The sequence below is a fragment of the Bufo bufo genome, chromosome 5, assembly GCF_905171765.1.
Source record: "Bufo bufo chromosome 5, aBufBuf1.1, whole genome shotgun sequence".
Taxonomy (NCBI): Eukaryota; Metazoa; Chordata; class Amphibia; order Anura; family Bufonidae; genus Bufo; species Bufo bufo.
In genome coordinates this window covers 211088041-212241473 of record NC_053393.1, presented here as the reverse complement: position 1 = coordinate 212241473, position 1153433 = coordinate 211088041, and the positions used below count along the sequence as shown (strand labels likewise).

Here is a 1153433-nt window from a genome sequence, read left to right as displayed (position 1 = left end):
GCAGTTACAAATACAGCCTTGAGCTAAATGTAGACAACATCACATGAATATTTTTGGAAGAGTACTTCACGGTAACAGCTGGATTCTTCTAATCAGCTTGTTCTTTCTGCAGGAGCAAGCACTTTCTTTTTTAATTCCCTGTCTTGCTTACACAATGAATTGGATTCTCAAATATAGCTACACAGCACAAGTTTGGGTACACCCTGAATCTTTTGCAGCCTTTTATAGTCTACTGACAAATTATATAGGTAGTATATTTAAATGCATGCTTAGTTTTTCTGTAGCTTTAACTAAACAAACCATCATTCTGAGTGCTGCAAAGTCAGAAGCCTTGAATATGCACATGAAAACATTTGGTTCCATTAAAAAGATTGTCCCACAAAACTTATAGTTCATCAATAAATCCAGTCAATTAGAGCGGAGCGAGTCAGTTCTACACAAATCAAATTTGTAGCAAATTTCCCCCAAAATTATTATTTTTGGGCAAATCCCAAACTTATGACTCACACAACACAAATTGCTCATAATTGTGGCGACCAGTTTACAGACCAAAAGACAGAGGAGAAGGCATCTGCCACCAAAAATAGATTATTCTTTGACTATTTTTTTAAATAAAAAAATCCAAAAGTATAGCGAGTTTTTGAACAGGTTGTTTGCTACCATCTGTTTACCCATAACCACTGTCAATTTGAAAATGCGGTCACGTTCTTAAAGAACTTAACAGAGGTCAGATAGAATCCTAGAAAACCTCAGAGTGTCATACATTACTTTTCAGGGTAATTACGGGACCAGGATTTCGACCAAATTTATTTAGAGCAGATTAAGGACTCATTCACATTTTTTGTGGCTCGGGTGCGGACCCATTAACTTCAATGGGGCCGCAAAAGATGCAGATATTTAGAGATGAGTGAATTTCATATTTTGAAATTCGTTCACGCTTTGTTTACTTGTAAAAGGTGAATTGCGTTATGGATTCCGTTACCACGGAGTCCTCTCCTGCATAACAGAAACAGGACGGATCCATTATGCAGCCCATAGACTTCTATTATGACGGAATAAATAAAAGAATGCCTCTAAAGGCATTCTGTTAAGCATTCCGTCATAGGATTGCGTTATGGTCTGTGGTAACGGAATCCATAACGCAATTCACCTTTTACCAGTAAACGAAGCGTGAACGAATTTCATAACCTGAAATTCACTCATCTCTACTGATAGTCTCAGATATCCCAGGAATCATTATCATAGTGCCACCTGCTGTTTCTAATAAACAGCCTTTCTGTGTCCACCTCAGTAAATGTGCCAAGGTGGACATGCTCGGTCTTCTAGTATACAGAGGGATCCCCGTTGTGGGGAGCTGCTGGATCTGATGCTGCAGCATCTTCTCTGCATGTCAGAAGAAATGCTGAGCAGGTGATTAGAGAATGAGACAGCATTACTGAAATTACTAAGGTGGACTGCTCAATGGAAGATGGTGCTATACTAACAATACTGCAATATCTGGGGATGTGAGCAATGGTAATTTTTTTATGTTAATAATAATGTTTTGAATTTAATCACCAACAATGGGGCACATTTATTAAGACTGGCGTTTTAGACGCTGGTCTTAATAAGCCCTATACCTTGCGGTGGATCGCCGAAGTTATGTAGAGGCACCAGCCATTACATAACTTTGGCTGATCCTCCGCCACTTCTAAATGTTAGACAGCTTTCTATCTGTCTTAAATGTAGACTTTTTTCTATGCCTAAAACAGAAGTAGAAAATGGTAAATGAGATGGGCCTGCTGGCACTTCCCCTTTTTAGGTCTGGAGTGTGCATGGAAAAGTCGCAGATTGCGAAGCAAAGGATGCAGGTGCGATGGCCAGCGAATGGTGATATGGTGACCAGGCCAATAGGTGCAAATAAATAGGTCTCTATTAAAATGCAGAATAGGAGTAGTAGTACATCCAATAGTATCAATGCACAATTCCAACAGCAATTCACAGTGCAATTCTTTCCCAATAGTAATGTATGAATGAATAATAGCAGCAATGATGGGATTGTGACGCTCCTTTTCTCTGTCTTCCTAAAGACAATACACCGTTTATTACACATAAAGGAGGACATCATACACACCCTTGAAAAATTTTGACTGATGGCCTGCTGTAGACCCTCAAAAACATTAGGAGCAAGGGCCTGCTGGTAACCCTATAAAACATTAGAGGTGAGGGCCTGCTGCTGATCTGACCATCTAAAACATGAGGAGTGAGGGTCTGCTGCTGAACTGACCCTCTAAAACAGGAGCGAGGGCAGCCTAATAAGCATGTTGATATGATGGAGGAGGAGGAGGAGGACGAGAAAAGGAAGATTGAACCATATACCCTTTTTTGTGGTGGAAGGGGTGCATGGGAATACAGTGTACTCAATACACCATAAAAGACACATTTAAAGTGCCTTTATGTTCAGCCGCTTTCCTCTGGTGGAGTAGAGAAGTCAGGGGAAATCCAGGCCTTGTTCATTTTGATAAGAGTCAACCTGTCAGCATTTTCAGTTGACAGGCGGATGCGCTTGTCAGTTATTATGCCCTCAGCAGCACTAAATACCCGCTCTGACAAAACGCTGGCGGCAGGGCAGGCCAGCATCTCCAAGGCGTAGAGCGCCAGTTTGTGCCACGTGTCCAGCTTGGACACCCAATAGTTGTCAGGCACAGAGGGATCACTGAGGACGCTGACACGGTCTGCTACGTACTCATTCACCATCTTCCAAAACTTTTCCCACCTTGTGACACTAGGCCGTGCATCAGGGCGAGGTTGCTGGCAGGGTGTCATGAAACTGTCCTAGGCCTTAGAGAGTGTTGCCCTGCCTCTGTTGGAACTGCTGTGTGTTCCCCTTATCTCCCCTTTTCTGTTGCCGGAGGAACTACGTACTCTGCCGCCAGCGTTGTCAGATGGAAATTTTTTGTGCAATTTTTCAACAAGGACCTTCTGGCATTGCACCATTTTGCTAGTCCTCTCCACCACAGGAATGAGAGATAAAAAGTTCTCTTTGTAGCAGGGGTCAAGAAGGGTGAACAACCAGTAATCGGTGTTGGCCAAAATGCGTATAACGCTCGGGTTACGGGAAAGGCAGCATAACATAAAGTTATGTGTGTCAGAGTCCCAACAGACAAGAATTTGCTGTCCTCATCAGGAGGATGACTCTCAATCACCTCATCCTCTTCCTCCTCTTCTGCCCATCTACGCTGAACATATGGAATAAACCTGCTATAGGTACTACCCATTGTAGCGGAGACAACCGTCTCCTGCTCCTCCTCATCATCCAATTCGCGCTGAGAAGACGAACTAAGGGTGGTCTGGCTATCACCCTGTGTACTGTCTTCCCCCATTTATACCTTCATTGTGAGCAGCGAGCGTTTCAGTAGACACAGAAGTGGGATGAGTACGCTGATAATAGCGGCATCGCCGCTCACCATCTGTGTTGATTCCTCAAAGTTGTGTAAAACCTCACAGAGGTCAGACATCCATGCCCACTTGTCGCTTGTGCAGAGCGGAAGCTGACTGGAAAGGAGACGACCATGTTGCAGCTGGTATTCCAGTACTGCCTTCTGCTGCTCACAAAGCTTGGCCAACATGTGGAACGTGGAGTTCCAGCGCATGCTTACGTCGCACACCAGTCAGTGAGCTGGAAATAGCAAGCGCTGCTGCAGTGTTGCCAGACCGGCGGCAGCTTTAGATGACTTTCAGAATTGGGCACACACGCGGTGCACCTTCACCAGTAGCTCAGGCAAATTGGGGTAGGTTTTGAGAAACCGCTGAACCACTAAGTTGAACATGTGGGCTAGTCATGATATGTGTGTGAGCTTGCCGAGCTCCATAGCCACCACCTAGTTTGGCCATTATCACACACAACCATGCCTAGTTGTAGGTTGAGTGAAGAGAGCCACAGCTCAGTCTGGTCCCTTATACCCTGCCACAGCTCTACGGCATTGTGCTGTTTGTCACCTAAGCAAATTAGTTTCAGCATGACCTGTTGCCGCTTCCCCACTGCAGTGCTACACTGCTTCCAGCTACTGACTGATGGCTGACTGGTGCTGCAAGATGAGAATTCAGAGATGTAAGGAGGAGAAGGGGGTTTGCAGCCATTAATGAAGGTGGTGGCGGAAATCCTGATGGAAGTAGGGCCCGCAATCCTTGGTGTCGGTAGCACCTGTGCCATCACAGGGTATGACTCGCTTCGGCCTCCACAACGTTCACCCAGTGTGACATCAGGGAAATGTAGCATTCCTGGCCAAAAGTACTTGTTCATGTGTCAGTCGTTAAGTGGATCTTCCCAATAACTGCGTTGGTCAGGACACGGGTGATGTTACGGGACACATGCTGGTGTAAGGCGGGAGCGACAAACCGGGAAAAACAGTGCTGGGGACTGAGTAACGAGTGACGGCCGCTGCCATCAGGCCGAAACCTCAGTGTCCACAAGCTTAAATGGCAACATTTCCAGGGCCAGCAATTTCGAAAGGTGCATATTTAGTGCTATGGCCTGTGGGTGCGTGGATGGGTATTTGCGCTTTAGTTCAAATGCCTGGGGTATGGACATCTGTACACTGAGCTGGGACACAGAAGTGGATGTGCTAGCTGATGGTGCTTGCAAAGGTCCAGGTGCAGGGCAGGAGGCATCCGGGCCTGCATCTTGGACAGGGGATTGGCAAGCATGTAACACAAGGGAAGAGGAGGCAGTGGTGTGACTCGCAGACACTGATTGTGGACCCAGGTGTTCAGAACACCTATTAGGGTGCTTTGCTGCCAGGTGGCGGATCATGCTGGTGGTGGTGCTTAACCGTCTGGAAGCATTTTCTGCTGCAATTCAACCGACCACCTGGTCGCACTGGTGTGACTTTGAGAGTGTCAGCAGCACGGCCACTTCCCCGTCCCTTACTGTTCACCTTGAGCATATTAAATGGTATATATGCTTCCAAGCATGTCACACGTACAGTAGCGCAGGTTTTGTAAGTACATGCACAAATAAATTACACTGAATGTCACTGATATTTAGGATGCGCAAACGTTATACAGAAGATGCAGCGCAGGTAATGTTGCTGTCACCAGCGGCTAAGAAAAAGTTACACTAAATATCACAAATATTTAGGATGCGCAAACGTTATACAGGAGATGTAGTGCAGGTAATGCTGCTGTTAGCAGCGGCTAAGAAAAAATTACACTGAATGTCACAGATATTTAGGATGCACAAACAACGTTATACAGGAGATGTAGCGCAGGTAATCTCTGTCAGCAACGGCCAAACAATTGCGCTGAATGTCACAGATATTTAGGATGCGCAAATGTAACACATGTAGCAGAGGTTGTGTCACTGTCAGCAGCGGCCAAACAATTGCTTGCAATTTAGCGCAGGTTGCGCTAATAATATATATTGCAGCCATATAAAACAATAGTCCTTACTATTCAACAGTAAACCCTGCCTAAAAAAAACAAAAAACAATTCCTGTCCCTACACTATCTTTCCCTTCTGCTGCAGCTCTCCCTGACTAAGACTGATCCGAACCATGTGTCATCGGGTGCTATATAGCACCCGATGACGCGTTCTGGCCAGCCAATTACTGTAATGCCAGTAACCAACATGGCTACGGCATTACAGTGAGTGCCAGTACTTTTCCGCACGTTTATTGGCTGCATCGCGCTCGAGCACACGCGGTGTTCGGCTGAAGTCGAGTCAAAATGGTGTTTGGCCGAGCATGCTCGCCCAACACTAGATATTACACATTTTGTAAGGCGAGGTGACAAAAAAATGAATGTTCTGGCACAGTTTTTATTTATTTATTTTTACAGTGTTAACATGACCGGGAAGGTTATGTGATATTCCTATAGGGCAGGTTGTTTTGGTCGCAGTGATACCTAATTTATTATTTTTATTTTCGTTAAGTTTTACACAGTAAAAGAATTTTTGACAAGAAATTTTTTTTTCATTTGCCTTTTTCTGAGAGCCATATTTTTTATACTTTTTTGAGCAATGGTTTTAGGTAGGGTCTTATTTTTTGCAGGATGAGATGACGGTTTGATTGGTACCATTTTGGGAGACATATGACTTTTTGATAATGTGGTATTACACTTTTTGTGAGGCAATGTGACAAAAAAAAATGGCTGTTTTATCATAGTTTATATTTGTATTTTTTACATCATTCACCTGAGGGGGCATCTCATGTGATATTTTCATAGAGCAAGTTGTTATGGACGTGGCGATTCCTAATGTGTTTGTTATTTTTATTTTTGTTAAGTTTTACTCAGTAAAAGCATTTTTCAAAAGAACTATCATGTTTTTGCGTTGCCATTTTTTGAAAACCAACTTTTTAAATTTTTTGAGTGATTGTCTTATGTAGGGTCTCATTTTTTGCGGGATGAGAAGGCGGTTTGATTGATACCATTTTAGAGTACATACGACTTTTTGATTGCTTGGTATTACACTTTTTGTGAGGGAAGGTGACCAGAAAATGGCAGTTTTTTTTTTTTTTTACAGCGTTCATCTGATGGGGTGGATCATGTGATATTTTTATTGAGCCGGTCGATACGGATGCAGCGTTACCTAATATGTCTGCTTGTCTTTTTTTTCCTATTTTAAAAAAAAAATGTATTACTTAATTATTGGAAAAGAGCACTTTTTTTTTTTACTTGAAACTTTATTTTTTTATTATGCAAAACTTTATTTTAACTTCATTTCCCCCCTCCAACTTTTGGCATGACAATACATCTGTATTGTAATGCATTGGCTGTAAGTGTATTACACAGTGTAAAACACTTGAAGCCTTCCTGCCTGTGAGATCCAGGGGGCTGGATCTCACAGGCTAACAGGGAAGGCAGTCATGATGCCTAAGAGGGGCAGGGGGACCCGATGGGGACGGGGAGAGAGCTCCCTCCACACACCCTGCATATGCCGCTGTCAGTGCTGACCACAGCATAGTGAGGGTTAATTCGCCGGCATCAGTGTTATCACCGATGACGGCGCATACAGCAGGGGTTCGACTGACGGGAGCAGCCAGACCCCTGCAGCTGATCGGGCAGACGCAGCTCTTGCACCCGCCTGATCAGCGCGCTGTAGCACCATGCTATTATGGTGCTGGTCAGGAAGGGGTTATTAGTGTCCCCTGTAAAGGGAAGTTCTGTTTATGACGTGTGTGTGCCATTATGTACTTGGGGGGGATGCTCTCATTTACACTTTGGACAGGAATTCTTTTGTACCTTTGGTTGTACAGATCCTGAGACCTTTTGTTCAAGCCTCAGAGGGTCTATTGTCAATTAGCTGTTACATTCTGAGACATAAATTCCGTTACACGCAGATGATGTCATATCCCTACCGTCACTTCCGTGGTGGCTCTGCTGGACTCAGGGAGTCGAGTGACCCTTGTGAGGGCTTCCCTAGTACAACCCACCAAGTTTACGGGCTGGAAAGTCGGGGTGCTCAGCGTACATGAAGATTTAAAAGAATACCCCACTGATCTGGTGTCCCTAAGCACTTGTGCCGGCAGGCGGATCCATGAGGTGGCCGTAACCACGAGCATGCACTATGACTTGACATTAGAAGAGACTTTCCGTTGTTCCCAGCCCTGTGGCCGGCCGTTGTACATACTGATCCCCGAGAGATAGGGAAAGCTCCAGTAGTGAGGCCTGGCCCAGTTGAGGTGTTAGAACACAGGAAACCCAAGGCGTAGGGGCCCACGGTAGGTCCGGTGGATGAGGGGGAGACAACCCCACGGAATAGGATAGGTAGGGAGCATAGGAAAATAGCTCAGCAAGCCTAGTGTCGGATCGATAATCGAGCATCTGGGGTCCGTAACTTTAGCCGGGGAGATCCAGTTTTGGTTTGTGGGCCGCCTGTGGACAGTAAGTTCCGTGCTAGGTGGAAGTGGCACTATGAGGTTCTCGAGAAAATTGGAGATGTAAACTACAAGGCACACCAGCCAGGGCGGCGAAAGCCGGAGCAGGTTTACTATGTTTATTTACTCAAACTTGGAAAGATAAGGAAACCTGTACAGAAGACAGACCACGGCTGAGTTTTCTAGGGGAGGAGGCTCTGTTCCCTCTGTCTGATGCAAGGGAAGCGGTTGCCACAGTAAAAATTGCTGACAGCCGCTCCTCTAAACAGGCTCAGGAGGCCATAGAGTTCGTTAGTCGGAATACGGATGTGTTCTCGGACCTCCCTGGATGCACTTCCACAATTTGGCATGACATTGTCACTGAGCCTCAGACGAAAGTCCAGCTAAAACCATACCGGGTACCCAAGGCTTGGCAACAAGCCACAGTAGAACACAGGGCAGGTCGGTTGCAGGGAAATGCGGATGCCCTGTCCTGGGTGCACTGTTTGGCATGTGTTTACCCACTCAGGGTTGAACAAAGGGGGGGGGGGTTAGTGACACAGTGAAGGGTAATTTCTGGAAAAACAGGTATTTTCCTCCCAGTGTGTGCTGCTGGACTGACTGGCGGCCAGGTGGAATCAAGCACCGGACTGGATCTCAGGTGCTGATCCTTGGTTTTGGCAACACTCTGTTTTAGGATCTGAGGCTTGTGCCGAGTTGGAGGGCTGAGACCCGGCTGTAGGGGAAACAGGCCTCCTAAAGCCTGCTTATGGACTTGACGAGGCAGAATTGCCAACAGGGTGTGAACTAACACCCAGGAGATAAGGTGACTTTCTTGCTTTATGAACTTTTTGTGTGTGTGAACAAACATCAAGACTGCAAAGTGACTTGTGTTTTGTGCTATACCTTATGTGTGAATAAACACTGAAGTTTTGCTTTACAAACTGGTTTTTGCCCCTGTACTGTGTCGGCTTACCCTGCCTACCAGAGCGAAATCCTACTATATATATATATATATATAATCTATCATATATATATATATATATATATATATATATATATATATATATATATATATATATAATTTACATAGTAAAAAGACTGTAAACTTTGTAGTGTGTAATAAAACCATTATTTTTATCATGAGCATAGAGTTTTCAGTAATAGCTATGGTCCAGAGCATGCACACACTTCAGGATAGTAAAGAAACTAGACTATTAAGAATTAATATTCATTTATAGAAGGATACAACTTCTGACTACACCTCCTAGTAAAGAGGTGGAGTCAGAAGTAGTAGTCTTCTATTCATTAATATTAATTCTTAATAGTCAGTTTCAATATTAATGATTCAAATTTCCTTTAACACATGACTTTCCTGATTCTGGACCTTCTAATTTTACTTTCTCTTTCTGAAGCCCTTTTGTACAAAGTAGCTTTAGCCCTAGATGTCTCAGAGATGATTTTTCTCTGAAGAATAAGCATATGTAGGTCCTCTCTTTTTCAGCCCAGACTCACCACTAATTAGGTGGTGGACCCAGGTCCATCTCCTAGCAACCCCAAGGGGTTAGGTCAAAGTGGGTAACCCTGACTTATCCATACAATAATTTTGAGTCCACAAATACAATAAATCTCAACATTTCATTTAAAAATTCAACATTAGAACAATCAACCTTTTCGCAGTGACCCTGTTTTGGGTACTGCACCATGATGCCTTGACGCTTTATCATATACACTGAACTTCTAGACAGGCACATTAAAAAGTGGCTGGAACTGGCCCAGTTTGCCATTGGTATACTTACTTTTTATTTTAAAAAGCTTAAAAAATCCTGACAGTTCAGTGTGTTTTCAAACAGGCTATTTGTTATCACGGTCAACCATGTATTTACCCATAGCCATATACACTACTCACCAAAAGCTAGGCATATTTGGCTTTTGGGTGAAATGTATGAAAAATGTAAAAGGTTCACGCTACAGTGATATTATATTATGAAAGTAGGGCATTTAAATAGAAACATGCAATGGTGATTTCCTAATCTCAAACTATTTATTAAAACAAAAGCCAACAACAGTGGTGGATATACCCCCACAAAATGTGTCTCAATAACTTGTCATGTGGCCTTGAGCATAAATTACAGGTTGACAACGACGCCTCATGCTGTTCACAAGTTGATTGTAATGCTAATGTAATGATAAAACCAAATTAATGTCCAGCAAACGCGGTGTACCAGGCACACTTTGCACAAGCCGCCACACTCTGAACACTCTTGAGGGCCGGGGTACGCTTCACCCACCTCCAGCAGGAAGGGGGACTTCCCAGGTGTCAGTAGCAGTGGCTGGTGGCTGGGCATACTGGCCGTAGTTGGGAAAAACCCCAAAGTAAATACTGTGACACTATGCATTGGTAAATAGGGAAACACGAGAATGGTCAGTAAACGTAAGCCAGGACACAAGAACCAGAGGACAACTAAAGCCAGAGTCGATAACCAGAGAAACCACTCACCGGATAGCTTCAGATCCAGAACCAGGGAAGGAACTGAATAATCAGCAGTGAGTGAGGGAAAAGACAAGGTTTAAATATCCCTCCACAGATCACCTGACACTGCTGAGGTAACACCCAGTCTCCACCCTTAGACCAGGGAAGGACATGTGAGGGCTGAAAGTGTGCAGAGGAGGGAACCTCCCACCACATATCTAAGTCAGGAGACATGACAACAGAAGTTTCCTGGCAACAACTGACGCTAGGGGTTCCGGCGTCCCAGGACCCCTCACCAGCATCAACGCTGGGAATGGCGGTGTCCTGTCTCCCAGTAGTACCAAAAGCCGGATCTCACAGATTGACGCGCACGCATAAAGGTTGAACCTTTACTAGCTCCGCCGGAGACCACCTGGGAGAATGAGAGACACGTGTTCGCATGGTGACATGCTTCAGGTGAGACTGTATTTGCTGAGGCATGGCATCCCATTCTTCTCAAAGGCCGGCCCTCGGGTCATTGAGGTTCTGGGGTACAGAGTTACGAGCCTCTACACGGTAACTCAGATTATCCCGATGAGCTGGCACTTTGTGGTCCATGAAGTTGAAATTAGGCCTGTGTTGTTAATGCAGAGGCACAATGACTGGATTAATGATGTTATTCAAGTAGCATAGGCTTGTCACTGTACCATTCACAAAGTGTAGGGCAGTTCTGTATTGACTAGACACACCTGCCCACACTGTAACACCACCACCACCAAAGGCTTGTCTAGTGACAACAGTGGCTGATGCATAGCGCTCTCCTTAATATCTCCAACATTGTTGCCGGCCATAATTTCTGCTCAGCGTTAATCGATGTTCATCAATGAAAAGCAGTGGGACCCAATCGTTCCTTTTCCAGCATAGATGCTCCCTGACTCATGCAAGATGATGACACCTGAGGTCAGGTATGCTTGCAGGTCGCAGACCACGCTGATGTAAACAATTTTGAATCTTCTGACATAACACTTGGTTGCCTTTCACATCTCTAAAATGTGCATGGAGTTGTGTGGTATTCATCATCTGGTTCCGCAGGGCATTGTTCACAATGTAGCGGTCATCTATGTGGGATGTGGCAAAAGGATCTCCCATTCAATGCCTTTCTGTGATCTTTCCAGTCTCTCTCTATCTCTATTGCAACCTGCTTATGGTACTCTGTTACACTCTAAGCTCAGTCACCACCTCCGTCTGAGAACATTGTGCTGGCAGCCTCGCAATGGCGATGTACTGTTGATCCATTGTTAGGTGTCGTCTTGGTCCTATGATGTCAAAATGTGAACAGCATGAGGAGGAGGACTGTTTAAATATCAATTTTAATTGAACCAGGAAATGTATTGGACGATTCATAGATCAAACACCTGTTGTGAATTTGCTATTAAGCTCCTTGCTATGTATATGTCACAGTCGCTTTGACATTACTAATCCTGTCTTTGCGCTTGGAAGGGGTGGAAGACAGTCATAGGAGACCCCAGAGTGCATTAGACCCCACAAGTTTTCATGGCAAATTGAGCACTTTTGATTCAGGTTAAATGTATTCCTACCCAAATCAAATTGATTTATTATAATGGGACCCAAAATGAGTTTGAAGACATTCTCTACTGTGGACACTAGGAACCGAACCAGAGTTCGGTTTATTAATGAAGTTATTACCTGAAGCCTCATGAGACTTCGCGAAGCAATAACTTCGGCTCATCGGAGGCAATACATTCTAATGCTATACGGAGTTTTTCATCCGAAGTCGATTCGCTCATCCCTAGTGGACACCTTTTAGACACTTTTTTTTATTATTGCTTGTAGTTTTAGTTAAAAGAGACTTGCAATTAGTTTTTAGTAAAAATTACATATGTGGGAAGTATCAGAACGGATTAAAACTTATTTGAAACCACAGCACAAAATATCCAACATTTTTGTTCTATTTTCTTTCTACTTGTTTTCTTAAGTATTGATTTTGAAAAAAAAACACTAATTTCCCTCCTTATTTTCCCTCCTGTGTGAAAGTGATTGAACTCAGGAGTATCTTAACAATATGCAAATAGTAAAATTATCTACATCGATCTTTAATCACTTAGCCTATACTTTAGACATTCAAATCAACCTTTTCATTAGAAGTCCCTGGACATAAGGGGATCATAAGGACAACACTTCATTATTTTTGAAATGTGTATTAATTTAGATAACTGGGATAAAAGAATGTACAATGAGTTAATCTACCACATTTAAAGATCATCTTAACAGCACTAGTGTGAAAATCGAGATACAATACGTTTTAAAATGTTGTTTTTCTCATTCCCAGTTCTAAACCTGGGCTTAAAGGCTATTACATATATGTGGTAAATTTCTAGCTATTGCATTGTAAATATTTTGAGCTGAAAATATGTTTCCAATGGGTCTTTATTAAAAATTGTCAGCCATTTGTCTTCTACTGCCTTCAGGTTTTGCTGTCCTTGTAGACTGTTCTTTCTCCATTTCACTGAAATTTGTCAGTGAGCTTCTTTGACCCCTTATCCCTTCTCCCTAACAGCTAACAATTACATATTTAAAGGGGTTGTGCAGACTATGTTCACACTATATTAGATCCACAATGTGACTACATCTACACCTGACCGGAATACTAAATTAAATACTATAAACCCAAAAACAAATGAGTACTATCAAGTTTCTTAAAAAATTAACTTTTTATTAAACACAATTTAAAAAGATTATATCATAATTACAGTAAGGATGCAAATATATAGCGTCGTATCTTATCTTCTGTACTTAATTCATATTTATGAAATAGTCCATTGGTACCAGAAAACATAATAAATATCCTACATCGATTTAAATCTTGTGAAGTATAATAAACTTTCTCTTATATACCTGTTTGTTTGGTGTCTATGGTTAAGGGATATATCATAATGCATATTAAGGCGGTAAAATATCACCCTCACACCTATCCTATCCGTCCATGCAATCTAATACATGATGTAGAGATGATATAAACAAATACGGTTGTACTTGGACCTTCTTATAAGTGACATACCTGAACTTAGAAAATGAGAATGACGACGTCCCCTCAAAGCGCGTTTCGCGTTATTGCGTCTTCATGAAGAGAGGCTTTAGGGGAAGCCAGGGTATGGTTTTAAAGTGGTTATGGCCTATCATAAGCTACATGTGATCATCTATCATTACGGCCGTCTTATCGGCGCATGACCAATCACTGTCCGCCACGTGTATGCTACTTCCACCCTTCCCCTGAGTACGACACCTGGAAAGGGCAACCTCCCGCACAGAGGTGACGTAGGTTGACGTTGTTGGCATCTCATCTCCTTGGAGACTGGCCGAAGTGATGTGGCTATGAGTCTCACCATGTGCACAAAGTCTTATTTAATAACATATTTGGAAATAACTTATATATCATCCTCTAGTCCATTATTAAAAGGAAAACCAATAAATATATATCTCTGTAAAGGGGGTTTATACCATCTAAGGGTACTTTCACACTAGCGGTAAAGTTTTCCGGTATTGAGTTCAATCACAGGGCCTCAATACCAGAAAAAAACTGTTTTTATCCTAATACAATCAGTTTGCATACGGATTTCCGGATCTGGCAGGCAGTGGCCAGAAAAAACGCTTCAGTTTTTATCCTAATGCAATCAGTTTGCATACGGATTTCCGGATCTGGCAGGCAGTTCCGGCAATGGAACTGCCTGCTAGAATCCTCTAATGCAAGTGTGAAAGGACCCTTACGTGCATTAATAGTGTTAAAGTGCTAAAACGTGCTATAATAAACTAATTTAAATAACCATTAATAATTCATTGTTAGTGCAATAATAAAATTTTCCATGTGCATGATCTAGATTAAAACACAAAACACACATGATGAATTCATACACAAAATACACTGTGATAAATAATAAATAATGAACGTGATAAGAATATACAAAAATATAGTGATTAAATAATCCAGTTATACATTATCCAGTGAGTGACTACAAACCAAATACATTAGTCTAATAAGTAATTACAAACCAAATTAATAAACCACCGACATAGTAAAGGATATCAGGATAGGTCATCAATATCTGATCGGCGGGGGTGTGACACCCGGAACCCATGCCGATCAGCTATTTGGGGAGGAGGTGGCAGTCTGTGAGCAGTGCTTCCTGTCCATTACACTGTGCAACGTTTCCTATGGAACTATGGTGTCGTGTAATTAAAGTGAATGGAGTGAGTACTTGTCATTACGCTGCACTGCCTAAACTTCCGAGACGACGAGCAGTTCAATGAAGATCAAGTATGGCTCACATGTAACGATGCCTCCTCTTCAAACAGCTGATCGGCAGGAGTGCTGGGTGTCAACCCCCGCTGATCAGATATTGATGACTATCGTCAGGTCAGGTAAGTTGAAGTCTTATCAGAATTCAGACGGATGTCAGAGAGAAGAAAAAACTGTTTGTAAAGTCAGAAAAACCTTAAGTCTGTGGAAGACAAACAGTTAAACATTTGTAATAAAGACTGGCAAAATGGTTTTAGTGCAAATGCTTACAATGCAATAATAAAAAATGCCCCAAAGGTGGCAATAGCCTTCAACCACTTCATGACTAGACAATATAAATTAATGGGCTGATGTACTGTTCCTTGTGCCTGCAGCCCATTAACCCCTTAGTGACCAAGCCTGATTGGGCCTTTATGACCAAGCGTTTTTCTTCCTTTTTTAATGGTCTCGTTCCAAGAGCTATAACTTTATTTTTTCGTCTATATAGCTTTATGAGGGCTCGTTTGGTATGATTTTGGAGTAAATTTAGTCTTTTTTTTTTTTTTTACGCCATTCATCATAGGGGATAATTTATGTAATATTTATGTAGTCCCGGTCGTTACGGATGCGGCAATACCAAACATATGGAGGATATTTTCTTTTTGCAATTTTTTTCATTGAAAAGCGTATTTTCTATGGAAAAAATGCATATTTTTTTATTTTATGGAATTTTTTTTATTTAATAAATGTGTATTTTTTTTCTATTTTTTTTACTACTTAATAGTCCCACAAGGGGACTATAATATACAGTATTTTGATTGCTTTTAAAATGTAATGCATTATCTCTATAATGCATTGCATTTCAATAGCAATGCTATTCAAACATTGACCAGCAGGCTGTGCCAGAGAGGCACAGCCTGCTGGAGATAACTGAAGACAGGCTCAGGGCCCTGATCGGAAGCAAGGTAAGCTTCCCAACACATCAGCACCCCGCAATCGCATTTTCGGGGTGCTGATGGGAGACAGAGGGAGTCCGCTCCCTCTGTCACCACTTTACATGCAGCGGGCACCATTGCGCCCGGCATGTAAAGGGTTAAACAGCCCGGATCGGCACTCCTGCCGGTCCGGGCTGTTAGAGCAGGGCCCCGGCTCTCATGTGAGAGCCAGGTCCGCGCTCCCCGCTGCACGGGGGAGCCGTGCAGCGCTTAGACTGGGCCTAAGGCCCATTAGTGACCGCCGTAAAAACACGTATGAGTGGTCACTAAGGGGTTAAAGGAGTTGTCCATTCTGAACAATAGGATATGACAAATGTCCAATCTCAAGAACAGGGCCCTTCCATAAATGGAGAGGATCCTGTTGTAACAGAAGCCCTCTGTTTGTCTGTTTAGATGATTGAGTTACATACAGTTTCTGACCTAATTACCTCCCAGGCAGAGGGGAGGCATTGTGTGTCCTGTATGGGAGTTTTTATAAACCATGAGGTTTTACTGTCTGGAGATGATTGGGTTACATGCAGTATCTGACCAAATTATCTCCCAGGCAGAGGGGAGGCATTGTGTGGTAGTGTCCCGGATTGTGTGCTTATTTCCATTGGTCTGTGTGGTTGTCACCCAGTTCTCTATCAGGTCCAGAGAGAAGGTCCCCTTGGATGGGGACTTGTATATAAGGCCAATTGTGGCACCAATAAAGGCATATCTTCTTAAAAATGGAGAAGAAATGATAGCGGCACTCACCCGGGTGTAGCAAAAAGATATCTTTAATCCAGGAAAGACAGGTACAAAGTAACAGCAGGCTGGGGCGGATACAGGCGTGTATGCTGAGTGATCAGCTGGCGACGGCCGTTTCGCGCACCTTGCGCTTCCTTTGGCCTCTAATCACATCACGCTACCTGTATGCTCCCTTTTATAGCAGGTCTCCAGCTATCTAGAAAAGCTCTGAAGCTGGAGCAAATCAGTAATCAAGCTAAGAAATAAATACAAGTACCGGACATAGTATCATCCCTTAACAAACATAAGCAGTCAATGCATAGGCTAATCTAAATACGTGTTTACTACAGATATACACTTAACTCATTGCGGTCATTTAACCCTAGTGGTCCCGTCGCATCAGTGCGGATGATCCAATCAGCCTTCCTTTGCATTAGGAGGCGATCCCTGTCCCCACCAGCAGGTGGAGCAGGTACATGTTCAAGAGCTACAAACTGCAGGCATTCCACATTACCATCATGCACGTTCACCACATGCTTGATCAGTCTGGGACATCCTTTTCCTGATTTAACAGAATTAATGTGTTCCCTAAATCTCTCATACATAGGGCGAATCGTCTTCCCTATATAGAAAGAACCACAGGAGCACAATACCAGATATACTACATATTTAGTTCTGCATGTGGTGAACTGCACGAGTCTATGCTACATGCCAGCAAAAAAGACAAACCTGTCTTTTATTATATGTTTGCAAAAAAAACAATTGCCGCATCTGTGGCTGCCTGTTGGGATGTTCTCAGTGAGCCAATTTTTTGTTCTCATATCCCTCAACCTACTCCTCACTAATTTATCCCTGATGGTATGGCATCTTTTAAAGGTGACAAGTGGTTTATTTTCTGCTAAGTCCTGTAATCCTTCTTCGTTTTTGAGGATCTCCCAGTTTTTAAATATGGCCTGTCTAATAGTATCCGCTAAAGGACTATACCTGAAGGCAAAGGAAAATCGCTCCATATTACTTTTTGATTCATTATCATTTTTACTTTTCTTTTTCTTTTTCTTTTTGCCTTCGAGCAACTCCTTCTGAGTAAAGCGGCCTGCCTTTGTTAATGCCACATCTAGAATATTTTCAGGGTACCCCCTCTGTAATAATCTATTCTTGGGTTCTAGGGCCTGCTGTCTATAGCCCACCTCTGTACTATTTATGCGTCTGAGCCTAATAAATTGGCCATACGGCACTGCACGTTTTACGCTACGTGGATGGTAGCTGTCATGGTGCAGCAGAGAATTAGTGGCAGTGTGCTTACGATAGCCCTTGGTGACTAATGTGCTATTCTCAATAGTGACCATGACATCAAGGAATTCTAGTGATTCACTTCCAAAATTCATAGTGAATCTCATGTTCTGCAGTTCACCACATGCAGAACTAAATATGTAGTATATCTGGTATTGTGCTCCTGTGGTTCTTTCTATATAGGGAAGACGATTCGCCCTTAGTATGACAGATTTAGGGAACACATTAATTCTGTTAAATCAGGAAAAGGATGTCCCAGACTGATCAAGCATGTGGTGAACGTGCATGATGGTAATGTGGAATGCCTGCAGTTTGTAGCTCTTGAACATGTACCTGCTCCACCTGCTGGTGGGGACAGGGATCGCCTCCTAATGCAAAGGGAGGCTGATTGGATCATCCGCACTGATGCGACGGGACCACTAGGGTTAAATGACCGCAATGAGTTAAGTGTATATCTGTAGTAAACACATATTTAGATTAGCCTATGCAGTGACTGCTTATGTTTGTTAAGGGATGATACTATGTCCGGTACTTGTATTTATTGTTTCAGCTACTATTTCTTAGCTTGATTACTGATTACTGATTTGCTCCAGCTTCAGAGCTTTTCTAGATAGCTGGAGACCTGCTATAAAAGGGAGCATACAGGTAGCGTGATGTGATCAGAGGAAGCGCAAGGTGCGCGAAACGGCCGTCGCCAGCTGATCATTCAGCATACACGCCTGTATCCGCCCCAGCCTGCTGTTACTTTGTACCTGTCTTTCCTGGATTAAAGATATCTTTTTGCTACACCCGGGTGAGTGCCGCTATCATTTCTTCTCCATTTTTATATTATCACTGTGAACTTTCTTGCTGATAGCAGAGCACCACTGAAGGGCGCTTCTTTGACTGATTTGCGCAGTTCCCACCTCTGATTTGGCCGGAGACGCCGGCAGTGCCGCCTCATTTCTCTATTTGTACCAGTAGGGAACAGCTATATCACTGCTAGCTGTTGTAAGAGCTGCACAGCAACTGGGAATCACAACTCGGCCTTGGAAGTCGCTGGAGCAACTCTACAGCACCCCTCTGACTAGGGGAGAAGGACGTCGCCAACAGTTGATACTGTTACACCTGTGCATGTGTGGTTTCCTCCATTCAATGCTATGGGACTTGTGAATATAACCAGCACTGATGTGGCTATTTTCGGATGTCCCACAGTAAATATTGGAGGCCGCTAAAGCACTGTGCCCTCTCCATTCACTGCTTAGGGACTTCTAAAAATGGTGCCTCTGTATTGGGGACGTTGAAGGGGAGTTCTGTGATATCAATGAAGAAGTCCCAGGGATTGCCTGGGCAGAGAGGCCTTGGAGAAATGAAGAGAAGATGTGATATGCATCTTCTCTACATGTCTGTCCTATACAGTTACATGTAGATAATGGGACAGATTTACTAATCCTGTAGATGGTGTCTAAATATGCTCAAAATTTATCACAGTGCCTCCAGCTGGATGATGAATTTGGTGACTAGGCACTTTTGTCTAACTTTATACGAACTAGTGGCTAGCTTTTATGCCAAAATCTAGTAAATGTGGGCCAATGTTTTCTCTGCAGTGTCCCTACAGTGAAAAAAATAAAATAATTAATGAATTATTACAATAAAATGTTAACCTATTCATTATCGGGTGATTATTATTATTTATTTTTTTTGCATTTTCATTTTTTTTTCACTCCCTGCCTTCCTGGAGCCATAACTTTTTAATTTTTCCATTGATATAGTTGCATGAGGGCTTTTTTTGTGTGAAATACATTGTACTTTCCAACTGCACCATGTAATATTGTATACGCTGTAATGGGAAGCTGGCCTGTTACTCTCATTCGCAGAGTCAGTACAATTATACAGTGATACCACATTTATATGGTTTTAATTCTTTAAAAAACAAGATTTTCTTATAGTTACATCTAAGGACATGATGGCTCATTTTTTTGGTGGGGTGATCTGCAGTTTTATCGATACCATTTTGCAATGTGTATGTCTTTTCAATCACATTTTATTACATTTTTTTTAGGAGGCCGTTTACCGTATGGGATAAATAAGTTTATATTTAAATAATATGAGTATTCTTGGACACAGAGGTGCAAATAATATTTTTTTTATTGCTTAAAATGAATCAAGCCAAAGAAAGCAATATGAACAATCAAAATACATTAGTTAGAACCTTATAAGTATTAACTCTGTGTACACGATAAATGCCATTTGCTGAAGTGAAACAACTCAGTCTGTGCCTGCCCACATCTCTCCAGTCCCAGTGGGCACTGCCACCAGAGTACTCACCCTCCCAGCTGCACAGAATCTAGTAAATGTAGGCCAATGTATTTTCTGCAGTGCAAAAAATATAATAAATAATGAATTACAATAAAATGTTAACCTATTCATTACTGGGTGATTATCTCCTGTTTCTGAGTTCTTCCATTGGGTACATGCAAACACAATCCCGGCTCTTAAAGAGCACGCGCACATATAGGCAAATCTGTCCCCAGCCTATGACAGCATTCCCAGGGGTGTGGGAGTGTGCCCAAGCAAAAAAGGTTCCTAGCTTTTCTAGTTCCTGTGAGGATATTCCGTCATTGTGTGTTCTGACCTCCTGTGCCTGACCACTGACTGAAAACTATGATCCTGTGCTGCGTGTCCAGGACTCTGCCTGTTTACCATACTGACCCTGTTCACCATATTGTACAAACTCTTCCTGTCTTGATTTTGGCTTGCCCTCTGACCATACTTCTGCCTGTCCCCTTGCTGTCACACACTGGAGTCTCTTAACCCACTTAAGTCAGCAACCTCTAAACAGAGACTACTCTTAGAAGTAGCAGACTGGTGGCCCCTTTAGTAAAAACCAGATCCTGATACCGGGTAGAACAGGTGACTATCAGGGGACGATCGGACGACAGGAGTGGCTTCGATTTAAATCTGTTTAGGGGCACAGTGAGTCCACATTAGCTGCATTACAGTATATTCCATTTTATGGGTTAATAATGGGAAGAAATAAGAAAAAGACCTAGTATATATTGAGTAGGAAAGTATTTTTTTAAACATGGTCATCTAGAAAGCACACAAAGAGAGTACACGTTGCCTTTGTGATAAATACAGAATGATGAAATATTTATAGCTATTATGAGTCAGAAGGAATAGGGTATATCTTATTGGAACGGCATGAAAAGTAAATGACACCCATGAATTTATGTACGAATAACATAATTCACCTCAGAGTGAAAAAGCTTGTCAGTTATAGTGAAAAACTTCAATAACATGCTGTATTATTCACAAATGGGTTCTCTAAATGCAGAGTATAAGCTGCCTCTATATATTACTGGCAAATGTTTCAACCCTGGCTCACACACACAATTACATTTAGAAACTATATCAGGCAGAGTAGATAGAAGAGGTGGAAGAAGGGAAATTCTTCAGAGTCGTACCATGCTGACACAAGGCCATGGCTAAACAGTGCCGTTATTTATATACAACTGCTAATAAAACAGGATGTCAATGTAAATATGTTCCATAATTTAATAGCCGGGGTGCGAAATGTTCTTTTGAAGCATATTCCTTTGTAAATGACTTTATTTTTTTAGGGTAGCAAGAATAGATTGATAGACTGGTCACAAAGGGGAAGAGATAGCAATGTGCAGATAAAGGCTTGATGCATGCATTTGCTATTGAAGGCTACTGTATTCTTACCTGCAACTGAAAATTGCTGTTCTAAATAATAATAATGTTACATAGTTGATACGGTTGAAAAAAAGACATAAGCCCATCAAGTTCAACCAAGGGATAGGTGGGGACGCGAATCCCAGAAGGATATGAGACTCCGATTTCTACACATTTTCATAAGCAATAAAGGGGTTCTCCGGCCCCTACTTGAAAATTGGCCATCTTCATAACCTGTGGAGGGAAGGTTATTGCACCAATACTTACTGTATTTTTCGCCCTATAAGACCCACACCCCCCCTCCCAAAAGTGGGGGGAAAATAGCAGTGCGTCTTATGGGACGAATGCTGCGACCGTCCGGTGAATAGGCTGAGAGGGAGGAGGGGCTGGGGGCCGGCATCTGTTTCTTTACTGGCAGCGGGGCCCGGTGCAGTCACTGTATTCTATTACACCGGGCCCCGCTCTCTGTAGTATACGGTAATCATATCTAACTTGTGGCTATTGTTTAAAGTATTCCAATCATCTTAAATCTAGAGCTGTACTACTGACAACTAACTTCTTGGCAGTCAGGAGGCCGGGCAGGCCCTGTGGATGGCACATGGGGGCACAGTGGAAGTCATTATGGGCACTATGGATGGCACATGGGCACTTTGGGAGCACTGTGCATGTCATTAGGGGCACTGTGGAAGGCACATGGGGCACTGTGGATGTCATTAGGGGCACTATGGATGGCACATGGGCACTTTGGGAGCACTGTGCATCTCTTTAGGTGCACTGTGGATGGCACATGGGCACTTTGGGGGCACTGTGGATGTCATTAGGGGTACTGTGGATGGCACATGGGGCACTGGATGTCATAAGGGACACTGTGGATGGCACAAGGGGCACTGTGGATGTCATTAAGGGCACTGTGGATATTACTGTTATGGGTGCTCTCTAGATGTCACTGTTAGGGCTCATGCACACAAACGTATTTTCTTTCCGTGTCCATTAAATTTTTTTTTGCAGACCATATGTGGAACCATTCACTTCAATGGGTCCACAAAAGAAAATGGAAGTTACTCCTTGTGCATTCTGTTTCCGTATTTAAGTTTTCGCCAAAAAAAATAGAACATGTCCTATTATTGTCTGCATTACGGACAAGTATAGTACTGTTTTATGAAGGGCCAGCTGTTCCGTTCCGCAAAATACGGAATGCACACAGATGTCATCTGTATTTTTTGCGGACCGGACCTTTTCGGAACAGTCGGACAGGAGGGAGGTTGTGCTGCTGCGTTAAGCGCAGCTGAGCGTCCGGAAACCTGTACTGCGCAGGCGTGCAGCACCGCTGCTGGACGGGGAGCGTGTGTGGAGCTGCCGGTGTGTGGGCTGCGTCCCGGCAGGTGACGCTTCGCGGATCGCCGCGGCTCTTGGTGGAGGGCGTGCGGCGCTGCGGGGAGAACCGTCTACCACATCATATGCGTCTTAGCAACTGGACATGTAATTGGATCCTTCTACTAACAAATATCTAACACACATACGCTGGTGTACTAACACATTGGACACCTATTTAAGCCCTATAGAACTATCCATCTTTTAGCTGAAGTATATCAACCAGAGAATCGCAACGTAAATTGCAAAGGGCTGCAGTCTAAATATCACACTGTAAGCTGTGAGAGCTCCGCAGCTTAATTTTAATTTTAAGGAAGGACCGTGACTATTATAGTCACACTGCTATTTGATTTTATAATTAATTGGTTTTTATAACCGTATTGCTCTTATATTGCTATATGTCTGTGGTGGGTGGATGGTCTTTGTGGCGCTGTGCGCTTCTTGCCGGGTGCTTGTGGTGGCCTGCGGGGGGCGCCTGTTGGTGTGCGGTCTGTGTGTCGGCGGCTTCGTGGGTGTTCTCCGGCTGGTAGCACACGCTCCGGAGCGCTCACCCATCATGTGCACCGTCAAATATTCATCTAGCACCCTCCTCAGCCTAAGAAATACCACCACACCACTTCCAATTATCTCCCAAACAATACTACGGAAGGAACAACTTCTAAGAACTAAATTGCAACTACCGACCCAAAACAGGACCACACCACTTTCAGCACAACACCTATCATGCACCCTAATCAACACCAGATCAGCAGTGAAGCACAAACATGAAATCCACGACTTCATCACTCAACACAACACGGACTGTCTCTTTATCACAGAAAGCTGGCTAGCGCCGGACTGTAACACCATCTTAGAAAAACTAGTGCCGAAGAACTATTCCATCCTAACTGAGCATAGAGTCGGTCAAAGAGGAGGTGGCCTAGCAGTGATTTACAAATCTCATCTTATCCTCACTAAACCAAGTCTACAGAGCACATTGCCATTTATGGAAACACTCACACTCAAACTCCAAACAACACCCCAGGACACCATTCACATATTACTATGTTATAGACCACCGGGACCAAAGATACACCTCCTCACACCCCTCACAGAATTCATCTCTTCACTCACTTTGAAAACTAAAAACCTCCTGCTACTCGGGGACTTGAACCTCTGGGCCAACTCCTCCCAGGACCCCATCGCCACCGCCTGCATTAGCCAACTGAAAACACTAGGTCTGCAATAACTGATAAGGGCCCCTACACACGTTTCGGGCCACACTCTTGACCTTATCTTTAAACAAAACATCGACATCAACACACTGGACAACATGCCACTGCCATGGACGGATCACCACGCCATCAAATTCAAAATAATCACTCACACCATTGGGCAAAAACCAATACACTTAAAAACTACACACTGGACAAGATCACAAAATAAATTATACTCACAACTTTTCAAAACCACACTATCTAACAAAATAGCTGCGCTAACACAAAATTGCACAACTGAAGACACACTCAACACTCTTAACACAGCACTATTACAGACAGCAGACACAGTCGCACCAATATGCAGAGCACCCACCCGCAAAAACAATTCAGGTTGGTTCATCGACTCCCTTACTTCATTGAAACAAGAACGCAGAAGAGCTGAAGGAGCCTGGAGAAGGAACCCAACAATGGAATACCACACAAACTACAAATCACTTACCAAAAAATACCACAAAGCCATCTTTACAGCAAAAAAAGAACACTTCTCCAACACCATTTCAAAAGCCATAAACCGTCCCCACGAACTCTTCAAACTAGTCGCTCAGACTATGAACCCTAAGTGTCTAGACCCTCCAGCAAACGAAACACAAGAATTCTGCAATGAGCTATCTGACTTTTATTGACAAAATCAGAAACATTCGAGAAATAATCCAACAGAACATAGCAAGCAACCTTAACCGGCCAAAGCAAGAAGGCAAAAACCTCATAAATGCTCTACAATCACCGAGATTTACTCTGGTCCCAATCACCATTGACAACACCAAAACCATTATCAGAATCCTCCGAGACAGCACATCCCCAAATGACATTATTCCCACAAAACTTTTGAAAGAATGCACTGACATTCTGGCACCCACTATAACACACCTGATAAACCAGTCATTCAAAGAAAGAATGGTCCCGATCTCCCTCAAGCAAGGCATAATCAAACCCCAATCACGACCCCAAAGACCCAAATTACCGCAGACCGGTCACAAGCCTTAACACCATCTCCAAGATTATCGAGAAAGTACAACAGCTACAACCCCATCTGGATACCCATAAACTCTTGGACCTACTTCAATCTGGTTTACACCCTGGCCACGGGACAGAAACGGCGCTCCTCAAAATCTGGGATGATGCCCTCAAAGCAGCAGATGAAGGAGAATCATGTCTCCTGGTGCTGCTAGACCTCAGTGCAGCTTTTGACACCGTGGACCATCAAACCCTGCTCACTCGTCTCACAGAAATAGCCAGAGTCGCAGACTCGGACCTACCCTGGTTTGCATCCTTTCTGGAGAACCGAACCCATAAAATGAAACTAGGAGCCTTCACCTCAGAAGCACGTAAAATCACATGCTGAGTCCCTCAAGGATCACCCCTGTCGCCCGTGCTCTTCAACATCTACCTCCGACCACTCCTCAAAATCATCAGCAACCAAGACCTGCTCTATCATTCTTACGCTGATGACACCCAACTTTACCTACGCATTACCAACAAAAAAGACCAATACCATGCCCTGGAAATCTGCCTCTCATTGATCGACGACTGGATGACTGAGAGCTCTCTTAAACTCAATGGTTCCAAAACAGAACTCCTTTTCCTCCATGCAAACCGAAACAAAAACCCTAGCACGACATGCACGTCACTCACCATCCTTGGACAAACCATCTCTCCAGCACCAAACCCAAAAGCCTCGGAGTCATCTTTGACTCAGACATGACAATGGATGCACAAATAGGATCAGTAGTCAGCGAATCCCACCATCTCCTTCGCCTGCTGCGCAGACTCATCCCCTTCATCCCTGAAAGAGACGCAGCAGCAGTAGTTGGAACCACCATCAATTCCCGACTTGACTACGCAAACTCCCTCTATCTAGGACTTCCCAAATACCAAATTTCATGTTTACAAGTTGTCTAGAACACAGCCACCAGACTGATAACTGGAAAAAACCCTGGGAATCTATCACCCCGTCCCTGAGGACCCTCCATTGGCTACCCGTGACGGATCGGATCACATTCAAGACCCTCTGCCTCACACACAAATGTACACAAGGGAAAGCCTCAATACCTCTGTGACAAAATAAAGCACTACACCCCAGGTCGCCTCCTCCGGTCAGCTAACCAGAATCTCCTCCATATCCCCAAGACACGCTACAAATCAAAAGGCGAACGAAGGTTCGCAGTCCTAGGACCCCGGCTATGGAACACTCTACCCGCGGAGATCCGCTGAGAAATAATAAATTAGAGGAGGGGCAGTAACTAAATAAAACTTGTGGAATGTGAATGTCACTGTTAGGGCTCATGCACACGACCGTTGTTGTTTTGTAGTCCGTTTTTCACGGATCCGTTGTTCCGTATCTAAAAGGGCTTTTTTTCTCTGATTTAAGTCCTCTTCCGTTCCGTTATTCCACAAAACATATCTGTATGGTTTCCGTATGCGATCCGTTTTTTGTGGATCGGAAACGGAAAAAGTAACTTATCAATCACCAAACACATGAGCAATATGGGCTGGGCATAGCATTTCTACAGTATGGATCCGCAAAATACAGATGACATACAGATGTGTTCCGTGTGCGTTCCGTATTTTTTGCTGACCCATTGACTTGAATGGAGCCTCGGACCGTGATTTGCAGGCAATAATAGGACATGAATCTAAAAAATAAGTATATATGTATGTATACGTTCCTACAATTTGAAACTCAAACCTTGCCTGAATAGAACGTTAAGAACAAAATAATAAATCTTTATTGTTAAATTTATCTAAAACTAGGAATAACAAACTCACACTTTTATAGAAGTGAATCAGGCTAGGGTGTAACCCCATTTGTGGGGGAGGTGTACTCTATATTGTAATCCTCCTATCTCAAAAATAGATATGTTGAGACAGAGAGGCGTACCTCTCAGCACCCACTGATGCTATCTCACACTTTGTTGAGCATTAATAAAGTGACAGTGTTGCTGCAATACAGAGGCAATTGCTCACTGATGCATACAGCAATTGCTATGTTGTCCCTGAGCGCATTAATGAGCAGCACTGCCACTATAGCAAACAAGCAGTTGCCCACTAGTGTATGGAGCAATTACTATGTTGCCAGAAACTGCCTAATATATCTAGCTGCAGGTATTGTCTGGGATATGTATCTTGTCTCCCTATACAAGCATGGCAATTGCAGTGCCTATACAGGATTTCCCACCCCTGCAAGCTAGCCCTCAGTCTTATTTCTCCTGCTCAATGCGTTTCCATGCGGTGGGGAGCCCGCATTTCATCAGGAGCAGGTGCAGGATTGTTTAGTAAGTGTACAGCTAGAGATGGTCTTGCGGTTTGCCCGGCGGTCGTTTTGCGGCGAACTTTGCTCGTTCGTGGTTCGCAGAACAGGCGAACATATGGCAATGTCCGCTAGCGCCATATTCTTCTACATTGTGGAGAACTTTGACCCATGACACATCCATCAGGTGGCACAGGACAGCCAATTGAGACGTTTCAGCACATGGACACACCCCCTACCTTATAAATAAACCTGATCTGGCCGCCATTTTACATTCAGTCTTTTGCCAGTGTATGGAGAGGTTGCTGTGTGGAGCAGGAACAGACCGTTAGAGACATCAAACGCTAGCTAATAGGGCCACAAAAGTCCTTTTAAGGATGGGTATAGGTGTGCTATCGATAGGTGTGACTTACTGAGGGTGTGATATACTTATAATATAATTTCTAACATAGAAAGTATATTATAGTGCATTTGTATTGTGCAGCAGTTGTGTGCGTTTCTGCTGCGATACCGCAGCTACACAGAGTGCCAAACGCTATTGGAACAAATAATTTCAACTGGTGTGATAAACCAGTTGCCCCCCCAAAAAACTGATTGAGGCAGGAGTGTGATATGCCAATAATATACTTTCTATATAGTGCATTTGGGTAGTACAGAATTTGTTTGCGGTTCTGCTGGTTACCGTAGCTACCACAGAGTGATAAACGCTATTGGAACAAATGATTTCAACTGGTGTGATATACCAGTTGCCCCCCAAAAAAACTGATTAAGGCAGGGGTGTGATATACCAATAATATACTTTCTATATAGTGCATTTGGGTATTGCAGCATTTGTGTGCGGTTCTGCTGCGTTACCGCAGCTACAGAGTGACAAACGCTATTGGAACAAATAATTTCAACTGGTCTGATATACCAGTTGCCCCCCCCCCCCCCCCCAAAAAAAAAACAAAAAAAAACAACTGATTGACGCAGGGGTGTGATATACCAATAATATACTTTCTATATAGTGCATTTGGGTAGTGCAGCATTTGTTTGCGGTTCTGCTGTGTTACCGCAGCTACACAGAGTGACAAACGCTATTGGAACAAATAATTTCAACTGGTGTGATATACCAGTTGCCCCCCCAAAAAAATCTGATGGAGGCAGGGGAGTGATATACCTTCTTCCACAAATACTGCTCTTCTATAGGGACTTTGCCAGAGGGTCATTTTGAAAATGACATGCAGAGGAAGAAGCAGGCCATTCCGCAGGGGTTGTAGGGGTCGGGCAGGTGCGGAGCCTAAGTGGGAAGTTGCAGAAGGTTCGTGCGATTATGTCAAAGGACGCACCAGAGTTGGCTGAGTGGCTCACTTAGCCTTCCGCTTCTGTACCCTCCTCATCCTCTCTATCTGCACCCTCTTTACTCTCTGCTGTGTGCACCCCCAAAGACACCACCACCACCACCATATCCCCTCCGCTCGAGTCAGAGGAATTATTTCCCCATCCATTCCAAGACCTTACCGATGTGCAGCCATTCTTGACATCGGATCAGGAAGAGGAGGTATCAACGGTCGCCACCCAGCAGTCTGACGACAGTACTCAGATCAGCCCGAGGAGGGTGGTCCCCGCTGTTGCTGCCTACTCTGAGATCTCTAATGTCAGTGGTGGTGAAGGTGATGATGATGGCTTGTCGATTGACGTCACGTGGGTGCCCACAAGAGAGGAAGAGGAGGGGAGTTCAGAGGGAGAGACGGAGCAGCAGATAGGGAGGAGAAGCAGGCAGAACTTACAGTGCACAGGACGCAAAAAGCAGACTGCTAATGTTTCTGGAACGAGCCATGCACGGTCACATCTGGCGCTCCCAGGACACCGGCACATGACTCCACAGTGTGGGCTTTTTTTAACGTGTCCGCTGCTGACAATAGTGTTGCCATCTGCAGCCTGTGCTGTCAATGCATACGTCACGGAAGCCCAACACTCACCTAGAGACGACCACCATAAGAAGGCACCTGGCCTCCCATCACCGAGCCCAGTGGGAGCAACACCGTTAGAACCCACAAACCACACTCCCGGGAATGTACCCTTGGCATCATTTCTTAGCTATGATTTTGGTGGTTTCGGGGCCTGCTATAAACTGTGCACTAGATGGTCTCTTAAGTTTCGATTACGCCGGTAGGTGATTGAGGGACGTTCCGTCAACCATTGCCCAATATCAGGGTCAGTTTTTAAAATCCCCCAATAGGACGAAATGATTTCCCTAATCTCCCGATGGGATTTATCATAGGTGCCAATAATTCTACACGTCACATCTTCCTCATTTCTCACTTTAGGGCATAAGAGTTCTTGCCGATTGCTACTCAAAGCATGCTGATACTCATTTTTCACAGTTTCCTGTGGGTAGCCTCGGTTCCTAAACCGGATTGAAGATCCCGGGCTGCGACCTTGAAATCTGCCAGCTCGGAGCAGTTTCTCTGGGCTCTCAGGTACTGCCCTTTTGGAATACCTTTCTTAAGGGCTATTGGATGGCCACTGTCCCATTTGAGGAGGTTGTTGGTTGCAGTCGATTTCCTAAACAGATTTGTTACTATCCTTCCTGATGTGTCAAGTGCAATGGAGAGATTCAGGAACGATATTTGTTTGGCCTTTATTTTGGATGTAAAAAACAACCCCAATTAGTTCCTTTTCAGTTCTAACACAAACTGCTGAAATTCAGACTCTTGCCCTCTCCATAAGATCAGCACGTCATCAATAAATCGTAATCAAAATACTATTGATGCCGTGAATCATTCCATGCAATCCAAAAAAAACACCTCGCTCTCCCAACAGCCCAGGAAAAGGTTGGCATAGGTCGGGCACAGGGATTCCACATTGCCACACCCCTGAGCTGGTGGAAGATCTGGCTTGCAAATGAGAAGACATTGTGTGTCAAAATGAAGCTAATTAATTCCATAATAAAGGTATTGAAGTCTGCAATGTTCACCTCTGCTGAAGAAAAAAACTGTATGGCTTGGCATCCTTTATTGTGTGGGATGGAACTGTATAAAGCCTCTACATCAAGGCTAGCCAGCCAAGTTCCCTCCTCACACTGAATTCCATCTAGTTGTTTCAAAACGTCCGTTGTGTCTCACATAGGATAGGAGCCCTTCCACAAATGGTTGTAAAATCATATTTGATGCTAATATTTGATGTTAGGCTCCCTATCCGAGGCACAATAGCGGTGTCAGCCCCTTATGCAGTTTTGGCAGACTGTAAAATGTTGCCAACACTGGATGTTCTGGGTTCAAAAATTAGAATTTGTTCTTACTTATGAGGTTCTGCGCTTGCTCTTTAAGCAAAATGTCATTCGATTCTTTCTTGAACCTTAAAATGGGGTCATGTGTAAGTTTGTTATATGTCTGATGGTCAGTCAGAATCCTACTACACATCTCCTCGTATTGTTCATATCCCAGGATAACAATATCGCCCCCTTTATCGGACAGCTTGATCACAATTTTTGCATCCTTCTCTAATTGTTTCAGGGCTAAGTGTTCTTCACTACTCAGATTCCCACGTCCTTCCCCTCCTCCTTTGTTCGCTACGTAGTTGCTCCGTGACAACTGTCACAAAGGTATCAATTGGCGTATTATCATTTATGGGGGCGTACTTTTTTGAGGGTGTTCGTAATTTCGTAAATGGGCCATCACCCATATTTTGCTGACCCTCAGTGTACAGATTTGCCAGAAGCTGGACATCGGCAAGGTCCTGTTCCTCAATTCCCAGCTCTGATATTCTGATTAGAATATTCGCGATCAACACTATCTCCAAGTAGCAGATCTGCTAAATAAGGATACTGCCTGTGAGTTGTGCATTTTTTCCAGAGCCATTGAGTTCTATGGGTTTTAGATCTGTATTATGAGGACCAGAATAATACATGTTCTATATTTTGCTGTACAGATATACGGATGTGGAAAGCACACTGATGAAGTCCATGTGTTTTCCACATCCGTATGTCAGTTCTGCAAAAAATAGAACATGTCCTATTCTGGTCCTCATAATGCAGACCGGAAATCTATAGAAATCAATGGGACTGCAAAAAAGAAATACGGGTCACACATGGACAGTATCCTTATTTAGCGGATCTGCATCTCGCAGACCGCAAAATGGATACGGTCGTGTGCATAAGGGTTGAGATACACAGCTCAGCAGGCAGGATCATACAAAATAGAATTAGATACACAGCTCAGCAGGCTGTATCATATAAAATGGGATTAGATACATACTTCAGCAGGCAGTATCACACACAACAGGCTGTGTATCAGGCACACATACATGTTAGGATTAGATATAGATGTGTTTGGTTACGCTTGCTGCTTCCAGCTACACTCTGGAGATAGTGAGGGAAGAGCCTGTGGATGGTCAGTAATGAGATTAGATACACAGCTCAGCAGTCTGTAGCACACAAGATAGGATTAGATACAGAGCAGTGGGGGGGGGGGGAAGTCGTGTCCAGCCTGTGACTCATTTCTGTGCAGTGCAGCCAGGCTTGTGTATCAATAAAGTTATGTATTTAACATGTTTCTGACCTAGGACGAGAATGCTTGTCCTAACTAGCCGGTACTTAACGCCTTAGGAAGAGCATTCTCGTTCTAGGGTTATCCGGCTGCCCCACACGGGCTGCCGCGATCGGCAGCAGGGGCCCGGCAGATACTGACAGCGGCGGATTAACCCCCTGTATGCCGCTTATAGACGCCATATGGAGAAACACCGGATATTTACAGGTGTTCCTACCTGTAGATGAATACCCTCATCTTAGGGTGCCATTCTACTTGGAGGTGCGGCCATACACTCCAGCTCAGTGTATTCCGGATTAGCCATTTCCCTGATAAAAGAAACACTAGCCCCGTGTCCCCTGATGAATCTGGGTCTAAATATAAATAGATGAAATGTGTTGGAACACATATCTGTTCATTTGAGCATATCTTTATAGGTTTCTAAGCACCCTTTACTATATTTAGTGGTTGTACTTTTGTGCCCTTGGTTTTCTTGCTCTGTACCTCTGCCACATAACACACACTGACTCCAAGATATCGGCAACCTGCATCACTCCGACCAGTGAGCTACTCCAGAGCCCTATCTCTTCATACTGGGGGGGGTGAGAGAAAACCTACCGGGAGCAAGATCGTAGTAAGGCCCGATTGACTGCTTCATTATACTAGGAGTCACGTATACCCCTTCTGGTAAGGATTATGTGTATTTGCTGATGCCACGCTATTTTCATTTAGCACTACACGTGTTTGTTGCAGGGTTTGAGACTCATAGGCGTCTATTTACTCTGGGGCCTGTATCAAGAGGGGAATTAATTATGGGTTCTCCCACTTTTAATGGATTTATATTATAAGTTATGTTTTATTAACACTACTGCCCTTCTTTGATTTAAGTTGTGTTTCTGTAAACTGCAGAATCAGAGTAATAAAAAATTAATTAAAATGGAGAATCTGCCAAAAAAGTGAAATTTAAAATATCATCTCCTTTTCCTTTAATTCTTGTGGAACACCTAAAAGGGTTTAAAAAGTTTGTAAAATCAGTTTTGAATAACTTGAGGGGTGTCATTCATGGGTGTTTTCCACTATTTAAGCACCACAAAGTGACTTTAGAGTTGAAGTGGTCCTTAAAAAATTGGGTTTTGGAAATTTTCTCAAACATTAAAAAAATTGCTTCTAAAATTCTAAGCCTTATAAGATCCTAAAAAATAAAATTACATTTACAAAATGATGCAAAAATGAAAGTGGACATATGGGAAATTTAAGGTAATAACTCTCTTATGATGTATCACTATCTACCTTAAAAAGCTGAGAAATTCAAATTTTTTAAATTGATAATTCTTCCAAATTTTCTGTAAATTTTTGATTATTTAATAAATAAAGGTGAATTATATAGACTAAAATTTTTCACTATAATGAAGTACAATGTGTCGCGAGAAAACTATCTCAGAATGGCTTAGATAAGTAAAAGCATTCCGAAGTTATCACCACATAAAATTACACATTTCAAGTTTCCAAAAAACGGCCTTGTCCTTAAGTTGAAAAATGGCAAGGTCCTTAAGGTGTTAATAAATCAAGAAGGGGAGCAAATAAACAGATCTGCCAGGATAATATGATGTCTTGCAGGGGGGAAGGAAAGCTCAGACATGAAAAACAGGTATTGGGGGCTTATGTATGCATGGTATGGTAAGTGGTTTAAAGAGCATATAAAAAGAATTTTTATTTTGGGACCGGACAACCTCTTTAATGATGTTTACTTTTAAGAATTAATCTAAACCCTTTTTAAAACTGTCCACTGTTAATGCTGCGATTGTGGTGAAAAAAGATAGGAAGGCGCTCATAGGGTGATAAGTTCAATATTGAATATATGGAATTAAGACATCAATGGTTGTGCTCACCTTACAGTGCTGTGCATACGTGGGCACAACACTCGTGAGGACAAGGGGTCTTTGCAGCCGGTATCTTCTCAGTCCTCGTAGGTGGAGTCGCCAAGTCTCCAGAGGAATGATATGTGTTGCAATAGGAAAAAAAATTTACTGCACTAATACAGTACACCAATTGATACCTTCTGGCGCAAAGACACGACCTCAGTTGATAAATAAAGGGTCTTTATTGGTAGGTGACAACGCGTTTCGGAGTTGGTACACTCCTTTTTCAAGTCTAAAAAATCACAAATTTGGAGGGTTTTTTTGGGGTACAGAAGTAAAATAGAGTGTATACACAGTCATTATATTGAAAATAAAATTAAAATAAAGATAAAATGAATTGGAAATAAATGTATACGTAAACCGTATGCAAACGTATAAGTAGCCGCATGTAAAATCACATATAGAATTAGAACCCCTGTTGGTAATATAAAATAAGCTAGAATGCCATAGTTATAGTGATATATAAACCGTATTTATCGGCGTATAACACGCACTTTTTCCCCCTGAAAATAGGGGGCAAATGATGTATGCGTGTTATACGCCGATATAATGTTACAGGGGTGTGGAATTCCTATCGCCCGACGCCCGGGACATGCAGTTCCGGGCGCCGGGCAGGTAGTTTGAGCAGGCAGCTTAGCCCTGCGGGCAGGTAGCAGGGCTAGGGTTGCGCCGGGTTTTCCTCTAATACACAGCCTGGTGCAGCAAGTCCGGGCTGCTTACCGCAGTGTTATCAGCGCTCCTGTGCAGGCCGGAAGTCGGGCGCCGCGGGCCGGAAGTCAGCTCCCAGCGGAGGCACAAGTTAGTCAGCGGCTGTAGTAGGAGCTCCTGACATGGTGGCAGCCTGTGCCGTGATAGATAGCCCAGCAGGTAGTGTGTGTGGTGACTGCTCTGGGTCAGCTATGCTCTGCTGTCAGGCTGCCGCTCTGCTTCTTCTCCCTGGCATTGAAGTGTCAATAGGAGTGCTGCCAGGTTCCAACTTCCAGCCACTCACCCTCCATGAATAGGGGGTGGACGGGGACTTCCCCATACTAACGTCTCCCTCTTGCCCCCATACAGTATAACGTCACCTTGGGGCTGCCCTAGTGCCCCATACAGTATAACGTCACCAAGCGGCTGCCCCCGCACAGTATAATGTCACCCTGTGGCCCCTGCCCCCATACAGTATAACGTCTCCCTGTGGCCCCCGCCCCCATACAGCATTTTATTTTTTTTCCTGAAATTTCCCTCTTAAAATGAAGGTGCGTGTTATACGCCTGTGCGTGTTTTACGCCGATAAATACGGTATTACATACTATGGTCATCATAATACGAACAATACCACAAGTATGATAATATATACACCTATTAATAATCATCATAAAATTGATATTATCACCAATAGTGATAATAGTGTTGCCATATATTGTTGACTTGAATGTCAAAAACTGGTCAACGGTAGTGGAATAAATGGCTGATCAATTAGCAAATGCATATCTACTGTATAATGTTGGAAGGGGGCACTGGAAGGCCAAAACGGAGGACCATAGTGGATGAAGAATCTCATTAGTTTAGTGCGTATATATATAAATAAATGATTTAGTAAACAGATAGATCCAGATTTTCGCAATTTCATAGGTAAAATATATTTTAAAAAAAATAATATATATATATATATATATATATATATATATATATATATATATATATATAAAAAATATATACACTGCTCAAAAAAATAAAGGGAACACTTAAAGAGGACCTTTCACTAGAATAAAACATCTAAACTGACTATACAGACATGGAGAGCGGCGCCCAGGGATCCCCCTGCACTTACTGTTATACCTGGGCGCCGCTCCGTTCTCCCGGTATAGCCTCCGGTATCTTCATAGTTAGGCTCCACCCAGTTGAGCCTGCCGGCGTCTCATTCTCCCATGCTGTAGCGCTGGCCAATCGCAGCGCTCAGCTCATAGCCTGAGAGGCTTTTTTTTCTCTCAGGCTATGAGCTGAGCGCTGCGATTGGCGAGCGCTACAGCATGGAAGAATGCCGGCAGGTTCCCCTGGGTGGAGCTTAACTATGAAGATACCGGAGCCTATACCGGGAGAACGGAGCGGCGCCCAGGTATAACAATAAGTGCAGGGGGATCCCTGGGCGCCGCTCTACATGTCTGTATAGTTAGTTTAGATGTTTTATTCTAGTGAAAGGTCCTCTTTAAACAACACAATGTAACTCCAAGTCAATCACACTTCTGTGAAATCAAACTGTCCACTTAGGAAGCAAAACTGAGTGACAATCAATTTCCCATGCTGTTGTGCAAATGGGATAGACAACAGGTGGAAATTATAGGCAATTAGCAAGACACCCCCAATAAAGGAGTGGTTCTGCAGGTGGCAACCACAGACCACTTCTCAGTTCCTATGCTTCCTGGCTGATGTTTTGGTCACTTTTAAATGCTGGCGGTGCTTTCACTCTAGTGGTAGCATGAGACGGAGTCTACAACCCACACAAGTGGCTCAGGTAGTGCAGCTTATCCAGGATGGCACATCAATGCGAGCTGTGGCAAGAAGGTTTGCTGTGTCTGTCAGCATAGTGTCCAGAGCATGGAGGCGCTACCAGGAGACAGGCCAGTACATCGGGAGACGTGGAGGAGGCCGTAGGAGGGCAACAACCCAGCAGCAGGACCGCTACGTCCGCTTTTGTGCAAGGAGGAACAGGAGGAGCACTGCCAGAGCCCTGCAAAATGACCTCCAGCAGGCCACAAATGTGCATGTGTCTGCTCAAACAGTCAGAAACAGACTCCATGAGGGTGATATGAGGGCCCGACGTCCACAGGTGGGGGTTGTGCTTACAGCCCAACACCGTGCAGGACGTTTGGCATTTGCCAGAGAACACCAAGATTGGCAAATTCGCCACTGGCGCCCTGTGCTCTTCACAGATGAAAGCAGGTTCACACTGAGCACATGTGACAGATGTGACAGAGTCTGGAGACGCCGTGAAGAACGTTCTGCTGCCTGCAACATCCTCCAGCATGACCGGTTTGGCATTGGGTCAGTAATGGTGTGGGGTGGCATTTCTTTGGAGGGCCGCACAGCCCTCCATGTGCTCGCCAGAGGTAGCCTGACTGCCATTCGGTACCGAGATGAGATCCTCAGACCCCTTGTGAGACCATATGCTGGTGCGGTTGGCCCTGGGTTCCTCCTAATGCAAGACAATGCTAGACCTCATGTGGCTGGAGTGTGTCAGCAGTTCCTGCAAGACGAAGGCATTGATGCTATGGACTGACCCGCCCGTTCCCCAGACCTGAATCCAATTGAGCACATCTGGGACATCATGTCTCGCTCTATCCACCAATGTCACGTTGCACCACAGACTGTCCAGGAGTTGGCAGATGCTTTAGTCCAGGTCTGGGAGGAGATCCCTCAGGAGACCGTCCGCCACCTCATCAGGAGCATGCACAGGCGTTGTAGGGAGGTCATACAGGCAAGTGGAGGCCACACACACTACTGAGCCTCATTTTGACTTGTTTTAAGGACATTACATCAAAGTTGGATCAGCCTGTAGTGTGTTTTTCCACTTTAATTTTGAGTGGTACTCCAAATCCAGACCTCCATGGGTTGAAATTTTTTTTTTTTTTGTGTGATTTTGTTATAAGATGCTATATATGTGTCATCCACAGATATCCCCCATAAGTGCCCTCCACAGATATCCCCCATAAGTGCCTCCACAGATATCCCCCATAAGTGCCCTCCACAGATATCCCCCATAAGTACCCTCCACAGATATCCCCCATAAGTGCCTTCTAGTAAGTAAAGTAATGTATTAGTGGGGGGAAGGGAGGAGGCAGGGACACTTGCGGCGGGACCGGTGCAGTGCCCGGCGCTGTGCACACACCGGGGGCAGTTCCTACCTTTCTGCTAAAGGACATTTCGCTCCAAGTCTCCTGAGCAGCGGCCTCTTCACCACTCCTCACATGGCCGGTAGTGGGCAGCCGAACTAGAGCGCCGCTGCCCGCCCTTCTGCTGCTGTGCGCATCTCACCCTCCATCATGCACCTCCTGCCCCGCCTGCCTGCTTCATTCATAAAGTGGAAGGAGCAGACAGACGGGGCAGGAGGCGCATGACAGACATTTTGCAAGCAGCTTGAGCGGCCCACCCGCCAGCCCGCACCAAAGAGCCGCATTGAAGGATCTAAAGAGCCGCTTGTGGCTTGCGAGCCGCACTTTGCCGACCACTGGCTTAGTCTGACAACTTCTGTCCTTGGTAAACCCATGTTGGTTATCATTTATATTATTTACAGTCACATACTCCTGTATATAGTCCCTTAAGAGTCCTTCAAACATTTTTCCCACAACATAAGTTAAACTAACTGTTCTGTAATTACCTGGGGAGGACCTAGATCCTTTTTTGAATATGGGCACCACATTTGCCTTGCAACAATCACTTGGCACTGTACCAGTATCTAGAGAATCTTTAAAAATTATAAACAGGGGGACAGCAATGACTGAACTGAGCTCTTTAAGCACTCTTGTGTGTAATCCATCTGTACCCAGAGCCTTGTACACATTTACATTATTTAACTTATCTTCGTCCATATCTACAGTTAGGCAATTGAGTATATTACTGGATGCACTAATAGCCCCAGCACCAGAGATATCAGCTCCTTTCTCTTCTTTTGTATATACAGAGCTAAAAACCCCATTTAGTAACTCTGCCTTTTCTTATTTTCAGTGACTAACCCCCCATTACCATAAATTAGGACCCCTACCTGCTCAGACCTTGTTTTTTTAGCATTTATATATTGAAAGAATGTTTGGGGATTTGTTTTGCTCTCTTTTGCCACCTGCTGCTAATTTTGTATTTTTGCTAATTTTATCTCCTTTTTACAGATTTTAGTAAGCCCTTTGTAAACTTCAAACGCTATAGCTGACTCCTCAGATTTGTATTTTTAAATGCCCTTTTTACAGTAGCTGTAAGCCAATGGGGGTTTCATTTTAGTCGTTTATACTTGCTACCTAAAGGAATAAATCTTTTAGTGCAATTACTCAATGTGGATTTAAAGCTCTCCCATTTATCCTCAGTATTATGTGACAGTAGCTGCTCCCAGTCTATGCCCTGAAATGCTGCCCTCAACCCAGGGAAATTAGCCTTTTTAAAACATCAGTGTCTTTGCTCTGACTGACAGAGTTTGCTTCTTATAGTTTAGGGGGAATATAATTATATTGTGGTTACTATTACCTAGTGTTTCTCGAACAGTAACATTTCCAACAAGCTCTGCATCATTAGAAATTACCAGATCCAACAGAGCATTGCGCTTAGTGGGAGCTTCTACATACTGGCCCATAAAGTGGTCCTGTAGCAAGTTGAGGAATCTTCTCCCCTTTGCGGTTGAGGCAGAACCATGACCCCAGTCAATGTCTGGGAAGTTAAAATCTCCCATTATGACCACTGTGCCAGCCTGTCCAGCCCACTCTATTTGGCTATAAAATAGTGTTTCTATCTCCTCTTTGATGTTAGGGGGTCTATAGATTATCCCTTTGAAATTCCACCCATATGGTTTCCACATCCTCACTATCATCACCCACAATTGCCTCTTTTACACTTGTCTTCAGATCACTCCTCACATGTAGGCACACACCACTGCCTTTTCTATTAACCCCGTCTTTCCTAAATAGTGTAAAACCCTCAATATTTACAGCCCATTCATGCGAAGAGTCCAACCATGTCTCAGCCACACCAACTGCATCTATGTGTTCTTCTAGTACCATAGCCTCCAGCTCCCCCATTTTGCTTGCTAGACTTCTGGCATTTGTGAAAATAAATTTTAAATTACTATTACCTGTAAAGTAAATATCTGGGATTTTTGGGTACCTTGGTTGATGTTTCTATGTAACAGGTTCTTGTTACCAGCTGTTCTATTTTTTATCGGTATATAGTTCTGCCCAGTCTTCTCCCTACTTTCCTCACTAACCCCAGCCCCCACTAAATCCCCACTGCCCCCTCCTATATCCCATTCTCTATCTACACAATCTATCTACTCCCTTATTAGTATGACCCCCCACCATCCCCCCGGATACTAGTGTAAAAGCTCCTCCAGCCATCTAACCATTTTTTCCCCCAGGGCAGTTGCATCCTCCCCATTAAGGTGCAGCCCGTCCCTACTGTAGAGCCTGTAACTGACCGAGAAGTTGGCCCAGTTCTCCTTGAACCCAAACCCTTCCTTCCTGTAGGTACAGGTGAAACTCTGAAACATTTGAATATTTATTTCAGTAATGCAAATTAAAAGGAATTGCATTAATGCAGTTTAAAATTAGAATTTTGTGAAAAGGTTCAATATTCTAGGCTCAAAGTGTCACACTCTAGTCAGCTAATTAATCCATACCCCGTGAGCAAAGGGTACCTCAAAATTGTGACTTTGGGTTTCATAAGCTATAAGCCATAATCATCCAAATTATAACAAATAAAGGCTTGAAATACCTCGCTTTGCATGTAATGAGTCTATCTCATATGTTAGTTTCACCTTTTAACCTGTTTGGGACACAGGGCGTACAGGTACTGATAATGGAGTCACTCAGTTCTGTTACTGGGTGAAGTGAATTGCCAATTGCACTGTACACACTAACTGCAGCTCCCTCAGTACCAGTGCCACCCTAGGATAGATTGTGCCCACCAGAGCAAATTAGTCTGGTGCGCACATTATGCGCATGTGCAGTATTTCTGAATCATCCCAATAAATAACCCCTAATGGCAAGTGACTGGCTTCAAAGTCAGCTCTTCTACGGGACCTTTAATACATTAGAGCCTGGGCCCAGCAGAGGATCATCTCGTACTCTATGTCAGTCCTACAATGATTTTAAAAACTTGCGGACCACAAAAAATTCCTTTTTGCAGAGACTGCATGAGAGATAAATCAATTATCATGGCAGTTGGACTCCCCACAGGAGTGGTAGAAATGGTTTATTTAATTCCTCCTGATTACTGTATACATAGCAGTGATGCTGGTGACATTACCAGCGCTGATGAGCGGGCTTTAGCGCTGCCATAGCCGCTTTACATTAGTGTCGGTGTCATCATCAGGCTTACTGCTAGGCGGAAGCCTCTGTCTAGCTTTACCCATGGACAGCCCGTTACTTCACCAGATCTAAAATAAAAGCCTTTGCCCTGCGAGATTCAGTGCAGGGCAAAGAAGAGCATTGGAGCATAATATGCTCTGATGATCATATCAGGGGGGCTGCCTGGGTGAAAATGGGGATACGTCCGGGTTCAGCTCTGAACCCGTTCAACCCCTTTAAAGAGGGGCCTGGGATAGGGTTCGTACCGAACTTTAGGATTTTTGGACCCGAACATTTCAGGTTCGGGGTTCGGCGCTTTCTTGGCGCTTTTTGAAAGGCTGCAGAGCAGCCAATCAACAAGCGGTTAACTGTCTGACCTCTGATGCCATCACAGCCATTCCTACTAATGGCATGGCTGTGATTGGCCAGAGCATGTGACCCAGGCTCTATATAAGCTTAAGTCACATAGCGCTGCATGTCACTCTGCTGTTACAAGTGTAAGGAGAGGATGCTGCTGGACTTGTGATTTCAGGGAGAGAATAGGAGAGAATCTAACTCAGCGATCTACATAGAAATAGTTGTGTGGGTGCAGGGCACTATCGTTTTACCCTGCCCTGAGCCCATTGACCAAAAAATACTAACTTTTAGAATTCTGTTAGCTAGGTGGGCGGCGGCGGCAGCGTCCATTTTATGCAAGCTCAGTGCACCAGCACTGCACCTGAGCTTTTGGGACATTGCAAATCACCATTTTTTGGCAATCTACAACATCTGGATTAGTCAGTGTGCAATTTAAGGTAGAAATACATCCATCATTTTCTGGGGTTTTAAAAACACACTTTTTTGACAAAAAAAATGTATTTTCCTGATCTGCAAGTGTTAAATTCAAGTTTAATATATACAGCTTTCATATTCTATTACCAAAAAAACACTTTTTTGGCAATCTACAACATCTGGATTAGTCAGTGTGCAATTTAAGCTAGAAATACACCCATCATTTTCTGGGGTTTTAAAAACACACTAACAAAAACCATTATTTTCAGGTCTTGCAGCATCAGCACAATTATAGGCTTATATACTGCTGTCAAATTCAGTTGTTAAACAAACACTCGTTTGGGCCCAAAAAAAAATAGTTGGCAGCCTTTGATGCAGATGTCATTGTGAGATTGACACCCTTAATACATTTGGGTTAGATTCAGAGATTTGAAATACCGCCATTTGGTGCACCAATACTGAATTCAGGCCTACACTGGTTCAGGCCGTGTGAGATACACCCTCTACATACAGAAGTTTGATTCAGGCATTTGAAATACAGCCATTTGAAATGCAGCCATTTTGGGCAAAGAAATATTTAATTTAGGCCTACACTGGTTCAGGCCCTGTGACATACACCCTCTACATACAGGGGTTTGATTCAGGCATTTGAAATACAGTCATTTGAATTACAGCCATTTTGGGCAAAGAAATATTTAATTCAGGCCTACACTGGTTCAGACAGTGTGAGATACACCCTCTACATACTGGGGTTTGATTCAGGCATTTGAAATACAGTCATTTGAAATACAGCCATTTGAAATACAGCCATTTTGGGCAAAGAAATATTTAATTTAGGCCTACACTGGTTCAGGCCCTGTGAGATACACCCTCTACATACAGGGGTTTGAGTCAGGCATTTGAAATACAGCCATTTTGGGCAAAGAAATATTTAATTCAGGCCTACACTGGTTCAGACGAAGTGAGATACACCCTCTACATACAGGGGTTTGATTCAGGCATTTGAAATACAGCCATTTTGGGCAAAGAAATATTTAATTCAGGCCTACACTGGTTTAGGCCCTGTGAGATACACCCTCTACATATAGGGGTTTGATTCAGGCATTTGAAATACAGCCATTTTGGCAAAGAAATATTTAATTCAGGCCTACACTTGTTCAGACCGTGTGAGATACACCCTCTACATATAGGGGTTTGATTCAGGCATTTGAAATACAGCCATTTTGGGCAAAGGAATATTAAATTCAGGCCTACACAGGTTCAGACCGTGTGAGATACACCCTCTACATACATGGGTTTGATTCAGGCATTTGAAATACAGCCATTTTGGGCAAACAAATATTTAATTTAGGCCTACACTGGTTCAGACCAACAAGTACAGGCGATAGTAGATTGGGTGGGAGACAATGTGAAGGAACTGGATCCACTGTCAGCAACCCAGTCTCCTGCTGAAATACCACAGTTGGCACCAGCATCCGATGTCCATAAGTCTTTCACCTCACCCCCTTGCAAATCAGCCAAGCAGTCTGAGCCCCAAGTCATGCAGCAGTCTCTTTTTGATGACTCTGTTAGCAGGGTTTCCCAGGGCCATCCACCTAGCCCTGCCCCAAATGTGGAAGAGATTGAGTGCACCGATGCCCAACCACTTATCTTTCAAGATGAGTACATGGGAGGACCATCGCAGCACGTCTCGGATGATGACGAAACACAGGTGCCAACTGCTGGGGCTTTCGAAAGTGTGGAGACCGACAAGGAAGGCAGGGGTGAAGACTGGGTGGAAGATGATGTGGAGGACGATGAGGTCCTCGACCCCACATGGAATCAAGGTCATGCGAGTGACCTATGTAGTTCGGATGAAGAGGTGGTGGTTGCACAGAGCCACCAGCACAGCAGAAGAGGGAGCAGGGTGCAAAAGCGGAGCGGCTGTCCTCTAGACAGTACGCCTGGCACTGCCCACCGCAGCAAGGGACCGAGCACAGCAAAGCCAGCTCCAAGAAGTTCCCTGGCGTGGCAGTTCTTCATAAAATTTGCTGACGACAAGACACGAGTGGTTTGCACGCTGTGCAATCAGAGCCTGAAGCGAGGCATAAACGTTTTCAACCTGAGCACAACCTGCATGACCAGGCATTTAAGTGCAAAGCACGAGCTGCAGTGGAGTAGACACCTCAAAAACCAAGAAAGGTCTCTGGCTCCTCCTGCTTCCTCTTCTGCTGCAGTCTCGGCCTCTTCATCCACCTCTGGAGTGACAGTGCCACCTGCCAACCCGCAAACAGAGGATCTGCCAGCAACACCAACACCTGGGTCACCAAGCATCTCCACAATGTCCCACAGAAGCGTTCAGCTCTCCATCTCCCAAACGCTGTAGAGGAAGAGAAAGTACCCCCCCTACCCACCCGCGATCCCTAGCCCTGATGCCAGCATTTCAAAATTACTGGCCTTTGAAATGCTGTCATTCCGTCTGATGGATAGTTTTAAAGGCCTTATGGCGGTGGCTGTACCACAGTACGTTGTACCCAGCCGCCACTACTTTTCAAGGCGAGCCATCCCTTCCCTGCACAACCAAGTAGGGGACAAAATCAGGTGTGCACTGCGCAACGCCATCTGGGGCAAGGTGCACCTGACTACGGATACGTGGACCAGTAAGCACGGTCAGGAAAGTATATCTCCATAACAGCACACTGGGTAAATGCAGTGGCGGCTGGGCCTGAGGCGGATAGCAGTTTGGCGCATGTCCTTCCACCACCGAGGATTACAGGGCGCTTCAGTTTGCCTCCTGTTGCTTCCTCCTCCTACTCTGCTTCCTCATCCACTACCAGTTCCTCATCCGGTCAACGTAACAACTTCACCACCAACTTCAGCACAGCCAGGGGTAAACGACAGCAGGCAGTTTGAAAACGTATCTGTTTGGGGGACAAAACCCACACCGCGCAGGAGCTGTGGACAGGCCTTGAACAGACCGATGAGTGGTTTGTGCCAGTCAGCCTCAAGCCCGGCCTGGTGGTGTGCGATAATGGGCGAAATCTCGTAGCAGCTCTGGGACTAGCCGGTTTGACGCACATCCCTTGCCTGGCGCATGTGCTGAATTTGGTGGTGCAGATATTCCTTAAAAATTACCCCGATATGTCAGAACTGCTGCATAAAGTGCGGGCCGTATGTGTGCGCTTTCACCGTTCTCACCCTGCTGCTGCTCGCCTGTCAGTGCTGCAGCGTAACTTCGGCGTTCCCGCTCACCGCCTCATATGCGACGTGCCCACAAGGTGGAACTCCAACTTGCACATGGTGGCCAGACTGTGCGAGCAGCAGCAGGCGATAGTGGAGTTTTAGCTGCAGCACTCACGGGTGAGTCGCTCTGCGATACAGCACCACTTCACCACCAATGACTGGGCCTCCATGCGAGACCTGTGTTCCTTGTTGCGCTGTTTTGAGTACTCCACCAACATGGCCAGTGCCGATAATGCCATTCTCAGCGTTACTATCCCACTTCTATGCCTCCTTGAAAAAACGCTCCCGGCGATGATGGAAGAGGATGTGGCACAGGAGGAGGAGGAGGAGGAGGAAGAGGGATCATTTCGTAGGGTTTCCAGCCAGTCATTCCCAAGTGGCTCCGAGGGTGGGTTCCTGCACCCACAAACCAAAGGTACACAATTGTCCGGCCAGGGCACAGTTCTGGAGGATGAGGAGGTGGAGGATGATGAGGAGGAGGAGATGGAGGAGGAGGAACCATGTTCACAGCAGGATGGCACCCAGACCAGCTCATGGCCATCACTGGTGCGTGGATGGGGGGATACAGAGGACACAGAAGATACACCTCCCACAGAGGACAGCTTTTTGTTGCCTCTGGGCAGCCTGGCACACATGAGCGATTACATGCTGCAGTGTCTCCGCAACAACCGCCGAGTTGCCCACATTCTAACTTGTGCTGATTACTGGGTGGCCACGCTGCTGCATCCACGTTACAAGGACAACATACCATCCTTAATTTCGTCACTGGACCATGATCGTAAGATGCACGAGTACAAGCACACCCTGGAAGACGCGCTGCTGGTGGCATTCCCACCTGACAGCGGAGGCATAGTGGAAGCACAAGGCGAAGGCAGAGGACGAGGAAGAGGTCGCCAACGCAGCTGGGGCACCGCCAGCACCTTAGAAGGCAGGGTTAGCATGGCCGAAATGTGGAAAAGCTTTGTCAGCATGCCACAACAACCAGCACTACCAGCTGATATGGAACGTCTTAGCAGGAGGCAGCATTTCACCAACATGGTGGAGCAGTATGTGTGCACACGCCTACACGTACTGAATGACGGGTCTGCCCCTTTCAACTTCTGGGTCTCCAAATTGGGCACATGGCCTGAGCTTGCCCTTTATGCCTTGGAGGTGCTGCCCTGCCCTGCAGCCAGTGTATTATCTGAACGTGTGTTTAGCATGGCAGGGGGCGTCATCACAGACAAGCGCAGCCGCCTGTCCACAGCCAATGTGGACAAGCTCACGTTCATTAAAATGAACCAGGCATGGATCCCTAAGGACTTGTCCGTACCTTGTCCAGAATAGACATGTATACCGGCACTAACCAGCCATTGTTATACTGCAGTGCAATTGCTCATGTTTGTATTTTGGATATTTTACACTCTTTTGGAGTGTACCCGAATTTAACCACTTAAGGACCACAGGTTTATACCCCCCTAAAGACCAGGCCCTTTTTTACAAATCGGCACTACACTACTTTCACCGTTTATTGCTCGGTCATGCAACTTACCACCCAAATGAATTTTACCTCCTTTTCTTCTCACTAATAGAGCTTTCATTTGGTGGTATTTCATTGCTGCTGACATTTTTACTTTTTTTGTTATTAATCGAAATTTAACGATTTTTTTGCAAAAAAATGACATTTTTCACTTTCAGTTGTAAAATTTTGCAAAAAAAACGAGATCCATATAGAAATTTTGCTCTAAATTTATAGTTCTACATGTCTTTGATAAAAAAAAAAATGTTTGGGTAAAAAAAAAAAATGGTTTGGGTAAAAGTTATAGCGTTTACAAACTATGGTACAAAAATGTGAATTTCCGCTTTTTGAAGCAGCTCTGACTTTCTGAGCACCTGTCATGTTTCCTGAGGTTCTACAATGGCCAGACAGTACAAACACCCCACAAATGACCCCATTTCGGAAAGTACACACCCTAAGGTATTCGCTGATGGGCATAGTGAGTTCATAGAACTTTTTATTTTTTGTCACAAGTTAGCGGAAAATGATGATTTTTTTTTTTTTTTTTCCTACAAAGTCTCATATTCCACTAACTTGTGACAAAAAATAAAAACTTCTATGAACTCACTATGCCCATCACGAAATACTTTGGGGTCTCTTCTTTCCAAAATGGGGTCACTTGTGGGGTAGTTATACTGCCCTGGCATTCTAGGGGCCCAAATGTGTGGTAAGGAGTTTGAAATCAAATTCTGTAAAAAATGACCAGTGAAATCCGAAAGGTGCTCTTTGGAATGTGGGCCCCTTTGCCCACCTAGGCTGCAAAAAAGTGTCACACATCTGGTATCTACGTACTCAGGAGAAGTTGAGGAATGTGTTTTGGGGTGTCATTTTACATATACCCATGCTGGGTGAGATAAATATCTTGGTCAAATGCCAACTTTGTATAAAAAAATGGGAAAAGTTGTCTTTTGCCAAGATATTTCTCTCACCCAGCAGGGGTATATGTAAAATGACACCCCAAAACACATTCCCCACCTTCTCCTGAGTACGGGGATACCAGATGTGTGACACTTTTTTGCAGCCTAGGTGGGCAAAGGGGCCCATATTCCAAAGAGCACCTTTCGGATTTCACAGGTCATTTTTTACAGAATTTGATTTCAAACTCCTTACCACACATTTGGGCCCCTAGAATGCCAGGGCAGTATAACTACCCCACAAGTGACCCCATTTTGGAAAGAAGAGACCCCAAGGTATTCGCTGATGGGCATAGTGAGTTCATGGAAGTTTTTATTTTTTGTCACAAGTTAGTGGAATATGAGACTTTGTATGAAAAAAAAAAAAAAAAAAAATCAGCATTTTCCACTAACTTGTGACAAAAAATAAAAAATTCTAGGAACTTGCCATGCCCCTCACGGAATACCTTGGGGTGTCTTCTTTCCAAAATAGGGTCACTTGTGGGGTAGTTATACTGCCCTGGCATTTTCCAGGGGCCCTAATGTGTGGTAAGTAGGTAAATGACCTGTGAAATCCTAAAGGTGCTCTTTGGAATATGGGCCCCTTTGCCCACCTAGGCTGCAAAAAAGTGTCACACATGTGGTATCGCCGTATTCAGGAGAAGTTGGGGAATGTGTTTTGGGGTGTCATTTTACATATACCCTTGCTGGGTGAGAGAAATATCTTGGCAAAAGACAACTTTTCCCATTTTTTTATACAAAGTTGGCATTTGACCAGGATATTTCTCTCACCCAGCATGGGTATATGTAAAATGACACCCCAAAACACATTCCCCAACTTCTCCTGAGTACGGCGATACCAGATGTGTGACACTTTATTGCAGCCTAGATGCGCAAAGGTGCCCAAATTCCTTTTAGGAGGGCATTTTTAGACATTTGGATACCAGACTTCTTCTCACGCTTTGGGGCCCCTAGAATGCCAGGGCAGTATAAATACCCCACATGTGACCCCATTTTGGAAAGAAGACACACCAAGGTATTCAATGAGGGGCATGGCGAGTTCATAGAAATTTTTTTTTTTTGGCACAAGTTATCGGAAATTGATATTTTAAATTTTTTTCTCACAAAGTCTCCCGTTCCGCTAACTTGGGACAAAAATTTCAATCTTTCATGGACTCAATCTTCCCCTCACGGAATACCTGGGGGTGTCTTCTTTCCGAAATGGGGTCACATGTGGGGTATTTATACTGCCCTGGCATTCTAGGGGCCCTAAAGCGTGAGAAGAAGTCTGGAATATAAATGTCTAAAAAATTTTACGCATTTGGTTTCCGTGAGGGGTATGGTGAGTTCATGTGAGATTTTATTTTTTGACACAAGTTAGTGGAATATGAGACTTTGTAAGAAAAAAAATAAATAATAATTCCGCTAACTTGGGCCAAAAAAATGTCTGAATGGAGCCTTACAGAGGGGTGATCAATGACAGGGGGGGTGATCAATGACAGGGGGGGTGATCAATGACAGGGGGGTGATCAGGGAGTCTATATGGGGTGATAACCACAGTCATTGATCACGCCCGTGTAAGGCTTCATTCAGACGTCCGTATGCGTTTTGCGGATCCGATCCATCTATCAGTGCATCCGTAAAAATCATGCGGACATCTGAATGGAGCTTTACAGGGGGGTAATCAATGACAGGGGAGTGATCAGGGAGTCTATATGGGGTGATCACCAGTCATTGATCATGCCCCTGTAAGGCTTCATTCAGACATCCGGATGCGTTTTGCGGATCCGATCCATCTATCAGTGGATCCGTAAAAATCATGCGGACGTCTGAATGGAGCTTTACAGGGGGGTAATCAATGACAGGGGGGTGATCAGGGAGTCTATATGGGGTGATCACCACAGTCATTGATCACGCCCCTGTAAGGCTTCATTCAGACGTCCGGATGCGTTTTGCGGATCCGATCCATCTATCAGTGGATCCGTAAAAATCATGCGGACATCTGAATGGAGCTTTACAGGGGGGTGATCAATGACAGGGGTGTAATCAATGACAGGGGGGTGATCAGGGAGTCTATATGGGGTGATCACCACAGTCATTGATCACGCCCCTGTAAGGCTTCATTCAGACGTCCGGATGCGTTTTGCGGATCCGATCCATCTATCAGTGGATCCGTAAAAATCATGCGGACGTCTGAATGGAGCTTTACAGGGGGGTGATCAATGACAGGGGGGTGATCAATGACAGGGGGGTGATCAATGACAGGGGGGTGATCAGGGAGTCTATATGGGGTGATCAGGGGTGATCAGGGGCTAATAAGGGGTTAATAAGTGACGGGGGGGGGTGTAGTGTAGTGTAGTGGTGCTTGGTGCTACTTTACTGAGCTACCTGTGTCCTCTGGTGGTCGATCCAAACAAAGGGGACCACCAGAGGACCAGGTAGCAGGTATATTAGACGCTGTTATCAAAACAGCGTCTAATATACCTGTTAGGGGTTAAAAAAAACACATCTCCAGCCTGCCAGCGAACGATCGCCGCTGGCAGGCTGGAGATCAACTCTCTTACCTTCCGTTCCTGTGAGCGCGCGCGCCTGTGTGCGCGCGTTCACAGGAAATCTCGGCTCACGCGAGATGACGCCTATTGGCGTTAGCGTAGCCTGGGGGAGCCGCCGCAATGACGCCTTTCGGCGTTACAGTTGCGGGAAGTGGTTAAAAAAATAAAATTAAAAACAAAAACCTGTGTTGGCTACCTCATCCTCTTCCACCTACCCCGCTACGTCCACCGCCTCCTCAAACTCCTACTCCATATGAAACTCCACATTTTTTTTTTTTATTTGTACGTGTTTTATTTTATATCATTTCACTACTTTGTAATTTACATTTTCGGATGAAATTCACCAATTTTTGGGTGTATAGTACCACTGCTATACCTAGTAGGCTGGTTAAAAAACAAAAATTGTCATTAACATTTTCGGATGAAATTCACCAATTTTTGGGTGTATAGTACCACTGCTATACCTAGTAGGCCGGTTATAAAAATGTAATAATAATTGTCATTAACATTTTCGCGTGAAATTCACCAATTTTTGGGTGTATAGTACCACTGCTATACCTAGTAGACAGGTTAAACAAACAAAAAATTGTCAGTTATATGTTCTGGTGAAATTCAACATATTTTGGGTGTGATGTACCACTCCTATACCTAGTAGACCGAAAAAAATTAAAAATAAATTTGTCAGTTACATTTTCCGGTGAAATTCACCAATTTTTGGGTGTGATGTACCACTGCTATACCTAGTAGACAGGTTTTAATAAAAAAATATTTGTCAGTTACATTTTATGGTGAAATTCACCAATTTTTGGGTGTAATATACCCCTCTACCTAGTTGACAGCTTAATAAATTTCAATAATTTTTCTGTTACATTCTTGGGTTGACAATTTTTGACGTGAATAAACACCTGCTATGCATAGGTGACAGGGAATAAAATTTAATATATTATTCAGTAATTAATGCGCGTCACATCCTTTCATTCAATGCTTAAACTTTGAAAAGCTTTCACACTTTTACGCTTTAATACCGTATTTTTCGCCCTATAAGAGACACCTAAGTTTTTGAGGAGGAAAATAAGAAAAAAAAATTTTTTAACCAAAAGGTGAGCTTTTGGTGGGTTTTGAACTAATTGTGGTCTGTGGATGGCACACTCTTATGGGGGATCTGTGGGTGACGCACATAGGGGATCTGTGGGTGACACTTATGGGGGATCTGTGGGTGACACTTATTGGGGTCTCTGGATGGCACTGTTATGGGGATCTGTGGATGACACATATATAGCATCTTATGCTATGTGTCATCCACAGATCCCCTCCATAATAGTCTCCCTGTAGTGAATGACCCTCAATACAGGGGGTGGGGGTCGCATCTGCTTTTATAATGACAACGGGGCCCGTGCAGTGACTGTATTCTACTACACGGGCCCCGCTCACTCTATAATCGTATCTGTAATAGTTAATTGTTATGTATATAATCGCATAATCAGCGCCTGTATATTTACAACTACAAGCGCTCGGTAGGAGGGAGGAGGCAGGCCGGGAGGACGGGCGCTGGCAGCGCGAGTCACTACGTCATGCGCCCACGCCGCCTGCTTCATTCTTAAAGTGGGCGGCGCAGGCGCGTGACGTAGTGACTCACGCTGCCAGCACCCATCCTCCCGGCCTGCCTCCTCCCTCCTCTCTGCTACCCACCGAGCGCTTGTAGTTGTAAGTATACAGGCGCTGATTATGCGATTATATACATAACAATTAACTATTACAGATACGATTATACAGTGAGCGGGGCCCGTGTAGTAGAATACAGTCACTGCACGGGCCCCGTTGTCATTATAAAAGCAGATGCGACCCCCACCCCCTGTATTGAGGGTCATTCACTACAGGGAGACTATTATGGAGGGGATCTGTGGATGACACATAGCATAAGATGCTATATATGTGTCATCCACAGATCCCCATAACAGCTGATTATGCAATTATATACATAACAATTAACTATTACAGATACGATTATACAGTGAGCGGAGCCCGTGTAGTAGAATACAGTCACTGCACGGGCCCCACTGTCATTATAAAAGCAGATGCCGGCCCCCAGCCCCTCCTCCCTCACAGCTGATACACCCGCCGCGCGTGTATCATTGAAAATTCTGCAAAATCAGCAGCATTCGCCCCATAAAACGCACTGCTATTTCCCCCAAAAAAAGTGCGTCTTATAGGGCGAAAAATATGGTAATTTGTCCCATATTTCAACTCTATAATTTTAAATTTGAAAAAATGAATCCTTCCTTGGATGTGGTCTCTTTTTCTCACGCTCCCTCTCTGGCCTGGAACCCTGATTCCCTGATGCCACCCGTGATCACCATGGTAGGTGCATAAAAGAAGATCGAAAGTTGATAGAGCAGATATCAATTTGGATCGTGAACATCACGGGGATGTGCGACATGGTGGGGCAGTAAGTGTGCACACGCCTACACGAAATGACTGACAGGGGTCAGCCCCTGCAACTTCTGGGTCTCCAAATTGGGCACATAGCCTGAGCTTGCCCTTTAGCCCTTGGAGGTGCTGGCCTGCCCTGCAGCCAGTGTATTGTCTGAACGTGTGTTTAGCATGACTGGAGGGGGTTATCACAGGTTATATTTCCCAATGTTTTGGGGTGTACCCTAATAAAAAAAAATACAAATACATTTAAAACCAAAAAGAAGTGTAGGCTACCTCCTCCTCCTCCACCGCCACTTCCACCTACACCGCCACATCCACCGCCTCCTCAACCTCCTACTCCATATGAGCCTGGTCCTCCTAGAGCAAGATTATTATTTTTTATTTTTACGTATTTTATGTTATTTTAAGTCATTTCCCTATCCACATTTGTTTGCAGAGCACTTGCCATGCTCTTAACCACATTTTGACGACATTTGCAGCCCTCTAGCCCTTTCCATGAGATTTTTACAGCCATTTTAGTGCTCAAAAGTTCGGGTCCCCATTGACTTCAATGGGGTTCAGGTTCGGGGTCAAGTTCGGGTCCCAAACTCGAACTTTTTTCTGAAGTTCGGCCGAACCCGTCGAACCTGAACATCCAGGTGTCCGCTCAACTCTAGCCTGGAATTCTTTCTTGAATGTAAAAATATTGCAGGTTATTGGTACTGGAGATGATACATTGATCCAAGTATTGATTCTTATCTTCTTATTTCTCATTTAAATTCCCTAATATGGGGCAATTGGCCTCTTCAAGGTTTTGTCTTTCTCTGGATCAACATAGTATGATTATAGGCTGCATTTGATGGACATTTATTCAACTTTTTCATCTTATATAAATATTATATAATTTTATATCTAATTATATAAATAAGAAACAAATAGTACAGCTATAGGCCTACTTCCAGAATTGTACTTCCCATGTATAACAATGACTGTAACAAAAAAAATGAAACATGCATGTATTTTAGTGGTACTTGTGTGCTATTAAAGAAAAGCATTTTAAAAAAAACTGTTGCTTTTAACTAAAGGTTTGGGGCAACATGAGCCATTAAATGAGCCATTAAAACTAATGAAATGTATTTGGGAATATATTTATTATAAAGTAATATTTAAGTATTTAAATTTTTCTAAATTCCTGGAGAACCCCTTTAAGTAAACCATCATTAGGGCCAATTTACACAGACTGATAACTTATATGCCTGCTTGTTAGCTGCATTTACAAGCGTCAAGTATCGGGTCTGTATAGAGATGGATCCTATGTGAGAAGTTGTGTCAGATTTAAAACATAACCTTTATTCGAGTAACACTAAAACACAGTATTTGTATGCAAATACTCAACCAATTGTTGCTGCATTAAGAGATTGAGGCCTGGTTATGTATGTGGGTTCTAACTAATGGAGGTGGTGGGATCACTATTCAGCCCTATTACTGTCTGCTGTGGTGTCTGCTGAAAACTATGCCCTTTGGCACTCCCCCTTAGTAGGGCGACCCCAACATATTGCCTTCCCTCTCTATATTAACCTGTTCTTGAAGGCTATGTACACTTCTTGGAGAATTTTATTATTTCATTGTACTTATTTTGAGCTAAAAATCATTTTTTCAATTGTTCTTTATTTAAAATGTTCAGCCTTAAAGAGGACCTTTCACTTGTAAAAACAATGTGAACTAAGTATGCTGACATATAGAGCGGCGCCCGGGGATCTGAGGAATGATGGAAATCCACACAATTAATAGGGTCCAACTTGTCTTTACTTGATGATATGATATGCAGCTTTGATCCATACAAGTTACAGCTTTACTCTAGAGTCCCAGCAAGTATTGGCAATATGGGGCAGGAATTTATAAGTATTCTGCATCTGATCATACGCCTATTAGAATCTGGCAGGTATCTATCTTCTGCTCTGTCTGTCTTCTGCTTATAATGGGCCTGACTAGCTGAGGAGGTACTTATCTTCTCCTTGTTTTGGGATCTTTACTTACAGGACTGCTCGCAGGGTATGATGGTGGCTTCCTGGAGATCTGATAGTTCTGTAGATGGCTGCTTCCTTGGTCTACCAGCTGAGGTAAGGGACTCAGGCTGGGAAGGTTGATCTGGGGCCTCAGCCGAGGCTTGGATCCTTGGTTGGGGTCCCTGTTTCTGGGAGCTCCTACTAACACAGCCTACCCCAGCAGGGGGCTGGTTACACTGCCTATAACTTTCTTTCCTCCCCCTGAAGTAGGATGTGGGAACATTCTACTCCTCCTCAGATAGGGGGGAGCTAGCCTGGAATGGTCTATTCCAGTCTAGGTCTATTAACTAGCTATGGTCTGCCTACATATTGCTGCCACCTGGTGGTGTACATTGAGAATTACAGCAAATATATAGAATACAGGCATAGAAATACATACATTGATAATGCACGGTTATATTACATCAGATGGAAATACACATGTACACCTAACATCATGAAGCAGGGTGAAAGAGTTTTAGTGACATACTCTGGGATGTTACATATGCTGCCCATACTAACGGCAGAATAAAGTAGTGACAGATGAGTTGATTTCAGCAGTTTGTCATTTATAAGTTAAAAGTAAGTGGTTGCCGAGAACCAACATCACAATCATTGCAGACTGGGCCTGGAAAAGAGTCACGGCCTCCTGAGAAGAGTCCTGGTTATTCATGAATTCCTGCTCTCCTGCCCACCTGCTGATGACTGACAGGCTTCTACCTAGTTTTCTCCCTTTCTCTCTAGGAGAGAACTGACAATCATCAGCAGATGGGTGAGAGTGCAGGAGATTATGAATAACCATGACTCTTCTCAAGTAGATTTGACTCTTTTCCAGGCCTGGGCTGCAGTGATTATGATGCTGGTTCTCAGCAACCACTTACTTTTAGCTCATAAATAACACACCGCTGAAATCAGCATTTCTGTCACTATTTTATGCTGCCCAGAGTGAGGTCAGCATAAAGTTGATGACAGGTTCAGTCTAAATAAGTGTTTATGACCTTTTAGTGATTTAAAGATTAGGTTTTATTAGATGACCAACACAAAGTGAAAGTAGGACTCACACAGCAAGAAGAAGAGTTAACTCTTTGTGATAGAACGGCTCAATATTTTTAATAAAGACCAATTGAAAAAATAATTTTTAGACCAAACTGAGTAAAATGCAATAAAAAAAAAATTCCCCCGAAGGTTTACGCAGCCTTTAATGAAGCCCCTTATCCTATGTGTTTCACCAGAGAATAAAACATGTTCACTCATGCAGGGAAAAATTGCAGTATATAGAGATGGACATTCATCCTCATTGAGTTTCATTGTTGCTTTTTAGAACAGTGTGCTGCCAACAAAGTGTTTTTTTATTTTATTTTTTGGTGTGCCGCGTAAACAATCGGATACTGTTGCTGATCGCTATCACACTTGCAGTGTTCATATGACCATTTGTTTCTGACAATTAGCCCATTCACCTGCTCGCCTAAATGGGCCTTTAAAGGGCTTCTGTCACCCCACTAAACTCATTTTTTTTTTTTGGGGTACTTATAATCCCTATACTGCGATATATCTATACATTATGTTATTAATCATTTTCGTTCTGTAGATAAGAAAAAACGGACTTTTATAATATGCTAATTACCTGTCTACCAGCAAGTAGGGCGTCTACTTGCTTGTAGCAGCCGCAAAAAACCGCCCCTCCTCCTGTTGATTGACAGGGCCAGCCGCGATCTCCTCCTCCGGCTGGCCCTGTCTGCATTTCAAAAATCGCGCGCCTGTCTTGATTCCGCGCAGGTGCTCTGAGAGAAGGAGGCTCGCCTCCTCAGCACTCCCTCAGTGCATCTGCACCGATGACGTCTTCTCTTTCGGTGACGTCATCGGGCAGACGCACTGAGGGAGTGCTGAGGAGGCGAGCCTCCTTCTCTCAGAGCGCCTGCACCGAATCAAGACAGGCGCGCGATTTTTGAAATGCAGACAGGGCCACCGGAGAAGGAGATCGCTGCTGGCCCTGTCAATCAACAGGAGGAGGGGGCGGTTTTTTGCGGCTGCTACCAGCAAGTAGACGCCCTACTTGCTGGTAGATAGGTAATTAGCATATTATAAAAGTACGTTTTTTGCCTTATCTAGAGAACGAAAATGATTAATAACATAATGTATAGATATATCACAGTATAGGGATTATAAGTACCCCCCAAAAAAAAATAAAGAGTTTAGTGGGGTGACAGAAGCCCTTTAAGCTGAAGAAAACAAAATAAGGCCTCTTTTACACAAACGTAAGGGCTCCGTGCCCATGTTGCGGGCAGCATACGTCGGTTCCGCAATACACGGGTCACCAGCCGTGTGCATTCCGCATCACGGATGTGGACCCATTCACTTGAATGGGTCTGCAAATCCAGAGATGCAGTGCGGAACGGAACCCCACGGAAGCACTACGGAGTGCTTCTGTGGTGTTCCGTTCCGTGCTACCATTCTGCAAAAAGATAGAACTTGTTCTATCTTTTTGCGGAACGGACGGATCGCTGACCCCATTCAAGTAAATGGATCTGCGATCTGCATACGGCTTCCCCACGGACGGTGCCTGTGCATTGCGGACCGCAATTTGCACTCCACAACACGGGCACAGAGCCCTTAAATTCGTGGGCAAGAGGCCTAAATCTATCAGAGCAATAGTAGATAGTCAGGTCCATAAATTTTGGGACATCGACACAATTCTAAATTTTTTGGCTCTATACACCACCACAATGGATTTGAAATGAAACAAACAAGATGTGCTTTACCTGCAGACTGTCAGCTTTAATTTAAGGGTATTTACATCCAAATCAGGTAAATGATGTAGGAATTACAATAGTTTGCATATGTGCCTCCCACTTGTTAAGGGACCAAAAGTAATGGGACAATTGGCTTTTCAGCTGTTCCATGGCCAGGTGTGTGTTATTCCCTCATTATCCCAATTACAATGAGCAGATAAAAGGTCCAGAGTTCATTTCAAGTGTGCTATTTGCATTTGGAATCTGTTGCTGTCAAATCTCAAGATGAGATCCAAAGAGCTGTCACTATCAATGAAGCAAGCCATCATTAGGCTGGAAAAAAAAAAAAAAAAAAAACATCAGAGAGATAGCGAAAACATTAGGCGTGGCCAAAACAACTGTTTGGAACATTCTTTAAAAGAAGCAACGCACTGGTGAGCTCAGCAACACCAAAAGACCCGGAAGACCACGGAAAACAACTGTGGTGGATGATCGAATAATTCTTTCCCTGGTGAAGAAAACACCCTTCACAACAGTTGGCCAGATCAAGAACACTCTCCAGGAGGTAGGTGTATGTGTGTCAAAGTCAACAATCAAGAGAAGAATTCAACAACATCCTATGGACAGATGAGACCAAGGTCAACTTGTACCAGAATGATGGGAAGAGAATATGGAGAAGGAAAGGAACTGCTCATGATCCTAAGCATACCACCTCATCAGTGAAGTATGGTGGTGGTAGTGTCATGGCGTGGGCATGTATGGCTGCCAATGGAACTGGTTCTCTTGTATTTATGATGTGACTGCTGACAAAAGCAGCAGGATGAATTCTGAAGTGTTTTTCGTGCAGTATTATCTGCTCATATTTAGCCAAATGCTTCAGAAATCATTGGACGGCTGCTTCACAGTGCAGATGGACAATGACCCAAAGCATACTGCAAAAGCAACCAAAGAGTTTTTTAAGGGAAAGAAGTGGAATGTTATGCAATGGCCAAGTCAATCACCTGACCTAAATCCGATTGAGCATGCATTTCACTTGCTGAAGACACAACTGAAGGGAAAATGCCCCAAGAACAAGCAGGAACTGAAGACAGTTGCAGTAGAGACCTGGCAGAGCATCACCAGGGATGAAACCCAGCGTCTGGTGATGTCTATGCGTTCCAGACTTCAGGCTGTAATTGACTGCAAAGGATTTGCAACCAAGTATTAAAAAGTGAAAGTTTGATTTCTGATTATTATTATGTCCCATTACTTTTGGTCCCTTAACAAGTGGGAGATACATATGCAAACTGTTGTAATTCCTACACCATTCACCTGATTTGGATGTAAATACCCTTAAATTTAAGTTGACAGTCTGCAGTTAAAGCACATTTTGTTAGTTTCATTTCAAATCCATTGTGGTGGTGTATAGAGCCAAAAATGTTAGAATTGTGTCGATGTCCCAATATTTATGGACCTGACTGTACTTTAGGAGTTGTCAAATTGTCAGTTTGGTACATTTTAAAGGGGCTGTCTGGGACATTTAAAAGTCTTTAAAAAAATGGATGAGACGGATATGGTATTTCTCCGGATCAGTTTAACGGATCCGGAAAAAAGGTCTGTTTGTATACGGATTGCCGGATCCGGCAGGCAGTTCCGTTGCCGGAACTGCCTGCCGAAATCCAAAAACACTAGCGTGAAAGTACCCTAAATAAGTATTACTCACCTGGAAAATTCCCCCCTGTACTCCAGCACCACCACTTAGTGCTCCTGCCATTGTCCTGCAATGATGACATTGTGACCACACACACATGACCACTGCAGCCTATCAGTGGGACATTGATTGCCTGCAGTGGTAATGTGCAGGTAGTCGCAAAGACATCACTGCAGCACAGGAACAAAGACTATCACACCTGTTTTTAAATGTTCCTGACAACCCTTTAACAAAAGAAGAAATGCACTGCAGAGTGTAGATACAGCAAAAGAACACGAAGAGCAATAACTAAAAAAAAAAATGGATGATTACAGAATTATTTCCTTGATAAAGAATAAACACTTTAGATTTGTTCAACAACACTCTTGAGGAAGTTTACTTATAAAAGTCTACAATCAAGCTATATTTTCTGCTCAGTTTCAGTCAAAAGCTGCAAAATTGATAGAAACATAGAAGACTATGAGCAGTGGCGTAACTAGAGTTCTATGGGCCCCAGGGCAAACTTTAAATTGGGGCACCCCCGCCAAGACTCCACCCCCGCCAAGACTCCACCCCCGCCAAGACTCCACCCCCGCCAAGACTCCACCCCCTCCCGGTTTGAAAGTGTTGTAGTTGAATATTAAATAGAAGGAGATAGGGGTTTTAATTTTTTTTTTTTAATGTTACCATATAAAATATAGAAAAAAATGTTAAAAGCGTTCCAGAACAAAGATTCTCCACATAAGGCATAAAGCTTCTTGACCCATATCTTGGTAAATCACCTACAATTAAAAAATATAATAATCACAGAATATTGGCTGTCAGTTTGGTGCCTAATTAGATAAGAATTTCAAATATAATAAATTTTTTTACTTACTGAAATTTGATTGTGAATAAGTACGAGTTGTGCTTCTTAACAAGAACAGAAATCCAAATAAAACATCAAAATTAACCAGCCAGGTCCAACGAGGAGGCATCAAGTAGAAAGGAACCAATTTGTTCTCACTGTAAGAAAGGAGATGGTAGCATTTATTAAGTGACATAATTAGATATGTTAAATATAAAATTATATACATTTTTTTACTTACCAAAATTTGAATGTGAAAAGGAACGAGTCATGCTTCTTAACCAGAACAGAAATCCAAATGAAACATCAAAATTAACCAGCCAGGTCCAACGAGGAGGCATCAAGTAGAAAGGAACCAATTTGTTCTCACTGTAGGAAAGGAGATGGTAGCATTTATTAAGTTGCATAATTAGATATGTTAAATATAAAATTATATAAATTTTTTACTTACCAAAATTTGATTGTGAATAAGCACGAGTTGTGCTTCTTAACCAGAACAGAAATCCAAATGAAACATCAAAATTAACCAGCCAGGTCCAACGAGGAGGCATCAAGTAGAAAGGAACCAATTTGTTCTCACTGTAGGAAAGGAGATGGTAGCATTTATTAAGTTGCATAATTAGATATGTTAAATATAAAATTATATAAATTTTTTACTTACCAAAATTTGATTGTGAATAAGCACGAGTTGTGCTTCTCAACCAGAACAGAAATCCAAATGAAACATCAAAATTAACCAGCCAGGTCCAACGAGGAGGCATCAAGTAGAAAGGAACCAATTTGTTCTCACTGTAGGAAAGGAGATGGTAGCATTTAGTAATTATGTTAAGTATTTTTGATGTTGGTAACATCTGCCTTCTTTTTGATATTAAGCTTTTGTTGTGCAGAAACCAGTGCTGTATTCAAATAGTTCAAAGGCGGTCGTTGTGTTTTAGAGTCTAACAACATCAGAATTGTTTATTAATCTGCATCATTGTTACCAAAAAGAAGGCAGCTAAAATAGAACCAAACTAGTTAACTGTTTAGTACAACCAAAGTTGAATAAATTGAACTGGGTTAGTATGAACTTTGATAATATAACTCCCTGTACCCAACAAACTGCTCACTTACGCAAAATACATATTACTAGAAGTTGCGCCGTCTCGCTTTAGACTCAGCAAATTTGTCAACAATAGCTGGAATGTCCAGTTTTCTTGCTCTTTCATTCTCAATGCTTAGAAGGGCAAGGCCAGAAAGCCGTTGTTGTGACATGCTGTTTCTCAAGTAATTTTTAATCAGAGATAATTTGGAAAATGATCTTTCTGCAGATGCCACCGTCACTGGTAATGTGAGGAAAAGTATTAAAGCTGTACATACATCCGGTAGGGTAGATGACAAAGCAGCATTGTCAATTATAAGCAGGTGTGCCAAATCTTTAACTGTGTGGAGCTCAGAGATCTAATTTTGCAGTGCGCTCCGAAAACTAACCAATTGCCCTGCGAAATCGGAAGATATGTCATCTTGGTAATAATGCTGAAATTGCAGTGCAGCTTGAAACAAGTTATCCTCTGATTCAGTCGCCAGCACACGTGGCTGAATGATCCGAAATCTTTCAACTACAGTGTTCATGCTACCAAATCTGCTTGATAACTGGGATGTTATTACATCTAAAGTAGCATAAAAAATAGTAGTTTTAAATCTCTTCTCTGGGTCTTGCAGTCTTTCGTCCAAACATAGCTCCCCACTATGGCGCTTTACTTTGGGCACTCTTTTAATTACAAACATTGCTGGAATTCCCCACTTCTCAGCAAGTTTGATAGCTGTTGTTTTAGCATCTTCAAATTGCTTCCTGTAGCTGCTAAGAGCTTCAATGGCATTATGAATTAAATGGGCTGCATTGCACAGATCCATATGTTCTGACTGCAGAACCTTTGATATTGCATTTATATGCTCCAGAACTTTACTCTGTAGAACAAGTAGGAAGACAAACTCAAAAGATTCAATTTTATTCCTAAGGACCCTGGCCTCTTCCCTCTCTTTACTTTTGGTCGAAGTCAATATTAATTTAGACAGTGCTTTAAGGACATCAACAAACCGAAAGCGTAGGGCAAGCAGCGAGTCATAACGGGATGACCATCGTGTTGGGCACAGTCTTTTTAGGGTCACAGAGGATTCAGTGGTTAGTGACTGAAGAACAGACCATCGGGTGATACTTTCTCCAAAAAAAACATACAAACTCTGTATCACCTCAAAAAATCTTGACACCTCAGGTACGTGGCTCACGGCATCTTGTAGAACTAAATTAAGGTTGTGGGCTGCACAGTGAATGTACAAGGCATTTCTTTCTTTCTTTTGAATGCGAGTTTGAACACCCGAGTATACTCCACTCATGGTGGCAGCACCATCATAACCCTGCCCCCGACATTTTGATAGCTGTAAACCTCTACTTTCTATACATTTTATAATGTCATTTTCAAGTCCTGCAGCACTAGGGTCTTCTACGACATGAAAACCTAAAAATGCTTCTTGTATAGCTATAGCAGTTGCCCTTTGGGTTTTGTCTCTGCTTACAGTCACATATCGGAATATTTGACTTAATTGGTCAACTTTAGAAACATCTTGTGTTGTGTCCATAATTATTGAATAAAAATTGGAGGCTTTAATTTCACTCACAATGCCTTCTTCTACTTTTTTTGAAAGGATATCTATTATTTCATTTTGTATTTTGGGGCTTAGGTATTTAGCTGTCCCCTGCGGTAACTGGAGTAGCTCCTTCAAAACATGGTCATATTCTGCGAGCAGCTCTACAATAGAGAGAAAGTTGCCATTATTACTCTCGCCTATTTTTTCGACATGACCACGGAAAGCTAGATTAGACATTGCCATGGTTAAGGTCACATTGGTTATTCGATGAAGGACTTGTCGCCAAAAGTTTTTCTCTTTTAAAATTTGTCTTTCAGTCTCTGCATCTATGTTTTTTTTTCTCCTCCATTGATCATACACAATACAAGCGTCCATGTGAGCTTGGGAAGCTTCATGAATCTGTATTTTTGCTGAGAGCCTTTGCCATTTTTTTATTCCTTTAGCCCATGCAGGTTCAAAGCCTAATCTTTTACGATCACCAAATAACCAGCATGGCTCGCAATAAGCAACGTTTAGCTTTGGAGAGTAGCATAACCACATGACAGGAATCTTATGGCCTGCTTTTGTAATTCTGTCATAGTACTTCTCAGAGAAACACCTGTTATCGTTATCTCTGGGAAATGGCCCGTTAGGTCTGCAGGGGCCATTAGAAAGAATAAATTTTTTTATGTTGGGGTCTTTTATTGTAATGGGAAAATGTCCCCTATCTGTAACATACTTTTCTCCAAGTAAAGTACGTTCTATACAGACAGTGCCAGCATCTTCACTTTCTAAACTTTCTTGTACTTCAGATATACTGGCACTTGTATGCGGCTCCACTTCTTCAATGCTAGGACTGAAGCTACATGTTTCACTGTGGATACTATCCTCCTCCATCAACGATTGAGAGCTTTCAATAACTGTACTAGTAGAAGGTCTCTCAGTCTCACTTATGTCCTCACACTGACCAGTTATGGTCTCAGTAGTTGCAGAACCACCAGAAGCACCAGCAGCCTGTGAAAAATAGCTGCTTATTTTTGGGAGTTTCTGAGTTTTTTTCTCATCTTCCCTTTTTCTTTTGCGTTTTTGTGAGCCACTCATATGATGGTAAGACGACATTATGGTGGATTAGGTTAGTTGCTGCGACACAAATTTATTTAATCTGCAAATTAAATATGAAAATTGCCTGAGTTTTAAAGACTTTGAGATTGAAAAAACGGCAACAATGGCATAAAACAGTTCTTTTCCAACTGAAATACAGAACTCACTAGTGAGGCACACCCCAATTGTTGGGGAGACACTACTCCATTATTGGTACAGAAGAACGAAAAGGACAGATTTGTTACAAACCTGAGCCGAACTGAGCCCACAGACCCGTCACATGCCGGAGACCTAAGCGCACCTTTGTGACATCAGGCATAAAGAAAACAGGCGAAATGGATCAAGGGCCAGGGAATTTTAATACAAGGTAACAGACGTACAAGACAATAACAGGAGTGCCTCAGTTACTGTTACAGATCAGCGGGTGTGGACCTACTGCGCCACTGACTGGCTATACTCTGGAGGGGCGTGACTAAGCAACTACCTGGTCTTCACTAGAGCCTCTGATGGTGAGGATAGGCTTGGCTGCAGGTAGTTGCCAGGTGCCACTCCAGAGCAGTCCCCGAGTCAGTGGCAGCATTCATACAGTATAACGTGTCTCCTTGTGGCCTCAAGTGTCAAAATACCCATTTCTTTTAAATGGGTATTTTTCATGATATACAGTGGGTACGGATAATTATTACCGTCCACTGATGATCCATCCATCGGCCCCACTCCAGCCCTGATTTCAGACGATAATAATGTCTGAATTCAGGGGGTGTGGCGGATGGATGGATGATCAGGGGACAACATGGATGAATCATTGCATTACTAATACACTACCTACCAGTCTATAGACCAGTCCAGCAGGCAGTGAGGCAGGAGAAGATGGTCCTGGAGTGCAGTACTTCTGCTGCAATGCCCAGCGCTCGCCCTTGGTGTCTGTCTGTCGGTTGGTCGGTCGGTCGGTCCTCTTCTTTCTTCCTCGGAGAATCGCGCCCTGAGCCCTCTAATCTGTGCTGGCACAGGCACACACTGCTGGGGGGCGGGGCTCTGCCTCTTTTAAATCTGCTCTGGCGGGCTTTTGCTGCGCCTGTGCGCCTAGAGTCTACTCTCCTGAGTCCTGACGTCAGAGACTCTCATCTCGCGTGAGCGGAGGGACGGGTCACGCGGCCGTGGTCATGTGGGTGTATTGTGGGCGTGTGTAGCTTGAGTAGGGTGGCCACTTGCAGAACCCCAAAAAGGAGGACATCAAACCCTGAAAAGGAGGACATCGTACCGGGGACAGTGGCACACAATAGTTCAATATTACACCATGCAAGATACTACATTATACAGCTGGTATAAGTTATACATCTTTTTGTATACAGTGATATGGACCATGCTGGTATAACCTGGGTATCTCCTGAATATAATTATATATGTACAGCTGGTATAAGTAATACATCTTCTTTAATAATGCCCCCAATGTAGGTCCCCATCTTTAATTATGTCCCGCATAGTGTAGTAATTATTTTTTAATGCCCCATCTTAAATAATGCCCCCATAATGGCCCACCGCTGTTTTTGTTTTGTTGATTTTACAAAAAAAAAAATCACATCATCCACTTGCTCGCGCTGCAGCAGTCTCTTCTATCTTCACTGAACAGGATCTGCAAATGTGCGCAATGATGTCACTGCGCGCTCCCATGTGGTTACGTCACCATGCACATCGCAGGTCCTGCTCAATGAAGAAAGAGACTGCTGCACCGCAAGCAAGTGGATGAGGTGAGTTTTATTTATTTTTTTGCTGCGGGACACTATTGGGGCATTATTTAAACAATGGGGAACAATTTTTTTAACTCCTAATTAAAGTGTACCCGTTTTTAACGGCTGTTAGACGGGTGCACTCCTGTCTATCGTAAAAAAACGGTCCCATTGATTTCAATGGGGTCCGCATGGCCATGGAAACAGACAAAAATAGGACATGTCCTATTTTTGGACGGACGCTATTCACTGGCCGTTAAAGAGTGGCCATGTGAATAGCCCCATACACTTTCATTGGTGCTAAAAATGGCCGTGTGACGGGCGTTACACACGGCCATTAGTCACTGTCACGTGCATCCAGCCTTAGATAGACTCTCAATCAGCACCTGGTTGGTTGCTCGCCTGGTTGCTATGCAATAATGCATCATTTGATTTGTTTAGACCCTCAGCATCTTCCTCAGACAAGTAGCTGCTGCGTTAACACCTGGTTGCTATGCAATAATGCATCATTTAGACCCTCAGCATCTTCCTGAGACAATTACCTGTGTTAAACGCAGCTACTTGTCTGAGGAAGATGCTGAGGGTCTAAATGATGCATTATTGCATAGCAACCAGGTGTTAACGCAGCAGCTACTTGTCTGAGGAAGATGCTGAGGGTCTAAACAAATCAAACGATGCATTATTGCATAGCAACCAGGTGAGCAACCAACCAGGTGCTGATTGAGAGTTTGAGAGTCACCACCAGCAGCTCCTCCTGCATTTATATGAATGACCCAACCGCAGTACACAAGTGAAGAAGCTCCAACCTGAGGAGCTGTTTGACTGCAGGAGAAGGACAGGAAGGAGTTACTCACAGGTCTATAATAAAAATTCACCTCCGGGAGGCAGGCGGCTCAACACAAGACTAGTCTAGACAGCATGAGAGGAGGTGGACAGAGACTGGAGTTCCGACAAGCTGCTCTAACCTGTTGTGTGCTGCTGCTGCTGCGTGAGAGTGACTTAGTGGCGCGAAGCAGGCAGCGTGTGACGTCAGTGTGGGATGTGACAAATTGAAATGTGAGTGCAGGCCGATTTTTTTTTTGTAGGGTTACTTAAAGTGCCAGTACCTGCCGTCTGCCACTCTGCCAATAACCTCAGAAAAGGAGGACTTCTGGCCGTCCGTCCTGGCCTGCGGCCGGACGGAGGACCAGGAGTCTAAAAACCGGACGGTCCGGCCTAAAACCGGACGTCTGGCCACCCTAAGCTTGAGGGAGGGCCCGGCGGAGGAGCGGCAGCAGCTGAGTGAGGGAGAACGGTGCACACAGGCAGCGCAGGTGAATCAAGCACAGATCAGTTTCGCAGGGCCCGCCTGCCGCCGCAAGCACTCTGCAGCGGGCCCCCCTCCCGCCGGGCCCGGTCGCAGTCGCACTCTCTGCGACCGCGATCGTTACGCCCCTGACTATGAGTACAATAAAGGAATTCAAGAGGGGCCTGGACGTATTTCTGGAGCTTAATAATATTACAGGCTATAGCTACTAGAGAGGGGTCGTTGATCCAGGGAGTTATTCTGATTGCCTGATTGGAGTCGGGAAGGAATTTTTTATTCCCCTAAAGTGGAGAAAATTGGCTTCTACCTCACAGGGTTTTTGGCCTTCCTCTGGATCAACTTGCAGGATAACAGGCCGAACTGGATGGACAAATGTCTTTTTTCGGCCTTATGTACTATGTTACTATGTTACTGAAGACAGAAAAAGATGACCTGGTCCATTTAGTCTGCCTTTATGTTATTTCTTTTTATCTCAGGATTGATGTATTTATCCCAGACGTAGTTAAATTCACTTACTGTACATTTCCCAATCACAGCTACTGGAAGTTTGTTCCAAGCTTCAACTATTCTTTAAGTAAAATAATATTTCCGGACATTGCTTTTTATCTTACCCTCCGCTAAATTCAGATTGTCCCCTTGTTCTTGTGCTTAGCTACTTATTAAGAACCTTATTTAACGCATTTAAAGGTTTCGATCATGTCCCCCCTTTTCCTTCATTCTCAAGGCTATACAGATTAAGTTTTCCAAATCTATGCTGGTATGTTTTATGCTTAAGACCCTCCACCATTTTTGTAGCCCATCTCTGCACCCGTTCCATTTTATACCTTTAGCTATGCAGTCTAGCATGCTACTTTCTCTGCTGCTTGTCCACACTGTGCACTTATTTTGAAGCTGTCTGATATCTGGACACCTAAAACCTGCTTCACACTACCATACCACAAAAATAACTAATGAGCTACTTAAAGGGGCTGTCCAATATAAATACAGGGGTGATCATACTTACCAGGTCTCCACCGCTGGATTCAGTTTCTGACGCCCCCTGGCCTGCTTTTCTTCTTCCTGCAGCGCTGAAAAAAACATCTGTCACTTGACCACTGCAGCTAATCACAGGCCTCAGTGGTGACCAGTTGTTGTGAAGCAAGGGGAGCAGGTCACTGCTGCAGACTGTGATTGGCTTCAGCAGGCATGCGTCTCTAAAAAAGCAGCACTCCATGAGCTCTAACTGTGTGTTGCACTCAGATGCTGTATCATTAATCCGTTTACACTCTGAGGGGCATGGCACGTCATGAAAAGGCCATGACATTTGGTCAACATTAGGGCCTGTTCATTTGGTGTATTTTGCTGCTGTAATTGTATGCAGAAATTCCAGTAGCCACATTCCATCGCCATTGTTTTGAATGGTTGCAGTTTAAAGCCGCAACAATGCCAAAAAGCGACATGTTAACACCTGTTGATGGAGCCAAAAGCAGAAGGCTCCATTCACCATGTAGTCACCATACCAGCGTACTACAGTTCAGCTCCCCATCAAATGCTCCGTCTTCATACACTGTGTTGTTTCTGACACCGGCAGCTGCAGAAAACTGCTGATTAGTAGGGGTGCATATTCTGCAGACGGCTATAATAGCTTGCTCATATCTTGATTTCTGCTTGCTTGTAGCCCTCATATTTCCCACTCACATTAAAATTGTGTGAGCTCCACTTTGAATGTCATTCTTAATATATGTGCCATCTTGTGTTGTGTACCTCCTGTTAGGGAAAGGTTCAGAGAACTCCTAAATATGAGAGTTTGGCTACTAGTAGCAGAGAGGCCGTGATCAGGTGAGGTTGCAGAGGAGCCTGCTCAGTGTGTGAACAATGTAGGCCTGAGCACAGCCAACATGCTGGGGTTGAAACAGTGGCAGAGTGACAGAGAACCTAAGTGGAGCATTGCAGAATGATCCAGTTCGACCATGATACTGTCAATCAGCCAAACTGAGCGACCAGAAGATCCAGAGCTCTGTGTGGTAATGCACTAGTAGGCCTGAGAGTTTTCCCTGGGAAAGAAGCCAGAAAGCAATGAGAAAAATACTTTTAGGAGCTATTGCTGGGTCAGTGTTGACTATAGAAACACCAGCTCAGAGATGTGGAGGAAGGGACATCATCGGAAAGTTAGATACTGGACCAGCTGAGCTCTTGAGAAAGGACTTTTTATTCAAGTTCAGCAAAATGACTCGCCTGGTGTACTCAACCGGGACAGTTAAAAGACCAGTGGGTTCTTGGAAGATTAGCTGTGATAAAGGGTAATAGTAGTGGCCACAAGTTACATACCAGAGGTGCACTGCAGCACCCAAGCTACGTGGTTGTTGCAACCTCACACATGGGGTAGAGGTAGGGTAGGCTGTGGAAAAGAGCAGCATCTCAGAGACCTACAATGCCATTGTAAGAAGTGCAAAAGCCATTAATCATAAACCACAAATGCGGACTTAGTAATTGTCTCATGGTCCCTGGCCTCACTACAAGGAGCGCTCAAACATTCTTGAGCACCCCCTTATTCTTCTCCAAGCTAGTTTCAGTTTGTCCATCCACAGATCTTCTACCAATAGATGATTGCTCCAACTGCTACAATTTGAGGATCTGCTTGGAAAAAGCTATACATCTGTGACATAGTTAAGAGTGAAAAATGAAGAGATTTATACTGTGTGATGAAGTGGGTTTTGCACATTATTTTCAAAATAAACTTTCTATTACATAAGTTAAGAGTAATATGCTAGAAGACACACTTACTAATGATTATCCTTGTTGAGATCCAGCAAAACGCTCCCTGGGAAAGTACTGTACTCATAATAGATCTTTTTATATAATGCATTACATGGTAACATAAATTATTTATATGTATGGCTTCAGAACTGTATGTGACCACATCACAAATAGAGCTATTGGTCTTTGAAATCTGTAGATGGCAGCTATCATCTAATACATACGTTAGTAAATAAATAGTCTAATTTCTACCACAAAAAATCTGAATTAAAAAAACTATGAAAACTAATGTAATTATCAGTAAAAAGATTACAAGAGGAGCAAATAATGCTGGTGGTTGATTTTCCTTCTTTTATACAGGACACCACGGCCGCATTGAATAGATTGGAAAATATCCAGATAGATGAGGGAATGTTGATAGTTATAGCAGATGTTGAGTCACTTTATACCAGCATCACATGAAGATGGCCTTAAAGTAGTGGCAGGATTTTTAAGAGGTAATAATCAGGAGCAAAGATTTAATGATTTAATTTTGGAATTATTGGATTTTGTTTTGAGACATAATTTCTTCATTTTTAAAGATAAATACTATTTACCAATCCAAAGGAGTGGCCATGGGGGCCACATGTGCCCCCTCATATGCAAATATTTTCTTAGGAGCCTGAGAAAGGGAAATTTTTCGTGGTGTTTACATCCAAGAAGTTGAGACGGTACATAACTGGATGCGTTATATCGATTATGTTTTATTTCTGTGGGAGGGGTTTGTAGAAGAGCTGAATGAGTTCATGAAAGTTTTAAACACAAATAATCTGAACATTAAACTTACTTTCCAGGCGGCATGGGAAGTGGATTACCTAAATTTGAACATTAAAGTTGGGAAAAAAAACTCCAAGGCGCAGAGCACCAGTTCATGCCACGTGTCCAGCTTGGACACCCAATAGTTGTAAGGCACACAGAGATTACGGAGGACACTGACACGGTCTGCTACTTACTCCTTCACCATCTTCCAAAAAATTTCCCTCCTTGTGACACTAGGCCATGCATCAGGTTGAGGGTGCTGGCGGGGTGTCATAAAACTGTCCCAGGCCTTGGAGAGTGTTGGAACTGCTGTGTGTTCCCCCCGTCTCCCCTCCACAGTTGGCTAAGGAACTACGTACTCTGCAGCCAGCATTGTCAACTGGAAATTTTTGGAGCAATTTTTCCACAAGGACATTCTGGTATTGCATCATTTTGCTCGTCCGCTCCACCACAGGAATGAGAAATGAGAAGTTCTCTTTGTAACGGGGGTCGAGAAGGGTGAACAACCAGTAATCATGTGTGCCAGATTCCCAACAGACAAGATTTTGCTGTCCTCATCAGAAGGATGACTCTGAATCTCCTCATCCTCTTCCTCCTCTTCTACCCATCCACGCTGAACAGATGGAATAAAAGTTCCATGGGTGTAGTGCCTCTGTAGCGGAGGCAACTGTCTCCTGCTCCTCTTCCTCCTCATCATCCAATTCGCGCTGAGAAGACGAACTGAGGGTGATCTGGCTATCACCCTGTGTACTTTCTTCCCCCATTTCCACCTCTTCCACATGCAAAGAGTCCGCCTTAATTGTGAGCAGCGAGCGTTTGAGTAGACACAGAAGTGGGATGGTTACGCTGATAACAGTGTTATCACTGCTCACCATCTGTGTTGATTCCTCAAAGTTATGCAAAACCTCACAGAGGTCAGACATCAATGCCCACTCGTCACTTGTAAAGAGCAGAATCTGGCTGGAAAGGCGATGACCATGTTGCAGCTGGTATTCCACTACTGCCCTCTGCTGCTCACAAAGCCTGGCCAACATGTGGAATGTGGAGTTACAGCACGTGCTCACGTCGCACAACAGTCGGTAAGCTGGCAATTGCAAGCGCTGCTAAAGTGTTGCCAGACCGGCGGAAGCTGTCGATGACATGCAGAAATGGGCACACAAGCGGTGCACCTTCACCAGTAGATTAGGCAAATTAGGGTAGGTTTTGAGAAACCGCTGAACCACTAGGTTAAACACTTGGGCTAGGCATGGTATGTGTGTGAGCTTGCCGAGCCCTAAAGCCGCCACCAAGTTACGGCCATTATCAGACACAACCATGCCTGGTTGTAGGTTGAGTAGCAGGAGCCACAGCCCAGTTATCACGGTCGGCGTGACTATCACATACGTGACGCAGAGGGAGGGAACAAGGAAGGCCCTGCCCAAGTGAGAGGGAAGGTGGTGACCCCTGACTCACCTAGCGGCTGGCACCTGGCTGCCCTGACGTCCCTAGACGGGTTCCTCACCCGTACGCCGATCATGTGCCTAAAGCCCTGGCTTTCCCTAAGCTGAGCCCTAGATAGTGAACAGGGCGGTGGGAACACTAGTCCGCACAACTAGCTCTAAAGGAAAACACCAAGGGAAGGACAGACAATACAAATTCAACATATAATCCCAGGTGGGCGACAACAGGAGACAACAAGAAGCCCAACAGGGATCCGGAGGGTTGCACTCTGGAACGACAACCAGGATTCACAACTCCAGTGGGTCAGTATAGATGTCCAGGCAGGAAGCTCTATAACTGGCAACTAGAGAAGAGTGCGGGGAGAATATAAGGAGGTTGGGAGTGGCAGACAAGAAACAGCTGAGGAGGAGAAGCTACGGATCCCTGATTGAGACAAAAAGGATAGCAAGGCAAACACAGAAAACAATCACTAAGAAACAACGTGATCTTTAGATATAGAGCGCGCAGCCACCCGCTGCGACCTCCTGACCCCGGGTATAACGGAGTCAGACGTGGCTCTTGATACCCTCGTGACATCAGTCTGGTCCATTATCCCCTGCCACAGCTCTGCAGCGGTGTGCTGTTTGTCACCTAAGCAGATCAGCCTGTTGCTGCTTCCCAACTGCAGTGCTACGCTGTTTCCAGCTACTGACTGATGTCTGACTGACTAGTGCTGCAAGCTGATAATTCAAAGTTGGAAGTGGAGGAGGAGGCGGAGGAAGAGAAGGGAAGGTTGCAGCCTCTAATGTAGGTGGTGGCAGAAACTCTGATGGAAGTAGGGTCCGCAATCCTTGGCGTCGGTAGCACCTGTGCCATCCCACGGTACAACTTGCTCCCGGCCTCCTCAATGTTCACCCAGTATGTCATCAGGGAAATGTAGCATCCCTGGCCAAGTATGTCTTCCTTTATATTCCCTCCCATACTGCCTCACTTTGCGGTTTATACTACTTCCTGGATGACGAGTTCACTGCTGGAAGCTGTGTCTGCTGTTTGCTCAGATAAGTCCTTTACTTTGTGTTTCCTTGCTGGCTTGATTCTAGGTGACCCTGACTCTGTTCGTATTAAGTGCAGGGAGTCGGTGGTCGTGTCCCCTCACTATTATAGGGTTTTCAGGTGTCACACAGACTTAGGTACGTGGGCATGCAATCGTCTACCGTACAGATCCTTGCATGTGCGTAGCAGTCAGCGAGAGCTCTTAGGGTTTTATAGGGCTCACCTATAAGCTCCTTAGTTTGGGATCAAGCCAGTCGCTCGTTTATTTATAAGTTCCAGTTATCTGCTAACTTCATCCGTGACAGTTCCAGAGTTTCAGAATCAGGACACAAGATCTCCTGATGTCCCTCTTCAAGCAGGCTTGTCGAGAGGCCCAAATCAAGGAATGGCGCTGAAAACAGCTCCTCGGAATATCCGAGTGTGGGATCACTTGTTTGCCAAGACTCTCCATGGTGGGTGGAAGGAGTATCAGGGTGAGGATTTTGTTGACCAGACTCTTGGCTACTGAGACTAGACTTTGTGGAAGGCAGGGTGATGCTTAACCAACTGGAAGCATTATCTGCTGCAATCCAACCAACCACCTGGTTGCACTGGTCTGACTTCGAGAGTGGTGTCCTGTGCTGCCCTGCAACCTGGGACATGAAGCTAGGGATCGTGGATGAGTGTGTTTCTTGTGCTTTGGCAGCAGGCACAGTTTCACCACGCCCAGGGCCACGGCCCCTGTGTGCACCATCAGCAGCATGGCCACTTCCCCATCCCTTACTACTCGCCTTGTGCATATTAAATGGTATATATGCTTGCAAGTATGTCACAAGCACAGTAGCGCAGGTTTTGCAAGTGTATGCGCAAATAAAGTACACATAATGTCGCAGATTTTTAGAATGCGCACACGTTAAACATCAAATAATGTCGCTGTCACCACAGCCTAATAAAAAATTACACTGAATAAATGTCACTGATATTTCGGATGGGCAAACTTTATACAGGAGATGTAGCGCAGGTAATGTAACTGTCCACAGCGGACACCGTCTACAGAAAAAGTACACTGGATGTCACCAATATTTTTAGGCTGCGCACACGTTAGACAGGAGATGTGTCGCAGATAATGTCGCTGTCTGCAGCGATCAAACAATTGCAAGCAATTTAGCACAGGTTGCGCTAAAAATATATATTTCTGCCAGATACAATTATAGTCCTTAAAAGGACTTTTGGGTCTCTAACAAGTTTTAGCAATAATTTAGCGCAGGTTGCGCTAAAAATATATATTGCTGCCACACACAATAGTCCTTAAAAGGACTTTTAGGTCTATAACAAGTATAAAAACTAAAATATTGCTATTTCAATCCCTACACTATCTCTCCTTTCTGCTCTCCAGCTCTCTCTGACTAATACTGAGCCGAACACGTGTAATCGGGTTCTATATAGCACCCGATGACGCATTCCGGCCAGCCAATCACTGTAATGCCAGCAGCCAACATGGCTACGGCATTACAGTGAATGGCAGTACTTACCTGCACGTTTATTGGCTGTGTAGCAGGCAACAAATGTGCGGGGAGGAGACTTGAGCATCGCGCTCAAGCACACACGGTATTCGGCCGAACACCGCGATTTTGCCGAGCATCGCGATGCTTAAGACGAACTAGTGTTCGGCCGAGCATGCTCACCCAACACTAGTTAGGAACCATTGCACCTAGAGGGTTAAATGAAAAATTGGGATTTAGTGCCTTTCTTTAAGGTTGGAATCGTTATAAGGGGACTTTCTGTATTAGATAGTAATTGTCTTAATAAATAGTTTTATATGTTTTTAATTGATTTTAATTGATTATTTTGTGATTTTCTATAGAGAACATAAAATATGGAGTAGTGAGGTCAAGTAAGGGCTCGTTCACATGACCGTGTGAAACCCGTGCTGTGGACCCCAAATTGCAGTCCGCAATGCACGGGCACCGACTGTGGCCCAACCGCGTGGGGATCGTGGACCCATTCACTTGAACGGGTCTGCGATCCCTCTGTTCCGCAAAAAGATAGAGCATGTTCTATCTTTTTGCGGTGTGGAGGCACGGAACGGAACCCCAGGAAGCATGCAATAATGCTTCTGTAGTGCACCGTTTCGCATCTCCGGATTTATGGACCCATTGAAGTGAATGGGTCCGCATTACAGATGCGGAATGCACACTGAACGGTGCCCGTGTATTGCGGATCCGCAAATGCGGTCCGCAATACGGCAACGGGCAGCACACGTTAATTTGAACAAGCCCTAAGAGATATACTGTGGAGATCGAATAAAAAAAAATTAACAAGAAGGATCTGAAAATCTTAAGGAAGAAAAGAGCTTTTATAGAAGGAATAACAACTAAAGAAAACCATACAAGAGGTTTTTTTTTTATTTCCTCACAAAGTGGTTCACTTTATATCACGATTGTGAGTTTATTTGAAATGTATTGTGTTTGTCACCAATAATTGAATTGCTATATTGCACATGTCAACATTGTATGTATTAATAACAATGAAATATTTATTGCACTATATTATGTGATTTATAACTACTTTTAGAAAAATATATTCACTTAAATTAAGTTCAAATTTTAATACCATTGCACAGTATGGTTAATGAATTTGTCTGATAGATAAATAGATTTATCCTTATTTATAGTTTTTCTTTATATCTAATGTACCTTATAAGTAAAATACATAATTGCACCTTTCCTTTTGATAGTTAGTTTACCCCTTCTTATACAGTCAGGTCCATAAATATTGGGACATCGACACAATTCTAAAATTTTTGGCTCTATACACCACCACAATGGATTTGAAATAAAATGAACAAGATGTGCTTTAACTGCAGACTGTCAACTTTAATTTGAGGGTATTTACATCCAAATCAGGTGAACTGTGTAGGAATTACAACAGTTTGCATATGTGCCTTCCACTTTTTAAGGGACCAAAAGTAATGGGACAATTGGCTTCTCAGCTGTTCCATGGCCAGGTGTGTGTTATGCCCTCATTATCCTAATTACAATGAGTAGATAAAAGGTCCAGAGTTCATTTCGAGTGTGCTATTTGCATTTGGAATCTGTTGCTGTCAACTGTCAAGATGAAATCCAAAGAGCTGTCACTATCAGTGAGGCAAGCCTTCATTAGGCTGAAAAAACACAACAAACCCATCAGAGACATAGCAAAAACATTAGGCGCGTCCAAAACAACTGTTTGGAACATTCTTAAAAAGAAGGAACGCACCGGTGAGCTCAGCAACACCAAAGACCCAGAAGACCACGGAAAACAACTGAGGTGGATTACTGAAGAATTCTTTCCCTGGTGAAGAAAACACACTTCTCAACAGTTTGCCAGATCAAGAACACTCTCCAGGAGGTAGGTGTATGTGTGTCAAAGTCAACAATGAAGAGAAGACTTCACCAGAGTGAATACAGAGGGTTCACCACAAGATGTAAATCATTGGTGAGCCTCAAAAACAGGATGGCCAGATTAGAGTTTGCCAAACGACATCTAAAAAAGCCTTCACAGTTCTGGAACAACATCCTATGGATAGATGAGACCAAGATCAACTTGTACCAGAGTGATGGGAAGAGAAGAGTATGGAGAAGGAAAGGAACTGCTCATGATCCTAAGCATACCACCTCATCAGTGAAGCATGTGGTGGTAGTGTCATGGCGTGGGAATGTATGGCTGCCAATGGAACTGGTTCTCTTGTATTTATTGATGATGTGACTGCTGACAAAAGCATCAGGATGAATTCTGAAGTGTTTCGGGCAATATTATCTGCTCATATTCAGCCAAATTCTTCAGAACTCATTGGACGGTGCTTCACAGTGCAGATGGACAATGACCCAAAGCATACTGCAAAAGCAACCAAAGAGTTTTTTTAAGGGAAAGAAGTGGAATGTTATGCAATGGCCAAGTCAATCACCTGACCTGAATCCGATTGAGCATGCATTTCACTTGCTGAAGACAAAACTGAAGAGAAAATGCCCCAAGAACAAGCAGGAACTGAAGACGACGGTTGAAGTAGAGGCCTGGCAGAGCATCACCAGGGACGAAACCCAGCGTCTGGTGATGTCTATGCGTTCCAGACTTCAGGCTGTAATTGACTGCAAAGGATTTGCAACCAAGTATTAAAAAGTAAAAGTTTGATTTATAATTATTATTCTGTCCCATTACTTTTGGTTCCTTAACAAGTGGGAGGCACATATGCAAACTGTTGCAATTCCTACACCGTTCACCTGATTTGGCTGTAAATACCCTCAAATTAAAGCTGACAGTCTGAAGTTAAAGCACATCTTGTTTGTTTTATTTCAAATCCATTGTGGTAGTGTAGAGAGCCAAAAATGTTAGAATTGTGTTGATGTCCCAATATTTATTGACCTGACTGTATATCAATAAAAAGCCAGGTGCACATGCCACGACACTTTCATCAATCCCAAGGAGATAAGACGCGAGCAACGTCAACCTGCGCCATTCCTTGACGTGATGTTGCAGTCTCTCGAGTCGGACTCGGGGAAAGGACGGAAGTAGTTTATACGTGGCAGGCAGGGATTGGCCATGCGCAGTTAATATGGCTTTGATGACGAAAAGAACATGTGTAGTGGTATCTAGCACTGGATTGGCTTGAGTTGCTTTAAAACAGTATCCCGGCCGCCTCTAAAGCCTCTCCTCCTGAAGAAGCAATACCGCAAAACGAGTGTTGAGGGGAAGTTTGCCATTTTACACCTGCACCTTGGTATGTTACTGACAGAAAGAGTTTTGTCATAGGATATTATAGTTTACCACATTTATAGGAATCATGTTTTAATGAGGTGAAGTTTGCAATAATTCTGGGTATGGTCTGGAGGTGGCTTGTAATGGTCCAACATATGTATAACCTACCCAGCATATTGAGTGGATGTACTACATTACTGTTTCTACATGAAATAAATGTAAATAATTATAGGTCTTCGGCATCCTTATCGGCACTATGTAGTTATGAATAGTGATTGTATTATGGCACTACTTTATAGATTCCCTATAGTTATAATGAATTGAATTGTATTCTAATAATATTCAATAGAATTTTAATTATTTTAAAAGGAATTGAATATTACTAATTTTTTGTGGATTATAAGAGGAGCAAATAAGTAACTTCCAATGTAATAGTTAACTGAAAATGTGTTCTTTCTCGACTTGAATTTACAATCCAAACTACAGTACACCATTTTAGCACTTTATAAAATGTTTGACTCTTCCTGACAAGTCATACGTCAAACCATTTGGTTTACAAGTTTACAACTATTTACACTTCTCAAGATTTAGGTGCAGTGACATAACAGTGACAAAATACAATATGTCCTATCTCCTAAGAATTCTTTCAGCTTGCCGTGCAAAGAAATTGGTCCATGATTAATAGGCATGCATGTAAAATGCTGATTGCTTTCACTCCCAGCAGGGTTATCAACTTCCCATCTCTTGTATACATACAGAGGAGAGCCTGGCTGCAGTAATGCATGCCTTTTAATGGTTTGCTCTGGGTTATCATGAGCTACAGGATCTGTTAAAACATTTTAAAATCCATTTTGGATGCCCTGCTCTCCCTTTTATGATACAATGTAAATTTCTATTAAAAGGGAATAGGAATGAGCGAATCGACTTCAGATAAAAAATCTGAAGTCTATTTGCATAAAACTTTGTTCTAATACTGTACGGCGCAGGAGCTCTATACAGTATTAGAATGTATTGGCTCCTATGAGCTGAAGTTATTGCTGCGCAATAATTTCATAAGTTAATTTGTACAGTAAAAAATAATTTCCCGAACTCGGGTTCAGTTCCAAGTGGTACCTTGCAATCGAACCAGAGTTTGGGAAATGTTTTTTTACAGTACAAATAATAATTGTGGCTAAATTGACATACAGTATTGAACTTCCAATGAAATGCAGACACAAAAGACTGAAATATACAGGTGTATTGCGTATATTTACTTTTTGTATTGTCTTCAGAAGGGAAAGAATAAGGGTACAATATAAAAAGCAACACACATGTGCTTGGTCTGGTGTATTCTGGAAATGGGTAATGGCTTAGCTGCTGCAGATACCCTGGGAGGCACCAGGGCATCCTGTACAAGTTGCTGGAGCTACCCAGCAAATCAACACATACTGTAGGTGGGATATCTTGTAGGCATTTTTTTATTTTATTTTTATAAATTCCTTTATTATTTTCTGAACCAAATATATAACATTTAATAACGTGGCATTCAACTATACAAAGGTAGTGATAGACAACTTAACATAATTGATCCTATTTACTCCCCCCCTCCTTATTCCACTGCTGCGAGATCCACCCATATCTTAATTTCTCCTGCGGTTTCCGTTTCCGGAGTCACCTATGGCCGGGCTTTTTGGAGCGAGAAACCTACCCTCTCTAGCGTCGCTCTAATTTCCCTGCCATCCTTCTATAGGCAACAATATTGTCAATCCGAGCCCTCCATTCAATAAAGCTAGGGCTATTTTTTGTACCCCAATATTTAACAATCAGGGCCTTCGCTACCACGAAGACCTCCAGACATACTCGTATCTGGTAGGGCGTCAAATCAGAGGGAGAGAAGTTGCACAATATTGCCTGCATAAAACATCAGTTCAATTTAATCTTCTAAATAGTTCCTCATAGATATTGGTCCAAAAACATCTCACTTCTGAACAGTTCCAGAATAAGTGACCTAGGTCAGCATTTTCTGCTGAGCATTTCCAGCACAGGTCCCTTTTTTCCTTATATATTTTGGCGAGGAAGGCGGGGGAGTAGTATAGGCGATGTACAATCTTGAACTGAGTAAGTCTATATTTCTGACAAATCAATACTTTTTTTATATTTTGATATATTATATCCCATTCCAAGATGCTCCCATCGCCCAGTTCAGCTTCCCAGCCGCCCTCGCTTTTGAATGTTGTTATTTCCCCTAAACAGTCCCGGAGTCTATGATATATTTGAGAGAGTGTGAGTTGTGTATCCTTAAATCTAAAACAATAATCCAAAAAGAAGTTTGCCCTAACGGTTAAAAGGCTTTTATCCTCAGTGTTCCTATATGCGTGACTAATTTGTGCGTATCTATATCTATCCAGAAAGGTTACTGGTGTACCCTTTACCAATACGTCCAAGGGGATAATATTACCATGTGATGTTATATGAGTTAAGCGGTTAATACCAAAATTTGTGATCTACAATTAACATAAATTCTGCTAAATTATAATTGTGCCAAAGTGGAGTAAAGTGAGTGGGGTTTTTACACCCAGTATATTCTTAATCTTATTCCAAACCCTATTTAGTGTATCACTGATTAAACATTGTTTTTTTCCTTTGCCCGGATGACCAGTCTCCAAAATAGAAAAAATATCCCCACATGGCCCCTGAAAGTCTCTTGCCAGGATACCTAATAGTAAAGCGGACTGATGGTCCGCCCCCCCACCCACACACCACTTTATCTGGGCTGCAATATAGTATCCTTGAAGGATAGGAAGGGACAGACCACCATCTCGCTCAGAGAGACAAAGATATTTTTGCTTGATCCTAACCCTACCCCTCCCCCAGATCAACTCATTCAGCAGTTTATCCAGCAGCCCAAAAAATGAATCATCGATCCATATCGGACACGCTGTCAGGGGGAAGAGCGCAATAGGGAGGACCACCATCCTTATCAGTGCAATTCTTTCCACCTGTGACAGGGGCAGCTTCTGCCAAGTCCGGATATTCTCTCTGACCTTATTAATCATAGGGATAATATTTAGAAGATTGTATCTAGACAGATCCGCACTAATTCTAATACCCAGATATCGAATAGAGTCGGTTAATCCAAGTGTCCTGATACCTAAGGGGCCATCCGGGGGTGCTCGGACAAGGAGAAGAAGTTCGGACTTATCCCAGTTTACTTTATACCCTGATAATAAACCATAATCTTTCAAGATATTTATGACCGGTGTAACTGCTTTCCACCCTTGCTTCAGAAATACTAAAATATCATCCGCGTATAGACTAATCTTGTCCGCCTCTCTACTCCCTCCAAAGCCAATGATCTCATTGGATTGTCGGATTTTACATGCAAGGGGTTCCAAAGCCAAGGCAAATATCAAAGGTGAGAGGGTGCCTCGCTGCAAAGGGATCTGTTCAGAGTCAGTCCCATTTATCTTAACCCTGGCGTTGGAGTCACAATAAAGTAGTTGTATCCATTTAATAAAGTGTTCCCCCAGATTAATTCTGTCCAAGGTTCCCCACAGGAAGGGCCACTCCACCCTGTCGAAAGCCTTCTCGGCATCCAAAGACAGGATGGAGCGGTCCTCCCCTTCCCCGACATATATATTTAGAAAGGCTCTACGGATATTAGATTGTATATCGCGTTTGGGGATAAATCCAGTCTGAATCAGGCAACCTATTTGCGAGCAATTTAGCTAGTTTCTTGTAATCGGTATTGAGTAATGAAATTGGGCGATATGCCCCAACTTCAGTCTTATCTTTGTCCTTCTTCAAGATCAAGGAGATGGAGGCCTCCCTCAAGGAAGGGGGGAGTGAACCACTCCTCCATGACTCATTGAACATTTGAAGGAGGGGCAACACCGTTTTGCGATACACTCTATAAAATTCAAAGGGCAGGCCATCCCTGCCTGGAGCCGTATTACTTTTTATGCTATCGACGGCCGTCTCCACCTCCTCAAGGGTAATTGGTAAGTTTAATTTGGAGCAATCCTGATCAGAAAGGCAAGAGAGTTCCACGCTATCAAAGAAAAGGGCCCGAGCTCCGTCATCCACCCCGAGGTCCGACTGATATACCTTAGTAAAGTGTTCTATAAAGGCAGCTTTAATTTTAAAACAATCGTTAGTTAGAACATCGGTGGACAGCTTAATTTGCCTTATGGGAGTTTGGGTCCGTTGGTTAGCAATTACAGAAGCCAGCATTTTGCCTGTCTTGCCTTATTCAAAAAAGTCTTGCTGTCCAGCAAAAAAGGACCTATGCTGCGCTTTTTCATAGAGAAAGGACTGATATTTCCTCTTGTATTTTCCCCCTTCTGTCCGGCCAATTCTACCTCCAGGGCCCTTACCCTTTCTGCCAATTCCATTTCAATACTAGCATATTCCGCCCTTTTCTTCCTAATCCTCATACTATATACCCCTCTGATCACAGCCTTCAGGGAATCCCACACATAATGAATATGTGTGGATCCATAATTTAATGCCCAAAATTCTGAGATATCCTTCCCGATTCTTTCTTGGTCACCGACCACATGGATCCAGTGTGGATTTAATCTGAAGGATTTTCTCCCCTCTATAGACAGTGAATCGGCCGTCGAGAGCAACATTGGGGTATGGTCGGATATTCCATGTGGTTCATACTTCATATTTTGTATCCGTTCTAGAAAGTCTGGACTCGCCAGAGCTAAATCTATCCTAGACATAACCCTGCAAGATCTGCTGAAACAGGAGAAGGCAATTTTCTGCTGAAACTGCCACACGTCTATAAGGCCCATCTCTTGGCAGATCCTGCTAAGGGTCGTGGACTGATCATTTATAGTCCCCCCTCCACTTAACAGAGATACCCTATCCTTATTATCCATGACGGAATTAAAATCCCCCAGCACCAATATGGGACACTGATCCCTCTTACAGACATACTCTGCTAATTTCCTCAACACTTCTGAGGAGAAGGGAGATGGAATATATACAAATGCAAGTACGCATATCAGTTCCATCCATCGGCCATATAAAAAGACAAATCGTCCCTCCTTATCGATCCATTGATCATATGGGTCGTAATCCACATTCCTATGTATATAGACGCTTACTCCTCGCGAATAGGCTGAATGGTGGGAGTGATACTCGTACTGCGTCCAAGGTTTTCGCATATAATGCAATTTTTCGGCAGTGAGATGGGTCTCGAGCAGCCCCACGATGGCAGGTAGATGTCTAGAGATAATATCGTAGACCACCCTCCGTTTAAACTTGTCCGCCAATCCGCGGACATTCCATGTCAAAATACGTGGCATTTACAAAATAACGGTGGATGGTCAAGTTTTTCCACTCCCATTCCCGGTTCTATGTTGGGTCCCGCAGCAGTGAAACCCCCCCACCTCCCCATGGCACACAAGACAGTGAAGTCCCATGCTCCTCTTACACATTGCCTAAGCCACCTAGATATCAGGCTGAGGGCAGAGCTGTGTCCAAGAGCTGTGTGCTGGCATGTAAATATCATATACCCTATGTACTATAGCTTCACCACACTAAGGCTACTTTCACACCAGCGTTTTTGCTGGATCCGGCAGAGTTCAGCAAAAACGCTTCTGTTACTGATAATACAACCATCCGGATTCGTTATGAACGAATCCGGTTGTATTATCTTTAACATTGCCAAGACGGATCCGTCATGAACTCCATTGAAAGTCAATAGAGGACAGATTAGTTTTCTATTGTGGCAGATTGCTTCAGAGAAAACGGATTCGTCCCCATTGACTTGCATTGTAACAACATGTTACAGTTTGCTCTCCAGTATGGGAACACAACTAAACGGAACAGAATGCATTTTGGAGCATTACGTTCTGTTCAGTTAAGTATTGTCCCCATTGACAATGAATGGGGACAAAACTCAAGTGTTTTTTTCCGGTATTAAGCCCCTATGACGGATCTAAATACCGGAAAACTAAAACGCTAGTGTGAAAGTAGCCTAAGATCTGCACAGAAAGCTAATATACATATTACTGCTTTATTTATAGGCCACAATGTAGGATTATAAAGACACCATTAATGTGTGTTAGCTTATAAGCATGGGAAAAACAGATATCTCTGTGTGGTAATGTTATAGTTTGGTGGTTAAAGAGGACCTTTTATGGGTTTATGTGTTAGAAACTGGTATGCTTACCAGATAGGGTATCCAATACAGATGCGAGACCTTTTTTTTTTCTAAAATACCCCTCTATGTCCCCCACTTTTTTTGGCGCCTGATATGTTAATCTCAGTGGAGAGCATCACATCAAGGGATTAAAAACAGCTCACCTTCTCCCGGGCTGAGGGGGACACAGCACCGGAATAGAGGAGTATTTTATAAATAAAAAAGCTTGCATCTGTAGGGTCTGCCCTATCTGGTAAGCATAATATTTTCTAACACATAAACCCATGAAAGGTCCTCTTTAAGTGATTGGTTTTGCATATAAAGTTCCCAGGTTTTAATCTTGGTAGAGACTTCAACATTATCTTCTTCAGATATTTATTATGGTTTTAAATAAGAGAGAGAAAAAAATATAACAGAAATGCAGCCAGCCAGAACCGCAGGGGCAACACGTGAGGTGCACGGTGGGCCGATGAGGGGCCAAATAACAACACAGTTCATCAGTTAACTCACGGTTAGCAGAAAGCCTCCCTGGGCCGGCAGCACAGTGTTGAGGAAGACAGCACGAAATCCTCCGGGGCACGCTCTGTGGTAGGGAAGCATCAGCCAAGATGGAGGTTGAGGTGCCCTTGGTGTCAGGGGTGCTTAGGGTGCTTGTTGCGGCTGAGTCACTCAGTGTTGCGATCCACACTATGTTCCCTCTAGTGGCGGTCCCACAAGCCTTGTACACGAAACTGCAGCTCTGGAGTCATATGCGTAGGGGTCCATGTTGGAGCGGCGACATGGTCCCGTCCGGATTCAATCTCTGGTGCAGAGCTCTCTTGTTTTTCTGCCATGCTGCTTCGGCAATACACTCCTCTCTCCATACAACAATCAGCGTCTCTCTTTTTTTACCGTGCGCACGCACGTCACGCTCTTCCTGAGTGCTAGGCCCGCCTCCCAGGTCTGTGAGTGACAGGGGCGACACAACCACTAGCCACCGTACAAGGGGCGGTCTCAGGGAATCGGGCGTCCGGAGCAACAATGGTCAGTATCCCACTAGGGTTTGGTGGTGTGGTGACACACAATAATGGAGCAGTCTTTTGTGCATTAAGATATTCATAGGTGGCTAAGTCTTTGTCACAACATCTAATAGGTGGGCACATCGATATTCCACACATGGTTCCACCCATTCTGTTCTGCGGCAGAACTTTTCATAGGGCAGAGGAGGCGGCGCTGCGTTTGCATACAGGGTTCGGCCTCTCAGAGTCAACACAATAAAGGTAGGTGTCATGGTCTTACCTGCTTGCTGTTCTCCTTCGTTTGACATGTGCTGGCGGCCATCTTGGTTTCTGGGTTTCTTGTAGCCTTCCACCCTGCGGCTCCTCCTTCCCACTGGGAGGAGCTGGATGCCTAGCTCATATATATAGGAGGTCTGTGGCTTCAGTTCCTTGCTTGGTCCTCCTGTGTTCACATGCTTCTAAGACTGCTGCTGCTTCTGGTTCCTGATCCTGGCTTCGTCTGACTACCCTGCTGGTTCCTGATCCTGGCTTCGTCTGACTACCCTGCTGGTTCCTGATCCTGGCTTCGTCTGACTACCCTTCTGGTTCCTGATCTCTGGCCTCTCAAAGACTCTGCTTCGGTTTGACCATTCGTTTGGACTTTTGCTTTACAGCTTTATTTTCAATAAAGCCTTCTTATTTTCACTTATCTCTTGTTGTACGTCTGGTTCATGGTTCCGTGACATTAGGACCAAGCCATGAGTTCTGACGGTACAGGGCCATCCTCGCTACCCATGCTGGTTGCCAGACTTGATCAGCAGGATCACCTGTTGGGTCGGTTCGCTGTGGCGTTGCAAACCCTGCTTGAACGCACGGCTCATTTCGCTCCCGTTGCCGATGGGTCGGTTGTCGCTCCTACTGCCGCTCCGGTTGTTGCGCCAGAGTCTACCCCGACACCTGTTGTTGCGCCTGCGGTGTTTCGGGGTATGACCGATTCTGCCCCTCTTCCACAGCGCTTTGGGGGAGAGCCAACTCAGTGCCGAGGTTTCCTTAACCAGGTGGGCATTTATTTCGAGTTGCTGCCACATGCCTTTCCTACTGAGAGATCAAAGGTGGGCTTCTTGATCTCGCTGCTCTCGGACAAGGCCTTGGCCTGGGCCAGCCCTTTATGGGAGAACAACAATCCGGTGGTTGCCGAGTTTTCCGGTTTTGTTGCTTCTCTTCGGAAGGTATTCGATGTGCCGGCTCGTGCTGCCTCTGCCGCGAAGCTCCTTATGTCCATCAGACAGGGTTCACGATCCGTAGCTGAATACGCCATTGAGTTTCGTACCCTGGCAGCAGAGGTGGGCTGGAATAATGAGGGTCTGGTCGCTGCTTTCTCTCATGGTCTCTCGGATGCCTTGAAGGATGAGGTTGCAGCTAAGGACCTACCAGTGGAGCTCGAGTCTCTTATTTCTTTCCTGATTTTGATTGACACCAGACTCAGGGAGAGACCTTCCTTTAAGGAGAGCCTGCGGAGGTCTTCTAACAGATTGGCGCCTACGTTTGCTGTCCCACCCTTGCCTCCCTCTCCTCCCACGCCTCCTGGGGATGACTTGTCTGGGGGTGAACCCATGCAGCTGGGGTTTGCTCGCCTGTCCGAGGGGGAGAGGGTACTCCGGAGACGCGAGGGTCGATGCATGTACTGTGGTCTCGGTGGGCATTTTCGGTTGGCATGTCCGAACCGTCCGGGAAACGCTCGTACCTGAGATCCTGTCGGGGGCAGATCTTGGGTGGAGTCTCCTCGTTCCCGGTTTCCCGTGTTGACAAACCACTGATCACTGTTGTCCTCTCCTGGGTCGGGGGCTCGGTGACGACCCAGGCGTTGGTGGACTCTGGTGCTGGTGGTTTGTTCATTGATAGCGTGTTTGCTGCCGCCAATTCCATTCCTCTGCAGGCTCGAGGTTCCCCACTGGCTCTTGAGGCGATAGACGGCAGACCCCTTCTGTCGTCACACGTGACTCATGAGACCCTTCCAGTGGGGATAGCCATTGGTGCCGTTCACAGAGAGTCGGTCTGCCTCCAGGTTATTTCGTCTCCACACTACTCGGTGGTCTTGGGGTACCCCTGGCTCCAGAAGCATAATCCGACTTTCGATTGGAGATCGGCCGAGATCCTCTCGTGGTCACCGCAGTGTGGGGCTAGTTGCATCCATGGGTCTGTCAAGTTGCTGTGTACTTCCTCGGACTCTCTGTTGCCTCCTGAATACGAGGAGTACCGGGATGTATTCGATAAGGTGCGCGCGGTTGCCCTACCTCCGCACCGCCCATACGATTGTGCCATAGAGTTACAACCTGGTGCCGTTCCTCCTCATGGCAAAGTCTATCCACTGTCGGTAGCGGAGAATGAGGCCATGGAGGAGTACGTGAGGGAGGCGCTTTCACGCGGACACATTCGCAAATCCTCGTCCCCGGCAGGGGCTGGATTTTTCTTTGTGAAAAAGAAGGGCGGTGAGTTGAGGCCTTGCATCGATTACAGGGGTCTCAATCGCATCACGATCAAGAACGCTTACACGATACCCTTGATTTCCGAGCTGTTCGATCGCCTTAAAGGGGCCACGGTCTTTACCAAACTCGACCTGAGGGCGGCATATAACCTGGTAAGGATCAAGGCGGGCGATGAGTGGAAGACCGCGTTTAACACCAGGACCGGTCATTATGAATCCTTGGCTATGCCCTTTGGGTTGTGCAATGCGCCCGCAGTCTTTCAGGAATTCATCAACGATGTTTTCCGTGACCTGTTGCAGCAGTGTGTGGTGGTCTATTTGGATGACATCTTGGTATATTCTGAATCCATGGAGGCCCACATTCTGGATGTCAGACGAGTGTTGCAACGGTTACGAGAGAACAAGCTGTTCGGTAAGCTTGAGAAATGCGAATTTCACCGATCCCAGGTAACCTTCTTAGGTTACATCATTTCCGCTGAGGGGTTCTCCATGGATCCTGAGAAGGTTTCGGCTGTCTTACAGTGGCCCCAGCCCAGTGGTCTTCGTTCCCTGCAGCGCTTTTTGGGCTTCGCCAATTATTATCGGAAGTTCATCAGGGACTTTTCCATGCTGGCCAAGCCTCTCACGGATCTGACCAGGAAGGGCAGTAATTCCCAGGTCTGGCCGCTCGAGGCCATCCGAGCTTTTGAGGCCCTAAAGTCCGCTTTTGTGTCGGCTCCGATTCTGTCGCATCCCAACCCTGGGTTGCCCTTTGTCCTCGAGGTGGACGTGTCTGAGACGGGAGTAGGCGCCCTTCTGTCTCAGCGTAGAACACCAGAGGGTCCTCTGCTTCCTTGTGGGTTTTACTCCCGGAAAACTGTCTTCCGCGGAGTGCAACTATCAGATTGGTGACAGGGAGTTATTGGCCATCGTGCAGGCCCTTAAAGAATGGAGGCACTTGCTCGAGGGTTCGGTGGTTCCGGTTCTCATCCTGACGGACCATAAGAATCTGACCTACCTTTCTGAGGCCAAGAGATTGACACCATGTCAGGCCAGATGGGCTCTGTTCTTGTCACGTTTTAATTACGTGGTCTCCTACCTACCCGGTTCCAAGAACATCAGGGCGGATGCCCTATCACGGCAGTACGCCGAGCTGTCCAGGGAGGAGTCGATTCCGACTTCGGTCATACCTCCGAATCAGATCCTGGCCGCCATTCGCACCAGCCTGACCTCTCCCCTGGGTGAGCAGATTTTGGCGGCTCAATCTGGTGCTCCCTCTGGGAGACCCAACGGCAGATGTTTTGTGCCTGAGGAGTTGCGCACTCGGTTGTTGCGAACCTACCATAACTCCAAGACCGCGGGGCATCCTGGAAAGAATCAGCTGTCCTGGGCTGTTTCACGTCTGTTCTGGTGGCCTTCCCTACGTTCCGACATCGCCGCATATGTAGCGGCATGCTCCGTTTGTGCCCAGAGTAAGTCCCCTCGGCACCTTCCGTTGGGCCTTCTGCAACCCATAGCCACCGGGGAGTGCCCATGGTCACACCTGGGTATGGATTTCATTGTGGACCTCCCTGCATCCCGAGGCCATACGGTCATTCTCATGATTGTGGATCGGTTTTCCAAAATGTGCCACTGTGTTCCTCTCAAGAAGTTACCCTCTGCACAAGAGTTGGCCACGATTTTTGCCAGGGAGGTCTTCCGGTTGCACGGTTTGCCCAAGGAGATTGTGTCGGATCGGGGGAGTCAGTTTGTGTCCAGGTTCTGGCGCGCCTTTTGCTCCCAGTTGGGGATTCATCTCTCCTTCTCCTCGGCCTACCACCCTCAGTCCAATGGGGCCGCAGAACGATCCAATCAGGCCTTGGAGCAATTCCTTCGTTGCTATGTCTCCGATCACCAAGACAATTGGGTTGACCTTCTGCCTTGGGCTGAGTTTGCCAGGAACACGGCGGTGAACTCTTCCTCTGGGACGTCTCCCTTCATGGCCAATTATGGGTTCCAACCTGCCGTGTTACCGGAGGTATTCTCTCCCCAGGATATTCCGGCTGTGGAGGATCACCTTTCCGTCCTACGTGCTTCTTGGGTACAGATCCAGAAGTCCCTTGAGGCCTCTGCGCAGCGCCAGAGACTCCAGGCTGATCGCAGACGAGCGCCTGCTCCTTCCTACCAGGTCGGAGACCGTGTATGGTTGTCCACCCGCAACCTCAACCTTCGAGTGCCCACTCCCAAGCTGGCGCCTCGCTTTGTTGGTCCCTTCCGAGTGCTTCGCAGGGTAAACCCGGTAGCCTATGCCCTTGCGCTTCCTCCTGGCATGCGGATCTCTAACGTGTTTCATGTCTCCCTGTTGAAGCCACTGGTGTGTAATCGTTTCACTTCCTCGGTTCCTCGGCCTCGTCCGGTCCGAGTGGGCAATCATGAGGAGTATGAGGTGAGCAATATCCTGGACTCACGCCTGGTCCGCGGTCGGGTGCAGTTTTTGGTCCATTGGCGTGGTTATGGTCCAGAGGAGCGTTCCTGGGTTTCCTCCGCAGATGTCCATGCTCCTGCCTTGCTCCGAGCCTTCCACGCACGCTTCCCTCAGAAACCGTTTTTTGCTCCGCGGAGGAGGGGCCCTTGAGGGGGAGGTACTGTCATGGTCTTACCTTCTTGCTGTTCTCCTTCGTTTGACATGTGCTGGCGGCCATCTTGGTTTCTGGGTTTCTTGTAGCCTTCCACCCTGCGGCTCCTCCTTCCCACTGGGAGGAGCTGGATGCCTAGCTCATATATATAGGAGGTCTGTGGCTTCAGTTCCTTGCTTGGTCCTCCTGTGTTCACATGCTTCTAAGACTGCTGCTGCTTCTGGTTCCTGATCCTGGCTTCGTCTGACTACCCTGCTGGTTCCTGATCCTGGCTTCGTCTGACTACCCTGCTGGTTCCTGATCCTGGCTTCGTCTGACTACCCTTCTGGTTCCTGATCTCTGGCCTCTCAAAGACTCTGCTTCGGTTTCACCATTCGTTTGGACTTTTGCTTTACAGCTTTATTTTCAATAAAGCCTTCTTATTTTCACTTATCTCTTGTTGTACGTCTGGTTCATGGTTCCGTGACAGTAGGATGGGCTTAACCAGACAATTTTGCATAAATGGGTGGCACAAAAGAGGAGTGTATTGCTGAAGCAGCATGGCAGAAAAACAAGAGAGCTCTGCACCAGAGATTGAATCCGGACGGGACCCTGTCGCCGCTCCAACATGGACCCCTACGCATATGACTCCAGAGCTGCAGTTTCGTGTACAAGATTTTCCCACTCTTCAGGGGGTGTCACTAACTTGTCCACAGTGATGGTGCAGTATTATTTTTTTTTAAACAAGAACTCCGGCGGCCATCTTAAATACATAGAAACAGTCTATTCAATGACAGCAAGTTATTTTAGTAACACACAAATGTCTGCTTTTCTCACTTTTAGCACTGTGATTTTTATGCTGTCGACTAGTATAGCACTTCCTTGCAATTTTCGATCAGTTTAAACAGTTCTGTTTCCCAATACAGTGCGCAATAAGTAAAAGTCTCTCAATCAAGTAAAGGGGCTTATTCACATGCGACAGTCTCTCAAATATGGCGCAAGGGTTTATATCCTGTTCGTGACGCCAAGAAAAGATATGCAGACAGCCAGAACTGCAGGGGCAACACGTGAGGTGCACGGTGGGCCGATGAGGGGCCAAATAACAACACAGTTCATCAGTTTACTCATGGTTAGCAGAAAGCCTCCCTGGGCTGGCAGCACAGTGTTGAGGAAGACAGCACGAAATCCTCCGGGGCACGCTCTGTGGTAGGGAAGCATCAGCCAAAATGGAGGTTGAGGTGCCTTTGGTGTCAGGGGTGCTTAGGGTGCTTGTTGCGGCTGAGTCCCTCGATGGTATTTGTCGTGATGTCAGTACCGTCAATGGTGGTACAACCAATGGTAAGAATGAAGTAGGCAGTGGTAGGATACAACTCACAACTTTTACTGATGTTGGTTCCAGTTGCAGCATATACATCAGACAGAATACAGTCTTTTGCAGTTTAAAGGAATCCTGTTGATCCACTGTTAATAGGTTTGGCTGGGTTTAGCTTAGCTTGAAGGTTCTGTATCAATACTTTTGGTAGGTGACTTTGCTTCAGGTCCCTAGTGAACCAGAGTTATTTGGTGAGGTTGCCTGTAATACTTATTTGGTATGCTTACTCCTTCTCATTGCTGTGACTTCCAAGGCCTTGAACAGGTAGCTAATCTGTAGTCTTCAAAGTATGGTGAGGCTGCCTGTAGCTAGATTGTCCTCCACCATGCGCAAAGGTGCCCATTAAGCCTTTAGTAATGGCTGTTATCACCGATGTCTCTCTTTAGCTTGGTTAACTTTCTTCAGGGACGAAAACGCTATCCTCTGGTTGTAGGTTCTGGGATCTAAGAAGGTCACAGAAGGAAAGCGCTCTCCTGCGCCTCATACCTTGGCTTTACCCTAATTTCTGCATTTGGCTTCACCCACTAATGTGTGGTGTGTAGCCTCAGAGTAACCATTGACTCTGCTACTCTCTAACCTAATCTTCCAGACTCTAGAACCATCCCACTAATCTGTCTCACTAGGCCTGACCTAGGTATTTATATGACCTAAGTGCTATCCCCATCTAGTGGTGGGATGTATAAATTACACCAGACCAGCCTATGAACAGGGATACAACAGGTGTTGCATTACAAAATGGCATGCAGTAGGATAATGCAGTTTTAAGCTATTTTGCAGTTCCCAGGTGTCCTGAGTGGGACGCTGCAGAAAGAAAACTTAAAACTCTCCTGGGACTTGAACCTAAGATCTTTGTATGCATGGTAGATCACTATACCACTAAGCTATAGCATTACCACATGGATACATATGTTTTTTGCGTTCTTACAAGCTATCACATATTACTGGTGTTTTTATAATCATACATTGTGCCTAGGCAGATCTCAGTGTGGTGAAGCTATGGTACATAGTGTACAGTCGTGGCCAAAAGTTTTGAGAATTACATAAATATTGGAAATTGGAAAAGTTCCTGCTTAAGTTTTTATAATAGCAATTTGCATATACTCCAGAATGTTATGAAGAGTGATCAGATGAATTGCATAGTCCTTCTTTGCCATGAAAATTAACTTAATCCCAAAAAAACCTTTCCACTGCATTTCATTGCTGTCATTAAAAGGACCTGCTGAGATCATTTCAGTAATCGTCTTGTTAACTCAGGTGGGAATGTTGACGAGCACAAGGCTGGAGATAATTATGTCAGGCTGATTGGGTTAAAATGGCAGACTTGACATGTTAAAAGGAGGGTGATGCTTGAAATCATTGTTCTTCCATTGTTAACCATGGTGACCTGCAAAGAAACGCATGCAGCCATCATTGTGTTGTATAAAAATGGCTTCACAGGCAAGGATATTGTGGCTACTAAGATTGCACCTCAATCAACAATTTATAGGATCATCAAGAACTTCAAGGAAAGAGGTTCAATTCTTGTTAAGAAGGCTTCAGGGTGTCCAAGAAAGTCCAGCAAGCGCCAGGATCGTCTCCTAAAGAGGATTCAGCTGCGGGATCAGAGTGCCACCAGTGCAGAGCTTGCTCAGGAATGGCAGCAGGCAGGTGTGAGCACATCTGCACGCACAGTGAGGCAAAGACTTTTGGAAGATGGCCTGGTGTCAAGAAAGGCAGCAAAGAAGCCACTTCTCTCCAAAAAAAACATCAGGGACAGATTGATCTTCTGCAGAAAGTATGGTGAATGGACTGCTGAGGACTGGGGCAAAGTCATATTCTCCGATGAAGCCTTTTTCCGATTGTTTGGGGCATCTGGAAAAAGGCTTTTCCGGAGAAGAAAAGGTGAGCGCTACCATCAGTCCTGTGTCATGCCAACAGTAAAGCATCCTGAGACCATTCATGTGTGGGGTTGCTTCTCATCCAAGGGAGTGGGCTCACTCACAATTTTGCCCAAAAACACAGCCATGAATAAAGAATGGTACCAAAACACCCTCCAACAGCAACTTCTTCCAACATACAACAACAGTTTGGTGAAGAACAATGCATTTTCCAGCACGATGGAGCACCGTGCCATAAGGCAAAAGTGATAACTAAGTGGCTCGGGGACCAAAACGTTGACATTTTGGGTCCATGGCCTGGAAACTCCCCAGATCTTAATCCCATTGAGAACTTGTGGTCAATCCTCAAGAGGCGGGTGGACAAACAAAAACCCACTAATTCTGACAAACTCCAAGAAGTGATTATGAAAGAATGGGTTGCTATCAGTCAGGAATTGGCCCAGAAGTTGATTGAGAGCATACCCAGTCGAATTGCAAAGGTCCTGAAAAAGAAGGGCCAACACTGCAAATACTGATTCTTTGCATAAATGTCATGTAATTGTCGATAAAAGCCTTTGAAACGTATGAAGTGCGTGTAATTATATTTCACTACATCACAGAAACAACTGAAACAAAGATCTAAAAGCAGTTTAGCAGCAAACTTTGTGAAAACTAATATTTGTCTCTCAAAACTTTTGGCCACAACTGTATATGATATGTAGATACTAGGACACAGCTCTGCCCTCAGTATGGTAATGTCTAGTCCTGTTAATCAAGGGGAGGGGGGAGTGTGTTACAAAGCAGTGCTCAAATAACTCAGCCCCGCCTCCTTGCGCTCCAATTGCGTATTTGCATATGAAAACAAAGATTTCTCTGCAGCTATTTATTGTGCAGACAAAGGAAAGGTATTGTTTTAATCAGCATGACGAGCCCTACCAGGCAGTATGTAATCTTGGTAACAGAGGAGAGCCTCTTTAAAATGTTTCCAATTTCAGTTTTTGACTGGAGATTATTTACAGAATTTGTGAAAGATATACCTGTAAATATATGACATGGGAAATAATAATCTACTTGGTACAAATGGCTGTTTTAGTGCACACTTTATATATATTTGATGTTATATTTGTGGCCATATAGACGAACAACCAGTGACAAAAATATTGTAAACCCACTGTAAATCAAAGTTGAAGATTAACATTGGCATACTAGTTCATATAGGGTTAATGGCCGATTCATACATAGTATGTAGAGGTAAATATCAATGCTAACATAAAGTAGCCTAAATTAACAATATCTTCTAATACCGAATATTCAGTTAGATTCAAGCTTCTTTGTAAAAGAAAGTATAAATGAGCACAGTCTTACATTATCACGCATTGATGTGATATTTGCAGTACAGGCTTCATAGCAGTAAGTCTGCCTTTCATTAATACAGAAAGAAGGTTTCATTACTTTGCATTTCAGGCATCTTTTATACATCTTCTTACTGACGTATCTGTCATAGAAAATAATTGGGTTTTCAATGCTTTATTGTAGAATTGCATCTTGTATTATAGACATTGAACATAATTGACAACTGTACACATGTAAGGCAGGCCCTATATATCAAGATCTGTTCTAAACTGTTCTTTTCTCAGTTTTCAACAGCTGTCAAGGCCAACATAAAAGGCAAGTCAATGTGCTGCTGAAGGCATAATTTGATGCTCAGACACATTGAACAATGACCACATGTAATTTTGAAGAAGGTAAAATGGTACTTTATAGGTTCTGATTTTCTGTGGTTGTCCAATCTTTTTCAGTTTACAACAAAACATTTCCGGATCTGCTCTTCAGTGTCTGACAGTCACGGAGAATTAAAGTGGTATGTGAGTGTTTCAATAAATATACAGTACAATGCTAAGGCTACACAGATTTTTGTAGCGCTACTGATTGATTTTTATTAATCGAGTGACAGCAGCGGTCTGCAAGAGTGCATGCAACTCAATGTAGCTCAGTTCTTCCCAAGATTACGTCAATACTGAATTGTCTTCCTAGGCCACTGATGTCATGTTCATCGGGCATATGGCCGTGGCGCATCAGTATAGGATGAAGATACGTCATCAGTATAAAAACGTGGAAAATCCATTCACTCAAGAACAGCTAAACTAAGAAAGGCAATCTCACTTTAATAAAACCACCAGAGCTGTTGACGTAAAGAGATTTTCCTTAAATAATTTTTTTTTAAAGTTCACAAAGTGTAAAAAAAAAAACAACTCATAACATACTTACCCTCACCAATCCTATGCTGCTAGCATTCTGTCACAATCCCTACTGCTCTTCACTTCCTAGAGCTGGCAACCCCAGGAAAGGCCCACTTAGCCAATGATACATTTTGGAATGCTAACCATGTGATCCCTCTTGGCCAAGTATATAAGTGAGATCTGCTTCCTGCTTTCATGTACTCTCACACTCGGGATCATTTCATCCTGTCCCCCAGCTCTCAATTCTGTGCCTGTTTATAATGGACTAGCAAAAGTTGTATCTTTGTATACATTATTAAATTATGGAAGAAGGTGAACACGATAAGGGCGCATTAAGCATAGTAGTGATGACTGCTTTTCCTGGCCTTAAAATGGGAAGTCCAGTAGGTATCTGTCACGGATGTAGTAGGGGAGAACACCAAAAGACAACAAGAAGGAAGGGAAAAGACACTAGGCCTCACCGCTAGGGAAGGAAAAGGGTCACCACCTATAAAACCCTGCTCCTGGCCCTAACTCCAATCTGAATGGGCACTCGATGGTAGAGATGCCCATACACAGGAACCTAGAAAACCCTGGTGGCCCACGGATGCCTTAATGTTAATGACAGGGCAGAGACTACCTGCTCCTTCCCTGGTGAAGGAACCAGCGTCTCACTGAGGCCTAGTAAACAACAAAGGTGGGGGGGAATACAAAATACAACAAACGGAACACTTAACTTCTATGGATGATGGATGAACAGGTCTTCAACTAGAACCACACTCCAGCTCTTCCAAAAACCAAATTAAGCTATCCAGAGCAAGGAGTGATGGGTAGAGTCAGAATAAATAGGGGGAGGTAAAGGTCACATGATCCACACCTGAACAGGAGGTGTGGACATACAAGCAACACACAGACAAAGTGAAACCAAAACCAGAAGAGACTGTCAGATCACTAATATGCAGATAATCTTTCAGACCTTCTAAAACCTGTCACCGGTGTGACAGTACCCCCCCTTCTACGGGTGACCTCCGGGCACCCAGGACCGACCTTATCAGGATGAGCTCTGTGGAATGCTCTCACCAGGTGACTATCATTAACATCGGTCGCTGGAACCAACATCCTCTCCTCTGGTCCGTACCCTCTCCAATGAACGAGATACTGGAGGGATCTCCGGAGAACTCGGGAGTCCACAATCCTGCTGATCTGAAATTCTAAATTGCCGTCCACCATGACAGAAGCGGGAGGCAAGGAGGACGGCTCAACAGGTTCAACACATTTCTTTAACAACGATTTATGAAAAACATTATGGATTTTCAATGCCTGAGGAAGTTCAAGACGGAAGGCTACAGGGTTAACAATGGCAGTGATCTTATATTGACCAATAAATCTTGGTCCCAACTTCCAAGGAGGTACCTTAAGTTTAATGTTTCTTGTAGACAGCCACACAGAATCACCCACTCTCAGGTCCGGACCACTCATACGTTTCCTGTCAGCCGCACGCTTATACCTGTTGCCCATCTTTTCCAGGTTATTTTGGATTTTCTGCCAAATAGAAGACAAAGAAGAGGAAAATCATTCCTCCTCAGGAATGCCAGAATTATGAGCACCAGAAAATGTACCAAACTGTTGACTTACCAGTGGATTCCTGTCTACGGTTATTTATAGCAAACTCAGCTAACGACAAAAATGAAGACCACTCTTCCTGATTCTCTGAAACAAAACACCTCAAATAAGTCTCCATATTCTGATTAGTGCGCTCCGTCTGTCCGTTGGACTGAGGATGAAAAGCCGAAGAGAAGGACAATTGTACACCCAGACGAGTACAGAACGCTCTCCAGAATCTGGAAACAAACTGAGTCCCTTTATCGGACACCACATCAGAGGGAATGCCATGTAGTTTCACGATGTTGACGACAAACACCTGCGCAAGAGTTTTAGCATTGGGTAGACTAGGTAATGCAATAAAGTGTGCCATTTTACTAAAACGATCGACAACCACCAGAATCACGGTCTTTCCCGAAGAATTCAGTAAATCCGTAATAAAATCCATGGATAAATGGGTCCAAGGACTGGACGGGATGGGCAATGGAAGCAGAGATCCGGAGGGCCGAGTATGTGTCACCTTAGCACGTGCACAGGTACCACAGGCTGACACAGTCCTCAATACACTTACGCAACCCCGGCCACCAGAATCTGCGAGAGATGAGATCGACAGTCGATCTACTCCCAGGGTGCCCAGCAAGCACCGTACAGTGATGTTCCTCGAACACCTTTTGACGTAATTCTGAGGGAACAAACAACTTCCCCTGAGGACAAGAGTCCGGAGCATCCTCCTGTGCCTCCAACACCCTGGCCTCGAGATCAGTATAAAGAGCGGATATAACTACCCCTTCAGATAAAATGGGACTAGGGTCATTAGACTCACACCCCCCTCCCAGGAAAGCTACGTGACAAAGCATCCGCTTTGATGTTCTTAACCCCAGGGCGGTAAGTAATGATGAAGTTAAATCTGGTGAAAAACAATGATCATCTGGCCTGCCTTGGGTTCAGTCGCTTAGCCGACTCCAAGTAGGACAGATTCTTGTTATCCGTAATTACCGTAATAGGATGAATTGCTCCTTCCAACCAATGCCGCCATTCCTCAAACGCCAACTTAATGGCCAGCAATTCCCTATTCCCCACATCATAATTATTTTCAGCAATCGAGAGTTTTTTAGAGAAAAATGCACATGGGCGCCATTTACTGGGTGAAGGACCCTCCGACAATATTGCTCCTACCCCTACCTCAGACGCGTCAACCTCAACAATAAATGGCTGAGACACGTCCGGTTGCACCAGAATAGGGGCCGAAGCAAAACATTCTTTCACAGCAGAAAAGGCCTGTAATGCCGCATCAGACCAGATAGAAATATCAGCACCCTTCCTAGTCATGTCTGTTAAAGGTTTAACCACCGATGAATAGTTCAAGATAAATTTACGGTAGTTGATAAACCCCAAAAACCACATAAGCGCTTTCAGATTTTCGGGTCGATCCCAGTCCAACACGGCACGGACCTTCTCAGGATCCATATGAAAACCTGAGGATGAGAGCAGGTAACTGTCACGACCATGCTTATGGTCGTGACTCTTGTGGTCGCATGCGGTTGTCAGCGGTTTGGTCTGGTTGTCAATCACAGGTGAGGGCTGTAGTATTTGCCTCACCTGTGGTTGCCGCTGGCAACATTATTTATGTGGCAGCATAGCAGCCTGAGCTGTATCGTGGCAGCTAGCTATGTTGTGCATGCGGTTGCACCTGGCAACCTCTCTTTAGGTGTGCCTTTTATCGGTGTGCACGGGGTGTTATATGTGTTGTGTGCACTTCCCCTTTAAGTTGAAGTCTTCCCTTCCCTGGTGTTGGAAGGGTTAACTTCCTTCCTAGTGTGTGTGCGCACTGGGTGTGTCTGACTGTGGGTGTGGCTACTTGGCCCTATAAAGCCTCAGTGATTATCTCTAGTCTGAGGGGTACTTCAGCCATGGTTAGCTGGAGCGGCCTCCTGTGTATTCCATCTGCCAGTGGGGGCCACCCTTGTGGTCATAATTTTATGTATGGTGTTTAGTAGATGTTTGTTTGGTCTTTGTTTATTGCAGAATGTGGTTTCCTGGGATCCCGTGTGATGTCTGTGTGTGCGGTGTCCTTTGTGTTGTTTGTGGACAGCAGCACTTGCACTTGGGTTCCAGGTGGTGTGTCTGTGGCAGGTAAGTGTGGTACTAGTCTCACTTACCTGTCACTGCCATATGTCTGTTCATGTTCTCCTTTCTATGTAGCTTGGCCACTTTAGACTCCTGTTCCTCCGTGTCCAGGAGGAACGGGCTGTCTACCCAGCTCCTAGTCCAGGGCCACCCTGAGGGCAAGCAGGAATATCAGGTTCCAGTGTATGAGCCCTCCCACCATCAGGGTCGGCTCATATGGCTAGGAGACAGGGTCAGAATTAGGGATGTGTAGGAGGTGACCTTCTCCCTTATTCCTGTCCTGGCCATGCTCTGACCATCCATCTTCTGATACCGCACGGCTGAGGGTTTTCCCCATCCTCAGCCGTGACAGTAACCCAGAAATTGCACTTCCTGTACAGCAAATACACACTTTTCCATCTTAGCATATAACTTATTCTCTCTTAGGATCTGTAACACCTGTCTCACATGATCCTGATGAGTCTCTATATCAGGCGAATAAATTAGTATGTCATCAAGGTATACAACGACAAACCTCCCCACCAGATGATGAAAGATGTCATTGACAAAGTGTTGAAAAAAAAACGCAGTAGCATTGGTTAACCCAAAGGGCATGACTAGATTTTCAAAATGACCCTGAGGGGTATTAAATGCGGTCTTCCACTCATCCACCTCCTTGATCCTTACCAGATTATATGCCCCCCTCAGATCCAATTTAGAGAACACCTTGGCACCGACAATCTGACTAAACAAATCCGGAATCAAAGGAAGGGGGTAAGGATCACGGACGGTAATACGATTGAGCTCACGGAAGTCCAGACAAAGTCTCAGGGTACCATCTTTTTTCTTTACAAAAAAAAAAAATCCAGCAGCCACTGGGGACTTGGATGGTCTAATAGTAACATAGTACATAAGGCCGAAAAAAGACATCTGTCCATCCAGTTCGGCCTGTTATCCTGCCAGTTGATCCAGAGATCCAATTCCTTCCCGAGTCCAATCAGGCAATCAGAATAACTCCCTGGATCAACAACCCCTCTCTAGTAGCTATAACCTGTAATATTATTACTCTCTAGAAATACATCCAGGCCCCTCTTGAATTCCTTTATTGTACTCACCATCACCACCTCCTCAGGCAGAGAGTTCCATAGTCTCACTGCTCTTACTGTAAAGAATCCTTTTCTATGTTTGTGTACAAACCTTCCTCCAGACGCAGAGGATGTCCCCTCGTCACAGTCAGTGTCCTGGGGATAAATAGATGATGGGATAGATCTCTGTACTGACCCCTGATATATTTATACATATTAATTAGATCTCCCCTCAGTCTTTTTTCTAAAGTGAATAACCCTAATTTTGATCATCTTTCAGGGTACTGTAGTTGCCCCATTCCAGTTATTACTTTAGTTGCCCTCCTCTGGACCTTCTCCAGCTCTGCTCTGTCTGCCTTTTTTACAGGAGCCCAGAACTGTACACAGTACTCCATGTGTGGTCTGACTAGCGATTTGTAAAGTGGTAGGACTATGTTCTTATCACAGGCATCTATGCCCCTTCTGATGCAACCCATTATCTTATTGGCCTTGGCAGCAGCTGTCTGACATTGGTTTTTGCAGCTTAGTTTGCTGTTTATTAAAATTCCTAGATCCTTTCCCATGTCAGTGTTACCAAGTGTTTTATCATTTAGTATGAACTGGTGACTTGCATTATTCCTTCCCATGTGCATAACTTTACATTTGTCAGTGTTAAACCTCATCTGCCACTTATCTGCCCAAGCCTCCAATCTATCCAGATCCCTCTGTAGTAGTATACTGTCCTCTTCAGTGTAAATTACTTTACACAGTTTAGTGTCATCTGCGAAAATTGATACTTTACTATGCAAGCCTTCTACAAGATTATTAATAAATATATTGATGAGAATAGCGCCCAATACTGACCCCTGAGGTACCCCACTAGTGACAGTGACCCAATCTGAGTGTGTACCGTTAATAACCATCCTCTGTTTTCTATCATTGAGCCAGTTACTTACACACATACAGACGTTTTCTCCCAGTCCGAGCATTCTCATTTTATATACTAACCTTTTATGTGGTACAGTGTCAAATGCTTTGGAGAAGTCCAGATATACGACATCCATTGATTCGCCGCTGTCAAGTCTAGAACTTACCTCCTCATAATATGTCCCTTTGCCAAACTCTCAGTGATATACTCTTGCATAGCCTTTCTTTCGGGTTCCGAAAGATTTTACAACCGAGATTTGGGAAATTTAGCTCCAGGAATAAGATTGACGGCACAGTCATACTCCCGGTGCGGAGGCAACTCCTGATTACCACTCTCAGAAAACACATCAGAAAATTCAGAAATGAACGAGGGTACAGTTTTAGTGGTAACCATAGAGAACGATGCATTAAGACAGTTGTCCATGCAAAAATCACTCCAATCGAGAATCTGTCTCGTTTCCCAATCGATGTTAGGGTTATGTTTGCTTAACACCAACGGAGCAGGCAGACCCTCCAACACATAACAGGAGATAGATTCCTGATGCAAATCACCCACTCTTAAATGAATGTCATTCACTACCTGCGACAGGCATTTTTGGGCAAGAGGTGCTGAGTCAATTGCAAAGACAGAAATACTATTCTCTAATGCATTAGTAGTCAACCCGTGAATGCGTACAAAATGTCCATCAATCAAGTTAACTCCTGCCCCACTGTCGATAAATGCTTTGATTTTTACAGTTTTGGACTCTAGCGCCACCTCGGCAGACAGGAGATAATGGGTACTACCAGTAAAAGACAAAAGTAGGTTTTCTTGTTCCCCACCCACACTACAAATAGTAATTTGGGGATTACATTTTTTTTTCTCTTTGTTTACACCTTGATGCTGCAAGTACGGACAAATATTCACAAAATGTCCCTTCTTGCCACAACAAAAGCAGACTCCTTTCACATGACCCAAGCTTTTGCCAGTAGTTCCAGGAGTAGCTCCTCCTAACTGCATAGGCTCATCACAAGGCACAACCACCCGTGTCTCTCCACCATAAGTGTCAAAGGAAGCAGTACCCTTATTGGACAGTACGTCATCTGACCCCTAGATCTCTCCCTCAGGCATCTATCATCAAGACAGCAAGGGACATAGCTGCTTCCAATGACTCAGGATTTTCATGAAAAGCCTATGCTTCCTGCAGTCTCTCAGAGAGACCCTGGCAGAATTGGCTACAGAGAGCAGAATCGTTCCACTCTGTATCCGTAGCCCATCTCCTAAATTCAGAGCAATAGGTCTCCGCAGAACATTCTCCCTGCCTCAAACCCCACAGGCCTGGAGCCTACCACCGGAACCAGCAGCCTGTGGACTCTGAATCTGCAAAACCATCGCATGGAGGTCTGCTACCTCCAAAGTCAGATTCTGCAGCTGTTCAACCAGTGCAGTCATAGCATTCATAGCTGCACAGATCAGAACAAAAAAATGGCGGTATGGGCTCTGGATAATGTCACGGATGTAGTAAGGGAGAACACCAAAAGACAACAAGGAGGTAGAGATGCCCATACACAGGAACCTAGAAAACCCTGGTGGCCCTCGGATGCCCTAATGTTACTGAGGCTTAGTAAACAGCAAAGGTGGGGGGGAATACAAAATACAACAAACGGAACACTTAACTTCTGAGGATGATGGATGAACAGGACTTCAACTAGAACCACACTCCAGCTCTTCCAAAAACCAAATGAAGCTATCCAGAGCAAGGAGTGATGAGTAGTGTCAGAATAAATAGGAGGAGGTAAAGGTCACATGATCCACACCTGAACAGGAGGTGTGGACATGTAACATCCCAGAGTATGTCACTAAACTCTGTCACCCAGCTTCATTATGTTAAGATGTGAATGTGTTAATATCTGGTGTAATCTCAATGTGCATTGCCATGTTTATGTCTGTATTTTATATATTTGCTGTAATTTCCATGTACACCAGCAGGTGGCAGCAGTATGTAGCAGATAGTCTGTAGGAAAGTTAGTATACCTAGACTGGAATAGACCATTCCAGCCTAGCTTCCCCCATCTGAGGAGGAGTGGAATGTTCCCACTCTTAGAGGGAGGACAGAAGGTTCTAGGCAGTGTACCAGCCACCCCCTGTTGGGGCAGGCTGCGTGAATAGGAGCTCCCAGAAACAGGGATCCCAACAAAGGATTCAGGCCTAACCTGAGGCCTAAAGCAAGATTCCCAGCCTGAGTTCCTTACCTCAGCTGGATGAACAAAGAAAGCAGCAACTGCAGAACTTCTAGATCTCCAGGACGAAACCACCATTCCCTGCGAGCAGTCCTGTAAGTAACAGATTCCAAATACAAGGAGAAGATAAGTACCTCCATAGCTAGTCAGGCCCAAACCAAGCAGAAGATAGACAGAGCAGAAGACAGATACCTGCCAGATTCTTAAAGGCGTATGTTCAGATGCAGAATATATAGCTATAATTCCTGCCACATATTGCCAACACCTGCTGGGATCCCAAGACTATTGCTGTATAATTGTATGGTTCTAAAGCTGCCACTTATAACATCAAGTAAAGACAAGTTGGACCCTCTTTTCTGTGTGGAATTCCATCATTCCTCCATTACTCCTATTTACAGCACTCATTTTGTTGCATGTGATACAGGAGTCCAGCCGTACCAAGGTAGGAGACACCGTTGACACTACAATATCTACCATACAGAGACAATATCCCCCTCTGGCATTCCTCACCTAGTACGTGTGCTCATACAATCTTAAAGGGCCCTGCTATAGTACCTGCGCAAGCTGCAACTGGCGTCACAAACTTATTCACACCTAAATCTGACCCACTGCATAGCAGCCCCAATGACCCAGTGTCCTGCTCATTGCAGACATACAAGCAACACACAGACAAAGTGAAACCAAAACCAGAAGAGGCTGTCAGATCACTAATATGCAGATAATCTTTCAGACCTTCTAAAACCTGTCACCGTTGTGACAGTATCATATCCAACTGTACTCTAAACGTGTATAGGTTGTGCAAGAATGACAAGCTACATCTGCTGTATGTACCATAACTACTCAATATTTAACATGTGTATCCTTATCAAAATGGCTGCTCATGAATATTATTTGCATGATTACATAATAAGTGGATTGAAAAAGACTAAGGTCATCATGTTTAAGCTTTTACACAACCCCAGTTGATCCAAAGGAAGACAAAATCCACCTTTGAACTTTATAGATCTATTTTCCATGCAGTGGAAACATCCCTATAGCCCTCTGGTGGATCCAAGCCATCAATGGATTACATGATTGGTTATATATCTGAATGGTCTGCACGTAATACTACATTTCTCCTGCAGTGGCCTCAGCAGGGGAAACATATGGCCTATCTCAATCTCCCATGCTCCCTTGTGGCAGTTTCAAGGTTTTGCAGTGATTTGTTGGCAACATGGAGCCCAAATCTAAGACTCATTCATTTCTAAATAAAATTTTAGGAACATTTTTTTGCAGCCCTAAAGACAGAACATGTAATTTATTTGAATGCTGCTAGGAGGGCATAGTGTATTGTACATGAAAAAAAAAAACAATGGCAGATACTGTTTAAAGGATTTATTTGGCAGAAAATATTTATCACCTATCCACCAGATAGGTGATGAAGATAAAATTGCAGGGGTCCAACTGCTGGGAAAAGAGGACCTGAGAACCTCTTTGAATGGAGTGATAGAGAACATGTTGAACCTCCATTCATTTTTATGACGCTTAAGGGGCACTATCTACATTAGCCCTATAGAAGTGAAGGGTGTGGTGGACCAACATGCTCACTACTGCTCAGAGAAGGAACTAATTAACTGCCGATTTGGGGATCGCTGTCAAAGTGTCAGTGGGAAAATTCCCTGAAATCTGATATTTATCACTTATCCTGTGCATAGGTGATTGAAATGGTTGTCCAAGATTAGAAAAACAAGACTGTTTATTCCAAAAACAGCATGACACCTGTATATGGCTTGTGTCTGGTATTGGAGCTCATCTCCATTGAAGTGAATGGGGCTCAGGCTCAGCTGTAATACCACAGACAACATGTGGACAGGTGTGGTGATGTGTTTGGAAGAAATCAGCCATATTTTGTAGTCCTGGAGAAACCCTTTAAATGCCACAGTAGTACTGACACAACTGAATTACTTCACGTACCTAATGATTTCTGAAAAACGTTGCTATATACAGGTGAAACTCGAAACATTAGAATATTGTGCAAAGTTAATTTATTTCAGTAATGCAACTTAAAAGGTGAAACTAATATATGAGATAGACTCATTACATGCAAAGTGAGATATTTCAAGCCTTTATTTTTTTATAATTTGGATGATTATTGCTTACAGCTTATGAAAACCCCAAAGTCCCAATCTCAGGTACCCTTTGCTCAGGGGGTATGGATTAATTAGCTGACTAGAGTGTGACACTTTGAGACTAGAATATTGAACCTTTTCACAATATTCTAATTTTAAGTTGCATTAATGCAATTCCTTTTAAGTTTCATTACTGAAATAAATGAACTTTTGCACAATAGTCAAATTTTTCGAGTTTCCCCTGTAGATTGCAATAAACCCAAGTATGGACATACACAATATAATAATGCCTAGCAATAATGATATAATTGCTAAAAGGCAGTATCTATAGTGGTATAATGAAAAAGGTTTGCTCCAAAACACACTTAAAGGGATTGTCTGAGATAATAAAAATTTCTTGAATGGTCTAAGATAAAAAAAGAATGTTACAGGTGAAACTCGAAAAATTAGAATATCGTGCAAAAGTTCACTTATTTCAGTAATGCAACCTAAAAGGAGTTGCATTAAAGGGAACCTGTCATGTGGATATTTGATTATTATCTAACTAATTATATACAATCATTAACTACTAAAAAGTACTTTAGATCTATTGACTTACTGGTTTGACAGATGGTTACTTCATAATATATATACAAACTTGCCACATGCCGTATGCTAATGAGTTAATTGGAGTCCAGCGTGACGTCATTGAGTCCAGCGTTTATTTAATTAACGGCTATAGCCACTCCCCTGCCCACCTGCTGCTAATTCATATGGAAAAAAACTGTCAATTAGCAGCAGGTAGGCGGGGAGAATCAGGAGCTCATGAATATTCAGGACTCATCATTATGAGCTGGAGCTTTTCAATACAAGATTTTGGGAGATTGACTGGGTCAATTAAAGAAAGTGACCCAGCATTTTGCTAAGAGAATCAGTCACTTATTTATATTGCCCTTAGTTAGGACACCATAAAACTGGTGACAGGTTCCCTTTAATGCAACTTAAAATTAGAATATTGTGAAAAGGTTCAATATTCTAGGCTCAAAGTGTCACACTCTAGTCAGCTAATTAATCCATACCCCCTGAGCAAAGGGTACCTGAGATTGTGACTTTGGGGTTTTCATAAACTGTAAGCCATAATCATCCAAATTATAACAAATAAAGGCTTGAAATATCTCACTTTGCATGTAATGAGTCTATCTCATATATTAGTTTCACCTTTTAAGTTGCATTACTGAAATAAATGAACTTTGCACAATATTCAAATGTTTCGAGTTTCACCTGTATACTTACCTATTTCTCCAACCGGATCAGTGAACCAGAGAACGGTGGTGGAGAAACAGATAAAAATATGGCATCCTTTTTAATTTTAGACCATTTTTTATTATTTCGGACAACCCCTTTAAACCTCCTGCTACACACCAGAAATAAACAAGCAAACTTTCTAATAACCTGTAGAGCACATATATCCTTATGTAAGTTTTTCAAGACTTTGCTATAACATCATTAAAGTTCTTCTCAAAAAATGTAATTTGTTTATGTGCAGTACACATACATTTATAAGTGACTTGGGAAAACAGCCTCCTGCAAGTATTATATCATTGGTTTGTCAAGATGAAAGATGAAAACAATGCACAATCCTATAAAATCTATAACAGTTTGCCCAAAGTTTAAATATCAATGTTTAAATAAGTTTGTAGTAAAACTGAAGTCATAAAGAAGCTCTATTAATCTTAGGCCTCATGCACACGACCGTATTTTTTTGCGGTCCGCAAAAACGGGTTCCGTTTTTCCGTGATCCGTGTCCGTTTTTTCATCCGTGGGTCTTCCTTGATTTTTGGAGGATCCACGAACATGAAAAGTGAAAAAAAAAACTAAGTCAAGTTTGCATTGAAAATGATAGGAAAAACGGACACGGATCACGGACACGGATCACGGACACGGATGACTATGTTGTGTGCATCCGTGATTTTTCACGGACCCATTGACTTGAATGGGTCCGTGAACCGTTGTCCGTGAAAAAAATAGGACAGGTCATATTTTTTTCACGGACTGGAAAAACGGATCACGGACGCGGAAGCCAAACGGTGCATTTTCCGATTTTTCCACGGACCCATTGAAAGTCAATGGGTCCGCGAAAAAAAACGGAGAACGGAACAACGGCCGCGGATGCACACAACGGTCGTGTGCATGAGGCCTAACTCTGATTTGGACAATTGGAAAATGAAAGCATCAAAGATCTGTAACGGTCGCGTACACACACACACACAGGGGGCAGGGAAGTGACCACTGCGCTCCACCCTTACCCCTGGCCCTCCCTACTTGCCTCGCGAGTCCTAATGACAGGGGACAACTGGACGGCAATCCCTAGCTTGGAATAAGTGCAGGGATGACAGACAGACAAACAGAACGTGAACGGACCGAGTCAATATCAGGAAAGCTACAAAGTACAAATGGAGCAAGCAGAGAATTGTCAGGAGAAGCCGGGGTCATAAATACCAGGAGAGTCGTGAAGTACCAAAGGAGTCAGCAGAGGATAGTCAGGAGGAGGCTGGGGTCAGAATACCAGGAGAGCAGCAAAGTACACAAGGAGCAGGCAGAGAATCATCAGGAATTCAGCAGGAGGTAAGTACGCCAGGAAAGACAACATCACAGGTGGAACCTAAATTAACAGGCAACCTGTGGCCAGCAGGCTGCCTGTATTTATAGTGGGGAGTGAGGGTCATGTGACGTGGCCAGCGTCACATGACCGACAGACCAACCAGTCGAGCACCGAGTGATCAGCTCAGCGCTCAAGGCAGACTTAGGAACAGGGGGCCTCCCAGCTAGCAAAGCCGCCCTGGGAACGAGGTCAAACACAGATCCTCGCTCCTGAAGCTAAACAGCAGGTCTGCGGCTAATGGGAGACCGAGTGCACCTTCGGAACCCCGTTACAAGATCAGTAAATTATGAATGAAATGCAATAAGAGGGGTTGCAACCACGTATGCTGTATACATTTACAGTCAGACTGGTCACATTGGTTGCTACCAACCTCTGTACAGGTTATTAAAGTTGCTTTCTCATGAGGGCCTGTTATGAGTGTCATGGAGGGGCTGTGAGCTTTGGACCCCATCTATTAGTCAGAATGAAAAGATGGTCTATAAGACTGGCTCATGTTCTGGTGGGCTCAAGATGTCTTTGTTTTAGGGTAGGGCCACACAGTCAGGTTTCAGCATGCAGTTTTGGAAGGCAAAACAGGAGTGAATTCAATAAAGAGAAGAAGGTGTATCTTCTCCTGTTATGTTCCAGTCCTGATTTTGGTTTCCAAAATTGCATCCAGAAACCAAATTGTGTGGCCCTTACATAGTCAGCCATTCAACTGAATGACAGATATTTCATACTATGTTGCTACAAGAAAAAAATCTTTGTTGTCATTAGCTTGCCCTGTTGTTCACATATTGAAAGGGCATCTCTCTGATGAGATAACATTGGTCATCAAAATCTAGTGTTAGAAGCTGTCATGCCCTGCCCTGGGAGTGATCTGAGAAGAACTGTCAGACTTGCTGCACGTGAATCTGACAGATTGCTTTGTTGTGGCTTTGGGCAGGATCCCACCCCCTCACAGGTTCTGCTCATTAGTTAGTTAGTGATGCTATTTATACCTGCCTCTCCTGGAGTTCTCTGCTGGTGTTTGGTGGATCTTCTGCTCCCAGTTCGTCTTCAGTTAAGTCCTCCTTCCTTCCCTTCTGTTTGTTCTGGCTAGGCCTTAGGTAGACGCTGGTTCCGTCATCTTGTGCAAGGAACCGGTTGTCTTTTCGCCTGCTCCCTAGCTGAGGGTTTGTGTCAGTTGCAACAGGGCTTAGGTTCATGTGCATGAACACTTCTACCATCAAGATTTGTTCATGTTGGTAGCAGTCAGGGAAAGGCTCAGGGATTGTCAGTTTTGCCAGCAATGCCCCAGCCTCCTGTCGCCGAACCCATTCCACTTCCACATCAAATGAAGTATAGACCACAGAACAAAGCTTTAATGGCCGTGGCATTCACCTGACAGAAAAGAACAATTGATTATGTGGCTGGAGGTATATTAGATGGTCACTGGATAACAATTTTACTGTAGGCCAGGTCGTCACAGGTTTTGAATTTCTCAGAGATCCATGCCTCATTCATCTATAGAAATGTGAGGTAGTCCACACTGTCGAGAGCTAGACGAAAGTCCCTATTAGTCACAATCCCCACTGCTACGCTGAATGTCCTTTCGGACAGGACACCCGACGAGAGGCAATCCAAGAGTTCCATGCCAAATTGTGCCATCTCTGGCCACAGGTCAAGCCTGCACACCCAGTAGTCCAGGAGTTCCTCGCTTTTTAGAGCGTCCATATCGGCTGTTAACCCGATGTAGTCGGACACCTGTCGGTCTAGACGTTCCCTGAGGCTGGATCCAGAGGGCGGCTGTCGATGAGTTGGCTACAAGAATGATCTCATATCCGAAGTGACCAACACATCTTCAAACCGCCCTCTTCTTGCAGGCGCAGTAGGATTGGTACCCGCACCTGTTTCGCTGTAGGTGGAAATTCCACATCACCTACCTAGATATCCACATTTATGTGCAGCAGGCTCCTCTAACCAGTTAATTATCCACTGACAGAGTTTTCTTCATCATCTATATCATATTCATCAAGCCGTTTATGGGAGCTAAGTATTATCTTAATTTATCCATTGGTTTATCTGTAATCCCTACAAATATTTCTTGTTTATCACCCCCTGATGAACTGCCAGGCGCAGATAAAACGCGTTGGGCTTTATTATAAACATTTAGACATCATGTTCTCTTTTTCCTTGGGCTAATCTATATATCCCATAGGACATTTTATGTATCCATCATCTAAGTAGGATTGAAGATAGATATAGGTACAGGGACAGGGTACATCCACCATTAGGGGGTATCCCTTGGCACAGGGCTTAGGTCTCCAGGGATATTTAGGGAAAGATACTCCTATCTTATACCAAAAAAAAAAATCCCCCGTTATCCTATTCATAGTGGGAGTTTTTTCTAAAAAGTATCTTTCTTTAAGCATAGGATATCACCTGAGCAGTTTCTTGCTCTGTTACCCTCTTATATTAATAAAGGTATTGTTTTAATAAGAACGTTACTTTCTTTCTACTTACTTAAATTTAATTAACTACGTGTCTACTATCTATACCATCTTTCCGATAATTTTCTTAAATTGGAAATTCCTCTGCCAGCAACCGCAACAGCAGAATGCAGCATCTCTCGAAGCAAGGCCTGGAAATGCTGCATTCTGACTGCCCTCTGTGATGCTGGTAACATGTCCGCCATTTTGTGTTTGTACCGGGGGTCTAAGTACGTTGCCACCCATTACTGGTCCTCGCCCTTTATGCTTTTTATACGGGTGTCCCTCCTCAAACACTGGAGCATAAAGGCCCCCATTTGCACTAAATTGGAAGCGGTGGAGCGCCCTGGCTTCTGCTCATCGCCCCAGGAGAATGTCGTCCTCTGTCTCCTCCCCCAAGCCATGGACAACACCAGGGATCTCCTAAAAGTTTAAAGTCCCCCTCAAAGCCTGCTCTTCTTGCTCCTCCTCCTCCTCCTCCCCCAGCCACCATCCTCTGACTCCTCTTCAGACTCCTGCCGACTTGTCTCAAATAGAGTAGCCCCCCTGGGATATCATTCAACATTGCGACTTTCTCATCTTCCAGCTCATGTTCCTCGACGGCTTGATCAATGACTCAACGCAATGCACGCTCCGGAAAGAAGGTTTAAGATACGATGTCACTGATGGCGCCCTGGCAGCGACTGACCAGTTTGGTGATCTAATCAAATGGCCGCAGAAATCTGCATGTGTCGTGCATGAGCAGCCACTGGCACTGTGAAAAGAAACCAAGCTTCCCAGAACCTGTCCTGCTGCAGAGTTTGTACAAGTAGTCGTTAACGGAACGTTGCTGCTGGAGCAGCCCATCAAGCATATACGAGGTGGAGTTCCAGCACGTCGGGCAGTCACAAATCAGACGTCTGACGGTCAGGTGGTGTCGCCGCTGAACTGGCCGTGTAAGATCTTCTAAAATGGCCAGAGATTTTCCTGGCCTGCCGCAAGATGTTCTGGACCCTGGGGTATTTGGCAACGAATTGCTGCACGACTAAGTTCAGGACATGTGCCATGCACGGCACATGTGTCATTTTGCCCTGTTTCAGCCCGCTCAGCAGATTGGCACTGTTGTCGCACACCAGTTTACCAACTGTCAAATTGAGTGGGCTTAGCCACTGATCGGCCTGTGACCGCAGAGCTGAAAGCAGTACAGGACCGGTGTGGCTCTTGGCTTCCAGGCACAACAGCCACAGCACAGCATGACAAAGTCTCAGGTTCTGGGGAGCTTGGGGGGTGTAGCGGAAAAGGCGGTAGCAGTGGAAAAGGAGGAGCCAGCCGAAGAGGAGACGGAGGATGGAGTAGGAGGAGGAGAAAAAGAGGCAGGCCTGCATTCAATCCGTGGCGATAACACCAAATCCAAACGGGTGCCACGGGTTACAAGCTTGACGGCCATCAGAAGGTTCACCCAGTGGGCAGTAAAATTATGCACCTTCCCTGCCGTTTTTGCTAGACCACGTGTCTTTGGTCAGATGTATCTTGGCACCGACACTGTGTGCCAGAGATATATTCACTTGCCGCTTAACTAGGCCATATAGCTCTGGGAGAAATATTTACTTCCAGGGACATTCCATTGCAGTGTGAAAATGGCCAAAAATATCTAAAGGCCTCCGAGTCCACCAGTTTATATGGCAGTAGTTGACAGGCTAGTAGTTCCAACAAGCCAGCAGTCAGCCTTTGGGCAAGAGGGTTACCCGGCGTCATCAACTTTTTACGCTCGAACATTTGGGCCACGGAATCCTGCCTTCTGCCAGATGAACGCAACGACGGCACGGTGGAAGGTGGAGTGGAGGACAAATGGGAGGAGAGAGGAGAAGGAGAAGAGGCAGGAAGTAGAGTGCCGGGAGTGTGGCTTTGTGGGTTCTGACGGCGTTGCTCCCACTAGGCTTGGTGATGGGAGGCCAGGTGCCTTCTTAAGGCGGTCGTCCCTAGGTGAGTGTTGGGCTTACCGCGACTTATGTGTTGACAGCACATGCTGTAGATGGCAACACTATTGTCAGCAGCTGACATGTTAAAAAAAGCCCACACTGAGGAGCCATGTGCTGGTGTCCTGGGAGAGCAAGATGTGACCGTGCATGGTGGATGGCTCACTCCAGATACATTTGCAGTCTGTTTTTTGACTCCTGTGCACTGCGAGTTCTGCCTGCTTCTCCTCCTTTTCCTTTCTGCTGCTCTGTCTCTCTCTTTGAATTCCCCTCCTCTTCCTCTTTTGTGGGCACCCACCTGACATCCATTGACACGTCATCATCATCAGCTTCACCACCACTGACATTAGAGATCTCGGAGTAGTCAGCAACAGCGGGGACCACACTCCTTGGCTGATCTGGGTACTGTCATCAGACCACTGTGTGGCATCCGTTGCTACCTCCTCTACCTCATCTCATGCCAAGAATGGCTGCGCATCAGTAAGGTCTGGGAATGGATGGGAAAATAATTCCTCTGACTGGACTGGAGGGGCTATGGTGGTGGTGGTGTCTTTGGGGGTGCACACAGCAGAGAGTGTGGAGGGTTCAGATACAGAGGATGAGGAGGGTGCAGAAACGGAAGGCTGACTAAGCCACTCAACCAACTCTGGTGCGTCCTTTGATGTAATCGCATGCACCTTCTCTAACTTCCCACTTAGGCTCCAGACTGGTGCACTTGCCCGACCCCTACCACCCCTGTGGAACGGCCTGCCTCTTCCTCTGCCTGTCATTTTCAAAATGACCTTGTGCCAAAGTCACTAGAGAAGAGCAGTATTTGTGGAAGCAGGTATATCGCAAGCCTGGTATATCAAGCCTCTTAATCAGTATTTTGTTGAAGCCGGTGTATCACAGGCCTCAATCAATATTTGGTGGAAGCAGGTATATCAATCCCCTTATTCAGTATTTTGTGGAAGCAGGTATATCGCACCCCTCAATCAGTATTTGGTCGAACCAGGTATATAGAACCCCTTAATCAATATTTGGTGTAAGCAGTTATTTTGCACCCCTCAATCTGTATTTTGTGGAAGCAGGTATATCAAACCCCATAATCAGTGTTTTGTGGAAGCAGGTATATCACACCCCTCATTCAGTATTTTGTGGAAACAGGTGTATCGCAGGCCTCAACAAGTATTTGGCGAAAGCAGGTATATTGCAACCCTCAATCAGTATTTTGTGGAAGCAGGTATATCAAACCCCTTAATCAGTATTTTGTTGAAGCAGGTGTATCGCAGGCCTCAATCAATATTTGGTGGAAGCAGGTATATCGCACCTCTCAATCAGTATTTTGTGTAAAGAGTTATATAGAACCCCTTAATCAATATTTGGAGGGAGGAGGTATATTGCACCCCTCAATCTGTATTTTGTGGAAGCAGATCTATCAAACCCCTTAATCAGTATTTTTCAGAAGCAGGTATATTGCACCCCTCAATCAGTATTTTGTGGAATGGGGTATATCATTCCCCTTAATCAGTATTTTGTGGAAGCAGGTATATCAATCCCCTTAATAAGTATTTTGTGGAAGCAGGTACAGTACAGACCAAAGGTTTGGACACACCTTCTCATTCAAAGAGTTTTCTTTATTTTCATGACTATGAAGGCATCAAAACTATGAATTAACACATGTGGAATTATATACATAACAAACAATTTTGAAACAACTGAAAATATGTAATATTCTAGGTTCTTCAAAGTAGCCACCTTTTGCTTTGATTACTGCTTTGCACACTCTTGGCATTCTCTTGATGAGCTTTAAGAGATAGTCCCTTGAAATGGTCTTCCAACAGTCTTGAAGGAGTTCCCAAAGATGCTTAGCACTTGTTGGCCCTTTTGCCTTCACTCTGCGGTCCAGCTCACCCCAAACCATCTCGATTGGGTTCAGGTCCGGTGACTGTGGAGGCCAGGTCATCTGGCGCAGCACCCCATCACTCTCCTTCATGGTCAAATAGCCCTTACTTTCAAAGTTTTCCCAATTTTTCGGCTGACTGACTGACCTTCATTTCTTAAGGTAATGATGGCCACTCGTTTTTCTTTACTTAGAATTTGTATTATGGCAAGAAAAAAGCAGCTAACAGTCTATTCAGTAGGGCTATCAGCTGTGTATCCACCTGACTTCTCCTCAACGCAACTGATGGTCCCAACCACATTTATAAGGCAAGAAATCCCACTTATTAAACCTGACAGGGCACACCTGTGAAGTGAAAACCATTTCAGGGGACTGCCTCTTGAAGCTCATCAAGAGAATGCCAAGAGTGAGCAAAGCAGTAATCAAAGCAAAAGGTGGCTACTTTGAAGAACCTAGAATATGACATATTTTCAGTTTTTTCACACTTGTTTGTTATGTATATAATTCCACATGTGTTAATTCATAGTTTTGATGCCTTCAGTGTGAATCTACAATTTTCATAGTCATGAAAATAAAGAAAACTCTTTGAATGAGAATGTGTGTCCAAACTTTTGGTCTGTACTGTATATAGAACCACTTAATCACTATTTGGTGGAATCAGGTATACCGCAACCCTCAATCAGTATTTTGTGGAAGCAGGTATATCAAACCCCTTAAATCAGTATTTTTTGGAAGCAGGTATATTGCACCCCTCAATCAGTATTTTGTCGAACCAGGTATATAGAACCCCTTAATCAATATTTGGTGTAAGCAGGTATTTTGCACCCCTCAATCTGTATTTTGTGGAAGCAGGTATATCAAACCCCATAATCAGTGTTTTGTGGTAGCAGGTATATCACACCCCTCATTCAGTATTTTGTGGAAACAGGTGTATCGCAGGCCTCAATCAGTATTTGGTGAAAGCAGGTATATTGCAACGCTCAATCAGTATTTGGTGGAAGCAGGTATATCAAACCCCATAAAAAGTATTTTGTTGAAGCAGGTGTACCACAGGCCTCAATCAATATTTGGTGGAAGCAGGTATATCAATCCCCTTAATCAGTATTTTGTGGAAGCAGGTGTATCGCAGGCCTCAATCAGTATTTGGTGGAAGCTGGTATATCAAACCCCTTAATCAGTATTTTGTGGAAACAGGTGTATCGCAAGCCTCAATAAATATTTGGTGGAAGCAGGTATATCAATCCCTTTAATCAGTATTTTGTGGAAACAGGTATCTCGCAGGCCTCAATCAGGATTTGGTGAAAGCAAATATATCAAACCCCTTAATCAGTATTTTGTGGAAGCAGGAATATCGCACCCCTCAATCAGTATTTTGTGGAAGCAGCTATATATAACCCCATAATCAATATTTGGTGAAAGCAGGTAAATCGCACCCCTCAATCTGTATTTTGTGGAAGCAGGTATATAGAACCCTTTAGTCAATATTTGGTGGAAGCAGGTATATCGCACCCCTCAATCAGTATTTTTTGGAAGCAGGTATATCGCAGGCCTCAATCAATATTTTGTGGAAGCAGGTATATCGCACCCCTAAATCAGTATTTTGTGGGAGCAGGTATATCAAACCCCTTAATCAGCATTTTGTGTATTTTGTGGTATATTGCACCCTTCAATAATTTTTTGGGGGGGCAACAGGTCTATCACCCCCCCGTTGCAAATAGTTGTTCCAATAGCGCTTGTCCCTCTATATACCTGCGGTATCTCAGCAGAACCGCACACAACTGCTGCACAATACAAATGCACTATATACTTTCTATGTTAGAAAGCATATTATAGGTATATCACACCCCTCAATCAGTTTTTTGGGGGGCAACAGGTATATCACACCAGTTGCAATTAGTTATTCCAATAGCGTTTGTCCCTCTATATAGCTGCGGTATCGCATCAGAACCGCACACAACTGCTGCACAATACAAATGCACAATAATATACTTTCTAAGTTAGAAAGTATATTATAAGTATATCACCCCTCAGTATATCACACCTATCGATAGCACACCTATACCAGTCCTTAAAAGGACTTTTGTGCCCCTGTTAGCTAACGTTTGGGGTCACTAACAGTCTGTACCTGCTCCACAAAGCAACCTATCCCTACACTGGCAAAACACTGAATTTAAAATGGCTGCCAGATCGGGTTCTGTTATAGGGTGGGGGTGTGTCCGTGTGCTGAAACGTCTCAATTGGCTGTCCTGTCCCACCTGATAGATGTGTTATGCTTTAAATTTTGGCGCAATGCAAAATAATATGGCGTATGGGAACATCGCCATAGGTTCACATGTTCGGCGAATCGAGAAACGTGCAAAGTTTGCCGCAAAATTACCACATTTTCATTGAGCAGGCACCTCGGCTAAATGCGCAAGGGGGTCCCGTGACCCCCCCCCCCATGTCGGCGATCGCCGCAAACCGCAGGTCAATTCAGACCTGCGGTTTGCGGCTTTTTATTGTGCGGGCGGCGGCAGTGCCATCGGGTCTCCATGGGGCTGTAGGGGGGACCCGATGGCATGGAAGGCAGCGCGATGCCTTCGTGGAGGCATAGCCGCTGCCTTCCTGTGACGTGCCTGTAAGATCCAGCCCCCTTGATCTCACAGGCCGGAAGCTGTATGAGTAATACACACAGTATTACTCATACAGCCAATGCATTCCAATACAGAAGAATGCATTGTAAAGGATCAGACCCCCAAAAGTTGAAGTCCCAAAGTGGGAGGACAAAAAAAAAGTGAAAAAAATAAAGTTTTGCCGCCAAAAAATCAAAAGTTTCAAGTAAAAATAAACAAAAACGTCATTTTCCCCAAATAAAGTTAAAAAAATTGGTAAAAAATAGGGGAAATAAAAAATATAAACTGCTAAATAAACAATTTTTTTGTCACCTTACATCACAAAAAGTACATCAGCAAGCGATCAAAAACGCGTACGCCCACCAAAATAGTACCAATCTAAACGTCACCTCATCCCGCAAAAAATGAGTCCCTACCTGAGACAATCGGCCAAAAAATGAAAAAAACCATGGCTCAGAATATGGAGACACTAAAACATAATTTTGTTTGTTTTAAAAAAGCTGGTATTGTGTAAAACTTACATAAATAAAAAAAATATATACATATTAGGTATCACCGCGTCCGATACGACCGGCTCTATAAAAATATCACATGACCTGACCCCTCAGATGAACACCATAAAAAAAAAAAAAAAGCTAAATAAACAATTTTTTGTCACCTTACACCACAAAAAGTGTAATAACAAGCGATCAAAAAGTCATATGCACCACTAAATAGTGCCAATTAAACTGTCATCTCATCCCGCAAAAAAAAAAGAGACCCTACCTAAGATAATTGCCCAAAAACTGAAAAAACTATGGCTCTCAGAATATGGAGACACTAAAACATGATTTTTTTTTTTGTTTCAAAAATGATATTATTGTGTATAACTTACATAAATAAAAAAAATATATACATATTAGGTATCGCCGCGTCCGTATCTACCGGCTCTATAAAAATATCACATGACCTAACCCCTCAGATGAACACCGTAAAAATACAAACAAAAAAAACGGTGCTAAATAAACAATTTTTTGTCACCTTACATCACAAAAAGTGTAATAGCAAGCGATCAAAAAGTCATATGCACCCCAAAATAGTGCGAATCAAACCATCATCTCATCCCGCAAAAATCATACCCCACCCAAGATAATCGCCCAAAAACTGAATAAACTATGGCTCTCAGACTATGGAAACACTAATACATGATTTTTTTTTTGTTTCAAAAATGAAATCATTGTGTAAAACTTACATAAATAAAAAAAAGTATACATATTAGGTATTGCCGCGTCCGTAATAAGTTACTCTTTAAAAATATCACATAACCTAACCCCTCAGGTGAACACCGTAAAAAATAAAAAATAAAAACGGTGTAAATAAAAGGCATTTTTTGTCATCTTACATCACAAAAAGTGTAATAGCACAAATTGTATCTCTATTTCCCATTAATTTTTGTGGAACACCTAAAGGGTTAATGACGTATGTAAAATCAGTTTTGAATACCTTGAGGGGTGTAGTTTCTAAGATGGGGTCACTTTTGTAGAGTTTCTACTCTAGGGGTGCATCAGCGGGGCTTCAAATGGGACATGGTGTCAAAAAAAACAGTCCAGCAAAATCTGCCTTCCAAAAACCGTATAGCATTCCTTTCCTTCTGCATTCTGCCGTGTGCCCGTGTACAGCAGTTTACGACCACATATGGGGTGTTTCTGTAAACTACAGAATCCGGGCCATAAATATTGAGTTTTGTTTGGCTGTTAACCCTTGCTTTGTAACTGGAAAAAAAATATTAAAATGGAAAATCTGCCAAAAAAGTGAAATTTTGAAATTGTATCTCTATTTTCCATTAATTCTTGTGGAACATCTCAAGATTTACTTCTAAACTTCTAAGCCTTGTAACGTCCCCCAAAAATAAAAGGTCATTCCCAAAATGATCCTAACATGAAGTAGACATATGGGGAATGTAAAGTAATAACTATTTTTGTAGGTATTACTATGTATTATAGAAGTAGAGAAATTGAAACTTGGAAATTTGCAAAAAATGTTTTACTCCATTTTATTACCAGTGTCATGAAGTACACTATGTGACAAAAAAACAATCTCAGAATGGCCTGGATAAGTCAAAGCGTTATCACCACAAAGTGACACTGGTCAGATTTGCAAAAAATGGCCTGGTCCTTAAGGTAAAATAAGGCTGTGTCCTTAAAGAGTTAAGCCCATCAGTGTTCTGTAGTGGTTTCCACCATGTTGACAGAATTGCCAACAGAGGCACTGGACAGCGTCCTGCATGCAGAAAAAACGGCTCTTACCTCACCGAGGCCAGGAACCTTGGGGACACGTGCCGACCATCAACGATGGCCCCTTGTTCCTTCCTACATACCTCCCACCTTTGTTCAACCCTGAGAGGGTGGACACACATTAAACTGTGTACCCGGGACAGGGCATCTGCGTTTTCCTAGTAACCGACCTGCCCTGTGTTCCACCGAAAATAAAAAAATTTGCAAAGACAGAAACCAACAGGTCACCCGGGCATTTCTGTCCTTGGCCTGGCTCATCCATTTGAGAGGGGAGTGGTCAGTCACCAGACGAAACTTTATCCCCAACAAATAATAGCGGAGAGACTTGAGTGCCTACTTGATAGCCAGGCACTCTCTCCACTATACCTGGTCTCGGCTAGGGTAAGCTTCCGGCTGAGGAAGACAATGGGATGCTCCTCCCCGTTGACCTCATGAGACAGTACAGCACCGAGACCCACCTTGGAGGCATCGGTCTGTACTATAAACTCCCTTTTGAAGTCGGGCGTCACCAAAACCGGGGACACACACAGGGCCGACTTCAAAGCGGAGCAAGCCTTTTCCGCCTGCTCATTCCAGTGGACCGTCACTGACTTGCATCCCTTCAAAAAGCCTGTCAATGGCACGGCCATTGTGGCAAAGTGGGGGACAAACCTCATATAGTATCCCACCATTCCCAGGAACCACTTTACTTGCCGAGTAGTGACAGGTCGGGGCCAATTCCTAATTGCCTCAATTTTGTTCACCTGAGGTTTGATAACTCCGTGCCCAATTACATACCCTAGGTACTTGGTCCCTTCTAACCCTATCGTGCACTTTTTTGGGTTAGCGGTTAAGCTAGCCTCCCTAAGGGAGTCCACTACAGCCTGTACTTTAGGTAGGTGACTTTCCCAGTCGGTACTGTGGAGAACTATATCATCCAGGTTCGCCAAAGCGTACCAATGATGTGGACGGAGTACAATGTCCATTAGCCTTTGAAACGTGGCAAGGGGGGGCCATGTAGACCAAAGGGTAATACCTTGTACTGATACAGCCCCTCTGGTGTGATGAAAGCCATTTTTTCCTTGGCAGCCTCAGTCAAGGGTTCCTGAAAGTACCCTTTGGTGAGGTCCGAAACAGAAAAATTCTGGGCTTGGCCTAACTTCTCAATAAGCTCATCAACTCGAGGCATGGGATATGCATCAAACTTAAAAAACCTCATTAAGTTTGATGAAGTCGTTACAGAATCGTAACATCCTGTCCGGCTTGGGTATTAAGACTATCGGACTGGCCCATTTACTTTTTGACTCCTCGATGACATCCAGCTGTAACATCAGCTGTACTTTTTCCGAGATGGCTTGTCGCCGCGACTCAGGTACCCGGTATGGTTTCAACCGGATTCTGGCCTAAGGCTCAGTGACAATGTCATGTCGGATGATAGAAGTGCGTCCAGGGAGGTCTGAAAACACATCCGTGTTCTTGCTGACAAACTCCCTGGCCTCCTGAGTCTGTTTAGAGGAAAGGTTGTCAGCGATCTTTATTGTGGCAACTGCTTCCCTCATATCAGGCCGTGTTGCTACTCCGGGCTGGAGTACCTTGTAGGTTACCTCCCCAACTTTTTAGAGCACTTCGTAGGGACCCTGCCACCTAGCCAGGAACTTACTGTCCACCGTCGGCACCAGAACCAAAACCCGATCTCCCGGGTTAAAATTCCAAACCCGAGCCTGGCGATTATATATCCTACTCGCTCGCTGTGCTGCCTCCATATGTTCCTTATCCAGCGGCAATACTGTCTCCATTCGCTCTTGCATCCGAGTGACATACTCAATCACACGTTTATGCAGTGTAGGTTGTTGTTCCCAGGCCTCTTTGGCTATGTCCAACAAACCACGCGGATGTCGGCCATACAGCAGTTCGAAGGGCGAGAACCCAGTAGAGGCCTGGAGTACCTCCCACATTGCGAACATGAGATAGGGCAGTAGAAGATCCCAATCCCTCCCATCCTTAGACACCACCCGCTTTAACATATTTTTCAAGGTTTGATTAAACCTTTCTACCAGTCCGTCCATTTGCGGGTGATAAAGGGAACTGTTTGATCTGTAGTAGTTTACTGAGTTCCCTCATGACTTTTGACATAAAAGGGGTCCCCTGGTCGGTCAGAATCTCTCGGTAGGCCCACTTGGGAAAACATCTCCACTAACTCTTTGGCTATGAGTTAGGTCGAGGTATGTCGCAGCGGCACCGCTTCCAAGTACCAAGTGGTATAGTCCAGGACTACCAAGATGTGTTGGTGCCCTCTAGCGGACTTCGGTACTGGGCATATGAGATCCATAGCGGTCCACTCGAATGGAACCTCAATAATCGGGAGAGGGTCCAGGACTACGGAAATGTGGCTGGGGGCTTGTTATCTGGCAGGTTGGGCAAGACTTGCAATACTTCTTCCACCTCTCCACACAAGTTAAACCGCTGTAGAATCCGGTCTTGCATTTTCTGCTGGCCCAGGTGTCCCCCAAGAACATGGTGGGCTAGCCTTGGGCACCACCAACTGTTCAATATGCTCACCCAGTAGTTTATTTACCTGGTACAGCCTCTCTTGTTGAACCACAAAACGGGGGAATATAGACTCGGCCCCGATTGTTGCGGCTCACCCTCAACTACTACTACATTTCCCCAGGCCCGAGATAGAGTCGGGTCCTGATGCTGTGCTATGCCAAAATTGTCTCCAGAGACGTTGAGGTCTGCCAATTCCGGATTCAGCGACAAATCATCCACGTCTCCCACTATTACATTCAGTGGGGTTGGCTCCCCCCTTCCCCCGCAGTGGCGGCCACCCCTACTGCTGGCCCTTCGGTCTCAGGTTCCCAGGGTTCTGGTTTCCCCCCTGAGCAAGGCCATTCTATTGGGGTTGCTCCTGCCCCATGGGTATCGGTGGCTCTCACCTCAGGCCACAGTGACGGGAAATTGGGGAAGTCTCTCCCAATTATTAGTTCATAATGTAACTTTGTGGTGATGGCCACCTCATGGGTCCTACTGCCGGCCACTGTGGATAGAGACACCAGGGATGTTGGATAGTCCTTTAAGTCTCCATAGATGCACATGACGCCGACTTTTCAGCCAGTATATTTGGCGGGCCGCACTAGGGCAGTTCTTACCAGAGACACCAGTCCAGCAGCGCCACCGCCAGGGTATCTCCCACTTGCACCTGGCACAGGTGACTATTGTCTATTGTCTCGGGGGTACCGGTTACACACAGCCTCCTGGCATAAATCGAGGGCAGGTAGCCATAGTTAGTGTCCATTGGTTTCCCCCCGATGGGGAAGTCGGCCCTTATGTGACCAGGCTCTTGACACCGAAAACAGACCACCGGAGCTGGGTGCAGATTTCCGGGGTTTAACTGGCCCCCTCCCAACAGAACCCCCCTGTAGATTTCTAGTGGCTTCATAGCACTCCATCAGGTCGACCATCTCTAGGGCATTACCAGGAGACACCTGGCCGATCCAATGCTGGAGAGGGTATGGCAAAGCCATCCAGAACACATCAGCCATCAGACAGTCCAGCATAGCAGTGGGATGTCAGGCTGCAGCCATTTTTGCAACCGATGTAGCAGATCATAATACTGCGGTCTGGTGGGTTCAGCCGGGTTAAATTCCCACTGATGCACCTGCTGGGCCTGGACCAATACATTCACTCCCAGTCTGGCCAGAATCTAACCCTTTATGGTCGGGTAATCGGCCGCTTGACCATCTGGTAAGTCAAAAAACACCTGCTGGGGTCCAGACGCCAGGAACGGAGCGACGACCTCAGTCCATTGGTCTCAAGCTAACTTCTCCCTCACGGCCACCTTTTCGAATACCGCCAGATAGATCTCGAAGTTGTCCGACGGGGTCATCTTAGGGATCGCCACATGGACAGCTTTCTGGGCATCGTGGACATTCTGGGATGCTCCTGCCGCTTGTAACGCCATCACATGCTGTAATAGCAGCTGGTTGGTTTCCTGCTGCTGCTTGTTAGCCTCCCGCTGCTGCAAGTTAGCCTCCATGAGGGCTTTCACGACTGCCTCCATTTTGTCAGGAAACACGGGTCGTAACCTTGCCGGCTTGATATAGAAAATACACCCGTGCCCGGGAAAAAAAACACTTTTCGGCCTTCAGGCAAGCCTCACTGCGTGTGCCCGCATTCTCCACCAATTGTGGGGATTTTCTCTGGTAGACAGGTTAGCGGACGCAGTATAGAGGCAAGGAACCAGGTTGTAAATCAAACTTCAGTGTTTTATTCACACTTAGCAAAACAAAACAGTCTTGGTGCTTGCTCACACACAGCAAAAACAAAACAATGTTCACCTGGAATCCGAGGTGTCGGTTCACACCTGGCTGAATGCTCAGCCACAGATTAGTTCAATGGCAGGCTTCCATTCGGCCTGCACGCCTGTTTGCAGTCTTCAGCCTAGAGGACTCCACAGCTTCACTGTCAGATGGAGGAAAATCCACACCACCTGATAGTGCTGACTGCTTTTATAAGCCTGCCAAGACCAGGCCTGGAATGTGGGGAGTAGCCACCCCCCCAGCACTTTGGCTACTCCCAGTAAGCGCTGTCCCGGATCAGCTTTACAGCCATACTAAACAGCTGAAGTGTCAGACTGCAATCTGCAATAATGACACTTCAAGGGACAAAAATTCTCTTACCTCACTGAGGCCAGGAACCTCGATGACACGTACCGACCATCAATGATGGCCCCTTGTTCTTTCCTACACCATATAAATATAGAATAAGCATAGAAGCATCTAACATATCTTGTCTTCTGTTGAATTTCAAATACCAACCACACGGTGTCACTACACACTGTTTATGTCCAGTTACTTGTATTAATTCACATTGTGCTCAAGAAGATTGTCATCATTGGTTGTGTTTGGCTACAGCACAGATAATGATATGGAATAATCAGATTGTTTAGATCACTGAAAAAATGTAAACCTTTACAGTATACTTCAAAATCAGCAAAATGCAAAAGGGGTCAATTCTATGTGAGGACCTTGATGCCATTCAGGTGGTATTTAAGAGGATGACGCAGCAATGACATAGACACTTTAGCTAAACTTGCAACTTGACTTTACTCTAGCAGGAGACATAGGTACAAAGTTTGATGGTTGCAGATGTACAGATTTAATATAAGCTTGCTGGTTATCATGAGCAACAGAACAGTCTCTCGATAACCTTAAAGGGGTTCTCATGATTAATGTAGAAAAACAAAAATCAGACATAATATAGGACATGACAATATCTTTATAACGGAGCTAGAACCAGCCCTGTACCTCACATGGATCCAGAGATCTTCCCATTCATTGCTCTGCTAGATTTATATCAAGCTGAAAGTTAAAGGGAGTGTCTTCTGCTGCAGCTAAGGGGCGTGTCCATGCTCTTCCTATCACAGCTCAGGGGACAGTTGAAGGATGACACTGAGCATGTGTGGCCATCTCAATGAGCAGGACAAAGATCTTTAATGAGGGCACATAGGTCATTGGTTGTAAGTCTCCCTGAGAGTATTCAGCACACTGGTCACAGTCTTTAAAAGTCACACTAACAAGATGTGGCAGGCCACGTGGATCACAGTGCTCTCTAGTCAGAGCCACACTATGCAGGGTATCAGCCACTTTCTCTTCCCTGCCCTCAACTATCATCCTCACAATCAACTCTCTCTTGCTGTTTTCTTCCCTTGACTGAGCCTAGACATCTGATTGGTCATCAGCTCAGCCTGCAAACCCACCTCGGACTGGTGCTCAGCTTAATTCAAACCCTCTTTACTCCATCAGACAGTAGAAAGCAGACAGCACGGAGGACAGTCATAATACACTACAGGTGGGCTTAATCTCCACTATCAAGGAACCCCCACTTACACTCAAAGCATGTATGAAACTATTTAAAGGGGTAGCTCCATTATTTTACAAAAACATATACTGTGTTATAGTCTAGGGGTTTCAGCAACTTAAATATTGATGTGTGGTATACAATATCTCCTTTTAGAGAGTGCCTTAAATGACGTGAGGAGTCTTATAAGCCAGGCAACGCTCCTGACCTATACCGCTCGCCCAGATAAGCCAGTACTCTCTGCTCTGCAGTGATGAGAGGCAATCACCCCAAACCGCTGTCTGCAGATGAGATGCTGGCTTAATTACTAGGCTATTTTCACATTAGCGTTCTCAATTCCGCTATTGAGATCCATCATAGGCTCTCAATAGCGGGAGAAAACGCTTCAGTTTTGTCCCCATTCATTGTCAATGGGGACCAAACTGAACTCAACGAAACGGAGTGCACCAAAATGCATTCTGTTACGTTTGGTTGCGCTCCCATCTCAGACGCTGCAAGCAGTGTTTTTCTGTCCGAGATGTGGTGCGGAACAAGACGGATACGTCCTGACATAAAATGTAAATCAATGGGGACGGATCTGTTTTCTATGACACAATAGAAAACGGATACGTCTCCCATTGACTTTTAATGGTGTTCATGACGGATCATGGCTATAGAAGACATAATACAACCTTATCCGTTCATGATGGATGCATGCAGTTGTATTATGGTAACTGAAGAGTTTTTGCAGATCCATGACGGATCCGCAAAAAACGCTAATGTGAAAGTAGCCGTAGTCATGTCTTAAGGCCTTATAAAAGGTTGAACATTGACTTATTGGATACGTGGCATCAGAGGCTGAGCTTGCTAAGAGCTCATTTGTATACCCTCTTCCTAGAATTCCCAAGTGGTGTTGCTTGGCCTATAAGACTCCTCACGTTGTTTAAGATGCTGTCTATAAGGTGATATTGTATTCTCCAAATCCTGACCTAGGCCTTTCACCCAGTTAGACCAATGCTCTCTGCTCTGTACTGATGAGGGGCAATCACCCCGAAAAAGCTGTCTGCAGATGAGGTGCTGGCTTAATTCTTATCCAAGTCATGTCTCAAGGGCTTTTAAAAGGTCAAACATTGACTTCTAGGATAACTATGCTACATTTGGCAGCATTAGAGGAGAGCTTGATGATGACCTATCCATAGTATGAATATCTGATCAGTGCAAGTCCAACGCCCGGCACGCTCATTGATCAGTTGTTTAACCACTTCCCTACCGCTGCATGACTTTATACGTTGCGGTGGTAGGCTCTTATCTATAAACCAACATATAAAAGCATTGGGTCACATCGCGATCTGCCGGCGGCCTGTGCCGCCGCAGATCACTGTGAACGCGCTGTCATTAGATAGCTGCGGTCACAGGGAGATGTATCGTGGCCAGCGGGAGCAGTGTGCTTGTAATGCACGCTTGTAGCACTCTGCTATAAGTGTGTATTACTTTGAGGAAGATGAAAGCCAGGAGGGAGCTCTTTTTCTTATGTAAGAGTGCCACCTGCTGGCTTTAAAATGAAATGTCAGCCGGCAGGCTGGGAATTAACTTCTTCCTGCCTTGACTGTGGCAGAAAGGGGTTAATTCACTTTTTCTAAAAAAGTAACTAAAAAAAAAATAAATAAATAAATAATAAAATAAAAAAAAACTTACAAACATCCTGCCCCTTTTTCGTTCATAAAAAATATATATATATATTTATTAGTTTTAGCCATAGTATAGTGGAATTTGTATGTGTAAAATATACAAAACACACACATTAGTTTATTTTAAAAATCTAGGTATTTGTTTTAGCTATATTTTGTATAGAAGTTTTTTTTTTTCCTTCGTAAAATATACAAATGCACGTAAAAAAAAAACAACCCTTAAAATGTTCAAATTTCCCCAAGATGAATACCTTAGGTGAATAACATAAAAAAAAGTCACTTTCAAGGGGCTTGTAGCGTTTTGGCGCTGTACAAAATTTTTCTGGCAAAAATTACATAAACAGCGCTTATTTTCAGAGTACAATAGAACGGAAAAAAATTTTTTTTTTTCATAATTTTCAGTTTTTGGTTTTTTTTTTTATATAATTTTTTATATTTCTTTTTTTAAAAAATATTATATCCATCATCTAATGGCACAAAAGAAAGGTCTAAGGTGTCCCGAGAAAAATAATATCAAATACATGTAGGCTGGCTCAAAAATTAATCAGTTATTTGCAGTTAGATAGACACATTGCTACAACTGAAAAACTGGCCTGCTAAGGCTACTTTCACACTAGCGTTCGGAGCGGATCCGTCTGATGTTTCATCAGACGGATCCGCTCCTATAATGCAGACGTTTGCATCTGTTCAGAACGGATCCGTCTGCATTATTACTTAGAAAATTTTCTAAGTCTGAAAGTAGCCTGAGCGGATCCGTTCAGACTTTACATTGAAAGTCAATGGGGAACGGATCCGTTTGAAGATTGAGCCATATGGTGTCATCTTCAAGCGGATCCGTCCCCATTGACTTCCATTATAAGTCTGGACGGATCCGCTCGCCTCCGCACGGCCAGGCGGACACCCGAACGCTGCAAGCAGCGTTCAGGTGTCCGCTCACTGAGCGGAGCGGAGGCTGAGCGCTGGCAGGCGGATGCATTCTCAGTGGATCCGCCTCCACTGAGAATGCATTAGGGCCGGAAGGCTGCGTTCAGGGCCGCTCGTGAGCCCCTTCAAACGGAGCTCACGAGCGGACACCCGAACGCAGGTGTGAAAGTAGCCTAAGGAAGGGGGATAAACACCCCGGTAATGAAGCGATTAAAGGGGCAGCTGTGCACAGATAATTGGTCTCTTTTATGGCCTGTGCTGTCATGTGGCCACTGAACCGCACAGGGAAGGTGGCAGAGACGGAGGGGGTTAAGCAATTTGAATGTGGAAGTGGAGCGGGAGAATGCAAGAACCATACTGGCTTATTTTGATTAAAGGGGTTATCCCATCTTAGACAATGGGGGCATATCGCTAGGATATGCCCCGATTGTCTGATAGGTGCAGGTCCCACCTCTGGGACCCACACCTACAAGGAGAACGGAGCGGAGAAAGTTGAGGAGTGCGCACTGCGCATGCGCAGCCGCCCTCCATTCATTTCTATGGAGCCGGCTCGGCTATTTCCGTCGTCCCCATAGAAATAAATGAGAGCAGTGGCCGAGCATGCGCGGTGCGCTCCCATTCACTTCAATGGGAGAGGCGGGGAGCTGTGCCTGGTGGTGGACGGACCCTGGGAAATCCTCCAGCCACAACTCTCCCTGGCTCTGTTCTCCTTGTAGATGCGGGTCCCACCTCCTAGCGATATGCCCCCATTGTCTAAGATGGGATAACCCCTTTAAGGCCTATTGCACACGACCGCATTGTTTTTTCAATATTTTTTGGTCCGCAAAAATCGGATCCGCAAAAAATATGGATGAAGTCCGTGTGCATTCCATTTTTTGCGAAACGGAACAGCTGCCCCCTGATAGAACAGTACTATCCTAGTCCGTTATGCGGACAATAATAGGACATGTTCTATCTTTGAACGGAACGGAAAAACTGAAATACGGAAACGAAATGCATACGGAGTACATTCCGTTTTTTTGGCGGACCCATTGAAATGAATGGTTCTGTATATGGAATGCAAAAAACGGAACGCTGGCAGTACTCCTCCTGTTTGATGCTCACCGTCACCTAAGCAGAGCGGAGAAAGCTTAAATGGGAAAAAAAATCCAATGCTTTTTGAGAAGTATCGCTTCTCTTCCTCAGGGATACCATTCTCCCATTACTGCTCCTCTATATAAGTCCTAGCCGGGTTGCTGGTTGGAGTTATGCAAATCCATGTCAATTGTCTGGGTATACACATTTGTGACCCTTTTAGTTATCTAAAGCAAACAATTCAACCTCACTATTGAGACCCTATGGAGCTAGACTATTAAGATTAAATATCCACCTAGTCCAGTAATGGTGAACCTTTTACAGTGCCCAAACTGTAACTCAGAACCCACAAATTTATCGCAAAGTGCCAACACGCTAATTTAACCTGAATACTACAGTCTAATATAGTATATCTTCCATGTACTTTATCATTTAGCTATAATAGCCTGCCTACATTCAGTGCGCTGCTTACACCGTTCATAGTGTGCAGGAAAAGTCTAAGGCATATTGGTACAACTTTTTCCACGGCATGGGTGCCCACAAAGAGGGCTCTGAGTGCCGCCTCTGGCACCCATGCCATAGGTTCGCCACCACTGACCTAGTCTCTGCTCTTGATTGATATTTGATTAAATCTCCTCCTCTTATACTCACTGTAACTTTCTCTATACCGCATACAGAAGGCCCTTTCCATTTCCCCCCATGTACATCAGAATAATGTCTATGTTGGAGGGGGCTGGGGGAGGGAGTAATGTTATTTACATGGGACTGTATGTTGGGGGGGCTGGGGCAGGGTGATGTTATTTACATGGGACTGTATGTTGAAGGCAGCTGTGGGAGGGGATTATGATATTTACATGGGACTGTATGTTGAAGGCAGCTGTGGGAGGGAATTAAATTTACATGGGACTGTATGTTGGAGGCGGCTGTGGGAGGGAGTGACGTTCTTTATATGTGACTGTATGACGGAGGGACCTGGGGGAGGGATTGATGTTATTCACATGGGACTGTATGTTGGAGCGACTATGGGAGGCAGTGATGCTATTTGCATGGGACTGTATGTTGGAGCGGCTGTAGGAGGGAGTGATGTTATTTAAATGGGACTGAATGTTACAGGGGTCCGAGGGAGGGAGTGATGTTATTTACAAGGGACTGAATGCTGAGGGGGTGATGTTTACATGGGAATGCATGTTGGAGGCGGCTGGGGAAGGGGCAATATTAATTACATGGGACTGTATGTTGAAGGCTGCTGGGGAGGAGGTGATGTTATTGATATGGGACTGTATTTTAGAGGGGGCTGTAGATAGATAAGGATAGAGGGGTCAGCTGTAGGGTTTGAAGTTTACAAAGGGCTTAATAAAATCTGTAAAAAAAAAAGAAGATAAAATTAGCAAAAATACTAAATGAACAGCAGGTGGCAAATCCCCAAAAATTATTTTAATATATAAATGCTAAAAAACCAAGGTCTGAGCAGGTAGGTATCCTAACTAAAGATAAAGGGGGGTTAGTCACTGAAGATAAGGAAAAGGCACAGTTAATAAATGATTTTTTTTAGCTCTGTATATACAAAAGAAGAGAAAGGAGCTGATATCTCTGGTGCTGGGGCTGTTAGTGCATCCAGTAATATACGAAATTAGCTAACTGTAGATATGGACCAAGATAAATAAGGTAAATGTGAACAAGGCTCCGGGTCCAGATGGATTACACCCAAGAGTTCTTAAAGAGCTCAGCTCAGTCATTGCTGTGCCCCTGTTTATAATTTTTAAAGATTCTCTGGGTACTGGTAAAGTGCCAAGTGATTAGCACAAGGCAAATGTGGTGCCCATATTCAAAAAAGTCAACACAGGAATAAATTAGACCCTATCTGGGAAAGGATTTAACAATACACAATCACATAGCTACAGGCTAATTTCCTTTCTTGTCCCAGATAATAAAATTTAACTTTTAATGATTCGCTTAAAATGAAGTCAGCACATCTATTAACTATTAGAAGTGAGCTCTAAACACTGTGGGTTAAAACTAGCTGATGCTCATTATTAGTGCCAGATCACTAGGTTATTGAATTGTTTCGTTTTTAGACAGTGGTATCTTTATAAAAATTGTCATGCGGGGATCTAATAGCACATCTTGGATGGATTTTTTGTGACTGTCGTGTTGCAGTCGCAGCATGTCACATGTCGCAGTGCAATACCATAGACTATCATTATAAAAATTGTTGAGACAAAATGTCACGCGACATGTCGTCGTGTAGCCCTAGCATTAAAGGGGCAGGGCACTGTGGAGGTCACTGTTAAAGGGGCGGGCACTGTGGAGGTCACTTTTAGAGAGGCTTTCACTGTGGATGTTACTGTTAAGGGGGCAGGGGCCACTATTAAAGTGGAAACTGCTGTGGAGGTCACTGTTAAGGCAGCAGGGTACTGTGATGTCGCTGTTAAGGGAGCGGTGTACTGTGGAGGTCACTGTTAAGGGGGCGTGCCCCTGAGGAGGTCACTTTCAAGAGTGTGGGGTGCTGTGAAACTCACCATTAAGGTGGGCTGCTGTGAAGGTCAAAGTTAAGGGGATGGGCTGCTGTGGAGGTCACATTTTGAAGTGGCGGGGGACTGTGGCGTTCACTGTTAATGGGGCGTGGTGCTGTAGAGGTCACTGTTATGGGGGATACTGTCGATATCTTTTAACGACACACATTAAATGAAATAGATGAAATATACCCGTGCGAAGCCGGGTCTTTCTGCTTGTCTCCTATAAAATTTGCGTAAAAAGGATTTTGCTGCTTCGCATTCCTTATTACTTTCTATCACAGTATACATTTGACGTCTAAGGTACCTATAATGTATTCAGATTGCCATTGTACTGTCTGCAATATTTGAATATTATGTGTAGTATCCTTTAGGTAGGCTGGGGTCAGCTTTACACAGAGTTGTAAATGAAGATTCACATATTTGGATAAACTACTTGTCAGGCAATTAAGGCCCAACACTATTGGCCTTCCTAGTGGATCAGTGAGGGATTTGTGCAATTTAAGGAGGTAGTAAAATAGGGCAATAGATGGGTGGCGATTCATAATGAAAGATGCTTTACCACTTCACATCCGGGCCATTTCCCTCTTCCTGACAGAGCCTAATTTTGCAAATCTGACATGTGTCACGTTATGTGGTAATAACTTTGGAACGCTTTTACTTATCCAAGCCATTCTGAGATTGTTTTCTCGTGACACATTGTACTTCATGTACTTCATGAGTCGATATATTTCACCTTTATTCATAAAATAATCCAAAATTTACCAAAAATTTAGAAAAATTAGCAATTTTCAAAATTTCTAATTCTTTGCTTTTAAAACAGAAAGTGATGCCTCATAAAATATTTATTACTTAACATTCCCCATATGTCTACTTTTTGTTGGCATCATTTTCGAAATGTCATTTAATTTTTTTAGGACGTTAGAAGGCTTAGAATTGTAGAAGCAATTATTAAAATGTTAAAGAAAATTTCCAAAACCCACTTTTTAAAGTCCAGTTCAGGACTGAAGTCACTTTATGGGGCTTACATAGTGGAAACCCCCCAAAAATCAGATTTATACAAACTTTGTTAACCCTTTAGGTGTTCTTTTTTGGCAGATTTTCCATTTTAACCACCTCCCGTCCGCCCATAGGATATAAACGTCCGGGAGGTGGTTCTCCATTTCTGAATGGACGTTCCTAAACGTCGGTTCAGAAACTGCAGCTGCACGCTAATCGTGCAGCTGCTGATCGGGTTGCCCGCTGTCAGTGACATTAAAACATTATTTTTTTGTTTCAAAAATGCTATTATTGTGTAAAACTTTAATAAATAAGAAAAAGTATACATATTAGGTATCGCCACGTCTGTAACAATCTGCTCTATAAAAATGTCACTTGACTGAACCCCTCAGGTGAACGCTGTAAAAATAAATAAATAGAAATTGTGCTAAAACAACCAATTTTTTGGTCACCTTGCCCCATAAAGTGTTATAATGAATGATCAAAAAATCATATGTACCCAAAAATAGTAGCAATTAAACTGGCACCTTATCTCCTAGTTTCCAAAATGTGATCACTTCTTGGGAGTTTCTACTATAAGGGTGCATCAGGGGGCTTCAAATGGGACATGGCATCTAAAAACCATGTGAAGTTCCTTTTCTTCTGCGCCCTGCCGTGTGCCCATACAGCAGTTTATGACCACATGTGGGGTGTTTCTGTAAACCGCAGAATCTGGGTAATAAATATTGAGTTTTGTTTGGCTGTTAACCATCGATGTGTTAAAGATTTTTTTTTATTAAAATGGAAAATCTGCCCAAAAAGTGAAATTTAAAAATTTGATCTCCATTTTCCTTTAATTCTTGTGGAACGCCTAAAGGGTTAACAAAGTTTGTAAAATCGGTTTTAAGTAACTTGAGGGGTGTAGTTTCTACAATGGGGTCATTTATGGGGGTATCCACTATGTAGGCCCCACAAAGTGACTTCAGACCTGAACTGGTCCTTATAAAGTGGGTTTTGGCAATTTTCTTATAAATTTGAAGAATTGCTTCTAAACTTCTAACGTCCATAAAATGACATTTCCAAAATGATGCCAACATAAAGTAGACATATGGGGAATGTTAAGTAATAAATATTTTCTGAGGTATCACTTTCTGTTTTAAAAGCAGATAAATTGAAATTTAGAAAATTGTGAATTTTTCAAAATTTATGGTAAATTTGGGATTTTTTCATAAATAAAGGTGAAATATTTTGACTCAAATTTATGACTATCATGAAGTACAATGTGTCACGAGAAAACAATCTCTGAATGACTTGGATAAGTAAAGGCGTTCCAAAGTTATTACCACATAAAGTGAGATATGTCAGCTTTGCAAAATTAGGCCTGGTCAGGAAGGGGGCAAATGGCCCAGATGGCAAGTGGTTAATCCATTTTTTTTCTTTAACAAATCAATGGTTAACAGCCAAACAAAACGTAATATTTCTTATCCTGATTCTGCGGTTTTTCAGAAACACCCCACATGTGGTCGTAAACTGATGTAAGGGTACACGGCAGGGCGCAGAAGCGCCGTATGGTTTTTGGAAGGCAGATTTACCTGAACTGGTTTTTAGATGCCATGTCCCATTTGAAGCCCCCCTGATGCACCCTTGCAGTAGAAACTCCAAAAAAAGTGACCCTATTTTGGAAACTAGGGGATAAGGTGTCAGTTTTATTGGTACTATTTTAAGGTACATATAATTTTTAATTGCTCTATATTACCTTTTTGTGAGGCAAGGTAACCACAAAATGGCTGTATTGGCACTGTTTTTATTTTTTATTTTTTACAACATTCATCAGACAGGGTAGATCATGTGCTATTTTTATATACCAAGTAGTTACAAACGCAATGATATCAAATGTCTACTTTGTTTGTTTGTTTGAGTTTTACATAATAAAGCATTTTTTTATTTTTTATTATGTTTTTGTGTCTCCATTTCTGAATGCTATATTTTTTTTATTTTTCTGCCTGTCTGGTGCAGGGGCTTGTTTTTTGCAGGAAGAGTTGACGTACCATTTTTGAGTACATATGATTTTTTGATCATTCATTATTTCACTTTATGGGGCAAGGTGACCAAAAAATTGGTTGTTTTAGCACAGTTTTTATTTATTTACTTTTACAGCGTTCACCTGAGGGGTTAGGTTATGTGATATTTTTATAGAGCAGATCATTACTGACATGGCAATACTTAATATGTATACTTTTTATTATTTATTTCAGTTTTACACAATAGCATTTTTGAAACCAAAAAATTATGTTTTAGTGTCTCCATAGTCTGAGAGCCTTGATAGCTTTTTTATTTTTTTGACCGATTGTCTTAGTTAGGGTCTCATTTTTTGCAAGATGAGGTGACGGTTTGATTGCTACTATATTGGGGGGCATATGCCTTTTTGATCACTTGGTGTTGCACTTTATGTGATGTTAGGTGACAAAAAATGTTTTTTTTACACAGTTTTTATATATATTTTTTTTTACGGTGTTCACCTGAGGGGTTAGGTCATGTGATATTTTTATACAGCTGGTTTTTATGGATGCGGCAATACCTAATATATATACTATTTTTTATTTATTTCACTTTAACACAATAATAGCAGTTTTGAAGGAAAAAAAACATATTTTAGTGTATCCATTGTCTGAGAGTCATAGTTTTTAAAAAAATTTGACCGATTGTCTTAGGTAAGGTCTAATTTTTTGCGGGATGAGGTGAATGTTTGATTGGTACTATTTTGGGGGGCATACACTTTTTTGATTGCTTGGTGTTTCAATTTTTGTGATGTAAGGTGAAAAAAAAATTGCTTTTTTGGCACTGTTTGTATGTTATTTTTTTTACGGTGTTCACCTGAGGGTTTAGGTCATGTGATATTTTTATAGAGCCGGTTGTTACAGACGTGGCGATTCCTAATATATATATACTATTTTTTATTTATTTAACTTTAACACAATAATAGCATTTTTGAAACAAAAAAATGATGTTTTAATGTCTCCATGTTCTGAGAGCTATAGTTTTTTTTTCTTTTTTCTTATGTAGGGGCTCATTTTTTTTCTGGATGAGGTGTCATTTTGTACCATACGCCTTTTTGATCACTTGGAGTTGCACTTTTTGTGATGTAAGGTGACAAAAATGGCTTTTTTTTTTTACACAGTTTTAATTTTTTTATGGTGTTTATCGGACAGGGTGGATCATGTGATATATTTCTAGAGCTGGTCATTACGGACGCGGCAATACCAAATATATCTATTTTATTTATTTTTTTCTATTTTAAAATTTTTCTTTTATTTCTTAATTGTGGAATTTATTTTTTTTACATGTGAAACCTCTTTTTATTTTTTTTTAAACACTTTATTTTATTTATTAATTTTTTTACACTTTGCGTCCCCCATAAGGTCATACAAGACCTCTGGGGGACATTTACCTTTACTTTTATTTTTTTCACCATTGATTTCTCCTGTAACTGGGGCTGACATAGTAACCCCAGTTGTATGGGAAATACAGCCCCCAGAGTGGCTGTACAGCAGAATACAACACTGTACAGCCTCAGTGGAGGGCTGATCAAGGTCTGTGGAAGACCTGACAGCTCCTGCACTCTCCCGGCCCCAGCGGTCACATGACCACCCGATCTGTATACACAGCGCTCACTCTCCACCCATAGGACGTTTATCTCCTATGGGCGGATGTGAAGTGGTTAATTTTTTTTTTTATATCTGTGCTGTATTCCCCCTCTTAACTAATTCCTAAAGTAGGAGTGATTTATATCATAATATATAACTGCACTATTTGTATAGGGGAATATTGGATGTGGTGGAATCAGGAGCCAATTAAGAGATGGTTTATATTTGATAGTTTGCGCAGACAATACAGTTCTTTTTAGATTGCAATTATTTTAGTCGGTTGCGGTACCGACAGTTTGCAGCACTATCAGTTTGCATTGCGAAATAGCGCCAGTGATCACAATTCTTGTTGATATTTTATCCAGTTATCTTACCTCAGCAGCAGCGTGAGGAACATCCCCTCCTCCCAATTATTTGGTACAATGTTTTTGGTTGGCATGTTTTGGTTTGCCTGGTGGTTTTTTTTGTTTTTTTTCCAGATGTCACAGCTGGCGGGGAGTTGTCCTTGAATGCTCTGGTCTGGGATCCTGCATGCTCGTTGTTGGTCATTGTGCCATTAGCACACAGGAAGCAAGAAACGGAGGAAAAGAGAGTGAAAGTCAAGCCTTCGGGGCGGGGTTGTTTGTTGGTAACTGTTTTGGTTTAAGGGCTCATGCACACGAATGTATATTCTTTCCGTGCCCGTTCCGTTTTTTTTTTGCGGAATGTATACGGAACCATTCATTTCAATGAGTCCCCAAAAAAAATGGAAGGTACTCTGTGTGCATTCCGTTTCCGTATGTCCGTATTTCCATTCCGCAAAAAAAAAAAAATATAGAACATGTCCTATTATTGTCCGCATTACAGACAAGGATAGGACTGTTCTATTAGGGGCCAGCTGTTCCGTTCCACAAAATACGGAATGCACACGGACGTCATGCGTATTTTTTGAGGATCCGTTTTTTGCGGACCATAAAATACATACGGTCGTGTGCATGAAGACTAATTGAGTTATTGAGTTAGAAAATAAAGCTGTGGACACTCCCGTTTACTTCAACCACGGTTTTGTGTGGTTTTTATTAACAAGTTACGGCACTGCAGGTTTAAGTTCGGTCTATCCCAGCATTCATGTCCATCTGTCACATTGCTTTTGTGCAATTCAGTCTAATTCAGGCCTCACGCACATAGCATTATCCATATTTCGGTCCGCAAATGATGGATCCACAAAATACTGATAGATTCTGGGTTCATTTCACATTTTTCTTGTTTACAACAATAGAAAGAGCTATTCTCATCCACAATATGGACAAGAATAGGACACATTCTATAATTTGCAGAATGGGCGTACAGATCTGCCAAAATTTCTATCTTCATTCAGCAGGACCTGCGCTGACGTCTCTGTGCTCACCACGTGGTGAGTGCTATTACGTCAAAGGTCCTTTGGCAGGTCCTGAAAGAAGAAAGAATGGGATGAGGGGAGTTAATTTTTTTTCCATTTAAAGCCACATTTTAGTAAGCATTCTGTATTCAGAATGCTATTAATTTCCCTTATAACCATGTTATAAGGGAAAATAATAAAATATACAGAACACCTAACCCAAGCCTGAACTTCAGTGAAGAAGTCTGCGTTCGGGTCTGGGTACCACAATCAGTTTTTTATCACGCGCATGCAAAATTCATTGCACCCAAGCGATAAAAACTGAACATCGGAATGCAATCGCAGTCAAAACGGACTGCAATTGCATACCTTCTCGCACAATTTTCCCTGATCGCAGACACAACGCATCCGGACCTAATCCGGACATGCTCGTCTGCAAGAGGCCTAACTCAGGTTGGCTTGGTGTTCATTGGTTACCTGTTTCACCTCCGACTGGTAATGGATAATAATGGCCTTGGGCAGCATTACTGAGGAGGTAGTTCAGTTAGTTTAGAGCAGGGGTACTCAACTGGCGGACCGCGGTCCAAATACGGACCGCAGCCGCCAGTTGTCCGGACCCCGGCTATCCTTCAGAGCGCTCCTCCTCTCCTGCACACTGTACCGCCGCGATCCTGCGCAGCCTAAGTTCTCTTCACTAGCACAGCACAGTGGAGAAGGAAGGAGTCCCTCCCTCTCCACTGTGACGCGGCCGCCACTACCACCAATGGGGAGATAGCAGGGGAGGAGGAGGGGAGGAGCTGTCGCCACTGCGCCACCAATGAATGTAAAACATAAGTTTAGGCAGCGGTATCACAGACCCGGCACCCGGCCTCAATAACAGGGCATGCGATACGCGGCAATTAACCCCTCAGGTGCCACAGATCGCATGCCCTGTTATTGAGGCCGGGTGCCGGGTCTGTTATACCGCTGCAGACAATTGTATGAAGGAGTTAAAGAGGACCTTTGGTGGGTCCAAAAAATATGAACTTAGTAGCAGGCTGCATAGAGCGGCGCCCAGGGATCTAAGTGCACTTATTATTCCTGGGCGCCGCTCCGTTCGCCCGCTGTGGCCCCCGGTATTTTCAGCATTCAGAGCAAGGAGGAGGAGACGCCAGTGTCTCTCCTTCTACCTGATAGCAGCGCTGTCCAATCAGAGCGCACAGCTCAGAGCCAGGGAGTTTTTTTTTCTCCCTGGCTCTGAGCTGTGCGCTCTGATTGGACAGCGCTGCTGTCAGTGAGAAGGAGAGACACTGGCGTCTCCTCCTCCTTCCTCTGAATGCTGAAAATACCGGGGGCCACAGCGGGTGAACGGAGCGGCGCCCAGGAATAATAGTAAGTGCAACATATTCTTTGGACCCACGAAAGGTCCTCTTTTTAATTACATTCATTGGTGGCGCAGTGCTCCCCCCCCAAAGCCTCTCCCCCCCCCCCCATTATCACTGGCCACAAGTAGTCGCCCCCCCCCCCCCCCTTCATTGTTATATGGTGGCCACAGGGTCCCATCCCCTCCAGTGGTGGCAGTGGCAGATTACACTGCTGGGGCTCAGATCGTTACCATGGCAGCCAGGACGCTACTGAAGCCCTGGCTGCCATGTTCAGCTCCCTGCTGCTGTGTGCACAGAGCACAGGGCAGCAGGGAGAGTGTGAGGTCCTATTCACAAGGGCTGAAAAGATCCAGGTTCTAGTCCCTAAGGGAAGAAATGGATATTAAATAAAAAGTAAAAAAAAACACCAAAATACTAAAAGTTTAAATGGCCCCCTTCCCAGTTTTAAATATAAAATTTACAAACAATAAAGAATAAACATATTACATATCGCCATGTCCCAAAAAATGTGAGCTATTAAAATATTAAAAAATATTCCCGCTCGGTGAAGGCCGTAACAGAGAAAAAAACTCTAAACCACGCAATTCGCCATTTTTAGTCACCTTGTCCCCCAGAAGATGTCCCTGGATGTGAGAGGCATGTGGTGCTGTTTTTTCCTATATGTAGTGCTGGCTCACTGTCACCTGCGTCTCATCTTCTCAAAGTCCTTTTTTTTAAAAATTATATACATTTTAAATTTGGCGACTATTAAATGTAATTTGGCTCCTAAATTTTTTAGTTTAGGAGCCAATGGCTCCTGGTCATTTTTTTTTGTCTGGAGCACTGCACATGTAGCGCTCCTCCTCTCCTGCACACTCTGGTACGTGCAGGAGGAGGAGCTTACCGGCGCACTTCTTCCTGCCCCAGGGGCGCAGTGAGAGACGGCTCCCTCCACATGCAGGCACCAGCGCTTTCTCCCTCAGTGCGCTCACAGGTCCCTCCTCCTCTGCGGCAGCACGTAAGGGAGCTTCAAGCTCCAAAGGACACTTACCTGCTGCTGGAGAGGGGAGGGACATCACCACTGCCACCAATGATATAAATGTCACATTTGGGAAGGAAGGGGGGCGTGGAGAGGGCTACAGAGAGGCGGGAACACGTCACTGACTGCAGGAAAGGACTCCAGTCAGTGTCGTGTTCCCATCTCTCCTGGGCCATCTTCTTTAAAATTAAAGGTAATCTGATTAAATAAAGTGATTAAGCCCCATCAAACCATGATAGTTTTGTTCCGCATCCAATTCCCATTATTGGGGCATTGGATGCGGACCCCTTAGTTTTAATGGAGCGGAAAAAGATGCAGACAGCACACAGTGTGCTATCTGCATCTCTTGTGGCCCCATTGTAATTAAGGGGCCGCATCCAATCCCCCAATAATGGGAATTGGATGCGGAACAAAACTATCATATGTCTGTTCTGTGGCTTGGGTTGCCACCCGGCCAGTAGTTCACCAGTAAGGCTGGTATTTTAGTTCCCTTGCCGGTGCCAGAATTTTCCTGTAAGGACTGTTAGGGTACTTTCTCACTTGCGGCAGGACGGATCCGACAGGCTGTTCACCCTGTCAGATTCGTCCTGCCGCTATTTCGCCGGACTACCACTCCCCATTGACTATAGCGGGAGTGGAGCTACGGCGCAGCATGGCAGTACACAGCGTGAGGCCGCCAGACGAAAAAGTCGGACATGTAGTACTTTTAGTCTGGCGGCCTCTCACCGTGCTGCGCCGTAACTCTGCCCCCATCCCCATTATAGTCGATGGGCACAGAGCAGCAGCACGGCGAAGTAGTGGCAAGATGGATCTGACAGGGTGAGCAGCCTGTCGGATCCGTCCTGCTGCAAGTGGGAAAGTACCCTTACTAATGAGCGCTTCCATCATGGAACACCCATTAGTACAGCCTTTACCTCCACCGCTACTTGTGCTAGTAAAAAAATAAATAAAAATACGGTACCTTCATCTCCATTTGCTGACGCTGTGGAGAACACTCCCTGCTGACTAGAAGCTCAGGACAGGACCTACAAGACGTCATCACGTTGGAGCACCGGTCCTGAGCTTGCAGTCAGCAGCGAATGTTCACCGCAGCCAGGTGAATGCAATTTTTTTTATTTTTTTTTGCAAAAGCAGAGAAGGGGGGCACTAATGGGGGCATTACTCTTACTGGGGGCACTAATGGGGACATTATTCTTACTGGGGGCATTATTCTTACTGGGGCACTAATGTGGCCATTACTAATTCTGGGACTTACCCGGGGCGCTCCACTATAACGTCAGAGCGCCGCACGCGCATGGATCACATGATCGCATGTCATCTTTACTGTTGGCGTTCAGCTCGGACCTTCACCTGACTGCAGACCCAGGTATGTGGACCTTTAATAAAACTAGTTGAGTACCCCTGGTTTAGAGCCTTCTCTTTAAAGGAGCCCTGTAGTTTTCCTTGAAAATGCAGAGGTGTAGTGAGATTGAGCCCTGCTTTACTAGGAGGCAGAGTCAAATGAGATAAACCGTGTTTTAGCCACAAATGGTTGTGTTAGTACCTGTCAAAGTGTGATCTCTTCCTGTGTCAGTGACCCAGGATTCTTGGTTCTTAACAGAACTGTCTGTTAACCAGGTCCGCTTCTGCCATGAGGCAAGATGAGTATCTTGCCTTAGTTGAGGGCTGATCTGCCTCTAAGGGGGGTAGGCAGTTTACGGTGGGGTATGGGAGCCTATGGCCCCAGTCCCCTCCATTCAGCCTCATAGGCCTCAGACCACTAGGCCTGAAGCCTGTGAGGCAGTAGAATTATGCAGGAGATTGCAATGAGATCACTGCGACATCCTGCGTAGGATGGCGTGATAACATCATGCGTCATGACACATGCATCATCATGCGTCATTGCGGGAGACTCAGTGCAAAGAGGGCATTAAGATGTCATCATGACCGCCTGCACCAGGACAAGGGAACTCACAGGGGGGCATTATATATACTACAGAGGGGACCATAATCTATGCTACAGAGAAGACTATTATATGTACTATTAATGTAGAAGTGCAATTATATATACTACCACTACAGAGGGGCCATTTTCAGGAGATTGCAGGCCACACAGCAATAATTTGCATATTGTGCCACGCACCTTACCAGCCAAATCCCATACCAGTAACAGCCCACAAATTTTTGGGCAGTTATTAGTTTTCAGGCTCCTGTTCCTTATGCAGCCAGCCAGAACCGCAGGGGCAACACGTGAGGTGCACGGTGGGCCGATAAGGGGCCAAACAATAACACAGTTCATCAGTTTACTCACGGTTAGCAGAAAGCCTCCCTGGGCCGGCAGCACAGTGTTGAGGAAGACAGCACGAAATCCTCCGGGGCACGCTCTGTGGTAGGGAAGAATCAGCCAAGATGGAGGTCGAGGTGCCCTTGATGGCAGTGGTGTTTAGGGTGCTTGTGGTGGCTGGGTCCCTTGGTGGTATTTGTCGTGACGCCAGTACCGTTAATAGTGGTACAACTAGTGGTAAGAATGAAGTAGACAGTGGTAGGATACAACTCACAACTTTTACTGATGTTGGTTCCAGTTGCGGCATTAACATCAGGACAGAATACAGTCTTTTGCAATTTAGAGGAATTCTGTTGATCCACTGTTAATAGGTTTGGCTGGGTTTAGCTTAGCTTGAAGGTTCGGTATCAGTAGTTCTGGTAGGTGACTTTGCTTCAGGTCCCTAGTGAACCAGAGTTATTTGGTGAGGTTGCCTGTAATGCTTATTGGTATGCATAGTCCTATTATTTCTGCATCTTCCAACCCCGTAAAACAGGTAGCTAATCTGTATTCTTCAATATATGGTGAGGCTGCCTGTAGCTAGATTGTCCTCCACCATGTGCAAAGGTGCCCATTAAGCCTTCAGTAATGGCTGTTATCACCGATGTCTCTCTTTAGCTTGGTCTTCTTCTTCCAGGGACGAAAACGCTATCCTCTGGTTGTAGGATGTAGGAACTAAGAAGGTCAAAGAAGGAAAACGCTCTCCTGCGCCTCATACCTTGGCTCTACCTCATTTCTGTAGCTGGCTTCACCCACTACTCTGTGGTGTGTAGCCTCAGCTTAACAACTCACTCTGCTTTCCACTAATCTACTAGCCCATTCCACTAGGCCTGACCTAAGTATTTATATGACCTAAGTGCTATCCCCATCTAGTGGTGGGATGTATAAATTACACCAGATCAGCCTATGAACAGGGATACAACAGGTGTTGCAATACAAAATGACATGCAGTATGATTATGCCATTTCACAGTAATTTTGTAGTTCCCACGTGTCCTGAGTGGGAGGCTGCATTTATGACAATAATCCTGCTGCCATGTTTAATCCATCCATTAATCCATCCACCATGTTTGGCCTATCTGGTATTAACCGTAATACATGTTTAAAGCCAAAGACCATCCAGTTTATAGTATATATTTGTATAGTTTTCGATTTTACACTTGGAATATGGAAATAATTTATTGTATGCACCCCTTAGGGAGAACAGGTTGACCATCCTCATCTTTTGCTGTATTTACTTCTTCCAAATCATCCTTCAAAGTCTCCATGTCCTAGAAAAGTCCTAAAAATGAAGAGAGGAGAAGCTGGATGTTCCTGATGACATATTATCAGTATTAGATGATGCGGAGGAGGAAATGCAGATGGCAGAAGAAGGGTTCTTTGACTTGTAGGGTAGGAGAGAGGTTGGAGAAGTGGGTTCGCAACTAGGGGGGAAGGAGGGGGGATTTTTTCTTGTGTCACTCCAGAAATGCCCCATGACCATTTTTCTCTCCTCTTTTAACAGTTTGGTGGATCCAACTGCCAGTCACCTGCTGCACCACAAAGTACTTTTCATATGTAGTTTCAGAATGCAAGGGTTAAAGATAAGTATAAGGCCTCTTTCACACTACCGTTTTTTTTCCATTTTGCGGGCCGTTTTTAGCGTTCCGTATACGGTATCATTCATTTTAATGGTTCCGCAAAAAAAATGGAATGTACTCCGTATGCATTCCGTTTCCGTATTTCCGTTTTTCCGTTCCGTTGAAAGATAGAACATGTCCTATTATTGCCCGCAAATCACGTTCCGTGGCTCCATTCAAGTCAAAGGGTCTGACAAAAAAACGGAACACATACGGAAATGCATCCGTATGTCTTCCGTATCTATTCTGTTTTTGCGGAACCATCTATTGAAAATGTTATGCCCAGCCCAATTTTTTCTATGTAATTACTATATATGCCATATGAAAAAATGGAATGGAAAAACGGAACAGAAACGGAAACAAAAAAACGGAACAACGGATCCGTGAAAAACGGACCGCAAAACACTGAAATAGCCATACGGTAGTGTGAAAGAGGCCTAACTTTAATTATTAGGTCAAATGTATGCGGACCGCATGCGGAGGAATTGCTCATCCGGTTATAGACATGCTACAGTGTCTGGGTTTGGAGCATTTTCACCCATTTAGACCTCACAGTGCATTGGTGATATCACTATGGAGGCATGTGAGAGCCTGGCTGTGAGTTGGTTTCTAGCACTGATTCAGACCCTGTTCACACACCACGGGCAGTTGAGTGGTAGCACCCCTGGCGTAGCTATAGGGGTCGCAGCGGTCGCAATAGCGACTGGGCCCCTAAGTCAGGTGGGCCCACGGGGCCCCCTCAAGCCAGGAGAGCCACAGTAAAGTCGTACCTGCGGGCGGCGCGGCCCGCAGCTAAGTTGCTAACTAAAATCACATAGGGGGCGGAGCGGAGGCTGAGAGGCGAGCCCTGCGTGCACCATGCGGAGGGGGAGCGGCTTCAGGTCAGGAAGAGAAGTGAGCAGCTGTGTGCTGCTGACCGCCGGGTTTGGTTGCCAGTGAGACTGCACTGTCTCTGTTCCAGCAGAGCCTCTGACTCTGAGCACATAAGAAATGTCGGTAATCACTCACTTCCTCACACCCCTGAAAGGCAGATGTTATGGTACACCCTACAGAGCTACAGGACCTGACCGTTTGGTAGTATAAACTCAGGACCTTTGATGATGTCATGATCACGTGTGTAGGAGGAGTCAGCACTGCAATTGGTCAGAAGAACTGTCTGTATAAACTGCTGCAGAGCAGTGTATGTAATGTGTACGTTGGTGCTGTGTGTGAATGTGTGTGCAGCAGAGCTGTATATATAATGTGTACAGTGGAGCTGTGTGTGAATGTGTGTGCAGCAGAGCTGTATGTGTAATGTGTACAGCAGAGCTGTACGTGGGTAATGTATGCAGGCTGCAGCAGAGCTGTATATATAATGTGTACAGTGGAGCTGTGTGTGAATGTGTGTGCAGAAGAGTTGTATGTGTAATGTGTACAGCAGAGCTGTACGTGGGTAATGTATGCAGGCTGCAGCAGAGCTGTATATATAATGTGTACAGTGGAGCTGTGTGTGAATGTTTGTCCAGCAGGGCTATATGTGTAATGTTACAGCACGGCTGTGTGTGAATGTGCATGCAGCAGTGCTATATGTGTAATGTGTAGAGCAGAGCTGTGTGAGAATGTGCGTGCAGCAGAGCTAGATATGTAATGTGTATGGTGAAGCTGTGTGTGGGTAAGGTCGGTGCATGCAGCAGAGCTATATTGCATATGTAATGAGTACAGTGGGGCTGTGGGTGTGTGTAGGTGCATGCAGCAGAACTATACTGTATTACATTTACTCTTAAAAATAGTAAAAAAGAAAAATATATATTTAAAAAAATATATAAAAATGCAATTCACCCTTTCCTAAAACTTAAAATAAAAACAAATATAAAAAATTAACATTAAAGGTTTCGTCACATGCAAAAACACCTGTACTGTTAAAATATAAAAATATTTATCCCATATAAACGGCAAGATGGAAGAAAACTGTTAAAATGGCTGATTCTACGATTTTTGGTCTCTTCACTAGAGTTGAGCGAACACCTGGATGTTCGGGTTCGAGAAGTTCGGCCGAACTTCCCGGAAATGTTCGGGTTCGGGATCCGAACCCGAACCGAACTTCGTCCCGAACCCGAACCGAACTTCGTCCCGAACCCGAACCCGATTGAAGTCAATGGGGACCCGAACTTTTGGGCACTAAAAAGGCTGTAAAACAGCCCAGGAAAGAGCTAGAGGGCTGCAAAAGGCAGCAACATGTAGGTAAATCCCCTGCAAACAAATGTGGATAGGGAAATGAATTAAAATTAAAATTAAAAAAATAAAAATGACCCAATATCAATTGGACAGAGGTCCCATAGCAGAGAATCTGGCTTCACGTCAGCAGAGAATCAGTCTCTTCATGCCATAGCAAAGAATCTGGCTTCATGTCAGCAGAGAATCAGTCTCTTCATGCCATAGCAGAGAATCTGGCTTCATGTCACCCACCACTGGAACAGGCCACTGTCACACATTTAGGCCCAGGCACCCAGACAGAGGAGAGAGGTCCCGTAACAGAGAATCTGGCCTTATGTCAGCGCAGAATCAGTCTTCATGTAATAGCAGAGAATCAGGCTTCACGTCACCCACCACTGGAACAGGCCACTGTCACACATTTAGGCCCAGGCACCCAGGCAGAGGAGAGAGGTCCCGTAACAGAGAATCTGGCTTCATGTCAGCACAGAATAAGTCTTCATGTCATAGCAGAGAATCAGGCTTCACGTCACCCACCACTGGAACAGGCCACTGTCACACATTTAGGCCCCGGCACCCAGACAGAGGAGAGGTTCATTCAACTTTGGGTTGCCCCGCAATATAATGGTAAAATGAAATTAAAAATAGTATTGAATGAGGAAGTGCCCTGGAGTAGAATAATATATTGTTAAGGGGAGGTAGTTAATATCTAATCTGCACAAGGGATGGACAGGTCCTGTGGGATCCATGCCTGGTACATTTTTATGAACGTCAGCTTGTCCACATTGGCTGTAGACAGGCGGCTGCGTTTGTAATGACGCCCCCCTGCCGTGCTGAATACACGTTCAGACAAAACGCTGGCCGCCGGGCAGGCCAGCACCTCCAAGGCATAAAAGGCTAGCTCTGGCCACGTGGACAATTTGGAGACCCAGAAGTTGAATGGGGCCGAACCATCAGTCAGTACGTGGAGGGGTGTGCACAGGTACTGTTCCACCATGTTAGTGAAATGTTGCCTCCTGCTAACACGTTCCGTATCAGGTGGTGGTGCAGTTAGCTGTGGCGTGTTGACAAAACTTTTCCACATCTCTGCCATGCTAACCCTGCCCTCAGAGGAGCTGGCCATGACACAGCTGCGTTGGCGACCTCTTGCTCCTCCTCTGCCTTCGCCTTGGGCTTCCACTGGTTCCCCTGTGACATTTGGGAATGCTCTCAGTAGCGCGTCTACCAACGTGCGCTTGTACTCGCGCATCTTCCTATCACGCTCCAGTGTAGGAAGTAAGGTGGGCACATTGTCTTTGTACCGGGGATCCAGCAGGGTGGCAACCCAGTAGTCCGCACACGTTAAAATGTGGGCAACTCTGCTGTCGTTGCGCAGGCACTGCAGCATGTAGTCGCTCATGTGTGCCAGGCTGCCCAGAGGTAAGGACAAGCTGTCCTCTGTGGGAGGCGTATCGTCATCGTCCTGTGTTTCCCCCCAGCCACGCACCAGTGATGGGCCCGAGCTGCTTTGGGTGCCACCCCGCTGTGAACATGCTTCATCCTCATCCTCCTCCACCTCCTCCTCATCCTCGTCCTCCAGTAGTGGGCCCTGTCTGGCCACATTTGTACCTGGCCTCTGGTGTTGCAAAAAAACTCCCTCTGAGTCACTTCGAAGAGACTGGCCTGAAAGTGCTAAAAATGACCCCTCTTCCTCCTCTTCCTCCTGGGCCACCTCCTCTTCCATCATCGCCCTAAGTGTTTTCTCAAGGAGACATAGAAGTGGTATTTTAACGCTGATAACGGCGTCATCGCCACTGGCCATGTTGGTGGAGTACTCGAAACAACGCAACAGGGCACACAGGTCTCGCATGGAGGCCCAGTCATTGGTGGTGAAGTGTGTCTGATCCGCAGTGCGACTGACCCGTGCGTGCTGCAGCTGAAACTCCACTATGGCCTGCTGCTGCTCGCACAGTCTGTCCAGCATATGCAAGGTGGAGTACGTCGCATATGAGGCGGTGAGCGGGAAGGCCGAAGTTACGCTGTAGCGCAGACAGGCGAGCAGCGGCAGGGTGTGAACGCCGGAAGCGCGAACAGACGGCCCGCACTTTATGCAGCAGCTATGACATGTCGGGGTAGTTGCGAATGAACTTCTGCACCACCAAATTCAGCACATGCACCAGGCAAGGGATGTGCGTCAAACCGGCTAGTCCCAGAGCTGCAACGAGATTTCGCCCATTATCGCACACCACCAGGCCGGGCTTGAGGCTCACCGGCAGCAACCACTCGTCGGTCTGTTGTTCTATACCCCACCCCACAACTCCTGTGCGGTGTGGGGCCTGTCCCCCAAACATATGAGTTTCAGAATGGCCTGCTGACGTTTACCCCGGGCTGTGCTGAAGTTGGTGGTGAAGGTGTGTGGCTGACTGGATGAGCAGGTGGAAGAAGAGGAGGAGGAAGCTGAGTAGGAGGAGGAGGAGACAGGAGGCAAAGAATGTTGCCCTGCGATCCTTGGCGGCGGAAGGACGTGCGCCAAACAGCTCTCCGCCTGGGGCCCAGCCGCCACTACATTTACCCAGTGTGCAGTTAGGGAGATATAGCGTCCCTGGCCGTGCTTACTGGTCCACGTATCTGTGGTTAGGTGGACCTTGCCACAGATGGCGTTGCACAGTGCACACTTGATTTTATCGGACACTTGTTTGTGCAGGGAAGGCACGGCTCTCTTGGAGAAGTAGTGGCGGCTGGGAACAACATACTGTGGGACAGCAAGTGACATGAGCTGTTTGAAGCTGTGTGTGTCCACCAGCCTAAATGACAGCATTTCATAGGCCAGTAGTTTAGAAATGCTGGCATTCAGGGCCAGGGATCGAGGGTGGCTAGGTGGGAATTTACGCTTTCTCTCAAATGTTTGTGAGATGGAGAGCTGAACGCTGCCGTGTGACATGGTTGAGATGCTTGGTGACGCAGGTGATGGTGTTGGTGGTACATCCCATGTCTGCTGGGTGGCAGGTGCCAACGTTCCTCCAGAGGCAGAGGAAGAGGCCGAGGCGGCGGCAGCAGCAGCAGAAGAGGCCGAGGCGGCGGCAGCAGCAGAAGAGGCCGAGGCGGCAGCAGCAGAAGAGGTAGCAGGGGGAGCCTGAGTGACTTCCTTGTTTTTAAGGTGTTTACTCCACTGCAGTTCATGCTTTGCATGCAGGTGCCTGGTCATGCAGGTTGTGCTAAGGTTCAGAACGTTAATGTCTCGCTTCACGCTCTGATGGCACAGCGTGCAAACCACTCGGGTCTTGTCGTCAGCACATTGTTTGAAGAAGTGCCATGCCAGGGAACTCCTTGAAGCTGCCTTTGGGGTGCTCGGTCCCAGATGGCGGCGGTCAGTAGCAGGCGGAGTCTCTTGGCGGCGGGTGTTCTGATTTTGCCCACTGCTCCCTCTTTTGCTACGCTGTTGGCTCGGTCTCACCACTGCCTCTTCCTCCGAACTGTGAAAGTCAGTGGCACGACCTTCATTCCATGTGGGGTCTAGGACCTCATCGTCCCCTGCATCGTCTTCCACCCAGTCTTGATCCCTGACCTCCTGTTCAGTCTGCACACTGCAGAAAGACGCAGCAGTTGGCACCTGTGTTTCGTCATCATCAGAGACGTGCTGAGGTGGTATTCCCATGTCCTCATCATCAGGAAAAATAAGTGGTTGTGCGTTAGTGCATTCTATCTCTTCCACCCCTGGGGAAGGGCTAGGTGGATGCCCTTGGGAAACCCTGGCAGCAGAGTCTTCAAACAGCATAAGAGACTGCTGCATAACTTGAGGCTCAGACAGTTTCCCTGATTTGCATGGGGGTGATGTGACAGACCGATGGGCTTGGTTTTCATGCGCCATCTGTGCGCTTTCTGCAGAAGACTGGGTGGGAGATAATGTGAACGTGCTGGATCCACTGTCGGCCACCCAATTGACTAATGCCTGTACCTGCTAGGCCTTACGATCCTTAGAACGGCATTGGGCCCCACCAAATATCGCTGTAAATTCTGCTGGCTACTGGGACCTGAGGTAGTTGGTTCACTAGGACGTGTGGCTGTGGCAGAACGGCCACGTCCTCTCCCAGCACCAGAGGGTCCACTAACACCACCACAACCATGTCCACGTCCGCGTCCGCGTCCCTTATTAGATGTTTTCCTCATTGTTCCCGTTCACCACAATTTTGAGAATGGCAAATTTGGGAATAGTTTTTCAACCCAGAACAAAAAGTGTGCTTTTACGGTGACTACAAATAACTTGACCAGCTAAAACAGTACAGATTTGGTTGAATAGAAATGTCAGGCCTGTTTTTTTTTTTGCGCTATGTGACAGGTATAGGTTTAATCACAGAATTAGACTTCTATCTGCACGGTAGCGTGTGTCTTAGGTTTTTCTGAATGACACTATCAGCACCTTCAATGTAAGATATCCTTTTTGGGATAGATTTCAACTAGGCCTCATATACCAGAAACTAGTTATTTTGAGAATGGCAAATTTGGGAATAGTTTTTCAACCCAGAACAAAAGGTCTGCTTTTACGGTCACTACAAATAACTTGACCAGCTAAAACAGTACAGATTTGGTTGAATAGAAATGACAGGCCTGTTTTTTTTTTTGCGCTGTGTGACAGGTATAGGTTTAATCACAGAATCAGACTTCTATCTGCACGGTAGCGTGTGTCTTAGGTTTTTCTGAATGACACTATCAGCACCTTCAATGTAAGATATCCTTTTTAGGATAGATTTCAAGTAGGCCTCATATACCAGAAACTAGTTATTTTGAGAATGGCAAATTTGGGAATAGTTTTTCAACCCAGAACAAAAGGTCTGCTTTTACGGTCACTACAAATAACTTGACCAGCTAAAACAGTACAGATTTGGTTGAATAGAAATTTCAGGTCTATTTTTTTAGGCGCTGGGTGACAGGCTCAGCCTGCACCAGATGTAGTATATGGCCAAAAAATAACCAGACTGTTGATGGTTAAATGCACTTCGGTGACACAGGCTCAGCCTGCAGCTGATGTAGGATATAGCAAAAAATAACCACACTATTGATGGTTAAATGCACTTGGGTGACACAGGCTCAGCCTGCAGCTGATGTAGGATATAGCACAAAATAACCACACTATTGATGGTTAAATACACTTGGTGATAGCTTGTGAAGGCGCACCACAAGCCACAAAATGGCCGCCGATCACCCCAGAAAAAAGTGATCTAAAAACGCTCTGGGCAGCCTCAAAAAAGTGAGCATGTCGATATTAGCACTTCAATGATCCACAGCTGCAGATCGATCACAGAATGAAGTCTTTTGGAGGAGTTAATCTGCCTAATCTCGCCCTAACGTCGCAGCTGCAACCTCTCCCTATGCTTGAATCAGCAGAGTGACGTGCAGCGCTACGTGACCCAAGCTTATATAGAGGCTGGGTCACATGCTGCACTGGCCAATCACAGCCATGCCAATAGTAGGCAAGGCTGTGATGGCCTCTTGGGGCAAGTAGTATGACGCTTGTTGATTGGCTGCTTTGCAGCCTTTCAAAAAGCGGCAAGAAAGCGCCGAACACCGAACCCGAACTTTTACGAAAATGTTATACAGTTCGGGTTCGCTCATCCGTACTCTTCACTTCCCACCAAAAAATTTAACAAAAAGTGATCAAAAAGTCATACACCCCCTAAAATGGTATGAATGAAAAGTACAGGCCGCCCGCAAAAAATTAGCCCTGACACAGCTCCATACACATAAAAATAAAAAGTTATGGGGGTCAGAATATAAAATGTATTGGTGAGATTTTAGCTCTGCAGTTGGGCGGGCATGGGAGCACAGGGATCTGGTGGTGTTAGGAAGGGGTATTGAGGGTAGGGGGCCCAAGATGAACTCTTGCACCAGGGCCCATGAGCCTTTAGCTACGCCCCTGGGTAGGACCCCATGCGTGCTGAGACACCGTGACGTGGTGCATGAGGGGCTCCGATATGTTCCTGACTGGAAGATATTGGCAAAGTTCTCAGCTTTTAACATCGGCCTGAGGAATTAGCTAGTATTGTCAGTTGCGTATCATTTTGGTGCATTTTTTGCAGTGATTTTTGTATGTCCAGTACAGACCAAAAGTTTGGACACGCCTTCTCATTCAAAGAGTTTTCTTTATTTTCATGACTATGAAGGCATCAAAACTATAAATTAACACACGTGGAATTATATACATAACAAACAAGTGTGAAACAACTGAAAATGTCATATTCTAGGTTCTTCAAAGTAGCCACCTTTTGCTTTGATTACTGCTTTGCACACTCTTGGCATTCTCTTAATGAGCTTCAAGAGGTAGTCCCCTGAAATGGTCTTCCAACAGTCTTGAAGGAGTTCCCAGAGATGCTTAGCACTTGTTGGCCCTTTTGCCTTCACTCTGCGGTCCAGCTCACCCCAAACCATCTCGATTGGGTTCAGGTCCGGTGACTGTGGAGGCCAGGTTATCTGGCGCAGCACCCCATCACTCTCCTTCATGGTCAAATAGTCCTTACTTTCAAAGTTTTCCCAATTTTTCGGCTGACTGACTGACCTTTATTTCTTAAAGTAATGATGGCCACTCATTCTTTACTTAGCTGCTTTTTTCTTGCCATAATACAAATTCTAACAGTCTATTCAGTAGGACTATCAGCTGTGTATCCACCTGACTTCTCCTCAACGCAACTGATGGTCCCAACCCCATTTATAAGGCAAGAAATCCCACTTATTAAACCTGACAGGGCACACCTGTGAAGTGAAAAACATTTCAGGGGACTACCTCTTGAAGCTCATCAAGAGAATTCCAAGAGTGTGCAAAGCAGTAATAAAAGCAAAAGGTGGCTACTTTGAAGAACCTAGAATATGACATATTTTCAGTTGTTTCACACTTGTTTGTTATGTATATAATTCCACATGTGTTAATTCATAGTTTTGATGCCTTCATAGTCATGAAAATAAAGAAAACTCTTTGAATGAGAAGGTGTGTCCAAACTTTTGGTCTGTACTGTATATTTTTTTCATCTGCACAATGTATCATTTTGTGTAAGATGTTCTTGTGGTGCATGCGGTCCGCCCCGGCATCCTCCATTGTACGCATTTCTTGCTGGGGATTGCCGCTGTCTGCGGACCGCATGTGGAGGAATTGCTCCCCCAGTTATAGACACGCTACAGTGTCTGGGTTTGGAGCATTTTCACCCATTTAGGCCACTTTTTTCAGTGAGTAAAATGTACAGTATATCGTTTTCAATTATTGGCCTAATGTGGCCTCTTTATGTAATTCTCATACAAAGGGGCATTTTCAGGCGATTGCAGGCCATAACAGCAATAATTTGCATATTGTGCCATGCACCTAACCAGGCAAACCCTATACCAGCCACAGCCCCTGTTTGGCCAACATATTATATGGCAGCTACTAGTTTTCAGAATCCTGTCTCTTATGGCAATAATCCAGGGGCTATGTTTGATCCATACACCATATTCGGCCCATCTGATATTAACTGTAATACATGTTTAAAGCCAAAAATCATCTTGTTCATAGTACATACTGTATTTCTATAGTTTTTTCGATTTTACACTTGAAATATTGGATTCATGTCTACAGTGTTAAAAAAAATAAGTTAGTTCAGTAGTTTTCTATTTGACAGAACAGAGCCAATTGCAATTTTAATGTGTACATGTTTATATTTATTCTCAGTCCATTTTTGAAAGTTGTTCATTGTTTGTATTGTTTTCAGAGCATATAGTATGGGGATCATTTTAGATTTTGCATTTTTGTTTTTTCCTCCCAATGTTCCAATAGACATAATGAGGGCTTATTTAGGGGGGTGGGGTGGGGTGGTAAGCTGTACTATTTAAGAGCACCATTCAATTTACCATGTCTGTTATTGGAAAATGGGAAAAAAATTATTTGTGGGGTTAGATTGAGAAAAAAAAATACAATTCCTCCAAGGTTTTGGGGGTTTTGACATCACGGTGTTCACTGTGCGCTGAAAATGTCATTACATCCTTATTCTGAGGCTCAATACGAATACGGTGATACCAAATAAAAATTTTTTTTTAATCTACTGCTTTAAAAAAATAAAAAACTTTGAAAAATTTTTTTTTTCTTTCTATAACCATTTTCGGACAGACATAACTTTTTTATATTTTGGTCTACAGAGCTGTATTAGGGCTTGTTTTTTGTGGAACAAACTTTAGATTTTATTGGTACCATTTTTGCGGTACATACGACTTTTTTAACATTGTTATTCAAGGGGAAAAATGTACAAAACAAAAAAAGAGCAAATCGCATGTTTTTTAATTTTTTCCATTACGGCGACCAGCGCACATGAAAGTTTTATTAATATTTCAATAGTTCAGACATTTTCAAACGAGGCGATACCTAATATGTTTAATTTTGTTTATATATTTTCATATGTAAAATTGGAAAAGGGGGGTGATGTTAACGTTTAATTTTTACTTTACTCTTACAGCGACAACTTTCAACCCCTTTAGGGTGCTCGAACCTGGGATATTTTGATCCCTTGTCCTATTCACCCTAATCTCCATTCCCCGTCATTGCGGTCGGGTGTCTGCTGAATGATACAGCCTGCAGCCACCGCATATAGAGCGGGCTCAATGCAGCAGCCCGCTTCATACATTCCCTCAGCCTCCATATATAGACACACACATATGGTACACAATCTTCAAAATTGAATTAAGGGTTCTTTTTATTCTGGCAATTTCTTGTAACAAACTCTGGTTGACATTTTTGCAAGACGACAGTCTCTCGTTATGCTCCTTTTACATGGCACAAGCATCCGGACTGCATTGAACATTCGTTAATGCTATTGTTCGTTCACAACTTCACTGTTATTGGTGCCACATGCTAGTTTGTTCTGGGTAATATGTAGATGACAGTGATTTTAACCTCTTTATAAAAGATGTTTGTCTGTTGATTAGTGGACATTTGCACCTTGTTTTGTACATCTGTATAAATGTTCATTTCCCCTATAATCAGCCCACCTAAAATAGCCTTTTGACTCATGCTTGAACTAGGGAGAAGGGATGCACAATATTTGAAAAATAATGTGGCATTGTGCCCAAAGCTAGAGGTTTTGTTATATGAGCAAAGGGGAGTTTTTATGGAGGAATTAGTGTAAGAGCAGGGACGGACGAGGACAGGGAGTCCCTGAACTAAACTCACCCTACTGTCCCGACCTACTTGCAGTGTAAGTCCTAAACAGCAGAACCGCAACAGGACAACGGTCCCTACTCTACATAGGCTTAGAGACTAACAATAACACATAGACAGACAAACACAAAAGTAGAGTTATCAGAAATGGGTCAGAACCATACAGGCTACGCAATACCAAAACCAAGAGACAAGAAGGGCAGGAGACAAGCCAGGGTTAGAACTTAAGCACAGAATATCAATCAGTGATCCAGGAACAACGCTAGTGAGCCAAATTGCAATGATTCCATTACAATAGTGGATTTAAATAGTCCACTGACCATAACCTGATTGGTCCAGTGACCTGACTCTCCATAGGTCAACCACCAAAAAAAAAAAAGGAAATAGGACAGATGAGCTATCATTCTGCCCACTACTTATTATTCCCAGCGCCCGCCCACTGCGAGGAAAAATCAGAGCATTGCGACCATGTCATGGTCTTACCTTCTTGCTGTTCTCCTTCGTTTGACATGTGCTGGCGGCCATCTTGGTTTCTGGGTTTCTTGTAGCCTTCCACCCTGCGGCTCCTCCTTCCCACTGGGAGGAGCTGGATGCCTAGCTCATATATATAGGAGGTCTGTGGCTTCAGTTCCTTGCTTGGTCCTCTTGTGTTCACATGCTTCTAAGACTGCTGCTGCTTCTGGTTCCTGATCCTGGCTTCGTCTGACTACCCTGCTGGTTCCTGATCCTGGCTTCGTCTGACTACCCTTCTGGTTCCTGACCTCTGGCTTCGCAAAGACTCTGCTCGGTTTCACCATCCGTTTGGACTTTTGCTTTACAGCTTTATTTTCAATAAAGCCTTCTTATTTTCTCTTATCTCTTGTTGTACGTCTGGTTCATGGTTCCGTGACATTAGGACCAAGCCATGAATTCTGACGGTACAGGGCCATCCTCGCTACCCACGCTGGTTGCCAGACTTGATCAACAGGATCACCTGTTGGGTCGGTTCGCTGTGGCGTTGCAAACCCTGCTTGAACGCACGGCTCATTTCGCTCCCGTTGCCGATGGGTCGGTTGTCGCTCCTGGGCTCGCTCCTACTGCCGCTCCGGTTGTTGCGCCAGAGTCTACCCCGACACCTGTTGTTGCGCCTGCGGTGTTTCGGGGTATGACCGGTTCTGCCCCTCTTCCACAGCGCTTTGGGGGACAGCCAACTCAGTGCCGAGGTTTCCTTAACCAGGTGGGCATTTATTTCGAGTTGCTGCCACATGCCTTTCCTACTGAGAGATCAAAGGTGGGCTTCTTGATCTCGCTGCTCTCGGACAAGGCCTTGGCCTGGGCCAGCCCTTTATGGGAGAACAACAATCCGGTGGTTGCCGAGTTTTCCGGTTTTGTTGCTTCTCTTCGGAAGGTATTCGATGTGCCGGCTCGTGCTGCCTCTGCTGCGAAGCTCCTTATGTCCATCAGACAGGGTTCACGATCCGTAGCTGAATACGCCATTGAGTTTCGTACCCTGGCAGCAGAGGTGGGCTGGAATAATGAGGCTCTGGTCGCTGCTTTCTCTCATGGTCTCTCGGATGCCTTGAAGGATGAGGTTGCAGCTAAGGACCTACCAGTTGAGCTCGAGTCTCTTATTTCTTTCCTGATTTTGATTGACACCAGACTCAGGGAGAGACCTTCCTTTAAGGAGAACCTGCGGAGGTCTTCTAACAGATTGGTGCCTACGTTTGCTGTCCCACCCGTGCCTCCCTCTCCTCCCACGTCTCCTGGGGATGACTTGTCTGGGGGTGAACCCATGCAGCTGGGGTTTGCTCGCCTATCCGAGGGGGAGAGGGCACTCCGGAGACGCGAGGGCCGATGCATGTACTGTGGTCTCGGTGGGCATTTTCGGTTGGCATGTCCGAACCGTCCAGGGAAACGCTCGTACCTGAGATCCTGTCGGGGGCAGATCTTGGGTGGAGTCTCCTCGTCCCTGGTTTCCCGTGTTGACAAACCACTGATCACTGTTGTCCTCTCCTGGGTCGGGGGCTCGGTGACGACCCAGGCGTTGGTGGACTCTGGTGCTGGTGGTTTGTTCATTGATAGTGTGTTCGCTGCCGCCAATTCCATTCCTCTGCAGGCTCGAGGTTCCCCACTGGCTCTTGAGGCGATAGACGGCAGACCCCTTCTGCCGCCACACGTGACTCATGAGACCCTTCCAGTGGGGATAGCCATTGGTGCCGTTCACAGAGAGTCGGTCTGCCTCCAGGTTATTTCGTCTCCACACTACTCGGTGGTCTTGGGGTACCCCTGGCTCCAGAGGCATAATCCGACTTTCGATTGGAGATCGGTCGAGATCCTCTCGTGGTCACCGCAGTGTGGGGCTAGTTGCATCCATGGGTCTGTCAAGTTGCTGTGTACTTCCTCGGACTCTCTGTTGCCTCCTGAATACGAGGAGTACCGGGATGTATTCGATAAGGTGCGCGCGGTTGCCCTACCTCCGCACCGCCCATACGATTGTGCCATAGAGTTACAATCTGGTGCCGTTCCTCCTCGTGGCAAAGTCTATCCACTGTCGGTAGCGGAGAATGAGGCCATGGAGGAGTACGTGAGGGAGGCACTTTCACGCGGACACATTCGCAAATCTTCGTCCCCGGCAGGGGCTGGATTTTTCTTTGTGAAAAAGAAGGGCGGTGAGTTGAGGCCTTGCATCGATTACAGGGGTCTCAATCGCATCACGATCAAGAACGCTTACCCGATACCCTTGATTTCCGAGCTGTTCGATCGCCTTAAAGGGGCCACGGTCTTTACCAAACTCGACCTGAGGGCGGCATATAACCTGGTAAGGATCAAGGCGGGCGATGAGTGGAAGACCGCGTTTAACACCAGGACCGGTCATTATGAATCCTTGGTTATGCCCTTTGGGTTGTGCAATGCGCCCGCAGTCTTTCAGGAATTCATCAACGATGTTTTCCGTGACCTGTTGCAGCAGTGTGTGGTGGTCTATTTGGATGACATCTTGGTATATTCTGAATCCATGGAGGCCCACATTCTGGATGTCAGACGAGTGTTGCAACGGTTACGAGAGAACAAGCTGTTCGGTAAGCTTGAGAAATGCGAATTTCACCGATCCCAGGTAACCTTCTTAGGTTACATCATTTCCGCTGAGGGGTTCTCCATGGATCCTGAGAAGGTTTCGGCTGTCTTACAGTGGCCCCAGCCCAGTGGTCTTCGTTCCCTGCAGCGCTTTTTGGGCTTCGCCAATTATTATCGGAAGTTCATCAGGGACTTTTCCATGCTGGCCAAGCCTCTCACGGATCTGACCAGGAAGGGCAGTAATTCCCAGGTCTGGCCGCTCGAGGCCATCCGAGCTTTTGAGGCCCTAAAGTCCGCCTTTGTGTCGGCTCCGATTCTGTCGCATCCCAACCCTGGGTTGCCCTTTGTCCTCGAGGTGGACGCGTCTGAGACGGGAGTAGGCGCCCTTCTGTCTCAGCGTAGAACACCAGAGGGTCCTCTGCTTCCTTGTGGGTTTTACTCCCGGAAACTGTCTTCCGCGGAGTGCAACTATCAGATTGGTGACAGGGAGTTATTGGCCATCGTGCAGGCCCTTAAAGAATGGAGGCACTTGCTCGAGGGTTCGGTGGTTCCGGTTCTCATCCTGACGGACCACAAGAATCTGACCTACCTTTCTGAGGCCAAGAGATTGACACCACGTCAGGCCAGATGGGCTCTGTTCTTGTCACGTTTTAATTACGTGGTCTCCTACCTACCCGGTTCCAAGAACATCAGGGCGGATGCCTTATCACGGCAGTACTCCGAGCTGTCCAGGGAGGAGTCGATTCCGACTTCGGTCATACCTCCGAATCAGATCTTGGCCGCCATTCGCACCAGCCTGACCTCTCCCCTGGGTGAGCAGATTTTGGCGGCTCAATCTGGTGCTCCCTCTGGGAGACCCAACGGCAGATGTTTTGTGCCTGAGGAGTTGCGCACTCGGTTGTTGCGAACCTACCATAACTCCAAGACCGCGGGGCATCCTGGAAAGAATCAGCTGTCCTGGGCTGTTTCACGTCTGTTCTGGTGGCCTTCCCTACGTTCCGACATCGCCGCATATGTAGCGGCATGCTCCGTTTGTGCCCAGAGTAAGTCCCCTCGGCACCTTCCGTTGGGCCTTCTGCAACCCATAGCCACCGGGGAGCGCCCATGGTCACACCTGGGGATGGATTTCATTGTGGACCTCCCTATCCCGAGGCCATACGGTCATTCTCATGATTGTGGATCGGTTTTCCAAAATGTGCCACTGTGTTCCTCTCAAGAAGTTACCCTCTGCACAAGAGTTGGCCACGATTTTTGCCAGGGAGGTCTTCCGGTTGCACGGTTTGCCCAAGGAGATTGTGTCGAATCGGGGGAGTCAGTTTGTGTCCAGGTTCTGGCGCGCCTTTTGCTCCCAGTTGGGGATTCATCTCTCCTTCTCCTCGGCCTACCACCCTCAGTCCAATGGGGCCGCTGAACGATCCAATCAGGCCTTGGAGCAATTCCTTCGTTGCTATGTCTCCGATCACCAAGACAATTGGGTTGATCTCCTGCCTTGGGCTGAGTTTGCCAGGAACACGGCGGTGAACTCTTCCTCTGGGACGTCTCCCTTCATGGCCAATTATGGGTTCCAACCTGCCGTGTTACCGGAGGTATTCTCTCCCCAGGATATTCCGGCTGTGGAGGATCACCTTTCCGTCCTACGTGCTTCTTGGGTACAGATCCAGAAGTCCCTTGAGGTCTCTGCGCAGCGCCAGAGACTCCAGGCTGATCGCAGACGAGCGCCTGCTCCTTCCTACCAGGTCGGAGACCGTGTATGGTTGTCCACCCGCAACCTCAACCTTCGAGTGCCCACTCCCAAGCTGGCGCCTCGCTTTGTTGGTCCCTTCCGAGTGCTTCGCAGGGTAAACCTGGTAGCCTATGCCCTTGCGCTTCCTCCTGGCATGCGGATCTCCAACGTGTTTCATGTCTCCCTGTTGAAGCCACTGGTGTGTAATCGTTTCACTTCCTCGGTTCCTCGGCCTCGTCCGGTCCAAGTGGGCAATCGTGAGGAATATGAGGTGAGCAATATCCTGGACTCACGCCTGGTCCGCGGTCGGTTGCAGTTTTTGGTCCATTGGCGTGGTTATGGTCCAGAGGAGCGTTCCTGGGTTCCCTCCGCAGATGTCCATGCTCCTGCCTTGCTCCGAGCCTTCCACGCACGCTTCCCTCAGAAACCGTTTTGTGCTCCGCGGAGGAGGGGCCCTTGAGGGGGAGGTACTGTCATGGTCTTACCTTCTTGCTGTTCTCCTTCGTTTGACATGTGCTGGCGGCCATCTTGGTTTCTGGGTTTCTTGTAGCCTTCCACCCTGCGGCTCCTCCTTCCCACTGGGAGGAGCTGGATGCCTAGCTCATATATATAGGAGGTCTGTGGCTTCAGTTCCTTGCTTGGTCCTCTTGTGTTCACATGCTTCTAAGACTGCTGCTGCTTCTGGTTCCTGATCCTGGCTTCGTCTGACTACCCTGCTGGTTCCTGATCCTGGCTTCGTCTGACTACCCTGCTGGTTCCTGATCCTGGCTTCGTCTGACTACCCTTCTGGTTCCTGACCTCTGGCTTCGCAAAGACTCTGCTCGGTTTCACCATCCGTTTGGACTTTTGCTTTACAGCTTTATTTTCAATAAAGCCTTCTTATTTTCTCTTATCTCTTGTTGTACGTCTGGTTCATGGTTCCGTGACAGACCAGTAACTAAGGACGCGGCCTTGTCACTGGGGCACGCGGCTCAGCAGCTCTTTTTTCTCGGTGTGATTGTGCCGAAGCGGAGGATTGCGCCACTGGAGCCCGGACAGTAAGTTAATTACAATTAGGCTATAATATGACAGCAACAGAGGCAGGCAAATGTGAGTGGGATGGAAGCTTCTGTTAAACTGAATTGAAAACAAGTGTTTGAAAAGTCTTGAAACTGTAAGTTATTGTATTCATAATGTAGTCATGCCTGAAGATTTTGCAACCATATGGTCTCATTTAGCACAGAAAAGCTTAATGAGAAAAGGTCTAAGTTTTTTTTCATATAGCAGGAGGATTTGATATAACCTTTTGTGGAAGATTTCATTTCTTATTGGTTTACAAGTGTATATAAACCTAGACCAACACATCTCCTCCCTAAGGGTTAGAAAATGTTAACAAAGATACAGTTCATGTGGAAAGCAGAACTCAGAGAGCAGTATACTAAAGGCATTTACTGTACATATACCAGTGCACCAGTGGCTACATGATATTGTAGGTAAATACGATACGATACACTTTATCGATCCCGAGGGAAATTTCAGTATCACAGCAGCACAGCATAGACATGGATCACAGTAGACAATTAACAGTATAATCACATACATTATTATTATTCATGACACGCTAGTACAATATACCATTGGTACAACAGTAATGCAACAGTCACTTGAAGGATTTCACACTTAGGTAGTTGTTATATATTCCCATACCAGTAAGCACAAACTATTTCCTGTATCTTTCTTTTTTACACCTTAGTAGGATTAGATGGTTACTGACGGTGCTCCTCTGCCTTATAAACAGCTCATATAATGGGTGTGCAGCTCCACTTCCTGACCCGCAATAGTGACAGGTAAATATTCGATCTTTCTCCTGCTTTAACTTACCACCAACTCCTTAGTTTTCTTTATGTTTAGTTGTAGATAGTTAGCTTGGCACCACTCCACAAAATCCAACACTAACTTACTATATTCTTTCTCACCTCGGCCCCCTAATAGATCCGACTTCCACAGAGTCATCCGAATATTTCTGGAGGGTGCAAAAATCCTATTTATACTGAAAATCTGCAGAATATAATGTGAAAAGAAAGGGCGACAGCACAGTTCCCTAAGCGGCACCTAATCTGCCAGACACTGCTGCCCCCATCTGTACAAACCGCCGCCTGTCTGACAGGTAGTCAATTATTCAAGTTATCATCCTTTCATCAAACTTCATATTAATCATCTTCTTGCGTAGTAAGAGTGACTGTAAGGTATTAAACTAGAGAAATCAAAGAACAATGCACACACAGTGGTTCTGTCATTGTCCAAAAATGAATGTACGGTATGTAACAAAAATATAACAGCACCTTCCACCCCCACTTTATGCTGATAAGCGAACTGTAGGGGATCAGCAAAAGGCCTCACCTTTGGACTCCAGTAAGCAAGCACTAATCTTTCTAAGGACTTCATATCATGCAATATTAAGGCCACAGGACGATAGTAGTGTTGATCGAGCATGCTCAGCCGAACACCAGTTCGGCTCGAGCATCTCGATACTCGGCACATGGCGGTATTCGGCCGAATACCGCATGTGCTCGAGCGCAATGCTCGAGTCTCCTCCCCGCACGTTTGTTGGCTGCTACGCAGCCAATAAATGTGCAGGTAAGTACTGCCCTTCACTGTAATGCCGTAGCCATGTTGGTTACTGGCATTACAATGATTGGCTGGCTATATAGCACCCGATGACGTGTTCGGCTCAGTGGTAGTCAGGGAGAGCTGTGCTGAAGAAGGGAAAGATAATGTAGGGAGTGAAATTTTTGTAAGTTTAAAAACTTGTCAGAGACCCAAAAGTCCTTTTAAGGACTATTGTTGTGTGTGACATCAGCAATATATATTTTTAGCCCAACCTGCTCTAAATTGCTAAAACTTTATAGACCCAAAAGTCCTTTTAAGAACTGTTGTGTGTGGCAGCAGCAATATCTATCTTTAGCGCATCCTGCACTAAATAGCATGCAAAAGTTAGGCCGCTGCAGACAGCGACATTATCTGCGCTACATCTCCTTTGTAACATGTGCGCATCCCAAAAATATCTGTGACATCCAGTGTACTTTTTCCGTAGACGGTGTCCGCTGCGGACAGAGACATTAGCTGCGCTACATCTCCTGTGTAACGTGTGCACATCCAAAACATATCAGTGACATCCAGTGTACTTTTTCTGTAGACGGTGTCCACTGCTGACAGTGACATTACCTGGGGTACATCTCCTGTGTAACGTTTCCACATCCCAAATACCTGTGACATTCCCTGTAATTTTATATTAGCCGCTGCTGACATCAGCGACATTATCTGCAGTATTTATGCTGTGTAACGTTTCCACATCCCAAATACCTGTGACATTCCCTGTAATTTTGTATTAGCTGCTGCTGCTATCAGCGACATTATCTGCGGTATTTCTCCTGTGTACAGTAACATTTCCACATCCAAAATACCTATGACATTCCCTGTAATTTTATATTAGCAGCTGCTGACATCAACGACATTATCTGCGGTATTTCTCCTGTGTAACATTTCCACATCCAAAATACCTATGACATTCCCTGTAATTTTATATTAGCCGCTGCTGACAGCAGTGACATTATCTGCGGTATTTCTCCTGTGTAACATTTCCACATCCAAAATATCTGTAACATTCCCTGTCATTTTTTATTAGCGCTGGTAACATCAGCGACATTATCTGCGGTATTTCTCCTGGGTGATGTTTCCACATCCCAAATACCTTTTTTTATTTTTTTGCGCATAGACCTACAAATCCTACCATACTGTACGTGTGACATACTTTCAAGCATATATAACATTTAATATGAAGAAGGCGAGCAAAAAGTGACAGGGAAGTGGACGTGATGCTGATGGTGCACGCGGAGGCCGTGGCCTTGGGCGCAGTGAAACTGTGCCTGCTGCCAGAGCACAAGAAAAACAATCATCCACGATACTTTGCTTCATGTCCCAGTTTGCAGGGCGGCGCATGACAACGCTCTTGAAGTCAGACCAGTGCGACCAGGTAGTTGGTTGGATTGCAGCAGATAATGCTTCCAGTCAGTTAAGCACCACCCTGTCTTCCACCAATTCCAGTCTCAGTAGCCAAGAGTCTGGTCAACACAATCCACACCCTGATCATCCTTCCTCCAACTATGGAGAGTCTTGCCAAACAAGTGATCGCCATCGCCATTCCTTCATTTGGGCCTCTCGATAAGCCCGCTTTAAGAGGGACATGAGATCTTGCGCCCTGATTCCCAAACTCTTGAGCATCCACAGTCACAAGAAGATGATGGCAATTAGTGCTTCACGAGGTGGATGATGATGATGAGACACAGTTGCCAATAAGTCAACGGCAATTAGCATCTCAAGAGGTTGATGATGAGGATGAGACACAATTGTTAATAACTGAGGTTGTTGATAGGTCAAAATGTCAGGAGGATGAGCAGAGTGAGGAAGTGAAAGAGGAGGTGGTGCACGATGAAGTCACTGATCCAACCTGGGAAGGTGGCAAGCTGAGCGAGGACAGCAGTACAGAGGGGGAGGGATCCGCAGCACAGCAACAAACTGGAAGAGGCAGTGGGGTGACAAAAGTGAGAAGGCGGCCACACCAAACAGGCTCGCAACTGTTCCCTGGAGCACACCCTTGTGTAAATCTCCCTTGCCAAGGGGTAGGTGTTCCTCAGTCTGGTGCTTTTTTGAGGAAAGTGCAGATGACAAAAGAATTATAATTTGCAACCTGTGCCATACAAAAATGAGCAGGGGCAGGAACACTAGCAACCTGTCACGGATGAAGTTAGCAGATAGCTGGAACATATAAATAAACAAGCGACTGGCTTGATCCCAAATTAAGGAGCTTATAGGTGAGCCCTATAAAACCCTAAGAGCTCTCCCTGACTGCTATGCACATGCAAGGGTCTGTATGGTAGACGATTGCATGCCCGCGTACCTAATCCTGTGTGACACCTGAAAACCCTATAATAGTGAGGGGACACGACAACCGGCTCCCTGCACTTAATACTGACGGAGTCAGGGTCACCTAGAATCAAGCCAGCAAGGAAACACAATAAAGTAAAAGACTTATCTGAACAAACAGCAGAAGCAGCCTCCAGCAGTGAACACCTCATCCAGGAAGTAGTATAAACCGCAAAGTGAGGCAGTATGGGAGGGATTATAAAGGAAGACGATTAGTCAAAATAAGTGACACCTGGCAGAAGGAAAGGAGATGAGAAAGTGAAACCAAAACAAAGAACATCATACAAGAGGTAGAGAAGAACGTCTGCCAGATCTTCTCACAGAACTGGCGGTGACAGTACCCCTCCCTCTACGGGTGGACTCCAGACACTCAGAGCCCACCTTCTCAGGATGAGACCTATGGAAAGCCCTGATGAGACGAGTGGCCTTAATGTCCGCCACTGGGACCCACATCCTCTCCTCAGGACCATAACCCTCCCAATGAACGAGGTACTGAAGAGAACCGCGGATAATGCAAGAATCCACAATCCTAGAGACCTGAAATTCAAGATTACCATCAACAATAATTGGAGGAGGAGGCAAAGAGGAGGGTAAAGTGGGTTGGAAATAAGGTTTTAATAGCGACTTGTGAAAAACATTATGGATCTTCCAAGTCTGAGGAAGATCAAGGCAGAAGGCAACGGGATTGATGACGGACAAGATCTTGTAAGGCCCAATAAGCTTAGGACCCAACTTCCAGGAGGGAACCTTCAGTTTGATATTCTTTGTAGACAACCACACCAGATCACCAACATTCAGGTCCGGACCAGGCAAAGGTCTCTTATCCGCCACATGCTTATATCTCTCACTCATCCTCTTCAGATTACCCTGAATCTTTTGTCAAATAAATGACAAAGACGAGGAAAATCTCTCCTCATCAGGTAAACCAGAAGACCCCTCTCCAGAGAATGTCCCAAACTGCAGATGAAACCCATATGCACCAAAAAAATGGTGACTTATCAGAGGACTCCTGGCGACGGTTATTTAAAGCAAACTCAGCAAGGGACAAAAAAAGAATACCAATCCTCCTGATTCTCCGCCACACAACAGCGCAGATATGTCTCCAGATTCTGATTGACGCGTTCGGTCTGACCATTCGACTGCGGGTGAAAAGCAGAAACCGAACCCCCAAGCAAGAACAGAAGGCCTTCCAGAATCTGGAAACAAATTGCGTGCCCCTATCAGAAACGATGTCTGAAGGAATGCCATGCAATTTAACAATATGATCAACAAACGCTTGCGCCAGCGTCTTAGCATTGGGTAACGCGGGAAAGAGAATGAAATGTGCCATTTTGCTAAAATGGTCCACTACCACCAGAATCACAGTCTTCCCCGAGGAACGAGGCAGGTCCGTAATGAAGTCCATGGACAGATGCGTCCAAGGACAGGAAGGAATGGGTAACGGGAGGAGAGAACCCGATGGCCGTGAATGAGGGACCTTGACACGAGCGCAAGTCTCGCAGGCTGCCACAAAACCCTCAACCGTCTTACGAAGAGCAGGCCACCAGAATCTCCGAGCAATGAGATCCACTGTGGCTCTACTCCCCGGGTGCCCAGCAAAGACAGTATCGTGGTGCTCCTTAAAAACCTTGTGTCGTAAAGCGAGAGGCACAAACAACCTCCCAGGAGGACAAAGATCAGGAGCCTCTGCCTGGGCTGCCTGAACCTCTGCCTCCAAATCAGGATAAAGAGCAGAGACGACCACCCCTTCAGCCAAAATGGGACCCGGGTCTTCAAAATTAAACCTAGAAAAGAACAAAGACCATCTGGCCTGTCTCGCGTTCAGACGCTTGGCCGATTCCAAGTAGGCCAGATTCTTATGGTCTGTAAACACTGTAATAGGGTGTCTGGCTCCCTCTAACCAATGGCACCATTCCTCAAAAGCTAATTTGATGGCCAACAACTCCCTATCTCCCACATCGTAATTTCTCTCTGCAGAGGATAGTTTCCTTGAGAAAAAGGCACACGGTCGCCATTTGGCAGGAGAGGGACCCTGAGATTAGACCGCACCCACACCCACCTCAGAAGCATCCACCTCAACAATAAAAAGTAGAGAGACATCAGGTTGTACCAAAATGGGAGCAGAAGCAAAACTCTCTTTAATACTAGAAAAGGCTATAAGCGCACCCCCTTTTTAGTCATATCAGTGAGTGGCTTAACAACAGAGGAATAATTCTAAAATGAACTTTCTGTAATAATTGGCAAAACCCAAAAACCGCATCAGCGCTTTCTGATTCGCAGGAAGCTCTCAATCAAGCACAGTGCAGACCTTCTCAGGGTCCATCCGAAAACCAGAAGCGGAGAGAAGAAAATTGAATCTCCGGAACCGCAAACACACATTTTTCCAGTTTAGCGTATAATTTATTCTCCCGCAGAATCAGCAAGACCTGACATAGGTGGTCCCGATGAGTCTTGAAATCAGGAGAAAAAAATCAAAATGTAATCTAGATACACTAGTACAAATTTCCCCATTAAATGATAAAAAATGCTGTTCACAAAATGTTGGAAGACGGCCGGAGCATTCATCAAACCAAAAGGCATAACCAAATTCTCAAAATGACCCTCAGGGGTATTGAAGGCCGTCTTCCATTCGTTCCCTTCCCTGACCCTGACTAGGTTGTATGCCCCTCTTAAATCCAACTTAGAAAAAACTTTAGCCCCAACAATCTGGTTAAACAGGTCCAGGATCAGAGGAAGCGGATATGTGTCACGAATCGTGATACGGTTCAGCTCCCTGAAATCCAGACAAGGTCTTAAAGAAGCATCTTTTTTCTTAACAAAAAAAACCCCAGCGGCAACAGGTGACTTTGAGGGTCAGGTGTGTCCCTTTCTCAGGCTCTCAGAGATATAGGTACGCACAGCGACTCTTTCAGGTTGGGAGAGATTGTATAGTCGTGATTTTGGCAGCTTGGCACCTGGGATGAGATTAATAGGGCAATCGCACTCCCGGTGAGGGGGCAACTCCTGGACACCACTCTCGGAAAACACATCCGAAAATTCAGAGAGAAAAGATGGCACAGTCTTGGTAGAAACCTCTGAAAGAGACGCCGTGAGGCAATTCTCTCTGCAAAACTCACTCCAACCATTTATTTGCCTTGCTTGCCAATCAATGGTGGGGTTATGTTTAGTGAGCCAGGGTAGCCCCAACACTAGAGGAGTAGGTAATCTGCTTAAGACGAAACATGACATATCCTCAACATGAGCGTCACCCACAGTCAAACGGATATTGTGAACTATGCCCATTAACGATCTTTGAGAAAGTGGAGCGGAATCGATAGCAAAAACAGGTATATCCTTTTCCAAAGTGCATACCTGGAAACCATGCGTTGTTGCAAATTGATTATCAATGAGATTGACAGCTGCTCCACTATGTACAAAAATCTCACAAACAATGTTCTTGCTGTCTAGCGCCACCCTGGCAGGTAGGAGAAAACGGGAACTACAAGCAAACGGCAAACCTTCAATTTCCGCATCAACCTTGCCAATAGTAGCAAATGGAAAGATTTTAGAGGGTTTTTTTTGTTTTGTTTTGTTTTTATTACCCTCAGAAAACACCATGAATCTCCTAGAGGGGCAAACATTAGCCAAATGATTTATACCCCCACAACAGAAACAAACCCTCCTCTGAGAGCTGAATTCTCTACTATCAGAGGCAAGCAAACCCAGCTGCATGGCCTCCTCCTCAGAGGGGATTGAGCCAGACTGAGACCCCTGCACATTTTCTTTCTTAATACCCCTGAAGAAGGAGGATTATAAGACCTCCGAAATGCGTTGGGATATTTTATTGTAATAAACTGCATTGATCAGAAGCCTTGTCGTTGGCTGCCATCAATTGATATCATCTGACATGAGATCCCGGCTAGGGGGCAGTTAGTCACGGGTGTCTTGAGCTTTATCCTGTGACTACCCCCCCTCTGAATTGAGTACTCTAACTCTCATAAACAGGAATCTCCCTTTAGGAGAGTATTCAATTTTTTTATATATTCTTTATATATTTTTATATTATTATTATATTATCATCCTCCGGTATAAGGGGGCACTATCCACCTTCCCCTATCCCCTTCATATCCTTGGGAGTGGAGCCTTTTGTAGTGTTTTCTGTTTTTTGAATCACGTCTGGTTGGATCTATTTGGTTTATTTGGAACCTCCAGACTAGGTTCACCCGTCACTGGTATTTGTCTATTGGGAATGAAAATATTTTTCACCTCCCTATAACACTTGTGCAGCCTTCCCCAAATAGTCATTGAACAGGCACTTAGTTTGTGGTGCTATTTTATATAGTATATTTTATACTTCTCCTTCTATCTACACTTACATCTTCTCCATCCCTCTGGCGCCTTTTCCCCAGGACCTCTAGTCCTGGTGGAACCACTCAACCTCTTGTTTCTTTTCTCTTATTGCACTCCTCCTCAGAGGGGATTGAGCCAGACTGAGACCCCTGCGCATTTAATGAGACAGCCCCACTGTCCTTGGGCTGAATATGACAGGAAAGAATAGTCTCCTCTCTCTCTCTAAGACGCCTGTCAATACGAACAGCTAGAGACATGGCTGACTCCAACGACGCTGGTCTCTCATGAAAAGCGAATGCATCTTTCAATCTTTCCGAAAGACCATGGCAAAATTGACTTCGGAGTGCAGCATCATTCCAACCAGTATCAGCTGCCCATCTCCGAAATTCAGAACAATATATCTCTGCAGACTGTTTACCCTGGCATAAAAGATGCAGTTTAGATTCAGCCAGAGCAATACGATCTGGGTCATCATATATCTTCCCCAGGGCTACAAAAAACTCATCCACCGATTGGAGGGGCCGTGCACCCACCGGCAGCGAAAAGGCCCAAGACTGAGCGTTATCCCTGAGCAGCGAGATGATGATCCCCACCCTCTGCTCCTCATCACCAGAGGAATGGGGAAATAGGTGAAAATGGAGTTTGCAAGCCTCTCTAAAGCGAACAAAATTCTCACTACCCCCGGAGAACGTATCCGGGAGCGAGATCTTATGCTCGGAACAAACTCCATGAACGCCAGCAGAACCGGTCACCTGAAACTGAGACGCAGTTTTACTGAGATCTGCTACCTCCAGCGAAAGACCTTGCATGCGGTCAATCAAGGCTGAAACCGGATCCATGCTTAAGACGGTTATGGCGGTTTATAATGTCACGGATGAAGTTAGCAGATAGCTGGAACATATAAATAAACAAGTGACTGGCTTGATCCCAAACTAAGGAGCTTATAGGTGAGCCCTATAAAACCCTAAGAGCTCTCCCTGACTGCTATGCACATGCAAGGGTCTGTATGTTAGACGATTGCATGCCCGCGTACCCAGCAAGGAAACACAACAAAGTAAAAGACTTATCTGAACAAACAGCAGAAGCAGCCTCCAGCAGTGAACACCTCATCCAGGAAGTAGTATAAACCGCAAAGTATGGGAGGGATTATAAAGGAAGACTAGATTAGTCGAAATATGTGACACCTGGCAGAAGGAAAGGAGATGAGAAAGTGAAACCAAAACAAAGAACATCATACAAGAGGTAGAGAAGAACGTCTGCCAGATCTTCTCACAGAACTGGTGGTGACACATGCTCACCACCACCAGTACGATCCACCACATGGCATCAAAGCAATAGCTGGGCCGAACGCCTGGGTCCACAATCTGTGTCTGCAGGTCACACCACTGCCTCCTCTTCCCCTGTGTTATGTGCTGGCCAATCCCCTGTCAAAGGCGTAGGTCTGGATGCCTCCCGCCCTGCACCTGGACCTTCGCAAGCACCATCAGCGACCACATCCACTTCCGTGTCCCAGCGCAGCGTACAAATGTCCTTACCCCAGGCATTTGAACGCAAGCGCAAATACCCACCACACACCCACAGGCCATAGCACTAAATGCGCAACTTTCCATTACTAGGCCCTTGAAATGTTGCCATTTAGGTTTGTGTACACTGAGGCCTTCTGCAGCCTGATGTTGGCGGCAGTCCCCAGCTGCCACTATTTTTTACGGTGTGCCATGCCCGCCTTACAACAGCATGTGTCCTTTAACATCACCCGTGCCCTGACCAACGCAGTTACTGGGAAGGTCCACTTAACGACTGACACATGGACAAGTGCTTTCGGCCAGGCACGCTACATTTCCCTGAAGGCACACTGGGTGAACGTTGTGGAGGCTGGGAGCGAGCCGTACCCTGGGATGGCACAGGTGCTACCGACACCAAGGATTGCAGGCCCTAATTCCATCAGGGTTTCCGCCGCCACCTACATTAGTGGCTCCAACCCCCACTTCTCCTCCGCCTCCTCCACGCTTTGTGAGCAGCAGAGGACAGTAGTGGAATACCAGCTTCAACAAGGTCGTCGCCTTTCCAGTCACCTTCAGATCTTCACAAGCGAGGAGTGGATGTCGGACATCTGTGAGGTTTTAAGAAACTTTGAGGAATCAACACATATGGTGAGTGGCGATAACGCTGTTATCAGCGTCACCATCCCACTTCTGTGTCTACTCAAACGCTCTCTGCTCACAATTAAGGCCGATGCTTTGCATGTGGAAGAGGTGGAAATGGGGGAAGACATTACACACGGTGATAGCCAGACCACCCTCAGTTCATATTCTAAGCACAAATTGGATGATGATGAGGAGGAGGAGCAGGAGACGGTTGCCTCCGCTACAGAGGGTAGTACCCTTGGAAGTTTAATTCCATCTGTTCAGCGTGAATGGGCAGAAGAGGAGGAAGAGGATGAGGAGATTAAGAGTGATCCTCCTGATGACAACAGCGAAGTCTTGCCTATTGGGACTCTGGCACACATGGCTGACTTTATGTTAAGCTGCCTTTCTCGTGACCCACGCGTTTTACGCATTTTGAACAACACCGATTATTGGTTGTTCACCTTTCTCTAACCCCGCTACAAAGAGAACTTCTCATCTCTCTTTCCTGTGGTGGAGAGGACGAGCAAAATGGTGCAATACCAGAAGGTCCTTGTGGAAAAATTGCTCCAAATATTTCCAGCTGACAACGCTGGCTGCAGAGTACGTAGTTCCTTGGGCAACCAAGGAAGGGAGATGAGGGGAACACACAGCAGTTCCAACAGAGGCAGGGCAACACTCTAGAAAGCCTGGGACAGTTTCATGACACCCCGTCAGCACCCTCACACTGATGCGCGGCCTAGTGTCACAAGGAAGGAAACATTTTGGAAGATGGTGAAGGAGTACGTAGCAGACCGTGTCAACATCCTCAATGATCCCTCTGTGCCTTACAACTACTGGGTGTCCAAGCTGGACATGTGGCATGAACTGGCGCTCTACGCTTTGGAGGTGCTGGCCTGCCCTACCGCCAGCGTTTTGTCAGAGCGGGTATTTAGTGCTGCTGGGGGCATAATAACTGATAAGCGCATCCGCCTTTCAATTGAAAATGCTGACAGGTTAACTCTTATAAAAATGAACAATCCTGGATTTCCCCTGACTTCTCTACTCCACCAGAGTTAAGCGACTGACCATAAAGGCGCTTTAAATGTGTTTGTTATAAGGTACTGAATACACTGTATTCCCATGCACCCCTTCCACCATAAAAAAGGGTATATGGTTCAATATTCCTTTCCTCGTCCGCCTCCTCCTCCATCATATCAACATGCTTATTAGTCTGCCCTCGCTCCTAATGTTGTAGGGGGTCAGCTCACCTGCAGACCCTCGCATATAATGTTTTAGAGGGTCAGCTCACTAGCAGCCCCTCACCTACAATCTTTTAGAGGGTCAGCTCACCTGCAGGCCCTCGCATATAATGTTTTAGAGGGTCAGCTCACCAACATGCCCTCAACCATAATGTTTTAGAGGGTCAGCTCACCAGCAGGCCCTCACCTACAATCTTTTAGAGGGTCAGCTTACCAGCAGACCCTCAATCATAATGTTTTACAGGGTCAGCTCACCAGCAGGCCCTAGCCCATAATTTTTTTAATGGTTAGCTAAGCAGCAGGCACTAGTCTATAATTTTTTCAATGGTCAGCTTAGCAGCAGGCACTCGCCTCTAATGTCTTAGAGAGTCAGCGATGCAGCAGACCCTCACTCCTAATGCTTTAGATGGTCAGCTCAGCAGCAGGCCCTTGTAATGTTTTAGAGGGTCACCAGCAGGCTCTTTCTCCTAATGTTTTTGAGGGTCACCAGCAGGCCATCAATCATAATTTTTCAAGGTTGTATGATGCCCTCCTTTATGTGTAATAAAGGGTGTATTGGAGTGCTGGTTCCTTGTAATTTTTGAAAGCCCTTTCACTTAGTGCATAGGCTTTATGAGTGTAGGAGTTCCACTACCTGAACAATTGTACCACAATGTGAATGAGGCCCTCCATTATGTGATATACAGGTTGTTATTCCTTGTAATTTTTGGCAGCACTTTATATTTGTACAAGTAAATATACAGGAAAGAATATTTCCTAACAATTTTTCCTCTAAAATCGATTTTCTCTTCAGTTTTGTGCGTATTATTGTCAGTCTGTAAAAGTGACGTACTACTCGGACAACATTGTTCCCAGCAGCGACCTGGGAGTCCAAGATGCATCCAGACATCCTCCCCATGCTGTTCCTGGACCATTTTGGTGGTGTTTCTATCAATTTCTGACCTTTTCATGTGAACCAGACACCCTCCCCTCTTCAGAGCAGGGTGTGCCTGGTTTAATGTTAGGGTTCTCCCATTGACTTCAATTGTGCTCGGGTGCCCGGCGGTCGTTTCGCTGCGAACTTTGCTCATTCGCGGTTCGCTGAACGGGTGAACATATGGTGATGTCCGCCGGCGCCATATTCTTTTACATTGTGAAGCCATGACACATCCATCAGGTGGTACAGGACAGCCAATTGAGACGTTTCAGCACATGGACATACCCCCTACTTTATAAATAAACCCAATTTACATTCAGTATTTTTCCAGTGTAGGGAGAGGTTGCTGTGTGGAGCAGGGACAGACTGTTAGGGACACCAAACGCTAGCTAATAGGGCCTCTAAAGTCCTTTTAAGGACTGGTATAGGTGTGCTATCGATAGGTGTGACTTACTGAGGGGTGTAATATACTTAAGTATATTATAGTGCATTTGTATTGTGCAGCAGTTGTGTGCGGTTCTGCTGCGATACTGCAGCTAGATAGAGGGACAAACGCTATTGGAACAAATAATTTCTACTGGTGTGATATACCAGTTGCCCCCTCCCCCCCCCCCAAAAAAAATGATTGTAGCAGGGGTGTTATATACCAGTAATATACTTTCTATATAGTGCATTTAGGTAGTGCAGCATTGGTTTGCGGTTTTGCTGCGTTACCTCAGCTACAGATAGGCAAAAAGAAAAAATGTAGGCGTGCTCAAACCCTGTTGCACAGAGCACGGACCATGCCGGGAACCACAGCGTAACTTAAGTAAAGGAGAGAGAAAAGTCCAGCTCGATTAAAATGTTACCTTTATTTTTCAGTGCAGATTAAAAGCCAGTTACACTTAAATCGTGTTAGAAACCAAATATTAAGCACACTATGTGCTTAATATTTGGATTCTAACACGATTTAAGTTAATGTAATGAAATAGCATAAAACCTACCTGATTTAAAAATATATTCGTAAAATTCCCTAATATTTTTTCTCAGGTAAGCGTAAAATATGTATAAGGCCGCATTACAATACTTCTCAGTGCCATCTCCTCATAAATTGTTTTAAATCAGCTCCATTAAATAGCGGAAGAACAAATGTTCTCTAATAATTCTTCTAAAGTCTTTCTCATGCCGTCAGTCTGTTATAACACCTCAGCATGCTACATCACATAGATCTTAGTATATCGTATATCTACAGTCTACCACATGTATGTATGAAGCCTTCTGATACCCATAGGAGTCTGTGGTGAAATAAAACATGCTACGCAAGTCTTCTATTGCAGGTGATACAGTTCAGTGAACAGTATCTCAAGCAGGAGATAGTTAGCACTTCTGGCATTTCAGATATTGACGTTGAGCAGATATTTATGAATAATCAGACCATAGGGGACATCAGTAGGTGAGTACTGTTTTCATTGACCAAAATAAGCTGATCTATGGTGCTCAGGTTTGAAATGCGTAAGAATAATAGTATGGCATGGTGCACCCCAATGGCAACTATGTCCAGAGAGTAAGGGTTTGCATTAAACCAGTCTGCTTCCTTAGTGGAGGAACTTAAGTGCACAACAATATAAGCAAGCAGGCCTCTCCAGTTTCCTCCCAAGCAGGAAAATGCTGAGAAAAGGCCATAGCTGTAATTGATGACAGGTATAAGCTAATTACCTCTGTACCCAAATTTTTATGGGATTGTTAGATACAGCTATAATCCAATTCCCATAAATGGTCAGGGTCAGGCTGGCTCACCAGTCACAGTCACAACCGTAATGGAGCCTACCCTCAATAAGCATCATTATGTGTAGTACAAAGCAATTTGATTGTGAGCCCCACTGGGGATAGGGACAGATGACAATCTCCAAGTGAGTGAGTACAATCTCTGTGCTGCGCTACTGAACATATTGGTGCTATACTGTTTAAAACAACAATAAAAAATAAAAGTAGATTTAGTAGTTGCATACAACTATATCTAAAACACAAGAATAAATCAGATTTGTTTTTATTTTAAGTGATAAACTTCCTTTCCTGAATTGTGTCTCTGTCTGAATTAGTATATGTTTGTCATGTTGCATAGGGACTAAAACTGACTCATATACAGTCAGGTCAATAAATATTGGGACATCGACACAATTCTAACATTTTTGGCTCTATACACCACCACAATGGATTTGAAATGAAACGAACAAGATGGGCTTTAACTGTAGACTGTCATCTTTAATTTGAGGGTATTTACATCCAAAGCAGGTGAACGGTGTAGGAATTACAACAGTTTGCCTATGTGCCTCCCGCTTGTTAAGGGACCAAAAGTAATGGGACAATTGGTTTCTCAGCTGTTCCATGGCCAGGTATGTGTTATTCCCTCATTATCCCAATTACAATGAGCAGATAAAAGGTCCAGAGTTTATTTCAAGTGTGCTATTTGCATTTGGAATCTGTTGCTGTCAACTCTCAAGATGAGATCCAAAGAGCTGTCACTATCAGTGAAGCAAGCCATCATTAGGCTGAAAAAACAAAACAAACCCATTAGAGAGATAGCAAAAACATTAGGCGTGGCCAAAACAACTGTTTGGAACATTCTTAAAAAGAAGGAAAGCATCGGTGAGCTCAGCAACAGCAAAAGACCCGGAAGACCACGGAAAACAACTGTGGTGGATGAGCGAAGAATTCTTTCCCTGGTGAAGAAAACACCCTTCACAACAGTTGGCCAGATCAAGAACACTCTCCAGGAGGTAGGTGTATGTGTGTCAAAGTCAACAATCAAGAGAAGACTTCACCAGAGTGAATACAGAGGGTTCACCACAAGATGTAAACCATTGGTGAGCCTCAAAAACAGGAAGGCCAGATAAAAAGCCTTCACAGTTCTGGAACAACATCCTATGGACAGATGAGACCAAGATCAACTTGTACCAGAGTGATGGGAAAAGAAGAGTATGGAAAAGGAAAGGAACTGCTCATGATTCTAAGCATACCACTTCATTAGTGAAGCATGGTGGTGGTAGTGTCATGGTGTGGGCATGTATGGCTGCCAATGGAACTGTTTCGCTTGTATTTATTGATGATGTGACTGCTGACAAAAGCAGCAGGATGAATTCTAAAGTGTTTTGGGCAATATTATCTGCTCATATTCAGCCAAATGCTTCAGAACTCATTGAACGGTGCTTTACAGTGCAGATGGACAATGACCCAAAGCATACTGCAAAAGCAACCGAAGAGTTTTTTTTAAGGGAAAGAAGTGGAATGTTATGCAATGGCCAAGTCAATCACCTGACCTGAATCCAGGGCCGTCTTTAACAAGGGGCAAAAGGGGCAGCTGCCCCGGGCCCAGTTGCTCCTGGGGGGCCCAAGGCAGCTGCCTCTTGAGCCCTGATAGCCACTGCCCCGGGTGTCAGGCTGTCAGCTACACAGGGGGTGCTGCCATGCCTGCCGGCCTTCCAGGCAGCGTACTGTGAGAGCTGTGATTCTCTAGGACCTTAGATGACATCATCACCATGTGACCAGTAACCTAGCAATATTACTGGTCACATGGCTATGAGGTCATCAAGGTCCTACCAGGAGTGTTGCTGTAGAAGTTTGCCTTAACTGTGGAGCTTTTTTTTGTGAAGATTACATCAAAAAAAGGTGACAGGGGCTGTTATGCTAATATACTGTAAACTACTGCATAGTGGGGTGCTGTATAGTGTGGGGGCCTGTATAGTGTGGGGGGCTGTATAGTGTATACTGTGGGTGCTGTATATTGTGGAGTGCTATACTGCTGTACTGTATACTGTGGGGGGCTGTATACTGTATTATGTGGGTGCTGTATATTGTGGAGTGCTATACTGCTGTACTGTTTAGTGTGGGGTGCTGTATACTGTGGGGGGCTGTATACTGTATACTGTGGGTGCTGTATATTGTGGAGTGCTATACTGCTGTACTGTATAGTGTGGGGGGGCTGTATACTGTATACTGTGGGTGCTGTATATTGTGGAGTGCTATACTGCTGTACTGTATAGTGTGGGGGGCTGTATACTGTATACTGTGGGTGCTGTATATTGTGGAGTGCTATACTGCTGTACTGTATAGTGTGGGGGGCTGTATAGTGTGGGGTGCTGTATCGTATATAGTTTGGGATGCTGTATACGGTGAGGTGCTATACTGCTCTACTGTATACTGTGAGGTGTTGTATACTGTGGGGTGCTCTGTACTGTGGGCTGCTATACTGCTTTACTATATACTGTGGGGTACTGTATAGTGTGGGTGCTATACTGCATACTTTGTGGTCCTGTATACTATAGGGTGCTATACTGCATACTGTGGGTTGCTGTATACTATAGGGTGCTATACTGCATACTGTGGGGTGCTGGGGTGCACTGTAACACTAGGGTGAGCCGAGCCCTGGTCTCCTTCCTGCAGAGTGGTGCCCACTACCAGCCTGAGCCCAGCTGCCCAGAGCACTGATCCTGAGCCGCTGGAGTCTTCAGAACTGGAACTATTTACAGTCATTCACTGTAAGGCGACCTAGGCAGCCGCATAGGGCGCAATTTAGCAGCGGGCGCCGGCCCCGTGCGGTTTAAAAAAAAAAGCGTTGCCGCAAGTTTTTTTTTTTTTAAGTACGGCGGCGGGCCCTCCCCCGCACCGGGCGGCTGCCGCACTGCCTGGGCTGGTGCTTCTATGATTGTGCACCGCCCGGCTGCTTTTAGATCTTTGTTTCAGTTGTTTCTGTGATGTAGTGAAATATAATTACACGCACTTCATACGTTTCAAAGGCTTTTATCGACAATTACATGACATTTATGCAAAGAGTCAGTATTTGCAGTGTTGGCCCTTCTTTTTAAGGACCTCTGAAATTCGACTGGGCATGCTCTCAATAAACACTCTGGGCCAATTCCTGACTGATCGCAACCCATTCTTTCATAATCACTTCTTGGAGTTTGTCAGAATTAGTGGGTTTTTGTTTGTCCACCTGCCTCTTGAGGATTGACCACAAGTTCTCAATGGGATTAAGATCTGGGGAGTTTCCAGGCCATGGACCCAAAATGTCAACGTTTTGGTCCCCGAGCCACTTAGTTATCAGTTTTTCCTTATGGCACGGTGCTCCATCGTGCTGGAAAATGCATTGTTCTTCACCAAACTGTTGTTGGATTGTTGGAAGAAGTTGCTGTTGGAGGTTGTTTTGGTACCATTCTTTATTCATGGCTGTGTTTTTGGGCAAAATTGTGAGTGAGCCCACTCCCTTGGATGAGAAGCAACCCCACACATGAATGGTCTCAGGATGCTTTACTGTTGGCATGACACAGGACTGATGGTAGCGCTCACCTTTTCTTCTCCGGACAAGCCTTTTTCCAGATGCCCCAAACAATCGGAAAGAGGCTTCATCAGAGAATATGACTTTGCCCCAGTCCTCAGCAGTCCATTCACCATACTTTCTGCAGAAGATCAATCTGTCCCTGATATTTTTTTGGGAGAGAAGTGGCTTCTTTGCTGCCCTTCTTGACACCAGGCCATCTTCCAAAAGTCTTCGCCTCACTGTGCATGCAGATGCGCTCACACCTGCCTGCTGCCATTCCTGAGCAAGCTCTGCACTGGTGGCACTCCGATCCCGCAGCTGAATCCTCTTTAGGAGACGATCCTGGCGCTTGCTGGACTTTTTCGGACGCCCTGAAGCCTTCTTAACAAGAATTTAACCTCTTTCCTTGAAGTTCTTGATGATCCTATAAATTGTTGATTGAGGTGCAATCTTAGTAGCCACAATATCCTTGCCTGTGAAGCCATTTTTATGCAACGCAATGATGGCTGCACGCGTTTCTTTGCAGGTCACCATGGTTAACAATGGAAGAACAATGATTTCAAGCATCACCCTCCTTTTAACATGTCAAGTCTGCCATTTTAACCCAATCAGCCTGACATAATGATCTCCAGCCTTGTGCTCGTCAACATTCTCACCTGAGTTAACAAGACGATTACTGAAATGATCTCAGCAGGTCCTTTAATGACAGCAATGAAATGCAGTGGAAAGTTTTTTTTGGGATTAAGTTAATTTTCATGGCAAAGAAGGACTATGCAATTCATCTGATCACTCTTCATAACATTCTGGAGTATATGCAAATTTCTATTATAAAAACTTAAGCAGCAACTTTTCCAATATGTATGTAATTCTCAAAACTCTTGGCCACGACTGTACATTTGGTGTGCCCTCAAAATAACTCAACATACAGTCATTAATGTCTAAACCGCTGGCAACAAAAGTGAGTACACTCCTAAGTGAAAATTGCCATATTGTGCTCAAAAGTGTCAATATTTTGTGTGTCCACCATTATTTTCCAGCACTGCCATAACTCTCTTGGGCATGGAGTTCACTAGAGCTTCACAGGTTGCCACTAGAATCATCTTCCACTCCTCCATGACAGCATCACGGAGCTGGTGGATATTAGAGACCTTGCGCTCCTCCAACTTCTGTTTGAGGATGCCCCACAGATGCTGAATAGGGTTTGGGTCTGGAGACGTGCTTGGCCAGTTCAGCACCTTTACCCTCAGTTTCTTTAGCAAGGCAGTGATCGTCTTGGAAGTGTGTTTGGGGTCGTTATGTTAGAATGCTGCCCTGAGGCCGTGTTCCCAAAGTGAGGGGATCATGCTCTGCTTCAGTATGTCACAGTACATGTTGGCTTTCATGGTTCCCTCAATTAACTGTAGCTCCTTACAGCTGGCAGCACTCATGCAGCCCCAAATCATGACATTCCCACCACCATGTTTGACTCTAGGCAAGACACACTTGTCTTTGTACTCCTCACCTGGTTGCAGCCACACATGCTTGACACCATCTGAACCAAATAAGTTTATCTTGGTCTCATCAGACCACAGGACGTGGTTCTAGTAATCCATGTCCTTAGTCTACTTGTCTTCAGCAAATGTTTGTGGGCTTTCTTGTGCAGCATCTTTAGAAGAGGCTTCCTTCTGGGACGACAGCCCTGCAGACCAATTTGATTCATTGTGTTGCATAAGGTCTGAGCAATGACCCCCTCACCCTTTTAACCTCTGCAGCAATGCTGGCAGCACTAATATGTCTATTTTGAAAAGACAACCTCTGGATATAACGCTGAGCACATGCGCTCAACTTCATTGGTTGACCATGGCGAGGCCTGTTCTGAGTGGAACCTGTCTTGTTAAACCACTGTATGTTTTGGCCACCATGCTGCAGCTCAGTTTTAGGATGTTGGCAATTTTCTTATAGCCTAGGCCAGTGATGGCTAACCTTGGCACTCCAGCTGTGGTAAGACTACAACTCCCAAGATGCCCCCCTTGCTTGGCTGCTCTCAGAACTGTATAGAAATAAATGGAGCATGCTAGGAGTCGTAGTTTCACCACAGCTGGAGTGCCAAGGTTAGCCATCACTCGCCTAGGCCATCTGTCACGAGGGTATCAAGAGCCACGTCTGACTCCGTTATACCCGGGGTCAGGAAGTCGCAGCGGGTGGCTGCGCGCTCTATATCTAAAGATCACGGTGTTTCTTAGTTATTGTTTTCTGTGTTTGCCTTGCTATCCTTTTTGTCTCTCTCAGGGATCCGTAGCTTCTCCTCCTCAGCTGTTTCTTGTCTGCCACTCCCTACCTCCTTATATTCTCCCCTCACACTTCTTTAGTTGCCAGTTATAGAGCTTCCTGCCTGGACATCTATACTGACCCACTGGAGTGGTTAATCCTGGTTGTTGTTCCTGTGTGCTACCCTCCGGATCCCTGTTTGGCTTATTGTTGTCTCTTGTTGTCGCCCACCTGGGAATATATGTTGAGTCTGTGTTGTCTGTCCTCCCCTTGGTGTTTTCCCTTAGAGTTAGTGGTGCGGACTAGTGTTCCCATTGCCCTGTTCACTACCTAGGGCTCAGCTCAGGGAAAGCCAGGGCTTTAGGCACGTGATCGGCATACGGGTGAGGAACCCGTCTAGGGACGTCAGGGCAGCCAGGTGCCAGCCGCCAGGTGAGTCAGGGGTCACCATCTTCCCTCTCACTTGGGCAGGGCCTTCCTCGTTCCCTCCCTCTGTGTCACGTATGTGATAGCCACGCCGACCGTGATACCATCTTTATGTAGAGCAACACTTTTTTTCATATCCTCAGAGAGTTCTTTACCTCGAGGTGCCATGTTCAACTTCCAGTGACCAGTAAGAAAGCGTGAGAGCGATAACACCAAACTTAACACACCTGCTTCCCATTCACACCTGAGACCTTGTAATACTAACGAGTCACATGACACTGAGTTATTTTGAGGGCACACCAAATTTACACTGTTATTCAATCTGTACACTGACTACTTTATATTGTATCAAAGGGTCAGATCCTCAGTTTTGTCCCATGAAAATATATAATTAAATATCTACAAAATTGTGAGGGGTGCAATAAAAAAGAAAGATACAAACACATAAGGCATGTTATAAAACAGGGGTGGGGAACCTTTTTGCTGCCGAGGGCCATTTGGATATTTGTAACTAGTGATGGACGAACATCGGCCGGAAAACCTCGCGAACACTAATGCGCGGTCGCGATCAAATGTTCGCGAACCGCGCGTTCACGGGGGCCCCATTTACTTTCATGGCAGGCAAACCTGAAAAACCTTCAGGTCATATTTGCATCTAGCAAACACTTACTAGTAGTACACAAATAGTCCCACAACATGGACAGTGATATACCAGAGGGGGATCATTGGCAAAAAATATGTATTTTAATCAGGGCCCATTTTTATGCGTCTTAAAAGGTAAACTCTCAAAAATGTGCCCTGCTGGAGCCTAGAAATGTTTTTATTTCCTATCGGTTTGATGTATACAAATGTGCAGCACTCCACATTTTTGTTTCCTGCAGAGTCCATTAAAAAATGCATACGTAAACGTAATTTTTTCTACCATGGAACTGTATGGTGAACGGACGCCACTGTACGGCATCAGTCTGAGGCATCTGTTAAAGCATACATTTTTGGTATGGATTAAATTGCTGGAAAAAATAGGATGTGAAACCAGCCCTAGTGTCAGAATAAGCACCAGTACACAGTGGAGCAGCGTGGTGGAGAGGGGAGGCCGCCATGTACTGACAGAGCGCTACGTGGTCCTGGGGGTCAGGGATGAGGACTGTGTTTCCCAAGGTTCATTTTCTACTGGGAAATACAGGGCACAGTATAATACGCTAGCATCTATATAATATAAAGATATTAGCCCTATCCCCGAATGTTAATACAATTAGGTTATCATTTATTATATAGAAATACGTCTATGTTAGGCGTATTTATGACACAGATTGTGGCGCAAAGGTCCTTAGCATCGCAATGCTCTCACCATGGTGCTCACTCTCACTTCAACAGTCAGGAGCACACCAAACTAAATGTCTGAGGTTTAAATAGGGCAAGCCTCATTCAACATGCAGAGTAACGATCTACTAATTATGTGCACCTGGTGTGATATACCTGTGTGAGATCTGAGCCAATTTAAGAGGGAATACATGTGAGGGTGTCCTATCTTTTTCCTCAGTTAGAATAGGCATTTTTGTAGAATGACATTTACAGAAGATCTTGAAAAGACTTTTCTTCAGTTTTCTTTGTTTAGTCGGATTACTTTAATCTCTCTGTATTGTTGAAACGGAGATGAAATAACCATTTATTAAAAATGTTACAAAAAACCACATGCTTTCAAAGGGTGTCCTAATTTTTTCTCAAGACTGTATGGCAGGCCCCAATCAGTTGTTAGTTGAAGCTGGTATATCACCCTCAAGCAGTAATTTTGTGGACTCACGAATATGGAAAACCTCTATCACTATTTTGTGGAAGCTGATACAGTCAGGTCCATAAATATTGGGACATCGACACAATTCTAACATTTTTGGCTCTATACACCACCACAATGGATTTGAAATGAAAAGAACAAGATGTGCTTTAACTGCAGACTGTCCGCTTTAATTTGAGGGTATTTACATCCAAATCAGGTGAACGGTGTAGGAATTACAACAGTTTGCATATGTGCCTCCCACTTGTTAAGGGACCAAAAGTAATGGGACAATTGGCTTCTCAGCTATTCCATGGCCAGGTGTGTGTTATTCCCTCATTATCCCAAATACAATGAGCAGATAAAAGGTCCAGAGTTAATTTCAAGTGTGCTATTTGCATTTGGAATCTGTTGCTGTCAACTCTCAAGATGAGATCCAAAGAGCTGTCACTATCAGTGTAGCAAGCCATCATTAGGCTGAAAAAACAAAACAAACCCATCAGAGAGATAGCAAAAACATTAGGCGTGGCCAAAACAACTGTTTGGAACATTCTTAAAAAGAAGGAACGCACCAGTGAGCTCAGCAACACCAAAAGACCCGGAAGACCACGGAAAACAACTGTGGTGGATGAGTGAAGAATTCTTTCCCTGGTGAAGAAAACACCCTTCACAACAGTTGGCCAAATCAAGAACACTCTCCAGGAGGTAGGTGTATGTGTGTCAAAGTCAACAATCAAGAGAAGACTTCACCAGAGTGAATACAGAGGGTTCACCACAAGATGTAAACCATTGGTGAGCCTCAAAAACAGGAAGGCCAGATTAGAGTTTGCCAAACGACATCTAAAAAAGCCTTCACAGTTCTGGAACAACATCCTATGGACAGATGAGACCAAGATCAACTTGTACCAGAGTCATGGGAAGAGTAGAGTATGGAGAAGGAAAGGAACTGCTCATGATCCTAAGCATACCACCTCATTAGTGAAGCGTGGTGGTAGTGTAATGGCGTGGGCTTGTATGGCTGCCAATGGAATTGGTTCTCTTGTATTTATTGATGATGTGACTGCTGACAAAAGCAGCATGATCAATTTTGAAGGGTTTCAGGCAATATTATCTGCTCATATTCAGCCAAATGCTTCAGAACTCATTGGACAGGGCTTCACAGTGCAGATGGACAATGACCCAAAGCATACTGCAAAAGCAACCAAAGAGTTTTTTAAGGGAAAGAAGTGGAATGTTATGCAATGGCCAAGTCAATCACCTGACCTGAATGCGATTGAGCATGCATTTCCCTTGCTGAAGACAAAACTGAGGGGAAAATGTCCCAAGAACAAGCAGGAACTGAAGACAGTTGCAGTAGAGCATCACCAGGGATGAAACCCAGCGTCTGGTGATGTCTATGCGTTCCAGACTTCAGGCTGCAATTGACTGCAAAGGATTTGCAACCAAGTATTAAAAAGTGAAAGTTTGATTTATGATTATTATTATGTCCCATTACTTTTGGCCCCTTAACAAGTGGGAGGCACATATGCAAACTGTTGTAATTCCTACACCGTTCACCTGATTTGGATGTAAATACCCTAAAATTAAAGCTGACAGTCTGCAGTTAAAGCACATCTTGTTCGTTTCATTTCAAATCCATTGTGGTGGTGTATAGAGCCAAAAATGTTACAATTGTGTCGATGTCCCAATATTTATGGACCTGACTGTATATGGCAGGCCTCAATCAGTTGTTAGGTGAAACTGGTATATTACCCTCAAGCAGTAATTTTGTGGACGCAGGTATATGGAAAACCTCTATCACTATTTTGTGGAAGCTGATATATGGCAGGCCTCAATCAGTTGTTAGTTGAAGCAGGTATATCAAAACCTGCAATCTGTATTTTGTGGACGCAGGTATATGGAAAACCTCTATTACTATTTTGTGGGAGCTGATATATGGAAGTCCTCAATCAGTTGTTAGTGTCACGGTCCCTCAGGTGACTGGTGTCAGGAGATCAGGGAGACTGGCTGAGCGTGGAGGAATCTAACAGCCTCCTTGATCTCTCTTGATTCAGTGTTGATAGGGTTAATGACCACTTCTCTTTTCTCAGCTGTTGCTCAATGGTCATCACTTCTACCCTTTATAGTCTGAGCCCACCCTTCTGACTATGCAGTAGATAGCTTTATTTGGGTTTGGCTGGTGTGAGGTCATCTCTGGTGTTCCTGTTCGTCCATCTCTACAGAAGTTAAGTGTTGCGTTTGTTTGTGTTTGTTATATTCCCTGTTGTTGTATCTGGGCCTGAGACGGAGACTTCCAATCGTCCATCTGGGGAGGAATGGGTTGTCTCTGGTCCTAACCTTATTCCAGGGCCTTATAGGGAAATCAGGGCCTAGGTTTTCTGCATATGAATATTTCTACCTTCAAGGTCTATTCAAATTGATAGGTAGTCAGGGCTCGGATTAGGGTTGTTTAGGAGGTGACCTGTTTCTTCCCTAGTTTCCAGGCCCAGTTACTGTTCCCCTTCCCTCCTGTATTCAGTGGGGAATCCCCCCCCCCCCACACACACTGATCATGACAGTTAGTTGAAGCTGGTATATCACCCTCAAGCAGTAATTTTGTGAATGCAGGTGTATGGAACACCTCTATCACTATTTTGTGGAAGCTGATATATGGCGGGCCTCAATCAGTTATTAGTTGAAGCTGGTATATCACCTTTAAGCAGTAATTTTGTGGACGCAGGTATATGGAAAACCTCAATCACTATTTTGTGGAAGCTGATAGATCGCAGCCCTCAATCAGTATTTTCTGGAAGCATACAAATGCACTATAATATACTTTCTATGTTAGAAAGTATATTAAAAGTACAGTCAGATCCATAAATATTGGGACATCGACCCAATTGTAACATTTTTGGCTCTAATTTAATTCAAAAAGCCTAGTGGCCTAGACTAATAAACTCCCGTTTCTGGTCAGTTTAAAACGTAACGTTTATTTTATTTATTAGGAATAATATAGAACGGGAGAACAAAGGAAAACTTTTAAATTCTAGGTGCGGTAGGGCGCTAATGGCTGAGATAAGGGTTACTTCACCCATATATACTGCCTCCTAACATTCGTCCATCCACCCTTTTCCTTTTCGTTCAGCAGTGCACTTTGTTCACCTAGATGGATCTCATGCTGGAGGAACACTTGTTCAGTCGCATTAAATCATTTGTTTTTCATATCTTTCTCTTTAGCGCGACTCTCCGCCACTAGTGTCAGGGCGCAGATGAGTCTGCAGTCACTCCTCGCTATGACACTTAGTCCTACCTACACCTAATCTAAAAACTAAGACAAAAGCTCCCCCAACATGTTTCACCACTAGACGTGGCTTCTTCAGGGGAATGGAGCTACTATCAACAAGAATGCTTTCCAGCTGAACTCTTTTAACCACTATGGGAGGGTCATTAGTTATTCTGCGGCCAATCGCCGCTAAGCATTTTTGCATGACAGTCCAGTAACCCAATCAGGTACCGACATGATGTATTTCCGTCATATCATCACATCCTTCGTTCGCATAACGGCATTGCGCATGCGTGAGAACTTTAAAATTTCAAATCGGGAATGTAACAGCACGGCGCATGCGTCTGGACTTAGATTTTTTACTATCTTTGCCTCATTCTTTTTCAGGCTGATCCAATACATATGCCGGCATTGCGCATGCGTGGGAACTTTAAATTTTAAATCGGGGATATAACGGTACGGCGCATGTGTCTGGACTTAAATTTCCTCTTGTCTTCGCCTTATTCATTTACAGGCTAATCCAATATGCATGCGTGAGAACTTTAAAGTTTCTATTCCAGGGTCTGGCGATAAAGGCACTTGCGCTTATACTTTGAATTTATTCCAACTCTGTGTTTTCGTCGTGTCATTACGTCTTGCGTTCGCCGACTGGCACTACGCATGCGTAAGGACTTGAAATTTTTAAGAGACGGGAAGGGTACAGAACGGTGCATGCGCCTGTACTTAGGTTTTCATCCCATCGTATTGGATTAGCCTCTAAATGAATGAGGCGAAGACAAGAGGAAATCTAAGTCCAGACGCATGCACCGTACCGTTATATCCCCGATTTAAAATTTAAAGTTCCCACGCATGCGCAATGCCGGCATATGTATTGGATCAGCCTGAAAAAGAATGAGGCAAAGATAGTAAAAAATCCATAGTAAGTCCAGACGCATGCGCCGTGCTGTTACATTTCCGATTTGAAATTTTAAAGTTCTCACGCATGCGCAATGCCGTTATGCGAACGAAGGATGTGATGATATGACGGAAATACATCATGAAGGTACCTGATTGGGTTACTGGACTGTCATGCAAAAATGCTTAGCTGCGATTGGCCGCAGAATATCTAATGACCCTCCCATAGTGGTTAAAAGAGTTCAGCTGGAAAGCATTCTTGTTGATAGTAGCTCCATTCCCCTGAAGAAGCCACGTTTAGTGGTGAAACATGTTGTGGGAGCTTTTGTCTTAGATTTTAGATTAGGTGTAGGTAGGACTAAGTGTCATAGCGAGGAGTGACTGAAGACTCATCTGTGCCCTGACACTAGTGGCGGAGAGTCGCGCTAAAGAGAAAGATATGAAAAACAAATGATTTAATGCGACTGAACAAGTGTTCCTCCAGCATGAGATCGATCTAGGTGAACAAAGTGCACTGCTGAATGAAAAGGAAAAGGGTGGATGGACGAATGTTAGGAGGCAGTATATATGGGTGAAGTAACCCTTATCTCAGCCACTAGCGCCCTACCGCACCTAGAATTTAAAAGTTTTCCTTTGTTCTCCCATTCTATATTATTCGTAATAAATAAAATAAACGTTACGTTTTAAACTGACCACAAACTGGAGTTTATTAGTCTAGGCAACTAGGTTATTTGAATAAAATTATATTATTGAATATCCCGGGTCCAAAGGGTCTTTGAAACATTATTTTTGGCTCTATACACCACCACAATGAATTTGAAATGAAACGAACAAGATGTGCTTTAACTGCAGACTGTCAGCTTTAATTTGAGGGTATCTACATCCAAATCAGATGAACGGTGTAGGAATTACAACAGTTTGCATATGTGCCTCCCACTTGTTAAGGAACCAAAAGCAATGGGGCAGAATAATAATCATAAATCAAACTTTCACTTTTTAATACTTGGTTGCAAATCCTTTGCAGTCAATTACAGCCTGAAGTCTGGAATGCATAGACATCACCAGACGCTGGGTTTCATCCCTGGTGATGCTCTGCCAGGCCTCTACTGCAACTGTCTTCAGTTCCTGCTTGTTCTTGGGGCATTTTCCCTTCAGTTTTGTCTTCAGCAAGTGAAATGCATGCTCAATCGGATTCAGGTCAGGTGATTGACTTGACCATTGCATAACATTCCACTTTTTTCCCTTAAAGGGAACCTGTCACCTGGATTTTGTGTATAGAGCTGAGGACATGGGTTGCTAGATGGCCGCTAGCACATCCGCAATATCCAGTCCCCATAGCTCTGTGTGCTTTTATTGTGTAAAAAAACCGATTTGATACATATGCAAATTAACCTGAGATGAGTCAGAGCTTGAAAATATGACTCTTCTCTGGTCACACAAGTAAGATATGACTCTTTTATGTTAATTTGCATAAAAGGCGGGAAGTACAAAAATGCATAATACTTATTGAATTCGTCTGCAAATGAAATTAAAAGTGTAATTTATATGTTTAGGGTGACACAATGAACATTTAGAAACGCTCAGTGAGGGTAGCATAGTAGAGGTGACAGGTTCCCTTTAAAAAACTCTTTGGTTGCTTTTGCAGTATGCTTTGGGTCATTGTCCATCTGCACTGTGAAGTGCCGTCCAATGAGTTCTGAAGCATTTGGCTGAATATGAGCAGATAATATTGCCCGAAACACTTCAGAATTCATCCTGCTGCTTTTGTCAGCAGTCACATCATCAATAAATACAAGAGAACCAGTTCCATTGACAGCCATACATGCCCACGCCATTACACTACCACCACCATGCTTCACTGATGAGGTGGTATGCTTAGGATCATGAGAAGTTCCTTTCCTTCTCCATACTCTTCTCTTCCCAATACTCTGGTACAAGTTGATCTTGGTCTCATCTGTCCATAGGATGTTGTTCCAGAACTGTGAAGGCTTTTTTAGATGTCGTTTGGCAAACTCTAATCTACCCTTCCTGTTTTTGAGACTCGCCAATGGTTTACATCTTGTGGTGAACCCTCTGTATTCACTCTGGCGAAGTCTTCTCTTGATTGTTGACTTTGAGACACATACACCTACCTCCTGGAGAGTGTTCTTGATCTGGCCAACTGTTGTGAAGGATGTTTTCTTCACCAGGGAAATAATTCTTCCACCACAGTTATTTTCCGTGGTCTTCCGGGTCTTTTGGTGTTGCTGAGCTCACCGGTGCGTTCCTTCTTTTTAACAATGTTCCAAACAGTTGTTTTGGCCACGCCTAATGTTTTTGCTATCTCTCTGATGAGTTTTTTTTTTTTTTTTTCAGCCTAATGATGGCTTGCTTCACTAATAGTGACAGCTCTTTGGATCTCATCTTGAGAGTTGACAGCAACAGATTCCAAATGCAAATAGCACACTTGAAATGAACTCTGGACCTTTTATCTGCTCATTGTAATTGGGATAATGAGGGAATAACACACACCTGGCCATGGAACAGCTGAGAAGCCAATTGTCCCATTACTTTTGGTCCCTTAACAAGTGGGAGACACATATGCAAACTCAGGGGCGTAGCTAAAGGCTCATGGGCCCCGATGCAAGAGTTCCTCTTGGGCCCCCTTCCCTTCAGTGCTTTGTGGCCAGGGGCAAAGAAGCACATAGCTCTCGTACTGCCTGAGGCAAAAATTGTAATAACTCCTTACCTCCCGCCAGAGGTGTAACTTGACCAACATGCACTTTCTGTAGAACTGGTGTTTTCTTATGTGGCACAAGGGTCTTTGGGCCCCCTCAGGCTCCTGGGCCCGGTAGCGACTGCTACCTCTGCACCCCCTATAGCTACGCCCCTGTGCAAACTTTTGTAATTCCTACACCGTTCACCTGATTTGGATGTAAATACCCTCAAATTAAAGCTGACAGTCTACAGTTAAAGCACATCTTGTTCGTTTCATTTCAAATTCATTGTGGTGGTGTATAGAGCCAAAAATGTTAGAATTGTGTCGATGTCCCAATATTTATGGACCTGACTGTATATCACACCCCTCTGTATATCACACCTATAAATACCACAACATTACCAGTCCTTAAAAGGACTTTTGTGACCCTATTAGCTAGCGTTTGGTCTCCCTAAGTTCCTAACAGCCTGTCCCTGCTCCAAAATGCAACCTCTCCCTACACTGGCAAAATATATAATGTAAAATGGCTGCCAGATCGGGTTCTGTTATAGGGTTATTGGGTGTGTGTCCATGTGCTGAAATGTCTCAATTGGCTGTCCTTTCCCACCTGATGGATGTGTCATGGGTCAAAGTTCTGCGCAATGCAAAAGAATACGGCGCGGTCGTTGACATCGCCATATGTTCGCATGTTCGGCAAATCGCGAACGAGCAAAGTTCGCCGCGAAACGACCGCCAGGTGAACCAACCGCAAGGCCATCTCTATTTGTAACATCGTTCGGAAGCCATACAAAATTCTTAACTTCAAAATATTACTGCTATATTTAATCAAACATATAACTGACTTAGGGGTAAGTTACAGAAATTGCGCTTCGGTTAAAAAAAATCTAGAGCGCTTTTTTTTGCAGCACAAAATTGCACCTGCACTATACGGTATATATTACATGTGCCATTTTGACCAAACATAACAGTCTAATTTTTTAACTCTGAATGTTATTTAATTTAGTTCTTTTTTTTTTTTTTTGCATTAATGGGCTTCTGTCAGCCCACTAAACCGTTTTTTTTTGTTTGTTTACTAATAATCCCTATACTGCGAGCTCTGCATACATAAGCTAAATAATCATTTTGGTTCAGTAGAATTTGATAAAAAGCTATTTTTAAAATATGCAAATTACCTTGCTACCAGCAAGTAGGGCGGATACTTGCTGGTAGCAGCCGCATCCTCCGATCCTAATGACGCCCCCTCCGCATTGTGATTGACAGGGCCAGGGAACGGAATCGTTCTCTGCTGGCCCTGCCTGTTTGCATTCAATATCTGGCGCCTGCGCCGCGGCCGTACCTATCTTCAATCTGCGCAGGCGCACTGAGAGGCGGCCACTCGCTCGGCCGCTCCATCCTCAATGCGCCTGCGCCGGGTGTAGATGTGACGTCATCGGCGCAGGCGCATTGAGGATGGAGCGGCCGAGCGAGTGGCCGCCTCTCAGTGCGCCTGCGCAGATTGAAGATAGGTACGGCCGCGGCGCAGGTGCCAGATTTTGAATGCAAATAGGCAGGGCCAGCAGAGAACGATTCCGTTCCCTGGCCCTGTCAATCACAATGCGGAGGGGGCGTCATTAGGATCGGAGGATGCGGCTGTTACCAGCAAGTAGCCGCCCTACTTGCAGGTAGAAAGGTAATTTGCATATTTTAAAAATAGCTTTTTATCAAATTCTACTGAACCAAAATCATTATTTAACTTATGTATGCAGAGCTCGCAGTATAGGGATTATTAGTAAACAAAAAAAACGGTTTAGTGGGGTGACAGAAGCCCTTTAATGGCAGCCAAGCTGTCCCTGCCTTTGTCCCTTTCTCAGTCTCAGATTGGCCCCCCTACCTCCATTAGCCTCCTATCAGACCCCCAGCCTACATCAGCCTCAGATCAGACTCCCATCAGATCTTTCAACCTCAGATTAGACCCCCATCAGACCTCCCATCCTCAGATCAGACCCCCATCAGACCTCCCATCCTCAGATCAGACCCCCATCAGATCCACCAGCCTCAGATCAGACCCCCATCAGACCTCCCAGCCTCAGATCACAACCCCATCAGACCCTCCCTAGCCTCAGATTAGCCCCCATGAGACCCTCACTAGCCTCAGATCAGTCCCCCCAGCCTCAGACCAGACCCTTACCAGCATCAGATCAGACCCCTACCAGCATCCGTTCAGACCTTCCCCACCCTCAATTAGCCTCAGACCAGCCCCTATTAGACCCCCCAGCACCCAATCAGACCTCAGATCAGACGATTAAAAAAAGAAATAAACTTACCTCTCCAGCTCCGGATGGTGTTGCCACTTGGCAGATTCACTTACCCTCCGTGGTCTTTTTCCCAACGTGCTCTACTGTGACCTGACAGCACACAGCATCAGGTCATAGTCAGTGTGCATCTATGTGCACTATGTCTGGACGCTGTATGTGTCAGGACACAGAGCGGGGCTGGAAGAAGACCAGGGGAGATGAGGATAGCCAGTGCAGTGAGGACAGCCTCCCGCATGCTAATGATCGCTTCCATAATGGAAGTGGTCATTAGCATTTTCACTATATGTTCTGGCAGGGGGCCACATGAATTGATCCCAGGGGCCATATGCGGCCCGTGGGCCGGAGGTTCCCCACCCCTGTTAGAAAATACTGAAACATTTCCACATTTTTTTTAGGGAGGTCTCCTCAAAATCTTACATCTATAAGAACAAAAAGTTCACAATAACAATTATTATTATTGACACAAAAAAATAGAATATAAATAATATTAACACTTATAATGATGATTGCTAAAATAGTAACACACAATTGCTGTGAACAGATGCAGTGCTGGGATGTGTTACTATGGTTACTGTAAGTTCTGCAGACAGAATGCGCTTGTATTACAAGTTATACAGTCTTGCAGCAAATGTAGATGAAATACGGTAGCAGGAAGTCAGTGCAATGTGACACAGAGTGGAGGGTGCTGTGCTGGAGCTGCACATGTTATGCTGGCTGCAGGTACACACTCACCGCATCACATAGACGTGTATTGTGGTATTGTACGTTTATAACATATATGGCTTACTATGACTGTTTAATGCACGTGACTGTGCACATTAGTAAGTCCATACTGCATATGTAGTGGGACATCTGGGGCAGAAGCATACACTCCATGTAGTGGGGGACAGACGTAGACTTGTCATTATGCTATGTGCGTGTGTATATAGACTGTATTTATTTATGTGTGTGTGTATATATATATATATATATATACACAGGGGTGTAACTACCATAGCGGCAGACCATGCGACTGCTATGGGGCCCAGGGCAAGAGGGGGCCCAGTCTTAGTTGGGATTATCTCCTCATCTACTGGAGGGGAAAACTTGGTCAGGACTTTACCGTCTGAAGGAACACATTTTAGCAAATGAGGCAGTGGAAAAATTTAAAAAGTGTCTAGGCAGAAACCTTTCTGTCCTGTGTGGGGGGCCTGGTCTGACTCTTGCTATGGGGCCCTTATGTCTCTATGTACACCACTGTATATATACATATATAGGGCCAGATTTATCATTCCTCTGACAGCTCACTCCACTTTCACATATGGCTAAAGTCAGTTTTAGCTAAGTTAGATTTATTAATGGTCCTTTAAGACTGTAATAAATGTGGTTTGACGGTAGCAGTTTATCCGTCAGTAAGCGGCTTTACAAAAGTCGCACGTCTTTACGAAAAAGTCGCATGTTCTTTTAAAAAGTTGCATAAGAGAAGCATGGTCCTCACTGGAGTGATTTTGCAAATTTTTTTTGCGACTTTTAAAATTGTCGCAATAGTAAATCTGTCTAGAGATTAATTTACATAAGAAAACACGCCCACTTTCAGAAAACTGGTGAGCATAGTGCAGAGCCAATAAAAGTCGCACATTTTTGCGCAGTTTAAGCGATTGCGCAAAAATTTGTGACTTTTTCACTCCATTCTGACTTGAGCTAATGATAAATCTGGCCCATAGTGTGTATATTCTAGATAGATAAATATAGTGTATGTGTGTGTATAAAGATATATTGTAGTGTATATCTATCTATCGTTTTTATTTTATTTATTTCTGTATGTTTTTAACTATTTGGGGGAGATTTATCAAGACCAGCGCTTTCTGCACCAGTGTTGATGTCCCCATAGATGCGGCTTATTTATGACAAGACACGTGTCTAATTATAAATTAGGCTCATCCTCCTGCGGTCCGTGTGCCTAAACAGAAATTTTTGGCTTCAACTGCAGCAGAAAACTGGTGGAAATAAAGATAAATTTGTCGTGGCGGCTAGCCATGTCTCTTTTCAGAAAAGTGTCGAGAGCAGCATAAAAAACACCACTTGTGACTATTTAATAAGTCGAATTGAAAAAGTTACAAACTCTCAGTTTGCGACTTTTTAACACCACTTTTCTGGCACAAACTAATTATAAATCTCTCCCTTTATGTTGACCTTATATGCAAAGACATACCTCCCAAGAAAAGAGAACCATCTTACTAGCGCCACCTTCTGGAAGTGTCTCACTATAAGGCCTCATGCACACGACCGTTGTGTACACCCGTGGCCGTTGTGCCGTTTTCCGTTTTTTTTCGCGGACCCATTGACTTTCAATGGGTCCGTGGAAAAATCTGAAAATGCACCGTTTTGCAGCCGCATCCGTGATCCGTATTTCCTGTCCGTCCAAAAAATATGACCTGTCGGACAACAGTTCACGGACCCATTCAAGTCAATGGGTCCGTGAAAGAACACGGATGCACACAAGATTGGCATCCGCGTCCGTGATCCGTGGCCGTAGGTTACTTTCATACAGACGGATCCGAAGATCCGTCTGCATAAAAGCTTTTTCAGAGCTGAGTTTTTACTTCGTGAAAACTCAGAACCGACAGTATATTCTAACACAGAGGCGTTCCCATAGTGATGGGGACGCTTCTAGTTAGAATATACTACGAACTGTGTACATGACTGCCCCCTGCTGCCTGGCAGCACCCGATCTCTTACAGGGGGCTGTGATCCGCTCAGGTGCTGCACCTGAGGGGTTAATTGTGCATATCATAGCCCCCTATAAGAGATCAGGGGCTGCCAGGCAGGAGGGGGCAGACCCCCCTCCCTCCCCAGTTTTAATTTCATTGGTGGCCAGTGTGGCCCCCCTCCCTCCCTCTATTGTATTAATTTCATTGGTGTCCAGTGTGCGGCCCCCCCGGCCCCCCCCTCCCTCCCTCTATTGTATTATCATTGGTGGCCAGTGTGCGCCCCCCCGGCCCCCCCTCTATTGTTTTAATATCATTGGTGGCAAGTGTGCGCCCCCCGACCCCCCTCTATTGTTTTAATATCATTGGTGGCCAGTATGCGCCTCCCTCCCCCCGGCCCCCCCTCTATTGTTTTAATATCATTGGTGGCCAGTGTGCGGCCTCCCCTCTCCCCCCCCCCCCCCCGATCATTGGTGGCAGCGGAGAGTTCCGATTGGAGTCCCAGTTTAATTGCTGGGGCTCCGATCGGTAACCATGGCAACCAGGACACTACTGTAGTCCTGGTTGCCATGGTTACTTAGCAATATTAGAAGCATCATACTTACCTGCTGCGCTGTCTGTGACCGGCCGGGAGCTCCTCCTACTGGTAAGCACAGACCTGTCACTTACCGCCGCACAGACCTGTCACTTACCAGTAGGAGGAGCTCCCGGCCGGTCACAGACAGCGCAGCAGGTAAGTATGATGCTTCTAATATTGCTAAGTAACCATGGCAACCAGGACTACAATAGTGTCCTGGTTGCCATGGTTACCGATCGGAACTCTCCGCTGCCACCAATGATCGGGATAGGGGGGGAGAGGGGAGGCCGCACACTGGCCACCAATGATATTAAAACAATAGAGGGGGGGCCGGGGGGGCGCACACTGGCCACCAATGATAATACAATAGAGGGAGGGAGGGGGGGCCGGGGGGGGCCGCACACTGGCCACCAATGATATTCAAACTGGGGAGGGAGGGGGGTCTGCCCCCTGCTGCCTGGCAGCCCCTGATCTCTTACAGGGGGCTATGATCAGCACAATTAACCCCTTCAGGTGCGGCACCTGAGGGGTTAATTGTGCTGATCACAGCCCCCTGTAAGAGATCAGGTGCTGCCAGGCAGCAGGGGGCAGTCATGTACACAGTTCGTAGGATATTCTAACTTGAAGCGTCCCCATCACCATGGGAACGCCTCTGTGTTAGAATATACTGTCGGATATGAGTTTCACCATCTAACTCAAATCCGATGGTATATTCTAACATAGAGGCGTTCCCATGGTGATGGGGACGCTTCAAGTTAAAATATACCATCGGATTGGAGAAAACTCAGATCCTATGGTATATTAACTCCTGACTTTACATTGAAAGTCAATGGGGGACGGATCTGTTTGCAATTGCACCATATTGTGTCAACGTCAGACGGATCCGTCCCCATTGACTTGCATTGTAAGTCAGGACGGATCTGTTTGGCTTCGCACGGCCAGGCGGACACCAGAACGACTTTTTTTTCATGTCTGTGGATCCTCCAAAAATCAAGGAAGACCCACGGACGAAAAAACGGTCACGGATCACGGACCAACGGAACCCCGTTTTGCGGACCGTGAAAAAATACTGTCGTGTGCATGAGGCCTAAGGGAAAGTCCAACTTTTTAACAAGTCTTGGAATATAACAAGGGAAAATAGCGAAGTCAAATATCCATTCATTTACAACTGTTTCAGGGTACTTACCCCTCATCAGTATGAAGTAGGATTCTGGCTGGCTGAGTGCGATGCCTTGAACTCAACTTAGGCAGAGTGCTGGCTCTCCTTAAAGAGACCAGCTGTGTATGGAAATTCTTTAGCAGTGCTCCATGGTATGGAGACTTATTGGCAATGCTCCACAGGAAAAAAAAATGCAAAGACGCATATACATGGGAAAGAGAACCATCTCAGTAGGCCATCTTCTGGAAGCTACAGATAAATATTTGGATATTATCTCTTATCATGCCCCAAGGCTTGTTAAAAAGTAGGAGCCACTTCCAGAAGTTGGCACTAGAGAGATGGTTCTCTTTCCCACGGAGATACCTCTTTGCATATATTTTTTTTTTCCCATGGAGCATTGCCAAAAAGTCTTCATACCATGGAGCACTGCTAAAAAGTCTCCATACCCAGCTAGTGTTAGCATTTCTTACATGAGCACTTTGATACAATAGTTCACTTGCACTAGTTTACCACAAAACAATTACATGCTATGTAATGACTGTTACCCTGTAGCGGTGCGCCTTTACTTATGATAAACTACAACTACCTGCAGGGGGCCACTTTGCCTTTCTGCTGTCTGAGTTGAAAAGTTAAATGGTGCCCTTCCCCCATAGTCCGTACAGATGCATGGCCACCTCTTCGGTCACTTCTAGTGGACTGCCAGAAGTAGCCGAACCAGAGCTAAGCTATTTTTTGAACTCCCATTGAAGAGCATGGAGGGGTGGTGGCCGTGCTTGTGTGGTGCGCTCTCCTTCACTTTGGAGGGGGGTTCCATTCTGGAGAGGCGGGACCTGCACTTATCTGTCTCTATCCTAGCGATACGCCATCAAAGTCTGAGATGAGACAACCCCTTTAAGATCTGGCCATTGATTTTATACCATGCAAAGCAAATGGTAAAAGCTATGGTCACATTTGGTGAAAACTGACAAAAAAGCCAATGCAGAACATTCATATTTTACTGCAAATTTTGGGGGCTTGCCCTCAGCAAAAACTTCCACTATGTGTAATACTATCTTTTTTAGTTCTTAGTGAAAGGGTTAAGGGAATTGGTCAAGTGTCTGGTGTCCAGTGGTTACTCACCTCCTCTGGTTCCAGCGCTGTCTGAAGTGGTCCAAAAGTATTGAGACACCTGAATTAATAGAAAATAGTGGTTGGGAACGTCATCCTGTGTGTGGCCTGTTGCTAAAGGGAAGGGGGCAAATCTGTGAGGGGTGGTGTCAAATGTAATGGCCATTTTGAAGGCTGAACCAAATGGGAAGGGGTGTCACAACCAGACAGCTGAGAAGCTCTGACAGGAGCCGTTCAGATCCTCCCCCTTGAGTTTCTTTGTTTTGGTTTCTGTTCCTCACCTCGTTAGGCTATCTCAGCTGTCATGCAGTCAGACTCATTACCTCCCTTTAAATTCTTCCCCATAAGGTAGTAGGGTGCGGCTGATACAACTTCCTGGAATGTGTGTGCATGCTGTCCTCAGCTCCCAGCTACCAGTTCCCAGTCCACAGTCGTCTGCAGATAAGTTCTGTTTAAGTATTTATGATTTTCTGTTGTCTGGATCCAGGTGACCCTGACTCCCTCCGTGTCTGTGTAGGGAGCCGGTGGTCGTGTCCCCTCACTATTGTAGGGCCTTCAGGTTAAGATAGCCGAGGTACGTGGATATGCGCCCATTCACCTTTGGAGTGGTCGCATAGGCTGAGCAATAAGGGAGAGCGGCAGGTCGATTGCAGGGGTCTCCCTTTTTGTTCCTTAGTTGTGGATCCAGTGAGTCATCGTTTGTATTTGTATCATCTTGTTTCCTGTACACCATCCGTGACAAGGGGTCCATTTGAGACATGTATCCGATCTGATGAGGAATCTAAATCTGTGATTAAATGTGACATACTTTCCTGCCAAAGGTATTACCAATTTTCTGTTTGTTATAGACACACGTATGGGTGTGAGATTAACACAAGAGGAGAGGACAGAGATTACACTTATCTCCAGGGATTGCAGTACCCAAGTCATTGCAGTGGATTTCAATGCTCGGTACCCTAACCAACCACCTATCTGCCAAGGCAAACTTGGCCAGACAGTGGACATAACAAAACTGCCACAGATGAAGTAACAACAATGGCTATTATGGCGTCTTTCAGAAAGAGCCCATATTGTAGTGCCCAGTGTCTGTCACAGGAGAACGTAGTGAGTCAAACCACCATTGGGTGGATACTGCCTATACAAAAATGGCACCTGTACAAGATCCAGTTGATTCATCATCTCAGGATGATCCCAACTGCTATGTTTGCAGAATGGGCATCACAGCAATTTCAACGGGACCCATATTTGGCCAGTCCAACACAGAATCTGTTTGGTGAAATTTGCAAAGCCATTTGCCAGCTGTGCCATGACCAGGGGCGGACTGGCCATAGACCTTACAGGGAAATCTCCCAGTGGGCTAATGCCCAGGGGGTGCCCAAGTGTTACCTAATGCAGCACCTAATGCTGTGAGAATCAGGTACTCATGTACCTGGCCAGAGACTGCACATGCCCTCCTGAATTCAGCTGCTGTGTCTTGCATCTCACCTACTAAGCCCCCTGTTCCATATCTTAATCAGAGACAACTGGAGGAGGAGGGACAAAAAATGGCAGCTATTGATGGCCACCACAGGGGGACAGCTTTTGGGGCAGTATATTGTGCTGCACTGTGGAATATGGTGCTGCTGGTACAGTATTTTCCGCTATAGTATTGCTGACCCTGCCTACTTATGTTGCCCATTTGGACCCGCCTACAACATATGCCCACTTTTATGTTTTTTTTCCAGGGAAAGTTTAAGTTCCCAGTCCTCCCTTGGTCATGGCGGATAGGCTGCAATGACTTGGGTACTGCACAATGTTTGTCCACTCCTCGTGTGTTAATTTCACAGCCATTCCTGTGTCAGTAACAAAGAGAAAATTGTTAATAGCTTTGGCAGGAATAAAAGTACGTCACAGATTTGGATTCTTCCTCAAATTTTCATCAGATGCATATGTCACATGCACCTCTTCCTATATGAAAATATCGACTTGGTTCGACAGCTTTCAAAATGGCTTTCGTGTTGGGCACCTCCCTTCACTGATTTGCCCTATAATATATATATATATATATATATATATATATATATAATATAATTTTATTTTTTTTGTGGGGATTCGCTCTGGTAGACAGGACAAGAGGACGCAGTATAGAGGCAAAGACCAGTTTGTAATTCAAAAAATTTCAGTGTTTTGTTCACACTTATGGCAACAAAACAGTACGACAGTCCATTTGCAGTTTCGGTGTTCGTTTACACCTAGACAGTTCATTCAGCGACACAGTCACCTGTTATCCTAGGTGTTAGTTCACACCCGATAGGCATTACTCAGGACAGAGCAGACCTCCCAAACTCAGGCCTCCAGCCTAGCACACTGCTCATATTCCAATCCAGCGATTGCCAGAGCTCCTCTGTCAGAGAGAGGTAATCACACCCAGCTGACACTGCCGGCTGTTTTTTTTATAGGCTGACACATACCTTCCATCAACGACGGACCCTTGCGCTTTCCTACATACCTCCCCCCCTTTGTTCAACCTGAGGGGGTGAACACTTGCCAGACAGTGTACCCAGGACAGGGCATCCGTATTTCCCTGCAAGCGGCCTTCCCTGTGTTCCACTGAGAACTTGAAGTTCTGTAATGACAAGAACCATCTGATGACCCGAGCATTCCTCTCTTTGGCCTGGCTCATCCACTTGAGAGGGGAGTGGTCGGTCATCAGACGGAACTTTCTCCCCAACAGATAATAGCGGAGATACTCGAGTGCCCATTTGATGGCCAGGCACTTTCTCTCCACTATACTGTACCTAGTCTCGGCTGGGGTGAGTTTGCGGGTCAGGAAAACAACGGGATGTTCCTCCCCGTTGATTTCCTGAGACAGTAGAGCACCGAGGCCTACTTCGGAGGCATCGGTCTGTACTATAAACTCCCTCTTGAAGTTGGGCGTCACCAAAACCGGTGATCCGCACAGGACCGACTTCAAAAGGCTTTTTTTGCCTGGTCATTCCAGCAGACCATAACGGACTTCCGTCCCTTCAAGAGCCCTGTCAATGGAGCCGCTAAAGTGGCAAAATGGGGAACAAACCTCATATAATAGCCCACTATTTCCAGGAACGACTTTACTTGTCTAGTGGTGACAGGTCGGAGCCAATTCCGAATTGCCTCTATTTTATTCACATGGGGTCTGATAACTCCACGTCCAATGACGTACCCCAGGTACTTAGTCTCCTCTAAACCTATTGCGTATTTCTTTGGGTTAGCGGTCAGTCCAGCCTTCTTAAGGGAGTCCACTACAGCCTGCACTTTGGGTAGATGACTTTCCCAGTCGGTACTGTGGATGACGATATCGTCCAGGTAAGCCGATGCGTACCGACGATGTGGACAAAGTACAATGTCCATGAGTCGTTGGAACGTGGCGGGGGCACCATGCAGACCAAAGGTTAACACTTTATACTGATACAGCCCCTCAAGGGTGGCAAAGGCAGTTTTCTCTTTGGCAGCCTTGTTAAGGGCACCTGCCAGTAGCCCTTCGTGAGGTCCAAGACAGAAAAACCTGGGGCATGGGATTCGCATCAAACGTGGAGATTTCGTTTAGTTTGCGAAAATCGTTACAGAACCGTAACATCCCCTCCGGCTTGGGTATTAGGACTATCGGACTGGCCCATTCACTTTTTGACTCCTTAATGACGTCTAGTTGCAGCATTAGCTGCACTTCCTCCTAAATGGCTTGTCGCTGAGCTTCGGTAACCGGTATGGTTTTAACCGGACTTTTGCCTGAGGCTCCGTGAGAATGTCATGCTGGATTATGGAAGTGCGTCCAGGGAGGTCCGAGAACACATCCGTGTTCCAACTAATGAACTCCCTGGATTCCTGAGCCTGTTTAGAGGAGAGGCTGTCAGCAATTTTTACTGTGGGAACTGATTCACTTGCATCAGACTGAGGGGCCTGAACCTCTTCTCCTAGAAAACCTGGTCGTGGGCTGTCTTCAGTAGAGGACTCCCTATTTTTCCATCGTTTTAGTAAATTCACATTGTACACCTGCTCTGGCTTTCGCCTCCCCGGCTGGTGTACCTTGAAATTTACCTCTCCAACTTTCTCGAGTACCTTGTAGGGCCCCAGCCACCTAGCTAGGAACATACTGTCTATGGTTGGTACCAGAACCAAAACCCGATCACCTGGTTTAAAGTTCCAGACTCGAGCCTGGCGATTATAGACCCTACTCTGGGCTCGCTGAGCTGCCTCCAAATGCTCCCTGACCAGAGGCAACACTGTCTCCATCCGCCCTTGCATCTGGGTGACGTACTCAATAACACTTTTGTGTGGTGTGGGTTGTTGTTCCCATGCTTCTTTGGCTTTGCCCAACAGACCGCGAGGGTGTCTGCTATATAGCAGTTTGGAGGGCGAGAACCCAGTAGAGTCCTGGGGCACCTCTCGCGCTGCGAACATGAGATAGGGCAGAAGAAGGTCCCGGTCCCTCCCATCCTTAGACACCACTCTTTTTAACAAGTTTTTTAATGTTTGATTAAATCTTTCTACCAGGCCATCCGTTTGCGGATGATACACAGACGTCCGTAGCTGTTTTATGTGGAGCAACTTACAGAGTTCCCTTATGACCTTGGACATAAAAGGGGTCCCTTGGTCGGTCAGAACCTCTTTCAGTAGTCCCACTCAGGACAACATCTCCATTAACTCCTTAGCTACAGATGTAGCAGGGTTAGCACTCAAACTCTTAACTCAAATTTCTTAAATCATTGTGTTATCTTGAACCAAAAGCCATTAAAAAGCAATTGAAGGTGTTTGCTTAGATTAGATAACACATCTCAGAAATCTCAGAAAGCATGAGTGTTAACTCTACTACATCGGTATGAGTTTGGCTGATATACTGTATGTCGCAGTGACACCCCCTCCTAGTACCGAGTGGCGTAGTAGAGGACGACCAAGATGTGCTGGTGCCCTCTAGCGGACTTCGGTACTGGGCCTATGAGATCCATAGTGATTCGCTTGAACGGGACCTCGATAATCTGGAGAGGTACCAGGGGACTCCGTAAATGTGGCTGAGGGCTATTTATCTGTCAGGTTGGACAAGATTTACAAAACTCTTCTACCCCTCTGAACACACTGGGCCAGTAAAATCGCTGTAGTATTCAGTCCTGCGTTTTCTGCCTTCCCAAGTGACCCCCAAGAATATGCTGGTGGGCAAGCTCCAATACGAGCTTGTGATATGCCTTGGACACCTGGCGAATCCCCACAATTGGTGGAGGATGTGTGCAGTGCAGTGAGGCTGGTGTGAAGGCCGAAATATTTTTGTTTTTCCGCGTGCGGTTGTATTTCCTACATCAAACCAGCGAGATTACAACCCGTGTCCCTTGACAAAATGGAAGCTGTCGTGAAGGCCCTCGTGGAAGCTAACCTGCAACAGCGGGAGGCCAATAAGCAGCAGCAGGAAACAAACCAGCTGCTGTTACAACATGTGATGGCTTTACAAGGAGCAGGAGCATCCCAGAGTGTCCACGATGCCCGGAAAGCGCTCCGTGCAGCGATCCCCAAGATGACCCCCACAGACGACGTCGCAACCTATTTGGCGATCTTTGAGAAGGTAGCTGTGAGAGAGAAGCTACCCCGAGAGCAATGGGCTGAAGTCGTCGCTCCGTTACTGGCGTCTGGACCCCAGCAGGTGTATTTTGACTTATAATTAGATCAAGGGGCTAAATACCACGCACTGAGCATAACTGCGAAATCCGGACGACTTGAAGTGCTCTCACAGGCTCCATGCAGATGACCTGTTCTCAGGCTGAGAGTGAGGTGTGACTTAGCTAAGGCCAGCACACCTGTGGACTAATTAATATGGACAGCCCAAGACCTAGACTGTCCAGATGGAGTGGGGGCCCACCCTTCTTACCCCACTCCAGCAACACAGGTTTTCAACAAATCCTAATACAGAGATGTTGATCACACTCTGGCATGGTTCCTGTGCCCGCTTGATGTATAGGTAAGAAATTCTGTGACAAGAATATACAGCAGATGACATACATGTCTGCCATTTTGTGTTAGTGCTCGAGTGCTATGGTATATCATGATGTGCTTGGAAAATCAAACTGAATGCTTTATTGCTTACATAAGGCAAATATTGAATACTTATATTTTTGATCCCTTATTGACCAGGTCTAAAAAGGTGATCCTCAAAAGCTATTTGTTTTTACCTCCCTGCATTTCCATTTCAGCAGCAATAACTTTTTCATTTTTTCATTAACATGGCTGTTTTGCTTTATGCAAGAGAAATTTAATAATTTTTTTTGCATTGTTTGTGCAATTTTTTTTTTTTTCTTTGCTTGGGATTAAATATAAAAACTATTTTTGGAATATTTTTTATGCTCTTTATGTTTCACACTAAAATGAATTCTCCAGGTTATTATGAGTGTGTGGATAGCTAATATGTGTAATTTTATTTTTATTTTTAATTAATATGTGCACAGTAAAATATATTGTGTATTAAAAAAAATTATGTTTTTTGTTTTCTGTTTTTTTGTGTTTTTTATTTATTTAAATATTACATAATTTGTAAAAAAAAAAAAAATACCATTATGAGTTTTCTCTCTTCAGCAAAAGGCATTTATCATGTAGAGAAAGTTAATACAAGGCACTTACTAATGTACTGTAATTGTCCATATTGCCTCCTTTGCTGGCTGGATTCATTTTACGATCACATTATGCACTGTTCATTTCCAAAGGTTACGACCACCCTGCAATCCAGCCGCAGTGGTCATGCTTGCATACTATAAGAAAAAGCGGGGGCCTATACACACTCCTGTGGTCTCGGTCACCAGACAGGCCGGAGCCTTTTCCTATAGTGTGCAAGCACGACCACCACTGATGGATTGCAGGGTGGTAGTAACCCCTGGAAAAAAAGCAATGTATAATGTGATGGATAAATGAATCCAGCCAGCAAAGGAGGCAATATGGACAATCACAATACATTAGTACTGTAAGTGCCTTGTGCTAACTTTCTCTACATGATGAATGCTATTTGCTGAAGTGACACAACCCCTTTAAGACTTTATTCTAAATTTATAACATACTATAATATTCCTGTATGTTAATACATCATACTGTGTCACTTTGACACAGCCTGCTATTAGGGCAACACTATTGTGTGCTAAGAGTTGGCATACTGAACTGACAGCCCTGCGGTCCTTTTGTAGGTCCTCGGGGCTGACTGTAGATGGCTCTCATAGTCTCTGCTCATAAGGAGGAGTTCTCTATGATCATGGCGTGATATGGACTAGTGTTGGGCGCGAATATTCGTATTGCGAATTTTAATCGTGAATATCGCCACTTCGAGAAGTCGCGAATATTATAGATTTTTTTTCAACTAAACCCATGATCCCTCCCTGCTTCTTGCTTGTGAGCCAATGAGAAGGCTGCATTGTCTTTGTCTGAGCTTAGCAACTTCCCTAGCAACCAATAAGAAAGTTGCCTACCCCTTACTATATAAGAACCTCCCCAGCAGCCATTTTCAGAATTTTTTTGCATTTATGAGAGAGACAGCAGTGTCATTGCTGTACTCTGTGCTTTTCTGTGTCAAACTCATTACATTAGATAGTTAGCTTATATATAATACAGATAGTTAGTGGGAGATAGTCAGTGTAGGTTAGATAGTGATATAGTGTAGCTGATCGGTTCTGCTGTCCATACATACAGTACAGACCAAAAGTTTGGACACACCTTCTCATTCAAAGAGTTTTCTTTATTTTCATGACTATGAAAATTGTAGATTCACACTGAAGGCATCAAAACTATGAATTAACACATGTGGAATTATATACATAACAAACAAGTGTGAAACTACTGAAAATATGTCATATTCTAGGTTTTTCAAAGTAGCCACCTTTTGCTTTGATTACTGCTTTGCACACTCTTGGCATTCTCTTGATGAGCTTCAAGAGGTAGTCCCCTGAAATGGTTTTCACTTCACAGGTGTGCCCTGTCAGGTTTAATAAGTGGGATTTCTTGCCTTATAAATGGGGTTGGGACCATCAGTTGCGTTGAGGAGAAGTCAGGTGGATACACAGCTGATAGTCCTACTGAATAGACTGTTAGAATTTGTATTATGGCAAGAAAAAAGCAACTAAGTAAAGAAAAACGAGTGGCCATCATTACTTTAAGAAATGAAGGTCAGTCAGTCAGCCAAAAAAATTGGGAAAACTTTGAAAGTAAGGGCTATGTGACCATGAAGGAGAGTGATGGAGTGCTGCGCCAGATGACCTGGCCTCCACAGTCACCGGACCTGAACCCAATCGAGATGGTTTGGGGTGAGCTGGACCGCAGAGTGAAGGCAAAAGGGCCAACAAGTGCTAAGCATCTCTGGGAACTCCTTCAAGACTGTTGGAAGACCATTTCAGGGGACTACCTCTTGAAGCTCATCAAGAGAATGCCAAGAGTGTGCAAAGCAGTAATCAAAGCAAAAGGTGGCTACTTTGAAGAACCTAGAATATGACATATTTTCAGTTGTTTCACACTTGTTTGTTATGTATATAATTCCACATGTATTAATTCATAGTTTTGATGCCTTCATAGTCATGAAAATAAAGAAAACTCTTTGAATGAGAAGGTGTGTCCAAACTTTTGGTCTGTACTGTACATGCTACAGACATAGTGCTGTGATGTCACAAGTTCACAACAATACTTAGTGCACTAATATGTAATCAGACCTTCTAAAATGTGAAATTGCACGTATTGCGCAAAAATATGTCCATCATTAATTGCCGATTTGCGCAATCGCGAATATATTGGAGCACATCTGCATATAAAGCTATTGTAATATTCTGCCATGCCAACCATTTTCTCCAGTCTCAGGAAACGTCTAGCAGCTTGAAAAATGTAGCAAGAGTGACCCACGCCTGTATTGGGCATGCATTACGCTAATATTACATTGCCGATTTTCGCATTCAAGAAAATAATTGCGAATTTATGACGAATATTCGCCCAAATATTCGCAAAAATATCACGAATTCGAATATTACCCCTGCCGCTCATCACTAATATGGACTACAGCAGTCGGAGGGTTAAGAGCTGGAAACAGAGCTTCCTCAGATCCCACCAGTGAAGCTTGAGACTGCACTAAGAACCATAGCTGTTAGTAACAGCCAGTTCTTGGCATGGGAGGGCTCCTGATGCCGACAACTCCCCTCCACTCAAGTGATGTCAAAAGATGTCACGGCAGATTGAGGCCCTGCACTGCCTGTCATCAAAAGACAGTGGGTGGTCATTAAGAGGTTAACTAACCTTATTTTGTTATTATAATATCTCCATGTAATTTTAAAAATCCCATACCCAGAAAATTCTTCAACTTGATCACTGAATACATGGGGGCTTATTTAACTACAATAGGTGTAGCGAGCAACATGCACCCACGTGTTATGAGCAGGCCACAAATAATAACCAGTGGTTGTTCCCCCTCATTTGGCTCTATGTAGGTACTTTTTATGTTTTTTTTATTTTTTAATTGTTAAAAACATTTATTGTTTTACACTTTTTTATAATTAGATTGCTTCTCTCATAAACTCCAATTACGGGGGGGAAGGGGGAGCCGGAGCACACCGGGAGGCACGCCCTTCCAGGTTTTTGCTCCCTCAAATGCCGGGATCACTTTTGACTAGGGCATCTTAAAGGTTAAATGTCTGCGATCGGCATTACCGCCAGTCGCAGACATTAGTCTCCCGGTTGCCTGCTGTTTTGACGCACCTAGACACTGTGGCAGGCTCTGCATGCTGGATAGGTTCAGATTGTCTGGGTGTTACAGCACCATGAACTTTAAAATGTAGGGTTCCTTCTTTCTGATGTCGTCATCAGCATGTAAAGAAAGATCATCACTTTGTCACCAAGCTGTATCTTCATTCACGTAAGGTTTTGTTAACTTGTGTGTTGGAATCTCCGTTAGGGACCTCAGTCTCAAGAGTCTGTCAAAAATGCTGGAAAAAGAATGCAGCATGCTCTGCTATTTTGTCTGATAAAATGACAGACACCAGGACAGAAACCCAACAGGCCCTATTATAGAGTGATGTGTCGGAAGGCGTTGGTGTCCATCATATGATGGATCTGTCTGCGGAATGCCTGATGCTATGGGAACAAATCCTAAGGGTATATTTACACACAGCAAATTTGCAGCAGAACTTTCAGCGACTGAAAATTTGTTTATTTAAAGGGCTTCTGTCACCCCACTAAACATTTTTTATTTTTTTTTGTTACTTATAATGCCTATAATGCGATTTATGCATACATACTGTAATTAATCATTTTCGTTCAGCAGATTCTGTTAAAACCTTACTTTTAAAATATGCAAATTACATTGCTACCAGGAAGTAGGGCAGCTACTTGCTGGTAGCAGCCGCATCCTCCTCTCATAAACACGCCCCCTCCGCATGTTGATTGACAGGGCCAGTGGACGGGATCTTTCTCTGCTGGCCCTGTCTGCATTTAAAATCTGGCGCCTGTGCCGTACCTGTGTCGGCGCAGGCGCACTGAGAGGAGGACGCTCGCTCGGTCGCTCCATCCTCAATGCGCCTGCGCCGATGACGTCACATCTACACATGGCGCAGGCGCATTGAGGAAGGAGCGACCGAGCGAGCGTCCTCCTCTCAGTGCGCCTGCGCCGACTGAAGACAGGTACGGCGCAGGCGCCAGATTTTGAATGCAGACAGGGCCAGCAGAGAAAGATCCCGTCCGCTGGCCCTGTCAATCAGCATGCGAAGGGGGCGTCTTTAGGGTAGGAGGATGCGGCTGCTACCAGCAAGTAGCCGCCCTACTTGCTGGTAGCAAGGTAACTTGCATATTTTAAAAGTACGTTTTTAACAGAATCTGCTGAACGAAAATGATTAATTACAGTATGTATGCATAAATCGCAGTGTAGGGATTATAAGTAACCAAAAAAAAATGTTTAGTGGGCTGACAGAAGCCCTTTAAATGCAGTTTTTTTCGTGGCATTTCTTCAAGCCTCTTTCAGATGAACTGATTTTCAGTTGCAGTAAAGTTCAGTTTCTGCACCAAATGTTCTGCATGTGAATATACCCTAGGTGGAGCTGAGCTGCAATACCAGACACAGTATATGGACAATGGCAGTGTTTCTATAATTTTTTTTCTAATCTCAGACGAATACCAAAAATGGAATGTCTCATAAGAAAATGACCTATTGTTTTATTTTTTTTATTTTTAGTAATAGTTGGTGAGTAACTAAGACCATAGCGTGCAACTGTGCGGACAAACAGATCAAACCATCATTGATAAATTTGAACGGCACTTGGTCAGGCTACTTAAGTTGTAAAGTAACTTCATAACCTGAAGGAACTGTGAATAACAACAATTCCACTTTATGAGAGACTGGCCCTACTCTGGGGTGCAGGACACCACTCAATTGAAATATAAACAAGAACGATACATAAGTATTCAACAATTTTCTAATTTAAACAGTATTCAACATCTTTTAGTCTATGCAGCGTCTCAATGTGACTGGTATAATAGATAACTAACAGCATTAGAACTTGTGATACTAGCGACTTTTCAGTTAGGGCTGTTTCACACGAGCGGATGCTGTGCGTGACATCCGCTCCGTGAATGACAGCCAAGACCCGATGCAGACTGCAGAGGCACGGAGCATTAACATGATTGATAATGCTCCGTGCCTCTCTGTGATCTCTTTACTACGAAATCACAGTGAGATAAAGTTGTCACCGTGATTTCGTAGTAAAGAGATCACAGAGAGGCACGGAGCATTATCAGTCATGTTAATGCTCCGTGCCTCTGCAGTCTGCATCGGGTCTTGGCTGTCATTCACGGAGCGGATGTCACGCACGGCATCCGCTCGTGTGAAACAGCCCTTATGTATAATGTGCAATAATATTTTTGGGTACACCGAATGAAGACATATACAGTATCTTGGAGTGACAGGCTTCTCTGGTAGGACTCTCGTCACACCGGTTATTTGCGACATGTGTTGCAATCACACACGCCGCAAGTGTGGCGATATCTCATTTGAAGATCCCCTACTACTAAGATTTAGAGCTATTCATTGGATTTTTTAATTTTTATCTATTTTTATCTTCACCACTTACTGCTTTTAATTATTAGTAACTTCTATTTTTTTTTATTTTTATATAGAATAAATACTATATATTGGATGTGATTCCGGACGTTGAGTGCTTATCATCATTATCTTTTTACCATATTTACAAACAAATGTGACTGGGTGAATCACATTGATAAGTGCACCTATCCATCTCAGTCAACAGGGGAGCCACTTTGCTATTCGAACACGCCACTATTGATATATAAAATAAATATATTGTAACAGGACCAGGGGGAAAGTGGTAGAAGGAGTCTACATTTCACCTAGGTTCCTGTCCTATACGTTCTAAAAAAAGCAGCCAGGGAATTGACAGCAAGGAAAACTAGGTTTTCTCTTTGCAAGGGTTTTGTTAAAACCTGGTTAGAAGGGCCTGGCTGCTTGGAGCAGGGAGAGTTGGGTGGGTCCCTGCTCCAATTAGCCACTCCAGGTATTCAGGGTAACTGTGGCTAATCACCTTGGAACCTGAGTGTGCTATAAAAGGGCAAACAGCTCACTAGCTGGTCTCTCTGCTCCTGGGAAGAACCCTGCTGGGTGAGTGGAAAACAACAGTGTGTTTTGTTGATGGAGCTGGGCACAAGGCTCAGTTTCATGTAGTTAGGGACTACTGCCTGTCTAGAAGTAGTGGCCAGACGGCCAGGTATTTCATTTGCTTTGAACTGTTTTCTTTAATTATTTTTCCTGCAAAAGTCAATAAAACTGGCTGAGGACTGGACTGGACTGTGTTTTATGTGCCTATAGCACCCGTCTATCCCAGGAGACCGCGGTCCCATGAGCTAATCCCGCTACAATATATATTTAAAAAAAAACATAATTTCATGTTGTTTTTGCACTGATCACTAAGCCTAAAATATTTCTATACTTCCTGTTCTGTCCAGGTAACTTTTAAGTAGCCATCTCCTTATCAACACCTCTGTATAGATAACACGGAATCCACCATTCACAATCGGAGCGTATCTACTTCTTCTTGTACTTTGCACAGATCACATAGTACATCTAGGAATATCTCCCATAGAAGTCAGTCAGGTCAGCTCCTGTTTATTATGTCTGTGGCGCATGTACCTGCTCTCAGAAAACAGGAAGTCTTGACATATTTTAGGGTTAATGGTCATTGTGATATTTATTTTAAATCTAATGAAATTTTAGAAAAATGTTTAACATAAAAACTTGATTTAAACCATAGGTCTGTTACAAAGTAGACGCAGATCCACTGTGCCTGCTGAACAGATATGAGTGCAGGCTACTCCTAAGGACATTATCTAAGTGAACCACCTAGTCTCACCCTTTAGCCCCTACACAGGGGCCACCAGGCTGTTACCTCTTGGAGAAGTCTTTGTTTAGTAGATGGCTGACCCGTGGGGGTCAAGAGACACCGGTTTGAAAAAAACAGTGAAGGAGAAGCGAAAGTCAGGGCAGGCAGAGTATGTGCAATCCAAAGTCAGTCAGAGGGTCAGGGTAGGCAGCTCAGGGTCAGTATGGAGGTCAGCCAAGATCAGGGCAAACAGTGAAGGGTCAAAGCAGGAGACAGTAAATGGGATAGCGAACAAGACAAGTAGTGCACCTTAGCAGGAAACTAGACAGCTGGAACCTATTGCTCAGGCACCTTCCCACAGGGGAAGCTGCCTTGAATATCCTATGATTGCCAGCCAAAGGACGGAGAAGATTAAGGTGTGCACACCCTGTGGGCAGTGAGAGCTGGCAGAAGGCAGAGCTCAGTGATAGGCCCTGCCAAACAGGAAAAAGCAGAGGTATGCCTGTAAGCACAGGCCACCGGAAGAGCAGAGCAGACAACCAGATATACTCTCTTAGAGGCCCTCTGCACTCCAAAAGCTGTCAGATGCTTAAGCAAGTGAAGCCTGCTGTGATTCTTTCTGTATAGTGCATCCTAGCCCAGTCCAGATTATTTTTGAGGAGTACACCCAGGTACTTATAAGTGACTACCTCAATGTCCACTGGTTTAGGAGGGTTTGTTTATTAGAGAAGCACCTCACCATTTTTGTGGGTACTGTGTCGTCCACACAAAAGTTAATGCAGTCTGTTATAGAGAGTGGGAGACCATCCATGTCCTCCACACAAGTCCAAAAAGTCCGAATTCTGGAGTGAAAGCATGATAAATCAGGGTCATAGAGTGAATCTGTTTAGTTACTGGCTTGTTAAACAGCAGCTGGGATACTTCCATTTTTGGCCTATTTGAATAGTTGGGATTGAATGGTATATGCACAATAGAGTGAGACACCTTGTCTGAAGTCAAGTATGGAAAGGCCTTATAATAGCCCCTAGTATGTTTCACCACCTTGTCTACATCAGTTGTATATTTTATTAGTCTGATGGACATATAAAACAGTTGGTTATTATTTGCAAAAATAGTTTGTAATTGAAATGTCAGTCACCATGGCATTGCTGAAAAAAAAAAAGCAGAACCATATTCACACAGGATGACTGAGATTGATGATTTCCCCTGATATCCAAGGAGATAATAACAGAGCCAGGTTTTGATCCCCAGTGGCATGCAGCACTGTAGCTGGAAATCCAGTAGTAAAGTAAGTGACAACACCAATCAACTGAAGATCTGAAATGCGTGCCAAACCTATGCCTTTTTATCACATATTGTGCAACCTTTTCTAACAAAGTAACTTCTTAAAAACGGAGCCAAAGTTACACAGGAGCCTTTGTATCACATACAAAGGATACCTCCTATTTTGCAGAACTTGCGCTCTGTTCTCAAAGGCATCATGGCACTCCGTTGATGACAGCAATGGCAGATCTGTTTCAGAAGGATCCTAAGTAATAAGCATTCTGCAAGGGAAAAAATAAGGACAGGGCTACACAACGACCTTGGATGTGGCACACCAAGATCGTAGGGTTGCACTGTGACAATGCAATCGGTTCTGAACGTGGCCATGTTAATACACGTGATGTGGCCGTGACACAATAGCTACAAAAAAAATCAAACCTGTTGGGCTTTTCAGCACAAAAATCCAAGCAATTTTTCCAGCGTAACGAATATTGTAAATTTAAATTATTTTTATGGGTGTTACAAATCCTAAATCAAACACAACTCACAGCGAAATTGCATCCTAAAATAGCTCTACAACTTCATGTAACTTAGCAACTAAAGTCGCTGTGTAGTCCATGCCTAAAAAATAAAAAAACATAACTATGTTGTAAAGTATGTGAAAGTGCACATTATAGAAGCCCTGGGGAACAGGGCAGTATATATTTTATGAATAAAAATGGATAAAAAATAAAAAGTATAAAATGCAAGAGAGCATAGCCCAGACAGAGCAAGACTATAATATACAGAGCACCTTGTTCTTTGTCACTGAATTATTTGTGCAGCTTCTTCTTCTGGCTGTTATGCTGTAGGTAGTCAGTATACAGTCGCTGTTCATGTATACCTGCTGAATACCACACAAAATGCTTTCTCCTCATAAGCATTTGTTACTATATCTCTGGCATAGCTGGGCATCTGCCTCAAAGGGTTTTTTAAAGGGGAGTAACTATGCCAATGCAAAAAAATGCGTGAATTTTATCCTTTTTCTTGCTCACATACCTGGAGAGCTCATCTCTTTTCTGTGGGTGTGCAGCTGTTTTGTAGACTGTAGGCTGTAGACAAAGCCTTACTCCCTTGCACATGCATTCACGGGTCCTAAAATTAAATTTAAATGAACAGATACAAAATGAAATTCAAATGATCAGAAACTTTAGCAGCATACTTTAGCAGCAGCTTATCCCATCTGACAGCCATGCACCTATATCTCCCAGGAGTGCATTGCAGTCAGCTCTGAACTCCTTCCTTCCCTGCATAGAGAATAGCGATTCCACTAATGAAATCCTCCTCCACAGACAGAGACACAGCTATATATTTCTAGGAATTTAGAAGTAGGAATAAATGATAGAAAGAAGGCTGTCTGGGCTGCTTCACCTGCTTCTCTATGAGATCACCATTCTTGCACTGAGAGGAGGAAGGGAGCAGTGAAGCTACATGAATGCAGAAGTAGGTGAACCAAGAAAAACAGCAGGAAATGCTACCAGGGAGGAAAATGTAGTGTACAAAAACCTAACAATATTTTTATGGCATGTTTATTGCAATAATACTTCGCTTGAAATGCCCTTACCATTGATGATCAAAAGGATAACAATGTTTTGAACTTTTGACTTTCAGGCTCCATATCTCACCATCCATATAGCTTTGAACATGAGACTGCCATAATTTTATAGACAATCACCTTGGCTATCTCTTACATAAATTGGACTTACAACTATTTAGCATATGATTAGTTATGCAGCTTCTTCTCATGTTACTGCATTGTTACTATTTTGCTCCTGGTGGTAGACCAAACATTTTCTTCTTGTATACTACAAATTACAAACTGTTCTCATGTTCCCTGATAGCTCAGTGTGTTATTAGGTTGATTTTCAAGCGAAAGGTCACTGGTTTGAATCCAGGAGCAGCCATGAAGAAGATTTCCCAAGAAAAGGGAAACGGCATCATCCAGCTCATCGATAGTGGTATCTCGGCCAATAATATTGCCAAACTGCATCATGTGAGTTCCATAACAGTTGGAAGAATATAAAAAATGAACTTCGTCCATCCATTCCAAACTGAAGAGGTGGACATCCAGGCAAAATATCAGAGTCAACAAGTTGGCTCATCACAAGGTCTATCAGTTCTGGCATAACAAACACGGCAGTGGAGTGGGTCTCATGCCTCGTAATAGTAAGATCACAGACATCCATGCAAGCACCGTGCGACGCCCATTACACAAGTCTGGAATGGTCGCCCAAAAAAAGGTGAAGCCTCAACTTCAATGTTGTCATAAGAAGCGTCTGATCGAGTTTACTAAAAAGTATGAACATTGGACAGTAGAAGATTGGAAATGGGTGACTTGGAACGATGAGACGAAAGTCAATAGACTGGGCTCTGATGGGTGCAAATGGGTCTGGAAGAAACGAGGGAAAAGGGGGCTAACAGATTGAGAAATTGAAGGAACTAACAAGTTCGGTGAAGGAAGCCTGATGATATGGGGTTGTTTCACAGCGAAAAGTGTTAGATACTTGATCAGGATTGATTATGGTCTCAATGCTGATCTATATGTGAGTATCCTACAAGACGAGTTACTTTGTACACTCGAGTACTGTGGGTATGAAAAGGACGACAGTGTTACATCAGGACAATGACCTGAAGCATTTGTCGAGATTGAAATGGTTCAATGACAATGAAGTAGAGGTGCAAGATTGGCCCCCACAGTCCCCAGACCTCAACCCAATCGAACACTTGTGGGTAGAGTTATATAAAAAGTTGTATTTGTACTCAAGTGAGTGGACCAGTATGCACGAACATTGGGAACGTGTAGAAGAGACCTGGGAACAGATTTCGGTCGAGAAATGCTTTAATCTGATTGAGAGCATGCCCAGGAGAATTCAGGCCGTGTTGAAATCAAAATTTAGAATTTAAGGAGCAAAACAGTAACAATGTAGTTATATGACAAGAATCTGCATACCTAATCATATGCTGAATAGTTGCAAGTGCAATTTATGTATGAGATGGCCAAGATGATTGTCTATAAAATGATAGTAGTCTCACATTCAAAGCTGCAGTGGATGGTGAGATATGGGTCCTGAAAGTCTAAAGTTCAAAAAATTGTTTCCCTTTTTGCACGAGTATTCATTGTGTAGTAATATTTTTCATGGGATAATCCATGATAACCGAAAAGCCTATCCATACTGCTGAGAGTTCCCACTCAAAGTTATTAAAGGCTTAAACTTGCCAAACACAGTTTCAGTTGAAGACTTCATATTTCTAAAGACAGCCTAAGGCTACCTGCACACGTTGCGGTTTATGCACGTATTTTTACGAAAGTATTCTCATGCAGAAAAACCACAGTACCAGCAAAGTGTATGAGATTAGACCAATCTCATGTACACTTTGGGGCACATTTATTAAGACCAATCTTTTAGACGCCAGTCTTAATAAGGCAATGTGCTGGCGGAGGATCGCCGAAGTTATGTAGAGGCGCCGGTCTCTACATAACTTTGGCAGATCCACCGCAGCTTCTAAGCTGTCTTCCTAGCTGTCTTAAATTTAGACCACTTTCTGCTCCTAAAACAGGTGCAGAAAACGGTAAATGAGACGGGCCTACCAGCCCATCCAATGCCACGGCCCTTTTTTTTTTAGACCTGGCGTGAGCGGGGAATAATCGCAGATTGCGACACAAAGGTCCTTTGCGTGGCAACTTGTGCCAGAAATGCCACTACTATAGGCGTATTTTTGTTTAATAAATGACCCCCTTTGTTTTTTCGTTCCATGCAGAATTTTACATGCCATGTAGATTTTGAAATTCTCATCATGTCAATTATTTGTGCAGTTCTTTTGTGCAGATTTCACCTTTTACAGTGCAAGGGAGAGATCTGCACCAAAAACCACAAGTAACACGTGTGGTTTTTGGTGCGGAAGCATACAGAAATCCTCAAGGAAATTTGTGTGGAATTTCTACAAGAAAGCCTGCAACAGTGTGCAGGTAGCCTAAAAGTCCCCTGATCTCTGACAATAGGGATTTGAACATGCTTGATCCTTTGTTTCCTTTAGGGGATGAAAACCAACCAGACGTGTTGACCAGCAGCTTGATCTTCTCTCCTAATTAAATAAACGTATGTAGAGGATTCCAGAGAGACTGTAAATGGGATTCAAGAGAGTGTGGCTGGTTTAACTTCAGTGAGAAAACGTGACCTAGTCATTTTTATTTAAAAAATAGAATTTAGTTTTACATCTCCTTGCAAAATCTAGTGTAAGGGGTTGCTCTCTCAAGCAGGGTGGTGGTGACAGATTCATTTGCAGACAACAGGATTAAAGTCCAAATTGATGCTTTATTTTTTGACACCCCGGCAATTTAGGCTACTTTCACACCTGCGTTCGGGTGTCCGCTCGTGAGCTCCGTTTGAAGGGGCTCACAAGCGGCACCGAACGCAGCCGTCCGGCCCTAATGCATTCTCAGTGGAGGCGGATCCGCTGAGAATGCATCAGTCTGCCAGCGTTCAGCCTCCGCTCCGCTCAGTGAGCAGACACCTGAACGCTGCTTGCAGCGTTCGGGTGTCCGCCTGGCCGTGCGGAGGCGAGCGGATCCGTCCAGACTTACAATGTAAGTCAATGGGGACGGATCCGTTTGAAGATGACACTATATGGCTCAATCTTCAAACGGATCCGCCCCCATTGACTTTCAATGTAAAGTCTGGACGGATCCACTCAGGCTACTTTCACACTTAAAATTTTTTCGAAGTTATAATGCAGACGGATCTGTTCTGAACGGATGCAAACGTCTGCATTATAGGAGCGGATCCGTCCAGAAACATCAGACGGACCCGCTCCGAACGCTAGTGTGAAAGTAGCCTTACAGACAAACCCAGTTATAATTCACTAGGTACGGTGAAGTTCCAGCACCACAAAACAAAAGCCAAACAAAATAAACTCCTGCCCGTCTGGGCTCTAACTAATACAGATTAGTTTCTAGCTCACCTATTGAGCGCAGGTCACACACACAGAATCCAGCGTCTCTAGCCAACAAGGCAACCAGTGCTTTTATTTCCCCCTAACGATCTCAGCTGGCTACACCTGGGGATCCTTCAGGTTAGGGGAAAACATGCCCTGGAGTGGGGGTGGACCGGAGCAGTGAAGAGATGCAGACAGCCTGTAAGTGAGGTTGCACTTTCTCTTCTCTGTGGGATGGAGGGGAACTCTTGAAGCTGCTGCTGTCTGGATGCTTTAGACCAGCAGCTTCAATGCTTTTTTAATGCTTTTATTGCCTCATAAAGCCTTCATAGACTCCCTGACACCTATCCCCTGCCCCATATACCGTCCTTATCTCATCTCATCCCCACAGAGCCCCTGCTGTCTCCTTTCCTCCCTAATTTATCCAGAGCTCCTGTTCCACCCCTCCTGTCTTCTATGGCTGCCCTGCACAGACCTCCTGCCCTGTACTTCTTGTATGAAGCCTCTTCCACCTACAGTACTTGCTGTGTACACCCCTCTTTTCCATCCAGGGCCCTGGTCACCTGTCTCACTCCTCTGCCTCTCATTATGGTGGTGTCTAAACCGCATGCAGCATAAGGACCTTTTGATGTCACAAGGTCATGTGACTGTGCCCTCTGTATTATGTCCCTTATACCCTGCATTGTGCTCCCTTACCATACCCTGTACTGTGCCCTTATACTCAATACTGTGCCCCCTTATAACCTGTTATCCAGTCACTGTATGGATGAGTTATCCAGTCACTGTATGGATGAGTTATCCAGTCACTGTATGGATGAGTTATCCAGTCACTGTATGGATGAGTTATCCAGTCACTGTATGGATGAGTTATCCAGTCACTGTATGGATGAGTTATCCAGTCACTGTATGGATGAGTTATCCAGTCACTGTATGGATGAGTTATCCAGTCACTGTATGGATGAGTTATCCAGTCACTGTATGGATGAGTTATCCAGTCACTGTATGGATGAGTTATCCAGTCACTGTATGGAGGCGTTATTCAGTCACTGTATGGAGGCGTTATCCAGTCACTGTATGGAGGCGTTATCCAGTCACTGTATGGAGGCGTTATTCAGTCACTGTATGGAGGCGTTATTCAGTCACTGTATGGAGGCGTTATTCAGTCACTGTATGGAGGCGTTATTCAGTCACTGTATGGAGGCGTTATTCAGTCACTGTATGGAGGCGTTATTCAGTCACTGTATGGAGGCGTTATTCAGTCACTGTATGGAGGCGTTATTCAGTCACTGTATGGAGGCGTTATTCAGTCACTGTATGGAGGCGTTATTCAGTCACTGTATGGAGGCGTTATTCAGTCACTGTATGGAGGCGTTATTCAGTCACTGTATGGTGACGTTATTTAGTCACTGTATGGAGGCGTTATTCAGTCACTGTATGGAGGCGTTATTCAGTCACTGTATGGAGGCGTTATCCAGTCACTGTATGGAGGCGTTATCCAGTCACTGTATGGAGGCGTTATCCAGTCACTGTATGGAGGTTTTATCCAGTCACTGTATGGCGGCGTCATGCAGTCAACGCATGGGGCCAGAATGTTACAGTGTTTGTTAACCAGTTGTGGAATGAGCTATTGTCCAGGCGGTATTATTTAGGCTATGTATGTTGGTAATATATAGTCACTAAATGTATTATTATTGGGGGATAGGACTAATATCTTTACAGTATTTAGCTTCTAGTATATTATACTGTGCCCTGTATTTCCCAGTAGCGTAAATGATCCTTGTAGAACACAATCTTCAGCCCTGACCACCAGGACCAGGCTGTGCGATCTGCCAGCCTTCTGTACTATAGCGTACAGAACATGGCATCCTCCCTTCTCTGCCCGCTGTGCATAGCGCTTGGAGAAGAGACTCAGTTGTGCAAGCACAAGATTAGGATCGCCAAGTCCCAATTACATGAAGAAGAACTGTGCTCTCCTTTTAATTAATTACAGAACACATTGCTTCATCATGTAACTGAGAATTGGCAATCCTAATACTCTGCTTGCACAGTCGAGTCTCATATAAAGAAGTCCTTTGTTCTACTACTTAACCAGAGAACACAGCGCTTCTTCTTATCAGTAGCAGGACAGTATGGGGGCCATTTAGGGGGCAGCAGGACTGTAATGGTGAAAAAAGGGGGCAGCAGTACTATAAGGAGGACACTTATGGCCAGCAGTACTGTATGGGGACACTAAAGGGACAGCAGTACTATAAAGCGGCAGCTGCACCATAAGGGGGAAGCAGTACTGAAGGGGGCACTACGCACTAGTACTGTAAATGGGCACTAAGGGGGCAACAGAACTGTAAAGGCATTCTAAGGGGACAGCAGTGCTGTAAGGGAGCAAAAGGGGAGGCAACAGTATTGAAAGAGGGCAGCAGTAGTCAAAGGGTGCAGCAATACTGAAAATGGGCACTAAAGGGGAAGCAGTACTGATAAAGGGCACTAAGGGGGCAGCAGTACTGTAAGGGGGTTCGCATGCAGCGTTATTTTGTCAAGCAGAATGCCGGTATTCATCAGGGAAACCAGGCACACCAGTGAACAGAAACCTTTGGGCCCTGGCAGTGTCCAGCTACGTTAGATATAGCAATTCCGGTATTTTCTTCCCTTGCCTGAACAGAATTCTGGAATTGTCTGCTGCAGATGTGGATGTCACCTAAATTCTCACTTCACAGAAGTATGACGGCACAGTCAGTGTGAAGGAGAATGCAGTGTGGGAGGGGGTTTACAGACACGCTCAGAGAAAGGAGGGGGAGCAGAGATGTGCTCCTTCAGGTGAAAACCAGTCTGAGAGGGCACCATGTGCCTAGCGCTTAGGGAACATCCACAGAGCCTGAACTGGGAATACAGAAGTGCCTGGAAACCAGGTATGAGCATTGCTGAGCCCATACAAAGTGAAGGTGAATCCAAAAACAATTGTAATTGTATTTTCTACTGCCAATTATTGCGGTATGTGTTTAGTTCACAGCCTTTAAACAATATGTAATTTTCTGATGACATGTTCTCTTTAACTCCTTAAAGGGAACCTGTCACCTGGATTTTGTGTATAGAGCTGAGGACATCGGTTGCTAGATGGTCGCTAGCACATCCGCAATATCCAGTCCCCATAGCTCTGTGTGCTTTTATTGTGTAAAAAAATAAATAATTTGATACGTATGCAAATGAACCTGAGATGAGTCCTGTCCCTGACTTATCTTACATACAGGACTCATCTCAGGTTAATTTGCATATGTATCAAATTGTTTTTTTTACACAATAAAAGCACACAAAGCTATGGGGACTGGATATTGCGGATGTGCTAGCGACCATCTAGCAACCCATGTCCTCAGCTCTATACACAAAATCCCGGTGACGGGTTCCCTTTAAGGACACAGCCTTATTTCACCTTAAGGACCAGGCAATTTTTTGCAAATCTGACCAGTGTCACTTTAAGTGGTGATAACTTTAAAACGCTTTGACTTATCCAGGCCATTCTGAGATTGTTTTTTCGTCACATATTGTACTTCATGACACTGGTAAAATGAAGTCCAAAAAATTATTATTTTAAAAAATTGCAAATTTCCAAGTTTCAATTTCTCTACTTCTATAATACATAGTAATACCTTCAAAAATAGTTATTACTTTACATTCCCCATATGTCTACTTCATGTTTGGATCATTTTGGGAATGACATTTTATTTTTTGGGATGTTACAAGGCTTAGAAGTTTAGAAGCAAATCTTGAAATTTTTCGAAATTTTCAAAAACCAAATTTTTAGGGACCAGTTCAGGTCTGAAGTCACTTTGTGAGGCTTATATAATAGAAACCATCCAAAAATTGTGGTTTCTAGAAACTACATCCCACAAGGTATTTAAAACTGATTTAACAAATGTTGTTAACCCTTTAGGTGTTCCACAAGAGTTAAAGGGTTTCTGTCACCCCACAAAACTCATATTTATTTTTTTGGATAGTTATATTCCTTATAGCGCGATATAGGAGAATATAATAGTCTTACTTACTTTCATGCGGCCGATTCTTTAGAAAACGAAGTTTTATAATATGTAAATCAGTGCTCTACCAGCAAGTAGGGCGTCTACTTGCTGGTAGCCGCAGCAGAAAACCGCCCCCTCGCCGTGTTGATTGACAGGGCCAGCCGTGATCTCCTCCTCCGGCCGGCCCTGTCAGTATTTCAAAAATCGCGCGCCTCTGGTCATTCGGCGCAGGCGCTCTGAGATGAGGAGGCTCGTCTCCTCAGCACTCCCTCAGTGCGCCTGCGCCGATGACGTCTTCTCTTTCGGTGATGTCATCGGCGCAGGCGCACTGAGGGAGTTTTGAGGAGACGAGCCTCCTCATCTCAGAGCGCCTGCGCCGAATGAACAGAGGCGCGCGATTTTTGAAATACTGACGGGGCCGGCCGGAGGAGGAGATCACGGCTGGCCCTGTCAATCAACACGGCGAGGGGGCGGTTTTCTGCTGCGGCTACCAGCAAGTAGACGCCCTACTTGCTGGTAGAGCACTGATTTACATATTATAAAACTTCGTTTTCTAAAGAATCGGCCGCATGAAAGTAAGTAAGACTATTATATTCTCCTATATCGCGCTATAAGGAATATAACTATCCAAAAAAAAAAAAGTTTTGTGGGGTGACAGAAACCCTTTAATGGCATATGGAGATTAAATTTCAGAATTTAGATTTTCTTGGCAAATTTTCAATTTTAATCCATTTTTTACCAGTAACAAAGCAAGGGTTAACAGCCAAACAAAATGCTATATTTATTGGCCCAATTCTGTAGTTTGCAGAAACACCCCATATGTGGCCGTAAACTACTGTACAGGCACACAGTAGGGCATAGAGGGAAAGGTGCGCCGTATGGTTTTTGGAGGTCAGATTTTGCTGGACTGGTTTATTTACACCATGTCCCATTTGAAGCCCCCCTGATGCACCCCTAGAGTAGAAACTACATAAAAGTGACCCCATTTTGGAAACTACGGGCTAAGTTGGCAGTTTTGTTGGGACTATTTTTAGGGTACATATGATTTTTGGTTTATCTATATTACATTTTTGTGAGGGAAGGTTACCAGAAATAGAAATTTCATCTTCATTTGCCAATAACTCTTGTGGAACACCTAAAGGGTTAACGACGTTTGTAAAATCAGTTTTGGATACCTTGAGGGGTGTAGTTTATTACATGGGGTCGCTTTTATGGAGTTATTACTTTAGGGGTGCATAAGGGGGGCTTCAATTGGGACATGGTGCTAAAAAAAAAGGCCATCAAAATCTGCCTTCCAGAAACCATACTGGGTTCCTTTCCTTCTGCGCCCTGCCGTTTGGTCATACCGCAGTTTACGACCACATATGGGGTGTTTCTGTAAACTGCAGTATGAGGGTAATAAATATTAAGTTTTGTTTGGCTGTTAACTAGTGTTGAGCGAATTCCGTTGTGGTCCGTGGTAGCGGAATCAATAATGGCCGATTATTGATACCGCTACCACGGACCACAACGGAATTCGGAATCCATATCGGGATTCTCCGCTAACCGGAAGCCGAATTTTCGACGCCGAACTTAAAACAGAAGTTCGCTAAATACTACTGTTAACCCTTACTTTGTTATTGGAAAAAAAAGGATTAAAATGGGAAATTTGCCCCAAATTGCTTTTTTGGCACAGTTTTTTTTTTTTTTTTTACCGTGTTCATCTGAGGGTTTGGGGGGGTATTTTTATAGAGCAGATTATTACGGACACGGCGATACCTAATATGTCTACCTTTTTTAAATTTATTTCTGTTTTACACTATATTATCTTTTTATAAACAAAAAAAAAACATTTTAGTATCTCCATAGTCAGTCATTTTTTTTGTTTTTAGACCATTATCTTAGGTAGGGGCTCATTTTTTGCGGGATGAGAGGACTGTTTTATTGGCACTATTTTGGGGGGCATATGACTTTTTGATCGCTTACTATTACAATTTTTGTGATGTAAGGTGACAAAAAAAGACCTTTTTTTTTGCACCTTTTTTTTTTTTACCGTGTTCATCTGAGGGGTTAGTGGGGGTATTTTTATAGAGCAGATTCTTACGGATGCAGTCATACCTAATATGTCAAATTTTTTATATTTTTTTCAGTTTTACACTATTATCTTTTTATAAACAAAAAAACATTTTAGTATCTCCATAGTCAGTCATTTTTTTTTTTAGTTTTTAGCCGATTATCTTAGGTAGGGGCTCATTTTTTGCGGGATGAGAGGACGGTTTTATTGCCACTATTTTGGTGGGCATATGACTTTTTGATCGCTTGCTTTTTTTTTGCACCGTTTTTATTTTATTTTTTTGACCGTGTTCATCTGAGGGGTTTTGGGGGGGTATTTTTATAGAGAAGATTATTATGGACGTGGCGATACCTAATATGTCTACTTTTTTTTATTTATTTTAGTTTTACTAAATAATATTTTTGAAAAAATATTTTTTTTGTTTTAGTGTCTCAAGTCTGAGAACCAGTTTTTTATCCGATTGTCAGTGGCTAAATTGGGATATAAATTTAGTACTCCATGGAAGTGTGGTACTCCCTGAAGCAACCAATAATGCAGAGGCCCGGATGATCGGGGCACGTGTCACATTGAGTAGTGGTGTCCTTCCGTATCCCCCTCCTGTGAAACACTCTGCACTTTTTTTGGGTCCGTCCCTTCTTTCCAGTATGGGGGACCGACCACACCTGGAAAGTGTTGGCCAGGGACGATCCGGGCGCCTACAGTTCCCAAGGTACTCCGGCCTGCTCTTTCCGAAAAGATCAGGCCCTTGAGGACTGCCTCATAATGTAGGAAGGAATGTCCCTGTGTTGCCAGCGCTCCGGGACAGCACAAAAGAGTTGTACATGGCAACTTGTACCAAGTGGACCGCAACTTTTTTGTACCATGCCCGGGTTTTGCGCATGGCGTTACATGGCTTGAGGACTTGATCAGAGAGATCAACTCCTCCCATATACCGATTGTAGTCGACGATACAATCGGGCTTGAGGACCGTTGCCGCGGTACCTCGCACAGGGACAGGGGTGATGCCATTACCATTAATTGTGGACAGTACAAGGACATCCCTCTTGTTCTTATATCTGACCAGCAACAGGTTTCCAGTGGTAAGGGCACAGGTCTCACCCCTGGGGATAGGTACCTGGAGGGGGTAGGTAGGGAGGCCGCGTAGATTTTTCCGCACGGTCCCACAAGCAGACGTGGATCTGGCGGCGAGGGACTGGAACAAGGGGATACTAGTATAAAAGGTATCCACGTACAGGTGGTAACCCTTATCTAGCAGTGGGTGCATAAGGTCCCACACATTTCCCCGCTAACACCCAGAGTGGGGGGACATTCTGGGGGTTGAATACGGGAATCTCGCCCCTCGTACACGCGAAACTTGTAAGTGTACCCTGAGGTACTCTCACAAAGTTTGTACAGCTTCACGCTATACCTCGCCCGCTTAGAGGGAACATACTAGCGGAAAAGGAGTCTCCCCTTGAACACAATGAGAGACTCATCAAACGCGACCTTCCTTCCAGGTACATAGACCTGTACAAATTTGGCCCGAAAGTGATCGATGACCGGCCTGATTTTGTACAGGCGGTCATAGGCAGGATCACCTTGGTGGGGACATGCTGCATTATCTCTGAATAATGCAGGCATTTCTGGATGGCATCAAACCGGGAGCGTGTCATAGCCGTACTGTAAAGTGGGGTCTGGTAGAGGACGTCCCCACTCCAGCAATGCCTGACGCTAGGTTTCTTGACTAGGCCCATATGCAGCACGAGGCCCCAAAATGTCCTCATATCGGCTGCACTGACCGGAGTCCAGCCACCGGGCCTAGCCAAAAAGGAGCCGGGTGTTGAGCAACAAACTGTTGGGCGTACAGGTTTGTTTGCTCCACCATTAGATTTACAAAGTGGTCACTGAAAAAAAGACAAAAAAAAGTCATATTCAGTGAAGCCCACTGTGGAAATCTGGATTCCTGATTGGCCATCAAAATGAGAAATCACAGGCTCTTAACGCTCTGGGGTACACCAGACAAGTTCACTGGCAGGGGGCTCCGGTGGATTTAACTGGTGGGCCGGAAAACTAGTACGAGCCCTAGAGCTGCTCATACTAGGGTGGGCCACAGGGTCCCTAGCATGGTGGCCCCCTTGCTCCGCCTGGCGGCGTCTCTGCCGCCTTGGGGGCTCATCATCATCGCTAGATGATGAGGAGGATGCGGATGACAATAGGAAAGTGGGGTCATCCTCGTCCTCACTGGAACTCTCGGACTCGGAGGCAAGCTGGGCGTATGCCTCCTCGGCCGAGAACATCTGGCGGGCCATAGGGGAGTGTGTGTCTGCGTGTGTGTGTGTGTGTGTGTGTGTGTGTGTGCATGCATGTAAATCTTTATTTGGTGTCCGTGTGTGTGTGGGGGCACGGGTGTTTGTAAACTCGCCCTAAACCTAACAGACAAAAAAAAAAAAAGACTAACTAAAAAAAGGGGGAAAAATTTGAAAAAAAAATTCAAAATCGCTGATGAACCGTGGGGTGTGTGATGCGCTAACAGTGGCCGGACGCTAAGAGTGCCGGCCACAGTCAGCGTACGCACAAAAAAAACTAAAACTACCTGCACACCAAAAAAGTTGTGGGGAGGGGGGGCAGGGGGGAAAGCTGCAGCACCCCTGTGGGGTCTAGTGTCACACAGCTGTGCTGTGGACCCCAGACACCCAATTTAGGGTGATGCCACCAAAACAGTTTTTTTTTTGTTTTTTTTCTTCAACTAACTTTCCCTAAATATCCCTGCCTAATCTAACTTGTCCCTAGCCTTTCCCTAAATACCTGGTGGTGCTGGGGCACATTTGGGGTGCTGGCTGAATCCTGGGCTCTGAACAGATAGCTGGCTCTGAGACACGACGCAGCCCAGCCGACCAATGTCACCATCACCTCTCAGGATCTAAGGATGGTGATCGGTGGTGTATTATCACACCACGATCACCATCCTGTTCCGGGTTATTGGGTCCCCAGATCGCCTACACGGGGGGGGGGGGGGCACAGGACCCCTCCTCGCATTTAGCCAAGGTGCCTGCTCAATGGTTTGAGCAGGCACTGGTTCCGATCACCGCCCGCCGAGCGGCGGTGATCGGAAATACATAGGACGTACCGGTACGCCCTGTGTCCTTAAGGATCATGAAATCAGGGAGTACCGGTACGCTCTATGTCCGGATCAGGTTAAGTATTATTATCACTGTATATTTAGTCAGGATGTGTTCCTTGTAAAGGTGATGTCAGTCCTCTGTTGGACATTGTCTGGCGGTGAGAGCTCATTTGCAACTTTAGATACGTAGCTTCCAATTCCATTTTCCCAGGGTTGAGTATGTGAAAAATAGTGCTGCTAAGCAAACGGCATAGCCGTAACCGAAATGTCTCATACGTAAGTGCCAGAAAATCATTGCCAAGTGAAAGTCTATATTGCATAAGATTTCTCCTGTTATTTCACTGCCATAACAATTGTTAAAGCAAATATATTTCTCCCAATTATAACCTTCTATCATTTATTTCCAGGTGAAAGATAAAGCTAGAAATGGAGAAGACGTTTACCCCTCTGGCTTGTCTGCAGCCATCAGGTAGGCATTGTGGACTATTATTTAAGATAAAAGGGTCGTCCCAAGAAAAATAAGCACCTGATATGAATACTTTTGTGATTTCATATAGTTACAAATTTAGTATAGCCACTGAGTAATTGAATAAAATATCTATGCATAGCGCCACCTGTTGCTTGTTCTTTTCCTCATCCATATGTCCACCATACTGAGGTGAATGCAAATGTTCAGTATCACCCTTCAACTGCCACCAGTTAAATGTACTATTAGAACCTGTGACAGAGAGAGAGAGAGAGAGAGAGATACAGCAGAAAGGACACTCCCTGTGAAAAAGGACACCCCCCCGAGCTGTCAGCATGAAATAAATCTATCAGAGCAATTGGAGCAATGAATTGGGGGATCCATGTGAGGTACAGGGCTGGTTCTAGCTTAGAAAGAGATTTTAAAGTGCTTTGTTCCATGGGAGGGTGCCACCTACTACCAGCTGTTGGGGGTAGGCTGCTGCCTCTGCCATCAGGAAAGGGTGAGATCTTATGAGAGATCAACCAAGATCTTGCGGGGGAAGTCTTGCAAGAGCGAGTACTTCCCTCAGAGTTTATTCTGGCAGCGAGCAATGTAGATGCTTGCTTCATAGAAATGTCTGTATCAGTGAGTACATCCCCATGGAAGGCTCAGGGATCCTGAAAAAGCTAAAAAAAAAACTAAAATGATAGTGTTCTACTGTTTCTAACATAGCTTGTCTATTGCAACAGTTACTTTCAGTAATACATTCTCAGAAAAGGCTATATCTCGTGTGAGAAGAAATATGTATATCATATTTTTGGTCCTATAAGATGCACATTGTCCCCCAAAAGTGGGGGTTAAAATGGCAGTGCATCTTGTAGGCCAAATACTGCTCATTAGTCGGACTTGGGAGCGGCAAATACAACGGTCCTTGTGCTGGCAGTACCCACCACTCCCTGGTCTTCTTCTGCCGGCGCTGCCTGTTGTGACCGGCGCACAGCATCAGCATTTGGACATAGGGCAGTTCTGTGACCTTCCATTGTGCAACATTGGGTCATAGAGAGTGGCAGCATCTCCAGAGTGGCCTGGCAGTCCGTGGCAGAAGAGGTGAGTTGATTTATTTACTATTTTTGTCTGATCTAAGGTCTAATTGGGGGTCTGAGCTGAGGTTTAATTAACATTGGGAGTCTGAGCTAAGGTCTGATTGGGTGTCTGATCTGAGGTCTGATTAACATTGGGTGTCTGATTGGGGATCTGAGCTGAGGTTTGATTAAAATTGGAGGTCTAAGATGAGGTCTGATTAACATTGGAGATCTAAGCTAAGATCTGATTTGCATTTGAGGGCTGAACTGAGGTCTGATTAACATTGGGGGTCTGATCTGAGGTCTGATTAACATTGGGGTCTGATGTCTGTGAAGGTTCTCATTTATCTAGGTCATGGTATATCTGTAAAGAATAAATAAAGGCATCTACAGTAAGTCCAGTTGCCTTGATTTATTCTTTACAGATATTGGGGTCTGATGTTAGGTCTGATGAAAAATACATTTTTTTTTCTTATTTTCCTCCTATAAAACCTAGGTGCGTCTTATGGGCAGTTGGGTCTTATAGGGCCAGAAGAGACTGACACCTCATTTGAGCTATTATAAAAGAGCAAACAACAGTGTTTATGATTAAAGATGACACCTGCTCTTGCAAACAAGGCTTGTTTGAACAAACCTTCACTTGGCAGCACTTGTCTCAGATGAAGTATTTGAACATGATTGCTGCAGGTCTCATTTTGAAACAGATTGGGACTAAGGGTTCATGTCAAGTGCCACAATTTTCCTTAGGAAAGGGAATAATGGAGCATGTTACAAATGCTGAGACAGTTTGGCAGGAAATCCCCCATCTATATTGTTTGTGCACAGATGGACTATATCTGACTTGTAAAAATAAAAAAATAAATCTGCTTAGCTACAGGTATTACTTTAAAATATACAATTTAAAGTAACACACAGCAGGTCTGATATTATTTACAACATCTACATTACCCTCACAACATCTACATTACCATTTCAAAAGCAATTAGTAGTGCTGTCCCTATAGGACAAACATTTAATGTGAGCAGAGATGGCAGAGTTAGGCCCCTTGCAGACGAGCGTGTCCGGATTAGGTCTGGATGCTTTGCGTCTGCGATCAGGGAAAATAGTGCGAGTAGGTACGCAATTGTAGTCAGTTTTGACTGTGATTGCGTTCCAATGTTCAGTTTTTATCACGCGGGTGCAATGCGTTTTGCACTCGCGTGATAAAAAACTGACTGTGGTACCCAGACCCAGACTTCTTCACTGAAGTTCAGGTTTGGGATCGGTGTTCTGTATATTTTATTATAATGGAAAATAATAGCATTCATTAATTCAGAATGCTAAGTAAAAGGTCCATTGTGGGGTTAAAAATAAAATAAAAATTTAACTCGCCTCATCCACTTGATCGTGCAGCCGGGCTCGTCTTCTTTCTTCTTCTTCTTCCAGGACCTAGCTGGAAAAGGTCCTTTGGTGACGTCATTGCGCTTCTATCTTTATTCAGCAGGACCTGCGCTGACGTCACCGCGCTCACCACGTGGTCAGTGCGATGACGTCACCGAAGGTCCTTTTCCAGCCAGGTCCTGCAAGAAGAAGAAAGAAGACGAGCCCGGCTGCACGATCAAGTGCATGAGGCGAGTTGCATTTTTTTTCATTTTTAACCCCACAATGGACCATTTACTCCTGAAAAAAATCAGGAATACTCTATTCTGAAGGTCATTCACGAAATAAACTGAGGGTTTGTAAATTTTTACTGAACTAAAATGCCCAGCACAACAGAAAACCCTTTAGTTTAGAAGGTTGTTCACAAGCTTTCTGGTCTACGAAGGAAGGCATGGGTTCCCTCTTCTGACAATTTACCCAGGAACTAACCCAAAAATTACAGGGAAATTTATTAAAATTATCTATTCCTTCCCAGAATTATGTAGACTTGTTCAGATCCAAGTAAATGTACCCAAAACCGGGTGAAACAGAAAAGGGATGGACACGTCAAAATGTTTAAGACCAAAACCGAATGGATTGGTCAGACCAGTATTAAAGTTATAGACGTTTGACATGTTATGTACTTAGCTCAAAACACAAATGTTTGCTACAGCTCAAATACAGAGGAGAGATTTTTGTTGGAATGGCATGGTGTTGGCCCCTCTCCAAAGCTATTATACTTTTACACATGTAGTGAAGGTTATAATTTATTGGTTGAGAGATAATATCTGGAATAACATGCATTGTGTGTTCAGACGGTCTCATAGTCTTTCTTACGGTCTTGCTAGTCCTATTAATCTTATCTTATTATGGAAGCAGAAATTTAGCAAATCTTTATACTAGTTCTTAAAAAGTGCCTAACCTTTCTAGGGTTTACTTTGGATACGCCAAAATTTCACCATTAGGGTTTCAAGGGTAAAATGGAATGAAGGAATAGCCTCTGTAGAACACACACTATCCAAAGAAAGTGTGTATCTGAAAAAATAGCCGAAATAACCTAATAAGGCAATTAGGAGAGAAGCAACAACCTTTGAATCCATTCCTTTATTGTGTCGCTAGATGCAACTATGGTGAGAAAATCTATATAGACTTGAACAAAAAAATGGACCTTAGAGGAACACTTCATTACAGAAGTAAAGGGAAATGATAAATATATTATATCTTCCCTTTCCATTTTCTTATCCTATTAGACAAGACACAGCAGATATCACCATCATGTCACGTGTGTCTGAAAGGACAGAACCACTAATGCCTAACCGGCTACTAACCACTCTTGTCCCAGACTAATAAAACATAACTTTTACTTATTAATCTTTAAAACTCGTGAAAAGATATTTAGTGAGCTAAAGAGAGAAGGCCAACAGGGGATACTACTACACCTGCACCCATACTTTATTCGTATGTGCCAATGGTTAGCCGGCGTTTGCGCTACAGTTTCCTAGTTAGACAATAAGTTAGTACTCGCACTTTTACGTTTTCTCCTTACACACAATTATTTTTTGTTTAATGGGCACTTTTATTTGCAGTTAGTTGGGACAGCTATGGGGAGTAAATGTGCACCAAATTTTGCTAACTTATTTTTAGGTTGGTGGGAGGACACTGAAGTCTTCACTGATGTTTCTTCACAATACACCAAGCACATTATGTTTTGGGGTCGTTATATAGATGATGTTTTGATTTTGTGGGATGGCACAACAGCACTGTTTCACAACTTTGTTGCCAGCCTTAACAAAAATGGTATAGGTATGAAATTTACCTCAGAAATACATCAGCACACGCTTACTTTCCTTGACCTGCGAATTTCTTTGGAATCTGGCAGCCACATCAGGACAGAGGTCTATCGAAAACCGACCTCAACAAATGATATATACGGCCTCACCTATAAGATGTATTGGCACATTTGATGCACAACACCGTAGGGTGTTTCAAATCCTACAAAAGCATTGGCATGTTTTAAGCATGGACAATGACCTTAGGGAGATTGTATCATCCAAGCCTATGATTACGTATCGGAGGGGTAAAAATCTAAAAGACTTTCTAATACACAGCTTTCATAGTACGGATCCACCAAAAACCACTTGGTTGAAGTCCAATACAGTAGGCACCTACCCGTGTGGTAGATGTAGCTTCTGTCCATACGTACAAAAGCAAAAGATGTTCACAAATCCCCTGGATGACGGAAAATATGAGATCAGAAAATGTATTAACAGTCAAACAATGGGCATTATCTATATTGCACTTTGTCCGTGTTCCAAACTGTATGTGGGAAAAACATCTCAAGAATTTCGACGACGAATTTGCCAACATATAAGCAGTATTAATACGAAGTCGGATACAACAATATCAAGACATGTTAGAGCTTTCCATAATGGCGATCCGAAATCTGTAAAATTCTGGGGTGTGTGTGTGCAAAAAAACCTTAGGGGCACGGAGAGGGGATCTAGATAGAATTCTCCTACAAGAAGAGATAAGGTGGATTTACCGCCTCAATAGCCTTAGCCCCAATGGCCTTAATGAAGGCTTTACCTATTCATCATTTCTCTAAGATGAAGACAGCACAATATACGTTGAAGAAATAAATAGAATATATTGTGAGCATATACAAACGCTGGTTTATTGATCTACCATCAGTAATGTTGTGGTGGGCATTAAACCCGATAGAAGTATTCCCAGATGGGGTTAACACCCTTTCATATTAATGCTGATTACAGTCATAAGCTATAAAGACAGTAAGCATGTGATATATTAATGCTAGCTTTAAGCCACAAGCTATCGCAAGTATAGCATTATAAATGCAAAACTAATACGGTAAAAAATTAGATCTGTATAACTACCATCACAATATGATGAGAGAGAGAAACTATGTAGTCCTAAGGGTCTTTCATAGGAGGTCTGTATACTAGAATAATTTATTCGTACCATTTCCCTTACGAGGTGTCTAACTAGGAAACTGTAGCGCAAACGCCGGCTAACCATTGGCACATACGAATAAATTATGGGTGCAGGTGTAGTAGTATCCCCTGTTGGCCTTCTCTCTTTTTTTGAGGTTTCTCATAAGTGCAACTGTTATCAATCGGCCCGCGCAGGCGCATGTGATCCCTCTGGTACATCTGAACTAAGTTTAGGCGCAGCCGCAGTATTACTCTCTGGTGGAGTCTCACTTTGAAGTTCCAACGCATGCGCAGTAGAAGGTAATGGGCATTTATGTTGTTAAGTTCTCCCACATGCGCAATGGCCATTAAACGGCATGCACGTGTGCATACAAACTCTCATGAATACTAACCAAGTATAGGCGCAGCCACAGTGTCATCCTCAGCCGGGCTTTTTCTGGCTAAGTTTCAGCACATGAGCAGTGGAAGATAATGGGCTGTTTTGCTGTTAAGTTCTCCCACATGCGCAATGGCCATCTAACGGCACGCACATGCGCATACGAGCTGGCGGCAAATATGAACTAAGTATAGGAGCAGGGTACGTACGGAGGGTAAGAGCTTCGGTGATTACTACTGCGCACCTGGTCATACAGGACCTCCTCCTTAAGAGTGACGCTACCAACCTGTCATAATAACAACACCTACAATGATAGGTTACAATTAACTAGTTAGATACATACCCCCTTTGGATTGGTGCTTTCTCTCACAGGAAGTGAGAGAGTAGCCGATAAATTCTCTTACCAGCGTTAGGTACTCAAGTCTGCCTGATACCCCTGATGAAGCCAGAGTAGCTGGCGAAACATGTTGGGGGGTGGAATTTAGGTTTTAATTTGCTGTACTCCATTGAGTTATGCTGCAATCTGTGTGCTTGATGTAAAACACTCACTGCCATAAGGCTTATCTCACATTGGTGCTTACACCCCAGGTATGGGGGTCTAGTAGACATCAGGCACAGCAAAGTATCTTGTCTAATACAGCTGGGACGGTGGTGTGTGGTAGAGCGGTGTCAGTGCACTCACGCCTACCTATACACGTTACTGACCTATCATTCAAAGCATCTCTCATGGGGCACAGTGTTTTTAACTCCTTAGTTAGCTCACTAAATATCTTTTCACGAGTTTTAAAGATTAATAAATAAAAGTTATGTTTTATTAGTCTGGGACAAGTGGTTAGTAGCCGGTTAGGCATTAGTGGTTGTGTAATAAATAAACCCTTCCCAGATAGGGTCCTTTATAGTAAGTAGTCTGAAAGGACAGGGAACATTTCAACAATGAGAGGGGAAATGTAAATTTTCAAAGATGAACCTCCATATCAATCTGCTAGAACTCCAGGCTGTGAAGCTGGGTTTACAGAAATAATCTCCCTGTCACTCCTATACCATTCAGTCATGTTACAGATGGATGTTTTTAGCATTCGTGAACAAGATTGGGGGGTACAGAATATATAAATCTATGCAAGGATATCCTCTAGGTATGGAGAAGGGTTCTAGATTAGAGATGGCCTTGCGGTTCGCCCGGCGGTCGTTTCGTGGCGAACTTTGCTTATTCAATGTTTGCCGAACAGGCGAAAATATGGCGATGTCTACCGGCACCATATTCTTTGCATTGTGCAGTGTGTTGAGCACATGGACACACCCCCTACCCTATAAATAAACCCAATCTGGCTTCCATTTTACATTCAGTCTTTTGCCAGTGTAGGGAGAGGTTGCTGTGTGGAGCAGGGACAGACTTTTAGAGACACCAAACGCTAGCTAATAGGGCAACAAAAGTCCTTTTAAGGACTGGTATAGATGTGATATACTGAAGGGTGTAATATACTTATAATATACTTTCTAACATAGAAAGTATATTATAGTGCATTTGTATTGTGCAGCAGTTGTGTGCGGTTCTGCTGCGATACTGCAGCTATACAGAGGGACAAACGCTATTAGAACAACTAATTGCAACTGGTGTGATATACCAGTTGCCCCGCAACAAATCTGATAGAGGCAGGGGTGTGATATACCTAGAATATAATTTATATATAGTGCATTTGTATTGTGCAGCATTTGTGTGTGGTTCTACTGAGATTCCGCAGCTATACAGAGGGACAAACGCCATTGGAACAACTAATTGCAAATAGTTTAATATACCAGTTGCCCCAAAAAATCTGATTGAGGCAGGGGTGTGATATACCTAGAATTTAATTTCTATATAGTGCATTTGTATATTGCAGCATTTGTGTGCAGTTCTGCTGAGATACCGCAGCTATACAGAGGGACAAACTCCATTGGAACAACTAATTGCAACTGGTGTGATATACCAGTTGCCCGCCCAAAAAACTGATTAAGGGGTTATATATACCTGCTTTCACAAATACTGCTCTTCTATAGGGACTTTGTCACAGGGTCATTTTAAAAATGACAGGCAGAGGAAGAGGCGGGCCATTCCGCAGGGGTGGAAGGGGTCGGGCAGGTGCACCAGGCTGGATCCTAAGTGGAAAGTTGGAGAAGGTGCGTGCGATTACGTCAAAGGACGCACCAGAGTTGGTTGAGTGGCTCACTCAGCCTTCCGCTTCTGCACCCTCCTCATCCTCTGTATCTGCACCCTCCTCACTCTCTGCTGTGTGCACCCCCAAAGACACCACCACCACCATAGCCCCTCCAGTCGAGTCAGAGGAATTATTTTCCAATCAATTCCCAGACCTTACCGATGCGCAGCCATTCTTGGCATCGGATCAGGAAGAGGAGGTAGCAACAGCCGCCACCCAGCGGTCTGACGACAGTACCCAGATCAGCCCAATGAGGGTGGTCCCCACTGTTGCTGCCTACTCCGAGATCTCTAATGTCAGTGTTTGTGAAGGTGACGATGATGACGTGTCGATGGACGTCACGTGGGTGCCCACAACAGAGGAAGAGGAGGGGAGTTCAGAGGGAGAGACTGAGCAGCAGAAAGGCAGGAGAAGGAGGAGAAGCAGGCAGAACTTGCAGTGCACAGGAGGCAAAAAGCAGACTGCAAATGTTTCTGGAGCCAGCCATCCACCATGCACATTCACTTCTGGTGCTCCCAGGACCCCGGCACATGGCTCTGCAGTGTGGGCTTTTTTTAACGTGTCAGCTGCTGACAATAGTGTTGCCATCTGCAGCCTGTGCTGTCAACACATAAGTCACGGTAAACCCAACACTCACCTAGGGATGACCACCTTAAGAAGGCACTTGGCCTCTCATCACTGAGCCCAGTGGGAGCAACGCCATCAGAACCCACAAAGCCACACTCCCGACGCTCCACGTCCTGCTTCTTCTCCTTCTCCTCTCTCCTCCCATTTGTCCTCCACTCCACCTTCCACCGTGCCATTGTCGCATTCATCTGGCACAAGGCTGGCTTCCGTGGCCCAAATGTTGGAGCGTAAACAAATGAGGAAACTGGGTAATCCTCTTGCCCAACGGCTGACCTCTGGCTTGTCGGAACTGCTAGCCCGCCAACTACTGCCATATAAATTGGTGGACTCGGAGGCATTTAGAAAATTTGTGACTGCAATGGAAGGTGCCCGGAAGGAAATATTTCTCTCAGGCGCTATATGGCCACGTTCAGTGGCAAGTGAATGTATCTCTGGCACATAGTGTAGGTGCCAAGATACATCTGACCACAGACACATGGTCTAGTAAACATGGGCAGGGAAGGTAGATAACTTTTACTGCCCACTGTGAACCTTCTGACAGCCGTTAAGCATGTAACCCGTGGCACCCGTGTGCATTTGGTGTTACCGCCACAGATTGCATGAAGCCCTGCCTCTTCTTCTCCTCCTTCTACTCCATCCTCCGTCTCCTCCTCGGCTGACTCCTCCTTTTCCACTGCTACCGCCTCTCCCGCTGCACCCTCCAAGCTCCCCAGAACCTATTCGACGTGCCAGGTGAGACGTTGCCATGCTGTGCTGTGGCTGTTGTGCCTGGAAGCCAAGAGCCACACCGGTCCTGCACTGCTTTCAGCTCTGCGCTCACAGGCTGATCAGTGGCTAACCCAGCTCAATTTGACAGTTGGTAAAGTGGGGTGCTGAGCACGCTGAAACAGGGTAAAATGACACACGTGCCGTGCATGGCACACATCCTGAACTTAGTCGTGCAGCGATTCGTTGCCAAATACCCCAGGGTCCAGGACGTCTTGCGGCAGACCAGGAAAATCTCTGCACATTTTTGAAGATCTTACACTGCCATGGCTCGCCTTGCTGATGTTCAGCAGCGACACCACTTGCCCGTCAGACGTCTGATTTGTGACTGCCCAACGCGCTGGAACTCCACCTTGTATATGCTTGATAGGATGCTCCAGCAGAAACGTGCCGTCAACGACTACCTGTACGAACTCTGCGGCAGGACAGGTTCAGGGAAGCTTGGTTTTTTTTCTCACCGCGCCAGTGGCTGCTCATGTGCAATGCATGCAGACTTCGCAGCCAGGGCACCATCAGTGACATTGTACCTTATGCTTTCTTTCTGGAGTGTGCATTGCATCGTGTGATTGATCAAGCCGTCGAGGAGCAGGAAGATAAGAAAGTCGCAATGCTGAATGAATTCCCAGGGGGGGCTACTCCATCTGCGACAAGTCAGCAGGAGTCTGAAAGTCTGAAGAAGAGTCAGAGGAGGATGGTGCTTGGGGGGAGGATGAGGAGTAGGAGCAAGAAGAGCAGGCTTTAAACTTTTCTGGGATCCCTAGTGTTGTCCGTGGATGGGGGGAGGAGACTGAGGACGACATTCTCCGGGCGATCAGCTGGAGCCAGTGCGCTCCACCGCTTCCAATTTATTGCAAATGGAGCCCTTCATGCTCCAGTGTTTGAAGAGGAACCCCCGTATAAAAAGCATAAAGGGAAAGAACCAGTACTGCGTGGCAACGTACTTAGACCCCCGGTACAAACACAAAATGGCAGACATGTTACCAGCATCACAGAGTGTTGTCAGAATGCAGCATTTCCAGGCCTTGCTGCGAGAGATGCTGCATTCGGCTGTTGCTGGCCATAGCAGAGGAATTTCCACTCACAGAGAAACTGTTGCGAATACCAATCCTACAGCGCATGCAAGAAGAGGGCGGTTTAAAGATGTGTTGGTCAATTCAGATATGAGATCATTCTTGCAGCCAACCCATCGACAGTCGCCCTCCGGATCCAGCCTCAGGGAACGACTAGACTGACAGGTGCCCGACTACATCGGGTTAACGGCCGATGTGGACGCTCTGAGAAGCGAGGAACCCCTGGACTACTGGGTTTGCAGGCTTGACCTGTGGCCAGAGCTGGCACAATTTGCCATGGAACTCTTGGCTTGCCCCTCGTCGAGTGTCCTGTCCGAAAATACGTTCAGTTCAGCAGGGGGGATAGTGACCGATAAGCGCACTCGCCTAGCTCACGACAGTGTGGACTAACTTACATTTCTAAAAATGAATGATGCATGGATCGCGGAGGAATTCAAAACCTGTGACAACCACGTTGAATTTAGTTTCCTCATGACAGCCCACAAATATCCGCCACCACCCAGAACAAATAATGGTCCCTGTCTTAGGTGAATACAGCGGCATAAAAGGCCTTTTCTGTCCAGTAAATGCCTAATGTTTGGGACCTCGAAGGAGTGTTATCGAATTTCAACTATTATCATTTGGGGGTTTTTCAAGAGGGGGGGATTTTGTTAGCCATGTTTTTAATCCAATTTTATATTTTTTGTTCTTTTAAACATATGTATTTGACATCTATTTGTACTGGCCTGCAGTAAAATTGATATCTAATGACCGTCTAATATACCTCAAGCCACATAATTACTTTGTTCTTTTCTGTTCGTTGAATGCCTAATGTTTGGGGCCTGTACTACACTGGCCTGCAGTAAAATTCATATCCACTGACTGTATAATATACCTCCGGCCACATAATCACTTGATCATTGAAAACATAATTTTTGGGGCCGGTAATCTAACTGGCCAACAGTAAAATTGTTATACGTTGACCGCCTAATGTACCTCCAGCCACATTATCAATTGTTCTTTTCTGTCCGGTGAATGCCTAATGTTTGGGGCCTGTACTACACTTGCCTGCAGTAAAATGAATATCCAATGACCGTCTAATATACCTCCAGCGACATAATCACTTGATGTTTTCTGTCAGGTGAATGCCTAATTTTTCTAGGCTCCAGCAGGCCACATTTTTGAGAGTTCCCCTTTAAGATGCATAAAAATGGCTCCTGATTAAAATACATATTTTTTGTGGGAATTTTTGCCATTGATCCCCCTCTGGTATGTCACTGTCCATGTTGTGGGACGATTTGTGCACTTCTTGTAAATATTTGGTGGCTGCAAATATGACCTGAAGGTTTTTCAGATTCTACCTCACAGGGTTTTTTTTTTGCCTTCCTCTGGATCAACTTGCAGGATAACAGGCCGAACTGGATGGACAGATGTCTTTTTTCGGCCTTATGTACTATGTTACTATGTTACCTGCCATTAAAGTGAATGGGGCCCGCAGCAAACTTGCGGTTTGCGAACATTTGATCGCGTTTGCACGTTCGCGAATCGTCCCGGCCGATGTTCGTCCATCACTATTCTAGAATATAATCTAGACTGGACAGCACAATACATGCATGTACTTGGATACTCCAAAGAATTAACAGATGTATTTTTCAGAGACAAAATGTCACTATCAACTGTAGTGCTCAAACAATACCTATTCATCAAAATAAATCAGTCATTCCAAATAAGAGAAATATGATCAACCGTAGCTCAGGCCTTGAAATTCACAGTGAGGACATAGTCTTAGGCCCCTTTCACACGGGCGAGTATTCCGCGCGGATGCGATGCGTCAGTTGAACGCATTGCGCCCGCACTGAATACCGACCCATTCATTTCTATGGGGCCGTTCACATGAGCGTTGATTTTCACGCATCACTTGTGCGTTGCGTGAAAATCGCAGCATGCTCTATATTCTGCGTTTTTCACGCAACGCAGGCCCCATAGAAGTGAATGGGGTTATGTGAAAATCGCAAGCATCCGCAAGCAAGTGCGGATGCGGTGCGATTTTCACGCACGGTTGCTAGGAGACGATTGGGATGGAGACCCCATCATTATTATTTTCCCTTATAACCTGGTTATAAGGGAAAATAATAGCATTCTGAATACAGAATGCATAGTAAAATAGCGCTGGAGGGGTTAAAAAAATAAATAAATAATAATTTAACTCACCTTAATCCACTTGCTCGCGCAGCCCGGCATCTCCTTCTGTCTCCTTTGCTGAACAGGACCTGTGGTGACGTCACTCCGGTCATCACATGATCCATCACATGATCCATCACATGATCCATCACATGATCTTTTACCATGGTGATGGATCATGTGATGGATCATGTGATGACTGGAGTGACGTCACCACAGGTCCTGTTCAGCAAAGGAGACAGAAGGAGATGCCGGGCTGTGCGAGCAAGTGGATTAAGGTGAGTTAAATTATTATTTTTTTTTTTTTTAACCGCCTCACGTCCGCCCATAGGATATAAACGTCCTATGGGTGGACGTCTATTTCTGACAGCACGTTTGAAAACGTCCTGTCAGAAATAGCAGCTGCACACTAATCGTGCAGCTGCTGATCGGGTTGCCCGCTGTCAGTGACAGCAGGGCAACCCTAAGACAAGGCAGGGACAGTGCCCAGGTGTCCCTGCCTTCACGATCGCTGCAGACACAGCGCTCACCGAGCGCTGTGTCTGCAGAGCAGGAAGCGCTGTGCGCTTCCTGTTCCGGCCCGGCGGTCATGTGACCGCCGTGACCGGAGTGTGCAGGAGCTGTGTGAGGTCTCTCAGAGACCTCGATCAGCCCTGCTGTGAGGCTGTACAGCGCAGGATTGCTGCTGTACAGCCTCTATAGGGGTGCATTTGTCCTGTAACTGGGGCTACTATCTCAGCCCCAGTTACAGGAGAAATCAACTGTGAAAAAAAAAAGAAAAAGTGAAGCAAATGTCCCCCAGAGGTCTTGTATGACCTTATGGGGGACGAAAAGTGTAAAAAAAAATAAAAAAAATAAAGGGTTGAAAAAATAAAATAAAATAAAGTTTCACATGTAAAAAAAACAAAAGTTCCCAAGTTAGGAATAAAAAAAAAAAAATTTAAATAGAAAAAATAAAGTAAAATAGACATATTTAGTATTGCCGCGTCCGTAAAAACCAGCTCTATAAAAATATCACATGACCTAACCCCTCGGATGAACACCGTAAAAAATAAATAAAAAAAACTGTGTCAAAACAAGCAATTTTTGTCACCTTGCATCACAAAAGGTGCAACACCAAGTGATCAAAAACGCGTATGTCCCACAAAATGGTACCAATAAAACCGTCACCTCATCCCGCAAAAAATGAGCCCCTACATAAGAAAATCTCTCAAAAAATAAAAAAACTATAGCTCTTAGAACATGGAGACACTAAAACATAATTTTTTTGGTTTCAAAAATGCTATTATTGTGTAAAACTTTAATAAATGAGAAAAAGTATACATATTAGGTATCGCCACGTCCGTAACAATCTGCTCTATAAAAATGTCACTTGACTGAACCCCTAAGGTGAACGCTGTAAAAATTAAATAAATAGAAACTGTGCTAAAACAACCAATTTTTTGGTCACCTTGCCCCATAAAGTGTTATATTGAATGATCAAAAAATCATATGTACCCAAAAATAGTACTAATAAAACTGGCACCTTATCCCCTAGTTTCCAAAATGGGGTCACTTCTTGGGAGTTTCTACTGTAAGGGTGCATCAGGGGGCTTCAAATGGGACATGGCATCTAAAAACCATGTGGAGTTCCTTTCCTTCTGCGCCCTGCCGTGTGCCCATACAGCAGTTTACGACCACATGTGGGGTGTTTCTGTAAACCGCAGAATCTGGGTAATAAATATTGAGTTTTGTTTGGCTGTTAACCATCGATGTGTTAGAGAAAAAAATTGATTAAAATGGAAAATCTGCCAAAAAAGTGAAATTTAAAAATTTGATCTCCATTTTCCTTTAATTCTTGTGGAACGCCTAAAGGGTTAACAAAGTTTGTAAAATCGGTTTTGAATACCTTGAGGGGTGTAGTTTCTACAATGGGGTCATTTATGGGGGTATCCACTATGTAGGCCCCACAAAGTGACTTCAGACCTGAACTGGTCCTTATAAAGTGGGTTTTGGCAATTTTCTTAAAAATTTGAAGAATTGCTTCTAAACTTCTAAGCCTTCTAACGTCCTAAAAAAATAAAATGACATTTCCAAAATGATGCCAACATAAAGTAGACATATGGGGAATGTTAAATAATAAATATTTTATGAGGTATCACTTTCTGTTTTAAAAGCAGAGAAATTGAAATTTAGAAAATTGCGATTTTTTTTAATTTTTGGGTAAATTTGGGATTTTTTCATAAATAAAGGTGAAATATTTTGACTCAAATTTATGACTATCATGAAGTACAATGTGTCACGAGAAAACAATCTCTGAATGACTTGGATAAATAAAGGCGTTCCAAAGTTATTACCACATAAAGTGAGATATGTCCGTTTTGCAAAATTTGGCCTGGTCAGGAAGGGGGCAAAGGGCCCAGATGGGAAGTGGTTAACCCCTCCAGCGCTATTTTACTATGCATTCTGTATTCAGAATGCTATTATTTTTCCTTATAACCATGTTATAAGGGAAAATAATACAATCTACACAACCCTGATCCCAAGTCCGAACTTCTGTGAAGAAGTTCGGGTTTGGGTACCAAACATGCGTGATTTTTCTCACGCGAGTGCAAAACGCATTACAATGTTTTGCACTCGCGCGGAAAAATCGCGGGTGTTCCCGTAATGCACCCGCACATTTTCCCGCAACGCCCGTGTGAAAGGGGCCTTAGGGAGCTTTTAAGGTGAAGTACTTTTTACTTTCCTTGTAGAAAATTGAGGAACCTGTATTCTTTCCTCTCATGTCTCTCTCCTCAAATTATCTCAAAATTCAGAAGAGCATGGTTCAATAAATGGTAATTGTATACCCATATGGCCTTAAAAGCCAGGGTTCTGTCAATCTACAAATTGAGAAAAATGCATAAAATCCCACTGGTAATAAAGGCAATATGTTTTCAGGGATCAAGGGGACTCTTTCTGCAACTCCCACAATTAAGATATATATTAGCACTGTTCTCATTCTTATACTTCTCTAAACATACAAATTAACTTTTAAATCACTCCTTAAGTACACGAGGAGTACATATAAACTAATCATTTCAGAGGTTCAAAATTGGTACTCTAATAGATACATGGGTGGACTGGCCATAGACTCTACAGGGAAACCTCCTTATGGGCCGATGAAGGGCACCTGAGCCTTCCTCACTGCCACCAGCTATGCTAAGTAATGATCTTACTCTCCCCTCCAGATTCCTGAATTTAACTTTATTGCTATCCTAAGACAACTGGAGTAGGAGGACAGAACATGGCAGCTGGCACTTAGGGGTAGTTTTTCAGGATCTATTTTGTGCGGCTGGGGCAGTATTTTGTGATGCTCTATGGTATTTGGCTCTGCTGGGGTTGTATAATGTGCCACAATATGTGGTATTGCTGGCCTCATCCACTTGTGTTGGCCTTGCTTTCTGTTAATTTGGACCTGACTACAAAATGGGGCCAATTTATTTTATTTTTTTCCCAAGGCCACTTTAAGTTCCCGGTCTGCACCTGAATAGAGTATCTTGCCTAGCACAACTGCCAGGAACTGAGATAGTCTTAGATTTTATGTCAGAGAGGATGCATTTGGGCATGATTTCCAGTACTATTAAATCTTTTGGCCTGACTTGGAACCTACTTACTCCAAACCTTACGGATAATAAACTTTACTTCACATTGTCAAGAGACAGTATCTTCTAGACTAATAAAGCCAAAATGTTCCTCAACAGGGGAAATAAAAATATCACTAGAGTTTCTGGGTACCATGACAAGAGAGGACTCATCTCTAGGGGACATCGTATTAAACTAGAGTGTCTCTTATCTTTAGCTATGGTAGCTAGAACAGCTGAGCTCACAATGTTCAAAATTAATAAACCTTGATCCTGTACAACCCTTAGAGAATATTATCTAATATTAAAAGTCAAATAAAGCAGTTCATCTAGAGCATTATGCTATTCAAGCTGGATTTAGGTAAATAAGGATCCCTCCTTTGAGCGTAAGCTCAAGAAAATGCCATTTCCAAAAAAAATAAAAATAAAAACAAAATACGACTATTACACTGCTTTCTGAGCCAAAAGTTTATTGCAGGTCTTCCTGATTTCAGTTATCAAAACTGTTCAAACATCTCTGTCTAATTGTATTTTATTAAGGTTATCTATGATCTCAGGTTGATCAGAGAAAGGATTAGCCATCATGTCTCTCTGGGGAAAAAAAAAATCCAAGAGAAGTACTCGCTCTTGTGAGTCTTCCCCTGTAAGATCTCCCTTGAATTTTGCTCTTTTCCGACAGCAGAGAGAGACAGCCTCCTTCACCCATCAGCAGTTGTTAGGTAGCTGGCCCATCCCTAGAATAAAAACTGTTAGCAGATAATAGATTCCTGCAAACTGTGCTAGAGGATGTTTGATTTTCATTTTTTACATTAATCATGGCTTAACCCCTTTAAATATAGATTTATAGATGTATTGACCATATTTTTTTGTTTCTTTAAATGTTTTGCATAAATTGTTATGCTATATGCTATGTTGAATGTTGTCTTGAAGGTGACTAATACTCTGCTTATAGAGAACATGTCAACACAAAATGCATTGAGATCTGCAGGCAGCATGTTATAGAGCAGGAGGAGCTGAGCAGATTGATATATAGTTCTGTGGGACAAGATTCAGTAGAACTTGTAGTTTCCCATACAATTTAATATCAATCTGCTCAGCTCCACCTGCTCTATAACATATTGCCTGCACATTGCATTTGGTTTTGTGGTGATATGTCCTCTCTAGAGAATGTCTTTCTAGTGAAAGATACTGATTAATGTTGCCAGTAGATCCAAAGTACTATATATGGCACCACAGCCACAAGATATGTCATTAGTCTTTACTTCTCTATACTTAAATTTTTTATGGTGCTTGCCTACTTTACACTATTTATGTCTGAGCCAAAATAATGTAAAAGTGAGATTAGAATTTTATGCAGGCCCGGACTGGTTATCTGCTTTACTGAGGAGATTCCTTGTGAGCTGTGGGGGCATTAGAGTGGGCAGATCCACCAACAATCCTCCCTTTGTGTCACTGGGCTTCTGGGAACTATGTCCCAGATCCCTATTATCCCTTGACCACTGTCAATCCAACATTGGTGGTTCAGTATCTGCAGCAAAGGGCAGCACTTATCCATGCTGCCTGCACAGTAGATTGCACATCTATGTGCACACACACAGACAGTGTCAGACTGGGGTGCCTAAGATCCACCGGTAAAATTGATTTTGGGGGGCCATCGTATGGATATATTTAAACAAGATGCTACAAGATGATTAATTATGGGGGTCCCTGCAATGACTTTGAGAAGGCAGGTCCCTGGGAAAATAGGATACTGGCTGGTGGCCTCTGTACCCATAACGTATCTCAGACACTTGATTGCATCAATAATATGAAACTGGGTGTTTCTTAAATAATCTACCCAGTTTTTTATATCAACATGGACTGGTTGAGGTGCTGTACGCTGCCTATCTATATGTAGTGCAGTCAGTCTACGGTGTTATGTGCCACTTGTGAAGGGGTGGGAGAGTAGGGGCCCACCGGGGGATTCACTTGTACCCCTGTGGGCCAGTCCGAGCCTGCACGCAGGAGAGTAGTTACCCAAGTATTTATGCGGTACAGCAGGGATAGTTGATGGCCCCTACTGCCACTACTGAGCCACCAATATTAGAGTGAGAGTGACAAGTGACCTGTGACACTAAAGGGAGCAGTGTGACTTTACCTGGTTATGAAGTAAGATGACATTGTGTCTAGCACTTATCCGCGGAGACAGCTGGCTCTGTTTTTGTTTCCCTGGTCACATGGCATTGCCATTGTTATGCTGGTGCTGTGACTGTAATGGGCACATTCTTGATGGATCTTTGGTAGGCACTGTTGTGTGGGCCTTGTAGTTGGCCTTGTGACTTGCACTGTTAGCAGGTCCCACAGGCTAGTATTGTTATATAAGTAATGTGCCTTTTACTGTTATAGTAGAGATATCAACCTCCTGGCACTGTGGAAGTTGTCGCTTGGAGTCGGGTTCCCACGCCGTGTAACAATAAAATGAAAATTCCAGCACTGTGCGTCAAAGAGTTATTTTGTTTATTTGAGATGCGGCGTCGAAATGTGACGTTTCGGCCCGAATGGCCTTTATCAAACTGTGTGACAAGACAATCAAAAAGGTGACAATTACAATCGTGCATAATATCCAACATATGGTGTAAATAATAGACGTAGTTTCCATAGGACATTTCGACGCCGCATCTCAAATAAACAAAATAATTCTTTGACGCACAGTGCTGGAGTTTTCATTTTATTATTAACCTTTTACTGTTATGGGGTAGTGTAGCTGGTACTTTCAGGGTACTTGCACAAGACAGTGTAGTTTTATGCAGATTTTACATGCAGATTTTCATGCGGTTTTTGTTGTGTTCCTGCATTAAATCTATGAAATTTGACAAAGATTTGACCCAGATCTGATCCTTTGCATTGCAAAGGGTGAAAGCTGCACTGAAAATCCACACAAACAAAATTTATAAGTGTGTCACAGAAACAACTTAAACTGATAGTCTCAGCTAAGGCTACTTTCACACTTGCGGCAGCAGGTTCCAGCAGGCTGTTCCAGCAGTGGATGCCGGATCCGTGCTAATGCTAGCCCACCATACTGCCGGAAGTCCGCTCCGGCCCCATTCACTATAATAGGATGGGCTGGAGGTCCGGCAGCAGCACGGCAAACAAGCTGAGGGGCGGACGGACAAAAACCGCAGCGTGCTGTCGTTTTTGTCCGGCTGGATTTCTTCCCCTTCCTCAGATTCATGAGACATTCTCATGGATCTGATTAAGCAGATGTCCCCTGAAATGTGTAATAGTTGTTCTGACTGTATCAAATAAAATAACCATTTCTAGTTTAATAAATTCTTATGAAGATTTAGTCCTCTGTTATGAGGGAACAGCACCAGTAATAGCCGTCATTGCTTTCCAGTTTTCTTTATTTAGTAGGCATTGTTTTCTGAGCACTTCCATGGGGACTATGCATTTATCGGGGACCCACATCTGTTTCTAGACGACGGGTTCCCCTAACCTCCGTTCAGCTACTGGAAGTTAAAAATATATAAGCGTGGGGAAAATACTACTTTTATATAAGCCACTTTAACACACTCCAGGGCATGTGGTGGACATGTATGTACAGTTGCAAGAAAAAGTATGTGAACCCTTTGGAATGATATGGATTTCTGCACAGGTCATAAAATGTGATCTGATCTTCATCTAAGTCACAACAATAGACTATCATAGTCTGCTTAAACTAATAACACACAAAGAATTAAATGTTACCATGTTTTTATTGAACACACTATGTAAACATTCACAGTGCAGGTAGAAAAAGTATGTGAACCCCTAGACTAATGACATCTCCAAGAGCTAATTGGAGTGAGGTTTCAGCCAACTGAAGTCCAATCAATGAGATGAGATTGGAAGTGTTGGTTACAGCTGCCCTGCCCTATAAAAAACACACACCAGTTCTGAGTTTGCTTTTCACAAGAAGCATTGCCTGATGTGAATGATGCCTCGCATAAAAGAGCTCTCAGAAGACCTAAAATTAAGAATTGTTGATTTGCATAAAGCTGGAAAGGGTTATAAAAGTATCTCCAAAAGCCTTGCTGTTCATCAGTCCACGGTAAGACAAATTGTCTATAAATGGAGAAAGTTCAGCACTGCTGTTACTCTCCCTAGGAGTGACCGTCCTGTAAAGATGACTGCAAGAGCACAGCGCAGACTGCTCAATGAGGTGAAGAAGAATCCTAGAGTGTCCGCTAAAGACTTACAAAAGTCTCTTGCATATGCTAACATCCCTGTTAGCGAATCTACAATACGTAAAACACTAAACAAGAATTGGATTTCATGGGAGGATACCACAGAAAAAAAAATTGCTGCAGGTTTACAGTTTGCACAAGAGCACCTGGATGTTCCACAGCAGCACTGGCAAAATATTCTGTGGACATATGAAACCAAAGTTGAGTTTTTTGGAAGAAACACACAACACTATGTGTGGAGAAAAAGAGGCACAGTACACCAACATCAAAATCTCATCCCAACTGTCAAGTATGGTGGTGTGGGCATCATGGTTTGGGGCTGCTTTGCTGCGTCAGGGCCTGTACGGATTGCCATCATCGAAGGAAAAATCAATTCCCAAGTTTATCAAGACATTTTGCAGAACTTAAGGCCATCTGTCCACCATCTGAAGCTCAACAGAAGATAGGTGTTGCAACAGGACAACGACCCAAAGCATAGAAGTAAATCAACAACAGAATGGCTTAAACAGAAGAAAATATGCCTTCTGGAGTGGCCCAGTCAGAGTCCAGACCTCAACCCGATTGAGATGCTGTGGCATGACCTCAAGAAAGCGATTCACACCAGACATCCCAAGAATATTGCTGAACTGAAACAGTTCCGTAAAGAGAAATGGTCAAGAATTACTCCTGACCGTTGTGCACGTCTGATCTGCAACTACAGGAAACGTTTGGTTGAAGTTATTGCTGCCAAAGGAAGTTCAACCAGTTATTAAATCCAAGGGTTCACATACTTTTCTACCTGCACTGTGAATGTTTACATGGTGTGTTCAATAAAAACTTGGAAACATTTAATTCTTTGTGTGTTATTAGTTTAAGCAGACTGTGATTGTCTATTGTTGTGACTTAGATGAAGATCAGATCACATTTTATGACCAATTTGTGCAGAAATCCATATAATTCCAAAGTGTTCACATACTTTTTCTTGCAACTGTATGTATATTCTTTTTTTGATCATTTTTTTTTATTCATGAGAAAATTAAAAATGATAGCAATAAGTAATAATAGTGACGTGCATTTTCTGGCAAGAGCACAGTTGCTGCCTTTAAAACAGATCTACAGTCATTGCCAAAAGTTTTGAGAATGACACAAATATTAGTTTTCACAAAGTTTGCTGCTAAACAGCTTAAAGATCTTTGTTTCAGTTGTTTGTGATGTAGTGAAATATAATTACACGCACTTCATACGTTTCAAAGGCTTTTATCGACAATTACATGACATTTATGCAAAGAGTCAGTATTTGCAGTGTCGGCCCTTCTTTTTCAGGACCTCTGAAATTCGACTGGGCATGCTCTCAATCAACTTCTGGGCCAATTCCTGACTGATCGCAACCCATTCTTTCATAATCACTTCTTGGAATTTGTCAGAATTTGTGGGTTTTTGTTTGTCCACCTGCCTTTTGAGGATTGACCACAAGTTCTCAATGGGATTAAGATCTGGGGAGTTTCCAGGCCATAGACCCAAAATGTCAACGTTTTGGTCCCCGAGCCACTTAGTTATCACTTTTGCCTTATGGCACGGTGCTCCATCGTGCTGGAAAATGCATTGTTCTTCAACAAACTGTTGTTGGATTGTTGGAAGAAGTTGCTGTTGGAGGGTGTTTTGGTACCATTCTTTATTCATGGCTGTATTTTTGGCCAAAATTGTGAGTAAGCCCACTCCCTTGGATGAGAAGCAACCCCACACATGAATGGTCTCAGGATGCTTTACTGTTGGCATGACACAGGACTGATGGTAGCGCTCACCTTTTCTTCTCCGGACAAGCCTTTTTCCAGATGCACCAATCGGAAAGAGGCTTCATCGGAGAATATGACTTTGCCCCAGTCCTCAGCAGTCCATTCACCATACTTTCTGCAGAAGATCAATCTGTCCCTGATGGTTTTTTTTGGAGAGAAGTGGCTTCTTTGCTGCCCTTCTTGACACCAGGCCATCTTCCAAAAGTCTTCGCCTCACTGTGCGTGCAGATGCGCTCACACCTGCCAGCTGCCATTCCTGAGCAAGCTCTGCATTGGTGGCACTCCGATCCCGCAGCTGAATCCTCTTTAGGAGACGATCCTGGCGCTTGCTGGACTTTCTTGGACGCCCTGAAGCCTTCTTAACAAGAATTGAACCTCTTTCCTTGAAGTTCTTGATGATCCTATAAATTGTTGATTGAGGTGCAATCTTAGTAGCCACAATATCCTTGCCTGTGAAGCCATTTTTATGCAACGCAATGATGGCTGCACGCGTTTCTTTGCAGGTCACCATGGTTAACAATGGAAGAACAATGATTTCAAGCATCACCCTCCTTTTAACATGTCAAATCTGCCATTTTAACCCAATCAGCCTGACATAATGATATCCAGCCTTGTGCTCGTCAACATTCTTACCTGAGTTAACAAGACGATTACTGAAATTATCTCAGCAGGTCCTTTAATGACAGCAATGAAATGCAGTGGAAAGGTTTTTTTTGGGATTAAGTTAATTTTCATGGCAAAGAAGGACTATGCAATTCATCTGATCACTCTTCATAACATTCTGGAGTATATGCAAATTTCTATTATAAAAACATAAAAATTTATGTAATTCTCAAAACTTTTGGCCACGACTGTATACTGCCCACCTCCACTATTTGATAAATCAAATACACGTTCCTATGTGAGGGCCAAAATTGTCTTGGTGACATAGATATTGGACAGTTATTATGCCACTCAAACTCCTGCCAGCCTGTCAATCATATCCTGCAGGTCCTGAAGTGAGGAGGTGTTGAATCGTGCCTTCATGATCATTTCAGATGGAGGAGCAGCATTTTCTGAGTGCTTCTCCACCTATCCGCTCTTGGTTGGGAGTTTGGAAGACGAAGAAAGAACACTCAGTTAGGATAATCCTCTTTCCCCTGGCTGCAGTTTCACACAATAGGAAGCGTTCAGCAGTGGCCAATTAAATATTTGGGTGGGCAAGGGGGATCTCTGCAAAATGGTTTTTAAAAGCATATGCCACACTGCATGTGTCCCCAATACAGTAATATACACTGCTCAAAAAAATAAAGGGAACACAAAAATAACACATCCTAGATCTGAGTTAATTAAATATTCTTCTGAAATACTTTGTTCTTTACATAGTTGAATGTGCTGACAACAAAATCACACAAAAATAAAAAAAATGGAAATCAAATTTTTTAACCCATGGAGGTCTGGATTTGGAGTCGCACTCAAAATTAAAGTGGAAAAACACACTACAGGCCGATCCAACTTTGATGTAATGTCCTTAAAACAAGTCAAAATGAGGCTCAGTAGTGTGTGTTACCTCCACGTGCCTGTATGACCTCCCTACAACGCCTGTGCATGCTCCTGATGAGGTGGCGGACGGTCTCCTGAGGGATCTCCTCCCAGACCTGGACTAAAGCATCTGCCAACTCCTGGACAGTCTGTGGTGCAACGTGACGTTGGTGGATAGAGCGAGACATGATGTCCCATATGTGCTCAATTGGATTCAGGTCTGGGGAATGGGCAGGCCAGTCCATAGCATCAATGCCTTCATCTTGCAGGAACTGCTGACACACTCCAGCCACATGAGGTCTAGCATTGTCTTGCATTAGGAGGAACCCAGGGCCAACCGCACCAGCATATGGTCTCACAAGGGGTCTGAGGATCTCATCTCGGTACCTAATGGCAGTCAGGCTACCTCTGGCGAGCACATGGAGGGCTGTGCGGCCCTCCAAAGAAATGCCACCCCACACCATTACTGACCCAATGCCAAAACGGTCATGCTGGCATTGCTGGAGGATGTTGCAGGCAGCAGAACGTTCTCCACGGCATCTCCAGACTCTGTCACGTCTGTCACATGTGCTCAGTGTGAACCTGCTTTCATCTGTGAAGAGCACAGGGCGCTAGTGGCGAATTTGCCAATCTTGGTGTTCTCTGGCAAATGCCAAACGTTCTGCACGGTGTTGGGCTGTAAGCACAACCCCCACCTGTGGACGTCGGGCCCTCATATCACCCTCAAGGAGTCTGTTTCTGACCATTTGAGCAGACACATGCACATTTGTGGCCTGCTGGAGGTCATTTTGCAGGGCTCTGGCAGTGCTCCTCCTGTTCCTCCTTGCACAAAGGCGGAGGTAGCGGTCCTGCTGCAAGGTTGTTGCCCTCCTACGGCCTCCTCCACGTCTCCTGATGTACTGGCCTGTCTCCTGGTAGCGCCTCCATGCTCTGGACACTACGCTGACAGACACAGCAAACCTTCTTGCCACAGCTCGCATTGATGTGCCATCCTGGATAAGCTGCACTACCTGAGCCACTTGTGTGGGTTGTAGACTCCGTCTCATGCTACCACTAGAGTGAAAGCACCGCCAGCATTCAAAAGTGACCAAAACATCAGCCAGGAAGCATAGGAACTGAGAAGTGGTCTGTGATCACCACCTGCAGAACCACTCCTTTATTGGGGGTGTCTTGCTAATTGACTATAATTTCCACCTGTTGTCTATCCCATTTGCACAACAGCATGTGAAATTGATTGTCACTCAGTGTTGCTTCCTAAGTGGACAGTTTGATTTCACAGAAGTGTGATTGACTTGGAGTTACATTGTGTTGTTTAAGTGTTCCCTTTATTTTTTTAAACAGTGTATATTTTTACATTTACTGGGTAAAAGAGGGTCTGCAGTATAGCACATGCTTGGCCTCTCGCTTACAGCATGTGGCATATTGCAGCAACCCCTTCCTAGTACTTTGTATTATATTTAGTACATTATAATATATACAGTATTAATGTGAGGGGGATACGATGAATACAATATGTGTTTACATTATGCTTCTTTGAAATAATATATCGATGTAGTACTGATCCTTGCCTTTACATTGCTGCTAGTGTTGGGCTGGCTGCAAAATGGCCTATGCTGCAGAACTCAGAATTGCATGAGGTGTACAGTTTATGCTACTTTGCTTTTTTGCCATGATATGGGGGGCTATAATCCATATGGGCAGCTAGGTTTTGTACTCCAGGGATGCTTTTTAATCTCAGTACAGCCCTCACTTTTTGGAAAGGTATTCATTTGATTTAAACAAAAATAAAACACAGATTAAATAAAAATCTAACTTGTAATATTAAAATACACTAAACTTCATTAAGGCACAAGACATATAAAATACAGTAATCTCAAAAGTAGAGAAATATAGCATTACTTGTGGCCCCTAATTTATGCTCAGGTGAGAGGCACATTGTCTTTCTGTTCTGGTGGTAATAGCAGTGAAAGACACAAGCCAGAAGTCTACATGGGGTAGGGAGAGTATAGGGACACATTTAATTAAGTAGTTTGGGATTTGTCAGCGAAAGCATAGGGAGGGGGGCACTGTACTCTCAGAGTTCTGTGTTTCATACTGTTTTCATTCAGTTTCTGGCAATTGAGAAGTTCACGTTACACTGCAAATTCTGTAACCAACAAAATCCTGCAACAATCTAATTTTATCTGTAAATGAACGGCCAGGCTTTTTAAATCATAAAATCTTGTTTCTACAGTTCATAAGTGTTTTATGGACTTATTCCCTGCACTTTCATCACCATCATCTACAGCATACATTATACTTAAACGCATTGTATTGTGTCAAGATACTATGCAGTTTTATTGATATTTCGGATGATAATCGCTAATGAGCGCTCGCCAATTGCCCGATGAACGAGCAACGTTCATTGGGCAATTCTGAATTTTAAACATGCTTAAAAAATCTGCACTTGCCGGCAGCAGATTGTACTGTCTCTAATAGCAATCTCCCGCCAGCAAACCACTAGACAGCATGGGGACGAGCGATGGCATAGTGATCACTCCTCCCCATGCAGCGGAGGAAATCGCTGCATGTAAAAGCAGCGGTCTTCTCCGCTAAGTAGCAAGCATTTGCCAGGAGGAAACACTTCCTTCCTGACAATCACTTGCTGATCTGTCTGTCTAATACAGGCTTTAGTGAACACATGGGGGGGGGGGGGATTTATCAAAGTGGTGTAAAGTAGAACTGGCTTAATTGCCCATATCAACCAATCAGATTCCACCTTTCATTTTTCACAGCTCCATGACTAGACTGCCATGAGAAGAAGCTGTGTTATTGAAAGTGGTAGTAGTTAGAGACACTTGTAGCCATGGCCATGGCGGTGGTGGTCAAGGCAGTGGTAGCCCTGGTGACAGTGGCACTTGGGGCAAATACAGAGAAGGGAGTCAGAAGGGGGGCCAAGGAGCACATGATGACATATCACAGCCTCAAAAAAGGGGTGATGATGATTGTGTGTTGGACAGAACCTGGGAGCGGGTTCGGGGCATTGAGAAGGAGGTGACAAAAAGCAGAGACAATATACAGCCAGACCCTCCCAGAGTACTGCCAGGGCGAGAACTGTTTCTATTGTCATCAGGTCAGGAACTGGTTATGCCTCTGATACTGTGGGTGCAGTTTTAAAATGTGCTGAACCTGAAGCCAAGCTTGACTGCTGCTAGCTCAGTTTAACCTCTTGCGGACACAGGGCGTACCTGTACGCCGTGATGTCTGAGTCCTTAAAGGGAGTCTGTCACCTCCATATGGCCATATACAGTGCTTACATTGCCCTATAGCACACCTATCCATGAATGTTATGGTACCTTTCTCTTTGTCTTTACACTTGCAGAAGCTGGAAAACGAACTTTGATTGATATGCAAATGAGCACTCGCAAGTGCCCAGGGGCGGCGTTCACTGTGTTGGTGCCCAGGCTGCCCTGCCTTTTTCCATTGTTCCCCCGCCCCAGCCTCTGCATATGCCCGCCCTCCTATTCCCTTGCGTCATCCTAAGGTCCGGCCGAGATCCTGTGACTGTGCACTGCCTCGCCAGGCCGGAGCATGCGCACTGCGATGCCCATTGTGGGCATTGCATCGCTTTAACTACTGCACATGCGCCGGAAAACGCCACATTGCCGATGGTTTTGCGCCGTTCGCTGGCACAATAGAAAACAGATCCGTCCTCCATTGACTTTTAATGGTGTTGAAGACGGATCCGTTTTGGCTATGTTAAAGATAATACAAACGGATCCGTTCAGAACGGATGCAGACGATTGTATTATCTGAACGGATCCGTCTGTGCAGATCCATGACTGATCCGCACCAAACGCGAGTGTGAAAGCAGCCTTATTCAGACATAAAGTGACACTGGTCAGATTTGCAAAAAATGGCCTGGTCCTTAAGGTGAAAATGAGCCCGGTCCTTAAGGGGTTAAAGGGAACCTGTCACCTGGATTTGAGGTATAGAGCTGAGGACATGGGCTGCTAGATCGCCGCTAGCGCATCCACAATATCCAGTCCCCATAGCTCTGTGTGCTTTTATTGCGAGATTACGGCGCTCTAGCTTTGTGACGTCGGGGAGCAAGGAGGAGATTCGGAGGATGTGGGGCGGTGCTGGGCTCCTTCACAGTGGGCGTGGCTGGGCTCAGTCAGAGAACGCTGGACTCATTTCTCAATCATGGAGGAGACAGGACTCCTCTACGGTTCATTTCCACATCTATAAAATAATTTTTTTGACACAGAGAGCTATGGGGACTGGATACTGCGGATGTGCTAGCGGCGATCTAGCAGCCCATGTCCTCAGCTCTATACCCAAAATCCAGGTGACAGGTTCCCTTTAAGTATCTCCTGTCTGGCAGTTTTCCTCCACAGTGTTAGCAGACAAAAGAATTGTTGTGTGCATCTACAGGAGATAAATAAGCCGTGGGCATTCAAACACAAACATAATCACAAGGGTTCTATTGCATCACATGAAGGGGCATCACCAGATCTTGTGGGAAAACAGAACTGGCATTCACATGCAGTACAGTGTCCTTGTCATCGTCATTATCATTCTGTTATTGATGGCTCTGTAGTCAGCCATCTAAAACAGAATGTGTGGCCAGGAAACCACTCTATGCATCCAGCAATCCTCTGGTGTGCAAGCTTGACTACCACCTGGCCAAGTTGCTGACTGTGTAGTCACTTACCTCTTAGTGCATTCTACTGCCTGATGGTGTGCACTCAATCCCCGCTGGAAGTAGCCATCATTATTTTTCCAAAGAAGCCGTCTCTGCCTTGTACTCTCACGTTCAATTGCCACTGTGCAGCAGGGTGCACACCTCAGTGGGCACCTGGATCAGCTGTTATGGGCACGGAGAGGAACATGTATTTCATGGCCTACTGCGTAATTTATATTTTCTTTGTGTGGCTGCAGCGATGTATCACTGCAGCAATGAGGAGAGGTCCTATTGACACCTCCACATTTGTGTCAGTCTGGTTCCCACACCAGCCACTTATCTGGCAACTCTTCAGAGATGCATGTCACACACTAAGGCCCTTTCAAGAGGCCACAAGATTTGTCTGCACAGACAAGTGCAGTGTCAACGATGTCACTTCCTGATACTTATCTTAAGAGTGGACACTCATACTGTTATGGCAAGGGACAGTGGAGGAAGAACAGCTTCAGCATGTTGCTGACCACTCTGTAGCTATTGGGGACCCACCCAGACAAAGTCACATTTATTTATTTATTCATTTATTTTCTATACTCACTTATATAGCGCTGACATATTCCGCAGGACTTTACTGACATTAGCATCACACTGTCCCCAATGGGGCTCACAACCTAAGGTCCCTATCAGTATGTCTTTGCAGTGTGGGAGGAAACTGGAGTAACTGGAGGAAACCCACGCAAACACGGGGAGAGCATACAAACTCTTTGGTCCTTGGTCACATTGCAAGGCAACAATGCTAACCACTGAGCCACTGTGCTGCCGATGGAGTAGAAAGTGTTGGAGGTGGAGCTACCACTGGAGGAGGAGCAGGAGGAGTCAGTGGTGGTGGGGTAGGTTGCTGATGATGATTACAACTACACTGACCCTGATGACCAATCATCGCTGGTGGGGGTGGGATGGAAAGAACTGGGTCCTCATGCACAGTGGTGAGCATGGCAAGCTGTATGTTTGTTTGGTTATGTACTGACGAGCATATAATTAGCATAAAGCAATCTGATGATTTCTGGATAGCCATGCTTTTAGATCCTCTTAAGATCATCTCTATTCTGCACCACTGTAAATGAGTATACTCAGGTCTTTATGTGATTAATGAAGAGACATTATAAAGTGTATTGCCCTTAAATCATTTTGGGGGCAAGTTGATTTCCTTAAGGCATCAAGAGGGGATGGAGGTAATTTACACACATTTTTTGTACTAGAAAAAGTACATTGTTGAGAGCTCAAATCAGAATGATATTCCTAATGGCAAATCTGTGAAGGTCAGTACTTTACTTCCTCTAGACATCATAGAGATGGCAGCAGATGTTGAACACTGATGTCTGCAAAAGTTATCTCCCAATAAAGGGTAACCATCTCACAGTGCCACTTATGTCTGTGACCGGCCGGGCGCTCCTCCTACTCGTAAGTGAAAGCTCTGTGCTATAAGCAATGCGCCGCACAGACCTTTCACTTACCAGTAGGAGGAGCGCCCGGCCGGCCAGACAGCGCAGGTAAGTATAATCCTTCTAAAATTGCTAAGTAACCATGGCAGCCAGGACTGCAGTAGCATCCTGGTTGCCATGGTTACCGATCGGAGTCCCAGTTTAACTGGGACTCCGATCGAAGCTCTCCACTGCCACCAATGATGGGCATCTACACCTGGTGCCGGCCCAGACTTAAAGGCCATACAGAAGTCAGCGCATGCTTGCTGAGATATATATATGTACAGTCGTGGCCAAAAGTTTTGAGAATTACATAAATATTGGAAAAGTTGCTGCTTAAGTTTTTATAATAGCAATTTGCATATACTCCAGAATGTTATGAAGAGTGATCAGATGAATTGCATAGTCCTTCTTTGCCATGAAAATTAACTTAATCCCAAAAAAACCTTTCCACTGCATTTCATTGCTGTCATTAAAGGACCTGCTGAGATCATTTCAGTAATCGTCTTGTTAACTCAGGTGAGAATGTTGACGAGCACAAGGCTGGAGATCATTATGTCAGGCTGATTGGGTTAAAATGGCAGACTTGACATGTTAAAAGGAGGGTGATGCTTGAAATCATTGTTCTTCCATTGTTAACCATGGTGACTTGCAAAGAAACGCGTGCAGCCATCATTGCGTTGCATAAAAATGGCTTCACAGGCAAGGATATTGTGGCTACTAAGATTGCACCTCAATTAACAATTTATAGGATCATCAAGAACTTCAAGGAAAGAGGTTCAATTCTTGTTAAGAAGGCTTCAGGGCGTCCAAGAAAGTCCAGCAAGCGCCAGGATCATCTCCTAAAGAGGATTCAGCTGCAGGATTGGAGTGCCTCCAGTGCAGAGCTTGCTCAGGAATGGCAGCAGGCAGGTGTGAGCGCATCTGCACGCACAGTGAGGCGAAGACTTTTGGAAGATGGCCTGGTGTCAAGAAGGGCAGCAAAGAAGCCACTTCTCTCCAAAAAAAACATCAGGGACAGATTGATCTTCTGCAGAAAGTATGGTGAATGAACTGCTGAGGACTGGGGCAAAGTCATATTCTCCGATGAAGCCTCTTTCCGATTGTTTGGGGCATCTGGAAAAAGGCTTGTCCGGAGAAGAAAAGGTGAGCGCTACCATCAGTCCTGTGTCATGCTAACAGTAAAGCATCCTGAGACCATTCATGTGTGGGGCTGCTTCTCATCCAAGGGAGTGGTCTCACTCACAATTTTGCCCAAAAACACAGCCATGAATAAAGAATGGTACCAAAACACCCTCCAAAAGCAACTTCTTCCAACAATCCAACAACAGTTTGGTGAAGAACAATGCATTTTCCAGCACGATGGAGCACCGTGCCATAAGGCAAAAGTGATAACTAAGTGGCTCGGGGACCAAAACGTTGACATTTTGGGTCCATGGCCTGGAAACTCCCCAGATCTTAATCCCATTAAGAACTTGTGGTCAATCCTCAAGAGGCGGGTGGACAAACAAAAACCCACTAATTCTGACAAACTCCAAGAAGTGATTATGAAAGAATGGGTTGCTATCAGTCAGGAATTGGCCCAGAAGTTGATTGAGCGCATGCCCAGTCGAATTGCAGAGGTCCTGAAAAAGAAAGGCCAACACTGCAAATACTGACTCTTTGCATAAATGTCATGTAATTGTCGATAAAAGCCTTTGAAATGTATGAAGTGCGTGTAATTTTATTTCACTACATCACAGAAACAACTGAAACAAAGATCTAAAAGTAGTTTAGCAGCAAACTTTGTGAAAACTAATATTTGTGTCATTCTCAAAACTTTTGGCCACGACTGTACATATACAATGAGAAATAGCAACAGCATAAGCTTATAAACAGGTAAAATATACATATATTTTTTTTTGTGAAGATTTTAAATGTCCAGGTCAGACGTGCGCGGTGTGTAGATAGTGAGACACGGAGATTTTTTTAAGAAGATATGATGTTGAGTCAATATTTGTTTTTGACTGTATTTTGTCGAAGGGAACGGCTTTTGCTCATGTTAGGTTTTTTCGTGTTATATTGCAAATGGAGGTATCAAACAATATATATACATTTATATGCAGGATAAATGCAGACATTTATCCTGCGCTGGTTGCAGACCGCTATTAAATTAACAGGGGGGGGGGATTTTAATTAGGAGGGGGGGGAGAGGGGGGGCCGCACTGGCCACCAATGAATGTAATACAGGGGAGGGAGGGGGGTGTGCCCCCTCCTGCCTGGCAGCACCTGATCTCTTACAGGGGGCTATGATACGCACAATTAACCCCTCAGGTGTTAATTGTGCGGATCACAGCCCCCTGTAAGAGATCGGGTGCTGCCAGGCAGCAGGGGGCAGTCATGTACAAAGTTCTTAGTATATTCTAACTTGAAGTATCCCCATCACTATGGGAACGCCTCTGTGTTAGAATATACTTTTCGGATATGAGTTTTCTTGATATAACTCAAATCCGATGGTATATTTTAACATAGAGGCGTTCCCATGGTGATGGGGACACTTCAAGTTAAAATATTCCATCGTATTGGAGAAAACTCAGATCCGATGGTATAATAGGGACTCCTGACTTTACATTGAAAGTCAATGGGGGACGGATCCGTTTGCAATTGCACCATACTGTGTCAACGTCAAACGGATCCGTCCCCATTGACTTGCATTGTAAGTCAGGACGGATCCGTTTGGCTCCGCATGGCCAGGCGGACACCAAAACGACTTTTTCCTTCATGTCCGTGGATCCTCCAAAAATCAAGGAAGACCCACGGAAGAAAAAACGGACACGGATCACGGACCTACGGACCCCGTTTTTGCAGACCGCCAAAAGAAAACGGTCGTGTGCATGAGGCCTTACTGTGTGGTTTAGAATTCAACTTAAAAAAAAAAAAGTTTCTTTTGTTCATTACTGTTCATTATATCACAGTGTTTTCAAACAAGAGCACCTTACTAATCTAAAATTTGTGATTTGTGACTACTCTTTGTAGGTCCTAACTAGTGATGAGCGGCAGGTGCCATTTTCGAATTTGTGATATTTCACAAATATTTCGCAAAATATTTGTGATATATTTTCTAATTCGAGACTTTGTTATATTCGTACAATGCTATTCTATTGCGAAAAATCGTCATTGAAATATTTGTGTGCGCATGCGCATTTTTCGCATAAGATAAACTATATTTAATAATGAAGAATATTCTAATTCAGTACTGACTAAGATATTTTAGCCTTCTCACATAGGCCCACAAGTAATGGTCCATTACCGGCCTGCTTTTTGCTTGTGGGCCAATGTGAGAAGGCTAAAATATCTGAATTAAAATATTCTTTAATATACTGCAATTAAATATGCGCATTAATAGAATAGCGTAAAGGGCATTAGGCAACTTTCCTATTGGATTATTCAACTGGATCGACACCACCAGTGCATACACGGGTGTACCTCCTATATATAAATCAACAAAAGAGAACTGGTACCACAAAAATACCCAAATTATCAAAGTTTATTAATAAAATGTAAAAGACATATATGACATAAATACACATGTACAAACATGTGGAAACCAATAAAGTGCCAGTACCGGCAGCTCATACAATCTCATGGAATTACATATAGCATACAGGTGAATTGCCTAGAGCTCAGCACCATATGTACAGGGGATATAAGTATCTATCATAAGGTCCCCAGTATATGGAGCGAGTATGGCGGGCAACAAAGACTAGCATAAATCCAACTATCAATAGTCAGATGTGCGGCAACATTCCCAAGCATTACATAAAAGAGCGTACTAAACAAGTCTGGATCTATCTTACCCTGATAGGCTGAGTGAATGAGCTGTCGCTATGTGGCATGTCCCTCTACGCGCTTTTCGCGTTTGCTTCTTCAGGAGCATTCCTCCTGAAGAAGCAAACGCGAAACACGCGTAGAGGCACACGCCACATAGCGATGGCCGTGCGGAGCCAAACGGATCCGTCCTGACTTACAATGCAAGTCAATGTGGACGGATTCGTTTGACGTTGACACAATATGGTGCAATTGCAAATGGATCCGTCCCCCATTGACTTTCAATGTAAAGTCAGAAGTTAATATACCATAGGATCAGAGTTTTCTCCAATCCGATGGTATATTTTAACTTGAAGCGTCCCCATCACCATGGGAACGCCTCTATGTTAGAATATACCATTGGATTTGAGTTAGATCGTGAAACTCATATCCGACAGTATATTCTAACACAGAGGCATTCCCATAGTGATGGGGACGCTTCAAGTTAGAATATCCTACGAACTGTGTACAGTTCCCCTCCCTCCCCAATATTATATTCATTGGTGGCCAGTGCGGCCTCCCCTCTCCCCCCCCCTTGTTAAAATCACGTTCCGAATCCTCCATCATTGGTGGCTAGTGCGGCCTCACATCTCCCACCCCCCTTGTTAAAATCATGTTCCGAATCCCCCATCATTGGTGGCCAGTGCGGCCTCACCTCTCCCTCCCCCCTAGTTAAAATCACGTTCCGAATCCCCCATCATTGGTGGCCAGTGCGGCCTCACATCTCCCCCCCCTAGTTAAAATCACGTTCCGAATCCCCCATCATTGGTGGCCAGTGCGGCCTCACATCTCCCCCCCCCCCCCTAGTTAAAATCACGTTCCCCCATCATTGGTGGCAGTGGAGAGTTCCGATCGGAGTCCCAGTTTAATCGCTGGGGCTCCGATCGGTAACCATGGCAACCAGGATGCTACTGCAGTCCTGGTTGCCATGGTTACTTAGCAATTTTTAGAAGCATTATACTTAGCTGCGATGTCTGTGACCGGCCGGGCGCTCCTCCTACTGGTAAGTGAAAGGTGTGTGCAGCGCATTGCCTATAGCACAGACCTGTCACTTACCAGTAGGAGGTGCCCCCGGCCGGTCACAGACATCGCAGCTCGCAGGTAAGTATAATGCTTCTAAAAATTGCTAAGTAACCATGGCAGCCAGGACTGCAGTAGCGTCCTGGTTGCCATGGTTACCGATCGGAGCCCCAGCGATTAAACTGGGACTCCGATCGGAACTCTCCACTGCCACCAATGATAGGGGAACGTGATTTTAACTAGGGGGGGGGGGGGGGATGTGAGGCCGCACTGGCCACCAATGATGGGGGATTCGGAACGTGATTTTAACAAGGGGGGGGGAGATGTGAGGCCGCACTGGCCACCAATGATGGGGTATTCGGAACGTGATTTTAACTGGGGGGGAGAGGGGAGTCCGCACTGGCCACCAATGAATATAATATTGGGGAGGGAGGGGGTCTGCCCCCTCCTGCCTGGCAGCACCTGATCTCTTACAGGGGGCTATGATACGCACAATTAACCCTTTAGGTGCGGCACCTGAGGGGTTAATTGTGCGGATCACAGCCCCCTGTAAAAGATCGGGTGCTGCCAGGCAGCAGGGGGCAGTCATGTACACAGTTCTCAGTATATTCTAACTTGAAGCGTCCCCATCACTTCGGGAATGCCTCTGTGTTAGAATATACTGTCGGATATGAGTTTTCATGAAGTGAAAACTCATATCTGAAAAAGCTTTTATGCAGACGGATCTGCGATCCGTCTGTGTGAAAGTTGCCAACGGCCACGGACGCGGATGCCAATCTTGTGTGCATCCGTGTTTTTTCACGGACCCATTGACTTGAATGGGTCCGTGAACCGTTGTCCGTCAAAAAAATAGGACAAGTCTTATTTTTTTGACGGACAGGAAACACGGATCACGGCCGCGGATGAACAACGGTGTATTTTATTTTCCGAGTTTTCAGCGGACCCATTGAAAGTCAATAGGTCCGCAGAAAATCACGGAAAACGGAACAACGGCGACGGATGCACACAACGGTCGTGTGCATGAGGCCTTGCTGAGATCTTTATGCTTACCTATTCTTGTTTCCAACATATCAATTTTAAGAAGTGACTGTTCACTTGCTGCTTAATATATCCTACCTCTTGACAGGTGTCATTGCCATGAAGTCAATTGATAATCACTTCACCTGTCATTGCTTCTACTGTTGTCGCTGATTGGTGTATAATCATGTAATGTATCTATTTACATCTCAAACGTCATAATTCTAAGTTTCAAAAAGTTTCAGTGTTAGGGTACTTTTACACTAGTGGTATTGAGTTCCGTCCTAGGGGCTAAATACCGTAAAAAAAAAAACACTTCAGTTTTATCCTAATGCATTCTGAATGGAAAGTTTGCATCAGGATGTCTTCAGTTCAGTCCCTCTTACGGTATTTGGCCGGAGAAAATACTGCAGCATTCTGCAGTATTTTCTTCCGGCCAAAATTCCGGAGCACTTGCAGGAACGCCGGATCAGGCATTAATTTCCATTAAAATGTATTAATGCCGGATCCGGGACCTAGTGTTCCGGCAATACGGACCCGGTTTCCCGGTCTGCACATGCGCAGAATTCTAAAAATGCAGAAAAAAAAAATACCGGATCCGTTTTTCCAGATGACACCAGAGAGACGGATCCGGAATTTTAATGCATTAGTCAGACAGATCCTGATCCGTCTACAAATGATATCCGTTTGCATACGGATTTCCAGATCCGGCAGGCAGTTAAAAGTGTGAAAGTACCCTTAGCTTACTATAAAACTTTCCATAACTGACTGTTTAAATTTATACCATACACATTTATCTTTACATGTTGTTTGTACTTAATCAGTTTTTGGGAAAGACTTCTTTAGTAACCTCTATCAAGGGAGTTAACTGGACTCAAGGTCTATTTCCACCAAAGTCAGCAGTTTCCTTCGAGATGCAATTTGACTCCCCCAATTCTATGCTACAGATATTTCCTTGGCTTAGTTTTAAGCAGGTCAAAGTAATTTTATGTTCCTCACAAAAAGTACAGCATTTGCCAAGCTGGACAAGACGAGATAGCTATTTATGTGTGAAAGTCCTCTTTCTTCTAGAGGCATGCACATTAAATATTGATTTCCCAGGTGGTGACTTGCCTGATTTGTTCTTCTAGAAGCGTTTTGCCTTTGGGAAGTTGTCATGCCTACCAAGGCAGGCAATCAAAGACATGACTTTTTCGGAAAATCGTCTGTCTTAATTCATGCACAAGAGCCCTTTGTTTTTAATCTGCTGTGAATAATAGGCATTCCCATGAAAGAAATAAAATGAAAAGATGTTCTTAAAATGAAATGATGTTCTTGAAAACCTACCTTCCTGTTAGGCCAATATACCTTCAGAAACATAAAAAAAAGTTAATTGCTTTCATTTAACAAATAAAACATAATCCTCCTGAAGTATAATCATTATTTTCCTACTTTAGAAGAAACTATTTCTTTTGGGGAAAAATAACCATTTTTACTTGATATACAATAATAAGGTAAAATTTTTATTGCAAATTATTTTACGTTTGAAATAACAATTGGGTGTTTTTCAAAGCACAGAGAGATATGATATGTATGAAATTACAGTAGGATTACAGGTTTATTATCCTTTTGTTAAAGTACTTGAGAAAAAAGCATGAAGCCTTATAAATATTGTCGGCTATTCTGAGAAGTTTCATGCTTATGTCCTTTCAGAATAAGAAAAGAAAAGAAAAAGTCTATTAAATAAGTACATTAAAATTTTACATATTTGACTTTTTACAAATTATAATCTTATGAATCGAAATATGTGGATTAATTTTGAATACTGCACTTATAAAATCATTTAAGGATTACATTTAAAGTATGTGATTTAGAATAGACACCTGTTTACAAATCCTTTAAAGAGGACCTACAATCTTTCCTAGCAGTTTTAAGCTTGTAATAATTCAGAATCTTCTTCTCTTATGACTCTATGTTGTACCGTTCATTTATCATTCCTTCTATATGTTATTAATAAATACTAGCAGTTTGCAATGAAGGTCCAGGTGGGTGTTACCATTTGGGGGGTGTCCCTGCAGGGTTCTGACATTATCTATTCAGTTGTCTAGAGGTAGGAGCGGGCACTACTGTGATAACCCAATCCCTGTGGCTACAAGGTAATACTTGATGGGACTAATCTTGATGGGAGCTCTAATTTTCTCAACATCTTGTTATACCTGATGCCGCAATAAAGTGAAGATTTTACCGTACGGTGAGTGCCAATCTTCATACTCTTTTGGAAGACATTATCCAATTGGTGCTGCCAGTGGCACTGAGCAGGGACACACATCCAATTGGTAACACTCAGCTGGACCTTCGGTGCAGATGTCTAGAAGCAATAAAAATGTCATAAGAATAGATGTTCTTGAATTGTTATTACATGGGGAATACGAGTAGTTACTAAAACAGACATGTCTTGGGATGTTACAGGTCCTCATTAAATGATTCTTGGAACTAGGGCTGCAGCTATCGACTATTTTTGTAATCGTGTATTCTATTGATTAATACAATTAATTGAGTACTATAATAACAAAAAACGAATTAAAAGAACATTTTTCTTTATAAAAACTCATCAGCTGCCCCCTCAGTGCCATCAGCTGCCCCCTCAGTGCCATCAGCTGCCCCCTCAGTGCCATCAGCTGCCCTCTCAGTGCCATTAGCTTCCCCCTCAGTGCCATTAGCTCCCCCCCCCCTAGTGCCATCAGTTGCCCCCCCTAGTGCCATCAGTTGCCCCCCCTAGTGCCATCAGTTGCCCCCCCTAGTGCCATCAGTTGCCCCCCCTAGTGCCATCAGTTTCCCCCCCTAGTGCCATCAGTTTTCCCCCCCCTAATTCCACCAGGTTCCCCCCTAGTGCCATCAGCTGCCCCCTCAGTGCCATCAGCTGTCCCCCAGTGCCATCAGCTTCCTCCCCAGTGCCATCAGGCCCCCTCAAGTGCCATCATCTTGCCCCCTCAGTGCCATCATCAAAAATAAGATGAAATATAGATTTTCTAAATGCCTGGTCTTATTGTTCATAATATGAGAGCAAAAAGAAAAAACACTCAAGGAGTCAAGACTAAAAAAAATAATTATAAATTTTACCCAAAGGTAGTAATGTCTACATTAACCTCTTGGAACCACATATGATAAATGAAGGGTACTGCAGCAGTTGTGGTCGTGAGATCACACACCATGGCAGTGTGGCAGCACTGTGGCAGGAACGGCAGTGATCAGAGTAAACTGAAATGCTGAACATTTAACTTTTGTGATGCTTTGATCACTAATGACTGCACCATTAAGAGAGAGGGAGCATCTGTTTTCATTTATAGGGCTCTCCTTTGTGATCCCCTGTTTGGACATACCTAGAGCCCTTGGTGCTGTCTGTGCATTTTACATGCTCAGGTTGTAATGCAATTGAACACTTAAATGGTCAAGAAGCTTTGCATAAATGTATAGTTCAGGTGAACGTAAAACTTTTTTATAGATCTTCAGATAATAGACGGACTGTCAGCTCACTGAAGGATCAGATTACATGCTGCCCATAAAAGTCTACGGATGGGAAGGGGAGAGGTGCTACCTGGAGAAAAAAGCATTTTTTCTCTGTTGCGATATGTTATCCAGTTTTGCAAATTCACCTACAGTATATTATTGATTTATGCAAACATTTTTGAAAGTACAGTGAACATTAAACTATTCTTATGCACTAAAATAGATTCAGTTTTAAATTAAAAGTCCCATTATGGGACACAAATAGTTAAAAAAAAAATAATAATAATGAATTAAATAATTTGTTAAAAAGAAAGTCAGACATATACTAAAATAAAACTCATAACACATATAAAACATATATAATCTTAATCCTATTCAAGACATTGAAAAGATAATTTATTATGCTTAGAGAACTATAGAAAAAAAAGTCGAAATATGTTTTCCCACATTCCCATAAAGTTAAATGCACCAAAAAAGTATATGGGTGCCCCAGTTGCAGAGAGAGCTGAGCCTCTACGTGTAAGACCTCATGCAAGAATAGGACATGTTATATTTTTTTAGCGGGCCGTGGAACGGAGCAACGGATGCGGACAGCACACTGAGTGCTATCCGCATCTTTGCGGCCCCATTGAAGTTTATAGGTCCGCATCCAAGCCGCCAAAACGGTGGCTCGGATGCGGACACAAACAGCGGCCATGTGCATGAGGCCTAACACCAATGTCCTCATTGCTCCAAGAAGATTATTTGCATATATTAAATCAGAATTTTTCTCAGCAATGCGGACACATATGAACATGGATCCAACTCTGGTGTCTTCAGCTGCCAAGCGTACATGCAACAGGTCAGCCAGTTTCATAGGTACAGATCGGCTGTCAGATGCCATTAAGAGGTTAATAAGCAGACACACATTCAAATTTTCTATTACAGGGAAGATTCCTGTTTTTTCCTTGTAAATGTCAGGAAATACATTTTCATTATTTTATATACATATGATGAAATGAGTGGCAAATACACATTGCAAATTTACAGATCATTCATTCATCACTAATCACTAATACAAGGAAGCATTTAAGGCTTTGGTGCAATTTAGCTCAAGTACAAATAGCAAGTATAATTATGCTGAGTGCATTTCAGACTAGTAGAAAATGGAAATGAGTAATAGTAATAATATGAGGAATAATGCATCTTCTAAAAAGCACATTCTTTTTTTTTTTCGTTTATGTGTTACTGTCCAAGTTATATTGCAGCTATAAAATTCATTTTTGAAGCTGAAATACATTTTTACTTATTTTTTTCAGAAGATTCTTTTATATTGTAAAGGCTGAGAAAAGAAGTATGAACTTTTTACAAATTCATAATTGCAAACAGAATCTTATGTGTGCGGAGGACCAACTGGCCAAGTGAGCATGTGTTCATAGTGGGGAGAGGGGTGTAAGTCACGGAAGCTGGTTATCTTTTTTTCAGAACAAAATGAATTGATGTAGAAATAATGGATTATTCGGGTATACATTTTCCTTTTCCCTGAGCTTCCCCTGCCAGGACCTGCAACTTGGACTTTAGCTACTAATTCTGTCTCACTTCTGAGATCGGGAGAGTGGTCATGAGACGGCGCACTCGGTGACTGTATTTCCTTTAATATCACAACTAGGCCTCCCATGATTCCCTCTATCAGACTTCCTGCCCAAATGGTTGTGATTCCAGACCCATGTGATCTTGGAATGGGCGGGTCGATGCTCTCATTCCACAAGCCGATTCTTGTATCAAAGCTGTGTGGGAGGAGACATTAGTAGGAGACAGCAAGGGGATGGTAGAAGGTGCAATGGGGGGAGTTTTTGCCCCAGGTAAGGGTGTAGTAGGCGTTTACATTTCTGGCTGATCTTGCAGCACACGGCATTATGGGAAGTGTTGTGGCTGCAGCTCATCTACGACCACAACCCCAAAGTTTGGGTTGTAAAAACTTTAGCACAACAGGAGCATTGAAATTGAAGTGGACTTAGGGAAAGTTGACAGGTACACTATTATGCTCTGTAGGGGACTAGATGAGGTTCACACAGTTAAATGTTTTTTTTTTTAGGTTCCTGCAAAAGCCCTTTAATTTTCCTAATATCTGCCGTCGAGGAGAATTGGGACACATGCACATACACCTTATGCATATACACTCACCTAAAGAATTATTAGGAACACCATACTAATACGGTGTTGGACCCCCTTTTGCCTTCAGAACTGCCTTAATTCTACGTGGCATTGATTCAATAAGGTGCTGATAGCATTCTTTAGAAATGTTGGCCCATATTGATAGGATACCATCTTGCAGTTGATGGAGATTTGAGGGATGCACATCCAGGGCACGAAGGTCCCGTTCCACCACATCCCAAAGATGCTCTATTGGGTTGAGATCTGGTGACTGTGGGGGCCATTTTAGTACAGTGAACTCATTGTCATGTTCAAGAAACCAATTTGAAATGATTCGAGCTTTGTGACATGGTGCATTATCCTGCTGGAAGTAGCCATCAGAGGATGGATACATGTTCTCATTCTGTTTAGGCCAAATTCGGACTCTACCATTTGAATGTCTCAACAGAAATCGAGACTCATCAGACCAGGCAACATTTTTCCAGTCTTCAACAGTGCAATTTTGGTGAGCTTGTGCAAATTGTAGCCTCTTTTTCCTATTTGTAGTGGAGATGAGTGGTACCCGGTGGGGTCTTCTGCTGTTGTAGCCCATCCGCCTCAAGGTTGTGCGTGTTGTGGCTTCACAAATGCTTTGCTGCATACCTCGGTTGTAACGAGTGGTTATTTCAGTCAACGTTGCTCTTCTATCAGCTTGAATCAGTCGGCCCATTCTCCTCTGACCTCTATCATCCACAAGGCATTTTTGCCCACAGGACTGCCGCATACTGGATGTTTTTCCCTTTTTCACACCATTCTTTGTAAACCCTAGAAATGGTTGTGTGTGAAAATCCCAGTAACTGAGCAGATTGGAAAATACTCAGACCGGCCCGTCTGGCACCAACAACCATGCCACGCTCAAAATTGCTTAAATCACCTTTCTTTCCCATTCTGACATTCAGTTTGGAGTTCAGGAGATTGTCTTGACCAGGACCACAACCCTAAATGCATTGAAGCAACTGCCATGTGATTGGTTGACTAGATAATTGCAATAATGAGAAATAGAACAGGTGTTCCTAATAATTCTTTAGGTGAGTGTACAATGGTTGGCTGCTTCAGCTGAAATCGGTGGGCATTTTTTTAATGTGTATAGCCTTCTTTAACCCCTTAACGATGTACATGTACAGCGCTGGGCGGTTCTTTAAAGATGGTGCCCGCTCCTGAGCAAAGCGGGTGCCGCCTGCTTCTTATAGCAGACACCTGCGGCTCATGTCCACAACTGGCAGTAATGCCGATCACGGACATTTAACCCCCTCAGAGCGCATGAAACAACGGAAAAGCGCACTTCCGGTGTTGCTCCGGCTCCCCTGTGCGACGATTGGTGGAGCCGGAGTGTGTGTGCAGCAGTCCCTGTCTTTGTGAATGACAGGAGGCTGCTGGATATTATTTCCTATGAAGCCCTTGCCTGTAATAGGGCTCCATAGGAAAGTAGTAAAATCATCATATATTCCAATGCAAGTGCATTGGAGTCCATGATAATAGCAATCTAATGATTGCATGTTATAGTTCCCTATGGGACCTATAAAAAAAAGTGTAAAAAAACAAATTCAAATCACCCCCCTTTTCCCAAAATAAATAATAAAAGAACCAAAAATTTTTAAAAATGCACATGATGGGTGTCATGATGTGCGAAAATTCCCATAGTATAAAAATAAAATATATTCCCCATACGGCAAACAGCAAAATGGAAAAAAGCGTCCAAATGGCCAATTCGCGGTTTTTGGTCGCTTCATTTTCTACAAAAAAATTAATAAAGAGTGATCAAAAAGTCATACACACCCCAGAATGGTATCAATGAAAATTCAGATCGCCCCGCAAAACATGAGCCCCCATACAGCTCTGTACACATAATTACAAAAAGGTTATAGGGGTCAAAATATGGCGACAAAAAAATAAAAACTGATTTTTTTTCCCATTTTTTTTATCACTATCAAAACGCAAGAAAAACTATATATATAAGGTATCGCCGGATTCATACTGACCTGTAAAAAAAAAAGTAACTGGTCAGTTTTATCGTACATCAAACGTCGTAAATAAACAACCTGTAAAACTGTGGTGGAATTGCTTTTGTTTTTGCAATTTCACCCCATTTGGAATTTTTTTCCCACTAAATCATATGCAATATTAAATGGTGACGTTGGAAAGTACAACTTGTCCTGCTGAAAACAAGCCCTCATATGGCTATGTGAACAGACAAATAAAAATGTTAAGGCTCTGGGAAGGCAGGGAGCGCAAAACAAAAACGCAAAAAAAAAACTCTGGGCCTGAAAGGGTTAAACAATGTAGCCTGTGTTACCCAAAGAATCACATTTTCAATTGTATTTCATTTGTCTAAAGAAAAGCTTCAAAATACTAGTTGTGTTTTGTAGATAACTGAACATTAGTGTTGATTGAGCACCAAAGTGCTCGGGTGCTCGAGTGGAACACCTTGGGATGCTCGGGTGCTCTACCGAGCACAATGGAAGTCAATGGGAGAACCCGAGCATTAAACCAGGCACCTCCTGCTCTGAAGAGGGGAGGGTGTCTGGTTCTTAGGAAAAGGTCAGAAATTGATGGAAACACCACTGAAATGGTTCGGGAACAGCATGGGGAGGATGTCTGGATGCATCTTGGACTCCCAGGTCGCTGCTGGGAACGATGTTGTCCGAGTAGTAGGCCACTTTTACAGACTGACAATAATATGCACCAAACCGAAGATAAAATCGATTTTAAAGGAAAAATTGTTAAGAAACATTCTTTCCTGTATATTTACTTGTATATAAAGTGCAAGTGCTCCAAAAATTACAAGGAAGAGGCACTCCGATACAACCTGTATATCACATAAAGGAGGGCCTCATTCACATTGTGGTAGAATTGTTCAGGTAGTGGGACTCCTACACTCTTAACCACCTCAGCTCCCCTAGCTTAAACCCCCTTAATAACCAGACCACTTTTTACAATTCTGCACTACATTACTTTCACGGTTTATTGCTCGGTCATACAACTTACCACCCAAATGAATTTTACCTCCTTTTCTTCTCACTAATAGAGCCTTCATTTGGTGGTATTTCATTGCTGCTGACATTTTTACTTTTTTGATATTAATCAAAATTGACCGAAATTTTTGCAAAAAAATGACATTTTTCAATTTCTGTTGTAAAATTATTCAAATAAAACTACATTTCTATATAAATTTTTCTCTAAATGTATTGTTCTACATGTCTTTGATAAAAAAAATCATGTCTTTGATGGGCATAGTGAGTTCATGGAAGTTTTTAATTTTTGTCACAAGTTAGCAGAAAATGATTTTTTATTATTTTTTTTTTTTTCTTACAAAGTCTCATATTCCACTAACTTGTGACAAAAAATAAAATTTTACATCAACTCACCATACCCCTCACGGAATACCTTGGGGTTTCTTCTTTCTAAAATGGGGTATTTATACCGCCCTTGCATTTTAGGGGCCCTAAAGTGTGAGAAGTAGTTTGGAATCCAAATGCGTAAAAATGCCCTGTGAAATCCTAAAAGTACTCATTGGAATTTGGGCCCCTTTGCGCACCTAGGCTGCAAAAAAGTGTCACACATGTGGTATCGCCGTACTCAGGAGAAGTAGGGCAATGTGTTTTGGGGTGTATTCTTACATATACCCATGCTGGGTGAGAGAAATATCTCTGTAAAAGACAACTTTTCCCATTTTTTTTTATACAAAGTTGTCATTTTACAGAGATATTTCTCTTTTTGCAGCCTAGGTGCGCAAAGGGGCCCAAATTCCAATGAGTACCTTTTAGGAGGGCATTTTTAGACATTTGGATTCCAGACTTCTTCTCACGCTTTAGGGCCCCTTTAATGCCAGGGCAGTATAAATACCCCACATGTGACCCCATTTTGGAAAGAAGACACCCCAAGGTATTCCGTGAGGGGCATGGCGAGTTCATAGAAGTTTTTTTTTTTTTGGCACAAGTTAGCGGAAATTGATTTTTTTTTTTTTTTCTCGCAAAGTCTCCCTTTCCGCTAACTTGGGACAATAAGTTCAATCTTTCATGGACTCAATATGCCCCTCAGAATACCTTGGGTTGTCTTCTTTCCAAAATTGGGTCATTTGTGGGGTGTTTGTACTGCCCTGGCATTTCAGGGTCTCCACAATCATTACATGTATGGCCAGCATTAGGAGTTTCTGCTATTCTCCTTATATTGAACATACCTCTGGGCTGAAAGAAAAAATGAACGGGACAGATTTCTTCATTCGCATCGATCAATGTGGATGAAAAAATCTCTGCCAAAAAATGTGCAAAAAAAAAAGAGGGGAAAGGCGTCTGCCAGGACATAGGAGCTCCGCCCAACATCCAAACCCATTCAGCTCGTATGCCCTGGCAAACCCGATTTCTCCATTCACATCAATCGATGTGGATGAATAAATCATTGCCGGAATTTATTTTTATTTTTTTTATATACAAAGTTTTTGCCAAAGCATATGAACACCGCCCCTTAGCTCATAAGCCTCGGCAAACGTATCTTTTTTACTGCAGAGGAGAAATCTCGTCTTGCAAAAAATAAAAAATAAAACAGGCCGCAACGCAATAAATTTATTAACATTAACTTTATATAACATTTGAACAGAACATTAACTTTTATAAACTTTATTGAACTTTTGGAACATTAACTTTTTTGCTTACCTGTGATTTATTTTTATTTTTTTACCTTTAGAGGTCAAACCTCTCCTTCCCCATGGGACAATGTGCAAAGCGCAAATCGCCCAGATGTGGCGAAGTACATTATGCACTTTGTCCCAGGTGAAAGGAGAGGTTTGCAGCAGCTCTGTGTGAAAGGGCCCTAAGACCCCTGTGTGCCTGTCCTGTGTCACGCAATCCCTATACTAAGTGTACCTGTGTGTGGTACTTCCAGAAACACTCCCCTAAGCATAGGGCAGGGTGGTCAGGGCAGTCCGGACAGAAATAGCGGGTGTCACGCCTTATTCCACTCCTGCTACAGACACTACATCTTTTTCGGGGAGGCGCTTGGTTTGAGGTACCAGCAACGACATTGGGGAAATGTCGCTCGTGGTAGACGGCTCACTACATGGCTCCTTCCTGAAATTTGAGGAAGGATCTTGTTCTCCCAGCCTTACTGTAGAGAACAAAACTATTGTACATAGCCAATTGAATTGGGTATACAGAGACCTTCTTATGCCAGCGTCTGGTCCTGTGGGAGAGTAAATAAGGAGCCAACATCTGGTCATTGAAGTCCACCCCTCCCATGAGCAAATTATAGTCGTGGACCAAGAGGGGTTTTTCAATGACACTGGTTGCCCATTCAATTTGGATTGTCGTGTCTGCGTGAATGGAGGAGAGCATGTAAACGTCACGCTTGTCTCTCCATTTCACCGCGAGCAGTTCTTCGTTACACAAGGCAGCCCTCCCCCCCCTTGCAAGACGGGTGGTAACGAGCCGTTGGGGGAAGCCCCGGTGACTAGGTCGCGCGGTGCCACAGCAGCCAATCTGTTCTAGAAACAAATGCCTGAAGAGGGGCACACTTGTGTAGAAATTGTCCACATAAAGGTGGTACCCCTTGCCAAATAAGGGTGACACCAAGTCCCAGACTGTCTTCCCACTGCTCCCCAGGTAGTAAGGGCAACCGACCGGCTCCAGGGTCTGATCTTTACCCTCATGGACACGAAATTTGTGCGTATAGCCTGTGGCCCTTTCACAGAGCTTATACAATTTGACCCCATACCGGGCGCGCTTGCTTGGGATGTATTGTTTGAAGCCAAGGCGCCAATCAGGGTTTGCCAGCACCTCAGGGACTCTAGGGGCTCTACGGGCCTGTCTGTGTGGTGGCTGCGACGGGGGAACTACTGCACGTGCCACCGTACCAGCTTCAACTGCCCTTCTGGTGCTCGCCATTTCACCATGTTCTACGGCAGTGCTGGTACTAGGTCCAGGATGGGCTGCGCTGCTTGTGTATGCCTCACCACGTAATCCGACAGCGCCAGACCCACTCTGCTGCCCTTGAAATGGATCCTGCGCAACCTGTGGTCTAGCAACATGGGCCCGGGTACGCCTGGTGGTATCAGGGACCTCATCCTCATCGTCCGAACTTTGGGTCAGACTGCCACTGCTTTCTACAGGTTCGTATTCTGACCTGCTGGATTCGTCAGATGAGGGTTCCCATTCCTCATCGGACTGGGTCAGAAGCCTGTAGGCCTCTTCAGAAGAATACCCCTTACTTGCAATTTGGTCAACTAAATTTAGGGGGTATTCCCTGAGACTACTCAAGAAAAAAAGCAAGCCTGTCTTACAAATGGGAGGCTAGCGAAGTACAGGAAGCCGCTGCGATTGATAAAAAATATCAAAACAGATTTTTTTATTGCCGCAGTGCTTGTGTAGTGATTGTGCAGTGATAAAAAAATAAAAATAAAATTTGTCACTGGGGCGGGCGTGGGTGAACGCACGTGTGGGCGACCGATCAGGCCTGATCGGGCAAACACTGCGTTTTGGGTGGAGGGCGAGCTAAGGTGACACTAATACTATTATAGATCTGACTGATCAGTTTCTGATCACTTACAGATACTATAAAGTACCAATGCTGATTAGCGATACGCTAATCAGCGAATCAGTGACTGCGGTGCGGTGCGGTAGGCTGGGCGCTAACTGAAGCTAACTACCAAAGGGGCCTAAACTAATCTAAACCTAACAGTCAGTCAATACTGGTCACAAAAAAAAAGTGACCGTTTACACTGATCACTTTTTTCCCTTTCACTAGTGATTGACAGGGGTGATCAAGGGGTTAATTGGGGTAATGGGGGGGGGGTGATCTGGGGCTAAATATGTTGTGTTTGGTGTACTCACTGTGATCTGTGCTCTCTGCTGGGACCAACCGATGAAAAGGACCCAGCAGAGAGCACAGAAGCCATTTAACACATATTTATAAATATAATGTGTTATATGGCTTTTGGTTCGATAATTTAAAAGTCACCAACCTGCCAGCGTTGATCATTGGCTGGCAGGCTGATGACCAACTCCTTCTCAAACTTTTTCCGGCCCGCACTGCGCATGTGCAGGCCGAATATGCGCGTAATCTCCGTCTCGCGAGATGACGCGCCGATGCGTCAACGAGGAATAACCCGGCCGCCCGCAGGACGCATCCCTGCGTTAGGCGGTCGGGAGCTGGTTAAAGACTATGCACTAAGTGAAAGGGCTGCCAAAAATTACAAGGAACCGGCACTCCAATACACGCTTTATTACACTTAAGGCCTCATGCACACGACCGTTGTGTGCATCTGTGGCCGTTGTTCTGTTTTCCGTGATTTTCTGTGGACCCATTGACTTTCAATGGGTCCGTTGAAAACTCGGAAAATGCACCGTTGTTCATCCGCGGCCGTGATCCGTCTTTCCTGTCCGTCAAAAAAATAGGACCTGTCCTATTCTTTTGACGGACAACGGTTCACGGACCCATTCAAGTCAATGGGTCCGTGAAAAAACAGATGCACACAAGATTTGCATCCGCGTCCGTGATCCGTGGCCGTAGGCTACTTTCACACAGACGGATCGCAGATCCGTCTGCATAAAATCTTTTTCAGAGCTGAGACTCAGATCCGACAGTATATTCTAACACAGAGGCGTTCCCATAGTGATGGGGACGATTCAAGTTAGAATATACTACGAACTGTGTACATGACTGGCCCCTGCTGCCTGGCAGCACCCGATCTCTTACAGGGGGCTGTGATCCGCACAATTAACCCCTCAGGTGCCGGACCTGAGGGGTTAATTGTGCGTATCATAGACCCCTGTAAGAGATCAGGTGCTGCCAGGCAGGAGGGGGCACCCCCCCTCCCTCCCCAGTTTTAAATTCATTGGTGGCCAGTGGGCCCCCCTCCCTCCCCTGTATTACTGTACATTCATTAGTGGCCAGTGGGCCCCCCTCCCTCCCCTGTATTACTGTACATTCATTGGTGGCCAGTGGGCCATCCCTCCCTCCCCTGTATTACTGTACATTCATTGGTGGCCAGTGGGCCCCCCTCCCTCCTCTGTATTACTGTACATTCATTGGTGTCCAGTGGGCCCCCCCTCCCTCCCCTGTATTACTGTACATCCGTTGGTGGCCAGTGGGCCCCCCTCCCTCCCCTGTATTACTGTACATTCATTGGTGGCCAGTGGGCCCCCCTCCCTCCCCCTCCTAATTAAAATCCCCCCCCATCATTGGTGGCAGTGGAGAGTTCCGATCGGAGTCCCAGTTTAATCGCTGGGGCTCCAATCGGTAACAATGGCAACCAGGACGCTACTGCAGTCCTGGTTGCCATGGTTACTTAGCAATTTTTAGAAGCATTATACTTACCTGCGATGTCTGTGACCGGCCGGGCGCTCCTCCTACTGGTAAGTGACAGGTCTGTGCTATAAGCAATGCGCCGCACAGACCTTTCACTTACCAGTAGGAGGAGCGCCCGGCCGGTCACAGACAGCGAAGGTAAGTATAATGCTTCTAAAATTGCTAAGTAACCATGGCAACCAGGACTGCAGCAGCGTCCTGGTTGCCATGGTTACCGATCGGAGTCCAGCGATTAAACTGGGACTCCGATCGGAACTCTCCACTGCCACCAATGATGGGGGGAGGGGGGAATTTTAATTAAGAGGGGGAGGGAGGGGGGGCCCACTGGCCACCAATGAATGTACAGTAATACAGGGGAGGGAGGGGGGGCCGCACTGGCCACCAATGAATTTAAAACTAAGGAGAGAGGAGGGTGTGCCCCCTCCTGCCTGGCAGCACCTGATCTCTTACAGGGGGCTATGATACGCACAATTAACCCCTCCTTTAGGCCAATTGCAAACGACCGGTTTTTTTTGCGGTCCGCAAAAACGGGGTCCGTTTTTTCTTCCGTGGGTCTTCCTTGATTTAAAAAAAAACGATCATTTGCAATTGCACCATATTGTGTCAACGTCAAACGGATCCGTCCCTATTAACTTGCATTGTAAGTAAGGACGGATCCGTTTGGCTCCGCACGGCCAGGCGGACACCAAAACGACTTTTTTCTTCATGTCCGTGGATCCTCCAAAAATCAAGGCCAGCACCTCCAAGGCGTAGAGCGCCAGTTTGTGTCACGTGTCCAGCTTGGACACCCAATAGTTGTAAGGCACATAGGGATCATTGAGGAGGCTGATACGGTCTGCTACGTACTCCTTCACCACTAGGCCGCGCATCAGGGTGAGGTTCCTGGCGGGGTGTCATGAAACTGTCCCAGGCCTTGGATAGTGTCGCCTTGCCTCTGTTGGAACTGATGTTCCCCTCGTCTACCCTCCTCGGTTGCCCAAGAAACTACGTACTCTGCTGCCAACGTTGTCAGCTGGAAATTTTTGGAGCAGTTTTTCCACAAGGACCTTCTGGCATTGCACCATTTTGCTAGTCCTCTCCACCACAGAAATGAGAGATGAGAAGTTCTCTTTGTAGCGGGGATGTTGGCCAAACCAGTAATCGGTGTTGGCAAAAATGCATATAACGCAAGGGTCACGGGAAAGGCAGCATAACCTAAAGTCAGCCATATGTGCCAGAGTCCCAGCAGACAAGACTTCGCTGTCCACATCAGGAGGATGACTCTCAATTTCCTCATCCTCTTCCTCCTCTTTGGCCCATCCACGCTGAACAGATGAAATAAACCTTCTGTGGGTACTACCCTCTGTAGCGGAGGCAACCGTCTCCTACTCCTTGTCCTCCTCATCATCATCATCATACAATTCACGCTGAGAAGACGAACAGAGGGTTGGGTGGCTATAACCCTGTGTACTGTCTTCCCCATTTCCACATGCAAAGAGTCCTCCTTCATTGTGAGCAGCAAGCGTTTCAGTAGACACAGAAGTGGGATGACTACGCTGATAGCGGTATCGCCGCTCACCATCTATGTTGAGATCAGACATCCATGCCCACTCCTCGCTTGTGAAGAGCGGAAGCTAAATGGAAAGGCGACGACCATGTTGCAGCTGGTATTCCACTACTGCCCTCTGCTGCTCAGAATGCCTTGTCAACATGTGTAACATGGAGTTCCAGCGCGTGCTCACGTCACACAACAGTCGGTGAGCTGGCAATTGCAAGTGCTGCTGCAGCGTTGCCAGACCAGCGGCAGCTGTTGATGACGTTTGGAAATGGGCACACACGTGGCACACCTTCACCAGTAGCTCAGGCAAATTGGGGTAGGTTTTGAGAAACCGCTGAACCACTAAGTTGAACACATGGGCTAGGCATGGTATGTGTGTAAGCTTGCTGAGATCCAAAGCCGTCACCAAGTTACGGCCATTATCAGACACAACCATGACTGGTTGTAGGTTGAGTGGCGAGAGCCACAGCTCAGTCTGGTCCCTTATACCCTGCCACAGCTCTGCGGAGGTGTGCTGTTTGTCACCTAAACATATTATTTTAACCACGTCCTGTTACCGCTTACCTACTGCAGTGCTACACTGCTTCCAGCTACTGACTGATGGCTGACTGGTGCTGCAAGATCATAATTCAGAAGTGGAAGTGGAGGAGGAGAATGGGGGGTGGCGGAAATCCTGATGGAAGTAGGGACCACAATCCTTGGCGTCAGTAGCACCTGTTCCATCCCAGGGTACGAAGTCTCCACAACGTTCACCCAGTGTGCCGTCAGGGAAATGTAGCGTCCCTGGCCACAAGCACTTGTCCATATGTCAGTCGTTAAAGGGGTTGTCCGGGTTCAGAGCTGAACCCGGACATACCCTTATTTTCACCCCGGCAGCATCCCTGAACCTAGCATCGGAGCATCTCATGCTCAAATGCACTCCCGTGCCCTGTGCTAAATCGCGCAGGGCACGGGTTCTTTTGTTTACAATAACACACTGCCGGGCGGTAACTTCCGCCCGGCAGTGTGTTTGGTGACGTCACCGGCTCTGAGGGGCGAGCTTTAGCTCTGCCCTAGCAGTTTTACTGGCTAGGGCAGAGCTAAATCCCGCCCATCAGTGCCGGTGACGTCACCGAGGTTCCTGTCAGCCCCATGGAGAGCCCCGGTACGTCACCGGAACTCCTAAAAATGCCTTTACCCTGCGCAATTTAGCGCAGGGCAAAGGAGAGCATCGGAGCATGAACTGCTCTGATGCTCATGTCAGGGGGGCTGCCGGGGTGAAAATGGAGGGATGTCCGGGTTCAGCTCTGAACCCGGACAACCCCTTTAAGTGGACCTTCTCAATAACTGCGTTGGTTAGGGCACAGATGATGTTATGGGACACATGCTAGTGTAAGGCAGGGAAGGCACTCCGGGAAAAATATTGGCGGCTAGGGAATGAGTATCGAGGGACCGCCGCCGCCGCCATTAGACTGCGGGAAGCCTTAGTGTCCACAAGCCTAAATGGCAACATTTCCAGGGCCAGCAATTTGGAAAGGTGTGCATTTAGTGCTATGACCTGTGGGTGGGTGGGTGGGTGGGTGGCTGGGTATTTGAGCTTTCGTTCAAAGGCCTGAGGTATGGACATCTGTACGATGAGCTGGGACACAGAAGTAGCTGTGCTAGCTGATGGTGCTTGCGAAGGTCCATGTGCAGGGCAGTCTTGGACAGGGGATTGGCCAGCACGTAACACAGGGGAAGAGGAGGCAGTGGTGTGACCCGCAGACACTGATTTTGGACTCAGGCGTTCGACCCACCTATTAGGGTGCTTTGATGCCATGTGTTCAAGCCCCTGCTCATTTTGGTACGACACAGCTTGCAAATGACAATTCTTTTATCATCCGCACTTTCCTCAGAAAAGCACCAGACTGTGTAACACCTAGTCTTGGCAAGGGAGAGTGCCGCAAGGGGGTGCTCCGGGGAACAGTTGCGGGCCTGTTTGGTGTGGACTGCCTTCTCCCTTTTGTCACCCCACTGCCTCTTCCAGTCTGTTGCAGTGCTGCGGATCCCTTCCCCTCTGTACTGCTGTCCTCGCTCGGCTTGCCACCTTCCCAGGTTGGGTCAGTGATTTCATCGTCCACCACCTCCTCTTCCACTTGCTCACTCTGCTCATCCTCCTGACTTGTTGATCTAACAGCAACCTCACTTATTGACAACTGTGTCTCATCCTCATCAACCTCTTCAGACACTAATTGCCATTGACTTATTGGCAACTGTGTCTCATCATGTGGATGCTCAAGAGTTTAGGCATCAGTGCACATGGTCTCCTCATGTCCCTCTTCAATCGGGCTTGGCGAGAGGCCCAAATGAAGGAATGGCGATGAAAAGAGCTCCTCTGAATAGCCGAGTGTGGGATCACTTGTTTGTCAAGACTCTTCATGATGGGAGGAAGGAGGATCAGGGTGAGGATTCTGTTGAACAGACTATTGGCTACTGAGACTGGACTTTGTGGAAGACAGGGTGGTGGTTAACTGACTGGAAGCATTGTCTGCTGCAATCCAACCGACCACCTGGTCGCACTGGTGTGACTTCGATAGTGGTGTTCTGCGCCGCCCTGCAAACTGGGACATGAAGCTAGGTATTGTGGATTGGTGTGTTTCTTGTGCTCTGGCAGCAGGCACAGTTTCACCACGCCCAGGGCCATGGCCTCTGCGTGCACCATCAGCAGCACGGCCACTTCCCAGTCCCTTAATGCTCGCCTTCTGCATATTAAATGGTATATATGCTTGCAAGTATTTCACACGTACAGTAGCGCAGGTTTTGTAAGTTTATGCGCAAATAAATTTAACTGAATGTCACTGATATTTAGGATGCGCAAACGTTATACAGGAGATGTAGCGCAGGTAATGTAACTGTCCGCAGCGGACACCGTCTACTTAAAAAGTACATATATAAAAGATATTTTTAGTATGCGCACGCGTTAAACAGGAGATGCAGCGCAGATAATATTGCTGTCCACAGCATCTACGGAAAAAGTACACTGGATGTCAGATATTTTAGTATGCGCACACATTAAACAGGAGATGTAGTGCAGATAATGTCCCTGTCCGCAGCGTCTACGGAAAGAGTACACTGGATGTCACAGATATTTTTAGCATGCACAAATGTTATATCATTAATAAATATATTGAAGAAAATAGGGCCCAATACTGACCCCTGAGGTACTCCACTAGTGACAGTGACCCAATCTGAGTGTGTACCGTTAATAACCACCCTCTGTTTTCTATCACTGAGCCAGTTACTTACCCACATCCAGACATTTTCTCCCAGTCCAAGGATTCTCATTTTATATACTAACTTTTTATGTGGTACAGTGTCAAATGCTTTGGAGAAGTACAGATATACGACAACCAAGTCTAGAACTTACCTCCTCATAGAAACGGATTAAATTAGCTTGACATGACCGATCCCTCATGAAGCCATGCTGATATAGCGTTATTTGCTTATTTTCATTGAGGTACTCCAAGATAGCCTCTCTAAGGGCTCTTTCACACTTGCGTTCTTTTCTTCCGGCATAGAGTTCCGTCGTCGGGGCTCTATGCCGGAAGAATCCTTATCAGTTTTATCCTAATGCATTCTGAATGGAGAGAAATCCGTTCAGGATGCATCAGGATGTCTTCAGTTCCGGACCGGAACGTTTTTTGGCCGGAGAAAATACCGCAGCATGCTGCGCTTTTTGCTCCGGCCAAAATTCCTGAACACTTGCCGCAAGGCCGGATCTGGAATTAATGCCCATTGAAAGGCATTAATCCGGATCCGGCCTTAAGCTAAACGTTGTTTCGGCGCATTGCCGGATCCGACGTTTAGCTTTTTCTGAATGGTTACCATGGCTGCAAGGACGCTAAAGTCCTGGCAGCCATGGTAAAGTGTAGTGGGGAGCGGGGGAGCAGTATACTTACCGTCCGTGCGGCTCCCCGGGCGCTCCAGAGTGCCGTCAGGGCGCCCCACGCTCATGGATGACGTGTCGCATGGATCACGTCATCCATGCGCATGGGGTGCTCTGACGTCATTCTGGAGCGCCCCGGGAGCCGCACGGACTGTAAGTATACTGCTCCCCCGCTCCCCACTACTACTATGGCAACCAGGACTTTAATAGCGTCCTGGGTGCCATAGTAACACTGAACGCATTTTGAAGATTCATCCGTCTTCAAATGCTTTCAGTTCACTTGCGTTTTTCCGGATCCGGCGGGCACCTCCGGCAAATGGAGTGCACGACGGATCCGGACAACGCAAGTGTGAAAGAGCCCTTAGAAAACCTTCAAACAGTTTACCCACGACAGATGTTAAACTCACCGGACTATAGTTTCCGTGCTCTGTTTTTGGACCCTTTTTGAATATTGCCACTACATTTGCTATGCGCTAATCCTGTTGAACACTCCCTGTCAGTTTAGAGTCCTTAAATATCATAAATAAGAGTCTGGCTATGACATTACTTAATTCTCTTAGGATACGGGGTGTATGCCATCTGGTTCTGGCTATTTGTTTATTTTAATCTTTTTAAGACACCGCTTTACTTCTTCCTGGGTCAGACAGGGCACTTTTAATGGGGAATTTACTTTTACATTCTGCATTTCATCTGACAGTTTATTTTCCTCAGTGAATACTTATATATTCACTGAATACTTATATATTTAATAGCTTTGCATTCTCCTTATCGCTGCCTGCAATTACTCCGTAGTGGGCAGACACCTTCAGATGTATACTTTTTACCATTTATATAATTTAAAGACATTTTAGGGTTAGTTTTGCTCTCTCTGGCAAATAATCTCTTGGTCTCTAGTTTGGCTGCTTTTATTTGTTTTTTACATATTCTATTTTTTTCCTTTATAGTTTTTCAGTGCTTCCTCGCTACCCTCCTGTTTTAGTGATTTAAATGCTTTCTTTTTTCATTTATTACTTTCTTTACAGTTCTATTTATCCACTTTTTTTTTCTTGTTCCTTAACCTTTTATTCCCATATCCATTATGTACCTCTCACAATTAGATTTTAGGATGCTTTTAAAAATATCCCATTTTATGGCTGTATTTTTATTTTAGAGGACTTTGTCCCAGTTAGTTAGGCCTATCTCTCTTAGTTGGCAAAATTTTGCTTTTTTGAAGTTTGGTATTTTTGTTCCTCCCCTGAAGAAACACTCTTTTGAATGACAATTGAAAGGTTATTACTTTATGGTCACTATTTCCGAGGTGTCCCCCAACCTGCACATCTGTTGTTCTGTCAGGTCTATTGGTTAATAATTAGTCCAGTATGGCCGTCCTTCTAGTCGGTTCCTGAACCAGTTGGGAAAGGTAATTGTCTTTGATTATTGCCAATAACCTGTTTCCTTTATGAGATATACAAGTTTCAGTTTCCCAGTCTATATCTGGGTAGTTGAAATCCCCCATAATAACCACCTCATAATGATTTGCCGCCTCGTCTATCTCGTTTAGTAGTAGATTTTCTGTGGACTCACTGGTATATTAGGTGGTTTATAATAACCTCCTATTAGTAATTTATTATTGTTTTTGCCTCCATGTATTTCTACCCACAGTGACTCCACATGTTCATGTCCCTCACTTATATCTTCCCAGAGTGTGGGCTTTAGACAAGACTTTACATAAAGGCAGACTCCTCCCCCTCTCCGGTTTTGGCGATCTTTTCTAAACAGAATGTAATCCAGTCATAGCTATCATCCACCCATGTCTCAGTTATGTCATAGTCCTCCTCACACATCACTAATTCCAGTTCCCCATTTTTGTTAGTCAGGTTTCTGGTATTAGTATACATACATTTAAGAGGTTTATGTATATTTTTTACCCTACACTTTTCCTTCTGAGCTGTTCTAGTCCCTCATTCCATTCATCCCCCAGTCCCATTACCTTTCCCCCGGTTTCTATCTGCACTATCTTCCCATCCTATAATGTAATTACCCTCTTCCCCCAGTCCCTAGTTTAAACACTCCTCCAACCTTCTAGTCATCTTCTCCCCCAACACAGCTGCCCATTCCCCATTGAGGTGCAGCCCATCCCTACGATAGAGCCTGTAGCCGTCAGAGAAGTCGGCCCAGTTCTCCAGGAACGCAAACCCCTCCTTCCTACACCAGTTCTGGAGCCACTTGTTAATCTCCCGTTGCCTTTCTTGTGTGGCTCGTGGTACCGGTAGTATTTCGGGAAATACTACCTTTGAAGTCCTTGCCCTAAATCCCTAAAATCATTTTTAAGGACACTCCACCTACCTCTAACTTTGTCATTGGTTTCGATATGGACCATGACTGCTGGATCTTCTCCAGTCCCTCCCAGTAATCTGTCAACCCGATCTGCAATGTGTCAAACTCGATTCAATATGGTGCAGTGATAAGAATCTAATTTACTGTAGTCCCCTCCTACAGTCTCTGAATCGCAAGTCACGTAATCTAAAGTCACACACTTAATACAAACACACACTGGAAATCAAACACTCGAACACTCACAAAATTGCGTTATTTGCCTGCTTTTATAAATGCAGCTCTCAAACCAGCCTCCTTTTTCCCCCCTCTGGATTCTTTACTAAAGTGAAGAATGGGAATAGTTCATCCAAGGGTATCAAAACACAGTTCCAAGACAAGTTACAGTGCAGTCTCTTCTCTGTATATAGGCAAACAGCACCTACAGACAGCTTTTGGGAATACATACAAAGCATTACTACTAAGCATGAACAGATTAAATAACATCAAAATAAGAGCAATTTGCAAGTACCCTTTTCCAGGATACTTAGTGAAGTACAAGTCATAGCGTGCAGATCCAGATGACACAGGTGAACAGGGCAGAAAACAATAACATATGCATGCTTGTGTTTTCCCACGAGAGACGTTCATGTCATATCATAGGCTACTTTCACACTAGCGTTGTTTTAATCCGGCGTTCAATTCCGACACCGGAACTGCCCGCCGGATCCGGAAAAACGTGTGAAAACGGATTACATTTGAATCCTGATCAGGATTTTGATCACAATGAAAAAATGCATTGGAAAAAACGGATCCGCCATTTATGGACTTTAACTTTTTTTTCACATTTTTCGGGCTTAACATGCAAAAGCCGGATCCGTTTTGACTGAACACACAGCGCCAGATCCGGCGTTAATGCAAGTCAATGGGAAAAAGGCCTGATCCGGCGTTCAGTCAAAGTGTTCAGGCTTTTTGGCCGGAGGTAAAAATACAGCATGCTACGTTTTTCTGAAAAGCCTGATCAGTCAAAAAGACTGAACTGAAGACATCCTGATGCATCCTGAAGGACTGACTCTCCATTCAGAATGCATGGGGATAAAACTGATCAGTTCTTTTCCGGATTTGAGCCCCTAGGACGGAACTCAGCGCCGGAAAAGAAAAACGCTAGTGTGAAAGTAGCCTAACAGTGATAGCTAACCTCCGGCGTTCCAGCTGCGGTGAAACTATGTGTCATGATTATAGGGGAGGGGAGGGACACAGAACTAGGCCTCAAGGCTAGGGAGAGGGAAAAGGTCACCTCCTCGGAAGCCCCTAAACCTAGCCCTGACTCATGTCAGTATGTATATACTCTGAAGTTGGGAAAATGCATACGCCAGAACCTAGACCCTAGGAGCCCTGAAATGCCCTAGGTAGTGGCAGGGAATGAACCAGCGTCTCCCTGAGGCCTTGCAACAACAAGCACAGGGGAACAACCAAATACAAAGAGCAGTCCAACTCATCTTATAGAAAATGGATGAGCAGGAACACAGGGTAGGTCCACACACCAACTCTTCCAAATCCAAGTAGAGAATATCAACTGTATGGTATGAAGTGTGAGACCAAAATAAGTAGGGAATGCAGTAATGACCACGGGCTGCCCCTGATGAGAGGTGTGGTCATTTCCAAACCACAACACTGAGAATCAAGAGACTGTCAGTTAACCTCACAAGCAGTCAGTCTCTCTGATCTTCTAACCTCTGTCACAGAAGTTACTGTGACACTACGACTCTCAGGCTGCTCCATACACTTCTATGGAATTCTGAGAACAGCCAAGCAAGTGTACATCTTGGCAGTTGTAGTTTTACCACAGCTGGACTGCGGAGGTTAGCCATCACAGGCCTATCATGTTTGTATCAAGTATGAGACTATAAGAATATGGAGCAATTGCCCCTAGAAACCAATCAGGCTGTAGCTTTTAAATTATAATAGTACACTGCTCAAAAAAATAAAGGGAACACAAAAATAACACATTCTAGATCTGAGTTAATTAAATATTCTTCTGAAATACTTTGTTCTTTACATAGTTGAATGTGCTGACAACAAAATCACACAAAAATAAAAAAATGGAAATCAAATTTTTCAACCCATGGAGGTCTGGATTTGGAGTCACACTCAAAATTAAAGTGGAAAAACACACTACAGGCTGATCCAACTTTGATGTAATGTCCTTAAAACAAGTCAAAATGAGGCTCAGTAGTGTGTGTGGCCTCCACGTGCCTGTATGACCTCCCTACAACGCCTGTGCATGCTCCTGATGAGGTGGCGGACGGTTTCCTGAGGAATCTCCTCCCAGACCTGGACTAAAGCATCTGCCAACTCCTGGACAGTCTGTGGTGCAACGTGACGTTGGTGGATAGAGCGAGACATGATGTCCCAGATGTGCTCAATTGGATTCAGGCCTGGGGAACGGGCGGGCCAGTCCATAGCATCAATGCCTTCGTCTTGCAGGTACTGCTGACACACTCCAGCCACATGAGGTCTAGCATTGTCTTGCATTAGGAGAAACCCAGGGCCAACCGCACCAGCATATTGTCTCACAAGAGGTCTGAGGATCTCATCTCGGTACCTAATGGCAGTCAGTCTACCTCTGGCGAGCACATGGAGGGCTGTGCGGCCCTCCAAAGAAATGCCACCCCACACCATTACTGACCCAATGCCAAACCGGTCATGCTGGAGGATGTTTCAGGCAGCAGAACGTTCTCCACGGCATCTCCAGACTCTGTCACGTCTGTCACATGTGCTCAGTGTGAACCTGCTTTCATCTGTGAAGAGCACAGGGCGCCAGTGGCGAATTTGCCAATCTTGGTGTTCTCTGGCAAATGCCAAACATCCTGCACGGTGTTGGGCTGTAAGCACAACCCCCACCTGTGGACGTCGGGCCCTCATATCACCCTCATGGAGTCTGTTTCTGACTGTTTGAGCACACACATGCACATTTGTGGCCTGCTGGAGGTCATTTTGCAGGGTTCTGGCAGTGCTCCTCCTGTTCCTCCCTGCACAAAGGCGGAGGTAGCAGTCCTGCTGCTGGGTTGTTGCCCTCCTACGGCCTCCTCCACGTCTCCTGATGTACTGGCTTTTCTCCTGGTAGCGCCTCTATGCTCTGGACACTACGCTGACAGACACAGCAAACCTTCTTGCCACAGCTCGCATTGATGTGCCATCCTGGATAAGCTGCACTACCTGAGCCACTTGTGTGGGTTGTAGACTCCATCTCATGCTACCACTAGAGTGAAAGCACCGCCAGCATTCAAAAGTGACCAAAACATCAGCCAGGAAGCATAGGAACTGAGAAGTGGTCTGTGATCACCACCTGCAGAACCACTCCTTTATTGGGGGTGTCTTGCTAATTGCCTATAATTTCCACCTGTTGTCTATCCCATTTGCACAACAGCATGTGAAATTGATTGTCACTCAGTGTTGCTTCCTAAGTGGACAGTTTGATTTCACAGAAGTGTGATTGACTTGGAGTTACATTGTGTTGTTTAAGTGTTCCCTTTATTTTTTTGAGCAGTGTACTTTTGGCAAATACAGGCAGCAAATCAATGTCACTAAACACATATAGGTCACATCTGGCTTTGTTTTAGACAACGGCAGATACATTAACGGAGTGTCGTATGCTGTACTGGGGAAGGGAACAACTTTCTGTTCATCTAGTGCAGTGGAATTGAAAAAATTCTTGCATTGCATCTGGTTTTATGAAGTTTAATTGTGGACCATGTAGAAACTGTAAATATCTTTATTTTATAAAGTACCTATATGTTTCATCCGTTCCCAGAAAAAAAGCCTGCAGTTCCTTTTTATTAGCTGCACAACTTGAGCACATTCTTTATTTCTGTTTACACTATAGCACAGCTCCACAGGAGATCATTGGTTCTATCTAACAATGGCAAATGTTTGGAAATAAATCCTCTACTTGGTGGACACTCTCTTATACTCATTTGCATTTTTGCTTTTAGGTTACTGAACTTCTGTAATTTTGTCAGCGCTTCATAGCTGAATTCATTTGTAAAAGGCCCAGTGATTTGACCACAGTCCCTAAATCATGATGGAAATTCTGTTTAAGATGTGGAAATTTTCTTAATAGTTAAATGAAACAAATAACTAAACCAAAATCACCATGAATATTTTCCAATTTGATAAACCATGTGCCCATCCCACTAGTCTTTTGTTCAAGACTGAAGCAGTTTCAATGGAATAGATCCTTTTAATAATTTCATACAACTTCTTAAATGTCTACTCTCAAGGTGTAGTCAAAGTTCTTGCCTTTCATACAATGACCACACAGAAAAAAATGCATGTGTTTTCCCCCGATTTGCAGCTGTTCTGTAGCTAGCACAAGTGAAGCCCATAAAAACTGCTGAACTGCAGCAATGCGTGGTAAAAGCGCAAGCATTTTTTGCCATGTGGTCTTCGGCAAGGATGCACCTTAAGCAAACAACGTGAAGTGCCTAAGAATTATATTTTAGGTTACGAATATATATTTTGATATTTAATTGTGATTTGAGGAACAGGATAATCTGGATTACAATGGTAGAAAAACTCCCACTACAAAAAGGAACACTTTCTACAAGATGAAATAAGTGTGCATGAAAGAAATTTAATTCAGTATCACAACTTGGATAGGAATGACTATTCAGTCTAGTAGCTTAAAGAGGACCTTTCATGGGTTTGTAGTAAGTGAGATAAATATCTGTACCTGCAGGGTACCCACTGCTGATGCTGCCACCCTGACTGGTTTTTTAAAATAGTGCTCCTGCGCCCCGTTATGGCCCCCCGCAATTTTGCGCTCAGTATGCGAATACTGAGCATCGGAGCAATGGAGAGGAGATGCAGTCTTTCTCTGTGGGCGTCTCCTTCTCCCCTGGCTGTAGCGCTGTCAAATCGCAGCGCAGAGCATCACAGCCAGGGAGAAAGAGCAGGGTGGCAGCACAGCGGGGGGTACCCCGCAGATACAGATATTTATCTCACTTACTACAAACCCATGAAAGGCTCTCTTTAATCATCCTACTGGACAATATTTTCTAAAGGATAATTATACAAGCAAATAGAAGAAGTCAGACAGGTTATTGTAGCATGTTGTAAAATCTAGTTAGACAACCAGTAGATTGGGATCTACTGATAGGTCTTGACAGGCTTTCAGTAGATCACAATTTAACCTTAAACTGGCCTTACACCAAAGGTTTCAGTTTCCTAAATGACCTGTCTCTCGCAGTTGGTCTGTGAAGGTCGTGCTTCAGGATGATAACACCATAAGTAAAAAAAAAAACTTCTGCCTTGATTTCTGATCTGGACTTCTGTTGATGCTGGTGCGTTCTGTTGTTTGGCCCAAACAACTTTACAGAAGTTACCAGAACTACACCTGATAATGACTGAAAAAATGTCCAAACACATTTGATATTTCACAGAATTGTTTTATGCTTATGAAAATCAGAGGTCAAATCAGTAGTCTTTGGCCTGATCTTTAGTAACTATGTATTAGTACTGCAGTAGATCTCTACCTACCCCTGGTCTAAATTACCAGTATTCAATTCAATGTCTTTTGGAAAATTATCATTGATAAAATATTAGATTTTTGATTGTTTAATGTCTTGGAGAAAGGCACATGTTTCACCTTCAGCTTCAAACTACAGAGCTATAGGCCGTCTGTGTGCTATCATGCTGTGTTATTATGTGCACAAGGTCTTAAGGTAACATACACTTTAGGGCTCATGCATAAAACAGTGATCGCCCTGGGAAACATGGTCAGTGTGTCTGCCAGATCTCCTGGGAACACCCCGGTTCCCCTGAACTAACGGTATCAAAGTTTTTTATATTGCAGTCAGTTCATATCTGATTGTGGATCTCTTACTGCCTTGTGAGTTCAGTACAAGAGATCCGTGATCAGATATGAACTGACTGCATCATAAAACACTATAATACAATAAGTTCAGTTCAGGGGAGCCGTGGCCACCCCAGGAGATGCAGCAGTTACACTGACCGTGGTCGTGTTTCCCTGGCTGATCATGGTCATATCTATGTGCCTGTGGGGGGGGGGTTTCGCTCTGGTAGACAGTATTAGCGGTCTCAGTATAGAGGCAACAACAAGTTCTTTGGATCAAACAGTTAAGTGTTTTATTCACACTTTAGGCAAGTGACAAAACAAGCAGTCTTAATCAAACAAAAAGTCACCTTGCGGTGTTGGTGATAATTCACACCATGCGGCAATTCTGCCTCAAAGAGTCCTTGACCATAGCCGCACCAACCTGTTTTCACACCAAACAGGTAGCAAGCCTTCATCCAAACACAAGGCTCCCAGATTCCAACACAGAGACCTGGCTTCTGAGCCCAGCTGCCTATTTAACCGCCTCACGTCCGCCCATAGACTATAAACGTCCTATGGGTGGACGTCTATTTCTGACAGCACGTTTTAAAACGTCCTGTCAGAAATAGCAGCTGCACGCTAATCGTGCAGCTGCTGATCGGGTTGCCCGCTGTCAGTGACAGCAGGGCAACCCTAAGACAAGGCAGGGACAGTTCCCAGGTGTCCCTGCCTTCACGATCGCTGCAGACACGCTGTGCGCTTCCTGTTCCTGCCCGGCAGTCATGTGACCGCCGGGACCGGAGAGTGCAGGGGCTGTGTGAGGTCTCTCAGAGACCTCGATCAGCCCGGCTCTGAGGCTGTACAGCGCTGGATTGCTGCTGTACAGCCTCTATAGGGGTGCATTTGTCCTGTAACTGGGGCTACCATGTCAGCCCCAGTTACAGGAGAAATCAACAGTGAAAAAAAAAAGAAAAAGTGAAGTAAATGTCCCCCAGAGGTCTTGTATGACCTTATGGGGGACGAAAAGTGTAAAATAAAAAAAAAGAAAATAAAAGGTTGAAAATAAAAAAATAAAAAAAAGTTTCACATGTAAAAAAAAAAAAGTCCCCAAGTAAGGAATGAAAAAAAAAAGTTAAAAATAGAAAAAATAAAAAAAAGTATACATATTAGGTATCGCCGCGTCCGTATAAACCAGCTCTATAAAAATATCACATGACCTAACCCCTCGGGTGAACACCCAAGCAATTTTTGTCACCTTGCATCACAAAAGGTGCAACACCAAGTGATCAAAAACGCGTATGTCCCACAAAATAGTACCAATAAAACCGTCACCTCATCCCGCAAAAAATGAGCCCCTACATAAGAAAATCTCTCAAAAAATAAAAAAAACTATAGCTCTTAGAACATGGAGACACTAAAACATCATTTTTTTGGTTTCAAAAATGCTATTATTGTGTTAAAGTGAAACAAATAAAAAAAAGTATACATATTAGGTATTGCCGCGTCCGTAAAAAACAGCTCTATAAAAATATCACATGACCTAACCCCTCGGGTGAACACCAAAAAAACCCCAAAAAAACTGTGTCAAAACAAGCAATTTTTGTCACCTTGCATCACAAAAGGTGCAACACCAAGTGATCAAAAACGCGTATGTCCCACAAAATAGTACCAATAAAACCGTCACCTCATCCCGCAAAAAATGAGCCCCTACATAAGAAAATCTCTCAAAAAATAAAAAAACTATAGCTCTCAGAACATGGACACATTAAAACATCATTTTTTTGTTTCAAAAATGCTATTATTGTGTAAAACTTTAATAAATGAGAAAAAGTATACATATTAGGTATCGCCACGTCCGTAACAATCTGCTCTATAAAAATGTCACTTGACTGAACCCCTCAGATGAACGCTGTAAAAATAAAAAAATAGAAACTGCTAAAACAACCAATTTTTTGGTCACCTTGCCCCATAAAGTGTTATAATGAATGATCAAAAAATCATATGTACCCAAAAATAGTACTAATAAAACTGGCACCTTATCCCCTAGTTTCCAAAATGGGGTCACTTCTTGGGAGTTTCTACTGTAAGGGTGCATCAGGGGGCTTCAAATGGGACATGGCATCTAAAAACCATGTGGAGTTCCTTTTCTTCTGCGCCCTGCCGTGTGCCCATACAGCAGTTTATGACCACATGTGGGGTGTTTCTGTAAACCGCAGAATCTGTGTAATAAATATTGAGTTTTGTTTGGCTGTTAACCATCGATGTGTTAAAGAAAAAAATTGATTAAAATGGAAAATCTGCCAAAAAAGTGAAATTTAAAAATTTGATCTCCATTTTCCTTTAATTCTTGTGGAACGCCTAAAGAGTTAACAAAGTTTGTAAAATCGGTTTTGAATACCTTGAGGGGTGTAGTTTCTACAATGGGGTCATTTATGGGGGTATCCACTATGTAGGCCCCACAAAGTGACTTCAGACCTGAACTGGTTATAAAGTGGATTTTGGCAATTTTCTTAAAAATTTGAAGAATTCCTTCTAAACTTCTAAGCCTTCTAACGTCCTAAAAAAATAAAATTACATTTCCAAAATGATGCCAACATAAAGTAGACATATGGGGAATGTTAAATAATAAATATTTTATGAGGTATCACTTTCTGTTTTAAAAGCAGAGAAATTGAAATTTTGAAAATTGCGAATTTTTCAAATTTTTGGGTAAATTTGGGATTTTTTCATAAATAAAGGTGACATATTTTTACTCAAATTTCTGACTATCATGAAGTACAATGTGTCACGAGAAAACAATCTCTGAATGACTTGGATAAATAAAGGCGTTCCAAAGTTATTACCACATAAAGTGAGATATGTCAGTTTTGCAAAATTTGGCCTGGTCAGGAAGGGGGCAAAGGGCCCAGATGGGAAGTGGTTAAGGACAGCCAGGTGCTGCCAAAAACCGGACCGGCAGTTAAAATCCGGTCCAGTATTTGACCTCACCTGGCTGTAAATCAGCCCAGCAGCACATGCTGGGAGGAAAATACCTGTTTTCCCAGACAAAACCTCTCACTGTGTCACAGTGCCCTTAGTAAAAGGTTGATTAAAATGGATGATTTCAACCAAAATGTTACTTGTCAGCAAAATTTAACACTGAATGATGGTTTAGTCAACCAATGACATACCATCCATATGGTATATTAAGAAAAGACCATGTTTGAAATGTCCTGGTTTCATTGAACATGTATGGCCAATTTAAACAACTTTATCGAGCAATATGGGCTAAAATAGTCATGGTTGTATCTGCAAAATGATTGTAAACTTGAATATAATTTGTTCAACGGTTGTTTAATCATCAGCCTACTACTATGTGTATGGCTACCTTTACAGTATAATTTTGTCATACATAATTAGATGGAGTGTATCACAATTCCAAAAAAGCTATTTATCATAATCGGAGGTAAACGGAGGAACAGTAGCCAAAAGACCATAATATATGTTGTAAGGCAGCATCCTCAGTATACTTCAAATATATTAAACATATTTGCCTGCATGCCTCATTCTAACTATCATGCAAATGGAAAATTACATTTCTAATATCCTACACCAAGATGGACTTAAGATGGACTGATGAGTAAATCTCATATAACATGGGTCTATGATTTGGCAAAAGAAAAATGAGTAGCTATTAACAAAATATGCTTCTGTGGGAATTCCTCAGTCATAATGGGTAATTTGTACAGTAAAACAGATTTCGGCGGCTGCATAATCACTTTTTCTCATTTTTCTCTTTTACTCACTTAAGTTATAATGTGATGGCATATTCGGGCCCACTGCACACTTTGCTTTAAATTTATGCATTTTAGTAACTCATACAGATTATATTTGTTTCCACATTCTAGTCAGAGCAGCAATTGCATTAGGTTTTGGAGTATGTAACCTCTGCCATAGTTTCATTTAGCTTGGTTTTCATTTCATTTTAATTAGCTTCATTATTTTTCCTAGGCAAAATGTTTGGTTTATCTTCTCTGATGAGTAGTCTAATTGTATCTTTCTTGCCTTAAGTAATATCTCGTTAACTTTATAAGCCTTCTTTTCCAGGCCATCTACAGAATTAATTTCCTGCTGTTGCACTGATGTTACTTCTTTATTGTAACCCCCAAAGTTTTAGATTACAATTTTATAGTTTTAACTGTTCCCTTTTTTCAAGAAAAATCTTTATAGACCATGCAAAATATAGAAGCAGACAAGTTTAAAACAACAGCTTAAAAAAGTACAGAAGGAAGGAATGTAGCTGAAGCAATGCAGTAAATCTTAGTAGTATACTGTATACTTTGCAACCTTAACATCTGTGAATTATAGAGTGGTAACATAATTGGTTTTTGATCGGCTTTCCGTGGTAGTAAATGTGAATAAGTGGAATGAGGTTGAAAATGTTTTGTCTATGAGAGGGATAGCAGATGGCAGGTGGTATTTAGCACTTGTTTCTCAGAATGTGTGAATGACCTAAAACATTACGTTCTCTAAATGTGTTTTTTTATTTTATTTCTTGTTTTAATGTCACATTACAGCTAAGATCTTCCTCCCCCCCCCCCCCCCCAAAAAAAAAAGAAAAAAATATATGGTTTGGAGACACATTAAATGTTTACCTGTTAGATTGTATTATTTGGGGATGTGAATTTCATGAATTTAATTCATACCTTTTTACTAGACGAGCACTGCATGGGTGTTGAGACTCCTTACACTTACAAGACACTCTACACAACACACTCGCTAATTCCATTGTTGGCATGTGTTTTATAGTTCACTATTCTCTTTCACAAAGCAAAAAACTTTTAACCTATGTAAATTCTGATAGTTTAAATGTACTGTCCTGATAGAACTACCCCTTTTTTAAATGCAACTGCCTTTGTGATCAGCTGTGGGCATAGTGCTGATTCAAAGGGAACCGTCATCATTTGTAACTAGAGGCCGGGGATGTGATAATCATATAGCTGCACAACCTGTTACAGTACAGTAGCAGACTCGTATCTTGGAAACAGTCAGGATTCCTATTGACTAAAGGTCCCTATTGCTGCACTATTTTCACAAAAAATTCCATTCTACAAATATTCTTTAATTTGGCCTGCTGAATATTTGGGCATCCACTTAACAAATAAAATTCACTAGGGGCAGCAAGTGATGATAATGTCTGTAAAGAGCTATATATCATGTCTGTTACATCTGCGAGTCACCACTGTCCCTCATACTGTGACTGGCTGCCTGGACTTGCCTCCTGGTGCCTTCTTCCCAGTGGGTCCAGCTGCTGGGTCTGCTCTGTTCCTCCATGCAGGCTGTGCACTGCTTGCTGACGAGGATTCTCCTCCTCTCCCTGTATGGCACATATGCATGCTCCTTCCAGCTCTTAAAGAGCCAGTGGGCACACATTTTTATCTTCATGTGCCAATTGCTGGGAACCCTGGCATACTTAAGGCCCCTTCCCCTGAGGAATGGTGCCTGTAAAATAGGTTCTTTAGTTTGCTAGTTCCTGCGAAGGTGAGCTGTTTCTATTGTCTGTCTTGAACGACCTCTACCTATTTATTGGACTCTACCTCAAATTGTTAACCATTAAGCACATGCTCTGCCTGCTCTGACCCTGACCATGACTATGGTTTTGTTTACCCATTATTTACCCATGGGTCAGATGTCATCCATACAGACACTACTCCAGGAGGTAGCGGCCTGGCGGTTCTCCTGTAGCGAAGTCCAGATCGCTGTACAGGGGTTAAAGGGTGAATACCATAGGGCTGCCAGTATAATGCCCTTAGGTTTAGCCCAAAGTGATATCTGTTGGTTGACACAGTGGTTCCACACTCACTGCTGTAGCAATGTCCCAGCACCTACAGAATTAGGAGATACTTAGACATATCATCAAAATGCTTGTACTAAAAACTTTAAAGATAGCATTTTCTTTTCATTTAATCCACTCCAGGCTCTGTAGGAGGCTGTCTGACAACCTTTTGTCCCAGCCCTGTTGACTCTACAAGAATTGGGCATAATTGCAATGTTTGACTAGAAGGTGGACGCTGCATAAATGAATTACTATTTACTGACCTTTGTTGTTCTGCTTCAAAAATATGAACATATCTCAGCACAAAGCATATTGCCAGGTTATCAGAGACTGGACTTGTATTTACAACTGTATGCTGCTTGTAAAATAAAAAAATGAATGGATGGGGAATTGCACAGTTCCAGTATGACATCATGACTGATTACCCAAAAATACTATAAATGTACCGTCTATCTCTCCTACATAAAAAGGAACTTATCATAAATAAAAGACACCCTCGTAAAGAGCGGTTCTGGGAGACTTATATATTCACAGCAGCGTGAAAGAAATTGGTCCCACTTGCTATTTTCTAGCATTTGGATATAAAAATAACCCTCAAAGCACAAATAAAAGGTCACTTCCAATGTTACATTTGTATGGACTACAATAAAGGTGTTATGACCCAACCTACTTTAAAATGATTCACAACTTTTACTTCTCTCAGATGAATAATTAAAGTTTATAAACACTATATTTCTGGGTAAGCCATGCTAAACCTACATGCCAGAGAAAATCAACCACATTTTGAAATAAGTTTGGGTCTAGGTTTGGACACTGTGGGGGGGATTTATCCAAACTGTAGTAAAAGGAAAACTGTTTTAGTTGGTCATAGCAAACAATCACATTTCAGTTTTCAGATCTCCTTTGGAAAATTAAAGGAGGAATTTGGTTGCTATGGGCAACTAAGACAATTTTCCTTTACACTATTTTGTTAAGTCTCTCCTTGTGTGTAAGATGAATGCTGGGAAAGAATGACAATATCTAATAAAAATAATGTGGGAAATTCCACCTAGTGCTTGGAATGGAATTGAGATGAATCATCTTAAAAAACTTTTTATATTACCAAAAATGAACAATATACCATATTTTTGGACTATAAGATGCACCAGACAATAAGACACACACACACAATTAGTAGCATAAAAATACATTTTTTACTGTACATATACTATGAGTCCACAAACAAGCAACTTTCTAAATAGCCTAGAATCAAAATTCCCTTTCCTTTTCTATGTAACTTATTCACCTAGCTTGCTGTCCTGTTGCTTCTGATATGCTTCTGGCTGCTTCAGCTTGTTCTGCTCCCTCCTTTTATTAGGGTTAGTGATAACAGCAGGGAGGGGGAGGAGGCTATCTATGGCTATTCAGAGTATGAAGATGGATAAAAGCATCCAAATTATTAGAGAAGGTAGATCTCATAGGCTGTAAATAGGGAGGAAAGCACACACAAAGCAGTTTGTAGAGAAAGGATGTGTAGATAGAAAGTAGAGCACCCACAGCAAACTCTGCAGGGGGTTAGGGGGGAGTTTGCATACTTTAGCATCAGAGTCTTTCTTCACAAGGGAGAAAAGATCCCTTAGTACAAGAATCAAGCTGTGCTGACACATAAAAGCTGATACATAAATGCTAGTGGAGACAGCAGCATCCTAGACACACATCCCTCACATGCAGCATGTATTACTGTTTGGGGTACACTCACATGAGAAAAGTCTGAAACTAAGAGTAGGAGCTGGAAAATAAAGAGCTTTAAAGGGCTTCTGTCACCCCACTAAACTATTTTTTTTTTTTGTACTTATAATCCCTATCCTGCCATATTGCCATACATTATGTTATTGATAATTTTCGTTCAGTAGATTTAGCAAAAAAACGTACTTTTATGATATGCTAATTACCTACGCCCTACTTGCTGGTAGCAGCCGCAGAAAACCGCCCCCTCCTTCTGTTGATTGACAGGGGCAGCCGCGATCTCCTCCTCCGGCCAGCCCTGTCAGCATTTCAAAAATCGCGCGCCTATGTTGATTCGGCGCAGGCGCTCTGAGATAAGGAGGCTCGCATCCTCAGCACTCCCTCAGTGCGCCTACGCCGATGACATCACCGAAAGAGAAGACGTCATCGGCGCAGGCGCACTGAGGGAGTGCTGAGGAGGCTACCCTCCTTATCTCAGAGCGCCTCCGCCGAATCAACACAGGCGCGCGATTTTTGAAATGCTGACAGGGCTGGCCGGAGGAGGAGATCGCGGCTGGCCCTGTCAATCAACAGAAGGAGGGGGCGGTTTTCTGCGGCTGCTACCAGCAAGTAGACGCCCTACTTGCTGTTAGAAAGCTAATTAGCATATTATAAAAGTAAGTTTTTTGCTAAATCTACTGAACGAAAATTATTAATAACATAATGTATGGCAATATGGCAGGATAGGGATTATAAGTACACAAAAAAAATAAAATGAGTTTAGTGGGGTGACAGAAGCCCTTTAACCACCTGCCATCTGGGCCATTTGCCCCCTTCCTGACCAGGCCAAATTTTGCAAAACTGACATATCTCACTTTATGTGGTAATAACTTTGGAACGCCCTTATTTATCCAGGTCATTCAGAGATTGTTTTCTCGTGACACATTGCACTTCATGATAGTCATAAATTTGAGTCAAAATATTTCACCTTTATTTATGAAAAAATCCCAAATTTACCCAAAAATTTGAAAAATTTGCAATTTTCTAAATTTCAATTTCTCTGCTTTTAAAACAAAGTGATACCTCATAAAATATTTATTATTTAACATTCCCCATATGTCTACTTTATGTTGGCATCATTTTGGAAATGTCATTTTATTTTTTTAGGACGTTAGAAGGCTTAGAAGTTTAGAAGCAATTCTTCAAATTTTTAAGAAAATTGGCAAAACCCACTTTTTAAGGACCAGTTCAGGTCTGAAGTCACTTTGTGGGGCCTACATAGTGGATACCCCCATAAATGACCCCATTGTAGAAACTACACCCCTCAAGGTATTCAAAACCGATTTTACAAACTTTGTTAACCCTTTAGGCGTTCCACAAGAATTAAAGGAAAATGGAGATCAAATTTTTAAATTTCACTTTTTTGGCAGATTTTCCATTTTAATCAATTTTTTTCTTTAACACATCGATGGTTAACAGCCAAACAAAACTCAATATTTATTACCCAGATTCTGCGGTTTACAGAAACACCCCACATGTGGTCATAAACTGCTGTATGGGCACACGGCAGGGCGCAGAAGAAAAGGAACTCCACATGGTTTTAGATGCCATGTCCCATTTGAAGCCCCCTGATGCACCCTTACAGTAGAAACTCCCAAGAAGTGACCCCATTTTGGAAACTAGGGGATAAGGTGACAGTTTTAATAGTACTATTTTTGGGTACATATGATTTTTTGATCATTCATTATAACACTTTATGGGGCAAGGTGACCAAAAAATTGGTTGTTTTAGCACAGTTTCTATTTATTTATTTTTACAGCGTTCACCTGAGGGGTTCAGTCAAGTGACATTTTTATAGAGCAGATTGTTACGGACGTGGCGATACCTAATATGTATACTTTTTCTCATTTATTAAAGTTTTACACAATAATAGCATTTTTGAAACAAAAAAATTATGTTTTAATGTGTCCATGTTCTGAGAGCTATAGTTTTTTTATTTTTTGAGAGATTTTCTTATGTAGGGGCTCATTTTTTGCGGGATGAGGTGACGGTTTTATTGGTACTATTTTGTGGGACATACGCGTTTTTGATCACTTGGTGTTACACCTTTTGTGATGCAAGGTGACAAAAATTGCTTGTTTTGACAGTTTTTTTTTTTTTTTTTTTTTACGGTGTTCACCCGAGGGGTTAGGTCATGTGATATTTTTATAGAGCTGGTTTTTACGGACGCGGCAATACCTAATATGTATACTTTTTTTTTTATTTGTTTCACTTTAACACAATAATAGCATTTTTGAAACCAAAAAAATTATGTTTTAGTGTCTCCATGTTCTAAGAGCTATAGTTTTTTTATTTTTTGAGAGATTTTCTTATGTAGGGGCTCATTTTTTGCGGGATGAGGTGACTGTTTTATTGGTACTATTTTGTGGGACTTACGCGTTTTTGATCACTTGGTGTTACACCTTTTGTGATGCAAGGTGACAAAAATTGCTTGTTTTGACACAGTTTTTTTTTTTTGTTTTTTTTTACGGTGTTCACCTGAGGGGTTAGGTCATGTGATATTTTTATAGAGCTGGTTTTTACGGAAGCGGCAATACCTAATATGTATACTTTTTTTTTTTTTCTATTTTTAACTTTTTTTTTTCATTCCTTACTTGGGGACTTTTTTTTTTTACATGTGAAACTTTTTTTTATTTTTTTATTTTCAACCTTTTATTTTTTATTTTTTTATTTTACACTTTTCGTCCCCCATAAGGTCATACAAGACCTCTGGGGGATATTTGCTTCACTTTTATTTATTTTTTTCACTGTTGATTTCTCCTGTAACTGGGGCTGACATAGTAGCCCCAGTTACAGGACAAATACACCCCTAGAGAGGCTGTACAGCAGCAATCCAGCGCTGTACAGCCTCAGAGCTGGGCTGATCGAGGTCTCTGAGAGACCTCACACAGCCCCTGCACTCTCCGGTCACGGCGGTCACATGACCGCCGGGCCGGAACAGGAAGCGCATAGCGGTGAGCGCTGTGTCTGCAGCGATCCGGAAGGCAGGGACACCTGGGCACTGTCCCTGCCTTGTCTTAGGGTTGCCCTGCTGTCACTGACAGCGGGCAACCCGATCAGCAGCTGCACGATTAGCGTGCAGCTGCTATTTCTGAAAGGACGTTCTAAAACGTGCTTTCAGAAATAGACGTCCACCCATAGGATGTTTATATCCGATGGGCGGACGTAAAGCGGTTAAGCCTGAAACTTTTTAAGTCACGGTAATCACTAATATAGGTATAAATATTTTTTTCTGTGTGAAAGGTGTTCATAGTCTTTAAAGTTATGATGTCTTCTGATCCTAAAAGTACCTATGTTAGTGCCAATTGACAATTGAGTGTCCCAAATGTGCCATTACACTCTAGTGAATAGGCATTATGGAAAACACACTCATTCATGACTCCTCTCTTACTACAGGAAAGAGAAATACCACAGAAAGTAAATTACGTCCTTAATGTGGTTGTCTCATGAAAGGGATTCATTTTTTAATAGATGGTAGCCTTTTTAATCCCTGGTGTTAAGTTGTTACCCCCAAGGGAATTCACATCTTATCATACATACTAGCCATACTATAAAATTGGACTTCGCCATGACTTAGAATAAAGCCTGCACAATCAGGCTTTATAAACATGTAGCAGATTTTTTTCAGTATTTTGAAGCCAAAAACATGAGTGAATGCACAGAAGAGATGTATAAGGGTATATGCACACGGCTGAGCATGGATCTTCGTTTGCAGTTTATGCTGGGTTTTCACACCAAATCTGCACCAAACTTTGCATATGTCACTTGCAGAATTGCCACGGATTTACCTCCAATCTCATCATTTGCATTGCAAAGAATGAAATCGACACTGAAAATCTGAGAAAAACAATTGACATGCTGCTGATTTCAAAATCTGCACCACAGGTCATTCTTCGCACTGAAAATTTCCGCACTGCGTACATGAGATTTTGAAAATGTAAATTTCGAAAATCTATGAAAAATATGCACTGTGTGCATATATATACGCTAAAGCTTGCAAATATAATTCCCTTTTTGTTTAGGATCCAGGTCTCACTGTGCAGTAAATGTGCTGCTCTGCTAATCTGAGGGGTCAGCTGTAGCGTTTGAAGATGACAAAGGGCTTAATAAAAGCAGGTAGCAAAAGAGAGCAAAACAAATCCCCAAAAAATCTTTAAATATATAAATGCTAAAAAACCAAGGTCTGAGCAGGTAGGTCCCCTAAATAATGGTAAAGGGGGTAGTCACTGAAGATAAGGAAAAGGCAGAGTCACAAAATGTGTTTTTTTCGCCCGGTATATACAAAAGAAGAGAAAGGAGCTGATATCTGTGGTGCTGGTGCTGTTAGTACATCCAGTAATATACTCAATTGGCTAACTGTAGATATGAGCCAAGATAAGTTAAATAAGGTAAATGTGAACAAGGCTTCGGGTCCAGATGGATTACACCCAAGAGTGCTTAAAGAGCTCAGCTCAGTCATTGCTGTGCCCCTGTTTATATTTTTTAAAGATTCTCTAGGAACTGGTAAAGTGCCAAGTGATTAGCGCAAGGCAAATGTGGTGCCCAATGTTGTGGGAAAGATGTTTGAAGGACTCTTAAGGGACTATATACAGGAGTATCTGACTGTAAATAATATTATAAGTGATAACCAACATGTGTTTTTCAAGGACAGCAGTTGTCAGACTAAACTGATTTGTTTTTATGAGGAGATGAGTAGTAGCCCAGACAGAGGGGCGGCTGTAAATGTAGTGTTTCTGAATTTTGCAAAGGCTTTTGATACTGTCCCTCATAGATGTTTAATAGGTAAAGTAAGGTCTAAAGGCTTGGAAAGTATAGTTTGTAATTGGATTGAAAACTGGCTGAAGGACCGTGTCCAGAGAGTTGTGGTCAATGACTCCTATTATGAATGGTCCCGGGTTATAAATGGTGTACCCCAAGGTTCAGTGCTGGGCCCTCTATTATTTAATTTATTTATTAATGATATAGAGGATGAGATTCATAGCACCATTTCTATTTTTGCAGAAGACACCAAGCTATGTAGTACTGTACAGTCTATGGAAGATGTCCATAAACTACAAGCTGACTTGAACACTGAGTGATTGGGCATCAACTTGGCAAATGAGGTCTAATGTGGATAAATGTAAAGTTATGCATTTTGGTAGTAATAATCTCTGTGCTTCATATATCCTAGGTGATGTAACACTGGGAGAGTCACTTATGAAGTAGGATTTGGTGCGGCCTCATCTGGAATATGCAGTTCGGTTCTGGGCACCAGTCCATATAAAGGACGCACTGCAGCTGGAAAAAGTACAGAGGAGAGCGACTAAACTGATAAGGGGCATGGAGGGTCTTAGTTATGAAGAAAGATTTAAATAATTGAATTTATTCATTCTTAAGAGACGTCTAAGGGGGGACATGATTAACCTACACAAATATATAAATGGGCCATACAAAAAATACTGTGAAAAACTGTTCCATGTAAAATGCCCTCAAAAGACAAGGGGACACTGCCTTCGACTGGAGAAGAAAAAGTTCAGTCTCCAGAAGTGTCATAGCTTCTTTACTGTAAGAACTGTGAATCTGTGGAATAGACTTCCTTAGGATGTGGTCACAGCAGGAACAGTGGACAGTTTTAAAAAGGATTTAGATGAATTCTTAAAAGTAAACAACATTAATGCTTATGAAAACGAGTCTCACTTCCTTCTGGGATTCACGTCCCCGCCTATCCCTTGATAGAACTTCATGGATGTATGTCTTTTTTCAACCGTATCAACTATGTAACCAACGCTATGTCAGAACCTTGTGTTTTGTCCCAATTTCAAGTGGAAGTCGCATCATTTCCTTAGTATGTGTACATACTCATATTGTGTCACGGTGTGGTTCACTGTGACAGTTGTGGCCGTGTAGTCTGGCTGCAGGCTCTATTGCGTACTGGCTGCAGGCTGAAACCTGTGTATGCTGGTTGCTTGGGGCTGCATGCTGGCTGCATTGTCTTGTGTCAACTGTTGCCTGTGAATGTGTGTACTCCCCGTGTCTGCTTCTCAGTGCAGTTCTTATCAATGTTGCTGTGCAGGCTGGCTGCAGGCTCTCTCGTGTATTGGCTGCAGGCTGACACCTGTGTATGATCGTTGCTTGGGGCTGCGTGTTGGCTGCAATCATGTGTGTGTGAACTGTGGCCTGTGTTTGTGGCTTTCGTGTCTGCATATCTGTGGTCCTGTGTCTGGTGCCGTGCTGGTTGGCTGCATGCGCTTTGTTTACTAACCATATTACATCCAATCGGAACAACTAATAAAAAATGGAGGCTAAGTTCCAAGACATGATCAACACAGGAGACTAAGTTTTAGCGCATGCGCGGCCACTAGTGATGACACATTTACACACTGACGAATAGAGGAGGACCGAATAGGTAAATTAAATGACGTAAGAGGGAAAACACTCCACTGCCACCAATGATATTGGAGTCATCCAAGGTTATATGTTCCGATTGGATGTAATATGGTTAGGCCCCACTGATGACACGTTGACAGAGGCTATTTAAGCTTCCGATAAATGAGCTCGCTCAAACACTGCCCTAACCCCTGAAGACGCCGGTACACGGCGAAACATGTCGGGGGCAGCGTCGCTCAATAGTTTTAATATAGCAAGCACTCAGTTACATATACTCATGAATACTTGACTAGAATGGATAGTATGAGATGAATTTGAGACTTTGTATCCGCTGATATACTGGCAGTGCGCAGCCAGTAGGGAAACTATGTATCCATCCTAGCTATGAGACAATAGTAAAAACATCCACCATCTGGATAGAGTAAACTGAGTGATCAGCTAAAGTTTTAAAATCGCTTTTCTAAATGACTGACTATTAATAGGAAATTAAAATAAAAGCTAAGTTTTAATGTTATAAAGGTGTAGGAACAAGCGGTGTTAAAACTAGTCCTCACGGACACCAGTAGTAGTAATACAATAAGTATAAACGCTGCATCCTCCAGTAAAAAATATCCGAAAATCCTGTTAATCCTGATTTCTGATGGGGTTAACATTCCCTGGTCTCGGCCTGAGTCTGGGCCTGGGTGTGGCTTATCAGGTGCCCTCATTTATCCAGCTATATCTGTGAGCTGTGGAGCTTGAGGTCAGTCTATCTTTTGTCTTGCTGGGTGTAGCCCCTTGATGCCCACCCAGGTTTTTTTTTGCCAACTGCCCTTGTTTGTGGTGTCTCCTGGTAAAGCCTTGTTGTTGCCTTGTCTAATGTTCCATACCTGTTCTGTGTCTCAATCCTGTCTGTTTCATGTTTAGCCTGGCAGTGCCTACTGCTTCCGTTCCTGTCTGTTCCATGTCTTGCCTGGCAGTGCCTTACTGATTCTGTTCCTGTTCTGTATATGTCCTGCCTTCGTGAGAGGGCTCCTGGGTTCTCTGGAGGGAGGATCTCTTGTCTGTGTGCATCCCTGCCTGAGACCGCCATGCTTCCATTCCGCTTGTCTTGTTGTCTGATCCATGTCCTGTGTTTGCTTGGGTTGCTGTTCTGTTGTCAGTTCCGCTGGTGGTTTCACCAGCCTGGTTCTCTGCAGGTTGCGGCCAAGTGTACCATGACCTTTCTGAAGGGGTGCGACTAGTGAGCCCTCGTCTCAGTTTATCCCCACCACCAGGGGCTCTGTGAAGAATGTGGCTCACTGGCTGTTCACCTTTCTGTGTTTTGCCACTGGACTGCCGATGCACTTGGTTCTGTGGTCGTGCTACCCTATAGCCTAACCTGCATATGTTACTGTCATGTTCTTTTATTACATGTGTAATAAAGTACTCTGTTCTTCCCTGGTCTGTATCTTGCCTGCCTCCTGTTTGGAAGACGTCCCGGAGGTCTCCCTTGGGCCCCCGGCACGTGATATATTGGCACCTTATAAATGAAGATAATAATTTAAAAAAAATTCTCTACATACAGTTATTAACCCCTTAGGGACTTAGGACATACCGGTACGCCATGTTTGCCGAGTCCTTAAGGACTCAGGACGTACCGGTACATCCTAAGTTTAAAAGTAGATTGCGGCGCGGCAGGGGTTAATAGGAACAGGATGCCCGCTGAAATCATTCAGCGGGCATCCTGTCACAACGCCGGCGGGGGTCATGTGACCCCCCATATCGGCGATCGCCGCAAACCGCAGATCAATTCAGACCTGCGGTTTGCGGCTTTTACCTGCGGTTGCGGCGGTGGCGGGCGGTGCCATCGGGTCCCCATGCGGCTGTGGGGGGGGACCCGATGGCATGGAAGGCAGCGCAATGTCTAAGGAAGGCATCGCGCTGCCTTCCGTTGACGAGCCTGTGAGATCCAGCCCCCTGGATCTCACAGGCTGGAAGCTGGATGAGTAATACACACAGTATTACTCATACAGCCAATGCATTCCAATACAGAAGTATTGGAATGCATTGTAAAGGATTAGACCCCCAAAAGTTCAAGTCCCAAAGTGGGACAAAAAATAAAGTGAAAAAAAAAGTTGAAAAAATAAAGTTTTCCCTCCAAAAAATTTAGTTTCAAGTAAAAATAAACAAAAACATCATTTTCCCCAAATAAAGTTAAAAAAAAATTGGTAAAAAATAGGGGGAAAAAGTACACATATTAAATATCGCCCTGTCCGTATCGACCGGCTCTATAAACATATCACATGACCTAACCCCTCAGATGAACACCGTAAAAAATAGAATAAACACTCTGCTAAATAAACCATTTTTTGTCACCTTACATCACAAAAAGTACAACAGCAAGCAATCAAAAAGTCATATGCACCCCAAAATAGTAACAATCTAACTGTCACCTCATCCCGCAAAAAAATGAGACCCTACCTAAGATAATCGCCCAAAAACTGAAAAAACTATGGCTCTCAGAATATGGAGACACTAAAACATGATTTATTTTTTTTGTTTCAAAAATGATATTGTGTAAAACTTACATAAATAAAAAAAAGTATACATATTTGGTATCGCCGCGTTCGTATCGACTGGCTCTATAAAAATATCACATGACCTAACCCCTCAGATGAACACCGTAAAAAATAAAAAATAAAAACTGTGCTAAATAAACCATTTTTTTTCACCTTACATCACAAAAAGTGTAATAGCAAGCGATCAAAAAGTTATATGCACCCCAAAATAGTGCCAATCAAACTGTCATCTCATCCCGCAAAAATCATACCCTACCCAAGGTAATTGCCCAAAAACTGAAAGAATTATGGCTCTCAGACTATGGAAACACTAAAACATGTTTTTTGTTGCTTAAAAAAAGAAATCATTGTGTAAAACTTACATAAATAAAAAAAAGTATACATATTAGGTATCGCCGCATCCGTGACAACCTGGTCTATAAAATTATCACATGATCTAACCTGTCAGATGAATGTTATAAATAACAAAAAATAAAAACGGTGCCAAAACAGCTATTTCTTGTTATCTTGCCTCACAAAAAGTGTAATATAGAGCAACCAAAAATCATATGTACCCTAAACTAGTACCAACAATACTGCCACCCTATCCCGTAGTTTCTAAAATGGGGCCACTTTTTTGGAGTTTCTACTCTAGGGGTGCATCAGGGGGGCTTCAAATGAGACATGGTGTCAAAAAAACCAGTCCAGCAAAATCTGCCTTCCAGAAACCGTATGGCATTCCTTTCCTCCTGCACCCTGCCGTGTGCCCGTACAGTAGTTTACAACCACATATGGGGTGTTTCTGTAAACTACAGAATCAAGGCCATAAATATTGAGTTTGGTTTGGCTGTTAACTCTTGCTTTGTAACTGGAAAAAAATTATTAAAATGGAAAATCTGCCAAAAAAGTGAAATTCTGAAATTGTATCTCTATTTTCCATTAATTCTTGTGGAACACCTAAAGGGTTAACAAAGTTTGTAAAATTAGTTTTAAATACCTTGAGGGGTGTAGTTTCTTAGATGGGGTCACTTTTATGGAGTTTCTACTCTAGAGTTGCATCAAAGGGGCTTCAAATGGGACATGGTGTCAAAAAAAACAGTCCAGCAAAATCTGCCTTCCAAAAACTGTATGGCATTCCTTTCCTTCTGCGCCCAGCCGTGTGCCCGTACAGTAGTTTACGACCACATATGGGGTGTTTCTGTAAACTACAGAATCAGGGCCATAAATATTGAGTTTGGTTTGGCTGTTAACTCTTGCTTTGTAACTGAAAAAAAATTATTAAAATGGAAAATCTGCCAAAAAAGTGAAATTTTGAAATTGTATCTCTATTTTCCATTAATTCTTGTGGAACACCTAAAGGGTTAACAAAGTTTGTAAAATCTGTTTTGAATACCTTGAGGAGGGTAGTTATTAGAATGGGGTCATTTTTGGGTGGTTTCTATTTTGTAAGCCTCGCAAAGTGACTTCAGACCTGAACTGGTCCCTGAAAATTTGGTTTTTGAAAATTTCTGAAAAATTTCAAGATTTGCTTCTAAACTTGTAAGCCTTGTAACATCCTCAAAAAATAAAATATCATTCCCAAAATGATCCAAACATGAAGTAGACATATGGGGAATGTAAAGTAACTATTTTTGTAAGGTATTACTATGTATTATAGAAGTAGATAAATTGAAACTTGGAAATTAGCTATTTTTTTTTTTACAAATTTTTGGTATTTTTTTTATAAATAAAAATGATTTTTTTTTTTACTTCATTTTACCAGTGTCATGAAGTACAATATGTGACGAAAAAACAATCTCAGAATGGCCTGGATAAGTCAAAGCGTTTTAAAGTTATCAGCACTTAAAGTGACACTGGTCAGATTTGCAAAAAATTGCCAAGTCTGTAAGGTGAAATAGGGCCGAGTCCTTAAGGGGTTAATAGGCTTCCTAATAAAACAATAGATTTTTCTCTCTCTGTCCATTTATCAAGCCATTCTTGATTTTTATAGCACCATGTAGAAAACACAATGGCCAATTACAGGCTTTGTAGAGGTGATGAACTACCCCTTCATCTCTTCATTTTTCTTTTCAAAGCTAGATATCCCTCCTCTACTAATAAAAGAAAATCCTTTCCTCATCAGAGATTTCATTGAATTCACGACTATGGCCAGCCATTTGCCGCTGTTGTACCAGTACGCAACGGCATGAAAAACAATTGTTCTTCAAGATGGATAAATGTGCAAAAATGGTAAAAATAAGAGGACCTATTCTTTTGACTCACTTCAGAAGGCAGAGTCTAGGTCAGTTCATATCACAAGGAGTAATTTTGTGTCTATGAAGAATGAGTCATTTTTTCCCCTTTGCTGCTAAATTAGACAGCTGCTATGGATTACATTTCATGCTTCTTTCACACAGCAGTTTTGTTCCCACTGCTAATCCTACAGTTACTAAGAAATATATGTAATTAACATCATCACCTCTACTTTATCGCTTATGAAATGTTGTCACATTTCATTGTTTGCAGTTACTGTGGTTCCCGAACATATTTTTCAAGTACATCCTTTTCATTGATTTGCTTGAAAAAGCTAGGATAATTCATATTTAAAGCAGTACTCTGGGATTGTGTTTTTTTTATATATTTTTTTTTTTTTTGCCTATATAGTGCAGGATAGACCATTGTTAAAAAAATAGATAAAAGATAGAGGCTCTTTTGTATGCCTTGTGTATACCTGTGTAATTTGTGGATTGTCTGTCATCTTGATTCCTCGTCTCCTCAGATATAGTTTTTCTAATGAATCATACATTTCTCATCATGCCTGGCTTTGCAGAGACATAAGGGGCAGAGTTTCACCACAATGAACTGCTCTGTGTCTTCTGAGGGCAGCCATGACAGAATAATCAGCTGCTATCCCCTCACACCGCACAGTCTCCATTTATTCCTAGGTGACGTAGCTTGAGCCTGTCTGCCCTCTCTGCCCTATCATCTCTCTCCTGTCTCATTACATGGAGGAGGCAGGGAGACCAGTGTGAAGCTATATCTCATAGAACAAAACTGGAGATTTAGCACACACAGATAGTAAAGGCAGGGAGTGTAAGTTGTGAGGTTTATATAACTGCAGTTAATCACTGCATACACTCACTTATTATATATCTTCACTCCTGGTCCTTTAGATAAGCAAAACATTATATCTTTAACACATTTAATATTGGAATATACAGGGAGGGATGGGGCGGGGCCTGAGAGCTACCAGTAGGGATTTGATTGGTCATGATTTCATCCTGTAGTTCACATAAATTCAGACTGGAGTTCTTCCTTAAAATAAATCGCTGCTTTTTGCGGTGCTTTACATAAAACATATACAGGTAAAACTTGAAAAATTTGAATATCGTGCAAAAGTAAATTAATTTCAATAATGCAACTTAAAAGGAATTATATTAATGCAACTTAAAATTAGAATATTGTGAAAAGGTTCAATATTCTAGGCTCAAAGTGTCACACTCTAGTCAGCTAATTACCGTATTTTTCGCCCCATAAGACGCACTCCCCCCCAAAAGTGTGTGTGTGTGTAGGGGAAATGGCAGTGCGTCTTATGGGGCGAATGCTGCCTTTTTTACATCGCAGGCTGCGATGTATCAGCGGGGAGGGAGGAGGGTCTGGAGGCAACTCGCGGTGGGGCCGGTACAGTCACTGTTCTCTTACACCGGGCCCCGCACACACAAGTATTCATATGTAAACTGTAGGCAATTGATATGTTAACTGTAGGCAATCCATATTTAAACTACAAGGTAGCGCAATCCGTGTACCTTAGTACTCACTATTGAACGCCCTTGCAGGCAGGCTGGCCAGTCACTCACTTCCTCACATCGCATGCTCCGCCCACTTTATTAATCAAGCAGGTGGAGCATGCGCCATGAGGAAGTGTGTGCCCGGCTAGCCTGCCAGCAAGTACGGGTGTTCAATAGTGAGTACTAAGGTACGCGGACTGCGCTACCTTGTAGTTTAAATATGGATTGCCTACAGTTAATATATCAATTGCCTACAGTTTACATCTGAATACTGGTGTGTGCGGGCTGCATGACTGCATCGGGCCCCGCAGCGATTTTAACACCAGTTGCCGGCCCCACTTGTATTAGGGTCACTATTTACTGTACACAGGGACACTGTTATGGGGGATATCTGTGGATGACCCATATATAGCATCCCGAGCCGTGCGCCATCTTGGAGTCCCCGGCGGAGAGCATCGCAGTGGTAGCGGCATAGGCGGCAGCAGTAACAGCATCCTGCGGGTAAGTATGAAAAACAACCCTAAAAAACTAGCAACTTGTTCAACCTTTACTAATACTCCCCCTAGGCAAACGAGCATAATGTTAGTTTTACAAATTTACCTCTCACCACCCCCTAAGGGACTCCAAATGGCGCACGGCTCGGGATGTGTAAAAGCTCAAGTTCTCGGGAATCTTGCGAGAACTTGAGCTCCTTCTCCCTGGCTAAGAGCAGGGCACTCTGATTGGATGCGTTCGCAGCCAGAGAGAAGATAACCGCGCCCAGGACAAATTGAAGTCCCCGCCTAGTTGAACCGAATCGCCTCATTAGCATATGAGGCACTAAAACAAACGGGGACCACAGCGGACGAAAGGGGGGGGTCCTTTGAAAATATAACTATTTCAATACATGTATCATGGTGAAAGGTCCTCTTTAACCACCTCCCGACCGCCTAACGCAGGGATGCGTCCTGCGGGCGGCCGGGTTATTCCTCCTGGACGCATCGGCGCGTCATCTCGCAAGACGCGAGATTTCCTGTGAACGCGCACACACAGGAGCGCGCGTTCACAGGATCGGAAGGTAAACGAGTTCATCTACAGCCTGCCAGCGGCGATCATTCGCTGGCAGGCTGTAGATGCAATTTTTTTAACCCCAGAAAGGTATATCAGACGCTGTTTTGTTAACAGCGTCTGATATACCTGCTACCAGGTCCTCTGGTGGTCCTTTTTGCTTGGATCGACCACCAGAGGACACAGGCAGCTCTGTAAGTAGCACCAAGCACCACACTACACTACACCCCCCCTGTCACTTATTAACCCCTTATTAACCCCTGATCACCCCCCTGTCATTGATCACCCCCCTGTAAGGCTCCATTCAGACGTCCGTATGTGTTTTGTGGATCCGCGGATCCGCAAAACACGGACACCGCGGATCCGCAAAACACTGACACCGGCAATGTGCTTTCCGCATTTTGCGGATCCGCACATTGCCAGAACTATATAGAAAATGCCTTTTCTTGTCCGCAATTGCGGACAAGAATAGGACATGTACTATAGACTCTACAAAAAACGCAGTGTTCGCCCGATCAGGCCTGATCTTGTGCGCACACTTGCGTTCAGTCCGCCCCACCGCAGTGACAGATTTAATTTTTTTCTGATCACTGCCAAAACACCGTAAAATCGCTGCAGCGCTATAAAGATCACTTTTGAGGGGCATGGCGAGTTCATAGAAGACTTATGTTTTTTGGCACAAGTTAGCGGAAATTGTTTATTTTTCTTTTTTTTTTTTTTCTTACAAAGTCTCATATTCCACTAACTTGTGACAAAAAATAAAATCTCACAAGAACTCACCATACCCCTCACGGAATCCAAATGCGTAAAATTTTTTAGACATTTATATTCCAGACTTCTCACGCTTTAGGGCCCCTAAAATGCCAGGGCAGCATAAATACCCCACATATGACCCAATTTTGGAAAGAAGACACCCCAAGGTATTTCTTGAGGGGCATGGCGAGTTCATGTAAAAAAACAATTTTTGTCACAAGTTAGTGGAATATGAGACTTTGTAAAAGAAAAAACTAAAATAAAATAAATAAATCTTTTTCCGCTAACTTGTGCCAAAAAAATATATTCTAGGAACTCGCCATGCCCCTCACGGAATACCTTGGGGTGTCTTCTTTCCAAAATGGGGTCACTTGTGGGGTATTTATACTGACCTGGTATTTTAGGGGCCCTAAAGCGTGAGAAGTAGTTTGGAATCCAAATGCGTAAAAAATGCCCTGTGAAATCCTAAAAGTACTCATTGGAATTTGGGCCCCTTTGCGCACCTAGGCTGCAAAAAAGTGTCACACATGTGGTATCGCCGTACTCAGGAGAAGTAGGGCAATGTGTTTTGGGGTGTATTTTTACATATACCCATGCTGTGTGTGAGAAATATCTCTGTAAAATGACAACTTTGTATAAAAAAATGGGAAAAGTTGTCTTTTTCAGAGATATTTATCTCACCCAGCATGGGTATATGTAAAAATACACCCCAAAACACATTGCCCTACTTCTTCTGAGTACGGTGATACCACATGTGTGACACTTTTTTGCAGCCTAGGTGCGCAAAGGGGCCCAAATTCCAATGAGTACTTTTAGGATTTCACAGGGCATTTTTACGCATTTGGATTCCAAACTACTTCTCACACTTTAGGGCCCCTAAAATGCATGGGCAGTATAAATACCCCACAAGTGACCCCATTTTAGAAAGAAGACACCCCAGGGTATTCCGTGAGGGGTATGGTGAGTTCATGTAAAATTTTATTTTTTGTCACAAGTTAGTGGAATATGAGACTTTGTAAGAAAAAATATATATATATCATATTCCGCTAACTTGTGACAAAAAATAAAAACTTCCATAAACTCACTATGTCCATCAGCGAATACCTTAGGGTGTCTACTTTCCGAAATGGGGTCATTTTTGGGGTGTTTCTACTGTCTGGGCATTGTAGAACCTCAGGAAACATGACAGGTGCTCAGAAAGTCAAAGTGCGTAAATTCACATTTTTGCACCATAGTTTGTAAACGCTATAACTTTTACCCAAACCAATAAATATACACTTATTGCATTTTTTTTTTATCAAAGACATGTAGAAAAATAAATTTAGAGAAAATTTATATAGAAATGTTGTTGTATTTGAATAATTTTACAACTGAAAGTGAAAAATGTCATTTTTTGAAAACATTTCAGTCAATTTTGATTAATATCAAAAAAAGTAAAAATGTCAGCAGCAATGAAATACCACCAAATGAAAGCTCTATTAGTGAGAAGAAAAGGAGGTAAAATTAATTTGGGTGGTAAGTTGTATAACCGAGCAATAAACCGTGAAAGTAGTGTAGTGCAGAATTGTAAAGTGGTCTGGTCATTAAGGGGGTTTAAGCTAGGGGAGCTGAGGTGGTTAACCTGAATTTTTTTTAAAAATTGTAAAATCCGAATTCTAATTTTTGAAGGTTCAATTCAGGTGAATTTTGGAAAATGACTTAAGCCATTTTTAAGATCAGAAAACAGGAAAGATGAAGAAGGAGGATTACATGACCCCATAGGGTGTGTGTATACACTCTTCAGACATTTTTCCATATTTTTTTTGTAAGAAGAGTAAAAATCCAACATTGCAGTTTGTTTTTAAATAAGATGTCTGTTTTACTCACAGCAGCCATGAATTTACCCATTGCCATGTGTGTTACAGTCACTTTAAGATGAGGAATGCTGGCTTGGCATCAAAGAGCTTGAAATGAGTTGGTACAGTCCTAGTAAACTCCAGAATATCATCCATAACTTTTCAAGGCAATTGACATATGGAGAATTTAAAGTGATAACTATTTAATGAAGTATCACTATCGATCTTAAAAGCAAAGAAATTCTTATTTTGAAAATAGCAAATTTTTCCAAAATTTATGCAAATTTTGAATTTTTTGATGCATGAAAGTTAAACAAATTAACTCAAATTCACCACTAACATGAAGTACGATGTGTCACGAGAAAACAGTCTCAGAATGGCTTGGATAAGTAAAAGCGTTCCAAAGTTATTACCACATTTGAAAAATAGGGCTCCTGCATTTGGTCCAAACTGGCTGTCGCTTAAAGAGGTTAAAAAAATGAAATTATTTGTGAGGTTGATGAGATGCTAAAAGATCTGTGCATGGTTTCTGATTGCGAAGATCATCTTCAGACTTGAAACCACTGACATTGACACATACAGTAGTAGAAGCAACTCTCAGTATTTTTAAACTGCAACAGTCAATCAAATAAATTGGAGCTTCTTGCAGAGGAATATTCAGGAGCATCTTAAAGGGGTTGTCTCATCTCTCAACTCCACTCTTTTCGTAAGGCCTTATGCACACGACCGTTGTTTTGTGTCCGCATCCGAGCCGCAGCTTTTGCGGCTTGGATGCGGACCCATTCACTTCAATGGGGCCGCAAAAAATGCGGACAGCACTCCGGGTGCTGTCCGCATCTGTTGCTCCGTTCTGTGGTCTGCAAAAAAATATAACCTGTCCAATTCTTGTCCGTTTTGCGAATAAGAATAGGCAGTTATATCAATGGCTGTCCGTGCCGTTCCGCAATTTGCGGAACGCACATGGATGCCATCCGTAATTTGCGGACCGCAAAACACACAACGGTCGTGTGCATGAGGCCAAACTCCTATTTTAGTAAATTTGAGTTACGCACAAGCAGAATAAGCTTCTCTGCTTCCATAACTCCGGAACATTGAATAGAACTAAATCAAGAGCGCACTCCATAAAAAAATATATCCATATTGAAAAAACATTACAAACATCTTGCAAAAAAAATGGTTAAAAATGGGCCACATGTTCCAGAGAGTTACTTAGTCATGGGGTGCTGGAGAAAAAACTTTTATTATTTATTTGAAAGCATGTTGCATGACGCTGTACACCTAAGTTGGGTATACATACATAGTATAAAATGGCACAAGACAGACTGGTACAGAGGGAGAGAGGACTCTGCCCGCAAGAGCTTACAATCTACCAATGATTCTTCACTGCTATTTTGCAATGTTCGACATATACAGTTGTATAAAATCTAGTTATATATGTTGGACAAAATGCTTAATGTATACACTGAATATAAAATAAAAAGGCCTGAAAAGAGCTCTAGAACTTCTAGAATTGACTGCCTTCTGAAAAATAATATTGAATTACATACAAATTATGCATCGTACTAAAGTGGTGTAATAATCGCATCATTGTCCTGTGTTACATTTCTTTTTATATCTGTATGAATACTTTCTTTATAATAATATATACTGTCAAGTGGATTCGGCCTAATAATTATTATTTATCTGCGTTCTTTGCTATACTTATGAGTGTTTGAACTCCAGAGCTGGAACAGAATAATTGCATTGTATTTATATGGGTTTTCTGCACATTATGGACTACTTGATGCGTCCACTAACATTATAATACTTTTAAACTGAAAGAAATTGTGACCTTGTAGAAGCATATCCTGCTTAATTTGAAGAAGCTATGTTTCTAAATGACAAGACTCTGACTGAACCGATAAAACCGCATATATTAAATATTATTCTTCCATCGTTTTTAAATATCTCATTTTAATTTGAACACACATTTCAAAGTTTGCGTTTTATGAATTTGAATTCTTACGTAAAACTTACTTTTCTAACTTTTAGATAAACTTTTAATGTCTGAATACATCTCTGCTTAAATCATGCGTTTTTGTACATATGAATTAAAAAGGGTTGTCCGAGTTGTTTTTTCAACAAACAAGGGTTTTTCAAGCTCAAACAGTGCTTTATTTGTCACACAGCACATCACCCCTCCAAGTTTAGCATCACTTGGCACAATGAAGTCGCAGCTTCACATCACAACGTGCTAAATCAACACAAAACAAGGAATTCTTGCCCGACTAAGCACTCACTATACAGAGGTTTTCCCTAACTCACCTCTAGGTCAGTGTTCACACTGCGGTATTCGGCTTCACTCAGCCATGCGGTCAGACAGCTTCCTAACTGTGACCAATGCAGCCCATTGGGGTATCGGTCCACTAGTCCTCCTGACGGTGACCACGCAATTCCCTGAGGGGATATGGTCCAACAGTCCTCCAGACTCTGACCGTGCGACACCTCTTTTCTTCAGACGTCGCTGGAACCCCCACAACTCAGGCTTTCTCAGCCTTGTGGTCCCCCAGCCCTCCTGGCTGGGACCACACAGAGCCTCTGCAGGCTTCCTTCTCAATTCTCCCTTCTACACACTCTGAGGATTGCTTTATCCCCAAGTGGTTATCGCACCTGGCCTTGCCTCAGGCCAGGTGAACACCTGTAGTGGACTAGGTGTGTGGACTGAGATATACACCCCCGCCGCACATCTACCATTCACTTCACCACTATATATATATATATATATATATACACACACACACTCTTTTCTACAGTGCCGTTGTTCCGGAGATGCGGCTCACTTTCCAGTCTCTTCAGGTCCCCGTGACCGATGTGTGTGATTGAACGGTACATCACTGGCAGGATTTTTCATAACTTAAATTTCAGATCAGGAATGTTTTTGAATATTAAAATCTTGGAATATGCTCCTTCCATTTCTGACCTTATTCGCCGATTACAAACAGGATGACATGACCCCATATCTCTGACCCCATATCTCTGACCCCTTATCTCAAACACGTGATGTTTCATGACTGGAGGACTATCCCAAAATATCTTGTCATAGTTAATATCACATACGTGGGCCTCATCTAGTGCTGTTTCTCTGCAGCACAGTCAGAAAACTGTTGTAATGATAAGGATAGAAGATCTATTGACTGGGAACTGATGGAGGTAGAGGGTAGGAGTGGAGGGGTCCAAGAGGGCAAGTGAAATGAAATCTAGGCTCTGTGCTAGGATGATTTCCGAAGTGATAACATGCCCCAAATCAGGAGCTGAGGGAATACTAGCAGCCCATCATGAAGATTGGGTGCTGCAAAAGACATAAAAGCCAAACAAAAGATATTTAAATACAGGGGTCATTTATAAAGAAATATACACCACATTTTGGCGTATTTAAACCCCAGATTTTGTCAAAAAGTTGTTTTGAAGCAAACTGTATGCTTTTTTTCTGCGTGTACGCCACGTACCCCTTTTTTAAGGAGGTGTGGTGTGGGCGTGGACGGGGGTGGGCCAGCAGGCTCATCTGATTCATCCTTTTTCATGCCGGTTTTTGGAGTAGAAAATGACTTAAATCTACACCAGCAAGGGAGCTGGCATAGATTTAGGCAAGTGACGCGGCCGCCAGTAAAGCGCCTAAGTTATATTGAGGCTGACGACTTATACATAAAGAGGCAGCCGACATGGACTAAGACCAGGATCTAAATAGCTGGTCTTACCCTGTTTCCCCGAAAATAAGACAGTGTCTTATATAAATTTTTGCTCCCAAAGATGCGCTAGGTCTTATTTTCAGGGATGTCTTATTTTTCCATGACACAGGGGGATCAGAGGGGGGAATCAAAATGACACAGGAGAATCTGAGGGGGGATTACCATTTTAGTACCCCTTTCTTATCCTCCTGTGTCATTTTGATTCCCCCCTCTGATCCCCCTGTGTCATTTTAAGTGACCCCCCTCCCCTGTGCCAGCGGTCAGTGGATTATTTAGTCTCTCCCCCCTCCCACCTTCACCAGACATCCCCCAACCACTTTATCAGACATTTCCCCCCCCCACCTCAGTCACCCCTGTGTGTCCGTGCCAGCCAGATTCCACACAATGTGCCCGACTCCTGCCCTGCGCAACTCACTCACTGTCGAAATGCGAGTCAGCCAGACTCTGTCAGGGCAGAGCGAGCGGCAGGCGGAAGCTTGTTCTGGCGGCGGCGCGGGCTCTCTGATTTAAAGAGACCTCACACCGCCTGAACAGCTCTGTCTGCGCTGCGGCCAATCAGTGAGCTGCGCGGCGGCGCCCGCCGCTATGATCCAGAGGATTCAGACGCCTTACACTAACTTCTGGGACCTTATATTCCGGGGGGCCTTATTATCGGGGAGGCCTTATTATCGGGGAGGTCTTATTTTCGGGGGGATGCCTTATATTATCTTTATTTAATAACGTGGAATACAAGATAAAACAAAAAAAAAAATCTGTGACATTAAATACTAGTCACTGGAGTTTATAAGGCTGTTTAATATACAGTACATGCTACGGCTTAGCAAGACAAATTTTCGCCAAGCTGTGACATTTATTTAGTCAATCTAAGAATATACTGTACAATATACATTCAGGTCCATAAATATTGGGACATCGACACAATTCTAACATATGTGGCTCTATACACCACCACAATGGATTTGAAATGAAACAAACAAGATGTGCTTTAACTGCAGACAGTCAGCTTTAATTTGAGGGTATTTACATCCAAATCAGGTGAACGGAGTAGGAATTACAACAGTTTTCATATGTGCCTCCCACTTGTTAAGGGACCAAAAGTAATGGGACAATTGGCTTTTCAGCTGTTCCATGGCCAGGTGTGTGTTATTCCCACATTATCAGGGCCCACAGAATCAGGGCCATAAATATTGAGTTTTGTTTGGCTGTTAACCCTTGCTTTGTAACTGAAAAAAATTATTAAAATGGAAAATCTGCCAAAAAAGTGAAATTTTGAAATTTTATCTCTATTTTCCATTAATTCTTGTGGAACACCTAAAGGGTTAACAAAGTTTGTAAAATCAGTTTTGAATACCTTGAGGGGTGTAGTTTCTAGAATGGGGTCATTTTTGTGTGGCTTCTATTATGTAAGCCTTACAAAGTGACTTCAGACCTGAACTGGTGATTTGCTTCTAAACTTCTAAGCCTTCTAACGTCCCCCAAAACTTCATTCCCAAAATAATCCAAACAAGAAGTAGACATATGGGGAATGTAAAGTAATAACTATTTTTGTAGGTATTACTATGTATTATAGAAGTAGAGAAATTGAAACTTGGAAATTTGACAATTTTTCAAAATTTTTGGTAAATTTGGTATTTTTTTTATAAATAAAAATGATTATTTTTTACTCCATTTTACCAGTGTCATGAAGTACAATATATGACAAAAAAACAATCTCAGAATGGCCTGGATAAGTCAAAGCATTTTAAAGTTATCACTACATAAAGTGACACTGGTAAGATTTGCAAAAAATGGCCTGGTCCTTAAGGTGAAAATGAGCCCGGTCCTTAAGGAATTAAAAAAGGACATGCCCCCTAAGCTGACGCTTGAAATAAATCTAGCAAAACAATTGGAGCAATGAACAGGGAGATCTCTGAATCCATGTGAGGTACAGGTCTGGTTCTAGCTGTGTTAAAAAATAGGTTGCCATGTACTAGATTATGTATGATATTAATTTTTTTTACATTGGTCATGGGATAACTCCTGTAACGGCATACTCCAAAAATGCTTCAAACTCCAAACGGAACCTCACGAATAGCTGCTAGCAGACTAATAAGAAACGCACCCAAGCGGCTTACACTCCTAGCAATCAGTCTCTAACAGCATACAGTGAATCCCCCCAAGAACGAGACTAGGCTCCGTGTTGAGGGTCAAGCAGTGGTCACCCAGAGCTGTGCGTTTATTGATCTTATATAACATTTTTACACAGTAGTACCACCCACAGGGTTTTGTAAGAGAACCAATAAACACGTACAATACAGTAAAACACTCCCACACAAAAATCCTCCCCTCTGCCTGTGATACAATTACCTTACACAATGGGTTGAGGTAATTATCACAGGCAGGAGAATACACAATGTCTTCTGTCCTGGAGACAACCGAGGAGTAATTCAATTATCTCTCAGGACAAAAGGAAATCGCCAATACACACGTGGGGACAATAGGACAGATATCACTATTTAAATATACAATGTCCCAACTATTACAGTAACATAGACATTTAACATATCCCCAGATGTCTTGGATCTGAGCGCTCAAAATATCCAAACAGCGCTCAGATGCCACAAACACAGTCAAATCGCCATGGGGTTTTAGTTTAACATGGGTTGATGAGAGGGCCCATAATCCTGGGGCAAGAGGCTGGCAACCAGGCCCCTCCAAAACCCAGTGGCGAGGTTAGTTTCGCCACAACTCCCTTAACTCTTTAGACCTTAAATATTTTTGTTTCATGGCATGATGAAGGCTATTGACCCCTTCTCAGACTCACACATTTTAATGTTACAATTGGAGGCAATGATGCTGTGTTAAATGATACCTAGGACTACTTACAAACTGCGCTTTCATCTTTGTTAAAATATAAAAATCCAGTTTAAGACCAAGTGTAGTTTAGGTAACCAGAGGACTGACGTAAAGGAAAGAAATTTACATCTTCATTTGACTATGTGAAAAAGGGTCTGAAAGAAAAAGAAAAGTGAGCAGCGCTCATTGGTAGGACTGTGGGATAGGTGGTTGGGTTTGCAGGGTAGAGAGGCTCGCATGAATGTGTTGCGCTGGGAGCACAACACCCAAAGCAGCATGTAAAAGTATGTTGAAGGTACTGGCGCAACCAGGCCTCTATAGTAGCCCCTCTCTATAGTACATTACAGTACTACATGTTCTGTACTGCAATCCTGTGTCAGGATCAGCTTCTCCTTTGGACACCAAGTGAGGGTGGCTGCATTATATTTTTATGGTACACTATGTGTATTGTACAAGACCCTGAAAAAGTTCCCGTCTTCTACCTATAATCTGATAGCTTCTGATAGCTTGTTCTTTATATTAAATGTAAAGACTTGAAATATTTATATTAGTTATCTGATTATTTCTCTTCAGTCTTCATTTTTTCTTATTTTTGGGTGATATTTGGGGAGCTTTGCACACAACTACTAGTTTTCCATAGTGTTATGGTCTCAAGCTATAATAGTTTACACTTCCAATAGTCATCCTGGAACACATATACACATATATTGTTTTTTGAGGGGCCACTGTGTAAGGCCCGCCTAAATTTATCTGTATGACCAAGGAAATTACTTTTGCTTTAGATTAAGTACAATGGAGTTTTTTGGCTTTAAAGGGAAAAAAATGGTGTGGGCACTCCATGCTCACCAACGTCATGCTATCTGGGGCGGGCACCAGCGCCGCATCACTCTACTAGTGCCTGCCCACAATTACAAAACTACTTCAATCTCTGCCAGCCAATGGCTGTATATCTCTGGGTACTTAAGGTGCCTTACCCAAAGGGGAGGTGCCTGAGGTTTAGGTATTCTAGCTTACTAGTCCTAGTGAAGGTGAAGGCTTTTCTGTTTGCCCGTGTACCTTACTGTTTACTGACTCTGTCACTCTGCTGCCTGCCCTTATCATGGCTTTGTTATGAGTATGCACAAACTCTGCCTGTCCTGATTCCTGGCTACGAGTATTGGAACATTTGGAACATCTTAGATCCCATGCTGCTCCAGTGTTGATGGTCCTGTGGTCTCTTGCCAGCAAAGGCAGAGCGAGATACAGTAGGGAGTAGGGTTGTTTCGGGAGTAGGGTTGTTATCGATACAGCCCAGTATCAGAGAACATGAGCGCGCTGCTCTCAGCGCGGCCATGTTCCCTCAGCAGCACGGGGAGAAGGAAGCGGTCTCTCCCTCCCCCTGTGCTGCCGCTGCCACCAAGGAGAGTGCAGAGGGGCGGAGGAGGGAAGGGGCTGTGGCCACTGCGCCACAAATGATGACTAACGTTTAATACATTACAAATACAAGCGGCAGAAACACATTGCCGGCACCCTGCCTCTGACAGGGTGCTACGATCCACGGCAATTAACCCCTCAGGTGCCCCACCTGAGGGGGTTAACTGACGCTGATCGCAGCGCATTGTCAGAGGTCGGAAGCCGGCAATGTGTTTCTGCCGCCAGCTGTATTTTGTATATTAAACGTTAATTATTATTGGTTGTGCAGTGCGCCCTCCCTTTCCCCGTCCCTAGTATTAAAAACATTGGTGGCGCAGTGCGCCCTCCCCCCTGTCCCCAGTTTAAAAAACATTGGTGGCGCAGTGCGCCCTCCCCCCCTTCACAGTATTAAAATCGTTGGTGGCAGTGGCCACAGAGTCCCCTCACCTACTCTCATTGGTGGCAGTGGCATTTCTGATTGGAGCCCCAGCAGTGTAATCCTAGGGCTCCGATCGGTTACCATGGCAGCCAGGACGCTACTGAAGCCCTGGCTGCCATGGTCAGCTCCCTGCTGCTGTGTGCACAGGGCAGCAGGGACAGTGTAAGATCCTATTCACCCTAATAGAGATCTATTAGGGTGAATAGGACAAGGGATTAAAAGATCCCAGGTTCTACCCCTAAGGGGGGAAATAGTTAAATAAACTGTAAAAAAAAAAGTTTTAAAAATACACCAAAATAGTATAAATAACCCCCTTTCCTAATTTTACATATAAAATATATAAACAATAATTAAATAAAATATTACATATCGCCACGTCCGAAAAGTCCAAAATATTAAAAAATCTCTCTTATGCGGTGAACACTGTAAAAGAAAAAAAAGAAAAGAGACTGCGCGATTCACAATTTTTTTTTTGTCACCTTGTCCCCCCAAACAATAGGATAGAACTGTTCTATTATGGGCCGGACGTTCCATAAAATGCAGAATGCACGCGACTTTTTGGGGCGTTTTATTTTTTTCGCATGGTATCGAGTATCGCAATACTTTTTTATGGTATTAAAACCAAATCAAAATTTTGGTATCGAAACAACCCTAGTAGGGAGTGTGCCTTGGGTGTTGAGTGCCTGGAGGTGCCAACCAGCCAATCTGCCATGGCTAGGGTATTTTGATTTCACGATAGGGCAGAAAATTGGAGCTTTTTCCTCAGATGAAGAAAATATTTTCTACAACTCTTTACTTCACTGTAGTAATAGAGGGCCATGCAAACACATGACAATTGTTGCCAACAACACATACTGAACCATCTGTCCACAGCTTATGTGTGATGTTACAGCCAAGCCCCAATACTTTAATGTAGCTGAACTGCAATTCTAGACACATCCAATAAGTGAGTGTGGTGCTGGCTCAAAAAAAACAAAAAAAAAAACTCCTTTAACTGATGTATGGTAGCATTTTGATAATAGACAAAACTGCAGGGAATTTGAAATGCCCTTAGGTTGCCTTGCAGAAAAATACAGAAGATGGACTGTGTAGCTGCTGTGAAACAAGAACCCTGGGCTAGGAACAATGTTGAAGACTTTATTTGGTTGTTTAAAAACGTGTTTCAGGACTGCACTAGTCCCTTCACAAGGTCAATCACAACTATTAGGTTGCCTTGCACACCTATCAGCAGAAACAGATGTGTCATCATGAGAGCTTGAAGAATACAGGCTGCCGTACAATGCAGCTAATGTTGAACAAAATGTTATCAATCTCTGCAGGGCCGGTGCAAGGATTTTTGCCGCCCTAGGCAAGATAAAAATTGTCCCCCCCCTTTATCAGATGATCTGTGGATGACGCACTGTTATGTGGGAAATCTGTGGATGACGCACTGTTATAGGGGGGATCTGTGGATGACGCACTGTTATGGGGGGATCTGTGGATGACGCACTGTTATGGGGGGATCTGTGGATGACGCACTGTTATGGGGGGATATGTGGATGACGCACTGTTATGGGGGGGATCTGTGGATGACGCACTGTTATGGGGGGATCTGTGGATGACGCACTGTTATGGGGGGGATCTGTGGATGACACACTGTTATGGGGGATCTGTGGATGACGCACTGTTATGGGGGGGATCTGTGGATGATGCACTGTTATGGGGGGGTCTGTGGATGACGCACTGTTATGGGGGGGGATCTGTGGATGACACTTATGTCATCCACAGATTCCCATAAGTGTCATCTACAGATCCCCCATCAGATGCATCAGTGTGGCGGGAGGAGGCGGAGACACTCATGGTGGGGCCCGGTGCAGTGATTCTACTCTAATACACCGGGCCCCGCCGCAGCTGTTAAGTCCATTCAATCTGAATGGGTCCGCAATTACTGTACTGCACTTACTGTAGTACCTTATGTATAGCATTAAGACGGCGCAGACCGGCAGCTCCCTCGGTCATGCGCCGCCTGCCTGCACCGGCAGCTCCTTATGCGCCGCCTGCCTGCTTATCTCACTTTATGAATGAACAGGCAGACGGGCAGGCGGCGCATGAGGAGGGAGCTGCGGCAGGCGGCGCATGACCGAGGGAGCTGCCGGTCTGCGCCATCTTAATGCTATACATAAGGTACTAGTACAGTACGTACAGTACAGTAATTGCGGACCCATTCGGATTGAATGTACTCAACAGCTGCTGTATTAGAGTAGAGTCACTGCACCGGGCCCCGCCATGAGTGTCCCCGCCTCCTCCCTCCACACTGATACTTCGCTGGCCGCGCTGTGCAGCATAGCGGCCAGCGAAGTATCCCCAATTCCCTTTATAAGACGCACGGCCATTTTCCCCCCACTTTTGGGGGGAAAAAGTGCGTCTTATAAGGCAAAAAATACAGTAAATAATAAACATATTGCATTGTCTACTGACTACTTACCAGTCCAGGACAATAAGATGAGCTGGTATCTGGCTGCAGTCTGGCTCTTGGTCGGGCTCTGGGGACTGGAGACAAACACGGTACGTACACCATTCACCAATGTCGCCCTGGCTGGGGTCCTGGGGAAGAAGAAAGAAGCTGCACCTGCAGGCTGCACTCCAGTCCAGGCAGGTAGGAGGCTAGGAGCCCACTTCTAGTTCTGTCCCAGAAGGAGAAGGCACAGGCACTGCACTGCCGCACTGGGGGTCGGGGAGGCAAATTGCTGGTGGTGGGCCACTGGTGGCCACTGTGGCCGTGGCTGGCTGCTCGGCTGCTGGGCTGCTCAGTGTGCGGCCTTAACGCCGTCTCTTCTTCCTCCTTCGCTCCACCCCTCTCTCTGACTCTGCGTCACGTGCTCAAGGGTGGGAGGGGTCAGGGAGTTCAAATCAAGAAGATCATTACTCATTAGCTCCAAAGTCAGCAGAGCTCCGCCTCCGCTCCACCCTCTGCAATGCAGCCTGAAGCCAGGTAAGCCAGCGTAAGCTAGCAGCAGTTAGAATAGTCACTCAGTCAGGAGGACGTCAGACCACCAGAGAGACAGACAGCGGTGACCGTGTCAGACTGTCACTGTCAGTGACAGACTGTCTCTCTAGTCTGCTGCGCCGATGTGCCCCCCCTGCATGAGGGGCGCCGCCGGCCGGCCGCCACTGTTGAGTTAGTTATAACCAACTTTTTTTTTCTTTTTTTTTAAACCGCGGCGGGCGCCCCCTGCTAAGTGGCGCCCTAGGCTACTGCCTAGTTCGCCTTACTGGTGGCGCCGGCCCTGAATCTCTGTCAGGAAAGGATTCTCTTTAGGCAGTATGAAGACAGACTGATTGCCATCCTTTTTTTAAATATATATTTCTTAACTGCTTTACGTCCGCCCATAGGATATAAACGTCCTATGGGTGGACCTCTATTTCTGAAAGCACGTTTTAAAACGTCCTTTCAGAAATAGCAGCTGCACGCTAATCGTGCAGCTGCTGATCGGGTTGCCCGCTGTCAGTGACACCAGGGCAACCCTAAGACAAGGCAGGGACAGTGCCCAGGTGTCCCTGCCTTCCGGATCGCTGCAGACACAGCGCTCACCGAGAAGGAAGCGCTATGGAGAGTGCAGGGGCTGTGTGAGGTCAGAGACCTCGATCAGCCCTGCTCTGAGGCTGTACAGTGCTGGATTGCTGCTGTACAGCCTCTCTAGGGGTGTATTTGTCCTGCAACTGGGGCTACTATGTCAGTGAAAAAAAAAAAAAAAGTGAAGTAAATGTCCCCCAGAGGTCTTGTATGACCTTATGGGGGAGGAAAAGTGTAAAATAAAAAAAATAAAAATAAAAGGTTGAAAATAAAAGAATAAAAAAAAGTTTCACATGTGAAAAAAAAAAGTCCCCAAGTAAGGAATGAAAAAAAAAAAGTTAAAAATAGAAAAAATAAAAAAAAGTATACATATTAGGTATTGCCGCGTCTGTAAAAACCAGCTCTATAAAAATATCACATGACCTAACCCCTCGGGTGAACACCGTAAAAAAAAAAAAGTGTGTCAAAACAAGCAATTTTTGTCACCTTGCATCACAAAAGGTGCAACACCAAGTGATCAAAAACGCGTATGTCCCCCCACAAAATAGTACCAATAAAACAGTCACCTCATCCCGCAAAAAATGAGCCCCTACATAAGAAAATCTCTCAAAAAATTAAAAAAAACTATAGCTCTCAGAACATGGACACATTAAAACATAATTTCTTTTGTTTCAAAAATGCTATTATTGTGTAAAACTTTAATAAATGAGAAAAAGTATACATATTAGGTATCGCCACGTCCGTAACAATCTGCTCTATAAAAATGTCACTTGACTGAACCCCTCAGGTGAACGCTGTAAAAATAAATAAATAGAAACTGTGCTAAAACAACCAATTTTTTGGTCACCTTGCCCCATAAAGTGTTATAATGATTGATCAAAAAATCATATGTACCCAAAAATAGTACTAATAAAACTGGCACCTTATCCCCTAGTTTCCAAAATAGGGTCACTTCTTGGGAGTTTCTACTGTAAGGGTGCATCAGGGGGCTTCAAATGGGACATGGCATCTAAAAACCATGTGGAGTTCCTTTTCTTCTGCGCCCTGCCGTGTGCCCATACAGCAGTTTATGACCACATGTGGGGTGTTTCTGTAAACCGCAGAATCTGGGTAATAAATATTGAGTTTTGTTTGGCTGTTAACCATCGATGTGTTAAAGAAAAAAATTGATTAAAATGGAAAATCTGCCAAAAAAGTGAAATTTAAAAATTTGATCTCCATTTTCCTTTAATTCTTGTGGAACGCCTAAAGGGTTAACAAAGTTTGTAAAATCGGTTTTGAATACCTTGAGGGGTGTAGTTTCTACAATGGGGTCATTTATGGGGGTATCCACTATGTAGGCCCCACAAAGTGACTTCAGACCTGAACTGGTCCTTAAAAAGTGGGTTTTGGCAATTTTCTTAAAAATTTGAAGAATTGCTTCTAAACTTCTAAGCCTTCTAACGTCCTAAAAAAATAAAATGACATTTCCAAAATGATGCCAACATAAAGTAGACATATGGGGAATGTTAAATAATAAATATTTTATGAGGTATCACTTTCTGTTTTAAAAGCAGAGAAATTAAAATTTAGAAAATTGTGAATTTTTCAAATTTTTGGGTAAATTTGGGATTTTTTCATAAATAAAGGTGAAATATTTTGACTCAAATTTATGACTATCATGAAGTACAATGTGTCACGAGAAAACAATCTCTGAATGACTTGGATAAATAAAGGCGTTCCAAAGTTATTACCCATAAAGTGAGATATGTCAGTTTTGCAAAATTTGGCCTGGTCAGGAAGGGGGCAAATGGCCCAGATGGCAGGTGGTTAACTACATATCATAGAAAGTCCTGATACTACGCACCTACCCCCTCCCTGCTTCCTCTTGCAAAACTGGCAGCGGAGATTCACAAATACTGTTAGAAGTGAACACAAAACTGTCATGTTAAATAGTTTGAGACACTGTTTAATGGTGGGATCAGAAATTCAGGAAAAACTAGACAACACGACTTAGATGCAAAAAGAGAATTTACAGAAGGATGAAAAAAGATATATACAAAGACAAAGATTACGTAAAGTAGAAGTCACCGAGAGTTGTTAACAAATGGACTAGCTCATGGACCAACATGGCACTCGGCCGATGCCTAAATGATACAAAGAGAGGTGATGGTTGCAAGACATCTTACCCTGTTCCAAAACAAAGTGTTTTCTACTCTCCTGTCCCCACAGCCCCACCTAACGGTTAGTACGCATTTACAGTTATCTCATACTGCAGAAATTTCGACAGGTATAGACATCACTAAGCAGGTACATGAAGTTAAAGGGGAAGAACCAATTAAAACCCTCACTTTACAGACGCTAAGGCTTAAACTACTCACCCCTGATAAACATTTTTTCAGCTTTTTCATAGTACCATAGTTTGTAAGGCTGAAAAAAGACATACGATCATACAGGTCAGCCTGTTATCATGCAAAGTTGATCCAGAGGAAGGCAAAAAAAAGCATGAAGTAGAAGCCAATTTTCCTCATTTTAGGGAAAAAATAATTCCTTCGCTACCCCCCATCAGTCAATCAGAAAAACTCCCTGGATCAACAACCCTTCTCCAGAAATCTACTAACTATAACCTGTAATATTGTTACACTCCAGAAATTCATCCGTCTTGAACTCTTTTAGTGAGTTCACCATCACACCCTCCGGCAGAGACTTCCATAGTCACACTGCTCTTGCAATAAAGAATCCTCTTCTTTGTTGATGTAGAAAGTTTCTTTCCTCTAGACTTAGAAGATTGCCCCTCATCACAGTCCTGGGTGTAAATAGATCATGGGAGAGATCTCTGTATTGACTTTTGATATATTTATATATAGGTATTAGATCTCCCCTCAATAGTTTTTTTCTAAACTAAATAACACTACTTTTGATAAGCTTTCTGGGTATTGCAGTCCACCCATTCCATGTATTACTTTAGTTGCCCTCCTATGAACCGTCTCAAGCTCTGCTATGTCTTTGATGTCCACTGGGCAATACCCCCTGTGCCATCTGACTAGTGATTTGTAAAGTGGCGGAGCTATGTTCTCATCCTGTGCATAAATGCCCATTTTAATACACCCCATAATCTTATTGGTCTTGGCAGTAGCCTCCTGACCTGGTTGTAGCAGTTTATGGGTATTTTGACACTAGCGTTATTCTTTTCCGGTATTGAAATCCAGTAAAGGGTCTCAATACCGGAAAAAATGCCTCTGTTTTGTCCTAATGCAGTCTGAATGGAAAGCAATCCGTTCAGTATGCATCAGTATGTCTTCCGTTCCGTCCCTTGTCCGGTATTTGACCGGACAAAATACCGCAGCATGCTACAGTATTTTTTCCGGCCAAAATCCCAATATCGGCATTAATTTCCATAGAGATGTATTAATGCCTGATCCAAGTGTTCCGGAAATTGCCGCATCATCGGATCCGGTTTCATGGTCTGCGCATGCGCGGGCTTTTGATCTTTGTCGAAATTTAAATACTGGATCTGTTAGTCCAGATGATACCGAATGAGACAGATCCGGTGTATCAAAAAATAGCTATCTGTTTGTACACGGCTTGCCGAAACTGCCTGCCGGATTCTAACAACGCCGCTAGTGTGAAAGTACCCTTAAGTCCTTTTCCATGTCAGTGTTATACAGTGTTTTTCCATTTAGTATGTACTGGTGACTTGTATTTTTGGTTCCCATGTGTATAAACGTACATTTATCAGTGGTAAACCTAATCTGACACCTCTCTGTCCAAACCTCCAATCTATCCAGATCCATCTGTGTGTTAATTACTTTACAAAGTTTAGTATCATCAGTGATATTTTACTGTGCAAGCCTTCTACAAGATCATTAATAAATATATTGAACAGAATATGGCCCAATACTGACCCGTGGTACCCCAATAGCAATGGTGACTTAATCTGATTATGGACCGTTAATAACTACCCTCTGTTTTCTATCACTTAGCCAGGTACTTACCACCAAGTATCAAAACCTTTGGAGAAGTCAAGATATGTCACATATAACGACTCACGCTGGTCCATTCTAGAACTTACTCCCTCATACAAACTGATTAGAGTAGTTTGACAGGACTGATTCCTTATAACCCCATGTTGATTTTGTGTTATACACAACCTTCAGTTCACCCTCTACAGAGGCCTGTAGTTTCAGGGCTCGGTTTTTTAGCCTTTTTTGAACATTGCCATTACATTTGCTAAGCGCCAGTCCTATGAAACAGACCCTGTCTTTATAGAGTTTTTAAATATCAGAAATAAGGATATTTCTTTTATATTACTTAACTCTCTAAGGGTACTTTCACACTTGCGGCAGAGGATTCCAGCAGGCAGTTTCGTCGCCGGAACTGCCTGCCGGATCCGTCAAAACGTATGCAAACTGATGGCATTTGTCAGACGGATCAGTATCCTGATCCGTATGACAAATGCGTTTAAATGCTGGATCCGTCTCTCCGGTGTCATACGGAAAAAACGGATCCGGAATTTATTTATTTTTCACATTTTTTGCGGTTCTGAGCATGCGCAGACCGCAATGCCGGTTTTGCCAGGGCTTGGTCCGGCATTAATGCATTTCATTGGAGAAAAAATGCCAGATCCGGCATTCCGGCAAGTGTTCCGGAATTTTGGACGGAGATAAAACCGCAGCATGCTGCGGTATTATCTCAGTACTGAAAAGGCAAAAAGACTAAACTGAAGACATCCTGATGCATCCTGAACAGATTGCTCTCCATTCAGAATGCATTAGGATAAATCAGTTCAGATCAGTTCTTTTCCGGTATTGAGCCCGTAGGACGGAAATTGAACCCCTTTTCCGGTATTGAGCCCCTAGGATGGAAAAGAATAACGCTAGTGTGAAAGTACACTTAGGATACTGGGGTGTATGCTATCTGGACACGTAATTTGTCTATTTTAATCTTACAGCCCACATTTAGTGGGGAGATTACTTTGGCACTCTTCATTTCATCGTGCATTACATTTTTCTCAGTGAATACAGTGGAGAATTTTTTTAAAAATAAATTATCTTTTTCCTCCTTGTCCTCTACAACTCCTTCCTCATCAATCTTAAAGGGCCAATGCTTTCAGGTTTAAAGTTTTTACCGTGTATATACCATTTACCATTTACTTACCATTTTCTTTTCTTATTGTTGAAACAAACATGACATTTCAGCACATACCAATGCTTTTATTATCCCAGTACACATTTTTGACAATTGAAAGTTTCCTAGTGAAGCATAAAGCAACCAGCAGATAATAAGAGCTTCAGCTTCTCTTTCCTTCGTTGATTTTTATTGTCTTATTTTGTTTTCTGATGCAGGCATTTGCTTTTTCTATTTGCACAACTGGTATCCAGTAGAGGATTAGCCTTAAGTACTATTGGTTTAATTAAAAATAGTTCTGCTCATACTTAAGAGATTTTGCGATAAATGAGAAAATGTCAAGATCTTCCTGCTTTACTGCAGAGACTCTAAGCTATTAATTTTCAAATGTTGTTTTGCTTGGCTCGAGATATTTTCTAATCTTTTCCTTTTCTGTTCCATCACGTGCTTGGTTGTATTTTTTATTTTTTTTGTATTGAGTATAAAGGCAATAATTTTGCTCAGTGCTATACTGTAGAAAATAGGGAATATTTTATTCCATATGACTGCATTAGAGCATAAAACAGAACTGTGACACATGTATCATAGTAAACTGTTGAAACAATTCAGCTTAGATTCTGTACTAGTATATCTTTTGTTTTGCTATTAAAATACTGTGAGTTGGAGCTATTCTAAATCATGTTAACTTTCTTTTCTTTTCAATGGCTGAACATTTCTTGTATTTTATTGTAAACTAACAGTTCTGCTTCCAAAGTTTAACCCTATAGAGACCAGCTCTGATGATCAAAAAATATATCAAAATAATAATCAAATATCCTGGAATTCAGAAACTTTTAATGGGCCAATATCAGATGTTTAAAATTGAGAATGCTCCTATTATTTCTTGAATACAGTGGTCCCTCAAGTTACAATATTTGTTTCCAGAAAAATCTATGTATGTTGATACCATTGTAATCGGTTGTTGAGTAATTGGTTCCAAAGCCCCAAAATGTCATCCAAGATAACAAAAAATAAAGATTTGAGAAAAAATAAGCAGATAATTAAGACAAATTAAGCATGTCCTTACATATAACAGTCAGGAATGGCTGCTAACTTGCAACTAATACAGCTATTTTACCAGAGAAGCCTTGATTGGTTGGATCTGAGTCTGAGGCATTGTACTGTATGTTGAATCTATGTTCAACTTACGATGGGTATCCTGAGGTCATTGTATCTTGAGGGATCACTGTATTCGATTGAAGTAATATTTTTTGGGTGAAAAACATTAGTCATGTGTTTGTTGGTGACAGCAATATCGGACACAATGCCTTTCTTTACTCTTTTGCCCAGTTTACTGCTAACAGCCATATATAGCGGATTTAATTACAACAGTAATATGTATTTTTTATGGCCCTTTGCTGGTAAAACTCTTCTAGAAAGGTTTTCCACAAGATCTTGGAACGTTGGTATAGGTATTCATGTAAGGCTACTTTCACACTAGCGTTCGGAGCGGATCCGTCTGATGTTTCATCAGACGGATCCGCTCCGATAATGCAGGCGTTCGCATCCGTTCAGAACGGATGCGTCTGCATTAAAACTTAGAAAATTTTCTAAGTGTGAAAGTTGTCTGAGCGGATCCGTTCAGACTTTACATTGAAAGTCAATGGGGAACGGATCCGCTTGAAGATTGAGCCATATTGTGTCATCTTCAAGCGGATCCGTCCCCATTGACTTACATTGTAAGTGTGGACGGATCCGCTCGCCTCCGCACGGCCAGGCGGACACCCGAACGCTGCAAGCAGCGTTCAGGTGTCCGCTCACTGAGCGGAGCGGAGGCTGAACGCTGGCATGCGGATGCATTCTCAGTGGATCCGCCTCCACTGAGAATGCATTGGGGCCAGACGAATGCATTGGGGCCAGACGGACACCCGAACGCTAGTGTGAAAGTAGCCTAAGTCAGCTCTGAGACTTGACATTACCTGGCATGCACTTATTCTTCAAGATAATTCAAAGCTTTTTAGTTAAGTTGAGCTGCAGACCAGTCAAGTTCTACACCACACTCTGCAAACCATTTTATATATGCCCCTTCTGCATAGGGCAGTGTTAGGCTGAAAAAATATTCCCCTTAATTCCACAGTGGTACAAGCACACAATATAGAATGCAAGATTGTTGCTTTGTTAGTTAAGATTTGCTTTCATTCCACTTTAGGGAACCATAAAAAAAACTTAAGCCATGTACGATATTATTATTCCAGCACTATGTGGCTATCACTGTCTCACCTCACCCAATTGATACAGCCACTGGAGCACTCACTAGAGCCCTGCTGCCTGTCCCCTTGCGTCCTCATGCTTACTTCCAGTGAATAAAGCCACCAGAGTAGCACTATCATGCTACTCTCTTGCCAGTGTTCTGTTGCCTCTCCTCCTCCTGTCAGTGGGGTTCTTATGCTCTCTCTTAGACCAGTGAGTCATTCACCTTGAGTCACCTTATATCACAAAAAGTGCAATACCAAGCAATCAAAAAGCCATATGCACCCTAAAATAGTAACAATCAAACCATCATCTCATACAGAAAAAAATGAGCTCCTATATAAGGCTACTTTCACACTAGCGTTCGGAGCGTTTCCGTCTGATGTTTCATCAGACGGATCCGCTCCGATAATGCAGACGTTCGCATCCGTTCAGAACGGATGCGTCTGCATTAAAACGTAGAAAATTTTCTAAGTGTGAAAGTTGTCTGAGCGGATCCGTTCAGACTTTACATTGAAAGTCAATGGGGAACGGATCCGCTTGAAGATTGAGCCATATTGTTTCATCTTCAAGCGGATCCGTCCCCATTGACTTACATTGTAAGTGTGGACGGATCCGCTCGCCTCCGCACGGCCAGGCGGACACCCGAACGCTGCAAGGAGCGTTCAGGTGTCCGCTCACTGAGCGGAGCGGAGGCTGAACGCTGGCAGGCGGATGCATTCTCAGTGGATCCGCCTCCACTGAGAATGCATTGGGGCGAGACGGATGCGTTCGGGGCCGCTCGTGAGCCCCTTCAAACGGTGCGCACGAGCGGACACCCGAACGCTAGTGTGAAAGTAGACTAAGACAGTCGCTCAAAATTAAAAAAAACTATGGCTCAGAATATGGAGACACTAAAAAATCTTTTTTTTTTTCAAAAATGCTTTATTATGTAAAACTGAAACAAACAACCAAAAAACAGGCTCACCAGTTTCCTTCTGACCATTCTAGCCTAGGCCATCCCTAGAATGGGAATAAAGTGACACCCTGACCTATAATCTACAGAACTTTCTGTTGGTGTTTCATAAGGTCTTTGACAGAGTCTTGGACAGAATCCAATTGTTTGAAGAGTAGTGCCAGCACATATACAGAAGTAACTTGTGCCTTGACTGTGATGGCAATGGTTGTTGTGTAAGGACTTGTCCATTCAAGCTGAGAAACTCCAATGCCTACGGTGGATTGGAGAGACAACCCTAGGTGAAGACATTCTCTCTCCAAAGTTAACTAGTCCTGTGGTTGTGTTGTTGTAGTGATGTCCAGTTTACCAAACAGGCCTTTCTGGATTCTGGTCCAGCAGATAACTGCATGCATCAGCACTTCATACCAACCATACACTTGGAGAGGTTTTTGGTAGTGGTGTGAGTCAATGGAGTGCTGTTTCCAGAACTTATTCAATACATGACTTTGCCCATGGACCTCCAAGTAGGGGTTCTGCATACCTGGAAAATCTATTTTCTAGCTGTATCCATCTGTCCATTCTTGTTTTCTGGCTCCCATGATTGTGTTGTAACTGTATTTTACATACTTAGAGACTTATCGGTACTATAACTATGCCCTTTAGTTATTATATAATCTTCTATATTGTTTGTAATGATATTCCTTGTAATGTAGTGAGTTAGGGATGGTTGGATATCATTGTGCTGAGAAGGCTGCATTCCTGAGTGATAAACTTATGTACACAAATGCAAATAGTTATAAGTAACTATGTCTCTCTTGTATTACCATGGGGTGTCCTCATTGTGCTATGACATGTAGGGATCGACCGATTATCGGTTTGGCCAATATTATCGGCCGATATTGAGGATTTTGAACGTTATCGGTATCGGCATCTATTTTGCCGATATACCGATAACGTATTGGGAACACAGAACGCGCTGCTCTCAGCGCGTTCTGTGTTCCCTCCGCAGCACAGGGGAGAAGGAAGCAGTGTCTCCTCCCCCTGTGATGCTGCTGCCGCTGCCTCCAATGACAGGACGGAAGACAAGAGGAGGGGAGGGGCTGTGGCCGCTGCGCCACCAATGAAGATGAGTCTTTCATTAATTCAAATACAGGAGGCGGGAGCTGGCTGCAGAATCACATAGCCGGCTCCCGACCTCTATGAACGGCAGCTGCGGTCCACGGTAGTTAACCTCTTAGGTGCCGCGGATCGCAGCTACCGCTCATAGAGGTCGGGAGCCGGCTATGTGATTCTGCAGCCAGCTCCCGCCTCCTGTATGTGAAAGAGAGGTATCTTCATTGGTGGCGCAGTGCGCCCCCCCCCCCCCCCTCAAGCCCCCTAGTATTAATCATTGGTGGCGCAGTGCGCCCCCCACCCCAATAGTAAAAACATTGGTGGCGCAGTGCGCCCCCCCCCCCTCAAGCCCCCTAGTATTAGTCATTGGTGGCGCAGTGCGCCCCCCCACCCCCATCCCAATAGTAAAAACATTGGTGGCGCAGTGCGCCCCCCCCCCCCCCAGTTCTAATCATTGGTGGCAGTGGCCACAGGATCCCCTCTCCCCTGCTCCTCCGATCGGAGCCCCAGCAGTGTAAGCCTGGGGCTCCGATCGGTTACCATGGCAGCCAGGACGCTATTGAAGCCCTGGCTGCCATAGTCAGCTCCATGCTGCTGTGTGCACAGAGCACAGGGCAGCAGGGAGAGTGCGAGATCCTATTCACTCTGATAGAGATCTATCAGGGTGAATGGGACAAGGGTTCTAGTCCCTAAGGGGGCTAAAAGTTAGTAAAAAAAAAAAAACACAAAAATATTAAGTATAAATGAAAAAGATTTACAAAAAAAATAAAATAATAATACACATTAACAATAAACATTAATTTTCAGCAGATTTGTGTAGGAAATTTTTTTTTTCCTCAAAAATAAAAATACCCAGAATATCGGTATAAATTATCGGCTATCGGCCTGAAAGTTGACAAATTATCGGTATCGGTATCGGCCCTAAAAAATCAATATCGTTCGATCCCTAATGACATGGCGATGGGAGTCTCCCCCCCCCCCCCCCCCCCCTCCCTCCCATTGTGTTGCAGGCCAATGATTATTTACTTTTACTGTTCGGTATGTGATTTGTCTGATTTATATTTTTATCACATTTACTAAATATATTTAGTCACTTAGCCTGTTTAAGTATATTTATTCTCAAATGGTTGAATTCACATTAGAACAATGATCAAATAGAATAACAGAAAGTCCAGTGGCACAGCAAATCCATATCTACTACCATAATAAATATCCTTGACCATTGTTTATCCTTTATCAAATATTAGTTAAGACAGCTCAATCATGTTAATATTGGCAACTAGAAAATCCAAACTTGTTCATCAGATTACTAGGTAGGGAAGTGTATTCCATTGATGCAGAATCTAACAGCAGTGTTCTTTTAAACCTGTCTCTGCACATCAAATTTTAGCCTTATGTGTAATTGCTTAGTCACAGAAATCCAATCCCGAAGATCTTGATGAACTGCTCTTGGCAATTTGGAATTTGACTATGCATGTTGTAACTACATCACTTTTCCTGAGAGCATCTATGATGTACCACTCTAAAGGCTAAATTGCTGTCACTTGTTGACATTTCCACTTGTAGTGTTCTTAGGCACCACTAGCAATCCAAAATTTGATAACCTGACTTGATGAAAAGGGTAGCATTCTGTGACAGTGCCACGAGGAAAGTCAGTTAACTCTTCTGTATGACAGATTTTACTGCTTTTGTGTATAGAAATTACTTTGCTATATGACTTCATACATTTGGGGTTAACCAGGGATTTTTTTTTACACTTACACAGTACATATCCTGTAATTGGTGAATAAAATAAAGGTCATTTATCAGAATATTCTACTTATACATAGTATATACAGAAAAACAAAGTTTCTATTGTATATAAATCACAATACAATTATGCTAATAGACTTTACCAGACCAATAATAGACATTACGTCTGGTGAGCTGTACAGCATGCAACTAAAAGTACAAAATGGGATTTATCTTAATTTCATGATTACTTTTTGTATTTCCAAAAGCACAAACTAAAAGCCAAAAAAGTGCATACTGCAAAACAGCTGGCTGCATTATTCTCCATATTTAGCAAGTATCTTCAGAGTATCTCTCGTTTATGTTTGAATACATCAAGTGCGTACCAGTAAGTTCTTGCAATTACTTTTATGCTCCATAGAAGGCACCTCATAAAAGTCAAATGGTTTGAGCCATCTGCTGAAGTGATGGGACGCTAGTTAATTGAATCAAACCGTACAATTGATTATCTCAGCAGCTCTTATTAAAATGTGTTAGTGAGCAAGTCAATATGAATACCATTCAAGGACTTACCATATCGACCGCACAATTATATAAAAAAAAACTGTAATATTTTCCAAAACTATTTCATTAGAAAGTTTAGCCAAGGTATGTAGTCCATACTTCACAGGTGCACAACTTGTGGCCCGAGATGAAATTTTATGCTTCCCCAACCATCTGGACACAAAAATCTTTCCTGTACCTCAAATGTAGATTTCATGTGAGAGAGAAGAGGAGAGGCACACAGCTCAGGAACAGGTTCTGGAAAACATGAATGATGCTCTGTGTGGCCTTTTATGGGTCCCTCATATTTTGTGTGGCACTCCAGGAAGAATTATATGAGAGGTGGCCTTCTACGCATGCAGCTTTCCCAATTGTAATTTAAAGGAGTTGTGCCATGAAAAATATTAAAAATAAATAAACCAGCACCTGGATCTGAATACTTTTGTAATTGAATGGAATCTATCTGTACAGCGCCACCTGTGGTTTGTTTTATTCCTTATTTCTTGTCCACCTCACTGAGGTGGTCGCACGCGCTCAGTTTAAATATTCAACTGCTATCAGCTCTATCTTCTGTTAGACACTGTGTCAGTTACGAGGAAAGAGCTACAACAGAAAGGACACACACCCTGAGAAAGGACATGACTCTTGATCTTCCAGCCTGAAATAAATTTAGCAGAGCAACTGAAGCAATGAATAGGGGGATCTATGGATGAATGTGAAGTATTGGGCTAGTTCTAGCTTTGTTAGAAAGAGATTGTCATGTACTGAATGATGATTGATTTTCATTTTTTACATCATTTATTGCATAAACCATATAAGTGAGTTGTGAAATTCTGTACTCTTACTACTAAACAAATAATTTTCATTATAGAGAGGTACATATATGCATAGTCTCATTATCTCTGGAGAAGGGAGCCCCCAATCTCCCAATAGTTGGAGTCCTTAGAAGGAACACAAATTAAAAGAAAAAAAAGTCCAAGGAGCGCTTCCGATACAGTTACCGATTCAAGGCAGCACCTTTCACCATTATGATAATTGACAACTTACACTCTAAATGGTAGAATTCCCCCAATGACAAAACATAGTGGAGGGGATCTGTCTGGGTGCTACGATCCCATCCTCTCATTAATTATAAAAAAAAAATTGCCATTTTGATACATGATACATATGACAGCTACAAATTAGTTCCTGTTAAAATCATTACAATATGCTGCAATTTTCAACAAACTATGTGCAAATACTAAATAAAAAATATTTAGAGAACATACAAGGGATTGCACCAAATTCCCTTCTTTCCTTGCTTTTCTTGGTATAAAATAGAAACAATGTATTCCAAACACTAATATCTCTGAATAAGCCAGCTTAAAAGCACTAAATGAGGCTGATAGAGTGATCACAGCCCAATAATGTTCGAAACATAAATGCACCAAAGTCAACATTAAGTACAGTAATAAACCAGAAATATAATCAGAATTATTTCCTGACAAGACTTGTTTTGTGCGAAAAGTTATAAAGCCACTTATAGCATAAAGTTTTATAACAAGAACCTAAATTAGGCTTCACTAAGAGATATTGCTTCTTTAAAAAGAAATGTTCGCAAAGACGCCCAAGTTACTTTCACCAAATGTAGATTTATAGGGCTGAAATACTTATTCTCAATAATTCTTAATTAAGTCTGACAGCTTTAGTGTTGAGGCTAAAGGAAATGGCTGAGAAGACAGGCTGAAAACAAGACCAATTCCTTGTAGTCCCATAGCTAGTTTTTATTTACAGGTTTTGCAGTATTTCTTGGGGATAAAGAAGCTGTAGTTGTTTTAATTATACATGATGTGCACCATGGCTCATCATAACTAATAAATAAAGGTACTATGTCTGTTCATACCTCTGCCCGTCCTATCTTAATTATGTTTAGATGGGGAAAAGCCAAATACAATACTTTGATTCCTTTGCATTCAACACCAATTATTAATGTCAATTCAATACTACAGAGTAAATTGTGGAAATAAAGATCTTTTTACCCAAAAAGTTTTAAAGGGGTTGGCCCATCTCCCACATATCTGTGGCGTATTGCTAGTGCCACCATTGTCAGATAGATGTGGGTCTCACCTCTGGCACCTCCACCTTTCTCTAGAACAATGCCCTCAAAGTGAACAAGTGCGACCACCCTCCATTCACTTCTATGAAAGTGCCAAAAATAGCTGAGCACTGCTCTACATTCACCTCCATAAGTGTTCCAATCCCCCCCATCTTCCCAGCATCTATCTGACATTGGTTGGCATATCCTAGTGAGATGGGCCAACATCTTTAACGGGCATCTGTCAGCAGATTTGAATTTATAAAAATGGGTGACCTAATGTAGCTGCATTGCTGAAGGCATCTGAATTGATCCCATGTTCATATGTCTCCTCATTGATGAGAAAAATGTTGTTTTAATATATGCAAATGAGCCTCTAGGAGCAAATAGGGCATTGCCATTACACCTAGAGTCTCTGCTCTCACGGCCTACCACTTTGATTGACAGGGCCAGGTATGTTAATGTTTTCACTGCTTGATCCTGTCAATCAAAGTGCAGAGGGTACACCAGTTGCAGAGCAAACAAAGCCTCTAGGTGTAATGGTAAAGACCCCATTGCTCAAAAATTCAATTTGACCGGTTCGCCGAATTTTCTGAAAAGATTTGATTCAGTCCAAATTTATTCGTGACAAATCACTATTTCCTGGCTTCAGAGAGCCTGTATAGTGGTGTAGAACACTGTGCCTTGCAGTAAAACGCATAGGGAGTCTGCTGTGGTAGTGAAACAATACTGTGAGTCAGTATGACATTCAGATGACAGGAGTCGCTCTTCGAACCAATGCACACTTCACTTATTTGGCAGTTACGGGGCCAAAACTGACCAAATAACTTGTGTGAACTCAGCCTTACAGGTCGATGTTAGCGTCAAGAAGAAGCGCACTCCTTTTAAACCGTCGTTAGCTCATTTGACATAGATGTCTACCGAACCTGTTCCAATAAATGCTTATACAAGTAGAACCCCCCTGACAGAGTGGAGAGGGTGCCAGCAGTAAGTTTGTATTGACGTCACTGATTATTTTGCCCTTCCTCTGATCCGTCAGAACAATAACTCCCAAAAAACAGATCCTGTCTGTTGAGCATCCGCCTTCACTCGGTCAGCATTTGGTCAGTAATCCATCAGTATTGCTAAAGCCAAACAAAACAGGAGTGGATCCAAAACAGAGATGACATGTGAATGGAATATTTGCATATCTTCTGTGTTTTGTACCCACTCCTGCTTTTGGCTACCAAATCATAAGCCAATTCTGACGGGACCATACAGGCCTTACAGCTGCTACATAGACAGGATCCATTTTGCATCAAATTTTTCCTTCCTTCTGACAGATCAGAAGAGGGGTCAAATAAATGATTATGTCAACCAGGCCAAAAAGGCAAAATAGTGGCCCAGTCATGAAGTGGGGAGGGTGGAAACAGCATGAGAAGTCCACAGAGTGGCCCAATTAAATAGTGGTGAGGTGGAAGCAGCATGAGAAGAACACAGAGTGGCCCAGTGACATAGTGGTGAGTTAGCCGCAGCATGAGGAGACCACAGAGTGGCCCAGTGACATACAGTAGTGGTGAGGTGGCAGCAGCATGAGGAGACAACAGAGTGGCAAGGTGAAATAGTGTGGAGGTGGCAGCAGCAGCATGAGGAGACCACAGGGTGGCAATATGACACCAGCATGAGGAGACCACAGAGGGGCACAATGACGGAGTGTGGAGATGGCAGAAGCAGCATGAGGAGACCACAGAGTGGCCCAGAGACAGAGTTGTCAGTTGGTAGCAGCATGAGGAGGCCACATAGTTGCACAATGACATAGTGCGGAGGTGGCAGCAGCAACATGAGTAGACCACAGAGTGGCAAGGTGACATCAGCATGAGGAGACCACAGAGTGGCAAGGTGACATCAGCATGAGGGGACTTAGTGTTGAGCGCGAATATTCGAATAGCAATTTTTTTTAGCGCATATCGGCACTTCGCTAATTTTCAAATATTTTGAATATAGTGCTATAAATTTGCTATTTCGAATATTCGTTTATTTTTTATTTTTATTGTTATATTTTTTTCTTTCCCACTTCCCAAAAGTAGTTCTTACACACGATCAATTTGGAGGATGACTCGCTCCCAGCCTCCACAACGTTCACCCAGTGTGCCGTCAGGAAATGTAGCGTCCTTAACCACAAGCACTTGTCCATGTGTCAGTCGTTAAGTGGACCTTCCCAATAACTTCATTGGTCAGGGCGCGGGTGATGTTACAGCACACATGCTGGTGTAAGGCTGGGACTGCACACTGTTAAAAATATTGGTGGCTGGGGACAGAGTACCGCGGAACAGCCGCTGCCATCAGGCTGTGGCAACATTTCCAGGGCCAGCAATTTGGAAAGGTGCACATTTATTGCTATGGTCTGTGGGTGGGTGGCTGGGTATTCGCGCTGTACTCTGCGTTGGGACACAAAAGTGGATGTGCTAGCTGATGGTTCTTGCGAATGTCCAGGTGCATGGTGGGGGGCATCCGGGCCTGCGTCTTGGAGAGGCGATTAGCCAGCACGTAATACAGGGGAAGAGGAGGCAGTGATGTGACCCGCAGACACTGGTTGTGGACCCAGGCGTTTGGCCCAGCTATTAGGATGCTTTGATGCCATGTGGCGGATCATGCTGGTGGTGGTGAGGTTGCTAGTGTTCACACCCCTGCTAATTATGGTACGGAACAGCTTGCAAATGACAATTATTTTATCGTCCGCACTTTCCTCAAAAAAGCACCAGACTGTGGAACACCTAGCCCATGGCAAGGGAGATTGCCGCAAGGGGGTGCTCCGGGTAACAGTTGCGGGCCTGTTTGTTGTAGCCCGCCTTCTCTCTATTGCCTCCCCACTGCCTCTTGCAGCCTGTTGCGGATCCCTCCCCCTCTGTACTGCTGTCCTCGCTCGGCTTGCCACCTTCCCAGGTTGGGTCAGTGGTTTCATCGTCCACCACCTCCTCTTTCAGTTCCTCACTCTGGTCATCCTCTTGACTTGTTGACCTAACAACAACCTCACTTATTCACACTGTGTCTCATCATCATCATCAACCTCTTGAGACACTAATTGCCATTGACTTATTGGCAACTGTGTCTCATCATCATCATCCACCTCCTGAAACACTAATTGCAATTCCCCACCGTCATCTTCTTGTGACTGTGGATGCTCAAGAGTTTGGGCATCTGAGTACACGATCTCCTCATGTCCCTCTTCAAGTGGGCTTGGCGAGGGCCCAAATCAAGGAATGGCGATGAAAAGAGCTCCTTGGAATATCCAAGTATGGGATCACTTGTTTGCCAAGACACTCCATGGTGGGAGGAAGGAGGATCAGGGTGAGGATTCTGTTGACCAGACTCTTGGCTACTGAGACTGGACTTTGTGGAAGACAGGGTGGTGCTTAACCAACTGGAAGCATTATCTGCTGCAATCCAACCACCACCTGGTCGCACTGGTGTGACTTCCAGAGCGGTGTTCTGTGCCGCCCAGAAAACTGGGACATGAAGCTAGGTATCGTGGATGAGTGTGTTTCTTGTGCTCTGGCAGCAGGCACAGTTTCACCGCGCCCAGGGCCACGGCCATTGCGTGCACCATCAGCAGCACGGCCACTTCCCAGTCCCTTACCTTGCGCATATTAAATGGTGTATATGCTTGCAAGTATGTCACATGTACAGTAGCGCAGGTTTTGTAAGTATATGTGCAAATAAAGTACACAGAATGTCACAGATATTTTTAGGATGTAAACACGTTAAGCAGGAGGTATAGCACAAGTAATGTCGCTGTCACCACCTCCTAATAAAAAATTACACTGAAATAATGTCACTGATATTTAGGTTGCCCAAACGTTATACAGGAGGTATAGCGCAAGTACTCACCTCCTCCAAATTGATCGCGTAGCTGCTGGTCTCCTGTTCTTTCTTCAGGACCTGTCAAAGGACCTGTGCTGATGTCAAGAGCTCATCACATGGTCCATTACCATGGTGATGGATCATGTGATGTATCATGTGATGAGAACAGTGATGTCACCACAGGTCCTTTGACAGGTCCTGAAGAAAGAACAGGAGACCGGCAGCTACGCGATCAATTGGAGGAGGCGAGTTAATAAAAATAAATAAAATTTACCCTCAATTGACCTTCTACTAAGCATTCTGTATTAAAGAATGCTATTATTTTCCCTTATAACCATGTTATAAGGGAAAATAAGGCAGTGAATAGACTTTCATCCTAGCAACCATCCGTGAAAATCGCACCGTATCCGCACTTGCTTGCGGATGCTTGCGATTTTCACGCAGCCCCATTCACTTCTATGGGGCCTGCGTTGCGTGAAAAACGCACAATATAGAGCATGCTGCGATTTTCATGCAACGCACAAGTGATGCGTGAAAATCACCGCTCATGTGCACAGCCCCATAGAAATGAATGGGTCCGTTCACCTCACGCATTGCACCCACGCGGAAATCTCGCCCATGTGAAAGGGGCCTAAGGGTGAATAGGACAAGGGTTCCAGCCCCTAAGGGGGCTAATAGTAAGTAAAATAAAAAAACACAAACACTAAGGCTACTTTCACACTTGCGGCAGTGTGATCCGGCAAGCAGTTCCGTCGTCGGAACTGCCTGCCGTATCCGCCGATCTGGATGTGACTGAAAGCATTTGTGAGACGCATCCGGATGCGTATCCGTCTCACAAATGCATTGCAAGAACGAATCCGTCTCTCCACTTGTCATGCGGACAGACGGATCGGTCTTGTATCTTTTTGCACATTTTTACCGGTCTGCGCATGCGCAGACCGGAAGGACGGATCCGGCACTAATACATTCCTATGGGTAAGTCTTCAGTTTTTTTTTCGCCGGAGATAAAACCGTAGCATGCTGCGGTATTATCTTTTGCCTGATCAGTCAAAATGACTGAACTGAAGACCTCCTGATGCATCCTGAACGGATTACTCTCCATTCAGAATGCATGGGAATATGCCTGATTAGTTCTTTTCCGGTATAGAGCCCCTGAGGTGGAATTCTATGCCGGAAAAGAAAAACGCTGGTGTGAAAGTATGCTAAAATATTAAGATTAAATCACCCCTTTCCCAATTTTACAAATAAAATATATAAACAATAAATAAATAAACATATTCTATAGCGCTGCGTCCGAAAAGTCCAAATTATTAAAAAATATTTCCTATGCGGTGAACGCCGTAACAGAAATAAATTAATAAAATCCATGCGATTCGCCATTTTTTTGTCACCCCAAAAAATAAGATAGGACTGTTCTATTATGGGCCGAATGTTTCATAAAATGCAAAATGCACGCGCCTTTTTTTGGTGTTTTTTTTTTCCGCGTGGTATTGAGTATCGCAATACTTTTTTATGGTGACGAAAGCGAATCAAAATTTTGGTATCGAAACAACCCTACGCCGATCTGATCGGCGTAGCATTGTCACGATACCAAAATTTTGATTCGGTTTCAATTTGGCTCCTAAAAATTTATTTGGCTCCTAAATTTTTCAGTTCAGGAGCCATTGGCTACTAGGTATTTTTTTTAGTCTGGAGCACTGCTTAGTGCATAGGCTTTATGAGTGTAGGAGTCCCACTACCTGAACAATTGTACCACAATGTGAATGAGGCCCTCCTTTATGTGATATACAGGTTGTATTAGAGTGCCTCTTCCTTGTAATTTTTGGCAGCACTTGCACTTTATATACAATTAAATATACATGAAAGAATGTTTCATAACAATTTTTCCTCTAAAATCGATTTTATCTTCGGTTTGGTGCTGTAAACGGCGGGGAGTGGAGGAAACCCCCCACAGTGCGGTGAGGAGGCAACTTGGAAGCAACAAGGCCAGGAGGAGGAATAAGGGAGCAGGTCACCTCCTACAGCATCCCTAATTCTGGCCCTGACTCCTAACCGTATAAGCCAACCCAGATGGTATGAGGGCTCATACTCCGGAACCTCGGGGCCCTACTAACCCTCAGGAAATCCCTGGACTAGGAGCAGGGTAAAGACGACCTGTTCCTCCACAACATGGACAAACAGGAGTCTCCACTGACCAAGCTGCAAGGAGAGGGGAACACATACAGCATATGGGGATGGCAGGTAAGGGAAACCAATAACACACTTACCTGCCACATACACACTGACTGGAACCCGTGCACTAGTGCTAGTGACCACACCAACATTAAAGGACACAGCACACACCACAAACCACACAGGGACCCAGGACATCCATAGCTGCAATAAACGTGAGACACCATAAGAACATCTATGACCACAAGGGTGGCCCTCACTGGAAAGATGGAACACCCTGGACTGGAGCAGAGCTCCAGCACCAACAACAGCTGAAGTAAAACAGACTCCAGCCAGGAAACCACAGAAGATAAGCCAAGTGACCACACCCAGTCAGGGAGTTAACCCTTCCAACACCAGACAGAGGAAGGAAGCCACTTAAAGGGGAAGTGCACACACAAGCAAACTCAGCCACACGTTACCACCGGCAACAGCATGCGTGGCAACCATGTCACGGCAATCACCCAGAAGGCCAAGACACTACCACCGCATGCTCTCACAGCAACACGTTGCAGTGGGCAACCGCAGGTGTGTCAACAGTGTCACAGCGTACACCATAGGCCGCGACAGGTGCGTATTATTGTCAGTCTGTAAAAGTGGCGTACTACTCGGACAACATCGTTCCCAGCAGTGACCTGGGATTTCAAGATGCATCCAAACATCCTCCCCATGCTGTTCCCAAACCATTTTAGTGGTGTTTACATCAATTTCTGACCTTTTCCTATGAACTAGACACCCTCCCCTCTTCAGAGCAGGGGGTGCCTGGTTTAATGCTCGGGTTCTCTCATTGACTTTCATTGTGCTTGGGTGCTCGGTAGAGCACCCGAGCATCCCAAGGTGTTCTACTCGAGCACACGAGCTCAAACAACACTACTAATAAGATCTTTTTTTCCACTAATACACCCGAAAAAAGGCTTCAGAACATATAACTGCACAGCTGAAAGGCTAATACCACATTTTTTTCCACTGATGCACCCCAAAAAAAAATCATTTTGTCACTTTACCACACAATGGCTAGCAAGCCTTTTTTCTCTTACTAATACACCACAAAAAAGGCTTTAGAACATATAACTGCACCGTTAAACGGTAAATAAGCCTTTTTTTCCACTAATGCACCCCAAAAAAGGCTTTAGAACATATAACTGCATCGCTGAATGGCTAGTAACACTTTCCTTTCCACTAATACACCCCAAAAAATGCAGTAATTTTTTACTTCACCGCACAAAGGCTAATAAGCCCTTTTTCCCCGCTAATACACCTGAAACTAGGCTTCAGAACATATAACTGCACCGCTGAATGTCTAATACCACTTTTTTTCCACTGATGCACCCCAAAAAAGGCTGTAATTTTGTCACAATGGCTAACAAGCCTTTTTCCCCCACTAATACACCACAAAAAAGGCTTTAGAAGATATAACTGCACCGCTGAACGGCAAATAAGCCCTCTCCCCCCCCCCCCACTAATACATCCCAAAAAAGGCTGTAATTTTGTAACTTCACCACACAAAGGCTAATGAGCCCCTTTTTTCCCACTAATACACCCGAAAAAAGGCTTTAGAACTTATAACTGCACCGCTGAACGGCTAATACCACTTTTTTCCACTAATACACTTCACAAAAGGCTGTAATGTTGTAACTTCACCGCACACTGGCTATCAAGCATTTTGTTTCCACTAATACACCACAAAACATATAATTGCACAGCTGAATGGCTAATAAAACTTTTTTTCCCACCAATACACCCAAAAAAAGGCTTTAGAACATATAACTGCACCGCTGAATGGCAAATAAGCCCTTTTTTCCACTAATACACCCCAAAAAAGGCTGTAGTTTTGTCACTTCACCGCACAACGGCAAATAAGCCCTTTTTTCCACTAATACACCCCAAAAAAGGCTTTAGAATATAGCTCCACCGCTGAATGGCAAATAAGCCCTCTTTTTTTCCCACTAATACACCCCAAAAATGCTTTAGAACATATAACTGCACCGCTGAACGGCTAATAACACATTTTTTTCCACTAATACACCCCAAAAAAGTCTGTAATTTTGTTACTTCAGCACACAATGGCTAAGAAGCCTTTTTTTCCCACTTATACACCACAAAAAAGGCTTTAGAACACATAACTCAACACTGAACGGCAAATAAGCCCTTTTTGTGCCCCCACTAATACATCATAGAAACATAGAAACATAGAATGTGTTGGCAGATAAGAACCATTTGGCCCATCTAGTCTGCCCAATATATCTGAATCCTATTAATAGTCCCTGGCCCTATCTTATATGAAGGATAGCCTTATGCCTATCCCATGCATGCTTAAAACGGCTTTAGAACATATAACTAGTGATGGACGAACATCGGCTGGGATGGTTCGCAAATGCGATCAAATGTTCGCGATCCACAAGTTCGCGGCGGGCCCCATTCACTTTAATAGCAGGCGAACCTGAAAAACCTTTAGCTCATATTTGCAGCCACCAAATACTTAGTAGAAGTGTACAAATAGTTCCACAACATGGACAGTAACATACTAGAGGGGGATCAATGACAAAAATTCCAACAAAAAATATGTATCTTAATCAGGGGACATTTTTATGCGTCTTAAAGGGAAATGCTCTGAAATGTGCCCTGTTGGAGTCTAGAAATTTTTTATTTTAGGCCACAGGAGTAAAAAAAGAAATTGTGATTATGTGGCTCGAGGTACAGTATGCGGTCACTAAATAACAATTTTACTGTAGCCCACTTTTTTTCCCCACTTTTTTGGGGGGGCAACTGGTATATCACACCAGTTGAAATCATTTGTTCCAATGTCGTTTGTCACTATCTGTAGCTACGGTAACACAGCAAAACCACAAATGCACTACCCAAATGCACTACATAGAAAGTATATAATTGGTAGATAACACCCCTGCTTCAATCAATTTTTTGGGGGGGCCACTGGTATATCACACAGCTCCACACAGCAACCTCTCCCTACAGTAGCAAAAGACTAAATGTAAAATGGCGGCCAGATCAGGTTTATTTATAAGGTAGGGGTTATGTCCATGTGCTGAAATGTCTCAATTGGCTGTCCTGTACCACCTGATGGATGTGTCATGGGTCAAAGTTCTTTACAATTTAAAAGAATATGGGGCCGGCGGACATCGCCATATGTCCGCCCGTTCGGCGAACCGCGAACAAGCAAAGTTTGCCGCAAAATGACCGCCGGGCGAACCGCAAGGCCATCTCTACATATAACTGCACCGTTGAACGGCTTATAACACTTTTTTTTTCACTAATACACCACAAAAAAGGCTATAATTTTGTAACTTTACTGCACAAAGGCTAATATGCCCTTTTTTCCCCACCAATACACCCGAAAAAAGGCTTTAAAACTACACTGCTGAGCGGCTAATACCACTTTTTTTTTTCCACTAATACACCCCAAAAAAGGCTATAATGTTGTAACTTCACCTCACAATGGCTATCAAGCTTTTCTTTCCACTAATACACCCCCAAAAAGTCTTTTTTTACATATAACTGCACCACTGAACAGCAAATAAGCCCTTTTTTTTCCCACTAATACACCCCAAAAAAGGCTGTAATTTTGACACTTTACCGCACAACGGCAAATAAGCCCTTTTTCCCCCCACTAATACACCCCAAAAAAGGCTTTAGAACATATAACTGCTCCACGGTGGAACGCACTTCTTATATGACCGGAACTGAAAGTGACATCATGTGCCACATGTATTAGGCGTTTTTCTATATATATATTGTCTGTTGTACACTGTAGTTCTATGTTTTCTCCTGATGAAGGGGGACTTATAAGACCCCGAAACGCGTTGAGCCACCCCTGAATTTACCAATAAAGGAATTAACAAGAAGCACCCATTGTGGAACTGCTGTTTCTTCCTAAGATTCTACAGGCGATCCAGACGAGGGAGGTTAGTTTTTGCAGGTGTCTTGAGCTTCATCCCGCAAAACACCTCCCTGGCGAAGTGAGTGTGAGGGATACCACCCCTCGTGCCCACTTGACGTCAACTACGTCAAGCGCACGAGACGCGGTATGGTCCCTGGTTACCAAGACGTGACGTTACGCCCTCCTGGAGGAGCATGTAAGGTCAGCTTGGTACGGTTTACACAGACACCTACTGTCCACGCGGGCACAGAGAGGCAACAAGCTGAGAGAGCCTTTTTACTGCCGGGTAATCTGCCACAAGCTTCTCGTTTGATATAAGCCCGGTCTGCTAACGGGATTATATAGGGTGAGAAACCAACCCGCGGTAGCTTATAACTAGGCCGAAACACGGATGTGGGGATTCGTGATAGAGATACAAGACAGCACAAGATTAAATTATATATTTAACCCCTTAAGCACTTAGGGCGTAGCAGTACGCCCTGTTTCCCGAGTCCTTAAGGACTCAGGGCGTACCCGTACGTACTAAGATTAAATCGCGATTGCGGCACGGCGGGGGTTATTCACAACAGAATGTCCGCTGAAATCATTCAGCGTGCATCCCGTCATAATGCCGGGGAGGTCCCGTGAGGTCAATTCAGACCTGCGGTTTGCGGCTTTTACCTTATCCGGCGGTTGCGGGCGGCGGTGCCATCGGGTCCCCATGCGGCTGTGGGGGGGACCCGATGGCATGGAAGGCAGCGCAATGTCTAAGGAAGGCATCGCCCCCTGGATCTCACAGGCCGGAAGCTGTAGGAGTAATACACACAGTATTACTCATTCAGCCAATGCATTCCAATACAGAAGTATTGGAATGCATTGTAAAAGGGATTAGACCCCCAAAGTGGGACCAAAAAATAAAGTTAAAAAAAGTTGAAAAAATAAAGTTTTCCCCCTAAAAAATTTTGTTTCAAGTAAAAATAAACAAAAACGTCATTTTCCCCAAATAAAGTAAAAAAAAAAGTATACATATTAAGTATCGCCGCATCCGTATCGACCGGCTCTATAAACATATCACATGAATTAACCCCTCAGATGAACACCGTAAAAAATAAAAAATAAAAACTGTGCTAAATAAACCATTTTTTGTCACCTTACATCACAAAAAGTACAACAACAAGCGATCAAAAAGGCTTTTGCCCACCAAAATAGTACCAATCTAACCGCCACCTCATCCCACAAAAAATGAGCCCCTACCTGAGACAATCGCCCAAAAAATAAAAAAAACTATGGCTCAGAATATGGAAACGCTAAAACATCATTTTTTTTTTTGTTTCAAAAATGATATTATTGTGTAAAACTTACATAAATAAAAAAAGTATACATATTAGGTATCGCCGCATCCGTATCGACCGGCTCTATAAAAATATCACATGACCTAACCCCTCAAATCAACACCGTAAATAATAAAAAATTAAAACTGTGCTAAATAAACCATTTTTTTGTCACCTTACATCACATAAAGTGTAATTGCAAGCGATCAAAAAGTCATATACACCCCAAAATAGTGCCAATAAAACCGTCATCTCATCGCGCAAAAAACATACCCTACTTAAAGTAATCGCCCAAAAACTGAACAAATTATTGCTCTCAGACTATGGAAACACTAAAACATGATTTTTTTTGCTTCAAAAATGAAATTGTGTAAAACTTACCTAATATGTATACTTTTTATTTATTTATGTATCACCGCATCCGTGACAAACTGGTCTATAAAATATCACATGATCTAACCTGTCAGATGAATGTTGTAAATAACAAAAAATAAAAACGGTGCCAAAACAGCTATTTCTTGTTACCTTGCCTCACAAAAAGTGTAATTTAGAGCAACCAAAAATCATATGTACCCTAAACTAGTACCAACAAAACTGCCACCCTATCCCGTAGTTTCTAAAATGGGGTCACTTTTTTGGAGTTTCTACTCTAGGGGTGCATCAGGGGGGCCTCAAATGGGACATGGTGTCAAAAAAAACAGTCCAGCAAAATCTGCCTTTCCAAAAAACGTATGGCATTCCTTCCCTTCTGCGCCCTGCCGTGTGCCCGTACAGCGGTTTACGACCACATATGGGGTGTTTCTGTAAACTACAGAATCAGGGCCATAAATATTGAGTTTGGTTTGGCTGTTAACCCTTGCTTTGTAAAGTATAAAAAATTATTAAAATGGAAAATCTGCCAAAAAAGTGAAATTTTGAAATTGCATCTCTATTTTCCTTTAATTCATGTGGAACACCTAAAGGATTAACAACGTTTGTAAAATTAATACCTTGAGGGGTGTAGTTTCTAGGATGGGGTCATTTTTGGGTGGTTTCTATTATGTAAGCCTCGCAAAGTGACTTAAAGACCTGAACTGGTCCCTAAAAATTGGGTTTTTGAAAATTTCAGAAAGATTTCAAGATTAGAACTTCTAAGCCTTGTAACATTCCCAAAATGATCCAAACATGAAGTAGACATATGGGGAATGTAAAGTAATAACTATTTTTGGTGGTATTACTATGTATTATAAAAGTAGAGAAATTGAAACTTGGAAATTTGCAATTTTTTAAATTTTTTTGGTAAATTTTTTTTTTTTTTTATAAATAAAAATGAATTTTTTTTTACTTCATTTTACCAGTGTCATGAAGTACAATATGTGACGAAAAAACTATCTCAGAATGGCCTGGATAAGTCAAAGCATTTTAAAGTTATCAGCACTTATGACACTGGTCAGATTTGCAAAAAATGGCCAAGTCCTTAAGGTGAAATAGGGCTGAGTCCTTAAGGGGTTAATCGCCTTAAGGGCACACTAGATAACACAATATACACTAAGAATATATACAGTGGTCTGAGGTTACAAATACAGGTAATATGGTCCAAACAGGATTACACAGAACACAGGTCAGTTACCGGGTAGATGAAAGTTCCTTTGCTGTATTCACATGGAGGGAAGTGATGTCAGCTGTTTCCAGGTCTCTCCAAACACATGGCACGATGTGACCCCCCTTCAGAAAAAGACACGATTACTTGCTGGCACAAGCCTTTTAACCTGTAGACAGCCCCTCCTCTGGGAAGGGTCCTCTCCCCCCTCTTCTGGGCTGGCATTAAATGACCTACAAAACCCTTCAGGGTTCATAGCTCCAGACCAGAATGTTGTAGGGAGGTGGTTCCGGCCCCAATTGATCCGCCTGGGTTCCTGCTACAACTAGAGTCCAAACATGGTGCCGCTATTGGGTTTCTGTGGGGAGATATGTATTTCTCCCTTCCCTGATATCCCATGTTCATCGTGGCCACCGGGACACAAATATGTATCTGGTTTACACCTGCGATGGCCAGGCGATTCATAATTCCTTATAAATGGCCATTTCCATGCTGTCTGCTAGATTCGATTGAACTGAGGAATGGCTTAGACCCCCTGCAGGGAGGTTTTTCTGCAGGATCCGTGCTGTCTGAATGGAGGTGTGAAATGTAACTAAATGTGGCCTGCTAGGAGTTTTCTGCTATCTGGCTGCGGCTTTGAAGCAGGGCCCTCCTGTGGAGTTCACTACCTCTGCTATTTTTCAGCAAATGGTGGGTGTGAGGACATGGCTGACAGTGAATATTAATACATATTCCTGACAGTGAGTTTTTATTATTGAGTCTTTAATTTATTCAATATATATTCAATTATGGTAATGTATATCCCCCTCCCCAGGGATGTTTTGATGATTTTATGATGATTTTATGTTTTATGACCCTATGATATATCTTCCTATACTATACTGACATACTACTTGTTAGGTATATTGATGGACTAAAAGAAGTAACCGCCAGTTATACTCTACATCATTTCTACTATTACCTTCAACTGCTTTAAATCACTACTAGGTGTTTGGCGCCGTTTCTGTGGTTATACTCCCCTTTTTTCATTCTTCTCATTTCATCTACAGTCAGGTCCATAAATATTGGGACATCGACACAATTCTAACATTTTTGGCTCTATATACCACCACAATGGATTTGAAATGAAACGAACAAGATGTGTTTTAACTGCAGACTGTCAGCTTTAATTTGAGGGTATCTACATCCAAATCAGGTGAACGGTGTAGGAATTACAACAGTTTGCATATGTGCCTCCCACTTGTTAAGGAACCAAAAGTAATGGGACAGAATAATAATCATAAATCAAACTTTCACTTTTTAATACTTGGTTGCAAATCCTTTGCAGTCAATTACAGCCTGAAGTCTGGAACGCATAGACATCATCAGACGCTGGGTTTCATCCCTAGTGATGCTCTGCCAGGCCTCTACTGCAATTGTCTTCACTTCCTGCTTGCTCTTGGGGCATTTCCCTCTTAGTTTTGTCTGTGAAATGCATGCTAAATCGGATTCAGGTCAGGCGATTGACTTGGCCATTGCATAACATTCCACTTCTTTCCCTTAAAAAACTCTTTGGTTGGTTTTGCAGTATGCTTTGGGTCATTGTCCATCTGCACTGTGAAGCGCCGTCCAATGAGTTCTGAAGCATTTGGCTGAATATGAGCAGATAATATTGCCCAAAACACTTCAGAATTAATCCTGCTGCTTTTGTCAACAGTCACATCATCAATAAATACAAGAGAACCAGTTCCATTGCCAGCCATACATGCCTACGCCATGACACTACCACCACCATGCTTCACTGATGAGGTGGTATGCTTAGGATCATGAGCAGTTCCTTTCCTTCTCCATACTCTTCTCTTCCCATCACTCTGGTACAAGTTGATCTTGGTCTCATCTGTCCATAGGATGTTGTTCCAGAACTGTGAAGGCTTTTTTATATGTCGTTTGGCAAACTCTAATCTGGCCTTCCTGTTTTTGAGGCTCACCAATGGTTTACATCTTGTGGTGAACCCTCTGTATTCACTCTGGTGAAGTTTCTCTTGATTGTTGACTTTGACACACATTAACCTACCTCCTGGAGAGTGTTCTTGATCTGGCCAACTGTTGTGAAGGGCGTTTTCTTCACCAGGGAAAGAATTCTTCGATCATCTACCACAGTTGTTTTCCGTGGTCTTCTGGGTCTTTTGATGTTGGTGAGCTCACCGATGCGTTCCTTCTTTTTAAGAATGTTCCAAACTGTTGTTTTGGCCACGCCTATTGTTTTTGGTATCTCTCTGATGGGTTTGTTTAGTTTTTTTCAGCCTAATGATGGCTTGCTTCACTGATAGTGACAGCTCTTTGGATCTCATCTTGAGAGTTGACAGCAACAGATTCCAAATGCAAATAGCACACTTGAAATGAACTCTGGACCTTTTATCTGCTCATTGTAATTGGGATAATAAGGGAATAAAACACACCTAGCCATGGAACAGCTGAGAAGCCAATTGTCCCATTACTTTTGGTTCCTTAACAAGTGGGAGGCACATATGCAAACTGTTGTAATTCCTACACCGTTCACCTGATTTGGATGTAAATACCCTCAAATTAAAGCTGACAGTCTACAGTTAAAGGGCATCTTGTTCGTTTCATTTCAAATCTATTGTGGTGGTGTATAGAGCTAAACATGTTAGAATTGTGTCAGTGTCCCAATATTTATGGACCTGACTGTATGTAATGATTATTTCGTACATATATAACCACTGTTGGCAGCTTTCCCATATTTCCAACCTTTTTCACTTTGTCCAGCCCTTAGGCACCTTGCAGTTATTCTCTGATCCCTCTGGAGTTTATACACAGGGGTTTCTCTAATTAAGACTCTCTTTTACGTTTTTTTTTTCTTTCTCCCTGACCCCAATATCAAGTAAGGTTTGCTGGAATGTCAGAGGTATCAGCTATTGCAAACCTAAAAGCAGCAGAATAAATCCTCCCTATCCTTTCCCTACACCTTAAATAATCTTTCCCTGAACTTGTAAATAGGTTTTTCAGCACAATGGAGTCTTTTTCTAGCACTGTGCCTAGCGCCTGCTGACGTCTCTCCCTGCACTAAGTACACTGGAAAATGGCAGCATCAATAAATACAAGATGCTGTTACGAAGACTCCTACATTGTGGGTGGTGCACTGCATTGTGGGAGTGCAAAGCATTCTGGGAAACAGAAGTCTCCAGTCTCCAGGACACAGCGCAACGCTGTCCTATGTAGGTCTCCTTCTGAAACTCCACCATCCTTGTATAAGCATATCTGGTGAGAGATCTACCTTTGTTTGTTTCAGGGACATGATGTTATGCAGAGCTGTTCAGTTAGTTATAATTATAATTGTTAACGGGGAGTTATTACTGTTAGCTAGCCATGCAATCTTATGTACAGGCAGCAATTTTACCATGTGCCTTCACTGATTACTGTAAATGTTAGTACACGCTATGCTATGCTTTATACTTTTACATGCTATTTTTATTCTTGTAGTTTTACCACACTTGTACAATCTCTCACTAACGCGCATCGCGCAGAGAGTACAACCTGTTGACCAATAAACAAGTTGGACTACAAAGAACAGTCCTCTTATTTGGAAGATAGGAATGGTTTATGCTGAATGTCAGACTGCACACTGTGTGAACGTGTATAAAGACAGGAAACCAGATTCAGGGGGCACACCAAATACACTGAACAGAGTGCAAACCCCTGAGGAAGCTGGCTTGATCCGGCGACACCCTGACCCTTTCTTTTTGAAAACTATCTGCAATTTTTGATGCTGTATGTATGATGCTACATTTATGTACTACTACTCTGGCGGCGTTTATGTGTTTCCATTTAGATACTGGTGGATGTAGGCATGTGTGTTGGACCTATGTTTAGTCCACACACAGTTTGCAATTGTATACAATGATTTTATCTTGTGGGTTTTTTGTTTCCTAATAATAAATTATATATTTTTAAACCTAGAGCTTGGTATACAGTATTTCTTTTTGTTCTTTGTGTATGAAGACAGAACACTGACTTCAACCAACCAGAAACCCATTTGTTTAATAATCTCTCAACTGAAAAACATCATCTGTAACAATGTAGGAAAATACAAAATAATTGTTCATTTGATCTTAAGATACGCTTCTTCAAATGCTTTGAAATTGGATGTTTAATTTTCTTCATGGTGGAAATCGCTAATCAGCTAGTAATCATTTGAAATACCAGAACATTAATTTAATTAAAAGCTCATTTATCTTCAACTACAAGACACACTAAATATTTATCATGCAGGTTGGGGATATTTTATAGTGAAGTGCTGATGTGGCTATGTTACCAATTTATCTTTTTTTTTTTTGTAAATGCGCAATTTATTTTAACCTGCTTATGACCCTGGAAAACAGGAAAACTATGGTGGCATATGGTTCAGTTAAATATATTCTACTATATATGTTCATTATGTTTTCCTAAATAAAAATCTTATTATTTTACAATTATAAAATCAATATACAAAAACATTAAATACCGGTATATCAATCAAACTCCCCCCTCCTATTCTGACACACCTTCCTCCAGCCCTCCTACATGACTGCAGGGGGGGGCAAAGGAACACACTATTACCCTTTAGCCCAGTGAGTGGCCCATCTTTTCTAGTACTCCAGAACCTTCAGTTTTTCCCCCCTCACTTTTGAGCATCACTTTTTCATACCAAACAATTTTATTTACCACCTTCATTAATTTACTATTTAGAGTGTAAAATACAAGTAGCAAATTATTTTATAAGGATATCTCTTTCAAGTTCTAGCACTTGACTGCTGAGACCAGTGATTGCCTGCAGTGGTCACAGGACCAAGCCGCTTCCAATCCAGAGGAGACCCAAAGCAGAAATGATGAACGCTTGCTTATTGCAAGATGTAGTATTAATAGTGCCACTGTTTTAGGGCACATATACTGTTTTGTATAACTTTAATTATTTTTAGAGGGTGAGGATGAAAAAGAAATCTCGTGTGCGGTGACGTATGAGGTCACCACGCCGGCCAACATGATGACATCATCACATGCCGTGCGAGATTCCGCACTGGATCTTCAAGCAAGATGGCCGCAGCGGCCTCTTCACGCTGAAATGGATGAGGTAAGTATAATTGAATTTTTTTTTACTAGCAACCCCTAAAACGCTTTAATATTGCAATGAACGTGGCATCTGAGGGGTTCAATGATGGGGGGCTGCGCAATCGCCGTTCCCTGTCATTGCACCAGCTACTTACAAAAAAATTTGCTTCATGACGAAGTAATTCATCACAAAAAAAAAATATTTCATTCGGTCAAGCAGCCGAATTGAATCTTGAAGAACTTCGATCATCTTAATAGAGACAAATCAAAAGTTTAGATCCGTGGAGGTCTGAGTGCTGAGACCGCCACCCATTTCTAGAAGGATGGAATAGAAGGTCACGCATTCCATGCTCTTACTCCTCACTGTAGATGACAGAATTGAGACGGACGCATAGACTTTCTATTGAAAGTGCACAAGTTTCTCTATTCTTGTTCTAGAGATCTGTGGGGGTCTCGGCACTAAGACCTCCACCAATGTTTCAAAAGTTTTTTGTAAAGTTAGTGATCCTTTAAATAACAGGGTTACGTTATTCATTGCAAACCTCTCAGGTACTGTAAACCTCTTAGGTACCGCAGTCGCTATGGCCATGCTAACCAGCACAAGACACTCGTGCAGCAATCAAACTGCAGCGCAGAAAAAAAGCAACTCTCTAGCCTAAGGTCTCTTAGTAACTGCCATGGGGATCAGTTTGATTATGTGCCATATTATTGAGCTGTATGAAGTGTGCAGCATTCTGTATTCCTAAAGTATATTACATTTTCATGTGGTTCTGGAATCTGCACAGTCCATTGAAGAAATGTAATGAAGAAAAGCTGCTCCTCACTTTTGTTCTTAATTACTGCATACAAGGTCTTCCATTTTATAAGTGTGGTGTTAATGGTGAGGCAGTGGAGACTGAAATAAATGAAATAGTTGATGGCATGGATTCATTATCACAAATTACATTAAAACAACAGATAAGTATGTTTACGTGTCCTGGCATATCTGGATAAGTGATTACTTTGAACGCACTTTTTTCCCTTTGATAAAATATCTTGTAAATCTCTTGTATAACATGTTCAGCAGTGATTAATTTGTTATACAGAAAAGCATGCCATTTTTCCTCATTTGAAAACAGTATGAAACTAATTAAATTCCTAGTAATAAAAAAAATTCAAAAAACAAAGCACAAAATCAACAGTTTGATTCATATACCAATATGTTATATAGCACCTTAAAGGTTTTTTCCAGGATGAAGTAACCAACTCTCATTAAAGGCTCATGCACACAAACGTATTTTCCTTCCGTGTCCGTTTTTTTTGTGGATCATATGCGGAACCATTCATTTCAATGGGTCCGCAAAAAAACGGAAGTTACTCCATGTGCATTTTGTTTCCTTATGGCCATTTTTCCGTTCCACAAAAAAATAGTGTCCTATTATTGTCCGCATTTTTACAAGAGTAGGACTGTTCTATTAGGGGCCAGCTGTTTTGTTCCGCAAAATATGGAATGCACACTGACGTCATCCGTATTTTATTCCGGATCTGTGTTTTGCGGACCACAAAACACATACGGTCTAGTGCATGAGCCCTAACTCCACAGTCATCCTTCACTTTGTAATGCACCATATTTATCATTCCTGACCCAGAATGCACTTGCGTGACCCCGTCATTCTCCTTTGTTCAACTTCCTTCAAGTCCATTTGCTTGCAGCCAGGTTTTTACATCTGTGTTGTGTTCAGGAGCATGAACTTCTATCTAATTAGCATGGGCATGTAGTAGGCATGTTCCTCCGATCCTCCTCTTTCCCTGTAGTGAAGATCTGGCACATGGACAGACACTTGTGGTAAAGATAGCTCAACAACACATGCACCAGATCTTCTCTGTTTCACTACAGATAGACAGGAGGATTAGATGGACACACCTACTACTTGACCATGCTAATTAGATGGATGTTCATGCTGCTGTGGAACACAGTACAGACGAGAAAGCCTGGCTGTAAGCAGGCTGATGTGATATCAGGGAAGTTGGAGAGAGGAGAATGTTTAGGCGTCACGTGAATGTGATCTGGTTGCTGCATCCCTGAAAACCCCTTTAAAGTAAATGTGTCCTCAGAGAATGACCTATTGTTTAACCCATTTAGCATGGCCATATGTAACTGTACATCATTTGTGTGTGAGGAATGTATGAAGTGGGCTCACAAGCTGAGTTTGCGCCATACACAGCAACCGCCGGCTGTGTTATACAGCTGACACCCACCAGAAATGGACAGGATCAGAGATAATGCTGATCCCAATCATGTATTCCCTCAGATGGCACAGTCAATAGCAACCACAGCATCTGAGGGGTTAGACAGAGGGAAACGACACTTTGATTGAAGTACCCATGCTGAAATTGCAGGATTTTGAATGGTTACAATGGCAGCTGGAGGTCTGGCCTGCCTTGGTAAGGCACCTGTTAAGTTAAAAAAAAATATATAAATATATCAGAATTGCGATCATCCCCCTTTCCATATGCGAAATGTAAAAAAAAAAATTAAAAAAAGCTATAAAAAAATAAACATAATCACCACTTCCAAAAATTTCCAAACTATTAAAATATTAATTATATATTATGCTCAGTGAACAGCAAAATGCTAAATAATAAAAAAAAAAAAAAAAAAAAAACTGCTGTGGAGGAGATTGCTGCATGTAATATCAGCTGTCTTCTCCACTAGCCAGCACGTGATTGACGGGAAGGAACGCCTCCTTCCCAACAATCGCCTGCAGATGGCTAGTGGGCTCCTAGCTGACATCTGGGGTGGTTCCCCATGTAGACGCAGGCTCTTCTTTAGCTGAGGAAGTCTACTTTTACCTGAGCCTTGCAGGGCCGTCTGGCTCAATGTAATGGGGATTGGTATATGGGGGCACTTTTCTTATGGAGAGCATTTGTGATAAACTGCATCTTCGTGCACTGTGGCAAGCTGCACTTTTTTTGCACTTGGGTTAAGAAAGTCACTATCTCAGCTTTTTTTAAATGTGGTGCACATGTTTGTGTTTTCAGTAACGGAAACGTTTATTTTGGAACATTGCATGGTTTTCTATGGCCATTGGTTTGCTGTTATTAAAATGTTTTCACAGCAAAAAGGTTTTATATACCATATTTTTTTCCCTATAAAACGCACCGGCCCATAAGACGCACCTAGGTTTTAGAGGAGGACAATAAGAAAAATAATATTTTTCATTAGACCTCAGATCAGCAATCAGACCCCCAATGTTAATCAGACATCAGCTCACAGCCCCAATCAGATCCCCAATGTTAATAAGATCTCAGATCAGACCCCAATGTGAATGACCCCCAATCAGACCTCAGATCAGAGCCCAATATAAAGAAGACCCCCAATCAGACCTCAGATGAGACCCCCATGCCTCATGTCAGCCGCCAGCCATGTGATCAGCCCCCAGTCATATAATCAGCCCCCAGTCATATAATCAGCCCCCAGCCATATGTACTCAGCCCCCAGCCATATGTACTCAGCCCCCAGCCATATGTACTCAGCCCCCAGCCATATGCGAGCAGCCCCCAGCCATAATTCAGCCTCAGATCACAAAATAAAAACCCTACTTACCTCTCCTGCTCTCACCGCTCCTCACATTGCGATCCTCTTTCTCCTGCTGTCGGCTGTGCTGTGAACTAGCTTGCACAGCGTGAGGTCACAGAGCGCCCTCACGCTGTATGCAGCCTTCACAGCCGACAGCCGAGGACCAGGAAGCGGTGAGTACAGAGCCTTCACTGCTTCCTGGTCCTCCAGTACTAATGAGCACTTCCATAATAGTATTTGCCCCATAAGACGCATTGGCATTTTCCCCCCACTTTGGAGGGAAATAAAGTGCGTCTTATGGGGCAAAAATATGGTACATAATATTGTACCAGAAATTACCTTTTCTACAAGATTGTTTTTCAGTAAATTTTTCTTACACAAAAACATGTAACCATGGTTAGTTTTAATAAAATGAAACACTTATAATGTTTCATGAGCCATCAAGTGGGATATTTTTTTTTATTAGAGGTTCTTGTAATCACTCTTACAGATAACTACAGTGGCAGGCAAAAGTTTGGTAAAAATTACTGTTAACGTGAACAGTTAAGCAAGTTGAAGATGAAATGATCTTCAAAAGGCATAAAGTTAAAGATGACACATTCCCTTTGCATTATCAGAACAAATGTTTTTTTTATTTCCATCTTTTGCATTTTCAAAACTTGTACAGAATAATTGCAAGAGCAAACATTCAAATGTCATTACAGTGTGTCAATGTCGCACAAGTCTGTCTCCGGTTTTACATTTTTTATGCCAAAGGAAAAAGGGTAAATAAAATGGAGGTAAAAGTACAACAAAATAATAATAAAACCTCACACTAGGACTTAAGCATTGTCTTTTTATATATATATATGCAAAATATTTAGACTGTACATATGAAAATATGATGGATGTACAGTATATCTATACCTCATATTATTATTACCAGCAGGTCTTTTAATCCTCCTCTCAGTCTTCCTCCAGGTGCACCCGACCATCCGACTCAGGACTTAGGTAAAAGAAATCTGGCTCTCTGTTATCCAGGTTGCCCAATGTTTCTCAAATTTTCCTATGCAGTGGTTTTTAAGGGCCATAATCTTTTCATATGTGCATGTCTTGTCAATCCTTGACCTAATTTCTGCCATACAAGGTATGACAGGTGATTTCCAATGATGGGCAATTGCCAATTTTCCAGCAAGACATATTTTTGCACTGATTATTCTCCCTTTCATTGGTATATCATCTAAGCCTATAAATAAAAGTGCCATCGACAGGGAGGGGGATAAATGTTTTCCAGCTATTTTAGATACTAAAGAAAATTAAAACATTGTGCCATAGTTGAGTGAGGTGTGGACAACCCCACAAAATAAGGAAAAGAGTCCCTCGACCCCCGCAGCCTCTCCAACACTCCGCGGATACTTCCGGAAACATACATTTCAATCTTTCTGGAGGGCAGTTACATCGTAGGATGATTTTTATTGCTGATTCATAGTGTGTCATGCACCTAAAGTATCTCGAGATGTGTATAAATGCTTTGCCCCACTGTGATTCTGAGTAAGTGGCTTTGAGGTCCAGTTCCCAAGACAACAAGGGAGATGTCTTTTGAAGTTTACCTTTCTCGCCTAAGAGATCATATAAAGGTCTGAGACCTGTTACCGCGTCTGAGTGGCTCCTCCACATCTGGAATAGTTTGGTGCACGCTGAGGTGGAGAAGGGATTGGACCCGCCCAAAACATGCCTAATTTGAAGATATTTGAAAAAGTCATGTTTAGAGATATTGTACATTGGCATGAGCGAGATGAAAGGTTTAAGTGTTACTCCTTGAAAAAGCAAAGATACAGAGTCCAATCCCTTCGCCTCCCAGGTGTGCAAGTCCAAGTGGGGAACGAAAAGCTCCAAATCTCTCAGTGGAGCCCATTGGGCAAGGTTGAGAGTAGTTCTAGGTTCTTTCATATGGAATATTTTTCAGTGCTTTATCAAGAAACTAACCATACCAGGTATATTTTTGGGAGTTTGGAAGTCTGTGTAGAGGGATGCTATCAAGAGGGATTTCAGAGAGCCTGATGGTATAGCAGACTGTTCCATTTGTACCCAACTAAGGGAGGTATCCTAGTCCCACCATTTCCTCATTTGTGACATTTGAGTGGATAAAAAGTAGTCATATATATGTGGCATTCCTATTCCCCCACAATGTTTATGTGTTTGTAGTATTTGGGCTGCTTTTCTGCGTTTTGTAGAGCGCCAAATATAATTGTTTAGTAACTGAGTAGCTTTCTGAAAGAAGCTCTGAGGTGCAAAATGGGTAGGGTATGAAAGATATAGAGAAGCCTGGGTAAAAGATGTTATGAGACCAATCCATGAGATTTCTAGGATAGAGTAGCGCTTGAGTTCCTGTTCTATGGAGCTTAACAGTGGGAGGTAGTATGTTTTGTACAGGGATTCAGTTGGATTCCTAAACATTTTATGTGTGAAGATTGCCAGTCAAATGCATACTTCTGCTTGAGATTTCCATAGATATGGGTTTTCATGTTAAGTGGGAGTATCTGTGACTTCTTAAGGTTTAATTTATAGTAAGAGAGTTTACCAAATTTTGGAATTATTGTGAGGGAGTCTTGTAAAGGAATATCTGGATTTGTTAGGGAGAGGATAATGTCATCGGCAAACAATGATATCTTTGATATGCATGGAGGATCCCATTTGCAGACCTTCAATGGATTCATGTTGTCAGAACGCTTGGGCTAATAGCTCAATAGTAAGTACAAATATCAAAGGAGTTAATAGGCATTCTTGATGGGTGCCATTTGTGATCTCAAAGGGGTTAGAAAGCATGCAATTCACTAACAGGCTATCTGAAGGGGCATTGTATAGTGTTTTAATGGCGTCTGTGAGATAACCAGTGAATCCCAAGCGATCCAAGACTGAGGAGCAATTAATGCGGTCGAAAGCTTTCTCTGCATCCATAGCAACTAATAACGCGCGGCATTTGGATCGTTCTATCTGATCAATGAGGTTCAGGAGGCAACTGGTGTTATCTGATGCTTGCCTACCTTTTACAAAGCCAGTTTGATCTAAATGTACAATACGGGGAAGGATGTTGGATATTCTAGAGGCTATGAGTTTGGAAAATATCTTTATATCTGTGTTGAGAAGGGATATTGGGCGGAAGTTTTAAGGACAGCTTGGGTCTTCTCCTGGTTTGGGGAGGGTTATTATGGTGACCATTAACATTTCCTTGTCAAAAGCACCAGTTGAGATTACTTCTGAGAACATGTTAAGCATGTGTGGGGCTAAAATATCTCTATAGATTTTAAAATATGTATTGGAGAGGCCGTCTGGGCCGGGAGCTTTATGTAAGGGGAGGTTTTTGATAGTATGTAATATTTCATTCCCTGTTATAGGGGCATTCAGCATGTTGAGTTGATCGGGGGATAATGTCGGAAGAGAGAGTTTAAGAAAGATGTGCGGTGAGCCGGACTGTGGTACGGTTACACGGATGCCAAATTATGCAGTGTTTTCTGGGTTTTAAAAAAACACCCATTTTTTGCAATACCCTCCATCTGGGGCCTCTGCCACATTAGTCAGTGTGCAATTTAAACTAGAAATACTGTTTTATTTTCTGGGTTTTAAAAAACACCCTTTTTGGGCAAAATACACAATTTTACAACCCTTGCTGTATCTGAACGTGTGAAATTCAAGCGCTATATACTGCTGTCATATTTTTTTTATTCAAAAAACACAATATTTGGGCAAAATACTTAATTTGCGGCCTTTTGTCTGCATCTGTCAGTGTGAAATTCAAGCGTTATATACTGCTGTCATATTCTGTTATTAAAAAAACACCCATTTTGGGCAAACTACTTAATATTACAAAGAAAAAAATAAGGGGTTGGGTCAGCACAACCTGCCTGTAGGTGCAGATCGCTATGGCGAAATACATATACAAACGGAAAATGCAAATGTGATCGCACACTACATCCAGCACTCTGCCCTCCATGCTGGATGAGACATTGGTTTATATTTTGGCCAAAGCATAGTAAGCCACTCACCGCGTCAAGGCTGTCTCATGAGTGGTCCCTAACTCTTGTTCCTACCTGTTCATGGGCCATGACAGCCACATAAAATCCAGGGAATGCAGGTCAGCATGCAAGCCAAGTACACTTTGCTTGTAACCCCGTCCGGTGCCATTACAGCTTTCATCGGATCCAGGGATGCAAGTACCAACATGCATGCTGAACCCACCATATACTTCTCCTGGAGCCAAATGGCTAATGGTAGGCTCTATACAAGCAGACTCAGTTTTATACTGACTTTAAAACCAGCCTCAAGGACAGATTAACTGGTCAGGTGTGCAATGACTCCAAGGAGATCGCCACGCCTCCAATATATACTACAAAGAAAAAAATAAGGGGTTGGGTCAGCACAACCTGCCTGTAGGTACAGATCGCTATGGCGAAATACATATACAAACGGAAAATGCAAATGTGATCGCACACTACATCCAGCACTCTGCCCTCCATGCTGGATGAGACATTGGTTTATATTTTGGCCAAAGCATAGTAAGCCACTCACCGCGTCAAGGCTGTCTCATGAGTGGTCCCTAACTCTTGTTCCTACCTGTTCATGGGCCATGACAGCCACATAAAATCCAGGGAATGCAGGTCAGCATGCAAGCCAAGTACACTTTGCTTGTAACCCCGTCCGGTGCCATTACAGCTTTCATCGGATCCAGGGATGCAAGTACCAACATGCATGCTGAACCCACCATATACTTCTCCTGGAGCCAAATGGCTAATGGTAGGCTCTATACAAGCAGACTCAGTTTTATACTGACTTTAAAACCAGCCTCAAGGACAGATTAACTGGTCAGGTGTGCAATGACTCCAAGGAGATCGCCACGCCTCCAATATATACTACAAAGAAAAAAATAAGGGGTTGGGTCAGCACAACCTGCCTGTAGGTGCAGATCGCTATGGCGAAATACATATACAAACGGAAAATGCAAATGTGATCGCACACTACATCCAGCACTCTGCCCTCCATGCTGGATGAGACATTGGTTTATATTTTGGCCAAAGCATAGTAAGCCACTCACCGCGTCAAGGCTGTCTCATGAGTGGTCCCTAACTCTTGTTCCTACCTGTTCATGGGCCATGACAGCCACATATGTTCAGCATGCATGTTCAGCATGCATGTTGGTACTTGCATCCCTGGATCCGATGAAAGCTGTAATGGCACCGGACGGGGTTACAAGCAAAGTGTACTTGGCTTGCATGCTGACCTGCATTCCCTGGATTTTATGTGGCTGTCATGGCCCATGAACAGGTAGGAACAAGAGTTAGGGACCACTCATGAGACAGCCTTGACGCGGTGAGTGGCTTACTATGCTTTGGCCAAAATATAAACCAATGTCTCATCCAGCATGGAGGGCAGAGTGCTGGATGTAGTGTGCGATCACATTTGCATTTTCCTACTTAATATTACAGCCTTTGCTGCATCTGTTATTGTTAAAACAAGCTTTAAATACTTCAATAATATTTCTGGGTTTTAAAAAACACCAATTTTTTGCAATAACCTCCATCTGGGTCATCTGCCACATTAGTCAGTGTGCAATTTAAGCTAGAAATACAGCTATAATTTGTTGGGTTATAAAAAACACCCTTTTTGGGCAAAATACACAATTTTACAACCCTTGCTGTATCTGAACGTGTGAAATTCAAGCGTTTTATACTGTTGTCATATTCTGTTAGTCAAAAAACACCCATTTTGGGCAAAATTCTTAATTTGCGGCCTTTGCTGCATCTGTGAGTGTTAAAAACAAGCTTGAAATACTTCAATAATTTTCTGGCTTTGAAGAAACACCAATTTCTGGCAATACTCTCCATCTGGAGCCTCTGCCGCATTAGTCAGTGTGCAATTTAAGCTAGAAATACAGCTATAATTTTCTGGGTGTTTAAAAAACACCTTTTTTGGGCAAAATACAAAATTTTACAGCCCTTGTTGCATCTGTACATGTGAAATTCAAGCATTATATACTGCTGTTATATTCTGTTAGTAAAAAAAAACTCCATTTAAGGCAAAATTCTTAATTTGCGGCCTTGTCGGCATCTGTACGAGTGAAATTCAAGTGTTATATACCGCTGTCATATTCTGGTATTAAAAAACACACATTTAGGGCAAAAATCTTAATTTTGCAGCCTTTGCTGCATCTGTAATTGTGAGATACACGGATACACGCGTTAGATACTGTTGTTCTCTGTTCTGTTATAAAAAAACACCTATTTTGGGCAAGATCCTAAATTTGAGACATATGAGGAAAGCGTCAAATAAGGGACGTGGGACGGTCGTGGTGCTGCTGGTGGAGCTCCTGTTGCAGGGAGAGGACATGGTCGATCTGTGCCAGCTACACGCACAAGTGAAACACCTTCCTCAGGTGCGAGTAGGCGACAGAACCGTCAGCGGTATTTGGCCGTGCCTAATGCGGCTGTACGAAAGGTGAGGCCAGAATAAGTACAGGCGATAGTAGATTGGGTTGCTGACAGTGCCTCCAGTTCCTTCACATTGTCTCCCACCCATTCTCCTGCTGAAAGATCAGAGTTGGCACCTGCAGCCGATGTCCATCAGTCTTTCACCTCACCCCCTTGCAAATCAGCCAAGCAGTCTGAGCCCCAAGTCATGCAGCAGTGTCTTCTGCTTTTTGATGACTCTTTTAGCAGGGTTTCCCAGGGCCATCCACCTAGCCCTGCCCCAGAAGTGGAAGAGATTGAGTGCACCGATGCCCAACCACTTATGTTTCAAGATGAGTACATGGAAGGACCATCGCAGCACGTCTCGGATGATGACGAAACACAGGTGCCAACTGCTGTGGCTTTCAAAAGTGTGCAGACCAACAAAGAGGGCAGGAGGTGGAAGATGATGTGGAGGACGATGAGGTTCTCGACCCCAAATGGAATCAAGGTCATGTGAGTGACCTTTGTAGTTCGGAGGAAGAGGCACAGAGCCACCAGCACAGCAGAAGAGGGAGCAGGGTGCAAAAGCGGAGCGGCCGTCCCCTAGACACTACGCCTGCTACTGCCCACCGCATGAAGGGAACGAGCACACCAAAGCCAGCTCCAAAGTGTTCCCTGGCATGGCAGTTTTTCAGACAATGTGCTGACGACAAGACACGAGTGGTTTGCACGCTGTGCAATCAGAGCCTGAAGCAAGGCATAAACGTTCTTATCCTGAGCACAACCTGCATGACCAGGCATCTAAGTGCAAAGCACGATCTGCAGTGGAGTAAACACCTCAAAAACCAAGAAAGGTCTCTGGCTCCTCCTGCTTTCTCTTCTGCTGCAGTCTCGGCCTCTTCATCCACCTCTGGAGTGACAGTGCCACCTGCCACCCTGCAAACAGAGGATCTGGCAGCAACACCACCATCTGGGTCACCAAGCATCTCCACAATGTCCCATGGAAGCGTTCAGCTCTCCATCTCCCAAACACTGGAGCGGAAGAGGAAGTACTGCCCTACCCACCCGCGATCCCTGGCCCTGAATGCCAGCATTTCAAAATTACTGGCCTTCTGAAATGCTGTCATTCCGTCTGGTGGAGACGGAGAGTTTCAAAAGCCTTATGGCGGTGGCTGTCCCACAGTACGTCGTGCCCAGCCGCCACTACTTTTCAAGGTGTGCCATCCCTTCCCTGCACAACCAAGTGGGGGACAAAATCAGGTGTGCACTGCGCAACGCCATCTGTGGCAAGGTGCACCTCACTATGAATACGTGGACCAGTAAGCACGGTCAGGGACATTATATCTCCATAACAGCACACTGGGTAAATGCTGCATGTCCTTCCACCACCGAGTATTGCAGGGCGCTTCAGTTTGCCTCCTGTTGCTTCCTCCTCCTACTCTGATTTCTCATCCTCTACCGGCTCCTCATCCGGTCAGCGTAACACCTTCACCACCATTTTCAGCACAGCCAGGGGTAAACGACAGCAGGCAGTTTTAAAACGTATCTGTTTGGGGGACAAACCCCACACCGCGCAGGAGCTGTGGACGGGCGTTGAACAACAGACCGATGAGTGGTTGGTGCCAGTGAGCCTCAAGCCCGGCCTGGTGGTGTGCGATAATGGGCAAAATCTCGTAGAAGCTCTGGGACTAGCCGGTTTGACGCACATCCCTTGCCTGGCGCATGTGCTGAATTTGGTGGTGCAGAGATTCCTTAAAAATTACCCGATATCTCAGAGCTGCTGCATAAAGTGCGGGCCGTCTGCGCGCGCTTTCGGCGTTCTCACCCTGCTGCTGCTAGCCTGTCAGCGATGCAGCGTAACTTCGGCCTTCCCGCTGTCACAGCCAGACAGCTGAGAAGCTCTGACAGGAGCCTTTCAGATCCTCCTCCTTGAATTTCTTTGTTTTGGTTGAGTTCCTCATCTCGTTAGTCTATCTCAGCTGTCATGCAGTTGGACTGATTGCTGCCCTTTAAGTTCCTCCCCAGAATGCAGTAGTGTGCGGCTTATACAACTTCCTGGAGTGTGTGTGCATGCTGTTCCTAGTTCTCAGTCCCCAGTCCCCAGTCGTCTGCAAGATAAGTGCTGTTTATGTATTTATGATTTTCTGTTTTCTGGATCCAGGTGACCCTGACTCCCTCCGTGTCTGTGTAGGGAGCCGGTGGTCGTATCCCCTCACTATTGTAGGGTCTTCAGGTGTAAGATAGTCGAGTTACGTGGATATGCGCCCATCCACCTTTGGGGTGGTCGCATAGGCTGAGCAATAAGGGAGAGCGGCAGGTCTCATGCAGGAGTCTCCCTTTTGTTCCTTTAGTTGTGGATCCAGTGAGTCATTGTTTATATTGTATTGTCTTGTTTCCTGTACACCATCCGTGACATTATAAGCCGCTAAAACCGTCTCAAGCATGGATCCGGTTTCACTTTTGGCTGAACGCCTTCAGGGTCTTTCATTGGAGGTAGCTGATCTCCGTAGGATTTTTTCTCAGTTTCAAGTGACCGGTTCAGCTTGCGTTCATGGAGTTTGTGCTGAGCCTAAGATCTCGCTCCCGGATACGTTCTCTGGGGGTAGTGAGAATTTTGTGCGTTTTAAAGAGGCTTGCAAACTCCATTTTCGCCTTCTTCCCCATTCCTCTGGTGATGAAGAACGGAGGGTGGGGATCATTGTATCGCTGCTCAGGGGTAACGCTCAGTCTTGGGCCTTTTCGCTACCGGAGGGGGCACGGCCCCTCCGCTCAGTGGATGAATTCTTTTTAGCCCTGGGTCAGATATATGATGATCCGGATCGTATTGCTCTGGCTGAGTCTAAACTACGTCTGTTATGCCAGGGTAAACAATCCGCAGAGATATACTGCTCAGAATTTCGGAGATGGGCAGCTGATACTGGTTGGAATGATGCTGCACTCCGAAGTCAATTTTGCCAGGGTCTTTCAGAGGGATTGAAAGATGCATTTGCCTTTCATGAGAGGCCAATCTCCCTGGACTCTGCTATGTCTCAGGCCGTTCGTATTGACAGGCGTTATAGTGAGAGAGGAGAGATCTCTCCTTCCTGTCATACTCAGTCCCGGGACAGTGCAGCGGTCTCATTCTGTGCGCAGGGGTCTCAGTCACTGTCAGCCCCTTCTGAGCAGGAACCCATGCAGCTGGGGTTGATTGCCTCAGACAATAGAAGAAGCCCGCATGGGAGGGTTTGTTTTTGTTGTGGAGGTATAAATCATTTGGCAAATGTTTGTCCCTCTAGGAGATTCAGGCAGTTTTCTGGGAGTAATAAAGAGACAAAAAGGAAAAAAATCTTTTAAAAATGTTCCGTCTGTTACTATTGGCAGGGTTGAGGCGGAAATTGAAGGTTTTCCGTTTGCTTGTAGTTCCCGTTTTGTCCTACCTGCTAGGGTGGCGCTAGAGAGCAAGAGCATTTTTTGTGAGATTTTTGTGGATAGTGGAGCAGCTGTCAATCTCATTGATAATCAATTTGCAATAACTCATGGTTTCCAGGTATGCACTTTGGGAAAGGATATTCCTGTTTTTGCTATTGATTCCGCTCCACTTTCTCAGAAATCATTAAAGGGCATAGTTCACAATATCCGTTTAATTGTGAGTGATGCTCATGTTGAGGATGTGTCATGTTTTGTCCTTAGCGGTTTGCCTACTCCTCTAGTGTTGGGACTACCCTGGCTCACTAAACATAACCCCACCATTGATTGGCAAGCGAGGCAAATAAATGGTTGGAGTGACTTTTGCAGAGAGAATTGCCTCATGACATCTGTTTCTGAGGTTTCTACTAAGACTGTACCACCTTTCCTCTCTGAATTTTCGGATGTCTTCTCTGAGAGTGGAGTTCAGGATTTGCCTCCGCACAGGGAGTATGATTGCCCTATTAATCTCATCCCAGGCGCCAAGATGCCTAAATCTCGTTTATACAATCTCTCCCAACCTGAGAGGGTCGCTATGCGTGCTTATATCTCTGAGAGTCTGAGAAAAGGACACATACGACCCTCGAAGTCACCTGTTGCCGCTGGCTTTTTCTTTGTTAATAAAAAAGATGGTTCTTTAAGACCTTGTCTGGATTTTAGGGAGCTGAACAGTATCACTATTCGTGATCCTTATCCGCTTCCTTTGATCCCGGACCTGTTTAACCAGGTTGTTGGGGCTAAAGTCTTTTCCAAATTAGACCTAAGAGGGGCATACAACCTGGTCAGGGTCAGAGAAGGAGACGAATGGAAGACGGCTTTCAATACCCCTGAGGGCCATTTTGAGAATTTGGTTATGCCTTTTGGTTTGATGAATGCCCCAGCCGTTTTTCAGCATTTCGTGAACAGCATTTTTTATCATTTAATGGGAAAATTTGTATTAGTGTATTTGGATGACATTTTGATTTTTTTCTCCTGATTTCAAGACTCATAAGGAACACTTACGTCAGGTCTTGCTCATTCTGCGGGAGAATAAATTATACGCAAAACTGGAAAAATGTGTGTTTGCAGTTCCAGAAATTCAATTTCTGGGGTTTCTTCTCTCCGCTTCTGGTTTTCGCATGGACCCCGAGAAGGTCCGCGCTGTGCTTGAGTGGGAGCTTCCTGAGAATCAGAAGGCGCTGATGCGTTTTTTGGGCTTTGCCAATTATTACAGGAAATTTATTTAGAATTATTCCTCTGTTGTTAAACCACTCACTGATATGACCAGAAAGGGGGTAGATTTTTCTTCCTGGTCGGTAGAGGCGCGTAAGGCCTTTTCTAATATCAAGGAGAGTTTTGCTTCCGCTCCCATCCTGGTACAACCTGATATTTCGTTACCCTTCATAGTTGAGGTTGATGCTTCTGAGGTAGGGGTGGGTGCGGTCTTGTCTCAGGGTTCCTCTCCTGCCAAATGGCAACCGTGTGCCTTTTTCTCAAAGAAACTCTCCTCCGCAGAGAGAAATTATGATGTGGGAGATAGGGAATTGTTGGCCATCAAGTTGGCTTTTGAGGAATGGCGCCATTGGCTAGAGGGAGCCAGACACCCTATTACCGTGTTTACTGACCATAAAAATCTGGCCTACTTGGAGTCAGCCAAGCGTCTGAACCCGAGACAAGCCAGATGGTCTTTGTTCTTTTCAAGGTTTAATTTTGTTGTCACGTTCCGTCCTGGGGTTAAGAATGTGAAGGCAGATGCCCCGTCACGTTGTTTTCCGGGAGGTGGGAATTTTGAAGACCCGGGTTCCATTTTGGCTGAAGGTGTGGTGGTCTCTGCTCTTTTTCCTGAATTGGAGGCAGAGGTGCAGGCAGCCCAGTCAGAGGCTCCTGATCTTTGTCCTCCTGGGAGGTTGTTTGTGCCTCTCGCTTTGAGACACAAGATTTTTAAAGAACACCACGATACGGTCCTTGCTGGGCACCCGGGGGCAAGAGCCACACTGGATCTCATCGCTCGGAGATTCTGGTGGCCTGCGCTTCGTAAGTCAGTTGAGGGTTTTGTGGCAGCTTGCGAGACTTGCGCTCGTGCCAAAGTCCCTCATTCACGGCCATCAGGTCCTCTCCTCCCTTTGCCCATTCCTTCCCGTCCTTGGACACATCTGTCCATGGACTTCATAATGGACTTGCCTCGTTCCTCGGGGAAGACTGTGATTCTGGTGGTGGTGGACCGTTTTAGCAAAATGGTGCATTTTATCCCTTTTCCTGGTTTGCCCAATGCTAAGACGCTGGCGCAGGCATTTATTGACCACATTGTCAAATTGCATGGTATTCCTTCAGACATAGTCTCTGATAGGGGCACGCAGTTTGTTTCCAGATTCTGGAAGGCTTTCTGTTTTCGCTTGGGGGTTCGGTTGTCATTCTCTTCTGCTTTCCACCCGCAGTCGAATGGCCAGACGGAGCGCGTCAATCAGAATCTGGAGACATATCTGCGCTGTTTTGTGGCAGAGAATCAGGAGGATTGGTGTTCTTTTTTGTCCCTTGCTGAGTTTGCTTTAAATAACCGTCGTCAGGAGTCCTCTGATAAGTCACCATTTTTTGGTGCATATGGGTTTCATCCGCATTTTGGGACTTTCTCGGGAGAGGGGACTTCTGGTTTACCTGATGAGGACAGATTCTCCTCGTCTTTGTCATCTATTTGGCAAAAGATTCAGGATAATCTAAAGAGCATGAGTGAGAGATATAAGCGTGTGGCAGATAAGAGACGTGTGCCTGGTCCGGACCTGAATGTTGGTGATCTGGTGTGGTTGTCTACCAAGAATATCAAATTGAAGGTTCCCTCCTGGAAGTTGGGTCCTAGGTTTATTGGGCCTTACAAGATCCTGTCTGTCATCAATCCTGTTGCCTACCGTCTTGATCTTCCTCAGACTTGGAAGATCCATAATGTTTTTCATAAGTCCTTATTGAAACCTTATGTTCAACCTATTGTACCCTCGCCTTTGCCTCCTCCTCCGATTATGGTTGATGGAAATCTTGAATTTCAGGTCTCTAGGATTGTGGATTCTCGGCTTGTCCGCGGTTCCCTCCAGTACCTCGTTCATTGGGAGGGTTATGGTCCTGAGGAGAGGATGTGGGTCCCAGTGACGGACATTAAGGCCTCTAATCTCATCAGGGATTTCCATAGGTCCTATCCTGAGAAGGTGGGCTCTGAGTGTCCGGAGTCCACTCGTAGAGGGAGGGGTACTGTCACAGCCAGACAGCTGAGAAGCTCTGACAGGAGCCTTTCAGATCCTCCTCCTTGAATTTCTTTGTTTTGGTTGAGTTCCTCATCTCGTTAGTCTATCTCAGCTGTCATGCAGTTGGACTGATTGCTGCCCTTTAAGTTCCTCCCCAGAATGCAGTAGTGTGCGGCTTATACAACTTCCTGGAGTGTGTGTGCATGCTGTTCCTAGTTCTCAGTCCCCAGTCCCCAGTCGTCTGCAAGATAAGTGCTGTTTATGTATTTATGATTTTCTGTTTTCTGGATCCAGGTGACCCTGACTCCCTCCGTGTCTGTGTAGGGAGCCGGTGGTCGTATCCCCTCACTATTGTAGGGTCTTCAGGTGTAAGATAGTCGAGGTACGTGGATATGCGCCCATCCACCTTTGGGGTGGTCGCATAGGCTGAGCAATAAGGGAGAGCGGCAGGTCTCATGCAGGGGTCTCCCTTTTGTTCCTTAGTTGTGGATCCAGTGAGTCATTGTTTATATTGTATTGTCTTGTTTCCTGTACACCATCCGTGACACCCGCTCACCGCCTCATATGCGACGTGCCGACGAGATGGAACTCCACCTTGCACATGCTGGGCAGACTGTGCGAGCAGCAGGCAATAGTGGAGTTTCAGCTGCAGCACGCACCGGTGAGTCGCTCTGTGGAACATCACCAATTCACCATCAATGACTGGCCCTCCATGCGAGACCTGTGTTCCTTTTTGCGCTATTTCGAGTACTCCACCAACATTGCCAGTGCCGATAACGCTGTTCTCAGCGTTACTATCCCACTTCTATGCCTCCTTGAAAAAATGCTTCTGGCGATGATGGTAGAGTATGTGGTACAGGAGGAGGAGGAAGAAGAGGGATCATTTCATAGGGTTTCCGGACAGTCATTTACAAGTGGCTCCGAGGGTGGGTTCCTGCACCCACAAACGCCAGGTACACAATTGTCCAGCAGGACACAGTTCTGGAGGATGACAAGGTGGAGGATGAGGAGGAGATGGAGGAGGAACCATGTTCACAGCAGTGTGGCACGCAGACCAGCTCATGGCCATCACTGGTGCATGGCTGGGGGAATACTGAGGGCACAGACGATACACCTCCCACAGAAGACAGCTTTTCGTTGCCTGGGCAGCCTGGCACACATGAGCGATTACATGCTGCAGTGTCTCCGCAATGACCGCTGAGTTGCCCACATTCTAACTTGTGCTGATTACTGGGTGGCCACGCTGCTGGATCCCCGTTACAAGGACAACGTACCGTCCTTAATTCCCTCACTGGATGATCGTGATCGTAAGATGCGCGAGTACAAGCGCACGCTGGTAGACGCGCTGCTGGTGGCATTCCCACTTGACAGCGGAAGCACAAGGCGAAGGCAGAGGAGGAGGAAGAGGTCGCCAACGCAGCTGGGGCACTGCCAGCCCCTCAGAAGGCAGGGTTAGCATGGCCGAAAACTGGAAAAGCTTTGTCAGCACGCCACAACAACCAGCACCACCACAGCTGATATGGAACATCTTAGCAGGAGGCAGCATTTCAGCAACATGGTGGAGCACTATGTGTGCACATGCCTACACGTACTGAATGACGGGTCTGCCCCCTTCAACTTCTGGGTCTCCAAATTGGGCACATGGCCTAAGCTTGCCCTTTACGCCTTGCAGGTGCTGGCCTGCCCTGCAGCCAGTGTATTGTCTGAACGTGTGTTTAACACGACTGGAGGGGGTTATCACAGGTTATATTTCCGAATGTTTTGGGGTGTACCCTAATTTAAAAAAATAAATAAAAAATTTAAACCAAAAAGCAGTGTAGGCTACCTCCTCCTCCACCGCCGCTTCCACCTACACCGCCACATCCACCGCCTCCCTAACCTCCTACTCCATATGGACCTCGACCTCCTATATCAAGATTATTATTTTTTATTTTTACGTATTGTATGTTATTTAAAGTCATTTCCCTATCCACATTTGTTTACAGAGCACTTGCCATTTTAACCACATTTTGATGCCATCTGCAGCCCTCTAGCCCTTTCTATGACATTTTTACAGCCATTTTAGTGCTCAAAAGTTCGGGTCCCCATTGACTTCAATGGGGTTCGGGGTCAAGTTCGGGTCCCGAACTCGAACTTTTTTGTGAAGTTCGGCCGAACCCGTCGAACCCGAACATCCAGGTGTCTGCTCAGCTCTAATTATAACATTTCCCTGTTTGCCCTTATTTACTTTTTCAAACACCCGGTTAGGAAAGTGCACTTGTCTACAGTTTGGGGCATATAATGTAACCAGTGTGTATTTGACGTTGTTTATAAGACCCACTAGTATGATATATCTACCTCTGGAGTCAGTGGTAAGGGAAGTCAGGGAGAATGTTACGGTGTTCCTAATGGCTAGTAGAACCCTCCTTTGTTTTTTCTCATAGTGCGCTTGATATATCAGGGAGTATATTGAGGGTGCTTAAGTCTTTGTGCATCTTGTTGGGTAACGTGTGTTTCCTGTGCGCAGAATATTTCTGATTAGGGAAAGGACTATTGTAAGGACTATTAAGACCTTTAACGTTGAAAGGAGTTCTCTTAATCACCATATTGTAAATTCCAATAGCTGTACCGTATGGGTGACACTGTAGAGAAGTGGTGCGTAGATGGGAGGTCGGAGAAGCTTAGAGGGCCGCCCAGATGAGTCAAAATTCGCACCCGGAGGAGAGGAGGGGATTGAGTCCTAAAAAAAGAACAAAAAACGAAAATGTGTAGTGGAGAAAGTTCCACATGGTTGATGGAACACAACAGTTGGGTGTAAGTGTCTTCTACAAGGATGACGCCATGTCACAGGTGGGCGATTGAAACTGGAAATCAGGAAAGGAAAAAGTCACACAAACAATTAAAGTAGTGCAGTCCAGCACCGAGATCAGCATAGCTATATACAGTGGATATAAAAAGTCTACACACCCCTGTTAAAATGTCAGGTTTCTGTGATGTAAAAAAATGAGACAAAGATAAATCATTTCAGAACTTTTTCCGCCTTCAATGTGACCTATAAACTGTACAACTCAATTGAAAAATAAAATGAAATCTTTTAGGTAGAGGGAAGAAAAAATATAAAAATAAAATAATATGGTTGCATAAGTGTGCACACCCTTAAACTAATACTTTGTTGAAGCACCTTTTGATTTTATTACAGCACTCAGACTCATACCCAAAAGACTATCAGCATGGCACATTTTGACTTGGCAAGATTTGCCCACTCTTTTTTTGCAAAAACACTCCAAATATGTCAGATTGCAAGGGCATCTCCTGTGCACAGCCCTCTTCAGATCACCCCACAGATTTTCAATCGGATTCAGGTCTGGGCTCTGGCTGGGCCATTCCAAAACTTTAATCTTCTTCTGGTGAAGCCATTCCTTTGTTGATTTGGATGTATGCTTTGGGTCGTTGTCATGCTGAAAGATGAAGTTCATGTTCAGCTTTCTAGCAGAAGCCTGAAGGTTTTGTGCCAATATTGACTGGTATTTGGAACTGTTCATAATTCCCTCTAGCTTTACTAAGGCCCCAGTTCCAGCTGAAGAAAAACAGCCCCAAAGCATGATGCTGCCACTACCATGCTTCACTGTGGGTATGGTGTTGTTTTTGCGCCAAACATATCTTTTGGAATTATGGCCAAAAAGTTCAACCTTGGTTTCATCAGACCATAACACCACATGCTTTTGGGAGACTTCAGATGTGTTTTTGCAAAATGTAGCCTGGCTTGGATGTTTTTCTTCGTAAGAAAACACTTTTGTCTTGCCACTCTACCCCATAGCCCAGACATATGATGAATACCGGTGTACCACACAGCCAGTACTTGCCAGATATTTATGCAGCTCCTTTAATGTTGCTGTAGGCCTCTTGGTAGCCTCCCAGACCAGTTTTCTTTTCGTCTTTTCATAAATTTTTGGAGGGAAGTCCAGTTCTTGGTAATGTCACTGTTGTGCCATATTTTCTCCACTTGATGATGACTGTCTTCACTGTGTTCCATGGTATATCTAATGCCTTGAAAATTCTTTTGTACCCTTCTCCTGACTGAGACCTTTTAACAATGAGATCCGTCTGATGCTTTGGAAGCTCTCTGTGGACCATGGCTTTTGCTGTGGGATGCGACTAAGAAAATTTCCTGAAAGACCAACTAGAGTAGCTGAACTTTATTTGGGGTTAATCAGAGGCACTTTAAATGATGGCAGGTGTATTCTGACTCCTATTTAACATGATTTTTAATGTGATTGCTTAATTCTGAACACAGCTACATCCCCAGTTATAAGAGGGTGTGCACACTTATGAAACCACTTTATTGTAGTTTTTTTTTGTTTTCTTCCCTCCACCTAAAATATTTCAGTTTGTTTTTCAATTGAGTGGTACAGTTTATACCTCACATTCAAGGTGGAAAAAGTTCTGAAATGATTTATCTTTGTCTAATTTTTTGTATCCACTGTACTTCTCAAGGTGACCAGGTTTCTACTCGTCTTGAAGATTTTCATTTAGACGAGGTCCGCTTTCAATCGGATCTCACTTTGGTAGATGGAGCGGGTGGTACTGAGACAGATTGGTTTACTGTAATGTTCCATCCTGTGAGAAGTCGAATCCCATCTCGCACCGAGGAGATCACAAATGTGGCAATATTGAGGGTGATGATAATTTTCACAGGGAATCTCCAGCCATAGGGTATGTTATGCACCCCTAGCGTGACAGTTAGGGTAGAAGTAGATCGCTGAGAGATCGGCAAAGATTGTGACCGATTGAAAAGAAGCAGGTAGTTCTTTGATCTTGCGAGCTGCTTTCATGACTCTTTTTATTTGATGTGGTAATAATGCAGTCTTGCTAAGACATCAAGGAGCGTAGTTTCCAGTATGTATTTTGGGCGAGCTACCCTATGCGCCCTGTCAAGAGTAAGGTCCAAAGGGTTACTACCAGGTAATAGAAGCAGGAGTAGTTTTAGCAAGTAAGGAGTCAGTTCTTGTTGGGTAACTTCTTTAGGGATGCCCCTGAACTTGATATATTAGTTCTGCAAGAGCGGTCCTCCAAATCCACTACTTTGGGTCTCAATGATGTAACTTCATCTTCTAAGACCTGGGGAGCGTCAATGAGCTGGTTATAAAAACCTGCAAATTCTCCCAATTTTAGTTTCTATATGGGTCACTCGGTGGTCTATATCAGCAACCATTGATTGCAGAGGGGATATTAGGTGAGTGATGCCGTGCTGAAGTGAGTGGCTGAATGCCAACAGTCAGATAGAGGTATTTGTCCTTGTCAAGCCCAGGAGAGTCGCTTACCCCTCAGTAGTTTTCCTCTGCCTGCATGCGCTGCCTTTGCTTCGCAGGACTCGTGGAGGGGGACGCCCAAGATGGTGCTGAGGCGTTTAGCTGGTTCCCACCATCTAGCTGATCCTCCATCCCCCGTGGGGGTCCCAGGGCTTACAAGGAAGCCTGCCACTCTTTCTGGTAACATAAGAGGCACTGTACCGTCATCCATGACAGCCTCCCGGTCCGCTTGACTCTCATGAAGTGAGGATTGCGATGATCCGGGTGAGTCCGTACCTCGAGTGCTTGCAGACTCTCCTCTGTCTTTGTCTGCTTCAAAATAGAAATCCAGTTTGCTTTGGGATTTGAGTCCTCTTTTTCCCCTGGTCCTCATGTGTTCCGGGGAAGAGATATTTATCAACCTAGGCGCTGAGTTGCCCAGAATATGCTTTTAAAAGCTGCGTGCCGGAGCTCTGTGCTTATGCAGCCATTCGTGCTCGCGGACAAGCCACGCCCCCAGACAAGCAAATTTTTATACCTTTGGCTTTCTGGGAAAGATATATTTTTATCCAAAACTGAAAAGAATGCTAATATTTTCTCATGCCTAAGTAAGATATGTAATTTACATATACTCTTCCTAGACACCAAGAGTAGTGTCACCTGGCATATTTTTTTGTCTCCCTAATGCTAAAGAGTACCCCTATAGTACCCCACAAGGCCAGTCAACCAACTAAGGCTACTTTCACACTAGCGTTCGGGGCTCCGCTTGTGAGTTCCGTTTGAAGGGGCTCACAAGCGGCCCCGAACGGATCCGTTCAGCCCTAATGCATTCTGAATGGATGCGGATCCGCTCAGAATGCATCAGTCTGGCTCCGTTTGTCCTCCGCTCCGCTCAGCAGGCGGACTCCTGAACGCAGCTTGCAGCGTTCAGGTGTCCGCCTGGCCGTGCGGAGGCAAACGGATCCGTCCAGACTTACATTGTAAGTCAATGGGGACGGATCCGTTTGAAGTTGACACAGTATGGCTTAATTTTCAAACGGATCCGTCTCCCATTGACTTTCAATGTAAAGTCAAAACGGATCCGTTTGCATTATCATGAACAAAAAAAAAAAAAAAAACTTTTTTTTTTTTTTTTGTTCATGGTAATGCAAACGGATCCGTTCTGAACGGATCTAAGCGTTTGCATTATAGGTGCGGATCCGTCTGGGCACATACCAGACGGATCCGACCTAAACGCAGGTGTGAAAGTAGCCTAAGGCAAATTTCTCTTGAGACATTCTGATTTTATTGTCCTTCTAGAAAGAGAACTAGCTTGCATGTTTCATTCGGAGAGGTGTAAAGTTGGTGGGGTGTGGTAATTCTTTTGTCTCAATTTCAGTTGAATGTTACTAAGTAGGTCTCTATGGTTCATCTGAAGTTGATCCAAAATTGTGAAATAGAATTTCTAAAGGTGTTGTCTGTTCTTGCTATACTGATGATGTATCCTCAGGTGGATAGGAAGGAGCTGTCCAATTGAGGTGAATTAGGATAGCAGGAGCTATAAGTATACAAACAGTGCTGCCTATAATTATTCATACCCCAGGCAAATTTTGACTTAAAGTTACTTTTATTCAACCAGCAAGAATTTTTTTGACGGGAAATGACATAGGTGTCTCCCAAAAGATAATAAGATGATGTACAAGAGGCATTATTGTGGGGAAAAAAAACATTTCTCAGCTTTTAATTACATTTGAGCAAAAAGTGTCCAGTCCAAAATTATTCATACTCTTCTCAATAATCAATAGAAAAGCCTTTATTGGCTATTACAGCAATTAAACGCTTCCTATAATTGCAGACCAGCTTTTTGCATGTCTCCACGGGTATTTTTGCCCATTCATCTTTAGCAATGAGCTCCAAATCTTTCAGGTTGGAGGGTCTTCTTGATCTTTAGCTCCCTATGCAGATTCTCAATTGGATTCCTGATCTTTAGCTCCCTATGCAGATTCTCAATTGGATTCAAGTCTGGACTCTGGCTGGGCGACTCAAAAACGTTAATGTTGTTGTCTGCTACTCATTTCTTCACCACTTTTGCTGTGTGTTTTGGGTCATTGTCATGCTGAAATGTCCACTGGTGCCCAAGGCCAAGTTTCTCTGCAGACTGCCTGATGTTGTTGTTGAGAATCCTCATGTATTGCTCTTTTTTCATGGTGCCGTTTACTGTGATTAGGTTCCCTGGTCCATTGGCTGAAACCCCCCCCCCCCCCCCAAAGCACTAGGTTCCCACCACCATGTTTGACAGTGGGGATGGTGTTCTTTGGGTTGAAGGCTTCTCCTTTTTTACGCCAAATGAAGGAAACATCATTGTACCAAACAATTACATTTTTGTTTTATCTGACCATAACACAGAAGACCAGAAGACCACTGATCATTAAAGAGAAACGTATTGTTTTCCAAAATGAACAGCAGTGATTCTTCTACAAATTCACTAAATAGAGGGTTTCTCCCCAAATGTTCGATGAGTTCAAGAACCGCGTTCACACCTCCACGTTGTGAAATACGGGTGTAAAGATTGACCACATCCAGGGACACCAAACTCCAACCATCCTGCCACTGGAAACCATCAAGGGCCAGGAGGAAGTCGTTGGTGTCACCAAGGTATGTGGGGAATCTGAATAATATTAGCTTTTAAAAGATGTCGTACATTTAGGGACATTTTGGTGCGTAGCCGCTACAGCGAGCGGAAACCACGCGATTGGTTGTCACTCGGTAAGCCGGTTGGCAACTATCGCTGCGGTGACTGTTCCCCGTGCGGCTATATGTTTCAAGGCCGCCATTTTTTCTTTGGAGGTTTTGAACATTGCGTGCATTAATTTATCAATTGTAGAACAACATATGTAGTTTATGTATTGATCTGCGTGTGTGGATCCTTTTATGTAGGAAAGACCAAAAGATCCTTAATGGAGCGGGTACGAGAACACTGTAACTCAATTAAAACAGGCAAGGGACGCACTCGCCTAATCGAGCATATACGGTGCCAACATGGAGGAGATGCGAGCGCCCTGTGATTCGCGGGTCTTGAGCATGTTCCCCCCATTATCTCAGGGAGGTGATAGACACCGCACCCTGCTCCAGAAGGAAGCTCGGTATATTATCAAAACCGATGCCACTGGTTGTTTGGGTTTGAACGAGCGCAATGATTTATCAGTATTCATTGAATAGGATGCTATATGAATATGTCTCTTTTTGAAATATATCATTTATCATAGGGAATTAGCAGCTAATTTTTGTACTTAGCTCACCTTTTGTGGGCACAGATATCATTCCTGGTATACATGCCAGCTTTGTGTCACTTTTTTGTAACTTTTGTTTCACTTATGTCATCATTGTTTTTAAATCTTGCACTAATGTATCGATGCACCTGTGTCTCGTACGTGCGCTGCTGGTGTAGCGTCAAGGGTCATTGAGTGATGGGTCGGTTGAACCCTCCCCCACATGACGTTATAAGCCAGCGCACACACGATTCTCAGAGTGGATCAAACAGCCGGAAGAAGCGGTCGCACCGCGAAACGGCCGTCGCTGTAAACTGATACTCCATGTGAGTCTGCCCCTGGAATATACTCTGCAATAAAAAATCGTGAACACGGATGGTGAGTGCGGCTTATCTTTCTTCTTGTCTTTTATTATTTTCTGTTTAAGCCTTGCACCCCGCTTTCCTGAATGGTCGGAGGAGGCCAGGACTGTGTTCCCTGATATTCCAGGTGGGAGGACGGTGCCCTCAGTACCTCTCGTTATATTCCGTTGGATTGTCTGCCTTGAGACATTGCCACCAGCAGAGCCCAGATTCACCAGGATGGCCTTGGTGGTTATCCTTGGATTCTTTTTCACCTCTCTAACTATCCTCCTGGCCAGCACAGGTGTCATTTTTGGCTTCCGACCACGTCTTCTGAGATTTTCCACAGTGTGGAACATCTTGTATTTTTTGCTCAAATGTAAATAAAAGCTGAGAAATGTATTTTTTCCACAATAATGCCTCTTGTACATCGTCTTATTATCTTTTGGGAGAAACCTATGTCATTTCCCGTCAAAAAATGACTTGCTGGTTGAATAAAAGTAACTTTAAGTCAAAATTTGCCTGGGGTATGAATAATTATGGGCAGCACTGTACTTGCTACTGCACAGCAAGTAGGTAAACAGTAAACAGAATGCAGCATCCATATTAGTGCTGCATTATTTTCACACAGCTGATTGGCAGAGATGTTTTCCTGCCTTTTTAAATATGCTTATTTAGCAAATCTAGGAAAATAGCTAAGTTAGCCTCACATCTGCAACTAGCTCTTTCCGGACAAAAGCCATTTATCAGAGTAAAGCTGATGAGAACAGCTTTTCTAGTTGCAGTTGCCTTAAGGGGAACCTCTGGGAGGGTACTATTTCTATTATGGAGACCAGTTGATATAGATAATGACTATTAGTTGTTATTTTTCAAACGTCTGACACTGAATTTTGTGGTGAGGATGCAGGAGAGGTTTGCTTGCCAATTTCACCCTTTTCATTGGAAAGGTGAGATCTGCGGAAAATCTGCACCAAAAACTGCACAGAAACCACACAAATAATGCACAAAAAACACAATAAATACTGCAGATTTATGTGTGATTTTTGTGCAGTTTCAATGTGGATTCCAGCTAACAATTCCGCAGGCAGAGTACAGGCGTAATTCAGATAGCAATTCCAAGTTCGGGGCAGGCGACATATATGGTACATGGGTAGTCAGACCAGAGATCACATCTTAGCTAGTTACTAGAGACTAGACAACCTAAAAGCACAGGTAAGGAGGTGGAACCACAGCTGAGCTAAATAGGGAGACTGATCAGCAACTTAGCCAGCACCTGGACAGGGGGGGAGGAAAAGATTAACTGTCGCAGTGCTGAAAGATAGTTCACTGACCACTGGTCCCAATTTTCACAGGGAGAGCAGAGCGAAGTCCGCACCTGCCCAAGACAGCAAGACATTAGTGGGCATGGTACGCCAGCATGACATTACAGCTTTGATTAACCTGTACCCCCTACACTTGACTGACAGTATTTTTTCAAAATACTATTTTAGTGGGCTGGAGGATCATTGATCTTTCTGTACCAAAATAATTGACCACCAAATGATTTGTTTTACCATAAGAATTACTTTCCAGGAAAAATATAATGAACAATGTCTTTAAAGATGACTTTTTACCTCTCTTGACATGTCTGTTTTATTAACTACATACATTCCTCATGTAATAACAAGTCTGGAGAATATATTCTTATGCCTCTACGTTGTACCATTCTTCTATTATTTCCTCTTGAGGTTTATGAATGAATTTCCAGGAGTCTGCAATAAAGATCCAACTCTGTGTTACTAGTCGGGGGTGGGTTCATGTATAGTCTAAAACTATCCAATCAGTGCTGGCCTCTTTTACCAAACTCACTGACATGAGATTGATTGTTTCAGGCTCTGGTCAGGTTTTTCTATTGACCAGCATGAAAGGTTATTGAAGGATTCCCATTTGTCAATAATTTCCTAGGTAGTCCATAAAAATAGGAAACTTTTTTACAGGAGCTGCTTAGAAGAACTCACGGCTGGTGTTTTTTGGGGCAAGGTTAGAGGAGTTTGGGTATTTATAAAGCTTTGAAATTTGCATCACCTGACCTTTCCTAATGTTGATTGTGAACAAGCTTTAAAAGGGACCCGCACCTATCAGACAATGGGGGCATATCCTAGCGATATGCCCCTATTGTCTGAGATGGCAAAACCCCTTTAACCCTAATAGGCTATTTAAGGTCTGAGACCTCGGTCAACGTTATGTGAGCACTCAAATCTCCTTGGGTTCTCATACTTTTGCAAGGTACTCCTTTGTCTTTTTTTCACTCTAAAATTGTGCAACAGCAAAATTATAGAATGATATTGCTTAAAATGTTGGAAAATGTCTTTCATCTTTAACTTTATGCCTTCTGGAGATCATTCCATCTTCAACTTGCTTAACCTCTCACAGTAACACAAATTTTGACCAGGGGTGCCCAAGATTTTGCATGTTTTTCTAGTATTGAAATAAAGATGTTCCGGGCCAAGAAGAGATTCCTACTTTATTCCTGCACAACAAAGCAGTGCTGCCTCTGTGTATTGGCACTGCAACCGTGTGTGTGTGTGTGGGGAAGGGGGGGTAGGCTGATAACAAGAATAAACAAATGTTGTTTTCCTTGATTAGAAAAAAATATAAAGTATATTATCAGGAACAAGACCACTCTTCTCCATGGGCTCTGTCCGGTCTCACAGGTCAGTCCTATATATTTGAATGGTGATAAACTGCAATACAAAACAGCCCATGGGTAGAAGTGATGCTGGTTCTGGGGGGAAAAAAGCAGACCCTTTTTCTTAGTCTTTGGAAACTTAGTTATTATCATTATATATTTGAGACATCACAAATTAGAACTTGCATTTTCTGTGTAGGAGATATTTCCATTTAACTACAAATAGCACCACAAGCATTTCAGTTTAAAAAAAAAAACCAGCACATTTTATATGGCTGACACTTCAAATGGAAGTTGCTAATCCAGTTAGGCTTTGCTTTACAGTGCAATCATGCCAAAAGAGGATGAATATAAGAAATATTTCCATACATTTGATAGACCTTCCTGTTCGTACATGCAATCACTTTTAATTCATTGATGTGTGTTTCTGCCCAGTTCTTTATGTTCTGACTGAAAAGTAAAATCTTTGCAATTTCTTACAGAACACTTGAAATGTGGACTTATTATTCTCAATCAACCACTGGACAAAAATCTTTTAGATGAACTGTGGAACAAAGGTATTTCATTTACTGTTCATGTAGACATTACAGAAGCACTCCCACAAACATTTTTATTATCTGGCCCATTAGAAAGGTACATGATGAAAATTGCAGTGAAGGCAATCTAACTAGTGACTGTAGGCTATTTACTCCCTCTTGGTCTTCAGCCAGACTTGGACTGGCCCACAGGGCTCCAGACAAAGGTGGGCCTACAGTCCCCTAGCACAGCATCTCAACCAGCCTGTATCCATGTTAAAAAATGGACAGATTATTAAACAGGCTACCCAGTTTATTGTTATAGATGCATTGGGTGGCTGAAATGACTACTAGGAATAGAGGAAAGCCAGCCAAGTTGTTGCGCGGAGTCCCATAATCAATCATCTTGAGGGTCTTATTGCTGTCTATTACTCTGTGTGCAGGTATTATTTGCATGTAGCTGTACAGTGGGCCCTCATAATACATTCTACTGGTGGGCCCTAGACACTGTCTTCAGCTATGGTATGTGACATATGCTCTGACTCTCAAACTGAGACAGTTTCTTATGAGTGGACAGGAAGTCAGTTTCTCTATTCATTCCTAGGAAATCCTTAATGTCATTCTCATAGTAATGAGTAGAGAAACTGAATTCCTGTCCACACATAAGAGTGGATAACTCAGAACTACAGCCACTGGTAGGAGGATTTTATTTTCTACAATTTACATCAAGTACGTCTAACGGGCCAGAACAAACGTTTTTGTGGGAGTGCTTCTTTAAAAATAACTTTGAGATTTCAAGTGTGCATTATGCATGATTCTACCTGTTAACACATAGTTCAGCAGAGCAGAGGAGTGATAATTGATCTTTAATGCAATTTGACAGAAAGAAAGGAGGCTACACAAGGAGAACTGTTAATTGATTTTGTACAAATCGACTGTATATGTGAAATATTACTTTCTAAAGAGAAGTGTTACTTAGCATTGCACAATCTGCACTAATTGGGTACCTGCGCACAATGCAGATTACGCATGGTTTTTCAGTGTGAATGTTCGTGCTGAAAAACCACAGTGTAACACAATACCAGCAAAGTGTATGAGATTAGATAAATCTCATGTACACTTTTGTTTTGTTCTTAGGTATGGAAATTGTGTGCATTTTGAAATCTGCATGTCAATTGCATTTTTCCTGTGCGGATTGCATCCTTTTCAATGAAAGGGTGAGATCTGCAGAAAATCTGCATCAAATCCACACAAAAAATCAGATAAAAACAAAAAAATAACGCACCAAAAAAAACACAGATTTTATTTATTTATAGCGTTGCTATATTACGCTTTACAGACATTAGCATCATTTGCTGTCTGCATTGGAGCTCACAATCTAAGTTCCCTTGAGTACCTGGAGGAAACCCACGCAATTAAAGGGAGAACATACAAATTCCATGCAGATGTTGTCCTTCGTCGGATTTGAACCTAGGACCCCAGCGCTGCAAGGCACCAGTGCTAACCACTGCCCACTAATTCATGCAGATTTTCTCCACTTAAATCTGCACTATGTGCAGCCAGCTAAAGAATACCCTTATGGTGATTTTTTTCTTTAGTGTGGAACATCAATTCTCCAGTCCTCATGCACAGTAAAAATGTTAGTGGGCCAAAGCCACCACAAGAAGATCCCATTGATATATAGTACAGATGTATGCAGCTTTGATCAACCTGTTTGGACCCCCTAAACTTGACTGCCAGTATTTTTTTAAATTACACTCTTAGTGGGCTGGAGGATCATTGCTCTGTACCAAAAGAATTGACCAACAAATTATTACTTTTACCATAAGAATTACTTTCCAAGAAAAATATAATGAGCAATGCCCTTAAAGATGACTTGTTGCCTCTCCTGACATGTATGTTATTAACGACCTGAATTCCCCATGTAATAACAAGTCTGGATAATCTATTCTTATACCTCTACGTTGTACCATTCTTCTATTCTTTCTTGAGGTTTGTGCATGAATTTCCAGGAGTCTGCAATAAAGATCCAACTGGGTTTTACCAGTTGGGGGTGGGCTCATGTATAGTCTGAAACTATCCAATCAATGCTGACAGTGGCAGACTATTCAAGAACACACCCATACTGGTAACACCCAGTTGGACCTTTATTTCAGACTCCTGGAAATGGATTTATACACTGGACAATGAGGGGCACACCTAGCAATACAAAACGGAGTGCAGGCCTGGTATCAAAACAAGCAAACATGAGCAACACTATAGAAAGAAATGCCAAAACTCAGCCGCACCTCCAAGAATAAAGACATGATTTTATTGAGACAAATAGATTAAAAACATAAATGAACAAAGCACTCCCCATAGATGAGGAAATAAAGTGCTACAGTGCATGTATGGAACCAACAAGCAGTAATAATACCACAGCAGGACAACAATGAGGTGTCGATGAAGCCTGAACAAAAATACTTATCGTGGAACACAGTGGTAGCACACAGGATAATCGGAATCCATCCGTGAAGAGAGCCAAGAGAACCTGACGCGTATCGCTAGTGCAAATGCTAGCTTCGGCAGAGGTCAATGAATGTTCACATAGTTGTATCAACATTTATAATCGACATGATTAAAACATAATTAGCTAAACCTGTGATATGGCCAATCAGGGGGGCGGGAGACAGAGAGAGGGTAACGGAGTGTAAGTTACCTGGATCCTCCCCGGTGCATAGTCGCGCGCAGATGTGTATGCCGGAACAAGCCGGCATGTTGGAAGCGCAAGTGCGCATGCGCAAGATGGCACCCAGTCCGGAAGCCGGCGCTGCGATGCGTTCCAGATACCGGATACGCACCCCAGCGTCGACGCCACAACCGGCCGCCAGCTCGCGTCAGGGCACCCAGTGGAACGCAAATAGGCCAGCATGGAGCACGAGCAGGCGCAGTGGAATACAATAAATAGAAATTAAATAAACAAATCCATTGCGGTACAAAGACGTTATACGGTCGGGCGCTGACCTATTTAGCCCATTTCCGGACAGATATTTATATCAGTATCAAGCTGCCATAATAGGCTATTCTGGATCAATAACACAATTTGTACATATATTATAGTTTATATATTATAGTTATGGTGAATACCAATAGCCATGCAGTATAGTAGTGATGAAGACCAAAAACTTTTCTGGACAATATTAAAGCCACAATTCCGTACATATAGCAAAAATTTAGTACTTTACACAAGTGGATGAAACCATGGTAGACCCAAAGAATATAATAATTATTAGTGGGAAAAGAAAAAGGGACGTCTAATAGCATAATGCAAGACAATATCATTTTATAAAATCACCACATGATTATTTTAATACATTGCACAGATAAAAACCATGATGAATCCAAAGGATACAATAATTGATGTAAACACACAGAGATCGGATATCGTGATGCACTACCTAAAAATAAAAGAATATACAATATATGTGTGTAACAAATTCATAGACATATAATATCCTACAAAGCAGTGTTCATGATATGATCCCCAAGCAAAAATATTCAACCACATTCTATAATGTGCCCCATTGGCTGTTCACCCTAAATGGATGATAAAGAATAATATATGCATCAATCTAACATTGAACAATATATATCAATGTAGTTAGGGTATATGCGAACCACAGGGTAGCCCACCGGGGAGAGAGGCCAACCACGCAAGCGCAAAACAGAGAGAGAGCCAACATACACAAATCTGCATACTAAGTGTATATAGACAGTCCGGTAGGCGTTAGTTAATATAGGCGGAAGTGTATCACATAGAATATTACCAAAAATTCAGAATAGTGTCCGAGGTATAACCAATAAAGTGCAGAACAATGAGTGCTAAGGGTGTGCCAGTGGAACATGAGGTGAACGAAGCTCAAGACATGTACCACTGGCACCAATGATTAAAGTGCTTATATAATATACTACACCTCTGTAGTTGTGAAGAATGGGCAGAATGGACAATACCCATCATGCCCTAACAACCACAGGGGAAATGATGAAAAGAGAAAACGGTGTAGACGAGCGGGCGTAGAGCAATCCTTGGGTTCACTATTCCCGCATTCCAGGGTCGTCAAAACTTTAAAGACCTAAAAAGAAAACAAAATAAAAGTGAGAGAAAACCCCCGTAAGAAAACCATTTAGGTAATACATAGGTCTATGCAAATGCATCAGAACTTATGTATAATAACCAGTAAAAGTGAGCTCCTCATTTAGACCACCTGGGGCCTGTGAACCAAGGTTAAAGATCCACCTTGATTCTGAACAAAGCAAACTCCTGTAAATGTGTGTCCCCCTAATATTACCTCGAACAATATCCAACCCCACCACCCGTAGGTCATCATACCTAACACCATGTCTGTCCAGGAAGTGGGTTGCTACTGATGTTAGAGGTTTTTCCGCCTTACTTCTGTCTATCGCTGCCAACCGAATATTCGAAGTGTGTTGTTGTACTCTCTTCCTAAGCTCCTGCATGGTCTGGCCCACGTAGATCCTGTTACAGGGGCAGAGAAGTGCATAAACTACGTTCTTGGAGCGACAGTTGACATAATGTTTGAGAACCACCTGATTACCATCACCATAAGAAAAACTATCGGAGCTCAGCATGAATTGACAGGTGTTGCAGTCCCCACAGGGATATGTACCTTTTACTGTGCCTCCTCGACCCATAGTGCCAACCGGGCATTGAAAATGGCTGCGTACCAGAGTATCTTTAAGGTTAGGGGCCCTCCTTGCTATGATCCTTGGTTTCTCGTCAACATGCGACGCTAATTTACCATCTGCTTGGAGTAAGAACCAATGCGTATTTAGGATTTTATATAGATCGGACCACTGGTTGTTGTACCTAGTGATTACGCGTACCTTGTTATCCCGTGATTTAATCTTGGGAACAAATAAATCCTCGCGTTTGGATTCCTTAGCCCTCTCAAATGCCTGGGAAACAACCTTTATGGGGTAGCCCCTCTCATGTAGCCTTGATGTTAGATCTTGTGAGGCCTCCTTGAAGTCACTAAATTCGCTACAATTACGTTGTAAGCGTAAAAACTGGCCCCTTGGTATACCCTTCTTTAGGTGTGCCGGATGAAAACTTGCAAAATGGAGTACGTTGTTGGTTGCTGTGCTTTTACGGAACAAGGATGTCACAATTCTGGAATCCTGCAACTTTATTCGTAGATCCAGGAAATCAACGTCGGACTCGGAGATCTTATGCGTTAGAAAAATATTCAGTGGATTCTTGTTGAGGTAGGCAATGAACTGTTCACAATCATGTCTGGATCCCTGCCAAAAGAAAATGATGTCATCAATGAAGCGATACCAGCCCACCACATGATCCCTGAACTGACCCAATGGGTACACCCGCGTGGCCTCCCACCAGCCTAAAAAAAAGGTTGGCATAGGAGGGCGCACACCGTGCCCCCATGGCAGTCCCAGAGACCTGCCTGTAAAAGGTGCGGTCAAAAACAAAATAATTATGTGTGAGCACAAATTCCAATAAGCTCACCAGGAACATGTGGTGGGCTGGATCGCCAGAGGTGGAGCCAGACAGGAAGAACTTGACAGCCTCGAGCCCATCACTGTGGGCAATGTTGGAATATAATGACTCAACGTCACACGTGACCATCAAAGTGCCAGGTAGTAAAACAACATCCCTCAATTCCTGTATCAAATGCATGGAATCCCGAATATATGATTTAAGACCTAGAACATAGGACTGTAGAAAAAAATCCAAATAAATGCATGCCTGTTCGCATAGGCCCCCAATACCTGCCACAATGGGGCTGCCAGGTGGGGTCTCAAGATGTTTATGCACCTTAGGCAGCATATAAAATGTAGGTGTTATCGGACAGCTTACCTCCAAGAACTGGAGTTCCCGTTTCGTAATGAACAGTGGGGTCTGCTGGGATACGAGTATAGAAGACTTTGTTGCCCAATTGACGCTTGGCTTCATTCATGTACATACCCATGTCCCACAGTACGACATTCCCACCTTTGTCAGCTTCCTTTATAACAAAGGATTTGTTCTGCTGTAGTTCTCAAATAATATTGGACTCGGTCACAGCCATGTTTCTCCCTTTAATGGTGTTCTTTTGTAGTTTGCAAACTTCTTGTAGGACTGCTTGGAAAAATAAATGGATGTTAGGAAACATACTCTGTTTTGCGCTTGCGTGGTTGGCCTCTCTCCCCAGTGCACGGTCGGCTACCCTGTGGTTCGCATATACCCTAACTACATTGGTATAGATTGTTCAATGTTAGATTGATGCATATATTATTTTTTATCATCCATTTAGGGTGAACAGCCAATGGGGCACATTATAGAATGTGGTTGAATATTTTTGCTTGGGGATCATATCATGAACACTGCTTTGTAGGATATTATATGTCTATGAATTTGTTACACACATATATTGTATATTTTTTTATTTTTAGGTAGTGCATCACGATATCCGATATCTGTGTGTTTACATCAATTATTGTATCCTTTGGATTCATCATGGTTTTTATCTGTGCAATGTATTAAAATAATCATGTGGTGATTTTATAAAATTATATTGTCTTGCATTATGCTATTAGACGTCCCTTTTTCTTTTCCCACTAATAATTATTATATTCTTTGGGTCTACCATGGTTTCATCCACTTGTGTAATGTACAAAATTTTTGCTATGTGTACGGAATTGTGGCTTTAATATTGTCCAGAAAAGTTTTTGGTCTTCATTACTATACTGCATGGCTATTGGTATTCACCATAACTATAATATATAAACTATAATATACACTCACCTAAAGAATTATTAGGAACACCTGTTCTATTTCTCATTAATGCAATTATCTAGTCAACCAATCACATGGCAGTTGCTTCAATGCATTTAGGGGTGTGGTCCTGGTCAAGACAATCTCCTGAACTCCAAACTGAATGTCAGAATGGGAAAGAAAGGTGATTTAAGCAATTTTGAGAGTGGCATGGTTGTTGGTGCCAGACGGGCCGGTCTGAGTATTTCACAATCTGCTCAGTTACTGGGATTTTTACGCACAACCATTTCTAGGGTTTACAAAGAATGGTGTGAAAAGGGAAAAACCTCCAGTATGCGGCAGTCCTGTGGGCGAAAATGCCTTGTGGATGCTAGAGGTCAGAGGAGAATGGGCCGACTGATTCAAGCTGATAGAAGAGCAACGTTGACTGAAATAACCACTCGTTACAACCGAGGTATGCACCAAAGCATTTGTGAAGCCACAACATGCAGAACCTTGAGGCTGATGGGCTACAACAGCAGAAGACCCCCCCGGGTACCACTCATCTCCACTATAGGAAAAAGAGGCTACAATTTGCACGAGCTCACCAAAATTGGACTGTTGAAGACTGGAAAAATGTTGCCTGGTCTGATGAGTCTCAATTTCTGTTGAGATATTCAAATGGTAGAGTCCGAATTTGGAGTAAACAGAATGAGAACATGTATCCATCATGCCTTGTTACCACTGTGCAGGCTGGTGGTGGTGGTGTAATGGTGTGGGGGATGTTTTCTGGGCACACTTTAGGCCCCTTAGTGCCAATTGGGCATTTTTTAAATGCCACGGGCTACCTGAGCATTGTTTCTGACCATGTCCATCCCTTCATGACCACCATGTACCCATCCTCTGATGGCTACTTCCAGCAGGATAATGCACCATGTCACAAAGCTCGAATCATTTCAAATTGGTTTCTTGAACATGACAATGAGTTCCCTGTACTAAAATGGCCCACACAGTCACCAGATCTCAACCCAATAGAGCATCTTTGGGATGTGGTGGAACGGGAGCTTCGTGCCCTGGATGTGCATCCCTCAAATCTCCATCAACTGCAAGATGCTATCCTATCAATATGGGCCAACATTTCTAAAGAATGCTATCAGCACCTTGTGGAATCAATGCCACGTAGAATTAAGGCAGTTCTGAAGGCAAATGAGAAATAGAACAGGTGTTCCTAATAATTCTTTAGGTGAGTGTATGTACAAATTGTGTTATTGATCCAGAATAGCCTATTATGGCAGCTTGATACTGATATAAATATCTGTCCGAAAATGGGCTAAATAGGTCAGCGCCCGACCGTATAACGTCTTTGTACCGCAATGGATTTGTTTATTTAATTTCTATTTATTGTATTCCACTGCGCCTGCTCGTGCTCCATGCTGGTCTATTTGCGTTCCACTGGGTGCCCTGACGCGAGCTGGCGGCCGGTTGTGACATCGACGGTTGTGACGTCGGTATCTGGAACGCATCGCAGCGCCGGCTTCCGCGACTATGCACCGGGGAGGATCCAGGTAACTTACACTCCGTTACCCTCTCTCTGTCTCCCGCCCCCCTGACTGGCCATATCACAGGTTTAGCTAATTATGTTTTAATCATGTCGATTATAAATGTTGATACAACTATGTGAACATTCATTGACCTCTGAGGAAGCTAGCATTTGCACTAGCGTTACGCGTCAGGTTCTCTTGGCTCTCTTCACGGATGGATTCCGATTGTCCTATGTGCTACCACTGTGTTCCACGATAAGTATTTTTGTTCAGGCTTCATAGACACCTCATTGTTGTCCTGCTGTGGTATTATTACTGCTTGGTGGTTCCATACATGCACTGTAGCACTTTATTTCCTCATCTGTGGGGAGTGCTTTGTTCATTTATGTTTTTAATCTATTTGTCTCAATAAAATCATGTCTTTATTCTTGGAGGTGCGGCTGAGTTTTGGTATTTCTTTCTATAGTGTTGCTCAGGAAATGGATTTATAAGCTTCAAGTAAGAATAAGAGATTAATGGCACAACATACAGTTATAAAAAATAGATGCTTCAAAATTATTAGATAGCTAATGCAAGTAGTTACTAAAACAGCCATGGCAGGAAGGTGAAAGGTCCTCTTTACCAAACTCACTTGTCAAGAGATTGATCATTTCAGGCTCTTTTCAGCTATTCAATTGACCAGCATAATAGATAATTGAAGGGTTCCTATTTGTCAATAAATTCTTAGGCAGTCCTTAAAAATATGAAACTTTTTTCCACAATCCATTAAAAAATTTTAAAAAAATTCTTGCTTTTTTTTAAGCTGATTATCAAGATTATATCACATTATCATTATGTTTAGCCCAGAGTATACTGATAATGTGTTTCTATCAGTATATACAGTACAGACCAAAAGTTTGGACACACCTTCTCATTCAAAGAGTTTTCTTTATTTTCATGACTATAAAGGCATCAAAACTAGGAATTAACACATGTGGAATTATATACATAGCAAACAAGTGTGAAACAACTGAAAATATGTCATATTCTAGGTTCTTCAAAGTAGCCACATTTTGCTTTGATTACTGCTTTGCACACTCTTGGCATTCTCTTGATGAGCTTCAAGAGGTAGTCGCCTGAAATGGTCTTCCAACAGTCTTGAAGGAGTTCCCAGAGATGCTTAGCACTTGTTGGCCCTTTTGCCTTCACTCTGTGGTCCAGCTCACCCAAAACCATCTCGATTGGGTTCAGGTCCGGTGACTGTGGAGGCCAGGTCATCTGGAGCAGCACCCCATCACTCTCCTTCATGGTCAAATAGCCCTTACTTTCAAAGTTTTCCCAATTTTTCGGCTGACTGACTGACCTTCATTTCTTAAAGTAATGATGGCCACTCGTTTTTCTTTACTTAGCTGCTTTTTTCTTGCCATAATACAAATTCTAACAGTCTATTCAGTAGGACTATCAGCTGTGTATCCACCTGACTTCTCCTCAACGTAACTGATGGTCCCAACCCCATTTATAAGGCAAGAAATCCCACTTATTAAACCTGACAGGGCACACCTGTGCAGTGAAAACTATTTCAGGGGACTACCCCTTGGCATTCTCTTGATGAGCTTCAAGAGTGTGCAAAGCAGTAATCAAAGCAAAAGGTGGCTACTTTGAAGAACCTAGAATATGACATATTTTCAGTTGTTTCACACTTGTTTGTTATGTATATAATTCCACATGTGTTAATTCATAGTTTTGATGCCTTCAGTGTGAATCTACAATTTTCATAGTCATGAAAATAAAGAAAACTCTTTGAATGAGACGGTGTGTCCAAACTTTTGGTCTGTACTGTATATATAAAAAAAAAAAAATTGACTTGAACCCAGTTGAATGTCCCTGGTGATGTGTCCCCAAGCGGCACATTACATAATAGTATAATGCAATTACTTTATTTCTACTGAAGATGGAGGTTGAAACATGTGGACCACTGTAGTGATCATTTTGTCCATATCTAGTGTGGTCCTAATCAGTAAGTAAGGCAGTTTGGTGGATGAGTTATGGTAAGATAATAAATGGTAAAATGGTAAGCCATCTGGAGTGGTTTCACAGTAAGAACAACTGTAATTGGAAAACAGCAGTACTATAAATTAAAGGAATGTAGTGAGCAAATAAACATTTCAGTGAAGCTGGAGTTTAAATAAAACAAATTCACTTTTATGAGAAGTTATCACTGCACTCCCATTGACCACATTGTCAAAACATACTGTAAATTCTTAAACAGTATGGAAATGCTTATTGATCTTCATTTTTGCTAAAGGGAATACATCTCTTTATAAGATGATGAGCATCTGTGCTCAGACCCAGTGGAGAAATTGCCAAGTGTGAAGGTTGCATAGGGTTCAAGTTTTTCCTTTATTTATCATACAAAAATAAGTAAATCATCTTGTGGTTAATATTTAAGACAATGCATTTTCCCAGAAGGACATTAGTAACCACTGAATTTGTCACTGTCCACAAGCCTCTAAGAAAAGCTATTAGCCATTAACTGTAAAAAAGAGCATTCAGCCTGGATTATTAATTAAACACTAACTGCCGTATACTGTCGCTAGACAGATGGGCAAAATATAGCAACTGTCTAAAAGATTCTCTTAACCCTTTAATGACCACCAAAGCACTTTCGTACTGTGTTTATTAAGGGGCCTTTTTTTAGATTGTTATAGAATAAGTCGTGCGCAGATGTCTCTTGCCGCCCTGGAGCAGATGTGTGGCTTAGTTCCTACTTTAACATTAGTACTTACAATGAACATAATCATTTAGTATAAAATAAAGTTTGTTATAATATGTTTAAATAAAAAAAATTACATATTTATATAAGGTATGTCACTGTCACTTTGATAAAAAAAAAAATGAAAAAACTGTGGCTGCTGAACCGACAATTTACATCATAAGGACTCAAATAGGTTTGATTATTAAGTGGTTAAATGAAAAAGGCAAAATAGTGGCCCCAGTCATGAAGTGGGGAGGGTAAGAACAGCATAAGAAGTCCATAGAGTGGACCAGTGAAATAGTGTGGAGGTAGCAGCAGCATCTGGAGACTACAGAGTGGCAAGGTGACATAGTGTGAAGGTGGCAGCAGCATGAGGAGACCAAAGAGTGGCAAGGTGACATAGTGTGGAGGTAGCAGCAGCATCAGGAGACCACAGAGTGGCACAATGACAGAACGTGGAGGTGACAGCAGCATTATGAGGAGACCACAGAGTGGCAAGGTGACATAGTGTGGAGGTGGCAGCAGCAGCAGCATGAGGAAGCCAGAGTGGCACAACAACAGAGTGTGAAGGTGGCAGCAGCAACCTGAGGAGGCCACAGAGTGGCAAGGTGACATAGTGTTGATGTAGCAGCAGCATCAGGAGACGACAGAGTGACCCAGTGACAGAGTGTGGAGGTGGGTGGCAATAACAGTACCCGCTGACGATGGTGGGTGTAAGAAGGAGCATTTGGCATCAGATGTGTGGCATCAGGCAGGTGGCAGCATCAGAATAGTAGCTGAGGCAGGTAGCCAGAAGAAAACGGTCTCTTTTGTCAAGGTTTGGGTGAGGCAACATGGATGATCTAATCTGATGCATCAGGCATTGGTGGGTGGAAATCCTGGCTGATCCACAAATGATTCATCTTGACAAAGGTCAGTCTCTCCACATTTTGGGTGGACAGGCAAGTTCTCCTTGAGGTAACTATGGCCCCCGTCGCACTAAACACCCGCTCTGATGCCACACTAATGGCCGGGCAGGACTGACTTTTCCAGGGCAAACTCGGTCAGTTGCGGCCACAAATACAGTTTGGCTGCCCAGTAGTAGAGTGGATCTTCAATGATGGCTGGCAGGGTGCACTCCAAGTATGCCACCACCTGCTGGTTCAGGTTCTGCTCTATGTCTAGCTGCTGGTGAGTAGTTTCTTCGCTGCTGCTGATGGATCTAATAATGCTCCTGCCACCCCACCCCCCGGAAGCCATGACAGTGGAATGTGAGTGCAGAGGGCCCCCCAGTCAGACCTGTGAGAGGATGGTAGATGGCATAGATAGGCAGCGGCAAACTGACTACATAGGATGTCTCTATAGTAGTTCAGTTTGTCCTCCCTCTCAGCGGGTGTAAAAAAAAGCCCCCATTTTAGACCAGTAGCGAGGGTCTAACATGGTGGAGAGCCAGTAGTCATGCCTCTGCCGAATGGTGACAATTCGGCTGTCACTACGCAAGCAAGTGAGCATGCATCGTGCCATTTGCTCAAGTGACTCGGGGGGACTCCCTGCCTCCATCACCACTGCATACTGCCACAGTGTGTCTTGATCATCTGCCTCATCTTCCTCTTACTCCTCCGGCTGCTCCTGCTCCTCATCTCCTGTCACCTGTGTAGAAAAACCACCCATTTCGCTACACATTGCTTGCGCTCCAATGTCCTCCTCCTCCAGTTCAGCCCCCACAGGGCTCATGTGGCCTTGAGATGTAGGCGCCACATCTCCAGTCCCCTGACCAGCAAGATTTACCAGCATCTTTTCCAGTATATAAATCAGTGAAATGACGTTCATCCCGTAGTCCTGGAGACTAACAAATAAAGTGGCATCCTCAAAGGGCACAAGCAAACTGCAGGTGTCACTCATGAGCTGCCACTGGCTAACATCAAAGTTACACAGGGGAGTACCTCTGTCCGCCTGTATCATCAAGAAATCGTTTATGGCCTTTTTTCTGTTCGTACAGTCGGTCCAACATGTGGAGTGTGGAATTCCAACAGGTGAAAACGTCGCATATCAGCCTATGTTGGGGACGCCGTTCTGCTGCTGTAGCTCAAGGAGGGTGTGCTTGGCGGTGTACGAGTGGCTGAAGTGCATGCAAAGTTTTCTGGCCATTTTTAGGATGTCTTGCAGATGGGTGGAAGACTTTAGAAAACGTTTGACAGCCAGATTGAACACGTGCACCATGCAGGGCGAATGGCTCAGCCCTACTTGATGCAGCACCAACACCATGTTCTTTCTGTTGTCGGTCACCATGGTTCCGATTTTGAGTGGTCGCGGAGAAAGCCAGGATTCGATTTCTTCATAAAAGACGCGGAGCAGTTCCTCCCCTGTGTGACTCCGTTCTCACAGGCAAACTAGGTGCAGAACAGCGTGACTACTCCGCGCCCTGCACATGTGGTATGCTGGTGGGGCACTGTGAATTGTCCCTGCAGTGGAGGCTGAGGACAAGGTCGAGGATTAGGAGGCAGAGGCGGACATTGTCGCAGGACCAATGGCGTAAGAATGTGGAGGCAGGAGCGGCGTCACCTGGCCAAGTTGCTTGTTTTGCTAGTCAGGAACCACACTTACCCAGTGTGCCGTAAAGGACATATATTGTCCTTGACTGTAGTTACAGCTCCACACGTTGGCGCTGCCTTGCACTTTGGCAGACACCGACAGGCTCAAGGACTGGCCCACCTTCTGTTCTACATATGTGTGCAGGGCTGGTACTGCATTTTTGGCAAAGAAATGATGGCTTGGGTCTCTCAACCTTGGCTTGCTACAAGCCATCAGTTCTCTGAAAGGTGCAGAGTCCACCAATTGAAAAGGGTGTTGCTGCAGTACCAACAACTTGGCCAAGAGCACGTTCAGCTTCTGCGCCGGTGGATGAGTGCACGCATACTGTTGTCTCTTGGCAATTGCTTTGGTGATCGATTGCTGATGGAATGACTGACTAGGAGGAGGAGGAGAAGGAGCATCAGGACCACAGATGATGGTGGGGGAGCCTTGACTGTCTGATGTAGTGTTTGCTGCGGCTGACTGCTACCTCCCATGTCTCTGTGGACTCCTGCACCACTACTTTTCAGTCAGGTAGGCTCCTGCGAAGCAGTTGGTCTACCCCAGGCACGTTTGGCTCCCGACCTCCCACTGCTGCCACCCTGCTGACTCCCGGCCACGCTACCGACTTGCTGGCTCCACCGCTGCCTCACGAGCAAGCTTCCACCCTCTTCTCCCGAATATGATGAAACCCCTTTTTCACCCAGCTCCCAATTGCACTTAGCTACATGATCATCGAGTACTGTCTGCACGTCACTGATGTCCTCCTCAACGGTCTCTGAGCCAGGAGCCTGACCGCTTCCAACACCAGCTCCCACGCCACTCTCCTCATCACTACTTTCCCACCTACCGGAGGAAGCGGCGGATGTCTCCTCTGGATCTTGGCTGGGCAGTAGCTGCTGACTGTTCTCTAGTAGCTCGTCCTCACTGTATAGTGGAGCTGAGCCCTAAGAATATAGTACTTCTCTGGCTGAGTGAACAGAAAAGGACAGAAGCAGTTTGAGGACAGGTGAGGGCACAGGGCCTGCTCCTGGGCCATGCCAACTAAGGGTTGTGTCTGATGAAGCCACCAACTCTTGGCTGGGGGTGTCTGATGTCACTTGCGATAAAGTCGAAGATCGAGTCAACCATTTAAGAACAGCTGGGTTGCTGGTCAAGAAATGACCACTATCTAACACTGGAAGCTCAGGCCTCTCGAAGTGACCCCTGCTGCCACGCCCCCTTACTCTGTTGTGACCTGTGCTGGTACCAGAAACATTTTGGCCTGTGCCCCTCCCCCATGCAGGGCCTGTCACTTCTCTGTCTGACATACTTTTAGATTAAATAAGTAAATAAAAAATTATTACTTGCCATAAAAGGGCTGTAATTTTCTCACTTCACCACACAACAGCTAATAAGCTCCTTTTTTCCCCCCACTAATACACGCCAAAAAGGGCTTTAATTTTCCCACTTTACCACACAACGGCTAATATGCCCATTTTTTTCCCCCACTACCACACGACAAAAAAAGGCTTTAGAACACTTAACTGTGGCCATGAATGGCAAATAATACTTTTTTTTTGTCACTAAGGCATGCCAAAAAGGGCTGTAATTTTCTCACTTCACAACAAAATGGCTCATAAGCGCCTTCCCCCCCCCACTAATACATGACAAAAAAATGCTTTAGAACATATAACTGTGGCCATGAACTGCAAATAATAAATAAAAATGCTTTAGAACATACAGGGAGTGCAGAATTATTAGGCAAATGAGTATTTTGACCACATCATCCTCTTTATGCATGTTGTCTTACTCCAAGCTGTATAGGCTCGAAAGCCTACTACCAATTAAGCATATTAGGTGATGTGCATCTCTGTAATGAGAAGGGGTGTGGTCTAATGACATCAACACCCTATATCAGGTGTGCATAATTATTAGGCAACTTCCTTTTCTTTGGCAAAATGGGTCAAAAGAAGGACTTGACAGGCTCAGAAAAGTCAAAAATAGTGAGATATCTTGCAGAGGGATGCAGCACTCTTAAAATTGCAAAGCTTCTGAAGCGTGATCATCGAACAATCAAGCGTTTCATTCAAAATAGTCAACAGGGTCGCAAGAAGCGTGTGGAAAAACCAAGGCGCAAAATAACTGCCCATGAACTGAGAAAAGTCAAGCGTGCAGCTGCCAAGATGCCACTTGCCACCAGTTTGGCCATATTTCAGAGCTGCAACATCACTGGAGTGCCCAAAAGCACAAGGTGTGCAATACTCAGAGACATGGTGTCACGGCTGTATGTGAGCAACAAGAGCATGCACAGGAAATAGAGCTACTAACCGGACCCAAACTAGGGAGGATAAAGGGTGACCCCTGTTAGACCCTCAAAGCTCTCCCTATGCTGCTAAAGCACATGCCCGGATCCAAATGGTGGAACGAGGCATGCCCGCGTACCTAAGACTGATGACCACTGTAACCCCTACAATAGTGGAAGGGGCACCTCATCACAGGGGCGGAGAAACAGAGCAGTGAGAACTCCTCCAAGCTCTAGTAGTGACATCATCACAGGGGTGGAGAAACAGAGCTGTGAGAACGTCTCAAAGCTCTGGTAGTGACAGTGCCCCCCCCCCTCTACGGATGGACTCCGGACACCCAGGACCCACCTTCTCAGGATGAGCCCTATGAAATGCCCTGATGAGGCGAGTGGCTTTAATGTCCGACACCGGAACCCACATCCTCTCCTCAGGACCATAACCCTTCCAATGAACGAGGTACTGAAGAGAACCGCGGACAATGCGAGAGTCCACAATTCTGGAAACCTCAAACTCGGGATTGCCATCAACCAAAATCGGAGGAGGAGGCAAAGAGGAGGGTACCGTGGGCTGGACATATGGTTTTAAGAGAGATCTGTGAAATACATTATGTATCTTCCAAACCCGTGGAAGATCAAGACGGAAGGCAACAGGATTGATGACTGACAAGATTTTATAAGGCCCAATAAACTTGGGACCCAATTTCCAGGAGGGAACCTTCAGTTTAATATTTCTTGTAGACAACCACACCAGATCACCCACATTCAGGTCCAGACCAGGCACACGTCTCTTATCAGCCACACGCTTATACTTCTCACTCATCTTTCTAAGATTACTCTGAATCTTTTGCCAAATGGTAGACAAAGACAAGGAAAATCTCTCCTCCTCAGGTAAAACAGAAAGAGCCCCTCCTGAGAATGTCCCAAACTGCGGATGGAACCCATATGCACCAAAGAATGGTGACTTATCAGAAGATTCCTGACGACGGTTGTTCAGAGCAAACTCAGCAAGAGGGAGAAATGAACACCAATCCTCCTGGTTCTCTGCCACAAAACAGCGCAAATATGTCTCCAGATTCTGATTGAGGCGCTCAGTCTGACCATTCGACTGCGGGTGAAAAGCAGAAGAGAAGGACAGCCGAACCCCCAGGCGAGAACAGAAAGCCTTCCAGAACCTGGACACAGACTGCGTGCCTCTATCGGAAACAATATCAGAGGGAATGCCATGCAATTTAACAATATGGTCGACAAAAGCTTGCGTTAACGTTTTAGCATTGGGTAAACCAGGGAAAGGTACGAAATGAGCCATCTTGCTAAAACGGTCCACCACCACCAGGATCACCGACTTCCCTGAGGAACGAGGAAGATCCGTGATAAAGTCCATGGACAGGTGTGTCCAAGGACGGGAAGGTATGGGTAACGGGAGAAGGGAACCTGAAGGCCGTGAACGAGGGACCTTAGCGCGAGCGCACGTCTCACAAGCAGCCACAAAACCCTCCACCGACTTACGAAGAGCCGGCCACCAAAATCTCCGAGCAATGAGATCTACCGTGGCTCTACTCCCGGGGTGACCAGCAAGAACAGTATCATGATGCTCCTTGAAGAGTTTGTGACGTAGCTCAGGAGGCACAAACAACTTCCCAGAAGGACAACAGGCAGGTGCCTCAGTCTGGGCAGCCTGGACCTCGGCCTCCAAATCAGAATATAGAGCAGAAACAACTACGCTCTCCGCCAAAATGGGACCCGGGTCCTCAGAGTTTCCTCCTCCCGGAAAACAGCGAGAGAGAGCATCAGCCTTCACATTTTTGATCCCAGGGCGGAATGTAATGACAAAATTGAATCTGGAGAAGAACAGAGACCATCTGGCCTGTCTCGGATTCATACGCCTGGCCGACTCCAAGTATGCCAGATTCTTATGGTCGGTAAAAACGGTGATAGGGTGCCTGGCCCCCTCCAACCAATGGCGCCATTCCTCGAAAGCCAACTTGATGGCCAACAACTCCCTATCTCCCACATCATAGTTTTTCTCTGCCGGGGAGAGTTTTTTTTAGAGAAAAAGGCACAGGGTCGCCATTTGGCAGGAGAAGGGCCCTGGGACAAAACCGCACCCACACCCACCTCAGAAGCATCCACCTCAACAATAAAAGGTAAGGAAACATCGGGATGCACCAAGACGGGAGCAGACGCAAAACTCTCTTTAATCTTAGAAAAAACTGCAAGCGCCTCCTCCGACCAAGAGGAAAAATCCGCCCCCTTTTTTGTCATGTCAGTGAGGGGTTTGACAACAGAGGAATAATTCAAAATGAACTTTCTGTAATAGTTTGCAAAACCCAGAAAGCGCATCAATGCCTTCTGATTCTCAGGAAGCTCCCACTCAAGTACAGCACGGACCTTCTCCGGATCCATGCGAAAACCAGAAGCAGAGAGGAGAAAACCCAGAAATTGAATCTCTGATACCATAAAAAGACATTTCTCCAGCTTGGCGTACAATTTATTTTCCCGCAGAATCTTCAGAACCGGAAAAAAATGATCCTGATGGGTCTGAACATCAGGGGAAAAAATCTAAATATCATCAAGATACACCAAAACAAATTTCCCCATTAAATGGTAGAAAATACTATTAACAAAATGCTAAAAGACGGCCGGAGCATTCATCAGGCCGAAAGGCATAACGAGATTCTCGAAATGCCCGTTAGGGGTATTAAAGGCCGTTTTCCATTCATCCCCCTCTCTGACCCTGACCAGGTTGTACGCGTCTCTCAAATCCAATTTGGAAAAAACCTTGGCCCCAACAATTTGGTTGAAGAGGTCCGGGATCAGAGGAAGGGGATAGGGATCGCGAATCGTGATACGGTTCAGCTCCCTAAAATCTAGGCAAGGTCTCAGAGAGCCATCTTTTTTTTTAACAAAAAAAAAACCCGCGGCAACAGGTGATTTTGAGGGACGAATATGCCCCTTATCGAGACTCTCGGAGATATAGGTTCGCATTGCGATTCTTTCCGGTTGTGAGAGATTGTAGAGGCGTGCTTTTGGCAGCTTGGCGCCGGGAATGAGGTTAATGGGACAGTCAAACTCCCGGTGAGAAGGTAGCTCCTGAACACCGCTCTCGGAAAACACGTCCGAGAAATCAGAGAGAAATGATGGCACAGTTTTAGTAGACACCACTGCAAAAGTCGCTGTGAGACAATTCTCTCTACAAAAGTCACTCCACTCATTTATTTGCCTTCCTTGCCAATCAATAGTGGGGTTATGTCTAGTGAGCCAGGGTAACCCCAAAACTAGAGGAGAAGGCAATCCATTAAGGACAAAACAAGATATATCCTCCACATGAGTGTCACCTACAGCTAGCCGGATATTGTGAACAATGCCCTTCAGAGATCTCTGTGAGAGTGGAGCAGAGTCAATAGCAAAAACAGGTATATCCTTTTCTAATGTGCAAACCTGAAAACCATGCATGGCTACAAATTGAGTGTCAATAAGATTGACGGCCGCTCCACTATCGACAAAAATCTCACAAGAAATGACTTTGCTCTCTAGCGCCACCCTGGCAGACAGGAGAAAACAGGAACTGCAGGTCAGAGGAAAAGCATCAATTCCTACATCAACTTTGCCCAAAGTAGCAGATGAAGCAGAATTTGATGATTTACCTTTTGAGGTTTTTCTATTATTATCGCTCTTAGTACAGTTCAAGAATCTCCTAGACGGACAAACATTTGCCAAATGACCTATGCCCCCACAACAAAAACACACCATACTCTGAGGACTAAATCCTCTTTTATCAGGGGCAAGTCGACCTAGCTGCATGGGCTCCTCCTCAGAGGGGACCGAGACAGGATGAGGCCCCTGCACACTGAGTCCGCACCACTGCCCCTAGACTGACAATGGCTGGACAGAGAGGTCTCGTTTCTTTCTCTTAGACGCCTGTCAAGGCGTACCGCCAATGACATGGCAGACTCTAAGGACGTTGGTCTCTCATGGAAAGCAAACGCATCTTTCAATCTCTCTGAGAGACCATGACAGAACTGACTTCGGAGTGCAGCATCATTCCAACCTGAATCAGCTACCCATCTCCGAAATTCAGAACAATAAAGCTCCGCAGACAGTTTGTTCTGGCCTAAAAAACGTAAGTTAGATTCGGCCAGAGCAACACAATCCGTGTCATCATATATCTGCCCCAGGGCCACAAAAAATCTTTCCACGGATCGAAGGGAGGGATCCCCTGATGGCAGCGAAAAAGCCCAAGTCTGAGCATTACCCCTGAGCAGGAAGATGACAATCCTCACCCTCTGCTCCTCATTACCAGAGGAGTGGGGACACAAGCAAAAATGGAGTTTGCATGCCTCTCTGAAGCAAACAAAATTCTCACTGCCCCCGGAGAACGTTTCCGGAAGTGAGACCTTTGGCTCACAACAGACTCCATGGGCCGGAGCAGAGCCCAATGCTTGAAGCTGAGTCATAGATTGACGGAGATCCGCTACCTCCAAAGAAAGACCCTGCATGCGGTCAACCAGGCAAGAAAGCGGATCCATGTCAAAAAAGACGGTTTTGGTGGATTATAATGTCACGGCTGTATGTGAGCAACAAGAGCATACACAGAAAATAGAGCTACTAACCGGACCCAAACTAGGGAGGATAAAGGGTGACCCCTGTCAGACCCTCAAAGCTCTCCCTATGCTGCTAAATCACATGCCCGGATCCAAATGGTGGAACGAGGCATGCCCGCGTACCTAAGACTGATGACCACTGTAACCCCTACAATAGTGGAAGGGGCACGGCCACCGGTGCCCTGCTCAGTATATGGAGGGAACCGTGGTCGCCTCAGATCCAGTCAGAAAATAAACAGATACACTACAATGTCTGCACACTTAGCTGAAGGAGCTGCAGCAGCAGAGAAGACGGATCCAAAGACAGCTGACAATATCCGGAGTACTTGCTGCAGCAGAACACAGGTCCAGTGAAATGATAGCTTACAAGTGAAGATACTCAAGCAAGAGCTACAACTAAAATGAGAAATATAATCCACACCCTACAATAGGAGGAGGGGTGATTTAAAGGCAGGGAAATCAAACGCAGGAGTAACAGCTGGGAGGAAGGAAACAGAAAGTAAAGACCTCATCACAGGGGCGGAGAAACAGAGCAGTGAGAACTCCTCCAAGCTCTAGTAGTGACATCATCACAGGGGTGGAGAAACAGAGCTGTGAGAACGTCTCAAAGCTCTGGTAGTGACACATGGCCAAGGTAAGAAAGGCTGAAAGACGACCACCACTGAACAAGACACACAAGCTGAAACGTCAAGACTGGGCCAAGAAATATCTCAAGACTGATTTTTCTAAGGTTTTATGGACTGATGAAATGAGAGTGAGTCTTGATGGGCCATATGGATGGGCCCGTGGCTGGATTGGTAAAGGGCAGAGAGCTCCAGTCCTACTCAGACGCCAGCAAGGTGGAGGTGGAGTACTGGTTTGGGCTGGTATCATCAAAGATGAGCTTGTGGGGCCTTTTCGGGTTGAGGATGGAGTCAAGCTCAACTCCCAGTCCTACTGCCAGTTTCTGGAAGACACCTTCTTCAAGCAGTGGTACAGGAAGAAGTCTGCATCCTTCAAGAAAAACATGATTTTCATGCAGGACAATGCTCCATCACACGCGTCCAAGTACTCCACAGCGTGGCTGGCAAGAAAGGGTATAAAAGAAGAAAATCTAATGACATGGCCTCCTTGTTCACCTGATCTGAACCCCATTGAGAACCTGTGGTCCATCATCAAATGTGAGATTTACAAGGAGGGAAAACAGTACACCTCTCTGAACAGTGTCTGGGAGGCTGTGGTTGCTGCTGCACGCAATGTTGATGGTGAACAGATCAAAACACTGACAGAATCCATGGATGGCAGGCTTTTGAGTGTCCTTGCAAAGAAAGGTGGCTATATTCATCACTGATTTGTTTTTGTTTTGTTTTTGAATGTCAGAAATGTATATTTGTGAATGTTGAGATGTTATATTGGTTTCACTGGTAAAAATAAATAATTGAAATGGGTATATATTTGTTTTTTGTTAAGTTGCCTAATAATTATGCACAGTAATAGTCACCTGCACACACAGATATCCCCCCAAAATAGCTAAAACTAAAAACAAACTAAAAACTACTTCCAAAAATATTCAGCTTTGATATTAATGAGTTTTTTGGGTTCATTGAGAACATGGTTGTTGTTCAATAATAAAATTAATCCTCAAAAATACAACTTGCCTAATAATTCTGCACTCCCATTCTATGACGGAATGCATAACGGAATGCCTTTAGAGGCATTTCGTTATTTATTCCGTTATAATAGAAGGACTCCCCTGCATAACGGAAACAGGACAGATCCGTTTTACAGCCCATAGACCTATTATGACTGAATGAATAACGGAATGCCTCTAAAGCCATTTCTTCATAGAATTACGGTCCGTGGTAATGGAATCCATAACGCAATTCTGCTTTTACCACCAAACGAAGCGTGAACGAATTTCAAAATATGAAGTTTGCTCATCTGTAATTGTTCCTATTACCCAGGCTGTAAATACCCCTATTGAACCATGTTCTGCTTCAATACTGTGGAATAATTCCTCCCTATCCTTTCCCTACACTTCTAATACTCATTTCCTGAACTTCTATTGAGCAAAATATAAGTTTTCAAGTCTTTCCTATCACTGTCCCTAGCGCCTGCTGACATCTCTCCCTGCACTAAGTACACTGGAAAATGGCTGAATCCAAGATGGCTGAAGCTATTTATAGGGCTGTGTCAACACAGGGCTGGCTGTCTGCTGATTGGCTGTATGCATGGCATTATGGGTAAACCCTCGTTGCCAGAGTTCCTTGCTCCATGTCCTAACATGTGCAGCAGCCATTTTAGGAAAAAAATTTGATTTGTTAACACGAAGCGTAAGGAAATTCGGATTTGGTGCGAATCGAATAATTCCTGAAATTCGGATTGAATTACACTTCGTCAGCTTCGATTTGCTCATCTCTAGTCATCAATACACGTACAGCGTGCTGATCAGGCGGGTGCAGGAGCTGTTCCTGACAGCCAAGCCCCTGCTGTATACACCTACATTGGTGAATACACCAATGCCGATGCTTTAATGCTGACTGTGGCATGTATGGGCTCTGTAGAGGGAGGGTGCTACCTCCTTGTCCCCATCAGGTCCCTGCGTTGCTGTGACAGGGATCCGATTACTGTGAAGGCAGAAGGCTTGCCTTCTATGGGAGTTTGCGAGACCCATCCACCTGGCTGGGTCTCACAGGCAGGCTGTCAATCTATGATACTGGTAATACACTGACAGTCAATGCCTTACAATACACATTTATTTTAATGCATTGTAGAGGGGATCAGACCCCCAAAAGTTGAAGTTCCACAGTGGGACAAAAATAAAGTAAAAAGTAAAAAAAAAAAAAGTATTTTTCATAGTAAAAAAAAACTAACAAACACCCCTTTCCCGTCATAAACACATATAAATTTTGTCATATTAGGTATTGCCACGTCTGTAATGACCGGCTCTATAAAAATATCACATGATTTACCCGTCAGATGAACATCAAAAAAAATAATAAAATCCGGGCCAAAGTAGCTATTTTTTGGTCACTTTTCCTTCCACAAAGTGTAGTTGCAAGCGATCAAAAAATATACCACAATGGTACCACTGAAAAGATCACCTCATTCCCATTCTCTCTCTCGCTCTCTCGCTCTCTCTCTCTCTCTATATATATATATATATATATATATATATATATATATATATACACTGCTCAAAAAAATAAAGGGAACACTTAAACTACACAATGTAACTCCAAGTCAATCACACTTCTGTGAAATCAAACGGTCCACTTAGGAAGCAACACTGAGTGACAATCAATTTCACATGCTGTTGTGCAAATGTGATAGACAACAGGTGGAAATGATAGGCAATTAGCAAGACACCCCCAATAAAGGAGTGGTTCTGCAGGTGGTGACCACAGACCACTTCTCAGTTCCTATGCTTCCTGGCTGATGTTTTGGTCACTTTTAAATGCTGGCGGTGCTTTCACTCTAGTGGTAGCATGAGACGGAGTCTACAACCCACAAAAGTGGCTCAGGTAGTGCAGCTTATCCAGGATGGCACATCAATGCGAGCTGTGGCAAGAAGGTTTGCTGTGTCTGTCAGCGTAGTGTACTGTCCAGAGCATGGAGGCACTACCAGGAGACAGGCCAGTACATCAGGAGACGTGGAAGAGGCCGTAGGAGGGCAACAACCCAGCAGCAGGACCGCTACCTCCGCCTTTGTGCAAGGAGGAACAGGAGGAGCACTGCCAGAGCCCTGCAAAATGACCTCCAGCAGGCCACAAATGTGCATGTGTCTGTTCAAACGGTCAGAAACAGACTCCATGAGGGTGATATGAGGGCCCGACGTCCACAGGTGGGGGTTGTGCTTACAGCCCAACACCGTGCAGGATGTTTGGCATTTGCCAGAGAACACCAAGATTGGCAAATTCGCCACTGGCGCCCTGTGCTCTTCACAGATGAAAGCAGGTTCACACTGAGCACATGTGACAGACGTGACAGAGTCTGGAGACGCCATGCCTGCAACATCCTCCAGCATGACCGGTTTGGCATTGGGTCAGTAATGGTGTGGGGTGGCATTTCTTTGGAGGGCCGCACAGCCCTCCATGTGCTCACCAGAGGTAGCCTGACTGCCATTAGGTACCGAGATGAGATCCTCAGACCCCTTGTGAGACCATATGCTGGTGCGGTTGGCCCTGGGTTCCTCCTAATGCAAGACAATGCTAGACCTCATGTGGCTGGAGTGTGTCAGCAGTTCCTGCAAGACGAAGGCATTGACTGGCCCGCCAGTTCCCCAGACCTGAATACAATTGAGCACATCTGGGACATCATGTCTCGCTCTATCCACCAACGTCACGTTGCACCACAGACTGTCCAGGAGTTGGCAGATGCTTTAGTCCAGGTCTGGGAGATGATCCCTCAGGAGACCGTCCGCCACCTCATCAGGAGCAAGCACAGGCATTGTAGGGAGGTCATACAGGCACGTGGAGGCCACACACACTACTGAGCCTCATTTTGACTTGTTTTAAGGACATTACATCAAAGTTGGATCAGCCTGTATTGTGTTTTTCCACTTTAATTTTGAGTGTGACTCCAAATCCAGACCTCCATGGGTTGAAAAATTTGATTTCCATTTTTTTTATTTTTGTGTGATTTTGTTGTCAGCACATTCAACTATGTAAAGAACAAAGTATTTCAGAAGAATATTTACCGTATTTAATTCAGATCTAGGATGTGTTATTTTTGTGTTCCCTTTACTTTTTTGAGCAGTGTATATATATAGTGTGTGTGTGTGTGTGTGTGTGTGTGTGTGTGTGTATGTATGTATGTATGTATGTATATATATATATATATATATATATATATATATATATACCAGAAGAAAATCCACAGCACTCCTTCAAGTAAAAAAATGTGCAATTTATTCACACATGTCAGCATGAATAAATTGCACATTTTTTTACTTGAAGGAGTGCTGTGGATTTTCTTCTGGTATTGATCCCGTCCCATATCGAGGGACCACCGCGGGCACCCACACCATTACAGCAGCAGCTGCAGGAGTGCTGCCTGACCTTTTTCCATGTATATATATATATATATATATATATATATATATAGTATACTATATATCTTTACTACTATGCTATATAAATAGCAGAAAAATTTTTAGGTAACTGCAGAACTTAATGTATACTGTCCTACAAGAAAGCTAAATTATCATTACTTTAATCTTTGATTTGGGCCCGACTGTGTCATATTTCTTTGATTTCTTAATAATTGAATACTTAAAGCTAGTCACTAAAGGTTTCTTCTAGTAATTCATTATGATGCAGCAGAACGCACTGAATTTAAAACATGCCGCAACTAGCAATTTATCATATTAATGTGTGTGTGAGGTATTTTTTATTCTGTTTAATGAAGTGAGTTTACTGATTCAAGTAATTCAAATAAAAAGTTCAAATTGCAGACTGCTTGTCATTACAAATAACCCCTACCTAGGCATAATTATTTTGGTGTTAGTTTACTGTAATTTTGTTAAACAGAAACAGTCCCAACAGAGCAACTATTAATATATTACCTTTTTTCATATGTACAGAGCCATGGAATGAATGGCACTTTAATAATAATTAATAATGATAATAATAATAATAATGAGAAAGTATGCCCCAACTGATATTATCACATTTGCTTTCTGAAAATGGCTGACATTTTCTGTCATTAAGGCTACACCTTTGACATGGATAAAATTATTTCTACATACCGAATTTTCCATCAGACCTCAGATCAGACCCCCAAGCTCCATCAGATTCCCCCCTCAAGCTCCATCAGAACTCTGTATCAGACCTCCATACCTCTCCAGATCTCAAATCAGACCCCCATCAGACTCCAAACTCCATCAGACCTCAGATCAGACCCCCAAGCTCCATAAGACCTCAGATCAGACCCCCAAGCTCCATCAGACCTCAGATCAGACCCCCAAGCTCCATAAGACCTCAGATCAGACCCCCAACCTACATCAGACCTCTGTATCAGATCCCCATTCTTCCTCAGGACTCAGATTATACCCCAATTCCTCCTCAGACCTTAGATCAGAACCCCCAAGCTCCAGTAGACTGCAGATCAAACCCCCATCAGCTCCATAAAACAAAAATAAATAAATGAACATACCTGTCCTGCTACGGATGGTACTGACACTCACTTCTCCCTGGTCTTCTGCTGGCCTAGCGCTTCACTGTGACCTGACGTCACACAGCATCAGGTCATAGTGCGTGCCTATGTGTTTCCCTTCCACGAATACATTCAGCACCTGTATGTTCAGGTTGCTTCTGTCTTCCCCTATAAATTGCCTTGTGTGTGCTTTCCTCGCTATTGCCTGTGTGAGCTGCCCTCTTTGGATTCTTTCCCTATCTCCTCACTCTGATATGCCATGTATATCCACCCATTTCCTGCTGCTGTTTCTACACTGACAGAAGATCAGAGAGCGCATTTGCTGCAGCAGTTACTGACGCTGCATGTTTGCACTCTGCAGAAGCAAAATGGAAGTCAATGAAGGCTATTTAGAAAATTGCTTAAAGGGTTTGTCCACTCCTTTATGTTCTATCTTCAGGATATGTCAGCACTATCTAGTGTGAATCCAACACTCCTCACCCCCGCCAATCAACTGTTCTGCAGTAGCTCCAGCACTGGAACTATGCAGCTGTGTCCGTTGTGCAGTGAGGAGCAGCACAGCAGTAATCTGCTCTGTAAACTCCACAGAGGATGGAGTTGTATAGTTTCGTAGCTAAATTCCAGCCCTGGAGCTGCCACAGAACAGTTTATTGGTGTCGGTGTCTCACCCCTGCCGATCATATAGTGATGGCCTAAACCGAGTCTTGACCGTGACTAGACCGTGAGTGATTAACTCCTTTAATCTTGCATTTAGGAAGCAAATACCTCATGAACAAATCAGTGCAAATGTACACATAGCCTTTAAAAGTGTTTTGCTTCAGTTCACCATCTACACTTTGCAAACATTCGCACAGTCATGAATCATATTTGTTCATAGACCTACAGTTCTGCATTGCAATTTACACCAGAACAATTCTGTCCTCCTGTTATCCCACTAGACCATCAGCACTTGGTTTCAGTTAGGTTACCCCTTCAAGAAATAAGACCTTTAAGGGGTAATCCACTTTATACAATCACTTTTTGTTAGAAGGGCCCTCCAATGATAAACTGATCACACAGAGTTTGCCAATTGTTGGGACCCCTTTGATGAACTTTATTCTGTGTGGGACGCAGGCAGCACATGTTCAATTCCTTTGCAGCACTATGTAAATGGGTGGCATGCACACCAGGTTAATTTTTGGTATGGTATCTTGGGGGTGTGGGTTCCATCGAAATCCAATAGCATGAAACATCCAAGGCACTGCCAAAGGTAGTATAAGCTGCTTTATTTAGTGCAAAACGGTTTCAGATTGCTTTTGGCCTATATGCTCCAAATAAAGTAGTTTACATGTCACAGGCGGTTCCTTGGACTTTATGCTAGTTGCATTCCTTAACAGTGCTAATAGAAATTATATATTAAACAGGTATTAGGTCCTCCAGAGACAATAGATTGTAATTTGGACGCTTTCTACTCTCGCTAATTGATGAGGGTCTTCAAGAAGACAGGCTATCTATCAGATTCCTAATAGAGTAGTTCCGGTAGTTGCTTCATCTGAGATATTGGTGGCATATCGTAAGCATATGCAAACAATGTCAGACAGGTGTGGGTCCCATCTCTGGGACCCACACCTGACTCCAGAACTGGACCCCCAAAGTAAGCAGAGAGCAGCCATCCTCAATTTCTGTAGGACTGCCAAAAAAAAAGCAAAGTGCTCGCTCAGCTGTTTTTGGAAGTCCCATAGAAATGAATTGAGGGCTTGCCATGCATGCACTGTGCACTCTCCTTCACTTTCAGGGGCCATTACATCCTACCAAAAATCTTTTTGTCATTATTACTGGACAGTCCTGGAGGCTTTTGTTAGGAACTGGAACTGGGATTATTTTGTCTACATTCCAGATGAGTTTAGAAGTAAATAGAGATGAGCAAATTGATTCTTAACAAATTAAATTTGACTCACATTTTTGGGTCCAATCCAAATTTTGGTGCTATGATTTGGGCAAATTTCTCAAAATGCCCTCAGCCATTTATCACATCCGAATACAGAAAATATGAAGAATGAGGATATATGACCCAAGGCAGTGTGTGTATACACATTGGCAGGCTTTTGCCGTCAAAAGGTAGCAGTTTGTTTTCTTAAATAGGTTCTCCAGAATGATTTAAAATGGCCAGCAACCTGTCCTAGAATGTGAAAAGGGCTGGTTGCCACAACTTGCAAGGTGGTAAGGCCCCATTACATACTAGGCTAAGGCTACATATGTCAAGGCTTTACCTATAGCCATATGTGTCACTGTCACTTTAAGATTATTAATGCTGGCTTAACATTAATAAGCTTGAGATGAGTTTCATACAGTCCTAGGAGACTACAATATGCCATCCACAACTTTCCTGGAGAACTGGATCACTTTTGATTTGGGTTGAATTTATTCAGAGCCAAAACAAATTGCTGACCAATTTGGACAAATCTATTATGAATTAAAGTTTAAGAAATTTGCGCTTCAATATAAAGAAATCATCATTAACTAATCTCTACCCCTTTAATATTTTATGAATACTTTCACCATGAAGCCCCTGGCAGATGAGCAATAGGAAATAAGAAACATGGATTGGTTTTTAAACAGACCGCACACAGATGGAGTCCGTATGCCGGATCTTTTTTCCTGTAGACCCATTCATTTGAATGACCTATGGAAAATCAGAGAAAGATAGAATATGCTCCGATTTGCAGAAAGTCAAAATGTGAATATATCCATTCAGATGATTTGGTCAGAGTTAAAGGGGTTGTGCAGGCCATATATATTGATGACCTATCGTCAGGATAGGTCATCAATATCTGATCGTCAGTGGTCCGACATCCGGCACCCCTGCTGATGAGCTGTTTGATGAGGAGGCGGCGCTCCATGTGAACGCTGCTTCCTGTTCAATACACTGCTCATAGTCTCCTCTAGAGCAGTGGCATAGTGTAATTACAATTACTCGCTCCATTCAAGTGAATTATAATTATACTCCACTGCCATGATCCTGAGGAAAGGTCATCAACATATATGGCCTGCACAACCCCTTTAAGACCAGTTAGCACAGCACTCGGACAGCAGCATCCACCTTAATGCAGCCTAAAAGTTTTACTAGCTTTAAGTATTTTTGTAACTCTGAACATTTTCTACTTTGGGTCATAGTGACTCATATATCTTGACTAGGGATGAGCGAACCCGAACATTTTCGGAAAAGTCTGGGTTCGGGTTCGGTGTTCGGCGCTTTCTTGGCACTTTTTGAAAGGCTGCGAAGCAGCCAATCAACAAGCGTCATACTACTTGCCCCAAGAGGCCATCACAGCCATGCCTACTATTGGCATGGCTGTGATTGGCCAGTGCAGCATGTGACCCAGCCTCTATATAAGCTTGGGTCACGTAGCGCTGCACGTCACTCTGCTGATACAAGCGTAGGGAGAGGTTGCAGCTGCGACGTTAGGGCGAGATTAGGCAGATTAACTCCTCCAAAAGACTTCATTCAGTGATCGATCTACAGCTGTGGATCATTGAACTGCTTCTATTCAATTGCTCAGTGTTTTTAGGCTGCCCAGAGCGTTTTTCAGTCACTTTTTTCTGGGGTGATCGGCGGCCATTTTGCGGCTTGTGGTGCACCAGCACAAGCTACCACCAAGTACATTTAACCATCAATAGTGTGGTTATTCTTTGCTATATCCTACATCAGGGTCAAGCTTTCATCAAGTGCATTTAACCATCAATAGTGTGGTTATTTTTTGGCCATATACTACATCAGGTGCAGGCTGAGCCTGTGTCACCCAAGTGCATTTAACCATCAATAGTGTGGTTATTTTTGCTATATCCTACATCAGGGTCAAGCTTTCATCAAGTGTATTTAACCATCAATAGTGTGGTTATTTTTTGGCCATATACTACATCAGGTGCAGGCTGAGCCTGTGTCACCCAAGTGCATTTAACCATCAATAGTGTGGTTATTTTTTTGCTATAGCCTACATCAGGGTCAAGATTTCATCAAGTGCATTTAACCATCAATAGTGTGGTTATTTTTTGGCCATATACTACATCAGGTGCAGGCTGAGCCTGTGTCACCCAAGTGCATTTAACCATCAATAGTGTGTTTTTTTGGCCATATACTACATCAGGGGCAAGTTGAGCCTGTCACCCAGCGCCTAAAAAATAGGCCTGACATTTATATTCATCCAAATCTGTACTGTTTTAGCTGGTCAAGTTATTTTTAGTGACCGTAAAAGCACAGTTTTTGTTCTGGGTTGAAAAACAATTCCCAAATTTGCAATTCTCAAAATTAGTGGTTTCTGCTGTATCAGGCCTACTTTAAATCTATCCCTAAAAGGGTATATTAGATTCAAGGTGCTGATAGGGTCATTCTGAAAAACTTAACACACATGCTACAGTGCAGATACAAGTCTAATTCTGTGATTAAACGTATACCTGTCACACAGCGCCTAAAAAATAGGCCTCACATTTATATTCAGCTAAATCTGTCATTACTGGTGTGTGCCTGTATTAGTGTAATACGGTACCTAAATAGATAGCCAGATAGTGTTAGGTGTCTGTAAAAAAAAGGCCTGAATTTTAATTCAATACATTGGCCCGAAAAATATTTTTCTTATTGTGGTGAACGGTAACAATAAGGAAAACATCTAGTAAGGGACGCGGACGTGGACATGGTCGTGGTGGTGTTAGTGGACCCTCTGGTGCTGGGAGAGGACGTGGCCGTACTGCCACAGCCACACGTCCTAGTGTACCAACTACCTCAGGTCCCAGTAGCCGCCAGAATTTACAGCCATATTTGGTGGGGCCCAATGCCGTTCTAAGGATGGTAAGGCCTGAGCAGGTACAGGCATTAGTCAATTGGGTGGCCGACAATGCATCCAGCACGTTCACATTATCTCCCACCCAGTCATCTGCAGAAAGCGCACAGATGGCGCATGAAAACCAAGCCCATCAGTCTGTCACATCACCCCCATCCATATCAGGGAAACTGTCTGAGCCTCAAGTTATGCAGCAGTCTCTTATGCTGTTTGAAGACTCTGCTGCCAGGGTTTCCCAAGGGCATCCACCTAGCCCTTCCCCAGGGGTGGAAGAGATAGAATGCACTAACGCACAACCACTTATGTTTCCTGATGATGAGGACATGGGAATACCACCTCAGCACGTCTCTGATGATGACGAAACACAGGTGCCAACTGCTGCGTCTTTCTGCAGTGTGCAGACTGAACAGGAGGTCAGGGATCAAGACTGGGTGGAAGACGATGCACGGGACGATGAGGTCCTAGACCCCACATGGAATGAAGGTCGTGCCACTGACTTTCACAGTTCAGAGGAAGAGGCAGTGGTGAGACCGAGCCAACAGCGTAGCAAAAGAGGGAGCAGTGGGCAAAATCAGAACACACGCCGCCAAGAGACTCCGCCTGCTACTGACCGCCGCCATCTGGGACCGAGCACCCCAAAGGCAGCTTCAAGGAGTTCCCTGGCATGGCACTTCTTCAAACAATGTGCTGACGACATGACCCGAGTGGTTTGCACGCTGTGCCATCAGAGCCTGAAGCGAGGCATTAACGTTCTGAACCTTAGCACAACCTGCATGACCAGGCACCTGCATGCAAAGCATAAACTGCAGTGGAGTAAACACCTTAAAAACAAGGAAGTCACTCAGGCTCCCCCTGCTACCTCTTCTGCTGCTGCCGCCTCGGCCTCTTCTGCTGCTGCCGCCGCCTCGGCCTCTTCCTCCGCCTCTGGAGGGACGTTGGCACTTGCCGCCCAGCAAACATGGGATGTAGCACCAACACCACCACCTGCGTCACCAAGCATCTCAACCATGTCACACGGCAGCGTTCAGCTCTCCATCTCACAAACATTTGAGAGAAAGCGTAAATTCCCACCTAGCCACCCTCGATCCTTGGCCCTGAATGCCAGCATTTCTAAACTACTGGCCTATGAAATGCTGTCATTTAGGCTGGTGGACACACACAGCTTCAAACAGCTCATGTCGCTTGCTGTCCCACAGTATGTTGTTCCCGGCCGGCACTACTTCTCCAAGAGAGCCGTGCCTTCCCTGCACAACCAAGTATCCGATAAAATCAAGTGTGCACTGCGCAACGCCATCTGTGGCAAGGTCCACCTAACCACAGATACGTGGACCAGTAAGCACGGCCAGGGACGCTATATCTCCCTAACTGCACACAGGGTAAATGTAGTGGCGGCTGGGCCCCAGGCGGAGAGCTTTTTGGCGCACGTCCTTCCGCCGCCAAGGATCGCAGGGCAACCTTCTTTGCCTCCTGTCTCCTCCTCCTCCTACTCAGCTTCCTCCTCCTCTTCTTCCACCTGCTGATCCAGTCAGCCACACACCTTCACCATCAACTTCAGCACAGCCCGGGGTAAACGTCAGCAGTCCATTCTGAAACTCATATGTTTGGGGGACAGGCCCCACACCGCACAGGAGTTGTGGCGGGGTATAGAACAACAGACCGACGAGTGGTTGCTGCCGGTGAGCCTCAAGCCTGGCCTGGTGGTGTGCGATAATGGGCGAAATCTCGTTGCAGCTCTGGGACTAGCCGGTTTGACGCACATCCCTTGCCTGGCGCATGTGCTGAATTTGGTGGTGCAGAAGTTCATTCACAACTACCCCGACATGTCAGAGCTGCTGCATAAAGTGCAGGCCGTCTGTTCGCGCTTCCGGCATTCACACCCTGCCGCTGCTCGCCTGTCTGCGCTACAGCGTAACTTCGGCCTTCCCGCTCACCGCCTCATATGCGACGTGCCCACCAGGTGGAACTCCACCTTGCACATGCTGGACAGACTGTGCGAGCAGCAGCAGGCCATAGTGGAGTTTCAGCTGCAGCACGCACGGGTCAGTCGCACTGCGGATCAGCCCCACTTCACCACCAATGACTGGGCCTCCATGCGAGACCTGTGTGCCCTGTTGCGCTCTTTCGAGTACTCCACCAACATGGCCAGTGGCGATGACGCCGTTATCAGCGCTACAATACCACTTCTATGTCTCCTTGAGAAAACACTTAGGGCGATGATGGAAGAGGAGGTGGCCCACGAGGAAGAGGGGTCATTTTTAGCACTTTCAGGCCAGTCTCTTCAAAGTGACTCAGAGGGAGGTTTTTTGCAACAGCAGAGGCCAGGTACAAATGTGGCCAGACAGGGCCCACTACTGGAGGACGAGGATGAGGAAGAGGTGGAGGTGGAGAAGTATGAGGATGAAGCAGGTTCACAGCGGGCTGGCACCCAACGCAGCTCGGGCCCATCACTGGTGCATGGCTGGGGGGAAACACAGGACGATGACGATACACCTCCCACAGAGGACAGCTTGTCCTTACCTCTGGGCAGCCTGGCACACATGAGCGACTACATGCTGCAGTGCCTGCGCAACGACAGCAGAGTTGCCCACATTTTAACGTGTGCGGACTACTGGGTTGCCACCCTGCTGGATCCCCGGTACAAAGACAATGTGCCCACCTTACTTCCTACACTGGAGCGTGATAGGAAGATGCGCGAGTACAAGTGCACGTTGGTAGACGCGCTACTGAGAGCATTCCCAAATGTCACAGGGGAACCAGTGGAAGCCCAAGGCAAAGGCAGAGGAGGAGCAAGAGGTCGCCAACGCAGCTGTGTCACGGCCAGCTCCTCTGAGGGCAGGGTTAGCATGGCAGAGATGTGGAAAAGTTTTGTCACCACGCCACAGCTAACTGCACCACCACCTGATACGGAACGTGTTAGCAAGAGGCAACATTTCAATAACATGGTGGAACAGTACCTGTGCACACCCCTCCACGTACTGACTGATGGTTCGGCCCCATTCAACTTCTGGGTCTCCAAATTGTCCACGTGGCCAGAGCTAGCCTTTTATGCCTTGGAGGTGCTGGCCTGCCCGGCGGCCAGCGTTTTGTCTGAACGTGTATTCAGCACGGCAGGGGGCGTCATTACAGACAAACGCAGCCGCCTGTCTACAGCCAATGTGGACAAGCTGACGTTCATAAAAATGAACCAGGCATGGATCCCACAGGACCTGTCCATCCCTTGTGCAGATTAGACATTAACTACCTCCCCTTAACAATATATTATTGTACTCCAGGGCACTTCCTCATTCAATCCTATTTTTATTTTCATTTTACCATTATATTGCGGGGCAACCCAAAGTTGAATGAACCTCTCCTCTGTCTGGGTGCCGGGGCCTAAATATGTGACAGTGGCCTGTTCCAGTGGTGGGTGACGTGAAGCCTGATTCTCTGCTATAACATGAAGACTGATTCTGTTCTGACATGAAGCCAGATTCTCTGTTACGGGACCTCTCTCCTCTGCCTGGGTGCCTGGGCCTAAATATGTGACAGTGGCCTGTTCCAGTGGTGGGTGACTTGAAGCCTGATTCTCTGCTATGACATGAAGACTGATTCTCTGCTGACATGAAGCCAGATTCTCTGTTACGGGACCTCTCTCCTCTGCCTGGGTGCCTGGGCCTAAATATGTGACAGTGGCCTGTTCCAGTGGTGGGTGACGTGAAGCCTGATTCTCTGCTATGACATGAAGACTGATTCTCTGCTGACATGAAGCCAGATTCTCTGTTACGGGACCTCTCTCATCTGCCTGGGTGCCTGGGCCTAAATATGTGACAGTGGCCTGTTCCAGTGGTGGGTGACGTGAAGCCTGATTCTCTGCTATGACATGAAGACTGATTCTGTGCTGACATGAAGCCAGATTCTCTGTTACGGGACCTCTCTCCTCTGCCTGGGTGCCTGGGCCTAAATATGTGACAGTGGCCTGTTCCAGTGGTGGGTGACGTGAAGCCTGATTCTCTGCTATGACATGAAGACTGATTCTGTGCTGACATGAAGCCAGATTCTCTGTTACGGGACCTCTCTCCTCTGCCTGGGTGCCTGGGCCTAAATATGTGACAGTGGCCTGTTCCAGTGGTGGGTGACGTGAAGCCTGATTCTCTGCTATGACATGAAGACTGATTCTCTGCTGACATGAAGCCAGATTCTCTGTTACAGGACCTCTCTCCTCTGCCTGGGTGCCTGGGCCTAAATACGTGACAGTGGCCTGTTCCAGTGGTGGGTGACGTGAAGCCTGACTCTCTGCTATGACATGAAGACTGATTCTGTGCTGACATGAAGCCAGATTCTCTGTTACGGGACCTCTCTCCTCTGTCTGGGTGCCGGGCCTTCAATATGTGACAGTGGCCTGTTCCAGTGGTGGGTGACGTGAAGCCTGATTCTCTGCTATGACATAAAGAGTGATTCTCTGCTGACATGAAGCCAGATTCTCTGTTACGGGACCTCTCTCATCTGCCTGGGTGCCTGGGCCTAAATATGTGACAGTGGCCTGTTCCAGTGGTGGGTGACGTGAAGCCTGATTCTCTGCTATGACATGAAGACTGATTCTGTGCTGACATGAAGCCAGATTCTCTGTTACGGGACCTCTCTCCTCTGCCTGGGTGCCTGGGCCTAAATATGTGACAGTGGCCTGTTCCAGTGGTGGGTGACGTGAAGCCTGATTCTCTGCTATGACATGAAGACTGATTCTCTGCTGACATGAAGCCAGATTCTCTGTTACAGGACCTCTCTCCTCTGCCTGGGTGCCTGGGCCTAAATATGTGACAGTCGCCTGTTCCAGTGGTGGGTGACGTGAAGCCTGACTCTCTGCTATGACATGAAGACTGATTCTGTGCTGACATGAAGCCAGATTCTCTGTTACGGGACCTCTCTCCTCTGCCTGGGTGCCTGGGCCTAAATATGTGACAGTGGCCTGTTCCAGTGGTGGGTGACGTGAAGCCTGATTCTCTGCTATGACATGAAGACTGATTCTCTGCTGACATGAAGCCAGATTCTCTGTTACGGGACCTCTCTCCTCTGCCTGGGTGCCTGGGCCTAAATATGTGACAGTGGCCTGTTTCAGTGGTGGGTGACGTGAAGCCTGATTCTCTGCTATGACATGAAGACTGATTCTCTGCTGACATGAAGCCAGATTCTCTGTTACAGGACCTCTCTCCTCTGCCTGGGTGCCTGGGCCTAAATATGTGACAGTGGCCTGTTCCAGTGGTGGGTGACGTGAAGCCTGATTCTCTGCTATGACATGAAGACTGATTCTGTGCTGACATGAAGCTATATTCTCTGTTACGGGACCTCTCTCCTCTGTCTGGGTGCCGGGGCCTAAATATGTGACAGTGGCCTGTTCCAGTGGTGGGTGACGTGAAGCCTGATTCTCTGCTATGACATGAAGACTGATTCTCTGCTGACATGAAGCCAGATTCTCTGCTATGGCATGAAGAGACTGATTCTCTGCTGACGTGAAGCCAGATTCTCTGCTATGGGACCTCTGTCCAATTGATATTGGTTAATTTTAATTTTTTTTATTTTTATTTTTATTCATTTCCCTATCCACATTTGTTTGCAGGAGATTTACCTACATGTTGCTGCCTTTTGCAGCCCTCTAGCTCTTTCCTGGGCTGTTTTACAGCCTTTTTAGTGCCGAAAAGTTCGGGTCCCCATTGACTTCAATGGGGTTCGGGTTCGGGACGAAGTTCGGGTCGGGTTCGGATCCCGAACCCGAACATTTCCGGGAAGTTCGGCCGAACTTCTCGAACCCGAACATCCAGGTGTTCGCTCAACTCTAATCTTGACCCATTTCGTAGGCATGATACATATAACATACAGCCTTCCAAGCTCTATGCATTAGTAAGGCTATAGTAATAGTTTCATAGCACAATCTACAAAATTCTGGTTTCCCTTTAAAAAATAAATGGCTGTGTGGAGAGAGATAGCAGAAGTTGGAGAGGAAAAGAAATGTGCAAAGACGAGTCCTGCTTATACTGTAGTTGATGAATCAAAACTTTTCAAAGCAGAATGCTTAAAGTGAAAAAGTCTTTCTTTGTGCACAAAGAAACACATTTCCATTCCCTATAGGATTCTGAAGGAGTCCATCAGGAAGCTAATGATAATTTGCAGAATTGTGCTTGGTCATTTATGTAGAGCACATTTTTTTTTACATGTCTTTAAACTCTACTCTGTAATCCCTTTTCTCCATGGCCACATATTCATCAGAACTTCAGAATAATCTAATGTTTCAGGTATTAGGTTAATTTGCATCTATTTAAGCAGCTAAATTGGAACTGGGATTATTTTGTCTTCATTCCAGATATCTTTAAAACTTGTCCCAAGAGAAATAAAAATGTGTCTTAAGAAAACCATTCTATAAATACTGCAAGGAATAACAAATTAATTTCACTTAATTAACTGGAATGAAAATGGCCATTTTGCATTGCAATAGCAACAAACTATTAACTTTCTGGACAACTATTGTACTAAAGCTTTAAAGCAATATGTTCAAAAGACGTTGCTTTTTAATTATGTTTATTTGGTTTAGCACTTTAGGTATTTGTTTACAAGCCATACCGTATTCTTGGTGAAATGTAATCATTTGCCTGTGTTGCTGCAAATTACACGCTGAATATGTACTGCTTTTGTAGTAAGTGTTCCTCTCCCCTAACCTGGGCCAATTTTGCGTCTTCGTTTTTTCTTCCCCGTCTTCCATAACCCAAAACTTTTTTACTTTTCTGTTCACACAGCCTTTTTTGCAGGACAATCCATATTCTTAATGGCACCATTTAATTTATCGTATCTTATACTGAAAGCAAAAAAAAATTAGTTAGTTGAAATGTTAGTTGAAAAAAAAAATGCATTCCCACCATGGTTTTTCTGGTTTTGTTTTTATGGAGTTCATTATATGCTAAAAATGGCACGACAAGCTAATTTTGCTGGTCAGTACGATTATGACGATACCAAATTTATATCATTTTGATTTTGTTTTACGATACTAAATTTATATCATTTTGCTTTTGTTTTACGATACCAAATTTATATCATTTTGATTTTGTTTTACTATGTCAGGAATAAGGACCGCCTTATCCCTAGTTATCATAATGTTTGCTGTGATAGTATATGTTTTATGGTTATATGTCGTAGTGTAACAAATTCCGGTGTGATTCACATATATGTACAGTGTGTATTTATGCATTTGTATTGCAAGGCCAGCAGCCATTTATGAATTGGTTTAAGGCTGCATAAAGAGAGAGTCGAGCTGTCTGCCTTGTACCTGGGAAACAGCCAAACTGCTCCCTGGGATGTAGTTAGCACAGAGCTGCTAACGAGGATAGGCCTGTTTGCTGGTCACATATCAGGACAGGGGACTGCAGACTCTCTGGCCCCTTTTGTCAGCAGCGGGCTTCCTAACCAGAGAATGAACAATAATTTGTAATCCTTCATAACTTGTTCAGGAGGGGGCGGATGTCCCCAAAATCCAGCTCATCACCTCTGGTATGATGGGGGCATCGCATGGACGCCAGACATAGTGTATCAACTCGCCTTCATCTTCTTAAAAGAAGGATCTCACCTTCCGAGCATCCTAGACGCGTTTGATATGCTAGGACTCGGAACGGTGAGATATGAATTATGAAGAAGGGCTGGGGCCTGTTTCTTCACCAGGGGGCAACTGAGAAAATATATTTTGGATATTTTCATACCTGTTCCCTAGATGGCCAGGGGGGGGCAGGCTGCATGTATAATGAAGCCCAGCCCAGAGGGGCTGAGTCAGAAGTGTGAGGGAGAATCTCCTTCAGGCCTGCCCCTTGAGGGAAGACATACAATTTTTATCCCTGGGATATTTGTGTGTCACAAAGTGGGAGATCCAATCGAATTGGTTTATGCACCATTACTCTGCCTAAATCTCTTGGGAGGAAAGGACTTTTACCACGCAACTGCTAAGTATTAGAACGTTCTATGTTTCCTACTTTTTATTTTACAATTGTTTGCCATTTATGTATATCTCTTGTTAATCTCTTGTTTTTTGTAACCAAGTGCTGTCCATTTATACATTAAACCTAAAATTTTGATGGTTTGTCTTGTAACCTTAAGAACCTGTTAGCTCCATGAAGAGTGTGTGTGCAGTCTGAGGCTGTATGTCGTTTTTCCATGAGGCTTACTACCGTGTGTGTGTCTGGCTGCGAGTGGAACACTCAGGGGTGTCCTGTCGACCTTATAACGGGCAGGTGGTGGCAGCAAAAGTTTTGTGTTATTGTGTGAGTGTGCTAGCAGGCATCAGGTGGAGATTTATGCTTGAATTATGGCCTGTTGCAGGGCGTAACAGCGTGTGAGGGCATGAGGTGAATTGGCCTGAAGGGCTTGGGCAACCCTTGTCACATGACACGGTGGGCTGGTCTAATCCTGGGTATGTGACATACTACTTTTTAAAGATAGAGCCCTTTGAAAAAATAAAAATGTTCTTAGCATTGCCATATTCAATAACTTCTTTTTATTTTTCCATTTACAGAGCTTTGTAATGTCATGTTTTTTTGTTTGTTTTTTGGGGGGGGGGTGAGCTGTATTTTTTATTGTTAGCATTTTGGGATGCATACATTTTTTGATCACTTTTTATTAATATTTTGGGAGAGGCAAGGTGACCAAATCCATAATCCCAATTTTTATTTTTTTAAGTTTATTTTTGTTAACATTTTGGGAAAGGCAAGGTGATTAAATCGATAGCATACATTTTTTTTTTTACATTTACAGAGTAAAATAAATACATATCCAATATGGGACGGGATTCCAGTTGCCATGTCGTATCACATGGCTGACACTCCAGGGCGTTACAAGAAAGAAATAGAGTTTCAATTTATGAGATATACCATGATTGATAGATGGGAGGCCAACACCTACTGTATCTCCAGAATGGAGTCCTCAACTATTCCTTATGCTGGGTGCCGCAAATGTTGGTAGCAAAGAGGAAGCTTTTTTTATTCATTTATATAGTGCAGTGGTGGGCAAACTTTTTTGTCAACTGAGCCAAATATCGCCAAAACCACGATTGATTTTTTTTTCGAGAGCCACATTTTTAAAACCTAAAATATTGCGTCAACAGTACCAGTGAGGACTATTAGGGCTCATGCACACGACCGTGTGCCCGCCGTTGCCATATTGCAGGCCGCATACGGCGGGACCGCAATACACGGGCACTGGCCGTGTGCAGCCCGCATCAAGGACCCATTCACTTCAATGGGTCCAGGATCCGGGATATGAGTGCTACAGAGTGCTTCCGTGGTGCTTCTGGCTGTGCCTCCGCATTGCAAAAAAGTAGCGCATGCACTACTTTTTTGCGGTGCGGAGGCACAGCCAGAAGCACCACGGAAGCACACTGTAGCACTCATATCCCGGATCCTGGACCCATTGAAGTGACTGGGTCCATGATGCGGGCTGCACACGGCCGTGTGCAGCCCGCATCATGGACCCATTCACTTCAGCATGCGCTACTTTTTTGCGGTGCGGGCAGTCGGATGCGGATCGCGAACCCCATTCAAGTGAATGGGTCCGCGATCCTCATGCAGCTGCCCCATGGTCTGTGTCCGTGCATTGCGGACCGCTATTTGCGGTCCGCAGCACAGGCACGGCGCCCTTACATTCGTGGGCATGAGCCCAGAGTGTCTTTTTACATACTTTTATATGTACTTTCTTTTATTTGGATCTTGATTATTATTTCATTTTATCTTTATCATTTTTTACTTTTATTAAACTTGTCTGCAGATGTGGATGTCGCACTTATGGGGGATATCTGTGGATGACGCACTTATGGGGGATATCTGTGGATGACGCACTTATGGGGGATATCTGTGGATGACGCACTTATGGGGGATATCTGTGGATGACGCACTTATGGGCGATTTCTGTGGAGGGCATTTATGGGGATATCTGTGGATGACGCACTTATGGGGGATATCTGTGGATGACGCACTTATGTGGGATATCTGTGGATGACGCACTTATGGGGGATATCTGTGGATGACGCACTTATGGGGGATATTCTGTGGATGACGCACTTATGGGGGATATCTGTGGATGACGCACTTATGGGGGATATCTGTGGATGACGCACTTATGGGGGATATCTGTGGATGACGCACTTATGGGGGATATCTGTGGATGACGCACTTATGGGGGATATCTGTGGATGACGCACTTATGGGGGATATCTGTGGATGACGCACTTATGGGGGATATCTGTGGATGACGCACTTATGGGGATATCTGTGGATGACGCACTTATGGGGGATATCTGTGGATGACGCACTTATGGGGGATATCTGTGGATGACGCACTTATGGGGGATATCTGTGGATGACGCACTTATGGGGGATATCTGTGGATGACGCACTTATGGGGGATATCTGTGGATGACGCACTTATGGGGGATATCTGTGGATGACGCACTTATGGGGGATATCTGTGGATGACGCACTTATGGGGGATATCTGTGGATGACGCACTTATGGGGGATATCTGTGGATGACGCACTTATGGGGGATATCTGTGGATGACGCACTTATGGGGGATATCTGTGGATGACGCACTTATGGGGATATCTGTGGATGACGCACTTATGGGGGATATCTGTGGATGACGCACTTATGGGGGATATCTGTGGATGACGCACTTATGGGGGATATCTGTGGATGACGCACTTATGGGGGATATCTGTGGATGACGCACTTATGGGGGATATCTGTGGATGACGCACTTATGGGGGATTTCTGTGGAGGGCATTTATGGGAGATATCTGTGGTTGACGCACTTATGGGGGATATCTGTGGATGACGCACTTATAGGGGATATCTGTGGATGATGCACTTATGGGGATATCTGTGGATGACGCACTTATGGGGGATATCTGTGGATGACGTACTTATGGGGGATATCTGTGGATGACACACTTATGGGGGATATCTGTGGATGACGCACTTATGGGGGATATCTGTGGATGAGCACTTATGGGGGATATCTGTGGATGACACATATATAGCATAAGATGCTATATAAAAGCCCTCCACAGATATCCCCCATAAGTGCCCTCCACAGATATCCCCCATAAGTGCCCTCCAGTAAGTAAAGTAATGTATTAGTGGGGGGAAGGGAGGAGACAGGGACACTTGCGGCGGGGCCGGTGCAGTGCCCGGCGCTGTGCACACACCGGGGGCAGCTCCTACCTTTCTGCTGCAGGACATTTCGCCACTCCTCACATGGCCGGTGTTCTGCTGAAAGTCCGCCGCTGCCCGCCCTTCTGCTGCTGTGCGCAGCTTGACATCTCACCCTCCGTCATGCGCCTCCTGCCCTGCCTGCCTGCTTCATTCATAAAGTGGAAGGAGCAGACAGACGGGGCAGGAGGCGCATGATGGACATTTTGCAAGCTTGAGCGGCGTGATATGGCTGCGCGGCCGCCCACCCGCCAGCCCGCACCAAAGAGCCGCTTGTGGCTCGCGAGCCGAACTTTGCCGACCACTGATATAGTGACAACATTTTGCAGTGCTTTACAGAGATTGTCATTTCTCATATTGGTACCAGTCCCCTTACAAAGTAATTTAAAAATTTTTGTAGTGAAATAAAAATCTGGTGTACCCAGAGAAGTGTACGTAATCCCTGATGAAATCCATGCAAGTGCAGGAAGCACATACAAACTCCATGCAGATATTGCTCTTGTTCAGATTCAAACCCAAAACACCAAACCTACAAGGCAACAATGCTAACCACTAATCTTCCATCCTGCAAACTTTTATAATGTTCCAAATCCAGCCAAGCAAATATAGGCCTTGATCGCATCAGTTGGATTCCCTGTGCTGATGCAACACCCAAAATCATTATTTCTGGATCATTAGATCATTCTGTGTAAATAGTGGTCTGCTGCCCACAAACAATGACTCGATGGGCGACAGCAGTGGCAATCACTAGTCCCTATACAGAGGAGATGATGGCTACAAGCAAATGTAGTTTCACCTCCACTGACGATCAGGCAATTATTAAGATTATTCAATTCATTAGTGAAAATTGCCTGTTCATCCCCCAGTATGAAAGAGCCTTTAAAGAGATGTTATTGCAGTGTGCCCAGAAAAGGATAGGAGCGACAGTAGCAAGGATGATGGTAGTAGTGGTTCATTCTGACACTCCCCTGAGCTATGCAGTGATGGGAAGAACGCACCTTTCATTCCTTTGGGGCATACCTTGTTTTAGGGGTTTCTCCTGCCTGATGGTGGTTCGGGGTGCCCTTGATGGTGATTAATTGTGAGGTGCAAGGCAGAGTCCCTTGGCAGCTTTGGTAGCAATCATCTGCAAGATGAGGCAGATTTTCTGTAGAACAGTTATTTACTTAAGAATCATGTTCAAGCACATCAGTGACAGTTCTCAGCATGCATAGACTGGCAGTCCTTGCACAAGTATAATTTCCACAGATCTTACAGGTTTCACGGCTGCAGTAGCAGTTAATAGGCCAAGATTTCTCATTAAAGCAATTTTCCTCACACTGCACTTCTCTAGCTGACTTTTGCATAAGCATCTAGAAATAGGGGCGCAACACTTCTCACTTTATACATGCAACTACAGGGTGGACCCTAACGTCAGTCTTTTTTCAGGGCCTGAAGCCTTTCTCTTCCTGGACAATATCTTTTATAGAATTTATAAGCTTCTTGTTGAGCAGTTCATCTCCACAGTACATCTACTCACACCTTCTCTAGAACGCTTTTTAAATATATAATTTTTTTCTGTCCACTTTAACTGATGTTTAGGTTTTCTTGTGAGCTCATTTCTTCACGGCTGTGTTCTACCTCAGTGCATTGCACATACATCTACTGTCTCTACGCTGAACGTTCTAACCACTCCCTATGGGGAGGGTGACAACAGTCTAAGACCTATTAACTGTTAGTACACAGAAAATGTATAATTCCACGACAAAAAACATAGTTCACAGTTTTGCAGCATAAATGCAGGAAATGCACAAAAAACTCATTTGCACTTGAACATACTGCATTAGCAATGGGAAACTGCATTATGTGTTAATATTCATGGTATTCTCACAGCTTTTTTCTGACTAGGATTTTGGCACATTTAATGTGCCAAGGTCTGCATAAAGATGCTTGCAATATTCCTCCCATAGCTTTCAATGGGAAAATTAATGAATACTACACATTTCTTTCCCTCTTAAAGAACTAAAATGTCAGTTCTTGCTATGATTTCCATTTGGAAACTGCAAAAGAATCTTCAGTGGGTAGCCACACATAGATTATCCCCATTTAATGGGGCTAATCCAAAAGAGAATTCTGCTGCAGTCCAAACTTGAACTGATTTGGCTTAGTGGCTACTCCTAAGAGCATTATCTAAGTGTCCCCTGATGTAATCAGATGTTACAAAGCGGATGTAGATCCGCTGTGTCTACTTAATATATTTGACTTGGAGTCACTTGGTGTTTTATAAGTAGCCCCCCTGGCCTTCACCCTTTTACCACTATACAGGGACCTGGACTCTACTGCAGGCCACTACCTCTTGGATTAGTCTCTGTTCAGAGACCAGAGATAGACAATCAGGGGATCAGGCAAAACCATAGTCTGGGGCAAGATGAGGTCCAGGCAAGCAGAGTTCATGCAATCCAAAGTTAGTCAGAGGATGAAAGCAGACACGTAAGGGCTAGGATGGAGATCAGACAGAGGCCAAGTCATGCAGAGAAGGGTCAAATCACAGGCAGACAGAACTGGGTATATAAGAGAACGAACAAGACAAATATCTCACCTTTGCAGAAAACTATACAACTAGAAGCTATTGCTAAGGCACTCTCCCACAGGGGAAGGTGCCTTAAAAATCCATGGGTGGACAGCTATATACTTGGGAAGATCAAAGTACAAATGATGGACCATTAAGAGCCAAATGGAGTAGTAGCACTCACGACTTATGGGCAAAAAGGCAGTGCAGGCAAGGTGCAGGCCTCAGCCTATATGGAGTGGATAGAATTACAAAATTTTGGTGCCCATACCCAACGGTAGTGAACAGGAGAAGCCCAACTAACATGGACCGCCTGGAAACCAACAGAGTAAGTAAAGTGAACCCTGTAGCTGCTGTGCCCGCCAGGAGAGAGGCAGTGGTGGGCATGGTGTGCAATCATATCAGATTTTTGATGGCTACAGTGCATGTAAGTGACATTACACTTTGGAGGGTCACTTGACCAACCTATCAATGATTGTATGCAGGCTCCTGACCGCCTCTGTCTCTTTTGTGCATGTTCCAAATCCAAGAACCAGTGCATGCACAGTAGAAACTTACCTGGTCCACTGTCTCCTTGTCCAAGGTGAATACAAGACAATAGCACATGAGCTGTAGGCCACATAGAACAAATCTAATGCTGTGCATGCACCAATATATCATTCTGGATAGTGTTGAGTGAATCAACGTATCTGAAGTGGACTTTGATCCGAATATTTGGGAATTTGATTAGCTGAGAAGCCGAATTTCCCCATGCTTCGTGGTAATGCATAAATTTTCCCTGAATTGGTTGTAAAAATAAAAAAAGCATACTCATCCATTTGAGCAAAAAGAGAATGCCACGGCCATTTTGCTTGAAGATCCCACGTGAAATCTTGTGCGCAGTGATGTATGACATCACCACACCGGCCAAAGTGATGTCGTCGTCACGCATCACGTGAGATTTCTTGCTTGATCTTTAAGCAAGATAGCCACGGCGGCTTCTTCTCGCTCAAATAGATAAGGTAAGTAAAATGTTTAACCCCTTAAAGGCCTTAATATTAATAGATGCCGCAATCAGCAAAGAACATGGCATCAGAGGGGTTCAATGACAGGTGTCATTGCACCCGTTACTTACAAAGAAATGTGCTTTGTGACAAAGTAATTAATCACAAAGTAAATTTTTTTGTAAAGTTAGGCGAAGCAGCCGAATTGAAATTTTGAGAACTTCGCTCATCTCTAATTCTGGACTCACAATGGACAATAGAGGCAATGGATACAGATGTCGCGAACATAAAATTTTCCATTAGCGAACGCGAATTTCCGCAAATGTTCGCGAACGGGCGAACCGCCATAGACTTCAATAGGCAGGCGAATTTTAAAACCCACAGGGACTCTCTTTGGCCACAATAGTGATGGAAAAGTTGTTTCAAGGGGACTAACACCTGGACTGTGGCATGCCGGAGGGGGATCCATGGCAAAACTCCCATGGAAAATTACATATTTGACGCAGAGTCTGGTTTTAATCCATAAAGGGCATAAATCACCTAACATTCCTAAATAGTTTGGAATAACGTGCTTTAAAACATCAGGTATGATGTTGTATTGATCAGGTAGTGTAAGGGTTACGCCCGCTTCACAGTGACAGACCAAACTCCCCGTTTAACGTACCGCAAACAACCGCAAACAGTCCATTTGCACAACCGCAAGCTCCCCATTTGCACAAGGTTGGATACCAAGCTAGCCATGTCCCGTTCCTTGTCCTCACTGATGTCATTGAAGGTCTCTTCCTCCACCCAGCCACGTACAACACCAAGGGTCCCCGAAAGGTGACAACAAGCCCCCTGGGACGCCTGCTGTGGTTGGTCTTCCACCTCCTCAAAGCCACCTTCCTCCTCTGACTCCTCTTCTTCAGACTCCTCTCTCTGCGTTGCCTCTCTCTGCATTATTATAAGGTGTGTTAAGTAGTACTATTCCTATCAGTTTAATCCCTGTTACGTCCCCTATCAGGGGACGTGTATATGGAATCGATTTTAGGAACCGGGAGATGGGAATAGATGCTTGGTCGATCCATCTACGTCCAATTTGGGGCACTGCGCTTGCAATCTACTGTGCCACCAGATAGGAGCGGTGTGTTAAGTAGTACTATTCCTATCAGTTTATTCTCTATTACGTCCACTAGTATTATTATTATTATTATTATAAGGTGTGTTAAGTAGTACTATTCCTATCAGTTTAATCCCCGTTACGTCCCCACAGTGCAGCACCAGAGCCCAGAAAAATTAGGCATGTACACATGCCTGAAAAATTAGGTATTGTTGCAGCCGCTGCTGTAGCAGCGGCCAGAAAAATTTATGTTTCCCAGGCAGAAAGTGCCATAAAACATTGCGTCTTGAACCCTAGTTGGTGGCGGATAAGTCACGCAAGTCATCCGGCATTCAGAGATAAAATACAGCAGCGTGTGGACCATTTTTAGCCCAAGGCAGCTTATCTCATCAGGCCTTTTTTAGTCGAATGTATCACCCACTGTCAGTCCCTTCGGGATCCATCCCTCATTCATCTTAATAAAGGTGAGGTAATATAGACTTTTTTGACCTAGGCGACTTCTCTTCTCAGTGACAATACCTCCTGCTGCACTGAAGGTCCTTTCTGACAGGACACTTGAAGCGGGGCAGGCCAGAAGTTCTATCGCAAATTGGGATAGCTCAGGCCACAGGTCAAGCCTGCACACCCAGTAGTCAAGGGGTTCATCGCTCCTCAGAGTGTCGATATCTGCAGTTAAGGCGAGGTAGCCTGCTACCTGTCGGTCGAGTCGTTCTCTGAGGGTGGACCCCGAAGGGCTGTGGCGATGCGTAGGACTTAAAAAGCTCTGCATGTCCTCCATCAACAACACGTCTCTAAAGCGTCCTGTCCTTGCCGGCGTGGTCGTGGGAGGAGGAGGATTACTTTCACCTCTTCCCCTGTTAGATTCCCGTTGTGCTGTGACATCACCCTTATACGCTGTGTAAAGCATACTTTTAAATTTATTTTGGAACTGCTGCATCCTTTCCGACTTGTGGTAATTTGGTAACATTTCAGGCACTTTCTGCTTATACCGGGGGTCTAGTAGCGTGGCCACCCAGTACAGGTCGTTCTTAAGCCTTTTTATACCAGGGTCCCTCAACAGGCACGACCGCATGAAAGACCCCATTTGCACAAGGTTGGATGCCGAGCTACTCATGTCCCGTTCCTCATCCTCAGTGATCTTACTGAAGGTATGTTCTTCCCCCCAGCCACGTACAACACCACGGGTACCAGATAGGTGACAGCGAGCACCCTGGGATGCCTGTTGTGGTTGGTCTTCCTCCTCCTCCTCAAAGCCACATTACTCCTCTGACTCCTCTTCCTCACACTCCTCTTCCAGCGTTGCCGCAGATCCAGCAAGCGATGCTGATAAGGCTGTTTCTGGTGGTGATGGTGACCACAACTCTTCCTCTTCACGCTCATCTACGGCCTGATCCAGCACTCTTCGCAGGGCACGCTTCAGGAAAAAAACAAATGGGATGATGTCGCTGATGGTGCCTTCGGTGCGACTGACTATGTTTGTCACCTCCTCAAAAGGACGCATGAGCCTACAGGCATTGCGCATGAGCGTCCAGTAACGTGGCCAAAAAATTCCCAGCTCCGCAGAGGCTGTCCTAGCACCCCGGTCATACAAATACTCGTTGACGGCTTTTTCTTGTTGGAGCAGGCGGTCGAACATTAGGAATGTTGAATTCCAAAGTGTCGGGCTGTCGCAAATCAAGCGCCTCACTGGCATGTTGTTTCGCCGCTGGATATCTGAAAAGTGCGCCATGGCCGTGTAGGAACGCCTGAAATGGCCACACACCTTCCTGGCCTGCTTGAGGACGTCCTATAAGCCTGGGTACTTATGCACAAAGCGTTGTACGATCAGATTACACACATGTGCCATGCACGGCACATGTGTCAACTTGCCCAAATTCAATGCCGCCAACAAATTGCTTCCATTGTGACACACCACTTTGCCGATCTCCAGTTGGTGTGCGGAGTCGGCCACTGATCCACCTGTGCGTTCAGGGCGGACAGGAGTGCTGGTCCGGTGTGACTCTCTGCTTTCAGGCAAGTCAACCCCAAGACGGCGTGACACTGTCATATCCGGGATGTGGAATAGCCCCTGGGGAGCTGGGGGGGTGCCGTTGATGTGGAGCAAGATGCAGCAGCAGAAGAGGACTCAGCCGAGGAGGTTATGGAAGAGGATGGAGTAGGAGGAGTAGAGGAGGTGGCAGCAGGCCTGCCTGCAAGTTGTGGCGGTGTCACCAACTCCTCTGCAGAGACACGCATTCCATGATTTGGCAGCAGTCAGCAGGTTTACCCAATTCGCAGTGTAGGTGATATACCTGCCCTGACCGTGCTTTGCAGACCAGGTATCAGTGGTCAGATGGACCCTTGCCCCAACACTGTGTGCCAGACACGCCATTACTTCCTTTTGCACAATCGAGTGCAGGTTGGGGATTGCCTTTTGTGCAAAGAAATTTCGGCCGGGTACCTTCCACTGCGGTGTCCCAATAGCTACAAATTTTTGAAGGCCTCAGACTCCACCAGCTTGTATGGTATAAGCTGGCGGGCTAAGAGTTCAAACAAGCCAGCTGTCAGACGCCGGGCAAGGGGGTGACTTTGTGACATTGGCTTCTTACGCTCAAACATGTCCTTGACAGACACCTGACTGTGGGCAGATGAGCAGGAACTGCTCAAGGCGAGAGACGGAGTGGCGGATGGTTGAGAGGGGGCAAGGAGGACAGCAGTGGTTGACGTGGCTGAAGATGCTGGACCAGGAGGAGGATGGTGGCTTTGAGTTTGTGTGCTGCTTGTACTCATGTGTTGATCCCATAGGCGTTTGTGATGTGCGATCATGTGCCTTCGCAAAGCAGTTGTACCTAGGTGGGTGTTGGACTTCCCACGACTCAGTTTCTTTTGGCACAGGTTGCAAATGGCATCACTGTTGTCAGAGGCAGACACACAAAAAAAATGCCACACTGCTGAGCTCTGCAATGACTGCATCCTGGTGGTGGCAACAGCATGCGTTGATTGGCGTGCTGTTTGGCTGACCCCGGGTGCCGATGCATGCTGTCTGACTGTGCCACAAGCTCCTTGCGACAACCTACCCCTGCTTCCAACTCGTCTCCTCCTCCTCTCTGTCTCCCCATCAGAACTTTCCACCTGTTCTTCTTCTCTTCGAGCGGGCACCCACGTGACATCCACGGACACATCATCATCATCAACCGCTTCACTTGTATCTGACAACTCAGCAAAGGAAGCAGCAGCGGGTACAACATCATCATCATCACACCGTACGTCCATGTGTGTAATGCTGCCTGACTGAGACATATCCCTGTTATCTACATTCTCTGGCAATAATGGTTGCGCATCACTCATTTCTTCCAACTGATGTGTCAATAACTCCTCTGACAGATCAAGTGAAGCGGCTGGGGTGCTAGTGTTGGTGGTGGCGGCAGGCGGGCGAGTGGTAACTTGAGAGGTGCCCGAAGCTGAGCTGGAGGAGGATGGTGCGTCAAGGTTCCGAGCGGAAGCTGTAGAAGATTGGGTGTCCTGTGTTAGCCAGTCAACTATGTCCTCAGAACTTTTTGAGTTCAGGGTACGTGGCCTCTGAACACTGGGCATTATTCTAGGGCCAAAGGGAATCACAGCACCACGACCACGATGGCCCCTGCGGGGTGGCCTGCCTCTGCCTGACATTTTTTTTAGATTAGTTAAGTTGTACTATGCGTGCAAGCTATTTTTCTTTAAATGTAATCGAATGTGACACCAGATATGAATGGCGCTGAAGTGACACTATGCACTGGCAGCTGGGCCTTAAACACACAAACACGTGTGTGCAACTGACTGCTATTTATTCACAGTCAAAATTGTTGTTTATCTTTAAATGTAATCGAATGTGACACCAGATATGAATGGCGCTGAAGTGACACTATGCACTGGCAGCTGGGCCTTAAACACACAAACACGTGTGTGCAACTGACTGCTATTTATTCACAGTCAAAATTGTTGTTTTTCTTTAAATGTAATCGAATGTGACACCAGATATGAGTTGCGCTGGTGACACTATGCACTTGCAGGGCATGAAACACACGCGCGTGCCGGCAACTGACTGCTATTATATTACAGTCAAAAAAGTTTTTTTATTTTTTTTAAATGCAAGCTACTGTGACACCAGATATGAGTGGTGGCACTGGGCAAGTGGGCACAGTATACTCTGTGAGCCTGACACACACGCTGGCAGGCAACTGCAATTAGATTACACAGGGGAAAAAAAAGCAGAATGATGTTCTAGCCCTAAAAAGGGCTTTTTGGGGTGCTGTCCTTACAGCAGAGATCAGATGAGTCTTTCAGGACTGTAGTGGACACTGAATACACTAGCCTAGCTATCGATTTCCCTATTAAATCAGCAGCAGCTACACTGTCCCTCCTCTCACTAAGAATGCAGCTTCCGAATGAATCTAAAATGGATGCTGTCCAGGAGGTGGGAGGGTCTGGGAGGGAGGGTCTGCTGCTGATTGGCTGGAATGTGTCTGTTGACTGTGAGGTACAGGGTCAAAGTTTACACAATGATGACGAATAGGAGGCGGACCGAACATCGCATATGTTCGCCCGCCGCGGCGAACGCGAACAAGCTATGTTCGCCGGGAACTATTCGCAGGCGAATAGTTCGGGACATCTCTAGCAATGGACGAGGTAAGCTTGTAGTGCAGTGCAACAGAGACAGAGGGATAGGAGCGCACATACAGTCATGGACAGGTCGCTCAGGTGAGCCCCCAGGGTCCAGGGCATGATATCACTTGAATGTGTTGCTGCATTTGTCTGAGGATATCTGATTACGTTTGGGACCGCAAGCAGTGAACACCAGACTATGTCAGACATAAAAGTTAGGAATAAAACTGGTATTTACACTGCTATAGCATATGTCTATTGGAATATATTTATATACATCTACAGGAGTATTTGGTTGCTTTTTTGCAACAATTTATACATTTTTACTTTGACCTTTAACTAACTGTTATTTTGTTTCTTGTTTTATGTGCATTTTTATGTGGGTAAATCAAGGTAATGGTGGATATAAATGGTCTAATTGCAGAAATTATAGATGCAATATATATTTTTTCTATATTTTATGCATCTATGACTCCCGTACAGGAATTGGTTAGGAATGGATCTGAGAGACTATACATATTGCACATATACAGTAGATAAAATTGCAAAACATGTATACTGTTCCCAGGAATGATTGTTTAACACAGAAAATACAAGTCTTCCAGGATCAAAACACACTTTACTTTGCATTTTTCATGTACAAGGCTGATTTATATTTGCAAAGTGATTGAGACATCTTTTATAAAAAGTATTTTCATAATTAAACAGCACACTTAAAATGAAAGTGCTTGTAAAAAAATGAAGAGAAATTTTCTGCAAGAGAAAGCAGAGTTATTAGAGCCCAAACAGATAAAACTGAATTAATGTAAAGTAAATTAGAGACCACAAGCAAAAATAACTTCTTCATTTAGTGTTATTCGGGACCTAATTTATCAGTACAGCATTTGCCGGGCTTATAAGCTTTTTAAAAGACGTCTTAATTGCAGTTTTTGGTCTGCTGGAGACGTAAAATTGTCCACACTGGCTTACTTTATATAGATGTATAGGTTTAAATAAGGTTTTATAGTTTATAATACTAACCTTTTCTGATATATGGAAGATCAGCAGTACAATGAGATACTTTACTCCAAAATAGGGTGCAGGAGCAGTCAAAAAGTCAGAGCCCAGCACACGTATAGAACTTGACAACACAAAATTGGCCTCCAGGCTGCCAGGAGTACCAAAACAGTCGGCTCAAGTTGTCCCAGATGGTGTTCTTATTAGGAAGTTCTGTCTTCCGAATGCAATGAAGGTCCTCTTTATTCATGTATGCTAATCAGCAGTTTGAAGTCAAGGAGGCTGGCACCTTCTTGTCTAAAGTCAAGGTTGCTGTGCCCAAATCCTGCCCCTTCTCTGCTAGTTGATATTTCCTAGCACAGACAATGTCCTCCCCTGGCCTCTCTTTGCAACTTTTCATGATCCAAAGAGGGACTGAAACATTGCAACATGTTCTCGTGTGAATTATGAGCTCACATTTATTCTTAATCTGGAGTGAGGTGGTCCTTTCAATTTATATACTTAAAGGGGTTATCCAAGAGTGAATAACCCTCCCTACAGTGCCCGGACCCACCATATTGACAATACTAATGCAGTTTTCCTCCCCGATCGCTCCACAATGTCTTCGCATCTCCCCTGTCTGTAGAAATCAACATCCGTCGACAGAGGGGGTACAGCCAATAGCAGGCCATGGCGGTGCCCTGCCCTATTTCATCACGTGTGACCTCACACATAATTAATTCTTGGATAACCCCTTTAATATAATTTTCTGATCATTAGATTCATATAATTTTTTTGTTATTTTATGGTAGCTTTGTAGAATATAATTCATTCTTGTCTTGTTCATACTACATTTTAGAGCTCATTTTCATATTTGTGTGGCTCCACTTAAAGGGGTTATTTAGTCATATAAAACTACATAGACATAATTATGTTTACATAAAACAATTCACTTACTAATAATAAAGTATGTCCAGGTTGGGCTCCAACTCCCGTTTCTGACCACCAGTCGTGACCACTATGATCCAGAGTACACATACACGCATGACGCTCCATCTGCAGATTATGTGTCTTCTTCCACTTGTAGCCCCTTTGATGAAATGTGCCAATCCTTTGAGGTCAGCTAAGCACCTGGTAGTCAATAGCATTCCATTTCCTCGATGGCCCGTCACCTCATCCCCTTAGATGGGGTGTATCAGGGCAGCACAGGCGTGCAGTTCACTGAGGGCTTGCTTACAGGGCCGGTGCAAGGATTTTTGCCGCCCTAGGCAAGATAAAAATTGCCCCCCCCCCCCTTCCTTATCAGATGATTTGCCCATATCATGACATCACATATGTTCCACCCCTTTCTCAGCATTTAAATTAAAAGAACTGCTATGTTTCCCTTAGGGTTAATCAAGCTTCTTGTAGCTGCCTCCCTGACAGCCGCTAGAGGTGCTTCCGCGATTCTCACTGTGAAAATTACAGTGGGAAGACGCGGAACATAGTTTTGAATACATGCGCTTGCGCATTCGCAGCTGAGAGGAGGATCGGGGAGAAGAGTTCCCAGTGCCGGCGCTGGAGAAAGGTAAGTGGCTGAAGGGGTTTTAACCCCTTCAGCCCAGTGGGAGGGGGACACGAGGGTGCACAGTGTCTTTTCTCTGCAGGAACAGGCTATAGACACCTGACCACTACATTAAACTGTAGTGGTTCTGGGACTATAGTGTCCTTTTAATGTGAGGTAAATTAGTTTCCAATGTAGTATTAATAACTAAACAATTAAATAATAAACATATTGCATTGTCTACTTACCACCAGGACAATAAGATGATCTGGTCTCTGGCTGCAGTCTGGCTCTTGGTCTGGCTCTGGGGACTCCCTTGTCACTCTCTTCTCCCCCCTCCCTCCCTTGTCACTCTCTTCTCCCCCCCTCCCTTGTCACTCTCTTCTCCCCCCCTCCCTCCCTTTTCACTCTCTTCTCCCCCCCTCCCTCCCTTTTCACTCTCTTCTCCCCCCCTCCCTCCCTTGTCACTCTCTTCTCCCCCCCTCCCTCCCTTGTCACTCTCTTCTCCCCCCCTCCCTTGTCACACTCTTCTCCCCCCCTCCCTCCCTTTTCACTCTCTTCTCCCCCCTCCCTCCCTTTTCACTCTCTTCTCCCCCCCTCCCTCCCTTGTCACTCTCTTCTCCCCCCCTCCCTCCCTTGTCACTCTCTTCTCCCCCCCTCCCTCCCTTGTCACTCTCTTCTCCCCCCCTCCCTTGTCACACTCTTCTCCCCCCTCCCTCCCTTTTCACTCTCTTCTCCCCCCCTCCCTCCCTTTTCACTCTCTTCTCCCCCCCTCCCTCCCTTTTCACTCTCTTCTCCCCCCCTCCCTCCCTTGTCACTCTCTTCTCCCCCCCTCCCTCCCTTGTCACTCTCTTCTCCCCCCCTCCCTTGTCACACTCTTCTCCCCCCATCCCTCCCTTGTCACTCTCATTCCCCCCTCCCTTGTCACTCTCATTCCCCCCCCCACCCTTGTCACTCTCATTCCCCCCTCCCTTGTCACTCTCATTCCCCCCCTCCCTTGTCACTCTCATTCCCCCCCTCCCTTGTCACTCTCATTCCCCACCTCCCTTGTCACTCTCATTCCCCCCCTCCCTTGTCACTCTCATTCCCCCCCTCCCTTGTCACTCTCATTACCCCCCTCCCTTGTCACTCTCATTCCCCCCCCTCCCTTGTCACTCTCATTCCCCCCACTCCCTTGTCACTCTCATTTCCTCCCCCCCTCCCTTGTCACTCTCATTCCCCCCCACCTCTAGTGTAGCGTGGCCGAGCTCTGTTCGGTCTGCGGTACAGGAGCATTTGTTTCCTGTACCCGGCCGGACTGAAAGGAAGTGCACACTAAGTGAGCACTTCCTGTCAGTCCGGCCGGGTACAGGAAACAAAAGCTCCTGTACCGCCGACCAAACAGAGCTTGGCCACGCTACATTAGAGGCGCTTCCCTCCTGTCAGTCCCTCTCTTCAGGATGCGCCTGGGCAGTGCACAATCATAGACACGCCAGCCTGGACAGTGCGGCAGCCGCCCGGTGCGGGGGAGGGCCCGCTGCCGTACTTAAAAAAAAAAAAAAACTTGCGGCAGGACCGGCCCGGCCACCACTTAACCAACGCTTTTTTTTAAAACCGCACAGGCTGCCTAGGTCGCGTTACAGGTGGCGCCGGCCCTGCTTGCTTTAATACTATGAGCATGCCTCAAGTGATTGAGACAGAACCACCTAAAGACACATTAGAACAGCATGACATGCGAGCGGTGAGCGGAGGGTAAGGGGGCATCTCAAAGTTACTGAGCTAGGCAAAAAATAAAAAGGGGACGAGACACGAGGGCAGCTCGCTGACTCATGGGAAGTGTAGTTTACAAAGGTGCCCAGATCAGGATGAAACAGGAAGTATATGGCATTCACGCAGAGAAAGTGAAAAATAGAGGTTAAAACGGCAAAAAAAATCAGCTGAAATAAGTATAAGAAGGGTGCTGGAGAGCTTTCAAGCCTAAAGCAAGGTATTTCGTTATTTTTAAATCTGCTTCATAACCCCTTTAATATATAAAGAAATGAGCATACTTGTGCAAATAATGATTTGCATCATAAACTTAGATGTTTGCTGTCCTGTGTTCCAACCCCAAATTTGCCCGTGAAAGCGGCAAGCCATGCTGGGGTTTAAATTAGGTCATCTAAATTTTGATTTGTGATGGAATGATGTCTTACAAAAGTTGTTCTAGCATTTATCTCAAATCTGTTTATCATATTTTTAAATCTAATTTCAGATAGGTGGCTAACACCCAAAACCCCAACAGATCAGCTGTTACCTGCAGTCGCCATTCCAAGAAGTTTACAGTGTACTGAGTCGGAACACCACAGCTCCGTACACTGTGTAGTGGCCATTGCCGGGTACTGCTAATGTAAAAAACTAAAATCAGAGATCATATAGTACATGACAATATCTTTCTAACCAAGCTAGAACCAGCTCTGTACTTCACATGGATCCAGAGATCTCCAGATTCATTGCTCTGCTAGATTTATATAAAGCTGACAGCTCAAGGGGAGTGTCTATTCTGCTGCAGCTAAAGGGGTATGTCCATGCTATCCCTATCACAGCTCAGGAGCCAGTTAGAAGGATGAAACTGAGCATGTGCAAACCATGTGCTGGTTTGAAAACTGTAGTATATTTTTTTCATGGGACAATAACTTTAAGGATACCTATGAATATCTGTAACCAGAAAACCCCTTTAAGCATGCTTTGAGATCTTGAGATCCTAAAATGGGTTATTCCGGTTATGTGAAGTTATCCCCTATTCCCTGTGGATAGGGGATAACTATTAGATTGGTTGGGGTTCTCAAATGAGCAGAGCAGCTGATCAGGCATGTGCTCAGCCACTCCATTCATTTCTATGGGAATTCTGAAGACAGCTGAGTACAGCTCTCCGCTATCTCTGAAACTCATCAAAATTTTGGGCAGCTCCACAGGGTATGGGGTCCCTGTTCTCATAATCAGTGGGAGTTCTAATGTTAAGATCCCTTAAAGGAGTTGTAGAAAAAGTGTACAAGTTTTCAAATCAGCAACTGAATCTGAATTCTTTTGTAATTGCATGTAATTAAAAAGTTACTGTAAAATAAAATATATCTGTAAAGCGCCACCTGCTGTTTTTTTTATTTCTTATTTCTTTGTCCGTCTCACTCAGATGGCCGCACATGCTCAGTTTCATCCTTTAACTGGCTCCTGAGCTGAGATAGGGAGAGCATGGACACGCCCCCTGAGCTGCAGCAGAAAAGACACGCCCCTTGAGCTGTCAGCTTGATATAAAACTAGCAGAGCATTGAATGGGGAGATCTCTAGATCCATGTGAGGTACAGGGCTGGTTCTAGCTTTGTTAGAAAGAGGTTGTCATGTACTATACGGTGTCTGGTTTTCATTTTTTACAATAGCCATGAGCCCTTTAAGGACTTCCGCCGTATATGTATGGCAGAATTTTGTTCTTTAACCCCTTCTTCCCCGGCCAGTTTTCACCCTCCTGACCAGGTCATTTTGTGTGGTAATAGCTTTGGAACACTTTTATTTATCCAAGGCATTCTGAGATTGTTTTTTCGTGACACATTATACTTCATGATAGTCATACATTTGAGTTAATATATTTTACCTTTATTTATAAAAAAAAAAACTAAATTTACCAAATATTTAGAAAAATTAGCAATTTTCTAAATTTCTATTTCTCTGCTTTTAAAACAGAAAATGATACTTCATAAATATTTATTACATAACATTCCCCATATGTCAACTTTATGTTGGCATCTTTTTGTAAATGTCATTTTATCTTTTTAGGACGTTAGAAGGCTTAGAAGTTTAGAAGCAATTCTCACAAAACCCACTTTTTAAGGATCAGTTCAGGTCTGAAGTCATTTTGTGGGGCTTACTTAGTAGAAACCCCCCATAAATGACTTTATTGTAGAAACTACACCCCTCAAGTTACTTAAAACTGAATTTACAAACTTTGTTAACCCTTTAGGTGTTCCACAAGAATTAAAGGAATATGGAGATGAAATTTGTAAATTTCACTTTTTTGGCAGATTTTCCATTTTAATCTATTTTTTTCTTGAACACATCAAGGGTTAACAGCCAAACAAAACTCAATATTTATTACCTTGATTCTGCGTTTTACAGAAACTCCCCACATGTGGTCGTAAACAGATGTAAGGGCACACGGCAGGGTGCAGAAGAAAAGGAACGCCATATGGTTTTTGGAAGGCAGATTGGTTTTTAGATGCCATGTCCCATTTGAAGCCCCTCTGATGCACCCTTACAGTAGAAACTCCCAAAAGGTGACCCCATTTTAGAAACTAGGGGATAAGGTGCCAGTTTTATTGGTACCATTTTTGGGTACATATGATTTTTTGATCATTCATTATTATACTTTATGGGGCAAGGTGACAAATTCTTTTTTTAATTTTGCCACAGATTTTATTTATTTCTTTTTACAGCGGGGTTAGGTCATGTGATATTTTTATAGAGCAGATAATTACAGACGTGGCAATACCTAATATGTATACTTTTTCTTATTTATTTAAGTTTTATACAATAATAAAAAATAAGGGGTTGGGTCAGCACAACCTGCTGCAGGTGCACATCACTATGGCGAAATACATATACAAACGGAAAATGCAAATGTGATCGCACACTACATCCAGCACTCTGCCCTCCATGCTGGATGAGACATTGGTTTATATTTTGGCCAAAGCATAGTAAGCCACTCACCGCGTCAAGGCTGTCTCATGAGTGGTCCCTAACTCTTGTTCCTACCTGTTCATGGGCCATGACAGCCACATAAAATCCAGGGAATGCAGGTCAGCATGCAAGCCAAGTACACTTTGCTTGTAACCCCGTCCGGTGCCATTACAGCTTTCATCGGATCCAGGGATGCAAGTACCAACATGCATGCTGAACCTACCATATACTTCTCCTGGAGCCAGATGGCTAATGGTAGGTTCTATACAAGCAGACTCAGTTTTATACTGACTTTAAAACCAGCCTCAAGGACAGATTAACTGGTCAGGTGTGCAATGACTCCAAGGAGATCGCCACGCCTCCAATATATACTACAAAGAAAAAAATAAGGGGTTGGGTCAGCACAACCTGCTGCAGGTGCACATCACTATGGCGAAATACATATACAAACGGAAAATGCAAATGTGATCGCACACTACATCCAGCACTCTGCCCTCCATGCTGGATGAGACATTGGTTTATATTTTGGCCAAAGCATAGTAAGCCGGTGAGTGGCTTACTATGCTTTGGCCAAAATATAAACCAATGTCTCATCCAGCATGGAGGGCAGAGTGCTGGATGTAGTGTGCGATCACATTTGCATTTTCCGTTTGTATATGTATTTCGCCATAGTGATGTGCACCTGCAGCAGGTTGTGCTGACCCAACCCCTTATTTTTTTCTTTGTAGTATATATTGGAGGCGTGGCGATCTCCTTGGAGTCATTGCACACCTGACCAGTTAATCTGTCCTTGAGGCTGGTTTTAAAGTCAGTATAAAACTGAGTCTGCTTGTATAGAACCTACCATTAGCCATCTGGCTCCAGGAGAAGTATATGGTAGGTTCAGCATGCATGTTGGTACTTGCATCCCTGGATCCGATGAAAGCTGTAATGGCACCGGACGGGGTTACAAGCAAAGTGTACTTGGCTTGCATGCTGACCTGCATTCCCTGGATTTTATGTGGCTGTCATGGCCCATGAACAGGTAGGAACAAGAGTTAGGGACCACTCATGAGACAGCCTTGACGCGGTGAGTGGCTTACTATGCTTTGGCCAAAATATAAACCAATGTCTCATCCAGCATGGAGGGCAGAGTGCTGGATGTAGTGTGCGATCACATTTGCATTTTCCGTTTGTATATGTATTTCGCCATAGTGATGTGCACCTGCAGCAGGTTGTGCTGACCCAACCCCTTATTTTTTTCTTTGTAGTATATATTGGAGGCGTGGCGATCTCCTTGGAGTCATTGCACACCTGACCAGTTAATCTGTCCTTGAGGCTGGTTTTAAAGTCAGTATAAAACTGAGTCTGCTTGTATAGAACCTACCATTAGCCATCTGGCTCCAGGAGAAGTATATGGTAGGTTCAGCATGCATGTTGGTACTTGCATCCCTGGATCCGATGAAAGCTGTAATGGCACCGGACGGGGTTACAAGCAAAGTGTACTTGGCTTGCATGCTGACCTGCATTCCCTGGATTTTATGTGGCTGTCATGGCCCATGAACAGGTAGGAACAAGAGTTAGGGACCACTCATGAGACAGCCTTGACGCGGTGAGTGGCTTACTATGCTTTGGCCAAAATATAAACCAATGTCTCATCCAGCATGGAGGGCAGAGTGCTGGATGTAGTGTGCGATCACATTTGCATTTTCCGTTTGTATATGTATTTCGCCATAGTGATGTGCACCTGCAGCAGGTTGTGCTGACCCAACCCCTTATTTTTTTCTTTGTAGTATATATTGGAGGCGTGGCGATCTCCTTGGAGTCATTGCACACCTGACCAGTTAATCTGTCCTTGAGGCTGGTTTTAAAGTCAGTATAAAACTGAGTCTGCTTGTATAGAACCTACCATTAGCCATCTGGCTCCAGGAGAAGTATATGGTAGGTTCAGCATGCATGTTGGTACTTGCATCCCTGGATCCGATGAAAGCTGTAATGGCACCGGACGGGGTTACAAGCAAAGTGTACTTGGCTTGCATGCTGACCTGCATTCCCTGGATTTTATGTGGCTGTCATGGCCCATGAACAGGTAGGAACAAGAGTTAGGGACCACTCATGAGACAGCCTTGACGCGGTGAGTGGCTTACTATGCTTTGGCCAAAATATAAACCAATGTCTCATCCAGCATGGAGGGCAGAGTGCTGGATGTAGTGTGCGATCACATTTGCATTTTCCGTTTGTATATGTATTTCGCCATAGTGATGTGCACCTGCAGCAGGTTGTGCTGACCCAACCCCTTATTTTTTTCTTTGTAGTATATATTGGAGGCGTGGCGATCTCCTTGGAGTCATTGCACACCTGACCAGTTAATCTGTCCTTGAGGCTGGTTTTAAAGTCAGTATAAAACTGAGTCTGCTTGTATAGAACCTACCATTAGCCATCTGGCTCCAGGAGAAGTATATGGTAGGTTCAGCATGCATGTTGGTACTTGCATCCCTGGATCCGATGAAAGCTGTAATGGCACCGGACGGGGTTACAAGCAAAGTGTACTTGGCTTGCATGCTGACCTGCATTCCCTGGATTTTATGTGGCTGTCATGGCCCATGAACAGGTAGGAACAAGAGTTAGGGACCACTCATGAGACAGCCTTGACGCGGTGAGTGGCTTACTATGCTTTGGCCAAAATATAAACCAATGTCTCATCCAGCATGGAGGGCAGAGTGCTGGATGTAGTGTGCGATCACATTTGCATTTTCCGTTTGTATATGTATTTCGCCATAGTGATGTGCACCTGCAGCAGGTTGTGCTGACCCAACCCCTTATTTTTTTCTTTGTAGTATATATTGGAGGCGTGGCGATCTCCTTGGAGTCATTGCACACCTGACCAGTTAATCTGTCCTTGAGGCTGGTTTTAAAGTCAGTATAAAACTGAGTCTGCTTGTATAGAACCTACCATTAGCCATCTGGCTCCAGGAGAAGTATATGGTAGGTTCAGCATGCATGTTGGTACTTGCATCCCTGGATCCGATGAAAGCTGTAATGGCACCGGACGGGGTTACAAGCAAAGTGTACTTGGCTTGCATGCTGACCTGCATTCCCTGGATTTTATGTGGCTGTCATGGCCCATGAACAGGTAGGAACAAGAGTTAGGGACCACTCATGAGACAGCCTTGACGCGGTGAGTGGCTTACTATGCTTTGGCCAAAATATAAACCAATGTCTCATCCAGCATGGAGGGCAGAGTGCTGGATGTAGTGTGCGATCACATTTGCATTTTCCGTTTGTATATGTATTTCGCCATAGTGATGTGCACCTGCAGCAGGTTGTGCTGACCCAACCCCTTATTTTTTTCTTTGTAGTATATATTGGAGGCGTGGCGATCTCCTTGGAGTCATTGCACACCTGACCAGTTAATCTGTCCTTGAGGCTGGTTTTAAAGTCAGTATAAAACTGAGTCTGCTTGTATAGAACCTACCATTAGCCATCTGGCTCCAGGAGAAGTATATGGTAGGTTCAGCATGCATGTTGGTACTTGCATCCCTGGATCCGATGAAAGCTGTAATGGCACCGGACGGGGTTACAAGCAAAGTGTACTTGGCTTGCATGCTGACCTGCATTCCCTGGATTTTATGTGGCTGTCATGGCCCATGAACAGGTAGGAACAAGAGTTAGGGACCACTCATGAGACAGCCTTGACGCGGTGAGTGGCTTACTATGCTTTGGCCAAAATATAAACCAATGTCTCATCCAGCATGGAGGGCAGAGTGCTGGATGTAGTGTGCGATCACATTTGCATTTTCCGTTTATACAATAATAGCATTTTTGAAAAATTATGTTTTAGTGTCTCCACAGTTTGAGAGCCATAGCCTTTTTATTTTTGGACATATTGTCTTAGGTAGGATCAAATTTTTTGTGGGATGAGGTGATGGTTTTATTGGTAGCATTTTGGGGGACATACGCCTTTTTGATTGCTTGGTGCTGCACTTCTTGTGATGTAAGGTGGCAAAAATTGAATTTTTTGACACTTTTTTTTTTTTTTACAGTGTTCATCTGAGGGGTTAGGTCATGTGACACTTTTATAGAGCTGGTTGTTACGGACGTGAAGATATTAATATGTATACTTCTTTTTATTTATTTCACTTTAACACAATAATAGCATATTTGAAAGAAAAAAATTATGTTTTAGTGTCTCCATATTCTGAGAGCTATTTTTTTCTCTTTTTTGAGCGATTTTCTTATGTAGGGTCTCGTTTTTTGCGGGATAAGGTGACTTTTATTGGTATCATTTTGTTTTACACCAACGATTTTTTGATATCACTTGGTGTTTCACTTTTTGAGATGTAAGGTGACAAAAATGGCTTATTTTATGGTATTTATCGGACGGGGTTGATCATGTGATATATTTATAGAGTCGTTGTTACGGACCCGGCGATACCTAATATGTGTGTTTTTCCTTTTTTTTTCTATTTCTTATTATGAAATATGGGGAAAGGGGCGTTTTTTTCTTTTTTTTACTTGAAACTTTATTTTTTTTTATTAAAAACACTTTTCTTTTAACTTTATTTCTGTCCCACTCTGGGACTTCAACTTTTGGGGGTCTGATCCCCTCTGCAATGCATTACAATACATCTGTATTGGAATGCATTGCCTGTTAGTGTATTAGACTGAGTAATACACTAACAGGTTGCCTAGGAGACCCAGCCTAAGGCTGGATCTCCTTGCCACCCGTAGAAGGCAGGTCCCGATGCCATGCAAGTCATTGGGAAGCCTCTTCACGGCATCGGGCTGCCTTGTCACCCATTGGGTCCTCGCCACAGCAGCGCGGGGACTCGATGGGCTCCCTAACCCGCAGCAAACCCTTTCTATGTAGCCGTCAGCGCTGACCGCGGTATAGAAGGGGTTAAACTGCCAGCATTGCTGTAAACAGCGATACCGGTGGATACAGCAGGGGCCCGCCTATCAGGGACTGCCAGACCCTTGCAGTGATCGGGCGCGCACTGCTCCGGTGCCCGCCCGATCACCATGACGTACTATTACGTCAAAATGCGGGAAGTCACTGACTTCCATGACGTAATAGTACGTCACATGTCGGGAAGGGGTTAAACATGGCACCCACTCAGAAGTTGAGCGAGAACTGTAGTCGCATGGTACATTTAACCCCTCAGAATCCATGTGCTTTTTCCAAATGACTTCCCTGCGCTGAGAACGAGGGAGCCATTCAGTTGTTATGGCAGCCTCGGGCTCTCTGAAGGATCTATGGCCTGCCACAGCAATGTTCCTATTCACTTAAAAGTGAAAAAATAAGGTAAAAATAAACAATAAAAAATAAAGATAATTGGCATTACCACATCCCAAAATGATTGCATCAAAAAAAAAAAGTATTTATTTTGTACGGCCGATTCTGCATTTTGTTGTCGCTTTTTCTCCCCAAAAGATTGAATAAAAAGTCATGAAGTCATAGCACTCGAAAATGGTATCAATAAAAACTATTGATGCAACTTTTGATGTTTTAGAGACATATCAATAGTTGTGATTGATCTGAGGGTGTCCGATTGCTGAGACCCTTAGGCCCCTTGCAGACGAGCGTTCCTCCCGCAGCGAGTCCGCATCGTAGCACCCAGCCTGAGCTCCCAACACTGACAGGATTCACATAGCATTATATTGATTTATGATTCTATGTAACCCTTACAGTTCTGGAATGTATTGGATAACACTGCCAGCATTATGCCAGTGTTATCCAATACGTTCCAGAACTGTAAGGGTTATTTAGCATCATAAATCAATATAATGCTATGTGACCCACGGCAACGCTGGGAGGTCAGGCTGGGAGCTGCTTTGCGGACTCGCTGCGGGAGGAACGCTCGTCTGCAAGGGTCCTTACTGTTGTACACATCAAGGGGAGAGAAGTGTGCATATATCACACTTTCTCTCCTCGCAGGACGGAATCGAGACATGCCCTTAGACTTCTATGGAGCCTGTTTCATGCAATGAGAAGAGATATTCGCACACTTCTTTCCCTCATTCTAGAGAACAGTGAGGGTCTCAGCACTCAGACCCCCACCAATCACAACTTTTGATATGTAACTATAACATCAAAAGTTATATGAAAAGTTAGTAAAGCTTTAAGCCACAAGAAAAACTATATAAATGTGGTTTTGTTGTAATTATATGGACCCAGAGAATGAAGGTAACAGCTCAGTTTTGCCACATAGGGAACCCCGTAAAAATAAAACCCATAAAACTATTGGGGAGTTGCATTTTTTTTCCAATTCTACCCCATTTGGAATTTTTCCAGCTTCCACTACATCATTTGCAATTTACAAGGGATTCATTAGTTTAGTTTAGTGATGTATTGAATGTGCCATTGCGTACTGCTGGTAGCATTCTGTTGCACCTGGTAGCCTGTGTCACGTGGCCTGTTATAGGTGCGGCTTGCAGCCTTATCATCTCTCCCACTACATGAGTGATCTCATTATGGAGGTATGTGGGAGTTTGGCTGTAAGTTGTATCTTAGCACCTCTCAGACCGTGTTCACACACCATAGGTAGTCTAGTGGTAGGAACCCATGCCACACTGACGGTGGTGCAAAAAGGCTCCGATGTGTTCCTGACAGGAATACATTGGCTAAAGTCTCAGTTCTTAACATCAGCTTGAGGGATTACCCAGTGTTGTCAGTTGCATATCATTGTGGTGCACCTTTTGCAGCAATTTAGCCATTAGAAAGCACAACTTGTCCCACAAGCCCGCATAAGGCTATGTGAAAGAAAAAAGGGAGTAAAAAAAATGAAAATTGCTGGGGTTAAGGGTCCATTCACACGTCTGTAGTGTATTGCGGATCCACAATACACCCAGCCGGCACCCCCATAGAAATACCTATTCTTGTCCGCAATTGCTGTCCGCATCCATACCTGCCCCATAGAGAATGAATGGGTCTGCACCCGTTCCGCAACTTGCGGAACGGATGCGGACCCGTTATTACGCACGTGTGAATGGAGCCGAACAGTGCAAATGGTTTATCCTGTTTACGAGAATGTGCGTTCTTAACTATAAAACATACTGCGATATTTCAAGAACAGCTACATGTGAGGAAAGGATGACAAGAATCATTTCGGAGATTGCTGTTTTGTTTGTACAAGTTATCCCATTCCACACGTATAATAATGAAGCCATCTGTCTGAATTAACTTTGTAATGTTTTGATTTTCCCTTCATAATGCCAAAATCAATTGTGATATTATCTGTATTTCCCAAAGGTTCTCTTACCTCATTTACTTCCCCTTAGCAGTACTGCCTAAAAATTGATATGAAATTGCTTTTCGCTAAATAGATTCTGAGAACTAGCTGTGTTACAACGCATATCTTAGAATTTTTTAAGGAGAATTTTCATTCTGAAAAAATCCACTTTTCATTTTTTACCATAATAACTTGGAACATTTTTAGCGTTTATATCAAGAATTCCCTTGTAATAATCTTAGTAAACTCTCAGCTTAAGAGTAACTGCTGCACATAATGCAGATAATGTGTGTTTTTCAACGCAGATTTTTACAGTATCAAAAACATGAACAAGATTTGACAAGTCTCATGGAAATTTTGCTTTTCTCTTCCGTGCGGAAACTGTGCTGCCGTGCAGATTTAAAAATGTGCAGCATATCAATACTTTGCGATTCCACACCTTCTGTAGACTTCAATGGGGTTATGAATTTTTGTTTTTTAAATCTGCCTCAAAAAACAAACAAAAACACACCAAAACCACAATAAAAAGTACAGATATATGTGTGTTTTTTGTGCCGTTTTGGTGCAGATTTTCTGAGTACAAATATGCACTTTGTGCATATGGGTCATCCACACAGGTCGTATTTTGGTGCAGAAAATCTGCAGTGGATTTTGCTGCAGATCCACAGCAAAATTCATGAAAAATCCACATGAATAGTCACAGGATCATGCAGATTTGCAGCAAATTCCACCCTTTACGTTGCAAAGGGAAAATGATAGTTACATAGTTTGTAATGCCGAAAAAAGACCTCCAGGTCATCCTATTACCCTACGAAGTTGATTCAGAGGATGACAAAACAAAGCAAAACCATGAGATACTGTGCAGTAAAAGCCAATTTTCCTCATCTTAGGGCAAAAAAAAAAATCCTAAATCCAAATCTGTCAACCATTACCATAAATTGAAATGCTGCGGACTCTTGGTTTTGGCTCACAATCACTGATGGAAATCACTGATCAAACACTGACGTGTGAATGAGGCTTAATTCTGCAGGTCATTATGGAGATACCAAATCTAGGCCTCGTTCACATTTCCAATTTTCACTGATGTGTGCTGTCCGCATTTTCCACGGACAGCACACCCACACATTGATTTAAATGTGTCTGTTCACATTTCAATATTTTTTAACTGACCATGGGTCAGTAAAAAAAATCACGGGGACATGCACTACTTTGCTCCGTAATGCGGACCAAGCACTCCCATTGAAGTCTAAAGGTCCGTGAAAATCACTGACACACATCTGTGTTTTTGTGTCCGAATTGCATCCGTTTTTCACTGAAGACTGATAGGAGATTCTTTGGAAATTCATTTTCAGCCTGCATGAATTACGGATGACACACAGATGGTAAAAACTGACACACGGACCAACCATGAATCCTTCATGGACAGCTTCACGGATGAAACATGTACCCTTTTTTTTAAACTACTTTTTCAAAACTTAAAGGGAACCTGTCATCAACTTTATGCTGATCTCACTGAGCGCAGCATAAAATAGTGACAGAAATGCTGATTTCAGCGGTGTGTCACTCATGAGCTAAAAGTAAGAGGTTGCTGAGAACCAGCATCATAATCACTGCAGCCCGGGCCTGGAAAAGAGTCACATCTACCTGAGAAGAGTCATGGTTATTCCTAATCTCCTGCTCTCTCCTGCTCTCTCACCCATCTGCTGATGATTGGCAGTTCTCTCCTAGAGAGAAAGGGAGAAAACTAGGTAGAAGACTGTCCGTCATCAGCAGGTGGGCAGGAAAACAGGAATTCATGAATGACCATGACTCTTCTCAGGTGGCCGGGACTCTTTTCCAGGCCCAGTCTGCAATGATTGTGATGTTGGTTCTCGGCAACCACTTACTTTTAACTTTTAAATGACAGACCGCTGAAATCAACATATCTGTCTCTACTTTATTCTGCTGTTAGTATGGACAGCATAAAGTTGATGACAGGTTCCCTTTAAAGGAGTTGTCTCACTGACACCTCCTTATTTAAGTCCTCAGTGCACGGCGGTGCCTCTGCTGTTAATGATGGAGCAGGCACGCGGTGCTGGGACAATGTAATCCTGCCCCTTGCCTACACGTGCATGCTTGTGATGCTGCTAGACTCTCAGAAGCACTAGTAGTCTCAGCGGAGCAGACTCTGTCCAGATTGTCACAATCTATGGTAAGTGGTTGCCGCGATCTGTTTCTTACAGGAGAGAATGACAGTGGCGATTTAGAGGTGGCCGAGAACAGGCGCTACTGCGTATGCATGTGGTCCCGTGCGCGCTCGCTCCATCGATTCCCGGCCACTAGAAAGGCCAGCTTTTTTTCTTGCTATGAGCAATCGCGGCCACCACTACTGCTCTCCAGAGGTGGTCGTAACCCCTAGAGACAAGCAGTCTATAAAGAGAAAGAAGAAGAAAGACAGTGAGGACCAGAGCCATAACTGCTAATGCATCTACATTAGAAAGTTACTAATATCAATGTTACGCCTCATTCACATGTCAGTGATTTCCATCAGTGATTGTGAGCCAAAACCTGGTACGGCTCCAAACACAGAACCGGTGCAGATCTTTCCTTTATACCTTATGTCTGTGGAACCTCCAATCCTGGTTTTGGCTCACAATCACTGATGGAAATCACTGATGTGTGAATGAGGCCTTATACACATGATAAATATAACTTGATGTGGTGAGACAACCCCTTTAAAGGAAGTCTGTCTCCAGTAGCAGCTGTAATAAGGCCATGTTCAAACAGGCTTTGTTCACAAGAATCCAACCCATTGCTTTAATATTTAGCAATTATAAAATATAAACGGAAAATGCAAATGTGATCGCACACTACATCCAGCACTCTGCCCTCCATGCTGGATGAGACATTGGTTTATATTTTGGCCAAAGCATAGTAAGCCACTCACCGCGTCAAGGTCGTCTCATGAGTGGTCCCTAACTCTTGTTCCTACCTGTTCATGGGCCATGACAGCCACATAAAATCCAGGGAATGCAGGTCAGCATGCAAGCCAAGTACACTTTGCTTGTAACCCCGTCCGGTGCCATTACAGCTTTCATCGGATCCAGGGATGCAAGTACCAACATGCATGCTGAACCCACCATATACTTCTCCTGGAGCCAGATGGCTAATGGTAGGTTCTATACAAGCAGACTCAGTTTTATACTGACTTTAAAACCAGCCTCAAGGACAGATTAACTGGTCAGGTGTGCAATGACTCCAAGGAGATCGCCACGCCTCCAATATATACTACAAAGAAAAAAATAAGGGGTTGGGTCAGCACAACCTGCCTGTAGGTGCAGATCACTATGGCGAAATACATATATAAACGGAAAATGCAAATGTGATCGCACACTACATCCAGCACTCTGCCCTCCATGCTGGATGAGACATTGGTTTATATTTTGGCCAAAGCATAGTAAGCCACTCACCGCGTCAAGGTCGTCTCATGAGTGGTCCCTAACTCTTGTTCCTACCTGTTCATGGGCCATGACAGCCACATAAAATCCAGGGAATGCAGGTCAGCATGCAAGCCAAGTACACTTTGCTTGTAACCCCGTCCGGTGCCATTACAGCTTTCATCGGATCCAGGGATGCAAGTACCAACATGCATGCTGAACCCACCATATACTTCTCCTGGAGCCAGATGGCTAATGGTAGGTTCTATACAAGCAGACCTGACCAGTTAATCTGTCCTTGAGGCTGGTTTTAAAGTCAGTATAAAACTGAGTCTGCTTGTATAGAACCTACCATTAGCCATCTGGCTCCAGGAGAAGTATATGGTGGGTTCAGCATGCATGTTGGTACTTGCATCCCTGGATCCGATGAAAGCTGTAATGGCACCGGACGGGGTTACAAGCAAAGTGTACTTGGCTTGCATGCTGACCTGCATTCCCTGGATTTTATGTGGCTGTCATGGCCCATGAACAGGTAGGAACAAGAGTTAGGGACCACTCATGAGACGACCTTGACGTGAGTGGCTTACTATGCTTTGGCCAAAATATAAACTATTGTCTCATCCAGCATGGAGGGCAGAGTGCTGGATGTAGTGTGCGATCACATTTGCATTTTCCGTTTATATATGTATTTCGCCATAGTGATCTGCACCTACAGGCAGGTTGTGCTGACCCAACCCCTTATTTTTTTCAATTATAAAATATGAAGATTATCTGTTACCTGCACGTAGGGCATTCCCGCTGCCCTTAAAGCATGAAAGATCCCCTCCTTCAGCCTCCCAGCCACTCCCTCTGATGTTTGATTGGCAGGATCGGGTATTAGCTATGTCATCCTGCCGGTCCAGGCTGATAGAGCAGGAGCGCGTCTCTCATGTGAGAGCCAAGCCCCACTGCAGGGGAGACCCATGCTGTGCTAAGTCTGGGCCCAGCTCAAGACCCCTTAGTGAACGCTGTAAAAAGGCGTATTGGTGGTCACTAAGGGGTGAAGCACACATTTATTCCTAGAATTATTTTGCTATAGCTCAGTAATCTGGGCATTCTTCAGTTAATTTAACCCTAATAATGCTGAATATACAATTCTACTATACATTTAGTGTAATATTCTCTTCTTATCACTTTCCAGTTTGTATTGACGCTGTCACTTTAAGTTAATGCCTTTTTTTGTGATTGTGGTTTATTGCGTTTCTTCGGCGAGTGATATACTGTAGCTTTGACCAGAGAATTGGACTGTAAACAGAATTTTCATCAGGTCGCTAAAAACTATGTTGTATGCATTTGTCTGCTTGGTTTCATTCTGTCAGGGCCCAATTGATTACACTCTACAATTCACTTCCAAGAAAATGAAGGAAAAAGAAAACGATACAACCCCATCCACGACAGGTTATGTTTATTTTGACAGATTTATTAAAGTTGCATTTCGGAGCGGCTTGGATGTGGAAGCATTTGAGATTTAAGTGCAAAATCAAATGCGGTGAACTTCTGGCAGTAGTATCAATGTCCCTTTACTTACGGTTTAATTTATAAATCGCAGTGTGCTACAAACAAATTGAAGATATGAGGCAGAACTGTAGCCAGACAGATAAAATTTTATCATTCAGCGTGTATTGTATGCAGTCAGGCAATACATGAAAGTCTTCTAGACCCTCTATGGACATCTTTCTGTCTAGGAGCCTCATATTCAAAATATAAAATCTATGTCCTCTAGTAAAAACGGAAGAATGATTTCCTCTTGGCCATGTTTTCTTATTCTTATTTTTTGAATATCCTTATAGCAAGAGATGACTGGAGAATTACAGTATGAGAATTGGCTAACCTGTTCAGGACCACAGCATTAAAGAGGTTTTCTAGTGACATAAAAATAAATAACACCAGTATTCAACTTTACTACATTATATGTCAGATGATGAGGTTCTGAATGCATTTTGACTCTTCCAGTGTGAACAGCTCCCTGGGTTTACATGCCAACGTAAGACTCACGGGACTGTCTGTACTATCAGTTCCCAGTTCAAACATCACATATCCAAGCCTGCTTGAAGCCCAGCCCTGAGACACAGCATCACTGCTGACATCACGTCTACAGGGCAGGGCCTTTGTTGAGCTGACACTATTAGTGGTGTCCCTTTTGCCTTCTTCCTCTGGTCTTCGGGCTTGGCTTTCTCCTACCTATAGTTCTCAATTTCTGCTTTTAAAGGGTCAGCCCACACCGATGCACCTGTTCCCCACCCAAAGTCTAGCTGTCACAGTATTGTTCAGGACCTTACTCATCTTCCTATGCCTGAGCAATAAGATCTATTTGATGCCACTAGCTAGTAAGGTGTACTTGTGGTTCATATTCTAGGTTTGATATTGCTTCTCCTCTTCTCTACCTGTCTGCTGCCTGTCTGACCACCGTTGTTCCAAAATGTCTGTCATTCCTGATTGATGCCTATTCATGTCTTCTGCCTGCAAATTCTGTACTGCACCCTATCCTCAAGTGCCATCCTAGTCAGTTCTTGATAATGAAGACTACTGCTGGATTTAGCTGCAATTCCTTAGCGAAGTTCAGATCCCTCTATAAGGGCTCATGCACACGAACATGTGTGGCCAGTGCCCATATTACGGCCTGCAAACAGCACTGGCCGCGTGCCCTCCAGATCACAGATGCAGACCCATTCACTTGAATGGGTCTGCAATCCGCAAAAGATACAGAGCAGAGGCATGGAGTGGAAGCCCACGGAAGCACTACGGAGTGCGACATATTACATTTTTTTGCAGTGTGGACTGAATTTTGTGGATCAAGTGAATGGGTTATTTGCAGTCCGCAGCACGGGGCGCACCCGTTCGTGTGCATTAGCCCTAAGAGTTAAAGGTTGAATATCGGGAAATCCGTTAGACACTGTTTCTGGGTTTAGACCTAAGCCAAATCATTGTAACTCTGTGGATCCACATTATTTGCTTTAAGGTGTGTGACAATGACACTTTATTTTTGTGTGAATTTGCTAATTTGAAAACTCACTTTGGTAGCCCAATAAATAAACAACTTGTAACCCATCACTTGTGCAAAATCACTAACATTCTCCAGGGACAAAAACACTCTACTCCAGATTTACTAATCCTATAGATGGCTTAAATTTAGACAACTCACCTAGACATCCACGATATTTAAAGAGAACCTGTCAGCTTTATTATGCTGCCTTTACTGAAAGAAGCAGGTTGTAGCGACAGACTCGTTGATTTCAGCAGTCTGCCACTGCCGTGATGGCATTCAGTATTTTTATAGTACTGATCTTCCAAAGCCCATGCCAGTGCCCCAAGATAGAAGAGTCCAATTCTGCTCGCTAACTCCACCTTTTGCCATCTTCAGATGAGCCTTGGCAAATTTTTTTCCTGTTGTGCATAGGAATTAAACTTGTCTCATTGTCTGGAGGAGGGGAGGGCGGGTTTATTAAGCATCAGTGGACTCATCTCTCTCTCAGCTGTGGTGCTTGTTGCAGGCCATGGCACGTCAGTATTCTGCCATCACATGAGTGACAGACCGCTGAAATTATCAGGTCTGTCATTACACTATGTCCCCTTTCACACGAGCGTGACGGATGAGTTCAGGGTGCGTTCAGTGAAATTTGCACCATTTTGCATGCAAGTTCAGTCAGTTTTGTCTGCAATTGCGTTCAGTTGTTCAGTTTTTTCCACGTGAGTGCAATGCGTTTTGATGCGTTTTTCAAGCGCGTGATAAAAAACTGAAGGTTTACAAACAACATCTCTTATCAACCTTCAGTGAAAAACGCATTGCATCCGCACTTGCTTCCGCATGCAATGCGTTTTTCACTGAAGCCCCATTTACTTCTATGGGGCCAGGGCTGTGTGAAAAACGCAGAATATAGAATGTGCTGTGTTTTTCACGCAACGCAGAACTGATGCGTGAAAAAAAAACGCCCTTGTACACAGACCCATTGAAATGAATGGGTCAGGATTCAGTGCGGGTGCTCTGCATTCACGTCACGCATTGCACCCGCACGGAAAACTCACTCGTGTGAAAAGGGGCCTAAGCGGCATGAAAGGTTCCCTTTAACACATTGCCTCAGGCTGGATGATAACGTTGGTGCATACTGTAGATACTTTTGTGTAGCTTGATGTATTCATAAATTGACAACTGGATGTTACCAATCACCTTATCAATCCAACATCCCTCTTTTATGGCAGACGGGTTATGCCTCATGCAGACGTCCATGTCAGTTTTGGATCAGTGGTAACATGGACCGTGTTCAATCCGTGTTTTCTCCCGTGACAGATCCGTGTTGGGTCCATGGTTCTGTCCGTGTTGCATCCGTGTTTCACTAACACTCAACAGCTGAAAAATAATTTTAAAAGAATCTCTTGTTAATGATCCGTGAAACACGGATGCAACACGGATGGCATGCGTGGTTTTCACTGACCGATAGACTATAATGGGCGTGATGGATCCGTGAACACGGACAAAGTAGAGCATGCATCCGTGGTAAAAAAACTGACCCACTGAACGTGCTGAAACACTGATGTGTGAATACACACATTAAAATGAATAGGGACGTGTGCTGTCCGTGGGGGACACGTACAGCACACATCCGTGAAACACTGATGTCTGCATGAGGCTTTAGGGTTACACCCTTATTCACAGTTGTCAGTAGAAATCCTGAACATCAAAGTGTACGATGACATTACTGAAACAAACATCTCAGGAGAATTGACACGTCCTCTTTTAAAAGTGTGGAATAATGTATTTTCCAAGACAAAACTTAATCCCAGACCAGCAATATCTAACCTAAAAGTCCTAGGATGCAGAAATATCATCTTATTTATCTCCTCTTGCTCATGATGCCCTCAACACCCTATTGAGTGTGTCAGGAACCATCGAGTAATCTTGTTTAGTATTGACTAGCAAATCATCATGAATGTAAAAATGTGAATACGGTATAAGGCCCCTTTCACCCGAGCGAGTTTTCCGCGCGGGTGCAATGCGTGATGTGAACGCATAGCACCTGCACTGAATCCTAACCCATTCATTTCAATGGGTCTGTGTACATGAGCGTTGTTTTTCACGCATCAGTTCTGCGTTGCGTGAAAATCGCAGCATGTTCTATATTCTGCGTTTTTCACGCAGCCCTGGCCCCATAGAAGTGAATGGGGCTGCGTGAAAAACGCATTGCATCTCCAAACAAGTGCGGGTGCGATGCGTTTTTCACTGATGGTTGCTAAGAGATGTTGTTTGTAAACCTTCCGTTTTTTATCACGCGCGTGAAAAACGCATCAAAACGCATTGCACCCGCGCGGAAAAAACTGAACAACTGAACGCAATCGCAGACAAAACTGACTGAACTTGCTTGCAAAATAGTGCGAGTTTCACTGAACGCACCCTGAACGCATCCGGCCCAAAAACATGACGCCCGTGTGAAAGAGGCCTAAGGGTCCATTCACACGTCCGCAAAATGGGTCTGCATCCGTTCCGCAATTTTGCGGAACTGGTGTGGGCCCGTTCATTTTCAATGGGGCCGCAAAAGATACTGACAGACGCGGCCCCGCAAAAAAATAGAACGTGTCCTATTCTTGTGCCGGCCATGTGAGGTCCGCAAAATGCGGAACGCACATGACTAGTGTCATGCGGACCGCAAAACAGTTGTGCACGTGTGAATGGACCCTAATGTTTCATAATGCAGTAATGGAAATAGTAATAATAATGCTTTATGTCTATTTGATATTATTGGATAGATGATTGCAATACAGAGATTTCATAGTTCGATACTGTTTTCTTGTAGCTACTATAAAAGCCTGTGCCGATGGAGGAGCAAATCGTTTACATAGCGTCACAGTTGGTCAAGAAGACAAGTAAGTTTTAGTTTAATTATGGACGATGTAAAGCACATAGTACATAGTTACATTTTTCTTTTCTCTCCTAGACTCTCTGTCTTCGCTTCCATGTTGCACTCCATTCTATTTAATAAAGTGGCACTCTGTCTGTATAATGTACAGTCGTGGCCAAAAGTTTTGAGAATTACGTAAATATTGGAAATTGGAAAAGTTGCTGCTTAAGTTTTTATAATAGCAATTTGCATATACTCCAGAATGTTATGAAGAGTGATCAGATGAATTGCATAGTCCTTCTTTGCCATGAAAATTAACTTAATCCCCAAAAAACCTTTCCACTGCATTTCATTGCTGTCATTAAAGGACCTGCTGAGATCATTTCAGTAATCGTCTTGTTAACTTGTGTTGACGAGCACAAGGCTGGAGATCATTATGTCAGGCTGATTGGGTTAAAATGGCAGACTTGACATGTTAAAAGGAGGGTGATGCTTGAAATCATTGTTCTTCCATTGTTAACCATGGTGACCTGCAAAGAAACGCGTGCAGCCATCATTGCGTTGCATAAAAATGGCTTCACAGGCAAGGATATTGTGGCTACTAAGATTGCACCTCAATCAACAATTTATAGGATCATCAAGAACTTCAAGGAAAGAGATTCAATTCTTGTTAAGAAGGCTTTAGGGCGGGCAAGAAAGTCCAGCAAGCGCCAGGATCGTCTCCTAAAGAGGATTCAGCTGCGGGATCGGAGTGCCACCAGTGCAGAGCTTGCTCAGGAACGGCAGCAGGCAGGTGGGAGCGCATCTGCACGCACAGTGAGGCGAAGACTTTTGGAAGATGGCCTGGTGTCAAGAAGGGCAGCAAAGAAGCCACTTCTCTCAAAAAAAACCCATCAGGGACAGATTTATCTTCTGCAGAAAGTATGGTGAATGGACTGCTGAGGACTGGTGCAAAGTCATATTCTCCGATGAAGCCTCTTTCCGATTGTTTGGGGCATCTGGAAAAAGGCTTGTCCGGAGAAGAAAAGGTGAGCGCTACCATCAGTCCTGTGTCATGCCAACAGTAAAGCATCCTGAGACCATTCATGTGTGGGGTTGCTTCTCATCCAAGGGAGTGGGATCACTCACAGTTTTGCCCAAAAACACAGCCATGAATAAAGAATGGTACCAAAACACCCTCCAACAGTAACTTCTTCCAACAATCCAACAACAGTTTGGTGAAGAACAATGCATTTTCCAGCATGATGGAGCACCGTGCAATAAGGCAAAAGTGATAACTAAGTGGCTCGGGGTCCAAAACGTTGACATTTTGGGTCCATGGCCTGGATACTCCCCAGATCTTAATCCCATTGAGAACTTGTGGTCAATCCTCAAGAGGCGGGTGGACAAACAAAAACCCACTAATTCTGACAAACTCCAAGAAGTGATAATGAAAGAATGGGTTGCTATCAGTCAGGAATTGGCCCAGAAGTTGATTGAGAGCATGCCCAGTCGAATTGCAGAGGTCCTGAAAAAGAAGGGCCAACACTGCAAACACTGACTCTTTGCATAAATGTCATGTAATTGTCGATAAAAGCCTTTGAAATGTATGAAGTGCGTGTAATTATATTTCACTACATCACAGAAACAACTGAAACAAAGATCTAAAAGCAGTTTAGCAGCAAACTTTGTGAAAACTAATATTTGTGTCATTCTCAAAACATTTGGCCACGACTGTATATTGCATTACAATGATACTTTTCATTCATAATGTGGTATATTAGATGTAAACGAAATGTAGGTTTCTTTACTCCCTTAAAGGGGGTGTTCCATGAAAAATGTTTTTTTACGTTTTTCAAACCAGGATCTGGATCTGAATACTCTTGTAATTGCATACAACTTCTGTTTGCCATTTTCCTTATTTGTCTGTCCACCTTGGTAGTATCACTGGGATGGTCGCACATGCTCAGTTGCATTCAACAGCCACCAGCTGTATCTGTCATTAGAAGCATTAGAAGCTGTGACAGTTACAGGGAAAGAGCTATAGCAGAAAGGACACATCCCCTGAGAAAGGACATGCCCCCTGAGCTGTGATAGGAAGAGAGCTGCAGCAGAGGCGAAACAAATACCCCTGAGATATAACGTTATGATATGTCATCTGGGGGCCTCTACCAATTGTGTTTCCAAGTGTTGTGTCACTGCTTGGTTATGAGCTGCTCAGGAAAATGTCACCACTGAAGCCATTCATTGGCTGCAGCAGCGCAGGTGACCATATCCATACTTGGCTAGAAATAAACAAGCCAGGCACTGGAAGATGGCTGAATGGAGTCCAAGCCACAGGACTACAGTGAAAGGGAATAGGCAAGTAGGAGTCTCTCATTAGGTCATGCACATTAGGGGCCATAACTAAATAGTGAAGATTCCCAGAAAACTCCTTTTAAGGGATGGATATTTTTACTCCATTCAGAGATTCTTTAACCCCTTCCTGACACATGACATACTATTACGTCATGGAAGCCACTGTGTTCCCGCAATTTGACATAATAGTACGCCATGGTGATCGGGCGGGCACCGGAGCAGTGCGCGCACGATCACTGCAGGGGCCCGGCAGTCCCTGGTAGCTGGGTCCCTGCTGTAACCGCTGGCATCGCTCTAAAAGCAGATGCAGGCGGATTAACCCCTTCTATGTTGCATTCCACGCTGACCGCGACATAGAAGGGGTTTGTGTCAGGTGAGGGAGCGCATCGAGTCCCCGCACTGCTGTGGCGGGGACTCGATGTGTCAGAAGGCAGCCCGATGCCGTGCAGAGGCTGCCAAATGCCTTGCACAGCATCGTGACCTGCTTTCTACGAGTGCCGAGGAGATCCAGCCTCAGACTGGGTCTCCTAGGCAATGCATTACAATACAGATGTATTATAATGCATTGCAGAGGGGATAAGACCCCCAAAAGTGAACATCAGAAATAAAGTTTAAAAAAAAGTGTTTTTAATAAAATTTATAGTTTTTAAGTAAAAAAAGAAAAAAAAAACACATATTAGGTATCGCCACGTCCGTAATGACTGGCTCTATAAATATATTACATGATCCACCCTGTCCGATAAACACTTTAAAAAAAAAAAAAAACGGTGTAAAAAAGGCCATTTTTGTCACCTTACATCACAAAAAGTGGAACACCAAGCAATCAAAAACGCGCATGTCCCAGAAAATGGTATCAATAAAACCGTGACCTCATCCCGCAAAAAATGAGCCTTTACTGACAATCGCCCATAAAATAAAAAAACTATAGCTCTCAGAACATGGAGACACTAAAACATCATGTTTTTGTTTCAAAACTGCTATTATTGTGCTAAAGTGAAATATATATAAAAAAATATATAGATATTAGGTATCGCAACATCCGTGACAACCAGCTCTATAAAAATATCAGATGACCTAACCCCTCAGATGAACACCGTAAAAAAAAAAAAAACTGTGTAAAAAAAAAAAAAAAATGCCATCTTTGTCACCTTACATCACAAAAATTGCAACAGCAAGCGATCAAAAAGGCATATGGCCCTCAAAATAGTAGCAATCAGTCACCTCATCCCGCAAAAAAATTATACCCTACCCTACACAATCGGTCAAAAAATTAAAAAGCGATCACTCTCAGACAATGGAGACACTAAAATATGATAATTTTTTGCTTCAAAACTGCTATTATTGTGCTAAAGTGAAATAAAATAAAAAAAGTATACATATTATGTATCACCATGTCTGTAACAACCAGCTCTATAAAAATATCACATGACCTAACCCCTCAGGTGAACACAGTTAAAGCAATTTTTGTCACCTTACATCACAAAAATTGCAACACCAAGCGATCAAAAAGGCATATACCCCCCACAATAGTACGAATCAAACAGTCACCTCATCCCGCAAAAAATTAGATCTTACCTAAGACAATCAATCAAAAAATAAAAAGCTATGGCTCTCAGACTATGGATACACTAAAATATCATTATTTCGATTTCAAAAATGATATTATTGTGTAAAACTTAAATACGAAAAAGTAGACATATTAGGTATTTCTACGTCCGTAACGATCTGCTCTATAAAAATGTCACATGACCTAATCCCTCAGGTAAAAGCTGTAAAAAAATTTTTAAAAAAACTGCGCCAAAACAACCAATTTTTTGGTCACCTTGCCCAATAAAGTGTAATAATGAATGATCAAAAAATCATATGTACCCAAAAATGGTACCAGTAAAAACGTCAACTCTTCCTGCATAAAACGAGCTCCTGCACAAGACGATCGGCAGAAAGAAAAAAATGCTTTACTATGTAAAACTGAAAGAAACATCATAGAAAGTAGACATATTTGATATCATTGCGTCCGTAACAACCTGCTCTATAAAAATAGCGCATGATCTAACCTGTCAGATGAATGTTGTTAAAAATAAAAAATAAAAATGGTTACTTTGCCTCACAAAAAACATAATATAGAGCAATTAAAAATCATACAGTCAGGTCCATAAATATTGGGACATCGGCACAATTCTAAGATTTTTGGCTCTATACACCAACACAATGGATTTGAAAGGAAACTAACTAGATATGCTTTAACTGCAGACTGTCAGCTTTAATTTGAGGGTATTTACATCCAAATCTGGTGAACGGTGTAGGATTTACAACAGTTTGCATATGTGCCTCCCACTTGTTGAGGGGCCAAATGAAATGGGACAATTGGCTTCTCAGCTGTTCTATGGCCAGGTGTGTGTTATTCCCTCATTATCCCAATAACAATGAGCAGATAAAAGGTCCAGAGTTAATTTTAAGTGTGCTATTTGCATTTTGAATCTGTTGCTGTCAACTCTCAAGATGAGATCCAAAGAGCTGTCACTATAAGTGAAGCAAGCCATCATTAGGCTGAAAAAAAAAACCAAACCCATCAGAAAGATAGCAAAAACATTAGACGTGGCCAAAACAACTGTTTGGAACATTCTTAAAAAGAAGGAACGCACCGGTGAGCTTAGCAACACCAAAGACCCGGAAGACCACAGAAAACAACTGTGGTGGATGACCGAAAAATTCTTTCCCTGGTCAAGAAAACACTCTTCCCAACAGTTGGCCAGATCAGGAACACTCTCCAGGAGGTAGGTGTATGTGTGTCAAAGTCAACAATCAATCAAGAGAAGACTTCACCAGAGTGAATACAGAGGGTTCACCACAAGATGTAAACCGTTGGTGAGCCTACAAAACAGGAAGGCCAGATTAGAGTTTGCCAAATGACATTTAAAAAAGCCTTCACAGTTCTGGAACAACATTCTATGGACAGGTGAGACCAAGATCAACTTGTACCAGAGTGATGGGAAGAGAAGAATATGGAGAAGGAAAGGAACTGCTCATGATCCTAAGCATACCACTTTATCAGTGAAGCATGGTGGTGGTAGTGTCATGGCGTGGGCATGTATGGCTGCCAATGGAACTGGTTCTCTTGTATTTATTGATGCTGTGACTGCTGACAAAAGCAGTAGGAAGCAACCAAAGAGCTTTTTAAGGGAAAGAAGTGGAATGTTATGCAATGGCCAAGTCAATCACCTGACCTGAATCCGATTGAGCATGCATTTCACTTGCTGAAGACAAAACTGAAGGCAAAATGCCCGAAGAACTATCTGGAACTGAAGACAGTTGCAGTAGAGACCTGGCAGAGCATCACCAGGGATGAAACCCAGAGTCGGGTGATGTCTATGCGTTCCAGACTTCAGGCTGTAATTGACTGCAAAGGATTTGCAACCAAGTATTAAAAAGTGAAAGTTTGAGTTATGATTATTATTCTGTCCCATTACTTTTGGTCCCTTAACAAGTGGGAGGCACATATGCAAACTATTGTAATTCCTACACCGTTCATCTGATTTCGATGTAAATACCCTCAAATTAAAGCTGACAGTCTGCAGTTAAAGCACATATTGTTTGTTTCATTTCAAATCCAATGTGGTGGTGTATAGAGCCAAAAATGTTAGAATTGTGTCAATGTCCCAATATTTATGGACATGACTGTATGTACCCCAAAATAGTACCAATAAAACTGGCACCTTATCCCGTAGTTTCCAAAATGTGGTCACTTTTTTGAGTTTCTACTGTATGGGTGCATCAGGGGGGCTTCAAATGGGACATGGCATCTGAAAACCAGTTCAGCTAAATCTGCCTTCCAAAACTATATGGCATTCCTTTCCTACAGCGCCCTGCCGTGTGGCCATACAGCAGTTTACGACCACATGTGGGGTGTTTTTGTAAACTGCAGAATCAGGGCCATAAATATTGAGTTTTGTTTGGCTGTTAACCCTTGCTTTGCTACTGGAAAAAATGGATTAAAATATAAAATCTGCCAAAAAAGTGAAATTCTGAAATTTCATCTCCATTTTCTAATTCTTGTGGAACACCTAAAGGGTTAACAAAGTTTGTAAAATCAGTTTTACAATCAGTTTTACAAGTTTTGAATACCTTGAGCGGTGTAGTTTCTAAAATGGGCTCATTTTTGGGTGGTATCTATTATGAAAGCCCCACAAAGTGACTTCAGACCTGAACTGGTCCTAAAAAAGTGGGTTTTGGAAATTTTCAGAAACATTTCAAGATTTGCTTCCAAGCTTCTAAGCCTTCTAACGTCCCCAAAAAATAAAATGTCATTTTTAAAATGATCCAAACATGAAGTAGACATATGGGAAATGTAAAGTAATAACTATTATATGAGGCATCACTATCTATTATAAATATATATATATATATTGGTAAATTTGGGATTTTTTCACAAATATAGATGAAATATTTTGACTCAAATTTATGACTATCATGAAGTACAATGTGTCACGAGAAAACAGTCTCAGGCTACTTTCACACTAGCGTTCGGGTGTCCGCTCTTGCGCTCCGTTTGAAGGGGCTCACGAGCGGCCCCGAACGCATCCGTCTGGCCCCAATGCATTCTCAGTGGAGGCGGATCCACTGAGAATGCATCCGCCTGCCAGCGTTCAGCCTCCGCTCCGCTCAGTGAGCGGACACCTGAACGCTGCTTGCAGCGTTCGGGTGTCCGCCTGGCCGTGCGGAGGCGAGCGGATCCGTCCAGACTTACAATGGAAGTCAATGGGGACGGATCCGCTTGAAGATGACACTATATGGCTTAATCTTCAAGCGGATCCGTTCCCCATTGACTTTCAATGTAAAGTCTGAACGGATCCGCTCAGGCTACTTTCATACTTAGAAAATTTTCTACGTTTTAATGCAGACGGATCCGTTCTGAACGGATGCGAACGTCTGCATTATCGGAGCGGATCCGTCTGATGAAACATCAGACGGATCCGCTCCGAACGCTAGTGTGAAAGTAGCCTCAGAATGGCTTGAATAAGTAAAAGTGTTCCAAAGCTATTACCACATAAAGTGACACATGTCAGATTTGCAAAAACTGGTCTGGGCAGAAGAGCGAAAACTGGCCCGGGGTAGATGGGGATAAAGAAAACAATTCACCTTAAGTTCTACCTTTAATGTGTTATTACTGTTGAAATTACTTTAAAGGGGTTTTCCAGTCTTTGAACACTTTGAATGGAGCTGTGCTTCCTGTTTCATTCAAAGTGCTCGTTCCACAGCTGGAGGGAACAGCTGATCAGAGGGGGTGCACGGTGTGGGGCCAAAACTGCTTGGATATGAATGACTTATCCGGAGGAGAGGTGATCAATATCAGGAGTCTGGAAAACCCCTTTAGGCCTCATTCACACAGCCGTATTTTTGTTCCGTATCCTATCCGCATTTTCTGCGGATAAGATGTGGACCCAATCATCTGTATGTCCGTTCCTCAGGCCTCCTGCACACGAACATGTGTGCCCCATTACCGTATTGCGGACCGCATTTGTGGATCCGCAATACACGGGTGCCGTTCCGTTAGCATTCCGCATCACGGATGCGGACACATTCACATCAATGGGTCCTCAAAACCGGAGATGCGGAATGGTGCGGGACAGAAGCACGGCACAGAACCCTACGGAAGCTCTACGGAGTGCTTCCGTGGGGTTTCGTCCTGTACTTCCGTTCCGCAAAAAGATAGAACATGGCCTATATTTTTGTGGAACGGCCGGATCGCGGACCCATTAAAGTGAATGGGTCCACGATCCGCTGCGGCTGCGCCACGCAATTTGCGGGCCGCAGCATGACCACGGGGCGCACACGTTCGTGTGCAGGAGGCCTTAGCTCGCAAAAAAGGTAGAACATTTCCTATTCTTGTCCGTTTTGTGGACAAGAATAGGCATTGTTACAATGGATCAAAAAAAAAAAGGGTGCAACACAGACGTCACCAGGATGTCATCCGTATTTTTGCGGATCTGCAATTTGCGGCCCGCAAAATATATGCAGTTGTGTGAATACACCCACTGTATAGTATTTTTTCATGTATCATTTTAATGAAAAGAATATTTTAGCCCCTTTTTTAATATCATCTATTTAACTTGTCAAAAGGCACTTTTTGTATTGTTCTCAAAAGGACAAGTCTGCAGAATAATTTTTCCCTTTATAAATAATGAATAATTATAAAGCACAACTGCTCGGAAGTTATTAGGCTTTACTACATAATTGTATAGCCATGCTGCAGATGATTGTGTTCTCGATATAGTATAAATCCTAGCTTTTACTGCATCTAAAAAAAAAACATTAAAAGCCTGCAGAAAATTAACTACTACATATGACAATGCCAGAACTAGTTGCTTTATTTGCTTGCATGTTTTTTATCACATTAAAACCCTGTATTTAATACAATCATTTCTTATTACGTATGCTTATAATGTACACTGATACAAAAGACGGTAATAACATGCATGTTGGTTTTTATGAGGAGATTGGCACTGTGTACATTTGGGTGGATAAGCTGGTGAACCAGGACTTAAAGGCTCCATAGATATCATAGTATTGTCGACCAAACCCACTGTTTTTGTCGGACCAGTCAACAACCTAATGTGCTGCCGACTTCCCCCTCACTGGATGAATCAGGGGGAAAAAGATCAGGCGCATTGACTTTTAGCTTCCAATGTTTTTGGTCTCCCAGGAGATAAGCAACCACCAGAGGTGTCTTACAGTGGCTGTAACCCCTTTGAAAATCCCCTTAGCCAAGATGGTAGGGACAGAATTCAGCCGACAGCTAGTGAAGGTGTATGGACACCTTAAGAGTTTGTTAGTCTTGTTCAATAGTTATAATCGTATAGTATATAATAGTTATTATGGTCGTGGCTACGGATACTGGCGCTGGCGTAGTGGTGCCCAGGAAAGACCTATCCGTGCTACTAACTAAGTAGGCCTGGATTGTGCCCATAGCCGTGAACGTGGGTAGCCTACAAGGGGCCAAAAAGTCAAGCAAGGTAGATTTGGAATTTTATTGAATGGTACAAGGTTTACAACGCAAGCTTGCGGAAAACTTCTGAAACTTTCCTGATGCGGATTGGGAATATACCTGGTGAAGCAAGATGATTCCCAACATCCCATTTTGCGGATGATATGACTGGGTACGTTGTGCTTGGATGCTGCGGAAGCCGCCCCGATCCGAAAGGAGTGTCCTGATGTGGTTTTGGGATCAAAACCTAGGCCTGAAGCTAGTAGACGGATGTGGGAAATTAATTGCGCTGTCGTGAGGGGCTTGGATTTGAAGGGCAATAGCGGGCTGTCTGGGGAGGAATTGCCCAAGGAGCTCATTAATTGGTTGAAAACCTGAACTGGGCACCATTTATTGAATGATTTTAAGTATTTGACTTGGACTGGAGGCCCTGATTGCGATGTTTTGGTGGAAGGCAGTAGCAAGATGAAATGGTCATGATTCCAGGCTAGCTGGCTCTTGGTCAGATCCTTGGATTTTGGAGAGAAACCTGTGAATTCTCCTGGTCGCAGAAAACTATAGAAACCTAGATACATGGCTGCCTTGATAACCGTGCTGGGATGGAGCCTGAAAGGGTTGCTGTCTAGGGAATTGGAAAGCTTCCTAAACAGTTCCCCTGAAACTGGTTATCTGATTGGAGTGCAGGGTTGGCTACTTTTTTTAATCCCCCTAAGGACGGCCTTGATTGCGGGGGACGCGAATATCACCTTACTATCGGGATGTTTTAAGGTGGAGTAGTATTGCACCCCTGCCATGTACAATCTGATGGAATTATAGCCGAGTTTGAGGTGATGGTGACAATAAGCTAAAAACGCCATCAAATAGGTGGTCCTATCTGTGCCGCTCCTTGGATGGAGAAGTGCAAATTTTTGGAAGCTGTTCCAACCGGTTTTGTAATTTCTAGCTGTGTTGGCCGAAAGTGATCTTTGTATGAGGGATTTGGCGGATGAAATGATTTGCGCTAGTCCATGCGTAGGGTGTTGAACTCTGGAGAGGAAATTCCTGCTGGCTCTGCCTCTGGCATGACCTGGAAGAAATGTTGAAAATGGAAGCGTGACAGTGCGTCAGCCACGGAATTCTGGACACCCTGGATGTGTCTGCATGATATCTGAAAATTGTGCTGTAGGGAGAGCCAAACTAATTTGAGGACAAAAGGCATGATGTGACGTGATTTTGACCTGCCCTTGGTGATAATGTCAACTACCGTCTGATTGTCCGTGATAAATGTCACCGGGGAATTTGCCCACTGCCTGCCCCAAACTTGTGCGGCCGCTACGATCGGGTATATTTATAGGAGGGGGGAGGATCTGAGGTACTCGCTGAGAGAAGAGATTTCGGGTGGCCACTGACCTGCGAACCACTGGTTGTTGTAGATGGCCACGAAACCTTTGGAGACGGCTGTGTCAGAAAAGATGGTGGGAGAAGAGGGACACCATCGGGGAACAAATAAGGAGATATCATTCCAGTAGGTCAGGAAGGAATTCCACATGGATAAATCAGCCATTGCTTGGGTGTCCAGAACTACCAGGGAGTCCTGCTCTGTGGCTGTCGGGAGCAGATCCAACAATCTGGATAAAAAGGCCTTGCCCTGGGGCATGATTCTGGCGGCGAAGTTCAGCATACCCAGCAGGGATTGTAGTTCCTGCTTCAAGATAACCCTGCAACCCACAAATCTGGAAATAATTTCCTTGATTTTTGACAATTTGTCCTTTGGCAACCTTGCTTCCATCTTTTGGGTGTCTAAGACAATGCCGAGGAAGGTGATGGTGGTTGAGGGCCCTTCTATTTTGGAAGGGGCGACAGGGATGTTGAGGCTGGCAAAAACCTGGAGGAGACTGTCGAGTTTGCAGGGTGTGGCGTCGTGTTGTTCTATCAACAGGAAGTCGTCCAGGTAATGGATGACCATGGGGCAATTGCAGTGGTTGACCAGGACCCAGTGCAGGGCCTGGGTGAACTGATCGAATAACCATGGACTGCTTTTGGAGCCGAAGGTGAGGCTGGAGAAATAGTACAAGCCGTCCCATTTTAAGCCGTAGAATTTCCAGAGTTGTGGGTTGATGGGTAGCAACTTGAAGGCGTCCGCCAGGTCTGCCTTGGACAGCCAAGTCCCAGGGCCTGCCAGAAGAATGAGAGCGATGGCCTCGCCGAGAGAGGAGTATGTCATCGAGAACTCCTTAGAAGGGACTAGGGAGTTGAGGCTGGGGATGTCTGAACCATGAGGAGCTGAGAGGTCATAGATTAATCATTTTTTCCAGCTCAGCCCGAATCAGAGGACCCACCGAAGCAGCATCGGAAACTGCGGACCTGAGGTTAGGGCCTTCCCAGGAAGACTGAGGAAGGGCCACTAGACCTGTGTGAAAACCCTCCTTGAAACCCTTGATTAGCAAATGAACCTGGTGGGGGTTGTGATAGTCGTGGAGGAGTGCGGCTAACAGGTCCACGTTGACCACGCCTAGTCACTCGTTTCTGGCGGTTCTATTTGGGCAAACCGACAGGGGGTGGGCCCTGAAACAAGTGGAGCAGACATGGAGCGCTCTGCACTGGTTGTAATTGCAGGTTGCAAAGTTATAATTGTTGCAAACCTGACTGTTGCCTAGGAAGACTATGGGGTGACCCAGTTTATCCGTGCCCGTGTTGTGTCTTGGCTGGGACCCCGAAGTGCCTGCCGCGGGCCTGGGTTGGGACATTGGAAGGCTGGGATCTGGGCACCAATCGGAGGAATGCAGAATCGATTGGCATGACGAGCAAGCCGTTGGAACTGGGTGAGGGCCGCCGCGGCTCTGACTGAGAAGGAGCAGTGGTAATCATAGAATGCGTACCCTCCGTACTTATGCCCCAGGTCCGTGACCCTGTACAAGTACAAATCTAGCTCCTCACGCCTTTCGGGGTAGGCGGAGCAGATTATGTCCCTGAACAGGCTAAAAGCCAGGACGAATTCTGGGATTGAAAGTTTCCTGTTTAATCGGGCATCCCTGGACCTGAGAACTATTGACACGTTTTCACAAGCGATGGCCCGATTCTCTACCGTGTCGTGGGTGGCAATGAGAATGGCGGCCAAATTAACGTCCTTTCCCTCCAAGATGTCCCGTTTGATGTTTTCAGTCACGAAATGGGACGGGGCTACTTTAGACAAGACGGGAACCCTACCTGGGGTTGCGGACTGGGACGTGGAAGCGACTGGGAGAGGAGGGATGGGAAGGCTGGGAGGCGGATCTCTGCACTCCACTGCCGACAGCCTGTTCTGGATGTCCGAAATAGAAGTTGCTAAGGTGTTGATGGTGTCGTGAAGCTGTGTCAATGACAACTGGAGGGAGAGGAATCAGACACCAGGAGTCGGTATAGCTCCGCCTTCCGGGCCGATGCTGGTTAACGAATCCCTCTTTTGTTCAACTCCGCTATGATTTTGGGGACCGTCCAGCTCCGAAGTGACCCCACACTAGCGTGGCTGGATGGATTCTGAAAGAGAGAGAATTTTTAGTGTTTGAGGTAAAACAAGATGTCACCTCTTAAAACGTTTAGGCCCTGAAACCTGTGCCAGCGCGTGGTGTTTTCTGCCCGAGAGGAACGCTTGGAGTGAACAAGAGCCCGGGATGTGAAAAACCGTGACAAGGGCTCCGCAAATGGTTGAACTTAGGTAAAGAGAGGACCAGTACCTGATATTTCCACCTGGTGAACCAGACCTAACGAGGGCACTCAGGTCCTGAAAACTCGTGTCGGCGCTACCGGAATCGGATCTTAACTGAGACAAAAGAAAAGGCCTATGACCAATGAGCAAGATTGTAGACGAATAAACACGATGCCTGGGTTAGGCCACCAGGAGGACAGACAAACATGGATAAGAGAACAAAATGTGGCCTGACTAACGTGACAGGCGTGAAACCAAGGATGACAAGGACGTGGCCTGAATAAGATACCAGGACGTGTACGTGAAACGGAGTGGCCTGAATAACGGATGCAGACGGGATACATGGATATGACGAAGATGAGGCCTGTAAGGAAGACAGGCTGTGAACATGACCGAGGTGGCCTGGAACCGGAGAACAGGTGGAGACAAGGGATGACAGAACGTGGCTGAAGAACAACCGGCTGTGTACATTGGAAAAAGGACTGAAAGACATGAACAAGCGTGAAACATGGACATGACAAGACAGTGGACTGGGGAGGGGTGAACATTGGGACCCCGAAATGCATCTGGTTCTACATCCCCCACTTTTGCTGCACGGAAAGACTGACTACCGAATATCAACTGCCATTGACCAGAGGTGTGTTGCTTTAATCGACGAAAGTTGAAAGCACAGAATTCTCGATAACTGACTATCTTCTATTACCGAAAATCTCCCGATAAAATAGTGCTACAAAGAACAGAGGCACGTTTGGGGAGTGAGAAACATCTCAAGGTATGGCAAAAGGTGAAGTCGATTTAAAGGTAAAGTGACTTGCAAGCTATTGAGTAGCGGGACGCCGCTACCTACCCTGTTTAAGCGGGACGCCGCTGTTCCAGGTGTGGGTAAATTGTCATATGAACATAGTTTCGTGGTCTTGAATTCATCGGATACTATTAATTGACTTTCTGCAGGGCATTGCACATAACCGATTTTTATCAGAACCGATTTTTTTATTATCATCGTTTTTAGGGTGCATATCCCTTTTATGGACACTGGGTCGAATATTCTATCGATTATATATTATCGACTATCTATCGAATATTTACCGATTATTGCATTTGTCATTTCGAATGTACGTATAGTCTCAACTCAATAATTCGATTTTTAGTATATTTGTAATATTGTCCAGATTTATATAAGGTTGTCACCTATTATCTAAATATAGAGCTAATATATACATCTTTAGCTGTTATTCGTTATTGATTTTATCGTTGGCTGACATATCAGTTAAATAAAACTATTTTCTTTGTGCATACACATGGTCCCGGATTTCTTTGAGTGCTCTCTCTATACTTACCATTTTCTCCCTTTTTCTCTAATCGAGTGAGTGTTCTCGATTTGACGGGTGCACCTACGTGGTGGCCGGCTTTCCCTAGTGCGACATTCAATTGTATAGTGGCCTGAATAACGTAAACAGGCGTGAGACGTGAATGACAAAACGTGGCCTGAATAACGTAAACAGGCGTGAGACGTGGATGACTGGACGTGGCCTGAATAACGTAAACAGGCGTGAGACATGGATGACGAGACGTGGCCTGAATAACGTAAACAGGTGTGAGACGTGAATGACAAAACGTGGCCTAAATAGCGTAAACAGGCGTGAGACATAAATGACAAGACGTGGCCTGAATAACGTAAACAGGCATGAGACATGGATGACGAGACATGGCCTGAATGATGTAAACAGGCGGGGACCTGGTGAGACAGTAAGGTGGAGCATATGAAACCAAAGCGTGGCGTGAACAAGGAGACAAATGGCGTGATTGCAGACAATATGGTGACTGTAAAGCAATAATACCATTCTTATGTTAATGAATATGATGGGAAAACATCAAATAAGTTCATGGAAATTCCGCTTTGTTTGTCCTTGGAGCGCAACAGCCCAGCCAGAACAAACCAGCAAAGTATTTCTAAAATGTAAAATGAGCAACATGGCAACCATTTTTTTATTTTTTTTTTTTTTTTTTATTAACAGAAGTTAACCTGACGTTTTTTTGTTTTTTTTACTCAAATGACCTGGAATAACATGGATGTTGCCGCAAGTTTGGAGTATCCTCTAACTGCTTTATGAGCTAGTGGCCAATGCTTGAGGAAGCTCGATATTTCTAATAGTTGGAAATGTGTGGTGGGTAGCTTGAGCAGATTATCGCCTGCGTCTCCCCTGTGGCTGTGACAAAGAAGGGGCGTGGACGGGGAGGAGCCTGTACCACCCCCCTCCCCGCTCTGGATCGCTTGGGACGCAAGAGCCGGCGGCCGGGAAATGCCGGGGGACCTCGTCTGCCTGGCCTGAAAATCCCTGGAGCGCCGCAGCCAGAGGTGGGATGGGACATGCGGGACAGGGACCGGAGGTGTGCCGGATGGTGAGCGGAGTCAGGGACACGGAGGAAGGTGGGCGCTGAGACGTGAAGGGGCGTGATGGGGTGGAGCCTTACCACCCTCCCCCCGCCCTGAATGGCCACGAGAACAAGAGCTAGGCGGCCGGGAAGCCGGCGTCTGCCCGGCCAAAAAATCCTGCATACACCGCGGTCGGTTGTAGGACAGACGAACATGGAATTGGGGTGGAAAACATGCGGATTACCGAACCGGCCCTTGCTGGATGGGAAACGAGGTGGCGGGGGCACGGCGTAAAAGGCAGGAGAATGTGGCCATACTTGCCTGGCTGATGCCTTTGCGAGCGAGACTGACTTAACCGGATGCACAGGATGACGCCAGCGCTGGAAGACTGTGGGAGGGGAGCCTCTAAAGCCTACGCCCCTCCCACAATAACAGGCTGCAACATCCTTGACAATTATCGTCTTTATGTCATGACTGTGACAATTTCTTGAACTCTCAGTGAGAGTAGATAATTTGTAGCTTTGAATACTGGCAGTCAACCTCTGAGTGATATTTGTTGTCTGTGAATTAACCACTGCCCCCCTCTGTTGGTGAGCAATAGCATTTAAGTGATTTAAAAGGCAGCAAAGTGTTCACGGAAGACCAGGCAGGAAGTCCTACTATAATACACAAAGATATTTGATTCTCAAGATATCTTGCTACTTAAAGGGTTTATCCAGCAAATGATAATGATGAGCAATCCGCAGGATAGGCAGGGGTCCGAGTACTGGCACACCCGTTGATCAGCTGTTTCAGGGAGCCGGCGTGCTCCCATGAGCTCTAGGCAGCTTTCCATAGTACAACGGCTGTGTTTGGTATTGCAGTCCAGCCCAATTCACTTTATGGGGCTGAACTGCAACTAGGCCATGTGACCACTGTACGGTGATGTCACTTGGCCTGGGAGGAGCGCCCAACCTCTTCTAACAGCTAATCTGCGGGGGGTCCTGGGTGTCAGACCTCCGACAATCAGATATTGATGACCTATCCTGAGGATACCCCTTTAAATGTGCCTCTTTTACTGTTCTTAGAGACAATTTGTAGGGATTATTTTACATTTAAAAAGATCATTTTAATAATATGCTTTAATCAGGATTTATGGTAAACATATTTAAAATTTGAAACATTTTTAGTGGCATTTTTTATTTTTTATGTGATTTGGACTAGGGCTACACTATAATCTTGTGTCTGACAACTGTCTCGCAGCCAATGATTGGAGTTTAGCAGTGCAGCTATTGAATTGAATGGCAGCATGACTCACAAGTTGCCATGGCTGTACCCTTTTGCGGCTGTAGTAACTTGCAACTGGGCTGCAACCCCTTTCAGTTTAATAGCGACACTGATACACATTATTGTTTGGTCATACAGCCATGTAGCCCCAGACTGATATTCTAGTTTTCACACAGTCCACTTGAACACAAACAATAAGTGGAAATTTCCTGTTATATGTAGCTGACTTTTCAACCTTGCTGTGTAGACTGGGGCAGAATGTGCAGAGTTATCTGTTTATCAATAGATGGTAGAGGAAGATGACAGGTAACTGCCCTATTGTACTGCTATAGGGCCAGATAAGGCATTTATCCACTGTATACACAAATAAGGTTTTGTATATAGCTCGCCTATCCTGTGGAGAAAGGGCCGTAATCCACTTCTGCATGAAGACTATACAAAATTAGTTTAATGACACTTTGTGTCCCATTAAAAATATTTTACGTTTTTCAAACCAGCACATGGATCTGAATACTTTTGTAATTACAAGTAACTAAAAATTTAGTATATTGAAGTCTATCTGTAATAGTGCCACCTCGTGTTCGCTCTGTTTCTAATTTCTCTGTCCTGGTCTTTAAGATGGAAACATATGCTCAGTTCTATCTTTGAACTGCCACCAGCTGCAGTAGAAAGAGCATGTTACTAGGGAAAAAGCATGCCCCCTAAGTTGCCAACTTAAAATATATCTAGCAGAGCCATTGGAGTAATAAATAAGCATAGAGTTGCAATAAAAAGTATGTGAACCCTTTGGAATTATATGGATTTCTGCACAAATTGGTCATAAAATGTTATCTGATCTTCATCTAAGTCACAACAATAGACAATCACAGTCTGCTTAAACTAACAACACTCAAAGAATTAAATGTTACCATGTTTTTATTGAACACACCATGTAAACATTCACATTGCAGGTAGAAAAAGTATGTGAACCCTTGGATTTAATAACTGGTTGAACCTCCTTTGGCAGCAATAACTTCAACCAAACGTTTCCTGTAGTTGCAGATCAGACGTGCACAACGGTCAGGAGTAATTCTTGACCATTCCTCTTTACAGAACTGTTTCAGTTCAGCAATGTTCTTGGGATGTCTGGTGTGAATCGCTTTCTTGTTGTCATGCCACAGCATCTCAATCGGGTTGAGGTCAGGACTCTGACTGGGCCACTCCAGAAGGCGTATTTTCTTCTGTTTAAGCCATTCTGTTGTTGATTTACTTCTATGCTTTGAGTCATTGTCCTGTTGCAACACGCATCTTCTGGCTCTTACCTTTGTCTGTGGCTTTGTTTAATTTAATTATAAAATATGCAAATGACTTCACTACCAGCAAGTAGGGCGTCTACTTGCTGGTAGCCTCTGCAAAAAACGCCCTCTCCTCCTGTTGATTGACAGGGCCAGCGAGCGCTCTCCTCCTCCGGCTGGCCCTGTCAGCATTTCAAATCCCACGCCTGTCTTCATTTGGCGCAGGCGCTCTGAGAGAAGGATGCTCGCCTCCTCAGCACTCCCTCAGTGCGCCTGCGCCGATGACGTCTTCTCTTTCGGTGACGTCATCGGCACAGGCGCACTGAGGGAGTGCTGAGGAGGCGAGCGTACTTCTCTCAGAGCGCCTGCGCCGAATGAAGACAAGCGCGGGATTTGAAATGCTGACAGGGCCAGCCGGAGGAGGATAGCGCTCGCTGGCCCTGTCAATCAACAGGAGGAGGGGCGTTTTTTTTGCGGCGGCTACCAGCAAGTAGACGCCCTACTTGCTGGTAGTGAAGTCATTTGCATATTTTAAAAGATTGAATTTTAATGAAACCAAGCCACAGACAAAGGTAAGAGCCCTATATAGGGAATAGTCGTTCAATAAGGATTTTAACAAGCCCAAAAATTAAAAATGTGTTTAGGGGGTGACAGAAGCCCTTTAACCACTTAAGGACCACAGGTTTATACCCCCCTAAAGACCAGGCCCTTTTTTACAAATCGGCACTCCACAACTTTAGCGGTTTATTGCTCGGTCATGCAACTTACCACCCAAATGAATTTTACCTCCTTTTCTTCTCACTAATAGAGCTTTCATTTGGTGGTATTTCATTGCTGCTGACATTTTTACTTTTTTTGTTATTAATCAAAATTTAACGATTTTTTTGCAAAAAAATGACATTTTTCACTTTCAGTTGTAAAATTTTGCAAAAAAAACGACATTCATATATAAATTTTTCTCTAAATTTATTGTTCTACATGTCTTTGATAAAAAAAAATGTTTGGGTAAAAAAAAAATGGGTTGGGTAAAAGTTATAGCGTTTGCAAACTATGGTACAAAAATGTGAATTTCCGCTTTTTGAAGCAGCTCTGACTTTCTGAGCACCTGTCATGTTTCCTGAGGTTCTACAATGCCCAGACAGTACAAACACCCCACAAATGACCCCATTTTGGAAAGTAGACACCCTAAGGTATTCGCTGATGGGCATAGTGAGTTCATAGAACTTTTTATTTTTTGTCACAAGTTAGCGGAAAATGATGATTTATTTTTATTTTTTTCTTACAAAGTCTCATATTCCACTAAATTGTGACAAAAAATAAAAAGTTCTATGAACTCACTATGCCCATCAGCGAATACCTTTGGGTGTCTTCTTTCCAAAATGGGGTCACTTGTGGGGTAGTTATACTGCCCTGGCATTCTAGGGGCCCAAATGTGTGGTAAGGAGTTTGAAATCAAATTCTTTAAAAAATGGCCGCTGAAATCCGAAAGGTGCTCTTTGGAATGTGGGCCCCTTTGCCCACCTAGGTTGTAAAAAAGTGTCACACATGTGGTATCTCCGTACTCAGGAGAAGTTGGGGAATGTGTTTTGGGGTGTCATTTTACATATACCCATGCTGGGTGAGATACATATCTTGGTCAAATGCCAACTTTGTATAAAAAAATGGAAAAAGTTGTCTTTTGCCAAGATATTTCTCTCACCCAGCATGGGTATATGTAAAATGACACCCCAAAACACATTCCCCAACTTCTCCTGAGTACGGAGATACCACATGTGTGACACTTTTTTGCAGCCTAGGTGGGCAAAGGGGCCCACATTCCAACGAGCACCTTTCGGATTTCACAGGGCATTTTTTACACATTTTGATTTCAAACTTGTTACCACACATTTGGGCCCCTAGAATGCCAGGGCAGTATAACTACCCCACAAGTGACCCCATTTTGGAAAGAAGACACCCCAAGGTATTCCGTGAGGGGCATGGCGAGTTCCTAGAATTTTTTATTTTTTGTCACAAGTTAGTGGAAAATGATGATTTTTTTTTTCTTTTTCTTTTTTCTTACAAAGTCTCATATTCCACTAACTTGTGACAAAAAATAAAAACTTCCATGAACTCACTATGCCCATCACGAAATACCTTGGGGTGTCTTCTTTCCAAAATAGGGGCACTTGTGGGGTAGTTATACTGTCCTGGCATTCTAGGGGCCCAAATGTGTGGTAACAAGTTTGAAATCAAAATGTGTAAAAAATGCCCTGTGAAATCTGAAAGGTGCTCTTTGGAATGTGGGCCCCTTTGCCCACCTAGGCTGCAAAAAAGTGTCACACATGTGGTATCTCCGTACTCAGGAGAAGTTGGGGAATGTGTTTTGGGGTGTCATTTTACATATACCCATGCTGGGTGAGAGAAATATCTTGGCAAAAGACAACTTTTCCCATTTTTTTTATACAAAGTTGGCATTTGACCAAGATATTTCTCTCACCCAGCATGGGTATATGTAAAATGACACCCCAAAACACATTCCCCAACTTCTCCTGAGTACGGCGATACCACATGTGTGACACTTTTTTGCAGCCTAGATGCGCAAAGGGGCCCACATTCCTTTTCGGAGGGCATTTTTAGACATTTGGATCCCAGACTTCTTCTCACGCTTTAGGGCCCCTAAAATGCCAGGGCAGTATAAATACCCCACATGTGACCCCATTTTGGAAAGAAGACACCCCAAGGTATTCAATGAGGGGAATGGCGAGTTCTAGTTTTTTCTCACAAAGTCTCCCTTTCCGCTAACTTGGGACAAAAATGTCAATCTTTCCTGGACTCATTATGCCCCTCAGCGAATACCTTGGGGTGTCTTCTTTCCAAAATGGGGTCATTTGTGGGGTGTTTGTACTGCCCTGGCATTTGAGGGTCTCCGCAGTCATTACATGTATGGCCAGCATTAGGAGTTTCTGCTATTCTCCTTATATTGAGCATACGGGTAATGAGATTTTTTTTTTCCGTTCAGCCTCTGGGCTGAAAGAAAAAATGAACGGCACAGATTTCTTCATTCGCATCGATCAATGTGGATGAAAAAATCTCTGCCAAAAAGAAAAAGGAGGGGAAAGGCGTCTGCCAGGACATAGGAGCTCCGCCCAACATCCAAACCCACTTAGCCCGTATGCCCTGGCAAACCAGATTTATCCATTCACATCAATCGATGTGGATAAATAAATCATTGCCAGGATTTTTTAATTTTTTTTATATATACAAAGTGTTTGCCAAAGCATATAAACACCGCCGCCTCCTCCTCAGCTCATATGCCTCGGCAAACGTATCTTTTACTGCAGAGGAGAAATCTCGTCTTGCAGCGCCGCATACACCGACTTGTGTGTAATCTGACAGCAGTGCAATGCTTCTGTCAGAATGCACATCAGTGCTGCAGCTGCTTGATCGCTTGGTCCACCTAGAAGGTAAAAAAAAAAAAAAAAAAAACAGGCCGCAACGCAATAAATTTATTAACATTAACTTTAGAGAACATTAACTTTTATAAACTTTTGAAACAGAACAATAACTTTTTTGTTTACCGGTGATTTTTTTATTTTTTTTTTACCTTTATAGGACAAACCTCTCCTTCCCCATGGGACAATGTGCAAAGCGCAAATTGCCCAGAGATGTGGCGAAGTACATTATGCACTTTGTCCCAGGTGAAAGGAGAGGTTTGTGGCAGCTCTGTGTGAAAGGGCCCTAAGACCCCTGTGTGCCTGTCCTGTGAGATGCAATCTCTACACTAATAGTGTACCTGAGTGTGGAACTTGCGGAAACACTCCCCTATGCATAGGGCAGGCTGGTCAGGACAGTCAGGACAAAAAAAGGTGGTGTCACGCCTTATTCCACCCCTGCTGCAGACACGACATCTTTTTCTTGGGGAACGTTGAGTTGGGGTACCAGGATAGACAGACGGGAAGTGTCTGCCATGTAGCCGGCTCACTACATCAGGGCCTTGGGGCACGGACCCTCCTGGATACAGGAGTTCCGAAATGATCTCTTCCTGGAATTTTAGGAAGGATCCTGTTCTCCCAGCCTTACTGTAGAGAACAAAACTATTATACATCGCCAATTGAATTAAATAAACAGACACCTTTTTATACCAGCGTCTGGTGCGTCGGGAAACTAAATAGGGAGCCAACATCTGGTCATTGAGGTCCACCCCTCCCATGTGAAGGTTATAGTCATGGACAGAGAGGGGTTTCACAATGACTCTAGTTGCCCGTTCAATTTGGACAGTCGTGTCTGCGTGAATGGTGGACAGAAGGTAAATGTCCCTCTTGTCCCTCCACTTCACCGCGAGCAGTTCTTGGTCACACAAGGCAGCCCTCTCCCCCCGTGCAAGTCGGGTACTAACGAGCCGTTGGGGGAAGCCCCGGCGACTAGGTCGCGCGGTGCCACAGCATTGAATTCCGACTAGATGTAAGTGCCGAAAGAGGGCCACGCTTGAGTAAAAATTGTCCACGTATAAGTGGTACCCCTTGTGGAGTAAGGGTGACACCAAGTCCCAGACAATCTTGCCACTGCTCCCCAGGTAGTCAGGACATCCGACCGGCTCCAGTTTTGAGTCTTTTCCCTCATAGACCCTAAAGCGATATGTATAGCCTGTGGCCCTTTCACAGAGCTTATACAGTTTGACCCCATAACGGGTGCGCTTGCTGGGGATGTACTGTTTTATGCCAAGGCGCCCGGTAAAATGTACTAGGGACTCGTCTATGCAGATGTTTTGATTAGGGGTATACGCATCTGCAAATCTGGATGACAAATGGTCTATGAGGGGCCGAATTTTATGGAGCCGGTCATAAGCAGGGTGGCCTCTTGGATGACAGGTGCTATCCGTAAAATGCATAAAGCACATGATGGCCTCAAAACGTGCCCTAGACATTGCAGCAGAGAACATGGGCATGTAATGTATTGGGTCTTTAGACCAATATGACCGCAATACATTTTTTTTTGTTAGACCCATGCTGAGGAGAAGGCCCAAAAAAAAATTTAACTCGGAAACGGTGACTGGTTTCCACCGGAAAGGCTGGGCATAGAAGCTTTCCGGATTGGCGGTAATAAACTGTGTGGCGTAGCGGTTGGTTTCTGCCACAACTAGGTCATAGAGATCCGCGGTGAAGAACAGCTCAAAAAACTGAAGGGCCGATCCTAAATGAGCCGTCTCCACGCGAACTCCAGACTGGGCGGTGAAAGGGGGCAATACGGGTGCGGCGGAAGCAGGGGAGTGCCAATTGGGATTTGCCAGCACCTCTGGGAGACTAAGGGTCCTACGGGCCTGTGAACGCGGTGGCTGCGACAGGGGAGTTATTGCACGTGCCACCGTACCATCTGGAACTGCCCTTCTGGTGCTCGCCACTTCACCAGGGAATACGGCAGTGCTGGTAGAAGGTCCAGGATGTGCTGCGCTGCTGGTGTATGCCGCACCATAAACAAGATCAGCGCTAGCACCACTCTGCTGCAAATGAGGATCATCATGCAGGGTAGGCAGAACTCTTACATGGGATCGGGTACGCCTGGCCGTAGCAGGGACCTCTACCTCGTCATCCTCACTAGCGGTTAGAGTGCCACTGCTGTCTACAGGTTCATATTCTGAACCACTGGATTCAGCGGGTGAGTCGTCCCCATCGCTTTCATCCATCACGGCCAGAATCCTGTAGGCCTCTTCAGCGGAATACCCCTTGTTTGACATTTTGGGTTCACTAAATTTAGGGGGTATTCCTCTGAGACTACCCAGGAAAAAGAGCAAACCTACCTAGCAAAAAGGAGTGCTTGCGAAGTAAATAAAGATCCAAAAAGCTCAAAAATGATCTTTATAGCGGCGCAGCGATTTTACGGTGTTTTTGCAGTGATCAGAAAAAAAAAATCTGTCACTGCGGCGGGGCGGACTGAACGCAAGTGTGCGCACAAGATCAGGCCTGATCGGGCGAACACTGCGTTTTTTGTAGAACCTAAGGTGACCCTAATGTACTTATATAGATCTGATTGCGATCAGTCTTGATCACTTACAGATACTATATAGTACTAGTGCTGATTAGCGACAGCGATGACGCTAATCAGCGACTAATCGGTGACTGAGGTGCGGTGGGCGCTAAACTACCTAGCAAGTAGCTAACTACCTGGCAGGGATGAGGGACCCTTACAGGGGGGGTGATCAATGACAGGGGGGTGGACAAGGGGGTGATCAGGGTGATCAGGGAGTCTAATATGGGCGATCAGGTGCTAAATAAGGGGTTAAATAAATGACAGGGTAATATCTAATGTGAAGTGTGGTGTTTGGTGCTACTTACTGAGCTGCCTGTGTCCTCTGGTGGTCGATCCAAGCGAAAGGGACCACCAGAGGACCAGGCAGCAGTTATATCAGATGCTATTTTCAAAATAGCGTCTGACATAACCATTTCATTCGTCGATTCAAAAATCTACAGCCTGCCAGCCAATGATCGCGGCCGGCAGGCTGTAGAAGAACTTGTGCACTACGCGATCCTGTGAACGCGTGCTCCTGTGTGCGCTCGTTCACAGGAAATCTCGGCTCACGCGAGATGACGCCAATCGGCGTTAGCGTAGCCTGGGAGCGCCGCAGAGATGACGCCTTTCGGCGTTAGCTTAGCGGTAAGTGGTTAAGTTCTCCTGCAAAATGTCTTGATAAACTTAAGAATTCATTTTTCCTTCGATGATAGCTATCCGTCCAGGCCCTGACGCAGCAAAGCAGCCCCAAACCATGATGCCCCCACCACCATACTTCACAGTTGGGATGAGGTTTTGATGTTGGTGTGCTGTGCCTCTTTTTCGCCACACATTGTGTTGTGTGTTTCTTCCAAACAACTCAACTTTGTTTTCATCTGTCCACAGAATATTTTGCCAGTACTGCTGTGGAACATCCAGGTGCTCTTGTGCAAACTGTAAACGTGTTTTTTTGGACAGCGGTGGCTTCCTCTGTGGTACCCTCCCATGAAATCCATTCTTGTTTAGTGTTTTACGTATCGTAGATTAGCTAACAGGGATGTTAGCATATGCCACAGACTTTTGTAAGTCTTTAGCTGACACTCTAGGATTCTTCTTCACCTCATTGAGCAGTCTGCGCTGTGCTCTTGCAGTCATCTTTACAGGACGGCCACTCATTTATAGACAATTTGTCTTACCGTGAACTGATGAACAGCAAGGCTTTTGGAGATACTTTTGTAACTCTTTCCAGCTTTATGCAAGTCAACAATTCTTAATCGTAGGTCTTCTAAGAGCTCTTTTGTGCGCGGCATCATTAACATCAGGCAATGCTTCTTGTGAAAAGCAAACCCAGAACTGGTGTGTGTTTTTTATAGGGCAGGGCAGCTGTAACCAACACCTCCAATATCATGTCATTGATTAGACTCCATTTGGCTGAGACCTCACTCCAATTAGCTCTTGGAGATGTCATTAGTCTAGGGGTTCACATACTTTTTCCACCTGCACTGTGAATATTTACATGGTGTGTTCAATAAAAACATGGTAACATTTCATTCTTTGTGTGATATTAGTTTAAGCAGACTGTGATTGTCTATTGTTGTGACGTAGATGAAGATCAGATCACATTTTATGACCAATTTGTGCAGAAATCCATATCATTCCAAAGGGTTCACATACTTTTTCTTGCAACTGTATCTCTGGGTCCATGTGAGGTACAGGGCTGGTTCTAGCTTTGTTAAAAAGAGGTGTCGTGTATGATGCCTGATTTTAATTTTTGACATTAATCATGGGATAATCCCATTAAATTCCATGAGGAGTTATACAGCATGTGTACCTGTATTATGATATCATATGATTTTATTTTATCTTATTTCATTTTTTATATTTATCATAGGATAACGCCTTTAACTGCCATTCAGCTGCCAAAACCTACACACAACCTGCAGGACTGTCTATGCAAAAAATATAGGAATGATTTATGTGCAGTGCCCAAGTTATGTTTTAAAAATTAAAAATAATGACTACTATTAAAAATAAATAAATAAAAAATTAAGTTACCATATTTTCCCGCATATAAGACGACTTTCTAAATCTAGAAATTATTTTCAAAAGCCGGGAGTCGTCTTATACGCCGGGTAGAATGAAGCAGGGGAGAAGGAAGCAGTCCCTCCCTCCCCACTGTGCTGCCGCCCCTCTCTTAATTTATTCACTGTAGGGCTGCAACGATTAATCAACGTTTTCGAATAATCAGCTGATTTGTTGCTATGCGGGCGGGACCGGCCGGTCAGGCGCTATGCCTGCGGGTCCCGTAAATCCTGCACGCTCCCGCACCGCCGCAGTTAAGTCGATGCTTCACAGCGCAGCAAAGTATCAGCCAGGAGGGAGGAGGGGCTGAAGGCGGCAACTCACGGCGGGGCCGATGCAGTCACTTTACTCTTACACCGGCCTCGCCGCTCACAGCAGTATCTTGAACTTTAAACCAGCGCTATGATCTTTATTACCTTACAATGAAGCTCCGGTAACAGGCAGAGCGGGCGCCGGCGTAACTTCACTAACTCATGTGACGCGCCTGCTCCGCCCACTTTATGAATGAAGCAGGCGGAGCAGGCGCGTCACGTGAGTGAGTAACGTTACGCTGCCGCCCGCTCTGCCTGTTACCGGAGCTTCATTGTAAGGTAATAAAGATCATAGAGCTGATTTAAAGTTCAAGTTACTGCCGGTTAAGGAATAGTCTTTAGATATTATACTGCTGTGAGCGGCGGGGCCGGTGTATTGGGGGACACTGATATGGGGGAGATCTGTGGAGGACACATATGGCATAAGATGCTATATAGTGTCATCCATAGATCCCCCATAGCAGTGTCATCCACAGATACCCCTCCCATAACAGTGCCATCCACAGATTCCCCTCCCATAACAGTGCCATCCACAGATCTTCTACCCATAACAGTGTCATCCACAGATCCCCCCCCCCCCCAATAACAGTGCTATCCACAGATCCCCCATGGCAATGGACCCACCGTCTTTTACCAGCCGATAGTAGTTCCTATGTGGGAAACTGGAAATATGAAAAGAAAATGATAGGTTACCATGGCAACCAGGATGCTATTGAAACCCTGGCTGCCATAGTCAGCTCAGTGGACTGGAGAAGATTCTCTTGGAGACAGCGAGGGCTGGGCAGGCAGGGGTAGTCTTATACGTCGAGTATAGCCCAAACCCTATATTTAAAATGGAAAAGTTGGGGGTCGTCTTATGCACCTAGTAGTCTTATATGCCAGAAAATACAGTAACAGGCATCATTTTAAAGAAAAATTTAGGTACATATCAGTAATGAATATATTGCTGTAACTTCATGTCAGTGTCAAAAACAAGAGGCACCCATATTGTCCTTTGCTCTTTATTAGTGAGCAGGTGCAAGACCACAGTTCCTATGGCTCGCTAACATTTCAGGGTGTTCCCCCTCTAACCTAACTATGTTATAGGCTACTAATTCCCCTTTTTCCTTTGTCATAATATTTTCTCTGTTTGAAGAATACACTGTGAAGAATAGAGAAAAATTACCATATTTGTGCCCTATAAGACACCGGTTTTAGAGGAGGAAAATAAGAAAAAATATTTTTCATAAGACCCCCCCCATCAGACCTCAGATCAGACCCTGAAAGTTAATAAGACCGCCCCATCAGACCTCTGATCAGACCCCCAATGTTAATAAGACGCCCAATCAGACCTCAGACCCCCAATGTTAAAGGGAACCTGTCACCGGTTTTTAACCATAAGAATCATCGGCATCCTGAGATAGTTCTCCCCCACCCTAATCATTCTAGTTTTTTTTTATAAACACCTCCAAGTATTTTCTTTTCCGAAAAATCTAGAATATTTGCGATTATGAAGTGCCGATATTCACGATTGGAATATTCGCAATCAACACTCCTACTGATCATATAATGTATACTGCACAGCTCCGAGACTTGGAAGAGAAGGGGTGGAGATGAGCAATCGTAGAGGGTGTGTCTTATTCATTTGTGGGCATGGCTGCACTCCAAGAGTCAGAGAACGCCGGACTCCTCTCTGAAGCATGGAGGAGACAGGACTCATTTAAGGAGCATTTACATATATGGCGGAAACATTTATTTTAGTTTTTCTCTGAACTGATAGTTCATTCAGAATTTATTTTAATATCATTAAAATAATGTATTAAAACATATTTATACAGTTGGCTTTCTGGTTGCTTTTTATCTCCTTTAGGCCTCATGTACACGACCGTTGTGTGCATCCGTGGCCGTTGATCCGTTTTCCGTGATTTTCTGCGGGTCCATTGAAAACTCGGAAAATGCACCGTTGTTCATCCGCGGCCGTGATCCGTGTTTCCTGTCCGTCAAAAAAATATGACCTGTCCTAGTTTTTTGACGGACAACGGTTCACGGACCCATTCAAGTCAATGGGTCCGTGAAAAAACACGGATGCACACAAGATTGGCATCCGCGTCCGTGATTCGTGGCTGTTGGCAACTTTAACACAGACGGATCACAGATCCGTCTGCATAAAAGCTTTTTCAGATATGAGTTTTCACTTCGTGAAAACTCATATCCGACAGTATATTCTAACACAGAGGCGTTCCTATAGTGATGGGGACGCTTCAAGTTAGAATATACTGAGAACTGTGTACATGACTGCCCCCTGCTGCCTGGCAGCACCCGATCTTTTACAGGGGGCTGTGATCCGCACAATTAACCCCTCAGGTGCCGCACCTAAAGGGTTAATTGTGCATATCATAGCCCACTGTAAGAGATCAGGTGCTGCCAGGCAGGAGGGGGAAGACCCCCTCCCTCCCCAATATTATATTCATTGGTGGCCAGTGCGGCCTCACCTCTCCCCCCCCCCAGTTAAAATCACGTTCCGAATCCCCCATCATTGGTGGCCAGTGGGGCCTCACCTCCCCCCCCCAGTTAAAATCACGTTCCGAATCCCCCATCATTGGTGGCCAGTGCGGCCTCACATCTCCCCCCCCCCCCACCTTAGTTAAAATCATGTTCCGAATCCCCCATCATTGGTGGCCAGTGCGGCCTCACCTCTCCCCCCGCCCCCTAGTTAAAATCACGTTCCGAATCCCCCATCATTGGTGGCCAGTGCGGCCTCACATCTCCCCCCCCCCCACAGTTAAAATCACGTTCCCCCATCATTGGTGGCAGTGGAGAGTTCCGTTCGGAGTCCCAGTTTAATCGCTGGGGCTCCGATCGGTAACCATGGCAACCAGGACGCTACTGCAGTCCTGGTTGCCATGGTTACTTAGCAATTTTTAGAAGCATTATACTTACCTGCGAGCTGCGATGTCTGTGACCGGCCGGGCGCTCCTCCTACTGGTAAGTGACAGGTCTGTGCTATAGGCAATGCGCCGCACAGACCTTTCACTTACCAGTAGGAGGAGCGCCCGACCGGTCACAGACATCGCAGCTCGCAGGTAAGTATAATGCTTCTAAAAATTGCTAAGTAACCATGGCATGCCATGGTTACCGATCGGAGCCCCAGCGATTAAACTGGGACTCCGATCAGAACTCTCCACTGCCACCAATGATGGGGGAACGTGATTTTAACTGTGGGGGGGGAGATGTGAGGCCGCACTGGCCACCAATGATGGGGATTCGGAACGTGATTTTAACTAGGGGGAAGGAGATGTGAGGCCGCACTGGCCACCAATGATGGGGGATTCGGAATGTGATTTTAACAAGGGGGGGGAGATGTGAGGCAGCACTGGCCACCAATGATGGGGGATTCGGAACGTGATTTTAACTTGGGGGGGGGGGGGGGAGGGGAGGCCGCACTGGCCACCAATGAATATAATATTGGGGAGGGAGGGGGTCTGCCCCCTGCTGCCTGGCAGCACCTCATCTCTTACAGGGGGCTATGATACGCACAATTAACCCTTTAGGTGCGGCACCTGAGGGGTTAATTGTGCGGATCACAGCCCCCTGTAAAAGATCGGGTGCTGCCAGGCAGCAGGGGGCAGTCATGTACACAGTTCATAGGATATTCTAACTTGAAGCGTCCCCATCACTATGGGAACGCCTCTGTGTTACAATATACTGTCGGATATGAGTTTCCTCAAATCCGATGGTATATTCTAACATAGAGGCGTTCCCATGGTGATGGGGACGCTTCAAGTTAAAATATACCATCGGATTGGAGAAAACTCAGATCCTATGGTATATTAACTCCTGACTTTACATTGAAAGTCAATGGGGGACGGATCCGTTTGCAATGGCACCATATTGTGTCAACGTCAAACGGATCCGTCCACATTGACTTGCATTGTAAGTCAGGATGGATCTGTTTGGCTCCGCACGGCCAGGCGGACACCAAAACAACGGACGAAAAAACGGTCACGGATCACGGACCAACGGAACCCCGTTTTGCAGACCGTGAAAAAATACTGTCGTGTGCATGAGGCCTTATTGGGAGGTGAAGTCACAAAAAAGTTGTTTTCTATTTTTTTATACTGTTACTCAATCGGGTAGATCATGTGATAATTTTATAGATCATTACGGATGCAACGATACCAAATATGTCTTTTTTTTTTTTTACGTTTTACACAATAAAAACATTTTTAGAAAACAAATCATGTTTTTGTGTGGGCATTTTCTTAGAGCCATATTTTTTTCATTTTTCTGGCTATAGTCTCATGTGAGGGTTTTGTAGGACAAGGTGATGTTATTATTGCTACCATTTTGGGGTACATCCGACTTTTTTCTTGATTGATATTATGTTATTTGTGAGGTGAGGTGACAAAAAATTGGCATTATAATTTTTCTTTTTTTACACCGTTCACTTGATGGGGTAGATCATGTGATATTGTTGTAGAGCCAATTGTTATAGATGCGGCGATGCCAAATATTGTCTATTTTTTTATTATTTTTTTACGTTTTACACAATAAGAGCATTTTTAGAAATAAATCATGTTTTTGTGTTGCAATTTTCTTAGGGCCATATTTATTTATTTTTTCTGGCTATGGTCTTGTGTGGGGGCTCATTTTTTGCGGGATGAAGTGACATTTTTATTGCTACCATTTTGGGATACATATGACTTTTTGATTGATTAAGATTATGTTTTTTGGGAGGTGAGATAACTAAAATCTGTTTTGGCGCAATGTTTATTTAATTATTTCACCTGATGGGTAGATCATATGATATTATTATAGAGCCAGTCTTTGCGGACGAGGTAATACCAAATATGTCTATTTTTATTTTTTTTCTTCTATTTTTAACATTTTTTAGAAAATGGATTTGGGTGGAATTTTTTTTTTTAAATGTGGAACTTTTTTATTTCCCAAACACCTTTTTTTATTTTTATTTTATTTTAAAGTTTGAGTCCCCAATAAGGTCATACAAGACCTCTGAGGGACATTTAACTTCACTTATTTAATTTTTTTTTCACTATTGATTTCTCCTATAATGAGGGATGACATAGTAGCCCCAGTTACAGTGGAAATACACCCCCAGAGAGGCTGTACAGCATAATACTATACTGTACAGCCTCAGTGCAGAGATGATCGAGGTCTATGGAACATCCGATCACATGATCGCCGGGCCGGGACAGGCAGCGGCAGATCGCTTCCTCAGCTGTATACACAGCGCTCGTTGAGCGATGTGTATACAGCGATCTAGAAGGCAGGGACACCCAGGAACGGTCCCTGCCTTCTCTCTGGGGTGCCCTGCTATCATTGACAGCGGGCCCCCCACTCAGCAGCTGAACGATTAGCGTGCAGCTGCCATCTCTGAAAGGATGTTCAGAAACGTCCGATCAGAGATGAACCCGACCACCCAGGACGTTTATAGTGAATGGGCGGTCGGGAAGTGGTTAAAGGGGTTGTCTCATCTTACCACTAGGCGAGATGAGAAACAGTCCTAACCACCAGCCTGCCGAGAAACAGCAGAACGCGCAGTTGCTCTGTTTCAGTTGCTCCCATTGCGGGGAATAGGGGCTACGGAAACAGCGTAGAGCAGCAAGCTATGTTGTTTCCTAGTTAGGGAAGCATCATAGCTTGCTGTGTTATGCTATTTCCATAGCGCCGCCGCTCTATGCTGTTTCCCTGCCGTCTGGTGGTCAGGACTGTGTCTCATCTTGTCTAGAAGTGAGATAAGACAACCCCTTTTAAATAAGTATATTTGTCTTGTGCTTAATCCAAGTAAGACACATATAACCTAAGGGGCTCTTCTTGCTTTTCTATTACCGTAATAATGTGATAAATAATTTTTTCGCTGCTCCCCTTCTACTTGATGTTTCTGACATTTAGTTAATAGTATCATGTAATTACTGAACTATTAAAACATGTAAATTACAGTACGCATAAAATATATATAAAATATTATTCATGGGGATGGGTTCCAATGTGAGTGAATTTCCATACAGGCCTGTTTAATATGTTGGTGCTATGTAGATTAATAAAATTCCTCACTGAAATTCTTCCTCTCCCTTTATCCTATCTCATATTGCAATTAAAACTGTAAGAAATATATAAATGGCTGCCTTAGGAGGTCAACCGCCTCCTGTCCCCCTTGCCAAACTTCAGATCGGCCCTGTCTCTTCCTTTAAAGGGGTTATCTCATGATTAATGTAAAAAATTAAAATCAGACATCATATAATACACAACATTCTCTTTCTAACAAAGCTAGAACCAGCCCTGTACCTCCCATGGATCCAGAGATCTCCCCATTCATTGCTCTGCTAGATTGATATCAAGCTGGCAGCTCAAGGGGAGTGTTCATGCTCTCCCTATCACAGCTCAGGAGGCAGAATGAAACTGAGCATGTGCGGCCATCTCAGTGATCAGGACAAAGAAATAAGAAAAAGAACAAACAGCAGGTGGCGCCATACAGATACATTTTATTGAGTAACTCAGTGGCTATACAACATTTTTAATTACATGTAATCAGAAAAGTATTCAGATCCAGGTGCTGGTTTGAAAACTGTAGAATATGTTTTTGTGGGACAACCCCTTTGCCTGTGCAGATAAAAAAAAATTTAAAAGGCCCGCGCTGGCCAAATGGGAAATTGCTGGAAAAGCATACTCAGCCAATTACTGACTAAAGTAAGTCACTCATCAGGCCAGTCATTGCCTCAAAAGGCATTTCCAGCCATTTCCTCTGTGTTAAGCCAAGACGAAGAAGTGGAGAGGAGAAACCCTTCGGCTCTCCACAATCACATTGCAGGGGGCTGATTGGGGGAGAGAGGGAGCTCACTGAGATGCTGCTGTCAACATTTATAAACAAGGGGATTAACTGCCAGGTTCAGAGTTGAAGCGGTACATTATTCTGGTTACAATACGTTTTCCCCTATTTCCACATGTAGTACAGTACGTAATAGTGCTTTCGGAAGGTGACAGATTTCCAGAACCGTATATTAACCCCTTCAGTACCTGGCAACATTCCACTGTAGCTTTTTTGTTTATTGCCTGCCTTTATTCCCTGCCTTCCATGATCCATAACTTTTAAATTTTCCCATTCACATAGCTGAATGAGGTCTTATTTTTGGTAGGACAAGTTATATTTTTTAATGGCACCATTTACTATTGCATACAATGTAGTGGGAGTCTGGAAAAAATATAAATGAGGTAGAATTTGGCCACAGTTTTATTGGTTTTGTTTTTGCTGAGTTTCATTTGAGGTAAAACCAACCCATGTGCTTCATTCTCTAGGTCAATATGATTACCACAAAACAATACCACAAAATTTATTTTTTTATTTTTATCATCATATTTTGACTGCCATAACCTTTATATTTGTATATACGGAGCTGTGTGAGGACTCCTTCTTTGCGGGACGATCTGCACTTTTCAGTGATATCATTTTGGAGTGTGTATAGCTTTTCTATCACTTTTTATTCCATTGTTTGGGGAAAATAGTGATGCATTGTTTGCCGTATGGAAAAAAAATATTAATTTATTTTTATTTTTTGGGAAAGGGAGAGGATTCTAACTTTTATATATTTTTAATTTTTATATTTTTAAAAACTTTATTATACCTTTTTTGTTTACTTTCTTTTAAGTCACCCTAGGTGACTATAATAAGCAATTATTAGATTGCCACTTGTATTCTGTAATTGATATTTATCCATTACAGAATGCAGAATTCAGTATATTCCAATGAAATGCTGCCATCTGCAGGCCTGTTTTGGAATATAATAGTGACAGGCATCGGGAACCTCAAGCAGGGTCTGGCCTATCACTGCAATGTAATAGCTTCTCCGATCTCAACCGGAGAAAGCTGAAGCTGTTACCGATGCAGGAGCACGCGGCTCCCGTCTCACTTTTGACCACTTCATCTCACGGGTTAAAAGTCTGTAAGTGCCTTTATTTTCAATCGCAGAGATTAGTCCTGGGCAGAAACCCGGCAGCCATATTTAAAGAACGGACATTTAGCGGAAGTCCTGAAAGAGTTAACCTCAGCTCAGGTCTTAAAGGGTTTGTTCACCTTTTACTAAGTGCTGAGTTGTCCTTAGGATAGGCCATCACTAGCTGATAGTTGGGCATCTAATCCCCCTCCCCAACCAATTAACTATTTGACAATAGCTCCGGTACTGGAAGCAGACAGCTGCATCTGCTTTGTAGTGGACTGAGCTCGTCGAAGCAGTGAAAAGGTGGGCAAACCCTTTAAAAAACAGAACCCATTTTCCCCTGATGACCAAGCGGATCACGACTATGCTGCCAGGTGTCATGCATGAGTAGAAGCAGATCAAGAGACCAAGAAGCAGGGGCATAGCTAGCAGAGGTAGCAGTCACTACCGGGCCCATGAGCCTGAGGGGACCAAGGACCTTTGTGCCGTATAAGAAGACATCGGTATTATACAAACCGGATTCCAAAAAAGTTGGGACACTAAACAAATTGTGAATAAAAACTGAATGCAATGATGTGGAGATGGCAAATGTCAATATTTTATTTGTAATAGAACGTAGATGACAGATCAAACGTTTAATCCGAGTAAATGTATCATTTTAAAGGAAAAATACGTTGATTCCAATTTTCACGGTGTCAACAAATCCCCAAAAAGTTGGGACAAGTAGCAATAAGAGGCTGGAAAAAGTAAATTTGAGCATAACGAAGAGCTGGAAGACCAATTAACACTAATTAGGTCAATTGGCAACATGATTAGGTATAAAAAGAGCTTCTCAGAGTGGCAGTGTCTCTCAGAAGCCAAGATGGGTAGAGGATCACCAATTCCCACAATGTTGCGCAGAAAGATAGTGGAGCAATATCAGAAAGGTGTTACCCAGCGAAAAATTGCAAAGACTTTGCATCTATCATCATCAACTGTGCATAACATCATCCGAAGATTCAGAGAATCTGGAACAATCTCTGTGGGTAAGGGTCAAGGCCGTAAAACCATACTGGATGCCCGTGATCTTCGGGCCCTTAAACGACACTGCACCACAAACAGGAATGCTACTGTAAAGGAATCACAGAATGGGCTCAGGAATACTTCCAGAAACCATTGTCAGTGAACACAATCCACCGTGCCATCCGCCGTTGCCAGCTGAAACTCTACAGTGCAAAGAAGAAGCCATTTCTAAGCAAGATCCACAAGCTCAGGCGTTTTCACTGGGCCAGGGATCATTTAAAATGGAGTGTGGCAAAATGGAAGACTGTTCTGTGGTCAGACGAGTCACGATTCGAAGTTCTTTTTGGAAATCTGGGACGCCATGTCATCCGGACCAAAGAGGAAAAGGACAACCCAAGTTGTTATCAACGCTCAGTTCAGAAGCCTGCATCTCTGATGGTATGGGGTTGCATGAGTGCGTGTGGCATGGGCAGCTTGCATGTCTGGAAAGGCACCATCAATGCAGAAAAATATATTCAGGTTCTAGAACAACATATGCTCCCATCCAGACGTCATCTCTTTCAGGGAAGACCCTGCATTTTTCAACAAGATAATGCCAGACCACATTCTGCATCAATCACAACATCATGGCTGCGTAGGAGAAGGATCCGGGTACTGAAATGGCCAGTCTGCAGACCAGATCTTTCACCTATAGAGAACATTTGGCGCATCATAAAGAGGAAGGTGCAACAAAGAAGGCCCAAGACGATTGAACAGTTAGAGGCCTGTATTAGACAAGAATGGGAGAGCATTCCTATTTCTAAACTTGAGAAACTGGTCTCCTCGGTCCCCAGGCGTCTGTTGAGTGTTGTAAGAAGGGGAGATGCCACACAGTGGTGAAAATGGCCTTGTCCCAACTTTTTGGGGATTTGTTGACACCATGAAATTCTGATTCAACATATTTTTCCCTTAAAATGGTACATTTTTTGTCAGTTTAAACTTTTGTTCCGTGATTTATGTTCTATTCTGAATAAAATATTAGAAGTTGGCACCTCCACATCATTGCATTCAGTTTTTATTCACGATTTGTATAGTGTCCCAATTTTTTTGGAATCCGGTTTGTAGAAAGTGCATGCTGGTCAAGTTACACCTCTGCCTTTAGGGAAGGGCTTAGGTCAAGAATTTGGCAGCCATTTACATTTTTGCCTCAGGCAGAACAAAGGCTATGTGTTTCCCTGCCCCTGGCCACAAATCACTGAGGGAAAGGGAGGCCCAAGCTGAACTTTTGCACAAGGGCACATGAGCCTTTAAATATGCCACTGCCGAGAAGGTATTGGTAGATCTCTCAGTGTCACGTGCCGGGGATCCCCAGGAGGACCTCCGGGACGACATATGAGCAGGACAAGACAAACAGGCCAAGGACCATGGAACACATAACTTATAACAAAGACACGTGACAATAACTATAACAGAAGACCTCAATGTACTGAAACGGAACAGTGGGTGTGAACCCACTGCACCACTGACTAACAATACTCTAGAGGGGCTTAACTAAGCAGCTACCTAGTCTTCACTAGAGCCTCAGATGGTGAGGATAGGCTTGGGTCGAAGATAGTTGCCAGGGGCTACTCCAGAGTGTAAACAGAGTCAGTGGCAGTAGGATCAGGTGGCAAGGAGATACCAGACAAGGTACCAACAGTACAGTGAGTCTACAGACAGGCAGAAAGAATGGAACAGAGGCAGAAGCAGGTACCTGCGCCCCAAGCAATAGAAGCAAGGCGGCCCCAGGAAGAGCTGCACAGAACAGGCAGAGCACAGACAGAAGCAGTTACCTGCGCTGCAAGCAGAAGAAGCTAGGCGGTCCGGAGGCGGACATGGACAGACATGAACGGAATACCAGAAGCAGTAAGGACTGCCAGACAGACAATAAAAGGAACATAGATCAGATGCAGATAAGCTTTGCTAGGCTATACAGATACAGGACAGATACAAGGCAAGGTACAGGGCCAGAAGACAACAATACAGAACCAGGCGGAACACACCGAGGTGGTAGGACCCCTTGGGTCAGCACCAAAGATCAAAATTTGGCAAGAGAAATGTAGACAGACAGACTACACAGAGCAGAAGGGCGAAACACCCACAAGACAAGACAGAACAGACTGACCTCAACACTCCACGCTCAAAGGCAGAAATAGCAGCCTAACGAGTTCACCTGAAAGGACACACCCAGGAACCGACCAGGGGAGGTTAACCCCATCAGAACCAAACAGGGAGGTACCAAATCAGGTCAGGTGTAACCAGAAACCACAGCATATTGAGCTGCAATACAGGACGTTGCCCGTAGCAACCAGCATGCACAGAACACCGCTGCCAGTACGCAAGAGAGCAACCAACCTTACATACCCACAGGGAGATGATACAGCCAAAGGGGGTACACACACACGGGCAGGTTCACACTAGATACCGCAGCCAGCAGGCAGCCAAAAGCAACCAGCCAACACAGAATCACCCGAAGCCAGTACGCAAAAGGCGTGCAGCCAGCCTGCACGGCGAACCATGTCACGGTGAACCGCACCGTGACACTCAGGTCTTTATACTGCACTTCAGTTCTTCTTTGCTGGCTTTTCTTTTCTCATCCATTGTTAAGAATCTGATTATATTTTTGCTGACTAACACACATTTCTGTATCTTTAAACTGAAAAAAGAGTGTAGTAAATGAAGCAGTAAATATAATACATGTATTCCCAGTCTGCACCAAATTACGTAGTGTAGTCCTTTGATGATTTTATGCACTAAATACAATTTGTACAACTATACACTTAATATCCTTTCATTTCCATTTATCATTCACCCTTCATTAGTGAAATAATGTTCCTTTCAGGAAATACTTTATCTTGTTTTTCATCATAAATCAAATTTAAAAGAAAATTTTGGTAAAGGATGGGGTTTCCGGATAGTGACAAAATAACCTGCCATTTTTTTGTGTAATGATAATTATTTAGACAGATAAGGTCTTGGGCTCAGGTTTGAAGGTAACTTTTATGTTAATAATTCCAGGACAAGCTCCACAATGGACCAATATTAGAAACAGGAATATGAGTTGGCCTGGTAGTGGAACAGCACATATGACACTTACAAGGGTTGTCCCATGAAGGATTTTCTACATTTTCAAACCAGCACCTGGATCTTATTACTATATTTCAGGACCTTGGACGAGAATGCTCGTCCTAAGGGTCCATTCACACGTCCGCAATTCTGTTGCGCATTTTGCGGAACAGAATTGCGGACCCATTCATTTCTATGGGGCCGCACGATGTGCTGGCCGGATCCGCACTTCCGGGTCCGCAATTCCGTTCCCGAAAAAAATTGAACATGTCCTATTCTTGTCTTGCGGACAAGATTGGGCATATTTTATTATAGTGCCGGCGATGTGCGGTTCGCAAAATGCGTAACGCACATTGCCGGTGTCCATGTTTTGCGGATCCACGGATCCGTGGGTCCGCAAAACACATACGGATGTGTGAATGGACCCTAACTTGCATGAACTTCAGGCACTAGGATGAGCATTCTCGTCCTACAGTTAAACTTTCACTGTGAATAAACATACAGTGACAGGACAGTGACAACAGCTGTCACAGACACCTATGACAGAGACAGTCACAGCTGTCCCCGTCTGACGATCGCTGTGACTGGTCAGTCAATCCAGACTGACCAATCACAGCTAAAGGCGCCTATTTCAACTCCGATCTCCTCAGTTTTATCAGTGCTGAGCAGATCAAAAGTGTGTGCTATAAACCCTCAGCAGGACACTCCTAATTGCTGAGGAGATCGCAGCTGCAGCCTGACATTCCCCCTCAACCGCCCTTTGCAGCGCTGAGGAGATCGGAGCTGCTTGTAACTCTCTGTCTCCAGTGCTGAGGAGATCTGAGCTGTGGATTAGCCTGCCCTCCCCCCACACTTGCAGAGTTTACCCCTTCAGTCCCCCTCCCACATCCACAGCCCGTCCTTAGTGCTCCCTGATGTTTGGGGAGCTGTGTGACCAGTGAGCTGTGCCTGCCCTTCCCCCTTAGCTGCAGTTAACCCTATCAGCTGCACTTAGTCCCCCTCAGACACCCATCCCCCTTCCCTAGTGCTGTGTGACCTGTATATAAAAGAAGTATAAAATAAAATAAATTAAATTAAAATAAAAAAATATAAATATAAAAAATATAAAATTAAAAATTAAAAAATTAAAAATTAAAAAATATATAGTTAGAATATAGTTAGGTTGTGTGTGTATGTGTGTATATATATATAGTACAGACCAAAAGTTTGGACACACCTTCTCATTCAAAGAGTTTTCTTTATTTTCATGACTATGAAAATTGTAGATTCGCACTGAAGGCATCAAAACTATGAATTAACACATGTGGAATTATATACATAACAAACAAGTGTGAAACAACTGAAAATATGTCATATTCTAGGTTCTTCAAAGTAGCCATCTTTTGCTTTGATTACTGCTTTGCACACTCTTGGCATTCTCTTCATAAGCTTCAAGAGGTAGTCCCCTGAAATGGTTTTCACTTCACACCTGTCAGGTTTAATAAGTGGGATTTCTTGCCTTATAAATGGGGTTGGGACCATCAGTTGCGTTGAGGAGAAGTCAGGTGGATACACAGCTGATAGTCCTACTGAATAGACTGTTTTGTTTGCTTAATTTTGTATTATGGCAAGAAAAAAGCAGCTAAGTAAAGAAAAACGAGTGGCCATCATTACTTTAAGAAATGAAGGTCAGTCAGTCGAAAAATTGGGAAAACTTTGAAAGTAAGGGCTATTTGACCATGAAGGAGAGTGATGGGGTGCTGCGCCAGATGACCTGGCCTCCACAGTCACCAGACCTGAACCCAATCGAGATGGTTTGGGGTGAGCTGGACCGCAGAGTGAAGGCAAAAGGGCCAACAAGTGCTAAGCATCTCTGGGAACTCCTTCAAGACTGTTGGAAGACCATTTCAGGGGACTACCTCTTGAAGCTCATCAAGAGAATGCCAAGAGTGTGCAAAGAAGTAATCAAAGCAAAAGGTGGCTACTTTGAAGAACCTAGAATATGACATATTTTCAGTTGTTTCACACTTGTTTGTTATGTATATAATTCCACATGTGTTAATTCATAGTTTTGATGCCTTCATAGTCATGAAAATAAAGAAAACTCTTTGAATGAGAAGGTGTGTCCAAACTTTTGGTCTGTACTGTATATATATATATATATATATATATAGATATATATATATATAATTTAGGTTAGGTGGGTTAGGTAGATATATACAGTACATATATACACATAAACACACATGTAGACACACGAGTGTAAAAACACCTTCCTGCGCAGATGATTCAAGCGCTGTTGTAAAAAAAATAATACTAAAATATAAAATAAATAGATAGTATTGTAGGCTAGTGTGTGTGTGTGTGTATGTGTATATATATATATATATATATATGTGTGTGTATAGAAGGTTAGGTAGGTTTTATATGCGTGTGAAAACACCTTCCTGCTCTGACGTATTGTAGGGTAGCTTTTATATATATACCATATATATACTTTTCAAATAACGAGGCAGCACTTCCAGGTTTTGGTGACAGGGTGAAGACCCCAAAACTTTATTCCCAGCAACGTTTCGGCCTGCTCAATGAGGCCTTTGTATGTGTGTATATATATATATATATATGTGTGTACTAGCTGAAGGACCCCGCTTCGCTCGGGTATATTTAATCTATTTCATTTAATGTTTGTGTGTGTCGTTAAAAGATATCAACACTATCCACTATAACAGTGACATCTACAGCACCCCGCCCTATTAACAGTGAACTCCACAGCCCCCCACCCCTAAACACTCACCCCCCACAGTGCCCTGTCACTTAAAATTGGTCCTCCACAGCGGCCCGTTCCCATTAACTTTGACCTTTACAGCAGCCTTCCCTTTAACAGTGAGTTTTACAGCACACCACCCCCTTGACAGTGACCTCCACAGGGGCCTACCCCCTTAACAGTGGCCTCTATAGCAATCTGCCACTTAACACTGACCTCCATAGTGGACCATCTCCTTAACTGTGACCTACACAGAAGCCTACCCCTAGGGTGGCCAGAGGTCCAGTTTTAGGTCAGACAGTCCTGTTTTCAGACTCCCTGTCCTCCGTCTGGCGCAGGGCCTGGACGGACACAAGGATGTCCTTTTGAACAGCACACTCTCAGACAGTAGCACTGTGCTGTCTGAGTGTGAGCTGCAGGGAGAAAGTCATCCTCCCTCCCACCCCTACAGCTGACAGAAGTTGATTTTTACCTTCATTTTTTCAATCCCCGTCAGCTGAGGAGTGGGAGGGGGCGAGGGCTAACTAGATCAGGGGCGTGGATTAGTGGGACCTGGGGGCGGGGATTTAAGTTTGTCTTTTGAGGGTGGATACATTGTGGTAGGGGGCGTGTCTGGGCTCCTTCCTGCAAGAGTGACTCCCCTCTAGGCACCTTACTGGCTCATTTGCATACCAAATAAATTGGATTTTCAGAGGATAAAAACATCTATTGCTGATAGGCAAATCTGGAAATAAGGTACTAAGTGCTATTAGACCATGGCTTTACTTCAATAGCGATTATCCTGGTGACAGATTTCCTTTAAAGCTCACCTACAGCAGTGAAGAGAAATGGCTGGGTTGTTATGGAACCCTGGAGTAAAACTGTGCATGTGGAGACTGGCCTGCGAGCTTCAATTGGCTGATAAGGGTCACGTGACCAAGCTTCTATTGGCTAATGCATTTTTTTTGGAATATCTCTCGAACAGTACGTCCTATGGAGCTGAGACCTGGTCTAAAACCTTCCTGAACAGAATGAGAACATGTATCCATCATCTGATGGCTACTTCCAGCAGGATAATGCACCATGTCACAAAGCTCGAATCATTTCAAATTGGTTTCTTGAACAGGACAATGAGTTCACTGTACTAAAATGGCCCCCACAGTCACCAGATCTCAACCCAATAGAGCATCTTTGGGATGTGGTGGAACGGGAGCTTCGTGCCCTGGATGTGCATCCCTCAAATCTCCATCAACTGCAAGATGCTATCCTATCAATATGGGCCAACATTTCTAAAGAATGCTATCAGCACCTTGTTGAATCAATGCCAAGTAGAATTAAGGCAGTTCTGAAGGCAAAAGGGGGTCCAACACCGTATTAGTATGGTGTTCCTAATAATTCTTTAGGTGAGTGTATATAGGTATAGAAGGGTAGGTAGGTTTTATACTTGTGTGAAAACACACGTTTCAAACGCTGTTGTTAAAATAGTGATGCCGTATTCAGGAGAAAATGGGCAACAAATTGTGGGGTTCAGTTTCCCTTTTACCTCTTGTGAAACTGAAAAATTTGGGGCAAAAGTGACATTTTCTGGTAAAAAAATGTCATTTTTAATTTTTACAGCCATATGTTTCTAATTTCTATGAAACGCCTGTTGGGCCAAAGTACTCATTCCACCCCTTGAAATATCCTTTGGGGGTGTGTAGTTTCCAAAATGGGGTGACTTTTTGAGGGTTTTCTCTTTGGGGGTGACACGCGATCTTCAAATGTGACATGGTGCCGGCAAATGATTCCAGTGAAATCTGCCCTCCAAAAGCTGTATGGTGTTTCTTCCCTTCTGATCCTTGTTGTGCGCCCATTCAGCAGTTTATGAGAACATATAGGGTATTTATGTAAATGTCAGAATCAGTGTAATAGATGTTGATGTTTGTTTTACTGTTAACCCTTGTTGTGTTACAAGAAAATGGATTCCAATGGAAAATTTGACAAAAGAAAAGTAAATTTCTAAATGTTACCTTTAATTTCTTTTAATTCTTGTGGAACACCTAAAGGGTTAGCACAGTTTGTAAAATCCGTTTTGAATATCTTGAGCGCTTTAGTTTCTAAAATGGTGTCATTTATGGGTGGTTTCTACTACATAAGCCCCACAAAGTGACTTCAAACTAAATTTGCCCTTTAAAAAGTTGGTTTTGGAAATTTTCGTGGAATTTTTTACAAAATTGGTTGTAAAATTCTAAGCCTTCTAACGTTCTAAAAAATAAAATGACATTTTCAAAATGATGTGATTCAAAATTTAACAGGCACTCTGTCACCTGGAGCTGCACATGAAGCAAGTTTTGTTAGTATATAACGTACCTTTAATGAATTAAACTATATAACACTTAAAATAAAAACTATATAGATCAAAATACCTTAAAATATATATAAAAAATGGAAGCGTAAAAAAAAAAGAGTAAAAAATGGTCCACCGTAGGACAGTCAATGATCCTGCAATAGAAAATCCTGCCAGTAGAGGGCGAAAGAGAGATACTTCACAATTGTAAAACTTCTTCACAGTCCTAGAATTTCATCCAATAAGCTGAGTACATCCTGATAGTTCATAAAAGTAATTTAACGATCAAAGAGGCATAGTTCCTCATTTAGTAGACATGATTTTTCCTTTTACAATTGCAGCCTGTTCATGATTTTTCACTGTCCATTCAAAGATGATATGTCATAATATGATAGTGATTCTTAGTTATTGTTGAATATTAGATATCAGTTGATTTCAGTTCATTGGTAGTTAATTGTAGGAAGATGAAACCCATATACAGGTATATAATTTTTGAAAACAGCTATATCTCTGTATCAGAATGCTGGCGGCTGGTACGGATAATTGTAATACATTTGTTAGTGTGTCTCCAAGCAGATGCCAAGTTGTTAGTATATGTCCCAGATAAATAAATAATAGTTGTACTTTACCGTAATGACGATTTCCAGGCGATGAGCTGTCGCTGAAGCACTCGTGTTTTACTCACCGAGGCTTGCTCTTGTGTGTACAGTAGTCTACCGGTGATCTGCTGCGCAGCGTGTCACGTGTTTTTTCGGCGTTTCACGTGGCGTCCCACGTGTTACATGCTTGTGCCGGGCTTCTATTACATTGTGCTTTGCGGACTTCTATTAGAGTGTGCTTCACCTGGATGTCTTTGTTAAAAGAGTGGGTTGCATATTAGATTGTTGCTCCTGTCGTTATGCTCTCAAATCAATTAGTACCATACGCGTTTCAGAGCTCTCTGCTCCTTCATCAGTGGCTGGCTATCATTATATTTCTTGTTTGTGCTTTTATATACCCCAGGTAGGGGTGGAACATCATGTAATTATAATAAAAAAGTGGATAAAGGGTGGGTAAAAATTGATTATTTTAATCATACTTTATACAGAGATCCAGATAGTCAAATTGTCATCATATATCATTTATATCTTTTCATTGATATTCTTAACTATATAATGTAGAAAATATAGAGTAACATCACCTGGAAATCGTCATTACGGTAAAGTACAACTATTATTTATTTATCTGGGACATATACTAACAACTTGGCATCTGCTTGGAGACACACTAACACATTTATTACAATTCTCCGTACCAGCAGCCAGCATTCTGATACAGAGATATAGCTGTTTTCAAAAATGATATACCTGTATTTGGGTTTCATCTTCCTACAATTAACTACCAATGAACTGAAATCAACTGATATCTAATATTCAACAATAACTAAGAATCGCTATCATATTATGACATATCATCTTTGAATGGACAGTGAAAAATCATGAACAGGCTGCAATTGTAAAAGGAAAAATTATGTCTACTAAATGTTGATTGTTAAATTACTTTTATGAACTATCAGGATGTACTCAGCTTATTGGATGAAATTCTAGGACTGTGAAGAAGATTTACAATTGTGAAGTATCTCTCCTTCGCCCTCTTCTGGCAGGATTTTCTATTGCAGTATCATTGACCATTTTTTCTCTTTTTTTTTACGCTTCCATTTTTTATATATATTCTTATGTATTTTGATATATATATATATATATATATATATATATATATATTTTAAGTGTTATATATTTTAATTCATTAAAGGTACGTTATATGCTAACAAAACTTGCTTCATGTGCAGCTCCAGGTGACAGAGTGCCTGCTAAATTCTGAATCACAGTACTTCTAAATACAGTAGGACCTTGGGGTAGTCCAATAACAGGAGCACCTGGGTCCTGTTGATGAGGGGCTGAGCCACTATTTTCTCTATTTTCAAAATGATGCCAACATAAAGTAGACATAGGGGAGATGTTAAGTCAGAACTATATTTTATGAGATATCACTATCAGTCTTAAAAGCAGAGAAATGTAAATTTTGAAAATAGAAAATTTTTCTAAATTGTCTGTAAATCTTGGATTTTTTTTATAAATGAAGGTGAAACATATTCATTCAAATTTGCCACTATTATGAAGTACAATGTGTCACGGAAAAACAATCTCAGAATGGCTTGGATAAGTAAATGTGCTGCAAAGTTATTACCTCAAAGTCCAACATTTCCGATTTGCAAAAAATTGCCAGGTCTTCAAGGTGAAAAATGGCTGGGTCTTTAAGGTGTTCATATCACCTCCTGCTGTTTGTATTTCTCCTTATTTCTCCGTCTGAGGTGGACACATATGCTTAGCTCCATCCTTACCTGCCACCAGTTGAGTCTGTTGTTAGAAGCTGTGACAGTTACAGGGAGAGAACTACAGCAGAAAGGACATTCTCCCTGAGAAAGGCTATTCCCCCTGAGCTGTCAGCCCAAAGAAAGTGCAGCAGAGCAACTAGAGCAGTGAATGGGGAGCAATCTGGATCCATGTGAAGTACAGGGCTGGTTCTGATGATCATATTCATGGGATAACCCCTTTGAGATATCGGCAAGACTGGAAGACTTGTCTGGAGTTTTGGATTGGCTTGCATGTTTGAGAGCATTTAGCAGAACGTACAGGCTCAGGATAACATTTGGAATGCACAAACACTGGAACATCATCCTTTCCAGCTCCTCTTGCTGTTAGATAGAGGTAGACTGACCAGCATAAATCTACATAAGACAGTACAAGGTGGAACTGATGTTTGCATTCCCATTGCCTTTTTGCCACTACTAGGTGTCACGGGAAGTGGTGAAGGGTCTGTCCAGCCCCTTGCCATTTTACCAAAAGCCTTAAATGCTGTAAAATAATTAAGCGAGTCTGACACTCCATGGCCGTCGATTTCCAGGTCTCTCACTGATCTCTGTGTCCTGACCTCTAGTGGTGACATTTTGACACGGACATGTAACTGCTGCAGCGATCACATGTATCACATGGGCAGCACAGTAGCAGCATGGTGGCTCAGTGGTTAGTATTTGGTGCCTCGCAGCGCTGGGGTCCTAGCATCAAATCTGACCAAGAATAAAATCTGCATGGAGTTAGCATGTTCTCCCTGTGTTTGTGTGGGTTTCCTCTCACATGACAAAGACATACTGATAAGGAACTTAAAGTGTGAGCTTCATTGGGGAGAGCAAATGATGATAATGTCTGTAAGGCTACTTTCACACTAGCGTTCGGGTGTCCGCTCGTGCGCACCGTTTGAAGGGGCTCACGAGCGGCCCCGAACGCATCCGTCTGGCCCCAATGCATTCTCAGTGGAGGCGGATCCACTGAGAATGCATCCGCCTGCCAGCGCTCAGCCTCCGCTCCGCTCAGCTTGCAGCGTTCGGGTGTCCGCCTGGCCGTGCGGAGGCGAGCGAATCCGTCCACACTTACAATGGAAGTCAATGGGGATCCGCTTGAAGATGACACAATATGGCTCAATCTTCAAGCGGATCCGTTCCCCATTGACTTTCAATGTAAAGTCTGAACGGATCTGCTCAGACAACTTTCACACTTAGAAAATTTTCTAAGTTTTAATGCAGACGCATCCGTTCTGAACGGATGCGAACGTCTGCATTATCGGAGCGGATCCGTCTGATGAAACATCAGACGGATCCGCTCCGAACGCTAGTGTGAAAGTAGCCTAAAGTGCTGCGTCAGCGCTATAGAGGTGAGTAAAATAAATGAAACACTATTGCTGGAGGCCAAGATAGAAAACCTGTGGGGACCTAGGGAAGAGTGGCACGGGAGATGCTGGGGATCAGTGTGGAACATATTACTCATTATTGTTCTAAGATTTTGGTAAAAATAATTCCAAGAGCTGGACAACCCCCTTTAAGTGCATAAAACACCATGGTGCACATTTACAAAGACTGCCATTTCTAGTCAACATGTACAAATAGTCACAAGTCCCTTGTATAAATAACCCCCTATGTGTTTGCCACCGGCTATTGGGACTAGTGTCAGATAATAACAGTAGGTGCTGTATTACATCAACATATTATCTGGTCATATGGCCTATTACACATACAGATCTTTTGTTATACACACCAACTTTTGATCTAATTGTACCGATATTGGTTCGATAATCTGTTGATGCAATACAGTCCTAGCTGCAGTGAGACAAAGGGTCTTTTGTTCAGATCATAGGGAGACAACAGGGAGTTGGGCATTTGATCTATCCTGTACTGTCTTCAGTATATTCAAGCTCATCCATTGTGACAAATGTACCTTTCCTTTGAACTAAAATCGTAGGCACTATTTAACATGCTTGTATTCTGATAAATAACACTGTGAAAAATATGGTATGTTAATATTTATGCCTATTTGAGTATATGAGTCAATGCTGGACTCGTGTTCTCACTTCTCACCATAAAGTAACTATAGGGTGACTGTGATGAAGGATTGTATGTAAAACATGCTGCATACAAATTAAAGGGTATTTCCATTCAAAATAAAGGTACATAAATGTTATGGAATGATAAGAGCACTGGGGGGGCATGATAGTGTAATCTGAACCAGAATAGAGGAGGCCCACATTATTATCTCTACTGTGCCCCATCTGTATGTTTGACACTGCTCAACATACTCTGAACCTACCATTAATGAAGGCAAGATATTGCTTGCAGATTCACAGATTACATTAGAAATTCTGTTTGGTTATAACTCCTTAATACAGTGGGCCTCACACCACCCAGCCGAATTACCTTTGTATTCATTATACACCCCATAAGATGAAATGCTTCCTGTCAGACTAATATCATCTGAAATGTATATCAGTGCCCAAGGTCACTTCTCTTGGAAAGGTTAATTAAAACCAAAGGAGAGGTATTATGATATAATTAAATAGTAATGAAGGAGAAGATGTAAAGAATATGGCACGTGATGCACTGCTCTTCTGATCATGGGAAAATCTGGAAATGTAACTTTTTATTTCATCGGATGCTATAAAGTTAATTTAATTTTTTTCTTATATACCTCCTGGTAGGCAAGATGAAGTCACGAGAAATGATCAGTATATATACCATCATAGCTATCTCAAGGGACAGATGTATTAATTTATACTTGTAATACTCGTATTAATTTATACTGATACATAAAGATAATGATCAGCATACAAGGAAAATCAGTGCATGCTGCTATATTATGACTAGTACTATGGCACAGAGGAAAATGGGCTGATAAAAATGTTATGCAGTGATCTTAATATTTTCAGTGCCATGTCCAAGCTTTTTTCACATAGTAGTAAAGAAGGGTTCATCAACAAGTAATATTCAGATAAAGAGAAAACACAGACAAAGTTGAATTACACCATCTTGAGCTTTAAAGCATACCTGAATAAAAAAAAAAATTGCATAATGGCTGTGCTTCATTGTACAATCGTAATTGTGAAGGAATAGGTCTTTTTGGGCTTCCATAATGTCTCCTTCAGCCAAGGTATTCCCTGCTTCACCTGCACAGCTAGATGCATTTCTCTCAGAAGCTGTGGACATCTACCTTCTATGGAAGTCTGCCAGTACTACACTGGAGGTGACTTCCCTCCCTTATTTCCCACTATGTTTGTTTTCATCTAGGGAGCGCACACAGCACAGGGGTATGTTGGCCATGCCTAACAGACAGTGAACTGCAAATTAGGTGGAAGTGAGACCTCTTGTGGCCATGACTGTACTGCCTTTTTTCAGGTGATGCAGGCGGATTTTTTAAATGAAGTGACTTAGAAATGTGCTAATTACACCATTCTCTATTAACCCCTTACGGACACATGATGTACCGGTACGGCATGTTTCCCGAGTCCTTAAGGACACATGACGTACCGATACGTCATGTGTTGTTCCGATCACCGCCGCCCGGCGGGCGGTGATCGGAACAAGGTGCCTGCTCAAAGCAGGCACCTCAGCTAAATGCGCGCGTGTCGACAATCGCCGCAAACCACAGGTCAATTCAGACCTGCGGTTTGCGGCTTTTACCTGGTGCGGCGGTGGTGCCATCAGGGACCCATGGGGCTGTGGGGGGGACCCAATAGCATGGAAGGCAGCGCAATGCCTTCCGGTGAAGAGCCTGTGAGATCCAGCCCCCTGGATCTCACAGGCCCAGGAAGCTGTATGAGTAATACACACAGTATTACTCATACAGCCAATGCATTCCAATACAGAAGCATTGGAATGCATTGTAAAGGAATATACCCCCAAAAGTTCAAGTCCCAAAGTAGGACAAAAAATAAAGTGAAAAAAAGTTGAAAAAATAAAGTTTTCCCCCCAAAAAATTAAAAGTTTCAAGTAAAAATAAACAAAAACGTAATTTTCCCCAAATAAAGTAAAAAAAAATTGGTAAAAAATAGGGGGGGAAAAGAAAGTATACATATTAGGTATTGCCGCGTCCGTATCAACCGGCTCTATAAACATATCAAATGACCTAACCCCTCAGATGAACACAGTAAAAAAACAAAAATAAAAAAAAACTGTGCTAAATAAACCATTTTTTTGTCACCTTACATCACAAAAAGTACAACAGCAAGCGATCAAAAAGGCGTTTACCCACCAAAATAGTACCACTCTAACCGTCACCTCATCCCGCAAAAAATTAGCCCCTACTTAAGACAATCGCCCAAGAAATAAAAAAAACTATGGCTCAGAATATGGAGACACTAAAACATAATTTTTTTTGTTTTAAAAAAGCTGTTATTGTGTAAAACTTACATAAATAAAAAAAAGTATACATATTAGGTATCGCCGCGTCCGTATCGATCGTCTCTATAAAAATATCACATGATCTAACCCCTCAGATGAACACCGTAAAAAATTTAAAATAAAAACTGTGGTAAATAAACCATTTTTTGTCACCTTACATCACAAAAAGTGTAATAGCAAGCGATCAAAAAGTCACACGCACCCCAAAATAGTGCCAATAAAACAGTCATCTCATCCCGCAAAAATCATACCCTACCCAAGGTAATCGCCCAAAAACTGAAAAAATTATGGCTCTCAGACTATGGAAGCACTAAAACATGATTGGATGAAATCATTGTGTAAAACTTACATAAATAAAAAAAAAGTATACAAAATATCACATGATCTAACCTGTCAGATGAATGTTGTAAATAACAAAAAAAAAAAACTGTGCCAAAACAGCTATTTCTGGTTATCTTGCCTCACAAAAAGTGTATATAGAGCAACCAAAAATCATATGTACCCTAAACTAGTACCAACAATACTGCCACCCTATCCCGTAGTTTCTAAAATGGGGCCACTTTTTTGGAGTTTCTACTCTAGGGGTGCATCAGGGGGGGCTTCAAATGGGACATGGTGTCAAAAAAACCAGTCCAGCAAAATCTGCCTTCCAAAAACCGTATGGCATTCCTTTCCTTCTGCGCCCTGCCGTGTGCCCGTACAGCTGTTTACGACCACATATGGGGTGTTTCTGTAAACTACAGAATCAGGGCCATAAATATTGAGTTTTGTTTGGCAGTTAACCCTTGCTTTGTTACTGGGAAAAATGGATTAAAATGGAAAATTTGCCAAAAAAGTGAAATTTTGAAATTTCATCTCCATTTGCCAATAACTCTTGTGGAACACCTAAAGGGTTGACGACGTTTGTAAAATCTGTTTTGAATACCTTGAGGGGTGTAGTTTCTTAGATGGGGTCACTTTTATGGAGTTTCTACTCTAGGGTTGCATCAGGGGGGCTTCAAATGAGACATGGTGTCCAAAAAACCAGTCCAGCAAAACCTGCCTTCCAAAAACCGTATGGCATTCCTTTCCTTCTGCGCCCTGCCGTGTGCCCGTACAGCGGTTTATGACCACATATGGGGTGTTTCTGTAAACTACAGAATCAGGGCCATAAATATTGAGTTTGGTTTGGCCTTTAATCCTTGCTTTGTAACCGGAAAAAAATTATTAAAATGGAAAATCTGCCAAAAAAGTGAAATTTTGAAATTGTATCTCTATTTCCATTAATTCTTGTGGAACACCTAAAGCGTTAACAAAGTTTGTAAAATCAGTTTTGAATACGTTGAGGGGTGTAGTTTATAGAATGGGGTCATTTTTGGGTGGTTTCTATTATGTAAGCCTCGCAAAGTGACTTCAGACCTGAACTTGTCCCTAAAAATTGGGTTTTTGAAAATTTCTGAAAAATATCAAGATTTGCTTCTAAACTTCTATGCCTTGTAACATCCCCAAAAAATAAAATATCATTCCCAAAATGATCCAAACATGAAGTAGACATATGGGGAATGTAAAGTAATAACTATTTTTGGAGGTATTACTATGTATTATAGAAGTAGAGAAATTGAAACTTGGAAATTTGGTATTTTTAAAAATGTTTTGGTAAATTTGGTATTTTTTTATAAATAAAAATGTTTTTTTTTTACTTCATTTTACCAGTGTCATGAAGTACAATATGTGATGAAAAAACAATCTCAGAATGGCCTGGATAAGTCAAAGCGTTTTAAAGTTATCAGCACTTAAAGTGATTCTGGTCAGATTTGCAAAAAATGGCCTGGTCCTAAAGGTGAAATAGGGCTGAGTCCTTAAGGGGTTAAATTAAATTGTGTGAAAGTACAATGACTCTTTAATTCTGAGGATACGTCCACACAGTCAGATTTCCTGATTCAATTTGGAAGCCAAAACCGGGAGTGAATTGAAAAAAAAGAGGAGAAATCATATCTGTCTTTTCCACTCCAGATTATGGCTTCCAAAACTACATCAGGAAACCTGACCGTGTGGCTGCATCTTAAGACCTCATTCAAATATCAGTGATTCATGGAAGTGTGCTGTTTCTGTTCTCCACAGACATCACACGTACCCATTCATTTTAATGTGTTTATTCACACATCAGTGTTTTACTACGGTCCGTGGTTTTGGCACAGAAGCATGACCTATTCTGTCCATGTTTACGGATCCATCACACCCATTATGGATCAATGAAAAACATGGACGCTTCAGGGATGCCATCCGTGTTTCACAGACCATTAAAAGGACATGTTCTGAAAGTAAATTTTCAGCTGTGCAATGTCCGTGGAACATGGATGACATATGGAGAGCAAAAAACGGACACACGCACCAAACACAGATTCTTTAGAGAACTCTTCACAGATTAATCACTGACCCTCTTATCACAGATTTAATCACGGACATGGACATGTGAATGAGGCCTAACAGTTGTTGATTCATTTGTTTTTATTACAAATGTAACATGTTTACAAATAGAAAAAGGTGAACAGAAAATATAGACTATGTTAACATCTGTGGGCAACATGGATCTCTTGAACATGTTTCTCAGTAACTTTTTTAAATAAATTGCCTTACACCTGAATCTGATTCTTTTCATTATTATGCCTTTAAATACTTTTAGTTTTTGTGCCACTTTGCTGAGTATAACAAATGCTATGTGCAGTTGTTTCCAGAGTTTGGAATCCTAGCCCATGGGTTTGTTTGTCTACGTCCTGAGATTTGTGGTTCCTCTGTCTTTTTGGTTGCCTCTATTGTAGTTGTATTTTTTCTGGGTTCAGCTTTCTGTCACTGTTTCGGTTTTGAGATTTTCTTGCTATTTAGTTGGATTTATCAGGTCAGGGTCAGTTTCTCCTTGGTTGTATCCACCTGTATGCCATTGCTGTGTGCCATCTATTCCATTGCCAGACTGCATCTCCGTCATCCTTTCCTTCCACATCCCTATCCTCATCCAGGTTTTGGACTCCTAGAACACGTCATGTAAAGAACTTTGACCTCACTTAACTCCTAAACAGGTAAAGATAGGTCAGAAATGACACTTTCAGTGTGTTTCTGGATGAAATCTACCAAAAACTGATATATCACATAACCTCCTACCCACTGGGAAAATCTGAGCTGAATTCAATAATAGTTTTTTTTTCCAATAAACCCCTCCAAAAAAGTTACTAAAAGTTAATAAATATATACCCAAATATGTTTTTATTAAAAAAAATATAGCCAGCAAAAACAAGCACATATGGCTATATTAATAGGAAAGCAAGAAAAAAAAAAAAAGCTGTGGCTCTTGGAATGCAGCAACATAAAAATGATTATTTTTCACCATTCAATTTTCCATTATTGGGCAAAAATATTAACACATAAAAAACCTATGCATATCTGATATCGCCGTAATCGGACTTTCATCTCAAAACAGACCTAGATACATGGACCTTTATGAATAGTAGTTGAGTACTTACTGTACACATAGCCAATTCAGCAATTGTCACTGCTTAGATAGCTGAGGGTAACCAAAATTCAGAGAACACTACACCATTATATCCAACAGGTACCTTAAAATTGCTCTAATATTTAGATGTCCATAGTAAAATTGTGCAAAACCACATTAAACTGCAGTTCCACTTAAAACTAAGGTTGGGGGACTCTGATACTGGGTCTCTTACAACTATTTGGCCCTGCCAACCCTAATATCCTGTGCTAGCTAGCTGTCCCTCCTTATCCCTGCGCCGCGAGAGTGACTGCCCAGCTTCGTCATAAGCTAAGGGAAGGGCCAGATATCTCAAGGGACAGATGTATTAATTTATACTTGTAATACTCGTATTAATTTATACTGATACATAAAGATAATGATCAGCATACGAGGAAAATCAGTGCATGCTGCTATATTATGACTAGTACTATGGCACAGAGGAAAATGGGCTGATAAAAATGTTATGCAGTGATCTTAATATTTTCAGTGCCATGTCCAAGCTTTTTTCACATAGTAGTAAAGAAGGGTTCATCAACAAGTAATATTCAGATGAAGAGAAAACACAGACAAAGTTGAATTACACCATCTTGAGCTTTAAAGCATACCTGAATAAAAAAAAAATTGCATAATGGCTGTGCTTCATTGTACAATCATAATTGTGAAGGAATAGGTCTTTTTGGGCTTCCATAATGTCTCCTTCAGCCAAGGTATTCCCTGCTTCACCTGCACAGCTAGATGCATTTCTCTCAGAAGCTGTGGACATCTACCTTCTATAGAAGTCTGCAAGTACTACACTGGAGGTGACTTCCCTCCCTTATTTCCCACTATGTTTGTTTTCATCTAGGGAGCGCACACAGCACAGGGGTATGTTGGCCTTGCCTAACAGACAGTGAACTGCAAATTAGGTGGAAGTGAGACCTCTTGTGGCCATGACTGTACTGCCTTTTTTCAGGTGATGCAGGCGGATTTTTTAAATGAAGTGACTTAGAAATGTGCTAATTACACCATTCTCTATTAACCCCTTACGGACACATGATGTACCGGTACGGCATGTTTCCCGAGTCCTTAAGGACACATGACGTAAATTTGGTATTTTTAAAAAAGTTTTGGTAAATTTGGTATTTTTTTATAAATAAAAATGTTTTTTTTTTACTTCATTTTACCAGTGTCATGAAGTGCAATATGTGATGAAAAAACAATCTCAGAATGGCCTGGATAAGTCAAAGCGTTTTAAAGTTATCAGCACTTAAAGTGATTCTGGTCAGATTTGCAAAAAATGGCCTGGTCCTAAAGGTGAAATAGGGCTGAGTCCTTAAGGGGTTAAATTAAATTGTGTGAAAGTACAATGACTCTTTAATTCTGAGGATACATCCACACAGTCAGATTTCCTGATTCAATTTGGAAGCCAAAACCGGGAGTGAATTGAAAAAAAAGAGGAGAAATCATATCTGTCCTTTCCACTCCAGATTATGGCTTCCAAAACTACATCAGGAAACCTGACCGTGTGGCTGCATCTTAAGACCTCATTCAAATATCAGTGATTCATGGAAGTGTGCTGTTCCTGTTCTCCACAGACATCACACGTACCCATTCATTTTAATGTGTTTATTCACACATCAGTGTTTTACTACGGTCCGTGGTTTTGGCACAGAAGCATGACCTATTCTGTCCATGTTTACGGATCCATCACACCCATTATGGATCAATGAAAAACATGGACGCTTCAGGGATGCCATCCGTGTTTCACAGACCATTAAAAGGACATGTTCTGAAAGTAAATTTTCAGCTGTGCAATGTCCGTGGAACATGGATGACATATGGAGAGCAAAAAACGGACACATGCACCAAACACAGATTCTTTAGAGAACTCTTCACAGATTAATCACTGACCCTCTTATCACAGATTTAATCACGGACATGGACATGTGAATGAGGCCTAACAGTTGTTGATTCATTTGTTTTTATTACAAATGTAACATGTTTACAAATAGAAAAAGGTGAACAGAAAATATAGACTATGTTAACATCTGTGGGCAACATGGATCTCTTGAACATGTTTCTCAGTAACTTTTTTAAATAAATTGCCTTACACCTGAATCTGATTCTTTTCATTATTATGCCTTTAAATACTTTTAGTTTTTGTGCCACTTTGCTGAGTATAACAAATGCTATGTGCAGTTGTTTCCAGAGTTTGGAATCCTAGCCCATGGGTTTGTTTGTCTACGTCCTGAGATTTGTGGTTCCTCTGTCTTTTTGGTTGCCTCTATTGTAGTTGTATTTTTTCTGGGTTCAGCTTTCTGTCGCTGTTTCGGTTTTGAGATTTTCTTGCTATTTAGTTGGATTTATCAGGTCAGGGTCAGTTTCTGCTTGGTTGTATCCACCTTTATGCCATTGCCGTGTGCCATCTATTCCATTGCCAGACTGCATCTCCCTCATCCTTTCCTTCCCCATCCCTATCCTCATCCAGGTTTTGGACTCCTAGAACACGTCATGTAAAGAACTTTGACCTCACTTAACTCCTAAACAGGTAAAGATAGGTCAAAAATTACACTTTCAGTGTGTTTCTGGATGAAATCTACCAAAAACTGATATATCACATAACCTCCTACCCACTGGGAAAATCTGAGCTGAATTCAATAATAGTTTTTTTTTCCAATAAACCCCCCCAAAAAAGTTACTAAAAGTTAATAAATATATACCCAAATATGTTTTTATTAAAAAAAATATAGCCAGCAAAAACAAGCACATATGGCTATATTAATAGGAAAGCAAGAAAAAAAAAAAAAGCTGTGGCTCTTGGAATGCAGCAACATAAAAATTATTATTTTTCACCATTCAATTTTCAATTATTGGGCAAAAATATTAACACATAAAAAAACCTATGCATATCTGATATCGCCGTAATCGGACTTTCATCTCAAAACAGACCTAGATACATGGACCTTTATGAATAGTAGTTGAGTACTTACTGTACACATAGCCAATTCAGCAATTATCACTGCTTAGATAGCTGAGGGTAACCAAAATTCAGAGAACACTACACCATTATATCCAACAGGTACCTTAAAATTGCTCTAATATTTAGATGTCCATAGTAAAATTGTGCAAAACCACATTAAACTGCAGTTCCACTTAAAACTAAGGTTGGGGGACTCTGATACTGGGTCTCTTACAACTATTTGGCCCTGCCAACCCTAATATCCTGTGCTAGCTAGCTGTCCCTCCTTATCCCTGCGCCGCGAGAGTGACTGCCCAGCTTCGTCATAAGCTAAGGGAAGGGCCCTAATGCTAATCAACAGTAAATGTACGCAACTTGTCCCAACTACATAGGTAAGTAGGGGGCCTCAATACAAAAATTTGTCCACAAATTGACCCAACGCGTTTCGTTGGTTACAAGCCAACTCATCAGGGGACTTATCAATTCAAAAGTGCCTAAATTGTGAAGACACAGGGTATCATATTCAATTGGTCCCAACCAGGTTGTCGATGGTCAATTGCCCCAATCCTGGATATATATTGTATTCAGCACATATTCATATAGACTCAAATAAGACTGCAATACATAAACATTAGCTTAATGATACTTCAAACATCAAAAAGCCTCAAGACACTTAGCTCTCCTCCTCATGTGTAGGTAGACATGGAGATGAATTAGCCTCCTGCGTGTGGCAGCGGTAAGAGCGGCATCCACAATGGCGATTTTTAAACACAGCAGCCCGGGACGCCGATCCCGCCCCACTGAGTCACCTGACTCATCACGTGACCAGTCAGGTGCTCTGGCCAGATAACGTGCGCATCACATGACCGGAGCGAGATGCGCCAGTAATTTACATGACAGAATTCTGTAACGGATCTCCTGGCACCTCGACTAGGTACCTCTGTTGATGGATGCTCCTAGTGCTTCCCAAGAGCTCCAAGCACTCCGCTCGACACCGTAAGCATTGCCGACCCCACGAACCGCCGCAGCTTGGTTGGGATCTCGCTGTTACACGAGCTGCCGCTGGGGAGAGAGACCTGTTGTCTCTTCTCCCTTTATAATACACTGCCGCTGGGGATCTGGGCTGGCTGCCCAGCATCCCTGCAGGGTCGGTAGAGAGACCTCGGTCCCATCTCCACCTGCCAACTGTGGTTCCTCCCATAGTGCCTGGTATGCATCATCCAGCCAGGTCTCCTGCCATACCAGGGTCTCGTGCTCTGACACCCACCCTTTCAGGGGCTCCTCTCCCAGTAGAGGCATTCGCAGCTCCCATCGCATCCGCAACCTCTGCTCGTCACTGGGGAGACTCTAGTCCTGCTGACGCTGCACGTCCTCCAGGGCCTTGTGCCAAACGCCTTTCTGGACTGCATCCCTGTAATCCGGGTGATCCTCCTCTTCCTCATGGAATGCTGTTCAAGAACTAGCCGATTCCATGCTGCTGTCGCCAGGGGCGATGTACAAGTACTAGCGTTGCCCTAATTATAAATCCACAAACGGTGTCTCCGAGCTGCTTCTCCTCGCACTATGACGCCATCCCACTGCTGCCACTACTGTAACGGATCTCCTGGCACCCCGACTGGGTACCTCCGTTGATGGATGCTCCTAGTGCTTCCCTAGGGCTCCAAGCACATTGGTTGGGATCTCGCCGTCTTCTACCCACCCTGGACCTACGACAAGGCTTCCAGGTTCCAGTGGGTGCACCTCTCTTCCTTCAGAGAGCGATGCAGGAACAGGAACAGCTCTTACAAGAGCTAGGGATTATACTCTGGAGAGTATAATGATTATAGCAATCCCCAGAGTGTAGCTCTCCAATCCCCCAAACATGAGCCCAGACTTCATGAAGGGTAGAACAGGACACTTTAATGAGGCTACATGCCAGCCTTTTATGCAGGTCTTCCAGCAAGGGACACTCCCCATGAGGACCTTGTGGAAGACTGAGAGTTTTTACATAAACCAATCACATGCAGTTACAGTCAGAAAACACACACATGTGATACAATTAATCAACACAATGGAATAACGTAATCATTAACAAGCAGACAACCACCTATGATACAATTAACCAACACAATGGGATAACGTAATCACTCACAGGCAGAAACTACCCATTTTTCCCTTTGTAGAATAATGAGCCAGGGGAAGGGTCTACATAGTTCTGGGTCCATAGTCCATAGGAAGGAGGCTAGCCCTCAGGCCTCTCCAGCAGCCCTATTGACGATTCAGTCTGTCTCAACTTCCTTTAAATGAGTCAGGCCACGGATCTCCCGCCCACATTTTGCTCACTTTTTTGGAAAAGTGGCGAGGGTGTCAGAAAATGCTAAAAAGGCACAAATTTTGTCAGCACATATTCATTTGATAGTTATGGCACTATCATAGTGGTGGCGGCAGTGGTTTACTCACATTGCTTTCATAGCAAAATATGATATGTCTATCGTGAGGCCTTACAGTACTATACTCATACTTAATTTCAAAGTGATGGCTGTGGTATACACATGTTGCTTGATGGGTAATGATGGTATACTGGTATTGTTTTGATACCAGTTTTAGAATTATTCTTATGTTCTTGCATTAGTATACATATTTTGCTGCAGTATATTCAGATATTTTCTATAGGTCTTGCCATAGAATATTTTAATTGCTTTGAGAATGGAAGCAGTAGTTTATTATTTTATTATTGTAAGTTTAAAGGATTTAACTACATCTAAAAAGTATTCAAGTAGTTAATAAAAAAGCAAACATTATTTCTTTAAAGTGATTGAGATGTGTGAACATTACCCTTAATAGTTCCCAAATGGAACGTGTAGAGAGAAAACGAATGCATTAGTATTCTACAGGACATTGGTGGATTGCCCATTATGCTCTCTGCAGGTTAATAAGGATTACATCTTATTTATGTAAATACTGTAGGCTTTGAAATGCTTCCTCATTCTAATTAAACGTATGGCTTGTTGTCTTTTAATTGAAGCTCCCCTGATGGCGTTTTTGCTTCCACAACAATTACCCACTTCTCCTTAATCCTGACATTTTTCCCTTCTAATACTAAACACCACTGGAACTTTTTTTTTTTGTATATCTATTACATTTATTTGTTTAAATTTAAAGATTATATACAGTGTATATACAGTTAGGTCCATATATATTTGGACACTGACACAAATTTAGTTTTATTTTACCAGTTTACTAAAACATATTGAAGTTATAGTTATATAATGGACATGGACATAAAGTCTAGACTTTTAGCTTTCATTTGAGGGTATCCACATTAAAATTGGATGAAGGTTTTAGGAGTTTCAGCTCCCTTAGGCCCCTTTCACACGAGCGTTGCGAGAAAATGTGCGGGTGCGTTGCGGGAACACCCGTGATTTTTCCGCGCGAGTGCAAAACATTGTAATGCGTTTTGCACTCGCGTGAGAAAAATCGCGCATATTTGGCACCCAAACCCAAACTTCTTCACAGAAGTTCGAGCTTGGGATCAGTGTTCTGTAGATTGTATTATTCTCCCTTATAACATGGTTATAAGGGAAAATAATAGCATTCTGAATACAGAATGCATAGTAAAACAGCGCTGGAGGCGTTAAAAAAAAAAATACAAATAATTTAACTCACCTTAGTCCACTTGATCGCGGCCCGGCATCTCCTTCTGTCTCCTTTGTTGAATAGGACCTGTGGTGAGCATTAAACACAGTTACAGGACCTTTGAGGACGTCACTCCGGTCAGTACATGATCCATCACCATGGTGAAAGATCATGTGATGTACCATGTGATGACCGGAGTGACGTCATCAAAGGTCCTGTAACTGTATTTAATGCTCACCACAGGTCCTATTCAACAAAGGAAACAGAAGAAGGAGATGTCGGCATCGCGATCAAGTGGACTAAGGTGAGTTAAATTATTATTATTATTTTTTTAACCCCTCCAGCCCTATTTTACTTTGCATTCTGTATTCAGAATGCTATTATTTTCCCTTATAACCATGTGTAAAGGGGGAATATTAATCACCAATATTTATGCAAATATCGATAATTAATATTCATAAATGGGAGGAGCCATCTAGTGATAACTCCGCCCATTTATGCCTTTATATAATAATAACACAATACCTTTGCTATACTTTACACTAATCACTACGCTAGCTGCATGCGCCTAACTAACTATCGCCAATAACTACACGTTACACAGATAGTTACAAGTAACACAGTATTTATTACTTACAATACACAACGCACGCAATACACTAGCAATACAGCACTAAATATACAATCCTAAACTACACTACACATTCCCATATTCCACCCATAAACTAACTAGACAATTCACACATACAAGTAATAACAGCCCACCCCACCTGACTATTCACTGTCCCTACTGGGTACGACGAGGGTTAATGGTGGCCTTACAGGGGTGTAAACCGACCACAAACACAAAGGGTTAACAATGGGGATAATATCAGAACTGTACAGCAATGCAAGGGTAAATACCCTGCAAGTGTACAGTGAGGGTAGGGAAAGGGTTACACGGTGGCACTACAGGAGTGTATGTAGTCCACAGACACTAATACAGTAATAGGGGTGAGATACAGTGGGGGTCATCAGGGGGGTGTAACTGAACCACAAATACAATCAGGGGAACCAGTGGCACAGGATCAGGGGTACAAACAAGGATACAATAAGGCAAGGGTTTGGGGGGATCAGGGTGTCTAGTAACACGGCAAGGGTAAATCAGGGCCCAGGGTACACATCAGGGGCAAGGGTTATAAGGCAGGGCCCAAGGTGCACATCAGGGACACAAATATAGGGGTTACAGGACCAGGGGTGTGAGTTAACCAGGGGAGAGATATAGCGGTCGGGGGTCAGGGGATATACTTAATCCTTCCAGCGTTAGTAGGCCTCTTCCAGGCGGTCATAATGGAGCTGCACTCTCCCATGTGTCTAGTCTGGTTGCAAGAGGCCGCACCTATGCTCTGTTTGGGGCTTTATAGCCCAAAACCAGCCCCCCTCCTCCTTCTTCAACAGGAGGGTGATGACATCATCGTGGGGTCGTGTGACGGAATGCTAGAACTGAAACAAAGGACTTCCTGCACAAGCTGTAAGCCCCCAGCTGCTACAACATAACATCGCACACTCCCACGTCATAAACGAACCAGGCTGATCAATATATATATATATATATATATACACATACTACCCAACCTGGGGGCACTTAGGTATATACATCCATATAGATGTTTGGGGCACATCTACATGCATGTCCATACACACAATATCATAAATGGGCAGTTATAAGCCTATATATATATATATATACCTGGGGGAGATAGATGTATGCACTGCATACACACATCCCCATATATATATATATATACACATATCTACATGAGAGGGACAGGAAATATATACTAACTATAAGGGGACACATATAAGGGGGCACATGTATATACTAATATAAGGGGGATTATAAGGGGGCACAGCTTCCAGGGACCACATATTTCCCACAGGGGCCACCATGAGCCCCTGGGGATCACCATGGGCAGACGTGCGCAGATGCTGGGCACATTTGCGCACATCGTCCCATGATGCTGTGGTTGAAGTATGCACATATATACCATACATGCCCGCACGTGTTTGCAGGCATGCATGGATATATATGCATACGTCTCAACCGTTCCTCAACACCATGTTATAAGGGAAAATAATAATGATCGGGTCTCCATCCCGATCGTCTCCTAGCAACCTTGCGTGAAAATCGCACCGCATCCGCACTTGCTTGCGGATGCTTGCGATTTTCACGCAACCCCATTCACTTCTATGGGGCCTGCGTTGCATGAAAAACGCAGAATATAGAGCATGCTGCGATTTTCACGCAACGCATAAGTGATGCGTGAAAATCACCGCTCATCTGAACAGCCCCATAGAAATGAATGGGTCGGTATTCAGTGCGGGTGCAATGCGTTCACCTCACGCATCGCATCCGCGCGGAATACTCGCCCGTGTGAAAGGGACCTTAGGCTATTTTCACACTAGTGGCAGGACGGATCCGTCAGGCTGTTCACCAGGTCGGATCCGTCCGGCCGCTATTTCGCCGTGCCGCAGGACCGCCGCGCCGGCACAGCACGGCAAAAGGCCGCCGGACTAAAAGTACTGCATGTCCGACTTTTTAGTCCGGCGGCCTCTCACCGCGAACTGCTGCACTGCGCCGGAGCTTCGCCCACGTCCCCATTATAGTCAATGGGGACGGAGCGGCGGCATTGCGAAATAGCGGCAGGACAGATCCGACAGGGTGAACAGCCTGCCGCTAGTGTGAAAATAGCCTTACATGTGGCGCTCTGTTTTTAAAGGGTCCAAAAGTAATTGGACAATTGACTCAGAAGCTATTTCATGGGCAGGTGTGGGCAATTCCTTCATTATCTCATTCTGGAGTTGATTTAAGGTGTGGTGCTTGTATTTTGAAGATTTTGCTGTGAAGTAAACATGAGGTCAAAGAAGCTCTCCATGCAGGTGAAACAAGCCATCCTTCATCTGCGAAAACAGAAAAAAAACATCCGAGAAATTGCTACACTATTAGGAGTGGTAAAATCTACAGTTTGGTACATCCTGAGAAAGAAAGAAAGCACTGGTGACCTCAACAATGCAAAAAGACCTGGATGCCCATGGAAGACAACAGTGGTGGATGATCACAGAATAATTACCATGGTGAAGAGAAACCCCTTCACAACAGCCAACCAAATGAACAACATTCTCCAGGATATAGGCGTATCAATATCCAAATCTACCATAAAGAGAAGACTGCATGAAAGTAAATGCAGAGGGTTCACTGCACAGTGCAAGCCACTCATAAGCCTCAAGAATAAGATGGCTAGATTGGACTTTGCTAAAACACATCTTAAAAAAACAGCACACTTCTGGAAGAACATTCTTTGGACAGATGAAACCAAGATCTACCTCTACCAGAATGATGGAAAGAAAACAATATGGCGAAGGCATGGTACAGATCATGATCCAAAGCATACCACATCATCTGTGAAACACAGCAGAGGCAGTGTAATGACTTGGGCATGCATGGCTGCCAGTGGCACTTGGTCCCTAGTTTTTTTGATGATGTGACACAGGACAGAAGCAGCCGGATGAATTCTGGGGCTTTCAGAGACACACTTTGTACTCAAATCCAGCCAAATGCAGCCAAACTGATTGGTCGGCGTTTCATAATACAGATGGACAATGACCCAAAACATAAAGCAAAAGTCAGTCACCTGATCTGAACCCAATAGAGCATTTCACTTGTTAAAGACTAAACTTCAGACAGACAGGGCTACAAACAAACAGCAACTGAAAACCGCTGCAGTAAAGGCCTGGCAAAGCATTAAAAAGGAGGAAACACAGAATCTGGTGATGTTCATGAGTTAAAGACATCAGGTAGTCGCTGCCAACAAAGGGTTTTCAACCAAGTATTAGAAATTAACATTTTATTTACAATAATGTAATTTGTCCAATTACTTTTGAGCCCCGGAAATGAAGGGATTGAGTTTAAAAAATGCTTTAGTTCCTCACATTTTTATGCAATAATTTTGTTCAACCGACTGAATTAAAGCTGAAAGTCTGAACTTCAACTGCATCTGAATTGTTTTGTTCAAAATCCATTGTGGTCTCTGTCCAAATATACCCTGCCTGTCCAAAAATAAAGTCGCCACCTGGATTTAACTAAGCAAATAGTTGTGAGCCTCCTATTGGATAATTACTGCATGGGCGATTATCTTTCAGCTGACAATAAGTTATTTAACACCAACTGGTGCAATGAATTGCTTCTCATTTCTTAAACAACCATGTTGAAAGACACATCTTGTGGTCGTGGAAAATATGTTAGTCTGTTTGAGAAGGGTCAAATCATTGGCATGCATCAAGCAGAGAAAACATTTAAGGAGATTGCAGAAACTACTAAAATTGGGTTAAGAACTGTACAACGCATTATTAAAAACTGGAAGGATAGTGGCAGGAAAAAAATCCTGAATGATTGTGATCGGCGATCACTTAAACATTTGGTGAAATAAAATCGAAGAAAAACGACAGTAGAACTCAGGGCTATGTTTAATAGTGAAAGTAAGAGCATTTCCACACGCACAATGCGAAGGGAACTCAAGGGATTGGGACTTAACAGCTGTGTAGCCGTAAGAAACCCACTAGTCAGTGAGGCAAACCTGAAAAAAAGGCTTCAATTTGCTAGGGTGCATAAAGATTGGACTCTGTAGCAATGGATGAAGGTAATGTGGTCTGATGAGTCCAGATTTGCCCTGTTCCAGAGTGATGGGCGCATCAGGGTAAAAGGAGAGGCAGATTAAGTGATGCACCCATCATGCCTAGTGCCTACTGTACAAGCCTGTGGGGGCAGTGCTATGATCTGGGGTTGCTGCAGTTGGTTAGGTCTATGTTCAGCAACAGTATGTGCTCCAAGAATGAGGTCAGCTGACTACCTGAACATACTGAATGACCAGGTTATTCCATCAATGGATTTGTTCTTCCCTTATGGCACGGGCATATTCCAAGATGACAATGCCAGGATTGGGCTCAAATTGTGAAAGAGTTGTTCAGGGAGCATGAGACATCATTTTCACACATGGATTGGCCACCACAGAGTCCAGACCTTAACCCCATTGAGAATCTTTGGGATGTGCTGGAGAAGGCTTTGCACAGCAGTCAGACTCTACCATCATCAATGCAAGATCTTGGTGAAAAATGAATGCAACACTGGATGGAAATAAATCTTGTGACATTACAGAAGCTTATCGAAACAATGCCACAGCGAATGCGTGCCGTAATCAAAGCTAAAGGTTTTTTTTTGGTGGCGACTTTTTTTTTGGACAAGCAGTGAATATGGACCTAACTGTATATACTGTGGGGTTTCACTCTGGTAGATAGGGTAAGCGGACACAGTACAGAAGCAAAAGACAAGTTCTTAACGCAAAACTTCAGTGTTTATTCACACTTGAGGCAAATACACAAAACAATGCGTTACTTTGCAGTCTTGGTGTTTACTTCACTCACGATGTAAAGTACATCTTGGTGTTACTTCACACAAATTGGAAAGTTTATATAAGACAAGTGACCTTGATGTCAGTTCTGCCTCCAGCAGTCCATGGCAGGCTTTAGGGGCCTGTTTCCTCGGCCCATGGGTCTCAGCCTTCCAAAATGGCAACAAGCCTCAGATCCCAACACAGAGATCCAGCTGCCTATTTAAGGACAGCCAGGTGCTGCAAAAAACCCGGACCAACAATTAAAATCCAGTCTGGTATTTGACCCCACCTGGCTGCAAATCAGCCCAGCAGCACATGCTGGGAGGAAAATACCTGTTTTCCCAGACCATTCCCCTCCCTCTGTCACATACAGGGGGTGAACACTCGCCAGACAATGTACTCGGGACAGGGCATCCACGTTTCTCTGCAACTGGCCTGGCCTTTGTTCAACTGTAAATTTAAAGTTCTGTAGGGAAAGGAACCATCTGGTGACCCGAGCATTTCTGTCTTTGCCTGGCTCATCCACTTGAGAGGGGAGTGGTCGGTCACCAGGCGGAATTTTCTCCCCAACAAATAATAACGGAGAGACTCGAGTGCCCACTTAATAGCCAGGCACTCTCTCTCCACTATACTGTACCTGGTTTCGGCTGGGGTGAGCTTACGGCTGAGGAAGACAATGGGATGTTCCTCCCCGTTGACTTCCTGAGACAGTACAGCACTGAGGCCTACTTCAGAGGCATCGATCTGTACTATAAATTCCTTTATGAAGTTGGGCATCACCAAAACCAGGGACCCGCACAGGGCCGACTTCAAAGCGGAAAAAGCCTCTTCTGCATGATCATCCCAGAGAACCATCACTGACTTGCGTCACTTCAGAGGCCCTGTCAATGGCGCAGCCACAGTAGCAAAGTGGGGGAAAAACCTCATGTAAAAGCCCACCATTCCCAAGAACGACTTTACTTGCCTAGTAGTGACAGGTCAGGGCCAATTTCGTATTGCCTCTATTTATTTTATTTTTTTTCCAATATAATTTCATTATTTTCTCCCAATCAAAATAACATCATAAACAATGCCATTAGTATTCCATCACATATATGACATTAAATCAGAAACACAGAGTGTCAAATAGACTTGCATATGCGTATGCACAATAAAGTAACACCACCTCCCCCCCCCCCCTTCCCCTGCATCAGCCTAAACTCCATATCCAGTCACTAAACTTAGATAAGCACGTCATTGGGTTGATATCACCTTCAAAGCCCCCAGCTTGTCTTGTAGATCTTCTAACAAATACCATGCCGTCAGTTTGAAAGGAGACATAATTCTTGTATATTCACCTGGTTCTATGTGGCTCAGCATAAACTTGCGCCATGTTAAGTACAACTTTTTCCCCCAAATTTCCTTTTGTTGCAATGCCTCGAGCCACTCTAAGTGAAATGTGTGCTTGAGTTGAGCTGTGACCATTGAGACAGAAGGGACCTGAGGCTGTAGCCATAGATTCAGTATAGGGCTGCACGATAAATCGAAAAAATAATCGAATCGCGATAATCTCTCTCCTATTGATAACAGGTCCAGCCTCTGTACTCACTTTCACGATGAATGCACTGCAGCGAACGGCAGCGAGCTGACGTCACTTAGTAACGCTCCTGCTTCCTGAAGTGGGAGGAGCGTTACTAAGTGACGTCAGTCACGTGCCGGCCGGCCAGCTCGCTCCCGCATTCATAGTGACAGTGAGTACAGAGGCTGGCCATGTTATCAATAGGAGAGAGATTGTTTTACACACTAGTAAAATACTTTACACACAAAGCCAGTTATGTGCATAGTTTAGGACACATGAGGGGACACATAGGGCCATGAGGGGGACCAGCATAAGATGCTATATGTCTTATGCTGCCCCCCCTCATGGCCCTATGTGTCATAGCACACATCCCCTATAACAGCGTCCTCCACAGATCCCCCATAACAGCGTCCTCCACAGATCCCCCACATAACAGCGTCCTCCACAGATCCCCCACATAACAGCGTCCTCCACAGATCCCCCACATAACAGCGTCCTCCACAGATCCACCCCATAACAGCGTACTCCACAGATCCACCCCATAACAGCGTCCTCCACAGATCCACCCTATAACAGCGTCCTCCACAGATCCACCCCATAACAGCGTCCTCCACAGATCCACCCTATAACAGCGTCCTCCACAGATCCACCCCATAACAGCGTCCTCCACACATCCACCCCATAACAGCGTCCTCCACAGATCCACCCCATAACAGCGTCCTCCACAGATCCACCCCATAACAGCGTCCTCCACAGATCCACCCCATAACAGCGTCCTCCACAGATCCACCCCATAACAGCGTCCTCCACAGATCCACCCCATAACAGCGTCCTCCACAGATCCACCCCATAACAGCGTCCTCCACAGATCCCCCACAACACAGCGTCATCCACAGATCCCCCACAACACAGCGTCATCCACAGATCCCCCACAACAGTGCCATCCACAGATCCCCCACAACAGTGCCATCCACAGATCCCCCACAACACAGCGTCATCCACAGATCCCCCACAACACAGCGTCATCCACAGATCCCCCACAACACAGCGTCATCCACAGATCCCCCACAACACAGCGTCATCCACAGATCTGCCACAACAGTGCCATCCAGTGCCATCCACAGATCCCCTCCATAACAGTGCCATCCACAGATCCCCTCCATAACAGTGCCATCCACAGATCCCCCACAACAGTGCCATCCACAGATCCCCCATAACAGTCCATCATCCACAGATCCCCCATAACAGTGCCATCCACAGATCCCCTATAACTATGTCATACCCAGCCGCGTCAGTGGCTCATATGGGAAAATCCAAGCAAATAGACCTCTAGCACAATTCCCTTAAAATATTGCATCGCATATCGTTATCGCAATTTTTAGGGCCCTAATCGCATTCGCACAAAATTCCCATATCGTGCAGCCCTAATTCAGTATACACTTTTTGGCCACTAGTAAGATTTTATGCCCTATTGGCACGACAGACACCGTTGAATAGTCACCCGGTTGTTCAGATTTACTGATTTGAACATGCAATATCGCCATTGCAGGAGTAATGTCTGCCTCAGTCCTGCCACATTGTTTCATTAAGCTAGAAGTGTCATCCCAGTACTCCTTCAACTTTGGACAATTCCATAGTCCATGGAACAGGTCCGATTTTGAAAGGCCACATTTTTGCATCAGAGCTAGGGATGTTAAACCATATATTGCGTGATGAAGAATCTTCAAATGCGTCTCTCGGCCTTGTTCATTCGGTATGGCCTTATATAATGCCTCTAAACCAGAACATATAGGTTGGTGTATGTCCTTCACCTCTAAGAGTGTCTCCCATCTCTGGAACATCTTTTTGGGATCCACTTTCTGCCATCTTTCCCTAAGGGATTGATAAAGAAGTGAAATTGATGGCCTGGTTTTCAGTCTTAGGAGTGAGTCAAAATCATTTGCTCTCCATTCCCTAGTCAGATCTTTACATAAACCCTTGCCGTAAGACATAAGCTACACATACGGCAAAAAGGTCGGCTCTTTCAAGTTCCACTTCTCTCTCAACTCTGTCTGCGTCATCCATCTGGGTTCCATCTCGTGGAATAGGTCACCCATTTTTCTAATCCCTTTCTGTGTCCAGTTAAGCACAAGTTTGCTTGTCCTACCTGGTTCGAAGTTTGGGTTATCTACTATTGGGAGGTGTTTGGGCATTTGGTAGGACAAACCATACATCTTCCGTAACACTTTCCACACAATAATTGTGTCCCTTAGCACCAGAGATTTTTTAATTGACCCCGGTAGACTGGGGATACTGGTATGCATCAATGCCACCAGGTCCCAAGGTTTTGCTAATTGCTTTTCTAATTGGAAATTGGAGTGGAAAGATGTCTGGTTTGCCCAATCCAATATATATCTGCTGTTACAGGCTATATTGTACCCTCGAATGTCTGGGAAGTTGATGCCGCCCAGATCCTTCCTTACTTTTAATTTGTCTAAGGCAATCCTTGGCCTCTTACCCTGCCATATAAACTGAATAAACTTACTCTCCAATAATTTAACATTTGCATGACGTAGTAAAAGCGGAATTGTCTGCATGGGGTACAGTAACTTGGCCACTCCCATCATTTTCACCAGGCAACATCGCCCCATTAAGGAAAGAGGTAGTCCCTGCCATCTGTCCAAGTCAGCTCTGATCCGGGATATTAGTCATGGAAAGTTAAGTTGATATAAGGAATGAGGATCCCTCCCTATTTCTATCCCCAGGTACGTTATATATGATTTGGCTATAGCAATTCCCAGTACCCTATTTAGTTTTTTTAAGGCGTCCGTCTTAGGGGATAAAGGTAGGAACTCACACTTGGATATAAGGCCTCTAAAGCCTTAAAGACAATTGGTATGTGTTCCTATGGTTTTGCTAAAAACAGGATCACATCATCGGCAAAAAGTGCTGCTTTCACTTGTGTCGATCCCACCTCTATTCCCTCATACAAGTCTGATGAACAAAGGAGCCGGGACAGGGGTTCCAAAGCCAGGTTAAACAGCAAAGGAGAGAGCGGACACCCCTGCCTCGTGCCCTTCCTTAATTCAAAGGGTTGTGAGAGATAGCCCTGAGTGTACACCCTCGCCTTCGGTTTCTTATATAGATTCTGGATAAATGTTCTAAAAGATCCCTTGAAACCTAGTTTGTCTAGCACTACCTCCAGCTTTGCCCACCTTACATTGTCAAAGGCTTTTTTAGCATCCAAGGTGAGCATGGCTGGAGTTTCCCCAGGATGAGGTCTATGCCGGACCCTGTCTAGAACTGCCAAAACTGTCCTGATGTTCATAACCTCCGAACGACCCTGGACAAACCCCACCTGTTCGGCCCCTATCAGGGACGGGAGAAAAGAAGCCAACCTATCAGCCATGATTTTAGACAGGATCTTGGTGTCTACATTAATTAGGGATATGGGCCTATAAGAACTAGGTAATAGGGGATCTTTCCCTGGTTTGGGCAGTAGTTTGATGTAAGATATATTCTCCTTATCTGGATGGACCTTGCCTTTCAATATATCATTATAGAGTTGTAACATTATTGGAGATACTTGTAAGAGTAGCATCTTATAGTATTCCCCCGAAAATCCGTCTGGTCCCGGGGCTTTGGCATTTTTCAGGCCTTTAATGACCAATTGGAGTTCTTCCATGGTTACATCTGCATTCAGTCTCTGAAGTTGGTCAGATTTTACAATGGGCAATTTCACATGCTCCAATAAGGTATCAACTAACGGGGGTGAGGGGCTATCTTCATATAAAGCTGAGTAGTATTGGCCTACTACTTTATTTATTCTTGCCGGATCAATCACCACTTTCCCTTCACCATCCTTAAGACTGGATATAAACTGAGGCATTCTCTGGCCTTTAGCTAAGTTAGCCAGTAAACGGCCAGCCTTGTTCCCATGTCGGTACAATTTGGCTTCAAATTGTGTTTGTTTGAGGGATTCCCTATACTTTTCACTCATTTCAAAGGCTTGACGAGCTTCTACCCACTTTGCCTTATTCTCTGCCGAAGGCACCTCCGTAAACTGCCTGTACGTTTGCCGGACATTAGCACTTGTCTGTTCTAGGGATTGCTGAGCCTTTTTCTTTCTACTGAACATATAACCCATGATACATCCCCTTATAACCGCTTTAGATGTATGCCAAAAGAGTTCCGGTGTATCTACAGGGAGTGCAGAATTATTAGGCAAGTTGTATTTTTGAGGATTAATTTTATTATTGAACAACAACCATGTTCTCAATGAACCCAAAAAACTCATTAATATCAAAGCTGAATATTTTTGGAAGTAGTTTTTAGTTTGTTTTTAGTTTTAGCTATTTTAGGGGGATATCTGTGTGTGCAGGTGACTATTACTGTGCATAATTATTAGGCAACTTAACAAAAAACAAATATATACCCATTTCAATTATTTATTTTTACCAGTGAAACCAATATAACATCTCAACATTCACAAATATACATTTCTGACATTCAAAAACAAAACAAAAACAAATCAGTGACCAATATAGCCACCTTTCTTTGCAAGGACACTCAAAAGCCTGCCATCCATGGATTCTGTCAGTGTTTTGATCTGTTCACCATCAACATTGCGTGCAGAAGCCACCACAGCCTCCCAGACACTGTTCAGAGAGGTGTACTGTTTTCCCTCCTTGTAAATCTCACATTTGATGATGGACCACAGGTGAACAAGGAGGCCATGTCATTAGATTTTCTTCTTTTATACCCTTTTTTGCCAGCCACGCTGTGGAGTACTTGGACGCGTGTTATGGAGCATTGTCCTGCATGAAAATCATGTTTTTCTTGAAGGATGCAGACTTCTTCCTGTACCACTGCTTGAAGAAGGTGTCTTCCAGAAACTAGCAGTAGGACTGGGAGTTGAGCTTGACTCCATCCTCATCCCGAAAAGGCCCCACAAGCTCATCTTTGATGATACCAGCCCAAACCAGTACTCCACCTCCACCTTGCTGGCGTCTGAGTCGGACTGGAGCTCTCTGCCCTTTACCAATCCAGCCACGGGCCCATCCATCTGGCCCATCAAGACTCACTCTCATTTCATCAGTCCATAAAACCTTAGAAAAATCAGTCTTGAGATATTTCTTGGCCCAGTCTTGACGTTTCAGCTTGTGTGTCTTGTTCAGTGGTGGTCGTCTTTTTCAGCCTTTCTTACCTTGGCCATGTCTCTGAGTATTGCACACCTTGTGCTTTTGGGCACTCCAGTGATGTTGCAGCTCTGAAATATGGCCAAACTGGTGGCAAGTGGCAGCTGCACGCTTGACTTTTCTCAGTTCATGGGCAGTTATTTTGCGCCTTGGTTTTTCCACACGCTTCTTGCGACCCTGTTGACTATTTTGAATGAAACGCTTGATTGTTCGATGATCACGCTTCAGAAGCTTTGCAATTTTAAGAGTGCTGCATCCCTCTGCAAGATATCTCACTATTTTTGACTTTTCTGAGCCTGTCAAGTCCTTCTTTTGACCCATTTTGCCAAAGAAAAGGAAGTTGCCTAATAATTATGCACACCTAATATAGGGTGTTGATGTCATTAGACCACACCCCTTCTCATTATAGAGATGCACATCACCTAATATGCTTAATTGGTAGTAGGCTTTCGAGCCTATACAGCTTGGGGTAAGACAACATGCATAAAGAGGATGATGTGGTCAAAAAACTCATTTGCCTAATAATTCTGCACGCAGTGTATATGAGCCTGGTTATTGTCCTTATACTCCTCCCACCAACCTACTAATTTATTTTTGAAGTCTTCACTCTCTAATAAGTTTGAGGGGAACCTCCACAAATAATCCTTACCCTTTAATAAAGTGTCCCTCAAAACCAGGGTTACTGGAGCATGATCCGATATATTTATATCTCCTATATCTGCATGTTCCACCAAGCCTGAAATGGAACTCTGTGTGAAAATACAATCAATGCGTGACCATGAATCCCTGGAGTGGGAGTAAAATGTGAATGTCCTTTCATCTGGGTGATATTGCCGCCAAGGGTCCACTAGCCCTACCGATTCCATCATAGGTCCTAATACTGAGTCCTGCGTCATGGTCGCCCTGTTGTCTGCTGATTTGGTTCTTCTATCTTCCTTCCCTACCATTACCGAATTGAAATCACCCCCTACTATTAGATTTGAGGTCTTATCTGTGAGTAGGTTACTTTCTAATGTCCTAAAAAATTGCACATTATTGGAGTTCGGGCCGTATACATTGAATATAGTGTACTCCATATTCTGAACTCGTATCGATACCTTAACCCACCTCCCTTTGTCGTCTGCTACAGTGCCCAATAGCTCAAAATTAAATGCCTTGTTAAACAATATCAGGACCCCCGCTTTCCGCTCAGAGGAAGCTGATCCGATCACCTGTCCGACCCATAATTTTTTCATTCTCCCAAAGTCCCCAGCTAACAGATGCGTTTCCTGAAGCAGTGCTATGTCAGGCTTCATCTTCTTAAGGTGACGGAGGATCATCCGCCTCTTCTGCGGTGAGCGTAAGCCCTTTACATTCCAGCTAACTATTTTCATATATACAATTATTTTCAATACATGACATTCCAATGACAAGGGTTGCTACAGGATAAATATAACCCATGACTATATGAATCTGGAAGTGAGCGACGGCTGATGCATATAAATGAACAATGGCTTTTGCAACATAATAAACTCCCCCCCGCCCCCCCTTCCTTGCTAGAATCACCTCCTAACACTAGATTCTCACTGTAACACATTCACCCCATATTTACCCTCTCACTTTTCCTTATGACTTCTCTTTTTCTGGGCTGCATTTCCTAACAACCTGCCCCCCATAGCTTCTATAGAGCAAACCACATAATATGCAAAAACATATGAAAATATAAACATATGAACAATGCTATATAGCCTTCCCCTGTGTAGATCTCCGACTCCATCCATCACTGGATTTAGACGTGCTGCAAGAGTCTTGTGCACTATTCAGCTCGGTCACCTGTAACGTCCGCTTTATCGTGACCAAGAGTCCCTTCTTCTTGAACGAGGAATCCGCTTGTCCACCGGGACCAGTTCCCAGTCACGCCTCTGTCTGTCTGTAGGTGGTGATCGTCTCCATTCTGGGCTCCTCATTTCTTCTCTGCTCCTCTGCCGTTGTCTCGGAGATCTTCCTCTCTGCCTTGGTTCACCTTCCCGAATATTCGCGCGAAGAAACTCTGCTGCAGCCTCTGGATCCTGGTAAGTTTTAATTTCGCCGTCTAGCATGGTAACTCGCAAAATCGCAGGATACAACAGCTGGAATCTAATTTGCTGCCTATATAGTTCTGAGCAGACGTTACTGAATTCTCGTCGTCTCTTTGCCACCATGGCAGAGTAATCTGCGAACATCAGGATGGTGTGCCCCCTTATTTTCAGCGGCCCTTTGCAAGCTCTAAAGGCCCTTAGGATGGCCTTCTTGTCATTATAGTCCAGAAACCGCATAATGACTTGGCGCGGTTTTGATGTTGAGTTCTGAGAATTGGTACTATTATGTGTATGAGAGTCCATAATGGGTCCCACTCTATGAACCCTTTCCACCTTATGTCTCCCGCTTAGATTTAGGACTTGTGGGATCTTAATCTCGCAAATGTCCTTTAAAGCCGGCTGCTTGATGCTCTCTGGCAAACCCACTATCCGTAAGTTATTTCGCCTAGACCTGTTTTCTAGGTCTTCCAGGCGGTCTTTCAATACTATATTCTGCTTAAAAAGATCTTGTGCGTCTCTATTATATCTAGAGACATCCTCCTCCATCATTGCCACCCGTTGCTCCAACTCTTCTATATTCGCCTCATGTCTCGCTACAGTATCGTGTAGCTCATGCAGAGACTGCGTCAGAGTCTTAGCTAGAGTCTCTTTAATGTCCGGAGCTAGATATTTGGCCACTTCGATGGCTAACGTTTTATAATCAATTTTAAGCAGGTCTTCAGTCGGCTTACCACTGTTATCAGCCGTATTGTCAGGCCCCTTGCTGTTGTTCGGGGATCCAGGGCGGGAGTCCGCCATCTTGCCCTGCGCGGTACTTGCAGCTTGCTTTGCCCCGCTTACAACTTGTCGTCTGCCACTCCGTAACAGGTAACGGTCCATGGACCGAGGTCCGTCGCTGTGTGGGTGCTCCCAGGTGTTAATCAGAGCCCCTTATTGCCGCCGGGGACGGAGTGCAGGAGTAATTTGAGGGACAGGCGCCGGAGCTCACTCACTCCGTGTCCTGCATCCCAGCGCCGGAACATTGCCTCTATTTTGTTCACTTGGGGTTTGATGACTCCGCGCCCAATGACATACCCCAGGTATTTAGTCTCCTCTAACCCTATCGCCCATTTTTTTGGATTAGCGTTTAGTCCAGCCTTCCGAAGGGAGTCCACTACGGCCTGCACTTTGGGTAGGTAACTTTCCCGGTCGGTACTGTGGTTGACAACATCCTTCAGGTAAGCCAAAGTGTACCGACGATGTGGAGGAAGTACAATGTCCATAAGTCGTTGAAAAGCCCCTCTGGTGTTATGAAGGCAGTTTTCTCTTTGGCAGCCCCCATCAAGGGTACCTGCCAGTACCCTTTGGTGAGGTCCAAAACAGAAAAATACAGGGCTTGTCCTAACCTCTCGATAAGCTCATCCACCCGGGACATGGGATACGAGCGAATTTGAAAATCTCATTTAGTTTACGAAAATCGTTACAGAACCATAACGTCCTGTTCGGTTTCGGTATTAAAACTACAGGACTGGCCCACTCACTTTTACATTCCTCAATAACATCTAGTTGCAGCATTAGCTACACTTCCTCTGAGATGGCTTGTCGCCGAGTCTCAGGTATCGGGTATGGTTTTAACTGGACTTTTGCCTGAGGCTCAGTGACAATGTCATGCTTAATTGTGGAAGTGCGTCCTGAGTCTGTTTAGAGGAGAAGCTGTCAGCAATCTTCACTGTGGCAGCCGCTTCCCTTGCATCAGACCGAGGGGTCGGAACCTCATTTCCTAGAAAGCTCAGCCGCGGGCTGTCGTCAGTACCGATCTCCCTATCTTTCCAAGGTTTGAGTAAATTCACATGGTACACCTGCTCCAGCTTTTGCCGCCCTGGCTGGTGTACCTTGTAGTTTACCTCTCCAACTTTTTCGATTACTTCGTAGGGTCCCTGCCACCTAGCCAGGAGCTTACTGTCCACGGTCGGTACCAGAATAGTTATGGGCGCGAATATTCTAATCGCTAATATTAATCGCGAATATCGGCACTTTGAGAATTCGAGAATATTTGTTTACTTCACATACAATCGAAAGTACATCTTGGTGTTACTTCACACAAATGGGAAAGTTCATATAAGACAAGTCACCTTGATGTCAGTTCTGCCTCCAGCAGTCCACAGCAGGCTTTAGGGGGCCTGTTTCCTCTGCCCTTGGGTCTCAGCCCTCCAACCTGGCAACAAGCCTCAGATCCCAGCACAGAGATCCTGCTGCTGAGTCCAGCTGCCTATTTAAGGACAGCCAGGTGCTGCCAAAAACCCGGACCAGCAATTGATATCCAGTCCAGTATTTGACCCCTTCTGGCTGCACATCAGGCCAGCAGCACATACTGGGAGGAAAATACCTGTTTTCCCAGACCATTCCGCTCACTGGGTCACATGGATTTTCCAGGGAATATACTGTATGTCATGGTAGGAAACAGTGAGCTCTGAACTCCTGCCTAGCACCGTCCCCACCTATTTGTACAATCAGCCTTAAACTGTGGCCCACAACTGGACGACAGTCCCTTCCTAAACAAGTGCAGGGTCCAAATCAGGGAAGGGAGTGCAGGGAAACAAATAACAATCAACAGAATGGCACAGAAATCAGATGACAAAAACCAAAAACTTACCAAGCCAAGGTCAATACCAGGAGAGTCTAAACTGAATCTAAACAATACCAGAGAAACAAAACCAGGGATAGCCATGGGTCAAAACCAGGATATGTCCTCAAGTTCAAAGGGTCAGGCAGGAGGTAGAGTCAGGGTACAAATCCGAGGGCAGGTATCCAGAAGTCAGTAACGCAGTAAAGAGGGCTAGTGGGGCAATCTAGGAATAGAAACCAATCACAGGCAACCTGTGGCTAGCAGGTTGCCTGTCACTTCCAGGTCACATGACGTCACATAACCCATAACATCAGTGCACCGAATGTTGGCTTTGATTGGCCGGCGCTCCTTTGCAGAGAGACCAGCATGTCTGCCAGCAACTTGATGCTAGCGGCGCTGCAGTGAAACACTCCTGCTGGGTAAATATGTTACAATATATACACTGGCATAGCTATAGGGTTCGCAGCGGTCACAACTGTAGATGCCCCTAGTGGGGCAATCTAGGAATAGAAACCAATCACAGGCAACCTGTGGCTAGCAGGTTGCCTGTCACTTCCAGGTCACATGACATCACATAACCCATAACATCAGTGCACCGAATGTTTGCTTTGATTGGCCGGCGCTCCTTCCCAGAGAGACCAGCATGTCTGCCAGCAACTTGATGCTAGCGGCGCTGCAGTGAAATACTCCTGCTGGGTAAGTATGTTACAGTATATACACTGGCATAGCTATAGGGTTAGCAGCGGTCGCAACTGCGACCGGGCCCGTAAGCCAGTGGCGCAACTCTGGTTAAATATTGCCATCCTGAGGATGGCAATACAATTAGGTACTGTGGCAGGGGCACGGGAGCGATGTCTCCCTGCCCCGCTGTTAACTCTGGTAGGCTCCAGGTCCAGTCAGAGGCCGGCACAGGTGGCGTGATGACATAATGATCATTGTACCACCTGAGCCGTGCATCGTATCTCTCAGGAACCAGCCCGGAAGAGGCCTGCACCACATCGCTGACAGCAGAGGTTAGTATCTGCGTCTATTGTTTTTTATTTTACACCCTGATGTGGGGGCATCTACTAGGGCACTATGGGGAATGTGGGGGGGGGGCACTATGGGGCCATCTACTGGTTGCATTATGGGGACATTGGGAGGGAGCACTATAGGGACATCTACTGGGGGCACTGGGCACATTGGGGTGGGGAGAGCTCTTTGGGGGCACTATGCTGACTTTGGGGGTGAGGAGAGCACCATGGAACAATCTACTGGGGGCACTATGGACATTGTAGAGGGAGAGCTCTATGGGGCCATCTGCTGGGGGCACTATGGGGATATTTGGGGGGGCACTATGGGGGCATCTACTGAGGGCACTATGGTGACATTGGGGTGGGGAGAGCACCATGGGGGCATCTACTGGGGGCACTATGGGGACATTGTAGGGGATAGCACTATGGGGGCATCTGCTGGGGGAAATGAATAAGGCATATTTTTGGACAGGCATGCATTAAGAGAGGGCACTATCGGGATATTGACTCCACTAGAGCCACTAAAAGGGAGCCTTTTTTGCACTGACACATATTATAGGGAGGTACTTTTTGTGCTGGCTCACATTAGAAGGGACTATGTTTTGTACTAGTGCACATTGTAAAAGGTTATTTGCACTGGCGCACATTCTAAGGGAGTATTTTTTGCATATTGTAGGGAGAATAATTACTACTGGGGAACCATGGGGAACATTATTACTAGTATGGGCACAATGGGGGCATTATTACTATTGGGGTCATTTTTAACACTAAGTGCAATCTTATTACTATTGGTGTGACTTTTGGGAGCACTATTACTGTGGGGCCACCCTGACACAGTATCAGCTTAGCACAGTTATTTTGGGGAACATTATGTTTACACTATTAGTGTTAGGGGCACTATTTACTGGGTGCAGTTATTTTTTAGGGCACTTTGTACAAATAATCTGTGTAGTACTAGTATTGGGGACCACTGCGAACACAATATTGGGGTGGCAGGATGGAGTTTTGAGAAGGTGGGAGGATGATGGAAAAGTAGGAAACTAAGATGTCTTTTTGTAAAATTTTGCAGAGACGAGACATGGCTGAAAGAAATAATCACGGCGGTCTGGTCCAAATGGAGATGAGGAAAGAGAATATCTACATCAGAGGAGACATAACTGGATGTAAGAGGTATGTAGTATTACCTGTATTTTATGTAACACTGTATGTAATGTTTTCCAAGTATGTCTTTAAGGACAGACACACACCAGAGAGTTGAATGTGATAAACTCACAGCATGTGTCAGTGAGAATTCCCATTCTGGCCTCCGCTCCTCTGACAGGATCGCACAGCATTATGTCAGTGTAATACAACCAGGACTTTTAGGGTTACACAGCATTATAATGCTGTGCAATCCTATCAGAGGAGTGGAGGCCAGAATCAAAACTCTCACTGACCATTGAGAAGGGGTGTAAAATGAAAAAAAAAAATCACTACTTACCATCACTGATCCCCTGCTGCTTCTATTCTGTTGCAGCTTCTCACTTCCTGGTCCTAATCTTGACACACAGGAAATGGCTAGAAATGCCCACTCAGCCAGTCACTGGCCACAGTGGTGACCCACCTCAGTCAGTGATTGGCTGAGTGGGTGTTTCCATCCATTTCCTGCTTATTGATTTAGAATCAGGAAGTGCAGAGCTGCAGGGAGCAGGGCAGCAGCAGAACTGCAGAGGCCAGGGTCTGTTGATGTGCATATGGCCTATTTGTGTTGTCTTAATTATTATTTTTTAACCCATTGTGGTCGTTTTTCAAATAAATTTTCTCCCTTCACAAAACAAAATATTAATATTTAATATATCAAATGTTTAGAGGTTAAGATCAAGAGAGTTCCCTGGAAGTGCTACTTGATTTAAAAGAAACAAACAAACAAAAAACACTAACCATATTAGACCCACACTTTTGCCTTATAGTTAGATGTAGGGTCTCTTAGTGCATGATGAACAAGAAGCTCTTTTCCATTCCACCAGTCACTTAGTTTGGGTTTGCCAAATTCTGGTCCCCATGAATAGCATACATCTCACCGTCTTGTACTTGTTTTGATCTACATACCTTTTTACACTTTATTTAAAAAAATAAAAAATTGTCGCATCTGCCACTTTTCACTGTCTTGCCACTTTTCAGAAAGGGGGTATAGCAAGGGCAGGGAATGGGGTGTGAAGAGCTTCCTCGACAAATTTATCTTTTCTGGCACAAATGAAGCCAGAAATCTACGGCAGCTCAGAGCTTATTGTAGATTTCTGGTTAGGCACACGGACTGCAGGAGGATGCGCCTAATTTATAACGAGGCATGTGCCTTGTCATAAATTAGGCGCAACCTCCGGTGGCTCAGGGGATATCAAGACCGGCACAGAAAGTACCAGTTTTGATAAATGTCCCTCTTTCTGCTTTCTGTAGCCTGTGTTTGTTTGTATCCAGTAATTGCTGTAGATCTTATGTGATACTTGTATACAACAATAACATGAAATGAGTCTGTTGTTCAATGGATTCAGCAATCAGAATCTGTGGCTCATCCGACAGTTCTCTGTATTTGAGAGATGCACAACCTGCAATTTTCTGGCATGAAAATCAAGCAAGCTCCCCGACATATTCAGGTGTTAATTGAAATGGGGTCTTTTAGTCTTGAGTACAATGCAGCACATCATACACTTGCTCCTCGTCTTCCACCCTTGAAGCACAAAGTAATAGGACATAAGTGGAGTTCCTGATTTTAAGTAGCTGATGTTTTGACTGTCTGACTGATGAGCTGGATGGAAAGGAGAATATGCAGAGCGTACACACAGACTTGTGCCGCACTCACATACTAATCTCTATCGTATTTACGGAATATAAAATGATTTGCCAGCAGTAGGTCTCGGCAACTGCATTGAGACTTCCAAATACTGTGAGCACGGGAGCAGTTTAAATACACGGTATAATACAGTAGGTTGTTTTTTAGAGATGACTAATCTATGTTATCACCTTCAGAATGTTTTATTCACCCATTTACCTTTGTATACAGCTTGGTAACAAAGAAGCACTTTACTGAAATGGGGATGGTGAAAAACAAGCTGATCCTGAGGGCTGAAAGGTTTGGAAATTACAAAGGATGACAAAAAGTTGAAAAGGAAGCAGAAATTGAATAGAATTTAAAACTTTATGGAGAAAATGATAGTGGCTCACCAATTTGGTAAAAAACGGTGTGGTGCTCACCCCTTGACACTCAATGCCGTACGTGTAAATGAAAAAAATAAAAGATGAGGGGGGCACTCTACTATCTGGAAACAGACAGAATAATATACAGGTTTAAATGCTAAATTTATTAAAAGCGAACGTTTATGCAAATAAATAATCCAAATTGCAGTTGTTATACATAACCAGGTCGACCTAGTATTCTATACATAAAACATTAAGGGTATAAATAAAAGAAATAAAAAAAAAAATAGGAATATAAAAAATTTCTTGGATGTTCAATTCATATACTGTATCCCCAAAAATAGTCTGGTGAAATAGATTCCTTTTTCTTTTATATCATTGAGCTTAAAAGTGACAATTGTACCAAAATGTCCACATATTGAATTGGAATAATTATGCAATATTTGGTAATGTCACCACAATGTCTGTATGCTCAAATAAATAGTAGCGCTCCTTTTATCTTATGTATCTTGATGTCAATCCTAGTGGTTATATTCTCATCCAACATATAGTGGCTGTTTTCTCCAGACTTATCACAACTTGATACTATATGTTTAAGTGTATGTTACCACTCCTGCAGCTTTAGTATCTCTCATTTGGATGCGGCCGTACTTTGCCTCCCGCTGACCTGTGTGTCTGTTTCTCAGTAAGACGGCACGGCGTCCCACGTAGTCTCAGTGCTCCGTCGGTCTCTTTACAGCCCGTCTGGGTGGTATGGGGTCGCTGGCCACAGGGCTCGGTTGGAGGGTTCACTCGCCTATTAGTTCCTCGGTGTCCCACGTGCTCCAGGTAATATATCGCTACCAGATCAGAGGCATCGGGCTGGAGACAGACAAACGACCTCTTGTGTATGGCACCGAGATATTCAGGATAACCAGAGTTAGCGGAGCATAAACAATACTCTTGTTATTATTATGTCAAAGTCTCAAAATATTTTCACTGCTGTTCACCAGACGCGTTGTAGGGTTAATTCCCCTTCCTCAGTAGTCCTAAGTGGTACTAAAGCTGCAGGAGTGGTAACATACACTTAAACATATATAGTATCAAGTTGTGATAAGTCTGGAGAAAACAGCCACTATATGTTGGATGAGATTATAACCACTAGGATTGACATCAAGATACATAGGATAAAAGGAGCGCTACTATTTATTTGAGCATACAGACATTGTGGTGACATTACCAAATATTGAATAATTATTCCAATTCAATATGTGAACATTTTGCTACAATTGTCACTTTTAAGCTCAATAATATAACGGAAAAAGGAATCTATTTCACCGGACTATTTTTGGGGATATATGGAAGATAGATAACTACCTCATTGAACATCCAAGAACATTTTTATATTCCTATTTTTTTTTCTTTTATTTATACCCTTAATGTTTTATGTTTAGAATACTAGGTCGACCTGGTTATGTATAACAATTGCAATTTGGAGTATTTATATGCATAAATGTTTGCTTTTAATACATTTTGCATTTAAACTTCTATACTATTCTGTCTGGTTTCAGATAGTAGAGTGCCCCCCTATTCTTTTATTTTTTAGAATTTAAAACTTAGCTTTTGCATTTTTAAAATCAGAAATGTAACAAAACAAGAGGTGATGTGCAATTGTAATTATTGTACATTTATCCAAAACACAAGTTCTCGGTGGGTGAGAAAAATATGAACCACTCCATATGACCTATGGCCAGGCGTGTTGTCAGACTGGCGTGCGAACAAACACTGTTACCAACTCTTATAAGCACACCCTAGGTATCCAGTCCCAATGTGGGCGCCTACTGGAGTCTTTCCCCATCATACAGACAAGAGTCTCCTTCAGTCCAGTAGGCAGTAGTCTGCACACTCATTCCACCCAGGAGACAGGTAGAGGGAGTCAAGTCATAAGCATGTCTCAGCAAATGGTGTACTAGCCATGGATTAAGGGGTGAGGGAAGATGTGCTCTAAACTGGTCACCAATCAATAACTGTGATGAATCCACCACTTTAGAGTTTTTTTCCTGTCTCCTAGGACTCATGCACACATTCCGTTTGTGTGCACGCCTTTTTGCGGATGCAGACACAATCACTTAAATAGGTCTGTGATCTGCAATCTGCCCTGCAAAAAAATAGGACATTTTTTTGGAGTGTGGAGGCACGGACCGAAATCCTATGGAAGAGCTTCGTAGTGCTTCTATGGGCATCTGATCCGTGCCCCCACACCTTTCTGCATCTTGCAGATTGGGTCTGCATCCGATATACGGAGTTCACAGGGCCGATGCCCGCATATTGCAGGCTGCAATTTGGGTACAGGGCACACGTGTTCGTGCGTACGAGCCCTTATGTACAGTTGTGTCCAAAATAATAGCAGTCAGACTTCACTAAACTGATCAATCACTGTTTTTGGTAGAAATCGAACAGACCCAACAGTCATAACGTGCATGCTGCTGATTCTGTGTAATTGAATCACTAATTGAACTGGGAATGTTCAAAATAATAGCAGTGTGGAGTTCAATGAGTGGGGTCATTCATTCTTTAAAAAACAGGTGGCAATTATTGCCCTTATTTAAGGAAGGAAGGCAGCAAATGTTGTACATGCTGGTTACAGTGCATTTCTCTCTGAAATTCGGAGGAAAATAGGTTGTTCCAGACATTGTTCAGAAGAACAGCGTACCTTGATTAAAAAGTTGATTGGAGAGGGGAAAACATATAAAGAAGTGCAGAAAATGATAGGCTGCTCAGCTAAAATGATCGCAAATGTTTTAAAATGGCAACCAAAACCTGAAACGTGGAAGAAAGTGAAAAACTACCATTCAAATGGATGGAAGAATAGCCAAAATGGCAAGGACTCAGCCAACAATCAGCTCCAGAAAGATCAAAGAAGGTCTAAAGTTACCTGTGAGTACTGTTACAATTAGAAGACACCCATGTGAAGCCAAGCTATCTGCAAGAAGCCCCCGCAAAGTCCCACTGTTGAAAAAAAGACCTGTGCTGAAGAGGTTACACTTTGCCAAAGAGCACATTGACTGATCTAAAGAGACATTTTGTGGACTGATGAAAGTAAGATTGTTCTTTTTGGGTCTAGTGGCCGGAGACAGTTTGTCAAACGACCCCCAAACACTGAATTCAAGCCACAGTACACTGTGAAGACAGTGAAACATGGTGGCACAAGCATCATGATATGGGGATGTTTCTCATACTACGGTGTTGGGCCTATTTATCGCATACCAGGGATCATGGATCAGTTTGAATGCATCAGAATACTTGAAGAGGTCATGCTGCCTTATGCTGAAGAGGAAATGCCCTTGAAATGGGTGTTCCAACAAGACAACGACCCCAAACACACCAGTAAACGTGCAACATCTTGGTTCCAGACCAACAAGATTGACGTTATGAAGTGGTCAGCCCAATCCCTGGATCTTAATCCAATAGAAAACTTGTGGGGTGACATCAAAAATGCAGATTCTCAGGCAAAACCAAGAAATAGAGAAGAACTGTGGAATGTAGTCCAATCATCCTGGGCTGGAATACCTGTTCACAGGTGCCAGAAGTTGGTTGACTCCATGCAACACAGATGTAACAGATGTCCAGCAGTTCTCAGAAACAGCAGTTATACCGCTAAATATTAGTAAAGTGATTCAAAGGAAAGCAAAATCTTCAAACATTTTTCAGTTTAGATAGTGGATGTTTGAGTTTGTAAAGAAGAATACAAACACTGCTATTTTTTTGAACAGTCTAATATTCACTTTTCTTCAAATTTTTTTAGAGGAAAAACACAAATTTGATATATTTTTCTTCATGTTTTGATTTGGAATAGAATGTGCAGTGTTCCCAATCCATTTGTGTGTATGAAAATAGAAGCAATTAGATGGATTTTGAGCTTTATTCACTTTTTTAAACACACTGCTATTATTTTGAACACAACTGTATGATATAACAATATTTGAACATATATGTTCACTTACAATGTTTCTGTTTGCTGTTTAGGTACTTGCCAGACTTCATAAGTGGAGACTTTGATTCCATACAGCCTTTGGTGAAGGAATTCTACATGAAAAAGGTACTGTATCCTTGCTATATGTTATACCTTTTACTAATGTTTAAAAGGAATCTATTAGAAGACAGACCTATTTAATAAGAGCATATTTTAGATACTCATAGTATTGGGAATCGCTGCTGCTTAAAGGGCATCTGTCAGCAGTTTTGTACCTATGAAACTGCATGGCCTGTTGCATGTACGCTTAGCAGCTGAGGGCAACTTGGACCATGTTCATATGTGCCCACATTACTGAGAAAAATGATGTTTTAATACATGCAATGCGCCTCTAGGAGCAACTGGGGCTTTCTCAGAAATGCGGGCACATATGAACATAGGACCAACACAGATGCCTTCAGCTGCCAAGCGCACATGTAACAGGTCAGCCAGTTTAATAGGTACAAATCTGCTATGCAGATTACATGGCCATGGCTTTGATACTTAGTTCCATGGCCACTTAATTCTACTTCACAAGTCAAGCCAGGAGGTGTGCAGTTTACTATGACAATAGTATGAGCATCTCTTACAGTGTATGTATCAATCTCCATTGATAGACAAAGTAAGATCAGGTTTTCAATTTAATAATTGTGAATTCCCCGTCCCTACCGCCACCTTCCTCTCTACAATATAATAATGATTTATTAGGGTATATTCATGCGGTAAACATACGTTAGATATCTGCCTTCGTTTTGCCGTTTGCATGCTGGAGAGCTACTCATGGATCCCTCTTTCTATAGAGCTAATCTGCATGCAGAATTTGTGCCAAGTAAGGCCATGCCTCTTCTTGATGCAGAAGTGAAATTTGTGTGTAAAAAATCTGCAGCCATATGAATGACAATGCGTTCATTTTTAGGAATAGAATGAAGATTTGCTACTGTTTTACACATGCTGTATAACTCCTCATGGAATTTAATGGGATTATCCCATGATTAATGTCAAAAATAAAAATCAGGCATCATATAGGACCAGGGCCGGTGCAAGGATTTTTGCCGCCCTAGGCAAGATAAAAATTGCCGCCCCCATCTGCCCATATCATGACATCACATATGTTCCACCCCTTTCTCAGCTTTTAAATTAAAAGAACTGCTATGTTTCCCTTACGGTTAATCCAGCTTCTTGTAGCTGTCTCTTTTTGCGGAACGGAATTGCGGACCCATACATTTCTATGGGTCCGGATCCGCAATTCCGATCCTGAAAAAAATAGAACATGTCCTATTCTTGTCCGCAATAGCGGACAAGAATAGGCATATTCTCTTAGTGCCGGCAATGTGCGGTCCACAAAATGCGGAACGCACATTGCCGCTGTCCGTGTTTTGTGGATCCGCAAAACACACACGGATGTGTGAATGGACCCTAAATGTGAGGTAAATTAGTTTCCAATGTAGTATTAATAACTAAACAATTACATAATAAACATATTGCATTGTCTACTTACCACCAGGACAATAAGATGATCTGGTCTCTGGCTGCAGTCTGGATCTTGGTCTGGCTCTGGGGACTCCCTTGTCACTCTCATTCTACCTCCTCCCCCTCCCTTGTCACTATCATTCTACCCCTCCCCCTCCCTTGTCACTCTCATTCTACCCCCCCTCCCTTGTCACTCTCATTCTTCCCCCTCCCTCCCTTCCTTGTCACTCTCATTCTACACCCCCTCCCCTCCTCCCTTGTCACCTCTAGTGTAGCGTGGCCGAGCTCTGTTCGTGAGCACTTCCTGTCAGTCCGGCCGGGTACAGGAAACAAAAGCTCCTGTACCGCGGACCGAACAGAGCTCGGCCACGCTACATTAACAACAGCACAGAGCAGACACAGCATGACAGCAGGCGCAAGCAGGCTGCGCAGCACTGAGCCGGCGGCCAGAGATTCTTTGGAGCGGCAAGCGCTCAGCCGCTCAGGAGGCGCAGCATGAGGGGCGCCGCCGGCCGGCCGAACTTATATAACCAACTTTTTTTTTTTACACCGCAACGGTGTAAATGGCACCCTAGGTGACTGACTAAGTCGCCTTACTGGTGACTCCGGCCCTGTATAGGACACGACAAGCTCTTTTTAACAAAGCTAGAACCAGCCCTGTACCACACATGGATCCAGAGATCTCCCCATTCATTGCTCCAATTTATCTGCTAGATTTATATCAAGTTGGCAGCTGAGTAGCCGTGTCCTTTCCCAGGGGCTGGGTCTTTTTCTGCAGCTCTGTAGCTCCTATCACAGCTCAGGAGGCAAATGACTGACTTGCAGCTTTCTCAGTAAGTAGGACACAGATACAAGGAAAAAACAAACAGCAGGTGGCGCTATACAGATACATTTTATTGAATAACTCAGTGGCTGTACTAAATATTTAATTTAATGTAGTTACAAAAGGATTCAGATCCAGGTACTGGTTTGAAAACTGTAGGATATTTTTGTGGGAGAACCCCGTTAACCAGTGTGAACATACACATGATTACAGAAAGCAAAGTTTATTATTGAAGGTGCCCTTGTACATACAGCCATGCTTTTTATATTTTTTTGCATGCTTTCATTTTTTTATTTTGTATGTATATGGAAGGCAAAAGAGATTCAGAAAGTCTTTAGACCTTTTCACTTGTTTTACATTTTGTTATTGTTTTTTTCTAAAGTCAAAACAGAATTTTAGAATGTTTTGCAAAGTTATTTAAAAGGTAAAAACCTAAAATTTTGCAGATACATAAGTATTCAGACCCTTTGATATGACACTTGAAATTTAGCTCTGGGGGCCTTCCATTTCTCTTGATCATCTTTGAGAGGTTTCTACACCTTGATTGGAGTCTACCTGTGGTAAATTCAGTTGATTGAACGTGATTAGGAAAGACACACCGCTATCTATATAAGGTCTCAAAACTGGCAATATATATCACAGTAAAAAACAAGCCATGAGGAGGAAAGAGCTACCTATCCAGATCAGAGACAGGATTGTGTGGAGGCACAGATCTCGAGAAGGGTACATAAAATGTCTGCCGCACTGAAAGCTCCTAAGAGCCCAGTGGCCTCCATAGTTCTTAAATGGAAAAGTTTGGATCAACCAGGGCTTTTCCTACAGATGGCTTCCCCACCAAACTAACTAATCAGAGGAGAATGGCTTTGGTAAAAAAAAAAGAAGATGACAAAGAACCCAATGTTCACTCTGTCTGAGCTCTAGAGATCCTGTGGGCATATGGGAAAAACTTCTTGAAGGTCAACTATCACTGCAGCACTCCCCTAGTCTGGGCTTTATGGCATAGTGGCCAGAAAGTAGCCTCTCCTCAACAAAGGACACATAAAAACCCTCCTAGAGCAAAAAAAAAACACCTAAACACCTAAAAGACTCTCAGACTGTGGCAGACAAGATTTTCTGGTCTGATTAAACCAAGATTGAAATTTTTGGCCTCAATTCTAAGTGTCATGTCTGGAGGACACCAGGAACTGCTCATCACCTTCCCAATACCAGCCATACAGTGAAGCATGTTAGTGGCAGCATAATGTTGTGCGGGTGTTTTTCATCGATTGGGACAGGGAGACTGGTCAGGCTTGAGGGAAAGCTGAATGAAGCAAAGTACAGAGATATTCTTAATGAAAACCTGACCCCAAACACATAGCCAAGACAACACAAGAGTAGGGTCAACTTTATGAATGTCCCTGAGTGGCCTAGCCAGAGACCTGACTTGAACCCAATTAATAATTTCTGGAGAGACCTGATAATGGTTGTCGACTGACGGTCCCCGAACAACCTGACAGAGTTTGAGATGATCTGCAGAGAAGAATGGCAGAAACTCCCCATATCCAGATGTGCAAACCTTGTGGCATCAGACCAAACAAGACTGGAGGTTGTAATCGCTGCCAAAGGTGCTTTACCTAGGTACTGAACAAATGGTGTGAATATTTATTTCAGTGCAAGATTTTAGTTTTTCCCTTTCTAGAAATTAGCAAAGATTTCTAACATTCTTTTTTCCCTTTCTCATTATGGAATACTGAGTGCACAATGATGGAGAAAAACTTGAATTGTATCTTATCTTGGCACAAGGACACTGCATAACAAAATGTGAAAAAAGTGCAAGACTTTCCGAATGGACTGTATGTTCCCATCTAATATTCATAGTGCTTATTCCAGGGACAGGTAGTTGATTGTTTCTCTTGAGAAAAAGCATGCACAAGCTATTTTCATATACTGAAGGATAAGTGATTTGTGTATGGTTCTGCAGATGCACAAAAATATTCTTTCGAATTTTTGCCAGAATGTATAGAATATGGTATCTAAATATCTATAATATACAGTATATACAATTATGCTTCCTTTTGTATGGTATAAATGGAGGTTATAACAGGTAGATTCAGTCGCTACTGGGCCCAGGAGCCTGAGGGGACCCAAAGACCCTTGTGCCGCACAAGAAGACACCAGTATTCTAGAAAGAGGATGCTGGTCAAGTTACACCGCTGGCTGAAGAGAAGGGGTTAGGTCAAGAAGTTGGCATGACGGGGGGGGGGGGGGGGGGGGAGATGCCAGTTCAATTTTTGCCTTAGGCAGCACAAAGGCTATGTCCTTCCCTGCCCCTGGCCACTAAACACTGAGGGAAGGGGGGGGGGGGGGGCAAGCTGAACTCTTGCACCAGGACCCATGAGCTTTTAACTACACCCCTAAATGCTGGCTATTATAGAAAGGTGTCAGAACACCGTGCATGGCTGTATGGCTGCAGACTGATTAGAGTGCCCATGCTGTCCACTGCCAAAAAATGCATAAAATGGGCATATGAACTGGAACAAAGAGCAATGGAAGAAGGTCACCTGGTCTGATGACACAAGGAAGCACTATGGGAAGAAGGCAAGCTGGTGGAGGCATTGTGATGCTCTGGGCAATGAGTTGCTGAGACCACCTGTCTATTCGTTGTTAGCAGTGGCATTGGAGGGAATGGAAGGGGGAACGTCCTGGGGGCCAGCTGTCAGGGGGATGCTGGCAGCTATGAGCGCTTTTATCAATGCAGATGGAAGCACTCATTGCTAGAGCGCAGGGCAGATGGCAGTCCTTTTTTCTGACTGAGCGCAGCAGATTAACCCGCTCTCCTTCTCTCATACAGGCCTGCCCCCAATGGTGACGTCATGATGTGTGTGTCACTGCTGCATCGAGCAAGAGGAGAGAAGGAATGCGGGGTGATAAGCGCCCTCAAGGAGTGAAAGGACTGCCAGCTCCCCAGAGCTCCAGCTGTGACAGACCACTGGAGGATTATTATACTGTGTGAGGGACCTTCACTCAGTAAAACAACTCCCTGTGCCCCCTCATACAGTATAATGATCCCCAGTGGCTGCCCCATACAGTATAATGACCTTCAGTGCCCTCCATACAGTATTGTATTTGGGGAGCACTGGAGGGTCATTATACTCTGTGAGGGGGTCACAGAGGTTAATATACTGTATGTGGGGCACTGGGGGTCATTATACTCTATGGGGGTCACTGTGGGTCATTATACAGTATGGGGGGGGGGCCACTAGGCATCATTATACTGCACGGGGGCACTGAGGGTCATTATAAGGCGTGGAAACCACAGGGGGACATGTAAATGTAAAAATATATAAAATAAATTTTATATTGGTTGGGGGGAGGTTGCCAGAGAAGGATTTTGCCCTGGGCCCAAAATACCCTAGGCATGCCACTGATTGTTATAGGGAAGTCAAAACCAGGAGTCAATAAAAATAAATTAAAGAATAGTAACATCTGTCATTAATACTGTCTGTTTTTTTATGATCCACTCCTGATTTTGAGACCCAGAATCCAGAACATGTGGCTGTACCCTTAATGTTAAAGGGGTTATCCGACCCCTATAATGCCTCCTCTAATGCCCAGGCCCCTCACAGAGGTTGTACTTACCTTGCTCCCCGGAACCAGCTTCTGATGCCTGCACGGCCGCCGCTGCATCAAAACATCCAGCAATGAGGGGGGCAGCCAATAGCAGGCCGCAATGCTAGGAAGCCTCGTCCCCATTGCGGCCTGCTATTGGCTCCTTCCCTACATCGCTAGATATTTTGATGCAGTGGCAGCCATGCGGGCATCAGAAGCTACACGGTTGCCGGGGAGCAAGGTAAGTATACCTTGCGTGAGGAGCCCAGGCATTATTGGGGGCATTATAGGGTTTGGTTAACCCCTTTAAGGCTAATGAGTGTGTATATATTGTATATAAGCTCACCATATGACCTGAGTAGTTCAGGTGTATTTTCTACCTCTGGGTTAATAATCTGCATAATTTAATTCTTTCAAATGTCATAGAAGAGACGTGAAATTGTAAATGAATGCCGTGTTACATTATTATTACCTTTCCCAGATCTTTGACACTATAATTCACATGCTGTGGCTCTTACAAAAGCAATTCATTTGATTTTATGATATTTCCAATGTTACATCTGTATTCAGCAGTCTTTTTTTAATACATATAGAGGTTTTATGATTGACTTACATGGTTTCATAGTTTGACATGTCATGAAACAATGAAGGTTTAGCAGCTCAGATGCCTACTGATGTCAGAAGTTAACAGGTCCTATCCTTGAGTTTTGTGGGTGGTTAATTGTCCGGGTGAGTTCACATCTATATTAATACCAGTGGCATATACTGTATGTAGACCATTCATGACCACCAGGAGATCTGAAAGCATCAGAACAGAAGACTTGGGGGATCAGTAAGGTGAATATGACCTACTGTATTTATTATTTTGCACTGTTCTGCAGGTCAACCCATTTATCATACAGTTAACCTGCCTTTCCTTGCTCATGAGTCATTTTCAGATAGTACAGGTCATGTTGCTACACTTGGTATTTAAAGGGGAAAGATATTGCACATGAGTCATATTAAAGGGGTTGTCCGATTATTTATTTCTTTCTTTCTTTATTTCATCCCGCCCACACTGGTGAGTCTTACAATGACATCATTTTTTATTTCTTTTAACCTCAACGGGCAAGCGCTCTGCTTCCCAATCTAATTATGTTGCGAGTACTCCTGGGATCATGTGCCGTACTTTGGGCACGTGATCCTAGCTCAGTTTTCACCCACAAGGAGATCGGAGAGACTGGCAACTTGTGGGTTAAATTGGCAAGTTCACTGTGGTTCTTATTGTGTCTGTGTTTTGGTGAATGCCACACCCCTTGCTTCAGGTGTTGCTTGTTGGTAAACTACCTTTCCCATAAGTAGACGCTTCTCACTCTTGGAGGTGCGGTTTATAGATTTTCTTCCTGCCTTCTTACTAGCTGGTCGGTTGTACTCTGTGGTGCTTCTGGAGTTGCCAGTTTTCTACTTTCAGATAAGTCTTGTCTGTTCTTATTGTTTTGTGTTTGTTATATTCCCTGTTGTTTGTATCTGGGCCTAAGGGCTCTTTCACACTTGCGTTGTTGTGTTCCGGCATAGAGTTCCGTCGTCGGGGCTCTATGCCAGAAGAATCCTGATCAGGATTATCCCCATGCATTCTGTATGGAGAGAAATCCGTTCAGGATGCATCAGGATGTCTTCAGTTCCGGAACGGAACGTTTTTTGGCCGGAGAAAATACCGCAACATGCTGCGCTTTTTGCTCCGGTCAAAAATCCTGAACACTTGCCGCAAGGCCGGATCCGGAATTAATGCCCATTGAAAGGCATTAATCCGTATCCGGCCTTAAGCTAAACGTCGTTTCGGCGCATTACCGGATCCGACGTTTAGCTTTTTCTGAATGGTTACCATGGCTGCCAAGACGCTAAAGTCCTGAATGCCATGGTAAAGTGTAGTGGGGAGCGGGGGAGCAGTGGAGCAGTATACTTACCGTCCGTGCGGCTCCCGGGGCGCTTCAGAGTGACGTCAGGGCGCCCCACGCGCATGGATGACTTGATCGCATGGATCGCGTCATCCATGCGCATGGGGCGCCCTGACGTCATTCTGGAGCGTCCCCGGGAGCCGCACGGACGGTAAGTATACTGCTCCCCCGCTCCCCACTACTACTATGGCAACCAGGACTTTAATAGCGTCCTGGGTGCCATAGTAACACTGAACGCATTTTGAAGACGGATCCGTCTTCAAATGCTTTCAGTTCACTTGCGGTGTTACGGATCCGGCGGGCACTTCAGGCAAATGGAGTACATGACGGATCCGGACAACGCAAGTGTGAAAGAGGCCTAAGACAAAGATTTCCATTTGTCCATCTGGGGAGGAATGGGTTGTCTCTGGTCCTATACTTATTCCAGGGCATTATAGGGATATAAGGGCCTAGGTATCCAGCATATGAATATTCTACCTTCAAGGTCTATTCATATTGATAGGTAGTCAGGGCCCGGATTAGGGATGTTTAGGAAGTGACCTGTTTTTTCCCTAGTTTTCAGGCCCAGTTACTGTTCGCCTTCCCTCCTGTGTTTAGTGTGGAGCCCCCCCCCACACACTGATCGTGACAATATAAACCGCCCCTTCAAGAGTGAGAAGCTGCTACTTATGGGAAAGGTAGATTACCAACAAGCAACACCTGAAGCAAGGGGTGTGGCATTCACTAAAACACAGACACAAGATCTACAGTGAACTTTTCAATTTAACCAACAAGTTGCCAGTCTCTCTGATCTCCTGGTACCTGCCATGGGAACGTCCGTGACACTCTGCTTTAGATGCACCCCCATAAATGCCCCAGCTCCAGATGCCTCCCCAATGTCCCCCCTCTAAAAACACCCCTAATATTAAATCTTCTCCAGTTGCCCCCTAATACCTCTGCTCCAGGATCACCGCTATTACCCTGCCTCAGGCGACCCTAATGCCTTTGCTTTAGGTACACCCCCATAAGTGCCCCAGTTCCAGATGCCCTCACTCTAAATGCACGACTAATGTTGCCTCTTCTCCAGTTATCCCTGCTCCAAGATTACCACTATTACCCTGCCTCAGGTGACCCTAATGTCTCTGCTTCAGTTATGACCCTCCATTTGTGCCCTTTGCTCACGTTGCTCCTTTAGCACCTTTGCTTGGGCTTTGTTAAAGGTTGGGACCTGCAAAGGGGGGTGGACTTATGCCCAAAAAATTCTGCACAGTGCGTCATATTCTCCAGTATTGACAAAGTTTACATGGGGCAGTGATGATATTCACTTCTGCCATGATACTGGTGGTGGAGGATTTAAAGGGGTTGTGCAGGTTTTTAAGTTATCCTCTCCACACCATAGGGCATAACTATATGAATAGTGGGGTCCGATTCTGCAACCCCCACTGATCCCAGGAATGGGTCCTGTTCCCCCTTTTTATGGTTTGACAGGCTACACATACGCCGTGCTGCTCCATTCATTCTCTTTGGGACCCCTGGAATTAGCCAGCGCTGTACTCCGCCATCTCCGACGACCCCATAGAGAATGGATGGAGAGGCAGGGCATATGCTCGACCTGCCACTCAGTCAAGAAGGGGGATCAGTGGGGGCTCCAGTGTTCAGACCCCCACGGATCACTTAGTTATCCCCGATCCTGTGGATAGAGGATAACTAGAAAAGTGGACACAGGCCCTTTAACAGGCGAGCAGTTGTATTTAAAAAAAAATTTACACCCAAAGAAAACCTTTAAGGATAGGGAATGTGAAAAGGTGAAACAGCTATGACACGACAGGTCATAAGTGTCTGATTGGTGGGGGTCTGACTGCTGAGACCCCCATGATCAAGGGAAGATGGTCTTAAAGGGGTTGTCTCACTTCAGTAAGGCTACTTTCACACCTGCGTTAGGTGCGGATACGTCTGGTATCTGCACAGACAGATCCGCACCTATAATGCAAACGCTTGTATCCGTTCAGAACTGATCCGTTTGCATTACCATGTCCGTTTTGCGGACAAGAATAGGCATTTCTACAATTGGCCAACCATTCCGCAAATTGCGGAAGGCACAAGGGCGGCTTCCGTTTTTTGCGGATCTGCGGTTTGTGGACCGCAAAAAAACGGAACGGTCGTGTGCATGAGGCTTTAAGAACAGGAAATCCATATATGTGTAAGGCTACTTTCACACTTTCAGTATCAGGGTCCGGCAGGCTATTCCAGTGGGGAAACAGCCTGCCACATCCGTGCTTACGCTAGCCCACTGTGCCGGCTGCACCACGGCAAACATGCCGAGAGGCGGCCGGACAAAAACTACAGCAGACTTCCGCTGGCACGGTGGGCTAGCGTTAGCACGGATACGGCAGGCTGTTCCCCCGCTGGAACATCCTGCAGGACCCTGCTACTGCAAGTGTGAAAGTAGCTTAAATTCTTCCACATGTATGTTTGCGCATTTTGCTGTGAGTGTCTACCATCATAGTTCATCTTTAATATTTCTGTTATCACTGTAAGGGCTCATGAACACGATTGTTGGATGTTTTGCAGTCCGCAAATTGCGGATCTGCAAAACATGGATACCGGTTGTGTCCATTCCACATTATGCGGAACAGAACAGCTGGCCTCTAATAAAACAGTCCTATCCTTGTCTGTAATGCCGACAATAATAGGACATCTTCTATAATTTTGTGTAACGGCCATGCGGACATATAGACACAGAATGCACATGGAGTCATTTCCATTTTTGCGACCCCATTGAAGTGAAAGGTTTCACATACAGGCCAAACAAAAAAAATGGTACAGACACAGAAAAAAAGTTTGTGTGCAGGAGCCCTAAGGTGGGCCCCCAGAATCAGTTACACTGGTGGGCCCTTGGTACCCCAGTCCGTCACTGGTCATGTCACCTTATATACTGTCACTTTATATAATGTCATTGTATAATACTGTTGAGGGGGCCCTGACAATAAAATCTTTTAGTCCTCCTTCTGGGTGAGCCCCTTCTGAGTTTGGGTCCTTTTGCAGCCGCATCTCTGCCGCTTCCACTAAAGCTACACCCTGGGTTTTCATGATATGTCCAATTATAATATTACATGACATTTAAAAAATAAATAACCGGTGTGGGGATTCACTCTGGTAGTTGGGATACGCGGATGCAGTACAGAGGCAAAGTATAAGTTCATAATTCAAATGTCCGTGTTTATGCACACATAAGGTCATACAAAAAACACTCTTTGCAGGGTCGGTGTTTGTTCACACCAAGTAGATAGTTCGTGCATAACAAAAAACTTCACCTTGTTGGAGGTTCTGCCTCAAGCAGTCCAAATGAAGGCTTTAGGTGGCCTGCTCTCCCAACAGACAGGTCTCAGCTTTTCAGCCCAGCACAGGGCTCAGTTCCCACACCAGCGATTGCCAGAGCTCCTCTGTCAGAGAGAGGTAATCACTCCCAGCTGACACTGCCGGCTGGGCTTTTTATAGTTCAGTCTAGACCTGGCCTGGAGCGTGGAAAGTAGTCACCCACCCAGCACTTTGACTACTCCCAGTAAGAGCCGTCCCGGATCAGCTATACAGCCATACTAAAATAGCAAAGTTTCAATCAGCATTATCTGCCGCTGACACCTGAAAATACCGGCTCTTTGTTCACCGAGGCCAGGAACCTCGGTGACACATACCTTCCGTAAACGACGGACCCTTGCCTACATTTTGTTCAGAAAACTTGCGCAGGCGCAGTACTGCCAGCGGCCTGCGCCTGCACGATCATCAAGCTCCTGAGGGCAACAGCCTCAAAAGTCTCACTGGGCATGCGCCGAGCCCAGTGATGTGACCTGAGCGCTGTTGCCCTCAGGACGTTGATGATCGCGCAGGCCGCTGACAGTACTGCGCCTGCGCGAGTTTTCTGGCCGCAGACAGGAAGAAGGACGGGGCATTTCTATAAGGTAGACTATGACGTGGGGAGGGGGTGGAACCGTTTGCCGGGGCTGTGGGAGGTTATATGATGATCAGGAGGCGTTCTTGGGCACTGCAGGGGGGCGTCACTGGGCTCCGGAGAGTGAAAAAAAAACGCCCCTCTGGGCACCTTGGACACTAATTAGCATAACTGAAAAATCGCTTTTATATCAAAACTACAAAACGAAAATAAGTAAAAAGAAGACTGCTGGAAATAAGGTACTTTAGTCAACATAGCGATGGTGCCAGCTTAAAATGGTAAAAGCAGGTGACAGAATCCCTTTAAATCTCTCTACCAGGCCATCTGTTTGCGGATGATACACGGACGTCCGTAGCTGTTTTATGTGGAGCAACTTACAGAGTTCCCTCATGACCTTGGACAGTCAGCATTATCTGCCACTGACACCTGAAAATACCGGCTCTTACTTCTCCGAGGCCAGGAACCTCGGTGACATATACCTTCTGTCAATGACGGACCCTTGCGAATTCCTACACCGGATAACCCCTTTAACTGTCAGTTACTAAGCTTCAGTAAAATGATGTCATCTCTGAAAAGCTGCTGTTTGGGAAACAACTAAAAAATAACTAACCAAATAGTATTACCATATATTTTTGCATATATGAATGTCAAACAGTGCTATGCCATGTGTAAATGTCTGAATTATAGTGCCAAATATGTGCAAATAGTGTCAAATACAGCTACATGCAGTCAATATCACCATCATTTTTACAATGAAACAAAATCTAAATAAGACCACCATTGCATGTGAATATGGAATAAATAATACTGCCATACAGTGTGAAAATAACCGAAATGCATAGTGCCCACATACCGTCAAAAAGTAAGCACTTGCTCACTCTGAAAACCAAGACCAGATGCTCAAATGTCCAGATAACCCGACCAGATGTATATCCACAGCAAGATGCTCACATATTAACCCATACACACTGGGTAAGGTACTTTATCCCTAGCTCATGTGGTGTGTGCTTCACAAACTGCATAAGGTACACGGTATCAGTTTCCTGCTGGCAGCACTTTTCCTTGTGTTAGTGGCATACTCGGCATAAAGGCAAACCATGCCACTGCTGTGAGGCCCCTGAGGTGAAGAGGGCTAGTGCTGAACAACTCCTGCACAGCATTTTCCAGTAGCCACCACTAGGGGGAGCTCTGAGTAGACATTTGTGCTCCTTCAATTGATTAAATGGGAAACTGTATACATTTGACTGTACTTAACTCCCCCTAATGGTAGCTGCAGACTGACAGTTTTATTATGAACTGTGTGGGGGAAGAAGTGGAATTAGGGCTGTATTAAATTTCTTTATGCCACTTGTCTGTTGTAAATACTTTCTAAGTATTGCTATAGGCCCTATGATTCCTGTGTATGCCCCTTCCTTGTCCTATTTCACACTGACCTCTCACCATGCACCTTCGGACTCCTTAATTCATAATATCTTCAAGTATTATCCATATTCCTGTAGAGATCAGATGTTGTCACTTACTAATAAAGAATGGGGTGCACTGGACTTAATACGGGGAAGCTAGTTGTCATATTGCAGTATATTTTTAATCTTCTATGCTATGATTCAGTTTTATTTTATGGTTTTCTATTGAGGCTTGTTTTTTTAGTTTTTTTATTGGTCTAATTATATGTAGTTTTTATCTTTTCCTACGTTCATAGGGATGTGAATTGTTAGAAACACTAGACCAAAACTTCACCGATTTTACAAAGTGCCTTTCAATTCTGCACGACAAAATCCAGCAAAAGAAACTTCAGGTAATTCAAGCTATAAATCTAGAATGACTTGACCAAGCAAAATAAAACATCTGTGAAGCACAATTTACTAAAAAAAAAAACATGCATATAGTCATATTTTTCTATTGCACTAAAAGGGATTAAGAATTTAATTATGTTGTGTGCGATTGAATTTATTCTTAGTATTGGGCACTAATATTGATTTTTATGTAACATGATGTAACCTAAATGTCATCTCCCCTCCATGGACACCACAGTCACATGCTTGTAGATTGCTGCGTACCCCTCTGTACACTACACAAACTTTATTATGTGCCACTTCTTCTATAGTTTCTGGCCCAAAAGCACCCTAAAACAGCTGATCGCTAAGAGTGTTTGGTGTGGGACCCCCACCCATCTGATATCTGTAGTTTGGAGAAGCCCTTTAAGCTGCCTGTCCTGACACATGAAATAATTGCATTCTCCATAATCTTACAGTTCTGCAGCATTTGTTTTAGAACTTCACATTGTGCCGTTGAGCTGTTATTCCTCCTAGAAGTTTGAATGTTACCAGTTGGGTAACTCTGATACTGTACAGTGAGTGCTGACAGCCCCACACTATGTAAGGACATAGGCGGCAGGCCCGGTCATCAACGTATTAATACATTTCACAGTGCAGATATCTAAGAAAAGTTGCTCCAGAATGGATCATTTACGAGGAATATGAAGATGTAATAGACATGTCAGGAAAGTTGTCAGATCCTCTGTACCTGGGGCCTGAGATTGTTCTTATCTGGAGAGAACAACGTTGAGTACCGTTATTCACTGTTAGGGTTCAGAATTTTTGTTTTTTACTTGACTTCTGCCTAGACAAATCTGAGAATATGGATAAAATATAAAATTGTTAGATTTTTTTTTTTTTAAGGGGACTCTAATGACAACCTCTGTAAGTCCACACAATGACAGCAGATTTGATGTAGTTGACATGGGCCTTTCAAGTAGGGAGTTGATAGATTAGACCCCTTTAATGAGTCCAGCCCGTCGGCAGCACTTGAGTATTTCTGTAGTATCCCTCGGAGGAAAGTGTTCTTTGTTTTGCATTTTTATTTGAAATGTAGCTCGGCCTTTGCATTTTCTCATCTTTATTGTCATTTATATTCTAATGCGCTCCTCAAACTTTATTTGCACCGCGGTGCATACATTTATTTAATTAGCTTATTGTATTTCCCATGGTCAAGCAATATATAAATGTAAAAGCCGGTGAAAGGTGCCGTAAGATGTGATTTACAACTTCAATGTTTTCTTTGTCTATTAAAGTTTATTTCCCCAACATGTTCTGTGATCTGTATAAATCAAGGCTGTACATTCCTTTTTGTTTTACATGACACATAAATCAAAGCAAGAAACAATTCCTGTTGCATTTTCCTGTGATTCATAAAGAGATCGCAAACCTTTGTTTCTTGCCTTTGTTATTCCTCATTAGCTGCTTTGTGACTTGCTTGTTCCTGATATGTGCTTTATTGCTTCTTTGTATACAAGAAGAAATCAAGGATAAATAGATCTGCCTCCAGTTAGAAAGCAAAGCATTTACAAAGCAAATGAAGGAACTTTGCAATCTTCACCGACTGTCTTCCTGTGCGAGACGTGAAGCAAACAGACACAAGAATATAGTTAGGCTCCATTCACACATCCGTAATAATGGGTCCGCATCCGTTATGCAAATTGCGGAATGGGTGTGGACCCATTCATTCTCTATGGGGACAGAATGGATGCGGAGAGCACACTATGGAGCGCGCCCCCGATCTTCCGGTCCGCGGCTCCCGAAAAAAATAGAACATGTTCTATTCTTGTCCGCAATTGCAGACAAGAATAGACATTTCTATGGCGGTGCCGGCTGGGTGTATTGCGGATCAGTTCATGCATATTGTACTGTGTGTTTCTTTTTATATCTTGTATGTATACCCCTTTGTAGATGTACAGCCCCTTGGAATTAACGAGCTTAAAAATATACAGGCTTTCTTGAAGAGGTGGGTTTCAGATTGCTTTTAAAAGTTTGGATGTTTGGGGAGTGACTACGGTTTCTTTCACACTTGCGTTGTTGTTTTCCGGTATTGAGATCAGGCAGAGGATCTCAATACCGGAAAAAATGTTTCAGTTTAAAGTCCTCACGCATGTAACGCTCTGTGCCTCTCTGTGATCTTTTTACTACAAAATCACGGTGACATCTTTATCTCACTGTGATTTTGTAGTAAAAAGGTCACAGAGAGGCACAGAGTGTTATCAATCATGTTAATGCTCCGTGTCTCTGCTGTCCGGAGTGGGGCTTGGCACTCTTTCACGCAGCGGATTACCCGCATGGCATCCGCTCGTGTGAAAGAGCCCTTACTGAACTTATTGTATTGCCAGTCAGTGTGCAGAGCATGATGTTGTGGAAGAAAAGGATCGGGTCAAGTGAATTTTTTTGGCCAAACGCTTTTGTTGTTCCAGAAGATAAACAGCAGCTTTCTCTTCTCTCCCCATTGATAACACAAACACACTTGGCTAAATCGGACGTGCATGTGTATGGGGGAGTCAGGAGAGATTGTTCAGCCAACAGCTATTAAATGTATATGCCCAGCTTAAGGGTTATATTGGATAATCGCATAATTGGCTATTAAAATGGTAGAACAACCTCCCTTCTGAAGGTACTGCCACACGTGAAGGTTTTTTATGCAGTTTTTGAAGTCCAAGGAGAGAAAATATAAAGGACAGGTATTACTTTTCTTTTAATGAACCACTCCTGGCTGAAAAAACTGCATAAAAAAACCTTCACATGTGGTCGTACCTTAAATTGGATCCAATGGCAATCATTTGACTATCCAGAAACAAAATTCTGCCATGACCTACTATTAATATGTTCTCCATCAACAGTGTAGGATGTGAGATAGTGACTGGCCTCATGGCTGCTAGGGGAGATTCATGGCAGGAGTTTCCATGTCTTCCCCATCAGTCATTAGTTCTAAGTAGAGTTGAGCGAACACCTGGATGTTCGGGTTCGAGAAGTTCGGCCGAACTTCCCGGAAATGTTCGGGATCCGAACCCGACCCGAACTTCGTCCCGAACCCCATTGAAGTCAATGGGGACCCGAACTTTTCGCCACTAAAAGGCTGTAAAACAGCCCAGGAAAGAGCTAGAGGGCTGCAAAAGGCAGCAACATGTAGGTAAATCCCCTGCAAACAAATGTGGATAGGGAAATGAATTAAAATAAAAATAAAAAAAATAAAAATTAACCAATATCAATTGGACAGAGGTCCCATAGCAGAGAATCTGGCTTCACGTCAGCAGAGAATCAGTCTCTTCATGCCATAGCAGAGAATCTGGCTTAATGCCAGCAGAGAATCAGTCTTCATGTCATAGCAGAGAATCAGGCTTCACGTCACCCACCACTGGAACAGGCCACTGTCACATATTTAGGCCCAGGCACCCAGGCAGAGGAGAGAGGTCCCGTAACAGAGAATCTGGCTTCATGTCAGCAGAGAATCAGTCTTCATGTCATAGCAGAGAATCAGGCTTCACGTCACCCACCACTGGAACAGGCCACTGTCACATATTTAGGCCCAGGCAGAGGAGAGAGGTCCCGTAACAGAGAATCTGGCTTCATGTTAGCAGAGAATCAGTCTTCATGTCATAGCAGAGAATCAGGCTTCACGTCACCCACCACTGGAACAGGCCACTGTCACATATTTAGGCCCCGGCACCCAGACAGAGGAGAGAGGTCCCGTAACAGAGAATCTGGCTTCATGTCAGCACAGAATCAGTCTTTATGTCATAGCAGAGAATCAGGCTTCACGTCACCCACCACTGGAACAGGCCACTGTCACATATTTAGGCCCAGGCAGAGGAGAGAGGTCCCGTAACAGAGAATCTGGCTTCATGTCAGCAGAGAATCAGTCTTCTTGTCATAGCAGAGAATCAGGCTTCACGTCACCCACCACTGGAACAGGCCACTGTCACATATTTAGGCCCCGGCACCCAGACAGAGGAGAGGTTCATTCAACTTTGGGTTGCCCCGCAATATAATGGTAAAATGAAAATAAAAATAGGATTGAATGAGGAAGTGCCCTGGAGTACAATAATATATTGTTAAGGGGAGGTAGTTAATGTCTAATCTGCACAAGGGATGGACAGGTCCTGTGGGATCCATGCCTGGTTCATTTTTATGAACGTCAGCTTGTCCACATTGGCTGTAGACAGGCGGCTGCGTTTGTCTGTAATGACGCCCCCTGCTGTGCTAAATACACGTTCAGACAAAACGCTGGCCGCCGGGCAGGCCAGCACCTCCAAGGCATAAAAGGCTAGCTCTGGCCACGTGGACAATTTGGAGACCCAGAAGTTGAATGGGGCCGAACCATCAGTCAGTACGTGGAGGGGTGTGCACAGGTACTGTTCCACCATGTTATTGAAATGTTGCGTCCTGCTAACACGTTCCGTATCAGGTGGTGGTGCAGTTAGCTGTGGCGTGGTGACAAAACTTTTCCACATCTTTGCCATGCTAACCCTGCCCTCAGAGGAGCTGGCCGTGACACAGCTGCGTTGGCGACCTCTTGCTTTTCCTCTGCCTTCGCCTTCCACTGGTTCCCCTGTGACATTTGGGAATGCTCTCAGTAGCGCGTCCGTGCGCTTGTACTCGCGCATCTTACTATCACGCTCCAGTGTAGGAAGTAAGGTGGGCACATTGTCTTTGTACCGGGGATCCAGCAGGGTGGCAACCCAGTAGTCCGCACACGTTAAAATGTGGGCAACTCTGCTGTCGTTGCGCAGGCACTGCAGCATGTAGTCGCTCATGTGTGCCAGGCTGCCCAGAGGTAAGGACGAGCTGTCCTCTGTGGGAGGCGCATCGTCATCGTCCTGTGTTTCCCCCCAGCCACGCACCAGTGATGGGCCCGAGCTGCGTTGGGTGCCAGCCTGCTGTGAACCTGCTTCATCCTCATCCTCCTCCAGCTCCTCCTTGTCCTCCTCGTCCTCCAGTAGTGGGCCCTGTCTGGCCACATTTGTACCTGACCTCTGCTGTTGCAAAAAACCTCCCTCTGAGTCACTTCGAAGAGACTGGCCTGAAAGTGCTAAAAATAACCCCTCTTCCTCCTCTTCCTCCTGGGCCACCTCCTCTTCCATCATCGCCCTGTTTTCTCAAGGAGACATAGAAGTGGTATTGTAACGCTGATAACGGCGTCATCGCCACTGGCCATGTTGGTGGAGTACTCGAAACAGCGCAACAGGGCACACAAGTCTTGCATGGAGGCCCAGTCATTGGTGGTGAAGTGGGGCTGATCCGCAGTGCGACTGACCAGTGCGTGCTGCAGTTGAAACTCCACTATGGCCTGCTGCTGCTCGCACAGTCTGTCCAGCATGTGCAAGGTGGAGGAGTTCCACCTGGTGGGCACGTCGCATATGAGGCGGTGAGCGGGAAGGCCGAAGTTACGCTGTAGCGCAGACAGGCGAGCAGCGGCAGGGTATGAACGCTGGAAGCGCGAACAGACGGCCCGCACTTTATGCAGCAGCTCTGAAATGTTGGGGTAGTTGTGAATGAACTTCTGCACCACCAAATTCAGCACATACGCCAGGCAAGGGATGTGCGTCAAACCGGCTAGTCCCAGAGCTGCAACGAGATTTCGCCCATTATCGCACACCACCAGGCCAGGCTTGAGGCTCACCGGCAGCAACCACTCGTCGGTCTGTTGTTCTATACCCCCCCACAACTCCTGTGCGGTGTGGGGCCTGTCCCCCAAATATATGAGTTTCAGAACGGCCTGCTGACGTTTACCCCGGGCTGTGCTGAAGTTGGTGGTGAAGGTGTGTGGCTGACTGGATGAGCAGGTGGAAGAAGAGGAGGAGGAAGCTGAGGAGGAGGAGGAGGAGACAGGAGGCAAAGAATGTTGCCCTGCGATCCTTGGCGGCGGAAGGACGTGCGCCAAACAGCTCTCCGCCTGGGGCCCAGCCGCCACTACATTTACCCAGTGTGCAGTTAGGGAGATATAGCGTCCCTGGCCGTGCTTACTGGTCCACGTATCAGTGGTTAGGTGGACCTTGCCACAGATGGCGTTGCGCAGTGCACACTTGATTTTATCGGATACTTGGTTGTGCAGGGAAGGCACGGCTGTCTTGGAGAAGTAGTGCCGGCTGGGAACAACATACTGTGGGACAGCAAGCGACATGAGCTGTTTGAAGCTGTCTGTGTCCACCAGCCTAAATGACAGCATTTCATAGGCCAGTAGTTTAGAAATGCTGGCATTCAGGGTCAGGGATCGAGGGTGGCTAGGTGGGAAATTACGCTTTCTCTCAAATGTTTGTGAGATGGAGAGCTGAACGCTGCCGTGTGACATGGTTGAGATGCTTGGTGACGCAGGTGGTGGTGTTGGTGGTACATCCCATGTTTGCTGGGCGGCAAGTGCCAACGTCCCTCCAGAGGCGGAGGAAGAGGCCGAGGCGGCGGCAGCAGCAGCAGAAGAGGCCGAGGCGGCAGCAGCAGAAGAGGTAGCAGGGGGAGCCTGAGTGACTTCCTTGTTTTTAAGGTGTTTACTCCACTACAGTTCATGCTTTGCATGCAGGTGCCTGGTCATGCAGGTTGTGCTAAGGTTCAGAATGTTAATGCCTCGCTTCAGGCTCTGATGGCACAGCGTGCAAACCACTAAGGTCTTGTCTTCAGCACATTGTTTGAAGAAGTGCCATGCCAGGGAACTCCTTGAAGCTGCCTTTGGGGTGTTGGGTCCCAGATGGTGGCGGTCAGTAGCAGGCGGAGTCTCTTGGCGGCGGGTGTTCTGATTTTGCCCACTGCTCCCTCTTTTGCTACGCTGTTGGCTCGGTCTCACCACTGCCTCTTCCTCTGAACTGTGAAAGTCAGTGGCACGACCTTCATTCCATGTGGGGTCTAGGACCTCATCGTCCCCTGCATCGTCTTCCACCCAGTCTTGATCCCTGACCTCCTGTTCAGTCTGCACACTGCAGAAAGACGCAGCAGTTGGCACCTGTGTTTCGTCATCATCAGAGACGTGCTGAGGTGGTATTCCCATGTCCTCATCATCAGGAAACATAAGTGGTTGTGCGTTAGTGCATTCTATCTCTTCCACCCCTGGGGAAGGGCTAGGTGGATGCCCTTGGGAAACCCTGGCAGCAAAGTCTTCAAACAGCATAAGAGACTGCTGCATAACTTGAGGCTCAGACAGTTTCCCTGATATGCATGGGGGTGATGTGACAGACTGATGGACTTGGTTTTCATGCGCCATCTGTGCGCTTTCTGCAGAAGACTGGGTGGGAGATAATGTGAACGTGCTGGATGCACTGTCGGCCACCCAATTGACTAATGCCTGTACCTGCTCAGGCCTTACCATCCTTAGAACGGCATTGGGCCCCACTAAATATCCCTGTAAATTCTGGCGGCTACTGGGACCTGAGGTAGTTGGTACACTAGGATGTGTGGCTGTGGCAGAACGGCCACGTCCTCTCCCAGCACCAGAGGGTCCACTAACACCACCACGACCATGTCCACGTCCGCGTCCCTTACTAGATGTTTTCCTCATTGTTACTGTTCACCACAGTAAGAAAAATATTATTCGGGCCAATGTATTGAATTAAAATTCAGGCCTTTTTTTACAGACACCTAACACTATCTGGCTATCTATTTAGACTTGGATCTGCACTGTAGCGTGTGTGTTAAGTTTTTGAGAATGACCCTATCAGCACCTTGAATCTAATATACCCTTTTAGGGATAGATTTAAAGTAGGCCTGATACAGCAGAAAGCACTAATTTTGAGAATTGCAAATTTGGGAATTGTTTTTCAACCCAGAACAAAAACTGTGCTTTGACGGTCACAAACAATAACTTGACCAGCTAAAACAGTACAGATTTGGATAAATATAAATGTGAGGCCTATTTTTTAGGCGCTGGATGACAGGCTCAACTTGCCCCTGATGTAGTATATGTCCAAAAAATAACCACACTATTGATGGTTAAATGCACTTGATGAAAGCTTGACCCTGATGTAGGATATAGCAAAAAATAACCACACTATTGATGGTTAAATGCACTTGGGTGACACAGGCTCAGCTTGCCCCTGATGTAGTATATGGCCAAAAAATAACCACAAAAAAAAATAACCACACTATTGATGGTTAAATGCACCTGATGAAAGCTTGACCCTGATGTAGTATATGGCCAAAAAATAACCACACTATTGATGGTTAAATGCACTTAGGTGACACAAGCTCAGCTTGCCCCTGATGTAGTATATGGCCAAAAAATAACCACACTATTGATGGTTAAATGCACTTGATGAAAGCTTGACCCTGATGTAGGATATAGCAAAAAATAACCACACTATTGATGGTTAAATGTACTTGGTGGTAGCTTGTGCTGGTGCACCACAAGCGACAAAATGGCCGCCGATCACCCCAGAAAAAAGTGATATAAAAACGCTCTGGGCAGCCTAAAAACAGTGAGCAATTGAATAGCAGCAGTTCAATGATCCACAGCTGTAGATCGATCACTGAATGAAGTCTTTTGGAGGAGTTAATCTGCCTAATCTCGCCCTAATGTCGCAGCTGCAACCTCTCCCTACGCTTGTATCAGCAGAGTGACGTGCAGCGCTACGTGATCCAAGCTTATATAGAGGCTGGGTCACATGCTGCACTGGCCAATCACAGCCATGCCAATAGTAGGCATGGCTGTGATGGCCTCTTGGGGCAAGTAGTATGATGCTTGTTGATTGGCTGCTTTGCAGCCTTTCAAAAAGCGCCAAGAAAGCGCCGAATACCGAACCCGAACCCAGACTTTTACGAAAATGTTCGGGTCCGTGTCACGGACACCCCAAAATTCGGTACGAACCCGAACTATACAGGTCGGGTTCGCTCATCCCTAGTTCTGAGGCAACACCAGGTGACACAATCAGTCTGGGATAAGAGCCCAGCCCAGACTGTCAGTCAAAGAGAGAGAGTCTTTGTGTAACAGAGGCCCTGCTAGAGGCTCTGTATTAGTGGTCTCAGCCGGGCTGGCTGAGGGGCCACGGGGCTAGGGGCTAGGTGCTAGCCAGAACATTTGGGGATGCCGTGACGCCTGGGCGCAAGGCTCACGAGGCCGGAGTCGGGAGGACTACTGGGCCACACTCTCCCATAAAGGTACTGGACTTGAGACCGTGTGTGAACGGTGCTCTGTACAGCCAGGAGGCTGATGGACATTAGGCTGGGAAAGCTGCATGTTATGACCGTGTGTGAACGGTGCTTTAGGTGAGTCAGGGATATGTTATGTTTAGTTAGAGCCCAGCCGGGCGAGTGTTTAATATTTTATATAATTGTTTATGTTTACAAGGATGTGCCGCAATAAAGCACAGTGTTTGGACCATAAACTTGGTGTCTGGCGAAGATATCTGTGAGAATGACCCCCGAAAGAGAGCTAATCTCCCACAAGGATTATATAGCGCCCATTCGTATCACTGGGTGATTGCTTGCACTGAGTCCTCCAAAGAAGGAGCTGTGTTTGCAGCAACCTTCTGTTCAAGCTAGTAGAGAGGTGTCTATTTTAAGGGACCCCTATCTTATATACAGTTGCAAGAAAATGTATGTGAACCCTTTGGAATGATATGGATTTCTGCACAAATTGGTCATAAAATGTGATCTGATCTTCATCTAAGTCACAACAATAGACAATCACAGTCTGCTTAAACTAATAACACACAAATAATTAAATGTTACCATGTTTTTAATGAACACACCATGTAAACATTCACAGTGCAGGTGGAAAAAGTATGTGAACCCTTGGATTTAATAACTGGTTGAACCTCCTTTGGCAGCAATAACTTCAACCAAACGTTTTGCTGTAGTTGCAGATCAGACGTGCACCACGGTCAGAAGTAATTCTTGACCATTCCTCTTTACAGAACTGTTTCAGTTCAGCAATATTATTGGGATGTCTGGTGTGCTGTGCCTCATACTTCACAGTTGGGATGAGGTTTTGATGTTGGTGTGCTGTGCCTCTTTTTCTCCACACATAGTGTTGTGTGTTTCTTCCAAACAACTCATCTTTGGTTTCATCTGTCCACAGAATATTTTAGTTCTAGTACTGCTGTGGAACATCCAGGTGCTCTTGTGGAAACTGTAAACGTGCAGCAATGTTTCTTTTGCACAGCAGTGGCTTCCTCTGTGGTATCCTCCCATGAAATCCATTCTTGTTTAGTGTTTTACGTATCGTAGATTCGCTAACAGGGATGTTAGCATATGCCAGAGACTTTTGTAAGTCTTTAGCTGACACTCTAGGATTCTTCTTCACCTCTTTGAGCAGTCTGCGCTGTGCTCTTGCGGTCATCTTTACAGGATGGCCACTCCTAGGGAGAGTAGCAGCAGTGCTGAACTTTCTCCATTTATAGACAATTTGTCTTACCGTGGACTGATTAACAGCAAGGCTTTTGGAGATACTTTTATAACCCTTTCCAGCTTTATGCAAGTCAACAATTCTTAATCGTAGGTCTTCTGAGAGCTCTTTTGTGCGAGGCATCATTCACATCAGGCAATGCTTCTTGTGAAAAGCAAACCCAGAACTGGTGTGTGTTTTTTATAGGGCAGGGCAGCTGTAACCAACACCTCCAATCTCATCTCATTGATTGGACTCCAGTTGGCTGACACCTCATTCCAATTAGCTCTTGGAGTTGTCATTAGTCTAGGGGTTCACATACTTTTTCCACCTGCACTGTGAATGTTTACATGGTGTGTTCAATAAAAACATGGTAACATTTAATTCTTTGTGTGTTATTAGTTTAAGCAGACTGTGATTGTCTATTGTTGTGACTTAGATGAAGATCAGATCACATTTTATGACCAATTTGTGCAGAAATGCATATAATTCCAAAGGGTTCACATACTTTTTCTTGCAACTGTATATATATATGCCGACCAGCTGTTTGATAAGGCACCGGTGCACCTTTCCATTTTTCTCTAGGCCATGTGAACGTCCACATGGGCGTTCATCGGTCACATGGCCTAGGCACAGCTCAGCCCCATTGAAGTGAACAGGGCTGAACTGCAATGCAAAGCACAGCCAGTATTAAATGGACGGCGCTGTGCTTGGTGAGCAAGGATTAGGCTGCAGCGCTTCTGTGAGCGTCAGTGTGTTCTCAAACAGCTGATCGGCAGGAGTCCTGAGTGTCGGATCCCCAGTGATCCGATACTGATGACCTATCCTGAGGAAAAGCAAAGTAAAGCATCATCAACGGACCTCCCCGACCAATCCCGGAATGCATCAGCCACAACAGGACCGCAGATCCGTAGCAGTCCACAGATCAGTGGAAAAACAAAAGGTTACGGCAGCATCTCCGGTATATCCTTTATTGAAGCCATGAGTGTGTACAAGCAAGCAATTGCGACATTTCGGCTACATAGTAGCAGGGATCTCAAGTCTCCCGGAGGTTCAGGGAGTCTCCCGCTATTAGATAGCGGCTCCCTGACACCCGCATGTGAGACAATATATCCCGGAAAGGTTCATCTCAGTCAGATAGCAGAGCAGAGAGATAAGAGAAGTGACAGGACAGAGTTTAGATTACAGGTTGAATTAACTCTTTAGTGTCAAATTGGCTTCTCAAGGAGATATATATGTTAACCACCTCAGCCCCCAGTGCTTAAAGAGGACCTTTCACCGAATCTTACCCTATGAACTAACTATACAGACATGTGGAGCGGCGCCCGGGGATCTCACTGCACTTACTATTATCCCCGGGCGCCGCTCCGTTCTCCTGCTATGCCCTCCGGTATCTCCGTTCCCTAAGTTATGGTAGGCGGAGTCTGCCCTAGCGCTGGCCAATCGCATTGCAGATCTCACAGCCTGGGAGAAAATAACCTCCCAGGCTGTGAGCTCTGCGCTGCGATTGGCCAGCGCTAGGGCAGACTCCGCCTACCATAACTTAGGGACTGGTATCTCCGCCTACTATAACTTAGTGAGCGGAGATACCGGAGGGCATAGCGGCAGAACGGAGCGGCGCCCAGGGATAATAGTAAGTGCAGTGAGATCCCCGGGCGCCGCTCTCCATGTATGTATAGTTAGTTCATAGGGTAAGAATCGGTGAAAGGTCCTCTTTAAACACCCTGAAAGACCAGGCCACTTTTTACACTTCTGACCTACACTACTTTCACCGTTTATTTCTCGGGCATGCAACTTACCACCCAAATGAATTTAACCTCCTTTTCTTCTCACTAATAGAGCTTTCATTTGGTGGTATTTCATTGCTGCTGACATTTTTACTTTTTTTGTTATTAATCGAAATTTAACGATTTTTTTGCAAAAAAAGGACATTTTTCACTTTCAGTTGTAAAATTTTGCAAAAAAAACGAGATCCATATATAAATTTTGCTCTAAATTTATTGTTCTACATGTCTTTGATAAAAAAAAAATGTTTGGGTAAAAAAAAAATGGTTTGGGTAAAAGTTATAGCGTTTACAAACTATGGTAATAAAAAATGTGAATTTCCGCTTTTTGAAGCAGCTCTGACTTTCTGAGCACCTGTCATGTTTCCTGAGGTTCTACAATGCCCAGACAGTACAAATACCCCACAAATGACCCCATTTCGGAAAGTACACACCCTAAGGTATTCGCTGATGGGCATAGTGAGTTCATAGAACTTTTTATTTTTTGTCACAAGTTAGCGGAAAATGATGATTTTTTATTTTATTTTATTTTATTTTTTTTCTTACAAAGTCTCATATTCCACTAACTTGTGACAAAAAATAAAAAGTTCTATGAACTCACTATGCCCATCAGCGAATACCTTGGGGTCTCTTCTTTCCAAAATGGGGTCACTTGTGGGGTAGTTATACTGCCCTGGCATTCTAGGGGCCCAAATGTGTGGTAAGGAGTTTGAAATCAAATTCTGTAAAAAATGACGAGTGAAATCCGAAAGGTGCTCTTTGGAATATGGGCCCCTTTGCCCACCTAGGCTGCAAAAAAGTGTCACACATCTGGTATCTCTGTATTCAGGAGAAGTTGAGGAATGTGTTTTGGGGTGTCTTTTTACATATACCCATGCTGGGTGAGATAAATATCTTGGTCAAATGCCAACTTTGTATAAAAAAATGGGAAAAGTTGTCTTTTGCCAAGATATTTCTCTCACCCAGCATGGGTATATGTAAAATGACACCCCAAAACACATTCCCCAACTTCTCCTGAATACAGAGATACCAGATGTGTGACACTTTTTTGCAGCCTAGGAGGGCAAAGGGGCCCATATTCCAAAGAGCACCTTTCGGATTTCACAGGTCATTTTTTACAGAATTTGATTTCAAACTCCTTACCACACATTTGGGCCCCTAGAATGCCAGGGCAGTATAACTACCCCACAGGTGACCCCATTTTGGAAAGAAGACACCCCAAGGTATTCCGTGAGGGGCATGGCAAGTTCCTAGAATTTTTTATTTTTTGTCACAAGTTAGTGGAAAATGATGATTCTTTTTTTTTTTTTTTTTTTCATGCAAAGTCTCATATTCCACTAACTTGTGACAAAAAATAAAAACTTCCATGAACTCACTATGCCCTTTAGCGAATACCTTGGGGTCTCTTCTTTCCAAAATGGGGTCACTTGTGGGGTAGTTATACTGCCCTGGCATTCTAGGCGCCCAAATGTGTGGTAAGGAGTTTGAAATCAAATTCTGTAAAAAATGACCTGTGAAATCCGAAAGGTGCTCTTTGGAATATGGGCCCCTTTGCCCACCTAGGCTGCAAAAAAGTGTCACACATCTGATATCTCTGTATTCAGGAGAAGTTGAGGAATGTGTTTTGGGGTGTCTTTTTACATATACCCATGCTGGGTGAGATAAATATCTTGGTCAAATGCCAACTTTGTATAAAAAAATGGGAAAAGTTGTCTTTTGCCAAGATATTTCTCTCACCCAGCATGGGTATATGTAAAATGACACCCGAAAACACATTCCCCAACTTCTCCTGAGTACAGAGATACCAGATGTGTGACACTTTTTTGCAGCCTAGGTGGGCAAAGGGGCCCATATTCCAAAGAGCACCTTTCGGATTTCACAGGTCATTTTTTACAGAATTTGATTTCAAACTCCTTACCACACATTTGGGCCCCTAGAATGCCCGGGCAGTATAACTACCCCACAAGTGACCCCATTTTGGAAAGAAGAGACCCCAAGGTATTCGCTGATGGGCATAGTGAGTTCATGGAAGTTTTTATTTTTTGTCACAAGTTAGTGGAATATGAGACTTTGTATGAAAAAAAAAAAAAAAAATCTGCATTTTCCACTAACTTGTGACAAAAAAAAAAAATTCTAGGAACTCTCCATGCCCCTCACGGAATACCTTGGGGTGTCTTCTTTCCAAAATGGGGTCACTTGTGGGGTAGTTATACTGCCCTGGCATTTTCCAGGGGCCCTAATGTGTGGTAAGTAGGTAAATGACCTGTGAAATCCTAAAGGTGCTCTTTGGAATATGGGCCCCTTTGCCCACCTAGGCTGCAAAAAAGTGTCACACATGTGGTATCGCCGTATTCAGGAGAAGTTGGGGAATGTGTTTTGGGGTGTCATTTTACATATACCCTTGCTGGGTGAGAGAAATATCTTGGCAAAAGACAACTTTTCCCATTTTTTTATACAAAGTTGGCATTTGACCAAGATATTTATCTCACCCAGCATGGGTATATGTAAAATGACACCCCAAAACACATTCCCCAACTTCTCCTGAGTACGGCGATACCAGATGTGTGACACTTTTTTGCAGCCTAGATGCGCAAAGGTGCCCAAATTCCTTTTAGGAGGGCATTTTTAGACATTTGGATACCAGACTTCTTCTCACGCTTTGGGGCCCCTAGAATGCCAGGGCAGTATAAATACCCCACATGTGACCCCATTTTGGAAAGAAGACACCCCAAGGTATTCAATGAGGGGCATGGCGAGTTCATAGAAATTTTTTTTTTCCATTACGCCCCATGACAGCACCTGTGAGAGATCCTCCTCCTTCCGGACAGGAAACAGGAACTTCCCAGATCTTTAAATTGGTCCCATGCCTTCCACCTTCAGTTCTTTCCTGTTTCCTGTCCAGGGACAGGAGGATTTCTTTCCAGGTCTATTTTCGGCTGCAGGATCTCTAGGGTTAAAACGAAACCTAGTGGAGGTACCTGTCGGCGTAAGTCTCCACTAGGAGCCGCTGAGAAGCCCGGCGTCTGCTGTTTTTTCCCTTCTTCGGTGCCATGGGGGGAATCCTGTTGCTGCCTTGTGACCCTGCCTGCCGGCGAAGTTGCGGCGTGAGGGGGGAGGTTCGTCTTCTCCTCTCATTGAGGCTGGCAGAGCTGGGCGTGCGCGTCGCACCGGAGGTGACGCGTGCGTTCCACTGGCCGGAAGGGGAGGAGCTTAAACATGGCGGGCGCTGCGCGGCCCATTTGAAAAAGGGAGCGCCGGCCAGCCAGCGTGGAGGGAGCAGCAGCAGGCAGATACTGACCGGACCGGACGCCAGGCGGCACCTGCAGCCCTCCTTTGGCCCCCCTTGAGGCAGCATTATCATGCAAGAAGAGGGGGAAGTACAACAGCGCACCGACAGACAGGAGCAGCTTTCGGAACCAAGCATGGTACTCCTGGGGGTAAGAGGGGTTAACCCCCACCATCTCCCTTCGGGGAGTTATTATTATGGTCAGGTTAGACTGATTGGGCTGTTTTATTAAATGCAGGTTAAAGAAGCCCCAAAGAAAGCTTCCCACAAAAGAGCTAAAGAGTGTGGAATTTGCAAGCGGAAGTTGGATCCGTCTTACCCAAAAACATGTTGTCAATCATGTCTGGATAAGTTAGTGGCAGAGGAGTCGCCATCTTTATTGCAAAGTATCCAAGATTTAGTTAAAAATGAAGTACGTTCTTCTGTGGAGGAGTTTAAAAAATCCCTGCCTAGCTCATCCAGGCATAAGAGGGCCCAAAAGGCGATAGTGGAGGATTCTATGGACTCTGGGTCTGAGGAGGGCGCTATTGCAGACTCAGATTCCTCCTCTGAGGAATTGACAGGGAAGCCGTTATTTAGAGCGGAAAATACAGATCTACTATTGAAGGCAGTTAGATCCACGATGGAGCTTGAGGAAGAAAAGGAGTCCAGGTCTAGACCAGAGCTAATGTTTGAGAGCCTAAAGCCTAAAAGGTCTAGGGTGTTCCCCATTCAGGACTGTATCAAGGACCTGATTAGACGCGAATGGGAGAAGCCTGATAAAAAATTCTTTATCCCTAGAGCGGTCAGGAGAAAGTACCCCTTTGACGATCAAGTATCAGCTTGGCAGGAGGTACCGAAGGTAGACGCTTCCGTAGCTAAGATAAATAAGAAGTCAGCTCTCCCGTTTGAGGATTTAGGGTCCCTTACAGATCCCATGGACAAAAGGGCTGATGCGTACTTAAGGAAGAATTGGGAAGCTTCCACTTCTGCCTTTAAACCAAATATAGCGACTACCTCGGTGGCAAGGTCATTAAAGCTCTGGTTGGAGGAATTAGAGTCTCATATAGAGAACAAGACTCCTAGGGATCAGCTGCTGGAGGCTATACCAACTATGTCCAGTGCAGTGGATTTCATCTCTGATGCCTCTGCTGATGCATTGAGGCTTTCCGCTAAGGCGGCTGCATTATCCAATTCAGCCAGAAGGTCGTTATGGTTGAAAGGGTGGAAGGGCGATGTAGCTTCAAAATCTAAGCTCTGTGCCCTCCCTTGCCAAGGAGATTTTTTGTTTGGGTCAGCCTTAGATGATATTTTGGTTAAGGCATCTGATAAGAAAAAAGGATTTCCAGCACCGTCATTTCCTAAACAGGGGAAGCCATTTCGGATCAATGAAAGAAGGAAAGGTTTTGGGGATCAAAAGATAAGGAGGGAGTGGAGTTCTGATAAATCCAAAGGTGTGCTGTTTAAATCCAGACCTCAAACATCAAGTTCCACTCAACAATGACGCCAGACCCCAATTAGGCGGTCGTCTTTCCTTATTTTTTCCGGCCTGGCGAAATATTACCGCAAGCGCCTGGATAAAGGATGTTATAAGGGAAGGCTATCGCCTAGACTTCAAGAGACTACCACCCAGGACATTCAAAATTACTTTATTAAACCAAAATCCTCCAAAACAGGTGACACCTTCGGAGGAAATAAACAACCTCCTGGAGAAGATAGTCCTTGTTCCAGTCCCAAAGGACGAACAAGGAGAGGGTTTTTATTCAACCCCATTTCTGGTCCCCAAGCCCAACAGGCTGATGATAAATCTGAAGGGCCTAGTCTATGCTTTCCCTCCCATCACCCTATTGCCCAGAGTGATCCAGAAGATCAGGGGGGAACAGGCTACAGTGATACTAATAGCACCATTCTGGCCAAAAAGAGTTTAGTTTGCTTGGTTGAGGAGACTATCAATAGTCGATCCCTGGGTGCTTCCAGAAAGACAGGACCTATTATATCGGGGCCCTCTACGTCATCCGGAAGTCAAGAACCTCCACCTGACAGCTTGGATTTTGAGAGGACATTCTTCAGGTCTAGAGGCCTATCAGAACAAGTCATTGGGACTCTCCTGGCTAGTAGGAAAAAAGTCACCTCCGAAATCTATCTGAGAGTATGGGAAAACCTTCCTTCGGTTTGCAGGTCCAGGCTTAGACTTGAACTCACCCAACATCCCGTTAATTTTGAACTTTTTGCAGGAAGGCCTTAACAAAAAGCTTAAACCCAGTACTCTCAAGGTGCAGGTCTCAGCACTGAGTGTCCTGTTTGACTTTCGATTGGCTACTCATCCTTGGGTCAAAAGGTTCATTAGGGGGTCCTCTAGACTATGTCCTATAGTTAAATCTAAGTCAGCCCCATGGGACCTTAACCTGGTTCTTTCTGCTCTAACCAAGGCTCCGTTTGAGCCTCTGGGGGACATCCCCTTAAAGATGTTGTCCTATAAGACCGTATTTTTAGTGGCCATTACATCTGCCAGACGAGTAGGAGAGCTGTCCGCCTTGTCCTCTTCCCCACCATATACTCAGATTCTGGAGGATAGGATTGTTTTCAAACCAGACCCTGCATTCCTGCCCAAAGTAGTGTCGGTATTCCATAAGTCTCAGGAGATAGTTCTCCCTTCCTTTTGTCAGGACCCAAAGAATGAAGGAGAAAGATCCTTTCATACTTTAGACGTTAGAAGGTGTGTCTGTGCGTATTTAGAGTCTACGAAGGACTTTAGAAAGACCCCGCAACTCTTTGTTCAATTTCAGGGTCAGAACAGGGGCTCAAAGGTTACAAGCCGTACCTTAGCCAGATGGATCAAGAGAGCGATAGGTTTGGCATATTCACTATCAGATTGTCAGGTCCCTTCAGATTTTTCAGCCCATTCCACCAGGGCAGTAGCCTCTTCCTGGGCAGAAAAAGGGTGTGCTACCATAGAACAAATCTGCAGGGCTGCAACGTGGAGTTCCCCCTCTACGTTTTACAAGCACTACAGGTTGGACCTTTCATCTGTGCAGGATATGTCTTTTGGGAGAAAGGTGCTGCAGGCTGTAGTCCCTCCCTAATAGTTATCTAGTCTAGTCTCTCACAGGTGCTGTCATGGGGCGTAATGGAAATACTTCAATTACTCTTACCGGTAATATGTTTTCCATGAGCCCATGACAGCACCTACATAATTCCCTCCCTTAATATATATAAAAAAAAAAAAAAAAAAGAAATAAAATAATAATATTTTTTATAAAGAATGATGATGAAAAAAAAAAAAAAAAAGAAAAAGAGAGAAATTTACTCTTTAGTATGGTGCCAAAGAGGAGATATGCCTGGCATATATTTGGCGCAGAGTTTTTTTCTATTATGTTTTCTCGCCTATGTTGTTAGTTTTCACTATATATAGGTGTGTTGCTGGTCCCAGGAATCTTGTCAAATACTGAAGGTGGAAGGCATGGGACCAATTTAAAGATCTGGGAAGTTCCTGTTTCCTGTCCGGAAGGAGGAGGATCTCTCACAGGTGCTGTCATGGGCTCATGGAAAACATATTACCGGTAAGAGTAATTGAAGTATTTTTGGCACAAGTTAGCGGAAATTGATATTTTTAATTTTTTTCTCACAAAGTCTCCCGTTCCGCTAACTTGGGACAAAAATTTCAATCTTTCATGGACTCAATATGCCCCTCACGGAATACCTGGGGGTGTCTTCTTTCCGAAATGGGGTCACATGTGGGGTATTTATACTGCCCTGGCATTCTAGGGGCCCTAAAGCGTGAGAAGAAGTCTGGAATATAAATGTCTAAAAAATTTTACGCATTTGGATTCCGTGAGGGGTATGGTGAGTTCATGTGAGATTTTATTTTTTGACACAAGTTAGTGGAATATGAGACTTTGTAAGAAAAAAAAATAATAATTCCGCTAACTTGGGCCAAAAAAATGTCTGAATGGAGCCTTACAGAGGGTGATCAATGACAGCGGGGGTGATCAATGACAGGGGGGGTGATCAATGACAGGGGGGGTGATCAATGACAGGGGGGTGATCAATGACAGGGGGGCTTCATTCAGACGTCCGGATGCGTTTTGCGGATCCGATCCATCTATCAGTGGATCCGTAAAAATCATGCGGACGTCTGAATGGAACTTTACAGGGGGGTAATCAATGACAGGGGGGGTGATCAATGACAGGGGGGTGATCAGGGAGTCTATATGGGGTGATAACCACAGTCATTGATCATGCCCCTGTAAGGCTTCATTCAGACGTCCGGATGCATTTTGCGGATCCGATCCATCTATCAGTGCATCCGTAAAAATCATGCGGACATCTGAATGGAGCTTTACAGGGGGGTAATCAATGACAGGGGGGTGATCAGGGACTCTATATGGGGTGATAACCACAGTCATTGATCACGCCCGTGTAAGGCTTCATTCAGACGTCCGGATGCGTTTTGCGGATCCGATCCATCTATCAGTGGATCCGTAAAAATCATGCGGACGTCTGAATGGAGCTTTACAGGGGGTTGATCAATGACAGGGGGGTGATCAGGGAGTCTATATGGGGTGATAACCACAGTCATTGATCATGCCCCTGTAAGGCTTCATTCAGACGTCCGGATGCATTTTGCGGATCCGATCCATCTATCAGTGCATCCGTAAAAATCATGCGGACATCTGAATGGAGCTTTACAGGGGGGTAATCAATGACAGGGGGGTGATCAGGGACTCTATATGGGGTGATAACCACAGTCATTGATCACGCCCGTGTAAGGCTTCATTCAGACGTCCGGATGCGTTTTGCGGATCCGATCCATCTATCAGTGCATCCGTAAAAATCATGCGGACATCTGAATGGAGCTTTACAGGGGGGTAATCAATGACAGGGGGGTGATCAGGGAGTCTATATGGGGTGATAACCACAGTCATTGATCATGCCCCTGTAAGGCTTCATTCAGACGTCCGGATGCATTTTGCGGATCCGATCCATCTATCAGTGCATCCGTAAAAATCATGCGGACATCTGAATGGAGCTTTACAGGGGGGTAATCAATGACAGGGGGGTGATCAGGGACTCTATATGGGGTGATAACCACAGTCATTGATCACGCCCGTGTAAGGCTTCATTCAGACGTCCGGATGCGTTTTGCGGATCCGATCCATCTATCAGTGGATCCGTAAAAATCATGCGGACGTCTGAATGGAGCTTTACAGGGGGTTGATCAATGACAGGGGGGTGATCAGGGAGTCTATATGGGGTGATCAGGGGCTAATAAGGGGTTAATAAGTGACGGGGGGGGGTGTAGTGTAGTGGTGCTTGGTGGGACTTTACTGAGCTACCTGTGTCCTCTGGTGGTCGATCCAAACAAAGGGGACCACCAGAGGACCAGGTAGCAGGTATATTAGACGCTGTTATCAAAACAGCGTCTAATATACCTGTTAGGGGTTAAAAAAAAACACATCTCCAGCCTGCCAGCGAACGATCGCCGCTGGCAGGCTGGAGATCAACTCTCTTACCTTCCGTTCCTGTGAGCGCGCGCGCCTGTGTGCGCGCGTTCACAGGAAATCTCGCGTCTCGCGAGAGGACGCGCCGGCGCGTCCACCCAGAAGAGCAGGGCCGCCGCAAAGACGCAATCCTGCGTACGGCGGTCCTGAGGAGGTTAAAGGCATCCGTTCTTCTGTCTCATTCAGTAGCTATATAATTTTTGAAAGAGATGTATTTTTTTTTAAATACATTTACACATTTAACCCTCCATTTTGATTATATTATTTTCCCCAGTGTTAAATTCACCCCCCCTGGATGCTTTAATCATATACATAAATATGATAATTTGGGGCAGAGTAATGAGCCCAGTCCTCCACACCATAGAGCAAAGTGTGCAGATACTGCATATGTTTGGAAAATGTAATAAAAAGTTTGTGAAAAAAAGAAAAAAAAGAAAACCTCCCTGAAATGAGAAGTGCACCTCCCTGAAATGAGTTTTTGCAGGTTGGGATGTCTGTAGTAGGATAGATCATCAGCATAAAGATCTCAGAAACCCCTTTTAAGCATCCATCATGATCACATGGACAAGGCATTTACGGTGTCAGCCGGTCAGAGATAACTACTCCTATCCCTATTATTGTTCAAAAGTGGTAAAACATAATAATCCTATACATACAGTACTTGGCATCACTGTAATTGTACAGACTCTAGATATGCAGAATGGTGTAAAATTTAAAACGCAGCTTCAATGGCAGAATTATTGTGTTGGCGGAAAGAGACATTGACTACAGCCCTCAGAATACAAGTGCTAAAGTGGATGATTATTATATTTTCTTTGATATATGATGAGAACAAATCACTTTACCACATACCATTTACTTAGATTTGTCTCCACTTAAGGGAGTAAGAGTGTGCTGTCCTCATCTTTTGCGTCCCTTTTGAAATGAATAGGTCCGCACCCATTCATACGGACGTGTGAATGGACCCTTATTCAATGACTAATGTATAAAATAAAAATAATACATCATACAGTACATGAAATAAATCTTTCTAACAAAGCTAATACCAGCCGGGTACTTCACATGGTTACAGAAATCTCCCCATTCATTGATCCAATTGCTCTTTTAGGTTCTCTTCATACTGGCAGCTCAGGGGTGTGTCCTATGTCAGAGGGTATGTCCTTTCTGCTGCATCTCTCTCCCTGTACCTGCCATAGCTCCTAATAATAGATATGGCTGGCGGCAGTTGAAGTTTGGAACTGAGCACTTTAGATGGACGTGCGCTTTCCTATACAGATTAAACACCAGGGGGTGCCATTATATTGAAGTAAAGAATAGTGTGCCTGCGCCATTTTTAGTTTGCACCAAATTTAGGATTTGGATTGTTAAATGTGTCTAAATCTGTAATTTTTTAGAACGTGGTGAGGGGAAGATGCAACACAATGTGCCATAGAGTTTTATACTATCAGGATATTGCATCGCTCTTTATAGCACCTTGCAGCTGGTATAGTTTTTTTTCTAAAACACAGGCCAAAGCTGTCCCAGACTGCAAGGAGCAAGATGGGACTAGACAAAAAGTTGGTGCAAAGGTTGTCTAAAAAAACCTTAGGGGAGATTTATCAAACTGGTGTAAAGTAGAACTGGCTTAGTTGCCCATAGCAACCAATCAGATTCCACCTTTCATTTTTCACAGCTTCTTTGGAAATTGAAATGTGGAATCTGATTGGTTGCTTTACACCAGTTTGATAAATCTCCCCCTTTGTGTCTAGCTTTTCATAAATGAAACCAAATTGTGCTGCACTAACATTCTGGTGTAAATCAAGACAATTTCCAGTCACAGTGACATTGATCTGATATATCGCCCCCAATATCTCATAACCTGAGCATTTTTGTAACAGAAAGTAAATCACAAAAGTAACTAGTTTTTCATGCTGAATTGTATTAAAATAGCATTTAATGGTGGCACAACCCCCTTTAATTATCACTTAGGCATAATGGGAAAGTTTCTATATGATAAATGGTCATTCTCTTCTACATTATCACCTCCGCTATAAGGATGCTAATGATACAGATGCTTTAATTAATTAGTATTTTTGGAGATAAAAAGCTGCGTGCTTCATTAAATGAGATGACTCCTTCTGCTCTTATCCTGTGACTGATTCCCTAGCCAGTTTTGGAAATTAAAATAGATCTCCTTGCGATAGACCTCATAAATCTAATCACTTTGTTGCTTACACGCAAGAAATAGGTTTTACCTTACAAAATGTACAGTAGATACAGTGGTAGGGCATTAATCCAGACAAAGTGTGAAAAGCGTTTGGAGGCATTCATGCAGAAGCAAACTACGACTTTATAGGATCCATCATTCTAACTGCATAAGGCTACTTTCACATCTGCGTATTTGCTGGATCAGCAAAAACGCATCCGGTCAATAATACAACCGCCCGCATCCGTTCAGCATGGATCCAGTTGTATTATTTTTAAAATGAACAAGACTGATCCGGCACTAAAGCCATTTTTAAGTTAATGGGCGCCAGATCCGGGGGGTTGGGGGGGGTTTGTGTCCGAAAAAAAAACGGTCCGGCATTATTGACTTACATTGTGTTTCATGCCGGATCAGTCTTGATCAGTTTTCCATGACACACGCAAAAACACTGCTTGCAGCGATTTTGTGTCCGGCATGGGAACGCAACAAAATGGAATGGAATGCATTGTGGTGCTCTCCGTTCACTTCAGTTGACAATAAATGGGGAAAAAACTGAAGTGTTTTCCTCCGGTTTTGAGATCCTCTGACGGATTTCAAATCCGGAAAGAAAAACGCAGACGTAAAAGTAGCCTAATTCTTCCAAGTGCACGGTCTGCCACTGGCAGCACTGATTGGATGGTGGTAGACTGTGCAGGGAGACCCCCCCCCCCAACTGGTGACACCTAGCTGGACTTTTATTGTAAACTGCTAAAAGAATGGCTAAAAGAGTCCTAAGAATAGATGCTCCAGAATTGTTAAGTGGGGAATGTAAGTAGTTACTAAAATAGACATGTCAGGAGAGGTGACAGATCTGCTTTAATCGTCATTTTAACTTTTATATAACATTTTAGCTCTGGTCCACAAATGACCTGCATTTCAGACCTGCTGTAGCTTGCTTTGCTGTGCTTAGGCACAAGCTAACAATTACAGTGAAGCCAGTGATCAACAACAGGGACAAGGGGGAGGGGGGCAGTATTTGGACTAGACAACGTAAAGTGACACATGACATCACACATCTGCACAATGACCCGTGCACAGGTCACAGAGTGAGTCATCTCCAGACTGCAGGTTCCTTTGGTCCATGTAGCTGCTCCAAAGCTCTGAAATTCTGAATGATGTTAACAGCGGCTCTAGCAAGAGATCTGTCCCCATAATCATGTACTGCAAAAGAAATTTAAAAGAAATGTAGTCAGAAAACAGATCCCCCCCCCACCCCCCGAATGGGGGTGTCTCGACTCTGCATCAACAGCAGATGTTGGTAAGAAGAAGGGTAAGGCATGTTGGATTTCATCTTGCCAGATCCGTTGTTCTGTAAAGAGATGAGAAGACTGACAGTAGCTACCGTAATTGCCCTTCTAGAGAACACATGCATGCTTGGCTGAGTCAAGTGTGTATGGAAGAATGGGGTAGGATAGAGTAGCTGTTGGTTAAAGACGCTATCTAGGGTGTATGGGCACCTTAAAGGTGTTATTCATCTTTAGGAGTCTTTTTGCTAGATCTTCCCATGTGGCCGGAGGGAAAAATACTTGTGCAGCAGGCGGTGGCTAGCTTCTGGGGTATCCCTTACCCGTTAAGAGGTTTTTACGATATATGTCCCTCTGATAGATCAAGTTGTCGTGACGCCAGTTCCATTGAAGCAATGAGGTCATGGAGTCCCCTTTAAGTATAGTGGTGTTGGTACCCAGATGTAGGACTGCCAGAGCAGTGTAGAGTGACCTACAATCTCCCTGAAAGTGTTGTATGCACGAGTCACGGTGCTCCTACCTAGATATCCTTGTGTCCCAGACATGGTGGTCCGAAGCAGTGCAAAAGGAGTGATTAACTTGGATGATTGAGTCCAGACTATTATTAATGTTGAACACAGTTTTACTTGAACAAACTTGCATCAAAGAACAATCTTCTAAGCTTTATCTTGGTTATCAGCAGACTTAGGCTTAACTTCTGGCAGGTAAACACATTCAGCTCTGCTACATCTGTACTCACTCAGCTATGTTGGCTGGATTAAATAGGAACTTTTCATTTCTTGCTGTATGCAGCAACTTCTTACTTTTTATAGTCTGACTCTGTCTTTATCTCGATCTGTACCTTTCTCTTATCTTGGTCTTTAGTTCTTTCTCTCTTTATCTTTATCCAGGGAACCTTCTTCCTGGCTTAAGAGGCAATTGGCTTATACCTTTGGGCTCTTCTGGTTGGAACAGAATCCTCCCTTTGCAGGGGGTGCTCTAGGCTTCTGCAGGCTCGTCCAGGAGAGACAAGGGCCTGCTGCTTCCCCTTACAGGGGGTAAGCTACACACACAACCTCTCCCCAAGGAGGGGAAGGCTAGACTGCCCTTCACTAACTCTGAACTCCTCCCTCTCTAGAGAGGGCTGGAATGGAATAGAAGGCTCCACTCCAGGGAAACTAGCTCTGCCAAGATTGCCGCCATCTGCTGGTGAACCAGGCACATTACACTTAAACAGTTGTTTGCAAGGAAATATACATAAACATAATGCAGAATATGACAATAAATATGCAAGATAGAACAGGATCAACCATAGGAGATAGAAGAGGGGTGCAAAAGGTGGTAATGCCACTCTGGGGTATTACACTTGCTACTCGCTGCTGGTTTCCAGGTCTTCAGTCTTTGTCACCAGTTTTGGATGACATAAGTTGGTCAAGTTAAGTTGGCCATGGACACAATGCATTAACAGATATACTGACCATCTGATATCTTTGGAGGTCATTCACATAGCATTTAACAGCAGATGCTAATAGAATTTGCTACATCAGGGATGCCCAACCTGTGGCCCTCCAGCTGTTGCTAAACTACAACTCCCGGTATGCCTGGACCGCCTATAGCCATTAAGGAATGCTGGGAGTTGTAGTTTTGCAACAGCTGGAGGGCCACAGGTTGAGCATTCTTCAGCTAGTTTGTTCAGTGATCTTCAGATAAATATTTGAGGTCTATGGCTGGCCGGGCACATTAGATAGCTGTTGGCCAATTCCTCTCTCTCCCAACTCTCCCCATGTATGTGTTCTCTATGGTAAGAGGGTACCGAGCTGCTACCAGACTCCTATGGCAACTGTTTACCTTCTGAGAACAAGATAATTGGGCAGGTGAAATGCCCGCTTGGACAACCACTGGCTGAGGCAGGTCACTGCTGCCACTGAGGCGGTATCTCCTGCATGTGAAGAGGCACCATCAAGAAGTAGAGCCCAACAGGGAGGTGACAGAACAGCTGGGGAACAGGACCATGCAGTTAAAAAATTTTTACAACGTTCTGAGGCTTCTGGAAATAATGTGTGCCACCCAGACAACCCCTCTAAAGCCTACTTTATGGTGTACCCTACACCGCACAGTAGATCATGGATCTCTATTCTTGACTTTTCAGTTTTATTATGTGCTAAAATAACAAACCTCATACACGTTTTTCTTTATAATTTTTTTTTGTATCTGACATAATTAGAAATATCCACGCAACACGTATGCAGAGTTCCTTTTCATTTAAACTTGCATGACAACCTGTCCTTGCTCTTTGTCCCATCAAGAAACATGACCATTATTCCTTCAGAGGGAACGCAGGCTTTCATTTAGTTCCAATTCATTAGTCATGTATTGAAATTTAAAACTGCTTAGCACTGGGGATCCCAACAGGATATTTTATACTGGTTGTCAGGTAGCAGGCATATTCTTTGTGTTTTTTTTTTTTTTCTGTGCGTGGTTATTGCAAGGAAAGGATATAAAACTTCACAGTCCTATTCTCTGACCACTCGTTGTACTTTCATGCGTTCGCTGGGGTTGTATTTTATCAGCTTATTAAAATGTACTTTACTATTATTGCTTTTGTCAGATCATTTGTTTTTTAGTTAGATCTGATTAACTTTCTTTTCTCCTCTTCAGGCCTTTTTTCTTTGCCTTAAAAGTATGACTGTTAGCTCGGAAATTCATTGTTCAGCGCTGGCCATGAAGTATTCGAATCACTTTTTGAAGCCCCCTTGGTTTTCTTTGTGTATGAGCTGTCAGCGCACTCAGAGTCGTGGCTTTACTGCAGTATGGATTTACCACTCTAACAAAAGACCACCTTTACTGCCTTGTATTTTATATTTAACTACGTGGCTGAGACAGTCATATGAATCATTATACTGGGGTTAGATTTAGGAGACTGGCCTTTGTTCCTCTTATGCATTGACAATTCGTCCGCAGTAGGCGTTGCCAGATTTTTCTGTGTAGGGTTCCTCAAGACTGTTTGAGGAATTACTGAATAATCAGCTTTAAACAACTTAAAAAACAGCAACTGTTCAATAGGTGTGAGTTTTGGGTTTTAAAGTGTGACAATAGGCTAAGAGAAGGTCCTGTTTATTCTAGAATAAAGTTCCATTTTACTAAGCATTTCAATTTAACTAGTAATGCAGAGAGAAACAGTAGCTCTTGAGAAATTATATCAAAGTCCTCTTTCACCCTGGTGGACGGGTGTTCCAGTGGGAATTGACTGGACAAAAACATCTGCACACAGCAGTTTTTGTCCAGCTAATTCTCGACACATTTGCCGGATACCGTCTGGACCTCTGCTGGACCTCATTATAGTCAATGGGGTCTGGTGGGCAATACCGGATCCGGAGAACTTCAACAGACTGTTCTCTACCAGAACAGCTTGTCAGATTTCCCTGCCCCAAGTGTGAAATAAGCCTAAGGTATTGACATTCAGTACTGTATTAAGGAGATGTAAATCGAGTCTCTTACCAGAAAATTCACCGTTAAAGGGGACCTAAACCTTTGCTAAAACCTTGAAGTGGCAGCAGGGATTGGCAGAGCGCTCTGCTCCTTCAGGTTTTATTAGCTTTGCTTTGCTTTTCCAACATGCGGCATATGGATCCCATATGCTATCTATGGATCTGTACTCCGCATGCGGGAAAAGCTGAGCAGAGACAATGAAACCCAGAGGCGCAGAGTCTGGGGATGGAACCCAGAGGCGCAGAGTCTGGGGATGAAACCCAGAGGAGCAGAGTCTGAGTTTCAGACTTCTTCAATGACAGGGCCAGGTTCCTGCGTAGTTATGTTACCGGGCCCTGTCAATCAAGAAAGAGAGGAGCTGGCAGAGAAGGAAAGAGGAGGAAGGGTGCACTTGGGCCACCATCGTTGCACTTAGCTGCTAATTTACAAATGGATTAAAGTTGCTAAGTGAAAGGTATTATTACATTTAGCCAAGCAAGTCCGACAAGACATTGTGCCTGGTTTAACAGCGAATTTCCTGGTTACAGATTCCCTTTAATAAGACTGTCTAATAATGTAATTCATATGTAAATTATGTTTTGTTCAGGGTTTAAGTAGCTAATTGTAAATAGGGATAAACTGCCTTAAGATGATTAAATAGAATATAGCACTTCGTGTTACAAGCAGTCAGAAACCTTTCTGCAATTAAAATGTGGAAGTAAAAATGAAAAAGAAAGAGCAGCCAAAGTCTTAGCCGCACTGTAATAGGAAATATCTAGGCACTGCTCTCATTGATGCGGGAGCATGGCTTTTCTATATATCTATATAGTGCTTTCTCTTTGTACAAGCACAAACTGCATATTGTATGTCCTGCTGTAGGCTATAAGAATCAGAAGGGGCTTGACCTAGCTATGTTTGCATCTGTGTTGTGGCTTACAGTCAACCCCATGCTTGATCCATCATAGGTCCGATCCCAATGGTACCCTACAAACCCCATTGAATTATAATTGTGTGTGTTGGGATTGTGTTGAAGTATTCATCATTTTGATAGCAAGAGTAGCATGTCATGCAAGCTTGACATGAAATGTGATGGAAATGCCATGTGATGGAGACTCGAATGGCAGGTGAACAAAGCCTACAGTATGTAGCTAATGGGAAGGCAAAGTCTAACTGCATTGCACATGAAGGGAGAGGACATAAAAGAGAGAAAGAACAGAGTCTCTTGTCCGGTGCTGATCCTAAAGCACCCAGAACGCAATTGCTCTATCAAGCAAAACGCTTGTTCATCAGTTAATAGGTCCTTAATGCAGACACCTAAGTCATTATTTGCCGACAGTAGTGTCAACTAAACCGCACTACAGTGATTCTGTATGGGGATGAGCGATTAGCGATCACTGGTGGGTTTGGCTCCATAGCCCAATGGCAGTCAGCTGCTATTGCTAAAAGAAGGTCTGTCGCGCCCTCTACACTTTGATTGGCAGGGCCAGGCATTATGGTCTTTTCATTGCCTGGTCCTGTTTATCAAAGTGCAGAGGGTGCGGTATTTGCAGAGAGAGTAGAGCCTCTATGTGTAAGGGCAACGCCCCCATTGCTCCTAGAGGCTCTTTTGCATATATTAAAACATAATTTTTCTCAGGAATGCAGGCACATATAAACATGGGACCAACACAGATGCCTTCAAATGCCAAGCGCACATGTAACAGGTCAGCCAGTTTCATAGGTACAAACCTGCTGACAGATGCCCTTTAAGCAGAAACACAATTGAAAAGCACTACTTAAATATTGCATAGTAACCAGGAGCAGAGTCATTCAGAATGATCAAAGTGATCCAATGTTGCCGAGTGCAATGACCTTTACTTTTTCTGTATGGTTTAGTTATATGTTAATTACAAAAATCCCCAAAAGGACTAAGAACTCATTAGGCAAGGACTAAAATACTGAATAATCTAATCTCCAATACATACTCACATTAAAGTATTTTCTAGATGTTATCATTTTGAACTGAGAGGCTCAACTGGCTCAAATGTGGTTAATGAAAAATACCGATTTGTATTAAAAAAGTGATTCCCGGAGGAGATTTATTATGACTAATGCAGAGGAACAGTGGAAAAGCAACTAGATGGAAGACAATTGTTCGGCTTTGATTTGCTTCTTCGGTCAACTGCCGCTGCTGCCTCGCCCCAGTCTCCGTGTATCAACGTCTTGTTTGACATGGGTCGCATGGCCTCTGCAGCCAATGACTGGCCAATGTAGTAATGTGCCCCCCATGCTACACATGACCCAGTGATGCAACACATTGGGACATATCACCACTGCAGCTAGTCATCGGCTACAGTGGCCACGTGACCTGCATCAAACAGGATTTTGACAGGTGGGGGCAGGAGCAAGGCTACTGTGGCAGGGGTCCGAAGGAGCAAGTTAGTAAGCTTCTCTCGGCAGGTCCAGCCACATGGGAGGGTCTCTCAGAAAAGACTCTTGAAGATGAACAACCCCTTTAAGGCCCTCCCATTGATAGGACAGCATCCAAAGCCACACCTATTATGCAAATAAAACACAAAGCTGCCCTGGCACACAAGTGTCCATATAGTGCTGCTCATATAGTGCTTGTCTAATTGTCATAGGCTGCTCCTATGAGACTTTTTTCTCCTGTCCAGATTGACTATTCCTGTTAGACACCCAGGACAGCATGACAACGTTGCTACGGTAATACCCTTCGAGCAGGGCTCTAATGGTCCCAAATGGCCAGATTGTGAACCACAGTCTAAGAGTTCAATATCACGGTGAACAACACGGGAATTACTATAGGGTGTGTAGAGATAGACGTTACATCAAGACCCTGGTGTCTGAGGAAGCTTAAAGGCACTTCTGCCACATAAGTCACCAGGTGGAGAGTCTTGTTGAGGATCTTGCCTTGGGGCCCATGAGCTTGAAGTTATGCTTCTGCTAAACACTTGAATGACCAAATCAAACAAGATCTAACAATCATCAAACATTCAATTAAAGGAGCTGTCTCATCTCAGGAAATAGCATTTATCATGTAGAGGAAGTTAATACAAGACACTTACTAATGTATTATTATTGTCCATATTGCCTCCTTTGCTGGCTGAATTAAATTTTCCATCACAACACTGCTCGTAAGCCATATGGACAATCACAATACATTAGTAAGTGCCTTGTATTAACTTCCGCTATATAAGAAAGCCATTTGCTCAAGTGAGACAACTCCTTTAATTGATCCAAGCTTTAGGGTACGGACACACATTCAGGTTTTTATGCAGTTTTTGAAGCCAAAACCAGAAATGGATAAAAAAAAGTATCAGTCCTTAAGGGTTCCTGCAAATCGCGGGTCCACAAAACATGAATAACAGCGGAGAGCCTGCCGCCATTTTTTTTCCCTTTACAGAAATGTCCTATCCTTGTCCGCAAAACGTACAAGAATAAGACATGTTCTTTTATTTGTGCAGGGCCCCAGAACTTAGGTACGGATGCATCTTTTGCAGCCCCATTGAGATGAACGGTTCCGCATCCGATCTGCTGACCAAATCTACAGCCGTGTGCATGAACCTTTATACTTGCTCTCTTTTTAAGATCCACTTCTGAGTTTGGCTTCAAAAGTTGTATAAAAAAATCTACATGTGTGACAGCACAATAAGTGAAGGGATATTCTGGGTTTTGACTACTTTATTATTATTTTCTTTTATAAAATAGAGAACCATGAAATCTTCTGTTGTGCATGATGTCAGGGCCTGGTTTTGAGGAGAGGTCACTGAGGAGAGCAGAATGGCAAATGGGACAGGAGGACATCGCTGACAGGATCAGATTAAAGGGGTCATGTCATCTCATACATTGTGGACATATCACTAGGATATGCCCTCAATGTCTGATAGGTGCAGCTCCCACCTCGGTAACCTGCACCTCTCTCTAAAACGACGTCCACAACGAGAAGGAGAGTGAACAGTGCATGCGCGACAGGCCTCCATTCATTTCTATAGGAGTGCCAAAAATAGCTGAGTGGTGCACTCGACCATTTTTGGTAGTCTCATAGAAATTAATGGGAAGCACACCGCAAGGGCGGCCGCTGCTCGCTTCACTTCTATGGGGCTGAATGAAATAGCATAGCCAGCTCTTGGCTATTTTTGGCACTCCAATAGAAATGAATGGAGGCCTGCTGCGCATGCATGAGTGTCCAAGACACTGAGGCTTTCCGCAGCCTGATGGCGGCGGCCGTCCCTAGTTACTCAGTCCCCAGCTGCCACTATTTTGCCTGATGTGCTGTCCCCGCCTTACACCAGCATGTGTCCCGTAACATCACCCGTGCCATGACCAACGCAGTTATTGGGAAGGTCCACTTAACAACTGACACAAGGACAACTGCTTTTGGCCAGGGACGCTACAATTTCCTTACAGCACACTGGGTGAACGTTGTGGAGGCCGGGAGCGAGTCGTACCCTGGGATGGCACAGGTGCTACAGACGTCAAGGATTGCGGGCACTACTACCATCAGGATTTCCGCTACCACCTACATTAGTGGCTGCAGTCCCCCCCTTCTCCTCCTCCACTTTCACCTCTGAATTGTCATCTTGCAGAGGTGGAAGTGGAGAAGGAGGTGGATGGCTGTCATCAGTCAGCCATCAGTCAGTAGCTGGAAGCAGTGTAGCACTGCAGTGGGGAAGCGGCAACAGGCTGTGCTGAAACTTATTTGCTTAGGTGACAGACAGCACACCACCGCAGAGGTGTTGCAGGGTATAAGGGACCAGACTGAGCTGAGGCTCTCGCCACTCAACGTACAACCAGGCATGGTTATGTCAGATAATAGCCATAACTTGGTGGCATCTTTGGAGCTCGGCAAGCTCACACACATACCATGCCTAGCCCACGTGTTAAACTTAGTGGTTCAGCGGTTTCTCAAAACCTACCCCAATTTACCTGAGCTACTGGTGAAGGTGCGCCGCGTGTGTGCCCATTTCCGAAAGTCATCTACAGCTGCCGCCGGTCTGGCAGCGCTGCAGCAGTACTTGCAATTGCCAGCTCACCGACTGTTGTGCGAAGTGAGCACGAGCTGGAACTCCACATTCCACATGTTGGCCAGGCTTTGTGATCAACAGAGGGCAGTAGTGGAATGCCAGCTGCAACCTGGTCGTCCCCTTTCCAGTCAACTGCCGCACTTCACAAGCGACGAGTGGGCATGGATGTCTGACCTCTGTTTTATGCAACTTTGAGGAATCAACACAGATGGTGAGTGGCGATGCCGCTATTATCAGCGTAACCATCCCGCTTCTGTGTCTACCGAAACGCTCGCTGCTCACAATAAAGGCGGACGCTTTGCATGTGGAAGAGGTGGAAATGGGTGAAGACAGTACACAGGGTGATAACCAGACCACCCTAATTTCGTCTTCTTAGCGCGAATTGGATAAGGAGGAGGAGCAGGAGACGGTTGCCTCTGGTACAGAGGGTAGTACAGGTTTATTCCATCGGTTCAGCGGGGATGGGCAGAAGAGGAGGAAGAGGATGAGGTGATTGAGAGTCATCCTCCTGATGAGGACAGCAAATTCTTGTCTGTTGGGACTCTGACACACATGGCTGACTTTATGTTATGCTGCCTTTCTCGTGACCCTCGCGTTGTACGCATTTTGTCCAACACTGTTTACTGGTTGTTCACCCTTCTTGACCCCTGCTACAAAGAGAACTTCTCATCTCTCATTCCTGTGGTGGAGAGGACTAGCAAAATGGTGCAATACCAGAAGGTCCTTGTGGAAAAATTGCTCCAAAAATTTCCAGGTGACAATGCTGGCGGCAAAGTACATCGTTCCTTGGGCAACCGATGAGGGGAGACGAGGGGAACACACAGCAGTTCTAACAGAGGCAAGACAACACTCTCCAAGGCCTGGGACAGTTTCATGACACCCCGCCAGCACCCTCACCCTGATGTACGGCCTACTGTCACAAGGAGGGAAAATTTTTGGTAGATAGTGAAGGAGTACGTAGCAGACCGTGCCTGCATCCTCAGTGATCCCTCTGTGCCTTACAACTATTGGGTGTCCAAGCTAGACATGTGTCACGAACTGGCGCTCTACGCCTTGTAGGTGCTGGCCTGGCCTGCCCTGCCACCAGCCTTTTGTCAGAGCGGGTATTTAGTGCTGCTGGGGGCATAATAACTGATAAGCACTTCTGCCTATAAACTTAAAATTCTGACCGGTTGACTGAACAAGGCATGGATTACCCCTGACTTCTCTTATCCAGCAGAGGAAAGCGTCTGAACATAAAGGCACTTTAAATGTGGCCTTTATGGTGTATTGAATACACTGTATTCCCATGCACCCCTTCCACCACAAAAAAGGGTATATGGTTCAATCTTCCTGTTCTCGTCCTCCTCCTCCATCATATCAACATGCTTATTAGGCTGCCCTCGCTCCTAATGTTTTAGAGGGTTAGCTCAGCAGGACCTCAACCATAATTTTTTCGATGGTCAGCTCAGCAGCAGACCCTCAACCATAATTATTTTGATGGTCAGCTCAGCTGCAGGCCCTCGCTTATAATTTTTTCCATGGTCAGATCAGCAGCAGGCACTTGCCCCTAATGTTTTAGAGAGTCAGCTCGGCAGCAGACCCTCACCCCTAATGTTTTAGATCAGGCATGCTCAACCTGCTGCCCTCCAGCTGTTGCAAAACTACAACTCCAAGCATGCCCGAAAAGCCTACAGCTATCAGCCTACAGCAGGGCATTGTGGGAGTTGTAGTTTTACAACAGCTGGAGGGCCGCAGATTGAGCATGCCTGTTTTAGATGGTCAGCTCAGCAGCAGGCCCTCACCCCTAATGTTTTAGATGGTTAGCTCGGCAGCAGACCCTCACCCCTAATGTTTTAGATGCTCAGCTCAGCAGCAGACCCTCACCCCTATTTTTTTTAGATGGTCAGCAGAGCAGCAGACCCTCACCCCTAATGTTTTACAGGGTCACTAGCAGGCCCTTGCTCCTAATGTTTTTGAGGGTCACCAGCAGGCCATCAGGCCTTAATTTTTCAAGGGTGTGTATGATGCCCTCCTTTTATGTGTAATAAAGGGTGTATTGGAGTGTCGGTCCCTTGTAATTTTTGGAAGCCCTTTCACTTACTGCATAGGCTTTATGAGTGTAGGAGTCCAACTGCCTGAACAATTGTATCACAATATGAATGAGGCCCTCCTTTATGTGGTATACAGGTTGTATCGGAGTGCCTCTTCCTTGTAATTTTTGGCAGCACTTGCACTTTATATACAAGTAAATATACAGGACAGAATGTTTACTAACAATTTTTCCTCTAAAATCGATTTTTATCTTTGGTTTTGAGCGTATTATTGTCAGTCTATAAAAGTGGCCTACTACTCAGACAACATCGTTCCCAGCAGCGACCTGGAGTCCAAGATGCATCCAGACATCCTCCCTATGCTGTTCCCGAACCATTTCAGTGGTGTTTCCATCAATTTCTGACCTTTTCATGTGAACCAGACACCCTCCCCTCTTCAGAACAGGGGGTGCCTGGTTTAATGCTTGTGTTCTCCCATTGACTTCCATTGTGCTCGGGTGCTCGGTAGATCAACACTATTAGCTACCGGGTCTTGAGATAATTGTGGTGCCCACTTTTCTAGGATACATAAATACATGCATAAATGTGAACTTTGTCTAGTGTCCTGCCTGCAAATAATCCATTTGTGGTCGTTTAGAAACATTATAGAACAATCTTGAGCAAAAGCAGAGCCCTGCTGCTCATTTTCACTGTGTCTGAATAGCACCAGAATACTGATTCATCTGTTCAGTCCACATCTGTCATTGCATGGAGGAGGAGCAGCAACTTTGGGGGGGGGGGATTTTCTAAGTCTGGACAATTCTGCTGATGTGAAATTTGCTAAAATTATTAAGAGGCGCATTAAAATTGGGCAGCAATTATAAAAGACAGGTATGCATTATCCCTATGTACCCCATGGATGCACTCATACACTTGTTATTCGCATACATGCACACATAGCATGTTCATCTCATACATGGATACACTGATGTGCACATTTGTCACATGCATGTAAGGCAAGTATGATAGGAAGAGGAGCACGAGGCCCACTATAGGCTATATACCAAGGGCCAAACTTGTGGAGCACATGTGGAACCAGTGGTAGCCAGCCTGAGGAATCTAGGGATGGAGACTTCACTCGGAGTGGCATGGAAAAACACTTTAGGTGCAGTAAAGCTGGTCATAGCCATCAGCCTTAGTAAGTCAACCTCTGCAATGAATGTCATGACTCACGACTTCAGCTGTCATATCAAGACCCAATCTCATCTTGATGCTGGGAGCATCAGGTCCTTATGTACCCGTTGTCAGCCATTTAATACTATGATCGACCTACCCAGCCACTAGCCAGATACATAAGGACCTGTCACCTGCTAACTAAACGACCATTATTAATGACAGCTTATTGAGCAGGACCCAGGCCAACTATTTGTTTAGGTAGGTTGGACAACCAGGAAAACTTCCAATAGGGTATTTGGCCAGTTCTCCCCTGATTAACAAGTTCCCAACTAGGGATGACAGAGGGATAGGGCTTCCTCTGCCTTTGCTGCCAAAGTCATGGCCTAAAAGGTCCAGTGGTCAACAATCTACAGGTATAAAGCTTCTAATTAGTGTATGTTTCTGTACTTTCTAAAACAACAAATACACTAAAGTGAACATACTATATAAGTTTTTTATAATGAAAATCAATAGTTAATGCTGACATATGCATACCTCAATATTTGCATCTGCTAAAGAACACTTTATTGATTGCCATCTTGAAAACCTCCAAGGCATGCCGACATTATTTAGCATCACGCTTTCCCCAATATTTGCATAAGCCATGCCCTGCAACTTGTTTGGTGGGACAATCCCGCAAATATTGAAAGGTAGGCTTATGGGTATACATTTTCATACATTAACACATAATGGGAGAATGTACTAAGACTGGTGTTTCATATGGCAATCTCATTATTTGAATTTATTAAGAAGAGTCTTCTTCTTAAAAAAATGAATGCATCTTATAGCAGTCCATGCACCTGAAAAGCAAATCTGTGTCAGCTATGAGCTGGGGAAGGCTTTGCTCTATAATTTATACTAGTTCTGGCATAAATTATATTATGTTACATACATGTTTTCTCTCACTAAGCCTTGTCAAGTTTTTAAGAAAGTGGTTTAGGTGGGATGAAAACATAAAGAAGTGCTATTTTTTTGCAAAAATTATGCCTGCACAAACATTTGCAAATTTTTAGGGGTTTCTTTTTACATTTGGTATAAATGCTATGATTCCTCCTATGTGTTTGGAACAGTGATCTTTTTTTTTTTTTTTTTTTAAGAAAGGATTAAAGCACTTGTATATTCCAATAATCCTTAAAAATATATATTTCTTATAAAATGTATATAGTTAGTGTACAGTTATGGTACATATTTTACCCAGGGGCATAACTAAAGGCTCATGGGCCCTGATGCAAGAGTTCAGCTTGGATCCCTCCTTCCACAGTGCCCCCTTTAACCTTTAATAATTATTGGCACACAGTTCCCTAAAAAATAACTGCCCTGAGAAAATACTGTCCCTGACGGTGCCCCCAATCATGTCCCCTAGTAGTAATACTTCTGCTTATAATGCATGCCAGTAGACTTGTTTAATTTAGTTATTATGATGTGCGATATGTATGCGCTAGATTGTCCATGTGATATTCCCTCATCCAATATGGCCGCAAGGACATCAAGAACATAGGGCGCAGACGCACAGATACGCCTGTCATTTGGTTATGATAAAAGCAGCATACGTCATCCTGACATGGGGCACGCCGAAGCAGGCGATGGGTAGCTGGACGCCGCCATACCCCTGTTTTCTCCTCCCTCCCCTCTCCTTTTGATACATCATGCAGTAAGCACTTGTCACTTTAGTTAATTGAGTACACATGTCACACAATTATGTAATTTATAATGATTTATGTATTTGTATTGAGAATCATGGTTGTTTGTAATGCTTTTTGCTAATCGATCAGCTTTTTATCATGTATTGTAATTACTCTTATATTTGATATGTATCATGTTGGTACATTTATTACATGTCACTGTTTATTTTTATGACTGTTTGTTAATTGATGTATTTTGGCACATTAATTGAGTTTGCTATATATACTGAGCACTTTGTCTGAACACATTGCTTGAGGAAGGCTCTAGCATTGAGCTGAAACGTCGCATTGCCTAATGGGTGAATACATTTCTTTTTCATTTTATTTTATGGAGTGCTGCCCGTTTTTCTCATTTTATACATTGGGTTTGCTTATTCCCATCTGGACTAGGTGCACCCGCTTGTTTTTCTATTAGACTGTCCTGCCACTCTTTTTTTTTTCTTTTTTCTATATATACAGTTGCAAGAAAAAGTATGTGAACCCTTTGGAATGATATGGATTTCTGCACAAACTGGTCATGAAAAATATGATCTGATCTTCATCTTAGTCACAACAATAGACAATTACAGTCTGCTTAAACTAATAACAGGCAAATAATTAAATGTTACCATGTTTTTATTGAACACACCATGTAAACATTCACATTGCAGGTGGAAAAAGTATGTGAACCCCTAGACTAATGTCATCTCCAAGAGCTAATTGGAGTGAGGTGTCAGCCAACTGGAGTCCAATCAATGAGATGAGATTGGAGGTGTTGGTTACAGCTGCCCTGCCCTATAAAAAACACACACCAGTTCTGGGTTTGCTTTTCACAAGAAGCATTGCCTGATGTGAATGATGCCTCACACAAAAGAGCTCTCAGAAGACCTACGATTAAGAATTGTTGACTTGCATAAAGCTGGAAAGGGTTATAAAAGTATCTAAAAAAGCCTTGCTGTTCATCAGTCCACGGTAAGACAAATTGTCTATAAACGGAGAAAGTTCAGCACTGCTGCTACTCTCTGTAGGAGTGACCGTCCTGTAAAGATGACTGCAAGAGCACAGCGCAGACTGCTCAATGAGGTGAAGAAGAATCCTAGAGTGTCCGCTAAAGACTTACAAAGGTCTCTGGCATATGCTAACATCCCTGTTAGCGAATCTACGATACGTAAAACACTAAACAAGAATGGATTTCATGAGAGGATACCTCAGAGGAAGCCACTGCTGTCCAAAAAAAATACATTTTCCACCTGCACTGTGAATGTTTACATGGTGTGTTCAATAAAAACATGGTAACATTTAATTCTTTGTGTGTTATTAGTTTGAGCAGACTGTGATTGTCTATTGTTGTGACTTAGATGAAGATCAGAACACATTTTATGACCAATTTGTGCAGAAATCCATATCATTCCAAAGGGTTCACATACTTTTTCTTGCAACTCTATATGTATATATATATATATATATATATATATACAGTCCTGATCAAAAGTTTAAGACCAATTAAAAAATAGCAAAAAATCATATTTAGCATGGCTGGATCTTAACAAGGTTCCAAGTAGAGCTTCAACATGCAACAAGAAGAAATGGGAGTGAGACAAAACATTTTTTGAGCATTCAATTTAAAGGGTTTCTATCACTTCGTATGCCATAATTAGCTCTCAGACACTAGCGATCCGCTAGTGTCTGCTCTGGCCAACCATCCTAATATAAGAGCTTTTTGGGCAGCCGTTTTGCTAAAAAAATAACTTTTATAAATATGCTAATGAGCCTCTAGGTGCTATGTGGGCGTCATTAGCACCTAGAGGCTCCGTCTACCTTCATACACAGCCACCGCCCAGCGCGTCCCTCCAGCCCGCCCATCTCCTGATGAATGCGATCCTCCGTGTGACGCAACGGACGAATTCTCGCGCATGCGCCGTGTGCGGCTGTATTCGGCGCATGCGCAGAGAATGTCTGACCGCTTCCCTGCTCAGACATCTCCACTGCGCCTGTTCCTTGGAGCACTATGACGTCATCGGCGCAGGCGCAGTGGAGATGTCTGAGCAGGGAAGCGGTCAGACATTCTCTGCGCATGCGCCGAATACAGCCGCGCACGGCGCATGCGCGAGAATTCGTCCGTTGCGTCACACGGAGGATCGCATTCATCAGGAGATGGGCGGGCTGGAGGGACGCGCTGGGCGGTGGCTGTGTATGAAGGTAGACGGAGCCTCTAGGTGCTAATGACGCCCACATAGCACCTAGAGGCTCATTAGCATATTTATAAAAGTTATTTTTTAGCAAAACGGCTGCCCAAAAAGCTCTTATATTAGGATGGTTGGCCAGAGCAGACACTAGCGGATCGCTAGTGTCTGAGAGCTAATTATGGCATACGAAGTGATAGAAACCCTTTAATGAAAACAACGAATAAACTGAAACAGGCTGTTTTTCAGCTGATCAAAAGTTTAGGACCACACATCCAAAAAAAACGAACCCCCCCCCAAAACAGAAATCCAACTTCCAAACATAAACTCAGTAATGAGTAGCTCCACCGTTCTTGTTTATCACTTCCAAAATTCGTTTCGGCATGCTTGATGCAAGCGTTTCCATGAGGTGAGTGGGAAAATTTCTCCAAGTGGTGAAGACGGCCGCACGAAGGCCATCTACTGTCTGGAACTGTTGTCCATTTTTGTAAACTTCCCTTGCCCTCCATCTCCAAAGGTTCTCAATTCGATTTAGATCAGGGGAACACGCAGGATGGGCCAAAAGAGTGATGTTATTCTCCTGGAAGAAGTCCCTTGTCCTGCGGGCATTGTGTACTGTAGCGTTGTCCTGTTGAAAAACCCAGTAGTTACCACACAGACGAGGGCCCTCAGTCATGAGGAATGCTCTCTGCAACATCTGGACATAGCCAGCGGCCGTTTGAAACCCCTGCACTTCCTGAAGCTCCCTTGTTCCACTGAAGGAAAAAACACCCCAGACCATTATGGCACCCCCTCGACTGTGGCGCGTAGAAAACATCTCAGGTGGGATCTGCTTGTCATGCCAGTAACGTTGGAAACCATCAGGACTATCAAGGTTAAATTTTTTCTCATCAGAGAATAAAACTTTCTTCCACCTTTGAATGTCCCATGTTTGGTGCTCTCTTGCAAAGTCCAAACGAGCAGTTCTGTGGCGTTCAAGGAGACGAGGTCTTTGAAGACATATATTTTTTTTTTTTTAAGCCCTTCAGTCTCAGGTGCCATCTGATGGTTATGGGGCTGCAGTCAGCACCAGTAAGGGCCTTAATTTGGCTCGAGGATCGTCCAGTGTCTTGACGGACAGCCAATTGGATCCTCCGGCTCAGTGCTGATGAAATTTTTTTGCGTCTTCCACTTTACTTTTTTGTTACATAACCCTCAGGATCATTTAAGTAATTCCAAATGACTGTCTTACTGCGTCCCACCTCAGCAGCGATGGCGCGCTGTGAGAGACCCTGCTTATGCAGTTCAACAACCCGACCACGTTCAAAAAGGGAGAGTTTGTTTACCTTTGCCATCACAACGTGTGACTACCTGACAGAAAATGACAATGAAGCCACATCTTTGCACAGATTTGGCCTTTTAAAGACATGTGGTCCTAAAATTTGGATCAGCTGAAAAACAGCCTGTTTCAGTTTAATCGTTATTTTCAATTAATTTAATGCTCATAAAATGTTTTGTCTCACTCTCATTTCTTCTTGTTGCATGTTGAAGCTCTACTTGGAACCTTGTTAAGATCCAACATGCCATTTTTTAAGTGGTCTTAAACTTTTGATCAGGACTGTATTATGCTGCATGTAGAATTGCAGTGATAAAGTATTCATACCCCTTGAACTTTTCCAAATTTTTTCACGTTATACCCAGAAACTTAAAGGGGTTATCCCATGACTAATGTAAAATAATAGAAGAGATCTCCCCATTCATTGCTTTGCTAGATTTATATCAAGCTAACGGCTCAAGGGGCGTGTCTTTTCTCCTCCAGCTCTAGGGGCGTGTCCATGCTCTCCCTATCTCCCGATCACAGCTTAGGAGGCAGTTGAAGGATGAAAGTGAGCATGTGCGGCCATCTCAGTGAGCTGGACAAAGAAAAAAGAGAAAAACAGCAAGTGGTGCTGTACAGACACATTTTATTGAATAACTCAGTGGCTATCCTACATTTTTAATTACCTGCAGTTATAAAAGCTTTAAGATCCAGGTGTTGGTTTGAAAACTGTAGAATAGTTTTTGTGGGACAACCCTTTTAAATATATATTTTTTGGATGTTATGTGATAGACCAACACAAAGTAGCACGCATATGTGAAGTGAAAAGAAAATGATACATGGTTTTAAAACATTTTAATACCTAAAAATCTGAAAAGTGTGGCGTGCATTTGTCAATACTTTGTAGGACCACCTTTCACTGCAATTACAGCTGCAAGACTTTTGGGATATGTCTCTATCTGAGCTTTGCACATCTAGAGGCTGACATTTTTGCCCATTCTTATTCGCAAAATAGCTCAAGCTCAGTCAGATTGGATGGGGAGCGTCTATGAACAGCAGTTTTCAAGTCTTGCCACAGATTCTCAATGGGACTTAGGTCTGGACTTTCACTGGGCCATTCTAACACATGAATATGCTTTGATCTAAACCATTTCATTGTAGCTCTAGCTGTATGTTTAGGGTTGTTGCCCTGCTGGAAGGTGAACCTCCGCCCCAGTCTCAAGTCTTTTGCAGTCTCTACAAGGTTTTCCTCCAGGATTGCCATGTATTTAGCTCCATCCATCTACCCATCAATTCTGACCAACTTACCAGTGCCTGCTGAAGAAAAGCATCTCCACAGCATGATGCTGCCACCACCATGTTTCACGGTGGGGATGGCGTGTCCAATGTGATGTGCAGTGTTCGTTTCCGCCACACATAGCATTTAGTCCAAAAAGTTAAACTTTGGTCTCATCTGACAAGAGCATCTTCTTCCACATGTTTGCGGTGTTCCCTACATGGCTTGTGGCACAGTGCAAACTGGACTACTTATGGCTTGCTTTCAAAAATGGCTTTCTTCTTGCCACTTATCCATAAAAGACAGATTTGCGGAGTACATGACTAATAATTGTCCTGTGGACAGATTCTCCCACCTGAGCTGTGGATCTCTGAGTGACCATGTGTCTCTTGGCTGCTTCTCTAATTAGTGCTCTCCTTGCCTGGGCTGTCAGTTTAATTGAAAGGCCATGTCTTGGTAGGTTTGCAGTTGTGCCATACTCCTTCCATTTTCGGTGCTCTATGACATATTTATAGCTTGGGATATTTTTTTATAACCTAACTTTGCTTTATACTTGTCCACAACTTTATCCCTGACCTGTCTGGTATGTGCCTTGGTTTTCATGATGCTGTTTAATCACTAATATTCACTAACAAACCTCTGAGGTCTTCACAGAACAGATGTAGTTATACTGAGAATAAATAACACACAGATGGACTCTATTTACTGATTAGGTGACTTCTGAAGGCAATTGGCCAGATTGGATTTTATTTTGGGGTATCAGAGTACAGGGGGCTGATTACAAATGCACGCCACACTTTTCAGATTTTTTATTAAACATTTTGAAAACCATGTATCATTTTCTTTTCACTTCACACATACTTGCTACTTTGTGGTGTTGGTCTATCACAGGGATTCTCAACCTTTTGCCCTCCAACTACAACTCCCACCATGCCCTGCTGTAGGCTGATGGCTGTAAGCTTTTCAGGCATGCTGGGAGTTGTAGATTTGCAACAGCTGGAGGCCCACAGGTTGAGCATGCCTGGTCTATCACATAAATAAAATATCCCAATAAAATACATTTAAGTTTGTTGGTGTAACGTGAAAAAATGTGGTAGGCAACCAACACTGGTAGTCTGTTCCAGCAGAAATGAGTGACTTTTGGTCACTTTCTGCCACTCAAACGTGCATGGCTTAGCGAGAGGGGTGTGGTTTCCCTCTACCCTCACAGATTTAGGCCTCATGCACACGGTCGTTGCCCGGGCCTGGCCGTATTGCGGCCCGCAAACAGCAGGCCCGCAAAATGCGGGCACTGGCCGTGTGTTCACCGCATCACGGATGCAGGCCGTAGCTGCGGTGCGGAACGGAGGCACGGAACCCCACGGAAGCACTATGGAGTACACCAGTTCCTAGTTGATTTTCTGGTACATGGACAGCCAAAAATGCAACAAACTTATTAAAAGGCATGCCCCTCCTATTAGATGTTACTCCATCTTACTTTAGCGTGATTTGGACTGAATCGCTAAATTGAGTAGATATCTCACTTACTGCAGCACAGTAGTCCTTCTCTAAAATGTAATACAGACTACAAGATATCTGCACTCCCCAGACTGTATCACTGAAGCCCCTTCCTCACACTGTCTCTTACCGCTGATGCTGTCACTCCATAACTGATTGTTATAGCCCCCACCACACCACCACCCAGAAGCAGGAGCCTAATGCTGGAGCTCACATAGCTCCAATCATAATCCGCCTGTGTTAATATAGTGGGACCGCGCTGCTCCTCATTCACACAGAGCGTTTTTTCACAAATGCAGGTATTCACTTTATCTGGCCCACTTTATTTGACTTTATATAAACTAGGCACCCTTCAACCCAAAGGGATGAACATTGAATTCGACCTCAAGCCCTGCTTAGTTTGAATTCACCTTAAACATTGGCATTGTATTGCGCCGGATCAGTGAAAGTGAAACAATTTTACAATTGTGAAGAACCCACTTCATTTTGGGAGACCTGCAGCGCAAGTACCATTGAAACCTAGTGACTCATTTTATCTTATTTTATTGCATAATCCGCCTGTGTCTATGACTATGACTTATTTTTTTTATACATTCCACATTTGGGATGTATAGTGATATTTCACATCTATTATTATTTTCTGTTGATCTTAAATTATTTTTCTCTGCTTTTTAAGGTCGATATCATTGTGGCATTGGGTGGACTAGGGGGACGTTTTGACCAGATTATGGCTTCAGTAGAGACACTCTATCATGCTGTCAAAATCTCCTGCATCCCAGTAATAGTGATTCAGGAATCATCCCTTATCTATCTTCTGCAGCCTGTAAGTACCACACTGTCGCTTGCCTGACAATCATTGTGATAGGCGTTTTTGTCACATTGTGGGGTTTTATTGATTTTTATATGACATTTGTGTTTTCCCCGATCATAGAAAACTTCACCTGGTCTATAAATTTTGTTCCTAACTCACTTTCAGTACATTAATATCCACAAATAAGCTGGGAGCTGGAAATACTACAAAAGAAATATTCTGAGTTCAGTACATGATTAACAGTTTAACGTCTCATTCACATTTCCATGTCCATTTGATGTCTGCAAAAAAAAATCAGTACATGTTTTATCTGTGAAGATGTCCATATTTGGTCTTTTGCCCTCTGTGTGTCATCTGTATTCCATGGAGAGTGCTCAGCTGAAAGTTACCGTAATTTCCAGAGCAAAGCATCTCATATTAGTGGTAAGTGAAAAAGGGACCAAACACAAGTGCCGTCCATGTTATGTCCATGTTTTTTCCCAGACTCCTACACTATAATGGGCGTGCATGTCTATGTGATGTTTTTCACTGACCCACGATCAGTAAAAAAAATACTGATATGTGCACAGACATTAAAATCAATGGGTAGCTGTGCTGTCAGGGGAAAATGCAAAAATGCAGACAGCACACGTCAGTGAAAAATGGAAATGAGAACGAGGCCTTAGGCCTCATGCACATGTCCATATTTTTGGTCTGCATCCGATCTGCATTTTTACTGCCTCTCATACAAACCCATTAATTTTTATGGGGCTGCAAAAAATGTGAACAGCACACGCATACTGTCCACATCCATACAGCCGTTCTGCAAATTATAGAACATGTTCTATTCTTGTCTGTTTTGCCGACAAGAATAACCATTTTTTTAATAGGGACCGAGGAAAGTTAAGGATGCACATGACCAGTATCTGTATTTTGCAGATCCACGGTTTGCAGACCACAAAATATATACGATTGTGTGCATGTAGCCTTATAATGTCTTTTGTGCTCATGTTGTTACCTGGTTTTATCTTTCATATACAAGGTGCTGTGTTGTGATGCCAAAGACAATAGTAATGCCTCTTAAAAAATCTTTTATAATATCAGATAATTACTTAAAGGGGTTCTGCAGTGGCTTAGTATTGCTGATTATTATCCTTGGGATAGGTCATAAATATCATATGGGCGAGGGTGCATCTCCCGGCACCCCTGCTAATCAGCTTTTTGAGGGGCAAGTGGCGCTCGTGCAAGCACTGCTTCCATTTCAAAATTACCCGCGCGTCGTCACCTTTGTAGAGGCGGTGTGGTGTAATTAAATCTGCTCAGCTCCTCCTGCTCTATAACATGCTGCCTGCAGATTATTATTATTTATTATTATTATTATTATTATAAAGTGCCATTCATTCCATGGTGTTGTATTTATGAAAAGGGGGTATATAAACAGCGGGTGAAATAAGTATTGAACATGTCACCAATTTTCTAAGTAAATATATTTCTAAAGGTGCTATTGACATGAAATACTAACCAGATGTCGGTAGCAACCCATCCAATCCACACAGGCAAAGAAATCAAACCATTGGTGTCCATAAACTAAGTTATATATAATAATGAGAAATGACACAGGGAAAAAGTATTGAACACTCTTACTGAAATGTATTTAAAACTTCGTACAAAAGCCTACGTTGGTGATAACAGCTTCAAGACGCCTCCTGTATGGAAAAACTAGTCGCATGCATTGCTCAGGTGTGATTTTGGCCCATTCTTCCACACAAACACTCTTCAAATCCTGAAGGTTCCGTGGGCTCCTTCTATGAAGTCTGAGTTTTAGTTCTTTCCATAAATTTTCTATTGGATTCAGATCAGGTGATTGGCTGGGCCATTCTAGCAGAAGAGTTTCCATGGCTGTGTGTTTGGGATCATCTTCATCACCCTGGTAGATGGCAGCAGATTTTTATCAAGAATGTCTCGGTACATTTGTCCATATGCTGAAAGACAGCCCCGCACCATGATGTACCCACCTCCAAACTTCACTGTTGGTATGGTGCTCTTGGGGTGATATGCCTTGCCTTTTGGCCTCCAAACATGTTGTGTATTATGGCATCCAAAGAGTTCCATTTTGATCTCATCTGACCAGACTATATTCTCCCAGTATTTCCCAGACTTGTCTAAATGTTGTTGAGCAAACTTTAATCGTGCTTGAACATGCTTTTTGTTCCGCAATGGAGTCTTGCGTGGTGAGCGTGCTTACAGGCTATGGAGGTTGAGTGCATTACTTACTTTCCACTGGTGGTCCTTGGCTCTTGGACAACTCTTCTGATAATTATTTTCACTCCTCTGTCTTAAAACTTGCGGGGAGCAGCTGGTCGTGGCCGGTTTATGGTGGAATTATGTTCTTCCCGCTTTCAGATTATGGCCCCAACAGTGCTCACTGGAACCTTCAGTAGTTTAGAAATTCTTCTGTAACCAGTACCATCAGTTTGTTTAGCAACAATAAGGTTGCAAAGGTCTTGAGAGAGCTTACTGGTTTTACCCATCATGACATATTTCTTCTGTGGCACCTTGGTAATAAGACACCTTTCTATAGGCCATCAGATTAACCAGCTGATTGCTTTCTAATTACTGATAAATTTGAGCTGGTGTCATGACTTTCCATGGCTTTTTGCACTTCTCTTTCTTCACATGTGCAATACTTTTTCCCTGTGTCATTTCTCATTATTACATATAGCTTCATTTATGGACAGCTATGGTTTTATTTCTTTGCCTGTGTGGATTGGATGGGTTGTTGCCAAAATCTTGTGAGAATTTCATGTCAATAGCACCTTTACTAATATATTTACTATTATTTAATTTGTGACCTGTTCAATTTTTATTTCACCCGCTGTACATAACACAAAATATTTGCAATAAGGATGAACAAGACAAATTACAAACTAGTACAGAACGGGAGAGGGTCCTGCTTGTGATGTTCTCTTACATATAGAATTTTGTCCTTCTTGAGCAGTCAGAACAAATGATAAGACCTCCCATATAGAGGTAATCCATTGTCAGTTTACTGCTGCCTGGAGGGATAAACGTTATCTGCAAAGCAGGGATAACATTATGATAGCTCTATTGCTCTCTTGATAGGCCTATATAAAATATTCCCACTGAAGGATTACTGTAATGTGTGATCCTCTAATTGAGTGACTAGAAGGAGGCTCTCTCAGGTCTGACTGATGGTCTGACTGATGGTCTGACTGAGAGAGTTAAGCTAGACTGTCTGCTGTACTACAAGCCCATACAAAAAGAAAGTTAAAGAGTCAGGACATGAAGTAGTAAAAAAAATACATTGAATATTCACATATTGGCCGTTAATATGTTAAGAAATTGATGGACGTACCCCTTTAAAAATTGTATATTCATTTAGCATTTTGAGTTTAGATTTGTCTCTTTATTGCTATACAAGATCTTTTATTTGTATTTGTCAATTGCAATAATGCCATGACATGCAAAGCTTGCATCAAATAGTGCCTGTCTGCTATTACTTAGCTCTCATCCGTGAAATACATCTTGAAATGGAAAGTGCAGTACCTAGCTTCACAGTTTCAGATAAATAATGCAGAACAGATCCTATTGAGGTGCTTAATTTATTTCAAGGAAGCTTAGTTTTGTAACTAAACTTTGTGGACATAGTATACATAATGCAAATATGGTTTAGGTAGGTGCTCAAATAGAAGCGTTACAAGAAGGATTAAACTGCTGGAGGCACATTGATGAATGGAGCGTCTTATAAGTCTCTTCTAAAAGCATCAAAAATCTATGTACATCTTAGATATAATTCATACTTTCCCTTTCTATAAAGCGCTTCTGCTTTTTGTCTTTTGGCTCAATTGATCAGAATTAGGTCATCTATGTGAACATTATGTATTCAGGGATTCATGCATTATTTTCATTATTTTCTAGTACCGTGGTGTGTAGAATTTCAGTATTGGCAGTCATATTGGGATTAGGTTGTATTCTACTTTGCTATCATGGAAGCGCACCCTTTTTATGTCTTGATGCGGCTTCACACTGCTCAGCAGTTCCGGACCATTGTCTTTACAACTAATGACTAGAAATGACACTAGGAGCCTAATGGTGGGGTCAATGTAAGATTGTGTGACAGAACAGAAAGGATTAAATGCAGGAATTTTTGGATAGAAAGGAATAAGAAACTAAGATAATACACACATCACTAAATATTTTGGCAGAATACTTATATCATAGAACATTTAAATTTATAACTGGAAAGCTACTTTCATTTAAAAAGTAAAAATATTCAGATTAATGTAAATGACAAGTTAGAGCCCAGAGACATGGGCATTTTCTGTCCACTTGTGGTGGCCATTTTGAACTAGCCTTTTAAATGAAGGATAAATTGTCACATGGTGACAGAAAAAGAACTGGTAATTTCAGTTCCCTATCACATAATGAATGCCAGATCCAGGTCATATTAACGCAAAATGCAAAAAAGGTTGCCAAATACCTTAATGGAGTATTTTCATCATAGACATTTGTGGCATATCCACAGAATATTCCAATGTGGATGCCTAGTTCATGGCTCTCCCCATTCACTTCTAGAACAGTTGCGAAAACAGCTGGGCAGCCACCTCTTCATTCACTCTCTGCCTGGATGCAGCTGCTTGATCACTGTATCCCATTAGATATATTTTATTCTTTGAAGTGATGGGATATGGTAGATCACTTTGACCATCCCCACCCACAACCAAGAAATGTAAACTACTAGTGCTAACCTTCAAGAAAATATTCATCTTCATCATGCCTGAACTGATAGAATACTCTTAAGATTGGACAAAACCCAAATCTGCTAAAATTGCACTGATTTTGCTACTTCAATGAGCCTAATAAAAATTATGCTTTTAGAATGGTCTCTTTTTTAAATCTATTAGAAATCTGAGAAAATATGTTATTAATGTCACCTTGAATTTTGCTTCCTGGACTGTCATTTCCCAGTCAGATGACAAAGTAACTAGTACAATCAAAACGATCTACCACCTTAATAAATCTCTTATGCTGAAACCTATTTCTTTGAAAGTTAACCTTGTATTTTCAGCTGAGAGACTAATGAGCCAGAGATACCTAAGGCTGGTACGCTGGCGCCAACAGGCAGTAGTTCACATGTACACGCCATGATCGATGATAGCAGACTTGGCTAAGAAATTTAACGCCATTTCTTATTTGAAAGGCAACACAATATTTTCAGAAGTACATTCATTTAAAAAATGATTGCTCTAAACAATAGATCACATTGACTAATGGGAAAACTGATCTGCCTATAAATGTAGCTCTTAAACTGAACTCCATGTGTTACATCCATTAGTCATAACATAAGGATTGAAATGGTACTCACATTGTGGCAATAATGTATCACTGCATGACAAGGTAGATAAGCTATTTATTGGAAAAACAATACATACAAAAACAAGGACTGGTAAAAAACTAAAATAATCAAGAACCACATAAAAAGATCCCCTCACCCCCTATTGGAGGAGAAAAAAAAAAACGGAAAACACTTTTATGATTATGGCTAGAGATGAGCGAATCGAAGTTGACAAAGTGGAATTCGATCCGAATTTCAGGAAAAAATCGATTTGCACCGAATCCAAATTTCCTCACGCTTCGTGGTAATGAATCACATTTTTTCCTAAAATGGCTTCTGCACGTGTGAGGACATGAAGCAAGGAACTCTGGGAAGGTGGGATCACCCATAATGCCATGCATGCAGCCAATCAGCAGCCAGCCAGTCCTGTGATGTCACAGCCCTATAAAAATCCTCAGCCATCTTGAATTCTGCCATTTTCCAGTGTAGTGCAGGGAGAGATGTCAGCAGGCGCTTGGGACAGTGCTAGAAAAAACTTAATTGTGCTAAAAAAGCCATTTACAAGTTCAGGGAAAGATTATTCAAGGTGTAGCGAAAGGATAGAGAGGAATTATTCCACAGCATTTATGTAGAACAGGGTTCAGTAGGTGAGGTTACAGCTGGGTAATAGGAACAATCCTATTACACCTTGCTGCACGGACTGGGGACCCAAATTACCATTATACAGCTCTTTAATTCCAGCAAATCGTTCCTGTTATTGGGGTACAAGTGCTGTTTGATACAGCCATTAACAGGGTTTATTACAAGGAAATATTTCTACATCTTATTTGCCCTTATGCTGTGCAGTTATATGTTCTAAAGCATTTTTTGGCTTGTATTAGTGGGAAAAAAGGGCTTATTAGCCGTTGCGTGGCGAAGTGCGAAAATTACAGCCCTTTTTGTCGTGTATTAGTGGCAAAAGAAAAATATATTTGCCGTTCAGCGGTGCAGTTATATGTTCTAAATCCTTCTGTGGTGTGTATAAGTGGAAAAAGAAAAATATATTTGCCGTTCAGCGGTGCAGTTATATGTTCTAAAGCCTTCTGTGGCGTGTATAAGTGGAAAAAAATAAGGGCCTATTTGCCGTTCAGCGGTGCAGTTATATGTTCTAAAGCCTTTTGTGGCATGCATAAGTGGAAAAAAAAGAAGGGCCTATTCGCCGTTCAGCGGTGCAGTTATATGTTCTAAAGCCTTTTTTGCCGTGTATTAATGGCAAAAAAAATATATATTTGCCATTGAGCTGTGAAGTTCCATTGTACTACAGCCATTTACAGGGTGCATTAATAGGAAAGATACGTACGTCCTATTAGCCGTTCTGTGGTGATTTGTGATTGTTATATTTATTTTTTGGGGGTGTATTAATAGGAAAAAGAATATGGTAAAATTGATGGGTGATTGTTGACTTTCTTCTGTATGAACCGAATTACGTCAATTAGCCATTCATTGGTGATTTTTTTTTTGTGCAACAGCCTTTATGGGGAAAATAGATGGGTAATTGTTGACTTTCTTCTGTATGAACAAAATTACGACAATTAGCCATTCAGTGATTAAATTTGTTTGTAATACAGCCTTTTTTGGAAAAATTGGTCGGTAACTGTAACTATGGTCAAGGACAATATATGTCCTTTACGGCCTACTGGGTAAATGTGGTTCCTGCCCAGCCACACCAGCAACTTGGCCATGTGACGCCGCTTCCGCCTTCACATTTTCACGCTGTTGGTCCTGTGACAATGTTGGCCTCTACCTCTTCATTCTCCACCGTGTCCTCAGCCTCCACTGCAGGGACAATTTATGTCGTGCCCTGCACAGCATACCACATGTGCAGGGCACGGCGGTGCCACGCTGTTCTACACCTCGTTTGCCTGGGTAAACTGAGTCACACAGGGGAGAAACAGCTCTGTGTCCGTTATCAAGATATCGAATCCTGGGGGGGCTGAACTGGAGGAGGAGGAGGACATTGGAGCACAAGCAATGTGTAGTGTAATGGGTGGTTTTTACACACAAGTGACAGGAGAGGAGGAGCAGGAGCAGCCAGCGGAGCTACAGGGTGATGAGGAAGACGAGGCAGAGGACCCAGACACACCATGGCAGTTTGCAGTGGAGATGGAGGCAGGGAGTCCCTCCGATTCACTTGCAAAAATGGCCCGGTGCATGCTCGATTGCGTAGTGACAGCCGGATTGTCACCATTCGGCAGAGGGATGACTTCTGGCTCTCCACCTTGTTGGACCCTCGCTACCGGTCCAAAATGGGGGCCTTTTTTACACCCGCTGAGAGGGAGGATAAACAAAACTACTATAGAGACATCCTATGTAGTCAGTTGGCTGCTGCCTATCTGCGCCATCATCTATCCTCTCGCAGGTCTGACCGGGGGGGCTCTCTGCGCTCACGTTCCACTGCCGTGGCTGCTGGGGAGGGGTGGGGTGGCAGGGGCAGTACCAGCTCCAGCAGCAGCAGCCTGAGTCTAGAGTCGCTGATGAGCAGCTTTCTTCACCCGCATAGTGAAGAAACTACTCCCCAGCAGCTAGACATAGACCAGAACCTGAACCAGAAGGTGGTGGCATACTTGGAGTGCACCTTTCCAGCCATCATTGTAGATCCGCTGGACTACTGGGCAGCTAAACTGGATTTTTGGCCACAACTAGCCGAGTTTGCCCTGGAAAAGCTGTCCTGCCCAGCCAGTAATGTGGCATCAGAGCGGGGGCCATAGTTACCCCAAGAAGAACTCACCTGTCCACCCAAAATGTGGAGAGACTGACCTTTGTCAAGATGAATCAGTTGTGGATCAGCCAGGATTTCCACCCACCAATGCCTGATGCATCAGACTAGATCATCCATGGTGCCACACGACCACTTTGACAAAAGAGACCAGTTTCTTCTAGCTACCTGCCTCAGCTACTATTCTGATGCTGCCACCCGCCTGATGCCACACATCTGATGCCAAGTGCTCCTTCTTTCACCTACCATCTTCAGCTGGTACTGGTATTTCCACCCACCTCCACACTCTGTCACCGGGTCACTCTGTGGTCTCCTGATGCTGCTGCCACTTCCATACTATGTCACCTTGCCACTCTGTGGTCTCCTGATGCTGCTGCCACCTCCACACTATGTCACCTTGCCACTCTGTGGCCTCCTGATGCTGTCGCCACCTCCACACTGTCATTTTGCCACTCTGTGGCCTCCTCCTGAATTGATGCTGCTGCTGCCACCACCTCCACACTCTGTCATTGTGCCACTCCGTGGCCTCCTCATGCTGCAACAACCTCACCACTATGTCTTAGGGCCACTCTGTGGACTTCTCATGCTGTTCCCACCCTCCCCACTTCATAACTGGGCCACTATTTTGCCTTTCAGCCTTGCTGACATCATCATTTAACCCTTCTTCTGATTTGTCAGAAGGAAGGAAAAATGATACGCACAACGGATCCTGTCTGTGTAACAGCTGTAAGGTCTGCATGACATGGTCCCTATTTTGAATCAGAATTGGCTTGTGAATTGGTAGCCAAAAGCAGGAGGGGGTACAAAACACAGAAGACATGCAAATATTCCATTCACGTGTCATTTTTGTTTTGGATCCACTCCTGTTTTTTTTGGGGCTTTAGCAATACTGATAGATTACTGAACAAATGGTGACCGAGTGAAGGCGGATGCTCAACAGACAGGATCCATTTTTTAGGGGTTATTGTTCTGACAGATCAGAGGAATAATCAGTGACGTCAACACAAACTTACTGCTGACACCCTCTCCACTCTGTCAGGGGGGCCCTACTTGTATAAGCATTTAATAGAACAGGTTCTGTAGACGTCAATGTGGAATCAGCTGATGACAGTGTAAAAGGAGTGCGCTTCTGCTTGGCGCTAACATCGACCTGTAAGGCTGAGTTCATACTTGAGTTATTTGGTCAGTTTTGGCCCCGTGACTGCCCAAATAAGTGAAGTGTGCAGTGATTCTAAGGGCTATGTATTTACAATTGGTCACTAGGGCCAGTGATTGTCTCTGGGTTGACACGTGTTATTAGGTTGTCTAAAATTTAACATTTATTGTTTCTCCTTAAAATGTACTATTTAGGCTACTTTCACACTAGCGTTCGGGGCTTCGCTTGTGAGTTCCGTTTGAAGGCTCTCACAAGCGGCCCCGAACGGATCCGTCCAGCCCTAATGCATTCTGAGTGGATGCGGATCCGCTCAGAATGCATCAGTCTGGCAGCGTTCAGCCTCCGCTCCGCTCAGCAGGCGGACCCCTGAACGCTGCTTGCAGCGTTCGGGTGTCCGCCTGGCCGTGCGGAGGCAAACGGATCCGTCCAGACTTACAGTGTAAGTCAATGGGGACGGATCCGTTTGAAGATGACACAGTATGGCTCAATTTTCAAACGGATCCGTCCCCCATTGACTTTTAATGTAAAGTCAAAACGGATCCGTTTGCATTATCATGAACAAGAACAAAAAAACAATTTTTTTTTTTGTTCATGGTAATGCTAACGGATCCGTTCTGAACGGATCTAAGCGTTTGCATTATAGGTGCGGATCCGTCTGTGCAGATACCAGACGGATCCGCACCTAACGCAGGTGTGAAAGTAGCCTTAGAACTAACACACATTTAAAACTATCAGCTGTGTCTGCATTGTGGCTAGTAATAGTCAAATTGTAGCTGTGAGATCACTGGAGATACAGCCTGGGCTGAAAAGCTGCCTGGCTGGCTCCACTAACTGCGTGCTGGATCACCAGACTGTATTTGGTGTGCACTGTTAGTGTCACAAAGGTAGTGCACTTGTAAATACATAGTCTTTCATGTCTCAACACGTGTGAGTGGGTCAAATGTAAAGTAATAGTGATTCTAAGGGCGACGCCTGTCATCTGCATGTCGTACTCACTCACAGTATTATTTCACTACCACAGCAGACTTCCTATGCGTGTTACTGCAAGGCACAGTGTTCTACACCACTATAAAGGCTCTCTGTAACCAGGAAATAGCCGTTTTTTAACGCGATTCGCCGCAAATAAATTTGGATCGAAACAAATTTTATCTAAAAATTCGGCGAACTGGCCGAATCGAATTTTTGAAAAATTCGCTCATCTCTAATTATGGCCTCATGAAATTTCACAAGCCATTCTATCCAATATTCATTTACTCTGCGTCCTACCGACATTGATTTTCATTTCTCGAGAATTGTATTGTCTGTCTTTAGCCTCTTCCAGACCGAAATAAAGTGGCAGATCCTTCTGATGAATTATGATTCCCCTTTTTATCAAAAACAGCACTTTTTTAGAATACTACTGTATATTATATGATATAATATCTTATGGTGCTAAAATATTGGAGCCATCACCTAAGATACATGTAGAGATATCAAACTTCAATGTTACTTGATACATACCCTCTAATATCTGTTTTACACTATCCCAGTATCTAAATAGTTTTAGGCACCTTTAGGTCATGTGGATCAAGTCTGCTCCGTCATCTCCAACTCTGGGGCAGGTGTTATCTACCTAAAATCTGTATTAATACAACCTTTTCTGAGTATTATATACAATAAGTGATGTATAATACAATAAGTGAGGAGTAAACCATGAGTAAGGGCAAGTTGCATGACCGAAACACGTAGTTTGTATACTGTATCCTTTGCTGTTGGGATTGTTTTTCCTGGATGAAATAAAGACTGCATTTATCTGGAAATTGGATGCTGGATACCCCTTTCTTTCAGCTGTGAGGTATAATATGAATGGTCCTGTAAAACCTTGGGTGCGAGAGTCAAAGCATGCCAACATTTCCCTACAGATGTATTTGAATCAAGCCTGTTCCACCTAACAAAACTGTTGTTCATAACCGATATCTTATCATAAGCGATATTACATCATTTTGTAATAACATCCCTCTTGACTTTGTCCTCAAATAATTAAACATTAACTTCTCCTCTGACCAATAAACTGTGAGCTCTAATGGCCTGCCATAACTGTGCAGAATAAAAAAAGAATTGTTATCCACTGCAAATTCACTTTGTAAGTCTGTGAAACTTTTATCTCCATCTGTCTCCACTAGCTGATTATAAAATAAAAAATCTGATTTTGTAGAAAAATGACTGTGCTTCTTGCAACTTTAAAACAAACCTGTCCCTGTTAAAATGAAGTGCAATCTACAGGCAACATGTTATAGAGGGTGCGGAGAAGATTGACATGTACAGTAGTTCTGTGGCACAAGATTCAGTATAACTTTCATTTATTCATTTAAACATCTGTTTTTTTATGTTTAGGAGTCATGTGGGTGGTCCTACTCAGTGACTGACTGACTTACCTGTATGCTTAGTAATAGTGCATTTACACAACCATGTGTATTTTGCGGTCCGCAAAACACAGATCTACAAAAATACGGATGACATCTGTGTTGCATCCATTTTTTTGCAGACTCATTATAACAATGCCTATTCTTGTCCACACAATGGACAAGAATAGGAGATATTCTGTCTTTTTTGCGGGACTGCAGAACAGACACATGGGGTGCTGCCTGCATTTTTTGTGGTCCTATTGAAATGAATAGAATTGGATCCAGTCTGCAAAAAATGTGGATCGGATGCAGACCAAATATATGGGGTCTTATGGGTAGGAAGACTGTCAACGGTGCTTTTCAGGAACGTCCTGAGAGCACCGAGGGGGCGCCACAGAGCCAATAGAGATGAAAAGAAAAGAGAATTTAATATATAAAAAAGATGCATATACAAACACACACACACGCACACATATATATATATATATATACTGTATATCTGTGCCTCCTGCTTTCTCACGGTTTGTAATCACTGATGCGGGAGATATGAATATGCATGATTCAATGCAGTGATAAAGGACTTACTTTACCCGGGAGGGAGGTATAGGATAAACTTAAGACACCTATATATACCTCGCTTCCAGATTGTAGATAAGGCTTCTTAGTCCCTAAAAGATGACACCAGGGCTCTGGAGTATCGTAGAAGTCTTTAATAACAAAAAATAACTCGACACGTTTCAGGATAGTTTCCCTTTTTCAAGAGCATAAAAAACAAAGCAGATATGACAACTTTATATAGGAGAACAGGGACATATGGTCTGCAGTCATCTAATGGGGGGCTGGACCTATCTGACCTCACTTCCGGGTAACCAATGAAGATATTATGGGCATTGGACATATAAATATAAATATAAATATATATATATATATATATATATATATATGTGGTGAAACCAACCTCGCCACTGGGTTTTGGAGAGGCCTGTTTACTAGCCTCTTGCCCCAGGATTATGGGCCCTCTCATCAGCCAGGCCTCATTTGTCCACAAAGGACTTGGACTAACTTGAACTCTCACCCCCACGAATTAGACCAGGGTTCAAGTTAGTCCATTACGTTTGGTAATGGTATTTTGTGGATTGCGTCTCAGACAATGTTCATTGTGTTAGTTAATTGCGTCTCAGACAAATGCTCATTGTATTTTGTTTATTGCGTTACAGATAGAGGGAAGGGGATTTTGTGTACAATTGCTGGGAAGGTTGAATACTGTAGGTACATGTGATTGGCTGTTTTTACAAAACCCTGTGGGTGGTAACATTGTTGGGAGATGTGTATAAAATGCTTGTGTGTTAAAATAAAGGGAGTTCCTGTTTTATACCTTCATGAAGTCTTGGCTCATGTTTGGGGGATGGAATAACTACACTCTTGGGGATTGCTATATCACAATACTCCCCTGAGTATAAGCTCTGGTAAGAGCTTGCTCCTGGTTCCTGTCTCTGGATTTAGGAGAGGTTCACCCACTGGAGCCTGGAGCCCTGTTGTAGGTCCAGGGTGGGTAGGAGACGGCGAGACCTCCACCAAGCTTCGGCGGTTCGTGGGGTCTGCAGTGCTGACGGTGTCGAGTGGAGTGCTTGGAGTCCTCTGGAAGCACTAGGAGCATCTATCGACGGAGGTACCCGGTCGGGGTGCTAGGCGTTCCGTTACAATATATATATATATATATATATATATATATATAAAATAAAAAAAATATATATATATAGAAACTTATTGGTGTCCTTGTATTCTTTTCTATAGAATTAAAGGAAGCCGGAAATGGAAGTACCTACTTGCGTTCCATGGTGGAACGCATGTGGGGGAAATTAATCTATAGTGGGAAGCTGAATCTATGATGGGGCTGTGATTATTTAGTATAGTTTGGACGTGAAGTTTTTTCAAGTGTGAAGTTCCTCAAACAGTGCTGGGTTGCGCTGGTATAAAGAGGAGTCATGGATCGACTAGTGGGGGGGGGGGGAGGGATGGGTTCATAAAATATATGAATGAATGTAATAGTGATGATACTAAAAAATGATAATAAAAATAACAGATTGTGGTGATTTCGAGATTGATATGTTGAGATATATTCACGGATTGGATTGATGTAGAGATGATATAATGATACAGATAAAATAAGAAAAAATGAAAATCAATATAAATGAATATATGAAAATGACTGATGTAATTATGATAAGAAATAGTGGAAAGATTATGTTTCTATATAAAGTTGCAAGAAAAAGTATGTGAACCCTTTGGAATGATATGAATTTCTGCACAAATTGGTCATAAAATGTGATCGGATCTTCATCTAAGTCACAACAATAGACAATCACAGTATGCTTAAACTAATAACACACAAAGAATTAAATGTTACCATGTTTTTATTGAAGACACCATGTAAACATTCACAGTGAAGGTGGAAAAAGTATGTGAACCCCCTAGACTAATGACATCTCCAAGAGCTAATTGGAGTGAGGTGTCAGCCAACTGGAGTCCAATCAATGAGATGAGATTGGAGGTGTTGGTTACAGCTGCCCTAAAAAAAACACACACCAGTTCTGGGTTTGCTTTTCACAAGAAGCATTGCCTGATGTGAATGATGCCTCACACAAAAGAGCTCTTAGAAGACCTACAATTCAGAATTGTTGAAAAGGGTTATAAAAGTATCTCCAAAAGCCTTGCTGTTCATCAGTCCACGGTAAGACAAATTGTCTATAAATGGAGATAGTTCAGCACTGCTGCTACTCTCCCTAGGAGTGGCCGTCCTGTAAAGATGACTGCAAGAGCACAGTGCAGACTGCTCAATGAGATGAAGAAGAATCCTAGAGTGTCAGCTAAAGACTTACAAAAGTCTCTGGCATATGCTAACATCCCTGTTAGCGAATCTACGATACATAAAATACTAAACAAGAATGGATTTCATGGGAGGATACCACAGAGGAAGCCACTGCTGTCCCAAAAAAAATTGCTGCACGTTTACATTTTGCACAAGAGCACCTGGATGTTCCACAGCAGTACTGGCAACATATTCTGTGGACAGATGAAACCAAAGTTAAGTGGTTTAAAAGAAACACACAACACTATGTGTGGAGAAAAAGAGGCACAGCACACCAACATCAAAACCTCATCCCAACTGTGAAGTATGGTGGTGGAGGCATCATGGTTTGGGGCTGCTTTGCTGCATCAGGGTCTGGACGGATTGCTATCATCGAAGGAAAAATGAATTCCATAGTTTACTTAAGACATTTTGCAGGAGAACTTAAGGCCATCTGTCCACCAGCTGAAGCTCAACAGAAGATGGGTGTTGCAACAGGACAACGACCCAAAGCATAGAAGTAAATCTACAACAGAATGGCTTAAACAGAAGAAAATACGCCTTCTGGGGTGGCCCAGTCAGAGTCCTGACCTCAACCCGATTGAGATGCTGTGGCATGACTTTAAGAAAGCGATTCACACCAGACATCCCAAGAATATTGCTGAACTGAAACAGTTCTGTAAAGAGAAATGGTCAAGAATTACTCCTGACCGTTGTGCACGTCTGATCTGCAACTGCAGGAAACGTTTGGTTGAAGTTATTGCTGCCAAAGGAGGTTCAGCCTTTATTAAATCCGAGGGTTCACATACTTTTTACACCTGCACTGTGAATGTTTACATGGTGTGTTCAATAAAAACATGGTAACATTTAATTCTTTGTGTGTTATTAGTAGGAAAATGAATAAGCAGGCACACTCTAATTGGGTCAATATGTTAATTTATTTGTATAGATATGGTCGATGTGGAGTATATTAAAATATAGTCGATGCAGGGTGTATAATAAAGGTAAAAATGAAGTAAGTAAATTTCCGCTAAATGTCCTTTTGAGTAGGTAGAGGATAATGGATGTCATTCAATGGTGACCAGCTGGTATTGAGAGTATTGAAGAAATGACATATAGGGATGATAAAATGTGAAAAAATGAAAAAATAAAACAAATAAGTAAAAAAAGGACCAAATAAAAAAAAAAATATAAAAAATGCGCTGGATAATGCGCTAAAAAAAGATGTCCTTCTATAAGAGAATAGTTCCGAGATTGATGCGTTTGTATTCCTTAAGTAGGATAATAGAATGCTATTATGGTGATGTCCTCTGGGTGAGAGATATATGGTAAATAAATGGATACTGCGCCTTTTGACTCCTTATGTGGTTCCCGCTATTTAGATGGAGAGTGCGTGAGTTGCTTTTCTGGTATATATAGGTGAGTAATTGGTCAAAGAACAGCAGGCATATATATTGGTCAGTAAACCGCAGGCATATACACAAATGTATTGTACACGAATAGAGTACAGTGGTCCGTGAATATTCTGCTCATATGCGGATGCTGTGGGAGGAAGGGGCGCTCTGTGCCTGAGTGCGGCGTCCCGCACTGTCTCTGGCTACAGAGATCACTTACCCTTCACCCGGCGCTGCTGTCTTTGGTCCTCTGGCGTTGCTCACTTCTCCCTAGGCGGCTGTCTTGAATCCAGGAGTCGGCGGTGTCTCTCGTTGCCAAGGACGCCGGGAGGCGTGGTTCGCGCGTCTGTAAGGTGACGTGTGCAGTCACGTGATCGCGGTCTTTCCCGGCTTGTGCTAGATGGTCCCGGCCAATTCTTCTAGCTCCGTTCCAAGTGATGGGTATTCAGACAATCCTCTGCTCCTTAAACGCGTTTCGGGAGACTCTCCCTTCATCAGTAAGTGGAGGATTGTTGTGAATACTGGAGTATTTATAGGGCAAAGGCAATTTACCTCAATTATGAGTCAATTAACTATTTCATTGTATGTATTTTGTGCTGGTTGTCACATTTGGTTTGCGATATAGATAAAAGTGTGGGGAAAGGATATTGGTGAATACAATAAACTGGTGAATACATATGTGAGAAATATTAGGAAAAGAGGTAGATAAAGTGGGGTAAATAAATAGATTATTTTATTGTAACCTATTGTGCTGGGTATTAGGGTTCTATTATTTGGTGCATGGGATAATGTTGATAATTGTAGATTCATTACTTAGCGGTAGTGATGTGTATTATATACAGGCAGTGGGTCAGCCTGTGTGGCAAAATAAGATCTTTGTTCCATATTTGGTGAATGGAGATTTTTATCTGTGTTGTCTTGTGTTTTTGTTCCTTGTACATTTAGGTGAAGGGGGAAAAAAATAGACAGTGATAGATATAATGTGGTAGAAGAAAGTGGTATATGGGTGACTTCGTGCGCACATGTGTATATACACATGTATGTATACACATAAATGAATATTTTCTTGTGATAGATATTCCCCAGATGGTCTCTAGGTTGTGAGTCCACAGATGGGTACACCCGATATGTTACTGGTCCGTAGTATATCTGCGACTACCTGGGTACCATCCTACCCGTGTAACCAATAGTGATAGCAAGAATAAATGTTGTTGTATAGGTTGGGATTTTTTGTGTCAGTACTGTTAATTAATCTATGTAAGGTTTTGCCCTTTCTGTCATTGATGTCTTAGGTGAGGTAAGATTTACTAGAAGGGGGGGTAGGTTGGTATAGCAGAGGAAGGTGCTTATTATGTAAAATGCAGTATGTAGCATATAAGGGTACATGTTACGTAAGTGTGGATATTGTTGTGTATAGGTTTATCTGTGTATATCTTTTGGTGTTACTGATGGATCCCGATGCACCATAATTGCAAGCGCACGGACGGGTGTACCCAATATATTGCTGGTCCGTAGTATGAAGACCCAGCGATTATTCTGGATTTATCACCCCTGTGCGGCTGCAAGAGGGCGAGCATCAAATATGCAACACCATCAAGGATGAGTAGTGAGGTAGTAGGTGAGTTAGGAATATTCTGCAAAATGCAGTATATAGCATATAAGGGTACTCGTAATGTGGGTGTAGATGTCGTTGTGTATAGGTTTATCTGTGTATAACTTTTTCTTATGGTGTTACTGATGGATCCGGATGCATCCTAATTGCAAGTGCACGGACGGGTGTACCCAATATATTGCTGGTCCGTAGTATGAAGACCCAGCGATTATTCTGGATTTATCACCCCCGTGCAGTTACAAGAGAGGGTGAACATCAAATATGCAATACCATCAAGGATGAGTAGTGAGGTAGTAGTGAGATAGTGAGGGGCGGCCTTCTGCCAAGAAACAACCGGAGGAAGTAAGGAAAGCCCCACCGGTTGCCCATCGGCGGGCGGCAACCCCCCCCATTAAAGGAAACCGAAAATTTCCATCTCTGCGTTCAATCCATTTGGCAACACAGAGTTGAATTCGAAGATCCTTCTGGATTCTATTCTTGACATTTTGTGTATGAAATTTCCGCCCCTCCAATCTTTTTTTACCTTTTCAAGTGCCATATATTTGAGTCCACTTGGATCTTTGTTATGGGTTATACTGAAATGGTTTGATACTGTATGTTTGTCGTAGCCTTTTCTTATATTTGCAATATGTTCGGATACTCGTTTTTGGAGTGTTCTTTTTGTACGGCCAATATATAATTTTTGACATGGGCATTCCAGGGCGTATATAACTTCTGTCGAGCTGCATGTCAAAAATTCTTTAATTTCTTGTTTGTGAGAGTTCGTTTTGGATATGACGTATGTGGTTTTTTTCGGAAAGGATGTGGTCCGACAGTTCTTACATTTTCCACATCTAAAGAAACCTGTAATGTCTGCCCATTCTTGAATTGTTGTGGACTGTCTTGTGGTTTGTTTGATGGTGGGGGCAATTTTTAGGCCTAAATTTGGGGCTTTAGTGAATGTGATTAGTGGAATGTCTGTAATGATGGACCCTATTATTTTATCCTGTTTTATGTGGTACCAATGGTTGTTTATGATCTTTTTGATTTTTTTGTATTGTGGGTTGTAAGGTAGTATAATTCTGGATGATGTTTCCTGTACTTCTTCTGACTTGGTTGTTTTATTAAAGAATGATTCCCTTTCCATTGTTTTAACTTTATTCAATGATTTTTCTAGCAGTTCAACAGGGTATTTTTTATCAATAAACTGAATTTTCATTTTCTCCGATTCCTCCTTAAAATGGGATTCTATCGTGCAATTTCTTTTGACTCTACGGAACTGTCCCTGTGGAATGTTTATGAGCCACGTCGGTAGGTGGCAACTGTCATATCGGATAAAGCTATTTTTTGATGTTGGTTTGTGGTAAGTGGTGCATATAAGTTTGTCTTTTTCTATTGTTATTTGTAAATCTAAAAATTCTATTTTTGATGTGCTGATGGATGAAGTAAATTTTAGACCATATGGATTTGTATTGATTGTTGTTAGGAAGGTATCCAGATTATCCTTACTGTCCTGCCAAATGAAGATGATATCGTCGATATAACGTTGCCAGAGCACCAGATCCGACCCCAGTCTGGGTGTTATGATGTCATCCTCCCACTGCGCCATAAATAGGTTCGCGTAACTGGGGGCGAATCTGGTGCCCATGGCCGTTCCCTGAGTTTGTAGATAAAAGTTAGAGTTCCAGTAAAAATAATTATGGTTAAGTATGAATTGTATGCCTTCTATTATATGGTTGATTTGTTCCGGTGGTAGTTTAGCTTCTTTGATCAGTTGTTTTTTGACTGCTTCTGTTCCTTGTTGATGGTTAATGCTGGTGTAAAGTGATTGGACGTCTAGTGTTCCTATGTACCAGTGTGGTTCAAATTTTAGATTTTCAACTATTTTAATGATTTGTGTAGTGTCTTTAATGTATGATTTAATATTTTTAACTCTTGGCTGTAGAAGTGTGTCTATATATTGTGATAGGTTACTAGTGATTGATTCTATGCCTGAAATGATAGGGCGGCCGGGTGGGTTATCTCTGTTTTTATGTATTTTTGGCAGACAGTATAGTGCTGGTAGTCTCTGGGACGTATTGACTATGAAGGTGTATTCTGTTTCTGATAGAATGCCGCTTACTTTTCCTCTTTCACAGTATTGTACTAGTTCATGATGGAATTTTTCAGTTGGGTTATTTTGTAATTTTTTATATGTATTTGTGTCTGCTAACTGTCTCATACATTCGTTGTTATAGTCGGAGATATTTTGAATTACAATTGCTCCTCCCTTGTCCGCTGGATGTATTACTATTTCGTTTTCTTTTTGTAACTGCTTTATGGCCTCTATTTCTTTTCTAGATAAATTATTCCATTTTTTTGGGTGTTCCTTCATGTTACGTATGTCTCTTTCTACACATTGTTTGAATGCTGCCAGTTCTTGTCCTATTTCTTGTCGTGGATATTTTTTGGATTTACTTTTTAGTGAGGTGTGTTCATATGTTCTATTGGTTGTGATATCTTTTATGATGGGATTTTTTATGTAATATTTCTTCAGACAGAGTTTTCGAATGAATTTTTCTATACCTATAAAGGTATCAAATTTATTGAGTGTGTTGGTGGGTGCGAATTTGAGACCTTTATTTAATAGGCTGGTTTGGGCCTTATTTAAAGTGACACTACTTAAGTTTATGATTGTGTCTTCATGCTGGTCTATCTGTTGTATTTTGGTCTTGTGTCCCCTTCCTCTGCGTATCTTTTTCTTTCTCTTGAGTCGTGTTGTTTTGTTTGATATGTTTGGTGATTGTCTCTCCTTTGTGGTACTTGGTGATTCTCTCCTGATTGTTGTTTTGCTCTTTTTGGGTATTGTGGATTGTGTTGGTGATGTGGTCTGTATTCCGGTTCTGGTGATGGTTGTCTGTATCGTAGATTGTATCTGTGATTTTGAGGGGTCGGTGTTGGGGAACGTGGTGGTCTCTGTCGGGTGTAGGGTCTGTGGTGTGGGGGAGTGCGATCTAAAAAATGGTTTGATTCTTCCAGTATTTCAAATCTGTTACTTGTGGATATTGGGTATTTGTTTGGTCTTTCTATTGTACCTGGTTGAGTGTTCTCATTTCTCTCTTTGTGATTATTTGTATCCTTATTTGTGGGGTTATTAGTCTGAATTTCTCTATGCTCCTTTTTTTGTTGTTGAATATTATTTCTTAATTTTCTAATTTTTTTATTCATGATTTCCTGTTCTGCTCTATCTAGATTGTTGCAGAGTTTTTGTTGCCAAGTGTTGTAGTCTTCATTTTTTGTGAATTTTTCCATTTTAATCTTAATTTCTTCTAATTGTGCTGTAGTTTCTTTTAGTATAGTGGATCTCCTTTTTATGATTAGGTGCATAAGTGATAGGGAGTGATCGTGTAGTAGTGTATCCCATTCTTCATTAAATTCCCTTTCCCATAAATCCTGGGCAGGTGTCTTAATCAGTTGTAGTCCCTTTGGTACTTTGTTATGGTCAATGTATTGTTTTAGGGATTTGATCTCCCATCTTTGTTTGAGTTGCTTGATTAATAGGTATTCTGAGGCCGCCCCTCACTATCTCACTACTACTACCTCACTACTCATCCTTGATGGTATTGCATATTTGATGTTCACCCTCTCTTGTAACTGCACGGGGGTGATAAATCCAGAATAATCGCTGGGTCTTCATACTACGGACCAGCAATATATTGGGTACACCCGTCCGTGCACTTGCAATTAGGATGCATCCGGATCCATCAGTAACACCATAAGAAAAAGTTATACACAGATAAACCTATACACAACGACATCTACACCCACATTACGAGTACCCTTATATGCTATATACTGCATTTTGCAGAATATTCCTAACTCACCTACTACCTCACTACTCATCCTTGATGGTGTTGCATATTTGATGCTCGCCCTCTTGCAGCCGCACAGGGGTGATAAATCCAGAATAATCGCTGGGTCTTCATACTACGGACCAGCGATATATTGGGTACACCCGTCCGTGCGCTTGCAATTATGGTGCATCGGGATCCATCAGTAACACCAAAAGATATACACAGATAAACCTATACACAACAATATCCACACTTACGTAACATGTACCCTTATATGCTACATACTGCATTTTACATAATAAGCACCTTCCTCTGCTATACCAACCTACCCCCCCTTCTAGTAAATCTTACCTCACCTAAGACATCAATGACAGAAAGGGCAAAACCTTACATAGATTAATTAACAGTACTGACACAAAAAATCCCAACCTATACAACAACATTTATTCTTGCTATCACTATTGGTTACACGGGTAGGATGGTACCCAGGTAGTCGCAGATATACTACGGACCAGTAACATATCGGGTGTACCCATCTGTGGACTCACAACCTAGAGACCATCTGGGGAATATCTATCACAAGAAAATATTCATTTATGTGTATACATACATGTGTATACACATGTGCGCACGAAGTCACCCATATACCACTTTCTTCTACCACATTATATCTATCACTGTCTATTTTTTTCCCCCTTCACCTAAATGTACAAGGAACAAAAACACAAGACAACACAGATAAAAATCTCCATTCACCAAATATGGAACAAAGATCTTATTTTGCCACACAGGCTGACCCACTGCCTGTATATAATACACATCACTACCGCTAAGTAATGAATCTACAATTATCAACATTATCCCATGCACCAAATAATAGAACCCTAATACCCAGCACAATAGGTTACAATAAAACAATCTATTTATTTACCCCACTTTATCTACCTCTTTTCCTAATATTTCTCACATATGTATTCACCAGTTTATTGTATTCACCAATATCCTTTCCCCACACTTTTATCTATATCGCAAACCAAATGTGACAACCAGCACAAAATACATACAATGAAATAGTTAATTGACTCATAATTGAGGTAAATTGCCTTTGCCCTATAAATACTCCAGTATTCACAACAATCCTCCACTTACTGATGAAGGGAGAGTCTCCCGAAACGCGTTTAAGGAGCAGAGGATTGTCTGAATACCCATCACTTGGAACGGAGCTAGAAGAATTGGCCGGGACCATCTAGCACAAGCCGGGAAAGACCGCGATCACGTGACTGCACACGTCACCTTACAGACGCGCGAACCACGCCTCCCGGCGTCCTTGGCAACGAGAGACACCGCCGACTCCTGGATTCAAGACAGCCGCCTAGGGAGAAGTGAGCAACGCCAGAGGACCAAAGACAGCAGCGCCGGGTGAAGGGTAAGTGATCTCTGTAGCCAGAGACAGTGCGGGACGCCGCACTCAGGCACAGAGCGCCCCTTCCTCCCACAGCATCCGCATATGAGCAGAATATTCACGGACCACTGTACTCTATTCGTGTACAATACATTTGTGTATATGCCTGCGGTTTACTGACCAATATATATGCCTGCTGTTCTTTGACCAATTACTCACCTATATATACCAGAAAAGCAACTCACGCACTCTCCATCTAAATAGCGGGAACCACATAAGGAGTCAAAAGGCGCAGTATCCATTTATTTACCATATATCTCTCACCCAGAGGACATCACCATAATAGCATTCTATTATCCTACTTAAGGAATACAAACGCATCAATCTCGGAACTATTCTCTTATAGAAGGACATCTTTTTTTAGCGCATTATCCAGCGCATTTTTTATATATTTTTTTTATTTGGTCCTTTTTTTACTTATTTGTTTTATTTTTTCATTTTTTCACATTTTATCATCCCTATATGTCATTTCTTCAATACTCTCAATACCAGCTGGTCACCATTGAATGACATCCATTATCCTCTACCTACTCAAAAGGACATTTAGCGGAAATTTACTTACTTCATTTTTACCTTTATTATACACCCTGCATCGACTATATTTTAATATACTCCACATCGACCATATCTATACAAATAAATTAACATATTGACCCAATTAGAGTGTGCCTGCTTATTCATTTTCCTACTATTTACCTACTCCTGACTGGGTGAGTCAGTTTTAGCAGCCTTGCACCTCAATCATTTGCCTGAGCAGTAGAGCCGTCTATCCCCCTATTATTCTTTGTGTGTTATTAGTTTAAGCAGACTGTGATTGTCCATTGTTGTGACTTCGATGAAGATCAGATCACATTTTATGACCAATTTGTGCAGAAATCCATATCATTCCAAAGGGTTCACATACTTTTTCTTGCAACTGTATATATACTAAAAAGTATATAGTGTATATTTTGGTATATTGGTATATATAGAGTATGACAATGAAATGTGGAATGGAATAGATGGTAATTCATAGAATGGATGACAGTGACTTTTTAGTTGAATTTTCTTTTTTTCCCGTTCCCCTTAGAATAAAAAGTCCTAAAGATAAATAAATATACATACACATAATCACCAAAAAAATGAAACTGACTTTCGTGTGTATGAAAATCCAAAAAGCTTTATTGTAAATATGTACACTCACCTAAAGAATTATTAGGAACACCTGTTCTATTTCTCATTAATGCAATTATCTAGTCAACCAATCACATGGCAGTTGCTTCAATGCATTTAGGGGTGTGGTCCTGGTCAAGACAATGTCCTGAACTGTCAGAATGGGAAAGAAAGGTGATTTAAGCAATTTTGAGCGTGCTTGTTGAGGATGCTTGTTGGTGCCAGACGGGCCGGTCTGAGTATTTCACAATCTGAAGGAAAAGAAAATCCAGCACTTCGTATCTTTGCTTGACGGTGTTTATTACACAAACCAAAGTGTAAGCTGTAACGGAACCCTCAAAGTGCAAGCCCCAAGGCTTGCACTTTGAGGGTTCCGTTACCGCTTACACTTTGGTTTGTGTAATACACACCGTCAAGCAAAGATACGAAGTGCTGGATTTTCTTTTCCTTCAAGTTTGTCAGCTGGGGTCTCATCCCATCCGTGCACCTTCCAAACTGCAGATGCAGGTGAGCTGGACTTTTACCATTATATATTTCACAATCTGCTCAGTTACTGGGATTTTCACGCACAACCATTTCTAGGGTTTACAAAGAATGGTGTGAAAAGGGAAAAACATCCAGTATGCGGCAGTCCTGTGGGCAAAAATTCCTTGTGGATGCTAAAGGTCAGAGGAGAATGGGCCGACTGATTCAAGCTGATAGAAGAGCAACGTAGACTGAAATAACCACTCGTTACAACCGAGGTATTGTCACAACCAGACAGCCGAGAAGCTCTGACAGGAGCTTTCCAGATCCTCCTCCTTGAGTTTCTTTGTTTTGGTTAAGTTCCTCATCTCGTTAGTCTATCTCAGCTGTCATGCAGTTGGACTGATTGCTTCCCTTTAAGTTCCTCCCCATGATGCATTAGGTTGCGGCTTATACAACTTCCTGGAGTGTGTGTGCATGCTCTTTCTATTTCTCAGTCCTCTGCAAGATAAGTGCTGTTCCTTTATTTGTGATTTTCTGTCTGCTGGATTTTCAGGTGACCCTGACTCCCTCCGTGTCTAGTGTAGGGAGCCGGTGGTCGTGTCCCCTCACTATTGTAGGGTCTTCAGGTATTAGATAGCTGAGGTACGTGGATAATCTCCCATCCACCTTTGGGGTGTTCGCATAGGCTGAGCAGTTAGGGAGAGTGGCAGGTCTCATGCAGGGGTCTCCCTTTTGTTCCTTAGTTGTGGATCCAGTGAGTCATTAATTGTATTGCATTGTCTTGTTTCCTGTACACCATCCGTGACATTATAAGCCGCCTAAAACCGTCTCAAGCATGGATCCGGTTTCACTTTTGGCTGAGCGCTTCCAGGGTCTTTCTTTGGAGGTAGCTGATCTCCGTAAGACTTTTTCTCAGTTTCAAGTGACCGGTTCAGCTTGCGTTCATGGAGTTTGTTCTGAGCCTAAGATCTCGCTCCCGGATACGTTCTCCGGGGGTAGTGAGTATTTTGTGCGTTTTAGAGAGGCTTGCAAACTCCATTTTCGCCTTCTTCCCCTTTCCTCTGGTGATGAGGAACGGAGGGTGGGGATCATTATATCGCTGCTCAGGGGTAACGCTCAATCCTGGGCCTTTTCGCTGCCGGAGGGGGCACGGCCCCTCCGTTCAGTGGATGAATTCTTTTTAGCCCTGGGTCAGATATATGATGATCCGGATCGTATTGCTCTGGCTGAGTCTAGACTACGTCTGTTATGCCAGGGTAAACAATCCGCAGAGATATACTGCTCAGAATTTCGGAGATGGGCAGCTGATACTGGTTGGAATGATGCTGCACTCCGAAGTCAATTTTGCCATGGTCTTTCAGAGGGATTGAAAGATGCATTTGCCTTTCATGAGAGACCTACCTCCTTGGATTCTGCTATGTCTCAGGCCGTTCATATTGACAGGCGTCTTAGAGAGAGAGGAGAGATCTCTCCTTCCTGTCAGACTCAGTCCCGGGACAGTGCAGCGGTCTCTTTCTGTGCGCAGGGGTCTCAGTCGCTGTCAGCCCCTTCTGAGCAGGAGCCCATGCAGCTGGGGTTGATTGCCTCTGACAATAGAAGATTCAGCCCGCATGGGAGGGTTTGTTTTTGTTGTGGAGGTATAAATCATTTGGCAAATGTTTGTCCCTCTAGGAGATTCAGTCTTCTGGGAGTAATAAAGAAACAAAAAGGAAAAAGTCTTTTAAAAATGTTCTGTCTGTTACTATTGGCAGGGTTGAGGCGGAAATTGAAGGTTTTCCGTTTGCTTTTAGTTCCCGTTTTGTCCTGCCTGCTAGGGTGGCGCTAGAGAGCAAGAGCATTTTTTGTGAGATTTTTGTGGATAGTAGAGCAGCTGTCAATCTCATTGATAATCAATTTGCAATAACTCATGGTTTCCAGGTATGCACTTTGGGAAAGGATATTCCTGTTTTTGCTATTGATTCCGCTCCACTTTCTCAGAAATCATTAAAGGGCATAGTTCACAATATCCGTTTAATTGTGAGTGATGCTCATGTTGAGGATGTGTCATGTTTCGTTCTTAGCAGTTTGCCTACTCCTCTAGTGTTGGGGCTACCCTGGCTCACTAAACATAACCCCACCATTGATTGGCAAGCGAGGCAAATAAATGGTTGGAGTGACTTTTGCAGAGAGAATTGCCTCATGACATCTGTTTCTGAGGTTTCTACTAAGACTGTACCACCTTTCCTCTCTGAATTTTCGGATGTCTTCTCTGAGAGTGGAGTTCAGGATTTGCCCCCGCACAGGGAGGACGATTGCCCTATTAATCTCATCCCAGGCGCCAAGCTGCCTAAATCTCGTTTATACAATCTTTCCCAACCAGAGAGGGTCGCTATGCGTGCTTATATCTCTGAGAGTCTGAGAAAAGGACACATACGACCCTCGAAGTCACCTGTTGCCGCTGTTTTTTTCTTTGTTAAGAAAAAAGATGGTTCTTTAAGACCTTGTCTGGATTTCAGGGAGCTGAACAGTATCACTATTCGTGACCCTTATCCGCTTCCTCTGATCCCGGACCTGTTTAACCAGGTTGTTGGGGCTAAAGTCTTTTCCAAATTAGACCTAAGAGGGGCATACAACCTGGTCAGGGTCAGAGAAGGAGACGAATGGAAGACGGCTTTCAATACCCCTGAGGGCCATTTTGAGAATTTGGTTATGCCTTTTGGTTTGATGAATGCCCCAGCCGTTTTTCAGCATTTCGTGAACAGCATTTTTTATAATTTAATGGGAAAATTTGTATTAGTGTATTTGGATGACATTTAGATTTTTTCTCCTGATTTCAAGACTCATAAGGAACACTTACGTCAGGTCTTGCTCATCCTGCGGGAGAATAAATTATACACAAAACTGGAAAAATGTGTGTTTGCGGTTCCAGAAATTCAATTTCTGGGGTTTCTTCTCTCCACTTCTGGTTTTCGCATGGACCCCGAGAAGGTCCGCGCTGTGCTTGAGTGGGAGCTTCCTGAGAATCAGAAGGCGCTGATGCGTTTTTTGGGCTTTGCCAATTATTACAGGAAATTTATTTTGAATTATTCCTCTGTTGTTAAACCACTCACTGATATGACCAGAAAGGGGGTAGATTTTTCTTCCTGGTCGGTAGAGGCGCGTAAGGCCTTTTCTAATATCAAGGAGAGTTTTGCTTCCGCTCCCATCCTGGTACAACCTGATATTTCGTTACCCTTCATAGTTGAGGTTGATGCTTCTGAGGTAGGGGTGGGTGCGGTCTTGTCTCAGGGTTCCTCTCCTGCCAAATGGCAACCATGTGCCTTTTTCTCGAAGAAACTCTCCTCCGCAGAGAGAAATTATCATGTGGGAGATAGGGAATTGTTGGCCATCAAGTTGGCTTTTGAGGAATGGCGCCATTGGCTAGAGGGAGCCAGACACCCTATTACCGTGTTTACTGACCATAAAAATCTGGCCTACTTGGAGTCAGCCAAGCGTCTGAACCCGAGACAGGCCAGATGGTCTTTGTTCTTTTCAAGGTTTAATTTTGTTGTCACGTTCCGCCCTGGGGTTAAGAATGTGAAGGCAGATGCCCTGTCACGTTGTTTTCCGGGAGGTGGGAATTTTGAAGACCCGGGTCCCATTTTGGCTGAAGGTGTGGTGGTCTCTGCTCTTTTTCCTGAATTGGAGGCAGAGGTGCAGGCAGCCCAGTCAGAGGCTCCTGATCTTTGTCCTCCTGGGAGGTTGTTTGTGCCTCTCGCTTTGAGACACAAGATTTTTAAGGAACACCACGATACGGTCCTTGCTGGGCACCCGGGGGCAAGAGCCACACTGGATCTCATCGCTCGGAGATTCTGGTGGCCTGCGCTTCGTAAGTCGGTTGAGGGTTTTGTGGCAGCTTGCGAGACTTGCGCTCGTGCCAAAGTCCCTCATTCACGGCCATCAGGTCCTCTCCTTCCCTTACCCATTCCTTCCCGTCCTTGGACACATCTGTCCATGGACTTCATAACGGACTTGCCTCGTTCCTCGGGGAAGTCTGTGATTCTGGTGGTGGTGGACCGTTTTCGCAAAATGGTGCATTTCATCCCTTTTCCTGGTTTGCCCAATGCTAAGACGATGGCGCAGGCATTTATTGACCACATTGTCAAATTGCATGGTATTCCTTCAGACATAGTCTCTGATAGGGGCACGCAGTTTGTTTCCAGATTCTGGAAGGCTTTCTGTTCTCGCTTGGGGGTTCGGTTGTCATTCTCTTCTGCTTTCCACCCGCAGTCGAATGGCCAGACAGAGCGCGTCAATCAGAATCTGGAGACATATCTGCGCTGTTTTGTGGCGGAGAATCAGGAGGATTGGTGTTCTTTTTTGTCCCTTGCTGAGTTTGCTTTAAATAACCGTCGTCAGGAGTCCTCTGATAAGTCACCATTTTTTGGTGCATATGGGTTTCATCCACAGTTTGGGACTTTCTCGGGAGAGGGGTCTTCTGGTTTACCTGATGAGGACAGATTCTCCTCGTCTTTGTCATCTATTTGGCAAAAGATTCAGGATAATCTAAAGAGCATGAGTGAGAGATATAAGCGTGTGGCAGATAAGAGACGTGTGCCTGGTCCGGACCTGAATGTTGGTGATCTGGTGTGGTTGTCTACCAAGAATATCAAATTGAAGGTTCCCTCCTGGAAGTTGGGTCCTAGGTTTATTGGGCCTTACAAGATCCTGTCTGTCATCAATCCTGTTGCCTACCGTCTTGATCTTCCTCAGACTTGGAAGATCCATAATGTTTTTCATAAGTCCTTATTGAAACCTTATGTTCAACCTATTGTACCCTCGCCTTTGCCTCCTCCTCCGATTATGGTTGATGGAAATCTTGAATTTCAGGTCTCTAGGATTGTGGATTCTCGTCTTGTCCGCGGTTCCCTCCAGTACCTCGTTCATTGGGAGGGTTATGGTCCTGAGGAGAGGATGTGGGTCCCAGTGACGGACATTAAGGCCACTCGTCTCATCAGGGCTTTCCATAGGTCCCATCCTGAGAAGGTGGGCCCTGAGTGTCCGGAGTCCACTCGTAGAGGGAGGGTTACTGTCACAACCAGACAGCCGAGAAGCTCTGATAGGAGCTTTCCAGATCCTCCTCCTTGAGTTTCTTTGTTTTGGTTAAGTTCCTCATCTCGTTAGTCTATCTCAGCTGTCATGCAGTTGGACTAATTGCTTCCCTTTAAGTTCCTCCCCATGATGCATTAGGTTGCGGCTTATACAACTTCCTGGAGTGTGTGTGCATGCTCTTTCTATTTCTCAGTCCTTTGCAAGATAAGTGCTGTTCCTTTATTTGTGATTTTCTGTCTGCTGGATTTTCAGGTGACCCTGACTCCCTCCGTGTCTAGTGTAGGGAGCCGGTGGTCGTGTCCCCTCACTATTGTAGGGTCTTCAGGTATTAGATAGCCGAGGTACGTGGATATGCGCCCATCCACCTTTGGGGTGTTCGCATAGGCTAAGCAATTAGGGAGAGTGGCAGGTCTCATGCAGGGGTCTCTCTTTTGTTCCTTAGTTGTGAATCCAGTGAGTCATTAATTGTATTGCATTGTCTTGTTTCCTGTACACCATCCGTGACAGGTATGCAGCAAAGCATTTGTGAAGCCACAACACACACAACCTTGAGGCGGATGGGCTACAACAGCAGAAGACCCCACCAGGCCCTGGATGTGCATCCCTCAAATCTCCATCAACTGCAAGATGCTATCCTATCAATATGGGCCAACATTTCTAAAGAATTCTATCAGCACCTTGTTAAATCAATGCCACGTAGAATTAAGGCAGTTCTGAAGGCAAAAGGGGGTCCAACACCGTATTAGTATGGTGTTCCTAATAATTCTTTAGGTGAGTGTATAAACAGTACATACATGTATTATAAAACAGGCAGCACAAGGCGGGACACACAGATGAGGAGCAGGACCCAAGGAGAGGCCGGGAGATCAGTGCACAAAAATACAGGGAAAAAGAATACTACCTGAAAGAGCATACCTCAGAGTCTCATAGCAGCAACGCCCCAAACACAATGCAACAGAGGCGATTGTGGAGACTGAGGTTAAGATGGAAGGAACACAAAGGAACACAATTAAACATACCCTGAATGGTGCAAAGATCTCTCGGCCAACTCCTGACCCAACGCTGTTTCGCCAGTAGATCTGGCTTCTTCCGGGGAAGCCAGATCTAAGCATAGACATAAGCATAAGCTGTGGGCTTTGGGTGACTAGTGGGGTTTACACTTAGCTTGATGAGTTTTAGGCAGGAGGGTGCTAACATTTGTTTCAGCTCTCCGATACGTCATATGTGGTGACTTGGGTATGGATTTACCAATGATTGGGTCTTTTAAAAGGCAAGGGAAAAAGCCTCATACGTCAGTTCTTGTCGCAAGGGAAAAAGTCTAGAATTTCTCTCTCCACTCTTACCAAACCTAAATGCTTTGGTGGTATAGGCCTACCTGACCCTGAGTTATACATGAAGGCCATCCACCTTTGTAGAGCGATTGATTGGATCCCCCCCCCTTCCCCCACAAACTGTGGCTCCCTATTGAGAATGCTAACTTTAATTTCCCCCTCAGGTCTCTCTTGTTGTCAGGCACACCCCTAGAGACTCTACCCCCAGTCTCTAACCCCTTGATACGTTCCACCATTAGAGTGTGGAATTGGTTTTCTTCCAACCACAGTGATCTATTCCATCTCTCCCCTCTCCTACAAATCAAAGATCTATACTCCCTAGCCCCTGCAGAGATTAGATCTTCAGCCCCTACAAAGCTTAAAACATCCTCCACCTTTATAACAGACCTCCTCGACAAAGATGGATGTGTTCTTTCTGAACTAGAACTAGCCTCCGCCTTAAATGTCCCTCCCACCAATTTTCTCACTCTTAAATTTATTAGAGCTGAGTTACTCCTACAAGCTAGGTCTTTTCCCAATACACACTCCCCTAATTGGCTTGAGAACCTATTGACCATTGCCTGCTACCCCCCCCCCCCAAATTGATCTCCCTTTTCTACAAAAAACTGAACCTCCCCCCCACAAGGATTAAACCTGCCTTTGTTGGCCTATGGGAAAAAGACCTAGGCAGACAATTTTCTGACAAAGAATTTAATGCACTTCTCAATATTCCACACTAACTCTCAAGGTGCATCCGGGTGCAGGAGAACGGATATAAAATTTTTGTCTAAGTGGTATAAGACTCCTGATAAGATAGCTCTCCTGTACTCCGAAGTTCCCGATACGTGCTGGAGATGTGGTTCAGAGAGAGGCACTTTTATACACATCTGGTGGAATTGCCTTCCAATATCGATATGGTGGAAACAAATTTTCCAAATAAGCAATAGCATTTGCAAATCAGGTTCCCCCTGCACCCCTGAAATTGCCCTTTTATCTTTAGGTATAACAAAGACTGACAATCAAAAAACATTACTATCCTACCTGTTATCAGCAGCCCGTCTCTTGATCCCCACTAAGTGGCGATCTTCTGAAACTCCCTCCATTGAACAATTTAGAATCAGAGTAGACCAAATTTACCATCTTGAGGAGATTTCTAACTGGGAACTAGGGACCAGAAAGAAGTTTCTCTCTACCTGGTGCGCGTGGAAAAATTACAGAAACTTCTCTTAGCTGCTGAATATCCCATGATCTCCCCCCTCATCCTGCTTCCTTATCCATAGGATAACTTCTTCCTCCCCCCCCCTCTATGTTCTATGTCATATTTGATGTTTGATCTCTGTATAATTAATTACTTATTATATTCTCTGCGTACCTTATTTATATGCACATTCTGATACCTGTTGAGATTAACTTGTACCCTGCTGTGTCAGGGAATATTAGATACTCATTGTACTGTAACTTTATCCTTTAAATACTGCTTTATTGTTTAGAAATCAATAAAATTGTTTATAAAAAAAATATATTAAATTTGAGTATGTGGCACATAAGGCGGATGGTGATGGTAGGTACCTCTTCCTCCAGTGTAGAATTAATGATATGGCGATGGTAATTGCAAATATATATATTCCCCCGCCGTATAAACCCGTTGTACTCTATGAGTTACAGAAATATATGTTGGAAAGACAAAAATGTATATTGGTCGCGGTTGGGGATTACAGTGCAGTGATGGACCCAGGTATAGATAGAATGTCCAAGAGTAAGACAAAGAAATGTAATGCTAACTTAGCTAGGTTGATAACGGAGTTTGGTTGGGTGGATATATGGCGACTATATAATCCGGATGATAGGGTTTTTCTCTGCTATTCCAAGGCCCACCAAACATGGTCAAGGATTGATATGCTCTTTGGTAACAGGAAGCTCCTAGATAAAAATATAACATGTATAAAATATGAACCTATGGTTATGACAGCTCATTGTGCAATGATAGTGGAGATGGCACCTTTGATTAAACAAACTCCTATGGTATTTAGATTTAATTCCCACTGTCTTAAACTTCTTAAATGTCAGGAATATGTTAAGGAACAATTGAAGTTTTTTTTTTCTGTTAATAGAGATTCTGCTAATAAACATGTAGTGTGGGATGCAGCAAAAGCATTTTTGGGAGGAATATTATATAAGCAAGTGATTAACTGGAAAAAGCAGGCAAATAGTAAAATTGTGTTAGCAGAACAGAGGCTAAAAGAACTTAAAAAGCAATGTGCAGAACAGTGGCGGATCCAGAGCCTGGTCTCGGGAGGGGCACTTTCAGATTATTTTCTGTCCGCCGCCACAAAACAATGATGCTTATAGAACAGACTCCACAGTGTAGCGGTATACTGTATATTGTGTGGAACAGTGTATCCTATATGTGTATAACAAACATATTTCAAATGAAAACTTACAATTACTTGGCTTGGCCCTTGGGGATCTCGGATGCCACTTCAACACTTTGGCTGGGGGGCTCGGCGGAGCTGACGTGTTTTATCCTAATGAGAAAGATTTCATAATAAGGATTTGGAGAAGGGGCAGAGGGATAGCAGAGCAGGGAGAGGCTGGTGCTGCTACTAGGGGTCATACCATGGGGGAGTAATAAAGCCCACCATAATGCCCACCCCCCCCATCGTAGCTATAATTCTCCTTATAATGTGACAGTGCAAAAAATACCCCTTGTAATGCCCCCAGGTGAGCTAATGTCCCCATAATGTGCCAGTATAAAATACCCCTATATAGTGCCTCCAGTAAATGCCCCCATAGTGCTCCACTCCCCCTTCCTCCTAGTGCCCCCATAATGTACCAGTATAAAATGGTCCAATAGATGCCCTCAGTGTCCCCCATAATTTGCACGTATAAAATACCCCTTCTTAGTGCCCCCTGTAGATGACCCTATAGTACTCCTCTCCCCCTTCCCCATAGTACCCACCATAATGTGTCCTAGTATAAAATTCTACTGTACAGAGCCCCCCATATAGAATACCCCTTCTTTGTGGCCTCATTAGATGCCCCTATAGTGCCCCCAATAATGTGCCAATAACAAGAGAAACCCCCCAATCATGTGCCAGTAATAACAGCCCCCCACATGTGCCAGTAATAACAGCCCCCCACATGTGCCAGTAATAACAGCCCCCCCATGTGCCAGTAATAACAGCCCCCCCATGTGCCAGTAATAACATCCCCCCATGTGCCAGCAATAACAGCCCCCCATGTGCCAGTAATAACAGCCCCCCATGTGCCAGTAATAACAGCCGCCCCCATGTGCCAGTAATAACAGCCGCCCCCATGTGCCAGTAATAACAGCCCCCCTTGTGCCAGTAATAACAGCCCCCCCATGTGCCAGCAATAACAACCCCCCCATGTGCCAGCAATAACAGCCCCCCATGTGCCAGTAATAACAGTTGCCCCCTATGTGCCAGTAATAACAGCCGCCCCCCTATCTGCCAGTAATAACAGCCACCCCCCATGTGCCAGTAATAACAGCCCCCATGTGCCAGTAATAACAGCCCCCCATGTGCCAGTAATAACAGCCCCCCATGTGCCAGTAATAACAGCCCCCCATGTGCCAGTAATAACAGCCCCCCATGTGCCAGTAATAACAGCCCCACCATGTGCCAGTAATAACAGCCCCCCATGCGCCAGTAATAACAGCCCCCCATGCGCCAGTAATAACAGCCCCCCATGTGCCAGTAATAACAGCCCCCATGCGCCAGTAATAACAGCCCCCCATGTGACAGTAATAACAGCCCCCCATGTGACAGTAATAACAGCCCCCCATGAGACAGTAATAGCACCCCATGTGCCAGTAATAACAGCCCCCCATGTGCCAGTAATAACAGCCCCACATGTGACAGTAATAACAGCCCCCCCATGTGTCAGTTAAAGTATTGTATATATATTTAAAAAAAAAAACACTTATACTTAACTCCATGTCAGCGATGTGATGCAGGCCTCTTCCGGCCTGTGTCCCGCGCTGTATGGCTCAGGCGGTGCGATGACGTCATCGCGCCGCCTGCGTCGGCCTCTGATAGGCTGCAGGCCTAGTGCCTGCAGCCTATCAGAGGAAGGGAAAGGGACACGCCTCTCCCTCCCCTGCCTCAGCACAGCCATCTGTATTGCTGTCCTGAGGACGTCGATACTGATGAATATGGAGATGAGCGCTTCCACAATGGAAGCGCTCATCTCCCTGTGCCCCGCCGCCGCAGCCAGCTCGGGGGGGCAATTGCCCCGTTGCCCCCCTTCCTGGATTCGCCAGTGGTGCAGAAGATCCCTCATTACAAAATTTGAGAAAATGGGAAGAAGAAAATACGCGAGTTGGTGAATTACATATGGAGAGGTCTCAAACATTATTGTTCTTTCAGGAAGCTATTTTTTTTTGCTGAGGGGGAGAAAGTGGGTAAGCTTCTAGCAAATATAGTTAATAATAATAATAAAAAAAAAAAGAGAAATTGGATAGGCACAATACTGAATGCTAGGGGAGAAATAGTCAGGACTCCAGAACAGATCAGTAGTGCATTTGGGGAATACTATCAAGAGTTGTATAAATCTAAAACTCTGTATAAAAAAGAGGACTTGTGTCAAAACTTGGGTGGTATCCCATTTAGGGGGCTCACTGAAGAGCAGAAAAAATATTTGGATGAAAATTTAAGACTTGAGGAATTGGTGAGGGCTCTGAACTTAACCATCGACTAAAAGTCCCCGGGAGAGGATGGGTTACCTTTTGAAACATACAAGGATTTAGTCTGGAGTGACTTCCGGAATTAATGGAGACCCTGATTGAGGCCAAGACACTAAATAAATTGGCCGCTTCCATGGAGGAGGCCATCATTGTTTTGATCCCTAAAGCTAATAAGGATGTATCAAAGCTAGAATCATATAGATGTCACGGCCATGGCTATGACCGTGACTCCTCTACCGCATGCGGTTGCCTGCGGTTTGGTTCTGGTGTTCAACCACAGGTGAGGGCCGCTAGTTTGCTGCCTCACTTGTGGTTGCCGCGGGCAACACGTTGTAGTTTTGGTATTGCCGCTGTGGAGCAGCCTGAGCTGGTGCTAGGCAGCTGGCGGCAATCTTCATGCGGTTACACCTAGCAACCTCTATGTTAGGTGTGTGTGTGTATGTTATGCACGTTGTATGTCTGTGTACACTCTGAGTTATGTGTGCTGTGCACTGACATCTTTCCTGCACTGTGGTTGCCCGTGGCAACAGTGTGTGTGTTGTTTGGACACTTCTCCTTTTAAGTGTGTGTTTCCCTTCTTTGGTGCTGGAAGGGTTAACTCCCTTCCCAGTGTGTTTGTGTTTCACTGGGTGTGTCCGACTGTGGGGTGTGGCTTCTTGGCCTATATAGCCTCACTGTTTTTCCAGGGCTGCAGGTTGCTTCAGCCATGCTTAGCTGTAGCAGCCTCCTGTGTTTTATACCTGCCAGTGAGAGCCACCCCTGTGGTCATAACCATAATGTCACATTTAAGTTTATGTCTAGTTATGTGTGATGTCTATTTGATGTTTCCTTGTGATTTTGTGCAGCTATGGATCTGGGTCCCTGTGTGGGGATGCGTTGTGATCTGCACCCTGCCAGCACAGGGATCCAGTCAGCAAGGCTGTGGCAGGTAGGTGGAACTCCTTGTTCACCTGCCATATCCATAGAGCTGTTTATGTTCCTCTTTTTCCAGCAGCTTGGCCATTGAGACTCCTGCTCCTCCGTGCCTAGGAGGAGTGGGTTGTCTTACTCTGCTCCTTAGCCCAGAGACCGGACGGAGGGTAAGTCAGGGCTCCTAGGTTCCTGCGCATGGGTCCTCCTACCTTTAAGGTCGGCCCATGCAGATAGGAGTTAGGGTCAGGTTAGGGATGCTGTAGGAGGTGACCTGCTCCCTAATCCTGTTCTCCTGGCCTAGCAGCCATAACATCATCTGGCATCGCACGGCTGAGGATTTCCCCCATCCTCAGCCGTGACAATAGACCCATCTCTTTGTTAATAAAAACAATGATTAATGAACATCAGGCAGGATTTATTTCCGAGCGAGTGAAATATTCCAATGCCAGGACACTTTTTATGAATATAGAAGGGAATAAAGACAAAGATACTAAAAAAGCGATATTGTCGCTGGGTACAACCAAAGCATTTGATTGCATGGAGTAGGAATATCTGTGGGAGGTCCTTAGGCGCTTTGGGTTTGGGGACTCCTTCATAAACTGGATTAAGTTGATTTATTTGCATCCCAGAGCAAAGGTAGCTGTATATGGGGTTATGTACCTGCCTTTTGCCCTTTCTAGGGGCACTAGGCAGGGATGTCCCCTATACCTGTTGCTCTTTGCAATTGCAGTAGTACCTTTAGCTATTAGTATAAGGCAGAATGAAAATATTAGGGGTTTTTAACCCCTTAGGGACCGGGTTCATTTTCACCTTAAGGACCAGGCAATTTTCTGCAAATTAACACCCCATATGTGGTCGTAAACTGCTGTACGTGCACACGGCAGGGCGCAGAAGGAAAGGAATGCCATACGGTTTTTGGAAGGCAGATTTTGCTGGACTGGTTTTTTGACACCATGTCCCATTTGAAGCGCCCCTGATGCACCCCTAGAGTATAAACACCAAAAAAGTGCCCCCATTTTATAAACTACGGGACAGAGTGGCAGTTTTGTTGGTACTAGTTTAAGGTACATATGATTTTTGGTTGCTTTATATTACACTTTTTGTGAGGCAAGGTAACAAAAAATATAGCTGCTTTAGCACCGTTTTTTTTTTGTCATTTACAAAATTCATCTGACAGGTTAGATCAGTGGTCGGCAAGCCGCGGCTCGCGAGCCACATGCGGCTCTTTTGCTCCTTCACTGCGGCTCTTTGGTTCGGGCTGGCGGGTGGGCGGCCGCACAGCCATATCGCGCCGCTCAAGCTGCTTGTAAATTGTCCGTCATGCGCCTGCTGCCCCTTCTGTCTGCTCCTTTTACTTTATGAATGAAGCAGGCAGGAGGCGCATGACGGAGGGAGAGATGTCACGCTGCGCACAGCAGCAGAAGGGCGGGCAGCGCGGCTCTAGTTCGGCTGCCCACTGTGAGGAGGGGTGGAGTGGTGAAGAGGCCGCCGCTCAGGAGGAACGAAATGTCCTGGTAGCAGAAAGGTAGGAGCTGCCCCCGGTGTGTGCACTGCACCGGCCCCGCCGCAAGTGTCCCTGCCCCCTTCCTTCCCCCCAATAATACATTACTTACTGGAAGGCACTTATGGGGAAAATCTGTGGATGGCTCACTTATGGGGGATATCTGTGGAGGGCACTTATGGGGGATATCTGTGGAGGGCACTTATGGGGGATATCTGTGGAGGGCACTTATGGGGGATATCTGTGGAGGGCACTTATGGGGGATATCTGTGGAGGGCACTTATGGGGGAGATCTGTGGAGGGCACTTATGGGGGAGATCTGTGGAGGGCACTTATGGGGGATATCTGTGGAGGGCACTTATGGGGGATATCTGTGGATAACACATATATAGCATCTTATGCTATATATGTGTCATTCACAGATATCCCCCATAAGTGCGTCATCCACAGATATCCCCCATAAGTGCGTCATCCACAGGTATCCCCCATAAGTGCGTCATCCACAGGTATCCCCCATAAGTGCGTCATCCACAGGTATCCCCCATAAGTGCGTCATCCACAGGTATCCCCCATAAGTGGGTCATCCACAGGTATCCCCCATAAGTGCGTCATCCACAGGTATCCCCCATAAATGCGTCATCCACAGGTATCCCCCATAAGTGCGTCATCCACAGGTATCCCCCATAAGTGCGTCATCCACATTACATCCACATCTGCAGACAAGTTTAAGAAAAGTAAAAAATGATAAAGATAAAATGAAATAATAATCAAGATCCAAATAAAAGAAAGTACATATAAAAGTATTCAAAAACACACTCTGGGCTCATGCCCACGAATGTAAGGGCGCCGTGCCTGTGCTGCGGACCGCAAATAGCGGTCCGCAATGCACGGACACAGACCATGGGGCAGCTGCATGAGGATCGCGGACCCATTCACTTGAATGGGGTTCGCGATCCGCATCCGACTGCCCGCACCGCAAAAAAGTAGCACATGCTGAAGTGAATGGGTCCATGATGCGGGCTGCACACGGCCGTGTGCAGCCCGCATCATGGACCCATTCACTTCAATGGGTCCAGGATCCGGGATATGAGTGCTACAGTGTGCTTCTGTGGTGCTTCTGGCTGTGCCTCCGCACCGCAAAAAAGTAGTGCATGCGCCCGGATCCTGGACCCATTGAAGTGAATGGGTCCTGGATGCGGGCTGCACACGGCCTTGTGCAGCACGCATCATGGACCCATTCACTTCAGCATGCGCTACTTTTTTGCAGGCACACGGTCGTGTGCATGAGCCTAATAGTCCTCACTTGTACTGTTGATGCAATATTTTAGGTTTTAAAAATGTGGTTCTCGAAAGAAATTCCAATCGTGGTTTTGGCGATATTTTGCTCAGTTGACAAAAAAGGTTGCCCACCACTGGGTTAGATCATGTGGTATTTTCATAGAGCAGGTTGTCACGGACGCGGCGATACCTAATATGTATACAATTTTTTTTATTTATGTAAGTTTTACAGAATGATTTTATTTTTGAAACAAAAAAAAAATGTTTTAGTGTTTCCATAGTCTGAGAGCCTTAGTTTTTTCAGTTTTTGGGCGATTATCATGGGTAGGGTATGATTTTTGCGGGATGAGATGATGGTTTGATTGGCACTATTGTGGGGTGCGTATTACTTTTTGATCGCTTGCTATTACACTTTTTGTGATGTAAGGTGACAAAAAATGACTTCTTTACACCGTTTTTTTTTTTTTTTTTTTTACGGTATTCACCTGAGAGGTTAGGTCATGTGATATTTTTATAGAGCATGTTATTACGGAGGTGGCGATACCCATTATGTATACTTTTTTTTATTTATGTAAGTTTTACACAATAATATCATTTTTGAAACAAAACAAAAAAAAACATGTTTTAGTGTCTCCATAGTCTGAAAGCCATAGTTTTTTCAGTTTTTGGGCGATTATGTGTCATTTTTTGTGGGATGAGATGACGGTTTGATTGGCACGCTTTTGGGGTGCATATGAGTTTTTGATAGCTTGTTATTACACTTTTTGTGATGCAAGGTGACAAAAAAAATCATTTTTTTACACCGTGTTTTTTTTTTTTTTACGGTGTTCATCTGAGGGGTTAGGTCATGTGATATTTTTATAGAGCAGGTTATTACGGACGCGACAATACCTAATATGTATACTTTTTTAAATTTACTTAAGTTTTACACAATAACAGCTTTTTTAAAACAAAAAAAAAGATGTTTTAGTGTCTCCATATTCTGACCCATAGTTTTTTTTTTTTGAGCGATTGTCTTAGGTAGGGGCTTATTTTTTGTGGGATGAGGTGACTGTTAGATTGGTACTATTTTGGTGGGCATACGCCTTTTTGATTGCTTACTGTTGTACTTTTTGTGATGTAAGGTGACAAAACATTGTTTATTTAGCACAGTTTTTATTTTTGACGGTGTTCAGATGAGGGGTTAGGTCATGTGATATGTTTATAGAGCCGGTTGATACGGATGCAGCGATATGTAATATGTAAACTTTTTTTTACTTTATTTGGGGGAAATTACGTATTATTATTTTTTTTACTTGAAACTTAATTTTTTTTGGGGGGGGGGAACTTTTTTTTTCAACTTTTTTTTTTCTCTTTATTTTTTGTCCCACTTTGGGACTTGAACTTTTGGGGCTCTGATCCCCTTTACAATGCATTCCAATACTTCTGTATTGGAATGCATTGGCTGTATGAGTAATACAGTGTGTATTACTCATACAGCTTCCGGCCTGTGAGATCCAGGGGCTGGATCTCACAGGCTCGTCACCGGAAGGCAGCGCCGATGCCTTCCATGCCATCGAGTCCCCCCTACAGCCGCACGGGGACCCGATGGCACTGCCGCCCGCCGCCGCAACCTACAGTAAAAGCTGCGAACCGCAAGTCTGAATTGACCTGCGGTTTGCGGCGATTTGAGCCGAAACGGGGGGGTCACGGGACCTCCCCCCCCCCCGTGCATTGACCCAAGATGCCTGCTCTTAAGTACCAGGACATCAGGGCGTACCCCCTATGTCCTAAACAGGTTAATATGGTAATGTAAGGGAGAAAATAATGCTGCATGCAGATGATATTTTATTGTTTTTGGCTGATACGGGTTTGGAGTTGATTAGAGTAATGGACATAATTGAGAAATTTGGCTATTATTCTGGTTTGAAAATTAATTGGGGAAAATCACATTTGATGTTATTGGGAGATGGGGAACAAGATGAGTGTTTGGATGTACACGTTGTGGGTAAGGAAAGCAGTGTTAAGTACTTCGGAATAAATATTGCAAAGAGTTTAGATGAATATATTAAGTTAAATGTATTCCCCCTTAGAGGAGTTGAAAAGGAAAATTCACATTTGGAGAAGATTACCAATGTCAATGATGGACTGGGTTAATCTGATAAAGATTATTTTTCTTCCGAAGATTCTTTGTTTTACAGTGTGCTCCGGTGTGGTTGCCTCCTAGGGTTTTCAATATTATGGATAGGATGATGAGGGAATTTGTTTGGAAAGGAGGGAGCCCTAAGATAAGGAAAGAAATTTTGCAGTTGCCTATTAAAGAAGGGGAATGGAACTTCCTAATTGGTATTTTTATTTTTTGGTGGCAGTTTGGGTTTATGAGTAGTGTAAGAAGCGCAAGGGTCCGACGTTGATGGAAGGTATGTGTCACCGAGGTTCCTGGCCTCGGTGGAGTAAGAGCCAGTTTTCATGTGTCAGCAGCAGTTGCTGTTTGACACCTAGCTATTTAGTATAGCTGATCCAGGACAGCTCTTACTGGGAGTAGTCAAAGTGCTGGGTGGGTGACTACTCCCCACGTTCCAGGCCGGGTCTTGGCAGGCTTAAAAAAAACAGACAGCACTGTCAGATGGTGTGGATTACCTCCCTCTGACAGTGGAGCTCTGGAGATCTCTGTGCCGAGGTCTGAAGAGCCTGTGTCAGGTGAGCAGGTCGCCTTAAAGCCTGCAAGTGGACTTTCTGAGGCTGAGCATTCAGCCGGGTGTGAGCTGACACCCAGGATACCAGGTGAACTTTATTTTGTTTTTCTGTGTGTGAACAAACACCAAAATAGCTTACATACATATAAACACATATATTACCACCATCTAGAGCCGCGGTAAGGTAATAGTGGGTGGGTCTTACCCCGTCCTGTAGATATACGACCAAAGGATGGTGGGTGGCGTCAATGCTCCAGTGTGGTAACAGGCACTGGTGTCCAATTGCTATGTTGGTATGGCAATCTGGATACTCCTATAATGCCCTGGTCTAGAGCCCTCCCTATATGGATGGTCGGGGGCTATTCTCATAGACCTGCCTCAACGACACGGAGCACTCTCCCCGACAGGGGCGACCCCATATGGAACCTGTCCCTAAATGGGGCCTATTCCCTGTAAGTCCCTTACTGTATGGCCCTACATGCCATGTTTCGTTCCATTAAAAATGGAGCTCTTCAGGGGCTCATTGAAATCAGAAGGTTTTATTTCAGTAGAGAGTTTCTCTTTGTAAATACAAAGTGGTTTGGACGGTCAGTGGTACACGTCCCTGCCGGGGTGTGGGGAAGTATCCCCAACAATACCCTCGCCTCACCTCACTGCTCACTTCCCACACTGCCGGCATCTAGCAGTGAGGTGAGGCGAGGGTATTGTTGGGGACACTTCCCCATACCCTGGCAGGGACGTGTACCACTGACCGTCCAAACCTCTTTGTATTTACAAAGAGAAACTCTCTACTGAAATAAAACCTTCTAATTTCAATGAGCCCCTGATGAGCTCCATTTTTAATGGAACGAAACATGGCATGTAGGGCCATACAGTAAGGGACTTACAGGGAATAGGCCCCATTTAGGGACAGGTTCCGTATGGGGTCGCCCCTGTCGGGGCGAGTGCTCCGTGTCGTTGAGGCAGGTCTATGAGAATAGCCCCCGACCATCCATATAGGGAGGGCTCTAGACCAGGGCATCATAGGAGTATCCAGATTGCCATACCAACATAGCAATTGGACACCAGTGCCTGTTACCACACTGGAGCATTGACTCCACCCACCATCCTTTGGTCGTATATCTACAGGATGGGGTAAGACCCACCCACTATTACCTTACCGCGGCTCTAGATGGTGGTTATATATGTGTTTATATGTATGTAAGTTATTTTGTCTTTGTCTCACTGCTACCACCAATGCTTTTTAAGTGAAATTATAGTAAAAGTTATACTTTATATTTATATATACTCAGTCCACATGTGGTAAATAAGTTAATAAGAGGTGTGACATATCTCTGCACACACGCACCTGGTGCATAGAGATAATTTTTGTATATAAGTGAACAAGCACCAAGCCTGAAAAGTGACTGTTGTGTTATGTTATAAGTGTGAATAACAACCTGGTCCTTTGCCTCTATACTACATCCACTAACCTGCCTACCAGAGCGAATCCCCACAGTAGAGATAAAATAACACCTATTTTGAGTCAGTACTTGGGGAACATGGGGTGCAAAGATAGTCAACGAAGGATGATAGAGGTTTTGGAGTCTGGAGTATTTGGAATTATAAATAATGGTGTTTGGAAGGAAATTAAAAGAATTATGAATATTAAGGGATACATAGATTATACACCTATATGGCGTAATTTTAATTTGAGAGAAATTAAAAAAAATTAAGCACTATGTGAATTGGGAAAGTAAAGGAGTTCGATGGTTGTCACAATTGTTTGAAGGGGATGTGTTGAACGATTTTGTAACATTGAGACAAGAATTTGGGATTTTGGATAAAGATTTATTTAAATATTTGCAATTGAAAGATGCAATTGGGTCAACACAGGCAGATTTTTTAAAATCTAAAAAGGCTCCTATGGAAAACATAAAACAGTTCTTGGATAACAGAAAAGAGAGGGAGTATTTAAAGAAAATATAGAGTATTGGTGCAATTAAAATTCTGGCTAAAGAGAAATGGAAAAGAGATATTGAAGGAATATCGGAGGAACAATGGGAAGATATATTAAGGAATAGGTCATTGGTTTCAATGACGTCCTCTCATGGGGTCTCCCAGTTTTTTTTTATCCATTGATTGTACCGCTCTCCAATGTTGCTCAAAAGGATGGGTCTGAGATCTTCTGATAAATGTCCTAGATGTGGTATGGAGCAAGCAGGCCTTTATCATTTACTTTGGAGGTGTCCCAAACAGTTTAGTTATTGGTCAGGGATGGCAGATATTATCAAAAAGATTTTGGGAGTACAAATACAAGGTGATCCAGTTGCTTGTATTTTGGGAGGTACATTACAATTCCGCCTTTTAAGAATGGATAAGAGGGTACTTTGTAAACTCTTATTTCAGGCAAGACTTGTTATAATTAAAAAGTGGATTGAGAAGGACACACATTTGGTAACGGAGTGGAAGAGTTCGGTGGAGAATATGGTAAAAATGGAGAGGATAATATACAATAATAGAGGAGAGAAGGACTATTTTGATAATTTTTAGAAAAGTTGGTTGACTAACAAGGTATGATATATTAGATTATGAGTAGGGAAAGGTTTTGTTTTTTTTGTTTTTTTTTCTCTCAGGGATAGGAGGGGTGAGGGGAGGTAGGGTAAAATGGGGATTCAAAAATATTTTTCTTGTGTATGGTTATATATTTTGTAAACTTTTTGTATATGAATAAAAATTATTATAAAATAAAAAGAAAAATTTTAGTAAAACTTTGATTTTCCATTCAATTAACTGTTGTAATTGTGAACAGCAAAAATGCAACTAAAAATCTAGTACACTCAATCCTCCATGTTCCTTAATCTTAGGAAGCTTCCTAGAAAAATCACCTTCTGAATTAATGTTCAGGAGTTATGTAACTTGGGTAAGATTACCATTTTAGCTAAGGCTAGTTTCACACTAGCGTTTAAAAGCTCCGGCAGGGCTGTAGTTTATAGAAAAAAAAAACCACATATGTGGTCGTAAACTACTGTACGGGCACACGGCAGGGCGCAGAGGGAAAGGAACACCATATTGTTTCTGGAAGGCAGATTTTGCTGGACTGGTTTATTTACACCATGTCCCATTTGAAGCCCCCCTGAGGCACCCCTAGAGTAGAAACTCCAAAAAAGTGACCCCATTTTGGAAACTACACCCCAAAGGTATTCAAAACAGATTTTTACAAACTTTGTTAACCCTTTAGGTGTTCCACAATAATTATTGGCAAATGAGGATGAAATTTCAGAATTAAAATTTTTTAGCAAATTTTTAATTTTAATCCATTTTTTCCAGTAACAAAGCAAGGGTTAACAGCCAAACAAAACTCAATATTTATTGCCGTGATTCTGTAGTTTATAGAAACACCCCATATGTGGTCGTAAACTACTGTACGGGCACACGACAGGGCGCAGAAGGAAAGGAACACCATATGGTTTCTGGAAGGCACTGGACTGTTTTTTTTTTTACACCATGTCCCATTTGAAGCACCCCTGATGCACCCCTAGAGTAGAAACTCCAAAAAAGTGACCCCAATTTGGAAACTACGGGATAAGGCGGCAGTTTTGGTGGGACTATTTTTAGGGTACATATGATTTTTGGTTGCTCTATATTACATTTTTGTGAGGCAAGGTTACAAAAAAATTTTAATTCTGAAATTTCATCTCCATTTGCCAATAACTCTTGTGGAACACCTAAAGGGTTAACAAAGTTTGTAAAAATCAGTTTTGAATACCTTGAAGGGTGTAGTTTCCAAAATGGGGTAACTTTTTGGGAGTTTCTACTCTAGGGGTGCATCAGGGGCGCTTCAAATGGGACATGGTGTAAATAAACCAGTCCAGCAAAATCTGCCTTCCAGAAACCATATGGTGTTCCTTTCCTTCTGCGCCCTGCCGTGTGCCTGTACAGTAGTTTAACACCACATATGGGGTGTTGCTGTAAACTACAGAATCAGGGCAATAAATATTGAGTTTAGTTTGACTGTTAACCCTTGGTTTGTTAACGGAAAAAATTGATTAAAATGGCAAATTTGGCAAAAAATTGCTGTTTTGGCACCGTTTTTATAAAAAATTTTTGACTGTTCATTTGAGGGGTTAGGTCATGTGTTATTTTTATAGAGAAGATTCTTACAGACGCGGCAATACCTAATATGTCTACTTTTTAAAATGTATTTCGGTTTTACACTATAATATCCTTTTTTAAACAAAAAAAAAAACATTTTAGTATCTCCATAGTCTGAGAGTAATTATTTTTTTCGTTTTTAGCTGATTGTCTAAGGTAGCGGCTCATTATTTGCGGAATGAGAGGACGTTTTATTGGCACTATTTTGGGGTGCATATTACATTTTGATCGCTTGCTATTACACTTTTTGTGATGGAAGGTGACAAAAAAATTGCTTTTTTTACACAGTTTTTATTAAAAAAATTTGACTGTGTTCATCTGAGGGGTTAGGTCATGTGGTATTTTTATAGTTCAGGTTCTTATGGACGCGGGGATACCTAATATATATACTTTTTTATTTATTTCAGTTTTACAAAATAATATCATTTAAAAAATAATAATTTTAGTGTCTCCAAAGTCTGAGAGCCATAGTTTTTTTAAATTTTATTTTATGGGAGATTGTCTGTGGCTAAATAGAATTAAAATTGGGGAAGGGGATTATAAATTTAGTACTCCATGGAAGTGTGGTACACCCTGAAGCAACCGTCAATGCAGAGGCCCGGATGATCGGGGCACGTGTCACACTGAGTGGTGGTGTCCTTCCGTATCCCCTTCCTGTGACAGACTCTGCACTTTTTTCGGGACTGTCCCTTCTATCCGGGCGCCTCCAGTTCCTGAGGTACTCCGGCATGCTCTTTCCCGGTCAGAAGAGATCAGGGCCATGAGGACTGCCTCATAGAACTGCAGGAGTTTCCCTGTGTTGCCAGCTCTCCGGGACAGCACAAAAGAGTTGTACAAGGCAACCTGTACCAAGTAGACCCCAACTTTTTTGTACCATGCCCGGGTTTTGCGCATGGCGTTATATGGCTTGGGGACTTGATCAGAGAGATCAACTTCTCCCATATACCGATTGTAGTCCATGATACAATCAGGCTTCAGGACCGTTGCCACAGTACCTCCACAGGGACAGGGGTGATGCCGTTACCGTGAATTGTGGACAGTACAAGGACATCCCTCTAGTCCTTATATCTGACCAGCAACAGGTTTCCACTGGTAAGGGCACGGGTCTCACCCCTGGGGATAGGTACCTGGAGGGGGTAGGTAGGGAGGTCGCGTTGATTTTTCCACACGGTCCCACAAGCGGACGTGGATCTGGCGGCGAGGGACTGGAACAAGGGGATACTAGTATAAAAGTTATCCACGTACAGGTGGTAACCCTTATCTAGCAGTGGGTGCATAAGGTCCCACACATTTCCCGCTAGCACCCAGAGTGGGGGGACATTCTGGGGGTTCAATACGGGAATCTCGCCCCTCATACACACAAAACTTGTAAGTGTACCCTGAGGTACTCTCACAAAGTTTGTACAGCTTCAGGCCATACCTCACCCGCTTAGATAAAACATACTGGCAGAAAATGAGTCTCCCCTTGAAAGCAATGAGAGACTCATCAACAGCGACCTCCCTTCCAGGTACATAGGCCTCCAACAATTTGGCCCTGAAGTGATCGATGACCGGCCTGATTTTGTACAGGCGGTGTTAGGCAGTATCACCTCGGGGGGGACATGCTGCATTATCTGCATAATGCAGGCATTTCCGAATGGCCTCAAAACGGGAACGTGTCATGGCCATACAGTAGAGTGGGGTCTGGTAGAGGACGTCCCCACTCCAGTACTGCCTGACACTGGGTTTTTTGACTAGGCCCATGTGCAGCACGAGGCCCCAAAACGTCCTCATCTCGGCTGCACTGACCGGAGTCCAGCCACCGGACCTAGCCAAAAAGGAGCCCGGGTGTTGGGCAATGAACTGTTGGGCGAACAAGTTTGTTTGCTCCACCATCAGATTCACAAAGTGGTCACTGAAAAAAAACTAAAGTTATATTCAGTGAAGCCCACTGTGGGAATCTGGATTCCTGGTTGGCCAGCAAAGTCAGGAATCACGGGCTCAAAATCCTCTGGGGTACACCAGACAAGTTCACCGGTAGCACCCCAGGGCTGCTCATACTAGTGTGGGCCACAGGGTCCCTGGCATGGGGGTCCCCTGGCTTCGCCTGGCGGCATCTCCGCCGCCTTGGGGGCTTATCATCATCACTAGATAATGAGGAGGACGCAGATGACAAGAGGAAAGTGGGGTCATCCTCATCCTCACTGGGGCTCTTTGAGTCGGAGACAAGCAGGGCATATGCCTCCTCGGCCGAGAACGTCCGGAGGGCCATAGAGGAGTGTGTGTGTGTGTGTGTGTGTAAAACTTTATTTAGTGTGTGTGTGTGTGTGGGGGGGGGGGGCGGGTGTTCACGTTCACTTATGCCCTACCCTAGCCCACCCTAAACCTAGCATAAAAAAAATAAGAAAGCCCCAAAAATTTGAAAAAATAAAAAAACGATTTCAGCAGGCACTCTGTTCCGATCACTGCCCGCCGCGTGGCGGTGATCGGAAATACACAGGGCGTACCTTTACGCCCTGTGTCCGTAAGAGGTTAAAGGGGTATTCCCATCTGGACCGTTATGGTATATCTGCAGGATATGCCAAAAATGTCCCATAGGTGCGGATCCTTACTCTGGGACCCACATCTATGTTGAGAATGGGGCCCCATCTTACGCCGTAGTTAATGAAAAGATGGTCAGGCATATACATCTGACAGCCTGAATTTGTATGGGAGTTCTGCAAATAGCTGAACTTTCTTACTTGGCTATTTTTACTTCCTCAGAAGTGAATGGAGAGAGCTGTGCATGGGTGACCACCTCTCTTTTCCCAGAGGTGCGAAATAACAGCCCAATTCTCAAGATAGATGCAGGGCCTAGAGAGAGAGGAATTTGGAATCTGATTCAGTAAAACTTGTAATCTATACATTTAACTGGTCACACAGCTTTGCATAAATCAATAGTAAAATGACCGCAGGAAACTTTGTGATATGTCTTATTAGTAAGTTGTGTCTAATTCTCATGTTATTAGCTGCCTCCTGCCTTGCTAATTGCTTTTCACTTTGAAAAATGTCTTATACCTGTCCAAGATGGGAGCAGCTCCACAGGAGAATCATTTTACACATGTAAATACAAATCTATGGAGAAGGGAACTGGAGAAGTGAGCAGGAGAATAGTAAGATACACACAGACATGCAGGCTGAACAGCTACATAGGAAACTTATATCAGCACAAGTACTTTATTCCCCATACAGGTAGCTACCTCTCTGTAATATCCTCCATGTTCCAGGGGCTGCTTCAGAGTAAGAGAAGGTTAGGAAGCAGATTCCCCTCTACTTTCGGTGTGCAGTGGATGGCAGCTAGTCTCTACCCCCATCTAGAAGAACTGAAAACTAGACATTTAGCATGCACAGGGGAAAAATGTTTAAAGGGAGTCTGTCACCTCCATATGGCCATATACAGTGCTTACATGGCTCTGTAGCACACCTATACAGGATTGTAACGGTACCTTTGTCTTTGTCTTTAGACTTGCACCAGCAGGAAAAACGAAGTTTAATTCATATGCAAATGAGCACTCGCAAGTGCCCAGGGGCGGCGTTCAGTGTGTAGGTGCCCAGGCTGCTCTGCCTTATTTTCACTTTACTCCTCCCCAGCCTCTGCCTTTGCCCGCCCTCCAAGTCTCTTGCCTCATCGATAGGTCCGGACTTGGAGGGCGGGCAAAGGCAAAGGCTGGGGAGGAGAAAAGTGAAAAGAAGGCAAAGCAGCCTGGGCACCTACACACTGAACGCCACCCCTGGGCACTTGCGAGTGCTCATTTGCATTTGTTTTTCCTGCTGGTGCAAGTCTAAAGACAAAGATAAAGGTATTGTTACAATCCTGTATAGGTGTGCTACAGAGCCATGTAAGCGCTGTATATGGCCATATGGAGGTGACAGACTCCCTTTAAAAATGTTAGGCACAAGGTTGTATACATAAATAGCGTTCAGTCGGTATTAGTTGTGCAGTCTTAAAGAGAATCTGTCAGAAACTTACCTGCGAGATGTGCTCTCCTCAGTAATTTGTAATGTTCTTGATTCTATTTGAATATGTGACCCCATTGTGTAGAAATCTGCATATTAATGTTATGCTAATTAGCCCCTGGGTACAATGAGGGTGGTGCCGTTGCACCTTGTTGCACCCAAGGCTTCACTCTTTTCCGTTCACTGTCACACCCCAACACTTTGACTTGACAGGGCCAGGTAGTGAAGATGTATTCACAGCTGGACCTGAAGTCTTGCAACGTAAAGAAGTGGAGTCTTGGGGGCAATGAGGTGCACTTCTCTAGTTGCACCTATGAGCTAATTAGCATAAACTAAAAACGCTGAATTCTACACATTGGGCCACATATTAAAATAGGAACAAGACGATTACAAAGTACTAAGGAGAGCACATCTTGCATGTCAGTTGGATTCATAATGATATATCTGGTGACAGATTCACTTTAAATTCATAAAGAGCAGGAAATTAAATGAATAAATTACACATTTTGCTGAATCTTTTCCCACAAAACTATAAATGAGTCATCTCCTCCTGCCCTATAACATGCTGCCTGCATTGCACTGCATTTTGTGGCGTCTTGAAAAAAATGCCAAAAAGTTTCAAAAAAGCCTCCTTCCCCCCAAAAAAATCTACATTTAGGAAGCTTAAAGATGATTTGTCTGAGTACTAATATAGTGTAAATGTCACTTATGTTTTTTTTTTTATTATTATTATTTTAATAGTTTTAGGGAAATGTTTCTTTTTTTTACTATAAAACAGGCTGTAAAGAGTCTCTTTAGCAATACTGTACCTGAGCACTGCTAAGGAGAATCCGTTTCAGCATTCTACTGAGTGCTGAAGATGACTATTTGGAACATACAGAGTCAGGCTTCTCAGCCTGCTTCTTAATTTATCACCCCAGCCACTGACTGCCTGTATGTACGCTCTCTGCCTGTCTCCCTCCCTGTCTGACTTTCTGCTAGCGCTGGCAGCTTTGTTTGTTAATCTATTTTGCCTGTGGTTCTGTTATATCAGCAGCCCGTGCCTGCTCTCCCTGGTGGACATGGGTACCGCTCTTCTCACCTGTCCCGCCACTCCCCTGGTTCTGCACCCCGGACCCGTTGGCCTTCCTCTGCTCCTTCAAGGCCCGCCAGGCCGCTAGAGCTGCCAGGCTGTTCCTGCAGTGCGCACTTCTTTCCACTCTTAAAGGGCCAGCCACTCAGGAGTACTTAAAGCACCTTCTCCTGTGTTAGGGTGCTTGATCAATAGGTTCTAGTCCAGTGAAGTAGCTATCAGGGAAGCAGAGGAAGTGACTACTTCGGGGCCTGAGCTCAGAAGGGGCCCCAGAGCAGTACTGAATGTTTTCAGTAGATCTAGGGCTGCCCCTAATCACAATTGCTGCACTTTATAGAAGCAGATGCCACTTACAGCAGCAGTGCTGGAGATCCTCCCACTGAAGGTCGTTACTCAGTGAGGAGCAGATACAGTATAATTGCCGTCTTATCCTCCTCCTATGGCCGTTCTCAGGCTTGGATCCGCAGTACTGGCACACCACTTGCCAGTACTGCTTTCTGTTTTCTTTTGGCTGGCAGCTTACTATGACATCAGCTGCCAGCCAATAGCAGAACTTTATGGGATCAAGCCCCACCCACCAGTGTGAAGCTACTATAGAGCAGGCTGGCTGCTCCAGCACACAGAGCTCTACAATGCCTGCCCCCCCCCCATGTGTCCTGTTCTCTGACCCCCCATAGTAGGTTACTGATTAACCCCTCCACTGCTGTCCCTGGATGGCACAGAGGGGTGATGGCACCTACTTTTCCAGGCTGCCTGTGAAGACGAGACATCAGCTGTCTACAGGAAAGGTAAGTGTCTGTGTGTAGAAATAGGTGTATAACTACTTGTATGTTCATGTGTGTGTATGTGTGTGTATATATATATATATATATATATATAGTATATATGTCCATATATGTGATGAGTGCGTATGTGAGTCTGTTCATGTATGTTGTGAGTGCGTCCATGTATGTGGGGAGTGCGTGTATGAGTTTGTCCATGTATGTGGTGAGTGCGTATATGAGTGCGTCCATGTATGTGGTAATTGCATGTATGAGTGCGTCCATGTATGTGGTAAGTGCGTCCATGTATGTGGTAAGTGCGTCCATGTATGTGGTGAGTGCCTGTATGAGTGCGTCCATGTATGTGGTGAGTGCCTGTATGAGTGCGTCCATGTATGTGGTGAGTGCGTGTATGAGTGCGTCCATGTATATGGTGAGTGCGTCCATTGTTGGGGAGGGGCCCTGCACAAATATTTGCTGTGGGGCCCAGTCAGATCTAGCTACGCCCCTGTTCTAGTCTACTTGTGTCCTGCAAAGATGTGCTGTTATATGTTTGTCTGCATGAGTAATGACTTCAACCTGTTTCCCAGATTGTGCCCTTCGCTACCTCACCTCTGCTTGATCTTTGTTCTGACACTGAGCTGTTCGGCCCTTCTAAGCGCTGACAGTTCCAATCTTCTTTCTCTTCCCCGTGGTCAGTAACTGATAAGCATAGCGAAGAGAAATAAGCAGGCAGAGCTGCTAGGGGTTAGCACTGGCATGAAGTCCGATAGGCAGGAAGACTGGCAGAGAAGGCACGTATAGGGAAACATGAGCTGGTCTAGTGAGGTAAGAGGCTCAGCATGTTTTACATAGTCGTCCCTGGTGCTCTGGTAGAAGTAGAAGATGAGCATTGCTAAGGAGAGCCCATCTTCAGCATTCTACTCTTTACATCCTGGTATTTCTAGTGAAAGAAACATTTTTGCCCTGAAAAAGTATTTTACAAAAATGTTTAACATCCCTGTCCCTACACAATTATTAATTCAATTCCTATCTAGATATGTTGAAGCCAGGTAGGTAACTGGCTTACAAACAAAGTGCAGACCCTCATTTCAAGGATAGACTTGAGATTGAGTATGAACAGTGGTATTCGGCCAGTACTTGTATGTTACCCCTGAGCACATTACTAATGAAGTTTTGTGTATGAGACGCCTCTGCAGGATTATATTGGTAATTCTTGTACCTATTTGAAGCTTAATACCAACCTGTAAATCTCTCCCCCCCCCCCCCCCCCACTATGTTTATAACGTCGTAGGCGATCAGTCAATATAAATAGCTTTGGGTTTGCATACATACTTTCTCATTTTCTGGTACTCTGCTTCTCTGGAGTGAGGAAACATTAGCTTCTGTACACTGAGCATAAATTATATTTTAGCTCTGATTTTATGGCAGTTTGTAATACAAGGTAATAGGATTTATGACCAAGAAATGAGAAGATGTCCAGGAGCTAATGAGGCTTGTCTTTCACATTATACTGAACTGAATTTAGCGCTCCCCATGCCAGGCTCTAATACAGAGATGTAAGAGTTGACTTTACTACTGTTGTACTTAAACTATCAGCTTTTATAAATTTTGGCATAGAGATGACAGCCTTTAAAAGCCTGGGTTGTTATTAGGGGAATTAGGAATTGTAAAGTGAAGCGGAAGTGCATTAAAATGAAACACTATTAGGCGTTGGAACCCAGTTTTCATCTTCTTTGTTAGAAGAACAGGTGTTGCACGAGATCTGACTTTGCTCGAAGTGACACATCTGATGGCCGTTGTCTTTTCCACGCATAATTTCAGACTCATGGCAGTTCAAGATGTCAAGTGCAATGTAAGAGAGATTCTCTCAGCAGTAAATATGATAAATATCCCATGCATTCATTATTGATATTTATAAGCTAAGCTAAAATGACAACTTTGGGCAGATTGTCATTATTTTTAATGCATCAATTAGACCACAGTTCATTGATAGCACCCTAGGCATATGCCACCTTCAGAAACAGAAAGTTTTTAGCACTTTACATAATCCGGAGTGAAATTGTGTGATATTTATATACTGAGAGAAACTTCCCTCAACATTACATTATAGGGGAAAACAAGAATCAGAGCAGCAGCCTCCCATCAACCTGGGATCAGCAGTTCCACAGACTTCACAGAAATGTGCCATATGCTTTGTCTTTTCTACCAATTCCCTTTTAGTACAAATCATAGCGAAGCACTGCCAAATGACTGAATCACAGAAAGTGTTTTCATGGTATACTCACAGGATTGAAAAGGGTAAAAGACATATACAATAGTAACGGAATCTTGCAGCACACTAAAGTCTGACCCTGGATTTCACTTGATCGTCTTCTTCCGTGGCACAACTTGCATGCACTTTCGATATCAATTTAAATGACAGTTTATTAGCGAAAATAAATTACAATAATTAACCAGAAAAACTAAATTGTTCCCTCTATATCATACATATGGATCACAAATATGTATAACAAATGCAATCTAAAGCCAAATCTTCACTTAATGGGGTAATCCAGGAATTTGTTATTGATAGCCTATGTTCAGGATAGGTCATCAATATCAGATCAGCGGGGTCTGACTCCTGGCACCCCCACTGATCATCTGTTTGAAGAGGCAGCTGCCAGAGCTACCTGATGTCATCTGTGTGTGGCAGGCCGATTATTTAACCCTTTAAGGACACTCCCAATTTTCACCTTAAAGGGGTTATTCAACCCCTATAATGCCCCCCCCCCCCCCCCCCCCCGAGTGCCTGGGTAGCTCATATAGATTATACTTACCTCGCTCCCCGGCACTAGCATTCCTCCTGATCCCTGCACGGCTGCCGCGCTGCATCTGGCGACAGGGGAAGGGGGGAAGCAGCCAATAGCATGCCGCCATGGGGACGAGTCTCTCTACCATCATCCTGTCGCGGCCTGCTATTGGCTGTCCCCCATTCCCATTGCCGAATGTTTTGAACCGCACGTCAGGGAGATGGAGCTGCGGCCGTGCGGGGAGCAGGGTAATAATAATGTTCTCCCTTTGTGAACCTCCTGTATGATCGCGGGGTTAATCCGAAAACACCGATGCCAGAGAATACAGCTGGGGCTCAGCTGTCAGTAACAGATGGGCACCTGCCATTGATGGACACGAGCACCACGCCACATATCGGAGTGCCAACTGATCAACACACACTATCCTGAGGATAGTCTATCAATATCAATATTTCCAGATATCCCATTTAATATAAAAATTTGTCTAAAACCCATGATAAAACTCATTATTAATCCACAGACCTGTTATAAGCTACTGTGTCTAAGTTTTTGCCCTCTATTTCTAACATACCACTAGTATATAATGAATCTCAAGCCTACAGTATTTATTCCCCTCTATTATTTTATATTTATAGAGCTATGATACAAATCTATCCAAGAAAACTTGTATATCCCCAACCACAAAAAACACCTAATAGCACATCATGTCATAGCCCTGGTACTGTATTTACTACTGCTTCCCAAGGGCATTATCCACATATTAAGGCCCCTTTAAGCCTTATTCACACGTCAGTGTTTTGGTCGATGATTTCCATCAGTGATTGTGAGCCAAAACCAGGAGTGGAGCCTCCACCGACATAAGGTAGAAGGGAAAGATCTGCACCTGTTCTGTGATTAGAGTCGCACATGGTTTGGGCTCGCAATCACTGATGGAAATCACTGACCGAACACTGACGTGTGAATGAGGCATTACATGGGTAGATCATTGATTCAATCGAGTGACAAACGAGTCGTTATTCAAGAACATTAATCACATTCGAACAACAAACCTTTAGATGTGTAAAGATTTGTGAGTGCGATCGTGTAATAGATCATTTGTCAGGCAAACAGTTGCATTTACACAAAAAGATAATTGACTGTGTGTCCAACACCCCAGACCCCTGCCGGTCAGCTGTATGGGGAGACGGTTCACGTGCCGTCTCCCTTCTCTCTTCCTGCTCACTGCTGACGTCTATGGCAAAGCAGCAGTAAGCAAGAAGAGACACAGGAGTGTCGGACCACCTCCGATCGGATATTGATCCACCTATCCTGAAGATAGGTTGATAATATTAAAAGTTCGGAGAACCCCTTTAATGAGTGAGCTGCAGTGTAAATAGTCCCTTATAAAAAGCTAAGTGTGAACTGCTGCATGGAAAATTTAGATAACCATTGAATGTGAATTATCCCTGATTGCCACTATTAAAAAAGGAAAAGTGTGAATAGCCACAAAGCAGCAAATTATAATAAATCAACAATTTCTAAAGCGAGATGTTCATTATTTAGCATACTATCTGCTGTTTTATGAAAAAGAAAAATTATTAATAGCTGCAAATTGGCAGATAAAAATCTAACTAGCCACTGAGATTTAAGTGGCTAAATGGCAGCACAAATTGAAGAGTATTTAGTAATATAGAAATGATAATGTGGTGTCCCAAAAAAATTATTAAACTACTTAACTACAAAATCAAGGACCCTTAAAGGGAACCTGTCACCTGGAATTTGGCAATAGAGCTGAGGACATGGGCTGCTAGATCGCCGCTAGCACATCTGCAATGTCCAGTCCCCATAGCTCTCTGTGTTTTTATTGTGTCAAAAAAACGATTTGATAGATAAGCAAATTAACCTGAGAGGAGTCCTGTCCCTGAGATGAGTCCAGCACCGCCTCACATCCTACGAATCTCCTCCTTGCTCCCCGACGTCACAAAGCTAGAGCGCCGTAATCTCGCGATACGCAAGCTAGCGCATGCGCAGTGTCGGCATTGTATTCCTTCCCTGTGCTGGCATCAGCCTCAGGGAACGAACTGCGCATGCGCTAGCTCGCGCATCACGAGATTACGGCGCTCTAGCTTTTGCAACGGGGAGCAAGGAGGAGATTCGGAGGATGTGGGGCGGTGCTGGGCTCATCTCAGGTTAATTTTCATATCTATCAAATCGTTTTTTTGACACAATAAAAAACACAGAGAGCTATGCGGACTGGACATTGCAGATGTTCTAGCGGCGATCTAGCAGCCCATGTCCTCAGCTCTATTGCCAAATTCCAGGTGACAGGTTTCCTTTAAAACTCATACTTTATTGATTTATAGATAAAAGGAATATTCATAACCTGAAAAAACGGCTAGTAGGTTCAGGCTAGTAGGAAAAGTGGGTTCAAGATGTAAGCAAAAAATGAAAAAAAATAAGATTTTTATTTTTTTTATAAAACAAAAACCACAACAAACCAGACCATAGTCGCAGGGGGGACCTAAATTATGAAGCTACTAAATGGGGGTACCAGTATACTAGGGGGGAGACTGTCTCTGAGAAAAACCCTGGTAAACCCTCAGCCCGGGGAAGACCCCTAATGGTGGAGTCTCGCCGTCCCCGTCCCCGTACCTAACCTAATTGGCCCTAAGAAACCCTGCGTGGTCGGACCTATTACCGGTTCAGCCAACACGTTTTCCCCGTGGTGGTTTCATCAGGGGGTATAAAAACATTCCCAAAAAGATAATAGATACTGTTGGGGTTTATCTCTTTTCCGGGGGTCATTCACACAAGTATCTTCGCCAGACACCAAGTTTAAGGTCCAAACATCGCTTTTATTTGGCACATCAGCAAAACAAACATAAATCATACAAAATAAACAGCTGCCCAGCTGGGCTCTAACTAAACAAGGTATTTTCCTACCTTACTTAAAGCACCGTTCGCACACGTTAATTACAAGCGACTTTCCCTGCCCAGTGTCCCACAGCTATCTGGCTGTACAGAGCCCTGTTCACACGGTCACACATCCAGTACCTTTATGGGGGAGTGTGGCCCAGTAGTCCCTCCGACTCCGGCCTTGTGACCCTTGCGCCCAGGCGTCACGGTGTCCCCCAATGCTCCGGCTAGCACCTAGCCCTGTGGTCCTCTAATACAGAGCCTCCACACTATCCACACCTTCCTTGCCTCTCACCTCTGTGAGATCTGTCACTATCTCACATACCTCCCCCCTTTGTTCAAGCCCGTAGGGGTGAACACTAGTATCAAATACAGATGCTCAAGAACGGGCATCGATCTGGCCTACAGTCTTCCCTTTATTCTGCCAGACCCAGACAACAGCGCTTGGTTTGTCACCCTCATGAGTTTATTACAGAGCTGACAAGGCCTCTGGGATTTTCTTGCCCATCTCATGAGCAGGTACTTTCTTTTTATATTTCCTGGCTTCTGCACAGGCCCCTCACGTCCTTTCTTGGACTGCGGCAACTCTTGACTGAACTGGTCCCAGTCATGGTCGTGTCCCAACCCTTTCTCTTTTGCCTTGCGGGGCTCCTTCAGAAGAGCTCCTTTTCCACGCACCTGGACCACTTTGCCATTATTCTCAGCAGGGGTTTCTTCGGGTTTGGAGCCAGCTTCAAAGTCTTCTGCATCTTCAGTGGCTTTTCCCACTTCGGCAGTCGCTCCTTCCGCCCTAACTTTGGTTTTCTGTAAGGCACTGACGGCAGAGGGAACATCTTTCATGACCAGGTCCTGGCTACTCATTGCCATGAGTATCTTGGTCTCTGCATTCACATCAGCCCCATCAGCGGGCTCAGCAGAAAGATCTTCCATCTTCTCGGCCTCGGTCGGCACCACAGCGCCACCATCTCCAGACCCATTCTTAACAGGCTCGTGCTTAGACTTCTTCAACTCATAGACATTCTTCCCAATATCATCTTTTGAGCTCATGAGATCTTCCATCCCTGCTCTGAGTTGCTTGTTCAGCCTCTCACATTCATCTCGCTCCTCAAGCACTTCTTCAAGAGATCGAGCCAAGGAGAGGGCCTCCTGTTCCAGATGCTCTTCACTCTGCTCTGCTGCAGCCGATGTAGGAGTATCACCATTCTCTTTTGTCCACCCTGTGGGGGTTCCACCCGGGGTCCCTTTAAGCACTTTGTTTGTATCTACTACAGTCTTCTTCGGTGACCGTGTGGAGAGAGAAAAATCTTCAGGATTGCAGCTATACTGACATGTCAGGTCATCTACCCTTGCCTGGGTATGAGTCTCAGACACTAGGCTGCCGTCTCCCCACTCAGCTCTGGTCGCTACTAGTATTCTTTCCCCATGGTGGTCAATGTGCAGCTCCCTTAGACCTTCATTTAAACGGGCAAGTACAGGTTCTGCAGGAGTTTTGTCACTATCTGCAGAGGTTTCTACCTTACCCCACAACAACGAAACAATATCACAGCCCAACATCACATCATATATGAACATATTTGTAACATCAGGTCCACAAGACCCAGTTCTCACTGGAGACTCCCCCTTAGTGAGAACCACCTGCACTTGCTCAGGCTCTCTTTCAGGTGCCCGGTTCACATTATAGGCCACACCACTTTCATCTATCTTGCACCCAAGCTCACTAACCATAGAACCCTGTGGAGATTACTTATCTGTACCTAGTACATGTGGTACCCCTTCTAGCATTGCCTCATTTTCCTGTACGTTTATCATATGGGGTTCCTTCAGCTGTGTGCTCTCACCATCAATCAACATCCCTACCACATATACAATTAAACCAGCAGGAGTAGATTTTTTTTCCTGATCACAGCCTGCAAAGGAAAAGGGGTGTCATCCTTATCACTTAGGTTACATAACTTCACATTTTCATTAGGCAATGCAGATAACTTGGCACCATTGGTCCCAGTTGTCACCAGTTCAGAGCCTGCACTCTGCTTCCTCCATTAGAAATTAGTTTTCCACACCAGCTGCGCTATTACTTCCTTTGTGGCCTTGGTTATCTGCCAAACCGGGCCACCTTTACCCCGGTCGCCATTTTGACCAAATAAATACTGCTACTCTTTTACTCTGCTACTGGCCCTTTAAATCCTGCACCGTTTGCACCACAGGAAAAAAAAAAGTCCAGATTATCACCAGCAGGCTCCTGTGTGCAGCCGTTGCTCTCAGCAATCACTTTGCCTCTTTTCAGCCGGGACTCCTGCCCGCATCCGACACCAATTGTGGGGGGTTAGCTCTTCTCCGGGGGTCATTGAAACAAGTATCTTCGCCAGACACCAAGTTTAAGGTCCAAACATCGCTTTTATTTGGCACCTCAGCAAAACAAACTGTAGGGATTTGCTCTGGTAGGCAGGGTAAGCGGATGCAATACAGAGGCAAGACCACGGTTGAAAAAACAAAAGTCCAGTGTTTATTCACACAGAGAAGGCAGAAAAGAAAAACAATGCTTTACAGGGTCCTGGTGTTAGTTCACACAGCAAGAGTTCCCAAAATAACATAAATCACCTGGCAGACCACAGCAGGCTTTAGGGCGCCTGACTCCCAGCCCAAAACCTGGCCTGGATGTGGGAAGCAGCCACCCACCCTGCTCTTTGGCTGCTCCCAATAAGAACCAGCCCGGATTGGCTTTACAGCCACACTAAGTAAAACAGTGTCCACGAGCACTAGCTGCTGCTGACGCACAAAATGACCGGTTCTTATCTCACCGAGGCCAGGAACCTTGGTGACACGTACCTTCCGTCAATGACGGACCCTTGCGCCTTCCTACAAAACATAAATCATACAAAATAAACACCTGCCCGACTGGGCTCTAACTAAACAAGGTATTTTCCTACCTTACTTAAAGCACTATTCGCACACGTTAATTACAAGCGGCTTTCCCAGCCCAGTGTCCCACAGCTGCCTGGCTGTACAGAGCCCTGTTCACATGGTCTCACATCCAGTACCTTCATGGGGTAGTGTGGCCCAGTAGTCCCTCTGACTCCGCCTCATGACCCTTGCGCCCAGGCGTCACGGCGTCCCCCAATGCTCCGGCTAGCACCTAGCCCCGTGGTCCCTCAGCCAGCCCGGCTCAGACCACTAATACAGAGCCTCCAGCAGGACCCTGTTGCACAACGAATCTCCTTCCCCTAGACTGACACCCTGGGAGGTGCTTTATGCCAGCCCGAGCACCTCCAGCTGGTCTCACCTGTGGTGGAATAGGGGTGTGGACCGCACTATCCACCCCTTCCTTGCCTCTCACCTCTGTTAGATCTGTCACTATCTCACAATACTTAAACAATTAAATGGTATAAATAAACTAACAAATACAAGAAACTCCACTAAGCGTGGTTGCTGCATCATCTGCACCCCCTGGGCATTAGGATTAACAAGGGACCCCTCCATGTAGTATATCCTGCCTTCTGTCCTCTTTGGTGAACTGCATGTGGTAGGATGTATCTTTTTACCACGTTTAGTGGAGTTTCTTGTATTTGTTAGTTTATTTATACCATTTAATTGTTTATGTATCTATTAACTTTTTGGGAACGTTTTTTACCCTCATATACCCCCTGATGAACCCACCTCGGGGGAAACACGTCGGGCTGAACCGGTAATAGGTCCGACCATGCAGGGTTTCTTAGGGCCAATTAGGTTAAGTACGGGGACTGGGAGACTCCACCATTAGGGGTCTTCCCCGGGCTGAGGGTTGACCAGGGTTTTCTTAGGGACAGTCTCCCCCCTGGTATACCGGTACCCCCGTTTACTAGCTAATTGGCAGGTTCACTGCTGGTAGTCAATAATAGTAATAAGTCACAGCAACTGGACTTGTATTTTTGTTTCCTGAAGAGGTTTCTCTAGTCATCAACTGGCTTTCTCTAGTAGAATTCTAATAGGAAAAGTCAAGTCGGATACCTAGCAAAACGACTTCAGGAAAAAATGCAAGCCCAGTTAGTCTGACTTATTACTATTGATATTCAAATTCATATCTATCTGTCATAAAATATAATAAAATATACTCAAAATGACTGCCTACTTTGCCTACTTTCAGCCCTTGGCTCTGTTGGGGTCATATAATATTAATTAGATAGAAATTAGGGACTTTGTATTGAAATTAAAAAAAGACTGAAACTGGCAGTACTGATTAGACTGTTAACAGTTGTCAATTTATGCATAAATTTCTAGAAATAATAACAGAGGAACGGCACAATGTAAAGTTCTTAGAAAAGATACATCAGAATTATTATAATGTGAGAAATACAAGTATTTTCTGAATTAGGCCATCAGCAGAACTGGAAAGCAGAGGAACTGAGGTGCACAGAGGATATAGCGCCCTGCCCTTTTGTGAACTGAAGCCCTCATTTACATGGAGAACAAAAGTCTTTCTCCCCCCCCCCCCCCCCCCCAGAAATGCTGCAACCAATTTCACAAGACAGGTAGCATTTTAATCAGCAAGATGAACCCTGTTATGATATATGTCTGGTATAGTAGGCTTGATCCAGCTGACAGATGCTGAGAAAAGTAAGCTCACCCAAAAGTCACATAGGGCAACTTTAATAGCAGTTTTCAACGCTTGTTTGGCAGATGCTATTATGTTTTCAGGATTGGCATTTTATTACAGCATAAAGACCAAACTATGGAGACAAAGGATGTGAACATAGCTTAAACTAGAAGGGAACATACCAAATTTTGTATCAGTACAGAAAATATTGCTTCTTCTTGCGTTTTATGCAAGACAGCTGTTCAGTAAAGCTTTAAATTACTTTGTGTAAGCTGATGGAAATTTGCATGAAGATGCAGACTTCTGATGGACTTTGGGAAAGCTTTACATCTTCACTGACAGGATCTCTCCTCTAGTCTGTCATATTCTATGACACGCAGCAAAGGAAGACACAGCTAATGTAGCTTCATGTATAATTCCCCACTGTTCAGCAGTTACATTCATTACAGAATGTTATGGTGGGTGCCATTTTAATAAGAGCCTCTCCATTTTCCGCAGACACATTAGCCCATCAGTGAGCAATTCATAAAATGCCATAATAAAGGAAGGAGAAACTGGGCTGCCTGGGACCAAAGCTGCAGCGTGTATTAAATATTTCATATCAAAGTCTTTTGTTGGGGAAAAAAATTTACTTTGCTAAAGAAATCACTTTTTCCAGTGTGTGTAGGAACTAAATATGTTTAAAGGGGTCTTCCAGGTTCAGAATATTGTAGAATATAATGTTGTAGAATATAAGTAGGTAGATAGCACCATGTAAACAATCAAAATATTACAGACCTTACACAAGCACCTTCAAACAGATGATGGGCACCGGTGCTGAGAGGCACCCCCCTACTGAGCTGAAATTGATGGCCTACTGAGTTATGGAAATGCGTGAATTGCTGTTCTATGCCGTTTGCATACCTCCCATTTACTACCATGGGCAGGGATGGCCTGGGCACTTAAAGTGGCCCTGGAAAAAAAAAACTAAAAGTGGCCCCATTTTGTAGGCAGGTCCAAATTGACAGAAAGCGGGGCAGCACAAGTAGGTGGGATCAAGAATACCATAGTACAAAATACCATCCTAGCAGAACCAAATAACACAGTGTAGCAAAATATACTGCCCCAAAAGCTCGCCCTCTGTGGTGGCCATCAATAGCTACCATTTTCTGTCCTCCTCCAGTTGTCTATGGAGCAGGGGGCTTAGAAGGTGAGGTGCCACAGCAGTTGAAATCAGAAGGCATGTGCGGTCGCTGGCTGGGTACATGAGTACCTGATTCTCACAGCATTTTACCACTGAGAGTTCATTATGTACCCGCCCAGCAGCAGAGAGGAGGGTTTGAGTGGGCCCCCTGGAGCATCGGTCCACCGGGAAATTTCCCTGTAGGGTCTATGGCCAATCCACCCCTGACCATGGAAGTTATGAAAACAAAGGAGAACTGGCCATGAAAGGCTGAGATGATACAATCCCTTTAATCCCTTAAGGACTCAGCCCTATTTCACCTTAAGGACCAGGCCATTTTTTGCAGATCTGACCAGTGTCACTTTAAGTGCTGATAACTTTAAAACGCTTTGACTTATCCAGGCCATTCTGAGATTGTTTTTTCGTCACATATTGTACTTCATGACACTGGTAAAATGAAGTAAAAAAAATTCATTTTTATTTATAAAAAAATACCAAATTTACCAAGAATTTGTAAAAAATTGCAAATTTCCAAGTTTCAATTTCTCGACTTTTATAATACATAGTAATACCTCCAAAAAAAAGTTATTACTTTACATTCCCCATATGTCTACTTCATGTTTGGATCATTTTGGGAATGATATTTAATTTTTTGGGGATGTTACAAGGCTTAGAAGTTTAGAAGCAAATCTTCTACATAGGCTTACATAATAGAAACCACCCAAAAATGACCCCATTCTATAAACTACACCCCTCAAGGTATTCAAAACTGATTTTACAAACTTTGTTAACCCTTTAGGTGTTCCACAAGAATTAATGGAAAATAGAGCAAGGGTTAACAGCCAAACCAAACTCAATATTTATGGCCCTGATTCTGTAGTTTACAGAAACACCCCATATGAGGTCGTAAACCGCTGTACGGGCACACGGCAGGGCGCAGAAGGAAAGGAATGCTATACGTTTTTGGAAGGCAGATTTTGCTGGACTGTTAAATTTTTTGTCAAATTTTTAATTTTAATCCATTTTTTCCAGTAACAAAGCAAGGGTTAACAGCCAAACAAAACTCAATATTTATTGCCGTGATTCTGTAGTTTATAGAAACACCCCATATGTGGTCGTAAACTACTGTACGGGCACACGACAGGGCGCAGAAGGAAAGGAACACCATATGGTTTCTGGAAGGCACTGGACTGTTTTTTTGACACCATGTCCCATTTGAAGCCCCCCTGATGCACCCCTAGAGTAGAAACTCAAAAAAAGTGGCCCCATTTTAGAAACTACGGGATAGGGTGGCAGTATTGTTGGTACTAGTTTAGGGTAGATATGATTTTTGGTTGCTCTATATTACACTTTTTGTGAGGCAAGATAACAAGAAATAGCTGTTTTGGCACCGTTTTTATTTTTTGTTATTTACAACATTCATCTGACAGGTTAGATCATGTGATATTTTTATAGACCAGGTTGTCACGGATGCGGTGATACCTAATATGTATACTTTTTTTTATTTATGTAAGTTTTACACAATGATTTCATTTTTGAAACAAAAAAAATCATGTTTTAGTGTTTCCATAGTCTGAGAGCCATAATCTTTTCAGTTTTTGGGCGATTACCTTGGGTAGGGTATGATTTTTCCGGGATGAAATGACGGTTTTATTGGCACTATTTTGGGGTGCGTGTGACTTTTTGATCGCTTGCTAATACACTTTTTGTGATGTAAGGGGACAAAAAATGGTTTATTTAGCACAGTTTTTATTTAAATTTTTTTACGGTGTTCATCTGAGGGGTTAGGTCATGTGATATTTTTATAGAGTCGGTCGATACGGACGCGGCGATACCTAATATGTATACTTATTTTTTATTTATGTAAGTTTTGCACAATAATATAATTTTTTAAATAAAATAAAAAAACATGTTTTAGTGTCTCCATATTCTTAGAGCCATAGTTTTTTCAGTTTTTGGGCGATTATCTTAGGTAGGATCTCATTTTTTGCGTGATGAGATGACGGTTTGATTGGCACTATTTTGGGGTGCATATGACTTTTTGATCGCTTGTTATTACACTTTTTGTGATGTAAGGGGACAAAAAATTGTTTATTTAGCAATATATATATATATATATATAGAAAAAATATATATATGGTATTGCACTTTTGTCTCAAACTGTATAGTACAGATAACAGAGCCAAGACAGATGGGATACATTTACACAGAACTGGGATGATAGCATTCTGTACACTAGACCTCCGCCCACGTAATTCTCTAACACCAACATTGGATCTTTATTAAATTGCTTCTTTTTCTTAATATTTTTGTTCTTGACAGTCATTCATTGCATTTTATTGTAAACTACCTGGGCCTTTGTTTTCTTATTGCTACTCAATGGAAGATATTGTAGCTTATTTGTGACAAAACCTTGTTTAAAACTTGTTTGAATTCTGACTGCTATGATGAACTGTATATCTAAATTTCCTTGATTGTTATTTTTGTATAATACTTCTTTGTAATATACTATATAAAGTAACTCAATAAAACAATTGAAACAGAAAGTCAGGGATGATAATGTGACATACATTTGAAAAAATAATAAAAAATATGTTCTTGAGAACTGTAACACTCATCATTTAGAAATAAGCAGGCACTGGTGGGGGACCCAGGAAGCATCAGAGCCAGACGTTTGGGGTATTGGTAAGGTGAATGTCACTTTTAAGTCTAGGTTCATATCTGCAGCCAAGTCACCAGATACAGAATTTGCCAGACACCAAAGACATCTAAAAGATCCAATTTGGCTTGAATTTCGGCATTCTGCCTGACAAAATACCACTGCATGGAGCAATATTTAATAGTTTTTTGCTGGAATCTGCGATGGAAGCTCCTGATGGAACCTCCACTACAGATGTGAACCTAGTTGAAGCAGTTTTCAAAATGATTTTGAGGCTGGACAACCTCTTTAAATGCTTGTGCTAATACTGCTAGTTTCTTAACTCATCGCGTAATCTTGAAACAAAAGCCTTCGAAAAGCAATTGAAGGTTTTTGCTTAATGCATTTAGTTTAGATAACATGTCTCATAAAGCATGAATGTTAACTCTACTACATCTGTAGGTTGGATCGGCTTGACCCTTGTATGACTATAGAAACATAGAAGCATAGAAACATAGAATGTGTCGGCAGATAAGAACCATTTGGCCCATCTAGTCTGCCCAATATACTGAATACTATGGACAGCCCCCGGCCCTATCTTATATGAAGGATGGCCTTATGCCTATCCCATGCATGCTTAAACCCCTTCACTGTATTTGCAGCTACCACTTCTGCAGGAAGGCTATTCCATGCATCCACTACTCTCTCAGTAAAGTAATACTTCCTTATATTACTTTTAAACCTTTGCCCCTCTAATTTAAAACTGTGTCCTCTTGTGGTAGTTTTTCTTCTTTTAAATATGCTCTCTTCCTTTACCGAGTTGATTCCCTTTATGTATTTAAAAGTTTCTATCATATCCCCTCTGTCTCTTCTTTCTTCCAAGCTATACATATTAAGGTCCTTTAACCTTTCCTGGTAAGTTTTATCCTGCAATCCATGTACTAGTTTAGTAGCTCTTCTCTGAACTCTCTCCATATGGTCCATACCCAACAAGAACATTGTAAATACATGATTAGAAGGTACTGAAATCTGCTGAATCTATACTTGAAGGATAGTCTTGACAACAACAGAGGTCCGCAAGGGGTCCCTTTAAGATAAGATGAGTGTTTCGTGACTCCAGTTGCAATGAAGCAACAACAGGACGGAGTCCCTTTAATAAATGGTGTTGGTACCCAGGTGTAGAAATGGCCGAGTGATATAGGGTGGCCTATAATGTCCCTTAATGTTTTGTGCGCATGTCACGGTGCTCCTAACTGGATACGCTGGAACCCTAGGTGTTGGCTTTGAAGCAGACAAATAGGGTGAACAATTGAGGGATTTGAAGAAATATTTGAGTCCAGAAGTTCAATGGCAGCTTTACTTTGCATAAACGTTTCTCCATACTTTACATACTTTATCTTGGTTCCCAGCAGGCTTTAGCATTAACTCTGGCAGGCAAACAATCTCAACTCTACTACATCGGTTTCTCTTTGGCTCTACTGTACTAACAGACTTAAATGGAATCACTGCTTCTGCAGGATGCTGCAATTTATCTCTGTAGTCTGACTCTGGATTATGCCAGGGAATAGGTTAGAATCCTGACAGCTCCAACATGGAGTCTGAACCAGAACTCCCTACCTCCTTCTGGTAGCAAACAGGAATGGCCCACTTCTGAACAAGAAGGGAGGGAAGAATGGAATGGTGAGTTCCATTCTCTCTAAGTGTAGCTCTGCCATAGTTGCTGCCACCTGCTGGTGAACCAGGCACATTACATGAACAATTACATTACAAGAAAATTTAGACTAGCACATTCATATTCATAGTCACAGGTGCATATCCATCAAGCAAACATGGTTGATAAAAAAAATGGCTGCACAACATTTAACATACAAACAATAGAGCTGAGAAATGGGGATCATTCTAAATTAAAGTGGTATTATACCTACTATAAAGGAAAAAATAGAAGCTCTTTGCGCACATTTTTGATCAAACGTGTGTCGGAGCCATCTACCAGGCGTCAAGGTGGCTTCCGCAGATGGTTACCTAACACTAATATACCGCCTCTCTTGGACTTATCTAAGCCTACAATTTTCAGGGCAGTGTAGGAACCAGCTATATTTATACTCTGCTCAGAAGCCCCAGGCAGATGGGCGTTGCTCAGTCTAAAAGAGGCGCTACCCTCAATATATACTACAAGAAAATTTAGACTAGCACATTCATATTAATAGTCACAGGTGCATATCCATCAAGCAAACATGGTTGATAAAAAAAATGGCTGCATAACATTTCACATACAAACAATAGAGCTGAGAAATGGGGATCATTCTAAATTAAAGTAGTATTATATCTACTATAAATGGAAAAATAGAAGTCTTTGCGCACATTTTTGATCAAACGTGTGTTGGGCCCATCTACCAGGCATCAAGGTGGCTTCCGCAGATAGGTACCTAACACTAATATACCACCTGCCTTGGACTTACCTAGGCCTACAATTTTCAGGGCAGTGTAGGAACCAGCTACATTTATACTCTGCTCGACACACGTTTGATCAAAAATGTGCGCAAAGAATGTCTATTTTTCCATTTATAGTAGGTATAATACCACTTTAATTTAGAATGATCCCCATTTCTCAGCTCTATTGTTTGTATGTGAAATGTTGTGCAGCCATTTTTTATCAACCATGAACAATTACATAACATTATTATAATTGCACAGTGTCTAGGGACCTGGAAATAAATGCATAAGATAACATTATATTAGCATTCACAGGTAGAAACAGGGCGTAGAAGTGTTAATGCCACTCAGGGGCGTTACACTTAGCTTACAGTAATTCATGGGACTCAGAGCAAAATATCTTCAAATGTATTATCTCTATTATGTGTTTTTTGAAAACTCTCACCGCAAACCTCCTTAGCATGCTTGCAGTCCGATGAGCCTAAAACACCACTCTGATGTCAGCTGTATCACAACCAGGTTTTCCTTCTCCATTCAATGTAGCTTGTCCTCTTCAGAGGCGCAGCATCTTCAGACCTATAGTCACACTTGTAGTGGTCCAGGAAATACCTGAATGAGCAATCAGGACACAAAGTAACAAGCACTGTGGGTCAGATCAACTTACACTTTTAAATCTCAATTTATTGTTATACTCACAACATTAAAATTTGTATAAAAGCCTTGTATAGAAACAATATGTGTACTTCACCCGACTGGTTTCGCCATGCGGCTTTCTCAAGGGCTTCTGAATTCCCTTCCCCATCCCTCTTATTTTATATGCAAACCTTTTATTCACTCCCATTAAAATCTTGCTTACTATAGTCCTTGTTCCTGGTGCAGTTTTTTCTTACTCTTATGAACTGCCCTTTGGGTACGTTTTGCAACCAAGGATCATGGTGGTCTCTTTCGATATAGCTATTTACATCAGTTTTTTTAAAAGAATGTCCTCGTGCACAACACTCCCTGATCTTTAAATATGGTTAGGTTAAAATAATGTACAGTGACCTCACTAGTTTCCCATTTAGGGTAATACCCCAATAGTTCTTATTTAATCTGATGAGATATTCTTCCAATTCTTCCTTTGCATCATACTTTGGAAGGGATCAGTCATCTATGTATCACCACCGTACCAGATTCATTGGTGGCAATGCATATACTGACTAGTGATGATCGGCAGGGGCAATATTCGAATTTGCGATATTTCGCGAATATTTGGGCGAATATTCATCATAACCTATCAGCTACACTATATCACAATCTAACCTACACTGACTATCTCCCACTAACTATCTGTATTATATATATAAGCTAACTAACTAACTAACTAACTATCTAATGTAATTAAACAGTAAAGCACAGAGCACAGCAATGACACTGGTGTCTCTCTCAGAACTCCATAAAACTACAGAAAATGGCTGCTGGGGAGGTTCTTATATAGTAAGGAGTAGGCAACTTTCCTATTGGTTGCTAGGGATGTTGCTAAGCTCAGACAAAGACATTGCAGCCTTCTCATTGGCCCAAAAACAAGAAGCAGGGAGGGATCATGGGTTCAGATGAAAAAAAATCTTGAATATTTGCGAATACGAATATATAGCACTATATTCTAAATCTTAGCAAATTCTCGAAGTGGCGATATTCGCAATTAAAATTCGCAAATCCAATATTCGCGCCCAACACTATCTATCTATGCCAATTAGCATAGCTGGGCACAAATTTCGCCCCCATGGCCATGCCTTTCTTCTGCAAGAAGTACAGTCCTTCCCACCAAAAATAAAAGAAGAAAGGACAGTACGTCCCATCAATGTTATTTTAGTTTATTTTTTCAGAAGGTTCTCAGTCACAAGAGACTATTGGGACTTGTTTTGAGTGCTATTTCTATGCTATGTCTATTTTTACTGTTTGTGAAATCTTCTGTGCCGTCTCCATAGAGGTTGTGTCCATAAGATGACCTCTGATGGAGGGTCATGTGTCCAGAAACATCACTCCGCTTCCTCCATTCAAGCATACCATACCTCCAAAAAAACACAACCAACAGCACAGATGGCAGGTGCAGTGTATTTGAATGGAGGAGGCTGAGTGATTTGCCTGGTCAAATGACCCTCCATCAGCAGCCATTTTATGGACAGGACCTCTGTGTGGACAGGACAAAAGACTTTGTCAACAAAGGCTATATTAGTAAGTGCCATATAGTCATCTTAAAAAGACATTTATCAAATGTTTCCAGAAAGAGGCCAACCCATTTAATCAAAGCTAACAGAACTCAATTAACAGGTCCTCTTTAAGGCGCCACAGCGCTACACTTACAATATCTTTCTGAAGCAATGGACCTTGTAATTCTACCTAGTCAAATCTGTAATCTTAATCTTCAATATTTTGTAACAGACCTCTTCCAACTGCAGTCTAATAAGTATAACCATTCCATTTGGTTGAAGAAAACACACATTTAGTGGTGGTGACGTTGGATTCCTTTATGAAAATGATCTCAGTGGAGCTGTTAATGGAATAGGTACGATAATACTCATTGCTCTTGACCTTCATAAAACCTTGCTGATGTGAGTGCGAAATAGAGACGCAAGATAAGAGCCTAAGGTGGTTTCTGAGCGATTCCTGTTCATAGACATGTGAAATATCAAATTCAATTTTAAAGACTATAAAAATTATGTGAACAATGACCTTTTTTCTTGTTCATGTGTGATAAAAATCGTTTGCTGTAATGTCATCAACACATAGTGTGCACTGTAGGCAAAAACTATTCAATTGAAGTGAATGCACATTACCAGTAATGCTGCCCATTGTAAGAAGCGGAAAATCAGTAAATAGAACTCAGAAGCCCTGCAAACTTTTTAGGGTTTTATAAAAGGGACTTTTAGTGTTCTGCGTGAATGACGATGGGGTTTATACACCAATCAGCCATATCATGCAGACTAGGTTTTTCACATTCAGGTTCTCTGGTGACGTTTTTAGAGACAAAGCCAAGAATGGATTAAAAAAAAAGGTGAGATAGTATCAGTCATTTATAATTACTCTCACCGTAGAATCCACATCTGGTGTTGGCTTCAAAAACTACATCTGAGAGAATGCACATGGAAAGCCATCCGAAAACCACTGACAGTGGCATGGAGGCAGACCACTCAATTGCTATGGAGCCTAGGGCAAGGGAGGCCTGGCGCTGAACATCTTCAGTTCCCGACATGAAAACATGGCCACTAGGGGGAGTTCAGTTCGAAGAGATTTTTACAGCCTCTATTGCAGTCAGTGTTACCTGTATAAATTCCTGCACACTGAGCTCCTCCTAGTGGTGGCCTCAGCCAGTTTTATCATATACTGCATGAGGGAAGCTGCAGTCACAGAGCTGTATGTAGAGAATTATTAATGCATTTATGTCAGTTGTCTGGTGTAAATGCATTGAGAAATATGTGGGGTCATTTATCAAACTGGTGTGAAGTAGAACTGGCTTAGTTGCCCATAGCAACCAATCAGATTCCACCTTTAATTTTTTACATATCCTTTGGAAAATGAAAGATGGAATCTGATTGGTTGCTATGGGCAACTTAGTCAATTCTACTTTACACCAATTTGATAAATGACCCCAGTGGCGTTTAGAAAGAGTGCCATATTTATGAAGCACCTGTTCACTTTTTCCAAAATAAAAGTTGGATAAAGTGGGTAAAATTTCTTCCACTTAATGAAAAAGCATAAATTCACCAGAAATATGGAGTGTCTCTCTTTGCATTGACACATGTGTATTGGAAAACTGGGTGGGCTTATACTAAGTTTTGCTATCGGGCCCTATGAAATCTGTGTTTACCCCGTCAGGCAATCAAAGCAAATTACACTGATTATCTCATGACAATGGCATTTATCACTTGATGGTATATATTAGGCAGCGCATGAACAGTCAGAAATTCATGTGTTAAAAGACGTAAAAGTAGCAAGTAAGTATATGAGTAACTCTGACATTGTCCAAGTTGTAATGGCTAGGCTTCTGGGTCAAAGCATCTCCAAAAGAGCAGGTGTTTTGGGGGTTCCCAGTGTGCAGAGGTTAGTACCTACCAAAAGTGGTCATAGGAAGAACAACTAATAATGTGGCAATGAGGTCAGTAGTGCCCAAGGCTCATTGATGAACCTGGAGAGAGAAGGTAGTTCCATCCTACAGTCAAGCTACTGTACTACAAACTGCAGAAAAAGTTAAGCTATATGGTTGTAAATTAAATTTGCATTCTGGTGGCTTATGTGTATAATCTGCATCATTCTGGTCCTTAGGTCATATCACGTAACCTGCATTAAGACTCTCCAATTCACACAGCATCTTAGGTGGGGAGCAGGTCAGTTTCTTGATTTATTCCTAGGAGAACCTCAATGTGAATCTCATAGTGAGCCAATTTAGTCACTTATACACTGATTCGTAAGAGACATAGTCTAAAAAAGGGGTAAACTCTGCAGTGTTTATAGACAGTTTTTGTGCCATCCTATAAAACTGTTCCTGGACTATGTAAGCTTGAATTAGAAAAAGACTTTGTGTTAGGGTTGCTTCAAGTGTGTGCACTATACTGTGGCAGCGGTATCGCAGCAGAACCACAAGATCTGCCGCATGAAAGAGTTACTGTTGTAGATTATAATGATACTGCGCTCTGGGACTATGATCGTTTTTTATAAATATATTAATACAGAGATGTTCTGTTTATGTAGCACATAGCACATAGATAAATACCAATCTAAAGGTGTCTATTTGACTCAAAACAGTGTACCTGGGGTATAAATCCTTGCTTGTACTTTGGTGCTCAAAGCGTTGGTTTGTCTTCCTGCGGTCAGGGATCGTCGATTTTCCTGATGCCGATCGTTGAATCACCGATGCTGGGGTTCGCAATGTAAAGTGGTAAGAGTTCCATATGGTTTGGCGTGCTGCTTCGCGCCCCGGCCGGTTGCGCGATGCTGAAGCAGGTAGGGATTGGACAAAGTTTTTGCACTCACTAGGAGCAGCGAGTGACGTCACTACCGTGGTCGTCAGTGACCACAGGTGCCAGGGGTGTCTTCACCAACGCGTTTCGAACAGACGCTGTTCTTCCTCAGGGAGTGTTACATGGCTACTAACGCTCTCTCTATTTATGCGCTCATGTCCAACTCCCGTAATGTTAAACCCTTTCTATGCCAATATCATGCGGATCTATTGCTGACCTTCATTCAAAAGCAAGCAGCTCTATTTCAGCATTTAAGCCATTGGGCATTAAAGTATCCATGTTGAATATCCATTTCGCCTCCATCTTGGACATTTCTTTTATGTAGTCACCCCCCCCTTCTGCTTTGATGTATTAGTTCCACCCCACAGAATTTTGAACCCACAAAACTTCCTCCATGTTTCATATTGAGGTGACGGGACAGTGGGTGGCCTTCATACTTCCTATTTATATTATATATATGTTCCCCTATCCTTTTCTTCAGGGGTCTTTTGGTGCGGCCCACATATATCTTTTTACAGGGGCATGTTATTGTGTATATGACTCCCTTACTGTTGCAGGTTATAAAGTTTTTTATGGTTTGCTTATATGTTGCCTCCATATTACTTATTTGTGTTTAAATTTCTTTATCTTGAGATGTTTTACATCCCCTGCACCTTTTAAACGGATAGAAGCCTCCCCTTTCTTCCCATTTTTTCTTTTGGTTTTTCTCTTTTACGTTAGTGCCCGTACATTTACTTGTGGAGGCGATCATATTACCTATATTTTGTGCCTTCCGGAACACGAATTTAGGGTTTTTGGGGATCATTTCACCTATGATTTTATCCTCTTTGAGAGTTTCCCAGTGTTTTTTTATAATTTTTTTGAAACATGGTACTTGATTACTGTATGGTGTATTGATGGGCGGGATTATTATTTCAATTTCATCCTCCACTGTTTTTCCTTTATTTTGTCTTTCCTTTAATAGAGTCTGTCTGTTTATTTGATTTATTTCTAATTTTTGTTGTACTAATTTTGTTTTATCATAACCCTTATATTCAAATTTGTACTGTAAAATCTCTGCCTCCCTTTCATATTCCTTTGTTTCTGTACAATTTCTTCTGAGTCTCATGAATTGACCCCGTGGAATATTCTCCAGCCATCTAGGGAGATGGCAACTTCCCATGGCAATAAAGCTGTTTCCATCAGTAGGTTTATTATAAGTTTTCGTAAATAATTTATAGGTACAAAATTTAGGTAATATGATCGCCTCCACAAGTAAATGTACGGGCACTAACGTAAAAGAGAAAAACCAAAAGAAAAAATGGGAAGAAAGGGGAGGCTTCTATTCGTGTAAAAGGTGCAGGGGATGTAAAACATCTCAAGATAAAGAAATTAAAACACAAATAAGTAATATGGAGGCAACATATAAGCAAACCATAAAAAACTTTAGAACCTGCAACAGTAAGGGAGTCATATACACAATAACATGCCCCTGTAAAAAGATATATGTGGGCCGCACCAAAAGACCCCTGAAGAAAAGGATAGGGGAACATATATATAATATAAATAGGAAGTATGAAGGCCACCCACTGTCCCGTCACTACAATATGAAACATGGAGGAAGTTTTGTGGGTTCAAAATTCTGTGGGGTGGAACTAATACATCAAAGCAGAAGGGGGGGGTGACTACATAAAAGAAATGTCCAAGATAGAGGCGAAATGGATATTCAACATGGATACTTTAATGCCCAATGGCTTAAATGCTGAAATAGAGCTGTTTGCTTTTGAATGAAGGTCAGCAATAGATCCGCATGATATTGGCATAAAAAGGGTTTAACATTACGGGAGTTGGACATGAGCGCATAAATAGAGAGAGCGTTAGTAGCCATGTAACACTCCCTGAGGAAGAACAGTGTCTGTTCGAAACGCGTTGGGGAAGACACCCTTGGCACCTGTGGTCACTGACGACCACGGTAGTGACGTCACTCGCTGCTCCTAGTGAGCGCAAAAACTTTGTCCATTCCCTACCTGCTTCAGCATCGCGCCACCGGCCGGGGCGCGAAGCAGCACGCTAAACCATATGGAACTCTGACCACTTTACATCGCGAACCCCAGCATCGGTGATTCGACGATCGGCATCAGGAAAATCGACGATCCCTGACCGCAGGAAGACAAACCAACGCTTTGAGCACCAAAGTACAAGCAAGGATTTATACCCCAGGTACACTGTTTTGAGTCAAATAGACACCTTTAGATTGGTATTTATCTATGTGCTATGTGCTACATAAACAGAACATCTCTGTATTAATATATATATAAAAAACGATCATAGTCCCAGAGCGCAGTATCATTATAATCTACAACTTGAATTAGAAAAAGTAGATTGTAAACCATATTGGGGCAGATGTGAACACATTCTTCAGTTAATGGTGTACCTTCCATGGAGGCAGACTATGTGACTGTTATGGAACCTGAGGATGGGGGGGAACAGTATTTTCATACAGCCTCTACTGGGGGAACTTCAGTTCAAAGGGATTTTACAGCTTAAATTGTAGTCTATGGTAATTGTACACATTTTTATGCACTGAGCTCCCCCTGGTGGTGGTTTCAGACAGACAGTTTTATAATACACCAAGGAAGGCTACAGACATAGATCTGTATTGGGAAGATTTATCAATGCATTTATGCCAGTTGTGCAGTGTAAGTGTTCTGAGAAATATAGGGGGAGATTTGTCAAACTGGTGTAAAGTAGAACTGGCTTAGTTGCCTATAGCAACCAATCAGATTCCACCTTTGATTTTCCAAAGGAGCTCGGAAAAATGAAAGGTGGAATCTGATTGGCTGCTTTGGGCAACTAAACCAGTTCTACTTCACACCAGTTTGATAAATCTCCCCCATAGTGTTCAGAAGTATCACCATATTTATGAAGCACAGGTTCCACAGATAATGTGGGTGAGGTGGAGGGCAACTTTTTATTATTACAAATTTTTTAATAAAAATTTAGCATGCTTTGTAAAACATAAAAAAAAAGCACGGAGTTATGCTTTGCATTGCCTTGTATTGTTTGACACATGCGTACTGAGAAACTTGATGGGGCGGGGGGCCCATACTAAGTTTTAATGTGGGGCTCTATAAGATCTGTGTACGCCCCTGAATGCAGTGGAATATGTTGCTGCTTTTTATTAACAGAAAATAATTATTTGTCTTGAAAACAAGCTTACCCAATTCCAGAAAGTGATTGAAATCTTATACTGAACAGCAATTTTTAATGGGACAAAAGATCAGTACATATTAAACAGAGGGAGAAACAAACACAAAAATAGAATGGTTCAAGAAACAAATATTGATTTGAGCTAATAGAAGTAAACAGTCTATAAGACAATGCTATTTTGCCACTAGCTGCAAGTAATAAATCACATCGTGAAAACCTGACACTGTACTTGTGCTGAAGCAATGGCTGTACTTGCGGCCAAACACATAGGAAAGAATATTAATAAATACAGTATCACTGATTATACATGGTAAATGCCATTAATCTAGTCTGTCTTTCTATTTTAACCTATGTATTCCTATTAAATTTAACACTAAAGTAATTATTATAGCGGATATCTATGAAAAAATAAAAGTATCTATTTCATTCTATTTTTATTTATTATAGATTTTCTATAGTTATTTTGTATATAAAAGTCGATTGTTATCTACTGCATTTGCTTAACTTTCAGCTGGTAAAATCTTTACAGTATAATTTAATAATGTTCCTTCTAATGCCATCCATTTGGACAGCCCTTGGACACATGCAATATCTGGGCATCTAGATGTCATAGAGGCGGATCTCCCACTCATTACCCTCTCTATTATCCAGAGCAGAGGCTGCTGCAAAAAGCAGTGCCGCTCTGGAGAGTTCAGTGGGACCATGAATTCCATGGTTGCCTACAGTATTTATTTTAATGGGCGCCATGTAACACCACATTTCTCTTGCAGTGGCATATTTTATATAATCTTATTATTGTCTTAAAGGGGTTTTACTGAATTTTACTACTAATGACCTATCCTCAGAACCCCTATCAGACCCCCATGGATCAGATCAGTAGTAAAATCCCAGAAAACCCCTTTAACACGTGGGTTTTGGAGCTTTACTGTCAATGCCCTTGGCATGCCCACAATGTTTCATTGAGCGCTGTAGCCCCTTCACAGCTTACCAAGCACTGCACCATACATTGTATAGTGGCCGTGCTTGTTATTGCAGCTCATGCCCAATTACTTGACTGGCCATGTTCTAATGAATGTGACATCGTATGGCCTAGGAAGAGGCCTAAGAGCTCATGGAGAGTCACTACCTCTTCAAACAGTTGATCGATGGGGTTCCCGGAAGTTGAACCACCACTGATTAGATACTGTTGACCAATCCTAAGGATAGGTCATAAATATTCTACTTCTAGAAAACCCCTCTAAACTTTCTGCTACTCTTTAGTCCTTTATTAGCTGTGTGACCATGTGTGGGGCATTCTCATGATGTATGTCATTTTGTGAATAAAAGCATAGGGGGATATTTAACACAAGCAAATTTTTAAAGTCCGTTTTTCAGAAGTCTGTGTTGTTGTAATTTGTGCCAAGTTTATCAAATGTCATCGGATGTTTGATAAATTTGGTGCATCTATAAGTCTAACATTTCTATGTTGAGATATTACTCCATTTTTAAAATACCCCTTCACTGGTGCAAGATTAAGACAATCTTTTGGGACTTTTTAAAAAGCTTTAGCTGATAAATCTCCCTTAAACTGGCTTGACAGGCTGACAATACCCATTTTACCACTCCCTTTTAAAAACTGGAGTAAAAATTCTAAATGTCTAAAAATGTGTGTGAACATAAGCCTAAGAAGTTGCAAAATCATATTTGGGAATTTTTAAACTCCTAATTCTAGTGTATAGGGCCTCATAATTTCCCCCATTATACTTTGTAAGTCACAAATAAAACTAAAAGTTGAGATCTCTACAGTTTAAAATAATAAGCTATTTAAGTAATGCAAGAAAATGATGGCAGCAGACACTCGGCCGTAGCCTGTCACATTTACTTTATAAAGGAGTCTTTTGTAGTACTGGGGAGGATGATTTCTCCAATCAGCAAAGCCTCAGTTAGCCCTAGCATGGATTTAACAAGTGCTATAAAGAGTCTGTAGAGATTGTGGTACAGATCAACGTCTTTGAATAATCCTGCTTCATGGGATATTGTAGAAGTGAATGTTCTTATTTATATAATCCTTTTTCTATATAAAAAAAAATCATATACACAGGATGATATGTTTCCAGAATCAACTGCTTTGGGTGATGCATCAACAGCATTTGCTCATTTATCAGGATATCAATTACAGAGGACAAATATCGGGAATGAGCAATCATATGAATGTTCATATCCCAATTATTGGCCCCTTAATAGGCTTGCGTAAAGGAGCCTTTAGTAAAGTAAGATTTACACAAACCTGTTGTGCCATTGCTTATTCTCTGAGGGAAGGGGGGCCGGGGGGGCAGGAGCCAAAGCTCAGTGTTCCACATGTGAAACATTCATCTTTCCAACATCAGCCTCCCTGAAAGCCACCAAATTTAAAAGGCGCCACATAAGGAACTGGACCTCCAGTGCATAGTGTATATATTCAGCTAATTTGTTTCCAGTAGACCTAATAATAATTGTATGAAAACACAATTTTATCAGTTCCAGTGCAGTTTACCCACAAAACGGTGTGGCTATTAACATCATACAAGTCTTTTTAACCTAATAGACTATACAAATAAACAGCATGTCTATTTTCCTGGAAGCCAAAATTCCTTCTTCACAAAAAATGTGGTTTTATCTTGATCATGTTCTTCAGAAGAGAATGCAGTAATGTGTCTAATACATAGGCTGGTTTTCATCTTGCCTCTTAGGCTACTTTCACACTTGCATTTGCGACTGGGATCAGCAAAAACGCTTCCGTCACTGATAATACAACTGTCACGACCATGGTTGTGGTCGTGACTCCTTGGTTCGCATGCTGTTGTCAGCGGTTTGTCTTATGTTGTCTTCCACAGGTGTGGGTTCTGTATCTTGCCTCACGTGTAGTTGCTGCTGGCAACATAAGGTTGTTGGCAGTGGAGCGACCTGAGCGGTTGCTAGGCGCTCGCTGTCACGGCATGCGGTTGTCTTTGGCAACGTGTAGTTTTGTGTATGCACTTTGTCTGTTTGTTGTGCACAAGGTTATGTTTGTATGCACTGTGACACCTCTCTTCACTTGCGGTTGTCCGCGGCAACGTCTGGTGTTGTGTGCATGTGGTGGCAGTGTGTTTATGTGCGTTTCCCTTTAAGTGGCTTCACTACCCTTGCCTGGTATTGGAAGGGTTAATTCCCTTCCTTGTGTGTGAACACTGGGTGTGTCTGTGTGTGGGTGTGGCTACATGGGCTATAAAGCCTCAGATGAACCAGATGTCTGAGGGGTACTCCAGCCTTGTTTGTAAGCTGGAGGCATCCTCCTGGTTTTTTACCATCTGCCAGTGAGGGCCACCCTTGTGGTCATAAATGTTTATATGTGATGTTAAGTTGATGTTGCTTTCCTTTCATGTTTAATGCAGCTATGGATCTGAGTGCCTGTGTGTGTATGTGTGTTTGCTGTGTCCATTTATGTATGGTCTAGACATCAGCTTGTGAGCACGGGATCCTGTCAGCAAGGCTGTGGCAGGTAGGTTTGAACTAGTGTAGTTCTCCTGCCATATCCATAGGTCTGTTTATGTACCCCATCTCCTTGCAGCTTGGCCACTTTAGACTCCTGTTTCTCCGCGTCCAGGAGGAACGGGCTGTCTACCCAGCTCCTAGCTCAGGGATCTGCGGAGGGTTAGTAGGGATCCGAGGTTCCGGAGCATGAGCCCTCCTACCATCAAGGTCGGCTCATGCAGCTAGGAGTCAGGGTCAGATTAGGGATGCGATAGGAGGTGACCTGCTCTCTAATTCTGTGGTCCTGGCCAAGTAGCGACCTACCATCTCCTGGCATCGCACGGCTGAGGGTTTCCCCCATCCTCAGCCGTGACAACAACCGGCTGCATCCGTTATGAACGAATCCGGTTGTATTATCTTTAAAATAGAAATGATGGATCCAGCGTGAACTCCACTGAAAGTCAATGGGGGGCGGATCTGTTTTCGATTGTGTCCGAGAAAACGGATCTGGCACCATTGACTTGCATTGTGTGTCATGCCGGATCCGTTTTGCTCCGCATCCCATGATGGAAAGAAAACCGCAGCTTTCTGCGGTTTGCTCTCCGGTATGGGAATGCAACCAAACGGAACGGAATGCATTTTGAAGCACTCCGTTCTGTTCAGTTTTGTCCCTATTGACAATGAATGGGGACAAAACTGAAGTGTTTTTTTCCGGTATTGAGATCCTCTGCCATATCTCAATACTGGAAAACGTAAACACTAGTGTGAAAGTAGCCTAAGTCCTTACTGTCTTTTATCTACATTCACATTCGTATTCATTGTCCAGTGGAATAAATAAATGGTGGCATCTTCATAGTATGAACTATTTAATACAGGCAACTGGCTATTATGATGTATATATTGCTCCCTTTTCAACGGTTCTAATATGAGACACAAATCTCTAAATAAGTCTAAATTTGTAGTGGCCAAGTATGTTTTGTGAAGTCAGGATAACCAACAACGTGTTATTCTCTCCCCTCTCCCAGGTGAGATTCAATACAGGCAGACATCAGGTTCAATTTTCAAATGTTGCAAATGACCCAGTTTTGCTGCATGCCTATCCTCATTAGTTGTTTCTATTCGCTGTGTTTCTAGCTTTATAGCTTTGTATTTTGATGGAAACACTGAGATTTACGGCATATTTACAGAAACTCGTTCTGGATATCTTGCCTGATGTGTAACATTTACATTCTGCTCTTTCTACTCCCTACTTTTCCTTTGAGTTACATTTTGTGGAAAAGATTCTACAAGGACTCGGGAATAAAAGAGTGTCAGGACTTTTTGTCACTAAAGCTGAGGAGATCCTTTAGAGATAAATTATATATGTCCACGGGAAGCCACTCTTTCTTTTAGGGAAACAAATATCTCTCTTTTCTAAATATCATTCCAGGAATGTAATTTGACATGACAGTCCCAGGGGGTAGGGTAGCCTTTGAAATAATATTCTAGATAATGAATGGCGTGCTTTCAGAGGTCAAAAGCAGCACTTCAATGGATTTTATGAAGACAGACACTTTTACCTCCTAGGATGACAGTTGTTATAAGTGGTATTAATGATGCCTGGCATAAAATGTCATTGCAACATGTGTTCACTGAACAGATATAGAACAGTACGGTATTTAAAAAACAAAGTAAAATAATTCTGCTATTGAATATTAATATGAAGCTTTAAAAATGTTCAAAAGTTGCTCTCCTAGTTTCCACAATATTCTACACTTTTGAGTTTTTCAGCCTTTTGAGTTCCTACAGACATTTCCATGTCCCATCTCTTTAGAATTTAGCACACAGGAATGTTGAAAGCAAACAAAAGTGGGTGCAGGGATGTGACTTAATTTTTACTATGCAATCAATATGACATTACAAATAAAGTATTATTGCAATATAAATGCAATAAAATGTCCTTTCTGATAATGTCCCCTGCTGTTTTTGCTATGTGTGAAAATCTGGTCCACCTTGTCCCACCTTCAGTGGTGGATGACATGCACAGTAGTTGCCCATTTCCATCCTTCCTCTCAGTGCTGGTGTAGTGATCCCATAGTGAAGTGGCCAAGATACCTTTCATTTACTCATCCCTATTTCTAATTTCATAAAAATATATCGCAGTATATCCACATACTATAGCGCTATTGATTCGTTGATTCACTGGGGCTGTCTGTAAGGGACTACTTGCTATGTGGGAAAGGAAGAGTTGACTGCAAAGCATGTTACATGTGAAGAGCTGCTGCCCCCCTACAGAAACTGAAGAGATTGGAGCTGGAGGCAGTTGAGTAATAAAGATAAAAAGATTGAAAATTACACCAGAGAGCAAGTTTTTTTGGCACTGATATTGTTAAAATAATGTTTTGCATTACTCCAGTTGGATAACCCATTTAAATCTCTTGAAGTGCCCATGATGAGAAACATGTTATATTCACTCCTGATCCTAACCCTAGCCTTGAAAATATTTAATGGTGACAACTTGATATTGTTAGGTGCAAGGGGAGAATATTTTTTCTCTATGAATGTACTGTACCACTTTTAATTTTCCCCTTCATCAGGTTAGAAAGATTTGATCCATCCCTATGAGACAACAGAATGCATATTCTGTTATTTGTGTAATGTGCCTTTGAAATTTAATTGTCCTAATAAAGAATTACTTTTAATATTTGAGTCCGCACAACTTAGTAATAGCCTGTTTGAATAGGTGGACTATTTTTCTTGCCTGTTAGGAATCAGAAAACTGTGACATTAACCTCTTTATCAGCTTTCTTAGATATTCACTGTTAATCATCTGGTCCAAACTAGGCTCATATATTCAGTAAGGCTAGCCACACACATTAGATAGTTGTCCTCTGACAGCTCTTCCTCCTGACTTCTCCATACATATATATGCTTTTCTCAGCTTCAGCAGATTTCACGCAAGTCAGTGTTTGGTCAGTGATTTCCATCAGTGATTGGGAGCAAAAACCAGGAGTGGAGGCTACCTAGAAATGTTATTACCAAACACTAAGGCCTCCTGCACACGACAGTATTTTTTCACGGTCCGCAAAACGGGGTTCCGTTGGTCCATGATCCGTGACCGTTTTTTCGTCCGTGGGTCTTACTTGATTTTTGGAGGATCCACGGACATGAAAAATGAAAGTCAAGTTTGCCATTGAAATGATAGGAAAAAACTGACACGGATCACGGACACGGATCACGGACGCGGATGACAATCTTGTGTGCATCCGTGATTTTTCACGGACCCATTGACTTGAATGGGTCCGCGAACCGTTGACCGTGAAAAAAATAGGACAGGTCATATTTTTTTCACGGCCAGGAAACACGGATCACGGATGCGGCTGCCAAACGGTGCATTTTCAGATTTTTCCACGGACCCATTGAAAGTCAATGGGTCCGCGAAAAAAAACGGAAAACGGAACCACGGACGCGGATCCACACAACGGTCGTGTGCAGGAGGCCTAAATGTGAGGCGAACTTAGTATACAGTGCCTTGTCGAAAGGTTTTACGTAAAGCATCTGCTCTTATTGCTTTAGTGATAAATACATACCGTATATACTGTACACAGTCAGGGGCATACATAGAAATCATTGGGCCTGTAAGAAGGAGGACTCGGGCCCCTCTAAAGATGAACAGGCCTATGGACTTGATGAGGCTGGGTGTGAATTAATACCCAGGAGAAAAGGTGACTTATATTGTTTATGGACTTTCCTTGTGTGTGAACAAACACCAAGCCACCTGCGTTTTGTGATACACCTTATCTGCATTTTGTTATACACCAATGTGTGAATAAACACCGCTGTTTGATTCAAGAACTGTGTATTTTGCCTCTATACTGCATCCGCTAGTCCTAACTACCAGAGCGAATCCCCACAGACCTCATAAGAAATATCTGAATTGTGCCCCCATGTCCTATTTCTAGCTTCACCCACCACCTGCCCCTATCACTACCTGTCTGGCTCCTCCCCTCCCCGTTTTCACCAGAAAACAATTTAAACTATCAGTCTGGGCATGCATGTCCACCATCGGCATATATAAAGGTTGTCTTCTAGCTTTCCCATATGATTTTATATAAAATGCTCCTTCACACCACACATAGAGAGTTTGATGACTGTCCCCTGCATACTGTCCAGTGACATCAGAACGGAATGCTTCTGATGTCACTGGGCTACATGGAGTCTGCAGCTGAACAGTCTCCGCCTGACACCCATGTGGGCGTACAGTGCCTGAACCTCCAAGTGTGTGATTAGTGAAGGGGTGTTCATGGTATGTTCCAGCTCCCTAGATCACTGGATTACACGCACACATCACTCTATTCATTAGGACACAGCGTGCCATCTCTTCCTGTGAGCACATACCCTTCTCAGGTGTTATATGCTGGTGCCTCTGCCCTGAGACGCTTGCTAGGTAAGGGCAGCCCCGAACACAGCCCAGAGGAAGCAAAAGGCGGGGAGCAAGCCCCAGGCAGGAACTTGGGATGGAAGCCTGTATTAAGTGTAATTAAGGGGCAGGACCTTTCAACCACAGCCCCTTTCCCCATAGCAGCTGTGTGGTCTGCCTCCATTAGAGGTACAGCACTGAACACAGGAAATTACATAAATGTCTGATACTTGCAGGATCCACCCAACGTACTGTGTTATAGCAACTTTCATTCACTTCAGTGGAACTTATGGAAATAAAAACGGTGCCAAAACATCCATTCTTTGGTTACCTTGCCTCACAAAAAACATAATATATAGTGATGAAAATCATACGTACCCCAAAATAGTATCAATAAAATGGTCACCTTAACCTGTAGTTTCCAAAATGGGGTCACTTTTTGAATGTTTCTACTGTAGGGTGCATCTTGGGTTCTTCAAATGGGACATGGGTCTAAAAAGCAGTCTAGCAAAATCTGCCTTTCAAAAACCATACAGCTCTCCTTTTCTTCTGCGCCCTGCCATGCGCCAATATAGCAGTTTAAATAATTTAATTTAAAAAAGACCCCTATAGCCCAGAATATTTTAATCAATATAATAGTTCTAATAGACGAAGGCTATAAAAATTCTGTTTTTGGCCTCTATTATGATACTTTAAAATATAACCTTTATTATTTCTCACAGTGTTAACCAAAATGTGCTCTAGTGGGTTAAAAGTTTCAGCTTGCACCTGGTCTTGTTTTTATATTTTTGTATATAATATATAGTGAGGGTATTTTATTCATACCTCTTCACTAGACCAGATTGTTTCTCTCTAAGATTTATTATAGTCAGCTAGAGGACAGCTACATAGTATATCTGTTAACTGAAATGTTACTGTGTTACTTTTACGGCTTTGATGCCTGCTGTAATGTCACCTACCTAGCTATCTAACTCTCCCTGCTCTGCTACATTTAGCTACAATCCTTCTATCTCTGTCTGAGTATCAAAGTTTTTCCTGCCTGGATCAGCATTCAAAGGGGCACCTGCAGCACAACCATTGATCCTTTAGTGTACAAGGTGCATTACTGTTTGATTTAAAAACTGAATTCAAGCTCCCCCGACATGTTTCGCCAAGTACACGGCGTCTTCAGGGGTTAGGAGCTGCTAACCAGAACGGATCTTTTTGACGCTATTTACAGGGGGCGGTAAATACCGCCTCTCCCTGCTAAACCAATCAAGATCCGCCCTGTAATCCGGACATGAATCAATACCAATCCCGATGTCTAGCCTTCATCTACCAACACCTAATTGGTGTATTTCACTATGACATCTTACCTCTCTCCTTCCAGCGCCTGTGCCGTAAACTTAGTTTCTGTGGTAGTAAACAACAGTTGCATCGCGCATGGCCCGATAGTTATTTTTTCAGGGCTTCTTGTATGCATGTTTTTAGACTTAGAAGTATTCCCCACATTTCCCTTTCTTTTTGCTGTCAATCATGATTGATGACCAATCATTCATATTTCCACTCCATGATTTTCTTTATTTTTATCTTTATCAGTCATATATATATATATATATATATATATATATATATATATATACACACACTGCTCAAAAAAATAAAGGGAACACTTAAACAACACAATGTAACTCCAAGTCAATCGCACTTCTGTGAAATCAAACTGTCCACTTAGAAAGCAACACTGAGTGACAATCAATTTCACATGCTGTTGTGCAAATGGAATAGACAACAGGTGGAAATTATAGGCAATTAGCAAGACACCCCCAATAAAGGAGTGGTTCTGCAGGTGGTGACCACAGAATACTTCTCAGTTCCTATGCTTCCTGGCTGATGTTTTGGTCACTTTTGAATGCTGGCGGTGCTTTCACTCTAGTGGTAGCATGAGACGGAGTCTACAACCCACGCAAGTGGCTCAGGTAGTGCAGCTTATCCAGGATGGCACATCAATGCGAGCTGTGGCAAGAAGGTTTGCTGTGTCTGTCAGCGTAGTGTCCAGAGCATGGAGGCGCTACCAGGAGACAGGCCAGTACTTTAAGAGACGTGGAGGAAGCCGTAGGAGGGCAACAACCCAGCAGCAGGACCGCTACCTCCGCCTTTGTGCAAGGAGGAACAGGAGGAGCACTGCCAGAGCCCTGCAAAATGACCTCCAGCAGGCCACAAATGTGCATGTGTCTGCTCAAACGGTCAGAAACAGACTCCATGAGGGTGATATGAGGGCCCGATGTCCACAGGTGGGGGTTGCGCTTACAGCCCAACACCGTGCAGGACGTTAGGCATTTGCCAGAGAACACCAAGATTGGCAAATTTCGCCACTGGTGCCCTGTGCTCTTCACAGATGAAAGCAGGTTCACACTGAGCACATGTGGCAGACGTGACAGAGTCTGGAGACGCCGTGGAGAACGTTCTGCTGCATGCAACATCCTCCAGCATGACCGGTTTGGCATTGGGTCAGTAATGGTGTGGGGTGGCATTTCTTTGGAGGGCCGCACAGCCCTACATGTGCTCGCCAGAGGTAGCCTGACTGCCATTAGGTACCGAGATGAGATCCTCAGACCCCTTGTGAGACCATATGCTGGTGCGGTTGGCCCTGGGTTCCTCCTAATGCAAGACAATGCTAGACCTCATGTGGCTGGAGTGTGTCAGCAGCTCCTGCAAGACGAAGGCATTGATGCTATGGACTGGCCCGCCCGTTCCCCAGAACTGAATCCAATTGAGCACATCTGGGACATCATGTCTCGCTCTATCCACCAACGTCACGTTGCACCACAGACTGTCCAGGAGTTGGCAGATGCTTTAGTCCAGGTCTGGGAGCAGATCCCTCAGGCGACCGTCCGCCACCTCATCAGGAGCATGCACAGGCGTTGTAGGGAGGTCATACAGGCACGTGGAGGCCACCCACACTACTGAGCCTTATTTTGACTTGTTTTAAGGACATTACATCATAGTTGGATCAGCCTGTAGTGCGTTTTTCCACTTTAATTTTGTGTGACCCCAAATCCAGACCTCCATGGGTTAAAAAATTTGATTTCCATTTATTAATTTTTGTGTGATTTTGTTGTCAGCACATTCAACTATGTAAAGAACAAAGTATTTCAGAAGAATATTTAATTCTTATATATATATATATATATATATATATATCATGATTATGTTTTTACAGTTAATTATATCTCAGAATTTAAGAGTAGGTTTATTTATGGATTGATTTTCACCTATATAATGCCCTATTTTTTCCATTTATCATACCAATATACACTGCGTGCAGAATTAGGCAAATGAGTATTTTGACCACATCATCCTCTTTATGCATGTTGTCTTACTCCAAGCTGTATAGGCTCGAAAGCCTACTACTAATTAAGCATATTAGGTGATGTGCATCTCTGTAATGAGAAGGGGTGTGGTCTAATGACATCAACACCCTATATTAGGTGTGCATAATTATTAGGCAACTTCCTTTCCTTTGGCAAAATGGGTCAAAAGAAAGACTTGACAGGCTCAGAAAAGTCAAAAATAGTGAGATATCTTGCAGAGGGATGCAGCACTCTTAAAATTGCAAAGCTTCTGAAGCGTGATCATCGAACAATCAAGCGTTTCATTCAAAATAGTCAACAGGGTCGCAAGAAGCGTGTGGAAAAACCAAGGCGCAAAATAACTGCCCATGAACTGAGAAAAGTCAAGCGTGCAGCTGCCAAGATGCCACTTGCCACCAGTTTGGCCATATTTCAGAGCTGCAACATCACTGGAGTGCCAAAAAGCACAAGGTGTGCAATACTCAGAGACATGGCCAAGGTAAGAAAGGCTGAAAGACGACCACCACTGAACAAGACACACAAGCTGAAACGTCAAGAATGGGCCAAGAAATATCTCAAGATTGATTTTTCTAATGTTTTATGGACTGATGAAATGAGAGTGAGTCTTGATGGGCCAGATGGATGGGCCCGTGGCTGGATTGGTAAAGGGCAGAGAGCTCCAGTCCGACTCAGACGCCAGCAAGGTGGAGGTGGAGTACTGGTTTGGGCTGGTATCATCAAAGATGAGCTTGTGGGGCCTTTTCGGGTTGAGGATGGAGTCAAGCTCAACTCCCAGTCCTACTGCCAGTTTCTGGAAGACACCTTCTTCAAGCAGTGGTACAGGAAGAAGTCTGCATCCTTCAAGAAAAACATGATTTTCATGCAGGACAATGCTCCATCACACGCGTCCAAGTACTCCACAGCGTGGCTGGCAAGAAAGGGTATAAAAGAAGAAAATCTAATGACATGGCCTCCTTGTTCACCTGATCTGAACCCCATTGAGAACCTGTGGTCCATCATCAAATGTGAGATTTACAAGGAGGGAAAACAGTACACCTCTCTGAACAGTGTCTGGGAGGCTGTGGTTGCTGCTGCACGCAATGTTGATGGTGAACAGATCAAAACACTGACAGAATCCATGGATGGCAGGCTTTTGAGTGTCCTTGCAAAGAAAGGTGGCTATATTGGTCACTGATTTGTTTTTGTTTTGTTTTTGAATGTCAGAAATGTATATTTGTGAATGTTGAGATGTTATATTGGTTTCACTGGTAAAAATAAATAATTGAAATGGGTATATATTTGTTTTTTGTTAAGTTGCCTAATAATTATGCACAGTAATAGTCACCTGCACACACAGATATCCCCCTAAAATAGCTAAAACTAAAAACAAACTAAAAACTACTTCCAAAAATATTCAGCTTTGATATTAATGAGTTTTTTGGGTTCATTGAGAACATGGTTGTTGTTCAATAATAAAATTAATCCTCAAAAATACAACTTGCCTAATAATTCTGCACTCCCTGTACATCATGATTATCCTAAGTTCATAATTTTCTCATTATTAGATTTATCATTGACACTGCCCCCATAGTTAGTCCTTCGTATCAAGAAAACCTCATTTGAGCATTTGTTTATTAATTGTAATCTCAGATTTTCACCCCAAATAAATCTATATATATTTTATGTCAGTTATTAGGGTGTTAATATAATATATTGATAAATAGTTTATATATCTGTGTGAAGACTAAGGAAGCTAAGGATTTATATAATACGATTGGGGGATACTCAATAATACCATGCATATCAATCATAATTGAATGGGGAGATAAAAAATAGGGAGAAAGGGGGGGCCAGATATTAAAAATATTGAGCTATAAAGGAGAGAGGATGGATGGTTTTAACTTATACGCCGTGTACTCGGCGAAACATGTCGGGGGAGCTTGAATTCAGTTTTTAAATCAAACAGTAATGCACCTAGTATGCTAAAGAATCGGAGGGACATGCTGCAGACGCCCCCTTGAATGCTGATCCAGGAAGGAAAAACTTTGATACTCAGACAGAGATAGAAGGATTGTAGCTAAATGTAGCAGAGCAGGGAGAGTTAGATAGCTAGGTAGGTGACATTACAGCAGGCATCAAAGCCGTAAAAGTAACACAGTAACATTTCAGTTAACAGATATATGTAGCTGTCCTCTAGCTGACTATAATAAATCTTAGAGATAGAGAAAAAATCCGGTCTAGTGAAGAGGTATGGATAAAATACCCTCACTATATATTATATACAAAAATATAAAAACACGACCAGGTGCAAGCTGAAACTTTTAACCCACTAGAGCACATTTTGGTTCACATTGTTACTAAGAGAAATAATAAAGGTTATATTTTAACCCCTTAAGGACACAGCCTTTTTACACCTTAGGACCAGGCCATTTTTTGAAAATCTGACCAGAGTCCCTTTAAGTGCTGATAACTTTAAAACGCTTTGACTTATCCAGGCCGTTCTGAGATTGTTTTTTCGTCACATATTGTACTTCATGACACTGGTAAAATGGAGTCCAAAAAATAAATTTTTTTGCACCAAAAAATACCTAATTTAACAAAAATTTGGAAAAATTTGCAAATTTCAAAGTTTCAGTTTCTCTACTTCTGTAATACATAGTAATAACCCCAAAAATTGTGATGACTTCACATTCCCCATATGTCTACTTCATGTTTGAATTGTTTTGGGAATGATATTTTATTTTTTGGGGATGTTATAAGGCTTAGAAGTTTAGAAGCCAATCTTGAAATTTTTCAGAAATTTACAAAAACTCAATTTTTAGGGACCAGTTCAGGTCTCAAGTCACTTTGCGAGGCTTACATTATAGAAACCACCCAAAAATGACCCCATCTAAGAAACTACACCCCTCAAGGTATTCAAAACTGATTTTGCATACGTTGTTAACCCTTTAGGTGTTGCACAAGAGTTATTGGCAAATGGGGAGGAAATTTGAGAATTTCATTTTTTTGTCTAATTTTTCATTTTAACCCATTTTTTCCACTAACAAACCAAGGGTTAACAGCCAAACAAGACTGTACCTTTATTGCCCTGACTCTGCCGTTTACAGAAACACCCAATATGTGGCCGTAAACTACTGTACGGCCACACAGCGGGGCGTAGAGTGAAAGGTGCGCCGTTTGGTTTTTGGAAGGCTGATTTTTATGGACTGGTTTATTTACACCATGTCCCATTTGAAGCCCCCTGATGCACCCCTAGAGGAGAAACTCCCTAAAAGTGACCCCATCTAAGAAACTACACCCCTCAAGGTATTCAAAACTGATTTTACATACGTCGTTAACCCTTTAGGTGTTGCACAAGAGTTATTGGCAAATGGCGATGAAATTCGAGAATTTCATTTTTTTGCCTAATTTTCCATTTTAACCCATTTTTTACACTAACAAAGCAAGGGTTAACAGCCAAACAAGACTGTATCTTTATTGCCCTGACTCTGCTGTTTACAGAAACACCCCATATGTGGCCGTAAACTACTATACGGGCACACAGCGGGGCGTAGAGTGAATGGTGCGCCGTTTGGTTTTTGGAGGGCTGATGCACCCCTAGATTATAAACTCCATAAAAGTAACCCCATCTAAGAAACTACACCCCTCAAGGTATTCAAAACTGATTTTACAAACTTTGCTAACCCTTTAGGTGTTGCACAAGATTTAATGGAAAATAGAGATACAATTTCAAAATTTCACTTTTTTGGCAGATTTTCCATTTTAATATTTTTTTTCCAGTTACAAAGCAAGGGTTAACAGCCAAACAAAACTCATTATTTATGGCCCTAATTCTGTAGTTTACAGAAACACCCCATATGTGGCCGTAAACTACTGTACGGGCACACGGCAGGGCGCAGAAGGAAAGGAATGCCATACGGTTTTTGGAAGGCAGGTTTTGCTGGACAGTTTTTTTTTACACCATGTCCCATTTGAAGCCCCCCTGATGCACCCCTAGAGTAGAAACTCCAAAAAAGTGACCCCATTTTAGAAACTACGGGATAGGTTGGCAGTTTTGTTGGTACTAGTTTAGGGGAAATATGATTTTTGGTTGCTCTATATTACACTTTTTGTGCGGCAAGGTAACAAGAAATAGCTTTTTTGGCACCGTTTTTTTTTTTGTTATTTACAACATTCATCTGACAGGTTAGATCATGTGGTAATTTTATAGAGCAGGTTGTCACGGACGCGGCGATACCTAATATGTATACAATTTTTTTTATTTATGTAAGTTTTACACAATGATTTTATTTTTAAAACAAAAAAAATGTTTTAGTGTCTCCATAGTCTATGAGCCATAGTTTTTTCAGTTTTTGGGCGATTATCTTAAGTAGGGTCTCATTTTTTGCGGGATGAGATTACGGTTTGATTGGCATCTATTTTGGGGTGCGTATGACTTTTTGATTGCTTGCTATTACACTTTTTGTGACGTAAGATGAAAAAAAATTGCTTTTTTTACACCGTTTTTATTTTTATTTTTTTACAGTGGTCATCTGAGGGGTTAGATCATGTGATATTTTTATAGAGCCGTGCGATACGGACGCGGCGATACCTAATATGTATACTTTTTTTTTATTTATGTAAGTTTTACACAATGATTTCATTTTTGAAACAAAAAAAATCATGTTTTAGTGTTTCCATAGTCTAAGAGCCATAGTTTTTTCAGTTTTTGGGCGATTACTTGGGTAGGGTATGATTTTTGCAGGATGAGATGACGGTTTGATTGTTACAATTTTGGCGTACATGCGACTTTTTTGATCACTTTTATTACCTTTTTTGGGAAGTAAGGTGGGCAAAATTTCAATTTCATCATAGTTTTTTATTTTTTATTTTTATGGCGTTCACCGTTCGGGTAAAGTAACATGACCGTTTTATAGATCAGGTCGTTACGGATGCGGCGATACCAAACATGTGTAGGGAATTTTATTTTTTTCATTTTTTATCAGTGATAAATGTGTTTTTTGATTTTTACTTTTTTTTCACTTTTATTCACTTTTTTTTGACCCAGACCCACTTGATTCTTGAAGATCCAGTGGGTCTGATGTCTGTATAATACAGTACAGTACAATATATATTGTACTGCACTGTATTTTACTTACACTGAACAGATCTATGCCTTCAGCACAGATCTGTTCAGCACCATGGACAGCAGGACGCCTGAGAGGCTTCCTGTTGCCATGGGAACCTTCCCCGTCGGCTCAGTTCTGGTCAGAACTTCGCAGACGGGGAAGGGTAAGGAGGGGATCTGTCGGGGGGCTGTCTGGGGGCTCTCTCCCTCCCCATCGGGGGGCTGCAAAGGCACAGCAGCCCCCCGATGGGAGAGGGAGGGAGCTCCCTGCGCTGTTAACCTTTTCCATACAGCGGTCCGTACGGAAAGGGTTAAACGGCTGACATCGCATCGCAGATGTCAGCCGTTTATACCAGGGTGCCAGCAATGTGCTGGCACCCTGGTATACCCACTAGAAACCAACGATTATACAAGGGGAGGCAGGTGGGGGATCGCGATCCCGCCTGCCGCACCGCCCGCCTCCCGCACCGCCCACACCGCCCGCAACCCTCCCCCTGCACCTCCCGCCACCATAAAATCATTCGGGGGTGCAGGGGGGTGAATAAAACGTTTCTTTAGGCATATAAAGTTTCTGATCCCCGCGGTCAGGGACCGCGGGGACCAGAAACTGCAGAAATCGCAGCAAACCGCAGGTCTGAATTGACCTGCGGTTTGCCACGATCGCCGACATGGGGGGGTCACGGGACCCCCCCACGCATTCAGCCTAGGTGCCTGCTCAATGATTTGAGCAGGCACCGGGTTCCGATCACTGCCAGCCGCACGGCAGTGATCGAAAATACACAGGGCGTACATGTACGCCCTGTGTCCTTAAGTACCAGGGCACAAGGGCGTACCTGTACGCCCTATGTCCTTAAGAGGTTAAAGTATCATAATAGAGGCCAAAAACAGAATTTTGATAGCCTTCGGCTATTGGAACTATCATACAGCAGTTTACCACCACATGTGGGGTGTTTCTGTAAACCGCAGAATCAGGGTAATAAATATTGAGTTTTGTTTGGCTGTTAACCCTCGATGTGAAAAATGGATTAAAATGGAAAATCTGCCCAAAAAAATGAAATTTAGAAATTTAATTTCCATTTTCCTTTAATTTTTGTGGAATAACTAAAGGGTTAACAAAGTTTGCAAAATCAGTTTTGAGTAACTTGAGGGGTGTAGTTTCTACAATGGGGTCATTTATGGGGGGTTTCTACACTGTAAGCCCCACAAAGTGACTTCAGACCTGAACTGGTCCTTAAAAAATATTTTATGAGGTATTACTTTCTGTTTTAAAAGCAGAGAAATTTAAATGTTGAAAATTGCTAATTTTTCAAAATGTTTGGTAAATTTGGTCTTTTTTTCTTAAATAAAGGGGAAATATATTGACTCAAATTTAAGACTATCATCAAGTGCAATGTGTCACGAGAAAACAATCTCAGAATTGCTTGGATAAGTAAAACTGTTCCAAAGTTATTACCACATAAAGTGATACATGTCAGATTTTCAAAAATAAACCTGGTCACGAAGGTGCAAAATGGGCCGGTCATTTAAGGGGTTAAAAGGATGTTGATGCAAAGCAGAAATTTCCTTGAAGTTTGAGTCTAGGTCTGATGCCAGGCATGCTTGATGTAAAGATGCAATGGCATTTTGAAGAAGTGAATTTAATTTATTTATTTTGTGCAGTGTGATAACTTGCCAAATCTAGATCATGGTAAGTTTATGGAAAAGTCACAGATACCACAGTGACATCATCAGCACATTCTTACAAATTGCAAACTCTGCTGAATTTATAAATCTGTATATCTTAATTTATATTCAGCTATCCTATACATCACATACTCATTGTATACTTACATTTCAAAGGATTATTTTTACAATTTTAGAAACTGCATATCGGTATGGAGTCACTTCTTTCATACTACTAACAGATGCTTATCTCTAGGGACTGGACCTTTCTCACCTGTTATCATTTCTGACATCTAACCAATCATGGTCTAATCATGACAGCAGAGGACACACAATCTTGTATGGAAGGCACAAAAGTTATCCCATATTTCCCTTGAGAAAATCATGTAAAGAAACATCTCACTTGTAAGTCTGTGTTCTACAGAGGTTAGAGTTTCACCCAATAATCTTAAGGCATGCAGTGTAATAGATAAGAAGCAGTGCTTTATTACCTAATCAGACCCATTACCAGGCAGGGTTAGGTCATGTATTCAGAAAGACACAGTTTTATTGGAGTAGTTCTGCACTGAATTGTTCCTTTATATTGCACTACCAGTTCTACAAGTAGATGTTTATTTAGATAATTGGACCAAAAGGCTAAAAAGTAATAACTAGTGTAGACTCTATTTTGCGGCATCTTTATGGATTACTGAGGTTCCTCCCATTGGAATACCATCCATTTCAAGAATTACTTGGTAATCAATGTATGCCATTTGTTCAAGTACTCATCCGTTTAAACTTATTTGTTGTGGAAATGTGTAGGATGCTGTATTCAGCAGTAGTTTGTCGGCAGAAACTCTGCTCTCTTCTACTTAAAGGCCCCTTACACATTAGTGAAATGGCACAACATAAAGTCTTAAGAATGGATGCCCCAGAATTGTTACTACAAGGGGAATGCAAGGATCAATTAAAACACGTCAAAAGAGGTTACAGGTCCTCTTTAAAGCGAATGTGTCATCACAAAAAATGATCTATTGTTTAAAATTAGTTTTTATGTTAAGTGAGTTTTTTTTCCATGTCACAATTGTGGGGATTCGCTCTGGTAGACAGGGTGTACGGACGCAGTACAGAGGCAAATTACAAGGTTCTTAAATCAAACTTCCATGTTTATTCACACACAAAGCAAAAACAAAACGTCACTTTGCAGTCTTGGTGTTAGTTCACACACAATGGAAAGTCCACTTAGCAAAAATCACCTTGTTGGCAGTTCTGCCTCCAGTATTCCATAACAGGCTTTTAGGGGGCCCGTTTTCCTTACAGATGGGTCTCGGCCCTCCAGCACGGCACAAGCCTCAGATCCCAGCACACACACCTCCTTAGCTCCACTGTCAGACTGAGGTAATCTATCAACCTATCATCCATGATGATTCCTTGTACCTCCTTAAACCATCTGTATTTAAAGTGGCTCTGTCACCAGGATCAATCCTATTAAACCAGGCATAATGTCTTGAAGAGCTCATCATGCTGATTAAAACTGTCACGGGGTAGAGTCGCGGTATAAAGATAGAGCGGAGGTGCACCCCCTGAGCTGCCACTCGGTCCCCTGTCCCTGCCTACTTGCACCACTCGTCCTAGGTGACGGGGCGCAACTGGGCGACAGTCCCTCAACTGAGTAAGTGCAAGCAGAGAGATAGAGACAGCAGGGAAGTGGACAGCCAATGAGAGGTAGCACTAGAGCGGACAGAGAGGTGGAACAAGCAAGTTACCACCAAAAACGGAAGGGCGAGGCAGGTCAACTAGCCGGGGTCACTCCAGGAGGTCACGTCAGTACAAGAGAAGAGGCAAAGACAAAATCCAAAAGCAAGCCGAGGTCAAAATCCGAGAGGTAGCGTCAAGGTTCAGGGAGCAGGCAGAAGAGGTGTCAGGAAGCAGATCAAGGATCAAATCCAAAGGTAAGCTAAATAACAATAATATACAGCCTAAGGAACCAAAATCACAGGCAACCTGAAGCCAGCAGGTTGCCTGTATTTATAGTGGGGAGGGAGGGTCATGTGACGTGGCCAGCGTCACATGACCGACAGACAAACAAGTCGAGCACCGAGTGATCAGCTCGGCGCTCAAGACAGACCTAGGAGCAGGGAGCCTCCCAGCTAGCAAAAGCTGCCCTGGGAACGAGGCTGAACACAGATCCTCGCTCCCGAAGCTAAGCAGCAGGTCTGCGGCTGATTGGAGACCGAGTACGCCTTCGGCGCCCTGTTACAAAAACTATACGTTTCTTTTGTCTGTATGCTAAACAGCTACAGAGAAATCTGTGTTTTTATTCATATGCAAATGAGAAGTGGGTGGTTTAGAAATTGGAGTAATGTTAGTATATTGTCAGCCAAACCTGCAGAGAAAATAGGGTTCGGTCAACAGTCTAAAGTGTATCGGGAGCTTCTAACTCTCCCCCAACATGTTATCTTAGGGGAAAGAAAGATCGGGTAAAGTTAATATTTTTGCCAGATCTTGGGAGATAAGCCACAAGAGGTAGTGTCCGGCTGACAGCTAATAAACGTGTAAGGCCGCCTTAACACTTAATCAGAATGGTCAGACAGGACAGAAAGAGGAGATCACATTTCAGCAGTCTAGATATACAATTATTAACAAAAAAATAACGCGCCCAGATAGAAATGTTGGATTGCTACAAAATTTAGCATATTTGCAGCCAGCAAACACTTACTAGAAGTTCACAAATAGTCCCACAACATGGACAGTGATGTACCAGACTAGGATCATTGGCAAAAATTCCCACAAAAAATATGTATTTTAATCAGGGGCCATTTTTATGCGTCTTAAAGGGAAACTCTCAAAAATGTGCCCTGCTGGAGTCTAGAAAATTTTTATTTTAGGCCACGGGAGTTCAGGCCCTAAAAATTAGGCATTCACCTGACAGAAAAGAACTTGTGATTATGTGGCTAGAGGTACATTAGGCGGTCACTGGCAAAAAATTTTACTGTCAGCCAGTACAGGCCCCAGAAATTAGGCATTCACCTGACACAAAAGAACTTGTGATTCTGTGGCTGGAGGTACATAAGGCGGTCACTGGATAAAGATTTTACTGCCGTCCAGTACAGGAACCAAAAATTTGGCATTCACCTGACTGAAAAGAACTTGTGATGATGTGGCTGCAGGTACATTAGGTGGTCACTGGATAAAAATAGAACTGTAGGCTACTGGAGTACAGGCCCCAAAAATTTAGCAATCATTGGACAGAAAAGAACTTTGGCTGATGTGGCTGGAGGTACTTTAGGCAGTCACTGGATAAAAATAGAACTGTAGGCCACTGGAGTAGAGGCCCCAAAAATTTGGCATTCACCAGACAGAAAAGAACTTTGGCTGATGTGATGGAGGTAGATTAGGCTGTCAATGGATAAAATTTTTACTGTAGGCCACTGGAGTACAGGCCACAAAAAATAGGCATTCACCTGACAGAAAAGAACTTGTGATTATGTGGCTGGAGGTACATTAGGTGGTCACTGGCTGAAAATTTTACTGTTGGCCAGTACAGGCCCCAAAAATTAGGCATTTACCTGACAGAAAAGAACTTGTAATTCTGTGGCTGGAGGTACATAAGGCGGTCACTGGATAAAAATAGAACTGTAGGCCACTGGAGTACAGGCTACAAAAATTGGGCAGTCATTGGACAGAAAAGAACTTTGGCTGATGTGGCTGGAGGTACATTAGGCAGTCACTGGATAAAATGTTACAGTAGGCCACTGGAGTACAGGCCCCAAAAATTTGGCATTCACCGGACAGAAAAGAACTTTGGCTGATGTGGCTGGAGGTACATTAAGCGGTCACTGTATAAAATTTTTACTGTAGGCCACGGGAGTACAGGCCACAAAAATTAGGCATCCACCTGACAGAAAAGAACTTTGGCTGATGTGGCTGGAGGTACATTAGGCGGTCACTGGATACAAATTTTACTGTAGGCCACTGGAGTACAGGCCACAAAAATTAGGCATTCACCTGACACAAAAGAACTTGTGATTCTGTGGCTGGAGGTACATTAGGCGGTCACTGGATAAAAATAGAACTGTCGGCCAGTACAGGCCCCAAAAATTAGGCATTCACCTGACACAAAAGAACTTGTGATCCTGTGGCTGGAAGTACATTAGGCGGTCACTGGATAAAAATAGAACTGTCGGCCAGTACAGGCCCCAAAAATTAGGCATTCACCTGACACAAAAGAACTTGTGATTCTGTGGCTGGAGGTACATTAGGCATTCACTGGATAAAAATGTTACTTTAGGCCACTGGAGTAGAGGCCCCAAAAATTAGGCATTTACCTGACACAAAAGAACTTGTGATCCTGTGGCTTGAGGTACATTAGGTGGTCACTGGATAAAAAATTTACTGTAGGCCACTGGAGTACAGGCCCCAAAAATTTAGCATTCACCTGACACAAAAGAACTTGTAATTCTGTGGCTGGAGGTACATTAGGCGTTCACTGGATAAAATTTTTACTGTAGGCCACTGGAGTAGAGGCCCCAAAAATTAGGCATCTACCTGACACAAAAGAACTTGTGATCCTGTGGCTTGAGGTACATTAGGTAGTCACTGGATAAAAAAATTACTGTAGGCCACTGGAGTACAGGCCCCAAAAATTTGGCATTCACCTGACACAAAAGAATTTGTGATTCTGTGGCTGGAGGTACATTAGGCGTTCACTGGATAAAAATTTTACTGTAGGCCACTGGAGTAGAGGCCCCAAAAATTAGGCATTTACCTGACACAAAAAAACTTGTGATCCTGTGGCTTGAGGTACATTAGGTGGTCACTGGATAAAATTTTTACTGTAGGCCACTGGAGTACAGGCCCCAAAAATTTGGCATTCACCTGACACAAAAGAACTTGTAATTCTGTGGCTGGAGGTACATTAGGCGTTCACTGGATAAAAATGTTACTTTAGGCCACTGGATTAGAGGCCACAAAAACTAGGCATTCACCTGACCGAAAATAACTTTGGCTAATGTGGCTGGAGGTACATTAGGCGGTCACTGGATAAAAATAGAACTGTCGGCCAGTACAGGCCCCAAAAATTAGGCATTTACCTGACAGAAGAGAACTTGTAATTCTATGGCTGGAGGTACATTAGGCGGTCACTCGATAAAAATAGAGCTGTAGGCCACTGGAGTACAGGCCCCAAAAATTTGGCAATCATTGGACAGAAAATAACTTTGGCTGATGTGACTGGAGGTACATTAGGCGTTCACTGGATAAAAATGTTACTGTAGGCCACTGGAGAACAGGCCCCCAAAATTTGGCCTTTACCTTACAAAAAAAGAACTTGCAATCCTGTGGCTTGAGGTACATTAGGAGGTTACTGGATAAAATTTTTACTGTAGGCCACTGGAGTACAGGCCCCCAAAAATTCGGCATTTACCTGACACAAAAGAACTTCTGATTATGTGGCTGGAGGTACATTAGGCGGTCACTGGCTAAAAATTTTACTGTCGACCAGTACAGGCCCCAAAAATATGGCATTCGCCTGACAGAAAAGAACTTGTAATGATGTGGCTAGAGGTACAATAGGCAGTCACTGGATAAAAATAGAACTGTCGACCAGTACAGGCCCCCATAATTAGACATTTACCTGACAGAAAAGAGCTTGTAATTCTGTGGCTGGAGGTACATTAGGCGGTCACTGGATAAAAAATTTACTGTAGGCCCCTGGAGTAGAGGCCCCAAAAATTTGGCATTCACCGGACAGAAAAGAACTTTGGCTGATGTGGCTGGAGTTACCCATCTAACAGAGATCGCATTGACGTACGGCAGACGGGCTCAGATGGTTTTGTACAAAATGCATTGGCCAAGCATCTCACTTTATAAATAAGTGTAGCATTAACACTATAATTTTTGTGACTATGGCATTGTTGTACTTTATCTGATTTGCAGGGTGCTGCTGCATTGTCTCTTTTTTCCTTAGGTCTTTGCCATGGCAGCGTGCACCTGCTCACTGGGAGGTGCTGACTAACCCTCTTTTTTTGGAGTTACATTAGGCGTTCACTGGATAAAAATTTTACTGTAGGCCACTGGAGTACAGGGCCCAAAAATTAGGCATTCACCTGACAGAAAATAACTTGTGATTATGTGGCTGGAGGTACATTAGGCGGTCACTGGCTAAAAATTTTACTGCCGGCCAGTACAGGCACCTAAAATTAGGCATTCACCTGACTGAAAAAAACTTGTGATGATGTGACTGGAGGTACATTAGGCGGTCACTGAATAAAAATAGAACTGTCGGCAAGTACAGGACCCAAAAATTTGTCATTTACCTGACAGAAAAGAACTTGTAATTCTGTGGCTGGAGGTACATTAGGCGGTCACTGGATAAAAATAGAACTGTAGACCACTGGAGTACCGGCCCTAAAAATTTGGCTATCATTGGACAGAAAAGAACTTTGGCTTATGTGACTGGAGGTAAATTAGGCGGTCACTGGATAAAAATGTTACTGTAGGCCACTGGAGTAGAGGCCCCGAAAATTTGGCATTCACCTGACACAAAAGAACTTGTGATTCTGTGGCTTGAGGTACATTAGGCGTTTACTGAATAAAAATGTTACTGTAGGCCACTGGAGTAGAGGCCCCAAAAATTATGCATTCACCTGACACAAAAGAACTTGTGATTCTGTGGCTGGAGGTACATTAGGCGTTCACTGGATAAAAATGTTACTGTAGGCCACTGGATTAGAGGCCACAAAAATTAGGCATTTACCTGACAGAAAATAACTTTGGCTGATGTGGCTGGAGGTACATTAGGCGGTCACTGGATCAAAATTTTACTGTAGGCCACTGGAGTACAGGCCACAAAAATTAGGCATTCATCTGACAGAAAAGAACTTGTGATTATGTGGCTAGAGGTACATTAGACGGTCACTGGCTAAAAATTTTACTGTCAGCCAGTACAGGCACCAAATATTAGGCATTCACCTGACAGAAAAGAACTTGTGATTATGTGGCTGGAGGTACATTAGGCGGTCACTGGATGAAAATTTTACTGTCGGCCAGTACAGGCCCCAAAAATTAGGCATTCACCTGACAGAAAAGAACTTGTGATTATGTGGCTGGAGGTACATTAAGCGTTCACTGGATAAAAATGTTACTGTAGACCACTGGAGTAGAGGCCCCAAAAATTAGGCATTAACCTGACACAAAATAACTGGTGATACTTTGGCTGGAGGTAACTTTAGGCAGTTACTGGATAACATTTTTACTGTAGGCCACTGGAGTACAGGCCCCAAAAATTCGGCATTCACCTGACACAAAAGAACGTGTGATTCTGTGGCTGAAGGTACATTAGGCTGTCACAAGATACAAATTTTACTGTAGGCCACTGGAGTAGAGGCCCCAAAAATTAGGCATTCACCTGACACAATAGAACTTGTGATCCTGTGGCTTGAGATACATTAGGCGGTCACTGGATAAAAATAGAACTGTAGGCTACTGGAGTACAGGCCCCAAAAATTAGGCATTCACCTGACACAAAAGAACTTGTGATTCTATTGCTGAAGGTACATTAGGCGGTCACTGGATAAAAATTTTAGTGTAGGCCACTGGAGTAGAGGACTCAAAATTTAGGCATGGAGGAGGATGGAGTAGGAGGAGGAGAAGAAGAGGCAGGCCTGCATGCAATCCTTGGCGGTAACACCAAATCCACACGGGAGTCACAGGTTACATGCTTGACGGCCATCAGAAGGTTCACCCAGTGGGCAGTAAAAGTTATGTACCTTCCCTGCCCATGTTTGCTAGACCACGTGTCTGTGGTCAGATGTATCTTGGCACCGACACTGTGCCAGAGATATATTAACTTGCCGCTGAACGTGGCCATATAGTTCAGGGATGCCCTTCTGGGCTGGGAGAAATATTTCCTTCCGAGTACCTACCATTGCGGTGTTCCAATGGGCACAAATTTTCTAAACACCTCCGAGTCCACCAGTTTATATGGCAGTAGTTGGCGGGCTAGCAGTTCCGACAAGCCAGCGGTCAGCCATTGGGCAAGAAGGTTATCCGATGTCATCATTTTTTTATGCTCGAATATTTGGGCCACAGGAACCTGCCTTATGCCAGATGAACACGACGATGGCACGGTGGAAGGTGGAGTGGAGGACAAATGGGAGGAGAGAGGAGAAGGAGAAGAGGCAGGACGTGGAGCGCCGGGAGTGTGACTTTGTGGGTTTTTATGGCATTGCTCCCACTGGGCTCAGTGATGGGAGGCCAGGTGCCTTTTTAAGGAGGTCGTCTTTAGGTGAGTGTTGGGCTTACCGCGACTTAAGCGTTGACAGCACAGGCTGCAGATGGCAACACTATTGTCAGCAGCTGACACATTAAAAAAAGCCCAATTTGGGCGGTGATCACAGCAGAGAGTGAGGAGGGTGCAGATACAGAGGATGAGAAGGGTGCAGAAGCAGAAGGGTGAGTGAGCCACTCAACCAACTCTGGTGCGTCCTTTGAAGTAATCGCATGCGCCTTCTCTAACATTCCACCTAGGCTCCGGTCTGGTGCACCTGCCCAACCCCTACCACCCCTGCGGAATGGCCTGCCTCTTCCTCTGCCTGTCATTTTCAAAATTACCCTTTGCCTAAGGCCTCCTGCACACGAACGTATTTTTTTGCGGTCCGCAAAAACGGGTCCCGTTTTTCCGTGATCCGTGACCGTTTTTTCGTCCGTGGGTCTTCCTTGATTTTTGGAGGATCCACGGACATGAAAAAAAAGTTGTTTTGGTGTCCGCCTGGCCGTGCGGAGCCAAACGGATCCGTCCTGAATTACAATGCAAGTCAATGGGGACGGATCTGTTTGATGTTGACACAATATGGTGCAATTTCAAACGGATCCGTCCCCCATTGACTTTCAATGTAAAGTCAGGAGTTAATATACAATCGGATCGGGGTTTTCTCCAATCCGATGGTATATTTTAACTTGAAGCGTCCCCATCACCATGGGAACGCCTCTATGTTAGAATATACCGTCGGATTTGAGTTACATCGTGAAACTCAAATCCGACAGTATATTCTAACACAGAGGCGTTCCCATGGTGATGGGGACGCTTCAGGTTAGAATATACTAAAAGAACTGTGTACATGACTGCCCCCTGCTGCCAGGGGGGGGGCAGACCCCCCCCCCGCCCCCCCCTGTAGTTAACACATTGGTGGCCAGTGTGGCCGGCCCCCCCCTCCCTCCCCTGTAGTTAACTCATTGGTGGCCAGTGCGGCCAGCCCCCCTCCCTCCCTCCCCTGTAGTTAACTCGTTGGTGGCCAGTGGGCCCCCCCTCCCCTGTAGTTAACTCATTGGTGGCCAGTGCGGCCGGCCCCCCTCCCTCCCTCCCCTGTAGTTAACTCGTTGGTGGCCAGTGGGCCCCCCCTCCCTCCCCTGTAGTTAACTCGTTGGTGGCCAGTGGGCCTTCTCCCCTCCCTCCCCCTCCTAATTAAAATCTCCCCCCTATCATTGGTGGCAGCGGAGTGTACCGATCGGAGTCCCAGTTTAATCGCTGGGGCTCCAATCGGTAACCATGGCAACCAGGACGCTACTGCAGTCCCGGGTGCCATGGTTACTTAGCAATTTGTAGAACCATTATACTTACCTGCGAGCCGCGATGTTTGCGTCCGGCCGGGAGCTCCTCCTACTGGTAAGTGACAGGTCCGGCCGGGAGCTCCTCCTACTGGTAAGTGACAGGTCATGTCACTTACCAGTAGGAGGAGCTCCCGGCCGGACCTGTCACTTACCAGTAGGAGGAGCTCCCGACCGGACGCAAACATCGCAGCTCGCAGGTAAGTATAATGGTTCTACAAAATGCTAAGTAACCATGGCAACCGGGACTGCAGTAGCGTCCTGGTTGCCATGGTTACCGATCGGAGCCCCAGCGATTAAACTGGGACTCCGATCGGTACACTCCGCTGCCACCAATGATAGGGGGGAGATTTTAATTAGGAGGGGGAGGGAGGGGAGAAGGCCCACTGGCCACCAACGAGTTAACTACAGGGGAGGGAGGGGGGGCCCACTGGCCACCAACGAGTTAACTACAGGGGAGGGAGGCAGGGGGGCCGGCCGCACTGGCCACCAATGAGTTAACTACAGGGGAGGGGGGGGCCCACTGCCACCAATGAGTTAACTACAGGGGAGGGGGGGGGCCGGCCGCACTGGCCACCAATGAGTTAACTACAGGGGAGGGGGGGGCGGCCGCACTGGCCACCAATGAGTTAACTACAGGGGAGGGGGGGCCCACTGGCCACCAATGAGTTAACTACAGGGGAGGGGGGGGCCGGCCGCACTGGCCACCAATGTGTTAACTACAGGGGGTGGGGCTGCCCCCTGCTGCCTGGCAGCACCTGCCAGGCATGAGGGGGCAGTCATGTACACAGTTCTTTTAGTATATTCTAACCTGAAGCGTCCCCATCACCATGGGAACGCCTCTGTGTTAGAATATACTGTCGGTTCTGAGTTTTCACGAAGTGAAAACTCAGCTATGAAAAAGCTTTTATGCAGACAGATCTTCGGATCCGTCTGTATAAAAACTAACCTACGGCCGTGTTCTTTCACGGACCTATTGACTTGAATGGGTCCGTGAACCGTTGGCCGTGAAAAAAATAGGACAGGTCCTATTTTTTTCACGGCCAGGAAACACGGATCACGGATGCGGCTGCAAAACGGTGCATTTTCCGATTTTTCCACGGACCCATTGAAAGTCAATGGGTCCGCGAAAAAAAAACGGAAAACGGCACAACGGCCACGGGTGCACACAACGGTCGTGTGCAGGAGTGCGTGTCCTAAGTCCCTAGAGAAGAGCAGTATTTGTGGAAGCAGGTATATTGCAGGCCTCAATCAATATTTGGTGGAAGCAGGTATATCTAACCCCTTAATCAGTCTTTTGTGGACGCAGGTATAACACACCCCTCAATCAGTTTTTTTGGGGGGGCAACTGGTATATCACACCCGTTGCAATTAGTTGTTCCAATAGCGTGTGTCCCTCTATATAGCTGCAGTATCTCAGCAGAACCGCATACAAGTGCTGCACAGTTCAAATGCACTATATATAAAGTATATTATAACTATATCACACCTCTGCCTCAATCAGTTTTTTGGGGGGTCTACAGGTATATTACACCCATTGCAATTAGTTGTTCCGATACCATTTGAACCTATATATAGCTGTGGTATCACAGCATAACTGCACACAACTGCTGCACAGTTCAAATGTACTATATAGAAAGTATATTATAGGTATATCACACCCCTGCCTCAATCTGTTTTTTTGGGGGGCAACCGGTATATCGCACCAGTTGCAATTAGTTATTTCAATAACGTTTGTCGTTCTATATAGCTGTGGTATCGCAGCAGAGCCGCACACAACTTCTGCACAGTTCAAATGCATTATATATAAAATATATTATAGGTATATCACACCCCTGCCTCAATCAGTTATTTGGGGGGCAACAGGTATATCACACCTGTTGCAATTAGTTATTCCAATAGCGTTTTTCCCTCTATATAGCTGCAGTTTCGCAGCAGAACCGCACACAACTTCTGCACAGTTCAAATGCATTATATGCAAAGTATATTATAGGTATTTCACACCCCTGCCACAATCATTTTTTTTGGGGGGCAACTAGTATATCACACCTGTTGCAATTAGTTGTTCGAATAGCGTTTGTCCCTCTATATAGCTGTGGTATCGCAGTAGAACCGCACACATTTGCTGCACAGTTCAAATGCACTATATAGAAAGTATATTATAGGTATATCACACCCCTGCATCAACAGTTTTTTTGGGGGGGAAACTGGTATATCGCACCTGTTGCAATTAGTTATTCCAATAGCGTTTTTCCCTCTATATAGCTGCAGTTTCGCAGCAGAACCGCACACAACTTCTGCACAGTTCAAATGCATTATATGCAAAGTATATTATAGGTATTTCACACCCCTGCCTCAATCCGTTTTTTTGGGGGGCAACTAGTATATCACACCTGTTGCAATTAGTTGTTCGAATAGCGTTTGTCCCTCTATATAGCTGCGGTATCGCAGCAGAACTGCACACAACTGCTGCACAGTTCAAATGCACTAAATAGAAAGTATATTATAGGTATATCACACCCCTGCCTCAATCATTTTTTTTGGGGGGCAACTGCTATATCACACCCATTGCAATTAGTTGTTTCAATAGCATTTGTCGCTCTATATAGCTGCAGTATCGCAGCAGAACTGCACACAACTGCTGCACAGTACAAATACACTATAATATACTTTCTATGTTATAAAGTATATTATAAGTATATCACACCCCTCTGTATATCACACCTATCGATAGCACACCTATACCAGTCCTTAAAAGGAGTTTTTGGGGCCCTATTAGCTAGCGTTTGGTGTCTCTAACAGCCTGTCCCTGCTCCACAAAGCAACCTCTCTCTACACTGACAAAATACAGAATGTAAAATGGCAGCCAGATCGGGTTCTGTTATAGGGTGGGGTTGTGTCCATGTGCTGAAACATCTCAATTGGCTGTCCTGTCCCACCTGATGGATGTGTCATAGGTCAAAGTTCGGCGCAATGCAAAAGAATATGGTGTGCGCGAACATCGCCACATGTTTGTCGGATCGCGAACGCTCAAAGTTCGCCGCGAACAGCAAGGCATAGAAGTAAATCAACAACAGAATGGCTTAAACAGAAGAAAATACGCCTTCTGCAGTGGCACAGTCAGAGTCCTGACCTCAACCCGATTGAGATGCTGTGGCATGACCTCAAGAAAGCGATTCACACCAGACATCCCAAGAATATTGCTGAACTGAAACAGTTCTTTAAAGAGGAATGGTCAAGAATTACTCCTGACCATTGTGCACGTCTGATCTGCAACTATAGGAAACGTTTGGTTGAAGTTATTGCTGCCAAAGGAGGTTCAACCAGTTAATAAATCCAAGTGTTCACATACTTTTTCCACCTGCACTGTGAATGTTTACATGGTGTGTTCAATAAAAACATGGTAACATTTAATTCTTTGTGTGCTATTAGTTTAAGCAGACTGTGATTGTCATGACTTAGATGAAGATCAGATCACATTTTATGACCAATTTGTGCAGAAATCCATATCATTCCAAAGGGTTCACATACTTTTTCTTGCAACTGTATTAGGAGTGGTGACAGGACAGGTCCTCTTCAAAGAGCATTGATCAACCCTATTAAACCATATTGCCTGTTAGGGTTGATCATGCTCAGTAAAATAATATATTTTTTTCCGGTATTAAACCCCTAGGATGGAACTCAATACCGGAAAAGAAAAATGCTAGTGTGAAAGTACCCTTAGAGGGTTTATAAATTGAGCCGCAATTTTACTAGTTTTCAAGAATATTTCAAAAAACATTTTTTAAGGATTCAGTTCTGAGGTGGTTTGAGGGACCAATATATTAGAATCCCTCCCCCCAATAAATCACTTTATTTTAAAAGAATTATTAATATTAAAGCAAACTACAAACCGGATTCCAAAAAAGTTGGGACACTAAACAAATTGTGAATAAAAACTGAATGCAATGATGTGGAGATGGCAAATGTCAATATTTTATTTGCAATAGAACGTAGATGACAGATCAAACGTTTAATCCGAGTAAATGTATCATTTTAAAGGAAAAATACGCTGATTCCAATTTTCACGGTGTCAACAAATCCCAAAAAAGTTGGGACAAGTAGCAATAAGAGGCTGGAAAAAGTACATTTGAGAATAACGAAGAGCTGGAAGACCAATTAACACTAATTAGGTCAATTGGCAACATGATTGGGTATAACAAGAGCTTCTCAGAGTGGCAGTGTCTCTCAGAAGCCAAGATGGGTAGAGGATCACCAATTCCCACAATGTTGCGCAGAAAGATAGTGGAGCAATATCAGAAAGGTGTTACCCAGCGAAAAATTGCAAAGACTTTGCATCTATCATCATCAACTGTGCATAACATCATCCGAAGATTCCGAGAATCTGGAACAATCTCTTTGCGTAAGGGTCAAGGCGGTAAAACCATACTGGATGCCCGTGATCTCCGGGCCCTTAAACGATACTGCACCACAAATAGGAATGCTACTGTAAAGGAAATCACAGAATGGGCTCAGGAATACTTTCAGAAACCATTGTCAGTGAACACAATCCACCCTGCCATCCGCCGTCGCCAGCTGAAACTCTACAGTGCAAAGAAGAAGCCATTTCTAAGCAAGATCCACAAGCTCAGGCGTTTTCACTGGGCCAGGGATCATTTAAAATGGAGTGTGGCAAAATGGAAGACTGTTCTGTGGTCAGACGAGTCACGATTCGAAGTTCTTTTTGGAAATCTGGGTCGCCATGTCATCCGGACCAAAGAGGACAAGGACAACCCAAGTTGTTATCAACGCTCAGTTCAGAAGCCTGCATCTCTGATGGTATGGGGTTGCATGAGTGCGTGTGGCATGGGCAGCTTGCATATCTGGAAAGGCACCATCAATGCAGAAAAATATATTCAGGTTCTAGAACAACATATGCTCCCATCCAGACGTCATCTCTTTCAGGGAAGACCCTGCATTTTTCAACAAGATAATGCCAGACCACATTCTGCATCAATCACAACATCATGGCTGCGTAGGAGAAGGATCCGGGTACTGAAATGGCCAGTCTGCAGTCCAGATCTTTCACCTATAGAGAACATTTGGCGCATCATAAAGAGGAAGGCGCAACAAAGAAGGCCCAAGACGATTGAACAGTTAGAGGCCTGTATTAGACAAGAATGGGAGAGCATTCCTATTTCTAAACTTGAGAAACTGGTCTCCTCGGTCCCCAGACGTCTGTTGAGTGTTGTAAGAAGGGGAGATGCCACACAGTGGTGAAAATGGCCTTGTCCCAACTTTTTGGGGATTTGTTGACACCATGAAATTCTGATTCAACATATTTTTCCCTTAAAATGGTACATTTTCTCAGTTTAAACTTTTGTTCCGTGATTTATGTTCTATTCTGAATAAAATATTAGAAGTTGGCACCTCCACATCATTGCATTCAGTTTTTATTCACGATTTGTATAGTGTCCCAACTTTTTTGGAATCCGGTTTGTATTTGAAAACAAAATAAGGCAGAAAATGTTTTTGGGGGTGGAAACTTGTATTTTACTTTTTTGTCCACCTGCAGGCTTCTATAATGCTTTAACTGGTTAAAGACTGTCCACAGAATATTTACGGCAGGCGGTCCAGATCTCAAAATGCTGTGAATAGTATATTTACAGTGCAGGCTTTAGAAACTGTGGGAGACCTGAGATAGAGGACAGAAGCTCACCACTTGTCTTCTCTATTGTCTCGTACAAAGCGCTTAATGAGTGCTGTGTATAGAATAGAGGTAGGGACACTGCCTCTATTCATCCCGGTGATCATATCATGTAAATTGTCACTGTAACAGGGCAAATTTATTCTGTAATTGGGGCTGCTAGTGTAAAAACATAACAATAAAGTCCCCCAATGGTCTTTTCTGACCTCTACTTGCAGCAGCAGTCTGAAACCACCTAATCAGGTGGGATAGGGGTAGGGACCCCCATTCTGGAGTTAAATGCGGGTCTCAGAGGTGGCACTTGCATCTCTCAATGTTTAAGATGGAAATATCGCTTTAACCCGTTCGATACCAGCGCCGTACATATACGGCGCTGGAGCGATGTGTAAACATTGCCGGCAGATCTCTGCTGTTTCAGACAACAGAGACCTGCGGCTAATTACTGTGACCGGCTATAATGTCGATTGCAGTAATTAAAGGCTTTAGATGCCGTGAGATCACGGCATCTAAATGTGCAATTCCTACCAATGCCCTGTGCGGCCAATGTTGGCATCGGTAGTTGCGCTGAACACTGTAAGCCTCGCTGTAAATCTCATTTTAAAAATCCCTGATAGAACAAAATCAAAAATTAAAAAACATTATTTATAGGCTCATATATGAGCTTCAAAATCATCACAAAATTAAATAGTTTAAATTACCTCCCTTTCCATATAATTAAAAAATAAATTCCTACATAACAATAAATATAAACATCATGGGTATCATCGCGACTAAAAATGCCCATTCTATTAAAATATAAAAAAATATTTCCAATACGGCAAATGGCGTAATGGAAAAGGGGTCAAAATGGCAAATTTGCCATTTTTTCATTGCTTCTCTTACCCAAAAAAGTAATAAAATGTGATCAAAGAGTCACGCACACTTTAAAATGGTATCAATAAAAACTACAGTTTGTTCCTCAAAAAATGAGCCCCTGAGCAGCTCAGTAGATAAGTAGACATAAGTATAAAAAGTTCTGGGGGTCAGAATATGGTGATGTAAATTTTTTTTTTTAATCAAAGTTTACATTTATTTTTACACTATTTAGACATAAAACACCTATACATATGGGGTATCATTGTAATCATACTGACACCCAGAGAATGAAGGGCATGGATCAGTTTTGCCACAAACGAAACGCCGTGGGAACAAAACCCGTAATACGGTGGTGGAATTGCTTTTTTTTTTTTTCCAATTCCACCCCATTTGGAATTTTGTTACAGCTTCCCACTACCTTTTATGCCATAATTAATGGTGGCATTAGAAAGTACAACTTGTTCCGCAGAAAATAAGCCCTCATACAGCTATGTGACCGGAAATATAGGCTCAAGGAAAATAGGCAAGACAAATAAAAAACGAAAAAACCTTCGGTATCCTAAGGGTTAATGATCATCAAGAAGAAAAGACGTTAAATGTGGCGAAAAAGGCTTCTACACTATTTATTTCTAGATTTATTCTCTGGGATGCTTTTTCTGGTGCAGAGATCATGCAGAGATGAAGTAAACCAACACAAACTGTGCCAGTGTGAGTATCACCATTGTGACTTCCTTTATTTTATCTTGAACATAAAGCCTGAGCAGAAAACAGAAGAGGAGCATTTAATTGGTAACCTGATTTGCTGTTTCTTTCCTGCGGAGCTTTTTTTATTTGCACCTCAGAGCCACTGTGACCCAGTGATATGTTTGCAAATGTTTCCATTGTTAAACCAGAAGTCGAATTATTCCAACATCAAATGGAGATAAAACTGTTGAACGACCGTGAAAGATTAGTTGTGCTGCGATCTGTGATTCCACCTGTCATTTTATAAATGCACAGCTTCGACCATCCACCTATTTTATTTACAGCTGTTTGAATCCTCCCAAAGGTTGGCATGACATTGGAGGCTATAGATTCTGAAACACTTGGCAAGACAAACCCAAGCAGGTAACTCTTTACAGCAGAAAATGCCTTTTCTCTTGCCTCCTGTCCTGTCGCTTCATATGTCATTAAATAATACAGAAGTAGTTTTGGAAGAAGGCAAAAAAGCATATCCCAGAAAACCAAAATGTTGTAAGAAAATTGCGTAGAGAGATCTGTGAATGATCAAAAGTTCATAAGGCATCAAATACTTTTTATGCAGTTTTTATAATAAATAATAAAAATGTAATTATTTTTAAAGGATTGCTAATGAATATATACATCTATGCAGTTAGTAGCAATCAATACAGAATTTGACTCCATTAATACAATGGAATAAAGGCTATATGGGAACATTTTGTAGTATTTTATTTTCTATTGTTCATTTTCTTCCTAAATGCAAAATTAAGCAACAGTCTAAATAGCCATCACTAAGAATTTCCTACTTTTTTGCTTCTGAAGAGTTTGTGTAACCCCATCACCCAGCTGCTGGTGCTGCTGAATCTGATACAAAATGACACAAATTCCACTTTTGTTGTTGACCAGCTCTTTCTACTCTACCCCTACTTTTTCTCAGTGTTAGGACACAAACATATTTTTTGTCGTTGTCCGTTCCGTTTATTTTGTGGCCCATAACCAGAACCATTCATTTCAATAGATCGGCAAAAAACAATGGAATTTAATATGTGTGCCTTCCGTTTCCATATGTCTGCATGGCCGTTCCGCAAAAAAAGATAGACCATGTCCTATTCTGGTTCATTTTGCAGACAAGGATAGGCATTGTTACAATGGATCTGCAAAAATAAAAAATGGATACAATACAGATGTCACATGCATGTCATCCGTATTTTTGGTGAATCTACATATGGTCGTGTGCATGATCCCTTTTAGAGGAGTAAGAGGTTGTACAAGGAAATGTGAGTGGAAGGGGGAAAATCAAAGGAGGATTGCTTACATAGGCTGTAAAAAGGGAGTAGAGCACACAAAAGGCAGTTTGAATGTGGAAGTCATCAGCATCCTGGACTCACAAATCCAGCATGCATTACAGGGAGGGACACTCCCACATGAGAAAAGTCTGAAACTAGTAGCAAGTTGCAAACTAAATGTCAGACTGTCTGAAAATGAATAAAAGAAATTGAAACTATAGTCTGAAACTTAGGGCCATGCACATGACTGTATGTATTTTTCGGTGCACAAAAAAACGGATCCGCAAAAAATATGGATGACATCCTTGTGCATTCCGTATTTTGCTGAACAGAACAGCTGACCCTTAATAGAACAGTCCTATCCTTGTCCATAATGCGGACAATAGTAGAACATGTTCTATTTTTTGCGGAACAGACATAAGGACATACGGAAATGGAATACACACGGAGTAACTTCAGTTTTTTTTGCGGACCCATTGAAATTAATGATTCTGCATACGGTCCACAAAAAAAAAACAACGGAACAGACACGGAAGAAAAATACATTTGCGTGCATGAGCCCTTAGTGCAACTTTTCTTTTACTGAAGGTAATCACTCAACCACTAATTCACTTTATGCTAACACATGTAAACTGATCTCTTTCATGTCAAAGGTATGCATAAACTTAAAGCCTCCACTTTGCATATATCCTTTACCCAACCAAGAGTTATTTATTCTGGCTAGGGGAGGGGAAGTGATAACTAATTGTTGATATTATATTTAACACCCTGTGAATGTTACTCTGGTCTTTGGTTTATTGATGTTTCATTGTCATTTTATGATCCACATCACTAGTGTCTTATTAACGGCTTAGGGTGCATTTGTTATACGAAGGAGTAAAAACATAACCTTTACTAAATAAACCAACGAGTGTTCTGCTAAAGTGGCCTTCTATATTAGCAAGACTATGGCCTCATCTACATTTCCACATTCAAGCATGGAGTTAAACATGAGCACAAACTATGTAACATTAGGACAGATGTACTATTGAAAATGCACCAACTTTCTGCAAGTTGATCCAGAGGAAGGCAAAAGAAGCCCCTGTGAGGTAGAAGCCAATTTTCCTAACTTTAGGGGGGGAAAAATTCCTTCCCGACTCCAATCAGGCAATCAGAAAAACTCCCTGGATCAACGACGCATCTCTAGTAACTATAATCTGTAATATTATTATACTCCAGAAATACATCCAGGCCACTCTTGATCTCTTTTAGTGAATTCACCATCACCACCAACTCAGGCAAAGAGTTCCATAGTCTCACTGCTCTTACCGTAAAGAATCCTCTTCTATGTTTGTGTATTATTTCATGGCGCTGTACATCCAGCTGGTACAGAGGGGTAGAGGACCCTGCCCGCAATAGCTTACAATTTATAAGGGAAGGGAAAAACACAGTAGGTGAGGGTATAGGCTCCTCTTGTGGCTGTGTGGTGGCAGTATTGGCTCATTGCAGATGGTAGGCTTTCCTGAAAAGGTGGGGTTTTAGGTTACTCTTGAAGCTTTAGATGTTGGGGGAGAGCCTCATGTGTTGGGGTAGTGAGTTCCAGAGTAGGGGTGTCATGGTTCCTCAGGTGACTGATGTCAGGAAATCAAGGAGATTTGTTGAGTGTGGAGGAATCTAACAGCCTCCTTGATTTCTCTTGATTCAGTGTTGATAGGGTTAATGACCACTTCTCTTTTCTCAGCTGTTGCTCAGTGGTCAACAATTCTACCCTTTATAGTCTCACCCCACCCTTCGGACTATGCAGTTGATAGCTTCATTTGGGTTTGGCTGAGCTGGTGTGAGATCCTCTCTGGTGTTCCTGTTCTTCTATCTCTACAGAAGTTAAGTGTCATGTTTGTTTGTATTTGTTATATTCTCTGTTGTTGTATCTGGGCCGGAGACAGAGGAGGTCTAGGAGGTGACCTGTTTCTTCCCTAGTTTCCAGGCCCAGTTACTGTTCCCCTTCCCTCCTGTGTTCAATGTGGAGTTTCCCCCCACACTGATCGTGAAAAGGGGAGAGACACGTGAAAAATCTTGTACTCAATTGTGTGAGGAACAGATGAGAGGAGAACTGAGGAGGAGGTCCTGTGAGGATCTGAGATTACGTGTGGGGATGTATCGAGAAAGCAGGTCAGAGATATAAGGAGGGGACAGGTTTTGGACGGCCTTATTTGTAGTTGTAAGTATTTTAAACTGAATTCGCTGGGCAATGGGGAGCCAGTGAAGAGATTGGTAGAGGGGGGAGCCAGAGGAGAAACGATGGGAGAGGTGGATTAACCTGGCAGCAGAGTTTAGAATAGATTGGAGGGATGCGAGAGTGCTGGATGGGAGGCCACACAGGAGGATGTTGCAGTAGTCCAGGCGGGAGATGACGAGAGCATGCATTAGTATTTTAGTTAACTCAGGGGTGAGGAAGGCGTGAATACAAGAGATGTTCTTAAGTTGGGAACGGCAGGTCGAGGTGAGGGTTTGGATTGTGGCTTAAAGGACAGGGCAGAATCCAATGTTATCCCCAGGCAGCGGACCTGCGAGACTGGAGAATGTGTTGTGCTATTAACTGTGATGGACAGGTCAGGTAAGGGGGCTGAATGATGTGGGGGAAAGACAATGAATTCAGTTTTCTTCATGTTGAGTTTTAGGAAGCAGGAGGAGAAGAATGAAGATAATGCTGACAGACACTCTGGGATTCTGGATAGGAGGGAAGCAACATCTGGGCCGGAGAGGTAGATTTGAGTGTCATCAGCATAGAGGTGGTATTGAAATCCGTGGGACTCTGAGCTGTCCCAGGCCGGATGAATAAGTGGAGAAAAGCAGGGGACCCAGGACAGAGCCTTGAGGGACACCAACAGAAAGGGGGCATGATGAGGAGCTAGTGTATGAATTCTAGAGTAAATCTGGCGCAGGATTTACAATACTCCAAATTTATGAAGACCCATGAGCCACAATAGTAACTTTGTCTTGTATTAAGTATTATTCTTAGACAGTGTAAAGTGCAACACTTTTAGTAAATCTGCCCCATTATGTCCAAGGCTAAACTTTGTCTCATTAACACAACCTTCTCTATAAAAATGCAACTGAATTATGTGTGCATGGCTTATTGCCACACTCTTTTCCTGGGCTTCCATGAAAAGGAAAATGGGGTATGATCTGGCTGCAATTCCAAAGAATGGTTGAGCATGTAATACATAGTCAGGATGAGTCCAACCCCTCTACGATGATCATGTGTTATAATAGGGCCTATGGACTTGATGAGAATAACCCTTTAATATCAGTACCTTGATCTATGAGCCCCAAGTTACAGTTCTTCCTTTATATTTTATCCTATTTTCAGGTACAAATATGGATCTGTAATATGGATTACATATTATGGAGGGGGCATGTATTCACAAATGGGCAATTTGGCATGCAACTAAACAGAAAATTGTGTAGTAATGTTGGTTCACATTTATTTCAATGGGAAAACCACTTGTTCATTTACACAGTGCTGTTTTTTTTCTGCCTGTGGTTTTAGAAACTGCAGCTTGAAAAAAAGAAGTGACATATTTATTCTTGGTGCGGATTCCACATCAAATCCACATCCAAACTTCCCATTGAAATGGGCAGGATTAAAAACCACATTAAAATGAATTTAAAAAAACAGATGGGTATAAAAACCACAGCTAAAAAAATCACAGAAGCAGAACTGGTAGGTGGTTTATTTGCTATTATTTGGGCCTCATACACATTTGGCAATTTGCGGTCCCCAATGCATGGGCAACGTCCATGTGGCAGCCAGGACGGATCGAGACCTATTCAACTTGAATGGGTCTGTGATCCGTCCGCACTACAAAAAAATAGAACACGTTATATCAAGTGAATGGGTCCGCATCTGTGATGCGGGGAGCACAAGGTGCTGTTTACGGGCCGCAATACGGCCACGGCCGGGAAACACATGTACCTGTTTATAAATCCGAAATGTTCACCAGCATTAATAGGGAAATAATATGCTACATTGCCTTTCCACCGTTAATTGGTTCCAGGGAATTTTATTACCACATTCACCTCTTTCAGCCAACTGGAAAGCTTTTTTTTTCATCCTTCTGCAAATAAAGGGAATTACATATGCTCATTATCTAATTAAAACTTTATATAATCACAAACTTGTGTGTATTAAGTCTTTCGGTACGCATTTTCTTTCGTTGTGAGCTGTGTATTTAAAGAAGATAAAGTGCTGCTGTACAGTAGGATTAACTACACGTGAACTCTTTGCTAGTTAATTTATTGGGTGTGTAGAGTTCAGCTTTGTGCAATATAGTGCTTTGTCTTATTGATCTATTGGGGGACAAGCATAATCGCTGACACTCCTGCCGCCCACTCTCTTGGTCTGCCTAATAGCCTTATTCTTGATGATACATTAGAACACATTACAATTTAGAAAATGATATAAAACACAATGCAAAACGGAATAATTTACAATTCCCCCAGCCTCCATTTAAAAGGTGCCAACTAATGCATCATAAGACAGAGGCATGGTAGACCTCAAAAAGGGTTAAATGAATGGGGAGCTAAGGCATTCCAATAATTTTATGATGTTTTCATCCTTACCCCTTATGAAGTTATTTATTCTTCAGCATCAGGAAAATAAGCAGGAAATATAGATTTACCAGAAAATTGCATGTAAAGCTGAACAGATATACACTTACCTAAAGAATTATTAGGAACACCATACTAATACGGTGTTGGACCCCCTTTTGCCTTCAGAACTGCCTTAATTCTACGTGGCATTGATTCAACAAGGTGCTGATAGCATTCTTTAGAAATGTTGCCCCATATTGATAGGATAGCATCTTGCAGTTGATGGAGATTTGAGGGATGCACATCCAGGGCACGAAGCTCCCGTTCCACCACATCCCAAAGATGCTCTATTGCAGTGATGTCGAACCTTTTAGAGGCCGAGTGCCCAAACTGCAACCCAAAACCCATTATTTATCGTAAAGTGCCAACACGGCAATTTAACCTGAATACTATAGTTCAATATAGTATATATTCCATGTACTTTATCATTTAGTTATTAAAGCCTGCCTACATTCAGTGCCCTGCCTGCGCTGTTCATAGTGTGCCCTGCGCTGATGAATGGCAGGAAAAGTCTAAGGCATATTGGTACACCATAGACTTTTTTCACAGTGCGGGTGCCAACAGAATGGGCTCTGAGTGCCGCCTCTGGCACCCATGCCATAGGTTCGCCATCACTGCTCTATTGGGTTGAGATCTGGTGACTGTGGGGGCCATTTTAGTACAGTGAACTCATTGTCATGTTCAAGAAACCAATTTGAAATGATTCGAGCTTTGTGACAGGGTAAAGTAGCCATCAGAGGATGGATACATGTTCTCATTCTGTTTACGCCAAATTCGGACTCTACCATTTGAATGTCTCAACAGAAATCGAGACTCATCAGACCAGGCAACATTTTTCCAGTCTTCAACAGTCCAATTTTGGTGAGCTCGTGCAAATTGTAGCCTCTTTTTCCTATTTGTAGTGGAGATAAGTGGTACCCAGTGGGGTCTTCTGCTGTTGTAGCCCATCTGCCTCAAGGTTGTGCGTGTTGTGGCTTCACAAATGCTTTGCTGCATACCTCGGTGTGGTTATTTCAGTCAACGTTGCTCTTCTATCAGCTTGAATCAGTCGGCCCATTCTCCTCTGACCTCTAGCATCCACAAGGCATTTTTTTTCCCACAGGACTGCCGCATACTAGATGTTTTTCCCTTTTCACACCATTCTTTGTAAACCCTAGAAATGGTTGTGCGTGAAAATCCCAGTAACTGAGCAGATTGTGAAATACTGAGACCGGCCCGTCTGGCACCAACAACCATGCCACGCTCAAAATTGCTTAAATCACCTTTCTTGCCCATTCTGACATTCAGTTTGGAGTTCAGGAGATTGTCTTGACCAGGACCACACCCCTAAATGCATTGAAGCAACTGCCATGTGATTGGTTGACTAGATAATTGCATTCATGAGAAATAGGACAGATGTTCCTAATAATTCTTTATGTGAGTGTATACCGGTATCTCGTAATAAAAAAAATAGATATTTTAATATTTTCTGTGTCCATATTTTGTAAGATTTATTACACTAATCTAAATAAAAAATGCTGGAAATAGAAGTGCAAATTTATTAAGAGGCACTGGCCTTTTAATAAACTTGGTGCAACTTCTGGCTTTTCATGTGCCTGAAACTGAAATCTGTGACAGCTAGAAGATGGTGTAGATTACAGCTACAAAAATGTACAGTGTATTCAGTGGGCTCTACCCCCTCCTGATAAGCCCCGCTCCTTTCTCACCACTTTGAAAAAATGGGGAGAAGCCCAAAAAGATCACATTATGGTGCAAATATTGCATGCAGCATAATCTGGGACTTTTTTAATGGAACTATTGTGAAGTAAAATCATTGGTAAATCTTCCCATTTGTTTTTATTACAACTTGGAAGTCAAAGTTCATTTGTAGATGTTCACAGTTTTTTGGTTGATAAGGCTGACTTAATCTTCACAGTAGAGCGATCTGGGTCATCAAAGAGGTTTTCTGAGATTGAAAAAAAATTATCAAAATGGAGGAAATAGCATAAAATAACATAAGAACCTATACTCACCTGATAAAGCCCCCTGCTCTGGTCTTCCTGCTGGTTTTTTATTTACCTTGCTGCAGAGATGACTTGTCCATACACCTACGAGATCTGCTGTAAAATCATTTTCATTTCTCAATCAAAGCCTTCGAGGAGTATTTCCTAATGTATAAAATCTGTTTACATATCAGGATTAATGATGCTGTCAATAAAAAAGAAAATTACCAGATCTAGACTAGCACTAAACCATTAACATACTTGACAGGTGGTTGAAGTCATGACCCCGTGGACAAGCATGTTCTCAATCATCTCTGGTGGTGGCTAGTCTCCCTTGAGAACAAAGGATCACGCATGTTGAAATTCAACATGCCTAATTCTTATTTTCCTTGACATCTTGCCACTGTTTAGAACCCGGACACCTACATATACATAAGATGGCCAGCCAGTCCCATCAAAATCAATGGGCTTGGCCGACTTTCGGCTAATGTGTATGATAAATTAATATGTCCTGTTACTAAAGACACTTTGCAGTATCTTAGCAGAACCACAGGCTTGCAATAAGGTTCCTGTAAAGTTCTTCTGCAGTTCCCATACTGAAGAGTGCAGAACTGAGATATGGGTGGCCAGTCCATCTCGAAGTATGGGAGATTCTTTTGCGATATTACTTTCCACAGTAGCAAAGCATTTCTGCCATAAAAAAGCACAATACCTTACTGTCTGAGTCCAATGTATAGCCTTTTGGGTGCTAGACCTTCTAATCTCCGTTTCTCTGGAGCACTCTGGTAGTACGGCTATTTTCTGGACAGTTGTACGCTCAGAAACTAGGGTTCTAGTTGTGCAGGAGGTCTCTCATACACGTCTTCCCTCCAAGCTGCTTCAGACTAGACTCTCTCTGTCTAGCCAGTGGTGGACCTGATCTATCACCCTAACAACCAAACACAGTTTGCCAAATTTTGAACCATATGTTCTCTACATTTAAGTTAAGAAACATTGCATTAACTCTGTTAATAGTAATTAATCATTTGCAGTAGTCCTTCTGGGGTACTGCACCTATAACATGCTGCCTGTAGATCAGACACCATGTCCAATGTGACAAGTTTCCTTTAATCCCTCAAGAATGTAAAACTTTATTCAATGTCCTTTTGTCATGAGCTTTATTTGTATTACACATTCGATCTTATATTGATGGCACTGAAATGCACCCACCTACAACATATTCTTATATATTTCCATCAATGTAGCTGTATAAGAATACACATAACTTACTAATTACTAACTCTTGTTTACAGTAATAATGCCAGCAAGTTTTCTTATTATAAATTTTTTAGTATAAAAAAAACATAACTTCATACTCTAGGTCAGTACGATTACAGTGATACCAAATCCATATTTTTTTTTACATTTTACTACTTCTGCACAATAAAAACACTTACTGTATAAAAAAAATTGTTTTTGCATCGCTGCATCCCAAGACTCATATATTTTTTTTGTTCTATGAGTTGTATGGGGGCTTGATTTTAGCAGGATGACTTTGGTATCATTTTGGGGTACATACTTTTTGATCAATTATTATTTTGGCAAATATGCAAAAACATTTTTTTACAATTTTTTTTACAGGGTTCACTTGTACGGGATAAATCCCATGATCCCAGCAATTTTTTTCCATAGAAATTTTTCCATTCCATTTTTAATGCAAAAAATGTGCATTTTTTTTTTTTTTACTTCAAGTGGAGGAGGGGGCGTTTTTTCAGACAGAGGATGCGGCGGCTACCAGCAAGTTCGCCCAACTTGCTGGTAGTGAAGAAATTTACATATCACTAAAGTCCGATTTTTACTGAAATTACACCACAGCCTGAGGTAAGAGGGGTATATATCGAATCTGTAAACATTAGCAAATATATTAAGTCAAAAACAGAAAATTGGTGTTTGGGGGGGGGGGGGGGGACCGAAGCCCTTTAACAGGTAATCTTTTAATCGCATCTTTAATGTCCTGAACTGCTCAGGCAGTGCAGAGTATTATACTGTCAGTGCTATTCTGAAAGTCGCCAGCAAGCTGAACCAGAGAGAGACAGCCTGTATATACTGCAGGCAAGCCTGGGGCATTCATTAGGCCCCAAAATGCCATGCCAACACATCAGCATCATGCAATCTAATTCACAGTGTGCCAATGGGAGACAGAAGGCGCTCCCTCCCTCTAAATCACTTAGATGCCATGTTCACTAAAACTGAGTCTGCTTATATAGAACCTACCAGTAGCCATTTGGCTCCAGGAGAAGTATATGGTGGGCTCAGCATGCATGTTGGTACTTGCATCCCTGGATCCGATGAAAGCTGTAATGGCACCGGACGGGGTTAAAAGCAGAGTGTGCTTGGCTTGCATGCTGACCTGCATTCCCTGGACTTTGTGTGGCTGTCATGGCCCATAAACAGGTAGGAACTAGTGTTAGGGACCACTCAAATGAGGCAACCTTGACGTGGTGAGTGGCTTATTACGCTTTGGCCAAAATGTACACCAATGTCTCATCCAGCATGGAGGGCAGAGTGCTGGATGTAGAGTGCGATCACATTTGCATTTTCCATTTGTATATGTATTTCGCCATAGTGATGTGCACCACATACGGGTTGTGCTGACTCAACCCCCCACATTCTTCACTATTGACCACCTGGATAGGTGCTTCTGCTGGTCCAGGAAATTATAGCAGGAGCTCGGCTCTCATGTGAGAGCCAAGCCCCCACTGTCTTCTGCACAGTAGATCAGTGCAGTGCTTAGACTCAGCTTCCGTAAAAAGGCAGCAACCTAAACTAAGGCCCATAAAAAGGCCTATGGGTGGTCACTTATGGGTTAAAGGGGTTTTCTTATTTCAACATTTGTGGCATAGCCTACTACCTAGCTCCATAAAGGGGTACTCAAAGTGAAGTAGAACATACCATGAATCATGCATCCAAAAACAGCTGATGAAGTGTGCTTGGCTATTTTCAGAAGTCCCACAGCAGTGAATGGAGAGCAAGCTGTGCAGGCATGGCCACCTCTCCATTCACCTCTATGGGACTGCTGGAAATAACCATACCAGCACTCGGTTATTTTGGGAACTCCCATAGTGGTGAATGGAGGGTTGCCACATGTATGTGCAACTGCTCTCCATTCACTTTGGAGGACCCATTCTGGAGATATGAGTTTGTCCCAGAAGTTTTGTATTTGCGGCATATCCTACTGATATGCCACAAAGATTCAGATAGGAAAACCCCTTTTACGTATAAAAGGGAAACTTGTAGGACCTGTGACTATTTGAAGAGGAACTTACGCAAGACATGAAGAATGTTCCAAGTGCCATATGCTCAGAAGCATTTGTTCCATTCTGTATCATAGACAGCTTCACAGATGGCCCCATCTTTTCTCTGTTGGTATGATTCACTTTGGGCAATATTTGCTAAACTTCAAATGTTAGATGGAATTTTACTGTTTATCCGAATGTGTATTTTTATCACTGGAAAGAAACCAATACAAAATGAGTCCTATATAGAAAAGAAAAAATCTTGAGGGGTCAGCAATTTGTTAGAAGTGGTGAGCTTTAAATTATTATTGAGGGGAAGTGGAGTTACTTGGAAACAGTAGTGGGAATTCTTTTCATCAATCAAATTTAGATTCGCCCTAGTTATACAGCACCATGACTTTTATAAATAATCCCTTTTGTACTCTGGAATCAGTTCTATCGCACTGGTTTGTACAAGTTGAATTTAAAAGCAAAAGCATGTCGGAAATTGCCTATTGAAACAGCAATTTCCCTAGGCAAAAGCCAGCATGGTTTTTAAATGTGACAGTTTGATTCCACATCTGAGACTAATGCTGTTGGAGAGAATGTGGTGTAGCAGGTCAGTCTTTGGAAATATGAATCAATTTATTTCTAGATGACAATTGTAATGCTTCATATTCAAAGGGATTGCATCCCCTGAAATCCTTAGCATCACAGGTATTCAAATAGCAGGTGGTCCTAGGTTTGAATCTGACCAAGGACAACATCTGCTTGGAGTTTGTATGTTCTCCCTGTGTTTGTGAGAGCTTCCGCCACGTACTCCGGTAAAGCTCTGCAGAATATGTTAAAGCTATATAAGTGAGTAAAATAAATAAGCAAAGGGACTCTACTATCATTCTTTTTTGCACATATTAACAGCCTATATGTGAATATTCAATTTTATTATTTTTCACAAAAGGGGGCGGATGGTTCCTTTGTCTGGACTTTCAGAATCACAAAGAGCCTTGCTTAATGGGGTTATCCCATCTTAGACAATGGGGGCATATCGCTAGGATATGCCCCCATTGTCTAATAGGTGCGGGTCCCAGAGGTGGTACCCGCACCTACAAGGAGAACGGAGCAGAGAAAGTGGAGGAGGGCGCACTGCGCATGCGCAGCCGCCCTCCTTTCATTTCTATGGAGCCGCCGAAAATAGCCGAGCGCTGGCTCGGCTATTTCCGTCGGCCCCATAGAAATGAATGGGAGCGAGGCCGCTCATGCGCGGTGCGCTCCCATTCACTTCAATGTGAGAGGCGGGGAGCTGCGCCTGGTGGTGGACGGATCCTGGGAAACCCGGGGTCCTCCAGCCACAACTCTCCCCGGCTCCGTTCTCGTTGTAGGTGTGGGTCCCAGAGGTGGGACCCGCACCTATCAGACAATGGGGGCATATCCTAGCGATATGCCCCCATTGTCTAAGATGGGATAACCCCTTTAACTTTCTCAGTCAGACCATTCACAGTGACCAGAGAGGGAAGGGGGTGGGTGACTCAATTAGAGCATCACAAATTATACTCATAAGTTCAATGCTCTTCTTTGGGAATCTTTAAATAGGTCTATCAAGAGAACAATAGTGATGATATCCTAATTATACTAATCTACTATTTTACTAAACTTTTAGAATAATACTTATTATTTTGTATATTGCCCCAAGACATTATGTGATTGCCTGTTTCCAGACACAGTGTTATGTTGTCAATAACGTACTGCTAAAAGAAAAACGCAGGAAGACATATACAGATAGAGAGAGAACTAAAATGCAATCTTAAAAATAATTGACTCGAAGGTATCCATATCTGTTTCAATGTTGTTATTTTATTGGTTTGTCACTGATGATGAAACAAAGAAAGCCAACCTATAATTCCGACCTTTGGAGTCAACTTGTAACTGTACAGTAATAATGATTTACCATATTGGTCATTGTCAAGTATCGTTAGGTGTATGGCCATCTCTATACATGGCCAGTATTGCTAGAAATAATTTCCAATACATTTTAAGAAACTCAAACAAGAACATCAGACCAGCCAAACTTTTTAGTACAGGATCTCCTTTTAGCTTCAAAAAATCTCGTCTCTCTTCAATGTAAAGAGGAAGTCTCAATTTTAGTTTGGGAAGGTCTATTACAGGGGTTGATAATTATCAGCCAGTCTAAAAACCTCCTCAGCAATCACCCAGAAAATGATCAAACAGTTGTTTGTTGGCCGATCACATGTTTTGTGCTAGCAAACAAATAATTGTCGGCAGCATTTCCCCATGTAACAGGGGATATGTTGACAACAATATGCAAACAGTATAGGGCAGGGGGGCACAACCTTTTCTGGTTTGGGGCCACATCGTAAGGGCTCATGCACACGACCATGTGCTGGCAGGGGGAAGCCGCATATGGATCGCGGTCCCATTAACTTGAATGGGGTCTGTGGCGAAACCGACCTCGCCACTGGGTTTTGGAGAGGACTGGCTGCTGGCCTCTTGCCCCAGGATTATGGGCCATATACTAACTTTTAAACCCCTGAACCGATTCAAGTGAATTTTGGATAGGTTTGTCCCCACGTTATACTGTTTGAATTAATGTAAGTTATATGTATGGCCAATGTAAACTCACAAAGTTGTAACAATCTATAATAATTGTAACTTGTCAGCTTGGGAGGAAAATGCTGGGTGTGTTTCCATTGTGCCATTGTCCCATTGTGTGTTTAAATGGTGATGTCTGTCCTGTTGTATCTACATGTGTATTGGCGATCTCCCTTTGTTCTGAGAGATAATTGGATTGCTCCTCAGGTTGTCTCCAGACAGAGGGGAGGAGACCATGATGCATTGTGGGGATATGTTGTCCTATGTCAGTCTTCATTCTGGTCCTCTGGGGGCGTGAACGATTGGTTGCTGTAGTTACATTGTATGTGTTGTTAATTACTGATTGGTTGCATTTCAAACCCCTCTGGGCAGTACTATGTTTGTGGTTTATGAATAAAAGAGGCTATACGTGAAGTACAGTCAGACCACTGTTTGACCCTCAACACGGAGCCTTGTCTCGTTATTGGGGGGATCCGCTGTATGCTGTTAGAAGACCGATTGCCAGGATTGTATGCTTTTCCTGTTCGTCTGCTAGCAGCTATTCGTGAGGTTCCAGTTGGGAGTGCTACTTTGTATCCAGTTCGGGAGTTGGTGTTCTGCAAGTAGCTGTGCCTGTCTCTCAAAAAGGGGCTTATCGCCTAAACGGATTTTAACCCCTTGTCTGCTGAAACGGTCCGTTACAGGGTCTATAATCTGCATCCGATGGTCCGCACCGAAAACCCACGGAAGCGCTCCATAGGGATTCCGATCCGTGCCTCCGTTTAAGTGAATGGGTCCGCATCCGTGATGCGGGGTGCACACGGCCGGTGCCAGTGTATTGTGGACCCACTGTATGCAGGCCGGGCAACGGCCACGTGCATGAGCCCTAAGGCCTCCTGAACACAAACGTGTGCGCCCCGTGGCCGTGATGCACGAACACCGACCGTGGGGCAGCGGATCGCGGACTCATTCACTTTAATGGGTCCGCGATCCGCCTGTTCCGCAAAAAGATAGGACATGTTCTATATTTTTGCGGAACGGAAGTACGGGACAAAACCCCAATGAAGCACTCTGTAGTGCTTCCGTGGGCTTCCGTTCCGCATCATTCTGCATCTCCAGATTTACGGACCCATGGGAATGGGTCCGCATCCGTGTTGTGGAATACCCATGGAACGGCGGCCGTGTATTGCAGATCCGCAAATGTGGCCCGCAATATGGCAACGGGCAGTTCGTGGGCAGGAGACCTAAGACTAGAAATCCCAATGGCTAAAAATAAAAGTTAAAGGGGTATTACCAACTGAAATACTGTATATATGGGGTATTATACATACAGTATACACTATAAATGTCTAATTACACCCTAAGGATTCCCATCTAATGGGATAATACACGAAAAATGCATGTGAGAAGCCACAAGACATAGACATGTATATCTGTCACCAGATGGTTGGGGGCCGCACAGAATGATATTGAGGGCCGCATGTGGCCCCCGGACCGCAGGTTGTGCACCCCTGGTATAGGGGATAAACGATCATACTAACAATTGTTTGTCGCTAATACAGCTAAGAACCCAAGACATTGCAATATTCTATGTAAGATATCACGAAGGCTAGCACTGCAATGGTAAAGGGGTTATCCAGGAAAAGATGTTTATGACATCGTCAGGATAGGTTATTCGTATCAGATCTGCGGGGATGCGACCCCCGTTGATCAGCTGTTAGGGTCCATTCACACGTCCGTTGTTTCTTTCCTGATCTGTTCCGTTTTTTGCGGAACAGATCTGGACCAGTTCTGTACCCATTCATTTTCAATGGGTCCTGAAAAAAATCGGACAGCTCAATGTCTGATTTTTTTTCAGGACCCATTGAAAATGAATGGGTACAGAACTGGTCCAGATCTGTTCCGCAAAAAACGGAACAGATCAGGAAAGAAACAACGGACGTGTGAATGGACCCTTAGAAGAAGCCTTGAGCACTGCAGCCTCATCCTAGGCCAGTGACATCACTGTACATTGGTCACAAGGCCTATTTGCAGCTTAAATAAATGTCCAGCTAAATCAATATCAATTAATAAAGAAGGATCATAGAATCAAATAGTGTCCAGCAGTATTGATCCCTTTAAAACATAACTTTTACTTTTTATATTATAAAATAATACCACCGTGGTGGTTCACCAGTGAGAAATAGTGAGACAAACAACAATAATGAAAAATAAAAAATGCTCCTGGAAGCATAGATACAATGGTTAGGTGGTGAGTAAACACAAGGCAGCTAAGGGGAGCAGTAGGTGTAACTAACCTGTCCCTACGCTCACCCTGACTGAATCCTCAGCCCAGGGACGTCCCCTAAGGGTGGAGACTCCCTGTCCTCGTGCCTGGGCTGACTGCCCTGCGTTTACCCTGCTGACGGGTGATACTCTGCGTCCAAGGTAAAAAATTACCCACATGGACACCAATGGATACAATCAGACCAGATTATGTATACAAATAGGTGAACGGATACGTGTCACCTATGATAGAGCCAAGCACAAGGGCATCAACCGGTGCGTTCCCAGGCTGGTTCACATAAAGCCCTTCGCGTTTCCCCTATTACTAGGTTCATCAGGGGGCATTCACGGTCAAGGGTACAACCGTCATATATGACAAGATAAATCAAATATACTTAAGATATAGTGGAGGACACAGGACCAGAGACGCAGACGATAATGGGTATAGGACCATGGGACCAATTGATAAATCCCACCTGTGAAAAATAAAAACATTATAAATATGGGTGCTAAATATAAGATATATCATAAGACTCCTGCATCTCAGCACTTACTTAGTGTCCTAGGCAGTCAGGAGGCTAAAGGGCCCAATAGGATAGGGGCCAGCATTTCACCCAAGAAGCTGTAAGCAAAAAAATGTTTACATATAATGTGAGGCACATTAAATGCCAGGATGTTCATTTACCAGCTCCCAGTAGATGGTCCTTACCTACAATTAGGCTGCGTCCCAGTAACGTCCTGTTCCTCCTACCATTCACACTCTCTCTCATTTACCTATATACCCTCTTACCAGCTGTTCAAAATTGGCGCCGATTAGCACGTCAAGCGGGTCACATCCGGAAGTCCGACGCCACAGTCGGCGTCATTACCGGTTCGTGAGCCGCACACATAGATTACCACCGGTCCCTGCAGTGAAGGAAGACGTCACTTCCGTCCAAGGAACCTCTGTTAGAGCCTCAGTACGCCGCCTTCATCCTGTGGAACGCATAGAGTGGCCACATCCGGTCCCATGGAACGCATAATCGCGTCACATCCGGTCTGTAAGCCGTCCCATTCACAGTGCATCAGATGCTGTGTCATAGGAGGCGGCCCCACGGGCCTGGCAACAACATCGATAGGTTTATAAGCAGCAGCGGCAGTCTAGTGTATAAGTGTGATATTACAAAGATCAGCTGGCGAGGGGCAGGGGGATTAGGTGTGAAAATGATAAGCAAACGTTCATTTCCATAATTTTCACTCACCACCGTGGACGTCAATAACATGTGACGCGACGGGTGTGATCTTTTTCTTAACCACGTCGTTCACATGTTCACAAATCCGCTGCCTGACCTCTCTAAGGCCTCTTTCACACGGGCGTTGCGGAAACACCCGCGATTTTTCCGCGCGAGTGCAAAACATTGTAATGCGTTTTGCACTCGCGTGAGAAAAATCGCGCGTGTTTGGTACCCAAACCCGAACTTCTTCACAGAAGTTCGGGCTTGGGATCGGTGTTCTGTAAATAGTATTATTTTCCCTTATAACATGGTTATAAGGGAAAATAATAGCATTCTGAATACAGAATGCATAGTAAAACAGGGCTGGAGGGGTTAAAAAAAATAAAAAATCATTTAACTCACCTTAATCCACTTGCTCGCGATGCCCGTCATCTCCGTCTGACTCTTTTACTGTCTAGGACCTGTGGAGAGCATTAACTATAGTTTAAGGACCTGGGATGACGTCACTCTGGTGAATCACCATGGTAAAAGATCATGTGACGTACCATGTGATGACCGGAGTGACGTCATCCCAGGTCCTTAAACTATAGTTAATGCTCTCCACAGGTCCTAGACAGTAAAAGAGTCAGACGGAGATGACGGGCATCGCGAGCAAGTGGATTAAGGTGAGTTAAATGATTTTTTATTTTTTTTAACCCCTCCAGCCCTGTTTTACTATGCATTCTGTATTCAGAATGCTATTATTTTCCCTTATAACCATGTTATAAGGGAAAATAATAAGGTTCGGGTCTCCATCCCGATCATCTCCTAGCAACCGTGCGTGAAAATCGCACCGCATCCGCACTTGCTTGCGGATGCTTGCGATTTTCACGCAACCCCATTCATTTCTATGGGGCCTGCGTTACATGAAAAACGCACAAAGAGGAGCATGCTGCGATTTTCACGCAACGCAAAAGTGATGCGTGAAAATCACCGCTCGTGTGCACAGCCCCATAGAAATGAATGGGTCAGTATTCAGTGCGGGTGCAATGCGTTCACCTCCCGCATCGCATCCGCGCGGAATACTCGCTCGTGTGAAAGGGGCCTAATGGTTTTGCCTATATAATCCATAGGACAAGGGCACTGGCAAAAACTTATTGCAAATATCTATAGGAAGGACACCGCAACCAACTCGCTGCTGCATTGGGAGAGCCATCACCCGACACCGCTTAAACGTGGTATACCGAGGGGCCAATACTTGAGGACCCGGAGAAACTGTTCTGAGGGTGAAGCGTTCTACACTGAGGCCAAGAAGTTACAGACGAGATTCAGGGAGAGGGGTTACCCCCAAACGGTCCTTGGGGGCGCGTTCCAGAATGCCTTAGGTAGAGAACGCACTGAACTCCTCGTCCCCAAACCCAAGGCACAGAGTGGACAACAACCGATACGCCTGATATCTATGTTTGACTGTGCAAACACGGAGGTAATGTCAGTCTTGAAAAGGTACTGGCCTATTCTCCACATGGACCCTGACCTTAGGGATGTACTCACTAAGCAGCCGAGTGTCACTTATAGGCGGGGGAGGAGCTTAAGAGACCGTCTTGTCCACAGCCACTACACTACACCAAGTGGAGTGGGGACCTGGCTGGACTGCAAGCCTTGCGGCATGTTCAAGTGTGGCTCCTGCAAAGCCTGTGCCTTTATCTCTACTGCAAAATCAATCATTTGCTCAGTCACTGGTCAAGCCTACCAAATTAGGGATTTTTATAACTGTAGGAGCAAGGGTGCGGTATATATTTGCCAGTGCCCTTGTCCTATGGATTATATAGGCAAAACAATTAGAGAGGTCAGGCGGATTTGTGAACATGTGAACGACGTGGTTAAGAAAAAGATCACACCCGTCGCGTCACATGTTATTGACGTCCACGGTGGTGATCCCAGTTGTCTGAGATTTTCGGTCCTTGAGACCATCCCATTGTCACCTAGGGGTGGAGACTGGGACCGGAAAATCCTCCAGAAAGAATGCGTCTGGATTCACCGCTTTAGATCCCAGGCACCACTCGGGATTAACGAAAGACTCACTTTTTCTTGTTTTCTATGATCTGCCGGGGTGGCTATGTGTGTTTTTGTTTCCCTTATCCTTCTGATCAAGAATAGCGCTATTTCGGTAATTTTATTAAAGCCAAGATGAAACAAATAGGATACATTTTGTATCCAGATATTGCACATTTAACATCTAATGTGCACTTCGTGTCACCTATATCGGAGGGAGTACACCTGAGTGAAAATTATGGAAATGAACGTTTGCTTATCATTTTCACACCTAATCCCCCTGCCCCTCGCCAGCTGATCTTTGTAATATCACACTTATACACTAGACTGCCGCTGCTGCTTATAAACCTATCGATGTTGTTGCCAGGCCCGTGGGGCCGCCTCCTATGACACAGCATCTGATGCACTGTGAATGGGACGGCTTACAGGCCGGATGTGACGCGATTATGCTTTCCATGGGACCGGATGTGGCCGCTCTATGCATTCCACAGGATGAAGGCGGCGTACTGAGGCTCTAACAGAGGTTCCTTGGACGGAAGTGACATCTTCCTTCACTGCAGGGACCAGTGGTAATCTATGTGTGCGGCTCACGGACCGGTAATGACGCCGACTGTGGCGTCGGACTTCCGGATGTGACCCGCTTGACGTGCTAATCGGCGCCAATTTTGAACAGCTGGTAAGAGGGTATATAGGGAAATGAGAGAGAGTGTGAATGGTAGGAGGAACAGGACGTTACTGGGACGCAGCCTAATTGTAGGTAAGGACCATCTACTGGGAGCTGGTAAATGAACATCCTGGCATTTAATGTGCCTCACATTATATGTAAAAAAAATTTTGCTTACAGCTTCTTGGGTGAAATGCTGGCCCCTATCCTATTGGGCCCTTTAGCCTCCTGACTGCCTAGGACACTAAGTAAGTGCTGAGATGCAGGAGTCTTATGATATATCTTATATTTAGCACCCATATTTATAATGTTTTTATTTTTCACAGGTGGGATTTATCAATTGGTCCCATGGTCCTATACCCATTATCGTCTGCGTCTCTGGTCCTGTGTCCTCCACTATATCTTAAGTATATTTGATTTATCTTGTCATATATGACGGTTGTACCCTTGACTGTGAATGCCCCCTGATGAACCTAGTAATAGGGGAAACGCGTAGGGCTTTATGTGAACCAGCCTGGGAACGCACCGGTTGATGCCCTTGTGCTTGGCTCTATCATAGGTGACACGTATCCCGTTCACCTATTTGTATACATAATCTGGTCTGATTGTATCCATTGGTGTCCATGTGGGTAATTTTTTACCTTGGACGCAGAGTATCACCCGTCAGCTCTTGGGGAGCTTTTTGGTAACCATCTATTGTTGGAGAGGAGGGTAAACGCAGGGCAGTCAGCCCAGGCACGAGGACAGGGAGTCTCCACCCTTAGGGGACGTCCCTGGGCTGAGGATTCAGTCAGGGTGAGCGTAGGGACAGGTTAGTTACACCTACTGCTCCCCTTAGCTGCCTTGTGTTTACTCACCACCTAACCATTGTATCTATGCTAGGCTTCCAGGAGCATTTTTTATTTTTCATTATTGTTGTTTGTCTCACTATTTTTCACTGGTGAACCACCACGGTGGTATTATTTTATAATATAAAAAGTAAAAGTTATGTTTTAAAGGGATCAATACTGCTGGACACTATTTGCAGCTTAGCTCCATTCAAGTGAATGGGACTGAGCTGTAATGCTGGGAGCCTGCATCGCTCACCAGAGCTCCAGAGAACGCATCGGCTGCCTGAAACAGCTGATCAGTGGGGATGCCGGGACATGGACCCCCGTTGATGTCATAATGATGAATGATCCTGAGGAGAGCTCATTATCATTTCCCGGATAACCCCTTTAAGATTAAGGTAAATGGGATAGACATCATATAGTTGACATAAGTTGACATAATTTAGTGAGTCTTTAAAGGCTTAAAGGTGTTGTCCTATCTGGACATTTATGGCATATCCAGATGACATATCCTAATTGCCCAGGAGGTGTAGTGTCCCACCTCTGGGACCAGTTCTTATCTCAAGAACATCGCCCTGTTGAACACAGTGCCAGGAATGAAGAGGTGGCTGTGCATGCATAGTTCTCTCCATTCCCTAGAATAAAACTTTCAAAAATATCCAAGCATATTTTCTTGCCTATTTTTGATTTGAATGGAGAGTGAGACCCCATTCTTGAGATGAGCATCTGTATATATGTCTTAGGTGTCCAGATGTGCAACCCCTTTTAATATGGGAAATAAAGGACCCCACAATCATATACAGTATACTGTACAAAATGTCTATAAAAACAGAACTATGATTTCAGCAAGGTTAGATTTTATATAATGTATTACCACATAATCATTTTACGTCCTCTCTTTTTTGTAATAACTTTCACAGGGTAAACACAAGTTACACGTGGCAACAGGAAAAGAACGTAAATGGTGTGGACTTATCCCTGTGGGATCACCTTGCAATTCTGTTACTACAACTGGCCTGAAATGGAATCTCAGTGAGTAAACTGGAATTTTCTTTTTCTCAATTTCAATTTTTAAGTCACTAGGCACAGGAGTCTTCCTACTACATGCGGCAGGCCAGGGAGGGGAAAGGGAGAGGAGGGGAGTGCTGGTAGCAGCAATGATAGCGATAGTAGTACTCATGTGACAGTCCTCACTCTGGTTCTCCCTGAGCCTTGCAATGAAGGGAAAGACACGCCCTAGCTTGGGGTCTTCTTTCTGGTTGTAGGTGTGGTGCCCATGGTGTAGGTGGGTCCTGGAGTGCAAGGCACGGATCCCTTGTGGTTAAGAACAATATAATTTGGTGGCAATGTAGGTGACGGTACAGATGGCTTTGTCTGTAACAAATATAAAAAGTTTTACGGGAAACTTGGGCAGTTCATAAATACACATACTTGTGAGAGTAGGCACACTTATTCCAGGTTGCATCAAGTAGTTTTACCAAAGCTAGTGCAAGCTCCCTTCTATTGTGCTTCTGGTCCCCATTGGACTAGAAGTGTGATGTACTGTCTGCGCACATCACCACTGTCAGCTAATCAGTAACCTCAGTGATGGTGTGCTGGCGCAACACATGACCACTGCCACTGCTGGGACCTTTGATTGGCAGACGGTGATGACATGCATGTACATGTAGATGGCACATCACACTTGTAGTCCAGAGAGAATCAGAAGCAGAGGTGAAGGTAGCTTGGCACTGAAACCAGAGTGCCAGTAACAAATGGGTCTTTTTTACCCCTGGAACCCTGCATGCCATATCAAAATGGTTCCTGGGCTTGGAGAAGATCTTAGGCTGGTGACCACCTTCAACCTATTGTCTCTATTTCGCACGCCTTCAAAAAATGGATGTTCCAGAAAAATATTTTGTAATCCCTTCATTGAGGTATAATATTTATAATTATTTTTTAAAATAAACTTTAATAATGAATTATTAATGTATTTTCCCAAGTAGTCACCTAAAAATTTCCTGGCGACAATATAGAAGTTTTGCTCATAGACAGACAGTCCTTTGAAAGAACCTGTTCCCTAATGTTTGTTTTATAGGGAACCAGAATTCTTTATAGGAGGTCGATGACTGGAGGAAGGGTTACTTCTAGAAAATAGGGTGTGACCTAAAATAAAAGGCTATGTTGTTTAGTAAATGTATGTGTTGCCTATCCAAATATGTTAAATTGCAATGGGAAGTAAGGGAGGTGTACGACCAGAATGTGTCTATGTGTTAGCTTAAAATAAAAATTCTCATCACAGACAAGTATGCCTATACAGAGAATATAAATATTTAATATCTATTATCTGAGACACTTACCTATCAGGAAAACAGGGATTTGCCTAACACCCATTGTGCCATGTGACTTGGCTAGTAACTATTTAAATATGACAGAAATTCATGAGATAATAAAATGCTTTAATGTTAGAGGGTTTTGGTTCATGTTCTGATGAATATTTCGCCGGTCTTAATCCCTATGTGCTGGTGGCGGATACACCAAAGTCATGTACAGATGCAGGCCTATACATAACTTTGGCGCATGGTGCCACTGGCCGTGCAACATGCTTTAAACTAAGCCAGCTCCCTTTCTGGCATAGTTTAAGACCTTTTTCCACACCATAAACTGACATAGAAAATAGTAAATTAGATGGGCGGGCTGCCTGCCACTGCCATACCCCCTTTTTTTACGCCACCTCGTAAAAGTGGCGTGAGCGGGGAAAAGTCGCAGATTTTGCAGCAAAATCCCCTTGCCACCAAATCTGTACCTTAGATACCCCAGAAAATAGCATATATTACTTAATAAATGACCCCTTATTGTTTAAATGAATTTTTTATGTTAGACACATTTTTTTAAGAATTTTAGGTGTTGTTGTTTTTAATTTTATGTCACTATCTATATTTAAAAATATCTTAAAATCCTGCAGTTTTCACTATGGCCACTAAGCCTAATAAAATGCTGAGACACACTGTTTTGTAGAAATCACCTTTCAGCAGTCATCTCATTATTATCACAGTAGGTTATGGACACTATCTCCCCCTCCCTGAACGTTGACATTTGCACAGATCACAAAGCATGTCTAGAGAACCCTCCCACAGAAAAACATTCACTGTTTATTGTGCATATAGTTCATGTGACTGTTATAAAGTATATCTCTAAATGTTATTAACAGCAGCTCAGCCAAAATGGCTGCCCTCATAATCATGTACAGAAAATATATTACTACCTGGATGTTTTATACATTCCCTTTAATGGATATCATTACTGGAATTTAAATAAGCTATGATGTGCTGCTTTCTCCGTTTTCAAAAATCTTAGTCAAAATATTTTATATATATTTTATAAGACCTCCTATGACTCCATTTGGTTTGATGGTGTTATTTACCATGCATTAAAAGCACGGCAGATCATAGACACAGCTTGTTCCCATTTGCTTTGTCCTTCTTGCATTTTTCATCACTCCCACTTTTACACCACCTGCAGCTCTCATACGCATCAGTTATGCTATGTTTAAGACAAGCTCAGTGTGCTACCCGAAGAGGGGAATTTGTCTTACGGGATGTATCTTACCTCCCCCAATAGAAAACAGCAGTACTTGGAAATATGTCAATTATCAGTGCTTGTTCTCTAAATGAAATACTGAACTTGAAGCTTAATCTATTATTGATACCCAACAATGCTGTAATAACTTGACATATTTAGTCTTTATTTACAAAAACTTTAGGCTAATGAGATTTCATAATAAGTTTAAAATGGATTCATGGCTAAAAGTCTACTTTTCCCTGAAATAAACCAATCTTATGCACTGCCTACTTCCTTCCCACCCACAAATATTACCTTTGCTTAAGGCCCTTTTACATAGACTGAGAAACCGGCCAGTTATCAGGAATGTTATTATTGAACATGTGCCACCAATTACCCAGCAAGAGAGCAAAATACTCTTTTGTCGGGTGACCTGATAATTTATGCACGTGGCGGCAGCATATCTCCCCATGTAAACAACGAGGTTCTACCAACAGGCAGTGAACCTGTATGGGGATGAAGGATCACAGTAGTGATCATTCATCCCTATATAGAGGGGATGATTGCTGCAAATAAATACAGCTCACAAGAGCGGGCAATGAAGGTGAACAAACCGATCATTCCAATCACTACCCTGTGTATCAGTCCATGTAAATGGACCTTACCTACTGCTGATACTTCGCAGTGTGTTTCCATTCCATAGAAGACTTCATAACAAATATTCCCCAAAGAGTAATCAAATCAGAGAGATCGGACACTGGAAAAAGAAGTAATTTGGATTAGAGGAAATGTATTTTGATGGGAATTTAGTTTTTGCAGTTTTTTTCTCATTTGTGACTGGATGGGATAATATTTAGCATATGCATACATTAAAAACAATTATGGTATACAATTTGTATAATATAAAATCTAATTTTTTTATCATTTTATTCTGGTCAACAAACAAAAATTTAACTTTTTGTAATTTTAACCACTTAAAGTATTATTCAGATTAGTGATGAGCGAAGTATTGAAAAATTCGATTCGGCTACTTCGCCAAATTTTACAAAAAAATTTGCATTGTAACAAATTTGTTTGTCATGAAGCTCATTTCTTTGTAAATAGTGGCTGCAATATAAGGAAGTGGTGATTGCGCCGCCTCCCATCAATGAACCTCTCAGATGCCGCGTTCATAGCTGATTGCGGCATCTGACAGCAATATTACAGTGTAAAATAAAAAAAAGTACAAATTCATACTTACCCATTTGATTGCAAAGAGCCAGCCGCCATCTTGATTGAAGATCTAGGGCAAAATCTTGCACGGCCTGTGATGATGTCATCACATCGGCCAGTGTGGTGACGTCATACGTCACCGTGCACAGGATTTTGTGCAAGATCTTCAATCAAGATGGCGGTAGCTGACTCCTTGGGATCAAATGGATGAGGTAAATAGGATTTTTTTTATTTTTACAGGCATTCAGGGAAAATCTATTCGCTACCACAAAGCACGAAGGCTTTGCGGTGAACAGAATTTTCACTGAAATTTGTATCGAATTCCATTTTGTCAGGTTCATTTCACTCAACCCTAATTCAGATCTTAGACTTTTATGGCACATCCCATAGATGTGGGTTCTGCCTCTGGGTCATGCATCTATTTGTAAAAAAATAGTCCGACTTCACCCTTTCCCACTGTCAACCACATTCAAACTACTAGATGTGGCCATAGCTGACTGAGCTATACTGTTTCTTTAACTACTATAAAAGTGGATTGGATGTATGGAAACGGGATAGCACTATATTGTTTGTACTCCATTCATGTTTGAGACTGCCGAACATAGCAGAGTACAGCATCACAATATCTCCTACAGTCATACAAAGTTTAAGTTGAGCAGGAGCTGACATGTTTGACCACTAATCCATTCAATACAGAGGACACAGACGTCCATTCAATACAGACCACACCTGTTCTTGTGATCACTTAGACCCCCACGGATCAGACACTTATTACCTATCCTGTGGCTAGGTAATAAATTGTCACTTAGAATATCCCTTTAAAGGGGATAGATAAACATATAAATATATTTGTATATTACTAGTACAGTACTAGCTGGGTCTTTAAAGATGGCGCCCACTTCTGAGCGGAGCGGGCGCCATAGCCGTGGGGTGTCTGCTGTTTAAGGCCTCATGCACACGACCGTTATTGTGTTCCGTGTCCGTTGTTCCGTTTTCCGTGATTTTCTGCAGACCCATTGACTTTCAATGGGTCCGTTGAAAACTCGGCTAATGCACCGTTTGTCATCCGCGTCCGTGATCCGTGGTTCCAGTCCGTCAAAAAAATATGACCTGTCCTATTTTTTTCACGGACAACGGTTCGCGGACCCATTCAAGTCAATGGGTCAGTGAAAAAACACGGAGGCACACAAGATTGTCATCCGCGTCCGTTTTTTTCCTATCATTTGCATGGCAAACTTGACTTAGACTTTTTTTTGCTTTCCTTCATGTCTGGTGATCCTCCAAAAATAAAGGAAAACACACGGAAACAAAAATGGAAACGGATCACGGAACAACGGAACCCCATTTTGCGGAACGGAACACAACAACGGTCGTGTGCATGAGGCCTTATACAGCAGACACCCGCCAATCCTGACCACGGCATCTAAGTGCACAAAATACTGGATGCTCCGGCTCGTGTGTGTAGCATCCCCTGTTTTAGTAGTTAACACATTGGTGGCCAGTGCGGCCGCCCTCCCCCCTCCCTCCCCTGTAGTTAACTCGTTGGTGGCCAGTGGGCCCCCCCCTCCCTCCCCTATAGTTAACTCGTTGGTGGCCAGTGGGCCTTCTCCCCTCCCTCCCCCTCCTAATTAAAATCTCCCCCCTATCATTGGTGGCAGCGGAGTGTACCGATCGGAGTCCCAGTTTAATCGCTGGGCCTCCGATCGGTAACCATGGCAACCAGGACGCTACTGCAGTCCCGGTTGCCATGGTTACTTAGCAATTTGTAGAACCATTATACTTACCTGCGAGCTGCGATGTCTGCGTCCGGCCGGGAGCTCCTCCTACTGGTAAGTGACAGGTCATATTTTTTTCACGGACTGGAAAAACGGATCACGGACCCGGAAGCCAAACGGTGCATTTTCCGATTTTTCCACGGACCCATTGAAAGTCAATGGGTCCGCGAAAAAAAACGGAAAACGGAACAACAGCCGCGGATGCACACAACGGTCGTGTGCATGAGGCCTAATGGGAAGAATACTGCAGCGTGCAGAACTGGTCATGTGACTTCAATGGTAACTTCAAACGGCCCCAATATTCTCACTGGGCTCAATGTTTGAATGACAGATCTGGCACAGGACTGTGACTTCCGTTAAGAATGTAAGCTTTACTGCAGATCTGAATAAAATAAAAGGTTGTTCTAACTCTTTAGGAACCAGGGCTGAGTTACAAATGATGGATTCTGTAGTTTACAGATCAATACAAAATTAGATTAAACTAAACTTTTTTTTATAGATTGGCTGTTATGTTCTCTTACAAGAACTGTGAAAACATGATTGTAATTTCAGACCGAATCTACACATTATTTCAATGCGACAGCCCAAAAGTAGAAAAAAAATGAGCATTTTTCCTATGGGAACACTACAGGCACATTGTTTCTTGTGTTTAAATATATTGGCTATATACATATATGTATAATGGCTGTGTACAGGTATAAAACAAACACTTAGGAGCACTGAGAGGGTACTGCCCTGGGTTCTCCATTTGTTACTGGCAGGAATTACTCTAGGGAATACAGTAAATCCTTAAAGGGGTATTCCCATCTCAGACAATGGGGACATATCACTAGGATATGTCCCCATTGTCTGATAGGTGCGGGTCCTACCTCTGGGACCCGCCCCTACACCGAGAACGGAGCGGGGAAGGTGGTGGCCGGAGGACCCCAGGTTTTCCAGGGTCTGGCCACCGCCAAGCGCTCTCCCCATAGAAGTGAATGGGAGCGCACCGCGCTTGTGCAACCACAGCTCCCATTCATTTCTATGGGGCCAATGAAAATAGCCGAGCCAGCGCTCGGCTATTTTTGGCGGCCCCATAGAAATGAATGGAGGGTGGCTCAGTGCGCCCTCCACAACTTTCAGGGACCCATTCTCGGTGTAGGTGTGGGTCACAGAGGTGGGACCTGCACCTATGAGACAATGGGGGCATATCCTAATGATACGCCCCCATTGTCTGAGATGGGAATGCCCCTTTAATCTAGGACCTGTGATCCCAATCAGCAATTTAATCTAGAAGCACATGATGATCCTGAATTTTCGTGGTCTCCGCTACAGTAAATCTTTTGGTCCAACACCTTTCCCATCCAGAGTATGCCATGCTGTTTTAGTTTGGTTATAAACCTGTCTATGGCATTGCAATAAACATAGAATTGTACAATTTATATATAACATTCATTCATGGATTGGTAAAGGGATTGTTTTACCACAACAAAGAGTTAATCGCTCTAGTTTCTGAAAGCCCTGGTGATGAACTGTTACCACAAGGAAAATTTTGCAGCTATCAACTTGTTCTGCAGTGGTCACTGAAGATGAAATGAACTATTACCAGTCAGCTATTTAACTATATTGGACAAGCTCTGTCTCACAGCGGGGAACGCCCTATATAATGCCCATATACCCTACAAGTCAACCTCTTTCATTTACAGTTTACTATACAAGATATTTAAGTATAAATAAAAAATGTTTTGTAATAAAAGTTTCATTATCACACATAACTTTATAATCTCGGCACCACCTTACATTTGTGAGATGTCTTTGTTGGGTTTACTTTTTCCAAACTCTTAGAGATGATATAGCCTTTAAAATGTTCATATCCGTTCTAAATACATAAATTATTTCACTCCACATTATTCACCTGATCTGATTTCGGCAAAATGTATTCCCAAAATTAGGGCAGAAGTGTTTTCTTTCTGATTTTATTTTATTTCTTTTTTGTGACTGTTTTTAATCCATTATACAGAGCTGTGGTTTTCTTTCACACATGCACTGTGAGATGTCGAGAGAAATGCTGAGCGAACACCAGGTATCTAGAAAGATACTATCTCTGTGTTAATGAGGCACTGAAATAAAAAGTGTCTGGTCAGCTGGGAGCACAGTGCAGGTGTAAAGAGCAGCATGTTGTCAAGATACCTGTGTGTATATATATATATATATATATATATATGTGCTGCATTTCTATTTTTAAGACCTAGGAAAATGCATATATTTGTAGAGAATCTGCTTATAATTTACTCAACGGACATTTATCCTATTTATTTATTGACCAAGAGCTTTGTAATTAGGTTTATTTTTTTCTTTTACTATCTGTGTTATGTTTATTATAGATGGTCTTTGTCTGCTGGGTATTCAGTATTACACTGTGATGTCTCTAAGCGTATAGATGTCCCTTAGCAATTGACTAGATATTACATCGTAGATATGAAACTGGGGACCTAGACCATCCCTTATTAACTTCTGAACTATTTTCTTTGAAATTATGTCTCACAATATCTAATATTTTGGACACTTTCATACACAATATCAAATCAAACCTTTTCCAGCACGTGAAGGAAGACTCTCAAATCACTCTTTAGTCACAAAGTTAAACTTTCTTAACCTATACTTACTGATAAAGGAAGACGTAGTAATGACTCGCATTTCATACTAAGGACTGTATTACACTGGCCGATGGTCAGCCAAATCTTTGCTATCGGGCGTTCATAGGAACACTTGTTAGAGATGATCTGGCCATATAATACAGCCCTAAAAGTGCTGGCAATTACCCAATGAACGAGCATGCTTAAAAATCCATGTTTGCCGGCAGTGGATCGTGCCATCTAATCATGATCTGCTGCCGGCAAACCATGAGTCAGTGTGGGGACAAGCGATGGCATTAGCGATCGCTTCTCCCCATACTGTGGAAGAGATTACTGCATGTAATAGTAGCGTTCTTACGAGCAGGCGATTGCCAGGAAGGTACGCTTTCTTCATGACAATTGTCTGCTGCATCGCTAGGTCTAAGAGTCTTAAATATGAGGCTGCCAAGGCTATGTAGGAACATAAAGTAAAATAACAGAAGTGCCGAATCCATCACATGACAAACACCAACAGCAGCCAACGAACCTTATTGACTTTTATTAGGTCCATCGGGTTTTCATCATGGTATCCATTACTGTACTAAAAAATAACACTACTTGACAGTGGCTCAGGAATGATTGGGTTACAGAGGCTGGTCTCACAAGATTAGCAAAATTTTGCAAGATCACCATGTGTTCTGCATCAGTGTGAGGCAGTCCATGCTGATTGGACAGTGTCACAGTGAGGCAGAAGACAACACTTACTGAGAAGAACCAAAGTCTCCTCCTCCCTGTATCTTTACTCCCGATTACCATATTTGGTGCCAAAATGGAAGGGGGGCCATAGTGGGACAAGAGAGGGGCCAAATAAAAAAATAAAAACTGGACTGGAATGAGCATAGCACAGGGCATCAGGGGAGGTAGAGAAAATTGTTTAAAAGAAAAACTAAAGACAAGTCCTCTTTAAAATATTGCAAAAGATAATTGACTCAAATTTTCCGCTTTGTACTTTCACTATCTTTTGCCTAATTTTGTCACCCAAAATCAATAGTTTATTGGAGCTAAGGTTTCATGAAACCAAATAAGAAATCAGACTATGAAAAGTGTGTAGTAATGTTTTTTCTAAATCAGTGCTTCGCAAACTGTGTTCTATTTTCAGAAGAACAGTCCCACTCTCCAGATGGAAGCAGTCTATCACAAATTCCTTTACCTAGAATGACTTTCTCTTGTGGTTTTTGCCAGACGGGAGCATGGAAAATAACCTGACTAGGGCCAAAGTGACTGTGACAACATAGAAACATATAGAAACATAGAATGTGTCGGCAGATAAGAACCATTTGGCCCATCTAGTCTGCCCAATATACTGAATACTATGAATAGCCCTTGGCCCTATCTTATATGAAGGATGGTCTTATGCCTATCCCATGCATGCTTAAACTCCTTCACTGTATTTGCAGCTACCACTTCTGCAGGAAGGCTATTCCATGCATCCACTACTCTCTCAGTAAAGTAATACTTCCTGATATTACTTTTAAACCTTTGCCCCTCTAATTTAAAACTATGTCCTCTTGTAGCAGTTTTTCTTCTTTTAAATATTCTCTCCTCTTTTACCTTGTTGATTCCCTTTATGTATTTAAAAGTTTCTATCATATCCCCTCTGTCTCGTCTTTCTTCCAAGCTATACATATTAAGGTCCTTTAATCTTTCCTGGTAAGTTTTATCCTGCAATTAGTAGCCAAGAGGCTCATGTGTGCAGTGTGGCAGTAATGGAGAGATCCTGTGGCTTGTGTTGTGTTTGTGGTTAGCATTGTGGGCATATGCCAGAGAATGCGTCAAACACCAAATCTACATGGCCCTCTTTGATAAAAAAAAAATCTGCATAAAAGATAACCCCCAAAAATTGAAATAACTCTAACCTCCACCTCCAACCTCATTCTTACTTATATTACTCTTACTGTATAAACTAGATGCTCTCTGTTTACTGTCTCATGTCAGTTTCCCATTTTCATGTAATAACTACACCAATAAAAAGTCACACATTTTGTATCGTCTTTATAGGAAAAGTTAGAGTAATACTTTACAGGCTATATTGACACCTTTGGGGCCATTTTTTATTATTGTATTCTACTCATTTTTTAATTGGTCTCTATTGAAAATTGTCAGCCCTTTTCTCTGTATAGATGTCAGTCTCGGTGTATTTGCAGAGCCACAGGCTTTCTGTTCACAGTGAGTCCCATCAGATAGAGGCCTTGATGGCTCATCTGTAGCCCTTATCTCTGAATTCCTGACAGCTCAGAAGCACTTATTATAGGTCAGTTCTTATCAAACTGATAACATTATGCTTAATTGAGTGCTTAAGCTGTCAGGAGTTCAGAGGTAAGGGCTTTAGACCAAGCTTTCAGATCTGCCATCTGACAGGACTCAGTTTAAACAGAAAGTAACAGTCTGCAAATAGAAAGAAGCTGAAATTTGTAATGAGAAAACTGCCGAAAATCTTGAATAAAGACTAGTGTTGGGCGAGCACCAAAGTGCTCGTGTGCTTGGGTGCTTGAGTAGAACACTTTGCAATGCTTGGGAGTTCTACCGAGCACCCAAGCACAATGGAAGTCAATCGGAGAATCCCAGGGACCCCCTGCTCTGAAGAGGGGAGGGTGTCGGGATTCTAGTTCGGCTTAGGAGTCCCTGCTCTGACTCCATATATAGCTATATCCATATATATATAGTCAGTGCTTGGGGACCCCCCAGTGTATTTAAATCTAATTTATTAAAAGTTTCTGCCAGGATTTGAACTCCCAACATTTTACTGTACATTAGAGGCAAGGACCTTCTCCAATCAGCTATAAAACTGAATGATAAACAATGTCAGAAAAACCTGATAGTAGTTATAGTATAGTATAGTATTATAGAAAGAAAAAGTTGGCAGCATGAAAAATGAAAATTAATGGGTGCTATGTCCTGGGGCATAGGCTAATAGCCCAAAATACAGAAAGAAAAATGGACAGCACTCCAAAGCTATAAAATATTGAAAAATGTATTCACCCATTTTTTTGTTCTATCTTTCTTTCTTTCTCTTTTGTTCACAGATGCTGTGATGGACCGGAGTGGGGATGTGGTGACCTTTGTGCATGGATCCATTGAAGTTGGACTGCGACCTTCATGTATATTCTTGTTAGGATTATAATTTCTATTGTACTGCAGGTGCGCCAATATCACAATAACGGATGATGTTAGTGGCCCCTAATATTGTGAGGAGAACCCTCAATAATTTGGTGATGGAGCTAGTCGAGGGACCAAACGGTATGTGCGCCTGATACTAAGGTGTTGTTCGCTCGTACAGATATGGTCCAATAGGGGTGAGGATTGATGTCCTTGACAAGATGTCACCTTCCTCTTGCTCCTTTTTACACCATAATATGTGCACATATCCTTGTGCTATAAGGATTTTAGGGACATGCACCTTTACCAAGATGGCATTGTGTGGAAAAATACGCATACACACATGCGCCAGTTTATAGTCATTCGGTTACCACTACCAATATGGCGTTTGTTGGCTCACAGCTTGAGTGCGCAGGCTCAGAGATGAGTCAGCATGATCGCTTCCTGTTTGAAGGCTTACGATGTTTGGCGCAAGCGCAGTACTCGCCACAGCACGCCGATATTTCAGAGTTATGAATACATGAGGTCGCCTCCGCACCTGGATGGTATGTACGGTCGTCAGCCCACTCCCACACTCCGGTGTGTTACACCATTTATCTGGATTTGTATCACCTGTTATTAATCATGCACTTAATAGGATGTACACCAAATAAACATCATGATTGCACTGTACTTGTAACATAGACATGATTTTATGTATTAAATTACTTACATGATGGAAATATGTGATCATCACTACATTTTATGCTTTTAATCATGTTTTTTGATGTGATTTCACTGTATGACCTGTTATCATTACCAATTATGCACTTATGATATTCTTTTATTGGTTTGACTATACAGGGAGTGCAGAATTATTAGGCAAGTTGTATTTTTGAGGATTAATTTTATTATTGAACAACAACCATGTTCTCAATAAACCCAAAAAACTCATTAATATCAAAGCTGAATATTTTTGGAAGTAGTTTTTAGTTTGTTTTTAGTTTTAGCTATTTTAGGGGGATATCTGTGTGTGCAGGTGACTATTACTGTGCATAATTATTAGGCAACTTAACAAAAAAAATATATACAGTATACCCATTTCAATTATTTATTTTTACCAGTGAAACCAATATAACATCTCAACATTCACAAATATACATTTCTGACATTCAAAAACAAAACAAAAACAAATCAGTGACCAATATAGCCACCTTTCTTTGCAAGGACACTCAAAAGCCTGCCATCCATGGATTCTGTCAGTGTTTTGATCTGTTCACCATCAACATTGCGTGCAGCAGCAACCACAGCCTCCCAGACACTGTTCAGAGAGGTGTACTGTTTTCCCTCCTTGTAAATCTCACATTTGATGATGGATCACAGGTTCTCAATGGGGTTCAGATCAGGTGAACAAGGAGGCCATGTCATTAGATTTTCTTCTTTTATACCCTTTCTTGCCAGCCACGCTGTGGAGTACTTGGACGCGTGTGATGGAGCATTGTCCTGCATGAAAATCATGTTTTTCTTGAAGGATGCAGACTTCTTCCTGTACCACTGCTTGAAGAAGGTGTCTTCCAGAAACTGGCAGTAGGACTGGGAGTTGAGCTTGACTCCATCCTCAACCCGAAAAGGCCCCACAAGCTCATCTTTGATGATACCAGCCCAAACCAGTACTCCACCTCCACCTTGCTGGCGTCTGAGTCGGACTGGAGCTCTCTGCCCTTTACCAATCCAGCCACGGGCCCATCCATCTGGCCCATCAAGACTCACTCTCATTTCATCAGTCCATAAAACCTTAGAAAAATCAGTCTTGAGATATTTCTTGGCCCAGTCTTGACGTTTCAGCTTGTGTGTCTTGTTCAGTGGTGGTCGTCTTTCAGCCTTTCTTACCTTGGCCATGTCTCTGAGTATTGCACACCTTGTGCTTTTGGGCACTCCAGTGATGTTGCAGCTCTGAAATATGGCCAAACTGGTGGCAAGTGGCATCTTGGCAGCTGCACGCTTGACTTTTCTCAGTTCATGGGCAGTTATTTTGCGCCTTGGTTTTTCCACACGCTTCTTGCGACCCTGTTGACTATTTTGAATGAAACGCTTGATTGTTCGATGATCACGCTTCAGAAGCTTTGCAATTTTAAGAGTGCTGCATCCCTCTGCAAGATATCTCACTATTTTTGACTTTTCTGAGCCTGTCAAGTCCTTCTTTTGACCCATTTTGCCAAAGGAAAGGAAGTTGCCTAATAATTATGCACACCTGATATAGGGTGTTGATGTCATTAGACCACACCCCTTCTCATTACAGAGATGCACATCACCTAATATGCTTAATTGGTAGTAGGCTTTCGAGCCTATACAGCTTGGAGTAAGACAACATGCATAAAGAGGATGATGTGGTCAAAATACTCATTTGCCTAATAATTCTGCACGCAGTGTATATATGTCACTAGACACATGTTTTATTTGCTTGAGAAAGGCTCTATGGATGAGCCGAAACGTTGCTGCTGCTGTTTTGTTCCATATGGGTGAATACATTTTTCAATATTTTATAGCTTTGGAGTGCTGTCCATTTTTCTATTTATATATATATATATATATATATTATATATATATATATATACAGTTGCAAGAAAAAGTATGTGAACCCTTTGGAATTATATGGATTTCTGCACAAATTGGTCATAAAATGTGATCTGTTCTTCATCTAAGTCACAACAATAGACAATCACAGTCTGCTTCAACTAATAACACACAAATAATTAAATGTTACCATGTTTTTATTGAACACACCATGTAAACATTCACAGTGTAGGTGGAAAAAGTATGTGAACCCCTAGACTAATGACATCTCCAACAGCTAATTGGAGCGAGGTGTCAGCCAACTGGAGTCCAATCAATGAGATGAGATTGGAGGTGTTGGTTACAGCTGCCCTGCCCTATAGAAAAACACACACCAGTTCTGGGTTTGCTTTTCACAAGAAGCATTGCCTGATGTGAATGATGCCTTGCACAAAAGAGCTCTCAGAAGACCTACGATTAAGAATTGTTGACTTGCATAAATCTGGAAAGGGTTATAAAAGTATCTCCAAAAGCCTTGCTGTTCATCAGTCCACGGTAAGACAAATTATCTATAAATGGAGAAAGTTCAGCACTGCTGCTACTCTCCCTAGGAGTGGCGGTCCTGTAAAGATGACTGCAAGAGCACAGCGCAGACTGCTCAATGAGGTGAAGAAGAATCCTAGAGTGTCAGCTAAAGACTTACAAAAGTCTCTGGCATATGCTAACATCCCTGTTGGCGAATCTACTATACGTAAAACACTAAACAAGAATGGATTTCATGGGAGGATACCACAGAGGAAGCCACTGCTGTCCAAAAAAAATATTGCTGCACGTTTACAGTTTGCACAAGAGCACCTGGATGTTCCACAGCAGTACTGGCAAAATATTATGTGGACATATGAAACCAAAGTTGAGTTGTTTGAAAGAAACACACAACACTATGTGAGGAGAAAAAGAGGCACAGCACACCACACCAACATCAAAACCTCATCCCAACTGTGAAGTATGGTTGTGGGGGCATCATGGTTTGGGGCTGGTTTGCTGCGTCAGGGCCTGGACGGATTGCTATCATCGAAAGAAAAATGAATTCCCAAGTTTATCAAGACATTTTGCAAGAGAACTTAAGGCCATCTGTCCACCAGCTGAAGCTCAACAGAAGATGGGTGTTGCAATAGGACAACGACCCAAAGCATAGAAGTAAATCAACAACAGAATGGCTTAAACAGAAGAAAATACGCCTTCTGGAGTGGCCCAGTCAGAGTCCTGACCTTAACCCGATTGAGATGCTGTGGCATGACCTCAAGAAAGCGATTCACACCAGACATCCCAAGAATATTGCTGAACTGAAACAGTTCTGTAAAGAGGAATGGTCAAGAATTACTCCTGACCGTTGTGCACGTCTGATCTGCAACCACAGGAAACGTCTGGTTGAAGTTATTGCTGCCAAAGGAGGTTCAACCAGTTATTAAATCTAAGGGTTCACATACTTTTTACACCTGCACTGTGAATGTTTACATGGTGTGTTCAATAAAAACATGGTAACATTTCATTCTTTGTGTGTTATTAGTTTAAGCAGACTGTGATTGTCTATTGTTGTGACTTAGATGAAGATCAGATCACATTTTATGCCCAATTTGTGCAGAAATCCATATCATTCCAAAGGGTTCACATACTTTGTCTTGGAACTGTATAAAGAAATAAAAATGGGGCAGCACTCAAGAGATGAAAAAGTATTAAAAAAAACTTTATTCACCCATTGTGGAAAAGCAATTTTTTTTTGTATTTTGGAAATGTGCTGATTCCTCATTTGGGCATTGCACCCGCATTTATTTTGGACGGTGCTGCCGCTGTTTTTTTGTATATACAGTCCTGATCAAAAGTTTAGGACCACTTGAAAAATGGCAAAAAATCATATTTTACATTGTTGGATCTTAACAAGGTTCCAAGTAGAGCTTCAACATGCAGCAAGAAGAACTGAGAGTGAGACAAAACATTTTTTGAGCATTCAATTAATTGAAAATAACGATTAAACTGAAACAGGCTGTTTTTCAGCTGATCAAAATTTTAGGACCACATGCCTTTAAAAGGCCAAATCTGTGCAAAGATGTGGATTCATTGTCATTTTCTGTCAGGTAGTCACACGTTGTGATGGCAAAGGCAAAAAAACTCTCCCATTTTGAACGTGGTCGGGTTGTTGAACTGCATAAGCAGGTTCTCTCACAGCACGCCATCGCTGCTGAGGTGGGACGCAGTAAGACAGTCATTTGGAATTTCTTAAATGATCCTGAGGGTTATGGAACAAAAAAGTCAAGTGGAAGACCCAAAAAAAATTCATCAGCACTGAGCCAGAGGATCCAATTGGCTGTCCGTCAAGACACTGGACGATCCTCGACCCAAACTATGGACCTTACTGGTGCTGACTGCAGCCCCATAACCATCAGATGGCATCTGAGACTGAAGGGCTTCAAAAACAAAAAACATCTTCAAAGACCTCGTCTCCTTGAACGCCACAGAACTGCTCGTTTGGACTTTGCAAGAGAGCACCAACCATGGGACATTCAAAGGTGGAAGAAAGTTTTATTCTCTGATGAGAAAAAAATTAACCTTGATGGTCCTGATGGTTTCCAACGTTACTGGCATGACAAGCAGATCCCACCTGAGATGTTTTCTATGCGCCACAGTGGAGGGGGCGCCATAATGGTCTGGGGTGCTTTTTCCTTCAGTGGAACAATGGAGCTTCAGGAAGTGCAGGGGCGTCAAACGGCCGCTGGCTATGTCCAGATGTTGCAGAGAGCATTCCTCATGACTGAGGGCCCTTGTCTGTCTGGTAACGACTGGGTTTTTCAACAGGACAACACTACAGTACACAATGCTGTAGGACAAGGGACTTCTTCCAGGAGAATAACATCATGATTTTGGCCCATCCTGCGTGTTCCTCTGATCTAAATCCAATTGAGAACCTTTGGGGATGGATGGCAAGGGAAGTTTACAAAAAATTAGCAACAACTCCAGACAGTAGATGGCCTTCGTGCGGCTGTCTTCACCACTTGGAGAAATGTTCCCACTCACCTCATGGAAACGCTTGCATCAAGCATGCCGAAACGAATTTTTGAAGTGATAAACAATAACGGCGGAGCTACTCATTACTGAGTTCATATTTGGAAGTTTGATTTCTGTTTTGGGGGGGTTTCGTTTTTTTTTTGGGAGGTGTGGTTTTGATCAGCTGAAAAACAGCCTGTTTCAGTTTATTTGTTGCTTTCATTAAATTGAATGCTCAAAAAATGTTTTGTTTCACTCCTTTTTCTTCTTGTTGCATGTTGAAGCTCTACTTGGAACCTTGTTAAGATCCAGCCATGTTAAATATGATATTTTTGCCATTTTTCAAGTGGTCTTAAATTTTATGGCTAAAAACGTATATATATAAATGTTTCTGCCGGGATTCGAACACAACCTGGTACATTAGAGGCAAGGATGTTAACCACTACACTATAGAGCTACATGTTAGGGTACTTTCACACTTGCGTTGTTTGATTCCGGCAGGCAGTTCCGTTGCCTGAACTGCCTGCCTGATCAGGCAAACTGTATGCAAACGCATGTCATTTTTTCTGACTGATCAGGCATTTTTCTGACTGATCAGGATCCTGATCAGTCAAAAAAATGCCTGATCAGTCAGAAAAATGCATTGCAATACCGGATCCGTTTTTCCGGTGTCATCATGCAAAACGGATCCGGTATTTATTTTTTTCTCATTTTTAACCGCCTCCAGACCGCCTAACGCAGGATTGCGTTCTGGAGGCGGTCGATTCATTCCTCCTAGACGCATATACGCGGAGCGCGCGTTCACAGGAACCGGAGGTAAACGTGTGGATCTGCAGCCTGCCAGCGGCGATCATTCGCTGGCAGGCTGTAGATGCGATTTTTTTAACCCCTTAAAGGTATATTAGACGCTGTTTTGATAACAGCGTCTAATATACCTGCTACCTGGTCCTCTGGTGGTCCCTTTTGCTTGGATCGACCACTAGAGGACACAGGCAGCTCTGTAAGTAGCACCAATCACCACTACACTACACCCCCCCTGTCAATTATTAACCCCTGATCACCCCATATAGACTCCCTGATCTCCTGTCATTAATCACCCCCCTGTAAGGCTCCATTCAGACGTCAGTATGTGTTTTGCGGATCCGCGGACCCACGGATCCTCGGATCCACAAAACACATACGGACGTCTGAATGGAGTCTTACAGGGGGGTGATCAATGACAGGGGGGTGATCACCCCATATTAGACTCCCTGATCACCCCCCTGTCATTGATCACCCCCCTGGAAGGCTCCATTCAGACGTCCGTATGTGTTTTGCGGATCCGCGGATCCGCAAAACACGTACGGACGTCTGAATGGAACCTTACAGGGGGGTGATCACCCCATATAGACTCCCTGATCACCCCCCTGTCATTGATCACCCCCCTGTAAGGCTCCATTCAGACATCCGTATGTGTTTTGCGAATCCGCGGATCCGCAAAACACTGACACCGCGGATCCGCAAAACACGGACATCGGCAATGTGCTTTCCGCATTTTGCGGATCCGCACATTGCCAGAACTATATAGAAAATGCCTTTTCTTGTCCGCAATTGCGGACAAGAATAGGACATGTTCTATAGACTCTACAAAAAACAGTGTTCGCCAGATCAGGCCTGATCTTGTGCGCACACTTGCGTTCAGTCCGCCCCACCGCAGTGACCGAAATTATTTTTTTTCTGATCACTGCAAAAACACTGTAAAAATCGCTGCGGGGGCATGACGAGTTCATAGAAGATTTTTTTATTTTTTTTTCAAAAGTTAGCGGAAATAGATTTTTTTTTTTTTTTTTTCGTTTTTTCTTACAAAGTCTCATATTCCACTAACTTGTGACAAAAAATAAAATCTCACATGAACTCACCATACCGCTCACGGAATCCAAATGCATAAAATTTTTTAGACATTTAGATTCCAGACTTCTTCTCACACTTTAGGGCCCCTAAAATGCCAGGGCAGTATAAATACCCCACAAGTGACCCCATTTCGGAAAGAAGACACCCCAAGGTATTCGCTGAGACCGTTTAGAATTCAGCTTTATAGCTGAGTGGATAAGGTCCTTGCCTCTAATGTACAAGAGGTTGGCAGTTAAAATCCCAGCAGAAACTTTTCAGAAATAGATACTAAATTACATTTAAATACACAGACTCGAGCATCGCGCTCGAGCACACGTGGTGTTCGGCCGAACTCTGCGATGTACCGAGCATAGCGATACTCCAGCCGAACTGGTGTTCGGCCGAGCATACTCGCCCAACACTAATAAAGACCAATTGAAAAAATTATTTTTATCCCAAAATAAATAAAATACAATCATATAAAAATTTCCCCCAAGGTGTTCATAGCTCTTAAATTTGTTCTCTGTTCTTGCTTCACTGTTTGGGGCCAGGACTGTAGAATACAGTAATAAAAATTATCCACAACCTTTAAATGGTACATTTTTATTGCATATACTTACTAGATATTAGTACGAATATTAACTAATTTCTGCAAATTCTCCTTATAGAAATGGGCTATTTTCCACCCCTTCACCCCTCAAAAAAAAAAAATACGATTTAGGCTGAATGTGAAAAGGGAAATGTGAAAATTGTCAGTGGGCTCTGAAATAATAAAATAATTTCTGTGGCCTACTTTGGCCATGATTTACTAGCTCTCTGCTGATGAAGTACATCAGAATGCAATTCCATGATTGATGTAAAAAAAAAAAAAAAACATCTTCTAGTACATGGCAATCTCTTTCTAACAAAGATAGAACCAGCTCTATACCTCACATGGATCCAGAGATCTCCCCATTCATTACTCCAATTGCTCTGCTAGATTCTCTTAGGCTGGTTGCTCAGGGGACATGCACTTTATGCTACAGCACTCTTCCTATCACAGCTCAGGCAGTGTGTCCTTTCTGCTATCTCTCTCTCTCCCTGTGACTGAAATTTATTGTTGGTGACAGTTGAGGGATGGAAATGAGCATCTATGACCACCTTGGACGTAAACATTACCATATGGTTTAAAAACCAGGGGTGTCATTATAATGAGAATAACTCAAAAAAGTTAATTACAGAAGGTAACCAGCTTTTCATGCTCATTTAATGGCAGCACCACCCCATTAAGCCTTAGGTTTTCATTTACATTGTTTGTAAGACATATTTCCAGTGTACCCCCATTACTTTGTTTTAAACATTGCACACTTATTGAACCTCTCTAAATATTTTCTCAAAGACTTCCCCGTGAAATTTTAGTGAATGCCATTTGTCCCTTGTTCTCTTGACAAATACCTACATAAGCTCCAGTATCAATGTAAGGTAATGCTATGTTATCAAAATTTATTCGAATCTCCTTATGTAAGGGCTTCATATTACATTGTACAAATTCTAGTCATAATGCATTTTCAGTACTGAAGTGGTTATGATCATGACCTCTTTTCTTTATTCTTCTGGCACCAGTCTAACATTTCCTGTGATTGATCATTCAGAAAGACTATTCAAAAGTTCTCATTGTGACAGATTTAAGTATGAATTTTATAAACTCACTAGCCGCTGGCCTGGCATATTGTTAATGGGCTAGTCAAAATAAAATATGTCTATACTATCTAGTACGGGAAGCGAAGTGATTAAATTTATATACAAAATTGTATGCTACAGAAAAAGATTATCATTGTAATCCAGAAATATATCAGCAAAAACCTCTTTGGGCACATCATGGTTTAACTTTATTATGAGATTTCCCATCATGCCACACATTCGACTGCATTGTGCAGTCATTTAATTTTTAACTCACTGTGGTTTATGAAATAAGCCTGCTGTTTCTCTGCAAGGAAATGTGCTTTTTGTCTTTTTAAGTGGTTTATCGTTTCATTTTACTTTGTGGTCTACATTATGCACCCTAATAATTCATTGAATTAAACACTATTCATTATGTCAAGTCATTAACAAAGGGCCGGTTCATTTTCCTGTCACAAGTGCGCTTAGCGTTCCTCATTTAAAGCCTATAATCACCAGACTTGTGTGATCTTCATCAATTATAATTAAAGGGGTTGTCCAGGTTACAAAATTGAGTTTCATATACTCTATTAAGGAATTCTGAGATAACAGAGGAGAAAGTTCAAGTTCCTCATGTCTTGGCCAGAGTAGAGAGAGGTTACAAAGAGTGTCTCTCAGCTTGGAGGACCTGTCCTGTCCTAAATTTCACAAAGATCCCATTAAAGAGGTTGTCCCACAAAAAATACCCTACCTATTTCACACCTGGATTTTTATACTTTAATTCATTTAATACTTTAGCTGTAATTGCATGTAATTAAAAATTTATCATATTTAATAAAATGTATATGTATAGCGCCACTTGCTGTTTGTTCCCTACCTTACCAGTAACATCGCTGAGGTGGACACACATGCTCAGTTCCATCCTTCAACTGGCACCAGCCCTATCTAATGTTAGAAACTGTGACAATTACGGGGGGAGAGCAGCAGCACAAAGGACATGCCTCATGATAAAGGATATGCCCCCTGACTTGCAATAGGGACAGACATGCAGCAGAAAGGACATGCCCATTGAGTAAGGGCATGCCTTCTGAGCTGTTATAGGGACAGAGCAATTGGAGAAATTAACAGGAAAAGCTGTGGATCCATGTGAGGTACAGAGAAGGTTCTAGCTTTGTTAGAAAAAGTAATGAAGTATATGATGTCTGATTTTTATGTTTTATGTTTCATGAAAGGGTTGTATGGAGAGAGCTCAAATGATGACCTTGCTCCATACATGGCAGGGTACCTGTGCATAAATTTAAACCCTTAGATGCCACTATCAATAGACACTGCATCATCTGTGAGATTAGACAGAGGGAGGGGGCACCTTCTGTCCTTCATCCGGAGTCCCAAAATTGAAAACTGAAATTGTGGGCTCTAATCAGTTGCCATTACAGCTTGGGGCCTTGTAAAGGTTCCCAGACCTGTCATGGCTAGCTGCCTGTGAAGCTGTGTCTGGGACATAGCTTCACAGGCAGCCTGTCAGAATCCCATAGCCTGCAATGGTATTTTATTGCAATTTATGGTACAAGAGATCAGAGAATCGCATGTTCAAGTCTCCTAAGGGAACTAAAAATGACTGTGTAAAAAGTTTTAAAAAAAGCTTACACAAATAATAAAAATTCTAATCATCCCCATTTCCCAATTTTACAAATAAAAATAAACATAATAGGTATTGCTATGTCTAAATATTTTTCAGGCATATTGAACACCGTAATGGAAAATAAAAATGCACGATTCTCCATTTTTTGGTGACCTTGTTTCCCCCAAAAATTTATAGAAAAGCAGTAGACTCAAATGTAAATTTTTTTAAAATAAAATGGGTTTGAGAAAGTGCTGATAACAAAGAAAAAAAATGTTTTTCAAAGTTTTTTTTATTTTTTAAAACAAGTAAAGCATAATAAAAGCTATACAAATTTGGTATCGCCAAAATGGTACTGAACCACAGAATAAGGACATCATGTAACATTTAGTGCATAGTGAACGCCTTAATATCAAAACCCAAAAAGCCTTGGTAGAATTTTTTAATTTTTTTTTCTTTTTACCTCACAAAGATTTTTCAGTACAACTAGATATGAGCGATGTTAGGAAAAATTAGAGTCAGCTGCTGCACCGAATTTCACGAAGAAATTTGATTTGTGACAAATTACTTCATCCCGAAATGCATTCCTTTGTATGTAGCAGGCACAATAACGGGGAACGGCAAAAAAATACACACTCATCTTCTCCATTTGATCACGGAGAGTCTATCGCGGCCATCTTGATTGAGGAAATCCCACGAAATCTCACACGGTGATGTAATGACGTGAAGTGGCGAAATTGATTTTTTCATGAAATTCGGATAGAAGTCCACTTCAGATGCTTCAATTCTGTCAACACTAAATACAACATCGAGTAAATTAAATGATGCCATTAAAAAATGCAACTTGTCCCTAAAAAAACAAGCCCTTATATGGCTAAGTGAATGGAACATTTAAAAAGGGATAACCGCCTTTAATTTAAATCGGAACTGTGACATGCCATGGCATTGCTGTAGGGATACTGAACACTTACAGTATTGCCAGAATTCAGCACAAAATATAGCTTATCAATGTGGTTTCCAGTAAGGAGACTCTTCTTGATCATCTCATTGTGGAGGGACCCTACTGGCAAATAGTCTTGTTCAAAATGAAGAAATATCTTTAATTGCAAAAATCATTTTTTTTAGGCTGCCATAGTTAACTGCATCCATATGACATTTAAAAAAGTTGGAAAACCCTTCTCAGCAGGTAAGAGAGATTAGAGTGGGAGTAAACTACCAGACTTCCCCTTTACCTTGTCATCAATCAACCAGGAAGAATTGACTGTTATTTTAACCCGTTCTAATGCTATAAAAGTACCTAGACATTTGAGTAGACGTAGAAGATGACAGGACTGATGAAAGTGCAAACACTAGCCTCCATGTTGAGCAATTTAGCAGATTAAATATTTATGAAGCCAATTTCAACTTTGTTGATGGCAGCAAGATGTATGCCCTTGCACAGTTACATGGTCAGTAAAGTTTTTGTGCTTGTTACACTGAATAGCAAACTGTGTCACTGCTTTTTTGAAAAATGACAGTGTCACAATGACTCGGGAAAGCCTGCTGTAAAGTTTCAAGATCTGTACTTTTTCACAAAAATAGTTAAGTTCAGCCAGGAAATCTTGGACATCACAGATGCAGTTGTTGAAGATTAAGTAATTTTAAAGTTTAAAGTAATTTTACCCAAACTAGTTCTAACTATTTGTAATAAAAGTTAACATCGTGAACTTCATATAGCTGCACAGAACATTCCTACGAGTGTACATTTTTTGCCAGAACACGGGCCGTGAAATTGTATAGCAGCTCCATTTATAGCAGCAAGCACGCCTGCAATGTTGTGTGAAGAACAAATAGACCTGTCCAGTATATATCTAGCATCAGCTAGAACACCCCAAAGTACACTCTTCATTTTATAAGCATAATTATTTCCCATCATCCATCTTCACCGGACAGAAAATGGTAAATCAGCTTATTTTGACAAGCAAGGAGACAGGCAGAAAATATAGAAATGATCCTGACATAGCTGAAGCCAATGATAAATTGACCTCTCTATATGTACTCATTTGTCATTTCTCCAGTAAATATACTTTAATTGTTTTCCTTTTCCATTGCCCAGAATCAGCCATAAAAAATGTGATATGTCAGGATGCCAAAACGGTTTTAGAACCCTAAGAAGGGAGGACTTGTAAGTGTCGAGTGAATTATTACTCCTCGAGTCAAGACTAAAATGATGAGTAAGGAAGATCATGGGAGGACTGATAGTTATGTCTTTGCCACACGTTTAAGATGAATTTGCATTTGTAAAGTTATGAAGTAACTCTGTGAAAAAAAGTATTTTCGTCAAATTGGAATTGAAATATAGTTACTGTTGATAAAAGTTTACATATGGCATAAAGCTGGATTCACACGTAGGGCCAAGGGTACATGCAGGATGCATCCGATATGCAGATAAAGTTTTGAAATTATTCCAGCAAAACAGTTAAATTGTAATAGCTGCAGCTACATGACAAATAAATCGTTGTGCCTATTAACAATCAAACTGTCTTTAGCTCCAATAATTTGAAAACCGTGCCAACCTACATCTCAACATGGTTTTGGCCACAATGTGTAAACCCAGCCTAAGATAATTGGAAACAATAAAAGACAACTTAGAGTCACTGTACTTTCACACTATTTAATAGAAAATGGTGTAAATTTCCCTTCATTAAAAAAAATATGCCTACAAGACCACTTATAGCCACTAGGGGGTCTCACTTCCACATGCAGTTCACTGCCTGTTGTTATGGAAGATCTGTCTGTAGTAATTGAGACACAAAAGACGGTTAAAAGGAAATAGGGGTGTGTCAGAGCTAGCAGAAATTCTGATTCCTGAGCCCGATAAAAGAACTGCCTCTACATGGTTTCGGAAGAGCAGAGAAGCTCCTGTATGTCTGTAAGTGTGATCTCTCTCTCCTTATCACCTTTCTGAGCTCCATAGAAGAAAACAAATACAGTGGGAAGTAAGGGAAGTAAGGTCACTGCGCACAGTACAGGCAGATTCAACAGAATGGAGACACCCCCTGCTTGTAAGAGAAATGCATCTGGCTGTGCAAGTGAAACAGGTAATAATATGGCTTTGGAAGACAGTAGGGAAGCCCAAAAAAAAATCTGCTGCTTCATAGTTATAATTCTACAATGAAGCACTTGAAAGCTACCTTGAGAATTAAGGTACACTTTAAAAATCATAATTTTTCTATCCTTTTGATACAACTAAAAGGCAGGAAATTAATATAGTTATATTATCGAAAAATTATTGTTATAGTTTTGTATGTATTTTTTTTATTGAAGTATTTTAAGTGCTTAGATTTACTCAAGCTTGAAATGAAGTTTACTTTTAAAGTCCATATATGTGTGTTGGGTAGGTTAGAAAGTACCTGGGCCTTTAAAAGATGCAGTAGTTTCTCCCTTTTCATGTTGTTCTGACTTCTACCTTTTAAGGAGGCTCTTTAAAAAGCAAAATCTAAATTAGAACCCCATGGGCATTCTCTTTTAGATATACATGCCAGAAACACTTTGCTCCTGCCTGCTGTGTGATTGCTGTCTCATTCTAGCTATCTGCATTGTATAGATATAATAATAATAGCAATCTGCATTATGGCACATACTGTGCACGTTTTACATCTCCCCTGCTGTGTGGTACCCTTCTCACTCACATTGCAGAAGTTGTACTTCCTCATCTCACCACTCTAGACTGTAATGTCTCCGGAGTCCTCGCTCTCTTCTGCAGTTAAAAATGATTCTACAAACTGCCGAGTAACATCTTATGCAGCTTCAGGATTAATAACGAGAGAGAACAGCCTGTGTGATGAAAAACCTAAAGGTGCCCACACACATTAGATTAAAGGGGTTGTCTGAGATAATTAAAAATGTCTTAAAATAAAATACAAAAACATGATATACTGAATTTTAGACTGCAGACCGCTGAGAGCAGTGGTCGGCTGCAGTGGTCTCCTGCCATATCCAGTCTCGAGAGTACCAGACCAGCACTACATTTAACAGCCCAGAATAAATAGGTGAGCATATCATATATATTTTTTTATCTTTAGACATTGTAGGGGTAGTCTAAGATTTTAATTATCTCATACAGCCCCTTTAACATCAGACAAACCTCCCTTTTCAGTCAAAAATGTAATCGCATGTTAGATTTCAACATGCCCAATCCTTTGTTCTCATCTAGAGATAAGCAAATTTTTTTAAAAATTCTATTCGCCGGTTCGCAGAATTTTTTTTTTAAATGTGGTTAAAAACTGCTATTTCCTGGCTGCAGAGAGCCTTTATAGTGGTGTAGAACACTGTGCCTTGCAGTAACATGCATAGGGAGTCTGCTTTGGTAGTGAAATAATACTAAGAGTCCGTATGACATGCAGATGACAGGCGTCGCTCTTAGAATCACTGCACACTTCACTTATTTGGGTAGTTAGGGGGCCAAAACTGACCAAACAACTCAAGTACGAACTCAGCCTTACAGCACACTCCTTTTACACCGTCATCAGTTGATTCCACAGAGATGTCTACAGAACCTGTTCTATTAAACGCTTATACAAGTAGAGCCCCCCCGAGTGGAGAGGGTGTCAGCAGTTAGTTTGTGTTGACGTCACTGAATATTTTGCCCTTCCTCTGATCCGTCAGAACAGTAACCACCAAAAAATGGATCTTGTCTGTGGAGCATCCGCCTTCACTCGGTCAGGATTTGATCAGTATTCCATCAGTATTGCTAATTCCCCAAAAAAACAGGAGTGTACCAAAAAAGAGTTGACACGTGAACAGAATATTTGCATGTCTTCTGTGTTTTGTACCCACTCCTGCTTTTGGCTACCAAATCATAAGCCAATTCTGATGGGACCATACAGGCTGCTACACAGTGAGTATCTGTTGTGTGTCTCATTTTTCCTTCCTTCTAACAGATCAGGGTCAAATAAAGAGAGGTCAAATAATGAGAAGTCCACAGAGTGGCCCTATGGCATAGTGGTGAGGTGGAAGCAGCATGAGGAGACCACAAAGTGGCCCAATGACAGAGTCTGGAGGTGGCATTAGCATGAGGAGGCCACAGAGTGGCAAAGTGACATAGTGTGGAGGTGTCGGCAGCATCAGGAGACCACAGAGTAGCAAGGTGACATAGTGTGGAGGTAGTGGCAGCATCAGGAAGCCACAGAGTGGCAAGGTGATATATTGTGGAGGTCACAGCAGTATCAGGCGACCACAGAGTGGCAAGGTGACAGTGTGGAGGTGGCAGAAGCAGCATGAGGAAGCCACAGAGTGGCAAGGTGACATAGTGTTGAAGTAGCAGCAGCATCAGAACACCACTGAGTGGCAAGGTGACATATTGTGGAGGTAGCAGCAGCATCAGGACACCACAGAGTGACCTAGTGACAGAGTGTGGAGGTGGGTGGCAATAACAGTACCCTCTGATGATGGTGGGTGTAAGGAGGAGCACTTGGCATCAGATGTGTGGCATCAGGCGGGTGGCAGCATCAGAATAGTAGCTGAGGCAGGTATCCAGAAGAAACTAGTTTCTTTTGTCAAAGTGTTGGTGTGGCACCATGGATGATCTAGTCTGATGCATCAGGCATTGGTGGGTGGAAAACCTGGCTGATCAACGCCTGATTCATCTATTTAGGGTGGACAGGCAAGTTCTCCTTGGGGTAACTATGGCCCCCACCGCACTATACACCTGCTCTGATGCCACACTACTGGCTGGGCAGGACAGCTTTTCCAGAGAAAACTCGGCCAGTTGCGGCCACAAATTCAGTATGGCTGTCCAGTAGTCCAGCGGATCTTCAATGATGGCTGGCAGGGTACACTCCAAGTATGCCACCACCTGCTGGTTCAGGTTCTGCTCTATGTCTAGCTGCTGGTGAGTAGTTTATTCACTAGGCAGGTGAAGAAAGCTTCTCATCAGCGAGTCTACTCTCAGGCTGCTGCTGATGGAGCTGTTACTGCTCCTGCCACCCCACCCCTCCCCAGCAGCCATGGCATTGGAACGTGAGCACAGAGGGCCCCCCCCAGTCAGACCTGCGAGAGGATGGACTATGGCGCAGATAGGCAGCAGCCAACTGACTACATAGGATGTCTCTATAGTAGTTCAGTTTGTCCTCCCTCTCAGCAGGTGTAAAAAAGGCCCCTATTTTGGACCGGTGTTGAGGGTCCTACAAGGTGGAGAGCCAGAAGTCATCCCTCTGCCGAATAGTGACAATTCGGCTGTCGCTACACAAGCAAGTGAGCATGCATCGGGCCATTTGTGCAAGTGACTCGGAGGGACTCGCTGCCTCCATCTCCACTGCATACTGCCACGGTGTGTCTGGGTCCTCTGTCTCCTCTTCATCAGTGCCCTCCTGCTGCTCCTCCTCTCCTGTCACCTGTGTAGCAAAACCACCCATTTCACTACACATTGCTTGTGCTCCAATGTCCTCCTCCTCCAGTTCAGCCCCCACAGGGCTCATGTGGCCGTGAGATCTAGGCACCACGTCTCCAGTCCCCTGACCAGCCAGATTTACCAGCATCTGTTCCAGGACATGAAGCAGTGGAATGACATTGTTCATCTCGTAGTCCTGGCGACTGACAATTAACGTGGCATCCTCAAATGGCCTGAGCAATTGGCAGGTGTCACGCATGAGTTGCCACTGGCTGACATCAAACCCCCTTGAAAAAAGCTTACGCGAAACGCACGTTGGGGAGTGAACTGGTGGTGTTTGTCTGCGTTGTCCTAGTTCGGCTGGTCAGTATCTGCTATGTGCTTTTGATATATTGTTGTGCTCATGATATTTTGCTGCCTCCACGTTTTACACATTTCATGTGGTGGCGTAATGTGACATTACTTGCCTAGCGATGTGCTTTGGATGTACTGTAATATGAATTTTGATACTATTTATCATTGAGCCTAAATTGCTTGGTTATACCATCTGTGACTATCAGAGGCTGACCATTAATATTGGACTTGCACTTTATTACTGTACACCGACCACCACCCATCGGTCCTATTGGTTCTTAATGTTTTTTAAATGTCCTGTGGCTTTTGTTAATCATGTTTCTATGTAATTTTCAATAAAAATAATGTGAATTTGCGATTACTTTGTTTCTACATGTGATTTTGTTAAATTTAATGACCCATTCATCTTAGATTGGTTTCTCTTGACATCAAAGTTACACAGGGGAGTACTCCTGTCTGCTTGGATCATCAAGAAATCGTTTATGGCCTTTCTCTGTTCGTACAGTTGGTCCAACATATGAAGGCTGGAATTCCAACGGGTGGAAACGTCGCATATCAGCCTATGTTGGGGGATGCAGTTCTGCCACTGCAGCTCAAGGAGTGGCCATTTTTAGGATGTCTTGCAGATGGGTGGAAGACTTCAGGAACTGCTTGACAACCAGATTGAACATGTGCAGGGCACATGGCTCAGCCCTCCTTGATGCAGTGCCGACACCATGTTCTTCCCGTTGTCGGTCACCATGCTTCTTATTTTGAGTTGTCGCGGAGAAAGCCAGGATTCAATTTCTTGCTGAAGGATACGGAGCCATTATACACCTCTGTCTTTCCAGCAAACCGTTCTTGTGTAACTTCATTCGCCCAGGCAAACCAGGTGCAGAACAGCGTGAGAGTGATGAGAGGGGTCGCACATGGCTTGCATACACTACATGCCTCCAACATAATTCTTGGATCTCTACATGAAAATAATATATCTGCTGTAAATCACGAGAGAGGCAAAGTTGGAGACTTTGACTTCACAAGAGATACAGAGCAGCGTAGTTTAGCCACCTCTATTTGCTTCCCACTGTTTACTGCTCCTGAACTAAAAGTTTCAGCTTCCTCTGATGTCTATGCCTATCCAGTCCTTTTGTTATGGCTTTGCACAGGGAGCAAGATTGTAGCACACTATTCTGATGGAACTCCTGATCTTAAGAAACTGGACTTGGACTCCAAAGCAGAGGCTCTCCTGTCATGTCTTGTGTGCTGTGGAGATCGAATGCAGACAGAGCAGATAAAAACACATGAATATTTTCAACTTACTGAAGCTGCTTGATTTAATTGTGAATAGATGGTAAAGGCAAAGTCTGCTGGTGTGTTGTCATCAGCATCTTCATTATGTTTACTGCAGGACCCACAACGATGTAATTCAGTCCATACAGCAAAAGGAGGTCTACAATCACCCATCAATTTTCCCGAAAAAAACATGTTTGAAATAAAAAATTTCACCAATGAAAGGATAATGGAATTCGGTTCATACAGAACAAAGTCTACAATCAACCATCAATTTTCCCAAAAAAAGCCTGTTTCACATAAAAAAATTAACCACTACGTAGTTCAGTCCATACTGCAAAAAGGGCTTTACCACATATAACTGCACCTCTGAACGGAAAATACGCCCTTATTTTTTTCCACTTTTACACTACACAAGGCTTTTCAACATATAGAATCAGCAGGTTTGGTGTGTGTATCCACCTCAGGTTATAATGGTGAGTGTGTATACACCTCAAGTTCAGTTTGCCAGTGTCATTAATAGATTAATCGACAGGTGTGTTCCTCCACCTGCAGGAATATACCCACTCTATTCCAAGACAGATTGGTAAAAAATGAAGCGGTCATAGGTAATCTGTAAAACAATCATAAATTAGGCGATATGGCAGAAAGGTTTGCGGTGTATATGTGGCATCCCACTTTTCGCCATGTATTAGTAGCAAAAGAAAAATATATTTGCCCTTGGGTGGTGAAGTTATATATTCTAAAGCCCTGTTTGCCGTGTATTAGTGGCAAAAGAAATATATATTCGCCGTTCAGCGTTGGACTGATATGTTGAAAAGCCTTTTGTGTAGTGTAAAAGTGGAAAAAAATTAGGGCCTAATTGCCGTTCAGCAGTGCAGTTATATATTCTAAAGCCCTTTTTGCCATGTATTAGTTGAAAAATAAAAATATATTCACTGTTCAGCGTTGCACTTATATGTTGAAAAGACAAAGGTAGTAATAGTGGCTCACTGTACCTTTAACAAAAGGAGTGGTGCTACAAAGCCCTGTTGGTCCACCCAACCAACGCAATAGTATAAAGAAAGTTAAAGATTGGGCTGAGCACTCAAATACTGGAATACTGCATGTATAAGGTCATAAATTATTAATTCTCTGCAAAGCATACACAATAAAAACAATATAAAACTGACATATATAGCAAATACGGACATAAAATAAACTCTGCATAAAATGGATCCAATTAAATAAGATATCAGTTGATCCTCTCACATGAAGGGGTTAAATGCATGTAGTAGTAGAATCAGCAGGTTTGGTGTGTGTATCCACCTCAGGTTATAATGGTGAGTGTGTATACACCTCAAGTTCAGTTTGCCAGTGTCATTATTAGATTAATCGGCAGGTGTGTTCCTCCACCTGCAGGAATATACCCACTCTATTCCAAGACAGATTGGTAAAAAATTAAGCGGTCATAGGTAATCTGTAAAACAATCATAAATTAGGCGATATGGCAGAAAGGTTTGCGGTGTATATGTGGCATCCCACTATACTGCACTGCCTAAAACGCCTTTTACCTTTCCGGACAGCTTCTATTGCTGTAAGTGTCCTTTGTGAACGGGCCCGTTCATATGATCCTCAATTGACCAGGTTTGTGGTGAGTATTGCAGGAATCTCAAGGTGTATAATGCAGCCAGTGTCCGGCAACACCAGGGAGTCGGTGGGGTTCCAGAGGGATATTTTTCAATCTGGATTTTTCAAAGAAGACGGTGGATAAAGGCAAATATGTTTTTTTTCATCCGTAAATATAGCAGGTCCTAATTAAACGCGTTTCAAGGTTTCCACTATACCCCTTCCACAGTGGTGACCTGCTGGGGCAACTAACATCCCCTTTTAAAGACTTTTGGAAAACCAAGATTCAAGTTCCAGATAAAATCAGGAGTGGATTATCTTAAAAGTAAAGTCATGAAAAGAACATCCATGAATACATCTACAAATACATATGTATACCGGCTTTTAAATATATTTTTAATATATTTTATATAATATATTCCTTTTTGTATTTTGGTTACCGTATTTTTCGCCCTATAAGACGCACCGGCCCATAAGACGCACCTAGGTTTTTGAGGAGGAAAATAAGAAAAAAATAATTTGGAACCAAAAGGTGTGCTTTTGGTGGGTTTGAACTAATGGCGGTCTGTGCATGACACTATTATGGGGGATCTGTGGATGATGCACTGTTATGCGGTGGGGGATTTGTGGATTGCACTGTTATGTGGGGGATCTGTGGACGGCACTGTTATGGGGGGAGCTGTGGATGGCATTATGATGGGGGGGGTCTGTGGATGTCATTATGATGGTGGGGGGGGATCTGTCGGCCTGCCTGCTAGCTGCTAGTGCTTACTACAGGAGCGTGACATGTGTACCGGTAAGCACATGGGGAGCAGGGGGAGCGCATCATTATTCAGTTTAGATCTGATGATTAACACTACGTATAATACAGTACATACTGAGCGGCGGGGCAGAGTGCAGTGCCTGCACGGCCCAGCCGCTCTCCCCGCCTACTACAGTCCCTCCTAATATACGGTATATTAGGGCCTATTTAAAATGTTTTATATGAACATCTCTATGAATACATATGTATACATATGCACTGGTCTGTAACACATTTTATACAATAGATTGCACTTCTTGTATTTCAGATATTTTTGTAACCATTTAAAACGGAACCATTTCTGCCATATCGCCTAATTTATGATTGTTTTACAGATTACCTATGACCGCTTCATTTTTTACCAATCTGTCTTGGAATAGAGTGGGTATATTCCTGCAGGTGGAGGAACACACCTGCCAATTAATCTAATAATGACACTGGCAAACTGAACTTGAGGTGTATACACACTCACCATTATAACCTGAGGTGGATACACACACCAAACCTGCTGATTCTACTACTACATGCATTTAACCCCTTCATGTGAGAGGATCAACTGATATCTTATTTAATTGGATCCATTTTATGCAGAGTTTATTTTATGTCCGTATTTGCTATATATGTCAGTTTTATATTGTTTGTATTGTGTATGCTTTGCAGAGAATTAATAATTTATGACCTTATACATGCAGTATTCCAGTATTTGAGTGCTCAGCCCAATCTTTAACTTTCTTTATACTATTGCGTTGGTTGGGTGGACCAACAGGGCTTTGTAGCACCACTCCTTTTGTTAAAGGTACAGTGAGCCACTATTACTACCTTTGTCTTTTCAACATATAAGTGCAACGCTGAACAGTGAATATATTTTTATTTTTCAACTAATACATGGCAAAAAGGGCTTTAGAATATATAACTGCACTGCTGAACGGCAATTAGGCCCTAATTTTTTTTCCACTTTTACACTACACAAAAGGCTTTTCAACATATCAGTCCAACGCTGAACGGCGAATATATATTTCTTTTGCCACTAATACACGGCAAACAGGGCTTTAGAATATATAACTTCACCACCCAAGGGCAAATATATTTTTCTTTTGCTACTAATACATGGCGAAAAGGGCTTTGCAACATATAACTGCACCGCACAAGGGCAAATAAGACGTACTGTAGAAATAATTCCTTGTAATAAACCCTGTTACTGGCTGTATCAAACAGCACTTGCACCCGAATAACAAGAACATTTTTCTGGAATTACAGAGCTGTATAATGGCAATTTGGATCCCCAGTCAGTGCACCAAGGTGTAATAGGATTGTTCCTATTACTCAGTTTGTGACCTCCCCTACTGAACCCTATTCTACATAAATGCTATGGAATGATTCCTTCCTATCCTTTCACTGCACTTATAAATCGTTTTTTCACCACAATCAAGTCTTTCCTATCACTATCCCTAGCGCCTGCTGATGTCTCTCCCTGCACTAAGTATGCTGTAAAATGGCTGAATCCAAGATGGCTGAGGCTATTTATAGGGCTGTGACATCACCTGGCTGGCTGCTGATTGGCTGCATGCATAGCATTATGGGTGATCCTGCTTGCAAATGATTCATATACCTTTTTACATATATTCTATATATTTTTCAATCAAGTTAATCATCTTATTGGCAATCCATAATGCGCTGAAGTGTAAACTGCAGGGAATCTGAAGTTTCCTTGGCTGCCCCATTATATTTAGTGTAGATCTCCCTTACAGCTATAGTGTCTGTATTTGCAAGAATTAAGAAATGCTTCCATAAGTAGTCCATGGGTGCACAACATGTAGACATGTTCCAGTAAAATAATTATTCTTTAAATGGCCAATTTATGCTGTTAAGAGGGGATGAAAGGACTCTCTAAATTATTCTTCATATCAATGAGTTTCTCAATAGGTCACATCAATAAATCATGTGGGGAAAGCTTCAAAAAGCAATTGTGGCCAAATTTGCTGCCTGCTTTATTGAGGTTAGGTTTACATTAATGGCATTTTACTATAATAAGACGGTTTTAGAGAGACCTCGCTTTAATCCTCAATGGCGGTGGTCATACAAATGCACTAATGAAAAGCAATTTCTACAGGAACAGTCCATAACTTGTGACCATTTCCACAATTTATATTAATTTCACTAGAAATGTTTTGTACACTCTTGAAATTAACCCCTTAGTGACCAAGCACATTATTTTTTTTCAAAATTGCATTCCAAGAGCTATAACTTTTTAGTTTTTTCATCAATATACCTTTATGAGGCATTATTTTTTGCAGGACAAGTTATAGTTTTTAATGCACCATTTTGGGTACATATAATCATTAATTAACGCCAGCTATCTGTCTTAAACCCCCTTTGTTTACATCAGTAAAAAGGCATATTGGTGGTCACTAAGGGAGAAGGAGAAATATTATATTTAATAAAAAACAATCACCTAACATCCAAATGTTCTTTACTATTTTATGAACTTATTATAGACTGGACTTTTAGAGCGATACTAATAGACAGTGAATACATTTTTACTGGATTTATAACTAGGCTTGCCTTTGCTGGAGGCATAAATGTATTTTCCTGCCCTAACCTTGTATCTAAATACCCTGATAGAGGCACAAATGCTGTGCCAAGCCACAGTGAAAAGCACAGAGGACACATACAAGGGCTGGACTATAGGATGGTGTGAAATGTAGTCATAAATACAAAAAGATTTTTTTGGTGTGCATTTTTAGATTAGCTGACTGTCCATTTCCAGTACTACAAAAAAAAGCAGCATTTCGAATAGGTGGTATGTTTAATGAAAGGCTTTTATAGACGCTGTCATATTTCAAATAAATTAATAATCACTGCAGGGTTATATAGAAAACGGGCAACATTTTGTTTTGCATGAGGGAATTAATCAGTTGAGGTTCTAGAAGATGAAACCATGGCCATTTGGATAATAATTCAGGGTAACAATCTTATTCCATATACCAAGAATTCTAAATCCTCTTTGGTATTGTTCCTTTTACAACTTGAAGATATTCTGGTACTAACTCCTGAAAAGTAAAAAATTTGTATTCAGAGTCATCAATTTTTTATACACCATATTCAGGGGAAACTTCAAGGTAAAATGTGTACAACGTGTTATGACTGGTTCAGGGACCTCAAGGGGGGTACATGACAAAAGAACTCCAATGAAAGTAAGAATTCCTTTGTCATGACCCACCCCCTAAGACGCTACAGTAGGGATAGCATTGCATACAATTTGCCCAATTTGTAGGTTTTATCTACAATGTACCTCTTTAAAGTAGTATTTGGGTATAGGAACATTGCATTTTCCAAGTAGTTCAAGATTTTTATTTTATTTTTAGCAAGAAACTTTGTATCTGTTGAGTTGTAACTTGGTGTCTTATAGCATAGACCGTAGAGTTGGTGGCAGGACACAAACCCTTCTGTGAATTTAGTTACCCTTTGTGGCTTAGTTTATTTGAAATGACTCTGTGGGGAATGTCAATTTATTGCACTACAAATAACAGGAACGGTGGTTGAAAGCCTATGAGGGACATTAGGACAGAACAGATTCCAAGGAGTGACTGTTTCTCTAAATCTGCAGGAATGAGCATTACAGGACTGTGGTGTGCACATTGTTTGTCTCCAATGCAGCCTAGGGAAATCTCTGCCTCTCTTCCGCTACCTTAAGTGATACTGTGTTTACTTGTAGACAATTACTCTATATACCATAGTACCCCAGTGAATATTTAGATAAAAAGTTGTTTCCTGCAATAAAACTATTTACTAATGTTACTAATATGTGATGCCCTGATAAGCAGAAAATGCAAGAATTTGTCGTTTAACATAATTGTACTAGCTGCTTGTTGAGATAATGATTCGATGAAATGTGTAGACTAATATGTCTAATAACAGTAGGGTGAAGGTCATTTATTATATTATTTATTATTATGTTTTTTTCTCAACATATGTTGAATGTATTATTTCCAGTCAGTCAGTCTCTTGGCATTGATTTCATGGAATCAGGTACCGTATATCCCATATTATGATTAGTGTGAATCGAAGTTCACAAAGTCTGGGAAAATCTGAGTTGCCTTGAAGTCAAATTTCCTTGTGCTTATTGATAGTGAATCAATTTTCCATGAAATGGCAGTAAAAAAAAAAAAAAAAAAATACGTACCTCATCCATTTGAGGACGAAGAGCCAGCCGCTGCCATCTTGATTGAAGATCCCTCTCTAAATCCTGTGTGCGGTGATGTATGACATCACCACACCAGCCGATGGCGGCGGCCAGCTCCACGGGATCAAATGGATGCGGTAAGTATGATTTTATTTTTTATTTTACACTTTAATATTAAAGGGGTATTCCATATCGCTATAATATGTCCCCATTGTCTGATAGGTGCTGGTCCTACCACTGGGACCCACACCTATGTCGAGAACGGAGCAGGGAAGGTGGTGGCTGGAGGACCCCAGGTTTCCCGGGGTCCGGTCACCACCAAGCGCTCTACCCATAGAAGTGAATGGGAGCACACCACGTTTGTGCGGCCACCACGCCCATTCATTTCTACGGGGCCAACAGAAATAGCTAAGTGCTATTTTTAGCACCTGCATACAAATGAATGGAGGGCAGCTGCGCCCTCCACCACTTTCAGGCCTCCATTCTCGGTGAAGGTGCAGGTCCCAGAGGTGGAACCAGCACCTATCAGACAATGGGGGCATATCCTAGTATCACATTATAGCCAAGATCCTGGAAATGTATGGTTTTAAGTTTAGTGCTGCCCTTAAAAGATATTTTCATGTAAATTTCATACTGGATAAAGGAATGAAGGGCCATAATAATAACTCTGCTATGCTGTATATCAAATTTCTGTATACTACTGTACTGTTTCCATGGCAAACATTCATGTCAACACTACATATTTGCTATATACCATCTGTTGTCATCATTTATCATGTTTCAGCATTTGTGCTAAGTTATCAAACATTCTTGTTGCAATCTGGTTTATCTGATGTTATATAGTTTGTTTCATTTATGTCTGTATGGCCTCAAGGCGGGGTGGAGGGTGGTGGGATTAATGTAATACATGATCATGTAAGGTCCAACAGAGTAGGAGCCAGGAACTCATCCCGGCTCAAAGCGGGTGTCAGCCATCCTTTAGGGAATATGTAAAGCGGTTTTACATATGGTTTTCTTTGCTGAGTACTTGGCATATATTAAAGAGTAAGATTATACGATAAAAGTTAAGAATTAAAATGAAAGCTTTTTGTCAGTGCTTATAAACCAGACTGTGCACTAATCTAACAGCTGAGAAACCAGTCATTCTCACTGCCAGCTACCCTGAAAGAGCATGAGGGTGCTGCGCCGAACCATGGCTTGCCAGTCCCAGCAATCTAGGACCTAAAGGTACACATTTAGTAAATTATACAAAATCACATCTACACAGTATATATATATATATATATATATATATATATATATATATATAGATATATACACATACACACTGACCAGCAAAAGGGGAACAATGTTTTGAACTTTTGACTTTCAGGCTCCATATCTCACTACAGCTTCAAACGTGAGACTACCATCATTTTATAGACAATCACCTTGGCTATCTCATACATAAATTGGACTTGCAACTATTTAGCATATGATTAGTTATGCAGATTCATGTTACTGTTTTGCTCCTAAAATTCTAAATTTAAATTTGTATTATTTTGCTAGTATTTTGTAAATACACCTTTGGCTTTCAACACTGCCTGAATCCTTGTGCACATGATCTCGATCAGATTCAAGCATGTCATTGAACCATTTCTTCGCCAATCTCGACATATGCTTCGGGTCGTTGTCCTGCTGGAACACTATGTCATCCTTTTCACACCCATAATACTTGAGTGTATGAAGTAACTCATCTTGTAGGATACTCACATATAGCTCAGCATTGAGACCACCATCGATCCTGGTCAAGTATCCAATGCCTTTGGCTGCGAAACAACCCAATATCATCAGACTTCCTCCACCGAACTTGACAGTTCCTTCAGTTTCTCAATCCATCAACCCATTTTCCCTTGTTTCTTCCAGACCCCTTTGCACCCATTAGAGCCCAATTTATTGATTTTCGTCTCATTGCTCCAAATCACTTGTTTGCAATCTTCTACTGTCCACTGTTCATACTTGTTTGCAAACTGGAGCTGGCACTTCTCATGACAATATTGAAGTCGAGGCCTCTTCACCTTTTTTTGGGCCACCATTCCAGACTTGTGTAATGCGCATCGCACGGTGCTTGCATGGACATCTGTGATTTGACTATTGTGAAGCATATGAGCCACCTCCACTTCCGTGTTTGTCATGCGAGAAGATAGAACTTGTGATGAGCTGACTTGTTGACTCAGATATTTTGCCTGGGCGTCCACCAGGCTGCTCCAGGATTCAAACCAGTGGCCTTTCGCTTGGGAATCAACATAATAACCCACTGAACTAGCAGGGAATGTGAGAACAGGTTGTAATTTGTAGTATACAAGAAGAAAAAGATTGTTCCACCACCAGGAGCAAAACAGTAACAATGCAGTTACATGACAAGAATCTGCATAACTAATCATATGCTAAATAGTTGCAAGTCCAATTTATGTATGAGATAGCCAAGATGATTGTTTATAAAATGATAGTAGTCTCAATATTTAGATATAGATATATACTAGCAGAAGGACCCGGCTTCGCACGGGTATAATTCATCTATTTCATTTATTGTGTGTGTGTGTGTGTGTGTGTGTGATTAAAAGATATCGACAGTATCCACTATAACAGTGACATCTACAGTACCTCGGCCCTTTAACAGTGACCTCCACAGCGGCCTGCCCCCTTAACAGTAACATCCACAGCGCCTGCCCCTTTAACAGTGACCTCCACAGCGGCCGCCCCTTTAGTAGTGACCTCCACAGTACCCTGTCTCGTTAACAGTGATTTCCACAACACCCCGCACCCTTAACAGTGACCCTTACAGCAACCCGCCCCTTAAAACTGGCCTCCATAGTGAACCGTCCCCATAATTGTGACCTACACCATTCCCTGCCCCCTTAACAGAGACCTCCACAGCAGCCCACCCCCTAACTGTGACCTCCACAGCAGCCCGCCCCCTAACTGTGACCTCCACAGCAGCCCGCCCCCTAACAGTAACCTTCACAGCGGCCACCCCTTTATTAGTGACCTCTACAGTACCACATCTCCTTAACAGTGATTTCCACAACACCCCGTCCCCTTAACAGTTGCCTCTACAGCAATATTCCCCTTAACACTGACCTCCATAGCGGACCGTCCCCTTAACTGTGACCTCCACAGCAGCCTGCCCCTAGGGTGGCCAGAGGTCTAATTTTAGGCCGGACAGTCCGCTTTCAGACTCCCTGTCCTCTGTCCAGTGCAGGGCCTGGACGGACACAGGGATGTTCTTTTGAACAGCACACTCTCAGACAGTAGCACTGTGCTGTCTGAGTGTGAGCTGCAGGGAGAAAGTCATCCTCCCTCCCACCCCTGCAGCTGACAGAAGTTGATTTTTACCTTCATTTTTTTCAATCCCAGTCAGCTGCGCAGTGGGAGGGAGCGTGGCTTAATGGGACCTGGGGGCGGGGTTTTAAGTCTGTCTTTTTCCCCCTTAACTGTGACCTCCACAGCACTCCGCTCCATTAACAGTGTCACCCACAGCACCCTGCCCCTTTAAAGCTGACCTACAGCAGTGAAGAAAAATGCCTTCGTTGTTATGGAAACCTGGTGTAAAACTTTGTGTATGTGGAGACTAAGGGCCTGCGAGCTTCTATTGACTGATAAGGGTCATGTGACCAGGCTTCTATTGGCTAATGTATTTTTTGGGAATATCTCCGGAACGGTACGTGCTAGAGATCTGAGACCTGGTCTAAAATCTTCCCAGACACCTGATGTACCTGTGTGCCAAATTTCATGATTGTAAATGTGACGGTGTGGATTCCTTTAGCGGACATGCACACATACATACACTCAGCTTTGTATAATATATATATATATATATATATATATATATATATATATTGTGGGGCAGATTTACTAATCCTATATATGGTATAAACTTAGAAATTCCCCAAATTTATCATAGTGGCTCTGGTTGGATGATAAATTTGGTACACGGCTAAATACTTTTGGCTAATCTGTTATAACAACTATTGGTTGCCATACTTTGTGACAGAATCGTATGCCAGAATTGTGACTCAATTTGATGCAAAAAGTTGCATCTTAGACCGTGTCCCTTTTCCGCTAAGCCATCCACATTTTCTGTTAAGCTACACCCACTTGGTGAGTTAGGTGAAGAGAATATCTCTAAAAGTAGACATGTCAAACTGTTCCAAAAAGCACCAAATTAGACCTATTGAGACAGGTCATGACAACATCTAGGTGACCTTAAAGGGCATCTGTCAGAAGATTTGTACGTATGAAACTGGCTGACCTGTTACATGTGCGCTTGGCAGCTGAAGACATCTGTGTTGGTCCCATGTTCATATGTGCCCGCATTACTATGAAAAATAATGTTTAAATATATGCAAATGAGCCTCTAGGAGCAACAGGGGCGTTACCATTACACCTAGAGACTCTACTCGCTCTGTGCCTGCTGCTTACTCTCCACTTTGTTTAACAGGGCAAGGCATTTTTACTACCTGCCCCTTTCAATTAAAGTGCAGAGTGTGCAGCAGTTGCAGAGAGAGCAGAGCCTCTAGGTGTAACGGCAACGCCCGTTACATGTACTTGGAATATACAAAGCAATAACAATTGAACAGTAAAGCAGTCCTTCTTAAAGTGGTCATATACTTTGAAACAATTTTAATATGTCATAGTGACACATTAAAGGTTTTGATTGGTGGGTTTTCCGAGTGCTGATTGCTAAGTGTTCACTCAGAGCACTGTCTCTCTTCATGACTAAATATGGGCTCAATACAAAGTCTGTGAACCTGTCTCCTGTCCGTCTTCAGCAGCAAGGAGAGAGAGCTGTGTGTGTGAGCACTTCTCTCTCCTCATTTTAGCAATCACATATAAGGGAGAGCGCGTCATAGACAGGACTGATAAACATAAGAAGGAATTCAGGCAGTAAGGATGCTCTCCTGAATTCGTTGTGCTCAGAGCACAATAACCTATAAGGCAGTAAATGTAATCCACGAGGTGCAGCACATGGCCCCCACCAAATCCAAAAAAGGCTAGGATGATAGGACTCTTTGCTGGAATATCTACAGCGTGTTTCGGGACCATATCATTCCCTTCATCAGGCAATAACCAACAGAACTTAAAAGACACAAGTCAGAATTTATAGTATGATTTTCATAAATATTGTATTTTACATTCTGTCTCGGGTCTTTTAAGTTATGTTGATTATTACCTGATAAAAGGCCCCGTGTGGTCCTGAAACGCATTGTAGAGATAGCAACAAAGAATCCTGTCATCCTGTACCAATCTGTCAGACTGAGGTAGTGCCACTTCTGAATCCCTCACTCTCCTATTGCTCTTCTCATTTTAGCAATCAGCGGGGGTCTCTGCACTTGGACTCCCACTGATCAAAACCTAAGGTGAAACATATTGCCTTTTTTTTTTTTACCTGAACGGGGGAGTATAATGTTACTCCCCTTACCAGGTAATGAAATCATGTACTGCAATATCGATTGAGAACCCTCTATTTTACCTGTACAAGGGACGCTTAAAAAATGAACACATATAGGCTTTTGAAGCTTATCACGTATACAGTACATTGTAGGGTGGTTTATTTAACTGTCAACCAAGTAAAATAATTAATAAATAAGGAATGGTAAATATACAGTGATTCTTCAAGATATAATGGCCTCAGGATACAATGTTTTTAACATACAATGGTCTTTTCTTGGCCATCGTAAGTTGAAACCAAACTCAACATACAATGCCTCAGATCCAACCAATCAAGGCCACCTCTCTGGTAAAATAGCCGTATTAGTTGCTAGTCAGCAGGTATTCCTGGCTGTTATATGTAAGGACTTGTCTTATCTGTCTTAGTTATCTGCTTATTTTTATAAAATCTTCATTTTCTCTCATCTCGGATGAAATTTTGTGGCTTTGAAACCGATTACTCAACTTACAATGGTTTCAACATACAATGGTCGTCCTGGAACCAATTACTATTGTAACTTGAGAGGCTACTGTATTGTTATTCATACCTTCAAGGTATAGTGAATGAGACTTGTTAAAAATTCTGTTGCAAACTTTAAGAAAAAATGGACTACATAGTGTGTGCTACATACTGTGTATTACGTCTTTTAGGCATTTTTTACACCTACCTTAAAAGTGTCCAAACCAAAGTCTCAAAATGCGCCAAATTTATTGATGACATACAGTACAGCATTTTTTGTCACAAATTATTGTGGTGCATGAATGCCTGTAATGAAGTACTGTAAGGAAGTGGCTCTCATGACTTGGGAGCTGTGCCAAGCTTATCAATCGTGTGCAAAACACAAGTAGAACTGATTAGAAATGACAAATCAGCACTTGTATGTTTTGATGAAAATGGATAAAGGGAACTGAATAAACATGTCACACTGAACTCTATTAAAAAGTTTTTCCAGGCTAACGATATTGATGACCTATCCTCAGAATAGGTCATCAATATCCGATCAGTGAGGGTCTGACATCCAGTGCCCCCCACCACCACCAATTAGGTGTTTTCAGGCTGCCGCTGGCACTGAAGCTCACACAGAGAATGAGGCTGAAAGCAGACAGCTCCGTTCTCGGTGCAGGGCTTGTGCCAACGTGCTGCAGCTCAACTCCCCTTCAATTGGAAAGGGTCGATCTGGTTTGTAAACGGCAGTAAGAGAAAGATCAGAATGTGGTAGTTTAGAGAAAACTAGGACAATTATTGTATATACTTCTATAAACTAATCTGGAGTATATGTGACTAGTATCCAATCTCAGCATTGTTTTATTATCGCTTCATAAGGACAAGGCAAGCTCACAAAGCCGCCTGTTTAATACGACGTTAAATTCTCAAATAAATTTAAGCACCTGAAAGTTACCAGCAACGAGCTCATAAAAAGGAGTGCGATAAATAGATATGCAGCATTTGTGCAACACATAGAGAACGGAGTAATTAAATTGCAAATTAAATGTACTCTCCTGTGCGATGCTAAAAGATTAGTACTGCAGGGTAAACTCTAATTTAAAAGAAAGAGTGGATTTCTTTAAGTGAGGTGGACATGTACACAGCACATTATCTTTGGAAACAAACATGGCAATTGTGTACTAGCTGGCAGACAGCGCCACCTACTGACTTCCAAGAATACAAAAACATATGACCAATTACTATGTTACTAAATGTATAGATGGATCTGGAATTATCATGCACATACAAATGAATCTAGTACCCCTCCCCTTCTGTTGGTCCCGACTGAGCATCTTATAGTGACACAGGGTTCCTCATGCTGTCGCTCACCCAGCACCTACTCATATTTCACCTAATGCTTACAGCATCATGGCTGGAGGTGGGCACCAGCAACAGGGTGAGAGGCAGAGGAGAATAATATCAGTTGGATCTCAGTAGTGCTGCTCTTCTCCGCAGTAGAGCAGTGCACCGTGCAGCACGTCCTGAGTTAGAGGGAGTGACTGACATCAGTACTGCGCTCGCTGTGAACCAGATAAGAGCAGTGGGCATATAGTGCTTAGTACTTTCTAAGACCTAAGGTTAGAGATCACGTTCAGCTTTCTTATGATCATAAATATGGATTTTTCAAAATGCAAGTTTCATTATTTTATTTTATGGAAAGTGAATTTTCTCCCTTGTGGCGAACTCCTTAAGAGCCAGCACTGTCCACTAAATTAATACAGACTGTTGGATTTCTGCCTGGCACTGCTACAAGCAGAATCAGGTGACTAGCACTTGACAAGTATTAAAAAGTTATAATAAATAATAAAAGTAGAGGTTCGCTGAATTTTTCAAAAAGATTTGATTCGATCTGAATTTATTCGTGGAAAATTGCGTTAAACAGCTATTTCCTGGCTGCAGAGAGCCTATATAGTGGTGTAGAACACTGTGCCCTGCAGTAACACGCATAGGGAGTCTGCTAAGGTAGTGAAACAATACTGTGAGTCAGTATGACACGAACATGACATGACAGGCGTCGCTCTTAGAATCACTGCACGCTTCACTTATTTGGGCAATTACGGGGCCAAAACTGACCAAATAACTCAAGAGTCTTACAGGTCGATATTAACGCCAGGTATAAGGAACCGTGCAGAGGCCCAAGATCCTACTGTAGCGCGAAAGAGCGCACTCCTTTTACTCCGTCATCAGCTGATTCCACATAGATGTCTACAGAACCTGTTCTACTTATACAAGTAGAGTTTCCCTGACAGAGTGGAGAGGGTGTGAGCAGTAAGTTTGTGTTGATGTCACTGATTATTTTGCCCTTCCTCTGATCCATCAGAACAATAACCCCCCAAAAATCGGATCCTGTCTGTTGAGCATCCGCCTTCACTTGGTCTGCATTTGGTCAGTAATCCATCAGTATTTCAGGAGTGGATCCAAAACAGAGATGACACGTGAATGGAATATTTGCCTGTCTGCTGTGTTTTGTACCCACTCCTGATTTTGGCTACTAAATCATAAGCCAATTCTGATGGGACCATACAGGCATTATAGCTGCTACACAGACAGGATCTGTTGTGTGTATCATTGTTCCTTCCTTCTGACAGATCAGAAGCAGGGTCAAATAAATGATGATGTCAACCAGGCCAAAAAGGCAAAATAGTGGCCGAGTCATGGAGTGGGGAGGGTGGGAAAACAGCTTGAGAAGTCTACATAGTGGCCCAATGACATAGTGTTGAGGTAGCAGCAGCATGAGGAGACCACAGAGAGGCCCAGTGACATAGTGGGGAGGTGGCCGCAGCTGCATGAGGAGACCACAGAATGGCCCATTTACATAGTGTTGAGTTATCAGCAGCATGAGAAACCACAGAGTGGCAAGGTGACATAGTGTGGAGGTGGCAGCAGCATGAGGAGACCACAGAGTGGCACAATGACAGAGTGTAGAGGTGGAAACAGCAGCATGAGAAGGCCAAAGACTGGCAAGGTGACATAGTGTGGAGGTGGCAGCAGAAGCTTGAGGAGGCCACAGAGTGGCACAATGACATAGTGTGGAGGTGGCAGCAGCAGCAGCATGAGGAGACCACAGAGTGGCCCAGAGACAAAGTTGTGAGTTGGCAGCAGCATGAGGAGACCACAGAGTTGCAAGGTGACATAATGTGGAGGTGGCAGCAGCATGAGGAGGCCACATAGTGGCACAATGACAGAGTGTGAAGGTGGCAGCAGCAGTATGAGGAGACCACAGAGTGGCCCTGTGACATAGTGTTGAGGTAGCAGAAGCATAAGGAGACCACAGAGTGGTGATTTGGCACAGCATGAGGAGACCACGGAGTGGTCAAGTGGCAGCAGCATGAGGAGACCACAGAGTGGCACAATGACAGAGTGTGGAGGTGGCAGCAGCAGCATGAGGAGGCCACAGACTGGCAAGGTGACATAGTGTGGAGGTGGAAGCAGCATGAGGAGGCCACAGAGTGGCAAGGTGACATAGTGTGGAGGTGGCATCAGCAGCATGAGGAGACCACAGAGTGGCCCAGAGACAGAGTTGTGAGATGGCAGCAGCATGAGGAGACCACAGAGTGGCACAATGGCATAGTGTGGAGGTGGCAACAGCAGCATGAGGAGACCTGAGTGATGAGCGGCAGCAGCATCTGGAGACCACAGAGTGATCCGGTGACAGAGTGGGGAGGTGGGTAGCAATAACAGTACCCACTGACAATGGTTGGTGTAAGAAGGAGCACTTGGCATCAGATGTATGTTATCAGGCGGGTGGCAGCATTAGAATAGTAGCTGAGGCAGGTAGCCAGAAGAAACCGTTCTCTTTTTGTTAAGGTTTGGGTGAGGCAGCATGGATAATCTAATCTGATGCATCAGGCATTGGTGGGTGAAAATCCTGGCTGATCCACACCTGATTCATCTTGACAAAGGTCAGTCTCTCAACATTTTGGGTGGACAGGCGAGTTCTCCTTGGGGTAACTATGGCCCCCGCCACACTAAACACCCGCTCTGATGCCACACTACTGGCCAGGCAGGACAGATTTTCCAGGGCAAACTCGGCCAGTTGCAGCCACAAATCCAGTTTGACTGCCCAGTAGTCCAGTGGATCTTCAATGTGGGGTGGCAGGGTGCTGTCCAAGTATGCCACCACCTGCTGGTTCAGGTTCTGCTCCAGGTCTAGCTGCTGGTGAGTAGTTTCTTCACTAGGCGGGTGAAAAAAGCTGCTCATCAACTCTAGACTCAAGCTGCTGCAGATAGAGCTGGTACTCCAGCAGCCATGGCAGTGGAACGAGAGCGCAGAGGGCCACCCCGGTCAGACCTGCTAGAGGAAGGGCGTTGGCGCAGATAGGCTGCGTCCAACTGACTACATACAGTAGGTGTTTGTGATATTGTGCTTTTAGCACGACAGCGTCGCGCTGATACTCGGCGACATGGTGCCGAGATCTCGCACTCACTGGAATAGTGACAGCACATCCCAGCAAGCGCGTCATAGAAGCGACGGGAGATCCGACTTGGATTCCCGCCAATTCTACACGTGTGCGGCGTTTGTTATGAATCCTGAGGGGGAAGTCCCCGCCGGATTTTAAATGAAAATCCGGCATGGGTCCCCACCTCAGGAGCATACCGGGCCCTTAGGTCTGTTATGGGTTGTAAGGAGAGCCCCCCCTACGCCGAAAAAAACGGCGTAGGGGGTCCCCCTACAATCCATACCAGACCCGTATCCAAAGCACGCTACCCGGCCAGCCAGGAAGGGAGTGGGGACGAGCGAGCGCCCCCCCCCCCCCCTCCTGAGCCGTACCAGGCTGCATGCCCTCAACATGGGGGGGTTGGGTGCTCTGGGGCAGGGGGCGCACTGCGGCCCCCCCACCTCAGAGCACCCTGTCCCCATGTTGATGAGGACAGGGCCCCTTCCCGACAACCCTGGCCGTTGGTTGTCGGGGTATGCGGGCGGGAGGCTTATCGGAATCTGGGAGCCCCCTTTAATAAGGGGGCCCCCAGATACCGGCCCCCCACCCTAAGTGAATGAGTATGGGGTACATCGTACCCCTACCCATTCACCTGCAAGAAAAGTGGTAAAAACACAAATAAACCACACAGTGTATTAAAATATTTTATTTTTCTGCTCTGGAGGCCGCCCCCTGTCTTCTTTATTAGCTCTTTTACCAGGGGGGGCTCTTCTTCTTCCGCTATCCCGACGGGTCTTCTCCGCTATCCGGGGGGTCTTCTCAACTCTCCGGGGTTCTCCTTCTGTCTTCGCCGCTCTCCGTTGTTGACTCGGCGCACCCCGGTTCTTCGTCTCGCGAGATCTCGGATTTTAAATAAAAATTTAGCGAGACGAAGAACCGGGGTTCTCCTTCTGTCTTCGCCGCTCTCCGTTGTTGACTCGGCGCACCCGGTTCTTCGTCTCGCTAAATTTTTATTTAAAATCCGAGATCTCGCGAGACGAAGAACCGGGGTGCGCCGAGTCAACAACGGAGAGCGGCGAAGACAGAAGGAGAACCCCGGAGAGTTGAGAAGACCCCCCGGATAGCGGAGAAGACCCGTCGGGATAGCGGAAGAAGAAGAGCCCCCCCTGGTAAAAGAGCTAATAAAGAAGACAGGGGGCGGCCTCCGGAGCAGAAAAATAAAATATTTTAATACACTGTGTGGTTTATTTGTGTTTTTACCACTTTTCTTGCAGGTGAATGGGTAGGGGTACGATGTACCCCATACTCATTCACTTAGGGTGGGGGGCCGGTATCTGGGGGCCCCCTTATTAAAGGGGGCTCCCAGATTCCGATAAGCCTCCCGCCCGCCTACCCCAACAACCAACGGCCAGGGTTGTCGGGAAGGGGCCCTGTCCTCATCAACATGGGGACAGGGTGCTCTGAGGTGGGGGGGCCGCAGTGCGCCCCCTGCCCCAGAGCACCCAACCCCCCCATGTTGAGGGCATGCAGCCTGGTACGGCTCAGGAGGGGGGGGGGGGCGCTCGCTCGTCCCCACTCCCTTCCTGGCTGGCCGGGTAGCGTGCTTTGGATACGGGTCTGGTATGGATTGTAGGGGGACCCCCTACGCCGTTTTTTTCGGCGTAGGGGGGGCTCTCCTTACAACCCATAACAGACCTAAGGGCCCGGTATGCTCCTGAGGGGGGGACCCATGCCGGATTTTTATTTAAAATCCGGCGGGGACTTCCCCCTCAGGATTCATAACAAACGCCGCACACGTGTAGAATTGGCGGGAATCCAAGTCGGATCTCCCGTCGCTTCTATGACGGCTCTGTCTCCATCGCGGCAAGCCAGCTCGGCGCTGGCTCCCGCGATGGGGCTCGTAGGTGCTCAATCTCGCCGAGAAAGAGAGCGAGATTGACACAAAATCGGGTTCACCTACTGTAGGATGTCTCTATAGTAGTTCAGTTTATCCTCCCTCTCAAAAGGTGTAAAAAAGGCCCCCATTTTGCAACGGTAGTGAGTGTCCAACAAGGTGGAGAGCCAGAAGTCACAAGTGACAATTCGGCTGTCACTACCCAAGCAAGTGAGCATGCAACGGGCCATTTGCGCAAGTAACTCGGAGGGATTCCCTCCCTCCATCTCCACTGCATACTGCAACGATGTGCCTGGGTCATCTGCCTCGTCTTCCTCATCTCCCTTTTGCTCCTCCGGCTGCTCCTGTTCCTCCTTTCCTGTCACCTGTGTAGCAAAACCACCCATTTCGCTACACATTGCTTGTGCTCCAATGTCCTCCTCCTCCTCCAGTTCAGCTCCCACAGGGCTCATGTAGCCGTGAGATGTAGGCGCTAGTGATGAGCGCCATAGGCAATATTCGAATTTGCGATATTTCGCGAATTTTGGGCCGAATATTTGCCATTAATTCGCAAATTAGAGAATTTGTGATCTCCAGTCATTGTTTACTTGTTTGCAAAAATTGGCAATGTAATATATTCGTGATAAATTAGCGATTAGAATATTCAACACTATTCACGAATACGAATATATAGCACTATATTCTATATATTTGCGAATTCTCAAAGTGGCAATATTCACAATTAAAATTCGCGATTCAAATTTTCACGCTCAACACTAGTAGGCACCACGTCTTCAGTCCCCTGACCATCCAGATTTATCAGCATCTGTTCCAGGATATGAAGCAGTGGAATGACGTTGTCCATCCTGTAGTCCTGGTGACTGACAAATAACGTGGCATGAGCTGCCACTGGCTGACATCGCAGTTACACAGGGGAGTACTCCTGCTTGGATCAAGAAATCGTTTATGGCCTTTCTCTGTTCGTATAGTCGGTCCACTATATAGAGGGTGGAATTCCAATGGGTGGAAACATCACATATCAACCTTTGTTAGAGGATGCCATTCTGCCGCTGCAGCTCAAGGAGGTGTGCTTTGCGGTGTACCAGTGGCTGAAGTGCATGCAAAGTTTCCTGGCCATTTTTAGGATGTCTTGCAGATGGGTGGAAGACAACCAGATTGAACATGTGTGCCATTCAGGGCGCATGGCTCATCCCTCTTTGACGCAGCGCCGACACCATGTTTTTCCCATTGTCGGTCACCATGGTTCCGATTTTGAGTTGTCGGGGAAGAAGACAGGATTAGATTTCTTGATGAAGGACGTGAAGTGGTTCCTCCCCTGTGTGACTCCAATCACCCAGGCAAACTAGGTGCAGAACAGCATGACACCGCCGTGCTCTGCACATGTGGTATGCTGGTGCGGCACTGTGAATTGTCCCTTCAGTGGAGGCTGAGGACATGATGAAGGATGAGGAGGCAGAGTTGGACATTGTCGCAGGACCAACGGCGTGAGAACGTGGAGGCGTAAGCGTCGTCACCTGGCCAAGTTGCTGATTTGGCTGGGCAGCAACCACATTTACCCAGTGGGCTGTAAAGGACATATATTGTCCTTGACCCTAGTTACAGCTCCACATGTTGGCGCTACCATGCACCTTTGCAGACACCTTCTGTTCTACATATTTGTGCAGGGCTGGTACTGCATTTTTGTCAAATAAATAACGGTTTGGGACTCTCCACCTCGGCTCAGCACAAGCCATCAGTTCTCTGAAAGGTGCAGGGTCCACCACTTGGAAAGGGAGGAACTGCAGCACCAGCAACTTGGCCAGGGGCATGTTCAGCTTCTGCACTGTTGGATGAGTGCACGCATACTGTGGTCTCTTGGAAATCGCTTCGGTGATTGATTGCTGATGGAATTACTTACGAGGAGTAGTAGGGCGAGGAGTAGGAGCATCAGGACCGGTAGATGATGGAAATGACAGACTGCTCCCTTCGGTTTAGGTGATGGAGCCTTGACTGCCTGAAATTGGGTGCATGTCACTGGACGATGCAGCGGTTGCTGCGGCAGGCTGGACCACCACATTGGAGCCACGGTTCTCCCAGGCCACTTTATGGTGATGCTGCTTATGTTGACGCAGGGACGTGGTGCCAACATTGGCACCCTGGGCACTCTTCACCTTCTGCCCAGATTCGGCAAATGGCCATGTTCACCTTGTAACGGATCTCCTGGCACCCCGACCGGGTACCTCCGTCGATGGATGCTCCTAGCGCTTCCCGAGGACTCCAAGCACTCCACTTGACACAGTGAGCACTGCAGACCCCACGAACCGCCGAAGCTTGGTTGAGGTCTCACCGCCTCCTACCCACCCTGGACCTACGACAAGGCTCCAGGCTCCAGTGGGTGAACCTCTCCTAAATCCAGAAAGCAGGAACAGCTCTTACAAGAGCTAATAGTATAGCCAGGGAGAGTATAGTAAATCTTCAGCATATAGCAATCCCCAGTGTCGATCAGTTACCCAAACTCCAGCCTCAACATGATGAAGGTTAAAACAGGAACTCTTTATTGAACACACTAGCATTGACTTATACACATTTTCCAACAAGGTTACCACCCACAGGGTTTTGTAAAAACAACCAATAAACACGAACAATACAGTAAAACACTCCCACACGAAATCCTCCCCTCTGCCTGTGATACAATTACCTTACACGGGTTAATGTAATCATCACAGGCAGGAGAATACACAATGTCTTCTGTCCTGGAGGCAACCAAGGGGTAATTCAATTATCTCTCAGGACAAATGGAAATTGCCAATACACACGTGGAGACAATAGGACAGACATCACTACTCAAAGATACAATGTCCCACCCCTTACAGTACACATAGATATTTAACATATCCAAACAGCGCTCAGATGCCACAAACACAGTCAGATCGCCATGGTGTTTTAGTTTAGCATGGGCTGATGAGAGGGCCCATAATCCTGGGGCAAGAGGCTGGCAAACAGGCCCCTCCAAAACCCAGTGGTGAGGTTGGTTTCACCACACACCTCCTCCGGCGGCTTAACAAAAAACTGCCACACCGCCAAGTAGGTGATTTTACTCCCAACACTCTGCACTGACTGACTGCTATCGCCGCTGCCTCTGTGAACCCTTGCACCACTACTTTCCCGGTAGGCTCCTGTGAAGTGGGTGGTCTACCCTGGGCACGTTTTGCTCCCGACCTCCCACTGCTGCCACCCTGCTGACTGCTGGCCACGCTACCGACTTGCTGGCTCCGCCACTGCCTCATGCGCAAGCTGCCACCCTCTTCTCCTGATGATGATAAAGCCCCTTCGTCACCCGGCTCCCAATTGCGATCGGCTACATCATCATCGAGTACTGCACATCACTCAACGGTCTCTGAGCCAGGAACCTGACCGCTCGCAACACCAGCTTCCACGCCACTCTCCTCATCACTACTTGCTCGCTTACTGGATGAAGAGGCGGATGTCTTCTCCACATCTTGGCTGGGCAGTAGCTGCGAAGTGTCCTCTAGTAGCTCGTCCTCGCTGTATAGTGGAGCTGAGCCCCCAGCATATAATACTTGTCTGGCTAAAGGAACAGAAAAGGACAGAGACAGGTTGAGGACAGGTGAGGGCACAGGGCCTGCTTCCGGGCCATGCCAACTAAGGGTTGTGTCTAACAAACCCACTGACTCTTGGCTGGGGGTGTCTGATGTCACTTGGGACGAAGTGGATGACCGAGTCAACCATTGAAGAACCGCTGGGTTGCTGGTCAAGACATGACCGCTAGATGACACTGGGAGCTCAGGCCTCTCGAAGTGACCCCTGCTTCCATGCCCCCTTACTCTGCTGTGACCTGTGCCTGCGCCAGAAACATTTAGGCCTTTGCCCCTCTCCTGTGCAGGGCCTGTCACTTCTCTGTCTGACATACTGTTAGATCGAATAAATAAACAAAAAGGAAATTAGTACACCCCAAAAAAGGGTGTAATTTTCTCACTTCACCATACAACGGCTAATAAGCCCCTTTTTTTTCCACCAATACACCCCAAGAAAGGCTGTAATTTTCTCATTTTACCACACAATGACTAATAAGCCCTTTTTTTCCCACTAATACACCCCAAAAAAGGCTGTAATTTTCTCACTTCACCACACAATGGCTAATAATTCCCTTTGTTCCACTATTATACCCTAAAAAAGGCTTTAGAGCATATCACTGCACCGCTGAACGGCAAATAAGCCCTTATTTTTTTCCACTTATACACGCCAAAAAAGGCTTTAGAACATATAACTGCACCAGACAAGGGCTAATAAGACGTAGAAATATTTCCTAGTAATACACCCTGTTAATTGCTGTATCACACAGCACTTGCACCCCAATAACAAGCAAGGTTTGCTGGAAGTAGGGTACTTTCACACTTGCGGCAGAGGAATCCGGCAGGCAGTTCCGACGCCGGAACTGCCTGCCGGATCCTTCAAAACGTACGCCAACTGATGGCATTTTAAGACTGAACAGGATCCTGATCCGTCTTACAAATGCATTGAAATGCCGGATCTGTCTTTCCGGTGTCATCCAGAAAAACTGATCCAGCATTTATTTTTTTCACATTTTTTTCGGTCTGCGCATGCGCAGACAGGAAGGACAGATCCGGCATTGCAGTATTTTGAATGCCGGATCCAGCACTAATACATTCCTGTGGAAAAAATTGCATTCAGGCAAGTGTTCCGGATTTTTGGCCGGACATAAAACCGTAGCATGTTGCAGTATTATCTCCATCCTGAACAGTCAAAAAGACTGAACTGAAGACATCCTGATGCATCCTGAACGGATTTCTCTCCATTCAGAATGCATGGGGATAAAACTGATCAGTTCTTTTCCGGTATAGAGCCCCTAGGACGGAACTCTATGCCGGAAAAGAAAACCGCTAGTGTGAAAGTACCCTTACAGAGTTATCAACTATTGCAAACCTGAAAGCAGCAGTATAATGGCAATTTGGATCCGCAGTCAGTGCAGCAAGGTGTAATAGGATTGCTCCTATTATCCAGGCTGTACACTCCCCTATTGCACCCTGTTCTGCTTCAATACTGTGGAATAATTCCTCCCTATCCTTTCCCTACTCTTCTAATGATCTTTCTCTGAACTTCTATGCAGCAAAATAGGTTTTCAAGTCTTTCCTAGCACTTTCCTAGCACTTTCCCTAGCACCTGCTAACGTCATTGTGCTGTCTGAGCTTGAGTTGCAGCAACTGATTGAGGCTTCTCTCATCCCCATTCAGTCACTAGAGCTGGCAGAAATGGCTCCCTGTGACTGACTGAGGGGGAGAGAAGCGCCCCAGGCTGCCCCCAGCTCAACTTCCATTCAGAAAGTTCGTCCCCTCCTCGCCCTGTTTTTTCCCCGACTGGTGATGGGGGCGTGGTTTTACGGAGCTGGGCAGGGTTTATCGATTTGGGGGCGTGTACAGTAAGGTCTGGCTTTCTGGGGTGAAGCCAGTGGCCACCCTCCCTGCTCCTGTGCCCTTGTTTCCGTTCTGCAATCTTCCTGTCCCTGTCTTGTTTCCCTCCATACGGGGTATGGATATGGTCATGTGAAGCAGCATATGGTCAACAAGCGGCATGTCACTGCTGGGTCATGTCACCGCTGAAGCCAGTCATTGGATGCAGTGGTGCATGTGACCATGTCCAAAATTCCAAAGCAGAAGCAAGGCTTGCAAGACTGGACTAGTTTGAAGCAGGTGAGTTTGACTCTTTCATTAGGACATACCTAAAACCAGTAGAATTACCAGAAAATCCCTTTAAATAATCAGTTGTAGATCATATTGTTTAACACAGAATTAAACATGACTAGTGTAAAAACATGACTACTGCAGTCTCTATCATGCACAGTCATAATTCTCACAGTTCTGTTAGCTTCACAAAGGCCTTGTTGTGGCAGTGGAACTACTGTGTCAACCAACAGATTTGTCTTTTGGCTTCTCCTAAGGGAGAAAGTCCCCTGGTTTTAATCCTTTAACCTCTGCACAAGGTCGCTACCTCCTGGTCCTGGAGTTGTCTCTGTGTGATTAACAACAGACCAACGGGGTTCAGAGATATCCCGGTGCAGAGCACTGATGGGTCAGGCAGAGTTGTAGTCAGAGACAGGCAAAATTTAAGGAAGGCAAAGTTAATGCTATATGGTTTATGGTCTGAGGTCAGGACAGGCCGAGAAGGGTCAATACGGAGGTCAGGCAGGAGAGTGCCAGAATCCAACAATCAGTCAACAATTAGCTCTGTAAGTTGTTCCTTTCTGTGGGTACACTTTGTCATCTACTCCCAAGTGGCAAGGATTCCTTAGGTCATTTAACCTTCTGCTTCCCAGTGACACTATCTAGACCTTGATAGGTGACATCAATATCAGATTGACACTCTTGCTATAACAGTTTCCCAAGGCCTGGGCAGGGCAGGTGGCACCACTCCCTCCAACCCACCTCCTTTTTTGTGATGAACAAGCTACTCTGGCCTCCAGTTCTTGCAGGGAATTTGTCACTGCAAGAACAACTTAATAATAATATTCAGGGATTGCCTGGAATATATAAGTTCCCAGTTGCTTCCTTAAACAGTCAGAAGTCCATAGGCTTGGTATGACAGTCCACAGAAATACTACAGCCTGTTGGATTTTTCTCTGACTGGGAGTCCTACAAGCAGAATCTGAGGACTCCCACAAAAAAACTTAATGGAAAATGGACAAATGTTTGTATCTAAGGATATCTGTTTTAGTACAGGGTGATTTAGAAACGAAAGGGACAATGAAATATCTGAATACCCCAGCAAGTGATGGGTCAGGGGGTCTATCTTTTAGGCTATGTGCAGAACTTGGCTGGCATCTTGAAAGTTGCCATGTTGGATCAAGGACAAATTTTTCCCATGGGAAGGGGGTCATGTAACATATCAAAGAAGGCCGGTATTTCCTGAGAAATTGTTGTAGTCTGATTTGCAATATTTCTTGTGGTTCAAAAGTTATCAACAGCATGCGCTGCTATTCTATGGAAAGAAGGAAGCCTGTACCCAGTGGTCCACAATAGTCTGATAAATTGCCATTCTTTACTGATATGGAAAACTTCTTTAGATGGACCTTTGAAATGGTCACATCCACATTAAGTGCAGTACTACATGAATAGTACTGCTGGTACTAACTCCGGATCACTAATAAATATGTTGATAATCATCCCTGTTCCCTTGCTTTGCTGCCAAAATCCGCCACTACTTTGGATTACGCCGAGAGGACTAAGTGTAAATATATTAACCATCTGGAGTCAGTGCCACAGTACTATTCATGTAATACTGCACTCAATAGGGTTTGGGGAGGTGTCAGACTTCCTATTTTTTACAGAAAAAATTATCTGATCCACCACTACCATGGTAATCTGAATATGTTTCTGACTGTAGGGAACGGTGGACATAGTTGATCAGTTATTAAAGGGAACCTGTCAGTAGCTTGAAATCCCAACAGGCTCCCTTGTTACTAAAAGCTACATTTTACTTCGAAGCATTGTGGCATTATAGCAATGACAACTTTTTGGTAGGGATTTCCGCTGTCTATCTACAGAAGACTCCCTCCAATACATTATACAAATAAAATATAAATATACAGTAATTATTAAATAACCCATTATTCAGTGCTGTGTATTGGTCACCATCTTACAATATTGGCTGACATGTAAGTCTGACAAGTAATTCATCACATGTGAATAGCATCCATGGGGGATATCCTGAAAGATTTCCTAATAGATATTTATGGTGCAAAATATTTCCCTTCAGAACATCTCTTTAAAGGGAATCTGTTACCATGATTTTGGACTATTTTCTGCAGTAATACATGAGTAGCAGGGACGTAACCTGCATGATATGCACTTCTCCAGTCTCTAGGCCTCCAGCATCGGGCCCTGGCGCTGCCACACTAGAACTAGTCACACATTAAGCAGGTGGGCGGAGCATAACCTACGTTAGTCAGGCTCTGCCAATCTGCTTAATTTGTGACTAGTTTTATTGTGGCAGCGCCAGGGCCTGATGCTGGAGGCCTAGAGACTGGAGAAGTGCATAACATGCAGGTGAGATGAGCGCTCTGACGGGGCCCGGCATTAAGTACAGTTAAAATGCTGGGCCTCGTTACATGAAGACTGGGGGGCGGGCAGTCATGGACACTACAAGGGGTTGTGGGAGGCATTACTGGGGACATTACTGGGGCAGTGGGAGACACTACTGGGCACATTACTGGGGGAAGTGGGGGACACTACTGGGGACATTACTGGGGGCAGTGGGGGACACTACTGGGGACATTACTGGGGCAGTGGGGGACACTTCTAGGAGCTGTGGGAGGCACTAATGGGGGCAGTGGGTGACACTACTAGGGACATTACTGGGCAGTGGGGAACACTACTAGGGGCTGTGGGGGGCACTTCTGGGGGCAGTGGGGGGGCACTACTGGGGCCATTACTGGAGGCAGTTGGGGACACTACTAGGGACTGTGGGGGGCACTACTGGGGCAGTGGGGGACACTACTGGGGACATTATTGGGGGCAGTGGTGAACACTACTAGGGGCTGTGGGGGGCACTAATGGGAACATTACTGATGGCAGTGGGGGACACTACTGGGGGGCAGTGAGAGACATTACTGGGGGCATTACTGGGCGATCAGGGACCAGGGGTGTGACAATTGTGGACACAGGTGCGACCGAGCATGGCCCCGATCCAAAGTTTGCCATGTGGCCCATAGCACTCTAGTTACGCCACTGATGAGTATTTTATTTTCCTACTACTCCAAGTTCTCCTGCTGTCAACTCTCAAAGCTATTCTGAAATACACAGCCCGGACTGCTGTGCTGTGCTATGCTAACATAGTGGAGAGGATTCCTGTGCACAAGTGCTGCATTCAGGACTGTGTATTTCAACGTAGCTCTCAGTACTGAAAGTGGCAGAATTGGGTGCAGTTGGAAAATAGTGATCTGGACCCTTTATCTACTCACGTATTACTGCAGATATGCAGCAAGCCCCTGAGAAGCCGGTGTAGAGGATGAGGGTACTAGTGGCCCTGATGAGATGCTGTGTCATGGTGTACTCTCTCAAGCCATTGCTCCCTGGGGATCGGTACAGTGGAAATCTGGTATGAAGAATCAGGCCAGAAGTAAATGTATAAGTTACTCCTTACTTAGTGCAGAAGATAACTTGTGGCAAGCACAAAGTGCAGTTTCTGGCACCAGATGCTGAGGTATGGTGGCTGGTTGGATGGCAATTTACTGACACTTGCAGGCATTTGTTGATATAGACATCCACTGTGTGATACAGGCTTGAGTTTAGTATGGCCTGGTGGTTATTTTGGTGATGGTTGTCTGACCTGTTTCCCCTCACTGGCAGCAGAAGCGAAATCTTACAAATTACTCTACTGACTTTGTCCACTGTAGCATTTGGGAAAGCTGTATTTTGACTCTGGCAATATTTCTGGAGTGAGGGTCTCACAGTAAAACTGGTTAAGATCTCTTGGAGGAGGAGCTCTGGCATGCACTTCCTATCTCTTCGCTGTCTGGACGCAAACTCCCCCTCCTGGCAGACAGCAGGACCAGCCTACTATTACCAAGAGGGGATGAGCAGGGTTGTTAGCCCTGCCCCTTCCAACCATTCCACCTCTGCTGGAATAAACGGCCTAAACACAACATAACAATACATAATAAAACATTTGCAGGTACTCCCAGGTTTGGAGCACTGCAGATAATAGTCCAAGGTTGTGGTGATAGATTCTCTTTAAGAATTCAATAATCATCAAAACATTCATGCATCCGATTGCCCTCATTGCAAGATTCCTATTGATTATGACATTTTGCGATTGTATCATAGATGTCATCTTTGTTGTTATTGTATTGGGGAAAATTTGGCTATGGCTTCACTGCATATCAATAGTTACATGTATTCTTCTTACAACATTGCTTATACCGTTTTTATGCCTGCAGATAGCATAGAGTTCTGAACAGAATGCTTCTTAGCTAATAAATATGGTGGTATGACAGATGTGTTTCATAAATGGGCAAACGTTTTATGCTAAAAGGAAACCTATACCTGCAAAAATACAACCTACAGTACTTTTATACAGTGTGTTCAAACATGTTTTTATTCCTATAATCCACACACATCATTTATGATATCATACTGCATCTTGATTTTAGTTATTGCCATCTGCTCAACTGCTAGACTTTCAGCTGTTGCCAGGTGTTCATCAGTTACGCTACCCTTGAACCGTTGCCAGCTTAACATGTATTAAACTGACCCTAAACTGCTGGATGCTTCTATCCTGCTGATCTAGATATGGCTGTGATATAGAGTGGTTGAACCGTCATGTTCTTACTGCTGCATCACCAGTTTTGACCTAGGTGGCTCTTTGTTGTGTGTGTGGCAGTCTCTGCTGGAGAATGATGCTTAAAACAAATGAGCAGATAACGAAATGTTTCGTTGATATACAGTACAGACCAAAAGTTTGGACACACCTTCTCATTCAAAGAGTTTTCTTTATTTTCATGACTATGAAAATTGTAGATTCACACTGAAGGCATCAAAACTATGAATTAACACATATGGAATTATATACATAACAAACAAGTGTGAAACAACTGAAAATATGTCATATTCTAGGTTCTTCAAAGTAGCCACCTTTTGCTTTGATTACTGCTTTGCACACTCTTGGCATTCTCTTGATGAGCTTCAAGAGGTAGTCCCCTGAAATGGTTTTCACTTCACAGGTGTGCCCTGTCAGGTTTAATAAGTGGGATTTCTTGCCTTATAAATGGGGTTGGGACAATCAGTTGCGTTGAGGAGAAGTCAGGTGGATACACAGCTGATAGTCCTACTGAATAGACTGTTAGAATTTGTATTATGGCAAGAAAAAAGCAGCTAAGTAAAGAAAAACGAGTGGCCATCATTACTTTAAGAAATGAAGGTCAGTCAGTCAGCTGAAAAATTGGGAAAACGTTGAAAGTAAGGGCTATTTGTCCATGAAGGAGAGTGATGGGGTGCTGCGCCAGATGACCTGGCCTCCACAGTCACCCGACCTTACCCAATCGAGATGGTTTGGGGTGAGCTGGACCGCAGAGTGAAGGCAAAAGGGCCAACAATTGCTAAGCATCTCTGGGAACTCCTTCAAGACTGTTGGAATACCATTTCAGGGGACTACCTCTTGAAGCTCATCAAGAGAATGCCAAGAGTGTGCAAAGGAGTAATCAAAGCAAAAGGTGGCTACTTTGAAGAACCTAGAATATGACATATTTTCAGTTGTTTCACACTTGTTTGTTATGTATATAATTCCACATGTGTTAATTCATAGTTTTGATGCCTTCATAGTCATGAAAATAATGAAAACTCTTTGAATGAGAAGGCGTGTCCAAACTTTTGGTCTGTACTGTACATGTAATAACTGAGCATACATAAAATCATATGTATATTACATTAATATAGAAAAGTCCATTCTACTCAGGTCCAAATTAAGGATAAACAAACCAGTTCGGAATGAATTTTACTATTTTTCGAACTGCAGATTCGGGTTAGTTTCGGATGGATCCACTAAAAAGACACATCGCACCATTTTAGTGCACATGTAGACAGGAAAAAAGCACTAGGGAGGAAGAAGGGTTCTCATATGATCTTGAAAGGAAGTGGGAGGGAGTGCTTGCCCTGATTGGCTACCAGGCTGACAGACAGCCTGGATGAACCAACTAGTGCTGTGGCAGGCAGGGAGGTGCCCTAGCAGAACGAGCAGAACACTCAGTGGTTAGACAGTGGTGTACATAGAGAAGCAAGGGCCCCATAGCAAGGATCAAATCAGGCCCCCCACAAAGGGCAGAAGGGTTTGCGCCTAAACCCCTTTTAATGACACTTGGGCCATTTTTTCCACTGCCTCGTTTACTAAAAGTTGTTTCTTTAGAGGGTAGAGTCCTGACCAAGTTTTCACCCCCAGTAGAAGAGGAGATGATCCCAGCTGGGCCCCCTCTTGCCCTGGGCCCCATAGCACTCGCATGGTCTTCCGCTATAGTAGGAAACACTTCAGAAAATCGCAGCACTCCCAATCTTGAATCAAATCCTTCTCTTTATTAGCACCAAAAAAAGCAACGTTTCAAAACAACAGGTCTTTTTCAAGCTACAGGCCGCCCAGGTTATGTCTTACAGTGTCTGCCAAGAAAACGATCTTAGGAAGTCAGGGAGAGTGAAACAAGCAATCAGGGACAGCCTGGTAGGGAGAGTGAAGGGAAAGGCTAGGATTCCAAAGAAGAATTGAGTGTTTTGTGTACAATAGAGAGAAGCAAGGCAGCTGACAGAAAGGGAGAGAGGAGACAGGACCTGTGGTGAACTGTGCCAGCTATCAGAAGTGCAGTTGCACCTTAAAAGCAGCTACCTGCAAGAAAATACTTTCATTTTTTTTCTCCATTCACAGAAATCCTTTTTTGTGGGGTTTGGTTTAACTAAGCTGCATATATATGTGATTACTGCAGCAATACCCCTGGTGTGGCAGTAATCTGCCAGTGTGTATTAAGGTGAAATTTAGCATCAAGCCACAATCGTCCATTACGTGTATACAGTTTCCACATGGTCGAAATTTCTAAGTTTTTGAGGGGGGTAAATTCCTTTAAGCAGAATAAATGTAGGTGCTGCGGCCTGCATCATGCTATTAACGCCTTTCAATCGTCAGTTTACGTGTATTCAGTTTCCATGCGGTTAAAATTAAAAAAAAATTAGGGGGTGTTACATTTCTTTAAGCAGAATACATATGTGATTACTGAATCAATACCAACATTTTCTTACTGCTCGAGCTGATTCCGGATGAATAGACCTCGTTACACCGGGGGTGCCCCTTCTTGCCACTATTGCTGTCTGTCTGCCTACCATCACGTTCTGTACGGCTGCTGTTGCAGCATGCATCATGTCACTAATGCCCCAATCGTCCATTTGTCTATGCAGTTTCCGGGTCCCTGTGGCCATAACCCCTGGAAACGAGCAGTGTATAATGTGATTTAAAAATGAATCCAGCCAGCAAAAGAGGCAATATGGATAATGACAATACATTAGTAAGTGCCTTTTATTGACTTTGTCTACAATAATAAATGCCATTTGCTGAAGTGAGACAACATCTTTAAGAAAATGGATTTTATGGGGATGTCTATGGCAGGCAGTTATTGAAACATCTGTGGCAGAAATTTATGGAGGGGGACATAACTGGTTTGCTTTGTGGGGAGCATGCAGCTGACACTTTTTCAGGAATATGATTCTCAGGAACTTCGGGGCATTATTAAAATAAATGCTTGAAATGAATACAATCCTAAAAATTAAAGGGGTTGTCTGGTATTCCTCATAGTAATCAATATCAGATCAATGGGGGTCCAACTTCTGGCATCCCTTTTAATCAGCTGTTTGAAGAGAATGCAACTTCTTTCTCTTCACTGTTTTTCTGCTCGCCGTTGACATTGCAGTGGCAAAGCAATGTCATTACAGCTGCACCATCCTATGAGTCTGACCCCTACCAATTTGATATTGATGACCGATCCTGAGGATAGGTCATTAATATGAGAGAACCTGACAACTCCTTTAATACATATCTCAGAACTGCTGTTAACAGAGCAGGACAAGATCTCAGGCAAGATGGGTACTCCGTAATCATGTCAGAAAAGAAAAAAAAAATACAATCAGATAATTAAAACAAATCAGAAAAAGTCTCAAAAAGTCTCTTTCTAACTATTGGTTTTATGAGATAAGTATAAATTTACTTTTCAATAAAATTTAATATTTACCTTTCTACACTGACCAAAAATATAAACACAACTCTTTGAGCTGAACTCAAAGATCTGAAACATTTTCTACAGACACAAAAGACCTATTACTCTCAAATATTGTTCACAAATCTGTCTAAATCTGTGTTAGTGAGCACTTCTCCTTTGCCGAGATAATCCATCCCACCTCATAGGTGTGGCATATCAAGGAACTGATTAGACAGCATGAATATTGCACAGGTGTGCCTTAGACTGCCCACAATAAAGGGACACTCTGAAATGTGCAGTTTGATCACACAGCACAATGCCACAGATGTCGCAACATTTGAGGGAGTGTGCAATTGGCATGCTGACTGCAGGAATGTCTACCAGAGCTGTTGCCCGTGCAATGAATGTTCATTTCTCTACCATAAGCCATCTCCAAAGGCATTTCAGAGAAATGCATTTCAGACCACATGTAACCACACCAGCCCAGGACCTCCACATCCAGCATGTTCACCTCCATGATCATCTGAGATCAGCCACCCAGACAGCTGCAGCAACAATCGGTTTGCATAACCAAAGAATTTCTGCACAAACTGTCAGAAACCGTCTCAGGGAAGCTCATCTGCATGCTCGTCGTCCTCATCGGGGTCTAGACCTGACTGCAGTTCGTCGTCGTGACCGACTTGAGTGGGCAAATTCTCACATTCGATGGAGTCTGGCATGTTGGAGAGGCGTTCTGTTCACGGATGAGTCCCGTTTTTCACTGTTCAGGGCAGATGGCAGACAGCGTGTTTGGTATCGTGTGGGTGAGCGGTTTGCTGACGTCAATGTTGTGGATTGAGTGGCCCATGGTGGCGGTGGGGTTATGGTATGGGCAGGCGTATGTTATGGACAACGAACACAGGTGCATTTTATTGATGGCATTTTGAATGCACAGAGATACCGTGATGAGATCCTTAGGCCCATTGTTGTGCCATTCATCCACGACCACCACCTCATGTTGCAGCATGATAATGCACGGCCCCATATTGCAAGGATCTGTACACAATACCTGGAAGCTGAAAACATCCCAGTTCTTGCATGGCCAGCATACTCACCGGACATGTCACCCATTGAGCATGTTTGGGATGCTCTGGATCGGCGTATACGACAGCGTGTTCCAGTTCCTGCCAATATTTTGCAACTTTGCACAACTATTGAAGAGGAGTGGACCAACATTCCACAGGCCACAATCAACAACCTGATCAACTCTATGCGACGAGATGTGTTGCACTGCGTGAGGCAAATGGTGGTCACACCAGATACTGACTGGTTTTCTGACCCCCTTCCCCCAGTAAGGCAAAACTGTGCACATTTCAGAATGTCCTTTTATTGTGGGAGGTCTAAGGCACACCTGTGCAATATTCAGCTGTCTAATCAGCACATTGAAAACACAGATTTAGACAGATTTGTGAACAATATTTGAGAGTAATGGGTCTTTTGTGTATGTAGAAAATGTTTCAGATCTTTGAGTTCAGCTCATGCAAAATAGGAGCAAAACCGACAGTGTTGCGTTTTTATTTTTGGTCAGTGTAATTGCATGAATATATGAAATATATATAATTGCATAAAATATATATAATTGCATGAATATATAAAATATAATAAAATATATAATATAGATATTTAGCCACCATATTTGCTGCATCTTTCTAACTATTGGTTTTATGAGATTAGTATAAATTTACTTTTCAATAAGTTTTAATATTTACCTTTCCAATTGAATAAATGTATAAAATATATATCATTGCATAGAATATATATAAATTGCATGAATATAAAAAATATAATCTAATATTTAAAGCTGAGTGTATGTATGTGTGTGTGTATGTATGTCCACTAAAGGAATCCGCACCGTCGCATTTACAATCCACAAATTTGGCACACAGGTACATCAGGTGTCCGGGAAAGTTTTAGACCGGGTCTCCGCTTTCTAGCACGTACCGTTCCTAATATATTCACCAAAAATGCATTAGCCAAAAGAAGCCTGCTCACATGACCCTTATCAGCCTATAGAAGCTCGCAGTCCCTTAGTCTCCACATACACACAGTTTTACACCAGGTTTCCATAATAACACAGCAATTTTTCTTCACTGCTGTAGGTCAGCTTTAACCACCTCAGCCCCTATAGCTTAAACACCCTTAAAGACCAGGCCACTTTTTACACTTCTGACCTACCCTACTTTCACCGTTTATTGCTCGGTCATGCAACTTACCACCCAAATGAATTTTACCTCCTTTTCTTCTCACTAATAGAGCTTTCATTTGTTGGTATTTCATTGCTGCTGACATTTTTACTTTTTTTGTTATTAATCGAAATTTAATGATTTTTTTGCAAAAAAAATCACATTTTTCACTTTCAGTTGTAAAATTTTGCAAAAAAAAACGACATCCATATATAAATTTTGCTCTAAATTTATTGTTCTACATGTCTTTGATAAAAAAAAAATGTTTGGGTAAAAAAAAAATGGTTTGGGTAAAAGTTATAGCGTTTACAAACTATGGTACAAAAATGTGAATTTCTGCTTTTTGAAGCAGCTCTGACTTTCTGAGCACCTGTCATGTTTCCTGAGGTTCTACAATGGCCAGACAGTACAAACATTTACCTACTTACCACACATTAGGGCCCCTGGAAAATGCCAGGGCAGTATAACTACCCCACAAGTGACCCCATTTCGGAAAGTAGACACCCTAAGGTATTCGCTGATGGGCATAGTGAGTTCATAGAACTTTTTATTTTTTGTCACAAGTTAGCGGAAAATGATGATTTATTTTTTTTCTTTTTTTTTCTTACAAAGTCCCATATTCCACTAACTTGTGACAAAAAATAAAAAGTTCTAGGAACTCGCCATGCCCCTCACGGAATACCTTGGGGTGTCTTCTTTCCAAAATGGGGTCACTTGTGGGGTAGTTATACTGCCCTGGCATTCTAGGGGCCCAAATGTGTGGTAAGGAGTTTGAAATCAAATTCTGTAAAAAATGGCCGGTGAAATCCGAAAGGTGCTCTTTGGAATGTGGGCCCCTTTGGCCACCTAGGCTGTAAAATAGTGTCACACATGTGGTATCTCCGTACTCAGGAGAAGTTGGGGAATGTGTTTTGGGGTGTCATTTTACATATACCCATGCTGGGTGAGATAAATATCTTGGTCAAATGCCAACTTTGTATAAAAAAATGGTAAAAGTTGTCTTTTGCCAAGATATTTCTCTCACCCAGCATGGGTATATGTAAAATGACACCCCAAAACACATTTCCCAACTTCTCCCGAGTACGGAGATACCACATGTGTGACACTTTTTTACAGCCTAGGTGGGCAAAGGGGCCCACATTCCAAAGAGCACCTTTCGGATTTCACCGGCCATTTTTTACAGAATTTGATTTCAAACTCCTTACCACACATTTGGGCCCCTAGAATGCCAGGGCAGTATAACTACCCCACAAGTGACCCCATTTTGGAAAGAAGACACCCCAAGGTATTCCGTGAGGGGCATGGCGAGTTCCTAGAACTTTTTATTTTTTGTCACAAGTTAGTGGAATATGAGACTTTGTAAGAAAAAAAAATAAAAAAAATAAATCATCATTTTCCGCTAACTTGTGACAAAAAATAAAAAGTTCTATGAACTCACTAGGCCCATCAGGGAATACCTTAGGGTGTCTACTTTCCGAAATGGGGTCACTTGTGGGGTAGTTATACTGCCCTGGCATTTTCCAGGGGCCCTAATGTGTGGTAAGTAGGTAAATGACCTGTGAAATCCTAAAGGTGCTCTTTGGAATGTGGGCCCCTTTGCCCACCTAGGCTGCAAAAAAGTGTCACACATGTGGTATCGCCGTATTCAGGAGAAGTTGGGCAATGTGTTTTGGGGTGTCTTTTTACATATACTCATGCTGGGTGAGAGAAATATCTCGGCAAAAGACAACTTTTCCCATTTTTTTATACAAAGTTGGCATTTGACCAAGATATTTATCTCACCCAGCATGGGTATATGTAAAATGACACCCCAAAACACATTGCCCAACTTCTCCTGAGTACGGCGATACCAGATGTGTGACACTTTTTTGCAGCCTAGATGCGCAAAGGGGCCCACATTTCTTTTATGAGGGCATTTTTAGACATTTGGATCCCAGACTTCTTCTTACGCTTTAGGGCCCCTAGAATGCCAGTGCAGTATATATACCCCACATGTGACCCCATTTTGGAAAGAAGACACCCCAAGGTATTCAATGAGGGGCATGGCGAGTTCATCGAAATTTTTTTTTTTTGGCACAAGTTAGTGGAAATTGATTTTTTATTTTTTTTCTCACAAAGTCTAACTTGGGCAAATATTTCAATCTTTCATGGACTCAATATGCCCCTCACGGAATACCTGGGGGTGTCTTCTTTCCGAAATGGGGTCACATGTGGGGTATTTATACTGCCCTGGCATTCTAGGGGCCCTAAAGCGTGAGAAGAAGTCTGGAATATAAATGTCAAAAATTTTTTACGCATTTGGATTCCGTGAGGGGTATGGTGAGTTCATGTGAGATTTTATTTTTTTACACAAGTTAGTGGAATATGAGACTTTGTAAGAAAAAATAAAATAATTTCCGCTGACTTGGGCCAAAAAAATGTCTGAATGGAGCCTTACAGGGGGGTGATCAATGACAGGGGGGTGATCAATGACAGGGGGGGTGATCAGGGAGTCTATATGGGGTGATCACCCCCCTGTCATTGATCACCCCCCTATAAGGCTCCATTCAGATGTCCGTATGTGTTTTGCGGATCCGATCCATGTATCCGTGGATTTGTAAAAATCATACGGACATCTGAATGCAGCCTTACAGGGGGGTGATCAATGACAGGGGGGTGATCAATGATAGGGGGGTGATCAGGGAGTCTATATGGGGTGATCACTCCCCCTGTAAGGCTCCATTCAGACGCCTGTATGTGTTTTGCGGATCCGATCCATCTATCAGTGGATCCGTAAAAATCATGCGGACGTCTGAATGGAGCTTTACAGGGGGGTGATCAATGACAGGGGGGTAATCAATGACAGGGGGGTGATCAGGGAGTCTATATGGGGTGATCACCACAGTCATTGATCACGCCCCTGTAAGGCTCCATTCAGACGTCCGTATGCGTTTTGCGGATCCGATCCATCTATCAGTGGATCCGTAAAAATCATGCGGACGTCTGAATGGAGCTTTACAGGGGGGTGATCAATGACAGGGGGGTAATCAATGACAGGGGGGTGATCAGGGAGTCTATATGGGGTGATCACCACAGTCATTGATCACGCCCCTGTAAGGCTCCATTCAGACGTCTGTATGCGTTTTGCGGATCCGATCCATCTATCAGTGGATCCGTAAAAATCATGCGGACGTCTGAATGGAGCTTTACAGGGGGGTGATCAATGACAGGGGGGTAATCAATGACAGGGGGGTGATCAGGGAGTCTATATGGGGTGTTCAGGGGCTTATAAGGGGTTAATAAGTGACAGGGGGGTGTAGTGTAGTGTGGTGCTTGGTGCTACATATTGCTGAGCTATCTGTGTCCTCTGGTGGTCGATCCAAACAAAAGGGACCACCAGAGGACCAGGTAGCAGGTATATTAGACGCTGTTATCAAAACAGCGTCTAATATACCTGTTAGGGGTTAAAAAAATCACATCTCCAGCCTGCCAGCGAACGATCGCCGCTGGCAGGCTGGAGATCCAATCGCTTACCTTCCGATCCTGTGAACGCGCGCGCCTGTGTGCGCGCGTTCACAGGAAATCTCGCGTCTCGCGAGAGGACGCGCCGGCGCGTCCAGGCGGAATGAATCAACCACCTCCAGGACGCGTCGCTGCGTTTGGCGGTCCGGAGGTGGTTAAAGGGGCAGGGCGCTGTGGATGACACTGTTCAGGGAGCGGAGTGCTGTGGAGGTCACAGTTAAGGGGGCAGGTAGGGTGGTCATTCAGGCCACCTTAAAAAAACTGACTTAAAAACCCCAGGTCCCGCTAAGCCACGCCCCCAACCCAGTTAGGTCATGCCCACTCCCACTCCGCAGCCGATGGGGTTTGAAAAAATGAAGATAAAAATCAACTTGTCAGCTGCAGGGGTGGGAGGGAGGATGACTTCCTCCCTGCAGCTCAAGCTCAGACAGCACAGTGCTACTGTCTGAGAGTGAGCTGTTCAAAAGTACATCCCTGTGTCTGTCCAGGCCCTGTGCTGACGGAGGACAGGGAGTCTGAAACCGGACTGTCCTGTCTAAAACCAGTCCTCTGGCCACCCTAGGGGCAGGCTGCTGTGGAGGTCACAGTTAAGGAGACGGTCCGTGTTAAGGGGCAGATTGCTGTAGAGGTCGACGGGGTGTTAAGGGGATGGTGTGGAAATCACTGTTAAGGAGATGGGGTACTGTGGAGGTCACTAATAAAGGGGCGGACTCTGTGGAGGTCACTGTTAAGGGGGCGAGATGCTGTGGAGGTCACTGTTAAAGGAGCGGGGTACTGTAGATGTCACTGTTATAGTGAATACTGTCGATATATTTTAACGACACACACAAACATTAAATGAAATAGATGAAATATACCCGTGCGAAGCCGGGTCCTTCTGCTAGTAAAATATATAATATAGATATTTAGCCACCATATTTGCTGCATCTTTTTAACTATTCGTGAGATTAGTATAAATTTACTTTTCAATAAGATTTAATATTTACCTTTCTAATTGGATGTTTATTGACCCTGTCCAAGCTGAGCCTAAATAAGTGAAGAGTACTTTGCCATAATTCTTAGTTAAATATTCAGATCTGTTTGTGCCATTGCGTTGATTTTAAGTAATGCAGAAATGAGCTATATTTTCTCCATAGGACTTATAGTTGCATTGATATCTTCCTTAGGCGTTCCCATTAAGATACATTAATGTTTTACTGTTTCAGTTTTTTTCTTGGATACTCTTGTTATGTTCCTCGCAATCTCATTTCAGTCGTTAAGTATTTTGAAGTCAGTAAAACTCCAGCGCAGATTGGCATTAGATAAATGGTTGCTAATTGTGACTGATGAACAACTGATGACACATTCCATGAGTTTATCATTATACGCCTCGCCATCATAAGCTGAATCTTTTTGACAGGTATTACTCTGTAATGTATGAACTATACAAATGATGAGGGAGTTCACCTCCTTAATCTTGAAGAGTGTTTGGCTTGTTAGTTAAATACCACCGTGGCTTAGACATGGGTTTATTATCTAAGATGTCCTCATTTATAGAAAGTGACAGATTGCCTTAGAGAGCCATGAATTTGACTTCAGTGTGAACAGTTTAGAGACATTTAAAGGAATAAAGTTATTAAAGGTTAAAAATACATATAAAAAATATTAAGAACATAGGACCCTATCCAATTCCACAGTGGATTCAAAATGGTGGCATGGAATGAATATATATTGTCATCCTTCCTCCTTACTGACCTTGGACAACACTGACATCTTGCTATAGAAGAAACCCTGTTTTTGCAGTCTCTTTAGCTAAGCTATACCCCTGCATTTAGTCTGTACTTGAAATGGGGAATCATTTTTTCTTTAGTTGGTTTCCTCAATAAATTGTAAAGAGGACCTGTCACCTTTCCTGACATGTCTGTTTTAGTTGCATTTCCCATACGATACAAATTATGGAGAACCTATTCTTATGATTCTTTGTTGTGCCATTCTTCTCTTATTCCTGCTAGATGTTTATGGATAAAGGTACCAGTTGGGGGTGTGACCATGCAAAGTGATCGGACAATGCCAGCTGGCAAAACCTATCTGTACCTTTATCACTCTGTACATTGACATATGGTCATCAGAATAAAGTGATGCTGCAGAATGTGAAATACAATTATTTACTAAAACAGACATAAAAGTAAAAAACAAACAATGCAACAGCACTCTACAAACACAAACAATAAAATAAGTACATACAATAATGCCATACTCACTAAATAAAATACTAATGCCGCGTTGTAAATGTGAGATTCTTGGCAAATACATTTAGTACAAAATTATTTGTGCCCATCCGCTGGCATCAAGGCGATCTCTTTAGGACAGGAACCTAACACTAAATGCTACATACCAGTCTCCATTATATTCAGGGAATGCAGGTTCCCGCATGCATGCTGAGCCCACACTATATGATACCTCATTGGTGCCACACCGGCCTCTGTTATATTCAGGCAATGCAGGTTCCACATGCATGCTGAGTCCACTCTATATTCCACCTCTCCTGGTGCCAAATGGCCTCCAATGAATACAGGGTGAGCAGGACACAGCTTTATACTTGCGCTGATTAAAATCAGCCTAAGGGGTGGACTGGTTGATGCAATGGAGTCAGCCACACCTCCAATGCAAACTGCAAGAAAAACTAAAACAGACATGTCAGGAGTGGTGACAGGTCCTCTTTAGTTTAAAAGGGTTATCCAATGTCATAAACAGCCCCCCCATGTGCCGGGCCCCTCACACGGAATATACACTGCTCAAAAAAATAAAGGGAACACTTAAACAACACAATGTAACTTTAAGTCAATCACACTTCTGTGAAATCAAACTGTCCACTTAGGAAGCAACACTGAGTGACAATCAATTTCACATGCTGTTGTGCAAATGGGATAGACAACAGGTGGAAATTATAGGCAATTAGAAAGTCACCCCCAATAAAGGAGTGGTTCTGCAGGTGGTGACCACAGACCACTTCCTATGCTTCCTGGCTGATGTTTTGGTCACTTTTGAATGCTGGCGGTTCTTTCACTCTAGTGGTAGCATGAAACGGAGTCTACAACCCACACAAGTGGCTCAGGTAGTGCAGCTTATCCAGGATGGCACATCAATGCGAGCTGTGGCAAGAAGGTTTGCTGTGTCTGTCAGCGTAGTGTCCAGAGCATGGAGGCGCTACCAGGAGACAGGCCAGTACATCAGGAGATGTGGAGGAGGCCGTAGGAGGGCAACAACCCAGCAGCAGGACCGCTACCTCCGCCTTTGTGCAAGGAGGAACAGGAGGAGCACTGCCAGAGCCCTGCAAAATGATCTCCAGCAGGCCACAAATGTGCATGTGTTTGCTCAAACGGTCAGAAACAGACTCCATGAGGGTGATATGTGTGTCTGACGTCCACAGGTGGGGGTTGTGCTTACAGCCCAACACCGTGCAGGACGTTTGGCATTCGCCAGAGAACACTAAGATTGGCAAATTCGCCACTGGCGCCCTGTGCTCTTCACAGATGAAAGCAGGTTCACACTGAGCACATGTGACAGACGTGACATAGTCTGGAGACGCCGTGGAGAACGTTCTGCTGCCTGCAACATCCTCCAGCATGACCGGTTTGGCATTGGGTCAGTAATGGTGTGGGGTGGCATTTCTTTGGAGGGCCGCACAGCCCTCAATGTGCTCGCCAGAGGTAGCCTGACTGCCATTAGGTACGGAGATGAGATCCTCAGACCCCTTGTGAGACCATATGCTGGTGCGGTTGGCCCTGGGTTCCTCCTAATGCAAGACAATGCTAGACCTCATGTGGCTGGAGTGTGTCAGCAGTTCCTGCAAGACGAAGGAATTGATGCTATGGACTGGCCCGCCCGTTCCCCAGACCTGAATCCAATTGAGCACATCTGGGACATCATGTCTCGCTCTATCCACCAAAGTCACGTTGCACCACAGACTGTCCAGGAGTTGGCAGATGCTTTAGTCCAGGTCTGGGAGGAGATCCCTCAGGAGACCATCCGCTACCTTAACAGGAGCATGCACAGGCGTTGTAGGGAGGTCATACAGGCACATGGGGGCCACACACACTACTGAGCCTCATTTTGACTTGTTTTAAGGACATTACATCAAAGTTGGATCAGCCTGTATTGTGTTTTGCCAGTTGTTTTTGAGTGTGACTCCAAATCCAGACCTCCATGGGTTGAAAAATTTGATTTCCATTTTTTTATTTTTGTGTGATTTTGTTGTCAGCACATTCAACTATGTAAAGAACAAAGTATTTCAGAAGAATATTTAATTAACTCAGATCTAGGATGTGTTATTTTTGTGTTCCCTTTATTTTTTTGAGCAGTGTATTTACGCCGCTCCCCACGCCCACCGCTGCTGCTTCTTCCTGTACATGGATGAAAACATCCGGTGCCAGGGGGAGCGGCCAATGGCAGGTGGGGATGGGGACAAGCCTCCCTAGCGTCACCCGCGATGCTAAGGAGGCAAATCCCAGTGGCGCGGGGAGCAGGGTAAGTATATTCCGTGTGAGGGGCCCGGCACATGGGGGGGGGGGGGCTGTTTATGAAATTGGCTAACCCCTTTAATATAAGCTATTTTGTTGGTGTCGCTGATTTCAGATCAATTTTTATTTCAATTATTTTTTCTAATGGTTAAAGGGTTTCTACCACCAGATATACTGTTATGTAACTGACTGATATAGCGATGCGCTAATGTCAGCACTACATAACAGTATGTTTCTAACGTTAGTCCCTGCAGCCGTTTTTGTTAAAAAAGCACTTTTATTATATGCTAATGAGCCTCTAGGTGCTATGTGGGCGTAAAATCAGCACCTAGAGGCTCCGTCCACTCACCCATTATCCCGCCCAGGTCCAGTGTTGTGCCCGCCCAGCTCCTCTTGATTGATGGCACGGTCCGCCGCATCGCTGCCGAAATCCCGCGTCTGCACCGTTCACCTCTGTCTTCGGCGCAGACGCAGTGAGTGAAGGCCGCTCTCCTGATGCCGGCTTCTTCACTGTGACGTAGTCGGAGCAGGCGCAGTGAGGAATCCGGCACCAGGATCGCATCATTCACTCACAGCGCCGAATACAGAAGTGAACGGCGCAGGATTTCGGCAGCGATGCGGCGGACCGTGCCATCAATCAAGAGGAGCTGGGCGGGCACAACACTGGACCTGGGCGGGATAATGGGTGAGTGGACGGAGCCTCTAGGGGCTGATTTTACGCCCACATAGCACCTAGAGGCTCATTAGCATATAATAAAAGTGCTTTTAAAACAAATCTCCAGGGGGCCAGACTCACATCTTCAAATTTGTTCTGGGTCTAGCACCAAGCTCCCATCTTTGCTTACAGTTAAATTCTGGGCCGGAAGTATAATGTGCCATCTACATGCATGTCACTGCTGCCAGCCAAGGAATGGCGTCAGGGGTGACTTGTACAGGAATGGTATGTGACTGCTGAGACTCATTAGTCATGTTCTGGCAGTGGTGACAGGCATCTAGACAACACAAGTACCTTTTTTTTTTATCAGCACTATTTTGGGGTGTATATATAATGTAAAATTTGTTTTCAATTTTGTCATACAGTAATTAAAATGTTAACTTTATTCTGCAGGTTAGTACAATTACAGTGATATCAAATAATTTTTTGTTTTACCACTTTTCTAATAAAATGTTTATTTTTCAGTTGACGTAGCTGTGTAAGGGCTTGTTTTTTGCAGGACAAGTTGTAGTGTTTAAATCGTTAGGCCATTGCCTGCTATGGCAACCAATGTGAGTGAATCGACGTATCCAAAGTGGACTTTGCTCCAAATTAAAAATTTCCTTGTAATTCTTGGCAATCAATTTTTCCTAAAATTGTGTCTGAAAAAAAAAATTATATCCACTTGATCGCGGAGAGGCCATACGCTGACACCGAAAAATTAACGCTGTAAAATTTAGGACATAAAAACTCAGTGACAGTATTGTTGTTTTTCTCATCTCCCTCCCAGAAATAGTTAATAAAAGTTAATCAGAAAGTTATGTGTACCCCAAAAGGGCACCATTAAAAACTACAACTTGTCCGGCAAAAACAAGCCCTCATAAAGCCATATAGATGGAAAAATAAAAAGGTTATAGCTCTTGGAAAGCGACAATGAAAAAAGGAAAAAAAACGCTTGGTTACTAACCAAGCGTTTTTCTTCCTTTTTTCATCGTCACATTCTAAGAGCTATAACTTACTAAGGTCCAAAACAGGCTGGTCACTAAGGGGTAAAGTGTATAAATTACAAGTTTTGCTCAATTATTTTTACCCTCAGAACAGCAGTATACCTAAAGGGGTTGTCTCATCTCAGACAATGGGGGTCAGCGCTTGGCTATTTGCGGCGGCCCCATAGAAAATGAATGGAGGGCGGCTGCGCATGCGCAGTATGCCCTCCTCCACTTTTGGGGCTCTGTTCTTAATATAGGTGCACCTATCAGACAATGGGGTCATTTCACTTGTAGAACAGAATGGATCACTATCTGCCATTCCTCTAATCAGATGATCCATCTGTGCAGAGGTTTGTCTTTGTGAACTTCTTCCTGTCATTTCCGTTTGTCGTTGTTCTACCTGACCACCAAGACAGCCTACATTGAACGGTGCGGACAACTCAACCTAGGCGTGTGTCCTAGGTTCAAGGATTTCTTCCCTCTTGGTTTGCAACAAGTGACAATAACTGGTGCACTGACAAACAGGGAGCATCACACAATCATCCCACACGACTTGGTCCAATTTTTTGAGGTTTCATATGGCTGAAATACTTTGTTTTTAATCCGGCTTTTATGCCCCTCCCGCATGCCACTGATTGGGGCTAGGTGCTTGAAAATGTGATCATCTGCAGATCTTAGTGACAGGTGATCCTACTTCCTCGATTCACATCACCTTACGGCTTGTCCTTCTTTCAATAATGAGGAGTCGATATATAAAATAAGGGCTCACACACAAAAAGCGTGCACATTTTGGACTGTGATACACTGCGCAATACAGACAGGAAATCATGCAAAGACTACAAACTGAGTTTTCCCATAGAAACACTGAAATCTAATATACTAAGTGTTATCCTTATCATTCATATTTTGATACAGTGGCATGAATGGCCCCATTGAAGGACAAGAAAACTTTATTAGTTATCCATGTGATATGGATATGATGTGATATGTGTGCATGAGGTCTAATTGAGGTAATGAACATATTTTGGGACGTAGAGACAGGCAATACATTTGGAGGCTGCATTCCCACTGTAACATCACACTAATATATCAGCTAATGAAATAAATTTTCCAATTATGGTTTGTTGTCAGAAAATTGCAATCATTACTTTATCTAATCTTTTTACCTTTGGCAAACAAGCAACTTAACAATGGATGTGAATTGGTATTGTTCAAGGCTTTTCTTCCTCTATTAATATATTTACCACTTGAATAGCTATTTAGGACAGGGCTGATTGTATTTTTAATGAGATCAGCAAGAAGGCGTAGGGTAGACATTGGAAACTTTCACATTCCTATAATGCAAGAAATGGAACTTTTGTATAGACAAGATGCGAAGATTACAGACACACAAAATTTATTAGAAGGGAGAAAAATCTCCAGTGCGCTGTGGATTGATTATCACACTAATGGGCTTTGTAGCTGCATTTCAAAGATAGAAACTGATTTTTTCTGGAATAACCTTTTCGACAATAACTCCTTCTCCTAGAGAGTGATGGAAGATTTCACACAGTCATTCACAGCAGGCATATAAATGTGTTAAATTAAAATCTAGCGACAGTCGTATAGGACTCAGTGTCTCTGGACTATGCTGCAGGCACTTTGGAGTTTTTCTACTCGACTTCCAGAGAGTGAAATTACTTATTCTGTTTTATGTTTTTTTGGCTTTAGGTAGAATTATCAACAGTGCTGTGTTATTCTATCACATTGCTGCAGGACTCCATTTGCATCATGGTCCTGCTTTTTATTGGAAACTAGCAGAAGGACCCGGCTTCGCACGGATATATTTCATCTGTTTAATTTAATGTTTGTGTGTGTGTCGTTAAAAGATATCAACAGTATCCCCCATAACAGTGACCTCTACAGCACCCGCCCCCTTAACAGTGAACTCCACAGTCCCCCGCCCCTTAACACTGACCCCCCACAGTGTCCCACCTCCTTAAAATAGGACCTCCACAGCATCCCATCCCCTTAACTTTGACCTTCACAGCAGCCCACCCCTTTAACAGTAAGTTTCCCAGCACCCCACTCCCTTGATAGTGACCTCCTCAGGGGCCTGCCCCTTTAACAGTGACCTCTACAGCACCCTGCCCCTTAACACTGACCTCCATAGGGAACCATCCCCTTATCTGTGACCTCCACTGTTCCCTGCCCCCTTAACAGAGACCTCCACAGCACCCGTCCCTTTAACAGTGACCGCCACAGTACCCTGCTCCCTTAACAGTGACCTCCACAGTACCCTGCTCCCTTAACAGTGACCTCACAGTACCCTGCTGCCTTAACGGTGACCTCCACAGTACTTGCCCCTTTAATAGTGGCCCCTGCCCCTTAACAGTGACTGCCCCTTTAACAGTGACCTTCACAGCAGCCTGCCCCCTTAACAGTAACATCCACAGTGAACGTCCCTTTAACAGTGACCTCCGCAGTGCCTACCCCTTTAACAGTGACCTCCACAGCAGCTGCCCCTTTAATAGTGGCCCCTGCCCCCTTAACAGTGACCTCCACAACGCCTGCCCCTTTAATGCTAGGGCTACATGACGACATGTGTCGTGCGACATTTTGTCTCAACAATTTTTATAATGATAGTCTATGGCAGGGATGGCCAACCTGCGGCTCCCCAGCTGTTGCAAAACTACAATTCCCAGCATGCCAAAACTGCCTACAGCTATCAGCCTACAGCAGGGCATGGTGGGAGTTGTAGTTTTACAACAGCTGGAGATCCGCAGGTTGGCCATCCCTGGGCTATGGTGTTGCAGTCGCAAAAAATCCATCCAAGATGTCGCAGTGCAACACCATAGACTATCATTATAAAAATTGTCGTGTGACATTGGTGTGACTTGAATGTCGCACGACACATGTAGCAGTGTAGTTGTGCCCTATGTGTCATGCGACTTATTGTCGTCGTGTAGCCCTAGCCTAAAGCTGACCTACAGCAGTGAAGAAAAATGGCTGGGTTGTTATGGAAACCTGGTGTAAAACTGTGTGTATGTGGAGACTAAGGGCCTGCAAGCTTCTATTGGTTGATAAGGGACATGTGACCGTGTGTATGGCAGTTGGGATATGAGTGAAATTGCAGTTTTGTATTGGCTAATGCAGGTAATTTTTGGGGAATATCTCAGGAACGGTACGCCCTAGAGAGCTGAGACACGGTCTAAAACCTTCATGGACACCTGATGTACCTGTGTGCCAAATTTGGTGAAGATTGGTCCAGTCATTTGGTAGCGCATAAAGAACAGACAGACAGACAGAAACTCATTTTTATAGATATATCACATTAAAGGGATTTACTTAAGGTGCCCAAGGGGATCTGCCAGATCCAACGCCTGCGCACTAGGCTCAGTCATATCAGGGTTGAGCAAAGTGCGCATCAGGCCGGCGCATGCGCACTTCGCTCAACGAAGCCGCTGCCAGGAGTCCGCACGGGCGCATCAGGTTGAGCTGAGAAAACAACTTGAGACTCATGCAACACATACAGCATGTCATGTAACGTGACTGCAATCATTTTCATGATTTAAATAGTCCTTGTGTCTGCAGCTGTCAAAAAATGTCACACCAAATGTGCATGTTTATGTTGGAATCGGGAGGACTAGCTGTCCTAAGTGTATTGCCATCTTTAGGTGGTAAATGGGAGTTTTGGTTGCAGAAATAGGCTTTAAAGATTACCCATCACTTCTCCTGACATGTCTCTTATAATAATTATTTGCATTCTCGATTTAATAATCCAGGAACATCTTTTCATATAACTCTGTGTTGTGCTGTTCCTCTATTATTCCTATTAGAAGATTAAATTGCTAGCAGTCTGCAATAAAGGTGTAATTATATGGCACCAGTTGGGGGTGTTCCCCTATCCAGTCAGTGCTGCTGGTAGCAGAGTGTGCAGCGACCCCCCCCCCCCCCCCCCTCCAAACTGGTAACACCTAGTTGGACCTTTATTGCAGACCTATGGTAATTCATTCATAAACTTCTAGTAGGAATAATAGAATGGTTCAAGATGGAGTTATATTAAAAGATGTTCCAGTATTTTTATTACATGGGGAATGTAAGTCGTAAGTAAAACAGACGTGTCAGGAGAGTTTACGGGTCCTGCACAGACTACATTTTGTACCTCATGTTTAAAAGTTACTGCAGACAAAAAAAAATGCTCATAGCAACCCAGGGGCATACATAGAAATCATTGGGCCCCATACCAAGAGTCTGAATTGGGCCCCCAGCTCCGCCCACTACCACCTTTTGCCCATCCCACTAACTGTCCTGCCTCCTCCCCCGCCACACCCTCTTTTTGCAGTGGATAGGGGATAACTTCAAACAACCAGACTACCTCTTTAAAGCGGGAATACCCAACCTGCGGCCCTCCAGCTATTGCAACTACAAGGCAGGGCAGCCCTGACAGTGTATTTAAACTTTTAAATAAAGTTTATTAAACCCTATTGTAAGTGCCTTACAATGACATTTTCTAACACTTTTTTCTCTATGAGAAATAGGCGCTGAGTTCAGGCGTATATATAACGCTTTATAATCTGTACTCTCATAAACCACTGATATTACACTGGGAGTAAGGATTTCACTGGGGCTTCAGTGAGCCTTATACAGCACACATCACTGCTCCTGCCTGTCTGCTTTGGTAGAGCCGGGCATAGATGGGCTATGTCAGGTTTTAGCAGAGTGGGCACAGGGCAGCATATGTATGCAAGCACAGCTGAGCGAGTGCAGGGGCCCGCATACACATCGCTCCTCCTGCCTGTGCCCACTGTGCTAAAGCCTGACATAGCCCATCCCCTACATCTGAAGTCTTTTTGCTACTGATATTTATCCCCCCCCCCCCCCCCATACCCCCACTCACCTGGCTGCAGGGCTGGTTGTCAGGGTCAGGGACATCGCTGTCTGTGCACTGTGTTGTATGTATGTAAGGGAGGGGGGGGGGGGCCCGAGCAGAGGGGAAGCAGGGCTCCTCTGAACCAAAGATAGGGCTGTGGCAATGTCAAAGTCATAATACACAACTGGAGACATTGTAGGAGGTGGGGCCTTTTATCCACTGCGGGCCCCCCCCCCCCCCTGGCACGAGCCCCGTAGCAGATGTCTGGTCTGCCTATATTGGCGGTACGCCACTGTAGCAACCAATTACATCATGTCCGTTTTGGTAGTAAGAGAACTGCACCACTTTTTGCACTCATTTTATACATGGCTATCATAGTCAGTATTACTTTTTTTTACCAATTTGTGCTAGCTTTTCTGTGGGATAGAATCAGATGTTCTAGCCTTTGGCCCCCACACTCATCATTGAGCCTTCGGTGACTAGGACCCTGTCACTCATTCACTGGTTGTCCTTTCTTGGACCACTTGGGAACACCCCAAATGACCTCCCATTTTAAAGACCCAGTCGTCTACCCATTAAAATTTAGCCTGTGTAAAAGTTGTTCAGATCATTATGCTTTCCCGTTATTCCTGCTTCCAATACAAGGAGCTGTCCAAAATGAAAAGTGGGATCTGATTGGTTGCTATGGGCAACTAAGTCATTTTCCTTTTTCACCAGTTTAGATAAATCTCCCCCCATTACCTTTAAGAATTGACTTCTTATTTGTTGCTAAGTATATCCCACCCCCTCAAAGGTCTTATTCACCTCAGCTGGTTTTTATGTTATGGCTGATTGGAGTATGTTATATAAATCATAAAAGTTTGCTTTGTTGGGGTCCAGCAGACCCCCATTATGGGTAGGACAGGGTCACCCAGGCTCTGCTCTTGGCAGATAAATCTGTTTAGTATATAATAGCTTTTAATTGGTGACTAATTATCACAATGGTAGATATATCATTTTTTTACGCGTACCTCCAGTCATTGCATTGACAAGCCACAACAACGTTATGTATGTACTCACATCGATATGATAATTAAAAACATGAATTTGGCTATTACAGCCGTACAGTGATTATTTTATCACACTGTCCATTTTATTCATTACGTGCTTCGAAATGCAAATTTCTTGAACTGAATCTTTCCACATACTAATCATATGTTTAAACATTTCCCGACAGTTATGGCTAAAACCTAATTACTCGGTAATGAGTCTGACTTGCATAATTCCACACCAATTGCTATGCGGATGCATATGTTTTAATAATTAGTATAATAATTTAATCAAATGTTTCCATTTTAATTTCTGCAGAGTCATATTAGGATTGAATTATTGGTCTATTACACTTACAACAATGATATATGTATATTTTAAGTGTATGTGCCATTTGTGCCGTGCTTTGCTCCTTATCATAGGACTGAGCCTTATCACATATTGTAAATGCTTGTACATACCCTCATCATCTCCTGCCTAAACTACTGTAACATCCTCCTCTGTGGCCTCCCATCTAGCACTCTCACACCCCTGCAATAGTGTTGATCGAGCACCAAAGTGCTCGGGTTCTCTGGTGCTCTAGTAGAACACTTTGGGATGCTTGGGTGCTCTACAGAGCACCCGACCACAATGGAAGTCAATGGGAGAACCCGAGCATTAAACCAGGCAACCCCTGCTCTGAAGAGGGGAGGGTGTCTGGTTCATAGGAAAAGGTCAGAAATTGAAGGAAACACCACTGAAATGGTTTGGGAACAGCATGGGGAGGATGTCTGGATGCATCTTGGACTCCCAGGTCGCTGCTGGGAACGATGTTGTCTGAGTAGTACGCCACTTTTACAGACTGACAATAATACGCACAAAACCCGAAGATAAAATCGATTTTAGAGGAAAAATTGTTAGGAAACATTCTTTCCTGTATATTTACTTGTATATAAAGTGCAAGTGCTGCCATAAATTACAAGGAAGAGGCACTCTGAAACAAACGTTATATCACATAAAGGAGGGCCTAATTCACATTGTGGTACAATTGTTCAGGTAGTTGGACTCCTACACTCATAAAGCCTATGCACTAAGTGAAAGGGCTTCCAAAAATTACAAGGAACCGACACTCCAATACACCCTTTGTTACACATAAAGGAGGCATTATACACACCCTTGAAAAATTATGACTGAAGGCCTGCTGGTGACCCTCAAAAACATTAGGAGCAAAGGCCTGCTGGTCACCCTCTAAAACATTAGGGACGAGGGCCTGCTGCTGATCTGACCATCTAAAACATTAGGAGTGAGGGTCTGCTACTGAGCTGACCCTCTAAAACATTAGGGGCAAGGGCCTGCTGCTGATCTGACTATCTAAAACATTAGGGGTGAGGGTCTGCTGCTAAGCTGACCCTCTAAAACATTAGGGGCGAGGGCCTGCTGCTGATCTGACCATCTAAAATTTTAGGGTTTAGGGTCTGCTGCTGAGCTGACCCTCTAAAACATTGGGGCATGTGCAGGCTGCTGGTGACCCTCTAAAACATTAGGGACGAGGGCCTGCTGCTGATCTGACCATCTAAAACATTAGGAGTGAGGGTCTGCTACTGAGCTGACCCTCTAAAACATTAGGGGCAAGGGCCTGCTGCTGATCTGACCATCTAAAACATTAGGGGTGAGGGTCTGCTGCTAAGCTGACCCTCTAAAACATTAGGAGCGAGGGCCTGCTGCTGATCTGACCATCTAAAATTTTAGGGTTTAGGGTCTGCTGCTGAGCTGACCCTCTAAAACATTGGGGCATGTGCAGGCTGCTGGTGACCCTCTAAAACATTAGGGACGAGGGCCTGCTGCTGATCTGACCATCTAAAACATTAGGAGTGAGGGTCTGCTACTGAGCTGACCCTCTAAAACATTAGGGGCAAGGGCCTGCTGCTGATCTGACCATCTAAAACATTAGGGGTGAGGGTCTGCTGCTAAGCTGACCCTCTAAAACATTAGGGGCGAGGGCCTGCTGCTGATCTGACCATCTAAAATTTTAGGGTTTAGGGTCTGCTGCTGAGCTGACCCTCTAAAACATTGGGGCATGTGCAGGCTGCTGGTGACCCTCTAAAACATTAGGGACGAGGGCCTGCTGCTGATCTGACCATCTAAAACATTAGGAGTGAGGGTCTGCTACTGAGCTGACCCTCTAAAACATTAGGGGCAAGGGCCTGCTGCTGATCTGACCATTTAAAACATTAGGGGTGAGGGTCTGCTGCTAAGCTGACCCTCTAAAACATTAGGGGCGAGGGCCTGCTGCTGATCTGACCATCTAAAATTTTAGGGTTTAGGGTCTGCTGCTGAGCTGACCCTCTAAAACATTGGGGCATGTGCAGGCTGCTGGTGACCCTCTAAAACATTAGGGACGAGGGCCTGCTGCTGATCTGACCATCTAAAACATTAGGAGTGAGGGTCTGCTACTGAGCTGACCCTCTAAAACATTAGGGGCAAGGGCCTGCTGCTGATCTGACCATTTAAAACATTAGGGGTGAAGGTCTGCTGCTGAGCTGACCCTCTAAAACATTAGGAGCGAGGGCAGCCTAATAAGCATATTGATATGATGGAGGAGGACAAGAAAAGGACGATTGAACAATATACCCTTTTTTGTGGTGGAAGGGGTGCATGGGAATTCAGTTTATTCAATACACCATAAAAGCCACATTTAAAGTGCCTTTATGTTCAGCCGCTTTCCTCTGGTGGAGTAGAGAAGTCAGGGGCAATCCAGGCCTTGTTCATTTTGATAAGATTCAACCTGTCAGCATTTTCAGTTGACAGGGGGATGCGCTTATCGGTTATTATGCCCCCAGCAGCACTAAATACCCGCTCTGACAAACCGCTGCCGGCAGGGCAGGCCAGCACCTCCAAGGCGTAGAGCGCCAGTTTGTGCCACGTGTCCAGCTTGGACACCCAATAGTTGTAAGGCACAGAGGGATCATTGAGTATGCTGACACGGTCTGCTACGTACTCCTTCACCATCTCCCAAAACTTTTCCCTCCTTTTGACAGTAGGCCACGCTTTAGGGTGAGGGTGCTGGAGGGGTGTCATGAAACTGTCCCAGGCCTTGGAGAGTTTTGCCCTTCCTCTGTTGGAATTGCTGTGTGTTCCCCTCGTCTCCCCTCCTCAAAGGAACTATGTACACTGCCGCCAGCGTAGTCAGCTGGAAATTTTTGGAGCAATTTTTCCACAAGGACCTTCTGGTATTGCACCATTTTCCTAGTCCTCTCCACCACAGGAATGAAAGATGAGAATTTCTCTTTATATCGGGGGTCAAGAAGGGTGAACAACCAGTAATCGGTGTTGGCCAAAATGCGTATAACGCGAGGGTCACGGGAAAGGCAGCATAACATAAACTCAGCCATGTGTGTCAGAGTCCCAACAGACAAGACTTTGCTGTCCTCATCAGGAGGATGACTCTCAATCTCCTCATCCTCTTCCTCCTCTTCGGCCCATCCACGCTGGACAGATGGAATAAACCTGCTATGGGTACTACCCTCTGTAGCGGAGGCAACCGTCTCCTGCTCCTCCTCCTCCTCCTAATCATCATCCAATTCGCGCTGAGAAGACGAACTGAGGGTGGTCTGGCTATCACCCTGTGTACTGTCTTCCCCCATTTCCACCTCTTCCACATGCAAAGCGCCCGCCTTCATTGTGAGCAGCAAGCGTTCCAGTAGACATAGAAGTTGGATGGCTACGCTGATAATAGCGTCATCGCCGCTCACCATCTGTGTGATATGTGAGGATGTGTGAGGATGTATCGGGAAAGTATCTCAGAGATGTATGGAGGGGACAGGTTGTGGATCACTACGAATGCTCGTTAGCAATGATCTTAACAATAATCTGCCTGGGTATTAGGGCCTTTAGGGCCTAATTTTGCTCAAGCGCGATGCTCAAGTCTCCTCCCCGCATAAAGCCTCACAGAGGTCAGACATCCATGCCCACTCGTCGCTTATGAAGAGCGGAAGCTGACTGGAAAGGTGACGACCATGTTGCAGCTGGTATTCCACTACTGCCCTCTGCTGCTCACAAAGCCTGGTCAATATGTGGAACGTGGAGTTCCAGCGCGTGCTCGCGTCGCACAACAGTCGGTGAGCTGGCAATTGCAAGCGCTGCTGCCGCGTTGCCAGACCGTCAGCAGCTGTAGATGACTTTCAGAAATGGGCACACACGCAGCGCACCTTCACCAGTAGCTCAGGCAAATTGGGGTAGGTTTTAAGAAACCGCTGAACCACTAAGTTGAACACATGAGCTCGGCATGGTGTGTGAGCTTGCCGAGCTCCAAAACCACCACCAAGTTACGACCATTATCAGACACAACCATGTCTGGTTGTAGGTTGAGTGGCGAGAGACACAGCTCAGTCTGGTCCCTTAGGCCTCTTTCACACGGGCATCATGTTTTTTGTCCGGATGCGTCCCGGGTGCATTGCGGCAAAACCGCGCGAGTAGGTACGCAATTTCAGTCAGTTTTGACTGCGATTGTGTAATGGATGGATCATGTGACGGACCATGTAATGAGCGCAGTGACGTCACCACAGGTCCTTATCCTCACAGATGAAGACAGAAGAAATTCCGACTGCGCGAACAAGTGGATTAAGGTGAGTTAAATTTATTTATTTATTTATTTTTAACCCCTCAGACATATTTTACTAAGCATTCTGTATTCAGAATGCTACTATTTTCCCTTATAACCATGTTATAAGGGAAAATAATAATAATCGGGTCCCCACCCCGATCGTCTCCTAGCAAGTGATGCGTGAAAATCACCGCTCATGTGCACAGCCCCATAGAAATTAATGGGTCCAGATTCAGTGCGGGTGCAATGCGTTCACCTCACGCATTGCACCCGCGCGGAAAACTCGCTCGTGTGAAAGGGGCCTGCCACAGCTCTGCGGCGGTGTGCTGTTTGTCACCTAAGCAAATTAGTTTCAGCACGCCCTGTTGCCGCTTCCCCACTACAGTGCTACACTGCTTCCAGATACTGACTGATGGCTGACTGGTGCTGCTAGACGAGAATTCAGAGGTGGAAGTGGAGGAGGAGAAGAGGTGGTTGCAGCCACTAATGTAGGTGGTGGCGGAAATCCTGATGGAAGTAGGGCCTGCAATCATTGGCGTCGGTTTCACCTGTGCCATCCCAGGGTACGACTCGCTCCTGGCCTCCACAACGTTCACCCAGTGTGCTGTCAGGGAAATGTAGCGTCCCTGGCCAAAATTACTTGTCCATTTGTCAGTCGTTAAGTGGACCTTCCCAATAACTGCGTTGGTCAGGGCACGGGTGATGTTACAGGACACATGCTGGTGTAAGGCGGGGACGGCACACCAGGAAAAATAGTGGTGGCTGGGGACTGAGTAACGAGGGATGGCCACCACCATCAGGCTGCGGAAAGCCTCAGTGTCCACAAGCCTAAATGGCAACATTTCCATGGCCAGCAATTTGGAAAGGTGTGCATTTAGTGCTATGGCCTGTGAGTGGGAGGCTGGGTATTTGTGCTTTCGTTAAAAGGCCGGGGTATGGACACCTGTATGCTGCACTGGGACACAGGAGTGGATGTGCTAGATGATGGTGCTTGCGAAGGTCCAGGGTGGGAGGCATCCGGGTCTGTGTCTTGGACATGGAAATGGCCAGCACGTAACACAGGGGAAGAGGAGGCAGTGGTGTAACCCTCAGACACTGATTGTGGACCTAGGCATTCGGCCCACCTTTTAGGGTGCTTTGATGCCATGTGGCGGATCATGCTGGTGGTGGTGAGGTTGCTATTGTTCACGCCCAGGGGCATAGCTATAAGGATTTCAGAGGTAGCAGTTGCTACCGGGCCCAAGAGCCTGAGGGGGCCCAAAGACCCTTGGTCCGCATAAGAAGACACCGATATTATAAAAAGTGCATGCTGGTCCAATCACACCTCTGGCGGGAGGGAAGAGGTTAGGTCAATAATTTGGCATGGGCGGGTGCTGTTTCAAGTTTTGACTCAGGCAGCATGAAGGCTATGTTGTACCCTTCTCCTGGCCACAAAGGACTGAGGGAAGGGGGGCCCAAGCTGAACCCTTGCATGGGTGCCCAAGCTGAACTCTTGCACCAGGGCCCATGAGCCTTTAGCTACCCCCCTGTTCATACTCCTGCTCATTTTGGTACGGCACAGGTTGCAAATGACAATTCTTTCATCGTCCGCATTTTCCTCAAAAAAGCGCCAGACTGCGGAACACCTACCCTTTGGCCAGGGAGATTGCTGCAAGGGGGTGCTCCGGGGAACAGTTGCGGGCCTGTTTGGTGTGTACCGCCTTCTCCCTTTTTCCACCCCACTGCCTCTTCCAGCCTGTTGCAGTGCTGCGGATCCCTCCCCCTCTGTACTGCTGTACTCGCCCGGCTTGCCACCTTCCCAGGTTGGGTCAGTGATTTCATTGTCCACCACCTCCTGTTCCACTTCCTCACTCTGATCATCCTCCTGACTTGTTGACCTAACAAGAACTTCACTTATTGACAACTGTGTCTCATCCTCATCATGAACCTCTTGAGACACTAATTGCAGTTGACTTATTGGCAACTGTGTCTCATCATCCTCATCCACCTCGTGAAACACTAATTGCCATTCCCCACCATCATCTTTTTCTGACTGTGGATGCTCAAAAGTTTGGGAATCAGTGCACAAGATCTCCTCATGTCCCTCTTCAAGCAGGCTTGGTGAGAGGGCCAAATCAAGGAATGGCGATGAAAAGAGCTCCTCGGAATATCAGAGTGTGGGATCCCTTGTTTGCCAAAACTCTCCATGGTGGGAGGAAAGAGTATCAGGGTGAGGATTCTGTTGACCAGACTCTTGGCTACTGAGACTGGACTTTGTGGAAGACAGGCTCGTACTTAACCGACTGGAAGCATTATCTGCTTCAATCCAACCAACCACCTGGTTTCACTGGTGTGACTTCGAGAGTGGTGTCCTGCGCCGCCCTGCAAACTGCAACATGAAGCTAGGTATCCTGGATGAGTGTGTTTCTTGTATCTGGCAGCAGGCACAGTTTCACCCCGCCCAGGGCCACGGGCTCTGCGTGTACCATCAGCAGCACAGCCACTTTCTCTTCCCTTACTGCTCGCCTTAAGCATATTAAATGGTATATATGCTTGCAAGTATGTCAAACGTACAGAAACGCAGGTTTTGTAAGTGTATGCGCAAATAAATTACACTTATATTTAGGATGCGCAAACGTTACACAGGAGATGTAGCGCAGGTAATGTCGCTGTCACCAGCGGCGTAAAAATTACACAGAATGTCAAAGATATTTAGGATGCGCAAATGTTATACAGGAGATGTAGTGCAGTTAATGTCATTGTCACCAGCGGCAAAAAAATTCAACTGAATGTCACAGATATTTAGGATGCTCAAACGTTATACAGGAAATGTAGCTCAGGTAATGCCGCTGTCACCAGTGGCGAAAAAATTACACTGAATGTCACAGATATTTAGGATGCTCAAACGTTATACAGGAAATGTAGCTCAGGTAATGCCGCTGTCACCAGTGGCGAAAAAATTACACTGAATGTCACAGATATTTAGGATGCACAAATGTTACACAGGAGATGTAGCGCAGGTAATGTCGCTGTCAGCAGCGGCCAAACAATTGCGCTGAATGTCACAGATATTTAGGATGCGCAATTGTAACACAACAGATGTAGCAGAGGTTGTGTCACTGTCAGCAGCGGCAAAACAATTGCACGCAATTTAGCGCAGGTTGTGCTAATAATATATATTGCAGCCAGATAAAACAATAGTCCTTAAAAGGACTTTTGGGTCTCTAACACCTTTCAAGACTAAACATAAAGCCAATTCCTGCCCCTACACTATCTGTCCCTTCTGCTGCAGCTCGCACTAAGACTGAGCCGAACCACGTGTCATCGGGTGCTATATAGCACCCAATGACGCGTTCCGGCCAGCCAATCACTGTAATGCCAGTAACCAACATGGCTACGGCATTACAGTGAGTGACAGTATTTCCCCGCATGTTTATTGGCTGCGTAGCAGCCAACAAATGTGCGGGGAGGAGACTTGAGCATCGTGCTTGAGCAAAATTAGGCCCTAAAGGCCCTAATACCCAGGCAGATTATTGTTAAGATCATTGCTAACGAGCATTCGTAGTGATCCACAACCTGTCCCCTCCATACATCTCTGAGCTACTTTCCCGATACATCCTCACATATCTGATCCTTATAAGACCTTTTTCTCGACTCTCCTCTTATCACTTATTTCCATCCCCGATACTCTAGAACTCTCTACCCCAACATAACAGACTTTCACCTACAGTGGAAACCTTCAAAAGAAACCTGAAAACCCACCTCTTCAGACAAGTCTACAACCTACAGTAACCCTTCTGCCTCTATACCACCATGATCAGCTTTACGCCTCATGCACACAAACGTATTTTCTTTTTTTTTTCAGTTTTTTTGGCGGCCTGTATATGGAAGTTACTCCATATGCATTCCGTTTCCGTGTGTCCATATTTCCGTTCCGCAAAGAAATAGAACATGTCCTATTATTGTCCGCATTACGGACAAGGATAGTACTGTTCTATTAGGGGCCAGCTGTTCCGTTCCACAAAATATGGAATGCACACAGACGTCATCCGTATTTTTGCAGATCCGTTTTTTGCGGACTGCAAAATACATATGGACGTGTGCAATGCATGAGGCCTTACCCTCACCTACTGTTGTCCTTCTCCCATGCCTTGTAGATTGTAAGCCCTCTCAGGCAGGGGCCTCTATTCTTCTGTACCAGTTTGTAACTCATCTTGTTCATTCTTATTGCGATTGTTTAGTATTAAGTATGTACAGCACCTGTTACGGCCTCGGTGCTGTGCGATGTGACACGTTTGCCGTACATGCCATTTGCCAGGGGCAACGCGTGGTTGTCTGCATGTGTGTGCTTTGCTCCCCTTCTCCTGGTTCCTCCTCTGTCTTCTGTAGGGGTTAACTACCTTGCTGGGTGTGGTCACTAGGTGCTTGTTATACCTGTGGCTTAAGGCCAGGAGTCAGTTGTACTCCAGCCTTGGTGTGCGCTGGAGTTATGCTCCTTGTCTGGTTGTTCCATCTTCCAGTGTGAGGGCCTCCTAGTGGGACATCGATGTTTCCAGCGATGTCTTCCCATTCTATCCTCCATGTTCCCCTACCTTACCTGTGTGGTTGTTTGATGTGGGTTTATGTTCAGGGTTTGGTGTCTCGTCTTGTTGTTGTTACATGTCAGGTCAGTTGGTGTTTTATGTCCGGCATGTATGCAAGTCGTACCCTGTTTGTAGTGCCTCCAGAAGGGGGCTCCATGGTTTCCTGGAGGGGTGAACCAAAAGTCAAGTCTGTGAGCTGTTGCTGTAGTGCTGGTTCCTTGGTGTATGAGTACGTACTGAGTCCGCTATGTTGTTCGGATTGTAGTACGTTTGCATGGGTTCCAGTTCTCAAGTTGGTGTGTCTTCTGTTGTGCTGTCCAGCAGCTGCGGCAGGTAAGTTACCTTGCCTTCCTGGGTTCTTGGTTCAGTGGTTATCCCTGCCACTGGATACTTACCTTCCGTTCCACTTGGCTTCCTTTCCTTGCTGTTTGGCCTGCAGAGACTCCTGCTCTTCCGTGTCTTGGACGAACTGGTCGTCTCTCCCCTGCTCCTATGTGAGGGATTATCAGGGCAACTCATGGTCCTAAGTATCCTGGGTATGAGCCGTCCTACCATCCAGGTCCGCTCATACGGTGAGGAGTTAGAGCGAGGATTAGGGACGCTTTAGGAGTTGACCTGCTCCCTGATCCTGGCATCCTGACCTAGCTACTTCCCCGCATATCCATTATCGTACGGTGGGGAGTTTCCCTTACTCCCCACCATGACAGCACCATGGAATGAATGGCGCTTTAATAATAAATAATCATAAACTAATAATAATTGTAAATGTAAGGCCCATGTTGACCCTGAATACATTCTGTATAGGATGTTAAAGTGGTTGAGACAGTGTTTCCAAGCTCTAAGCTGATCATACATGTTAGATGTATGTTGGTACAAAGCACTGATTTTGGCAGGACTGGATGATCTTCCTGAGTGTATGGGACCTCAGACTTTGTCCTGACAGCAGATGTCTGGGGAGATATGTAAGGGACTGTTGGATTTTCTCTGAATGAGAAGCCACACGTTTCTGGCAGTGGCTTTCTCCTCTCTCCACACAGTGGTTAAGAATTTAATGTAAAAGACAAGGAAGGAACTTGTTATACCCGTATTTTTCACCCTATAAGGCACACTCACCCATACGACACACCTAGGTTTTAGAGGAGGAGAGTAAGAAAAAAAATCTTTTTCATTAGACCTCAAATCAGAGCCCCAATCACACCCTCAATCAGACCTCAGTGCATACCCCAATGTTAATAAGACCCCAATAAGACCTCAGATCAGACCCCTAATCAGACTTCAGATCAGACCCTAGTGTGAATGACCCCCAATCAGACCTTAGATCAGAACCCCAATGTAAATAAGACTCCCCATTCAGACCTCATTTTAGACCCCCAATGTGAACCCCCAGACCTCAGATCAGAACCCCATGCTCAGAGAAAATAACATTTAAAAAATCAACTTACCTCTCCTGCTCCGGACACCGATGCCACTCCTATGATCCAGCTCTCTTGTTCATTTTCCTGCTGTGCACAGTGCTGTGACCTGACCAGCACAGCTCAAGGTCACAGAGCGCGCTGACATATTCACGCTGTGTGCTGTCATAGCAGATGAGGACCAGGAAGCAGTGTGTACAGAGCCAGGGGAGCACTGCATTCACCACTTCCCAGTCCTCCTGTACTAATGAGTGCTTCCATAATGGAAGTGCTCATTAGTATTCGCCATAAGAAACACTGACATTTTCCCCCCACTTTGAGGGGGAAAAAGGCTACTTACTGGGCAAAAGATACAATACAACTGCAAAAAAAAGGGGGTCATTCAGCACATCCCAATGTGCAGGTGCACGCTGCCATGGCTAGAAACACGAAGAAAAAAACCCAAAATGCAACAGCACTCTGCAAACACAAATAACATACAATAATGCCATAGTTATACAAAATATTCTGGTGCTAATGCCACGCTTATTTTGTAAATTTGAGATTCTTGGCAAATACATTTTCTACAAAATGATTTGGGCCCGTCAAGGCGATCTCTGTAAGACAGGAACCTAACACTAAATACTACCTGTTATGTGTCATAATGTCCACCATAAAATTCTATAATAAACAATGCTTGTACAGTGCCCCATGACAAAATGATTTTGTCCACGTACACCCTGCTTCCTCCTTAATGTCCCTTATAAACGAGAGGTTGCATAAAGTCAACTCAGGTTTTCACTGCAGGACAATCCCAGGGAGCATAGCCAGAACCCGATTTCAGCCTTGTAAACAGGAAAACAATAGAAGTTCAGTGTCACACATAAAAGCATTTAAAATTATTTCCAAAGCTACGCATCTCGGCAGAGAACTTGGTGACCCCCGTTGTTCTGGATGAATCCCACTAAATATAGTATATAAATACATGGAATACAGTTGTCCAATCCTTATCTTCCTCTATCCTTAGCCCCTTATCTCACTTGACATCTGTCCTCAGGGAAGAGTCAGGAGGCCCCTATACACACAACTAGATGGTTGTCTTGTTTGGCTAGCTTAGTACCATATTCTTTATAAGAAAAAAAAGGAATAACTGCTAAAACCTAACGGCACTCAACACCACAAACTACGTGGGTAGAGTCACTGCCTTCCATTTCCGATGTCATACTGATGTCCTGGATGCTGAGATATGGAGTGTTATCACACTTTACAGTTGCATTAGCTTTCTGCCTTTGACATGGACCGGTTATCAGAGATTTTGAAATTGGACCTATGTAGGTTAAAAAAATACATTTTCTACTTTCAGTCTACAGAGCTATTTTATTAAAGGGGTTATGCCATGATTGATGTAAAAAATAAAATCAGATATGATATAGTACAGTACAGACCAAAAGTTTGGACACACCTTCTCATTCAAAGAGTTTTCTTTATTTTCATGACTATAAAGGCATCAAAACTATGAATTAACACATGTGGAATTATATACATAACAAACAAGTGTGAAACAACTGAAAATATGTCATATTCTAGGTTCTTCAAAGTAGCCACCTTTTGCTTTGATTACTGCTTTGCACGCTCTTGGCATTCTCTTGATGAGCTTCAAGAGGTAGTAGTCACATTAAATGGTCTTCCAACAGTCTTGAAGGAGTTCCCAGAGATGCTTAGCACTTGTTGGCCCTTTTGCATTCACTCTGTGGTCCAGCTCACCCCAAACCATCTTGATTGGGTTCAGGTCCGGTGACTGTGGAGGCCAAGTCATCTGGCGCAGCACCCCATCACTCTCCTTCATGGTCAAATAGCCCTTACTTTCAAAGTTTTCCCAATTTTTCGGCTGACTAACCTTCATTTCTTAAAGTAATGATGGCCACTCGTTTTTCTTTACTTACCTGCTTTTTTCTTGCCATAATACAAATTCTAACAGTCTATTCAGTAGGACTTTCAGCTGTGTATCCACCTGACTTCTCCTCAAAGCAACTGATGGTCCCAACCCCATTTATAAGGCAAGAAATCCCACTTATTAAACCTGACAGGGCACATCTGTGAAGTGAAAACCATTTCAGGGGACTACCTCTTGAAGCTCATCAAGAGAATGCCAAGAGTGTGCAAAGCAGTAATCAAAGCAAAAGGTGGCTACTGTGAAGAACCTAGAATATGACATATTTTCAGTTGTTTCACACTTGTTTGTTATGTATATAATTCCACATGTGTTAATTCATAGTTTTGATGCCTTCAGTGTGAATCTACAATTTTCATAGTCATGAAAATAAAGAAAACTCTTTGAATGAGAAGGTGTGTACTGTACATGACAATTTTTTTTCTAACAAAACTATCCCTGTACCTCACATGGATCCAGAGATCTCCCCGTTCATTGCTCCTTTTGTTCTGCTAGATTTATTCTAGGCTGGCAGCTAAATGAACGTGTCCTCTCTCAGTGGTTGTGTCTTTTCTGTTGCAGTTCTCTCCCTGTAACTGTCACAGATTATAACAGAAGATATGGCTTGTGGTAGTTGAAGATTTAAATTGGATAGAGAAATAAGAAAAAAAGCAAACAGCAGGTGGCACTATACAGACACATTTTAAGGAATAGCTCAGTGACTATACTAAATTTTAAATAATATGCAAATTTTTTGTGGCACAACCTCTTTAAGGCTCTTTTAAACAGGCCAACTGAGCAGGCAGTTATCAGGAACAATCCGAATAACCTGAAAAATGCCTGATCACCAAAGGAGGCAAGAGCTACATTTACATGCCACAATCATCTCCTCTGTATGAAGATGAGTGATTGCTACCGCTATTGCTCATGCCCATACAGATTTATTGTCCCTGAACAGTAGATCCTTGTTTCCAATCTCACGATCTGCTGCTCAGAAACAATGATTTTAGTGTCCACATCAATGATTTCACATTGATTTCACCCGATGAACAAGCATTTCCCCCGATGAACAAGCATTCCCTTTATACAGGAATATTATCCTGAACAAGTATTCATGTGAATAAAAGATCACCAGTGACCACAGTGCTCCTTTTATATCACAGACACAAAGGAGTCATGGTACTTTCGTACAATTAAATTTAAAGAGGTTGTCTGGGCTTTTACTATTGATGACCTGTCCTCAGGATAGGTCATCAATATCAGATCGGCGGGGGTCCGACACACGACACCCCCGCCGATCAGCTGTTTGAGGAGTTGGTGCATGCCGCCTCCCTTCTCTCTTCCTGTCTGCTGCTGTACATCTCATCAAACAGCTGATCAGTGCCTAGTGTCAGACCCCTGCCAATCTGATATTGATGACCTATCCTTAGGATCAGGATAGGTCATCACTGGAAAAGCCCTGACAACCCCTTTAACCACCTCAGCCCCCAGTGCTTAAGCACCCTGAAAGACCAGGCCACTTTTTACACTTCTGACCTACACTACTTTCACCGTTTATTGCTCGGTCATGCAACTTACCACCCAAATGAATTTTACCTCCTTTTCTTCTCACTAATAGAGCTTTCATTTGGTGGTATTTCATTGCTGCTGACATTTTTACTTTTTTTGTTATTAATCGAAATTTAACGATTTTTTTGCAAAAAAATGACATTTTTCAGTTGTCAAATTTTGCAAAAAAAACGAGATCCATATAGAAATTTTGCTCTAAATTTATAGTTCTACATGTCTTTGATAAAAAAAAAATGTTTGGGTAAAAAAAAAATGGTTTGGGTAAAAGTTATAGCGTTTACAAACTATGGTACAAAAATGTGAATTTCCGCTTTTTGAAGCAGCTCTGACTTTCTGAGCACCTGTCATGTTTCCTGAGGTTCTACAATGCCCAGACAGTACAAACACCCCACAAATGACCCCATTTCGGAAAGTACACAACCTAAGGTATTCGCTGATGGGCATAGTGAGTTCATAGAACTTTTTATTTTTTGTCACAAGTTAGCGGAAAATGATGATTTTATTTTTTTTTTTTTTCTTACAAAGTCTCATATTCCACTAACTTGTGACAAAAAATAAAAACTTCTATGAACTCACTATGCCCATCACGAAATACCTTGGGGTCTCTTCTTTCCAAAATGGGGTCACTTGTGGGGTAGTTATACTGCCCTGGCATTCTAGGGGCCCAAATGTGTGGTAAGGAGTTTGAAATCAAATTCAGAAAAAAATGACCTGTGAAATCCGAAAGGTGCTCTTTGGAATATGGGCCCCTTTGCCCACCTAGGCTGCAAAAAAGTGTCACACATCTGGTATATCCGTACTCAGGAGAAGGTGGGGAATGTGTTTTGGAGTGTTATTTTATATATTCCCATGCTGGGTGAGAGAAATATCTTGGCAAAAGACAACTTTTCCCATTTTTTTATACAAAGTTGGCATTTGACCAAGATATTTATCTCACCCAGCATGGGTATATGTAAAAAGACACCCCAAAACACATTCCTCAACTTCTCCTGAGTACGGAGATACCAGATGTGTGACACTTTTTTGCAGCCTAGGTGGGCAAAGGGGCCCATATTCCAAAGAGCACCTTTCGGATTTCACAGGTCATTTTTTTCTGAATTTGATTTCAAACTCCTTACCACACATTTGGGCCCCTAGAATGCCAGGGCAGTATAACTACCCCACAAGTGACCACATTTTGGAAAGAAGACACCCCAAGGTATTCCGTGAGGGGCATGGAGAGTTCCTAGAATTTTTTATTTTTTGTCACAAGTTAGTGGAAAATGATGATTTTTTTTTTTTATTTTTTTTTCATACAAAGTCTCATATTCCACTAACTTGTGACAAAAAATAAAAACTTCCATGAACTCACTATGCCCATCAGCGAATACCTTGGGGTCTCTTCTTTCCAAAATGGGGTCACTTGTGGGGTAGTTATACTGCCCTGGCATTCTAGGGGCCCAAATGTGTGGTAAGGAGTTTGAAATCAAATTCTGTAAAAAATGACCTGTGAAATCCGAAAGGTGCTCTTTGGAATGTGGGCCTCTTTGCCCACCTAGGCTGCAAAAAAGTGTCACACATCTGGTATCCCCGTACTCAGGAGAAGTTGAGGAATGTGTTTTGGGGTGTCTTTTTACATATACCCATGCTGGGTGAGATAAATATCTTGGTCAAATGCCAACTTTGTATAAAAAAATGGGAAAAGTTGTCTTTTGCCAAGATATTTCTCTCACCCAGCATGGGTATATATAAAATGACACCCCAAAACACATTCCCCACCTTCTCCTGAGTACGGAGATACCAGATGTGTGACACTTTTTTGCAGCCTAGGTGGGCAAAGGGGCCCATATTCCAAAGAGCACCTTTCGGATTTCACAGGTCATTTTTTTCAGAATTTGATTTCAAACTCCTTACCACACATTTGGGCCCCTAGAATGCCAGGGCAGTATAACTACCCCACAAGTGACCCCATTTTGGAAAGAAGAGACCCCAAGGTATTCGCTGATGGGCATAGTGAGTTCATGGAAATTTTTATTTTTTGTCACAAGTTAGTGGAATATGAGACTTTGTATGAAAAAAAAAAAATCATCATTTTCCACTAACTTGTGACAAAAAATAAAAAATTCTATGAACTCACTATGCCCATCAGCGAATACCTTGGGGTCTCTTCTTTCCAAAATGGGGTCACTTGTGGGGTAGTTATACTGCCCTGGCATTCTAGGGGCCCAAATGTGTGGTAAGGAGTTTGAAATCAAATTCAGTAAAAAATGACCTGTGAAATCCGAAAGGTGCTCTTTGGAATGTGGGCCTCTTTGCCCACCTAGGCTGCAAAAAAGTGTCACACATCTGGTATCCCCGTACTCAGGAGAAGTTGAGGAATGTGTTTTGGGGTGTCTTTTTACATATACCCATGCTGGGTGAGATAAATATCTTGGTCAAATGCCAACTTTGTATAAAAAAATGGGAAAAGTTGTCTTTTGCCAAGATATTTCTCTCACCCAGCATGGGTATATATAAAATGACACCCCAAAACACATTCCCCACCTTCTCCTGAGTACGGAGATACCAGATGTGTGACACTTTTTTGCAGCCTAGGTGGGCAAAGGGGCCCATATTCCAAAGAGCACCTTTCGGATTTCACAGGTCATTTTTTTCAGAATTTGATTTCAAACTCCTTACCACACATTTGGGCCCCTAGAATGCCAGGGCAGTATAACTACCCCACAAGTGACCCCATTTTGGAAAGAAGAGACCCCAAGGTATTCGCTGATGGGCATAGTGAGTTCATGGAAATTTTTATTTTTTGTCACAAGTTAGTGGAATATGAGACTTTGTATGAAAAAAAAAAAAAAATCATCATTTTCCACTAACTTGTGACAAAAAATAAAAAATTCTAGGAACTTGCCATGCCCCTCACGGAATACCTTGGGGTGTCTTCTTTCCAAAATGGGGTCACTTGTGGGGTAGTTATACTGCCCTGGCATTTTCCAGGGGCCCTAATGTCTGGTAAGTAGGTAAATGACCTGTGAAATCCGAAAGGTGCTCTTTGGAATGTGGGCCCCTTTGCCCACCTAGGCTGCAAAAAAGTGTCACACATCTGGTATCTCCGTACTCAGGAGAAGGTGGGGAATGTGTTTTGGGGTGTCATTTTACATATACCCATGCTGGGTGAGAGAAATATCTTGGCAAAAGACAACTTTTCCCATTTTTTTTATACAAAGTTGGCATTTGACCAAGATATTTATCTCACCCAGCATGGGTATATGTAAAAAGACACCCCAAAACACATTCCTCAACTTCTCCTGAATACAGAGATACCAGATGTGTGACACTTTTTTGCAGCCTAGGTGGGCAAAGGGGCCCAAATTCCTTTTAGGAGGGCATTTTTAGACATTTGGATACCAGACTTCTTCTCACGCTTTGGGGCCCCTAAAATGCCAGGGCAGTATAAATACCCCACATGTGACCCCATTTTGGAAAGAAGACACCCCAAGGTATTCAATGAGGGGCATGGCGAGTTCATTGAAAAAAAAATTTTTTGGCACAAGTTAGCGGAAATTGATTTTTTTGATTTTGTTCTCACAAAGTCTCCCTTTCCGCTAACTTGGGACAAAAATTTCAATCTTTCATGGACTCAATATGCCCCTCAGCGAATACCTTGGGGTGTCTTCTTTCCAAAATGGTGTTATTTGTGGGGTGTTTGTACTGCCCTGGCATTTGAGGGTCTCCGCAATCATTACATGTATGCCCAGCATTAGGAGTTTCTGCTATTCTCCTTATATTGAGCATACGGGTAATGAGATATTTTTTTTCCGTTCAGCCTCTGGGCTGAAAGAAAAAAATGAACGGCACAGATTTCTTCATTCGCATCGATCAATGTGGATGAAAAAATCTCTGCCAAAAAAAGAAAAAGGAGGGGAAAGGCGTCTGCCAGGACATAGGAGCTCCGCCCAACATCCATACCCACTTCAGCTCGTATGCCCTGGCAAACCAGATTTCTCCATTCACATCAATCGATGTGGATGAATAAATCATTGCCGTGATTTTTTTTTTTTATATATACAAAGTATATGAACACCGCCACCTCCTCAGCTCATATGCCTCGGCAAACATATCTTTTACTGCAGAGGAGAAATCTCGTCTTGCAGCGCCGCATACACCGACTTGCGTGTAATCTGACAGCAGCGCAATGCTTCTGTCCGAATGCACATCAGTGCTGCAGCTGGTCGATCGGTTGGTCCACCTGGAAGGTAAAAAAAACAAAACAAAAAAGAAAAAACCAGGCCACAAAGCAATAACTTTATTAACTGTTGAACAGAACATAGAAACTTTTTTTAAACTTTTTTAACTGAACGTTTAACTTTTTTACTTACCGGTATTTTTTTTTTTGTTTAGTTTTTTTTACCTTTATAGAGCAAACCTCTCCTTCCCCATGGGACAATGTGCAAAGCGCAAATCGCCCAAAGATGTGGCGAAGTACGTTATGCACTTTATCCCAGGTGAAAGGAGAGGTTTGCAGCAGCTGTGAGAGAAAGGGCCCTAATAGCCCTGTGTGCCTGTCCTGGTGAGATGTGATCCCTATGCTAGGTGTACCTGTGTGTGGTACTTCCGGAAACACTCACCATAGCATAGGGCAGGGTGGTCCGGACAGTCAGGACAGAAATAGCGGGTGTCACGCCTTATTCCACTCCTGCTACAGACACGACATTTTTTTCGGGGTGGCGGTTGGGTTGAGGTACCAGCAACGACACTGGGGAAATGTCGCTCGTGTAGACGGCTAACTACACTGGTGGATGGGGCCACGGAACCTCCCGGATAAATGAGGTTCTCGATGATCTCTTCCTGGAATTTGAGGAAGGATCCTGTTCTCCCAGCCTTACTGTAGAGAACAAAACTATTATAGGCAGCCAATTGAATTAAATATACAGACACCTTCTTATACCAGCGTCTGGTTCTGCGGGAAACTAAATAGGGAGCCAACATCTGGTCATTGAAGTCCACCCCTCCCATGAGCGCATTATAGTCGTGGACTGAGAGGGGCTTTTCAATGACACGGGTTGCCCTTTCAATTTGGATTGTCGTGTCTGCGTGAATGGAGGAGAGCATGTAAACGTCACGCTTGTCTCTCCATTTCACCGCGAGCAGTTCTTCGTTACACAAGGCAGCCCTCTCCCCCCTTGCAAGACGGGTGGTTACAAGCCGTTGGGGGAAGCCCACGCGACTAGTTCGCGCGGTGCCACAGGCGCAAATCCGTTCTAGAAACAAATGCCTAAAGAGGGCCACACTTGTGTAAAAATTGTCCACATAAAGATGGTACCCCTTGCCGAATAAGGGTGACACCAAGTCCCAGACTGTCTTCCCACTGCTCCCCAGGTAGTCAGGGCAACCGACCGGCTCCAGGGTCTGATCTTTTCCCTCATAGATCCGAAATTTGTGGGTATAGCCTGTGGCCCTTTCACAGAGCTTATACAATTTGACCCCATACCGGGCACGCTTGCTTGGGATGTATTGTTTGAAGCCAAGGCGCCCGGTAAAATGTATTAGGGACTCGTCTACGCAGATGTTTTGCTCGGGGGTATACAAATCTGCAAATTTCTGGTTGAAATGGTCTATGAGGGGCCGAATTTTGTGGAGCCGGTCAAAAGCTGGGTGGCCTCTGGGACGGGAGGTGGTGTTGTCGCTAAAGTGCAGGAAACGCAGGATGGTCTCAAATCGTGTCCTGGACATAGCAGCAGAGAACATGGGCATGTGATGAATCGGGTTCGTGGACCAATATGACCGCAATTCATGCTTTTTAGTTAGACCCATGTTGAGGAGAAGGCCCAGAAAAATTTTAAGTTCGGAAACTTGGACTGGTTTCCACCGGAAAGACTGGGCATAAGAGCTTCCCGGGTTGGCGGATATAAATTGTGTGGCATACCGGTTTGTCTCTGCCACGACTAAGTCCAAGAGCTCCGCAGTCAAGAACAGCTCAAAAAATCCCAGGGCCGAACCGATTTGAGCCGTCTCAACCCGAACTCCAGACTGGGCGGTGAAAGGGGGAACTACAGGTGCGGCTGAAGTTGGTGACTGCCAATCAGGGTTTGCCAGCACCTCAGGGATTCTAGGGGCTCTACGGGCCTGTCTGCGCGGTGGCTGCGACGGGGTAACTAGTGCACGTGCCACCGTACCAGCTTCAACTGCCCTTCTGGTGCTCGCCACGTCACCATGTTGTACGGCAGTGCTGGTACTAGGTCCAGGAAGGGCTGCGCTGCTGGTGTATGCCTCACCACGTGATCCGGCAGCGACAGCCCCACTCTGCTGCTCTTGAAGCGGATCCTGCATAACCTGTGGTCTAGCGACACGGGGCCGGGTACGCCTGGTGCTGCCAGGGACCTCCACCTCCTCGTCCGAACTTTGGGTCAGAGAGCCACTGCTTTCCACAGGTTCATATTCTGACCCGCTAGATTCGTCAGATGAGGGTTCCCACTCCTCATCCGACTGGGTCAGAATCCTGTAGGCCTCTTCAGAAGAATACCCCCTGTTTGACATTTTGGACTACTAAATTTAGGGGTATTCCCTGAGACTACCCAAGAAAAAAAGCAAGCCTGTCTTACAAAGGGGAGGCTAGCGAAGTACCGGAGGCCGCTGCGGTTGATAAAAAATATCAAAACTGATTTTTTTATCGCCGCAGTGCGTGTAAAGTCAATGTGCAGTGATCAAAAAACAATTTTTTTTTTGTCACTGCGGTGGGGCGGGCGTGGGTGAACGCACGTGTGGGCGACCGATCAGGCCTGATCGGGCAAACACTGCGTTTTGAGTGGAGGGCGAGCTAAGGTGACACTAATACTATTATAGATCTGACCGTGATCAGTTTTGATCACTTACAGATACTATAAAAGTACAAATGCTGATTAGCGATACGCTAAACAGCGAATAAAAGTGACTGCGGTGCGGTGGGCTGGGCGCTAACTGACGCTAACTACCTAACCAAGGGGCCTAAACTATCCCTAAAACCTAACAGCCAATACTAGTGAAAAAAAAATGTGACAGTTTACACTGATCACTTTTTGTCTTTCACTAAGTGATTGACAGGGGGCGATCAAGGGGTTAATTAGGATGATGGGGGTGATGGAAGGTGATCAGGGGCTAAGGTGTAGTGTTGGTGGGTACTCACAGTGAAGTCTGCTCCTCTGCTGGATCCAACCGACGAAAAGGACCAGCAGAGAAGCAGAGAAGCCATATAACAGATCATATTTACTAATATGATCTGTTATCTGGCTTCTGATTTGATTTTTTGAAAATCGCCAGCCTGCCAGCCAATGATCGTTGCTGGCAGGCTGGTGACGAAATACTTCTTTAACTTTTGCCGGCCCGCGATGCGCATGCGTGGGCCGGCAATGCACGAAATCTCGCGTCTCGCGAGAGGACGCACCGGCGCGTCCGCCCAGAACAACAGGACCGCCGCAAAGACGCAATCCTGCGTACGGCGGTCCTGAGGAGGTTAATAAAGAATGGTGTAAATATAACATTTCTAAATCACTTCATTAAAAAAATCTACCTGCATCCGCCTGGAAAAAAAAAAAAGCTGTAAAGTCATGGCCACTAGGGGTCTCTCTTTCACCTATTTTGCAGTGTACTGCCTGTTAGGCTAGATCTGTGTCTAGTAACAGAGACATAGAAGATGGTTCACAGGTAATGTATGCAAGTGTGATCTCCCCCTCGTTATCAGATTTCTGAGCTCCCTAGAAGAAAACAAACATAGTAGGAAGCAAGGGAAGTGATGTCATTGCATAAAATACTGGCAGATTCCACAGAAGGGAGACTGCTTGTGAGAGAACTGTATCTAGCTGTGCAAATGAAACATTAGGGAAGCCCAAAAACACCTGTTCCTTCACAGTTATAATTCTACAATGCACAACCATTATGCAAACTTTTTTTTTCAAAACTCATGTATGCTTTAAGTAGCTCTACAATTGTAAGGGCCACATAACAAGTTCCTCATATCTTAGCTTTCTGATTTTGACTCAAGAAAAGGGATTTTGGGGTTAACGTAAAAAAGTTGATTATTAGGTTTTTAGAGGAGTTCACATTGTAATTTAGTTTGAGTATGTGCAAGAAATGTCAGATTATTTTGTGATTTGTGCCAGAAGTCGTTATCCTTCTCATGATTTGCTACAGTATATAGGATTTTCCTCTGCATTATGTTACCCTATGTGTACATTTCAGATAAAAGTTTATCCTTACGTTATTACATTGTACCTTACTTTTACTGACACTTATTGGCATTTCATCTGTCTGTGTAGCCAAGTAATAACCATGTGTTGCATAGATTCTGCAGCCCAGGGGAAAAAGATATATCAAGGTTTCATCTCTTTTCACCGTTTGTCTATCACATGATCTTTTACAGCAATGTGTTTTGACATTTTCAATATTGTATTTCCTATTTCATACAAAACCAGGATTTTACAAATAAGGATAGAAATAAAATCCTTAATTGTTGTGTGTTGTCCATTGCCTAGCATATCTCCAGCTATTCTTTTCTATAAGAAAGTGTGACTGTTATCCTTATCAAGCCCATTCATATCCAATCTGATCTGTTGTATTGCTGTCTTTCAAAATTCATAGAATAGATTTGTGCATATAGTACGGACGGATGTCTGATTTAGCCTGGCTATGAATACTATTAAATAAAGTTGGTAGTTTGCAAACTTTTTCTGCCTGGAAATTAATGGATTTATTTCAGACTGGCTATACTAGTAAATAAAATATATTTTTTGCCATTTTTGCTATTTTCTCGGCATATAAAGCAGACATTGGGAAATCTTTGAAAAGAACAATAAATTGTCACTCAGCTATAAAATAGGATATTTTACCAGAAAAGTACATAATTGAGCAATTTATGGCATGGAACAAGTTTTCTTAATATAAGAAAATGAGAAATTGCACATTCAGGAAATATGTTGCTATGCAAACCCAATTCATCCAGTTTCTCTTGGGCAATAAGATGCTTATGTTTTTTTTAAAGATGTTTTGCTCAAGCTTTAAAGGGGTTGGCCACCTTTCTGGGGCATTTGGAAACCTCCTCTCATGAGGACACCTGCAAAAGGGAAGCATACTTACCTGCTACCCACTGCTGGGTACCAGCTCCTTTGCTCTCCAGCCTTGGCTGTCTCAGGTCCTCCACTGCCAACATCTACTTTGATGCTGCTGCAGCCAATCGATGGCCACCATGGTGACCTGCCCCCTTGAAGTATTGCAATGTTGTAGAAAACTGGGGCACTCCAATGTCATAGAAAAACTTCACCTTTTATTTACACCGAATTATGCAACGTTTCGACATTTTGGGTCTTTATAAAGCTCGAGCTTGATAAAGACCCAAAAGGTCGAAACGTCGCATAATTCGGTGTAAATAAAAAGTGAAGTTTTTCTATGACATTGGAGTGCCGCAGTTTTCTACAACATTGCAATTTTTTGAGGAGTTCCGGAGGCCAGTACTCAACACTGTGGGCACCTAAATTACTAAAAGGTTATAAGCACTTATTTAAGACACATGCTTATCAGTAAGATAAGAATTAAGCTATAATGAGTGTTTAGGAGGTCAGAGAAAAAGAGCCTTTAGCTGAGCTGCCTGACGGAACAGAGTGAAAACAGATGGCAGACCACTAGAGAATATCAAATCTGTACAGAGAAAAGAGCACAACATTTTTAATAAAACCAATTAAGAAATGATTTTTAGCTGAAAATGAGAACAATGCAATAAAATAAAATAAATCCCACCAAAGGTGTACATAGCCTTTAAGTCACAAGACCAATTGACATGATACAAGGGGAGTAGGTCACCGCTGTGGCCAGTGATCAGCTGCAGTGGCATTAAAGATATTGACAGTCGGGGACCTGAGCAAGGCAACCAAGGATGGGGAGTGAAGGTTAGTGTTGGGTGCGAATATTCCAATCGTGAATTTAAATTGCAAATATCGCCACTTCAAGAATTCGCTAATATTTAGAATATAGTGCTATATATTCATATTCTCGAATATTCTAGATTTTTTTTTTTTCATCAGTAACCTCTCTTCTTGCTTGTGGGCCAATGAGAAGGCTGCAATGTCTTTGTCTGAGCTTAGCAACATCCCCAACAACCAATAGGAAAGTTGCCTACCCCTTACTATATAAGAACCTCCCCAGCAGCCATTTTCTCTAGTTTTATGGAGGTCTGAGAGAGACAGCAGTGTCATTGCTGTGCTCTGTGCTTTACTGTTTAATTACATTAGATAGTTAGTTAGCTTATATACAGTCAGGTCCATAAATATGGAACCTATCAGCTACACGATATCACTATCTAACCTACACTGACTATCTCCCACTAACTATCTTTATTATATACAGTCAGGTGCATAAATATTGGGACATCACCACAATTTTTACATTTTTGGCTCTATACACCACCACAATGGATTTGAAATGAAACGAACTAGATGTGCTTTAACTGAAGACTGTCAGATTTAATTTGTATTTACATCCAAATCAGGTGAACAGTGTAGTAATTACAACAGTTTGCATATGTGCCTCCCACTTGTTAAAGAACCAAAAGTAATGGGACAATTGGCTTATCAGCTGTTCCATGGCCAGGTGTGTGTTATTCCCTCATTATCCCAATTACAATGAGCAGATAAAAGGTCCAGAGTTCATTTCAAGTGTGCTATTTGCATTTGGAATCTGTTGCTGTCAACTCTCAAGATGAGATCCAAAGAGCTGTCACTATCAGTGAAGCAAGCCATCATTAGGCTGAAAAAAATAAACAAACCCATCATTGAGATAGCAAAAACATTAGGCATGGCCAAAACAACTGTTTGGAACATTCATAAAAAGAAGGAATGCACCGGTGAGGTCAGCAACACCAAAAGACCCGGAAGACCACGGAAAACAACTGTGGTGGATGACCGAAGAATTCTTTTCCTGGTGTAGAAAAAAACTCCCTTCACAACAGTTGCCCAGATCAAGAGGTAGGTGTATGTGTGTCAAAGTCAACAATCAAGACAAGACTTCATCAGAGTGAATACAGAGGCTTCACCACAATATGTAAATCATTGGTGAGCCTCAAAAACAGAAAGACCAGATTAGAGTTTGCCAAACGACATCTAAAAAAGCCTTCACAGTTCTGGAACAACATCCTATGGACAGATGAGACCAAGATCAACTTGTACCAGAGTGATGGGAAGAGAAGAGTATGGAGAAGAAAAGGAACTGCTCATGATCCTAAGCATACCACCTCATCAGTGAAGCATGGGGGTGGTAGTGTCATGACGTGGGCATGTATGGCTGCCAATGAAACTGGTTCTCTTGTATTTATTGATGATGTGACTGCTGACAAAAGCAGCAGGATGAATTCTGAAGTGTTTCGGGCAATATTATCTGCTCATATTCAGCCAAATGCTTCAGAACTTATTGAACGGCGCTTCACAGTGGAGATGGACAATGACCCAAAGCATACTCAAAAGCAACCAAAGTTTTTTTAAGGGAAAGAAGTGGAATGTTATGCAATGGCCAAGTCAATCACCTGACCTGAATCCGATTGAGCATGCATTTCACTTGCTGAAGGCAAAACTGAAGGGAAAATGCCCCAAGAACAAGCAGGAAATAAAGACAGTTGCAGTAGAGGCCTGGCAGAGCATCACCAGGGATGAAACCCAGCATCTGGTGATGTCTATGCATTCCAGACTTCAGGCTGTAATTGAATGCAAAGGATTTGCAACCAAATATTAAAAAGTGAAAGTTTGATTTATGATTATTATTCTGCCCCATTTCTTTTGGTTCCGTAACAAGTGGGAGGCACATATGCAAACTGTTGTAATTCCTACACCGTTCGCCTGATTTGGATGACAGTCTTCAGTTAAAGCACATCTTGTTTGTTTCATTTCAAAGCCATTGTGGTGGTGTATAGAGCCAAAAATGTTAAAATTGTGTCAATGTCCCAATATTTATGGACCTGACTGTATATAATAAAGATAGTTAGTGGGAGATAGTCAGTGTAAGGCCTCATGCACACGGCCGTGTTCCGTGGCCAAGAGCGACCGTGGTAACCCAGCCGGGATTCTTTCTGACAGCAGGAGCGCACGGCGTCATTGGTTGCTATGACGCCGTGCGCGTCATGCCGCCGCTGCTGTACAGTGATACACTCGTATAGATCATACGAGTGTATCATTGTACAGCAGCGGCGGCATGAAGCGCACAGCGTCATAGCAACCAATGACGCTGTGCGCTCCTGCTGTCAGAAGGAATCCCGGCTGGGTTACCACGGACCGCTCTCAGCCGCGGAACACGGCCGTGTGCATGAGGCCTAAGTTAGATAGTGATATAGTGTAGCTGATAGGTTCCAGTGCAGGGTGTTAGGTAGTGTGACAATACTTAGTGCACCAATCAGTAATATGTAGACATACCTGCTAAAATGTGAAGTTGCACGTATTGCGCAAAAATATGCGCATCATTAATTGCTGCTTTGCGCAATCGCGAATATATTGGAGCACTCTATCTGCATATAAAGCTATTGTAATGTTCTGCCATGCCAACCATTTTCTCCAGTCTCAGGAAACTTCTAGCAGCTTGAAAAATGTGGCAACAGATTTTCGGAATCAAGAAAATAATTGCGAATTCGACAATTCACGAATATATGACGAATGTTCACCCAAATATTCGCGAAATATTGCGAATTCGAATATTGCCCCTGCCGCTCATCACTAGTGAAGGACTTGGGACCTAGTGGCAGGGAGCAGGTAAGTATGCTTCCCTCTGCAAGTATGCCAAGAAGAGTGGGTTTGCCAAGAACCCCCCAAAAGATGACCAACCCCTTTAATTTATAAAAATTCCTGATTCAGACAGTCACTGCAATATGTTTGATTATGACATATAAACTTCATAGAGTGAGCAAGCAAGAGTAAGAATGGACTTCCATTAATTTAAGAACTGCTAATCATGGGTGATACCATAGCCAAACTCGGGAAGTTGTTTTTGGAAAAGGGGTTGTCTTTAAGAGTCATAAGACAATCCCTATAAGTGGTGCATATATATAATAGCTAAAAGGAGATACAAATATTACTGAACACTTAAAAACGAATTAGAAAGCAATATTGTAACACCCAAACTTGCGTGTTAGCATGGTATTCTACGATACGTACCATATGTTTTAAAGATGTCTTGTAGGAAGCCTGTGATCTATGAAATAAATACTGTAAAATAATATATTTCCTAATATACATACTTGTTATGATGCCTGTTTTTCTGTTCATTCTCACTCAGAACATCCACCTATCCAGCAGTGGTGATAAAAGCTGCATGTGTGGCTAACAGCACTAGACACATTTAGTGAACATTCTGAGAGGGGATAAAGAGACTACCAGGAAGTCTGTTACGAGCAGTGAGTATGGACCCACTGTGCCAACCAACTAGTTAGACTTTTGGCTACTCCTGAAGCATTGTCCTGGCAGTTCTCTGTTTTTCACCCTTTAAAGTCTACACAGGGATCTGGCCTTCACTGCAGTGGAGGCACAAGGTGGCTACCTCTTGAAATAGTCCCAGTGTGTGTGTGTGTGTGTGTGTGTGTGTGTGTGTGTGTGTGTGTGTGTGTGAATCCATGAAACAGTCCAGAGGTCTGGGAATGTGACTCAGGGTTAGTACTGTGAACAGGCATGGATCAGTTCAGGCAGCAGAGAGTCAGAATCCAGGAAGCAAGCAGAAAATGGTACTCAAACAAACAAACAAACAAACAAACAGATTATAGCTCTTTTGAAGGTCCTACCAAGCAAGTGAAACCAAAATGAATCTATTGCTCAGGCAAAGGGTAAAACAAACAGTCCAGCATATTTAGAAGGGTGGATGAGCTTATTAAACAAACAGCTGGACATAGAGCAAAGAAGGGAATTAACTCATGCAGTCCGTTGCCAAAACAATATGCTATAACAAGTGTATACCAGCAATTTGGTCACACAGAAGAATTTAAAAAATTATTATAATTGAAAATGTATGTCTTGTGTGATAGACACGAGAGACATGTTCCATTTAATTGAAGGACAACACCTTTATTTCTTTTCAACAGATTTATAAAAAGTATGCTGTATTGGTTGGTGTGGCAGCAAAGACAGTTTTTCCTAAAATGATGAAAAACAAGTAGAAATGTCTCATAATAATGACATATCATTTTTCTACAGTTGTCCAGAGCAGGGGAGAAAACTAAAGCAAACACCAGTCTGGTTGTAGGAAACTGAATTTTTTTGCCTTTGCCCTAGTTTTCATGATTCTCCCCAACTGTTTGAGGAAACCTGCCTTTTTGCTTGATATATTACCTTCAATGTCCTTTTATTAATGTGATGAATCATCTCAGATTTGCTTTTCCATGTCATTAATTTTGTGAATTAACACAGACCCCTCTGGCATGGAAAGAATAGAACAAAATAAATTGTGCAAGATCGGAATAAAAAATACTTCATTTTCAAGCTTCTTTGGAAAATATGGTTCGAATTGACTCTAGGAGAAGCTATTTTCTAATTACTCTAATTATTGTTAATAGTCTGCTGGTCGCTTATCATATATTAGCTTTTTGCCAGATTTGGGAACAAAGTTTCTTTTTAAATTCTGCATTTAGTTGACTCCATCCAGTTAACACAACGGAAAAAAAAAATTGTGTTTGATTTAGTTGCAAATTTGCAGTGAACCCCAAGAGCTTTTTTATGAATTTATGAATTTACCCAAATCTTTAGTTTATATACAGTATGAGGTTTGACCAATAAAGGTATGACCTAAAGAAAGGTGCAAAAGTTTTTTTTCCCTCCTAAGGCCTATTGCACACGACCGTATGGCTTTTTCAGTGTTTTGCGGTCCGTTTTTCACGGATCCGTTGTTCCGTTTTTTGTTTCCGCTATGTTTCCGTTTCTGTTCCGTTTTTCCGTTCTGTTTTTCCGTATGGCATATACAGTATACAGTAATTACATAGATAAAATTGGGCTTGGCATAACATTTTCAATAGATGTTTTAGCAAAAAACGGAACGGAAACGGAAGACATACGGATGCATTTCCGTATATGTTCCGTTTTTTTGCGGACCCATTGACTTGAATGGAGCCACGGAACGTGATTTGCGGGCAATAATAGGACATGTTCTATCTTTAAACGGAACGGAAAAACGGAAATACGGAAACGGAATGCATACGGAGTACATTCCGTTTTTTTGGCGGAACCATTGAAATGAATGGTTCCGTATACGGACCGTATACGGAATGCAAAAAACGGCCAGTAAACGGGAAAAAAAAACGGTCGTGTGCAGGAGGCCTTAGGAAGTGATCATATATCAATAGGATATAGCAGCACTTGCAGCAGTAATGGATCAACTGTTGGCACTACAAATGAGCAAAGTTTTGGAAAATTCGATTCGGCTGCTTCACTGAATTTTACAAAAAAAATTTGCTCTGTGACTAATTACTTTGCCACGAAGCACATTTTTTGTAAGTAGCAGGTGTAATGACAGCGAGCTGCGATAGCACCGCTACCAATAATTGTACCCCTCAGATGCCGCGTTCATACATGATTGCGGCATCTGAGAGTAAAAACAGTGTAAAATTAACAGAATTTTTTTTTTTATCATACCATTTCCATTTGCTCGCAGCAGGCCAGCCGCCGTCATCTTGCTTGAAGATCTGGCGCGAAATCTTGCGCGGCCCAAGATGAACACTGGCTGGAGTGGTGACGTCATACGTAACCACGCACAGGATTTAGTCCGAGATCTTTAATCAAGATGGCGGCGGCTGGCCTGTCATGAGTATGATTTTTTTTTTGTTCGTTTTTTTTTTTATACTATTTCAGATTAAATCGATTCACTACCACAAAGCATGAGGAAATTCGGCTTCTCGGCGAATCAAATTTATCCTATAATTCGGATCGGATTTCACTTTGTTGGATTTGATTTGCTCAACTCTAGGGGGCATCCCACCTTCTATTCTGTAACTCAGACCCATTCTGGTTCTGCACAATGCCTAAGGCCTCGTACACACGACGGTGTTTTTCAGCTGTGTTCTAGCCGCATTATTTTCAGCTAGCTCACTAACCAATTTATTTATATGGGGCCTTGCTCATATCCATATTTTTTGCGGATCTAAGTTGCCGTTTTGCAGATTATAGAACATGTCCTATTTAGGCCCACACTGTGGATGAGAACAGTCATTTTTATTCATTGAAGTGAAAAAATGCAGCATGTACACTGAAGATATCCATATTTTGTGGACCAAAATATGAACATGGTCGTGTGCATGAGGCCTACGGGGAAGCAGCGCCTTGCTGGGCCCCATTGATCACCAAGTGATGGCATATCCTAGCCATCCTTAGTTAAGATGGAGATAACCCTTTAATTACCCATAAAACACTACCGGTTTTAGCACAAATCTTGTATTACAAGGTTTTAATCAAAATGTTGAAAAATGTTAACTCTGTAAACCTTATTCATCAAAACAGTCTGACAGAAAATCTCACCTTGGTACACCAATCATGATGCAGCCTTCTATTTTCTACAGCCAGTTGAAGAGCGGGCACTTTAGGCTGGTTTCACACGGGCGTTGCGGGAAAATGTGCGGGTGCGTTGCGGGAACACCCGCAATTTTTCCGCGCGAGTGCAAAACATTGTAATGCGTTTTGCACTCGCGTGAGAAAAATCGCGCATGTTTGGTACCCAAACCCGAACTTCTTCACAGAAGTTCGGGCTTGGGATCGGTGTTCTGTAGATTGTATTATTTCCCCTTATAACATGGTTATAAGGGAAAATAATAGCATTCTGAATACAGAATGCAAAGTAAAATAGCGCTGGAGGGGTTAAAAAAAAATAATAATAATTTAACTCACCTTAGTCCACTTGATAGCGCAGCCGGCATCTCCTTCTGTATTCTTTCTTTAGGACCTGGGTAAAGGACCTTTGATGACGTCACTCCGGTCATCACATGATCCATCACCATGGTAAAAGATCATGTGACGTACCATGTGATGACCGGAGTGACGTCATCAAAGGTCCTTTACCCAGGTCCTAAAGAAAGAATACAGAAGGAGATGCCGGCTGCGCTATCAAGTGGACTAAGGTGAGTTAAATATTTTATTTTTATTTTTTTAACCCCTCCAGCACTAGTTTACTATGCATTCTGTATTCAGGATGCTATTATGTTCCCTTATAACTATGTTATAAGGGAAAATAATAATAATGATCGGGTCTCCATCCCGATCATCTCCTAGCAACCGTGCGTGAAAATCGCACCGCATCCGCACTTGCTTGCGGATGCTTGCGATTTTCACGCAACCCCATTTACTTCTATGGGGCCTGTGTTTCGTGAAAAACGCAGAATATAGAGCATGCTGCGATTTTCACGCAACGCACAAGTGATGCGTGAAAATCACCGCTCATATGAACAGCCCCATAGAAATGAATGGGTTGGTATTCAGTGCGGGTGCAATGTGTTCAACTCACGCATCGCATCCGCGCGGAATACTCACCCGTGTGAAAGGGGCCTTACTGTTCTTCCTGACCAGGTCCTTGTTCTCAGGTCCTGACTCATGTCCCTGTGCTTTGTACTGACCACACATGTATTTATATATGTGAATTAGATAATCTCTAAGGCATCTTTTTCTGAACAAGCCAAATTTTTTAATCCTCTCATTAAAATTTTATAATCTAGTTGCCATTTCTAGCCTTCCTATATCCTTTATAGTACATGGAGCCCAAAACGGAATCCCACATTCAATATATTGCCTTATGAGGGATTTATAAAGGGGTAATATTACATTAGGATCATTTTATCTCTGTTTATACACCCTAAAATACTATTTGCTTTTGCAGATGCTGCCTGACATTGAGTACTGCTGCCTAGCTTACTTGCTCTTTTTTGCCCAGTTTTATTCCATACAATTACTGTGGCCCAAGTGCATTACTGTACATTTATCAACATTGAAACATTCTTGCCTATGCTGCCGCTTAACATGAATTATACAATAAATAAATATAGTGTTATTTTGGTGATATAAGGGACTGTATTTTCATGTCATTTTTATTTGAGTATGTTTTGGTTTTATTTGTTAAACCAAGTAAAAAATTTTTAAAAAAAGCAAAAAATTATCCTGTTTTTCCAGGATGTAAATTTTTTACATTTTTGTTACAAACTGCAACTAAAATACATGTTCAAATTGTGTACCCTTTTCTTTGTGGTCGTATGGATGATTTTGTTTATATATAGATATATTGTTTTGGCTTTATTTTTTTATTTTTATTTTTTTGCTTTGATTTTAAACTTTCTGCACCCCCTTCCCCTCCCATTTAGGTCATACAACCTTTAAGGGACAATAAAAAAAATTATTGCTGATTTTCTGGTCTCTGTTGCTGACATATTAGCTCCCGTTACATAAGGAATACAACATCTAGGGTCTCACAGCAGAGCTGGTCTGCTAATTGCCATTGTGTTTGATCATAAATCATGTTCCTACTGCTCCATGTATTATGGTGTGAGTTAGTGTCAATGTGCTTGTATCTCTCTTCAGTTTAGTATTGTGTGAGTTAATGCTTTCTGGTCTTGTGTCTGCATATGTTTGACTAATGAGTACGTTAAGTCTGATATTTATTTCCTGAGTTCTGTCTCAGTCTTATATCTGTTTCTTGGGCTCTGTGACCTGCCCCGGCTGTGCAACATTGATTCTGTTTGATCATTTCACATTCTGTCTGTGTCTGAATTAGGCCCTAGCTCTGTTTATCAATGGATCCCCAAGTTCTAATTCTTGTCTGATCTGACTTGCCAAGTTTCTGTATCTGGATCTGCTTTGTCTGTCTGTGTCTGATCTGTGTCCTATAGCTCTGTGCCTGTTCTATCTTGATAAGTTTCTACATATGTATCTGCTATGGCTAAAGTGTGTCTTGATGTCTATTATGTGGATTTTGCATGTTCTCTGCCCTTTTGTCTACAGTCTGTGTTTTCCCTTAGATTCACTTGTGTTCTGCCTGTCAGTCCTTGCCTGGTTCTGTCTGTGATTTTTGCCTGTACTTCTGGTACCTTGCACTGGTGGTTCTGATCCAGTGTGTCTTCTGCCAACTAAATCTGAACTATTCCGAGAGTTTGCAGCCTGGTGCTTCCCCTGCAACGAAGACCAGATCACTGTATAGGAATCAAAGGGTGAAACCATGGCACTGCCAGGATACCATCGTCAGGGCTATCCCAATGTCAGACTGGTTAGTTGCCAACTAAATCTGAACTATTCCGAGAGTTAGCAGCCTGGTGCTTCCCCTGCAATGAAGACCAGATCACTGTATAGGGATCAAAGGGTGAAACCAAGAAACTGCCAGGATACCACCGTCAGGTCTATCCCAATGTCAAACTGGTTAGTTGGCACATTCATTCCACATCCTTTGTTACATAACAACCAGCCGCTCTTGCAGTTTTCCAACACCCGGCTATCACCACTAGCACTGGAGCAGGATGTGTCATGGCTGCTTCCTGAGTTGAACACATAGCACTCATTAAAAGCTGTATATACAGCAATGAGGAAGGCAGTGACAGTAAAAAAATTTCTCTATGGAGAGCTTGGCTGTCATTGGCAGCCAACTCCCTGCTCCTATAGCTGTACAAGCTGCGTACAGCTACAAGATCTACAAGGACTTCAGAAATGCCCCAGATATAGCAAGGGCGGTCCAGAAAAATGCAATCTGTGATCTGATTGCTTGATATGGGTAACTAGGCCAGTGTTCTTTGTCATATTTTAATTCAGCTACAGAAAATATAATTGTAACAGAACCTCCTTACTCACATATACTTTAGATTTTATTTTCTTACCTATAATATTCTTATTTACTTTTATTTCAGGTTATTAGGATCCATAAATCTGTATTGGCAGGTGTATGAAACGGTCTAAAAGAAAACTGTCCTTGTTGCCATTAGCAGCCAAAAGTGCAGCTTTCATTTTTCAAGACTGGAATATGTGCTGTGATTGGTTGCTATGGGCAACGCAGACTGTTTCATTAATCTCCCCGCAGACATTTCTGATTCAGCAGAATGAATGCAACATGTAAACAGTGTGAAGAGGTGGGCTTTCCCTGACTGGCTTAGAGGATGACAGACAAGCTGTGAGCCAATCAGAGGGCAGGATTTTGGCAGACCTTTCAGTCTTCGGGCTTGTTCAGAAGCCAGAGACACTATTCTTAGCTTGGCCATGTGAGAGCATGTGTCTGACAGAAAGCAATCACAGACACAAGCCAGCAATCTAGGTGATGTAGGGACAGTTTTGGGACATATTTACTTATATAGATGGAATCAATAGATACAAAAGTCAGGGTTTTATCAGTAAAATAATTCTCTGTGTGTGTTTTATATTGAGGGCAGCTGCTGGCAGCAAGTGGAAAGTTCATGTATAAACTTAAATTCTGCAATCACCAAAATCTCGCACTAGCCTAATTTTTTCTCTACATGAACAGCCATTTTGAAAAAAAAAAGTTTCTTCAGTTCATCAGTGTTTTATAGGCTTTTTTCCCAGCATCAGCAGCTGAAAGCACTGTACAAATGCCCCTTTTTCTAAATAAAAAAAGTTTTCATTAATTTACTATTTCAGCACATCAATACCAGTGTGTTCATAGAAGTGGACGTATAATTTTGCCACCAGTGTGTTCATAGCATGACATGTTTAATAGTTTTGATTTAAGTACCATTTGTAATTGGGAATCTGAGTGCATTTGAATGCATCAATATAACAGTTTTATTCAATGCATTGTATTGCATCAATATACCATGCAGTTTTAGTTAACATACGGTACTGCATTAATATACCAGTTTCATTCAATGTATTGTACAAAGTCAGAGTTTTAGTTAACGTATTGTGTTGCGTCATTAGATACTACTGCATTTATAGTTAATGCTTTGAACCGCATTAATTGAACAGTTTAATTCAGCACATTGTTACATCAATATACTGTGCAGTTTTAGTTAAAGTGTGTTGTGTTGCGTCAATATACCAGTTTCATCCAATGCAATGGAATAAGTCAATATACCATATTATTTTAGTTAAAGGCTATGTACACCTTCGGAGGCAATTTTTATTTATAATTCCATGTTACTCATTTTTGGCTAAAAATTATTTTTTCAATTGGTCTTTATTAAAAATATTGAGCTGTTCTGTCACAAAGGGTTCTTCTAGCTGTGTGACTGGTACTTTCACTTTGTGCCGGTCATCTAACAAACCTTATCTCTAAACTACTTAAAGGTTATAAACACTTATTCAAGCCACATTCTTAGTCAGTAAGATAAGAACTGAGCTATAATGGGTGTTTATAATGTCAGAGATCAGAGATAAGGAGTCCATCTGCTCCCCAAATGACAGAAAAGACAGTAAATCCAAAGGGTGCTACTCGAGCATGTCAGCTATGTACAGAAAAAAGGATGTCATATTGTTAATACAGACCAATTTTAAAAATTATTTTTAGCTCAAAATGAGTACAATGCAATAATAAAAAAAATATTAACCCCAAAGGTGTACATTGGCTTTAATGCATTGTACTGCATTAATATACAAGTTTCATTTAACACATTGTATTACATCAGTATACTGTGCAGTAGTAGCAGCAGACCAGAGTTCTCCCTCACTTCTGGTAGGAGCCAGATTATTATTGAGGACAAAAAAATGACATTGTGGAATGGCTGGCTCACTCATCATCTCAGTCACAGCAGTATGATGTCGATGTCACCTCTTAGGCTAAGTTCACACGAACGTGCGTGACCCGTGGCCGTATTGCGGCCCGCAAATCGCGGGCCGCAATACACGGCCACAGTTCCGTGTGAATTCCGCATCACGGATGCGGACCCATTCACTTCAATGGGTCCGCTAATCCGGAATCGCGGAACGGCCGCACGGGACGGGACCCCTCGGAAGCACTACGGAGTGCCTCCTGGGGTTACGTCCCGTTGTTCCGTTCCGCTAAAAGATAGAACAAGTCCTATCTTTCGCGGAACGGCCGGATCGCGGACCCATTAAAGTGAATGGGTCCGCGATCCGATGCGGCTGACCTACGGCCGGCGAACAAGCATTGCGGCCCGCTATTTGCGGGCCGCTTCACAGGCACGGGTCACACACGTTCGTGTGAACCCGGCCTTAGTCTGACACCATGCCTTTGAGCCAGGGGTCACAGAATTCCTCCTGCTCTTTCTCTTTTCGGCCCCAGAGAAGCCTTTCACTTGCATCATCTCTTTCTTTTTTTTTTATTAACTTTATTTATTATAGTTCAAATATTAACAATCAGTGTTAATTTTTTTTTTTAAATCTTAACATTTTTTAAAACAAAATACCCTCCCAGTCCCTCCCACTCCCCTCCCATGATGCGTACTCCCTCACCACCTCCCCTCCGTAACCAGACAGGGGCGAGATGGAGAGTGCTGGAGAAAACAGAGGAAGCTCTAGGGACTCCAGTCTCCCCAAATTCTAAGCCATTTTATCTCAATATTTCTTTGCTTATACAAAATATATTCATATCTCTTATTAGTATTAGGCCTCATGCACACGACCGTATTTTTTTGCGGTCCGCAAAACGGGGTTCCGTTTTCCCGTGATCCGTGACCGTTTTTTCGTCCGTGGGTCTTCCTTGATTTTTGGAGGATCCACGGACATGAAAAAAAAGTCGTTTTGGTGTCCGCCTGGCCGTGCGGAGCCAAACGGATCCGTCCTGAATTACAATGCAAGTCAATGGGGACGGATCCGTTTGACGTTGACACAATATGGTGCCATTTCAAACGGATCCGTCCCCATTGACTTTCAATGTAAAGTCTGGAGTCCCTTTTATACCATCAGATCGGAGTTTTCTCCAATCCGAGTGGTATATTTTAACTTGAAGCGTCCCCATCACCATGGGAACGCCTCTATGTTAGAATATACTGTCGGATATGAGTGAGATCGTGAAACCTCATTTCCGACAGTATATTCTAACACAGAGGCGTTCCCATGGTGATGGGGACGCTTCTAGTTAGAATATACTACAAACTGTGTACATGACTGCCCCCTGCTGCCTAGCAGCATCCAATCTCTTACAGGGGGCCGTGATCAGCACAATTAACCCCTTAGGTGCCGCACCTGAAGGGGTTAATTGTACTATCATATCCCCCTGTAAGAGATCAGGGCTGCCAGGCAGCAGGGGGCAGACCCCCCTCCCCAGTTTGAATATCATTGGTGGCCAGTGCGGCCCCCCCCCCTCCTCCCTCTATTGTAATAATTCGTTGGTGGCACAGTGTGCCCCCCCCCCCTTCCTCCCTCTATTGTAATAATTCGTTGGTGGCACAGTGTGCCCCCCCCCTTCCTCCCTCTATTGTAATAATTCGTTGGTGGCACAGTGTGCCCCCCCCCCTTCCTCCCTCTCTTGTTATAAATCGTTGGTGGCACAGTGTGCGGCCCCCCATTGGCCCCCCCTCCCTCTATAGCATTAACAACATTGGTGGCTAGTGTGCGGCCTCCCATCTTCCCCCCCCCCCCCCCCGATCATTGGTGGCAGCGGGTTACTAGCAATAGTACAATAGTAAAGATTCATACTTACCTGGGAGCTGCGAGGTTCGTGTCCGGCCGGGAGCTCCTCCTACTAGTAAGTGACAGTTCATTTAGCAATGCGCCGCACAGACCTGTCACTTACCAGTAGGTGGAGCTCCCGGCCGGACACTAACATCGCAGCAGCAGCCTGGAGCAGGTAAGTATGAATCTTCTACTATTGTACTATTGCTAAGTAACCATGGCAACCAGGACTGTAGTAGCGTCCCGGTTGCCATGGTTACCGATCGGAGCCCCAGCGATTAAACTGGGTCTCCGATCGGAACTCCGCTGCCACCAATGATGGGGGGGGGGGGAGAGATGGGAGGCCGCACACTGGCCACCAATGTTGTTAATGCTATAGAGGGAGGGGGGGCCGATGGGGGGCGCACACTGTGCCACCAACGAATTATTACAATAGCGGGAGGGAGGGGGGGGGCGCACACTGTGCCACCAACGAATTATTACAATAGAGGGAGGGGGGGGGCCGCACTGGCCACCAATGATATTCAAACTGGGGAGGGGGGGGGAGGGTCTGCCCGGGGGGGGGAGGGTCTGCCCCCTGCTGCCTGGCAGCCCTGATCTCTTACAGGGGGCCGTGATCAGCACAATTAACCCCTTCAGGTGCCGCACCTGAAGGGGTTAATTGTGCTGATCACGGCCCCCTGTAAGAGATCGGGTGCTGCCAGGCAGCAGGGGGCAGTCTTGTACACAGTTTGTAGTGTATTCTAACTAGAAGCGTCCCCATCACCATGGGAACGCTTCTGTGTTACAATATACTGTCGGTTCTGAGTTTTCACGAAGTGAAAACTCAGCTTTGAAAAAGCTTTTATGCAGACGGATCTTCGGATCCGTCTGTATAAAAACTAACCTACGGCCACGGATCACGGACACGGATGCCAATCTTGTGTGCATCCGTGTTCTTTCACGGACCCATTGACTTGAATGGGTCCGTGAACCGTTGGCCGTGAAAAAAATAGGACAGGTCATATTTTTTTCACGGCCAGGAAACACGGCTCACGGATGCGGCTGCCAAACGGTGCATTTTCCGTTTTTTCCACGGACCCATTGAAAGTCAATGGGTCCGCGAAAAAAAACGGAAAACGGCACAACGGCCACGGATGCACACAACGGTCGTGTGCATGAGGCCTTAATCAGGTTTAACCATGTATTCATACTGGGGGCATCTCGCGCAAACCAAGAACGAGCTATTAGCAGTCTGGCCAGAAACATTATCTTGTACAGAAGTTTTTTTTTATATTGCTGACACCCCACCTTGGCAAGATCACCCAATACCCAACATTTAGCAGTAAAAGGAATCCGTACATTCAGTTTTTCCTCTATGTAATCATGAATATTCCCCCAATACTGTTTTAGCTCTGCACAGAACCAGAACATATGCAAATAATCCGCATCAGGAATATCACACCTCGGGCAGTTGGAATCACTCCTAATAAATACCACATCTCTTAAGCCAAAGAGGTGTAACGTAAAGTCTATGTAAAATATTAAACTGCACCACAACGTGATTAAAATTATGTGAAACCACTTTTAAATCCTGACCTACCTTTTCCCGAATCTCTTTCTTCACTGGCCCCCTAGTGGGGTTCCTTCTTTTTTTGCTAAGAAGAGACAAAAAATACTCCATGTGCTATGGAAGATACTCCAGATAGTCTTCCTGTTGATGACTTGTGTAAGAAGCATAAGCGATTGGATTTCCATGAGGAGGAGGTTCAGGGGGAGGTGGGGGACACCACACATAGCTGTGTTGGTAGTAGTAGTGACACTTGTAGCAACTGTGGTGGTAGTAGGGGCAGTGGTAGAAACAGTGGCATTTGGGGAAAATACAGAGGGGAGGGGGGACAAAGAGCCCACAATGATATACTGTTTCAGAGTCTGATAAAAGTGGCAAGATTATCCGTATTATAGAGTGATCAACTACAGCTATATTCTGCTCACATCCTACAATAATACGGGGACTTAATTTATTATCCAGAACAGGACAAAATACAGATGTATTCGAGCTAAAATTGACTCTGATGACTCTGATAAAACGTCACAGTGCTATATGGTGCCATCTTTTGACAAAAGACATTGAAATACATTGAAAAAGTTAGTTAAACTTTTTGTGCCATTTTTTACTTAAAGTGTTAACCATCAAGTTTAGTCCGGCTGCATCTGCATATGCTGATATACAAATATCTATATTGATATAGAAGATGGATAGTATTTTAATATATTTATATATTATATATATATTTTTTATATATATATATATATATATATATATATATAGTGGCAGTGCAGCTGCCAGCCAGAGAGCCATATGAGGGCCATTAAAATGGTGTATCTCACACAGAGGAAGCTGGGTTTTCCTTCAGTCTACATCAGCCAGGCTGTAATGAGAGGTAATTAATGGGCAGCTGAGGAGCTCAGGTAAAGGTGGGCTAAACTCCTCGATCAGAGCTCCCAGTCTGGGGAAGAAGCAGGATGTGCCAAGGCTTGTGGGAGCCAGGACCCTCTAACCCTTTGTTGGGTAAGCACTTAGATGTGTTTTGGGGAGCTGGGTGGTAGACCCAGACCCCAATAGAGGGAAAACTACGGTGTAGTTAGTGGACAGACGGCTGAGGATTTATGTTTATGGTTTATGTTTTGACTGCTGTAAAAACGACAATAAAGCTGGTTGAGGCCAGTTTGCACCCAAATCTTCAGTGTTGGATCAACTTCTTGAGGTGTGCCAACCGTCTAAGGCTACTTTCACACTTGCGTTCAGAGCGGATCCGTCTGCTGTCTGCACAGACGGATCCGCTCCTATAATGCAGACGTTTGGATCCGTTCAGAACGGATCCGTCTGCATTATAGTTTAGAAAAAATTTTAAGTGTGAAAGTAGTTCAGACGGATCCGTCCAGACTTTACATTGAAAGTCAATGGGGGACGGATCCATTTGAAAATTGACCCATATTGTGTCAACTTCAAACGGATCCGTCCCCATTGGCTTACATTGTGTGTCTGGACGGATCCATTTGCCTCTGCACGGCCAGGCGGACACCCGATCCGCATCCACTCAGAATGCATTGGGGCAGTACGGATGCGTTCGGGGCCGCTTGTGAGACCCTTCAAATGGAGCTCACAAGCGGAGCCCCGAACGCTAGTGTGAAAGTAGCCTTAGCTGAGAAGACGGCGAACCTGGAGAGCTAAGTGACCCTGAGTTGTTACAATATATATATTTCTATACAAATTTACTAATCCTATAGATGGTATCAACTTAGAAATGCAACAATTTTTTTATAGTGGCTCTGGTTGGATGATAAATTTGCTGCATGGGTAAAAAAAAAAAAATATATATATATAATAAAAATAATGGCAGTACCAACCTGTATTTCAAGATGGGCGCTAGCTCAAAGGGGAAAAAAGCCTGCCCAGGATATAAAAATAAAAAGGAGAGCAGCACTCCAAATTGTAGTAGAAAAAGGATGTGTTTATTCACCCATAAGTGATGCGACGTTTCGGCTCCATCATGAAGCCTTTCTCAAGCCAAGGCTTGAGAAAGGCTTCATGTTGGAGCCGAAACGTTGCGTCACAAATGGGTGAATAAACGCATCCTTTTTCTACTACAATTTGGAGTGCTGCTCTGCTTTTTATTTTTATATACAGTACAGACCAAAAGTTTGGACACACCTTCTCATTCAAAGAGTTTTCTTTATTTTCATGACTATGAAGGCATCAAAACTATGAATTAACACATGTGGAATTATATACATAACAAACAAGTGTGAAACAACTGAAAATAGGTCATATTCTAGGTTTTTCAAAGTAGCCACCTTTTGCTTTGATTACTGCTTTGCACACTCTTGGCATTCTCTTGATGAGCTTCAAGAGGTAGTCCCCTGAAATGGTCTTCCAACAGTCTTGAAGGAGTTCCCAGAGATGCTTAGCACTTGTTGGCCCTTTTGCCTTCACTCTGCGGTCCAGCTCACCCCAAACCATCTCGATTAGGTTCAGGTCCGGTGACTGTGGAGGCCAGGTCATCTGGCGCAGCACCCCATCACTCTCCTTCATGGTCAAATAGCCCTTACTTTCAAAGTTTTCCCAATTTTTCGGCTGACTGACTGACCTTCATTTCTTAAAGTAATGATGGCCACTCGTTTTTCTTTACTTAGCTGCTTTTTTCTTGAAATAATACAAATTCTAACAGTCTATTCAGTAGGACTATCAGCTGTGTATCCACCTGACTTCTCCTCAACGCATCTGATGGTCCCAACCCCATTTATAAGGCAAGAAATCCCACTTATTAAACCTGACAGGGCACACCTGTGAAGTGAAAACCATTTCAGGGGACTACCTCTTGAAGCTCATCAAGAGAATGCCAAGAGTGTGCAAAGCAGTAATCAAAGCAAAAGGTGGCTACTTTGAAGAACCTAGAATATGACATATTTTCAGTTGTTTCACACTTGTTTGTTATGTATATAATTCCACATGTGTTAATTCATAGTTTTGATGCCTTCAGTTTGAATCTACAATTTTCATAGTCATGAAAATAAAGAAAACTCTTTGAATGAGAAGGTGTGTCCAAACTTTTGGTCTGTACTGTATATATATATATATATATATATATACTAGCAGAAGGACCCGGCTTCGCACGGGTATATTTCATCTATTTCATTTAATGTTTGTGTGTGTCGTTAAAAGATATTGACAGTATCCCCCATAACAGTGACCGCTACAGCACCCCGCCCCACTGTCTGCTGAGCTGTGTATCTAATCCTATCATGTGTGATACTGTATGCTGAGCTATGTATCTAATCCTATCCTGTGTAATACTGTCTGCAGAGCTGTGTATCTAATCCTATCATGTGTGATACTATCTGCTGAGCTGTGTATCTAATCCTATCCTGTGTGATACTGTCTTCTGAGCTGTGTATCTAATTCTATCCTGTGTGATACAGTCTTCTGAGCTGTGTATCTAATCCTATCCTGTGTGATACAGTCTTCTGAGCTGTGTAGCTAATCCTATCCTGTGTGATACTGTCCGCTGAGCTATGTATCTAATCTTATCCTGTGTGATACTGTCTGCTGTGTATCTAAGTGTATTATGTGATACTGTCTGCTGAGCTGTGCATGTCGTCATGTAGCCCTAGCCTAAAGCTGACCTACAGCAGTGAAGAAAAATGGCTGGGTTGTTATGAAAACCTAGAGTAAAACTGTGTGTATGTGGAGACTAAGGACCTGCAAGCTTCTATTTGCTGATAAGGGACATGTGACCGTGTGTATGGCAGTTGGGGGCTAGTATTGGCTAATGCAGGTCATTTTTTGGGAGTATCTAAAAAACGTTATTTCCTAGAGAGCTGAGACCCGGTCTTAAACCTTCCCGGACACCTGATGTACCTATGTGCCAAATTTGATGAAGATTGGTCCAGTCGTTTGGTCGCACATAAAGAATAGACATATGTACGACAGACAGACGTCCAGACAGACAGAAACTCATTTCTATATATATATATATATATATATATATATATATATATAAGAGACTAGCAGAAGGACCCAGCTTCGCACGGGTATATTTCATCTATTACATTTAATGTTTCTGCGTGTCGTTAAGATATCAACAGTATCCTCCATAACAGTGACTTCGACAGTACCCGCCCCCTTAACAGTGAACTCCACAGCCCCTCATCCCTTAACACTGACCCCCCCCACAGTGCACTGCTTCCTTAAAATGAGACCTCTACAGTAGCCTATCCCCTTAACTTTGACTTTCACAGCAGCCTTTCCCTTTAACAGTGAGTTTCACAGCACACCACCCTCTTGACAGTGAACTCCACAGGGGCCCGGCCCCTTAACAGTGCCTTTACTGCAATCTGCCCCTTAACACTGACCTCCATAGCGGACCATCCCCTTAACTGTGACCTCCACAGCAGTCTGCCCCTATGGTGGCCAGAGGTCCAGTTTTAGGCCGGACAGGATTTTAGACTCCCTGTCCTCCGTCTGGCACTGTGCTGTCTGAGCGTGAGCTGCAGGGAGAAAATCCCCCTCACTCCCACCCCTACAGCTGACAGAAGTTGATTTTTAACTTCATTTTTTTAATCCCTGTTGGCTGACGAGTGGGAGGGGTTGTGGCGTAACTGGATTGTGGGCTTGTCCTTTTGAACAGCTCACTCTAAGAAAGCAGCACTGTGCTGTCTGAGTGTGAGTTGCAGGGAGAAATTCACCGTCCCTCTTACCTCTGCAGCTGACAGAAGTTGATTTTTAACTTCATTTTTTCAATCCCTGTCGGCTGAGGAGTGGGAGAGGTGTGGTTTAACCAGATTGGGGGCATGTCCTTTTGAACAGTTCACACTAAGACAGCAGCACTGTGCTGTCTGAGTGTGAGCTGCAGGGAGAAAGTTACTGTCCCTCCCACCCCTGCAGCTGACAGAAGTTGATTTTTAACTTAATTTTTTCAATCCCTCTTGGCTGAGGAGTGGGAGGGGCTGTGGCCTAACCAGATCAGAGGAGTAGCTTAGAGGGACCTGAGGATGGGGTTTTAAGTCTTTTGAGGATGGCCTGAATGACCACCCTACCTGCCCTCTGAACTGTGACCTCCACAGCACTCTGCTCCCTTAACAGTGTCATCCACAGCGCCCTGCCCCTTAAAGCACTTCTATTGGCTGATAAGGGACATGTGACCGTGTGTTTGGCAGTTGGGATATGATTGAAAGACTTGTAGGCTTCTATTGGCTAATGCAGGTCATTTTTTGGGAATATCTCAGGAATGGTACATCCTAGAGAGCCAAGACCCGGTCTAAAAACTTCCCGGACACCTGATGTACCCACAGTGAACATCAATTCATAGCGATAGACAAAGACCACAGTTCTGATAAAAAGTTGGCGTCCCAACAGTCTTGCTGTGCACGCGTGAGACATACACTCTGGGGAGCGTTTGAGCTGATAATCAGAGGGGAGGCATATGCTGGCAGAGATCACGTGAGTAACACGCATAGCGTGTAACAGCGGCAGCGGTAAAATCAGCTGCGACTGAACATGAGGACATATAGAATACATTCTGAATACAGAATGCATAGTACAATAGCGCTGGAGGGGTTATAAAAAATTAACTCACCTTCTCCTCTTGTTCGCATAGTTCCCGGTCTCTTCTTTACTTCTTTAATGATGAACTACCGGCTAGGACCTGTGGTGACGTCAGATCACATGCTCCAATCACATGGTCCATCACCACGGTGATGGACCATGTGATTGGAGCATGTGATCTGACGTCACCAAAGGTCCTTTAGCCCACAGCTCATCATTAAAGAAGTAAAGAAGAGACCGGGAACTACGCGAACAAGAGAAGGTGAGTTAATTTTTATTTTTTTTTTTTAACCCTCAATTGATCAACTACTAAGCATTCTGTATTCAGAATGCTATTATTTTCCCTTATGACCATGTTATAAGGGAAAATAATAACATCTACACAACACCTAACCCAAGCCCGAACTTCTGTGAAGAAGTTTGGGTTTGGGTACCAAACATGCGTGATTTTTCTCACGCGAGTGCAAAACGCATTACAATGTTTTGCACTCGCGCGTAAAAATCGCGGGTGTTCCCGCAATGCACCCGCACATTTTCCCGCAACGCCCGTGTGAAAGAGGCCTTAGAAGTTTAGAAGCAAATCTTGAAATTTTTCAGAAAAATTGTGAGGCTTACATAATAGAAACCACAGAAAAATGACCCCATTTTAGAAACTACACCCTTCAAGGTATTCAAAACTGATTTTACTAACTTTGTTAACCCTTTAGGTGTTCCACCAGAATTCATGAAAAATAGAGATTTTCCATTTGAATAAATTTTTTCCAGTTACAAAGCAAGGGTTAACAGCCAAACGAAACTCAATATTTATGGCCCTGATTCTTTAGTTTACAGAAACACCCCATATGTGGTCGTAAACTGCTGTACGGGTACACTACATTGCGCAGAAGGAAAGGAATGCCATATGGTTTTTGGAAAGCAGATTTCACTGGGATAATTTTAAGCTGCCTTGTCACATTTGAAGCCCTTCTGATGCACCCCTACAGTAGAAACTCCAAAAAAGTGACCCCATTTTAGAAACTACACCCCTCAAGGTATACAAAATTGATTTTACAAACTTTGTTTACCCTTCAGGTGTTCCACAAGAATTAATGGAAAATAGAGCTTAAATTTCAGAGTTTTACTTTTTTGGCAGATTTTCCATTTTAATACATTTTTTTCCAGTTACAAAGCAAGGGTTAACAGCCAAACCAAACTCAATATTTATGGCCCTGATTCTGTAGTTTACAGAAACACCCCATATGTGGTCGTAAACTGCTGTACGGGCACACGGCATTGCCCAGAAGGAAAGGAACTCCATACGTTTTTTGGAAGGCAGATTTTGATGGACAGTTTTTTTGACACCATGTCCCATTTGAAGCCCCCTTAATGTACCCCTAGAGTAGGAACTCCCAAAAATTTACCCCATTTTGGAAACTACGGGATAAGTTGACAGTTTTGTTAGTACTAGTTTAGGGTACATATGATTTTTGGTTGCTCTATATTACACTTTTTGTGAGGCAAGGTAACAAGAAATAGATGTTTTGGCACCGTTTTTTATTTTTTGTTATTTGCAACATTCATCTGACAGGTTAGATCATGTGGTATTTTTATAGAGCAGGTTGTTACAGATGCGACAATACCAAATATGAGTACTTTATTTCGCTGTTTGTTTCAGTTTTACATAACAAAGCATTTAAAAAAAATATATAATAATTTTGTGTCTCCAGATTCTGAAAGCCGTATTTTTTTTTATTTTTTGGGCGACTGTCTTGTGTAGGGGCTAATTTTTTTCGGGATGAGATGACGGTTTGATTGGTACTATTATAGGGTGCATATGACTTTTTGATCGCTTGCTATTACACTTTTTGTGATGTAAGGTGACAAAAAATGGCTTTTTTCACAGTTTTATTTAATTATTTAATTTATTTTTTACGGTATTCACCTAAGGGGTTAGGTCATGTGATGTTTTTATAGAGCAGGTTATTACGGATGCGGTGATACCTAATATGTCAACTTTTTTTTATTTATGTATGTTTTACATAATGATTAGATTTTTTAAACAAAAAAAATCATGTTTTAGTGTCTCCATAGTCTGCGAGTCATAGTTTTTTCAGTTTTTGGGCGATTATCTTAGGTAGGGTAAGATTTTTGCGGGATGAGATGACGGTTTGATTGACACTATTTTGGGGTGCGTATGACTTTTTGATCGCTTGCTATTACACTTTTTGTGATTTAAGGTGACATAAAATGGCTTTTTTTACACAGTTTTTATTTTAAAAAAATTATGGTGTTCACCTGAGGGATAATGTCATGTGATATTTTTATAGAGCAGGTTCTTACGGACGCGTAATATGTATACTTTTTTTAATTTATTTAAGTTTTACACAATAACAGCATTTAAAAAATAAAAAAACTATGTTTTAGTGTCTCCATATTCAGAGCCATAGTTTTTTTTATTTTTTGGGCGATTGTCTTAGGTAGGGGCTCATTTTTTGCGGGGTGAGGTGACAGATTGGTTCTATTTTGGAGGGCATACACCTTTTTTCGCTTGGTGTTGTACTTTTAGTGATGTAAGGCGACAAAAAAATGGTTTATTTAGCACAGTTTCTATAAAAAAAAACTGACGGTGTTCATCTGAGGGGTTAGGTCATGTTATAAGTTTATATAGCCAGTCAATACGGATGTGGTGATACCTAATATGTATACTTTTAATTTTTTTCCCTATTTTTTACAAAAAATTTTTTACTTTATTTGGGGAAAATTTAAGTTTGTTTGTTTTTTTACTTGAAACTTAACATTTTTTGGGGGTAAACTTTATTTTTTTAACTTTTTTTTAACTTTATTTTTTGTCCCACTTTGGGACTTCAACTTTTGGGGGTCTGATCCCCTTTACAATGCATTCCAATACTTCTGTATGGGAATGCATTGGCTGTATGTGTAATACAGTGTGTATTACTCATACAGCTTCCTGCCTGTGAGATCCAGGGGGCTGGATCTCACAGGCTCTCCACTGGAAGCCAGCCCCGATGCCTAAGGAAGGCATCGGCTGCCTTCCATGCCATCCGGTCCCCGTCACAGCAGTACGGGGACCCAATGGCAGCTCCGATCCCCGCCCGACATCGCATGTGCCGCGGTCTATGAAGGGTTAATGCGCCGGCATCTGTGATTTCACTGATGCTGGCGCATGCAGCAGGGGTCCCGCTATCAGTGACTGCCGGACCTCTGCCGCTGATCGGGCGGGCGCAGCTCCTGCACCCAGCCAATCACCATGAAATACATGTACGTCACGGGTCTTTAAGTCCCGGACAGAAATGACGTACATGTACGTCATGGGTCCTGGGTATCTTAACTGGACAGTACTGAACAAACCAACTAAACGTGCAATAAAACACCATACTCTAAATGGACACCATTCAATCATTCAACGAAGGCCTCATGCACATGACGTTCTGTTTTTTGCGGCCCGCAATCTGGGATCTGCAAAAAACGGAAGCCGCCCATGTTGCCTTCTGCAATTTGCGGAAAGGAACGGGCGCCGGCAATATAAATGCCTATTCTTGTCCGCAAAGCGCGGACAAGAATAGGACATGTTATATTTTTTTAGCGGACATGTTATATTCTTTTTGCATCTTTTGCGGCCCCATTGAAGTGAATAGGTCCGCATCTGAGCCGGATGCAGACCCAAACAATGGTCGTGTGCATGAGGCCAAAGAGTACATTAATCACAACACAAGTGAAAAAAGAAGGAAAAAAAATCACTAAAATAGTCTATCACTTAATATGAAAGATCACATGCCCAAAAAGAACAAATTATAACAAAACTGCAGTTTTTTTTTTTATGTTTTGAACAATACTTGCGTGTATTTATTTTTTGTATGTTAGTAAAGGTTAATGAAAATTACTATATACTGGTTTAACTGTTATCTGTTGATGCAAATTACCGTGAGCCAGTCAATTTGTTAAATATAATTTAATTTTATTTCTATCTTATTTTATTTTATCTACCACTGGTTTATATTAAATGTATTACATTTTTTATATTCTTCACACTTAGAGTGCCAACCTTACTATTTCATGTTATCTTGAGCTTCTTATCGGTGTGCAAGCAGGTCCATATCATGCTTACAATCATGTTTTTTTATAGTATGGCCGCTGCTGCCACTACCATGTATTGATAGGAAGATTGCAACTTTTCTTTCCTTCAGGGCATACATTGTAAGTGTGATGGCAGCCTTGCTGGATGGGAGCATATGTTCTAGAACCTGAATATTTTTTTCTGCATTGATGGTGCCTTTCCAGACATGCAAGCTACCCATGCCACACGCACTCATGCAACCCCATACCATCAGAGATGCAGGCTTCTGAACTGAGCATTGATAACAACTTGGGTTGTCCTTGTCCTCTTTGGTCCGGATGACATGGCGTCCCAGATTTCCAAAAAGAACTTCGAATCGTGACTCGTCTGACCACAGAACAGTCTTCCATTTTGCCACACTCCATTTTAAATGATCCCTGGCCTTGACCCTTACGCACAGAGATTGTTCCAGATTCTCTGAATCTTCGGATGATGTTATGCACAGTTGATGATGATAGATGCAAAGTCTTTGCAATTTTTCGCTGGGTAACACCTTTCTGATATTGCTCCACTATCTTTCTGCGCAACATTGTGGGAATTGGTGATCCTCTACCCATCTTGGCTTCTGAGAGACACTGCCACTCTGAGAAGCTCTTTTTATACCCAATCATGTTGCCAATTGACCTAATTAGTATTAATTGGTCTTCCAGCTCTTCGTTATGCACAAATTTACTTTTTCCAGCCTCTTATTGCTACTTGTCCCAACTTTTTTGGGATTTGTTGACACCGTGAAAATTGGAATCAACATATTTTTCCTTTAAAATGATACATTTACTCGGATTAAATGTTTGATCTGTCATCTACGTTCTATTACAAATAAAATATTGACATTTGCCATCTCCACATCATTGCATTCAGTTTTTATTCACAATTTGTTTAGTGTCTCAACTTTTCTGGAATCCGGCTTGTACGTGAAATACAGTGACATTAACACTTAAACCACCTGCAGTGGGGACACTGCACCATTACTACTGCTACGATCCATACACAGCAGCAAACACATGGTACTGCCTTGTCTGTTCCGTTCTATGCTGTTACTGCTGGTGCTATTATAGCTGCCACGTTGCTAATACCTCTACACTCCTTAACTTTTCTACATCCACACTGTACTGCTGCTGCTACCAACTAAAAAGGAGACGTTTTCCAGCCTTATTCAGAACAAACCAATGCTTCTTCTGACATTGACACTTTTGTGTATAAAAACATCAGCAGGAATCTCCTTAAGGCATCATTTTTGACTGCTTTTTCTGGCACTACCGTGTGTGTGTGTGTGTGTGTATAAACATGGGCAAGCATCTTAACCACTTAAGGACCACAGGTTTATACCCCCCTAAAGACCAGGCCCTTTTTTACAAATCGGCACTCCACAACTTTAGCGGTTTATTGCTCGGTCATGCAACTTACCACCCAAATGAATTTTACCACCTTTTCTTCTCACTAATAGAGCTTTCATTTGGTGGTATTTCATTGCTGCTGACATTTTAACATTTTTTTGTTATTAATCGAAATTTAACGATTTTTTTGCAAAAAAATGACATTTTTCACTTTCAGTTGTAAAATTTTGCAAAAAAAACGACATCCATATATAAATTTTGCTCTAAATTTATGGTTCTACATGTCTTTGATAAAAAAAAAATTTTTGGGTAAAAAAAAATGGTTTGGGTAAAAGTTATAGCGTTTACAAACTATGGTACAAAAATGTGAATTTCCGCTTTTTGAAGCAGCTCTGACTTTCTGAGCACCTGTCATGTTTCCTGAGGTTCTACAATGCCCAGACAGTACAAACACCCCACAAATGACCCCATTTCGGAAAGTAGACACCCTAAGGTATTCGCTGATGGGCATAGTGAGTTCATAGAACTTTTTATTTTTTGTCACAAGTTAGTGGAAAATTATGATTTATTTTTTTGATTTTTTTTTCTTACAAAGTCTCATATTCCACTAACTTGTGACAAAAAATAAAAACTTCTATGAACTCACTATGCCCATCAGCGAATACCTTGGGGTGTCTTCTTTCCAAAATGGGGTCACTTGTGGGGTAGTTATACTGCCCTGGCATTCTAGGGGCCCAAATGTGTGGTAAGTAGTTTGAAATCAAAATGTGTAAAAAATGACCGGTAAAATCCCAAAGGTGCTCTTTGGAATGTGGGCCCCTTTGCCCACCTAGGCTGCAAAAAAGTGCCACACATGTGGTATCACCGTTGGGGAATGTGTTTTGGGGTGTCATTTTACATATAACCATGCTGGGTGAGATAAATATCTTGGTCAAATGCCAACTTTGTATAAAAAAATGGCAAAAGTTGTCTTTTGCCAGGATATTTCTCTCACCCAGCATGGGTATATGTAAAATGACACTCCAAAACACATTCCCCAACTTCTCCTGAGTACGGAGATACCACATGTGTGACACTTTTTTGCAGCCTAGGTGGGCAAAGGGGCCCATATTCCAAAGAGCACCTTTCGGATTTCACCGGTCATTTTTTACACATTTTGATTTCAAACTTCTTACCACACATTTGGGCCCCTAGAATGCCAGGGCAGTATAACTACCCCACAAGTGACCCCATTTTGGAAAGAAGACACCCCCAGGTATTTCGTGATGGGCATAGTGAGTTCATGGAAGTTTTTATTTTTTGTCACAAGTTAGTGGAATATGAGACTTTGTAAGGAGTAAGGAAAAAAATAAATAAAAAATAAATCATCATTTTCCGCTAACTTGTGACAAAAAATATAAAATTCTAGGAACTCGCCATTCCCCTCACGGAATACCTTGGGGTGTCTTCTTTCCAAAATGGGGTCACTTGTGGGGTAGTTATACTGCCCTGGCATTTTCCAGGGGCCCTAATGTGTGGTAAGTAGGTAAATGACCTGTGAAATCCTAAAGGTGCTCTTTGGAATGTGGGCCCCTTTGCCCACCTAGGCTGCAAAAAAGTGTCACACATGTGGTATCGCCGTATTCAGGAGAAGTTGGGCAATGTGTTTTGGGGTGTCTTTTTACATATACTCATGCTGGGTGAGAGAAATATCTCGGCAAAAGACAACTTTTCCCATTTTTTTATACAAAGTTGGCATTTGACCAAGATATTTATCTCACCCAGCATGGGTATATGTAAAATGACACCCCAAAACACATTGCCCAACTTCTCCTGAGTACGGCGATACCAGATGTGTGACACTTTTTTGCAGCCTAGATGCGCAAAGGGGCCCACATTCCTTTTATGAGGGCATTTTTAGACATTTGGATCCCAGACTTCTTCTCACGCTTTAGGGCCCCTAAAAAGCCAGGGCAGTATAAATACCCCACATGTGACCCCATTTTGGAAAGAAGACACCCCAAGGTATTCAATGAGGGGCATGGCGAGTTCATAGAATTTTTTTTTTTTTTGGCACAAGTTAGCGGAAATTGATTTTATTTATTTTTTTCTCACAAAGTCTCCCTTTCCGCTAACTTGGGACAAAATTTCAATCTTTCATGGACTCAATATGCCCCTCACGGAATACCTGGGGGTGTCTTCTTTCCGAAATGGGGTCACATGTGGGGTATTTATACTGCCCTGGCATTCTAGGGGCCCTAAAGCGTGAGAAGAAGTCTGGAATATAAATGTCTAAAAATTTTTACGCATTTGGATTCCGTGAGGGGTATGGTGAGTTCATGTGAGATTTAATTTTTTGACACAAGTTAGTGGAATATGAGACTTTGTAAGAAAAAAATAATAATTTCCGCTAACTTGGGCCAAAAAAATGTCTGAATGGAGCCTTACAGAGGGGTGATCAATGACAGGGGGGTGATCAATGACAGGGGGGTGATCAGGGAGTCTATATGCGGTGATCACCCCCCTATAAGGCTCCATTCAGATGTCCGTATGTGTTTTGCGGATCCGATCCATGTATCCGTGGATCCGTAAAAATCATACGGACATCTGAATGCAGCCTGACAGGGGGGGTGATTAATGACAGGGGGGGTGATCAATGACAGGGGGGTGATCAGGGAGTCTATATGGGGTGATCACCCCCCCTGGAAGGCTCCAGGGAGACGCCTGTATGTGTTTTGCGGATCCGATCCATCTATCAGTGGATCCGTAAAAATCATGCGGACGTCTGAATGGAGCTTTACAGGGGGGTGATCAATGACAGGGGGGTAATCAATGACAGGGGGGTGATCAGGGAGTCTATATGGGGTGATCACCACAGTCATTGATCACGCCCCTGTAAGGCTCCATTCAGACGTCCGTATGCGTTTTGCGGATCCGATCCATCTATCAGTGGATCCGTAAAAATCATGCGGACATCTGAATGGAGCTTTACAGGGGGGTGATCAATGACAGGGGGGTAATCAATGACAGGGGGGTGATCAGGGAGTCTATATGGGGTGATCACCACAGTCATTGATCACGCCCCTGTAAGGCTCCATTCAGACGTCCGTATGCGTTTTGCGGATCCAATCCATCTATCAGTGGATACGTAAAAATCATGCGAACATCTGAATGGAGCTTTACAGGGGGGTGATCAATGACAGGGGGGTGATCAGGGAGTCTATATGGGGTGATCACCACAGTCATTGATCACGCCCCTGTAAGGCTCCATTCAGACGTCCGTATGCGTTTTGCGGATCCGATCCATCTATCAGTGGATCCGTAAAAATCATGCGGACATCTGAATGGAGCTTTACAGGGGGGTGATCAATGACAGGGGGGTAATCAATGACAGGGGGGTTTTCAGGGAGTCTATATGGGGTGATCAGGGGTGATCAAGGGTGAATAAGTGGTTAATAAGTGAGGGGGGGGTGTAGTGTAGTGGTGCTTGGTGCAACATATTACTGAGCTACCTGTGTCCTCTGGTGGTCGATCGAAACAAAGGGGACCACCAGAGGACCAGGTAGCAGGTATATTAGACGCTGTTATCAAAACAGCGTCTAATATACCTGTTAGGGGTTAAAAAAATCACATCTCCAGCCTGCCAGCGAACGATCGCCGCTGGCAGGCTGGAGATCCACTCTCTTACCTTCCGTTCCTGTGAGCGCGCGCACCTGTGTGCGCGCTTTAACAGGAAATCTCGGCTCACGCGAGATGACGCCAATCGGCGTTAGCGTAGCCTGGGAGCGCCGCAGAGATGACGCCTTTCGGCGTTAGCTTAGCGGTAAGTGGTTAAGCAATAATCTCTGGAATGCTGGAATGTGTGTTGGAGAAAACAAAATCAAGTGTTCTTTTTTTTTAAAAAGAACACTTGATTTTGTATCAGCTGTCACTAATTGTAATCACTTGATTAAATGATGTTGTACACATGTATTGAAAAGCTGGATATGTATTTAGATGCCAGCATGTTGTTGGTCTGTGCACTTGGCTTCAGAAGGATCCCGGAAGGGGATTGAAACGTTGCCTATTTTGTGTCACATGTGTGAATAAAGACACTGCGTTTTTTACAAGAAGAGTGCTGCGTTGATTTTCTATGAATATATATATATATATATACATACACACAGTCAGGTCCATAAATATTGGGACATGGACACAATTCTAACATTTTTGGCTCTACACACCACCACAATGGATTTGAAATGAAACAAACTAGAGGTGCTTTACCTGCAGACTGTCAGCTTTTAATTTGAGGGTATTTACATCCAAATCAGGTGAACGGTGTAGGAATTACAACAGTTTGCATATGTGCCTCCCACTTGTTAAGGGACCAAAAGTAATGGGACAGAATAATAATCATAAATCAAACTTTCAAATTTTAATACTTGGTTGCAATTCCTTTGCAGTCAATAACAGCCTGAAGTCTGGAACGCATAGACATCACCAGACGCTGGGTTTCATCCCTGGTAATGCTCTGCCAGGCCTCTACTGTCTTCAGTTCTTGCTTGTTCTTGGGGCATTTTCCCTTCAGTTTTGTCTTCAGCAAGTGAAATGCATGCTCAATCGGTTTCAGGTCAGGTGATTGACTTGGCCATTGCATAACATTCCACTTCTTTCCCTTAAAAAACTCTTTGGTTGCTTTTTCAGTATGCTTTGGGTCATTGTCCATCTGCACTGTGAAGCGCCGTCCAATGAGTTCTGAAGCATTTGGCTGAATATGAGCAGATAATATTGCCCGAAACACTTCAGAATTCATCCTGCTGCTTTTGTCAGCAGTCACATCATCAATAAATATAAGAGAACCAGTTCCATTGGCAGCCATACATGCCCACACCATGACACTACCACCACCATGCTTCACTGATGAGGTGGTATGCTTAGGATCATGAGCAGTTCCTTTCCTTCTCCATACTCTTCTCTTCCCATCACTCTGGTACAATTTGATCTTGGTCTCATCTGTCCATAGGATGTTGGTTCAGAACTGTGAAGGATTTTTTAGATGTCGTTTGGCAAACTCTAATCTGGCCTTCCTGTTTTTGAGGCTCACCAATGGTTTACATCTTGTGGTGAACCCTCTGTATTCACTCTGGTGAAGTGTTCTCTTGATTGTTGACTTTGACACACATACACCTACCTCCTGGAGAGTGTTCTTGATCTGGCCAACTGTTGTGAAGGGTGTTTTCTTCACCAGGGAAAGAATTCTTCGGTCATCCACCACAGTTGTTTTCCGTGGTCTTCCGGGTCTTTTGGTGTTGCTGAGCTCACCGGTGCGTTCCTTCTTTTTAAGAATGTTCCAAACAGTTGTTTTGGACAGGCCTAATGTTTTTGATATCTCTCTGATGGGGTTGTTTTTTCAGCCTAATGATGGCTTACTTCACTTATAGTGACAGCTCTTTGGATCTCATCTTGAGAGTTGACAGCAACAGATTCCAAATGGAAATAGCACACTTTAAATGAACGCTGGACCTTTTATCTGCTCATTTTAATTGGAATAATGAGGGAATAACACACACCTGGCCATGGAACAGCTGATTGTCCCATTACTTTTGGTTCCTTAACAAGTGGGAGGCACATATGCAAACTGTTGTAATTCCTGCACCGTTCACCTGATTTGGATGTAAATACCCTCAAATTAAAGCTGACAGTCTGCAGTTAAAGCACATCTTGTTTGTTTCATTTCAAATCCATTGTGGTGGTGTATAGAGCCAAAAACTTTACAATTGTGCAATTGTGTTGATGTCCCAATATTTATGGACCTGACTGTGTATGTGTATATATATATATATATATATATATATATATATTGCAAAAATCCACAACACTCCTTAAAAGTGAAAAAAATTGCTATTTATTCACACATGTCATACAGCAACTTTTCGGTTCTCTCTCAGAACCTTATTCAAGCCAAGTGAATTATAAAGTGCAACAGTGCCTACATTTATACATCATGAAATCAATCAGTACTAATTGATCAAACTGTGAACGCCCCTTTTAACAATGTTACAATTCATTCAGTCTAAAACACTCTTCAATGTGAACCACAGCATAAGTGCAATCTGCGTAGTCAGTAGCATCCATATAGGTTACCATATCTGCAGTACTAATCTTAGTGTCAATAGATTATAATAGTGACATCGTTATATAAAGAGCATTGTGCTTAAAAACAACTGAGCCATATACATTAAAAACTACCTTGCTGGGGCATTGTGGCTGTACTTCACATGATCCATAAGGGTAATTAGATCTCAATAGTGAACAGTAGGACTCCACGCTGTAATCTCCGCGTCTCTTGATTCGCAATGTGCATGTGTCAATCTATCCCCCTTCTCCCCTATGAAGTGTAATGGATGGGCGTCACTCAGGGCGGAGACGGAACAGGCGCGATGTTAAGCGCTTACGTTATGTCTATCTCCACAATGTGTGCGCGCATATATGCAGACAACACAGCGCATCATGCGCATGTGCATGTTCAAACATCTCCATCCCGAGCAACGCGCACCTCATTCACACCATCTCGTTTGGGGGCAAATTTGTGGACAAATAGATAGTAGTCATAACTTCTGATACATTAGAGATCTTCCCTATTCAATCACCTTGTATTCAGCCAATATATGTCCCAGCATAACGGCCTCCATATTTCCAACCGCAGAACAATTCCATGTTTCCAACTGTAAAGTAATCCTAGTATAGCGTCACTTTCAGGGCAATAACCATATGCAGCATCTATTACATTCACTTGGTACAATAATTTGTATGCAAAAGAACACAAGCAATGGGATGTAAAGCGTTAGCCTACCATGCCTCCAGTTACCCTGAACTCAACATTCAAGCCTTTGGGCTTCCGCGTATCCAGACGAAAAATCCATCTAAGTTAGTTTTTCTTTAGCAACACTTATGGTTTTTTTTTTAGCGAAATGTAAGTCTTTTCTTTTATTTCTGATAGATTGCCTGTGATTATTTAGCCTGGTCTTCATGTCACACGTGGTTTCCCCCACTTACAGCATTTTACACGGGCACCACAATACATATATGACCCAAGATGAGTCACATGTGAGATAGTATTTAATATCAAAAATCTCATTTGTTTTTGGATGTGTGAATGCAGACCCCTTGTACATGAGTCTGCAATTAACACATCCCAAGCAAGGGAAACTACCAGTACGTTTAGTTTTTAAAACCGTTTGTCTTAATTGACCTCTTTCTGGTACCCTTGAGCTCACTACCCTGTCTCTAATGTTCCGTGCTCTTTTATATGCCATCATTGGAGGATCCCCGAAGGCCGCTATTATAGCTCAGTACCCCCCCAGTGTTTTCTTACTATCCGTTCAATTTTGGGACTTAATTCGTTATAGGATGATATGAAAGGTAACCTATCACTTTTTTGTTTTGGTTTTGTTGTTAACAAGAATCGAGGGGTTACCGCTGGCACCCACTTTACAGTTGTCAAAGGAGTGCTGCCCTACTTTTGATGTGTGTGTATGTGTGTATATATATATATATATTTATATATATATAAAACGAAATCTGAGGTAAATAGACAGATAGATATATAGATAGATCTCATATTCTCCTAGACTTACATTATCAATGGCTAAATGTATAGCAGTGGCTAATTGATCTATTAAGCAAATGCACATGGTGCCTCTCGATGCCAGCGCGTCTGAAGACTAGGTGAGAAACTGCACGTTATCAGAGGAAGTCACCATTTAGCACAGGCCTGCTAATTGAAAACCATTTGGACATCCTAATGAAGACCTGGGAAGGGGGCTACTTAAAATGCACAGCGACCCTAGACATGTTGGCTGCTAGACCAGTGGGTGGTCTAAGCCATTCAGTAGATGAATGAAATAATATCAGAAGCCATAACTCCGACCTCATGGCACCCACAGCCTCAGAACCCTAATAATTTTGTTCAGCCTGACATGGGCTTCGGGCAGAGATTATGCGCGCCATACTGGACAGGAGGCATTTCTCGGTATTCAGGATCTGGCCTTCTGGATTCATAACTCAATCATATTTGGTGTCTGTATGACCGGGACGAAGCGACTCAGATTATGGGATCATACCTGTACCCGCAGTCCCTGTCATACAGCGAGGAATCGCCGTGATTCATATTGCCATTTCAGTCAGTCTTCTGGGAAGGTGGGGCAGAAACCTGAATAATATCAGACGTCCCAGGCCGGACCAAAAGGAGGGAGGTTCCCTCACAGCCCACCCCTCGGCTGAGGGAGGATAAAAATGGGTGTTTTGGAACAGGTAGTGGTCAGCCAATTTGGTGATCCACATCGTTTGGAGTGACTGCTCATATCTTCAGTTGTCCCCACAGCCGGAATTTAACTGCTGCATCTCAGCAAGCCAATATTCCAGTTTTTATCCCTTTTATTTTATCTGTTCATTGCATTGTTATTGTATGTATGTATATTGTGTTTTTATCTTTTATCTGACACTTTCTTTTTGTACTGCACTGCACTATTGTGTATTAAATTTAAACATTAATAAGTCCCTTCCTTGTGGTATTATAGAACTTGCTCTTTCGGAGGGAATAACGTTACCAGTAGTGTTTCAGAGGATTATAGGTCCCATATAGATAACTTGTGTTACTGTGTTAAATTTGGGTTGAGAGAATATCTGAGAAAAGGGCCCTTTTGCCTTATAGTATAGGTGGTGGCAGCTATTGTGATAGAAAATATTGGGGTGTTAGAATCTAGGGGAGTAAGTTAGCATAATTCCGTCATCTAGAATAGGTCGTTAGGAATTTATGTGGTAACTTGATGAGCTCACTAGTATAATTCACCCCAGTGACGTGACCTATTGAGTAGGGATCGTGACAATATATAAAAGCAATGAGCAACACTTTCGGTTTTGCTCCCATTTTGCATGAGCTGAACTCAAATGTGCACAGTTTTGCCTTACTGGGAAGGGTCAGAAAACCAGTCAGTATCTGATGTGGTCACCATTTGCCTCACGCAGTGCAACACATCTCCGTCGCATACAGTTGATCAGGTTGTTGATTGTGGCCTGTGGAATGTTGGTCCACTCCTCTTCAATAGCTGTGCGAAGTTGCAGAATATTGGCAGGAACTGGAACACGCTGTCGTATACGGCGATCCAGAGCATCCCAAACATGCACAATGGGTGACATGTCCGGTGAGTATGTTGGCCAGTGGCCATGCAAGAACTGGGATGTTTTCAGCTTCCAGGAATTGTGTACAGATCCTTGCAATATGGGGCCGTGCATTATCATGCTGCAACATGAGGTGGTGGTCGTGGATGAATGGCACAACAGTGGGCCTCAGGATCTCATCACGGTATCTTTGTGCATTAAAAATGCCATCAATAAAATGCACCTGTGTTCGTTGTCCATGACATTCGCCTGCCCATACCATAACCCCACCGCCACCATGGGCCACTCGATCCACAACGTTGACATCAGCAAACCGCTGACCCACACAATACCACACACGCTGTCTGCCATCTGCCCTGAACAGTGAAAACCGTGACTCATCCGTGAACAGAATGCCTCTCCAACGTGCCAGATGCCATCGAATGTGAGCATTTGCCCACTCAAGTCTGTTATGACAACTAACTGCAGTCAGGTCCAGACCCTGATGAGGACATCGAGCATGCAGATGAGCTTCCCTGATACGGCTTCTAACAGTTTGTGCATAAATTCTTTGGTTATGCAAACCGATTGTTGCTGCAGCTGTCTGGGTGGCTGGTCTCAGACGATCATGGAGGTGAACATGCTGGATGTGGAGGTCCTGGGCTAGTGTGGTTACATGTAGTCTGCGGTTATGAGGCTGGTTGGATGTACTGCCAAATTCTCTGAAAAGCCTTTGGAGACGGCTTATGGTAGAGAAATGAACATTCATTGCACGGGCAAAAGCTCTGGTAGACATTCCTGCAGTCAGCATGCCAATTGCACTCTCCCTCAAACGTTGCGACATCTGTGGCATTGTGCTGTGTGATCAAACTGCACATTTAAGAGTGGCCTTTTTTTGTGGGCAGTCTAAGGCTACTTTCACACTAGCGTTCAGAGAGGATCCGTCTGGTATCTGCACAGATGGATCCTCTCCAATAATGCAGACGTTTGGATCCGTTCAGAACGGATCCGTCTGCATTATAGTTTAGAAAAAATTCAAAGTCTGAAAGTTGTTCAGACGGATCCGTCCAGACTTTACATTGAAAGTCAATGGGGGACGGATACGTTTGAAAATTGAGCCATACTGTGTCAACTTCAAACTGATCCGTCCCCATTGACTTACATTGTAAGTCTGGACGGATCCGTTTGCCTCCGCACGGCCAGGCGGACACCCGATCGCTGCAAGCAGCGTTCGGGTGTCCGTCTGCTGAGCGGAGCGGAGGCTGAACGCTGCCAGACTGATGCATTCTGAGCGGATCCGCATCCACTCAGAATGCATTGGTAGCTGGACGGAGGCGTTCGGGGCCGCTTGTGAGACCCTTCAAACGGAGCTCACAAGCGGAGCCCCGACGCTAGTGTGAAAGTAGCCTAAGGCAAACCTGTGCAATATTCACCTTGATATGCCACACCTATGAGGTGGGAGGGATTATCTCGGCAAAGGAGAAGTGCTCACTAACACAGATTTAGACAGATTTGTGAACAATATTTGAGAGTAATGGGTCTTTTGTGTATGTAGAAAATGTTTCAGATCTTTGAGTTCAGCTCATGCAAAATGGGAGCAAAACCGATATTTATGTTTATATTTTGGTCAGTGTGTGTATATATACTGTGTGTGTGTGTGTATATATATATATATATATATATATATATATACTCTCAGAAGGACCCGACTTCGCATGGGTATATTCCACCTATTTCATTTAATGTTTGTGTGTGTCGTCAAGATATTGACCAGATCCACTATAACAGTGACATCTACAGTACTCCGCCCATTTAACAGTGACCTCCACAGAGCTTCGATACCTTTATAATGTGACCCCCACAACACCCCGCCCCCTTAACAGTGACCTCTACAGCACCCCGCCCCTTAACACTGACCTCCATAGCGGAACGTTCCCTTAACTGTGACCACCACCGTTCCCTGCCCCCTTAACAGTGACCTCCAAAGTGCCCACCCCTTTAACAGTGACCTCCGCAGCTGCCCGCCCCCTAACAGTGACCTCCACAGCTGCCCGCCCCCTAACAGTGACCTCCACAGCTGCCCGCCCCTTTAACAATGACCTCCACAGCTGCCCACCTCTTTAACAATGACCTCCACAGAAGCCCATCCCTTTATTAGTGACCTCCACAGTACCCCATCACCTTAAAAGTGATTTCCACAACACCCCATCCCCTTAACGGTGGCCTCTACAGCAATCTGCTCCTTAACACTGACCTCCATAGCGGACCGTCCCCTTAACTGTGACCTCCACAGCAGCCTGCCCCTAGGTTGGCCAGGGGGTTTTAGGCCTGACAGTCCGTCCTTCAGACTACCTGTCCTCCGTCCAGCGCAGGGCCTGGATGGACAAAGGGATGTCCTTTTGAGCAGCTCACTCTCAGACAGCAGCAGTATGCTGTCAGAGTGTGAGCTACAGGGAGAAAGTCACCCTCCTTCCCACCCCTGCAGCTGACAGAAGTTGATTTTTACAATCCCCGTCGGCTGCGCAGTGGTGGGGGCATGAACTAACCGAGTCAGGGGGCGTGGCTTAGCAGGACCTAGGACAGAGTTTTTAAGTCAGTCTTTTGAGGGTGGCCCCTTAACTGTGACCTCCAGAGCACTCCGCTCCCTTAATAGTGTCATACACAGCGCCCTGCCCCTTTAAAGCTGACCTACAGCAGTGAAGAAAAATGGCTGGGTTATTATGGAAACCTGGTACAAAACTGTGTGTATGTGGAGACTAAGGGCCTGCGAGCTTCTAGTGGCTGATAAGGGTCATGTGACCAAGCTTCTATTGGCTAATGCATTTTTGGGAATATCTCAGAAAAGGTATGTGCTAGAGAGCTGATCTAAAACCTTCTCGGACACCTGATGTACCTGTATTCCAAATTCTGTGATTGCAACGGTGCGGATTCCTTTAGCAGACATACATACACTCAGCTTTATATATTAGATATATATGCAACAGGCGCCTCACCCTAGGGCCCTCTGTCGTGCGTCCCAGGTGTAGGAATGCCAAGTGGTATAGTGTGGCCTATCTGTGTCTTTGTCTGTCACGGTGCTCCTACCTGGATACCGCTGGACCCTAGGGTTTGGCTCCGAAGCAATAAATAAAGGGGAATAATTCAGGGATTAAGGAAGAACTTGAGTCCAGACCTTGAGATGAAGTTCAATAGCAGATTTACTTGGGTAAACCTTTTTCCAAAACAGATTTCAGGCTTTATCTTGGTTCCAGCAGGCTTTAGCTTTAAATTGGCAAGCAAACTCAACTTTGCTATATCTCTGTTTCTCTCTGACTCTACTGTACTGACAGGCTGGCTATATAACTCGGCTTCTTCTTGATGCTGCACTCCTTCTCTGTAGTCTGACTCTAGTTTATACCATGGAACTTTCCTCCTGGCTCCTGAGGCTTCTAGCTTTGGCCTCCAAGGCCAGCAGAGCATAAGGTGCTCTGGCTGGCATGGGCACGTCCAGCAGAGACGTGCCCCTGCTCACCCTTCCCCTAGCTGGGGATAAACTAGACTGACTACAACTTCTGCCCCACCCTTCCTGCAGGACGTAGGACTGGCCCACTCTCCTACAGAGGGGGGTTAGAATGGAATGTTAAGTTCCACTCTCTCTAACTATAGCTCTGCCATATTTTCTGCCACCTGCTGGTGAACCAGGCACATTACATGAACAGTTACATAACATTTGAAATGCACAGTGTGGAGGACCTGGAATAAATGCATAAAATGACATAAGGTTAGACCAGTAAAGACAGTAGCAAGGTGCAGAAGTGGTTACACCACTCTGGGAGATATATTAGTGGTAAGGTGTAAGGTAAAGTGGAAGGCATGTATATCTCACCCAGATTCCTCAGCTGGGTGAGATAGATGAAATCCAGGAAGCTGCACTTGCTTCAGCAAACATAGTTGCTAGAGCTGTTTTGTTTAAATTTCATGGGCTGGATTATATTTGGACTGAGAGAGGTTTGGCAGTGGGACCTCCCAGTCCACACCCTTCCAGTACAGATTTTCCCATAGCCTGAGGTGATCCCAGGTGAGGATGCTGGGATCATTAGTGGGGAATAAAAGAAATCCCAGGTTGTCAGTCTGTTAGAGATATGCCTGGAGAGCTAACCTGCATGGTTGGAGCTTGGTGGCCGGCTGACCGTGAGGCTAGTGCCTGAACTTCCCTGTTGTGGGCAGGACTTGGTGGGTGAGAGGGAAACTGCCTCTGTGTTGGTTAAAGCCCAGACAGGCAGGTGTTTATTTTGTTGTTTTTGTGTTTTGTTGTGCTGGTGCTGGAACCTCTCCTATGCTATAGCTGGGAGGATCCCCTGTATTGCTGAAGTGACCTTATAAAGCACCTTACCGACTTCATCGCCACCTGTCATCACTGGCTTGGGGGAGAGAGCGATCCCTTACTATATATATATATATATATATATATATATATATATATATATTTTATTTTTTTTTAATATATATTTTTATATATATATATACAGTGGGGGAAATAATTATTTGACCCCTCACTGATTTTGTAAGTTTGTCCAATGACAAAGAAATGAAAAGTCTCAGAACAGTATCATTTCAATGGTAGGTTTATTGTAACAGTGGCAGATAGCACATCAAAAGGAAAATCGAAAAAATAACTTTAAATAAAAGATAGCAACTGATTTGCATTTCATTGAGTGAAATAAGTATTTGAACCCTCTAACAAAAAAAGACTTAATACTTGGTGGAAAAACCCTTGTTTGCAAGCACAGAGGTCAAACGTTTCTTGTAATTGATGACCAAGTTTGCGCACATTTTAGGAGGAATGTTGGTCCACTCCTCTTTGCAGATCATCTCTAAATCCCTAAGGTTTCGAGGCTGTCTCTGTGCAACTCTGAGCTTGAGCTCCCTCCATAGGTTTTCGATTGGATTAAGGTCCGGAGACTGACTAGGCCACTCCATGACCTTAATGTGCTTCTTCTTGAGCCACTCCTTTGTTGCCTTTGCTGTATGTTTTGGGTCATTGTCGTGCTGGAACTACCATCCACGACCCATTTTCAGTTTCCAGGCAGAGGGAAGGAGGTTGACGCTCAGGATTTCACGATACATGGCTCCGTCCATTTTCCCGTTTATGCGAATAAGTTGTCCTGTGCCCTTAGCAGAAAAACACCCCCATAGCAAAATGTTTCCACCCCCATGCTTGACGGTGGGGACGGTGTTTTGGGGGTCATAGGCAGCATTTTTCTTCCTCCAAACACAGCGAGTTGAGTTAATGCCAAAGAGCTCTATTTTGGTCTCATCAGACCACAGCACCTTCTCCCAGTCACTCTCTGAATCATTCAGGTGTTCATTGGCAAACTTCAGACGGGCCTGCACATGTGCCTTCCTGAGCAGGGGGACCTTGCGAGCCCTGCAGGATTTTAATCCATTGCGGTGTAATGTGTTTCCAATGGTTTTCTTGGTGACTGTGGTCCCTGCTAATTTGAGGTCATTAACTAACTCCTCCCGTGTAGTTCTAGGATGCTTTTTCACCTTTCTCAGAACCATTGACACCCCACGAGGTGAGATCTTGCGTGGAGCCCCAGAGCGAGGTCGATTGATGGTCATTTTGTGCTCCTTGCATTTTCGAACAATCGCACCAACAGTTGTCACCTTCTCTCCCAGCTTCTTGCTAATGGTTTTGTAGCCCATTCCAGCCTTGTGCAGGTCTACAATTTTGTCTCTGACATCCTTGGACAGCTCTTTGGTCTTTCCCATGTTGGAGAGTTTGGAGTCTGCTTGATTGATTGATTCTGTGGACAGGTGTCTTTTATACAGGTGACTAGTTAAGACAGGTGTCCTTAATGAGGGTGACTAATTGAGTAGAAGTGTCTAACCACTCTGTGGGAGCCAGAACTCTTAATGGTTGGTAGGGGTTCAAATACTTATTTCACTCAATGAAATGCAAATCAGTTGCTATCTTTTATTTAAAGTTATTTTTTCGATTTTCCTTTTGATGTGCTATCTGCCACTGTTACAATAAACCTACCATTGAAATGATACTGTTCTGAGACTTTTCATTTCTTTGTCATTGGACAAACTTACAAAATCAGTGAGGGGTCAAATAATTATTTCCCCCACTGTATATATATATATATATATATATATATATTGTATGTATTGTGACACAGTGAGAGGTTTTGTCTGGGAAAACAGGTATTTTCCTCCCAGCATATGCTGCTGGGCTGATTTACAGCCAGGTAAGGTCAAATACCAGACTGGATTTTAAATGCCGGTCTGGGTTTTGGCAGCACCTGGCTGTCCTTAAATAGGCAGCTGGGCTCAGAAACCATGTCTCTGTGTTGGGATCTGGTTGCCTTGTGTCTGGATCAAGGCTTGCTACCTGTTTGGCGTGAAAACAGGGTGGTGCTGCTATGAGCAAGGACTATTTGAGGCAGAACTTGTTGTTGTCTCTATACTGCGTGACTGCGTCCACTAATCCTGTCTACCAGAGTGAGTCCACACTATATATATATATATATATATATATATATATATATATATACTTCTGACTTCAAGCAGGCTTTTTACTCACATTTTAAAGGGATGAGAATGAATGAGAATAAACATGAATTATATTATGTAAAAAAAAAAAATGTAAAAAAAAGATATTTATAGTATACATAATATAAAATTACATCTGAAAAATAACTTAAAATTTTGAAGTGGTGACACTTGACTGGCCCGCCTGCACTGAAGTCAGCTATCCTTTCATCACTGGTCAATATTAATATCTACAATACCTTTGATATTATTCAAAATGACAGATGGCGGGTCCCCAATTATAGGAAAACAGAAATCTCTCTTAACATCCTTCTCGTCCATGGTCTAACATTTCCATTTCAAGACGTTATCTAATGTGTCAATGTTGAAAGAACCTTCTCATCTCACTAGTTTGCGCAAGATGTCTCCTCTAGTAATAACTAGAGACACTTTCCCCCTCAATCTTTCAGCTTGTCTTAAAGAAGATGTCATTTAGTCTTGGCAATTTTTTATATCTCTGAGCTTCATACTTTGCAGAATATGTTCATTTTATAAAAAATAAAAAAAATAATCCTTTCAAGATTCATTACCCAACAAAATCACAAAACCTTTTGTATTTGCTGAGTTTTTGACTAGTAGAAAACTAGAACAACTATTTATTATTCTAGCACAGGTTGGACTGTACAAATGTATTTCAGATATGGAAGAGGTCACAAATCAATGCCCTCCTAATGCCTCCTTCACGCGGGCGTCGCGGGTGAGGGCCGGATGTGATGCAGGTGCGGTCAGGGTAAATCGTGCGAGTAGGCACACAATTTCAGTCTGTTTTGACTGCGATTGCGTTCCGTTGTTCAGTTTTTTTCTGTGCTAGTGCAATACGTTTTGCACGCGCGTGAGAAAAAACTGAATGTGGTACCCAGACCCGAACCCGGACTTCTTCACTGAAGTTCGGGTTTGGGTTTGGTGTTCTGCAGATTTTATTATTTTCAATTATATCATGGTTATAATGGAAAATAATAGCATTCTTTAATACAGAATGCTTAGTATATTGTCAATTGAGGGTTAAAAAAATAATAAAAACATAACTCACCTCATCCACTTGATCGCGCAGCCGGGAACCTCTTCTTTGTTCTTCTTGAAGGACCTGCAAAAGAACCTTTTCTGACGATGGTGAGCGCGGTGACGTCAGTGCAGGTCCTGCTGAATGAAGATAGAAGGACCTTCTATCTTCATTCAGCAGGACCTGCGCTGCCATCGCCGCGCTCACCTCGTGGTGAGCGCGATGACATCAGCGAAGGTCCTTTTGCAGGTCCTTCAAGAAGAACAAAGAAGAGGATCCCGGCTGCGCGATCAAGTGGATGAGGTGAGTTATGTTTTTATTATTTTTTAACCCTCAATTGACAATATACTTAGCATTCTGTATTAAAGAATGCTATTATTTTCCATTATAACCATGTTATAATGGAAAATAATAAAGTAAATGGGGTCCCGGGTCATACATCCCTCATCTCCTTAGCAACCATGCGTGAAAATCGCACTGAATCTGCACTTGCTTTCTGGTGCGTTGTGATTTTCACGCAGCCCCATTCATTTCTATGGGGCCTGCGTTTCGTGGAAAAACGCAGAATATAGAACATGCTGCGATTTTCACGCAACGCACAAGTGATGCGTAAAAAACAGTGCTCATGTGAACAGCCCCATTGAAATGAATGGTTCCGGATTCAGTGCGGGTGCAATGCGTTCACCTCACACATTGCACTCGCGCTGAATACTTGCCCGTGTGAAAGGGGCCTAAATGTGAGGAAATGTATACTGCAAAGTGGATGCGCTGTCCTGTTCCTGATGAAGTGTTGACACTTCAGTGTTGGACTAATGAAGGCACATTAAAAGGGAGTCTTTTCAAGCTTTCCTGTGCCTTATTGAGTGACCTTATCAGACAGAGCACAAGTGGATAATCTTTTAAGAAGCACATAATCACAATTACCACCATTATTGTCACTGTATGTTATGATTTCTTATATATATTTTTTCTTTCTTAGCTTACCAGACATTTACTTGCCAAGTTTGAGTTAGTCTATTAGATTTAATACTACTTGATCGCCATCTAGTGATATAAATTTTAACTGCATCACTAAAAACTACAAAGTGGAATAATGGTTGCATATGGTTGCTGTTCCGTCAATATATTAATGATTACTCCTTGCTTGTTTCCAATAACAGGAGAATTTGGCTCATCTTAGTCCCTGAATTCCCCAGAACAACTAGGAGCTGAAGTAAAAAAGAAAATACAAAAACATTTTATATATATTTTTTTAATCCTGGTGTTCCAACATAATAAAAAAAAAAAGACTCAGCTAGCAAATCACCACAACTGAAAAGATAGAATCCCCAATATACCATGAATATTGCTAAAAATAACAAATTATCTCAGGCTCAACTTTCAAAATGTGTTCACATTAGGCTTTTGTCCCACGTTCAATGTATACATATTTGTGTTTAATAGATTTCTCCGATATGTGCCGGAGTGTTACTTTGTGTAAAAAAAAAAAATCCTTTTAACCTTTATTGTTTTTTGATGGACTCTGCAGGATAAAAAAAAGTGCAGTATACTACACTTTTGCATCCTTTTTTTTTTTTTTTTCTATTTTTTCCAACCTATATGTGAACATGAGACAAAAAAACGTGAACACAGTTTAAGCCATACAGATGACATTCCATGCCTGATATTTGACCATGGATGTTACAGTGTAAAGCTGTTTCAGCCAGTAAGCGGATGTCAAGTGCAGCCTTGTAAACATAGACCACTGGGAGTCCATGGAACAATCTGCTGGTTTTAGGAATAAGAATGTTATTTCCAAGCTACAAGGGAATTGGAGAGGATTTAGTTAAAGGGATTGTTCAGTTATTTACCGGTACATTCCTATTAAAAAGGCTTTCGGTGGTGTCAAATAATTAAACAAGTCCTATTTGCTTTATCCATCCCCTGACACAACCATTCCAGTGCTTCATAATCCGTCAACAGACTCTGCTTCCTGGTCCTTGTCAATAGACATTGATTGGTTGAGCAGTAATACCACATAAGTATTGAACTCCTTCCCAAACTATGCCGTTAATGTAAGGCATGACAAGCTGCAGCACTATGCTGTACATTTATGGCATAGTGATGGCATCAGCTAAGGAACAACAGCACAGTGTCACAGCTAATATACAGCTGCAATGGCTGAGATCGGTGCTAGCACCGATCCTGCTTGTTTAACTTCTTAGATACAGAGGTCCATCGGGACCATGGCATCAAAGGCGTTTACAGAGGGAGGGAAAGACTGTACAGAAGCCTGTCAGGCCCTACCAAAGGCAGGGTCTGATAGGTTAAGTGTAAGGGTCGTCATGCCTGGGTTGTGGACCGCAAATAGCAGGCCGCAATACATGGGCACTGGCTGTGTAAATCCCGCATCGCACTGTGGACCTATTGACTTGAATGGGTCTGCGATCCGCAAAATATGGCAAAAGAGGATATGTCCTATCTTTTGTGATGTGGAAGCATGGACCCAAAAGCCCACGGAAGCGCTTCCAAGTGTTTCCGTGGGCTTCCAATCCATGTCTCTGCTCTGCAAAAGATAGGACACGTCGCCGTATCTTGCGGATTGCACCCACAGCATGGAGTTCACGCAGCCATTGCCTGTGTATTGTGGACCGCAATTTGCAGTCCGCTTTGTGGGAACCACAGCATTATGGTCATGTGAATAGGCCCGAAATCTGACAGTTACAATACATTGCAATAGATTTGGGACTTAAAAAAATGTATTTAAAAAAAATTAAAAAATTTAAGTAAAATTGCTCCTTTTTCCATATTCACTAAAATAAAATAAAACTTCACATTATTGGTATCACCATGTCCTTTAAGGGATTGTGCAAAAATGATGGGGGGGGGGGCTTGGCAAACCCCCTATTCTGCCGGACCTGCAAAGGGGAGATGACTTACCTGCTTTCCCGCACTGGCTCACAGACCTGTGTTGATCTGGGGACTCCAGCGATGGCAACATCCGGTTTAACATTGCTGCAGCGAATCACAGGCTGCGGCAGTGTCCGGCTCCCCTTAGTACATGACAGATGGTTACATGGTCGCAAGGGGAGCCGGATACCATTGTGATGGCTGCAGCGATGTCATACTGGATGTTTACATTGCTGGATACCAGCGGAGCATCGCAGGCCTTCAGTAAAAAGGAGCGGGGAGTCGGCATCAGGAAACAGATATGTCATCTTTCCTTTGGAGGTCGGCAGAATGATGGGGTTCGCTAATCCCACCATTCTTGCACAACTCCTTGTAGGACCTAATCTATGTTACTATTTCCACCTGGCGAACACCATAAAAAAAATTAACTTAGAAAACAATGACAGAATTACTTTACCTCACCTCTCAATAAAACGTTATAAAAAAACTATTTAAAAGTTATATGTACCCCAAAAAGGTACAAATAAAAACTACAGCCTGTCCCGCAAAAAACAGGCCCTCACACGGCTGCCTAGACAGAAAAATGTAAAATAAAAGTCATGGGTCTTAGATATGGCAATGCAAAGAAAAATAAAGAATTTTAATAATAAAATGTGATTTTATGATATGAAAAGTAATAATATAAAAAAAAAACTATAAAAATATCTCCATAATGGTAAACCCCATGAAAAATAAACAGAAAAAACACAAGAATTGCAATTTTGGCCACCTTACCTGCCAAAATAATTAAATAAAAGCAATCAAAAAGTGATATGTACTCAAAAACTACAGCCCTTTTCACATAAAAAAAATCCCTCACACAGCTATTTTGATAGAAAAGTTAAAATGTTATGGATGTTAGCATGTGGTAACGCAAAATAAAACAGATTTTTAATAAAGTTATTTTATGTTGCAAAAGTAGTAAACCATGAAAAACTATATAAATTTGGTATCTTCATACCTTTGTCAACCTGCGGAATAAAGTTATCATATCGTATATACTGCATGGTGATCACCATGAAAAATAACACACTGGCTGGATTGCAATTTTTGCCTACCTCACGTCCCAAAAATTCAATACAAAGTGATCAAAAAGCCAAATGTACCCCAAAATGGTACCAATAAAAACTGCAGCTTGTCCCACTAAAAATGAGACCTCACACAGCTCAGTCATGCTATGTCTTTTAAAAACCATTTCAGCAAATGCCATGTTACAAAATCCCTTCTAAGTCCTGTTGTTTGCCCAAACAGTAGGTTACAACCACATATGGGGTATTGCCGCACTTGAGAGAAATTGGATAACAATTTTTGAAGTGCTTTTTTTTTCTTTTAACCTTTGTAAAAATAAAACATTTTTAGCTAAAACTACATGTTATTGTTAACATGAAATGTATGATTTTCATGCCCCAGTTGTAGTCAATTCTATGAAACACTTCTGAGGTCTAAATGCTCACGGCACCCCTATATTCATTTTTGAGAGGCGCAATTTCCAAAATAGGGCCTTTTGGAAGTGTTTCCTATGTTTTGGCACCTCAAGGCCTCTGCTAACCTGAAATGGTGCCTGAAAATTTCCTAAAGAAATGGAGACCCCAAAATGCACAAGGTGCTCTTTCAATTCTGAGGCCGGTATTTGAGTCAAGTAGCACTCTAGAGCAATATATGGAATATAAAAAATAAAATAAAAAAACTACAGAGTAAATATAATTGGGAGATCTTACTTCATCTATTTTATCGGTCCCTTTAAAAATAGGATTTTGAAATTTTTGTGAATATTTGTAAAATTGATTCTAAACTTTTTCAAAAATTAAAAGTACAATTGAGCATTGAGTGGATATATGGTAAATATTAATTGTTTACTATTTTGTGAGCTATGATTAACTCTCTTAGGCCTCATGCACACGACTATATGCATTTTGGGGTCCAAAAATTGCTGATCTGCAAATAAACGGATACCACCCGTGTTGCATCTGCATTTTTTGTGGATCCTTTGACTTCAATGGGTTAATGAGTGGTCCACATTTTGCAGCTAAGTATAGGAGATGTTCTATCTTTTTGCGGAATGGCCATATGGATGTGGAAAGCACGCAGATCATCTGTGTTCTTTCTGCATCCGTAAGTCCGTTCCACATGAAGATAGAAAATGTCCACAAAAAATGCGGACCATGGACTCATTGAAGTTAATGGGTCAGCAAAAAAAATGCAGACATCACAAGTACCAGATTCACAGTTTGTGGACTGCAAAACAGACAGTCATGTTCATAAGGCTAAAAGAGAATTGAAGAATTGCACATTTTGTTGCACATTATTGTTTCCATAATTTTTTTTATTTTTTAATAAATAAAAAAACAATATATCAACTGAAATTTGCCACTAACATGAAGTATGACGTGTCACGGAAAAACATTGTTAGAATCGCTTGGATAAGTAAAAGTATTCTAGAGTTATTGCCACATAGTGACAACTGTTTGATTTGAAAAATGGGGCTGTGTCCTGGAGGCCCACATAGGCTTCATTCTTAAGGGTTTTAAACAGATATGTGCTGCCCTATTTAACTGTACATTTAACATGAGGCCTTAACATACTTCTGGTTATAAAGAAAATAATATTGCTTAGCACATTAGGACACAATATTGCAATACATTTCAACTGTATTTCAGCAAAGTGCAAAAAATCCATGCAGAGCAAGACAACAAAAGCTTGGTGTGCATTATTTTCTACTAAAGTGGTTAAACATGATTAGAAAAACATGGCTGGTTTCTTTCAGAAACATAGCCGCACCCGTCCACTGGTTGCCTCTGGACAGGTGTTAGCACTATTCACTTTATAAGGGTTTTCTGAGAATCGTGACTTTTTATCTAATCCCTGCAACCTCCGTTGTAAACAGAAAATTCATACTTACCTGTTCCCCACCGCTTCGGTCCTCTCTTGAGTCCATAATCTGGTCCCTGCAGTGTTTACATCCATCGCTGCATGGTCACATGTTCTGATTAGTGTTGAGCGAACAGTTCGAGCATAGTTCGGGTCCGTACCGAATTTTGGGGTGTTCGTGACACGGACCCGAACCCGAACTTTTTCGTAAAAGTTCGGGTTCGGGTTCGTCGTTCGGCATGTATTTTGGCGCATTTTGAAAGGCTGCAAAGCAGCCAATCAACATGCATCATACTACTTGCCCTAAGATGCCATCGCAGCCATGCCTACTATTGGCAAGGCTGTGATTGGCCAAGTGCAGCATGTGACTCAGCCTCTTTATAAGCTTGTGCGCACGTCGGGACGTGCTCACTCCCGATGTGAATAGAACAGGGATAGACGCAGCTGATGCTAGGGCGAGAATAGGCAGGGATAATTGAATAACTGGAAGCAAATTTCTCTCCTCCACCTGTGATTCATCTGAACAACTGCAGCTGAGCTGCTTTTTTGATAGGGATTGGCTATTTTTAGAGTGGCCAGAGTGATTTTTCCATCCACATGTACCTGGGCTGACCGCCGGCCGCCATTTTGCGACTTGTAGTGCTGCAGCAGAAGCTGCCACAGTGTGCATTCCAAAGCTCCAAACAAGTCAGACATCTACACCTGGGATTCAGACCAATAGCGATTTAGCAGCACAGTCCAAGGCTATTTTTTTTAAAGGTTGTGCAGACCATTTTGTGGCACATGTTACTGGGCTGATAGGCGGCGGCCATCTTGGGACTAGTGCTGCAGCACAATCTCTCCCAACGTCCATTAATCACTTGTAATAGTGGTCTGTGCCATAGAAATCCTACATCAGGGACTTGGGTGTGCTTGTGTCACCCCTACTAATACCAGTCCACCTGTAATCCATACAGTGAAAAGCCATAAAGTATTCCAGTGAGGGAATTTTTTTTTTATTTAAAAAAGGCCAAGTTAGTTTATCTGGCGTTCAATATACTAGATACAGTTAGGCCTGCGTTTCATACATCTGGAATTAGCAAACTAATGTGCTGGGGTTGGGAAAACATATATGTACCCATACTAGAATCTGTCAAAGAAAGCGGTACTCACATATAACAGTCATTCCATCTGTAATCCATACAGTCAAAAGACTGAAAGTATTCCAGTGAGGGAATTTTTTTTTTATTTAAAAAAGGCCAAGTTAGTTTATCTGGCGTTCAATATACTAGATACAGTTAGGCCTGCGTTTCATACATCTGGAATTAGCAAACTAATGTGCTGGGGTTGGGAAAACATATATGTACCCATACTAGAATCTGTCAAAGAAAGCGGTACTCACATATAACAGTCATTCCATCTGTAATCCATACAGTCAAAAGACTGAAAGTATTCCAGTGAGGGGATTTTGCTTATAAAAAATAATATATTTCATTGTGGTGCGAGTTGAATCGCAACAATGAAGAAAAATACTATTAAGGGACGAGGACGCGGTCGTGGTGGTGTCCGTGGAGCCTCTGTTGCTGGTAGAGGACGTGGCCGTTCGGCCCCAGGCGCACACAGTAGGGAACGAACTCCCTCAACTAGCCGGCAGAATGTACCGCAATGTCTCGTGGGGCCCAATGCCGCTCTTAGGATGGTAAGGCCTGAGCAGGTACAGGCATTAATCGATTGGGTGGCCGACAGTGCTTCCAGCACGTTCACCACATGGTCTTCCACCCAGTCTTCTGCGGAAAGCGCACAGGTGGCACCTGAAAACCAAGCCCATCAGTCTGTCACATCACCCCCAAGCATATCAGGGAAACGGTCTGAGCCACAAGTTATGCAGCAGTCTCTTCTTCTGTTTGAAGACTCTGCTTCCAGGGTTTCCCAGGGGCGTCCACCTAGCCCTTCCCCAGTGGAGGAAGACATACCATGCACTGACGCACAACCACTTATGTCTCCAGATGAAGAGGACATGGGAATACCACCACAGCAGAGTCACCGACTCTCTGATGATGACGAAACACAGGTGCCCACTGCCGCGTCTTTTTGCAGTGTGCAGACTGAACAGGAGGAGGTCAGGGAGGGAGACTGGGTGGAAGACGATGCAGAGGACGATGAGGTCTTAGACCCCACATGGACTGAAGGTCGTGGCGATGACTTTCACAGTTCAGAGGAAGAGGTAGTGGTGAGACCGAGACAACAGCGAAGCCAAAGAGGGAGCAGGGGGCCAAAGCAGACGAGCCCCCGCCCCCAGAGTTCGCCTGCTACTGGACATCGCCAACAGGGACCCAGCCCCACAAAGGCAGCTTCAAAGAGTTCCCTGGCATGGCACTTCTTTAAACAATGTCCTACCGACAAGACCCGAGTGACTTGCACGCTCTGCCATCAGAGCCTGAGGCGAGGCATTAACGTTCTGAACCTCAGCACAACCTGCATGACCAGGCATCTACATGCAAAGCATGAACTGCAGTGGGGTACACACCTTAAAAACCAGGCACTCGCTGAGGCTCCCCCTGCTCCCTCTACCGCTGCTGCCTCGGCTTCCGCCTCGAGAGGAATGTTGCCACCTGCCGAGCAGCAAACAGAGGATGTGCCACCGACACCACCACCACCGCCACCGTCAACTAGCGTCTCCACTATATCACACAGCAGCGTTCAGCTCTCAATATCTCAAACCTTAGAGAGGAAGCGCAAATTCCCCCCGAGTCACCCTCGAGCCCTTGGCCTGAACGCCAGCATTTCTAAACTGCTGGCCTTTGAAATGCTGTCATTCCGGCTGGTGGACACAGACAGCTTCAAACAGCTGATGGCCATGGCTGTCCCGCAGTATGTGGTTCCCAGCCGCCACTACTTCTCCAAGACAGCCGTGCCTTCCCTGCACATGCAAGTGTCCGATAAAATCAAGTGTGCACTGCGCAACGCCATTTGTGGCAAGGTCCACCTAACCACAGATACGTGGACCAGTAAGCACGGCCAGGGACGCTATATCTCACTAACTGCACACTGGATGAATGTAGTGGCGGCTGGGCCCCCGGCGGACAGTTCCTTGGCGCACGTCCTTCCGCCCCCTAGGATCGCAGGGCATCATTCTCTGCCTCCTGTAGCCTCCTCCTCCTACTCGGCTTCCTCCTCCACTGCTTCCACCAGCTCATCCGGTCAGCCACACACCTTCACCACCAACTTCAGCACAGCCCGGGGTAAACGTCAGCAGGCCATTCTGAAACTCATATGTTTGGGGGACAGGCCCCACAGCGCAAAGGAGTTGTGGCGGGGTATTGAACAACAGACCGACGAGTGGTTTCTGCCGGTAGGCCTCAAGCCAGGCCTGGTGGTATGCGATAATGGGCGAAATCTCGTGGCAGCTCTGGGACTAGCCGGTTTGACGCACATCCCTTGCCTGGCGCATGTGCTGAACTTGGTGGTGCAGAGGTTCATTCACCACTACCCCAACATGTCAGAGCTGCTGCATAAAGTGCGGGCCGTCTGTGCGCGCTTCCGCCGTTCACATCCTGCCGCTGCTCGCCTGTCTGCGCTACAGCGGAACTTCGGCCTTCCCGCTCACCGCCTCATATGCGACGTGCCCACCCGGTGGAACTCCACCTTGCACATGCTGGAGAGACTGTGCGAGCAGCAGCAGGCCATAGTGGAGTTTCAGCTGCAGCACGCTCGCGTCAGTCGTACTGCCGAACAGCACCACTTCACCACCAATGATTGGGCCTCCATGCGAGACCTGTGTGCCCTGCTGCGCTGTTTCGAGTACTCCACCAACATGGCCAGTGGCGATGACACTGTTATCAGCGTTACAATACCACTTCTATGTCTCCTTGAGAAAACACTTAGGGCAATGATGTTAGAGGAGGTGGCCCAGGTGGAGGAGGAGGAGGAGGATGAGGGCTCGTTTCTAACACTTTCGGGCCAGTCTGTTCGAAGTGGCTCAGAGGGAGGTTTGTTTAAGCAGCAGAGGACAGGTTCACAAGTCGCCAGCCAAGGCACTGTACTGGAGGACGAGGAGGATGAGGAGGAGGAGGTGGAGGGGGACGAGGATGACGCAAGTTCACAGCGGGGTGGCAGCCCAGGCCCATCACTGGTGCGTGGCTGGGGGGATACGGTGGACGATGACGATACGCCTCCCACAGAGGACAGCTTGTCCTTACCCATGGGTAGCCTGGCCCACATGAGCGAATATATGCTCCAATGCCTGCGCAACGACAGCAGAGTTGCCCACGTTTTAACGTGTGCAGACTACTGGGTGGCCACCCTGCTGGATCCCCGGTATAAAGACAATGTGCCCACTTTAATTCCTGAACTGGAGCGCGACCGTAAGATGCGCGAGTACAAGCGCACGCTGATAGAGGCGCTCTTGAGAGCATTCCCACATGTCACAGGGGAACAGGTGGAAGGTGAAGGCAGAGGAGTGGCAAGAGGTCGCCAACGCAGCTGTGTCACGGCCAGCTCATCTGAGGGCAGGGTTAGCATGGCAGAAATGTGGAAAAGTTTTGTCTCCACGCCACAGCTATCTGCACCGACACCTGATACGGAACGTGTTAGCAGGAGGCAGCATTTCACTAACATGGTTGAACAGTATGTCTGCACACCCCTCCACATCCTGACGGATGGTTCGGCCCCATTCAACTACTGGGTTTCGAAATTGTCCACGTGGCCAGAGTTAGCATGTTATGCCTTGGAGGTGCTTTCCTGCCCGGCGGCCAGCGTTTTATCTGAACGCGTATTCAGCACGGCAGGGGGCGTCATTACTGACAAGCGCAGCCGCCTGTCCACAGCCAACGTGGACAAGCTGACCTTCATAAAGATGAACCAGGCATGGATCCCACAGGACCTGTCCCTCCCTTGTGCAGAGTAGTCCTTATTAACTGCCTAAAACATGTCTTGTTGTGCTACGGGCCACTTCTTTATTTGATACAAATTTTATGAAACCCACAGTTGAATGAAACTCTTCTCTGTCTGGGCGCCGGGGCCTAACCAGATGAAAGTGGCCGGTTAAACTAACGGGTGACATGAAGCCATAACCTCTGCCATGCTACCTCTGTCTTCTGTCTGGGTGCTGAGGCCTAAGTCAAATAAAGCGGTCTTCTGCTGTGCTGGGGGATATGAAGCTAATCTCTGACCTCTCTCCTCTGTCTGGGTCCAAAGGCCTAAATCACTGAAAGAGGCCTTCTCCTGTGGTGTGTGATATGATGCCAGAATATGTGCTGTGGGGCCTCTCTCCTCTTCCTGGGTGCAGGGGTCAAATAAACTAAATTGTGGCCTACTCCTGTGGTGGTTGATATGATGCCTGATTCTCTGATGTGGAACCTCTCTCCTCTGTTTGGGTGAAGGGGTCAAAGTAACTAAATGGTGGCTTCTCCTGTGGTGGCTGATATGATGCCAGAATATGTGCTGTGGTGCCTCTCTCCTCTTCCTGGGTGCAGGGGTCAAAGTAACTAAATGGTGGCTTCTCCTGTGGTGGCTGATATGATGCCAGAATATGTGCTGTGGGGCCTCTCTCCTCTTCCTGGGTGCAGGGGTCAAAGTAACTCAATGGTGGCTTCTCCTGTGGTGGCTGATATGATGCCAGAATATGTGCTGTGGTGCCTCTCTCCTCTGTCTGGGTCCAAAGGCCTAAATCACTGAAAGAGGCCTTCTCCTGTGGTGTGTGATATGATGCCTGAATATGTGCTGTGGTGCCTCTCTCCTCTTCCTGTGTGCGGGGGTCAAAGTAACTCAATGGTGGCTTCTCCTGTGGTGGCTGATATGATGCCAGAATATGTGCTGTGGTGCCTCTCTCCTCTTCCTGGGTGCGGGGGTCAAAGTAACTCAATGGTGGCTTCTCCTGTGGTGGCTGATATGATGCCAGAATATGTGCTGTGGGGCCTCTCTCCTCTTCCTGGGTGCAGGGGTCAAAGTAACTCAATGGTGGCTTCTCCTGTGGTGGTTAGTATGATGCCAGAATATGTGCTGTGGGGCCTCTCTCCTCTTCCTGGGTGCAGGGGTCAAAGTAACTCAATGGTGGCTTCTCCTGTGATGGCTGATATGATGCCAGAATATGTGCTGTGGTGCCTTTCTCCTCTTCCTGGGTGCGGGGGTCAAAGTAACTCAATGGTGGCTTCTCCTGTGGTGGCTGATATGATGCCAGAATATGTGCTGTGGGGCCTCTCTCCTCTTCCTGGGTGCAGGGGTCAAAGTAACTAAATGGTGGCTTCTCCTGTGGTGGTTAGTATGATGCCAGAATATGTGCTGTGGGGCCTCTCTCCTCTTCCTGGGTGCAGGGGTCAAAGTAACTCAATGGTGGCTTCTCCTGTGGTGGCTGATATGATGCCAGAATATGTGCTGTGGGGCCTCTCTCCTCTTCCTGGGTGCAGGGGTCAAAGTAACTCAATGGTGGCTTCTCCTGTGGTGGCTGATATGATGCCAGAATATGTGCTGTGGTGCCTCTCTCCTCTGTCTGGGTCCAAAGGCCTAAATCACTGAAAGAGGCCTTCTCCTGTGATGTGTGATATGATGCCTGAATATGTGCTGTGGTGCCTCTCTCCTCTTCCTGGGTGCGGGGGTCAAAGTAACTCAATGGTGGCTTCTCCTGTGGTGGCTGATATGATGCCAGAATATGTGCTGTGGTGCCTCTCTCCTCTTCCTGGGTGCGGGGGTCAAAGTAACTCAATGGTGGCTTCTCCTGTGGTGGCTGATATGATGCCAGAATATGTGCTGTGGGGCCTCTCTCCTCTTCCTGGGTGCAGGGGTCAAAGTAACTCAATGGTGGCTTCTCCTGTGGTGGTTAGTATGATGCCAGAATATGTGCTGTGGGGCCTCTCTCCTCTTCCTGGGTGCAGGGGTCAAAGTAACTCAATGGTGGCTTCTCCTGTGGTGGCTGATATGATGCCAGAATATGTGCTGTGGTGCCTCTCTCCTCTTCCTGGGTGCGGGGGTCAAAGTAACTCAATGGTGGCTTCTCCTGTGGTGGCTGATATGATGCCAGAATATGTGCTGTGGGGCCTCTCTCCTCTTCCTGGGTGCAGGGGTCAAAGTAACTCAATGGTGGCTTCTCCTGTGGTGGTTAGTATGATGCCAGAATATGTGCTGTGGGGCCTCTCTCCTCTTCCTGGGTGCAGGGGTCAAAGTAACTCAATGGTGGCTTCTCCTGTGGTGGCTGATATGATGCCAGAATATGTGCTGTGGTGCCTCTCTCCTCTTCCTGGGTGCGGGGGTCAAAGTAACTCAATGGTGGCTTCTCCTGTGGTGGCTGATATGATGCCAGAATATGTGCTGTGGGGCCTCTCTCCTCTTCCTGGGTGCAGGGGTCAAAGTAACTCAATGGTGGCTTCTCCTGTGCTGATTGATATAAAGCTGATGGTTGTGCCATCTGACATGGTTGCCAGGGTCTGATTCAATGGGGGCCTACTCCTGTGGTGGGTGATCTAAATACCTGATTCTCTGCTGTGAAACCTCTCTCCTCCGTCTGGGTGTAGGGGTCAAAGTCTTTCAAAGTCGCCTTCTCCTGTGCTGATTGATATGAAGCTGATGGTTGTGCCATCTGACATGGTTGCCGGGGTCCCATTAAATTGTGGCCTACTCCTGTGGTGGTTGATATGATGCCTGATTCTCTGATGTGGAACCTCTCTCCTCTGTTTGGGTGAAGGGGTCAAAGTAACTAAATGGTGGCTTCTCCTGTGGTGGCTGATATGATGCCAGAATATGTGCTGTGGGGCCTCTCTTCTCTTCCTGGGTGCAGGGGTCAAAGTAACTCAATGGTGGCTTCTCCTGTGGTGGCTGATATGATGCCAGAATATGTGCTGTGGTGCCTCTCTCCTCTTCCTGGGTGCGGGGGTCAAAATAACTCAATGGTGGCTTCTCCTGTGGTGGCTGATATGATGCCAGAATATGTGCTGTGGTGCCTCTCTCCTCTTCCTGGGTGCGGGGGTCAAAGTAACTCAATGGTGGCTTCTCCTGTGGTGGCTGATATGATGCCAGAATATGTGCTGTGGTGCCTCTCTCCTCTTCCTGGGTGCAGGGGTCAAAGTAACTAAATGGTGGCTTCTCCTGTGGTGGTTGATATGATGCCTGATTCTCTGCTGTGAAACCTCTCTCCTCCATCTGGGTGTAGGGGTCAAAGTCTTTCAAAGTCGCCTTCTCCTGTGCTGATTGATATAAAGCTGATGGTTGTGCCATCTGACATGGTTGCCAGGGTCTGATTCAATGGGGGCCTACTCCTGTGGTGGGTGATCTAAATGCCTGATTCTCTGCTGTGAAACCTCTCTCCTCCGTCTGGGTGTAGGGGTCAAAGTCTTTCAAAGTCGCCTTCTCCTGTGCTGATTGATATGAAGCTGATGGTTGTGCCATCTGACATGGTTGCCGGGGTCCCATTAAATTGGGGCCTACTCCTGTGGTGGGTGATCTAAATGCCTGATTCTCTGCTTTGAAACCTCTCTCCTCCGTCCGGGTGTAGGGGGTCAAAGTCTGTCAAAGTCGCCTTCTCCTGTGCTGATTGATATAAAGCTTATGCTTGTGCCATCTGACATGGTTGCCGGGGTCTGATTCAATGGTGGCCTACTCCTGTGGTGGGTGATCTAAATGCCTGATTCTCTGCTGTGTAACCTCTCTCCTCCGTCTGGGTGTAGGGGTCAAAGTAACTAAATGGTGGCCTACTCCTGTGGTGGGTGATATGATGCCTGGTTCTCTGCTGTGGGACCTCTCTCCTTTGTCTGGGTGCTGTGGTCAAAATAATAGTAAGTGACCTTCTCCATTGGTGGGTGACTTGAAGCCTGATTCTGTGCTATGGGACCTCACTCCAATTAATATTGTTTAATTTTTATTTATTTTATGTTAACTCATCATTTCCCTATCTACATTTGTTTGCAGGGGATTTAACTACATTTTGCTGCCTTTTGCAGCCCTCTAGCCCTTTCTGGGTGTGTTTTACAGCCTTTTTAGTGCCCAAAAGTTCGGGTCCCCATTGACTTCTATGGGGTTCAGGTTCGGGATGAAGTTCGGGTCGAGTTCGGATCCCGAACCCGAACATTTTTCGAAAGTTCGGCCGAACTCGTCGAACCCGAACATCCAGGTGTTCGCTCAACTCTAGTTCTGATGCAGCCAATGACAGTTTTTGTGATGTGCCACTTGTGTCCATGTCACTGCTATAGCCAGTTATTGGCTGCAGCAGAGCATGTGCCAATGCCCACGCAGCGCCGGATGTAAACTCTGCAGGGTCCGGAACAACGGGGGGTAATGGACACAAAGTGATGCTGAAAATAACACATTGAAACATATGGGAGTTAAAATGGTGCCCTGTTTCTGTTCCTCTGAAATGCAGAAAGCACAGTGCTGGCAGGAAAACAAGCCCTTACTCTGTGAAAGGAGAAAAATTGTCACAAATCACCAAATATCAGCATTGAAGTCATGTCGAAGCATATGGAAGCTACCTATGTGGATGGATAAATTGCCTTTCATATGCGTGGCACATCTGTAGTAAAACAAAAAGTGTTGAGGGAAAGACACCGATATAAGACCCAGCATGATCCTGGCCTAAAAGATGCTCAGCACAAGTCCATTTATAAATGAGCCTTTGTACATTTATAATATCCTCATGTAGTATTTCTGTATCTTGGCTCTTTCTAATAGCACACAATATTCAAAGGGGCAACGACAGAAAAAGTCATCTCACATGTTTTGACTTTCAGCTGAGGATAGTCGTCATTTATCTTTACCGCACAAAAACTAGTTGCTCAATAAAAATGTCTCGCCTTTTTCCGAGATGAAATGAATATTTGATAATAGATGAAATGTATAATAAAATCCAGATCACATTATGTTATCTTGCAATAATGGAAAAAAGCCATCCCTTCCCTTTATTCCTGTTATAGTAAAGTAATGTTTCTCCAAGCAATTGAGCTATCAAGTTTTTTGCTTGACGTAGTGAGAACAGCTCTTTAAAGCTTGAATACCTTTGACTAAGATTAAAGCCATTTTGCAAGACAATGAAAGGGAGCTGTCTAATTCACGAAGGTATTATATCCCCAAACCCAAATGTAGATCAATTAAGAGTGTGGAAAAACATGTCAAATGCATTGAGCGCAATTAATGACCAGGATTTATGTCCTTCAGAAGGCATAGGTTAGAACCTGTTCTTACTAACTGCGTCAAAGAGACGCTCACAAATCTTAATTAAGTTGAAAAAGAGAAAATAGGAGAAATACAGCAGAGCAGAGTTTGTTGCAGAATGTTTTTGATTTAATCTGTCGTCTAAAGGGAAATGGACTCTTTCAAACAGCCGGTGTTACTTTATGCGACTTTGCATATATATATATATTTTTTTTTACTTCTTTTGCACAAAAGTTAGTAAATGGATTGAAGCAGAGGCAGATTGGGAACTTAAAGTGGCCCCAGAAAAACCTAAAAGTAGCCCCAATGTTGTAGGTGGGTCTAAATTGACAGAAGGCAGGGCAACACAAGTAGATGGGGCCAATACAAGTTGGCAGGCATACAATAGTGCAGCACAGAATACCATCCCATAGAACCAAATACCACAGTGCAGCACAAAATACCTCTCTAGAAGCTTCTCCCTCTGTGGTGGCCATCAATAGCTGCCACATCTTCATGCTCCTCCAATTGTCTCTAATTAAGATATGGAGCAGGGGGCTTAAGAAGTGAGATGTGGGCCACAACACCAAGCCAGCCCTACCTTCAGCATTCTGCCTGGACATCCTTTAATATAGACCCTTATAGTACCCCCAGTAGTGTGTACCTGGCCAGTGGCAGGAGGGCTCAGGTGGCCCTGTGTGGCATAGGGCCAACCGGGAAAATTCCCTGTAGAGTCTATGGCCAATCCACCACTGGATTGAAGAATAGATAGGTATAGAGTGGAGTGGGGAGGTGAAGGCTCCCATACATACTAACCCCTTAAACCCATTTTTGGTTTTGAATTTTAATTTTTTCCTCCCCACGTTCCAATTGCCATAACTGTTTTGATTTTCCATTCATATAGCCATATGAAGGCTTTTTTTTTTTTGCAGGATAAGTTTTTTTTACTTTTATAATAATACATTTTAACCCCCCTTAGAGGGCTAGAACCTGGGATCTCCTTGATCTCTTGTGTCATTCACCCTAATAGAGATTCTATTCTATGAATGGGACTCTGCTGCTCTACCTGTTCAGCTCTGCCTCATGCACAGAAGCGTCCAGGCTGCCATGGTAACCTATCAGAGCCCCGCGATTTCACTGCTGGGGCTCTGATCGGAAGGCAGAGGGAGCCGTATCCTTATGGATCATGGCATCTGAGATGTTGATCGTGGCATCTGAGGGTTTAAATGACTGGGTTCGGCGCAATCACCATTCGCCGTCATTGGGGCCAGGTGCCTGCTGTATTGTACAGTCAGCATCCCCCACATACAGAGCGGGCTTCTGACTCTCCCCTAACAGATGTTTTTGAGAGAGACAATGATGGGCACTTTGGATTTCAGCAGCTGAACCTTTTGTTTTCCCAGGAGATAAGCCACCACCAGTTCCAGTTGTCTGACAGCAGCTTTCTCCTCTCTCTCCATTAAAAGAACATACACAATTGGCTGAGCCAAGTGGGCATGTATATAGTGGAGTTGGGAGAGATAGCTTCCAACCAAACAAGTATTCGGCCAGCAGCTAATGAAGGTTTATGGGCAACTTAACTGCTTTTTGGGATGAACCCTATGACATAAATAATTATCTGTCCAAGAAATATTATGCTGAACTACAGGAATAAAATGGAGGGGGGCCTTCTGAAACCATGCACCAACAAGGCAAGTACCACCTCTTCACCTGTTCAGACCCTGCATTAGACAATATTATAAAAATGTGTATCGATTTATCCTAAAGTGTTCTTAGAATGTCCAGAGCTAGAAGTATGAATGATGCCCTTAATTTGTTTCAAATACTAATTTACTAACAGCAGTCAGTTCTGACACAAGGGGACCGGGTAGCATCTACACAGAGATCAGTACTAAAGAAACCAATCTGGATAAAAAAAAAAAAAAAAACACAGATTTGTTCCAATACAATAGCGAGAGTCCAGCAGTTAGGAAGTCAGAAGCTGCATTAAAAGGCCTGCAAGGCATACACAGTCACCCTTTTGTATAATGGGGTGAATGACTGACCGGACATAAAGACCGCTAAAGAGCAAGTATAAGCAAAGATGAACTTGCAAAAGTAGTAAAATGCCTTTCAGATGACCACCAAAATTGCATTGAAAAATGGTTTTGGGGGGACAAAACACAGACTGCTGTGGGGGTGTAGTTTTCGCATATGCAGCTGCACTTGTATGCACTCTGCTACAATACCACATTTGTTCCTCCTCTCTAAACTTCAGCTCTGTTCCTTGATAGCATACTGAGGTACAAACTCAGCTGAAGATCTTTTTTTTTAGATTAGCGAATCGATTTTTACCTGTTCGGATTTCATCCTGAATTTCCCCAAAAAAAAAAATTTGATTCTAACAAACTTGAATTTCTTGGGATTTGTTTTGGGCAAATTAGAAAGAGACTCCACTGGAAAAGAGAGATGCAAGTCAGTTCTTCCAAAAGGATAAATACTGAATTTCCCCATATTACGCTTCTCTGAACACGATGTGCAAGTCTTCTCCTTTCAAAAGGACAAGAAAACTGAGTGTCTCAAGAGACAATTTCCGTGGTTAGCTGAGTGAACTTTGTAAGGGTCTTGGGGTGCTCTTTCTCATTAGGGAGACCACTAAGTATGCGCAAGGAGAATTGTAGTGTAGCCAATGCTGCTCTGCGTTTCTAGTAAAAATATATGAAAATTAGCATATCCTCTACTAGCATCAGAGAGGCTTAATATTCTTTTCTTTTTGGAAGAAAAGCTAATTTGAATATCTATCCCAGAAACCTAAAGGTATACAAATTAGCTTTCCTTTACGAAAAAGCACTTATTGAATAGCGTAAGGCTATTAACAATTGAAATCTTTTCCTTTTCTCTTTCTCTCTCTCTCTACAGCGAATCGCACCTGAAACCAATTTCAAGAAATTCGCTCATCTCTAATCTTATTAGATGCATGCGTGTTCCTAATTACTCATAGGCAGAAGAGCTAAGGCAGGTCTGGAGTTCTGAAACACCCCATCCTGATGCATGTTTAGGATGGGATTTGTGCTTACTAATTACCCCCTAGAGAAAATGAACCATTGAAGGTATTTAGAAATGCATTAATAGTAATGCAATATTTCAGTATTACATTACTAAATTTGTGCGTCAGCAACCAGTAGGCCCATGATGACTTCTAATAAGCAAAGCCCTTGAGATTGATGTTGAGGATTGTAGCTCCTCATCTGACGGTTAGTTAGTGATCTATATAGTTGTATATGACTACAGTTATTTACTGCTTTACTTATAGCAAGATAAATAACAGTATGTTGCCAGAATGTTCTGCCAGGATTTCAGCCTAGGGTAGATCCATTTATGCATGCAATCAAAAGATGATCTTTGGAAATGAACTCTACTCTTTAAACACAAATTACAGTTATTAATTAAAAGTTCTTTTCTGGGCACCCCAGTCATTTAATAATGACTTCAGGTTTCCCCTCCTTTCCCATTAGCAATTAGTGTTTGGTAAGTCTGTTAATAGCAGCTGAAATGATAATCACCAGCAGGCCCTCATCAATTCTTATTTAATTGCTCTCCAACCTTTCCATCAGATTTTTTATGACTTTCCCCATGCAGATTTATTTTAAAATGGCTATTAAAGGCCATAATACAGCAGATTCCTTGACGTTAAGGAAGCTCATTGTTTACCTATATTTTGGTCCAAGGAAGGAAATGGGGTCATAACAACTCATCTGGTTGTACAAATACACTCAGATATTATGACACAGTAGTCACATTCACAAACAGGAATGCATATGTTAGTATGGCGCCAAGTTACCAAATCTTTGATGTTGTCAATAGGAGAACTCAAGAAATTTCTAGTATGATGAAGTACATAAACAGCAAGGAACGGGGGGAAAATCATGAAAGGGTTTTTTCCAAGATTCTGATATTGATGTCCTATCCTCCGGATAGGTCATGAATATCCGATTGGCAGGACCCCCTTCATCAGCTGTTCAAGGAGGCCGTAATGCTTGCAGCTTACCAAGCACAGCACTGTCCATTGGATGGCTGCTGTGTTTGGTATCTCAGCTTAGCCCCTTCACTTGAATAGGACAGAGCTACGTCTCAGCCACATGACCGATTATCGTGACGTCACTGGCCTTGGAAGAGGCCGCGGTACTCACCAGAGTGCCACAGCCTCCTTAAATAGAAGATCCTGATGATGGGTTATCAATATCTGAATTTCAGAAAAAACTTTTAAAAGGAGTCTGTCAACACGTTTATGCTGCCATATCTGATGGCAAAATAAAATTATGACAGAAACCCTGATTCAAATTCAGAATCGTCTACTATTATATTCAGATGTTTTCTTAAAAATCAGTGGGATGCAGCTGCAGTTGGACCCAAAAGCTGAAGTCCATGCAATGTAATGTATTCGCTCCTGGCTCAAAAACTGAACTGTACCTTTCATTTTGATTCACTTGGAGGGTCTGATTATAGTTTTGTTAGAGGCTGCTGTTTGGTTGCTTGTACTTAAAAGGGTTATGCCATGACTGATGTAAAAATGTAAAGCAGACATTATACAGTATAGTATGTGACAATCTTTCTGACAAAGCTAGAACCAGCTCTGTACATCACATTGATCCAGAGATCTCTCCATTCATTGCTCCAATTGCTCTGCTCAATTATCTTGAGGCTGGCAGCTTAGGAGTCGTGTACTGGAGGCATTGTGATCTGATGGGTGTCTGCTTAAAAACGGACATCTTAGGGCAAAATTCATGACCAGGCTGAGATTCAAAACGTTATTGTATTCGTCATACAACTAGCTGGATGTTACCCAGTTAGTTTTATGAAGAATACAATAAAAATTTGAACCTTAACGCTCAAACTGGTTGTAAAATGGAACCTTAAGACATCGGTTTCTAGGAAGACCCCCATCAGATCACAACACTTCCAGCTATACATTCCTATTCTCCTCTAGATGGTTGACACCACACTAAAGAGGCAAATAAGATAGCAGCAGCACTGACACCATCAAGCCACCTAACATTAGTGTTGTAACTTTTGCAACGAGAAGATGAGCCTTGGTCATCTCCCGAGAATATCATCCAATACGTTTTCTTACACCATGAACATCTTTATCTCTGTTTCCACCATGTATGCACCTCATTAGGTGGACATGCATATTACTATACAGATTAAACACCAGGTGGCACTATTATAATGACAGAGAAAATATCTTACAACTGGAGCATTTTTAATAGATAGTAAATTACAAAAGTAACTAGTTTTTCATGCTAAATCATATTAAAAATAAAATTTAACTGTGACATAACCTCTTTAACCCCTCTGACATAACCTCTTTTCACCATTTTTTGAAAATCTGACCAGTGTCACTTTATGTGGTTATAACTTTAAAATGCTTTGACTTATCCAGGCCATTCTGAGATTGCTTTTTCGTCACATATTGTACTTCATGACACTGGTAAAATGGAGTAAAAAAAATCTTTTTATTTATAAAAAAAATACCAAATTTGCCAAAAATGTTGAAAAATTTGCTGATTTCCAAGTTTCAATTTCTCTACTTCTATAATACATATTAAGGCCTCTTTCACACTACAGTATGTCCATTTCAGTGTTTTGCGTTCCGTTTTTAACGGATCCGTTGTTCCGTTTTTTTGGTTCCGTTGTGTTTCCATTTCCATTCCGTCGTTCCGTTCCGTTTTTCCGTATGGCATATACAGTATACAGTAATTACATTGAAAAAATTGGGCTGGGCATAACATTTTCAATAGATGGTTCAGAAAAAACGGAACGGAAACGGAAGACATACGGATGCATTTCCGTATGTGTTCTGTTTTTTTTGCGGACCCATTGACTTTAATGGAGCCACGGAACGTGATTTGCGGCCAAATATAGAACATGTTCTATCTTTCAACGGAACGGAAAAACGGAAATACGGAAACGGAATGCATACGGAACACATTCCGTTTTTTTTGCGGAACCATTGAAATGGATGGTTCCGTATACGGACCGCAAAAAACGGACCGCAAAACGGAAAAAAAAAACGGTAGTGTGAAAGAGGCCTAATACCTACAAAAATAGTTATTTCCCATATGTCTACTTCATGTTTGGATCATTTTGGGAATGACATTTTATTTTTGGGGGACGTTACAAGGCTTAGAAGTTTAGAAGTAAATCTTGAAATTTCTCAGAAATTTTCAAAAACCAACTTTTTAAGGACCAGTTCAGGTCTGAAGTCACTTTGTGAAGCTTACATAATAGAAACCACCCAAAAATGACCCCATTCTAGAACCTACACCCATCAAGATATTCAAAACTGATTTTACAAATGTCGTTAACCCTTTAGGTGTTCCACAAGAATTAATGGAATATAGAGATACAATTTCAAAATTTCACTTTTTTGGCAGATTTTCCATTTTAATATTTTTTTTCCAGTTACAAAGCAAGGGTTAACAGCAAAATAAAAGTCCATATTTATGGCCCTGATTCTGTTGTTTACAGAAACACCCCATATGTGGTCGTAAACTGCTGTACGGGCACACGGCAGGGCGCAGAAGGAAAGGAATGCCATACGGTTTTTGGAAGGCAGATTTTGCTAAACACCATGTTTAGCAAAAAGATATTTTTTTTTACACCATGTCCCATTTGAAGCCCCCCTGATGCACCCCTAGAGTAGAAACTCCATAAAAGTGACCCCATTTTGGAAACTACAGGATAGGGTGGAAGTTTTGTTGGTACTAGTTTAGGGTACATATGATTTTTGGTTGCTCTATATTACACTTTTTGTGAGGCAAGGTAACAAGAAATAGCTGTTTTGGCACCGTTTTCTTTTTGCTATTTACAAAATTCATCTGACAGGTTAGATCATGTGGTATTTTTATAGAGCAGGTTGTCACGGACGCGGCGATACCTAATATGTATACAATTTTTTTTTATTTATGTAAGTTTTACAAAAAAATCATGTTTTAGTGTCTCCATAGTCTGAGAGCCATAGTTTTTTCAGTTTTTGGGCGATTATCTTAGGTAGCATCTCATTTTTTGCGGGATGAGATGACGGTTTGGTTGCCACTATTTTGGGGTGCATATGACTTTTTGATTGCTTGCTATTACACTTTTTGTGACTAAAAATGGTTTATTTAGCACAGTTTTTATTTTTTATTTTTTACGGTGTTCACCTAAGGGGTTAGGTCATGTGATATTTTTATAGAGCCGGTCGATACGGACGCGGCGATACCTAATATGTATACTTTTTTTTTATTTATGTAAGTTTTACACAATAACAGCTTTTTAAAACAAAAATATGATGTTTTAGTGTCTCCATGTTCTGAGCCATAGTTTTTTTATTTTTTGCGGGATGAGGTGACGGTTAGATTGGTACTATTTTGGTGGGCGTACGCCTTTTTAGATCGCTTGGTGTTGTACTTTTTGTGATGTAAGGTGACAAAAAAATTGTTTATTTAGCACAGTTTTTATTTTTTACGGTGTTCATCTGAGGGGTTAGGTCATATGATATGTTTATAGAGCTGGTCGATACGGACGCGACGATACCTAATATGTCTATATGTCTTTTTTCCCTATTTTTTTACAATTTTTTTTTACTTTATTTTTGGAAAAGGACGCTTTTTTTTTTTTACTTGAAACTTGTAATTTTTTTGTAAAACTTTAATTTTATAAACTTTTTTTTTTTCACTTTATTATTTGTCCCACTCTGGGACTTCAACATTACAGGGTCTGATCCCTGTTTCAATGCAGCACGATACATCTGTATTGTGCTGTATTGAACTGTTAGTGTCTTACACTGTAAGATGCTAACAGTTGCCTAGGAGACCCAGCCTGGGGGCTGGGCCTCTTAGGCCTCCATACATGCCAGGCCCCAAGCCTTGGAATTGCTTGGGGCTGCCATGGCAACCATCGAGTCCCCGTCACAGCAGCGCGGGGACCGATGGATGGGGTGAGGGAGCGCAAACCTCCCATATGCCGCGGTCAGCGCTGACCGCGGTATATGAGGGGTTAATCCACCGACATCGGCATCATCACCGATGCTGGTGGATGCAGCAGGGATCCGGCTGTCAGTAACAGACGGATCTCTGCCGCTGATCGCGGGACCGCACGTGGGGGAAGAGAAAGATCGCAGGACGAGAATGCTCATCCTCTAGCGCTAAGTGCCGTCGATTTAGGACGAGCATTCTCGTCCTGGGTCGTTAAGGTGTTAATGTTGAATGATATAAGAAACATAGTACACCAAGTAATAGCTTTTGTTTGGATGTACAGTGGTCCCTCAAGATACAATATTTATTGGTTCCAGGATGACCATTGTATGTTGAAACCATTGTAACTTGAGTAATTGGTTCCAAAGACCCAAAATGTCATCCAAAATAAGAGAAAATGAAGATAACAATAAGCAGATAACTTAGGGCTCTTTCACACCTGCGTTATTGTCTTCCGGCATAGAGTTCCGTCGTCGGGGCTCTATGCCGGAAGAATCCTGATCAGGATTATCCTAATGCATTCTGAATGGAGAGTAATCCGTTCAGGATGCATCAGGATGTCTTCAGTTCCGGTACGGAACGTTTGTTGGCCGGAGAAAATACCGCAGCATGCTGCGCTTTTTGCTCCGGCCAAAAATCCGGAACACTTGCCGCAAGGCCGGATCCGGAATTAATGCCCATTGGAAGGCATTGATCCGGATCCGGCCTTAAGCTAAACGTCGTTTCGGCGCATTGCCGGAGCCGACATTTAGCTTTTTCAGAGTGGTTACCATGGCTGCCGGGACGCTAAAGTCCTGACAGCCATGGTAAGTGTAGTGGGGAGCGGGGGAGCAGTGTACTTACCGTCCGTGCGGCTCCCCGGGCGCTCCAGAGTGACGTCAGGGCGCCCCAAGCGCATGGATCACGTGATCGCATGGATCACGTCATCCATGCGCATGGGGCGCTCTGACGTCATTCTGGAGCGCCCCGGGAGCCGCACGGACTGTAAGTATACCGCTCCCCCGCTCCCCGCTCCTACTATGGCAACCAGGACTTTAATAGCGTCCTGGGTGCCATAGTAACACTGAAAGCATTTGGAAGACGGTTCCGTCTTCAAATGCTTTCAGTACACTTGCGTTTTTCCGGATCCGGAGTGTAATTCCGGCAAGTGGAGTACACGCCGGATCCGGACAACGCAAGTGTGAAAGAGGCCTAAGACAGATAAAACAAGTCCTTACATATAACAGTAAGGAATAGCTGCTAACTAGCAACTAATATAGCTATTTTACCAGAGAAGTGACCTTGATTGGTTGGATCTGAGTCTGAGACATTGTATGTTGAGTCTAGTTTCAACTTACGATGGGTCAGAAAAGACCATTGTATGTTGAAAATATTGTATCCTGAGGCCTTTGTATTTTGAGGGATCACTATTGCATTCTGTTTTGCACTGAACCATAATAAGGCTCTCACAGAGGTGCATGGGGCCTCTACCATAACTTTAAATGTCTCCAGTTTCATATGGAGGCATATTAAGTTTTTTCTTTGTCTCTCATATTCCATAAATTCAGCCAAGGGTAGGCCATCAATATTGTTGTCCCAGAATAATTCTCTTTAAGGTTATGTACACAATTAAGGGCAATTTTCATGATTGCATTTTACTCATTTGGGACAAAAAATCTTTTTTTTCCATATCATCACCATGACGGCCACAAGGAGATTGACCCCTGACCTCTGTAAGGGCAGGAACAGAGGTTAAAACACTCCCCCCCTCCACCATACACCAGTGTTTCCTGTCCCTACAGAGGCCAGGGCAAAGAAAGGTCTTCCTGTGGGTCAGGGAGATGAAGAGAGAAGATTACGTTTTTTTAAAATCTGTATATGGAACTCCGTGCGGGGAATATGTGTGCTGCAGCACTTATCTTAACCGCTGGAGCTTGCGGTACTCCCCTGCTCGCCAGCGGTTTTTGTACTAATGCTGGGCAAGGGAGAGACAGGAGGGCTCGCTCTGGTAGATCCGGAGCCTGTTCCCGGGGTAGCATCCTCCTCCTGGTCCCTCGTGGCTTAACTTGGAGCGAGCAAGCAGCGCAATTGTGCTTTGGATGACATCACTTCTGGTGTGTCCAGAAAGTGACGTAGGAGGCGGACGACGTGCGGCGGTGTCCAGCATTCAAAATGCCAGCTGGAAAGCGAGGAGCCGCGTGTAGGCACTGATCTGAGGTCTGGCGTAACAGAGATGTCAGGTATGGAACCTTTTTTATGGTCAGACACATATTGGGGTTGGGGATCACCCTATACTTAAGTCTAGTGTGTTCCTTCTCTGGCTATGGCGCACTGTGGTGTTTTCACCTTGTTGCAGTTCATAGTTCCTCCTGTCTAATTTTGGTCTGTTCTCACCTCACAGGTATCTAAGGAGGCTCAGAAGAAACCCAAAAAACCTACAAAATGTATTTCATGTTTCAAAAAGTTACCCGATGGTTACCCGAAAAAGCTTTGCAAAGAGTGCATTGCTAATATAGTACAGGAGGAACGTACCTCACTGAGGGAAGAGGTTCGTTCCATGATTCAGGAGGAGGTTAAGGCTTCATTATCTCAGATCTCGGAGACTGACCAGGGACCCTTACCCCCGAAAAGGCAAAAGTTAATCCCACCCTCCTCTTCTGATTCGGAATGCATGGGTGACAACGCCTTTTCTTCCAGACAGTGGGAGAAGGACCCCCTTTCTGAGGGAGAAATTCCAGAAGGCAGTAAAAAATTTTACTTTGCCACAGATGAGATGTCATACCTCCTTAAAGCCGTAAGAGCCACCATGGGCGGTGGAGGATGTTCAAAAAACTCACTTCATTCAGGAGGAGATGTTTGGGGTATTAAGGACAAAAATAACCAGAGTGTTCCCTATTAACGAGAACATTCGGGATATGATCTTGGAGGAATGGTCAGACCCTGAGAAGAAGCTAGGGGTATCTAGAGCATACAAGAACCGCTTGTTATTTGATCCTGCAGACTTAAGACTATTTGACGAGATCCCCAAAATAGGCGTACAGGTAGCCAAGGTTATTAAAAAAAAAAAACTCTTTACCCTTTGAAGACGCATCCCAATTGAGGGACTCCATGGAGAGGAAAGCAGACAGCTTACTACGTAAATCCTGGGAGACGTCCATGTTTAATCCTAAATATAGCATTGCTGCAACCTCGGTCGTGAGGTCTATATATCTTTGGCTAAATGAGTTAGAGTTCCATTTGAGGGATGAGACCCCCAGGGAGGAAATAATAAATTCCATCCCTCTTCTAAAATCAGCAACGGCCTTTTTAGAGGATGCGTCTGCTGAGTCTATTAGATTCTCGGCCAAGATGCAGGTCTTTCTAATGCGGCACATCGTGCCCTTTGGATGAAATCGTGGTCAGGGGACAAGACTTCAAAAATGAAGTTATGTTCTATCCCCTTTTCAGGTGAATATGTCTTCGGTCCAGTCTTAGGCAAGATCTTGGAAAAGGCGTCAGATAAAAAGAAGGGGTTTCCGGAGTATAGACCTTTATAGAAGGAAAATTCCCTTTCGTTCCTTTCAGAGCCAAGAGAGATCCTACAGAGGGGAAGGGAAGTCAGGCCGCTGGAGTTACCCCAAAGGGAAAAAGGGGAAAGGGTTTCTCCTCAATCCCCAGAGTAAACCCGCCGATAAACAATGACGTCAGAGTGGGGGGTAGGCTAAAGACATTTCTATCTTCCTGGAAGAAGGCAACATCAAATCCTTGGGCCCAGGAGGTAGTCAGAGCAGGCTACAAAATAGAATTTTCCTTAGTCCCCCCGAGCAGATTTTTTATATGAAATCCGGGGTCAGTGAAAGCTCAGTGCAGCATTTGGCAAGGGATCAAAGATCTCATAGATTTAGGGGTTGTAATTCAGGTCCCAGTTTCAGAACAGAGCCAGGGATTCTATTCCAGTCTCTTTCTAGTGAAAATGAAGGAAGGGTCATTCCGTATGATTATAAATCTGAAATTCCTCAACCAGTAAATTTCCTACAGGAAGTTCAGGCTGGAGTCCCTGGGATCCCTAATTCCCCTAATAAAAAGGAATGCAGTGATTTATACACTGGACTTAAAAGATGCGTATTATCACATCCCGATCCACCAGAACTCTCAAAAATTCTTGAGATTCACCATAAAAGACCAGCAAGGCAACACTCGCCATTTTCAGTTTACAGCTCTTCCGTTTGGGATTTCCTCGGCTTCCAGAATATTCACCAAGCTGGTGATCGAGAGGATAGCATTCCTGAGACCAAAAAAAACTAAACTTGATCTCTTACCTAGACGACTTCATTCTAGTGGGAGATACAGTAGACCAATTACTAACAGATCTGGACACTTTTTAATCCACTCTAACTGGGCTGGATTGTCAATCCGCAGAAATCATGAATACAGCCATCGACCAGAGTACGATTCCTGGGAGTCATCCTGGACTCTTAGTCATAGACCACTCTCCTGCCCACAGACAATATTCAGTCTCTAAAGGAGAAAGTCAAAACCTTCCAGAGGAAGATGATCTGCTTTATAAGAGAAACTCTGACAGCCTTCATTCCCTCAGTAATGTCGAGTCAACTACATTCCCGTACCATGCAGTCCTGGATTCTGGACATCTGGGGCAAGCAACAGAGGTCGCTAGATTGCAAGGTTCCCATTCCAGCCTATGTAAAAAAAAAACTTAAGCTGGTGGAAGGTAGACAACAATCTCTCACAGGGAGTGGCCTGGAGGAAGTCTCCGTATGTTCAGATCAAGACTGATACGAGACAATCAGGCCGGGGAGCAAAAATTGGGGACTACTATTCCCAAGGTTTCTGGGACCCTTCGGTAAGCAGCCAATCCTCAAACTTCAGAGAGCTGAGCGCTGTATGGGAAGCCTTAAATACAGCAAAAGAGGCTCTTCTGGATTTCTGGATCACCACCTCAGGATCCTGTCAGACAACACAACGACAGTAGCTTACCTCTCACATCAGGGAGGAACAAAATAAAAGAAGCTTCTAGACCTTTAAAACAGAATATTTTACTGGGCTGAAAGGAACGTGAGGTCTATCTCGGCAACTTATCTCAAAGGGACCCTTAATCAGGAGGCGGACTATCTAAGCCGACACACAATAGACCAAACAGAATGGTCCCTAAATCCAGAAGTCTTCAGAATGATAGTCGACAGATGGGGGACACCAGACATAGATTTGTTTGCTTCAAAAAACAACAAAAAAAGTGAACAGTTTCTGTTCCCTGGATCCCAGGGGCAATCCTTGGATGATAGACGCATTTGCTACGACATGGGTCTGGAATCTGTTATGCGTTTCCTCCAATACCGATTATTCCAAGAGTAATTCAGAAAATTCTACAAGAGAATTCAACTGTCATCATGGTAACCCCATTTTGGCCAAAGAGGAGTTGGTTCTCCTCCCTCAAAACTTTCAATCTCCAGCCCATGGACTCTTCCGCTCAGGAAAGACCTGCTACATCAGAGGCCCATCCTTCATCCCCATCCAGAGTTTTTAAGACTGACAGTTTGGATCCTGAGGTCAAAATACTTAAGCGTCAAGGACTTTCAGACAAGGTCATAGCCACTCTCAGATCCAGTAGGAAGAAGGTGACATCTGCCATATTGCAAAGAAAAAAAAGGGGGTCACATCTTCTATATACCTAAAAATTTGGCGGAGATTCTGCTCTTGGTCAGGGGAATCTTCTCCAAACCTAGTGAGACCAAAGATTCAACAAATCTTAGATTTCCTTCAACAGGGTCTAGAACTGGTTCTTAGGTCATCTACTCTAAAAGTACAGGTATCAGCAATCAGCTGTTTCTTCGATGTGGACTTAGCAAATCACAGATGGATCAGAAGATTCATCAGAGCAGCATCAAGATTGAGGCCCACTTTGAAATCACGAGTTCCTTCCTGGAACCTTAACACTGTTTTAAACTACGAGTCCATTTGAACCTCTGCAAGACTGTCCGCTCAAATTCCTATCTTTCAAGACAGCATTTCTGATTGCGATCACGTCCGCAAGAAGTCTGGGTGAAATACAGGCTATCTCAATTAGGGAACCCTATCTTAGGATCCTGGAAGATAAGATAGTACTCAGACTAGACCCAGTTGCCTAAGGTGGTATCTGACTTCCACAGGGATCAAGAGATTATCCTCCCGTCTTTTTGTAATAACCCAAAAAATAGCAGGGAAAGTTATTTTCACATTTTAGACGTTAGACGTACAGGTCTGAAATACTTGGAGGTCACTAAGGAATTCAGAAAGTCCGATAGTCTTCTTGTTCAATTCTCAGGGAAAAACAGGGGGAAGAGTTTGTCTAGGTCTTCCATTGCCAGGTGGATTAAGTGCACAATTTCCCATTGTTATACCATTAAGGGGTTCTCTTGACCAGCCAACTTAAAAGCATATTCAACTAGAGTTATGTCCTCTTCTCATGCTGAGAGAGCAGGTGCCTCCATGGAAGACATTTGTAGGGCGGCGACCTGGTCCAGTGTACATACTTTTATTAAAGAGAACCTTTCACTAGAATAAAACATCTAAACTAACTATACAGACATGTAGAACGGCACCCAGGGATCTCCCTGCACTTACTGTTATACCTGGGCGCCGCTCCGTTCTACCGTTATAGCCTCCGGTATCTTCATAGTTAGGCTCCACCCCGGGGAACCTGCCGGGGTCTCCTTCTCCCAGGCTGTAGCGCTGGCCAATCGCAGCGCTCAGCTCACAGCCTGAGAGGCTTTTTTTTCTCTCAGGCTATGAGCTGAGCACTGCGATTGGCCAGCGCTACAGCATGGGAGAATGAGACGCCGGCAGGTTCCCCTGGGTGGAGCCTAACTATGAAGATACCGGAGGCTATAACGGGAGAACGGAGCGGCGCCCAGGTATAACAGTAAGTGCAGGGAGATCCCTGGGCGCCGCTCTACATGTCTGTATAGTTAGTTTAGATGTTTTATTCTAGTGAAAGGTCCTCTTTAAAGGGTTTCTACCACTTCGTTTTCACATAATTAGCTTTCAGACACTAGCGATCCGCTAGTGTCTGCTCTACCAAACAATCCTAATATAATAGCTTTTGGTGCAGCCGTTTCGCTAAAAAAAGAACTTATATTGATATGCTAATGAGCCTCTAGGTGCTATGGGGGCGTCATTAGCACCTAGAGGCTCGGTCTACCTTCACAAAACGCCGCCGCCCAGCGCGTCCCTCCAGCCCGCCCATCTCCTCTGGAACGCGATCCTCCCTGTGAGCCAGCGGACGAATTCTCGCGCATGCGCCGTGTGCGTCTGTATTCGGCGCATGTGCAGTGAATGTCTGACAGATTCCCTGCTCAGACATCTCCACTGCGCCGATGACGTCATAGTGCTCCGAGGAACAGGCGCAGTGGAGATGTCTGTGCAGAAAGCGGTCAGACATTCACTGCGCATGCGCCGAATACAGACGCGCACGGAGCATGCGCGAGAATTCGTCCGCTGGCTCACAGGGAGGATCGCATTCCGGAGGAGATGGGCGGGCTGGAGGGAGGCGCTGGGCGGCGGCATTTTGTGAAGGTAGACCGAGCCTCTAGATCAGTGGTTCTCAACCTTTCTAAAGCCGTGACCCCTTAATACAGTTCCTCATGTTGTGGTGACCCCCAACCATTACATTTTTTTCCTTGCTACGTCATAACTAATTTTGCTACTGTTATGATGACCCACCAAAAACACGCACAGACACCAATACACCAAATGTTAATTCAAATACACAAGTATTCATTCATAACCACAGAACTTTAGCATAAATACAAAATATTTGTAAACCAAATAAATAACTTTAAAATAAATAATAAACAATAAAATACCCCCTAAAAAATAAATCTGTGGTGCGCACAGTACCCCTCAAATAAATAACTCAGTGGTGCTCACAGTACCCCCCCCCCCCCCCCAAAAAAAAAAAAAATCAGTGGTGCTCAGGGTACCCCTCAAATAAATAAATCAGTGGTGCTTCAAGTCCCCCCCAAATAAATAAATCAGAAGTGCTCAGGGTCCCCCAAATAAATAAATCAGCGGGGCTTCAGGTCTCCCCCAAATAAATAAATCAGCGGTGCTCAGGGTACCCCCAAATAAAGAAATCAGTGGTGCATCAGGTTTCCCCCAAATAAATAAATCAATGGTGCTCAGGGTCCCCCAAATAAATAAATCAGAAGTGCTCAGGGTCCCCCAAATAAATAAATCAGTGGGGCTTCAGGTCTCCCCCAAATAAATAAATCAGCGGTTCTCAGGGTACCCCTGAATAAATAAATCAGCGGGGCTTCAGGTCTCCCCCAAATAAATAAATCAGCGGTGCTCAGGGTACCCCCAAATAAAGAAATCAGTGGTGCATCAGGTTTCCCCCAAATAAATAAATCAATGGGGACCAGGGTCCCCCAAATAAATAAATCAGAAGTGCTCAGGGTCCCCCAAATAAATAAATCAGCGGTGCTTCAGGTCCCCCCCCCCAAATAAATAAATCAATGGTGCTCAGGGTCCCCCAAATAAATAAATCAGAAGTGCTCAGGGTCCCCCAAATAAATAAATCAGCGGTGCTTCATGTCCCCCCAAATAAATTAAGCCTTGCTCAGCCAAATAATTAAAATAAAATTAGCCAGGCTCAGCCAGGCTCAATTAAATCATTGGTGGCAGTGGTGCTCAGCGGCGGTGTCATTATCGAAAAAACTCTGACCTCAGCAGACAGGCGGCCCGACTTACCCGTCCAGACGTCAGGCTCCTTCAAGCACAGGCAGTGATGGGACATCACTTCCTGTGCGCGAGGATAAGGGGCCGCTGCCGTTGTGCGGGCGACCCACAATAGGAAGCCTCAGGCGACCCCCCGGAAAGGGCCGATCGACCCCCAAAGGGGTCGCGACCCCTAGGTTGAGAACCGCTGCTCTAGATGCTAATGACGCCCCCATAGCACCTAGAGGCTCATTAGCATATCAATATAAGTTCTTTTTTTAGCGAAACGGCTGCACCAAAAGCTATTATATTAGGATTGTTTGGTAGAGCAGACACTAGCAGATCGCTAGTGTCTGAAAGCTAATTATGTGAAAACGAAGTGGTAGAAACCCTTTAAGCTTCACCACTTAGATTTCTCTAATTCTTCTGAACTGTCCTTTGGACGTAACGTCCCTCAAGCAGTAGTCTCCCTTTGATGTTATAATTTTGGATATCTCCTTGTGGCCGTCATGGTGATGATATGGAAAATAGGAATTAAACTTACCAGTACTTCAGTTTCCATGAGATCACCATGACGGCCGGTTATTCCCTCCCCAATTATTATCATTATTTGCTTAATTTCGTTTAGGGTATGAATTAATACCTTCTAATTATTTAATAGTTACTTAGCTTTATCTCCACCTCTCACTCATGTAATTTTGGAAAGCACTGGTGTATGATGGAGGGGGGGAGTGTTTTAACCTTTCTCTGTTCCCGCCCCTACAGAGGTCAGGGGTCAATCTCCTTGTGGCTGTCATGGTGATCTCATGGAAACCGAATTACCGGTAAGTCTAATTCCGATTTTCAATTGGTCTTTATTAAAAATATTGAGCCGTTCTGTCACAAAAGGTTTTTCTAGCTGTGTGCATCCTAATTTCACTTTCACTTTGTGCCGGTCATCTAATAACCCTTACCTCTAAATTACTAAGAGGTCATAAACACTTAGGGTCCTATTACACAGGCAGATAGAGCAAACGATTGTTGGGAGGGAACCGTTACCTGTTCACTGTAGTAGGGGACAGCTGCTATTACGTGCAGCGATCTCCTCAATATACGGACGAGCGATCGCTAACGAGCGTTCGTATCATCTTAGTAATCTGCCCCTGTAATAGGGCCTTTATTTAAGCCACATTCTTATCAATAGGATAAGAATTGAGCTTTGATAAGTGTTTATAAGGTCTGAGAGCAGAGATAAGGAGCCATCAGCTCCCTGCCTGATGGCACAGAGAGAAAATTCAGATCCTACTAGTAGAGCATCTCAGTTTTATACAGAGAAAAAGACTCCATATTTTTAATAAAGACTGATTGAAAAAATTATTTTTAGCTCATAATGAGTACATAGCCTTTAATCTCTAAAATATATTTTTGTTGAGATAAACAATTTTTACCGCGTGCAGCATAACCACTTACTATAAAATGGATCAATGCCACTAAAGAGCCTCAATTCTTCCCTCACCTGTCAGTCAAAGGTTTACAATTTAATGCCAAATTATGGATTTTATTCATAAAGGTGTCTTTGTTGTTACCTTTTTAAATGTATCGATGTGCAGTTTGAGCAATGTGAGAAATGTCTTGCTGGCTTTTTGCAGTCACAAAGAACCTGATTATTTCCTTCTAAAGGCCTATGCCAGGTGTCTTATCTATGGACATCTCCACCTTTAAAAAAAAAATAAAAAAATAACTCTGATAATCACTGAAGAGGGCAGTAGCCAATTTCAGAAGTTCACTACCGTCAGATGACAAGAGCTTTTCAACTAAGCACAGTAATTTATGTTGATAAATTGTAGCTGTCAGTATGTCCAAATCGCTTTATAAAATGTGTTTCCAGGCACACATATATGCTGTGAGCTCTAAAGCACACAGTTGCTAGCTGATAAACTGCCTATAAAAAGGGCAAACCTTTTGTAATGTAATTTAGAACATAGGTGCTAGACCATCAAAAATATCTAATCACTGGAAATGTCCCCAGCGGCTTGTCAGTTTAGAAGGGCGCAGAGTCGGACCTCAGGGGAAGAGCCAGAAGATTAAAGGGAGAATAGTAGGAACCTGGGTAAATGGATCCCATCTCCACAGGAGAAAGAGCTTGGGACTGGGAGCATGGTTAGGAGATTGAGGCAAACAAATACCAAGTTCCCAGGTAAATAGAAAAAAAACTGTTATAAAACCATTTGGTACTCACTCTTATACCTTCTCTACTGGGAGACTGGAGACTCTGGGGGGAGACTCTAAGTGGGTTGTTCTAGAAAGATGCTAGTTTTCAGAGATTGTGTTGCAGATTTTTGCATTATAATAGGCTGATGGTTTATCTCTTATCCAGTGTAATCTGGTATTTGGACTGTTTTTGCCCAATGTGTAATTATGGCAATTTCTAACTTTCAAGTTTGAAATTGCTAGAGCTTTTTTGTGTTATTCCTCAGAACCAATCCATTCCAGCAGAAATCTTTTCAGTTTTTAGTCTTTTAAGTTGCCTTAGGCTCTTACATGTAAAATTAGTACACCATTTCTCATTGCTTATGTGTGGTAGAAAGGAATTGTCAGGTTTACTAGGTATTTGGTCCCCATAATTACAGTTATTGAACTGCACAGCTACCCCTTTTAATTTGAGCAAATGTTTCCTTTGTCTTGATCTGTGCAGCATAAATTTGTGCACGTTGATGGATGATTTAAAAGGGTTTTCCGATCAGGTTAACTGATTCCCTAAAAAATACCCTTTAGTGATTTGCTTACGGCTGCACGTCCAGTTGCTGAAACTCAGAAGGTACCAACAGGTGGGCATGTGTTTCGTTGCATGGGGACATGTAGCATTACATAGTGCGTAATCAAGAAAAATGGTACCTGATTTTTATTTTAGTTTTTTACTTTATGGTCATACTACTTTGATGTAAAGGGCATGAACTAGGATATAATTATAATGTAAAATTGCAAGAAAATCTTTTTCTTTATAGGTTACAAATATATATGATATAATACAATATCCCAATATTCTTCATCTAAGATTATGTGCTCATCTGTATTGAAAGCTGCATAGGGAGCTGCCATAAAAAAAATCAAGACAAAATAGTGCAGCATGCCAAGACATTTTTTTCCAGTAAAATGCATGGCTTGCTGTCAGCAAGCACCATTATAGTCAATGGGTCTGTTGGGCACGGCTAATGTCCGTCGTTCCTGAAGGCAAAAATGATTATGTATCTATATAGAGATCCTCCAATGGGCCCATCCCATTGTCCAACAAGATGAGTCTTTCTGCAAATCAGAACAAATATGTGTCATTAAACATTTATGACATTTTGTGCAGTTGTCCTTCCAGCTAGAGACAAGGCAGAAAGGCATTGTGGACCACAGGTTGTGGATGTTGAATCTAGTGTGAGACCAAAAGCATGAAATAATACTGCCTGACAGAAAAAAAAAGTGCCAAGGTCACTAAATGCTTCTTTGGTTTCAGTTCAATACAGTTTTGCATCTAAATAATATATTTGTACACATCTGTGCTATTATTCACTGTACAGCATACATTGACCCTGTAAGTGATTGTATTATCAAGGTTTTGATATTGCTGATCTAGCCTCTAGACTCTTTGCACCCCGCCGATCAGCTGTTGGAAGAGGCTGCTTTGCTCTGGTGAGCGGTTTGGCCTCTTCCTAGGCCAAATATGTCATGTTCATCAGGGACATGGCATTGGCGCAGCTCAGTTCCATTCAAGTGAATGGGGCTGAGCTACGATACCAAGCACAACCACTATCCAACCTGCGAGGCTGTGCTAAGTAATGTCAAGGTCACACTTCAGTTATTTGGTCAGTTTTTTTCATCCGTTTTTGTGAGCCAAAACCAGTAGTGAAGTCTACTCAGAGATCAGGGGTAATGATTTGATTTGTACCTATTCTGTGTTTTTGACCCACACCTGGTTTTGGCTCACAATAACTAATCAAAATAACTGACCAAATAACTGAAGTGTGAAGTCAGCTTTAGCTGTAAGGAGACTATGTTGCTCAACGGAGTGCCATGACCTCCTAAAACAGCTGATCGGTGAGGGTCCCAGGTGTCCGACTTCTGACGATCTGATACTTATTACCTATCCTGAGCATAGGTTATTAATATCAGAATCTTAAAAAAAAACACTTTAATTTCTATCTGTATTTCATTGTCCATGGAATAATACCTCTAAATCCCTTAAAGGCTATGGACACTTAGGTTTTTTTGCTTGTTTTTTTTTTTTGCTATTTGTCATGTGGAGAGAATCATTTCTCAAGTAACTTTTTGCATGAGCTTTCAGTGCACAATATGCTGTCCTGCTTTGTTTTACAAAAAGTCCATCATCTGATGGGTTGCCTGTAAACTCTTCCCGTCACCATGCATCTGTAGCTTCATCATATAACTGAGACATGACTGGTTAGGATTGTGGAGTCTCGTTTACATGATGATGAAGTGCTGTGCTCTAGAAGTTGACTACTATGCATGCACAGAACACAGAGCTTCATTATGGAACAGAGAATTACAGTCTCTGTTAGAGTTTCTGTGATCAAGCGCTGTGTTCTTCTGAGCAAGTGCCTAGCACTTGGACGAGATGAAAACACTTCATTATAGAGCAGAGATTCAGCTATAAGATTAGGATTTCCAAGTCCCAGCTACAGTGGCATGCAAAGTTTGGGCACCCCAGGTAAAAATGACTGTTACTGTGAACTGTTAAGCGAGTTGAAGATGAAATAATCTCCAAAGACAAAACATACTTTTCAACATGTTAAGCAATATCTGTGTATTATTTTGTTTTTGTACAATTTAAGAGTGAAAAAGGGAAAGGAGTATCTTGTAAAAGTATGGGAACACAAGGAGATTTGAGCGCTAAGATAACTTTGACCAAGGTCTCAGACCTTAAATAGCCTGTTAGGGTTAAAGCTTGTTCACAATCATCATTCGGAGAGGCTGGGTGATGCAAATTTCTAATTCCCAGACTACTCTAACCTTTTCCCAAAAGACAGCAGCCAGTGGTTCTTCTAAGCTGCTGCCTAACACTCTGAAAATGAAAATGGTTGAGGCCCACAAAGCAGGGGAAGGTTATAAGAAGATAACAAAGCGTTTTCAGTTTGCCATTTCCTCGGTTCGAAATGTTAAGAAATGGCAGTTAACCCATTCAGGACCCTGCCATTTTTCACCTTAAGGACCAGGCCATTTTTTGCAAATCTGACATGTCACTTTATGTGGTAATAACTTAAAAACGCTTTTACTTAAGGTATTTTCGCCCTATAAGACGCACTTTTCCCCCGCAAAAGGCGAATGCTGCCGTTTACACTGATACACCGCCGACCGCATGATGCACAGCGCGGCCGGCGTGTGTATCAGCGAGGAGGGTCTGGGGCCGGCATCTAGTTTTGTAATGACAGCGGGGCCCGGTGCAGTCACTGTATTCTATTGCACCGGGCCCGCTCACTGTACTAATCATATCTACGGTAACTGCAGGCAATGTTTAACTATAGAATATGTTCGATCCAGCAGCCTGTACTTACGACCGCAGGAGGCTGGGCGGGCGGGCACTGGCAGCGTAACTTCCTACGTCACGTGCCTGCTCCGCCCACTTTATGAATACCTGTGCCCGCCCGTCCAGCCTCCTGCCTGCTATGGTCGTAAGTACAGGCTGCTGGATCGAACATATTCTATAGTTAAACATTGTCTGCAGTTACCGTAGATACGATTAGTACAGTGAGCGGGGCCCGGTGCAATAGAATACAATGACTGCACTGGGCTCCCGCTGCCATTAAAAAACTAGTGTAGATGCCAGATGCCAGGGGTCATTCACAGTGGCTGACACTGTTATGGGGGGGATCTGTGGATGACAAATAGCATAAGATGCTATTTATTTGTCATCCACAGATCCCACCCCCATAGCAGTGTCATCCACAGACGCCTCCATAACAGTGTCAGCCACAGACCCCATAACATTGTCAGCCACAGACCCCCATAACAGTATTCAGCCACAGATCGCCATAACAGTGTCAGCCACAGAACCCCATAAGTGTCAGCCACAGACCACCATAACAGTGTCAGCCACAGACCCCCTTAACAGTGTCAGCCACAGACCCCCATAACAGTGTCAGCCACAGACCCCCATAACAGTGTCAGCCACAGACCCCCATAACAGTCTCAGCCACAGACCCCCATAACAGTCTCAGCCACAGACCCCCATAACAGTCTCAGCCACAGACCCCCATAACAGTGTCAGCCACAGACCCCCATAACAGTGTCAGCCACAGACCCCCATAACAGTGTCAGCCACAGACCCCATAACAGTGTCAGCCACAGACACTGTGGCTCATTTCTTTTGGTATGAGATGACAGTTTGATTGGTACTATTTTAGGGTGCATATGGCTTTTTTTATCACTTGGTATTACACTTTTTGAGAGGTAAGGTGACAAAAATGGCTTTATTGACATAGTTTTTATTTTTTTATTCTTTACGGTGTTCATCCTAGGGGTTAGGTCATGTGATATTTTTATACAGCAGGTCGCTACGGATGTGGCAATACCTAATATGTCTACTTTTTTATTTATTTAAGTTACACGATAAAAGCATTTTTGAAACAAAAAAAATCTTTTTTTAGTTTCTCCATATTCTGAGAGCCATATTTTTTTTTTTTTTTTTTGCCCGATTGTTTTATGTAGGGGCTCATTTTTGTGGGATGAGGTGACGGTTTGATTGGTACTATTTTGGGGGGCATACACCTTTTTGATCATTTGGTGTTGCACTTTTTGTGATGTAAGGTGACAAAAAAATTATTGTTTTAGCACAGTTTTTATTTTATTTTTTCTACGGCGTTCAGGTGAGGGGGTGGTGATATTTTCATAGAGCCGGTCGTTACGGACGTGGCAATACCCAATATGTCTAGTTTTATTTATTTATTTATTTATTTTACTTGAAACTTAATTTTCACTTTTTTTTACTTTTTTTTTTACTTTTATTTTTTTTACTTTTTATTTTTATCCTACTCTGGGACTTCAACTTCTGGGATCTGATCCTCTCTGCAATACATTACAATATATCCTGTATTCTAATACATTACATGTCAGCTTTTATTCTGACAGCCTGCCTGTGAGACCCAGCCTAAGGGCTAGATCTCACAGGCCTCCGTAGAAGGCAAGCTCCGAGGCCTATGGAAGGCATTAGGAGATGCGGAGGGAACCTGTACCATCCGCAAACCCTCTGCATGCCGCCGTCATCTTTGACAGTGGCATACAAGGGGTTAATAAGCCAGCATCAGTGTCTTCACTGATGCCGGCGTATGCAGCAGGGGCCCAGCTGTCAGTGATTACTGGGTCCGTGCCGCTGATCCGGCGGGCACAGCTCCTGCACCCTCCCGGTCCTTAAGTGACGTCCACCAGCGCTGTACAAGTACGGCGGGGGTCAACAGGAAGAGTGGAGGTCAAGAGAAAGTTTGGAAGACCAAGAACATTTTTAGAGACAGCTGCTCACAGGATTGCTAGAACAACTCAGAACCCCCGCTTGACTGCAAAAGACCTTCTACTCTTTAACGACACCCTACACAAATTACGTTCATGAAAGAGTCCTCAGAAGAAAACCTTGCCTGCATCCTCACCACAAAATTCAGTGTCAGGCGTTTTCAAAAGAACATCGAAACAAGCTTGATGCAAAGGTTTGGAGAAAAGGGGGCACAGAATTTAATAAAAAGAACACCTATCCAACCTTTAAGCATGGGGGTGAATCAATCATGCTTTGGGGTTGTGTTTCAGCCAGTGGCACAGGGAACATTTCACAGGTAGAGGGAATAATGGATTCAATGAAATTCCAGCAAATTCACAGGCAGATTATAGCACAGTCACTATGAAAGAGAATGCAAGGTAGTAGAGTTCACAGTACCCAATACTGGGGGTATCTGCTAAAAGTTTGTAATGTTATGTACTACAATGTACTACAAAGGTGTCCATAGCCTTTAACTCCTTCCCGACATGTGATGTACTGTTACATCAGGCTGGGTCTCCTAGACAACCTGTTAGTGTATTACTCAGATGTATTGTAATGCATTGCAGAGGGGAACAGACCCCCAAAATTTCAAGTCCCAGAGTGGGACAGAAATAAAGTTTATAAAATAAGTGTTTTTAATAAAAAAATAAAGTTTCAAGTACAAAAAAAGAAAAAAACGGCCCTTTCCCCAGATTTCTTAATAAAAAATAGAAAAAAAAGGAAAAACACACATTAGGTATCGCCGTGTCCGTAACGACCGGCTCTATAAATAGATCACATGATCCACCCCGGGCGATAAACACCATAATTTTTTTAATAAAACTGTAAAAAAAAAAGCCATTTTTGTCACCTTACATCACAAAAAGTGCAACACCAAGCGATCAAAAAGGCGTATGTCCCACAAAATGGTACCAATATAACCGTTACCTCATCCCGCAAAAAATGAGACCCTACATAAGAAAATCGCTAAAAAAAAAAAAAAAACTATAGCTCTCAGAACACTAAGGGCTCTTTCACACCTGCGTTCTTGTCTTCCGGCATAGAGTTCCGTCGCCGGGGCTCTATGCCGGAAGAATCCTGATCAGGATTATCCTAATGCATTCTGAATGGAGAGAAATCCGTTCAGGATGCATCAGGATGTCTTCAGTTCCGGAACGGAACGTTTTTTGGCCGGAGAAAATACCGCAGCATGCTGCGCTTTTTGCTCCGGCCAAAAATCCGGAACACTTGCCGCAAGGCCGGATCCGGAATGAATGCCCATTGGAAGGCATTGATCCGGATCCGGCCTTAAGCTAAACGTCGTTTCGGCGCATTGCCGGAGCCGACATTTAGCTTTTTCAGAGTGGTTACCATGGCTGCCGGGACGCTAAAGTCCTGGCAGCCATGGTAAAGTGTAGCGGGGAGCGGGGGAGCAGCATACTTACCGTCCGTGCGGCTCCCCGGGCGCTCCAGAGTGACGTCAGGGCGCCCCAAGCGCATGGATCATGTGATCACATGGATCACGTCATCCATGCGCATGGGGCGCTCTGACGTCATTCTGGAGAACCCCGGGAGCCGCACGGACTGTAAGTATACCGCTCCCCCGCTCCCCGCTCCTACTATGGCAACCAGGACTTTAATAGCGTCCTGGCTGCCATAGTAACACTGAAAGCATTTGGAAGACGGTTCCGTCTTCAAATGCTTTCAGTACACTTGCGTTTTTCCGGATCCGGCGGGCACCTCCAGCAACGGAAGTGCATGCCGGATCCCAACAACGCAAGTGTGAAAGAGGCCTAAAACATCATTTTTTTCTTTCAAATATGCTATTATTGTGTAAAACTTAAATAAATAAGAAAAAATATACATATTCGGTATTGTCACATCCGTAATGATATGCTCTATGAAAATATCACATGATCTAACTGTTACCACTTAGGGCTCATGCACATGACCGTATGACTTTTTCAGTGTTTTGCAGTCTGTTTTTTACGGATCCGTTTTTTTGTTTCCGTTGTGTTTCCATTTCCTTTCTGTTTTTCTGTATGCCATATACAGTATACAGTAATTACATAGAAAAAATTGGCCTGGGCATAACATTTTCAATAGATGGTTTCGCAAAAACGGAACAGATACGGAATACCTACGGATGCATTTCCGTATGTGCTCCGTTTTTTTGCAGACCCATTGACTTGAATGGAGCCAAGAACCGTGATTTGCGGACAAGAATAGGACACGTTCTATCTTTTCACGGTACGGAAATACGGAAATACTGAAACGGAATGCACACGGAGACACTTCAGTTCTTTTTTTCTGAACCATTTAAATGAATGGTTCAGTATATGTACCGCATACTGAACTTAAAAAACGGCCAGTATACTGAACGCAAAATACTGTCGTGTGCATGAGCCCTTAGATGAACGCTGTCAAAATAAATAAAAACTGTGCCAAAATTAACAATTTTTTTGGTCACCTTGACAAATAAAGTGTAATTAATGATCAAAAAATCATATGTTCCCAAAAATGGTACCAATAAAACTGGCACCTTATCCCCTAGTTTCCAAAATGGGGTCACTTTTTGGGAGTTTCTACTGTAAGGGGTGCATCAGGGGGGCTTCAAATGGGACATGGCATCTAAAAACCAGTCCAGCAAAATCTGCCTTCCAAAAACCATATGGCATTCCTTTTCTTCTGCACCCTGCCGTTTGCTCTTACATCAGTTTACGACCACATGTGGGGTGTTTCTGTAAACCGCAGAATCAGGGTAATAAATATGGAGTTTTGTTTGGCTGTTAACCCTTGATGTGTTAAAGAAAGAAAATGGATTAAAATGGAAAATCTGCAAAAAAAAGTGAAATTTTGTAATTTCATCTCCATTTCCCTTTAATTTTTGTGGAACACCTAAAGGGTTAACAAAGTTTGTAAAATCAGTTTCGAGTAACTTGAGGGGTGTAGTTTCTTCAATGGGGTCACTTATGGGGGGTTTCTACTATGTAAGCCTCACAAAGTGACTTCAGATCTGAAATGGTCCTTAAAAAGTGGGTTTTGGAAATTTTCTTAAACATTTTAAGAATTGCTTCTAAACTTTCACACGGGCGTCCCGGATTTGCTCCGGATGAGTCGGGTGTAGTGATGATCGAGCACCAACACATTGCTATATTCGTGTGCTCGGCCGAGCATCCGAGTATAATGGAAGTCAATGGGAGACAACCAGGCACCCCCTGCTCTGAAGAGGGGAGGGTGCCTGGTCCATTGGAAAAGGTCAGAAAGTGACAGAAACACCATGGGGACGATGTCTGGATGCAGCTTGGACTCCCAGGTCGCTGCTGGGAACCATGTTGTCCGAGTTGTACGCCACTTTTACAGACGGACAAAAATACGCACAAAACCCCCCAAAAAAATCTATTTTACAGGAAAAATTGTTAGGAAACATTCTTTCCTGTATATTCAATTGTATATAAAGTGCAAGTGCTGCAATAAAATTACAAGCAAGAGGCACTCCGAAACAGCCTGTATATCACATAAAGGAGGGCCTCATTCACATTGTGGTACAATTGTTCAGGTAGTGGGACTCCTACACTGATAAAGCCTATGCACTAAGTAAAAGGGCTGCCAAAAATTACAAGGAACCGGCACTCCAAAACACCCTTTGTTACACATAAAGGAGGGCATCATACACACCCTTGAAAAATTATGATTGATGGCCTGCTGGTGACCCTCAAAAACATTAGGAGCAAGGGCCTGCTGATCTGACCATCTAAAACATTAGGGGGAAGGGCCTGCTGCCGCATTGGTAACTCTATATAACCTCTGGGCGATTGCACGTCCCCGTGACGAAGATGGTCTATTTGGATGTCTGCCCTATCAACTTTCGATGTTCTTTTCTGCGCCTACCATGGTGATCACGGGTAATGGGGAATCAGGGTTTGATGCTGGATAGGGAGCTTGAGAAAGAGATACCACATCCAAGGGAGGTCAATGGCTTAAATCTGATTGGGTGGAAAGGGTGGGCCAAGTTATTAAAGTAGAAACATCCAAGGAAGGCAGGCGCGGCAATTACCCACTCCCGACTCGGAGAGGTAGTGACGATAAATAACAATACAGGACTCTTAAGATGCCCTGTTATTGGAATGAGTAATAAAAAATGACAGGGAATGTCACTGGGGTATTTTGGATGAGGAAACGGGAGAGGCCCTGCTGCTGCTTTGTTGACTCTAGATAATTTCTGCCTGATCGCACGTCCCCGTGACGTCCACGATCCATTTGCCTATCAACTTTCGATGTTCTTTTATGCGCTTACAATGGTGATCACTGATAACGGGGAATCATAGTTCGATTTCGGAGAGGGAGCCTGATAAACTGCTACGGCTACTACTTCAAAGCAAGGCAGCATGAGTTGCGGGCCTGCAGGTGAGCTGAACAAGTAAAAGATTTTAGGTGCGGGCTTGCTGGTGAGCTGAGGTGGAACCGACAAACCCAACTTGAATTTGATGGCTGCATTAATCTGCAGGTGACGGTGATACAGCTCTACAGATTGTTTCCATCTGCATTTTTCTAAGCAATCTGTGGCCTTAGTCTCCACACCATGTCACCTTGCCGCTCATTTTTATCACCATGCTGCTGCTGCTGCTGATTCTGCTTGAATTGACTGAGCCCCACAGCAAATTTTTGAATGGGGCTGCATACCACAGTAATTTTTTAGAGACCCCTTCCTTTCATGTGGCCCCCATTCCTGTGACTAGTAAAGATTGCTCTCTTAGACCAGGGCCGGCTGCTGTTCCATCAGTTTTATACAGTGTCTATGCTGTCACTGTATCTAATTTCATTGTGTAATACTGTTGAAGGGGCCCTGACCAAATCCTTTAGTCCTCCTCCTCCTGGATGGGCCCCTTCTGGGTCAGGGCCCCAAAGCTGCAGCTTTCCCTGCTTCCCCTATAGCTACGGCCCTGGTCTGCATTAATCTGAAGGTGACGGTGATACAGCTCCACAGATTGATTCCATCTGCATCTTTCTAAGCAATCTGTGGCCTCAGTCTTTTATCCAGGCTCAGTCATTGTGCCACTATGTGGCCTGCTCATGCTGCCATCTCCACACCATGTCACCTTGCCACTCATTTTTATCACCATGCTGCTTTATCACCTGGCCGTGGGTAGCACCTGTGCCATCTCAGGGTACGACTCACTCCCGGCCTCCACAACATTCACCCAGTGTGCGGTCAGGGAAATGTAGCGTCCCTGGCCACCAGCACTTGTCCATGTGTCTGTGGTTAAGTGGACCTTCCCAGTAACTACGTTGGTAAGGGCACGGGTGATGTTCTGGGACACATGCTGGTGTAAGACGGGCACGGTACACCTTGAAAAATAGTGGTGGCTGGGGACTGCATACCCAGAGACGGCCGCCAACATCAGGCTGCAGAAGGCCTCAGTGTCCACAAGCCTAAATGGCAACATTTCAAACGCCAATAATTTTGAAAGTTGCGCATTTAGTGCTATAGCCTGTGGCTGGTATTTGCACTTGCGTTCAAATTACTGTGTTATGGACATTTGGATGCTGTGCTGGGACAGGGAAGTGGATGTTGTTGCTGATGGTTCATGCGAAGGTCCAGGTGCAGGGCAAGGGGCATCCGGGCTTGCGCCTTCGACAGGAGATTGGCCAGCAGTGCGTAATACAGGGGAAGAGGAGGCAGTGGTGTGACCCGCAGACCCAGGCGCTCGACCCACTTGTTAGGGTGCTTGGATGCCATGTGACAGATCATGCTGGTGGTGGTGAGGTTGCTAGTGTTCACGCCCCGACTCATTTTGGTACGGCACAGGTTGCAAACTACCACTCTTTTGTCGTCTGCACTTTCCTCAAAAAAGCGCCATACTGCGGAACACCTACCCCATAGCAAGGTAGATTTACGCATGTGGGTGCTCGGTGTAACAGTTGCGGGCCTATTTGGTGTGGGCCTACTTCTCCCTTTTGCAACCCCACTGACTCTTCCAGCCTATTGCATTGCTGCGGATCCTTCCCCCTCTGTACTGCTGTCCTCGCTCGGCTTTTCACCTTTCCATGTTGGGTCAGTGACCTCATCGTCAACCACCTCCTCTTCCACTTCCTGACTCTGCTCATCCTCCTGACTTGACCTAACCACAACCTCAGTGATTGGTAACTGTGTCTCATCATCATCCACCTCGTGAACGAATGATTGCCATTTACCACCGTCATCTTCTTGAGACTGTGAAGGCTCAAGAGGTTGGGAATCAGGGCACAATATCTCAGGTCCCTATTCAAGCGTGCTGGGTGCGAGGGCCAAATGTAATAGTGGTGCTGAATAGAGCTTCTCGGAATATCCGAGTGTGGGATCACTTGTTTGGCAAGCCTCTCCATGGTCAGAGGAAGGATGATCAGAGAGAGTATTCGGTTGACCAGACTCTTGGCTACAGAGACTGACCTTGGTGGTGCAAAACAGACTGGAAGCATTATCTTCAGCAAGCCAACCGACCAACTGTTCGCACTGGTCTGACTTGGACAGTGTTGTCCCGCGCCGCCCAGTTAAGTTGGACATGAAGCTGGGTACAGTGGATGTTTAAATCTTTCTGCTGCACTGGCAGCAGGCACAGTTTCATTGCACCCACGGCCACGGCCTCTGAGTGCACCATCAGCATCATGCCCACTTCCCGTCCCTTAGTGCTCGCCTTCTTCATATTAATGGTTTTGTCACTAGATGTGGCGCAGATTGTTTTACAGTCCGCTAAAAAAACTATTTTCTGATGCAGGAGAGTATATGTTACAGAAACACACAGCATATGGACACTAGATTAGGCCCAGATATTAGGATTTTGCTCTAAAGACACTGTTTTCTGATGCAGCACAGTATATGTCACAGAAACCCACAGAATATGGACACTATATTAGGCCCAGATTTTTGGATTTTGCCCTAAAGAAACAGTTTTCTGATTAGGGCTGCCACCCGTACGGGATTGACCTGGACAGTCCGGGTTTGTAATCCTGTGCCCGGGTACAAGCCTTTCTCAGACCCGGGCACAGGATTCATTTCAAATTGCAGTGCAGACTGTCTGACTTGCTCGCTCACGGTCCTGACAGCTGGCGGTGAGTGAGCGGCGGCGAGCTTTGAGTGGCCGGCACTCGAGGACCGGCTCAAACCTGAAGAGGACGAGGCCGCCGGTCAGGATGGATTGGAAGCCGGAGAGCTGGGGGCTGCGGGTGGTCAGGAGCAGGAGCACGAAGACGCTGCTGAAGGAGAGCAGCAAACCCTCGCCCCACAGCATGGCGGCCACGCCGGGACTGAGCCGCTCTCACTCCCAGATCAGGCCGGATAACAATGAGATGAGCTGCGGGCCTGCGCTCCTCCAGTCCACGTCTCTTCTGCTGCGCTCCTTTCCTATCACCTCCCCTCTCCCCCGGTCTCCGCTACTGGGCCCAGGAAAGCTGTCGGACTCTACCACAACACTCTACAGTCAGTGTGCCGGCCCCGAGTGACCGTTCCTGGGGGATAAGGGCCACATTACTCTAACTGGGGGGTCACTTATGGGGGCATTATTCTTAATGGGGGCATTACTCTTACTGGGGGCATTATTCTTACTGGGGGGCACTAATAGGGGGTATTATTCATTCTGGGGCGCTCTAACAGAGCCATTACTCTTACTGGGGCACACCAATGGGGGCATTAATATTCCTGGGGAGCCACAGTATGACAGGGACTTCACACCCCGTGTTAAGCCATGCATCCACAACGACACCACCTTTGGGGTGTGGCTTAACTTGCCCGGTATTTTTTGTTGGGAAAGGTGACAACCCTATTTCTGATGCAGGACAGTATATTTCACAGAAACACACAGAATATGGACACTATTTTAGGCCCAGATTATTGGAATCTGCGGTACAGACACTGTTTTCTGATGTAGTTTATATTTATATTTTGTACTATATCTGGCCCTGACGACCTCAAAATGTATTGAAGCGCAGACCACTGATTGCACCGTTGACAGCAAAAATGTGGATAGATTATGGGGGGGGGGGGGAATAGTGTTTTCTGTTTTCAATTTTTTTCCCTATATCTGGCCCTGACAACCACACAAGGTATTGCAGAGCAGATCTGTCAACTCAGGGATGACACAGTTTACAGCAAAAATGTGGATAGATTAGGGTATTGTTTTCACTATTATTCTTCCTATCTCTGCCCCTGACACAGAAGATATAGAAAAAGAATCGCTATTTTCGTCAAAGTATGTAAAAAAAATTTTTTACTACTACTTTGATAAAATAAATTGCTGCCAACCACACACAATAGTCCTTAAAAGGACTTTTGGGTCTTTGAAACGTTATTCACTTGAATAAAATACGATCACAAACTCCCTACACTATCTGTCCCTTCCTAAGCGCAGCTCTCCCTCACTCGCAATGAGCCGAACCCACGTCATCGCGTTCCGGCCAGCCAATCGCTGTAATGCCAGCAGCCAACATGGCTACTGGCATTACAGTGATGGCAGTACTTACCTGCACGTTTATTGGCTGCTTAGCAGCCGTGAAACGTGCGTGGATGAGACTCGAGTATGCCGCTCGAGCACATATGGTACTCGGCCGAGCATGCTCGCTCATCATTAGTCGCGTGTGCATTGCGGGAAAACCGCGCGAGTAGGCACGCAATTGCAGTCAGTTTTGACTGCGCTTGCGTTCTGATGTTCAGTTTTTTCCGCGCGAGTGCAATGCGTTTTGCACGCGTGTGAGAAAAAATTGAATGTGGTACCCAGACCTGAACCCGGACTTCTTAACTGAAGTTCGGGTTTGGGTTAGGTGTTCTATTCATTTTATTATTTTCCCTTATAATCTGCGAAAGGACCTTTGATGACGTAAGCGTGGTGAGCGCGGTGACATCAGCGCAGGACCTGCGCTGATGTCACCTTGGTGAGCGTGATTATATCATCAAAGGTCCTTTTGCAGGTCCTGAAAGAAGAAGCAAGAAGACGAAGCCAGCTGCGCGATCAATTGGATAAGGTAAGTTAATTTTTTAAAATTTTTAACCCCCTCAATCCACATTTTAGTAAGCATTCTGTATTAAGAATGCTAATATTTTCCCTTATAACCATGTTATAAGGGAAAATAATACAGTGAATACACTTTAATGGGGTCCGGGGATGCTTTCATCCCTATAATCTCCTAGGAACCATGTGTGAAAATAGCACCGCATCCGCACTTGCTTGCGATTTTCACGCAGACCCATTCATTTCTATGGGGCCTGCATTGTGTGAAAAAACGCAGAATATAGAACATGCTGCGATTTTCACGCAACACACAAGTGATGCGTGAAAATCACCGCTCATCTGAACAGCCCCATTGAAGTGAATGTGTCCGGATTCAGTGCGGGTGCAATGCGTTCACCTCACGCATTGCACCCGCACGGAATTCTCGGCCGTGTGAAAGGGGCCTAAGCCTTTTAACGTCCTAAAAAAATTAAATGGCATTTACAAAATGATGCCAACATAAAGTAGACATATGGGGAATGTTAAGATATACAATTATTAGGAACACCATACTAATACGGTGTTGGACCCCCTTTTGCCTTCAGAACTGCCTTAATTCTACATGGCATTGATTCAACAAGGTGCTGATAGCATTCTTTAGAAATGTTGGCCCATCTTGCAGTTGATGGAGATTTGAGGGATGCACATCCAGGGCACGAAGCTCCTGTTCCACCACATCCCAAAGATGCTCTATTGGGTTGAGATCTGGTGACTGTGGGGGCCAGTTTAGTACAGTGAACTCATTGTCATGTTCAAGAAACCAATTTGAAATGATTCGAGCTTTGTGACATGGTGTATTATCCTGCTGGAAGTAGCCATCAGAGGATGGATACATGTTCTTATTCTGTTTACGCCAAATTGGGACTCTACCATTTGAATGTCTCAACAGAAATCGAGACTCATCAGACCAGGCAACATTTTTCCAGTCTTCAACAGTCCAATTTTGGTGAGCTTGTGCAAATTGTAGCCTCTTTTTCCTATTTGTAGTGGAGATGAGTGGTACCCGGTGGGGTCTTCTGCTGTTGTAGCCCATCCGCCTCAAGGTTGTGCGTGTTGTGGCTTCACAAATGCTTTGCTGCATACCTCAGTTGTAACGAGTGGTTATTTCAGTCAACGTTGCTCTTCTATCAGCTTGAATCAGTCGGCCCATTCTCCTCTGACCTCTAGCATCCACAAGGCATTTTTGCCCACAGGACTGCCGCATACTGGATGTTTTTCCCTTTTCACACCATTCTTTGTAAACAAAAAATTACCAATCAATTAGATTATTTAGAAGATTCCTTATCACATAGATTTATAACATATTCATTTATTAAGTTAGTGACTTTTAAAATTACCTTTATTAATCAACGTGCGGGTATAGGTATGTATATACCAACAGACAATGCTACGATTCAAAAGAATTATATATAAGTTACTTTTGATTAGGGAGTAGCAACCCCTCAACATTCATTGGTGACACAAAGATAGTCTAGATGCTTAGTAGTTCGAGGAATGAAGACATGTACTATGGTAGGGCAGGGCAGACAAATGCTTACCCTAGAGGCCCTAAAGTCTGCTCAGCCCAGGGTCGCCCCCTGATGGTGGGAGTTCCCTGTCCCTGAATCTAGGGCTAACAAATCCCTAGATCGACCCTAGCCAGGGAAAGAATATTAGATACACAAAAACGGTTAAAAAAGGCCCACAATACCGCAAGTGGAAGGTGTTCCAAGGGTATGAAATAACCACCTGCCCACTCGGGGCATAAAATGGGATTAATAAGGATATGAGGAGAGTAAAGGGGGGCTCCAAGTTGTAGGATAACACCCACTCCTCTCACAATAACAATACGTACGTTTTCATATGCCCATCCTAATACATAAACCTCGACGCGTTTCACCTGTTTCAGGTGAAACGCGTCGAGGTTTATGTACTAGGATGGGCATATGAAAACGTACGTATTGTTATTGTGAGAGGAGTGGGTGTTATCCTACAACTTGGACCCCCCCTTTACTCTCCTCATATCCTTATTAATCCCATTTTATGCCCCGAGTGGGCAGGTGGTTATTTCATACCCTTGGAACACCTTCCACTTGCGGTATTGTGGGCCTTTTTTAACCGTTTTTGTGTATCTAATATTCTTTCCCTGGCTAGGGTCGATCTAGGGATTTGTTAGCCCTAGGTTCGGGGACAGGGAACTGCCACCATCAGGGGGCGACCCTGGGCTGAGCAGACGTTAGGGCCTCTAGGGTAAGCATTTGTCTGCCCTGCCCTACCGTAGTACATGTCTTCATTCCTCAAACTACTAAGCATCTAGACTATCTTTGTGTCACCAATGAATGTTGAGGGGTTGCTACTCCCTAATCAAAAGTAACTTATATATAATTCTTTTGAATCGTAGCATTGTCTGTTGGTATATACATACCTATACCCGCACGTTGATTAATAAAGGTAATTTTAAAAGTCACTAACTTAATAAATGAATACATTCTTTGTAAACCCTAGAAATGGTTGTGCGTGAAAATCCCAGTAACTAAGCAGATTGTGAAATACTCAGACCGGCCCGTCTGGCACCAACAACCATGCCACGCTCAAAATTGCTTAAATCACCTTTCTTTCCCATTCTGACATTCAGTTTGGAGTTCAGGATATTGTCTTGACCAGGACCACACCTCTAAATGCATTGAAGCAACTGCCATGTGATTAGTTGACTAGATAATTGCATTAATGAGAAATAGAACAGGTGTTCCTAATAATTCTTTAGGTGAGTGTATATATTCATGAGGTATCACTTTCTGTTTTAAAAGCAGAGAAATTGACATTTAGAAAATTGCAAATTTTTGAGTGTTTTTTTTTTTTTTTATGCCGTTTCAGTACCACGAAGCACCAGGAAATTCGGCTTTGCAGCAAATCAAATTTTCCCTGAAATTCGCATCGAAGTCCTCTTCGATTCAATCAACCCTAGCTGCCACAGTATCCAGACAGGTCCTGCAATCTTGTTCTGGGGGAGCCCCCTCCCTCTACATGATCTTGTAGATGATGTGGTCACAATTGACCATAACATCTGAGGTGTTAAATGTCTATGGTGGCAGGTCAGCTCCAGTATGCGAGAAGTCGGGAAAGGGGTTAAATATCATTGACTATGTGATATTTAGTTTCTGTAGACTAGCTTACATTATGGATTCAGTATCCTGGTGAACCATGGACTCCTGTGTCCTTGAAAAACTGAGTGGGTTAAAGTACATTAGATGCTTAGAGTGAAAGCTTCTTTTTCATCTAAGCTCCAGAACCCAAAATGATTGTAATTTAGACTTCATGCACCTTCAGCTGTTGACTTGCCTGAGTAGAAATGACTTGACATTAATAACCTGAGCTGTGTAGCAGATGAAGACCACAAGCTTAAGTGTCAAGCTAGCAGCCAAATGCCATTCATTTTCAGGCTTAATTTAAAAAGGATTAAAAGGAAAATACTGGATTTGGACTCAAACGCTATTTATGGAAATTCAATTTTTACAAATAACATAATCATATATACAGTGTATTCAATGTATTCTACATATGGATATAGCCAGCTTTATCCCATAATAACCTCCAAACCTAATAACAGCCAGCTTCCTATGCAATGAATAGTGGGTGAACTACTCCACGCGGGCCTCCAAAGAGGACCTGTCACAACAAAGTCCAGTGCAATCTACACTGCTTGCAGAATTATTAGGCAAATGAGTATTTTGACCACATCATCCTCTTTATGCATGTTGTCTTACTCAAAGCTGTATAGGCTCGAAAGCCTACTACCAATTAAGCATATTAGGTGATGTGCATCTCTGTAATGAGAAGGGGTGTGGTCTAATGACATCAACACCCTATATTAGGTGTGCATAATTATTAGGCAACTTCCTTTCCTTTGGCAAAATGGGTCAAAAGAAGGACTTGACAGGCTCAGAAAAGTCAAAAATAGTGAGATATCTTGCAGAGGGATGCAGCACTCTTAAAATTGCAAAGCTTCTGAAGCGTGATCATCGAACAATCAAGCGTTTCATTCAAAATAGTCAACAGGGTCGCAAGAAGCCTGTGGAAAAACCAAGGCGCAAAATAACTGCCCATGAACTGAGAAAAGTCAAGCGTGCAGCTGTCAAAATGCCACTTGCCACCAGTTTGGCCATATTTCAGAGCTGCAACATCACTGGAGTGCCCAAAAGCACAAGGTGTGCAATACTCAGAGACATGGCCAAGGTAAGAAAGGCTGAAAGACGACCACCACTGAACAAGACACACAAGCTGAAACGTCAAGACTGGGCCAAGAAATATCTCAAGACTGATTTTTCTAAGGTTTTATGGACTGATGAAATGAGAGTGAGTCTTGATGGGCCAGATGGATGGGCCCGTGGCTGGATTGGTAAAGGGCAGAGAGCTCCAGTCCGACTCAGACGCCAGCAAGGTGGAGGTGGAGTACTGGTTTGGGCTGGTATCATCAAAGATGAGCTTGTGGGGCCTTTTCGGGTTGAGGATGGAGTCAAGCTCAACTCCCAGTCCTACTGCCAGTTTCTGGAAGACACCTTCTTCAAGCAGTGGTACAGGAAGAAGTCTGCATCCTTCAAGAAAAACATGATTTTCATGCAGGACAATGCTCCATCACACGCGTCCAAGTACTCCACAGCGTGGCTGGCAAGAAAGGGTATAAAAGAAGAAAATCTAATGACATGGCCTCCTTGTTCACCTGATCTGAACCCCATTGAGAACCTGTGGTCCATCATCAAATGAGAGATTTACAAGGAGGGAAAACAGTACACCTCTCTGAACAGTGTCTGGGAGGCTGTGGTTGCTGCTGCACGCAATGTTGATGGTGAACAGATCAAAACACTGACAGAATCCATGGATGGCAGGCTTTTGAGTGTCCTTGCAAAGAAAGGTGGCTATATTGGTCACTGATTTGTTTTTGTTTTGTTTTTGAATGTCAGAAATGTATATTTGTGAATGTTGAGATGTTATATTGGTTTCACTGGTAAAAATAAATAATTGAAATGGGTATATATTTGTTTTTTGTTAAGTTGCCTAATAATTATGCACAGTAATAGTCACCTGCACACACAGATATCCCCCTAAAATAGCTAAAACTAAAAACAAACTAAAAGCTATTTCCAAAAATATTCAGCTTTGATATTAATGAGTTTTTTGGGTTCATTGAGAACATGGTTGTTGTTCAATAATAAAATTAATCCTCAAAAATACAACTTGCCTAATAATTCTGCACTCCCTGTACAGGCAGCATGTTATAGAGCTGAAGGAGCTGAGCAGATGAGAAGAAAAAATTCTGTAAATCTTGTAATTTATACATTTTATCTCTAAGGGAAAGTGTTAACAGCGGTTGTAGTGCGTATACAGACACGTGAACAAGCATATGTCCTAAATACACAGAAGGTGTGTTTCCAGAATTATTACCTCTGGTGCGCCCAAAGAAATTCAGTCCGATACTGGCTGTCAGTCACTAATAGCTGTGTATACCAAGGTGGTTTTAATTTCAGAAAAAGCAGAGATCTAGATGTATATATTGAATCTTTTCCCACAAAATAATATATCAATCTGCTCAACTTCTCCTTGCTTCCCGCAGATTGCATTGCTATTTGTGGCGATGGGTCCTCTTTGAGAAGCTCTTTGCTATTTTTGCTTTTGTATGCAGCATTGTTAACCCCGACAGATCCATACAAAGATGTCCTTGCACATTACAAGGCATTTACATATAAAAATAACATTGCATAACAAGAACAGTTTGCAAGTATTCTATTCTGGGGTACTGCTAGTGTTGAGCAAATTGAATTATCCGAAGTGCACTTCCATCTGAATTTCAGGAAAAATGTGATTTGTCATGAAGCCGAATTTCCTCTTGCTTCGTGGTAAGAAATCAATTTTTCCTAAAGTGGTGGCTGAAAAAAATAATGCTCACCTCATCCACTTGCTGGGGAGATCTCTGGATCCATGTAAGGTACAGGGCTGGTTCTAGCATTATTAGAAAGAGATTGTCATGTACTATATTTGCAATATCAGAAGTGATATTGCAAAAGGCCTCGCTGGTAAGGTTTGTCTTTTTGCTGATGACACAAAGATAGGTAACAGGGTTGATGTTCCTGGAGGGAAACGCCAAATGGAAAAGGATTTAGGAAAACTAGAAGAATGGTCAGAACTCTGGAAACTGAAATTTAATGTGGATAAGTGCAAGATAATGCACCTGGGGCGTAAAAACCCAAGGGCAGAATATAGAATATTTGACACAGTCCTGACCTCAGTATCTGAGGAAAGGGATTTAGGAGTAATTATTTCAGAAGACTTAAAGGTGGGAAGACAATGTAATAGAGCAGCACGAAATGCCAGCAGAATGCTTGGATGTATAGGGAGAGGTATAAGCAGTAGAAAGAGTGAAGTGCTTATGCCGCTGTACAGAACACTGGTGAGACCTCACTTGGAGTATTGTGCGCAGTACTGGAGTATCTATATCCTTCTGGAGGCCATATCTCCAGAAGGATATAGATACTCTAGAGAGAGTTCAGAGAAGAGCTACTAAACTAGTACATGGATTGCAGGATAAAACTTACCAGGAAAGGTTAAAGGACCTTAATATGTATAGCTTGGAAGAAAGAAGAGACAGAGGGGATATGATAGAAACTTTTAAATACATAAAGGGAATCAACTCGGTAAAGGAAGAGAGCATATTTAAAAGAAGAAAAACTACCACAAGAGGACACAGTTTTAAATTAGAGGGGCAAAGGTTTAAAAGTAATATAAGGAAGTATTACTTTACTGAGAGAGTAGTGGATGCATGGAATAGCCTTCCTGCAGAAGTGGTAGCTGCAAATACAGTGAAGGGGTTTAAGCATGCTTTGGATAGGCACAAGGCCATCCTTCATATAAGATAGGGCCAGGGGCTATCCATAGTATTCAGTATATTGGGCAGACTAGATGGGCCAAATGGTTCTTATCTGCCGACACATTCTATGTTTCTATGTTTCTATGTTTATATGATTTTCATTTTTTACATCAATCATGGTCTAACCCCTAAAATAACACATTGTGACTCAAATCCTGCTGAGAGCAAACAATTATCCCACATAGCCTCTTTTCAAGTGGATGTATCACTTTGCCTAAGTAGAAAAACCTGCATGGATGAAGCACATAATAAAATCACAAACTATATGGGACATTACTCCCTATGTGATGTGATATGTCTGTAACATGTGAGAAGAGCAGTCGCCACATTTACAATTGACCCTAGAGATAGTATTGCATAACCATGTATGGCCAGAAGGTTTAAATTTCTATCTGATCAATTATCACAACACTTGAACACCAAACCAAAATGACCATAAACAACGGCATATATATCATGTGTTGGAACCAAGCCAACTGACTAAACCCACTAAATAGAACCACACATGTAATGTAGAAAAATATCTTTATTACACATAATCATGTCCACGAAATATTGCACAGAAAGAATACAATGTAAAATCAGCGGGTAAGAGCTATAAAGTAAGAATCACCCCCTCCACAAGTATAATGGGTCTATTATACAGATGATACATGCACATCAATAAATAATGCATAATAAAGTGCTTATACTATAAGATATAGTGCAATCATCTCACATGGCCAGGACACACCCAGGTTCCCCCATAAATATGGTCCAAACTCCGTGGGTCCAACTTAGGGAAATCCCAGTAAGTGTCACTAACAGCAGTCAGAGTGATATGGCCAATCACCACCCAACACAAACAATATACTGACCCTGGTATCCGTGGGGAGGGAGAAGGGGGACGACTCCCTGACTTGCGTTTCGCCTTAGCTTTATCCAAGGGAATGACATCACTGAGTTGCTACCCACAGTATAAACCCAGCACCCAGCTGGGATCACTCAACAGTAATTAGTTCTATGCAATCCGTAACCGTCCATGGAGGAGGGGGTGTGCACAACAGGCCGGGCTTTCCATCATTGTCATCCCGCCCACTTAACTCATCAGGTGTATACTCATGGACGCCGGAGAATCGGCACCAACAGGAGACGCGATGTCTATTAATGGGCACGGGAGACGCGGCACCAGCCGAAAGCACAGTTCCGGCCACATGACCCTGTCACATCACACATCACGTGACCGGTCACATGATCGGGTGCACAGCGCATGCGCCAAACCAATGCATCGGCCAGCGCAGCGATCACTAACCTAACAGAGGGGACGGACAACCAATAGGTTAATGTGATTGAAGATCGTAATACCATAAGTGAGAACCAGTCACATGATCGTAAGTTACTAAGAGGTTCCTACACCTACGAATATCACAATCTACAACCATAGGATATACACTCACCTAAAGAATTATTAGTAACACCATACTAATATGGTGTTGGACCCCCTTTTGCCTTCATAACTGCCTTAATTCTACGTGGCATTGATTCAACAAGGTGCTGATAGCATTCTTTATAAATGTTGGCCCATATTGATAGGATAGCATCTTGCAGTTGATGGAGATTTGAGGGATGCACATCCAGGGCACGAAGCTCCCGTTCCACCACATCCCAAAGATGCTCTATTGGGTTGAGATCTGGTGACTGTGGGGGCCATTTTAGTACAGTGAACTCATTGTCATGTTCAAGAAACCAATTTGAAATGATTCGAACTTTGTGACATGGTGCATTATCCTGCTGGAAGTAGCCATCAGAGGATGGATACATGTTCTCATTCTGTTTAGGCCAAATTCGGACTCTACCATTTGAATGTCTCAACAGAAATCGAGACTCATCAGACCAGGCAACATTTTTCCAGTCCTCAACAGTCCAATTTTGGTGAGCTCGTGTAAATTGTAGCCTCTTTTTACTATTTGTAGTGGAGATGAGTGGTACCCGGTGGGGTCTTCTGCTGTTGTAGCCCATCCGCCTCAAGGTTGTGCGTGTTGTGGCTTCACAAATGCTTTGCTGCATACCTTGGTCATAACGAGTGGTTATTTCAGTCAACGTTGCTCTTCTACCAGCTTGAATCAGTCGGCCCATTCTCCTCTGACCTCTAGCATCCACAAGGCATTTTTGCCCACAGGACTGCCGCATACTGGATGTTTTTCCCTTTTCACACCATTCTTTGTAAACCCTAGAAATGGTTGTGCGTGAAAATCCCAGTAACTGAGCAGATTGTGAAATACTCAGACCGGCCCGTCTGGCACCAACAACCATGCCACGCTCAAAATTGCTTAAATCGGCTTTCTTTCCCATTCTGACATTCAGTTTGGAGTTCAGGAGATTGTCTTGACCAGGACCACCCCCCTAAATGCATTGAAGCAACTGCCATGTGATTGGTTGACTAGATAATTGCATTAATGAGAAATAGAACAGGTGTTCCTAATAATTCTTTAGGTGAGTGTATAATCAGTATTTCCCTATCCATAAATAAACATACATATCGGGCAAAAAAACATGTGTAAACAGGAATATGCATTAAAAAATAAATAAATACATAATAACCTATACATCCATGATTAATCACCATATCGATTAGATATAAATATTTTTAAAATACATAAATTATACATCCATGATTGGTCACCATATCTATTAAACATATATTGAACACACAGACCCTAAGTAATCAAAAAGATGATAAGTAAATAAATACCATATAAGATAATGTTGCACTGGGGTGCCTCTACAATTATTACAGTCGCCTCAAAAACCTATGGAGCGGAACATCCATAAATTGTGCTCAATAGAAAAACATTAAATAGTGATAGAATTAATTAAATACAACAATCAGGAAGAGGAGAAAAAAATGTATCCTCCCATCCATCATGTAACGAAGTCTCCTTTAATCATATGGAAGCTGAGGTTATATATATATATATATATATATATATATATATATATACACAAAACACATACAGTATGAGCCAGGTATATGAGCAGATACACAAATGCTCCCATTGCATATGGTTGAGTCAAATATTTGTAGGAATCTTTTCTTCTGTTTGTAGGCAAAGCACAGCAAGATCCAGTTATTATTTTATGAGTAATTACCTTGCTTAGAATTACTTACATCCCACTATTGCCTTTGAAACTTCAAATGTAGCATAAGGTGCTCTGCTGACAGCACAAAGGAGAAGCGAAAATGCTTCTCAAACAACCAGCTATGGAGAAATATAAGTGACAGAAATGTAATGGTGGTTTTTTTCCCCCCAAGTAGAATCGAAGTGTCACTCAAATTGAGCTCAATTACACACCACCCACAATCACCCGCCAGGCCCTGCTTCAGTTACAGCTCTGCTACATTTGGTATTTGAGAGTGCACAAGTGATGCCTGAGGCTGTACTGTATTGATAAAACATTAGGAGGGTTTGAAATCTACTTTAGGTGTCTCCAATGAGCTTTCTTCACAGACAGTATAACAGAAAGATTTAAAAAAAAAGCTTTTTACTGCAATAATTCATATTTTCTCACTGTACTTTTTATCATCACTTACTTTTTTAATGTAATATTGGTATTATGTAAAAAGCTCTAAAATGTCAACTTCTCAGTTCTAGATAGAACTAAATGGAGGCCCAAAACAGTAGTGGGTCACTCTTTAAGGGATTGTCAGACCCCCAAAGCAATTTTACTTATGCCCCTGAAAATGCTCAGTATAAAAAAAATCCCGTTCCAGTGCCCAGGGTCTCATCACCTGTGGACTGGAAGTGTAACATTCCTCTTTCTTTATGTGCATTGCTTCAGCCATTCACTGGTCTTAGCGGTCATGTGCCACTCAAGGACACGTCACTGCTGAGGCCAGTGAATGAGCGCAGCAGTGCAGATGATGATTGATGGGAACACTTATGGTCCACAGGGTACTGGAAGCAGAAGGGCAAGACCCTCAGCATGTCTCCCCTTAAAAGAAGGCAGGGATAGCTTTTTACCACCCCTGCCTTCTTGATCGCTGCTGCTTTTAGCTTTAGTTCAAGCTGTCATGTGATCATTGGGGACTGGGTTACTGCGCGAGCTGCTGGATCTTAGCAGACCCAGATCAGCTCTGTAGAGCTCTTTGTAAAAAAAAAGTTATGTAAATTGTCCCTCACAGGTCTTGTATGGCCAAAGTGTAATAAATGAGTGTAAAAAATAGCATCTTTTAGCCTTGCCCCGGAGACCATAACCCATACATCCCATATATCAATGTGACCATTATGGAAAGGGAATATAATTTTAAAACATTTTTAGTTGCACGCTATGCTATTAACAATTTTTTTTAAACATTTTCTTGGCTATAGAAATACATAAAAATTAAGCCTAATTTTTTTTTAAAAAGCCCCAAAAATAATTTCGATAACCAAACAGAAAAAAAGTTATCACTTTCAAAGATGTATGTGGCCCTCACTTAAATGTGACATGCTGCACTACAAGGCACATGTGATGGCAGAGGGGCTATGTAAACACTTTAGTCAGGGGCATAGTTATAGCGGAAGGGGGGAGCGGCTGCTACGGGGTCCAAACTCAGAAGGGACCCAGCCGGGAGGGGGACTGAAAATTTTTATTGTCAGGTCCCCCTCAACAGTATTGTAGAGTGACATTATATACAGTGACAGTATATACAGTGGATATAAAAAGTCTACACACCCCTGTTAAAATGTCAGGTTTCTGTAATGTAAAAAAATTTGACAAATATAAATAATTTAAGAACTTTTTCCACCGTTAATGTGACCTATAAACTGTACAGAAAGAGTATGCTTTCCCTTAGTGCTGAATGCGGTGTTTTTCACAAAAATAATAATAACTACTGATGTCCAAAGGACTAATATACACCTATTAATTCAGCACCTATTCCAAAGTACCTAATACTTAACTTTTATTTGTGTGCTAATAAAATAAACTGGTAACTTGATTAATGGTAAATAAATAAATTAAAACACCAATAATACATGTAAAATGATAAAAGAAAAATAAGCAAATGTGAATGGAGCAACCTACCGGATGGAAGACCTAGGAACCAACAAACAATAATATTAAATAAAGGGGGCCTCGAGAGAGTGAAGAATCTAGAGCAACTGATGGGCAATAAATTTCGTAGATCCTGATAGAGGCCAAATAGTGAACGGCCAATTAACACCAGGAATCTATCCTACAAGTTAGGAGGTAAGTATTATGAGTATGACGAACCGAATGGAGGCTGGGAAACACATAGCTCACCATTATTAAAAAAGACTATCCACTAGGCCGCAGAACAACGACTGTGACTGATAAACTACACAACTAAAATTAATCCACCACTACCTAGCACAACTCCCTAATTAAACAAAATAAATAGTAAAATAAAAATAACTGAATGATAATATTGGCAACTGGGACATGAGCCAACGGGATGATGGTGTAACGGAAATAGTAAGATATATCTTGATAGATCTAATCTATAACTCCAGCTAGTCTCATCTATAAGCAATACTACTGATAGTTAATCTGGAAACTGAACAGTACGGAGAGCATCTAACAGTATAATGAATACCACCATAAGGAAATGACATTCGAGAAAAATAGACACAGTGGAGTATGGATACCCAGCCCAGACATGGGATGAGGGCACCTCAGCAAAATAGTGTAAGCAATCCAGAAGTAGCCTGGAGCCTGTACTGGTTCCCAGACTAATGCCTTCACCCTATGGGCTCACCTTGATGGCAATATCAATATCATTGAGGTCTCAGTATCGGGACTAATATGGCGAGAAGTGCAAAGGTAGTGAGCTACTAACATAGCAGGAAATAAGACAAGTATCAGGATAGCAATAATAAAAGACAACATATAGGGCCTTAATAGTAAAAATGATAGGTGTCCCAAACACAGATAAACTCACACAAGTAGAGTGGCCATGATAGATAGTGAATCAGGATCCATAACGCCGGAGACCAAGTCCCTGAGCATGCGCCGGGACAAGCGCAATCGTAATCAAATCAATAGGGTGGACTCACTACAATTCTAAGTCCCTGAGCGTGCGCTGTGGCAAGTGAAGTAGGTGGAAGCAGAGCGCTGATGCACTGAGTTGACGGGCATGCGCAGTCAAACAGGCTCAACCAATTCTCCAAGTTCCTGAGCATGCGCTATGAGAAGCGCAGCAGGATAATTCTTAAGCGCCGCGAGCCGGATCTACAGACATGCGCAGTAGGGTGAAGTGAGTAAAACCTAGGCCCAGAGCGCAGGCGCGGCGCGACTAGATGACGACGTGCAGGTCACGGATCGAATGTAGATGGGAGGAGCCGCCGGGAGTAAGTAGGTCCGGCACTACACCTATCAGAGCCCCACCAGAGGCTCTAGTTACGCCCATAAGCAAAACACATGCCGATGACCTCATCAACAAAGGTCTTATAAGCCATCCGATAGGAAACACGCGCACACTCTGCCCTAACCCCTGAAGACGCCGGTTACGGCGAAACATGTCGGGGGGCAGCGTGAGGCTTCAGTTTTAATACAGTGCAGTGTGCAGCCCCAAACAGCATAAGGGGAATCGCAACACTAGGTCTATAGCATGCTGGCAGCGCGCAGCCAGCTGCATCATTGATGATTAGGAGCGACCTGTACCCCACATTGTGAAAGGGGATGCTGTATAACACTATAGTAACTGTAATAGATAAGTGAGGACTGCGACGCACTGGAATTTCTAACATTTAATCAAGTTACCAGTTTATTTTATTAGCACACCAATAAAAGTTAAGTATTAGGTACTTTGGAATAGGTGCTGAATTAATAGGTGTATATTAGTCCTTTGGACATCAGTAGTTATTATTATTTCTATAAACTGTACAACTCAATTGAAAAACAAACTGAAATCTTTTAGGTAGAGGGAAGAAAAAATATAAAAATAAAATAATATGGTTGCATATCTCTTCAGATCACCCCACAGATTTTCAATCTGATTCAGGTCTGGGCTAGGCTCTTGCTGGGCCATTCCAAAACTTTAATCTTCTTCTAGTGAAGCCATTCCTTTGTTGATTTGGATGTATGCTTTGGGTCGTTGTCATGCTGAAAGATGATGTTTCTCTTCATGTTCAGCTTTCTAGCAGAAGCCTGAAGGTTTTGTGCCAATGTTGACTGGTATTTGGAACTGTTCATATATCCCTCTAGCTTAACTAAGGCCCCAGTTCCAGGTCAAGAAAAACAGCCCCTTGGCATGATGCTGCCACCACCATGCTTCACTGTGGGTATCGTGTTCTTTTGGTGATGTGCAGTGTTGTTTTTGCACCAAACATATCTTTTGGAATTATGGCCAAAAAGTTCAACCTTGGTTTCATCAGACCATAACACCTTTTCCCACATGCTTTTGGGAGACTTCAGATGTGTTTTTTGCAAAATGTAGCCTGGCTTGGATGTTTTTCTTCGTAAGAAAAGGCTTTCGTCTTGCTACTCTACCCCATAGCCCAGAGATATGAAGACTACGGGAGATTGTTATCACATGTACCACATAGCCAGTACTTGCCAGATATTCCTGCAGCTCCTTTAAAGGGAGTCTTTCACGCAGATTCACCCTATTAACCTAATAACAGTGTTATGTCCACGGCATCCCCCCTATTAAAACGGTGCTTACCGTTTGTACCTTGCTAGCATCGTTGTGGAGAAAAACACTTTTAATCCGCATGCAAATGAGTCTGTGAAGGTGCCCAGGTGCGGCGTTACAACGGCCGGTGCCCAGGCCACTGGGTCATTTTCATACGAAGGCACTCCCCCTCCGCCGCGTCTGCCCGCCCTTAGTCTCTGTTCTAACCTCCCTCCTCCCGTCCGTAATCCCGTGCATGCGCACGCTAAACTGCGATGCCCTGGCCCGACAGTGCTCATTCAATGCGCACGCGCTGATATTGCGTTCATCGGCGCATGCGCGGGATTACGGACGGAAGGAACACAGCTACATCCCCAGTTATAAGAGGGTGTGCACACCACATTATTATTATTATTATTATTTTTCTTGCCTCCACCTAAAAGATTTCATTTTGTTTTTCAATTGAGTGGTACAGTTTATAGGTCACATTAAAGGTGGAAAAAAGTTCTGAAATGATTTATCTTTGTCTCATTTTTTTACATCACAGAAACCTGACATTTTAACAGGGGTGTGTAGACTTTTTATATCCACTGAATGTGTAGGAAACAGATGGAATGACTGCCTGACCTGGTTTGAGAGAGCTACCGTATCTTAACTAGCCACATGAGAGAGGGTTGCACAGGAGGAGGGAGTTGGTTGGGGGGGCGGGGAGGGATGGTGCCGTTCGTTCAAAAATTTGCTGTGTGGCCCAGTCAGTTCTAGTTACGCAACTGACTGAAGTGTAACTCTTCACTGTGCTGATTGGAGGTTCTGCTCCACAGATTAAATATTGATGGCCTATCCCTGTGATGGCTAACCTCCTGCACTCCAACTGTGGTAAAACTATGACTCCCAAGATGTACACTTGCTTGGCTGTTCTTAGAACTCCATAGAAATTAATGGAGCATGATGGGAGTCGTAGTTTCACCTCGGCGTGAGTGCCAGAGGTTAGCCATCACTGGTAATGATAGGCCTTCAATGTATAATTCTTGGAGAAGCCCATTAATTCACTCATTTAGTGCCCATTGTTCTAATGCAGTACATTGATTTCTGCTACTTAGACACCTGAACACCATATAGCTATGGAAAAATGTTCTTCAAATATGACCCATACAGAAATAATTGTTTCTCACATTTTGTTCACTTTTTGTAACAATGGTGCAAACTTTGAAAACTATGCAATGAGCTCTTTTTTTTAAAATGAATATTTTTTAACTGTCCAGTAGAGATATGAAGCCAGCGGTCCATGCCCATCGGCATCTTTCCTCTATCGGTGGGCACAGCCACCAGAATACTCACCCCTCTTGCAGCATTGGTCTGTTGGAGGTCTTTGTCCTGCCAGCATCTCTCTCCTCCCATAGCATAGCCATCAGAGTCTGGCCTCACTGCCTCCTGTTCTCTGGGCTCCCTGGATGTTAAAAGGCCAGCACACATGCAGTCTTTCCTGGGCTATTTAAGGCACTTTTCCCTATAGAAGGATGCCTGAGCGATATTATTCTAGCCTTTCTACTCCTGCAAAGGTGCACTATATAGTACTATCCTAACCTCCCATGCCTGTCCTCTGCATGTTTATCAGATTGACCCTGTGCTGCCTTTTCTGCTTCCTGCCTGACTTCTATATTGATCTGTGCCCTCCGCCCTGACCTACCACCTGTTTACCAGATTGAAGAACACTGCCTTCCTTGACCTCTACATGTCTCACTGACCTTGCTCTTGGAGCCACACATCGATGTCTTTTGACCCGCCAGAGTCAGTAGTCCCTTGAACAGAGACTACTTGAAGAGATAGCAGACTGCTGATTCACCTGTGTGGGGAATATGAATTATCATTTATTGGCAGCCCTGATTGTCGGTTGATTCACCTTTTGGCATGTACCTGGTCAGTGTACATGCAAATATGTTCCCACCCCCCAGCCATCTGATTGTCAGCTAGCAAGGGAGAAAGCCCCAGGAGTCCAGGCTTCAAGGAGGCCCCAGGTGGATAATGTCACACCTCAACCAGCCAGTTTGGAGGCAAGCTAATCCAGCAGGAAAACCCCCAGCTCTTGCCCAGGATCAATGATACCTCCCAGACATGTTGGCACCTACATTTCAAAAGGAATTATGAATCGTCCATCCATCCCAGGCATAATGCGGTTATATTCTTGCGATCCTGGGGCAAAGCCAAATATCCACGTAGTCCTGGCTTGAGGCTAGGATGCCTGGGAGGGGAGATATACATATCTCCCCACAGAAAACAAATAACGGTACCATGCTTGGACTCTAGTTGTAGCCGGAACCCAGGCGGATCAATTGAGCCCGGAACCATCTTACTGCAACATTCTGGTCTGGGGCTATGAGCCCTAAGGGGTTTTATGGGTCATTTGCTGCCAGCACCAGAGAAGGAGGAGGGGACCCTACCCCTAGGTGGGGAGGGAAGCGGCCAGCTACAGGTCATAAGCCCATGCAAGCCAGCAAGCGGGGTCTTTTCTGAAGGGGGCCACATCATGCTAATGTGTTTGGTGAGACCAGGAACCAGCTGACCTCACTGCCCCCACGTGACTGCAGCCAAGGACTATTCCACCATTATAACCCCAAAGGAACATTCATCTTACCTGGTAACTGACTTTTGCTCTGCTTTACCCTGTTGTACCTATATCACCTGTATCTGTAACCTCAGACCACTGTATATATTCTGTGTGTATAGTGTTATATCTAGTGTACCCTTAAGGCAATTAAATATATACTTTAATCTTGTGCTGTCTTGTATCTCGATCACGAATCCCCACGTCTGTGTTTCAGCCTAGTTATAAGCTACCGCGGGTTGGTTTCTCACCCTATATAATCCCATTAGTGGACCGGGTTTATATCAAATGAGAAGCTGGTGGCAGATTTCCCGGGCTGAGGAGATGCTGTTTTCACTGCGGCAGTGAAAAGGCTCTCTCAGCTTGTTGCCTCTCTGTGCCCGCGTGGACAGGAGGTGTCTGTGTAAACTGTACCAAGCTGACCTTACCTGCTCCTCTGGAGGGCGTAAGGTCACGCTTTTATAACCTGTGACCATACCGCGTCTCGTGAGCTCGACGTAGGTGACGTCAAGCGGGTACAAGGCGTGGTATTCGTCACAACCTGCAGTGGAGTCCAGATACCTGTACAGGAGTTAAAGTGTGAAAACCATGAGGGCGACTTAGACAATGCCATGAGTCAAATGTGTTCAGTGATGCTGTGTTAGAAGAGGGAATGTTTCTCCTAACGAACTTTTATTCCTATGGAAAATAGCTGGATGGTCTTTGCTTCTGCAAGTCTTGCGCTGGCACCTCAGCTGCACTCACTGGCGGATCCAGGGGGGGCAACGGAGCAATTGGTGAAATTGGTGCGACCCTGGTGAAAAGTGGGGGGCGGCGGAGGCAGGCCACAGGGAGATGAGCGCTTCTATTGTGGAAGCGCTCATCTCCATAGTCATCTGTATCGCCGTCCTCAGGACAGCGATACAGATGGCTGTGCTGCGGCGGGGAAGGGAGAGGCGTGTCCCTTCCCTGTTCCTCTGATAGGCTGCCGGCCTAGTGCCAGTGCAGGTGGCGCGATGACGTCATCGCACCACCTGAGCCGTACAGCGCGGGACACAGGCCGGAAGAGACCTGAATCGCATCGCTGACATGGAGGTAAGTATATGTACAATACTATTACTGGCACATGATTGGGGGGGCTCTTGTTACTGGCACATGATGGAGGGGGGCTCTTGTTACTGGCACATGATGAGGGGGCTCTTGTTACTGGCACATAATGAGGGGGCTCTTGTTACTGGCACATGATGAGGGGCTCTTGTTACTGGCACATGATGGGAGTGCTCTTGTTACTGGCACATGATGGGGGGCTCTTGTTACTGGCACATAATGGGGGACTCTTGTTACTGGCACATGATTGGGGGCATTTATGGGGGCACCTCTTACTGGCACATGATTGGGGGGGCATCTATGGGGGCACATTTTACTGGCACATTATTGGGGTGCATCTATGGGGGCACTTATTACTGGCACATTATTGGGTGGCACTATGGTGGCATCTACTGAGGCCACAAAGAAGGGGTATTTTATATGGGGGGGCTCTGTACAGTAGCATTTTATACTGGGACACATTATAGTGGGTACTATGGGGAAGTGGAGAGAGAGGAGTACTATGGGGTCATCTACTGGGGGCACTAAGAAGGGGTATTTTATACTTGCAAATTATAGGGGACACTGAGGGCATCTACTGGGGCACTATATATGGGGAATTTTATACTGGTACATTATAGGGGGCACTAGGAGAAAGGGGGGAGCTTAGCACTATGGGGGAATTTACTGGGGGCACTATATAGGGGTATTTTATACTGGCACATTATGGGGGCTCTATGGGGACATTACCTCAACACAACATTAGCTCCACCTAGCCCCCCAGCCAAAGTGTTGAAGTGGTGTCTGAGATCCCCAAGGGCCAAGCCAAGTAATTGTAAGTTTTCATGTGAAATATGTTTGTTATACAGATATAGCCTACACTGTGCTACACAATATACAGTATACCTCTACACTGTGCCACACAATATACAGTATACCTCTACACTGTGCCACACAATGTACTGTATACCTCTACACTGTGCCACACAATATACAGTATACCTCTACACTGTGCCGCACAATATACAGTATACCTCTACACTGTGCCACACAATATACAGTATACCTCTACACTGTGTAGTCTGTTCTGTAAGCACCATTGTTTTGTGGCGGCAGACAGAAAATAATCTGGAAGTGCCCCTCCTGACACCAGGCTCTGGATCCGCCACTGGCTGCACTTCCGGCCCTGTGCAGAACATTCCCTTCTGCAGGCGATCACCTGAGGGAGCTGTTCTGCGCAGGCGCCAGAATCACAGCAGAGGGTGCCTAAGTAAGATTTGTAGAAGCATCCTTTGACGTCATGGGAGAGGGGAGGAAGCCTCGGAAGGTTAGGGGAGGAGCGCTTGGGCACTTTGAAAAGCAAAGCCTGCCCAGCTTGGCACTTGAAAACCATTTGCAATAGGAATAAACATTTTATTTTCTGAACATCGGAAGAACAAATGGCATACAGGTATGTTTGGATTGCTTTATTAGTCAAAAGTTGCTGACAGACTCCGTTTTAAGTGTGTGCCCACACAGTGAGGTCCAGTTGAAGGATCTGTGTTTGGAACAGTCAAGTAGAGGTACAGCCTGACAAGTACAGGTGCAGCCATCAATTAGCAGTAATCTGCATGCACATCACGTGACTGGACCACAAAGGGTTGTTTGAGATTAGAAAAAAGGGTCAAGTTTTCTTTCAAAACTGTGCCACTCTTAGGGTACGACCACATGGTCAGTTTCTGCATGCAGTTTTGGAAGCCAAATTGAGAGGTGGAAGATAAAAAGAGAGAAAGTATAAACGTCAGATACGACTTCTCTCTGGAATTCACTCCAGGTTTTGGCTTCCAAAACTGCATCAGGAGACCTGACTGTGTGGCCTTACCATCAGTGTGTTGAGCTCCAATAAAACACATCCAGTGGACACAAATGATACTGTTTCTGGAATGAACTAAACTCTTTTATTCTAACCAGTTTCTAATGAGTTAAAAGAATGGCCACATGGTTCTTTAAAAGGGCAAGGGATGGATGTGGCTTATTAATCACAATTGTGCAGCACATCTAGCAATGCTAAAGATGAAATGTTTGGCTACAAAACTGGAACATATTTATGACAACCCAAACCTGTCACAAAGCCTATGCTTATGTAGCAATATAGACATTTATCATGTCAAATCAATGAATGATCAAAGTCTTTATAGATAGATACAATTGAAACCAGAAGTTTACAGAAGTTTGTTTTTCTCAATATCTGAGATGAAATCAGAATAAACCTTTCCTGTTTTTGGTCAATTAGGATTATTTATTTGCCAAATGCCAGAATAATGAGAGAGAATGTTTTAAGGTATTTTTATTACTTTCTGCTATGTCAAAAGTTTACATACACTAAGATTACTATGCCTTTAAACAATTCTGGACTGCCCATATGATGATGTCATGTGTTTGGAAGCTTCTGGTAGGTTTGTTGACAACATCTGAGTTAATTAGAGATACACCTGTGGATGTATTTTAATGTACACCTGAAACACACTGCTTCCTTGTGTAGCATCATGGGAAAGTCTAAAGAAATCAGCCAAGATATCAGGAAGAGAATTGTGGGCTTGCACAAGTCTGGCTCAACCTTGGGTGCAATTTCCAGATACCTGAAGGTGCTTCGTTCATCTGAACAAACAATTATACGCAAGTACAAACAAGATGGGAATGTCCCGCCATAATACCGCTCAGGAAGGAGATGGGTTCTGTGTCATGTACATATGAACCCAAGAACAAAAGCAAAAGACCTTGTGAAGATGATGGCGGAAGCTGCTAATATTGTGTACATATGAATCCAAGAACAAAAGCAAAATACCTTGTGAAGATGATGGCGGAAGCTGCTAAGATTGTGTCAAGATCCACAGTGAAAAGAGTACTGTATCAACATGGGCTGAAAGGCCACTCTGCCAAGAAGAAGCCATTACTCCAAAAGAAACATAAAAAAGCCAGATTAATGTTTGCAAATGCACACAGGAACAAAGACTGACATTTTTGGAGACATGTCCTGTGGTCTAACGAAACTAACATTGAACTTTTTGGCCATAATGACCATCATTACGTTTGGAGGAAAAAGGGAGAGGCTTGGAAGCCTAAGAACACCATCCCAACTGTGAAACACGGAGGTGGCAGCATCCTGTTGTGGGGTTGTTTTGCTGCAGGAGGGACTGGTGCAATTCACAAAATAGATGGCATCATGAGGAAAGAAGATTATGTTGAAATACTGAAGCAACATCTCAAGACATCAGCCAGGAAGTTAAAGCTTTGGCAGAAATGGGTCTTCCAAATGGACAATGAGTGGTTGATGTTCTACATCATTTCATATATTCATATATATATATATATATATATATATATATATATATATATATATATATATATATAATTGATACATCCGGATAGGAGCAAAATTAAACTTGTATAACGTGTCCCGGGACGGGACTTGTTATACAAGTTTAATTTTGCTCCTATCCGGATGTATCAATTATATATATATGAATATATGAAATGATGTAGAACATCAACCAATTAATTAAATTGCATCAAACTAACTCCGGTGTGCCACGAATTTCTTCACTCTGCTACGTGACGATTCTTCGTCCTCCGTGGGCACCCATTACCAAACAGGGTGTGCGGATCTCATTATTTCCTATTCCAAATGGACAATGACCTGAAGCATACTGCCAAACTGGTTACAAAGTGGCTTAAGGATATCAGTCAATGTTTTGGAGTGGCCATCACAAAGCCCTGATCTCAATCCTATTGAAAATTTGTGGCCAAAGCTGAAAAGGCAGGTGCAAGCAAGGCGTTCAACAAACATGTCTCAGTTACACCAGTTTTGTCAGGAGGAATGGGCCCAAATTCCGACCAACTATTGTGAGAAGCTTGTGGAAGGATATCATACAGTTTAAGGGCAATGGTACCAAATATTAATGAAATGTATGTAAACTTTTGACTTTGCAGAAAGTAATAAAAATTCCTTAAAACATTCTCTCTCTCTCATTATTGTGGCATTTCGCAAATAATAATAATTATGGAATTCCTAATTGACCAAAAACAGGAAAGGTTTATTCTGATTTCATGTGAAATATTGAGAAAAACATGCATATGTGTCTATTTATATAGTCTATGTAAACTTCTGGTTTTAACTGTAGATAGATGTGTGTATACTATAGATAGATAGGACGCGAGAATAATTTGGTGGGTCCAACACTGAGTAGAATACAAATAAAAAAATGTGAATAAAATTATTAATGGATGTGAAAAATAAAATGATTGTCATATCACCTAAGCAGCAGATGGCACATTCTATGTATCTGATATTTTCCTCCTGTAGTTAAACCTGCTGAAAGGAGTAGCAAATGTAGTGAAATACTAAGAAAATGTGAAGTCAGGATCTGAAACTACAGTTCGATATTGTTTATATACATATTTTTGACAGGAGTTGAAAACTGTGTCAGGTTTTGATCAGCTGTCATCTGATTTGAAGGATTTCTCTCCTCCTGAGCTGTCAAACATGCGGCAATGGTTCTTTTAATAAACTACATGCCAGCAAACTTAGTTCTGATAAAGGACTTCATATTTTTTTTTGCAATTGTAATGGATTATATGACCAAAGGGAAAAATACTGCAGCATTCTCTTATCTTATTTCAGCTTATCGCCAATTCAATATTTCTGTGGGCACCGTAAAAATGGCTTTTACTTTTAAGACCTACATAATGGAGCTGTTTGTTATGTTTGATTAAAGCTTACCCCGTCTACATTCAGGATTATGCTGCAGCTACTTATCATACTGGTGCTATCCAAATTTTCTTCTTCCACTGCAGAGACAAGCAGAAAGTGACTTACTATAGAATAGAGCTGTTGCCTATATTATTACTGTGGAATTATATTGCAATATTCAAAGGGGTTTAAGAAGAAATATTAAAAGATTATGAAGTGTAAATAACAGGTTAAAGTGCTCTAAAATGGTGTGGTAAAGTGTATTGAAAAGTCTTGGAAGAGGTATAAATCTCACCCAGGTTCCTCAACTGGGTGAGGTAAGTAAACTCCAAACAATCTAAAGTGGTTTCAGCAAGGTGTAGCTTGCTGAGACAGCTTTGTTTAAAAGTTCAAGGGCTGGATTTTATTTGGACTGAGAAGGTCGATTTGGTAGTGGGACCTCCCCAGTCCACCCCTATTCCAGGGCAGGATTTCTCCTAGCCTGAGTGATCCCCAGGTGTAGCCAGCTGGGATCGTTAGGGGGAAATAAAAACACATCCCAGACTGTCTGTCAGAGAGTTATGCCTGGAAGAAGTCTAGGAAGCTGGCTGCCTTGCTGGCTAGAGACGCCAGAGTCTCTCTGTGTGACCTGCGCTCAATAGGTGAGCTGGAAACTAATCTGTATTAGTTAGAGCCCAGACGGGCAGGAGTTTATTTCTGTTTGGCTTTTGTTTTGTGGTGTTGGAACTTCACCGGACCTAGTGAACTATAACTGGGTTTGCCTGTAAATTGCTAGAGTGTCATAAAACAAAGCATCAATTTGGACTTTAATCCTGTTGTCTGCAAACGAATCTGTCACCGCCGCCCTGCTTACAATGGGCTAGAAGTTCTTATCCTTTTCAGGTGGGATCCATGTGACTAGTGGCTCAGTTTTCAGTCATGCTGAAGGGGATAATCCAGGGAACATTAGTTTCTCATGTGATGTCTGATGCCAGTGCTGTTTCTTCTGTCTTACTGTATAGGATTGCCTAACCTATACCTCCAAACTTTTGAAAATGATGAGGGACAATAGCTGCAGCGCACACATCGCACCAAGTCACATTTCGTAATGCTAAGCCACGCCTTTAGCTTCGCCCAATGCATATCTATACAGTACATGCCCAGTCCTTCTTAGTGTCCTCACATAGAAGTTATATCTACAGCGTGCCCCCTCACAGTAATTATGCCCACATTGTGGCCATAACAGTAGTTATGTCCACATTGCGCCACCACACACTAGTTATGCCCGCATTGTTTCCCCATTTTAGTAGTTATGCTCACTTTATACCCCATTTCAGTAGTTATACCCCCTTTAAATAGTTATTCCCACATTTTGCCCCCTTTTAGTAGTAATGCCCACATTGTGCCCCCTTTCAGTATTAATGCCCACCTTGTACCCCATTTCAGTAGTTATGCCCACATTGTGCCCTAACAATTATACCCACATTGTGCCCCTGAGTAGTTATGCCCATATTTTGACCCCACATAGTAGTTATATCCACGTTGTGCCCCTGACAATAGTTATGCCACATTGTGCCCCCACACAGTAGTAATGCCCACATTGTTTCCCCATTTCAGTAGTTAGGTCCACATTGGGGCCCTTTTTAGCTTCACCAGTGCAAATCAACTGTCGGAACATTTTTTGGCCCTCTTGGGACAGCCACTGACATCCGGGACAGCCAATACATGCATCAGGTGACTACAGCAGAGTTCTATCACCTTATGAAAAATCATTTGGCCCTCTTTCTTCCCTTATACATAAAAAAAGCCATTGCCTTATAGTCATGTATATACCTCTGTTACGGACAGTAGGTGTGAACCCACTGTGCCAACTAACCAGTACCATGGCGGTTCCATGGTATTCACCCTTTAACCCCTGTACAGGGATCCAGACTTCACTGTAAGGAACCAACCAGGCTGCTACCTCCTAGAGTAGTCCTGGTGTAGTTGGCTGCTGACCCACGTGGGTCAGAGACACCGGTGCGAAGCACCAAAGACATAGGCAAAAGCCTAGTCTGAACACAGTCCAATAGTCAGAGCAGGTTGAGTACTTGCATATTCCAAATAGCAGTTCCAAGGTCAGGGCAAGCGGAATACAAGTGTAAACCAGGTCACAGTTCCAAGGTTGGGGCAAACAACAAGGAGCGTAATCGGAAGACAAACAAGGTTCGGCATACGGATATCCAGATGAGATCACCTTGGTTACTAGCAAGGAATAACCTCAAAGCTCAGGCGAGGAGGTGGATCCACAGCCTAGATAAATAGGGAGACTGATCAGCAACTTAACCAGCACCTAGACAGGGGAAAGCATTTAACTCTCTGTGCTGAAGGAAAGTTCACTGAGCTCTAATCCCAATTTACAAAGGGAGAACAGATCGAAGTGCCTGTGGCTGCCCAGGACAGCAAGACTGCGGTGGGCACGGAGCGCCAGCATGACAGCCTCCCTGTAGAGACGCTATCTCCTCTACTAGCTGTGGCATGGTGGCAAAAAATTGCACTGCTCTGCCACTTCCATATGTGAGAAAATAAGGATATATTCCCATATTTGTTGTAGAAATGTCTGCCACTGTTCCATGTATACAGTACGAATAGGGTTTGTAAAAATCTATGCGCACGCAGAAGCAACCACTTTCAATTAGATGGAACAGATTTTCTGTTATAGAAATTTGTGCAGCAAATCTTCCTAGTGTGAATACACCCTCAAGGTATAGATGCACATTTTAACTGTATGCTGAATGCCTCATGTGGATAGATTTGCCTTGGCACTCATGTTGCATTTTGGTTGAGCTGGGAAAGCATGAATAAGGGAGAGTTGGAAAGTATAGCTGTTAGCTGAATGGGCCAACAGCTATTAAAGGGGTTGTCCGAGTTATACAAAAACTCATGTAAACACATGTAAATGGCCTAAAATTCCAAATGAATGGATACTCACCTGTTTTATACCCTGTTTCTTTGAGTGCTGAGTTCCGGCCCTCCCTTTGCTGACAACATCTTCTTGGCTGCAGTGGTGATGTTCCGTGCACAAGTCATCGCTGCAGCCAATCACTGGCCTTTGCCGTACAAGGGACATCTCTGCTGAGGCCAGTAATTGGCTGCAGCGATGACCTGTGTGCACAGAACGTCACCACTACAGCCAGAAAAACAAAGAGCAGCGGCGAGGAAATAGCAGAGGAGAAAAAGGGTGAGTATATACCATACATTCATTTGTTATTTTAGGCAGTTTACAGGGGTTACCTGAGTTTTTACATCACTCAGGCAACATTCATACAACCGAATGTATTTTGTGGTCTGCAAAACGCGGATCCGCAAAATACTTTTGACGTCTGCCGAACATCCACGTTGCTTCCGTTCTTTTTAACGACTTAATGACTTCAGTGGGTCCATGGTCCGCATTTGCAGCCAGGAATCGGACATGTTCTAACCTTTGTGGAACGGACGCATGGATGTGGAAAGCACACAAATTGTCCATGTGCTTTCCACATCTGTATGTCAGTTCAGCAAAACAATAGAACATGTACTATGCTTGGCCACAAAATGTTGTCAATGGGTAGGCAAAAAAAAAAAAAAGAAACGGATGCAACACATGTTTTTGTGGATCCGTGTTTTGGGGGCCGCAAAATACATACGGTTGTGGATGTTGCCTAAAGGTGAGCATTAGAAGTGTACAACCCCCCACTTTACAACCTCCCTTTAATCGAGTACAGTCAGAGGGAGGGTGCATGGTGTTTAGAAGGTAAGGCAGCATTCAGATTGTTTTAATATGGCTCCGGAACATTTTTTTCTCTGACAAAAATAAGATTAGCTCCAATCTGAACAAAGCAGATCATCATAGCATACAGATATATAGTATGTAGAATAGATCTAGAATTTTTAGACTCCGATATCAATATGGGCAATGGTCGTATCAGTAGACGAGAAAGTGTCCTTGAAATGCATACAGTATTAATATATATAAAATCATTTAGTAATACGTGCCTAGTTCAGCAGAAAAAAAAACAAACCTTAGTTTATCTTTTGGAAAATAAGCCACGGGGAATAATACTGATTTTCTGAAGCAAGCTCTCCTGGTTTATCGCCCTGATGTATATTCTTAGAAGCATTTTCAGCCAACATAATGTTTAATGTAGCTTTGCCCTGCAGTTTTGTAGCATGGAGCTTGCACCTGGATAATATTTGACAAAACATCTTCATGGATTGCTACTGCTGACGGTGCAGACCTCCGGATAATAAATTAGTGCATGAGATGGATTTATCTAAATAGTAAGGACTCTGCTGAATTTGCAAATTTAAAACATTAATCCACTTTGCAAGGCTTTAATGAGGCCCAACCATCGGGGCAAAAATATGTTTTCTCATATTGTGCATGTTGTTGAACGCCAGAGGTTAAGTATTATGTGGGGTATTTAATTAGTTACAAAATGACAAAACAAACATTTGGTGACTTGAAATAGAGAATCACAAAATCTAAAAGGTACAACACAATACAGTATATAATAAAATGAGTTGATCACAATTACATTTTAAGAATTATTTTTTATCCTCATAGGCTCCTGATAAATCCCACACAGTAATCTATAGAAGGAATGTGTATAATTATACAAATTTACAAAGGTAGATTATTGTCACCATGTCACTAAATTACAAAAGGGCATGAGACATGGTATTTAAAGTGTACAACATTTAGGAATTACACATTTTACCATTTACTAGAGAGCTATCTATATAGCAAGATTAATACCTGAACATTCTCTGGTCCATAATTGAATCTATGTGAAATCATTTAACATTAGAGTTGCTGGATTTCCAGTCTCACTCCAAGTGACGCTTAAATGGGGTTCTGACTACAGTATGATGTAAAATTGGTTTATTCTGTAGTCAGGTGGGAGCAGCGGGGCTGGAGATTTGAAATGGTGCAGCTCTGAGGTCAGTAGTTCTCGATAATTTAGCTCTAATTTTAACATTTTCAGTAATAAGAGTTTTAGAGAATTACTACGGTATGTAAGCAATTTTACAGTGACTGTATGAGTACTGGTAAATACTTTAAAATGGTTGTCCCCATGAGGATATATGGACACCATAGAGACAGAGGTTTCCTGCTTGGAACCCCTATCTATTAGCTAAATCAAAGAGTTGCTGCAAAGATTAGCTGACACATAGGAGGACTTTGCGCAACCACAAAATACAGCAACACCTCCTTTAGATAACCACTCGAAATTCAGAAATTGTAATGTGGACTTCTAGAGGATTGATCTTCTCAAGAAGACGGCCGTGTGCATAATTTATGGTCTATCTAAAAATCTGTAACAGGAAATCTGGTCTGGAGAAGGCTGTCTTCTCAAAGAGGTGGTCTTTTTGAGAGATTTCACTGTGTATCTTTACTAGTGTTGAATTCGAATTACGATACACCGCAAAGCCAAATTTCCTCGTGCTTTGGTGTTAACGAATCGATTTTCCCTGGATGGCGGTGAAAAATAAAAAAATATCATATTTACTTCATCTGTTTGAGCGCGAAGAGCTGGCCACCATCATGATTAAAGATCCTGTGCGAAATCACATGATGTCACCACGCCGGCCAAGATTTCGCTCTGGATCTTCAATCAACATGATGCTGATTGGCTCTTTGCGATAAAATGGATGAGGGCAAGTATAATTTTATTTATTTTGTATTTATTTTACATTGTAATATTAATGTCAGATGCCGCGATCAGCTATGAACACGGCATCTCATTGGTACAATGACCTGGAGCGGCGCAATCACCTGTCATTGTACCAACTACTTATAAAGAAATGCACTTCGTGACAAAGTAATTTGTCACTAAGCTAATTTTTTGGGTAAAATTTGGCGAAGCAGTCAAATCAAATTTTCCAATACATCGCTCATCTCTAATATTTACTTATTTAGAGGCAAATGTGCATATGCCAACTGCCCCGAAGTAATAAAACCTAATTCCCAAAGATTTCAACTGCCAAAGGGCTTGTGCACACGGCTCTAGTTTCGGTCTGCATCCGATCCGCGTTTTTTGCAGATCAGATACAGACCCATTCATCTCTATGGGACTGCAAAAGATGCAGCAGCACACCTGTTATCCACATCCATAAGTCCATTCTTCGGCCCCACAAAAAAATAGAAGTCGCCCTATTCTTCTCTTTTTTGCGAACAAGTATAGGACATTTCTGCCTGAGTGAAAAAAATAAAATAAAATGACGGCATGAGCCCAAACCCAGAGAGGTCAGCTGATTACCAGCGGGTCCTCCTTTAGGCTGATTTTACACAGACCAAGCACTTACATCATCATCATCATTTATGATGCTGTGAGTTCCTACCTGATTGTGGGTCTACTGTACTGTACTCACATAATGTCAGATAGTCCCCCAACAAGAAGCCATCCTCTTTTCTCTTTTTCACCTCAAATAAGAGGGCCAGAAGCCGGATCCCACTGTGAATCTGTGAGTCCATCCAAACATAATTGCGTCACTAAGTCCAATCACTGCATTGTGCAGCTCAAGTTCACTTGCTGACCTCAAGATGAGCACAGTGTCCAACTCCAGCATGCATCTTTTTGTTTACATGCATGCAACATTAGAGCAATATAGAAATCAGACTTGTGACCTGATGATGTCCAGTGTAATGGACTGAGTGCATTAACAAAACACGTTATTGGTGCTGAGCGCCCCAGGTCCATTTATTTACAAAAACAGTTCTCCAAGGATTGGCTGATTTAGCCTGATGTAGTTTTCTAGCCTGCTTAATAATTTTTCACGATATGTGGATGTTTGCGCCGTATTGGGAATAAAGCTTACACTGATCCATATTGGACATGCACTGAGAGAACTTATTATTTACTCCTCTATTGACCAATAAAGGATTAGTGCCATATCCTACTTGACGTGTCTTGTCTTATATTTCTATGTTCCACTTTTATTTTCCTTCTTCTGGTGTGATTCACATATTTATGGGCATGGCCAAGTAAAGCATAATTCACAGAGTGCACTTTGCACATCGCTGTTTTCTATAAGGGGGATATTGAATGTGGGCTGGTGGGTTTTGTGTTGCCAAGACTGCTTTTTAGTCCCAGTCTGACCTTAAGTTTCTCTACTCCAAAGATGATGTTGATCTTACATATCCAATCCACAAAGAAGGCGTCCAATGACAAATGATGGGATGATGGACCATACAGCTCTCAAATACATTTCTTGTCAGATGCCAAGGAGCTTCTGACGAAGAGAAGGATGACTTGCGGGGGAAAAGATTAGAGACTTTCTGCTGAACTTATAAAATTATAAAGATTTTCCACCAGTTCCAACAGTTCCACCAAATTCAAGGCATCATACCCCCATCCACACCACAATGCTAGTAAACATCTGGGATGAAAGTTACATTATGTTCTATGTTTCATTTAATTAAAGCAAGGAACATCAGACTTGGAGGCTTTAAACACATCCTGAAGGTATTGTTTTTGCTTGTACCGATGAATGGAACAAAAACAAAACCTTTTCCTTTATTATTTATTACCTTTGTAAGTTCTCAGGGCGGCAGCTGTTTCGAGCTGTGAAATCTAACATATTCAGTTCAAAGTGCTGGGTAGTTGCTTCCCTGCACAGGATATGAGATTTCGGAATAAATGCTTTAGGGACGGAGAAGTCTCATAAATAAGTCAGGAATTTATCAAAGCACTTTCTCCTCTATAACTGTTGGATCAGACTGAGCTATCATCGAGGTCATTGCATAGATGTGCAAGGTGCCATGCAGTATAGAGACAGAGGCTGTGAACACACTTCGTCTTCTCTGTGTACAATGTCTAATGTTCCATTCAAGCATTTATTTTTGAAACTTCGCAAATGAAGATCTTCAAGTGCCTCCTAGTGGCGGATATTAAAAAATGCTACAAAAAGCCAAATCTATTGAAATGTGCTGTTCATGGTGCATTTTTATTGCTATGTGAAAACTGACAGCATTTTACAGCCTAAAAATCTTTCCGCATTCATTTGGCATAGTATTTAAAGATAAGTAAGTGACAAAAAAGCCCATAAAGAGACAAATGATATTTATTTTACTTGCTTACATAGTGCTGACATATTCTACAGCGCTTTACAGACATTAAAATCACTCACTGTCCCCAGTGGAGCTCACAATCTAATTCCCTATCCGTATGTCTTGAGTGTGGGAGGATACCGGAGTACCTGGAGGCAATCCATACAAACACCTGAAGAACATACAATATTCAGTATTTAATGAATATATATACACCAAAAAACTGAGACCAGTGCAAAATTATCATTTTCTCCAGTTTTACAATTTATGGGTAGATATTTGACTAAAATGAGCAGTTTTGTTTTATTTTATGAACTACTGACAGCATTTCTCCAAAATTTCAGATAAAAATATTGTATTTCAGAACATCTTTCCTTTAGAAAATGACAACTGGTCAAAATTCCAGTAATATCAGACCTCAGATAATGCTCAGAAAACAATTTCAGATTTATTTAGAAATAAAACCGTACTAATATTTTAACCTTTAGATGGAATCTAGAAAACAATGTTTTGGCGGCTCGGATACGGACCCATTCACTTCAATGGGGCCGCAAAAGATGTGGACAGCACTCTGTGTGCTGTCCGCATCCGTGGCCCCGCTAAAAAAATATAACATGTCCTATTCTTGTCCGCGCTTTGCGGACAAGAATGGGCATTTATATTGCCGGCGCCAGTTCCGTTCCGCAAATTGCGGAGGGCAACACGGGCGGCTTCCGTTTTTTGCGGATCCGCAGTTTGCGAACCGCAAAAAACAGCACAGTCGTGAGCATGAGGCCTAACCCTGATTTTTAATCACAGCATTCATATGTCTTGACATGCTTTCACCAGTATTTCTCATTGCTGTTTGGTAACTTTATGTAACCCCTTAGTGACCAGCCTGTTTTGGGCGTTACTGACCAAGCATTTTTCATCCTTTTTTCATCGTCTCGTTCCAAGAGCTATAACTTTTTAATTTTTCCGTCTATATAGCTTTATGAGGGCTTGTTTTTTGCAGGACAAGTTGTAATGGCGCCATTTTGGGGTACACATAACTTTCTGATTAACTTTTACTGGGAGGGAGATGGGAAAAACCGCAATAATGCCACTGCGTTTTTACATTATAAATTTTACGGCGTTAATTTTTCGGTATAAATAACATAATATCTTTATTCTCTGGGTCAGTATGATTACAGTGATACAAAATATATAGGCTGCTGGAAATTACTACAGCCAGGACCGGGGCCTATATCGGAAGCCAGGTAGGCTTCACACAGATCGGCACCCCGCGATCGCATTTGTGGGGTGCCAATGGGAGACAGAGGGAGTCCGCTCTCTCTGTCACCGCTTTACATGTGGCGGGCGCCATTGCCTGTGGCATGTAAAGTGTTAAACAGACAGGATCGGCACTCCTGCCAGTCCAAGCTGTAAGAGCAGGGCCGCGGCAGCCCAGCCTAAGGCCCCTTAGTGACCGCCGTAAAAACACGTATCGGTGGTCACTAAGGGGTTAAGCATCTCAGCTTTGTTTGATGTATTGTGAACATCCATTTTCCTCTTGATCACATTCCAGATGTTTTCAATGAGGTTCAAGTCTGGTGATTGGGTTGGACATGACAAGTTCTTGATGTGGTGGTCCTCCATCCACACCTTGATTTACCTGGCTGCGTGACACAGGGCATTGTGCTGCAGAAAAAAAAAACAATCATAAGAGTTGGGGAACATTGTCAGAGCAGAAGGAAGCAAGTTTTATTCTAGGATAACTTTGTACATTCACATTCCTTCACAAAGACAAATCTGACTGATTTCAGCCTTGCTGAAACACCCCCACATCATCACCGCTCCTGCACCAAATTTCACAGTGGCATGTATGCCTCTCCTGGTTTCATTCTAAACATTACACGACCTAGTGTTGGGCAAGGCTGAGGTTGACTTTGACACCTTTCCACTTAGTGATGTACTGTTAAATCACAGAGCGCTAGTGGTGCAGTAATAGTATGTCATAGTGCAGGCTCAGATGTGCTTGCGACATTGCTTAAAGGGGATATACAGCTAGCACCTGGCTCTCACTGCCAGGAAGGGAGATAACTCAGATCCGAGCTCTCTATAGTGACCATAGCAACCAAGTGGTTAGACGGGGGGGGGGGGGGGGGGGGGGCTCCCAAAGGCCCCTATGACCTGGTCACAACTACAGAAAGTAACAGACTGTCAGAAGTATTACAGTGCATAGTACAAGAGATCAAAAGATAGCAGGTTCAAGACCACTAAGGGGACTATAAACTAAAAAAAAAAAAAACATTTTTCCATTTATCATAACTATAATATATATATATATATATATATATATATATATATAGTACAGACCAAAAGTTTGGACACACCTTCTCATTCAAAGAGTTTTCTTTATTTTCATGACTATGAAAATTGTAGATTCACACTGAAGGCATCAAAACTATGAATTAACACATGTGGAATTATATACATAACAAACAAGTGTGAAACAACTGAAAATATGTCATATTCTAGGTTCTTCAAAGTAGCCACCTTTTGCTTTGATTACTGCTTTGCACACTCTTGGCATTCTCTTGATGAGCTTCAAGAGGTAGTCCCCTGAAATGGTTTTCACTTCACAGGTGTGCCCTGTCAGGTTTAATAAGTGGGATTTCTTGCCTTATAAATGGGGTTGGGACCATCAGTTGCGTTGAGGAGAAGTCAGGTGGATACACAGCTGATAGTCCTACTGAATAGACTGTTAGAATTTGTATTATGGCAAGAAAAAAGCAGCTAAGTAAAGAAAAACTAGTGGCCATCATTACTTTTAGAAATGAAGGTCAGTCAGTCAGCCAAAAAATTGGGAAAACTTTGAAAGTAAGGGCTATTTGACCATGAAGGAGAGTGATGGGGTGCTGCGCCAGATGACCTGGCCTCCACAGTCACCGGACCTGAACCCAATTGAGATGGTTTGGGGTGAGCTGGACCGCAGAGTGAAGGCAAAAGGGCCAACAAGTGCTAAGCATCTCTAGGAACTCCTTCAAGACTGTTGGAAGACCATTTCAGGGGACTACCTCTTGAAGCTCATCAAGAGAATGCCAAGAGTGTGCAAAGCAGTAATCAAAGCAAAAGGTGGCTACTTTGAAGAACCTAGAATATGACATATTTTCAGTTGTTTCACACTTGTTTGTTATCTATATAATTCCACATGTGTTAATTAATAGTTTTGATGCCTTTATAGTCTCGAAAATAAAGAAAACTCTTTGAATGAGAAGGTGTGTCCAAACTTTTGGTCTGTACTGTATATAGTGACACAGTGAGGGGTTGTGTCTGGCAAGGCAGGTATTTTCCTTCCAGCAAGTGCGGCTGGGCTGGTTTCCAACCAGGTGAGGTCAAATACCAGACCGGAGTTTGAGTGCCGGTCCAGGCACCTGGCTGTCATTAAATAGGCAGCTGGGCTCAGCAGAGATGTCTCTGTTTTTGGGATCTGAGGCTTTGTGCCGTGCTGGAAGGCACAGAGCCGCATGCTGGGGAAACAGGCCCCCTAAAGCCTGCTTTGGACTACTGGAGGCAGAACTGCCAGCAAGGTGACTTGTGTTATATGAACTTTCTATTGTGTGTGAATTAACACCAAGACTGCAAAGTTATGAGCTGTTTTGTGCAACTGCCTCAAGTGTGAATAAACACTGACGTTTTGTGTTAAGAACTTGTATTTTGCCTCTGCGCCCACTTACCCTATCTACCAGAGCGAAACCCCACTATATATATATATATATATATATATATATATATATGCAAAAATGGGCCAGCACTTCAAAAACAACTGAAATTTTATTCACCCATGTGGCAAAATGGAAACGTTTCAGCTCAGCAATAGAGCCGAAACGTTGTCATTTTGCCACATGGGTGAATAAAATTTCTGTTTTTGGAGTGCTGTCCCATTTTATTATTTTTATATTTTGGCACAGGGCTTATGGCTTTGGACTTATCACCCACCCTCTATTTGTTCGGTGCCGCCATTTTTTCCTATATATATATATATATATATATATATATATATATATATATATATAGGAACGAAGAAAGGACAGCACTCCAAGTAAAAATATACTGGTCTTTAATCACCCATGCAGATGGCCATCTGCATGGGTGATTAAAGACCAGTATATTTTTACTTGGAGTGCTGTCCTTTCTTCGTTCCTGTACATCTGGGGTAAGCTGCAATATCCCTGGACATAGCACCCATATTGCTTGTTTCCAGTGCCGCCGCTACTTTCCCTTTTTTTTTTTTTTTTTTTTTTTATATATATATATATATATATATATATATATAGAGAGAGAGAGAAAAGAAAAAAAGTGGCAGCACCGTCTCTGATACAAACAAGCGGGTGCAGCTGGCCCAATGTGGATGCAAGCAAATCCAATAGATAGAAATCAGAAAAATGGGCAGCACTCCATGAAGTAAAAAAATACAAAAAACCTTTATTTACCCAAGCAGGACATGCGACATTTCGGCTCTATGCTGGAGCCTTTCTCAAGGCTTGAGAAAGGCTCCAGCATAGAGCCGAAACATTGCATGTCCTGCTTGGGTAAATAAAGTTTTTTTGTATTTTTTACTTCATGGAGTGCTGCCCATTTTTCTGATTTATATACACTCACCTAAAGAATTATTAGGAACACCATACTAATACGGTGTTGGACCCCCTTTTGCCTTCAGAACTGACTTAATTCTACGTGGCATTGATTCAACAAGGTGCTGATGGCATTCCTTAGAAATGTTGGCCCATATTGATAGGATAGCATCTTGCAGTTGATGGAGATTTGAGGGATGCACATCCAGGGCACGAAGCTCCCGTTCCACTACATCCCAAAGATGCTCTATTGGTTGAGATCTGGTGACTGTGGGGGCCATTTTAGTACAGTGAACTCATTGTCATGTTCAAGAAACCAATTTGAAATGATTCGAGCTTTGTGACATGGTGCATTATCCTGCTGGAAGTAGCCATCAGAGGATGGATACATGTTCTCATTCTGTTTACGCCAAATTCGGACTCTACCATTTGAATGTCTCAACAGAAATCGAGACTCATCAGACCAGGCAACATTTTTCCAGTCTTCAACAGTCCAATTTTGGTGAGCTCGTGCAAATTGTAGCCTCTTTTTCCTATTTGTAGTGGAGATGTGTGGTACCCGGTGGGGTCTTCTACTGTTGTAGCCCATCCGCCTCAAGGTTGTGCGTGTTGTGGCTTCACAAATGCTTTGCTGCATACCTCGGTTGTAACAAGTGGTTATTTCAGTCAACGTTGCTCTTCTATCAGCTTGAATCAGTCGGCCCATTCTACTCTGACCTCTAGCATCCACAAGGCATTTTTGCCCACAGGACTGCCGCATACTAGATGTTTTTCCCTTTTCACACCATTTTTTGTAAACCCTAGAAATGGTTGTGCGTGAAAATCCCAGTAACTGAGCAGATTGTGAAATACTCAGACCGGCCCGTCTGGCACCAACAACCATGCCACGCTCAAAATTGCTTAAATCACCTTTCTTTCCCATTCTGACATTCAGTTTGGAGTTCAGGAGATTTTCTTGACCAGGACCACCCCCCTAAATGCATTGAAGCAACTGCCATGTGATTGGTTGACTAGATAATTGCATTAATGAGAAATAGAACAGGTGTTCCTAATAATTCTTTAGGTGAGTGTGTATATATATATATATATATATATATATACTGTATATTCCTGCGTATAAGACTACTTTGCGAGATTTCATGCGGCGAGCGTGGATACACGGGATCCTCACGGCCGCTCGCATCTCGCTCCTGCGCATGTGCGAGATCTCCGTGCGGCGTATCTAAGTGCGGCGCAGATGTGCATATGTGAATGTGAATATGAAGAATAACATAACAAAAACATGTTCAGGGTATAGGTGGCACATGTTTAGGGTCTGGGAGGCAGGGAGGGAGGACAAGGAAGGTGGTGGGATGCAAGGATGGTGGTGATACCATGGGATGGCGGTGGTACCTAGGGATGGTGGTGGGATGCAGGGATGGCAGTGGTATCTAGGGATGGTGGTGGGATGCAGGGATGGTGGTGGGATGCAGGGATGGCAGTGGTACCCAGGGATGGTGGTGGGATTCAGGGATGGCAGAGGTACCCAGGGATGGTGGTGGGATGCAGTAATGTACTGCTGTGTGTTGAAAAAGGGGTAGTCTTACACGGCGAGTATATCCCAAACTCTATATTTTCAGTGTAAAAGTTGGGGGTCGTCTTATACGCCCAGTCGTCTTATACGCCGGCATATACGGTATGTATATTTGCTGTGTGTGTATAAATTTAAAACTATCATAAGCACTGTTTTTTGTCCAGATGAATCCCGGCACGCATACCCAAAATCAGCTAGATCCCCGCTATGTCCCATTAGAGTCAACGGGTTTGGAGTTGCTCCGGTTATGCTGGATACATTGAACTCGCTTTAACGCATATGTGATATATTGCTGTGGACCTACTTTGGATAGAACAGACACGCGTCCTGTGAACCCATGAAGGTAGTTCTGGAGCAAATCGCACTATGTGTATATAATATATATATATATATATATATATATATATATATATATCCTAAGATGTTATCAATAAAAACTACAGATCACCACACAAAGAAATAAGCCCTCATACAGGTACTTCAGCAAAAAAGTATCACAATATGGTGACAGAAAGCTATTTTTTTTAATTTATTTTTAAAGTAGTAAAACATTACAAATATTATATACATTTGGTATCTCCCTAATTGTACTGACTTGTATAATAAGGTTCACATGTTATTTTTACTATGTAGCAGCATCATAAAAACTAAATTGTAAACCAAGAGCGGAATAGTGTGTTTTTTGTTTGTTTTTTACCACTGTCACATGTACCCCAAAATGAAGGCATTAAAAAATAATACGGTAATTGCCTTGCATGTCGACAGAAAAATAATAATAAAAAAACTTTCTAAATATTCAGATCAAAAAAAGAAAAAAGTACCAAACTAGGCTGTGTCCATAAGGGGTTAAATGCTACCATTTGTTACCATGATTTCATAAAGTAGAAGTAAATATGAAAGATATTACGGTAAATGCAACTAGAATAAATAGCTCTATTATTGTGATGGTTTCAGTCTATGGTAAAGACTATGGTAAAAGTTTCATTTCAGAGCAGCATGTAATGTCCTATTCGTTCATGCACAGCCATACACAACATGAGAAGTAAGCACCATGTGGAACATTTTCTCCATTCCTGATGATATTGAAATATTCTTTCAGCTCAGCCGCTTAAGTACAAGATAATGTAATAGTACTCTATAAAAAAAAAAAAAATGTTCACTAGACGTACAGAGAAGCTACAATCTTATTTCTTACTTTTCAGCTGCGGGAGTGTTGAAGTTTGGAACTTTGGTCAGCACATCAAACACTTATGATGGCACCGGCATTGTCACAGTGGAAACTGACAGTCCTCTCATATGGACTATGGGCTGTAAGACAACAAATGATGATTGAAGACAAGTAATGAACATCTCACCTGGAGCACATCTAAGAATAACACTGTAGGTGAAGAAAGGTCAAATACTGTATATCTGTCAAAGTCCTTGAGAAAAAGATGAAGCATATGGGGCCAACTATATCAAATCCTCTAACTACCTAACCTTTGGACTGGCATGAAAGCAGCTTGCCGTTACTCTTAAAGTGGTTTTCCAGTTTTCCTCCAGATAGGCTATCAATATCAGAACAGTGGGAGTCCAACATCACACACTTCCATTGATCAGCTGTTTCGGGCAGCCGCCAGTGCCGGTAACTATACAGTGGCTCTATCTTGCAGTTCAGCTCTGATTCACCCATGGGAGCAGAACCACAGTACCTCCGGGATGGCTACTCCACAGTGCTTCCGGCACCATCCAATGTATAGTTTCCAGTGCCAACAGCTGCCCAAAACAGTTAATGAATAGGGATGTGGGGTGTCAGACCCCAACCAATCTGGCATTGATGACCACTCCTGAGGACAGGCCTTTAATATCTAAGTACAAGAAAACCCATTTGATGGAATAGGTTCAAATGGCAGTTTATGTATTTTTCGACACAAAATGACAGTTGTTGGAAAAACTGTAGAAAAGAAAAAAAAAAAAGTAAAGCCGGGGAAATCAGAGCTACGTCTATACCAAAGTTACATTATACTAAATGCATTTTCTTCTATGTTAAAGGGCTTTCCGGTATTTTATATTGGTGGCCTAGCCTCAGACCATCAATATCAGATTAGCAGGGGTGCAACACCCGGCACCCCCTGAAATCAACTGTTCGAGAATTGTTCCAGAGCCAGAACTACACAGCTCTGTCAATTGTGTACAGAGATGTGCCGTTCTGGAGCCAGAGCTACTCCTGAACATCTTTGGGATTTTTGTATCCTTATAATGGGTCATTATTATCAGATTGGCAGGGGTCCTGAGGGTAGGCCATCAATATAGAATCCTGGAGAACCCCTTTCATCTTACACTTCTCATTATGTTTCCTATTGACTTGCTTTATTCATTCCAAGTATAAAGTGCCTAAGCTGTCTTTGTAAAATGATTGAGTCTGTGAAATAAAACTTTTTTCATTATTACTATGTTTTATACTCATTTTTTATTTATTTTTTTCAACTGTAATTTTCCATCTTATCTTTCCATCCTTCAACCATGTTTGATTCCACTGTTGTCTTTAGTAGGTTTCAGAGTAATACAGCATGTGGTAGAATGCTCCTGGACCATTGGCATAGCAACAATCAAACCGTGAACTGTAATCTCCTTGGTCTTGTGATTTCTTCTACAGGCTGCTTTGTGTTTCATGTAGATTATGTAAGGCCACTGCCAACCAGTCATCTCTGCCTGCTCACCCAAGCACTGCCACAGGCGGGTCACTACAGACTGGAGCAGCATCAGAATGGCAGCAATGGGAGACTGGTCATGGTGTGTATGGCTTCTTATTATTTTAAGCCACTGCGAGCCATATATAAAAAATATACAATATAAACAAAAAGATGCCCTGCTCATACAGGGTAAACTGGATCCTGTCTTGCTCATTCCCCTGCACCTTACCATCATGAAGGCAATATAAGTATGGAGATAGAAACGTACTGTTGGACTCTAAGACATACTGCAACACCCACTACTAGACTAGAGAACCTGGTAATATGTTGGACAGATACATTATACAAGCTGCTCTGTCTCCGAGTTCAAGGACAAACTGTGTAGCTCGAAGGCTTGTCATATATCTTAGAGTTTGTCCGACTGCTATCTCTCCCCATTGCATTGAACACATGTATTCTCAGTCTAGCAAGAACAAAAGTGGAAATCCAACCGCTCAATCCTCATCTCCCCCGACATCTGCAGTCAGCCGGCCTCGGAGATGTACGTCTAATGTGTATAGCCAGCTTAAAGAAGTTTTCTAGTTTGTATCAGCATCTTTTAAAATAATCATTTCTAAAGTTTGCTGTAATTTTGTAAAGTATTTCTTTTCACTTTATGGCTCTGGTCGCATGACCACGTCCATGCAGCTCTTTCTTATTTCCAGTGATGGGCATTTCAAAGTAGTAACAGTTGCAGTGATAGGGGAGTGTCTATGTGACTAGCTGGATAGGAGGAGCAATAAACTAGCTGGGTGTTAGGGGCAGTGATAGGGGAGTGTCCATGTAACTAGCTGGTGGGAGGAGCTATAAACTAGCTGGGTGTTAGGGGCAGTGATAGGGGAGTGTCCATGTAACTAGCTGGGAGGGAGGAGCTATAAACTAGCTGGGTGTTAGGGGCAGTGATAGGGGAGTGTCCATGTAACTAGCTGGGTGGGAGGAGCTATAAACAAGCTGGGTGTTTGGGGCAGTGATAGGGGAGTGTCCATGTAACTAGCTTGTGGGAGGAGCTATAAACAAGCTGGGTGTTAGGGGCAGTGATAGGGGAGTATCCATGTAACTAGCTGGTGGGAGGAGCTATAAACTAGCTGGGTGTTAGGGGTAGTGATAGGGGAGTGTCCATGTAACTAGCTGGTGGGAGGAGCTATAAACTAGCTGGGTGTTAGGGGCAGTGATAGGGGAGTATCCATGTAACTAGCTGGTGGGAGGAGCTATAAACTAGCTGGGTGTTAGGGGTAGTGATAGGGGAGTGTCCATGTAACTAGCTGGTGGGAGGAGCTATAAACTAGCTGGGTGTTAGGGGTGGTACTGGAGCTGTGGCAGAGAAAGGAGAAGTGCATCATGGGTTTGGTTGGATATAGAAACAGGAAGTGCTACATGCAGGATGTGAACAAATCAGAGTGATTTGTCTACATGGTAAAAATGGGCCATGGGAGTCCAAAGTGGAAAATAAAGATGAGTAGCCACATGAGCATGTGAGAAAAAAATATAGTAAACCCAGAAAACCCTTTTAATTTGTCAGTGTGCTGTTACATCCAGATTCTCCTCCTATGTGTTGTCTGGAACAGCTTGTAATGCTGTGCAGAAATGAGTAACTGTAACAATAGATTTTTTTGTGCCTAAGACTACATGCATCTGGCTGTATTATTATTTTCCTCTGTTAGTATTTTTCCTTAGAAGCACTACTTCTGTGGGTGACTATCTCCATAATGTACGGAACATCATATGGCAGAGCACAGAATGCCTACGCCTCCTTAATACAGAATAATATGGACCCCGTGTGCCATTATACAGGCTCCATGCACACCGCTTTCTATTTGTGCCATGAATAGGGTAGTTAATTTTTAACTTGGGTAACACCTGACACCCCTTTTGTTAGCCAAAAGAGAATACTGCTGCAATAAAGCACTCTCTGTATCTCTTGTAGAATAACTCCTGATTCATCTTGACATTTTTGACATAATAAATTGTGAATATTTTGAAAGAAGAAACTGTATCTTTAAAAAATGGTTACGAATAAAAATAGGACTTAATGGCCTCATTCACTCAAAAGCTGAACAGTCAGATGGATACACCACTGTTCTTTACAATTTCTGCATTTTATTGTGGTCTTGCTCCATTTGTCAAAGCAATTATTCCAGCGGGGTTTGTTGATATGTGTACCGTATTACAGCGTGTTATTTTCCCATCATGGGTGGGCTCTGTGTATGTTATTTAGACATTAGCTTGCTTTTTGCTGGCCTCACAGTTTGTGCAGTGTTTCTTTTGTTTGCATGCTCACTTTCAGCCAGTCTGATGTGAAGTTAATTGTACACTTAAATAACGTGGGATTTTAGGAAACGGTTTAATTTGGTTTCTTACAGCTCTAAGAGAACTAATGTTGGAAGAAATTCCACTTTCATTCCCAACCGGTGTCTGGAAAATGAGGGTTACTACAGAAAGACCAATTAGAAATAATTGGGGAAGAAAAGCTAAAAGAACAGTATAGCAGTGCTTAGAATTCATCTATATATAGGACGTATATATGCGTGTGTGTATATATGTATGTTCTGCGATCACTCAAAAACACAACCATCCATTTAAACGAAACTTGGTATACACATCTCTTGCTACCTGGAAAGAAATCTTGTGGGGGTCTCAGCTCTCTAGGACGTACCGTTCCCGAGATATTCCCAAAAAATCACCTGCATTAGCCAATACAAGCCTGCTAGTCTTTCTCTTCATATCCCAACTGCCATACACACGGTCACATGTCCCTTATCAGCCTATAGAAGCTCGCAGGCTCTTAGTCTCCACATACACACAGTTTTACTCCAGGTTTCCATAACAACCCAGACATTTTTCTTCACTGCTGTAGGTCAGCTTTAGGCTAGGGCTACATGACGACATGGCATCAACTTCCCACTGTTTTCATTGGGGGGGAAGGGGGACCTATGACATTTTCCACAGCAGATGAAGAACACTTAAAGCTTGTTTAACACTAGCATTCATAAGTTCCAACCGGATCTCACGAACGTTAGTGTTAAACTAGCCTTAGGGCTCATTCACATGGCTGTTGCGTGCATTGGAGGCCACAATGTGCAGTCTCCAATGCACGTGCACCATCCGTGCAGCTGCTGCGACGGATCTAGACCCATTCAAAATAGAACACGTTCCGCACGACCTTCTGGATTGCGGACCCACATATTGCAGACACGCTGTTTGTGGGCCGCAATATGGTGACAAAAAGCTGTCTTACATTTAGAACTGTCGCTGGATGCGCCAAAGGTATGTGGAAGCCAGTTGCTCTTGATAACTCTGGCAGATACACCACCAGCGCAGGGACTTAAGACTGGCGTCTAAAATGTTGGTCTTAATAAACGTGCCCTTATATGTTTTCAGCTGCTGATGTGCCACGGATTATGCAGTGTGAACCTAGCCTTAGATTTCTGCAGAGCACACTGCATGCCACAATAGGTAACATGTGCCAGATTTATCACAGTGGCTGATGCTGGGTGATAAATTTGGTGCACGGCTGGACACTCAATTGTAATATTATTTTTTTATCTTTTGCCTGAACTATGTACAGTGGATTTTTTTGGTCACACTTGACTTGATGCAGCCAAAAAAAAAAAAGTTTACGACAAGGTCTTGGTGCAAACACATCCGTAAATGTGGGCCAGTATACGAATATGTAATATCACTTACACACTAAGGGGTCATTTATTAAGACCGGCGTTTTAGATGCTGGTCTTAATAACCCCTATAGCGGTGGCGCAGACCTCTATATAACTTCGGATTATCCAGGTGTTGAAAATTATGCATGAGACGGGCCACCCGGCCTGTCCCTTTCCCCATGCCACAGCCACTTCAGACCTGGCGTGAGTGGGGAAAGTGGCAGATTGCGGCACAGATAACCTATGCGCCACAATCTGCAGCAGAAAAACGCCTAATATAGGCATATTTCTGGATAGTAAATGCCCCCTTAACTGTCATACAATATACTCACAATGTAACAGCCTGCAGTCACATGTGCCTGCTACACTCCCCTGCAAATTAAAGGGGTAGTGCCCTGCTGCTACATTTATTCTCTATGGGACTGCCAGAGATGACAACCCCTATAAATCTTGTTCCAGTCCATTAGGCTGCAGGCAGTCATTCCACACAGATCTCTATGCATTTCCCCACTGAAACTCGCGTGTGTTACTTGCGGTTTTCGGCATGGATTTGATGCCTTATTTCTACAGATCTCACCCTTACGTTGAAATCCACAGAAAAGAACCGCATGGAAGAAAAAAAAAGAGACGATTACTCTTACCGGTAATTGGATTTTCCAATAGCCTCCACAACGGGACTCCAGGAGGAGGATGTCCCCGCCTCCCCAGGACAGGAAACAACGTAGAAGCTCAATCTTAAAAGGCCCCCTCCCCTTACCTGCTTCAGTTAATGATATAGGACTCGGTTAGTTAGTTCAAGAACTGTATTGATATAATGATAATAACATAACATATCCCACAATAATTAACACAACTTGGGTAGGGAATCCAGTGCCGTTGTGGAGGCTATTGGAAAATCCAATTACCGGTAAGAGTAATCGTCTCTTTTCCCCGGCGCCTCCACAACGGCACTCCAGGAGGATTAATAGAGAAACCAACTCTAGGGTGGGACTACTGCCATATAATAAATAATGATTTTGGAGTACATCTAATTTATAATGTTTAAAGAAGGTATTTGGGTTCTTCCATGTAGCTGCTCTGCATATTTGTTCTACTGAGGCAGAGGCATTCTCTGCCCATGAGGCCAAGACGGCTCTAGTAGAATGTGCTTTAATTCCTTTAGGAGGGTAGTCAAGCTTATCTGGAGGTAACAGAACTCGATGGTGTTTTGGATCCATCTGGATATGGTACTCTTACTTGCCACTGATCCCTTATGCTGGCCCTGATACTGAAGAAGGAGGTGGTCCGATCTTCTGAATACTCCTGAGACTTCCAGGTAAGTTAACAGGCATTTTCTGACATCCAAATTATGGTATTTTCTTTCTAAGTCAGAAGCTGGATTTTCACAAAAGGATGGAAGCGACACCTCCTGTTGGTGATGGAATTTTGAGGCCACCTTGGGTAAGAACATTGGGGTGTGTCTAAGGATAATACGGTCCTCTAACACTGTGAGATAGGGTGCTTTGCAGGAAAAGGCCTGAATCTCACCTACTCTTCTAGCAGATGTTATTGCCAGTAAAAAGGTGGTTTTTAGAGTGAGGAGTTTAAGTGGGATCTCCTGAAAAGGCTCAAAGGGTGCTTCCCCTAAAACCTCTAACACTAGATTCAGGTCCCAAGGAGGAATAGTGTGACGAGACTAATCTCGCCACATTGCATTGGAGAAGCCTGGTTGCCCGCCTGCTTCCTTTAGACTATGGCCCCATGTTGAAACACTTGATTTTCCCCTGCAAAGACATAAAAAGTCGGGTCATTTGGTACTTGATCAATTAACACAACCAAAATGTAGGTTTGATCAAACCGGTAATAATGTAATGGGCTAAACCCTTCAATCCAATGACTAATCACAATAATGGGTAGCTTATTAATATTTAACGTTTAATTGTATCAAAAATTAAAATAATAGGCCCTTAATATATAGATTAAAAATCTACGCTAAGTGCAATTCTAGTGCTATACAAATCTCCTATTAACGGATGCCAATTGGGAGGGAGGGGGGACCAAAAAAGGAAGGGGATAGTATTATGGATAGATTGAGGAGAAAGGATGCACAGAAAGAGGGACACACTACTGGGTCACAGGCCCTAGGAGTCCCTAGCTGTCGCTCCTTATCACCCTATATCCTGTCACTAGCCCTACATCCCCCTACCTAGACATGGACTGCCCAGCTTTGTCCGAAAGATAGAGTGTGGTCCCTAATTCTAAGGGAGGACAATCTATATCAGAAAAAAAGGGGGCGAAGAATACAGACTAACAAACAACAGATATGAGGTAAGCTATGCTGATTATTGATATTGTGATTTAAATAAGCATAGTCCTCTGGGGTCAATGATGGATCCCAATATAGATGAACAAAAAATGTCCCGACGCGTTTCCTTGAAGGTTAGCAAATCTTCAGGGGACTATAACCTTTGGATGTATAGGTCACTCTATCGGCTGAATTATAAATATCACAGATTCAGTCGGATATCACTAATTCTGCAAAAGGTAGCCCTTAGATATCAAGACCACAACCAATCTAGTGGTATACAGAAATCATAAAACTAAAAGATTTCAAGTCACTTCACCAAGAGTGGCTGAAGATCCCCAGTGACCACCTGTTTCAGGGTCACTAATTCATCAATCAACAAATAAATGGGTCTCGAGTCACTTTGGTCCAAGTCGCTCAAAATAACCAGTGACCACCTATTTCAGTGTCACTTGTTTAGTTCATCAATCATCAAGTAAATAGGTCTCGAGTCACTCTAGTCCAAGTGGCTCAAAGTAACCAGTGACCACCTGTTTCAGGGTCACTTGTGGAACACGGTGTATCAAATGAACCACCGATATGGTCAAGGTCCAGGTGAAAAGCAATGTACATAACCTGGATTACATCACACTCAGAGATGTTGAAAAAGCTGGCTCTCAGGTGTTGAATCGGTTTTCTTGGTGTATTAACACCCACCAAGTTGTATTCAAAGCCGTTCAACACTATGTGCCGAGAAGCGCTATACAGCGATGATAATCGAACAAAGAGTCAGCTAAGTACTTATCTGTACAATCTTGATGGATCGACTGTTCACAGAAAGGTGCGGATATCACTCCTTGGCATTCCGCGTATGGCAGCTGCCAGTAGTGTGTCCCTCTTTCTGTGCATCCTTTCTCCTCAATCTATCCATAATACTATCCCCTTCCTTTTTTGGTCCCCCCTCCCTCCCAATTGGCATCCGCTAATAGGAGATTTGTATGCAGCACTATAATTGCACTCAGCATAGATTTTTAATCTATATATTAAGGGCCTATTATTTTAATTTTTGATACAATTAAACGTTAAGTATTAATAAGCTACCCATTATTGTGATTAGTCATTTGGTACTTGCCCTATGTGAACAGTGATACCCCAGATAGCTATGCCATGGAACCCATTCGGATAACAAAAGACTATGTGAAAGACTTTGGCTCCATGGCGATTCTATTGTATTCATGTAGTCTGAGTGCCATTCACCTAATAATATGCACTCAGACCTGAGCTATCTGGGGATATGTTAAATGTCTGTTTACTGTAATGGTTGTGACATTGTATATTTGAATAGTGATTTCTGTCCTGTTGTCCCCACGTGTACAATGGCGATGTCCCTTTGTCCCGAGAGATAATTGAATTACTCCTCGGTTGTCTCCAGGGCAGAGAGGAAAAAACCAGGATGCATTGTGGGGATGTATTGTGTCTGTGTATCCTGAATTGCTGCCTCTGTCCTTGGAGATAAATTGGATTACTTCCCAATTATCTCCAGGGCAGAAGACTCTGTAAAACTGTGTATTCTCCTGCCTGTGATAATTACATTAACCCATTGTGTAAGGTAATTGTATCACAGGCAGAGGGGAGGATTTTGTGTGGGAGTGTCTGAGTGTATTGTACGTGTTTATTGGTTGTTTTTACAAAACCCTGTGGGTGGTACTAATGTGTAAGAATGTGTATAGGAACAATAAACACACAGCTCTGCCTGTCCACTGCTTTACCCTTAATACAGAGCTTGGTCTCGTTCTTGGGGGGATTCACTGTATGCTGTTAGAGACTGATTGCTAGGAGTGTAAGCCGCTTGGGTGCATTTCCTATTCGTCTGCTAGCAGCTATTCATGAGGTTTCGTTCGGGAGTTTGGAGTATTCCCTTGTATGCCGTTACAAATAGTATAATGGATAAATGGACATTTTCTGAATGCTCCTTTTATGAATCTCTTTATCAATGGTAAGTCTGCTAGTTTTACTTCAAGGAAGCTACTCAATGCTGAGACTTATGGTATTAGGCCTGAGACCTTTGTCAAGACCTGCCTGCAAAAAGTCCAATATGAGTGGAATATTGGCATCTTGACTGTAGTACAGTCTGTCTCCTGCAAACTCCAGAAATGTCTTCCATGTTCTCCTGTAGACCTGTGAGGTAGAGTCCTTCTTACTACAAAGTAGAGTGGATATTACAGACTCCGATAGGCCTCTTTGTTGTAAGTGGAGCCGTTCACTTTCCAGGCTGTTAAATGTAGTCTTGCTACATCTGGATGGAACACTGGACCCTGACGTAGTAGTCCCGGATACGATGGGAGAGACCAGAATTGACCTGCCGACAGAATGTAGAGGAGGGGAAACCAGGATCTTTTTGGCCAAATTGGAGCAATCAGAATTAACTGTGCCTCTTCTTCTATTGCCTTTACCAACACCTTCGGAATCATGCTGTAAGGGGAAAGGCATACAGGAGATTTTTCGGCCACGGACAAGACAGAGCATCCACCATTAGTGGGTGATCCCTGCTGGAGAGGGAACCGAATAATTCGAGTTGTTTGTTCTTTTGATTTGCAAAGAGATCCACTTTTGGCAACCCCCATCTGAGAGATATTTGTCTGAACATGTTGGGATCTAATGACCACTCGCCCACTCTTAGATTTTCTCTGCTGAGATAATCCGCCACTCTGTTTTCCTTGCCTTTTAGATGGACAGCTACCAGGGACTTTATATTCTTTTCTGCCCAACTTAAAATCTCCCCTGACAGTTGTTGTAATTCTTTGCTTCTTGTACCCCCCTGTCAGTTTAAGTAGGCTACTGTGGTAGCATTGTCGGAAAGTATCTTTATGTGATGGAATCTTACATACGGTAGAAGACACATAAGAACTTCCAGCACTGCTGACAGTTCCCTCATGTATGAAGAGGCTGCGGACATTCCTGGGCTCCAGGTGCCCTGGACTACCTGATTTCCTGTATGGCCTATCCATCCTCGGCTGCTGGCATCTGTTGTTATAATGATCTGATCTGCCGGTCTCCAGAAAACACCTCTTTAGAGATACTTCTTTATCCTCCACCAGAAGAGAGACATCTTTACCCTTACTGGAACTTTCACTCTCCTGTTTAGGGAACTCTGATCTCCGTCCCAGGATTTCAGAAGAAATTTTTGTAGTGTCCTTGTATGATGCTGGGCCCATCGCACTGCGGGGATAGTGGATTGGGAGATCTTTTGACTTATAATCATCTGTTTTTCTGGAGGTAAAAAGGACATAAGGTTGTGTGAATCTAGCTGGATTCCTAAGAATTTTTTCTGCTGACTGGGAACCAGGTCGGATTTCTGGGTATTTATTAGCCAGCCTAATTCGGTCAGCTTTTCCTGCACCATCTTCAGATGCCGCTGGAGGTCCTGAAGAGATGAACCTGCTATTAAAAGGTCGTCTAAATATGGGACCACTATTATACCTTGAAGATGTAGATATCCCGTCCTCGGCCATAATTTTGGAAAAGATTCTTGGGGCTGAAGACAGCCTGAAGGGAAGTGCTTGAAACTGAAAGTGGTACTCCCGACTTCCTAGGAGTATTGCCATTCTGAGATATCTTTGGTATGCTCTGTGTATGGGAACATGGTAATATGCGTCCGAGAGGTCTATAGTTACCATGTAACAATTGCGAGATAGGAGATTCACTGTGGATCTGATCGATTCGATTTTGAATCATTTGTAGGACATGTATTTGTTTAGCTTTTTTAAATTGATTATTAGTCTGAAGGACTTGTTTCGTTTTTGAATAAGGAATATGGGAGAGTAAAACCCCGCCCTTCCTGATCTTGCGGAACTGGGACAATTACGCCTTTTTTTAGGAGAGATAATATTTCCATCTCTAAGGCCTGCTGTTTTTCTGATCTTATTGGCTTGTTGATGGTGAAACATTCCGGAGGAGGCATATCGAACCCTAGTTTGTACCCCATGCATATGGGGTTTATAACCCAAGGGGCGGAAGAAATCTTTTCCCAGGCCGTGGAGAACATCTTTAACCTGCCACCTACTTGAGGCCTGGCGTCATTGGCCGGGTTTATAAGTGGATTCAGGGTTGAATAGAAACCCCCTCCCTCTTCCTCTGGAGGATTGCCATTTTCCGGTACTGTCCTTTCTCTTCTGGTCTGGTCTCTTTCTCCTTTGATTCCGAAAGGACCAACGCTGCTGGTAGAACTTTGATTCTGAAGGAAATGCCTTCTTTTTGTCTGATGCTTTTTCTAAAATGTCCTCAAGGACTGACCCGAACAGCTTATCTCCCTCACACGGGATAGAGCATAGCCGACTCTTTGAACTGGCATCACTGGACCAAGATCTAAGCCATATAGCTCTTCTTGTAGAATTGGAGAGGGCTGAGGATCTGGCAGAGAGTTTCACCAGGTCTGCGGATGCATCCGACAGGAAATTACAGGCCTGATTTAAAGGTAGGTATTGAGGCCAGGATCTCCTCCCTTGGAGTCCCTGCCGCCAGGTGTTCTTCAAGCTGTGTTAGCCAGACTGACAGGGATCTTGAAGTTCAGGTAGCGGCAATGCTGGGCCTAAGCATGGCTGTGTTTGTCTCCCATGCACGTTTTAACAGACCCTCGCACTTCTTATCCATGGGATCTTTTAAGAGTCCCATGTCTTCAAAGGGAAGAGACGTTTTCTTAGATATCCTGGCGACAGGCGCATTAATCTTAGGCGTCTTGTTCCACAGTACTGAATCTTCCTCAATAAATGGATATTTCCTTTTAAAGGAGACAGGAATTAAATTCTTCTTCTCTGGATCTTTCCACTCCTTTTTAACCCCTTAAGGACTTGGCCCTATTTCACCTTCTGGACTTGGCAATTTTTTGCAAATCTGACCAGTGTCACTTTAAGTGCTGATAACTTTAAAACACTTTGCCTTATCCAGGCCATTCTGAGATAGTTTTTTCGTCACATATTGTACTTCATGACACTGGTAAAATGAAGTAAAAGAAAATAATTTTATTTATAAAAAAAATACCAAATTTACCAAAAATTTGTAAAAAATAGCAAATTTCCAGGTTTCAATTTCTCTACTTCTATAATACATAGTAATACCTCCAAAAATAGTTATTACTTTACATTCCCCATATGTCTACTTCATGTTTGGATCATTTTGGGAATGATATTTTATTTTTTGGGGATGTTACAAGGCTTTGAAGTTTAGAAGCAAATCTTGAAATTTTTCAGAAATTTTCAAAAACCCAATTTTTAGGGACCAGTTCAGGTCTGAAGTCACTTTGCGAGGCTTACATAATAGAAAACACCCAAAAATGACCCCATTCTATAAACTACACCCCTCAAGGTATTCAAAACTTATTTTTACAAACTTTGTTAACCCTTTAGGTGTTCCACAAGAATTAATGGAAAATAGAGATACAATTAAAAAATTTCACTTTTTTGGCAGATTTTTCCATTTTAATAATTTTTTTCCAGTTACAAAGCAAGGGTTAACAGCCAAACCAAACTCAATATTTATGTCCCTGATTCTGTAGTTTACAGAAACACCCCATATGTGGTCGTAAACTACTGTACGGGCACACGGCAGGGTGCAGAAGGAAAGGAATGCCATACGGTTTTTGGAAGGCAGATTTTGCTAGACTGTTTTTTTTGACACCATGTGCCATTTGAAGCCCCCCTGATGCAACCCTAGAGTAGAAACTCCATAAAAGTGACCCCATCTAAGAAACTACACCCCTCAAGGTATTCGAAACAGATTTTACAAACGTCGTTAACCCTTTAGGTGTTCCACAAGAGTTATTGGCAAATGGAGATGAAATTTCAGAATTGAAATTTTTTGGGCAAATTTTCCATTTTAATCCATTTTTCCCAGTAACAAAGCAAGGGTTAACAGCCAAACAAAACTCAATATTTATGGCCCTGATTCTGTAGTTTACAGAAACACCCCATATGTGGTCATAAGCAGCTGTACGGGCACACGGCAGGGTGCAGAAGGAAAGGAATGCCATACGGTTTTTGGAAGGCAAATTTTGCTAGACTGGTTTTTTTGACACCATGTCCTATTTGAAGCCCCCCTGATGCACGCCTAGAGTAGAAACTCCAAAAAAGTGGCCCCATTTTAGAAACTACAGGATAGGGTGGCAGTATTGTAGGTACTAGTTTAGGGTACATATGATTTTTGGTTGCTCTATATTACACTTTTTGTGAGGCAAGATAACAAGAAATAGCTGTTTTGGCACCGTTTTTATTTTTTGTTATTTACAACATTCATCTGACAGGTTAGATCATGTGATATTTTTATAGACCAGGTTGTCACGGATGCGGCAATACCTAATATGTATACTTTTTTTTTATTTATGTAAGTTTTAGTAATGATTTCATTTTTGAAGCAAAAAAAATCATGTTTTAGTGTTTCCATAGTCTGAGAGACATAATTTTTTCAGTTCTTGGGCGATTACCTTGGGTAGGGTATGATTTTTGCGGGATGAGATGACGGTTTTATTGGCACTATTTTGGGGTGCATATGACTTTTTGATCGCTTGCTATTACACTTTTGTGATGTAAGGTGACAAAAAATAGTTTATTTACCATAGTTTTTATTTTTTACGGTGTTCATCTGAGGGGTTAGGTCATGTGATATTTTTATAGAGCCGGTCGATGCCAAATATGTATACTTTTTTTTATTTATGTAAGTTTTACACAATAACAGCTTTTTTAAAACAAAAAAAATTATGTTTTAGTGTCTCCATATTCTGAGCCATAGTTTTTTTATTTTTTGGGCGATTGTCTCAGGTAGGGGCTAATATTTTGCGGGATGAGGTGACTGTTAGATTGGTACTATTTTGGTGGGCAAACGCCTTTTTGATCACTTGCTCTTAATTTTTTTGTCACCTTACATCACAAAAAGTACGTTTATTTAGCACAGTTTTTATTTTTAATTTTTTTACGGTGTTCATCTGAGGGGTTAGGTCATGTGATATGGTTATAGAGCCGGTCGATACGGACATGGCAATACCTAATATGTATACCTTTTTTTACCAATTTTTTTAACTTTATTTGGGGAAGATGACTTGTTTATTTTTTCTTGAAACTTAATTTTTTGGGGGGAAAACTTTATTTTTTCACCTTATTTTTTGTCCCACTTTGGGACTTTTGGGGGTCTAATCCCTTACAATGCATTCCAATACTTCTGTATTGGAATGCATTGGCTGTATGAGTAATACTGTGTGTATTACTCCTACAGCTTCGTGCCTGTGAGATCCAGGGGGCTGGATCTCACAGGCTCGTCACCGGAAGGCAGCGCAGATGGCTCAGGAAGGGTCCCCAGGCACCTCAGTAAAATGCGCGGAGGGGTCCCGTCGCGGTTTGCGTCGACACGGGGGGGGGGGGGGTTGGTCACGGGACCCCCCCCCGCGCATTTTACCGAGATGCCTGGGCGGCGATGATCGGAACAACACATGATGTACCAGTACGTCATGGGTCCCTAAGGGGTTAATCAACATCTTAATGTTACTATGTACAGGAAAGACCTTTCTTTTCTCCCAGCCCCTGGAACATTCTGTCCTGAATGGACTGAGGCTCCTTAATCTCCTCTATTTTCATTGTAGCCCTAATGGTCCTTAATAGCATTTCTGTATCTTCTGGGCTACAAAGGTGTCTCCCTGATTCCTCATCAGAGGATTCAGATTCCTCAAGAGATACTACCTCTCCCTCCTCAGAGTCAGGCTCTAACTGACGGTCCGATAACTGAGATCTTTGAGAGGTAGAGGGCTGAGGAGAACACGGAGGGAGCCTTGTGTCAATTGCCGATTTAACCTCTTCCTTAATCATGTCTGGGATTGAATCAAGGAAAGAGGGAGATTCCTCTGAAACTATTTTGTCCAGTGTTTTCCTAATTTGGAGAGCAGGGATTTTTTTTACATATTGCAAATTTTTTCTTGGATAATGAATCCTCAGATCTTCTGGTGCTGGTGTACTTGTCTTGTAAGGTAATATTTTTTTTTTTTTAGGGCTCTGTAATAGTGACTCCACTATTTAACACCAGCACCACACCAGTGAGGGAAATAATGTGCTCCCCCCCCCCCCTTTTTTTTTTAGCAGGGTCAGTTATACAGGAAGGAGACTTACCGGGCTCTGGTCGGCAGGATCCACAGGCTTACGGGACTCGTGAGCTTCCATGGGAGCAGACATGTCACCGGTCAACGATGCTGGACTGCGAACTCTGTGCTCCCAGCCCTATATCCGCCAGTTCTCTGATGTCACCCGCCACCGGAAGTGATGCCAAGAACTGACAACTTATCTTCCAGCCTGTGCGCACACGTGCGATCCCTCGTTCCCGCAATGAGCCAGGGAACGGAAGCCCAGGGCTGCCTTCACTGAAGCACTTATGCCAAAGGAACAGGAACCTGCCAAACCCCGGCCTCTGCACGGCCACAACCTTATCCAGGCCATGCGTCCATGAACCCCTGACGTAGCAGGAGCGGCTTCCACGCGATCCCGAGGACAAGAAACAACAAACAAGCAGGTAATGGGAGGGGGGCCTTTAAGATTGAGCTTCTACGTTGTTTCCTGTCCTGAGGAGCTGGTGACATCCTCCTCCTGGAGTGCCATTGTGGAGGCGCCGGGGAAAATAAAAATGTGCATGAGATTTGTCATACTCTAGTCTTGTCTAATCTCATACACTTTGCTGCTACTGTATTAGGCTTCTCTTACACTACCGTAGTTTTGTTCCACATCCGGAATGGGGCTGTGCTGTCCGCATCCCTATGTACGTTCCACGCCACAGAACATATCCTATTCGTGTTCGTATTATGGACAAGAACAGGCATATACAACATGCTGTGGGACCCTGCAGAAGCAAAAATGCAGGATGCACATGACCAGCATCAGTGTTTTGTGGATTTGCAATATGCAGACCACAAGAACTGATAAGGTCTTGTACAGGAGGCCTCACGCTGTGATTTTTCCACATGAGAATCCATATGTAAAAAAAAAATATATATACATGTAATTAATAATGTGTGCAGGTAGCCTTAGACACATGAATATGATTTTTTTTTTTTTTATTAACATACAAGAGAAACCATTTGCATATTTGCAATAAACAGGACACAGTAAAGATCAATTTATGGTGTTTAATTACATAAACTAGGCCAAATAAAAAAAAAAAACAAAAAAAAAAAAAAAAAAGTACAGAAAAACAAAAAAAGCACTTGTCCAATAACACTTTGCCGCTATTTAAAAACCCACGCCGCTGTCATTTCAACCAGGGAAGTCTAACTGCCACTGAAAAGTGAAAAAGAAAGAAGCATTAGTCAGTGCATCTATTAGTATAGAGCCATTAAGAAAGACACATGGGAAAGATGGCAACAAATCTGATTTTTCAGAGGCTTTTGGAAAATGAATGCAGTGACCCAATTAGCTGCCAACTACTCAGCTTTCTTTGCACCAAGTTTGATACCTCTTAGGCTACTTTCACACTTGCGTTTGGAGCGGATCCGTCTGGTGTCTGCACAGACGGATCTGCTCCTATAATGCAAACGCTTGCATCCGTTCAGAACGGATCCGTCTGCATAACTGGTTTTTACAGATCTGATTTTTCACTTTGTGAAAACTCAGATCCGACAGTATATTCTAACACAGAGGCGTTCCCATGGTGATAGGGACGCTTTAAGTTAGAGTTAGAATATACTAAAAGAACTGTGTACATGACTGCCCCCTGCTGCCTGGCAGCACCCGCTCTCTTACAGGGGGCTGTGATCCGCACAATTATTGTGCGAATCATAGCCCCCTAAGAGATGAGGTGCTGCCAGGCAGGAGGGGGCAGACTCCCTCCCTCCCCTGTATTAAATGTGACCAGTGCAGCCCCCCTCCCTCTATATTCATTGGTGGCCAGTGCGGCCCCTCCCTCCCCAGTATTAAATGTGACTAGTGCGGCCCCTCTCCCTCTATATTCATTGGTGGCCAGTGCGGATTCCCAGTATTAAATGTGACCAGTGCGGGCCCCCTCTTCCCCCCCCCCCCCCCCATCATTGGTGGCAGCAGAGAGTTCCGATCGGAGTCCCAGTTTAATCGCTGAGGCTCAGATCGGTTACCATGGCAGCCAAGATGCTACTGCGGTCCTGGTTGCCATGGTTACTTAGCAAAAAAATAGAAGCATTATACTTACCTGCGATGTCTGTGACCGGCCGGAGCTCCTCCTACTGGTAAGTGAAAGGTCTGTGCGGCGCATTGCACAGACCTGTCACTTACCTGTAGGAGGAGCGCCCGGCCAGTCACAGACATCGCAGCTAAGTATAATGCTTCTAAAAATTGCTAAGTAACCATGGCAACCAGGACCGCAGTAGCATCCTGGTTGCCATGGTTACCGATCGGAGCCCCAGCAATTAAACTGGGACTCCGATCGGTACTCTGCTGCCACCAATGATGGGGGGGTGATTTTAATTAGGAGGGAATCCGCACTGGCCACCAATGAATATAGAAGGAGGGGGGGGGGCCGCACTGGTCACATTTAATACTGGGGAGGGAGGGAGGTGGGGCTGCACTGGCCACCAATGAATATAGAGGGAGAGGGGCCGCACTGGCCACCAATGAGTTAAATACATGGGGGGGGGGGGGGTCTGCTCCCTGCTGCCTGGCAGCAGGGGGTAGTCATGTACACAGTTCTCAGTATATTCTAACTTGAAGCGTCCCCATCACCATGGGAACGCCTCAGAGTTAGAATATACTGTCGGATCTGAGTTTCACGATCTAACTCAAATCCGATGGTATATTCAAACAGAGGCGTTCCCATGGTGATGGGGACGCTTCAAGTTAAAATATACCATCGGATTGGAGAAAACTCCGATCTGATGGTATATTAATAGGGGACTCCTGACTTTACATTGAAAGTCAATGGGGGACGGATCAGTTTGAAATTGCACCATATTGTGTCAACGTCAAACGGATCCTTCCCCATTGACTTGCATTGTAAGTCTGGACGGATCCGTTTGGCTCTGCACGGCCAGGCGGACACAAACGCTGCAAGCTGCGTTCGGGTGTCCACCTGCTGAGCGGAACGGAGGCCAAACGGTGCCAAACTGATGCATTCTGAGCGGATCTGCATCCACTCAGAATGCATTGGGGCTGTACGGATCCGTTCGGGGCCGCTTGTGAGCCCCTTCAAACGGAGCTCACAAGCGGAACCCCGAACGCAAGTGTGAAAGTAGCCTTACTCAGTGAGGTTTTACACCATGTCGTTTATTTATAAGACATTTTTCCATAGACTTCTCTAAAGGAAAAATAAAACATCTGAAAAAAAAATGCCACTCACAAGCAAAAAAAAAGCCCAGATTTTTTTTTTAAAAAGACATTTATCAACAGTTTTATGCTAATATTGTGGTGTAGAAACAGATGCTGCAAAATGGTGGGTGGGGTTTAGCAGAAAATCTGGTGTAAGTTACAGTTCAAATCCACACCAGCTAAAAGCTGTACATTTCTGGCACACGCACTGCTCAAAGATGTGCCAAATTTATTAAGAGCCCTGTGTCTCTTAATATAGCGCATTTTGCACCAATGAACTAGTATTTAAAACTACAGTACAGTAATCAGTAAATATTTAAAACAGGTCAATGATGGGAGGAATTAGGCAAGGGCTACATGGCGACACCTGTCGCAGCCAGGATCTTTGAGCTGCAGTCATCCCATAGAAACGAATGAGATCGCAGCGGCAGTCGCAAGAAATCCAGCTGTGTTCATTTCTATGGGATCACCACTTCTCAGAGATCCTGGCCACGATACGTATCGTGCAACCTGTGTCACTGTGTAGCCCTTGCATTAGAGTGAAGGAACACTCGTTAAGGCGAACCCATCAACATGAAAATACAATGTAGGCTACTAGCAGCATGGTTATGGAGCAAGAGCAGATGGATGAATCTTTTACCCATAAAATATATCAAAGGCAGAATGAGCAGGAAATTTAATTAAAAGTTAACTGAATCTTTTACCCATAAAACATATGAATCTGCTCCGCTCCTCCTGTTCTATAACATGCTGCCTGCAGTTCAACCTGTTTTCTATTGACTTGCAATCTCCTTCTGTGCGCAGAATGCCAATAAGTCCGGGAAGTTCTCTCCATTTTATTGTGCCAATTTAAGTCTCTATGAATTAGTGAACAGTACATGGCGGGTTTGCAGCTCACACTGGGCATCGGCATTTCTTAGGCTAGTTTTAGCAGAGCGTGTCCATTGCGTGAACGTTATTTCGTACTTGCAGCATTATAATGCTTTGTAATTCTTTGAGTTCCTGCCCAACCTCTGCTGTAATGAATTATACTTTCCAGATTACACACTACTCTAAAAACTAGCCTTAGGGCCCTTTGATCAGGTCAATTTAAGGCAGGGCATCCTCAAACTGCGGACCCTCCAGCTGTTGCAAAACTACAACAACCCAGCATCCCCAAACAGCTACAGGCATCAGCCTACAGCAGGGCCTTGTGGGAGTTAGTTTTACAACAGATGGAGGGCCGCAGTTTGAGGATGCCTGATTTAAGGGGTTTTCAGAGATTTTGATACAGACGACCTATCCTCAGGATAGGCATCTGACAGTGGGGGTCCGACACCCGGAGCCCCCGTCAATCAGCTGTTTGAGAAGGCACTGGCACTCCTGTGAGCACCGCAGCCTTCTCCATGCTTACCAAGCACAGCACTGTACATTGTATAGTAGTTATGCTTGGCATCCCATTCAGCCCCAGTAAAGTGAATGGGGCTGAGCCTGTGTAAAACTGCTGGTGATCAGCTAACAAGCAAAGTTTTTGTTTGGTAGCCGATCTGCTCGTATATGGGAGCATGTACTCAAAATTTTAATTTCAGTAATCAATTCAAAAAGTGAAACTCCTAGATCAATTACATTCAGTGATATATTTCAAGTGGTTATTTCTTCTAACGTTGATGCTTATGACTTACAGATAACCCAAAAGTCAGTATCTAAGAAAATGAGATTATACAAGACCAATTAATAAAATATATATAATTTAATACAACGTTGGTCTACTGAAAAGTACAGGATATCCCCTCAATACTTGGTGGAGGCTCCTTTTGAATGAATTACAGCATCAATGCGGTGTGGCATGGAGACAATCAGCCTGTGGAACTGCCGAGGGGTTATGAAAGCCCAGGTTGCTTTGATAGCGGCATTCAGCTCGTCTGCATTGTTGGGTCTGGTGTCCCTCATCTTCCTCCTAACCTTGGTTTAGGTCAGGCAAGTTTGCTAGCCACTCAAGCACAGTGATACCATGCTTATGTAACTGGGTGTTAGTACTTTGGGCAGGTCCCAAGTCCTTCTGGATAACAAAATCAGCATCTCCATGAAGCTTGTCAGCAGAGGAAAGCATGAATTGCTGTAAAACTGTCCTGGTAAACAGCTGCGCTAAGGGCTCTTTCACACTTGCGTTGTCCGGATCCGTCGTGTACTCCATTTGCCGGAATTAAACAACGGATCCGGAAAACGCGTAAGAACGCATAATTTTTCCTTTCCGGTAAGAGACTGATCCGGAAACCCTGAAGCCAACATCAATGATTTTTTTCCGGATCCGTATCCGGAAAAAAAACATTGATGTTGGCTTCAGGATTTCCGGATCAGTCTCTTTTCGCGCCAGCCAAGTCCTTCCTACTTCTGGCGCAGACGCAACTTCCGGATCCATTGTTGCGTCGTAACAAATGAAGATGTTAGGACGGATCCGGAATAATGCATTTCAATGGGCTATTATTCCGGATCCGTCGATGGGGAAAGTGTTCAGGATTTTTGACCGGAGCAAGAAGCGCAGCATGCTGCGGTATTTTCTCCGGCCAAAAAACGTTCCGGTTCTGAACTGAAGACATCCTGAACGGTTTTCTCTCCATTCAGAATGCATGGGGATAATCCTGATCAGGATTTTTCCGGCATAGAGCCCCGACGACGGAACTCTATGCCGGAAAAAAAAAGCGCAAGTGTGAAAGAGCCCTAACATTGGACTTGATATAACACAGTGGACCAACACCAGCAGATGACATGGCTCCCCAAACCATCACTGACTGTGGAAACCTCATAATGAACCTCAAGCAACTTAGATTGTGTGCCTCTCCACTCTTCCTCCAGACTCTGGGACCTTGATTGCCAAATGAAACATTTTGTTTCATCTTAAAACAGGACTTTGGACCACTGAGCAAAAGTCCAGTCTTTTTCTCCTTAGCCCAGGTAGACGCTTCTGATGTCTGTGTCATTAGCGGCTTGATACAAGTAATGTGACAGTTGTAGCTTATGTCCTGAAGCAACCGACTCCAGCCGCAGTCCTCTCCTTGTGGATCTCCCGCAAATTCATGAATACCCTTCTCTTAACCCTTTCAAGGCTGTTATCCCTGCAGCTTTTGCACCTTTTTCTACCACACTTTCTTCCACTCAAATTAATATGCTTGGATACAGCACTCTGACAGCCAGCTTCTTTAGCAATGACCTTTTGTGGCTTACCCTCCTTGTAGAGGGTGTCAATGACTGTCTTCTGGACAACTGGCAAGTCAGCATTCTTCCCCATGATTGTGTAGCCTACTGAACCAGGCTGAGGGACCATTTAAAGGTTTGCAGGTGTTTTGTGCCGATTATCTAATTTGAGTGAACCACGAGTCTACAATATTAAAATGTTCTATTATAGTTTTCATTAGCTGTAAGTCATAATCAAGATTAAAAGAAAAAAAAACACTTGAAATAGATCACTGTGTATAATGAATCTTATACAATGAACTTCACTTTTTGAATCAAAAAATACTGATTCAACAATATTCTAATTTATTGAGATGCACTAGTAAATACTCGCATTTCAGCAGCAAAGTCTCCCAGTGTGCTGCCAACATGGGGGGGAGAAGGAGGATAAAAAGATCATAGCAATGACTGTTCCTCCCCTGTGCACTTTCCATTGGCCTGTTTAGATGCCGTATAAACAAGCGCCATACAGGTAGCAATGTGTGTGGTAAATTTGTCAAAGCAACTGCATTAGGATGCAGTAATGACCATATGTATTTTTCAGACCGCATACGGATGACACCTGTACTGCATTTTTTGTGTGGACCCATTGACTTCAATGGTTCTGTGGTCTGCTAGCTTAAAAGGGGCTCTGAAGTTTGTTTAAACTGTTTTATCTATACTCTGACCGGCGGGGGTCCCGATCAGCTGTTTGAGAAGGCAGCAGCACTGGCAGTAGTGCCGCAGGCTTCTCACTGTTTACCGCAGACCCAGTGACGTCATGACTAGTATCAACTGGCCTGGGCGGGGCTAAGCTCCATTCAAGTGAACAGAGCTTTACCCTGCCCAGGCCAGTTGATACTAGTCATGACGTCACTGGGTCTGCGGTAAACAGTGAGAAGGCCGCGGCGCTGCCTTCTCAAACAGCTGATCGGCAGGGGTCCCAAGTGGTCGGACCCCCACCGGTCAGATGCTGATCAGCAGTTTAAACAAACTGCAGAACCCCTTTAACTTACTTTCACCGTAAATGTATGCCATTGTCAGGAAAGAATTAAATCCCTTGTGTAACATTGTACACATGATCAACTCCATATCAGAAATGGAGGACCAATGAGACATTTATGCGTTAAAATCCCTTTCCCTGGAGTTCTGCTGATCTATGCGATACCCACACATTGCAGGGAAGAAAGAAAACACTTACACAATAATATTGTTGATAGGAATATGGATTAGCTTGACAAAGAAGCCGATAAATCCCATAATTGCAAACCCAATCGCAGTGGCCATTGCAATCTTCTGAAATTCTGAAACAGAGGAAATGATTTGGTTAAAATTGTCTTGCGTGATTGAGCCAACAATCCCACAAAAATAAGCCTCAAAAAGGCCTCTCAAGTCATTTCTTCAAGATACAGTTCATCAAGACACAGAAACCAAGTCTACATCCATTTTCTGTTACACCCCCACTTATTCAACAATTTCCTTCTGACAGAAGCATGCACATACAACTAATGTAAATTATAGGGATCGGGGGCGACAGAGTGGAAAAACATGAAGATTAGCAGCTATAAGGCCAAGTCTCTGACAACACGGAGCCAAGAAGTGGGAAGATCTGTTGTCATGAGGCCAGGCAAAAGGAGCTCCATTATACAGGATCCAACACAGGAAAAGGGGTTTTTCTTTAATCATGAGTGACAAAATTGTAAAGTATTTTTTTTAGGGTATCTGTAATCAGACAAGTCCCTTCATTCAGGAGGAGGCTCTTCTCAATAATCACGGACATACATTTGTGCCCAAACACTATCTAGAAAGAACACCTCATGCTACTTCTTAATGGTCCGGTAACAGCACCTGCAAGGTATCGCACCATGTGGAGGGATCGGGAAGCCTGAAGCCCCACATACCTTTTCTGTCTGGCTTAGTGCATCTTTTGACAAGTCTGATTGAATCCTTCACAAACTGGCGGCTGGGCTCAACAAATTGCATAACCTGGTCCATGGTGCCTGCAAGAAGGAAACAAAATGAATACATAAAATGCAAAATGTATGATTGCCATGATACGACCTTCAAGGGGGTTTGCCATTCACATCACTGATCCCCTGCTGCTGCCCTCTACTACCTGTCCCCCTCTTGACCGCGAGTCCAGGACTGTGGCTCATCTCAGCCTATGATTGGCTGAGTGAGTACTTCCTGTCTTTTGAGAGGAAGTAGACAGCAGAGGTGGGCTGGATCGGTGAGGTAAGTGTTGGTTCTTTCAAGTTTCAAGTAACCCCTTGGGTTATCCCATGAAAACTATCACCTATCTGCAGGAAAGGCAATAAATACAGGATTGTAGGGGACACCCAGTGATCCCTGTGTTCCCGCTTTTAAAAGGGTTTTCCAAGTATTTTTGATGACCTATCCTCTATAGGTCATCAGTATCTGATCGGTGAAGGTCTGTCACCCAGGACCCCCGCTGATCAGCTGTTTGAGAAAGCATTGGCGCTCCTGTGAGCACTGCGGCCTTCTCTGTACTCACCAAGCAGAGCGCCGTACATTGTATAGTGGCGGTGCTTGGTATCGGGCTCAGACCAATTCACCGCAAAGAGGTACAGCAGCTCCAAAGCTAGTGCCAGTACCTTCTCAAACAGCTTATCAGATACTGATGACCTATCCAGAGGTTAGGTCATCAGTTAGAAAGTCTTAGAAAACCAATAGGACCCACGTCAGTCCATTTCTACAGGGCTGACGTAAACAGTACTTCCCACACAAGTGAGTGGCAATAGGGCATCAATATCAGATCAACAGGGTCCTACTCCCAGCACCCTGCTGAGCTGTTTGAAGGGGTCACAACACTCATGCTAGCGCTGCATCCGCTTCGATGTGGCGGCAGCTCTGCACAACTGAATGGGCCGAGCAGTTTGTACTTACACTGCACAGCCAACATAATCTAGATGGCTTGCAGTTAAAGGGGTCATCTGACAACCTATCTGCTGAATAGACAATAAAACAGTTTAGAGCACACCAGTGTACCTCTCAGACTCCCTCGGAATTTAACAGCCCCTCCACGGCCACAGATCAGCAAGAAATAGATGACGGCAGCATATCCATATGAGGGTCTTTAATTCACCATACGTCCATGAATAATGTACAAAAAGCAATAAAGTGCAACGTTTCGGCTACATAATAGCCTCTCAAGCTTGAGAGGCTATTATGTTATCCGAACGTTGCACTTTATTGCTCTTTTTGGACGAATCTTCTATTCCTTGCTATCTGCTGGATAGTCATCAGCATCTGATCTGTGGGGGGTCCGACACCTAGGACCTCCAACAATCAGCTGTTTGAGAAGGCCCCAGCAGATTCTATAATCACCATGGCCTTCTCGATGCTTAGTCCTAGGCCAGCGACGACACATTCATCAGTTACTTTGCCTAGCCGAAGCTCAGCCCCACCGATCAGATGCTGATGACCTATTCGGAGAAGTCTGAAACTCTCACAAGCACCACAACCCCTTCAATCTACTGGTCAGCAGGGGTGCCGTCAGTCAACCCCTGCAGATGGCTTCATCAATATGACAGCGCAAAAAAATAAAAAACACTTTAAAACTGGTACACATTCAATGCGTTTCAACCTCAATCTGGGATCTTTCCCCAGGCATGAATAAAAACAGCCATCCATTCCACCAGGATCAAAGGGGCTACCGCCACACTGAAGTATGTCCCACTTTAGATCCCAGATCGAGATAGAAACGGGTCACATTTGCACCATTAGAATTTAATTTCTTTTCACTGAAGATCAGTAAATGCTGACAGCATAAAGGAGTCATTTTCTGGATTACATGCCATATATTAACCTGTTCTCATCCAGCTGCTGATCACCACTAGTGATTCTGATAGGACGGCGAATTGACCCTACATATGCGCAACTCTGAAAGGTCTCTGCAATCCTAGGAAGTATACTACTAGTGTACAGCAAAGCGCGCAGAAAGCATCATATATTCATTACTGATCACTAAATATAGGACAACGCATATACCGCATATAGATCACATGCACAGTATGGTGGCATTAGGCCCACACATCTATAGAAAGCTAATATACGACTAAACATCAAGAACAATTTACGCCCGGAAGCCCCAAAGCAAGAAAACCAGAGTCTGTCACAGTTAGTTACCGGCTGATGACTCTTCCTCCACTCTGCTCGACGGCTGCTATCTGAGACACGTCGCACTGTACGAGGTCCTACTTGTAGAGAGCTGACGTCACCGGAACTAAGGCGCACCCCGGCCAATGGTGAAAGAGAACGTCGACGTGAGCCAGGAATGCGTATAGAACGCCGTGGAGACGCTCTACTCTTTACTTCCTTCTCCCTGGTATTGTGGGAGGACTCTGTAGGCGCTGAGCTGGCGTTGGAAGTACTGACTTTTTTTTTTCGTGTAACTTTATTGTCCTTGTTTGTAATCACTGTTTCCTTGCCTACGTCAGTACAGGCGAAAGGAATGCGATCTCATGAGCAGAAATCCTTCTGACTGGAATTCATTAAAAATAAATAAAATAATTTACTTACATTTTCTTCAAGTTGTGTGGAAAATAATTTGCTAGGTATTTGTTTAAACCATTAGCACCGTAATGAATCCAAGTCTGTAGGATGAAACTAGTTTTTTTTTTCGTAATTTTTTAAAAAATTTTAAATGTTTTTTATGGCAAGTTTTATATTTACTTTTTATATGATTTAAGTTGAAGGTTTCAATTGCACGTTATAAATTAGGTATTCATCTCTTGCATTTTTTTAAGCGTTCCTGGCATTTGCTAATTTGCGGTATTCCTACTGGGAAAAATACCAGAATCCTATAAAAAAAAGTGGCTATTATTTATTTATTTGATGAGGACAATATATGTGTTGTTGATTTTTTAAAGTGTATGCATAAAAAATGGTGTAAAAGTCAATTTTTATAAAAAATGCTAGAACCCTGACAGACCCACTTATTATTTATAGGTATTGGTCTGCAATGCACACAGCACAGCTTTCATGGCCTTGTTATGAATGAAAATCTCGATGTTAGTGTGAACAGAGGTCTATGACAGCCATGCTCACAAGTAGTAGACTAAGGCCCCTTTCACATCGGGCGAGTTTTCCCGCGCGGGTGCAATGCGTGAGTTGAACGCATTGCACCCGCACTGAATCCGGGACTGCATTCATTTCTATGGGGATGTGCACATGAGCGGTGATTTTCACGCATACACTTGTGCGTTGCGTGAAATCGCAGCATGCTCCTCTTTTGTGCGTTTTTTCAGGCAACGCAGGCCCCATTAGAATTTAATGTGCGGATACGCAAGCAATGCGGATACGGTGCAATTTTCATGCACGGTTGCTAGGGAGACGATCGAGATGGGGACCCGATGTTTATTATTTTCCTTATAACATGGTTAAAATACTAAGTAAAATAGGGATGGGAGGGGTTAAAAAATTTAAATTTAACTCACCTTAATCCACTTGTTCGCGCAGCCGGCATCTCTTCTGTCTTCTTCTTTGAGGAATAGGACCTTTGATGACGTCACTTGCGTTCATCACATGGTCCATCGCCATGGTGATGATCATGTTGACGGACCATGTGATGAGCGTAGTGACGTCATCAAAGGTCCTTTTCCTCACAGGATGAAGACAAAATAGATGCCGGCTGCGCGTACAAGTGGATTAAGGTGAGTTAAATTTTTAATAAATTTTTTTAACCCCTCCAGCCCTAATTTACTGTATTCAGAATGCTATTATTTCCCTTATAACAATGTTATAAGGGAAAATAATACAATCTACACAACTTGAACCCAAACCTGAACTTCTGTAAATCATTTACCTTTACACTTCTGGAGAAGGATTTGGATGTACTTGCAGATCATAGATTAAAAACCGCATACAATATCAGTAAGCTGCTTCTAAAGCCAACACCAATAAGATAATTCACGTATTAACCCCTTCAGGACGCAGCCATTGTTTCACCTTAAAGGACCAGGCCATTTTTTGCAAATCTGACATGTGTCACTTTATGTGGTGATAACTTTAAAACGCTTTTACTTATCCAGGCCATTCTGAGATAGTTTTCTTGTCACATAATGTACTTCATGACAGTGGTAAAATTTGAGTCAAAAAATAAAAAATACCAACTTTTAACCAAAAATTTGTCAATTTTCAAAATTCTATTTTTCTGCTTTTTGAGGCCTCTTTCACACGACCGTATGGCTTTTTCAGTGTTTTGTGGTCCGTTTTTCACGGATCCGTTGTTCCGTTTTTTGTTTCTGTTTTGTTTCCATTTCTGTTACGTTTTTCCGTATGGCATATACAGTATACAGTATTTACATAGAAAAAATTGGGCTGGGCATGACATTTTCAATAGATGGTTCCGCAAAAACGGAATGGATACGGAAGACATACGGATGCATTTCCGTATGTGTTCCGTTTCTTTTGCAGACGCATTGATTTGAATGGAGCAACGGAACGTGATTTGCGGACAATAGGACATGTTCTATCTTTCAACGGAACTGAAAAACGGAATGCATACGAAGTACATTCCGTTTTTTGTGGAACCATTGAAATGAATAGTTCCGCATACGGAACGCAAAAAACGGCCCGTACACGGGGAAAAAAAACGTTTGTGTGAAAGAGGCCTAAAAACAGTGATACCTCCTAAAATAGTTATTACTTTACATTTCCCATATGTCTACTTCATGTTTGGATAATTTTGTAAATTACATTTTATTTTTTTGGGAAGTTAGAAGTTTAGAAGCAAATCTTGAAATTTTTTCGAAAATTTCCAAAACCCACTTTTTAAGGACCAGTTCAGGTCTGAAGTCACTTTGTGGGGCTTACATAATACAAACCCTCAAGGTATTCAAAACTGATTCCCTTTAGGTGTTCTACAAGAGCTAAAGGAAAATGTAGCTGAAATTTTTTGGCAGATTTTCCATTTAATCAATTTTTTCAAGTATCAAAGCAAGGGTTAACAGCCAAACAAAACTCAATATTTATTACCCTGATTCTGTAGTTTACAGAAATACATCATATGTGGTCGTAAACTGCTGTACGGGCACACGGCAGGGCGCAGAAGGAAAGGAACGCCATATGGTTTTGGAAGGCAGATTTTACTGGAATAATTTAAGCTGCCATGTCACATTTGAAGACCCCTAATTGCACCCCTAGAGTATAAACTCCAAAAAAATCACCCTATTTTGGAAACTATGGGATAAGGGTGGCAGTTTTGGTTGGTACTATTTTAGAGTACATATGATTTTGGTTGCTCTATATTACACATTTGTGAGGCAAGTAACAAAAAATAGGCTGCACAGTTTGTATTTTTTGTTATTTACAATGTTCATCTGACAGGTTAGATCATGTGGTATTTTTATAGAGCAGGTGTTACGGACGCGACAATACCAAATATGACAACTTTTTTGGTTGTTTGTTTCAGTTTTACATAATAAAGCATTTAAAAAAAAAAAGATTTTTTAGTGTCTCCAAATTCTGAAAGCCATAGTTTTTTTAAAATATTTTCGGCGACTTATGTAGGGGCTTATTTTTTTTTTGGTTGTTGTTTCAGTTTACATAATAAAGCATTTAAAAAAAAAAAAGATTTTTAGTGTCTCCATATTCTGAAAGCCATAGTTTTTTAAAATATTTTCGGGCGACTTATGTAGGGGCTTATTTTTTTCCGGTATGAGATGACGGTTTAATTGGTACTATTTAGGGTGCATATGACTTTTTGATCGCGTTGTATTACAACTTTTTGTGATGTAAGGTGACAGAAGAATGGCTTTTTTTGACACTTTTTTTTTTTTTACCGGGTGTTCACTGAGGGGTTATTTCATGTGATATTGTTATACAGAAGGTTCTTACGGACGCAGTGATACCTAATATGTCCTACTTTTTATTATTTAAGTTTACACAATAACAGTTAGATCATGTGGTATTTTTATAGAGCAGGTTGTTACGGACCGAACAATACCAAATATGACAACTTTTTTTGGTTGTTTGTTTCAGTTTTACATAATAAAGCATTTAAAAAAAAAAAGATTTTTTAGTGTCTCCATATTCTGAAAGCCATAGTTTTTTTAAAATATTTTCGGCGACTTATGTAGGGGCTTATTTTTTTTCGTATGAGATGGACGGTTTAATTGGTACTATTTTAGGGTGCATATGACTTTTTGATCGCTTGGTATTACACTTTTTGTAGATGTAAGGAGACAGAAAATGGCTTTTTTGAGACACTTTTTTTTTTTTTATGGTGTTCACCTGAGGGGTTTACTTCATGTGATATTTTTGTACAGCAGGTTCTTACAGAGGGCGGCGATAGCTAATATGTATACTTTTTTTATTTATTTAAGTTTTACACAATATTTTTTAAACTAAAAAAAAATAATCATTAGTGTCTCTATAGTCTGAGAGCAATAGTTTTTTTTATTTTTTGGCGATTGTCTTAGGTAGGGGCTTATTTTTTGCGGAATGAGGTGACTGGTTAGATTTGGTAATATTTTGGGAGGCATACGCCTTTTTGATTGCTTGCTGTTACACTTTTAGTGATGTAAAGGTGACAAAAAAAATGTTTATTAGCACAGATTTTATTTATTTTTTTGACGGTGTTCACCTGAGGGCTAGGTCATGTTATACCTTTTATAGAGCCGGTCGATACGGACGCGGTGATACCTAATATGTCTACATTTCTTTTTTTTACCTATTTTTTACAGTTTATTTTCACTTTATTTTGGGAAAAGGCCGCTTTTTTTTTAACTTGAAACTTTTTTTGTAAAACTTTATTTTTTTACTTCTTTTTTCACTTTCTTTTTTTGTCCACTCTGGGACTTCAACTTTTGGGGGTCTGATCCCCTTTACAATGCATCACAATACTTCTGTATTGTAATGCATTAGCTGTAAGTGTATTACATACATCGGGCTGCCTACCCTGCCATCGGGTCCCTGACAAAGCAGCACCCTGCACCCGGCATTTAAAGGGGTTGTCCCGAGTTATGAAAAAAAAATAATTAGCACTGAAAATTTGATGGGCAGCAATATATAACTAAGCTAAGCAAGTTTTTATATGCAAAAAAAATATAGATATTTCCTCATTGCCTGGTTCTTTTCTGGCCCTTTGTTTACATGCAATAAAAACAATCTCTGCCCCCTCCCCCTGCTCTGCTAAGGGAGTGGGATACAAGAGCTGCCCTGAGTGCTGGGAGAATCAACAGTAACTTGTAAGTTGTAGAACTACAAGTCCCAGCTGTATAATGACACTGCTAATACACACAGGATCTTCCCCCTACCTTCTTGTGCAATGCTCTCTCTAGTCTGTCAGCTTCTGTGCCCAGAATTGTCACTGCTGCAGCTACCCAGTCTGTGCAGCGAAAGGGGTTAAGAATCCTAGGACAGAGCAGACGGCAGTGAAGGGGCGTGCCAGCACAGTGACGTCTCGTTTACAGCTTGTTAAACGAACATTATCAGAGCAGGGAGAGAAGCTGACATCACAGTCATGTGACCCTCATGAAATCTGAGAAACCAGCCACTGGAGATAAAGTGAGTTAATTGGAAAGCTGTTACATTTGCTTAGTTAGGAACATAGAAAGAACAAAAAAAATAACTCGGACAACCCCTTTAAGGGCTTTGATCGCTTGGTATTACACTTTTTGTGATGTAAGGTGACAGAAAATGGCTTTTTTGACACTTTTTTTTTTTACGGTGTTCATCTGAGGGGTTATTTCATGTGATATTGTTATACAGAAGGTTCTTACGGACGCAGTGATACCTAATATGTCTACTTTTTTATTTATTTAAGTTTTACACAATAACAGGTTAGATCATGTGGTATTTTTATAGAGCAGGTTGTTACGGACGCGACAATACCAAATATGACAACTTTTTTTGGTTGTTTGTTTCAGTTTTACATAATAAAGCATTTAAAAAAAAAAAAGATTTTTTAGTGTCTCCATATTCTGAAAGCCATAGTTTTTTTAAAATATTTTCGGCGACTTATGTAGGGGCTTATTTTTTTCGGTATGAGATGACGGTTTAATTGGTACTATTTTAGGGTGCATATGACTTTTTGATCGCTTGGTATTACACTTTTTGTGATGTAAGGTGACAGAAAATGGCTTTTTTGACACTTTTTTTTTTTTTACGGTGTTCACCTGAGGGGTTACTTCATGTGATATTTTTGTACAGCAGGTTCTTACAGAGGCGGCGATAGCTAATATGTATACTTTTTTTTATTTATTTAAGTTTTACACAATATTTTTTAAACAAAAAAAATAATCATTTAGTGTCTCTATAGTCTGAGAGCAATAGTTTTTTTTATTTTTTGGGCGATTGTCTTAGGTAGGGGCTTATTTTTTGCGGAATGAGGTGACGGTTAGATTGGTACTATTTTGGGAGGCATACGCCTTTTTGATTGCTTGCTGTTACACTTTTAGTGATGTAAGGTGACAAAAAAAATGTTTTTTAGCACAGTTTTTATTTTATTTTTTTGACGGTGTTCACCTGAGGGGCTAGGTCATGTTATATTTTATAGACCGGTCGATACGGACGCGTGATACCTAATATGTCTACTTTTTCTTTTTTTTACCTAGTTTTTACAGGTTATTTCACTTTATTTTGGGAAAAGGCCGCTTTTTTTTTACTTGAAACTTTTTTTTGTAAAACTTTATTTTTTTACTTCTTTTTTCACTTTCTTTTTTGTCCCACTCTGGGACTTCAACTTTTGGGGGTCTGATCCCCTTTACAATGCATCACAATACTTCTGTATTGTAATGCATTAGCTGTAAGTGTATTACATACATCGGGCTGCCTACCCTGCCATCGGGTCCCTGACAAAGCAGCACACCTGCACCCGGCATTAAAGGGGTTGTCCGAGTTATGAAAAAAAAATAATATAGCACTGAAAATTTGATGGGCAGCAATATATAACTAAGCTAAGCAAGTTTATGGCAAAAAAAATATATATATTTCCTCAGTTGCCTGTTCTTTTCTGGCCCTTGTTTACATGCATAAAACAATCTCTGCCCCTCCCCCCTGCTCTGCTAAGGGAGTGATACAAGAGCTGCCCTGAGTGCTGGGAGAATCAACAGTAACTTGTAAGTGTAGAACTACAAGTCCCAGCTGTATAATGACACTGCTAATACACACAGGATCTTCCCCCTACCTCTTGTGCAATGCTCTCTCTAGTCTGTCAGCTTCTGTGGCCAGAATTGTCACTGCTGCCAGCTACCCAGTCTGTGCACTGAAGGGGTTAAGAATCCTAGGACAGAGCAGACGGCAGTGAAGGGGGCATGGCCACACAGTGACGTCTCGTTTACAGGCTTGTAAACGAACTTTATCAGAAGCAGGGAGAGAAGCTGACATCACAGGTCATGTGACCCTCAGTGAAATCTGAGAAACCAGCCACTGGAGATAAAGTGAGTAATTGGAAAGCTGTTACATTTGCTTAGTTAGGAACATAGAAAGAACAAAAAAAATAACTCGGACAACCCCTTTAAGGGCTAATGCGCTGGCATCAGTGTTTCACCGATGCCGGCGCATACAGCAGGGCTCCGGCTATCAGTGGACTGCCGGACCCCTGCCGCTGATCAGGGCGGGCGCACCTCCTGCACCCGCCCGATAACCATGGTTAAAATTTGTGTAGAAGGAATTCAAAAGTGTTAGCTGAGGAATAGTGATTGGCTGCAGCGGTCATGTGCTGTACCCTGGCATTGTCACTGTTGTCGTTTGTCAGCACACAGCACAGTATTACTAAGCTTTTTAGCTGTTCTAGGGGTTTTCTGAAATTTTGAGTTATCTCAGATAACCTCTCTATCTGGGGGCCAGCAGAATTAATGCATGGCAAATAGCGCTAAACTTTTCCTTATCCACCACCATTCCACCGTGTTATTTTCTGATAGGTCCAAATGGCCGACCTTCAGGGCTCCTTTATATTTGCCTGTGGGCAATATGGATCAAATACAGATGGTTAAAGCCCTCATGCACATGACAATGAAAAATGGCAGTGTGATGTCCGGGTTTAATAGCGGCCATCACACGGCCATTTTTAGTACCAATTAAAGTCTATGGGGCTATTCACATGCTGTTCTTTTAACGGCCAGTCCGTCCAAAAATAGAACATGTCCTTCTTTTTGGCCATTTCCACGCCAAAAGGACCCCCATTGAAAGCAATGGGAGCCGTTTTTTAACGGCCGCTTAGACAGAGTGCACCCGTCTAACGGCCATTAGAGACAGGTACACTTTAACAATGTGGCTATTTAGGGGTTAAAAAAAATTCTCACCTCATCCACTTGCTAGCACTGTAGCAGTCTCGTCTCTCTTCATTGAACAAGATCTGCCGAAGGACCTGCGATGTATGCGCTCTCCCACGTGGTTATGTCATCACACATATCACAGTTTCTTCGGCAAGTCCTGCTCAATGAAGAGAGAAGAGTCTGCTGCAGTGCAAGCAAGTGGATGAGGTAAAGTTTTTTTTTGTCAAATCAACTAAAAAGAAAAGCTGGGGGCCTCTATGGGGGCGGTATTTACACAATGGGAGAAATTATTTAAGCTGGGGGCAGTAAAAAAATAAAAAAAAAAGATATCACTATGGGGGACATTATTTTAGCTGGGGGCCTACATCAGGGGCATTATTAAAGCTGGAGGCAATAAAAAAAAAAAAAATAGCTACACTATAGGGGACATTATGACATTATGCTGCCACCTGCTGGTGAACCAGGCATATTACAAGTGAACACAAACAGTTGCAAAATAGGAGATGCACATTTTGCAGGACCTGGGTACATAGGATGACATTAGGTTAAACCATACAAGATAGTGGCGGGGTGCAGAAGTGGTAATGCACCTCTGGGGCGTTACACTGGCTTAGGTTGGTTGCTGGTTCAATCCCGGACATTCGAACACTGTGTTTGCCTTACTGGTATGCCCGCATCCTCCACCATATGTAATGCCGTGAGCTCCTATGACCAGTGTTGAAGAAAGGCAGGGACACAACAAAATCACTTCAATACATTTTATTGCTTGTTCCCAGCCACTTACAATTCAGTATCGCAGCCGGGTCAGGTAATCAGTCCATGACAACCAAAATAAAGTAATGCAGACTCGGGTCTCTTCTAGAACCGTCCACAGGCCAGTGTTTGCTTCACGTGTGCCTTGCAGTCTTTGCAGCCTCTCACTCTAACAGACAAACTCTGCATCATGCTGCTGACTTTTAAACACAATCGTGGACATGAGCCACGTACAAAACCCGGAGTGGATCGTGGGAAATAAGCACCCACCCAGCTCTTTGCTTACTCCCAGTGAAAGCCAGGCCCTGATTAGCTGAAACCAGCTATGCTAGTTACCAAGAGCGTCAACTATTTATCCTAGTGGACGCACAAGCTAACTGCTTTTACTCCACCAAGGCACGTCTCAGGTGAACCACAGGAAACAACGATATGCATCTCCTTAATATGTTTCTTGCACCATTCTCGGAGACACATACCGTCCTTCATATATGAGGCCTGTCACTGCCTCACAATATATATGGTATATATATATATATATATGTTCTGTCTTCATACATGTTCACACAGTGTGCAGTCTGACATTCAGCATAAACCATTCCTGTCTTCCAAATAAAAGACTGTTTTCTGTAGTCTAACTTGTTTATTGGTCAACAGGATTGTGAATTGGTAAAACCACGAGAATACAAGAACTTGTATAAGTATAAGGCATAACATGTATCAGCAGAAAGCATAGAACAGCATGTATTATAACATTACATTAACAGAGAACGCAAATGACTGAAATGGCTGCCTATACATAAGATTGCATAGCTAACAAACAGTTACAACCTCTTTCCCTAAGTAACACGTGTACCTAGCTAAACAGCATTGCATACATAATGTCCCTGAAACAAAGGTATATGTCTTACCAGATATACTTGCAAAAGGATGGTGGAGTTTAAGAAGAAGATATGCAGGAGACACCTCTGCTGATGTCCTGTAACGTGGAGACTGGGCTTCTCTTTCCCAGAATGCACTACACTCCCACAATGCTTTGCACCTCCCAACAATACAATAAAAAAAAATTATTAACAGACAAAGTGTAGTACATTTTTAAGACCGCTAGATGGTGGTATAACCTAACTAATAACTACAGAAATACAGCAGATATGATCTGTAATGATAATGAAATGAATCTCCCTGTGCTAGGACAGAACTATATATATATTCTTTTTCTTTTTGCAATTCAGAAATACAACCTATATGTGTTTTAGACGCTGTTCACATCACAGTAATGTCCCTGCTCAGACTTCTGTTGTGGAAATCCATCTGACTATCCAAAATATGGTGTCCCTTCACTGCCCCATTCACTTCATTCACATTCCTCTTATTCATACAAATGGAGTTCTAGAGAACTCTATGCTGCTTTCAGCCATTGCCTGGCTTTTTGGGTCCGCAATAGGCAAGCAAAATACAGACAGGCTGTATAAAGAAAGAAATGAATGAATCAATATGTCCACTAAAGTTTAAAGGGGCTCTGGAGGGTACATTTCTGCCTGTTGGTGCAGTTCATCTGTTTCTTCACCCTGCTTTTTAGCCCTATTCAGGGCTTTCGATCTGGCAGAGGGCTAAAAAGCAGGGTAAACCTATTGTAAAGTGTTTTAATCCCTTCACGACCTCTGTTGCATATGTCCAGGTTCAAAGAACATTGGTATTGGCCATGCCCCAAAATGCCCAAACTATTATGAACGACTTTGCTACTACTGGGGGTGCTCTTGGGAGCATTATCACTATTGAGTGTACTGTTACTATTGAGAGCATTTTAGGAGCACTGGATCACAAGTTCTTTTGTGTCAGGTGAATGCCTAATTTTTGGGGCCTCTACTCCAGTGGCCTACAGTAAAATTTTTATCCAGTGAACGCCTAATGTACCTCCAGCCACATCAGCCAAAATTATTTTCTGTCCGGTGAATGCCAAATTTTTGGGGCCTCTACTCCAGTGGCCTACAGTATTCTTTTCAGCCAGTGACCGCCTAATGTACCCTCCAGCACATAATCACAAGTTCTTTTCTGTCAGGTGAATGCCTAATTTTTGTGGCCTGTACTCCAGTGGCCTACAGTAAAATTTTGATCCAGTGACCGCCTAATGTACCTCCAGCCACATCAGCCAAAGTTCTTTTCTGTCAGTGGATGCCTAATTTTTGTGGCCTCTATCCAGTGGCCTACAGTAACATTTTTATCCAGTGAACGCCTAATGTACCTCCAGCCACAGAATCACAAGTTCTTTTGTGTCAGGTGAATGCCAAGTTTTTGGGGCCTGTACTTCCAGGGCCTACATTAAATTTTTTATCCAGTGACCACCTAATGTACCTCAAGCCACAGGATCACAAGTTTTTTTTAGGTAAATGCCTAATTTTTGGGGCCTCTACTCCAGTGGCACCCCTGTCAAGGACTGTGCAGGGCTGGTACTGCCTTTTTAGAGACATAATGACGGCTTGAGTCCACCTTGGCTCGGCACAAGCCATCAGTTCTCTAAAAGATGCAGAGTCCACCACATGGAAAGGGAGGGACTGTAGTACCAGCAACTTGGCCAGGAGCACGTTCAGCTTTTGAGCCATTGGATGAATGCACATACAGTTGCAAGAAAAAGTATGTGAACCCTTTGGAATGATATGGATTTCTGCACAAATTGGTCATAAAATGTGATCTGATCTTCATCTAAGTCACAACAATAGACAATCACTGCTTAAACTAATAACACGCAAAGAATTCAATGTCACCATGTTTTTATTGAACACACTATGTAAACATTCACAGTGAAGGTGGAAAAAGTATGTGAACCCCTAGACTAATGACATCTCCAAGAGCTTATTGAAGTGAGGTGTCAGCCAACTGGAGTCCAATCAATTAGATGAGATTGGAGGTGTTGGTTACAGCTGCCATGCCCTATAAGAAACACACACCAGTTCTGGGTTTGCTTTTCACAAGAAGCATTGCCTGATGTGAATGATGCCTCGCACAAAAGAGCTCTCAGAAGACCTACGATTAAGAATTGTTGACTTGCATAAAGTTGGAAAGGGGTATAAAAGTATCTCCAAAAGCCTTGCTGTTTATCAGTCCACGGTAAGACAAATTGTCTGTAAATGGAGAAAGTTCAGCATACTCTCCCTAGGAGTGGCCGTCCTGTAAAGACTGCAAGAGCACAGCGCAGACTGCTCAATGAGGTGAAGAAGAATCCTAGAGTGTCAGCTAAAGACTTACAAAAGTCTCTGGCATATGCTAACATCCCTGTTAGCGAATCTACGATACGTAAAACACTAAACAAGAATGGATTTCATGGGAGGATACCACAGAGGAAGCCACTGCTGTCCAAAAAAACATTGCTGCATGTTTACAGTTTGCACAAGAGCACCAGGATGTTCCACAGCAGTACTGGCAAAATATTCTGTGGACAGATAAAACCAAAGTTGAGTTGTTTGGAAGAAACACACAACACTAGAGGCACAGCACAGCAACATCAAAACATCATCCCAACTGTGAAGTATGGTGGTGGGGGCATCATGGTTTGGGGCTGCTTTGATGCGTCAGGGCCTGGACGGATTGCTGTCATCGAAGGAAAAATGAATTCCCAAGTTTATCAAGACATTTTGCAGGAGAACTTAAGGCCATCTGTCCACCAGCTGAAGCTCAACAGAAGATGGGTGTTGCAACAGGACAACGACCCAAAGCATAGAAGTAAATCAACAACAGAATGGCTTAAACAGAAGAAAATGCGCCTTCTGAAGTGGCCCAGTCATAGTCCTGACCTCAACCCGATTGAGATGCTGTGGCATGACCTTAAGAAAGCGATTCACATCCCAAGAATATTGCTGAACTGAAACAGTTCTGTAAAGAGGAATGGTCAAGAATTACTCCTGACCGTTGTGCACGTCTGATCTGCAACTACAGGAAACGTTTGGTTAAAGTTATTGCTGCCAAAGAAGGTTCAATCAGTTATTAAATCCAAGGGTTCACATACTTTTTCCACCTGCACTGTGAATGTTTACATGGTGTGTTCAATAAAATCATGGTAACATTTAATTCTTTGTGTGTTATTAGTTTAAGCAGACTGTGATTGTCTATTGTTGTGACTTAGATGAAGATCAGATCACATTTTATGCCCAATTTGTGCAGAAATCCATATCATTCCAAAGGGTGCACATACTTTTAATCACCTCTGGGATCGATTGCTGACAAAATGACTGACGGGGAGTAGGAGGAGGAGGAGGAGCAGGAGCAGGAGCATCAGGACCAGTAGATGATTGGAAGGAAACACAGCTCTCTTCTGCTGAGGTGGTGCAGCCTTGACGTGCGGAAAAGAGGTGTGGGCCACTGGGTGATGCAGTGGTTTCTGCCTCAGGCTGTACCACTACATTAGATCGACGGTTTTCCCAGGCCACTTTATGGTGACGCGGCATGTGTTTACACAGGACCGTGGTGCTAACATTGGCACCCTGGCAACGCTTCACCTTCTGCCCACAGATTCTGCAAATGGCCATGCTGACATCCTCCGGCGGCTTGATAAAAAATTGCCACACTGTCGAGTATGACATTTTTCTCCCAACACTCCGTGCTGACTGCCTTCTACCGCTGCATCCCAGAACCCCTGGACCGTTACTTCTTTCCAGACAGGTAGGCTCCTGCGTAGCGGGTGGTCTACCCTGGGCACGTTTGGCTCCCAACTTCCCATTGCTGCCACCCTGCTGACTCACGGCCACGCTACCATCCTACTGGTACAGCCGCTGCCTTATGCGCAAGCTGCCACCCTCTTCTCCTGATGATGTCAGGAGTCTCAGGTCCATGTGCCTGACCGCTCGCAACACCAGCTCCCTCGCAACTCTCATCATCACTACTTACTCATCTTTCGGAGGAAGCAGCGGATCTCTCCTCCAGATCTTGGCTGGGCAGAAGATGCTGACTGTACTCTACAATCTCATCCTCACTGAAAAGTGGAGCCGAGCCGAAGGCATACAATAATTATTGAGCTGAGGGAACTGAAAATGACGGAGGCAGGTTGAAGACAGGTGGGGGCACAGAGCTTGTTCCCGGGCCATGCCAACTAAGGGTCATATAATAGAAACCCGATAGATGAAACTGGCAGCTCAGGCCTGTAAGCTGCGACTACTGCTGCCACCCCACCTTCATCTGCTGCTACTTCTGCCTGCTCCAGAAACATTTTGGCCCCTGCCCATTCCCTTAGAATGACCTGTCATCTATCCGACATATTGTCAATTAAAACAAAAAGCAAAGGGCAAAAGAGCAAAACTATCAGACTGCAATTTCACCCCAGAAGCAAGGATGAATGGACGTACTTTAATATATGAAATAAACACCCCAAAACTGTTTGTATCAGGCCAAAAATTCACCCCAAAAGCAAGGATGAATGGACGTACTTTTATATATTTAAAGGGTATGTGCTGTCCCAGCATTTGTTTCATTTAAGATAAATCGCTGTATCATATCTTTACCATGTTATGTAATGCTGCCACCCTGTGGTCATTCTTGTTATAGTTTTTTTGAATGTATTATATAAATCCCATTGCCTTTGCTCTCTGTTCTACTCCTCCCTTTCTATGACATCATATCCTAATTGTTCTGTTCCTGTGTGCTTCTTTTCTGCAGCAGACTGAGAGCATTTCGTTTTGATCTCTAATATCCTCTAATGTCCTCTATATGTCTTTGCTCAAAGTAAACTCAATAAATTACCAAAGCATTTAAATTGTATCCTCCTCACTGGAGCTTCACATGCAACTGGTACCACGACCTAAGGATATTAGTGAGTTCAGCTGTCTACTATTGCTTGTACAGAGATTACCACTCACAACTAGAGATGGCCTTGCGGTTCGCCCGGCGGTCGTTTCGCGGCAAACTTGTGTGTGTTCGCGATTCGCCGAACATGCGAACATATGGAGAAGTTCGCGCCTTCCATATTCTTTTACATTGTGAAGAACTTTGACCCATGACACATCCATCAGGTGGTACAGGACAGCCAATTGAGACATTTCATCACATGGACATACCCCCTACCGTATAAATAAACCTGATCTGGCCGCCATTTTACATTCAGTGTTTTGCCAGTGTAGGGAGAGGTTGCTGTGTGGAGCAGGGACCGACAGGGACACCAAACGCTAGATAATAGAGCCACAAAAGTCTTTTTAGGGACTGGTTTAGGTGTGCTATCGATAGGTGTGATACACAGAGGGGTACAATATACTTATAATATACTTTTATAATGAGTCAAAAACACATAGATCTATATAGTGATCACCTGGAAGTCAGGGGCCTAGGGGCTAGGGGCTTACTAGGGCCATTTTTATATTGGGTAAGGTCCTGGACGGGGTCGCTCTTATCAGGGCGGGTGGTCTGTGGTTAGGCTATCAGGGCCAGAATAGCACCCCCTTGTAGGGCAATATCAGGGACAGTTCTTTGCCCACCCTGTCCTTCAATACCACATCATCATCTAGCCCAGGGATAGATGGTTTTTTGCCTTCCCTCTGGGATTCATAGATGTGCACTGGAACCCCCCGGATTGTGGTAGGACATATGGTTTCTCATTTGGTGCCGCCAAGCACCTGATTTAGTGCCGCCGGGCACTTGTTATTGACTACCACATCTATGCTTTTTGCTTAACTTTAATAATTTTATTTATTTTCATTTTGAGGGATATCTTTTCCATTCATACATCCGCAAAATGGGCCCGCATCTGTTCCGCAATTTTGCGGAACGGGTGCAAACCCATTCATTTTCAATGGTGCCCGAATGTGCTGTCCGCATCCGCATTTGTGGATCCACATCCGCATTTGTGGATCCGCACTTCCGCATCTGTGCTTCCGTTTCCGCAAAAAAATAGAACATGTCCTATTCTTGTCCGCAATTGCAGACAAGATTAGGCATTTTCTATTATAGTGCCGGCGATGTGCGGTCCCTAAATTGCGGAATGCACATTGCCGGTGTCCGTGTTTTGCGGATTCGCAAAACACTTACGGACGTGTGAATGGACCCTCATGGTAACATTATTAAAGGTTACGTTTTATATTTATGGATATTCTAATGGATTGCCTTCCTTGTACAATGTTATTAACATAGAAAGTTTATTATAGTGCATTTGTATTGTGCGGCAGTTGTGTACGATTCTGCTGCGATACTGCAGGTATATAGAGGGACAAGCGTTATTGGAACAAATAATTTCTACTGGTGCTATATACCAGTCGCCCCCCAAAAAACTGATTGAAGCGGGGTGTTATATACCAATATACTTTCTTTATAGTGCATTTGGGTACTGCATAGTGCATTTGCGCATGCGCGTACGCGAAAATTATATTGCCGATATTTCGCATTGAAAAAAAAAATGAATGAAAATCGCAGATTCGAACAATACATCTGGTATGTCACTGTTCCTGTTGTGGGACTATTTGTGCACTTCTAGTAATTTTTTCTTTGCCTGCCATTAAAATGAATGGGACCCGCCGCAAACTTGCGGTTCGCAAACATTTGATCGCGTTTGCGCGATCGCATTCGCGAACCATCCCGGATGTTTGTCCATTACTACTCACAACCAGTTAGAGCCTTCTCTAACGTACATCTGTGTCAGAATAGAGTAACTGTCATATTTTATTTTTTATGTTATTGGATTGTTCTGACTAAGTTTACCTTAGTTCCCTAGTTAATACTTTTGTATAGGTATTGAATTACCTAGTAATTGTAGCATGTTCTTTCCTCCCCCAGGTATTTCAGTGGTGTGGCTAAAACAGCGTTGGTAAGTGTCCTCCGTCTCCTATCTTCTATATACAGAAGACGGAGGACGTAGTACTGGGCAGTCCAGAACGCTGTGTGCGCGCTCCCATCGGGCCGGGATAGTGCCGATATTCTCGATAAAAATTTGCGATTAGAATATTCAAGATAAAAATTCGCGATTAGAATATTCGCAATCAACTACTCAAGAGGCAGAGGGCGTGTTTAAGTCTGGAGAAAGCCGATTGGTTGGGGTGAGACTGCGCGTTCCCAAGATGAGCCAAATGAATTCTGGCTAGTTAGGGGGGGGAGGTCTTAGCCTCAGGGTAAGGTCATCGGTGGCCATCTTGAGAAGATAGTCAGAAAGAAGTCTTGTGAGGAGCAGTTGCTATGGACGGAATCTTATTAAACAAGTTGTATGTGAACACAAGAATTAGTGATTATGGAATATCACCACAGCAGCAACAACATTATGAAAATTGAATTTTTAGTGAAAATATGACAGTTATCCTTTAAAATTAATAACCCAAAACTGTTTGCATCAGACAGCAAATTCACCACAAAAGCAAGGATGAATGGAAATACTTTTATATATTTAAAATAACCACACCCCAAAACTGGTTGTATCAGACTGCAAATTCACCTCAAAAGCAAGGATGAATGGACGTTCTTTTATATATTTAAAAAAACCACACCCCAAAACTGGTTATATCAGGAGGCAAATTCACCCCAAAGCAAAGATGAATGGAAGTACTTTTATATATGAAATTAACACACCCCAAAACTGTTTGTATCACGTCGCGAATTCACCCCTAAAGCAAGGGTGAATGCACGTACTTTCATATATATTTAAAATTAACACACCCCAAAACTGGTTGTATCAGGTCGCAAATTCACCCCTAAAGCAAGGAGGAATGGAAGTACTTTTATATAGTTAAAATAAATACACCCCAAAACTGGTTGTATCAGACATCCCAACCCAATAACAGATTCTAGGATTACTGCAATTGCTATTTAAAACAACCTAAAATCTGTAGTAATAGATCACTTTTAGTAACCCCAATTAGTGCAGCAAGGTGTAATAGAATAGCTCTTATTACTCAGGCTTTACACTCTCCTATAGGTCCCTTCTCTCTCCCTACAGTGTGGATAATGCCTCCCTATCCTTTCCCTGAACTGCTCAATAGTTGTTTTTTTTAATAAAGTCTTTCCTAATCACTGTCCCTAGTGCCTGTAAACGTCTCTCCCTGCACTAAGTTCACTGTAAAATGGTGGAGACTGGGCATGAGGAGGGTTTTTATAGGGCTGTGACATCACAGGGGCTGGCTATCTGCTGATTGGCTGTCTGCATGGCATTGTGGGTGATCCCTCGTTCCCGGGCTTCTTACTTTAACTTTGTAACATGTTACCACGAAGCGCAAAAAAATTCGACTTCGGGACAAATCTCTAGTGAAGATCTCTGAGGTAGAATTCAATTGATCCACAAACCAACATCCTTTAAAACTCATCTCAACAACGGTTGTACTGCTAATTTTTGTCTAAAGATTTCATCATAGGTCAACCATGCCATACCCCCAAAGTTACAGTATGCCTCCAAAATTATAAATATATTGAACATGTCCACTGCATCTATCTGGAGATTTCTTACCAAGCACTGCAGCAAAAATACAAAATGCTTGCAACCAATAGTTAAAAGACCTCACAAGACCTTTCTTTTTTTCTTCATCCATTTTTTCCAATTTGCCATCCGTCCTCAAATAATCCTTAACAGACAGCAAAAGGGAAAATAAGTCAGCATATTAATTGCGCCGTGTTCAACCCTGATCGCAGCATCTGACGGTCACATTAAGGTCTTTCAAGGGTTAAAAATAAAAAATACATACTTACCTCATCCATTTTCTCACAGAGAGGCTGTCACAAGCATATTGATTGAAGATAGCGTGCAAAATCTTGCGCGTGATGACGTCACATGGCAGCCTGCGCAAGATTTTGCTCGTTTTCTTCAATCAAGATGGCCACTACTGCCTCTCTGCAAGCAAATGGATTAGGTGAGTATGTATTTTTTTGTGTTTTACTGCCATTTCAGGAAAGATCGATTTGTTACCACGAAGCACATGGAAATTCGGCTTCATGACGAATGGAATTTTCCCTGAAATTCGTATTAAAATCAATGAGTTTTCCTTTGATAGTCATCAGTATCAGATCAGTGGGGGTCTGACACCTGGGATTCCCACTGATCAGCTGTTTACCGTAGAGCTGCGGCCTTCTCTCATCTTACAAAATATAGCGCTGTACATTGTACAGTGGCTGTGCTTGGTATTGCAGCTCAGCCCCATTCACTTCTATGAGGCTGAGCTGCACCTAGGCAGTGTGATTGATGAACATTACCTCACATGGCCTAGGTCGGAAATGCTGTGAGAAGGCTGCGGCACTCGCTGGAGATCCTAGATGTCAGACTCCCACCAGTAAAATACTGGATAGGATAGGTTATCAGATAAAAATCTCAGAAAACCCTTTTAGGGCTACTTTCACATCTGCGTTTTTACTTAAGGTTTTGAGATCCGGCAGAGGAACCGAATTAAAAGGATCCATTCCATTTAATACATCCTGATGGCTCCATTTCACCTGGATCTGGTTGTATTAAATCAAAGCTGAACAAACCTGATCAGGCATGAAAATCATTGTAAGTTAATGGGCGCCTGATCTATTTTTTTCTGTAAGGAAAAAAAAACGGATCATGCACCATTGACTTAGGCTTCTTTCATATTAGGAGGAAAGTATGCTAGTTCCAAAAAGAAACAAAAGAGAAGTGGACAAAGCGGTGTTCTCAGTCCAAGTACTAAAATACGAACTGATGCACATTATAGTCTGCTTAAAGGAATTCTGGCACTAGTTTTCTGCTGCTAGGTTCTAAAAGCTCCGGCGCATGCCAATGAGCATTCACGAGCTCACGGCTCTACCTGCCTGTTTTTTTTCCCATATGAATCAGCAGCAGGAGGGTGGGGAAAGACATGAGCATATGAATATGAGGACTTATTCTGCATGCGCTGGAGTTGGTCAATACAAGATTTAAGCAAAATGGCTGGGTCAATTAAACAAAGTGACCAAGCATTTTGTTAAAGGGGTTATCTGGGAATTCAGAAAATGAAAACACTTAAATATTGCTTTATAATAAATATATTCCCTTAAATATAATAGCTTTCATTATTTATAATGGCTTATTTTGTCTGGGGAGCAATCATCAGGGGAAACAAAATGGCCGCCATCCTATTAGTTCACACAAAACCTGTCCTAATCACAAAGCAGGACAAGTTACTTCACAACACTGAGGTAAAGAGCTGCCTCATCCTCTTCTCTGCCCTACTTGTCAGGGATTATGATCCCAAATACAGTGGATAAGAACTTTAGCCGAATCTCTTGGGAATTTAGTACAGAGAGGATGGACAGGGCAGACTGTGGCTGTGGTAATAGAGACTGCATACAAATGCTGCTGCTCATTAGCCACACCTCACCCTCCTCTCATGTCTCCTCATCATCTCCATTCCCCCAGAGATTCACCTATATTCAGGATCATGATTCCTGACAAGTAGAGCAGAGAGGAGGATGAGGCAGATGTTTACATCAGTGTTGTGAAGTAACCTCTCTTCCTATGTGATTAGGACAGGTTTTGTGTGTACTAATAGGACATCGGCCATTTTATTTCTTCTGATGATTGCCCCCTAGACAAAACGAGCCATTATAACTAATGAACGGTATTTGGGAATATATTTATCATAAAGTGATATTTAAATATTTTCATTTTCTTAATTCCCGGAGAACCCCTTTAAGTGTATCTGTCACTATTTCATGTTGCCCTTATTTAGGACACCATAAAACTGCTTACAGATTCCCTTTTATCAAGGAATGAAGTATGTTCTGGATAAAAAATATATATGTTTAGCAAGTCAGTATACATTCAGAACGTCATTGAAGCTGCTAATGCTAATCGCTTACCGTTAATGTCAAGCAGTGAGACCTTTAGTGTACAGCTACACAGCGACACTGGTGGCGCAACAGATGTGCCAGCCAGGTTTGCTGAGTAGCAGTGATCCTATTGAAATTAAATGGGATTGCCGTGAGAGTCACAGGAAATACAACACTGTTGGATTTGTCGCGACTGGCATGACGATCGCATTGATTTCTATGGGATCACTGCTACACAGCGAACCTGGCCGCCACCAGTCTATCCTTGTAGCCGTACACCCAGGGCTCATTCACACGACCGTGCCATGTTTTGCATTCCGCAAATTGCGGATCCTCAAAACACGGATGCCGGGCCATGTGCGTTCCGCAATTTGTGGAATAGAACGGGCCGCCCATTGTAGAAATGCGTATTCTTGTACAAGACAAGAATAGGACATGTTCTATTTTTTGGCGGGGCCACGAATCTTATGCGGCCCCATTGAAGTGAATGGGTGGGGGTCCAGGGAGTTGGATCCCCACCGATCTGATATTAATGGCCTAGGGGCAAGATAGGTCATCAATACAATTACACTGCACAACCACTTTAATTTATCTACTCAAGCACTCTGCACTACTATCTCCTGCAGTCCCATAAAATTGAATGAACATGCAAGCGCACCACTGCTCCATTCATACAGCTGACTCGGGGACCCTCGTGGTTAGTGGGGATCCCAGCAGTTAATGTCCTTACACCAGACAACTGGCATTAATGCATTGACAAAGTATCCAGCTTCACTTCACATATTACAAAGCTGTGTGTCTGCTGCTACCACATAGTAGTCTATACAGTGCAATGGAAGCTCTAATAATGTCTTTGCCCTGAGCTCCCCCCTGTGGTGATTCATGGAAATGTATAAACCAATTATGGTAAGAACAATATATTATGACCACCAGTTTCAGTCGGCATATGGAAAATGGTCAATTTTAAAACTTAGCTTTTAATAGGTATAAATTAGAAAAATATGTCTCAATATATAATACTGATATAGACTAAATACATACATGGAGTGCAAGTGAAGACCCAATATACACTGCTCAAAAAAATAAAGGGAACACTTAAACAACACGATGTAACTCCAAGTCAATCACACTTCTGTGAAATCAAACTGTCCACTTAGGAAGCAACACTGAGTGACAATCAATTTCACATGCTGTTGTGCAAATGGGATAGACAACAGGTGGAAATTATAGGCAATTAGCAAGACACCCCCAATAAAGGAGTGGTTCTGCAGGTGGTGACCCCAGACCACTTCTCAGTTCCTATGCTTCCTGGCTGATGTTTTGGTCACTTTTGAATGCTGGCGGTGCTTTCACTCTAGTGGTAGCATGAGACGGAGTCTACAACCCACACAAGTGGCTCAGGTAGTGCAGCTTATCCATGATGGCACATCAATGCGAGCTGTGGCAAGAAGGTTTTCTGTGTCTGTCAGCGTAGTGTCCAGAGCATGGAGGCGCTACCAGGAGACAGGCCAGTACATCAGGAGACGTGGAGGAGGCCGTAGGAGGGCAACAACCCAGCAGCAGGACCGATACCTCTGCCTTTGTGCAAGGAGGAACAGGAGGAGCACTGCCAGAGCCCTGCAAAATGACCTCCAGCAGGCCACAAATGTGCATGTGTCTGCTCAAACAGTCAGAAACAGTCTCCATGAGGGTGATATGAGGGCCCGACGTCCACAGGTGGGGGTTGTGCTTACAGCCCAACACCGTGCAGGACGTTTGGCATTTGCCAGAGAACACTAAGATTGGCAAATTCGCCACTGGCGCCCTGTGCTCTTCACAGATGAAAGCAGGTTCACACTGAGCACATGTGACAGACGTGACAGAATCTGGAGACGCAGCAGAGTCTGCTGCCTGCAACATCCTCCAGCATGACCGGTTTGGCATTGGGTCAGTAATGGTGTGGGTTGGCATTTCTTTGGAGGGCCGCACAGCCCTCCATGTGCTCGCCAGAGGTAGCCTGACTGCCATTAGGTACCAAAATGATATCCTCAGACCCCTTGTGAGACCATATGCTGGTGCGGTTGGCCCTGGGTTCCTCCTAATGCAAGACAATGCTAGACCTCATGTGGCTGGAGTGTGTCAGCAGTTCCTGCAAGACGAAGGCATTGATGGTATGGACTGGCCTGCCCGTTCCCCAGACCTGAATCCAATTGAGCACATCTGGGACATCATGTCTCGCTCTATCCACCAACGTCACGTTGCACCACAGACTGTCCAGGAGTTGGCAGATGCTTTAGTCCAGGTCTGGGAGGAGATCCCTCAGGAGACCGTCCGCCACCTCATCAGGAGCATGCACAGGCGTTATAGGGAGGTCATACAGGCACGTGGAGGCCACACACACTACAGAGCCTCATTTTGACTTGTTTTAAGGACATCACATCAAAGTTGGATCAGCCTGTAGTGTGTTTTTCCACTTTAATTTTGAGTGTGACTCCAAATCCAGACCTCCATGGGTTGAAAAATTTGATTTCTATATTTTTTTTTTTTGTGTGATTTTGTTGTCAGCACATTCAACTATGTAAAGAACAAAGTATTTCAGAAGAATATTTAATTAATTCAGATCTAGGATGTGTTATTTTTGTGTTCCCTTTATTTTTTTGAGCAGTGTACATACAACACTTGTGGCCAAGAATACTAGTGATGAAGAAAGTATAGTGCTCGGCGGCACTTAAAAGTGTAAACCAGAGGTTCTGACACTCCAGTAGATGCGGTCCTGATTCACCAGCAGTCTCACGGTAGTAGAAATCATCGTAGGCTAGACTGGATTGAAAGGAAGGGTTAGGAAGGCTGGCTATCTTGCCCTATAGTGCCCTGTTGGGTCCTACAATAAACCCTAATCACCTGGTCATGGACCCCCGCGGCCAGGTGCTACAGGAACCTAACCCTGGAATTAAGCGACCTAAAAAGCCCTCTCCTGCCTAGTCCCTACATGCACGTTTAGCTTTCTAATAGATAGAAAGCTCATCAGGGGACACAAGGGATCTGCGGGCTACTTGGTGACTGGGATGCACGGGGATAAATGCCAACCACATCTCCCTGACACCAAATGAATGTCTGAAGCCAAGATAGGGCTTCAATTAGACATGATGGCAATGTAGCAGGGGGAAGTTGGTAGATAATGTCATTCCTCCTGCACGGGCAGTGGCGTATGAACCTGATGTGGTCCGCGGTGGCGAAAAAGTCCCACCACCATTTAAACCCTAACCTCAGAACGAGGCTTGGAACACGTCCGCCATAGCTACGTCACGTAGCGTGTCAAATCCGCGCATGCGCGGTCAGATGCAGTCACATGACTGGAGGCTGGGACGCTAGATGGACGGAGGTGAATGTGATGATGTCACCACGTCCAGTCTCATTAGATCACACGAGACTGCGGTGACTTAGTTGCCGGGCAACCAGGACGCTCTCCCTGGCCTCTATCACCAGCGTGGACACAGATGTGTGATCGCGCTATCGTATGAATGGCATTTTAGCAATTTAAATAAACATAAGATTAAATGAATATGTTGGTCAAAAACGAGACACTAGAGGAGGGGGCGGGGCGAAGGCAAGTGCCCTAATGGATGTCGTTCACCGCAAAATCAAGCAGGAACCGACATCTATGTGTCACAACCGCTATCCCAGCAGCAGTCGTGTCGCACCAGACGGAGGGGAAGGGGGACCCTTATCTACGGATGGGAATAGTATGGCCACCCCTGACTAACCCTAAGCTGGCACCTGTCTGCCCTGATACCCTAGACGGGGTGTGAACCCGTGCGGCGAGCAGGATGCCTAAACCCTCAGTCACCCTAACAAGCCTAGAGTGGGGAAAGGCCGATGGGAGCACTAGTCACCATCACTCATGTCTAGGAGAACAGCAGGGGAAGACAGCAACAAACAAACTATAGCAGAGATAGACTTATCCAGTCACGAGCAGAGAAGGCGATCCCAATCACGACAGTCCACGCTGGACAAGAGTTCCACAGCAACACCATCAAACGATCTCCTTCAAAGGTCAGAATAGAACTGGAAGTAAGGACTATATCTGGCAATAACTGCAAGTGAAACTGAAACTAATATAGTAGCTGGAAGTGGCAGACAGGACTCACCTGAGAAGGATGCCTACAAACTCCCAGTCAGGACAAAAAGGTTCACAAGGCAAAACCCGGATGACATACCCTGAACCATGGAGCAAACTCACAAGCTATCGCGAGTAGCAAGTCGCTGCGACCTTGTCTTCCCAGACCTGTCTGGATCAGTCACAGTCGTGACAGTACCCCCCTTTCTACGAGGGGCCCCCGGACCCTCAAGACCAGGCCTCTCCGGATGGGAGCTATGAAAAGCCCGAATGAGTCTGTCTGCTTTTATCTCTGAAGCTGGAACCCACATTCTCTCTTCGGAACCATAACCTCTCCAGTGCACCAGGTACTGAAGAGAGCGGCGAACATATCGTGAGTCAACAATCTTTTCTACCTGAAACTCAAGACTGCCATCAACAACCACCGGTGGAGGCGGTAGTGGCAATGGTTCAGGAGGTTCTACATATCTCTTAAGCAGAGATCTGTGGAAGACATTATGGATCCTTAGAGTCTGAGGTAGCTCCAGACGAAAAGCCACCGGGTTAATGATCTTAATTACCCTATAAGGACCAATAAATCTCGGACCTAATTTCCACGAGGGAACCTTCAACTTGATATTTCTGGTAGACAACCACACCAAGTCATTCACCCCAAGGTCCGGACCTTCAGAGCGCCTCCTATCAGCCACACGTTTGTATCTACCACCCATTCTCTTCAAACTTTCTTGCACACTCTGCCACACTGAAGAAAGTGAAGACGCAAAATCGTTCCTCCTCGGGAATCCCAGACGGCCCCCCCTCACTAAACGTACAAAACTGAGGATGGAAACCATACGCACCAAAAAATGGTGACTTATCGGTGGATTCTTGACGACGATTATTAATGGCAAACTCGGCTAACGGTAAATAAGATGACTATTCCTCCTGATTTTCGGAAACAAAGCATCTCAAATATGTCTCTAGGTTTTGATTGGTACGTTCAGTCTGACCGTTGGACTGTGGATGGAAAGATGAAGAAAACGACAGATGAACCCCTAACGAGAACAAAAAGCTTTCCAAAATTTAGAAACGAATTGGGTACCACGATCCGAAACAATATCGGAAGGGACCCCGTGAAGCTTCACGACGTGGTCAATAAAAACCTGAGCCAGTGTGTTAGCATTAGGCAATGCGGCAAGAGCAATAAAGTGCACCATTTTACTGAATCTATCAACAACTACAAGAATAACAGTTTTCCCAGCTGATACTGGTAGATCCGTAATGAAATCCATAGATAGGTGCGTCCAAGGCCTGTTGGGGATGGCTAGAGGTAAAAGACGCCCTGCCGGACGAGTATGATCTACCTTAGAACGAGCACAGGTAGCACATACAGACACAAAATTCAACACCTCCTGGCGCCACTTAGGCCACCAGAACCGACGAGACACTAATTCAGAGGTTGCCCTACTACCTGGGTGTCCTGCCAGTGTGGAGTTATGGTGTTCTTTTAGTATCTCCAGGCGTAAATTTTCTGGCACAAACAGTTTACCCGAGGGGCAGGAGGCCGGGGTGTCCCCCTGAGCTTCCAACACCCTCCCCTCTAAACCTGAGTGTAATGCAGAGACCACCACCCCCTTTTGCAAAATGAGCTCTGGTACCTCAACATCACCCCCTCCAGGAAAACTTCGAGACAATGCATCCGCCTTAGTATTTTTTGCCCCCGGACGATAGGTTATTACAAAATTAAACCTAGTAAAAAATAACGACCACCGAGCCTGTCTAGGGGTGAGACGTTTAGCAGACTCCAGATATAATAAGTTTTTGTGATCAGTAATCACCGTGACGGGATGAACCGCCCCCTCCAAAAAATGACGCCACTCCTCAAAAGCCAACTGAATAGCCAAAAGTTCCCTGTTGCCAATATCATAGTTCCTTTCTGCAGTAGACAATTTCTTCGAAAAGAAAGCACACGGACGCCATTCACCAGGGGACGGGCCCTGAGATAGTACCGCTCCCACCCCCACCTCTGATGCGTCAACCTCTACAATAAAAGGAAGCGAGACATCTGGCTATACGAGAATAGGGGCCGAGGTGAATCTCTCCTTCAGAGATGCAAAGGCAGTTTTGGCTGCATGTGACCATTTGGAAAAATCGGATCCCTTTCGGGTCATGTCCGTCAGTGGTTTGACCACCCAGGAATTGTTCTTTATAAATTTTCTATAAAAATTGGCAAACCCCAGGAAGCGTTGCAATGCCTTCAGGTTCTCAGGCAGATCCCAGTCTATAATCGCCCGGACTTTCTCTGGATCCATGCGGAAACCTGAATCTGACAACACATACCCCAGAAATGGCAGTTCTTTTACGGCGAACACACATTTTTCTAACTGAGCAAACAATTTGTTGGCCCTTAATATCTGCAGCACTCGTCTCACATGGATCTTATGTGTATCCAGATCCGGGGAATAGACCAGGATGTCATCAAGATATATCACAACAAATCTCCCGATAAGGTGACTAAAAATATCGTTGACAAAATGTTGGAATACCGCAGGCGCATTAGTAAGACCAAATGGCATGACCAGATTTTCATAATGCCCTTCCGGAGTATTAAAAGCCGTCTTCCACTCATCCCCCTCTTTGATGCGAACCAGGTTATAGGCTCCTCTGAGATCCATTTTGGAGAACCATTTAGCACCAGCAACCTGATTAAAGAGGTCGGGAATGAGAGGAAGAGGATAGGGATCTCGGATAGTTATCCGGTTTAATTCCCGGAAATCCAGGCAAGGACGTAGGCCCCCATCTTTCTTTTTAACGAAAAAGAACCCTGCAGCCACAGGTGAAGAAGAGGGTCTGATGTGTCCCTTAGCCAAACTCTCCGAAATATAATCTTTCATAGCCTTCCTCTCCGGGCCGGAAAGATTGTATAACCGGGTTTTAGGTAGTTTTGCCCCAGGTAATAGATTAATCGGGCAATCATATGGACGATGAGGTGGAAACCCCTGACAACCCTTCTCAGAGAACACATCCATAAAATCTGACAGAAAGGCAGGTAAAGATGTTACAGAGAGTGTAGAGCACCTACTACTCAAGCAGTTATCCTTACAATGTTCACTCCACTCCACAATCTCCCCGGCCTGCCAATCCACCACTGGATTGTGAGTCACCAGCCAGGGAAGCCCCAATACCATAGGAGCCGGAAGACCGTCCAGGACATAACAAGAGATATGCTCTTTATGGAGGTCCCCTACCTGCAGATGGATATTATGGATGATCTGAGTTAACTCTTTCTGAGTAAGAGGGGAGGAGTCGATGGCAAAAACAGGAATAGTTCTGCGTATCGGTTCCGGAGAAAAACCCAGAGCCTGAGCAAACCGTTAATCCACCGAGTTGACCCCCGCCCCACTGTCCAAAAAGACGGAACAGATCTCAGTCTTATTGCCCGCCTCAACGGTAGCGGACAACAAAAACTGAGACATGCATATGGAGGAAACGAATACGCCCAGACTGTTATCCTCCGCACAATCTGGGGACTCTAGTTTTCCGGCGGCTCCTTTGTTTGTGGTCTCTTGGGATCTGAGGGACAAACCTTTACAAAATGACCCCTCCCCCCACAATGAAAACAAACCTCTGACCTACGGCGGAACTTAGGAGGATTCACCCGTCTAGTGGCGCCCCCTATTTGCATTGGTTCGACTGGATCATAACAAACCGATCCCTGCCCTATAGAGGCCTCCGTAAAATTTAATAGTCTCTCCCTGAGTCGTCTGTCGATTCTTATGGACAGAGACATAGCAGCCTCCAGAGACCCAGGGACCTCGTATACCGCCAGCGCGTCTTTTAATTTTTCAGACAACCCCTGGCAGAACTGACTCCTAAGGGCCGAGTCGTTCCATAACGTATCAGTAGCCCACCTACGGAATTCGGAACAATATAGTTCAGCAGACCGGTTCTCTTGCCGAAGTCTACGTAGCTTAGACTCAGCCAGTGAGACCCTGTCCGGGTCATCATATACGAGACCCAGGGCTTCAAAAAACTCCTCCACTGATCGTAAGGCCAGAGAGTCTGATGGTAGGGAGAAAGCCCAAGCCTGCGGATCTCCTTGCAGGAGAGAAATTACAATGCCCACCCGTTGTTCTTCACTGCCGGAGGATCTAGGGCGTAACCTGAAGAACAATTTGCAAGCTTCTCTGAAGGTTACAAATTGGTCTCTCCCTCCTGAGAACCTATCAGGTAAAGCCACTTTTGGCTCAGGAGTACCTTGGTTTCCCGTAGCAACGGTGGAACCCAAGGATGGCTGCTGCTGCTGCAGCACTGTTGCTTTTAATCCTGCCACTTCAAGGGATAATCCCTGTAATTGTTTCGCCAAAACCGTAACCGGATCCATAGTGGAACAGAAAAATACAAAGCAAAACAGCAAGCAAAAAAGAAATGTCACTTTTGTTTAATTTTTTTTAAAAGGCCAGATATACTGTCACGACCGCTATCCCAGCAGCAGTCGTGTCGCACCAGACGGAGGGGAAGGGGGACCCTTATCTACGGATGGGAATAGTATGGCCACCCCTGACTAACCCTAAGCTGGCACCTGTCTGCCCTGATACCCTAGACGGGGTGTGAACCCGTGCGGCGAGCAGGATGCCTAAACCCTCAGTCACCCTAACAAGCCTAGAGTGGGGAAAGGCCGATGGGAGCACTAGTCACCATCACTCATGTCTAGGAGAACAGCAGGGGAAGACAGCAACAAACAAACTATAGCAGAGATAGACTTATCCAGTCACGAGCAGAGAAGGCGATCCCAATCACGACAGTCCACGCCGGACAAGAGCTCCGCAGCAACACCATCAAACGATCTCCTTCAAAGGTCAGAATAGAACTGGAAGTAAGGACTATATCTGGCAATGACTGCAAGTGAAACTGAAACTAATATAGTAGCTGGGAGTGGCAGACAGGACTCACCTGAGAAGGATGCCTACAAACTCCCAGTCAGGACAAAAAGGTTCACAAGGCAAAACCCGGATGACATACCCTGAACCATGGAGCAAACTCACAAGCTATCGCGAGTAGCAAGTCGCTGCGACCTTCTCCTCCCAGACCTGTCTGGATCAGTCACAGTCGTGACACTATGGCACTAGAGAAGGGGGGGAGAGAGAGGGAAGGGGAGTGAGAGGTCTCAGTCAGTCTCAGATAAAGCAGCTAAAGTTAAGCTGCTCATTAAGACCTGTAGGTGAGACAGTATGTAATATGAATATCCAACGGGCTTCGTGCTGGAGAAGGATACGGTCCCAATCTCCCCCATGAAGAGGCTGTCCGACTTTTTCGATTCCCATGGCTTTCAGACATCCTGGGTTGCCCTGGTGACAATCGTGAACGTGTCTAGACACAACTGTGTCTCTTCTGTTCTCAATGTCGCCAAGGTGCTCTGCCAATCGTCTGTGTAATTCGCACCTCGTCTTCCCTATATATTCGATACCGCATTCGCAGGTGATCTTGTAAATTTCACCTTGAGTCTTGCAGCTGATGAAATCCCTAATGGGGTATGTTCTTTTTAAATTGGAGCTATAGAATGTTTTGCCTGTCTGTATCATAGTACAGGCAATACAGCCACTACACCTAAAGCTACCAATTGGTCTGCGATCCAACCACGTTCCCGGTTGGGGCGCAGTAGTAAAATGGCTGTGAACCAGCACATCTCGCAAGCTGTTACCCCTCCTAAATGTAATTTGAGGATACTCGTGTATTACATCCCTAATATCCGGGTCCATTAAAAGAATGGGCCACTGTTTTTTCAGAATCTCTCTTGTGCGGTCACCACAGCCATCAAATGTGGCAATTACCCGTATTTTTTAAATCTTCTGCAGCTTTCTCTTTAGGTATCAATAGGTTTGGACGAGCTATCATGGTAGCCCTATGGTAAGCTTTTCCTAATATGTCATCCGGATACCTTCTATTACGAAACCTAACTCTCAACTCATCAGCTTGTCTCCTAAACTCCGTCCCATCAGAACAATTGCGCTTCAAGCGCAAATATTGTCCATAAGGAATACCCTTCTTGAGGGGAGTAGGATGGCTGCTGTTCCAATGTAGGAAGGAGTTAGTGGAGGTCAGTTTTCTGAAGAGTGTAGTTGAGAGTTCATCTGTCCCCTTTCTGGAGATAGATACAGTACAGACCAAAAGTTTGGACACACCTTCTCATTCAAAGAGTTTTCTTTATTTTCATGACTATGAAGGCATCAAAACTATGAATTAACACATGTGGAATTATATACATAACAAACAATGGTGAAACAACTGAAAATATGTCATATTCTAGGTTCTTCAAAGTAGCCACCTTTTGCTTTGATTACTGCTTTTCACACTCTTGGCATTCTCTTGATGAGCTTCAAGAGGTAGTCCCCTGAAATGGTCTTCCAACAGTCTTGAAGGAGTTCCCAGAGATGCTTAGCACTTGTTGGCCCTTTTGCCTTCATTCTGCGGTCCAGCTCACCCCAAACCATCTCGATTGGGTTCAGGTCCTGTGACTGTGGAGGTCAGGTCATCTGGCGCAGCATCCCATCACTCTCCTTCATGGTCAAATAGTCCTTACTTTCAAAGTTTTCCCAATTTTTCGGCTGACTGACTGACCTTCATTTCTTAAAGTAATGATGGCCACTCGTTTTTCTTTACTTAGCTGCTTTTTTCTTGCCATAATACAAATTCTAACAGTCTATTCAGTAGGACTATCAGCTGTGTATCCACCTGACTTCTCCTCAATGCAACTGATGGTCCCAACCCCATTTATAAGGCAAGAAATCCCACTTATTAAACCTGACAGGGCACACCTGTGAAGTGAAAACCATTTCAGGGGACTACCTCTTGAAGCTCATCAAGAGAATGCCAAGAGTGTGCAAAGCAGTAATCAAAGCAAAAGGTGGCTACTTTGAAGAACCTAGAATATGACATATTTTCAGTTGTTTCACACTTGTTCTTTATGTTTATAATTCCACATGTGTTAATTCATAGTTTTGATGCCTTCAATGTGAATCTACAATTTTCATAGTCATGAAAATAAAGAAAACTCTTTGAATGAGAAGGTGTGTCCAAACTTTTGGTCTGTACTGTATATCCAAAAATGGAAGAGTGTCTGAGTTACACTCGGAAGTAAATCTCAAGCCGATATCATTATCATTTAAACTCTCCACAAATTTTAAAAAGTAAAGCTGTGCATCACTCCAGATAACAAACACGTCGTCAATGTACCGGGCCCATAGTGATATGGGCCCGGTACTTGGCGACATTGCATCTGTAAAGACCCTTGTGGCTTCCCACCAGCCCAGTAGCAAATTAGCGCACATTAACACCCCATTGCTGTGCCCGTGAGCTGGTGGATTCATGGAAATGTCCTATCCTCCAGGCCCCGCAGCAGTTACATGGTCTGCCTTTATTGAAGATACACCACTGGCTGCAACAGAGGCCAGAGACCATTCCAACAGTTAATGCATGCCCATATGCAGAGGCCACTAAGTGCCAACAGTGCAGGGAAATATGATGTGTGAGCAGGGGCGGACACAGACAGCAGAGGGCCCCTGTGCAAAGAACGTGCCTAGTCCCCTACCCAAACCACACATACAGACATAAGCATATATATACTGTACCTCTTACACCCACTGACATCTCCTGTGATGTAGACGTTCTCTTTCCTCATCTCCTCTGACAAATTCTTTCAGACGCATCTCATCTCTGCAGAGTTTGTAACACAGACAATGTTGGATTTCTCAATTTTTCCATCAACCTCCCCACATTTTCAATTCAAATTCCCAATACTGGTGTCCTGACAATGTCATCCTGCTGCCACTCCCAATACTGTGCCCACTGTGCTCCCCAATGCCCCAAATACTATTCTGCTGACAAAATAATGATCCTTGTAGAAATAATGTCCCTATAGTGCCTCCAGCAATTATAATGCCCCCTAGAATGCCCCCCAGTAATAATAATGTCCACTAAAATGCCTCCAGTAATAATAAAAACCCTACATTGTGCTCTCAGCAATAATGCCTGTATAGTGTCCCCAAAAAGAATGACCTAATATATGCCCCTATAAGAGAAATGGCCACACAGTTCCTTCAGTATTAATATCCCCTATTTTACTCCCAGTAAAAATGCCATTATAGTGCCCCAAGTATTAATAATGTCCCCTATAGTGCCCCAGTAGTAATGTCCCTGTACAAAAAAAATCCCGCTATTGTGCCCCAGTATTAAAATGCCACCAGTAATGCCCCTTATTCTGTCCTCAGTATTAATTATTTTTGAGTGCCCCCAATAATGCTGCCAGTCCCCCACAGTGCCCTCCATTAGTAATGTGCACCCCAGTACTAATGTCCCCCACAATGCCCGACAGTGCCCCTAGAGCAGTAATGTCCCTCACAGTCCCCCTAGAGCAGTAAAGTCCCTCACAGTGCCTCTACAACAGTAATGTCCCCCTCACTGCCTCACAGTAATAATGTACTGTGCCCCCCCCAGTTGTAATGTTCCCCTCACTGCCCCACAGTAGCAATGTACAGCCCCCCCCCCCCATATACTTCCTCATAGTGCTTACCCCCTCTTGCGTACCGTCCCCCAAAGTGCCCGTTCAGCATTATGTACCCAAGTCGGCACTGGAAAAAAAGGTTAAAAACTGATACTCATCTATGTCTTGTTCGCCAACGTTCACAATGCGGAGAACAACCAAAACACAAGAAAAACTATGGGGGTCATTTTTGAAGCTGAAATATGCCTATATTAGGCGCATTTCATGTGCAAATTGCGACTTTTCTCCTGACACCAGGTCCACCAAAGTTATGAAGAAGCTTGCGCCAGGTATAGGGCTTATTAAGACTGGTCTTAATAAATGTGCCCTTATATAAATGTGGTATCCCTTTGATTGTACAGACTCGCTGAATGAAGGTAACGGGTCAGTTTTACTACATAAGAAACACTGTAAAAATGAAACCCACAGATCTATAGCAGAATTGCATTTTTATTCAAATTCCACTCCACTTGGAATTTTTTCCCCCCAGCTTTCCACTCCATAGTATGCAATATTAAATGGTGCCTCTTGTCTTGAAAAAAACAAGCCCTCATATGACTATGTGAACAGAAAAATAAAAATATCACGGCTGTGGAAGGGTAGTGAGTAAAAAATGAAAATGCAAAACCTGAAAATTGTACAGTCTTGAAGGGTTTAAACCTACGCAAAAAGCTATGGATTCAATTCGCCAAAATATGTGCCTTGCCTCCACAGGTTATCTTCCACACACATTCAAGGGCTTCTCTTTCTTAGGGTGCCTTCACACACAGCAGATTTTGTGGCAGACAATTCTGCGACTGAAAATCAGTTCCATTCACCATCTAAAACAATGAGGACATATCGCTAGGATATGTCCTCATTGTCTGATAGGTGCGGGTCCGCCCTCTATTCATTTCTATGGGGCGCGCTGGCTCGGCTATTTCCATAAGCCCCATAGAAATGAACGGGAGCGGTGGCTACGCAGGACCCGTTGAAACTTACTTAGGCCTCATGCTGACGAACGTGTGCCGGCTGTTCCATACATTGGAGACCACAATTTACGGTCCCCAATGCACGGCCACCATCCGTGCGGTTGCATGGGTCCGTGATCCATCCACACTGCAAAAAAATAGAACATTTTCGATATTTTTGTGCTGTGAGGAGGCATAGAGAGAAACCCCATGAAAGCACTCTGTAGTGTCTACGCGGGGTTCCGTGACTCCGTTCCACACCACTCTTTCGGGATTACGGACCCATTCAAGTGAATGGGTCTGCATCCTTGATACGTTGTGCACATGGTCGGTGCCTGTATATTGCGGACCTGCTGTTTGCGGGCCGCAATACAGGTACAGCTGGACAATGGCTGTGTGTGCATGAGGCCTTACAGGAAGGAGCCAAGCCCAGGGATTGGGTCCATCCCTGCCTAGTGATGGCAACCAAGAACATGGGTTAACTCTCAATGTTCCAGTCGGAAGTTAAATACCATTAAAACAACAATGTTTATATATAAGGACAAATGGTATATTTTGGACAAACTCTACTCTAGAAGAAATAGTTCTGGTTGGGATAGCTCCGTTGTACAGTGCCCAATGGAAAATGGCATTTTCTGTTAGTTTTTTACAGACTATGACAGAAAAACTTCCATATGAAATCCGAGGAATATATGACATGGCTGCTATGGGAAAATTCCCAGGTACACCAAATATTGTACAGACATGGAGGTGGCACCATGAATGGAACATGTGCTCCTGCAATGTTTCCATGGAGTCATAGTCAGGGAAGGCAGAACATTTTTAAAAGACATTTAACAAAATGCCATATTACAAGGACGTTTTATTCTTCAAGAATAACAGGGCTTTCTAATAAACGATAGATTCCAAGCAACGGCTTTATTTCTTCCCACAACTGATGAGGTCTAACACTAGATGGCGCTATCATTCCACAGTACAATAACTATCTTTCATGTTTTAGTTTGTCCTTTCTGAAACTATTGTTTTTGAAGAACAATATTTGTGCATAGTAATTATTTATGCACATTATTTATGTTTTACATCGTTACCTTCATGTATAAAGTGACTCATGCCTTTCACATTGATTCAGAAACACACATTGTGTCCTGTCCTACGTCTGTTTGTTCCCTCCCATTTCTGCCTGCCAGTAGCTTATAATATGAATACCTACATGAATGTGATGATGCCCCCCTGCAGTAAAAGATAACAATATTAAATGTCATTATAGTGTTCTAGGACCATATAAAAGCATAGAACATATAACAGCGGAGTACAGCGCTTGGCTATTTCCGGAACACCTATGAAATGAATAGAGCAGTAGTTTTCATGTCCGATCTGCTACTCCATTAAAAGGGTTATCCGGGTTCAGAACTGAACGAGACATACCCCCATTTTCACCCAGGCAGGCCCCCTGATATTAGCATTGGAGCATTTGATGCTCCAATGCTCTCCCTTCCCTTTGCTGGATCGCCCAGGGCAAGGGCTTTTTTGTTTATGCTTTTATACTGCAAGGCGGAGGCTTCCACCCAGCAGTGTATTCAGTGACGTCACCGGCTCTGATGGGCGGGCTTTAGCGCTTCCCTAGCTGTTTTACAGGCTGGTGATGTCACCGGGGTCACTACTAGGCGGAAGCCTCTGCCTAGCAGTCCCTATGAAGAGCCCGGTATGTCACCGGATTTCCTAAAAAAGCATTTGCCCTGCACAATTCAGCGCAGGGCAAAGGAGAGCATCGGAGGATGAAATGCTCACATGCTCATATTAGGGGGGGCTGGGTGAAAATGTGGGTATGTCCGGGTTCAGCTGTCTGAACCCAGAAAACGCTTTTAATTTCAGCTCAGAGGGGGGTGGGTTCCCCATTCTCGTGATCCGGAAGTTTCAGCAGTACCCCCTATCCTCCCCTAACTTTTAACAACTAGAACACAAGGTAGGAACATTTTTATACTTTTCCTGCCATCTCCATGCAGCGTCCCACTTATGTGTGTATAAGTGGTTCCCTTAAATTTCTGTATATGTATTTAATGTATTGTACTTCTTAAAGGATAACTGTCATATTTTTTTTTTTTCCTTAAGTGTAGGGCAAGTGATAGCTAACAATTTTGCAATAGACTTTATTTAGCCAAAACGTTTATTTTTGTTAGAAAACTAGGGCTGAAATGGCCCTTAGCAGCACTCTTCAAATGAGTGTTGCTAAGGGCCATCTGTCCATTAGAAAAGACGGGCTGTGCAGACGCTGTGCTTCTGATTCGTGCTTCCCTGGGAGACAGAAGGCTGGGCACAGGAGTCTTAGGAGTTAAAATTTATGTAGAGCCGCCGGAAGTAGAAGCACTGTGCGCAGTGAGCCGGCTGCTACAGTGCTTATGCCTAGATGTGCCCCCTTCACAGGAAGTGAAAAAAACAAACAGTAAATACTCCTCGCCTCAGTCACCTGGCTCCTCCCATGATCTGCGCTCCCCATCAGCAGCAGCAGGATACTGTGACACATCGTGCTGTTGTGTAGGAGGAGCAGAGGCTGATTCCCAGCCTGCCTGCTCCTCCTCCTACACAGATCAGCAGGATGATGTGCGAGGACATTGTGCTGCTGCTGTGGAGCCCTGGCAGCTCAATGGTGGAGCGGGGATCGAATAGTTCCCTGCTTCAGTGGCGTGCCTAGGGTGTTTGACACCTGGGCGGGTCCTTTCTCTGCCCCCCCCCAATACTTAAAAAAAATGGTACCCCCCCTCACAGTAGTATTGCCCTCATTGTATAACCTTCACAGTAGTTTTGTACAGATGTGTGCCCCCTCACAGTAGTTATGCCCTCTCTGTGCCCCTTTCACAGTTGTAATGCCCTATCTGTGCCCCCTTCAGAGTAATAATTCCCATTGTGCCCCTTCATAGTAATAATCCCCATTGTGCCCCCTTCATAGTAATAATCCCCATTGTGTCCCCTTCATAGTAATAATCCCCATTGTGCCCCATTTATAGTAATAATGCACACTGTGTCCCCTTCTTAGCAATAATGCCCATTGTGCCCCCTTCACAGTAATAATGCTCATTGTTCCCTTAATAGTAGTAATGCCCACTGTGGTAGTAATGCCCTCTGTGTCCCCTTCATAGTAGAAATGCCCATTGTGCCCTCTTCACATTAGTAATGCCCTCTGTGCCCGCTCCAGAGTAGTAATGCCCTCTGTGCCCCCTCCATAGTAGAAATGCTTTCTGTGTCCCCTCCATAGTAATAAAGACCTCTGTGCCCCCTCCATAGTAATAAAGTCCTCTGTGCCCCCTCCATAGCAATAAAGACCTCTGTGCCCCCTCCATAGTAGAAATGCCCTCTGTACCCCCTCCATAGTAGAAATGCCCTCTGTGCCCCTCCATAGTAATAAAGCCCTTTGTTCCCCCTCCATAGTAGTAATGCTCTATGTGCCCCCTCAATAGTAATAAAGCCCTCTGTGCCCCCTCCATAGTTATAAAGTCCTCTTTGCCCCCTCCATAGTAATAAAGTCCTCTGTGCCCCATCTATAGTAATAAAGTCCTGTGTGCCCCCTCTGTATAAAAAAAACAACAACACAGTAACTACTCACCTTGTCCTGTTCCTGAAGCTCCCAGTCCTCTCTCCCCTGCAGGCACAGATCACTCTGCAACACAGTGTGGGCGGAGCTTATGTATATTTCCGTGCTGCAGGCTCCGCACACACTGGCCGGCAGCGCGATCTGTGCCTGCAGATTGAATGGTGGAGGGGGGAGACGTCCCCCTTTAGCACACCACTGCCCTGCTTCACAATTATAATCAGCTGTGCAGTGGGCCCCCGAAGGAGCTGTAGGCTCTGGCACTTGCCCAGGTATGCTGGGTGCTGACGCTGGCCTTGCGGACCCCCACCAATCAGATACTGATGACCTATTCAGAGGATCGGTCATCAGTTAAAAAATTTCTGAAAAATACTTTAATGTAAGGAGGGCACTAAGGGGGCAGCACTACTGTAAGAAGGGCGCTAGGGAGGCATAACTACTACATGGGGGCACTAACAAGGCTTTCTTACTATGTATGGCACTAGGGAGGCAGATCTACTGCATGGGGGCACTAAGAGAGTATAACTGTGGGGGCACTAACAAGTCTTTCTTACTTGGTGGGACACTAAGAAGGCATAACTATTGCATGGGGGGATAATAAGCCCCTTTACACTCGCTGTTCGATTGCCCATTACCGATTATCTGCCAGTGTAAAGGTGCCGCCGATTACCCGATGAATAAGCAAAATGCTAGTTCATCAGGTAATATGATCATTTGTGGGGTCACCTAGATCATCGTTTGCTGGTAGTACTTCATGCCATCTAAACAGCACTCGGCTGCAGGCAAATAATGATTCTGTATGGGGATAAGCACTGGCATTAGCAATGGCTCCTTCCCGTACTGTGGAGGAGATTATTGCATGTAATAGCAGCAGTCTCCTCCGCTGATGAGCAGACGATTTTCGGGAAGGAATGCTTCCTTTCCAACGATCGTCTGCTATATCTAGAAGTATAAAGGGTACTGTAGTGGCATAATTACTTCAATTGTTTAAAGTATGTAGCATCAACTCGTTCTGTAGAGCTGCACAGAGATTGTCATCAGTTACAACGTTCTGGTCCTCAGTAGGATTCACAGTCAAAGTTCCTTATTTCAGACTCTTGTAAAATAGGGTCAATATCATGGGAAACTGATTACCCAATTTGGCATTTGGCTATATTAGATGTTTTACAGTGTGACCTATATGTATCATGGTATTTGCACTTTTTTTGTGGTGCATTTCGGCCCAAAATAATGTCTTGACTGCTGTGCAACATATTTGTTAATTATTTGAATTAGAATCTAATTTGCACAATCCGTTTGCTAAATGAAATAGCCCATTAGTTGAACATACGCCTAAATCTAAGTTTCTTTATATTTACAGTATAAAATTGTCCTGTCACGCCTTGTGCTTATTCTTGAACCAGGAACTAAATAAACACTGAGCTTTTTAAAAGTGAGAGAAAAGAATCAATGGAATTTAGCCTCTTGTAGCTTTAAACTGCATTAAAGTATATGTACAATGTCACATATGCACTGTCCCAGCACAATACGTGGACATGACTGCAAGGGGTTGATCAAATCTTCTACTCAACTGCTACTCACTGCTTATCACTCCCCAAACACAGTCCATGCACCCCAATACACACTGCCACCATCCATCGTAAAATACTCTTTGAAAGGCTATGGATTCAAAAAGCATACAAGTTAAAAAATTATAGTCTTGGTATTCATCACAAGAACATAACACAAAATCATGACATGAAAAGACACACTATCCAAGATTTATCTACACAGTACAAATATTCCATGTGAGCCCCATTGGTAGTCCAGCTGCATGCCAGCATATCCTCGGATATGGACTCTGCCTGGTTTCCATTATGAAGGACGGAAAAAAAAGTCCTGTCGACAGGACTTTGTTTCCATCCTGCATAATGGAGACCAGACGGATGCGTTATGCTTGTCCATAGACTTCTATTAGGATGGAGCAAAACTGAATGCCTCTTAAAGGCTTCCTTACTGCATTCCGTTATAAACGGAACCTATAACGGAATGGCATAACGCGAGTGTGAACCCACCCTAAGACACACCTGATCATAAGACACACCTACAGTATATCACAAAAGTGAGTACACCCCTTACATTTTTGTAAATATTTTATTATATCTTTTCATGGCACAACACTGAAGCTCTGACACTTTGATACAATGTAAAGTGGTCAGTGTACAGCTTGTATAACAGTGTAAATTTGGTGTGCCCTCAAAATAACTCAACACACCGCCATTAATGTCTAAACCGCTGGCAACAAAAGTGAGTACACCCCTAGGTGAATATGGCCAAATTGTGCCCAAGTAGCCATTTTTCCTCGTTAGTGTTACAGTTCTATGGTGTGAATGAGGAGCAGGTATGGTAAATTTGGTGTTATCACCCTCACACTTTCTCATTCTGGTCACTGGAAGTTCAACATGGCTCCTAATGGCAAGGAACTCTCTGAGGATCCAAAAAAAGAATTGTTGCTCTACATAAAGATGGCAAAGCTATAAGAAGATTGTCAACACCCTGAAACTGAGCTGCAGCACGGTGGCCAAGACAGGTTCCACTCAGAACAGGCAGCGCCATGGTTGACTAAAGAAGTTGAGTGCAAATGCTCAGCGTCATATCCAGAGGTTGTATGAGTGCTGCCAGCATTACTGCAGAGGTTACAGGGGTGGGGGGTCAGCCTCTCAGTGCTGAGACCATACGCCCTACACTGCATCAAATTGGTCTGCATGGCTGTGTAACACCCCAGAGTTGTGTTACGAAACTCTTCTACCACGCTACAATCTGTTAAGAGCTTTCACTTTGTCATCTGATGTAATTTTACATTATATCCTCACAACTGTGAATTGTAAACCATGTTAAGTGTATATTGCTGTAATTTCCATATTCACCAGCAGGTGGCAGCAATGTTCTGGTAAGGACTTAGGTTCAGTTTAGTATTTCTAGGCTGGAATAGTTCATTCCAACTTAGCTCCCCCTCTGTGAGCCGTGTGGGCTGTGCCCATATCCTGCAGCATGGGGAGAGAAGGAAATTAGAAAGGAGTGTAGTCCACCCCCTGCTAGGGGTAGGGTGTGCATGTTAGGAGCTCCCAGATATAGGGAAGAAAACCAGGATCTGGTCTTGGCTGAGACATTGATCAAATCCCTAGCCTGAGCCCTGCAGCCCTAGCTGGACGAAGCAAGCAGACAACTCCAGAATTCCAGGAAGAAACCATACCCTGAGAAGATAACTGTGAGTAAAGTCCAGAGACCCTAGAAGAAGTCATTCCTCCTCAGCTAGTCAGTCCCCATACAGCATAAGATAGAGAGTGCAGAAGCCAAATTCCTGCCACAGTTTAGAGCTACAAAGCAGACGTCCTTTCCTGCAAGGTTGATAGAGCAGAAGATAAATTCCTGCCAAACATTGCCAATACTTGCTGGGACCAAATACTAAAGCTGTATCTTGCTTGGATGAAAGTTACCATCAGTAAAAACAAGTTTGAACTTTACCAAAGGTCTGGATCTCAATTTCTGCTGCAAATCCCTCTATTACTCCTACTAGCACTACACTCAATTTATTGCAAGTGAGCCATCATCGAGGAGTCCAGCCGTACCCAGGTAGGAGACACCGTTGACACCATTATCACCACCATACAGAGACATTACACCACTCTGGCATTCCTAACCTGGGGCGTGAGTTATAACACCTTGGAGGGCCCTGTGATTGTACCCTACGCATGCTGCAATTGGCGCCACGAACAAAACTATAGACTATCACCTACACCTGACCCAGCCATTGCATAATTTGGCATCAGAGTGCATACCCCGGTCCAGCTCATTGCAGCATTCGTCCCAGAAGGAAGCCTCTTCTAAAGATGCACAATAAAGATGCTGAAGACAAGCAGACTAAGGACAAGGATTACTGGAACCACGTCCTGTTGTCTGATGAGACCAAGATAAGCTTATTTGGTTCAGATGGTGTCAAGCGTGTGTGGCGGCAACCAGATGAAGAGTACAAAGATAAGTGTGTTTTGCCTACAGTCAAGCATGGTGGTGGGTGTCTCATGGTTTGGGGCTGCATGAGTGCTGCCAGCTGTCGAGAGCTACAGTTCATTGAGAGAACCATGAATGCCAATATGTACTGTGACATACTGAAGTAGATCATGATCCCCTCCCATCGGAAACTGGGCTGCATGGTGGTATTCCAACATGATAACAACTGAGGGTAAAGGTGCTGGACTGGTCAAGCATGTCTCCAGACCTAAACCCTATTGAGTATCTGTGAGGCATCATTAGGATTTTTTCACACTGGCGTCTGGGTTCGCTTGTGAGATCCGTGTCAGGGCTCTCACAAGCGGGCCAAAACGGATCAGTTTAGCCCCAATGCATTCTGAATGGATAAGTATCCGTTCAGAATGCACCAGTTTGCCTCCGTTAAGCCTCCATTCCGCTCTGGAGGTGAACACCGAAACGCTGCTTGCAGCGTTTTGATGTCCGCCTGACGATGCGGAGCCAAACGGATCCGTCCTGACTTACAATGTAAGTCAATGGGGACGGATCCGTTTTCACTGACACAATATGGTGCAATTAAAAACGGATCCGCCTCCTATTGACTTTCAGTGTAAGTCAAAACGGATCCGTTTGCATTATCATGAACAAAAAAAAATAAAAAATTTGCACCTAACGCAGGTGTGAAAGTAGCCTAAAATGGAAGGTGGAGGAGTGCAAGGTCTCTAACATCCACCAGCTCAGTGATGTCGTCATGGAGGAGTGGAAGAGGGTTCCAGTGGCCACCTGTGAAGCTCTAGTGACCTCCATGCCCAAGAGAGTTTAAGCAGTGTTGGAAAATAATGGTGGCCACACAAAATATTGACACTTTGGGCACAATTTGTACATTTTCCCTTATGGGTGTACTCAGTTTTGTTGCCAGCGGTTTAGACATTAATTGCTGTGTGTTGAGGTATTTTGAGGGCACGCCCAATTTACATTGTTATACAAGCTGTACAGTGACTACTTTACATTGTATCAACGTGTCAGAGCTTCAGTGTTGTCCTATGAAAATATATATAATATATAATAAAATGTTTACAAAAATGTGAGGGGTGTACTCACTTTTGTGCAATACTGTAGGTTTTAGAAGCGGAAAATAAGATTTATTTTTTTTTCAGATGTCAGATCAGACCCTCAATCTTTATTAGACCTCAGATTAGACCCCCATTCTTCATCAGACCCCAAAATAAGACCCATAATCAGACCCCCAATCTTCATCAGACCTCAGTTCAGACCCTCCCAATCTTCATCAGACCCCCAATCAGATGCCCAGTCTTTATCAGACCTCAGATCAGACTCCCCAATCAGACCCCCAATCTTTATCAGACCTCAGACCACACACCCAATCACATCCCTTAATCTTTATCAGAGCACAGATTAGATCTCCCAATTAGACCCCCTGTTTTCATCAGACCTCAGATCAAAAATAACTTGACAGCCAGCCACTCAACAGATGCGGGACAGTGCAGGAATAATGCAGGCTCTGTGTAATCACACATCACAGCTGTGCCATTCACTCTTAATATGTTCTGTTATAGATAGACTCGCTGTGCATCAGACTTAGTCTCAACAGTCGGTCTAATATATAGGCGCGTGTACCTAGTTCACCTGCTGCGTTATTAACTAATCTGTTCAGTTATACATAGACGTACGGTGCATCAGACTTATTGTCAACAGGCAGTGTAATATATAGGCGTGTTCTTCTAGTCTATCTGCTGTGCCATTCATACTTCATCTGTTACATTACTGTCATGCTTCAGTGTGGGAGGGAAACACCACACCAAGCATAGGAGGGAAGAGGGGATCAGGGAATCAGGCCTGAGAACTAGGGAAGGAAGATGGATACCTCCTAGTGAAAACCCCTAACCAAAATCCTGACTGACTACCAGAATGAACAGGCCCCAAAGGTAGGTGAGTTCATACGCAGGAATACCTAGGGTGCTATCTAGCCCTATAGGACCCTGGTACTAATGGCAGGGATGAGACTACCTGTTCCTCCAAAAGGAAGGACAAACAGGAATTCTACTTCAGGCCTAATACAAACAATAGGGAAATGCAACACATGTCTGTCTTGGTATGTCCGTGACAATTACTCATTTAGTTACTGTACATTATGGTCAGACAGACAGTTGCCTGGCTCTCAAAAGGAATGGGCAGTTACAAAAATGTTGCTGTAGCCATCTTAAGTAGCAGCAGAAGAAGGGGCTGTGTTAGCAGCAGCCGCCGCAATTGGCCAGAGGTGTCACTGTCATCCAGCTGTCGTGTTTTGACCAACAATCCATCTGTACTGGAATGGTGGACTCACTCTTCAACATCATCTCAAGTGACAACAGATACACCTAGCCAGGAATCAGTGGATTCCTCTGACACTTAGTTGGCATGGCCCAGTAACAACCTCTGTGCTCTAGTGCTGCAACTGCCTCTGCTCTGGAAGTAATGCATGCTGCCACCTCTGCTCCGCTTTTCTGCAAGGAAGAGCTTAGTGAGTGCAGTCAGCAGCTACAGGCCAGCACAGACTTGGATGAGAGGTCTGCTGCGTCCTCCCTTAGACGTGCAACTAGCGATGATGACAGTCGGGTGGGCGCACGTGTTGCAAGTGGTCAGGGATGTGGCCATGGGACTGATGAGGGTAACAAACACAGATTAGTGGGTGATGATGTAGCCGATCGCATGAAGAAGCTGGGTGAAGAGGGAGCATTATCATTATCGGTTGTGAGGGTGGTAGCAGGCCCATTAGACAGCAGCAGGGTGGCAGCGTGCCGATGAACCAGCAAGGTGGAAGCAGTGGGGATCTGGAGCCAAACGCGCCCGGTGAAGACTGTCTGCTACTCAGGAGCCTACCTGTCAGGAAACAACTAGCGGTGCATGGGATCATAAAGTCAGCTGTAAGGGTGTGGAGCAATGTTCATTAATGCTGTTGAATATAATTTGTATTTGCCTACTATAATTCGCTTGGTCAATAGATGGTGACAAAGGATAAGATATAATCTCACTGAAGCTGTTTACTAAAGAAAAATTATATTTATTTATATCTTTCAAAGTTCAAATAATGTTAATTTAGTGGCTTAGTAGGACCCTCAGAAGGGTGATAGTGAACTGTAAATGCAGGTTTGAGGCTGCACTTAGAATATCACTTGCTGCATCACAGTCTCCCTGGGAAGGGAAGGAGTTCCAGGTTAGAGCAGGAAGTGACCAGACGGAGTCTGCCTGGTGAATGCTGAGGACGTCAGAAGAGAACCTCTAGGGAGCTTGGAAGAGGATTTACGGCTCACAGTGGTGCCTGGCAACGGCATCTAGGAAAGATTCACCGCCACGGATTCGGGAAACATGTGGCTGTGTGATCCAGGTCTGGAGTGGACCAGTGGATCAGGAAAAAGCACCAAGAGACTGCCAAGAACTGTAAGTGCTGTTTTGCCGCGTCACATCGCACCAAACGTTACCAGTGACATTTTGGATATACCAGAAAGCTACAAGAGACATACTCCACTTTTCTTTGGATTACAAATAGTATTGCGCAATACTTAGGGTACACCCCAACGAGAATATCGCTCAGGAACATTCAGGCACAGCTACGCTGCTTTATGGACTTTGGGAGACATTTCACAATAGCTGGTTTAGTGTTAGGCAGCATTATCTTTACTGTGTATTCATGTTCTGTTTTCAGTCTGTTTTATATATGCTCAGCTAGTTGTTCATTAAGTTTGTTCAGTAAACGTACCTGCTGGGAACGAACCGTTGTTTGTGTCTGTGTGGCATTGTGTACCCTTTGTATCTGTGGGCCCAGCCCTCGGTTTTCCTTCACAGCAGTAGGCAGTCAGCACGGAATGGTAGGGGTAAAATGTCATACTCGGCAGTGTGGGAATTTTTTAGCAAGTTGCTGGAGGAAGTTAGAGTGGCGGTATGCAGGATATGTGGGCAGAAGGTAAAGTGCAGTCAGGATGGTAATGTGGGCACCACGGCCCTGTGTAACACATGGAGCATCACCATAAAGTGGTAATAATGTAGTTGTACAGCCTGACGCAGCAACTGTTGCATCTCCCAGTGGCCTGCACGCCTTATCCAGAAGTCAGGGCTCCTCAACCTCAGCAGAAGGAAGCTGTCATTCCTACCCTTCATCTATTGCTCCTGATGCTCCTCCTCCTACTCCTCATCACATATTTAGTCAAAAATCGATAACCAAGGTGATTGCAAAGAGACAACAGTAACTGCACGTGCACCTAGCCAAGTTGCTGGTACTACAGACCCTCCCTTTCCATATTGTGGAGACTGAACAGTTCAGAGAATTGATGGCTTGTGCCCACCCAAGGTGGAGAGTCCCAAACCGTCATTACTACAGATGAGCGAATCAAAGCTGACGAAATGGAATTCGTTTAGAATTTCAGGAAAAATGCGATTTGCAACTAATGCAAATTTTCTCATGCTTCGTGGTAACAAGTCGCATTTTTCCTAAAATGGCTGCTACACGTGTTAGGACTGAGGACATGGGGCAAGGAACTCTGGGAAGGCGGGATCACTCAGATTGACTTGCCTGCATGCAGTCGATCAGCAGCTAGCCAGATTCTGCCATTTTCCGGCATTCAGAGCGCAGGGACAGACTTGTGAAGGCACTAGGGACAGCAATTGGAAAAACCTGATTGTGGGAAAAAAAAGGACAGAAAAAACTATTTATACGTGCAGGGAAAGGATAGGGAGAAATTATTTCACAGCATCTTAGTGCAGGGAGAAGCGTCAGAAGACGCTAGGGAAATTGATAGGAAAGCGATTTACAAGTGCAGGGAAAGATTATTTGGGGGAAAAAAAATAAGTGCCGGAATCGTCTTTTTGTATTTCACTTTGTCTACGTCCAGGAACTTGCTGGCTTGACTCCGTGCACACGGGATATTACACGCCGACCAGGTGAGCTGGATAACATTACCTATATACGCTTATATCTTAGTATCTTTAGTATCTTATATCAGTACTACAAGAAAAATATATACGCATTTAACTTCTGCAGTTATTTCTGGTGAAAGATTATAGGGGCGTATTTCATTAAAAAAAGGAAAAAAATATACTCACTGTTGCAGTTATTTCTGGTGAAAGCATATAGGGGCGTATTTCAGTACTACAAGAAAAATATATACAGTACAGACCAAAAGTTTGGACACACCTTCTCATTCAAAGAGTTTTCATTATTTTCATGACTATGAAAATTGTAGATTCACACTGAAGGCTTCAAAACTATGAATTAACACATGTGGAATTATATACATAACAAACAAGTGTGAAACAACTGAAAATATGTCATATTCTAGGTTCTTCAAAGTAGCCACCTTTTGATTTGATTACTGCTTTGCACACTCTTGGCATTCTCTTGATGAGCTTCAAGAGTTAGTCCCCTGAAATGGTTTTCACTTCACAGGTGTGCCCTGTCAGGTTTAATAAGTGGGATTTCTTGCCTTATAAATGGGGTTGGGACCATCAGTTGCGTTGAGGAGAAGTCAGGTGGATACACAGCTGATAGTCCTACTGAATAGACTGTTAGAATTTGTATTATGGCAAGAAAAAAGCAGCTAAGTGAAGAAAAACGAGTGGCCATCATTACTTTAAGAAATGAAGGTCAGTCAGTCAGCCGAAAAATTGGGAAAACTTTGAAAGTAAGGGCTAAACCCAATCGAGATGGTTTGGGGTGAGCTGGACTGCAGAGTGAAGGCAAAAGGGCCAACAAGTGCTAAGCATCTCTGGGAACTCCTTCAAGACTGTTGGAAGACCATTTCAGGGGACTACCTCTTGAAGCTCATCAAGAGAATGCCAAGAGTGTGCAAAGCAGTAATCAAAGCAAAAGGTGGCTACTTTGAAGAACCTAGAATATGACATATTTTCAGTTGTTTCACACTTGTTTGTTATGTATATAATTCCACATGTGTTAATTCATAGTTTTGATGCCTTCATAGTCATGAAAATAAAGAAAACTCTTTGAATGAGAAGGTGTGTCCAAACTTTTGGTCTGTACTGTACGTATTTCACTTCTGCAGTTATTTCTGGTCAAAGGGTATAGGGTCATATTCCAGTACAACAAGAAAAATATATTCTCAGTTCACTTCTGCAATTTTTTTTAGGTTGAAACCGTATACGGGCGTATTACAGTAAAAAAAAGAAAAATACTTACGCACTGTACTGTTGCAGTTATTTCTGGTGAAAGCGTATAGGGGCGTTGTAATGGTGGGATATGGTACATTGTTTATCATTTTGTCACTGTTCATAATTTTACTGATTTTAGGAGTGTTGTCTAGTTGCTCTACCATTCTGTGTATTCCCAGAATTGTCCAGTCTTAATTACATTACTGAAAGATCTGATAACTGAATCAGCTCAGTGACCATCGGCAGCCTGTCTGTCCTCATGCCTCTTGATGAACCCCTGCTGACATTTCCTGACTGTCCATTCATGACCCTCTGCTCTCCAAATGCTGGAGATCACCCCCTGTGGTTTCCTTGATCACTGAGGCACCATTTCCAGGTCTGGGAGGCCTGAAAACTATCCACCCTGTCTGCCTACCCTGGGGATTTAAGGACAGCACCTGAGGAGGACAAGAGGCCAGCAATAAAGATCCTTTGTGGGATGCTGATGCTATGGACAGCACCCCAAAGAGACTTGGAGGAACCTTGCTTACCCTGGCATATACTGCTCCTACAGAGAAAAAGCATCTGGAGCCGCACTGCCATATCGTTCTCCAAGCTGGAGGAGTGTGACCCTCACCTTTTGGGGTATTTATCCTGTTATTGGACTGTAGCCATGTTCCTGGACTATTTTACCCTTTGTGTGGTGGAGTGTTTTTATGGACCTTTCGGTTTGCATATAATAAAGGTCCTGTTGCTGTTCACTCATTCCTCGCTCTGTTGATTTTGGGATACCGGAGTAGGACCCCGTGACAGGCATATTTCAGTATTACAAGAAAAATATATACGCACTTCACTCTTTAAGTTTTATCTGGTCAAAGCGTATAGCGTCGTATTCCAGTACAAGAAAAATATATTCTCAGTGCATTTCTGCAGGTAATTCTAGTGAAAGTGTATAGTGGCCTATTTCAGTCCAACAAGAAAAATATATTCTCAGTTCACTTCTGCAGTTATTTCTGTTGAAAGCGTATAGCGGCGTATTACAGTAAAAAATGAAAAATATATACGCACTGCACTGTTGCAGTTATTTCTGGTGAAAGCGTATTGGGGGCGTATTTCAGTACTACAAGAAAAATATATACGGACTTTACTCTTTCATTTTTTTGGTGAAAGCGTATAGGGGCGTATTTCAGTACTACAAGAAAAATATATACAAACTTCACTGGTGCACTTATTTGTGGCAAAATCGTTCAGTGGCCTATTTCATTATAGAAAGAAAAAAATATACGCACTTCACTGGTGCAATTATTTGTGACAAAAGCGTTCAGTAGCCTATTTCAGTACAGAAAGAAAAATATATACGCACTTCACTGGTGCATTTATTTCTGCTGAAAGCGTTTACTGGCCTATTTCAGTACAAAAATAAAAATATATTCTCAGTTCACGTTGGCGATTATATCTGTTGAAAGCATGGCTGGGAGTCAGCAGGGTGGCAGCAGTGGGCGGTAGTGAGCCAAATGTGCCCTTAGTAGAGCACCTGCTTCGCAGCAGCCTACCTACCCGGGAAGTAGTGGTGCAGGGGTTCACGGAAGTAGCGCCGTAGCAGTCAGTCAGTGCGGCGGTTATATGTGGTAAAATCTTTATTGAAGTATTTCGGTCAAAAAACTAAATTTATTCAGCAATCAGCGCTGCAGTTATATGCAGTAAAATTTCTGAAAGAATTTGGACCTTTCTGGACCTCTACGACCACCTTGGTTTGAGACACTGACGTCAGGAGAGATGTTTCTCAGTTGGCAATAATAGACACACACATCACTGAGAAACACTCTAATTTTATTATGCTATCGCTTGGCCTCATATAGGCAGTAGAAAAGTTTGCATAACAACAGCGTTAAACCAATCATAAATGATAAACATTGATGTTCATACAGATACTACTGGAACATCCTTTTATGGTATGTAATACGTCACATATAAGAATGTACGCAGTTGTGCCGAAAGACCCTGAGTGAAACAGAACATTTGTTCTAGTTCTGGGAGATTCCCAGAATCTGTCCTGAGACAGATAAGTGAACCTAACTCACAGCGGGGGGGATGTGAAGTGCATGGGTGAGATATTATAACAATTCTGTACATGTAAGAGAAGACAAGATGGAGTCACATTTCCCTTCAATCCCCTCTTAGAACCAAATTTCTTAGATAATATGGTTCTTACCCTTGCCCTTTTCCCTGTATACCGCCAGATATTTTCTATATCCCTCATGTGAGTTGTCTTCAGGATTAGGCAGCAGAGTCTCATAAAATGACATATTTGATAGTCCTTTCATTATCAGTTTCCATACACATGGTATGATACATGTTGCAACTATTGCTATTACTATAATAATTATCAGGATAATGATTCCCAACTGTACAAGTGCCTGTTTCCAGTTAGTGAACTAGCCAAAATACTGATACCAAGGGTTATCGATACCTGAGTTTCTCTTGAGCTTGATTGATAAATCCTCGAGTTTCTTTATTGCCAGTGTGACCTTACCATTAGGGCCGGTGTTGTTGGGTATAAACGTGCAGCAGGATGAGGGGTCTGTCAATACGTTACAGACACCACCTCTTTCTGCAAGTATCATATCAAGTACCATGCGGTTTTGAAATGTCATAATGGAATCTGCCTGTAACTGTTCTGCTACACCCTGTAACGCATCCCTGGTGTAGTTTACAAACCTTTGTTGATTATAGTAAATATAGTTGATACAGTCCACATTTTTGTTGATTGTTATGTGGGAAATTATGGAATCAAATCCTGCTGCCACCTGACCCCTGGCCTTGAATTCATCAGGGACCCCTCTTGGGACCCCTATTGCATCAATATACACATGTGGGTCGAAGCTACCTTTTCGGAGGGCACGACGGTTGCGTATATGTGTGTTGGTGTCTTTTTAATTTTCAGTGAAGATGTGTATGTTCATGATGGCTTTAGCAAGGGCACATTCACCTTTCCAGGAACCCTCTAGTCTAGATCTTATCTTTCCATCCCCACAGATCCAATATACATCTCCAATCGAGTATACTTGATTCTGTGTGAGGGAGGTATCTGTTTCACTGTAAGTTGCACAGTATCCTTCAGTGAAATTACCCAGGGATCTTCCTTGATCTCCCACTCTGTGGCAGGTATAGTTACCAGGATAGATATGTATACCTGCACCAGGGCGGGGAGTTTTTATGAGGAGTGGGTATTTTTGCTTCCATTCTTCACATGCAGACTGGTTACTAGATGAATTTGAGAATAATTGCAAAAAACATTCCTCAACACTAGAGGGCAATATTAAGGTGAGGCTTAGCGGTCCCACATATATAACAATTACTTTTATTTACTGAAGCTGCACTGTACTTCATCCATTCTAACCATAGGTTGGCATCAGAGAACCCAGTTTCTGCTGCAAGAGCCTCCTCATATGTTGGGTCAGATATTGCTCTCATATTGTTAAAAGTTAAGATACGGGGTTTGAGGGGGTTTGTTTGTTTCTGAGGGTATGTCCATTCTTATAGTGGTTGCCGAATCTTGTGGAAGGACTGCACTTCATTATGCTGCATAAACAGAAGGAGTAAGTTGCAACTTGAGTACTGGAGGAATTGTACCAGAAGGTAGTGATTCCACCTTTCTGAGTTATAGCAACTTCAGCTTTGTTATCCTCCGGCAGAGTCATTAGGATCGTCAGTAATCCCACAGTCCAAGTGGACCATCTGTGCCATCTTCCAGAATTGAGGGAGTGCATCCTGGTGGAGGTCAGAGCTGTCTGCTCCCGTTAGTACCTCACTTTGTCCTTTTTCGAGGTCAGGACTGTCTGTCCCCGTTATTACCTCCTTTTGTCCTTTTTCGAGGTCAGGACTGTCTGTCCCCGTTATTACCTCCTTTTGGGGTGCCTCCTTTAGCAGTTTCACTCTGGTGGCGTGGATCCAAGTAGGTGCTTCTTCCGTGAGTACTGCTGTGCGGGTCGCGGCTACCACTGTAGTTGGTGGTCCGTAGGTGAAGTCTCCTGTGAATTTTCCTTTCTTTAATTTCTTTATCAGCACGATATCTCCCACTTTGAATGGGTGAGTTGGTTCCTATGGAAGACAAGGAGACTTACAAGCAACTTTTTTCCTCAATTTCACTTAGGACTTTAATCAATCTGGTTACATTGGTGTTTGGGTTGTTCCTCAAACATGTGATACACCTTCCCACATAATCTGACACTAACTGTTTAATGCCTGTAATATAGAAGTTCTGTGCTAGCAGCATGTGTGTTGTTTGAATGCTGTTGTGTCCTACTCCATGAAAATGTGCAATGAACAGAGGGGAGCTGTGCTGTGGTATGTATGTTTCCCCCTCTTTGCAGATTAATCCACTCCTAGGATTCTTCTGCAAGATTGGATAACACCAATAGGCCATTTCATCGTCAGTAGCTGAGGACTGGAGATCCACAAGCATCTGAGTTAACTCAAGTGAAGGAGGTACTAATTTCCCCATTTGCAATGTGGCCGGGGCCATCAGTTCAGCCATCTTGGCCTCCGCGTCTGCCAGGGCATTGCCTTGGGACACATGATCTTTACCACCAGTATGCGCCCTGCAGTGGATAATTGCAATCTGTGAGGGAAATCTTATGCCTTCTAAAAGTTGTATGACAAGTTGTGAATGTGAGATGTGCTTACCATCAGCTGCAATGAATCGTCTCCTTTGCCAAATGACCCCATGGTCCCAGACCACTTCATGTGCGTACCTGCTGTCAGTGTAAATGGTGACTGTCTTGCCTTCATGTAGTATGCATGCTCTTGTGAGTGCAATCAATTCTGCTGCTTGTGCAGATTGGTATGTGATGGGTCTGGCTTCCAGGACAACATGTGTGTCATGTTGTATGGCGTGTATACAATCATGTGCCTCTGTCAAGTGATCCTCAGGTCCTTTAAGTACTAATAGGGCATTCAAGATAGGTGCTGGACCTGAGGTGTGTGTTGCATATTTGATTTGGAGGGAGGGATTGCTGAGGAGTAGAATCTCATATCCAGATAGTCTCTGTGCGGACATGTGCTGTGTGTGTATGCCTTTGAGAAGGCCTACTACATCATGTGTGGTGTACAGGATAGTCTCATGTCCCATTGTGAGTGGCGTTGCAAGCTCAACCATCATAGCACAGGCTGCAAGAGATCTCAGACAGGCCGGCATTCCTTGGATGGATGCCAGAACCACCTTTGAGAAAAAGGCACAAGGACGTAACTTGCCTCCGTGATATTGTGTTAGCACACCCGCCATGGTTTTACAATTTTGTCGAGCATATACGTGGAATGTGAGTTTGTAGTCAGGGAGGCCCAAACCCGGACTTGTCATTAAAAGAACATTTCAAATAATCAAATGCATTAAACATTTCCTCAGATCACCTGATGAGATCTGGCATGTCTGACAGAGTGGCTTGTCTCATTACATTGTCATAGTAGGAGCAATCAGGAATCCATTGTCTGCAGTAGTTTATCATACTATCACGACGGACGGGTTCTCAGATACACAGATAAACCAACAAACCAGATTCTAGGCGAGAAGCAGGGGAAGGGTCACCTCCTAGCAAATCCCTGACTTCTCTCCCTACCCTGCTAAGCCCACATTCAGACCTTGATGGTAGGAATAATGTGTCCTCGTGCCTGGGCTAAAATACCCTAGAATCCCTGAGATGGTGAAAAGGGGAATAGGAGCAGCCTGCTCCTTAAGAACCTGGAGGGGACAGAAGACACACAAACAACCTAGACAGCAAACAACAAAAACAGAAACCAAACTTATCTGATCTGAGCTGGAACAGACAATCCTTCCTTCCTTGCTTCCAAGGCCAGACTGATTTCTATAACCCGCTCAGAACACTGGGATTGAGTGAGATTTAAACCAATGACCCCACCCAGTGCACCTGAAGGGAGGCGGATCTAGCACGACTCCAAAACAAAACAAAAAACTAAACACGTGCTGCTATTCTGGCCGACCTCCGCACATAGTCAGAGCAGGGCATGACACATACCAAGGAAAGATAACATTTCTTTCTTGGTGTGCGGGGTGACCAGGCCCGCAATCAGACTAGACTCTTTCTGTGCTGATCCTCGTTTCTCCCTTTGTGAGAACAAAGCCCAAGTATTCAACTTACTTTCTACAACATTGCATTTTCTTGCGTGACACCTTGTGTCCACATTCAGACAACCATTTCAACAAAGATAAACCATCTGTTACATTGGCCTCCTCTGACATACTACACAATAACAAATAATCCACGTATTGCAAGAGCACAGAACCCGGGGGGGGGGGGGGGGTGCCAGTGTTTTAAACTGACTTGGAGGACAATGCTGTACACTACAGGTGAATCAGCATATCCCTGGTGCATCAGGTGAGTTGACGACCCTCAAAGGAAAAAGCAAAAAAAAGTCTGGTCTGCTTGTCAACCGGGATAGAGAAGAAAGCATATTTCAAGTCTATCATGCTGAAACAGACAGCTTCTGCAGTAAATGGCTGACAGCAACTGAGAAATGTGTTGGCTGTCTCTGTTTACTCACGTGTTGGCTCCTGAACTTTTGTAACTATGTGTGGGGGTCTGTATCTTCCTGATCTCAAAGCATCCCGCTGCATCCTTCTCATATAAATGTTTCTCAAAGTCTTGTATTTTGTCTGAGGTCCATGAGAAAACGTGCTGCTTTACAATCAACATGAGATTGGGAAGGAGAATTAGGCTGTCAATATTTGCAGCCTGCAGTCCCTGGCTGGGAGGGAGAAACTCACACTTAGATTTTCCTACACCCACAGTAAGAAAATGCATCAAATGACAGAGTGATAATATTACTGTGAGATATGTTCTTACACTTACCACCAGAACAATAGCTCTCACACAAACAGATGAATCTTAACACTCTATGTATCTTATACTCTAAATATAGGTATGCGTCAAACCAAGGTAGGTCAGTCTCCCGGAGACTGTTCTCTTACATGTACCCCTGGTACTAAAAAATATCTCTGTCGACAGTGAGATAAAGTAAATAGATCTCCCGGAGAATCTATGGTGTGTCCCTGACACACAACAACTTACGGAATGGATCCTGAGATCCTATGATGTGTCCCTGACACAAAACAAATCTCCCTGAGATTTTTTTCCGTGCGTGGCACTCCAAGTGCCGGCTTTATTCATGAAAGTACTCCAAGTACTTATTATAAACTCCCAGAGTTTATTTTTAAGGCCTAACAATGTATCCCGGCTACATAATAAAAACTCACGGGTAGAGATGTGGCCAGTGCCCTCGGACCCGGCAGTCAACAAAAGGGATGTCTCTCTTACCGGACACAAGGATGGCCTTCTCTATCCCGGACGGAGCCCCCAAACTGAAAGGATTTGGACCTTTCTGGACCTCTACGACCACCTTGGTTTGAGACACTGACGTCAGGAGAGATGTTTCTCAGTTGGCAATAATGGACACACACATCACTGAGAAACACTCTAATTTTATTATGCTATCGCTTGGCCTCATATAGGCAGTAGAAAATTTGCATAACAACAGCGTTAAACCAATCATAAATGATAAACATTGATGTTCATACAGATACTACCGGAACATCCTTTTATGGGTATGTAATACGTCACATATAAGAATGTACGCAGTTGTGCCGAATGACCCTGAGTGAAACAGAACATTTGTTCTAGTTCTGGGAGATTCCCAGAATCTGTCCTGAGACAGATAAGTGAACCTAACTCACAGCGGGGGGGGATGTGAAGTGCGTGGGTGAGATATTATAACAATTCTGTACATGTAAGAGAAGACAAGATGGAGTCTATTCAATCTCCATGATGTCTCCATGATAAAGCTGCAGCGTGGGGGCCCCGTGTGGCTTTTACACACTTTCAAAATCATTCTTCAGCGGAGCGAATAATTGCCGGATGACCGGGACGCTCCATGACCTTTCCAGGAGCTACTGTCGGGAGCAGTGGTTCATTTCTGAGACGTCCGTATAGTGCGGGGGGGATCCGAACATCTCCATGCTCCGTTATATGCGGTAAAATCTTTATTGGCGTATTTTGGTGGAAAATCTAATCTTATTCAGCGTTCAGCGCTGTAGTAGTATGCAGTAAAATCTTCATTGAAGTATTTTGGTCGAAAAACTAAATTTATTCTGCGGTCAGCGCTGCGGTTATATGCAATAAAATCTTTAGTGACGTATCTTGATGAACTTCGCGACTCTTCCGGGCTCAAAGCTATCTTGACGCTTTGTTTTGTCATTGTCTGTAGCTACTAGAGGCCTGTTCATGCCAGGCAGGTTCCCCCAGAAGTATCTTGGTCAATCGACACTCATTGTCATTGTGCCATTCTGTGGCTTCCTCATGCTGCTGCCACCTCCACACTCGTCAATGTGCCATTTTGTGGCCTCCTGATTCTGCTGCCATCTCCAGACTCTGTCATTGTGCCGCTGTGTGGTCTCCTCCTGATGCTGCGGCTGCCACCTCCAGACTCGGTCATTGTGCCACTCTGTGGCCTACTCATGCTCAAGTTTGTAATTAGCTAATTTATGGCTGTTTGTGTACCCCTATACGTGTGATAGCAGGCTGTATTTGCAGGATTGACATGGCACTTAGCAAATGACATATTGCATCACACTCTCTCCCTGTGAAGGGGAGGAGGAGCCAGAAGGAGCAGGAAGTGCCCAGACGGTGATGGTGCTTGGCGCTTCTGAAGACCAGAAGAGATCTTCTCTGCTTTTTCTGGAAGGGAATGGACCGGCTCACAGAGGAGACTGACGACAGCACGAAGGGGAGATTTGCAGCGACGACCCCAGGAGTGTCGTGTCTGTAGTATCCAGCTCAGGAGTGGACCAGGAAATAAGTTAGAGCACCAAGAACCTGCTCAAAGAACTATAAGTGCGGCTCTGCCGCGTCACATTGCACCACACTGGTGAAGTGGCATTTAGACAGGCAAATACGCTCCAAACACAGTTGCATTGCGGTGTAAGGGCTGCAAGTATCGCCCTAAGGGACTCATAAGCTGATACCTTCCTATCTCACTGGCTGTTCATACTGTGTTATATGCTGGGAGCTGGAGTAAGGATTAAAGCTGCAAGCAAAGAGACAGACAGCATTTACCTGTGGATTACAAATAGGAAAGTCCGATTTAAAGAGACAGACATTTAGTTGTGGATTACAAAAGTATTGCGCAGTACTTAGGGAGGAACTCTTCCAGGAACCTACAAGTGCAGCTAGGCTGCTTAATGGACTTTGAGGAAAACATCACATTTACTGTTTTATTGTTAGGCTGTGTTAAATTCACTGTTGATTTATTTTCTGTGTACCATTCTGTTTATATATTCTTAGCTTCTTGTTCACTATATTGTTCAGTAAACTCAAATGCTGGGAACGAACCGTTGTCTGTGTGGCATCAAGAACCCTCTGTACCTGTGGGCCCAGCCCTCGGTCCTCTTTCACCTACTCATGCTGCTGCCACCTGCACACTCTGTATTTGTGCCACTCTGTGGCCTACTCATGCTGCTACCACCTCCAGACTCTGTTGTTGTGCCACTCTGTGGCCTACTCATGCTACTGCCACCTCCACACTCTGTCGTTGTGCCACTCTGTGGCCTACTCATGCTGCTGCCACCTCCAGACTCGGTCACTGTGCCACTCTGTGGCCTACTCATGCTGCTGCCACCGCCAGATTCGGTGACTATGCCACTCTGTGGCCTACTAAAGCTGCTTGTCACGGGGTTCAGAAGGTGCACTCGGTCCCCCATTGCCCGCAGAACTGTTGCTTAGCTTTTGGAATGAGGTTCTGTGTTTGACCTCATTCCCAGGGCGGCTTTACTAGCTGGGTGGCTCCCTGCTCCTAGTCTGCCTTGAGCGCCGAGCTGATCACTCGGCGCTCGACTGGTTAGTCTGTCGGTCATGTGACGCTGGCCACGTCACATGACCCTCACTCCCCACTATAAATACAGGCAGCCTGCTGGCTAAGGGTTGCCTGTTAATTTCTAGGTTCCTGGCTATTTGTTGGACTACTGAATATTTACCTGATCCTGTTCCCTGACGATCCTTGCCTGCTCCTCCTGTACTGCGCATACATCCTGGTTTTGTGACCTCGGCTCCCACCTGACTACTCTCTTAGGACTCCTCTTGTACTTCGCTACTCTCCTGGTATTTGACCCCGGCTTCTCCTGACCATTCTTTGCTTAATCCGTTGTACTGCGTAGCTCTCTTGGTTCTGACCTGGTCCGTTCATGTTCCGTATTTTGTCTTGTCTGTCTTCCCTGCACATATCCTAAGTTAGGGACTGCCGTCCAGTTGTCCCCTGTCATCAGGACTCGTGAGGCAAGTAGGCAGGGCCAGGGGTGAGGGTGGAGCGCAGTGGTCACTACCTTTCCCCCTGTGTGTGTGTGGACGTGACCGTTACAGATTAACAGGCCCAATAACCATTGTATCATGAATCCTCTTACTACCCTGACTGACCATGTCTCTAACTTGACACAGAGGGTGCAGGAGCTAGGAGAGAAACTCCGTTCTTGTGAGTTAGGGCAAGGTTCTTCCACTCCTCTGTCCTCCAGTCCATATTTTGAACCCCAGATCAAGCTCCCAGAACCCTTTTCTGGAGACCGGAAGAGGTTTCTCTCCTTTAAGGAGAATTGCAAACTCTACTTCCGTTTGCGCCCTGTGTCCTCCGGTCCCGAGAGCCAACGCGTGGGGATTATCATTTCTCTACTACAGGGTGATCCCCAGGACTGGGCATTTTCGTTACCTCCTGGGGCCAGTTGTCTAACTTCTGTGGAGGTTTTTTTTCAGGCCCTGGGTACCCTCTATGATGAACCAGACAGGGCCCTGGTAGCCGAGACAGCTCTTAGGGCACTGGTTCAGGGCCATCTCCCTGCGGAGGAGTATTGCACCCAATTCAGACGGTGGTGTGTCCCCTCAGGATGGAATGAACCAGCCCTGAAGAGTCAGTTTAGGTCTGGTCTATCTGATAATTTAAAAGATCTATTGGTCAATTACCAAATTCCTGAGACCTTAGAGGAGATGATGACCCTAGTTGTCCGACTTGACAGACGAGTTAGAGAGAGACGACAAGAACGACAGTTCTGTTCTCAGATGGTGGTCCAGCCAGAGGCCTTTTCCAGGGACAACACTGAGGTCTCCACCGAGGAACCCATGCAGGTTGGCATGACCCGGGGTAATCTTCGTCGCAGACGCGGAGAGTGCTTCTACTGTGGAGATCCTGGCCATTGGATCAACAAGTGTCCTAAGAGGGACCTCTCTGACAAGTCTTCTAAGGCAAGACAACCTAAAGACCAGGTACACCCTGATTTTTCTAAAGGTAAGCTTTTGGTACCCATAACAATTTCTCTGGGGGTTAATAAGTGGCCAGGTAAGAACTTTATTGACTCCGGTTCAGCGGCCAGCTTTATTGACTTTGAGTTTGCTTGTAAATTGGGTATTCCAATGTTTGCTTTACCTACACCTATCCATGTCATGGCTATTGATGCTACTCCCCTGATTGGTGGTACAGTGAGGTCATGTACCTCTGAAATTTCTCTGTCCGTGGGTGTGTGCCACTCTGAGAGATGTTCTCTTCTAGTCCTGGAGAACCTACCGGTTGAGGTGGTACTAGGGTTGCCTTGGCTCCGTTTACATAACCCCACAATTGATTGGTCCAAAGGAGAGTTGGTGAAATGGGGACCTAAGTGTGACTCATGCTTGTCCGTGGTCCAGGCTGGGGTTTCAGTAAGGTCTAATACATTACCCTCTGTTATTAAGGAATATTCTGATGTGTTCTCGTCCCTTACTCCAGAGGTTCTACCCCCCCATAGACCTTATGATTGCGCCATAGAGCTAATTGAGGGTGCCGAATTTCCTAAAGGTCGAATTTATAATCTTTCAGGGCCCGAACGCAAGGCTATGGAAGATTATATTAAGGAAAGCCTTGCTAAAGGGCATATTAGACCTTCAGTCTCTCCTATGGGAGCAGGGTTTTTCTTTGTTAAAAAGAAGGATGGTGGTCTTAGGCCTTGTATTGATTACCGGAGATTAAATAAAATCACTGTCCAAAATAGATACTCTCTCCCATTGATTCCGGATTTATTTAACCAGGTTTTGGGGGCAACCTGGTTTTCCAAGATTGACCTGAAAGGGGCATACAATCTAATCCGAATCAAGGAGGGAGACGAATGGAAGACAGCGTTCAATACTCCGATAGGACTTTGAATATCAGGTGATGCCTTTTGGACTCAGCAATGCCCCAGCTGTGTTCCAAAACTTAATGAACGATATTCTTAGGGAGTTCTTAGGTAAATTTATTATTGTCCATCTTGACGACATTTTGATATTCTCTCCTGATTTCGAATCTCATGTGTCCCATGTCAAACAAGTATTAGAGGTGTTGAGGGAGAACCAGCTATCCGCTAAGCAAGAGAAATGTGTCTTTGGTGTACAGGAGATACTGTTTCTAGGGCATGTTTTGACTCCTCACGCCTTTAAGATGGATCCTGGTAAGGTTTTAGCAATTAAGGAATGGGTAAGGCCTTCATCCTTAAAGGCTTTACAACGGTTTTTGGGTTTCGCTAATTACTACCGTAAATTTATCATGAATTTTTCTGTAATTGCTAAGCCATTGACCGACCTTACTAAGAAAGGGGCGGATTTGGAGAATTGGTCTACCAAGGCCATTTCTTCATTTGAAACATTAAAAAAGGCATTTAGTAGCGCTCCCATTCTGATCCAGCCTGATCAGGAGAGACCCTTTATTGTGGAGGTGGATGCGTCCGAGGACGGCGCAGGAGCAGTCCTTTCACAAGGTCCTGCTAGCCTCACTAACCTGAGACCGTGTGCCTTCTTCTCTAGGAAATTCTCTCCCACGGAGAGAAACTACGACATAGGGAATAGGGAGCTGTTGGCCATTAAATGGGCATTTGAGGAGTGGAGACATTTTTTGGAGGGGGCAAGGCATCGAGTAACTGTTGTCACTGACCATAAAAACCTAATGTTTCTCGAGTCCGCTAAGAGGTTGAATCCCCGACAAGCCCGATGGGCTCTGTTTTTTACCCGTTTTGATTTCTCCATTACGTTCAGGCCGGGAAGTAAAAATGTGAAGGCAGACGCATTATCTCGGAGCTTCCATGCTTTTCAACCCACTGAGACGCCGCCTGAATCCATCCTACCAGCAAACATCTTCTTAGCGGCTCTAACCCAGGATATCTCGGCTCGCATTAAGGCTGAACAACATCTGGCACCGGTATCCACCCCAACAGATAAGTTGTTTGTTCCCGTACAATTTCGTCTCCAGCTGTTGGGTGAGTGTCACGATTCTGCCTTTTGTGGACATCCGGGTATTGAGGGCACTAAGGATCTGGTTTCTAGATCTTATTGGTGGCCCACTCTGACCAGGGATGTCAAGTCCTACGTGTCAGCCTGTGAGGTTTGTGCCAGGTCTAAGACACCTAGGACTCGCCCTGCTGGTAACCTACGACCCCTACCCATTCCCAGTAGACCCTGGTCCCATATCTCGATGGACTTTATAACTGACCTACCGCTGGCGGAGGGTAAGACTGTGGTTTGGGTAGTGGTCGATAGGTTTAGCAAGATGGTTCATTTCATTCCCCTGTCTAAACTTCCGAATGCTAAAACCCTGGCATCTATTTTTGTGAGAGAGATTGTTCGTTTACATGGCATCCCGGAAAATATTGTTTCGGACAGGGGTGTGCAGTTTGTGTCCAAATTCTGGAGGGCCTTCTGTCAAAGATGTAAAATTTCGTTGTCTTTTTCTTCCGCCTACCATCCTGAGAGTAATGGGCAGACTGAACGCCTTAATCAGTCTGTGGAACAATTCCTGAGGTTGTATGTTGCAGATGACCAGCAATTATGGGTCAAATTCCTTCCGTTGGCTGAATTTGCTCTGAATAACCGTGTCAATTCTTCTGCTGGGGTCTCCCCTTTCTTTTGTAACCATGGTTTTCATCCCTGTTTTCATTCTGGGTCGTCCGTCTCCTCCTCTAACCCTGAAGCTGATAAACTCTCCTCCGAACTGTGCACTGTTTGGGCCCAGGTTCAATCAAACCTAGAAAAGGCTCAAAGTTCTCAAAAACTCAAGGCCGATAGGAGACGTTCAAGGGGGGTGAACTTTCAGGTTGGGGATAAAGTATGGTTGTCCTCCAAGAATCTATCTCTCAAGGTAGCTTCTAGAAAATTTGCTCCTCGTTTTATTGGTCCATATAAGATCACGCAGGTGATTAACCCGGTATCATTTAGGTTGGAGCTGCCCGAGTCATTCCACATTCATAATGTGTTCCATAAATCTCTACTTAAAAAATATTTTGAACCGGTAGTACCATCGAAAGCCTCGCCTCCGTCGGTTCTTGTTAATGATGCTGTCGAGTATGTGGTGTCTAAAATAGTGGATGTCAGGAAGGTGCGTAATTCCTTGCAGTACCTGATTCACTGGAAGGGGTATGGACCTGAAGAGAGATCTTGGGTACCTGCCAGGGAGGTTCATGCTCCTAGACTTGTTCGTAAATTTCATTTAGAACACCCTGAAAAGCCATCGCCTGAAGTCTTGGGTCCGGTGGCCCCTCGTAAAAGGGGGGGTACTGTCACGGGGTTCCGAAGGTGCACTCGGTCCCCCATTGCCCGCAGAACTGTTGCTTAGCTTTTGGAATGAGGTTCTGTGTTTGACCTCATTCCCAGGGCTGCTTTACTAGCTGGGTGGCTCCCTGCTCCTAGTCTGCCTTGAGCGCCGAGCTGATCACTCGGCGCTCGACTGGTTGGTCTGTCGGTCATGTGACGCTGGCCACGTCACATGACCCTCACTCCCCACTATAAATACAGGCAGCCTGCTGGCTACAGGTTGCCTGTTAATTTCGAGGTTCCTGGCTATTTGTTGGACTACTGAATATTTACCTGATCCTGTTCCCTGACGATCCTCTGCCTGCTCCTCCTGTACTGCGCATACATCCTGGTTTTGTGACCTCGGCTCCCACCTGACTACTCTCTTAGGACTCCTCTTGTACTTCGCTACTCTCCTGGTATTTGACCCCGGCTTCTCCTGACCATTCTTTGCTTAATCTGTTGTACTGCGTAGCTCTCTTGGTTCTGACCTGGTCCGTTCATGTTCCGTATTTTGTCTTGTCTGTCTTCCCTGCACATATCCTAAGTTAGGGACTGCCGTCCAGTTGTCCCCTGTCATCAGGACTCGTGAGGCAAGTAGGCAGGGCCAGGGGTGAGGGTGGAGCGCAATGATCACTACCCTTCCCCCTGTGTGTGTGTGGACGTGACCGTTACACTGCTGCCATCTCGACACTATGTTACCTTGCCACTCTGTGGTCTCCTCATGCTGCTGCCATCTCCACACTATGTCACCTTGCCACTCTGTGGTTTCCTCATGCTGCTGCCATCTGCACAATATGTCATCTTGCCACTCCGTGGTCTCCTCATGCTGCTGCCATCTACAGACTCTATCATTGTGCCACTCGGTGGCCTTCTCATGATGCTGCTGCTGCATCCGCCACCTCCAGACTCTGTCATTGTGCCACTCTTTCAAAGTATAGTGGCAACATTTTTTCTTTAAAAAATATTTTTGGGGTAAAAATGATGGGTGACTGAAAAACTCCTTTTGCTGCATGGATTGAATGACATTATGTGAGGTCGTGTGACGTCTGAAAGGGTGAGGAAAATATATATTATGAAACAACAAATATACAAAAAGTACATTAAAAAAATGACAACTTCCTGATGCTGCCACCACCTCCGGACTCTGTCATTGTGCCACTCGGTGGCCTCCTCATACTGCCGCCACCTCCAGACTCTGTCATTATGCCACTTGATGGCCTCCTCATACTGCTGCCAACTCCAGACTGTGTCATTGTGCAACGAAAATAGGATGATTTAGACTCCAGCACTCACTTGTTTTGAAGTGTCAAATTCTCCATCTTTATTTGGCAATTGTGCACAGACAATACAGGACTCAAATTCTCTCTTATGTAGGCTGTTAACAGCCTACATCAGAGAGAATTTGAGTCCTGTATTGTCTGTGCACAATTGCCAAATAAAGATGGAGAATTTGACACTTCAAAACAAGTGAGTGCTGGAGTCTAAATCATCCTATTTTCGTTGTACCTGTATAAGGAGGTTGTAAAACCAGGCACCGAGCACGCGGATACATTTCAACCGCAGAAACAGTGAGCCGGTATCACTACTTTACATGTGTCATTGTGCCACTCAGTGGCCTCCTCATGCTGCTTCCACCTAACCACTATGTCATAGGTCCACTCTGTGGACTTCTCATGCTGTTCCCACCCTCCCCACTTCATGACTGGTCCACTATTTTGGCTTTTGGCCTGGCTGACATCATTTATTTGACCTTTTTTCTGATCTGTCAGAAGGAAGGAAAAATGAGACACACAACGGATCCTGTCTGTGTAGCAGCTGTAAGGCATGTATGGTCCCATCAGAATTGGCTGATGATTTGGTAGCCAAAAGCAGGAATGGGTACAAAACACAGAAGACATGCAAATATTCTATTCACGTGTCATCTCTGTTTTAGATCCACTCCTGTTTTTTTGGGGCATTTGCAATACTGATGGATTATTGAGCAAATGCTGACCGAGTGAAGGCGTATGCTCCACAGACAGGATCCCTTTTTTGTGAGTTATTGTTCTGACGGATCAGAGGAAGGGCAAATTAATCAGTAACGTCAACAAAAAAATTATCAAGTCAGGGGGGCTCTACTTGTATACGCGTTTAATAGAATGGGTTATGTTGACATCGATGTGGAATCAGCTGGCGACGGTGTAAAAGGAGTGCGCTAACATCGACCTGTAAGGCTGAGTTCATACTTGAGTTATTTGGTCAGTTTTGGCCCCGTGACTGCCCAAATAAGTTAAGTGTACAGTGATTCTAAGAGCAACACCTGTCATCTGCATATCATACGGACTCACAGTATTATTTCACTACGAAAGCAGACTCCCTATGCGTGTTACTGCAAGGCACAGTGTTCTACACCACTATAAAGGCTCTCTGTAGCCAGGAAGTAGCCATTTTTAATGTAATTCGCCGCAAATATATTCGGATCTAATTTTTCCTGAAATATTTGGCGAACCGGCGAATCGAATTTTAGAAAAATTCGCTCATCTCTAGTCATTACCCCTATAAAAAAATTGTACCAGCCCTACTCACATATTTTGAACAGAAGGTTGGCCAGTCCTTGAGCCTGTCAGTGTCTGGTACAGTTTATGCCAGCACTAATGTGTGGAGCTGTAACTATGGTCCTTGATAGCTCACTGGGTAAATATGGTTCCGGCCCAGGCAAACCAGCAACTTGGCCAGGTGATGGCAATTCCGCCTCCACATTGTAATTGTGAGATTTCTGGGTCAATGTCCTCCTCTGCTTCCTCATCCTCCACCTTGTCCTCAGCCTCCACTGCAGGCAGAGTTCAGAGTGGTCCTTCAGCATACCACTTTTGCAAAGCACAGCATTGTCATATGGTTCTGCACCTGGTTAGCCTGGGTGAACGGAGTCACACCGGGGAGGAATTGCTCCACGTCATTAACCAAGAAACCCTGGCTGTCTCCTCACCAACTGGAGATAGGAACCATGGTCACCGATAACGAGAAGAACATTCTGTCTGCTTTGCATCAGAGAGGGCTGACCCGTGCACCCTTCTTGGAGCACGTCTTCAATCTTGTTGTCATCCAGTTCCTGGAGTCTTCCACCCATCTGCAAGACATTTTGAAAATGTCAAGGAAATGTCAAGGAAACAGACCCTCACTACAGGTCCAAATTGGGGGCCTTTTTTACAATTTCTGAGAAGTCATAAAAATCTCAAATACTATCGAGACATCCTTTGTAGTCAGTTGGTTGCTGCCTACGCGCCCCATCGTCTAATTGGGGGGAACCCTCTGAGCTCATGCTCCACAGCCATGACTGCTGGAGTGGGGGGGCAGTAACAGCACCAGCTCCATAAGCAGCAACTTAAGTCTTGAGTCTCTGAAGAAACCACCCAGCAGCAGGACATGGAGAAGAACCTGAACCAGCAGGTGGTGGCATACTTGGACTCCACCCTGTTACCCCAGATCCAAGATCCCTTAGACTACTAGGCAGCCAAACTTGAATTGTGGCTGCAACTGGGCGAGTTTGCCCTGGGCAAGCTTTCCTGCCCGGCCAGTAGTGTGGCATCTGAGTGGGTGATTAGTGAGGCAGGTGGCATAATTATCCCAAAAAGAACTCGCCTTTCAACACATGTTGAGTGACTAACCTTCACAAAGATGAATCAGGAGTGGATCAACCAGGATTTCCAGACACCAGTGCTTGATACAACAGACCTTATCATTCTGGCAGTAATGATCTGCCTGTAGTGTGCTGCCTCACCCGAACATTGTGACAAAAGGCCTATTACTTCTGCCTATGTGCTGCTGCCGCTATTCTGAAGCTGTCACCCACCTAATGCCACACGCCTGCTGCCCTCTGCCCCTATTGTGATCTGCCACCAAAAAACTGACCAAAATACTAATGCAAAAAACTGACCAAATAATGACCATGTGATAGAAGCCATTAAAGTCCTGCATGCGGGACTACTTTTCCATCTGACTAAAGCCAATTTTAGATACAAATGTCCAAAATTCATGCAAATTGACCATGAGGACTCGGTAAGTATTTTCCATCAGGATTTAATTATGATTTGGAAGCCAAAAGCAGGAGTGGATCCAACACACGGAAGACATGGAAATATTCCCATCACATGTGATCTCTGTTTTGGACCCACTCTGGTTTTTGCCTTATCAATTCTGATCAAATGATGACCAAATACTGACGGTGTGAAGGTGGATGCTCAAATGACAGGATCTGCTTCTTTTGGGCTATTCTTCTCACAGATCAGAAGAATGGAAAATTAAACAGTGATGTGAACGCAACCTTACTGCTGACACTCTACCCATTGTCATGGGGACACTACTTGAATTTTGGGCTACTGCACGGTTAATTCCACGCCAATAAATTAGACATGACACATTGACCTGTAAGGCTGAGTTCACACTTCTGTTATTAGGGTAGTTATTTTCATCACTTATTGTTATTACGTTTTCCAGTGGCAACTAAGAATAAATGAGCAATTCTGTCTTTTTTATTTATTTTGTTCTTACAGCGTTCACCGTAGGGGATAATTTACATGATATTTATGTAGTCCGGGTCGTTATGGAAGCGGCAATACCAAACATATGGGGAAGATTTTTTTAGCAATTTTTTTCATTTGTAAAGAGTATTTTCAATGGAAAAAAAAGAGTAATTTTTTTAATGGGACTTTTTTTATTGAATAAATGAGTTTTTTAAAGTTTTTTTTTTACCACTTAATAGCCCACAAAGGGACTATAACATACAGCTTTTTGATTGCTTTTAAAATGCAATGCACTATCCCTATAGTGCATTGCATTTTAAGGGCAATGCTATTCTGACATTGACCAGCAGGCTGCGTCAGAGAGGCGCAGCCTGCTGGGAATTACTGAAGGCTGGTCTGGGACCTACATCAGACCCCTGCCAGCCTTCACACACATCGGCACCTCGCGATCGCATTTGCGGGGTGCCGATGGGAGACAGAGGGGGTCTGCTCCCTCTGTCAGCACTGTACATGCGGCGGGCGCCATTGCCCGTGGCATGAAAAGTGTTAAACAGCCCGGATCGACACTCCTGCCGGTCCGGCTGTTAGTGAATGGCAGCGGCTCTCGTGTGAGAGCTGGGTCCCCACTCCCCGTGGAGCGCTTAGACCGGGGACCCGTGCAGCGCTTAGACTGGGCCGCCGTAAAAAAGGCTCCTTAGTGACCGCCATAAAAACACGTTTGGGTGGTCACTAAGGGGTTAAAATAGTACTAGTGAAAAGTATATCTTATAAAAAAAAATCATACAACTACATCAACAGTCAGTAAAACAAAGAAGATGTGGCTGTTGGAATGGTTTATGGTAAAAAAGTAATTTGTGTCTTAAAGGGAGTCTGTACAGCACTTACATGGCTCTGTAGCACACCTATACATGAATGTAATGGTAAAATCATGTTATATAAGAAAAAAGGTGGCTCTACTCTCTATTGAGAGGGATATGGTGCTCTTATTGTGACAACGCTCCTAGTCACTATAAAAAATAGCATTATAAAATAGATAGGCACTCAACCATCTGGGGTCATCATAAAAACACACCTTTATTCACATATGAATCCACAATATCAAAGGATTAACCTAATATAAAACGTATATAATACAAAAATCTAAATACAGAATAAAAAATATAAATAATAAAAACGCAATTTACAAATCCACCTTATAGGGTAAAATAATTTATACTGTCTAGTAAAATAATTGTGCTGTCAATAAACAGCAAATCTCCGCGGTATTGCAATACAAGCCGCAGTGATAACAGGATCACCGCGGTATTACAAAACAAATCGCAGTGACAGCAGAGATTGAACAGCACAAACTATAATGTCACAATGTAGATATTGACATTTCCCTCACACATGTAACAAATCCACGAAAGATGACACGTGTCCTGTCTGTGATTGATAGCCACAGATTATTGTAGGCTCATACATGCACTGTTGGATCCACAGTAACTGTAAGGCTGGGTTCACACGGGCGAGATTTCCACGCGGGTGCAATGCGTGAGGTGAACGATTTTCACCCACACTGAATCCAGACCCATTAATTTCTATGGGGCTGTGCACATGAGCGGTGATTTTCACGGATCACTTGTGCGTCGCGTGAAAATCGCAGCGTGCTCTATATTGTGCGTTTTTCACACAACATAGGCCCCATAGAAGTGAATGGGGCTGCATGAAAATCGCAAGCATTCGCAAGCAAGTGCGGATGCGGTACGATTTTCACGCATGGTTGCTAAGATGAAAATCTATTCACTGTATTATTTTCCCTTATAACATGGTTATAAGGGAAAATAATAGCATTCTTTAATACAGAATGCTTAGTAGAAAGTCAATTGAGGGTTAAAAATAAAAAATAAAAATTAACTCACCTCCTCCAATTGATCGCGTAGCTGCCGGTCTCCTGTTCTTTCTTCAGGACCTGTCAAAGGACCTGTGGTGACGTCACTGAGCTCATCACATGGTCCATCACATGATCCATCACCATGGTGATGGACCATGTGATGAGCTCAGTGACGTCACCACAGGTCCTTTGACACGTCCTGAAGAAAGAACAGGAGACCGACAGCTACGTGATCAATTGGAGGAGGTGAGTTAATTATTATTTTTTTTTTTAACCCTCAATTGACTTTTTACTAAGCATTCTGTATTAAAGAAGGCTATTATTTTCCATTATAACCATGTTATAAGGAAAAATAATGACATCTACACAACCTTGAACCCAAACCTGAACTTCTGTGGGTACCACATTCAGTTTTTTATCACACGCGTGCAAAACACATTGCACCCGCGTGATAAAAACTGAACAACGGAACGCAAATCGCAGTCAAAACTGACTGAAATTGTGTACCTACTCGCGCGGGTTTGCCGCAATGAACCCGGGACGCATCCTGAGCAAATCCGTCACACCCGTGTGAACCCAGCCTAAGTGTCAGTATTGCAGATATAGTCTGTTTAGAGCCTCATTTGGAATACAGCGCTAATAAGATAAGTAGCATGGAATACCTCACTGCAGATATAAGATCACTATGTGACGATGATACTGTCTTTAGACATACTCACATATCGGTAGGTCAGTGCGGAGTTCAGTGTTCCTAGTGGCATCCCACATGTCATGGACCACCGAATATCTCTTACCTCCGTTCAATTCTCACCATAGTGAGGTTAATGATACTGCGCTGTCTCTACTCTGGTCTCGGCGTCCCACGTGTCTCGCTCTATGCCAAATGCTAGCGTCTCACACGTGTGTCCTGTGTACTCGGAGACGTAAAATCGATAGCGTTATTAGGTAGAGATGTATCAGTCTCTATGGTAGAGGTTTATCCACTTTCTGCCGGCAGAATGTTTCCTTCCCAGTATTCCTCTTTTAGAGCATCATGTATACAGGTACTTAAAAGCTGTGATTAGTTCACAGACGCGTTTCGAAGTCTCAATGTATCTGACTTCTTCCTCAGTGGTCATCTAGCTTCTAAATCAGTACCCTTATATACTTTGTTTCTAATTAATCCAGTATTATTCAGAATGTGGATCGGGATCATGTTACTTAATAGATTCCTAAATTAGACATCCCATATAAATATTATAGAACACCTTAAATCTCATTTAGAGCAATACAGTTAATATATTATGCCCATCTGTATTGACATATATACAGTATATATAAAAAAATATCCAAGTTATACAAAAAATACCAGAGAAATGTTCATTGCACTATACATGCGGTTGCAATGCGTTTTTTTTTAATAATTGCATTTTTCACCTATAATTTGCAACTGCATTGAAATATAACCCTACTCAGTTTTATTCTAAAAATAATTATATGGAATTATGATTATAGACTAAAATAAAATAAAAATAAAATAGGTCTGATTCTTGTAACCATGGTGAGGAGATATCTAAGTGGAGGTATTCCATGAACTACTTATCTTAATAGTGCTGTATTCCAAATGAGGCTCTAAACAGACTATATCTGCAATACTGACACTTACAGTTACTGTGGATCCAACAGTGCATGTATGAGCCTACAATAATCTATGGATATCAATCACAGACAGGACACGTGTCATCTTTCGTGGATTTGTTACATGTATGAGGGGAATGTCAATATCTACATTGTGACATCATAGTTTGTGCTGTTCAGTCTCCGCTGTCACTGCTATCACTGCAGCTTGTTCTGCAATACCGCAAAGATTTGCTGTTTATTGACAGCACAATTATTTTACCCTATAAGGTGGATTTGTAAATTGCGTTTTTTATTATTTATACTTTTTATTCTGTATTTAGATTTTTGTATTATATACGTTTTATATTAGGTTAGTCCTTTGATATTGTGGATTCAGATGTGAATAAACGTGTGTTTTTATGATGACCCCAGATGGTTGAGTGCCTATCTATTTTATAATAAATGTAATGGTACCTTTGTTATTTTCTTTAGACTTGCAGAAGCATGAAAAACAACGTTTAATTAATATGAAAATGAGCACTCGCAAGTGCCCAGGGGCGGCGTTCAGCGTGTAGGAGCCCAGGCTGCTCTGCCTTCTTTCATCGTTACTCCTCCCCAGCCTCTTCCTTTGCCCGCCCTCCTATTCCCTTGTGTCATCCCTAGGTCCGGCCGAGATCCCGCTCCTGTGCACTGCTTCGACGGGTCGGTGCATGCGCACTAGTTGAATCGATGCTGTGCCCACAATGGGCATCGCAATGTGCATGCCCCGGCCCAACCTACTGTACAGAAGCTCAGTCCCATTAACATTATTTATGTCATCTGTATTTATTAGATTTTTTTGGAGGGGGGGGTGCATCAATTTGTGGTGCCCTCTGTCTACTCTCTTTATACAGGTAAAGAAAGAAAATTGATGAGAGAAGACTGTTATGCGGAGGCGAGAGGGTGTAAATGGAGCTGATGGGGAGGATCACCTCACCGAACCCCTTAAAATCCCCATTTACTTTAAATTTTTGGTTACATTTCAAGACTTTTATATTATATGAGACGAGACAGGAAGTCAGGGTGTGTTCTATTTGTCCTCATCTGCTTCCTTCCATCCTTCCATTAAATTTAGAATAAAATGGCATACACCGAATGACTACCCGATCAGCAATTTCTGAAACGTTCATGTAAAAAAAAATCTGCTTGTCAAGTGTAAAAGAGAAGTAATAACCCAGCAAAGGACACAAGGAGTGCACACACATTCCAAGTTTTCAGGAAAGGGAAGACAAAAAGGAAAGAGGGGGAGTATTTGATTTAAACCAGCTGCAAGTAATTCAGTGAGCATAAGAGCAGCAATACTGAAAAGGCTTTTGTTTCACTGCTACATAAGGTGAATTATCAGGAGTGCTGACCTGCTCCAAATGATCGATCTAATGACAGAACGTGGGCAGACGCCAACACATTTATACAGCTGGGATTTGGAAAAAAGCTTAGAATCAAATTTTTTTTATTTCATTTATTTTCTTAAATTGTGCATTTTTTTGGTAGAAAGTAAGGAAAGATTATTGATTGACAGGTAACTTTGCTTAGTTTTATTCCAAAACGCTGCTTTTTGTAGCATCTTACAGTATGTTCCCATTTTTTTTTATCTTGAGTTCTTCTGTTGCAGTAACTAAGGTAATGGTAAATCTGTTATTTCCAGTATAGTTCTGGCACTACATTTAAGATTTTCTGTGTGAAAATGAATGTAGAAGCAAAAATTATTTGGATGTGATTAAAGGAACACTAAACCAAGAAACAAATGATAAAAGTAATCAGGATGTAAAGTTGCTCTCAATGTTTGCCAGTCTGTAGAATTTTCCCTCATAGATTGTAAGCTCTTGCGAGGCTATTCATAGTATTCAGGGCAGACTAGATGGGCCAAATGGTTCTTATCTGCCGACACATTCTATGTTTCTACTGTATGTTTCTATGTTTCTATGAGCTATTGTTTCAGTTGTGTATTAGCCAGTTATGTTATGATGTCTTTTGTTTTGTACATGAACCCTCTAAATGGTAAAGCACTGCGGAATATGGTGGCACCATATAAAGATTATTGTTATTCTCTGCCCATTGCTGAAAGTAACACTGGTTATTTCCTGCTGATGGGTTTCATTTGAAACTGGTAAACCAGAAGGGTGGAGTTTAACTATCTACGTGTCGTGTCCTATTACAAATAGAGTAATGGAGGAGGGCACAAATCACTGAAGTATAGCTGATATGCTGATCCAAGTTTAGACACTGCTAAATTTTACTGGATTCACTGAAAGTGCCATAAAAACATAAGCCCCAATGATACATAAATGGTGATAAAGCAAAAGAGTGTTGGGCAGGGAGGGGAGAGAGAGGGTGTGTGTATATCTATCCCTATCTATCCCTCATCCTAAACCCTGTCCCCGGAGTCGCACTCTGATGGTGGATGCACTCCGTGCTCTTACCTATCCTCAATTGTCCCTGAGGCACCCTTTAAAGCATCAATAATACATAGGACCAATAACAGTTACCCCTCACTAATTCCTGAGAATGCCCTGACTAGTGATGGACAAACATCAGCCGGGACGATTCTCAAACACGATCGCGTGAACGTGATCAAATGTTCGCAAACCGCAAGTTCGTGGCAGGCCCCATTCACTTTATTGACAGGCAAACCTAAAAAACCTTCAGGTCATATTTGCACCAAATACTTACTAGAAGTGCACAAATCGTCCCACAACATGCACAGTGACATACCAGAGGGGGACCAATGGCAAAAATTGCAACGAAAAAATGTATTTTAATCAGGGCCCATTTTTATGTCTTAAAGAGAAACTGTCAAAAATGTGGCCTGCTGGAGCCTAGAAAGATTTTATTTTAGGCCACGGGAGTACAGGCCTCAAACATTAGGCATTCCCCGGACAGAAATTATCAAGTGATTATGTGGCTGGAGGTATATTAGACAGTCATTGGATATCAATTTTACTGCAGGCCATTGTAGTACAGGCCCCAAACATTAGGCATTCACCGGACAGAAAACATCAAGTGATTATGTGGCTGGAGGTATATTAGATGGTCATTGGATAACAATTTTTCTTCAGGCCAGTGGAGTACAGGACCCAAAAATTATTCATTCAATGTACAGAAAAGAACAAGTGATTATGTGCTGAAGGTATATTAGACGGTCATTGGATATCAATTTTACTGCAGGCCAGTACAAATACATGTCAAATACATACTGTATGTTTAAAAGAACTGAAAATATAAAATTGGATTAAAAACATGGCTAACGAAATCTCCCCTCTTGTATAAACCCCAAATGTAATTCAATAAAACGTGGTCATCACAGGTGTTGAATTCCTCCGAGGCCCCAACAATTAGGCATTCACCATACAGAAAAGATCAAGTGATTATGTGGCTGGAGGCATATTAGACGATAAATGGATATCAATTTTACTGTAGGCCAGTAGACTACAGGCCCCAAAAATTATTCATTCACCGTACAGAAAAGAACAATTAATAAAGTGGCTGGAGGTACATTAGGCAGTCACCGCATAACAATTTTACTGTTTGCCAGTTAGATTACAGGGCCCAAAAATTATGCATTCACCGTACATAAATGATCTAGTGATTATGTGGCTGGAGGTATATTAGACGGTCAATGGATCTCAATTTTAGTACAGGCCAGTGGACTACAGACCCCAAAAATGATTCATTCACCATACAGAAAAGAACAATTGATAATGTGGCTGGAGGTACATTAGGCGGTCACCGTATAACAATTTTACTGTTGGCCAGTTAGATTACAGGCCCCAAAAATTATGCATTCACCGTACATAAAAGATCAAGTGATTATGTGGCTGGAGGTATATTAGATGGTCAATGGATATTAATTTTACTGCAGGCCAATGGACTACAGGCCCCAAAAATTATTAATTCATCGGACAGAAAACATCAAGTGATTATGTGGCTGGAGGTATATTTCAATAGCATGTGGTCATCACAGGTGTTGAATTCCTCCGAGGTCCCAAACATTAGGCATTCACCGGACAGAAAAGGCCTTTTATGCGGTTGTATTTACATAAGACGGGACCATTATTTTTTCTGTGTGGTGGCGGATATGTGTGGGCTGGCTTGACGAAATTCAATTAAACGTGGTAGTCACAGGTTGAATTCCTCCTAGACCCATGCCTCATTAATTTTTTCGTGAGCTAGGCGAGTGCCCTTATCGGTCACGATCCTCCCTGCTGCGCTGAACATCCTTTCGGACAGGACACTCGACGAGGCAAGCCAAGAGTTCCATGGCAAATTGTGCCAGCTCTGGCCACAGGTCAAGCCTGCACACCCAGTAATCAAGGGGTTCCTCGCTTCTCAGAGCGTCCACATGGGCCGTTAACCCGATGTGGTCAGACACCTGTCGGTCTAGGTGTTCCCTGAGGCTGGATACGGAGGGCGGCTGTCGATGGGTTGGTTGCAAGAATGATCTCATATCCAAAGTGACCAACAAATCTTCAAACTGCCCTCTTCTTGCATGCGCTGTTGGATTGGTACTCACAACTGTTTCTCTGTGGGTGGAAATTCCTCTGCAAATGCCCGCAACAGCAGAATGCAGCATCTCTCGAAGCAAGGCCTGGAAATGCTGCATTCTGATAGCCCTCTGTGATGCTGGTAACATGTCTGGCATTTTGTGTTTGTACCGGGAGTCTATGTACGTTGTCACCCAGTACTGGTCCTTGCCCTTTATGATTTTTATACGGGGGTCCCTCTTCAAACACTGGAGCATGAAGGCCCCCATTTGCACTAAATTGGAATCGGTGGAGTGGCCTGGCTCCTGCTCATTGCCCAGGAGAATGTCGTCCTCGGTCTCCTCCCCCATCCACGGACAACACCAGGGATCCCAGAAAACTTTAAAGCCTGCTCTTCTTGCTCCTCCTCCTCCCCCCAGGCACCATCCTCCTCTGACTCCTCTTTACACTCCTGCTGACTTGTCTCAGATGGAGTAGTTCCCCCAGGGAATTCATTCAGCATTGCAACTTCCTCATCTTCCTGCTCCTGCTCCTCGATGGCTTGATCAATGACACAACGCAATGCACGCTTCAGAAAAAAGGCGTAGGGTACAATGTCACTGATGGCACCCTGGCTGCGACTGACCAGTTTGGTGATCTCATCAAACGGTCGCAGAAGTCTGTAGCCACCGGTGCAGTGAAAAAAAAACAAGCTTCACAGAACCTGTCCTGCCACAGAGTTCGTACAGGTAGTCGTTTACGGCACATTTCTGCTGGAGCATCCTATCAAGCATATACAAGGTGTAGTTCCAGCGCGTCGAACAGTCACAAATCAGACGTCTGACGGGCAAGTGGTGTCGCCGCTGAACGCCAGCAAATCGAGCCATGGCCGTGTAAGATCTTCTAAAGAGGCCAGAGTCATTGGCCCACAAGCAACTTAAGCAGGGAGGACTCATGACTTTAGTTAGGAAAAATTACGAATATTCTAAAAAAAACTAATATATAGCACTATATCGAATATATAAGTTCTTTTAGAATATTCGTCTTTTTTTTTTTTCAATCTGTACAGTTGTTCCACTTCAGCATACTCCTCCCCAACAAGCGTCCCCATCACCATGGGAACGCCTGGGGGTTAGAATATACCATCGGATCTGAGTTTTCATGATCTCACTGAGATCGTGAAAACTCAGATCTGATGGTATATTCTAACCTCCAGGCGTTACCATGGTGACGTGGACGCTTGTTGGGGAGGAGTATGCTGAAGTGGAACAACTGTACAGATTGAAAAAAACAAAGACGAATATTCTAAAAAAATAGATTATAGTGCTATAATCTTTTTTTTTTTAAAGTTGTCATTTTTTTTCCAATCTGAACTTCAGATGAGAAAAAAATTACAACTATTAGACAAAGAAGATTATAGCACTATATTAGCTAAATTGCTCTACATTAGTTATTTAGAATATTCGCTATATTGCTATATATTCTTGTTTTAGAATATTACGTTTTTTAGAATATTCGTCTTTGTTTTTTTCAATCTCTACAGTTGTTCCACCTCAGCATACTCCTCCCCGACAAGCGTCCACGTCACCATGGGAACGCCTGGAGGTTAGAATATACCATCAGATCTGAGTTTTCACGATCTCAGTGAGATCATGAAAACTCAGATCCGATGGTATATTCTAACCCCCAGGCGTTCCCATGGTGATGGGGACGCTTGTTGGGGAGGAGTATGCTGAAGTGGAACAACTGTACAGATTGAAAAAAACAAAGACGAATATTCTAAAAAACTTAATATTCTAAAACAAGAATATATAGCAATATAGCGAATATTCTAAATAACTAATGTAGAGCAATTTAGCTAATATAGTGCTATAATCTTCTTTGTCTAATAGTTGTAATTTTTTTCTCATCTGAAGTTCAGATTGGAAAAAAATTACAACTTTAAAAAAAAAAAGATTATAGCACTATATTAGCTAAATTGCTCTATATTTGTTTTTTTCGAATATTCGCTATATTGCTATATATTCTTGTTTTAGAATATTACAAATATTCTGAAAAATGAATATAGCATTATATTAGCTAAATTGCTCTATATTCGTTTTTTTTGAATATTCGCTATATTGCTATATATTCTTGTTTTAGAATATTACAAATATTCAGAAAAATGAATATAGCACTATATTAGCTATATTGCTATATATATTTGTTTTTTAGAATATTCATCATTTTTTTCCTTCTGAAGTCATGATTTCTCCCTGCTTAACTAACTTCAGTAATAATCATGACTTCAGATGGAAAAAAATGACGAATATTCTAAAAAACTAATATATAGCACTAAATTCTATAGTGCTATATATTCGTTTTTGACCCACTCCACCTGTATTGATCGCGTAATATTAGCATATTAAGCGATCATTACCTTGCCGATTTTTCGAGTAAAAAAAAAGTAGAATATAACGAATATTCGAATTCCCGAATATTCTACGAAATATTCGCGAAATATCGCAAATTTGAATATGTCCCCTGCCGCTCATCACTATTCAGGACATGTGCCAGGCACCGCAAGTGTGTCATTTTGCCCTGTTTCAGCGCGCTCAGCAGATTGGCACCGTTGTCGCACACCACTTTACCAACTGTCAAATTGAGCGGGGTTAGTCACTGATCGGCCTGTGACCGCAGAGCTGAAAGGAGTGCAAGACCAGTGTGGCTCTTGGGTTCCAGGCACAACAGCCGCAGCACAGCATGGCAACGTCTCACCTGGCATGTCCAATAGATTCTGGGGAGCTGGGGGAGTGCAGCGGAAGAGGCGGTAGCAGTGGAAAAGGAGGAGTCAGCCAAGGAGGATACGGAGGATGGAGTAGGAAGAGGAGAAGAAAAGGCAGGCCTGCATGCAGTCCGTGGTGGTAAGACCAAATCCACACGGGTGACGGGTGCCACTAGTTGCATGCTTGACAGCCATCAGAGGTTTCACCCAGTGGGCAGTAAAAGTTATGTACCTTCCCTGCCTGTGTTTGCTAGACCACGTGTCTGTGGTCAGATGTATCTTGGCACCGACACTTTGTGCCAGAGATACATTCACTTGCCGCTGAACATGGCCATATAGCTCTGGGATGCCCTTCTGGGAGAAATATTTCCCTACGGGGACCTTCCATTGCGGTGTGCTAATGGCCACAAATTTTCTAAAGGCCTCCGAGTCCACCAGTTTATAGGGCAGTAGTTGGCGGGCTAGCAGTTCCGACAAGCCAGTGGTCAGCCGTTGGGCAAGAGGGTTATCCGGCGTCATCAACTTATTCCTTTCGAACATTTGGGCCACAGAAGCCTGCCTTTTGACAGATGAACGCGACAACGGCACGGTGGAAGGTGGAGTGGAGGACAAATGGGAGGAGAGAAGGAGAAGAGGCAGGACGTGGAGCACCGGGAGTGTGGCTTTGTGGGTTCTGACAGTGTTGCTCCCACTGGGCTCGGTGATGGGAGGCCAGGTGCCTTCTTAAGACGGTCGTCCCTAGGTGAGTGTTGGGCTTACTGCAACTTATGCGTTGACAGCACAGGCTGCAGGTGGCAACACTATTGTCAGCAGCTGACACGTTAAAAAAAGCCCACACTGCGGAGCCATGTGCCGGAGTCCTGGGAGCACCAGATGTGACCGTGCATGGTGGATGGCTCGCTCCAGATAGATTTGCAGTCTGCTTTTTGCCTCCTGTGCACTGCGAGTTCTGCCTGCTTCACCTCCTTCTCCTCCCTATCTGCTGCTCCGTCTCTCCCTCCGTCTCTCCCTCTGAACTCCCCTCCTCTTCCCATTTTGTGGGCACCCACGTGACGTCCATCGACACGTCATCATCGTCACCTTCACCACCACTGACATTAGAGATCTCCGAGTAGGCAGCAACAGCGGGGACCACCCTCCTTGGGCTGATCTGGGTACTGTCGTAAGACTGCTGGGTGGCAGCCGTTGCTACCTCCTCTTCCTCATCCGATGCCAAGGTCTGGGAAAGGATGGGAAAATAATTCCTCTGACTGGAGTGGCGGGGCTATGGTGATGGTGGTGTCTTTGGGGGTGCACACAGCAGAGAGTGAGGAGGGTGCTGATGCAGAGGATGAGGAGGGTGCAGAAGCGGAAGGCTGGTGCATCCTTTGACGTAATCGCACACACCTTCTCTAACTTCCCACTTAGGCTCCGGCCTGATGCACCTGCCCGACCCCTACCACCCCTACTATATATAAAGTATATTATAGGTATATCACACCAGTTGCAATTAGTTGTTTCAATAGCGTTTGTCCCACTGTATAGCTGCTGTATCTCAGCAGAACCGCACACAACTGCTGCACAATACAACTGCACTATACAGAAAGTATATTATAGGTATATAACACCCCTGCCTCAATCAGTTTTTTTGGGGGGCAACAGGTATATCACACCAGTTGCAATTAGTTGTTCCAATAGCATTTGTCCCTCTGTATAGCTGCTGTATCTCAGCAGAACCGCACACAACTGCTGCACAATACAAATGCACTATATAGAAAGTATATTATAGGTATATCACACCCCTGCCGCAATTATTTTTTGGAGAGGGCAACTGGTATATCACACCAGTTGCAATTAGTTGTTCCAATAGCGTTTGTCCCTCTATCTAGCTGCGGTATCACAGCAGAACCGCACACAACTGCTGCACAATACAAATGCACTATATGGAAAGTACAGTATACTATAGGTATATCACACCCCTGCCTCAATCAGTTTTTTGGGGGGGCAACAGGTATATCACACTAGTTGCAATTAGTTGCTCCAATAGTGTTTGTCCCTCCGTATTACTGCGGTATATCAACAGAACCGCACACAACTGCTGCACAATACAAATGCACTATATAGAAAGTATATTATAGGTATATGACACCCCTGCTTCAATCAGTTTTTTTGCGGGGCAATTGGTATATCACACCAGTTGCAATTATTTGTTCCAATAGTGTTTGTCCCTCTGTATAGCTGCAGTATTGCAGCAGAACCGCACACAACTGCTGCACAATACAAATGCACTATATAGAAAGTATATTATAGGTATATCACACTCCTGCCTCAATCAGTTTTTTTAGGGGGAAACTGGTATATCACACCAGTTGCAATTAGTTGTTCCAATAGCATTTGTCCCTTTATATAGCTGCGGTATGTCAGCAGAACTACACACAACTGCTGCACAATACAAATGCACTATATAGACGGTATATCACACCCCTGCTTCAATCAGTTTTTTGGGGGGCAGCTAGTATATTACACCAGTTGCAATTAGTTGTTCCAATAGCATTTGTCCCTCTGTATAGCTGCAGTATCTCATCAGAACCTGCACATAACTGCTGCACAATAGAAATGCACTATATAGAAAGTATATTATAGCTATATGACACCACTGCTTCAATCAGTTTTTTTGGGGGGCAATTGGTATATCACACCAGTTGCAATTATTTGTTCCAATAGTGTTTGTCCCTCTGTATAGCTGCAGTATTGCAGCAGAACCGCACACAACTGCTGCACAATACAAATGCACTATAATATACTTTCTATGCTAGAATGTACACTCACCTAAAGAATTATTAGGAACACCTGTTCTATTACTCATTAATGCAATTATCTAGTCAACCAATCACATGGCAGTTGCTTCAATGCATTTAGGGGTGTGCTCCTGGTCAAGACAATCTCCTGAACTCCAAACTGAATGTCAGAATGGGAAAGAAAGGTGATTTAAGCAATTTTGAGCGTGGCATGGTTGTTGGTGCCAGACGGGCCGGTCTGAGTATTTCACAATCTGCTCAGTTACTGGGATTTTCACGCACAACCATTTCTAGGGTTTACAAAGAATGGTGTGAAATGGGAAAAACATCCAGTATGCGGCAGTCCTGTGGGCGAAAATGCCTTGTTGATGCTAGAGGTCAGAGGAGAATGGGCCGACTGATTCAAGCTGACTGATAGAAGAGCAACGTTGACTGAAATAACCACTCGTTACAACCGAGGTATGCAGCAAAGCATTTGTGAAGCCACAACACGCACAACCTTGAGGCGGATGGGCTACAACAGCAGAAGACCCCACCGGGTATCACTCATCTCCACTACAAATAGGAAAAAGAGGCTACAATTTGCACGAGCTCACCAAAATTGGACTGTTGAAGACTGGAAAAATGTTGCCTGGTCTGATGAGTCTCGATTTCTGTTGAGACATTCAAATGGTAGAGTCCGAATTTGGCGGAAACAGAATGAGAACATGTATCCATCCTCTGATGGCTACTTCCAGCAGGATAATGCACCATGTCACAAAGCTCGAATCATTTCAAATTGGTTTCTTGAACATGACAATGAGTTCACTGTACTAAAATGGCCCCCACAGTCACCAGATCTCAACCCAATAGAGCATCTTTGGGATGTGGTGGAACGGGAGCTTCGTGCCCTGGATGTGCATCCCTCAAATCTCCATCAACTGCAAGATGCTATCCTATCAATATGGGGCAACATTTCTAAAGAATGCTATCAGCACCTTGTTGAATCAATGCCACGTAGAATTAAGGCAGTTCTGAAGGCAAAAGGGGGTCCAACACCGTATTAGTATGGTGTTCCTAATAATTCTTTAGGTGAGTGTATATTATAAGTATATTACACCCCTCAGTATGTCACACCTAACGATAGCACACCTATACCAGTCCTTAAAAGGACTTTTGTGGCCCTATTAGCTAGTGTTTTGTGTCCCTAACAGTCTGTCCCTGCTCCACACAGCAACCTCTCCCTACACTGACAAAAGACTGAATGTAAAATGGCGGCCAGATCGGGTTTATTTATAGGGTAGGGGGTGTGTTCATGTGCTGAAACTTCTCATTTGTCTGTCCTGTCCCACCTGATGGATGTGTCTTGGGTCAAAGTTCTGCATAATGCAAAAGAATATGGCGTCGGCGGACATCGCCATATCTTCGCCTGTTCGGCGAACCAAAAACGAGCAAAGTTCGCCGCAAAATGACCGCCGGGCGAACTGCAAGGCCATCTCTAGCCCTGACGCATTTCCTCTTGTACCAGATTCATCAGAGGGCAATCAATATCAGACTACCTATAGATGCAGGCACTAGGACAGAGTTAGATGAGAATTAGGAAAAAACAACACGATGCCACATAGAGACATTCAATACAGCAGTGTCTTAAATGACTCAATAAATTACTCAATAGTACACTGTTATGTGCTGGAATATGTCAGATAATGAGATAAATATGTGTATCTGATGACTCGCAGTGGAGCCACTTACTCTATCCCAGGCCAGGGTTGTAAGAATTGATGTCTGTCTCACAAATGAGTCTCACGGTTGGATGAGGGTGCTGTGCTTAGATAAGCAATAATGGAAGCGGGCCCCTACTGCAGTCAGTTGTCTTATAGCCAGACTCATCTGGCATGACTGATCTCTACTGGGAAACATTTCAAAGATTTCTTCAGATATTTCTAAATGTGCATTTCAATATGAGGCAGTATTAGTAGTTGGGAGTGCTAAGGGGCAGTAAAGAAATCAGTGCTTTGACCCCTTCCTTGTCAGGATGAACAATGGTCTAAGTTCCCTATCAGTATGTCTTTGGAGTGGGAGGAAACCCACGCAAACACACAAAAACTCCATGCAGATGTTGTCGATGGTCGGATTTGAATCTAACCACTGCTAACCACTGAGCCACCATGCTGCCCATAATATATGGCAATGCTTTACACATAAACTCTATATTATGGACCTATATGCGCCACTGTAAGATGTCTTTTTGAGGCACTATTGGAGTCCTGTATGAAACAGAAATATGCCTAAATTAGGTGTATTTCTGGCACAGATTGCGGAGCAAAGTTTTTTTGTGCCGCAATCTGCGACTTCTCCCCACTCACACCAGGTCTAAAAAAGTGGGTGTGACGTGGACGGGGAAGGGGACGGTCTGGAAGGCCCGTCTCATTTACCATTTTCTACATCTGTCTTACATTAAGTACCGGAGGTTATTTTGACACTATCATATCTGATGAGTATACCACGGCAGAAACCTTAGCAGTTTCTGCCTTGGTTGTTTTTCCATTTGGGGCCTCCTCGCAGCTTAGCTCCATTTAATGAACTTAAACCGTGATAGGACAACGGTGCAACTTCAAGTAGCGTCTGTCCACACACAACGCCAAGGAAGGACATCTCCCCTCTTGTTGTGGTCATGACTTTATACCACTGGCCACGCGAACTGAAGCACTGCCTCACATAGAAAACAATGGGGAGCAGATACCACATATCTGGGCCAAACTTCTGGTGGCATAAACCCCTGTGTGAACCTTCCCTTAAAACTAGAGGAGACCACTGGGGGATTTTACAGGCAATTATTAGTTTGTTTTTTTAATTTATTACATTTCCTACAAGGGGCAAGCGGGCCCATTTTTTGTTGTCCACTTGCACAGGAAGAGCGGCAATGGTAACCAAAACTTGTGCCCCTCAGTCAGTGTCATGGAGCTATTAGTTATACTCCCCAAAGACATACAAAGGAGTTGAGATGGAGGTGGGTATTGCACCTACAGTTAAGAGCTGCATGGCACTAACTAAGGGTAGCAGGGTTTGACATCTGCTTGCATCTCCCTAAACTGCTAGACTACTGCCCTAACTCCAATAGAAAACAAGCATATGGGGATTACCTAAAAATACATTTTAAAGGGCTATTCCCATAATCCAGGATAGTTGAAAAATTCATCAGTGGGGGTGTTAACCACTGGGACACCCAATTCCTCCTCGTTAATGAAAAAGTAGTGTACATGCATGACCTCCACTTCTATAGGACTGATAGAGAGAGCCTATTGCTGTACTCGACAGTCCCATAGACAATAAATTAGATGCTCATTATGTAATGGTGGATACAATACCACGGTGGAAAGAATATCAGAGAGCCTCAGTGAGTGAATTCATATATATTATATTGGGAAAGGTTTAAAGCAGCGGTGGGGAACCATTTTGCTGCCAAGGGCCATTTGGATATTTGTAACATCATTCGGGGGCCATACAAAATTCTCAATAAAATTTTTTTACTGCTGTATTTGGTCAAACATATAATTGACTTAGGGATAAGTTACAGAAATTGCACTTCAATTAAAATAATCTAGAGGGCTGTATTTTTGCAGCACAAAATAGCGCCTGCACTATATATATACAGTATATTACATACAATACAGGCGCCATATTGACCACACATAGCAGTCTAATTTTTAAGTTCAGAATGTTACTTATTTGACATTAATGGCAGGAAGCTAAACCCAGGGGGTCCAGAGAGGGGTTCACCCAGCTTTCACTCTCCCTGCCTCTTTCTTCGCAACTGTCCCTGCCTTTGTCCCTTTCTCAGCAAAATATCTGCCCCCACCTCCATCAGCCTGAAATCAGCCTCCTATCAGACCCCCCAGGCCTACATCAGCCTCAGATCAGACTCCCATCAGACCTCTAAGCCTCAGATTAGACCCCAATCAGACCCTTCCTAGCTTCAGATCAGACTCCCATCAGACCCCCAGCCTCAGACCAGACCCGGATCAGACGCCCAGCCTCAGATCAGCCCCCATCAGACCCCCCAGGGTCAGATCAGCCCCTATAAGACCCCCCAGCCTCAGATCAGACCTTCATAATACCCTCCCTAGCCTCAGATCAGCCCCATCAGACCCTCCCCAGCCTCAGATCAGCCCCCATCAGCCCCCCTAGTCTCAGATCAGACCCCTATCAAACCCCAGCCTCAGATCAGACACCCCCAGCCTCAGATCAGACCCTCCCAAGCCTCAGATCAGACCCCCATCAGACCCTCCCCACCCTCCTTTAGCCTCAGATCAGCCCCAATCAGACATCAGATCAGATACTGTATTTAAGATAAACAAATAAACTTACCTCTCCAGCTCCGTACGGCGCTGCCTCTTGGCAGATTCACTTACCCTCCCTGTTCTTCTTCCTGCCGCACTATATTGTCACCTCACACCGCACAGCGTCAGGTCATAGTGCACGTCTACGTGCACTGCGTCCTGACGCTGGATGTGTCAGGACACAGTGTGGGGCTGAAAGAAGACCAGGGAAGGTGAGGACAGCCAGTGCAGTGCTGTTCTCACCTTCCTGTGCCTCCCGTATGCTAATGACCGCTTCCATAATGGAAGGGGTCATAAGCATTTTCACATTATGTTCTGGCAGGGGGCCGGGGGCCACATGAAATGATACCGTGGTTCCCCACCCCTGGTTTAAAGTATATTAAAAAGTTTTCAATGTTCCGTTTTTTGCAAGTAGGCCGGGGGGGGGGGGGGGAATGAGTATAAATCTAAAAACCCAATTTAATTATCTCTATAGGCCATTCATTTACTTTTAAATCCTTTTGTTTATCTTTATGATTTCCATAAATTGACTGATATTATTGTATGATGGATCTTGAGAGGTGGATAGGGCAGGTCATTAATATGCACGTGATTATACAATTTATACATAAGTTTAAATATTTGTTTTACCACATACCTTCTTGGCTCCTCATAGTTTTGAAAAGAGATATTTTATCCTTTCACCCTGGGAAAGTCATTATAGAGTCGGTTTAGCGCTTGCAGGCAAAGCAATATCTCTTTGGAAATGGAAGACAATAATGAGTAAACCTGAGTGAAGAGCATGGATGATAGCTACAACAGGCTAATCTTGAAGGATAAACATGCCAAATAGTCATAGTGATGGATAGAGCAAGATTCCTAACACCGATTTTACCTTCGATGTAACAGAAATGCCTAGATTCCTAATGACCTATTCATTGCACAGGTTGGTACCAATGGCAACAAATTAATGTATATACTATAAAAAGGTGTTTGTGTGTTTTTCCTTTTTTTTTGTAACATTTTTAATGTTTGGAATTTACATAAGATTAATGTACTGCCGTTTAACTATAGACTGAAGAAAATAAACTGTCAGATGAAATGCTGAATGTAAAAGTAAATTCCCCATTAAAAGTGCCCTCTCTGACCCAGGAAGAAGTACAACAGCGACTTAAAAAGATTAAATAGACAAATCGCCAGGATCGGATGGCATACACCCCCGTATCCTAAGAGAATTAAGTAATGTCACAGCCAGACCCTTATTTCTGATATTTAAGGCGCATAGCAAATGTGGTGCCAATATTTTAAATGGTCCGGAAACTATAGGCCGGTAAGTTTAACATCTGTTGTGGGTAAACTGTTTGAAGGTTTTCTGAGAGATGCTATCTTGGAGCACCTCAATGAAAATAAGCAAATAATGCCATATCAGCATGGCTTCATGAGGGATCGGTCATGTCAAGCTAATTTAATCAGTTTCTATGAGGAGGTAAGTTCTAGACTTGACAGCGGCGAATCAATGGATGTCGTATATCTGGACTTCTCCAAAGCATTTGACACTGTACCTCATAAAAGGTTAGTATATAAAATGAGAATGCTCGGACTGGGAGAAAACATCTGTATGTGGGTAAGTAACTGGCTCAATGATAGAAAACAGAGGGTGGTTATTAACGGTACACACTCAGATTGGGTCACTGTCACTAGCGGAGTACCTCAGGGGTCAGTATTGGGCCCTATTCTCTTCAATATATTTATTAATGATCTCGTAGAAGGCTTGCACAGTAAAATATCATTTTTTGCAGATGACACTAAACTGTGCAAAGTAATTAACACTGAAGAGGACAGTATACTACTAAAGAGGGATCTGGATAGATTGCAAGCTTGGGCAGAGAAGTGGCAGATGAGGTTTAACACTGACAAATGTAAAGTTATGCACATGGGAAGGAATAATGCAAGTCACCCGTACATACTAAATAGTAAAACACTGGGTAACACTGACATGGAAAAGGACCTAGGAATTTTAGTGAACAGTAAACTAAGCTGTAGAAACCAGTGTCAGGCAGCTGCTGCTAAGGCCAATAAAATAATGGGTTGCAACAAAAGGGGCATAGATGCCCGTGATTAGAACATAGTCCTACCACTTTACAAATCATTAGTCAGACCACACATGGAGTACTGTGTACAGTTCTGGGCTCCAGTGAACAAGGCAGACATAGCAGAGCTGGAGAGGGTTCAGAGGAGGGCAACTAAAGTAATAACTGTAATAAGAGAACTACAGTACCCTGAAAGATTATCCAAATTAGGGTTATTCACTTTGGAAAAAAGACGACTGAGGGGAGATCTAATTACTATATATAAATATATCAGGGGTCAGTACAGAGATCTATCCCATCATCTATTTATCCCCAGGACTGTGACTGTGACGAGGGGACATCCTCTGCGTCTGGAGGAAAGAAGGTTTGTACACAAACATAGAAGAGGATTCTTTACGGTAAGAGCAGTGAGACTATAAAACTCTCTGCCTGAGGAGGTGGTGATGGTGAGTACAATAAAAGAGTTCAAGCTGCACCTGGATGTATTTCTGGAGTGTAATAATATTACAGGCTATGGCTACTAGAGAGGGGTCGTTGATCCAGGGAGTTATCTGATTGCCTGAATGGAGTCGGGAAGGAATTATTTTCCCCTTAAGTGGGGAAAATTGTCTTCTACCTCACAGTTATTTTTTTTGCCTTCCTCTGGATCAACTTGCAGGATAACAGGCCGAACTAGATGGACAAATGTCTTTTTTCGTCCTTATGTACTATGTTACTAAGGGGGACATTTATCAATACTGGCATTTTAATCTCTCTCTGCTTGCATCTGATGTGGCACAATTATTAAGAGGCTCATGCCTCTTATCCTCAGGATAGGCCATCAACAGGGCCGGCGTTGGGGCCTATTGCCCCCTTTCCCCCCTCCACATGCTCCCCAACAGCCCCTTCACAACTGCTCTCCACCATGCACATAATGTCACTTACGTCTCGGGAAAACATCCTGTGCCCCTTGAGTGAGCTGTGTGTGCTTCCTGTGTCCCCTGTATGAGCTCCCTGTGCCCCTTGTCTGTGCTTCTTGTGTCCCCATTATGAGCTCTGTGCCCCCTTAGTATGCTTCCTGTGCCCCCTGTGGGTGCTTCCTGTGTGCCTGGTATGAGTTCTCTGTGCCCCCTTGGTATGCTCCCTATATGTGCTCCCAATGCCCCCTGTGTATGCTCCCGTGCCCCCTGTGTGAGCTGAGTGTGCCCCCTGTGCATGCTCCTTGTATCCCGTGTGACCAATATGAGCTAGGTCTGCAGCACTTTTATGGCACAGTCACACAGCGTGGACGTGCAGTGCTTGTGACATGGTCGTGCTGCATTCAATTACCGCATGGTTGCTTGTGCAGTGGAGGGCTCTAGTTAAACTAATGAAGACGGTATTGTTTATACGTGGTCTGCATTGTTAATGGCCCTGCGGCACTTCAATAATACGTGGCTGTGAATACAGACTGATTAAACATTAGTTTAATTAGAGCCTGCATGGCAGCGTCACAAGCGACACACAACTGCGTCATACCCTTAGGTTACCATTTTGTATATGTGAAATAGGAGGCAATATTTAGAATGCCATTGTTTAGGCCAGTCAAATGGGTTTGTTATGGATGGGTTTGTTATGGATATACAGGGAGTGCAGAATTATTAGGCAAGTTGTATTTTTGAGGATTAATTTTATTATTGAACAACAACCATGTTCTCAATGAACCCAAAAAACTCATTAATATCAAAGCTGAATATTTTTGGAAGTAGTTTTTAGTTTGTTTTTAGTTTTAGCTATTTTAGGGGGATATCTGTGTGTGCAGGTGACTATTACTGTGCATAATTATTAGGCAACCTAACAAAAAACAAATATATACCCATTTCAATTATTTATTTTTACCAGTGAAACCAATATAACATCTCAACATTCACAAATATACATTTCTGACATTCAAAAACAAAACAAAAACAAATCAGTGACCAATATAGCCACATTTCTTTGCAAGGACACTCAAAAGCCTGCCATCCATGGATTCTGTCAGTGTTTTGATCTGTTCACCATCAACATTGCGTGCAGCAGCAACCACAGCCTCCCAGACACTGTACAGAGAGGTGTACTGTTTTCCCTCCTTGTAAATCTCACATTAGATGATGGACCACAGGTTCTCAATGGGGTTCAGATCAGGTGAACAAGGAGGCCATGTCATTAGATTTTCTTCTTTTATTCCCTTTCTTGCCAGCCACGCTGTGGAGTACTTGGACGCGTGTGATGGAGCATTGTCCTGCATGAAAATCATGTTTTTCTTGAAGGATGCAGACTTCTTCCTGTACCACTGCTTAAAGAAGGTGTCTTCCAGAAACTGGCAGTAGGACTGGGAGTTGAGCTTGACTCCATCCTCAACCCGAAAAGGCCCCACAAGCTCATCTTTGATGATACCAACCCAAACCAGTACTCCACCTCCACCTTGCTGGCGTCTGAGTCGGACTGGAGCTCTCTGCCCTTTACCAATCCAGCCACGGGCCCATCCATCTGGCCCATCAAGACTCACTCTCATTTCATCAGTCCATAAAACCTTATAAAAATCAGTCTTGAGATATTTCTTGGCCCAGTCTTGACGTTTCAGCTTGTGTGTCTTGTTCAGTGGTGGTCGTCTTTCAGCCTTTCTTACCTTGGCCATGTCTCTGAGTATTGCACACCTTGTGCTTTTGGGCACTCCAGTGATGTTGCAGCTCTGAAATATGGCCAAACTGGTGGCAAGTGGCATCTTGGCAGCTGCACGCTTGACTTTTCTCAGTTCATGGGCAGTTATTTTGCGCCTTGGTTTTTCCACACGCTTCTTGCGACCCTGTTGACTATTTTGAATGAAAGGCTTGATTGTTCGATGATCACGCTTCAGAAGCTTTGCAATTTTAAGAGTGCTGCATCCCTCTGCAAGATATCTCACTATTTTTGACTTTTCTGAGCCTGTCAAGTCCTTCTTTTGACCCATTTTGCCAAAGGAAAGGAAGTTGCCTAATAATTATGCACACCTAATATAGGGTGTTGATGTCATTAGACCACACCCCTTCTCATTACAGAGATGCACATCACCTAATATGCTTAATTGGTAGTAGGCTTTCGAGCCTATACAGCTTGGAGTAAGACAACATGCATAAAGAGGATGATGTGGTCAAAATACTCATTTGCCTAATAATTCTGCACTCTCTGTATAGGCACTGTGGCCTTTTTCTTCGTAATTTTCTGCCCTTTTTTTCCCCATTATGTATACGCATTTAGGGTTTGATTTATTTTTGGCGCACAGCTGTTCTTAAATGAACTATATTAGTACTTAGCAATTTATTATTGTGGCACATGCTGCCAAGTGTCTATGTGGTCCAGGTTGTTTTTGGAATATACAACAGATCAGGGCTGCTAATAAAGGAATTTGAAAAGCTATGTCACACATTGTAGCAGTATCACAGCTAAGCTGTGCCCTAAGTGCAGATGAAAAATTACCCAAAGATCCCAATAACAGTGTCATCCACAGAACATGAAAAGGGCTCTAAGCCGAAACGATGCATCTGGAATAAATCTTCACTTGATGTGCTGTCTCCATCCATTTTTTCTTCTCCTCCATAACACAGTGTCATCCACAGATCCCCCATAAAAGGGTGTCATCCACAGATCCCCCATAACAGAGTCTCATCCACAGATCCCCACAACCATTTTTGATGCGGGTTCCATATCCAAAATTCCCATTGAAAATGGGCAGGAATGAAAATCCACGGAAAAAAACGACATCAAAATGTGTGTTTAAAAATGCATCAGAAAAAATGCATCCACAAAAAACCTGATGCGGATTCTGCATTAGTTTTTTTTAAGCACACAAAATACTCTGTGTGAACATGCCCAAAGAGGCTGCAGGATCAGCAGCTTACTAGGCAATGGCTAAAAAGAGATAATATGGCATTCTACAATCAGCTGCTGTGGTTGCAACCGCTGTTCATGCCTACAAAGTCCTGTCAGGCTGCTGGACCTATAGTTCAGGATTTGGGGCCCCACTTTGAATTTTGCCCAGGGCCACACTTTATCTAAAACCGTCCCTGGTCATCAATATTAGATCCGACCCCTGAGACCTCCACTGATCAGCTGTTTGGAGAGGCCGCAGCGTTCCGATGAGCGGAGCAGCCTCTTCACTTCATTGGTCACATGACTTAGGTGGAGCTCAGTCCTATTCAAGTGAATGGGCTGAGATGCAATACCAAGCATGTCTGCTTTCCAATGGACTGTGTTTGGTAAGCTGCGAGGAGGCCGAGGCACTCGCTTAAGCATCACAGCCTCCTCAAACAGTTGATCTGTGGGGTCCCTGTTCCATCGATCTGATATTGATGACCTATCCTGAGAATCGGCCATCAATATAAAAATCTCAGAAAACCCTTTTAACAAGAACCTCATTATATGCCTGTGGCTCCGCAGAGAGAAAGAGTACTACATCCCTCATCATTGTCACTATCCATATGTTGCTATTGGGAAAGGATTACTTTGGAACTGTGCCTTGTTACTGGCAGATGTACAACTACTCTCATTCTGCACTTTAGTAAAGAGAGACTTATTTATTGACACTAACTGTTAGTTTGCTGGCCTCTTCACCCACTCTCATGCTTTGCACCCAGACAAACATCTAACACCAAGGGCACCCCAGCTACCACCAGGCATGAGCCCCAACTCCAAGGATTGCCCTGAGGAAACAAAGGGAGTGCCCTCTTGTCACTGCTTAGCCACAGGAAGCGCCCGAAAGGGAGACAGCCACTGTGAACTGTGAGTACCACAGCCACCCTTCGAGCCATAATTACTACTCCCATCCTCCTCCACACACTTTCCCACAAGTTGCTGCAGGAACAACCCCTTTAACCGCTGTATGTATCTGCAAAAGTGCAGTGAGATCCCTCTGAAGCTGTATATGTGAACTTTTTACCTCAAGGAGGGAGGGAAGAGCTTGAACGTCATACAGCAAGGGATGAAAGGAGTGTTGGGTGACTTTCTTTTTTTTTTATATACGTTTTACATTGCATCAACTGTCCTACAGGATCGACCCATTGCAGTTTTTCATTTTCTGTCAGACACAGGGAACTACATGAACTTTTGAAATTCAAAAAAATATCAGCTTGTTTTCTATCATGCAGTCATCAGAATGTGTGGTCTCTGTTCTGTTTCCTAAAAGAATTTTACATAGTTACATATTTAGTACAGTTTTTCTAAAAAAATAATAATGAAAAGACATATGTTCATGAAGTTCAGCCAGGAGATGGGAGAGGATGTAAAAGAAAGTGAGGGGGATGGGTTAGGCTCTGTTCACGTTTCATTTTATGCTTCCATCGGAGGTACAGGTTGGCTTCCGATGTACTGTATGTCACCCTAGGCCAGTGGTGGCGAACCTATGGCACGGGTGCCAGAGGCGGCACTCAGAGCCCTCTATGTGGGCACCCGCACCCTGGAAAAAGTCTATGGTGTACCAATATGCCTTAGAGTTTTCATGCCATTTATCAGCGCAGGACGCACTGTGAGCGGCACAAACAATGCATTGAATGCAGCCAAGCTATTATAGCTAAATGATAAAGTCCATGAAGATATACTATTTTGGTATTCAGGTTAAATTGCCATGTTGGCACTTTGCGATAAATACGTGGCTTTTGGGTTGCAGTTTTTGGCACTCGGCCTCTAAAAGTTTCACCATCACTGCCCTAGTCATTGCAGCCATAGCACTTGCTATGGGACCCAGAGGTTGGGAGGCCCAATTATCTAGAACATTGTCTAGAACATTGTGCCTTTTTGTGGGGAATAACAAGTTGGTGGCTTTCTGCCATCTTCCACTATTATGTAGGTTTTCTGATATATGGTGCTATTATTCATGCCTTTACTTATTTCTACTATCCTGTGGTTTTCATTTCCTAGCCGACCCTAAAATAACTGAAACGAAACGGACAAAGACTGCAGGGGTTTACAAAGACTTAGACATTTTTAAAAATGCTGTGAATTTTAAGGGGGCATTAAGAGGTCTGGCTTGAGGGGGAAGCCGTGGACGGTATTAGGTGGTGGTGGCCCATCTAATTTTGCTATGGATCCCTATGAATTCTAGTTACGCCACAGTATAGTCATACAGTGGCATATATCGGGCATTGACCCCATGGAAAAAAAATATATGCCTACTGGTCGTTGCCTACAGTTTCTAAGATTATCTTTGTATCTGGAGACAATAAAGTGAATTTCACCCCGATTCCTATTTTATACAGCCTTCATTCTATAAACCTCCTGCACTGCTTTGTCTAAGCATGTCCTGCACTGAAACATTCATCATGAAGAAATCTGATGAATTATATTGGAAATGTTAGTCTTTTAGTGGCTGCCCTTGTGTCTTGTACAGCTGCAGTTATGTAATCTCTCACTTCCAGAATTACAGGGCCCACACAGCAAGTCGCAGTGGAGAAGCTAGAGTTGTACTCTGTAACAATGTAAACAGCCTCTTTTTAGAGGACCAGCTCCACCAGCTGTGTTTTTACCAACACCATTGAATTTATAAACCTGCGGTACAGCTAGAATAAAAAGTGCCACGTGGAGGTTGACACTGGGTGAAGGTGCACCGCCATGTATGTGAATGAAAACAAAATCTCCAAACTGACGGATCGTAAATACTTACAGTACATTCTCATTTTAGCGCCTAAAAATTTGGCATTTTGTCTTGATTAAAAGGGTTGTACAGCCGTTAATATTGATGACCTAGGACAGACCTAGGTCTTCAATACCTGATCAGCGAGGGCCCGCCGATCAGCTGTTTAAAGAGGAGGCGGCACTCTATGTGAGCACTGCTGCCTCCTCATTACACTGCGATCTTTGCTTTTTTCCCCCCTCTGGTATCAGCACTCCTCCCCATTCGGCCCAAGTGTTTTTAAATAGCAGGAGTCTGCATAAGGCCTCTTGCATACAACCGTATGGCTTTTTCAGTACTTTGCGGTCCGCAAAAAACGGATCCGCAAAAAATATGGATGACGTCCGTGTGCATTCTGTTTTTGCGGAACGGAACAGCTGGCCCCTGATAGAACAGTACTATCCTTGTCCGTTATGCGGACAATAATAGGACATGTTCTATCTTTGAACGGAAAACCGGAAATGAATGGTTCCGTATACGGAGCGCAAAAAATGGAACGTAAACGGAAAAAAAAATGTTTGTGTGCCTCGTGCACACGAACGTATTTTCATTCCGTGCCTGTTCCGTTTTTTTTGCGGACTGTATACGGAACCATTTATTTCAATGGGTCAGCAAAAAAAAATAAAAAATTTATAAACCTGCGGTACAGCTACAATAAAAAGTGCCACGTGGATGTTCTCACTAGGTGAAGGTGCACCGCCATGTATGTGAATGAAAACAAAATCTCCAAACTGACGGATCATAAATACTTACAGTACATTCTCATTTTAGCACCTTCGATCATCTAAAATAAAAATTTGGCATAGTGTCTTGATTAAAAGGGTTGTACAGCCGTTAATACTGATGACCTAGGACAGACCTAGGTCCTAGGTCTTCAATACCTGATCAGCGAGGGCCCGCCGATCAGCTGTTTGAAGAGGAGGTGGCACTCCATGTGAGCACTGCTGCCTCCTCATTACACTGCCCTTCATCATCAAGTGAGTGGAGCGAGTACTTGTAATTATATTATGTCACTGCTGCACTGGAGACGAGAAGTAGTGTAATGACGAGGAAGCGGCGCTTACATAGAATGGTGGGAATGGGGCCTGGCCATCTGCCCCGACAAATTGTTTTCTGGTGCGAATGAAGCCAGAAATTAGAAACAGAAATTTCTGTTTAGGTGTACGGACTGCAGGAGGACAATCCTAATTAATGACGAGGCTCGTGCCTCATCATAAATTAGGCACATCCTCCTGCAGAGCAGGTGATAGTAAGATAAATCTCCTCCATGGTTCTTTATTATGTAATTTTTATTTTAGCATTTTTAAAAAAAAAGTTTAATATTGTTAGGGGTGGGGCTGGAAGTTGCCCTGTGGTATGTGGTGAGGTTTTTTAAAATTGAAGGGCATTTTAAGGGGTTGGCCCATCTTGGACATTGGGAAGCCCTGTTGTCATTGACAGAGGACTCCCTGTTCCCTGCAGTTGAATGATTAGCATGATTCTTGCAAAGTTAATAAATGCTGGACCGCCAGATAGTCAACGATCAGTCTGCAAGTGGTTCAAAATATCAATAAATTTGTGTCTGCAGCTGTTACTTACCTACAGTATGTGTCTTCATGGTTACAGACAAATGCTAATCCTACAGCCATACTTCCATCTGTCTCCTACTTCTTCCTTATATATCAAATATAAGGTAAACCTCATTGCTACTCTTTCTGTTTACCATTGCTATGCTTCTTTTCTTACTATGTTAGATAAAAAAAATTATTATCTATTTTAACCTTCATACCTATCGGTACAATATCATGTACATTGTGCTATGGTGATCACATATGCTATTGTTACATTGTCAGTAGGCTATTATATGTCCCCTGAACTATGGCAGTGGCAAATGGGGAAAATGTCTCGGGACTTTGGAACTAATGATTTAGGTGATGTATTTACCCGATATTGTGTTTATCCCTTGGTACATTGAGATTACCACATTAAGATGTACTTATATTTTTGCTGATATTTTATTTTTAACCACTACTATTTTCTAGACTGGTTTATTGCATCTAGTCTTTATCAGGGATTTTGGTGTGGTGGTGGTGGCTCTTTTGTGAAGGATGGAATAGTGTCCTTCAGGCTAGGCTCCTGAAACAGGATTGCCTTCTTCAGGGTGGCTATGCCGTTATTGGTAGTCATACACAAGATATATTTATGATGATACCCTCTCTGTGTCCTTGTTTACATATTAATGTTCATAATTTAATGATTTAACCCCTTCACTACCGAGCCATTTTTCACCTTAAATCCCAGGTCGATTTTTGCAAATCTGACATGTGTCACTTTATGTGGTACTAACTTTGGAACGCTTTTACTTATTCAAGCCATTGTAAGAATGTTTTCTCGTGACACATTGTACTTCATGATAATGGTAAATTTCTGTCAATATTTTTCATTTTTATTTAAAAAAATACCAAATTTACCCAAAAATTCTAAAAATTTGCAACTTCCCAAATTTCAATTTCTCTTTTAAAATAGATAGTGACACCTCATATTATAGTTATTACTTTGCATTCCTTATATGTCTACTTCATGTTTAGATCATTTTGTGAATGCCATTTTATTGTTTGGGGACCTTAAAAGGCTTAGAAGTTTAGAAGCAAATCTTGAAATTTTTCTGAAAATTTCCAAAACCCACTTTTTAAGGACCAGTTCAGGTCTGAAGTCACTTTGTAAGGCTTACACAATAGAAACCACCCAAAAATGACCCCATTTTAGAAACTACACCCCTCAAGGTATTCAAAACTGATTTACAAACTTTGTCTACCCTTTAGGTGTTCCACAAGAATTTAAGGAAAATAGAGATGAAAATTTCACTGTTTTTGGCAGATTTTCCATTTTTGTAAATTTCTTTTAGTAAAAAAGCAAGGGTTAACAGCCAAACAAAACTCAATATTTATTGCCCTGATTCTGTAGTTTACAGAAACACACCATATGTGGTCGTAAACAGCTGTACAGGTACACGGCAATGCACAGAAGGAAAAGAACGCCATATGGTTTTTGGAAGGCAGATTTCACTGGGATAATTTTAAGTTGCCATGTCACATTTGAAGGCCCCCTGATGCACCCCTAAAGTAGAAACTCCCCAAAAAATTATCCCATTTTGGAAACTATGGGATAAGGTGGCAGTTTTGTTGGTACTATTTTAAGGTACATATGATTTTTGGTTGCTCTATATTACACTTTTTGTGAGGCAAGGTAACAAAAAATAGCATTTTTGTTATTTACAATGTTCATCTGACAGGTTAGATCGTGTGGTATTTTTGTAGAGCAGGTTGTTACAATACCAAATATGATTGGTTGTTTATTTCAGATTACATAATAAAGCATTTTTGAAAAAAAAAAATTTTTTAGTGTCTCCATATTTTGAAAGCCATAGTTTTTTTTTATTTTTTGGGCGACTGTCTCATGTAGGAGCTCATTTTTTTCGGTATGAGATGACGATTTGATTGGTACTATGTTAGGGTGCATATGACTTTTTGATCGCTTCGTATTACACTTTTTGTGATGCAAGGTGACAAAAAATAGCTTTTTTTACACACCTTTTATTTTATTTTTTTACGGTGTTCACCTGAGGGGTTAGATCATGTTATATTTTTATACAGCAGGTTCTTATGGACGTGGAAATACCTAAGGCTACTTTCACACTAGCGTTCAGAGCGGGTCCGTCTGATGTTTCATCAGACGGATCCGCTCCTATAATGCAGACGTTTGTATCCGTTCAGAACGGATCCATCTGCATTATAACTTAGAAAAATTTCTAAGTGTGAAAGTAGCCTGAGCGGATCCGTTCAGACTTTACATTGAAAGTCAATGGGGGACGGATCCGTTTGAAGATTGAGCCATATAGTGTCATCTTCAAGCGGATCCGTCCCCATTGACTTCCATTATAAGTCTGGACGGATCCGCTTGCCTCCGCACGGCCAGGCGGACACCCGAACGCTGCAAGCAGCGTTCAGGTGTCCGCTCGCTGAGCGGAGCGGAGGCTGAACGCTGGCAGACTGATGCATTCTCAGCGGATCCGCGTCCACTGAGAATGCATTAGGGCTGGACGGATGCGTTCGGGGCCGCTTGTGAGAGCCTTCAAACGGAGCTCACGAGCGGACACCCGAACGCAGGTGTGAAAGTAGCCTAATATGTCTTCTTTTTTAAATTTATTTAAGTTTTACACAATAACAGCATTTTTGAAACAAAAAAAATCATGTTTTAGTGTCTCCATATTCCGAGCCATAGTTTTTAGGTGATTTTCCTAGGTAGGGTCTCATTTTTTGTGGGATGAGATGATGGCTTAATTGGTATGATTTTGGGGTGTTTATGACTTTTTGATCGCTTGGTATTACACTTTTTGTGATGTAAAGTGACAAAAAATTGCTTTTTTAACACCGTTTTTTTTTTTACGGTTTTCACCTGAGGGGTTAGTTCATGTGATATTTTTATACAGAAGGTTCTTATGGATGCGGCGATACCTAATATGTATACTTTTTTTTAAAGTTTTACATAATAACAGCATTTTTGAAACAAAAAAAAATCATATCTCCATATTCTGAGAGCCAGAATGGAATATTGTCTTAGGTAGGGGCAAGTTTTTTGCGGGATGAGATGATGGTTTGATTGGTATGATTTTGGGGTGCGTATGACTTTTTGATCACTTGGGGTTGCACTTTTAGTGATGTAAGGTGTAAGTTTTTTTTTAGCACAGTTTTTATTTAATTTTTTTGACGGTGTTCACCTGAGGGGACTAGGTCATGTGATATTTTTATAGAGCAGGTCATTACGGACGTGGTAATACCTAACACTTTTTGTGATGTAAGGTGACAAAAAATGGCTTTTTTTACACCGTTTTTATTTTATCTTTTTTACGGTGTTCACCTGAGGGGTTATGTCATGTGATATTTTTATAGAACCAGTCGATGCGGACGCGGCGATACCTAATATGTCTACTTTATTTTGGGAAAAGGATGCTTTTTTTTTTTTTTTACCTGAAACTTAATTTTTTGGGTAAAACTTAATTTTTTAAAATCTTTTCTTCACTTTCTATTTTGTCCCACTCTGGGACTTCAACTTTTGGGGGTCTGATCCCCTTTACAATGCATTACAATACTTCTGTATTGTAATGCATTGGCTGTAAGTGTATTACCAGTGTAATACACTTACAGCTTCCTGCCTGTGAGATCCAGGGGGCTGGATCTCACAGGCTGCCACAGAAGGCATCGGGCTGCCTTCCCTGCCATCGGGTTCCCGTCACAGCAGTGCGGGGACCCGATGGCCACCTCGCACTTGGCAGGATCCCGCACATGCTTTGGTTAGCACTGACCGCGGCAGTGCGAGGGTTAATGCGCCGGCATCAGTGTTTTCACCGATGCCGGCACATACAGCAGGGGTCCGGCTATCAGTGACTCCTGCCGCTGATCGGGCGAGCGCATGTACGTCACTGGCATTTGTGTCCCACATTTCTGCACCGTACATGTACGGCGCTGGTGTCCTATGGGTTAAAGAGCACCTGTCACCTGACATGCCTGTTTTAATAGCTTCATGCATTCCCTATGTAATAACAATTCTGGAACATCTATTCTTATGGCTCCATGTTGTGCCATTCTTTTATTTTTCCTGCTAGAAGTTATGAATGAATTGCTAGCAGTCTGCAGTAAGAGTACAGAGGGGTGGTAATCAGTTGGGGGTATGCACCTGCACAGTCTGAAAATGGCAGCACTGAAGAGTGAGTTTGTGCAGGAACACCCCCCCCCCCCCCAACTGGTAACCACCCCTCTGTACCCTTACTGCAGACTGCTAGACATTCATAACTTCTAGTAGAAATAATAAAGGAATGACACAACATGGAGCCATAGGAATAGATGTTCCAGAATTGTTATTACATGGGGAATGCTTGAAGCTAATAAAACAGGCATGTCAGGAGCGGTGAAAGGACCTCTTTTAGGTGGTTGTATCTGTGATATCTATACTGTCTAAAAGACCCCTTGTAAAAGTGTTTACAATGACAGGTCTCATCTGTGATTTTCATTTTTGAAAAGTATAATTATGTCAATAGGACAAGCACCATAATTTGCAGACACCGTGTGCTGTCGGTATCCACATGTCCATTCTGCATCTCTGCAAAAAAAGAATGTATTCCATTCTTGTTTGTATTGTAGAAAAGAATCGGCATTTGTACAATAAATCGGGATGCGCGGAACAGGAAAGTGCGGGACGCACACAGCCGATATTTGTGTTTAGCAAATACACATTTTTTACTTAAAAATGGATATGGTCGTGTGCATGGGGCCATAAACTGGTAACAGACTCCATTTAAGTATACCTCAGACCCATTGTTTAGCAAATAGATCATGGGCGACAATCGCACTGATCACTAATGTATAGTCTCAGAATATCTCCTTAAAGGGAACCTGTCACCTCTAACAAACATCCCAAGCCGGCAGCAGTACCTTAGAGTAGCCAGCAGCATGTTTGTAACGATAATTTTCTTCCTGCAAGCAGATGAAGCAAAATGCTGTAAAAACGTTCTTTCATCCCCTGCCGGCGCGCTTCTCTACTCAGGCTTGAAGTCACGTAGGCAGCGGCCTCCTTGCTTCAAGTCACGGTAACCACGCCCCCTTCCCTGCCCCTTCGCCAGGGGCGGGCTGGGCAGGGAGGCAGTTGTCCTCCAGGCCGCCCTAAAAAAACGGCCGCTGGGCCGTCTTTAACAAATCATTTTTATTATTATTTTTTAATTCCTCAGGGCCGCACCGCCGATCACCACAGGCGGCGCGGCCCTGGATGTAATTGCGGCAGGCAGCAGGAGATGAGCGCTTCCATTGTGGAAGCGCTCATCTGCATATTCATCTGTATCGCCGTCCTCAGGACAGTGATACAGATGGCTGTGCTGTGGGGCAGGGGAGGGAGAGGCGTGTCCCTCCCCTGTTCTTCTGATAGGCCGCAGGCACTAATGCCTGCAGCCTATCAGAGGCCGGCTCAGGCAGCGCGATGACGTCATTATCATTGCGCCGCCTGAGCCGGGCAGCAAACAGCAGGGACACAGGCCGAAAGAGGCCTGCATCGCTGCTGACGGAGGTAAGTAGTGTTTTTTTTTTTCTTTGTGGGGGGAGCTGTCACTATGGCTATGGGGGAGCTGTCACTATGACTATGGGGGAGCTGTCACTATGGCTATGGGGGAGCTGTCACTATGGCTATGGGGGAGCTGGCATTATTGGAGGGAGATGGCACTATGGGGGGGCTGTCACTATGGCTATGGGGGAGCTGTCACTATGGCTATGGGGGAGCTGGCACTATGGGGGGGGGGGCTGGCACTATGGCTATGGGGGAGCTGACACTATGGCTATGGGGGAGCTGGCACTATGGCTATGGGGGGAGCTGGCACTATGGGGGGGAGCTGGCACTATAGGGGGGCTTGCACTATAGGGGGGCTGTCACTATGGGGAAGCTAGCACTATGGGGAGGCTGGCACTATGGGGGGCTGGCACTATGGGGGGAGCTGGCACTATGGGGGGAGCTGGCACTGAGGGGAGCTGGTACTATGGGGGCATTTCTTACTGGCACATTATGGGGGGCACCATGGGGGAGAGGAGCACTATGGGGGTATCTGGGGGCTCTAAAGAGGCTTTTTTAATTATTGGCACATTATGGGGGCACTATAGGGGAGAGCGGCACTATGGGGCATCTGGTTTCACTATAGGGGCATTATTTGGGGGCACTATGGGGAAGTACACTGACATGGAAAAGGATCTAGGAATTTTAATAAACAGCAAACTAAGCTGCAAAAAACCAGTGTCAGGCAGCTGCTGCCAAGGCCAATAAGATAATGGGTTGCATCAAAAGGGGCATAGATGCCCGTGATGAGAACATATTCCTACTACTTTACAAATCATTAGTCAGACCACACATGGAGTACTGTGTACAGTTCTGGGCTCCAGTGAACAAGGCAGACATAGCAGAGCTGGAGAGGGTCCAGAGGAGGGCAACTAAAGTAATAACTGGAATGGGGCAACTACAGTACTCTGAAAGATTATCAAAATTAGGGTTATTCACGTTAGAAAAAAGACGACTGAGGGGAGATCTAATTACTATGTATAAATATATCAGGGGTCAGTACAGAGATCTATCCCATCATCTATTTATCCCCAGGACTGTGACTGTGACGAGGGGACATCCTCTGCGTCTGGAAGAAAGAAGGTTTGTACACAAACATAGAAGAGGATTCCTTATGGTAAGAGCAGTGAGACTATGGAACTCTCTGCCTGAGGAGGTGGTGATGGTGAGTACAATAAAGGAATTCAAGAGGGGCCTGGATGTATTTCTGGAGTGTAATAATATTACAGGATATAGCTACTAGAGAGGGGTCGTTGATCCAGGGAGTTATTCTGATTGCCTGATTGGAGTCGGGAAGGAATTTTTTATTCCCCTAAAGTGAGGAAAATTGGCTTCTACCTCACAGGGGTTTTTTTGCCTTCCTCTGGATCAACTTGCAGGATGACAGGCCGAACTGGATGGACAAATGTCTTTTTTCGGCCTTATGTACTATGTTACTATGTTACTATGGGGAAGTGGGGGCTCTAAAGGGGCCTTTTTTATTGGCACATTATGGGGGCCACTATGGCATTTGGTGGCACTAAAGGGGCATTTTTTACTGGCACATTATGGGAGGCACTATAGGGGAGAGCGACACTATGGGGCATTATTTGGGGGCACTATGGGGGAGTGGAGCACTATTGGGGCATATGGTGGCACTAAGAAGGGGCATTTTTTACTGGCACATTGTGGGGGACACTATGGGGAAGGTGGAGAGGAGCACTATGAGGGCATTTACTGGGGCACTATATAGGGGTATTTTATACTGGCATACATTATGGGTGCATTAGCTCAACTGCGGGCACTAAGCGGGGGTATTTCATGTACTGTCATATTATAGGGAGAATTATTACTACTAGGGGGTATTATGGGGAGCTTTACTACTACTGGAGGGCTATGAGGAACATGATTACTAGTATGGGCACTATAAGGGCATTATTACTACTAAGTGTGCTCTGGCAGAGAATTATTTCTATTGGTGGGATTTTGGGGGGCACTGTTACTTTGGGGGCACCCTGGCATAGTATCAGCTTAGCACAATTATTTTTAGGGGACATTATCTTTATACTATTAGTGTCTGGGCGCAGTTATTTTTTAGAGCACTGTGTGCCAATAATTGTTTAAGGGGGCACTCTCTGTGTGGTATTAGTATTTCCAGGGGGACTGTTTCTGCAGTATTGTATTGGGGGTGGCAGGAAAGGGTGTTCAGAAGATGTGAAGATGATGGAAATGTGGGAAACTAATGTCTGTTTCTCAATCTCTGCAGAGACGGGAGATGGCAGAAAAATCATCATGGCGGTCTGGTCTGAATGGAGAAGATAAAGAAAGAGAACGTCTACAACAAAGGTGACATCACTGGATGTAAAAGGTATGTGGCGCTATGTAGGAGATTTGCAGAAGGAGGATTCAGAGCTGGGTGAGGACGGCGAAAGGGGGCAGCAGGCCACGGGCGGGTGGCAGATGGTGGGGGGAACCACAGGCCTTGAGCAGGATCAGGGGAGGGAGGAGAGAGGAGGAGCTTCCTGGCTGTAGCCTGCTGTTTATTGTATAATGTGAAGCAGGCAGTGCAGCCAGGACAGGCCATCCCTCTCCGTATGATGTGTAGAGACAGGCCTCAACTATAGAATGTCAGCTGTACAGTGTTTGTTGGGAGTGGCCTATTATATGTAGGAGGGGCTTTTAATAATGGGCGGGGCTAAAATGGGCCACTTGACTGGATTTGCCCCCCAGGACTAAGGCTGCCAGCCCTCCCTTGCCCTTCGCTGTGATTGACAGCGCTTATGCACGACAGTTCGGCTGGCTTTGCCGAATTGCCGGCTGTCAGTCACAGCGAAGGGGCAGGGAAGTGTGTGTGGTTACCGTGCTTCGGATGTTTGTTGGAGGTGACAGGTTCCCTTTAAATATACTACAGGACTCATGTAAAAAGGTAAACTTTATATGGTACATGCAATATGTTATCACCAGGACATTTTCTGTTAAATCAGGCGCAATGCTTTGTAGGACTAGCTGAGCTGAATGTAATGATACCTTTCACTTGCCGTTGATTTATTATGAAGAAAAAGTACTTCATGTGCAATCCATATGCAAATAGTTAAGTGCACCAAGGGTGGGCCCAAGCCACTTTGTGCACCCTTGCTCCCTGTTGATTGAGAAGGCCAGCATAGTCCCTCCCTGTCCTTCTTGACTGACAGGGCCTGCATAGTCATCTTGCCTGGCCCTGTCAATCAAGTGGCTTGGGCAGCCCTCGGTGCACTTACCTGCTCATTTGCATATGGATTATTTTTCCAGAATGAAGCAAAGGATCGCTAAGTGAAAGGTATCATTGCCCTACAAAGCATTGTCTCTGTTTTAGCAGTGAATTTCCTCGCGATAGTTTCCCTTGAAATATGTTAAATGGCATGTACATTTTCTTTGTATGCAAAAGTTGCTACACATGGACATGTAACAGATTCGTAATATTCTGTCTAAACAAAACAACTTTCATTCTTTTTTCATGGACCACCCAGAAAGTACACAAGCCTCCTCAGTTCTAGCTTGTCATTATTTTCAATTTATGTTGTGTAGCTTGGACTTCTTTTTTGAAAGACCATAGTCAGCTGTTTTGCCAAAGGTTAGTTCTCTAGATAATAAGTGAACGGGGGAAACTTGGCTTAATCAGCACACAGTTTACCACTACAGATGTTGATAGAGCAGCACGGGGTTCCAGCAAAGTGAGCGCTTTGTTTCATTTGTAATATACATTCATTTTTATTTTATTTTGCCAGCGAAAAGTAAGAGGTGTTATTAACATGTGCAGACCTACAGTGTTTACAGTTGTGGCTATACAATGTCTAGTCGGCTGCGAAATAGGTTCCTGTGGTATGATGGTAGAGCAGATGGAACTGATTCCAGAGCTGGAAATATGTCACTTTGAGGTTTAAGGTGGACGTGATTGAAAATAGGGTTTGTCAGTAAAGACTATATAAAATATTGTACTAAAATATGTTAAAGTAACAGCCCTCAAAATGATCATGTATTTTCTAGAGGTGCCAAGAGCTGATTAGGCAAAAATGGTAATACTGTAGTTTCATGATTCAGTTTCTTTAAAGAAAAAAAAAGCAATTAAACCCTTTGGAATTCTCTGGATTTCAGCATTGATTGCCAATAAAATGTGGTCTGATCTGTCACAATTATAGACAAACACCACCTAATCAAGTTAATAACAAACAAACAGTTGTACCATTCATATCTTCCTCCTTTGGCAGCAATCATCTTCACCAAACATTTCCTGTACATGTAAATAAGGTTTGCACAATTTCAGGAGGAATTGTGGACCATTGCTACCGGCAAATGTGATCTGAGTTAATTAATATTTCTGGGATGGTGACATTCACAGCCCTCTTTAGGTCATGTCCCAACATCTCATTATCGCTAAGTTCTGGACAGAAAGCTTTTGTTTCAACCCTTCATAAGTTGATTTATGCGTGTGCTTTGAGTCATTGTCTTGTTGCATCAACCAAGGTCTCTTCAGTTTGAGGTCATGGACTGCTGCCCTTACATTCTCCTGATACACCTTAATCTTCACTGTTCCCTCAATGATCTGAAGACATCCAGGCCCTGAGTCACCAAATGCAGTCACAAATCAAGATGATCCCTCAACCATGTTTCACAGTTGGGATGAGATTTTGGATTTTGTGTGCAGTGATCTTTTTGCTCCAAATTCTTTCCTAAACTGTAGTGAAAAAGGGAAGGCGTTTTCAATTAGAAGTGCTCTGGGACTAAAGCAGTGCTCCTTATGACCAACGCCTAAAAGACATTTGACTGAGTATAATGGGATTAACCCTACTTAAATTTAATTTCCCCCCAATGTTTATAGATGCCATTTTCTCTATGTACCAAAATCCTTTGGCCAAAATGATAACCTTTCACCTATATTTAAAGTCACAAATTGAGCACGCCAAGGCTGCCCTTCGCCCCCACCTATTTGTCCTCACAATTTAATCCTTTCTCATGAAAATCGGATTGTCATCATAGGTAATAGGCCCTGCTTGCAAAGGCCAAATGTATAAAATAATATTGCTGCATTTGTCTTTGATATATTGTTACTACTTTCAAATTCTCATGAAGCTTTACCAGATCTCCAAACCCTATCTGAGCACCTTGAATTTATTTCTAACGTTAAAGTAAACCACAGGAAATTTTAATGTCTCTCTTCCTCACACTGAGGCCGTTCGGTTAGCCAAATCCTCACCTTTTTACTCGTCTTCTGGTTATCTCAAATAATTAAATATCTTGGCGTTAACATATCCTCAGATCTAAAAATCATCCTAAATTATGTTTTATTACTAACCAAAATATCTAAAACAATGGATCATTGGTATGTTCCTTTTACCTCCTGGCTTGGTAGGAAAAACTTGGTCAAATTTATTTTCATGCCCAAATTGCTTCATCTTTTTCAACTTCTTCCTATTCACGTTCATTTTCACCTTGCTTTAAAATTTGTTTGGTCTCTGACTGTCAATCGATACCTTAACTAAATATGAAACCAATGAAGGGATTGGCTTGCCAGACTTTAAGGTTAATTATAAAGCATATGTATACGTATATCTCGTATGATGCACTAGATCAAACGCCCACCCACAACATGCTACCACCTACTCCTGCTCTTCAAAACATATTGACCCACCCTACATGGTGTAGCTGTTGAAGCATTATGAGCAAGCTCAGATATCCCATTCTCTCCCCTCCCCTTCCGTTTTTTTTGTAGTTTAACCTGTTTTACCCACACACATTTAGCGCCAGGGATTTCACTCTCTATTTTTTATTTCTCTTCCAGAAGTCTACAGACCTCTACCGAATTCATATACAGTTCTCTGATATTATTTTAAACTGTTATTTTTTTTTTGTGCTACCTGCTTCTCATTGATGTTAATATGTATGGAGAACTTTGCTGGATTGAGCATTGTGTTTACTGATACTTTACTGATACCTCTGTTAAAATTGTCAAAAAGAAATTAAAAAGAAACGAAAGGTAGGCGTTTCAGAATCAAAGTAACATCTTTAACAGCACAGTGAAGGTTTCGTGTCGGCTCCCCGTGCCCACCACTGTCCCACTATCTGGAGTGGGCAGAGGTGCTGCATCACTCATCTATCTTGGGGGCCAGTTCCCGTTAGCTCTCCTCAGCCTTCTTGTAGCAGGCCACTGTAGTTCAGTGCCCCACGCCAGAGGTCTCAACCAGCACCAGGCTGCTAGCCTTTTCCTTAGGGTACACGCGGCTCTCAGGTCTTAAAGGGCCAGTATCCAAATACTGCATATCTCTGCCAGCCAATGGCTAGTCATCTTTCGATATTTAAGGCATCTTCTCCTAGGGGAGGGTGCGTGAGCTTTAGGTTCCTAGCTTTCTAGGTTTGAGTTAAGGTTTGCTTTCCCGTTAAAAAGCAAAAACAAACACAATGCAACATCACTCTGCAAACACAAATCATAAAGCAAATACAATAGTGCCATACTCACTATACAAAATGCACTAATGCTAATGCTACATTATATGCCATACTGGCCTCCATTAAATTCAGGCAATGCAGGTTCCACATGCATGCTGAGCTCATTCTATATTTTTTTCTCCTGGGGGTGAGCTTTAGGTTCCTAGCTTGCTAGTTTCGTGTTGACGTGTGCTTTTATGTTAGTGTGACCATGTACTGCCCTTTTTGCTGCCTGCGCTGACTTCTGCCTGGTTAAAGTGTTGACTCTCTGCATCCAGTCCTGACCTTGGATTGTTTTACAGATAAGTACAAATTCTGCCAGCTCTACCCTCAGCCTGTTACTGACTACTAGTATTGCCTAATCCCTTGGTGCTCTCCAGGTGTCTCTGACCCCCATGAGTCAGCTGGATACTACACTGGGACTATCCCAAGAGGCAGTGGCCTAGTGGCTTCTCTGAAGTTAAGACCAGATCCCTATATAGGGGTAAAGGGTAAAAATCAGCGGACCAACCAGGATACCGCCTACAGGTCTAGCCCAAAGCTAAACTGGTTAGTTGACACTGTGGGTCCACATCCACTGTCCATAACAGAGGGCCATACAAATAATGGTGTATTTGCTGTTTTCTTCCATTCCAACCCAAAAATTGAGGTTTTTCAATACATTATACTGTATGTACACTAAAATGCTGCCATTGAAAAACACAAACACTTGTCCTGCTGGTTGAATATTGATTTAAAAAAAAATACTGTTTCCTGAAGGCCCAAAATATCTACATTCTTAAGAGGTTAAACTGCAGCATGCATGTGATAAAAATGCAAAAAAAAACAAAAAAAAACATTTTAAGAGACCATGCACCATGCAGTCTGTGATGAAGATTGAATTTAGCAAGCTGACAGTGCTAATTATCAGGGCTGATGTTCTAATAACATTATATTAGTAAGTGACTTTATGTGCTGTTTCCTACACACTTAGAAAAGTAAAGAAGGGGCCAAGCCCTTTAATGAAAGAATATTAAATAGATGACACATTCCCCTTAAGGCTACGTTCACATTAGCGTTTTTTGCGGATCCATCATAGATCTGCAAAAACGCTTCTGTTACAATAATACAACCGCATGCATCTGTCATGAACGGATCCGGTTGTATTATGTCTTCTATAGCCATGACGTCATGAACACCATTGAAAGTCAATGTGGGACGGATCCATTTTCTATTGTGTCAGAGAAAACAGATCTGTCCCCATTGACTTACATTGTGTGTCAGGACGGATCCGTCTTGCTACACACCACATGGCGGACAGAAAAACGCTGCTTGCAGTGTTTTTCTGTCCGCGATGGGGACGCAACCAAACGGAATGGAATGAATTTTGGTGCACTCCGTTTTTATTCAGTTCAGTTTTGTCCCTATTGACAATGAATAGGGACAAAACTGAAGGGTCTTCTTCCGCTATTGAGATCCTATGACGGATCTAAATAGCGGAATTGAAAACGCAGATGTGAAAGTAGCCTAAGTGCTTAGCTGAGCTCCTATGACTCACTGGAAGTTAGTTTTCCCTGTATCAGATTACTGTAGGGCGCCTGATGTAATACTTCCCAAAATGCAAATTAGTAGCAGAAGCTATGTGGAAACATTGGAAGTCATATCATGAGAACACAAACAATTCTTACATGATGCCTGTAATTCAATCTCTCATAATTTGAAGCAGGAATAACCTATTTGTTCACATTTTAAAACACAAAAAAAGACTCACTTTATCAGAGGAACTCCCAGGAATCCTGAAATGTCTGCTTTAGGGTACTTTCACACTAGCGTTTTTCTTTTCCGGCACTGAGTTCCGACATAGGGGCTCAATACTAGAAAATAACTGATCAGTTTCATATCCATGCATTCTGAATGGAGAGAAATCCGTTCAGGATGCATCAGGATGTCTTCAGTTCAGTCACTGAATGGCGTTTTGGACGGAGGAAATACCGCAGCATGCTGCGGTATTCTCTCCGTCCAAAATTCCGGATCAGTTGCCGGAGTGCCAGATCCAGCATTAAAAATACCGGAATGCTGGATCCGTCCTTCCGGTAAAGGACGCAGACCGGTAAAAATGTGAAAAAATTATATAACGGATCCGTTTCTCCGGATGACATGCGGAGAGACGGATCCGTTCTTGCAATGCATTTGTAGACGGATCCGCATTTGGATCCGTCTACAAATGCTGTCCATTTGCATGCAGACGGGGTGCGGCCCTTTTTTTTTCTGTAAAGTCAGGGTCAGAATCTCCCAAAACTTTGCCCTGTGCAGGGCAAAAAGGAGGGAAAGTAGTCTGTGACCGGTCAAATCATCAGACCAAGCCTGCCCAGACTAACAGAGATTTTTCCCTGACTTTGAGAAAACGAACTGTTGTGAAGAGTGCGTTCCTGAGGATGGAACAATTCAGGAGAAGGGAGCACGGCTGTAGTGTAGACGGACCTAAGCCATGCAGGGCAAACATCAGATGTTTTGCATGTGCTGGCTTAGGTCATATAGCGAAACACTGGAAAGCAGGTAAAAACAAGACACAGGACAGGAAACCAAGTCAGGTGTTTCAGGTGTGGGAACAAAGGACACATTGCAAGGAATTGCCCTTGTGCAAGTAATTGCAATGTGTCTGGTAGAAATTGCCAGGTAACAAATTGTGCAGTGTGGTCTAGTCAGCCTGGCCATAAAGGAGTTACATCTCAGCGGCATACGCCTCACCAGGTGCTGAGGGGTCAGGATGGCCAAGCTAGGCTAGGCAACATTTGACACCCCTGTACTATTTGTTACACCGTTTGTTCCCTGTCAGGGGCGTAGCTAGAAATGCATGGGCCCCATAGCAAAAAAAAATTATGGGCCCCCCCCCCAGCATCCACATATCTATCGGGCCTCCCACCACCCCTTCCAGAGCTCCCACCCAAACACCCATCCTAGATCTCCCACCGCCATGAACATAGAAAAGTCAGAGGAAAAACAAATAAGTCTAAAAAAAAAAATAGAACATGTCCTACTCTTGTCCGCAACTGCGGACAAAAGTAGGCATATTTTATGCAGTGTCGGCAATGTGCGGTCCGCAAATTACGGATTGCACATTACTGATGTCAGTGTTTTGCGGATCCACAGGCCCGTGGATCCGCAAAACACTTACGGACGTGTGAATGAGGCCTTACCATGCGTCTTCAGTTAGTTGAGAGAGAAAAGTCTGAGTGCACTCCGACTTTTCTCTCTCATCTAACTTTTACAAGTCAGTCCCATCAGACTCCCAGTCCAGACTAAGCTTGTGCCTGCCACAGTAGTGCCTCTGCCACCACCAAACCACAAGCCCTGAGCCCACCCACAGTGGAACCATCTACTGCGAGTACAGCAACCTTCAATAAGGAGCAGAACTTAGGGTAGTTTCACACTTGCGGCAGGACGGATCCGAAAAGGCTGTTCAGCCTGTTGGATCCGTCCTGCCGCTATTTCGCCTTGCCGCCACTCCATCCCCATTGACTATAATGGGAACGGGGACGGAGCTCCGGTGCAGTGCGGCAGTGTGCGGTGAAAGGCTGGCGGCCGAAAAGTACTGCAAGTCCGACTTTTTCGTCCGGTGGCCTCTCACCGCTCAGTGCTCCGCCGGAGCTCCGCCCCCATCCCCATTATGGTCAATGGGGACGGATCAGCGGTCCAGCGAAATAGCGGCAGGACGGATCCGACGGGCTGAACAGCCTGCCAGATCCGTCCTGCCGCAAGTGTAAAAGTACCCTTAGTCTGTTATATAAGGGGGGGGAACCCCAGAACTAGAGTGTGCCCCCCAAAAGAGTGTGCCCCTCCTTATCACTGCTGGCATCTACTTATCTACTTATCTACCTCCTTATCTACTGCTGGCATTGGTACTGCTCCTGACTCCTCCCCACTCCCCAGCCAGGCCCGAGCCGGCCTGGGCCACAGACGGACCGCCCACTAATTGTGCCCGGCGCCCGCCCTCCCCTAGCCTGCCCTGCAGGCAGCTCACAATGGATTTCGGAACTTAGGATTCCATTTCAATTTCCTGCGCTGCGGCCGCCGGTGCCCTCAGGTACGCCCCCCGTTCCGGCCCCCTCCACCGCCTACTGACTCCTTCTCTTCTCCCCAGCCAGGCCCGAGCCGCGGACCGCCCGCGCCCCGTCCACTACACTAGTGTAGTGGGCGGGCGGTCCGTGGCTCGGGCCTGGCTGCCTGTGTGTAGTGTGTGTCTAAATAAATTAAAATTTTTTAAAAAATCAACAGAAGGCGGCCCGGACGGGCCCCCAGTGGCGTAGGGCCCCATAGCCACTGCTATGGTTGCTATGGCGATCCCTACGCCACTGTTCCCTGTGTATGTCCATGTTATGTGTTTTTGTTATTTGACATCTAATTGCACCGTGAGGGGAGAAATCCCCCAGGAGCGCCTGCTATTTTCTTCTGTCATAGGTATGCTCACTATGGAGCAGAGGAAAACCCCAGATGACACCACAGAAGAGACAAGCTATCTGCCCTGACACTTTTGTGCGGCTCCAGAGGATCCCACTGGATTTTGGCAGTCAACTGATCTTTGTTCAGAGGTTTTCAAGAGACGGAGAACTGTGCCACAATTCAGTGGGAGCATTACTGTATCTCATGCTCTGGAGAAAGACTTAGAGATGTTCGTGTGGAAGAGCTTATTCAGCTACGATCTCTTGTTTCACCCAGTGAAAGTTCTTCTTGTTCTGGTGATCATCATCTACATGGGACTGTGTATCGGAAGGTCAACGAACTTGCTGACCAGTTACACAAGAACCAGACGGAACTTCACAAACTTAACTGTAGGAGGCTCAGGACATAACGCCCACAAAGTCCTGAAGCCAGGGACCTCATGGACATTTGTATATACACTGCTCAAAAAAATAAAGGGAACACAAAAATAACACATCCTAGATCTGAATTAATTAAATATTCTTCTGAAATACTTTGTTCTTTACATAGTTGAATGTGCTGACAACAAAATCACACAAAAATTTCAAAATGGAAATCAAATTTTTCAACCCATGGAGGTCTGGATTTGGAGTCACACTCAAAATTAAAGTGGAAAAACACACTACAGGCTGATCCAACTTTGATGTAATGTCCTTAAAACAAGTCAAAATGAGGCTCAGTAGTGTGTGTGGCCTCCACGTGCCTGTATGACCTCCCTACAACGCCTGTGCATGCTCCTGATGAGGTGGCGGACGGTCTCCTGAGGGATCTCCTCCCAGACCTGGACTAAAGCATCTGCCAACTCCTATACAGTCTGTGGTGCAACGTGACGTTGGTGGATAGAGTGAGACATGATGTCCCAGATGTGCTCAATTGGATTCAGGTCTGGGGAACGGGCGGGCCAGTCCATAGCATCAATGCCTTCGTCTTGCAGGAACTGCTGACACACTCCAGCCACATGAGGTCTAGCATTGTCTTGCATTAGGAGGAACCCAGGGCCAACCGCACCAGCATATGGTCTCACAAGGGGTCTGAGGATCTCATCTCGGTACCTAATGGCAGTCAGGCTACCTCTGGCAAGCACATGGAGGGCTGTGCGGCCCTCCAAAGAAATGCCAGCCCACACCATTACTGACCCAATGCCAAACCGGTCATGCTGGAGGATGTTGCAGGCAGCAGAACGTTCTCCACGGCGTCTCCAGACTCTGTCACGTCTGTCACATGTGCTCAGTGTGAACCTGCTTTCATCTGTGAAGAGCACAGGGCACCAGTGGCGAATTTGCCAATCTTGGTGTTCTCTGGCGAATGCGAAACGTCCTGCACGGTGTTGGGCTGTAAGCCCAACCCCCGCCTGTGGACGTCGGGCCCTCATATCACCCTCATGGAGTCTGTTTCTGACCGTTTGAACAGACACATGCACATTTGTGGCCTGCTGGAGGTCATTTTGCAGGTCTCTGGCAGTGCTCCTCCTGTTCCTCTTTGCACAAAGGCGGAGGTATCGGTCCTGCTGCTGGGTTGTTGCCCTCCTCCGGCCTCCTCCGCGTCTCCTGATGTACTGGCCTGTCTCCTGGTAGCGCCTCCATGCTCTGGACACTACGCTGACAGACACAGCAAACCTTCTTGCCACAGCTCGCATTGATGTGCCATCCTGGATAAGCTGCACTACCTGAGCCACTTGTGTGGGTTGTAGACTCTGTCTCATGCTACCACTAGAGTGAAAGCACCGCCAGCATTCAAAAGTGACCAAAACATCAGCCAGGAAGCATAGGAACTGAGAAGTGGTCTGTGTTCACCACCTGCAGAACTACTCCTTTATTGGGGGTGTCTTGCTAATTGCCTATAATTTCCACCTGTTGTCTATCCCATTTTCACAACAGCATGTGAAATTGATTGTCACTCAGTGTTGCTTCCTAAGTGGACAGTTTGATTTCACAGAAGTGTGATTGACTTGGAGTTACATTGTGTTGTTTAAGTGTTCCCTTTATTTTTTTGAGCAGTGTATATTGTTCATTTGTAGGTTTTTCTTCTTGATTTACTATGAGAGTTCGGGATGTAATACAATGTCCTCCTGTAGCCCCATAGTATTGTACATATATTGATTTTGTATGTTTTTGACGATTGGGTACCCATAGACACTCTAGGTGCAAATGTGTGACAGCCTATACCCAGGGGAAACTCGCCCAACGCACTGCGGTGAGTTATAATTTGGCTGTACACATTTGCATCCTATAGTCGTTTCCCATTGACACGGGGGTCTGTGACCTACCTGTGTCTTTGGAGGTGTAGAGAGATATGCCAGGTTGCATGAGTCTCTATGGGTACACACACTAAGTGTATAGTGTTTTTAGTGACCGCCGTAGTCTCTATGGGTACACACACTAAATCTAATTTGGCGGTGTTGGGAGGGTATGTGACCTGTTTTTGTGAATGGGGAAGAGTAGAATCCCTATGGACAGGCCCCCTCCTTTACCAAGTTCATTTGCCACTTTAACCCCAACAACGGTGACGTTTATAAGGATTGGACTGAATGTTAGTAGTGCGGTGTTCTTTCCCACAGTTAGAATTTAGGTACCATGACATCACCTCTTACCAGAATTTCTGACCTGCCTTGTAAAGACCTACGTATCTGTCCATGGGAGAACCTCCCCAACAACTGATTCTTCAATCAAGATGGAAGTCGTACTTATGCTGAAAGGAAGCCAGCCTACGGATTACCGTACCCAAGAAGGAGATGCTACATGGGATTGAGGATAAAGTCACTCCAGAATCTTTGGGAGTGACTGACGCCAGAAGATTGGCACTGACATTGGGGGTGGCTGAAGCCAGAAGAGCAACACTGACAGAAAGAAAGAAGGCCAGTCCACGGTTGCTGCGTGGATTGACCTAGAGACTGCAAGGGTGAAGCCATTTCCCTATATTACATTGGGAGTCGCTGATACCTGAAGATCATATTGAAAGATACCAAGAAAGTTTGCAGACCAAGATCCAGAGAGAAGACGGTGTATTCTGTGGATAGAGACGGCTGGTTATGGTGAAGGGCAGGTCGGAGGTGTTGGTCGCGATGGGTCATGTCTAAGTACCTAAGGGACAGATTATACTTTAGTCCTTCCTGAACTGTCACCAACAGTGAGTGCGGTTTAGGAGGCAAATACATCCCAACCCTTCCCCCAAAAGTTTATTGTCGTGTTCCCGACAACAGGGGGATTGTTGAGGGAAGTGTTAGATTTAAATATATATGTATATATGCCCTTATATATATATATACATATATATTATCCCTTCTGCATAGGCCTGTCCAGGTGGTGTATGTGTATACATAGAGATGTATGTATGCCCCCTTGTCAGCATACATCTCTATGTTTATAATATATGTGTGTAAGTGGGCTTATTGCTGCCCATTCAGACCCCCAGTATATATGTATATATATATTTATGGATGTGCCCCAAGCATCTATAAGTATATATATATACAGTATATATATATATATATATATATATATATATATATATATATATGGTTAAAATATGGCCAGAAGATTCCCAATGGATGCCCCCCCCCCCCTGGAATGTGCCTGCAGGAGGGAGAGACCGAAAACTGGACAATTATGTCCAGTTTCACCCTCTTTAAAGGACAGAAGATCAATAAAGATCCTCTGCCCTTTGTTAACATCTCCGGCAGCGCCGGAGATAGTATTCCTAACAGGGACATGGGAACAAAGAGTTCCCATGCCCCTGTGTGCAGCTTACCTCCGGCGCTGTAATTACAGCGCCAGAGGTATGCATTATCTTTACAGGAGGGAGGATCAAAGGATCCCCCCCGCCTGGAAGCACGCTCCAGGATGCGCGGGCTGGTGCGGTGACGTCATATCACCGCGCCAGCCCACGTGGACTGGGCTGAAGCGCGGTAAGACGAGACCGAGCACGGCCGGGTTTAAATACCCCAGCCGTGCGGCGCTCAAAAACACAGGATCCCGGTACACCCCCCCTGCAAGAGTAGAACGCAGGCAGCCATGCTGCGCTGCACTAGAAGACAGAACCCCTACCCGTTTCCCGAAAGCAGAGCGCATCCGGCACTCAGAGGCAGAGAATCCCTACCCTCCTCGGCAGAAGAAGAGAGTGCAGGCAGCGATGCACTCGGAAGAGTCCACAAGCGGCAATCAACCCCTAGACAACGACCTGAGTATCATAACCCCTATACCACCAACGATTAACCCCTGCATTGCCCTGTGCTCTGCATTCCCACTGCCACCAGTAACCCCTGCATTCCCACTGACACCAGTCCCTGCCTCCATTAACCCCTGCTGCCCCAGCCCACAGTCAGCACCAGCCTTCCCTTATACAGCAAATATGTGGCCACAGGATGAGAAAGGCGCTCATAGGGTAAATAGGTAAAGATGAAACAGCGTTCTTCAATTTAAGGTGAATATGTGCTGCTCACCTGTTTGGGTTGCACCGATTGGGTGCAACCGTGATGAAGGTCCGCTGGATTAGCTAGGTATCAGGTTGGAGCTGCCGTGTCCAAAAGAACCAAGGGCAAGGGCCAAGTCGCCACTTCGTTAATTGCTAGAAATACTGACAGTGCCCGTCACGACCTTTGTGGTCTGGCGAGCTGGTGGACGTGAGGTGCAAATCACAACCGGATTAGACAAGTACGGGTTTATTGAGAAACCCGTACTTGTCTAATCCGGTTGTGATTTGCGCCTCACGTCCACCAGCTCGCCAGACCACAAAGGTCATGACGGGCACTGTCAGTATTCCCTTATACAGCACAGGGTTAACCCTTGCCCCCTAACATTAACCCCTTCAGTGCCCAGCAGCCCTAGGCCAGATCCTGTTGAGGCTAACTACCATGCATGCACTGTATTTTACCCCTACATTGCAGTGATTGTGTGGTTTTAGCACTTGCATTGCTGGTATTGAATTAACCCCTTGAGGGAGAGTGTGTAGATAGGTTGGGTGGGTTGCTGTTATGTATGTATAGATAGTATGTGGGGTGGAATAGGAATTGTGTATTGTGTAGTGTAGTTAGGTTTGTATTGTGTTTACTGTAGTGTTATTACTGTACTATGGTGTGTGCGTCTATATGTATATATATTTATAACCATTGATCTATAAATATACACTGCTCAAAAAAATAAAGGGAACACTTAAACAACACAATGTAACTCCAAGTCAATCACACTTCTGTGAAATCAAACTGTCCACTTAGGAAGCAACACTGAGTGACAATCAATTTCACATGCTGTTGTACAAATGGGATAGACAACAGGTGGAAATTATAGGCAATTAGCAAGACACCCCCAATAAAGGAGTGGTTCTGCAGGTGGTGACCACAGACCACTTCTCAGTTCCTATGCTTCCTGGCTGATGTTTTGGTCACTTTTGAATGCTGGCGGTGCTTTCACTCTAGCGGTAGCATGAGACGGAGTCTACAACCCACACAAGTGGATCAGGTAGTGCAGCTTATCCAGGATGGCACATCAATGCGAGCTGTGGCAAGAAGGTTTGCTGTGTCTGTCAGCGTAGTGTCCAGAGCAGGAGACAGGCCAGTACATCAGGAGACGTGGAGGAGGCCGGAGGAGGGCAACAACCCAGCAGCAGGACCGCTACCTCCGCCTTTGTGCAAGGAGGAACAGGAGGAGCACTGCCAGAGCCCTGCAAAATGACCTCCAGCAGGCCACAAATGTGCATGTGTCTGCTCAAACGGTCAGAAACAGACTCCATGAGGGTGATATGAGGGCCCAACACCGTGCAGGCCATTTGGCATTTGCCAGAGAACACCAAGATTGGCAAATTCACCACTGGCGCCCTGTGCTCTTCACAGATGAAAGCAGGTTCACACTGAGTACATGTGACAGACGCGATAGAGTCTGGAGACGCCGTGGAGAACGTTCTGCTGCTTGCAACATCCTCCAGCATGACCGGTTTGGCATTGGGTCAGTAATGGTGTGGGGTGGCATTTCATTGGAGGGCTGCACAGCCCTCCATGTGCTCGCCAGAGGTAGCCTGACTGCCATTAGGTACTGAGATGAAATCCTTAGACCCCTTGTGAGACCATATGCTGGTGCGGTTGGCCCTGGGTTCCTCCTAATGCAAGACAATGCTAGACCTCATGTGGCTGGAGTGTGTCAGCAGTTCCTGCAAGACGAAGGCATTGATGCTATGGACTGGCCCGCCCGTTCCCCAGACCTGAATCCAATTGAGCACATCTGGGACATCATGTCTCACTCTATCCACCAACGTCACGTTGCACCACAGACTGTACAGGAGTTGGCAGATGCTTTAGTCCAGGTCTGGGAGGAGATCCCTCAGGAGACCGTCCGCCACCTCATCAGGAGCATGCACATGCGTTGTAGGGAGGTCATACAGGCACGTGGAGGCCACACACACTACTGAGCCTCATTTTGACTTGTTTTAAGGACATTACATCAAAGTTGGATCAGCCTGTAGTGTGTTTTTCCACTTTGATTTTGAGTGTGACTCCAAATCCAGACCTCCATGGGTTGAAAAATTTGATTTCCATTTTTTTATTTTTGTGTGATTTTGTTGTCAGCACATTCAACTATGTAAAGAACAAAGTATTTCAGAAGAATATTTAATTAATTCAGATCTAGGATGTGTTATTTTTGTGTTCCCTTTATTTTTTTGAGCAGTGTATATAGATATAGCATATAATTAGACTTGTATTATTGTATTGTGTAATAAATATTTTATTATTCATAATACAGTGTATAGTGTTTTTAGTGACCGCCGTAGTAGTAGTAGTAAATCGCATGTAGTTTAGTTCAGTGGAGTGGCAACAGAGGTAGTTAGTTAGTCAATCAATTAGCCAATTAGCTAGAGAGTATTCTATATATATTTAAGGTATAAATAGGCGGAGTCGTCACTCGACGACTAACACCTATTTCTGAATATGAATTATTGGTATTATCCTACATTTCAATAATTAATATTTCCCTTAACAGCAGCTATTGACTCTTTTTGTAATCAAGTATTCTATCAATTAATCCAATTATTAATCGAGTACTCTAATAACAAAAAACTAATTAAAAGAAGGTTTTTCTTTATATAAACTCATCAGCCCCCCCATGCCATCAGCCTCCACCCAGTGTCATAAGCTGCCCCCTCAGTGCCATCAGCTGCCCCTCCAGTGCCTTAAGCTGCCTATCCAGTGCCATTAGCTGCCCCTCCAGTGCCATCAGCCTGCCCCCTCAGTGCCATCAGCTACCCCCCCATTGCCATCAGCTTCCTCCTCAGTGGCATCAGCTTCCTCCTCAGTGCCATCAGCTTCCCCCTCAGTGCCATAAGCTGCCCCCAGTGCCATCAGCTGTGCCCCGCCCCTAGTGCCATCAGGTTTCCCCCAGTGCCATCAGGTTCCCCCTCAGTGCCATCAGCTGTCTCCAGTGACATTAGCTGCCCCTCCAGTGCCATTAACTGCCTCTCCAGTGCCATTAGCGGCCCCTCTAGTGCCCCTCATCTTGCCCCCTCAGTGCCATCATCTTGCCCCCTCAGTGCCATCAGCTGCCCCATCAGTGCCATCAGCTGCCCTCCAGTGCCATCAGCTGTGCCCCGCCCCAGTGCCATTAGGTTCCCCCAGTGCTATCAGCTTCCCCCCAGTGCCATCAGGTTCCCCCCAGTGCCATCAGCTTCACCCTCAGTGCCACCAGCTGTTCCCCAGTGCCATTAGGTTCCCCCCGGTGCCATCAGGTTCCCCACAGTGCAATCAGCTTGCCCCCCATTGCCATCAGCTTGCCCCACCAGTGCCACCAGCTGCCCCCCAGTGCCATCAGTTTCCCCCCAGTGCCACCAGCTGCCCTCCAGTTCCACCAGCTGCCCCCCCCCAGTGCCACCATCTCCCCCTCCTAGCCATGTCACCAGCGCCAGTGAAATAAAATACCTACCTCTCCTGTAGGGGCGCCGCTCCACAGCTCGTCCATCTTCTTCTCCGCACGTTTACGTGCACTATGTCCTGACGATGTGTCAGAAAGACAGTGTAGCGCGGTCCGGTTGGGGGGGGGGGGGGTGACCATGGAGCTGTAAGTAATAGCACTTCACTCAAGCCAAAAAATTTGCATCAAGGATTTTTTTGTGTGGAATTACTCGATTTAATCAAGTAATTGTTTCAGCTCTAGTATGAGTGCAGTGACCAAGTGGATCACTGCAAAGGGTTAATTTGATAAGGAGTTAAGTGTTGTGATTTGGCACTATGTACACTGCGTGCAGAATTATTAGGCAAATGAGTATTTTGACCACATCATCCTCTTTATGCATGTTGTCTTACTCCAAGCTGTATAGGCTCGAAAGCCTACTACCAATTAAGCATATTAGGTGATGTGCATCTCTGTAATGAGAAGGGGTGTGGTCTAATGACATCAACACCCTATATTAGGTGTGCATAATTATTAGGCAACTTCCTTTCCTTTGGCAAAATGGGTCAAAAGAAGGACTTGACAGGCTCAGAAAAGTCAAAAATAGTGAGATATCTTGCAGAGGGATGCAGCACTCTTAATATTGCAAAGCTTCTGAAGCGTGATCATCGAACAATCAAGCGTTTCATTCAAAATAGTCAACAGGGTCGCAAGAAGCGTGTGGAAAAACCAAGGCGCAAAATAACTGCCCATGAACTGAGAAAAGTCAAGCGTGCAGCTGCCAAGATGCCACTTGCCACCAGTTTGGCCATATTTCAGAGCTGCAACATCACTGGAGTGCCCAAAAGCACAAGGTGTGCAATACTCAGAGACATGGCCAAGGTAAGAAAGGCTGAAAGACGACCACCACTGAACAAGACACACAAGCTGAAACGTCAAGACTGGGCCAAGAAATATCTCAAGACTGTATTTCTAAGGTTTTATGGACTGATGAAATGAGAGTGAGTCTTGATGGGCCACATGGATGGGCCCGTGGCTGGATTGGTAAAGGGCAGAGAGCTCCAGTCCGACTCAGACGCCAGCAAGGTGGAGGTGGAGTACTGGTTTGGGCTGGTATCATCAAAGATGAGCTTGTGGGGCCTTTTCGGGTTGAGGATGGAGTCAAGCTCAACTCCCAGTCCTACTGCCAGCTTCTGGAAGACACCTTCTTCAAGCAGTGGTACAGGAAGAAGTCTGCATCCTTCAAGAAAAACATGATTTTCATGCAGGACAATGCTCCATCACACGCGTCCAAGTACTCCACAGCGTGGCTGGCAAGAAAGGGTATAAAAGAAGAAAATCTAATGACATGGCCTCCTTGTTCACCTGATCTTAACCCAATTGAGAACCTGTGGTCCATCATCAAATGTGAGATTTACAAGGAGAGAAAACAGTACACCTCTCTGAACAGTGTCTGGGAGGCTGTGGTTGCTGCTGCACGCAATGTTGATGGTGAACAGATCAAAACACTGACAGAATCCATGGATGGCAGGCTTTTGAGTGTCCTTGCAAAGAAAGGTGGCTATATTGGTCACTGATTTGTTTTTGTTTTGTTTTTGAATGTCAGAAATGTATATTTGTGAATGTTGAGATATTATATTGGTTTCACTGGTAAAAATAAATAATTGAAATGGGTATATATTTGTTTTTTGTTAAGTTGCCTAATAATTATGCACAGTAATAGTCACCTGCACACACAGATATCCCCCTAAAATAGCTAAAACTAAAAACAAACTAAAAACTACTTCCAAAAATATTCAGCTTTGATATTAATGAGTTTTTTGGGTTCATTGTGAACATGGTTGTTGTTCAATAATAAAATTAATCCTCAAAAATACAACTTGCCTAATAATTCTGCACTCCCTGTATATCCCTAATGGTTAAGTAGGGGCAACAATTAGTAAACACTGGCAGTCTTAGTTAGGTTGTCGAGAGACTGGCTGGACCTGAGCTCCCACACAGGCTAGTATAGTCGGGAGTGTCTTGCAATCAATGCTAGAGGCAACATGTGCACATGCTCCTGAAAAGTGGGCCTGGAGAGACGCCTAGTCCAGGGAATCTTCATTTCTGAGGCTGAAAGATGCCAGATATCAACTTACCCCTGAGGGAGAGAGAACAGACATTTTTCTGATGGAGAACTACGTTCAAAGGCTGTTCCTGGAAAGACAGTAATGTACTGCTCATTTATGGGTATACGACTTTACTGCTTGTAGAAAGGGTATATTGCTTTGGTGCTCAAGACTCTTTGAGATGGACTGCCATCTGGATCTAAGATCTGCACCTGCAACCAGGGAATTGCAGGAAGAGTTAATGAGAATGAAATGACACACTTTGGGTTATTTCAAAAGATTGCAAAGTGTACTTAGAGTGAGACTCATTCAAATGAATGAGGCTGAGCTGTGCCTAGCCCATGTGACTATTGTCATGGCATCAATGGTTTAGGATAAACAGCAAGAAGGCCTCTGCGCTCACAGGAGTGCTGGGGCCTTCTGAAATAGTTTATCATCAGGGGTCCTGGGTGTTGAACTCCCACCAAGCCAGAGGATAGGTCTTCAGTTACAGAGTCAGATAACCCCTTTAATTATTTCAAAATGCCACAAAAGGTCAGGATTTTATTTTTATTTTTAGGGTTATTATTAAAGATGATTGAATGTCATGAAATCCGCTTGGCTCTGACTCGCAAAAATTGTTTGAGATTCAATTCGGTCCAAATAAATGCAGCCAAAAGTGAAATTACCCCTATTGCCCTGAGAATTTGTGTATGACACACTGTGGTCTGCTTGGACTGCATCCAACCAATTGAAGGACTTTTAGCACCAAGACACCAGTTGTAATGTCAAAGTGAATGCTACAAATATGGTTATGGGTAAATAGATGGTAGCCTGTAGTCACAAACATCCTGTTTCAAAATGGTCCAAAAATTGACCCATTTTGGTGCCAGACTCTTTCTTCTTTGTCTTTTGACCTGTGAAATGTTTGCCACCATTTTGATTGTTTCATCTGAAACAAAACACTAAAGTTATATAATTACTAGAATCCAAATTTAATGGGAAATTTGTAATGAATTTGATTAATTTGGAGTCTATTTGCTTAGCTATGTTTATTACTGTAGCTCATGGCATATAAGATTTATTTTGCATTCTACTGGATCAACATGGGTAAAACTAAGAGCCCAACATTTTTTCTTTTTTTCTTCTTCTATGCTTTGACATTGACATATGTGCTCTAACTCCTCATTGATCTTGAGTGATGTGACTCATATGTGATTGATCTGGTGGTAAACATTGGTATTATAAAGAGTGGCATGGCAAAGGGTCTCTGAGTTTCTCACCAAATTTACTGGCAGAGAGAAGGAAGTGGAGCTAAACTCTGCTTCATAATAATTATCTGTATGATTTTGTAAAGGGATTGTCCCACCATTAAACGAGTTCTGTAACTTTGTATTACTGATGGATCATCAGCATCTAATCGGTGGGGGTCCTGGGTGTCAGCTGTTTGAGAAGACAGTTGTGCTCTCAGTACAAAGGTACAGAGTCCCTTCGAGTATTAAATTGATTATATAGATCAGGGGCCACAGGCCATATCCTGAGGCAGTTATCTGCAGCCTGTGAGTGTTCCCTTTACAAGCTGTGCTGTCATGCACCTTCTATAGTACGCTGTTAGCCAATGAGCACGTCCATTGTGGAAGTGCTCATAAATACAGGACAAGAGGTGCAGGGAATGGTGAAAATATCACCGCTAGTGATAAACTGGTGTTACTCACTTCCTGATCCTTTTCAACTGGCGACGGCTTTGCTTAAGGTCTTAAAAGTGTACAGTCTGTATAAATGTGGGATCTGACCTGGGGTCTGTATACATTTGGGGTCTGATCTGAGGTCTGTATAAATTTAAGGTCTGGTGAAAGGTCTGTCTAAATTTAGGGTCTGATCTAAGGTCTGTATATATTAGAAATCTGATCTGAGGTCTTCATAAATTTCGGGTCTGTATAAATTTGAGGTCCAATTTGGGGTCTGATCTGAGGTCTGTATAAATGTAGGCTCTGATCAGGGGTCTCTATAAATTTGGGGCCCGATCTAAGGTCTGTATGAACTTGGGGTCTAATGTATGGTTTAATTTGGGGTCTGTATGAATTTGGGGCTGATCTGGGGCGTGTATTAATTTTGGGTTTTTTTGGGGTTTTATTTGGGGTCTGCATTAAAGAGGGGTTGTCCGTCCCTGTGAAATGTAATGGTTGAAATTTAATGTGATTAGAATGCTGCAAAGAAAGTAGTGTTACCTCTCTGTACTCACTGTTCCCACCACTAGGAGAGCTCTTGGCAAGGTGAAGCTCAGGGGTACTGAATGTAACACACGTATGTACTGTATGTGTGATTTATGCGTGGATATTACATGCCAATAACACAGAAGAGCAAGGATCCTGTTTGGATTCTGAGTACTTCACTTCACTGTTGCATCTATATTGTATTATAGTTTTTTCCATTTATCCGGCCAAGTTTAAGACCCCTGATATAGTTCATAAAAAAGGGCAGTTTGCTGTTTACGTGCTTGTAAAAAATATAATCTGTTCAATGCAGAACAGGTAATAGAGATAGCTTTCCCCCCTGTAGTTGCATGACAGCATAAGTAAAAAGGGACTATAGTGTCAACTGCCAGAGGTGGAAGGAGACCAATTCTGTCCAGAGCCCACCTCCAGCAGCACAGATTAGCAGCAGCACCAAGGGGGAAACATGGAAGCAAAAAATATATACGGTATATACAGTATATGCAAAAGGTGTTTTTATGCAATTTTTTTTTAAGTTACTACTAACAGCCTTTGAGCCTTTTAAAATTATTCATGGGATAATCCTTTTAAGAAAATGTAGCAAAGACTGAAAACAGCAATTTATTTCAAATAATACTAAAACTGTTATTCTAACAATTTGTAGTGGAGAAGTCATATCTGCCCCAGCTGTGGATAATTCTCGAACTAATATAAATTTTTCTGGCTGGGCAATGAGCCAGAACTGTGGAGCCGTTCCAGTGTTATACTAATTGCATTTTATGTTAAAACAAAAACATAACTACGCTGAATCACATGGACATCTTTTTATGTGAAAAGACTAAAACATGTGTTACGTCTTATATGTCATGATTAATACTACCAAGAGATCTGTAACTTTAGGATAACATTCTGAATTTGTGGAAAAATTGTAGCTCAAGGATTCAAAATAAAAAGTCTGCAAAAATTCACTTTAAGTTACAAAAATAAACACAATGTGCAATATTTTACCATATAACACTGAAATTGAAAGGATTGTCTGAGATTTCATCCGGCAACAGCACCACATCGGTCCTTGGACAGTGTTTGACATCAGACAGACCTATAATGGTACAGCATGTCCACACGTGGCTGATTTACTACAGGTATTTCCTTGTTAAATATAAGCTTCACGCATCTGAATTAGTTGTTTCTTCATCACGTACATAAATTTCAGTAAAATCCATTCCATAAATCTGTCACAAGTGAAAATATCCTTGAAGACTATGGATACTTTTGGGGGAATTTTTTATGATTGTATTTTACTAATTTTGGGCTAAAATTATTTTTTCAATGGGTCTGTATTAAATATCTACAGAGGTAAAAAATCTGTCTATTTGCAGAATATCACTTCTCAGTCTCATCAGTTGACAGCTCATGTGAAGCCTTATCTCTGATCTCCTGACCTCATAACCATTTAATATAACTAAACACTTATCAAACCAGTAAGTATATGGATTAAATGAGTGTTTGTGAGGTCAGTGATAAGACTTCTCTTGAGCCATCAGCTGACGAGACTGAGATGTGACACTCTGCAAACAGACTATTTTAACTCCTGCATCTCAAAAATAGCTGGACATTTTTGATAAAGACCAATTGAAAAAAATATTTTTAACCCCTGTAAAGGGGGAATATTAATCACCAATATTTATGTAAATATCGATAATTAATATTCATAAATGGGAGGAGCCGTCTAGTGATAACTCCGCCCATTTATGCCTTTATATAATAACAACAATACTTTCACTATACTTTACACTGATCACTTATGCTAACTGCATGCACCTTACTAACTATCGCCAATAACTACACGTTACACAGATAGTTACAAATATAACGGTATTTATTAACAATACACTACGCAATACACTAACAATACACTACGCACGCAGTACACTACGCACGCAGTACACTACAATACAGAACTACATATACAATCCTAAACTACACTACACATTCCCAATTCCACCCATAAACTAACTACACAGTTCACACATACTGTACAAGTAATATTAACAATCCCACCCGTCTGTACTCACTGTCCCTACGGGGTTAATGGTGGCACTGCAAGGGAGTGCAGGCCACAGACACTATAGATTCAGCACTGCAAGGGTTACTTGCAAGTGAGTGCTGAGGTTAACCAGGGGATGCCGGGGAAGGCAGGTATTAACCAGGGGAATGCAGGCATGGGCAGGCAAGGGACCAGGGGTAATAGGGTCCCAGTGGTTACCAGGGGAATAGGGTAGGGTTACCAGGGGTAATAGGGGTCAGGGATACAGCTCCATAGGGGTTGGTAGGGGTTAACCAGAGGGGGGGACTGGGTATACCAGGGGTCCCAAGGGGTAATAGGGTTAGGATTTCGTTGGTGGGATAGGGGTTAGTAAGGGGGCGATACTTATGTCGTCCAGGGGGGGGTCCCGATCCTCACTGCGGCCTTGAGCGCCGATCGCGCTCTCCTAGATGAAGGGGGGGGGGTCCGGTCACGGCCTGAGCGCAGGGTGCGCTCTCCTCTCCAGGTATCGTTGGTGGGATCAGTGGGGGTAGGTGCGGCTGGGTCCGGTCAGTGGCCTTGTGGGGGCCGCGTTAATGAGCGCCGATGCGCTCACCAGGTGGGGGCCCCGATCCTGAACCCTGAGTGCCGGGGCCGCCGGATATTTATCCCCCGGCGGCCCGCACTCCCGCGCCACCAGGGGGCGCGCGCGCGCCCCCATCATCCACGTGGGCCGGCGCAGTGATATGACGTCACTGCGCCGGCCAGCACATCGGGGACGCGCTGCAGACAGGCGTGAGAAGCCTTTGATCTCCCGCATGCTGCACCTAGCATTCCGGACAGTGCGATAGTAATCGCACTGTCGGAATGCACATAATAGAAGGAGGAGAGGCTTCTCCCCTTCTTCTATCATGTGTAATTATCTCCAGAGGCGCTGGGGATAATTACAACAAAGGGCTCAGATTCTGTTGAATCTGAGCTCTTTGTATCCATCAGGATGACCGGACCCTTGTCCGGTCATTCTGATGCAATTAGCCAGATTGCATCGGTGTGAATGCTTGGGGCACATTCACACCGATGCACCTGGTTTCAGTTGTAGGAGGGGGGGGATATATATAATATACATGTGTATTGATGCTTGGGGCACATCCATACACATGTATACATTAATTCTAAGGGGGATTATAACTCACATAAGGGGCCACATTCATGTATATAAGGGGGCACAGATAAGGGGGCACCAGCCCCTACAATATAAAGGGGCACCAGCCCCTACATTATCAGGAGGCACCAGCCCCTACATTATCAGGGGGCACCAGCCCCTACATTATCAGGGGGCACAAGCCCCTACATTATCAGGGGACACATATTTCCCACAGGGGCCAGCATGAGCCCCTGGGGATCACCATGGGCAGACGTGCGCAGATGCTGGGCACATCTGCGCACATCGTCCCATGATGCTATGTCTAATGTATGCACATATATACCATACATGCCCGCACGTGTTTGCAGGCATGCATGGATATATATGCATACATCTCAACTGTTCCTCAACAATCCCCCTGTTGTCGGAATATAATACGACAATATAATGGGGGAACGGGTTGAGATATATTTGCCCCCCTTCAACCCCATCTTTGGTGGAAGTTCAGGAAGAACTGTAGTGCACACTGATCTTTAGGTACTTAGACATCCCTCATCCAGCTTCCTCTGACCTGCCCTTCACCGTAACCTCCTCCTCCGTCCACAGGATACACCGTCTTCTTCTTGACATCTTTAGGATACCACACACCCACAGTCTCTCGGTTATTCTGCCGATCTTCAGGTATCTTCGCCCCCCCAATTCTGGAGTGGGTTCACCCTTACAGTCTTTAACTGGCCTTTCTATAACAGTCTCTTGGTGTCGGCCACCCCCACTTTGGAGTGACCACACCCCCACAGTCTCTCGGTAATTCTGCCGATCTTCAGGTATCTTCGCCCCCCCCCCCCCAATTCTGGAGTGGGTTCACCCTTACAGTCTTTAACTGGCCTTTCTATAACAGTCTCTTGGTGTCGGCCACCCCCACTTTGGAGTGGCCACACCCCCACAGTCTCTCGGTAGTTCTGCCGATCTTCAGGTATGGCCCGCCTCCAAGGCATCTGGAGCGGGTTCACCCTCACAACCTCAGTCCCAACTTTCTTCAATCACCACTTTCGTCCAACATCTGTTTCCATCTTGATGGGTGCGGTTCTCCCGTGGACAGATTAATAGGTCTTTACAAGGCAGGTCAGACTCTTAAGCGGTGATGTCATAGTACCTAAATTCTACTGCGGAGAACACCTCCGCCACACTACACCTCCAGCCCTTCCCTTAAGAACCTCACCGTTCCAGGGTTCAAGGTGGCAAATGAATGATGCCTGTCCCTATCGTGACCTAACCTTATCCCCATTCACACAAAACACATGTCACATCCCTCCCAACACCACCAAAATCATTATATGTATGTGTACCCATAGAGACTCATGCCACCTGGCATATCTCTACACCTCCAAAGACACCGGTAGGTCGCAGACCCCCGTGTCAATGGGAAACGACTATAGGATGCAAATGTGTACAGCCGAATAATAACTCACCACAGTGTGTTGGGCGAGTTTCCTTGCGTGTGGGCTGTCACACATTTGTACCTAGAGTGTCTATGGGTACACCATCAAACAACAAACACAATCAATCAATAAATACAATGTGCTATGGGGTTTCGGGGTAGTACAAGTTATACGTCCCGAACCCTCATAGGAAACAAAGTGTGTCCATACAATATTTGGCTACAGGAACAAGGTTTATGTCCTGAGCCTCCTCCTTTGGTTAGTTCGGTAAAGTTCTGTCTGGTTCTGGTGTATTTGGTCAATAAGTCCCTTGACCCTCCGATATTACGATGACCAGAACCAGAAGAAGTTTCACTGGGTGAAACAATTGAATAAGTTCTTCCACCCGAACGTCTCCCAAGTCTTCCTCCAGAGCCTTAAATAATGCTCCCGCTGGATTGTGGCACAGTCTTCCTTGCTATAACACCTCTAGGTAGAGGTCGCTTCGTTGCCAAAATCCAGTGGGATCCTCTGGAGCCTCACAAGAGTGTCAGGGGGAATAGCTGGCCTCTTCTGTGGCATCTCCTAGGTTTTTCTTCCGCTCCATATAAAATCACACCTATGGCAGAAGAAAACACCAGGCGCTCCCAGGGGAATTTCTCCCCTAACAGTGCAATTAAATGTGAAAATTCCCAGCCCCAATACCTTTGACCCATGGGTAGAGAAAGGTATTGGGCTGCCCTTTATCTCACAGGACCCCTCGTTATCCCAACACTGGTGTCTGAACACCCTACCTTCAGAGGATTGAGTCCTCTGCTGCACATCCCTCTGCACCAACAGATAAGGATGGCCGCCCTACTAGGTTAGGATAACTGGAGTTCTGTGGACAAAGCACCATCTTGTTATTGATGGCACCGCATCCCTGTCCACTCATGTGCACCCAGGCTGATTTCCCCCTGTGATCCCGTCCTGTGGAGGCCTGCAGAACCAATGGCATAGTCATGCCCTGGCTCCACAGGACCCCACAACACAAGAACACAGTCCACACTCTGCTGCCAAACACTCTGCGTCCAATCCCTATCAGAGCTGTGCTACCTGCTCGGACTAGAATTAAGTGCGCAGCACAACATTACACCAATGTTGTCTGTCCGCCCCAGTCCCCAGCACAACACAGCCCTACCGAAAACCTTGAGCAAAACAGTGTTATCTGTATCGATCTGAGACCCTGGTTGCCCAGAATAATATCACATCATCCTTTGTGTAGGATTTCCCGTGTGAAATTATCTGCTCGCAAGCCTATACGTTCTCGATCCACAGTATAACACTGTTCCACTGCAAGGGGACACAGAATGAAACAGACAGCAGATGGGACTTACACCACTACATAAATCAGCATGGTAGAACACATCCGCAGACAAGGACTACCACCATCAACATCAAGAAAAACTCAAACAGATAACAAAAACACACAACATGGACATACACAGGGAACAAACGGTGTAACAAATAGTACAGGGGTGTCAAATGTTGCCTAGCCTAGCCTGGCCACTCTGACCCCTCAGCAGCTGGTGATGCTGCCGAGAGGTAATTCCTTTATGGCCGGGCTGACTAGACCCCACTGCACAATTTGTTACCTGGCTGATACTGTTGGACACATTGCAATTACTTGCACAAGGGCAATTCCTTGCAATGTGTCCTTTGTTCCCACACCTGAAACATGTGACTTGGTTTCCTGTCCTGTGTGTTTTGCAGTGTCTCGCTATGTGACCTAGGCCACCACATGCAAAACATCTGATGTTTGCTCTGCATGGCCCAGGTCCATCTACACTGCAGCCGTGCTCCCTTCTCCTGAATCTTACCATCCTCAGGGACGCACTCTTCAGCACAGTTCTTTTTCCCAAAGTCAGGGAAAAATCTCTGTTAGTCTGGACCGGCTTGACCTGATGATTAGACCGGTCACAGACTACTCTCCCCCCTTGTGGCCCTGCACAGGGCAACGTTTTGGGAGATTCCGACCCTGGCTTTACGGAAAAAGAAAGGGCCGGCACCAACTTGGTGATAACCTGTTGCATGCCAGACATTAGCTGGGACCTTACAGCAACTTCAGCCTTCAATTTGGCTATCGTCACGTCAGTAGAGGCAGTCCGCTCCTTGAAGGCCTTGACCTCAGTATAAGACTGAGTCAACTTAGCCTCAATTTCCTCCTTCTGCCTCTGCAGCTCTACTAACTGTGACTCTATCCTAGCCACCTGCGCATCTCGGTCAACAGTAGACTGCACATTCTCTGCCAGCTGTGCCCGCAATGCCGAAACCTGGTCCGAATTACTGGCACAGCACTGGCAGTGAATGGCCGGAGGAATTGTCTCCGTTGACTGAGACACCAGCGCCACTTCCTTTGGCTTACAGATGCTAGCCTCAAACGTATGAACGAGTTTGGCTAGCATCCGAAGCCGTTTGGTGGCCTTGTTCAAAACCGTCCGTTTGTTAACACAAAGCTTGTCGTAACTACAAGCCTGTGCTAACAAATCGGACCACAGCATTTCTGCTGACTTGTATGTAGTGGGGAGGATGGGGTTAAATGTGCTGTGTCTGCTCAAGTGTTGCAGTGTGGGGAAGTCCGTACTCACCGTTTGATGAGTGTCCATCTTCTCCTTGGCGCCGTACCTCGCAGCTGCTTGGAAGAAGTCCATTTTCCCGGATCGCCTCTTCCCGACCAGCCTGACTTGTACGCTGCTCCCACGAAGATGGATCTCTTTCAGTGACGTGTCTTCTTCTCCCTTGCAATCACTTGAGCGATGCTTGTTGGTGCTGTACTTTTCCGTGTCTTCTTCTCTTACCCCAGCGACGGTGACCGTGTAAAGCAAATACAAAAATATTAATTCACAGAACAATTATAGATTCTCTGCAAAAGATTTTGTTTTATTTCTGGTACTCTAAGGGAAGTATCGCTTCTCCTGTCCGAATTATCGGGTCCTAGACGCTCAGACACTCCGCTGACCGCGTCTCTCCTGCCCGCTAATTCACAGTACTAGCGACCCTCAGCCTTAAGACCAAAAATAAGCGCAAAATCCACGCAGTGGGCCTGGCTCGCCAATGTAAAGGGGGAATATTAATCACCAATATTTATGTAAATATCGATAATTAATATTCATAAATAGGAGGAGCCGTCTAGTGATAACTCCGCCCATTTATGCCTTTATATAATAACAACAATACTTTCACTATACTTTACACTGATCACTTATGCTAACTGCATGCGCCTTACTAACTATCGCCAATAACTACACGTTACACAGATAGTTACAAATATAACGGTATTTATTAACAATACACTACGCAATACACTAACAATACACTACGCACGCAGTACACTACGCACGCAGTACACTACAATACAGCACTACATATACAATCCTAAACTACACTACACATTCCCAATTCCACCCATAAACTAACTACACAGTTCACACATACAAGTAATATTAACAATCCCACCCGTCTGTACTCACTGTCCCTACGGGGTTAACGGTGGCACTGCAAGGGAGTGCAGGCCACAGACACTATAGATTCAGCACTGCAAGGGTTACTTGCAAGTGAGTGCTGAGGTTAACCAGGGGATGCCAGGGAAGGCAGGGGTTAACCAGGGGAATGCAGGCATGGGCAGGCAAGGGACCAGGGGTAATAGGGTCCCAGTGGTTACCAGGGGAATAGGGTAGGGTTACCAGGGGTAATAGGGGTCAGGGATACAGCTCCATAGGGGTTGGTAGGGGTTAACCAGAGGGGGGGACTGGGTATACCAGGGGTCCCAAGGGGTAATAGGGTTAGGATTTCGTTGGTGGGATAGGGGTTAGTAAGGGGGCGATACCTATGTCGTCCAGGGGGGGCGCTCACCAGGTGGGGGCCCCGATCCTGAACCCTGAGTGCCGGGGCCGCCGGATATTTATCCTCCGGCGGCCCGCACTCCCGCGCCACCAGGGGGCGCGCGCGCGCCCCCATCATCCACGTGGGCCGGCGCAGTGATATGACGTCACTGCGCCGGCCAGCACATCGGGGACGCGCTGCAGACAGGCGGGAGAAGCCTTTGATCTCCCGCCTGCTGCGCCTAGCATTCCGGACAGTGCGATAGTAATCGCACTGTCGGAATGCACATAATAGAAGGAGGAGAGGCTTCTCCCCTTCTTCTATCATGTGTAATTATCTCCAGAGGCGCTGGGGATAATTACAACAAAGGGCTCAGATTCTGTTGAATCTGAGCTCTTTGTATCCATCAGGATGACCGGACCCTTGTCCGGTCATTCTGATGCAATTAGCCAGATTGCATCGGTGCGAATGCTTGGGGCACATTCACACCGATGCACCTGGTTTCAGTTGTAGGGGGGGGGGGATATATATAATATACATGTGTATTGATGCTTGGGGCACATCCATACACATGTATACATTAATTCTAAGGGGGATTATAACTCACATAAGGGGCCACATTCATGTATATAAGGGGGCACAGATAAGGGGGCACCAGCCCCCACAATATAAAGGGGCACCAGCCCCTACATTATCAGGGGGCACCAGCCCCTACATTATCAGGGGGCACCAGCCCCTACATTATCAGGGGGCACCAGCCCCTACATTATCAGGGGGCACAAGCCCCTACATTATCAGGGGACACATATTTCCCACAGGGGCCAGCATGAGCCCCTGGAGATCACCATGGGCAGACGTGCGCAGATGCTGGGCACATCTGCGCACATCGTCCCATGATGCTATGTCTAATGTATGCACATATATACCATACATGCCCGCACGTGTTTGCAGGCATGCATGGATATAAATGCATACATCTCAACCGTTCCTCAACAACCCCAAAAAATTGCCCTGGAGGTGTCCATAGCCTTCAACCCCTTCCCGCATATGGATGTAACTGCATGTCCAGATAGCATGTGAGTTTCTACAATCGGGCTTACAATTACGTTCAAAATCTTACCAGACTCTGTGACCTATACAGTGTCAGAGTCTCCATTCTCCTGAACAGAAGGCTTGCAGCTGGCAAGTTACCAATCAGAGTGGTCCTTTGTCAGCAATCACTTTGATTGGTTAGTCTGTACAGACTAACCAGTCAGGGTGTACTTAAGCTGAAAATACTGTCTGCGGGCTCTGATCTCCACATTGGAGCATAACACTGTGGCATACACCAGTACCAGAGTGCTATAAATCCCTACAAGCCTATTATAAAGACTAGTGATGAGCAGCATAGGCAATATTCATTTTCACGATATTTCACAAATTTGTGGCCTAATATTAGCCATAAATTCACAAATTCTAGAATTCGTGATCTCCAGTCATTATTTTCTTGATTGCGAAAATTGGCAATGTAATATGCACGTATTGGCCGTGCAATAGAGGCGTGGCTCACTTTTGATAAATTTTTCAAGCTGCTAGAAGTTTCCTAAGACTGGAGAAAAGAAATGCACAGTACAGTAATTCCTATCACACTACCTAACACCCTGCACTGGAACCTGTCAGCTACACTATATCACTATCGAACCTACACTGACTATCTCCCACTAACTATCTGTATTATATATATAAGCTATCTAACTTTCTAATGTAATTAAATAAGGATTCAGATGTCTCAGCAAAGCACAGAGCACAGCAATGATACTGCTCTCTCTCTCTCAGAATTGCAAAAACTACAGAAAATGGCTGCTGGGGAGGTTCTTATATAGTAAAGGGGTAGACAACTTTCCTATTGGTTGCTAGGGATGTTGCTAAGCTCAGATAAAGATATTGCAGCCTTCTCATCGGTCCACAAGCAAGAAGGGAGGTGACTGATGAAAAGAAATCTAGAATATTCGCAATTATGAAGATATAGCACTATATTCTAGATCTTCTCGAATTCTCGAAGTGCCGATATTCGTGATAAAAATTCACGATTAGAATTCTCGTGATCAACACTAATAAAGACTCACAGCTATTATCTGCAGAGCGCATCAGCAGCGCTGCAGCTATTGCTGGAGGCATACATACAACGTGCTCCCCAGGTAACATATAACCAGTGCACAAAGGCACAGGATTTTAACCCTGGAGAGAAGAGTAAGATGTGACCACACTGGTGGTGGTGTGTGGTGCGGCGTCTGGCGCTAGTATGGCAGTGAGCACGCGCACCACATGTCAGACTGATAAGGGGGAGGCTCCACCCCTAGGCGGGACGGGAAACGCTGCGGCCGCCAACCAGAGAGAGGGAGCGGGACGAGCCCACAATGGCTCCTCCTCCCTCAGCCGACGTACTGCAAGTATGCGATCCCAGCCAGGTAAGCACATATAAATAGCGGGAAGCCCAACCGGCCATGTAGAAATGAGGAAATAAGAGGCATGTGTATGGAAAAGGGGAACAGTGTCGCAGGAGACCCACATCAGAACGCCAAATATGGATGAAACAGAATAAACAGAATAAATAAAGATTAAGATTAATAATATAGGGCTGGTGTTAGGGTACTTTCACACTTGCGGCAGTGTGATCCGGCGGGCAGTTCCGTCGTTGGAACTGGCCGCTGGATCCGCCGATCTGCCGCTGACTGAAAGCATTTGTGAGACGGATCCGGATCCGTCTCACAAATGCATTGCAAGGACGGATCCGTCTCTCCGCTTGTTATGCGGACAGACGGATCCGTCTTGTATCTTTTTTCAAATTTTTACCGGTCTGCATTTTTACCGGTATTTTGAATGCTGTCACTAATACATTCCTATGGGCATTCAGGCATGTATTCAGTTTTTTTCGCCGGAGATAAAACTGCAGCATGCTACGGTTTTATCTTTTGCCTGATCAGTCAAAATGACTGAACTGAAGACATCGTGATGCATCCTGAACGGATTACTCTCCATTCAGAATGCATGGGGATATGCCTGATCAGTTATTTTCCGGTATAGAGCCGCTATGACAGAACTCAGTGCCGGAAAAGAAAAACGCTAGTGTGAAAGTACCCTTTAAGCAGAAGAGGTGCACCACCAAGCCGATTGTGTATGAAAGAATAACAAATATAGTGCCCAAGGAGAGCCTGGTACCTGATCTCCAAGGGCCTGGGCAATCCCTGGGCACAGATCATACAACGAAGGCGAGGCATCCCTTAAAACACATAAAGCAGATTAGTACTGGGACACGCAAAAAGCAGGTCCTACAAAAAGCATGCATAGCAAATCTGTTCATTGAGCCCCAATGGTTGCGTTGTCCGTAACTGAAGATCCAAACTTAAGTGGAGGAAATTCTTCGCGTCCCGTGATCGCCGACAATGTGAGGAGCTAGGGATTGATACTGCAGACTTACAGGATGTTAGATCCTTGGCTGAGCTTTTGGAGGAAGGGGAGAGGGATAGAGGCCAGGGTCCATGACCAGTTGACTTTATTGGAGGGGTACAGGGGAGGTCAGAATAACCTTACTCCTGCGGAAACGGAAGCCCTTTTGTCATTGAAACGTGATCTATGACTATGTCAGTATATGTCAGACCATTCTAAAAGATGAACAGTGTTATTGTATGATTTCCTCCAATCCGATTATGGAACATCGTAAAACACTGCAGGGCCTACTTTCTAAAGTCCTCAGTGAGGGACTTATCAGTCAGACAGAATTTACGTTCCTGCTACCTACACACCCCAGAATAGCCTGCTTTTACAGTCTACCCATGATCCACAAAGGGACATGTCCCCTAAAGGGTTGACCCATTGTAGCGGGCACTGACATTCTTACAGAAAACATGGGTACTTACGTTGACGTTATTCTACGTCCGTTTGTCATCTCGCTGCCATCTTATGTGCCTGACTCCATAAATGCCCTAAAAAAAGGGTCTAGCACCTATTTAGCTAGCCTGGACGTAGAAGGGTTGTATAGTAGCATCCCCCACCATAGGGGATTCCTCAGCGAAAGGGCTAAACAATTTCCAACACATAACCAGTTTTTCCTGTCCTTGCTCAAAATTATATTGGAACACAATGTCAGTTTCTTCACTGGCAGCCACAGTTCAATAATACAATTTGCTGGACAGAATGGTAAAGTGCTCAGACATTCCTCATCAAGTCTCACTCTTACAAATGTGTACAAGGCTTCTTGCACTTGCCCGTATTTTGCAGAGCCCTAATAGGAATTCAATAGCGCTGCATGAGGCCTCAACTCTACGTCTGTATGCCTTAGATCTTATATGGAGGCATAAAGAAGTGCCTCCATATGATAAAGAAGTCATATTCTGTTCAAATCCAACAGGGTTAATCCGGTAAAAAAAAAAAACATACTCACCTCATCCTTTGTGTGTGAATAAGACCTTACTTTGTGTTTATTTTAAACCATTTGATGCTTTAGGGTCAAATGTCGAGGGACTAGATTAAACACAAATAAAATTATCACAACAAACAGTAGCTTTAATTTTTTCAACAGCTAAGGTGGGACTTATACAAAAAATGTATAATGTTTAGAGATGAGCGAAGTTATGGAAAATTTGATTCGGCTGTTTTCACTAAGAAGCTCGTTTCGTGATGGATTACTTTGTCACAAAGCGCAATTATTTGTATGTAGCTGGCCCTATGACGAGGAACTGCGATGGGACCACCCCCCCCTTCGTTGAACCCCTCAGATGCCGCGTTCATCGCTGATCGCAGCATCTGAGATTAGCATTGAGGGCTTTTAGGGGTTAATTCGATAAAAAAGAACCAACACATTCATCCATTTGATCGCATAGAGTATGCTATGGCCATCTTGATTTAACATACCGTGCGAAATCTCGCACGGTGAGATATGACATCACCGCATGAGATTTTGTGCGGTGTCTTCAATCAAGATGGCCCCAGCGGCCTCTATGCAATCAAATTTGCCACCAATGTCACAATGTCATTCTTCTGATATTTATCTTAGAGTATACGCTCACACTGATGCAATAAGGGACAGCAGAAGAAGCTTCCACATCTCACTGGCTGCCCTGTAGCTGTAGGGGACCCATACGGACAAAGTTCTATGGAAGAGGAAATCAAGGAGGTGGATGAGGAGTTACCACTGGAAGTGACAATGACACTGACCATAGCGACGATTCATCACAGTGGGGGGCGGAGCCAGAAATAACTGGGTCCTCGGGCATGCTGGTGAGCATGATAAGCTGTATACTTGCTTACATACTGACAGACGTATTGTTAGCATGTAGCAATCTGCTGATTACTGGATAGCATTACTTTTAGACTCTCGCCATCAAAGCAAAATGGGGGAATGTTCTCCTGTTGCTGAAAGCCAGGCCAAATTGCTGTATTACCAGGATGCACTGTGTATGCAGCTTGCTACAGCTTTTGGAGACTAGAATCCTGCCATCTGCGTGTCTGCACGGGATACACCTCTGCACCCTGAGCCTAGTCCCCTTCCTACCACTGTTTCTGCTATCAGAAGCCAGAGCAGCAGCCAGTTCAGTATTATGAACATGATGGAGCTGTGCCAGGCTGATCCATATCAGCAAACAGAGACGTACCGTACCATCTGAACACCCAGGTTCAGTACTACCTGGACTGTTGAATTTCTCTGGTGCATTCTATGTTCCATGACCCCATGGATTTTGGGCAGCAGATTGAAACAGTGAAATATAGTCTTATTCAGCCTCCATGAAAGATGGTAGTCACAGCAGCATATCCATTGCGTCATTTATTGGAAGCCTTGAGTGCACACACAAACAAAGTATGACGTTTCGGCTACACAGTAGCCTTTGTCAAGCATACTTGACAAAGGCTACTGTGTAGCCAAAACGTCATACTTTGCTTGTGTGTGCACTCAAGGCTTCCAATAAATGACGCAATGGATATGCTGCTGTGACTACCATCTTTCATTGCTGTTCCTGGACTGCTGTGGATCTGCGGTCCCATCGCGGCTGTTGCATTCCGGTTTTGGTCTAAAGGTCCGGTTGTGCTGCTCTTCCACTTTTTGTTTGTGTTATTCAGCCTCCAGTGTCATCTCAGAAAGGGTTTTCAGCGTGGCAGAAGAAGGTGTCACACCCAAATGTACAAAGTTGTCCTTAACTAGTGTACAAAACATAGCTTTAGGCAAAATAATTGAGGCATGAATCCTTGACGATTTCCACAATCATCAGCTTAGGCCAATGACATTGCTTACAGTAGTTATTTTTTGCTGGCCCTATGATGCCACTGCCCTGTCTGCCTGCCTACCATACTGTATGGCTACTGCCCACTGCTGATGCCCCCACTGCCAATTCCATTACTCTTACTACCAGTACCATTATCCCTACCCAGCCACCACTATTACGACTACTTCCCCAGTTTTTGGAAGCTTTGGAATATGCAAAACCATAACTCTTAACGATAGCTATGTCTGTCAATCTCACATTATTTGCATTATTTGCTATTGCTGTCATTGCATTCAAGGGCTTAGGGAGGAAAGAAAAAGCAAAAATTCATAAAAAATTAACAAGAGACAACATCTTTTCCTAAAAATTCCTAGGATAGGTTGTTATATACCAATTTTAAGGGCAATAGGAGCAACTTTGGTTTGGGTAAAAGCGATTCAAACTTTTAGAAAAATTCGGCAAACCTGAAAGAACTAACTCTTAAACGGTTTGCTCGTCTCTCCTTAGAATTTAGCACTTTAGTCAGATGAGTTGTGCACCAACAATATTTATTTGAAATATACAGTCAAAATCTACAATTTTAAAAGTGACAAGTTCCATTTCAATGTGACTGTTGGGGGAGGGGGTTAAGGTTCATATTCTACTTTTCCTATAATATAGTGTCAGTAAATTTGTTACTGCAACATACAGATGTTTTCATTTTCAGTTGCAAATGGGTTCTATATTATTTAGATTTATTCAGCTGGGGCAGATTTCAGTTATTAGCAAACGGTGGCACAAATAATGCAACAAAGGGGTAGAGTCATGAAGAGATGAGTGAAGTTTTGAAAAATTGGATTTGTACGATTTGCCGCAGTTCTTCAAGAAATTTGTTCCAAATTAATTTGTCATAAATCGCGATAAACCTAGTATCCCTAGGCCACTCTGCCTAATCATATGCATCCCACTTGGTGGCCCAATCTTAGTGTGAAGGCTTTGAACTGCAGGGAGAGTGCAGGGAGAGTTCAGGGACAGGGTATCGCCGTGTTCATTACGTTCTGGTGCACCCACATTAATAGTTAATCTGTTTGTAGGTACTGTGCTGTCAGTATTACAGGCAGTTGTTATTTGTTGCCGACGCCGGCTACATCACTGTGCAGGGCACCAAGATTCATAGCTAATACCTTCTGTTAGCTGTGGAATTACAGGTCAATAAAAGTGTATGGTCTGATTTATTGCAGTGTATTTAACCGTACAGTGCCCCAAAATTCAAGCAGTGGCCCCATGACAGAGTGGGTAAGGTGGCAGCAGTGGCAGTAGTGGCCCCATGACATAGCAGGGAAGGTGGCAGTGACAGTAGTGGTGGAACCATCATTAATAAATGCTCAGTGGACATTATTGTGTTAAGTATAGTTCAGAAATCTATTATTGAATCCAAAGATAAGCTAGCAGCAATTGATACGCAACTTATTTCAACAATCCCTACCCAAGAATAGAATGACCGCAAAAAGATAACCGAAAAAATCTTGAATGAACATAAAAAATACATAGAACAAACAAAAAGATCCAAATTTATTCGCAACACAGAGGATTATCAACTCAAGAAGGTATACCGCTGGCAATGGCAAGACTCTGTCTCTACACATGGCTATAAGGTATGGACCTGGTGATTAACACTTCTTCCAGGACACTATCACCTGCCGAATATAGTGTGTTGTCCAATGGACTTTCTTTTTCCTAAGAGACTTATTACAACATTTTTCATTTGACCAGGACTTAAACCGATTCTATAGGTCATTATGCTTCAAAGCACATTTTTCACAACCACGTGATCATGATACACCCATTGTATCTATTTCTCCCAGTACCATGTCAATTTCACACTGAGGCTTAAAGAACAAAATTTGTTTTATGCCCCCAAAACACATCTTGGAATTGAGGCCTTTATTAATTTAGTTGCTAAAAGAAATCCAAGCAAATATTAATTATTTTAAAAGAGGGGAATATCCCTCTCAGTCTAGCCTCTCTAACGTTGAATCCTTGGCACTTCTAACATTAAAAAATGACAAATCTATCATGATCAAACCCGCCTACAAAGGGGGCGCCATTGTAGTAATGGATACGTCATACTATATAAACGAGATCAGACAGCAACTAGCTGACACAGATACTTTTGAACTTAGAAACATAAACCCTACCCATAAAATAGGAAAATAAATTGATTCCTTCCTGGACTTTTACCTCTCTGAAGGTACTATTGATAAGGCAACTGCTATTTTTCTATGTAACGAACACCCCATTACACCGGTTCTATATACCCTACCTAAAATTCACAAAAACCTTTGAGAGCCACCTGGATGCCCAATAGTAGCATCCACAAATTCCATTTTAGCGCCACTTTCAATCTTTATAGAAAAAATACTTACCCCCTTGACTTGTCAAACCAAATCTTATCTTTTGAACACATCACAATTCCTTCAGATGATTTCTACACTTAAACAGATTCCCCCTGATGCCTTTTTAGTGAAATTGGATGTTAACAGTCTTTACACCTCTACTGTATTTCACATGCCAAAGGAATACAAGCTGTTGCCTCTTTTTATCTACCTCTTCCCTGTCCACCGCACAGCAATCTTTCTGTATTAAATTGCTTCATTTTGTTCTCTACAAAAACTTCTTTGTTTGGTAATGATTATTTCATACAAAAGAAGGGGACCGCAATGGGGGCCAATGTGGCCCCTCCCTACGCTAACCTGTTCATGGCCAAATTCGAGGAGGATCAAATATATCCACATAAACTATTTAAGGCACATGCGCTAGTTTGGCGCAGATATATTGATGATATCTTCTGCATTTGGACAGGTGACAGACAATCTCTTGACACTTTATTTGCATATCTCAATAATATTGACAGAGAACTTCAATTTACGGTCCATATAGATGCATCCAATATAAATTTTTTAGACACCACAGTAATAAAAATGTCAACGGGGAACTGAGTACAGATCATTTTACCAAGCCCACAGACAGGAATACTCTATTATTTTATTCTAGCTGCCACCCCAATAACACAAAAAATTCACGTCCTAGGTCACAATTCTCTAGGGTTTACAGAATAGTAAGTGACCCACATCAAAAAGGACTCTGTCTATCTGAAATGGTTAAAAAAATTGAGGATTGAGGTTATCCAAGTAACTTACTCCTTCAGGAAGAGACTAGAGCTAGAAGTTTACCTTTGGTGGTCACTTACCATCCGTTTATGTCAAAAATACAACAAATTATTCAGAAACACTGGCCTCTTATTAATAAGTTTTATCCTAATGTACCGGAATTTATGAACCCAATAAGGGTGTACTACAAGCGCCCTAGGAATTTATGTGACACGCTAGTCAAGGCTGATATAGGTTCTTTTAAAACTCTATCCAAACAGACCACACTGGCCCCACCGAATACAGGTACATTTCCATGCTTAAATTGGGCACAATGCAACAACTTTATGAGAGGTGACACATTTACTCATCCCCTATCAGGTAAAATATAACAAATACCGGGACAATACACTTGTACTTCATCTTTTGTTGTCTATTTGATCAAGTGCCCATGCGATCTCGCATACGTTGGGGAGACTTCCCAATGTGAGCGAGACCGCATTTGTAAACACAAGTCGGATATGTGATGTAATAAATCTGAGCTCGCTATACCCCAACACTTCATTAATAATAAACATCACATCAGTCAATTGAAATTTCAAATTTTGGAACAAGTTCCAATTCCATGGAGGGGTGGCAATCGAAAACTTCTATTAAGGAAACGGGAGGCCTATTGGATCCACAAGCTCAAAACCGTGGCACCAATGGACCTCAACCGTGACTTTGATCTGGTGATTTAATTTTAGCCATGTTACTAATTGTGATTCTTTCTCCTTTTCTTTCAACAGGCTAGATGATAGCAGCAATGAGGTACAGATATTCCTCCTTAGTTTATAATAATTCCTAATACTAACAGTCTACTAATATATACAAATTTGTACACGCATTTAGACTCACCTAATACTGTAACCCCTCTTTCTAAATATAATGCTGGGTATCCATCATATGTGTGTTGAATTTTGAATTTTGTATATTCATTGTGCAGGTTTTGTAATGTCTGTTGTAATTGTATTTGTGATTTCTTTTCACATATATGCTTGTCAATTTTTCTTGTTACAAATTTTTGCACTTCTCTAGTTCCAATTTATCTACCTAGATAGATTTACTTATTCTACTACATAGATAAACAACGATTAGTAGAAAATACCCCTTTTTTTCACTTACAATTCAAGTAAGGGCATCGATCGCAATGTCTTTGCCCATACTTAGTACGCTGACGCCCGAGGACTCGCCCTATAGAGATATCACCTAAATCCACACTTCATCTTCAGTTGGCTACCATGCATGTGCGAGATCTCTCTGACGTCAGACATCCGACATCAGATGCTCTTGTCACATCGCCTGCATCTTTCATCCACCTCTATTACTCTGATACACTGTAGGTATGTACTCTGCGCCTATTTTGCATATGCTACTACTTATCTCTGCATCTAAACGGGCACCTAAACTTCCTATAGGTAATATTGTGTTTTTGATATTGACAATTGCTCTTGATATTCATTGCTGCCTTTTGACAAGGATAGCTTAACTGATATAACCTAAACATACCGTACAATGTAAAATATGGTTTCTGGATATATCCTAGCCTCTTCTGGTGACTTGTACCATATTGGATTTTCTACCTGGATACAGATCTCTGTTTATATAATATGTATGCATCCCATACTGGTTATGACATTTATTTGTATTTTAATTTATTTTCTCTTTTCCCCAATTTGTACTGCGATTCATACTTTTATACTTATGGGTCCTGTCAGACTCAACACTGTATATATTATATACAGTATTTATGGGCTGTGAACAATGTCCAGGATGGACCAAAACGTTGGCCATCTTTGCGGTTGACATAATTGGATGGAATAAAATATTACATTTATTGGCAGTCTACATCCGTGTACCGTGATCTCCTTTCTCTATGTAAGAGTGGGGACAGTGGCAGCGGCAGTAGTGGCCCCATGACAGAGCAGGGGAGGGTGGCAGTAACTGTGACAAAAGTGGCCCCGTGACAGAGTGGGGAAGGTGGAAGTGACAGTGACAGTGGTGGCCCCATGACAAAGTGGGGAAGGTGGCAGTGACAGTAGTGGCCCCATGACAGAGTGGGGAAGGGCGGCAGCAGCAGTGGTAGTTAGGCTGTGTTAACATTACTGCTTATGTTTCCGTTTTTCTGATCCATCAGAAGAACATAAAATAAAACAAAACAAACAAACAATCCTGCTAATCTATTAATCAATGTGGAGACACCACAAACAATGCTGTATCACCCCAATTTGTGAATCAGATAAACTGTCAGCTTTCATAGCCATTTTGCATCAGTTTGAGCATCCATTTTCTGGACGTTTATCCATTTATAATGGTTGTTTTACATCAGTTCTGTTAAAAACAGCCATTAAAAACAAATGAATTTCATAGATTTTTTTTTTAAACACAACCCCTGCAGTACTTTCAGTATACATAATGCCCCCATAGTTTTCCCTAGACATCCAATGGCCCAATAGTGCCCCCCAAAAAAAGTAATGACAGCCATAGGGCCCCTCAGTATGTACAATGGCCCCCTTAGTCCCCCCAGTACAAGTAATCGACTGCTTTGTGGCCCCTGTATAAGCAATGGCAAGTTTCCCCAGTCGTGCCCTCAGTAATTTTATCACTGAACCCCCACCACCCCATGCCCCGGTAATGCCAGCAATGACAAAAACATGCAGGAACATTCGCTCTGCACTGGAGGCAGTAGGACCTGACACTCCCAGCATGATCATGTGACATCACCAGGCTGGGAGCGTCAGGTCCTACTGCCTCCAGTGAGGAGTGAATGTTCCTGCGTTTGCAAGTGGAGCATTTCATTTTCTATTTTTAAACCTGAAGGCCCTTCCTGACATAGTATACCTGTTTTTACCGACCAATGTCTGGCTATGAAAACAGCCAAAAATAGTCCCATAAACTATAACTGGTTTAGAAAATGGCCGTCTGATAGTCTTCATAATGTTCAAAACAACTAACATTGATTACAACTTTTATATCCAGGTGTTCATTTTTTTTAATGTTGTTTACGTATGTATGTTTATTTAGGTTGAATTATTTTTCCAACAAGATCTCTAGTTTTCCAATAGTAAGATAGTGGAATGATGGATGACCATTCAGACTAGATTGGCCTAATACGAGCCTAAAGTAAAGGCCCTGGGTCCCAATGCACTGTCTGCTATAGGGCTCCACACCTAGCATTTGCAAAGTAAAAGGGCCTTTGAGCCCAAAGACACAATGGCATGGGTGTGACTGCTACTTCTGCACACAGATAGGTACACATTGTGTAATATGAGCCATATTTTGCGCATCTTGGTCAAGGTTGCCAAACAGAATTTTTCTTTTTTTTGGATAACTTATCCGAAAATCACGTACAACCAACATATTTTACTGACAAATTGGAAAACCCTAAGGAATTATATAGATTAGAAATAATCCATGTCTATAGCTTAATATACTGATAGGAACTCATTACCAGCATTTACTGTCTGTTGTAAAATGATGATAATTACCATCAAAATAATCTAGTCAAATACCACCAGACTCAAAAAATTCACAGACACTTCTATATTTTTTTTTACAGTCTGTCCAGAAATTTCTGTTAGGTTGGCAACTCTGATCTTGATATAGTTATTGTAGTGAAAAATGAAACATGGTTCAAGAATGATTTTCTTCTGAAGGGAGTTTTCTCCTGGGAACAGCAGATGTCAGTACAACGCTTTCATCATAATCTGGTGTCCTGCAGCTCTCAGATCCTATATTCTAGACATTTGGCTTAATAACTGCACATATGTATTTCATATATAAATTTAATTTTAGTTGTCTATATTTTACAAATAGCCTTTTATCCTATACATCTATGGATACAACACGCTCCATGTGACCTTGCACCTGGTGTTATGTGACAACATTTTATCACCAGCAAAATATTTCGCCTCCTAAGGAACCATTTAAAAATAACAACTTGTGCTTTTACTGTCTTCCAGAGAATGCCTAACCAAGTTCCAACTAAATGGGAAACACCATTAAAGGGGATGCCTGATCATTACTGATAAGCTGCAAATGGAAGCAAAGTTGAGTGATATGCCAAGATAGAAACTTGAATAGGGTATAAGTATCTGATCAGTAGGGAGGGGGGTGGTTTATAAGGATGGGGGTCCTTGTCGTATTAATAAAGAAGGTTAAGCTTCATTGTCTATGGGGTTGCTGGAGTAAGACCCTTGGATACTATACTACAAGGAGCTCCACTTTACTACTTCATTTCCTCTTCCCCGTACACCAATAGTTAGGCCACTTTCTTGTATGCATATATATATTGAGCAAAATCAATTAGCACTACAGAGCTGACGAAGTTGCACCAGGAGGCAGCAATATGCATGGGGTTCAATCTCCTTTTGGGTCTGGGATCTCCAATGCTTTATGTATCGGATCTCACTAAATTTCATATATTATTCTATTGCCTTTATTTAGGGGATTCTCAGTATTTGTTCTTTGAGTATTACTTATGCTGGACCTCACCACATTCTGGCAGAAATGATTATTATTTATTATTAAAGCACCATTCATTCAATAGCAAGGTACATATGAAAAGGGGTATACATACAAAATACAGACAAATGAACCAAGTATGAACAAGACGAGTTACAAACTGGTACAGAAGGAGAGAGGGCCCTGCCCGTGAGGGCTTACAATCTACATGGTATGGGAGAAGGACACAGTAGGTGAGGGTGAAGTTAGTCATGGCGGTATAGAGGCAGCGGGGTCACTGGTTGTAGGCTTGCCTGAAGAGGTGGGTTTTCAGGTTTCTTTTGAAGGATTCCACTGTAGGTGAGAGTCTGATATGTTGGGGTAGAGAGTTCTAGAGTGTGGGGGATGCACGGGAGAAATCTTGGAGGCACTTGTGGGAAGAGGTGATAAGAGGAGAGGAGAGAAGGAGATCCTGTGAGGATCGGAGATTGCGTGTAGGGATGTATCGGGAAAGTAGCTCAGAGATGTAGGGAGGGGACAGGTTGTGGACGGCCTTGAATGTATTTGTCAGTATTTTGAACTGAATTCGCTTGGTTCTGTGTTCAGTTGCAAGACTAATGTGTTAATCATCATCTGCTAATGTGCAGTTTGCTTCATTTACTGCCTTAATGTCACTGTACTAACCCAGGGATTTACCAGTGTAGTAACCCATACATTTACCAATTTACCTGCCTATGCATTTACCAATGTACTAACCTTCTAGTCAAGTCTGTTCCAAGTCTAGTTTGGTGTAGTTTCTTATGCTAGCCCTTCCTGGACTTCTGCCATTCCATTGCCTTTCCTATACCATGTGCCACGTGTTATTGCGATTGCTATTCCAAATGTCAATTTGACTATCCAGTGTTGCAAATTTGATTCTGTGTGTCAAAGTCCAGCTAGTCCTATTGTAAAGTCATCTCAACTATAACTTTGTCCCGGCTCAGCTGAAACATTTTATTTATTCCAGGACTCCTCGGTTAACTCACTGATTGCATTCTTACCTGCTTTACTGAATCTGAACTACTGTTTGATATCTACCCTATTTTTCGCCCTATAAGACGTATTCCCCCCCCCCCCAAAAAAAGTGGCAGTGCGTCTTATGGGGCGAATGCTGCCGTTTACACTGATACACCATCGACCTCATGATGCTGCACAGCAAGGTCAGAGGTGGATGAGGGAGGAGGGGCTGGGGGCCGGCATCTAGTTTTGTAATGTCAGCGGGGCCCTGTGCAGTCATTGTATTCTATTGCACCGGGCCCCACTCACTGTACTAATCGTATCTAACTGCAGGCAATGTTTAACTATAGAATATCTTCAATACAGCAGCCTGTACTTACGTTCGTAGCAGGCAGGAGGCTGGGCGGGCGGGCGGGCACTGGCAGTGCAACTCACTACGTCACGCGCCTGCTTCGTCCACTTTATGAATGAAGCAGGCGGCGCGGGCACGTGAATAGTGAGTTACGCTGCCAGTGCCCGCCCACCTGCACAGTCTCCTGCCTCCTGCCTGCTATCTGCTATGGACATAAATACAGGCTGCTGTATTAAAGATATTCTATAGTTAAACATTGCCTGCAGTTAGATACTATTAGTACAGTGAGCGGGGCCCGGTGTAATACAATACAATGACTGCACTGGGCCCCGCTGCCATTACAAAACTAGTGTAGATGCCAGCCCCCACCCCCTGTATTGGGGGTCATTCACAATACACAGGGACACTGTTATGGGGGGGATCTGTGGATGACACATAGCATAAGATGCTATTTATCTGTCATCCACAGATCCCCCCCATAGCAGTGTCATGCCATCCACAGATCCCCCATAACAGTGTCATCCACAGATCCCCCATAACAGTGTCATCCACAGATCCCCCATAATAGTGTCATTCACAGGCTACCATTAGTTCAAAGCCCACCAAAAGCACACCTTTTGGTTAAAATTTTTTTTTTCTTATTTTCCTCCTCAAAAACCTAGGTGCGTCTTATAGGGCGAAAAATACGGTATACCATTTTTCTGCAATGAAGTAATGTTGAACTGTAAAGTAACTTTCCTTTTTTTGGACAGTAGCAGATTTCTTCATGGTGCCCTACCATGACTACCCTTATTGTTCAGTGTTTTTCTGTTACTGGACACACACAGAGGTTTTTGCAGATTGTAGAATATTCTGTAGGTCTTTGTCCTTGGGTTCTTTCTCACCACTTTTTAAGATTGGCCAATGTGATCTAGAAGTTATCTTAGCAGGCTGCCCACTTCTAGCGAAAGTAGCAAACAGTCCAGAATTTTCTCCTTTTTCAGATATGTCTAACCATTGATTGAAACTCATATTGTCAAAAATGCTTTTTTTCAGCCTTTTCCAGGTTACATGTCTTCTGAAGGTCTTCTGAGATCTTCTAAAAGTTTTTTGCATTGAGGCATTGTTCACACTAACCTTGAGAAGAACAGAATGGCCAGTAACCAGGCATTGTCTGCCTTTATTTAATGAACAAGGCACCTTTGAACCCCACAAAATTTTATCTGCTTAATTGAACTCATTTTCTCAATTAGCTCTTGGAGAAGTCAATAACACAGATGTTCACTTACCCTTTTCTCCTTGTATTGTGGATGTTTACTTAATGTGTTCAATAAAGGGCATGAATGTTACAACTCTTTATGTGTTAGAAGTTTACTTAAGTTGTGTTTGTCTATATTTGTGATTTAGATAGGAATCAGATCACATATTATTAGCAATCCGTGCAGAAATCTGTATACTTCCAAATAGTTCATTAACTTTTTCTTGCAACTTTATTAGGGAATTCTGAGTTAATAGGAAGTGCTCTGCACCACTGTAGAGAGTGGTTACATGGACAACTCATTGTTTTCAATAGGAATTGTGTGATGCTTTTTTTTTTTCTTATGTGGAGGACATTTGCTTCCAAGCTTTCGCCACAGATTACAGCTGGATGCTGGGGACTCCTGAACTGGAATGCCATTTGATCAGCTTTTCATGAGTGCATTCCTTTTGCAGATAATTTGTCTAACCATAGATTGATGTAAACTCAGATTACCAGCAATGCTTTTTTAGCCTTTTCCAGGTTATACATCTTCTGAGATCTTCTGAAAGTTATTTGCTTCGAGGTATGGTTCACACTAACCAATCTTTCTTGAGAACATATTTGTCAGTAACCAGGCTTTGTGTGCCATTACTACTGGACAAAGCACCTGTAAAACCCACACTTTAAATTTCATCTGTTTAATTGGACACCTCTTGCCAGTTAACTCTAGTAGAAGGCATTAATGCAGATGTCCACTTCCCTTTTTGACCTTGTAATGTTAATGTTTAATGAATGTGTTCATCAAAGGACATACATGTTAACTGTTTGTGTGTTATGAGTTTAGTTGAATTGTGTTTAGAATTGGGATTTGGATAGCAACCAGAGCACAATTTATTAGCTCCCAATGTAGAACTCTGTGTACTTCCAAAGAGTTAACTTTTTCTTGCAACTGTACTTTATTAGGGAATTGTTAGTTAATAGAAAGTGCCATTACCCACAGTAGAGAGTGGTTACAGGGACAATCCATTGTTTTCAGTAAGAATTGTGTGATGCTTTTTTCTCATGTGAAGGACATTTGCTTCCTAGTTTTTACTACAGATTACAGCTGGTTGGCACACCAGGGCACGGTCTAACAGAAATGGAAAATAAAAGGCAAACAACCCCTTTAAATGCAGTACATTGTATCCATTGTAGCCTGGAACCTAATACATCAGTAAAATGTCTTCCTTTAAGATGGAGCATTTCAGACAGAATTGCATTCCATTTAAAGGGCTTCTGTCACCCCACAAAACTCTTTTTTTTTTTTTTTGGATAGTTACATTCCTTATAGCGCGATATAGGAGAATATAATCTTATCACTTACTTTCATGCGGCCGTTTCTTTAGAAAACGAAGTTTTATAATATGTAAATCCGGTCTCTACCAGCAAGTAGGGCGTCTACTTGCTGGTAGCCGCAGCAGAAAACCGCCCCCTCGCCGTGTTGATTGACAGGGCCAGCCGTGATCTCCTCCTCCGGCCGGCCCTGTCAGTATTTCAAAAATCGCGCGCCTCTGTTCATTCGGCGCAGGCGCTCTGAGATGAGGAGGCTCGTCTCCTCAGCACTCCCTCAGTGCGCCTGCGCCGATGACGTCTTCTCTTTCGGTGATGTCATCGGCGCAGGCGCACTGAGGGAGTTCTGAGGAGACGAGCCTCCTCATCTCAGAGCGCCTGCGCCGAATGAACAGAGGCGCGCGATTTTTGAAATACTGACAGGGCCGGCCGGAGGAGGAGATCACGGCTGGCCCTGTCAATCAACACGGCGAGGGGGCGGTTTTCTGCTGCGGCTACCAGCAAGTAGACGCCCTACTTGCTGGTAGAGACCGGATTTACATATTATAAAACTTCGTTTTCTAAAGAAACGGCCGCATGAAAGTAAGTGATAAGATTATATTCTCCTATATCGCGCTATAAGGAATGTAACTATCCAAAAAAAAAAAAAAGAGTTTTGTGGGGTGACAGAAGCCCTTTAAGGTAAGTGAAACCTGCCATCATGGTATATGAGGATAAACCCAAACATTCACAAGCTATGCAGCTCTAATAGCTCCTGCCCTCTGTTTCCTGCATTAGACAGCAAAGCACATGAAATGAGTAGGATCTGGAAGGCACAATGGAGAGCGATACCATATATGCAGAATGGGAGAGAATGCCCACACACACTGACTCCATTTATAGAATCAAAGATAATTTTCTGTATACATTTGCTAGGCCTAATGTGGCCTAGCTAATTAAATTGGCATATGGGATATCCCTGAGTGACCTATACACTTCTGAAAGTGTGCCTACACCCCATCCCCATCCCGTCATCACTAGTGATGTTCCATATACCAAGCTAGGCACAACTGGGCCTAGCCAATGAGATTGGTATACAGAATGCCACTAGATGACTCAGAGGTCATGTGACACTGTGAATTGGCTTCTACCTCATAGGGTTTTTTTGCCTTCCTCTGGAACAACTTGAAGGATAACAGGCTGAACTGGATGGACAGATGTCTTTTATCAGCCTTATAAACTACGTTACTATGTTACTGGGGAATTATTACATAAAATATCTCAGAAACCCCTTCTGACTCCCGTTATTGCTCAGGCGAAGGGAGCAGCATTCCCTCTTACTACTGTAAAGATCACTTAGAAATCCACTACTATAGAAATGTGGTGACCATACTATAAAAAGCAGCTAATTAGTGTAAAAGCTCATTAAAAAAACATGTTAATAATTGATGGAAGTCCTTGTTATGATTCAGGCAGGATGCATTAAGGTGAACGTGTTTATGAGGCAGTATTAAGGATTAAATGTGCCTCTGCTGTAAGTCATATGAACAATGGGGAAGCATCTTTACCGTCATTACAAGCACTGAAACATCATTCGATTCCCAACCAGTTGAAGAAATCCATGTGTGTTGATTTATTGCCAGTGTCAGAGCTGGCTAAGGATAACAACCTCTTTTTTTCACATTCAAAATATACAAGAGCATACCAGGAAAAGTTATGTCCACCACCTGGAAATAGACAAAAGGGAAACAATTAACTAATTACAATAGAAAGACTTTTTTACAATGAGTTTCAATAGAAATCATAACAAATGACTGATATGGAGCAATGGGTTTTACTAATTTGCGGTAAGTAAGGAATACTGACAATGAATCAGCAAGAAATCATATTATGTCAAATTTGACCCCAGAAATGACAAACTCCCCAACTTCTATATAGGAGTTTGTAGTGTGTTCATATATCGGTTAAGTACGTTTAATTGGGAATTTGTTTTGTTTTTTCATTGATGTTTTTGTTGTAGATTTCCCTTTATTATGGATTTACGGGCTAAAGAAACTGATTGTCTTTCACAAGTAACAAAGATTTTCAAAGATGACGCAATTGTAGCTTCTCATTCTACACAACCAGACGTCCTGGAGACGCAAAAATTGCTAAAGAATCTGTATAGGAACAGGACTAAAACATGGTGGAATAAAGCGGCACTGGAGCAATATCTTACCAAGGATTCGATTCCTAGGGGCCTCCGGGTACAGGTACACCCCTCTTTTCAACTTAATGACAATCTGCTGAAACAGAGGTGGGAGGATGCTTGCAAATTATGTTCTCGTACCTTTATTGAATTACTTATTGGATATGAGAGAAAACATCTTGATGAGATTGAAAAGTCGATCAGGCCATTACAGGAGAAATTACGGGGTCTGGTCGACTGCGAGGCACTTTCAAGATTTGAACAGGACTTGAACAATGATCACGTACGGTGGGACAAGGAGATTCAAGAGATTAAAGCAAAAAAATTCCAACGTGATATATATGATTACCAGCACAATCAGGTTTTCCACTGGCAATATCGACGCAAGACAAATACAGTACAGACCAAAAGTTTGGACACACCTTCTCATTCAAAGAGTTTTCTTTATTTTCATGACTATGAAGGCATCAAAACTATGAATTAACACATGTGGAATTATATACATAACAAACAAGTGTGAAACAACTGAAAATATGTCATATTCTAGGTTCTTCAAATTAGCCACCTTTTGCTTTGATTACGGCTTTGCACACTCTTGGCATTCTTTTGATGAGCTTCAAGAGGTAGGCCTATGGAGATGTATGAGACATGCCCATCGCCAACGTCTGGATGTTAACTGTTATAAACGTCTACCAGCCAACCTGACAACTGATGTCAAAGCTCAATTAGATGCCATACTTATGGAAGCAGTTATATCTGGAGTGATTACAAAATCTGTATATGAAGGCCTCGTAGTCAAGCACCCGGTAACACCGACACTGTACTTGTTGCCTAAAGTACATAAATCTCTGTCCAAACCACCAGGCAGACCAATTGTATCTGGACGAGGGGGCTTATGTGAACCAGTATGTCGATTTCTGGACTTTTACTTGAAACCCTGTGTTGAGTGTTTACCTTCATTTGTACGAGACCCCACAGATGTTTTGAAGTGACTGGATGACAATAAGATGGAGAATTACATGGTTTTGGTATCTTGTGACGCTGAATCTTTATATACCTGTATTCGTCACGATATAGGCCTCAGGGCCGCACGTTTTTCTCTTCAGATGAGAAACTTGACACCTGAACTTGTTGACCTGCTTATGGAACTATTAAATGTTGCCCTCACTCATAATTATTTTTTGTTTAAAGATCAAAAATTTTTACAGCTACGAGGGGTGGCGATGAGCGCGACATATGCGCCATCGTATGCAAATTTATTTTTGGGACATTGGGAACGTGAACTTGTCCAGGTGTCCCTGGATGAGGCGGATGGTCAGGTGTTATCATGGATGAGATTCATAGATGACATCTTGTTCGTATGGCAGGGATCCCGATGCGCACTTGATTCATTCTTGATTAGGCTCAATGCGAATGATTGGAACATTTCCCTGACCCAAACTGTTTCTTCGAAACAGATCACTTTTTTGGACATCAATATCAAAGTGTCCATAACGGGAATTTTGGAAACGTGTACATCATAAGGAAACCGCTGTTAATACCCTACTTCATGCGTCTTCTTTTCATCCTAGGCACCAGAAAAGGTTGATACCGACGGGCCAATTTCTACGTGCAAGTAGAATATGTACATCGACTACTGATTTTGAACATGAATCTGATATACTTAGACGATGCTTTGAACAAAGGGGATACCATCAACAGGACATACAGCGAGGATATCTACGAGCAAAGAATACGCAGCATGAAACACTTCTTATCCCCAGACACAGGGACACTTCGGCTTCCTCACAGGTGTTTAGAATGATCTCTAACTACAATATGCAATGGCATAATATGAGAATATTTTTTTCTAAATTCTGGCCCATTCTAAGATCAGATCCTGATCTTGAACGGGTCCTTACACCCACTCCGGCGTTTGTTGCCAAACGCAGCAAGAATTTTATTAATATCCTTGTGGGTAGCCATTATGTTCCACCTAAGACTAGCTTCTTGTTTCAATCACATGGTCCCAAATGGGGCTCAGTGCAATGTGGCCACTGCAGTTCGTGCAAGGCTATCATCAAAACGGATACCTTTAGTGATTCTTCTGGTCAAAAAATTTACAACATTGTGCACTTTATCAATTGTAGCACATCAGCGGTTATATATTATGCTACCTGTCCATGAGGACTCATATATGTCGGTATGACCACATGTGAATACCGCATTCAGGAACATCAGAGGGACATACGAGTAGCCACTAAGATTAGTAATTTGGAGAAGGATAAAATTGGAAAACTGAAACCAATAGCGAGACACTTTCGACATAAACATAATTGGTGGCAGGATCTACATTTTCGTGGAATCGACAAGGTATCCCTGGGCTCAAGAGGTGGTGATTTATTCAGACGGATGGAACAAGTGGAAAGCAAGTGGATAGTGAAGTTCAAAACACAAACACCACATGGTCTCAATGATAAAATACCCTTTGCGTCTTTCTTATAGGGACACGTCCCCAATCTTTGTTTTTTACCCTTTTTCAATTTTTGTTGTATGTTAACTGGGTTGGTGCTTCTTGTATGATTGACAAGTCTTGGCTCCAACTATTTTAGGCTGTTTCCCCAGGATTCCATTACCCATCTGTACTATTATTGTGCAGTGCATTTCAGGCTGGTTGAATTTTGATGTATGGTAGCTAGTGATTGGTATAACCATCCCCTTGGTATGAGGTGAGTGAGTGGACCTGGAACATCGTGGTCCATGTGCTTTATTGGTTTTATGCAGTTCCTGTGACGGCAAGGTACTCCAATTGGTTCATTTTTTTGCTTTTTCATCTGGTCTCCTACTTTTTACTTTCTCAGCTCACCTCACTATACTAAATGATTGTTAGTAATGGGTTGCGTTTTCCCCACACTTACTACAGCACTCACCATTTTTGCACTTATCACTCTTGTGGGTGTTAGTTTAATCTTTTTTGTTCCACTGCTCCTACATATCACATCACCCCAATATGAAGGTGATGTGATATTTCATTATATCTTCACAGCCCACTTTTTCCTTTTTTCCCTTTTTTTTTTTTTTCATTATTCATTTTTAATGATTAGTATGAATTCTGCAGCTATTAATACACTTTTGATCACGATTATTCTAATCATGCAGTATCTGGTCTTTATTACCAATTCTGCATTTTTTATTTATACTGTATAAGATTAATTTATTATGTTCACGCTATCATGCAGCAGCAATTATCACTGACATTTCTAATCATGTAATTACATATATTCGTAACTATTGTTTTGATTATGGCACTATTTGACACTTTATGGTTCATTAAATACACCAAATCTATTAAAAAAAAACTTTTATTACGAACATGTTTTAGGTAAATCATGTATTTTTTAGATCAGGTGTTCTGGTCTTCTGCGCGTGCGCCGGGGTGGGGGTGCGTCCTGCTGCTCCGTAAGGACGTGGATCACGCACTTGTGCGTCATCCTCCTCTTCCGGACCGGGTGGCGCCATATAGCGAGCGGCGTCCATTATAATACACAGGTGAGACGGTAGCCAATGGTCACTTAACCTATCACACTCTAACTGAACTGAATGCCCTTTGTAACCACCTGCATTGTAATTTAGGCCATATTTATATTGAGCTCCACCGCCAGTTTAGCCATCACCCCTTGAAAAAGCAGTACGCGAAAAGCGC

General features: G+C 43.7%; 2 protein-coding genes and 2 long non-coding RNA genes across 8 annotated transcripts; 2 read left to right on the top strand and 2 right to left on the bottom strand.

Moving 5' to 3' along the window:
* Nucleotides 1-59092: 59092 nt before the first annotated feature.
* On the bottom strand, nucleotides 59093-60609 carry LOC121001474. The gene is made up of 5 exons (XR_005779067.1): nucleotides 59923-60609; nucleotides 59713-59840; nucleotides 59503-59630; nucleotides 59292-59419; nucleotides 59093-59196 (listed from the first exon to the last, which is right to left on the bottom strand). It is a non-coding gene; the product is annotated as an uncharacterized LOC121001474 (long non-coding RNA).
* Nucleotides 60610-191683: 131074 nt separating this feature from the next.
* Nucleotides 191684-972808, top strand: TPK1 (thiamin pyrophosphokinase 1). Of its 5 annotated transcripts, none has more exons than XM_040432717.1 (9): nucleotides 191684-191755; nucleotides 225704-225765; nucleotides 385121-385195; nucleotides 460680-460749; nucleotides 545874-545946; nucleotides 559299-559394; nucleotides 604035-604181; nucleotides 737098-737209; nucleotides 971634-972804. In XM_040432717.1, the coding sequence occupies exons 2-9, from the start codon at nucleotides 225723-225725 to the stop codon at nucleotides 971762-971764; spliced, it is 747 nt and encodes a 248-aa protein (XP_040288651.1). In that variant the 5' UTR covers nucleotides 191684-191755; nucleotides 225704-225722; the 3' UTR covers nucleotides 971765-972804. The 5 variants fall into 5 exon arrangements, with proteins under 5 accessions (XP_040288651.1, XP_040288655.1, XP_040288652.1 ...); XM_040432718.1 differs by lacking the exon at nucleotides 191684-191755 and adding an exon at nucleotides 218918-219039; XM_040432719.1 differs by lacking the exon at nucleotides 191684-191755 and adding an exon at nucleotides 218986-219072 and having other exon boundaries at nucleotides 971634-972805.
* A 15387-nt stretch (nucleotides 972809-988195) lies between these two features.
* Nucleotides 988196-997841, bottom strand: SEC61G (SEC61 translocon subunit gamma). The gene is made up of 4 exons (XM_040433326.1): nucleotides 997694-997841; nucleotides 995446-995544; nucleotides 994746-994848; nucleotides 988196-988360 (listed from the first exon to the last, which is right to left on the bottom strand). The coding sequence occupies exons 2-4, from the start codon at nucleotides 995537-995539 to the stop codon at nucleotides 988351-988353; spliced, it is 207 nt and encodes a 68-aa protein (XP_040289260.1). The 5' UTR covers nucleotides 995540-995544; nucleotides 997694-997841; the 3' UTR covers nucleotides 988196-988350.
* A 134396-nt stretch (nucleotides 997842-1132237) lies between these two features.
* Nucleotides 1132238-1143867, top strand: LOC121001803. The gene is made up of 3 exons (XR_005779146.1): nucleotides 1132238-1132289; nucleotides 1139995-1140016; nucleotides 1143208-1143867. It is a non-coding gene; the product is annotated as an uncharacterized LOC121001803 (long non-coding RNA).
* Nucleotides 1143868-1153433: the final 9566 nt, after the last annotated feature.

Coding starts and splice junctions, on each gene's coding strand:
- TPK1 (XM_040432719.1), top strand. CDS start 225,723: ATGGAGAAGACGTTTACCCCTCTGGCTTGTCTGCAGCCATCAG. Junction 545,947..559,298: donor AGGAATTCTACATGAAAAAG/GTACTGTATCCT, acceptor CTACGTTCATAG/GGATGTGAATTGTTAGAAAC. Junction 737,210..971,633: donor TGGCCTGAAATGGAATCTCA/GTGAGTAAACTG, acceptor CTTACTTTTCAG/CTGCGGGAGTGTTGAAGTTT.
- SEC61G (XM_040433326.1), bottom strand. CDS start 995,539: ATGGACCAGGTTATGCAATTTGTTGAGCCCAGCCGCCAGTTTGTGAAG. Junction 994,849..995,445: donor CACTAAGCCAGACAGAAAAG/GTATGTGGGGCT, acceptor CCTCTGTTTCAG/AATTTCAGAAGATTGCAATG.